This window comes from Triticum urartu, chromosome 3A (assembly GCF_056163025.1).
Source record: "Triticum urartu cultivar PI428250 chromosome 3A, HENAU_Tu73, whole genome shotgun sequence".
NCBI classification, from domain to species: domain Eukaryota; kingdom Viridiplantae; phylum Streptophyta; class Magnoliopsida; order Poales; family Poaceae; genus Triticum; species Triticum urartu.
The window spans coordinates 225,582,399-226,735,831 of NC_141875.1; the positions used below are offsets into that span (position 1 = coordinate 225,582,399).

At 45.9% G+C, this 1,153,433-nt stretch overlaps 2 protein-coding genes and 1 long non-coding RNA gene across 3 annotated transcripts; 2 read left to right on the plus strand and 1 right to left on the minus strand.

Moving 5' to 3' along the window:
* Positions 1-367,846: 367,846 nt before the first annotated feature.
* LOC147979290 (uncharacterized) lies at positions 367,847-368,866 on the minus strand. Its single transcript, XM_087515135.1, has one exon. The coding sequence runs from the start codon at positions 368,864-368,866 to the stop codon at positions 367,847-367,849; it is 1,020 nt and encodes a 339-aa protein (XP_087371261.1).
* Positions 368,867-766,410: 397,544 nt separating this feature from the next.
* LOC125508871 (uncharacterized) lies at positions 766,411-767,333 on the plus strand. Its single transcript, XM_087515136.1, has 2 exons — positions 766,411-766,426; positions 766,891-767,333. Exons 1-2 carry the CDS (start codon positions 766,411-766,413, stop codon positions 767,331-767,333), a joined length of 459 nt encoding a protein of 152 aa, XP_087371262.1.
* A 167,902-nt stretch (positions 767,334-935,235) lies between these two features.
* LOC147979291 (uncharacterized) lies at positions 935,236-941,271 on the plus strand. The gene is made up of 4 exons (XR_015618621.1): positions 935,236-936,099; positions 936,197-937,393; positions 939,752-939,816; positions 941,030-941,271. It is a non-coding gene; the product is annotated as an uncharacterized LOC147979291 (long non-coding RNA).
* Positions 941,272-1,153,433: the final 212,162 nt, after the last annotated feature.

A 1,153,433-nucleotide genomic window follows, 5' to 3' on the forward strand; every position in this document is an offset into this window, starting at 1 on the left:
GTGTCTACAATTGTGAATTGGGAACCTCCTCAGAACGTGAAGCAACTACGTAGCTTCCTCAGTCTCGCAAGCTATTGCCGAAGATTCATTGAAAACTTTTCCAAGATCGCGAAGCCTCTCTCAAATCTTCTCCAGAAGCACGTCAAGTATGTTTGGGTCTCCAGAGTGTGACATTGCTTTCAACACTTTGAAAGAGAAATTGGTCACTGCTCCAGTTCTGACTCCGCCCGATGAATCCAAACCGTACGAGGTCTTTTGTGATGCCTCTCTCCAAGGTCTTGGCGCAGTGTTGATGCAAGAGAAGAAAGTTGTTGCTTATACCTCTCGCCAATTGAAGCCCAATGAGAAGAACTACCCCACTCATGATCTCGAGTTGGCGGTAGTTGTGCATGCTCTTTTGACTTGGAGACATATCTTATTGGGAAGAAAAGTGGACATCTTCACTGACCACAAGAGTCTCAAGTACATCTTCACTCAGCATAATCTCAACCTCAGGCAGACTCGATGGGTCTAAATGATTCAAGAGTATAATCTGAGTATCGAGTATACTCCAGGCAAGGCCAATGTGATTGCTGACGCATTGAGCAGAAAGGCTTACTACAACAGTCTGATTCTCAAGCCTTATTGTAACACCCCAGATGTAACTTTCCCAATTTGTACTCCAACTCTTGCCGTTTCCAGCGTTAAGTTATATTATTTTCTCGGGTTCAGGTTTTTGTCTCCGTGTGTTGTTGTCGTTGGCATGCATCTCATATCATGTCATCATGTGCATTGCATTTGCATACGTGTTCATCTCATGCATTCGAGCATTTTCTCCGTTGTCCGTTTTGCATTCCGGCGCTTCATTCTCCTCCGGTGGTCAATTCTACCTTTCTTTCATGTGTGGGGATTAAACATTTCCGGATTGGACCGAGACTTGCCAAGCGGTCTTGGTTTACTACCGGTAGACCGTCTGTCAAGTTTCGTATCATTTGGACTTCGTTTGATACTCCAACGGTTAACCGAGGGACCGAAAAGGCCTCGTGTGTGTTGCAGCCCAACACCCCTTCAATTTGGCCCAAAACACACCTAAGCCTTCTCCATCATCTAGAGCGTTCGATCACGATCGCGTGGCCAAAAACCACACCTCATTTGGACTCTCCTCGCTCCCTCTATGCCTATATATAGACCCCTTCCCCGAAATCCGGATCCCCCCACGTCCGAAACCCTAAATCTCAGATCTGCCGCCGCCGGACACGTCCGACGGCGCCGCCGCCGCCACGTGGCACGCCACCATTGGCTGCCGCCTTACACCGCCGTCGAAGCCCGCCGTGGCCCGTGGGAGGCCCTCCCCGGCCCGCGCGCTGCCGCCGCCGCCTGCCTCCTCGCCCCAGCGCCGATCCGCGCCGCCCCGCCGCACGCCGTCGCCACCTCGCTGGCCGAGCACGCCGCGCCGCCCCAGGCTGAGCTCGCCGCGCCGCCCAATACCGCCACCCGGCCGCGCCGCCCCGCCGCGCCCGGAGCCGCCCCGGCGACCACCCCGGTCGTCTCCTCCTCCATGCCAAGGCCCGGCCGCCGCCGTCCTCGTCTTCCCCGGCGAGAGCGCCGCCACCTCGATCCGCGTGCCCGCCGAAATCCTAGATCTGTCCCGGAGAGGTTGTTTTTCTTCCAAGTCCCGAAATCCCAGATCCAGGTGCTCCTGTTCATAGCCCCGTAACTTTGCATCCGTAGCTCCGATTCATGCATATAGCATATCAAAATGTTCATCTCAGAGAGTACATCATTTCATTCCATTGCATCATTTTCATTTGAGTTCATCTTGATGCCCGAAATGCTGTTAGAAGAGGGCTACTTGAGATAATTGTCAGATCTGCTGCTCCATTTAGCCTTTTGTCATTTTTGCCATGATTATTGTGTGCATGATATGCCCTGATGCTCTACATATGTTTTGTTAAGGGTTTTGTCATCTTTCCAGAGGTGCAACCCATGTATTTTTGTGATGAGTGTGGTGACTAGTGCAAGCTTGCAAAGTGAGGCACTCGGTAATTCTATTTTCAGGGACTTAGCAATTCCACTAAGTCCTTGAGCTGTTTATCTCACATAACCATATGTTCATGTTGTTTCCTAGTGATCCTTGCCTATTTTTAGGATGATCAGTAAGGATGTTTTGTTAATCTTGTAGTGCTCTATCCATCCATGTCTTCGTTTGAATTTATGGAGCACCCTAGCTTGAGTCAATCGAGCTCTACTTTTGCTACTTTGTGAATCTGGGCAGATTGTCAACTTGTTTGCAATTTTGCCGATGTTGTTGTAGTTGATCCGTGCATGCTATGTTATTGTTCTTGCCATGTCTAGCTTTCTTTTTGTGTGTTTTTGATGGGTGTATGCTTAGTTGGTCATGACTTGCACCGTAGTGAGTGCATCGAGCTCGTGAACATGCCTACTTGAGTTGTGTTTTAAGCATGTGCCAGTTTTCACCAAGTCTGAAAACTGATTATGTTTTTGCCATGTTCACATGCTTGCAATTGTATTTTCTGATCCCTTTTGGCTCAAGGTCACTAAGGGACTTTTTTTAAGATCTTTGAGTAGCTCCATGCCATGCTTTACTTTTCCATGTTCAGTTCCTGTAGCATGTAATTTTGTTGCTCCGAAGAGGGCTACCTGATCTGAAATTCCAGACAAGTGTTAATTTCACTAAGACTGAGATCTGTTTGCCATATGCATTTTTGCCATGCTTGTTTGAACCTGTTAATGGATGAATTGGCCGTAGCTCAGTGCTAGACTTTTGTTAAGAATCTTGAATGAATCCCTGCCATGTATTTTGTTGTCATGTTTGGGTGCTGTAGCATGTTCTTTTCGTTGCATTTAGATGGCTACTTGCTGTAAATCGCAGACCGGTGTCATTTTTTGAAACGCTTGCCATTTCCAAACCGTAACTCCGATTCCGACATTCTTTATATCGTTTTCAAGCGATTTCCTCTCATCTTTCCAGTGGAGTACTTGGATTTCCAAGTTGAGGCCAGGTTCTTGCATTTCCTGTCACATCTTGCATTTTGCATCCCGCATAGCATATTATCATTGCATCATATTGGTTGATTCTTGCACGCAGTTGATTGTGTCCTTGTTGCTTGTTTGTCTTGTTTGGGTAGAGCCGGGAGACGAGTTCGCTAACGAGGAGCCCGTTGAGTTTGCTTTCGAGGATCCAGTCAACTCTGACAACTGTGCAGGCAAGATGATCATACCCTCGAAATCACTACTATCTTTGCTATGCTAGTTTGCTCGCTCTTTTGCTATGCCAATGCTACGATGCCTACCACTTGCTTTCAAGCCTCCCAAATTGCCATGTCAAACCTCTAACCCACCTTGTCCTAGCAAACCGTTGATTGGCTATGTTACCGCGTTGCTCAGCCCCTCTTATAGCGTTGCTAGTTGCAGGTGAAGATTGGAGGCTGTTCCTTATTGGAACATTATTTTCTTGTTGGGATATCATTATATTATCTTGTTATCTTAATGCATCTATATACTTGGTAAAGGGTGGAAGGCTCGGCCTCTCGCCTAGTGTTTTGTTCCACTCTTGCCGCCCTAGTTTCCGTCATATCGGTGTTATGTTCCGGATTTTGCGTTCCTTACGCGGTTGGGTTATAATGGGAACCCCTTGATAGTTCGCCTTAATTAAAGCTCTTCCAGCAATGCCTAACCTTGGTTTTACCATTTGCCACCTAGCCTCTTTTTCCGTTGGGTTTCCGGAGCCCGAGGGTCATCTTATTTTAACCCCCCGGGCCAGTGCTCCTCTGAGTGTTGGTCCAAACTCGTCAGCCGCCGGTGGCTACCAGGGGCAACTCTGGGCTGGCCTACCGGAAGTTTGGACAATCTGAGTGTGCCCTGAGAAAGAGATATGTGCAGCTCCTATCGGGATATGTCGGCACATTCGGGCGGTGTTGCTGGTCTTGTTTTAACCTGTCGAAGTGTCTTGAAGAACCGAGATACCGAGTCTGATCGGAACGTCTTGGGAGGAGGTCTATTCCTTCGTTGACCATGAGAGCTTGTCATGGGCTAAGTTGGGACTCCCCTGCAGGGATTTGAACTTTCGAAAGCCATGCCCGCGATTATGGGCAGATGGGAATTTGTTAATGTCTGGTTGTAGATAACTTGAACTTTAACCTAATTAAAATGAATCAACTGAGTGTGTTACCGTGATGGCCTCTTCTCGTCGGAGTCCGGGAAGTGGACACGGTGTTGGAGTAATGCTTGCGCAGGTTGCTCTCTAGTTTCTCGCTTGCGCTTTGCCTCCTCTTCTCGCTCTCTTTTGCGAATAAGTTAGCCACCATATATGCTAGTTGCTTGTTGCAGCTCCACATATTTTACCTTGCCTTACCTATAAGCTTAAATAGTCTTGATCGTGAGGGCGCGAGATTGCTGAGTCTGTGTGGCTCACAGATTACTATTACACCGGATGCAGGGCCTGATGATTCCATTCCAGGTGACGCGCTTGTGCTCAAGTGGGAGTTCGACGAAGACTCTCAATGTTACTATGTTTCCTTTTCTGATGATTAGTAGAGGTGCCCAGTTGGGGGTGAACGGGACCATGTCGCATGTTGGGTTCTCTTTTATTTTGGCGCCGTAGTCGGGCCATGAGTGTTTGGATGATGTAATGTTATTTATGTACTTGATTGACGTGGCGAGTGTAAGCCAACTATGTTATCTCCCCTTTATTATTCTTATTACATGGGATGTTGTGAAGATTGCCTAACTTGCGACATATGCCTTCAATGCGATTATGCCTCTAAGTCGTGCCTCGACATGTGGGAGATATAGTCGCATCGAGGGTGTTACAAGTTGGTATCAGAGCCTTCCCCGACCTTAGGAGCCCCATTGCTTGATCGTTTTTAGCGACCGAGTTGTGTCTAGAAAAATGTTTTGAGTCATTTAGGAATTATATATCGGAGAGTTTAGGAATTCTTTTTTACTTCCCAGTCTCCTCATCGCTTTGGTAAGGCATCCTGACGTAGAGTTTTGACTCTTCTCTTCTCAAATTTCACTAAAAAAATTTTTAGGATCACGCGGGTATCTTGGAATCGTTCTGATGGTTTTATGATGAGAACATTGTCTTGGTGCCTCCTGTTAGGGGTTAACTGGAAGTGTCCCGGGGAGTTGAGCTCTGAGGTGTTGTCATCATAATTTTATCGTTGCAGTTTTGGAATACCTGAGTTTAGTACGCCGACATCGAAAATCTCTTTTATGCAGTTCGTTGGTGAGATAACCTCGACGCCACCTAGTACTGGGGCGGGAGTTCGGGAGTATCGCCATAACTTGTATAACGGATGCTTTTCGAAGGTTGAGGTAGATGGTTTCCAAAGGTTTCTTGGTTATGTGTTGAAGGATGGATACAGTTGGATGTAGGATTTGCTAGATTTGGGTGAGATATTATGCTTCCCCTGTATCCCCAACACCTGATTGCATAACCGGAAAGGTTCGGGAGTTTCATAGGTGGGAATTCTTGTAGCTCTAGTTCTTCTTCCACGGATATTGGTTTGAGATTGGGATTTCTTACCGATTATTCGTTCTTGATCCGTACCTTGTTGATTTATTTCTCTACCTTAATTCTACGTGGCTTCTCAATTTATGGATATGTGACCATTTTAAGAGGAATGCGTTCGTTCACTTTGTTCGGATGTGAAGACTATATGTTGCAATTTTCATTCCGTTGGATTCAGCTTCAATATTTGTCTATCAATGTGCTAATGGATGTCAACCTCTTCAGGATGGCTCCTCCTACGCGCACGACTCCGAATCCTGATCCGCCACCACCTCCACCTCCTCCGGAGGCATGGCAAGCTGTGATGTCCGCAACCAATGCAAACACACAGTTGATCATGCAAATTCTTCAAGAGCGCAATCAAGGCAACCAAGGGAACCAAGGCAACAATCAGAATCACTTTGCTACACTCAACCAGTTCCTTGCTAATGGGCCAAAGACTTTCAGCAATTGTGTTGAGGCAATCGATGCTGACGATTGGCTTGTGGATCTGTGCAAGCATTTCGAGTGCAGTAACGTCAGGCCTGAGGACTTTGTCAAGTTCGCTTCCTTCCAACTCAAAGATCAAGCTGCAGAATGGTTCCAACAGTACAAGGATTCCAGAAGTGGACGTGTTATCACTTGGGATGATTTCCGTCGAGATTTTCGAGCTCATCATATTCCCCAGAGCGTGGTTGAAAGCAAGCGTGAGGAATTCCGCAATCTGAAGCAAGGCTCTTTGTCTGTCTATGACTACAACAAGTTGTTCCAGAAGCTCGCCCGCTTTGCTAAGCAGGACATACCTGATGAGAAGAGCATGATATACCAGTTCAGGGGTGGTCTTAGAGAAGAAATTCAGCTAGCTCTTGTTCTCTTTGAGCCCTTGAGATATGATGAGTTCTACAACATGGCACTGAAGCAAGAGGCTGCTCAGTTGAGGTGTGATGCTTCCAAGAAGCGAGTCAGAGATGTTACTCCTTCTTCCTCTACTCAAGTGGCCAAGCAGCAGAAGTATTGGCTTCCTCCTCCTCCGTTCCGTCAGTCGTATCAGCAGAAGAGCAAAGGTGGCAGTGGTTCTTCCCACTAACCCAACCCTGGCTTTCAGAACAAGACTTCGTCTCAACCTCCAAGATCGAGTGCTCCGTATCACCGTCCGCTTTCAGAGGTCACGTGCAACAAGTGCCAACAGAAGGGTCACTATGCCAACAAGTGTTTCAACCAGAGGCGTCTTCCTCCTCCTCATGTCAGATCGGCAAGTACAGCTGTGGTCAAGCATAACCCCAAGCACGCCAAGGTCAATTTGTTGAATGCAGCTCAGGCAGAGGACTCGCCAGATGTGATTATGGTAACCTTCCTATTAACGATGTTCCTGCAAAAGTTCTTTTTGACACTGGTGCATCGCATTGCTTCATCTCGAAACCTTTTGCATCTAAGCATGAGTTGACTTCCCAAGTTATGCATAAACCGTTAGCAGTTGTCTCTCCGGGTAAATGTTTGCTCGCTAACCACGAGATTCTGGATATTTCTATCATGATGGGTGATTTCAAGTTTCTGGCTTCTCCAATGGTTCTTGGTAACTCGGATGTTGATCTTATTCTCGGAATGAATTGGCTTTCTAAACACAAGGCTCAGCTCGATTGTGCAGCCAGGCAGATTCAATTGACTCATTCGTCTGAGGATGTAATTGTCTTTGCCGCTCGTGATGATACCATTCGTCTGTTTTCTCTCAATGAGAAGGGTGAACTCGATGCCATCTCACAAATTCCAGTCGTTTGCGAATATAAAGACGTCTTTCCAGAAGAGCTTCCAGGAATGCCTCTGCACCGGCCAGTTGAATTCGTTATTGATCTTGAGCCTGGTACGGAACCTATGTGCAAACGTCCTTACAAGCTCGGACCTGAAGAGTTGAAGGAGCTAAAGAAGCAACTCGATATTCAAGAGAAAATGGGTCTCATCCGGCCTAGTTCTTCTCCGTGGGGTTGTGGTGTTCTTTTTGTGAAGAAGAAGGATGGAATGGAACGACTTTGTGTTGATTACCGTCCATTGAACAAGAAGACCATCAAGAACAAATACCCATTTCCCAACACCAACGAGCTGTTCGAACAACTCAAAGGTGCCCAAGTATTCGCCAAGCTTGATCTCCGTATGGGTTATCATCAGATTCGAATCCGTGAGCAAGATATTCCCAAGACGGCTTTCAGGACAAGCTATGGTTCATATGAATACACTGTCATGTATTTTGGCCTCGTCAACGCTCCTCCGACGTTCTCTCGCATGATAAACTTCATCTTCAACGCCTACACCAATGACTTCGTTTTGGTCTATCTCGACGACATTCTGGTTTTCTCGAAGAACAAGGAAGATCATGCCAAGCACTTGCGTTTGGTACTCGATAAGTTGAGGGAACATCAGTTCTACGCCAAGTTCTCCAAGTGTGAATTTTGGCTCGATGAGGTTCTTTATCTTGGTCATATCATCTCTGCCAAGGGCATTGTCGTGAATCCTGAGAAGGTGTCTGCAATTGTGAATTGGGAACCTCCTCAGAACGTGAAGCAACTCCGTGGCTTCCTCGGTCTCGCAAGCTATTGTCGAGGATTCGTTGAAAACTTTTCTAAGATCGCGAAGCCTCTCTCAAATCTTCTCCAGAAGCACATCAAGTATGTTTGGTCTCCGGAGTGTGACATTGCTTTCAACACTTTGAAAGAGAAATTGATCATTGCTCCAGTTCTGACTCCGCCTGATGAATCCAAGCCGTACGAGGTCTTTTGTGATGCCTCTCTCCAAGGTCTTGGCGCAGTATTGATGCAAGAGAAGAAAGTTATTGCTTATACCTCTCTCCAGTTGAAGCCCAATGAGAAGAACTACCCCACTCATGATCTCGAGTTGGCGGCAGTTGTGCATGCTCTTTTGACTTGGAGACATCTTCTATTGGGAAGAAAAGTTGACATTTTCATTGATCACCAGAGTCTCAAGTACATCTTCACTCAGCCTAATCTCAACCTCAGGCAAACTCGATGGGTCGAAATGATTCAAGAGTATAATCCGAGTATCGAGTATACTCCAGGCAAGGCCAATGTGATTGCTGACGCATTGAGCAGGAAAGCTTATTGCAACAGTCTGATTCTCAAGCCTTATCAACCCGAGCTTTGTGAAGCTTTTCGCAAACTTAATCTGCAAGTTGTTCCTCAAGGTTTCCTCGCCAACTTCAAGCCTCTCCTACCTTGGAAGACCAGATTCGCCAAGCCCAGCTTCTTGATGCTATGGTGAAAAAGGTGAAGATTGGGATTGCCAAGAGTCAACCCAAGTACAAGTGCTACCGCCTTGATGACAAGGATACTCTCTTCTTCGAGGATCGTATTGTTGTACCCAAAGGTGAACTTCGTAAAGTGATCATGAACGAGGCTCACAATTCTCTCCTCTCCATCCACCCTGGGAGCACGAAGATGTATCAGGATCTTAAGCAGGCTTATTGGTGGACTCGAATGAAGCGCGAGATTGCTCAATTCGTGAATGAATGTGATATCTGCAGAAGAGTGAAGGCAGAACACCAAAGGCCAGCTGGTCTCCTCCAACCTCTTGCCATTCCAGAATGGAAGTTTGACCACATTGAAATGGACTTCGTGACTGGGTTTCCAAAGTCCAAGCGTGGCAATGATGCTATATTCGTTGTCATCGACAAACTCACCAAAGTGGCTCACTTTCTGCCTATCAAAGAGTCAATCACTGCAGCTCAATTGGCGGAACTCTATACATCTCGAATTGTCTCTCTACACGGTATTCCACAAGTGATCTCTTCAGACCGTGGCAGCATCTTTACCTCAAAGTTTTGGGATTCTTTTCAAAAGGCCATGGGCACCAACATCCGCTTCAGCACAGCTTTCCATCCTCAAACTAGCGGTCAAGTCGAGTGTGTCAACCAGATTCTTGAAGATATGCTCAGGGCTTGTGTGATCTCCTTCGGCATGAAGTGGGAGGATTGTCTTCCTTATGCTGAATTCTCTTACAACAACAGTTTTCAAGCAAGTTCGGGCAAGGCCCCATTTGAAATTCTGTATGGCAGGAAGTGCCGTACCCCTCTCAACTGGTCTGAAACCGGTGAACGTCAGCTTTTGGGTAATGACTTAATCACAGAGGCAGAGGAAATGTGCAAAGTCATTCGTGATAATCTCAAAGCAGCCCAATCCTGCCAGAAGAGCTACTATGATAGTAAGCACCGTGATTTGGCTTTCAAGATCGGAGATCATGTTTACCTCCGCGTCTCTCCTATGAAAGGTACTCGTCGCTTCGGTATCAAAGGGAAGCTTGCCCATAGATACGTGGGACCTTTCAAGATTGTCAGCAAGAGAGGCGACCTCGCCTATCAACTCGAGCTTCCTTCAAACTTTGCAAATGTTCATGACGTGTTCCATGTCTCTCAGCTCTGAAAGTGCTTCAAGACTCCTGACCGCACCGTCAGCTTCGAGGACATTGAGCTCCAAGAAGATCTCTCCTATCGTGAGCACCCAGTTGCTATTCTTGAAGAGACTGAACGCAAGACTCGCAATAAGTCAATCAAATTTCTCAAAGTCAAGTGGTCACACCATTCCGACCGTGAAGCTACCTGGGAACGCGAGGATCACCTCCGTTTTGAGTACCCGGTGTTCTTTCAGTCCTAGATCTCGGGACGAGATCCTTTCGTAGTGGTGGAGTGTTGTAACACCCCGGATGTAACTTTCCCAATTTGTACTCCAACTCTTGCCGTTTCCGTCGTTAAGTTATTTTATTTTCTCGGGTTCGGGTTTTTGTCTCCATGTGTTGTTGTCGTTGGCATGCATCTCATATCATGTCATCATGTGCATTGTATTTGCATACGTGTTCATCTCATGCAGTCGAGCATTTTCCCCGTTGTCCGTTTTGCATTCCAGTGCTTCGTTCTCCTTCGGTGGTCAATTCTACCTTTCTTTCGTGTGTGGGGATTAAACATTTCTGGATTGGACCGAGACTTGCCAAGCGGCCTTGGTTTACTACCGGTAGACCGCCTGTCAAGTTTCGTATCATTTGGACTTCGTTTGATACTCCAACGGTTAACCGAGGGACCGAAAAGGCCTCGTGTGTGTTGCAGCCCAACACCCCTTCAATTTGGCCCAAAACCCACCTAAGCCTTCTCCATCATCTAGAGCGTTCGATCACGATCGCGTGGCCGAAAACCGCACCTCATTTGGACTCTCCTAGCTCCCTCTATGCCTATATATAGACCCCTTCCCCGAAATCCGGATCCCCCCTCGTCCGAAACCCTAAATCTCAGAGCCGCCGCCGCCGGACACGTCCGACGGCACCGGACACGTCCGGTCCGCCCCGCCGCCGCCACGTGGCACGCCACCATTGGCTGCCGCCTTACACCGCCGCCGAAGCCCGCCGTGGCCCGCGGGAGGCCCTCCGCAGCCCGCGCGCCCCCGCCGCCTGCCTCCTCGCCCCAGCGCCGATCTGTGCCGCGCCGCCGCACGCCGTCGCCACCTCGCTGGCCAAGCTCGCCGCGCCGCCCCAGGCCGAGCTCGCCGCGCCGCCCGACGCCGTCACCCGGCCGCGCCGCCCTGCCGCGCCCGGAGCCGCGCCGGCGACCACCCCGGCTGTCTCCTCCTCCACGCCAAGGCCCGGCCGCCGCCGTCCTCGTCTTCCCCGGCGAGAGCGCCGCCGCCTCGATCCGCGTGCCCGACGAAACCCTAGATCTGTCCCGGAGAGGTTTTTTTTCTTCTAAGTCCCGAAATCCTAGATCCAGGTGCTCCTGTTCATAGCCCCGTAACTTTGCATCCGTAGCTCCGATTCATGCATATAGCATATCAAAATGTTCACCTCAGAGAGTACATAATTTCATTCCATTGCATCATTTTCATTTGAGTTCATCTTGATGCCCGAAATGCTGTTAGAAGAGGGCTACTTGAGATAATTATCAGATCCGCTACTCCATTTAGCTTTTTGTCATATTTGCCATGATTATTGTGTGCATGATATGCCCTGATGCTCTACATATGTTTTGTTAAGGGTTTTGTCATCTTTCCAGAGGTGCAACCCATGTATTTTTGTTATGAGTGTGGTGACTAGTGCAAGCTTGCAAAGTGAGGCACTCGGTAATTCTGTTTTCAAGGACTTAGCAATTCCACTAAGTCCTTGAGCTGTTTATCTCACATGACCGTATGTTCATGTTGTTTCCTAGTGATCTGTGCCTCTTTTGAGGATGATCAGTAAGGATGTTTTGTTAATCTTGTAGTGCTCTATCCATCCATGTCTTTGTTTGCATTTATGGAGCACCCTAGCTTGAGTCAATCGAGCTCTACTTTTGCTACTTTGTGAATCTGGGCAGATTGTCAACTTGTTTGCAATTTTGCCAATGTTGTTGTAGTTGATCCATGCATGCTATGTTATTGTTCTTGCCATGTCTAGCTTTCTTTTTGTGTGTTTTTGATGGGTGTATGCTTAGTTGGTCATGACTTGCACCGTAGTGAGTGCATCGAGCTCGTGAACATGCCTACTTGAGTTGTGTTTTCAGCATGTGCCAGTTTTCACCAAGTCTGAAAACTGATTATGTTTTTGCCATGTTCACATGCTTGCAATTGTATTTTCTGATCCCTTTTGGCTCAAGGTCACTAAGGGACTTTTTTTAAGCTCTTTGAGTAGCTCCATGCCATGCTTTAATTTTCCATGTTCAGTTCCTATAGCATGTAATTTTGTTGCTCCGAAGAGGGCTACCTGATCTGAAATTCCAGACAAGTGTTAATTTCACTAAGACTGAGATCTGTTTGCCATATGCATTTTTGCCATGCTTGTTTGAACCTGTTAATGGATGAATTGGCCGTAGCTCAGTGCTAGACTTTTGTTAAGAATCTTGAATGAATCCCTGCCATGTATTTTGTTGTCATGTTTGGGTGCTGTAGCATGTTCTTTTCATTGCATTTAGATGGCTACTTGCTGTAAATCGCAGACCGGTGTCATTTTTGAAACGCTTGCCATTTCCAAACCGTAACTCCGATTCCGACGTTCTTTATATCGTTTTCAAGCGATTTCCTCTCATCTTTCCAGTGGCACACTTGGATTTCCATGTTCATGCCAGGTTCTTGCATTTCCTATCACATCTTGCATTTTGCATCCCGCATCGCATCCCGCATAGCATATCATCATTGCATCATATTGGTTGATTCTTGCACGCGGTTGATTGCGTCCTTGTTGCTTGTTTGTCTTGTTTGGGTAGAGCCGGGAGACGAGTTCGCTAACGAGGAGCCCGTTGAGTTTGCTTTCGAGGATCCAGTCAACTCTGACAACTTTGCAGGCAAGATGATCATACCCTCGAAATCACTACTATCTTTGCTATGCTAGTTTGCTTGCTCTTTTGCTATGCCAATGCTACGATGCCTACCACTTGCTTTCAAGCCTCCCAAATTGCCATGTCAAACCTCTAACCCACCTTGTCCTAGCAAACCATTGATTGGCTATGTTACCACGTTGCTCAGCCCCTCTTATAGCGTTGCTAGTTGCAGGTGAAGATTGGAGGCCGTTCCTTGTTGGAACATTATTTTCTTGTTGGGATATCATTATATTATCTTGATATATTAATGCATCTATATACTTGGTAAAGGGTGGAAGGCTCGGCCTCTTGCCTAGTGTTTTGTTCCACTCTTGCCGCCCTAGTTTCCGTCATATCGGTGTTATGTTCGCGGCTTTTGCGTTCCTTACGCGGTTGGGTTATAATGGGAACCCCTTGATAGTTCGCCTTGATTAAAGCTGTTCCAGCAATGCCCAACCTTGGTTTTACCATTTTCCACCTAGCCTCTTTTTCCCTTGGGTTTCCGGAGCCCGAGGGTCATCTTATTTTAACCCCCCGGGCCAGTGCTCCTCTGAGTGTTGGTCCAAACTCGTCAGCCGCCGGTGGCTACCAGGGGCAACTCTGGGCTGGCCTACCAGAAGTTTGGACAATCTGAGTGTGCCCTGAGAAAGAGATATGTGCAGCTCCTATCGGGATTTGTCGGCACATTCGGGCGGTGTTGCTGGTCTTGTTTTAACCTGTCGAAGTGTCTTGAAGAACCGAGATACCGAGTCTGATCGGAACGTCTTGGGAGGAGGTCTATTCCTTCGTTGACCGTGAGAGCTTGTCATGGGCTAAGTTTGGACTCCCCTGCAGGGATTTGAACTTTCGAAAGCCGTGCCCGCGGTTATGGGCAGATGGGAATTTGTTAATGTCCGGTTGTAGATAACTTGAACTTTAACCTAATTAAAATGAATCAACTGAGTGTGTTACCGTGATGGCCTCTTCTCGGCGGAGTCCGGGAAGTGGAGATGGTGTTGGAGTAATGCTTGCGCAGGTTTCTCTCTAGTTTCTCGCTCGCGCTTTGCCTCCTCTTCTCGCTCTCTTTTGCGAATAAGTTAGCCACCATATATGCTAGTCGCTTGCTGCAGCTCCACATATTTTACCTTGCCTTACCTATAAGCTTAAATAGTCTTGATCGCGAGGGTGCGAGATTGCTGAGTCCCTGTGGCTCACAGATTACTATTGCCCCAGATGCAGGGCCTGATGATTCCGCTCCAGGTGACGCGCTCGAGCTCAAGTGGGAGTCCGATGAAGACTCTCAATGTTACTATGTTTCCTTTCCTGATGATCAGTAGAGGTGCCCAGTTGGGGGTGAACGGGACCGTGTCGCATGTTGGGTTCTCTTTTATTTTGGCGCCGTAGTCGGGCCATGAGTGTTTGGATGATGTAATGTTATTTATGTACTTGATTGACATGGCGAGTGTAAGCCAACTATGTTATCTCCCCTTTATTATTCTTATTACATTGGATGTTGTGAAGATTGCCTAACTTGCGACATATGCATTCAATGCGATTATGCCTCTAAGTCGTGCCTCGACACGTGGGAGATATAGTCGCATCGAGGGTGTTACACTTATCAACCTGAGCTTTGTGAAGCTTTCCGCAAACTTAATCTGCAAGTTGTTCCTCAAGGTTTCCTCGCCAACCTTCAAGTCTCTCCTACCTTAGAAGACCAGATTCGCCAAGCCCAGCTTCTTGATGCTATGGTGAAAAAGGTGAAGATTGGGATTGCCAAGAGTCAACCCAAGTACAAGTGCTACCGCCTTGATGAAAAGGATACTCTCTTCTTCGAGGATCGTATCGTCGTGCCCAAAGGTGACCTTCGTAAAGTGATCATGAATGAGGCTCACAATTCTCTCCTCTCCATCCACCCTGGGAGCACGAAGATGTATCAGGACTTCAAGCAGGCTTATTGGTGGACTCGAATGAAGCGCGAGATTGCTCAGTTCGTAAATGAGTGTGATGTCTACAGAAGAGTGAATGCAGAACATCAAAGGCTAGTGGGTCTCCTCCAACCTCTTGCCATTCCAGAATGGAAGTTTGACCACATTGAGATGGACTTCGTGACTGGGTTCCCAAAGTCCAAGCGTGGCAATGATGCTATATTCGTTGTCATAGACAAACTCACTAAAGTGGCTCATTTCCTGCCTATCAAAGAGTCTATCACTGCAGCTCAATTGGCGGAACTCTATACCTCTCGGATTCTATCTCTACATGGTATTCCTCAAGTGATCTCTTCAGACCGTGGGAGCATCTTTACCTCAAAGTTTTGGGATTCTTTTCAGAAGGCCATGGGCACCAACATCCACTTCAGCACAGCTTTCCATCCTCAAACTAGCGGTCAAGTCGAGCGTGTCAACCAGATTCTTGAAGATATGCTCAGGGCTTGTGTGATCTCCTTCGGCATGAAGTGGGAGGATTGTCTTCCTTATACTGAATTCTCATACAACAACAGTTTTCAAGCAAGTTCAGGCAAGGCCCCATTTGAAATTCTATATGGCAGGAAGTGCCGTACCCCTCTCAACTGGTCTGAAACCGGTGAACGTCAGCTTCTCGGAAATGACTTAATCACAGAGGCAGAGGAAATGTGCAAAGTCATTCGAGATAATCTCAAAGCAGCCCAATCCCGCCAGAAGAGCTACCATGATAGTAAGCACCGTGATTTGGCTTTCGAGATCGGAGATCATGCTTACCTCTGCGTCTCTCCTATGAAAGGTACTCGTCGTTTCGGTATCAAAGGGAAGCTTGCCCCTAGATACGTGGGACCTTTCAAGATTGTTAGCAAGAGAGGTGATCTCGCCTATCAACTTGAGCTTCCTTCAAACTTTGCAAATGTGCATGACGTGTTCCATGTCTCTCAGCTTCGAAAGTGCTTCAAGACTCCTGACCGCACCGTCAACTTCGAGGACATTGAGCTCCAAGAAGATCTCTCTTATCGTGAGCACCCAGTTGCTATTCTTGAAGAGACTGAACGCAAGACTCGCAACAAGTCAATCAAATTCCTCAAAGTCAAGTGCTCACACCATTCCAACCGTGAAGCTACCTGGGAATGCGAGGACCACCTCCATTCTGAGTACCCGACGTTCTTTCAGTCCTAGATCTCGGGACGAGATCCTTTCGTAGTGGTGGAGTGTTGTAACACCCCGGATGTGATTTACCCAATATGTACTCCAACTCTTGCCGTTTCCGGCGTTAAGTTATTTTATTTTCTCAGGTTCGGGTTTTTGTCTCCGTGTGCTGTTATCGTTGTCATGCATCTCATATCATGTCATCATGTGCATTGCATTTGCATACGTGTTCATCTCATGCATTCGAGCATTTTCCCCGTTGTCCGTTTTGCATTCCGGCGCTTCGTTCTCCTCCGGTGGTCATTTTTTCCTTTCTTTCGTGTGCGGGGATTAAACATTTCCAGATTGGACCAAGACTTTCCAAGCGGCCTTCGTTTACTACCGGTAGACCGCTTGTCAATTTTCGTACCATTTGGACTTCGTTTGATGCTCCAACGATTAACCGAGGGACCGAAAAGGCCTCATGTGTGTTGCAGCGCAACACCCCTCCATTTTGTCCCAAAACCCACCAAAACCCTCTCCATCATCTAGAGCGTTCGATCACGATCGCGTGGCCGAAAACTGCACCTCATTTGGACATTCCTAGCTCCTCCTACCTCTATAAATATCCCCTCCCCGAAATTTCGGATCCAAAACCACCCTAAACCCTAGCCCCGCACCTCCGAGCGGCCGGACAACGTCCGCTGCCACTAGACACTTCGCCCGCACCTATCACCGGCCACCACGTGCGGCCCAGGGCGCCGCCACCTCGCCCGAGGGGCGCTGCCTCACCGCGCCGCCGCCTCTCCTTCTCCGGCCGCCGCCTGCTCCGCCCTGCCGCCTCGATGCCTGCGCGCCGCCGCCCCGCACCGGCACCGCCCTGCTCCGTGTTCCGCGCCGCCAACTCCGCGCTCCTCGCCGCCCTTCGCCGGCGGGATCCGTCAAGTCCGGCGCCGCCCTTCGCTACCTCGCCGTCCAGCCAGCCTCCTCTCTCCGGCGACCCCATCTCCGACCAGCGAACATCGGATTCCGTGCGTGCTACAGTACCGCCGGATCTGGATCTGAACGAAGGGGTTGACCTTTTCATCCCTAACCCTAATTATTTTGCTATCTTTGACATGACATAACTTCATCATCGTAGCTCCGATTCGTGCGTGTAGCATATCAAAATGTTTGTCTCAGAGAGCACATCATTTCATCTCATTGCATCATTTTCATTTGAGTTCATCTTGATGCCCGAAATGCTGTTAAAAGAGTGCTATTTGAGATAATTGTCAGATCTGCTGCTCCAATTAGATATTTGTCATTTTTGCCATGATTATTGTGTGCATGATATGCCCTGGAGCTCTACATGTGTTTTGTTATATGTTTTGCCATCTATCCAGAGGTGCAACCCATGTATTTTTGTCATGTGTGTGGTGACTAGCACGATCTTGCAAAGTGGTGCATTCGTTAACGCTGATTTCAGGGACTTGCTAAGTCCTTGACCTGTTTACCTCATTATGCCATATGTTCATGTTGTTTCCTAGTGATCCGTGCCTCTTTTGAGCATGATCGGTAAGGATGTTTTGTTAATCTTGTAGTGATCTATCCATCCATGTCTTTGTTTGCAATTATGGAGCAACCTAGCTTGAGTCAATCGAGCTCTACTTTTGTCATTTCGTGAATCTGGGCAGATTGTCTACTTGTTAGCGATTTTGCCGATGATGTTGTAGTTGATCCATGCATGCTATGGTATTGTTCTTGCCATGTCTAGCTTGTATTTTGTGTATTCTTGATGGGTGTATACTTAGTTTGTCATGACTTGCTCTGTAGTGAGTGCATCGAGCTCGTAAACATGCCTACTTGATATCTGTTTCAGCATGCTCCAGTTTTCACTAAGTTTGAGAACTGATTATGTTTTTGCCATGTTCACATGCTTGCAAATGTATTTTCTGATCCCTTTTGGCTCAAGGTCACTAAGGGACTTTTGTTAAGATCTTTGAGTAGCTCCATTCCATGCTTTACTTTGCCATGTTCAGGTCATGTAGCATATAGTTTTCATGCTCTGAAGTGTGCTATCTGATCTGAAATTCCAGACAAGTGTTAATTTCACTAAGTTTGAAATCTGTTTGTCAAATGCATTTTTGCCATGCTTGTTTGAACCTGTTAATGGATGAATTGGCCGTAACTCAGTGTTAGACTTTTGTTAAGCTTCATGAATGGATTCCTGCCATGTATTTTTCATGCCATGTTTGGGTGCTGTAGCATGATCATTTCGTTGCATTTAGATGGCTACTTGCTGTAAATCGCAGACCGGTGCCATATTTGAATCGCTTGCCATTTCCAAACCGTAACTCCGATTCCAGCGTTCTTTATATCGTTTTCAAGCGATTTCATCTCATATTTCCAGTGGCACGCTTGGATTTCCAAGTTGAGGGCAGGTTCATGCATTCCCTGTCACATCTTGCATATGCATCTCGCATCGCATCCCGCATAGCATACTATCCTTGCACCATATTGGTTGATCCTTGCACGTGGTTGATTGTGTCCTTGTTGCTTGTTTATCTTGTTTGGGTAGATCCGGGAGACGAGTTCGCTAATGAGGAGCCCGTTGAGTTTGCTTTCGAGGATCTAGTCAACTCTGACAACTTTGCAGGCAAGATGATCATACCCTCGAAATCACTACTATCTTTGCTTTGCTAGATGCTCGCTCTTTTGCTATTCCTATGCTACGATGCCTACCACTTGTTTTTCAAGCCTCCCAAATTGCCATGTCAAACCTCTAACCCTCCATGTCCTAGCAAACCGTTGATTGGCTATGTTACCGCTTTGCTCAGCCCCTCTTATAGCGTTGCTAGTTGCAGGTGAAGATTGGAGACCGTTCCTTGTTGGAACATTATTTACTTGTTGGGATATCATTATATTGCCATGTTATCTTAATGCATCTATATACTTGGCAAAGGGTGGAAGGCTCAGCCTCTCGCCTAGTGTTTTGTTCCACTCTTGCGGCCCTAGTCTCCGTCATATCGGTGTTATGTTCCCGGATTTTGCATTCCTTACGCGGTTGGGTTATAATGGGAACCCCTTGATAGTTCGCCTTGATTAAAGCTTTTCCAGCAATGCCCAACCTTGGTCTTACCATTTCCCACCTAGCCTCTTTTCCCTTGGGTTTCCGGAGCCCGAGGGTCATCTTATTTAAACCCCCCCGGGCCAGTGCTCCTCTGAGTGTTGGTCCGAACTAGAGTCCTCTGCAGCGCCCCCTCGGGGAAACTCGAGGTTTGGTTTTAGTTGTATGGAGAGCTCATCTGAATGTGCAGCTCCTATCGGGATTTGTCGGCACATTCGAGCGGTGTTGCTGGATTGGTTATTAACTTGTCGAAGTGTCTTGAAGAACCGGGATACCGAGTCTGATCGGAATGTCTCGGGAGAAGGTCTATTCCTTCGTTGACCGTGAGAGCTTGTCATGGGCTAAGTTGGGACTCCCCTGTAGGGTTTTGAACTTTCGAAAGCCATGCCCGCGGTTATGGGCAGATGGGAATTTGTTAATGTCCGGTTGTAGATAACTTGAACCTTAACTTAATTAAAATGAATCAATAGTGTGAGTTACCTTGATGGTCTCTTCTCGGCGGATTCCGGGAAGTGAACACGGTGTTGGAGTGATGCTTGTGCAGGTTGTTCTCTAGTTTCTCGTTCGCACTTTGCCCTCTCTTCTCACTCTCTTTTGCGAACAGGATAGCCACCATATATGCTAGTCGCTTGCTGCAGCTCCACATTTTACCTTGCCTTACCTATAAGCTTAAATAGTCTTGATCGCGAGGGTGCGAGATTCCTGAGTCCCTGTGGCTCACAGATTACTTCCAAACCAGATGCAGGGCCTGATGATTCCGCTCCAGATGGCGCGCTTGAGCTCAAGTGGGAGTTCGACGAGGACTCTCAATGATACTACGTGTCTTTCCCTGATGATCAGTAGTGGTGCCCAGTTGGGGTGATCGGGACCGTGTCGCATGTTGGGTTATCTTTTATTTTGGCGCCGTAGTCGGTCCATGAGTGTTTGAATGTTGTAATGTCATTTATGCACTTTGATTGACGTGGCGAGTGTAAGCCAACTATGTATCTCCCCTTTATTATTTATATTACATGGGATGTTGTGAGGATTGCCTAACTTGCGACATTGCTTTCAATGCGGTTATGTCTCTAAGTCGTGCCTCGACACGTGGGAGCTATAGCTGCATCGAGGGCGTTACAATTTGGTATCAGAGCCGACCCTCGCGGTTACACGGATGGTTGCGGACAGGTGCACGGTCATGTTGTTCATGACGTTTGTGACCCGTCGTGGCACCCGACATGGCACATGTACCGGACTGGATGCACAGACGTATGTGCCAAGAGGGAACGTTCCTGTGGACCGACGAGGATGTTGGTTCCTCTAAGTGGGGGTGTGTGTGATAGCCTGGCTTATTAGGGATGATAGAGTACTCATATCAATAAGGAATTCCTTCTTTTCCGGGAGCCCATTCGGACAGAACTCCAAAGTTAAGCGTGCTCAGCTTGGAGTAGTGTCAGGATGGGTGACCGACCGGGAAGTTTCTCCCGGGTGCGCACGAGTGAGGACAAAGTGCGCACAAAAGACTAGTATTGATCTGTGGGGCCAGTCTAGATCCCGCCAGGAGTAACGACCACCGGCGGGTGTGTCCGGGGCGTTACAATCTAGAACTCACATATATTCATGAAAACATAATAGGTTCAGATCTGAAATCATGGCACTCGTGCCCTAGTGACAAGCATTAAGCATAGCAAAGTCATAGCAACATCAATCTCAGAACATAATGGATACTAGGGATCAAACCCTAACAAAACTAACTCGATTACATGATAAATCTCATCCAACCCATCACCGTCCAGCAAGCCTACGATGGAATTACTCACGCACGGCGGTGAGCATCATGAAATTGGTGATGGAGGATGGTTGATGATGACGACGGCGATGAATCCCCCTCTCCGGAGCCCCGAACGGACTCCAGATCAGCCCTCCCGAGAGGTTTTAGGGCTTGGCGGCAGCTCCGTATCGTAAAACGCGATGATTTCTTCTCTCTGATTTTTTTCTCTCCGAAAGCAAATATATAGAGTTGGAGTTGGCGTCGGAGGGTTTCCAGGGGGCCCATGAGGTAGGGGGGCGTGCCCTAGGAGGGGGCGCCCCCCACCCTCGTGAGAAGGGTGTGGGCGCCCTAGTCTTCATCTTTGGCGAGGATTTTTTATTATTTTTTCTAAGACGTTCTGTGGAGTTTCAGGTTATTCCGAGAATATTTGTTTTCTGCACATAAAACAACACCATGGCAATTCTGCTGAAAACAGTGTCAGTCCGGGTTAGTTCCATTCAAATCATACAAGTTAGAGTCCAAAACAAGGGCAAAAGTGTTTGGAAAAGTAGATACGACGGAGACGTATCAATGATCGTATTCGAATCTTAGCTTAACCCCTTTGGTCCGGTTTACTGATCGTATTTGAATCAGAAGCCTCCAATTTTTATTTAAATGTTTTGATTTACATTGTCTGAAGCCTAGTGTTTTGTCTTACTATTTTTTATCATCTCAAATCTAACTGTCAGTATGGTTTCAAATTAAACCGGCTCGATTATTTGACAATGAGTTGCCAAGGCATAACAGTCATCAGACATATGGAAGCATTGACTTCTACAGAAGATTTGGTTATCAACCTCATCATCCGGGTCATGTAAACCGGCAGTCCAGATTCAAAGAACACAGCCTTGTTTATCTTATATGTGGTTCTGTTTTTTCCACTATGATAATTTCATAGTCATATACAGGGTGTTTTGACCCATCCGGTGCTAAACCACAAGGATAATTATTTTTTTCATTTTTTACAGGAACAGAGTTAAAACATTGAAGATGTAATCACGGATGTGCTGCATATATATATATATTGACATCATTGTCAACGAGTCATATGCAACATTTTATGCACGATGGCATAGGCAAAGCATGCAGTTTTCAAACTAACCTATTAGAAGGCTGTGAGAGCCCAAAAGATGGTTATGATTCTCCCCTCGCCAGTTCACCTCCCTTTACTGGTTGGAAACTGGGATTGGACCAGTCAAAGCCGTTCAGAGCAATGAACTCCGCTTCATCGTCAATCAGGCCGACTGGATTGATTTCCGGGGCAAAAGTGTGTTCGTGAACCGGTGGGATAAGATCTGTCACTTTATAAGAGGGAGTCGCCATCTTCTTATTCTCCATATCAAAACCTGACTGATATTTATCAATGTTGGTCTCCTCTCCAAGAATGGTAGCTTGAGGACGAACTCCCCTCACACAGGAAATAAAGTCATCTTGCTCAAATAGAGTCTCGTCTTCCTTCACGGTAGGGTACCCCTTAGCCACATCCACCGGGTCTAAATCCGACACCCAGGCTTTGGAGCGGCTCAGGGTAGTCAGGGCTCCGGCTCTGGCACATGATCGTTTGACCTCTTAAAACCTGGCGGGTAAGATCAATAACTTCTTCAAGACATCACTCAAACGGTTGGGTCCTTGGTTGGCAGGGGAGATAGTAGCAAGTGCTCGTTGAGCGCCAGTATACAATTGCTCCACCAAGGTATAAACCACCTTCAGTTTTGCCACACTGTCTTGGCTCAGATTTTTTACTTCGTGGACCTGCGAGTGTTTTCTAACAAAGGCTCAGCAGGCGGCTTATATTCCTGGTCAAAATAAAGTATAAGTGATTAACACAAATGACTTACCGAAGATGGCGGAGACCATTTGAGACACATAATTTTTTAAGCCGATGAGCTCCATGGTAACCTCCTCAAGAGTCGCCTCTGCTGTCTCGGCACGTTGTATCAGCAAGATCTTCTCATCGGCCCAGGATTTCTTCTTCTCAGTCAAACTGGTCTTCAATTTTTCAGTTTCAGAGAGACTCAATTGGAGTTTTGAGTTAGCAGTCTTTATCTCAACCTCTTGATCCACCAGCCGGGTCTTTGCATCCGTCAACTGAGAGCCCAATTCAGTTAGGGCGGTCTACAAGCATGTACAGGTGTGTCAAAATTTCACTAAAGGTTATAATGATTGAAGTCCCACGTGCTTTGCAAACGCAATACCACTTGGCACTTGGGGGCTAATGTCTGCCAAAGCATTTTTTATGCAAAATGACTCTTCTATGCTTCAAGTCCCAAGTGTTTTACAAAGTAACAATGCTTGGCACTTGGGGGCTAATGTATGACATTCAGAAAGTTTTTAAGTTGAGCCGGATCACACTACTTATTTGGACTGATTTAAGACAGTTATGAAGTTAAGTATCGGCTTATTTATGATAAATTGAGCCGACCCTTGGGGACTACAGGTGCAAGTTTATACTAATCTGTTGGACTTAGGAAAAATCTAAAGACAAGGTATCAACCTATATCATAAGTCTACAATCATTCAGGTTCATCATAATCTGAAGACTTGGGGGCTGGCAGAGTATATATAAACCGGAGTACATACCTCATATTTCAGTTGCAATTGCTTGACCATCTCAATTTCCGAGTCATAGCTAGAATGCACATGACTGAGATAGCCGGACAGCACGTCACTAACATTCAGGTGAGCATAGTGAGAGATATCAAACTGTACTTTCTGCCTTTCCATGGCCTCCTGTTTGGCAGAATGCTTGGCTAGCACAGTCGGATTACCCGGCGCAACAAATCTGCTGGCAGTGATTAGAACGTCATGGTCAGAAGATGCTGGCGGGTTAGCTGAACCGACGGTCTGACGGTGGATGGATCGACAATGGTGTCGTCAGCTGACGGCTTAGGAGGGTCCAATTGAGCATGGACAGCTGGATCTTATGGTGCTTCAGATTGAGCGGGAGGAGTTGATGTTACTGGTTCAGGTGCAGGATTTTTTGGGTCTTCTGCCAGTTAAATCACCTTGGCTTTCTTGGACTTCGCTTGACCACTAAGAAAGATTTTTATGAGACAGTTAGTATAATGATGTAGTTTTAAAGATGCAGAGGAAAGATGATTTTCCTTACCCAGGGGCAGTCTTGAAAGCCGGAAATTGAGTCTGGGATGAGTCGCCAGAAGAGCGAGAAATCTCCTGCAAGGGTAAAATAAAGTTAAAGAATATAAGGAAATAGATTCATGGATAAAAACAAAGGACAAAGGTGAAAGAAACCTCATTCTGGCATTTTTGATGAGTTTTTTGTAATTCGGAAGGTGGTTCATCATCATCATCATTAGTCCGGGCCTGACGGCGACTCTCATGTTGCTGCTTTTCAAAAGAAAATGAGGGTCCAAATAAGCCAAATGGTGTGAAAACCTTACTTTCCGGGTTACCAGTCGAAGTTTTTGTCTCGGCAAAGGGGCTGAGTCGGAGGAAATAGTTACCTCTTCTTCCACGGCCTGGCTGGCCCCCGTGTCGTCCTGGCAATAGTCAGTGTCAATAAGATAGTTGAAAATTGGCCAAGGGAGTCAGGGGCTACCTCTGACTCAGAAACATCATCCAGCTGGAACATGTCAGATGCAGTCTTCTTCTTCTTGGGTTTCCGGGTCGTTCTCCTGGCGGCTATGGCAGCGACTCTAGTCTTCTTGGCAGCTTCATGATCATACTTGGCCTTCCAGAAGTCAGATTTGGCCTATAAACAAATACAGGTTAAAAGGTCATGCAAGTATTTAAACTACTGACAAAAACACAAAAAAAGAAAGGTCAGGGGTTTTCACCTCTGGTGCCAGGTTAAGTTTGTAGAAGGGGTTTAACCCAACCTTACTTCAATCCTCATATTTGCCGTTCACAAGGATGGTTGACATTGCAACAATGTCTTCTTCAGTCAATTGAACAGAGCTATAACGCAGAGAGTCATCTGGGCCTCCGCCATACTCATACATTAACTTGGATCGGCGGCTTAGAGGGATGAACCGCCATGTGACACAGCAACGGATCAGGTCAACTCCAGTTAAGCCATTCCCCAATAAAGCTTGAATCCTTTTAATAGATGGAATAAGCTTCTTGCGTTCAGCAGCAATAAGCTTATCTGGGAGCACAAACTTGGAATCTAGACGCTCCGCGTGATAACCTGGCAGTGGTTTTTCATTGGCTGGTGATGTATCTTGGTAGTAGAACCAGGTCTGATTCCAATCTTTGGGATGGCTCGGTAAGACTATTAAGGGAAAGACGGCGCCCTGTCGGCGCTGAATTAATTTTCCACCAAGCCCCAAACTAAGGCCGTTGGTGCATTCGTTCTGGTGGTTCAGACAAAAGTATTCTCTAAAGAGTTCCACGGTGAGTTCTTCTTGAAGATATACCTCACAAAGAACTTGAAAATTGCAGATATTGGATATAGAGTTGGGTCCAATGTCTTGTGGACGAAGCTTGAAAAAATGCAGAACGTCTCAGAAGAACTTTGAGCCAGGTGGTGAGAAGCCCCGGTTCATGTGATCAGTGAAAATGATAACTTCACCGTCTTTGGGCTGAGGCAGTTCTTCGTCCGGGTCACGAGCATGATAAGACATAACGTTTTTCTCTGGCAAAATTCCAATGGCGACAAATTCTTTCAAGGTATCCTCGGTAACTATGGAAGGCACCCAGTTGCAGACAGTTAGCGCTTTTGACGGCATGATGAAGAAAAGGCAAGCTGAAAAGAAAGTAATTTGCCGGTTCAATTTATTGGTGGAGTTACAGGTTCATGATTATAGTACAGACGAGTAATGGCGGCTTAAGCAAGGGCTAATGACATATAAAGGAAAAGTGAGCTGGCGTTATAAGCCGCCATGACTAAAGATATTTGAAGGATGCCAAAAACAGAATTGGCTAAAGTGTTGAGACAAACAAGTTTCCCAAGCTGTTTCTATTATTATGGATCAAAATGTTTCAGAAAAGAAAAATAAATTTAGACCTAAAAAACGAGCGCAAAGGAGTTCGTCAGCTCTAAAGAGGCATTTCTATAAGAGAAAGGGATCTGCTAACATCTAAAATGGATGTAGGACCACTACCGCATACGTTCTATATTTCTTTTAGATCAAAGGAGGGTACGGAGAAGAAACTACAAGAACGTCTGTGATGAACAACGAAGAACACCGTTGAACTCGCAATCCTAATATAGATCTAAGTGCGCAGAAAGGTAGGAACTTACGAATACAGATCTACTGCGAAGAGTCGCCGCGGTTCTCTGGACGATCTCAGGGTGATACAGCGGCCGACGTTGAGGGCAACGGTGAGCGCTATGGTGGCGGCGGAGCTCGAGAGGCAGAGAAGTGGCGAGAAGAAGGAAGGAAGAAGAAGAAAGAGGAAGAACTGGCCGTGCCTATTTATAAGGGGATAAGTGAACGGGCAGGCGCAAAAATCGAGGAAGACCGAAATAATGATTATCCAGCTAAATGGACGCCTCGATTTTCAGAAGATGTTTAAGATAAAGATCCATTGAAGATGACGTCATGGCGGGTTACAAGGATTTTAACGAAACAGTAGAAGACAGATTTCGTCTATGTGTTGGAGATTGACAAGAATAAAGTTCAAATCAACCTGGGGCCTAATGTTGGGAATATGACTACTAGGTATGACCCGCCCAAGAGGGTCCGGGTCAATCTTCCTAGCGGGTTATTAAAGGAAGCCCAGCGGATATACAAGGCGATGGGCAACTATAAAACTTGTAGTAGGCCCAAGCCCAGAGGCAGCTTAAGGCCTGTAATTGTAAACCGCCATGTATAGTTAAGACTTGTAAAGAAAGGCATGTAAAACAAGTCACCGAGTCGGACATGTTGTATGAGCCAACCGGCACTCTGCAGCCCGCCAGGCGTCTACCCGTGTATATAAGGGGATGACCCGGCGGCGTCTTAGGGCAAGTAACATCAAATCGAGAGCCAACCGTAGCATATTTGCTCAGTGGTCATCGAAACCTAGCAATACCACATCAACTGGACTAGGATTTACCTTCACCGTAAGGGGCCGAACCAGTATAAACCTCTCGTGTCCTCTGTCCCGATCAACCCCTTTAAGCTTCCTAGCTGCGATGTTCCACGAATAAGTCCTTTCACTAGGACATCTGCCATGACAATTCCACGACAATAAGCATTTAGTAACATGGTTGATGTAGTCGAACGTCTTCGCGATCCAACCGATCCAAGCACCGAACGTACGGCACCTCCGCGTTCAGCACACGTTCAGCTCGATGACGCCCTCGATCTCTCAATCCAGTGGAGGACGATGGAGAGTTCCATTAGCATGAAAATGTGGCGATGGTGATGATGAAGTTACCTGCGCAGGGCTTCGCCTAAGTACTACGACGATATAACCGAGGTGTGTAACTTTGGAGGGGGGCACCGCACAAGGTTAAGAGAAACTTGTGTGTTCTAGGGTGCCCCCATGCCCCCGTATATAAAGGAGGGGAGGCGGAGGCCGGCCGGCCCTGTAGGGTGCGCGAGGAGGAGGGAGTCCTACTAGGACTCCAAGTCCTAGTAGGATTCCACCTGGAGGAAAGGGGGGAGAAGGAAGGGAGAGGGGGAAGGGAAGGAAAGGGGGGCGCCACCCCCTTGCCCTAGTCCAATTACGGACCCAAGGGGGGTGGCCAGCCCCTTGTGGCCCTTCCTCTCTCCCCACTAAGGCCCATCAAGGCCCATTAATACCTCCGAGGGGTTCCGATAACCCTCCAGCACTCCGATAATTATCTGGTACCTCTCAGAACTCATCCGGTGTCAGAATAACATCGTCCAATATATCAATCTTTATGTCTCGACCATTTCGAGGCTCCTAGTCATGTCTTTGATCTCATCCGGGAATCCGAACAATCTTCGGTCATCAAATCACATAACTCATAATACAAATCTTCATCGAACGTTAAGCGTGCGACCCTACGGGTTCGAGAACTATGTAGACATGATTGAGACACATCTCCGGTCAATAACCAATAGCAGAACCTGGATGCTCGTATTGGCTCCTACATATTCTACGAAGATCTTTATCGGTCAAACCGCATAACAACATAAGTCGTTCCCTTTGTCATCAATATGTTACTTGCCCGAGATTTGATCGTCGGTATCATCATACCTAGTTTAATCTCATTACGGGCAAGTCTCTTTACTCGTTCTGTAATGCATCATCCCGCAACTAACTCGTTAGTCACATTGCTTGCAAGGCTTATAGTGATGAGCATTACCGAGAGGGCCCAGAGATACCTCTCCGCAACACGGAGTGACAAATCCTAATATCAATCTATGCCAACTCAACAAACACCATCGGAGACACCTGTAGAGCATCTTTATAATCACCCAGTTACCTTGTGACATTTGATAGCACACAAGGTGTTCCTCCGGTATTCTGGAGTTGCATAATCTCATAGTTAGAGGAACATGTATAAGTCATGAAGAAAGAAATAGCAATAAAACTAAATGATCATTTATGCTAAGATAACGGATGGGTCTTGTCCATCACATCATTCTCTAATGATGTGATCCCGTTCATCAAATGACAACACATGTCTATGGTCAGGAAACATAACCATATTTGATTAACGAGCTAGTCAAGTAGAGGCATACTAGGGACATTCTATTTTGTCTATGTATTCACACATGTATCAAGTTTCTAGTTAATACAATTCTAGCATGAATAATAAACATTTATCGTGATATAAGGAAATATAAATAACAACTTTATTATTGCTTCTAGGGCATATTTCCTTCAAGAAGAGCCTAAGCTTGGGGATACCCCATGGCACCCTAAGTTATTATCCAAAGAGGAACAAGCAATTAAGCTTGGGGATGCCCCGAGTGGCATCCCCTCTTTCTTCTAACGATCACCGATATTTTAATTGGAGCTATATTTTTATTCGTCATGTATAATGAGTTTTGCTTGGAGTGTCTTGTATTATATGAGTCTTTGCTTGTTTTTCTTTTTAATTTTTGTCATCTATCCTTCCTGGACACACCTATTTGAGAGAGCCAAAATTATGCTATGATTTGTTACAATTTCTTGTTATGCTTCACTTAAATTTTTAGAGCTATGGAATTGCTCTAGTGCTTCACTTATATCTTTTTGAGCACGGCGTGCTTTAATATTTTTGAAGAAATGCTCTCATGCTTCATTTAGATTTATTTGGGAGTTAGTACAATTTTGGAGAAATTCTCTCATGCGTCACTTAAATTATTTTGAGAGAAGAAAATCTTTATGCTCGTGTTTTTCACTTAAATTTATTTGAGCTTATCAAAAGCAGCATATGAAATTAGTTCCAAAGTGATAGATATTCAAGAGGCATATAATAAAAACTTTCATGAAGATCATTGGACAAAGTAAACTTGATTCCTTGTAATAGTTTTGCGATATGAAGATAGTGATATGTGAGTCATGTTGGTGACTAATTATGCTTTACTAAGAATATTGGAGTTAAGGTTTGTGATTCCCTATGCAAGCACGAAAGTCAATAGTTATGCCATGAAATTACATCCTACTTGTGGTGCATTATTCGGTGTTAGTTATGCTTAATGCTCGCTTATGTGCTTTTTCGTTTCTTGGTTGGATGTTTCTCAATCTTTTTGCTAGCCTTCACTTGTACTAAGTAGGAATACTACTTGTGCATCCAAAATCCTTGAACCCAGTGTTGCCATGTGAGTCCACCATACCTACCTATATGCGGTATTCCCATGCCGTTCTAAGAAAATTTGTATGTGCCATCCCTAGTTTTCAAAATAAATTCTGTTTTGTGTGCTCGTACCGCTCATGAAATGGTAGGGGTGGATGATATTTTTCCATGCTAGATGTGTTATTCTCATGATGAGTGTTTATTCACTTGTCATTGCACGAGAGTACGACAAAGGTATTTGGGATGCCCAGTCCTGAAATGAAAAATGAATTTACTTTATGTTGTCAAATAATAAATTCCTTGGAAAGTGTTGGCATGGACGGCACCCGTGGATACGGGTAGCCGTGGAATGTGGAAGTATGATGGAAAAAGGAATAAACTTTATTTTATGTTTGGGAATCGCCTATGATAGATCTAGCATGGAAAGTATTTGGAACTACTCGATCGTTTTCGTTGACAGGAAAAGCAAGCCACCCAAAATGTTTTATCTCTATTTTTTCGCTTTGAGCTCTGGCACCTCTTCAAATCCCTACTTCCCTCTACAAAGGGCCTTTCTATTTACTTTATGCAATTTTTATTTTTATTTGAGTCTCCATCTTCTCTTATAAAGCACCAACTAAGGGGTACCATGATCGTACCTGAGCATTGGGGGTAGCTAATATGTGAGTGTGTTTCATGAATGGATCAATGATTGAGCACGATGGGCTAGGGAGAACTTGCTTTAGTGTTGATATTTTGAAAGACATGGTTGCTTGTTGATATGCTTGAGTATTGAAATCTTCATGTCAAAACTAGACGATTGCTTTGAAACATATAAAAGTCCAAATGTCCATGCTACAAAAGAAAAGAATATGTGATGAACATGTTAGGTAGCATTCCACATCAAAAATTCTGATTTTATCATTTACCTACTCGAGGATGAGCAGGAATTAAGCTTGGGGATGCTGAGACGTCTCCAACGTATCTATAATTTTTTATTGTTCCATGTTGTTATATTATCATTCTTGGATGTTTTACAATCATTTTATAGCAACTTTACATTATTTTTTGGGAGCAACCTATTGACATAGTGCCCAGTGCGAGTTGCTGTTTTTGCTTGTTTTTTTACTTCACAGAAAATCAATACCAAACGGAGTTCAAACACATCAAAACTTTTTGGAGATTTTTGCTAGACCAGAAGACACATCTTGGGATAGAGAAGTGCCTGAGGGGGGACTCCAAGGGGAGCACAACCCACCTCGGCACGCCTGGGGCCCAGACGTGCCCTGGTGGGTTGTGCCCACCTCGGCCGCCTCCCGCACCGCCTCTTTGCTCTATAAATACCCCGAAAATGCAAAAACCCTAGGGGAGTTGACGAAACACAATTCCAGCCACCGCAAGTTCCAGGACCACCAGATCCAATCTAGACACCATCACAGAGGGGCTCATCATCCTCATTGGTGCCTCTCCGATGATGCATGAGTAGTTCATTGTAGACCTATGGGGCTGTAGTTAGTAGCTAGATGGTTTCCTCTCTCTCTTTTGATTCTCAATACAATGGTCTCTTGGAGAACTATTTGATATAACTCTTTTTGCGGTGTGTTTGTTGGGATCTGATGAACTTTGAGTTTATGATCAGATCTATTTTATCCATGAAAGTTATTTGAGTTTTCATCTCTTATATGCATGATTACTTATAGCCTCAAATATCTTCTTCGAATCTTTGGTTTAGTTGGGCCGACTAGATCAATTTTTCTTGCTATGGGAAGAGGTGCTTTGTGATGGGTTCGGTCGTGCGGTGTTCTTTCCAATGACATAAGGGGCAGCAAGAAACGTATTTATCGTTGCCATTAAGGATACCAAGATGGGGTCTATTCGTACATGAATAGTTATTGTCTACGTCATGTCATCGTTCTTATTGCATTACTCTGTTTCTCCATGACCTTAATACACTAGATGCATGTTGGATAGTGGTCGATGTGTGGAGTAATAGTAGTAGTAGATGCAGGCAGGAGTCGGTCTACTAATTTTGGACGTGATGCCTATAGATCATTGCCTGGATATCGTCATAATTATTTGAAGTTCTATCAATTGCCCAACAGTAATTTTTTTACCCGCCGTATGTTCTCGAGAGAAGCCACTAGTGAAATCTACGGCCCCCGGGTCTATTCTTTATCATATTTGCTTTGAGATCAATTTTTATTTGCTTTTTCTTTCAGATCTATTATTCCAAAAACCCAAAAATACCTTGCTGCAATTTTTAGTTTTTTATTTTATTTCGCGTTTCCACGAGATCTATTTATCCAATCTACTACAAACCAATCCATCTTTTACCCGAGACGGATTGACAACCCCTCTTACGCGTCGGGTTGCAAGTATTTGTTCTTTATGCGCAGGTACCGTTTAGATAGTGTTGCTTGGTTCTCCTACTGGTTTGATAACCTTGGTTTCATCATTGAGGGAACTACCTACCGTAGCTGTGCTGCATCATCCCTTCCTCTTCGGGGAAATACTGATGTAGACACGAGCCATCAGATCCCTCCGAGCCTCGCAAGCATCCACGGCCTTGCGAGCCTCCCAGGCCTCACGAGCCGCCCGAGCTTCGTGAACTGCTCGTGGAGTGGGCGCCCGCCACAACTTTGCGTATCATCGAGCACCATGTGTACTTCGTCAGCACAGTGCTGAGGGATGCGCGCAAATGCTACGCCATGCAGAAGAAGCTCCTTCTCACGCTCCTCGTTCCCTCCAGGAAGTTGCACCACTACTTTCAAGGCCACCGCATAGAGGTCATCTCTGTGTATCCCTTGGAGCAGGTTCTACGTAGCCCCAACACTGCCGGCAGAGCCGCCAAATGGAACATTGAGATGCAGGCCTTCTAGCTGGAGTTCTTCACCACCCGGGTCATCAAGGGAGCGACCCTCGCCGACTTTGTGGCAGAATGGACGAACCCGTATGAGGAAGAGCCTCATGAGAACAAATCCCTCCTACCTGGGGATGAGGTCCCTGGTGGTGGGTCTTGTACTTCGACGGCGCCTTCTGCAGGCAAGGTGCGGAGACAAGCTCTACTAAGATATCGAGCTATTCTTCAGGCATGATGAAAAGGTCTCCAACAACATATTTATCTTGCAATGGGAAGAGGTGCTTTGTAGTGGGTTCGATCTTACGGTGCTTGATCCAAGTGACAGAAAGGGAACCGACATGTATGCATCGTTGCTACTAAGGATAGAACGATGGGGTATATCTCTACATAGATAGATCTTGTCATCGTTCTTATTGCATTAATCCGTTTCTCCATGAACTTAATACACTAGATGCATGCTGGATAGAGGTCGATGTGTGGAGTAATACTAGTAGATGTAGGCAGGAGTCGGTCTACTAATCTTGGACGTGATGCCTATATAATGATCATTGCCTGGATATCGTCATGAGTATTTGAAATTCTATCAATTGCCCAACAGTAATTTGTTCACCCACCGCTTTGCTATTTTTCTCGAGAGAAGCCACTAGTGAAATCTACGGCCCCCGGGTCTCTTCCTCATATTATTTACTCTTTGCGATCTACTTTTATTTGCTTTTATTTTCAGATCTATTAATCCAAAAATACAAAAATAATTTTCTGCACTTTATTTTATTTACGATCTATTAATTCAATCTATTACAACTTTTCCCGTCACGCACCAATTTCTGGTACCGTTACCCGAAAGGGATTAACAACCCCTTTAACACGTCGGGTTGCAAGGATTTGTTATCTATGTGCAGGGGCTGTTTACGTTGTGTTGCTTGGTTCTCCTACTGGTTCGATAACCTTGGTTTCATACCTGAGGGAAATACCTACCGCCGTTGTGCTGCATCATCCCTTCCTCTTTGAGGAAATACTGACGTAGCTTCAAGCGACATCACAGCCCATTATAGATATGGACCAATATGCCGCCGGTACGTCTTTCGGCCTTTTCTCGGCCCACTGTAGTTGGGCCGACTTCTAGCCCGTTGTGACTTTCGGCCTTTCCTTAGCGCATTCTGTAAATGGGCCAAATCCTAGCCCATTTTGTCTTTCAGCCTGTGAACGGCCCGCGCAACAGTTGGGCCATTGACGGTGCACCTTATTTTTGGTCCATTAGCAGCCCACGTTCCACAGGGCACAATTTTAGCCCGACGCAACTTTCGCCCTATTAAAAAGCCCAGTTTGTACATTAGGCCTCTTTTGGCCCAAAACACTTTTGGCCTTTTACAGGCCCGTCAAGTAAAAGGGCCGAGACAAAATTGGCATTTATTTCAACCTGCTAGAGGCCCGTGGACCACTTCCATTTATACGGCCCTATCGAGCTTTCAGCCTGTTAACGGCCTGCTAAGAGCCGTTGTTACGGTGGGCCACATAGTTTGGAATCCACTAAATATTAATTTGACCAGCCCAATTAAGGCCCGCTTTGACTACACATGTTTGTTCGTCCGGATGGCGTCCAGGTAATGTTTGGGCGTGTTCGCCTCAGTTTCAACGATATGGCATATACAATCGCCTCTAAAAAAACCTACACTATACAATAAAGAGACTAAGGCATAGAAAGGAAGAATAATCCTACACTATACAATACATAAATTAAAGGAGATTATATCCACTGAGCATTATAGTTCGGCACCAGTGATAATAAAGCATACAAAAACAGCAAATTACATACACTAGGCAAATAAAGCTCATACATCATGGACACGCATCAACAGAATTTACCATTTGAACTATAATCTCTTTAGAAAATAGGATTGGTCGGATTCCGATAGCACAAATTTCAGTCTGCAAAATCTCCAATTCCTTTGTGGTTACCTTAGTGTCTTGTTTCATTTGTTTACTTCTGCATCTAATACATGCAACTCCAATCTCAACATGTTGATTTAATGTTGAGAATCATGTCCACATTGTCTTGCCACCTCTAGTTGATGCTCGAGAACATCAGCACATTCCAATTCCAATCCACAATCATTTGGTAACGGCCATGCCACACTGTTCTCAGATCTTTGTGGTGATGTCACTTCATCCTGGAATGTTTCTGTAAGTACACATGACTAGGGCAAATATATAGTTACAATAGTGAAGCGAGCAAGACAGACTATTTTGTACACGGCAAAACATGACTAACAATAATGTTACATGTCATGAAGCATAAGCAGGTGATATTATAAAAATTATAAAAATGGTAGTTTGATGTTGGGGCCAAACATGTCATGAGGAGCATGATGTTCTCAATAATTATAAAAATGTCATGAAGCAAAACATGACTAACAATAATGTTCTCAAAATGAAGCATAAACATGACTATTTTGTGCTGCCCGCATACAAAAACCTCTCTTAGCTCACTAGAGGAGCATGATGTTGGGGCCAAATCCAAAACACAAACAAGTTGTAAATTTATACCACACGCAGCTCTCTCTCTCTCTCTCTCTCTCTCTATATATATATATATATATATATATATATATATATATATATATATATATATATATATATATATATATATAGGGTAACGCTATTCTAAGCGTGATTGTAGAATAGCTTATTCTACACCCCCTAGTAACGCTATGTACAAAATCTAGTAAAACGGTGTATAAAATGTAGTAATTCAGAAAATATTTTTTTATCATCTAAGTTTGTAATTTACTACATTTTTACGAAAATTACTATATTTTACATAGTGTGTTACTGTATTTTGTATGTAACGTTACTGGGGTGTAGAATAAGCTATTCTACACTCACGCTTAGTTTAGCATTATATTATATATATATATATAGTGTTACTATTTATCACCCAGGGTGCAGAATAAGTTATTCTTCACCCGAGGTAATCTTACGATCATTTCATAATTAAATTATGTTTCGAATTCAAATAGTTACATTCCTATTGATTCACTATGTAAAATTTGACATAAGAAAATAAAAATATAGGTCATAAGACAAGAAAATTTGTAATTTATGTGTATTTTAGACTATGTTTTTTACGTTTGTAATTTTACATAACATAAAATATTTTTTACGGCGATTATATATTTTCTTACGCTCCTTTTTTCGTCGAAAATAAGACAAAACTTACGGAACGTAAAATTATGATGCATTGATGGTAAAATAGAGGGGGTGAAGAATAACTATTCCTCACCCAGGATGACAAATAGCGCGACCCTATATATATATGAGTAGGATTTTCTACAATAGCTTGCCACAGAACTAGTTAAGAGTTTCAACGGTGCAAAAGTTCTCAAAAATCGTGAAAAAAAACTGAACCAACACAGCTATAATATGACATGATCCAACGGAGGGATTAATCAATAAAAAATCCATCACATACACGGTGTGATAGTGAGAAATAACATGAAAAAAACTCTATGGAGGGGTATCGAACCTAGCACATCATGTTTAACAACGGCACGATCTGGCCAATTGGCCGGACCATGCTTCGAATTGAACTCCTACCTAGAAAGCTATGCAATTTTCTTTTTATTTTTTTACGAGTTCATGTTTAGTTTCATAACACATAAACTTTCCCATATGAAAAATATAATTATCAATATGCTATTATTTTATATTTTAAATTTTTTCCATTTTCATTATTGTGTACTCCAAAGAGGTAGACATGAACTTTATTTATGTGGATTTAAATATTCCAACATATATTTGAAATTATTGTCTAAATTTAAGAATAAAAAATGTCAACCATGTTTGTATAAATGTAAGGATAATTTACACAATAACTTTTTCACACATGTTGAACACTTTTAAAAATACATGTTTTAAACAAATTTAACGCACGACAATAATTTTTCAAAATGCTTTATAATTTTTTTAAACATGTTGAACATTTCTCAAATGCTTTAACACTTTCTTGAAGTTTATGGCAGTTCTATTTTGTCCTTACATTTCTTTTTTGAAATGGTAAAAATAATATGAAAAATAAAAATAAAGAACTTGGCAAGTAATTGTGTAGACCCATAGGAGTGCCATATATAGCAACTAAGCACCTTTGAGAGGTACACAACAACCAAAGCGGAATTTTGGAGCATGGTGGCCACTGAAGACGTTTTTTCTTGAAAGTTTAAGAACTGGCACTTAAAAGTTTCATAAAATTTTAGAAAAATTGAACAAAAACATATGCATGTGCTCTAAGCGACTTTCACGTTTTGTTTGAAATTTTTGTTATATTATTCCCTGCAAAAAATAAAAAAATCAGACCAAAAAATAAGCTAATTTTTTCATGTATTATTTTGCATCTCTCACAAAAAATACAGATTTTGATAAAAAAATCACAATAATATATTGAACTTCTATGTGTGCATGTACAAAAAATGTCAGAAGTTTTTTAGCTGTAAAAATCAGTTTATTTGACTTAAAAAACAGCACAAATGTGTCGGTGCTCAAAATTACATTTTGCATAGCAACACAATATATAAAGTTTGACCTAGTCTATATCTACTAACCATAGTATGGCCAGGTGGACATATATGATTAAATAAATTATGAGGGTGTTCTCACAAAAAAAATCTCACGTCCGGGTAGGCCACCGGCATGTTGGCACGCCACGCGGGTTGGACGTACGTTTGGATTTGAATGGAGGCACCGTATTTGCATAGTCATACAAGTTCAAGCACTAGTTTCATGTATTTTGCAACTTTAGGCACTAAACTAACCGCGCAAGACAAGTTGAGGCACTTCCAACTTATTTATTGCGAATAAGTAAGCAAACAGTTGGCCGTTCTGTAGCTCAATTAAAGTCTTAGGGAGCATAATGAACAACAGAGGTATTAATATAAACCTACTACAACAAGCAAAACTATGCAACCATTAGCCTCGTATAAACTAGATTGTGAGCCTCATGTAGTAATAGTTGGTTAATAGACTTCAAAACTTCAGGCACACTTCACCAGAATAATTAAATGGTAAGTCCTTTAATTATGTCAACTAATAGTTATACAAGTACTCCTACCCAACATCGGGCATCATTGTTTGGGCATCTCATCAACTAAGGACAAATAAAGGAATTGAAAAAAGCAATTTAACTATGCCTGAAACGAACAAGCAATTGAACTGTTGAGTTGCCAGCATGCATACATGCACACCTCAATAACATCCATGGCCTAGCTACATTTACTATATAAAGGAACAAGTAATGTAATATTGTTTACCCTCTATGAAGTATTTTGAGTAGTATGTAATAAAGATCCTAGTAATGATAGGGAGGCTAATGATGCGAATATGCATTTGGTTATGACATTTATGACATCGACAACTACCATAACAGGAAGCAGTTTCACACTGTTCACTACTATAAGATGTTTTAGATATTTAAAAGTAGACTAAATCCGTGATGAGTGAACAGACACATTAAAATGTGTCTACATACATCTGATTTACAAAAAAAGTTAGAACATCATATAGTAGTGAGCAGAGCGAGTTTTAATCAATGGGCCAATGAATGGGTTACAGGTGAAGAACCCTACGCAAGCACAATGTCAGACAAATAGGATGTCCTGGTAATTGTAATATAGTGACTTGACATAACTGGTTGAACAGGCTCAGCGTTGCTCCTCCTTCTCTTGCAAGGCTCCTTCCTAACATCTTGTACTTGGAAATCCTCAATCTTATCTTCATTGCACCCCGTCTGCAAGGTGACACAAACTAGTTACAGGTCTCCTTGGAAGATAAATATGCATACTTTCCGGTCTATCATGAACATCAAAGGATGAGTTTATAAAAAAACAACACCACATAATGAAATATGCCACATCTCTTGCACACAATGAAATGAGCATTTACTATGTGTGCGATGTGTAAAAACTAGGCATACCTTCAAACTGGACCTCCAGATACTCTTGGAGAGCTTACTTTAGTGTACAGCTAAACCTTTATGTCACCTACGAGTTATACAAGCACCCACTATAGCAGCCCTTAGTGTTTAAATCGTTGACAAGCTCTGTTAGGTCAAGAACAACAAGTAATCAAAGCAAACAGTCCTAGTATGGCTGGCTGACACAAACAAGCAATTGAACAGATGTGTGAGCAAATCTTGCACACCACTAAATTACATATCAAGAAAAGAAGCATAGAAGGAGGCTTAAAGACCATCACTTGACTAACCAAATTTAAGGGGCATTTAAACATCATGTGCAACGTATGAACTAACATAAACATTGCATATTTCAGATTCTATAATGAAATGCACATGTATTAGGCTATGCTATCTATGATGCCTAAATATGCACTATAGCAGGCAGGAGTGATTCATCAGTGCACGCACAATTGAATTACAGGTTAATGGCCAGTTCTATTTCGACTTTTCAAAGCTTATTGTCAAAATAAGCCATAAATGATGTAAAGAAGTCATTTTGAGTTATGGGATTAGGCTTAACTTATTTAGATTGGGGGGTGCTTCGGGTCGAAGCTCACTAAAAATTGAAGGGAAGGGTAATAGCGAAATGACCGTGTTGTCTGTCTATATTACACTCAAAATGCCACTGTCACGCCCGCATCACAGCTGAACCTCAAGTAAAAAAACACGCAAGCATTCATTGTCGTGCCCGCTTGCATCTCCTCTCCCCTTTCCCTCTAACTTGATCTCCTGCCTGCAGCTCTAGGGTTCCTCCAGCGAGCCATCGCCATTGGTCCCACCTGGCCTGCTACTCGACAATGCTCTATGCAAATAGGCTACATGGCTGGCAGGTAGGTCCAAATCTCGTCGATTGCTTATCCCTCTAGCGCCGCCCCTCATTCTCATGGTCTCCATCAGTTGCTCCACTATGGTCCGTCCAACGCACTACTCCGGTGGTCGCCGCACAACTACGGCCGATGCCCCACTTAGGCAGAAGGCACCTCGTTCCCCCTCCCCTCCTCCCAGGCCGTGGCCTTGAGCTGCTGTTGAAGGATGAGGTCATCCAACAAGGTGATGATCTCTTCTGATTTTTTGCCAAATTTTCATTCTAATCCGCTATACGATGAATTGCTATGAGCTACTGCTATATGATGCATTGCTATGAGGTACTCCTGTTGATGCTATATGATGAATTATTCTGAGGTGCTGCTGCTATATGATGAGTTGATATAAGCTGCTCCTGCTGCTGCTATATCATGAATTGCTATGAGTTGCCGCTGCTATTATATGATGAATTGCTATGACATGCTACTGGTATATGATGAATTGCTAGCTGTTGCTTCTGTATGATGAGTTGCTATGAGCTACAGCTGCTGCTATATGATGCTTTTAGGTGGTGCTTCTATATGATAATAACCAGCCACTTGGACCATCGTATTTTGATAAATAATGGTTCTTCATTAAAATTTAGGCAATGTGTTCTTCATTTAAATTAGGCAATGGGCTCTCTATAGAAGACATTGACAAAATTAGATGGTATCTTTGTATTTGCATTTTAAACAAATGTGGATTGTCTATTTTCCTATCATATTAATTACTGCACTCGGTTCAATTTTGTGATGTTTGCAAGTCCAATTAATTTTCACATGGGCAGAAAAATGACAAAATATAATGCAATCTAGACTTTTCACTGATCATACCGCAGATAAGTTGAAAAGGCAGGCAATGAAAAGAACTGGTTGGCCTATTATCTGGAGCTTATATTCAAAGGCGCTTATTTTCTTAAGATAACTCGAAATAACTGTCCTTAAGAACCTTGGCCAACAACACTGACATACAAATAACATGTCACGATGATTGCAATGGAGGACCTGTTCTTTTGACAGATTCTCCCAGAATCTAACCCCTACCCACATTCTCCTAGAATCTTTGAGCCCCATTTGTTTTACAATCCTATCTAGTTAGGGTCTAATTAGTTAGGATTGTAAATCAAGTGGGGGTCAATGGTTCTAGGAGAAGCTAGAGAGGGGCAGATTCTAGGAGAATCGTGCAAAAGAACTAGGCCTCAGTGACCTACCATAGCACATTGTATAGGCTCACCGCTGCTTCTCCTTTTTTAGCGATGTTCCATGAAATTGCCACATACATATTGTACTAAGAAATCTTGTACTTTTTCATTGCGGCACCCCATCTTCAAGTTGACATGCCTAATTTGAGATATCTCTACATAATAATACATTGCATATCCCTTGCGCATATTTAAACCACCAATTAACGATTGTGCGCGTGGCATAAACTAGCCATTACTCTGTCTACTAGACTAGCATGCACTGCAACGGATCCTAATGCCACCTACGATTTTGTGTAATGTACTACCTCTATTCTTAAATATATCTCTTCATAGGGATTCCAGTATGGACCTCATACAGATGTATATAGATGCATTTTCGAGTGTAGATTCACTCATTTTGCTCTGCATGTAGTCTATAGTGGAATCTCTAGAAAGACTTATATTTAGGAACGAAGGGAGTATCATGTATGACATCTACATCTCTAATTTAGTAGCCAATAGTGGAAAGTGGAAATCATTGTCTGCACAAAGGGATTACTGGTCGAAAATCCTAGCAAAGCATGCTGGCAGGCAAACAACAATACAAGAGAGAGACGCACTTACAAGATCATAGCATTGCCTAAATCCATGATCTTGGTTGGCCAAGCTGCTAGATCCATAAGAAACATTGTCCTTGTAGTTTTTGCCAGTTGCATAACATGTAATAGCGACCTATTAGTATATTAGAAGTACATCGGGCAGGTGATGCTGGATGGGTTTAAAGGTGCAAAGTACCTAGGCCGTGGCGGGTGCTTGGCATCTTGCCAGATGGTAGGAATCAGGTTAGAAATGTCAAGGGTGATGATGCTAAGCTGGCTGTCGGAGTCCCTTAAGGAGATCTAGAACCATGGAGTAGGGTGTTTATGGAGCGGCTCCGGTAGGGTGGACTATGGTGTGGGTGAAGCGGATCTGAGGCCATGGACGAGGGCGTCGGTGAAGCTGCTCCGGTGATTGGGTTCAGCATGGTGTCGATGATGCGGATCTGTGGCCGTGGACGGGCATCAGAAGCTGCTCTGGTTGGTTGGACGGGGGTGCGACAAAGCGGATATGAGGCCGTGGACTTGGGCGTTGTCAAAGCGACCCATGTAGGGTTGATAATGGTATAGGCAAAGCTACTACGGTAGGGTTGAGGATGGTGTCGGTGATGACCCACAAGTATGGGGGATCTATTGTAATCCTTTCGATAAGTAAGAGTGTCGAACTCAACAAGGAGCAGAAGGAAATGACAAGTGATTTTCAGCAAGGTATTCTCCGCGAGCACTGAAATTATCGATAACAAATTATTTTGTGATAAGATAAATCGTAACGGGTAACAAGTAAATAATGTAACTATGGTGCAACAAGGTGGCCCAATCCTTTTGTAGGAAAGGACAAGCCCGGACCAACTCTTATATAAAGCAAAGAGCTCCCGAGGACACATGGGAATTGTTGTCAAGCTAGTTTTCATCACGCTCAAATGATTCACGTTCGTTACTTTGATAATTTGATATGTGGGTGGACCGGTGCTTGGGTGCTTCCCTTCCTTGGACAAGCCTCCCACTCATGATTAGCCCCTCTCGCAAGCATCCGCAACTACGGAAGAAGAATTAAGGTAAACCTAACCATAGCATGAAACATATGGATCCAAATCATCCCCTTATGAAGCAACGCATAAACTAGGATTGAAGCTTCTGTCACTCTAGCAACCCATCATCTACTTATTACTTCCCAATGCCTTCCCCTAGGCCCAAACAATGGTGAAGTGTCATGTAGTCGACGTTCACATAACACCACTAGAGGAGAGACAACATACATCTCATCAAAATATCAAACGAATACCAAATTCACATGATTACTTATAACAAGACTTCTCCCATGTCCTCAGGAACAAACGTAACTACTCACAAAGCATATTTATGCTCAAGATCAGAGGAGTATTAATTATCATTAAGGATCTGAAAATATAATCTTCCACCGAATAAACCAACTAGCATGAACTACAAGGAGTAATCAACACTACTAGCAACCCATAGGTACCAATTTGAGGTTTTGGGATCAAGATCGAATACAAGAGATGAACTAGGGTCAGAGAGGAGATGGTGTTGATGAAGATGTGGATGAAGATTGACCACCTCTCGATGAGAGGATCGATGGTGATGACGATGGCGACGATTTCCCCCTCTCGGAGGGATGTTTCCCCGGTAGATCAGCTCCGCCGGAGCCCTAGTTTGGTTCTGCCCAGGTTCTGCCTCGAGATGCCGGCGCTTCGTCCCGAAAGCTTCCCTCTGATTTTTTTCCAGGGTGAAAGACACCATATAGCCAAAGATAGGCACCGGAGGCCTGCCAGGGGGCCCACAAGGCCAAGGGGCACCCAAGGGGGTAGGGCGCGCCCTCCACCCTTGTGGCTAGCTGGTGGCCCCCCTCTGGTACTTTCTTCGCCCAATATTTTTTTATATTTCAAAAATAAGCTCCGTGAAGTTTCAGGACTTTTGTAGTTGTGTAGAATAGGTCTCTAATATTTGTTGCTTTTCCAGTCCACAATTCCAGCTGCCGGCATTCTCCCTCTTCATGTAAACCTTATAAAATAAGAGAGAAAAGGCATAAGTATTGTGATATAATGTGTAATAACATCCCATAATGCAATAAATATCAATATAAAAGCATGATGCAAAATGGATGTATCAACTCCAAGAAGCATAGAGCTCGCTTGTCCTCAAGCGAATGCCGATATCGATAAATATGTCCGCATGTTTAGAGATAGAGGTGTCGATAAAAATAAAATACGGACATGAGGGAATCATGATCATCTTTAGAACAACAACATATAATGCCATATAATTTCTTATGCTAAAGTAACAATTCGTACACAAGGTAAAGCATGATTCAGAAACTTTATTGAAAACTAACAAACTATGATCTCAGTCATTGAAGCAATTGCAATTTATCATAACATCAGAAAGAGTCAATTAAAGAGCTTTACATCAAGTCCACATACTCAACTATCATATAATCTTTCACAATTGCTAAGACTCACGTGATACTTATGGGTTCAAAGTTTCAATCGGACACAGAGAAAGATATGGGCTTATAGTTTTGCCTCCCAACCTTTTACCTCAACGGTAATGTCAACAATAATACTTTGTGAAAACACACATCTGAGTGGATATATATATATATATATATATATATATATATATATATATATATATATATATATATATATATCTAGATCTCTCCAACATATAGTGCTTGCCAAAGGAAAAAGTATAAAAAGGAAAGGTGATGATCACCATGACTCTTGTCTAAGGGTAGGAGATAAAAGTAAAAGATAGGCCCTTCGCTGAGGGAAGCAGAGGTTGTCATGCGCTTTTTTGGTTGGATGTACAAAATCTTAGTGCAATAGAACCTCACTTTATATTGCCGCTTGTGATAAGGAACTTTATTATGCAGTCCGTCGCTTTTATCTCTTCCATATCACAAGTTCGTATAAAGCTTATTTTCTTCACACTAATAGATCATACATATTTAGAGAGCAATTTTTATTGCTTGCACTGATGACAACTTACTTGAAGGATCTTACTTAATCCATAGGTAGGTATGGTGGACTCTCATGGCAAAACTGGGTTTAGGGATGTTTGGAAGCATAAGTAGTATCTCTACTTGGTGCAAAGAATTTGTCTAGCATTAGAGGGAAAAGCAAGCTCAACATGTTGCATGATCCATGACAATATAACTTCTATTCGGATATAAGAAAACATAACCTATTATGTTGTCTTCCTTGTCCAACATCAACTTTTTAGCATGTCATATTTTAATGAGTGCTCTCAATTACAAAAGATGTCAAAGATAGTATATTTATATGTGAAACCTCTCTTTCTTTATTACTTCCTATTGATTGCAACAATGACCAAAACTATGTTTGTCAACCCTCAACAGCTTTTATTCATCATACTCTTTAAATGTGAAGTCGTTACTCTCCATAAGATAAATATATGATCTTTTTATTCTTTCTTTTAATTCCCTCAAGATCATAGCAAGAAAGCAAAGCCCTCAACTCAAAACTACTCTTTATTATATATATCTCAAGGACTCGATAACATAGATAGGGATCATAAAGAAAAACTCAAGGCTAGATCACACTAAAAACTTTATTCTACTAGATCAAGGTATAACCAAAGGGATCAAACTAAGAAAAGCGATAAAGATAAAGATGTGATGGTGATACGATACCGGGGCAGTCCCCCAAGCTTGGCAGTTGCCAAGGGGAGTGCCCATACCCATGTATTTAGATCTCTTTGTTCGGAGGTGGTGATGAGGGAGTTATTGATGAAGTAGGCTTGTCATCCATCTTCCAAGGCATAGGTTCACCATCATAGAAATATGAACGAGTCTCCGGGATCCTTGAATCTGCAGCCAAACTCATCCTCTTGAATCTATATTCACACTCACGGTTTTGGTTCTATAGGTCATAGATCTGGGCTTGGAGATGCTTGATTTTGTCATGAAGCCTGAAGATGGCCTCCTCAATGCTCTTGGGATCTAGCTTGTGCTTGTTGCTGAACTCTGTGATCATCATGTGTTTTGCGTTGATTCCATGTTCCACCATCCCTTGGGACTTGAAAACTTGTTGGTCCATTGCTTTGAGCCTCATCTCCATGCTTCCGGTCTTCTTCGGCCCCTCAACATCGTGGATGTGCAACACCCCCTCATGGAACTCAATGGCTTGGGGTGTCGCAACACCTCCACAAGGTAGGGGTTGATGACCTTCTCGAAAAACTTGTCCTTGGAGGCGCTTGGAGACGTCATGGTGATCTAGATCTGTCAGAAAAATAGCTCGAAACAAAAACATGAGATATTGTCGTGGTACGGTGGTTAAAACTTTCGAGAGATTATATAATGAATTTTACCCGACCATAAGGAGTATTGTGCAAGAAAATGGAGTCTGGAAGGCACACGAGGTGGCCACAAGGACGGGGGGGCGCGCCCTGCACCCTTGTGGACGCCTCGTGTCTCTTTCGGACTACCTTTAATTTTCCTAATTTTTAAATATTCCAAAACAGAGAAAATTTATCATTGGAAACATTTTGGAGTCGGTTTACTTACCGTACCACATACCTATTCCTTTTTTGAGTCTGAAACGTTCTGGAATGTATCCCTTATGTACTCCTTCGGTGTTACGGTATTAATTATATTGGTCTCTACATTTATGGGAGTACCTCAGATATAGTGTTTGATTCTTTCACCGTTTACCACCTTCAGATTTGTGCCTTCGGCGTTGTTGATCTTTATGGCACCGGAACGATAAACCTCCTCGATAATGTAGGGACCTTCCCATTCATAGGGAAGCTTTCCTGCAAAAAATCTTAAATGTGAGTTCTATAGCAAAACATGATCACCTACATTAAACTCACGCTTTTGCATCCTTTTGTCATGTCGTCTTTTAACGTTTTCTTTAAACAACATGGCATTCTCATAGGCTTGGGTTTCCCATTCATCAAGTGAGCTAATGTCAAATAACCTCTTCTCACCGGTAAGTTTGAAATCATAATTGAGCTCTTTAATAGCCCAATATGTCTTATGTTCTATTTCAAGAGGTAAGTGACATGCTTTTCCATAAACCATCTTATACGGAGACATACCCATATGATTCTTATAAGCAGTTCTATAAGCCCATAATGCATCGTCAAGTTTCTTAGACCAATTCTTTCTAGATCTATTAATAGTCTTTTGCAAAATTAATTTAATCTCTCTGTTGCTCAATTCTACTTGACCACTAGACTGAGGATGATAAGGAGAGGCAATTCTATGATTAACATCATACTTAGTAAGCATTTTACGGAAAGCACCATGAATAAAATGTGAACCACCATTAGTCATTAAATATCTAGGCACTCCAAACCTCGAAAAAATAACTTATTTAAGCATCTTAATAAAAGTGTTATGATCATCACTACTAGTTGGAATAGATTCTACCCATTTGGTAACGTAATCAACAACAACTAAAATATGTGTAGACCCATTAGAGGAAGGAAAAGGTCCCATATAATCAAAGCCCCAAACATCAAATGGCAATAACAAGTGAATAATTCATAGGCATTTCCTGACGTCTACTAATATTACCAATTCTTTGACATTGATCACAAGACAAAACAAACTTCTGAGCATCCTTAAAGAGAGTGGGCCAATAAAAACCGGATTGCAATACCTTATGTGCAGTTCTATCTCCAGTGTGGTGTCCTTCGTAAGACTCGGAGTGGCACTTGCGTAGGATCTGTTCCTGTTCATGCTTAGGTACACAACGTCTAATAACACCATCTACTCCTTCTTTATAAAGGTCTGGGTCATCCCATAAGTAATGTCTCAAATCACAGAAAAACCTTTTCTTTTGCTGGTATGTGAAACTAGGTGGTATAAATTTAGCAACAATATAATTAGCATAATCAGCATACCATGGAGTATTATCTGAAGCATTTATGACATTTAATTGTTCATCAAGAAAGCTATCATCAATAGTTAGTGGGTCATCAAGAACATTTTCTAACCTAGACAAGTTGTCTGCAACAGGGTTCTCAGTTCCCTTTCTATCAATAGTATGCAAATCAAATTCTTGTAGCTAGAGAACCCATCTAATAAGTCTAGGTTTAGCATCTTTCTTTTCCATAAGATATTTGATAGCAGCATGATCAGTGTGAACAGTTACTTTGGAATCAACAATATAAGGCGTGAACTTATCACATGCAACCGTATTCAAGAAAGGTCTACCAAATATAATGGGACAAAAATTATCTTGTGGGGAACCAAGAACAAGAAAATCAGTAGGATATTTAATTTACCCACACAAGACTTCAACATCTCTAACAATCCCAATTGGTGATATAGTATCTCTATTAGCAAGCTTAATAGTAACATCAATATCTTCTGTCTCAGCAGGTGCAATATCATTCATGATTTCTTTATATAAGGTATAAGGAATTGCACTCACACTGGCACACACATCACATAATCCATGATAACAATGATCTCCTATTTTAACAGAAACAACATGCATGCCAACAATAGGTCTATGTTTATCTTTAGTATTAGGTTTAGTTATCGTAGCAGCTTCATCACATAAATAAATAACATGTCCTTCAATATTATCAACCAAGAGATCTTTAACGATAGCAATACTAGGTTCAACTTTAATTTGCTCAGAGGGTGTATAGTATAACTCTTACGAAATACAGTTGAAGCTTTAGCAGGATCCTTTATTCTAACAGGGAAAGGTGGTTTCTCAATATAAGCAGTAGGAACAATAGGATCAACATTATCAGTAATAGTTTCTTCTTCAACTTTAACAGGTTCTACTATTTTAACTTCAATGGGAGGATGATATTTAAACCACATCTCCTTAGGGAGATCAACATGAGTAGCAATTCACAAAAAGAACCTACTATCTCAGATTCAAGTCCATATTTAGTGCTAAAATCACGAAAAGCATCGGTATCCATGAAAGATTTAACACAATCAAACTTAAGGTTTATACCTGACTCTTTACCTTCGCCGAGATCCCAATCTTCAAAGTTGTGTTTAATTCTTTCCAATAAATCCCTTTTGAATTCAATATCCTTCTTCATATAGGAACCGGTAGAAGAAGTATCGAGCATGGATCGATCATTATGAGAAAGCCGAGCATAATTTTTTTGAATAATAATTTCTCTTGAGAACTCATGATTGGGACATGAATATAACATTGACTTAATCCTCCCCCAAGGATGAGCGATACTTTCTCCTTCACGAGGCCGAAAATTATATATATAATTCTGATCATGATGAACCAGATGCATAGGATAAAACTTCTGATTAAATTCCAATTTCAATCGGTTGTAGATGCATGATCCAATATCATCCAATAGCCTATACCATGTCAATGCCTTTCCCTTGAAAACAAAAGGGAAGACCTTCTTCTTGACAACATCCTCAGGCATACCTGCAAGATTAACTAATCTACAAACTTCATCCACATAGATGAGGTGCATATCAGAATGTAATGTTCCATCTCCTGCATAAGGATTAGGTAGCAGTTTCTCTATCATACCCGAAGCAATTTCATAATAAATATTTTTCAGTAGGTGCATTAGGTTGAGGAGCAACTAATTGTGGTTCCGGTCGAGGTGAAGATACCACGAACAAACCCCGCAAAGGATTATTTTCCATAGTAACAAGTGACAGTAAATTTCAGCACACTATATAAATGTTTCCTTACCAAATTCCACTTACCAAAGGCGCTTCACTCCCCGGCAATGGGGCCAGCAAAGTCTCTTGATGACCCGCAATTATAGGGGATCTATCATAGTCCTTTCGTTAAGTAAGAGTGTCGAACGCAACGAGAAGCAGAAGGAAATGACAAGTGGTTTTTAGCAAGGTATTCTCTGCAAGCACTGAAATTATCGGTAACAGTTAGTTTTGTGATAAGATAAATCGTAACGGGTAACAAGTAAATAAAGTAACTAAGGTGCAGCAAGGTGGCTCAATCCTTTTTGTAGCAAAGGAAAAGACTAAAAAGACTCTAATATAAAGCAAAGCGCTCCCGAGGACACATGGGAATTGTTGTCAAGCTATTTTCATCATGCTCATATGATTCACATTCGTTACTTCAATAATTTGATATGTGGGTGGACCGGTGCTTGGGTGTTGTCCTTCCTTGGGAAAGCCTCCCACTTTTGATTAACCCCTCTTGCAAGCAAAGGCAACTATGAAAGAAGAATTAAGGTAAGCCTAACCATAGCATGAAACATATGGATGCAAATCAGCCCCTTACGAAGCAACACATAAACTAGGGTTTAAGCTTATGTCACTCTAGCAACTCATCATCTACTTATTACATCCCAATGCCTTCCCCTAGGCCCAAACAATGGTGAAGTGTCATGTAGTCGACGTTCACATAACACCACTAGAGGAGAGACAACATACATCTCATCAAAATATCGAACGAATACCAAATTCACATGATTACTTATAACAAGACTTCTCCCATGTCCTCAGGAACAAACGTAACTACTCACAAAGCATATTCATGATCAATATCAGAGCATTATTAATTATCATTAAGGATCTGAAAATATAATCTTCCACCGAATAAACCAACTAGCATGAACTACAAGGAGTAATCAACACTACTAGCAACCCATAGGTACCAATCTGAGGTTTCGGGACCGAGATCGAATAGAAGAGATGAACTAGGGTTTGAGAGGAGATGGTGCTAGTGAAGATATCGATGAAAATTGACCCCCTCTCAATGAGAGGAGCAATGGTGATGACGATGGCGACAATTTCCCCCTCCCAGAGAGATGTTTCCCTCGCAGAACAGCTCCGCCAGAGCCCTAGATTGGTTTTGCCCAGGTTCCGCCTCGAGATGGCGGCGCTTCGTCTTGAAAGCTTCTCTCTGATTTTTTCCATGGTGAAAGACACCATATAGCCAAAGATGGGCACAAGAGGCCTGCCAGGGGGCCCACATGGTCGGGGGCGTGCCCACGGGGGTAGGGCGCGCCCTCCACCCTTGTGGCTGGCTAGTGGCCCCCCTCTGGTACTTTCTTTGCCCAATATTTTTTATAATTCCAAAAATAAGCTCCGTGAAGTTTCAGGACTTTTGGAGTTGTGCAGAATTGGTCTCTAATATTTGTTCCTTTTCCAGTCCGAAATTCCAGCTGCCGGCATTCTCCCTCTTCATGTAAACATTATAAAATAAGAGAGAAAAGGCATAAGTATTGTGATATAATGTATAATAACAACCCATAATGCAATAAATATCAATAGAAAAGCATGATGCAAAATGGGCGTATCAGTCGGTGAAGCGGCTCCGGTAGGGTTGAGGAAGGTGTTGGCGAAGAGGATCAGAGGCCGTCGACGGGGGCATCGGTGGGGCGGCTCCGAGGGTGTGGACGAAGCGTCTCCGGTGGGGAGTATGAAGGAGACATTGCAGATGTGCTTGCTACCTCTTGAGCTTGCGTTGGTTTTTCCCTTGAAGAGGAAAGGGTGATGCAGCAAAGGAGCGTAAGTATTTCCCTCAGTTTTGAGAACCACGGTATCAGGCCAGTAGGAGACTACACAACAAGCCACTGAATACCTGCACAAACAAACACCAACTTGCAACCAACGACAAAGGGGTTGTCAATCCCTTCACGGTTATTCGCAAAGTGAGATCTGATAGAGATAGATAAACGTTAACGGAATATTTTTGGTATTTTTGGTTTATGGAATGGAAAGTAAATGATGCAAAGGAAAGTAATTAGTAAACTAGAATTGTAGATCAGAAACTTATATGATGGAAAATGGACCTGGGGCCATAGGTTTCACTAGAGGCTTCACTCAAGATAGAAAATGGACCTGGGGGCCATAGGTTTCACTAGAGGCTTCACTCAAGATAGAAAATATTATAGTGGGTGAACAAATTACTGCCGAGCAATTGATAGAAAAGCGAAAAGTTATGACGATATCTAAGGCAATGTTCATCAATATAGGCATCACGTCCGTGTCAAGTAGATCGAAACGATTCTGCATCTACTACTATTACTCCACACATAGATGACATCTACTACTATTACTCCACACATAGATCGAAACAAGTTCATAAGAATAGAGTAACACATTAAGCAAGATGACATGATGTAGCGGGATTAACTCAAGAAATATGATGAAAACCCCATCTTGTTATCCTTGATGGCAATAATACAATACATGCCTTGCTACCCCTATTGTCACTGGGAAAGGACATTGTAAGATTGAACCGAAAGCTAAGCACTTCTCCCATTGCAAGAAAAATCAATCTAGTTGGCCAAACCAAATCGATAGTTCAAAGAGACTTGCAAAGATATCAAATCATGGATAAAAGAATTCAGAGGAGATTCTAATAATACTCATAGATAAGCTGATCATAAATCCACAATTCATCGAATCTTGGAAAGCACACCGCAAAAGAGTATTACATTGAATAGATCTCCAAGAACATCAAGGAGAACTTTGTATTGAGAACCAAAGAGAGAGAACAAGCCATCTAGCTATTAGCTATGGACCCTTAGGTCTGAAGTAAACTACTCATGCTTCATCAAAGAGGCAATGGTGTTGATGTAGAAGCCCTCCGTGATCGATTCCCCCTCCGGTAGGACGCCGGAAAAGGCCCCAAGATGGGATCTCACGGGTACAGAAGGTTGCGGCAGTGGAAAAGTGGTTTTGTGGCTCCCCTGATTGTTTTTGGGGTATAAGAGTATATATATGCGAAACAATTAGGTAAGGGGAGCTACGAGGGCCCCACAAGGTCGGGGGGCGCGCCCTCCACCCTTGTGGCCACCTCGAGGCTCCTCTCACTTGTACTCCAAGTCTTCTGGGTGTCTTCTCGTCCAAGAAAAATGATGGCGAAAGTTTTATTCCGTTTGAGCTCCGTTTGGTATTCCTTTTCAGTGAAATTTAAAACAAGGAAAATACAGAACCTGGAATTGGGCTCTAGGTTAATAGGTTAGTCCCAAAAATCATATAGAATAGCATATTAATGCATATATAACATTCAAAGTAGATAATATAATAGCATGGAACAATAAAAAATTATAGATACATTGGAGACATCTGATACATCTCCAACGTATCTATAATTTTTGATTGCTCCATGCTATATTATCTCTGTTTTGGATATTATTGGGCTTTATTATTCACTTTTATATTATTTTTGGGACTAACCTATTAACCGAAGGCCCAACCTAGAATTGTTGTTTTTGCCTATTTCAGAGTTTCGCAGAAAAAGAATATCAAACGGAGTCCAAACGGAATGAAACCTTCGGGAACATGATTTTCGGAATGAACATGATCCAGGAGACTTGGACCTACGTCAAGCAACCAACAGGGAAGCCACGAGGTAGGGGGCCGCGCCTACCCCCCCCCCCCCCAGGCGCGCCCTCCACCCTCATGGGCCCCATGTTGCTCCACCGACGTACTCCTTCCTCCTATATATACCTACGTACCCCCAAACGATCAGAAACAGAGCCAAAACCCTAATTCCACCACCGTAAATTTCTGTATCCACGAGATCCCATCTGGCGGCATGCTCTGGAGCTCCGCCGGAGGGGGCATCAATCACGGAGGGCTTCTACATCAACACCATAGCCTCTTCGATGATGTGTGAGTAGTTTACCTTAGACCTTCGGGTCCATAGTTATTAGCTAGATGGCTTCTTCTCTCTTTTTGGATCTCAATACAATGTTCTCCCCCTCTATCGTGGAGATCTATTCGATGTAATCTTCTTTTGCGGTGTGTTTGTTGAGACCGATGAATTGCGGGTTTATGATCAAGTTTATCTATGAACAATATTTGGATCTTCTGAATTCTTTTATGTATGATTCGTTATCTTTGCAAGTCTCTTCGAATTATCAGTTTGGTTTGGCCTACTAGATTGATCTTTCTTGCAATAAGAGAAGTGCTTAGATTTGGGGTCAATCTTGCGGTGTCCATTCCCAGTGATGGTAAGGGCAGCAAGGCACGTATTGTATTGTTGCCATCGAGGATAACAAGATGGGTTTTTATCATATTGCATGAATTTATCCCTCTACGTCATGTCATCTTGCTTAAAGCGTTACTTTGTTCTTATGAACTTAATAGTCTAGATGCATGCTGGATAGCGGTCGATGTGTGGAGTAATAGTACTAGATGCAGGCAGGAGTCGGTCTACTTGTCTCGGACGTGATGCCTATATACATGATCATACCTAGATATTCTCATAATTATTCGCCTATATACATGATCATACCTAGATATTCTCATATACCTAGATACATGATCATGATTATATTGAAATTATGCCTAGTAGCATTCCACATCAAATTCTATTTTTATCATTTACCTACTCGAGGACGAGTAGGAATTAAGCTTGGGGATGCTTGATACGTCTCAAACGTATCTATAATTTTTGATTGCTCCACGCTATATTATCTTCTGTTTTGGACATTATTGGGCTTTATTATTCACTTTTATATTATTTTTGGGACTAACCTATTAACCGGAGACCCAACCCAGAATTGCTGTTTCTTTGCCTATTTCAGAGTTTTGCGGAAAAAGAATATCAAACGGAGTCCAAACGGAATGAAACCTTCGGGAACGTCATTTTTGGAACGAACATGATCCAGGAGACTAGGACCCTACGTCAAGCAACCAACATGGAAGCCACGAGGTAGGGGGGCACGCCTACCCCCCCCCCCCCAAGGCGCGCCCTCCACCCTCGTGGCCCCCCTGTTGCTCCACCGACGTACTCCTTCCTCCTATATATACCTACGTACCCCCATACGATCGGAAACGGAGCCAAAACCCTAATTCCACTTCCGTAACTTTCTGTATCCACGAGATCCCATCTTGGGGCCTGTATTGGAGCTCCGCCGGAGGGGGCATCAATCACGGAGGGCTTCTACATCAACACCATAGCCTCTTCGATGATGTGTGAGTAGTTTACCTCAGACCTTCGGGTCCATTTTTATTAGCTAGATGGCTTCTTCTCTCTTTTTGGATCTCAATACAATGTTCTCCCCCTCTCTCGTGGAGATCTATTCGATGTAATCTTCTTTTGCGGTGTGTTTGTTGAGACCGAGGAATTGTGGGTTTATGATCAAGTTTATCTATGAACAATATTTGGATCTTCTGAATTCTTTTATGTATGATTGGTTATCTTTGCAAGTCTCCTCGAATTATCAGTTTGGTTTGGCCTACTAGATTGATCTTTCTTGCAATGGGAGAAGTGCTTAGCTTTGTGTTCAACCTTGCGGTGTCCTTTCCCAGTGACAGTTGGGACAGCAAGGCACGTATTGTATTGTTGCCATCGAGGATAACAAGATGGTTTTTTTTTCTCATATTGCATGAATTTGTCCCTCCACATCATGTCATCTTGCTTAAAGCGTTACTCTGTTCTTATGAACTTAATACTCTAGATGCATGCTGGATAGCGGTCGATGTGTGGAGTAATAGTAGTAGATGCAGGCGGGAGTCGGTCTACTTGTCTCGGACATGATGCTTATATACATGATCATACCTAGATATTCTCATAACTATGCTCAATTCTGTCAATTGCTCAACAGTAATTTGTTCACCCACCGTAAAATACTTATGCTCTTGAGAGAAGCCACTAGTGAAACCTGTGGCCCCCGGGTCTATCTTCCAACACTTAGTTAATTTCATTGCCTTTTATTTTACTTTGCATCTTTATCATAAAAATACCAAAAATATTATCTTACCATATCTATCAGATCTCACTCTCGTAAGTGACCATGTAGGGATTGACAACCCCTTATCGCGTTAGTTGTGAGGATTTATTTGTTTTGTGTAGGTGCGAGGGACTAGTGCGTAGCATCCTACTAGATTGATACCTTGGTTCTCAAAAACTGAGGGAAATACTTACGCTACTTTGCTGCATCACCCTTTCCTATTCAAGGGAAAACCAACGCAGTGCTCAAGAGGTAGCAAGAAGGATTTCTGGCGCCGTTATCGGGGAGGTCTACGCAAAAGTCAACATACCAAGTACCCATCACAAACCCTTATCTCCCGTATTACATTATTTGCCATTGCCTCTCATTTTGCTCTCCCCCACTTCACCCTTGCCATTTTATTCGCCCTCTCTCTCTCTATCCTCCCTCTCTTTCTCTATTTGCCTCCTTTTTGCCAGTTCCTCCTTTGCTTGTGTGTTGGATTGCTTGCTTGTCACGATGGCTCAAGATAACACTAAATTGTGTGACTTTACCAATACCAACAACAATGATTTTATTAGCACTCCGATTGCTCCTCTTACCAATGCTGAATCTTGTGAAATTAATGCTGCCTTGCTGAATCTTGTCATGAAAGATCCGTTTTCCGGCCTTCCTAGTGAAGATGCCGCTACCCATCTAAATAGCTTCGTTGATTTGTGTGATATGCAAAAGAAGAAAGATGTGGACAATGATATTGTTAAATTGAAGCTATTTCCTTTTTCTCTTAGAGATCGTGCTAAAGCTTGGTTTTCGTCTTTGCCTAAAAATAGTATTGATTCTTGGAATAAGTGCAAAGATGCTTTTATCTCTAAGTATTTTCCTCCCGCTAAGATCATCTCTCTTAGAAATGATATTATGAATTTTAAGCAACTTGATCATGAACATGTTGGAGAAGCTTGGGAGAGGATGAAATTAATGATACGAAATTGCCCAACACATGGTTTGAATTTGTGGATGATTATACAAAAAATTTATGCCGGATTGAATTTTGCTTCTAGAAATCTTTTAGATTCGGCCGCGGGAGGCACTTTTATGGAAATCACTTTAGGAGAAGCTACTAAACTCCTAGATAATATTATGGTTAATTATTCTCAATGGCACACTAAAAGATCTACTAATAAAAAAGTGCATGCGATAGAAGAAATTAATGTTTTGAGTGGAAAGTTGGATGAACTTATGAAATTATTTTCTACTAAGAGTGTTTCTTCTGATACTAATGATATGCCTTTGTCTACTTTAATTGAGAATATATAATAATGAATCTATGGATGTGAATTTTGTTGGTAGGAATAATTTTGGTAACAATGCGTATAGAGGAAACTTTAATCCTAGGCCTTATCCTAGTAATTCCTCTAATAATTATGGTAATTCCTACAACAATTCTTATGGAAATTTTAATAAGATGCCCTCTGAATTTAAGACTAGTGTTAAGGAATTTTTTAATTCACAAAAGAATTTCAATGCTTTGCTTGAAGAGAAATTGCTTAAATTTGATGATTTGGCTAGGAACGTTGACAAAATTTCTCTTGATGTTGATTCTTTAAAACTTAGATCTTTTCCTCCTAAGCATGATATCAATGAGTCTCTCAAAGCCATGAGGATTTCCTTTGATGAGTGTGAGGAAATAACCGCTAGGATGCGTGCTCAGAAAGATTCCTTTATAAGAGCGTGTTCTTCTAGTTTCCATGATAATAAAGGTGAAGATCTAAAATTTATTGATGTGTCCCCTATTAAATATTTGTTTTGCAATATGAATCTTGATAATGATGGGACTGAATATGATCCACCTTTACCTAGAAGGCGTTCCAAAAATTTGGAGTTTTTAGATCTTGATGCTAAATTTGATAAAAGTGGGATTGAAGTGATCAAAACTCTAGATGTTAATGAACCTACTATTTTGGATTTCAAGGAATTTAATTATGATAGATGCTCTTTGATAGATTGTATTTCCTTGTTGCAATCCGTGCTAAATTCTCCCCATGCTTATAGTCAAAATAAAGCTTTTACCAAACATATCGTTGATGCTTTGATGCGATCTTATGAAGAAAAACTTGAGTTGGAAGTTTCTATCCCTAGAAAACTTTATGATGAGTGGGAACCAACTATTAAAGTTAAAATTAAAGATCATGATTGCTATGCTTTGTGTTATTTGGGTGCTAGTGTTTCCACGATTCCAAAGACTTTGTGTGATTTGTTAGGTTTCCGTGATTTTGATGATTGCTCTTTAAACTTGCACCTTGCAGATTCCACTATTAAGAAACCTATGGGAATAATTAATGATGTTCTTATTGTTGCAAATAGGAAATATGTGCCCGTAGATTTTATTGTTCTTGACATAGATTGCAATCCTTCATGTCCTATTATTCTTGGTAGACCTTTCCTTAGAACGATTGGTGCAATTATTGATATGAAGGAAGGAAATATTAGATTCCAATTTCCGTTAAGGAAAGGCGTGGAACACTTTCCTAGAAAGAAAATTAAATTACCTGATGAATCTATTATGAGAGACACTTATGTATTGCCTACCAAAGATGGAAATACCTAGAAATATCCTTGCTTTTTATGCCTAGCTAGGGGCGTTAAACGATAGCGCTTGTTGGGAGGCAACCCAATTTTATTTTTATTCCTTGATTTTTTATCCTTTTAGTAATAAATAATTTATCAAGCCTCTGTTTTGGTTGTGTTTTTTGTGTTTAATTAGTGTTTGTGCCAAGTAGAACCATTGGGAAGACTTGGGGAAAGTCTTGTTAATCTTGCTGTAAAAACAGAAACTTTAGCGCTCACGAGAACTGCTGCCATTTTTATTTGGAAATTGCTATTTAGTTAATTATTTTTGAATATGATTAATAGATAAATTCCTCACGTCCAGAAATTTATTTTGGAATTTTTGGGGTTCCATATCTTCTGATAGCTACAGATTACTACAGACTGTTCTGTTTTTGACAGATTCTGTTTTTCGTGTGTTGTTTGCTTATTTTGATGAATCTATGGCTAGTAAAATATTTTATAAACCATAGAGAAGTTGGAATATAGTAGGGTTAACACCAATATAAATAAATAATGAGTTCATTACAGTACCTTGAAGTGGTGTTTTGTTTTCTTTCGCTAACGGAGCTCACGAGATTTTTTACTTTAAGTTTTGTGTTGTGAAGTTTTCAAGTTTTGGGTATGGATTTGATGGACTATGGAACAAGAGTGGCAAGAGCCTAAGCTTGGGGATGCCCATGGCACCCCCAAGATAATATAAGGACACCAAAAATCCAAAGTTTTGGGATGCCCCGGAAGGCATCCCCTCTTTCGTCTACTTCCATGGGTAACTTTACTTGGAGCTAAATTTTAATTCACCACATGATATGTGTTTTGCTTGGAGCGTCTTGTATGATTTGAGTCTTTGCTTTTTAGTTTACAACAATCATATTTGCTGTACACACCTTTTGAGAGAGACACACATGATTCGGAAATTATTAGAATACTCTATGTGCTTCACTTATATCTTTTGAGTTATATAGTTTTGCTCTAGTACTTCATTTATATCCTTTAGAGCACGGTGGTGGATTTGTTTTATAGAAACTATTAATCTCTCATGCTTCACTTAGATTATTTTTAGAGTCTCAAATAGCATGGTAATTTTCTTAAATAATCCTAATACGCTAGGTATTCAAGATTAGTAAAAGCCTTTCTTATGAGTGTTTTGAATGCTAAGAGAAGTTTGATGCTTGATGATTGTTTTGAGATATGGAGGTAGTGATATTAAAGTTGTGCTAGTTGACTAGTTCTGAATTTGAGAAATACTTGTGTTGAAGTTTGCATGTCCCGTATCATGCACGTATGGTAAACGTTATGTGACAAATTTGAAACATGAGGTGTTCTTTTATTGTCCTCCTTATGAGTGGCGGTCGGGGACGAGCAATGGTCTTTTCCTACCAATCTATCCCCCTAGGAGCATGCGAGTAGTGCTTGGTTTTTGATGACTTGTAGATTTTTGCAATAAGTATGTGAGTTATTTATGACTAATATTGAGTCCATGGATTATACGCACTCTCACCTTTCCATCATTTGCTAGCCTCTTCGGTACCATGCATTGCCCTTTCTCACATTGAGAGTTGGTGCAAACTTCGCCGGTGCATCCAAACCCCGTGATTTGATATTCTCTTTCACACATAAACCTCCTTATATCTTCCTCAAAACAACCACCATACCTACCTATTATGGCATTTCCATAGCCATTCCGAGATATATTGCCATGCAAATTTCCACCATCTCGTTTATCATGACACGTTCATCATTGTCATATTGTTTAGCATGATCATGTAGTTGACATAGTATTTGTGGCAAAGCCACCGTTCATAATTCTTTCATACATGTCACTCTTGGTTCATTGCATATCCCGGTACACCGCCGGAGGCATTCATATAGAGTCATACCTTGTTCTAATATCGAGTTGTAATCATTGAGTTGTAAATAAATAGAAGTGTGATGATCATCATTTAATAGAGCATTGTCCCAATAAAAAAAGAGAAAGACCAAATAAAAAAGAAGGCCCAAAAAGATGAAAAGGGACAATGCTACTATCCTTTTTTCCACACTTGTGCTTCAATGTAGCACCATGATCTTCATGATAGAGAGTCTCTTGTTTTGTCACTTTCATATACTAGTGGGAATTTTTCATTATAGAACTTGGCTTGTATATTCCAACAATGGGCCTCCTCAAGTGCCCTAGGTCTTCGTGAGCAAGCAAGTTGGATGCACACTCACTAGTTTCCTTTGTTGAGCTTTCATACATTTATAGCTCTACTGCATCCGTTGCATGGCAATCCCGACTCCTTGCATTAAAATCAATCGATGGGCATCTCCATAGCTCATTGATTAGCCTCGTTGATGTGAGACTTTCTCCTTTTTGTCTTCTCCACATAACCCCCATCATTATACTCTATTCCACCCATAGTGCTATATCCATGGCTCATGCTCATGTATTGCGTGAAGGTTTATCAAGTTTGAGATTACTAAAGTATGAAGCAATTGCTTGGCTTGTCATCGGGGTTGTGCATGATGAGAGCATTCTTGTGTGACGAAAATGGAGCATGACTAAACTATATTATTTTGTAGGGATAAACTTTCTTTGGCCATGTTATTTTGAGAAGAAATAATTGCTTAGTTAGTATGCTTGAAGTATTATTATTTCTATGTCAATATTAAACTTTTATCTTGAATATTTCAGATCTGAATATTCATGCCACAATTAAGAAGAATTATATTGAAATTATGCCTAGTAGCATTCCACATCAAATTCTATTTTTATCATTTACCTACTCGAGGACGAGTAGGAATTAAGCTTGGGGATGCTTGATACGTCTCAAACGTATCTATAATTTTTGATTGCTCCACGCTATATTATCTTCTGTTTTGGACATTATTGGGCTTTATTATTCACTTTTATATTATTTTTGGGACTAACCTATTAACCGGAGACCCAACCCAGAATTGCTGTTTCTTTGCCTATTTCAGAGTTTTGCAGAAAAAGAATATCAAACGGAGTCCAAACGGAATGAAACCTTCGGGAACGTCATTTTTGGAACGAACATGATCCAGGAGACTAGGACCCTACGTCAAGCAACCAACAGGGAAGCCACGAGGTAGGGGGGCACGCCTACCCCCCCCCCCCCCAAGGCGCGCCCTCCACCCTCGTGGCCCCCCTGTTGCTCCACCGACGTACTCCTTCCTCCTATATATACCTACGTACCCCCATACGATCGGAAACGGAGCCAAAACCCTAATTCCACTTCCGTAACTTTCTGTATCCACGAGATCCCATCTTGGGGCCTGTATTGGAGCTCCGCCGGAGGGGGCATCAATCACGGAGGGCTTCTACATCAACACCATAGCCTCTTCGATGATGTGTGAGTAGTTTACCTCAGACCTTCGGGTCCATTTTTATTAGCTAGATGGCTTCTTCTCTCTTTTTGGATCTCAATACAATGTTCTCCCCCTCTCTCGTGGAGATCTATTCGATGTAATCTTCTTTTGCGGTGTGTTTGTTGAGACCGAGGAATTGTGGGTTTATGATCAAGTTTATCTATGAACAATATTTGGATCTTCTGAATTCTTTTATGTATGATTGGTTATCTTTGCAAGTCTCCTCGAATTATCAGTTTGGTTTGGCCTACTAGATTGATCTTTCTTGCAATGGGAGAAGTGCTTAGCTTTGTGTTCAACCTTGCGGTGTCCTTTCCCAGTGACAGTTGGGACAGCAAGGCACGTATTGTATTGTTGCCATCGAGGATAACAAGATGGTTTTTTTTTCTCATATTGCATGAATTTGTCCCTCCACATCATGTCATCTTGCTTAAAGCGTTACTCTGTTCTTATGAACTTAATACTCTAGATGCATGCTGGATAGCGGTCGATGTGTGGAGTAATAGTAGTAGATGCAGGCGGGAGTCGGTCTACTTGTCTCGGACATGATGCTTATATACATGATCATACCTAGATATTCTCATAACTATGCTCAATTCTGTCAATTGCTCAACAGTAATTTGTTCAGCCACCGTAAAATACTTATGCTCTTGAGAGAAGCCACTAGTGAAACCTATGGCCCCCGGGTCTATCTTCCAACACTTAGTTAATTTCATTTCCTTTTATTTTACTTTGCATCTTTATCATAAAAATACCAAAAATATTATCTTACCATATCTATCAGATCTCACTCTCGTAAGTGACCGTGTAGGGATTGACAACCCCTTATCGCGTTGGTTGTGAGGATTTATTTGTTTTGTGTAGGTGCGAGGGACTGGTGCGTAGCCTCCTACTGGATTGATACCTTGGTTCTCAAAAACTAAGGGAAATACTTATGCTACTTTGCTGCATCACCCTTTCCTCTTCAAGGGAAAACCAACGCAGTGCTCAAGAGGTAGCAACGTATCAGCGTTGTGGTTGATGAGAGGACTGGCGAACCAGATCCGGCGCCGCCGACAAGGCCGGCACTGAATGTGTTGTGGTATAGTGGTGGATGAGCCGTCTACTTGTTTCCACGGGAGGTGGGAGGGGTAGATGCGGCCACAGAAGCAGATCCGGCGAGGTGGATGCCGTTGGCAGTGAATGGGCTCTGGTACGTCCGTGGATGACCAGTCTAGAGCTCGAGAAGGGAGGGGTAGAAAGGCCGATGAAGTACAGACGGCGTGATGTAAGATGCTCTGGTGCTATGGAGTAGTCGTTTTCGTGGGAGGAGGAGAGGAAACTGGGTTGCCGTGTGGTAGGGGGAACCGGACGTTACCAAAGCAGCCCCGACCTATTATGTAAATGAGGGCTGTATTGTAACTATTGTTCTCCGTGCAGCAAGGACAGAAGGGGAACTTCACATGCTAAAGACTAGGTGGCGGAAATTTTAGAAGGAGGTGGGAGATTTTGCTGCCTGCGGGATCGTTCGTATCTAGTTTCAACTAATTTTGGACACTGCTAGGAGGAAGGTCATACGAGACTGTGTACAAAGGACACACGTCAGCACTTAATAACTGGTATGAAGTCCACCCAAAAAAAGAAAATAACCCTGGATGATGCACCAATAACTTGGACATTCACATGGGTGCGGCCAATGGTATGGGTGTAGAGGCGCGTTCACAAAAAAATGGATCAAACGCTCAGCCTATGTATTTCTCGTGTAAATATATAATTTAGTGCCCTTGGTTATTTATTTTAAACTTAATGCTTTTTTTGGAGGATAAACATAATGCATTGACGTGTTAATTTTAATATAGAGGCACAAAAAGAGATGGATATTGTAGTCCCACAAAAGAAATGGATATTGTAGTCCGCTACTGAAAGGATCGATACAGTTGACTAGAGGGGGGTGAATAGGCAACCAACAATTTTTAGCTTTCTTTACCAATCTAAACTTTGCATCAAAGTAGGTTGTCTAGATATGCAACTAGGTGAGCAACATATATGATGCAATAACAACAAGCACACAAGCAAGCAAGGGAAGCAATACAATATAAGCTTGCACAAGTAAAGGTATGAGATAACCAAGAGTGGAGTCGGTGGAGACGAGGATGTGTTACCGGAGTTCCTTCCCTTTGAGAGGAAGTACGTCTCCACTGGAGCGGTGTGGAGGCACAATCTCCCCAAGAAGAAACTAGGGCCACCGTATTCTCCTCACGCCCTCACACAATGCGAGATGCTGTGATTCCACTATTGGTGCCCTTGGAGGCGGCGACCGAACCTTTACAAACAAGGTTGGGGAAATCTCCACAACTTAATTGGAGGCTCCCAACGACACCACGAAGCTTCACCACAATGGAATATGGCTCCGCAGTGACCTCAACCATCTAGGGTGCTCAAACACCCAAGAGTAACAAGATCTGCTAGGTATTAGTGGGGGGATCAAATTTCTCTATGTGGAAGTGTAGATCGGGGCCTTCTCGACCAATCCCTAGAAAATCAACAAGTTTGATTGGCTAGGGAGAGAGATCGGGCGAAAATGGAGCTTAGAGAAACAATGGAGCTTGGGGATAGAAGAGGTAGGTCAACTTTGAGAAGAAGACCTCCTTTTATAGGGGGAGCCAATCCAACTGTTACCCCCATTCAGCCCCGCACAGGGCGGTACTACCACTGGGGGCAGCGGTACTACCGCTGGGTGTCGCGGTACTATCGCTCCCGCATGTGGTAGTACCGTGCAGACATAGGGAGACCAGGGGCGGAGTGAGAACCGGACCCAGGGTGGTACTAGCAGCGGTGGTAGGGGCGGTAATATCGCTTGCAAGAGGTACTACCGCCTCTACTACCGCTGCCAGTGCTGCAAAACCTGACACGAGAAGCGACACCCTTGAGTCAAGGCGGTAGAAGCACAGCACACCAGCGGCACTACGGCTGAGATCCTCATGCGGTACTACCTCTAGGGAGCGGTATTGCCGCTTGTGGCTCTTAAGACGTACTGCCGCTGGGGTCTGTGGTACTACCGCCGGGACCATAGCTCACACAAGAAGCAACGAAAGATCCTCCATCGAGGCGAGAAGGCTCAGGGGGTGCAAAGAGGATGTGTACGTGTTGATTCCACCCTAGCCTTTCCAATGCGGACCCCCTCTTGATAGTACAGTGACTCCTACAAAACAAGTCCACCAAAACTTAAACGAAAGAGCAACACCGTCTTCGCTTAAAACTCCGAGGGGAAGGAACCGTCTCGTGCCATAGGATGAATCTCTGAAATACTCAATGCACACGATTAGTCCGCGAAAAGCATTGTCATCAATCACCAAAACTACTTAGAGAGAGACATTCCTTAAAAATCTCCCCCTTTTTGGTGGATTGATGACAACCCGGGATTTGCACAAAGGTAAGACATGAAAGTAAACGAATCCCAGAACTACAAAATATAGACGGGGCTCCCCCTGAATGTGTGCACCTAATTAGTGGTGCCTTTGGAATGCAAGGCACACACATTAGGATTGACACTCCCCCTATATTTTATTGTCTAACAACATTAGCAACAAGTAATGGTACATATATAGCTCGGATGCATTAGAGTAGGTGTGAGCAAGGTATATAACAGGATAAGCATGCAACTCACATACTACCAAAGTACTCGACAAACAAAGCTAATAAAAGGATAAGGTAGCATATGTCTCACACCATATGATAGGGTACCAGGTCTCACAAGCAGAAACCAAACCAAAGAAAATGACGAGAAAAGAGTTTGCGAGAAAGAAAGGCAAGGCAGACAAGCCACACAAACACACGCTCGCAACTCAACAACGACATTTCCCTAAACCCTCTCCCCCTTTGGCATCGAAACACCAAAAAGGCAAAGAGTGCTGCTATGGTTCCAGGTGATAGCGAACTAAGGACCTCCATCATCACATCCCAGCGGGATCGGCAGTACCGCCATCATCAGTAAGAAAGTGCTCGGTGTCTAAATCGGTCCACGGGCAGTGCTGCTAAACCCACTCCTCCTCATCGGTGATCTTACCCTCAGATCCACTGGCAACGGTTGCACCCAACTGACGCATGAGCTCCTTGTGGTGGCTCCTGGCCTTCTTCTCAAGCACATGAGTCATGTACTGTCCATGAGACTCCATGCAGAAGAGTTTCTTCATTTTGCGCTTGAGCTTCTTTGCCCATGAGGGCTTTGCTCCAGAGGGCTCATAGTCATCGTCATCATTAGCATCAGCCTCTGTCTCCATGTCAGCAGCTCTAGATGGAATCCCAAACCTTGGAGCTGAGGTGCCCCAGTTCTCCTTCTTCCTCAGATGCTTGATCTCATGAGATACTAACTCACCAATCTCCAGCACCACATTATGATAAACACACTCCCAGGCCTTCTCAATAAGCAACATGATAAACTTTCCATAGATAGGGCACTTGCGCTCAGAGATAGCGGAGACCAGTTCAGACCACATGACATGAGAGATATCCAAGGATTCTCTAGTATTTTCTTCCTTCTCATGCTGGCAGAAGAGAAGCATGTCCACGAGAAAAGAGTGAACCATATCCAAGTTCCCAATGTGAGTAAAGAGGGTCTCTCTGAATATGCAATGAAGTATGTCCAAATAGGCAGGCAGCTCATAGGTCTCCTTCTGAGTCTCGGGGTTAATCTTCAAAGTAAAGTATGGCAAGAGAGATTGCTTGTGAGTGGAAGTTGCGTTGCAGTGAGGGTGAAAGCCAACTGGGTTCTCAAGTCCGTGATCTTCAACTCCAAGTAACTCCATGAAAGCCTTCCATTTGACAGAAAGCAGCTTGCCATTTGTCATCCATGTCAAAGTTCTTTCCTCATCTGTTCCAAGATGGACCATGGCATAAAACTGAGCCACCAAATCAACATCAAAGTCCTTGTTGAACTACACGATCCTGAGAATGTTCAGCTGAGAACACATCTCAAGGGCTTCGCCATAGTAGACATGATCCTTCTCCATATAGTCAGTGTCGATGGTCCAAACATCAACATAGTGATTCTTCTTCGCTTTGATCACATTAAAGTAGATGGCCCACTGAAAGCGATTCCAGAAAGGACGGTTGACCAAAGTGGGTTCTTGATCTTCCGTATATGGGTTCCGCCAGCGCTTTTCCCAGAACTCCTTTGCAGACATCTCTGTCACAGACATGGCCTTAGGCTTGGGCTTGGTCGCAATCTTCTTCTTCGGCTGAGGAGGAGGAGGAACACTCGATGAGGCAGCTGATGTCTTAGAGGTGCAATAACACTTTGAAGTTGAACGCCCGGGGTTGACATGGCAGACATGTTGCTCAGAATGGTCATCACCTGGAACCAGACACACGGACACTAGAAACAACAAGAAAGAACAAGCATAAGCCACAAAACAAAACAACATGGATCGAAATTTGGCAAGAGTATGATGGAAATGGGCATCCGGCGGTAGTACCGCGATTAGTAAGCGGGGGAACGGCGCTTCCCTACTGCTGTGGCTAAATCCGGCACTGCCCGAATTCCAAATTCAAAAATAATCCTACCAAATATCAATCTAAACAGTCTAGACGCCTTCTCCAAACTACTCAAGCCTTGATTTAGCCAAAAATCAAGAGATGCATCAACTATTGCACCTAAAGACTAGATCTGAAACCTAGGCACAAAGAGAAGGGGAACGGGGGCAATACCGGCATCCATGGCAAGTGGACGGTGTGGGGATCGATTCCACCAAAGGAAATGGAGAGGGATGGCCCGGAGACGACGGCCCGCCGAAGCCCTCCCGCAGTGAGTCTGCGCTGGAGAAACGAGGAGGACGAGTGGGTTGTGCGAATGGGTGTGGGGGAGAAGAAAACTCCCCCTGCCCCGACATAACCCTCTAGTCCCGCCCCGCAGCGGTAGTACCGCTCGAGCGGGCGGTAGTACTGCTTGTTACTCACAAGCGGTAGTGCTGCTTGTTACTCACAAGCGGTAGTACCGCGCACCCTAGCGTAGTACCGCCCAGCCAAGACTCGAAGACTAGACACTAAAAAGTGCTTAGTTCAAGAAGGAAAGAAAAGAAAGAGAAAAAGAAAGAGTTAGAGCAAGCACAAAGGCAACAAAACACCAGCGAGAGGACAAGAAACACACACCTCTCCAAGAGAGGGCGGTGGCCGAGGCCCCCTATGTTTGAGTCAAGAGGTATGACACCGCAAAGATTTTGACCTTGGGCCCATGACCAAAACTCATCTTTGAAGCACAAGTACCATAAAAATGGCTAATGTGAAAGACTTGATCAATTTATGCATAATGGGGGGAGGGAGTGTTCATTGAGAGAACAACACTCCCCCTATGTCCATGCCTACACCTAAACAAGACATCAAGATGAGTATGGTGGGGTGCGCAAGGGTTCAAGCTACATTGCTCGAATCAATGATATTTAGCTCATGTGAACTCGTGAAATCTTGCTTCATCGAAGGGCTTCGTGAAGATATCTACAAGGTTATCATGAGTGATGACATAGTTGAGCTCGATCTCCCCTCGCCTAATATGATCCCGGATGAAGTGATACTGAATCTCAATATGCTTCATCTTGAAGTGTTGCACCGGGTTGAGAGAAATATTGATGGAACTTTCATTGTCACACCAAAGAGGCACTTTGTCACAAGTGACACCGTAATCCTTTAATGTTTGCCTCATCCATAGAAGTTGTGCACAGCAACTACCGACGGCCACATACTCCGCTTCGGTGGACGAGAGAGACACACAACTTTGCTTCTTGGAAGACCAACTCATGAAAGAGCAACCAAGGAATTGTCACCCTCCGGAAGTTGACTTCCTATCCACTTTGTCTCCCACCCAATTAAAGTCCTAATATCCCACAAGGTTGAAGTTTGCCCCTCTTGGGTACCATAAGCGAAAGTTTGGGGTATGAGCCAAATATCGAAAGATTCGCTTGACCGCCACATAGTGGCTTTCCTTAGGTGCGGCCTGAAACCATGCACAAAATCCCACACTCAACATGATATCCGGTCTAGATGCACAAAGGTAAAGCAAGGAACCAATCATGGAGCGATATACCTTTTGATCCATCGCTTTACCATTGGGGTCTATGTCAAGTTGGCATTTGACGGGCATTGGTGTGGAAGCCGGCTTAACATCACTTAGCTTGATTCTCTTTAGCATGTCTTGAGTGTATTTGGCTTCGTTGATGAAGGGTACTTCTCTTCTTTGCTTGATTTTGAACCCGAGAAAGAACTTCAATTCTCCCATCATGGACATCTTGAACTTTTAGGTCATGAGAGTGGCAAACTCCTCATTGAAAGCATTGTTAGGAGAACCAAAGATAATATCATCAACATATAGTTGGCATACATACAACTCCCCTTTGATCTTCTCGGTAAAAATAGTGGGGTCGATTTTCCCAATTACAAACCCACGTTTTGCAACAACTCGGTAAGGTGCTCATACCACACACATGGGGCTTGTTTGAGGCCATATAGCGCCTTATCGAATTGGTATACATGATCGGGGAAATAGGGATCCTCGAACCCCGGGGGTTGTTTGACATATACCAACTCATTAATAGGACCATTAAGAAAAGCACTCTTCACATCCATTTGTTGCAACTTAAAGTTATGATGAGAAGCATAAGCAATCAACAAATGAATGGATTCAAGGCGAGCAACGGGAGTAAAGGTTTCACCATAGTCGATACCCTTGACTTGGGAGTAGCCTTGTGCTACCAACCGAGCCTTATTGCGACGATAATCCCACGAGCATCTTGCTTGTTCTTGAATATCCACTTGGTTCCAATGACATTATGATTCCCCGTTGGCCTTGGCACCAATCTCCACACTTTTTTGTGCTCGAAGTTGTTGACTTCTTCATGCATGGCATTAAGCCAATCCGGATCCTCGAGCACGTCATAGACCTTTTGGGGTTCAACACAAGAAACAAATGAGTGATGTTCACAATAGTTTGCTCATTGTCTAAGTGCTTACCCCCTTTCTTAAGCTTCCAAGCACATTCGTCATGAGATGACCCTTGCTAGTGAGCTTCGATGCAATCTTGGCAGCACGACACTCAAATTCCTCCTCAGGAGTGAGTTGAGGAGCGGTAACTCGATCATCTTGAGTGTCATCTTGAGCTTGTTCTTGATCTTGAGCTTGCTCTTGATCTTGAACTTTCTTGGAGGTGAGAACTTGACCTTGGGCATCACTTGGTGGTTCAACACCATCTTGAGATTGATCTTGCCCTTGATCTTATTCATGAGGTTGAGGGCCTTCACTTCTTTGGAAGCGTGTGGGTCTTGGGTTGGTGATGGTCCCTCTTGAATGGAACATTGTCCTTCTCCTTCGTCCACAAGGGGTTCCTCAATGGGGAGGATAAAACCAACACCCCTTCTTCTTATGGGCTTGGGGAGGAATTTCATCACCTACATCACAAGTACCACTTTGATCTGCTTGGGAGCCGTTATTCACATCAAACTCCAAATTACACGTCTCCTCAATAAGTCCCGTGGACTTATTGAGGACACGGTATGCATGAGAGTTTGTAGTATAACCAACAAATATGACCTCATGAGCTCTAGCCTCAAATTTAGACAAACGAACACCTTTCTTGAGAATGAAACACTTACACCCGAACACCCAAACACACGAAAGTACTTGAGGTTGGGCTTGTTACCGGTGAGTATCTCATATGCAGTTTTATTCAAGCCTTTGCGGAGATAGAGCCGATTGGATGCATGACATGCAGGGTTGATGGCTTCAGCCCAAAAGTTGTATGGAGACTTGAAGTCCGCCATCATGGTCCTTGCTGCATCCATCAACGTCTGATTCTTCCTCTCCGCTAAACCATTTTGTTGAGGGGTTTAAGGTGCAAAATATTGATGCTTGATCCCATCATCACTAAGAAACTCATCCAAGGTGTAGTTCTTGAACTTGGTGCCGTTGTCACTTCTTATCGTCAAGATATTTGCATTATGTTGGTGTTGATCTTCATTTGCAAAGCCAATGACAGTTTGTTGGGTCTCACTCTTCCTCTTGAAGAAGTACACCCATGTGTATCTTGAATAATCATCCACAATCACCAAGCTATACTTTCTACTCCCAAGACTATCAAAGGATGGAGGTCCAAAGAGATCCTAGTGAAGGATCTCTAAGAGCCTCTTTGAGTAGATGATAGTCGTGGGAGGGTGAGCCCTCTCATGTAGCTTTCCTTCAATACAAGCACTCCAAGCATGATCATTGGCAAAACTAACATTTTTTAGTCCACGGACATGGTCCCCCTTGAGAATACTTTGCAAAGATGTCATATTGACATGGGCTAAACGGTGATGCTAAAGCCATCCCACATCAACTTTAGCCATTAGGCATGTCGCGGTCTTAGTGGGTCGCTTCGAAAAGTTAATCAAATAGAGACCTTTCTCGACATGCCCAACAAAGGCTACTTTAAGAGTCTTGCTCTACAAGAGGGCCACGGTATCAATATCAAAGAAAGTGGCAAAGCCAAAGAGTGCAAGATGACGAACGGAAAGCAAATTGTATGCAAGGGACTCAACAAGCATGACTTTCTCGATCGTGTGATCATGAGAAATGACAACCTTGCCAAGTCCCAATACCTTAGAAGATGAGGCATCACCCTACTTGACATTGGTGGGCATAGATGGAATCTTGTGCACGTCCACCACCAAGTCCTTGCTTCCGGTCATATGATTAGTGGCTCCACTATCGAGCAACCATGATCCCCCACCGGAAGCAAACACCTACAAGAGATCAATGCTTGGTTTTAGGTACCCATTTTTTAGTGGGTCCTTTGATGTTAGTAGCAAGGTTCTTAGGAACCCAAATAAACCATTCAATGTACTCATAAGGAGAACCAACAAATTTAGCATAAACATGCCCATCACTAGCACGGCACAACACATAAGAAGGGTTAAAGTCACCGGCTTTGTTGGAAGGGGTGGCATTGCCCTTCTTGACACCACCAACCTTCTCATTGTTCTTCTTATCCTTAGAAGCACCCTCTACCTCCTTCACAAAAGTTTGCTTGAGAGGAGGAGGTCATTTGGCCTTGTCATTCTTCTTCTTATTCTTGGGCTTGGGAGCAAACCAAATTCCCTCCTTGCCCACACCTTCCTTTTGATTGCTCAAAAGGTCGTTGAGGTTCTTCACACCTTGTATGCAAGACACAAGGCCTTTCTCAAGTTTCTCCTTCAACTTAGCATTCTCCTCCATAAGATGAACATGCTCACAACATGGGTTAGCAGCATTTGCATTATCAATTAAGACCATATGTGGAAAAATGGCTTTTTCCTTAGTTAGCTTCACTCGGAGTTGATCATGAGACTCTTTGAGGCTAGCATGAGCACCCTTCGAGTCTTTGTGAGCCTTGTCGAGTATATCAAACTCCTTGAGTCTAGCAAGATCAACCCCAAGTTTGGCCTTCTCGGAATTGAGAACACGAGATACAACAAGAGCATGATCAAGATATTTCTTTAATTTAGCATGATCATCATTGTGTGACTCCTAAAGAGCCAAACGATGACCACGCTCTTCCGCAAGAGCATTAGAGAGATCTGATATCTCATCGACATAGTCACGACTATGTCCCTCCATCTTAGAGATGGTGTCTTCGTGAGCCTTGATCATGTCATTGGCTTCACTAAGTTATTCCAAGAGAGCAACAAAGTGCTTCTTGGATTTACCCTTGAGCTTACTCATAAAAGACTCGAATTCATTTTCTTCCTCATTAGACCCCTCACTTTCATCAATGCAACCCGTCAACGAGGGATTAGTAGTGATGGTAGTTTTGATGTTGGGGGTTACCTTGTTGGTGGCTTTGTCCATGAGGCACTTGGCGGTGATGTTCTCGTTGGGTGAGTTGAAGAGGGACACCCGTGGAGTTGTTGCAATGGCAACGAAGGCCATGGCAATCGTCTCACCGTCTTCATCATCGTCGTCATCCTCATTGTACTCTTCTTGTACCACCAACCCCTTGGGAAGAGTCTTCTTGGTGAAGTTGTTCTTGTTGGGGAAGGACTTGGCCTTGTCTTTTCGGATGAGCTTGCCACCATTGTCTTCCCACTTCTCATATGGGAACTCCTCAACAAAGTGGCTCACATTGCCACAATTATAGCAAGTCCTCACATGTTTTTTGCCCTTCCCTCCACTTGAGTTGTTCTTGTTGAAGTTGATCCTTGTGCTCTTCTAGCTTCAAAATTGCCTTGAAGCGAGAGACATGTGCTCATGATAAGCATATTTCGTATCTTCGGGGTTGCTCTTAAAGGAAATATGCCCTAGATGCAATAATAAAGTTGTTATTTATATTTCCTTATATCATGATAAGTGTTTATTATTCATGCTAGAATTGTATTAACCGGAAACTTAGTACATGTGTGAATACATAGACAAATAGAGTGTCCCTAGTATGCCTCTACTTGACTAGCTCGTTAATCAAAGATGGTTAAGTTTCCTAGCCATGGACATGTGTTGTCATTTGATGAATGGGATCACATCATTAGAGAATGATGTGATGGACAAGACCCATCCGTTATCTTAGCATAATGATCGTTCAGTTTTATTGCTACTGCTTTCTTCATGACTTATACATGTTCCTCTGACTATGAGATTATGCAACTCCTGAATACCAGAGGAACACCTTATGTGCTATCAAATGTCGCAACATAACTGGGTGATTATAAGATGCTCTACAGGTGTCTCCGATGGTGTTTGTTGAGTTGGCATAGATCGAGATTAGGATTTGTCACTCCGTCTATCGGAGAGGTATCTCTGGGCCCTCTTGGTAATGCACATCACTATGAGCCTTGCAACCAATGTGACTAATGAGTTAGTTGTGGGATGATGCATTATAGAACAAGTACAGAGACTTGCTAGTAACGAGATTGAACTAGGTATTGAGATAACGATGATCGAATCTCGGGCAAGTAACATACCGATGACAAAGGGAACAATGTATGTTGTTATGCGGTTCGACCGATAAAGATCTTCATAGAATATGTAGGAACCAATATGGGCCTCCAGGTTCCGCTATTGGTTATTGACCAGAGAGATGTCTCGGTCATGTCTACATAGTTCTCGAACCCGTAGGGTCTGCATGCTTAATGTTCATTGACAATAAAGTATTATATGAGTTATGTATGCTGGTGACCGAATGTTGTTCGGAGTATCGGATGAGATCATGGACATGACGAGGAGCTCCCGAATGGTCCAGAGGTAAAGATTGATATATAGGATGATATGGTTCGGCCAAGGGGTGAAGCCCATGAGGCTTTAGGTCGGTGCAAAAGGAGTTTTGCGGAGGACGGGGGGGGGGGGGGGGCAAATGTCGGAGACCCTGTGTGTCGGGGCAGGGCTAGCACCAAAAGACACATCAAGAAACACCAAGCCGTGTGTCGGCAACCCCATCCCCTCTAGTTTATCCTCCTTTATAGTTTTCGTAGTGCGTAGGCGAAGCCCTGCGAAGATTGCTCTTCACCAACACCGTCACCATGCCGTCGTGCTGCCAAAACTCATCTACTACTTCGCCCGTCTTGCTGGATCAAGAAGGCAAGGACGTAATCGAGCTGAACATGTGCTGAACATGGAGGTGTCGTACGTTCGGTACTTGATCGGGACAGATCGTGAAGGTGTACGACTACATCAACCGCGTTGATAAAACGCTTCCGCTTTTGGTCTACGAGGGTACGTAGACACACTCTACCCTCTCGTTGCTATGCATCACCATGATAGATCCTGCATGTACGTAGGATTTTTTTGAAATTATTGCATTCTCCAACAGCTGTCCACTTCTTCCTCTTCATCCTCTTCTTCCACACTAGCCTCGGCCTTCAAGGCAACGCTGGGATTGTTTGCACGTTGAGAACGCAACACCGCATTGTCGGTGGTCTTGTCCAAGATCCTTATTTCCACAAAGTGATCCAACACTTCACTTGAGGACAAAGTGTGGAAGTCCGCCTTCGACGGACGACAGAGGACATGGCCGTGTGGTAAGGTATCAAGGCCTTAAGAAATTTGTGCTTGATCCAATTGTCATCTGTATCCTTGCTCCCATGAACTTCGAGTGAAACCGCGAGAGTGGTTAATCTCCGATAAAGCTCACGAGGTTCTTGATCTTCATTCATTGCAAACTCATCGGCTTCATCTTGAACCACTTCATAGTTAGAGCGTTGAATGCTTGCACTTCCCTTTTAAATGGAAACAACATGTTGCCATGCTTCCTTGGCCACGGTGAAAGGTCGGAGATGTGCAATATCTTCGGGAGGGATGGCCTCTTAGAGAATTCAAAGAGCGTACTCGTTGAATTGATGATCCGTGGCTTCTCTAGGAGTGAAGTTGCTTGGGTCATGTGGATAGAAACCTTGCTCAATAATTCTCCAAAGGTTAGTAGAACTATGATTTAAATGATGTTTAAAGCGATAGACCCAAGAGGCAAAATCTTAATTTTTTACAAACTTGGGAGGAGGACCAACATGATTCAAATGACTGGAGGGAACCGGTCCTCCATAAGGAAGTGGAGGTTCAACATGGGAAAAGATGCCATTTCCACTTCTACCACTAGATAAAGGAACTTTATCACTCGTAGCTTCCCCCTTGTCGGAGTTAGCATCTGTCGCCTTGTTAGGGGGATCACCCACTTTCATAGGTGCGATGGATAATTTAAGGCCTTCTAAAAACTTATTGAACATGCGTCGTCATGGAGGTTTTCAATGTGTCCAAAGCCGCATTGAATTCCTCACAAGAGACCGAGGAACCCCCATCAGCCATAGACGAGGACGGAATCACACCGGGGTGCTCCTCCCCACCGTCTACAGTGTCAACCACACTCTTTTGATGGAAAAGTCCTTAATAAAGAGACGAGGCTCTGATACCAATTGAAAGGATCGACACAGTTGACTAGAGGGGGCGTGAATAGGCAACTAACAATTTTTAGCTTTTCTTTACCAATTTAAACTTTGAATCAAAGTAGGTTGTCTAGATATGCAACTAGGTGAGCAACCTATATGATGCAATAACAACAAGCACACAAGCAAGCAAGGGAAGCAATGCAATATAAGCTTGCACAAGTAAGGTACGAGATAACCAAGAGTGGAGCCGGTGGAGACAAGGATGTGTTACCGAAGTTCCTTCCCTTTGAGAGCAAGTATGTCTCCGTTGGAGCGGTGTGGAGGCACAATGCTCCCCAAGAAGCCACTAGGGCCACTGTATTCTCCTCACGCCCTGACACAATGCGAGATGCCATGATTCCACTATTGGTGCCCTTGGAGGTGGTGACCGAATCTTTACAAACAAGGTTGGAGCAATCTCCACACCTTAATTGGAGGCTCCCAACGACACCACGAAGCTTCACCGCAATGGAATATGGCTCCGCCATGATACGAAGTAGATATTGATTTATGTTCAAGCGATGCACGTCCACGTTCGCTAGATAGTGATACGTGAATGAATTGTGCAATATCTCTCACACGCACACATATTTCATTTCTCTATGGGCATTGGAATCACACACGCGCACTTCGTGTATTTCTCTCCCTCCGTCAGGGATATAATTCGTGTTTCTACCTTGTCCTACAAGTCTCTGACACAAAAGAACACATGCTCTCTCTGTCGAAAATTCGCACCCTTTAATTCTGTCCATCCACCGCCACAGCTGTCCCAAAGTATAACTTTGTCTCGCACACATATGCGTAAGGTCAACTTGATTCCCGGAACTATATGAATACATACAATGGGATTCCAGCAGAGCACCTTTTGTTTTGAGATTTCTCTCTCTCTCTCTCTCTCTCTCACACACACACACACACATGCGCGTGCGCGCGTCTCTTCATTTTTTTCCAGCACTTGCACGCACACCGCTTGTTTATCTCCGTCATGCTTTAAGTATGCCTCGCACACATTGTATCTACCTATCCCTTAATATATATGTATCACACAAACTCCTACCCTATATCTAAGTGTCCCTGGCACCCCCTCCCCCGCACACACCCACTTCCCGACACCGAAGGACAAGGGTGACACCTCGATCTTGATACTAATATATCTACTGGCTTCTCTCTCAAACACACACACACACACTTCCTGACAACGAAGGAGTAGGGTGACACCTCGATCTTGATACTAATCTATCTACTGGCTTCTCTCTCAAACACACACACACACTTGCTAGTTGTGCCTCTATGCCTACCCCTCCCCCTCCCCACCCCACCAACAATGACAACAAAAGGGTGACAACTTGATCTTGATTTTAATCTATCAATTGGCTTCTCTCTCAAACACACACACCCACACACTCACTAGTTGTGCCTCTGTGCCTACCGCACGCACACTCTTGATATGTATTTCTCTCCCTCTCCCCTCCCCGTCCCCCAAAAATGACAGCAGAAGGGTGACAACTCGATCTTGATTTTAATCTATCAATTGGCTTCTCTCACAAACACACACACACACACACACACACACACACACACACACACACTAGTTGTGTCTCCGTGCCTCGCTCACACACACTCGACACGTCTTTCCCTCCGTAGTCCACTCGATTTGTAGACTTCTCGCGCGCACACAACTGTAGTGAAGATGATGCAGAACCCAGTGTGCCTTGTTTTTACTGGCCTCATGTGATAGTTTTCACCCTGTTTTCTGTTAATTAACAAGGCAACCTTTTCTTTGTTACTACTAGTGAATTTCATATCATTCGGGGCAGACATAAGATATATCACTCCAACCCAATTATCGCAGTAACTATTTAAAAAGAAACTTGCAAGATGTCCATGTGTTGCACGGAACATCAAAATGCATTTGTATGAGTAGTTTATCTTGTGAGAGAAAAGGATGAATCGGGGAAGGCCTTATTTGCAAATGTGGAGAGGGATGTGGGTATCTTTTTGAAAAATTGCCATAGTTTCCTTCCTATATGTTAGATATAAATCGGATGGCCTATATTGCAGGATGGCAGGCACACCATCATCACCAACTCTATTTTTATAAGAGTAGAGATATATCTCTTGCATCGTCCACAACGAACATCTGGTGGACTGGTTAGCGCCGAATGCTCGCAACGCGATGACCAGAGTTCAAATTCTATCTTAAACTTTAGATTTATATATATATATATATATTTTTTTAATATATACTTCTTTCGCTACTATACTAACAATGGAACACATAGAGTACTTAGAATAAGATTAAGGATTGTTTATTTTTAACTTTCTGAACGGATCTGTAGCCACCCTGCAAAATTCCTGTACACTGTACGTGCAATTAACCTTTTATAGAGGGAGAATCATACACACAATTAACTCAAATGGATTGGATGTGACTCTATTAATTCGAGCATAAGAGCATCTCCAATGGAAACCGGCAAATTTCCTCCCGCTTCCTTCCACGGAGGATGACATGCAACGCCAGCGGCATACATTTTCACAACTCAAACCAACCAGAGGAAATTCGTGCAAACATGGTCTGATTTCATATAAGCACGAAGGATTTCATATTGAAAAGCCGGATCTTCATATAAACATGATGTATTTGATTACATTTACATGAACTAAGCGGTGCTAATCCTGGCTCTCGTGGTATAATTAATTCCAAATCTAAATGGCCACTCGCGGATCCCTTTGTCTTCCTCATGTCCGGCAGACACTTGCAGGGAATCACCTGTATACGTAGTCGTCGCCTCGGCGGTGGCCTTCATGGGACCCAAGCAGCGGCTGCCTCCCGTGTTCTACTTGTCCTTGATGATGCCAGCGGGCTCGTTGCTCTCTGCACACCCAACTTCTGTCTCTGCCCACATGGCACTGCCGGAAGCACGGGAGGCGCGGCCACCGCAGACATGGGAGGTGCAGCCATAGACACTTGTGGCACGGTACAATGCGGCAACGAAGACATCCATGCCGCTGTGCTCACCATCGTGCCGACGTGGAGCAATTCACCACTCCTCATTGAGCTGAACTGGAGCGGCGAGTTGCTGAACCACGCACCGGCTTGGGGAGGCAACTGGCTCCATCGGGCCAGGCGAGGTAGGTGAAGCACCGAGTGGCCTCGCTCATATCTGGAGGGCTCGGCGGGCCACCCAGTCAGGTAGTATGCCAGAGAACGGCTCCTCGGAAGACATCGGAAGAGTGGAGAAAATGGTGAAAGAGGAGATGGGGGAGCGGCAAAGGGGTGCCATTCTTGCCCGCTGTCTGGCTTCGTTTAAATAGAGAGTGGACAGTCGGAGCTTGGCCGGCGTCTGTCCTTATTTAAACTGAGGGTGGATGGGAGGAGCTTGGCCGTCGTTGCATATATTTCGGGCCCGCTCATGAATGGACATGTGGCCGGAGTAGGCTTCTCAGTTCGCATGCGGGTTTAATGGAGGCGTTTGATGGAGGCGAGGAGGCATGTTCATTCGGGCGTGCAGCAGGCGGCGCAGTACTATTCGATTTGACAGCTACAATAAACCAGGACAATTCCTGATATGGATTTAATGCAGATGAGGGAGAGGGTAGCGGTTCCCGAAATGTTGAATGGACAATGAAGCATGCTGGTGAATGCATGAGGGAAGTACTCGGAGGAGGACGGGGAAAAGAGGCATCATGATGTGAATGCAACACAGGTTGCGATCATATAAAGGCGCCCCTCCATTCCAATGCATCTACCACATCGTACGCACCTAAGCAACTACACAAAGCGCAAAAGTGCCCACTCCAAACCTATGGCGGTGATGCACGCGAGCGGCCAGCGGCTGTGCCAGATGGTCCACGACGCCGACCTGCGGCATGGCATCGAGGATCATCTCTAGAGTGTGTTAGCGACCGGCTGGTTCATGGCCATCGTCGACGCCAGCTATGACTCCCGGTTGGACAAGACGATCGTTGCCACCATCAACAAGTTCACCGTCATGAAGAAGCTCACGCAAGACATCGCCGTACTCCTCCAGCCCGCGCGCCCAGGCTCCTCACTGCCTGCCACCCTAATCGGCCTCCACGGTGAGAAACTCTTTAAAGCAATGGTGGCCCTATGACTGATACGTCTCCAATGTATCTATAATTTTTTTATTGTTCCATGCTGTTATATTATAATTCTTGGATGTTTTACAATCATTTTATAGCAAGTTTATATCAGTTTTTGGGACTAACCTATTGACATAGTGCCCAATGCTAGTTGCTGTTTTTTCTTGTTTTTTACTTTGCAGAAAATCAATACCAAACGGAGTCCAAACGCAGCAAAACTTTTTGGAGATTTTTTCTGGACCAGAAGACACCTGTTGAGCCAAAGAAGTACCAGAGGGGGGCGAGGGGGAGATTAACCCACCAGGGCACGCCTGGGGGGCCCAAGCGCGCCCAGGTGGGTTGTGGGAACCTCGGTGGCCTCCCGCACCGCCTCTTTGCTCTATAAATACCCCAATATTCTAGAAACCCTAGGGAATTCAAGGAAAATCAATTCCAGTCACCGCAAGTTCCAGAAACCACAGATCCTATCTAGACACCGTCATAGAGAGGTTCATCATCCTCATTGGTGCCTCTCTGATGATGCGTGAGTAGTTCATTGTAGACCTACGGGTGCGTAGTTACTAGCTAGATGGCTTCCTCTCTCTCTCTTCTGATTCTCAATACAATAGTCTCTTGGAGATCTACTTGATGTAACTCTTTTTGTGGTGTGTTTGTTGGGATCCGATGAACTTTGAGTTTATGATCAGATCTATGTTTTTACCCATGAAAGTTATTTTGAGTCTTTTGATCTCTTATATGCATGATTACTTTATAGCCTCGTATTTCTTCTTCGAATCTTTGATTTAGTTAGGCCAACTAGATCGATTTTTCTTGCCATGGGAAGAGGTGCGTTGTGATGGGTTCGATCTTATGGTGCTTGATCCTAGTGACAGAAGGGGAACCGACACGTATGTATCATTGCTATTAAGGATAACAAGATGGGGGTGTATTTCTACATAAACAGATCTTTTCTACATCATGCCATCATTCTTATTGCATTACTCCATTTCTCCATGAACTTAATACACTAGATGCATGTTGGATAGCGGTCAATGTGTGGAGTAATAGTAGTAGATGCAGACAGGAGTCAATCTACTAATTTTGGACGTGATTCCTATATACTGATTATTGCCCGGATATCGTCATGATTATTTGAAGTTCTATCAATTTCCCAACAGTAATTTGTTTACCCACCATATGATATTTTTCTTAAGAGAAGCCACTAGTGAAACCTATGGCCCCCGGGTCACTTCTTTATTATATTTGCCTTCGCGATCTATTTTTATTTTCTTTTATTTTCAGATCTATTAATCTAAAAATACAAAAATACCTTGCTGCAATTTATCATTATTTATTTTATCTCGCATTCCTGCGAGATCTATTTATCCAATCTACTACAATTTTACCTATCTTTTTACCCGTGAGGGATTGACAACCCCTCTCTTACGTTGGATTGCAAGTATTTTTTTTCTTTCTGTGCAGGAGCTGTTTACGTGGTGTTGCATGGTTCTCCTACTGGTTCAATAACCTTGGTCTCATCACTGAGGGAAATACCTACCGTAGCAATGCTGCATCATCCCTTCCTCTTTGGAGAAATACCGACGTAGTTCAAGCCGCATCAAAAGGAATCTCTGGCGCCGTTACCCGGGCGACACCATCAACATCTATCAGGTTCCTAATCACAAATCTCATCTCCTTATTATTTTCCATTTGCTTCTTGTTTTCCTCTCCCCCACTTCACCATCATTTTATTCGCCCTCTTTTTCGTTTGCCGTTTTCTTGTCAAATCTGTCTTTTTGTTTGTGATCTTGTTGCTATGGCTAGCATGACTCCTCCTTTGTCACCGGATTTTGAAGTTTTATACTTCAAGAAGAGACAAGGATAATTTTGAAAGATGCTTGGTATAGGATATTGGAATCTCATCTCCTTGCAATATACATCATTTGCCATTTTCCTCTTGTTTTCCTCTCCCCCACTTCACAAAAGATGTCGTTTTATTCGCGCCCTCTTTTTCATTCGTCGTTTTTCTTGTCAGATCTATTTTTTGAGTGCAATCTTGTTTGCGTAGTCATGATGCCTCAAAGAAAATATTATGATGTTCCTTACACAATATTTTGCTTGAAATTGAGAAAAGTACTAAGGAATATATGACTACACAATTTGTGCATAATAAGTACTTTACCGAAGAACTTAAGGAGCACTCCGTTGTGCTAGATGCTATAATAAAACTAATTGATGATATTAGTAGAGAAGTTTGCAATCTCCAATCTTAGTATGCATTTGCTGAAAGTTTGCTAGGCAAAATATCCGATGCACAAGCTACCCTAGTAACTCAAATGGTTGCTAAACCAATCTCGTTAGAAGGTAAAAATGATGAAGATCTTAAAATGATTGGTGTTTCTTCTATTGATTCTTTGTTGAGTAAAATTAAGATTGATGAAAAAGGGACTAAAGAAGAGTCAACTTTAGTTAGACGACGTCCCAATAAAATTGATAAAAGTGGGGTTGAAGAGGTCAAAACTTTAACTAGTGATGTGCCCACTCTTTTGGATTACAAAGATTTTTAATAATAATAGTTGCTCTTTGATTGATTGTATTTATTTTTGCAATCCATGATAAATTCACCCATGCTTATGAACAAAATAAAGCTCTTACTAAATATATTGTTGATGCTATGATGAAAGTTTGGAAGAAAAGTTGGAATTAGATATTTCAATTCCTAGAAAAGTGCATGATGAATGGGAACCTACCATCAAAGCCAAGATTAAAAATTATGAGTGTTTTGCTTTATGTGACTTGGGAGCTAGTGATTCTAAAATTCCGAAATCTTTATGTGATGTGCTTGGTCTTACCGATATTGAAGAATTTTCTTTAAATTTGCACTTGGCGGATTCAACTATTAAAATGCCTATGGGAAGAATTAATGATGTTCTTATTTAGAGCTTCTTGTGTGGATCAATCACACTGTCGTGCTGCTCATTCGAGAAGAACGTGTATGGGTACTTATAGTAGATCTGAATCGCAGCCACCTGGACCATTGGATCAACAACAATCAACGGTTTATATCGTATACGTGCAAATACACGCATTGACTTCAGAAAAATAATGAATATAGAATGTATAATACATATACCGCATATTGGGTTTCTCTAAAGTCAAACTTTGTATACTTTCAACAATTTGTAGGAAAAAGTATTAACATATACACCACCAAATATATATCATTTGATTCATCATTTCTTTTATCTCCACATCATGTAAATTTGTTAGTGTAAATGTTCATATTGCTTTCACAAAATTTGGTCAAGCTTTATAAAATTTCTTTTCATGATATAGAAACATGCATCAAACTGTTGGTTTCATCTAACCATACATTAGGGAAGTAAATGTGCATATGGAGAACTCTATATTTGGAAGTAGTGAAAGCATGTAATGCTTACCATCTGTACATACCTATATTCGCCCTTCAGCAATCAATGGCTAGAATAATATCCTCACAAGGAATTTTCCCACAGAACATGAGTATATAACAATGCATGGTCTGTTAGTTTCCTTGAAGAATTTTTTTGTGAGGATAGAACATGATAACATAACATGCCTGACATGGTAGTTTCCTGTGAAGAATCGATTGTGAGATAGCATGAGTATAACCATGCATGGCACTTCTATATTTTCGAACCTAGTATACATTTCCCTATATTTTCCTCTCGGTTCCAATAGGGACAGATCAATGGTGTTTCTTGCATTATACTACTCATACTTTGAACACTGCTGATCTTACATTAACAATGTCTGTCCTTTTTTATATGATGCAGTGTCCCTACAGTTACTGCCCTTTGTAATCACACCACCTTTGCCAAAAATAGGGAAGCGCAATAGGTTCCTCGCCCGATCAGACGATGGAAAAAGACTGATGACCATTCGCATACATGAGCCGGAAGAGTTATATTGCAAAATAACCACTGTGTACAAGCACCGTAAAATATGTGAGTATCCGGACCGAGACTGTTACGTCTATGAGCAGGATACTAGCTTGTTGGGGCCTTCAGGATTTTTGAGTTGGAGGCGCGTAAACGGCATTGGTTCACACTCTCTGTTTCTCGGACTCAATTACCCGATTAACCAAGAGATCATCGTTGGCAAGGACCTTGATGGCAGAGAGGCTCTGTTTGCTAGGCAAAACTATGTCTACACGGCGAGCCCTAGGAATTTAGGAGCAGACTCCCCTGATTGTCAACGATACAACCTGCAACCAAAAGAAGGTGAGAATGACAAATGCATCTAGATTAAGTTTGATCCTTGGATGTCTCAAGTCCGACAGGCAGTGATGTGGTTCAAGCCTTTAGGTTTATATGTAATTGGGCTGTTGCATCGAAAGGGTGGAGTTATGGTGTCTCCGAATCACTGGTGGCTGAAGCGGGGCTGCAAATTATGATGGTGTTGGATCATTCCTCTTCGAATGACTTTTTGTCTTTGCTACTTGTTCTGGATGGTTGGTTCTCTCTTTTGTTATGCATACTCCTTGTCATTTGGTCATCCTCGTCTATGTCACTCTTACTATGTAATAGTTGCCTCCATTTAGAATGTCTTTCTCGTCTGGATCACGATAGTCTAAGCACTGCAGATGGGTGTGTTTTGGTGGTGTAGCAAGACCTCTTATGAACTATCATGTCTTGTTGTTTATCTCAATAGTAGTCACAAGTCAGTGTTTGAATGTTGTATATATCGTTGTTTTGAACTGTTTATTGTCTCGAACTACTGGTGAGCTAAATAAGGGCATCACCATTCTCCACTGTTCAGAGTATATCCCTTTTTTCAGGTTATATAATTTGAGCTGAGTGTCTTTCCTATGATGTACACTTGTTTGGGCCAGTGAGGTGTCGTTGAATATGGGACGACTAGCAACGCAATGCCAAATAGGTCAATTATGACTCTCACGCCGAGAACTAAAAGAAAGAAAGAAAAAGGACACTTGGGCCGACATGTGGGCGCCACTGGTGTTTTCGTGCGCTTGCGCGCCGAGAGCATATTGGCGCGTGTTTGAAATTCATGCTAACTTTTCATCCCCTATCTCCCCCACCTCTAGAATCTCGATTCCTACTTCAGTTCCCCCAAATCCCCCTCCTGTACTCCTTGTACTCAAGCGCACTATCATGTTGTCGGTCAACGCCGATCTCCGAACCGGACACCCTGAGGTCCGTCCTGCCTTCGGGCGCTGCGTGCTGTCGCTCAATAGTGGCATGGCGGCGCTTGACGACTAGTTTACCAGCAAAATGATGATGGTAACCATTAATGGCTACCGGCCTCCCGTCTCACCAGACGACCTTGTCAAATCTCTTGGCATTGCACACGACATCCAAATAAGTGACTTGCTCGTCGAAGTCTGTCCACGACTGGCTGATTTCTTCACCAGGTTCAGGACAACTTTCGACTGCAGTCATGAGTTCGAATCTTCCTGGCGTTTGTTCTATGATGGCGCGCTAGTGAGCTTTGATCGTGGCACCCAAGATGGGGCTTGGTGCCCTCTGAGCTTCAGTTTTAACCAAAGTGCACCTTCCACATCATGCCTTGACGTGCTTGGAACAACAAGGTCATGAATGAGCTTATCAACGACCTTGGAGGTGAGCTTCGTAAGTACGCTTGTTCCTCCAGACAGCTAGCCTCTGACGGTTATGGCATGTATGAAGAAACCGTCCACCATAGCAAAGATGATTGGTGTTGAGATACTCGTGCAGGAACCAGGGTTGTACTATACTTTACCACCAAAGCTGTCGCGGACCACGTTAGGGATGTGCCTGTATCGAGTGTTCGTGCATGTCAAAGAAGTGGTCATTCCATCAATCGAAGTCCTGCCGCCATCGCTGGTGCCAGGATCCATCGACAATGTCCATTACAGGAGTCAATGTCAGACTTTCCCCGTGTTGCTCGGAACGATGGAAGGCAGAAGGCCTACTACATCACGCGGCGGAGGCCACTACTTCTTTGGGAGAAGAGGCAGGGCTGGCTGCCTGGATGTGCTCTAATTTGAGGTAACAACTGAATGTTATCAGATACTAGTTAAATCTGAGCTATTAGTGTGAAGCACTGATGTGCCAGTACATTTGATTGTGACCTGTTCTATTTTTGTACCTGAACTTTTTTACAAAGGGGTGTACGTCAACTTAATGTGCTAGCAGAACTTATTGTGTTGTCTGTCTATTTTCTTTGTGCGGCATTCAAGATATTTCCCCATCATTGATAATGACGATGAACCGTTATGTATGAGTTCGTTGGTTTCAACTAATCCCTACCCGTAGTGATCCACTGCTTCCACCCTAATTGTGCCGCCTGCGTGAAATTTTTATATGCAAGTTTAGTGTTTGCTATGATGTTCTATATGATTGTGTCAACTATATAAGTTTTTACTGGGCATCAATGATGCATATGGCTGAAAGATGTATTTACGAGCATCGACCGATGGGTTTCTCTCTCTCTCACACACACCTGCACACACAAGTGGCACCTGTTGAATTATTTCTTCACTCATGACAGCTTTTACTTAGGTTCCACTATACTCTAACTTTTTTCTTAAGTTATTAATTGAGCTCAGTGACTACAAAAAGTTGTACAGAAGCCTTGTTTGGGCCTTTTCAGGCATCATTGAATGTGGGCTGAGTAGCCATGTAAAGTTGTACTGTACTACACATGCCTTTTTTGTTAAACATTGATGTCGCTTGAAGCCATGTTAGTATTTCCCCAAAGAGGAAGGGATGATGCAGCACAATGGCGGTAGGTATTTCCCTCATATATGAAACCAAGGTTATCGAACCAGTAGGAGAACCAATGAAAACAACGTAAATTCCCCTGCACATTGATAACAAATCCTCACAACCCCACGTGTTAAAGGGGTTGTCAATCCCTTTCGGGGTACGGCGCCTCAAGATAGGCAAACATACGTGAGATAAATTTGTAGTAGATTGATAGATCGAACGCCAAATAAAATAAATAAGGAAAAATGTAGCAAGGTATTTTTGGGTTTTTGGATTAATAGATTTGAAATAAATGCAAGAGAAAAGTAGATCACAAAGGCAAATATAAGGCAAAGAAGACCCGGGGGCTATAGGTTTCACTGGTGGCCTCTCTCGAGAAAAATAGCAAACGGTGGGTAAACAAATTACTGTTGGGCAATTGATAGAACCTCAAATAATTATGACGACATCCAAGCAATGATCATTATATAGGCATCACGTCCAAGATTAGTAGACCGACTCCTGCCTGCATCTACTACTATTACTCCACACATCGACCGCTATCCAGCATGCATCTAGTGTATTAAGTTCATGGAAAACCGGCGGTTTACGATGGAAAACCGCCCCGAACCGGTACAAACCGACCCGGTTTTCTTTTTAGGTTTTTCTTTAGTTCGGTTTTATTTTATTAAATCGGTTTTTTCTTTTGCCTAGTTATTTCGAGAACGTTCGCTGGTTAGGTTTTCACAGTGAACGGGTCGTTAGTTAGCATTTGACAGCGAACGTTCGTCATTTACTCTTTTCCTTTTCTTTTTAATTTCGGCCAGGGACCTATCTGTGATGATTTTATTTATAGTTTAGTCCCTAAACTTCAAACGATCATTACTTTTTACTCGTTAGTCCAAATCCAACGAAACCAATGCCCACGTCTTCGTTATGATCTCCTCTATCCAGTAATCTAACTCAAACATGTTTTTGAAAAGTTTAAAATTTGAATTAGATCATATTTGAATTCAAACTTCGTTTGATCATAACTTGAGTTTCGTAGCTCCGTTTGAGTTGATTCTTTTTGCAAATAGAAGCTCTTGACCTAAACTTTCTGATAAGGCCAAATTCACAGAATTTTGGTACTGTTAGAAATTGTTTTATGTTGCAAGAGCTATCGGCTTGGTTTTGATGTTTTCTGAATCGACTTCTTCGATCTTTCTGGTCTTTTGAGTGATTGCTTATGTGTGGTTACTATTGCTTCATTATGATAGATTGACCGGAGTGTGACGAGTAGAGCTATCATGATTTTTGAGTGCAAATCATCTTCATCAACATTGCAGGCAAGTTCACACTTTGATCATATCCCCAGTTTTTATGCATTAGTTTCACCCTCAAACATTGCATGAGTAGGATTGATAACATGTGGGTATTGGGAAGTAGTTGATGAGGTAGGAACCTATTGCCCTGCATTCAAACCTTGGGAGTTACTATTACGTTATGCTTATAGTGCCATGCTATGCTCGTAGACGTGGATTGGGTTTTGAGAGTATTCATGACAGATGTGAGATTGTTAATTAATGGTTTACTTAAGGTGGCAACTTAAACACACATCTAGGTGGATTGAGGTACCTGGGTATTCCAGGATTGCCTGTCTAGCACCTCGGTAGACCAAGATTGCCTGTTTTTTTATGGACCGCCACCCAGGCCCAAAGGCATCATGAGATTTTTCATACTAGAAACTTCCGTGTGCAGCCACAAGCTATTATGGGCTCTAGCATAGTTGATTAAGTCGTGCGAACTCTTACAGGGTAGACTAGAAGATGTAGGGGAAAGTAGGTGTAACGGTCTATCCATCGTAAGGTGCTAGCGCTTCTGAAAGACTATGTCTCGGTCATCCGTCTTCTCAGACACCATGTAGTGCGAGAAACCAAACGGAGGCGATCGAGTCTTGTGGGGAAAAGTGCGCAAACCTCTGCAGAGTGTATAAAATAATCATGATTAGCCGTGTCCCCGGTTATGGACATCTTGAGTATCTAGTACCTGGATTATCATGTGAATCTCAACATGTTACTCTAAAATTTAATTTTGTTGGGTTTTGTTTAACGATGATGCTTAATTGGGATTGAGAAAGCTGTCAACCATTCTCAATGTTTAACAACCACCATGATAGTTAAATAAAATTTATTCCTTTGTAGTAGGGATTGGCTTTTCGCAAAAACCTTATAACCGTAGAGCTTTTCCACCAGCCATATATGCATGTAGTGATAGCCATTATTCATCATTGCTCTAAAGTGCGAATTTGCCAGTACATTCAATGTACTGAACCCTTTGTGGCTGCAACGTTTCATGTTGCAGGATTATCTTACGACGAGTAAGTGATACGTTAGGGTTACGACTTCTACACTCAACTTTGCCGTTGGTGTTGATGGGAATCCACAACCTTGTTACTTCCGCTATTTGGATTGAGGTAATAGTATTTACGTTACTTATACATGTGATTTACCTCTGTTATAAATCCTCGAGTACTGTGTGTGTCAGCATACTGATCCAGGGATGACACTTAAGCACAGAGACTTGATCCATTCGGGTCGGGTCGCTACACCTCCATATCAACTCTTTCCAAGGAATATATTATTTGATAACATAGAGTAAATTCAATTTTTCTGTATTTCGGGACTGGGCATCCCTAATACCTTTGCCATACTCTCGTGCAATGACAAGTGAATAAACACTCATCTTGAGAATAACACATCTAGCATGGAAAATATTAGCCACCCCTCACCGCTCTACGAGCGAAACAAACACACAAAAGAGAAGTTTATTTTAGAAATTAGAGATGGCACATGCAAATTTGCTTAGAACTGCAAAAGAATACCGCATATAGGTATATATATAGTGGACTCATGTGGCAAAACTGGGTTAAATGTTTTTGGATGCACAAGTAGTGATCATACTTAGTGCAAAATGAAGGCTAGCAAAAGATTGGGAAGTGACCAACTAAGAAATAGATAATCTTATAAGCAAACATTAAGCATAAATTACACCAAATAATGCACCATAAGTAGGATATAATTTCATTGCATGACTATTTACTTTCGTACTTGCATAGGGAATCACAAACCTTAACACCAATGTTCTTACTAAAGCATAATTAATCATCCAGATGACTCACATATCACATCATCATATCTCAAAACTATTACTAAGAATCAAGTTATTTTGTCCAATGATCTTCATGAATTTTTTTTATCATATCCCTCTTCGATATCTATCACTTTGGGACTAATTTTCTTGTGTTGCTTTTGACAAGCTCCAACAAATATAAGTGAAGATCATGAGCATAATACATTTTTATTTCTCTCAAATTAATTTAAGTGAAGCAAGAGAGAATTTCTTGAAAATTTACTAACTACCAAATAAATCTAAGTGAAGCAAGAGAGAATTTCGTCAAAAATACTAAAGCACACCATGCTCAAAAAGATATAAGTGAAGCACTAGAGCATGTAGCGACCAGACCTCAAACGGTCCAATCTCTGTGCTCAGGTGTCATCCCTGGATCAGTAATGCTGACACCACACAGTACTTGAAGGATTTATAATAGAGTAGCAATCACACACTTATTACATCGAGAGTCTCAAAAGAGAACTTATTACAATAAATATGGCTTAAGGCCATCTGATAACGATAACAATGGAAGGCTTGGAAGATAAGTGAGTCCATCAACTCCAACGGCATCACTGAGTATAGAACCACGACTTAAAGCACCATAATCATCGTCTAAAAAGTCCGCAACATTAACATTGTAGCCTGAAATGGGTCAGCACATGGAATATGTTGGCAATGTAACACATAGAGAGTAATGGAATGAAATAGGCTATACTATATGCATATATGGCTGGTGGAAAGCTCTATGGTTACAGTTTTTGTGTAAAGCCAATTTTTCCCTACTGCAAAGGAATAGACTTTATTTAATTATCATGGTAGTTGTTAAACATTGAGAATGGTTGACAGCATTCTCAATCCCAATTAAGCATCATCATTAAACAAAAGCCAACAAAATTAATTTTAGAGTAACATGTTGAGATTCACATGATGATCCAGGTACTAGATACTCAAGATGTCCATAACCAGGGACATGGCTAACCATGTTTCGTTTATACACTCTGCAGAGGTTTGCGCACTTTTCCCCACAAGACCCGATCTCCTCCGTTGGATTTCTCGCACTACATGGTGTTTGACAAACGGATGACTGAGACATAGTCTTTCAGAAGCACTAGCACCTTACGAACGGGTAGACCGTACCAACCTACATCCCCTAAATCTGCTAGTCTACCACTGTAAGAGTTCGCATGACTTAGTCAACTATGCTAGAGCCCATAGTAGCTTGTGGCTGCACACAGAAGTTTCTAGCATGAATAATCTCATGATCCCATTGAGCCTGGGTGGCGGTCCAAAAGAAAACAGGCAATCGCTGGAATACCCAGGTGCCTCAATCCACCCAGATGTGTATTTAAGTTGCCACCTTAGATAAACCATTAATTTAACAAATCTCACATCTGTCATGGATACACTCACCCAATCCACGTCTACTAGCATAGCATAGCATAATAAGCAACGTAGAAGTAACTCCCAAAGGTTTGATAATAAAAAGGTAATAGGTTCTACCTTAACTACTTCCCAAACCCACAAAATTAATTATATCATAAACATGCAATGTGTGAGGATTGATCTAATGCAATAAAACTGGGTAGTAGGAGGTATGATCAAAGTGTTACTTGCCTTGTTGATGATCCGTAAAACCTAGCGATTCGAAGTAGCAAGCGCCACACTCTGGTTACTCTATCGCAAACAAACAAGCATACAATAAGTACTCAACTAATGCACAGGTAAAACTCGAATAAGAGATCTAACCATAAAGTTCAACTTAAGAACTCCAGTTGGCAAAAAGAATCAAAACGAACAAAGCTATGAAAGACAAATGGCAAAAGAAACAAGCTTTGTTTACTATTCTGGATCTAGGGAAATTTTTACAGTGGCAAAAACTTGTTTGAGTTGGTTAAACGAAAAGAGGGTTTCGAAACGAAACTCCAGGCGCTTGAATCGCCTGATTCCGATAAACGAGCGAAAAGTAAAACTAAAACGAACATCGGATCAGAGATCGTGATCAGAAAAACCACGGATTTAATACGAGAAAAAGAAAAACGACGAACAGGTTAACGAACGAACGTTCGTTAACAGGAACTAAACGAAAAACACGTTCGTTAAAACGAACGGACGAGCGGGCGCTCGCTAAATAAATAAACAAGAGAAAAACCGATCTATTTAAAAAAACAAAACCTAGGGTTTTTAGAAAAACGAAACGACTTTTTCTCAAAAATCGGCCGGCGGCTACCTCGGCGGGGGCGCTCCGGCGAGGCTTCGGCAGGGCGACGGGTGGAGCAAGGCGGCGGGGCGGCGGCTCCGGGCGGCGTGCAGCGGCGGTAAGCGGCGTGGGGCGTCACGGCGGCGTGCGGCGGCGCTGGGGCGTGCAGCGGCGGCGGCGGTGGTGTGGGGTTGCAGGGGGGCGGCGGCGGTTATAAAGGAGTGGGGGAGGCGACTTGGGGGAGGGGTCGGCCTCGGGAGGCGGAGTCCTCCCCGGACTCGGGCGGCGGCGCAACGCTGGTCGGGACTCTGTCCCGACCCGACGAGAGGCAGCGGCGGCTGGCTGGGCCGGCCCGCTTAGCTGGGCCCTTGGCCCAGTCGGGCACGGGGTTTTTTTAAAAACAATTTAGCTACGCCTAAAAAAATCTAGAAAAATAAATAAAAATCTAAAAATGCCAAAACATATTTTCTCCGTCTAAATAAAATATTTAGAACAGGATGAATTTTTTTTGGCTCTAAATGCAATTTTTAAAAACGCGCAATTTTTCCTAAATTCAAATAAAATAGCAAATAAACCATAATAAAATCTTATTTGATTTTTTATCAAATCCTCAATATTTCTTTATTTTGGAAAAGTCATTTTATTCCCTCTCTCATATTTTGATAATAGAAATAATTGAAGATAAAATAAAAAAAATCAAAGGATCCTAGTTTCAATTTTTGAGAAAACTCAAATATGAAAATAATGTAATCCCCAACTCTCTCCGAGGGTCCTTGAGTTGCGTAGAATTTCTAGGATCCACCAAAATGCAATAAAATATGCTAAGCGATGATGATCTAGTGTATAACATTCCAAATTGAAAATTTGGGATGTTACAAACTTACCCCCCTTAAGATGAATCTCGCCCTCGAGATTCGGGTTGGCTAGAAAATAGGTGAGGGTGGTCCTTTAGCAAATCTTCCTCTCGTTCCCAGGTGGCTTCATCCTCCGTGTGGTGACTCCATTGAACTTTGCAAAACTTGATAACCTTGTTGCGGGTGACTCGACTGTCATATTCTAAAATCTTGACTAGTTTCTCCTCATAGGTCAAATCACTGTCCAACTGAATTGCTTCCAGCGGCACTATATCTCTCAGCGGTATGTCAGCCATCTCTGCGTGGCACTTCTTCAACTAGGAAACGTGGAACACGTCGTGAACTCCTGATAATCCTTCAGGCAACTCCAACTTATAGGCTACATCTCCCATACGCTCCAAAACTTCGTATGGGCCTACAAAACGTGGCGCTAATTTTCCCTTAACTCCAAAGCGCTTAAGTCCTCGAAGTGGTGATACTCGAACATAAACTCAGTCTCTGACTTCGTAAACTATCTCCTTGCGTTTAAAATCTGCGTAGCTCTTCTGCCTGGACTGGGCTACCTTGAGCCTATCGCGAATCAATTTCACTTTCTGTTCAGACCCTTTAATTAGATCCAGTCCAAACAACTGACGGTCTCCAACTTCATCCCATGACAATGGGGTCCTGCACCTCCTTCCATACAAGGCTTCGAAAGGGGCCATCTTCAAACTGGATTGATAACTGTTGTTGTATGAGAACTCTGCTTATGGCAAATTCTCGTCCCAACTAGATCCGTAATCTAGCGCACAAGCTGTTAGCATATCCTCCAAAATATGATTGACTCTCTCAGTTTGTCCATCTGTCTGCGGATGGAAAGCTATACTAAACTCCAGTCTGGTACCCAAAGTTTCATGCAACTGATTCCAGAGTTTGAGGTGAATTGGGTTCCTCTATCTGATACAATGCTCCTTGGAACTCCATGCAGACATACAATTCTGGTCATGTATATCTTTGCCAACTTTGCACTCGTATAGGTAGTCTTCACTGGAATGAAATAAGCTACCTTTGTCAAACGATCGACTACAACCCATATTGAGTCATAGCCTAAATGAGTTCTGGGTAAACCCATAATAAAATCCATGCCTAACTTATCCCACTTCCATTCGGGTATTGGCAATGGCTGTAGCAATCCTGCTGGCTTCTGATGCTCTGCCTTTACTCTCTGGTATCATCACAAACTGCTACATATTCCGCAATATCCTTCTTCATTCCGGTCCACCAGAAAGTATCCTTCAAATCCAAATATATCTTGGTATTTCCTAGGTGAATCGAATATGGTGAATCATGGGCCTCTTGCAGAATCAACTACTTGATCTCCGAATCATTAGGCACATAGACAAATCTTCAAACCATAAGGTATCGTGCTCATCCTCACGAAATCCCTTAGCTTTTTCCTTTTCTCATTTTCTCCTTAATAGAGGCAATCTCCTTGTCAATCTTCTGGGCTTCTCTGATCTTGTCCATCAACGTAGACTGAATCTCCAATGCTGCTACATAGCCTCTCGAAACTATCTCCAAACATAGCTCATGAAGATTCTCGGCTAGCTCCCTTGGTAAATCTCCCGTCATTAAGGTGTTGACATGACTTTTACGGCTCAACACATCAGCTACTGCGTTAGCCTTTCCGGGGTGATAATGCAATCTCATATCATAATCCTTGATGAGCTCCAACCATCTCCTTTGTCTGAGGTTCAACTCCTTCTGTGTGAAAATATACTTCAAACTCTTGTGATCCCTGTACACCTCACAATTGTTTCCAATGAGAAAATGTCTCCAGGTTTTCAATGCATGCACTACGGCTGCCAACTCCAAAACAGGGGTAGCATAATTTAACTCATGAGGCTTAAGCTGTCGTGAGGTATAGGAAACAACTCTTCCTTCCTGCAGAAGCACTGCTCCAAGTCCTTGACGTGAAGCGTCGCAATACACCTCATAATCCTTAGTCTAATCTGGCAAAATCAACACAGGTGATGTAACCAAACATTTCTTCAACTCCTGGAAACTGGCCTCACATTCCTCAGTCCATATGAACTTGATATCCTTTTTCAACAACTCCGTCATAGGCTTTGCAATCTTCGAGAAATTCTCAATGAATCTCCGGCAGTATCCTGCGATTCCAAGAAAACTATGGATCTCTCCAACTGTTGTTGGGGCTTCCCAATTGGTCACGGTATCAACTTTAGTGGGATCTACTGCTATACCTTCTCCCAATATAACGTGTCTGAGAAATCCAACTTCCTTCAACCAAAACTCACATTTGCTAAACTTGGCATATAATTGATGTTCTCTGAGCTTTCCAAGTACCAAACGCAAATGCTCCTTATGCTCCTCTTCATTCTTCGAGTAAACCAGGATATGATCAATGAACACTACGACGAACTTATCCAGAAACTCCATAAACACATTGTTCATCATGTTCATGAAATATGCAGGTGCGTTAGTCAGACAAAATGACATAACGGTATAATCGTACAGCCCATACCTGGTGGTAAAAGCCGTCTTAGGTATATCATGTTCTCGAATCTTAAACTGGTGGTATCCTGATCGCAGATCGATCTTGGAAAATACCTTAGCTCCTTGCAATCGATCAAACAGATCATTGATCATCGGTAGTGGGTACTTTTTCTTGATGGTTACTTCATTCAATCCTCTATAATCAACAACCATCCTTAACGATCCATGCTTCTTCTCCACTAGGAGTACTGGCGATCCCCAAGGTGAAGAACTTGGGTGAATATATCCCTTATCCAGTAACTCCTTAATCTGCTTCTTAATCTCCACCAAATCCTTTGCGGGCATCCTATATGGTCTCTTTGATATTGGCCCTGTGCCTGGCAAAAGCTCAATGAAAAACTCAATATCTCTATCCGGTGACATGCCTGGCAATTCTTCTGGAAATACATCCGGGAAATCCTTCACCACTAGTACTTCCTCCTGCACAACTCCTGTTAAACAATTTACTTGAGTCCTCTTTGGCACATGCCGGGATACATACTTGATCCTTCTTCCTTCTGGGGTGGTGAGCAAAATTGACTTACTGGCACATTCAATATTTACTTCGTACTTTGATAACCAATCCATGCCTAATAGCACATCCAATCCTTGAGATTCCAACACTATTAGGTCTGAGGGGAATATGTAGTTACCAATCCTTAATGGTAACCGATCACACCATAGGCTAGCCATATACTCTGCTCCATGCGAGGTTACTAACATGGGTGATCTAAGGGCTTGGGTTGGTAGTTTATACTTATTCACAAATCCCCTTGATATGTCCGAATGCGATGCACTAGTATCAAAAAGAACGAGTGCAGTAAATGACTTAACCAAGAACTTACCGATTACTGCATCCGGCTGCTCTTCAACCTCCTCCACGTTAACGTGGTTCACCTTTCCCCTGTTGAAAGGGTTCGGCTTCTTCCCAGAGCTTCCATTGCCATTTCCATTCTGGGCTTCAGGACATTCATTGGCATAATGTCCGGTCTTCCAGCACTTAAAACAAGTGACTTGGCCCAGGTCTCTCTCTTCCCTGGGGTTGATGGGTTGGTGCGGTTCTGGCCGTTGCTTCCTCCATTCCCATTACCATTCTTGGTGCCATTGTGATTGTGTGAGCTACCTCCTACATGGGTATGCTGAAAATGTCCTCCCGGTATAGGGGTAAAACGTGGCTTCTGCTGAGCTCCTGAATTGTACTTTCCTTGTCCATATTTCCTTTTGCGATTCTCAATCTGCTGCTGCTTCCCTTCAATCATGAGAGCATGATCTACCAACTCCTGGTAGTTGTTGAAGGTTGCTGCCATCAACTGCATGCTCAACTCATCATTCAGTCCTTCCAGAAACTTCTCCTGCTTAGATGCATCCGTAGCAACGTCATCTGGGGCATAACGTGCTAACTTACTAAACTCCTCTACATGCTGGCCAACTGTCCGTCCTCCTTGGCGCAACTTGCGAAACTCTCGCTTCTTCATGGCCATAGCTCCTGCTGAAACATGGGCAGTACGAAAAGCCTGCTGAAACTGGTCCCACATGACAGTGTCGATAGGGAAAGTGGCTGTGAAATTCTCCCACCATGATGCTGCGGGTCCTTCAAGCTGATGTGCGACAAACTTCACCTTTTCCGCATCTGTGCATCCTGCCGTGGTCAACTCCCTAGCTGTCTTACGGAGCCAATCATCTGCTACTATCGGCTCGGTGCTACTGGAAAACACCGGCAGATTCAGCCTAAGAAAACGGGCTAAGTGATCAACAGGTGGTGGTGGTGGTGGTGGGTTGTTGTTGTTCCCCTGACTCTGATTCTGGACTAGCAACTGCATCAATGTGTTCTGCTGCTGGATCAACTGGGTGAGCTCCGGTGGGAAGGTAAATCCGGGGTCACGTCTCGGAGGCATCTGAGGGTTTAGAAAAGATGATATTTAAGAATAGAGGGGGTCTAAATAGAAAACACTACCCATATGCACATGAGACAAAAGAAAACAATTCACTTCATTCAATCAATCAAACGAGGGCATACAATCGATCTAACTATCGCAAAAGTGCTCGGACTACTATATTTACATGGTGGACTACTACTACTGTTGTGGTGGTCTACTAGAAATATTCTTCGGTTGCAGACTCCATGATATCTGCTCCAGCTTCATCAACATAGTCATCATCGCTATCATCTGGATCCGAGTCGGTGTCGTCAATGATGATGTAGTCTTCCGGGCGAATATCCTTGGGTTCTTCGTCCTCTTCTACTGGTGTAGGGCCTCCCATGAATATTCCAATCTTCTTGATCAGATCGTCATTCTTCTCCACTAATACTTCGATTTCCTCTTCATAATCTTCATGTGTAGCCTTGAGTTCTTCCTCCAGTTCCTTGATTCTTGTCCTCGCCTTCTTCAGATCTATCATGTTGGCGCACATCTGGTTCTCCTGACGTCGAATGTGTTGGTTTAACTCCTGGATAAAAGCTGCGACTGATATATCCTTTCTAGTGTTGATCATCTCCCAGTGCTCATCTCGACACCCACAAATCTGGTAGATAGTATCCTTGAGATCATCGCGGTAAACTTCTCTAATACGTCCCATGGCGATGTGAGCTGCCATGCTCTTTCCTAGATCCCAAGTTGGTGCATCAAAAGAAAACTCTATGGGCTCAGTGACTGGCATGAACATCCTTCCTGGAACTTGAACTTGAATCATCCAGCGCTCTTCTTCAGGTAAAGTGGCATTGTAGGTCCCGGCGAAGCTTGGTACTCCTATGTTCAGATATCTAGTGACTTCCTTCAAGTGACGTCCAAAGGGTGTATCTTCATCCGGTTGCGTGAACTTGTTCCTTGCATCAGCCATCCTAAAAGAGTAGAAAAGATGAGAAGTCAGAATGCGAAGAGAGTGAGTAGTAATCTAGGTCTTTAGCTTAGTGGTCGTGTCCTACAGTCAGCGTGTACTCTGATACCATCTTGTAGCGACCAGACCTCAAAACGTCCAATCTATGTGCTCAAGTGTCATCCCTGGATCAGTAATGCTGACACCACACAGTACTTGAAGGATTTATAACAGAGTATCAATCACACACTTATTACATCGAGAGTCTCAAAAGAGAACTTATTACAATAAATATGGCTTAAGGCCATCTAATAACGATAACAGCGGAAGGCTTGGAAGATAAGTGAGATCATCAACTCCAACGGCATCACTGAGTATAGAACCACGACCTAAAAGCACATTAATCGTCGTCTAAAAAGTATGCAACATTAACGTTACAGCCCGAAACGGGTCAGCACATGGAATATGCTGGCAATGTAACACACAGAGAGTAATGGAATGAAATAGGCTATACTATATGCATATATGGCTGGTGGAAAGCTCTATGGTTACAGTTTTTGCGTAAAGCCAATTTTTCCCTACTGCAAAGGAATAGATTTTATTTAACTATCATGGTAGTTGTTAAACATTGAGAATGGTTGAGAGCATTCTCAATCCCAATTAAGCATCATCATTAAACAAAACCCAACAAAATTAATTTTAGAGTAACATCTTGAGATTCACATGATGATCCAGGTACTAGATACTCAAGATGTCCATAACCGGGGACACGGCTAACCATGATTAGTTTATACACTCTGTAGAGGTTTGCGCACTTTTCCCCACAAGACCCGATCTCCTCCGTTGTATTTCTCGCTCTACATGGTGTTTGAGAAATGGATGACCGAGACATAGTCTTTCAGAAGCACTAGCACCTTACGAACGGGTAGACCGTACCAACCTACATCCCCTACATCTGCTAGTCTACCACTGTAAGAGTTCGTACGACTTAGTCAACTATGCTAGAGCGCATAGTAGCTTGTGGCTGCACACGGAAGTTTCTAGCATGAATAATCTCATGATCCCTTTGATCTTGGGTGGCGGTCCAAAAGAAAACAGGCAATCTCTAGAATACCCAGGTGCCTCAATCCACCCAGATGTGTATTTAAGTTGCCACCTTAGATAAACCATTAATTTAACAAATCTCACATCTGTCATGGATACACTCACCCAATCCACGTCTACTAGCATAGCATAGCATAATAAGCAACGTAGAAGTAACTCCCAAAGGTTTGATAATAAACAGATAATAGGTTCTACCTCAACTACTTCCCAAACCCACAAAATTAATTAGATCCTAAACATGCAATGTGTGAGGATTGATCTAATGCAATAAAACTGGGTAGTAGGAGGTATGATCAAAGTGTTACTTGCCTTGCTGATGATCCGCAAAACCTAGGGATTGGAAGTAGCAAGCGGCGCACTCCGGGTACTCTATCGCAAACAAACAAGCATACAATAAGTACTCAACTAATGCACAAGTAAAACTCGAATAAGAGATATAACCAGAAAGTTCAACTTAAGAACTCCGGTTGGCCAAAAGAATCAAAACGAACGAAGCAATGAAAGACAAACGGCAAAAGAAACAAGCTTCATTTACTATTCTGGATCTAGGGCAATTTTTACAGTGGCAAAAACTTGTTTGAGTTGGTTAAACGGAAAGAGGGTTTCGGGATGAAACCCCAGGCGCTTGAATCGCCTGATTCCGATAAACGAGCGAAAAGCTAAACTAAAACAAACATCGGATTAGAAATCGCGATCAGAAAAACCGCGGATTTAATCTGAGAAAAAGAAAAACGACGAACAGGTTAACGAACGAACGTTCGTTAACAGGAACTAAACGAAAAACGTGTTCGTTAAAATGAACGGACGAGCGGGCGCTCGCTAAATAAATAAACCGGAGAAAAACCGATCTATTTAAAAAAAACTAGGGTTTTCAAAAAAAACCGAAACGACTTTTTCTCAAAAACCGGCCGGCGGCTACCTCGGCGGCGGCGCTCCGGTGAGGCTCCGGCAGGGTGGCGGGTGGCGCGAGGCGGCAGGGCGGTGGCTCCAGGCGGCGTGCGGCGGCGGCAAGCGGCGCGGGGCGGCGCGGCAGCGTGCGGCGACGGTGGTGTGGGTTTGCAGGGGGGCGGCGGTTATAAAGGGGCGGAGGAGGCGACTTGGGGTAGGGGTCGGCCTCAGGAGGCGGAGTTCTCCTCGGACTCCGGCGGCGGCGCGACGCTGGATGGGACTCCGTCCCGACCCGGCGAGAGGCGGCGGCGGCTGGCTGGGCCGGCCTGCTCGGCTGGGCCCTTGGCCCAGTCGGGCGCGGTGTTTTTTAAAAAAAATAATTTCACTGCGCCTAAAAAAATTTCTAGAAAAATAAATGAAAATCTAAAAATGCCAAAACAAATTTCTCTGTCTAAATAAAATATTTAGAACAGGATGAACATTTTTTTGGCTCTAAATGCAATTTTTGAAAACGTGCAATTTTTCCTAAATTCAAATAAAATAGCAAACAAAACCAAAATAAAATCTTATTTGATTTTTTTATTAAATCCTCAATATTTATTTACTTTGCGAAAGTCATTTTATTCCCTCTCTCATATCTTGATAATAGAAATAATTGAAGATAAAATAAAAAAATCAAAGGATCCTAATTTCAAAATTTGAGAAAACTCAAATTTGAAAATAACGAAATCCCCAACTCTCTCCGAGGGTCCTTGAGTTGCGTAGAATTTCTAGGATCCACCAAAATGCAATTAAATATGCTAAGCAATGATGATCTAGTGTATAACATTCCAATTTGAAAATTTGGGATGTTACAGAGCAAGTCCATTGCTCATAAAAAATTTAAGTGAAGCATAGAGAGCAATTCTAACAAGTCATGGCATAATTTTGGCTCTCTCTAATAGGTATGTCCTGCAAGGATTGATAAATTAGAACACAAAATAAAACAAGCAAAGACTCATATCATACAAGATGCTCCAAGCAAAACACATATCATGTGACGAATAAAAATATAGTTTCGAGTAAAATACCGATGATCGTTGGAAGAAAGCGGGGATGCCACTCGGGGGCATCCCCAAGCTTAGTTGGTTGCTCATTTTTGGATAATATCTTGGGATGCCGGGGCATCCCCAAGCTTAGGCTCTTCCATCCTTCCTTTATCCATCGTAAGATAACCCAAAACTTGAAAACTTCAATCACACAAAACTCAACAAAACCTTCGCGAGATCTGTTACTGTAAGAAAATAATAAATCACTACTATAAGTACTATATCAAACCAATTCATATTTTGTTTTTGTATTATATCTACTGTATTCCAACTTTTCTATGTCAAAAACTCATCAAAGAAACCATAGACCATCAAAACAATCACACAACACAAGAAAACATAATCTATCAAAATAGAACAGTCTCTAGCAATCTGAATATTTCGAATACTTCTGTAACTCCAAAAATTCTGAAAACTTAGGACGAACTGAGCATTTTTTTATATTGATCTACTTCAAGTGGTATGGGTATTTTATCACTCTCTGGTAAAAATGAAAATTAATTTCGTCAGCATAAAAGTTTCTATTTTTTCATCAAGATCAAACAACTATCACCCAAGAAGACACTAAAGGCTTTACTTGGCACAAACACTAATTAAAACAAAAAATACACAATCATAACAGTAGCATAAGTGTGCTAACACTCAAGAATAGAAATCAAAAAGCAAAAACAAATTTTATTCATTGGGTTGCCTCCCAACAAGCGCTATAGTTTTACGCCCTTAGTTAGGCATAAAGCAAGGATCTAAGTTTTGTCATCTTTGGTTTGAGATCCATAAGATGCCCTCATGATTTATTCATAAGGTGGCTTAATTATAGTTCTAGTAAAGTGTTCCATACCATTTCTCAAAGGAAATTGGAACTTAATATTGCCTTCTTTCATATCAATCACGACACCGATAGTGCGTAAAAACGGTCAACCAAAAATAATTGGACAAGACGGATTGCAATCAATATCAAGAAAAATAAAATCTATGGGCACATAGTCCCTATTTGCAAGAATAATAACATCATTAACTCTTCCCATAGGCTTTTTAATAGTAGAATCCGCCAAGTGCAAATTCAATGAACACTCTTCAAGATTAGTAAGACCAAGCACATCACATAAAGATTTCGGAATTGTAGAAACACTAGCACCCAAGTCACACAAAGCAAAACACTCATATTTTTTAATCTTGACTTTGATAGTAGGTTCTCATTCATCATGCAATTTTCTAGGTATTGAAACTTCTAACTCCAATTTTTCTTCGAGAGCTTTCATCATAGCATCAACAATATGTTTTGTAAAAGCTTTATTTTATACATAAGAATGGGGTACATTTATCATAGATTGCAACAAAGAAATACAATCAATCAAAGAGCAACTATCATAATTAAAGTCTTTGTAATCCAAAAGGGTGGGTACATCACTAGCTAAAGTTTGGCCTCTCCAAACCCACTTTCATCAATTTTCTCAACAATATTTTCACCCTCCGAAATATTGGGACGCCTTCTACCTAAAGTTGACTCTTCTCCAGTCCCTTTTTCATCAATATTAAATTTACTAAACAAGGAATCAATAGAAGAAACACCAATAGGTTTAAGATCTTCATCACTTTTGTGAAAGAAATCACTAGAAAATGCTTTTTCTAAAAATTCTCTTTTAGCTCTAAGCATAGCGGTTATTTTCTTATTTTCATCTATAGAAACGTAAAGAGATTTAATTGATTCATCAAACATAGGCACAAAAATTTTCATCTTGAGGTTTTCCACATTATGAGCAATTCTATCAACACTTCTAGAAAAATCATCAATCTTACTCAACTTTTCTTCTATGGAAGGGTTGAAAAAATTTTGTGTATTGATAAATTCTTTAATATTATTCTCACGATCAGAGGTGTTCCTATTATTATTATAAGATTGATTTCCATAGGAATTACTATAATCATTAGAGGAATTACTAGGAAAAGGCCTAGGATTAAAATTACCTCTATAAGCATTGTTGTTGAAATTATTTTGAGAGATAAACTTCACTTCTATGGCATCACTATTTTTCTCAATCGAAGTAGACAAAGGCATATCATTTAGATCAATAGAGCACTCCTACTAGCAACCAATTTCACAAGAGCATCAACTTTTTCACTCAAAGAAGAAATTTCTTCAACCGAATTAACTTTTTTACTAGTAGGAGCTCTTTCGGTATGTCATCGCGAATAATTTGCCATAATATTAGCAAGCAATTTGGTGGCTTCACCCAAAGTAATTTTCATAAAATTACCACCCGCGGCGGAATCTAAAAATTACGAGAAACAAATTCAACCCCGCATAAATTTTTTGTATGATCATCCAAAGGTTTAACCCATGAGTTGGGCAATTCCTTAGCATCATTTTCATCATTTCCCAAGATTGTGCAACATGCTGATGTTCAGGTTGCTTAAAATTCATGATCTGGGTTCTAAGGGAAATAACTTTTGCTGGAGGAAAATACTTAGTGATAAAAGCATCTTTGCACTTATTCCAAGAATCGATAATATTGTGAGGCAAAGAAGAGAACCAATTTTTTGCAGAATCACGCAAAGAAAACGGAAATAATTTCATCTTGACCACATCATTGTCCACATATTTTTTCTTTTACATATCGCATAATACCACGAAGGTATGAAGATGAGACGCGGCATCCTCATTAGGAGTACCGGAAAATTGGTCTTTCATAACAAGATTTAACAAAGTAGTATTAATATGACAAGACTCCGCACTAGCGGCGGGAGGAGAAATCGGAGTGCCAACAAAATCATTGTTGTTGGTATTTGAGAAATCACATAACTTGCTGTTCTCTAGAGTCATGATGACTACACAATAAGATTGCACTCAAAAACAGATCCAGCAAGAAAACGGCGAACGGAAAAAGAGAGGCGAATGAAACGGCAAATTTTTGTGAAGTGGGGGAGAGGAAAACGAGAGGCAAATGGCAAATAATGTAAATTGCAAGGAGATGAGATTTGTGATTAGGAACCTGGTATATGTTGAAGATCCTACCCGGCAATGGTGCTAGAAATGGTGTGTGGCCGGGAGACTATCTTGACTTGATCCTCCCCGGCAACAGTGCCAGAAATGGTGTGTGGCCGGGGGACTATCTGGACTTGATCCTCCCCGGCAACGGCGCCAGAAATTCCTTTAGATGTCGCATGAAGCTACGTCGGTATTTCCCCACAGAAGAAGGGTGATGCAGCACAGCGGCGGTAGGTATTTCCCTCAGATATGAAACCAAGGTTATCAAACCAGTAGGAGAACCAAGCAACACAATATAAACAACCCCTGCACACAGATAACAAATCCTCGCAACCCGACATGTTTAAGGGGTTGTCAATCCCTTTCGGGGTACGGCGCCTCAAGATAGGCAAACTAACGTGAGATAAATTTGTAGTAGATTGATAGATCGAACGACAAATAAAATAAATAAGGAAAAATTATAGCAAGGTGTTTTGGGGTTTTTGGACTAGTAGATCTAAAAATAAATGCAAGAGAAAAGTAGATCGCAAAGGCAAATATAAGAGAAAGAAGACCCGGGGGCCGTAGGCTGTTAGGGCCCAATGCGCTCCGCACTTGCCCCTTGGCTTTGCCTTGAAGCCAAGTCCAAGCGCGCCTTGGGCCCAGGGGCTACTGTTGGCATTCTGGGAACGGGGGTCCCCAGACTTTCCTGCCTGCGGCCCATGACATGGCTCCACCAGCGGCCTTGTGCGGCCCATCTTCATCAGCAAGCACTCAAGACCCTTGCCAGGGGCCAAGCCTCGGGAGGCGGACGACGCAAGACTTCCTCTGGGGCAGCCTCACCAGGCTGGCTCGCGAGGGGCGGAGAGATCAAGGCAAGGGAGACCTCGCGAGGTCCCCGTGACGTAAGCCATGACGACCAAGCCCGGGCGGGCACCAAGAAGGCGCCAGCGTGCGCAGTGTCCTTGTTTCCTCTTTGGTGCTAAAGAGGCAAGCTGAGGCGCGGAGTCCTGAGGCATCAAGCAAAGGCTTCCATATCGGTGCAACAAGACCAAGACCAGCAGGACGGCAGGACGGAGGTCACCGTGGGCCCAAGATGGCGTCCCCACTAGAGCCTTTGGCAGGCGAAGACTACTTTTGTCAGGATAACTTGTACTAGTTGTCCCCCTTCGAACTTGGCCGTTGTGTGATCCCTTCCCGCTCAATATTTGGGAAGAGGACCTGGGCCTCTATAAATAGGACTAGCCACCACCTTAGCAAAGGGAAGAGGATCATTTAGACCACCAGACACCACACAAGCTCGCCAATCACAAGAACACCTCTCCTCAGGAGGTCGTTCTTCCCCTTGTAACTGTTCATCCTCAGCCCACGAGGCAATCAACCACACCACACTGGAGTAGGGTATTACACCACAACGGTGCCCCGAACCAGTATAAATCTTGTGTCCCTTTGTTCTGCGAGTTTGACGCGCTAAGACTTGAGATTGTGGTGAGGGCGAGAGCTAGAGGGGGAGAGATCTTCGTGCGCATCCTAGTGTTTGAACCTCAAGGGTTTTGCCGGAACCCGAAATCCGACATTTGGTGCGCCAGGTAGGGGTGCGCCGGAGCCTCTCTTCCACCAGTTGATCCGCCACACTCCGCGGTTCCGATGTCCGTCGACCCAAGGACCGACGCCGACCACTGGGCAGCTAGGCTAGCCCGGGCGGCGGTGTCCGCCCAATAAGACCCCAACCCCGCGCTCCAGGCGACACGCGCACCGCCAAACGCTACGGGGCGCGGGTGGCGCGGTCAAACGCCATCCACCCTTACTCCACGGCAAGCACGGGCCGCTGGAAGAGCCTCTAGCCATGCTACGGCAACGGTGCCGCACACCCGGCGGGAACAAGCAAACATGAGGGCCGGGCACACGGTGGCGCGGGAGCTGCTGCGATGCCGATTAATGGAGAGCAGTCGAGATGCATTGCTGGAGCGTATGGCCGAGATGTTGGATGCTGCAGCCAAGGGTGCACCGCCTTTCTGCTCCTTGCTTTCGCCTCAGGCTGCGGCCGGACCGCACGGTGGCATAGTCGCGCCCACGCGCCCCCAGGCGCACCAGGAGGTTTCGTCGGCACCGGCGCAACCAGCGGCGCCGGACACCCAACCACACCTGTGCCTCCCCCAATGGGCGCAGGCGTAAGCATCGCCCTCCACGGTACCGACAGGATGCCGCCCTACTACCCTGGCGTGCCGGGCCAGGCGGCGTGGAGCGTGGGGAACTTCAGCGAGGTTTCCGAGGCGACGGCTCCGGAGGCCTATGTGCCCCGCATGATGGGTGATACGTCTCTAACGTATCTATAATTTTTGATGGTTACATGATAATATATTACCTGTTTTGGATGTTAATTGGCTTATTTATACACTTATACATTATTTTTGGGACGAACCTACTAACCCAAGGCCCAGTGCAAATTGTTGTTTTTTTGCCTATTTCAGTGTTTCGCAGAAAAGGAATATCAAACGGAATAAAACCTTCGGGAGAGTTATTTTGGGAACAAACGTGATCCAGGGGACTTGGAGTGGACGTCAAGAAACCAACGAGGAAGCCACGAGGCAGGGGGGCGCGCCCTCCACCCTCGTGGGCCCCTCGTGGCTCAATTGACCTACTTCTTCCTCCTATATATATTCATATACCCCAAAAACATCTAGGAGCACCACTAAACCCTATTTCCACCGCCGCAACCTTCTGTACCCAAGAGATCCCACCTTGGGACCTTTTCCGGAGATCTGCCAGAGGGGGAATCGATCACGGAGGGCATCTACATCAACACCATAGCCTCTCCGATGATGTGTGAGTAGTTTACCTCAGACCTTCGGGTCCATAGTTATTAGCTAGATGGCTTCTTCTCTCTCTTTGGATCTCAATACAATGTTCTCCTCGATCTTCTTGGAGATCTATTTGATGTAACTCTTTTTGCGGTGTGTTTGTCGAGATCCAATGAATTGTGGGTTTATGATCAAGTTTATCTATGAACAATATTTGATTCTTCTCTGAAATCTTTTATGTATGACTGGTTATCTTTGCAAGTCTCTTTGAATTATCAGTTTGGTTTGGTCTACTAGATTGATCTTTTCTTGCAATGTGAGAAGTGCTTAGCTTTGGGTTCAATCTTGCGGTGTCCTTTCCCAGTGACAGCAGGGGCGGCAAGGCACGTATTCTATTGTTGCCATCGAGGATAAAAAGATGGGGTTTATATCATATTGCTTGAGTTTACCCCTCTACATCATGTCATCTTGTCTAATGCGTTACTCTGTTCTTATGAACTTAATACTCTAGATGCGTGTTGGATAGCGGTCGATGTGTGGAGTAATAGTAGTAGATGCAGGCAGGAGTCGGTCTACTTGTCATGGACGTGATGCCTATATACATGATCATGCCTAGATATTCTCATAATTATTCACTTTTCAATCAATTGCTCGACAGTAATTTGTTCACCCACCGTAATACTTATGCTATCTTGAGAGAAGCCACTAGTGAAACCTATGGCCCCCGGTCTATATTTTATCATATAAGTTTCACATCTATTTCATTTTGTAATATTTACTTTCAATCTATATCATAAAAATACCAAAAATATTTATCTTATTATTATTATTATCTCTATTATATCTCACTCTCGTAAGTGACCATGAAGGGATTGACAACCCCTTTATCGCGTTGGTTGCGAAGTTCTTATTTGTTTGTGTAGGTACGAGGGACTTGTGTGTACTCTCCTACTGGATTGATACCTTGGTTCACAAAAACTGAGGGAAATACTTAAGCTACTTTGCTGCATCACCCTTTCCTCTTCAAGGGAAAACCAACGCAGTCCTCAAGAGGTAGCAAGAAGGATTTCTGGCGCCGTTGCCGGTGAGGTTGCACCAAGTCAAGTCAAGATTTGGTCTCCCGTCAACAAGCCATTTCTGGTGCCGTTGCCGGGGAGATCTACGCACAAGTCAAGACATACCAAGTACCCATCACAAACTCTCATCCCTCGCATTACATTATTTGCCACTTGCCTCTCGTTTTCCTCTCCCCCACTTCACCCTTGCCGTTTTATTCGCCCTCTTTTCCGTTTGCCTCTTTTTTTTGCTGTTTGCTTGCCTGCGTGTTGGATTGTTTGTCACGATGGCTCAAGATAATACTAAATTGTGTGATTTTTCCAATACCATCGATAATTATTTTATTAGCACTCCAATTGCTCCTCTTACCGATGCTGATTCTTGTGAAATTAATGTCGCTTTGTTGAATCTTGTCATGAAAGATCCGTTTTCCAGCCTTCCTAGTGAAGATGCCTCTACCCATCTAAACAACTTTGTTGATTTGTGTGATATGCAAAATAATAAAAAATGTGGATAATGATGTTGTTTAATTGAAGCTATTCCCGTTTTCGCTTAGAGATCGTGCTAAAACTTGGTTTTCGTCTTTGCCTAAAAATAGTATTGATTCATGGAATAAGTGCAAACATGCTATTATCTCTACGTATTTTCCTCATGCTAAGATCATCTCCCTTAGAAATGATATCATGAATTTTAAGCAACTTGATCATGAACATGTTGCACAAGCTTGGGAGAGGATGAAACTAATGATACGTAATTGCCCTACTCATGGTTTGAATCTTTGGATGATTATACAAAAAAATTATGCCGAATTGAATTTTGCTTCTAGAAATCTTTTAGATTCGGCCGTGGGAGGCACTTTTATGGAAATCACCTTAGGGGAAGCTACTAAACTCCTAGATAATATTACAGTTAATTATTCCCAATGGCACACTGAAAGATCTACTAGTAAAAAGGTGCATGCTATAGAAGAAATCAATGTTTTGACTGGAAAGATGGATGAACTTGTGAATTTTTTTGCTAATAAGAGTGTTTCTTATGATCCTAATGATATGCCTTTGTCTACTTTGATTGAGAATAATAATGAATCTATGGATGTGAATTTTATTGGTAGGAACAATTTTGGTAATAACGCGTATAGAGGTAATTTTAATCCTAGGCCGTTTCCTAGTAATTCCTCTAATAATTATGGTAATTCCTACAGCAATTCTTATGGAAATTATAAGAATATGCCCTCTTATTTGGAATCTAATTTTAAAGAATTTATTAGTTCGCAAAAGAATTTCAATACTTTGATTGAATAAAAACAGTCTACAATTGATGAGTTGGCTAGGAACGTGGATAGAATTTCTCTTGATGTTGATTCTTTGAAACTTAGATCTATTCCACCTAAGCATGATATCGATGAGTCTCTCAAAGCTATGAGAATTTCCATTGATGAGTAAGAAGAAAGAAGCGCTAGGATGCGTGCTAAAAAAGATTGCTTTGTGAAAGCATGTTCTTCTAGTTTTGGTTGTAATAAGGGTGAAGATCTAAAAGTAATTGACGTGTCCCTATTAAATCTTTGTTTTGCAATATGAATCTTGATAATGATGGTACTTGAGATGAGTCAATTTTAGTTAAAAGGCGTCCCAATAATTCGGAGTTTTTAGATTTGGATGCAAAAATTAACAAAAGTGGCATTGGAGAGGTCAAAACTTTACATAGCAATGAATCGACTATTTTGGATTTCAAGGAATTTAATTATGATAATTTTTATTTAATAGATTGTATTTCCTTGTTCCAATCTGTGCTAAATTATCCGCATGCTTACAATCAAAATAAAGCTTTTACTAAACACATCGTTGATGCTTTAATACAATCTTATGAAGAAAAGCTTGAATTGGAAGTTTCTATCCCTAGAAAACTTTATGATGAGTGGGAACCCACTATTAAAATTAAAATTAAAGATCATGAATGCTATGCTTTATGTGATTTGGCTGCTAGAGTTTCAACGATTCAAAAAACTTTGTGTGATGTGTTAGGTTTCCGTGAATTTGATGATTGTTCTTTAAATTTGCATCTTGCAGATTCCACTATTAACAAACCTATGGGAAGAATTAATGAGGTTCTTATTGTTGCAAATAGGAATTACGTGCCCGTAGATTTCATTGTTCTTTATATTGATTGCAATCCTACATGTCCTATTATTCTTGGTAGGCCTTTCCTTAGAACGATTGGTGCAATTATTGATATGAAGGAAGGGACTATTAGATTCCAATTTCCATTAAGTAAAGGCATGGAACACTTTCCAAGAAATAAAATTAAATTACCTTATGAATCTATTATGAGAGCCACCTATGGATTGCATACCAAAGATGATAATACCTAGATCTATTCTTGATTTTATGCCTAGCTAGGGGCGTTAAACGATAGCGCTTGTTGGGAGGCAACCCAATTTTAATTTTGTTTCTTGCTTTTTGGTTCTGTTTAGTAATAAATAATTCATCTAGCCTCTGTTTAGATGTGGTTTTATGCTTTTAATTAGTGTTTGTGCCAAGTAGAACCTTTGGGAAGACTTGGGAAAAGTCTTTGCGATCTTGCTGTAAAAAACAGAAACTTTAGCGCTCACAGGATTTGCTGCCATTTTTTACTGGGGCGTGCGATTTAGTTGATTATTTTTTAATATGACTTGTAGATAAATTCCTCATTTACATAAATTTATTTTATAATTTTTGGGTTTACAGAAGTATTCGAAACCTACAGATTACTACAGACTGTTCTGTTTTTGACATATTCTGTTTTTCGCGTGTTGTTTGCTTATTTTGATGAATCTATGGCTAGTATCGGAGGTTATGAACCATAGAGAAGTTGGAATACATTAGGTTTAACACCAACATAAATAAATAATTAGTTCATTACAGTACCTTAAGTGGTGGTTTGTTTTCTTATACTAATGGAGCTCATGAGATTTTCTGTTTAAGTTTTGTGTTGTGCAGTTTTCAAGTTTTGGGTAAAGATTTGATGGATTATGGAACAAGGAGTGGCAAGAGCCTAAGATTGGGGATGCCCAAGGAACCCCAAGGAAAAATTCAAGGACAACAAAAGCCTATGCTTGGGGATGCCCCGGAAGGCATCCCCTCTTTCGTCTTCTTCTATCGGTAACTTTACTTGAGGCTATATTTTTATTCACCACATGATATGTGTTTTGCTTGGAGTGTCTTGTATAATTTGATTCTTTGATTTTTAGTTTAACAAAATCATCCTTGCAGTACACACCTTTTGGGAGAGACACACATGAATTGAAATTTATTAGAATACTCTATGTGCTTCACTTATATCTTTTGAGCTAGATAATTTTGCTCTAGTGCTTCACTTATATCTTTTAAAGCACGGTGGTGGTTTTATTTTATAGAAATTATTGATCTCTCATGCTTCACTAATATAATTTTGAGAGTACCTTGGAACAACATGGTAATTTGCTTTGATTATGAAACTAGTCCTAATATGATAGGCATCCAAGATGGGTATAATAAAAACTATCATAGAAAGTGCATTGAATACTATGAGAAGTTTGATACTCGATAATTGTTTTGAGATATAAAGGTGGTGATATTAGAGTGTGCTAGTTGAGTAATTGTGAATTTGAGAAATACTTGTGTTGAATATTGCAAGTCCCGTGGCATGCACGTATGGTAACCATTGTGTAACAAATTTGAAACATGAGGTGTTCTTTGATTGTCTTCTTTATGAGTGGCGGTCGGAGATGAGCGATGGCCTTTTCCTACCAATCTATCCCCCTAGGAGCATGCACGTAGTGCTTGGTTTTTGATGACTTGTAGATTTTCACAATAAGTATGTGAGTTCTTTATGACTAATGTTGAGTCCATGGATCATACGCACTCTCACCTTCGATCATTGCTAGCCTCTTCGGTACCGTGCATTGCCCTTTCTCACCTTGAGATTTGGTGCAAACTTCGCTGGTGCATCCAAACCCTATGATATGATACGCTCTATCAGACATAAACCTCCTTATATATTCCTCAAAACAGCCACCATACCTACCTATTATGGCATTTCCATAGCCATTCCGAGATATATTGCCATGCAACTTTCCACCGTTTCATTTATGTCACGCTTCATCATTGTCATATTGCCTTGCATGATCATGTAGTTGACATCGTATTTGTGGCAAATCCACCATGCATAATTTATCATACATGTCACTCTTGATTCATTGCACTGCCCGGTACACGGCCCGATGCATTCATATAGAGTCATATTTTGTTCTAGTATTGAGTTGTAATCATTGAGTTGTAAATAAACAGAAGTGTGATGATGATCATTAATAGAGCATTGTCCCAAATAAAAAAAAGGCCAAATAAAAAAGGAAAGGCCCAAAAAAAGAAGAAGAAAAATAAAAGAAATAAAAAAGGGACAATGCTACCATCCTTTTTCCACACTTGTGCTTCAAAGTAGTACCATGATCTTTATGACATAGAGTCTCTTGTTTTGTCACTTCCATATACTAGTGGAAATTTTTCATTATAGAACTTGGCTTGTATATTCCAACAATGGGCTTCCTCAAAATTCCCTAGGACTTTGTGAGCAAGCAAGTTGGATGCACACCCACTTAGTTTCTTTTGTTGAGCTTTCATACATTTATAGCTCTAGTGCATCCGTTGCATGGCAATCCCTACTCCTTGCATTGACATCAATTGATGGGCATCTCCCTAGCCCGTTGATTAGCCTCGTCGATGTGAGACTTTCTCCTTTTTTTTCTTCTCCACATAACCCCCTATCATTATTCTATTCCACCCATAGTGCTATATCCATGGCTCACGCTCATGTATTGCGTGAAAGTTGAAAAACGTTTGAGATTACTAAAGTATGAAACAATTGCTTGGCTTGTCATCGGGGTTGTGCATGATGAGAGCATTCTTGTGTGATGAAAATGGAGCATGACCAAACTATGTGATTTTGTAGGGATGAACTTTCCTTTGCCATGTTATTTTGAGAAGATATGATTGCTTAGTTAGTATGCTTGAAGTATTATTATTTTTATGTCAATATTAAAATTTTGTCTTGAATCTCTTGGATCTGAACATTCATGCCACAATAAAGAATATTACATTGAGAATTATGCGCGGTAGCATTCCACATCAAAAATTCTATTTTTATCATTTACCTACTCGAGGACGAGCATGAATTAAGCTTGGGGATGCTTGATACGTCTCCAACGTATCTATAATTTTTGATTGTTCCATGCTATTATATTACCTGTTTTGGATGTTAATGGGCTTATTTATACACTTTTATATTATTTTTGGGACTAACCTACTAACCCAAGGCCCAGTGCAAATTGCTGTTTTTTGCCTATTTCAGTGTTTCGCAGAAAAGAAATATCAAATGGAATCCAAACGGAATAAAACCTTCGGGAGAGTTATTTTTGGAACAAACGTGATCCAGGGGACTCGGAGTGGACGTCAAGAAACCAACGAGGAGGCCACGAGGCAGGGGCGCGCCCTCCACCCTCGTGGGCCCCTCGTGGCTCCATCGACGTACTTCTTCCTCCTATATATATATTCATATACCCCGAAAACATCCAAGAGCACCACAAAACCCTATTTCCACCGTCACAACCTTCTGTACCCAAGAGATCCCATCTTGGGGCCTTTTTCGGAGCTCCGCCGGAGGGGGAATCGATCAGGAAGGGCTTCTACATCAACACCATAGCCTCTCCGATGATGTGTGAGTAGTTTACCTCAGACCTTTGGGTCCATAGTTATTAGCTAGATGGATTCTTCTCTCTCTTTGGATCTCAATATAAAGTTATCCTCGATCTTCTTGGAGATATATCTAATGTAACTCATTTTGCGGTGTGTTTGTTGAGATCCGATGAATTGTGGGTTTATGATCAATTTTATCTATGAATAATATTTGATTCTTCTCTGAAATCTTTTATGTATGATTGGTTATCTTTGCAAGTGTCTTCGAATTATTAGTTTGGTTTGGTCTACTAGATTGACCATTCTTGCAATGGGAGAAGTGCTTAGCTTTGGGTTCAATCTTGAGGTGTCCTTTCCGAGTGACAGCAGGGGCAGCAAGGCACGTATTGTATTGTTGCTATCGAGGATAAAAAGATTGGGTTTATATCATATTGCTTGAGGTTATCCCTCTACATCATGTCATCTTGCCTAATGCGTTACTCTGTTCTTATGAAATTAATACTCTAGATGCATGCTGGATAGCGGTCGATGTGTGGAGTAATAGTCGTAGATGCAGAATCATTTCAATTTACTTGTCACGGACGTGATGCCTATATAGACGATCATGCCTAGATATTCTCATAATTATTCACTTTTCTATCAACTCGACAGTAATTTGTTAACCCACCGTAATACATATGCTATCTTGAGAGAAGCCACTAGTGGAACCTACGGCCCCCGGGTCTATCTTTTATCATATAAGTTTCCCATCTATTTTATTTTGCAATCTTTACTTTAAATCTATATCATAAAAATACCAAAAATATTTATCTTATTATTATTATGTCTATCAGATCTCACTCTCGTAAGTGACCATGAAGGGATTGACAACCCCTTTATCCCGTTGGTTGCGAGGTTCTTATTTGTTTGTGTAGGTACAAGGGACTTGCCTGTAGTCTCCTACTGGATTGATACCTTGGTTCAGAAAAACTGAGGGAAATACTTACGCTACTTTGTTGCATCACCCTTTCCTCTTCAAGGGAAAACCAACGTTGTGCTCAAGAGGTAGCAATGGGCCAAGAGTACACGCCAGAAGATGGCCCTGGCTCGTTCCCCGAGCCAGGTTGGGAAGAGGAGACGCTCGAAGTTGAGGCCTTCCAAGAGCCACCTGGAGGCCTCACCGACCACGCCGGCGGCAGCAGCTAAAGGGTACCACTAATCTCTTAGGAGCAGGCTTACGCTAACCATGGGTCGCAGTTGAATCAGGTCACAACGGTCGATGACAGCCCCAGCACGACAGCCCCCATCTCGCCAGGGGAGGCGTATTAGGGGCTGCGGGGGAGGAGCCAGGAGCAAGACCCCTCCCTGCGTTGCACGGAGCAAGGCGTCTCCCGGAGGTAGGTCCTCTGCCGGGGAGGCGCTGGCGAGCCTTCCCCTCGGCAGAGGGCCCGTGGTCGCCGAGGGCGCCGCTGGCGTCCCCTTTGCCCCTTGGTGTCGTCCTGGTTTCTGGACGCCCCAATGGTGGTCGAGGGCGGTGCAAGGCGGGGCCCTCGTCTGGCGATATGAAGCAAGGCTAGCGCCTATGAACGTCTCCGCTCATGACACTCTCACGTAATAATGAGTGGGGCTGTACACGCCCCGGAGTCTCCAGAGAGCCGCCCTCGGGCCTCGGGGGCTCTCTCCCACGTCCTAGTGGATGCGCCATGTTCCGCGCTGGTGGAAGACCAGAAGACTAGACTAGGCGCCATACGCGGCCATTTCCTTTTAACCTCCTTTCTGTACCCATGTCTTATGCCCTTCGATTTAAGCATGAAGTTGAATTTTCATTGGTATGCGCGGGGGGTGTCTTTTCTCGTTCATGCGATTTCTTGCCATTTGGTTCCTTGCCTTGATTCGGAGCTCGCGCCTGCTGCCTCCCCCTTGCGAGACCCTCGCGAGCGTGGGCTGGGCAAGGCACGCGCGCTGCGCACACGTGAAAGTGCTAGTGATCGACTAGAGGGGGGCGAATAGGAGATTTTTATGAAAGTCTTCAAAACATGGAAGTTTTGAAGACAAACGATAGAAATAAACCTATTACCATGCAGCGGAAGGTAGACTACACTAACCAAGCCATAGTCAAGTATTCAATGAAGTGAAAGCACAATGACTAATAGCAGCTAGGCAGTATAGATCAGGTAGGAAGATAGTGTGAAGCCAATCAGGACAATCAGTTACTCAGTGAAGACAAAAGATAATGCAATCATACAATGACTTCACCAGGGCCAACAGTAAGTAAAGGAAAGGGTAGATGAAACCAGCGACTCGTTGAAGACAATGATTTGTTGGACCAGTTCCAGTTGTTGTGACAACTGTATGTCTGGTTAGGGAGGCTGAGATTCAACTCAGAAGACCGCGCCTTCACCTTATTCCCCTTGAGCTAAGGACACCCAGTCCTCGCTCAATCACTCAGGTAAGTCTTCAAGGTAGACTTCCAAACCTTCAAAGACTTCATTCACCGGCGATCCACAATGACTCTTGGATGCTCAGAACGCGACGCCTAACCGGCTGGAAGATTCACAGTCCTCAAGTGTAATAAGTCTTCAGATCACACAGACAGGAAGACTTAAGTGATGCCTAACACTCTTTCGCTCTGGGTGGTTAGGGCTTTATCCTCGCAAGGAATTCTTTCTCAAAGGCTTCGAGGTGGGTTGCTCTCAAACGACAAAAGCCGTACACTAACTCTGAGCAGCCAACCGTTTATGGTTGTAGGGGGTGGGCTGTTTATAGCCTCTAGGCAACCCGACCTCATTTGTCCGAAATGACCCTGGGTCACTAAGGAACTGACACGTGTTCCAACGGTCAGATTTCAAACGCACACGGCAAATTTACTTGGGCTATAAGCAAAGCTGACTTATCCAACTCTGAATAAGATTTCCTCTCATGGTCTTCACTCGAAGACATAGGATTTTGGTTAAGCATCACTTTAGTCATTCTGATTGGTTCTTTTGGACCCCACTTAACAGTACGGTGGTTCCTATGACTCAACAAAGAAAAAAACAAAGAACGACAAAACTGCTAAGTCTTCGCGCTCCATAGTCTTCACGCGATGTCTTGTCTTGTCATAGTCTTCAATGTGAATGTCTTCACATACCACCTTTGACTTCAATGTCTTCTTACATTTTTAGGGGTCGTCTCTAGTAGGAAAACCGAATCAATGAGAGACTTCTACCTATGTTATCCTGCAATTCTCACAAACACATTAGTCCCTCAACCAGGTTTGTCATCAATACTCCAAAACCAACTAGGGGTGGCACTAGATGCACTTACAATCTCCCCCTTTTTGGTGATTGATGACAAACTGGTTGAAGTTTTCAACGGGGAACAAAATATGTAAAATTGTAAAGGATAGGGTATTGTCTTCATAAGTTGCAAGGGCTCCCCCTGAAGATGTGCATATAAGTAATTTGCTATTGGAATGCAAATGCACATGGCAGGTTGTACTTGTGGAGATCCTCTTCAACCTATGATGACAATTCACTATGCAAGATATGATGTAACAAAGATAATGACATGCATAATGAAAAATGGACATCTGCAAAATGATCTAAGTGCAGAATTTATCGTCGCACATGCGGAATTTATCATCGCATCACAGAATAGCAAATAAGTAGCAGACGACCATCGAGTTTAAGTGTTACAACTCAAAGAACCAAATGTATCGAAAACGAGAGTTTTAAGAACTTGGCAAAAGTAGCAAAAAGTAAAGCAACCACCCATATGGACCCGTTTGAAGACTATCAACTCATATGCTTCTCCCCCTTTTGTCAGTGAGGACCAAAAATGTTTGAAGACATAGAGTGCCTACTCGTTCCCATGAGGTGCAGGCGAGGCAGCAGGGTCTTCGTTGAGATCCGGTGGTGCAGAGGAACTTTGTGCAGTGTCGACACACGCTGAAGTTGGAGGAGGTGAAGTTGCATCATCTTGGTCATTGATGACTCTCGCATTTATGGTCGCAGCTGAGGACAAGTATTCAGAGTCTTCAAGTGAGGGAGTCTGACGCAAGTGAGCATTTCTAGGAGGAGTTGAGTCAAACTTGAAGCGTTCGGTGAAGCCATCATCGTGCAGATCAGCTTCAGCACTGAGTAGGGTCAAACTCTTCCACGACCTCCGACAGGTTTCATGAGTGACAAAGGCATTCTTGGTGGCAAGATTGCGAATGCGGTTGACATCCACCAAGGGGATAAGCACGAGAGACTGCTGGAACTCCTTCAATGGGCTGGGTGAAGCTTTGGTGATCAACATTGTGAAGATAAATGGGATCCTTAGCAGGCTCTGGGTAAATGGCTTCAAATGACAGATCAACCTCGGGCAAGAATATAAGATGATTGCATGCAGACGGCTGATAGTTGAACGCTGAGTGACGCTTGATCAGACGCATAACCCATGGAGCATAGAATTTGAACACCAAGATGTCGGAGCCAGACGCAGCCAACTGCCTGATGAAGAAGTCTTGAGCATTGAAGCTGATGCCATTGAAAATATAGAAAACCAAAGTCTTCATTGCTCCTTCAAGCTTCGCTACAGATGAGCGTCCTTTGACAGGCCATAGAGTCTTCCTAATGATGTGGTAAATGGTGCGAGGCAGGTACTCTAGGTCTTCAACAAAGAACTCAGATGGGTATTCAGCGTCGTGAGGCAGAGGCTTCATCATGCTCAGCATTTGACTCATGTTGGGTTCTGGCTTCTGAAAGATGCTTTCCAAGGCATTTTGGTGTTGTTGACAACCTTGTTCATAGTATTCACCAGGAGCGGGCAGGCCTATGAGCTCAATGATATCAAGAGCTTTAGCTTCATGATGGACATTGCCTGTCATCCACTCAAGGACCCAAGTCTTTGGATCCCTGTTGTAGCCTCGAATGTGGAGAGTTGCATAGAACTGTAGCAGAAGCTCTTCATTCCAGTGCTCCTTATCCGTGACAAACTGCAACAGACCAGCATCTCTGAAACAATCCAATGCTTCTTCAAGGCAGGGCAGTCCAGCTATAGCTTCAGAGTCGAGGCGCATATGTGTAAATATGTGCCCTTGATTGTATAGGACATAGGAATAGTAGCTACGCTGCTGATAGCTCCAGAACCGATCTGAGGAAATGCGCAGTCTTGTATAAGGGTTCTTGGAGCTGTTGAAGAAGGTATTTGAAAGTGCTAGTGATCGACTAGAGGGGGGTGAATAGGCGATTTTTATGAAAGTCATCAAAACATGTAAGTTTCAAAGACAAACGATAGAAATAAACCTATTACCATGTAGCGGAAGGTACACTACACTAGACAAACCATAGTCAAGTATTCAATGGAGTGAAGGCACAATGACTAATAGCAGCTAAGCAGTAAAGATCAGGTAGGAAGATATTGTGAAGCCAATCAGAACAAGCAGTCACTTAGTGAAGACAAAAGATAAAGCAATCATACAATGACTTCACAAGGACCAATAGTAAGTAAAGGGAAGGGAAGGATGAAACCAGTGACTCGTTGAAGACAATGATTTGTTGGACCAGTTCCAGTTGCTGTGACAATTGTACGTCTGGTTAGGGACGCTGAGATTCAACTCAAAAGACCTCGTCTTCACCTTATTCCCCTTGAGCTAAGGACACCCAGTCCTCTCCCAATCACTCTGGTAAGTCTTCAAGCTAGACTTCCAAACCTTCACAGACTTCGTTCACCGGCGATCCATAATGACTCTTGGATGCTCAGAACGCGATGCCTAACCGACTGGAGGATTCACAGTCCTCAAGTGTATTAAGTCTTCAGATCACACAGACAGGAAGACTTAAGTGATGCCTAACACTCTTTGGCTCTGGGTGTTTAGGCTTTATCCTCGCAAGGAATTCTCTCTCAAAGGCTTCGAGGTGGGTTCTTCTCAAACAACAAAAGCCGTGCACTAACTCTGAGAAGCCAACCATTTATGGTTGTAGGGGGTGGGCTATTTATAGCCACTAGGCAACCCGACCTGATTTGTCTGAAATGACCCTTGGTCACTAAGGAACTGACACGTATTCCAACGGTCAGATTTCAAACACACAAGGCAACTTTACTTGAGCTACAAGCAAAGCTGACTTATCCAACTCTGGACAAGATTTGCTCTCATAGTCTTCACTCGAAGACATAGAATTTTGGTTAAGCATCACTTCAGTCATTCTGACTGGTTCACTTGGACCCCACTTAACAGTACGGTGGTTCCTATGACTCAACAAAGAAGAAAAAGAACGACAAAAGAACTAAGTCTTCGCGCTCCATAGTCTTCATGCGATGTCTTCTCTTGTCATAGTCTTCAATGTGAATGTCTTCACATACCACCTTTGACTTCAATGTCTTCTTACATTTTTAGGGGTCATCTCTGGTAGGAAAACCGAATCAATGAGGGACTTCTACCTGTGTTATCCTGCAATTCTCACAAACACATTAGTCACTCAACTAGGTTTGTCATCAATACTCCAAAACCAACTAGGGGTGGCACTAGATGCACTTACAATCTCCCCCTTTTTTGTGATTGATGACAAACTAGTTGAAGTTTTCAACGGGGAATAAAATATGTGAAATTGTAAAGGATAGGGGATTGTCATCATAAGTGGCAAAGGCTCCCCCTGAAGATGTGCATATAAGTAATTTGCTTTTGGTATGCAAATGCACATGGCAGGTTGTACTTGTGGAGATCCTCTTCAACTTATGATGACAATTCATCATGCAAGAAAAATGGACGTCTGCAAAATGATCTAAGTGCAGAATTTATCGTCGCACATGCGGAATTTATCATCGCATCACAGAATAGCAAATAAGTAGCAGACGACCATCGAGTTTAAGTGTTACAACTCAAAGAACCAAATGTATCGAAAATGAGAGTTGTAAGCACTTGGCAAAAGTAGCAAAAAGTAAAGCAACCACCCATATGGACCCGCTTGAAGACTATCAACTCATATGCTTCTCCCCCTTTCGTAAGTGAGGACCAAAAAGGTTTGTAGACATAGAGCGCCTACTCGTTCCCATGAGGTGCAGGCGAGGCAGCAGGGTCGTCGGTGAGATCCAGTGGTGCAGAGGAACTTGGTGCAGTGTCGTCACGCGCTGAAGTTGGAGGAGGTGAAGTTGCATCATCTTGGTCATCGATGACTCTGGCATTTATGGTCGCAGCTAAGGACGAGTATTCAGAGTCTTCAAGTGAGGGAGTCTGACGCAAGTGAGCATTTTTGGGAGGATTTGAGTCAAACTTGAAGCGTTCGGTGAAGCCATCATCGTGTAGATCAGCTTCAGCACTCAGTAGGGTCAAACTCTTCCACGACCTCCGATAGGTTTCATGAGTGACAAAGGCATTCTTGGTGGCAAGATTGCGAATGCGGTTGACATCCACCAAGAGGCTTTGCATCTGACGCTTAAGCCAGTCGTGTTGTTTGTCCGGTTTCTGATGCAGCGCGACGAGAAGCTCTCGGTCATTGAGGACACGAGATCGTCTTTGAGGCCTTTGCGCAATGGTGCTACCAGTGGCATCAGTTTGAGCACGAGGGGCACGTGTGTTTCCAGCAAGGGGATAAACACGAGACACTGCTGGAATTCCTTCAATGGGCTGGGTGAAGCTTTGGTGATCAGCATTGTGAAGATAAATGGGATCCTTAGCAGGCTCTGGGTAAATGGCTTCAACTGACAGATCAACCTTGGGCAAGAATATAAGATGATTGCGCGCAGACGGCTGATAGTTGAAGGCTGAGTGACGCTTGATCAGACGCATGACCCATGGAGCATAGAATTTCAACCCAAAGATGTCGGAGCCAGACGCAGCCAACTGCCTGATGAAGAAGTCTTGATTATTGAAGCTGATGCCATTGAAGATATAGAAAACCAAAGTCTTCATTGCTCCACTGGAGATGAGTGTCCTTTGACAGGCCATAGAGTCTTCCCGATGATGTGGTAAATGGTGCGAGGCAGGTACTCTAGGTCTTCAACAAAGAACTCAGATGGGTATTCAGCGACATGAGGCAGAGCTCATGCTCAGCATTTGACTCATGTTGGGTTCTGGCTTCTGAAAGATGCTTTCCAAGGCATTTTGATGTTGTTGACAACCTGGTCCATAGTATTCACCAGGAGTGTGCAGGCCTGTGAGCTCAATGATATCAAGAGCTTTAGCTTCATGATGGACATTGCCTGTCATCCACTCAAGGACCCAAGTCTTCGGATCCCTGTTGTAGCCTCGAATATGAAGAGTGGCATAGAATTGAAGCAGCAATTCTTCATTCCAGTGCTCCTTGTCAGTGATGAACTGCAACAAACCAGCATCTATGAAACAGTCCAATGCTTCTTCGAGGCAGGGCAGACCATCTATAGCTTCAGAGTCGAGGCACATATGTGGAAATATGCGCCCTTGATTGTATAGGACACAGGAATAGTAGCTGCACTGCTGATAGCTCCAGAACCGATCTGAGGAAATGCGCGGTCTGGTATAAGGGTTCTTGGAGCTGTTGAAGAAGGTATTATGTGCCATGAAGCCATTCGCATTGAAGACCCCAGGTGAAGTGGCAGTGCCTGGGAAACATGGAAGTCTTGGCTTGGGCTTTTGGACTTGAGGCCTGTGCTCGACGTGGTACTCAAATTGTGGACTAGCAGCCGGCGGAGGAGTCAGAATGGGCCATCGAACCATAACTGGCTGACCACGATCAAATGCCAGCTCCATTGTGTGAGGTCTTGGAGGGGGAACTGGGGCATTGGCATTGTCTTCATGGGCTTCAGGGTCCACATGTGCTTCAGGTGCGTGGACATCAGGTGTTGCATTGACTTCTGGTGCCACATTGGCTTCTGGCGCCGTACTGGCTTCGGCCATAACAACGTCATTGGCGTCAGCGGCGATAGTGGTGGCCGCCTCAGGGTTGTTGACCTCCACTTCAGAAGCTGGAGGGTCGGTCACGTTCTCCTCGAGAACAACATCTTGGTGAGACAGGGGTGTAGCAACTCTTGTGTCTCTTGGGGCTTCTTCTTCATCGGCTGATGGAGCCGGAATGTCTTCAGCCATTTTGGCTTTGGATTCAGACACGTGCATTGTGGGAGTGACTTGGGGCCTTGGTCCTTTGCGAAGCCTGCGTAATGTGGGCGACGCTTGTGGAGATGTAGTGTGCTGGGCCACAAAGTCATCATCATCTTGCACTGTTGGGGTAGTTTGCGGTTGGGGAGAGCTTGGAGTATCTTATCTCTGTGGGTGATCAGCCCATGATGCATCCTGAGCAGTTGGCGTCAGAGGACGACCAATGCTGATGAGTTCGCTGTGTGTGAGCACAGACGATGATACCAGTTGGTGCTCGATCTGAGGAAGGACTTCATCATCTTCAACATTGTCATGGTGACCAATGTCTTCAGCAGTGGTGGGGTCAACTGCTGGAATGTCTTCAGGAGCCTCTGTGGAAGCAGGCTCATGAATTACCATCCGTCGTTCTTGATGCGAAGAGGCAGGACGAGCAACCGAGATAGGCTCAACAATGAGGGGCTCTATGGGAGCAGCCCGATCTTTCTTGGTTTTGCGCTTCTTCTTGGAGGGAGCGACGTCAGAAGCTTCAGGATGTTTCCTCTTTCTGGCTTTAGCCTCGGCAGCCCTTGTCTTCTTTAATTCTGAAGCCACTGTGGGGACCTTAGGCTTCAAGCCTGTCATACTGGCTGGGAAGACAATGGGATGTGCTTCCTGCCTTGTTGCTTCGGGTTCGGCCACAGCTGGCTTCTTCTTCTTCGTTGCAGCCATCCTGGGATCGATGCCAGGACGCCCAAGAGCCTTGCACTTTTCAGCTTCATTGTAGGCTTGCATGCACTTGTCAGCCAGACTCTTCATGCGCTCACGAGAACCTTTAGCTTCTTCGCGTTTCTTGAGAAAGGCTTCCTTGAGCTCGTGCAGCACAGTCTTGAAGTTTTTAACATCTTGCACGCTGAGCTTTGCCATGTGCTGCTTGAACTGAGCTTTCTCATAGTCGATCTTTTGCTTCAGTTCAACGATGCGCTGAGCTAGAGCTAGCTCAGAAGCAATGGCGCCAGTGAAAGCGACGCTGAGGCCAATTGGAAGTTGCAGATCATGAAAGCTGAGATTGGGGGTTTCAAACCACTCATCAATGAAGTTGTGAAGGATTGCTACGTCAAAGAGAGGCAAATCATTGAAGATTTCTGCTTCTTCTTTGCTCTTGATCAGTTGCTCAAGAGCGTCATCTACAAGATCTTCATCGCTGGACAGATCAATGGCATTGTTGCGTAGAATAGCAGTAGCAGTCAGTTCTTGGCTGGTCGGTTGCAAGGGCATCTTTACTCTCGAGGGCTTGGAGATGCGTGACAAATCTTCAGACTACACATTGTGTCCAGGAGGTGCAGTGGCCAGAGGCTTCGCTTGTAAGACCTTTGGTGCAGGAGCAGGCTTTGAAGCTTTAGGCTTATTCAGTTTCTTTGGCTTCGGCGGTGCAGGCGCTTCATCAGATTCAGTGTCATCTGCAGGCTCATCCATGGCTGTCCCTTGAACCATGATATGAGTGATGAGACCTTCCAGGTTGTAGAAGGGCCCAACAAGATTGGATTCAGCTTCGCGTGTGCCATCAGCACGAGGAGCAGAGGGGCCTGGATTGAAGTCTAAGCCTCGTGACTTCTTTTTCTCTTTGGCCGAGTTCCTGGCAAGCTGAAGGTTGTGCTTGAACAGATTATCATTGTGGCACCACAGTAATGAAGATTGGTCTGCATCCGCAGGCTGTGGTCGACGGACCATGCAAGGATAGAAGCCTTGTTCAATGGCTTCAGCTCTGGACTTGGGTTGAAGATTTCTGTATAGAATGTCTCCCCATGGTTGTTTGATGGCATTCTTCTCAGCATACTCCTGGGTCACGAACCTGTACTTGAACCACTGTTCTGCCCAATATCTTCGAATCCATTGGATTCGAGTTTTTCGCTGATTGTAGTCCTCCTCTGGATCTGTCTTGTATAGCTCATAGAGGTCAGGAGGCAAATCTCTTGAGGTGTTGCCACGACGCTGTCTGCCACCCTTTCTTATAGGTTTCTCTGGTGCCATGAAGCTTAAACTGAAGGGCTTCAACACGTTTAAAGGCTTCAAAGGCTTCCGCTTTATGGTCAAACAGGAACTGGCTTCGGGAGAGTTAATGTGATGATGTAAGAATTCTGCAAACGAATGCAGACTATGAGAACCAAGGGATTCTCCCACGGACATGTACCTGTGACAACATTAAGGTGCGAGGAAAGGGGAAGAGGTCATATGCATTCTCAGAAGATTTTGAAGATAAATCAGTTTAGAAGACATTGACCTCATAGTGCGAAGACATTCACACATAGATAGAGAGTTGGTTCCAGATTTGTATGAATCCACGAATAAGTACAAGTGAGGAATCTAACTACTTTGTGAAGCATAAGTGAACATACTAGGCATATTATGAGATGCAGTATGAAATAGATCGAACTTGTGTGAACAGAAACTGCTTGCGGTAGAAAGTGATGAATCTATAGGATCAAATGGGCCGTAAAAGGAAGTTTTATTTACCACACGAAGAACTGCTAGACGGAGTGGGAGAGGAGGCCGAGCAGTTCGATCGTCCGTGCCCTAACTTGGCGACGGAGGACACCTACGGCGACGGCGGAGAAGACGATGTCCGCGGCCGGCATGAAGACGGCGTCGGTGAGGTTGCGGCAGCTAAGCGCTTCGTCGCTGGAGTCGTCGAGGGCTAGCGGTGGCGCTAGGGTTTGTGCGAGAGTGGAAGAAAGGATAATGACTGTGGTGAGGCGTGTACTTATAGGGACATGGATGGCACAGTGTTATTACACAGGTGCCCCTGGCGATTCACATCTAAAGGACACGTGGCCATCATGCAACATATCGGAGGTTGTTCCACGTTCCCACGCACGCATGGATTGTCGGGTGGTCGCTCCCACTTCTTCGGGTTTCAGGTGAAGGAATTAGCATTGAAAACAGACTTAATGTTTGTCTCTGTATCTTCTGCTGACTAGGACGCAGAGAAGACATTCGACAGTTTCAATAGAATGCATATGATTTGGACAGATAGAGTTTGAGATAGAAAGCATAGAGAGATTAGGGTTCGATCACATTCACTTAGTTCAAAAGATTCAACAAGGAAGACGTAGCTATAAGTGAATGCTGTAGAGGGTAGAACACTAGTATGTATATATATCAGAAGACAATCAAGTCAACATAGTGAAGATAATCATGAAGACAAGTTGAAAATGAAGACAAACAAAATGTGAAGACATAGCAAATGTAACGCCATGGGTAAAACACTTCAAACAGAAGAATTTGGTGGTGGCGTTACACACCGTATAGGAAGTATTAGACCCAGACACGGCGCACAATTATCGTGGCGCTCCGAAGTCAAATTCCATGTTAATGTATTCACACTCAGAATGTAAGTCTTCATTGATTAAAGATATACTTTACTTCGTGTGTTGCACATCTAAGTCATCAACGTGCATAAGTGTTAGGATGTGTGCCTGATCACAGGACATTTGAGGATTCCAAGATATTTAGCTCACACCGTAACTTGCAAAACCTCTTCTCATCCAAGGGTTTGGTGAAGATATCTGCCAATTGCTCTTCAGTGTTGACGTGTATGATATCAATATCTTCCTTCACAACATGATCTCTGAGAAAGTGATGACGAATTTCAATGTGCTTTGTCTTCGAGTGCTGAACTGGGTTGTTGGCAATCTTGATGGTGCTTTCGTTGTCGCAGTAGAGTGGCACTTGCTTCAGGTGAATTCCATAGTCTTTGAGTGTTTGCTTCATCCATAGAAGCTGAGCGCAGCAAGATCCAGCTGTAATGTATTCAGATTCAGTAGTGGAGAGAGATACATAGTTCTGCTTCTTTGAAGACCAACATACAAGTGATCGTCCCAGAAAATGACATGTGCCTGATGTAGACTTGCGATCCACCTTGTCACCAGCATAATCAGCATCCGAGAATCCAACTAGATCAAACTCTGAGCCCTTTGGATACCATAATCCTAGTGTTGGGTTGTGAGCCAAATATCTGAGAATTCGCTTCACAGCTAAGTGATGCGATTCCTTTGGTGCCGCTTGGAACCGGGCACACATGCAAACACTAAGCATGATATCTTGCCTAGATGCACATAAATAAAGTAAGGAACCAATCATGGAGCGGTATACCTTTTGATCGAACTCTTTACCATTGTCGTCGGGACCCAGATGATGTTTGGCTGGCATTGGCGTCGTGTAGCCTTTGCAATCTTGCATTCCAAATTTCTTTAGACAATCTTTGAGGTATTTCTCTTGAGATATAAAGATATCGTTGCGTTGCTGACGTATTTGAAGACCAAGGAAGAACTTCAGCTCACCCATCATGGACATCTGATATTGCTCTTGCATCATATATCCAAACTCGTCAGTGTATTTCTGATTGGTGCAGCCGAATATAATGTCATCCACATATATTTGGCACACAAACAGTTCACCATTATATGTCTTTGTGAAGAGAGTGGGGTCGAGGGAACCAGGTTTGAAGCCTTTGCTCTTCAGGAAGTCTTTGAGTGTGTCATACCAAGACCTATGGGCTTGTTTGAGGCCATACAGTGCCTTGTTGAGCTTGTACACCATATCAGGATGTTTTGGATCTTCAAAGCCAGGCGGTTGTGCAACATACACTTCTTCATCAATCTTGCCATTGAGAAAAGCGCTCTTCACATCCATTTGATGCAGAAGAATGTTATGATGATTTGCATAGGCTAGCAGTATGCGTATGGCTTCAAGTCTAGCCACAGGAGCAAATGTCTCATCGAAGTCAATCCCTTCAACTTGAGTGTATCCTTGAGCAACGAGACGAGCTTTGTTTCTGACAACTTGACCATGCTCATCTTGCTTGTTGCGATATATCCATTTGGTGCCTATTATATTATGCTTGCGAGGATCACGACGCTTAACCAGTCCCCATACATTATTCAGCTCAAACTATTGAAGCTCTTCTTGCATAGCTTGAATCCATTCAGGTTCCATGAAGGCTTCATCAACTTTCTTGGGTTCAGATATTGAGACAAATGCGAAGTGCCCACAGAAATTTGCTAGCTGTGTTGCCCTTGAACGAGTGAGTGGACCTGGTGCATTGATGCTATCAATTATTCTCTCAATCTGTACTTCATTTGCAACATGAGGATGTACAGGACGAAGATTTTGCTGTTACTGATCATTGTCATCGTTAGAAGGATTGTCTTCAGGTTGAGCATTGTCTTCAGGTTGACCATTGTCTTCAGGTTGATCAGGTGCGGAGATGATAAGTTCCTCTTCCGGCTGAGCTTCAGAAGGTATGATTTCTCAAGTTCCCATAAGTTTGATTGATTCACTGGATGGAACTTCATCTAGCACATTTGGCAGGTGCTCTCTTTGCGAGCCGTTAGTCTCATCGAACCGCACATCCACTGTTTCAACCACTTTATAGTGAAAGAGGTTGAAGACTCTGTAGGAGTGCGAATCCTTTCCATATCCAAGCATAAAACCTTCATGTGCTTTTGGTGCAAATTTTGAAGTGTGATGTGGATCCTTGATCCAGCACCTGGCACCAAATACGCTGAAGTAACTGACATTTGGCTTCTTGCGAGTAAGGAGCTCATAGGATGTCTTGTTCAGAAGCTTGTGAAGATAAAAACGGTTGATGATATGGCATGCAGTATCAATGGCTTCAGGTCAGAATTTTCTTGGAGTCTTGTATTCATCAAGCATCGTCCGAGCCATCTCAATAAGTGTTCTGTTCTTATGTTCGACAACGCCATTCTGCTGTGGCGTGTACGGAGCTAAGAATTCATGTGTGATCCCCAAAGTATCATGATATGTATCTAGGCCAGTGTTCTTGAATCCAGTGCCATTGTCATTTCTGATGTGCTTTATCTTCACGCCATAGTTGTTCATTGCTCGATTGGCGAAGCATCTGAAGACATCCCGCACTTCAGTCTTGTAGAGGATTATATGAACCCAAGTATATCTTGAATAATCATCAACAATGACAAAGCCATAGAGACAAGCAGTAGTAGTAAGAGTTGAGTAATGAGTGGGACCGAAAAGTTCCATGTGGAGCAGTTCGAAGGGTTGAGTCGTTGTCATGATTGTCTTCGAGAGATGCTTGGCCCTCGTCATCTTTCCTGCTTCACAGGCACCGCATAAGTGATCCTTCTTGAACTTGACGCCCTCGATGCCTATGACATGCTTCTTTCTTGCAAGAGTGTGCAAGTTCCTCATGCCAGCATGCCCTAGTCTCCCATGCCAGAGCCAGCATTCTGAAGCTTTTGCTAGAAGACATACGGCAAGCTGTGGTCCTGTTGAGAAATCTACCACGTACAAATCATCTTTCCGATACCCTTCAAACACTAGAGACTTGTTAGATTCCATTAGAACAAGGCAACGATATTTTCCAAACATCACAATCATGTTTAAATCGCAAAGCATTGAGACAGACATTAAGTTGAAACCAAGGGATTCAAAAAGCAAGACTTTATCCATGTGTTGATCCTTTGAGATTGCAACTCTACCTAGACCCAATACCTTACTTTTACCAGTGTCAGCAAATGTGATGTGACTTTTGTCAGATGGACGTAAGGTTGAGTCCATAAGAAGGCTTCGCTTGCCAGTCATGTGATTGGTACACCCACTATCAATAATCCATTTTGAAGCAGCTGGTGTCGTACCCTATAGTGCAGTTAGGGGGGTAGGCTTCACGAAGAGAATTGTGAAGCAAAACAATTTGATGAGCCATGGATTATGAAAGCTTATATCGAGATTAGGACTGATAGGGCAAGTAGCAAGCGACTCAAGAACAAAGTACATAATAAGACCATTTGGGCATTTGATCTTGCGCCCTACAAGATGTTTAAGGTCCGCAGCAATAGCTTCAGGCGATTTTGGTTTTCGGCAGGAGACCTTTCCCTGCAAAAGAGAGTTAAGCTTTCTTAGCCACCCACATCTTCAAGGGTGGCTTCGAAGCAATGAGTCTAAGTGCAACATCTGAGAACTATGGCTTTGGAGCCCTAGCAAAAGGTCTTGCAAGTGGACAATAGTACTCATAAGAATAAGCAGAATAGTTCTTGGTCTTATGAACATGGCAGTTTGATGAAACGCGCTCATATTCACAGGCCTGAGTATGGCTTCCCTGCAAAACATTTGCGTTAATGCGACTCAGGTGAGTCCTCTGTCTATATTAAGCCTTTGGACCATATGAAGCCTGTGGTCTGGGGTTTGTCTTCTTCACCTGTGGTGTCATGACGACATTCACAGGAAGATTCTCCAAACACCTTTTCAGCACCCAGACCTTCTTCATAGGCGGTCCATTCCTGCAGTTAGTACCAATATACCTGGCAAACACTTCACCATTCTGATTCTTAAACAGGTTATAGTTTGCATCAAAGAATTCATCAATAACAATGGGATTAGCACAAGTGAAGCCAGATAGGGTGGATGGATCCACTGAAGGTCCCTTTGCAGCAACCCATGTGGTTTTGGGGTACTGCTCAGGTTTCCAGCATTCATTTTCCTTTCGAACCCAACACCCTCTTTCCTAGGGTTTCGGTTCAGGATCTGCCTTTTGAGAACATCACATAGTGTATGATGCCCTTTGAGACTTTTGAACATCCCTGTTTCAAGCAATGTCTTCAACCTAGCATTCTCATCAGCAATAGCAGTGGCATCCTCAGTAGAGGGGTTAGTTGGCACATCAGCAGTTGAAGATATTGCAATAGTAGAAGCAGTAGAACACCCAGCAACAGAAGTAGCGTTGTCATGCTCAATACATTTAATACATGGTGGTTCAAATCCTTCCTAAGCTGAACTGATCTGTTTGGCGCGAAGTGACTCGTTTTCCTTTTGAAGATCTTCATGAGCCGCTCTCAATTTCTCAAGATCTTGCTTAACGTGAAGATAATCATAGGAAAGCTTTTCATGAGTTGTTGAGAGCATTTCATGACGACTTTCAAGTTCCTCATACTTAACGTGAAGATTTTTATGTCTTCAATTAAGGACTGAGATGGAGTCATTTCAGCGTCTAACAGGTCATCGCTTCTGTCTAACAGTTTTTGAATATGTTCCGTAGCTTTATGTTGTTCAGTTGAAATTTTAGCAAGTGTTTTGAAGCTGGGTTTGGAACCACAATCAGAGTCATCTTCACTGGAAGTTTGATAGTGAGTAGTGCATGTGTTTACCTTGGCACCGCGTGCCATGAAGCAGTAGGTAGGAGCGGAGTAGTCCTTGTCATTTGCATCGGTGTCGGTGACGGAGTCATTGTCTTCAGTGTTGAAGATGGACTTGGCAACGTATGCTGTAGCCAGACTCGCAACGCCAGAATCAGACTCCTCCTCAGACTCCACCTCCGCCTCCTCAGAAGTGGACTCCTCCTCTGAATCCATTTCCTTGCCAACAAACGCACGTGCCTTGCCAGATGAGCTCTTCTTGTGTGATGAAGACTTTGAGGAGGACTTGGAAGAAGACTTTGAATATTTCTTCTTCTTCTTGTCGTCAGAATCAGACTCCTTGCTCTTCTTTTTCTTCTTGTTCTCATTGTCCCACTGCGGACACTCAGAGATGTAGTGACCAGGTTTCTTGCACTTGTGGCATGTTCTCTTCTTGTAGTCATGAGCAGAAGCTTCATCATTGCTTGAGCTTGATCGTGAGGAATTTCTGAAGCCTTTCTTCTTGGTGAATTTTTGGAACTTCTTCACAAGCATAGCAAGCTCCTTTCCAATGTCTTCTGGATCATCAGAACTGCTGTCAGACTCTTCTTCAGATGAGGAGACAGCTTTTCCCTTCAAGGCACAAGTTCGCCCATAGTTGGGACTGTAGATGTCTCTTTTCTCAGAAAGCTGAAAGTCGTGTGTGTTGAGCCTCTCAAGTATGTCATACGGATCGAGTGTTTTGAAGTCAGGACGTTCTTGAATCATCAGGGCTAGGGTGTCAAACGAGCTGCAAGTGATCTCAGGAGTGTCTTGACAACTTCATGCTTGGTGATCTCAGTGGCGCCGAGGGCTTGAAGCTCATTTGTGATGTCAGTGAGTCGATCAAACATGAGCTGAACATTCTCAATGTCATTTCTCTTGAAGCGGTTGAAGAGGTTGCGAAGGACACTGATTCTCTGATCTCTCTGGGTTGAGACACCTTCGCCGACCTTGGAGAGCCAGTCCCAGACTAGCTTAGATGTTTCCAAAGCACTCACACGGCCATACTGTCCTTTGGTCAGATGACCACAGATGATGTTCTTGGCAGTGGAGTCCAGTTGAAAAACTTCTTGACATCAGCAGCGGTGACACCCTCTCCAGCCTTGGGACGCCATTCTTGACGACATACCAGAGGTCGACATCAATGGCTTCAAGATGCATGCACATCTTATTCTTCTTGTAGGGATATTCAGTTCCATCGAAGACGGGGCACGCAGCGGAGACTTTAATTATCCCTGCAGTCGACATAGCTAAAACTCCAGGTGGTTAAACCGAATCACACAGAACAAGGGAGTACCTTGCTCTGATACCAATTGAAAGTGCTAGTGATCGACTAGAGGGGGGTGAATAGGCGATTTTTATGAAAGTCTTCAAAACATGGAAGTTTCGAAGACAAACGATAGAAATAAACCTATTACCATGCAGCGGAAGGTAGACTACACTAAGCAAGCCATAGTCAAGTATTCAATGAAGTGGAACCACAATGACTAATAGCAGCTAGGCAGTATAGATCAGGTAGGAAGATAGTGTGAAGCCAATCAAGACAATCAGTTACTTAGAGAAGACAAAAGATAATGCAATCATACAATGACTTCACAAGGACAACAGTAAGTAAAGGGCAGGGAAGGATGAAACCAGTGACTCGTTGAAGACAATGATTTGTTGGACCAGTTCCAGTTGCTGTGACAATTTTACGTCTGGTTAGGGAGGCTGAGATTCAACTCAGAAGACCTCGTCTTCACCTTATTCCCCTTGAGCTAAGGACACCCAGTCCTCGCCCAATCACTCTGGTAAGTCTTCAAGGTAGACTTCCAAACCTTCACAGACTTCGTTCACCGGCGATCCACAATGACTCTTGGATGCTCAGAACGCGATGCCTAACCGGCTGGAGGATTCACAGTCCTCAAGTGTAATAAGTCTTCAGATCCCACAGACAGGAAGACTTAAGTGATGCCTAACACTCTTTGGCTCTAGGTGTTTAGGGATTTATCCTCGCAAGGAATTCTCTCTCAAAGGCTTCAAGGTGGGTGGCTCTCAAACGACAAAAGCCGTGCGCTAACTCTGAGCAGCCAACCGTTTATGGTTGTAGGGGGTGGGCTATTTATAGCCACTAGGCAACCCGACCTGATTTGTCTGAAATGACCCTTGGTCACTAAGGAACTGACACGTGTTCAAAAGGTCATATTTCAAACACACACGACAACTTTACTTGAGCTACAAGCAAAGCTGACTTATCCTACTCTGGACAAGATTTGCTCTCATAGTCTTCACTCGAAGACATAGGATTTTGGTTAAGCATCACTTCAGTCATTTTGACTGGTACACTTGACCCCACTTAACAGTACGGTGGTTCCTATGACTCAACAAAGAAGAAAAAGAACAACGAAAAAACTAAGTCTTCGCGCTCCATAGTCTTCATGCGATGTCTTCTCTTGTCATAGTCTTCAATGTGAATGTCTTCACATACCACCTTTGACTTCAATGTCTTCTTACATTTTTAGGGGTCATCTCGGGTAGGAAAACCGAATCAATGAGGGACTTCTACCTGTGTTATCCTGCAATTCTCACAAACACATTAGTCCCTCAACTAGGTTTGTCGTAAATACTCCAAAACCAACTAGGGGTGGCACTAGATGCACTTCCAGTATTATGTGCCACGAAGCCATTCACATTGAAGACCCCAGGTGAAGTGGCACTGCCCGGGAATCATGGAAGTCTTGGCTTGGGCTTTTGAACTTGAGATCTGTGCCCGACGTGATACTCAAATTATGGACCCGCAGCAGGCAGAGGAACCAGAACGGGCCAGCGGACCAAAACAGGATGACCGCGATCAAATGCCAGCTCAATTGTGTGAGGTCTTGGAGGGGTAACAGGAGCATTGGCATTGTCTTCATGGGCTTCAGGGGCCACATTTGCTTCAGGTGCTTGGACCTCAGGTGCTTCAGCATTGACTTCTGGTGCTGCATTGACTTCTGGCACCATAGTAGCTGTAGGCGCCTCATTGGCTTCGGGCGCCGCATTGGCTTCAGCCATGACAACGTCATTGGCATCAGCGGTGATGTTGGTGGCCGCCTCAGGTTGTTAACCTCCACTTCAGAAGCTGGAGGGTCGGACTCGTTCTCCTCGAGAACAACATGTTGGTGGGACAGGGGTGTAGCAACTCTTTCAACTCTTGGGGCTTCTTCTTCATCGGCTGATGCAGCCGGAATATCTTCAGCCATTTTGGCTTCGGACTCAGACACATGCATTGTGGGAGTGACTTAGGGCCTTGGTCCTTTGCGAAGCCCGCGTAATGCAGGCGACGCTTGTGGAGATGCAGTGTGCTGGGCCTCGAAGTCATCGTCATGTTGCACTGGTGGGGTAGCTTGTGGTTGGGGAGAGCTTGGAGTGTCTTGTCTCTGTGGGTGATCAACCCACGATGCATCCTGAGAAGTTGGCGTCAGAGGATGACCAATGCTGATGAGTTCGATGTGCGTGAGCACAGGCGATGATACCAATTGGTGCTCGATCTGAGGAAGGACTACATCATCTTCAACATTGTCATGAGGACCAATGTCTTCAGCTGCGGTGGGGTCAACAGCTGGATTAACTTCAGGATTTTCTTCAGCTTCAGGAGCCTCTGTTGAAGCAGGCTCATGAACTATCAACTGGCGCTCACGATGCTTAGATGCTGGAAGAGCCACTGAGATTGGCTCGACATTAAGGGGCTCTGTGGGAGCAACCCGATCTCTCTTCTTGGTTTTGCGTTTCTTGGATGGAGGAGCATCATCAGTAGTGCCCTTAGTTTTGCGCTTTCTGGCTTCAGCTTCAGCAGCCCTAGTCTTCTTTAGTTCTGAAGCCACTGTGGGGACCTTAGGCTTCGAGCCTGTCATACTGGCTGGGAAGACAATTGGATGTACTTCCTGCCTTGGTGCTTCGGGTTCTGCCATAGCTGGCTTCTACTTCTTCTTGGCCGCCATTCTGGGGTCGATTCCTGGTCGCCCCATGGCCTTGCGCTTTTCAGCCTCATTGTATCCTTGGACACATTTAGCAGCAAGATCCTTCATGCGCTCACGAGAACCTTTGGCTTCTTCGTGTTTGGTTCGGAATGCTTCCTTAAGCTCATGCATCATGGTCTGAAAGTTCTGAATGTCTTCAACATTGAGCTTGGCCATGTGCTTCTTGAACTGAGCTTTTTCATAATCAATCTTATGCTTCAGTTCAACAATCTTCTGAGCTAGAGCCAGCTCAGCAGCAATGGCTCCGTGGAAGGCGACGCTCAGGCCAATGGGAAGCTGAAGATCATCAAAGCTGACATTTGGGCTGTCGAACCACTCATCAATGAAGGTGTTGATGATTTCAACATCAAAGAGAGGGAGGTCATTGAAGATTTCTGCCTCTTGCTTGCTCTTGATCACCTGCTCAAGAGCAGCATCGCCAAGATCGTCGTCGCTGGACAGATCAATGGCGTCGTTGCGCAGAATGGCAGCAACGGTCAGTGCTTGGCTAGTGGGTTGTAAGGGCATCTTCACTTTGGAGGGCTTGGAGATGCGTGACAAATCTTCATACTGCACACTGTGTTCAGGAGGTGCAGTGGCCAGAGGCTTCGCCCGTGAGACCTTTGGTGCTGGGGCAGGCTTTGAAGCTTTAGGCTTCTTCAGCTTCTTTGGCTTCGGTGGTGCAGGTGCTTCGTCAGATTCAACATCGTCTGCAGGGTGATTCACGACTGCCCCTTGAACCATAATATGAGTGATGAGACCTTCTAGGTTGTAGAAGGGCCCAACCAGATTGGGTTAAGCTTCTCGTGTGTCGTCAGCACGTGGCACAGAGGGGCCTGGGTTGAAGTCTAATCCCAATGACTTCTTGTTTTCCTTTGCAGAGTTCTGTGCAAACTAATAGTTGCGCTTGAAGAGATTGTCTTCGCGACACCATAACAGAGAGGATGGGTCGGCATTAGTAGGAAGAGGTCCATGAAGCATGCAGGGGTAAAAGCCTTGAGCAATAGCTTCGAACTATGATTTGGGCTAAAGACCTTTGTATATGATATCTTCCCAGGGGCCCTTAATGGCACTCTTCTCAGCATATTCGTCGGTGACGAATCTGTACTTGAACCATTCCTCTACCCAATGTCTTGGAATCCATTGGATTCGGTTCTTGCATTCTCCATAGGTCTCTTCTGGATCTGACTTGTATAGCTCATAGAGATCTGGTGGCAGGTCCTTAGCAGTGTTTCCACGGCGCTGTCTGCCTCCCTTCCTTGCAGATTTTTCTGATGCCATGAAGTTTAAACTGAAAGGCTTCAAAACTGTCAAAGTCTTCCGTCTACTGGTCAGACAAGAACTGGCTTCAGGAGAATTTATATGATGCTGTAAGAATTCTGCAAATGAAGGCAGACTATGAGAACCAAGGGATTCTCCCACGGACATGTACCTGTGACAGCATTAAGGTGCGAGGGAAGGGGAAGAGGTCATATGCATTCTCAGAAGATTTTGAAGATAAATCAGTTTAGAAAACATTGACCTCATAGTGCGAAGACATTCACTCATAGATAGAGAGTTGGTTCCAGATTTGTACGAATCCACGAATAAGTGCAAGTGAGGAATCTAACTACTTTGTGAAGCATAAGTGAACATACTAGGCATATTATGAGATGCAGTATGAAATAGATCCAACTTGTGTGAACATAAACTGCTTGTGGTATAAAGTGCTGAATCTATAGGATCAAAGGGGCCGTAAAAAAGAAGTTTTATTTACCACACGAAGAACTACTAGACGGAGTGGGAGAGGAGGCCGAGCAGTTCGATCGTCCGTGCCCTAACTTGGCGATGGAGGATACGTACGGCGACGGTGGAGAAGACGATGTCCGCGGCCGGCATGAAGATGGCGTCGGTGAGGTCGCGGCAGCTAAGCGCTTCGTCGCCGGCGTCGTTGAGGGCTAGCGGTGGCGCTAGGGTTTGTGTGAGAGTGGAAGAAGGATGATGACTGCGGTGAGGCGTGTATTTATAGGAACAGGGACAGCACAGTGTTATTACACAGGTGCCCCTAGTGATTCACATCTGAGGGACACGTGGCTATCATGCAACACATCGGAGGTTGTTCCATGTTCCCACCCATGCCTGGATTGTCGGGTGGTCGTTCCCACTTCTTCGGGTTTCAGGTGAAAGGATTTAGCATTGAAAACGGATTAATGTTTGTCGTGACGTGGTCGATGCCGGCTTGATGAAGCGACCATGCGGCGATGCCGGTATGCTCGCTCTGTGTAATCCGTGGGGCGGCGATGTTTATGATGATTTATCCTTCGCGATGCTGGACTCTTGTTCGGCTTGCCGAGCTGATGATCCGAAGAATTTGAGTTCGGCTAAAGTGACGATGTGTCTAGCGCAGGTCGGCAGCCGTGGAGTAATATTACTGGACTAGTTTGACACCAACATGATGTTGAAGATCATGTTCAAAAGATCTTAAAGTTAGTGGGATGTGTTCGGGAACAAAACACAATGCCCCATACAAAACTTCCTTTAAAAGGGATGTCCGAAATCCCATTCATAAAAAAGATGAACTCGGGTTGGATTCGTTTTCGCGCAGAAAACAGATCCGAAAAGTGATGCACTAATCGGAAGGTTCCCCGAGTTTGGACGGTCGGATCGAGCTGAAATTTTGAGAGATGGTAGATATAGGAATTCCGCAGACGATCAACGGTTGGATCTTCCAAAGGACGTCCGAGCTAGAAGCTGGACACCACGCCCTAAACTCATCCAAATTCCCGTCCAGATTTGACAAGGCTCCGGTATATCGTGGATTGCCAGAGATTCCTCCATCGGAACTCGACGAAACTTTCCAGGGTTGTTATAGACTCAATTCCGCACAATTCCACCAAAGCGATCGTCAAAGCGATACTCGAGGAGGTGGTGGTGGCAGATACGAGTTCTCTATCCAAAAAAACAGCACGGTCGCTCGAGGGCAATGTTGACGTTGAGCCCCCGAGCTCCATAGATGATTCCTCCGTGATCTTGATAGAGATCGGAGTTGATGTTGGATGAAGGCCCTCGTCCGAACATGGTGATCCGAACACGGGGCGCAATTCTTGGTCGAACCAAGGTGACCAGTCGAACTGGTGACGAAGACGCCGAAGTCGCACTTGATCTGCAGGCGAGCCATCGATCCTTTTGTCGATCACACAGCGGAACCCTCAATGAAAGCACCAATGTCTGTGTCAAAACCGGCGGATCTCGGGTAGGGGGTCCCGAATTATGCGTCTAGGATCGATGGTAACAGGAGGCAGGGGACACGATGTTTTACCCAGGTTCGGGCCCTCTTGATGGAGGTAAAACCCTACGTCCTGCTTGATTAATATTGATGATATGGGTAGTATAAGAGTTGATCTACCACGAGATCGTGGAGGCTAAACCCTAGAAGCTAGCCTATGGTATGATTGTATGTTTATTATCTATCGACTAGCCTAGCCTCGGTTTATATAATGCACCAGAGGCCTAGGATAACAAGAGTGCTAGCCGAATACGCCGGTGGGGTGGAGTCGTTATCTTGATCGCCAAGTCTTGTGGAGTCTTCCTTGTATGCGACAGCTGTCCGAACTGGCCCATGAGTATGCGGCCATGGGGGTCCTCGGCCCAATCCAACTGATCGGGAGACGATGTGATGAGTACCCCCTTGTCCAGGACACCGTCAGTAGCCCCCTGAACCGGTCTTCAAGTTAGGGACGCTCCTCGATTCTTCCGAACTGTTCTTCATCTTCGGTTGACGGTCTTGAAAACTGGTTCAACAAATCTTCTTTATCTTCGATCTTGAGGATCTCCGAAATGCATTCGACGAGTTTACACATCGGGTATCTGAGGAGCCCCTTTAAGTTGACGGCCTTTACCAATGCCTTGTTATTTTTATGCCACACCTCGACTTTGAAGTTGTTCCCGGGCGGCAGCGTCCTCTTGCGTCCGAGCTCCAACGCCGGACTGTATTCGAGGTATCTTTTGAATCGAGCACCAACGCCGGACCGCTTCCCAGCTCTAACGCTGGAATGTATCCGAGCTCCAACGCCGGACTATGTATCCGAGCTCCAACGCCGAACTATATCCGAGGTGTCATATCACCTTGGTTCAAAAAAGTTTGAAGGAGTTTAGCCGAGCTTAACGCCGGAAATGCCCTCTACGGAGCCAGCCACTAGCGCCCGAGCTTTATGCCGGACTGCTTCCGAGGTGGTGCACCACCCCAAATGTGGGCCGATTTTTTTGAATATTTTTTGTTGGTGCAATTTATTCTCTGCCGAGATATATAGCCAGTAGCCCTCAAGTTGTGTATCGGTCTAAAACCCGAGATGCACCTGAAGGATGACGTAAGACCGCTGATCCCAGTAGCCGCTGAGACTCAGGTTGATTTGCAAAATCGGCCTGAGGATCAAGTCCAAGCTCGGCAGAATACTTCGGGACACTAAAAGCGGCATGCTTAGTCCTTGAGACTCAGGTTGGGTGCGGCCGACCAACCTGAGGATCAAAATCTCCTCGGCAACTGTATTGCACTTAAAATTTTCTGCATTGAACAGGCAATGCAGTAGCCCCCGAGACACTGGTCGGGTGGCAACACCTGATCAGGGGATCGATGTGCCCCTTTAATATTTGTAAATAATAAGCCCGAAGCCCAGTAGCCCCCGAGTCTTAAAGCGGGCACGGGTGGCCGATTTAAGGATCAATATCCATAGTAAAATCACAAATTATGTGTAATGACTCTATGTATCCAAGTACTTTACGTCATTAATGCTCAGATCCGCATTGTACAAAACTTTGTTGACCGACCATCAGCTTCCACCCCTCGGCCATTAGCCGAGGAGTGTTTGTCCTACTTTATAAAGCCTTTATGAGGGCAAAGATTTACAACAAAAAGGCAATCTGCCCATACGGTTTTATAAACAAAGGTACGCAGAGAGTTATATTACTGTTTAACAGAAGAAATGTCTTCCAAAGAAAATAGTCCCGCTATCGGTTCTTTTCTTTGGGTTGTCATGCTAAGCATGATCATTAAACCTCAGCTCTAATGTAAGAGCAAAATATCGAGGATTTAGTTTGGGAGGCCAGTTAATAGCCCCCGGTAGTGTTCGGCGACAGTCGGGGTCAAGCCGTAAACACTTCGACCAATGTTATGAACGACCCATCATTTAACATAGTCATCGGATCGCTGACCAGTTTACGCTTATTGTGAAAGTCAGTTTTCGTCTTTCTCCACTGAGGTACTTAACCATGTGAGCTGGAAGCACAATCGCAGTGGTTCTCCGTTTGCACGCCTAGCCGAACAAACCGGAACGTAGGAAGCAAGTGCAGGAGCCGGGCAACCCAACTATTGACCGAAGACACAATTCGGAACCGATGCATATATAGCAATATCAGAGAATGTTTTTGCCGAATCCCTAAAGGTGTCCGGCGTTGCACTGCGAGACTAATGCTGGAAAAGCACAAATAGTTTAAAAGTGCCAAAAAGCTTGGAAAACCAAGAAACGTCCGTAAAAACATGACGTCCGAACAAGATCAAGTGTTCGGTGCCAATCCGAAAATTGGTCTTAGAAAAAAGAAGTGCTTCTGTCATGCTTTAACATGATACATCCTATCTCAAGACTTCGAGCGGGTCAGCCTACGGCTTCAACCTCCTATCCCGAGGGCGGAGTACTTCTCATTAGGCCAGTTTAGCCAAGTAGCTTAGTGTACGGCCAAGTAGAATTGGCCGCAAAGTATTCCCAGCAGGACTGTAAGTTAGACAACCTGTTAGATGGTATTGAAGAGGAATACAATCAGTCAGAGTGACTATGTAATTTTTAATTGACATGTGTAATGCCTTCTAGCCAGATTGTAGATCGTTTGTCGTTGCCGACCTTTTCGCTTCAACCTCAGGACCTGACGGTCCGGAGTGTGTCCGAATACTCTACCAGTTATGTAAGAACCGGGGTATGCATGGAGACCAGGCGTAGGGGTCATTAGTGCTTTATCAGACAAGTGCCCAACTAGTTATGTTATATTACATGGTTAGTAAGAAACATCTTCCAGAGAGAATAGTTCCGTTAGGGGTTCCTTTCTCTAGGAGGCATGCCCTAAAGTGCATGTCCAGACTGCAAATGCAGGAAAATCATCTGGGGGCATATATATAAATAAGTAAAAAGGGTCATCTTTTAGTTCACCGACCGAATATTCCCTTAAGAATGCTAGCTTTCGGCTTCACCTAGTCTGAGATACACATCCGGCTGATTCGGCAGTAACAATCGCAGAGGTGCTCCCTTTACCACCTAGCCGAACAATCGGGAATGTAGGGGTAAGCACAGGAGCCAGGCAACCCAGCTTGGCCAAAACTTAAGTCATATCGATGCATATAATGGTGAAGAAAAGGTACATGCGGAAGTCTGAGACATGTGGTGGGCGTGAATCCCGAGTAAATAAGCTTCTGTTAAAGAAGCCCCCAGGTTTAATGAGCGCAAGTAGCACGTCACTTGAGGAGCCTTTAAGGGCTATAAAAGAAAAAAATTTACAAGCAACTTTTTTCCAAAAAAGTATAATGCTTGGTCGAACCGAACACAAGTTAGAAATTAAAGCTTTGAGCATGAAAGCGACTTAGCTGGTTAATGTGTTCGGTATTGATGACGCGGTCCGAGCTTGATGCGGGGCAAGGTTCCATCCCCCAAGCCGGTCCCGAGGTGGCGGAGCGGAGAGCTCGACATGCCGAAGTGGTGACATAGCACGGTCAATGCAGACCGACAAAGTGATGCCGAAGTCCCTGGATCATTTTCCTGTGCACAAAAAGTAGTGCAAACCGGAGATAATAGTAATAATGATAATTAAAAAAAATGTTGCATAATAAATGATTTATGCAAAGTGAGGAATAGAAGAAATATGGCCTGGCGCCGAAGTCAATGTCGATGAAGGCGTCGGCGTGATGTAGTAAAGGCGTGGCAAAGCCTGAATTCATAGGTCGGGCCGAGCTCCGGATGCGGCGTTCGCCGGACTATGTACAGAAACTGATCGAACCACCATGCGACCTCGTTAATGCGGTCACCATTTGATAGACCTATGTACATATCATGGACAAACCAGAGTAATAATTCCTTGGGAAAAATCAACCCAAACAAGCAAAAAATACTGGGATTAATAGCACCTGGTTTATTTGTTGTAGAAATCCGAAGGAAGGTGATTCCCAAAATTGGGACTCGCTCCGCACACCCATTGCCTGATGGGCGATAAAACGACGGCATGGCAATGTTGGTAAAGGTTGACTCACCGAGGCAAAGCCCTCGGCCCAGCTAACGTGACAGAGCTGGTCGGCTAGTGACGCCGAAGTGTCCGGAGTAGGTTGATGAAGAGATGGCGAAGCCCCCGGTCCCGCCGAGATGTCGAAGTAGGTCGGCGTGATGGACACCAGCTTGAAGAAGCAATAGTGCGACCCTGTCGATGCAGGTCGTGACGTGGTCGATGCCGGCTTGATGAAGCGACCGTGCGGCGATGCCGGTATGCCCGGTCTGTGTAATCCGTGGGGCAGCGATGTTTATGATGATTTATCCTTCGCGATGTCGGACTCTTGTTCGGCTTGCCGAGATGATGATCCGAAGAAGTTGAGTTTGGCTAAAGTGACGATGTGTCTAGCGTAGGTCGGCAGCCGTGGAGTAATATTGCTGGACTGGTTTGACACCAGCATGATGTTGAAGATCATGTTCAAAAGATCTTAAAGTTAGTGGGATGTGTTCGGGAACAAAACACAATGCCCCATAAAAAACTTCCTTCAAAAGGGATGTCCGAAATCCCATTCATAAAAAAGATGAACTCGGGTTGGATTCGTTTTCGCGCAGAAAACAGATCCGAAAAGTGATGCACTAATCGGAAGGTTCCCCGAGTTTGGACGGTCGGATCGAGCTGGAATTTTGAGAGATGGTAGATATAGGAATTCCGCAGACGATCAACGGTTGGATCTTCCAAAGGACGTTCGAGCTAGAAGCTGGACACCACGCCCTAAACTCATCCAAATTCCCATCCAGATTTGACAAGGCTCCGGTATATCGTGGATTGCCAGAGATTCCTCTATCGGAACTCGACGAAACTTTCCAGGGTTGTTATAGACTCAATTCCGCACAATTCCACCAAAGCGATCGTCAAAGCGATACTCGAGGAGGTGGTGGTGGCAGATACGAGTTCACTGTCCAAAAAAACAGCACGGTCGCTCGAGGGCAATGTTGACGTTGAGCCCCCGAGCTCCATAGATGATTCCTCCGTGATCTTGATAGAGATCGGAGTTGATGTTGGATGAAGGCCCTCGTCCGAACATGGTGATCCAAACACGGGGCGCAATTCTTGGTCGAACCAAGGTGACCAGTCGAACTGGTGACGAAGACGCCGAAGTCGCAGTTGATCTGCAGGCGAGCCATCTATCCTTTTGTCGATCACACAGCGGAACCCTCAATGAAAGCACCAATGTCGGTGTCAAAACCGGCGGATCTCGGGTAGGGGGTCCCGAACTATGCGTCTAGGATCGATGGTAACAGGAGGCAGGGGACACGATGTTTTACCCAGGTTCGGGCCCTCTTGATGGAGGTAAAACCCTACGTCCTGCTTGATTAATATTGATGATATGGGTAGTACAAGAGTTGATCTACCACGAGATCGTAGAGGCTAAACCCTAGAAGCTAGCCTATGGTATGATTGTATGTCTATTATCTATCGACTAGCCTGGCCTCGGTTTATATAATGCACCAGAGGCCTAGGATAACAAGAGTGCTAGCCGAATACGCCGGTGGGGTGGAGTCCTTGTCTTGATCGCCAAGTCTTGTGGAATCTTCCTTGTATGCGACAGCTGTCCGAACTGGCCCATGAGTATGCGGCCATGGGGGTCCTCGGCCCAATCCAACTGATCGGGAGACGATGTGATGAGTACCCCCTAGTCCAGGACACCGTCAGATACCATAATCCTAGTGTTGGGGTGTGAGCCAAATATCTGAGAATTCGCTTCACAGCTAAGTGATGCGATTCCTTTGGTGCCGCTTGGAACTGGGCACACATGCAAACATTAAGCATGATATCTGGCCTAGATGCACATAAATAAAGTAAGGAACCAATCATGGAGCGGTATACCTTTTGATCGAACTCTTTACCATTGTCGTCGGGACCCAGCTGGTGTTTGGCTGGCATTGGCGTCGTGTAGCCTTTGCAGTCTTGCATTCCAAATTTCTTCAGGCAATCTTTGAGGTATTTCTCTTGAGATATAAAGCTGCCGTTGCGTTGCTGACGTATTTGAAGACCATGGAAGAACTTCAGCTCACCCATCATGGACATCTGATATTGCTCTTGCATCATATATCCAAACTCTTCACTGTATTTCTGATTGGTGCAGCCGAAGATAATGTCATCCACATATATTTGGCACACAAACAGTTCACCATCATATGTCTTCGTGAAGAGAGTGGGGTTGAGGGAACCAGGTTTGAAGCCTTTGCTCTTCAGGAAGTCTTTGAGTGTGTCATACCAAGCCCGAGGGGCTTGTTTGAGGCCATACCGTGCCTTGTTGAGCTTGTACACCATGTCAGGATGTTTTGGATCTTCAAAGCCAGGCGGTTGTGCAACATACACTTCTTATTCAATATTGCCATTGAGAAAAGTGCTCTTCACATCCATTAGATACAGAAGAATGTTATGATGATTTGCATAGGCCATCTGTATGCGTATGGCTTCAAGCCTAGCCACAGGAGCAAATGTTTCATCGAAGTCAATCCCTTCAACTTGAGTGTATCCTTGAGCGACGAGACGGGCTTTGTTTCTGACAACTTGACCATGCTCATCTTGCTTGTTGCGATATATCCATTTAGTGCCTATTATATTGTGCTTACGAGGATCAGGACGCTTAACCAGTTCCCATACATTATTCAGCTCAAACTGTTGAAGCTTTTCTTGCATAGCTTGAATCCATTCAGGTTCCATGAAGGCTTCATCAACTTTGTTGGGTTCAGATATTGAGACGAATGCGAAGTGCCCACAGAAATTTGCTAGCTGTGTTGCCCTTGAACGAGTGAGTGGACCTGGTGCATTGATGCTATCAATTATTCTCTCAATATGTACTTCTTTTGCAACACGAGGATGGACAGGACGAAGATTTTGCTCTTGCTGATCATTGTCATCATTAGAAGGATTGTCTTCAAGCTGAGCATTGTCTTCAGGCTGATCAGGTGTGGAGATGATAAGTTCCTCTTCAGGCTGAGTTTCAGATGATATGATTTCTCCAGTTCCCACGAGTTTGATTGATTCACCGCATGGAACTTCATCTAGCACATTTGGCAGGTGCTCTCTTTGCGAGCCGTTAGTCTCATCGAACCGCACATCCACAGTTTCAACCACTTTATAGTGAAAGAGGTTGAAGACTCTATAGGAGTGCGGATCCTTTCCATATCCAAGCATAAAACCTGCATGTGCTTTCGGTGCAAATTTTGAAGTGTGATATGGATCGTTGATACAGCACCTGACACCAAATACTCTGAAGTAACTGCCATTTGGCTTCTTGCCAGTAAGGAGCTCATAGGATGTCTTGTTCAGAAGCTTGTGAAGATAAACACGGTTGATGATATGGCATGCAGTATCAATGGCTTCAGGCCAGAACTTTCTTGGAGTCTTGTATTCATCAAGCATCGTCTGGGCCATCTCAATAAGTGTTTTGTTCTTGCGTTCCACGATGCCATTCTGTTGTGGCGTGTACGGAGCTGAGAATTCATTTGTGATGCCCAAGGTATCAAGATACGTATCTAGGCCAGTGTTCTTGAATTCAGAGCCATTGTAACTTCTGATGTGCTTGATCTTGACGCCATAGTTGTTCATGGCTCGATTGGCGAAGCGTCTGAAGACATCCTGCACTTCAGTCTTGTAGAGGATTATATGCACCCAAGTATATCTTGAATAATCATCAACAATGACAAAGCCATAGAAAAAAGCAGTGGTAGTAAGAGTTGAGTAATGAGTGGGACCAAAAAGGTCCATGTGTAGCAGTTCAAAGGGTTGAGTCGTTGTCATGATTGTCTTCGAGGGATGCTTGGCCCTCGTCATCTTTCCTACTTCACAGGCACCACATAAGTGATCCTTCTTGAACTTGACGCCCTCGATGCCTATGACATGCTTCTTTCTTGCAAGAGTGTGCAAGTTCCTCATGCCAGCATGCCCTAGCCTCCGATGCCAGAGCGAGCATTCTGAAGTTTTTGCTAGAAGACATATGTCAAGTTGTGGTCCTGCTGAGAAATCTACCACGTACAAATCATCTTTCCGATACCCTTCAAACACTAGAGACTTGTCAGATTCCATTAGAACAAGGCAACGATATTTTCCAAACATCACAATCATGTTTAAATCGCAAAGCATTGAGACAGACATTAAGTAGAAACCGAGGGATTCAACAAGCATGACTTTATCCATGTGTTGATCCCTTGATATTGCAACTCTACGTAGACCCAATACCTTGCTTTTACTAGTGTCAGCAAATGTGATGTGACTTTTGTCAGATGGACGTAAGGTTGAGTCCATAAGAAGACTTCGCTTGCCAGTCATGTGATTAGTACACCCACTATCAATAATCCATTCTGAAGCAGCTGGTGTCGTACCCTACAGTGCAGTTAGGGGGATAGGCTTCACGAAGAGAATTGTCAAGCATAAACATTTGACGAGCAAGTGGATTATGCAAGCTTAGATAGAGGTTAGGACTGATAGGGCAAGTAGCAAGCGACTCAGGAACAAAATACATAATAAGACCATTTGCGCATTTGATCTTGCGCCCTACAAGATGTTTAAGGTCCCCAGCAATAGCTTCAGACGATTTTGATTTTCGGCTGGAGACCTTTCCCTGCAGAAGAGAGTTAAGCTTTCTTAGCCACCCACATCTTCAAGGGTGGCTTCGAAGCAATGAGTCTAAGTGCAGCATCTGAGAACTTTGGCTTTGGAGCCCTAGCAAAAAGTCTTGCAGGTGGACAATAGTACTCATAAGAATAAGCAGAATAGTTCTTGGTCTTATGAACATGGCGGTTTGATGAAACGCGCTCATATTCATAGGCCTGAGTATGGCTTCCCTGCAAAACATTTGCATTAGTGCGACTCACGTGAGTCCTTTGTCTGAATGAAGCCTTTGGACCATATAAAGCATGTGGTTTGGGGTTTGTCTTCTTCACTTGTGGTGTCATGACGACATTCACAGGAAGATTCTCCAAACACCTTTTCGGCACCCAGACTTTATTCATAGGTGGCCCATTCCTGCAGTTAGTACCAATATACCTGGCAAACACTTCACCATTCTGATTCTTAAACAGTTTATAGTTTGCATGAAAGAATTCATCAATAACAATGGGATTAGCACAAGTGAAGCCAGATAGGATGGATGGATCCACTGAAGGATCCTTTGCAGCAACCCATGTGGTTTTTAGGTACTACTCAGGTTTCCAGTAAGAGCCATCAGCATTCATTTTCCTTTCGAACCCAACACCCTCTTTCCTAGGGTTTCGGTTCAGGATCTGCCTTTTGAGAACATCACATAGTGACTGATGCCCTTTGAGACTTTTGAACATCCCTGTTTCAAGCAATGTCTTCAACCTAGCATTCTCATCAACAATAGCAGTGGTATCCTCAGCAGAGGGGTTAGTTACCACATCAACAGTTGAAGATATTGCAATAGTAGAAGTAGTAGAACACCCAGCAACAGAAGTAGTGTTGTCACGCTCAATGCATTTAAGACATGGTGGTTCAAATCCTTCCTGAGGGGAACTGATCTGTTCAACGCGAAGTGACTCGTTTTCCTTTTGAAGATCTTCATGAGCTGCTCTCAATTTCTCAAGATCTTGCTTCCTTTGAAGATAATCATAGGAAAGCTTTTCATGAGTTGTTGAGAGCGTTTCATGATGACTTTCAAGTTCCTCATACTTAACGTGAAGATTTTGTATGTCTTCAATTAAGGACTGAGATCGAGTCATTTAAGCGTCTAACAGGTCATCGCTTTTGTCTTACAGTTTTTGGATATGTTCCATAGCTTTCTGTTGTTCAGTTGCAATTTTAGCAAGTGTTTTGTAGCTAGGTTTGGAACCACAATCAGAGTCATCTTCACTGGATGTTTGATAGTAAGTAGTGTGTGTGTTTACCTTGGCACCGCGTGCCATGAAGCAGTAGGTAGGAGCGGAGTAGTCCTTGTCATTTGCATCGGTGTCGGTGATGAAGTCATTGTCTTCAGTGTTGAAGATGGACTTGGCAACGTATGTTGTAGCCAGACTCGCAACGCCAGAATCGGACTCCTCCTCAGACTCCACCTCTGCCTCCTCAGAAGTAGACTCCTCCTCTGAATCCATTTCCTTGCCGACAAACGCGCGGGCCTTGCCAGATGAGCTCTTCTTGTGTGATGAAGACCTTGAGGAAGACTTGGAAGAAGACTTTGAGTATTTCTTCTTCTTCTTCTTGTCGTCAGAATCATATTCCTTGCTCTTCTTCTTCTTGTTGTTGTTTTCATTGACCCACTGCGGACACTCAGAGATGTAGTGACCAGGTTTCTTGCACTAGTGGCATGTTCTCTTCTTGTAGTCATGAGCAGAAGCTTCATCATTTCTTGAGCTGGATCGTGAAGACTTTCTGAAGTCTTTCTTCTTGGTGAATCTCTGGAACTTCTTCACAAGCATAGCAAGCTCCTTTCCAATGTCTTCAGGATCATCAGAACTGCAGTCAGATTCTTCATCAGATGAGGAAACAGCTTTTGCCTTCAAGGTGCGAGTTCGCCCATAGTTGGGACCGTAGATGTCTCTTTTCTTAGAAAGCTAAAACTCATGTGTGTTGAGCCTTTCAAGTATGTCAGACGGATCGAGTGTCTCGAAGTCAGGACGTTCTTGAATCATCGGAGCTAGGGTGTCAAACGAGGTGTCAAGTGATCTCAGGAGTGTCTTGACGATTTCATCCTTGGTGATCTCAGTAGCGCCAAGAGCTCGAAGCTCATATGTGATGTCAGTGAGGCGGTCAAACGTGAGCTGGACATTCTCATTGTTGTTTCTCTTGAAGCGGTTGAAGAGGTTGCAAAGGACACTGATTCTTTGATCTCTCTGGGTTGAGATGCCTTCGTTGACCTTGGACAGCCAGTCCCAGACTTGCTTGGATGTTTCCAGAGCACTCACACGGCCATACTGTCCTTTGGTCAGATGACCACAGATGATGTTCTTGGCAGTGGAATCTAGTTGAACGAACTTCTTGACATCAGCAGCGGTGACACCCTCTCCAGCCTTGGGAACGCCATTCTTGACGACATACCAGAGGTCGACATCAATGGCTTCAAGATGCATGCACATCTTATTCTTCTTGTAGGGATATTCAGTTCCATCGAAGACGGGGCACGCAGCGGAGACTTTAATTATCCCTGCAGTCGACATAGCTAAAACTCCAGGTGGTTAAACCGAATCACATAGAACAAGGGAGTACCTTGCTCTGATACCAATTGAAAGTGCTAGTGATCGACTAGAGGGGGGTGAATAGGCAATTTTTATGAAAGTCTTCAAAACATGGAAGTTTCGAAGACAAACGATAGAAATAAACCTATTACCATGCAGCGGAAGGTAGACTACACTAAGCAAGCCATAGTCAAGTATTCAATGAAGTGGAACCACAATGACTAATAGCAGCTAGGCAGTATAGATCAGGTAGGAAGATAGTGTGAAGCCAATCAAGACAATCAATTACTTAGAGAAGACAAAAGATAATGCAATCATACAATGACTTCACAAGGACCAACAGTAAGTAAAGGGCAGGGAAGGATGAAACCAGTGACTCGTTGAAGACAATGATTTGTTGGACCAGTTCCAGTTGCTGTGACAATTTTACGTCTGGTTAGGGAGGCTGAGATTCAACTCAGAAGACCTCGTCTTCACCTTATTCCCCTTGAGCTAAGGACACCCAGTCCTCGCCCAATCACTCTGGTAAGTCTTCAAGGTAGACTTCCAAACCTTCACAGACTTCGTTCACCGGCGATCCACAATGACTCTTGGATGCTCAGAACGCGATGCCTAACCGGCTGGAGGATTCACAGTCCTCAAGTGTAATAAGTCTTCAGATCCCACAGACAGGAAGACTTAAGTGATGCCTAACACTCTTTGGCTCTAGGTGTTTAGGGATTTATCCTCGCAAGGAATTCTCTCTCAAAGGCTTCAAGGTGGGTGGCTCTCAAACGACAAAAGCCGTGCGCTAACTCTGAGCAGCCAACCGTTTATGGTTGTAGGGGGTGGGATATTTATAGCCACTAGGCAACCCGACCTGATTTGTCCGAAATGACCCTGGGTCACTAAGGAACTGATACGTGTTCCAACGGTCAGATTTCAAACACACACGGCAACTTTACTTGGGCTACAAGCAAAGCTGACTTATCCAACTCTGAATAAGATTTCCTCTCATGGTCTTCACTCGAAGACATAGGATTTTGGTTAAGCATCACTTTAGTCATTCTGACTAGTTCTCTTGGACCCCACTTAACAGTACGGTGGTTCCTATGACTCAACAAAGAAAAAACAAAGAACGATGAAACTGCTAAGTCTTCGCGCTCCATAGTCTTCACGCGATGTCTTCTCTTGTCATAGTCTTCAATGTGAATGTCTTCACATACCACCTTTGACTTCAATGTCTTCATACATTTTCAGGGGTCTTCTCTGGTAGGAAAACTGAATCAATGAGGGACTTCTACCTGTGTTATCCTGCAATTCTCACAAACACATTAGTCCCTCAACTAGGTTTGTCGTCAATAATCCAAAACCAACTAGGGGTGTGTCGGAGTAATGGGCCAGGGGTAGGCCAACCCGAGCCCCATAACCTTTCAAGACATCGGGGCAGGCTGCGCCCCGCAAGACCATAGGGCGAAGAGCCGCCTCCTGGGTAGTCTACGGCAAGGCGGCCGACTGCCCGCTCATGGCCGAGTCCCAGGGGCGACTTCTAGAGATGCCAGCTTTGGGGAGTCGGCCGGTGACTCCAACAAACCGTGACCTCATCGAAGGGGACGGGGCAGGGGTGCGGCTACAATGAAGCCCAATCCCCGCCCCTTACCAAGGGCAGGCATGGCTACAGCACGCCATACTTGGGAAGATCTCCCCGCGGCGTGGCACTGTTGCCCGGCCGGCCCTGACATCAGCACCACTGTACCGGGTCCTGCGCCCACGACGGCTTGTCTGTACGGCCTGGAGGCAGCGGGGCCCACCAGTCAGCAAGACCTCGGGAGACAGCGGGAGAACCGCCAGTCGGACCCATCGGGAGTCGGCCCGGGGGAGTCGGCCGAGCCCTCCCCCAGGGCCCACGCGCCATTAATCAAGAAGGGATGGGGAGTGGCCACAGTGATTGCCCGCCAGGCGGCGGGGCTGTTGCCACGACCCCATGACCAAGCTTGCGTTATCAGGAGCATGGCTACAGTAATCAGCAGCCGGCAAGACCCGCCCGCGGCGGACACGGCCTGTCGGCTCCGTACCAGACCAGTCGGCGGGCCCTAGCATTTGGCGGAGAAGTCGGAGGTCGGAGGCACTGACGGCTGGGCCCGCGCCCAGTCAAATTACCATTGTACCCCTGGGGGGTAGGCCTATATAAACCCCCCAAGGCACCCATGCAAAGGGTTGGATCCCAGTAGTTCTATACCATACTAGATAGAAGGAGAGAGCTAGCCTTGCCCTCTCCTACCACCAGAGACAGCTCAAGGAGCAACCGTGTAAACACTTGACCATAGTGATCATGCGGAGACCCCGTAGAGCAGCAGTAGGGGTATTATCTCCCCGGAGAGCCCCGAAGCTGGGTAAGATTCGCCGGCGTGCATGTCTTCGCCTCATCCCGTTTCCAGGCACCGGCGACGTTCTACTCGCCCCCACCATGATAAGCCATCTGTTGGCATAAGTCACAGCCAACCCCCGACATTTGGCACCCACCGTGGGGCCTGGTGCACCACCGTCCGGAGATCTGTTCTGGACGGGAACCCTTTTCCTCCCTGGCGAGCGCAGCCAGCCAGGCACGCCAGACGAAGTTTGCGTCGACGCGCTGCGCGGCGTTGAGATCGCCTGCGCCGCCAGCTCCTTGGCCGAACGTGTCGGCGAGGTCCGCCTCTCCGACAAACCTGCGTCCGACGCAGGCGCAAGCGGCCCCGAAAACCTCCTCGCGGGCCTCCTCGATCAACTCCACGTTTCCGGCGAGCCTGCCATAGACTTGGAGTCCGTAGGCTCCACCGACCTGATGCTGGTCGACTCCGACACCGCGTCGGTCGACGCGTTCCCCACCAACGTGGTGGTCTACGACGAGCCTCTCCCCCACGCGGAGAGCGACGGAAGCACCATCACTGAGGTGCTGGTCATCAGTCATGACGAGTTCCCTGGCGGGGGGGGGGGGCGACTCACTCGGCGCGGCGCTGCAAGACCTAGCTGCGCCTATTCCGGAAGATGCTGACGCAGAGACGTTATAAGCTCGCCGCCTTCAGCTTGTCGAAGGCGCGAAGAAGCTGGCCAGCATGAGACGCTTGTCAGAAGCTTACCAGCGGGAGATGGATCGCGCTGTTGGCGGCTCGCCGGCCCCGGCAGGGGCCAGCCGCCTTGGCGCGGTTCAGCAGCGCGGCGTAGCCATCGCCAGCCTGTTTGGGGCTAGCCGCCCCGTGTATGCCACGCCAGTAGAGAACATCCGAGCCGCCTAGGCAGCGGCGGATGAGCTGGACAATTTCGAGGGCCAAGAGCGCCGCCTCATGATGGAGCGAGTCCAGCGGCTCCTCGACGCGGCCGCCGCGCAGAACGAGGCCGGCTGCCGCACGGAGGCGCTGCAGCTGCCAAACGACGACCCGCACCGAGATCAAGGCGCGACATCTCGGACGCCAACTGGCGGTGCCCGAGGAAGAAAGGACAAGGAGCCGGCTGTCAGCCACAGTCGGACTCGGATTACCATAGAGCGCGACCGAGATGGCCGCCCGAGAGCAGTGGAATGACGGGACGACTGTCCGCCTCCCCCTCCCCACAAGGAGAGGCGAGTCTCCCCGCCGCCTGTTGACCATCCGACTCTCGGTGACCGCCTTGGCCGCCGAGAGGGAGTTGGAGAGAATGACGCCCGCCACCGGATCGACCGACTTCACCAGTCCCTGGCACTGGAAGAAGAAGACGAGCTGGGTCCGCCTTGTTTCGGGCCCCGCATTCGGGACGAGCCCTTTCCCAGAGGGTTCACGCTCCCAAGAGACATGCCCAAGTATACCGGCTCCGTGAAGCCGGAAGACTGGCTAGTCAACTACTCCACGGCTGTCAGCATAGCAAACGGCAACAAGCGTGTCGCCGTAAAGTACATTCCGCTCTTGCTCCAGGGCACAGCCCGGACATGGCTGAACAGCCTAAAGCCCCGCAGCATCAACAGCTGGGTCGACTTCACCGAAGCATTCGTCCGCAACTTCACCAGCACGTACAAGCGTCCTCCCAAGCCTCGTCAGCTCTCCTTGTGCGTGCAAGGTCCTGACGAGTCGACTCGCGACTACCTCACGCGTTGGGCTGAGCTCCGGAACTCCTGCGAGGGCGTGCACGAGGTGCAGGCCATCGAGTACTTCACAGCCGGGTGCAGAGAAGGCACCCTCCTCAAGCACAAGCTCCTCTGCGACGAGCCAGAAACCCTTGACGAGCTGCTGATCATAGCGGACAAGTACGCTACGGCCGACTCCTCCATGAAGACGGAAATTCAAATCAGCACGACTAGCAAAGTAGCTCCTCCGGCTCCAAGAATTCCGGCGGCGGATGCCGGCCGGCGACAATAGCAGGGCGACAGCGAGCACAAGGCCCCGCAGTCGGCTTCCAGCAGCCGGCAGGTCGCGACCGTTGAAGCCCATCATCCAGAAGAGCAGCCTCCGCCCAATCAACAGAAAGGCGGCAGGCCGAACTGGTTGCCGGCCTTCTCCTACGAGCAGACCTTGGATGGACCTTGCAAGTTCCACAGCGGCGCGAAGCCGTCGAATCACACCACCCAGAAGTGCCACTGGCTCACACAGATCGCCAAGGGAGACGGCCTCCTGCCACCCCCGCCTGCTGGGCAGCCGCCTCCGCCTCCGCCCCAGCAGCGGGCAGTCAGGCCAGTCGGCGCAGTACAAGACGAATACCCTGAAGAGCACAGAGCCTACATGGTGTTCACTAGTATGGCTGACGATCGACGCAGCAGGCGGCTGCAGCGACAAGAGGTGAACGCAGTAGCCTCAGACACGCCAGTGTTCATGCACTAGTCTGATAGGCCGATCAGCTGGAGCAGGGCTGACCACCCAGAAGTGATGCCGAGTCCGGCCTCCTACGCCTTGGTCCTGGACGCCACCTTTGCCACGGATAAACGGGTCGCGCGTTTCTCACGAGTTCTGATAGATGGGGCCAGCAGCATCAATATCCTGTACAAGGACACCATGGAGAAGTTAGGAATCAAGCAGAGACAGCTTCAGAATAGCCGGACTGTGTTCCACGGCATTGTTCCTGGGCTCTCTTGCTCACCAATCGGCAAGATCCTGATTGATGTCCTCTTTGGGGACAAAGATCACTTCCGAAGAGAGTCTATTTGGTTTGAGGTAGTGGACCTTGAGAGCCCAAACCATGCGCTACTTGGCCGGCCCGCCTTGGCCAAGTTCATGGCGGTCCCCCACTACGCCTACCTCAAGATGAATATGCCCAGTTCCAGAGAAATTCTGACTGTGGCCGGCGACTACCGGAAGTCATCCGCTTGCGCGGCCGAGAGCAGTCGGCTGGCCGAATCCCTGGTGATTGCAGCCGAGAAGCGACTCCTTGAGCGAGTTGTGGCGATGGCCGGCAAGCAGCCGGAGATATCGCCCGACCCGAAGGAGTCAGAAGCCGAAGGTTCGTTCAAGCCGACCAAAGAGACAACGAAGATACCCTTGGATCCGGAGCGCCTAGAGAGGTACGCCGTCGTAGGTGCAAACCTCGACAGTAAATAGGAAGGCGAGCTCGTCGATTTCCTCCGTGAGAATCGGGACATCTTCGCATGGTCTCCCAAGGACATGCCAGGTGTACCGATGGATTTCGCCGAACACAAGTTACACGTCCGATCTGATGCAAAGCCGGTCAGGCAGCCCCTGCGCCGCTTATCAGAAGAGAAGAGAAGAGTTGTCGGAGAAGAGATAGCCTGACTCCTAGCAGCCGAGTTCATTATGGAAGTCTTCTTCCCGGAGTGGGTGGAAAATCCGGTCCTGGTGCTAAAGAAGAACAAGCAATGGCGAATGTGTATTGACTACACGGGCCTCAACAAGGCCTGCCCCAAGGACCCATTTGTTCTACCAAGAATTGATCAGGTGATAGACTCCACAGCCGGATGCGAGTTTTTGAGCTTCTTGGATGCATACTCAGGATATCACCAGATCAAGATGAATCTGGCTGACAGATTGAAGACCGCCTTCATCATGCCGTTTGGAGCATTCTGCTACCTCACCATGACGTTCGGCTTAAGGAATGCCGGCGCCACCTTTCAGCGTTGCATGCAGAAGTGCCTCCTCAAGCAGCTCGGCAGGAACGCCCACGTTTACGTGGACGATGTGGTGGTGAAGACGGAAAACCGAGGAACACTGCTGGAAGACCTCAAGGAGACCTTTGAGAACCTGCAACGGTTCCAGATCAAGCTCAACCCCGAGAAGTGTGTCTTTGGAGTACCAGCCGGCCAGCTGCTAGGTTTCTTGGTCTCTGAATGCGGCATAGAATGCAAACCAGTAAAAATCAAGGCCATCAAGAGAATGGAGGTACCTAGCCGACTGCTGGATGTGCAGAAATTCACCGGCTGCTTGGCGTCCATCAGCCGATTCATCAGTCGGCTGGGCGAGAAAGCTCTCCCCTTATACCAACTCATGAAGAAGACCACTTTTTTCGAGTGGAACCATAAGGCGGACGAAGCTTTCCACCAGTTGAAGAAGATGCTGACTACTCCACCCGTCCTGGCGGCTCTGACTCCCGAGGAACCTATGCTCCTGTACATCGCTGCCACCAGCCGAGTAGTCAGCACAGTCATTGTAGTAGAGCGCAAGGAGGAAGGCAAGGCGCTACCTGTCCAGAGACCAGTATATTACCTGAGCGAGGTACTGTCGACCTCCAAGCAGAACTACCCCCACTACCAGAAGATGTGCTATGGCGTGCACTTTGCTGCCAAGAAATTGAAGCCTTACTTTTAAGAACATCCAATCACGGTGATCTGCACGGCTCCACTTGCCGAGATCATCGGTAGCCGAGATGCCTCTGGTCGAGTGGCCAAGTGGGCCATAGAGCTGGCTCCTTACACCATCTACTACCAGCCCTGCACCGCTATCAAATCACAAGCACTGGCCGACTTCCTCGTCGACTGGGGCGAGACCCAGTACCTGCCTCCAGCGCCTGACTCCACCCATTGGCGGATGCACTTCGACGGCTCCAAGATGCGCACCGGCTTGGGAGCCGGCGTCATCCTCACCTCTCCCAAAGGCGACAAGCTCAAATATGCACTGCAAATCCATTTTGCCGCCTCCAACAATGTGGCCGAGTACGAGGTGCTCATTCATGGGCTCCTTCTTGCCAAAGAACTTGGCATCTGCCAGATCTTGTGTTATGGCGACTCGGACTTAGTGGTCCAGCAATCATCTGGCGACTGGGACGCGAAAGACGCAAACATGGCGAGCTACCGTTTCCTCGTACAGCAACTCAGCGGGTATTTCAAAGGGTGCGAGTTCCTCCATGTGCCAAGAAACGACAACGACCAAGCAGACGCCTTGGCACGAATCGGCTCTACCCGCTAAGCAATACCATCTGGCGTCGCCCTGCAACGCCTCCTCAAGCCGTCTGTCAAGCCTTCACCAGAATCAGAGTCCATTTTTGTGCCGGCTCCTCCCGAAGACAGCGGATCCAACTCCAGAGCTCCGACAGTCGGAACGGGGACTTTGGCAGGCGATTCCAAAGCTGCCACAGTCAAGCCCGGCCCGAGGACTGCGGTGACGGACTCGGAGATTCCAGAAATCGGCCCAAGGACCGCGCCAGTCGGCCTGGGGACTTCATCAGCCCAGCAAGCGGCTGTTGACTCCAGCCCGCCGCCTCCCAGCCCAGCCGCCCTCGTCCAAGTCGTAGTTCTGGTAGTCGAAGAAATAGCAGCACCCTCATGGGCCCAGGCCATCCTCAAATTCCTGGTGAACAAAGAGCTACCAACTAATGAGACCTCAGCTCGGCAAGTACAACACCGGGCGGCAGCCTATACCATAATCAACAGAGAGCTGGTCAGGCGCAGCGTCACTGGTGTCTACCAGCGCTGCGTAGAGCCAGAGCAAGGCCAGGCGATCCTCAAAGACATCCATCAAGGCGAATGCGGCCACCATGCGGCTTCAAGAGCACTCGTCGCCAAAGCTTTTCGGCATGGTTTCTTTTGGCCGACTGCCTTGGAAGAGGCCAAGGAGTTGGTCCAAAAATGCAAAGGGTGCCAGAAGTACAGCTCCAAGCCGCACCATCCGGCTTCCGCGCTCAAGACCATTCCCATTGCTTGGCCTTTCGCAGTTTGGGGTCTAGACATGGTGGGACCATTCAAGACAGCACGAGGTGGTCTAACTCACCTACTTGTCGCAGTGGACAAGTTCACCAAGTAGGTGGAAGTGAAGCCAATTAAGAAATTGAACGGTCCGACTACCGTGACCTTCATCACTGATATCACAATTCGGTACGGCATACCACACAGCATCATCACCGACAATGGCACAAATTTTGCCAAAGGCGCCTTGGCCCGTTTCTGCGCAACACAAGGCATCCGACTGGACCTAGCGTCCGTCGCCCACCCGCAGTCAAACGGCCAAGTGGAGCGAGCAAACGGCCTCATCCTGTCCGGCATCAAGCCTCGGTTGATCGAGCCTCTGGAGCGCTCGGCTGGCTGCTGGCTCGATGAGCTGCCAGCCATCCTCTGGAGTCTGCGCACGACTCCAAACAAGTCAACCGGCTTCACGCCCTTCTTCCTCATCTACGGTGCCGAAGCCGTCATCCCAACGGACATAGAGTTCGACTCCCCACGAGTCACCATGTACACTGAGGAGGAAGTAGAAGAAGCACGACAAGATGACATCGATTTGCTGGAAGAAGGCCGGCTGTTGGCACTCAGCCGGTCCAGCATCTACCAGTAGAGCCTGCGCCGATACCACAACAGGAAGGTCAGGCCAAGATCTTTCCAAGAAGGCGACCTTGTGCTCCGGCTGATCCAGCGAACAGCCGGCCAGCACAAGCTGTCGCCGCCTTGGGAAGGCCCTTTCATCATCAGCAAAGTACTAGGAAACGACTCCTACTACCTGATCGACGCTCAGAAGCCCCGAGCATGCAAGAGGGACGACTCCGGCAAGGAGATAGAGCGGCCATGGAATGCAAATCTTCTCCGAAGATTTTACAGTTGATGCAGTATGTACCACGCTACCTTTTGTATTAAAGTACCAAGACTTCGGGGCCCCCGAGACGAGCTAGGGGACCGCCCTCTTTTGTCTGTATGATAAAAATTATGCCTACAAGTATGTTACTCTTTGTCATGCCGCTTGGCACCGGGCTCGACAGGTCGGCCCGGGGACTTGCCGCCTTGCACTATGAAATGCTTCCTGCAGCCGGATAAGTAGTGTGTAACAACTAAGCCATCTTTTGTCAGAAGCCGCAGCTCATAGAGCGACTGTACGGTGGGAAGAGATAAGGTAGAATGGGTGCTCGCATGAAAAATGGCTAAGGACTCAAAGCGTAAAACATAGCTCAAGACGGCTTCCAAGCCTTTCTCGCAAACTGACTCGCGGACAGTCGGATTGTCGCTTTCTATCCAACTTGCTCAAACAATCTTGAAATCGGCTAAGTACTTGCTTTCCCAAAGTAGCCTAGCACTTGATCCAGCAATAGTCCACAGAGCGGTCGTCCGATTGGCAAGGCAGGCAACTAGGAGAAAGCGGCAAAGGAAAACAGCCAAAAGAACAATGAGCAAGAAAAGATATATATATATATATATATATATAACATAGGCCCTTGGCCGAATTGTCGAGTAGAGGTTCGAAATACACCCTGCGGGTGGAATTGTGCGAATTAACAAGTTCTTCAAAAGACTACTGAAGCAGATAAAACAAAAGACACAGCGGCAGCTTAGGAGGCGCCAGCGTTAGGCGTCGGGGCGGTCGGCCGGCTAGTCTCGGCTTGATCGCCTCCGGCAGCAGTCGGGTCGGTCGCACGCGGCTCGTTGCTGGAGGCGCGGTCGGGCTGAGGCTGGCCGTCTGCTTCGTCTTCTGGTGCCTCCGCCTCGCCCTCATCCTCCGCCTCGTCCTCCTCCTCGACGCTGGAGCCAATCACCTCCGCTGAGTCTTCGTCGTAGTCTGGGTTCATCCCAAACCACTCCGACGGTACCTCCTCGCCGTCTTCAGACCGCTCGGGGACAAAGATGCTCGTGTCAGTGTACTCGGCGATTGCCGCAGCACGCTTGACGAGGGCGTCTTCCGCAGCCGCCAGCTCCAGCTGGGCCTCCGACCGAAGCGTGGCCAACCGGTCTAGATCCAGCCCCGGGTACCACGCCTTGACGAACTCCAAGGCCCGGCGCGCTCCAGCCCGGGCCGAAGAGCCCTTCTAGGCCTTGAGGCGACCAGCCGCGACCTTCAACCAGTTGGCCGTCAGGATGAGGGTGCGCGGAGCCTACATATCCGTCCAAAGGGCGGAAATCGCCTGGGCACCAACGCGCTGAAGCCGGCGCAGCATCCGGTGAGCCGGCCGAAGGCGAGCCTCGATGCTCAAGATGTGCTCATCAAGAGTTCAGGGGGCATCGGCGGTGATCTCCGCGCCCTCGGCCCTCCGACTTTCGCGATCGGCCTCGATGGCTTGGATAGTAGCCTGCGACTGCCCAGGGAAGAAGTCTGCAAAAGACACGAAGAAGCAAAGAAGCAAGCCAAAAACCAGGAGTCGGCACGATCTAAGTCGGCAGCTCGAAAAATAAATAAGAGACTCACCATCAATGATGTCTTCAATATCGTGGAAGCCGGAGGACAGCAGCGCCTCCTTGTCAGACCAGGAGGAGCGCTCGCTCGCGAACTCGGCCAAGAGGGCGGTTTCCATCTCCTCCGCCTCCCGCTGCGACTTCACAAGCAGCTCCTTCTGCTCTGCCAACTGAGTGGCCAGCAGATCGCGCTCTGTGGCGAGCCTGCTGCACTCCTCCCCTTTGGCGAGCAGGGCGGAGTTGGCCTCGCTCAACTGCTGTTGAAGTGCGGCATTGGCTCCTGAAGGAAAGAAAGAAAGACAACAGTCGTCAATAAAGAAGGTCGCCGGGGAGATCCGGCCCGACTGCTCAGCAGTCGGCCCGAATCTCGGGGACTACAGCCCGCGGGTGCGCTAGCGCGCCCCCGCAGAGAAGAAAAAAGAGGGAAGGACTTACTCCGGCTCTCCGCTAAGTCGGCGGTCTGCTTGCCCAGCTCTTCAACATTACGGTTAAAGGCAGTGACGCGGAGGTTGTGGTAATCCTGCAACAAGCATTTCAGACAAAGTTAGTACCCAGAAGTTCATCAATTGGAGTTCCGTGCCGCCTGCTCAGCAGCCGGTCCCGAAACTCGGGGACTACACCCAGTGGGTGCGCTGGCGCGCCCCCACAGAGAGGAATAAGAAAAACAAGGCTCAAAGAAAGAACATACCCGAACGGCTGCCCGCGACGCTAGGAATGCCTTGGTGCAACTCTGGAGGGCGTCGCCCTCAGCACGGAGCTTCGCCTGGACGTCCAAGAGTGCCCGGTTCAGCGGCCCTGTGCCGCCTCCTCGCACCCACCCAACAGGTGCGGCGCTCGTCGCCTCGGCGTCTGGAGCCGCCGAGCTGGCGGTGCCGGCTTCCAGGGGGTGGGGTGCCGAAGTCGCCTTCTCCAGACGACGCTGCGCTGGCGAGCCAACCTGGAGGAGTAGCCTCGCCACGGCCTCGTCTTCGGTCGGCGGCACTGGAGGGTCCGCTGGCTGCTCGCCTTGCACGCCTTCAGACGGCGGCGGAGGCGGCGGCGGAACGTTCGCACCCGGAGTAGAGGGCTCGCCGCCTTCCCTCTCCTCGACAAGGTTCTCCCCGCCGGCTTCTCCAGTCTGCCCCGTGAACTTCGGGGGCGGTGGCGCAGAGTTCAGCGGGGTAACAAGCAAGGCCGACTGGCGGCGTGCGGCTTCCTCAGCCTGCTGCTTCGCCACGGCGGCGGCTTCAGCCTCCGCTAGTTTTTTCTTAGCGGAGGCCTCCGCCCTGTCGGCCTCCGCCTTCTCCAGGCGGAGGGCTTCTTCTTCGTTGCGCTTCTCCTGCGCATTCTGCTCTGTCGCCTCCCGGAGGTCGGCAGCGGGGTCTATCCGCCGAGTGGTGGCGGGCGTCTCCGCTGACCTCATGACGGAGGCGGCGGCGACCCGCTCAAGAGAGGGGGGAGCCCTGAAGAAAGAGGGGCGAGCAGAGACTCAGACAAAACACGAAGAAAGAATAAACTTTGAAGATAGGACACTTACGCAGAGACCAACGGAGGCTTCTTCACTTCCTTACGGAAGCGGATGGCCTTCGCGGCTGCCTCGTCCCGCCGGGTCGCCGCTGCCGAGCCCTTGGGCTTCTTCGGCCGGCTGCCGAACAAAGTAGGCGCAGCCCGGCGCTTCTTCCCGCCGCCTGGAGCGCCCGACGCGGCAGAAGAGCCCGCGCCCGGCTGGCTGGCTCCTGGCTGATGGCGAGGGGCGACTCCTCCCTCGGCGTCGTCTTCAGGCCAGTCGGTGAAGGTAGTCGAGGGCCTGAAGTCTCCTGTCGTCCCTCCTCCTCCCTCGGCGTCGTCTTTCAGGGCCGCCGCCCCCAGATCGGGGTTGTCGACGTCGCTCTCCGCCCAGTCGGCGACGAACTCACGGGCCGGCCCCGAGGTGCCGGCTGGTGGGTGAAGAAGGGGATTCTAACCAAGGCCGACTGATCAGAACAAAACTCGGCAAGAAGAAAACCATCCAAAGAAAGAAAAGAAAGGCGACTCACCACGGGCAGGGGGTTGGCGCGGGAGTATGGCTCCTTGCCGAATCGCCCGTCCCCCGGGAGCCTGCTGTCTGAGAGGTAGTTCACCATAAGGTCCACCTCTCCGTGAGGCATGTCCTTGGTGCACATCTGACTCGGGTCGCGGCCCCCGCTCATCTGGCATATCAGGTGAGGGCGGCCTTCGAGTGGGAGAACTCGGCGCGAGACGAAGGCGGCCAGCAGGTCCGGACCAGTCAGACCCTCCGATTGCGTCAGAACTTGGAGTCGCGTGATGGCGCCGGCTCCCGCAGGCGTCAGCGACCTGGCCCGGTACGACCAGTTGGGCAGTCTGCCAGCCGGCGGGCCGGCTTCGAAAGCTGGCAGATTGACCCGGTCGCCCCTCGTGGCGACGTTCCTGACGTAGAAGTAGGACCTCTGCCACATCTTCACCGACTTCAACAGCGAGATGGAGGAGAAGTGGTTGTCGGCTCCTGTCCTTCGCACGGCGATGAAGGCGCCGCACTGAGCCGGCACGCCCGCAGCCTGGGTGCCGAGCTTGGAGAAGAAGAACTCCCCCCAGAGCTCGAGGGTGGGGAGGACTCCGAGGAAGCCTTCGCACAGCGCCACGAAGGCGGACAACAACACCATTGTGTTGGGGGTGACGTGGTGCGGCTGGAGGCCGTAGAACTCCATGAACGACCGGAAAAAGCTGCTCGCCGGCAGCCCCAGCCCACGCAGGCAGTGCGAGCGGAAGATGACCCGCTCGCCCTCCTGCGGGGCGGGGGAAATCTCCCCCATCGGCGCAAGGCGCACCTGCACGTGATCTTCGCCGGGAAGCCGACGGGTCCGGCGGAGGAACTCGATATGGTCTTCGTGGACTTCAGAGCCGTCCTAGGTGCCGGAGCGCACTGGGGGAGGCGCGGCAGCGGAGGAAGAACTCATCGCGAAGCTGTCACCGCAGCGTTCGCCGGAGCCTGGGCGTGCGGCGGAGCGAAGAAGAGAAGAGGAAGCAGGAGAGCGAGGAGCTGCGAGGAGGAAGAAAGCAAGGGGTAGTGGGAAGGAGGGGCACACGTGCCCCCCTCTTCCCCCTACTTATAGCCCCGTGGGCCGCGAAGCCGAGGGGGCGGACGTGGGGATTTACTGCGTCCGCAACCCCACGACCCCCACGATCCACGTAAAGTTACTGCGCGCAGTAACTTCACGGGAATCCCAACCGTCCACCAGGGCCGCAGCGGATCCGCTCAGGCGCCGAGGTGCGGTAGTGGTGGGCCCCGCCTACGGGCCTGTCCCATCGCACGCGTGGGCTGGCAGGACGGCCCGGCCACGTGCCCTCGCGTGACAGGCCAAGAACGGGTGGCGGCCTGGAAGTTTAGCTAGCACGCCACTTGAAATCCCGCCGTGATGTTCAAACTACTGAGCAAGTTGGCATTGAGTGAGTCCGAGTTGGGCGAGCCCGACTCCTTCCGGTCAGCCCGGCAGAAGTCAATGAAGACCATGTGTAGAGCACCCGGAAAGGGAAACTGCTGAGGCTTCTCGGCCGACCGTCCGCGGCGCCTCACCAGCTTCGGGGACTACTATCGAAGTAATGGGCCACGGGTAGGCCAACCCGAGCCCCATAACCTTTCAAGACATCGGGGCAGGCTACACCCCTCAAGACCACAAGGCGAAGAGCCGCCTCCTGGGGAGTCTACGGCAAGGCGGCCGACTGCCCGCTCATGGCCGAGTCCCAGGGGCAACTTCCAGAGTAGCCGGCTTTGGGGAGTCGGCCGGCGACTCCAACAAACCGTGACCTCATCGAAGGGGACGGGGCAGGGGCGTGGCTACAATGAAGCCCACTCCCCGCCCCTTACCAAGGGCAGGCATGGCTAAAGCACGCCGTACTTGGGAAGATCTCCCCGCAGCATGGCACTGTTGCCCGGCCACCCCTGACATCAGCACCACTGTACCAGTCGGCGGGGCCCACCAGTCGGCGGGCCCCACCAGTCGGTGAAGAAGTCGGAGGTCGGAGGCACTAACGGCTGGGCCCGCGCCCAGTCAAATTACCATTGTACCCCTGGGGGGTAGGCCTATATAAACCCCCCAGGGCACCCATGCAAAGGGTTGGATCCCAGTAGTTCTATACCATACTAGATAGAAGGAGAGAGCTAGCCTTGCCCTCTCCTACCACCAGACACAGCTCAAGGAGCAACCGTGTAAACACTTGACCATAGTGATCATGCGGAGACCCTGCAGAGCAGTACTAGGGGTATTATCTCCCCGGAGAGCCCCGAAGCTGTGTAAGATTCGCCGATTTGCATGTCTTCGCCTCATCCCGTTTCCAGGCACCGGCGATGTTCTACTCGCCCCCACCATGATAAGCCATCCGTTGGCATATGTCGCACCCAACCCCCGATAGGGTGGCACTAGATGCGCTTACAACACGTCCTTCTATGGCTGGCGCTTGCTTCTAATGAGGCCCTCTTGGACGGATCAACATGCCCCTCAGAAGCACACGACCTCACAAGCCAGTTTGGAACTGGCCCTGGCTAAGGTAAGCTGCAGCAGTAAGCTTGCGGTGGGACTCGCGGGCTCATGAAAACACATCTCCAGCTTGGCCTAGGGAATAGAAGCAGTAATCTGGCTTCCCCTCCCAAAATGCTCTTACAACTTCCAGGGTCGTGCCCGAGCTTTCGAATGAAGGGTCAACGACGAGGAAGCACGGGCTCAATCGGACATGTCGCTCACCGCATCCTCCAGGTCGACCTCAGACCCGTTACTAGCGTCGCTGTTGTCGACGCTGACATCACCGCCATCATTGCCGGCGCCGCCCTCACCATCGTCGACCACATCACCTTCATCCGCCGCGACCACTACTGCATCGTCCTCGTAGGCGAATGCCCTGACTAGAGCATCCACATTGTCTCCTACACCCAGCGCGCCAGGTCACCCCGGATGGCCCCGGGTATAGGGGAATTGGCGGCATCAAAATCGAAGTTGGGGTTGATGTTCTAGAGGTGGCTAAAGACGCGTGAGAATGCACGCCCAAGCAAGCCACGGACCCTTTCTTCAACAAACTCGCCAGCCCTCTCGGATTAGTTCTCCGGGCGTGTCACAACATCAATGAAAAAGCGAAGATGGCTGGCATAATCATCTCAGTGGGGATGAGGGGCATATTCGTTGCAGATGGCGCCCAGCGCCGCGTTAGCTCTGGTCCTGAGGCCTTGGAGCATGCGGGCGTGCACGCGCTCCAGCATCCGCCGACGGAGCGTTTCCTCCCTGCTCTGCTGTGCGAGGGACTCGGCGGCGGTGACTCGCTGCTGGAGTGGGAGCAGTTCAGCGCGGGCAGAGGCCAGTTCGGCCTGCAGAGAGATCAGGGTGGCAGTGGTAGCTTTCTCTCCTGCTCTGCCTCCGCCAACCTCGACCTCAAGACGGAGCTCTGACCGTCAACTTCGGCTCCTGCAAGCTCCAACTTCATGCCATACCTGCTATCGAGGTTTGCATGAGCCTCCGCCACCCTGTTGTTGACCTCCTCCTGGATCCTCGCCTCGCGCGCGTTAGCGGCATCCTCCACTTGGGCAACATGGCACTCCCTTGTCTCCAACCTCTCGAGCTCAAGGGTGCGCTCCAAAGCTTCAAGCGCGAGCGTCTCCTCGCGCTCACGGATCTCTTCCTCCTCGGCAGGCGTCCCCTTCATCGATGCTAGGGCGGCCCTGCGTGCCTCCACCTACTGCTCCGAAGAGGCATTCAAGACCAGGAGCTCCCGCCTGCGCTCCTCGAAGACCGCGTGGTGACGGTCGGCCTCCCTGGCCTCGTCCAAGGCTCGGGCGCTAGCCACGCACGAGGTTGCCAGGGATGCCTTGGCCTCCGTGTTGGCATGCTCACGCTGGAGGCGCCCGAAGTTGATGTCTACCTTCAGTTGATGCCACTTCTCCTTTAACCGGAGGCCCTCGGTTTCAACGCGCGCGTCAACATCCGTGAGTTCTCCGCCAACCCGGCTCATCGCGCCCATTGCCTCCTGAAAAATCTCATGGCGGAACATGCTCCGCTCGCGCGCAAGCTTGAGTGTGCGACCAGGCCCATCTCCCGTAGCAGGGGTCACTGAGGGGCCCGAAGCGGCTCGCTCCCCCCCCCCCCAGCAGGGGCTGGGGGCTGGCGCGTCCCCGATCACCGTCTGGGCCACGACGGAGGCATGGATAGGTGAGGACCCAATGCTCGAAGTAGAAACCAGTATCGAGGCCATCCAGCCGCCGTCCACAACTAGAGGCGGAGCCCTTGGCACGCTAGCCGCGCCAGGCAAGGCCACGAAGGAGAGACAAAAAAGGCGCGGGCCCGAGGCGCCAGGCTAGCGTGCTTGCCACTCCAGCCAACCTCGCGCCGGGCGCGGCACGCCGAATTGGGACGCTCAAGGCCAGCAGGGGATTCGAGGTAGGAGGAGGTTTCTTCTCGAGAAACTTCGTGGCCCTAACAGAAGGGACCCTGAGGAGCCACATTCAGGAGGAGAAGCAGCACTCAAGAAATCACCAAGATAAGGTACTCACTCATCTATGGCAATATACTTCCTATGCTTCAACGGTCGGACGGCACCACTGTTGCAGCTTGGAGACCCTTTCCTCTTGCGGAGCGCGTCGAAGTCCAGAGGGAGCCGGACAAAGTGGTGGACATGGCAACCAGCGCGGGGCATGATTGGTGAGGCTCCTGAGGAGACGGCTTCGGGAGTGCTGGGGTGAGGAGAGCCCCCGGGCACCGCCTCATGGTGGCCCGCAAAGACTTCAGGAGCTTCAACCTCAGGAGCAGCGGATTGCGTCACCCCCTCAGCTGTCGCCCCCAGGCAAGAATCACAGGCTCCTGAGGATGGCACCTCGGGAGCCTCGAGCGATGCCGACGCCTCAGCACCCACGCCTCCGGCCTCCAGTGGAGCTTGTCCCCCTACATCCACTCTTGGGGCAAGCTCGGCGCTGGCGACAGGGAGGGGAGCCACGGAGACAGGGTTCTCGCGGGGCCCTTCAAGGCCAGCTGGGCGCGGCCCCCATTCATCGAAGGGGGTGATACGTCTCCAACGTATCTATAATTTTTGATTGTTCCATGCTATTATATTATCAACCTTGGATGTTTTATATCCATTTATATGCTATTTTATATGATTTTTGGGACAAACCTATTAACGTAGAGCCCAGTGCTAGTGCCAGTTTCTGTTTTTTCCTTGTTTTAGAGTATCGCAGAAAAAGAAAATCAAACGGAGTCCAATTGACCTGAAACTTCATGAAACTTATTTTTGGACCAGAAGAAGCCCACGGAGTATCGGAGATGGACCAGAAGAGTCCCGGGCTGCCCACGAGGGTGGGGGGCGCGCCCCCTGCCTCGTGGACAGCCCGGAGATCCACCGACGTACTTCTTCCCGTATATATACCCACATACCCTAAAAACTTTGGGGAGCATAATAGATCGGGAGTTCTGCTGGCAGAAGCCTCCGTAGCCACCGAAAACCAATCTAGACCCGTTACCACACCCTGCCGGAGGGGCAATCCCTCTTCGATGGCCATCTTCATCATCCCGACGCTCTCCATGACGAGGAGTAGTTCTCCCTCAGGGCTGAGGGTATGTACCAGTAGCTATGTGTTTGATCTCTCCCTCTCGTGTTCTTGAGGTGGTACGATCTTGATGTATCGCGAGCTTTGCTATTATAGTTGGATCTTATGATGTTTCTCCCCCTCTACTCTCTTGTAATGGATTGAGTTTTCCCTTTGAAGTTATCTTATCGGATTGAGTATTTAAGGATTTGAGAACACTTGATCTATGTCTTGCGTGGCATACCCGTGGTGACAATGGGATATTCTATTGATCCACTTGATGTATGTTTTGGTGATCAACTTGTGGGTTCCGCACATGAACCTGTGCATAGGGGTTGGCACACGTTTTCGTCTTGACTCTTCGATAGAATCTTTGGGACACTCTTTGAAGTTCTTTGTGTTGGTTGAATAGATGACTCTGAGATTGTGTGATGCATATCCTATGATCATACCCACGGATACTTGAGGTGACATTGGAGTATCTAGGTGACATTAGGGTTTTGGTTAATTTGTGTCTTAAGGTGATACTCTAGTACGAACTCTATGATAGATTGAACGGAAAGAATAGCTTCATGTTATTTTACTACGGACTCTTGAATAGATCGATCAGAAATGATAACTTTGAGGTGGTTTCGTACCCTACCCTAATCTCTTCGTTTGTTCTCCACTACTCCCTCTATCCCAAAATACTTGTCGGAGAGATGGATAAAATTGGATGTATCTATATCTAAAATACGTCTAGATTCATCCATTTCCCCGACAAGTATTTCCGGACGGAGGGAGTATTAGTGACTTTGGAGTGACTCTTTGTTGCATGTTGAGGGATAGGTATATGATCCAATTTTGTTATTATTGTTGAGAGAACTTGCACTAGTGAAAGTATGAACCCTAGGCCTTGTTTCAACACATTGCAATACCGTGTGTGCTCACTTTTTTTATTAGTTACCTTTCTGTTTTTATATTTTCAGATTACAAAAACCATTATCTACTATCCATATTCCACTTGTATCACCATCTCTTCGCCGAACTAGTGCACCTATACAATTTACCATTGTATTGGGTGTGTTGGGGACACAAGAGACTCTTTGTTATTTGGTTGCAGGGTTGCTTGAGAGAGACCATCTTCATCCTACACCTCCTATGGATTGATAAACCTTAGGTCATCCACTTGAGGGAAATTTGCTACTGTCGTACAAACCTTTGCACTTGGAGGCCCAACAACGTCTATAAGAAGAAGGTTGTGTAGTAGACATCAGGGGGCATCTGCCCCACGAACTACACCCTGTTTGAGCAGCAATACAAGAGAGAGCCCTCCTGCGGCATGTCGGCTAGCGAGGGGTCGCTCATCAAGACCTCGAGCACCGTTCTTCGTACTTCGAGCAGAAGCCCCGCTTCCTGAAGTCTCATGTGATCCTGGCTGCTGGACAATGCCCACATCGGCTGGGAATGGGGCTGGAGTGGGGCGACGCGGCGTCGGAGGAACTCCTTCACCACCATGGGCGCAGTCACGCCGAGATCCTTCAGCCTCTTCAACCGGAGCTAGATGAATACGAGGCGGGAGTCCGTGAGCTTCTCGTGGCTGCAGCCGGAGCTAGGAACAGCGGGTGCCGACGGCATCGAGAGCACGGGCTGAGCACGCCAACATCCACGTACACCCTCGTGTCTGAAACCTGCTCGCGGACGGTGGGAGCTCAAAGTCGATTCCCGAGCCAGTCATCGCGGCCACGGCCTGGAAGCTCAGGCATCTCGACCTTTGTCGAGGATCAGTCAGGTGCAGTGAGAAGAAATGGCGTAGTAGGGCCACGGAAGGAGCAATGCGTACCATGGCCTCACAGACGAAGGCGAAGATAGCAAGAAGGGCAACTGATTGGGGATGCAGGTGCAACATATGGATCTGATAGTGGGAGAGCACGACGTTGAAGAGGGTGGAGAAGGGAGGAATCAGGCCAGCCCACAGGGCGTCAATGAAGAATTGGACATCAGTGGTTGTCCTATCGACAGGGACATGGGACGCGGGCCAAGCCGTCGTCTCCCCCCATTCGTTGAAGATGGTGGCGAGTGCTGGGCGGACCTTGTCCATGGCCTCCTGGTTGAGCACCAGTGACCGTCCCACAGCGGGTTCAATGGCTGGGGGTGGCCCGGTTGAAGACTGAGCCTTCTCCTTTCCCTTCTCCATTCACTGGGCTACCATGGCGGCAAGGATGGCCGAGCTCGGGACAGATTGGAAGAGGAGGTTACTAATTCGGAAGGGCAGGAGACTAGGAGGGGCGCGTCACCAAGCAATGAGGGGTAACAGTGTAAATCACGATGGTCGCCTAGCTAGGCGGATATCAAGGCTGCATGGGGAAGTGGGGCCGCCTACGCCCCATCGGTCGCCACACGTCAGCCAAAGCCGCAGGCTGTTAGGGCCTGCGGCGCTCCGCACTTGCCCCTTGGCTTCGCCTCGAAGCCGGTCCGAGCGCGCCTTGGGCCCGGGGGCTACTGTCGGCGTTCTAGGAATAGTGGTCCCCGGACTTGCCTGCCTGCAGCCCACGGCGTGGCTCCACAAGCGGCCCTGTGCGACCCATCTTCATCACAAGCACTCAAGACCCTCGCGAGGGGCCAAGCCTCGCGTGGCAGACGACGCAAGACTTCCTTGGGGGCAGCCTCACCATGATGGCTCGTGAGGGGTGGAGAGATCAAGGCAAGGGAGACCTCGCGAGGTCCCCGTGACGTAAGCCATGATGACCAAGGCCAGGCGGGCGCCAGCGTGCGCAGTATCCTCATTTGCTCTTTGGTGCTAAAGAGGCAAGCTCAGGCACGAAATCCTGAGGCATCAAGCAAATGTTTCCATATCGGTGCAACAAGACCAAGACCAGCAGGACAGCAGGACAGAGGTCACCTGGAGCCCAAGACGGCGTCACCGCCAGAGCCTTTGGCAGGCGAAGACTACTTTTGTCAGGATAACTTATACTAGTTGTCCCCCTTCAAACTTGACTCTTGTGGGATCCCTTCCTGCTCAATATTTGGGAAGAGGACCAGGGCCTCTATAAATAGGACTAGTGACCACCTTAGCAAACGGGAGAGGATCATTCAGACCACTATACACCACACAAGCTAGCCAAGCACAAGAACACCTCTCCTAGCAGGCCGTTCTTCCCCTTGTTATTGTTCATCCTTGGCCCATGAGGCAATCCACCACACCACACTGGAGTAGGGTATTACACCGCAACGGTGGACCGAACCAGTATAAATCTTGTGTCCCTTTGTTCGACGAGTTCGATGCGCTAAGACTTGAGATTTTGTTGAGGGCGTGAGCTAGAGGGGAGAGATCTTCGTGCACACCCGAGTGTTCGAACCTTAAGGGTTTTGCCAGAACTCGAAATCCGACAAGGGTCTCGAAAAAATGTTTTCCCCCTGACAGCTAGAACACACCAGCTACATCTTCGCACGCAAGGAAGTGTGTCCATATTACGGGCAAAAAAATGGTTCTCCCCCTGACAGATTGGGACCCACCACCTATGTCTTCGCACGCAAGGAAGTGCCTCCTTATCCTCGGTGACAGCTGGGACCCACCGGGTCAAACAGTATGTAGGGTTGTCTGTCTGGTCGCGAACGTGTACAAACATATTGGTCGATCGGTCTCTCTACGGCGATGAACCGTGGCCGAGTAAGGAGATGCACGTGTCGTAGTAGATGCACGGACGTAGCATGTCACGCAGTCCCATCTATATATATTGCGTACAAAAATGTATAGCCACGCTGCAAAAAATTAAATACGGCTACGTACATACATAAGGGCGGGGTCTCGAACTCGTACTCGTGCATACGTACGGCCAGGGCTCGTGTACATGGAGAGGTAATGGACGGCAGCGACGTCGTCCTGTTCATCGGCAGCTAAGTGACTGGGTCAGAACGGAGGAAACAATGTTGTCTTCACCGAGAGCCAAGTGACTAGGTTGGAATGCATCCTGTTCATAGGGAGCGAAGCCACTAGGTCGGAACGCGTCCTGTTCATCGGGAGCGAAGCCACTGGGTCGGAACGCGTCCTGCTCATCGGGAGGGAGGGCACTGGGCCAGAACGCGTCATGTTTATCGGGAGCCAACCGGCTTGGCCGGAACTGCCGGAACAGGGTCTGGCGTACCGTAATACAGAGGAAAACGACCTTCTGTTCCATTGCGTACGGTCGAAATAGGGTCGTATTCATCGGGAAGGGTCTGGCGTACCGCAAAACGGAGGAAACGAACTTGTGTTCAAGCTCCTACGGTCGAAACGGGGTGCTTTTGATCGGGACGGGTGTGGCGTACCGCAAAATGGAGGAAACATACTTGTGTTGGAGCGCCTACGGTTGAAACAGGGTCCTGTTCATCGGGAGGGGTGTGGTGTACCGCAAAACGGGACTCCACAGGCTACTGTTCATCCACCATCTACTGCCTCCCTCCAACCTCCACGGGCTACTGTTCATGCACTGACGACTTCCTCTAGCCTCCACCTGCTACTGTTCATCCACCATCAACTTCCTCCAGCCTCCACCAGCTACTGTTTACCACGGGGTCCTGCTCATCCAGCCTCCACCGGCTACTGTTCAACCAGCCCTCCACACAGGTTCCTGTTCATTCACCCCAACCGGCTCAGGTGTGTGGCGGCCTCCTCTCGACCGGGGTCCTGTTCATCCAGCGGCAACGGCGTCTACTACCACGGGGTCCTATTCATCCAACCCCCACCGGGAACTGTTCATCCAACAACCAACAACGGTCACTGTTCATCAAGAGGCGGCAGCAGGTTCGATCGGCTTCAGTTAGTAGGAGTAGCGAAGGAATCGCTCGGCTTCAGTTAAAAGCCAGGGATCGATCGCTCGGGTTTAGTAACATAGCTAGTGCAATCGCTTCAGCAGTAAGCGAACGCCTCGCTCGGGTTCAGTTAGAGCCCAACGCCTCGCACCCACGCTTGTACGTGTACGAGAGAAACACGCAAACCTCCATGTGCATTGCTCGGCCCCGACCACGCACCGTAACCGGGAACTCCCCGATATTTTCCTCGCCCTCGCTTCTACCATGATTTTTTCCATCATGGACGGCCCAAAGATTGTCATGCAGCTGCGTCTTCGGTCCGCCCTGGACGAAAACCCATTATGTGTCATGATTTTTTGTCATAGAATTAGGATCCCACCACATGTATGCTGATACGCGTTTTTGTCACAATTATCGTCATAGAAGTGTCATAAGCATGACAGAAAAAAATTCGTTCGGCCCAAAATGTCACGGATGTGTCTTTTTTTGTAGTGAGAGCCTAGATGTCTTCGAAGAAAGGCTCCTTAGGCCATTGTTGTGCCCCCTATCATTGGAATGGCACTGCTTCATGAGGAGCTTCCCCTCGCACCGCCCTCGGGTGCACTAGACTATGGCTCGGCCTCGGGGACACGCTTGTTACTGGCACTAGAGCCTCAGGCGAACAACTGGACTGCGGAGTTCAAGGCTTACCTACTCCATAGTACTGTGCCTACACAGGATCTGGAAGCAGAGCACGTTGTTCAATAAGCCACCGCCTATTGTTTGCGAGATGACAAATTGTACTGCAGGAGCCCAAATGGCGTTTCACTGCGGTGCATCTCGGAAGAGCAAGGACGTGAGCTGCTTACTGACGTTCATGGAGGAGATTGCGGGAACCACTCCTCATCGCCCGCCCTCGTCGGCAAGGTACTCCGGAGCGGCTTCTATTGGCCGACTGTGCTCCACGACACTACTGAACTTGTCCAATCATTAGAAGCTTGCCAGTTCCACACCAAGCAAATTCACCAGCCAGTGCAGGAGCTCCAGACGATCCAAGTTTCATGGCCCTTCGTGGTCTGGGGGCTAGACATACTGGGCCCCTTCCCTCGGGCGGCTGGTGGCTACCGCTACCTCTGCATCGCCATCGATAAGTTCACCGAGTGGGCAGAGTTTGAGCCCGCATGCACAAACCCGGCAGCCTTGGCCGTCAAGTTCATTAGGGCACTCGTAATCCGGTTTGGCTTCCCCAAGCGCATCATCACCGACGACTCTGAGTTCACGAGCAGCCTCTTCTAGTCATACTGCGCCAACATTAGCACACAGATGTAACGCCCTCGATGCGGCTATATCTCCTACGTGTCGAAGCACGACTTAGAGGCATAACCGCATTGAAAGCAATGGCGCAAGTAAGGTAATCTTCACAACAACCCATGTTAATATATAAAAGGGGAAAAGATACATAGTTGGCTTACACTCACCACGTCACACAAATACATGAATAACATTACAATCATCCAATACACTCATGGTCCGACTACGGTACCAAAATAAAAGATCAACCCCAACATGTGACATGGTCCCCGATCGCCCCAACTGGGCACCACTACTGATCATCTGGGAAAGACACATAGTAACGACGAGAGTCTTCATCGAACTCCCACTTGAGCTCAAGCGCATTGTCTGGAGCGGTATCATCGGTCCCTGCATCTGGTTTTGGAAGTAAACTGTGAGTCACGGGGACTCAGCAGTCTCGCACCCTCGCGATCAAGACTATTTAAGCTTATAGGTAAGGCAAGGTAATATGTGGAGCTGTAGCAACCGACTAGCATATATGGTGGCTATCCTGTTCGCACAAGAGAGCGACAAGAGGAGGCAAAGCACGAACGAAGAACTATGATCAAGAAGTGATCCTAGAACAACCTACGTCAAGCATTACTACAACACCGTGTTCACTTCCCGGACTCCGCCGAGAAGAGACCATCACGGTTACACACGCAGTTGATTCATTTTAATTAAGTTAAGTTTCATGTTATCTACAACCGGACATTAACAAATTCACATCTTCCCATAACCGTGGGCATGGCTTTTGAAAGTTCAAATCCCAGCAGGGGAGTCCCAACTTAGCCCATCACAAGCTCTCACGGTCAATGAAGGATATTCCTTCTCTCGAGACATTCCGATCAGACTCGGCATCCCGGTTTTCCAAGACATCCTCGACAATGGTAAAACTAAACCAGCAACACCGCCCGAATGTGCTGACAAATCCCGATAGGAGCTGCACATATCTCGTTCTCATGGCACACCGGATTGTCCAAGGATCCGGTAGGCCAGCCCAGAGTTGCCCCTGGTGGCCACCGGCAGCTAACAGGTTGGACCAACACTCAGAGGAGCACTGGCCCGGGGGTTTAAATAAATATGACCCTTGAGTCCGCGGAACCCAAGGGAAAAAGAGGCTAGGTGGCAAATGGTAAAACCAAAGTTGGGCATTGCTGGAAGAGTTTTATTTAAGGCGAACTGTCAAGGGGTTCCCATTATAACCCAACCGCATAAGGAACGCAAAATCCGGGAACATAACACCGATATGACGGAAACTAGGGCGGCAAGAGTGGAACAAAACACTAGGCAAAAGGCCGAGCCTTCCACCCTTTAGCAAGTATATAGGTGCGTTAATATAAACAAGATAATATGGTGATATCCCAATAATAAACAATGTTCCAACAAGGAACGATCTCCAATCTTCACCTGCAACTAGCAACGCTATAAGAGGGGCTCAGCAAAGCGGTAACATAGCCAATCAACGGTTTGCTAGGACATGGTGGGTTAAAGGTTTGACATGGAAATTTGGGAGGCATGATAAGCAAGTGGTAGGCATTGTAGCATAGGCATAGCAAAAGAGCAAGCATCTAGCAAGCAAAGATAGAAGTTATTTCGAGGGTATGATCATCTTGCCTGCAAAGTTGTCAGAGTTGACTTGATCCTTGTAAGCAAACTCAACGGGTTCCTCGTTAGCGAACTCGTCTCCCGGCTCTACCCAAATAAGACAAACAAGCAAAAGGAACAAAATCAACCACGTGCAATGCTCAAACAACATGATGCGAACATGGTATGCTATGCGGGATGCGATATGTGATGCATATGCAAGATTTGACAAGGAATAATTGAACCTGGCCTCAACTTGGAGATACAAGAGTGCCACTGGAAAGGTGAGGTGATTTCGGTTGAAATCGATCTAATGATCACCGGAACCGGATGCACGGTTTGGAAATGGCAAGCAAAACAAATATGGCACCGGTCTGCGATAATCAGCAAGTAGCCATCTAAAGGCATCAAGATAATTATGCTACACCACTCAAACATGACAACAAAATACATGGCAGGGATCCACTCATGATGCTTGACAAAAGATGAACACTGAGCTACGGCCAATTCATCCATTAACAGGTTCAAACAAGCATGGCAAAAGTGCAAATGATAATAGGTTTCAGACTTAGTGAAATTAACATAAGTCTGGAATTTAACATCAGGTAGCACACTTTAGAGCATGAAAACTACATGCTACAGGCATGTGAACATGAGGCTACTCAAAGCACTTAACAAAAGTACCTTAGTGACCTTGAGCCAAACGGGGTCATAAAATACAATTGCAAGCATGTGAACATGGCAAAAACATAATCAGATTCCAGACTTAGAGAAAAACTGGAGCATGCAAATCTGTTAATGAGTAGGCATGTTCACGAGCTCGATGCACTCACTACAGAGCATGTCATGACAAACTAAGCATACACCCATCAAGAATACATGGCATAGAATCTAGACATGGCAAGAACAACAACATAGCATGCATGGATCAATAGCAACATCCTCGGCAAAATCGCTAACAAGTCAACAATCTGCCAGGATTCACGAAATAGCAAAAGTAGAGCTCGATTGACTCAAGCTAGGATGCTCCATAAATGCAAACAAATACATGGATGGATAGAGCACCACAATGTTAACAAATCATCCTTACTTATCATCCTCAAAAGAGGCACGGATCACTAGGAAACAACATGAACATATGGCATAATGACAAAATCAGGACAAGGACTGTGCACTACTTTGCAAGCTTGTGCTAGTCACCACACATATCACAAAAATACATGGTAAGTACCTCTGTAAAGATGGCATGGCATATAACAAAACACATGTAGAGCTCAGTAGCATATCATGCACACATTAAACATGGCAAAAATGACAAATATCTATTTGATGAAACAGATCTAATAATTTTATCATATAGCCCTCTTCCAACAGCATTTCGGGCATCAAGATGAGCTCAAATGAAAATGATGCAATGAGATGAAACGATGTACTCTCTGAGGCGAACATTTTTATATGCTACACGCACAAAACGGAGGTACAGATGCAAAGTTATGAAGCGATGAACAATGCTAAAAATAATGCAGACTTAGGGGAAAAACGAGGTCAACCCCTAGGGTTTCACTGTAGCAGATCTGGATCGGGGCACGCTTCTCGAGGATCGACGGGGCTTCTCACCGGAGTTGCTCGATGCGGTGGCCGGAGCTGGGGGGAACGTCGCCGGAGTAGGGGGCCGAGGCGGCGCTCGCAGGGGACGGCGGCGGAGGCCGGCGAGGTGGCGCGGACGAGGTCGCCGGAGTTGGCACAGGCGCGGATCTGTGCTACGTCGGCGTTGATCGGCGAGGTGGAGAGGTCGCCGGAAATGAATATCCGGTGCGGTGGCGGGGAGCTCGGCGCGGGGAGGCGCGACGTTGACCCACGGGAGGCGGCGGCGGAGCGCGCACGGGCCGGGAGGGCCCCGCCTGGGCCCGACGGGCCGGCGCGGGGATGTGGGCGCGGGGCGGTGGCGAATCCGGCGCTGACACATGGCGGCGGTGGAGGATCGGACACGTCCGGCCGGTGGATTTCGTCCGGCGGCGGAGAGGGGAAAAGAAGCTAGGGTTTGGACCCGAAAATGAAGGAGGGGGAGGCCTATTTATACACAGAAGGAGCTAGGTGACTCCAAATGGAGTGCGGTTTTCGGCCACGCGATCGTGATCGAACGCTCTGGATGATGGAGAGGGTTTAGGTGGGTTTTGGGCCAAATTGGAAGGGTGTTGGGCTGCAACATAAACGAGGCCTTCTCGGTCCCTCGGTTAACCGTTTGAGTATCAAACGAAGTCCAAATGGTACGAAACTTGACAGGCGGTCTAACGGTAGTATACCAAGGCCACTTGACAAGTCTCAGTCCAATCCGGAAATGTTTAACCCCCACACACAAAAAGAGGTAGAAAGGGCCACCGGAGGAGATAGGAGCGCCGGAATGCAAAACGGACAACGGGGAAAATGCTCGGATGAATGAGACGAACACGTATGCAAATGCAATGCACATGATGACATGATATGAGATGCATGACAAGGCAACAACACACGGAGACAAAAACCCAAACCCGAGGAAAATAAAATAACTTAGCGCCGGAAATGGCAAGAGTTGGGATACATATAAGGTAAATTACATCCGGGGTGTTACAACAGATCTGCTACGCCTAAGTGGCGCACCCTAGGAGTAATGGCCAGGCCGAGCATGCCAACGCTGAGGTCCTCAAGGTCCTAAAGACAAGGAGCTTCAAGAAGAAGCTCCAGGCCTGCAACAAGGGCTGCCTAGATGAGCTCCAGTTTGTGCTATGGTCCATCCGCACCACGGCAACAAAGCCCACCGGCGAGACTCCTTTCTCTTTTTTAGAGAAAAGGCGAGAGCCCGACTTTTTAAATAAAACCACACAGTAGAGTACCACATAGTACAACCACGAGTTCACCGAGGTCGAGGTGAGGCTCCTTTCTTCCTTGTCTATGGGGTCGAGGTGGTCCTCCCTTCAGAGCTTAAGTATGGCTCTCCGAGAGTCCTAGCATTTGATGAAGTGCGCCAGGATGGCTCGCAAAAGGCCAACCTGCTGCTCCTCAAGGAGGCTCGTCATCAGGCCGCCCTTCGTGCCACAAGGTACTAGTAGGCCTTGCGCCGTTACCACAGCTGCAACATCCGCCCTCGTAACCTTGCGGTCAGGAACCTCGTCTTGCACAGGATTCTCTCCAGAGAGGGGCTCCACTAGCTCTCACCCATGTGGGAGGACCCTTTTAGGGTCACTCACATCTCCAGGCTAGGTGCAGCCCGCCAGGAGACGAAGGATGGAGTTTCCGTGCCAAATGCCTTGAACATTCAGCACCTCCACAAGTTCTACCATGACCGCCAAGCATACGAACGCATAGGGGTTGTACACGCCCCAGAGACTCTTAGCGGGTCCACCTGACGGCCGCTTGAGAGCTCCCGCCCTTGCCCAAGTGGAATCCCCAAGCTCCGCGCTGGCAGAATGATCGTATCACGATCATGCCCATGCCCAAGTGGAAGCCCCAAGCTTTGCGCTTGTGAAAAGATCGGATCACGATAATACCCACACCCCGATGGAAGCCCCAAGCTCCACGCTGGCGGAACAATGAGCCGCGATCAGACCCACACCTGGTGGAAGCCCCATCCTCTGTGCTGGCAGAATAATCAAACAATGGTGCCCCATGGGTTGCACCAACCTCAAGCTGACCCGTGCTGGACACAGCCGCCTCATCTCCTTCTCGCTATTATAATCAAAATCGTCATCTTGCTTCAGTAAAGCTTTGGTTATTGGTTCATGGCGGTTTTTGTTGAAGTCTTGCCCTACGAGTCACGCATGCTCACGACCTCTCTCCTGAGCCCCTCGCGAGCAAGGGCTGGGCACGGTGCCTATGCTCGGGTTAGTCCCAGCAGTGCTGGATAACCCAAGCGACCGAGCTCCAGCTCACGGGCCTGCTCTCGTGCAGGCCACACCACCAAGGTCCTTGGTGTCTTCTTGCGAGAAGCTCACGGGTGGGCTGACCAATTCATGATGCTCCCTTATAGTGTAACTTCCCGTGTGTAGCCTCCTGGTTTTGGCCGCCCTGGGAGGGCTAGCTCAGGACAGCCGCCTGGTAGAAAACCTCGTGATCCAAGCCTCGCGAGACGCGCCCTGCCTACATGTCTAGAACCTCACGAGTCGCTTGTGCGTCAAAGGGGCAAGCTCCCTGAGAATCATGCCTCGAAGACCCTCACCAGCTTCCCATGATCCTTACCTCCTAGTATGTCCAGGCATCTTGACCTGGCGTACCAGCGACGGCTGGGGTTTGCCAGGAGGCTGGGCCCAGATAACAAAAAGCACACAAGCAAGCAAAAAGGAGAAAACAAGCAAAAGAAGAGGCTTCTTGGAGAGCGCAAGCATTCATTACAGTACCAAGTAGTTAAGTAAAAGTTGTTCTCTTCGCGCCCCCATCGGGCCACGAGTAATTACTAGCAGATTAGTTAAGCAATGGCCTAAGGAGATAGGTCGCTGCTGTCGCCGCCGTCCTCGTTTTCCTCAGCGCCGCCATGGTTGTCACTTCTGTCATGGGTGAATTGGGCGTGCAACACGTCCACGTGATCCTCCACCTCCTTCCTGAGGGTATTCCGAAGTTCTTCTGGGACCGGAGCTATCACAGCCTCGAAATGAAAGTTGGGGTTGGCCCGATGGAGGTTGCTAAAGATGTGTGCCGTCACCTGGGTTAGGAGGTCACGACACTTGTCTTTGATAATTCCACCCATCTTCTTGAGGCCGTCTTCAAGACGTTCCATGATCTTGGTAAATAAGGCGAAGTAACTATTGTCATCAGTCTTGAGAGGGCTGGAGACATCCTGCTTGCAAATAGAGCCCATGGCGCGGCAAGCTCATAGCTCGAGAGCTTGGAAAATTTGGAGCGCTCGTGCTGCCGCCCCCGAGCCCGGTCCGCCTCGTCCCTCGCCCGTTCCACAACGGCCGCGACACTTCCCACTTGCCCCCGGAGTGAGGCCAGCTAGCCTCGGCACTAGATTTTGCCTCCAACATAGTCGCTCATCGTTTTTCCGCTTCAGCAAACTTTTCCTTGAGGCGGTCTTGAAGCGGTCTTCCTGCAGCTTCAACTTATCGCTGTATTCTTTTGCGAGCGACTTGCGGTTCTGCTTGATCTTCAAATCGGTATCCCTTGGCTCTTCTTCTCCTTGGCCACCAGGTTTGTGTTGACCTTCTCCAGGCGCTGGGCATAAAAAGCCTGGGCAGCGGTCACCTCGCGGTCCAGCACTTCCAGCCGCCCGCACTCCAGGTCTTGCGTGGAAGTCATACGCGCCAGCTCCCACTTGAGGATATCAAGGTCCGCTTCGTGAACCCCCAGTTCGTCTTTGCGGGCGGATAGGGCGTCCCTCCTCACCTGTAGCTGATGCTCCAATGTCTTGATCTGACCTTGGAGCTCCTACTCCACCGCCACCTCCGCAACTCCCTCCATCACTACTTTCGTCTTCATGATGGGGGCTCCATGGCAAAGCAGCCGGGGTGGAGATGACGAGGACCCAGAGAGGGGAAGAGGAATTGTGGGCGAGACGGAAGGCGCGGTAAGGCGAACGAGAGCAAGGAAGACAATGATGGCCCCGCGCCGCGCGCGGGCAGGCTTTATGTCAGCCCGAGCGGTTGCCAAGGCGTCGTGGGAGAAGTGGATTCATCCCCCACTCATCGTGCGCCATGCGATGTGACTAGCCCGCAGGCGGTTAGGGCCAATATCGTTTCACCTAACGGGCGGAGATGTGCGCGTCGCGGACCTGAGGGATACCGTCAGTCGCATGGAACAGGGGTACGTAGGCCTGTCTGCCTTCGGCCTAGGGCGCGATACATATCCAATGTTGAAATGGTTGGCCCACCAGCGTATGGCACGACCAAGACCCCTTGTGAGGTCCTTGCCTCGTGAGTTCCCCATCAGCAGGCACCCTGAGGAGGCTAGGTGATGACCCACAAATAGAGGGGATCAATCATAGTCCTTTCAGTAAGTAAGAGTGTCGAACCCAATGAGGAGCAGAAGGAAATGACAAGCGGTTTTCAGTAAGGTATTTTCTGCAGGCACTGAAATTATCGGTAACAGATAGTTTTGTGATAAGATAATTCGTAACGGGTAACAAGTAACAAGTATAGCAAAGGTGCAGAAAGATGGCCCAATCCTTTTTATAGCAAATTATAAGCCTATACAAACCCGTATATAAAGCAAAGCGGTCCTGAGGACACATGGGAATTATTGTCAAGTTACTTTTAATCATGCTCATATGATTCGCGTTGGTTACTTTCATAATTTAATATGTGTGTGGACCAGTTCTTGGGTGTTGTCCTTACTTGGACAAGCCTCCCACTTATGATTAACCCCTCTCACAAGCATCTGCAACTACGAACAAAGAATTATTATAAATCTAATCATAGCATGAAACATGTGGATCCAAATCAGCCCCTTATGAAGCAACGCATAAACTAGGGTTTAGGCTTCTGTCACTCTAGCAACCCATCATCTACTTATTACTTACCAATGCCTTCCACTAGGCCCAAATCTTCGTAAAGTTTCATTTAGTCGATGTTCACATAACACCACCAGAGGAAAGACAACATACATCTCATCAAAATATCAACCGAATACCAAATTCACATGATTACTTATAACAAGACTTCTCACATGTCCTCAGGAACAAACGTAACTACTCACAAAGCATGTTCATGTTCAAGCTCAGAGGGGTATTGAATATCATTAAGGACCTGAACATATGATCTTCCACCAAATAAACCAACTAGCATCAACTACAAAGAGTAATCAACACTACTAGCAACCCATGGGTACCAATCTGAGGTTTTGAGATAAAGATTGAATACGAGAGATGAACTAGGGTTTGAGAGGAGATGGTGCTGGTGAAGATGTTGATGGAGATTGACCCCCCTCGATGAGAGGATCTTTGGTAATGACGATGGCTTCGATTTCCCCCTCCCTGAGGGAAGTTTCCCTGGTAGAACAGCTCCATCGGAGCCCTAGATTACTTCTGCCTAGGTTCCGCCTCGAGACGACAGCGCTTCATACCGAAAGCTTCGTTATGATTTTTTCTAGGTCAAAACCTTTCATATAGAAGAAGATGGGAGCCGGAGACCTGCCAGGGGCCCACAAGCCCTGGGGGTAGGGCGCGCCCCCAGGCTTGTGGCCACTTGATGGGTCCCCCTCTCGCTGCCCAATATTTTTAATATATTCCAAAATAATTCTCCGTAAAGTTTCAGGACATTTGGATTTGTGCAGAATAGGTATCTCAAATTTGCTCCTTTCCGGTCCAGAATTCCAGCTGCCGGCATTCTCCCTCTTTATGTAAAGTTTGTAAAATAAGAGAGAAAATGCATAAGTATTGTACCATAATGTGAAATAACAGCCCATAATGCAATAAATATCAACATAAAAGCATGATGCAAAATGGACATATCAACTCCCCCAAGCTTAGACCTCGCTTGTCCTCAAGCGAAAGCTGAAGTCGATAATCATGCCCACATGTTTAGAGATAGAGGTGTCGATAAAAATTGAATACAGACATGACGGCATCATGATCATCTTCAGAACAACAACATATTGTCATATAACTTCTTATGCTAAAGTGATAATTTATTCACAAGGTAAAGTATGAACCAAAAACTTCATTGAAAACTAATAAACTATAATCTCAATCATTAAAGCAATTGCAATTTTTCGTAATATTGGAAAGAGTCAATGTAAGAGCTTTTATGTAGCAAATACACATACTTCACCATCTTTTAGTCTTCCAAAATTGTTAACACACACCTGATATTTATGAGATCAAAGCCTCAATCAGACACAGAGAAAGATAGGGGCTTATAATTTCACCTCACAACCTTTTACCTCAAGGGTAATGTCAACAATGCTAATTTATGATCACCTACATCCAAGTGGATATGTATGTCTGGATCTTTCCCCAACACATAGTGCTTGCCAAAAAGAAAAGGTCTAAAAAGGAAAGGTGAAGATCACCATGACTCTTGAATAAAGGTTGAGGGTAAAAGTAAAAGATAGGCCCTTCACAAAGGGAAGCTGAGTTTGTCACGCTTTTTTTATGGTTGGATGCACAAAATCTTAATGCAAAAGAACGTCACTTTATATCGCCGCTTGTGATAAAGAACTTTATTATGCAGTTTGTCGCTTATTTTCTTCCATATCACAAGTTCGTATAAAGTTTATTTTCCTCACATCAAAAGATCATACGTATTTAGAGAGCAATTTTTATTGCTTGCACCATGAGAACTTACTTGAAGGATCTTACTCAATCCATAGGTAGATATAGTGCACTCTCATGGCAAAACTGTGTTAATGGATGTTGGATGCACAAGTAGTTTCTCTACTTGGTGCAAAAGATTTGGCTAGCATGGGATGAGAAGCAAGCTCAACATGTTGGAGGATCCATGACAATATAACATATATTCAGATATAAGAAAACATAACCCATTATGTTGTCTTCCTTGTCCAACATCAACATTTTAGCATATAATATTTTAATGAGTGCTCGCAATCACAAAGGGTGCCCAAGATAGTATATTTATATGTGAAACCTCTCTTTCTTTATTAATTCCCATTAATTAAAACAATGACCGAAACTATGTTTGTCAACTCCCAACAAATTTGATGTGACATACTTCTTATATGTGAAGTCATCACTCTCCATAAGGTCATTATATAATCTTTTATTTCTTTTTATTCTATTTTATTTTCCAAGATCAAAGCAAGAAAGCAAAGCCCTCAACTCAAAACTACTATTTATTATATAACTCTTGGACTCGATTACGTAGATAGATCACCAAGCAAAGCTCAAATACTAAATCATACTAAAACTTTTATTCTACTAGATCATGATAAAACCAAAAGGATAGAACTAAGGTAAACGATGAAAGTAAAGATGTGATGGTGATACATATCGGGGCACCTTCCCCAAGCTTGGCACAAGCCAAGGGGAGTGCCCATACCCATGTACTCAAGTCTCCTTAGGAGGTGGTGGTGGTGATGAGGTCGTCTTTTTCTCATTGCGTCTCAGGCTAAAATTTTCCTTTCTAAGATCCTTATTCTCCAGCTCAAGCTTTAATACCCTTTTGCATAATGCCTCCTTGCTTTCCTGTAGGAAATAGGATGGGATAAGTTGAACCTTAGGTTTGTTTCCTTTGTTAGGAAGGCTTGACTTCTTGAATTCGACGTGCATATCTACAGGTTGAGGTAGTGGATCTTCATCTTCATCAGAGTTGTCATCTCTTGTTTTCTCCATGTCAAGGTGTCCCTCCTCCTTCGTAGTACATCCATAAGGATCCACCTCTCCATTGACCTTTGGGTTTGCGATATAATTAGTGACATAGCTCTCTCCCTCCGAATCTTGAGATGTCACATTTTCAGATCTGCCAAGAAAACAGCACGAAACAAGAACATAAGAGATTGCCATGATATGGTGGTAAAAACCTTTGGGAGATTGTATAATGAATTTTTACCGTGCAAAAAAAGTATCCTGGAAGTAAACAGAGTCCAGAGGGCACACGAGGTGGCCACAAGCCTGGGAGGCGCGCCTAGGGGGTAGGGCGCGCCCCAATGGCTTGTTGCCTCCTCGTGCGCTATTCGGACTACTTCTTATTTTTCTATTTTTTTTAAATATTACAAAACGGAGTAAAATTGCCATTGGAAAACTTTTGGAGTCGGTTTACTTACCGTATCACATACCTATTCATTTTTAGAGTTCTGGGCATTCTGGAAAGTTTCCTTTCTGTACTCCTCTGGTGTTTTGGTATGAATAATATTAGTATCAACATTTATGGGAGTACCTGAGATATAATGTTTGATTCTTTGCCCATTCACCACCTTCGGGTTATTGCCTTCGGTGTTGTTGATTTTGATGGCACCGGAACGGTAAACTTCCTCGATGATGTAAGGTCCTTCCCATTTAGAGAGAAGTTTTCCTGCAAAAAATCTTAAACGAGAATTGTATAGCAAGACATAGTCACCTACATCAAATACCCGCTTTTGTATCCTTTTGTCATGCCATCTTCTCACCGGCAAGTTTGAAATCATAGTTGAGCTCTTTAATTTCCCAATAAGCTTTATCTTCTAATTCAAGAGGTAAGTGACATGCTTTCCCATACACCATTTTATAAGGAGACGTACCCATAGGATTTTTGTAAGCAGTTCTATAGGCCCATAGTGCATCATCAAGCTTCTTACACCAATTCTTCCTAGATCTATTAATAGTCTTTTGCAAGATCAATTTTATTTCTCTATTACTTTCTACTTGACCACCAGACTGAGGATGATACGGAGATGCAATTCTATTATTAACATCATACTTAGCAAGCAATTTACGGAAATCAGCATGAATAAAGTGTGACCAACCATCAGTCATTAAATATATAGGGACTCCAAACCTCGGGCAAATAACATCTTTAAGCAGTTTAATAGGGGTGTTATGATCAGCACTAATAGTTGGAATAGCTTCTACCCACTTAGTAACGTAATCAACAACAACTAAAATATGAGTATAGCCATTACAGGAAGGAAAAAGGTCCCATATAATCAAAACCCCAAACATCAAATGGTTCAATAACAAGTGAATAATTCATTGGCATTTCTTGACACCTACTAATATTACCAATTCTTTGACATTCATCACAACATAATACAAACTTACGAGCATCTTTGAAGAGAGTAGGCCAATACAAACCAGATTGTAATACCTTGTGTGCAGTTCTGTCTCCGGCATGGTGTCCTCCGTAAGCTTCGGAGTGACACTTGTGTAGGATCTCTTCCTGTTCATGCTCAGGTACACAACTTCTAATAATACCATAAGTAATGTCTTAAATCATAGAAAAACTTTTTATTTTGTTGGTATGTGAAACTAGGTGGTATTAATTTAGCAACAATCTAATTAGCATAATCAGCATACCAAGGAGTACTATGAGAAGTATTTATAATGGCTAATTGTTCATTAGGGAAACCATCATCAATAGGTAGTGGGTCATCAAGAATATTTTCTAACCTTGACAAGGTGTCTCCTACGGGGTTTTCAGCCCCCTTTCTACCAGTAATATGTAAATCAAATTCTTGTAGCAATAGACCCCACCTAATAAGTCTAGGTCTAGCATCTTTCTTTTCCATGAGGTACTTAATAGCAGCATGACCGGTGTGAACGATCACTTTGGAATCAACAATATAAGATCTGAATTTATCACAAGCAAACACAACTGCTAAAAATTCTTTTTTCAGTAGTGGCATAATTTCTTTGAGCATTGTCTAGGCTTTTACTAGCACAAATGATAACATTTAATTTCTTATCAACTCTTTTCCCTAGAACAACACCAACAACGTAATCACTAGCATCACACATAATTTCAAAGGGTAGGTTCCAATCAGGTGGTTGAGCAATAGGTGTAGAAATTAAGGCTTTCTTAAGTATTTCAAATGCTTCTACACAATTGTCATAAAAACAAATGGAACATCTTTTTGCAAAACATTAGTGAGAGGCCTAGAAATTTTAAAGAAGTCTTTAATAAATCTCCTATAGAAACCAGCATGACCAAGGAAGCTTCTTATACCTTTGATATCTTTAGGACATGGCATTTTTTCAATATCATTGACTTTAGCTTTATCAACTTCATACCTCTTTCAGATATTTTATGCCCCAAGAAAATACCTTTATTAACCATAAAGTGGCACTTCTCCCAATTCAAGACAAGATTAGTTTCTTCACATCTCTGCAAAACTCAATCAAGGTTGCTTAAGCAATCATCAAAAGAAGTTCAATATACGGAAAAATCATCCATGAAAATCTCAACAATATTTTCACAAAAGTTAGATAACATAGCAATCGTACATCTTTGATAGGTAGCAGGTGCATTGCATAAACCAAAAGGCATACGTCTATAAGAAAAAGTACTGAAAGGGCATGTAAAAGTATTTTTTCTTGATCCTCTCGTGGCACGGGTATTTGGGAAAAACTAGAGTATCCATATAGAACGAAAAAGTGTATATGTTTTGATAGTATTTCAAGTATTTGATCAATAAAAGGTAGAGGATAATGATCTGTTCGGGTAGGTTTGTTTAATTTTCTAAAATCAATTACCATTCTTTAAGCTGTGCAATAATTTGTGGAATCAATTCATTCTTATCATTAGGAACAATAGTAATACTTCCCTTCTTAGGGACACAATGTACATGACTTACCAATCTACTATCAGCAATAGGATAAGTTAAACCTGCTTCCAGAAACTTTAATATTTCATTTCTTACCACTTCTTTCATCTTAGGATTTAATAGTCGTTGCTGATCAACAACGGGGTTTAGCATGAGGCTCCATATTAATTTTATGCTAAAATAGAGTGGTACTAATGCCCTTAAGGTCATCAAGATATGCATATTTTAGAGTATCAGGTACTTCTTTAAGATCAAACATAGGATCACTCTTGGGTGGTAGAGGATCTCCAAGAGTCTGAACAAGCAAATTGTGTTTCAGGATAGGCATTTGTTTAAAGAATCTCTCATCAATTTTATTTCTTTCACTCATAAACATATCATTTTCATGTCTAGCAAATATTGTTCTAAAGGATCGGTAGGAGGTGCGACAATAGGAGCAAGACCAATATTTTCATCTTTACTAGGCGATTCTTTATCACGAGGTTGTCTACGAAATTTGTAGAAATTAAACTCATGACACACATCCCCGAAGCTTACACTAACAGTTTCTTCCTCGCAATCTATCTTAGCACTAACAATGTTCAAGAAAGGTCTACCAAATATAATGGGACAAAAAACATCTTGTGGGGAACCCAAAACTAGAAAATCAGTAGGGTATTTTATTTTCCCACACAAGACTTCAACATCTCGAACAATCCCAAGTGGTGTGGCAGTATCTGTATTAGCGAGCTTAATAGTAACATCAATATCTTCTATTTCAGCAAATGCAATATCATTCATAATTTCTTGATATAAAGTAAAAGGGATTGCACTCACACTAGTACCCAAATCACATAATCCATGATAACAATAATCTCCTATTTTAATAGAGACAACAATCTCCTATCTTAATAGAGATAACAGGCATGCCAACAACAAGTCTATGTTTATCTTTGTCATCGGGTTTAGCAATTCTAGTAGCTTCAGCACAGAAATAAATAACATGCCCAACGATATTATCAACCAAGAGATCGTTAACCATTGCAAAATTAGGTTCAACTTTAATTTGTTCATGGGGTGTAGGTGTTCTTGTATAACTCTTATGGACTAGAGCTGAAGCTTTAACATGTTCTTTTATCCTAATAGGAAAAGGTGGTTTCTCAACATAAGCAATAGGACTAACTAGATCATAATTATAAGTAATGGTTTCTTCAATGGGAGGATGACATTTAAACCACTTCTCATTAGGGAGATCAACATGAGTAGCAAAAGATTCACAAAAAGAAGCTACTATCTCAGAGTCAACTCCATATTTAGTTCTAAATTCACAAAAAACATCGGTATCCATAAAATATTTAACACAATCAAACTCAAGGTTTATACCTGACTCCTTACATTCGTCGAGTTCCCAATCTTTAGAGTTATGTTTAATACTTTCCAAAAGATCCCATTTCAATTCAATAGTCGTCTTCATAAAAGAACCAGTACAAGAAGTATCGAGCATGGATTGATCATTACGAGAAAGCTGAGCATAAAAAAGCTCATGATTGGGGCATGAATATAGCATTGACTTAAGCCTCCCCCGAGCTTGGGCAATACTTTCACATTGATGAGGCCAAAAATTACATATATAATTCCGATTACGATGAACCAGATGCATAGGATAAAACTTCTGATAAAATTCCAATTTCAATCGGTTGTAGTTCCAAGCTCCAATATCATCACATAGCCTATACCATGCCAATGCCTCTCCCTTCAAAGATAAAGGGATGACATTTTAAGTAGGTGCAGTAGGTTGAGGAGCAACATCTTGCTCTATCCGTCGAGGTGAAGATACCTCGAACAAGCCCCTCAAAGGATGATTTCCCATAGTGACAAGTAACAATAAATTTCAGCACGTAATATAAATGTTTACTCACCAAATTCCAAATACCGAAGACGCTTCACTCCATGGCAACGGCGCCAGAAAGAGTCTTGATGACCCACAAGTATTGTAGTGATCCGACCCCAAACGGTCAAATCTCTGTGCATAAGTGTCATCCCTATATCGGTAATGCTGACACACACAGTACTTTGAAGGATTTATAACAGAGTTGCAAACACACACTTATTACATCGAATATCTCATAAGAGAGTACTTATTACAATAATATGGCTTAAGGCCATCTAAATAATATAACAACGGAAGGCTTGGAGGATAAAGTGAGTCCATCAACTCCAACGGCATAGCTGAGTGCACGACAACGACCTATCGCACCTTACTCTTCGTCTGAAAAGTCTGGAACATAATACGTTGCAGCCCGAAAACGGGTCAATAGATGGAATATGCTGGCAATATAACACTGTAGTGCAAAAGAATAGGTAACAACTATAACTATATGCATATTTGGCTGGTGGAGGCTCTATGGTTATTATGTTTTTGCGAAAAGCCAATTTTTCCTATAACAAAGGAAAACACTAAGAAGGTTCCTCCAACCCAATCCCAATTAAACAATATTAAGAACCCAACAATTTAATTTAGAGTGATGAGATCAAAACAATAATTAAAGCACCAGATACTCAAAATGCCCATAACCGGGGACACGGCTAATCATGATTAGTTTGTACACTCTGCAGAGGTTTGCGCACTTTTCCCCACAAGACTTGATCTCCTCCATTTAATTTCTTGCACTGCATGATGTTTGAGAAACGGATGACCGAGACATAGTCTTTCATAAGCATTAACTCTTTACTCCGGGTAGACAGTACCACCTACATCCCCTACATGTGCTAGCCTACCACTGAAAGAGGTCACGCAACATACTCAACTATGCTAGAGCCCATAATTGCTTGTGGCTGGACTCAGAAGTTTCCAGCATGAATAATCTTATGATCCTTTAGCCTGGGTGGAAAACCATAGGATGATCACACGGGTACTCCGGGATATCCCAGGACAACACTGGATTACTCTAGGTGCCCAGACAACCACTGGGTGCTCTAGGGTGCCTCAACCAATCCACCCAGATGTGTATTAAAGTAGCCACCTTAAGTTTAACCATTAATTAAAACTCTCACATCTGTCATGGATCACTCAAACCAAACCACGTCTACGAGCATAGCATAGCAGTATAAGCATAACATAGAAGTAACTCCCATGGTTTGATATAAAAGACAATAGGTTCTACCTCATCACTACTTCCCAATACCCACAAGTATTCAAGTCCTAACCATGCAGTGTTTAGGGTTGAGCCTAATGCATAAAAACTGGGTAACAAAGGGATATGATCAAAGTGTTACTTGCCTTGCTGACGATCCGCAAACCCTGGAGACTCGTAGTAGCACGATTCGCACTCCGAAAATTCTATCGCAAACAAACAATAGCATACATAAGAACTCAAGCATAGCTGCAAGGGTAAAACTCGGATGAGAAAGTCCAAACTAAAAGTTCAACTAAAGTTCTTCGATTTGCAAAAAGAATAAATCAAATCGGAGCTACAAAACTCAAACTACGATCGAAAGAAGTTCGAAACCAAATCTGCTTGCAACCAAATTTTAAATTTTCAAAATGATGTTCAAGTTGGTTGACTGGAGAGAGGGGTTCGAGACGAAAATTTTGGCGTTGGTTTCACTGGATTTGGACGAACGGTTTAAAAGTTGCGACGGTTTGAAGATGAGGGGCTAATCTGCGATAAAAATAAAATAGAAAAAGAAAAATCTACCGGACGAACGTCTACTAACAGAGACAAACGAACGAATTCGTTCATTACAAGAACTAAACGATCGAACGTTCGCAGAAAAGATCTAACTGAAGAAAAAAACTGGGAAAACCGATCTAATCAAAATAAAACCGAACGGTTTTATACCTAAAACCGAGCAAAAACCGTCGGTCGACGGCGGCGGCTTCCGGCGAGTCCGGCTAGGTGGGGCGACGGCGGCGCGGGGTGCGGGGCAGCGGCGGCGGGGCTACGGTTTGGGACGGGGTGGAGAGGGCGGTGGCGATGGGGTACTTATAGGAGGGGGGTCCGACTTGGCCTAGGGGTGGAGAAGGCGGCGCCGGCGACGTGCTCCTGGACTCCCGCCGGAGTCTGGCTCAGGCGCGGGGAAAGCGCTGGGCCTTGGCCTGGCTCGGCTAGGCCGGCCCAGTTCAGCGCGCGATTTTTTTTAAAAAATTCTATCGAAGGAAAATCCTAAATAAATATAAAAAATACTCTAAAAATGCCAAAAACAATTTTCGCCGTCTAAATATAATATTTAGAACAAAGTGAACATTTTTCTGGCCTAAAAATGCAATTTTGAAAAATGCATATTTTTCTAATTCAAATAAATCTCGAATAAAATGCAAATAAAAATATTTATTTGATTTTAACATTTTTCCTCCAATGTTTATTTTATTTTGGAGAAATCATTTTATCTCCGCTCATTTATTTTGATATTTGAAATGTTCGGAGAGAAAAGTATTAAAACCAAAACGATCTTTTTTTCCAATTTGAGAAAGATTCAAATATGAAAATAATGAAATCCCCAACTCTCTCCGGGCGTCCTTGAGTTTCTTAGGATTTTCTAGGATCGCAAACGAACTGCAAATAAAATATGATATGCATATGGTGATGTATGTATAACATCCAAATTGAAAAATTGGGATGTTACAAACCTACCCCCCTTAAGATGAATCTTGCCCTCGAGATTCGGGTTGGCTAGAAAATAGGTGTGGGTGGTCTTTATGTAATTCTTCCTCCCGTTCCCAGGTGGCTTCATACTCAGTATGGTGGCTCCACTGAACTTTGCAAAACTTGATAACCTTGCTGCGTGTAACCCGGCTGGCAAACTCGAGAATCTTGACAGGTTTCTCCTCGTAGGTCAGATTACTATGCAACTGAATGGCTTCCAGGGGTACTGTATCTCTTAGTGGAATATCGGCCATCTCAGCATGACACTTCTTCAACTGGGAAACGTGAAACACATCATGAACTCCTGATAGTCCTTCGGGTAACTCCAACTTGTAGGCAACCTCTCCCATACGTTCCAAAACTCGGTATAGTCCTACAAATATCAGGGCTAACTTTCCCTTAACTCCAAAGTGTTTAACTCCTCGCAGAGGTGACACGCGAAGATATGCTCTGTCTCCGATTTCATAGACTACCTCCTTGTATTTTGAGTCTGCATAACTCTTCTGCCTGGACTGAGCTACCTTCAGTCTATCTCGAATCAACTTAACCTTCTCTTCTGACTCTTTGATCAAATCTAGTCCAAACAACTGACAGTCTCCAACTTCATCCCACATTAACGGTGTCCTACACCTTCTCCCATACAAAGCCTCAAAAGGTGCCATCTTCAGACTCGCTTGATAGCTGTTGTTGTATGATAACTCGGCATGAGGTAAATTGTCATCCCAACTAGATCCATAATCTAGCGCACAAGCTCTCAGCATGTCCTCCAGAATCTGATTGACTCTCTCTGTCTGTCCATCTGTCTGTGGATGAAAAGTTGTACCGAACTCTAGCCTAGTACCCAAAGTTTGGTGCAGCTAATTCCGAAACTTCGAGGTAAATTGTGTCCCTCTATCTGATACGATGGTCCTTGGAACTCCATGCAGACATACGATCATGGTCATATATATTTTAGCCAACTTCACGCTTGTATAGATGGTTTTCACGGGGATAAAGTGAGCTACCTTTGTCAAATGATCAAATACTACCCAGATTGAATCGTATCCCGATCGGGTCCTGGGCAATCCGGTGATAAAATCCCTGCCAAGCTTGTCCCACTTCCATTCGGGTATCAGCATAGGCTGCAGTAATCCTGCTGGATTCTGATGTTCTGCTTTCACTCTCTGACGTACATCACACAATGCTACACACTCGGCAATATCCTTCTTCATTCTAGTCCACCAGAAACTCTCCTTCAAATCCAAATACATCTTGGTGTTCTCGGGGTGAATCGAGTATGGTGAGTCATGGGCTTCCTAAAGTATTAACTTCCTGATTTCAGTATTATTGGGCACACAAATACGATCCTCAAACCATAAGGTCTCGTGCTCATCTTCACGGAAACCCTTGGCTTTTGCTTTGCTCATTTTCTCCTTTATCTCAGCAATTTCCTTATCATCCTTCTGAGCTTCTCGAATCTTTTCCAATAATGTAGACTGAACCTCCATTGTTGCCACAAAACCTTTTGGAACTATCTCCAAACGAAGCTCCTTGAGATTCTAGACTAACTCCTGTGGTAACCCTCCACTTACAAGGGTATTGGCATAACTCTTCCGGCTCAAAGAGTCTGCTACGACATTGGCCTTTCCTAGGTGGTAATGCAATTTCATATCATAATCCTTTATAAGCTCCAACCATCTCCTTTGCCCGAGATTCAGCTCCTTTTGCATGAAAATGTATTTCAAACTTTTGTGATCCATGTACACATCACATCGGTTTCCAATAAGGAAATGTCTCCAGGTATTGAGCGCATGCACCACGGTTGCTAACTCCAAATCATGCGTGGCATAATTCAACTCATGTGGTCGAAGCTGGTGTGAGGCATATGCAACAACTCTTCCGTCCTGCATAAGTACTCCTCCAAGTCCCAAGCGAGAAGCGTCGCAATACACTTGGAAATCCTTGCGTATATCCAGCAGAATCAACACTGGGGTTGTAACCAAATGTTTCTTAAACTCCTGAAAACTAGACTCACATTCATCCGTCCATTTAAACTTGGTGTCCTTCTTCAACAACTCCGTCATAGGCTTCGCAATCTTGGAAAAATTCTCAATGAATCTTCGATAATATCTCGCGAGTCCTAGAAAACTGTGGATCTCCCCAACTGAGGTGGGTGCCAACCACTCAGTTATAGACTGAACCTTGGTGGGGTCTACTGCTATACCTTCTCATGATATAACATGTCCAAGGAATCCAACTTCCTTCAACCAAAACTCATATTTTCTGAACTTGGCGTATAACTGATGTTCCCTGATCTTCTCGAGAACTAAACGCAAATGCTCCTTGTGCTCCTCTTCATTCTTCGAGTATACCAAAATATCATCAATGAACACCACTACAAACTTATCCAAGAACCTCATGAACACCTTATTCATCATACTCATGAAATAGGTGGGGGGATTAGTCAATCCAAATGACATGACAGTGTACTCATATAGCCCGTACCTTGTTGTGAAAGTTGTCTTAGGTATATCCTGTTCTCGGATCTTCAGCTGGTGATATCCTGATCGCAGATCAATCCTAGAGAATACTTTAGCTCCTTGCAGCTGGTCAAACAAATCGTTGAACATCGGTAGTGGGTACTTGTTCTTGATTGTCACTTCATTGAATGCATGATAATCAACAACCATTCTTAAAGATCTATACTTCTTCTCAACCAAAAGCACTAGGGCTCCCCACAGGGATGAACTTCATTGAATATAACCTTTCTCCAATAACTCTTTAATCTGCTTCTTAATTTCCTCCAGATCATTTGCGGGCATCCGGTATGGCCTCTTTGATATTAGTCCGGTGCCTGGCAATAGCTCTATCAAAAATTCTATGTCCCAATCTGGTGGCATGCCTGGTAGTTCCTCTGGAAATACATCCGAATAATCCTTCACTACAGGCACTTCCTCCTGAACAACTCCTGAGAGGGAATTCACTTGGGTCCTTCTTGGCGCATGCCTGATCCTTTTTCCCTCCGGGGTGGTGAGCAGAATTGACTTGCTAGAATAGTCAATGTTTCGTCCATACTTCGATAGCCAATCCATGCCTAGTATTATATCCAATCCTTGTGACTCCAAAATTACTAGGTCGGAGGGGAAAAGATGGCTACCAATGGTTAAGGGTAACCGATCACACCATCGGCTGGCCATATACTCTGCTCCTGGCGATCTTACTAACATGGGTGACCTAAGGGCTAAGGTTGGCAACTTAAACTTATCCACAAATCCCCTTGATATGTATGAATGCGATGCACCAGTATCAAAAAGAACGAGAGCGGTAAATGACTTAACCAAAAACTTACCAACCACTGCGTCAGGCTGATCTTCAACTTCCTCCACGTCGATGTGGTTCACCTGACCTCTGGTGAAAGGATTGGGCTTCTTCCCTAAACTTCCATTGCCATTTCCATTCTTTGCTTCAGAACACTAAGTGGCGTAGTGTCCAGTCTTCCCGCACTTGAAACAAGTAATGTGACTTAGATCCTTCTTGGCGGGTGTTGCTGGGTTGGAACGGTTCTGGCTGCTGCTTACTCCATTTCCATTTCCATTCCTGGGGCCACTGAGGTTATGTGAACTTCCTCCATTGTGAGTGTGGCCTCCATGGTTATGGGTGTAACCTCCGGAGTTAGGGGTAAAGCGAGGCTTCTGCTGAGCTCCAGAATTGTACTTCCCATGTCCATACTTCCGTTTGTGGCTCCCTATCTGCTGCTTTTTGCTTTCAATCATAAGGGCCTGGTCTACCAACTCCTAGTAGTTAGTGAATGTTGCCACCATCAACTACATACTCATCCCATCATTCAGTCCTTCCATAAACTTCTCATGCTTCTCGGCATCTGTGGCCACATCATCTGGGGCATAACGGGCTAACTTGCTAAACTCATCCACGTACTGCCCCACAGTATGATTTCCCTGGCATAAGTTGTGAAACTCACGCTTCTTCATATTCATTTCTCTTGTAGAGACATGGGCTGTGCGGAAAGCTTGCTGAAACTGATCCCAAGTGACATTGGCCATGGGAAAAGTGGTTGTGTAATTCTCCCACCATGAGGCCGCGGGTCCATCCAGTTGGTGTGCTGCAAAGCGCACCTTTTCCGCATCTGTGCAACCTGCGGTGGTCGACTCCCTTTCAATCATGCGTAGCTAATCATCAGCAATAATCAGCTCGTTGCTACTGGAATACACCGGCGGATTCAACCTCAGAAAATGGGCTAGGTTGTCAACTTGGGGTGGTGGCGGTGGGTTGTTGTTGTTGTTGTTGCCTTGGTTCTGGACTAGTAGCTGCATCAAGGCATTATGTTGTTGGATCAACTGGGTGAGCTCCGGTGGGGAGGCAAATTCGGGGTCATGTCTCGGAGGCATCTGATGGGTTTAGAGGGAAGAGATTAGAATAGAATGAGGTCTAAAGAGAAAGCACTACCCGTATGCACATGAGACAAACACATTCATATCACACCACTCAATTCAAACAAGGGCATACAATCAATCTAGCTACCGTTACAAAGATACTCGGACTACTACTATTTACATGGGGGTAATTCTACCGATAATATGGTGGTCATCTAGAAATTTTGATCGATGGAAGACTCCATGATGTCTGCTCCATCTTCGTCTTCGTAATCATCATCACTACTGTCGGGGTCGGAGTCGGTGTCGTCAATGATGATGTAGTCCTCGGGATGGTCGTAATCTCCTCCTGGCGCGGGGTCACCCATGAATACTCCTAGCTTCCTTGTCAGGTCGTCATTCTTTTCTACTAGTATTGCGATTTCCTCCTCATATCCATCGCGTGTAGACTTGAGTTCCTATTCAAGCTCCATGTTCCTTGTCATCACCTTCTTCAGATCTATCATCCTTGCGCACATTTGGTTCTCCTGGCGACGAATGTGCTAGTTTAAATCCTGGATGAAGGCTACAATGGACCTGTCCCTCCTGGTGCTGATCATCTCCCATTGCTCATCTCGGCACCCACATATCTGGTAGATAGTGTCTTTAAGATCCTTGTGATAAACTTCACTGATGCGTCTCATGGCGATGTGAGCTGCCATGCTCTTACCTAGACTGCAGGTTGCTGCATCAAAGGAAAACTCTATGGATTCAGTAACTAGCGTGAATGTCCTTCCTGGAACTTGAACTCGAATTATCCAGCGCTCCTCTTCTGGTAAAGTGGCGGTTTAGGTCCCGGTGAAACATGGTATTCCGATGTTCAGGTACCTAGTGACTTCCTTCAAGTGTCGACCAAAAGGTGTGTCTTCATCCGGTTGAGCAAACTTGTTCCTTGGGTCCGCCATCTATAGAGTAGAAAAAGGAGAGGAGTCAGAAATGAGAAGAGAGAGTGACCTATGGCTTATCTTAGTGGTCGCGTCCTACAATTAGCGTGTGCTCTGGTACCATCTTGTAGCGATCCGACCTCAAACAGTCAAATCTTTGTGCATAAGTGTCATCCCTGGATTGGTAATGCTGGCACACACAGTACTTTGAAGGATTTATAACAGAGTTGCAATCACACACTTATTACATCGAATATCTCATAAGAGAGTACTTATTACAATAATATGGCTTAAGGCCATCTAAATAAGATAACATTGGAAGGCTTGGAAGATAAAGCAAGTCCATCAACTCCAACGACATAGCTGAGTGCACGACAATGACCTATCACACCTTACTCTTCATCTAAAAAGTCTGCAACATAATACGTTGCAGCCCGAAAATGGGTCAGCACATGGAATATGCTGGCAATACAACACTGTAGTGCAAAATAATAGGTAACAACTATAACTATATGCATATTTGGCTGGTGGAGGCTCTATGGTTATTATGTTTTTGCGAAAAGACAATTTTCCCCTACAACAAAGGAATATATTTTGTTTAACTATCATGGTAGTTGAAAAACATTGAGAAGGTTAATCCAACTCAATCCCAATTAAACAATATTAAGAACCCAGCAATTTAATTTAGAGTGATGAGATCAAAACAATAACTCAAGCACAAGATACTCAAGATGTCCATAACCGGGGACATGGCTAATCATGATTAGTTTGTACACTCTACAGATGTTTGCGCACTCCTCCATTTAATTTCTCGCACTGCATGATGTTTGAGAAATGGATGACCGGGACACAGTCTTTCAGAAGCATTAACTCTTTACTCCGGGTAGAAAGTACCACCTATATCCCCTACATGTGCGAGCCTACCACTGAAAGAGGTCACGCAACATACTCAACTATGCCAGAGCCCATAATGGCTTGTGGCCGCACACGGAAGTTTTCAGCATGAATAATCTTATGATACCTTTGAGCCTAGGTGGAAAACCGTAAGATGATCACACGGGTACTCCAGGATATCCCAGGACAACACTAGATTACTCTAGGTGCCTAGACAACCACTGGGTGCTCTAGGGTGCCTCAACCAATCCAACCAGATGTGTATTAAAGTAGCCACCTTAAGTTTAACCATTAATTAAAACTCTCACATCTGTCATGGATCACTCAAACCAAACCATGCCTACATGCATAGCATACCAGTATAAGCATAACGTAGAAGTAACTCCCATGGTTTGATATAAAAGACAATAGATTCTACCTCATCATTACTTCCCAATACCCACAAGTATTCAAGTCCTAACCATGCGGTGTTTGAGGGTTGAGCCTAATGCATAAAAACTGGGTAACAAAGGGATATGATCAAAGTGTTACTTGCCTTGCTGACGATCTGCAAACCCTAGAGACTCGTAGTAGCACGCTTCACACTCCAGAAATTCTATCGCAAACAAACAATAGCATACATAAGTACTCAAGCATAGATTCAAGGGTAAAACTCAAATGAGAAAGTCCAAACTGAAATTTCAACTGAAGTGCTTCGATTTGCAAAAAGAATAAATCAAATTGGAGCTACGAAACTCAAACTACGACCGAAAGAAGTTTGAAATCAAATCTGCTTGTAACCAAATTTTAAATTGTCAAAATCATGTTCAAGTTGGATAACCAAATTTTAAATTGTCAAATTTTAAATTTTAAATTCGTCGAGTTCCCAATCTTTAGAGTTATGTTTAATACTTTCCAAAAGATCCCATTTCAATTCAATAGTCATCTTCATAAAAGAACCAGTACAAGAAGTATCGAGCATGGATTGATCATTACGAGAAAGCTGAGCATAAAAAAGCTCATGATTGGGGCATGAATATAGCATTGACTTAAGCCTCCCCCGAGCTTGGGCAATACTTTCACATTGATGAGGCCAAAAATTACATATATAATTCCGATCACGATGAACCAGATGCATAGGATAAAACTTCTGATAAAATTCCAATTTCAATCGGTTGTAGTTCCAAGCTCCAATATCATCACATAGCCTATACCATGCCAATGCCTCTCCCTTCAAAGATAAAGGGATGACATTTTAAGTAGGTGCAGTAGGTTGAGGAGCAACATCTTGCTCTATCCGTCGAGGTGAAGATACTTCGAACAAGCCCCTCAAAGGATGATTTTCCATAGTGACAAGTAACAATAAATTTCAGCACGTAATATAAATGTTTACTCACCAAATTCCAAATACCGAAGACGCTTCACTCCATGGCAACGGCGCCAGAAAGAGTCTTGATGACCCACAAGTATTGTAGTGATCCGACCCCAAACGGTCAAATCTCTGTGCATAAGTGTCATCCCTATATCGGTAATGCTGACACACACAGTACTTTGAAGGATTTATAACAGAGTTGCAAACACACACTTATTACATCGAATATCTCATAAGAGAGTACTTATTACAATAATATGGCTTAAGGCCATCTAAATAATATAACAACGGAAGGCTTGGAGGATAAAGTGAGTCCATCAACTCCAACGGCATAGCTGAGTGCACGACAACGACCTATCGCACCTTACTCTTCGTCTGAAAAGTCTGTAACATAATACGTTGCAGCCCGAAAACGGGTCAGTAGATGGAATATGCTGGCAATATAACACTGTAGTGCAAAAGAATAGGTAACAACTATAACTATATGCATATTTGGCTGGTGGAGGCTCTATGGTTATTATGTTTTTGCGAAAAGCCAATTTTTCCTATAACAAAGGAAAACACTGAGAAGGTTCCTCCAACCCAATCCCAATTAAACAATATTAAGAACCCAACAATTTAATTTAGAGTGATGAGATCAAAACAATAATTGAAGCACCAGATACTCAAAATGCCCATAACCGGGGACACGGCTAATCATGATTAGTTTGTACACTCTGCAGAGGTTTGCGCACTTTTCCCCACAAGACTTGATCTCCTCCATTTAATTTCTTGCACTGCATGATGTTTGAGAAACGGATGACCGAGACATAGTCTTTCATAAGCATTAACTCTTTACTCCGGGTAGACAGTACCACCTACATCCCCTACATGTGCTAGCCTACCACTGAAAGAGGTCACGCAACATACTCAACTATGCTAGAGCCCATAATTGCTTGTGGCTGGACTCAGAAGTTTCCAGCATGAATAATCTTATGATCCTTTAGCCTGGGTGGAAAACCATAGGATGATCACACGGGTACTCCGGGATATCCCAGGACAACACTGGATTACTCTAGGTGCCCAGACAACCACTGGGTGCTCTAGGGTGCCTCAACCAATCCACCCAGATGTGTATTAAAGTAGCCACCTTAAGTTTAACCATTAATTAAAACTCTCACATCTGTCATGGATCACTCAAACCAAACCACGTCTACGAGCATAGCATAGCAGTATAAGCATAACATAGAAGTAACTCCCATGGTTTGATATAAAAGACAATAGGTTCTACCTCATCACTACTTCCCAATACCCATAAGTATTCAAGTCCTAACCATGCAGTGTTTAGGGTTGAGCCTAATGCATAAAAACTGGGTAACAAAGGGATATGATCAAAGTGTTACTTGCCTTGCTGACGATCCGCAAACCCTGGAGACTCGTAGTAGCACGATTCGCACTCCGAAAATTCTATCGCAAACAAACAATAGCATACATAAGAACTCAAGCATAGCTGCAAGGGTAAAACTCAAATGAGAAAGTCCAAACTGAAATTTCAACGGAAGTGCTTCGATTTGCAAAAAGAATAAATCAAATTGGAGCTACGAAACTCAAACTACGACCGAAAGAAGTTTGAAATCAAATCTGCTTGTAACCAAATTTTAAATTGTCAAAATCATGTTCAAGTTGGTTAACTATAAAGAGGGGTTTGAGACAAAGATTTTGGTGTTGGTTTCACTAGATAGGGATGAACGGTTTAAAAGTTGCGAGGGTGTGAAGATCAGGGGCTAATCTGCGATAAAAATAATCGCGGATAGGTCCCTGGCAAAAAATAAAACAGAAAAAGAAAAATCTATCGGACGAACGTCCGCTAACAGAGACAAATGAACGAATTCATTCGTTATAAGAACTAAATGAACGAACGTTCGCAAAAAAGATCTAACCAAAGAAAAAAAACCAGAAAATCGATCTAACCAAAAAAACCGAACGGTTTTATACCTAAAACCGAGTGAAAACCGGCGATCGACGGCGGCGGCTTCCGGCGAGTCCGGCTAGGCGGGGCGGCGTGCAACGGCATGGGGCGATGGTGGGGCGGCGCGAGGTGCGGGGCAGCGGCGGCGGCGGCGCGGGCGGCGGGGCTGCGGTTTGGGACGGGGTGGAGAGGGCGGTGGCGGCAGGGTACTTATAGGAGGGGGGTCCTACTTGGCCAAGGGGCCAAGGCAGCAGCAGTGGCGTGCTCCCGGACTCCCGCCGGAGTCCGGCTCCGGTGCGGCTCGGGCGCGGGGAAGACGGTGGCGGCGTTGGGCCTTGGCCTGGCTTGGCTGGGCCGGCCCAGTTCGGTGCGCGACTTTTTTTTAAAAAAAATCCGCCGAAGAAAAATCCTAAAAAATATTTCAAAAATCTAAAAATGCCAAAAACAATTTTCACCGTCTAAATAAAATATTTAGAACAAAGTGAACATTTTTCTGGCCTAAAATGCAATTTTGAAAAATGCATATTTTTTTCTAATTCAAATAAATCTTGAATAAAATCCAAATAAAAATACTTATTTGATTTTAACATTTTTCCTCCAATATTTATTTTATTTTGGAGAAGTCATTTTATCTCCTCTCATTTATTTTGATATTTGGAATATTCGGAGAGAAAAGTATTAAAACCAAAACGATCATTTTTTTCAAATTTGAGAAAGATTCAAATATGAAAATAATGAAATCCCCAAATCTCTCTGTGGGTCCTTGAGTTGCTTAGGATTTTCTAGGATCACAAACGAACTGCAAATAAAATATGATATGCATATGATGATCTATGTATAACATCCAAATTGAAAAATTGAGATATTACAAGTATAGATGATCAATCGTAGCCCTTTCGATAAGTAAGAGTGTCGAACCCAACGAGGAGCACAAGGAAATGACAAGCGGTTCTTAGTAAGGTATTTTCTGCAGGCACTGAAGGTAACAGATAGTTTCATGACAAGATAATTCATAATGGGTAACAAGTAACAAGTATAAAAAAGGTGTAGAAAGGTGGCCCAATCCTTTTTATAGCAAAGGATAAGCCTGGAGGAACTCTTACATAAAGCAAAGCGCTCCTGAGGACACATGGGAATTAATGTCAAGTTAGTTTTCATCATGCTCGTATGTATCGGGTTCGTTACTTTGATAATTTCATATGTGGGTGGACCGGTGCTGTGGTGATGTCCTTACTTGGATAAACCTCCCCTTATGATTGATGTCTACTACACAACTTTATTCTTGTAGATTCGTGTTGGGCCTCCAAGCGTAGAGTTTTGTAGGACGGTAGCAATTTTCCCTCAAGTGGATGACCAAAGGTATATCAATCTGTGAGAGGTGTAGGATGAAGATGGTCTCTCTCAAACGACCCTGCAACCAAATACAATAAATCTCTTGTGTCCCCAACACACCCAATACAATGGCAAATTGTATAGGTGCACTAGTTCGGCAAAGAGATGGTGATAAAAGTGTAATATGGATGGTAGAAATATATTTTTATAATCTAAATAAATAAAACAGCAAGGTAGAAAATAGTAAACGGGCACAAAAACGGTATTGCAATGCTTGAAAACAAGGCCTAGGGTCCATACTTTCGCTAGTGCAATTTCTCAACAGTGCTAACATAGTTGGATCATATGATTATCCCTCAAAGTGCAATAAAGATTCACTCCGAGTTCCTATTAGTGGAGAACAAAAGATAGATATTGATTGTAGGGTACAAAACCACCACAAACCTATTATTTCCATTCGATCTATTCAAGAGTTCGTACTAAAATAACACAAAGCTATTTTTTCCGTTTGATCTATCCTAGAGTTCGTACTAAAATAACACCAAAGCAAATTCACATTCATAATGCTCAACCCACACAAAGAACTACAAAGAGAGCCCAACGTTTCTATCGGAGAAAAGATAATAAAAACATGCATCAACCCCTATGCATAGATTACCCCAACGTCACCTCGGGAATCCGCAAGTTGAGAGCCATAACATATATCAAGTGAATCAATATGATACCTCATTTTTTGATAGAAAGTATGTAAGGGAACCCCCTACAGTATAATTGGTGCATCAAACCCAAATTGCAAGTACCAAGCCTTGAACCTGGTGTAACACCCCGGATGTAACTTTCCCAATTTGTACTCCAACTCTTGCCGTTTCCGGCGTTAAGTTATATTTAGTTCCTCGGGTTCGGGTTTTGTCTCCGTGTGTTGTTGTCGTTGTCATGCATCTCATATCATGTCATCATGTGCATTGCATTTGCATACGTGTTTGTCTCATGCATTCAAGCATTTTCCCCGTTGTCCGTTTTGCATTCCGGCGCTTCGTTCTCCTCCCGTGGTCATTTCTAGCTTTTTTTCGTGTGTGGGGTTAAACATTTCCGGATTGGAATGAGACTTGCCAAGCGGCCTTGGTTTACTACCGGTAGACCGCCTGTCAAGTTTCGTACATTTGGACTTCGTTTGATACTCCAACGGTTAACCGAGGGACCGAAAAGGCCTCGTGTGTGTTGCAGCCCAACACCCCTCCAATATGGCCCAAAACCCATCAAACTCTGCTCCATCATCTAGAGCATTCGATCATGATCGCGTGGCCGAAAACCGCACCTCATTTGGACTCTCCTAGCTCCCTCTATGCCTATTTAAACACCCCCCCTCCCGATTTTTGGATCTCCTCCTACCTCCGAAACCCTAAAAATCATCTCCGCGCGCCGGACACGTCCGTCCGCGCGCCGGACACCGCCGTCGTCCTCTCCCGCGTTGCCACGTGGCACCCGCCTCCGCCTCCCACCGCGCGGCCCGGGAGCCCACGACCGACCACCGCGGCCCGTAGCCGCCCACCGCCTCGCGCCGCGCTCCGCCTCCACAGCCGCCGCCCCGCGCCGCCGCCTCGCCCAGCTGCCGCCGCCGCCTCGCCCGGTCGCCGCCTCCGCCGACGCCGCCGCCTCGCCCGGCCGCCGGCCTCGCCCCGCCGCCTCCCGCCGCCAACGCCGGCTCAAGCGAGCTCCTTTCCCGCCGGTCTACAGTGCTCGGGCCGCCTCGATTTCCGTGCGCGAGATCTAGATCCAAAAAACCCTAGGTCAAATTTTCGTGCAAGTCCCAGAATTTCAGTCCATGTGCACATGTTCGCGGCTCCGTAACTTTGCATCCGTAGCTCCGATTCATGCATATAGCATCTCAAAATGTTCATCTCAAAGAGTACATCATTTCATTCCATTGCATCATTTTCATTTGAGCTCATCTTGATGCCCGAAATGCTGTTAGAAGAGGGCTACTTGAGTTAATTGCCAGATATGTTACTCCGTTTAGCACTTTTGTCATTTTTGCCATGATTAATATGTGCATGCTATGCCCATGAGTTATAGATGTGTTTTGTTAAGGGTTTTGTCATCTCTCCAGAGGTGCAACCCATGTATTTTTAGGATGTGTGTGGTGACTAGTGCAAGCTTGCAAAGTGGTGCACTTGCTAATTCTGTTTTCAGGGACTTAGTAATTCCACTAAGTCCTGGAGCTGTTTATCTCATGATGCCATATGTTCATGTTGTTTTCTAGTGATCCGTGCCTCTTTTGAGGATGATGAGTAAGGTTGTTTTGTTAATGTTGTAGTGCTCTGTCCATACGTATCTTTGTTTGAAATTATGGAGCACCCTAGCGTGAGTCAATCGAGCTCTACTTTTGCTACTTTGTGAATCTGGGCAGATTGTCAACTTGTTTGCAATTTTGCCGATGATGTTGTAGTTGATCCGTGCATGCTATGCTATTGTTCTTGCCATGTCTAGATTGCATTTTGTGCCTTCTTTATGGTTGCATGCTTGTCTTGCCATGACTTGCACCGTAGTGAGTGCATCGAGCTCGTAAACATGCCTACTTGAGTTATATTTCAGTATGTGTCAGTTTTTCACTAAGTCTGAAAACTGATTATGTTTTTGCTATGTTCACATGCTTGCAATTGTATTTTCTGATCCCTTTTGGCTCAAGGTCACTAAGGTACTTTTGTTAATCTCTTTGAGTAGCTCCATGCCATGCTTTACTTTTCCATGATCAGATCCTGTAGCATGTAGTTTTGTGGCTCCGAAGAGGGCTACCTGATCTGAAATTCCAGACAAGTGTTAATTTCACTAAGTCTGAGATCTGTTTGTCATATGCATTTTTGCCATACTTGTTTGAACCTGTTAATGGATGAATTGGCCATAGCTCGGTGCTAGACTTTTGTTAAACATCTTGTATAAATCCCTGCCATGTATTTTTTTGTCATGTTTGGGTGCTGTAGCATGTTCTTTTCGTTGCATTTAGATGCCTACTTGCTGTAAATCGCAGACCGGTGTCATTTTTGGATCGCTTGCCATTTCCAAACCGTAACTCCGATTCCGGCGTTCTTTATATCGTTTTCAAGCGATTTCATCTCATCTTTCCAGTGGACCACTTGGTTTTCCCAGTTGAGGCCAGGTTCATGCATTTCCTGTCATATCTTGCATTTTACATCCCGCATCGCATCCCGCATAGCATATCATCTTTGCATCGTGTTGTTTGAGTTTGCACGTGGTTGATTGTATCCTTGTTGCTTATTTGTCTTGTTTCGGTAGAGCCGGGAGACGAGTTCGCTAATGAGGAGCCCGTTGAGTTTGCTTTCGAGGATCCAGTCAACTCTGACAACTGTGCAGGCAAGATGATCATACCCTCGAAATCACTACTATCTTTGCTATGCTAGTTTGCTCGCTCTTTTGCTATGCCAATGCTACGATGCCTACCACTTGCTTGCAAGCCTCCCAAATTGCAATGTCAAACCTCTAACCCACCATTGTCCTAGCAAACCGTTGATTGGCTATGTTACCGCTTTGCTCAGCCCCTCTTATAGCGTTGCTAGTTGCAGGTGAAGATTGGAGGTCGTTCCTTGTTGGAACATTTATTTACTTGTTGGGATATCATTATATTGCCATGTTATCTTAATGCATCTATATACTTTATAAAGGGTGGAAGGCTCGGCCTCTCGCCTAGTGTTTTGTTCAACTCTTGCTGCCCTAGTTTCCGTCATATCGGTGTTATGTTCCCGGATTTTGCGTTCCTTACGCGGTTGGGTTATAATGGGAACCCCTTGATATTTCGCCTTGATTAAAGATTTTCCAGCAATGCCCAACCTTGGTCTTACCATTTTCCACCTATCCTCTTTTCCCCTTGGGTTTCCGGAGCCCGCGGGTCATCGTATTTAAGCCCCCCCCCCCGGGCCAGTGGTCCTCTAAGTGTTGGTCCAAACTAGAGTCCTGTGCAGCGCCCCCTCGGGGAAACCCGAGGTTTGGTTATAGTTGTATGGAGCGCTCATCTGAGTGTGCCCTGAGAAAGAGATATGTGCAGCTCCTATCGGGATTTGTCGACACATTCGGGCGGTGTTGCTGGTCTTGTTTTAACCTGTCGAAGTGTCTTGAGTTACCGAGATACCAAGTCTGATCGGAACGTCTTGGGAGGAGGTCTATTCCTTCGTTGACCGTGAGAGCTTGTCATGGGCTAAGTTGGGACTCCCCTGCAGGGATTTGAACTTTCGAAAGCCGTGCCCGTGGTTATGGGAAGATGGGAGTTTGTTAATGTCCGGTTGTAGATAACTTGAACCTTAATTAATTAAAATGAATCAACTGAGTGTGTTACTGTGATGGCCCCTTCTCGGCGGAGTCCGGGAAGTGGACACAGTGTTGGAGTAATGTTTGCGCAGGTTGCTCTCTAGTTTCTCGCTCGCGCTTTGCCTCCTCTTCTCGCTCTCTTCTGCGTATAAGTTAGCCACCATATTTTGCTAGTCGCTTGCTGCAGCTCCACCTATATTTACCTTGCCATACCTTTAAGCTTAAATAGTCTTGATCGCGAGGGTGCGAGATTGCTGAGTCCCTGTGGCTCACAGATTACTATTACACCAGATGCAGGGCCTGATGATTCCGCTCCAGGAGACGCGTATGAGCTCAAGTGGGAGTTTGACGAGGACTCTCAACGTTACTATGTTTCCTTCCCCGATGATCAGTAGTGGTGCCCAGTTGGGGGTGATTGGGACCGATTCGCATGTCGGGTTTTCTTTTATTTTGGCGTCGTAGTCGGGCCATGAGTGTTTGGATGATGTAATGTTATTTATGTACTTGATTGACGTGGCAAGTGTAAGCCAACTATGTTATCTCCCCTTTTATTATTATATTACATGGGATGTTTGTGAAGACTGCCTAACTTGCGACATATGCCTTCAATGCGATTATGTCTCTAAGTCGTGCCTCGACACGTGGGAGCTATAGTCGCATCGAGGGTGTTACACGTGGGTGGGTGGGAAGGCATCAACACCTCCCCACCACTAGGCTATGCCTTGGTCTGCAATACGATACCTCGTTGTCACCTCAAGGATTCATACCGCAAGACATAGATCATGTGTTCTCATATCTGAATATTCAATCCGACAAAGACAAAACTTCAAAGGGTAAAGATTCAATTCATCACCTCAAGAGTATAGAGGGGAGAAACATCATATGATCCATCTATATTAACAAAGCCCGTGATATAGATCACAAGAGAGAGAGAGAGATTAAACACATAGCTACTGGTATGAACCCTTAGCCCCGAGGGTGGACTACTCCCTCCTCATCATGGTGGCCGTCGGGACGATGAAGATGGCCACCGGAGATGATTCCCCCCTCCGGAAGGGTGCTGGAACAGGTCTAGATTGGTTTTCGGTGGCTACGGAGCCCTGCAGCAGCGGAACTTCTGATCTAGGTTAACCCCGAAGGGTTTCGGAATATTTGGGAATTTGTAGTGCAAAGAAGGGGTGCGAGAGGCCACCGAGGTGGGCACAACCCACCTGGGTGCGCCAGGGGGCCTGGCGCGCCCAGGTGGGTTGTGCCCCCCTCGGGGCACCCCCAGGTGCTGCTTTGTCCCATCGGGAGTCTTCTGGCCCATAAAAATCCATAGAAAGTTTCACGGTGTTTGGACTCCGTTTGATATTGATTTTCTGCGATGTCAAAAACAAGCAAAAAACAGCAACTGGCACTGGGTCAATAGGTTAGTCCCAAAAATGATATAAATTTGCTATAAAATGAATGTAAAACATCCAACAATGATAATATATTGGCATGAATACTTCATAAATTATAGATACGTTGGAGACATATCAGCATCACGAAGCTTAATTCCTACTCGTCCACGAGTAGGTAAATGATCAAAGAAATAATTTGTGAAGTGTGAATGCTAGCAAAGTGCACAAGTTTGATCAGCGATAATTTCAATCACTTTTCCTAGCATCACAACAACAATTCTTTCTTATGAAACTTCTCATGTTATAGTGGCAACCAATTCACATGTTAAGGTTCAAACAATGAATTCTCTTGAAACCCAACAACCTATGTTCTTAGTTACCAAGCAATTGCAATTCAACTTATTCAATAGAGCTGAAGTAAGATCTCCACATACTCAACCATCATATAGTCTTCTATGATTTATAACGCTCACCTTGTACACATGACCAAAACGTTTAATCCAGGCACATAGAAAGATAGGGGCTTATTGTTTTGCCTCCCAATGTATTCACCTCAAGGGTGATGTCAACAATAATAACTCATGCCACCCATATTCAACTGGACATATGTGCCTAGATCTTTCCTCGCCACATGATGCTTGCCAAAAGAGAAAATAAAAAAGGAATAGAGAGAAACACTTTGACTCTTTGCATAAAAGTAAATACTGAAAAGTAAAAGATAAGACCTTCGCAGAGGGAAGTAGAGGTTCCCATGCGTGTATTTGTTTGTATGCTCAATCCCTTAGTGCAAAAGAATGTCACGTTATATTACCCCTTGTGATAGCAACCTTTATTATGCAGTCTGTCGCTTTTATTGCTTTACCATCACAAGTTCGTACAACGCTCGATTTTCTCTTACACTAAATGATCTTACACTTTTAGAAGCAATTTTTATTGCCTTATTAAACCGATGATAACTTACTTGAATGATCTTGCTCAATCCTTAGGTAGGTATGGTGGACTCTTGAAAATAAGATTTGGGTTTAAGGGTTTTTGGATGCACAAGTAGTATCTCTACTTGGTGCGGAATTTTTGGCTAGCAAAGATGGGGGGCAAGCTCCACATGTTAAAGGATATATGAAAATATATAAACTCTATGTGAATATGAACAAACATAAACCATTACGTTGTCTTCCTTGTCCAACGTCAACAATTTTGGCATATAATATTTTGATGGGGGCTCACAATCACAAAAGATTTCCATGATAGTGTATTTACACGTGAAAGTTCTCTTCTTTATACTAATTATTCGTGAATTGCTTGTATGACCAATATTGTGATTGTCAAGCCTCAAAATATTTCACTTTCTAAACCCAATGTGAAGCTACCACTAGGCATGATATGATTTCAACTTCATGACATTCAATTTATTCCACAATTTACTCCTAGGATATAGGTGAAGCACAAGAGTAAATGATAAGCTACTCCAAAAAGATATAAATGAAGATCATGAGCATAATATTTCTTTCTCTCAAATTAATTTAAGTGAAGCAAGAGATAATTTCTTCAAAAATATTAAAGCACACCATGCTCAAAAAGATATAAGTGAAGCACTAGAGCAATTCCATAGAAAAGAGCTTCGTTGATGGGATGTGAATGCCGCTTACTTAGCCTCCCTGGCAACTATTTGAGGACTCTATTTTACTCAAAGCTTTCATATCTAAGTATTTTATTAAAACAGAAAGCAAAACAAAGTAAAATGACATTCCAAGAATAGCACACATCATGTGAAGATGCAAAAACTTAGGCTCAACCGACACTAACCGATAATTATTGAAGAAGAAAGGTGGGGTGCCTACTGGGGCATCCCCAAGCTTAGATGCTTGATAATTCTTGAAATATTATCTTGGGATGCCTTGGGCATCCCCAATCTTGAGCTTTTGTGTCTCCTTAATTATTCTCATATCACGGTTTTCCTAAATCTCAAAAGCTTCATCCACACAAAACTCAACAAGAACTTGTGAGATAAGTTAGTATAAACCAATGCAAAAACTTTATCATTCTCTACTGTAGGAAATCACTAGAATTATTATTCAAGATTGCATACTAAATGCCTCTGCATATTTAATACTCCTATCCTCAAATAGAATCATTAAACAAGCAAACATAGGCAAACAATGCAAACATAACAGTAATCTGCGAAAACAGTACAGTCTGTAAAGAATGCAAGAGTAGCAATACTTCCCTAACTCCAAAAGTTATGAAAATTTACCACACTATAGAAAATTTATCAGATCTCATTTCTCAGAAAGTTTCAACATTTTATCACATTCTGACTTTTCTAGGGAATTTTTGCAACAGTGGTAAACTTTCTGTTTTCAAACAGTAACATGTAGACTTGTAAAACAAGCATGACAAAGGCTATACTTGACATTTTTATTGAAATAAAGGATGCAAAACATTATTCTAAATAACATCAAGAAAATCCTAACAAAATAAATTGACACTCCAATCAAAACTCATATCATGTGACGAATGAAAACATAGCTCCAAGTGAGGTTACCGATAATGTTGGAGATGAAAGAGGGGATGCCTTCCGGGGCATCCCCGTGCTTAGTTGCTTGGATATTCCCTGAATATTACCTTGGGGTGCCTTTGTCACCCCTAATCTTATGTTCTTGTCACTCTTTATTCTCCTCATATCGACATCTCACCCAAAACTTGAAAACTTAAATCACACAAAACTTAACGGAACTTTGTGAGATAGGTTAGTATGATAAAGAGCAAACCATTTCACTTTTGGTACTATAGAAGACAAGATTCATAATTGTTCACACACAATTCCTACTGTAACATATCATTTCCGCAATTTATACTGAGCAATATAATCCATGGAAACTAGAAAACAAGCAAACTATGCATTGAAAACAGAATCTAACAAAACAGAACAGTCTGTAGTAATCTGTACTCCAACCATATTTATGCTACTCCAAAAATTCTGAAAAATTAGGAAAACCTGGGAAATTTTTCTATTAATATTCTTCAAAAATAATTAGCATTTTATAATGCACCTGTTAAAAATTAGAATTGTTTTCCTCAGCACAAAAGTTTCTGTTTTCAGCAATATCAAATCAACTATCACCGTAAGCCATCCCAAAGGTCTTACTTGGCACTTTATTGAAACAAAAGCAATAAAACATGATTACTACAGTAGCCTAATCATGTTAACAAACAAAAACATTAGGGAAAAATATTGGGTTGTCTCCCAACAATCTATTTTCTTTAATTCCTTTTAACTAGGCATTATGATTTTAATGATGCTCGCATAAAAGTAAATAATTGAAACATGAAAAAGAGCATCATGAATCACATGGCAATCACATTTAAGTCTAACCCACTTCCTATGCATAGGGATTTTGTGAGAAAACAACTTATGTGAACAAGAATCTACTAGCATAGGAAGGAAAAACAAGCATAACTTCAAAACCTTCAACACAAAGAGAGGGAACATGTTATTATAGCAGTATGTAGAAGCATATGTTCCTATCTAATAGTAATTTTAAGTAGCATCATGAATTAATTCAACAATATAACAATCACATACATCATTCTTTTCATGACACAAAAGCATAGAAAACTTATTACTCTCCACATAAGCAAATTTCTTCTCATCAATAGTAGTGGGAGCAAACTCAACAAAATAACTATCATGAGAGTGAAAATTAAAATCATGATGACAAGTTTCATGGTTGTCATTATTCTTTATAGAATACATGTCATCACCATAATCATCATAGATAGCAAATTTGTTCTCATAATCAATTGGAACCTCTTCCAAAATAGTGGATTCATCACAAAATAAAGTCATGACCTCTCCAAATCCACTTTCATAACTATCGCAATAAGTTTCAACACCCTCCAAAATAGTGGGATCATTACTTCCTAAAGTTCACATTCTTCCAAACCCACTTTCATCAATATAATCATCATAAATAGGAGGCATGCTTTCATCATAATAAAGTTTTCATAAAACATAGCATCCCCAAGCTTGTAGCTTTGCTTATTATTAGTATCATGGATATTCAAAGAATTCAAACTAACAATGTTGCAATCATGCTCATCATTCAAATATTATGTGCCAAACATTTTATTGACTTCTTCTTCTAACAATTGAGCACAATTTTCCGAACCATCATTTTCAAGAAAGATATTATAAAGATGATCAATAATATGATACAACCTCAATTCCATTTTTTTGTAGTTTTCTTTTATAAACCAAACTAGTGGTAAAACAAGAAACTAAAATATTCAATTGCAAGATCTAAAGATATACCTTCAAGCACTCATCTCCCAGGCAACGGCGCTAGAAAAGAGCTTGATGTCTACTACACAACTTTATTCTTGTATACACGTGTTGGGCCTCCAAGCACAGAATTTTCCCTCAAGTGGATGACCTAAGGTTTATCAATCCGTGAGAGGTGTAGGATAAAGATGGTCTCTCTCAAATGACCCTGCAACCAAATACAAGAAATTTCTTATGTCCCCAACACACCCCAAACAATGGCAAGTTGCATAGGTGCACTAGTTCGGCAAAGAGATGGTGTTAAAAGTGTAATATGGATGGTAGAAATATATTTTTATAATCTGAATAAATTGAAAACAGCAAGGTAGCAAATAGTAAATGGGCACAAAAATGGTATTGCAATGCTTGAAAAAAAGTCCTAGGGTCCATACTTTCGCTAGTGCAATCTCTCAACGGTGCTAACATAGTTGGATCATATGATTATCCCTCAAAGTGCAATAAAGAATTACTCCCGATTTCCTATTAGTGGAGAACAAAAGATAGATATTGATTGTAGGGTATGAAACCACCTCAAAGCTATTCTTTCCGTTCGATCTATTCAAGAGTTCATACTAAAATAATACAAAGCTATTTTTCATTCGATCTATCCTAGAGTTCGTACTAAAATAACACCAAAGAAAATTCACATTCATAATGCTCAATCCACACAAAGAACTACAAAGAGAGCCCAAAGTTTCTATCGGGGAAAAGATAATAAAAACGTGCAGCAACCCCTATGCATAGATTACCCCAACATCACCTCGGGAATCCGCAAGTTGAGTGCCAGAAGATATATCAAGTGAATCAATACGATACCTCATTGTCACCTAAAGTATTAATACTGCAAGACATACATCATGTGTTCTCATATCTGAATATTCAATCCGACAAGACAAAACGTCAAAGGGTACAGATTCAATTCATCACAACAAGAGTATAGTGGGGAGAAACATCCTATGTGGTACAAACCCTCAGCCCATGATATGGATCACACGAGATAGAGATTAAACACAAAGCTACTGGTACAAACCCTCAGCCCTGAGGGTGGAGTACTCCCTCCTCATCGTGGTGGCCGCCGGGATGATGAAGATGGCCACCGGAGATCATTCCCCCCTCCGGCAGGGTGCCGAAACGGGTCTAGATTAGTTTTCGATGGCTATGGAGCCCTACGGCGGCGGAACTTCTGATCTAGGTTAACCCCAAAGGGTTTCGGAATATTTTGGAATTTATAGTGCAAAGAAGGGGTGCGGGAGGCCACCGAGGTGGGCACAACCCACCTGGGCGTGCTAGGGGGCCTGGCATGCCCTGGTGGGTTGCGCCCCCCTCGGGGCACCCCCAGGTGCTGCTTTGGCCCATCGGGAGTCTTTTGGCCCATAAAAATCCACAAAAAGTTTCGCGGTGTTTGGACTTCGTTTGATATTGATTTTCTGCGATGTAAAAAACAATGAAAAAACAGCAACTGGCACTAGGCACTGGGTCAATAGGTTAGTCCCAAAAAATGATATAAAGTTGCTATAAAATGATTGTAAAACATCCAAGAATGATACTATATTGGCATGAATACTTCATAAATTATAGATATGTTGGAGACATATCAATGATTAACCCCTTTCGCAAGCATCCGCAACTATGAAAGAATAACTAAGATAAATCTAACCATAGCATGAAACATGTGGATCCAAATCAGCCACTTACGAAGCAACGCAAGGAAAGACACCATACAACTCATCAAAATATCGAACGAATACCAAATTCACATGGTTACTTATAAGAAGACTTCTCCCATGTCCTCAGGAACAAACGTAACTACTCACAAAGCATGTTCATGTTCAAGATCAGAGGGGTATTGAATGTCATTAAGGATCTGAACATATGATCTTCCACCAAATAAACCAACTAGCATCTACTACAAGGAGTAATCAACACTACTAGCAACCCACATGTACCAATCTAAGGTTTTGGGACAAAGTTTGAATACAAGAGATGAACTAGGGTTTGAGAGGAGATGGTGCTGGTGAAGATGTTGGCAGAGATTGACACCCCCCCCCCTCGATGAGAGGATCATTGGTGATGATGATTGCTTTGATGTCCCCCTCCCGGAGGGAAGTTTCCCTGGCAGAACAGCTCCGCCAGAGCCCTACATTGCTTCTGCCCAGGTTCCGCCTCGAGACGGTAGCGCTTCGTCCCAAAAGCTTCCTTATGACTTTTCTAGGTCAAAACCTTTCATATAGCAGATGATGGGAGCCGAAGACCTGCCAGGAGGCCACAAGCCCTGGGGGCGCGACCTGGGGGTATGGCGCGCCCCCCGGGTTTAGGGCTACCTGGTGGGTCCCCCTTTGGTATTTCATTACCGTTTTTTATACATTCCAAAATAATTCTTCGTAAAGTTTCAAGACATTTGGATTTGCGTAGAATAGGTATGTCAGATTTGCTCCATTCTGGTCCAGAATTCTAGCGGTCAGCATTCACCCTCTTCATGTAAATCTTGTAAAATAAGAGAGAAAAGGAATAAGTATTGTACCATAATGTGAAATAACAACCCATAATGCAATAAATATCAACATAAAAGCATGATGCAAAATGGACGTATCACTAGGCGGCCCCACCGTAGCCTCATGAGGCCCCCTCGCGGGGGCAAGCAAGTCAAGAGTTGTTCAGCTGGCCGTGTGGCCTCGTACCTTCACGTGGGTGACGCACGCGACAATGAACGCCTCTAAGGGTCATGAAAGTAGGCATGGATGGAGAGGGTTTCCCCTTTGGTGCTAACAGAGCTGGGCCAGCACGCCGATTCCCAAAACAATCCCAAAGGCTGCGCCAGACGGAGGTCATCACTGAGCCCACTTGCGCATCATGGACGGAGGCTTTGCTGACGAAGACCACCTTTTGTCAAGATAGACTCCACCCCTGCCCCCCTTCAAATTATCATTGTGTGTCGACCCTTTCGGCCAAGCTTTTTGGGGAAGAGGACCAAGGTATGTATAAAAGAGGGGCAGGGAGCTGCCATAGAGGAAGGGTTTTGGCTCTCCAGCCCTTGTACTCTTGTCTCCTCCATGATAGCAATCCACAAACCTAGAAGGAGTAGGGTTTTACACCGCAAGGTGGCCTGAACCTGGGTAACTATCATAGCTCGGCTGTGGCTCGTTGTAGGAAAGCGTAGGGCATCAAGAGCAAGTGCGCCCCAGAGTTCGAACCTTAGGGTCCCAGGAGCCCTGATTCCGACAAGCACAACTAGTTGGAATAGCTTCTACCCACTTAGTAACATTATCAATAGCGACTAAAATATGAGTATACCCATTAGAGGAAGGAAAAGGTCCCATATAATCGAATCCCCATACATTAAATGGTTCAATAACAAGTGAATAATTCATAGGCATTTCCCGATGTTTACCAATATTACCAATTCTCTAACATTCATCACAAGATAGGACAAACTTACATGCATCCTTAAAGAGAGTAGGTCAATAAAAACCACATTGTAATACCTTGTGTGTAGTTCTATCTCCAGCATGGTGCCATCCATATGCCTCGCAGTGACACTTTTGTAGGATTTGTTCCTGTTCATGCTTAGGTACACAATGTCTAATCACACCATCTACTCCTTCTATGTATAGATGTGGATCATCCCAAAATTAATGTCTTAAATCAAAGAAGAACTTTTTATTTTGTAGGCATGTCAAACTAGGTGGTATATATTTAGCGACATTGTAATTAGCCCAGTCTGCATACCAAGGACAATTACGAGAAGCATTTATAACAGCTAATTGCTCATCAGGAAAACTATCTTCAATAGGCGTCATCAGGAACATTTTCCATCCTAGACAAGTTATCGGCTACATGATTCTCAGCTCCTTTTCTATCAATAATATGCAAATCAAACTCTTGCAATAATAAAACCCACCTAATTAGTCTAGGTTTAGCATCTTTCTTTTCCATAAGGTATTTAATAGCAGCATGATCATTGTGAATAGTAACTTTAGAATCAACAATATAAAGTGTGGATTTATCACATGGAAACACAACTGTTAATTTTTTCCTCGGTAGTAGCATAGTTTATTTGAGCACTGTGTAGAATCTTACTACCATAATTAATAACAATCCATTTCTTATCAACTCTTTGACCTAGAATAACACCAATGGAATAATTACTAGCATCACACATAATATCAAAGGGCAGATTCCAATCAAGTGGTTGAACAATAGGTGCAGAAATTAAGGCTTTCTGGAGAATTTCAAAGGCTTGTATGCAATCATCATAAAAAATGAATGGAACATCTTTTTGAAGGAGATTAGTTATCGAACTATAAATCTTGGAGAAATCTTTGGTGAACCTCCTATAGAAGCTAGCATGGAGAAGGAAAGTTCTTATACATTTAATATCTTTAGGACATGACATTTTCTAAATTGCATCAACTTTAGCCGTATCTACCTCAATACCTCATTCAGAAATCTTATGCCCAAGGACTATGCCTTCTGATATGTCTCCAACATATCTATAATTTTTGATTTTTCCATGCTGTTATTGATGAAGCTATGTACCTAGGGTAGGGTCATGGATCTGATCCATATACCCTCCCCAAGGACATCTCTTAAAGAACCATAAGCAGTCGAAGAAAAATCATCGTCCACTCCACCATAAAGCCATGTTCCACTCGACAGTCTTGAAGACACTCGACCATACAAAAAACCACTCGACAACCAGAAGACTAAGAGCCACTCACTCTGCAACGGTCGGGATTTAAGTCATAGCTTTAATGGTCATTTATGTTCTTTTATTACAGGCATTACCAGTAACATCTCTACCTTTATGTACCTTAAACTCTTTGTAACTGAGTGCGGGAGGGGTCTGGTGAACTCTATATAAGCCACCCCCCTCCTCAGGGACAAGGGTTCGCACCCCCTGTAACTCACACGCGTATAATCCAGTCGACCGCCTCCGGGCTCTGAGACGTAGGGTTGTTACTTCCTCTGAGAAGGGCCTGAACTCGTAAAACTCGCGTGTACAACTCCTCCATAGCTAGGATCTTGCCCCTACATTCCTACCCCCCATTCTACTGTCAGACCTAGAACCACGACAGTTGGCGCCCACTGTGGGGCAGGTGTCTTAGCAACTTGTTGGAGAGGTTGCAATTTTTCTGATCCGCTTCATCATGGTTTCAGGCGGAGGTTTGGCTGAGGGCCACGAGATCCGTCTCGGCACGCTCGTGTTTGTCACTGACGACTCCGCTTGGCTTCAGGAGGCTCTAGTCGACGTCAACGCGGTCCCCGCCCGCGGAGCAACGCACTTTCACGCGTGCGTCCGCGGCGTCCTCCTGCGGCAGCCGTCGACCCAGTATCAGTCTGCTCCTGTAGCTTTTCCCCTCCCTACGGCCCGCCGGAGCAAATGTTCCGGTCAATCGAGGCTTCAGCGGTGGGTGAAGCATGCGGTGGCTCGCCAGTCGACACCCCTCAAGTCAGCACCACACCGGGCGAACGACTTCTTCCTTTCTTGCAATCGATCGGGGATCTCGTCGAGTCGAGCCATCAGAGGTTCCAGATCATTTTGAAGCGTCGCCCTTGGCCAGAGCAATTAGTCGACTCGTGAGACTGCCACCTTCAGACGCGCGAGGTAACTCGTGACACTGGCGACATGAGACTCCAGTCGGAGCACGTTCATGGCAGTCTCGTCGCAAACTAGAGAAGCGATAGGGTCCAGACCCGTCTCGACCCTTCCGGTTTCCTCGTCAAAGTCTTGACAGAATTCTGCAGTCAAAAAAATAGTGAGTCGACCGGACAGGATTCGTTTGCAAGCATCAACACAGTTGGTTTAAAAGAAGTACCTTCCAACATAAGATAGAGCTTCTTGGCAAGATTTCTCAGATAGGCTTCCGTGTCATTCCTCTTGTGGACCGCAGACTCCAGCTTTTCATACAGGACAATTTTATCCTTCTTCAGACGACTCACTTCTCGGTTAGACTTATTGAGACAGGACTTCAGCTTGTTCACCTCCCCTTCCAACGCTCCGACTAAAGCCAGCTTCTGGTCTACAAGGGCAGCCTTATCCTGGGCTTCCTTCTGCGCAGCTGCGAGGTCCAAGTCCTTTTTCTCCAAAGCCAACTTCATTTTCTCTGCAAAAGAAGCAATCGGATCAAACAAAGAGAACGAATAAATATTTTAAAAGACGATCGACGTGAACAGTCGACAGGCAGTTACCTTCCATACCAGCAGCTTCATCTTGAGCTTTCTTCAGATTCTGTTGAGCGAGCTCCAAGTCGAGGTTGAGTTGCCTCTGCTTCTCCTCAAGTTCAGCAAACTTGGAAATGAGAGTACAAGATTTCTGCAGGAGGCAAAAGACGTGTCAATCGACAAGATCAAAGGTTATTTACTTTCGAGTGAATAAAACTTAAAGAGTTCACTTAGACCCTAGCCGACTGCACACAGTCGACTACGATCTCAGGGACTACACCCAGCGGGTGCACTTGGCGTGCTCCCGCTGATTCAGACCCAACTCGACCGGTCCGCCCGGGTCAAGTCAAAAAAAACTATTCAGACCCCAGTCGACTGCCAGCAATCGACCGTGGTCTCGGGGACTACACCCAGTGGGTGCACTTGACGTGCCCCCACTGGTTCAGATCTCATTCGAACGGTCCGCCCGGGTCGAGTGGAAGAAATGAAAGGAAAAAAACTCAGACCCCAGTCGACTGCAGTCTCGGGGACTACACCCAGTGGGCGCACTTAGCGTGCCCCCACCGGTTCAGATCCTACTCACCCAGACCGAGTGGAAGAGCGCAAATACCAAAGACAACAAAACACCCAATGGGTGTACAGATTCGACGCAAACAACAGGAGATTGTATGGAATAAAATATATCGGGTAGCATATCCTGATAGAACAAGGTCAATCGAAAGTTTACTTACCTGGACATTGGCCCGGAGAGCAGCGCTGGCGTCGTAAGCAACCTGGCTATTCTCGTGCACCGTCTTCATCCGCTCCATCATCACGTTAGCCTGACGGATGGCTTCCGCAGCCGCATCCAACTGGTTTTCCGGAACAGGGTAGCTGGTGAAGAAGAGGGCAGACGACCCAGGTGCAGCAGCTTGGAGCTCCGGGGCATGAGATTGGACGACTGAAGGAGACACCGGTACAGACGACGATGCAGGGCGCTCACTCGACAAGGGTACATCAAAGGTTACAGAGGCCTCGCCCGCATCTTCAGATTGACGGACGGTTGGTGTTGTCGTTGGTCCCTGCTGAGACGCCTTACCAGCCGCTACCTTTTTGTTCTTTCTGGGCCTAGGAGCCACATCTTCATCGTCGTCTGGGAGATCGATGAAGTTGGGTGGAGCTGCAGAGAAGTTCAGTCGACCCCAAGTGAACCGCTAGAATTCAATCGACCGAGTAATCCAGAACAAGATCATAAGAGTTTTTACCTGGGTTGGAGGTAACCGCGTCTTCCATCTCCTCGTCTCGGTACTAGTTGGAAGAGGTTCCTGATGTAGTAGCACTGCAAATGTCCGCACTTAGTCGGTTACGTTCTGTTGCTCGAGTCGACGAAAAGAATAGGTCAGATGATTACCCGGAGATGGTGGGGATGGTCACTTTGATTCTGGGCAAAGCCTTCGGTGGTTTGGAGGAGGTGGCCTTCGATGCTTTTGGCGCAGGAGGCGGCACAACCTTGAGATGCTTCGGAGCCTTCTCAATCGGCGCTGGGGAAGACGTCCGGGGGCTCTTCGAAGATTGCCCAATCGGCGCGGGCGCAAGGACCGGGGTGCTCGCTGGGTCGTGAGCGTGCTTGGATCTCCTCTCTCTATGAGGAGGCGAGTCGACCTCTTCGTCATCACTCGAGTCGTCGCTCTCCTCGTCCTCATCTGCATCCGAGTGCCACTCGCCACTCTCGCCCCCGCTCGCTCCTTCCTCGACGTCTTGCTCCTGCACTCCATTGGGCATCGAGTACATATCAATGAGAGCCTGAAAGGACGACGAGAAAAAGAAATACGATCGACCATCAACAAGGTGTCACACAGTGAATCGTGAAGATACTTGGCAAAGCAGAATCATACCTGTTCCGGCTGGCGCGAGTGGTCGAATGGAATCACCCTCCTAGACCCCCGGGGATTGTCTTTGTTGCCGGCGATTCCCCTCAACCACTTCTCCACCGTGTCTTCGCTGACGTCCTCCGGGTGGATCCGAGTGGAGTCCTCAAATCCCAAGTACATCCACATCGGATGGTCACGGGCCTGAAGCGGTTGGATGCGTCGACTGAGAAAGACCTCCAGCAGGTCCATCCCAGTCACCCCGTCGCGGATAAGTTGGACGACCCGCTCAACCAACGCCTTGACCTGCGCCTTCTCTTCTGGGATCACCCTCAAGGAGGAGGGCTTCCCCACTCGAGCCAGGGAAAAGGGGGGAAGTCCAGTCGACTGAACCGGGGTCGGCTGGTCCTTACAATAAAACCAAGTCGACTGCCAGGCCCGGACCGAGTCGGGAAGGATCGTCGTTGGGAAGGTACTCTTGTTCCTCATATGGATCCCAAGGCCCCCGCACATCTGGGTCACGTGCGTCCTCTCATCACTCGGGTTGGCCTTCTTGACCGACTGGGAGCGGCAGGTGAATATGTGCTTGAAGAGACCCCAGTGCGGTCGACAACCCAAGAAATTTTCGCACATTGACACAAAGGCAGCCAGATAAAATATGGTGTTTGGAATGAAGTGGTGGAGTTGAGCCCCGAAGAAGTTCAAAAAGCCACGAAAGAAAGGATGAGGAGGCAAAGAAAACCCGTGGTCGACGTGAGTAGCGAGGAGAACGCACTCACCCTCCCGCAGCTGCGGCTCGGTCTCATTCCCCGGGAGCCGCGCCGATTCGTGGGGGATCAGTCCCCCCTCCACCAGGTCATCGAGGTCGTCCTGGCTGATCGTTGAGCGGATCTAGTCGCCCTGGATCCAGCCCGACGGCAGTCCAGATCTTGACGAGGATCCGCCCCGGGTGGTCCTCTTACCCTTCGCCTTCGCGGTCGCCTTCTTCGCGCGCTCCAGCGCCACTGTCTTCCCTTTTCCCATGGCGGCAGATCGAGTCCGAGCGAGGTTGCGATGCCGAGAGCGGAAGCGGGCGCGGCGAAGAAGTCTGAGGAAGAAGAAAGAGAATGAAGGCACACTGTTCAAAGGCCCGGTCCGGTGTCTTTTATAAGGTCATTCCCGAGTGACTGACTTGTAGGCCCAAACGATCTAAAAAATCCCGCAACAGTCGCGCACGTGATACGTGGCGAAAAAGGTGGCACGGGGATCGAGGTGACCTGCCTAATCTGTCCCGATTACCTCGGCCTCTCCCGTCCGACGCGCTTCCCAAAATTCAAATCCCGCGAAATCCGTGGAGAGCAAAGCAACTTGTCAGACGGAAAACATCCTCCACATCGTCATTCAGAACTCTACCGTGAATGTTCACTCAATAAAAAATAAGAATGGACCAAGGCGACTAAAAAAGAAGTTGATGTTATCCCCTCAGTTCATTGATCCAAAGCAAGATATACTCATAGCACGAAGAATGAGTCGGAAGTGTTCTCAACTCCTTCCTCACTCAAACCCTGATCCATTCGGGGGCTAATGATGAAGCTATGTATCTAGGGTAGGGTCATGGACCTGATCCATATACCCTCCCCAAGGACATCTCTTAAAGAACCAGAAGCAGTCGAAGAAAAATCATCGTCCACTCGACCATAAAGCCATGTTCCACTCGATAGTCTTGAAGACACTCGACCATACGAACAACCACTCGACTATAAGAAGACTAAGAGCCACTCACTCTGCAACGGTCGGGATTTAAGTCATAGCTTTGATGGTCATTTATGTACTTTTATTACAGGCGTTACCAGTAACATCTCTACCTTTATGTACCTTAAACCCTTTGTAACTGAGGCGGGGGGGTCTGGTGAACTCTATATAAGCCACCCGCCTCCTAAGGGACAAGGGTTCGCACCCCCCTGTAACTCACACGCGTATAATCCAGTCGACCGCCTCCGGGCTCCGAGACGTAGGGTTGTTACTTTCTCCGAGAAGGGCCTGAACTCGTAAAACTCGCGTGTACAACTCCTCCATAGCTAGGATCTTGCCCCTACATTCCTACCCCACATTCTACTATCATACCTAGAACCACGACAATAATATTATCATTCTTGGATGTTTCATAATCATTTTATATCATTTTTTAGTACTAACCTATCGACACAGTGCCAAGTGCCAGTTGTTGTTTTTTGCATATTTTTTACATCACACGTAATCAATACCAAACGGTGTCCAAATGCAGTGAAACTTTTTCTGGATTTCATTTGGACCAGAAGACATCCAATGGGCCGGAGAAGCGCCTGGGGGTGCTCCGAGGGGAGCACAACCCGGCAGGGTGCGCCTAGAGGCCCAGGCGCGCCCTGGTGGGTTGTGGCCACCTCTGGTGCCCCCCGTACCACCTCTTTTCTCTATAAATGCCCCAATATTCCAGAAAACCTAGGGGAGTCGACAGAAATCAATTCCAGCCACCACAGAGTCCAGAACCACCAAATCCAATCTAGACACCATCATGGAGGGGTTCACCATTTCCATTGGTGCCTCTCCGATGATGCGTGAGTAGTTGTTTGTAGACCTTCGGGTCCGTAGTTAGTAGCTAGATGGCTTACTCTCTCTCGTTTTATTCTCAATACAATGGTCTCTTGGAGATCCATATGATGTAATTCTTTCGCGGTGTGTTTGTTGGGATCTGATGAAGTTTGAGTTTATGATGAGATCTATCTCTTTTTATCCATGAAAGTTATTTGAGTTTCTTTGATCTCTTATGTGCATGATTGCTTATAGCCTCAATTTCTTCTCTGATATTTGGGTTTTGTTTGGCCAACTTGATCTATTTATCTTGCAATGGGAAGAGGTGCTTCGTGGTGGGTTCGATCTTACGGTGCATGATCCAAGTGACAGAATGGGAACCGACACGTATGTATCATTGCTATTAAGGATAAAATGATGGGGTCTATTTCTACATAAATAGATCTTGACTACATCATGTCATCGTTCTTATTGCATTACTCCGTTTCTCCATGAACCTAATACACTAGATGCATGCTGGATAGCGGTCAATTTTGTGGAGTAATAGTAGTAGATGCAGGTAGGAGTCGCCTACTAATTTTGGAGGTGATGCCTATGTAATGATCATTGCTTCGATATCGTCATGATTATTTGATGTTCTATCAATTGCCGAACAGTAAAGGTTACCCACTATTTGCTATTTTTCTCGAGAGAAGCCACTAGTGAAACCTACGGCCTCGGGGTCTCTTGCTCATATTATTTGCCTTTGCGATCTATTTTATTTCCTTTTATTTCAAGATCTATTAAACCCAAAACTACAAAAATACCTTGCTGCAATTTATTTCATTTGGCAATTGATCTATCAATATTTACAACTCTCTCACGTCCGTTTGCCAATTTCTGGCGTCGTAACCCGAAAGGGATTGACAACCGCTTTTACACGTTGGGTTGCGGGTATTTGTTATTTGTGTGCAGGTGTTGTTTACGTAGTGTTGCTTGGTTCTCCTACTGGTTCGATAACCTTGGTCTCATCACTGAGGGAAATACCTACTGTCGCTATGCTGCATCATCCCTTCCTCTTTGGGGAAATACTGACGTAGTTCTAGCAGACATCAAAAGGAATTTCTGGCGCCGTTGCCGGGGAGGATCATCTACATCTACCAGGTTCCTAATCACAAATCTCATCTCCTCACAATTTATATTATATGCCATTTTTCTCTTGTTTTCCTCTCCCCCACTTCACAAAAAAAATTTCGTTTTATTCGCCCTCTTTTTCGTTCGTCGTTTTCTTGCCGGATCTATTTTGGAGTGCAATCTTGTTGCGTAGTCACCATTACTCAAGAGAACACCAAGTTGCGTGATTTCTCAAATACCAACAACAATGATTTTATTGGCACTCCACTTGCTCCTCCCGCCACTAGTGCAGAATCTTGTGATATTAATACTGCTTTGCTGAATCTTGTTATGAAAGATCAATTTTCCGGTACTCCTAAAGAGGATGCCGCAAACCATCTTAATACCTTCGTGGAATTATGCGATATGCAAAAGAAAAAATATGTGGACAATGATGTTGTGAATATGAAATTCTTTCCATTTTCTTTGCGTGATTCTGCAAAAATTTGGTTCTCTTCTTTGCCTCATAATAGTCGATTCTTGAAATAAATGCAAAGATGATTTTATCACTAAGTATTTCCCGCCCACAAAAATTATTTCCCTTAGAACCCAGATCATGAATTTCAAGAAACTTGAACATGAGCATGTTGCATAATCTAGGGAAAGGATGAAAATGATGCTAAGGAATTGCCCAACTCATGGGTTAAATCTTTGGATGATCATACAAATTTTTTATGCGGTCTTGAATTTTCTTTCTTGTAATCTTTTAGATTCCGCCGTGGGTGGGACTTTTATGGAAATTACTTTGGGTGAAGCCACCAAATTTCTTGATAATATTATGGAAAATTATTCACAATGGCATACCGAATGAGCTCCGACTAGTAAAAAAGTTAATTAGGTTGAAGAAATTTCTTTTTTGAGTGAAAAAATTGATGCTCTTATGAAATTGGTTGCTAGTAAAAGTGCTCCTAGTTATTTCAGTGATATGCCTTTGTCCACTTTGATTGAGCAAAATAGTGATACTATAGATGTGAATTTTATCTCGTGAAATAATGTCAATAACAATCCTTATAGAGCTAACTTTAATCCTAGGCCTTTTCCAAGTAATTCCTCTAATAATTATGGTAATTCCTATGGAAATCCTTCTTATAATAATAACAGGAACACCTCTGATCTCGGCAATAATATTAAAGAATTTATCAACACGCAAAAAGTTTTCAACACTACCATAGAAGAAAAGTTGAACAAGATTGATGATTTGTCTAGAAGTGTTGATAGAATTTCTCATGATGTAGAAAATCTCAAAATGAAAATTATTGTGCCTAAAGTTGAGGAATCAATTAAATTTCTTTATGTTTCTATGGATGAAAGTAAGAAAAGAACCACTATGCTTAGAGCTAGAAGGGAATTTTTAGAAAAAGCATTTTCTAGTGATTACTTTCGTAAAAGTGATGAAGATCTTAAAATTATTGGTGTTTCTTATGTTGATTCCTTGTTACGTAAAGTTAAGATTGATGAAAAAGGGAATGGAAAAGAGTCTACTTCAGCTAGAAGGCATCCCGATAATTCGGAGGGTGAAAATCTTGTTGAGAAAGTTGATAAAAGTGGGTTTGAAGAGGCAAAAACATTAGCTAGTGATGTACCCACTCTTTTGGATTACAAAGACTTTAATTATGATAGTTGCTCTTTGATTGATTGTATTTCTTTGATGCAATCCATGATAAATTCACCCCATCCTTATGAAGAAAATAAAGCTTTTACTAAACATATTGTTGATGCTATGATGAAAGCTTTGGAAGAAAAGTTGGAATTAAAAGTTTAAATTCCTAGAAAATTGCGTGATGAATGGGAAACTACTATCAAAGTAAAGATTAAAAATTATGAGTGTTTTGTTTTGTGTGACTTGGGTGCTAGTTTTTCTACAATCCGAAATCTTTATGCGATGTGCTTGGTCTTTCCGATATTGAAGAGTGTTCTTTAAATTTGCACTTGGCGGATTCTACTATTAAAAAGCCCATGGGAATAATTAATGATGTTCCTATTCTTGCGAATAGGAATGATGTGCCCATAGATTTTTATTGTTCTAGATATTGATTGCAATCCATCTTGTCCAATTATTCTTGGTAGACCATTTTTACGCACTATTGGTGCCATGATTGATATGAAAGAGGGCAATATTAAGTTACATTTTCCTTTGAGGAAGGGTACGGAACACTTTCCTAGAATAAGAACTAGGCCACCATATGAATCAATCATGAGGACATCCTATGGATCTCGAAAGAAAGATGACAAAACTTATATCCTTGCTTTATGCCTAGCTAGGGGCGTAAAACAATAGCGCTTGTTGGGAGGCAACCCAATGAATAAAATTTGTTTTTGCTTTTTGCTTTCTGTTCTTGAGTGTTAGCACAATTATGCTACTGTTATGATTGCGTTTTTCATATTTTAATTAGTGTTTGTGCCAAGTAAAGCCTTTAGGATCCTCTTGGGTGATAGTTGTTTGATATTGCTGAAAAACATAAGCTTTTGTGCTCACAAAAACAATTCTCATTTCTAACCAGAGAGCGATAAAATACCAATTGTTTTCGCAGAAGATTAATATACAAATATCCCAGGTCTTCCTAATTCCTCAGAGTTTTTGGTGTTACAGAATTATACGAAATAGCCAGAATGCTACAGACTGTTCTGTTTTTGACAGATTCTGTTTTCTTTCCGTTGTGTGCCTGTTTTGATGATTCTATGATTTTCTTTGATGAGTTTTTGCCTTAGAAAAGTTGTAGTATGGTAGATATAATGCAAGAATAAAATATTAATTGGTTCGCAACAGCACTTATAGTAGTGATTTATTTTCTTATACTAACGGATCTCACGAAGGTTTTGTTGAGTTTTGTGTGATTGAAGTTTTCCAATTTTTGGGTTATCTTACGATGGATGAAGGAATAAGGAGTAAGAAGGGCCTATGATTGGGGATGCCCATGGCACCCCAAGTTATTATCCAAATATAAGCAAGCAACTAAGCTTGGGGATGCCCCGAGTGGCATCCCCTCTTTCTTCTAACGACCATCGGTATTTTACTCGAAGCTATATTTTTATTCGTCACATACAATGTGTTTTGCTTGGAGCATCTTGTATGATATGAGTCTTTGCTTGTTTTGCATTGTGTTTTCAGTATTGATTCCTTGCTGGACACACCTATTTGAGAGAGCCAAAATTATGCCATGACTTGTTAGAATTGCTCTTTATGCTTCACATTAATTTTCATGATCTATGGATTTGATCTAGTGCTTCACTTATATCTTTTTTAGAACGTTGTGCTTTAGTATTTTTGAAGAAATGCTCTCTTGCTTCACTTAGATTTATTTGAGAGTTAGTAAAATTTTCAAGAAATTCTCTCTTGCTTCACTTAAATTAATTTGTGAGAAAGAAATATTACGCTCATGATCTTCACTTATATTTTTTTGAGCTTATCAAAAGATACACATGAAATTAGTTCCAAAGTGATAGATATCCGATAAGGATATAAAAACTTTCATGAAGATCATTGGAAAAAATAAACTTGATTCTAAGTAATAGTTTTGAGATATGATGATGTGATATGTGAGTCATGTTGACGAGTAATTATGCTTTAGTAAGAATATTGATGTTAAGGTTTCTGATTCCTTATGCAAGCACGAAAGTCAATAGTCATGCAATGAGATTACATCCTACTTGTGGTGCATAATTCGGTGTTAATTATGCTTAATGCTCTCTTATGAGATTATTTGTTTCTTAGTTGGTCGCTTCTCAATCTTTTGCTAGCCTTCATTTTGCACTAAGTATGATCTCTACTTGTGCATCCAAAAAACTTTTAAACCAGTTTTGCCACACGAGTCCACTATATCTGCCTATATGCGGTATTCTTTTGCCGTCCTAAGCAAATTTGTATGTGCCATCTCTAATTTTCAAAATAAATTTCTCTTTTGTGTGCTCGTACCGCTCGCGAGGCGGAGAGGAGTGGCTAATATTTTCCATGCTAGATGTGTTATTCACACAATGAGTGTTTATTCACTTATCATTGGACAGGAGTAAGGCAAATGTATTAGGGATGCCCAGTCCCGAAATGAAAAATGAATTTACTTTATGTTGTCAAATAATAAATTCCTGGGAAAGTGTTGGTATGGAAGGCACCATGGATACGGTTAGCCGTGGAAAGTGAAAGTTTGGTGGAAAAAGGAATAACCTTTAATTTTTGTTTGGGAACAGCCTATGATATATCTAGCATGGAACGTGTTGGGAACTCTAAGTCGTTTCGTTAGTGGGAAAGGGCATATGATGTTGTGAAGATGAATTTACTTCGCTCTATGAAGGGGCTCTCTTTTACTTTATGCAATGTTTATTTGAGTCTCCAACTTCTCTTATAAAACGACCAACTAGGGGGCACTATGATCGTACTTGAGCATTGGGTGTAGCTAATATGCGAGTGTTTCATGAATGGATCAATGATTGAGTGTAATGGGCTAGGGATAACTTATTTTAGCGTTGATATTTTGAAACACATGGTTGCTTGTTGGTATGCTTGAGTATCTAAATTATCATGTCAAAACTAGACTATAGTTTTGAACAATATAAAATTCCAAATATCCATCCTATAAATAAAAGAATATGAGATGGCATGTTAGGCAGCATTCCACATCAAAAATTCTGTTTTTATCATTTACCCACTCGAGGACGAGCAGGAATTAAGCTTGGGGATGCTGATACGTCTCCAACGTATCTATAATTTTTTATTGTTCCACGCTGTTATATTATCATTCTTGGATGTACTATAATCATTTTATATCATTTTTTGGTACTCACCTATTGACATAGTGCCAAGTGCCAGTTGCTAATTTTGCGTGTTTTTTACATCGCATGTAATCAATACCAAACGGAGTCCAAATGCAGCGAAACTTTTTGTGTATTTTTTTGAACCAGAAGACATCCGATGGGCCGGAGAAGTGCCTGGGGAGTGCTCCGAGGGGAGCACAACCAACCAAAGCGCGCTTGGAGGCCCAGGCGCGCCCTGGTGGGTTGTGCCCACCTTGGGTGCCCCCCGGACCACCTCTTTGCTCTATAAATACCCCAATATTCCAGAAACCTTAGGGCAGTCGACAAAAATCAATTCCAGCCGCCGTAGAGTCCAGAACCGCCAGATCCAATCTAGACACCATCACAGAGGGGTTCACCACTTCCATTGGTACCTCTCCAATGACGCGTGAGTAGTTCTTTGTAAACCTTAGGGTCCATAGTTAGTAGCTAGATGGCTTCCTCTCTCTCATTTGATTCTCAATACAATGGTCTCTTAGAGATCCATATGATGTAATTCTTTTGCGGTGTGTTTGTTGGGATCCGATGAACTTTGATTTTATGATCAGATCTATCTTCTTTTATCCGTGAAAGTAATTTGAGTTTCTTTGATCTCTTATATGCATGATTGCTTATAGCCTCTTATTTCTTCTCCAATATTTGTGTTTTGTTTGGCCAACTTGATCTATTTATCTTGCAATGGGAAGAGGTGATTTGTAGTGGGTTCGATCTTACAGTGCTTGATCCCAGTGACAGAAGGGGAACCGACATGTATGTATCGTTGATACTAAGGATGAAAGATGGGGTCTATTTCTACATAAATAGATCTTGTCTACATCATGTCATCATTCTTATTGCATTACTCCGTTTCTCCATGAACTTAATACATTAGATGCATGCTGGATAGCGGTCGATGTGTGGAGTAATAGTAGTAGATGCAGGCAGAACTCGGTCTACTAATCTTGGATGTGATGCCTATATAATGACCATTGCCTGGATATTGTCATGATTATTTGAAGTTCTATCAATTGCCCAACAGTAATTTGTTTACCCACCTTTTGCTATTTTTCTCGAGAGAAGCCACTAGTGAAACCTACGCCCCCCGGTCTCTTTCTCATATTATTTGCCTTTGTGATCTACTTTATTTCCCTTTTATTTTCAGATCTATTAAACCCGAAAATACAAAAATACCTTGCTGCAATTTATTTTATTTGGCGTTCGATCTATCAATATTTACAACTCTCTCATGTCCATTTGCCAATTTCCGGCGCCGTTACCCGAAAGGGATTGACAACCCCTTTTACACGTCTGGTTGCGAGTATTTGTTATTTGTGTGGAGGTGCTATTTACGTAGTGTTGCTTGGTTCTCCTACTAGTTTGATAACCTTGGTATCATCACTGAGGGAAATACCTACCGTCGTTGTGCTGCATCATCCCTTCCTCTTTGGGGAAATACCGACGTAGTTCTAGCAGACATCACCTTCATTCACCATAAAGTGGTACTTCTCCCAATTCAAGATCAGATTAGTTTCTTTACATCTTTGCAAAACTCGATCAAGGTTGCTTAAGCAATCATCAAAACAAGTCCCATAAATGGAGAAATCATCCATGAATACCTCAACAATCTTTTCACAAAAATCAGACAATATAACAACCATACGTCTTTGAATGGTAGTAGGTGCATTCCATAAACCAAAAGGCATACGTCTGTAAGCATACCTTCCATAAGGACAAGTAAAAGTAGTTTTCTCTTCATCTTCTTTTAGCATAAGTGTTTGAGTAAAATCAGAATATCCATCTAATAAGCAAAAGTGTGTGTTCTTAGATAATCTTTATAACATTTGAGCAATAAAAGGCAAGGGGTAATGATATTTTCTAGTAGCTTTATTTAACTTACAAAAATCAATTATCATCCTATAACAAGTAATGGTTCTTTGTGGAATAAATTCATTATTATCATTAGGAAGAACAATAATGCCTCGTTTCTTGGGGACACAGTGAATAGGACTTACCCATCTACTATGGACTATAGGATAAATTATACATGCCTCCAAAAGCTTTAATATTTCAGTTCTTACCACATCCTTCATCTTAGGATTCACACGATGTTGATAATCAACGACTGGTTTAGCATCATGCTCCATATTAATCTTGTGCTGCCATAAAGTGAGACTAATGCTCTGTAAGGTTAGCATTAATAATAACATGATATATCTTGTTTTCATTAAGATAAGCATATTTCAATGTATCAGGTAATTTCTTTAATTCGAACACAGGATCACTATTGGGTGGAAGAGGATCTCCAAGAGTTTCAACATGTTAATTATGTTTAAGGACATGTGCTTGTTTAAATAATATCTCATCTATCTCATTCCTTTCATTCATATTCATATCATTCTCATGGTCTAGCAAATATTGTTCTAACAGATAAGTAGGAGGTACGACCATAGAAGGAAGACCAATAATTTCATCTTTACTAGATAATTTTTTCTCTTGTGGTCGTCTACGAAACTCAGAGAAATTAAACTCATGAGATACATGACCAAACTTAACTCTAACCTTTTCTTTAACACAATGAATTTCAGCATTAACGGTATTAAAGAAAGGCCTACCAAATATATGGGACAAAAAATTATCTTGTTGTGAACAGAGTACTAGGAAAGTAGTAGGGTATTTGATCTTACCACACAAGACTTAAACATCTCGAACAATCCCAAGTGGTGAAATAGTATCTCTATTTACAAGGTTAATAGTAACATCAATGTCCTCGATCTTGTGAGAACCCAGAATTAACCTCCAGATCCTCATGTGTTTAATTGTCAACCCCAGGATCATTGTTGACAACACAATGAAATGATATCATTGCAGAATACATAAAAGAATTATAAGTACTATATTTGTCACAAGACATACCTAGTGAAATATCTCATGACATTTATTACAATCAGAAAACAGTGGAAAGTAAAATGCGTAGCGACTACATCTCGGCCACAGGCAGTCGATGTAGTCCACATGACCTCACTCCTAAGGATCACCATAGTTCTCGTAGTCATCACCTTCGTCTTAATGGAACTCTATTGGCAACAAAATTATTGCCATAAGTACATTACGTACTCAACTTGCCTCCTGCGGGGAAGGTTCTAATCGCTACATGTGGCTTCAAAGGAAGGCCTTATGGCTCATTTGCATGAAAGCTAGTTTTTTTTAAAAAAAATATAGTAGTTGAATAAAAGTAGTTTTTGATTAAATATGTTTTATCTCCAGAATAACTTTCGTCAACATGAGGATCCTCGATCAACACACTCTTCATAGGTTCCAAGAATAGGGGCAAAGAGGGAATAAGCAAGACAAGTCATGTATGTCGAGAAAGATTCATGTGTCGTCCATGACCGTGGACACAGCTATTCGAATAGTTTTACACTCTGCAGAAGTTGTACACTCTACCCACACGACACAATCCTGACTTTTTACCACTAGATGTCGCTAGCGTACACTACTGTAGGATGCTGCTAACGCGACACTATGATCAGAGACCCTTCGACGAAACTGTGTGCGATTCCATAATCGCAAACGGTGGTGTAAAAGAACCGTCAAAAAAGGTGCAAAACATTTGCGATGGAGGATGCATCAAACACGGTTCAGATTTTAGTTGCGTGTGCGATGTAGGGCATATGGTTCATCTCAATTAACTGTTTGCGATGAGGAGGAACAAAATAAACGGGCAGCCAGATGAAGGTGTGTGCGATGTACAGCATACCTCGGATGAACTGTTTGTGATTAGGCAACACAATGGAAATACTCAGCTAGATCAAAGGTGTGTGCCATATATGGCATGCGGTTCACTCGGATGAACTGTTTGCGTTGAGACATGAGAACAGAAATGGTTCAAATGAACAAGATGTGTGTGATACACGGCAAACAGGTCTGTAATCAGAAATGTGTCTGAATACAGATAATAACACAAACGATTACTGCTAATAAGACGTGTGTGTTGTGCGATGGGATTGCATATAGAACAACAACATATACATATATATACACACTTATAAGGACATGCTTGCATAACCAAATTAAACATCCACTTACATAGGTGGCTACTACAACCATGGCATTTACACACACCAAAGTAAACTATTACATGCATAATTACATAGGTGGCTACTACACACATGACATTTCCACACACCAATAAAGTAAACTATATATTACATGCATGATTAACTAGCATAAACAATCATCTAATCACCATCTACTTCTTGTGACGCTTGCTCTGCTTGTGGCTCGATCTGGGCTCGTCAATTTTGGTAATGAGGCACTTCCTCATGGCAACGATCCGCATGTGCATCTCATAGCATGTGTACACGCTCTTGGCCGCAAACCTGAGGTGAGGTTCATCCAGTTACCGCATACAGGCCCCGTGCCAGGATACGGGACTTCTTCTCTGGGCATCCTGCTTCATCTTTTTTGTCGGTGTTCTGGGAACGGGGGTAACCAGACTTACCTGCCTGCGGCCCACAGCGTGGCTCCATCAGCGGCCTTGTACGGACCATCTTCACCAGCAAACACTCAAGACCCTCGCGAGGGGCCAAGCCTCGCGAGGCGGACGACGTAAGACCTCCACAGGGGCGCCCTCACCAGGCCTGCTCGCGAGGGGCGGAGAGATCAAGGCAAGGGACACCTTGTGAGGTTTGTGTGACACAAGCCATGACGATTGGCGCCAGGCGGCGCCAGTGCGCGCAGTGTCCTCGTTTCCTCTTTGGTGCTAAAGAGGCAAGCGCAGGCGAGGAGTCCCGAGGCATCAGGCAAAGGTTTCCATATCGGTGCAACAAGACCAAGACCAGCAGGACAGCATGACGGAGGTCACCGTGGAGCCCAAGACGGTGTCACCACCAGAGCCTTTGGCAGGCGAAGACCATCTTTTGTCAGGATAGCTTGTACTAGTTGTCCCACTTCAAATTGGCCGTTGTGGGATCCCTTCCCGCCTAATATTTGGGAAGAGGACCCAGGCATCTATATATAGGACTAGCCACCACCGTAGAGAGGGGGCTCATCTCATCTTGGACCGGATTCATTCCACCAAAAACCACCACACTCACCGAGCACAAGAACACCTCAGGAGGCTGTTCTTCCCTTGTAACTGTTCATCCTCAGCCCAAGAGGCAATCCACCACACCACACTAGAGTAGGGTATTACACCACATCGGTGGCCCGAACCAGTATAAAATCTTGTGTCTCTTGTTCTTTGGGTTTGTTGAGCTAGGACGTGAGATCATGATGTGTGCGAGCTAGAGAGGGGGAGAGATTTCGTGCACACCCCAGTGTTCAAACCTCAAGGGTTTGGCCGGAACCCGAAATCCGACATTTGGCGCGCCAGGTAGGGGGTGCGTCGGAGCTTCTCTTCCGCCAGTTGACCCGCCGACACTCCACGGTTCCAATGTCCGGCGACCCGAGGACCAACGCCGACCGCTGGGCAGCTTGGCCGGCCCGGGCAGTGCCGTCCGCCCAAGAAGACCTCAAGCCTACGCCCCATGCGGCATGCGCACCGCCAAACGCAGCGGGGCATGCGCGGTGCGGTCAAACGCCATCCACCCTTACTCCACGACAAGCACGGGCAGCCGCAAGGGCCTCAACCCACGTTGCGGCCACGGCGCCACACACCCGATGGGAACAAGCAAACATGAGGGCCGCGCTCATGATGGCTCGGGAGATGCTGCGATGCCGGCTGATGGAGAGTGGCCGGGATGCATTGCTGGAGTGCGTCGCCGAGCTACTGGATGCTGCAGCCTCAGGGGCACCGCCCTTCTACTCCCTGCTTACGCCTCAGGCCAAGGTCGGATCGCATGGCGGGCCTCGCCGCACCCGCGTGCCCCCAGGTGCGCTAGGAGGCTTCATCGACACCGGCGTGACCAGCAGCACCGGACGCCCAATTGCACGAGCGCCACCTCCGATGGGCGCGGGCACGAGCGTTGCCACCTGCGGCCCCAGCGGAGTGCCGCCCTACCATCCTCAGGGCGGCGCGCTGGGCCTGGCAACGTGGAGCGTGGGGCACTTTGGCGAGGTCTTCGAGGCGACAGCCTTGGAGGCCTACGTGCTTCGCATGATGGACCAGGAGTATGCGTTGGAAGACGAAGCCTTCCAGGAGCCTCGCCAACCATGCCGGCGATAACAGCTACAGGGTACCACTAATCTCTCAGGAGCAAGCTTACGCTAACCATGGGTCGTAGGAGGATCAGGTCACAACGGCAACACCAGCTCAACGGCCTCCCTTCCACCAGGAGGAGCGCACTGGGGGCTACAGGGGAGGGGCCAGGAGCAAGGTCCCTCCCCGCATCGCCTGGAGCAGGGCGTCCCCCGGAGGTAGGCCCTCTGTCGGGGAGGTGCTGGTGAGCCTTCCCCCGACAGAGGACCTGTGGTCGCCGAGGGCGCCGCTGGAGTCCCCTTTGCCCCTTGGATTCGTCCTGGCTTCTGGACGCACCAATGGTGGTCGAGGGTGGCGCAAGGCGGGGGCCTCGTCTGGCGATATGAAGTAAGGCTCGCGCCTATGAAGATCTCCGCTCATGACACTCTCACGTAATAATGATTGGGGCCGTACACGCCCCGGAGTCTCAGGAGTGCCGCCCTTGGGCCTCGGGGGCTCCCTCCCACGTTTTAGTGGCAGCACTTAGCTCCGCGCTGGTGAGAAGACAAGAAGACTAAACTAGGCACCGGACGTGGCCATTTGCTTTTAATCTCTTTTCTGTAGCCCTGCTTTCTCGCTTTGGATTCAAATTTGAAACTGAATTTTCATAGGTGTGTGCGGGGGGGGTTCTTTTCTCATTCGTATGATTTCTTGTGATCTGGTTCCTTGCCCTGATTCGGAGTTCACACCTGCTGCCTCCCCCCTTGCGAGCGGGGGCTGGGCACGACGCACGCGCGCTACACGCACGTCCTTCCATGGCTGGCGCTTGCTTCTCACGAGGCCCTCCCGGACGGATCGGCAGGCCCCTCAGAAGCTCACGACCTCACGAGCTGGTCGGGAACCAGCCCTGACTAGGATAAACTGCAGCAGTAAGCTCGCGGCAGGACTCGCGGGCTCATAAAAACACATCTTCAGCTTGGCCTAAGGAATAGACGCAGTAATCTGTTTACATGAGGGGCTCCCCCTCCCAAATTGCTCTTACAACTTTTAGGGCCGTGCCCGAGTTTTCACATGTAGGGTCAGCGACAAGGAAGCACGGGCTTAATCGGACATATCGCTCACCGCGTCCTTCGGGTCGCCCTCAGACGCGTCGCTGGCGTCACCGTCACCATCGCTGGCATCGCCATCACCATCGTCGGCATAACCGTTACCATTGCCAGCGTCGCCCACACCATCGTCGACCACGTCACCTTCATCCGCTGCGACCACCACCGCGTCGTCCTCGGAGGTGAAGGCCCTGAGTAGAGAATCCACATTGTCTTCTACCCAGCGCGCCAGGTCGCCCCGGATGGCCTCAGGCACATGGGCAATGGCGGCGTCAAAGTCGAAGTTGGGGTAGGTGTTCTGGAGGTGGCTGAAGATGCGGGAGAACGCGCACCTGAGCACGCTGCGGCTCCTCACTTCAACAAGCACGCGAGCCCTCTTGGATCAACTCTCCAGGCGTGTCACCACATCGGTGAAGAAGAGGAGGTGGCTAGCATAATCGTTCGAGTGGGGATGAGGGGCATCTTCGTCGCATATGGTGCCCAGTGCCGCATTGGCTCTGATCCTGAGGCTTTGGAGCTTGGGGGCGTGCTCGCGCTCCAGCGTCTACCGCCGGAGCGCTTCCTCCCTGCACTGCTGCGCGGAGGACTCGGCGCTGGTGACCCGCTGCTGAAGAGAAAGCAACTCGGCGCGGGCGAAGGCCAGCTCAGCTTGCACTAAGGTCAGGGCGGCTGCGGAGGCTTCCTCGCGCTGTCCCGCCTCAGCCAACCCTGACTTCTGGGAAGTAGTGTTGCCCACTGCTTCGGCTTCCACGAGCTTCAGCTTCAAGTCATACCAGCCCATAAGATCCGCGCGAGCCTCGGCCACCTGGCGATCGATCTCCTCCTAGGCCTTGGCCTCGCGCGCGCCGACAGCATCCTCTGCTTGGGCGACTTGTCCCTCCCTCGTCTCCAACCGCTCAAGCGCAAGGCTGCGCTCTGTGGCTTCCAGCCCCAATGCTTCCTCGTGCCTCAAGATCTCTTCCTCCTCGGCAGGTGTCCCCTTCATCGACGCTAGGGCAGCCTTGCGCGCCTCCACTTGCTGCTCTAGGGAGGCACCCCAGGCTTGGAGCTCCCACGCGCGTTTCTCTGCGATCTCGCGGCGACGATCAGCTTCCCGGGCTTCTTCCAAGGCTCGAGTGCAAGCCTCGCGCGAGCTCGCAAGAGATGCCTCGGCCTTCATGTTATCAAGCTCGCGCTGGTGGCACCCAAGGTTGATGGCGACATTCAGTTTATGTCGCTCCTCCATCAGCCAAAGATCCTTGGCCTCGAGGCACGCGTCTACATCCGCGATCTCTCTGCCAAGCCAGCTCATCGCACCCATCGCCTCCCGAAAGAGCTTGTGGCGGACGACACTCCGCTCGTGAGCAAACTTGAGCGCGCGACCGATTCCGTCCTCCGCAGCGAGGGCCGCCGATGGGATCCTAAGCGGCTCGCTCCCTTCCTGCAGGGGGCTGGGGGCTGGCGCCCCCCCCCCCCCCCCCCGGTCGCTGACTGGGCTTCGGCAGGAGCCCGGTTGGGTTGAGGCTCGATACTCGAAGAAGGAACCAAGACCGAAGACATCCAACCGCCGCCTATGACTAGAGGAGGAGCCCTTGGCACGCTCGTCGCACCCCCGACGAGGCCACGAAGAAGAGACGGCAGGAGCGCGGGCTCGAGGCGCCAAGCTCGCGTGTCTGCCTCTTCGGCCGACCTCGCACCGGGGCCAGCATGCTGGCTTGGGACGCTCAAGGCTAGCGGGAGATTTGAGGCAGGAGGAGGTTGCTTCCCGGGAGGCTTCACGGCCTTGGCAGATGGGATACTGAAGAGCCACTGTCAGGAAGGGAAGCAACGCTCAAGGAATTACAAAGATAAGGTACTTACTCATTGATGGCGATGTACTTACTCTGTTTCAACAGCCGGAAGGCGCCGCTGCTGCAGCTTGGGGGCCCCTTCCTTTTGTGGAGCACATCGAAGTCTACACGAAGCCGGCCGAAGCATTGGACGTGGCAACCAGCGCAGGGTGCGGCTGGTGAAGCGCCCGAGGAGGCGACTTCAGGAGCCACAAGCTGGGGAGAGCCATCGAGTTCCGCCTCGTGATGACCTCCTGAGGCCTCGGGAGCTTCAACCTCAGGAGATCGTGATGTGTGCGAACTACATCGGTGGCCTGAACCAGTATAAACTCTTGTGTCTCTTGTTCTTTGGGTTCGTCGAGCTAGGCCGTGAGATCATGATGTGTGCGAGCTAGAGAGGGGGAGAGATCTTCATGTGCACCCAGTGTTCAAACCTCAAGGGTTTTGCCGGAACCCGAAATCCGACATTTTCGTAGTAGGGGTCGATGATGGCCGGGGCGAGTTCGACCAGGGAGTCCTTCTTCGTGCTGCCCCAGACCTTGTAGTGGTCACGGATTTCGACAAGGTTCTTGCAGGCCAAGCCCGTAACACTGAGCGTTTTTACATCATTGGTGGTTTCCACCGTGGCGAACTTGTAGTCAGTGCTATTGACAAACCTGTTGAAACGGTCACAAGGCTCTGTGGCCATGCAGTAGTGGTAGATGAGGACATGATGGCGACGCACAACTAGGTGACGACAACCTTCTGATCTATGCCAGGACGACTGGCCGTGTACTGGAGGTCGATCCAGACCACCTTGTACTTGTCTCCAGCAAGCAACTGCTCAACGTTGTTGATGTAGTTGTCCACCATGGCCGGGTCGATGGTGTACACCACCGAGAGATCCACCTTCGTCACATGGGTCTCCACTCTATGATCACCGAACTCCGTTGGAGCGTCACGGGACATCCCCTCTCTATGTGTCGTCGTGGGTGTGCTTGTTGTGTTGTGGGCGTGATCGAAAGGTTGAAGAGACTAAGGTTATAATGGCCGCAGGAATTAAAGGTTAAGCCGGACGGCTAGGAATATCGGCAGGCCCTGATGGCAGTTCTAATTTGTCGCGCGTTACTCCATCGTGCCACACATAACTGCATCATGTGGCAACGCGTGCGGCGCAACCGCATGCATACAGGGCCCCGACGTGATCGTGTGCACGCCCAACCATTGGCAGATCCCGCGCAGAGGGATGTGAGCAGAGCGCTCCGCATATATCAGTTGAACACGTAAGGAAAAGTTGTCCACAAGCCGAGCGTGCCGATGGACGCGAGCAGAGCGCGCCCACGGACGAGAGCAGAGCGCGCCGCAGCGCCTAACGGCGAGCACAGCGCCATGCGGCGCCTAATGGCGGGATAGACCATCATTCAAGCCAATCAAAATAAGACTGGAACGAATATGTCTGTATTAAGCAAAGGGGTTGCACATGTCTGTATTGACTGGAACGAGAATGCAATAGCAGAATAAGAATTAAGGCTAGGATAATGTGATCGCAGTGGTTGTTACACGAGGTGAGAAAAAAGATGCATCTATCAACGTACGACCTCCTCCTCAACTCAGTGCCCCGGCCGGGCCACCGACCGGCGGCTAAGGAGCAGCGGCTTTTGTGGCGAGGTCAAGCTGCTCCTCAACAAAGGCATCCAAGGCTTCCAGCCGGTTAAAGAAGGCCAACGTCGTAGCGTCCTCACTGGCCTTGTAGGTACCTATGTACATGATTTGCTCATACACATGGATGTGTAGGTCGACGTTTTCTTGCAGGGCAAGGCGCTCGCGGCGAGCGTGACCTCTAGGTGGACATTTTGCGTGGCGTCGGCGGGCAGTCGCAGGGCCACCAGTGCTTGAAAGAGGTTCCGACCATGGAGGCCGATTAGGGTGGCAGGCAATGAGGATCTCGGGCGCGCGGGCTGGAGGAGTACGGCGATGTCGTCCGCGAGCTTCTTGACGACGGCGAACCTGTTGGTGGTGCGAACGATCATCTGGTCCAACTGAGAGTCGTAGCTGGCGTCGAAGGCGGCCATCCACCAGTCGGTTGCCAACACCGTATGGAGACGATCCACGGTGCCATGCCGCAGGCTGGCGTCGTGGACCATCTAGCACAGCCGCTGGCTGCTCGCGCGCATCACCGCCATGGGTGCGGAGTGGGCACTTTTCTGCTTATTAGTGTAGGTGCTTAGGCAAATGCTTAGGTGTGTATGATGTGGTAGATGCATTGGAATGGAGGGGCACCTTTATATGAGTGCAAACTGCGTTGCATTCACATCGTGTTGCCTCTCTTTTCCCGGTCCTCCCATTACTTCCCTCATGCATTCATACGATGCTAATTGAAGGATCAACATTTCAGGAACAGCTACCCTCTCCCTTGTCTGCATTAAAGCCGTATCGGGAACTGCGCCGCCCTCTGTCAAATCGAATAGTACTGCGCCGCCCGCTGCACGCTTGGCTGAATATGCCTCGTCGCCTCCATCTATGCTTAATTACTGAATTTTAGTTGCAAAAATTAGATACTGCTAGTGATTTTTAGCTTCATATTTTGACCAATCGCAATGTTGCAAAGTTGGCAAATGGCAATGTTACTAGATCAACAAATGTCAATCTTTCTAGTTTGACAAATGGCAACATCCCAATATGACAGATGCAAATCGCACCAAATTGTTTGTAAGTGGTTCACACAGGTCATCCAAAAGAACCGTTAGTGTTCAAGAGATGCACAAATCCTGCTCTCACTTTGCATACGGGTGTTCTATCTGAAACCATCATGCTTGTTATGAGAAGCTCTGGATTGTGAGAAGGATATACCCAAACCTGCCCCAAATGGGACAAAAAATTCACCACAACATGTTGACGCCGCTCCATGATAGCATGCCTAGTTTCATGAATTTCAGACGAGTTTTGGATTTACTAGAATTTAAAAACCAGGCATCTCAATGTTTGCGGCCGAGTGACGGTGGTAGGGTGTTTAACATTCAATCCCATTTCTTGCATGGGGCCTAAGCATGCACCCAGGGACAAAAGATTTGACTTTTCAACCAATTTACATGCACCAGAGCATGTGCATGTAGTTCAAATTTGAATTATGCACATAAATGCATTGAAAACTCACTTAATGCATAAAAATGTCTAAACGAACCCCGAAAAATCACAAAAAATAACACAACACTCCTGTTGTTCTATGTTGACACGAGAAAAAAATTGAAAGGGATAAGAGGCAATGGATATCGTTTCGCCCCCAAAGTTGTGGTGTTCCCTGCCGAAACCATCATGCATGTTGTGAGAAGCTCTGGTTTGTGAGAAGCATATACCCAAACTTTCCCCAAATGGGACAAAAATTTACCACCGCATGTTGATGTCGCCCCATGATAGCACGCCAAGTTTCATGGATTTCAGATGAGTTTTGGATTAACTAGAATTTAAAAACTAGGCATCTCAATGTTTTGCCGGCAATCAACGGTGCCTTGGTGTTTGAAAATCATTCCCATTTCTTGCATGGGACCTAAGCATGCACCCAAGGACAAAGATTTGATTTTTCAACCAATTTATATGCACTGGAGCATGTGCATGTAGTTCAAATTTGAATTATGCATATAAATGCATTGAAAACTCAGTTAATGCATAAAAATGTCCAAACGAACCCCGAAAAATCACAAAAAATAACACAACACTCATGTTGTTCTATGTTGACACGAGAATTTTTTTTAAGTAGTAAGAGGCAATGCATATCGTTTCGTCCCCAAAGGTGGGGCCTTCCCTGCCGAAACCATCATGCTTGTTGTGAGAAGCTCTGGTTTGTGAGAAGCATATACCCAAACCTGCCCCAAATGGGACAAAAAATTTACCACCGCATGTTGATGCTGCTCCATGATAGCATGCCAAGTTTCATGAATTTCAGACGAGTTTGGATTTACTACAATTTAAAAACCAGGCATCTCAATGTTTTTCCGGCAATCAACGGTGCCCTGGTGTTTGAAATTCATTCCCATTTCTTGCATGGGACCTAAGCATGCACCCAAGGACAAAGATTTGGTTTTTCAACCAATTTATATGCACTGGAGCATGTGCATGTAGTTCAAATTTGAATTATGCATATAAATGCATTGAAAACTCAGTTAATGCATAAAAATGTCCAAACGAACCCCGAAAAATCACAAAAAATAACACAACACTTCTGTTGTTCTATGTTCACACGAGAAAATTTTTGAAAGCAATAAGAGGCAATGGATATCGTTTCGTCCCCAAAGGTGGGGCGTTCCCTACCGAAACCATCATGCTTGTTGTGAGAGGCTCTAGTTTGTGATAATTGTATACCCAAACCTGCCCCAAATGGGACAAAAAGTTTACCGCGACATGTTGATGCCGCTCCATGATAGCATGCCAAGTTTCATGAATTTTAGATGAGTTTTGGATTTACTAGAATTTAAAAACCAGGCATCTCAATGTTTTGCCGGCAATCAACGGTGCCCTAGTGTTTGAAATTCATTCCCATTTCTTGCATGGGACCTAAGCATGCACCCAAGGAAAAAGATTTGATTTTTCAACAAATTTATATGCACTGGAGCATGTGCATGTAGTTCAAATTTGAATTATGCACATAAATGCATTGAAAACTCAGTTAATGCATAGAAATGTCCAAACGAACCCCGGAAAATCACAAAAAATAACACAACACTCCTGTTGTTCTATGTTGACACGAGAAAAAATTTGAAAGCAATAAGAGGCAATGGATATCGTATCGTCCCCAAAGGTGGGGCATTCCCTACAGAAACCATCATGCTTGTTGTGAGAAGCTCTGGTTTGTGAGAAGCATATACACAAGCTACCCCAAATGGGACAAAAAATTTACCACAGCATGTTGATGCCGCTCCATGATAGCATGTTGAGTTTCATGAATTTTAGACGAGTTTTGGATTTAATAGAATTTAAAAACCAGGCAACTCAATGTTTTGCCAGCAATCAACGGTGCCTTGGTGTTTGAAATTCATTCCCATTTCTTGCATGGGACCTAAGCATGCACCCAAGGACAAAGATTTGATTTTTCAACCAATTTATATGCACCGGAGCAAGTGCATGTAGTTCAAATTTGAATTATGCACATAAATGCATTGAAAACTCACTTGATGCATAAAAATGTCCAAACGAACACCGAAAAATCACAAAAAATAACACAAAACTCCTGTTGTTCTATGTTGACACGAGAAATTTTTTGAAGCAATATGAGGCAATGGATATCGTTTCGTCCCCAAAGGTGGGGCGTTCCCTATCGAAACCATCATGCTTGTTGTGAGAAGCTTTGGTTTGTGAGAAGCGTATACCCAAACCTGCCCCAAATGGGACAAAAAAATTTACCACAACATGTTGATGCCGCTCCATGATAGCATGCCATTTTCATGAATTTCAGACGAGTTTTGGATTTACTAGAATTTAAAAACCAGGCATCTCAATGTTTTGCCTGCAATCAACGGTGCCCTGGTGTTTGAAATTCATTCCCATTTCTTGCATGGGACCTAAGCATGCACCCAAGGACAAAGATTTGATTTTTCAACCAATTTATATGCACTGGAGCATGTGCATGTAATTCAAATTTGAATTATGCACATAAATGCATTGAAAACTCAGTTAATGCATAAAAATTTCCAAATGAACCCCGAAAAATCACAAAAAATAACACAACACTCATGTTGTTCTATGTTGACACGAGAAAATTTTTGAAAGCAATAAGAGGCAATGGATATCGTTTCGTCCCCAAAGGTGGGGCGTTCCTTACCGAAACCATCATGCTTGTTGTGAGGAACTCTGGTATGTGAGAAGCATATACCCAAACAAATGGGTCAAAAAAATTACCACGGCATGTTGATGCCGCTCCATGATAGATTGCCAAGTTTTATGAATTTCAGATGAGTTTTGGATTTTACTAGAATTTAAAAACCAGGCATCTCAATGTTTTGCCGACAATCAATGGTGCCCTGGTGTTTGAAATTCATTCCCATTTCTTGCATGGGACCTAAGCATGCACCCAAGGACAAAGATTTGAATTTTTAACCAATCTATATGCACTGGAGCACATGTAGTTCAAATTTGAATTATGCACATAAATGCATTGAAAACTCACTTAATGCATAAAAATGTCCAAACGAACCTTGAATAATTCCAATTATTTTATGACACATATATAGTTGCATGATCACTGCAGATAAAAGGTCTAGCAATTCTAACACCGTCTATGGCCGTTGTGACGCCATTATGTAATTCAAATCAAGACGAAAAATCAAGTATATCCCACACAGTTTATTATAACCAACCGTGTGAGATGCAGCACAAAATATCTTCGGACCATGTCTGAATAAGGGACCGTGTCTGATGACACTTTGCGTGCCAGTTTTTTGGCTGAAGCGGTTCCAAATTTTCGGCTTCCGTGGAAATATCTACCTCCCCGCCCCCTCACCATTACCAAAAGCCACATTTCCCCTGTTTCTGCCTTCCTTTCCAAGTTGAAACCTTCACTCCTTGCTGGCAGTGCCGCCGCCTCCTCACCGGCGACCCTCCTTCACGCTACTCGGCCTCGCCTATCCAGGAAGGTAATCCACACCCAACCCCTATCCTCCTCCTCCTTCCACATCCCACATGCCCCGACAGCCGGCGCAAGCGCGACACCTTCCACCCAAATCACCGACCCCTCCACCAAATAAGTGTCGGCCTAAGCCATGATGCATGTAGTATAGCCAGGACCTCGAGGAGCATTTGGCAGCAGAGAAGCAAATCGTGGACGCACGCGCGGATGAGGTCGCGATGGCTGCCATTCGTGCCGACCCCCAGATCTTGGAGGAGCACCTCATCGTCGAGGCCACCGTTGATGCCTCGTGTGCCAACGCCGCAACGCGGTTAGCTGCTTTAAACGACAGTTCATGGCGTTTTCTCGAGGCCACCATCGGTGCCTTTTGACGAAGACTATGAGGTGTTTTCTCAGCGTGCACATGCTTACTTCATCTCGAGAGACAGCAGGTTGGTGCCCGAAGCGGCTCAGGCAACTCACCACTACAATGAGGGCATCCATGATGCAGAGGCCTCGCCCTCTTCCATGTCCAAGGTGCCAATCGTCACCGATATCTCCGACAATGAGGAGTAGCTTGTCTTATTAGCTCACTATAAGGACCCATGTGCAGTTTGCTAGCTACTGCCTTTCCTTAACAAATTCTAGTGATTGTGCTATCTACTTTTACCATGCAATCTTCTCCTATAGTGTATATGTTCTACATGTCGTGCAATGTGTTGTTCAATTAACTGCTTGGTTCAATTCTACAAATGTGATGTTCAATTCTCCAGGGTGTAATATTTCCAAGTTGTTAAGCATGCTTGGTTTGGTTAACTGTCTGATCTTCTATTAGGCGTATGTTATATTGTTCAATTAGTGTTTAGTTAACTGCTTGGTTCATTTGTTGTGGCTTGGTTCACATGTTGTGGTGTTTAGTTAACTGCCTGGTTCAATTCTGCAATGCGATGTTCAATTGTTGTGGCTGCATTCTGTTATTGTATACGACGTGAGGAATAAATCGAATTTGGCTGTACTAAATACATGAGAAACAAATACAATTGCTATATTTCCAAGTTGTTAAGCATACTTGGTTTGGTTAACTGTCTGATCTTCTATTAGGAGTATGCGATATTGTTCAATGTGGTGCTCATTTAACGTTTGGTTCATTTGTTGTGGTGTTTAGTTAACTGCTTGGTTCAATTCTGCAATGCGATGTTCAATTGTTGTGGCTACATTCTGTTATTGTATACCATGTGAGGAATAAATCGAATTTTGCTGCACTTAATACATGAGAAACATATACAAGTGCTATATTTCCTAGTTATTAATCATGCTTGGTTTGGATAAATGGGTTTTCCATGTGGCTTGAATTAATCTGATGAATCTGCAATGTGCTTATTTTTCATCACCATATTTTATTGATAGCATGTGAACCCTTACTTAACCTGATGACTAACTACCTTATATGTGTTGCAGGGAAACAATGGGAAGCACTAAAGTTTACAAGATGGTACTAACTATTATACCTTGCCTTTTTTATTCCTTTGCCCCCTTTCCAATATAGAGGAGATATTTATGCACATCCTTGTTTTCAGTGTTCACTGATGATTACCTCTCAAACCACCTCTGTGGTCAGGAGGCGAGGAAAGTTGTCATACAACACCCACGGTTCAATATTGAAGTGTTCCTAAAGAGGTCGAAGGATGGACGGTCAAACATCCACAAGCACTGGCCTAAAGTTGCAAAGACCTTCAACATGAATGAAGGCTCAATATTTTCCTTCCGCTTCAGCAGTTTTCCAGATGAGATGCATCTCTCTATGTACCGTCTGTGATGCTAATTTCGAAAGGTTCTAGATGTTGCATGTGAAACTTGCTGCTCGTGCAGTTGTGTAATGGGGTAGCTGAGTGTTGAAGCTATATCTCGTTGTACTCCGACGTATTTCAATTATGAAATCCTGCTTCCTTAATATGGAAATGGAATATATTATGTTCTTAATATGAATGTCAATTAGATTAGTAAATGTATTATTAATAATAGGGCAATTAGCCCGCTAATTGGCTAATTAGCTTGCTAATTGGGTTTTCCTATTGCAAACGGTTAATGAGAAAACACCGTGGGCGATGAACTCAGGCAACGCACAAAGTTTCTAGGAATAAACCGTGTTGGATCAACGAACAATCACACACGACATTCTTTTTAAAACTGCTTGTGTTACACCACCTTGCGCAAACGTTTTCCTTGTAGCGATTGTGTGGGATGTATATACGAACGGAAACGTTTAGCGGGTACTGACTGTGTGGGATGTACTTGCGACGGAAACTATTTTGCTGTATAATTGTATTTTTTAGCACTACTATACGTATTTCGATATATGAGCGCTCGCCGGTCGCACACGACCTCATTTTGCCGAGCGTGTGTGCTAGGAGGGCATATCCCCAACGGTTTCTGGGTCATGTGGGAAGGACCCCCTATCTCCCACACTCACTTGGCGACGGTTCCGAATGCCGTCGTGGAAATGGGTTAAAAACCGTTTGTTTAGGACCGAAGCGTACCAGTGGTATTTAACCATTTGGAATACCGGAGGGGAGATTGTGACGAGTTATTTCATTAGACCAAACTTACTGTGCCATGCCCACTAGGTTTCAACACGGAAGTAACCGCAGTTCACAGTCTGGCCCCCTTTTTGTGCCGAGGATACTCCTGGCAAGGCAGCTATCCCATCTATAGTACGGCGATGACGACAATAAGAGTGAACTAACTAATTAACCAAGCCAGTGCTCATATAGCATGTGGCTGTACTATTACCACAATCTTCAAATCCAAGACTTATTAGGACTCATGCGGCATGGACGACTGATTGCCCCCTTCAACTCATGAAGGGTAGCCAATCGCTCCTTCAATCCTTGATTCAGCTGTCGCCTGCACCATTATTCAGATGGTAAGTTTCACCCAAAGTAGAAGAGGATAGAGAAGATCAACAAGGGACAACTGGCCTAGCTCAGCTATAAGTATCAAGTGTCAATGACTCAAAGGTCATTCAATAAGCACCTATAGGGTAATAAGCATGGCTAAGCATTTCTAATCTATCAGAATATTATATAATTCTACTCAGGTGTCAAATGAATAGGCGGCAAGAGGATCAAGGTAATGTGTCAATCGACACGCTAACTACGAGATTAAAAATCTTGCATACAGTAACCATAAAACACAATGCAATTTTGTAATACATAGGATAAGTATGATCAAAGAAGGAGGCATGCCTTCGTTGTTGAGTCCTTCTTCGGTAACCTATTTCTTCCCATGTCCAACATCGCCACTCCCTACTCGTCGCAACGATAGCAAAAGACAGTAATAGTAATCAAAATAACATCCAAAACAAATGAAGAGTGGATGGATAGCAAGATATTGATCAAATGTAGTTTTCGAAATGAGGAAGCACAATCGGGATGTAAGAGAGATGATTCAATGAAGTGACATGGTTTAAGTTGACACGGCTCAGGAAGGTTTGGCAGTCAGGACTAACGTTCTAATATGAAGTATGATACTAACCACTAGTAGTGCCCACCACCCATATCGAGTAACTTATATAGGAAACTACTATAACAAACATGATAGTATCAACACACATGGAATGGAACCATCGAATGCATTTTAACTACACAACCATAGCATGGCATGATAAAGGTAAAGGTCAACCATAGATAAATATTTAAACAAACAAACATATACATCAATAGTATAATAATTCAAAAGAAAGTGTTCCATAGACAAACAAACACACATTACAAACCATACTAGTTAAGCAATCAAACATCATTCAACAACATGAATTTAAATGATCTAGGTCTATCCCTAAAACATTATTAAAAGAAAATAGGATCAACTCTACTACATCAAACCAATTCATTTGTAAAACAATTAACAGAAACCATACAACACATGGAACAAATGGATCACTACTACAGGATGCTGCTAACGCGACACTACGACCAGAGACCCTTTGATGAAACTGTGTGTGATGCATTAGTCGCAAATGGTGATGTCAAATAACCGTCAAAAAAGATGCAAAACGTTTGCGATTAAGGATAAATCAAACACGGTTCATATTTTAGTTGCATGTGCGATGAGGGGCATACGGTTCAGTTCAATGAACTGTTTGCGATGAGGCAAAACAAAAGAAACGGGTAGCCAGATGAAGGCGTGTGCGATATACGGCATATAGTTCACTCGGATAAACTACTTGTGATGAGGCGGAACAACAGAAAAGGCAGCCAGATGAAGGTGTGTGCGATATACGGCATATAGTTCACTCCGATGAACTGTTTGCATTGATCCAAGAGAATAGAAATGGTTTAACTTAACAAGATGAGTGCGATACACAGCAAACAGGTCTGTAATCGAAAATGTGTGGGAAGACCGATAACAACACAGACGATTCCTATTAACAAACCGTGTGTGTTGTGAGCAAATGATTGCTCATCTACAATTGTCAGTGATTGATGAAATCATCACCAACGGGTTCCATTGTTTTAGTCCGTGTGCGATGTGATTTGCTTTGTCTACAGAGCATCAACATATATACTTAAAAAGACAGCATTGCAAAACCGAATTAAGCATACAATTACACAAGTGACTACACACATAACATTTCCACACACCAAAGTAAGCAATTACATGCATACTAAACTAGGAGAAACGAGGATCTAATCATCTACTTATTGTTGCGACGACACTTGCCATTGCTCTGCTTCCGGCTGGATCCCTGGCCATTTTGGGGAAGGAGGCACTTCCTCATGTCAATGATCCGCATGTACATGTCGTAGCTCGTGTATGCCTCCTTGGCCGCGTATGCGATCTGAGCTTTGTCGAGTTTCTCCATCCAGTTCGTGTGCCAGGCACGCTTGTCCTTGTTGCAGGAATCCTTCATGTCTCAGTAGTAGCGGTCGATGATGGCCTCGGCGAGGTGAACCAGTGATTCCCTGTCATGCTCCTTGCTGCCCCAGATCATGTATTGGCCCTGAATGTCGACAAGATTCTGGCAGGCGATGCCCGAATTCTTGAGCACCTTTACATCATTGGTGATGTCCACCGTAGCGAACATGTAGTGGGGGCTGTTGACAAACCCGGAGAAACGCTTGCAAGGCCTAGTGGCCAAGCATTAGTGGTAGACGAGGACGTGGTTACACACGCACATCTGGGCGGCGACGACCTTGGGACGAGACCCAGCACGAGTGCGGGTGTACTCGAGGTCGAACCCGACAACCTTGTACTTCTCCTCGACAAGAAACATCTCCATGATGTGGATGGAGTGCTCCACCCAGACAAGGTTGTTTGTGTACACCACCGAGAGCTCCGTGAACCTTTTGTGGGTGTCTACCATGGCATGCATGGTGAACTGCTGCTCATCGTCGGCAGCCGCTCAGAGCGCCATTGGAGTCGCGCAGGATACCCTCTAAGAATTTGTCATGGGGTGTGCTTCTTGCAATGGTGGGGCGCGATCGAAAGGTTGAAGAGACACAAGGGTTAAATGGCCGCTGTAATAAATGGGAGCCGGCCGGCCTGTAATTGTCATGTCTTATCACGGCGTACATAGCGAAGGATTCCAGTGCACGCTTGACAACACCGCACCATGATACGTCTCCGTCGTATCTATAATTTTTGATTTTTCCATGCCAATATTCTACAACTTTCATATATTTTTGGCAACTTTTTATACTATTTTTGGGACTAACATATTGATCCAGTGCCTAGTGCCAGTTCCTCTTTGTTGCATGTTTTTTGTTCTGCATAAAATCCATATCAAATAGAGTCCAAAGGGGATAAAAACGGATGGAGAATATTTTTGGAATATTTGTGAAATATGGGAAGAAGAATCAACGCGAGAAGGTGCCCGAGGGGGCCATGAGGAAGGGGGCGCGCCTGCCCCCCTGTGCGCGCCCCTGACCCTCGTGGGCCCCCATAAGGCAGTTGCTGCTCTTCTTTGGCCGCAAGAAACCTAATTTTCGGAGAAAAATCTGGGCAAAGGTTTCAATCCAATCGGAGTTATGGATCTCTGGATATATAAGAAACGGTGAAAGGGCAGAATCCTAGAACGCAGAGACAGAGAGAGACAGATCCAATCTCAGAGGGGCCCTCACCCCTACCATGCCATGGAGGCCAAGGACCAGAGGGGAAACCCTTCTCCCATCTAGGGAGAAGGTCAAGGAAGAATAAAAAGAAGAAGAAGAAGAAGAAGAAGGGGGGGGGGCTCTCCCCCTCTCTTCCAGGGCCATCATCATCACCGCGTTCACCAACACCTCCGCCATCTCCACCAACATCTCCATCACCTTCCCCCCTCTATCTACAGCGGTCCACTCTCCCGCAACCCGATGTACCCTCTACTTGAATATGGTGCTTTATGCTTCATATTATTATCCAATGATGTGTTGCCATCCTATGATGTCTGAGTAGAATTTCATTGTCCTATTGGTGAATGGTGAATTACTATGTTTGATTTAATTTGATTGTGGTTATGTTGCTGTCCTTTGGTGCCCATCATATGAGTGCGCGCGTGGATCACACCATAGGGTTAGTTGTATGTTGATAGGACTATGTATTGGAGGGCAAGAGTGACAGAAGCTTCAACCTAGCATAGAAATTGATGCATACGGGATTGAAGGGGGACCAATATATCTTAATGCTATGGTTGGGTTTTACCTTAATGAACGTTAGTACTTGCAGATGCTTGCTAATAGTTCTAATCATCAGTGCATAGAATTCCAAGTTAGGTATGACATGCTAGCAGTGGCCTCTCCCACATAAAACTTGCTATCGGTCTAGTAACGTAGTCAATTGCTTAGGGACAATTTCGCAACTCCTGCCACCACTTTCCCACACTCACTATACTAACTTTATTGCTTCTTTACCTAAACATCCCCTACTTTTTATTTACGCGCTCTTTATTATCTTTCAAACCTATCCGAAGACACCTACAAAGTACTTCTAGTTTCATACTTGTTCTCGGTAAAGCGAACATCAAGCGTGCGTAGAGTTGTATCAGTGGTCGATAGAACTTGAGGGAATATTTGTTCTACCTTTAGCTCCTCGTTGGGTTCGACACTCTTACTTATCGAAGGAGGATACAATTGATCCCCTATACTTGTGGGTTATCAAGACCTTTTTCTGGCACCGTTGCCGGGGAGCAATAGCGTGGGGTTAATATTCTCGTGTGTGCTTGTTTGCTTTATCACTAAGTAATTTTTATTTGTTGTTCTAAGTTGTTCTCTATCTTTAGTTATGGATATGGAACACGAAATACCAAAAAAAAATTAGGTGTACCTACTACTCATGGAGATGGGGAACCTCCTAAAACCCTCGATGCTGGTTATGTGAAAAATATTGTGTACTACTTTGATAATCCTGAGAAAACCCCATTCAATTATGTAATGGGAGACACGTTGGATCAACGTGAATACTTTAGGGATTATAGCTTGACTCAAAAAGGGAATCTATTATGGGATCAAATTCATATGTTGCATTGGTATGCTCGGGAACTATGCTTGAGATATGATTATACTTGTTGCTCGAGGATGAAGGCTCCACACCTTCCCTTTTCATGCGAATTTAATGATGATAAAACCTTGGCTTCTTATGCTAATGGTATATATGATTACTATGATGTGGAACAAATAGAAGAATTTGTTGCTTTTATGGGTGCTTATGAAATTGAATCTTTGTTTAAAGAGTTTGAAAATTTTGATGACTCAGTTTATAGACCTGAAAATTTAGCTATCCTTAAATATTGCTATGAGAATTATGAATTCAATTCCGATATTGATGATTTTATTGAGAGAGTCTCCGCTGTCCAAGAAGAGACTAATATTTTGCAGGAGTCTATGGAAGAAGAAATAGATGAAACTGTGAGCTCATTGGATGAAAAGGATGAGGACGAGAGCGAAGAACAAAAGGAGGAAGAACAGATTGATCACCCATGCCCACCTTCTAATGAGAGTAACTCTTTATCCCATGTAATGTTTAATTTTCCTTCGTGCTTACCGAAGGATGAATGCTATGATGATTATTATGATCCCGTTGATTCTTTTGAAATATCCCTTTTTGATGATGCTTGCTATGCTTGTGGCCAAGATGCCAATATGAATTAAGCTTATGGAGATGAACTTGCTATAGTTCCTTATGTTAAACATGAAATTATTGCTATTTCACCCACACATGATAGTCCTATTATCTTTTTGAATTCTCCCGACTACACTATATCGGAGAAGTTTGCCGTTATTAAGGATTATATTGATGGGTTGCATTTTTCCATTGCACATGATGATTCTGATAAATATAATATGCATGTGCTTGCTGCTCCTACTTGCAATTATTATGAGAGAGGAACTATATCTCCACCTCTCTATGTTTCCAGTATGATAAAATTGCAAGAAACTATTTATACTATGCATTGGCCTTTACTTTGTGTGCATGAATTGTTCTTTTATGACATGCCTATGCATAGGAAGAGAGTTAGACTTCGTCATTACATGATATATCTTACTTTGTGCTCACTACTAAATTACAAATCATTGTTAATTAAAATTGGCTCTGATATACCTTGGGATCCGGGTAGATCCATTACTTGAGCACTATATGTCAAGCTTAATGGCTTTAAAGAAAGCGTTGCCAGGGAGACAACTCGGAAGTTTTAGAGAGTCGTTTATTTCTGTTGAGTGCTTTCATATAGTTTTAAAAAAACAAAGAGGGGAACCCAAAATTTTTCAACAAAAATAATTATCCCCTTGTACAATTCCATTGTATTATAAAAATAATGTGCCAAGATTTGCCTTTAGGATGATTGCAATGCTTGTTGGTTTGTACAGTGCAGGACAGAAACTTTGGCTGTAGTGCGCGATCTTACATTTTTTACTGGAATGTCAAACGGTTCTGAAACTTTTTGCACTGTCTTTCTATACAAAGTTTTTATTTTTCCTAATTTTGGTAGAATTTTTGGAGTACCAGAGGTATGGTGAATGTTCAGATTATTACAGACTGTTCTGTTTTAGACAGATTGTGTTTTTGATGCATAGTTTGCTTGTTTTGATGAAATTATTGATTTATATCAGTGGATTAAGCCATGGAAAAGTTATATTATAGTAGCTACAATGCAAAAACAAAATATGAATTGGTTTGCAACAGTACTTAGAGTAGTGATTTGCTTTATTATACTAACGGATCTTACCGAGTTTTCTGTTGAGCTTTGTGTGATTGAAGTTTTCAAGTTTTGGGAGAGATCACGATGGATGAAGGAATAAGGAGTAGCAAGAGCCTAAGCTTGGGGATTCCCAAGGCACCCCAAGGAAATATTCAAGGACTCCCAAGAAACCAAGCTTGGGAATCCCCTGGAAGGTATCCCCTCTTTCTTCTAACGATCATCGATAATTTCACTTGGAGCTATATTTTATTCATCACATGATATGCGTAAATCTTGGAGCGTCTTTTGCATTTAGTTTCCACTTTTCTTTTATGCACCATGCTGGTATGAGATAGTGATTGGTTGATTTATAGAATGCTCTTTGCACTTCACTTATATCTTTTGAGTATGGCTTTATAGAATGCTTCATGTGCTTCACTTATATCATTTGAAGTTTGGATTGCCTGTTTCCCTACACATAGAAAACCGCCATTTGTAGAATGCTCTTTTGCTTCACTTATATTTGTTAGAGCGTGGGCATATCTTTTGTAGAAAGAATTAAACTCTCTTGCTTCACTTATATCTATTTAGAGAGATGACAGGAATTGGTCATTCACATGGTTAGTCAATAAAATCCTACATAAAACTTGTAGATCACTGAATATGATATGTTTGATTCCTTGCAATAGTTTTGCAACATAAAGATGGTGATATTAGAGTCATGCTAGTGGGTAGTTGTGGAATGTAGAAATACTTGTGTTGAAGTTTGTTATTCCCGTAGCATGCACGTATGGTGAACTGTTATGTAACAAAGTTGGAGCATGAGGTATTTATTGATTGTCTTCCTTATGAGTGGCGGTCGGGGACTAGCGATGGTCTTTTCCTACCAATCTATCCCCCTAGGAGCATTCGCGTAGTACTTTGTTTCAATGACTAATCGATTTTTGCAATAAGTACGTGAGTTCTTTATGACTAATGTTGAGTCCATGGATTATACGCACTCTCACCCTTCCATCATTACTAGCCTCTTCGGTACCGTGCATTGCCCTTTCTCACCTTGAGAGTCGGTGCAAACTTCGCCGGTGCATCCAAACCCCGTGATATGATACGCTCTATCACACATAAGCCTCCTTATATCTTCCTCAAAACAGCCACCATACCTACCTATCATGGCATTTCCATAGCCATTCCGAGATATATTGCCATGCAACTTCCATCATCATCATATACATGACTTGAGAATTTATTGTCATATTGCTTTGCATGATCGTAAAATAGCTAGCATGATGTTTTCATGGCTTTTCCTTTTTTTATGTCATTGCTACGCTAGATCATTGCACATCCCGGTACACCGCCGGAGGCATTCATATAGAGTCATATCTTTGTTCTAGTATCGAGTTGTCATATTGAGTTGTAAGTAAATAAAAGTGTGATGATCATCATTATTAGAGCATTGCCCCATGAAAAAAAAAGAAAAAAAAGAGAGGCCAAAGAAGCCTAAATAAAAAAAGGGGGCCAAAGAAGCCCACAAAAAAAGAAAAAAAAGGGCAATGTTACTATCCTTTTACCACACTTGTGCTTCAAAGTAGCACCATGTTCTTCATATAGAGAGTCTCTTGATTTATCACTTTTATATACTAGTGGGAATTTTCATTATAGAACTTGGCTTGTATATTTCGATGATGGGCTTCGTCAAATGCCCGAGGTCTTCATGAGCAAGCAAGTTGGATGCACACCCACTTAGTTTCCAGTTTGAGCTTTCATACACTTTATAGCTCTTAGTGCATCCGTTTCATGGCAATCCCTACTCCTCACATTGACATCAATTGATGGGCATCTCCATAGCACGTTGATTATCCGCGTCGATGTGAGACTTTCTCCTTTTTGTCTTCTCCAGACAACCTCCACCATCATATTCTATTCCACCCATAGTGCTATGTCCATGGCTCACGCTCAAGTATTGCGTGAAAGTTGAAAAGGTTTGAGAACGTCAAAAGTATGAAACAATTGCTTGGCTTGTCATCGGGGTTGTGCATGATTTGGATATTTTGTGTGGTGAAGATGGAGCATAGCCAGACCATATGATTTTGTAGGGATAACTTTCTTTGGCCATGTTATTTTGAAAAGACATGATTGCTTTATTAGTATGCATGAAGTATTATTGTCTTAATGTCAACTGATAGACTATTGCTTTGAATCACTCGTGTCTTAATATTCATGCCATGATTAGATTACATGATCAATATTATGCTAGGTAGCATTCCACATCAAAAATTATTATTTTTTATCATTTACCTGCTCGAGGACGAGCAAGAATTAAGCTTGGGAATGTTGATACGTCTCCGTCGTGTCTATAATTTTTGATTGTTCCATGCCAATATTCTACAACTTTCACATACTTCTGGCAACTTCTATACTATTTTTGGGACTAACATATTGATCCAGTGCCTAGTGCCAGATCCTGTTTGATGCATGTTTTTTGTTTCGTAGAAGATCCATATCAAACGTGATAAAAACGGGCGGAGAATATTTTTGGAATATTTGTGAAATATGGGAATAAGAATCAACGCGAGAAGGTGCCTGAGGGGGGCACGAGGCAGGGGGGCGCGCCTGCCCCCCAGGGTGCGCCCCTGACCCTCGTGGGCCCCCGTAAGGTGGTTGCTACTCTTCTTCGGCCGCAAGAAAGCTAATTTTTAGAGAAAAATCTGGGCGAAGGTTTCAATCCAATCAGAGTTAAGGATCTCCGGATATATAAGAAACAGTGAAAGGGCAGAATCCCAGAACGCAGAAACAGAGAGAGACAGAGAGACAGATCCAATCTCGGAGGGGCTCTCGCCCCTCCCATGCCATGGAGGCCAAGGACTAGAGGGGAAACACTTCTCACATCTAGGGAGAAGGTCAAGGAAGAAGAAGAAGAAGAAAGGGGGCCCTCTCCCCCTCTCTTCCGGTGGCGCCGAAACGCCACCGGGGCCATCATCATCACCGCGATCTTCACCAACACCTCCGCCATCTCCACAAACATCTCCATCACCTTCCCCCCTCTATCTACAGCGGTCCACTCTCCCGCAACCCGATGTACCCTCTACTTGAACATGGTGCTTTATGCTTCATATATTATCCAATGATGTGTTGCCATCCTATGATGTCTGAGTAGATTTTCGTTGTCCTATTAGTGATTAGTGAATTACTATGATTGATTTAATTTTCTTGTGGTTATGTTGTTGTCCTTTGGTGCCCATCATATGAGCGCGTGCATGGATCACACCATAGGGTTAGTTGTATGTTGATAGGACTATGTATTGGAGGGCAAGAGTGACAGAAGCTTCAACCTAGCATAGAAATTGATGCATACGGGATTGAAGGGGGGCCAATAAACTATGGTTGGGTTTTACCTTAATGAACATTAGTAGTTGCTGATGCTTGCTAATAGTTCCAATCATAAGTGCATAGAATTCCAAGTCAGGGATGACATGCTAGCAGTGGCCTCTCCCACATAAAACTTGCTATCGGTCTAGTAACGTAGTCAATTGCTTAGGGATAATTTCGCAACTCCTACCACCACTTTCCCACACTCGCTATACTAACTTTATTGCTTCTTTACCTAAACAGCCCCTACTTTTAATTTACGCGCTCTTTCTTATCTTGCAAACCTATCCAAAAACACATACAACATACTTCTAGTTTCATACTTGTTCTAGGTAAAGCGAACGTCAAGCGTGTGTAGAGTTGTATCGGTGGTCGATAGAACTTGAAGGAATATTTGTTCTACCTTTAGCTCCTCGTTGGGTTCGACACTCTTACTTATCGAAAGAGGCTACAATTGATCCCCTATACTTGTGGGTTATCAAAACCTTTTTCTGGCACCGTTGCCGGGGAGCAATAGCGTGGGGTGAATATTCTCATGTGTGCTTGTTTGCTTTATCACTAAGTAATTTTTATTTGTTGTTCTAAGTTGTTCTCTATCTTTAGTTATGGATATGGAACACGAAATACCAAAAAAAATTAGGTGTACCTACTACTCATGGAGATGGGGAACCTCCTAAAACCCTCAATGCTGGTTATGTGAAAAATATTATGTACTACTTTGATAATCCTGAGAAAACCCCATTCAATTATGTAATGGGAGACACGTTGGATCAACATGAATACTTTAGGGATTATCGCTTGACTCAAAAAGGGAAACTATTATGGGATCAAATTCATATGTTGCATTGGTATACTTGTTGCTCTAGGATGAAGGCTCCACACCTTCCCTTTTCATGCAAATTTAATTATTATAAAACCTTGGCTTCTTATGCTAATGGTATATATGATTACAATGATGTGGAACAAATAGAAGAATTTTTTGCTTTTATGGGTGCTTCAGAAATTGAATCTTTGTCTAAACGGTGTGAAAATTTTGATGATTCAGTTTATAGACCTGAAAATTTAGCTATCCTTAAATATTGCTATGAGAATTATGAATTCAATTCTGATATTGATGATTCTATTGAGAGAGTCTCCACTGTCCAGGAAGAGACTAATATTTTGTAGGAGTCTATGGAAGAAGAAATTGATGAAACTCCGAGCTCATTGGATGAAAAAGATGAGGAGGAGAGCGAAGAACAAAAGGAGGAAGAGCGGATTGATCACCTGTGCCCACCTTCTAATGAGAGTAACTCTTTATCCCATACAATGTTTAATTTCCCTTCGTGCTTACCGAAGGATGAATGATATGATGATTGTTATGATCCCGTTGATTCTTTTGAAATGTCCCTTTTTGATGATGCTTGATATGCGATTGGCCAAGATGCCAATATGAATTATGCTTATGGAGATGAACTTGCTGTAGTTCCTTATGTTAAACATGAAATTGTTGCTATTGCACCCATGCATGATAGTCCTATTATCTTTTTGAATTCTCCCGACTACATTATATCGGAGAAGTTTTCCCTTCTTAAGGATTATATTGATGGGTTGCCTTTTGCCATTGCACATGATGATTCTGATAAATATAATATGCATGTGCTTGCTGGTCCTACTTGCAATTATTATGAGAGAGGAACTATATCTCCACCTCTCTATGTTTCCAGTATGATAAAATTGCAAGAAACTGTTTATACTATGCATTGGCCTTTACTTTGTGTGCATGAATTGTTCTTTTATGACATGCCTATGCATAGGAAGAGAGTTAGACTTCGTCATTACATGATATATCTTACTTTGTTCTCACTACTAAATTACAAATCATTGTTAATTAAAATTGGCTCTAATATACCTTGGGATCCGGGTGAATCCATTACTTGAGCACTATATGCCTAGCTTAGTGGCTTTAAAGAAAGCGCTGCCAGGGAGACAACTCGGAAGTTTTAGAGAGTCATTTATTTCTGTTGAGTGCTTTCATATAGTTTAAAAACAAAAAAAATAAAGAGGGGAAAGCGTATATAAGTATATGAAGGCTCAAACTGGAATAAGTGCATCCGTTGCATGGCAATCCCTACTCTTCACATTGACATCAATCCCTACCCCGTGATATTTATTCAATCTATTTTGAAAAACATAACGGTTTGAATTAATATATATATATATGATGAATTCCATTTTCTATCTGTTTTAGTATGCTAATTTGAATCTAGCTGTTATCATCCACATATATAGAATGGAAAGTGTATATACACACATTGAAACATAACATATAAGAATGGAAAACAGAGTACACACATTGAAACGGAGCAATATTATGATTGTTGTGAATACATAGCTATCCACGTCGAAATGACTTTTCAAAATAAAACGTGTGCATGAGACCATGACCAGTAGCCCTTGCCTACGGTAGCTCTTGGCTCTGCCTGAACTCATGCAGGCGTTCGTCCAAGCGGTCGACACGCTCGCGGTACATCTAGAGCGCGATCTCGAGCTCCAAGTTGGCTATTTCATCAGAGATCGCCAACTCGAGGATGCGACGGCCATGTTGCTCTACTGCGCCCAGGTGGACACCTGGGCCAAGGAGGCGGTCGAGCCTACGGACCAGCGCATTGGCATCTAGCGGGTCGCAGACAAGGCGAACGGCGGCACCCATGCGAACGGCGCGGCGGGCGTCAGGTGCAAGTACGGCGCGGCCGGCCTATGGTGCAAGTACGGTGCTGAGGGCCTCTGCCCACTCCTGGCGAGGAATGGGGGTACTGACCGGACGTGTACCCAGCTGCGACGCTATGTCGACAGCAGGAAGCGCCGATGGATCTGCTCTTGCTGTGCGGCGCGTCGCGCCTCTCGCTCTACGGCGCTCCAACGGTCTCGCAGTGCAGTGAGCCACAGCCTATCGGTGCGGGACGCGCCTAGCTTGCTCTGCGGCGCGCCATCGATCATGTTGTGCGGCGAGCTGCAGCCTGTCGGTGTTGACATGCCTATCTTGATCTGCGGCACTCAAGCACCATGCACCAAAGGTCTACTCAACCCTGGCGATGACGCGCATCACGACATCGTCCATCGCATTGCCGAGGAGCTCCTCGGCCTCGATGGGCTGTTGCGCCTGCTTGTTTTCCTCGTCAATGAGGTTGATGGCAGAGACGGCACTTTGGGGGTTGGCAGGCTTGGAAAAGGTAGATGTGCTACAGGCTGCGCTTGTCGCCTCCGTGCGTCACGCGCCGCCTATGTGCAATATCGCTGGGTGGCGGGAAACAGGTGAGGAAATGGCGGGAAACGGTGGCATGTTCATAAAATGCCATCAATTAACGGAAACTTAGCATAGAAGGAACATCGAGCTAGCACAAGAAGGAGATGATGATCAGATGAACACGGACCACACTAGGGAACCGTTTCTGTTATTGTTGGTATTCGCACACATTTCTGATTACATACCTGTTTGACGCGTATCACACACATCTTTTTATATCGAGTCATTTTTGTTCTCTTGTCTCAACGCAAACAGTTCATCCGAGTGAACCGTATGCCATATATCGCACACACCTTCATCTAGCTGCCTGTTTCTTTTGTGTTGCCTAATCACAAACAGTTCGTCGAAGGCTCTCTGATCGTAGTGTTGCGTTAGCAACAACCTGCAATAGTGCTAGTTGTCCATGAGAAAGAACCCTCAATACGGCGGATTCCCCAACCGAGCGGAGCAGGGTCGACCGTGAGCAGCGTCGAGAAAGTCGATGGCGATAGGCGGCGGCAAGCGGAAGTGGCGAAATGCGGTGGGGTTTGCCGGCAGCCTGGCAGCGGCGGCAGGCATCAAGCTAAGTAGTTGCCGCCGCGATAGGCGGTGCCATGCATAGATGCAGAGGAGCTTGCGCACGTGTGAATGGGGACCGGAGGGGGTGGTGATGTCGGCTAGGACTCAGTATTTCCCCAAAGAGGAAGGGATGATGCAGCACAGCGACGGTAGGTATTTTCCTCAGTGATGAAACCAAGGTCATCGAACCAGTAGGAGAACGAAGCAACACAACGTAAACATCCCCTGCACACAAATAGCAACCAATCGCAACCCACGTGTTAAAAGGGTTGTCAATCCCTTTCGGGTACGGCGCCAGAAATTGATGCGCGCACAGGATAGAGTTGTAATAGATTGAATAAATAGATCACAAATAAGATAAAGTGCAGAAAATTATTTTTGGATTTTTGGATTCATAGATCAGTAAATAAAAGGCAAATAAAAGTAGATCACAAAAGCAAATATATGAGAAAGAGACCTGGGGGCCGTAGGTTTCACTAGCGGCTTCTGTCGAGAAAAATAGCAAACGGTGGGTGAAGAAATTACTGTTGGGAAATTGATAGATCTTCAAATAATCATGACGATATCCAGAAAATGGTTGTTATATAGGCATCACGTCCAAGATTAGTAGACCAACTCCTGCCTCCATCTACTACTATTACTCTACACATCGACCGCAATCCAGCATGCATCTAGTGTATTAAGTTCTTGGAGAAACGGAGTAATGCAATAAGAACGATGACATGATGTAGACAAGATCTATCTATGTAGAGATAGACCCCATCGTTTTATCCTTAGTAACAACGATACATACGTGTTGGTCCCTTTCTATCACTGGGATCAAGCACCGTAAGATCAAACCCACTACAAAGCACCTCTTCCCATTGCAAGATAAATAGATCAAGTTCGCCAAACAGAACCCAAATATCGGAGAAGAAATACGAGGCTATAAGCAATCGTGCATATAAGAGATCAAAGAAACTCAAATAACTTTCCTGGATAAAAAGAGATAGATCTGATCATAAACTCAAAGTTCATCGGGTCCCAACAAACACACCGCAAAAAGAGTTACATCATATGGATCTCCAATAGACCATTGTATTGAGAATCAAACGAGAGAGAGGAATCCATCTAGCTACTAACAACGGACCCAAAGGTCTACAAAGAACTACTCACGCATCATCGGAGAGGCACCAATGGAAGTGGTGAACCCCTCCGTGATGGTGTCTAGATTGGATCTGGTGGTTCTGGACTCTGCGGCGGCTGGAATTGATTTTCGTCGACTCCCCTAGGGTATCTGGAATATTCGGATATTTATAGAGCAAAGAGGCGGTTCGGGGGGCACCCGAGGTGGGCACATCCTACCAGGGCGCACCTGGGCCTCCTGGCGCGCCCTAGTGGGTTGTGCTCTCCTCGGAGCACCCCCCCAAGCGCAGCCATGGTCCATTAGGTGTCTTCTGGTCCATAAAAAATCTTTGTAAAGTTTCGTGGCATTTGGACTCCATTTGGTATTGATTTTCTATGATGTAAAAAATATGCAAAAAACCAGCAACTGGCACTTCGCACTAAGTCAATAGGTTAGTACAAAAAATAATATAAATGACTATAAAATGATTATAAAACATCCAAGATTGATAATATAACCGCATGAAACAATCAAAAATTATAGATACGTTGGAAACGTATTAGCATCCCCAAGCTTAATTCCTACTCGTCCTCGAGTAGGTAAGTGATAAAAACAGAATTTTTGATGTGGAATGCTACCTAACATGTCATATCATATTCTTTTCTTTATAGCATGGACATTTGGACTTTTACATTGTTCAAAGCAATAGTCTAGTTTTGACATGATAACTTAAATACTCAAGCATATCAACAAGCAACCATGTCTTTCAAAATATCAATGCTAAAATAAGTTACCCCTAGCCCATCATGCTCAAGCATTGATCCATTCATGAAACACACTCGCACATTTACTACACCCAATGCTCAAGTACGATCATATTGCCTCCTAGTTGGTGCTTTTATAAGATAAGATGGAGACTCAAATTCAAAATAAAAATTGCATAAAGTAAAAGAAAGGCCCTTTGTAAAGGGAATTAGGGATTTGTAGAGGTGCAAGAGCTCAAAGCGAAAAACTTAGAGATAAAAACATTTTGGGAGGTGCATCCTTCCCACCAACGAAAATGACTTAGAGTTCCCAGCACTTTCCATGCTAGATATATCATAGGCGGTTCCCAAACAGAAAATAAAGTTTATTCCACTTTCCACCATACTTTCACTTTCCATGGCTAACCGTATCCACGGGTGCCTTCCATACCAACACTGCCAAGGAATTTATTATTTGACAACATAAAGTAAATTCATTTTTCATTTCGGGACTGGGCATCCCTAATACCTTTGCCTTACTCTTGTGCAATGAGAAGTGAATAAACACTCATCGTGAGAATAATACATCTAGCATGGAAAATATTAGCCACCCCTCACCACTCCGCGAGCGGAACAAACACACAAAAGAGAAGTTTATTTTGAAAAATAGAGATGGCACATACAAATTTGCTTAGAATGGCAAAAGAATACCGCATATAGGCAGATATAGTGGACTCGTGTGGCAAAACTGGTTTAAAAGTTTTTTGGATGCACAAGTAGAGATCATACTTAGTGCAAAATGAAGGCTAGAAAAAGATTGAGAAGCGACCAACCAAGAAACAAATAATCTCATAAGCGAGCATTAAGTATAATTAACACCGAATAATGCACCAAAAGTAGGATATAATTTCATTGCATAATTATCGACATTCGTGCTTGCATAGGGAATCACAAACCTTAACACCAATATTCTTACTAAAGCAGAATTACTCATTAACAAAACTCACATATCACATCATCATCATATCTCAAAACTATTACTAAGAATCAAGTTTATTTTGTCCAATGATCTTCATGAAAATTTTTATTATATCCTTCTTGGATATCTATCACTTTGGAACTAATTTTCATATGTTGCTTTTGACAAGCTCAAACAAGTATAAGTGAAGATCATGAGCATAATTTTTTCTTTCTCTCAAATTAATTTAGGTGAAGCAAGAGAGAACTTCTTGAAAAATTTATTAACTCCCAAATAAATTTAAGTGAAGCAAGAGAGCATTTCTTCAAAAATACTAAATCACACCGTGCTCAAAAAGATATAAGTGAAGCACTACAGCAAGCCCATAGCTCATAAAAGATTTAAGTGAAGGATAGAGAGAAATTCTAACAAGTCATGACATAATTTTGGCTCTCTCAAATAGGTGCGTCCAGCAAGGAATCAAGACTTAAAACACAAAATAAAGCAAGCAAAGACTCATATAATACAAGACGCTCCAAGCAAAACACATAGTATGTGACGTATAAAAATATAGCTTCGAGTAAAATACTGATGGTCGTTAGAAGAAAGAGGGGATGCCACTCGTTGGCATCCCCAAGCTTAGTTGCTAGCTCTCTTTTTGGATAATAGCAGGGTATGCCGGGGCATCCCCAAGCTTAGGCTCTTCTTACTCCTTATTCCTTCATCCAACGTAAGATAACCCAAAACTTGAAAACTTCAATCACACAAAACTCAACAAAACCTTCGTGAGATCCGTTAGTATAAGAAAATAAATCACTACTATAAGTGCTATATCAAACCAATTCATATTCTGTTCTTGCATTATATCTACTGTATTCCAACTTTTCTATGGCAAAAACTCATCAAAGAAAACCATAGAGCCATCAAAATAGGCACACAACGCAAAGAAAACAGAATCTGTCAAAACAGAACGGTTTGTAGCAATCTGGATATTTCGAATACTTCTGTAACTCCAAAAATTCTAAATAATTAGGACGGCCTGTGCAATTTGTATATTGATCTACGGCAAAAGGAATGGGTATTTTATCGCACTCTGGTTAAAATGATAATTATTTTTGTAAGCGCAAAAGCTTCTGTTTTTTTCAGCAAGATCAAACAACTATCACCCAAGAAGATCCTAAAGGCTTTACTTGGCACAAACACTAATTAAAACATAAAAAACACAATCATAACAGTAGCATAATTGTGCTAACACTCAAAAACAGAAAGCAAAAAGCAAAAATAAATTTTATTCATTGGGTTGCCTCCCAACAAGCGCTATAGTTTTACGCCCTTAGCCAGGCATAAAGCAAGGATCTAAATTTTGTCATCCGAAGTTTTGGCAACTTTTGTAAGGATTTTCTCAAACCCGGGAGGCTCTTTACGCTTCCCCAAATTCTCCGGAAAAGAAACGATCTTCAGATCCAAAATATCCAATCGCTTGTTGCAAAGAGTAATCAAGGTATTCATGCGATTGATACTACCATTGAGGTGTTTGAGGGGTTCATTATATTTCTGTATTTCAACCATATGTTTATGTAAATCACCAAGTTTGTCCAACATTTGGACTCCTCAGGGGTGAAATAAAACCCCTTCTTTTGAGGTGGAACTCCCAAAAATCCTTCTAAAATTTCATAGGCAGCATTGGCATCAAGCTCAATAAAATTCCCTTTGGCAGCAAAATCTACGAGTTGTCTATGATGCAAAGCCAATCCTATGTAAAAATTACGAAGCAAGATCTTAGCGTCACCCTTTAAATTACAAATACGATAAGATTCCATAAGCCTATAGGAAGTATCTTTCAAATTTTCTCCTTGTCTTTGCTTGAAGTAAAGAACTTCAAAATATGGTGACAAAGGACGAGTAGGCACGCTAGCCATTAAGACTAGGAAGCAAAAACATGGATAGATCTGACGAGAAAACGGCGAACGGAAATGAGGGGCGAATAAAACGACAAATTTTTGTGAAGTGAGGGAGAGGAAAACGAGAGGCAAATGGCAAATAATGTAAATTGCGAGCAGATGAGATTTGTGATTATGAACCTGCTATATGTTGAAGATCCTCCCCGGCAACGGTGCCAGAAATTCCTTTTGATGTCGGCTAGGACTACGTCGGTATTTCCTCAAAGAGGAAGGGATGATGCAGCACGGCTTCGGTAGGTATTTCCCTTAGTGATGAAACCAAGGTTATCGAACTAGTAGGAGAACCAAGCAACACAACGTAAACAACCCCGGCACATGAATAACAACCACTCGCAACCCAACGTGTTAAAGGGGTTGTAAATCCCTTTCGGGTAACGGCGCCAGAAATTGATGCGCGGATGTGATAAAGTTGTAATAGATTGAATAAATAGATCACAAATAAGATAAAGTGCAGCAAAGTATTTTTGTATTTTTGGATTAATAGATCTGAAAATATTTGGCAAATATAAGTAGATCGCAAAAGCAAATATATTAGAAATAGACCCGGGGGCCGGGGGTTTCACTAGTGGCTTCTCTCGAGAAAAATAGCAAACGTTGGGTGAACAAATTACTGTTGGGAAATTGATAGAACTTCAAATAATCATGAAGATATCCAGGCAATGATCATTATATAGGCATCACGTCCAAGATTAGTAGACCGACTCCTGCCTGCATCTACTACTATTACTCCACACATCGACCGCAATCCAGCATGCATGTAGTGTATTAAGTTCATAGAGAAATGGAGTAATGCAATAAGAACGATGACATGATGTAAACAAGATCTATTTATGTAGAAATAGACCAAATCTTGTTATCCTTAATATTTCGTCGACTCCCCAAGGGTTTTGGGAATATTAGGGTATCTATAGAGCAAAGAGGCGATCTGGGGGGCACCCAAGGTGGGCACAACCCACCAGGGTGCGCCTAGGCCTCCTAGCGTGCCCTGGTGGGTTGTGCTCTCCTCTGAGCACCCCACAGGCGAAGCCAGGGCCCATTAGGTGTCTTCTGGTCCATAAAAAATCTTCATAAATTTTCATGGCATTTGGACTCCGTTTGATATTGATTTTCTGCGATGTAAAAAAACATGCAAAAACAACAACTGGCACTTGGCACTATATCAATAGGTTAGTACCAAAAAATGATATAAAATGATTATGAATCAACCAAGATTGATAATATAACAGCATGGAACAATCAAAAATTATAGATACATTGGAGACGTATCAGGTGGCGGTCGGGGTGAGGGTTTTGTTTTTTGTTTTTTGAAATTGGTGGTGAGGGTTTTCTGACCCACAAAGAATTTCGGAGGCAACAGTTTGCTAGAGCCAACCGTGTGTGATTGACGCAAGCAAAATGAAATTCATTGCACACGGTTCCAATTTTGGGAACCAAATTTTGACCAAATATTTAACTAAGAAATGTTTATGCATGTCACCAAAAATTATATCATTGAACACTATGTTCAAATACGCATCCAATGATATAATTTTTGCTCACCTGCACTAACATTTTGTCAGTTAAATCTTTGGTCAAAATTTAACACAAATTACAAAGGGGACCAATAAACTAGGATGGAGGTAGATTCCATTAACGGAACTGATTGCATCTATATCCCACATTTAGACATAAGTAAACATAGATTAAACCTACTCAGACATAGATAATAAGCGCACACAAGCATAGTTCAACCATAAGTACATAGTTCAACCATCATTAAGCATACTCAAGCGTACATAGTTCGATCCCACCTCTCAGCTCATCTGCCGGCACGATCCAGAAGCTTCTTCAGGTACTCGGCGTACACGGAGTGTGCCACCCTGCGAGAATACTTCTGCTTGAAGGAGCCAACGGCTCATTCTCTTGCATACACCAAAACACTTTCATACGCGCCACGAAGCTTTTGGTTGCAGAATGGGCATCGATAGCCGCCATCCCAGGTCCTAATACGCCCGTTATGCATTCCCGCATAAAGCTCCCTCAGGATTTACCTCTTGTACCTCCTTTGGCCATCTTCAGCCTCGCTGTCCATATCGTCAAACAACACCTATACAAATAGTAAAAAATGTGGCGTCAAATTAATATTTACAAACTAATCTCTAGCGAACATTTGGCAGTTGCCAAAATTTGGCATCAAATCAATGTTTACATGCCATGAAGTAGGATTAGGAATTTATGGCTATTTTTTGTACATATCCAGATATTATGGTTCAATTTTTAAGCACAGTCGTCTATGTACAGACCAATCTTGAAGAAAATAATGGCACAAACATATATTTAGGTCATTCAAAATCAGTTGTCAAGTCTTGCTTAGGAATTATTAGCACGAACACTAACACTAGTCGAATTACTAGCAGAAATCATTTGCACAGATCAAACAACTAATCACTTATCACTTGTACCATTCAAACAATCAATACACTACATGGATCTAACAAAACTTACTCAGATTTCATGGATTGGGAGAACATAATCATAGAATTTCTATTCCAAAAAGGGGGAGGCATGAGTAACTAGAGAAACCCTAGGATCTATTTGACTCATAAATGGATACAGATGACTAACCAGATGTCCGTTGTCGTCAGAGTCGTCGCCGGAGTGGTCACCGGGGTTTTCGGCCGATTTGTCACCAGAGTCGGTGTGGAACTCCGCCTCCGGATGTGGACGCTCGACGACGTCAGGGTGCAGCGATACCTCGCCGGCGGTGACGGTAACCTCTGTCTCCATCTCCATGCCGTGCTCCGGTGCTTTAGCAGCCCCGGCGTCGCCACTCCCTCTGATGGGGCGCTTCGGTGGCATCCTCATACACTGACGGCTTTGAGGACTAAGAGCGGCGTCGAGGATGCAAGCGTAGAGAGAAAGGATTGTGTGTGTGGCGAGGATGGGGGGTGCGGCCGCTCGGGTGCACCATTAATATGGAGTAGTGGGAGAGAGGCGAACGGCGGTCAAACCACTGGCTCGCCTCCCGGTGAGCCTGCGCACCGGACTGTTGGCATGCCTACCGTCGTTTCACACAGCTACTCGCACGCTTCCCGATGACACCATGCAGCGAGCACGCCTCTGTCAGTTCACACACCTGCACACACGCCTCCCGGTCTGCCTGCATGGCGGACTGCTCGCATGCGTCCCGTCAACTCAAGCCTGCTCGCACGGCACAAGGGTCGCGTGGCGGCACATATATTGTTTTTTCTATTTGGATGATTAATGTTGCTGCTTTATTGCTTAACTGAAGCATGGCACGTATCCATTGTTGGTCTAACGCTCATGGTTTGAATAAATAATCCGTTAGGGATATTGGTTCCCAATTACTAACAATCTCCCGTTTGTAAGAAGATAAATATTACATCAAAACTGGTCTCAAATTTGACAAAAAAGTACAATGCCACTTTGTATTGGTGCCCATATGACAACATGATAGGTTTCATGAACTTCAAATAAGTTTTGGATGTACTAGAATTTAAACATCAAGATTCTCAATGTTTGAAATTTCTTGCACTGGGAGTCAACATGGACCCAGTGAGACACATGTGTTTTTGCAATCCATTTAGGTGCACTATCACGTGTGCATGTAGCTCAAATTTGATTTTTGCACATTATACCCCTAGAAAATCAATCAATGTACTAAAATGTCTTAATGATCTCTGTTTGTTTCGAAATTAAAACGTCCCTCCTTTGGTAACATATGTTCACCGCGGGATAATTTAGCATGCATCGTAATTGTGGTGGATTCGCGGTGTGTGTGTGTGGGTGTGTGCGTCTGGGGGTGGCGAGTGGCTCGCAGTACACTACGAGTTGTGAGCCACCATATGGGTTGGCCGTTTTGTTAGGCAGGTGCCACATCATAGTCATGAATTCGTTACTTAAAACATTACACAACCCTTTCATACATGTTTTGGCCACATGCAGTCGATGGTTGTCCTACACGACACTCGATACTCGTGTGTAACACTTTCTATGGCCCCGCGAGGTTGTCAACTCATCGTCCATCACTTTGAAGAATAGCCGGCAGTGAGGTTAATTTGACCAGCAAGGTAGAATCTTTTTTGTTTGTGTTATGGTGGGAGTATATATATAGTACGCGTCGAAGAGGTGGGAGGGCACTAGCATATATACTATACATACACGTCCATGAACAAGTACACCTCACTCAGCGTCGGGACTTTTCGGTTTCCGAGGATGTGCCACATCAAAGTTGTGAAATTGGCTATTCAAACATCACACGGCACCTCTTTGGGCCACATGCATGCAGGCGGTGGTTATCCTAGCTAGGACACTCACGTGTGACTCTTCATCTGTGGGCCCACGAGGCCATCGTCGATGCATGCATCACTTTGACCTACATCGGGAGAGGTTAATTAATTTCACCACCGAGGAGGGTTCTTTTTGAGTTGTAATATGGTAGGAGCATATAGTATGTGTCGAAAAGGGGAAAGGGACCATCATATGTAGTACGCTTCATGAACATCGCTCTGTGTGGGGACCTTTTGAGGCATGTGGCACATCAAAGTTGTGCATTTTGGGTATTCAACATATGTTTGGCCCACATGAAAAGCGATGGTGGTTGTCCTCTCGCACCCACTTAAGAGGTTATCAGCGATATCGATGATTTCCATCTATGGGCCCGCTTGGTCCATCACTACTTTTTGCCTCACAGCGAGGGAGGTTAATTTGACTTAGGAGGGGATTACTTTTTTGTTTGTAATATGGTATATATATATATAGGTCATGCTATGGGATGACATGATACAGTTTGAGCACACACACATGCATGTGTATGCATGAATCCCTCCCATTGAGTCGAAGTGGCTAGTACAATGGCACGTCATGAACTGATCTCGCTCTGTGTGGTGACTGTATGATTTTCGACGCACGCGTGTAGGATCTAAAGTATGTCTAGAGGGGGGTGATTAGACTACTTGACCAAATAAAAACTTAACCTTTTCCCAATTTTAATTCTTGGCAGATTTTAGCTATTGTAGGACAAGTCAAGCAATCATCACACAATTCAAGCAAGCATGCAAAGAGTATATTGGCAGCGGAAAGGAAAGCATCCAACTTGCAAGAATGTAAAGGGAAGGGTTTGGAGAATTCAAACGCAATTGGAGACATGGGTGTTTTTCCCGTGGTTCGGATAGGTGGTGCTATCCTACATCCACGTTGATGGAGACTTCAACCCACGAAGGGTAACGGTTGCGCGAGTCCACGGAGGGCTCCACCCATGAAGGGTAATGGTTGCGCGAGTCCACGGAGGGCTCCACCCACGAAGGGTCCATGAAGAAGGCTCCACCCACGAAGGGTCCACGAAGAAGCAACCACCCACGAAGGGTCCACGAAGAAGCAACCTTGTCTATCCCACCATGGCCATCGCCCACGAAGGACTTGCCTCACTAGCGGTAGATCTTCATGAAGTAGGAGATCTCCTTGCCCTTACAAACTCCTTGGTTCAACTCCACAATCTTGTCGGAGGCTCTCAAGTGACACCTAGCCAATCTAGGAGACACCACTCTCCAAGAAGTAACAAATGGTGTGTAGGTAATGAACTCCTTGCTCTTGTGCTTCAAATGATAGTCTCCCCAACACTCAACTCTCTCTCATAGGATTTGGATTTTGTGGAAAGAAGATTTGAGTGGAAAGCAACTTGGGGAAGGCTAGAGATCAAGATTCATATGGTAGGAATGGAATATCTTGGTCTCAACACATGAGTAGGTGGTTCTCTCTCAGAACATATGAGTTGGAATTGTGTATGTGTTCTGATGGCTCTCTCCACGAATGAAGAGGAGGTGGAGGGGTATATATAGCCTCCACACAAAATCCAACCGTTACACATAGTTTTCCAATCTCGGTGGGACCGAATCAAAAAACTCGGTCGGACCGAAAAGGTAAACCTAGTGACCGTTAGAGATTTTCGGTGGGACTGACATGCAACTCGGTAGGACCGATATGGTTAGGGTTTGGGCATAACGTAATCTCGGTGAGACCGATTACACAAACTCGGTGAGACCGAGTTTGGTAATAAGCTAACCAGAGAGTTGGTCAGGTAAACTCGGTGGGACCGATTTGCTCTTTCGGTGAGACCGAAAAGTTACAAAAAGGAAATAGAGAGTTTACACTGCAATCTCGGTGGGACCAATTCGCTCTTTCGGTGAGACCGAAAAGTTACGAAAGGGAAACAGAGAGTTTGCAATCCCATCTCGGTGAGACCGAGATCCCTATCGGTAGAACCGAATTGCTAGGGTTTGGCAGTGGCTTATGACAAGTGAAACTCGGTGGCGCCGGATAGAAAGAATCGGTATGACCGAGTTTGGCTTAGGGTTTAGGTCATTTGTGGAAGTGGGAAAGTAGTTGAGGGTTTTGGAGCATATCACTAAGCACATGAAGCAAGAGGCTCATTAAGCAACACCTCATCCCTCCTTGATAGTATTGGCTTTTCCTAAAGACTCAATGTGATCTTGGATCACTAAAATATAAAATGAAGAGTCTTGAGCTTTTGAGCTTGAGCCAATCCTTTGTCCTTAGCATTTTGAGGGTTCCACTTTCACATCCATGCCATGCCAATCATTGAGCTTTCCTGAAATAGTCATCTTGGAATAGCATTAGCTCAATGATCTATATGTTGTTATGAATTACCAAAACCACCTAGGGATAGTTGCACTTTCAACGTGCCACATCAATGTTGTGAATTGGTATTCAAACATGCATGCATGCATCACCTCCATACATATGCCTGTAGTGGTTGTCTTCGAACGGTACACTCCCTCGCATGGTTATCGGCGACAAGCCTATATATTCATGGGCCCACGTGGGCATCCATGATCACCTTGACCGACAATAAGATAGGTTACCATGACTGATTCCTCCTTTGGTTCTTGTTATCGTAGTATAGGTCATGGTGAGATTCAAACCTAATTAAGTTTAAGTGCATACTATGCACGCATGCATGCATGAATCCCCGTCATCGGCTTGAAGTGTGGTGTGACATACATATGCATCATCAACCTAACCCTCACTCAGTGTGGGGATTTCTGGTTCGGAAGCACGGTGCCACATCAAAGTTGTTACATTGTGTATTCAAAACACACCTCTCCATACATATGTTTGGGCCACATGCATGCAGTGGTTGTCTTCCGGGACTAGCTACTCGCGTGATTATTGGCGAGCTAGCCCATCTCTGGGGTCGCATGGACGGCCATCACTTTGACCAACAACTAGAGAGAGTTTGTACGACCAAGGTGGATTATTCTTGGTCCATTTTACGATCCATCTAGGTGAGATGCCCCTATGGCCCGCCGACTAAAAGTAGGTGGGTGTGGGGGGGCTGCTACTTCGCACTTTGCTAGGTGAACCTCGGTTGGGGGGCATGCATTCATAGCTTAGGATTCCCTTCGTGCCAACACGAGGGTGGCAAGAAATACCGTGCGCTTTGCGAGATAGGTGCCACATCGAAGTTATATTTCGTATTTGAACATCAAACCACCCTATTCATACATAAATTTGGTCCACATGGAAGTGTTTAGTGTTTTGACCCTCTCCCGCATCATTTTTCGCCAAATTTATGAACATTAGACAAGTTGGATGATGCAACAGACACGGTTCACTCACACTAACCGTGTGTCATGCTAGTGCCCCTGTCACGCACATCTACAAGGTACATTGGGCTCCATGAGGCTTCCCCTCTCAAAAATATCTACCCGCCTGCAGCTTCTTCTGTTTGATAACACACGGTTATTATGTTTCAACCGTGTGTGATGTTTCTTGTTCCTAATACCGCCTGCATCCCTCGAAAACATCTGCCCGCCTTGAGGGTTTTTCCGTTTCACGGTTGTTATCTCCAGACCGTGTGCGATGCACCATCATCCAAATTTTCAATAGCCCCGGTATTTCACTCCTGCGTTTGACTCCCACGTAGTAAAATTTTCAGTAGCCGCGTCATTTCCTCAAACACACCCCCGCCGCCCCCCTCCACACACACACACACACCAAAACCTCCTCGGACGCGCGCGCACACACACACCCGCTCCCTCGCTCGAAACCCTAGCAAGCCACCCCCCCCCACTGCTGTAAGACCTGCATTGTCAACATCTGCCGGTTTGCCCATGCAGCTTCTATCTCTTGAGCTTGTGTTGGTTTTTCCCTCAGTTTTGAGAACCAAGGTATCAACCCAATAGGAGACAACCCACAAGGCACCGAATACCTACTCAAACAAACACCAACTTGCACCCAACGTGATAAAGGGGTTGTCAATCCCTTCACGGTTATTTGCAAAGTGAGATCTGATATAGATGGATAAACGGTAAAGTAATAATTTTGGTATTTTGGGTTTATGGAACGGAAAGTAAAAGATTGCAAAGAAATTAAATATGAAACTAAAATTGTAGATCGGAAACTTATATGATGGAAAGTAGACACAGGGGCCATAGGTTTCACTAGAGGCTTCTCTCAAGATAGAAAATATTACGGTGGGTGAACAAATTACTGTCGAGCAATTGATAGAAAAGCGCAAAGTTATGACGATATCTAAGGCAATGATCATGAATATAGGCATCATGTCTGTGTCAAGTAGACCGAAACGATTCTGCATCTACTACTATTACTCCACACATCGACCGCTATCCAGCATGCATCTAGAATATTAAGTTCATAAAGAACGGAGTAATGCATTAAGAAAGATGACATGATGTCGAGGAATTAACTCAAGAAATATGATGAAAACCCCATATTTTTATCTTCGATGGAAACAATACAATATGCGTTGGTTCCCCTTCTGTCACTAGGATCGAGCACCACAAGATTGAACCCAAAGCTAAGCACTTCTCCCATTGCAAGAAAAACCAATCTAGTTGGCCAAACCAAACCGATAGTTCGACGAGACTTGCAAAGATATCAAATCATGCATATAAGAATTCATAGGAGATTCAAATAATATTCATAGATAAGTTGATCATAAATCCACAATTCATCGGATCTCGGCAAGCACACTGCAAAAGAGTATTACATCGAATATATCTCCAAGAACATCGAGGAGAACTTTGTATTGAGAATCAAAGAGAGAGAAAAGCCATCTAGCTACTAGCTATGGACTCGTAGGTCTGTGGTAAACTACTCACGCTTCATCAGAGAGGCAATGGTGTTGATGTAGAAGCCTTTTGTGATCAAATCCCCCTCCGGCAGGACGCCGGAAAAGGCCCCTATATGGGATCTCACGGGTACACAAGGTTGCGGCGGTGGAAAAGTGGTTTCATGGCTCCCCTGGAAGGTTTTGGGATATTTGAGAATATATAGGCGGAAGAAATAGGTCAGTGGAGTCACGAGGGGCCCACAAGGGTGGGGGCGCGACCTACCCCCTGGGCGCGTGCTCCCGACCTTGTGGCCGCCTCGTGGCTTTCCTGACGTGCACTCCAAGCCCTCTGGATGTCTTTTGGTCCAAGAAAAATCATCGCAAAAGTTTCATTCCGTTTGGTATTCCTTTTCTGTCAAACTCTAAAACAAGGAAAAAATAGGAACTGGCACTGGGCTCTAGGTTAATAGGTTAGTCCCAAAAATCATATAAAATAGCATATTAATGCATATAAAACAACCAATACAGATAATATAATAGCATGGAACAATCAAAAATTATAGATGCGTTGGAGACGTATCAGCAGCTTACCCGCCGATCTCCATACCTAGGCTGCCCTGAGTTTCTTAGATGATGCCTGCTAAACGCCCCCTTTCCCATAGATCCCCATCCCCATCCCCCACTAAAGAGCATCGCGGCCTAAGCCTAGCTACGCTTCCCGTGGAGCGACTGGCCCAAATGAGGTGTATCACGGTGTAACGCCCTCGATGCGGCTATATCTCCCACGTGTCGAAGCACGACTTAGAGGCATAACCGCATTGAAAGCAATGTCGCAAGTGAGGTAATCTTCACACAACCCATGTAATTCATAAGGGGAATAGATACATTGTTGGCTTACAATCGCCACTTCACACAATTACAAGAATAAAGCATTACATCAAACAGATACAATCAAGGTCCGACTACGGAACCAAAATAAAAGAAGACTACCCCAAATGCTACACGGATCCCCGGTCGTCCCACTGGGCTCCACTACTGATCAACTAGAACGAAACAACACAAAGGACAAGATCTTCATCGAGCTCCTCCTTGAGCTTGGTTGCGTCATCTGCACGGACTCATCGGCACCTGCAAGCTGGTTTTGGAAGTATCTGTGAGTCATGGGGACTCAGCAATCTCACACCCTCACGATCAAGACTATTTAAGCTTAGGAAGGGTAAAAGGTATGAGGTGGAGCTGCAGCAAGCTTGAGCATTGTATTGCAACATCTTCAACTCATCCGCGGTAGCTTCACGGTTTGGTTCTTTCCCATCAAAGAAGTCACCTTGCAAACCAACACACACAATAGCCCAAACGGCGGGGTTATGTCCAAGAATATGCATTTTCATTTTATGCTTCCAACTAGCAAAATTAGTACCATCAAAGTAAGGACCTCTACGGTGATAATTTCCCTCGCTAGACGCCATACTCTCCTAGGTTGTGAAACCAAGGCTATGACCACCAAAAGCTATGGAGATCAAAGCAAATGGAGACCATGGCTCTGATACCTCTTGTAGGATCGAAAGTATGTCTAGAGGGGGGTGATTAGACTACTTGACCAAATAAAAACTTAACCTTTTCCCAATTTTAGTTCTTGGCAGATTTTAGCTATTGTAGGACAAGTCAAGCAATCATCACACAATTCAAGCAAGCATGCAAAGAGTATATTGGCAGCGGAAAGTAAAGCATGCAACTTGCAAGAATGTAAAGGGAAGGGTTTGGAGAATTCAAACGCAATTGGAGACACGGATGTTTTTCCCGTGGTTCGGATAGGTGGTGCTATCCTACATCCACGTTGATGGAGACTTCAACCCAAGAAGGGTAATGGTTGCGCGAGTCCACGGAGGGCTCCACCCATGAAGGGTAATGGTTGCGCGAGTCCACGGAGGGCTCCACCCACGAAGGGTCCACGAAGAAGCAACCACCCACGAAGGGCCCACGAAGAAGCAACCTTGTCTATCCCACCATGGCCATCGCCCACGAAGGACTTGCCTCACTAGCCGTAGATCTTCACGAAGTAGGCGATCTCCTTGCCCTTACAAACTCCTTGGTTCAACTCCACAATCTTGTCGGAGGCTCCCAAGTGACACCTAGCCAATCTAGGAGACACCACTCTCCAAGAAGTAACAAATGGTGTGTAGGTAATGAACTCCTTGCTCTTGTGCTTCAAATGATAGTCTCCCCAACACTCAACTCTCTCTCATAGGATTTGGATCTGGTGGAAAGAAGGTTTGAGTGGAAAGCAACTTGGGGAAGGCTAGAGATCAAGATTCATATGGTAGGAATGGAATATCTTGGTCTCAACACATGAGTAGGTGGTTCTCTCTCAGAACATATGAGTTGGAATTGTGTATGTGTTCTGATGGCTCTCTCCACGAATGAAGAGGAGGTGGAGGGGTATATATAGCCTCCACACAAAATCCAACCGTTACACACAGTTTTCCAATCTCGGTGGGACCGAATCAACAAACTCGGTCGGACCGAAAAGGTAAACCTAGTGACCGTTAGAGATTTTCGGTGGGACTGACATGCAACTCGGTAGGACCGATATGGTTAGGGTTTGGGCATAACGTAATCTCGGTGAGACCGATTACACAAACTCGGTGAGACCGAGTTTGGTAATAAGCTAACCAGAGAGTTGGTCAGGTAAACTCGGTGGGACCGATTTGCTCTTTCGGTGAGACCGAAAAGTTACAAAAAGGAAATAGAGAGTTTACACTGCAATCTCGGTGGGACCGATTCGCTCTTTCGGTGAGACGAAAAAGTTACGAAAGGGAAACAAAGAGTTTGCAATCCCATCTCGGTGAGACCGAGATCCCTATCGGTAGAACCGAATTCCTAGGGTTTGGCAGTGACTTATGACAAGTGAAACTCGGTGGCGCCGGATAGAAAGAATCGGTATGACCGGGTTTGGCTTAGGGTTTAGGTCATTTGTGGAAGTGGGAAAGTAGTTGAGGGTTTTGGAGCATATCACTAAGCAAATGAAGCAAGAGGCTCATTAAGCAACACCTCATCCCTCCTTGATAGTATTGGCTTTTCCTAAAGACTCAATGTGATCTTGGATCACTAAAATATAAAATGAAGAGTCTTGAGCTTTTGAGCTTGAGCCAATCCTTTGTCCTTAGCATTTTGAGAGTTCCACTTTCACATCCATGCCATGCCAATCATTGAGCTTTCCTGAAATAGTCATCTTGGAATAGCATTAGCTCAATGAGCTATATGTTGTTATGAATTACCAAAACCACCTAGGGATAGTTGCACTTTCAATCTCCCCCTTTTTGGTAATTGATGACAACATATAGATCAAAGCTTCGACAAATGATAATAAGCATGAAATATATCGTCGCTTTGAGAAGTATGTGACAAGTAAGAGCTCCCCCTAAATTTGTGCATATTTAAAATTTGCTTTGGACTGTAAATGCACAAAGAGTTAGAGTCATGGGTTACTCTTCCATGTCACATACATCTTGGTGGAGCGCTTAAAATGATAAGAATGAAATACATGCACTCATCAGCAAGAATAGTGAATGATCACATAAGATAGATAAGATGATAATATTAAGCAAACATTAAGTGTAGCTTATGATCAAACACATGATCATCAATGTCTCACGAGCAATGACATAGTATCACACAAAAGCAAACAAAGTTCGAAAAACCACCAAATAAAACAAGAGAGAATAAAAGCAACACTCTCTCTCTCGAAGCCTATGATCTATACATTTTATCCCCCTTTGGCAACAAGTTACCAAAAAATTCCTAGAAAATGCATAGTGCTAAGTCGACACTCAGGCTTGATCTTCAGGTGGTGGTGGAGTCCGGAGCACTCCAAGGACGAAGCCTTCTGTAGACGTGGTCGGAGTCGAGGCTGAAGTGGACGCTGGAGCTGGTGGAACTGAGGCTGTAGTTGGTGCAAACATGGTGGCTCTGGGGTCAACAACTGGCACTGCAGACGACCTCGGACCTCGTGGCACTCTGGCAAAGGCATCAGTTGTAGTCTTGCCTCTCCTCTCCTGCATGTCATCCTGGAGCTACTCCACTGCAGTCTGAATCTCTGTCACTTTGACATCCAAGTCATAGAACTTTTGTTCCATGATCCTTTCTAAGCTTGCCTGGTTCTGAGTTAGGGTGGCTAGTCCTTGCTCAATCCGCAGGGTGGATGCAATCAAGTAACCAAGCTGCTCTTGTTTGGTTTTCAGGAAATATTCAGATGCCTCCTCTTGAGTAGGCATCTTGGCAGCTTTCTCCTTCCTCGCCTTCTCCTTCTTGGCTTGTGCTTGGGCAGATGATGGCTCATTCTCAGTCATGACCACTTGATTATCTTCAAAGTCTGGACGGATGGGCAGGTGTTCCTTGTCCAATAAGTATATGCCCGTGCCCATCTTAGAGTTGATGAGCTCCTGAATCTGTGGGGCATATCCACAGCTCCTCTTCTGGTCTGCTGCTGTCCTCTTGATTGTTTCAATCATAAGGCTCATGACTTTGAATTTCTGTGGCACGTCAAAGATATGAAGCAAGTTGATCGCGTGGCCCCTGATCATCTTGTGATCTCCAGACTTGGGCAATAGGGTGTGCCTAAGAATCCATTTGATGGTTGGCAGCCCTGACAAAAGATAGTGTACTGAGCCAAACTTGAACGTATCAAGTGCTTCATTTGGAATCTCCTTGTACATGTTTGACATTGAGTTGTGGTCCATCTTCTTCTTGGCATAAATGTCCAAGTCATCGTCATGCTCTTCTAGGGCATTAATCAGCTGAGCCCATTCAGCAACTGTAGACTGGTACCTCGTACCCTCTGACATCCATACAATCTTGCCATCTGGATAGAAATGGGCTGTGGAGTAGAACTGCATGATGAGTTCCTCGTTCCACTTTGTGAGCTTCTGCCCAACAAAGTCCTCTACTCCACATGCCTTGAAGCTGTCCTGCACTCCAGGGTAGTACTCTTCGTTGTCCTTGATGTATTGCCAATCAACCCATCTCATATCACAGACAATTGGCTTCTTGTCTAGCAGCACTGTCTCATAAAAGTCTTGCTGCTCCTTGGTGTGAAACCTGTAGTCAACTGCAGTCCTTCTCCTTGAAGCATACGGGTCTTCTTCTCTCCACTTCCGGAGCCCTGAATCTCTCCTGAGTTTCATATCCTCAGCCACAGGATGAGAATCGTTGTGGTCTGGGATCTTGGGCTAAGCTTTCTAAGAACATTCTCTTCTTCTTCTGCAGCTTCAGGCACTGGGGCCTTGTTCTTCTCAGTAGCTGGGATGCTTCTTGTGTTCCTCTTTGGCTTTGGCTTTGGAGCTGGCTTGGCCTTGGAAGCAGCTGCCCCTGTTCTTATGGCATCACCCATCAGCTTGGGTGCCTTAGGTGCTGGTGCAGCTACCTCTTCTTCTTCCTCCTCATCTTCCATGATGGAAGCCTTGCCAAGCACTCTAGCTACGGTCTTCTTGACCCTTTCCTTCCTTTTCTTTCCTTCAGCAGCAACTGGCTCTATGGTTGCAGGCTTGTCAGGAATCTAAGTTGAGGCTCTGGCCTTTGGCATAGGCTGCCTACCTGCTGGCCTTTTGATTTTCATCCCTGGCTTTATGCTCTGTGCTGGCCCAACTCTCTTGGAAGTTGCTTCCTCTTCTGCCACATAGTCTTCATCCTCAGAATCTGAAGTTCTCTTCTTCCTTTGTCTTGTGGCAGCTTTTGGCAGATTGCTAGGAGAACTTCTACTGCCATCATCTGAAGAACTTGAGGGACTAGTGCCCTCACTCATCTGCACTTGCTGCTCTGACAAGTTCTGGCTATCACTTTGGTCTGACATGATGCAAACTCTGACTGCTGACCCCGTGAATAGGTTATAGATGAGGTAGAGTGGATGAGCATCACAAAATGCAGAGATTTTTTCAAAAGAATAATTCAAAAACTTAGTTTTAGTTTGCCACTGAAAGCATCTCGGATCTACCGATTTCTAAACTCGGTGATACCGAAGCAGTTTTGGCACCTAAACTAGTGAACTCGGTCAGACCGAGTCACAGTTCGGTGGCACCGAGACTGCTAGGGTTTCACAGAGTTCCAAAATCGGTCACACCGATAAGTAATTCTCGGTCAGACCGAGTCTCACTTGTGCAATGGCATAAGCCAAATCGGTGGGACCGAGTTTTTCAACTCGGTGGGTCCGAGATGGTTTCGGCGGAAACCTAACCCTAAAATTTTCGAATTAAACCTAATCTACGAGTTCATTGACTGGATAGAAGTTTAACAAACGTGGCAAGAATCATGATGATCACAATGTGCTAAGAATCGGATTGGGGAATAGCACAAAGATCGAGTCCATACCCTAGTTCGGCGGAGACTCGCTATGGCGGCAACGGCGGGGTTGAATTTCCGTTGACGGCGACGGAGACCAGCGACTGGAGGCGGCTAGCGGCGAGGAGACGATCCAGAGACCAAGTTGGCAGAGCAGGCTATCGCGCGGGCGAAGGGGTACGGAGAAATTTCCAAATTTTGCCCGTGACTGTATATAGCCCGACCCTGTCGGTGTGACTGAGTGGAACAACTCGGTGGCACCAAGATGCAAAACTGTATACAGTTGTTGCAACTCGCTGTGACCGAATGGTTCAAATCGGTTGCACCAAGATCGAAAACCTAGATCAACTTAATGATCTCGGTAGGACCGAAAGTAGGGTATCGGTCAGACCGAGAATCATAAAGAGGTTTTGGAAGTTTAAGTCTATGACGAATCGGGGACTTCGAGCGCTCCTCACACAGAGTGGTTCGAATCTGACTTGATCAAATTTTGTGATGTAGCATGAATAGAGTTTGAGACGAGAAAAGCATAGATAGCTAGAGGAGGTTCTTAGGCATTCTTGTCCATCCACTTGGCAAAAGGAAATAAAACCAAACAACCAAAACAACAAGTGGATGTCCTCTAATGAGTAAAATATGCAACCAGCATGCTCACACAATAATATGGCAAATGAAATATGTGACAAGGCATGCACAACCAATTCTAGCATCTATCAAGCAATTTGCGATGACAAGGTCATCTATATATGAGTATATTGACTTAGGAGTCAAATGAGAACACTTGATCATAGGTCATACTCATCGTTTAAGCTCAAGTGGGGTTACCACTTTTACATAAAGCATTGTTGTGTTCACATCTTTAGAGTTGCTTTAGCTCAAGTCTTAGAGTAAAGCTCCCCCTAGATGTGATATCCCCCCTTAGAGGGATGAAATAACCTCAGGTTTTGTCGATGATGACTTCATGTAGATGTTGAAGATGTGGATGCTCAATGTTGATGTAGATCACTTGGAGCTATCCATTTGAGTGAATTGCACTTTCAATACCTACATGGGTTAGTCCCACAAGGAACAAACAAGGATATCCATAGACATAGAGTGATGCACACACAAGATGATGTCCATGAAAACTTTTAGGTTACCTTGTCCCTTGTCTTACCAACAAGAGGGTTTGTGACTCCTTGAACTAGTGCAAGATGTGGAAGTTGATTGCACTTGTTCTTGCCAAAATGATAAGAGTGAAGTATGTTGGCGGAGTCACCCTCAAGAATTCTCTAGTTCTTCTTCTTTTGGATCCACACCATCTTGATGGGAATCCTTGGAGTTGTAGTCGTACTTGATGAAGTGGAACTTGAAGTAGTCATGGGAATCCACTTGACTAAGGTCTTAGGAGCTTCTTCAAATGCATCAATTTCCTCTTGAAGCTTGTCCTTGCCTTTTTGCTTGTAGTCTTGTGGTGGAAGATCATCTTGAGCTTGTGTCCCCTTGAAAGAAGTATCATACTTCTCTTGTTGAGGAACAAACTTTGTCTTGGGGTATTGATCTTCTTCCCACTCAACTCCATTGGCATTGAACTTTCGTTCAAAACCAACACCTTGATTCTTCCAGTGCATTCCTTGCTTGCGCACAATTTCCTTGAATTGCTTACTCCCGGCAAGGCTTTTGTACACTCCTTTCTCTATAATTCCCTTCAATAAGCTATTTTCTTGCTCAAGTGTAACTTGGCTAAGAGAATCATTAGTGGAATCAAGAGAACTACTAGAAGCAACAACATTGGATTTAGCATGATCATTGTTACTGCTAGAGGAAGAATCTTTCTTGTTCTTGTTACTAGACTTGACTTGAGGCATGTAAGTGGATAAGAGGAAACGCTTGGCAATGTAAGAAGAACTTTTCTTGCGGAGATCATCATTGATTGCTTTTAAGAACTCATGCTCTTGCTCAAGATTGAGCTTTTCAAAGCGTAATTTCTCATGAGCTCTTAAAAGTTCTCGATGATCTTCGAAGATAGTTTCATGAGCTAACTTAAGAGTGTTTAGTTCTTTAGTTAGAGCCTCAATCTTCTCCTTATCATTGTCATTCGTTTTATCTTGATTAGCATGATTAATTGACGTTTCATCATAGTATTCATCACTAGAGTTGTCAACAAGCAAATCATCACCTAATAAGTCATCTTCATCACTATTGAAATCAACATACTCGGGGTGTGTTACCTTAGGACCTTTGGCCATGAAGCATCTTCCAATTCCTTCATTTGGTGAGTCAAATATGTCGTAGGAGTTGGTTGACACAAGTGCTAGACCGGCAACACCTTCATCTTGAGTATCTTCGGAGTCGGAGTGATAACTTCTCTCGGAGTGGCTGTCGGAGTCTGAGCCGGATACCCATTCACCAACAAGAGCTTGATGTCTTCGTTTTGTGTAGCTCCTTGATGATTTTTCCTTCCTTTCTGAATCCTTGCTTCTCCATGAGTATCTTCGTTCATAACGATCATCTCTACTCCTTCTTTCTCTTGGTGGTGATTCTTTGCTTCTTCTTTTTGGAGAATCTTCTCTTCTCTTGTAGGGAGCCGTACACTCATTGGAATAGTGTCCGGGTCTTCCACAACTGTAGCAGTTTCGCTCTCGACTACAAGATCTTTTGTCATTGTAGGACCTTGACTTGAAGCCTCTATCTTTGCTTCTACTCTTGTAGAACTTGTTGAAGTTCTTCACCATTAAGCTCAATTCTTCATTGAAGTTTTGTTTCTCACTTGATGATGTAGGGGCTTCACATGAGGCTTTGTAGGCACCACTTGATTTGTTGTGAAGTTCCTCTTTATCCTTAAGTGACATCTCATGAGCAACAATTCTTCCAATCACCTCCGTTAGCTTGAGATCTTTGTAATTGGGCATCATTTGGATCAATGTGCACACGGTATCATATTTTCCATCCAAGGCTCTTAGAATCTTCTTGATGATGAATCTATCGGTCATCTCTTCACTTCCTAAGCCGACAATCTCATTTGTGATGAGAGCAAGCCTAGAGTACATTTCAGCGACACCTTCACCATCCTTCATTTTGAACTTGTCAAGTTGACTTTCAAGCACATCCAACTTGGATTCCTTGACGGAGTCGGTACCTTCGTGCATATCAATCAAAGTGTCCCAAATTTCCTTTGCATTCTCAAGACGGCTAATTTTGTTGAATTCTTCGGGGCACAATCCGTTGAAGAGAATATCACAAGCTTGAGCATTGTATTGCAACATCTTCAACTCATCCGCGGTAGCTTCACGGTTTGGTTCTTTCCCATCAAAGAAGTCACCTTGCAAACCAACACACACAATAGCCCAAACGGCGGGGTTATGTCCAAGAATATGCATTTTCATTTTATGCTTCCAACTAGCAAAATTAGTACCATCAAAGTAAGGACCTCTACGGTGATAATTTCCCTCGCTAGACGCCATACTCTCCTAAATTGTGAAACCAAGGCTATGACCACCAAAAGCTATGGAGATTAAAGCAAATGGAGACCAAAGCTCTGATACCACTTGTAGGATCGAAAGTATGTCTAGAGGGGGGGTGATTAGACTACTTGACCAAATAAAAACTTAACCTTTTCCCAATTTTAGTTCTTGGCAGATTTTAGCTATTGTAGGACAAGTCAAGCAATCATCACACAATTCAAGCAAGCATGCAAAGAGTATATTGGCAGCGGAAAGTAAAGCATGCAACTTGCAAGAATGTAAAGGGAAGGGTTTGGAGAATTCAAACACAATTGGAGACACGGATGTTTTTCCCGTGGTTCGGATAGGTGGTGCTATCCTACATCCACGTTGATGGAGACTTCAACCCACGAAGGGTAATGGTTGCGCGAGTCCACGGAGGGCTCCACCCACGAAGGATAATGGTTGCGTGAGTCCATGGAGGGCTCCACCCACAAAGGGTCCATGAAGAAGCAACCACCCACAAAGGGTCCACGAAGAAGCAACCTTGTCTATCCCACCATGGCCATCGCCCACGAAGGACTTGCCTCACTAGCGGTAGATCTTCAAGAAGTAGGCGATCTCCTTGCCCTTACAAACTCCTTGGTTCAACTCCACAATCTTGTCGGAGGCTCCCAAGTAACACCTAGCCAATCTAGGAGACACCACTCTCCAAGAAGTAACAAATGGTGTGTAGGTAATGAACTCCTTGCTCTTGTGCTTCAAATGATAGTCTCCCCAACACTCAACTCTCTCTCATAGGATTTGGATCTGGTGGAAAGAAGGTTTGAGTGGAAAGCAACTTGGGGAAGGCTAGAGATCAAGATTCATATGGTAGGAATGGAATATCTTGGTCTCAACACATGAGTAGGTGGTTCTCTCTCAGAACATATGAGTTGGAATTGTGTATGTGTTCTGATGGCTCTCTCCACGAATGAAGAGGAGGTGGAGGGGTATATATAGCCTCCACACAAAATCCAACCGTTACACACAGTTTTCCAATCTCGGTGGGACCGAATCAACAAACTCGGTCGGACCGAAAAGGTAAACCTAGTGACCGTTAGAGATTTTCGGTGGGACTGACATGCAACTCGGTAGGACCGATATGGTTAGGGTTTGGGCATAACGTAATCTCGGTGAGACCGATTACACAAACTCGGTGAGACCGAGTTTGGTAACAAGCTAACCAGAGAGTTGGTCAGGTAAACTCGGTGGGACCGATTTGCTCTTTCGGTGAGACCGAAAAGTTACAAAAAGGAAATAGAGAGTTTACACTGCAATCTCGGTGGGACCGATTCGCTCTTTCGGTGAGACCGAAAAGTTACGAAAGGGAAACAGAGAGTTTGCAATCCCATCTCGGTGAGACCGAGATCCCTATCGGTAGAACCGAATTGCTAGGGTTTGGCAGTGACTTATGACAAGTGAAACTCGGTGGCGCCGGATAGAAAGAATCGGTATGACCGAGTTTGGCTTAGGGTTTAGGTCATTTGTGGAAGTGGGAAAGTAGTTGAGGGTTTTGGAGCATATCACTAAGCACATGAAGCAAGAGGCTCATTAAGCAACACCTCATCCCTCCTTGATAGTATTGGCTTTTCCTAAAGACTCAATGTGATCTTGGATCACTAAAATATAAAATGAAGAGTCTTGAGCTTTTGATCTTGAGCCAATCCTTTGTCCTTAGCATTTTGAGGGTTCCACTTTCACATCCATGCCATGCCAATCATTGAGCTTTCCTGAAATAGTCATCTTGGAATAGCATTAGCTCAATGAGCTATATGTTGTTATGAATTACCAAAACCACCTAGGGATAGTTGCACTTTCAACGCGCCACATCAATGTTGTGAATTGGTATTCAAACATGCATGCATGCATCACCTCCATACATATTCCTGTAGTGGTTGTCTTCGAACGGTACACTCCCTCGCATGGTTATCGGCGACAAGCCTATATATTCATGGGCCCACGTGGGCATCCATGATCACCTTGACCGACAATAAGATAGGTTACCATGGCGGATTCCTCCTTTGGTTCGTGTTATCGTAGTATAGGTCATGGTGAGATTCAAACCTAATTAAGTTTAAGTGCATACTATGCACGCATGCATGCATGAATCCCCGTCATCGGCTTGAAGTGTGGTGTGACATACATATGCATCATCAACCTAACCCTCACTCAGTGTGGGGATTTCTGGTTCGGAAGCACGGTGCCACATCAAAGTTGTTACATTGTGTATTCAAAACACACCTCTCCATACATATGTTTGGGCCACATGCATGCAGTGGTTGTCTTCCGGGACTAGCTACTCGCGTGATTATTGGCGAGCTAGCCCATCTCTGGGGTCGCATGGACGGCCATCACTTTGACCAACAACTAGAGAGAGTTTGTACGACCAAGGTGGATTATTCTTGGTCCATTTTACGATCCATCTAGGTGAGATGCCCCTATGGCCCGCCGACTAAAAGTAGGTGTGTGTGGGGGGGGCTGCTACTTCGCACTTTGCTAGGTGAACCTCGGTTGGGGGGGGCATGCATTCATAGCTTAGGATTCCCTTCGTGCCAACACGAGGGGGGCAAGCAATACCGTGCGCTTTGCGAGATAGGTGCCACATCGAAGTTATATTTCGTATTTGAACATCAAACCACCCTATTCATACATAAATTTGGTCCACATGCAAGTGTTTTAGTGTTTTGACCCTCTCCCGCATCATTTTTCGCCAAATTTATGAACATTAGACAAGTCGGATGATGCAACAGACACGGTTCACTCACACTAACCGTGTGTCATGCTAGTGCCCCTGTCACGCACATCTACAAGGTACATTGGGCTCCATGAGGCTTCCCCTCTCAAAAATATCTACCCGCCTGCAGCTTCTTCTGTTTGATAACACACGGTTATTATGTTTCAACCGTGTGTGATGTTTCTTGTTCCTAATACCGCCTGCATCCCTCGAAAACATCTGCCCGCCTTAAGGGTTTTTCCATTTCACGGTTGTTATCTCCAGACCGTGTGCGATGCACCATCATCCAAATTTTCAATAGCCCCGGTATTTCACTCCTGCGTTTGACTCCCACGTAGTAAAATTTTCAGTAGCCGCGTCATTTCCTCAAACACACCCCTGCCGCCCCCCTCCACACACACACACACACACCAAAACCTCCTCGGACGCGCGCGCACACACACACCCGCTCCCTCGCTCGAAACCCTAGCAACCCCCCCCCACTGCTGCAAGACCTGCATTGTCAACATCTGCCAGTTTGCCCATGCAGCTTCTATCTCTTGAGCTTGTGTTGGTTTTTCCCTCAGTTTTGAGAACCAAGGTATCAACCCAATAGGAGACAACCCACAAGGCACTGAATACCTACACAAACAAACACCAACTTGCACCCTACGCGATAAAGGGGTTGTCAATCCCTTCACGGTTATTTGCAAAGTGAGATCTGATATAGATGGATAAATGGTAAAGTAATAATTTTGATATTTTGGGTTTATGGAACGGAAAGTAAAAGATTGCAAAGAAATTAAATATGAAACTAAAATTGTAGATCGGAAACTTATATGATGGAAAGTAGACACGGGGGCCATAGGTTTCACTAGAGGCTTCTCTCAAGATAGAAAATATTACGGTGGGTGAACAAATTACTGCCGAGCAATTGATAGAAAAGCGCAAAGTTATGACGATATCTAAGGCAATGATCATGAATATAGGCATCATGTCTGTGTCAAGTAGACCGAAACGATTCTGCATCTACTACTATTACTCCACACATCGACCGCTATCCAGCATGCATCTAGAATATTAAGTTCATAAAGAACGGAGTAATGCATTAAGAAAGATGACATGATGTCGAGGAATTAACTCAAGAAATATGATGAAAACCCCATATTTTTATCTTCGATGGAAACAATACAATATGCGTTGGTTCCCCTTCTGTCACTAGGATCGAGCACCACAAGATTGAACCCAAAGCTAAGCACTTCTCCCATTGCAAGAAAAACCAATCTAGTTGGCCAAACCAAACCGATAGTTCGAAGAGACTTGCAAAGATATCAAATCATGCATATAAGAATTCATAGGAGATTCAAATAATATTCATAGATAAGCTGATCATAAATCCACAATTCATCGGATCTCGGCAAACACACTGCAAAAGAGTATTACATCGAATATATCTCCAAGAACATCGAGGAGAACTTTGTATTGAGAATCAAAGAGAGAGAAAAGCCATCTAGCTAGTAGCTATGGACTCGTAGGTCTGTGGTAAACTACTCACGCTTCATCAGAGAGGCAATGGTGTTGATGTAGAAGCCCTTTGTGATCGAATCCCCCTCCGGCAGGACGCCGGAAAAGGCCCCTATATGGGATCTCATGGGTACACAAGGCTGCGGCGGTGGAAAAGTGGTTTCATGGCTCCCCTGAAAGGTTTTGGGATATTTGAGAATATATAGGCGGAAGAAATAGGTCGGTGGAGTCACGAGGGGCCCACAAGGGTGGGGGCGCGACCTACCCCCTGGGCGCGTACTCCCGACCTTGTGGCCGCCTCGTGGCTTTCCTGACGTGCACTCCAAGCCCTCTGGATGTCTTTTGGTCCAAGAAAAATCATCGCAAAAGTTTCATTCCGTTTGGTATTCCTTTTCTGTCAAACTCTAAAACAAGGAAAAAATAGGAACTGGCACTGGGCTCTAGGTTAATAGGTTAGTCCCAAAAATCATATAAAATAGCATATTAATGCATATAAAACAACCAGTACAGATAATATAATAGCATGGAACAATCAAAAATTATAGATGCGTTGGAGACGTATCAGCAGCTTACCCGCCGATCTCCATACCCAGGCCGCCCTGAATTTCTTAGATGATGCCTGCTAAACGCCCCCTTTCCCATAGATCCCCATCCCCATCCCCCACTCCAGAGCGTCGCGGCCTAAGCCTAGCTACGCTTCCCGTGGAGCGACTGGCCCAAATGAGGTGTATCACGGTGTAACGCCCTCGATGCGGCTATATCTCCCACGTGTCGAAGCACGACTTAGAGGCATAACCGCATTGAAAGCAATGTCGCAAGTGAGGTAATCTTCACACAACCCATGTAATTCATAAGGGGAAGAGATACATTGTTGGCTTACAATCGCCACTTCACACAATTACAAGAATAAAGCATTACATCAAACAGATACAATCAAGGTCCGACTACGGAACCAAAATAAAAGAAGACTACCCCAAATGCTACACCGATCCCCGATCGTCCCGACTGGGCTCCACTACTGATCAACTAGAACGAAACAACACAAAGGACAAGATCTTCATCGAGCTCCTCCTTGAGCTTAGTTGCATCATCTGCACGGACTCATCGGCACCTGCAAGCTGGTTTTGGAAGTATCTGTGAGTCATGGGGACTCAGCAATCTCACACCCTCGCGATCAAGACTATTTAAGCTTAGGAAGGGTAAAAGGTATGTGGTGGAGCTGCAGCAAGCAACTAGCATACATGGTGGCTAACATACGTAAATGAGAGCGAGAAGAGAAGGCAAAAGCACGGTCGAAAATCTATGATCAAGAAGTGATCCTAGAGCAACCTACGTCAAGCATAACTCCAACACCGTGTTCACTTCCCGGACTCCGCCGAGAAGAGACTATCACGGTTACACACGCGGTTGATGTATTTTAATTAAGGTCAACTTCAGGTTTTCTACAACCGGACATTAACAAATTCCCATGTGCCCATAACCGCGGGCACGGCTTTCGAAAGTTCAAATCCCTGCAGGGGTGTCCCAACTTAGCCCATCACAAGCTCTCACGGTCAACGAAGGATATTCCTTCTAGCGGGAAGACCCGATCAGACTCGGAATCCCGGTTACAAGACATCCTCGACAATGGTAAAACAAGTCCAGCAAGACCGCCCGATGCGCCAACATCCTGATAGGAGCTGCACATATCTCGTTCTCAGGGCAACACCGGATGAACACTACATACAGCTAAACCCAGCCCTCAAGTTTCCCCGAGGTGGCGCCGCAAGTGGCTCTGTTTCAGACCAACACTTAGACAAGCACTGGCCCGGGGGGGTTAAAAAATAAAGATGACCCTTGGGCTGGCCTAACCCAAGGGAAAAAGGCTAGGTGGCGAATGGTAAAACCAAGGTTGGGCCTTGCTGGAGGAGTTTTATTCAAAGCGAACTGTCAAGGGGTTCCCATTATAACCCAACCGCGTAAGGAACGCAAAATCCAGGAACATAACACCGATATGACGGAAACTAGGGCGGCAAGAGTGGAACAAAACACCAGGCATAAGGCCGAGCCTTCCACCCTTTACCAAGTATATAGATGCATTAATTAGATAAGAGGTATTGTGATATCCCAACAAGTAAACATGTTCCAACAAGGAACAACATCTCCATGTTCCAACAAGGAACAAACTTCAATCTTCACCTGCAACTAACAACGCTGTAAGAGGGGCTGAGAAAAGCGGTAACATAGCCAAACAACGGTTTGCTAGGACAAGGTGGGTTAGAGGCTTGGTTCAACAATATGGGAGGCATGATAAGCAAGTGGTAGGTATCGCAACATAGGCATAGCAAAAGAGCGAGCAACTAGCAAGCAAAGATAGAAGTGATTTCGAGGGTATGGTCATCTTGCCTGAGATCCCGCAAGGAAGAAGAATGAGTCCATGAAGAAGACAAAGCGGACGTAGTCGAACGGTTCCTCACAACGCGACGTTAACGGAACCAACCCAAAGAAACAACACACGAAAGAAGCAAACACCATAGTAAACAACCATCACGTAAACATGGCATAATGCACAACCAAGAATGATGCATGTCCGGTTTAAATATGCATGGCATGCCGAAGTGCACAAACAACTCTACAAGTTAAGAGGAGCTCAATATGCAACGAGTTGCATATGGACGAAACACCACATCAAATATTTAGTTCTCTCTCGGTTAGATACTCAACAAAATTAAATGTTGGATAACATTGCAAGAGGTGAAGCATAACAAAACTATACTATCTAAACAAATTAAATGAGGCCGGATATAACCAACAACAAATCCGGTAAATCCCCATATGCATTTATCAATTTGGTGCAACAACAATTTTAAAAATTTAAATGTTATCATGATGCGAATGACATGAGCAAGTTTTATGCAATTTTTATTAAGAGTTGACATGAGCATTATGAAGCATTTGGTCGTCATGGTGGAACAAAAAGGGTGCCACGCCAACTACCACGGAAATGGTGCCACGGCAACATTTCGGGTGATCCGACAACTCATTGAGATGTCGGTGCAAGAGAAAATGTGGATGAACGGATCATGCGAGGATGGTGGGGTGATCCCGGATACCGGGTTCCCCATGGGTCGACGACATGGCAACCGAGGAGGAACGTGCAATGACAACTCGATCACGGTTCGAACATGAGCATCTCAAACATCGCAAGCATTCGTTACACGGACGTCGTCTCGGGTTATACCTTCGAAGTGTGCAAACGGGACGGTTCTCGATCGGTGCCAAGTAGAGGAAGTAGACGTTCTCGGGACGTTTGTAGTGGAAGTAGGGGTACATGACGACGGTAGAGGTACTCGTGATCTTGGCGGCGGTAGTTGTTCACGTTCGTTTCGGAGAGGTACTTGATGACTCCAACATCTTCGGGGCAACGGCAGTTGTACACGGTCCACGAGACGTCGATCGTTCGGGGTCCGACTTGCGGGTCTTGCCGACATGAGGCGTTTTTGTGTAGAAGAACTTGGCGCGTCCAAAGAGTCACACTTGTCATCGTGGGAACTTGGTGAATCCGAGGTTTTCGAGGGTCGTCGTGGTACTTGACGATATCCAGGACAATCTTGTGACTTGCCGGTCTCGACGAACCGTCAGGGTACTTCTTCTCGGGTTTTGGCGACAGTAGCGGAACTTGCGTCGGTCGTCGTGGTACTAGGGCCCTGATCTTGGCGTGATCCAAAAATAAGACGCGATGTTGGGGAAAGACCCGAAAGTGCTCCCGGGGTCAAACACAGGGTCATGCGCAGCGGTCGAGCTACTGCAGCTCGATGCAGGGGGTTGTCGTAGGGGAGGTCAAGGTCGCCGGAAACAGAGGCTGAGACGTGCCGGAGGTAGTGGTGCTCGCGGGTGTAGGGCGACCGATGCTGGGGCTCCTGCTGGGCGCAGAGGACGCCGGGTGCGGGGCGCAGGTGCTCGAGGAGCTCCTCTCCTCGAGCGCTCGAGCGACGGGGACTCGGCGAGGAGGAGGTGCGATTGCGGCCTGGCACTGCAGAGGGAGGCAGGAGGTGAGGCAAGGCACAGAGGCAAGAAGGCGCGGCGGCGATCAAGGTCTCGGCGAGGGGGTCGGGTGCGGGCTCTTGTGGCGCCATGGCTGCACATGCTCGCGGACGGAGCTGCAGGCACGAGCAGCCAAAGGAGGGCGTCGGCACGGGAGAAGAAGCAGGGCACGGCGCCATGGCGGAAGCAACAGCGAGGAGATCGGGCGCAGCGCGGCAAGGGACGTGAGGAGGCGATGGGGATGGGGCACTGGTATGAGGGGCTCCTCCCCTGTGGCGGCGCTGGATGAAGGGGATCGAGAGAATGGGGATCGAGGGGGATGGGGGAAAAGGCCTCGAGCGAAGGCCCCTGGCGGCGCTGGATGGAAAACGAAGGAAGGGAGCGATCGGGCTAGGGTTTGGAGGGGATCGGCCAGGCCTAGGGGGAGGGCGCCAGCTGGGCCTTGGGCTATCTCAAAGGAGGAAAAAAAATAGGAGGCCTAGCAGGCTGGATTAAAAGAAAAGAAGGGAAAAATGATTTTCCTTTACTATTTACAGAAAGGAGATAGAAGCAAAATATTTATTTGGAGGGCCAAATAAATACAAGTTGAGTTGGAAACTAGCATGGAGATACTTTGACAAATTTCAAAGTGCCACAACTGGAATTGAAGTGTTTGGAGAAGGATCAAGGACTTAGAATATTTAAAAAAAATGAGAGAGATTTTAAATGCAAGTTTGTTTGGGTTGATCCCATACGAATGGAATATTTATTGTAGCTCCCTAATAATATTGGGAGACTTTGAATATATTATAAAGAGAAATCACCATTGTGAATATCCCTCGATTTAAATAGATCAACGATCTATGCAATTTATTTAGTTGAGTTAAGAAAAGAAATGACATGATGGCATGATGACATGATGCAATGCACATGATGCAAAGATGAAATGCAACGGACCAAACAAACTCACATGACGAAAAACCCGGAAACCCTGGAAGGCATCTGAAGCTCCGGTCTTGGGGCGTTACACACGGTCTCTTTGCCCGACGTCACCGGGGAAGCTGGCGACCATTACTGGTCGTAGGCACTCAATCAGCGGGCTAGAGTATGCGGGTATCTTGCGGACGCCGGCTATGACATCGAGGTTGTCGACAGTGATGGCCTGAGGCGGGCTATTGTCGCAGGTTAAGTAGCCCACCCCCAACCCCTCGGTTTCAACCGCCGTCGATCTCATCCATGGCCCCGCCGCTGATCTCCTCTGGCTTGTTGTCAAGAATTTTCCATCCTACATCGCCATCGAGCCCGTTTTGTCATTTCTGAAGGACACGTTCTACGACGCTGGCTTGGGATCCATAGCTTCCAAGTCAGACCTCATCGACGGCGACCACGAGGAGGGCACCCTCTCCGACTCTTCGAAGGGGAAAGAGCCCATCTGCTCTTCCAAGGGGAAAGAGCCTGTCTGCGACATCGGGGAGGGCACCCTACAATCGTGCACTTTCAAGGGGAAGGAGCCCATCTGCATCAACATGCAGCGCATCCAGGGTTTGTGCTCTTCCCACGGGAACGAGCCCATCCGTGACAACTGAGGAAACCCATGATTTGTTTTGTCGTGCCTCTTCACAGGGGGGAACCCATGATTTGTTTTGTCGAGTCCCTTTTGTAGTGTAGTGAGAATATGTCCAGTTTTAATTGCTATATTTGGTTGTTTGCAGTATGCCTTGTTTGTTTCAGTTGTTCACCATGTGATGCTCTATATGTGCAATTATTTACTGTGCAGTACATTTCATCAATCCAGTTTTAAACATACCGATAGGAATGCATATATTTGCTTGTTGTTAAGCCTGTTATAGCTAGCATATGCCTCTTTTAAAGTTTTTTGATTGTTCGGTTGTTTGTAATTAGCATATGTCTAGTTTCAAATGCTATCCTTGGTTGTCCGTAGCATGCCCCATTGACACTCTCTCGGCATGGTCTGGCCCCTGGTTTTCTTCCCATGCAAAATAGACTTTCTATTTTTTTGGTATTTTTCAGAGCTCTGAAAAATTGTCTTCACTAATGGACTTCATTTTGGTGCATAATGCAACTTCTAGAAAGGAGGTCATGACGTGATTTACATGTAAACGTCTAATAACCATAGGCTTATTGAATATATCAAACCATGTTCTCAGTCATTTAGTAGTTCCACTAGCCTCATTCCTCCACAAGGGTCCACGTCAGAGTTTTTATTTCGAAAACACCACACGTTCAACTATCTCTTAATATTTAAACAATTAACTAACAATCATAAGATTTTCTTAGGGGAAACTCACTTTAATTAGATATATTTTTTAGCAAATCTTGGGGGTGGGGCAGAAGGAGCTGGGCATGAATCGGCCTGTATCAAAGCCTGCAGATCCTTCCTCTAATTTTTGGAGCGCGGATGTTTCCTAGGATTATCGTTCTCATCATGCGGAGGAGTAAATTCACGGAGTCATGGCAGAGAGGAGCTTTGTGAGACCACCCAGAGTGGGACATGGGGCAAGCACCCTAGAGAGGAGTCGGAGTGAGGGGCGGTAGGAACGGCAACTGGTAGCATAACATTCACATTAGTCGATTCGTATCGGAGGCAAAGAAAACATCAGAGAGGTCGAGGCGGAATATATAGCTATAACCCCCACAATAGGGCCTTGAATTGTAGCCCGAAGGAGACGAGCCGAGGCCGTCAGGCATCGGTGCTACTTGTAAACTCCATTGGGATTTCCCTGAAGAGGAGGGGCGAAGCAATACAGTAGAGATAAGTATTTCCCTCAGTGAGAACCATGGTTATTGAACCAATAGGAGAACCACACAAATTCCCTTGTACAACACCTACACACACAAAAGCAAATATTTGCACCCAACATGGGCAAGAGGGTTGTCAATCCCTTTGAACTCGTTATTTGCAAGGATTAATTCTGCTAGTGATAGATGGCTAAAAATAAAAGTATAAAATTACATCAAGGTATTTTTGGTTTTAATAATATGATAAAAGTAGACCCTGGGCCATAGTTTTCACTAGAGGCTTCTATCTCGAACACATAGCATACGGTGGGTAAACAAATTACTGTTGGGAAACTGATAAAAAAAATCGCATAGCTATGACATATTCATGGCAATGATCATGTATATAGGCATCACGCCCGTGACAAGTAGACCGACTCCTTCCTGCATCTACTATTATTACTCCACCCTATCGACCGCTATCCAGCATGCATCTATGGTATTAAGTTCAGGAAAAACAGAGTAATGCCTTAAGCAAGATGACACGATGTAGACAAAGTAAACTCAAGCAATATGATTAAACCCCGTTGTTTTACCCTTAATGGCAATAATATTATACGTGCCTTGATACCTCTTCTATCACCGGGTGAGGACACCACAAGATTGAACCCATTACAGAACACCTCTCCCACTGAAGATAAATCAATCTAGTTGGCCAAACCAAACAGATAGATCAGAGATAAATACAAAGCTATAACAATCACGCATAATAAAGTTCAGAAATGACTAAGTTACTTTCAATGAATGATCTGATCATAAGCCCATCATTGATCGGATCCCAACAAACACACCGCAAAAAAAGATTACATCGGATAGAACTCCAAGAATATCGAGGAGAATATTGTATTAAAGATAGAAGAGAGAGAAGAAGCCATCTAGCTACTAGCTATGGACCCGTAGGTGTGTGATAAACTATTCACGCATCATCAGAAGGCAGCAAGGATGAAGAAGAATCCCTCTGTGGTCGATCCCCCCTCCGACAGAGTATCGGAAAAGGCTTCCAAATGGGATCACGGAAGAATAGAAGCTTGCGGCGGCGGAAAAAGTGTTTCGGGTGGCTCTCTTTTGGTTTGGGAATATTTGGGCATTTATAGAGGTGGAATTGGGTCAAATGGAGGTGTGTGGGGCTCACGAGCTCAGGGGACTCGCCCTACCCCCTAGGGGCGCCATGTGAGCTCATGGATCTCCCGTAGATCTTATGGCCTCCTCCCGAACCTTTTAGGGCCCCTTCTAGTCCAGAAAAATCATTGCAAAGTTTCAACGTGTTTGGACTTCGTTTGGTAATTTTCTAAAAAGCCAAGAACAAGCAGAAAACAGGAACATGCACTGGGCAGTGGGTTAATAGGTTAGTCCCAAAAAGTGATATATATATATATATATATATATATAATAGCATAAAAGTGCGTATAAAGCATCCTAGACTGATAATATAATAGCATGAAACAATCAAAAATTATAGATACATTGGAGACGTATCAATCGGCTCACCATGAATCTCCTGAGTGGCCTTGGGGGTCGGGTTGTTTATCGTTAAGGAGCTTCAAGGCGACGCTTCTAGGAGCAGCACAATGGAACAGACAGAGGCGAGGCTATGGGGTAGGGCTAAGGGGTTAGATCTTGGCTTCGGCCGTCAAGAGAGCAGCGGGAGGGGTGAGGGTGAGCCATGGCAGTTGATCCCTAGTGTACAATTGCTCCCACCTATGGAACCCATGTTAAAACCTAGGAAAGCGGCTAAAATTACTTTTCACCGCACTGTGAAACCGTTCATCATTGGAAAGAAGGTAAGGGCATCTCCAACACTAACACCTAAAACAAACATATTATTTATCCGTGGACTAGTAGGGACCAGTCCACAGACACTGAGGTGGGAGAAGCCATCACACCATGTCCCCTAAATGTTCTTCTATGCATGTACATGTCGGGGTTGAGGAGAGAGAGTGGGATGTCCGACATGGTGGCTTTTGGTTGGCTAGACAGATGTTCAGACTCTTCCCCTCCCTCCCCCGCAAAAAAAATCTACTGCTTTGGGAGAGTTTGGATGTCCGAACGCGTTTTCGGACGCTTGGGGGATACTCCCGCAAAGGACATATAGGGGCGATATGAGAGTCCGCATTGGGATATCTAAGAGCATCTACAGCCGAACTTGGCAAATCCTGCCGCATACACGTCCACGGACACGCCCCGGCAAGCGTGCAGACGCATCTGGACCATCCCTTATGTCGTGTGCCCGACAGCCACATACCTCAAATTCGGGCTCTCAAATACATGCAAATCCACGCACGTCCATCATACATGTCAATGCTGCACGTACATAACAAATGTTGCTAGCAAAAATGCATAGTTCTTACATAAAATTTATTTGAAGTGCACTACTCAAACATTAGCTTTTTGGTTTCCATTATGAGGCCACATATGCTCCACAAGATCACTGAGTAGTTGCGCGTGCACGTGATGATCTCGAAGATTCTGATGCATCTGCAGGAACTTCATAAGCTAATTTGCATCTTGATCTTTCGTCATTTGAACTTGTTCTTCAGGTGCTTCAAAGTCATTGGTTTGGGCTACACCATCACCCTCATGCTCGACAATCATATTATGCAAAATAACGCAACATGTTATCAGCTGCCACAAAGGTTCTGATTTCCACATCATTGCAATTCCCCAACGAGTTTGAAGCACTTCGAATGCCCTCTTCACATCCTTCCTACATTGTTGCAAAGTGGCTTTATTTGTTGCCTTGTGGTTCGGATATGGTCTTCGCAAACGCCGTCCACTGAGGATAGATGTTGTCGGAAGATAGTATCCCATGTTTTTTTTGCGAGAGGATAGTATCCCATGTTGTAGTCATGACTGTTGACAGTGTAGTTGCATGGCGGCGATTCTCCATTACAAAGGCTACTAAACACGAGAGATCGTTCAAGCACGTTAATGTCGTTGTTAGAAGCCAACATTCCAAAGAAAGCATGTCAAATCCACGAGTCATGTGACGCCACTGCTTCTAATATGATAGTGGCATCTTTGGCGTGGCTTTAACACTTTCCCCGAAAGTTTTTAGAACAGTTTTTCCATTGTAAATGTATGCAATCAATTGATCCATGTACAACATTTACATAGTGTACCTTTCGGTGGGACATACCCTGGTTGTGCTTTCTCTTTCCTTTTTCTTTGAATTGTTTCAGTGTGGATAAATAGCAAATGAAATTAGCGGGTGGGGGGGGGGGTGTTTGCGGCAAAAAAGAAGTTGGAGGAAGAAAAAAAATCCAAAGCCGGCTGGCATACTGAAACGGGCATTATCTTCCCATTTGTGACAGAAATAATAATCCAAAATGGCCAGAAAAGAAAAGAGTGGGTGTTATTTGGACAAGGGGCACCGATCGACCACTGCCATTTTTGGAGTCAAAATGACTAGTTACTTTTAGTTGAGTAACTGCCTGTCTTTATTCCAGGCCGCTGTGATTGCTGTCCCTTTTCTGGTTATTTTCTTTGCAACGGGTCTTTAGATTCAGAGAGATACCATTGTTCCACTCCAGCAATTTTTTCCTATTGTTTCAGCTAGATTCAAATCATGGGACGAAAATGCCATAATAATCTTGAAGCTGAGAAAATGTATGTGGCTTGCTTGGACGCGTGCGAGATTCGTTATTAGGTGCCGCTCGTACTGGTTGGTTGTGGTAGTAAAGAGAAGTGCTGCTGCTGCTGCTGCGGTTGCTCTCTCCAGTCCTGACAAGACGATGCTACATGATCCGGAGGCATAGTTGGGAATCAACTACAAACTGGAATGGCTCTGCCCTCGGACCAAACATCATTTAAAGTTTGCTTTGCTTTGAGTGGCTACTCGCCATAGGCCTGCGCCCGGTGCAGCCTATCCGTCTGATGCTTAGCCATATTGCACACGGTTCGCTTGTTTGTTTTATGGCCATTTTTGTGACCCTAGCGCAGACCCTACCGCAGACGTGAAAATAATACTAGTAGTACTACTTTATGTCCAAACAAATGATTATTTTCCCAAACATCCGGCAAAAAACTACAGATGCGTCAACTGATTAATCACTGGCCAAAAGGAGCTTTCGGTGGAAGCGGAAGAAACAAAAAAACCTGCAGATATTTGAGTGTGTGTGCAGCAGTGCGTGAGTGACCAATAATAAAACAGCAGAAGCATTTGTAGTTAGCCAGGTCATGATAATACAACATCTTTTGCAGTGAAGCAAAGCAAATCAAAACCCTCTGTGTACCCTGACCTGCATACATCACATCCCTGCACAACCCCACCACCTTCCGCACACACTCGTTCAGTCTCACCCTCACCGGCCGCTGCTGCACTGCACAGCACACACAGATCATCTTTAACTCTTCGGGTTCGTTGGTTGGGTTGTTTGTTTCCTTCCCATGCATGCTTCCCTCCGCTCCGGTAATAAAGCGAAGCCGTCCTGTCCTGCTTGCTGCAGTGCAGAGATACTTACTCCTCTACTAGTACTACATGGTTTTGTTTTGTTTTGTTGATAACGACAGTCAACGAATGACATCAATCCAGCTACTCCTCTCCCTTTCATTGTAATGTAATGGCCGTTAAACGCAGCCAGAGTCTTTCTTCTTCGTTTCCTCTTTCTTTTTTCAGAACGCGTGCAGAACCAAATACTGCTAGTAGAATGTTGTCCAAGAATGCTTTGGACAAGATCCTTTTCTTTTCCCCTCTGTAATGTGATGATAATGAAGAAGTAGAGCTGGGTTTGTTGCTTGTACCAAATACATACCATACTTCCCATGGTAACTTAGCATTTACCTAGTCACAGGACATGCATGCCATTGCCCAGCTAGCTCAAAGCTCAGTCTGCAGAAGCAGACATCTGTGCTTGCTTTCTGGTTTTGACAAATTTGAATGCAACGATTCGGCAAATATCGCAGCGTCCTTTCACAAGGTACAGGTGTCCCCTGCACTACGCTACGCGGACGCAGCAATACAAAGAGGGTCCAGGCTTTTTCAGATTTAAATCGCCATTTATTACTACTGGCGATTTGAACATGTGCGATGTAGTACGCAGCAGATGCACGCGGCCGGAGATCTCCTGCCTTGCAATGATGCTGCCATAATTTAATTTTCACTTCCTTCTGCGTAAATCGTACTTAATATTAAAACCATCAACCTTTTTCACCGACTTGGCCTTTCCTCGGTCAAAAATGTCTGCCTCCGCCGTGCTTGTTGTCCCCCCCCCCCCGATCGTGTACACCTCGCCGCCCATTCGTCTGTGTTTGCAGTAACTTTGTTTTCATATACTCCTACTAGCTCCTACTACCTCTATTCTGGTTTATTACTCCTCTTGTAGTTAGAGTCAAACTTGAAAAACAGTATCATTGGAAACCTTTTCAAATATGAATCTGGCAATATAAGTTTTGTGATGTACAACTTATAATTTATTAGTCAAATATACGGTCAACGTTAGGCACAAAATACGAAGAGGACCAATAAACCTAGACGGAGGTAGTACAATGTAACTTTGTTTTCGTATACTCCTACGGCTAGTCATAGTGGGAGTAACTTAGGTAGTAACATAATGCACTTCAAGAAAATTTTGTTTATATGGCATGTAGTTAATGAGAAGAGAAGTGTTTGGAGTAACATAATATGTTACTGTAACATAGCGCTTCCCAAAAAAGAATGAGTCTATAAGCTACTCCCTTCATTCCATAATGTAGTGCTTCCTCTATCTACGTGCTTCAACTTTGACCGTAAATTTAACTATCAAGACTGATTGCGGCGGGAGCAAAAGTTATATCAGTGATTTCGTATTCAAAAGAAGATTTTAATTATGTAATTTTTTCTCCCGCCACAGTTGGTCTCGTTCGTTAAATTTATGGTCAAAATTCGACCTTGAAAAGCGCGGGCGCACTATATTTTGGAATGGAGGGAGTAATAAATAAAGTCATCTATGACACTAGTACTATATTACTTTGCACTATGAAAGTAGTAATTTAGACTAGTGTCATATGCATGGCACTAGTACTATGTTACTCCCCACTATGGCCAGCCTACTAGCTCCTACTATCTTTGTTCTGGTTTTTTAGTCCTCTTGTAGTTTGAGTCAAACTTTAAATTTTGATTTAACTACCAAAAATAAGTTATATACCCTAAAAATAGTATCATTGAAAACCTTTTCAGATATGAATCCAGCAATATAGGTTTTGTGATGTACAACTTATAATTTGTTAGTCAAATATACAGTCAAAGTTGCGCACAAAATACGAAGAGGACCAATAAACCCAGACGGAGCTAGTACAATGTAACTGCAGTGATGTTTGAATTTTAGCTTGCAAAAGTTTCCATTGTACTGTACATGCATGGACATTTCAACGTGTGCTTTCGACCGAAAGCAAAACATGATAATGATCCTGAGTTGGGATGTACTCGATTTCTTAAACTTAACAAAAAAAATCATTTTACATAATTATTTCAAATCGATTTCTTAAACTTAACAAAAATTCGTTTTACATAATTATTTCGACTTGCTGGCAAATACGGATATGAGAATGCTGTAAATAAATATCAAAAAGGCTCAACAAAAACCTGGCTTTGAATTAAAAAAACCATCAACCAGCCAGAAATTACACAAGCCTTTACATCAAACAACAATAGACTACAATGGCCAACCGATACAACAGAGTACCCTCGCCAACTTAGGGCATGTCCAACGGTGACCATCAAAACTCACACACTATTTGTCTGTGGACTGGTCCTAACTCACCCGCAGACATGGATACATGACTCGGCCATCCAACCATGACCCCTAAACGTCTACCTCAGTTTTTTTCCCAAGTCTGCAAGACTCATCGCATATCAAATATGTGAGGAGTGAAAATATAAAAATGCGACAATAGTCCAAACGTAAATTTTACAATCCAACTATGTTTTCAAATTAAAATAGTCTAAACTTGGATTCAACTCCCATATATATGTTCTAGTTGTGCCCTTTAAGTGCCCACATATGCTCAATTAGATCTTCCTTAAACTGCTCATAAGTTGCTTGATGCCGAATTTGTTGATGCATTTGGACAAACTCATCAAACGTGATCGGATTCTGATTTGGATGTTGGACATGATCTCTCATGTTCTCAAATTCCAGAACTACGCCATCATCTTCATCCTTCCTCCATGATCATGTTGTGCCTGATCACACACTATGTAATCACCTCCCACAAGTCTTCGGATCCCATTGTTTAGCAGGTCCATGAACAACTGCAAAACGGGTTTGGAGTACCCCGAATGCCCTCTCCACAACCTTTATATTCTTATCGCCTTCGGGCAAAGTGAGCACTTTTCTGACCAAATGGCTTGGAGATGGCCTTGACGAAGGTCGCCAATGGAGGATAGATACCGTCAACCAAATAGTAGCTCATGTTTTAGTCATGCCCTATTGAAAGTGTAGTTTTATGAAGGAGTTTGTCCTTCAGTCAACCTAGCAAACAATGGAGACCGCTGCAACACACTTATGTCATTGTGAGACCCAGGCATGCCAAAGAAAGTGTGCCAAATCTAGAGGTCCCGTGATGCAATTGTTTCAAGAATGATGGTGGGCTTATTAACATGGCCCTACCATCACTCTTGACTTCCATCACCATTGCCATTTCCAGTTACATTGCCATCCATGTTGTCATGTGCACTCGCACCCGCACCCCATACCATCTTCGATGTTAAATTTTGTGACTAAATGATCCCGAGATACTAAAGCGGGGATGTGTCAAGCTGGAACATAAATGTATCTTGTGCAAGGACTCTGTGCTTCTCTTCTTCGATTTGCACTTTGCACTCCTCCAATGCCATCACCTTAGACCACCTAAATCCTTCTCTAGTTTTTTCGCTTCCTCCAACTTACTTTTGTTTGCTATGATCACTTCCACCGTAATCTGGAACACAACCCCGTCTCCTCCACTCTAAAGTTTATCTTTCTCACCTCTCCTTCTGGGTGGTCTCTTTTCGGTGATGGTTGGAACAACAGTGAGATTTTGATTTGCTACTTCATAAACATCATCATTAGAAGTGTCCTTGTTGGCCAATTGTGCTATATATTTAGACTTCCTATTTAGTCTAATTGGATCATTGTTCATGTCCTTCCACTTCTCATTGTTGTGGAGCAAAGCCCGAGAATGGAAGCAAGCAAAAGACTTGTTTTTGGTTCCCTCTGCTTGTACAACTCGTTTGTGAAGCTTAGCTATAAAAATTAAAATTACACATTAGAATAGGGAAGATGCATAATTTATAAAAATATTAAGAACAATTTCTCACCAGCATGTTCTCAGTCATTCCACTAGGTTGGGCACATTCCGCTAGAGTGACACACCCAGACCAACTATTCCAAGATTCCTGAATTAAGATCCAAGATGAGATAGTGACTTAATGGAGATGATGTGGACCATCCTATGAACATACCCATGTCAAGAGCTCCTTTGCCAAGAGACACGTGCAACATCTACTTCAAACACACAAAGATGAATCTTCTCCATTACACATATCTATTATGCCCTTTGAGGATGGTATACTACTTGAATCTCCTCTTGTGCTCATTCATAGCTTTCAGTGGAGCTTCACACTTGTCAAGGAGGAGGCCAAGTGCACGAGTACAACTACACCATCCAAGCAGGAAGCTTGGAAGCAGAGGAGGAATCACGAGGAAGAATACAGGCTATAAGAAAGTCCGACTGTCCGACACAAGTAGGAACATCTAACCCAACCTCCGACTTGTGGCATTCCTCTCTGTTGCCAAGTCAAACTCCTCGATAGTAATGTATGACATGGCCTCTGACCATGTTGGAACATCCGACCGCAAGTTAGAACTTCCGACCTGACTACGTGTAGGAAAGGTCAAGTGCCATGTATCTTTCCCCTTTTGCCCCTCACTTACCCCTTTGTGGCCGGCACTATAACAAGACATCCTCCACGAATGCTGCGTTTTGGCTCTGGGGTACATCTACACCCGAGATGGACAGTAAATTCATTTAAAGTAGTAAAGAAAATCAAAGAAAAATATGATTTTTTTTTGTGATGCTATATGCTCATGTGCGTGAACTCCGTGCAAAACTTCATGTTGTTCAGACATTTCAGTAGCGCTTAGCAAAAAAAGACAAATTTTGGGGTGCTACTATGACGCCCTCGATTCAATCGTACACTAATCATACACGCAAATGTGTACGATCAAGATCAAGGACTCACGGGAAGATATCACAACACAACTCTAGACACAAATTAAAATAATACAAGCTTTATATTACAAGCCAGGGGCCTCGAGGGCTCGAATACATAAGCTCGAATACACAAGAGTCAGCGGAAGCAGCAATATCTGAGTACAGACATGAGTTAAACAAGTTTGCCTTAAGAAGGCTAGCACAAAAGCAACATCGATCGGAAAGGCAAGGCCTCCTGCCTGGGAGCCGCCTAACCACTGTTCAAGATATCTTCCGATATTCCGATAAATCGGCCGATTTATCGCTTACCGTTGTCTGACTGATAAGATAAATCATCTGATAAATCAGCCAATATGGCGATAAATCGGCCGATATGCCGATAAACTGGTCGATTTACCCCTTATCATGGGTCAACCGATAAGTTCCCGATAAGCGATATCCCCAACATTGCGCCTAACTACTCCTGGTCGTCGGCGGTCTTCACGTAGTAGTAGGCACCGTCGGGGTAGTAGTAGTCATCAGTGGCGTCGTCTGCCTCCTAGGATTCGTCATCTGGTTGCAACAATCGGGTATGGGGGAAAAGAGGTAGCAAAGCAGCCGTGAGTACTCATCCAAAGTACCCGCAAGACTTACATCAGAACTAAGCTAAGATGCATTTGTATCAAAGGAATGGGTTGTATCTGTGGACTAAACTGCAGAATGCCAGAATGGAAGGGGAAAGCCTAGCCTATCGAAGACTAGCATCTTCAAGCATCTTGCAGCATTTAGAAGAGTACAGATCAACATAATGTAAAGTAGTAGCAGTGTTATCAACCTCGGCCAGAGATCCTTTCTCGACTCCCTACGAGAAAGCAATCCCAGAGCCATACTATCCATTTCTCATTATCCATTCATTTCTCATCACAAGTATCCAGTTCTAGTTGTATCGATCGAGATACAACTCCAAGTGTCTGTTACCGTAGGACAGGCTATCGATAGATGTTTTCTTCCCTGCAGGGGTGCACCAACTTACCCACCACGCTCGATTAACTCCGGCCGGACACACTTTCCTGGGTCATGCCCGGCCTCGGCCAAACAATACGCCGCAACCCGACGTAGGCTTAATAGAGAGGTCAAGCACGTCGGACTAAACCTATGCCCCCAGGGTCTTGGGCCATCACCCCGGGAACTCCTGGACGTTGCGTGGGCGGCCGGTGAGCAGACCTAGCTACCTCCTTCAAAAAGGCAGGTGCTTACGCAGTCCAACCCGGCGCGCGCCGCTCAGTTGCTGACGTTTATTAAGCTTCGGCTGATGTATACAACGCAGAACGCCCATACTATGCCCACGTGATGGTTAGTGCTATCAGGCCAGAGGCCCCTCGGATAAAATATCCAAATCGTAGTGGATTAGGAACGCGCGGTAACAAGCAGAGACTCGCGAAAGATGTGACCCCGTTGCCCCGTCTCGAGTACTTGCGGCAAGGGCTAAGAATGCTCGGCCACGCCTCGTAAGTATCTCGCGGGCACCTTCCAGGTCAACCCGACTCCACATCACTCGCTATTAAGCTCGCCGGGTACCCCTCAGGGCCGACCCGTCTTTAGTAACATGGCTCAGTGCAAAGTCATAGTAACCATAGTAACTGTGTGTCTAACACCAAGGGGAAAACCCGAGGAATCACCCCCGGTGAATTCCACTCGATGTTATCATCAAGGTGAATGTAAGAGGATCCACCCTCGAGGTTCACACTTGAGGGGTTGCATGACAGAGCCGTAATGGAAGTGGTTAAGGAGGAAATCACCCTCGATGACCATGACCAGGTAGCTACACTACAGAGATCTCATTAGGAGTGATGTATGAGGTTCCACCCTCAGCACTCGATGGTATCTCTGCAAAGTCGAGCAACAAAAGAGGAAAGTGATGTGCGGTGTCGGGGCCTGGACGTCGATCATGTTGATCGAGTCATCGAACATAAAGCGGGGGCAACTGGGACAAGGTGGGGGTCACTAATGGATCACTAACCAACCTATACTAAGCAGTTTAGGATAAGCAGGTAAGGTATGAAAGCAGGTAACAACAACAGGCTATGCATCAGAGTAGGATCATACAGAAAGCGGTAGCAGTTCTAATGCAAGCATGAGAGGGAAAGAAACAGGCGATATCGGAATGCTCAAGGGGGTTTGCTTGCCTGGAAGCTCTGCTGAAAAGGAAGAAGTCTCGTCGACATAGTCGATCACAGGGGCAACATCGGTCTCGAGGTCTACGGAGAGAAGAGCGGGAAGAAACAATAAATATACAACAAACAAAGCATCATAAAGCATAACATGGTAATAGGCGGTGCTAGGAGTGATCTAACGTGATCCTAGGTGATACAGATGAAGAGGGAAAACATCCGGGAATGTTTTCCCGAAGTTTGGCATTTTCGGACATACGAACCGGAGGGGAAAGGTTGCATGTTCGCTAAGTTAGGGACACGTGACAGATGAACGGAGAGCGTATTCGGATTCGTCTCGTTGTTCGGAGCAACTTTCATGTATAAAACTTTTTCATCCGAGCTACGGTTTATTTTATATGAATTTCTAAAGTTTTAAACAATATTCTGGAAATTCCTGAAATTTTGCTAAGTCTGAGAATTCGATAGTTTTTTAAACATCACTTGGTTGTTTTCAAAAGACTACAACTATTGTTCTGTATATCCTATGAGTTAGTGCCTTATATCAATTTTGAGTACTTTTCTATGATCTACATGTTAGTACCAATTACATCCATATTAGAGTTCATTTTCTTGAACGTCAAGAGCACTAAAGTAGCTATGAAAATAAAACTGTTTTTTGGTTTTCCTGTTAACAGGTCATTGAACTTTGTGATTTTTGTAGGAATTAATCCATGCATTAAAAGGGTTAGGTCCAATGGGATAAAATGGAGTTTTTGAAGTATACTTTCTATTCGTATTTTCTTTAGCCCTGCTGGTAGTTGTTTAGCCGCAGTTTAGGGGCAGCCAAGGGGGTTACTTGATGTAGAAATTAGAAAGCTAGCTAACGCTACAGTAACTTTCAGTTACTGTAGCTGCAGCAGTACAGGTAGAGAAGCGGCAGTAGGCAGCCAGCAGTAGCGACAATAGGGAAGCAGGGGCAGCGCAGCGGCAGCACGACAAGGCCGGCCAAAGGCGGGCGAGGCCAGAGGTGGGCGCGGCCACACACTGCAGGCACACACCGCGCGCACACACACACACGGCCGCTCGGCCATGGCCATGGCCAGCAGTAGCAGCAGTCGGCCGCAATGGCTAGCGGCGGCACGCGCGCGTGAGGGCTGCCTGGGGCGAGACAAGGCACGGTAAATAAAGTAAAAGCAAAGCAATAATAAGGCGATGGAGATTGATATGATGAGAAAGAGACCCGGGGGCCATAGGTTTCACTAGTGGCTTCTCTCAAGAGCATAAGTATTCTACGGTGGGTGAACAAATTACTGTTGAGCAATTGACAGAATTCAGCATAGTTATGAGAATATCTAGGTATGATCATGTATATAGGCATCACGTCCGAGACAAGTAGACCGAAACGATTCTGCATCCACTACTATTACTCCACTCCTCGACCGCTATCCAGCATGCATCTAGAGTATTAAGTTAAAAACACAGTAACGCCTTAAGCAAGATGACATGATGTAGAGGGATAGTTTCATGCAATATGATAAAACCCCATCTTGTTATCCTCGATGGCAATAATACAATACGTGCCTTGCTGCCCCTTCTGTCACTGGGAAAGGACACCGCAAGATTGAACCCAAAACTAAGCACTTCTCCCATGGCAAGAACAACCAATCTAGTAGGCCAAACCAAACTGATAATTTGAAGAGACTTGCAAAGATAACCAATCATACATAAAAGAATTCAGAGAAAATTTAAATATTATTCATAGACAGACTTGATCATAAACCCACAATTCATCGGTCTCAACAAACACGCCGCAAAAAGAAGATTGCATCGAATAGATCTCCTCGAGAGAGGGGGAGAACATTGTATTGAGATCCAAAAAGAGAGAAGAAGCAATCTAGCTACTAGCTATGCAACCCGTAGGTCTGAAGTAAACTACTCACACTTCATCGGAGTGGCTTGGATGATGATGTAGAGGCCCTCCGTGATCGATGCCCCCTCCGGCGGAGCTCCGAAACAGGCCCCAAGATGGGTTCTCGTGGATACAGAAAGTTGCGGCGGTGGAATTAGGTTTTTGGCTCCGTCCCCGATCATTTGGGGCTACGTGGGTATATAGGAGGAAGAAGTACGTCGGTGGAGCTTCGAGGGGCCCATGAGGCAGGGGGGGCGCGCCCTAGGGGGGGGGCGCCCCCTACCCTCGTGACCACCTCGTGGCTTTCTTGACGGAGGGTCCAAGTCTCCTGGATCTTATCTGATGAGAAAATCACGTTTCCGAAGGTTTCATTCCGTTTGGACTCTGTTTGATATTCCTTTTCTTCGAAACCTAAAACAGGCCAAAAAACAGCAATTCTGGGCTGGGCCTCCGGTTAATAGGTTAGTCCCAAAAATAATATAAAAGTGGATAATAAAGCCCAATAATGTCTAAAACAGTAGATAATATAGCATGGAGCAATCAAAAATTATAGATACGTTGGAGACGTATCAGATCCCAGGCAAGATGACCATACCCTCGAAATCACTTCTATCTTTGCTTGCTAGTTGTTCGCTCTATTGCTATGCCACGCTACCTACCACTTGCTATATCATGCCTCCCATATTGCCATGTGAAGTCTCTAACCCACCTTTCCTAGCAAACCGTTGTTTGGCTATGACACCGCTTTTGCTCAACCCCTCTTATAGCGTTGCTAGTTGCAGGTGAAGCTGAAGGTTGTTCCATGTTGGAACATGGATATGTTGGATATCACAATATCTCTTATTTAATTTAATGCATCTATATACTTGGTAAAGGGTGGAAGGCTCGGCCTTATGCCTGGTGTTTTGTTCCACTCTTGTCGCCCTAGTTACCGTCATACCGGTGTTATGTTCCTTGATTTTGCATTCCTTACACGGTTGGGTGTTATGGGGACCCCTTGACAGTTCGCTTTGAATAAAACTCCTCCAACAAGGCCCAACCTTAGTTTTACCATTTGCCTCACCACCACCTACCCTTCCCTCGGGTCGGCCAACCCGAGGGTCATCTTTATTTTTAACCCCCCGGGCCAGTGCTTTTCTAAGTGTTGGTCCGAACCGAGTAGACTGCGGGGCCACCTCGGGGAAACTTGAGGTTTGGTTTTACTCGTAAGATGTCTCATCCTGTGTTTCCCTGAGAGCGAGATATGTGCAGCTCCTATCGGGATGTCGGGGCATCGGACGATCTTGTTGGTCTTGTTTTACCATTGTCGAAATGTCTTGTAATCGGGATTCCGAGACTGATCGGGTCTTCCCGGGAGAAGGAATATCCTTCGTTGACCGTGAGAGCTTGTGATGGACTAAGTTGGGACACCCCTGTAGCGTTTGAACTTTCAAAAGCCGTGCCCGCGGTTATGAGCAGATGTGAATTTGTTAATATCCGGTTGTAGAGAACTTGACACTTGACTTAATTAAAATGAATCAACCGTGTGTGTAGCCGTGATGGTCTCTTCTCGGCGGAGTCCGAGAAGTGAACACGGTTCTTGTGTTATGCTTGAACGTGAGTAGTTTCAGGATCACTTCTTGATCACTTCTAATTCACGACCGTTGTGTTGCTTCTCTTATCGCTCTCTTTTGCGTAAGTTAGCCACCATATATGCTTAGTGCTTACTGCAGCTCCACCTCATTACCCTATCCTACCCATAAGCTTAAATAGTCTTGATCTCGCGAGTGTGAGATTGTTGAGTCCTCATGACTCACAAATACTTCCAAACAGTTGCAGGTGCCGATGATACCAGTGCAGGTGACGCAACTGAGCTCAAGCGGGAGCTCGATGAAGATCTTGATCGTAGTCTTGTTTCGTTTCCAGTTGATCAGTAGTGGAGCCCAGTCGGGGCGATTGGGGATCCAGCATTTGGGGTTGTCTTTCTTTATTTTGGTTCCGTAGTCGGACCTTGATTGTATTCTGGATGATGTACGATATTTATGTATTGTTTGAAGTGGCGATTGTAAGCCAAATCTTTATCCCTTTATTATTCAGTACATGGGATGTGTAAAGGTTACCCCTCTTGCGACATGCCTACCATGAGGTTATGCCTCTAAGTCGTGGTCCGACACGTGGGAGATATAGCCGCATCGTGGGTGTTACAGCATAGTACTGGTTCTTGCAGACTAAGTTATGCGTCGCTATCATATTTGCATCAATAGCAGCTAGTTGACGCTTTGCCCAGCCATGATTTCTACCAACCTTTTGATGCAGGATGATGAGGAGTTCACGATCAGTCATGACCCGTGGTGCTTCTGGCTGAGGAATTGGCCTTGGTGCCTTTGTTGTCGTATGGCTTACAGTTTCATCACCAGTAGATTGGGAGGCAGGCTGACGAAATTGTTCATCAAGGGGATGAATTCCTTCAGCAATGACCGCCCATAAAGAAATAATGGATATTTATGGGAACCCCATGAATGATATAAAAGAGCAGATTCTTCATGATGCCAACAACTTTTTCAGTGTCAGAATTGTGGCCTTTGATTGGACTCAGGGACTTGGCAAGAATGTTGTAGACTGTGCGAGGCACATAAAGCAATTCCTTCACCAAGAATATGGTCCTTGGAGCTTCTCCTTCAGCAATGGCTTCATCAGCACTTGCATCATGTGATGGGGCAGCTCTGGTTCTTCATTGGTCTTCTTTGCTTTATCAAGGGGTGGATCTACTGGAAGAGCACGTAGTAATTCATCAACAAGTGCTTTGTAGAGAGTGTCTTCACCCATCCAGTCCAGATCCCATGTCGAAATGTCATCAGAGTTGCCTGAGAAGTGCAATATGGCATAAAGCATTGTGAAGAACGGCTAGGCTAGCACAGGCCCGAAGCATGGAATTGACTGCTTTGTAGAGAGTGTCTTCACCCATCCAGTCCAGATCCCATGTCGAAATGTCATCAGAGAACAGCAAAGATGCATAGTAGTTCATCTTCGTCTTGGTCCAGATGCGCAAACGCCCCATCTTGGGTGGGTCATATGAGGACTCATCTATGAAGAAACAACCCATGTCATGGCATGGCGAGGCGGGCGGCGTAGGAGGAACGCACGAGTGCCTCTTCTCTTCTCAAGCTCCAATAGTATGTGGAAGAGAATCCCTTATAAGTAGGTCTAATTCTTCTCCAACTAGCAAGGTGGGACTAAACTGCCCACCACACCTAGTGCAATATAACCCGTATGGGCCCTTAGAGGTTTTTTGAAATTGTTAGATGGGCCCTAGACCCACCCTAATATTTCAACGAGACTCAACTCTAAAAGGCCCCGCAATTAAAAGGGTTGTGTTATGTCCGACCTTAAGGTCTGGCCTCAGGGATCGGTGTTGTTCACTTCCTTGACGCGTCAAAGGCCGGTCCGGCCCATTTATTGTGTGTCGTGCAAGGCCCATGCCGGGCTGAAAATCCATGCTCGTGGGCCGGCCCGTGAGGCATGGCCCAAATGGCCAGCTTTGCCCTTGACTCCGTTATAACAGTAACATGGTTGCCTCTTTTATTCGCGGAAAAAAAAATGATGGTTCCTTTGGGCCTTTGCCATAGCGTGTGTAGTGGAGTAACAATTTTGTACGAATATCCAGCGACCAGCGACAAGTTTCCAGGGCATAGGCAATTATGCGTTGCAGCTAGCTAGGCCTCCCTCTTTGCCAAGCCTGCAGTATAGTAACAGCTGATTATTTTCTCCTGTCATTTCCATGTACAATGGCAGAAACACCCCTTGGCCTGTGCAGCTATTAGAGCCCCTTTGATGGCCATTAAATATTGTATTGTGATCCGGGCAACATAAGAAAAAGGTTGGTCTGCGCAATTTGTCCATATGCTGCAGCAGATTCTTTCAGGAAATGGAGATGGGTGAAAATGAATAAAACTGGTCCTTATCTAAAATTTTAACACAAAATGAGCACAATCTAAAAATATTCATAAAATGACCCTTTTTCGCATAATGGCCGGGGCTAAGACGGCATGCTAGAGAGCGTGACGCCCCGAGCTAGGGCGCTATGGTAGCAACATGTAGCATGGCGCCCTAGCCCGGAGTGTCATGCTATCTAAAGGGGCAAACAGATCCAAATGTACTAGTCCGGGCGTCATTCAAAAGGGGCTATTTTGTGAAATATTTTTAGATTGGGTTTACTTTGTGTTGAAATTTTACATAAGGGCCAGTTTTGACCATTTTCACTGGAGATGGGGTCTTTGCTAGCTGCACAACAGGGGTGAGAATGTGAGTGTCTTTTTTCAGATTATGTTTCGTACTACTCTACGTTTAACGTAGTTTGGTAGTTAAGTGTGTAATGAGCAAGAGGAAGAATCTAGGGTAGTAATAAGACAGCTGCATTTTGACAAGAAAAGACCGATGGCATGAAGGAAAGATAAAAAGGAGGCGGATACGATGATGGAACATTTCCATATGTAGCGATGAGCTGCAACTTCCCATCCAGAAAGAGAGAGGTAGCCTGCCTGAGGCCAGTGCAGACCCCTCCCTCCCTCCCTCCCATAACAACAAAAGGAGGCTCATTCATGCCAACAGGTAGAAGATGAAGGGTAAAATGAGGTAGTACTAGTTTTTTTTTGCAAAAAGGCAGCAAGGAACAATTTATGTGTGAGTGATAGAGAGAGAGGTTACAGTTTGTTACTGCCGCCAGCAGAGCATGGTGGTGGTGGCAGTGAAGGGTAAAATGAGGTACTAGTACTTTTGGTTAAAGATATGGCAGGGCTATAGCTATAGCTAGGCCGGTAGCATAGGGCCTCGGTGCACTGCTGCTGCTACAGCCACACAGCCCACCCTCTCTCTCTAGTTCTCGTTCTACTACTTCTCTCTCTATCTCTCTCCCTATTATTGCAGGTGTCAGGGAGACAGCAAAGCAAGTTGCTCCCTCCTTTCCCCTCAACTGTTTGGCTTTTCATCTCCTACTGCTTCCCACCCCGCCCCCGTTTCTCCCTCGCTCCCTTCCTCCCTCCCTCATTTCCCTTCCGATTTACTAGTACTCTGGTGTATGTATATATATATATATATATATATATATATATATATATATAGAGAGAGAGAGAGAGAGAGAGAGAGAGAGAGAGAGGAGGATAACTCTGGTTGCAAATAAACAAGAAGCAAACAGATCCAAAGATAACAACAACCAGTAGGAGTAGTACATTTTTTACCATAAAAGATACAGTAAAGAAGGAGAAAATGATACTACTCAGTAGAGTCAAGCAGCAAATACACAGTGAGAAGCAGTAACATATGTGTATCCCTCGGTGGTCTGTCACGTCCGTCCGGCCCAACCGTAGGCCAACCGCAGAAGGCGACAAGGCGGACCCGCCAAGCGCGGCCCTGACACAAGCGCACACGCACACGAACGCGGGCGCCAGCTTTCCCTCCGACGCGCCCGCACGTGCGGCCACCCGGCACGCTCCGCAGGGGAGGGACCGACCGAGCAAGGACGGACGGAACACCGTCGCGCCATCCCCTATGCCGCTGCCTGGGACTGGGTGGGTTAACGGCCAGAGGTAACGGGGCCGTCTACCTGGGCGGTTTCGGCTTTTCTCTTTCTTTGTGTATGGGTGCGGCGCAGGTTTCGAGGCCACACGTGTGGAGGGCCTAGGTGGGCGCTGATATGATTCGGACGGCAGGGATGGAGGCCGCCTCGTGGTGCGGCCCGGAATCGGGATGGGATTGCCATTGGCATTGGGAGAATAATATCGAGCTTCCAGGATTTGGTCTCTGTGGCGATGGGGCCCACCCGCCACTGCTGCTGAGCCCTCACTCACTCTGCCTTTTTCTATTTGGTCAAAAAATAACCGGGCTCGGCTTGTGTTTCAAACTTGTTTGGCAACCAAAACGCGGATCACCAAATCGTCGTCTGTAAATGTTTAAAACAATCGGTTTAAATATCCAACGCAGGGCATATAAAATCTTCTGATTCTCACAAATCGGAATTAAGGCCAACTCCACCGCGCGGCCCTATCCTCTCCGGGTCAGTCCGTTTGAGGTAAAACGGACATACCAGACGGTCCAGCGCGCAACCTCATCCACAAAAAATGTCCGTTTTTGTCGGCTTCGCCCCATCCTGGGAGCAAAGTTGGGCTGGCTTTGGTCTGAAATGGACACGAGCGGACGCTCTCTGCGTCGTCCTCGTCCGGGGCGTGTCCTTTTGCATGTGACCCTGGCCCGCCTGTCATTGACCCACACATCCACCCACCCATTCCCCTCTCTCTCCTCCTTTTCCCTCCCTGGCCCACCACGCACCCACATCACCAAGAGGCAGGGCAGCCGCGGGCGCCGAGAGCACGCGGCGCTCCAGCCGGCCGGCCTCGCCTCGCCGTCGTTGAGGCCTCGCCGTCGCGGCCGGCGAGCAGGCGCAGGCAGGGGCAGCAAGGTGCGGCTGGAGCGGAGCAGCAAGGTCCGCGAGCGGCGCGGCGGTGAGCTGCTGCGGGCATGGTGGCGTGCGCGCGCGGGGCGGAGCGCCGGGCGAGCGCGGACACGGCGCGAAGGGCGCGGGCGCTGAGCGGAGCGCCAGGCGAGCGCGCGCGGCGGCAGGAGGGGTGCAGGTCTGCCGAGCGGCGAGCGCGGCCACGCGGGAGCTGGGGCACTGTGCGGGCAAGCCGCGGCACAGCGCGAGCGGGGCGTGGGCGCGGCGCGCGCCGGCCGGCAGCGCAGGCGCGGGGCGGGGCTGTTGGGGAACGTTGCAGAAAACAAAAATTTTCCTACGGTTTCACCAAGATCCATCTAGGAGTTCATCTAGCAACGAGTGATTAGATGCATCTACGTGCCTTGTAGATCGCGAGCGGAAGCGTTCAAAGAACGGGGATGAGGGAGTCGTACTCGACGTGATTCGAATCACCGAAGATCCTAGCACCGAACGGACGGCACCTCCGCGTTCAACACACGTACGGAACAGCCACGTCTCCTCCTTCTTGATCCAGCAAGGGGGAAGGAGAGGTTGAGGGAGATGGCTCCAGCAGCAGCACGATGGCGTGGTGGTGATGGGGCTGCAGTACTCCGGCAGGGCTTCGCCAAGCACTATGGAGGAGGAGGAGGTGTTGGAGAGGGAGAGGGAGGCACCAAAGATCAAGGTAAGAAGTCCTCCATCTCCCCACTATATATAGGAGGGCCGGGGGGGCGCCGGCCCTAGGAGATCCAATCTCCTAGGGGGGTGCAGCCAAGGGGAGGAATCCCTCCTCCCCAAGGCACCTAGGAGGTGCCTTCCCCTCCTAGGACTCTTCCCTCCTTGAAACCCTAGGCGCATGGGCCTCTTGGGGCTGGTGCCCTTGGCCCATGTAGGCCAAGGCGCACCCCCTACAGCCCATGTGGCCCCCCGGGGCAGGTGGCCCCATGCGGTGGACCCCCGGGACCCTTTCGGTGGTCCCGGTACAATACCGGTGACCCCGAAACTTGTCCCGATGCCCGAAATAGCACTTCCTATATATAATATTTACCTCCGGACCATTCCGGAACTCCTCGTGACGTCCGGGATCTCATCCGGGACTCCGAACAACATTCGGGTCACTGCATATACATATCCCTACAACCCTAGCGTCACCGAACCTTAAGTGTGTAGACCCTACGGGTTCGGGAGACATGTAGACATGACCGAGATGCTCTTCAGTCAATAACCAACAGCGGGATCTGGATACCCATGTTGGCTCCAACATGCTCCTCGACGATCTCATCGGATGAACCACGATGTCGAGGATTCAAGCAACCCCGTATACAATTCCCTTTGTCAATCGGTATGTTACTAGCCCGAGATCCGATCGTCGGTATCCCAATACCTCGTTCGATCTCGTTACCGGCAAGTCACTTTACTCGTACCGTAATGCATGATCCCGTGACCAGACACTTGGTCACTTTGAGCTCATTATGATGATGCATTACCGAGTGGGCCCAGTGATACCTCTCCGTCATATGGAGTGACAAATCCCAGTCGTGATCCGTGTCAACCCAACAGACACTTTTGGAGATACCCGTAGTATACCTTTATAGTCACCCAGTTACGTTGTGACGTTTGGCACACCCAAAGCACTCCTACGGTATCCGGGAGTTACACGATCTCATGGTCTAAGGAAAAGATACTTGACATTGGAAAACTCTAGCAAACGAACTATACGATCTGATGCTATGTTTAGGATTGGGTCTTTTCCATCACATCATTCTCCTAATGATGTGATCTCGTTATCAATGACATCCAATGTCCATAGTCAGGAAATCATGACTATCTGTTGATCAACGAGCTAGTCAACTAGAGGCTTACTAGGGACATGTTGGTGTCTATTATTCACACATGTATTACGATTTCTGGATAACACAATTATAGCATGAATAAAGACAATTATCATGAACAAGGAAATATAATAATAATGCTTTTATTATTGCCTCTAGGGCATATTTCCAACAGTCTCCCACTTGCACTAGAGTCAATAATCTAGTTACATTGTGATGAATCGAACACCCATGGAATTCTGGTGTTGATCATGTTTTGCTCTAGGGAGAGATTTAGTCAATGGATCTGCTACATTCAGGTCCGTATGTACTTTACAAATTTCTGTGTCTCCATCTTGAACATTTTCACGAATGGAGTTGAAGCGACGCTTGATGTGCCTGGTCTTCTTGTGAAACCTGGGCTCCTTGGCAAGTGCAATAGCTCCAGTGTTGTCACAGAAGAGTTTGATTGGCCCCGACGCATTGGGTATGACTCCTAGGTCGGTGATGAACTCCTTCACCCAAATTGCTTCATGTGCTGCCTCCGAGGCTGCCATGTACTCCGCTTCACATGTAGATCCCGCCACGACGCTCTGCTTGCAACTGCACCAGCTAACTGCCCCACCATTCAAAATATGCACATATCCGGTTTGTGACTTTTAGTCATCCAGATCTGTGTCGAAGCTAGCGTCAACGTAACCCTTTACGACGAGCTCTTCGTCACCTCCATAGACGAGAAACATTTCCTTAGTCCTTTTCAGGTACTTCAGGATATTCTTGACCGCTGTCCAGTGTTCCTTGCCGGGATTACTTTGGTACCTACCTACCAAACTTACGGCAAGGTTTACATCAGGTCTGGTACACAGCATGGCATACATAATAGAACCTATGGCTGAGGCATAGGGGATGACACTCATCTCTTCTATATCTTCTGCCGTGGTCGGACATTGAGCTGAGCTCAATTTCATACCTTGCAACACAGGCAAGAACCCCTTCTTAGACTGATCCATATTGAACTTCTTCAATATCTTATCAAGGTATGTGCTTTGTGAAAGACCTATGAGGCGTCTTGATCTATCTCTGTAGATCTTGATGCCTAATATATAAGCAGCTTCTCCAAGGTCCTTCATTGAAAAACTTTTATTCAAGTAGGCCTTTATGCTATCCAAGAGTTCTATATCATTTCCCATCAAAAGTATGTCATCTACATATAGTATGAGAAATGCTACAGAGCTCCCACTCACTTTCTTGTAAACGCAGGCTTCTCCATAAGTCTGCGTAAACCCAAATGCTTTGATCATCTCATCAAAGCGAATGTTCCAACTCCGAGATGCTTGCACCAGCCCATAAATCGAGCGTTGGAGCTTGCACACCTTGTCAGCATTCTTAGGATCGACAAAACCTTCCGGCTGCATCATATACAATTCTTCCTTAAGGAAACCATTAAGGAATGCCGTTTTGACGTTCATCTGCCATATTTCATAATCATAAAACGCGGCAATTGCTAACATGATTCGGACGGACTTTAGCTTCGCTACCGGTGAGAAAGTCTCATCGTAGTCAACCCCTTGAACTTGTCGATAACCCTTAGCGACAAGGCGAGCTTTATAGATGGTCACATTACCATCCGCGTCTGTCTTCTTCTTAAAGATCCATTTATTTTCTATGGCTCGCCGCTCAACGGGCAAGTCAGTCAAAGTCCATACTTCGTTTTCATACATGGATCCTATCTCGGATTTCATGGCTTCTAGCCATTTGTCGGAATCCGGGCCCGCCATCGCTTCTTCATAGTTCGAAGGTTCACCGTTGTCTAACAACATGATTTCCAAGACAGGGTTGCCGTACCACTCTGGTGCGGAATGTGTCCTTGTGGACCTTCGAATTTCAGTAGGAGCTTGATCAGAAGTATCTTGATCATCATCATTAACTTCCTCTCTTGTCGGTGCAGGCACCTCAGAAACATTTTCTTGAGTTGCGCCATTTTCCGGTTCAAGAGGTAATACTTCATCAAGTTCTACTTTCCTCCCACTTACTTCTTTCGAGAGAAACTCCTTCTCTAGAAAGGATCCATTTCTGGCAGCAAAGATCTTGCCTTCGGATCTGAGGTAGAAGGTATACCCAATAGTTTCTTTAGGGTATCCTATGAAGACGCATTTTTCCGATTTGGGTTCGAGCTTTTCAGGTTGAAGTTTCTTGACATAAACATCGCATCCCCAAACTTTTAGAAACGACAGCTTAGGTTTCTTCCCAAACCATAATTCAAACGGTGTCGTCTCAACAGATTTCGACGGAGCCCTATTTAAAGTGAATGTGGCAGTCTCTAAAGCATAGCCCCAAAAAGGTAGCAGTAAATCGGCAAGAGACATCACAGATCGCACCATATCTAATAGAGTGTGATTACGACGTTCGGACACACCATTACGCTGAGGTGTTCCAGGTGGCGTGAGCTGTGAAACTATTCCACATTTTCTTAAGTGTGTGCCAAACTCGTGACTCAAGTATTCTCCTCCACGATCTGATCGTAGAAACTTGATTTTTCTGTCACGTTGATTCTCAACCTCACTCTGAAATTCCTTGAACTTTTCAAAGGTCTCAGACTTGTGTTTCATTAAGTAGACATACCCATATCTACTCAAGTCATCAGTGAGGGTGAGAACATAACGATAGCCACCGCGAGCCTCAACACTCATTGGACCACACACATCAGTATGTATGATTTCCAATAAGTTGGTTGCTCGCTCCATTGTTCCTGAGAACGGAGTCTTGGTCATTTTACCCATGAGGCATGGTTCGCACGTGTCAAATGATTCGTAATCAAGAGACTCTAAAAGTCCATCAGCATGGAGCTTCTTCATGCGTTTGACACCTATGTGACCAAGGCGGCAGTGCCACAAGTATGTGGGACTATCATTATCAACCTTACATCTTTTGGTACTCACACTATGAATATGTGTAGCATTACGCTCGAGATTCATTAAGAATAAACCATTCACCATCGGAGCATGACCATAAAACATATCTCTCATATAAATAGAACAACCATTATTCTCGGATTTAAATGAGTAGCCATCTCGAATTAAACAAGATCCTGCTACAATGTTCATGCTCAAACTTGGCACTAAATAACAATTATTGAGGTTCAAAACTAATCCCGTAGGTAAATGTAGAGGTAGCGTGCCGACGGCGATCACATCGACCTTGGAACCATTCCCGACGCGCATCGTCACCTCGTCCTTTGCGAGTCTCCGCTTATTCCGCAGCTCCTGCTTTGAGTTACAAATGTGAGCAACTGCGCCGGTATCAAATACCCAGGAGCTACTACGAGTACTGGTAAGGTACACATCAATTACATGTATATCACATATACCATTCATTTTGCCGGCCTTCTTGTCCGCTAAGTATTTGGGGCAGTTCCGCTTCCAGTGACCACTTTCCTTGCAATAAAAACACTCAGTCTCGGGCTTGGGTCCATTCTTTGGCTTCTTCCCGGCAGCTTGCTTGCCGGGCGCGGCAACTCCCTTGCCGTCCTTCTTGAAGGTTTTCTTACCCTTGCCTTTCTTGAACTTAGTGGTTTTATTGACCATCAACACTTGATGTTCCTTCTTGACTTCTACCTCTGCTGATTTCAGCATAGCAAATACTTCAGGAATGGTCTTTTCCATCCCCTGCATATTGAAGTTCATCACAAAGCTCTTGTAGCTCGGTGGAAGCGACTGGAGGATTCTGTCAATGACCGCGTCATCCGGGAGATTAACTCCCAGCTGAGTCAAGCGGTTATGTAACCCAGACATTGTGAGTATGTGCTCACTGACAGAACTATTTTCCTCCATCTTACAACTGAAGAATTTGTCGGAGACTTCATATCTCTCGACCCGGGCATGAGCTTGGAAAACCATTTTCAGCTCTTCGAACATCTCATATGCTCCATGTCTCTCAAAACGCTTTTGGAGCCCCGGCTCTAAGCTGTAAAGCATGCCGCACTGAACGAGGGAGTAGTCATCGGTACGTGCCTGCCAAGCGTTCATAACGTCTTGTTCTGCAGGGAGAACAGGTGCATCACCTAGCGGTGCTTGTAGGACATAATCTTTCTTGGCAGCTATGAGGATGATCCTCAGGTTCCGGACCCAGTCCGTGTAGTTGCTGCCATCGTCTTTCAGCTTGGTTTTCTCTAGGAACGCGTTGAAGTTGAGGACTACGTTGGCCATTTGATCTACAAGACATATTGTAAATATTTTAGACTAAGTTCATGATAATTAAGTTCATCTAATCAAATTATTCAATGAACTCCCACTTAGATAGACATCCCTCTTCTAGTCATCTAAGTATAACATGATCCGAGTTAACTAGACCGTGTCCGATCATCACGTGAGACGGACTAGTCAACGTCGGTGAACATCTTCATGTTGATCGTATCTTCTATACGACTCATGCTCGACCTTTCGGTCTTCTGTGTTCCGAGGCCATGTCTGTACACATGCTAGGCTCGTCAAGTCAACCTAAGTGTTTTGCATGTGTAAATCTGTCTTACACCCGTTGTATGTGAACGTTAGAATCTATCACACCCGATCATCACGTGGTGCTTCGAAACAACGAACTGTCGCAACGGTGCACAGTTAGGGGGAACACTTTCTTGAAATTATTATGAGGGATCATCTTATTTACTACCGTCGTTCTAAGCAAACAAGATGAAAAAAAACATGATAAACATCACATGCAATCAAATAATAATAGTGACATGATATGGCCAATATCACATAGCTCCTTTGATCTCCATCTTGGAGCTCCATGATCATCATGTCACCGGCATGACACCATGATCTCCATCATCATGATCTCCATCATCGTGTCTCCATGAAGTTGCTCGCCAACTATTACTTCTACTACTATGGCTAACGCGTTTAGCAATAAAGTAAAGTAATTTACATGGCGTTTCTCAATGACACGCAGGTCATACAAAAAATAAAGACAACTCCTATGGCTCCTGCCGGTTGTCATACTCATCGACATGCAAGTCGTGATTCCTATTACAATAGCATGAACATCTCATACATTACATATAGATCATTCATCATTCATCACAACTTTGGCCATATCATATCACAAAGCACTTGCTGCAAAAACAAGTTAGACGTCCTCTAATTGTTGTTGCAAGTTTTGCGTGGCTGAAGTAGGGTTCTAGCAAGAACGTTTTCTTACCTACGTGAAAGCCACAACGTGATTTGTCAACTTCTATTTACCCTTCATAAGGACCATTTTCATCGAATCCGCTCCAACTAAAGTAGGAGAGACAGACACCCGCCAGCCACCTTATGCAACTTGTGCATGTTAGTCGGTGGAACCGGTCTCACGTAAGCGTACGTGTAAGGTTGGTCCGGGCCGCTTCATCCCACAATACCGTTGAAGCAAGATAAGACTAGTAGCGGCAAGAAAGTTGACAACATCAACACCCACAATAAATTGTGTTCTACTCGTGCAAGAGAACTACGCATAGACCTAGCTCATGATGCCACTGTTGGGGAACGTTGCAGAAAACAAAAAATTTCCTACGGTTTCACCAAGATCCATCCAGGAGTTCATCTAGCAATGAGTGATTAGATGCATCTACGTACCTTGTAGATCGCGAGCGGAAGCGTTCAAAGAACGGGGATGAGGGAGTCGTACTCGACGTGATTCGAATCACCGAAGATCCTAGCACCGAACGGACGACACCTCCGCGTTCAACACACGTACGGAACAGCCACGTCTCCTCCTTCTTGATCCAGCAAGGGGGAAGGAGAGGTTGAGGGAGATGGCTCCAGCAGCAGCACGACGGCGTGGTGGTGATGGGGCTGCAGTACTCCGGCAGGGCTTCGCCAAGCACTATGGAGGAGGAGGAGGTGTTGGAGAGGGAGAGGGAGGCACCAAAGATCAAGGTAAGAAGTCCTCCATCTCCCCACTATATATAGGAGGGCCAAGGGGGGTGCTCCGGCCCTAGGAGATACAATCTCCTAGGGGGGTGCGGCCAAGGGGAGGAATCCCTCCTCCCCAAGGCACCTAGGAGGTGCCTTCCCCTCCTAGGACTCTTCCCTCCTTGAAATCCTAGGCGCATGGGCCTCTTGGGGCTGGTGCCCTTGGCCCATGTAGGCCAAGGCGCACCCCCTACAGCCCATGTGCCCCCCCGGGGCAGGTGGCCCCACCCGGTGGACCCCCGGGACCCTTCCGGTGGTCCCGGTACAATACCGGTGACCCCGAAACTTGTCCCGATGCCCGAAATAGCACTTCCTATATATAATTCTTTACCTCCGGACCATTCCGGAACTCCTCGTGACGTCCGGGATCTCATCCGGGACTCCGAACAACATTCGGGTCACTGCATATACATATCCCTACAACCCTAGCGTCACCGAACCTTAAGTGTGTAGACCCTACGGGTTCGGGAGACATGTAGACATGACCGAGATGCTCTCCGGTCAATAACCAACAGCGGGATCTGGATACCCATGTTGGCTCCCACATGCTCCTCGATGATCTCATCGGATGAACCACGATGTCGAGGATTCAAGCAACCCCGTATACAATTCCCTTTGTCAATCGGTATGTTACTTGCCCGAGATCCGATCGTCGGTATCCCAATACCTCGTTCGATCTCGTTACCGGCAAGTCACTTTACTCGTACCGTAATGCATGATCCCGTGACCAGACACTTGGTCACTTTGAGCTCATTATGATGATGCATTACCGAGTGGGCCCAGTGATACCTCTCCGTCATATGGAGTGACAAATCCCAGTCTTGATCCGTGTCAACCCAACAGACACTTTCGGAGATACCCGTAGTATACCTTTATAGTCACCCAGTTACGTTGTGACGTTTGGCACACCCAAAGCACTCCTACGGTATCCGGGAGTTACACGATCTCATGGTCTAAGGAAAAGATACTTGACATTGGAAAACTCTAGCAAACGAACTATACGATCTGATGCTATGTTTAGGATTGGGTCTTGTCCATCACATCATTCTCCTAATGATGTGATCTCGTTATCAATGACATCCAATGTCCATAGTTAGGAAATCATGACTATCTGTTGATCAACGAGCTAGTCAACTAGAGGCTTACTAGGGACATGTTGGTGTCTATTATTCACACATGTATTACGATTTCCGTATAACACAATTATAGCATGAATAAAGACAATTATCATGAACAAGGAAATATAATAATAATGCTTTTATTATTGCCTCTAGGGAATATTTCCAACAGGGGCGGGGCACAACGCACGCGCGGGCACGGGGCGTGCAGGTGCGGGGCGCGGGCGCGACGCAAGGGGCCCGCGAGCGCGGCGCGGCGCGGGTGGGGCGCGGGCTCGGCCCGGGCGCTACGCAGGCAGGGCGCGAGCGGGGTGGCGACGGCGAGCGGGCAGGGGTGAGCAGGCGCGAGGGCAGACGAGCTTGACAGCGGCGGCTGCACCGGCGAAGCGAGAGCGTGAGCTCACGGGCGGATGAGGCATTTGGCCGAGCCGGACATTTTAGGGTAGTTTGGTGCGTTGGGCGCCTCCAACTCTATCCGGACATGCATATTTGTTTTGCGACCCATTGACATCCCAAACGGACAAATTTTGGACAAACCGAACGTCCATTTGGGTCGTGCGGTGGAGTTGGCCTAAATTGTTGGAGGTTTGGGTTTACTGAGTGGTCACAAAAAGTTGACCCACCCGAACGCCTCAAAACAGTCTCAAATGCTCGGATTGTTCGGCGCCCCTCATATCCTGCCCAAATCTACGGTGGACATGAGGCGGCCTGGGCACGTCCGCCTGACAGGCTCAGCCCACCGCTAACCCCATAGTTATCCTACATAATCTCAATCCGCCTTCCAGCTCTGAACCCTAGCTCACTCTACTCGTCTCTCTTGCTCTGTCATGTCCCCTCCCCTCCCGCATTCCGATCCAATCCAACGCAATGTCGAGCTCCGGCAGCCACTCCGTCTCTGACCTTGACTACGACGAGGAGCTAGCCCTCCGCATTGCCATGGAGGATGGAGCGGTCCAAGGTGGAGACCCGGAGCAGCTCCGTATCTGCAGCATCGCTGCAGCTCCTGCGCCAGCGCAGTGTGGACCTCCCGGCCCGCGCTCAGCTCTGGCAGGACAGCGCAGTCCATGCCGTCCCCTTCCCCCGTCGTCCGCTCCTCCGCGCGGGCAACGGTGGGTGCTAGTGCCCGAGTCGCCAGCCCGCACGCGCACTTCGGAATCGGAGGCATGCATCGCCTGCCGCGAGAGGCAGCGGGCAAGGGAATGGAATGCGGCGAAGCGATCAGTGCGCCGTCGCCGCGGGATGCCGACGGAGCCCTACGAGGACGAGCGGTCCTGTCATGGTTCTACCGCCGGTCGCTCACAACGGCGGAGACGGACGCTCACCGCCTCCGACGGAAGAACGCAAAGGCGCTCCGGCAAGGCATAGAGCAGTCGGAGCGGGAGGCGAAGAAGGCAACTCGACTCGCGAAGTTGAACCGGCGGCAGGACAAGGCCGCCCGCCGGATGAAGGGGTTGACCGTCTTGTCAGACTCCGACTCTAACGACGACGACGACATGATGCGGAGCATCCTACGGATATCAGCATGTCAAGAGTCCGTTTGGCAAGTGACACATGCGACCTCTACTTCACATACACAAAGGTGAATCATCTCCTTTACACGTGCTCACTTGACCCCTTTGAGGACGGTATACTACTTGACACTGCACTCGTGTGCATGCATAGGTATTGTCGGAACTTCACGGATGACGAGGAGGAGTGCAAGTGCCAAGGAACACCTACACCATCCGCGAGGGAAGCCTGGAAGAGAAGACGGAAGAGGAAGGAGCTACAGAGTCTTCAGCGACCGGACGACCGGAAGCCACCGGACGTCCGACCCTCTACAGCCGCCGGACGACCGATGAACACCGGACGTCCGACAAGTCCCAGGCACCGGACGTCCGACGCTTACCGGAAATCCGGTGCCACCTGTCCCGAGAAGAATCAGCGGACGTCCGACGCGCGCCGGACGTCCGGTCCGTCCTGAGCCACCGGACGTCCGACCCCCACCGGTCGTCCGGTACCTGCCTGTGTGCAGCCGCGGGCCTTTGGCCTTGTACCCCTCTCCCACTTACCCCTTCGTGGCTAAGACTATAAATAGACCACCTCCACCTCCTTTCTAAGGTTAGCGTTGTGATAGCTCATTTGAGAGATAGAGCTACGCTCATCCATATCGGATCTACTCCTCGAGAGAGACCGTGGCCCCTCTTCAGAGAAGATCCACCTTGGATTCAAGACCCCATTACGGGAAGATCCCCTTGTGGATTCAAGACCTCCTCACGGAGAAGAACCGGCTACCCTTTGTATCGTCCCTAGTTGATCGTGGATCGTGTATCTTACTTTATGTATTCGAGGATCTAGCACATGTGTGATCTATTCATGTCGGTTTAAGTGTTTTCTCTCGTTTTCCCCTTTGTGTTCTTCGTGTTCTTCGCGGGATTCCGCTCCTTTCGTGAAAGATCGGGCTATAGGGTTCCTACCCTACATCATCTTGGTATCATGAGCCACGTTGATCACGATTTCGGAGCCTCCCCCACCGTTTTCTAGCCTTCTTTTGCTTGATTTCGTCCTAAATTCGAAAATCCCCACCAAAAATAGCCCCAATTTTTTTTGTGATTTGTTGGTTTGATGATGTTTTGTTTATTTTTATCCATGGATTTGCTTGGTTTCAAGTGGATCTAGCATCTCCCCAAGTTTCCCCATCTTTCATCCACGAAATCTCATCAATTTTGACCCAAAATTCTCAAATTCCGCCCAAAATCGCGTCCCGAATCTCGGATCTCGAGTTGACCCCGATACACCGGACGACCGGCCCTTTACCGGATGTCCGGAGCCGCAGGAACCACCGGACGTCCGACCTTACCGGACGACCGGAACCCCCTAACCCGAGCAGAATCACCGGATTTCCTATCCGACCGGACGTCCGGCGACCGGACGACCGTTTTTTCCGGACGTCCGCTACCTGTAGATATCACCTTCGGCTGATTTTTGTTTCGGCCATAACTAATTCATCTGAACTCCGATTTTCGCGTTCTTTAGCTCGTTGAAAAGCTCTTGACATCCTCCTTCCCACAAAAATACAACCAACATCTTTTGACTCCATCAAATTTTGACAATTTTGGCATCTTTGCCTAGGGCTTCCACCACATCATCCGCTACACCACCACCGACTCCCGCAACCTAACCCATATTGATCCCCAGCGCATATGTGGTTGCTTGAGGAGTGATTTGAGTCTCTTAAGGTTTCTAGGCTACTTAGGGACGGTTTCTTCTTCATCAACCACCACCACCACTTCCGCATAGGCTTGACCACTATAGACTTCTGCCACCCCAACTTAACCCAATTTTGGTTGTGTTGTGAGTTGTGTCTCCTAAGGTGTTTCGGCTACTTAGGGACCCCGACACCATGTATAGTCCACCAACATAACCTCCACTTCCGCATTGCCTAGTGCAACACCACCGCATTCCGCTACCACCATTTGACTTTTGTCCTTGAGATTTTGAGTTGTGGTTTTTCCGTTTCCTAAGGTGTTTCGGCTACTTAGGGACGAGTCTCCATCATCTTGGTATCTCCATCAAGATCACCGCCACTGATCATCGCCACGGACGGTAACCTCCATATCATCTCGGTATCGTGGTATCCCTCCATTGTATATTCCCTTGCCATTGCATTGATAACCCCTAGCCCTTTTTGCGTCACTTACCTATCGAGACTAGCCATTTGAGTATTGCCGGCAACGTTACTTGTGCACATTAGTGATCTACACCATACATTACATACATACCATATCATATTGGTATCATATCATCTCGTGTGCCTCAAGTTTGTTCCCGCATATATACAATTGCTACCACGTTTGTGCATTTCGCAAAGTGGCCATACAAAAAAAAGAATAAAGCTTTTAAGCAAAGAAAAAGAGTGAACAAAGAGCTTGTAATCAAGTGCAATAGCATCATCCCACATTACACATAAGATTGTCATATCCGATCATCTTGGATCAAACACCGGGAACCATACATACATAGCATACTTGGGATAGAAAGTTATCCATTTTGCATCTTATAGTTTGTGCACAAGTGTCATATCCGCCTATAGAGCAATCGTGCTAGCGTCTCTCTTGAGTTGTGCAACACGAGCGTTTTCCGTGGATTCCACATTTTGTGCTCATCCTTGGTTGCACAACCCCATTTATCTATCCGTGTGTGTGTGTTTTCGTGTGCCACATATTGCCATTGGTCTACTTGTTACACTTGCGAATTTGTGAATCTCTTTCACCATTATTGACTCTTGCTAACATTTTACATTAAATTTTTGTGCCACTATCCTCACCGAGCTCCACCACAAGCCTTACTTGTGTAGGTGTGAGAAACCGACAAGAATTGGTACCAATTGTGCTATTTCCTTGTCCACATTGGAGTGATCATTGATCCACTTTCAACTTCGGTCAAGGTACATTTGGTATTCGTTCTACTCTTTCTCCACTCATATTGGCTCGAATCTTCTGATGGATAGGCAAGGCATTTCATCTCCGGTGTCTTCCACAACAATGACGGCGTGTACAACTACATCAACAACAAGCTTTCCGCACAAAAGGAGGGGCAAGATGCAAGGATGGAGGAGATTCGGACCTTGTTGATCAACCGTTCTTCCGGATGCGGAGCATCCCAAGGTCATTCCCATGGACCTACCATCGTCTCATCAAGTGCCTAGTGGACCCATGACTCGATCACGTGCAAGAGCTCTTGAAACCGAGGTGACATCTCTCCTCTCACAATTCCACTTCGATGCACATGAAGCATGGCTACTACCTCATATGGACACTTTGTGCATACTCAGGTACCATGGAGAATCTAAGGAGCAAGGACAAGAAGAAGAGGAAGATGGACGAGAAGACGGAGAAGAAGGAGGGATGAAGGAAAAGTCCCAGCCACCGGACGACCGGCCGGGACCGGACGTCCGGTGCCTGAAGCATCAGCCGAGCCCCAACCAGCGGACGTCCGGTCCAGACCGGACGACCGGTGCTCCGACACCCGAAGCAAACGAGCGGACGTCCGGTCCGTACCGGACGACCGGCGCACCTGCACCCGAACCAAAGTCAGCGGAAGACCGACGCCTCCGGACGTCCGGCACCCCCATCACAGAACAAAACCAGGGGACGACCGGAGGACACCGGACGTCCGGCAGCTCCTGAGACACCGGACGACCGGTCCCCAGTGGACGTCTGGTACCTATCTGCGCACAGTGTTCGAGGCCCATGTACCCTTTCACTTCGCCCCCATTTGCACTTAGACTATAAATAGACCTCCGCCACCTCCTTTCTAGGGTTAGCATTGGTTTAGCTCATTTGAGAGATAGAGCATTGCTCATCCATATCGGATCTACTCCACGTGAGAGACCGCGGCCCCTCTTCGGAGAAGATCCACCTTGGATTCAAGACCCCTTTCTAAGGGAAGATCCCCTTGTGGATTCAAGACCTCCTCACGGAGAAGAACCGGTTACCGTGTATCGTTCCTAGTTGTCCGTGGATTCGTGTATCGTTCTATGTACTCGAGGATCTAGCCCATGTGTGACTTATTCGTGTCAGTTTAGTGATTTCCTCTTGCGTTTTCCTACCGCTCATCCTCGTGTTCTTCGTGTTTTCCCCGGGATCCGCTCCTTTCGTGAAATATCGGGCGATTAGGGTCTCTATCCTACATCATCTTGGTATCATGAGCAAGGTTGATCACAATTTCGGAGCCCCGTCTTCGTTTTCTAGCTTGATTTTGTTGTTTTTCGTCCTAATCCAAAAATCCCCACAAAAATAGCTGCAAAAATTTTTCTTGTGTTTTGTGAGTTTTGATGATGTTTTGTTGGTTTTGATCTGTGAATTTGTTGTGTTGCAAGTGGATCTTGCCTTCCCCCACCATTTCCACCTCGAAATCCCTCCCAAAATCCCCAAAATCACCTCCCCGGATCTGAAATTTCACGTTGACCCCGACCACCGGACGTCCGTCATTTCACCGGATGACCGGCGACCCAGGAAGCACCGGACGTCCGACCATTACCGGACGACCGGCGATCGGACATCCGTCCATTTCCGGACGACCGCTACTTCCACTACATCATCCGCTACACCACCTCCAACTTCCGCAAATCGTTCCGATATCCCAACCCACACCACCACTTAACCGCTACCTACTCCGACGATTTTGGTCGCCTTTGGTTTTGAGAATTTGAGTTGTGGTACCGTATCCTTTTGTGTTTCGGCTATCTAGGTACGGTTCGACATCGACATCATCGCCGCTCATCTTCTCCACGTACGCGTCATCAACAACGACCACCTCGACTACGACTTGGTATTCGTGCCTCCACTTTGACACCATACCGGAAGCAAGACCGGTAACATCATCTTGGTATTGGACATATCACTCTTGCCATTACATTGATAGCCATCATCGCCTTACTCTTTTGCGTTGCTTACCCATCGAGACTAGCCATTGAGTATTGCCGGCAACGAGACTTGTGCACTTTAGTGATCATACTTCCCATAGAATACATACATACATCATTGTTGCCTATATTGGTATCATCTCTTGTGTCACAAAGTTGTCATCGCATACTCCCTTGCTATCTTGGTTCGTCAAGCATTGCATGAGAAAAGAGCTCAAACATCAAAGAGCCAACCAAGCTTTTAAGCAAAGAGGAAAGTTAAGCAAAGAGATTTTAAGCAAGAACCATAGCATCATACAACATTAAGATTGTCATACTCGATCATCTTGGATCATATCATAGCAACACCTTGCATAAAACATATTTGGGGATAGAAGTCGTTGCATTTTTGCTAAGTAGGTTGTGCACAAGTTCTTGTATCCGCCTATCGTGCATTCGTGCTAGCGTCTCTCTATTGTTGTGCAACAAGAGCATTTTTGTGGATACCACATTTTGGCTCATCCTTAGTTGCACAACCCCACTTATCTTTTTGCACGTGTGTTTCCGTGTACCGTATATGCTTGGTCTACTTGTTACATTGCATCTTGCGAATCTTCTCCAACATTATTGAATCTTGCTTACATTCACATTAAAAATTGTGCCACCATCCTAACCAAGCTCCACCATAAGCTTTTACTTGTGTAGGTGTGAGAAACCGATGAGAATTCGTACGAATTGGGCTATTTCCTTGTCCTACATTGGAGTGATCATCGATTCACTTTCAACTTCGGTCAAGGTACATTTGGTATTCATTCTTCTCTTTCTACCACTCACACTTGTCTTGGAATGATGGATAGGTCAAGTACCTCTACCAACCCACTCTTCATGGAGCAAGACGACTACATGAACTCCTTCGTCACCAAGAGTCACCTCTTTGGTGCACAACGTGCTTTGCATCAAGAGCAACAAGCTATGAGTGAACGCATCGACAACCTTGCCGCCGACTTGCAACTTTCCGAGCAACGTACAAGGGACTACTTCGACCACAAGCTCGACGAACACAAGCAAGAGAATGACGCAAGGATGGACGAGATTCGCGCTTTGTTGCTCAATCGCTCTTCTTCCACTTCAAGAAGGAGCCGTTCAAGTCGCCATTCCGACTCAAGTACACCGACATCGTACACTCTTCGTCGAGCCGCGCGCACAGACCGTCAAGCAAACCTCAATCCGCTTCGGGACACCGACTCTCAAGAGCGCCAACAACGTCAAGCCAAAGAAGCCTTTGCGCTAGCTCGAGAACGACAACAACAACGCCAACATGAAGAGGAAGAATGCGCGCGTCTACTCCAAAATGCACAAAATGCCGAGGCTCAACGTCAAGAACAACAACTCCGTGATGCTCAAGCACTTGAGGCGCAACAAGCTCTATGTGATGCGAGTCGAGTCGTTGCCGACCAAGGCCGACAAGCCTGTGAAGAAGAGGAAGCACTTTGCGAAGAACTTCATGAACGATGATTTCAAGCTCGCATGCATCGTCTAGTTCCCCCTCGAGCTCGACGCGTTCCTCCACAAGCTCGCCAAGACCATCAAGTTCATCAAGAGCATGAAGACAATGGGAATCCTCCGCGACAAGAGCAACACGAGGTTGACAACCCTCCGCGTCAAGAACACCACGAGTTGAACAATCATCTACAACATGGGCGTCATCATCCCCGACCCCAACACAATGAAGAGCAACGCTACGGCAAGCTCAAGTTCACCATGCCCAAGTTCAACGGAAGCAACGATCCCGAAGAATACCTTTCATGGGCATTGAAAGTTGACAAGATGTTCCGTTTGCACAATTATGAAGAAGAGAAGAAGATCGCGATGGCATCCCTTGAGTTCCAAGACTATGTCCTCATTTGGTGGGAACAAGTCATTGAACGCCGCGAGGCAAGAGGTGATCCACCCATCACTACTTGGGCACAAATGAAGTATGTCATGAGAGCATGCTTCGTGCCTACCTACTACAACCGCGACCTCTTCAAGAAACTCCAACAACTCAAGCAAGGAACCAAGAGCGTTGAAGAATACTACAAGGAGATGGATATTGCAATGATAAGAGCCAATGTGACGGAAGACGATGAACAAACAATGGCACGCTTCATGAATGGACTCAATCACCCTATCAAGAAGATCGCCGACTTCCAACCATACTCAAACCTCATCGAGCTAGTGCACCAAGCCACCAAAGCGGAACGCCAAGTGCAAGATGATTTCAAGTATGCCAAGTTCTCGTCCAAGACCTACGGCTCCTCTTATCAAGCTCCCGCGACTTCGGCAACTCCTACCTCAACTAGAGAATCACCAAGTACCGGCGAAAATTCAAGTTCCAAGAAAGCTTCGTCAACTACAAGCCATCCTCCTACGAGCAACTTCAAGACGAGAGCTTCATCATCATCTACCCCAACCGATGAGACCGTCAAAACAAGTTCCTTCGAGTGTTTCACTTGCGGAGGCCGAGGCCACAAGTCCTACGAGTGCACCAACAAGTGAACCATGGTCTTCAACGACGATGGCACTTATGACTCCATGAGCGAAGGCGAAATGGAAGCCCTCGAGCAAGTCGCCATGCACCGCCAGGTGAACAATAAAGAAAAACAAGTCTTTTGTGATGAAGACTCAAGTCCCGCACTTGTTGTCTCCAAAGTCTTGACCCTCCAACATCACCAAGAAGACGACCAAAGATGCAACATATTCCACACCAAGGCCGGCATCAATAGACGATCCGTCAAGGTCATCATCGATGGAGGAAGTTGTCATAATCTCGCAAGTGAAGAACTTTGCTCCAAGCTCCAATTGCCCAAGACGAAGCATCCACATCCATACAAAGTGCAATGGCTTAGTGACTCCGGCGCTATCCAAGTCGAGCACCGAGTACAAGTCTCCTTCAAGATCGGCGCCTACGAAGACACCTTGGAGTGCGACGTCGTTCCAATGACCCTTTGTCATCTTCTCCTTGGACGGCCATGGCAATTCGATAGAGGAGTCATACACAACAGCCTAACGAACCACTACATCTTCAAGATGAAGGGCAAGGAGTACGTTCTCCATCCAATGTCGCCAAGTCAAGTGATCACCGACAAGCACGCCACCCACCATGGAGATCATAGTGAGAGAGTGAGCGCCACAAGCCAAAATCAAGTGCCTCCACGATGAGCGAAACCAAGAACCTAGTTCTATTTGCCACCAAATGTGAGATGAGAGAAGTGTGTGAGAACCCATCTAGTGTCCTACACTACGCCCTCGTGTGCAAGGACAATGCACAACAAACTAACACTTCTCACACTCTTCCTCTAGTATTGTCTTCTCTTTTGCATGAATTTCAAGATGTTTTCCCCGATGAGCTCCCTCCGGGACTACCTACACTACGAGGCATTGAGCACCGCATCGACCTCATCCCCGGAGCACCGCTTCCGAACAACGCTCCCTACCGCGTCAAGTTCTTGCGTTGCTTTTGGAAGACCTTATGCGCCAAGCTCGGACTCAAGTTACTCTTCTCCACGGCGTACCACCCTCAAACCGACAACAAAACGGACGTGACGAACCGTACACTCTCCACTCTACTACGAGTCTTAATCAAGAAGAACATCAAGGAGTGGGAGGAGTGCTTACCCATCGCCAAGGACGCCTACAACCGCGCAAGACATTCGACTACCGGCAAGTCCCCCTTCGAGGTTGTCTATGGTTTCAACCCGTTGTCCCCATTGGACATCCTACCTCTACCACTCCACGAGCACACAAACATGGACTCGAGTGACCGAGCCAACCACCTCAAGAAGATGCATGAAGATACAAGGCACACCATTGAGCTCCAAGTACAACGACTCGCGACCAAGCTCAACGTCAACAAGAATCACATGATATTCAACATTGGAGATCTTGTGTGGCTACACCTTCGCAAGGAACGTTTCCCCAACGAACGCAAGTCCAAGCTACTACCACGAGCCGATGGACCATTCGAGGTGCTTGCCCGCTACAACAACAACGCATACGAGATCGACATCCCACGTGACAAGTACTCCGTGAGCGACATCTTCAACGTCAAAGATCTCTCCCCGAACCATGGTGATGAGGATTTCGATCCAAGGTCGGATCTTCCCCAAGGGAGGGGAGATGATGCGGAGCATCCCAAGGTCATCCCCATGGACCTACCATCGTATCATCAAGTGCCTAGTGGACCCATGACCCGATCACGTGCAAGAGCTCTTGAAACCGAGGTGACATCTCTCCTCTCACAATTCCACTTCGATGCACATGAAGCATGGCTAATACCTCATATGGACACTTTGTGCATACTCAGGTACCATGGAGAAGCTAAGGAGCAAGGACAAGAAGAAGAGGAAGATGGACGAGAAGACAGAGAAGAAGGAGGGCTGAAGGAAAAGTCCCAGCCACCGGACGACCGGCCGGGACCGGACGTTCGACGCCTGAAGCATCAGCTGAGCCCCAGCCAGCGGACGTCCGGTCCAGACTGGACGACCGGTGCCCCGACACCCAAAGCAAACGAGCGGACGTCTGGTCCGGACCGGACGGCCGGCGCACCTGCACCCGAACCAAAGTCAGCGGAAGACCGACGCCTCCGGACGTCCGGCACCCCCATCACAGAACAGAACCAGCGGACGACCGGAGGACACCGGACGTCCAGCAGCTCCTGAGACACCGGACGACCGGTCCCCAGCGGACGTCCGGTACCTGTCTGCGCACAGTGTTCGGGCCCGAGGCCCATGTACCCTTTCACTTCGCCCCCATTTGCACTTAGACTATAAATAGACCTCCCCCATCTCCTTTCTAGGGTTAGCATTGGTTTAGCTCATTTGAGAGATAGAGCATTGCTCATCCATATCGGATCTACTCCACGTGAGAGACCGCGGCCCCTCGTCGAAGGAGATCCACCTTGGATTCAAGACCCCTTTCTAAGGGAAGATCCACTTGTGGATTCAAGACCTCCTCATGGAGAAGAACCGGTTACCGCGTATCATCCCTAGTTGTCCGTGGATTCGTGTATCGTTTTATGTACTCGAGGATCTAGCCCACGTGTGACTTATTCGTGTCGGTTTAGTGATTTCCTCTTGTGTTTTCCTTCCGCTCATCCTCGTCTTCTTCGTGTTTTCTCTGGGATCCGCTCCTTTCGTGAAAGATCGGGCGATCAGGGTCTCTACCCTACATCACTTCCCCTTCATCATCCTCAAGGCGGCGACGTTCAAGTCACAAGTCTTCGGAGCGCAAAAATGATGCAAGCGCAAGTCGTCCTCGTCCACATCTCCATGGCGACCACCATCACGTTAGTGATCCACCTCGTCATGAAGGGCAAGTCACCTCCAAGCAACATGTGCACAACGACGACGAACGACATCTACATCGAGCTCAAGCACGACAACGACAACATCATCATGAAGATGCTCGAGATGCGCCTACCTACAAGTCGCAACAAGCCCTACTTCACGCCAAGTCCAAACTTCATGACCACAAGAGAAGACCGCGAGACAAGCACCACCAAGACGGAGCTACGGCTACACCAACCACTTTGGCATCTTCGCCAAGCAATTTCAAGGAATCTTCGCCTTCGGATATATGGCATCTTCGCCAACAAGCACCTCAAGACTACGCTCAAGAGAAGCTCACCAAGCTCAAGTCCGCGACTTCCACGAGCTACTACGATCTCGACATCGACCACACGATTCCTTTCTATGGGACTCAAGAACCCGAGGAGTATCTCGAGTGGGAGCGTTTGATGGACGACTACCTCAAGCTACATCAAGTCCCTCCCGAAGATCAAGTGAAGTGCGCCACAAGGAACTTCCACGACTACGCGTCCACATGGTGGCTTCACACACCTTCGAAGAGCTACGACATGAGTTGGCCCAAGACGAAGAGAGCTTTGTGGCGAGAGTTTGTGCCTCCATCCTACACGGAACTGTTGGGAAACGCAGTAATTTCAAAAAAATTCCTACGCACACGCAAGATCATGGTGATGCATAGCAACGGGAGGGGAGAGTGTTGTCTACGTACCCACGCAGACCGACTGCGGAAGCGTTGACGCAGCGTAGAGGAAGTAGTTGTACATCTTCTCGATCCGACCGATCCAAGCACCGTTACTCCGGCACCTCCGAGTTCTTAGCATACGTACAGCTCGATGACGATCCCCGGGCTCCGATCCAGCAAAGTGTTGGGGAGGAGTTTCGTCAGCACGACGGCGTGGTGACGATCTTGATGTTCTACCATCGCAGGGCTTCGCCTAAGCACCGCTACAATATGATCGAGGTGGAATATGGTGGCAGGGGGCACCGCACACGGCTAAGGAACGATCTCAAGGATCAACTTTTTGTGTCTAGAGGTGCCCCCTGCCTCCGTATATAAAGGAGCCAAGGGGGAGGGTGCCGCCGGCCAGGAGGAGGGCGCAGGAGGAGTCCTACTCCTACCGGGAGTAGGACTCCCCCCCCCCAATCCTAGTTGGACTAGGATTCCCCAAGGGGGAAAGAGAGAGAGGGGGGCCAGCCACCTCTCCTAGTCCTAATAGGACTAGGGGAAGGGGGAGGCGCGCGGCCACCTTGGGCTGCCCCTTTCTCCTTTCCACTAAAGCCCATTAAGGCCCATATGGCTCCCGGGGGGTTCCGGTAACCTCCCGGTACTCCGGTAAAATCCCGATTTCACCCGGAACACTTCCGATGTCCAAATATAGGCTTCCAATATATCAATCTTTATGTCTCGACCATTTCGAGACTCCTCGTCATGTCCGTGATCACATCCGGGACTCCGAACTAACTTCGGTACATCAAAATGCATAAACTCATAATAACTGTCATCGTAACGTTAAGCGTGCAGACCCTACGGTTCGAGAACAATGCAGACATGACTGAGACACATCTCCGGTCAATAACCAATAGCGGGACCTGGATGCCCATATTGGCTCCTACATATTCTACGAAGATCTTTATCGGTCAGACCGCATAACAACATAAGTTGTTCCCTTTGTCATCGGTATGTTACTTGCCCGAGATTCGATCGTCGGTATCCAATACCTAGTTCAATCTCGTTACCGGCGAGTCTCTTTACTCGTTCTGTAATACATCATCCCGCATCTAACTCATTAGTTGCAATGCTTTCAAGGCTTATGTGATGTGCATTACCGAGAGGGCCCAGAGATACCTCTCCGACAATCGGAGTGACAAAACCTAATATCGAAATACGCCAACCCAACATGTACCTTTGGAGACACCTGTAGTACTCCTTTATAATCACCCAGTTACGTTGTGACGTTTGGTAGTACCCAAACTGTTCCTCCGGTAAACGGGAGTTGCATAATCTCATAGTTATAGGAACATGTATAAGTCATGAAGAAAGCAATAGCAACATACTAAACGATTGGGTGCTAAGCTAATGGAATGGGTCATGTAAATCACATCATTCTCCTAATGATGTGATCCCGTTAATCAAATAACAACTCTTTTGTTTATGGTTAGGAAACATAACCATCTTCGATTAACGAGCTAGTCAAGTAGAGGCATACTAGTGACACTTTGTTTGTCTATGTATTCACACATGTATTATGTTTCCGGTTAATACAATTCTAGCATTGATAATAAACATTTATCATGATATAAGGAAATAAATAATAACTTTATTATTGCCTCTAGGGCATATTTCCTTCAGTCTCCCACTTGCACTAGAGTCAATAATCTAGTTCACATCGCCATGTGATTTAACAACAATAGTTCACATCACCATGTGATTAACACCCATAGTTCACATCGATATGTGATCAACACCCAAAAAGGGTTTACTAGAGTCAGTAATCTAGTTCACATCGCTATGTGATTAACACCCAAAGAGTACTAAGGTGTGATCATGCTTTGCTTGTGAGATAATTTTAGTCAACGGGTCTGCCACATTCAGATCCGTAAGTATTTTGCGAATTTCTATGTCAACAATGCTCTGCACGGAGCTACTCTAGCTTATTGCTCCCACTTTCAATATGTATCTAGATCGAGACTTAGAGTCATCTAGATTAGTGTCAAAACTTGCATCGGCGTAACCCTTTACGACGAACCTTTTTTTTCACTTCCATAATCGAGAAACATATCCTTATTCCACTAAGGATAATTTTGACCGCTGTCCAGTGATCTACTCCTAGATCACTATCGTACTCCCTTGCCAAACTCAGTGGTAGGGCGTACAATAGATCTGGTATACAGCATGGCATACTTTATAGAACCTATGACTGAGGCATAGGGAATGACTTTCATTCTCTTTCTATCTTCTGTCGTGGTCGGGCTTTGAGTCTTACTCAACTTCACACCTTGTAACACAGGCAAGAAACCTTTTTCTTTGACTGTTCCATTTTGAACTACTTCAAAATCTTGTCAAGGTATGTACTCATTGAAAAAACTTATCAAGTGTCTTGATCTATCTCTATAGATCTTGATGCTCAATATGTAAGCAGCTTTACCGAGGTCTTTCTTTGAAAAACTCCTTTCAAATACTTCTTTATGCTTTGCAGAATAATTCTACATTATTTCCGATCAACAATATGTCATTCACATATACTTATCAGAAATGTTGTAGTGCTCCCACTCACTTTCTTGTAAATACAGGCTTCACCGCACGTCTGTATAAAACTATATGCTTTGATCAACTTATCAAAGCGTATATTCCAACTCCGAGATTCTTGCACCAGTCCATAGATGGATCGCTGGAGCTTGCATATTTAGTTAACACCTTTAGGATCGACAAAACCTTTCTAGTTGCATCGTATACAACTCTTCTTTAGTAAATCCATTAAGGAATGCAGTTTTGTTTATCCATTTGCCAGATTTCATAAAATGCGGCAATTGCTAACATGATTCGGACAGACTTAAGCATAGATACGAGTGAGAAAATCTCATCGTAGTCAACACCTTGAACTTGTCGAAAACCTTTTGCGACAATTCTAGCTTTGTAGATAGTAACACTACTATCAGCGTCCGTCTTCCTCTTGAAGATCCATTTATTTTCTATGGCTTGCCGATCATCGGGAAAGTCAACCAAAGTCCATACTTTGTTCTCATACATGGATCATATCTCAGATTTCATGGCTTCAAGCCACTTTGCGGAATCTAGGCTCACCATCGCTTCTTCATAGTTCGTAGGTTCATCATGATCTAGTAGCATGACTTCCAGAACAGGATTACCATACCACTCTGGCGCGGATCTTACTCTGGTTGATCTACGAGGTTCAGTAGTATCTTGTTCTGAAGTTTCATGATCATCATCATTAGCTTCCTCACTAACTGGTGTAGGTGCCACAGAAACAGTTTCCTGTGATGTACTACTTTCCAATAAGCGAGCAGGTACAGTTACCTCGTCAAGTTCTACTTTCCTCCCACTCACTTCTTTCGAGAGAAACTCCTTCTCCAGAAAGTTTCCGAATTTAGCAACAAAAGTCTTGCCTTTGGATCTGTGATAGAAGGTGTATCCAATAGTTTCCTTTGGATATCCTATGAAGACACACTTCTCCGATTTGAGTTTGAGCTTATCAGGATGAAACTTTTTCATATAAGCATCGCAACCCCAAACTTTAAGAAACGACAGCTTAGGTTTCTTGCCAAACCATAGTTCACATGGTGTCGTCTCAACGGATTTAGATGGTGCCCTATTTAACGTGAATGTAGCTGTCTCTAATGCATAACCCCAAAACGATAGTGGTAGATCGGTAAGAGACATCATAGATCGCACTATATCCAATAAAGTACGGTTATGATGTTCGGACACACCATTACACTATGGTGTTCCAGGTGGCGTGAGTAGTCAAACTATTTCACTTTGTTTTAATTGAAGACCAAACTCGTAACTCAAATATTTTACCTCTGCGATCATATCGTAGAAACTTTTATTTTCTTGTCACGATGATTTTCCACTTCACTTTGAAACTCTATGAACTTTTCAAATGTTTTAGACTTATGTTTCATCAAGTAGATATACTCATATCTGCTCAAATCATTTGTGAAGATCAGAAAATAATGATACTTGTCGCGAGCCTCAATATTTATCGGACCACATACATCAGTATGTATGATTTCCAACAAATCTGTTGCTCGCTCCATTGTTCCGAAGAACAGAGTCTTAGCCATCTTGCCCATGAGGCATGGTTCGCAAGCATCAACTGATTCATAATCAAGTGATTCCAAAAGCCCATCAGCATGGAGTTTCTTCATGCGCTTTACACCAATATGACCTAAACGGTAGTGCCACAAATAAGTTGCACTATCATTATTAACTTTGCATCTTTTGGTTTCAATATTATGATTATGTGCATCACTACGATCGAGATCCAACGAACTATTTTCATTGGGTGTGTAACCATATAAGGTTTTATTCATGTAAACAGAACAACAATTTATTCTCTTACTTAAATGAATAACCGTATTACAATAAACATGAACAAATCATATTCATGCTTAACGCAAACACCAAATAACACTTATTCAGGTTCAACACTAATCCCGAAAGTATAGGGAGTGTGCGATGATGATCATATCAATCTTGGAACCACTTCCAACACACATCATCACTTCACCCTTAACTAGTCTCTGTTTATTCTGCAACTCCCGTTTCGAGTTACTAATCTTAGCAACTGAACTAGTATCAAATACTGAGGGGTTGCTATAAACACTAGTAAAGTACACATCAATAACATGTATATCAAATATACTTATGTTCACTTTGCCATCCTTCTTATCTGCCAATTACTTGGGGTAGTTCCGCTTCCAGTGACCAGTCCCTTTGTAGTAGAAACACTTAGTCTCAGGCTTAGGACCAGACTTGGGCTTCTTCACTTGAGCAGCAACTTGCTTGTTCTTCTTCTTGAAGTTCCCCTTCTTCCCTCTGCCCTTTTCTTGAAACTAGTGGTCTTGTCTACCATCAACACTTGATGTTTTTCTCGATTTCTACCTTCGTCAATTTCCGCATTTATGAAGAGCTTGGGAATCGTTTCCGTTATCCCTTGCATATCATAGTTCATCACGAAGTTCTACTAACTTGGTGATGGTGACTAGAGAATTCTGTCAATCACTATCTTATCTGGAAGATTAACTCCCACTTGATTCAAGCGATTGTAGTACTCAGACAATCTGAGCATATGCTCACTAGTTGAGCGATTCTCCTCCATCTTTTAGCTATAGAACTTGTTGGAGACTTCATATCTCCCAACTCGGTTATTTGCTTGAAATATTAACTTCAACTCCTGGAACATCTCATATGCTCCATGACGTTCAAAACGTCTTTGAAGTCCCGATTCTAAGCCATTAAGCATGGTGCACTAAACTATCAAGTAGTCATCATATTGAGCTAGCCAAACGTTCATAACGTCTGCATCTGCTCCTGCAATAGGTCCGTCACCTAGCGGTGCATCAAGGACATAATTCTTCTGTGCAGCAATGAGGATAAACCTCAGATCACGGATCCAATCCGCATCATTGCTACTAACATCTTTCAACATAATTTTCTCTAGGAACATATCAAAATAAAGACAGGGAAGCAACAACATGAGCTATTGATCTACAACGTAATTTGCAAAATACTACCAGGACTAAATTCATGATAAATTTAAGTTCAATTTAATCATATTACTTAAGAACTCCCACTTAGATAGACATCCCTCTAATCCTCTAAGTGATCACGTGATCCAAATCAACTAAACCATGTCCGATCATCACGTGGGATGGAGTAGTTTCATTGGTGAACATCACTATGTTGATCATATCTACTATATGATTCACGCTCGACCTTTCGGTCTCCGTGTTCGGAGGCCATATCTGTATATGCTTGGCTCGTCAAGTATAACCTGAGTATTCCGCGTGTGCAACTGTTTTGCACCCGTTGTATTTGAACGTAGAGCCTATCACACCCGATCATCACGTGGTGTCTCAGCATGAAGAACTTTCGCAACGGTGCATACTCAGGGAGAACACTTCTTGATAATTAGTGAGAGATCATCTTATAATGCTACCGTCAATCAAAGCAAGATAAGATGCATAAAAGGATAAACATCACATGCAATCAAAATACGTGACATGATATGGCCATCATCATCTTGCGCCTTTGATTTCCATCTCCAAAGTACTCTTATGATCTCTATCGTCACCGGCGTGACACCATGATCTCCATCATCTTGATCTACATCAATGTGTCGTCACGTGGTCGTCTCGCCAACAATTGCTCTTGCAACTATTGCTATCGCGTAGCAATAAAGTAAAGCAGTTATTGGGCGCTTGCATCTTATGCAATAGAGAGACAACCATTAGGATTTTGCCAGTTGCCGATAACTTCAACAAAACATGATCATCTCATACAACAACTTATATCTCATCACGTCTTGACCATATCACATCACAACATGCCTTGCAAAAACAAGTTAGACGTCCTCTACTTTGTTGTTGCAAGTTTTACGTGGCTGCTACGGGCTTAAGCAAGAACCAATCTTACCTACGCATCAAAACCACAACGATAGTTTGTCAAGTTGGTGCTGTTTTAACCTTCGCAAGGACCGGGCGTAGCCACACTCAGTTCAACTAAAGTTGGAGAAACTGTCACCCGCTAGCCACCTTTGTGCAAAGCACGTTGGGAGAACCGGTCTCGCGTAAGCGTACGCGTAATGTCGGTCCGGGCCGCTTCATCCAACAATACCGCCGAACCAAAGTATGACATGCTTAAGCAGTATGACTTATATCGCCCACAACTCACTTGTGTTCTACTCGTGCATATAACATCAAACCATAAAACCTGGCTCGGATGCCACTGTTGGGGAACGCAGTAATTTCAAAAAATTTCCTACGCACACGCAAGATCATGGTGATGCATAGCAACGAGAGGGAAGAGTGTTGTCTACGTACCCACGCAGATCGACTGCGGAAGCATTGACGCAACGTAGAGGAAGTAGTTGTACGTCTTCTCGATCCGACCGATCCAAGCACCGTTACTCCGGCACCTCCGAGTTCTTAGCACACGTACAACTCGATGACGATCCCCGGGCTCCGATCCAGCAAAGCGTCGGGGAGGAGTTTCGTCAGCACGACGGCGTGGTGACGATCTTGATGTTCTACCGTCGCAGGGCTTCGCCTAAGCACCGCTACAATATGATCGAGGTGGAATATGGTGGCAGGGGGCACCGCACACGGCTAAGGAACAATCTCAAGGATCAACTTTTTGTGTCTAGAGGTGCCCCCTGCCTCTGTATATAAAGGAGCCAAGGGGGAGGGTGCCGCCGGCTAGGAGGAGGGCGCAGGAGGAGTCCTACTCCTACCGGGAGTAGGACTCCCCCCCAATCCTAGTTGGACTAGGACTCCCCGAGGGGGAAAGAGAGAGAGGGGGGCCGGCCACCTCTCCTAGTCCTAATAGGACTAGGGGAAGGGGGAGGCGCGCGGCCACCTTGGGCTGCCCCTTTCTCCTTTCCACTAAAGCTCATTAAGGCCCATATGGCTCCCGGGGGGTTCCGGTAACCTCCCGGTACTCCGGTAAAATCCCGATTTCACCCGGAACACTTCCGATGTCCAAATATAGGCTTCCAATATATCAATCTTTATGTCTCGACCATTTCGAGACTCCTCGTCATGTCCGTGATCACACCCGGGACTCCGAACTAACTTCGGTACATCAAAATGCATAAACTCATAATAACTGTCATCGTAACGTTAAGCGTGCGGACCCTACGGTTCGAGAACAATGCAGACATGACTGAGACACATCTCCGGTCAATAACCAATAGCGGGACCTAGATGCCCATATTGGCTCCTACATATTCTACGAAGATCTTTATCGGTCAGACCGCATAACAACATACGTTGTTCCCTTTGTCATCGGTATGTTACTTGCCCGAGATTCGATCGTCGGTATCCAATACCTAGTTCAATCTCGTTGCCGGCAAGTCTCTTTACTCGTTCTGTAATACATCATCCCGCATCTAACTCATTAGTTGCAATGCTTGCAAGGCTTATGTGATGTGCATTACCGAGAGGGCCCAGAGATACCTCTCCGACAATCGGAGTGACAAAACCTAATCTCGAAATACGCCAACCCAACATGTACCTTTGGAGACACCTGTAGTACTCCTTTATAATCACCCAGTTACGTTGTGACATTTGGTAGTACCCAAAGTGTTCCTCCGGTAAACGGGAGTTGCATAATCTCATAGTTATAGGAACATGTATAAGTCATGAAGAAAGCAATAGCAACATACTAAACGATCGGGTGCTAAGCTAATGGAATGGGTCATGTCAATCACATCATTCTCCTAATGATGTGATCCCGTTAATCAAATAACAAATCTTTTTTTATGGTTAGGAAACATAACCATCTTCGATTAACGAGCTAGTCAAGTAGAGGCATACTAGTGACACTTTGTTTGTCTATGTATTCACACATGTATTATGTTCCCGGTTAATACAATTCTAGCATGAATAATAAACATTTATCATGATATAAGGAAATGAATAATAACTTTATTATTGCCTCTAGGGCATATTTCCTTCAGGAACAACTTTAATGCCAATTGGAGAACACCATCCAAGGATCCAAGTCCATCGGCGAGTACTTCAAGGAGATGAAGATTGCCTTGCGACGAGTCGGCGTGGACGACCCCATTTCGATGAAGTTCCACTTCATGATGGGATTGCACAACGACATCTCCATGACGATCTTCCTCGAGAACTACAAGTCCCTCGACGACAACTACATTGGTGCTCTCAAGGCGGAACAAGAACTCATGAAGGCCAAACTTTCTCCACCCCAAGCTCACTTCGCGACGACCAAGCTCCATGAGAACGAGCATGAGGATAGTACCACCAAGATGTCCAAGCCCGACGACCTCCAAGACGATGCTCCCAAGTTCGACTTCACCGCCATACCTCTTTGTGGCATTCATGTTGCCGAGTCCTCCATGACTCTTTTTCAAGACGGTGCGGCGACGAGTTCAACTACGGAGACCTTCAACGACCAAGCTTTGGAGGCGAGCGACACGGTGGCGAGCAAGGATGATGCTTCCATCTTAGGAGGCGAGAGTGATGATGTGTCATCTTCGGCCTTCATCCACGGCGACAACAACGAGATGGTTGAGCATGAGATTTTTCCTTCGACCACAGCGACATATGATGATTTGAGTGACTTTAGCCACCATATTGAGAGTGAGAGTGACTTCACCACTAGCCCCATATGTGATGTGTTGCCACAATTCCCATGTGAGGAGAGCCACAACCCCCACCACTTGAGTGAGTTGAGTGACTCCACCATATGTGACATTGAGTGCACCTACCAAGAGGGAGTGAGTGAATCACCACATAGAGAGAGTGAGATAGTTGATAGGTCATGTGAGGCCACTTTCAACACTAACGACTTGACCTCTACCTCTATTGTGTCTTCTCATTTGGTGCTAGGTCCCATATATGATGACGCGCCGATTCACGACGACTACATCCTACCTTTGGACAAGACGATGGCCATGGTGAAATATGATGCACCCCCCACATGGTTCCATCAAGTTGATGATGATGACCACCATTTGGTCTTTACCACCTCACCTACACCACTTGAGTGGAATGACAAAGGTAACATAGGTGAAGGTGATGCTCTAGTCCCACTAGTGGACATTCTTGACGTTGATTGTTTGCATGATGTTGATCAACCTATTTCCATGCTTCATGCTAGTGTGACTTCCCCATGCGATGATTTACCCATTCATGATGAGTTTGATGATTGTCATGTGGATTGTATTAGTTGTGATGCCATGTTGCATAGGATTTCTTGTGACAATTCTTTAGGTCACATCATGTTTGCCAATCCACTTGACTTGTCATATGCTATGCATGAGATCAATCATATGTCATATTTGCAATCTCTTCATAGTGACTATGCATATGCTATTAGAATAAACCCAATTTGCACATATGGCATAGATGACAAGCCCATGGTTATCGGCATTTATTTTTCTTGTGATGATATTGATATGCTTCCTTTGCATCATTTATCTTATATGCCACGCCATGACCACCTAGCTTCGGATATGCATTGTTTTGGGTGTTGCCCATTTTCTCCATATGATGTTTCCAATATTGCTCATGAGGAGACCCCCATAGTTTTCTCATACATTTTAGGAGATTTTGATCACTCCCATCCATTGCATGATCCTCATACTTATGTGCACAATATGCTTCCCATGAATAAACATGCTATTGATGTGCCATATACATGTATGCTCAATTTGCATCCTCATCATGTTATACACAATAACTATTCTTTCATGATGGATGACATGTTCTTATACCATGCATGAAATTTCTTTGACGGATGCTTATCTTGTGCTAACTCACACGTACACATACACATCATGATGAATGATGTGTACATTTACCACACGCACAATTTCTTTGGTTTGTGTCTCTTTTGTGTAGGTACCCATGAATTTTTTTCGACCTCGCAATCCCACGAGTTGACAAAACGAGCTCTAGAGAGCAATGATGACTTGGGATCCCATGGATTGCATTTCCCGCCGCTCTCTTCACGCGAAGTCTTCGCACATTTCTTCTACTTGACCCTCACTTGGCTATGGGTTATTGTCCACTACATATTCTATGCCCATCTTGCCATGTTCACTTTGCATGATGTGCTCATTACTATGCTTTTGCCATGCATTCGTGACCCATGCTTTGCATTACACATGATGATTGATTCTCATACTTGTATGTGTATTTGCAAGCTTGGTGGAGATATTGCTTGTTATTGCCATGTTTGCTTTGTGCCCTATGCATATGATGATACTTTCATTTTGATTTGTGTTCGTGCTTGCAATATGTCATGTGCATTGTCTATGTCTATTATTTGCTCACATGACATGATTGCCATGATTTCCTCTAGTATGTTGCATCTTCGCACTACTAGTTTGCACGACTCGATTACTATGCTTGACTTGATTGCCTCACACATGATGAACAATTGCTCTTTCTATTGTGTTGAGTGCCACACGATATTCACTACACACAATGCACATGGATTGTCTTGCACTTGACACATGTGTTTAGACACTTCATTTTATTTGGTGTTGTGAATGATTGCTATGCCTACCATAGACCTTTAATTGAGCAATTTGTGAACGCTTGCTATGAACTTGAGGTAGATCCTTCTTCACTTGTCCAACATATTTGCATCAATACCTCACATTTACATGCTTGTTCCCATGATATCCTTGATTATGCTTAATTTATGTGCTTACATGCCATGTCACAATCCTTTGTCAAACCATATGCTTTGCATGATGACGACACTTGTTTGGTGAATAACCTCTTGAATGCTTGGTTTTGCACTAACGCTAACCACATTTGTTTTTTCAAGTGTTTGTTGTCCTTGCTCATTTTGAAGGAATCCCAAGATGGTGCGACATTAGAGAGTGCCCACTTCAAGCTTGATGACGACGACTACTTGGTGAACATCCACTCCTACACGGCGAAGCCATCTCTTTCCCATGGTGATTTGGTTTTCGATCCGAGGTCGGATCTTTCCCAAGTAAGGGGAGATGATGCGGAGCATCCTACGGACATCACCATGTCAAGAGTCCGTTTGGCAAGTGACACATGCGACCTCTACTTCACATACACAAAGGTGAATCATCTCCTTTACCCGTGCTCACTTGACCCCTTCGAGGATGGTATACTACTTGACACTCCACTCGTGTGCATGCATAGGTATTGTCGGAACTTCACGGATGACGAGGAGGAGTGCAAGCGCTAAGGAACACCTACACCATCCGCGAGGGAAGTCTGGAAGAGAAGACGGAAGAGGAAGGAGCTACAGAGTCTTCAGCGATCGGACGACCGGAAGCCACCGGACGTCCGACCCTCTACAGCCGCCGGACGACCGACGAACACCGGACGTCCGACAAGTCCCAGGCACCGGACGTCCGACGCTTACCGGAAATCCGGTGCCACCTGTCCCGAGAAGAATCAGCGGACGTTCGACGCGCACCGGACGTCCGGTCCGTACTGAGCCACCAGACGTCCGACCCCCACCGGTCGTCCGGTACCTGCCTGTGTGCAGCCGCGGGCCTTTGGCCTTGTACCCCTCTCCCACTTACCCCTTCGTGGCTAAGACTATAAATAGACCACCTCCATCTCCTTTCTAAGGTTAGCATTGTGATAGCTCATTTGAGAGATAGAGTTACACCCATCCATATCGGATCTACTCCTTGAGAGAGACCGCGGCCCCTCTTCGGAGAAGATCCACCTTGGATTCAAGACCCCATTACGGGAAGATCCCCCTATGGATTCAAGACCTCCTCACGGAGAAGAACCGGCTACCCTTTGTATCGTCCCTAGTTGATCGTGGATCGTGTATCTTACTTTATGTATTCGAGGATCTAGCACATGTGTGATCTATTAATGTTGGTTTGAGTGTTTTCTCTCGTTTTTCCCTTTGTGTTCTTCGTGTTCTTCACGGGATTCCGTTCCTTTCGTGAAAGATCGGGCTATAGGGTTCCTACCCTACATCATGACGGCTCCACCTCCTCCTCCGACGACCAAGATCTTCCACCAGTCGCGGACTCCTACTGCTACATTGGCGACCAGAAGGGCAAAGGCCCCGCGTGGAAGTGGTGATCCCGCTCCTCCTCCTATTTTTATATTTTCTTTTTGGTGATGTTTAAGAACTTGTTCGACAACAAATTCAGATGATCTTTTGGATGATGGCAAGTTCGTTTATGTCCGGTTGCAGCCGATTTTGTTGTCCGTTTGTAGCTAATTTTGTTGCCCGTTGTCTGACCACGAAGCATAGCTCATGTTGTATATATAATATGGATATAAGGTGTCGGATATGAGATACACAGATGTGAAATGAGAAATACAAGGCATGTCCGGTCAGTCCCCGCGGATGTCTAGGTGAGGGGCCGAATTAGCACATCCTAGGGGTAGATGCTCTAACGAACGAATACGCCGATGGGATGTTAATTTCCAGCAAGCACGTAGAAGACAAATTATACTACACTAGTCTACAGATTTATCGTGATGGCGTGGGAGAAAACGATAGCGGCCCGTGCGTCGTACACTGTAGCACTAGCTAGGTGATGCGAGGTCGGGCAGGCAGGCAGGCAGGCAGGCAGGCATGCAGTCCGTGGACGTCTCGACGTACCTACCTCTGCGTGTGCGGTGGAGCGATAGATCGATCGATGTGATGCGTGTCCGTCAGCCTGAGGCGTGCAAGCATTATTGCACGAGTGCGTGCATGCAACCACCTGACACCAGTAAAGAATTGCGGCTCGTACGCAGTCACCTTTTCCATTATCCACCATTAGTTTAATACAACAAGGCCGGAGAGAGTAGACAGTGCCACTGTTGCGTGGATCCACAAGCGAAGCGTGGGTCTGCACGTACCACACCCGCTTAAGCCGGCCTCGTCGACATCGGTCCATCCTTCGGACCGGACCTTGCTGCTTGTAAGGTACATGTCGTTATTCATCTGGCTGCTCTTGGACAGTGTACTACTACTAATACTATATATGGTGCACTAGCGGTAGTATTCGGTCGCTTTCAGCAGCTGTTCTTCTTCACAAACTTGGAGGACAATGAAGGCGGCCGTCGTCTAATATCAACCGTAATCACACGCTATCCATTGCTAGAATCAGCATTTGTGGAGCTAAGATCGCTGTCGAGTTGTTTATTGAATCAAGAAAGTATACAGCGAACAACCATTTTTTTTACTGGACTAGAATTCGGTACGAGTATGGCTCCAGCCAGTTGCCCTAGTTTTGCATTCTTCCTTGCACCAAAACGTACGTGTCCTCCAGGGGCTCTTCATGGACCCGGAAAGGCAAAGAAACAGGCACACATGACATGGTCACTCAAGTCAATGGTAGGCAGAGTAGTAACCAGAATAAAAAAACCATTAACCCAGTCCCACCACGTACGTACGCACCCGCACAATTAGCACTTGGTCGTTTGCTAACTAGGCCCGGCGCCCAACGCAGCCACCGAGTATCAACCTCGGATTACCCTGTTGTTTATCCGCACATGATGCAAATTTTGTTCATTATTCGTTTTGATCAATTTCATATCTGTTGAGACGCGCGACAAAACTAAACCCGGCCGGCCGAGTGAGTCCCGGCCACAGATGCAGCATGCATGTGCATGTGGTAAGTAAGAGCAGACCCCGTAAAAACGCGAAACCGCAAAATTCCGATGACTATACAGGTTGGCCTAATTTTCCGATTGAAATAGAGCCCGCATACTTGCCCGGTCCGTAAAAAAATTTGCCACGGCCCGCAAACCACACGCCCCGACCACTATATCTACGGTTCCGCGGCGCGTTTGCGGGTCGAAACCCTATCCCCACCGCCGTTGAGCCATGCAATTCCCCACCCCCTTCTTCACATTTCTCGCCGCCGACGACCACCTCCCGCCTCCAGCCGTCATGTGGGGCCGCATGTGAAGCTCCGGACGCGGCTCCGACAGCAGATCCGGCGGCGAAAGCGACCCTGAGCGCGAGCGGCGCGTCCGGTCGGACGGCGCGAGGAAGCGCGGGACGAGGAAAGTGGACCAACCGCGGCCTGTCGCCGGCGGCGAGCTTCCGCATCCGTGAGACGGAGGAGTACGACCGTCGACACAGCCGTACCCCGTCCTCTGTCGCGTCCTTCTCCTCCGCGGCGAGATCTTCCTACGCCGGAAGCTCCTCCTCTTCTGGCGCGGGCTTTCTCCCCGTGAAGAGGAAGTGGTCGGTGGATCCGGAGGAGCCGGACAACTTCGAGTTTGTCCCTGTCAAGGAGGAGCCCGAGGAGCTCGGCCGCCGCGGAGTCGTCGGGCCGGAAGACTTCATAGCCGACGTCGACGCGGTTGTGGCTGCCATTGCCGAGCGGAGCGTGCGCGAGAAGGCGAAGCGCCGGCGCCACGCCAAGGAGCTCGAAGACCTCCCGTGACGGCAGGTGGTCGCCGTCAACCTCGCCGCCAAGAAGAAGGACGAGGAGTGGCGGCGCATCCGCGAGGAGCAGAGGCCAAAATACATCGACCTCTGCAGCCCCGGTGAGGAGGATAGAGCTCCTCCACGGCGTCGTTCATGGCCGCGAGCTCACCGTCGTGAGATCCTCACCCCTCCAATACCAGTACTGATGTAGTATGTAGTATGAACTAATGTTTGTAGTGTTTGATCATGTATAATATATGTAGTACGAGATGAACCACTCGCGTCCATGAGGTGTGATTTCTTTCGCGAAACTGTTTTTTTTTTTTCAAATTATGCAGTTTCATTTACGGTTTCTATTCGGCCGCGCTAGTTTTCGACTCGCAAACAAGATTTTCGTGAAATTGCAAACATGTTTTACGGGTCGAGATTTTGTGGGTCCGCCAGAGTTGCTCTAAAAGACGCAAATATGATTAGCCCGGCCGGAGTATCTATATCTAATTGAACGGACGGGCGTGCGTCGTGATTTCGCGGCACCTTCGTTTCATCCCTGCGCCTGCGCGCAAGTGAGGATTTGTCGGCGCGGATGATGAGTACTAGCGAGCTGGTAGTGTGTATGCGGCTAATTATCCACTTGGCGACAGGGATCGCGTAGCTTTCTTGCCTGCTAGCCGAAAGCGATATATATGGCACGCCTCTGTTGGAGGAACACAGTGTGAACATGCCTCCTGGCCTTGTTAGGCTGATTAATTTAGCCCAATCTTTTTTTTGCGAAATAATTTAGCCCAATCTAACGTGGCCCATTGGTGCACTAATAAGCTGGACAGCCTGATTAACCTAATTCCACTCCACGTTCGGCATGAATAATAAGAGTTGTATATGTGTAGCCACGCCACCTAGTTAGCCATAATCATCACTTTGGCTTAAGCATTTTGGTACATCTCAGCCTCCTTTACTTGGAGCTCGTAAGATGCTAATTAAGCCTATATCAAACTGTAATGTAAGGAAACATGCATGTTTATTTTTCTCGAGTACGCACGAGAGTGCGTACTATATACTCCCTCCGTGCAGAATTACTTCTCGCAAAAATTGATGTATATAGAACTAAAATATTTCTAGATATATTCATTTTCTCGACAAGTATTTTCGGACGGAGAGAGTATTATAGAAGGAAAACGGGGTAGAAGAGCCCCTCCACAGGGAAGTTACATCTTACAGTATGAATATGACTCTCGCTCTCAATCCACCCTACGCGTACTACAAAGTCGACTACTCCGTCCTTCGCGCCCACTCTGCTAGCTTCTCCAAGAAGGTGCCAGCGTCTCCTCGAAGCATACCCGCATTTCTCCATGCTGTGCCCTCGGCCTGAATGTTGCTGATCACTGTGCGTATGGAAGGTGAGGCGCCATCAAAGACAATGGTATTGCGATGCTTCCAAAGCATCCATAGCACGAGGGTTGAGGCTGTTCTTGTATCCTTGCACGCCCTCCCTGATCCACCAATCCTCGCACACCATTGGTTAATGTTGTCACCTCCCGTTGGTGCCCAACATGGTTTGTTTGCGACCGCCGAGACGATGGTCCAGACCTCCGTGGTAAACACGCACTCAAGCAATAAGTGGCCGATGCTCTCCTCTTGCTGATCACAAAAAGGGCACTTCTCCGGATGATCCAGGCCACGCCGGGCTAGCCGGTCCGTCGTCCAGCACCTGTTCTGGAGGGCTAGCCACACGAAGAAACGACAGCGTAGCGGAGCCCTCGATCCCCAGGTGAAGTCTGCCGTTAGGATCACCTCTCTGCCCCAGAATTTTGCCGCGTATGCGGACCTCGCCGAGAAGCAGCCATCCTTCTCCCAAGACCAGGAGAAAGAATCCATTGCGTTGGGGTTCAGCGTGACTTGGCCAGCCTCAGCCCACAGGTTAAGGTATTCTGGAAGCAGATCCGTAGCCACCTCTGGCCGTATGCTGTCAGCCCACCTGCCTTCCACCATTGCCTCCCATACTGTTAAGTTCGAGCGCACCTCGGGGCTTATCCGCACGTAAAGGCTGGGGGCGATCTCCTGCACTCGGCGTCCCTGAAGCCATATATCCTCCCAAAACAAGGCAACCTTGTCGTCCCCCAGAGTGCAACGGGTGGCCGCCTTCATGAGCTGTTTCGATTCCTCTGGCACCCTAATCTCAAATTCTGCCCAAGGCCTGGTAGGGTCCGTTCGCTGTAGCCATGGCCATCTCGCCTGAATTGCATAGTTGAGCCATCTCGAGTTAGGGATCCCTAGGTCGCCCGCCCACTTCAGGGTACAGACCTTGTCTGTAACACCCCGGATGTAATTTACCTAATATGTACTCCAACTCTTGCCGTTTCCGGCGCTAAGTTATTTTATTTCCTCGGGTTCGGGTTTTTGTCTCCGTGTGTTGTTGTCGTTGTCATGCATCTCATATCATGCCATCATGTGCATTACATTTGCATACATGTTTGTCTCATGCATCCGAGCATTTTCCCCGTTGTCTGTTTTGCATTCCGGCGCTCCTATCTCCTCCGGTGGTCCTTTCTACCTTCTTTTCGTGTGTGGGGATTAAACATTTCCGGATTGGACCGAGACTTGCCAAGCGGCCTTGTTTTACTACCGGTAGACCGTCTGTCAAGTTTCGCACTATTTGGACTTCGTTTGATACTCCAACGGTTAACCGAGGGACCGAGAAGGCCTCGTATGTGTTGCAGCCCAACACCCCTCCAATTTGGCCCAAAACCCACCAAAACCCTCTCCATCATCTAGAGCGTTCGATCACGATCGCGTGGCCGAAAACCACACCTCATTTGGAATCTCCTAGCTCCTTCCATGCCTATATAAAGACCTCCTCCCCCAAAAAATTCGGGCGAAACCCTAACCCACCTTCCCCTCTCCGCGCCGGACGTGTCCGTCCGCCGCCGGACACGCAGCGCCGCCGCTCACGCCCAACCACAGGGCGCCACATGGCACCTCCAGCGCCTCATCCGTCGCGGCCCGCCCGGCCCGCGGGAGGCCCTCCCGGGCCCGGCCGCCGCCTCCATGCGCCCGCGTCTTCTTCCCCCCGAGCGCCGCCCGCGCCAGGAGCGCCTCGCCGCGCCGCCGTCGTCGTCCGGTCACCGGCGCTGCCTCCGCCTCGACGTCTGGCACCCTCCACGCCGGCAGCGCCGCCCCGAGCCGCTGACTCCCTCCTCGCCGACCCCGCAGACGCCCGCGGCCACCATCCCCGGCCTCTCCTCCTCCTCTTAGAGGCAAGTCCGGCCACCACTCCGGCGACCTCGAAGCTCCGGCCGGCGAACCTCGAAGTCCGTGCACTGCTACAGTAATCTCAGATCTAGATCTGGGGTTGACTTCTCCCCGAAACCCTAATTATTTAGGCATCTTCATCGCATCGTAACTTTGCATCCGTAGCTCCGTTTTAGGCGTGTAGCATACCAAAATGTTCGTCTCAGAGAGTACATCATTTCATCTCATTGCATCATTTTCATTTGAGCTCATCTTGATGCCTGAAATGCTGTTGGAAGAGAGCTATTTGAGTTAATTATCAGATCTGCTACACCAAATAGCTATTTGTCATTTTTGCCATGTTTAATGTGTGCATGATATGCTCCTGAGTTCTACATGTTTTGTTATATGCCATGCCATCTTTACAGAGATGCTATCCATGTATTTGTGTGATGTGTGTGGTGACTAGCACAAGCTTGCAAAGTGGTGCATTCGTTAATGCTGATTTCAGGGACTTAGAATTTCTCTAAGTCCTTGATCTGTTTTTATCAATATGCCATATGTTCATGTTGTTTCCTAGTGATCCGTGCCTCTTTTGAGGATGATCAGTAAGGATGATTTGTTGATATTGTGGTGCTCTATCCATCCATGTCTTTGTTTGCAATTGTGGAGCATCGTTGCTTGAGTCAATCGAGCTCTACTTTTGCTATTTCGTGAATCCTGGTAGATTGTCTACTTGTTAGCGATTTTGCCGAGGATGTTGTTGTTGATCCGTGCGTGCTATGTTGTTGTTCTTGCCATGTCTAGCTTCTATAACATGTATTCTTGATGGGTGTATGCTTAATTTGTCATTCCTTGCTCTGTAGTGAGTGCATCGAGCTCGTAAACATGCCTACTCGTTAACAGATTTGCATGTTCCAGTTTTTCTCTAAGTCTGTAACCTGATTATGTTTTTGCCATGTTCATATGCTTGCAATTGTATTTTCTGATCCCTTTTGGCTCAAGGTCACTAAGGGACTTTTGTTAAGCTCTTTGAGTAGCTTCATGTCATGCCTTGATTTTCCATGTTAAGTTCCTGTAGCATATAGTTTTCTTGCTCCAAAGTGTGCTACCTGATCTGAAATTCCAGGCTTATGTTAATTTCACAAAGTCTGAAACCTGTTTATCTTTTGCACTTTTGCCATGCTTGTTTGAACCTGTTAATGGAGGAATTGGCCGTAGCTCAGTGTTCATCTTTTGTCAAGAATTATGAGGGGATCGCTGCCATGTATTTTGTTGCCATGTTTGAGTGCTATAGCATAATTACCTCAATGCATTTAGATGGCTACTTGCTGTTTATCGCAGACCGGTGCCATATTTGTTTTGCTTGCCATTTCCAAACCGTGCCTCCGATTCCGGTGTTCCTTATATCGATTTCAACCAAAATCACCTCACCTTTTCAGTGGCACTCTTGTATTTCCAAGTTGAGGCCAGGTTCAATCATTCCTTGTCAAATATTGCATATGCATCACATATCGCATCCCGCATAGCATACCATGTTTGCATCTTGTTGTTTGAGCATTTCACGTGGTTGATTGTGTTCCTTTTGCTCGTTTGTCTTGTTTGGGTAGATCCAGGAGACGAGTTCGCTAAAAAGGAGCCCGTTGAGTTTGCTTTCGAGGATCCAGTCAACTCTGACAACTTTGCAGGCAAGATGATCATACCCTCGAAATCACTTCTATCTTTGCTTTGCTAGATGCTCGCTCTTTTGCTATGCCTATGCTACGATGCCTACCACTTGCTTATTATGCCTCCCAAATTGCCATGTCAAACCTCTAACCCACCATGTCCTAGCAAACCGTTGATTGACTATGTTACCGCTTTGCTCAGCCCCTCTTATAGCGTTGCTAGTTGCAGGTGAAGATTGGAGATCGTTCCTTGTTGGAACATTGTTTATTGTTGGGATATCATTATATTATCTTGTTATCTTAATGCATCTATATACTTGGTAAAGGGTGGAAGGCTCGGCCTTTTGCCTAGTGTTTTGTTCCACTCTTGCCGCCCTAGTTTCCGTCATATCGGTGTTATGTTCCTGGATTTTGCGTTCCTTACGCGGTTGGGTAATAATGGGAACCCCTTGACAGCTCGCCTTGTATAAAACTCCTCCAGCAATGTCCAACCTTGGTTTTACCATTTGCCACCTAGCCTCTTTTTCCCTTGGGTTTCCGGAGCCCGAGGGTCATCTTATTTAAACCTCCCGGGCCAGTGCTCCTCTGAGTGTTGGTCCACCTCGTCAGTCGCCGGTGGCCACCAGGGGAAACTCTGTGCTGGCCTACCGGAAGTTTGGACAATCTGAGTGTGCCCTGAGAACGAGATATGTGCAGCTCCTATCGGGATTTGTCGGCACATTCGGGTGGTGTTGCTGGATTTGTTTTAACTTGTCGAAGTTGTCTTGTAGAATCAGGATGCCGAGTCTGATCGGAATGTCTCGGGAGAAGGTATATCCTTCGTTGACCATGAGAGCTTGTCATGGGCTAAGTTGGGACTCTCCTGCAGGGATTTGAACTTTCGAAAGCCGTGCCCGCGGTTATGGGCAGATGGGAATTTGTTAATGTCCGGTTGTAGATAACTTGAACCTTAACTTAATTAAAATGAATCAACTATGTGTGTAACCATGATGGTCTCTTCTCGGCGGAGTTCGGGAAGTGAACACGGTGTTGGAGTAATGTTTGCGTAGGTTGTTCTCTAGTTCTTCGTTCGTGCTTTGCCTTCTCTTCTCGCTCTCTTCCCTGATGATCAGTAGTGGTGCCCAGTTGGGGGCGATCGGGACCATGTCGCTTGTTGGGGTTGATCTTTTATTTTGGTACCGTAGTCGGACCATGAGTGTATTGGTTGATGTAATGTTATTTATGTACTTTGTGTGACGTGGCGAGTGTAAGCCAACTATGTACCTTTCCCCTTATTATCTATTTACATGGGTTGCTGTGAAGATTACCTTACTTGCGACATTGCTTTCAGTGCGGTTATGCCTCTAAGTCGTGCTTCGACACGTAGGAGATATAGCCGCATCGAGGGCGTTACAAGTTGGTAGTCAGAGCCTTCCCCGACCTTAGGAACCCCATTGCTTGATCGAATTAGCGGATGAGTTGAGTCTAGAAAAATGTTTTGAGTCATTTAGGAATTATATATCAGAGAGTTTAGGAATTCTTTTTACTCGCCAGTCCCTTCATCACTCTGGTGAGGCATCCTGACGTAGAGTTTTGACTCTTCTCTTCTCAAATTTCACTAAAAAAAATTTAGGATCACGCGGGTATCTTGGAATCGTTCCGATGGATTTGTGACGAGAACATTGTTCTTGGTGCCTCCTGTCATTTAGGGGTTGTGGCAGTGTCCCGGGGAGTTGAGCTCCGAGGTGTTGTCGTCACAATTTTATCATTGCAATTCTGGAATACCTGAGTTTAGTTCACCGACATCGAAAATCTCTTTTATGCAGTTGTTGGTGAGATAACCTCGACGCCACCCAGTACTGGGGCGGGAGTTCGGGAGTATTGCCATAACTTGTATAACAGATGCTTTTCGAAGGTTGAGGTAGACGATTTCTGAAGTTTTTCTCGGTTATGTGTTGAAGGATGGATACAGCTGGATGTAGGATTTGCTAGATTTGGGTGAGATATTATGCTTCCCCTGTATCCCCAACACCTGATTGCATAACCGGAAAGGTTCGGGAGTTTCATAGGTGGGAATTCTTGTAGCTCTAGTTCTTCTTCCACGGATATTTGGTTTGAGATTGAGTGATCCTTACCGAGTATTCGTTCTTGCTCTGTACCTTGTTGATTTTATTCCTCTACCTAAATTCTAAGTGGCTTCTCAATTTATGGATATGTGACCATTCCTATTGGAATGCATTCGTTCATTTTGTTCGGATGTGAAGACTATATGTTGCAATTTCAACCCGCTTGATTCAGCTTCAATCTTATCTGTCAATGTGCTAATGGATGTCAACCTCTTCAGGATGGCTCCTCCAACGCGCATGACTCCGAATCCTGATCCGCCACCACCACCCCCTCCTCCGGAGGCATGGCAAGCTGTGATGGCCGCTACCAATACAAACACGCAGTTGATCATGCAAATTCTTCAAGGGCGCAACCAAGCGAACCAAGGCAACCAAGGCAACCAGGGCAACAATCAGAATCGCTTTGCTACACTCAACCAGTACAAACACGCTAATGGATGTCAACCTCTTTAGGATGGCTCCTCCAACGCGCATGACTCCGAATCCTGATCCGCCACCACCACCCCCTCCTCCGGAGGCATGGCAAGCTGTGATGGCCGCTACCAATACAAACACGCAGTTGATCATGCAAATTCTTCAAGGGCACAACCAAGCGAACCAAGGCAACCAAGGCAACCAGGGCAACAATCAGAATCGCTTTGCTACACTCAACCAGTTCCTTGCTAACCAGCCAAAGACTTTCAGCAATTGTGTTGAGGCAACTGACGCTGATGATTGGCTCGTGGACTTGTGCAAGCATTTCGAGTGCAGTAACGTCGGGCCTGAGGACTTTGTCAACTTCGCTTCCTTCCAACTCAAAGACCAAGCTGCAGAATGGTTTCAGCAGTACAAAGATTCCAGAGGAGGCCGTGAGATTACCTGGGATGAATTCCGTCAAGACTTCAAAGCTCATCATATTCCTCAGAGCGTGGTTGAAAGCAAACGTGAGGAATTCCGCAATCTGAAGCAAGGCTTTATGTCTGTCTATGATTACAACAAGTTGTTTCAGAAGCTCGCCCGCTTTGCTAAGCAGGACGTCCCTGATGAGAAGAGCATGATATACCAGTTCAGGCGTGGTCTCAGAGAAGAAATCCAGCTAGCTCTCGTTCTCTTTGAGCCCATGAGGTACGATGAGTTTTACAACATGGCATTGAAGCAAGAGGCTGCTCAACTGAAGTGTGATGCTTCCAAGAAGCGAGTCAGAGACGCTACTCCTTCTTCCTCTACTCAAGTGGCTAAGTAGCAGAAGTATTGGCTTCCTCCTCCTCCGTTCCGTCAGCCTTTTTAGCAGAAGGGCAAAGGTGGAAGTGGATCTTCCCACCCACCCAACCCCGGCTTTCAGAACAAGACTTCGTCTCAAGCTCCAAGATCGAGTGCTCCGTATCACCGTTCGCTTTTAGAGGTCACGTGCAACAAGTGTCAACAGAAGGGTCACTATGCCAACAAATGCTTCAACCAGAGGCGTCTCCCTCCTCCTCCTCCTGTGAGATCGGCAAGTACAGCTGTGGTCAAGCATAACCCCAAGCACGCCAAGGTCAACTTGATTAATGCAGCTCAGGCAGAGGACTCGTCAGATGTCATCATGGGTAACCTTCCTGTTAACGATGTTCCTGCAAAAGTACTTTTTGACACTAGTGCATCGCATTGTTTCATCTCGAGACCTTTTGCATCTAAGAATGAGTTGTCTTCTCAAGTTTTGCATAAACCATTAGCAGTTGTCTCACCGGGTAAATGTTTGCTCGCTAACCATGAGGTCTCGGATATTTCTATCATGATGGGTGATTTTAAGTTTCTGGCTTCTCCAATGGTCCTTGGTAACTCGGATATTGATCTTATTCTTGGAATGGACTGGCTTTCTAAGCACAAGGCTCAGCTTGATTGTGCAGCCAGGCAGATTCAATTGACTCATTCGTTTGAGGATGTAATTGTCTTTGCCACTCGGGATAATATCATCCGCCTGTTTTCTCTCAATGAGAAGGGTGAACTCGATGCCATCTCTCAAGTTCCAGTCGTTTGCGAATATCAAGACGTCTTTCCAGAAGAGCTTCCAGGAATGCCTCCGCACCGGCCAGTTGAATTCGTCATCGATCTTGAGCCTGACACGGAACCGGTTTGCAAACGTCCTTACAAGCTCGGACCTGAAGAGTTGAAGGAGCTAAAGAAGCAACTCGATATTCAAGAACGAATGGGTCTCACCGACCTAGTTCTTCTCCGTGGGGTTGTGGAGTACTTTTTGTGAAGAAGAAGGATGGAACGGACCGACTTTGTGTTGACTACCGTCCATTGAACAAGAAGACTATCAAGAACAAGTACCCACTTCCCAACATCAATGAGCTGTTCGAACAACTCAAAGGTGCCCAAGTATTCTCCAAGCTTGATCTTCGTATGGGTTATCACCAGATTCGAATCCGTGAGCAAGATATTCCCAAGACGGCTTTCAGAACAAGCTATGGTTCATAAGAATACACTGTCATGTCTTTTGGCCTCGTCAACGCTCCTCCGACTTTCTCTTGCATGATGAACTTCATCTTCAACGCCTACACAAATGACTTCGTTTTGGTCTATCTCGAGGACATTCTAGTCTTTTTGAAGAACAAGGAAGATCATGCCAAGCACTTGCGTTTGGTGCTTGATAAGCTCAGAGAACATCAGTTCTACGCCAAGTTCTCAAAGTGCGAGTTTTGGCTCGATGAGGTTCTTTATCTTGGGCATATCATCTCTGCCAAGGGGAATTGCGGTGAATCCTGAGAAGGTGTTTGCAATTGTGAATTGGGAACCATCTCAGAACGTGAAGCAACTCCGTAGCTTCCTCGGTCTCGCAAGCTACTGTCGAAGGTTCGTTGAGAACTTTTCAAAGATTGCGAAGCCTCTTTCAAACCTTCTCCAGAAGCAGGCCAAGTACGTTTGGTCTCCGGAATGTGACATCGCTTTCAACACCTTGAAAGAGAAATTGGTCACTGCTCCAGTTCTAGCTCTTCCTGATGAATCCAAACCGTTCGAGGTCTTCTGCGATGCCTCTCTTCAAGGTCTTGGTGCAGTGTTGATGCAGGAGAAGAAAGTTGTGGCTTATACCTCTCGCCAGTTGAAGCCCAACGAGAAGAACTACCCCACTTATGATCTCGAGTTGGCGGCAGTTGTGCATGCTCTTTTGACTTGGAGACATCTCTTATTGGGAAGAAAAGTGGACATCTTCACTGACCACAAGAGTCTCAAGTACATCTTCACTCAGCCTAATCTCAACCTCAGGCAGACTCGTTGGGTCGAAATGATTCAAGAGTATAATCCGAGTATCGAGTATACTCCAGGCAAGGCCAATGTGATTGCTGACGCTTTGAGCAGAAAGGCTTATTGCAACAGTCTGATTCTCAAGCCTTACCAACCCGAGCTTTGTGAAGCTTTCCGCAAACTCAATCTGCAAGTTGTTCCTCAAGGTTTCGTCGCCAACCTTCAAGTCTCTCCTACTTTGGAAGATCAGATTTGCGAGGCTCAACTTCTTGATGCTATGGTGAAGAAGGTGAAGATTGGGATTGCCAAGAGTTAACCCAAGTACAAGTGCTACCGCCTTGATGACAAGGATACTCTCTTCTTTGAGGATCGTATTGTTGTGCCCAAAGGTGACCTTCGTAAAGTTATCATGAACGAGGCTCACAATTCACTCCTCTCCATCCACCCTGGGAGTACGAAGATGTATCAGGACCTCAAGCAGGCTTATTGGTGGACTCGAATGAAGCGAGAGATTGCTAAGTTCGTGAATGAATGTGATGTCTGTAGAAGAGTGAAGGCAGAACACCAAAGGCCAGCTGGTCTCCTCCAACCTCTTGCCATTACAGAATGGAAGTTTGACCACATTGAAATGGACTTCGTGACTGGGTTTCCAAAGTCCAAGTGTGGCAATGATGCTATATTCGTTGTCATCGACAAACTCACTAAAGTGGCTCACTTTCTGCCTATCAAAGAGTCTATGACTGCAGCTCAACTGGCGGAGCTGTATACCTCTCGGATTGTCTCTATGCACGGTATTCCACAGGTGATCTTTTCAAACCGTGGCAGCATCTTTACCTCCAAGTTTTGGGAGTCTTTTCAGAAGACCATGGGCACCAACATCCGCTTCAGCACAGCTTTCCATCCTCAAACTAGCGGTCAAGTCGAGCGTGTCAATCAGATTCTTGAAGATATGCTCAGGGCTTGCATTATCTCCTTCAGTATGAAGTGGGAAGATTGTCTTCCATATGCCGAATTCTCCTACAACAACAATTTTCAAGCAAGTTCGGGCAAGGCCTCTTTCGAAATTCTATATGGCAGGAAGTGTCGTACTCCTCTCAACTGGTCAGAAACCGGTGAACGTCAACTTTTTGGAAATGACTTAATCACAGAGGCAGAGGAAATGTGTAAAGTCATTCGTGATAACCTCAAAGTAGCGCAATCATGCCAGAAGAGCTACTATGATAGTAAGCACCGTGATTTGGCTTTCGAGATTGGAGATCATATTTACCTCCGCGTCTCTCCAATGAAAGGTACTCGTCGCTTCGGTATCAAAGGGAAACTTTCCCCGAGATACCTGGGTCCTTTCAAGATCGTCAGCAAGAGAGGCGATCTCGCCGATCAACTCGAGCTTCCTTCAAACTTTGCAAATGTGCACGACGTGTTCCATGTCTCTCAGCCCCGCAACTGCTTCAAGACTCCTGACCGCACCGTCAATTTCGAAGACATTAATCTCCAAGAAGATCTCTCTTATCGTGAGCACCCCGTTGCTATTCTTGAAGAGACTGAACGCAAGACTCTCAATAAGTCAATCAAATTCCTCAACGTCAAGTGGTCACACCATTTCGACCGTGAAGCCACCTAGGAACGCGAGGATCACCTCCGTTCTGAGTACCCAGCGCTCTTCCAGTCCTAGATCTCGGGATGAGATCCTTTCGTAATGGTGGAGTGTTGTAACACCCCGGATGTAATTTACCTAATATGTACTCCAACTCTTGCCGTTTCCGGCGCTAAGTTATTTTATTTCCTCGGGTTTGGGTTTTTGTCTCCGTGTGTTGTTGTCGTTGTCATGCATCTCATATCATGCCATCATGTGCATTGCATTTGCATACGTGTTCGTCTCATGCATCCGAGCATTTTCCCCGTTGTCCGTTTTGCATTCCGGCGCTCCTATCTCCTCCGGTGGTCCTTTCTACCTTCTTTTCATGTGTGGGGATTAAACATTTCCGGATTGGACCGAGACTTGCCAAGCGGCCTTGGTTTACTATCGGTAGACTGCCTGTCAAGTTTCGTACCATTTGGACTTCGTTTGATACTCCAACGGTTAACCGAGGGACCGAGAAGGCCTCGTGTGTGTTGCAGCCCAACACCCCTCCAATTTGGCCCAAAACCCACCAAAACCTTTCCATCATCTAGAGCGTTCGATCACGACCGCGTGGCCGAAAACTGCACCTCATTTGGACTCTCCTAGCTCCCTCCATGCCTATATAAAGACCTCCTCCCCCCAAAAAAATCCGGGCAAAACCCTAACCCACCTCCCCCTCTCCGCGCCGGATGTGTCCGTCCGCCGCCAGACATGCCGCGCCGCCGCTCGCGCCCAACCACAGGGCGCCATGTGGCACCGCCAGTGCCTCATCCACCGCGGCCCGCCCGGCCCGCAGGAGGCCCTCTCGGGCCGGGCCGCCGCCTCCCTGCGCCCGCGTCTTCTTCCTCCCGAGCGCCGCCCGCGCCCGGAGCGCCTCGCCGTGCTGTCGTCGTCGTCCGATCGCCGGCGCCGCCTCCGCCTCGATGTCCGGCGCCCTCCACGCCGGCAGCGCCGCCCCGAGCCGCTGACTCCCTCCTCGCCGATCCCGCCGACGCCCGCGGCCACCATCCCCGGCCTCTCCTCCTCCTCTTAGCGGCAAGTCCGGCCACCACTCTGGCGACCTCGAAGCTCCGTGCACTGCTACAGTAATCTCAGATCTAGATCTGGGGTTGACTTCTCCCCGAAACCCTAATTATTTAGGCATCTTCATCGCATTGTAACTTTGCATCCGTAGATCCGTTTTGGGCGTGTAGGATATCGAAATGTTCGTCTCAGAGAGTACATCATTTCATCTCATTGCATCATTTTCATTTGAGCTCATCTTGATGCCCGAAATGCTGTTGGAAGAGAGCTATTTGAGTTAATTGTCAGATCTGCTGCACCAAATAGCTATTTGTCATTTTTGCCATGTTTAATGTGTTCATGATATGCTCCTAAGTTCTACATGTGTTTTGTTATATGCCATGCCATCTTTAAAGAGATGCTATCCATGTATTTTTGTGATGTGTGTGGTGACTAGCACAAGCTTGCAAAGTGGTGCATTCGTTAATGCTGATTTTAGGGACTTAGAATTTCTCAGTCCTTGATCTGTTTTTATCAATATGCCATATGTTCATATTGTTTCCTAGTGATCCGTGCCTCTTTTGAGGATGATCAGTAAGGATGATTCGTTGATATTGCGGTGCTCTATCCATCCATGTCTTTGTTTGCAATTATGGAGCACCCTAGCTTGAGTCAATCGAGCTCTACTTTTGCTATTTCGTGAATCCTGGCAGATTGTCTACTTAGCGATTTTGCCGAGGATGTTGTTGTTTATCCGTGCATGCTATGTTGTTGTTCTTGCCATGTCTAGCTTCTATAACATGTATTCTTGATGGGTGTATGCTTAGTTTGTCATGCCTTACTCTGTAGTGAGTGCATCGAGCTCGTAAACATGCCTACTCATTAACAGATTTGCATGTTCCAGTTTTTCTCTAAGTCCGTAACCTGATTATGTTTTTGCCATGTTCACATGCTTGCAATTGTATTTTCTTATCCCTTTTGGCTCAAGGTCACTAAGGGACTTTTGTTAAGCTCTTTGAGTAGCTTCATGTCATGCCTTGCTTTTCCATGTTAAATTCCTGTAGCATATAGTTTTCTTGCTCCAAAGTGTGCTACCTGATCTGAAATTCCAGGCTTGTGTTAATTTCACAAAGTCTGAAACCTCTTTATCTTTTGCACTTTTGCCATGCTTGTTTGAACCTATTAATGGATGAATTGGCCGTAGCTCAGTGTTCATATTTTGTCAAGCATTATGAGGGGATCCCTGCCATATATTTTCTTGCCATGTTTGAGTGCTTTAGTATAATTATCTCGATGCATTTAGATGGCTACTTGCTGTTTATCGCAGACCAGTGCCATATTTGTTTTGCTTGCCATTTGCAAACCGTGCCTCCGATTCCGGTGTTCTTTATATCGATTTCAACCGAAATCACCTCACCTTTCCAGTGGCACTCTTGTATTTCCAAGTTGAGGCCAGGTTCAATCATTCCTTGTCAAATCTTGCATATGCATCACATACCGCATCCCGCATAGCATACCATGTTTGCATCTTGTTGTTTGAGCATTGCACGTGGTTGATTGTCTTGTTTGGGTAGAGCCGGGAGACGAGTTCGCTAATGAGGAGCCCATTGAGTTTGCTTTCGAGGATCCAGTCAACTCTGACAACTTTGCAGGCAAGATGATCATACCCTCGAAATCACTTTTATCTTTGCTTTGCTAGATGCTCGCTCTTTGGCTATGCCTATGCTACGATGCCTACCACTTGCTTATCATGCCTCCCAAATTGCCATGTCAAACCTCTAACCCACAATGTCCTAGCAAACCGTTGATTGGCTATGTTACCGCTTTGCTCAGCCCCTCTTATAGTGTTGCTAGTTGCAGGTGAAGATTGGAGATCGTTCCTTGTTGGAACATTGTTTATTGTTGGGATATCATTATATTATCTTGTTATCTTATGCATCTATATACTTGGTAAAGGGTGGAAGGCTCGGCCTTTTGCCTAGTGTTTTGTTCCACTCTTGCCGCCCTAGTTTCCGTCATATCGGTGTTATGTTCCTGGATTTTGCGTTCCTTACGCGGTTGGGTAATAATGGGAACCCCTTGACAGCTCGCCTTGTATAAAACTCCTCCAGCAATGACCAACCTTGGTTTTACCATTTGCCACCTAGCCTCTTTTTCCCTTGGGTTTCGGGAGCCCGAGGGTCATCTTATTTAAACCCCCCGGGCCAGTGCTCCTCTGAGTGTTGGTCCACCTCGTCAGCCGCCGGTGGCCACCAGGGGCAACTCTGGGCTGGCCTACCGGAAGTTTGGATAATCTGAGTGTGCCCTGAGAACGAGATATGTGCAGCTCCTATCAGGATTTGTTGGCACATTCGGGCGGTGTTGCTGGATTTGTTTTAACTTGTCGAAGTTGTCTTGTAGAACCGGGATGCCGAGTCTGATCGGAATGTCTTGGGAGAAGATATATCCTTCGTTGACCGTGAGAGCTTGTCATGGGCTAAGTTGGGACTCCCCTGCAGGGATTTGAACTTTCGAAAGCCGTGCCCGCGGTTATGGGCAGATGGGAATTTGTTAATGTCCGGTTGTAGATAACTTGAACCTTAACTTAATTAAAATGAATCAACTTCGTGTGTTACCGTGATGGTCTCTTCTCGGCGGAGTCCGGGAAGTGAACACGGTGTTGGAGTAATGTTTGCCGTAGGTTGTTCTATAGTTACTCGTTCATGCTTTGCCTTCTCTTCTCACTCTCTTTTGCGAACAGGTTAGCCACCATATATGCTAGTCGCTTGCTGCAGCTCCACATATTACCTTGCCTTACCTATAAGCTTAAATAGTCTTGATCACGAGGGTGCGAGATTGCTGAGTCCCCGTGGCTCACAGATTACTTCCAAACCAGATGCAGGGCTCGATGACTCCGTTCTAGATGATGCGCTTGAGCTCAAGTGGGAGTTCGACAAAGACTCACGCCGTTACTATGTGTCTTTCCCTGATGATCAGTAGTGGTGCCCAGTTGGGGGCGATCGGGACCATGTCGCTTGTTGGGGTTGATCTTTTATTTTGGTACCGTAGTCAGACCATGAGTGTATTGGTTGATGTAATGTTATTTATGTACTTTGTGTGACGTGGCGAGTGTAAGTCAACTATGTACCTTTCCCCTTATTATCTATTTACATGGGTTGTTGTGAAGATTACCTTACTTGCGACATTGCTTTCAATGCGGTTATGCCTCTAAGTCGTGCTTCGACACGTAGGAGATATAGCCGCATCGAGGGCGTTACATTGTCCCACGCCACCATGCACTTGCCAGCCGGGGCCTCAAGGCTAGCACACCAGAGAAAGCTCCAGCAGATTTTGTTTATTGCGGCAATTGTCTTCTGTGGCAGGTCAATCGCGAGCATGGCATGTAAAGGGATGGCACAAAGAACTTCTTATACCAGGATTAGGTGCCCACTCTTCGGCATAGAGGCGGCCTTCCATCGTGGCAGCGCCCACGCCAGTTGGTCCACCAGATCGGCAAGCTGGGCCACTGCTTGTTTGCGCAAGGTGAGAGGCAAGCCGAGGTACTTGCATGGGAAGCTACCTTGAGTGCAGCCCAGAACCTGCCCAACTGCTTGGATCTCGCCGGCCGAGCAGCGTATAGGATAGGCAGCGCTCTTATTCATGTTAATCCGGAGGCCCGAAGCCTCCCCGAACAATTGGAGAAGGGCCGTGCATGCTTCTAGGTTAACAACATTGGGCTTGATGAAGATCATGACGTCGTCTGCAAACATTGATAGACGGTGCTGTAAGCCAGTGGTCGCAAGAGGCACCAGACCCCCCCCCCCCGTTGCACCGCGAGATCAAACATCCTATGCAATGTCTCCATGATCAATATGAAGAGAATGGGTGAGAGCGAGTCGCCTTGGCGAAGCCCAACGCGATTGAGGATCGGCTTCTCCGGGGTCCTGTTTGCTAAGATCCTTGTAGAGGACTTTGCCAAAAGGCCGCAAATCCAGGAGAGCCACCGGTGTCCAAAACCCATGCTGCGCAACACTTCCACCAAGAATTGCCATTGCACCGAGTCAAACGCTTTAGATATGTCCAGTTTGAGCATCACAGCCGGTGTCCGGAGGGCCTGGAGTCAACGAGTGGTAGCTTGAACAAACATAAAGTTGTCATGAATTGATCAGCCTTTAACAAATGTGCTTTGGTGCTTTCCAACCAGCCTAGGGAGGTCCACCGCCAGCCTTGTCGCCAACACCTTGACAAAGATCTTGATCGCACCATGGATGAGGCTTACAGGGCGAAAGTCCTTGATATCCAGCGCACCATCCACTTTGGGGAGTAAAGTCACCAGTGCCTTGTTGATAGCCGGCATGCCCCGCATATCACCGCAATAGAAAACCCCCAAAGCTCTCATGAGGTCCTCTTTAATTATGGGCCAGCAGGAGGCAAAGAATCTCCCGGTGAATCCGTCCAGCCCCGGTGCCTTGTCTAGGGGCATAGATTTGACCACCTTCTCAACTTCCTCCTCCGTGAACGGCACCTCGAGATGTGACAGATCAGTGGTATGCGTCTGCAAAAGGGAGAAATCCAGAGATGAGCTCCTCGCTGGTGGCCGCCCGAACAGCTGCTCGTAATATTCATCGATGACATCCGCAATATCCTCTTGTCCTGTGGCAATCCGGGCCCCGCTTTGGATGCTGGTGATCATGTTCTTTCTCTGGCTATGTCGGGCATGTTGGTGGAAGAAAGAAGTGTTGGCATCCCCTCCCTCAGAATGGGGAGGCGAGAGCGCTACCGCGCGATCGTGCGTCCCAGCGAGCTAAGGCCCAGCAGCTTGCGCTTTAGAAGCCCCCTCAAGGCCCTCTCCCGATCTATCAGATCGCGTGAATCCATAGCCTTATCTAGCCTAAAGATCACTTCCATGGCAACTGCTATTTGGAGCTTGATGCTGCCAATGGACTGGTCGCTCCACTTCTTCAGTGCTTTCACCATTTTCCTGAGCTTCCCATCTAGCACAACGAACGGGTTGCCCTCACTTGGGACAGATTTCCACGCCTCCTCCACTGTGTTGTAAAACCCATCCACCTTTGGCCAAAAGGCTTCAAATTTAAAGCGTCTTCCCATACAGAGCTCAACGTTGAGATCCAGGAGGAGGGGGCAGTGATCAGATACCGCTGATCCCAGAGCCGAGAGGCAGCAGGTCGGGTGCGCCTCCTCCCAGGACGTGGTGCTGAATATGTGATCAATCTTCTCAAGCGTAGCATGAGCCCGGTCATTGGACCATGTGCAGTGCCGCCCATTCAGGTATACCTCCTTAAGACGGAGGAAGTTCAGTTTAGACCGGAAGCGGGCGATCATCCTCCTGTTAACAAGTTCATTGTTCTTGTCTTCCTGGTTCACCAAGAGGTTGAAGTCTCCTGCGAGAACCCGCGGTCCAACCAGCAGTTCGCGGACCTCAACGATCTCCTCCATGAACTCAATCTTCTCTCTGTCCAGTTGGGGCCCATAGACCCTCGTCAGCCACCACTCAGTCCCCTCGTACGGCTTCACCAGGGCCGTCAACGTATTTTGGGTGTAGTGTGGGTTCGTCAGATTGACAGTCGTCGCATCCCAAGCAATAAGAATTCCACCTCTCGTGCCCACTGCCGGCAGATAATAAAACGTTTCAAATCTATTACCAAGGCAATGGACTACCACGTCCCTTGTTACAACCTCCAGCTTTGTTTCCTGGAAGCAGACAATGGTTGGTTTGGCCGTGCTAACAACCTGTGACACCGCGTTGCGGCGGGCTGGGTTATTTAGCCCGCGCATGTTCCACACTAGGGCTTTGATCGGTACAGTAGACATAAGAATAGCCCACGTACCGCACCCCCCTCCAACTCTACAGCCGGTCCTCCACCATGCCTTCCTGGCTAATGAGCGGTAGGGCAGACGCCTCCCACCCGAAAAGAGCCAAAATCGCCTTCATTTGGTCGTCCTTCAGTGGCCGCTCGAACAGTTTTGCAAACATCTCAAGCGCTTCATCACTAATTATGTCAGCCTCATTAGCTAAACAAAGCTTGCGAATCAGGACCTGCTACTGTTTGGATGCAGCCGAGCCCCGACTCCCTCCTTTGGCAAGGCGCACACTCCTCCTGGGATTGGACACTGGAGCACGCCTCTGCCTTGGGCGTGTTCTCGCGGGCCCCCCATCTACTTGGCTGGACGCCAGGAGCGGCGTGAGCGCACGCCGTAGCTTGGCGCAGAGCTCTTCCACCGGGCTATGTAGCCTGGGCGGCGTGCATGGGCTGCATGGCAACTGGCCAACGGGGGCAGGACTGGTGGCCGGGTCACGAGCCTCCGAACCATAATCATGTCCTCATTCTGCATGCCCACCGCGGGCAGCGGGTCCACCGGGTTGGTCAGGCTGCCACGCAGAGCCGACCCCACATCAGATTTCATCCCCATCACGCAGCCATCAGACCTCATTTTGTCCACCTCCTGAGGAAGCAAGCGGTCACTGTCGTGTCTATCCCCCTCGGTTTGAGCACCTATGATCCCAACCGTCGCCTTGGAGCGGTCAACCTCGTTGACTTGCAAGTGGACCGAGCCCACCATAAAGGCCTGCAGCGACCCCTCCACCCCTGCCCGCGCGCCGCAGATGCGGCCGGACGATCTGGCACCCACCGGCTCTCCAGCCAGCACCTCATTGGTTCTTGCCAACCCAATCTCCTATACACATGCAGCCACATGCCATCTTGGCAGAGAGACCGAGGCAGGGGACGGTTGCGGCTGATCCACTATCGGGTTTCCCGCACCGGCTGGCGCCATGGGGGCAGGAGCCAAAAAGTGTTTGCCCACCGCACTTTGGGCCGGCTCCACCTCGCTGCTACCGGGTGGGAGCGCCACATGTCCGTCTACCGTTGGTCGTGCCTCACACTGCCCTGTGGGTCCAGCCTCGCCCATGACGATCGCGTCACAGCTCGACCCGCAAACTGATGAGAGACCACCCTCCTAGCAAGCCGCCACGGGCCGGGAAGCAGACTGCTGCCCCTCGGGCGTCGAAGCCGCCGAGCCGACCAGCCCCCTAGCGGCCAGCTGACGGCGACTAGCATTGGTGGAGCTCTCCGCCATGTCCGAATGCGGGAGGGGGGGGGGGGACGGCAGCGGCCAAGGAGGCGCGTCACCGGCGGGAGGGCCCTGACGGACCGACAATGCCATGCGCGAGATTGTGATGGGGTACCAAAATTCCTCCGGCGCCCCTGACGGCAGAAGGCCATCGCCCGAGCCGGGCTCCGGCACGAAAAACCTCCGGTGTCGAGGGATGTTGTCGGGGTCGAGCGTCCTCAGCCACACCTGGAAGCGTGACATGTCATGCCAGCTTGCCATGCGCTCCCCGACCTGCACAATGCGCCCACAGCCTCGCAGGATCACCTCCGCCGTCCTCCTAGACCGAGCATGGGCAGGCACGCCCACCAGCTCCAGGGGCACCAGGAATGGCAGCGAGGCCCCCGTTGGTTGAGCTTGCCGCATCCACGGCCGAAGGCCCAGACCAAACCCATTGCCAGGAGCGAACCCACGCTCCACCATGAGTTGTCAGATGAGGGGGTGCTTGCAGATGACCAGGAAATCTTCCGGGAAGAACGGTCGAATGGACATGTCATCTGGCCCAATACCGAACTCGCAATGCAGCGCCATCGCCGCGTCCGCCCGATCCACCGATGGCCGAGGGCTGGAGATTGTGACGACGACCATGCATGCATGGTCGGCCTCCATGCGCTAAAGTTCCTCCGAGAACTCCAGGAAGCAGCAGCCGTCGACGTCCGCCGCAGCCGAGTGCAGAGACTGAGGCCGCTCCACTACGGCAGAGCCTCCCTAAAAGTGCACCGAAAAGTCTGGCGCTACCATGCTGGCCGCCGAGGAGGACTGGGTGACTTGGCACCAACTTCGAGGGAAGCGGACCATCCCCAAGGGCGGCGGCCCAGGAGGCGGGGGCGGAGGCACAAGACCAAAGCAGGTTGGTGGCGGTGTTGGGGAACGTAGTAATTTCAAAAAAATTCCTACGCACACGCAAGATCATGGTGATGCATATCAACGAGAGGGGAGAGTGTGTCCACGTACCCTCGTAGACCGAAAGCGGAAGCGTTAGCACAACGCGGTTGATGTAGTCGTACGTCTTCACGATCCGACCGATCAAGTACCGAACGCACGACACCTCCGAGTTCTGCACACGTTCAACTCGATGACGTCCCTCGAACTACGATCCAGTCGAGTGTTGAGGGAGAGTTTCGTCAGCACGACGACGTGGTGACGATGATGATGTTCTACCGACGCAGGGCTTTGCCTAAGCACTGCTACGATATGATCGAGGTGGATTATGGTGGAGGGGGGGCACCGCACATGGCTAAGAGATCAAGAGATCAATTGTTGTCTCTATGGGGTGCCCCCTCCTCCGTATATAAAGGGGGGGAGGAGGAGAGGGCCGGCCAAGGGGGTGGCGCGCCCTAGGAGGGGGAAACCTACTCCAAGTAGGTTTGCCCCTCCCTTTCCTAATCCAAGGAGGGGGAAGGAAGGAGTGGGAGAGGGGAAAGGCAAGGGGGCGCCCCCTTTCCTTGTCCTATTCGGACTCAAGGGGAGGGGGCACGCCTCTTGCCCTGGCCGGCCCCTCTCTGTCCACTAAGGCCCAACAAGGCCCATTAGTTCTCGGGGGGGGGGGGGGGTCCGGTAACCCCCGGTACTTCGATAAATGTCTGAAAACTTCTGGAACCTTTCAGGTGTCCAAACATAGTCGTCCAATATATTGATCTTTACATCTCGACCATTTCGAGACTCCTCGTCATGTCCGTGATCACATCCGGGACTCCGAACTACCTTCGGTACATCAAAACAAATAAACTCATAATATAACTGTCATCTAACTTTAAGCGTGCAGACCCTACGGGTTCGAGAACTATGTAGACATGACCGATACACGTCTCCGGTCAATAACCAATAGCGGTGTTGGGGAACGTAGTAATTTCAAAAAAATTCCTATGCACACGCAAGATCATGGTGATGCATAGCAACGAGAGGGGAGAGTTTTGTCTACGTACCCTCGTAGACCGAAAGCGGAAGCGTTAGCACAACGCGGTTGATGTAGTCGTACGTCTTCACGGCCCGACCGATCAAGCACCGAAACTACGGCACCTCCGAGTTCTAGCACACGTTCAGCTCGATGACGATCCCCGGACTCCGATCCAGCAGAATGTCGGGGAAGAGTTCCGTCAGCACGACGGCGTGGTGACGATCTTGATGTTCTACTGTCGCAGGGCTTCGCCTAAGCACCACTACAATATTATCGAGGACTATGGTGGAGGGGGGCACCGCACACGGCTAAGAGATCAATGATCAATTGTTGTGTCCATGGGGTGCCCCTGCCCCCGTATATAAAGGAGCAAGGGGGGAGGCGGCCGGCCTAGGAGGAGGGCGCACCAAGGGGGGAGTCCTACTCCCACCGGGAGTAGGACTCCTCCTTTCCTTGTTGGAGTAGGAGAGAAGGAAAGAGGAGGAGAGGAAGAAGGAAAAGGGGGCTGCACCCCTTGTACAATTCGGACCAGAGGGGGGCCACGCTCCTCCTTCCTTTTGGCCTCTCTCCTTTATTCCCGTATGGCCCAATAAGGCCCATATACTCCCCGGCGAATTCCAGTAACTCTCCGGTACTCCGATAAATACCCGAATCACTCGGAACCTCTCCGATGTACGAATATAGTCATCCAATATATCGATCTTTTCGTCTCGACCATTTCGAGACTCCTCGTCATGTCCCCGATCTCATCCAGGACTCCGAACTCCTTCGGTACATCAAAACTCATAAACTCATAATATAACTGTCATCGAAACTTTAAGCGTGCGGACCCTACGGGTTCGAGAACAATGTAGACATGACCGAGACACGTCTCCAGTCAATAACCAATAGCGGAACCTGGATGCTCATATTGGCTCCCACATATTCTACGAAGATCTTTATCGGTCAAACCGCATAACAACATACGTTGTTCCCTTTGTCATCGGTATGTTACTTGCCCGAGATTCGATCGTCGGTATCTTAATACCTAGTTCAATCTCGTTACCGGAAAGTCTCTTTACTCGTTCCGTAATACATCATCTTGCAACTAACTCATTAGTTGCATTGCTTGCAAGGCTTTAAGTGATGTGCATTACCGAGAGGTCCCAGAGATACCTCTCCGACAATCGGAGTGACAAATCCTAATCTCGAAATACGCCAACCCAACAAGTACCTTCGGAGACACCTGTAGAGCACCTTTATAATCACCCAGTTACGTTGTGACGTTTGGTAGCACACAAAGTGTTCCTCCGGTAAATGGGAGTTGCATAATCTCATTGTCATAGGAACATGTATAAGTCATGAAGAAAGCAATAGCAACATACTAAACGATCGAGTGCTAAGCTAACGGAATGGGTCAAGTCAATCACATCATTCTCCTAATGATGTGATCCCGTTAATCAAATGACAACTCATGTCTATGGCAAGGAAACATAACCATCTTTGATCAACGAGCTAGTCAAGTAGAGGCATACTAGTGACACTCTGTTTGTCTATGTATTCACACATGTATCTTGTTTCCGGTTAATATAATTCTAGCATGAATAATAAACATTTATCATGAAATAAGGAAATAAACAATAACTTTATTATTGCCTCTAGGGCATATTTCCTTCAGTCTCCCACTTGCACTAGAGTCAATAATCTAGTTCACGTCGCCATGTGATTTAACATCAATAGTTCACATCTTTATGTGGTTAACACTCATAGTTCACATCGACATGTAACCAACACCCAAAGGGTTTACTAGAGTCAGTAATCTAGTTCACATCGCTATGTGATTAACACCCAAAGAGTACTAAGGTTTGATCATGTTTTGCTTCTGAGATAATTTTAGTCAACGGGTCTGTCACATTCAGATCCGTAAGTATTTTGCAAATTTCTATGTCTATAATGCTCTGCATGGAGCTACTCTAGCTAATTGCTCCCACTTTCAATATGTATCCAGATTGAGACTTAGAGTCATCTGGATCAGTGTCAAAATTTGCATCGACATAACCCTTTACGACAAACCTTTTTGTCACCTCCATAATTGAGAAAAATATCCTTATTCCACTAAGGATAATTTTGACCGCTGTCCAGTGATCTACTCCTAGATCACTATTGTACTCCCTTGCCAAAATCAGTGTAGGGTATACAATAGATCTGGTACACAGCATGGCATACTTTATAGAACCTACGGCTGAGGCATAGGGAATGCCTTTCACTCTCTTTCTATCTTCTGCCGTGGTCAGGCTTTGAGTCTTAGTCAATTTCACACCTTGTTACACAGGCAAGAACTCTTTCTTTGACTGTTCCATTTTGAACTACTTCAAAATCTTGTCAAGGTATGTACTCATTGAAAAAACTTATCAAGCGTCTTGATCTATCTCTATAGATCTTGATGCTCAATATGTAAGCATCTTCACCGAGGTCTTTCTTTAAAAAAATCCTTTCAAACACTCCTTTATGCTTTGCAGAATAATTCTACATTATTTCCGATCAACAATATGTCATTCACATATACTTATCGAAATGTTGTAGTGCTCCCACTCACTTTCTTGTAAATACAGGCTTCATCGCAAGTCTGTATAAAACTATATGCTTTGATCAACTCATCAAAGCGTATATTCCAACTCCGAGATGCTTGCACCAGTCCACAGATGGATCGCTGGAGCTTGCACATTTTGTTAGCACCTTTAGGATTGACAAAACCTTCTGGTTGCATCATATACAACTCTTCTTTAATAAATCCATTCAGGATTCAGTTTTTTTATCCATTTGCCAGATTTCTTAAAATGCGGCAATTGCTAATATGATTTAGACAGACTTAAGCATAGATACGAGTGAGAAACTCTCATCGTAGTCAACACCTTGAACTTGTCGAAAACCTTCTGCGACAATTCTAGCTTCGTAGATAGTAACACTACTATCAGTGTCTGTCTTCCTCTTGAAGATCCATTTAATCTCAATGGCTCGCCGATCATTGGGCAAGTCAATCAAAGTCCATACTTTGTTCTCATACATGGATCTCATCTCAGATTTCATGGCCTCAAGCCATTTTGCAAAATCTGGGCTCACCATCGCTTCTTTATAGTTCGTAGGTTCATCATGGTCAAGTAACATGACCTCAAGAACAGGATTATCGTACCACTCTGGTGCGGATCTCATTCTGGTTTACCTACGAGGTTTGGTAGTAACTTGATCTGAAGTTACATGATCATCATCATTAGCTTCCTCACTAATTGGTGTAGTAGTCACAGGAACAGATTTTTGTGATGAACTACTTTCCAATAAGGGAGCAGGTACAGTTACCTCATCAAGTTCTACTTTCCTCCCACTCTCTTCTTTCGAGAGAAACTCCTTCTCTAGAAAGGATCCATTCTTAGCAACGAATGTCTTGCCTTCGGATCTGTGATAGAAGGTGTACCCAATTGTCTCCTTTGGGTATCCTATGAAGATGCACTTCTCCGATTTGGGTTTGAGCTTATCAGGTTGAAATTTTTTCACATAAGCATTGCAACCTCGAACTTTAAGAAACGACAGCTTAGGTTTCTTGCCATACCATAGTTCATACGGTGTCGTCTCAACGGATTTAGATGGTGCCCTATTTAACGTGAATGCAGCTATCTCTAATGCATAACCCCAAAACGATAGTGGTAGATCGGTAAGAGACATCATAGATCGCACCATATCTAATAAAGTACGGTTATGATGTTCGGACACACCATTATGCTGTGGTGTTCCAGGTGGCACGAATTTGTGAAACTATTCCACATTGTTTTAATTGAAGACCAAACTCGTAACTCAAATATTCGTCTCCGTGATCAGATCATAGAAACCTTATTTTCTTGTCACGATGATTTTCCACTTCACTCTGAAATTCTTTGAACTGTTCAAATGTTTCAGATTTATGTTTCATCAAGTAGATATACCCATATCTGCTCAAATCATCTGTGAAGGTCAGAAAATAACGATACCCGCCACGAGCCTTAACACTCATCGGAACGCATACATCAGTATGTATTATTTCCAATAAGCCAGTTGCTTATTCCATTGTTCCAGAGAACGGAGTTTTAGTCATCTTGCCCATAAGGGATGGTTCGCAAGCATCAAGTGATTCATAATCAAGTGGTTCCAAAATCCCATCAGCATGGAGTTTCTTCATGCGATTTACACCAATATGACCTAAACGGCAGTGCCACAAACAAGTTGCACTATGATTCTTAACTTTACATCTTTTGGCTTTAATATTATGAATATGTGTATCACTACGATCGAGATCCAACAAACCATTTTCGTTGGTGTGTATGACCATAGAAGGTTTTATTCATGTAAACAGAACAACAATTGTTCTCTAACTTAAATGAATAATCGTATTGCAATAAATGTGATCAAATCATATTCGTGCTCAACGCAAACACCAAATAACACTTATTTAGGTTCAACACTAATCCCGAAAGTATAGGGAGTCTGCGATGATGATCATATCAATCTTGGAACCACTTCCAACACACATCGTCACTTCACCCTTAACTAGTCTCTGTTTATTCTACAACTCCCATTTTGTGTTACTAATCATAGTAACGGAACTAGTATCAAATACTTAGGGGTTGCTATAAACACTAGTAAAGTATACATCAATAACATGTATATCAAATATACCTTTGTTCACTTTGCCATCCTTCTTATCCGCCAAATATTTGGGCAGTTCCATTTCCAGTGACCAGTTCCTTTGCAGTAGAAGCACTCAGTCTCAGGCTTAGGTCCAGACTTGGGCTTCTTCACTTGAGCAGCAACTCGCTTGCCGTTCTTCTTGAAGTTCGCCTTCTTCCCTTTTCCCTTTTCTTGAAACTAGTGGTCTTGTTAACTATCAACACTTGATGGTTTTCTTGATTTCTACCTTCGTCGATTTCAGCATCACGAAGAGCTTGGGAATCATTTCCGTTATCCCTTGCATATTATAGTTCATCACGAAGTTCAACTAACTTGGTGATGGTGACTAGAGAATTCTGTCAATCACTATCTTATCTGGAAGATTAACTCCCACTTGATTCAAGCGATTGTAGTACCCAGACAATCTGAGCACATGCTCACTGCTTGAGCTATTCTCCTCCATCTTTTAGCTATAGAACTTGTTGGAGATTTCATATCTCTCAACTCGGGTATTTGCTTGAAATATTAACTTCAACTCCTGGAACATCTCATATGGTCCATGACGTTCAAAACGTCTTTGAAGTCCCGATTCTAAGCCGTTAAGCATGGTGCACTAAACTATCAAGTAGTCATAATACTGAGCTAGCTAAACGTTCATAATGTCTGCATCTGCTCCTGCAATAGGTCTGTCACTTAGCGGTGCATCAAGGACATAATTCCTCTGTGCAGCAATGAGGATAAATCTCAGATCACGGATCCAATTCGCATCATTGCTACTAAAATCTTTCAACTTAGTTTTTCTCTAGGAACATACCAAAATAAACATAGGTAAGCAACAACGCGAGCTATTGATCTACAACATTGATATGCTAATACTACCAGGGCTAAGTTCATGATAAATTTAAGTTCAATTAATCATATTACTTAAGAACTCCCACTTAGAAAGACATCCCTCTAATCTTCTAAGTGATCACGTGATCCAAATCAACTAAACCATAACCGATCATCTCGTGAAATGGAGTAGCTTTCAATGGTGAACATCAATATGTTGATCATATCTACTATATGATTCACGCTCGACCTTTCGGTCTCAGTGTTCCGAGGCCATATCTGCATATGCTAGGCTCGCCAAGTTTAACCTGAGTATTCTGCGTGTGCAAAACTGGCTTGCACCCGTTGTAGATGGACATAGAGCTTATCACACCCGATCATCACGTGGTGTCTGGGCACGACGAACTTTGGCAACGGTGCATACTCAGGGAGAACACTTTTATCTTGAAATTTAGTGAGAGATCATCTTATAATGCTACCGTCAATCAAAGCAAGATAAGATGCATAAAAGATAAACATCACATGCAATCAATATAAGTGATATGATATGGCCATCATCATCTTGTGCTTATGATCTCCATCTCCGAAGCACCGACATGATCACCATCGTCACCGGCGCGACACCTTGATCACCATCGTAGCATCGTTGTCATCTCGCCAATCTTATGCTTCTACGACTATCGCTACCGCTTAGTGATAAAGTAAAGCATTACAGCGCAATTGCATTGCATACAATAAAGCGACAACCATATGGCTCCTGCCAGTTGCCGATAACTCGGTTATAAAACATGATCATCTCATACAATAAAATTTAGCATCATGTCTTGTCCATGTCACATCACAACATGCCCTGCAAAAACAAGTTAGACGTCCTCTACTTTGTTGTTGCAAGTTTTACGTGGCTGCTACGGGCTTTAGCAAGAACCGTTCTTACCTACGCATCAAAACCACAACGATAGTTTGTCAAGTTGGTGTTGTTTTAACCTTCGCAAGGACCGGGCGTAGCCACACTTGGTTCAACTAAAGTTGGAGAAACTGACACCCGCCAGCCACCTGTGTGCAAAGCACGTCAGTAGAACCAGTCTCGCGTAAGCGTATGCGTAATGTCGGTCCGGGCCACTTCATCCAACAATACCGCCGAACCAAAGTATGACATGCTGGTAAGCAGTATGACTTATATCGCCCACAACTCACTTGTGTTCTACTCGTGCACAACATCAACGCATAAAACCTAGGCTCTGATACCACCATTGGGGAATGTATTAATTTCAAAAAATTCCTACTCACACGCAAGATCATGGTGATGCATAGCAACGAGAGGGGAGAGTGTTGTCTACGTACCCTCGTAGACCGAAAGCGGAAGCGTTAGCACAACGCGGTTGATGTAGTCGTACGTCTTCACTGCCCGACCGATCAAGCACTGAAACTACGATACCTCCGAGTTCTAGCACACGTTCAGCTCGATGATGATCCCCTGACTCCGATCCAGCAAAATGTCAGGGAAGAGTTCCGTCAGCATGACGGCGTGGTGACGATCTCGATGTTCTACTATTGGAGGGCTTCGCCTAAGCACCACTACAATATTATCGAGGACTATGGTGGAGGGGGGGCACCGCACACGGGTAAGAGATCAATGATCAATTGTTGTGTCCATGGGGAGCCCCCCTGCCCCCGTATATAAAGGAGCAAGGGGGGAGGCGGCCGGCCTAGGAGGAGGGCGCACCAAGGGGGGAGTCCTACTCCCACCGGGAGTAGGACTCCTCCTTTCCTTGTTGGAGTAGGAGAGAAGGAAAGAGGAGGAGAGGAAGAAGGAAAAGGGGGCTGCACCCCTTGTCCAATTCGGACCAGAGGGGGGCCGCGCGCCTCCTTCCTTTTGGCCTCTCTCCTTTATTCCCGTATGGCCCAATAAGGCCCATATACTCTCCAGTGAATTCCCCTAACTCTCCGGTACTCCGATAAATACCCGAATCACTCGGAACCTTTGCGATGTCCGAATATAGTCGTCCAATATATCAATCTTTACGTCTCGACCATTTCGAGACTCCTCGTCATGTCACTGATCTCATCCGGGACTCCGAACTCCTTCGGTACATCAAAACTCATAAACTCATAATATAACTGTCATCGAAACTTTAAGCGTGCGGACCCTACGGGTTCGAGAATAATGTAGACATGACTGAGACACGTCTCCGGTCAATAACCAATAGAGGAACCTGGATGCTCATATTGGCTCCCACATATTCTACGAAGATCTTTATCGGTCAAACCGCATAACAACATACGTTGTTCCCTTTGTCATCGGTATGTTACTTGCCCGAGATTCAATCGTCGGTATCTCAATACCTAGTTCAATCTTGTTACCGGCAAGTCTCTTTACTAGTTCCGTAATACATCATCTCGCAACTAACTCATTAGTTGCATTGCTTGCAAGGCTTTAAGTGATGTGCATTACCGAGAGGGCCCAGAGATACCTCTCCGACAATCGGAGTGATAAATCCTAATCTCGAAATACGCCAACCCAACAAGTACCTTCGGAGACACCTGTAGAGCACCTTTATAATCACCCAGTTATGTTGTGATGTTTGGTAGCACACAAAGTGTTCCTCCGGTAAACGGGAGTTGCATAATCTCATAGTCATAGGAACATGTATAAGTCATGAAGAAAGCAATAGCAACATACTAAACGATCGAGTGCTAAGCTAACGGAATGGGTCAAGTCAATCACATCATTCTCCTAATGATGTGATCCCGTTAATCAAATGACAACTCATGTCTATGGCTAGGAAACATAACCGTCTTTGATCAACGAGCTAGTCAAGTAGAGGCATAGTAGTGACACTCTGTTTGTCTATGTATTCACACATGTATCATGTTTCCGGTTAATATAATTCTAGCATGAATAATAAACATTTATCATGAAATAAGGAAATAAATAATAACTTTATTATTGCCTCTAGGGCATATTTCCTTCAAGCGGAACCTGGATTCTCATATTGGCTCCTACATATTCTACGAAGATCTTTATCGGTCAAACCGCATAACAACATACGTTGTTCCGTCTGTCATCGGTATGTTACTTGCCCGAGATTCGATCGTCGGTATCTCAATACCTAGTTCAATCTCGTTATCGGCAAGTCTCTTTACTCGTTCCGTAATACATCATCCCGCAACTAACTCATTAGTTGCATTGCTTGCAAGGCTTATAGTGATGTGCATTACCGAGTGGGCCCAGAGAGATACCTCTCCGACAATCGGAGTGACAAATCCTAATCTCGAAATACGCCAACCCAACAAGTACCTTTGGAGACACTTGTAGAGCACCTTTATAATCACCCAATTACGTTGTGACGTTTGGTAGCACACAGAGTGTTCCTCCGATAAATGTGAGTTGCATAATCTCATAGTCATAGGAACATGTATAAGTCATGAAGAAAGCAATAGCAACAAACTAAACGATCAATTGCTAAGCTAACGGAATGGGTCAAGTCAATCACATCATTCTCCTAATGATGTGACCCCATTAATCAAATGACAACTCTTTGTCTATGGCTAGGAAACATAACCATCTTTGATTAACGAGCTAGTCAAGTAGAGGCATACTAGTGACACTGTTTGTCTATGTATTCACACATGTATCATGTTTCCGGTTAATACAATTCTGGTATGAATAATAAACATTTATCATGATATAAGGAAATAAATAATAACTTTATTATAGCCTCTAGGGCATATTTCCTTCAGTCTCCCACTTGCAATAGAGTCAATAATCTAGATTACACAGTAATGATTCTAACACCCATGGAGCCTTGGTGTTGATCATGTTTTGCTCGTGGAAGAGGCTTAGTCAACGGGTCTGCAACATTCATATTCGTATGTATCTTGCAAATCTCTATGTCTCCCACCTGGACTTGATCCCGGATGGAGTTGAAGTGTCTCTTGATGTGCTTGGTTCTCTTGTGAAATCTGGATTCCTTTGCCAAAGCAATTGCACCAGTATTGTCATAAAAGATTTTCATTGGACCCGATGCACTAGGTATGACACCTAGATCGGATATGAACCCCTTCATCCAGACTCCTTCATTTGCTGCTTCCGAAGAAGCTATGTACTCCGCTTCACATATAGATCCTTCTACGACGCTTTGTTTAAAACTGTACCAACTGATAGCCCCACCATTTAATAAAAACATGTACCCGTTTTGCGATTTAGAATCGTCTGGATCAGTGTCAAAGATTGCATCGACGTAACCATTAACGACGGGTTCTTTGTCACCTCCATAAATGAGAAACATATCCTTCATCCTTTTCAGGTATTTCAGGATGTTCTTGACCGCTGTCCAGTGATCCACTCCTGGATTACTTTGGTACTTCCCTGCTAAACTAATAGCAAGGCACACATCAGGTCTGGTACACAACATTGCATTCATGATAGAGCCTATGGCTGAAGCATAGGGGACATCTTTCATTTTTCTCTCTATCTTCTGCAGTGGTTGGGCATTGAGTCTTACTCAACTTCACACCTTGTAACACATGCAAGAACCCTTTCTTTGCTTGATCCATTTTGAACTTCTTCAAAACTTTGTCAAGGTATGTGCTTTGTGAAAGTCCAATTAAGCGTCTCGATCTATCTCTATATATCTTGATGCCCAATATATAAGCAGCTTCTCCGAGATCTTTCATTGAAAAACTCTTATTCAAATATCCTTTTATGCTATCCAGAAATTCTATATCATTTCCAATCAACAATATGTCATCCACATATAATATCAGAAATGCTACAGAGATCCCACTCACTTTCTTGTAAATACAGGCTTCTCCAAAAGTCTGTATAAAACCATAAGCTTTGATAACACTATCAAAACGTTTATTCCAACTCCAAGAGGCTTGCACCAGTCCATAAATGGATCGCTGGAGCTTGCACACTTTGTTAGCTCCCTTTGGATCAACAAAACCTTCCAGTTGCATCATATACAACTCTTCTTCCAGAAATCCATTCAGGAATGCAGTTTTGACATCCATTTGCCAAATTTCGTAATCATAAAATGCGGTAATCGCTTACATGATTCGGACAAACTTAAGCATCGCTACGGGTGAGAAAGTCTCATTGTAGTCAATCCCTTGAACTTGTCGAAAACCTTTTGCAACAAGTTGAGCTTTATAGACAGTAACATTACCGTCTGCGTCACTCTTCTTCTTGAGGATCCATTTATTTTCAATGGCTTGCTGATCAATGGGCAAGTCAACCAAAGTCCACACTTTGTTCTCATACATGGATCCCATCTCAGATTTCATGGCCTCAAGCCATTTTGTGGAATCTGGGCTCACCATCGCTTCTTCATAGTTCGTAGGTTCATCATGGTCTAGTAACATAACCTCCAGAACAGGATTACCGTACCACTCTGGTGCGGATCTTACTCTGGTTGACCTACGAGGTTCAGTAACAACTTGATCAGAAGTTTCATGATCATCATCATTAACTTCCTCACTAATTGGTGTAGGTGTCACAGGAACGTGTTTTTGTGATGAACTACTTTCCAATAAGGGAGCAGGTACAGTTACCTCATCAAGTTCTACTTTACTCCCACTCACTTCTTTCGAGAGAAACTCCTTCTCTAGAAAGATTCCAAATTTAGCAACAAAAGTCTTGCCTTTGGATCTGTGATAGAAGGTGTACCCAACAGTCTCTTTTGGGTGTCCTATGAAGGCACATTTCTTCGATTTGGGTTCAGGCTTATCAGGTTGAAGCTTTTTCACATAAGCATCACAGCCCCAAACTTTAAGAAACGACAACTTTGGTTTCTTGCCAAACCATAGTTCATAAGGCGTCATTTCAACGGATTTCGATGGTGCCCTATTTAACGTGAATGCAGCTGTCTCTAAAGCATAACCGCAAAATGATAGCGGTAAATCAGTAAGAGACATCATAGATCGCACCATATCTAGTAAAGTACGATTACGACATTCGGACACACCATTACGATGTGGTGTTCCGGGTGGCGTGAGTTGCGAAACTATTCCGCATTGTTTCAAATGAAGACCAAACTCGTAACTCAAATATTCTCCTCCATGATCAGATCGTAGGAACTTTATTTTCTTGTCATGATGATTTTCAACTTCACTCTGAAATTCTTTGAACTTCTCAAATATTTCAGACTTATGTTTCATTAAGTAGATATACCCATATCTGCTTAAATCATCTGTGAAGGTGAGAAAATAACGATACCCGCTGCGAGCCTCAATATTCATCGGACCACACACATCTGTATGTATGATTTCCAACAAATCTGTTGCTCGCTCCATAGTTCCAGAGAAAGGCGTTTTTGTCATCTTGCCCATGAGGCACGGTTCGCAAGTACCGAGTGATTCATAATCAAGTGGTTCCAGAAGTCCATCAGAATGGAGTTTCTTCATGCGCTTTACACCGATATGACCTAAACGGCAGTGCCACAAATAAGTTGCACTATCATTATCAACTCTGCATCTTTTGGCTTCAATATTACGAATATGTGTATCACTACTATCGAGATTTAACAAAAATAGACCACTCTTCAAGGGTGCATGACCATAAAAGATATTACTTATATAAATAGAAAAACCATTATTCTCTGATTTAAATGAATAACCATTTCGCATCAAACAAGATCCAGATATAATGTTCATGCTCAACACTGGCACCAAATAACAATTATTCAGGTCTAAAACTAATCTCGAAGGTAGATGTAGAGGTAGCGTGCCGACCACGATCACATCGACTTTGGAACCATTTCCCACGCGCATCGTCACCACGTCCTTAGCCAATCTTCGCTTAATCCGTAGCCCCTGTTTCGAATTGCAAATGTTAGCAACAGAACCAATATCAAACACCCAGGTGCTACTCCAAGCATTAGTAAGGTACACATCAATAACATGTATATCACATATACCTTTGTTCACCTTGCCATCCTTCTTATCCGCCAAATACTTGGGGCAGTTCCGCTTTCAGTGACCAGTCTGCTTGCAGTAGAAGCACTCAGTCTCAGGCTTAGGTCCAGACTTGGGTTTCTTCTCTTGAGCAACAATTTGTTTGCCGTTCTTCTTGAAGTTCCCCTTCTTCTTCCCTTTGCCTTTTTTCTTGAAATTGGTGGTCTTATTGACCATCAACACTTGATGCTCCTTCTTGATTTCTACCTCCACGGCCTTTAGCATCGCGAAGAGCTCGGGAATTGTCTTATTCAACCCTTGCATATTATAGTTCATCAAGAATCTTTTGTAGCTTGGTGGCAGTGATTGAAGCACTCTGTCAATGACACTATCAACAGGAAGATTAACTCCCAATTGAGTCAAGTGATTATGATACCCAGACATCTTGAGTATATGTTCACTGACAAAACTATTCTCCTCCATCTTGCAGCTATAGAACTTATTGGACACTTCGTATCTCTCAATTCGGGCATTTTCTTGAAATATTAACTTCAATTCCTGGAACATCTCATATGCTCCATGACGTTCAAAACATCGTTGATGTCCCAGTTCTAAGCCGTAAAGCATGGCACACTGAACTATCGAGTAGTCATCAGCTTTACCCTGTCAAACGTTCTTAACGTTGTCAGCAGCATCTACAGCAGGCCTGGCACCCAGCGGTGCTTCTAGGACGCAATTCTTCTGTGCAGCAATGAGAATAATCCTCAAGTTACGGACCTAGTCCGTGTAATTGCTAGCATCATCTTTCAACTTTGCTTTCTCAAGGAACGCATTAAAATTCAACGGAACGACAACACGAGCCATCTATCTACAATCAACATAGACAAGCAAGAAACTATCAGGAACTAAGTTCATGATAAATTTAAGTTCAATTAATCATATTACTTAGTAACTCCCACTTAGATAGACATCCCTCTAATCCTCTAAGTGACCACGTGATCCAAATCAACTAAACCAGGTCCGATCATCACGTGAGATGGAGTCACTAGTAGAAAAAGGGTCAAATGTGAAGCACATTAGTGCTGGTTTGAATTTGCGCCGTCACTAATGTGTCCATTAGTGCCGGTTCCAACGGCTAGGTGGGCGGACATCATTAGTACCGGTTCGTGGTGAACCTTTAGCACCGGTTCGTGCCACGAACCGGTACTAAAGTGAGTGGTGGCAGGATGTTGTTAGTCCGGGGCCCCTCCAGCACCTTTAGTACCGGGTCGTATCACGAACCGGTACTAAAGGTCGTCCTACATAGACCCTTCGTCCACCCGAGCTCACTCTGTTCTTCCCCTTTCCCCTCTCCTCTTTGTTCTTTTCCCTCTTCCTCTCAAGCTCATCACACATTTTGCCCAAAATTTGTCAAGATTTGAAGGCCCCCATCCATTCAAATGATCACAAAGGTTAGCAACTTTGTCCTTTCATCTCTCATTGCTAGATTAGCTCGTGCAATGCTTTATATAGTGATTGATTTTTGAGTTTAGTAATTTGGGAGGAATTATATGTATGTGCTAGTATTTGATTTATATGCAATTTGAGGTCAAAAATAACACTTAGTTTGCATATGTAGGTGTGATTAACTTAGTGCCTTCTAAATCTCCGTCGTAACCACCGTCGATTGCCCGCAACGTCCCGTCGCCGGCACCACCTTGTGGTGAGCCTCTTGTTCATGAAGTTTTATATAAAAAATTGATGTTTGTGTGATTTGGATATATAGTTACTCATATAATTATCTTACCCATACGTTGTTTGTTATACATAGTGCCATGGTTTTGATATCCGTCCCCGTCGGCCCTCGTCCGGGTTATGATTCAGATGTGGTATATTCTCTTTTAAAACTATTCATTGCATTTTGTGTTTATGACAAATTATGCCCATCAAGCTGACATAGATATTTGTATGTAGGAGGTAGTTGAACCGGAAATTCCAACCGACCCTATAGTCGAGAGGTTAAATTTAGTTGAAAGAGAAAACGAGGATTTGAAGGAAAAATTGAAAAGAATTGAGGGGGAGAAGATGGAATTGGAGTTGCATGTTGCCGATGTCGTCGATGATCACAAGATTAAGATGGAGAAAATGCGCTTGAAGATTAGAAAGATTAGAAAATATGACATTCATAGTGAGGCTTGGTATCATTATGCTGTTGGATCAATTGTTACCTTAGTTGCGATCTTGATCGCATTTGTTGTTGCATTTAAATTCTTTAGCTAGAGAGTTATTTGTTTGTTGCATTTAAGTGTTGTATGATCTTTATGTATGAACTTTATGTATTGTATTAATTTGGTTTTTTCGGTGCTGTGTATTGAAGATGAGCCGGCAATGGATGTACGATGACCGATGCTCTCCCGAGTTCATTAATGGCGTGCATACTTTTCTTCTTGCGGCTGAGGTAAACAAGTGGGCGGATGGTTTTATGCCTTGTCCATGTGCTGGCTGTAAGAATGGTCACAATTACTCTACGTCAAGAACCATTCACGTCCACCTGTTTGAGTCCGGTTTCATGCCCCACTATAATGTTTGGACCAAGCATGGAGAAAGAGGGGTTATGATGGAATACAATGAAGAAGAAGAGGACGACAACAACTATCCTGGCCATGGGTTCCCTGAATACGATGATACAACAATGAGGGAAGAAGCTGAGCCGGTAATGCGGGAAGAAGCTGAGCCGACAATGCGGGAAGAAGCTGAAGAAGAGGCATCGGATGAGCCTGTTGATGATCTAGGTCGGGCCATTGCCAATGCAAAGAGAAACTGCGCAAGTGATTTGGAGAATAAGAAGTTGCAGCGCATGTTAGAGGATCACAAAAAATTGTTGTACCCGAATTGCGTAGGTGACAAGAAAAAGCTGGGCACCACACTGGAATTGCTACAATGGAAGGCAGAGAATGGTGTATCTGACAAGGGACTTGGAAAGTTGCTGGTAATGATAAAGAATATGCTTCCAAAGGACAACGAATTGCCTGAGAGTACGTGTCGGTTCTAACTCTGACAGTGATGTAGGGGGTATGTATGGAGAGGCTAGATCTTAGCTATGGAGGAGTTGTAAGCACACGAGGATTACGAGTTCAGGCCCTTCTCGGAGGAAGTAACAGCCCTACATCTCGGTGCCCGGAGGCGGTCGACTGAATTATGCGTGTACGAATAACAGGGGTGCAAACCCTTGATACTGAGGGGGGGGGGTGGCTTATATAGAGTTCGCCAGGCCCCTCCAGCCCTCAGTAATGCAGGGTTTAAAGTACATTAAGATTGGGGGTTACTGGTAATGCCCCTAATAAAGTGCTATGATGACCATAAAAGCTACTTAATGACCGACCGTTTGCGTGCAGGGTGACTTTAGATCTCCTGGCAGTCGAGTGGTTGGATCTTGGTCGAGTGATTGCTTCGTGGTCGAGTGTCTTGAATCCGTCGAATGGGATACCTCCAAGTCGATTGAAAGGTGACTTCTTCTAGGGATGTCCTTGGGTAGGGTACTTAGGACAGGTCCAAGCCCCTACCCTAGGTACATAGATTCATCATTAGCCCCCGAATGGATCGAGGTTCGAGTGGGGAAGGAGTTGGGGATCTTGCCGACTGGTTCTTCATGTTATATGAACGTCTTGTTTTGGATCAATTGTCACGGATGACGTCATCAACTTCTTTCAGTCGCCTTGATCCATTCTTGGCCTCTTGTCGAGTGAGTTTCTTTACTTGTGAAGTTCCGAGTGACGGTGTGAAAGGGATCTTCTGTTTGACGAGTTGTTCTGCGGCCTGCGGATTTTGCGGGATTTGAATTTCGGGAAGCGCGCGGGACGGGGGCGGCCGCAGTAATCGGATGGGATAGGACGGAAGCTACTCGATCCCCGCGCCACCTTTTTCGCCACGTACCGCGCGCGCCTATCGCGGGATTTGACGGGATTGCCTGGGCCTACCAGTCAGCCACTCGGAAGCGACCTCTTATAACCTGCCGGCTCGGGACCCCCGAACAGTGCGCCTTCACTTTTCCCCTTCCTTCACAAGATCCTCCGCCACCTCCGCTCTCACCTTGGTGCCGTAGGTCTGTTCGAGCTTCGCCGGCGACGATGGTGAAGGAGAAGACGTCGGCTCTGGAGCGCGCGAAGAAGGCGGCGGTGCAGGGGAAGGGAAAGAAGTCAGCTCGGGGCGGATCTTCCTCGAGGACTGCTCTGCCCAAGGATTGGATCCAGGGCGACTGGATGTCGTCAGCGATTCGGCAGGATGATCTCGATGATCTGGTCGAGGAGGGATTCATTCCCCACGAATCTGCGCGTCTCCTGGGGAAAGAAGTCGAACCCCAGCCTCTTGATGGTGAGTGCGTCCTCCTCACCACCCATATCGATCGTGGATTCTCTCTGCCTCCTCTTCCTTTTTTCCGGAGCTTCTTGAACTTCTTCGGAGCGCAGCTCCATCACTTTACTCCCAATTCTATTGTGTATCTTGCTGCTTTCGTTTCCTTATGTGAAAACTTCTTGGGTTGCCGCCCCCATTGGGGACTCTTCAAGCACATCTTCACTTGCCGCTCTCAGTCGGTCAAGAAGGCCAAGTCGAGTGACGAACGGACGCAGGTGATCCAGCTGTGTGGGGGCCTGGCGATCCAGATGAGGGGAAAAAGTTCCTTCCCGTCTATCACTTTTCCCGAGTCAGTCCATGGGTGGCAGTCGACTTGGTTTTACTGTAAAGACCAGGTGACCCCAGGACAGTCGACTGGGCTTCCCCCTTTTTCTCTGAATCGAGCACAAAAACCTGCCTCTCTGAAAGTGACGCCGGAGGAAAAGGCGCAAGTCAAGGTGCTGGTCGGTCGAGTGGTTCAGCTTGTCCGCGAGGGTGTGACTGGCATGGACTTGTTGGAAGTCTTCCTTCAGAGGTGCATCCAACCGCTTCAGGCTCGTGACCACCCGATGTGGCTGTACTCGGGTCTCGAAGACACCACTCGGATTCACCCAGAGGAGGTCACCGACGAGATGTTGGAAGGGTGGCTGTCGAGTATCACAGGGAACAAGGAAAACCCCCAAGGAGCCAGGAGGATTCCTCCACTTGACCAAACATACGAAGTGGACAAGGTCTGACCTTGCGTTTCCGACTGTGATCTTGCTTTCTTTATTTGTTCTCTTTGGATCAGTCGATTGACTTTTGTCTTGTTTGCTGTCCTCTAGGCCATTACTGAGATGTACTTGACACCCAATGGAGCACAGGAGCAGGCCGAGGAAGGAGAGGCGAGCGGAGGCGAAAGTGGAGACGAGAGAGAAGAGTGGGAATCTGACGGCGAAGGAGAGGGGGATGAGGACGACGACTCCAGTGAAGAGGAGGAGGAAGAAGTCGAACCTCCCCGCTCGGAACGGCGATCCAAGCTTACACACGACCCTGCGCGGGAACGTGGTAAGGCGACTGCCCCTGTTGGGCAGTCGTCGAAGCGCCCTCGGACCTCATCTCCAGCGCCGACAGAAAAAGCTCCCAAGCACCCACGCACAACGCCGTCCAAGCCGCCCAAGGCTCTGCCCAAGATGAAGATGACCGTCCCCACCATTTCTGGGTAATAGTAGAATTTGTTTTCCTTTGTTGAACGTGACGGACTCTTGGTCAACTCATTGAATAAGCTGACTGACTTTCGAAATTTGCAGTGCTGCCACCTCGGAGATCTCCGCCAAGGACGATGATCAAGAGATGGAAGACACTGTTACCTCCAACCCCGGTACGATTACTGATGCTCTACTTTTAGTCGACTGACGATTTCTTATAATTCCGGTCGATTGGATTTTTCTTGTAGCTCCTCCTCATGTCATTGACCTCCCTGATGATGACGACGAAGCGCCGCTGAGGGTGCGAAGGAACAGGAGGGCGCCGGCTGGCAAGACCCCACAAAGCACTCCGGCGCCTGAGGCCATAGTCCGGGAGGGTGGTGATACTGTCGTGGTTCTAACTCTGACAGTGATGTAGGGGGGTGAATATGGAGAGGCTAGATCTTAGCTATTGGGAAGTTGTTACACGCGAGGTTTACAAGTTCAGGCCCTTCTCAGAGGAAGTAATAGCCCTACGTCTCGGAGCCCGGAGGCGGTCGACTGGATTATGCGTGTATGGATTACAGGGGTGCGAACCCTTCATACTGAGGAGGGGGGTGGCTTATATGGAGTTCGTCGGCCCTCTCCTGCCCTCAGTGATGCAGGGTTTAAGGTACATTTAAGGTTGGGCATTACTGGTAACGCCCCTAATAAAGTGCTATAATGACCATAAAGACTACTTAATAGCCGACCGTCTGCCTGCGGAGTGACTTTAGGTCTCCTGGCAGTCAAGTGGTTGGCTTCATGGTCGAGTGATAGCTTCTTGGTCGAGTGTCTTGAACCCATCGAGTGGGATACCTTCAAGTCGATTTAAAGGTGACTTCTCCTAGGGGTATCCTAGAGTAGGACTCTTTGGTCAGGTCCGTGTCCCTACCCTAGGTACATGTCTTCATCAGATACCACTCGGGCTTCTGTGACCTTCGCTGAACCTCTGATGAGTGTCCGGCCTTCGACGTCGACTGCAAATCCGCCTTCGCTTTTTGCCACACACCACGTCCCTGAGGACCAAGTGGGTGCCACTAAAGAGGCTATACGCCAGGCGGGGATCATGATGGAGCAAGTGAAGGTGGTTCGGGAAGCCAGCCAAGCAGCTTATGACGCGAGTTCAGCTCTTCAGAGCAACGTCCAGGTCAGTCGATTCACTGCTTGTTCTGTTAGGATATGCTATCTGAAGAATCTCTTTTCCGAAGATCTTTATATCTGTACACCCACTGGGTGTGTCTATTAATATTTTTGACGAGTGGGGGCACGCTAAGTGCACCCACTTGGTGTAGTCCCCGAGACTATAGTGGACTGCTGGCAGTCGACTGTAGTCTTTATATTGTGTTGCTTTAGTTGAACTTCTTCACTCGGTCTGGTCAGGCCATGTCGAATGGAACTGTACATGGTCGACTGCGGGCAGTCGATTTTTTTTGGTCGAACCAGTGGGGGCACGCTGAGTGCACCCACTAGGTGTAGTCCCCGAGACTACTGTGGAATGTTTTTGATTCGGCTGTAGTCTTAGAAACGCCATCATTGTCTCTTGTTTACTCGGAAGCAACTTATCTTGGATGTCTGTCGACTGATTTTTCGTAGAAATCCTGCGAACTTGTGGCTCGCTACACTGAGTTGGAGAACAAACAGATCCAGCTGAACCTTGACTTGAAGCTTGCTCAGGAGAACTTGCAGAAGGTGAGGGACGAAGCAAAAGGTATGGCTGGTGAGCTTTTGTCGACTGTCCTTTCTTTCTGGCCGTCCTCGATGTTGATCTCACTTGCTGTTTCACAGACAAAATGGAGGAGGCTCTGAAGAAGAAGGATCGAGACCTTGCCGAAGCGCAGAAGGAGGCCCTGAACAAAACGAAGCTTGCTGAAGAAAAACTGGCTTCAGTCGGTACTCTTGAAAAGGAAAACTCCAGGCTGAAAACTGCTCTCGACGCGGCTAATCGAGAGGTCAGCCGTCTGAAGAATGGCCATATAGCTCTGAATGACAAGGCAAGTGAACTGGCGGGGAAGAGGAACGATCTGGAGGCTTATCTCGGTGGACTCGCCAAGAAGCTGTTCGTCATGCTCGAGGGTAATTACTCCGGCCCGACTGACTTGCAGTTACCAAACCTGCATAGAGCCACTGAGTTATCCTTGAATTGTGTTTACAGAATTCTGCCAGAACTTCAAAGAGGAGTCCAGTCGAGTGGAGACAAACTTGGACCCCATCAATTCTCCAATGAAGGACGAGGCTTCTATGAACGTGCTCCGACTGGAATCTCGTGTTGCCGGCATTGTTGACTATCTTGCTCGGTTGAAGGTTGCGATGTCGCGGATCGACACGTCGCTCTGGCCTAGGACGACGCTTCATATTGACCTCGAGTCCCTGATGACTCGACTGAATGAAGTCCCAGGTCGAGTGGCGGAATGGAAGAAATCTTCTGCTAGATGTGGCGCTGACGTCGCTCTGTCTCTGGTCTGCGTCCACTGCAAGGAGGCGCGAGAAGAAAAGTTGGCCGCCATCCAAGTTGCCAATACCAGGAAGCACAACTTTCAAGACTTCATGGAGACTTTCATTGCTGCTGCCACTCGCATTGCAGACGGGATCGACTTGGACGAGTTCATCGCCCCTTCCAGTCCTCCGCCTGAGGAATAAAAACTTTTATGCTTCACTTTAAATTCGCCTCGGAATGCCGAGTGGATTTTGTAACCGTTAAACTCTGTCGAGCTGGAGGCTCAAGTACTTTGATCTGTGGTCTAGGACCTTTGGATCTTATCTGAACTTGATTTATCGTTGAATATCTTCATGAATTATCTGTCGAGTGGAACTTGTTCTTCACTCGAAATAACTTAGTATTTGTGGTGCAGCTCCGAAGGAGAAGGTAGCAGTCGATTTGCACCTCGTTGTCCTTGCGGATTGGGATGTGTTCCGTACTTAGGCGAGCACTGGGCTGCAGCTAAGCCCCCGAGTGGAAGGTTTGCTCTCCACTCGGTAGGATTTTAAAAACTTAGGCGAGTACTGGACTGCAGCTAAGCCCCCGAGTGGGAGGTCTGCTCTCCACTCGGTAGGATTTTCTCAAACTTAGGCGAGTACTGGACTGCAGCTAAGCCCCCGAGTGGGAGGTCTGCTCTCCACTTGGTAGGATTTTTTCAAACTTAGGAGAGTACTGGACTGCAGCTAAGCCCCCGAGTGGGAGGTCTGCTCTCCACTCGGTAGGATTTTTTCAAACTTAGGCGAGTACTGGACTGCAGCTAAGCCTCCGAGTGGGAGGTCTGCTCTCCACTCGGTAGGATTTTTTCAAACTTAGGCGAGTACTGGACTGCAGCTAAGCCCCTGAGTGGGAGGTTTGCTCTCCACTCGATAGGATTTTTTAAACACTTAGGCGAGCACTGGACTGCAGCTAAGCCTCCGAGTGGGAGTCTGGCTCGCCACTCGGTAGGATTTTTAAACACTTAGGCGAGCACTGGGCTGCAGCTAAGCCTCCGAGTGGGAGGTTTGCTCTCCACTCGGTAGGATTTTTAAACACTTAGGCGAGCACTGGGCTGCAGCTAAGCCTCTGGGTGGGAGTCTGGCTCGCCACTCGGTAGGATTTTTAAATACTTAGGCGAGCACTGAGCTGCAGCTAAGCCTCCGAGTGGGAGTCTGGCTCACCACTCGGTAGGATTTTTAAATACTTAGGCGAGCACTGAGCTGCAGCTAAGCCCCCGAGTGGGAGTCTGGCTCACCACTCGGTAGGATTTTTAAACACTTAGGCAAGCACTGGGATGCAGCTAAGCCTCCGAGTGGGAGTTTGGCTCGCCACTCGGTAGGATGTTTAAACACTTGGGCGAGCACTGCACTGCAGCTAAGCCTCCGAGTGGGAGTCTGGCTCGCCACTCGGTAGGATATTTAAATACTTAGGCGAGCACTGAGCTGCAGCTAAGCCTCCGAGTGGGAGTCTGGCTTGCCACTCGGTAGGATTTTTAAATACTTAGGAGAGCACTAAGCTGCAGCTAAGCCCCCGAGTGGGAGTCTGGCTCACCACTCGGTAGGATTTTTAAACACTTAGGTGAGCACTGGGCTGCAGCTAAGCCTCCGAGTGGGAGTCTAGCTCGCCACTCGGTAGGATGTTTAAACACTTGGGCGAGCACTGGGCTGTAGCTAAGCCTCCGAGTGGGAGTCTGGTTCGCCACTCGGTAGGATTTTTAAACACTTAGGCGAGCACTGGGCTGCAGCTAAGCCTCCGAGTGGGAGTCTGGTTCGCCACTCGGTAGGATTTTTAAACACTTAGGCGAGCACTGGGCTGCAGCTAAGCCTCCGAGTGGGAGCCTGGCTCACCGCTCGGTTGGATTTTTAAACACTTAGGCGAGCACTGAGCCGCAGCTAAGCCTCCGAGTGGGAGTCTGGCTCGCCACTCAGTAGGATTTTTAAACACTTAGGCGAGCACTGGGCTGCAGCTAAGCCTCCAAGTGGGAGTCTGGCTCACCACTCGGTAGGATTTTTTTACAAACTTAGGCGAAACGGATTCGCAGCTAAGCCACCCACTGGGGGATTTCACATGCAAACAAAAGCGACAACAATTATAGGAAAAATTGTAACGCTCTTGTCTTTGATAAATAGACTACAAAACTTTTTCTTATTACATCTCATCCGAGTGAGAATTCAAGTGTAAAAGGGGCGGAGCAATTCTGCATTCCAAGCTCGTGGCTCATCGATCTGGCGATCGACATTGTAAAGGTGATACGCTCCATTGTGGAGGACTCTGGTGACGATGAAGGGACCTTCCCAAGTAGGAGCGAGCTTGTGTGGTTTCTGTTGATCCACTCGGAGGACCAAATCTCCTTCTTGGAAGGCTTGACTCTTCACATTTCTGGCATGGAATCGACGCAAGTCTTGCTGATAAATGGTCGATCGGATCATAGCCATTTCTCTTTCTTCTTCCAGGAGGTCGACTGTGTCTTGCCGGGCTTGTTCTGCTTCATCTTCGGTATAAAGATCGACTCGGGGTGCATTGTGAAGTAGATCACTTGGCAGGACTGCTTCCGCTCCGTAAAACAGAAAGAACGGAGTGCTTCCAGTCGACCGATTCGGGGTGGTCCTCAATCCCCACAGAACTGACAGAAGCTCGTCGACCCAAGTGCCTACTGCGTGCTTGAGATCACGCATCAGCCGAGGCTTTAGTCCTTTGAGAATCAGACCATTTGCCCTTTCTGCTTGTCCATTCGACTGGGGGTGGGCGACCGATGCGTAGTCGACTCGTGTGCCTTGAGAGGCGCAAAAAGCTCTGAACTTGTCTGAATCAAAGTTTGACCCATTATCGGTGATGATGCTATGCGGGACTCCATATCTGAATGTTAACTCTCTGACGAAACTGATAGCAGTGCAAGCATCAAAATTCTTGATAGGCTTAGCTTCAATCCATTTGGTAAACTTGTCGACTGCCACAAGCACATGTGTGAAACCACTCCTGCCTGTTCTCAATGGGCCAACCATGTCCAGTCCCCAAACAGCGAAGGGCCAGACGAGTGGAATGGTCTTCAGGGCTGATGCGGGCTTGTGCGACATGTTGGAGTAGAACTGGCACCCTTCACACTTGTCGACTATCTCTTTTGCCATTTCATTCGCTCTTGGCCAGTAAAATCCCGCTCGGTATGCTTTAGCCACAATGGTCCGAGAGGATGCATGATGACCACAGGTCCCCGAGTGGATATCATCAAGGATTATCTGACCTTCTTCTGGTGTTATACACTTCTGACCGACTCTAGTCGCGCTTTCTCTATACAACTGTCCCTTTATGACTGTAAAGGCCTTGGATCGACGGACGATCTGTCAAGCCTCTTCTTCGTCCTCTGGGAGTTCCTTTCTCAGGATATACGCGATGTATGGTATCGTCTAGTCAGGGGTGATTGCCAAAACTTCCATGATTAGGTCGACCACTGTCGGAATTTCAACTTCAGTCGGATCTGTGGCACTCTTTGGCTGTAGGGCTTCATCTGTAAAAGGATCTTCTTGGACTGATGGCGAGTGGATGTGTTCCAAAAACACATTGCTGGGGATGGCTTCTCTCTTGGAGCCTATCTTTGCCAAATCATCAGCCGCTTGATTTTTCAGTCGGGGGATGTGATGAAGCTCTAACCCCTCGAATTTCTTCTCTAACTTTCTCACTGCATTGCAATAACCAGTCATAGCTAGACTTCTGACGTCCCACTCCTTCATCACCTGATTAACCACCAAATCTGAGTCGCCATAGACCATGAGGCGACGGACGCCGAGTGAAATGGCCATGCGCAACCCATACAAAAGTGCTTCATATTCTGCTTCGTTATTGGAGGAATCGAAGTGAATCTGGAGAACATATCTGAGCTTATCTCCTCGGGGGGAAACCAATACTACCCCAGCACCGGAACCATTCAGCATCTTAGATCCATCGAAGAACATGGTCCAGTGCTCCGAGTGAACTTGAGTCGGAAGTTGCTGTTCGATCCACTCGGCGAAGAAATCTGCAATTGCTTGGGACTTGATAGCTTTCTTTGCCTCAAACTTGATATCTAGGGGAAGAAGTTCAATCGCCCATTTGGCCACTCGACCAGTTGCATCTCTGTTGTGCAAAATCTCTGATAGTGGAGCGTCGCTGACAACTGTAATGGAATGATCAGAGAAGTAATGTGCAACCTTCTTCGTGGTCATATAAATCCCATATACAAGCTTCTGGTAATGAGGATATCTTTGCTTTGAAGGAGTCAAAACTTCAGAAACATAATATAATGGGCGCTAAACTTTGAAGGCCTTTCCTTCTTCTTCCCGCTCGACCGTAAGTACTGTACTGACAACTTGTCCTGTGGTTGCAATGTAAATCAGCAAAGGCTCCTTGCTGATTGGGGCAGCAAGCACCGGCTGGGAGGAGAGCAGAGCTTTGAGCTCTGTAAACGCTGCATCAGCTTCTGGAGTCCACTCGAACTTGTCGGACTTCTTCATCAGTCGGTAAAGAGGCAATGCCTTTTCACCGAGGCGAGAGATGAATCGACTTAAAGCGGCCAAGCATCCTGTAAGCTTCTGGACGTCATGCACACGCACAGGATGTTTCATCCGGAGTATAGTACCAATTTTTTCAGGATTGGCGTCAATTCCCCGTTTGGAAATGAGAAAACCGAGTAACTTCCCACCTGGAACTCCGAATGTGCACTTTGATGGATTGAGCTTGATATCATACCTCCTGAGGTTGGCAAAGGTTTCAGCAAGGTCAGTCAGCAGGTCGGAACCCTTCCGTGACTTGACCACAATATCATCCATGTACGCCTCCACATTCCAACTGATTTGAGTGAGCAAACACTTCTGAATCATCCTCATGAACATGGCTCCGGCATTCTTGAGGCCGAACGGCATGGTGACATAATAGAAGCACCCGAATGGAGTGATGAAAGCTGTTTTGATCTCGTCGGGCCCGTACAGACGGATCTGATGGTACCCGGAATAGGCGTCTAGAAAAGACAAACACTCACATCCCGCAGTCGAGTCGACTATCTGGTCGATGCGGGGGAGAGGAAAATGATCTTTCGGGCAGGACCGATTGATATGCTTGAAATCAATGCACATGTGAAGTGACTTTTCCTTCTTGGGGACCATGACAACATTGGCGAGCCACTCGGAGTGGTAAATTTCTCGGATGAACTCCGCTGCTAAGAGCCGAGCCACCTCCTCGCCAATGGCCTTCCTCTTCTGGACGGTGGACCGTCGAAGATGTTCTTTCATAGGTTTAAATTTTGGGTCGACTCGTAGACGGTGCTCAGCCAGCCCCCTGGGAACTCCAGGCATGTCAGCAGGCTTCCATGCGAAGATGTCCCAGTTCTCACGGAGGAACTGGATGAGCGCTTCTTCCTATTTTGAGTCAACCATCGTTGAGATGTGAATTGGAGCAGCGTTTGGATCGGTCGGGTGAATGTGAACTGCCTTCGTTTCACCGGACGACTGAAAAGCTGAGTCTGAAGCAGGCTTCTTAGCTCGTAGCAACTCACTCGGATCTGCAGTCTTCTGATACTCTTGCAGCTCAACCACTGCCATCTGAGCGTCAGCAATCTTTGAGCCTTTCTGAAAACACTCTTCTGCTTTCTTCCGATTGCCTGTAACAGTGATCACACCTTTGGGACCAGGCATCTTCAATTTGAGATACACATAACATGGTCGAGCCATGAAGCGTGCATAAGCTGGCCTGCCCAAAATAGCGTGATAAGCACTTTGGAAATCCACAACTTCGAATGTCAACTTTTCCTTGCGGTAATTCTTGGAATCACCGAAAACCACATCTAGAGCAATTTGGCCGAGTGACTGGGCTTTCTTCCCAGGAATGACTCCATGGAAACTCATGTTACTGGTACTGAGCCTGGACATCGGAATGCCCATCCCTTTCAATGTTTCTGCATACAGTATGTTCAAACCGCTGCTTCCATCCATCAGGACTTTGGTCAGTCGAGTGCCTTCGACAACTGGGTCGACCACCAGAGCTTGCCTCCCAGGGGTGGCAATGTGCGTAGGGTGATTAGACTGGTCGAATGTGATGGCAGTCTGGGACCACTTCAGATAATTGGGTGTTGTCGGAGCAACCATATTTACCTCACGGTTAATAACCTTCAGTCGACTTTTGCTCTCAACATCAGCAAAAATCATCAGGGTGGAATTGACCTGGGGGTACCCATCGTCACTATCTTCCTTGTCCTCAACTTTGTCCGACTCCTTTTCCTTATCTATGGACTGCTTGCCCTGAAACTGCTGGATCAGAAGCCGACACTGTCGAGTGGTATGCTTTGGGTAAATGAGTTTACCCTCTTCACCTTTCTTGGTGTGGATGTGACACGGTAGATCCAAAACATCATTTCCATCTTGGTCTTTAACTTTCTTGGGGTTCCAAGGTCCTTTGGGTTTTCCCTTAAATTTTCCCTGGGTTACGGCCAGGGCCTCCCCAGGAGCGGCTGGCTCGGCTTTCCGCTTCTGTTTTCGACTGGAATTTCCTCCGGTTTCCTGGGCGACTGCTTTATGCTTGCCACTCCGGAGTCGATCCTCATCTTCACCATTAGCATATTTGGTGGCAATCTCCATCATCCGATTCAGAGACATCTCTCCGGTTCGACCGAACTTCAGATTCAATTCTCTGTACTTAACGCCTTCTTTAAAGGCACAAACTGCTTGATGGTCAGGCACATTTTCCACCGAGTGATGTAACGTGATCCATCTCTGGATGTAATCCCTCAAAGTTTCATTCGGCTTCTGCACACAAGACCGCAGTTCCGTCAGTCCTGCTGGTCGCTTGCATGTGCCCTCAAATGTGGTGACAAACACTCGGGAGAGATCTTCCCAAGTGTAAATGCTGCTAGGTGCTAACTGGTTTAGCCACGCTCTGGCCGAGCCCTCCAACATGAGAGGCAGGTGCTTCATGGCCACTTCATCATTGCCGCCGCCAATCTGGACGGCCACTCGGTAGTCCTCAAGCCAAGTATCAGGCTTGGACTCGCCAGTGAACTTACTGACTCCAGTCGCCAACCTGAAATTGGGAGGAATCACAGCAGCCCTGATGGCTCTACTAAAGCACTCTGGCCCCGAAACATGTACTCTGCTGCTGGCAGGCGCATCTCTGTCGTGGCCTTCTCAGTGAGCCCTGTTCCTGTCGACCAGACCTTGGACGAGGATGGATCTCGCGTCAAAGCCTGGCCCTCGGGGGTTGACTGGAATCCTTCGCCCACCACTATGAGGGCGCCTGTCATCCTGCTGGCGAGGCACATACGACCCGCTCCTCGGGGGAGGCGTGGGCACTCCACGTCGACCGTCACGATCGACTCGGTGATCATACTGCTCATGGTTCCCATACTGGTCACGCCGGTCTCCACGTCCCTCACGCCTCAGGGGCGATCTCGGGCTGTGAGCCGACTGGACCGTGTCCGCAGCAACGGATCTGCTGTGAATTCTGTTCCGCGACTGAGAAACAGCGGAATTCTGATCTCCTGCTGCCCGGAGTAACGCTCTGATCTGCAGCAAGCCTCTGCCAGCCTCCGACTGGGAAGGCTGAATCGACTCCGCTATACGGGCCGCAGCTGCTAAATTCTGAATCGGAGTCCGATATACCTGCGGGGGCGGGAAGAGCTGACGTCGACTGGATTTGGGAACCCGTTGTCGCGCCCGCTCGTCGAGTGCTCGCTGGAGGTTCTCCAGTCGAGTACGCTCAGCCAAGTTTGCTAGGCGCGCGTCCTCCAAGGCGCGAGCTTCGGGGGTTTCTCCAACGATAGGAGTGTGCAGTGCATCCATGTTCTGGCGGCGAAGTTCTTCTCTCTGCAGCGATGTGAGAGGCTCGGGAAGATACTCCTCATGGGGACGCGACGGGTCGCCTCCTCCTGCGCCTCCGTCGGTGCGGGTAAAACCGGGGGGGACTAGGCGGTCCATCGACCATCAGAACCTCCGCCGCCGGATCGCTGCTGTCGCACTCGGATGCGGTCTCTTCGGAGCCAGTCGACAGGTCGAACAGGCCGTAGAGGGATCCGTCGGGCTCAATCGCCGCGACTTGAGGGATGGCCGACTGACAGGCCACCGCGTGTCTCACCCACCGCTCATGTCTCGACCGACCGGAGCGCTTGCACCGGCGGGAAACGGGGAGGAAGGACAGCACATGAGTCGACCGGTAAGGGGTCGACGGTTGCCGCAGGAGAATGTCGCGGATGCACGCACGAAAGTGCGTTGCCCCGCGGACAGGGAGTGCGTCCACGTTGAGCGGAGCCTCCTGAAGCCAGGCGGAGTCGTCGGCGATGAACGTGAGCGCGCCGAGACGGATCTCGCGGCCCTCCACCAAAACTCCATCGAAAACCATGATGATTCGGGTCGGAAAAGATCGCAACTCCTCCAACAAAACGCTAAAACACCTGCCCCACAGTGGGCGCCAACTGTCGTGGTTCTAACTCTGACAGTGATGTAGGGGGTATGTATGGAGAGGCTAGATCTTAGCTATGGAGGAGTTGTAAGCACACGAGGATTACGAGTTCAGGCCCTTCTCGGAGGAAGTAACAGCCCTACGTCTCGGTGCCCGGAGGCGGTCGACTGAATTATGTGTGTACGAATAACAGGGGTGCGAACCCTTGGTACTGAGGGGGGTGGCTTATATAGAGTTCGCCAGGCCCCTCCAGCCCTCAGTAATGCAGGGTTTAAAGTACATTAAGATTGGGGGTTACTGGTAACGCCCCTAGTAAAGTGCTATGATGACCATAAAAGCTACTTAATGACCGACCGTTTGCGTGCAGGGTGACTTTAGATCTCCTGGCAGTCGAGTGGTTGGATCTTGGTCGAGTGATTGCTTCGTGGTCGAGTGTCTTGAATCCGTCGAATGGGATACCTCCAAGTCGATTGAAAGGTGACTTCTTCTAGGGATGTCCTTGGGTAGGGTACTTAGGACAGGTCCATGCCCCTACCCTAGGTACATAGATTCATCAGTACGTACGAAGCAAAGAAGGCTGTCTGCCCTCTAGGTTTAGAGGTGCAGAAGATACATGCATGCCCTAATGATTGCATCCTCTACCGCGGTAAGTACGAGGATTTGAACGCTTGCCCGGCATGCGGTGCATTGCGCTATAAGATCAGCCGCGATGACCTTGGTGATGTCGAGGGCGAGCGCCCTAGGAAGAAGATTCCTGCCAAGGTGATGTGGTATGCTCCTATAATACCACGGTTGAAACGTTTGTTCCAAAACAAAGAGCATGCCAAGGCGATGCGATGGCACAGAGAAGACCGTAAGAAAGACGGAAAGTTGAGAGTACCCGCTGACGGGTCGCAGTGGAGAAAAATCGAAAGAAAGTACGGGAAGGAGTTTGCAGATGACGCAAGGAACGTATGGTTCGGTCTAAGCGCAGATGGCATTAATCCTTTTGGGGAGCAGAGCAGCAACCATAACACCTGGCATGTGACTCTATGTTTGTATAACCTTCCTCCTTGGTTATGCATGAAGCGGAAGTTCATTATGATGCCAGTGCTCATCCAAGGCCCTAAGCAACCCGGCAACGACATTGATGTGTACCTAAGGCCATTAGTTGAAGAACTCTTACAAATGTGGAATGGAACAGGTGTACGTGCGTGGGATGAGCACATGGGGGAAGAATTTGACCTAAAGGCGTTGCTATTCGTGACCATCAATGATTGGCCTGCTCTCAGCAACCTTTCAGGACAGACAAACAAGGGATACCGCGCATGCATGCGCTGTTTGGACGATACCGACAGTATATATTTGGCTAATTGTAAGAAGAATGTGTACCTGGGACATCGTCGATTTCTTCCGAGCCGGCATCCCGTAAGAAAGAAAGGCAAGCATTTCAAAGGTGAGGCGGATCACTGGACGAAGCCTCGCCACCGTACTGGTGTTGATGTACATGATATGGTCAAGGATTTGAAGGTGGTCTTTGGAAAGGGTCCTGGTGGACAACCTATTCCGAATGACGTTGACGGACGCGCACCCATGTGGAAGAAGAAATCTATATTTTGGGACCTGCCCTATTGGAAAGACCTAGAGGTCCGCTCCGCAATCGACGTGATGCACGTGACGAAGAATCTTTGTGTGACCCTGCTTGGCTTCTTGGGCGTGTATGGTAAGACAAAAGATACACCTGAGGCACGGGAGGACCAGCAACATATGCACGGAAAAGACGACATACATCAGGGTCATGCAAGCTACGCTCTTACCAAAGAAGAGAAGGAAATATTCTTTGAATGCCTGCTCAGTATTAAGGTACCGTCTGGCTTCTCATCGAATATAAAGGGAATAATAAACATGGCAGAGAAAAAGTTCCAGAACCTGAAGTCTCATGACTGCCACGTGATTATGACGCAACTGCTTCCATTTGCATTGAGGGGGCTTCTACCAGAAAACGTTCGATTAACCATTGTGAAGCTATGTGCATTCCTCAATGCAATCTCTCAGAAGGTAATCGATCCAGAAATCATACCAAGGTTAGAGAATGATTTGGTGCAATGTCTTGTCAGTTTCGAGTTGGTGTTCCCACCATCCTTCTTCAACATCATGACGCACGTCCTATTTCACCTATGCGAAGAGATTAACGTTTTGGGTCCTGTATTTCTACACAATATGTTCCCCTTTGAGAGGTTCATGGGAGTCTTAAAGAAATATGTTCATAACCGTGCTAGGCCAGAAGGAAGCATCTCCAAGGGCCATGAAAATGAGGAGGTCATTGAGTTTTGTATTGACTTTATTCCTGACCTTAAGCCGATTGGTGTTCCTGAATCGCGGTATAAGGGCAGACTGGATGGAAAAGGCACGCTAGGAGGGGAACAAATAATATGTATGGACGGACATTCTCTCATGAAGCACACTACACAGTTCTACAGAATTCGGCCTTGGTGGCTCCGTATATGGATGAACACAAGAATTTTCTACGCTCCAAACACTCGGAGCGGTCTGATGACTGGATTACACGTGAACAAACCAGGAGTTTCGCCAGCTGGTTGTAGACACGTACCATGCATGACGCCTCTATTGAAGATGGCATGTACTTGCTGTCCCAGTTACCATCTTTGAATATAATGACTTTCGAAGGGTACGAGATAAATGGTAATACATTTTACACGATCGCCCAAGATAAGAGCCAACCAAAGCAGTGGTGTCCGCTTTGATGCAGAAACCAAGACGGGAAAGGAAACATATTATGGTTATATACAGGACATATGGGAACTTGACTATTGAGGTGGTTTGAAGGTCCCTTTGTTTCGGTGCAAATGGGTCAATATGACACGAGGCTGGGTAACGGAAGACCTGCAGTATGGAATGACAACAGTGGATCTCAACAATCTTGCGTATGCAGACGAACCATTCGTCCTAGCCAATGATGTGGCATAGGTTTTCTATGTGAAGGACATGTCTACCAAGCTGAGAAAAACAAAAGATAAGGAAGCGAATGCATCGTACGATGAGCCAAAGCGGCACATAGTTCTTTCTGAGAAGAGAAACATCGTGGGAGTGGATGACAAGACAGACATGTCAAGAGATTATGAAAAGTTTGATGAAATTGCTCCATTCACAGTGAATATTGACCCGAGCATCCAGTTAAATGATGAAGATTTTCCATGGCTACGGCGCAAAGGGACACACGCGAAGAAAAATTTCCACACCCAAAGATCTGGGATGTGATCGGCTTCACTATCATCACTTTCTTCTGTGTTTCACACCCAGGAGGGAATCTCTGTAATAGTTAGGGTAGCTAGTTATGTGTTTTGGCATTTGAAACGCGAAGAAATTTTATGTGCAAGCAAATTCTTTCATGCATTTACTAATTTTTTCAACTAAATGACCCTGAAATTGAAAAGCATTTCAAATGAACTCAGAAAAGGTTGAAAGTTGGCATAGTATCATAATTTCACCCACATAGCATGTGCAAAAAAGTACAGAGGGTTACCGCAAAAACTGGATACACTTCGTGTACAAAATGGACAATCTCTTTCGAAGTATCAGGGTTTCGGACGAAAACTCATCCGTTACAAAGGCATTTCATTTTTTAAATAACCTAAGCATTACCAAATTGAATATAATGATAAAACACACTAATATTAAACATAAAAAAAAGAATCACTGAAAAATCTATTTTCAAAGTTAAGTTATTCACAAACTAGTGATTCACACAAATTTCAAATAATTCAAAATTTAAACTATTCAAATTTGTAAACTACCGGTACTAACAGAAAGTTTGTAATTTTTTGTACCTAAAGAAAAAATATTCACAAAGAAACTCTAAATACAGCAAAAAACAACTCAAAAATTAATAAAACAAAAATAAATAAAGCAAAAAAATAAGAAAAAAAAACCCACCTACTGGGCCACAGCGGCCTGCATACGACTAGAAACCCAAATTCTAGTTGGGCCAGGATGCAGGCCCGCTAGCCCAGTAGGCCCAATAGGGCATCGCAACAGAGGTAGGCCTAGAAGGCCTGCTTAAGAGAGGAGCTCGAGACAGCAGTGACGGCAGGGCTTATAAGCAGGTGCGAGTGCCCCTCGGCTAGCGAGGTGGGACTAAACTTCTGCGCCCCTCACCTGGCAGCGCACACCCTTTAGTACCGGGTCGTGGCTCCAACCGGTACTAAAGGGGGGCCTTTAGTACCGGTTGGCGCCACGACACGGTACTAAAGGGGGTGCGGTTCCCGCCACTTCGCTTGGCCAAAATAGAGCTTTAGTACCGGTTGGTGGCTTCAACCGGTACTAAAGGTGGGTTCTATATAAGAAAACACTTCAAAAAATTTGTCAGTTTCTCATCTCTCCCTCTGCTTCTTTCTCCTCTGCCCCATCGCCGCCGCCCCTCGTCGCCGCCCCCGTCGCCGTCCGTCGCCGTCCCCGTCGCCGTTCGTCGCCGTCCCCGTCGCCGTCGCCGCCCGTCGTCGTCGCCGTCGTCCCCGCCGCCACGCCCCACCCCGTCCTCCCGTCGTCCCCGCCCGGCCCGTACCCGTCCCCGTCGTCGCCGCCCTGTCCCCGTCGTTGCCGCCCCGTGCCCGTCGCCGTCTCCGTCTCCGTCCCCGTCGCCGCCCCCCGTCCCCGTCGCCGTCTCCGTCTCCGTCCCCGTCGCCGCCCCCCGTCGTCGCGCCTCGCCGGTGAGCTCCTGCCCCGGCCGCCAACCACACACACACACACAGACACACACACATTGTTATAGAATTGTTAGCAATCTTTCTGTTTTTTAGTTATAGGATTATTAGAAATGTTAGTTATATAGAAATGTTTTTTAGTTATAGAAATATTAGGAATGTTAGTTATATAGAAATATTAGAAATGTTAGTTATATAGAAATATTAGAAATGTTAGTTATATAGAAATGTTAGTTATATAGAAATATTAGAAATGTTAGTTATATAGAAATGTTAGTTATATTAGAAATGTTAGTTATATAGAAATGTTAGTTATAAAGAAATGTTTTTTAGTTATAGAAATATTAGAAATGTTAGTTTTAGTTATAGAAATATTAGAAATGTTAGTTTTAGTTATAAAATTTAGAATTTGCATATATGAAATCACAATCCATCATTTAAAAAATGTTAATTTCTTTTGCGGCATATAGTATTTGTTGTCGACGATGCCCGGCCCGCATCCTCGCCGTCGACCCGTTCACGATGGCGTCCTGCTTCAGAGGACCCATGTCCGGGACTGGGCTCCGCTGGGCTGGCACTGGGAGGTGCTACCTTCAGGGGCGCGACACTTGGTGAGGAACCCAGCCCCGGGTCCCGTCGTCGACCCTCATCTCCTTTGGTGGCGTTCGCGTGGGCCACTTTCGGTGCGGAGGGAGTCGGCCCCGCCGGAGGTGGTACGTCGTCGTGTCAGGGAGGAGGACGAGCACGTCCATCGCTACATGGCTGCTATGGACGTCAGGTTCTCCAATACCTGGCAGGTTCGTTGGGGAGATCACCCGAGCTATGATCCAGTGATGGTTCCTTCACTTTGGTTGTCCACCGCCTAGATTACTCTCTACTATTCGATCTTTATTAGCTAGCTAGCTAGCTAGTGATGTATTCGATGTATAATATTCGAGATGATTTATTCGAGATTATATATATTATTCGAGATGATGTATTCGGGACTATATCTATTATTCGAGACGACATATTCGAGATTATATTCGATGATGCTTATTATGTACTATGATTGATTCAGTTTTTCCTTATTAATTGATTGCATCCATGCATTGTAATTTGAATATATTTCTTTTGGATTAGTTAAATAAAACCTATGGCGTACAATACCGGCAGAGAGGGAGAAGAGTCCCTGTTCAATATCATACGCAATCCTCGCGGGCCAAATGATGATCAGAATGAAGAAGATTATGACGAATCCGAATATCTAAACAACACCGGGGAGGGTGATATGATATTCGATTGCGACGACCGAATTGATGAAGTCATGAACTATGAACATGACAAAGAAAATGTTGATCTTGAAACAACAAAGACTGACGAGGTATATATATTTATATAAGCAAGCATCTGGTGATCATCACATGTTTTAAATGACTTGAAGATATATTAACGAATCGATCTTTCTTCTTTCAGCCATCCGGATCGAGCAAATCTTCAGGCAACAGGAAACGAGGCCCGAACAAAAAGTTGAAGGAGGGCGTAAAGTACAATATCGAGGCCATCAAACCTAATGGCGAACCATTAGCGCCTAAGAAGATTGCGGACAAGTTCATTCGTCAGTGCGGAGTTCTTGTGAAGGACCAACTCCCGATCTCCCTTCAAGAATGGAGAGAGCCAAGAAAGCCTCGTCCAGGAGTTACTTTTGTCGACGATAGACAAAAACTTCTGCTTTGGGAAACGCTCATGGACATTTCACCCTACCAGATCATTTCACAGATGAAGATGTGGAGAAAGTCAAGGACGCTGCTCTTAGGAAGATGGCGGTTGCATTCAACAACCACAAGAATCGTGAATGGGAAAAGTACGTCAAGGGAGGAAGGAAGACTCCAATATTCGAGGGAACACTAGAGAAGCAAAGTGCTCATTGGGACGATTTCATGAAATTCAAGGATTTGGAATTATCTAAGGAACGGTCGAGAATAAACAAGGCCAATGCCGCACAAAAGGATAAGTTCCATAAGCTGGGGCCAGGTGGCTATGCGGTGGGAATGCCTAAGTGGGATAAGTCTGAGAAAGAGATGGAGGATACAGGTGTGACTGCATAAACATTGAGCTGGCCCCCCAGGTGCAGGACTTGGTTCTATGCGCATGGGGGGAGTTGGACCCGAAGACAGGCAAAGTTTCGAAGAAGGCATGTCTGGACGGAGCCGAAGATAAGCTACTTGTTGCAATAGAAGAGGCTCGATCGGGGGTGTTCCAGCCCAACAGAGAGAACGACGAGCTTACGCGTGCCCTGGGAAATCCTGAACACCCGGGAAGAACACGAGGCAAGGGCGCTATTCCGTGGTATGAGGGGTTTTCGGACTGGAACGCCGACTACAGAACCCGTGCGAGAAAGAAGATTGCGGAGGAGAAGAAGAGGAAGATGGAGGAGGAGCAGAGGAAGCTGGACTATGAACGCCTTCAAGGCCTAGAATCAGCGCACGTGGACTTGGCAGTCAAATTACAGTGGTAGCAGGAGCAGATCGACTCACTTAGCGAGCAAAGGGGGTCTCAGCAGCTACAGCATTGGATAGCACCGTCCCATCCATGCCGAGAAGCAGCGTGGGTTCCTCCCCGGGCGACACATTGCTGGATAGCTACCCAGTGGATGACATCATGGAGAACACTAACTGCGAGCTACACTTCAAAATGAAGAATATATCCATGAAGGTGGTGGACGCCGTTGCTTTTACAAATCCCCCCGAGGCAACCTTTCATTGCAACCCGATTCCAGCGGGCTATGCTCGTGTCTTGGTTGATGAGGTGGTGGACCAATATTCGGGGCTAGAGCTTGACATTCCTGGAGGTGACGAGGAGCACACACTGGGAGAGGCCAACCATCGTATCATCCTATGGAGAAAGGATTGCATCATCTTTCGAAGGCCACCGACACCACGTCATCCGACTCCTCGTCGAAGTCCGCCACTGAGTCAGCAGACTCCCGCTCCTCCAAGTCCACCAACGCGTCAGGCCACTTCTCCTCCAAGTCCGGCACAGCTTAAGGAAACTCCTCCTCCTCGAAGTCCGGCACAGCTTCAGGCCACTCCTCCTCCTCCAACTCAGCCACGCCAGCCGTCTTCGCCGCCTCAGCAATCACGGAAGAGAGCCGCCTCAGCTATGGTGCGTAGCGGTACAAGTCGAGGTAGTACTGGAGGTACAGGCGGAGGCAAGTGATTTCAATATGGTCCAAGCCTCGCGCCTCTTCTGCAGAGGCCTTACGACAAGTCCGAGGAGGAAAACGCAGCCATATCGAAGGCCGAGGTGGAAGCCCATTTTGCATCGAAACCGCCACTGCCGCCAAGGGAGAAAGTGCCTGAGGAAAAGATTGACCACTTCATTCATATGGCTAGAGCACTAGCTCCCAAGCCTGTTGACACAGACTATGAGCGCCACCTCAGGAAGTTAAATCGAGCACGTCTACAGAAAGAGGCGAGCTCGAGCTCGAGCAAATCAGCTGGCAAAACATGCGGTAAAACCGTTCCCCAGTTGGGAGAACAGGCGGCGCAATCAATCCCCCCGCTTGTTATGCCAACAACACATGAGAGTAGGCGCGCCCAATATTATTGTGGGCAAACTGTTAACATTCCTGGGCTGGGCGATGTGCTAATAACCAAGGAGTATATTGAGCAGGCTAAAAGCCTCATGATCACTGTTGGACAACTCCTCGATATCGAGCCCATGTCTCCGACTAGAGAGGAGGAAATAAAACGGAAATATGTCCGGGGCCAACCTTTGGTCGAGCCAGATGAGGTCAAGAAGCTCCCAACAAGAATGTATCAATTGCATCAATGGTACATGGACATTACCAAGATTTCCAATCGAGAGTCCCTCATGGTGAATGTCAAGAAGGATCATTACTACCATGAGAAAGTTGTGTCCATTGAGTATTCAGAACTATTTCAGTTATACAATCAAGACGCACTCGACAAATCTATTGTCAGTTGCTATTGTCTGTAAGTGATTTCTTTCTATAATTTAAGTCTCAAGCTAGCTGTAGTGATCATTTTGATCAATCATTACCTGTAACTATCCTCACTATATTCTTTTCTGTGGTATTATGCAGGATGAAGATTTATGAAATGAAAAAAGGTGGATGCTATGGCATTGGATTCGTTGACCCAAATACCATTAATGAATACACATGGAAAATAGATCCATATTACGAAAAAGTGTAGAGGAAAGCATGCTAGAGTTCTTCAAGCGCCTCAAATACAATGATGATATACTACTTCCTTACAACTTCGAGTGAGTCACACTGTCTTGTACTACAAATTCTGTTTTTGCCTACTAGCTAGCTACATGTTTTTGCTTACATATACCCGCTTAATTAAGACATGCAAACGTGTGTGCATGTAGATTTCACTGGATCTTGTTAATCATTAAAGTTGATAAAGGAACAGTTGAAGTACTAGACTCACTACATAAGAAACCAACTGACTACACCATCGTGAAGGGGATAGTCAACAGGTAATTTCAATCATTATTAACTATATCTCGGCCTACTTAATTAGTTTGTCATTTCCTGATAACAACTATTTAATAACCCATTTATTCATTTTCTTTGTCGGCGGGCAGGGCTTGGGCAAAGTTCATCAGCGCCACTCCAGGCCAATGGAAACGAAGTCTGAAATGGTATCGACCCATGGTAAGCAATTAAGTAGTACTAGCTAGCTGCCATCTCTTTAATTATCATGCTTGATTAATTATTATTTGATCAAATTCCATTCTCGTAAAGGCCCTGAAGCAGGCGCTGGGAATAATCTGTGTGCATACTACGTTTGCGAGAACATTCGCATGATGGCATCCGAAAGGAGCAGATCTCAAAGACAGGAGTGGGTACGTTTGTCAGAACACTATTCACAATTTTTACACCATTATTGATATCTAGTCACACAACTAATACACATGCATATTGATCTCCTTCTTAACAGTTCAAAGAGGTGCGGGAGAAGCTCCTACCAGAGGACCGCATAGAAGCAATTCAAGAGGAAATAGTGGGATTTTTGCTCGACCAGGTCATAGATCCCAAAGGAGAATACTTTTACCCGCTACCGCCCCCATGAACCACTTCCAATTGTTATTGTGCTCCGAAGGCACCAATTAGGCTAATGCCACTGGCTCTGAAGGCACCAATTAGGAGAAATTGTATATAGCTAGCTAATTGTGAATTAATTAATGGTGGTTGTGAGACATTCGATGATATATATATATATATATGATCGGTTCTACTAGAAATTCTATTTATATATATGCATAACGTGTACAATATGTAGTATCGTAAAATACCAGCAAACGAAAAAGAATTAAATGGAAAACACAAAATTAAATGAAAAGGAAATCATAAACCCAAAACCCCCCAACCTTTTAATACTGGTTGGTGTCACCAACCGGTACTAAAGGGCTCCCTGCCCCCGGAGCTGGCTCGTGCCACGTGGTTGCCCTTTAGCACCGGTTCGTGCTGAATCGGTACTAAGGGGGGGGGGGGCTTTAGTGCCCACACTTTAGTGCCGGTTACCGAACCAGCACTAAAGGGCCTTACGAACCGGTGCTATTGCCCGGTTCTGGACTAGTGAGTAGTTTTAATGGTGAACATCACTATATTGATCATATCTACTATATGATTCACGCTCGACCTTTCGGTCTCAGTGTTTCGAGGCCATATCTGTTATATGCTAGGCTCATCAAGTTTAACCTGAGTATTCTGCGTGTGCAACTGTTTTGCACCCGTTGTATTTGAACGTAGAGCCTATCACACCCGATCATCACATGGTGTCTCAGCACGAAGAACTTTCGCAACGGTGCATACTCAGGGAGAACACTTATATCTTGATAATTTAGTGACAGATCATCTTATAATGCCACCATCAATCAAAGCAAGATAAGATGCATAAAAAGATTAACATCACATGCAATCAATATAAGTGATATGATATGGCCAATATCATCTTGTGTTTGTGATCTCCATCTCCGAAGCACCGTCATGATCACCATCATCACCGACGCGACACCTTGATCTCCATCATAGCATCGTTGTCGTCTTGTCAACTTATGCTTCTACGACTATCCCTACCGCTTAGTGATAAAGTAAAGCATTACAGGGCGATTGCATTGCATACAATAAAGCGACAACCATATGGCTCCTGCCAGTTGCCGATAACTCGGTTACAAAACATGATCATCTGATACAATAAAATATAGCATCATGCCTTGACCATATCACATCACAACATGCCCTGCAAAAACAAGTTAGACGTCCTCTACTTTGTTGTTGCAAAGTTTTACGTGACTGCTACGGGCTGAGCAAGAACTGTTCTTACCTACGCATCAAAACCACAACGATAATTCGTCAAGTTAGTGATGTTTTAACCTTCTCAAGGACCGGCCGTGGCCACACTTGGTTCAACTAAAGTTGGAGAAACTGACACCCGCCAGCCACCTGTGTGTAAAGCACGTCGGTAGAACCAGTCTCGCGTAAGTGTACGCGTAATGTCGGTCCGGGCCGCTTCATCCAACAATACCGCCGAACCAAAGTATGACATGCTGGTAAGCAGTATGACTTGTATCACCCACAACTCACTTGTGCTCTACTCGTGCATATGACATCTACGCATGAAACCTGGCTCGGATGCCACTGTTGGGGAACGTAGTAATTTCAAAAAAATTCCTATGCACACGCAAGATCATGGTGATGCATAGCAACAAGAAGGGAGAGTGTGTCCACGTACCCTCGTAGACCGAAAGCGGAAGCGTTAGCATAACGCGGTTGATGTAGTCATATGTCTTCATGATCCGACCGATCAAGTTCCGAATGCACGGCACCTCCGAGTCTGCACATGTTCAACTCGATGACGTCCCTCGAACTCCGATCCAGCCGAGTGTTGAGGGAGAGTTTCGTCAGCACGACGGCGTGGTGACGATGATGATGTTCTACCGACGCAGGGCTTTGCCTAAGCACTGCTACGATATGATCGAGGTGGATTATGGTGGAGGGGGCACCGCACACGACTAAGAGATCAAGAGATCAATTGTTGTGTCTATGGGGTGCCCCCTCCTCCGTATATAAAGGGGGGAGGAGGAGAGGGCCGGCCAAGGGGGTGCGCGCCCTATGAGGGGGAAACCTACTCCAAGTAGGTTTGCCCCTCCCTTTCCTAATCCAAGAAGGAGGGGGAAGCAAGGAGTGGCAGAGGGGAAAGCCAAGGGGGTGCCGCCCCCCCCTTTCCTTGTCCTATTCGGACTCAAGGGGAGGGGGCATGCCTCTTTGTTGGGTTTCGTAGTAATTTCAAAAAATTTCCTACGCACACGCAAGATCATGTGATGCATAGCAACGAGAGGGGAGAGTGTTGTCTACGTACCCACGCAGACCGACTGTGGAAGCGTTGACGCAACGTAGAGGAAGTAGTCGTACGTCTTCACGATCCAACCGATCAAGTACCGAAACTACGGCACCTCCGAGTTCGAGCACACGTTCAGCTCGATGACAATCCCCGGACTCCGATCCAGCACAGTGTTGGGGAAGAGTTCCGTCGGCACGACAGCGTGGTGACGATCTTGATGCACTACAGCAGCAGGGCTTCGCCTAAACTCCGCTACAGTATTATCGAGGAATATGGTGGCTGGGGGCACCGCACACGGCTAAGGAATAGATCATGTGGATCAACTTGTGTGTTCTAGGGTGCCTCTACCTCAGTATATAAAGGACCAAAGGGGAGGGAGGCTGGCCGGCCACAAGGGGTGCGCCAGGAGAGTCCTACTCCCTCTAGGAGTAGGATTCCCCCCCCCCCCCAATCCTAGTTGGAATAGGATTCGCGGAGGGGGAAAAGAGAAGGAGGGGGCCGGCCACCTCTCCTAGTCCTAATAGGACTAAGAGAAGGGGGAGGCGCGCAGCCCATGTAGGGCTGTCTCTTCTCTTTTCCACTAAGGCCCATCATGGCCCATTTAGCTCCCGGAGGTTCCGGTAACCTTCTCGGTACTCCGGTAAAATCCCGATTTCACCCGGAACACTTCCGATATCCAAACATAGGCTTCCAATATATCAATCTTTATGTCTCGACCATTTCAAGACTCCTCGTCATGTCCGTGATCACATCTGGGACTCCGAACAACCTTCGGTACATCAAAATGCATAAACTCATAATATAACTATCATCGTAACCTTAAGCGTGCGGACCCTACGGGTTCGAGAACAATGTAGACATGACCGAGACACGTCTCCGGTCAATAACCAATAGCGGGACCTGGATGCCCATATTGGCTCCTACATATTCTACGAAGATCTTTATCGGTCAGACCGCACAACAACATACGTTGTTCCCTTTGTCATCGGTATGTTACTTGCCCGAGATTCGATCATCGGTATTCCAATACCTAGTTCAATCTCGTTACTGGCAAGTCTCTTTACTCGTTCTGTAATACATCATCCCGCAACTAACTCATTTAGTTGCAATGCTTGCAAGGCTTAAGTGATGTGCATTACCGAGAGGGCCCAGAGATACCTCTACGACAATCGGAGTGACAAAACCTAATCTCAAAATACGCCAACCCAACATGTACCTTTGGAGACACCTGTAGTACTCCTTTATAATCACCCAGTTACGTTGTGACGTTTGGTAGTACCCAAAGTGTTCCTCCGATAAACGGGAGTTGCATAATCTCATAGTTATAGGAACATGTATAAGTCATGAAGAAAGCAATAGCTACATACTAAACGATCGGGTGCTAAGCTAATGGAATGGGTCATGTCAATCAGATCATTCTCTTAATGATGTGATCCCGTTAATCAAATAACAACTCATTGTTCATGGTTAGGAAACATAACCATCTTTGATTAACGAGCTAGTCAAGTAGAGGCATACTAGTGACACTAAGTTTGTCTATGTATTCACACATGTATTATGTTTCCGGTTAATACAATTCTAGCATGAATAATAAACATTTATCATGATATAAGGAAATAAATAATAACTTTATTATTGCCTCTAGGGCATATTTCCTTCAGTCTCCCACTTGCACTAGAGTCAATAATCTAGTTCACATCGCTATGTGATTTAACAGCAATAGTTCGTATCACCATGTGATTAACACCCATAGTTCACATCGATATGTGATCAACACCCAAAGGGTTTACTAGAGTCAGTAATTTAGTTCACATCGCTATGTGATTAACACCCAAAGAGTACTAAGGTGTGATCATGTTTTGCTTGTGAGATAATTTTAGTCAACGGGTCTGTCACATTCAGATCCGTAAGTATTTTGCGAATTTCTATGTCAACAATGCTCTGCACGGAGCTACTCTAGCTTATTGCTCCCACTTTCAATATGTATCTAGATCGAGACTTAGAGTCATCCAGATCTGTGTCAAAACTTGCATCGACGTAACTTTTTACGACGAACCTTTTTGTCACCTCCATAATTGAGAAATATTCCTTGTTCCACTAAGGATAATTTTGACCGTTGTCCAGTGATCTACTCTTAGATCACTATTGTACTCCTTTACTTAACACAGTGTAGGGTATACAATAGATCTGGTACACAACATGGCATACTTTATAGAACCTATGACTAAGGCATAGGGAATGATTTTCATTCTCTTTCTATCTTCTGCCGTGGTCGGGCTTTGAGTTTTACTCAACTTCACACCTTGTAACACAGGCAAGAAACTTTTTCTTTGACTGTTCCATTTTGAACTACTTCAAAATCTTGTCAAGGTATGTACTCATTGAAAAATTTATCAAGCGTCTTGATCTATCTCTATAGATCTTGATACTCAATATGCAAGCAGCTTTACCAAGGTCTTTCTTTAAAAAACTCCTTTCAAACACTCCTTTATGCTTTGCAGAATAATTCTACATTATTTCCGATCAACAATGTCATACACATATACTTATCAGAAATGATGTAGTGCTCCCACTCACTTTCTTGTAAATACAGGCTTCACCGCAAGTCTGTATAAAACTATATGCTTTGATCAACTTATCAAAGCGTATATTCCAACTCCGAGATTCTTGCACCAGTCCATAGATGGATCGCTGGAGCTTACATATTTAGTTAACACCTTTAGGATCGACAAAACCTTCTAGTTGCATCGTATACAACTCTTCTTTAGTAAATCCATTAAGGAATGTAGTTTTGTTTATCCATTTGCCAGATTTCATAAAATGCGGCAATTGCTAACATGATTCGGACAGACTTAAGCGTAGATACGAGTGAGAAAATCTCATCGTAGTCAACACCTTGAACTTGTTGAAAACCTTTTGCGACAATTCTAGCTTTGTAGATAGTAATACTACTATCAGCGTCTGTCTTCCTCTTGAATATCCATTTATTTTCTATGGCTTGCCGATCATCGGGCAAATCCATCAAAGTCCATACTTTGTTCTCATACATGGATCATATCTCAGATTTCATGGCCTCAAACCATTTCACGGAATCTGGGCTCATCATCGCTTCCTCATAGTTTGCAAGTTCGTCATGGTCTAGTAACATGACTTCTAGAACAGGATTACCGTACCACTCTGGTGCGGATCTCACTCTGGTTTACCTACGAGATTTGGTAGTAACTTGATCTGAAGTTACATGATCATCATCATTAGCTTCCTCACTAATTGGTGTAGTAGTCACAGGAACAGATTTCTGTGATGAACTACTTTCCAATAAGGGAGCAGGTACAGTTACCTCATCAAGTTCTACTTTCCTCCCACTCACTTCTTTCGAGAGAAACTCCTTCTCTAGAAAAACTCTGAATTTAGCAACAAAAGTCTTGCCTTCGGATTTGTGATGGCAGGTGTACCCAACAGTCTCCTTTGGGTATCCTATGAAGACATATTTCTCCGATTTGGGTTTGAGCTTATTAGGATGAAACTTTTTCATATAAGCATCACAACCCCAAACTTTAAGAAATGACAACTTTGGTTTCTTGCCAAACCACAGTTCAGATTGTGTCGTCTCAACGGACTTAGATGGTGCCCTATTTAACGTGAATGCATCTGTCTCTAATGCATAACCCCAAAACGATAGTGGTAGATCGATAAGAGACATCATAGATCGCACCATATCTAATAAAGTACGGTTATGACATTCGGACACACCATTATATTGTGGTGTTCCAGGTGGCATGAGTTTGTGAAACTATTCCACATTGTTTTAATTGAAGACCAAACTCGTAACTCAAATATTTTACTTCTGCGATCATATCGTAGAAACTTTCATTTTTGTTACGATGATTCTCCACTTCACTCTGAAATTCTTTGAACTTTTCAAATGTTACAGACCTTTGTTTCATCAAGTAGATATACTCATATCTGCTCAAATCATCTGTGAAGATCAGAAAATAATGATACCTATCGCGAGCCTCAATATTCATTGGACCACATACATCAGTATGTATGATTTCCAACAAATCTGTTGCTCGCTCCATTGTTCCGAAGAACAGAGTCTTAGTCATCTTGCCCATGAGGCATGGTTCGCAAGCATCAACTGATTCATAATCAAGTGATTCCAAAAGTCCATCAGCATGGAGTTTCTTCATGTGCTTTACACCAATATGACCTAAACGGTAGTGCCACAAATAAGTTGCTCTATCATTATTAACTTTGCATCTTTTGGTTTCAATATTATGATTATGTGTATCACTACGATCGAGATCCAACGAACTATTTTCATTGGGTGTGTAACCATATAAGGTTTTATTCATGTAAACAGAACAACAATTTATTCTCTTACTTAAATGAATAACCGTATTACAATAAATATGATAAAATCATATTCATGCTTAACACAAACACCAAATAACACTTATTCAGGTTCAACACTAATCCCGAAAGTATAGGGAGTGTGCGATGATGATCATATCAATCTTGGAACCACTTCCAACACACATCGTCACTTTACCCTTAACAAGTCTCTGTTTATTCTGCAACTCCCGTTTCGAGTTACTACTCTTAGCAATTGAACTAGCATCAAATACTGAGGGGTTGCTATAAACACTAGTAAAGTATACATCAATAACATGTATATCAAATATACTTATGTTCACTTTGCCATCCTTCTTATCCGCCAATCACTTGGGGTAGTTCCGCTTCCAGTGACCAGTCCCTTTGCAGTAGAAGCACTTAGTCTCGGGCTTAGGATCAGACTTGGGCTTCTTCACTTGAGCAGCAACTTGCTTGCCGTTCATCTTGAAGTTCCCCTTCTTCCCTTCGCCCTTTTTCTTGAAACTAGTAGTCTTGTCAACCATCAACACTTGATGTTTTTCTTGATTTCTACCTTCGTTGATTTCAGCATCACGAAGAGCTTGGGAATCATTTCCGTTATCCCTTGCATATCATAGTTCATCACGAAGTTTCTACTAACTTGGTGATGGTGACTAGAGAATTCTGTCAATCACTATCTTATCTGGAAGATTAACTCCCACTTGATTCAAGCGATTGTAGTACTCAGACAATCTGAGCACATGCTCACTAGTTGAGCGATTCTCCTCCATCTTCTAGCTATAGAACTTGTTGGAGACTTCATATCTCTCAACTCGGGTATTTGCTTGAAATATTAACTTCAACTCCTGGGACATCTCATATGCTCCATGACGTTCAAAACGTCTTTGAAGTCCCGATTCTAAGCCATTAAGCATGGTGCACTAAACTATCAAGTAGTCATCATATTGAGCTAGCCAAACGTTCATAACGTCTGCATCTGCTCCTGCAATAGGTCCGTCACCTAGCGGTGCATCAAGGACATAATTCTTCTGTGCAGCAATGAGGATAAACCTCATATCACGGATCCAATCCGCATCATTGCTACTAACATCTTTCAACACAATTTTCTCTAGGAACATATCAAAATAAATACAGGGAAACAACAACGCGAGCTATTGATCTACAACATAATTTGCAAAATACTACCAGGACTAAGTTCATGATAAATTTAAGTTCAATTAATCTACTTAAAGAACTCCCACTTAGATAGACATCCCTCAAATCCTCTAAGTGATTACGTGATCCAAATCAACTAAACCATGTCCGATCATCACGTGAGATGGAGTAGTTTCATTGGTGAACATCATTATGTTGATCATATCTACTATATGATTCACGCTCGACCTTTCGGTCTCCGTGTTCTGAGGCCATATCTTTATATGCTTGGCTCGTCAAGTATAACCTGAGTATTCCGCGTGTGCAACTGTTTTGCACCCGTTGTATTTGAACGTAGAACCTATCACACCCGATCATCACGTGGTGTCTCAGCACGAAGAACTTTCGCAACGGTGCATACTCAGGGAGAACACTTCTTGATAATTTAGTGAGAGATCATCTTATAATGCTACCGTCAATCAAAGCAAGATAAGATGCATAAAAGGATAAACATCACATGCAATCAATATAAGTGATATGATATGGCCATCATCATCTTGTGCTTGTGATCTCCATCTCCGAAGCACCGTCGTGATCACCATCGTCACCGGCGTGACACCTTGATCTCCATCGTAGCATCGTTGTCGTCTCGCCAAGCTTGTGCTTCTACGACTATCGCTACCGCTTAGTGATAAAAGTAAAGCATTACATCACGATTGCATTGCATACAATAAAATGACAACCATAAGGCTCCTGCCAGTTGCCGATAACTCGGTTACAAAACATGATAATCTCATACAATAAACTTCAGCATCATGCCTTGACCATATCACATCACAACATGCCCTGCAAAAACAAGTTAGACGTCCTCTACTTTGTTGTTGCAAGTTTTACGTGGCTGCTACGGGGTTAAGCAAGAACCAATCTCACCTACGCATCAAAACCACAACGATAGTTTGTCAAATAGACTCCGTTTTAACCTTCGCAAGGACCGGGCGTAGCCACACTTGGTTCAACTAAAGTTAGAGAGACTGTCGCCCGCAAGCCACCTATGTGCAAAGCACGTCGGGGGAACCGGTCTCGCGTAAGCGTACGCGTAATGTTGGTCCGGGTCGTCTCGTCCAACAATGCTGCCGAACCAAAGTATGACATGCTGGTAGGCAGTATGACTTATATCGTCCACAACTCACTTGTGTTCTACTCGTGCATATAACATCAACATAAATAACCTGGCTCTGATACCACTGTTGGGTTTCGTAGTAATTTCAAAAAATTTCATACGCACACGCAAGATCATGTGATGCATAGCAACGAGAGGGGAGAGTGTTGTCTACGTACCCACGCAGACCGACTGCGGAAGCGTTGACGCAACGTAGAGGAAGTAGTCGTACGTCTTCACGATCCAACCGATCAAGTACCGAAACTACGGCACCTCCGAGTTCGAGCACACGTTCAGCTCTATGACGATCCCCGGACTCCGATCCAGCAAAGTGTCGGGGAAGAGTTCCGTCAGCACGACAGTGTGGTGACGATCTTGATGCACTACAGCAGCAGGGCTTCGCCTAAACTCCGCTACAGTATTATCGAGGAATATGGTGGCTGGGGGCACCGCACACGGCTAAGGAATAGATCACGTGGATCAACTTGTGTGTTCTAGGGTGCCTCTACCTCAGTATATAAAGGACCAAAGGGGAGGGAGGCTGGCCGGCCACAAGGGGTGCGCCAGGAGAGTCCTACTCCCTCTAGGAGTAGGATTCCCCCCAATCCTAGTTGGAATAGGATTCGCGGAGGGGGAAAAGAGAAGGAGGGGGCCGGCAACCTCTCCTAGTCCTAATAGGACTAGGGGAAGGGGGAGGCGCACAGCCCATGTAGGGCTGCCTCTTCTCTTTTCCACTAAGGCCCATCATGGCCCATTTAGCTCCCGGAGGGTTCCGGTAACCTTCTCGGTACTCCGGTAAAATCCCGATTTCACCCGGAACACTTCCGATATCCAAACATAGGCTTCCAATATATCAATCTTTATGTCTCGACCATTTCGAGACTCCTCGTCATGTCCGTTATCACATCCGGGACTCCGAACAACCTTCGGTACATCAAAATACATAAACTCATAATATAACTGTCATCGTAACCTTAAGCGTGCGGACCCTACGGGTTCGAGAACAATGTAGACATGACCGAGACACGTCTCCGGTCAATAACCAATAGCGGGACCTGGATGCCCATATTGGCTCCTACATATTCTACGAAGATCTTTATCGGTCAGACCGCACAACAACATACGTTGTTCCCTTTGTCATCGGTATGTTACTTGCCCGAGATTCGATCGTCGGTATTCCAATACCTAGTTCAATCTCGTTACCGGCAAGTCTCTTTACTCGTTCTATAATACATCATCCCGCAACTAACTCATTTAGTTGCAATGCTTGCAAGGCTTAAGTGATGTGCATTACCGAGAGGGTCCAGAGATACCTCTCCGACAATCAGAGTGACAAAACCTAATCTCGAAATACGCCAACCCAACATGTACCTTTGGAGACACCTGTAGTACTCCTTTATAATCACCCAGTTACGTTGTGATGTTTGGTAGTACCCAAAGTGTTCCTCCGGTAAACGGGAGTTGCATAATCTCATAGTTATAGGAACATGTATAAGTCATGAAGAAAGCAATAGCAACATACTAAACGATCGGGTGCTAAGCTAATGGAATGGGTCATGTCAATCAGATCATTCTCTTAATGATGTGATCCCGTTAATCAAATAACAACTCATTGTTCATGGTTAGGAAACATAACCATCTTTGATTAACGAGCTAGTCAAGTAGAGGCATACTAGTGACACTAAGTTTGTCTATGTATTCACACATGTATTATGTTTCCGGTTAATACAATTCTAGCATGAATAATAAACATTTATCATGATATAAGGAAATAAATAATAACTTTATTATTGCCTCTAGGGCATATTTCCTTCACTCTTGCCTTGGTCGGCCCCTCTCTCTCTCCACTAAGGCCCAACAAGGCCCATTAGTTCCCGGGGGGGTTCCGGTAACCCCCGGTACTCAAATAAATGTCCGAAACCTTTCCGGTGTCCAAACATAGTCGTACAATATATCGAACTTTACGTCTTGACCATTTTGAGACTCCTCGTCATGTCCGTGATCACACCCGGGACTCCGAACTACCTTAGGTACATCAAAACATATAAACTCATAATATAACCATCATCTAACTTTAAGCGTGCGGACCCTACGGGTTCAAGAACTATGTAGACATGACCGAGACACGTCTCCGGTCAATAACCAATAGCGAAACCTGGATGCTCATATTGCCTCCTACATATTCTACGAAGATCTTTATCGGTCAAACCGCATAACAACATACGTTGTTCCCTTTGTCATCGGTATGTTACTTGCCCGAGATTCGATCGTCGGTATCTCAATACCTAGTTCAATGTCGTTACCGGCAAGTCTCTTTACTCGTTCCGTAATACATCATCCCGCAACTAACTCATTAGTTGCATTGCTTGCAAGGCTTATAGTGATGTGCATTACCGAGTGGGCCCAGAGAGATACCTCTCCGACAATGGAGTGACAAATCCTAATCTCGAAATACGCCAACCCAACAAGTACCTTTGGAGACACTTGTAGAGCACCTTTATAATCACCCAATTACGTTGTGACGTTTGGTAGCACACAAAGTGTTCCTCCGGTAAACGGGAGTTGCATAATCTCATAGTCATAGGAACATGTATAAGTCATGAAGAAAGCAATAGCAACAAACTAAACGATCAAGTGCTAAGCTAACGGAATGGGTCAAGTCAATCACATCATTCTCCTAATGATGTGACCCCGTTAATCAAATGACAACTCTTTGTCTATGGCTAGGAAACATAACCATCTTTGATTAACGAGCTAGTAAAGTAGAGGCATACTAGTGACACTCTGTTTGTCTATGTATTCACACATGTATCATGTTTTCGGTTAATACAATTCTAGCATGAATAATAAACATTTATCATGATATAAGGAAATAAATAATAACTTTATTATTGCCTCTAGGGCATATTTCCTTCAGGCGGCATGGGCACAGGCGCCTGGCAAGACGGCCCGGACGACGCTGGCCGCGGAGCCGGAGCCGCGTGCTGCAACGCCGGAGCGGAAGCAGGGCCTGCATGCGTAGGCCACCGCGTAGGGGCCGCCGGCCGACGCTCCAACTGCCCGTCCACCGGAGAAGAGTTGCGAGGCGAGGCGCAGTCCCTGGCGATGTGGCCCGCACCCCCACAACGCACACCGACGGTCTCCTTCAGCAGTCCACAGAGATGTACCGGTCGTTGCCGCAATTATAGCAGCAGCCGTGAAGGACCGCATGGATGTTGGTCCTTGGCGGCCTGGATGTGGGCAAGGTGCTGCCATGGTGACGCCGCTGGGCGGGAGGCGGGCGAGGCGGGGAAGCCGGGCTGCGGGGGCGGCGCCCTACCTTAGTTTGCCACACCCCCGAGGCCGCCGCCGGCAGCCGCGACGGGCCAGCGGCGCCCTGGGCGATAGGGCCGAAACGCGTGCCCAGGACGTCGGGAATAACAACGATGGAGCGCAGCGGGGCCCTAGGTGGGGATGGCGAGGCTAAGGAAGACGGGCCCGCCGAGAGGGAAACTTGCGAGGCCATAGGAAGTAGAGGGTGGGCGCCGGCCCCGGGGTGGCGGCCGGCGAAGGAGAGGTTGGTGGCCGCCGGGACCGGAGTGGTCGCCGGCGCACAGCAGGGGGGGGGGGGGGCGAGCAGCTGCGCTGGATGACCTCTTCCAAGGAATAATAACATAAGACGTTCAGGAAACATGCATGTTGTGATCTACCGAAGTATGCACAGCGCCGCGCTTCTGTCCTGACAGATTGATTAAGCTTCAAAGGAAAAAGATTGATTAAGCTTATATAAGGCTAGTTTTGTTATCTAGTCACGATATGATAATATCATGCATACTAACTACTTCCTCCGTCTCATAATATAAGACATTTTTGCAAGCTAACATAAGTTTAAAAAAAACGCCTTACGTTGTGGGACGCATGAAGTAGATATTTTTGCTAAAATGACGCACAACCAAATGAGAAAAGAGAGGATAGAATATCATGATATGATACCGTATCATATTAAAAAATGTAGTAGTATGTGCCATACATTGCAATGAATAATGTCACTATGCTACCAAGCTATGATTCTAAGACTGTCTGTCCGAGTTTATTTCTGTGACTTTTTTCTGCGAGAACTGTGACATTTTTTCTTTCTTTTTTCTGCGAGAAGTGACATTCTTTCTTGGTGTTATATCATGAGCTCCGAAGTAAAGCCTTGGCATACGGCTGAAAATGGATACTTACGTCCTGTTCGGATTACCTCCGACTCCACAGCTCCACTCCCGGAGCAGGTGGAGTTACGGTTGTAAAACGCGGAGCCGCTGTATCTTCGCTCCACAACTCCTAGTATTTCGTGGAGCAAGTGGATTTCGAACAGGGCCTTAATCGAATATGTCAATTGTAAATTTCCTGGGCAGGCTTCTTTTCGCCCAGAGTTAATAACGTAAACACCCAAATAATCTGCCTATCATCATATGTGTACTAGTACCACAATACAGGTAGGAGGAGGTGATATTGCGTGTGTTGGTAGGAGAAAAGAAAAGTTGGGGAGCAGCGGTGCATGAAGATCCGTGCGTGGCAGAGCGAGGCAGCTTTTGTGTGCACGTGGGATTGGACTTGTCCGAGACCCACCAGCCAATTCAATTCATGATGCGTTGCCACCTGGAACATGCTGACTCGGACTTGGTGTGTCCGTCAAACGCAAAGGATCCGCATCCGAGGCGCGTTGCGGAACTACCTTTCTTGCCGGGCCTGGCCTGGCCCAGCCCGGCCCGACTAGTTTAATAAATGTGATCAAATACGAAACTGAACTCGTCGGTGTAGTTCCATGCTTAATTGTTCAGTTCATTCCTGGTAGAATCTTTTTTTCCATGCCTTTTCACTTGTTTGTCCGTCGGCGTGAAGTTTGTAACGCGGCCGGTCAAAAAGATGGTAGTAGTCGGTTGTGGCTGTGGGTGAGTTAGTTAAAAAAAAGCAGGAAAAGATGACCGGCACGGCGCCTTTGCTGCCTGGTAGCCGGCACGGTGCCTAAGGAGAATAATGTGACGCCTCCCTCACACTGAAACCTTTTTCATCTTTTGGGGGGTATGCCACTGCCCACTTCCACTTGCATGTCACGCCGTTTGCTATAGGCAGCTTGCTAGGTTCCAACATCACCGGTCAATGTACGAACTACTTCCTCCGTTCCAAAATAGATGACTTAATTTTATACTATTTTTAACACAAAGTTAGTACAAAATTGAGTCATCTATTTTGAAACGGAGGAGAGAGTACGTGTGATGCACATCGGTAACCAGTTATGAGTTTGTCTTGAGCAGATCGGCAGGTTAGGCTGAATCTGAGCTAACTAGCTCAGTTCTTCAGCTTAACTAGCCCCTTGGGCACTTGATCTCAGCCTGAATCAGTAGAACCCGTTCCAGTTCGGCCAACCATCTAACAACAACTGTGATCGATTATACACTCTCAAGTTCAGATCGAGATCATCTGACGGTTACCCGACCTGAAGTAACACTAGTTTTTATAGGCCCGTGTCTTCGTTTACGACGCATCGATAAGTTTTAACTAAGGTGCAGAGTACTAGTAAGTAGTTACTGAGGTGCAGAGAAATGGCGCGCTTGATGCCAACTGAACTGCCCAAGACTTCCTGGGCTCTAAACTTGAGTTTTGGAGTCTACTGTTACCAAGCTGGGCGCAGGGGAATGGAATGGATACAGTGCATTAGCGCGTGGCCAGCGCTAGCAGACAAATTAAGGAGAAGAAAAGCGCGACAAGGAGATCTGATCACTGGTCAAATTAGCCTAACGAACAGAAGAAGAATGTGCACACCCCACCCATAATGGGTCTGATGTGCACGGGTGCGCGAAGAGAATCTGTCTGACAATATCATGTGGTCCAGGAACAACCAAGCTAGTACTACTACTCACTGTATAAGTAGTAAAATTATCTGTATATATAGTATAGCGATGTTTTTGTATTAACGTGTTATACTATGAGCTCCGAGGTGCCTGCCATGTCATGTCAAGTCATGTCATCATGCAGAGTTAGCTGCTGGAGTACAAACCCTGCTTATAAAATGCAAGCATTATCTTAATCTCTACCTGCCCCCACTAAACACCATAGTTGCAGTTCCAAGGACTCCCAAACTTCCATAACTAACACTTTTGTTTAACTAGGCCGGGCGTGCGACCAAGCCTCCCAACATGGGATTGATACTGCAGTACTCCTACAACCCAAACTCTCTCAAGTCTCAACAGTTTGCAGGAGCCAGATGGAACTTCAACCACGCACTGCCAGACAGGAGTAGCAATAACTATATAATTTAAGGTATTATTATGCTGAATAATGTACTAGCATTGGATTTTGATACAATGTTGTAGTATGACACTGTAAACTTGACTGACGGTCGGGGTGGGACCTACTCCCTCCGTTCAAGATGGTCGGAGTACACTATGGGTCTGTTTGGTTGGATACTAGTGTGGCCAAGCCAAAGTGTGGCTAGCCACACAAGTATGGCAAGCCACACAAGTGTGACTGTGAAATTGGACGCCAAACTTTGATAAAAGTTGGCAAAAAAATTATCTCTATGACAAATGAGCCATAGAGGCAATAAAGTGTGGCAAGCCAAAGTGTGGCAAAAACCAAACACGTGCCAACTAAAGTGTGGCTGCCAAATTTTGGCTTGGCAAACTGTGACTGGGAACCAAACAGCCCCTATATCTATATATACTGCTAACGGACTCCAGGAATACCCCCAGCTCGTCTGGATTAGCGGACCGTTCCACGCTCCAAAGCTTAACGTTGGAGCACGGAGCATGAGACCTCCCGTGTGACGAGGAGATGTGTGCATTATGTCCTTGTTTTTTGCAAGAGCATGCGGGGCAAGCATGCACGGTCTTCCATGGAGTTGAGACCCCCCAGATCGTTCGTGCACGAAACGAGGGTCGCCAGCACACCGTAGCACCAACTATCCGTGTGCTTCTCTCGGAGACAACGTTGAATCATTGTTTTTCGAGTTGAACGTTGAAAGATTTGATTTTAGTAAGTAGCTGGTTTTATTAGCATATCAAAAAGAAACTTGGATATTACAAATGGCAAAGAGTCTTATTTTCGGTCTCACCTGAAGCGTCTACAGTTGCGGCCCAGCCCATTCACGCTAAACGAAATATATACTAAAGAAAGGAAAAAAAAAAGAGGGTCACACACGGGAGTCGACCTGCGATGCTGGCTGCAGCGTTGCAATGCTAGCCACTGGGCCACATTCCGATTTGTGTTTAAGTTTAACTAGTAGGTCACCACCTTGTTGAAGCAATCGAGCAAGGTCTTTTATGTTTTCTTGTTTTTCGCCTGTTTTATTTCGGTTCCTTTCTACTCCCTCCGTCCGGAAATACTTGTCATCAAAAAGGATAAAAAAAGAGGGAGTACGTTTTACTGTTTTATATTTTCTTTGTTTTTTTTCCTTTTACACTACCTTTTTTCTTTTTTTTTCTTACCGTTGTCCATTGGTTTTCTTTTGTTTTGTATCAGGTTTTTGTAGTTTTTATACACATTTCCGGTATACATACAATATATTTTATAATACATGTTAAATATTTTTCAAGTACAAGATTAACATTTACTGAATACATGGTCAATATTTTTTCACTACACATTTAACATTTTTCAAATGCTTGATTAACATTTTTTAAATATCAGGTTAATAGTTTTATAATACATGGTTAACATGTTTTCAGTGCACATTTAACATTTTCTAAATAACCGATTAATTTTTTAATACACGGTGAACATTTTTAATACAGATTTAACATTTTATAAATGCTTAATTAACCATTTTAGATACCATATTAACATTTTTTAATACATGGTAAACCCTTTTTCTTTACACTTTTAACAAAAACAATTCAACTCCTTAATTAGCATTTTAAAAATACAAGTTTAACATTTTTTCCAATACATGTTAACAATTTATGTATACAAATTTAACATTTTTGCAGTGCTTGATTAAAAAAAATTCAAATAGTAGATCAACATTGTTTTAAAAACATGGTCAACATTTTGGTGCATGCATTTAGCATCCTTTCGAATACTTGATTAGCAGTTTTTCAAAAAACAGTTCAACATTTTTCTTTGAATACATGGTCAACAATTTTTATACACATTTAACATCTTTTAAATTCTTGATTTAAAATTTTCAAATACTTGATTGACATTTTTCAAATAATGTTTTTTTAAATACGTGTATTAAAATTTTCTAAATACATAATTAATATTTTCACACACATCATATAAATTTTGTATACATTTTACGTATAAATGACAAACAGCACCTGTAAGTACATTTAACATTTTTCAAATGCTTGGTTAACATATTTTTAAATGTTTTATTTTAAAAATGCAATACTTTTATGAAGAATATTTGTAAGTATAAACGAAAGTAAAAAAATGAAAATAAATAAAGGAGAAAAACAAATGAGGCAGTGGCCTCCCGTCCGCTAGGCCAGCCCATACGCTACCGTGACTTTAGGGAGTCGGAAGGCTGCGCCGCGCCCATTACAAATTGGTTACTCTCCACTGGGCATGCCAGACCCAACAAGATAATTGGAATCTGACGAGGTGCCCCCTGTTTTCTTTGAGTTTCGAAAAAAGTTATGACTTACAAAATTCATTCACGGATTCAAAACATAATGTTCACCTAATTTAAAAATAATTCTTGAATCCAATGATGTTCGCATTTGAAAGAATGAACATTATTTTAATTTCAATGAATTTGTGTCTGATGAACAATTTTTTATGGGCATTTGTTAATAATGATGAACTTTTTTTTTTGTATTTGATGATCAAATTTGGAATTCGATGAACATTCTTAACTTGATGAAGAAAATTTGAAATCAAGAACATCTAAAACAAAGGATGAAGAAATTTTGAATTCAATGAACATTTTTGAATTGGATGAAATTTTTTTAAATTTGATCAACAAATTTTTAAATCTATGAATAAATTTCGAATTTGATGATCTCTTTCAAATCTAATTAAAAAATTGAATTTGATGGACATTTTTAGAATTTGATGAAATAAATAGCATTGATGAACATTGTTTGAATTCCATGAACAAAAAAATCACGAATTTGAAAAGAAAATTCACAAAAATGTGAAAAGTAAAGAAGAAAAGACAGAAAATAGGGGGGAAAGCAGAAAACAAAAGAAAAAGAAAAGGAGAAAAAATGAAAATAAAACCGGAACAAGAAAGAAGAAACAATAGCGCATCCCCGCTTGAGGTTTAGGCCAGCTCAAAGTGCTGCATGGAGCGCTTTTTGTTTCTTTTCTTTTTCTACTTTGTTTCTGTTTTTCCCTTTTCCTCTTTCCCATTTCCCCTTTTTTTATTTGACTCACCATAATTTCAAAAAAAATTAGCAGATTAAAAAATGTTCAAGAATAAAAAGGTTCATGTATTTGAAATAATGTTCCAAAATTTCATCTCGGATTTAGAAAAAATCAAATATAAAAATGTCATGAATCCAAGAAATGTTCAGAATTTTGAATTTTTTCTAGATTTCTAAAACCTCCACTGTTTCAAAGAATGTTCATGAATTTGAAAAATAATTACCATTTAGAAAAATGTTCACAAATTTGAAAATTGTTCATGAATATAAGAAATGATATCATTTGTTGTTTAAAAAATTGATAATTAAAAAATACTCACAAATATATTTAGTATTTTGAATTTCAAAAAATGTCGTGGATTCAAAATGATAACCAATTTGAAAATTTCTCAAATTTAATCTTTTTAATGAATTGCAAAAAAAACCACGAATTAAAAATGTTCCCAAATGTGCAGCCAACTCCTTGGATCTTCTCATCCAAAAACATTTATGGGGCCAGCGAGTAAACCAACCATCTCCAATTTTCCAAGGCCACTCGACGTACGCATTTGTTTTTATTTCAGTCTCCTTCATTGGATGTGTTCTTTATATGTTGGATGTGCGCGTAATTAGTTGCATTCAAAATTGAAATAGACAATTGACTACACACAATAACTATGTGACATCATTGGACATGCGCCTAATTGATCGCATGCAAGAACAGAGTGTGGAACCACCTGGATGCAATAACTGCAACTAATCTAGTTAGCATTTACCATGCTCTGAAATCATGCATTGTTAGAGTTAATACTTTGTATTTAGTCCTTGAGTTTTGGTTAACCGGCCCAATAACCCCGTGAGAGGGAGTAGTAACCAAGTTACCCATTGCTTATAGCTGATTTAGATTTGCGTTCGCTACTTTGATAATTTGATATGTGGGTGGACCAGTGCTTAGGTGCTATTCTTACTTGAACAAACCTCCTACTTATGATTAACCATCCCGCAAGCATCCGCAACTACGAGAAAAATATTAAGAATAAATTCTAACCATAGCATTAAACTTTTGGATCCAATCAGTCCCTTACGGAATAGTGCATAAACTCAGGTTTAAGTTTCTGTCACTCTCGTGACCCACCATCTAATTGCTACTCCACAATGCATTCCCTTAGGCCCAAATATGGTGAAGTGTCATGTAGTCGATGTTCACATGACACCACTAAGAGAATCACAACATACATACTATCAAAATATCGAACACATATCAAATCCACATGATTACTTACAACATGATTTCTCCCGTGACCTCAAGAACAAAGGTAACTACTCACAAATGATAAAAATGCTCATGATCAGAGGAGTATTAAATAGCATATTGGATCTGCACATATAATCTTCCACCAAATAAACCTTATAGTAATCAACTACAAGATGTAATCAATACTACTAGTCACCCACAAGTACCAATCTATAGTTCCGGTAACAAGATTGAACACAAGAGATGAACTAGGGTTTGAGAGGAGATGGTATTGTTGAAGATGTTGATGGAGATTGCCCTCCCCAAGATGGGAGAGTTGTTGGTGATGGTGATCACGATGACGATGATTTCCCCCTCCGGGAGGGAAGTTCCCCCGGCGGAATCGCTCCGCCAGAGGGTAAAAGTGCTCCCGCCCAAGTTCCGCCTCGAGGCAATGGCGCTTCATCCCAAAAGTCCTCTCCTTATTTTTTAGGTCAAAATGACTTATATACCAAAATATGGGCACCGAAGGTGGGCCGAGGGGAGCACAACCCACCAGGGCGCGCTTGGGCTCCCTGGCGCGCCCAGGTGGGTTGTGCCCACCTGGTGGGCCCCCTCTGGTACTTATTGGCTCCAATATTCCTCATATATTCCATAAAAAATCCCCGTGAAGTTTCAGCTCATTTGGAGTTGTGCAGAATAGGTAGCCTGACGTAGCTTTTCCAGGTCCAGATTTCCAGCTGCCGAAATTCTCCCTCTTTATGTAAACCTTGCATATTATGAGAGAAAAGGCATTAGAATTACTCCAAAAGGCATTATTATGGATAAAACATTATAAATAATAGCAAGAAAACATGATGCAAAATGGACGTGTCAACTCCCCCAAGCTTAGACCTCGCTTGTCCTCAAGCGAAAACCGAAATCGAAAAACATGTCCACATGCTTTGAGAGAGAGGTGTCGATAAAAACAAAATACGAACATAGAAGCATCAAGTTGATTATTATAACAGCAACAAAATTAAACATAGGACTTTTATCATGAAACTTTTATCATATACTTCTCATGAATAAGCAATAGTTCATCACACAATCGAAGTATAAAGCAAAAACTCTATTAGAAACCAACAAACTATGTTCTCAATCAACTTTGCAACTACAATTCATCATCTTTTCAGGAAGGGTCACATGTCGGAGCCTTTGGGTAAGTCCACATACTCAACCATCATAGTCTTCTATGATTGCTAACACTCACCTCGTGCCCATGAGCAAAACATTTCAACCGGACACATAGAAAGATAGGGGCTTATGGTTTCGCCTCCCAACATACTCACCTCAAGGGTGATGTCAACAATAATAACTCATGCCACCCATATTCAACTAGACATATGTGCCTAGATCTTTCTGAAGGAAATATGCCCTAGAGGCAATAATAAAGTTATTATTTATTTCCTTGTTTCATGATAAATGTTTATTATTCATGCTAGAATTGTATTAACCGGAAACATAATACATGTGTGAATACATAGACAAACATAGTGTCACTAGTGTGCCTCTACTTGACTAGATCATTGATCAAAGATGGTTAAGTTTCCTAACCATAGACATGAGTTGTTATTTGATCAATGGGATCACATCATTAGGAGAATGATGTGATTGACTTGACCCATTCCATTAGCTTAGCACTTGATCGTTTTTGTTTACTGCTATTGCTTTCTTCATGACTTATACATGTTCTTATGACTATGAGATTATGCAACTCCCGAATACCATAGGAACACTTTGTGTGCTACCAAACGTCACAACGTAACTGGGTGATTATAAAGGTGCTCTACAAGTGTCTCCGATGGTACTTGTTGAATTGGCATAGATCAAGATTAGGATTTGTCACTCCGATTGTCGGAGAGGTATCTCTAGGCCCTCTCGGTAATGCACATCACTATAAGCCCTGCAAGCATTGTGACTAATGAGTTAGTTACGGGATGATGCATTGCAGAACGAGTAAAGAGACTTGCCGATAACGAGATTGAACTAGGTATTGGCATACCGACGATCGAATCTCGGGCAAGTAACATACCGATGACAAAGAGAACAATGTATAGTGTTATGCGGTTTGACCGATAAAGATCTTCGTAGAATATGTAGGAACCAATATGAGCATTCAGGTTCCACTATTGGTTATTGACCGGAGACATGTCTCGGTCATATCTACATAGTTCTCGAACCCGTAGGGTCCGCACGCTTAAAGTTCTGTGACGATCGGTTTTATAAGTTTATATGTTTTGATGTACCGAAGGTAGTTCGGAGTCCCGGATATGATCATGGACATGACGAGGAGTCTCTAAATGGTCGAGACATAAAGATTGATATATTGGAAGCCTACATTTGGACATCGGAAGAGTTCCGGGTAAAATCGTGATTTTACCGGAGTACCGGAGGGGTTACCGGAAACCCCCGGGGGCTAATGGGCCTTGTTGGGCCATAAGGGAAAGAGAGAGGGGCCGGACTAGGGCAGGCAGCGCGCCCCCTCCCTCTGGTCCGAATTGGACTAGGAGAAGGGGGGGCGCCCCCCCCTTTCCTTCTCTTTCTTCCCCTTCCTTTCCCCCTCTTAGTAGGAGTAGGAAAGGGAGGAATCCTACTCCTACGAGGAGGAGGATTCCTCCTCCTGGCGCACCAACAAGGGCCGGCCGGCCTCCCCTTGCTCCTTTATATGCAGGGGCAGGGGGGCACCTCTAGACACACAAGTTGATCACAAAGATCTCTCCCAGCCGTGTGCGGTGCCCCCTCCACCATAATCCACCTCGGTCATACTGTAGCAGTGATTAGGCGAAGCCCTGCTGCGGTAGCTTCATCAACATCTCCACCACGCCATCGTGCTGACGAAACTCTTCCCCGAGCTCTACTGGATCGTGAGTTCGCGAGATGTCACCGAGCTGAACGTGTGCTGAACGCGGAGGTGCCGTACGTTCGGTACTAAGGATCGGTCGATCGTGAAGACGTACAACTACATCAACCGCGTTGTCATAACACTTCCGCTTAACGGTCTACGAGGGTACATGGACGACACTCTCCCCTCTCGTTGCTATGCATCACCATGATCCTGCGTGTGTGTAGGAATTTTTTTGAAATTACTACGTTCCCCAACAGTGGCATCCGAGCCTGGTTTTATGCGTAGATGTTATATGCACGAGTAGAACACAAGTGAGTTGTGGGCGATACAAGTCATACAGCTTACCAACATGTCATACTTTGGTTCGGCGGTATTGTTGGATGAAGCAACCCAGACCGACACTACGCGTACGCTTATGCGAGACTGGTTCTACCGACGTGCTTTGCACATAGGTGGCTGGCGGGTGTCAGTTTCTCCAACTTTAGTTGAACCGAGTGTGGCTACACCCGGTCCTTGAGAAGGTTCAAACATCACTAACTTGACGAACTATCGTTGTGGTTTTGATGCGTAGGTAAGAACGGTTCTTGCTCAGCCCGTAGCAGCCACGTAAAACTTGCAACAACAAAGTAGAGGACGTCTAACTTGTTTTTGCAGGGCATGTTGTGATGTGATATGTTCAAGACATGATGCTATCTTTGTATGAGATGATCATGTTTTGTAACGGAGTTATCGGCAACTTGCAGGAGCCATATGGTTGTCGCTTTATTGTATGCAATGCAATCGCCCTGTAATTGCTTTACTTTATCACTAAGCGGTAGCGATAGTCGTAGAAGCAATAGTTGGCGAGACGACAATGATGCTACGATGGAGATCAAGGTGTCGCGCCGGTGACGATGGTGATCATGACGGTGCTTCGGAGATGGAGATCACAAGCACAAGATGATGATGGCCATATCATATCACTTATATTAATTGCATGTGATGTTTATCCTTTATGCATCATATTCTGCTTTGTTTGATGGTAGCATTATAAGATGATCTCTCACTAAATTTCAAGATAAAAGTGTTCTCCCTGAGTATGCACCGTTGCCAAAGTTTGTCGTGCTGAGACACCACGTGATGATCGGGTGTGATAAGCTCTACATCCATCTACAACGGGTGCAAGCCAGTTTTGCACACGCAGAATACTCGGGTTAAACGTAACGAGCCTAGCATATGCAGATATGGCCTCGGAACACTGAGACCAAAAGGTCGAACGTGAATCATATAGTAGATATGATCAACATAGTGATGTTCACCATTGAAAACTACTCCATTTCACGTGATGATCGGTTACGGTTTAGTTGATATGGATCACGTGATCACTTAGATGATTAGAGGGATGTCTATCTAAGTGGGAGTTCTTAAGTAATATGATTAATTAAACTTAAATTTATCATGAACTTAGTACCTGATAGTATTTTGCTTATCTATGTTGTTGTAGATAGATGGCCCGTGCTGTTGTTCCGTTGAATTTTAATGCGTTCCTTGAGAAAGCAAAGTTTTTTTTAACCTTTTGAGAAAGCAAAGTTGAAAGATGATGGTAGCAATTACACGGACTGGGTCCGTAACTTGGGGATTATCCTCATTACTGCATAGAAGAATTACGTCCTGGAAGCACCGCTAAGTGCCAAACCTGCTGCAGGAGCAACACCAGATGTTATGAACGTCTGGCAGAGCAAAGCTGATGACTACTCGATAGTTCAGTGTGCCATGCTTTACGGCTTAGAACCGGGACTTCAACGATGTTTTGAACGTCATGGAGCATATGAGATGTTCCAGGAGTTGAAGTTAATATTTCAGGAAAATGCCCAGATTGAGAGATGTGAAGTCTCCAATAAGTTCTATAGCTGCAAGATGGAGGAGAATAGTTCTGTCAGTGAGCATATACTCAAAATGTCTGGGTATCATAATCACTTGACTCAACTGGGAGTTAATCTTCCTGTTGATAGTGTCATTGACAGAGTTCTTCAATCACTGCCACCAAGCTACAAAAGCTTCGTGATGAACTATAATATGCAAGGGATGAATAAGACAATTCCTGAGCTCTTCGCGATGCTAAAGGCTGCGGAGGTAGAAATCAAAAAGGAGCATCAAGTGTTGATGGTTAACAAAACCACCAGTTTCAAGAAAAAGGGTAAAGGGAAGAAGAAGGGGAACTTCAAGAAGAACAACAAGCAAGTTGCTGCTCAAGAGAAGAAACCCAAATCTGGACCTGAGCCTGAGAATGAGTGCTTCTACTGCAAACAGACTGGTCATTGGAAGCAGAACTGCCCCAAGTATTTGGCGGATAAGAAGGATGGCAAGGTGAACAAAGGTATATGTGATATACATGTTATTGATGTGTACCTTACCAGAGCTCGTAGTAGCACCTGGGTATTTGATACTGGTTCTGTTGCTAATATTTGCAACTCGAAACAGGGACTACGGATTAAGCGAAGACTGGCTAAGGACGAGGTGACGATGCGCATGGGAAATGGTTCCAAAGTCGATGTGATCATCGTCGGCACGCTACCTCTACATCTACCTTCGGGATTAGTTTTAGACCTAAATAATTGTTATTTGGTGCCAGCGTTAAGCATGAACATTATATCTGGATCTTGTTTGATGCGAGATGGTTATTCATTTAAATCTGCGAATAATGGTTGTTCTATTTATATGAGTAATATCTTTTATGGTCATGCACCCTTGAAGAGTGGTCTATTTTTGTTAAATCTCGATAGTAGTGATACACATATTCATAATGTTGAAGCCAAAAGATGCAGAGTTGATAATGATAGTGCAACTTATTTGTGGCACTACCGTTTGGGTCATATTGGTATAAAGCGCATGAAGAAACTCCATACTGATGGACTTTTGGAATCACTTGATTATGAATCACTTGGTACTTGTGAACCGTGCCTTATGGGCAAGATGACTAAAACGCCATTCTCCGGAACTATGGAGCGACCAACAGATTTATTGGAAATCATACATACTGATGTATGTGGTCCGATGAATATTGAGGCTCGTGGCGGGTATCGTTATTTTCTCACCTTCACAGATGATTTGAGCAGATATGGGTATATCTACTTAATGAAATATAAGTTTGAAACATTCGAAAAGTTCAAAGAATTTCAGAGTGAAGTGGAAAATCATCGTAACAAGAAAATAAAGTTTCTACGATCTGATCATGGAGGATAATATTTGAGTTACGAGTTTGGCCTACATTTGAAACAAAGCGGAATAGTTTCGAAACTTATGCCACCCGGAACACCACACGTAATGGTGTGTCCGAACGTCGTAATCGTACTTTACTAGATATGGTGTGATCTATGATGTCCCTTACTGATTTACCGCTATCGTTTTGGGGTTATGCTTTAGAGACGGCTGCATTCACGTTAAATAGGGCACCATCAAAATCCATTGAGACGCCGCCTTATGAACTATGGTTTGGCAAGAAACCAAAGTTGTCGTTTCTTAAAGTTTGGGGTTGCGATGCTTATGTGAAAAAGCTTCAAGAAGAAGACAGACGCTGACGGTAATGTTACTGTCTACAAAGCTCGACTTGTTGCGAAAGGTTTTCGACAAGTTCAAGGAGTTGACTACGATGAGACCTTCTCACCCGTAGCGATGCTTAAGTTCATCCGAATCATGTTAGCAATTGCCACGTTTTATGATTATGAAATTTGGCAAATGGATGTAAAGACTGCATTCCTGAATGGATTTCTGGAAGAAGAGTTGTATATGATGCAACCTGAAGGTTTTATCGATCCAAAGGGAGCTAACAAAGTGTGCAAGCTCCAGCGATCCATTTATGGACTGGTGCAAGCCTCTCGGAGTTGGAAGAAACGTTTTGATAGTGTGATCAAATCATATGGTTTTATACAGACTTTTGGAGAAGCCTGTATTTACAAGAAAGTGAGTGGGAGCTCTGTAGAATTTCTAATATTATATGTGGATGACATATTGTTGATTGGAAATGATATAGAATTTCTGGATAGCATAAAAGGATACTTGAATAAAAGTTTTTCAATGAAAGACCTTGGTGAAGCTGCTTATATATTGGGCATCAAGATCTATAGAGATAGATCAAGATGCTTAATTGGACTTTCACAAAGCACATACCTTGATAAAGTTTTGAAGAAGTTCAAAATGGATCAAGCTAAGAAAGGGTTCTTGCCCATATTACAAGGTGTGAAGTTGAGTAAGACTCAATGCCCGACCACTGCAGAAGATAGAGAGAAAATGAAAAGTGTTCCCTATGCTTCAGCCATAGGCTCTATCATGTATGCAATGCTGTGTACCAGACCTGATGTGTGCCTTGCCATTAGTCTAGCAGGGAGGTACCAAAGTAATCCAGGAGTGGATCACTGGACAGCGGTCAAGAACACCATGAAGTACCTGAAAAGGACCAAGGATATGTTTCTTGTTTATGGAGGTGACAAAGAGCTCATCATAAAAGGTTATGTTGATGCAAGCTTTGACACTGATCCGGACAATTCTAAATCGCAAACCGGATACGTGTTTATATTAAATGGTGGAGCTGTTAGTTGGAGCAGTTCTAAACAGAGCGTCGTGGCGGGATCTACATGTGAAGCAGAGTACATTGCTGCTTCGGAAGCAGCGAATGAATGAGTCTAGATGAAGGAGTTCATATCCGATCTAGGTGTCATACCTAGTGCATCAGGTCCAATAAAAATCTTTCGTGACAATACTGGTGCAATTGCCTTGGCAAAGGAATCCATATTTCACAAGAGAACCAAGCACATCAAGAGATGCTTCAACTCCATCCGGGATCAAGTCCAGGTGGGAGACATAGAGATTTGCAAGATACACATGGATCTAAATGTTGCAGACCCGTTTACTAAGCCTCTTCCACGAGCAAAACATGATCAACACCAAGGCTCCATGGGTGTTAGAATCATTACTGTGTAATCTAGATTATTGACTCTAGTGCAAGTGGGAGACTGAAGGAAATATACCCTAGAGGCAATAATAAATTTATTATTTATTTCCTTATTTCATGATAAATGTTTATTATTCATGCTAGAATTGTATTAACCGGAAACATAATACATGTGTGAATACATAGACAAACATAGTGTCACTAGTGTGCTGCTACTTGACTAGCTCATTGATCAAAGATGGTTAAGTTTACTAACCATAGACATGACCTGTCATTTGATCAATGGGATCACATCATTAGGAGAATGATGTGATTGACTTGACCCATTCCGTTAGCTTAGCACTTGATCGTTTTTGTTTACTGCTATTGCTTTCTTCATGACTTATACATGTTCTTATGACTATGAGATTATGCAACTCCCGAATACCATAGGAACACTTTGTGTGCTACCAAACGTCACAACGTAACTGGGCGATTATAAAGGTGCTCTACAACTGTCTCCGATGGTACTTGTTGAATTGGCATAGATCAAGATTAGGATTTGTCACTCCGATTGTCGGAGAGGTATCTCTGGGCCCTCTCGGTAATGCACATCACTATAAGCCTTGCAAGCATTGTGACTAATGAGTTAGTTGCGGGATGATGCATTATGAAATGAGTAAGGAGACTTGCCGGTAACGAGATTGAACCAGGTATTAGGATACCGATGATCGAATCTCGGGCAAGTAACATACCGATGACAAAGAGAACAACGTATAGTGTTATGCGGTTTGACCGATAAAGATCTTCGAAGAATATGTAGGAACCAATACGAGCTTCCACGTTCCGCTATTGGTTATTGACCGGAGACATGTCTCAGTCATGTCTACATAGTTCTCGAACCCATAGGGTCCGCACACTTAAAGTTCTGTGACGATCGGTTTTATGAGTTTATATGTTTTGATGTACCGAAGGTAGTTCGGAGTCCCGGATATGATCACTGACATGACAAGGAGTCTCTAAATGGTCGAGACATAAAGATTGATATATTGGAAGCCTACATTTAGACATCGGAAGAGTTCCGGGTAAAATCGGGATTTTACCGGAGTACCGGAGGGGCTACTGGAACCCCTCGGGGGCTAATGGGCCTAGTTGGGCCATAAGGGAAAGAGAGAGGGGCCGGCCTAGGGCAGGTAGAGCCCCCTCCCTCTGGTTCGAATTGGACTAGGAGAAGGGGGGCGGCGCCCCCCTTTCCTTCTCTTTCTTCCCCTTCCTTTCCCCCTCCTAGTAGGAGTAGGAAAGGGAGGAATCCTACTCCTACTAGGAGGAGGATTCCTCCTCCTGGCGCACCAACAAGGGCCGGCCGGCCTCCCCCTTTCTCCTTTATATACAGGGGCAGGAGGGCACCTCTAGACACACAAGTTGATCACAAAGATCTCTCCCAGCCGTGTGCGGTGCCCCCCTCCACTATAATCCACCTCAGTCATACTGTAGCGGTGTTTAGGCGAAGCCCTACTGCGGTAGCTTCATCAACATCGTCACCACGCCGTCGTGCTGACGAAACTCTTCCCCGAGCTCTACTGGATCGTGAGTTCGCGGGACGTCACCGAGCTGAACGTGTGCTGAACGCAGAGGTGCCGTACGTTCGGTACTGAGGATCGGTCGATCGTGAAGACGTACGACTACATCAACCGCGTTGTCATAACGCTTCCGCTTAACGGTCTACGAGGGTACGTGGATGACACTCTCCCCTCTCGTTGCTATGCATCACCATGATCCTGCGTGTGCGTAGGAAACTTTTTGAAATTACTAAGTTCCTCAACACTTTCCTCACCACATGATGCTTGCCAAAGAAAAAAATAAAAGGAATATATGGAAAACTTTGACTCTTTGCATCAAAGTAAATACATGAAAGTAAAAGATAGGCCCTTCGCAGAGGGAAGCAGATGTTGCCATGCACTTATTTGTTTGTATGCTTAACCCCTTAGTGCAAAAGAACGTCATGTTACATTGCCCCTTGTGATAGCGACCTTTATTATGCAGTCTGTTGCTTTTATTCTTCACCATCACAAGTTCGTGCAACGCTTAATTTTCTCTTACACTAAATGATCTCACACTTTTAGAAGCAATTTTTATTGCCTTTTTGCACCGATCACAACTTACTTGAGGGATCTTGCTCATTCCCTAGGTAGGTATGGTGGACACTTGAAAATAAGATTTGGGTTTAAGGGTTTTTTGATGCACAAGTAGTATCTCTACTTGGTGTGGAATTTTTGGCTAGCAAAGATAGGGGCAAACACCACATGTTGAAGGATCTATGACAATATGACTTCTATGTGAATATGAACAAACATAAATCATTACGTTGTCTTCCTTGTCCAACGTCAACAATTTTGGCATACAATATTTTGATGAGGGCTCACAATCACAAAAGATTTATGGGATAGTATATTTATATGTGAATCTTTTCTTCCCTTATTAATTCTTTCATGAGTTGCATCATTGACTAATGCTATGTTTGTCAATCTCTAATAAAATTTTCTACTTATACTTTTCCTTATGTGGTGCCATCACCTACCATAGGATTAGTATATAATCTTTTCATTATTTCTATCCTTTCTTTTATTTATTTACTTTCTCTTTTTCCTTTCTTATTTCTTTTCTTTATTTGCAACATGAGAGTAAAGAAAGCAAAAAACTCATACTAAACTTTATTATATAACTTGCACACGATTACAAGGATAGATCACTAAGCAAAACTCTCACAGAAGAAAGGACCGAACTAAATTTTTATTCATCTAAAGAAAAAGATCTAACTAAAATAATTAAAAGCAAAAAGATAGTGGAATGATACGATACCGGGGCACCTCCCCCAAGCTTGGCGGAAGCCAAGGGGAGTGCCCATACCCGATACTTAGTTCTCTTTTGGTGGTGTAGAATATGATGGTGGTGATGAAGCGATTCTATCCTTAAGGATCAAGAGATTCTCCAGTCGACGGATGACGCTCCGGAGATGGATGATATGCTCTTGATGCGGAATATTTTTGCGAGTAAGATACTTATTCTGTATGCGAACTATTTCAATGACGCAAAAAGCTTCAATCTCTGCAGGAGTAAGGTGAGTAAGGTAGGGCTTAAGGATATCCTCTTCCTCCTCCTCGGCCAGCAGAGCTTGTGCTGCCACCGGGGATGGATCTAAGGTAGCTTTCTTGCCCTTGTCTCCCTTGACGGCGTCCGCAAGCTCCTCCCGCTTCATCTCGATCTTCATCAACCAAACATCTTCTTCCATGTTGTTGGAGGAGCAAGAAAACGTCATGCTTGGCTTGATAAATATGACCGGAAACAGCAAGAAAAGAGAACAGAGGATTTCTTCACGATATGGTGATCAACATGTTCAGGAAGTATATAAAGATTTTTTATCTCGGAGGACAAGCATACGAAAGAAAAACAGAGTACGGAAGGTTTCCCAGGTGGGCACAACCCCCTGGTGTCTTGTGCCCACCAAGGGACGCTTCCTGAAAGTTTCTTTATTTCCAAAATCCTTAAATAGTCCAAAACCGATAACAAATATTTTTGCGGATTTTTCGGATTCCGTTTACTTACCGTATCATGTACCTCCTTATTTTCACAATTCTGGAGTGTTCCGGAAGGACTCTTTTATGTGTTCTTCTGGTGTCAAAGTTTGGATAATATTACTTTCAACATTAATGGGAGGACCTGAGATATAATGCTTTATTCGTTACCCATTGACAACCTTCGCGTTTGTACCTTCGGAGTTATTTATTTTGATGGCTCCAGACCGATAAACCTCCTCGATGACATATGGGCCTTCCCATTTTGAGAGGAGTTTTCCTGCAAAGAATCTGAAACAAGAGTTGTACAAAATAACATATTCTCCAACTTTAAACTCATGCTTTTGGATTCTTTTGTCATGCCATCTTTTAACTTTTTCTTTGAATAATTTTGCATTTTCATAAGCTTGGGTTCTCCATTCATCTAATGAGCTAATATCAAATAACCTCTTTTCACCGGCAAGTTTGAAGTCATAATTGAGTTATTTGACTGCCCAAAATGCTTTATGTTCTAACTCAAGAGGCAAATGACAAGCTTTTCCATAAACCATTTTATAAGGAGACATACCCATAGGATTTTTATATGCTGTTCTATAAGCCCAAAGTGCATCTTCTAATTTCTTACCAATTCTTCCTAGACCTATTAACATTCTTTTGCAAAATTAATTTTATTTCTCTATTGCTAAGTTCAACTTGACCACTAGACTGAGGATGATAGGGTGATGCAATTCTATGATTAACATCGTACTTAGCAAGCATTTTACGGAAAGCACCATGAATAAAGTGTGAACCACCATCAGTCATTAAATATCTAGGGAGTCCAAACCTTGGGAAAATAACTTCCTTAAGCATTTTAATAGAGGTGTTGTGATCAACACTACTGGTTGGAATAGCTTCTACCCATTTAGTAACATAATCAACAACAACCAAAATATGTGATACCCATTAGAGGAAGGAAAAGGTCCCATATAATCAAATCCCCAAACATCAAATGGTTCAACAACAAGTGAATAATTCGTAGGCATTTCTTGACGCTTACCTATATTACCTATTCTTTGACATTCATCACAAGATAAGACGAACTTACGGGCACCCTTGAAGAGAGTAGGCCAATAAAATCCAGATTGCAATACCTTATGAGCGGTTCTATCTCCAGCATGATGCCCTCCATAAGCTTCGGAGTGACATTTACGTAGAATTTGTCCCTGTTCATGCTCAGGTACACAACGTTTAATAATACCATCTACTCCTTTATAAAGATGTGGGTCATACCAAAAGTAATGTCTTAAATCATAGAAGAATTTTTTCTTTTTTTGATAAGTAAAGCTAGGTGGTAAATATTTAGCAACAATGTAATTAGCATAGTCAGCATACCAAGGAGTACTGTGAGCAACATTTATTGCAACTAACTGCTCATCAGGAAAACTATCATCAATAGGTAGTGGGTCATCAAGCACATTTTCAAGCCTAGATAGATTTTCAGCTACTGGATTCTCAGCTCCTTTTTCTATCAATGATATGTAAATCAAATTCTTGTAACAATAGAACCCATTGAATAAGTCTAGGTTTAGCATCTTTCTTTTTCCATAAGGTATTTAATAGTAGCATGGTCTGTGTGAACAGTTACTTTGGAACCAACAATATAAGGTCTAAACTTATCACAAGCAAACACCACTGCTATGAATTCTTTTTCAGTAGTAGCATAATTTCTTTGAGCATTGTCTAGAGTTTTACTAGCATAATGAATAACATTCAGTTTCTTATCAACTCTTTGTCCTAGAACAACACCAATAGCATAATCACTAGCATCACACATAATTTCAAAAGGAAAGTTCCAATCAGGTGGTTGAACAATAGGTGCAGAAATTAAGGCTTTCTTGAGTGTTTCAAAGGCTTCTAAACAATCATCATGCAAAACAAAAGGAATATCCTTTTGTAAGAGACTAGTGAGAGGCCTAGAAATTTTAGAAAAGTCTTTGATAAATCTCCTATAGAAACCAGCATGACCTAAGAAACTAGGAATACCTTTTATATCTTTGGGACATGGCATTTTCTCAATTGCATCAACCTTAGCTTTGTCCACTTCAATACCTCTTTCAGAAATTTTATGACCCAAGACAATGCCTTCATTAACCATAAAGTGACACTTCTCCCAATTCAAGACAAGATTTGTTTGTTCACATCTCTGCAAAACCCGATCAAGATTGCTTAAACAATCATCAAAAGACTTCCCATAAACATAAAAGTCATCCATGAAAACCTCAACAATCTTTTCACAAAAGTCAGAGAAATATAATAGTCATACATCTTTGAAAGGTAGGAGGTGCATTACATAAACCAAAAGGCATACATCTATAAGAATACATTCCAAAAGGACAAGTAAAAGTGGTCTTTTCTTGATCAGGTTGAGAAACAGGTATTTGTGAAAAAACCCAGAATATCCATCAAGGAAGCGAAAGTGTGTGTGCTTAGATAATCTTTCAAGCATTTGATCAATAAAAGGAAAAGGGTAATGATCTTTTCTAGTTGCTTTGTTTAATTTTATAAAATCAATTACCATTCTATATCCTATAACAATTCTTTGTGGAATAAGTTCATTCTTATCATTAGGAACAACAGTTATACCTCCTTTCTTAGGAACACAATGAATAGGGCTTACCCATCTACTATCAGCTATAGGATAAATTATACCTACTTCCAGAAGTTTTAATATTTCCGTCCTTACCACTTCTTTCATCTTTGGATTTAATCGACGTTGGTGATCAACAACGGGTTTAGCATCAGGTTCCATATTAATTTTGTGCTGACATAGAGTGGGACTAATGCCCTTTAAATCATCAAGAGTATATCCAATAGCAGCTTGGTGCTTCCTTAGAACTTTCAATAATCTTTCTTCTTCATGTTCTGAAAGGTTAGCACTAATAATAACATGATATATCTTCTTTTCATCAAGATAAGCATATTTCAAAGTTTCTGGCAATTGTTTTCAAACACAGGATCACCTTTAGGTGGAGGAGGACCTCCTAGAGTTTCAATATGCAAATTGTGTTTAAGTAAAGGAGGTTGTTCAAAGAAAATCTTATCTATTTCATTTCTTTCATGCATATGGAAATCATTTTCATGGTCTAGCAAATATTATTCTAAAGGATCAGTAGGTGGTACAACAATAGAAGCAACACCAATTAATTCATCCTTACTAGGCAATTCTTTTTTCATGAAGCTTTCTACTAAACTTGGAAAAATTAAATTCATGAGACTCATCACCAAAACTAACACCAACAGTTTGTTTCTTGCAATTTATCTTAGCATTAACAGTGTTCAAGAAAGGTCTACCAAAGATAATGGGACAAAAGTCATCTTGTGGGGAACCAAGAACAAGAAAATCAGTAGGGTATTTGACTTTCCCACACAACACTTCAAGATCTCTAACAATCCCAATCGGTGATATAGTGTCTCCATTAGCAAGTTTAATAGTAACATCTATTTCTTCTATCTCTGCGGGTGCTATGTCATTCATAATTTCTTGATATAAGGTATAAGGAATAGCACTCTGAAGGAAATATGCCCTAGAGGCAATAATAAAGTTGTTATTTTATATTTCCTTATATCATGATAAATGTTTATTATTCATGCTAGAATTGTATTAACCGGAAACTTGATACATGTGTGGATACATAGACAAAACACCGTGTCCCTAGTAAGCCTCTACTAGACTAGCTCGTTAATCAAAGATGGTTCAGTTTCCTAACCACAGACATATGTTGTCATTTGATGAATGGGATCACATCATTAGGAGAATGATGTGATGGACAAGACCCATTCGTTAGCTTAGCATGTTGAACGTTCAGTTTTATTGCTATTGCTTTCATGTATGTCAAATACATATTCCTTTGACTATGAGATCATGCAACTCCCGGATACCAGAGGAATGCCTTGTGTTCTATTTAACTGGGTGATTATAAATATGCTCTACAGATATCTCCGAAGGTATCTTGTTGGGTTGGCGTGAATCAAGATTAGAATTTGTCACTCCAAGTATCGGAGAGGTATCTCTAGGCCCTCTCGGTAATGCACATCATAAGAAGCCTTGCAAGCAATGTGACTAATGAGTTAGTTGCTAGATGATGTATTATGAAACGAGTAAAGAGACTTGCCGGTAACTAGATTGAACTAGGTATGAAGATATCGATGATCGAATCTCGGGCAAGTAACATACCAATGACAAAGGGAATTACGTATGTTGTCATAAGGTCCAGCCGATAAAGATCTTCGTAGAATATGTAGGAGCCAATATGGGCATCCAGGTTCCGCTATTGGTTATTGACCGGAGAAGTGTCTCGGTCATGTCTACATAGTTCTCAAACCCGTAGGGTCCACACACTTAACATTCATTGACGATATAGTACTGTATGAGTTATGTATGTTGGTGACCGAATGTTGTTCGGAGTCCCGAATGAGATCACGGACATGACGAGGAGATCTGGAATGGTCCGGAGGTAAAAATTGATATATAGGATGATATGGTTCGGCCAAGGGGTGAAGCCCACGGGGCTTTAGGTCGGTGCAAAAGGAGTTTTGCGGAGGCCAGGGGGCCAAATGTCGGAGACCCTGGCGTCGGGGCTTGGGCCAGACGCCGAGGCCCATGGCGTCTAGGCCAGACGCCAAGGACCGTGGTGTATGGTCCTGGAAGTCCGAGAAGGACTCTTCCTTGCGGGCAAAACCGACTTTGAGGAGGCTTTTACTCCAAGTTTTGACCCCCAGGGCTCAACCTAGAAATAGAGGGGCGGGGCTAGCACTTGGAACACATCAAGAATCACCAAGCCTTGTGCTAGCAACCCTGTCCCCTCTAGTTTATCCTCCGTCATAGTTTCCGTAGTGCTTGGCGAAGCCCTGCGGAGATTGTTCTTCACCAACACCGTCACCACGCCGTCGTGCTGCCGGATCTCATCTACTACTTCGCCCGTCTTGCTGGATCAAGAAGGTGAGGACGTCATCGAGCTGAACATGTGCCGAACGCGGAGGTGCCGTACGTTCGGTACTTGATCGAGATGGATCGTGAAGGTGTACGACTACATCAACCGCGTTGATAAACGCTTCCGCTTTCGGTCTACGAGGGTACGCAGACACACTCTCCCCTCTCGTTGCTATGCATCTCCTAGATAGATCCTGCATGATCGTAGGATTTTTTTGAAATACTGCGTTCCCCAATAGTGGTATCAGAGCCAGGCTTATGCGTAGATGTTATATGCACGATTAGAACACAATGAGTTATGGGCGATAATAGTCATACTGCTTACCAGCAACATCTTACTTTTATTCGGCGGTATTGTTGGATGAAGCGGCCCGGACCGACATTACATGACCATGTTCATGAGACTGGTTCTACCGACGTGCTTCGCACACAGGTGGCTAGCGGGTGTCTATTTCTCCAACTTTAGTTGAATCGAGTTTGACTACGCCCAGTCCTTGTTGAAGGTTAAAACATCACACTTGACGAAAAATCGTTGTGGTTTTAATGCGTAGGTAAGAACGGTTCTTGCTAGAAGCCCGTAGCAGCCACGTAAAACTTGCAACAATAAAGTAGAGGACATCTAACTTGTTTTTGCAGGGAATGTTGTGATGTGATATGGTAAGACGTGATGAGATATAAATTATTGTATGAGATGATCATATTTTGTAACCGTTATCGGCAACTGGCAGGAGCCTTATGGTTGTCGCTTTATTGTACGAAATGTAATCGCCATGTAATTGCTTTACTTTATCATTAAGCGGGAGCAATAGTCGTAGAAGCAATAATTGGCGAGACGACAACGATGCTACGATGGAGATCAAGGTATCAAGCCGGTGATGATGGTAATCATGACGGTGCTTTGGAGATGGAGATCAAAGGCACAAGATGATGATGGCCATATCATATCACTTATTTTGATTGCATGTGATGTTTATCCTTTATGCATCTTATTTTGTTTAGTACGGCGGTAGCATTATAAGATGATCCCTCACTAAATTTCAAGGTATAAGTGTTCTCCCCGAGTATGCACCGTTGCTACAGTTCGTCGTGCCGAGACACCACGTGATGATCGGGTGTGATAAGCTCTCCGTTCACATACAACGGGTGCAAGCCACTTTTGCACACGCAGAATACTCGGGTTAAACTTGACGAGCCTAGCATATGCAGATTTGGCCTCGGAACACTGAGACCGAAAGGTCGAACATGAATCATATAGTAGATATGATCAACATAGTGATGTTCACCATTGAAAACTACTCCATCTCACGTGATGACCGAACATGGTTTAGTTGATATGGATCACGTGATCATTTAGATGACTAGAGGGATGTCTATCTAAGTGGGAGTTCTTAAGTAATATGATTAATTGAACTTTAATTTATCATGAACTTAGTCTTGATAGTATTTGCAAATTATGTTGTATATCGATAGCTCACGATGTTTCTCCCGTTTATTTATGATATGTTCCTAGAGAAAAATAAGTTGAAAGATGATAGTAGCAATGATGTGGACTTGGTCCGTGATCTAAGGATTTTCCTCATTGCTGCACAGAAGAATTATGTCCTTGATGCACCACTAGGTGACAGACCTATTGCAGGAGCAGATACAGACATTATGAACGTTTGACAAGCTCGGTATGATGACTACTTGATAGTTTAGTGCGCCATGCTTTACGACTTAGAATCGGGACTTCAAAAATGTTTTGAACGCCACGGAGCATATGAGATGTTCCAAGAGTTGAAATTACTACTTCAGACTCATGCCCGTGTTGAGAGGTATGAGACCTCTAACAGTACTTTGACTACAAGATGGAGGGGAATAGCTCAACCAGTGAGCATGTGCTCAGATTGTCTGGGTACTACAATTGCTTGAATCAAGTGGGAGTTAATCTTCCAGATAAGATAGTAATTGACAAAGTTCTCTAGTCACTATCACCAAGTTACTAGAACTTCATGATGAACTATAATATGCAAGGGATGACGAAAACGAATCCCTGAGCTCTTCGCGATGCTGAAATTGGCGAAGGTAGAAATCAAGAAAAGCATCAAGTGTTGATGGTTGACAAGACCACTAGTTTCAAGTAAAAGGGCAAGGCAAAGAAAGGGAACTTCAAGAAGAATGGTAAGCATGTTACCACTCCCATGAAGAAGCCCAAAGCTAGACCCAAGCCTGAAACTGAGTGCTTCTACTACAAAGGAAATGGTCATGGAAGCGGAACTGCCCCAAATACTTGGCGGATAAGAAGGATGGCAAAGTGAACAAAAGTATATATGATATACATGTTATTGATGTGTACTTTACTAGTGTTCACAGTAGCCCCTGGGTATTTGATACTGGTTCAGTTTCTATGATTAGTAAATTAAAACAGGAGTTACAAAATGAACAGAGACTAGTTGAGGGCGAGGTGACAATGTGTGTTGGAAGCGATTCCAAGGTTGATAAGATCACCATCGCACACTCCCTTAGCCATTGGGATTAGTGTTGAACCTAAAATAAATATTATTTGGTGTTTGCGTTGAGCATAATATGATTGGATCATGTTTATTGCAATATGGTTATTCATTTAAGTCAAAGAATAATTGTTATTCTGTTTACATGAATAAAACCTTCTGTGGTCATACATCCAAAGTGAATGGTTTATTGAATCTCGATCATAGTGATACACATATTCATAATATTGATGCCAAAAGATGCAAAGTTAATAATGATAGTGCAACTTATTTGTGGCACTGCCGTTTAGGTCATATTGGTGTAAAGTGCATGAATAAACTCCATACTGATGGGCTTTTGGAATCACTTGATTATGAATCACTTGATTCTTGCAAACCATGCCTCATGGGCAAGATGACTAAGACTCTGTTCTCCGGAACAATGGAGCGAGGAACTGACTTATTGGAAATAATATATACTGATGTATGCGGTCCGATCAGTGTTGAGGCTCGCGGCGGGTATCATTATTTTCTGACCTTCACAGATGATTTGAGCAGATATGGGTATATCTACTTAATGAAACATAAGTCTGAAACATTTGAAAAGTTCAAAGAATTTCAGAGTGAAGTGGAAAATCATCGTAACTAGAAAATAAAGTTTCTACGATCTGATCGTGGAGGTGAATATTTGAGTTATGAGTTTGGTCTTCATTTGAAACAATATGGAACAGTTTTGCAACTCACGCCACCTGGAACACCACAGCGTAATGGTGTGTCCGGACGTCGTAACCGTACTTTATAAGATATGGTGCAATCTATGATGTCTCTCACTGATCTACCGCTATCGTTTTGGGGTTATGCATTAGAGACAGCTGCATTCACGTTAAATAGGGCACCATCTAAATCCGTTGAGACGACACCATATGAACTGTGGTTTGGCAAGAAACCTAAGCTGTTGTTTCTTAAAGTTTGGGGCTGCCATGCTTATGTGAAAAACCTTCAGCCTGATAAGCTGGAACCAGAATCGAAGAAGTGTGTCTTCATAGGATACCCAAAAAGAAACTGTTGGGTACACCTTCTATCACAGATTCAAAGGCAAGATCTTCGTTGCTAATAAGAATGGATCCTTTCTAGAGAAGGAGTTTCTCTCGAAAGAAGTGAGTGGGAGGAAAGTAGAACTTGATGAGGTAATTGTACCTTCTCCCGAATTGGAAAGTAGTACACCACAGAAATCAGTTCCAGTGATTCCTACACCAATCAGTGAGGAAGCTAATGATGATGATCATGAAACTTCAGATCAAGTTGCTACTGAACCTCGTAGGTCAACCAGAGTATGGTCTGCACTAGAGTGGTACATTAATCCTTTCCGGAAGTCATGTTACTAGACCATGACGATCCTACGAACTATGAGGAAGCGATGATGAGCCCATATTCCGCGAGATGGCTTGAGGACCTGAAATCTGAGATGGGATCATGTATGAGAACAAAGTATGGACTTTCATTGACTTGCCCATTCAGCGAGCTATTGAGATTAAATGGATCTTCAAGAGGAAGACAGACGCTGATAGTAGTGTTACTATCTACAAAGCTTGAATTGTCGCAAAAGGTTTTCGACAAGTTCAAGGTGTTCAGTACGATGAGAGTTTCTCACTCGTATCTATTCTTAAAGTCTGTCCGAATCATGTTAGCAATTGCCGCATTTTATGAAATTTGGCAAATGGATGTCAAAACTGCATTCCTTAATGGATTTTTTTCTTAAAGAAGAGTTGTATATGATGCAACCAGAAGGTTTTGTCAATCTGAAAGGTGCTAACAAAGTGTGTAAGCTCCGGTGATCCATTTATTGACTGGTGCAAGCATCTCGGAGTTGGAATGTACGCTTTGATAGTGTGATCAAAGCATATGGTTTTATACAGACTTTTGGAGAAGCCTGTATTTACAAGAAAGTGAGTGGGAGCTCTGTAGCATTTCTGATATTATATGTGGATAACATATTGTTGATTGGAAATAATACATAATTTTCTGGAAAGCATAAAGGAGTGTTTGAAAGTATTTTTTCAAAGAAAGACCTTAGTGAAGCTACTTACATATTGGGCATCAAGATCTATAAAGATAGATCAAGACGCTTGATAGGACTTTCGATGAGTACATACCTTGATAAGATTTTGAAGGAGTTCAAAACTGATCAGTCAAAGAAGGAGTTCTTTCCTGAGTTGTAAGGTATGAAGTTGAGTAAGACTCAAAACCCGACCACAACAGAAGATAGAGAGAGAATGAAAGTCATTCCCTATGACTCAGCCATAGGTTGTATGAAGTATGCCATATTGTATACCTTGCCATGAGTTTGGCAAAGGGGTACAATAGTGATCTAGGAGTATATCACTGGACAACGGTCAAAATTATCCTTAGAGGACTAAGGAAACATTTCTCGGTTATGGAGGTGATGAAGAGTTCATCGTAAAGAGTTACGTCGATGCAAGCTTTAACACCGATCTAGATGACTTTGAGTCTCAATCTGGATACATATTGGAAGTGGGAGAAATTAGCTAGAGTAGCTCCATGCAGAGCATTGTAGACATAGAAATTTGCAAAATAAATACGAATCTGAATGTGGCAGACCGTTGACTAAACTTCTCTCACAAGCAAAACATGATCACACCTTAGTACTCTTTGGATGTTAATTACATGGCGATGTGAACTAGATTATTGACTCTAGTAAACCCTTTGGGTGTTGGTCACATGGTGATGTGAACAATTGGTGTTAAATCACATGGCAATGTGAACTAGATTATTGGCTCTAGTGCAAGTGGGAGACAGAAGGAAATATGCCCTAGAGGCAATAATAAAATTGTTATTTTATATTTACTTATATCATGATAAATGTTTATTATTCATGCTAGAATTGTATTAACCGGAAACTTGATACATGTGTGGATACATAGACAAAACACCGTGTCCCTAGTAAGCTTCTACTAGACTAGCTCATTAATCAAAGATGGTTAAGTTTCCTTACCATAGACATATGTTGTCATTTGATGAACGAGATCACATCATTAGGAGAATGATGTGATGGACAATACGCATCCGTTAGCTTAGCATGTTGATCGTTCAGTTTTATTTGTTATTGCTTTCATGTATGTCAAATACATATTACTTTGACTATGAGATCATGCAACTCTCGGATACCGGAGGAATGCCTTGTGTGCTATCAAACGTCACAACGTAACTGGGTGATTATAAGGATGCTCTACAGATATCTCCGAAGGTGTCTTGTTGGGTTGGCGTGAATCGAGATTAGGATTTGTCACTCCAAGTATCGGAGAGGTATCTTGGGCCCTCTCGGTAATGCACATCATAAGAAGCCTTGCAAGCAATGTGACTAATGATTTAGTTGCGGGATGATGTATTACGGAATGAGTAAAGGGACTTGCCGCTAACGAGATTGAACTAGGTATGAAGATACCGACGATCGAATCTCGGGAAAGTAACAAACTGATGACAAAGGGAATTACGTATGTTGTCATAAGGTTCGGCTGATAAAGATCTTCGTAGAATATGTAGGAGCCAATATGGGCATCCAGGTTCCGCTATTGGTTATTGACCGAAGAAGTGTCTCGGTCATGTCTACATAGTTCTCGAACCCGTAGGGTCCGCACGCTTAACGTTCATTGATGATATAGTACTATACGAGTTATGTATGTTAGTGACCGAATGTTGTTCGGAGTCTCGGATGAGATCACGGACATGACGAGGAGCTCCGGAATGGTCCAGAGGTAAAGATTGATATATAGGATGATATGGTTTGGCCAAGGGGTGAAGCCCACAGGGCTTTAGGTTGGTGCAAAAGGAGTTTTGCGAAGGCCAGGGGGCCAAACGCCGGAGACCCTGGCGTCTGGCCTTGGGCCAGAAGCCGATGCCCATGGCGTCTGAGCCAGACGCCAAGGACCGTGGTGTCTGGTCCTAGAAGTCCGAGAAGGACTCTTCCTTGCGGGCAAAACCGACTTTGAGGAGGCTTTTACTCCAAGTTTCGACCCTAGGGCTCAACATATAGATAGAGGGGCAGGGCTAGCACCTGGAAGACATCAAGAATCACCAAGCCGTGTGTCGGCAACCCCGCACCCTCTAGTTTATCCCCCGTCATAGTTTCCGTAGTGCTTGGCGAAGCCCTGCGGAGATTGTTCTTCACCAACACTGTCACCACGCCGTCATGCTGCCGGAACTCATCTACTACTTCGCTCGTCTTGCTGGATCAAGAAGGCGAGGACGTCATCGAGCTGAACGTGTGCTGAACACAGAGGTGCCATACGTTCGGTACTTGATCGGGATGGATCGTGAAGGTGTACGACTACATCAACCGCTTTGATAAACGCTTCCGTTTTTGGTCTACGAGGGTACGTAGACACACTCTCCCCTCTCGTTGCTATGCATCTCCTAGATAGATCTTGCGTGATCGTTGGATTTTTTTTGAAATACTGCGTTCCCCAACACACTCACACTAGCACCTATGTCACATAAACCATGATAACAGTGATCTCCTATTTTAATTGAGACAACGGGCATGCCAACAACAGGTCTATGTTTATCCTTTTTATTAGGTTTGGCAATTCTAGCAGCTTCCTCACAGAAGTAAATAACATGCCCATCCATATCTTCTTCTAAGAGATCTTTAACCATAGCAATACTAGGTTCTACTTTCATTTGTTCATCAGGTTTAGGTATTCTAATATAGCTTTTGTTAACCACAGGTGTAACTTTAGCATGTTCCTTTATCCTAACAGGGAAATGTGGTTTCTCAATATAAGCAGAAGGAACAACTAGATCAACATTGTAAAGTATAGTTTCTTCTTTAACTGGTACAGGTTCTTTAATTTCTTCTTTAATAGGTGGGTGATATTTAAACCACTTCTCTTTAGGGAGTTCAACATGAGTAGCAAATGATTCACAAAAGGAGGCTACTATCTCAGAGTCAAGTCCATATTTAGTGCTAAAATTTTGAAAAGCATCGGTATCCATAAAAGATTTAACACAATCATATTTAAGTTTAATAGCTGACTCTTTACCTTTGTCGAGTTCCCAATCTTCAGAGTTGTGTTTAATTCTTTCCAAAAGATCCCACCAGAATTCAATAGTCTTCTTCATAAAAGAACTAGCACAAGAAGTATCAAGCATGGTATGATCATTATGAGAAAGCTGAGCATACAAATTCTGGATAATAATTTCTCTTGAGAGCTCATGATTGGGGCATGAATATAACATTGACTTAAGCCTCCCTAAGCTAGAGCAATAATTTATCCTTCACGAAGCCCAAAATTATATATATAATTCCGATCACGATGAACTAGATGCATAGGATAAAAATTTGGTGGAACTCCAATTTCAAACGATTCCAATTCCATGATCCAATATCATCGCATAGCCTATACCATGCCAATGCTTTTCCCTTAAAAGATAATAGGAAAACCTTTTTCATAACTTTATCTCCGGGTAAACCTGCAAGCTTAAATAATCCACAAATTTGTTCCACATATATCAAGTGCATACTAGGATGTTCGGTTCCATCTCCTGCATAAGGATTAGCTAGCAGTTGTTCTATCATACCCGAAAGAATTTCATATTCAATATTTTCAGTAGGTGCAGTAGGTTGAGGGGTAGATAATTGTGGTTCCGGATGAGGTGAAGATAGCCCGAACAAACCCCTCAAAGGATTGTTTTCCATAGTAACAAGTGGCAATAAATTTCAGCACATTATATAGATGTTTCCTTACCAAATTCCACTTACCAAAGGCGCTTCACTCCCTGGCAACAGTGCCATTAAATAGCCTTGATGGCCCACAAGTATAGGGGATCAATTGTAGCTCTTTTAGATATGTAAGAGTGTCGAACCCAATGAGGAGCAGAAGGAAATGACAAGTGGTTTTCAGCAAGGTAATGTCTGCAAGTGCTGAAATTGTAAGTAGTAGAGTAGTTTGATAGCAAGATAATTTGTAATGAGCAAGTAACGATAGTAGTAGCAAAAGTGAAGCAAGGTAGACCAATCCTTTTGAGGCAAAGGACATGCCAAAACAGTCTCTTATGATAAGCAAAGTGTTCTTGAAGGTACATGGGAATTTCATGTAGTCACTTTCATCATTTTGGTTTGATTTGCGTTTGCTACTTTGATAATTTGATATGTGGGTGGACCGGTGCTTAGGTGCTGTTCTTACTTGAAAAAACCTCCTACTTATGATTAACCCTCCCTCAAGCATCCGCAATTACGATAAAAGTATTAAGAATAAATTCTAACCATAGCATTAAACTTTTGGATCCAATCGGTCCCTTACGGAATAGCGCATAAACTGGGGATTAAGTTTCTGTCACTCTCGCAACCCACCATATAATTGCTACTCCACAATGCATTCCCTTAGGCCCAAATATGGTGAAGTGTCATGTAGTCGACGTTCACATGACACCACTAAGGGAATCACAACATACATACTATCAATATATCGAACACATATCAAATTCACATGATTACTTGCAACATGATTTCTCCCGTGACCTCAAGAACAAAGGTAACTACTCACAAATGATAAACATGCTCATGATCAGAGGAGTATTAAATAGTATATTGGATCTTAACATATAATATTCCACCAAATAAACCATATAGTAATCAACTACAAGATGTAATCAACACTACTAGTCACCCACAAGTACGAATCTGTAGTTCCGGTAACAAGATTGAACACAAGAGATGAACTAGGGTTTGAGAGGAGATGGTGTTGTTGAATATGTTGATGGATATTTCCGTCCCCAAGATGGGAGAGTTGTTGGTGATGATGACAATGATTTGCCCCTCCGGGAGGAAAGTTCCCCCGTCGGAATCGCTCCACCAGAGGGCAAAAGTGCTCCTTCCCAAGTTCCGCCTCGAGGCGGCAGCGCTTCATCCCAAAAGTAATCTCCTTATTTTTTCTAGGTCAAAATGACTTATATACCAAAATATGGGCACCGGAGGTGGGCCGAGGGGAGCACAACCCACCAGGGCGCGCCTGGGCTCCCTGCCACGCCCAGGTGGGTTGTGCCCACCTGGTGGGCCCCCTATGGTACTTATTGAAGGAAATATGCCCTAGAGGCAATAATAAAGTTGTTATTTATATTTCCTTATAACATGATAAATATTTAGTATTCATGCTAGTATTATATTAACCGGAAACTTAGTACATGTGTGAATACATAACAAACTCAGTGTCACTAGTATGCCTCTACTTGACTAGCTCGTTAATGAAAGATGGTTAAGTTTCCTAACCATAGACATGAGTTGTCATTTGATTAATGGGATCACATCATTAGATAATGATGTGATTGACTTGACCCATCCTTTATCTTAGCACGATGATCGTTTAGTTTGTTGCTATTGCTTTCTTAATAACTTATACCGGAGGAACACTTAGTGTGCTATCAAAAGTCACAACGTAACTGGGTGACTATAAAGATGCTCTACAGGTGTCTCCGATGGTGTTTGTTGAGTTGGCATAGATCGAGATTACGATTTGTCACTCCGTGTATCGGAGAGGTATGTCTGGGCCCTCTCGGTAATGCACATCACTATAAGCCTTGCAAGCAATGTGACTAATGAGTTAGTTACGGGTTATTGCATTACGAAACGAGTAAGGAGACTTGTCGGTAACGAGATTGAACTAGGTATTGAGATACCGACGATCAAATCTCGGGCAAGTAACATACCAATGACAAAGGGAACAACGTATGTTGTTATGCGGTTTGACTGATAAAGATCTTCGTAGAATATGTAGGAACCAATATGAGCATCCAGGTTCCACTATTGGTTATTGACCGGAAGTGAGTCTCGATCATGTCTACATAGTTCTCGAACCCGTAGGGTCCGCACGCTTAACGTTCGATGACGATCGGTATTATGAGTTTATGTGTTTTTATGTACCGAAGGTAGTTTGGAGTCCTGGATGTGATCACGAACTTGGCGAGGAGTCTCGAAATGGTCGAGACATAAATATTGATATATTGGATGACTATATTCGGACACCGGAAATGTTCCGGTGAAGTTTCGGATAAAACCAGAGTGCCGGAGGGTTACCGAAACCCCCCGGGGGAACTAATGGGCCTCATGGGCCTTAGTGGAGAGAGAGGGGCGGCTAGGGCAGGCCACGCACCCCCTCCCCCTTGGGTCCAAATTGAACTAGGGAAAGGGGGGCGACGCCCCCTTTCCTTCTCCCTCTCCTTCCCCCCCTCTCTTCCTTGTTGGAAACCTACTAGGAATAGGATCCCTATTCCTAGTAGGAATCCTACTTGGGGCGCTCCCCTATAGGGCTGGCCGGCCTCCCCATTGCTCCTTTATATACGGGGGAAGGGGGCACCCTAGAACACACAAGTTGATTGTTTAGCCGTGTGCGGTGCCCCCTCCACAGATTTCCACCTCAGTCATATCGTTGTAGTGCTTAGGCGAAGCCCTGCATCGGTAACTTCATTATCACCATCATCACGCCGTCGTGCTGACGAAACTCTCCCTCGACCTCAGCTGGATCTAGAGATCGTGGGATGTCACCGAGCTGAACGTGTGCAGATCCCGGAGGTGCCGTACTTTCCGTGCTAGGATCGGCTGGATCGTGAAGACGTATGACTACATCAACCGCGTTGTCATAACGCTTCCGCTTTCGGTCTACGAGGGTACGTGGACAACACTCTCCCCTCTCGTTGCTATGCATCACCTAGATGGATCTTGCGTGTGCGTAGGAATTTTTTTGAAATACTGCGTTCCCCAACAGTGGCATCCGAGCCAGGTCTATGCGTAGATGTTATATGCCCGAGTAGAGCACAAAGGAGTTGTGGGCATGAGTATATACATATTGCTTGCCGTCACTAGTTGATTCTTGATTCAGCGGTATTGTTGGATGAAGCAGCTCAGACCAACATTACCCGTAAGCTTACGCGAGATTGGTTCTACCGACGTGCTTCGCACACAGGTGTCTAGTGGGTGTCTATTTGTCCAACTTTAGTTGAATCGGTTTCAATGAACAAGGTTCTTTCTGAAGATCAAAAAGCAATCACTATACTACGTTGTGGTTTAGATGCGTAGGTAAGAACGATTCTTGCTAGAAGCCCGTAGCAGCCACGTAGAACTTGCAACAACAAAGTAGATGACGTCTAACTTGTTTTTACAGGGCATGTTGTGATGTGATATGTTCTAGACATGAATATATAAATTTTTGTATGAGATGATCATGTTTTGTAACAGAGTTATCGGCAACTGGCAGGAGCCATATGGTTGTCGCTTTATTGTATGAAATGCAATCGCCATGTAATTGCTTTACTTTATCACTAGGCGGTAGTGATAGTCATAGAAGCAATAGTTGGCGAGACGACAATGATGCTTCGATGAAGATCACGGTGTCAAGCCGGTGACGATGGTGATCATGACGGTGCTTTGGAGATGGAGATCAAAGGCACAAGGTGGTGATGGCCATATCATATCACTTATATTTGATTGCATGTGATGTTTATCCTTTATGCATCTTATTTTGCTTAGTTCGGCGGTAGCATTATAAGATGATCCCTCACTAAATTTCAGGAAACAAGTGTTCTCCCTGAGTATGCACCGTTGCTATAGTTCGTCGTGCCGACACACCACGTGATGATCGGGTGTGATAAGCTCTACGTTCACATACAACGGGTGCAAGCCAGTTTTGCACGCGCCGAATACTCGGGTTAAACTTGCCGAGCCTAGCATATGCAGATATGGCCTCGGAACACTGAGACCGAAAGGTCGAGCGTGAATCATATAGTAGATATGATCAACATAGTCATGTTCACTATTGAAAACTACTCCATCTCATGTGATGATCGGACATGGTTTAGTTGATATGGATCACGTGATTACTTAGATGATTAGAGCGATGTCTATCTAAGTGGGAGTTCTTAAGTAATATGATTAATTGAACTTTAATTTATCATGAACTTAGTACCTGATAGTATTTTGCATGTCTATGTTGTTGTAGATAGATGGCTGCTACCTCTTGAGCACTGCGTTGGTTTTCCCTTGAAGAGGAAAGGGTGATGCAACAGAGCAGCGTAAGTATTTCCCTCAGTTTTTGAGAACCAAGGTATCAATCCAGTAGGAGGCCACGCATGAGTCCCTCGCACCTACACAAACAAATAAACTCCTCGCAACCAACGCGATAAAGGGGTTGTCAATCCCTTCACCGTCACCTACGAGAGTGAGATCTGATAGATATGATAAGATAATATTTGTGGTATTTTTATGATAAAGAGAAATAAAGATGCAAGTAAAATAAATGGAAAAGGAAATAACTAAGTATTGGAAGATTAATATGATGGAAAATAGACCCGAGGGCCATAGGTTTCACTAGAGGCTTCTCTCGAGAGCATAAGTATTACGGTGGGTGAACAAATTACTATTAAGCAATTGACAAAATTGAGCATAGTTATGAGAATATCTAGGTATGATCATGTATATAGGCATCACGTCCAAGACAAGTAGACTGACTCCTGCCTGCATCTACTACTATTACTCCACACATCGACCACTATCCAACATGCATCTAGAGTATTAAGTTCAAGAGAACAGAGTAACACTTTAAGCAAGATGACATGTTGTAGAGGGATAAACTCATGCACTATGATATAAACCCCATCTTGTTATCCTCGACGGCAACAATACAATACGTGCCTTGCTGCCCTTACTGTCACTGGGAAAGGACACTGCAAGATTGAACCCAAAGCTAAGAACTTCTCCCATTGCAAGAAAGATCAATCTAGTAGGCCAAACCAAACTGATAATTCGAAGAGACTTGCAAAGATAACCAATCATACATAAAAGAATTTAGAGAAGATTCAAATATTGTTCATATTTAAACTTGTCATAAGCCCACAATTCATCGGTCTCAACAAACACACTGCAAAAGAAGATTACATCGAATAGATCTCCACAAGAGAGGGGGAGAACTTTGTATTGAGATCCAAAAAGAGAGAAGAAGCCATCTAGCTAATAACTATGTACCCGTAGGTCTGAAGTAAACTACTCACACTTCATCAGAGGGGCTATGACATTGATGTGGAAGCCCTCCGTGATCGATGCCCCCTCTGGCGGAGCTCCGGAAAAGGCCCCAAGATGGGATCTCGTGGATACAGAAAGTTACAGCGGTGGAATTAGGGTTTTGGCTCCGTATCTGGTAGTTTGGGGGTACGTAGGTATATATAGGAGGAAGCAGTACGTCGGTGGAGCAACATGGGCCCCACGAGGGTGGAGGGCATGCCTGGGGGGGGGGGGGGTAGGCGCGCCCCCTACCTCGTGCCTTCCCGGTTGATTGCTTGATGTAGGGTGCAAGTCCTCTGGATCATGTTCATTCCAAAAATCACGTTCCCGAAGGTTTCATTCCGTTTGGACTCCATTTGATATTCTTTTTTTGCGAAACCCTAAAATAGGGAAAAACAACAATTCTGGGATGGGCCTCCGGTTAATAGGTTAGTCCCAAAAATAATATAAAAGTGTATAATAAAGCCCAATAATGTCCAAAATAGGATATAATATAGCATGGAACAATAAAAAATTATAGATACGTTGGAGATGTATCCAGCATCCCCAAGCTTAATTCCTGCTCGTCCTCGAGTAGGTAAATGATAAAAACACAATTTTTGATGTGTAATGCTACTTGGCATAATTTCAATGTAATTCTCTTAATTGTGGTATGAATATTCAGATCCGAAAGATTAAAGACAAAAGTTCAATATTGATGTAGAAATAATAATACTTCGAGCATACTAACTAAGCAATTATGTCTCTTCAAAATAACATGGCCAAAGAAAGTTATCCCTACAAAATCATATAGTCTGGCTATGCTCCATCTTCACCACACAAAGTATTTAACTTATGCACAACCGCGATGACAAGCCAAGCAATTGTTTCATACTTTTGGTGTTCTCAAACTTTTTCAATCTTCACGCAATACATGAGCGTGAGCCATGGACATAACACTATATGTGGAATAGAATGGTGGTTGTGGAGAAGACAAAAAGGGAGAAGATGGTATCACATCAACTAGGCGTATCAACGGGCTATGGAGATTCCCATTAATAGATATCAATGTGAGTGAGTAGGGATTGCCATGCAACGGATGCACTAGAGCTATAAGTATATGAAAGCTCAACAAAAAGAACTAAGTGGGTGTGCATCCAACTTGCTTGCTCACAAAGACCTAGGGCATTTTGAGGAAGCCCATCGTTGGAATATACAAGCCAAGTTCTATAATGAAAAATTCCCACTAGTATATGAAAGTGATAGCATAGGAGACTCTCTATCATGAAGATCATGGTGCTACTTTGAAGCACAGGTGTGGAAAAAAGGATAGTAGTATTTCCCCTTTTATTTATTATTTTTTTGGGCCTTCTTTTTTTGGCCTTTCTCCCTTTTTTATTGGGACAATACTCTATGAATGATGATCATCACACTTCTATTTATTTACAACTCAATGATTACAACTCGATACTAGAACAAAGTATGACTCTATATGAATGCCTCCGGCGGTATACCGGGATAGCAATGATGCATGAGTGACTTATATGAAAGAATTGTGAACGGTGGCTTTGCCACAACTAAAATGTCAACTACATGATCATGCAAAGCAATATGACAATGATGGAGCGTGTCATAGTAAACATAACGGTGGAAAGTTGCATGTCAATATATCTCGGAATGGCTATGGAAATGCCATGATAGGTAGGTATGGTGGCTATTTTGAGGAAGGTATATGGTGGGTGTATGATACCGGCGAAAGGTGCGCGGTATTAGAGAGGCTAGCAATGGTGGAAGGGCGAGAGTGCGTATAATCCATGGACTCAACATTAGTCATAAAGAACTCACATACTTATTGCAAAAATCTATTAGTTATCGAACTAAAGTACTACGCGCTTGCTCCTAGGGGGATAGATTGGTAGGAAAAGACCATCGCTCGTCCCCGATCGCCACTCATAAGGAGGAGAATCAATAAATACATCATGCTCCGACTTCTTAACATAACGGTTCACCATATGTGCATGCTACGGGAATCACAAACTTCAACACAAGCATTTATCAAATTCACAACTACTCAACTAGCACGACTCTAATATCACCATCTCCATATCTCAAAACAATTATCAAGTTTCAAACTTCTAATAGTATTCAACACACTCATAAGAAAAAAAATATTAATCTTGAATGCCTAAAATAATTAAAGCAAATTACCATGCTGTTTTGTAGGACTCTCAAAATAATCTAAGTGAAGCATGAGAGAACAAAAGTTTCTAAAAAAAAATCCATCATCGTGCTCTAAAAGATATAAGTGAAGCACTAGAGCAAAAACTATATAACTCAAAAGATATAAGTGAAGCACATAGAGTATTCTAACAATTTCCGAATCATGAGTCTCTCTCTGAAAAAGGTGTGTGCAGCAAGTATGATTGTGGAAAACTAACAAATAAAGACTAAAATAATACAAGACGCTCCAAGCAAAACACATATCATGTGGTAAATAAAAATATAGCTCCAAGTAAAGTTACCGATAGAAGTAGACGAAAGAGGGGATGCCTTCCCGGGCATCCCCAAGCTTTGGCTTTTAGGTGTCCTTAGATTATCTTGGGGGTGCCATGGGCATTCCCAATCTTAGTCTGTTGCCACTCCTTGTTCAATAATCCATCAAATCTTTACCCAAAACTTGAAAACTTCACAACACAAAACTTAAAGTAGAAAATCTCATGAGCTCCGTTAGTGAAAGAAAACAAAACACCACTTCAAGGTACTGTAATGAACTCATTATTTATTTATATTGGTGTTAAAACTACTTTATTCCAACTTCTCTATGGTTTATAAACTATTTTACTAGCCATAGATTCATCAAAATAAGCAAACAACACACAGAAAACAGAATCTGTCAAAAACAGAACAGTCTGTAGTAATCTGCAGCTAACGCAAGTTCTGGAACCCCAAAAATTATAAAATAAATTTAGGGACTTGAGGAATTTATCTATTAATCATCTTCAAAAAGAATTAACTAAATATAACTTTCCAAATAAAAATGGCAGCAGTTCTTGTGAGCGCTAAAGTTTCTGTTTTTTACAGCAAGATTAAAAAGACTTTCCCCAAGTCTTCCCAACGGTTCTACTTGGCACAAACACTAATTAAACACAAAAAAACACAACCAAAACATAGGGTAGATAAATTATTTATTACTAAACAGGATCAAAAATCAACGAATAAAAATAAAATTGGGTTGCCTCCCAACAAGCGCTATCGTTTAACGCCCCTAGCTAGGCATGAAAGCAAGGATAGGTCTAGGTATTGCCATCTTTGGAAGGCAATACATAAGTGGCTCTCATAATAGATTCATAAGGTAATTTAATTTTCTTTCTAGGGAAATGTTCCATGCCTTTCCTTAACGGAAATTGGAATCTAATATTCCCTTCCTTCATATCAATAATTGCACCAATTGTTCTAAGGAAAGGTCTACCAAGAATAATAGGACATGAAAGATTGCAATCTACGTCAAGAACAATAAAATATACGGGCACATAATTCCTATTTGCAACAATAATAACATTATTAATTCTTCCCATAGGCTTCTTAATAGTGGAGTCCGCAAGGTGCAAGTTTAAAGAGCAATCATCAAAATCACGAAAACCTAGCAAATCACACAAAGTCTTTGGAATCGTGGAAACACTAGCACCCAAATCACACAAAGCATAGCATTCATGATCTTTAATCTTCATTTTAATAGTAGGATCCCACTCATCATAAAGTTTTCTAGGGATAGAAACTTCCAACTCAAGTTTTTCTTCATAATATTGCATTAAAGCATCAACGATATGTTTGGTAAAGGCTTTATTTTGACTATAAGCATGAGGAGAATTTAGCACGGATTGCAACAAGGAAATACAATCTATCAAAGAGAAATTATCATAATTAAATTCCTTGAAATCCAAAATAGTGGGTTCATCGATATTTAAAATTTTGACTTCTTCAATCCCACTTTTAACAATTTTAGCATCAAGATCTAAAGACTCCGAATTTTTGGAACGCCTTCTAGATAAAGGTGGATCATATTCAGTCCCATCATTATCAATATTCATATTGCAAAACAAAAATTTAATAGGGGACACATCAATAACTTTTAGATCTTCATCTTTATTATCATGGAAACTAGAAGAACACGCTTGTATAAAGCAATCTTTCTTAGCACGCATCCCAGCGGTTCTTTCTTTGCACTCATCAATGGAAATTCTCATGGCCTTGAGAGACTCATTGATATCATGCTTAGTAGGAATAGATCTAAGTTTCAAAGAATCAACATCAAGAGAAATTCTATCAACGTTCCTAGCCAACTCATCAATCTTAAGCAATTTTTCTTCAATCAAAGCATTGAAATTCTTTTGCGAGGTAATAAATTCTTTAATATTAGATTCAAAATAAGATGGTATCTTATTAAAATTTCCATAAGAATTGTTGTAGGAATTACCATAATTATTATAGGAATTACTAGGATACGGCCTAGGATTAAAGTTTCCTCTATACGCGTTGTTACCAAAATTATTCCTACCAACAAAATTCACATCCAAAGATTCATTATTATTTTCAATCAAAGTATACAAAGGCATATCATTAGGATAAGAAGAAACACTTTTATTAGCAAATAATTTCATAAGTTCATCCGTCTTACCACTCAAAACATTAATTTCTTCTATCGCATGCACTTTCTTATTAGTAGACCTTTCAGTGTGCCATTGAGAATAATTAACCATAATATTATCTAGGAGTTTAGTAGCTTCTCCTAAAGTGATTTCCATAAAAGTGCTTCCCGCGGCCGAATCTAAAAGATTTCTAGAAGCAAAATTCAATCCAGCATAAATTTTTTGTATAATCATCCACAAATTCAAACCATGTGTAGGACAATTACGTATCATTAATTTCATCCTCTCCCAAGCTTGTGCAACATGTTCATGATCAAGTTGCTTAAAATTCATAATATCATTTCTAAGAGAGATGATCTTAGCGGGAGGAAAATACTTAGAGATAAAAGCATCTTTGCACTTGTAACATCCCAAAATTCTAAATCTTGGAATGTTATAATAAATAGATAGATTGATTGTTTGTTTGATTGTTGTGTGGTTGATTGAGTGAAATTCAAATTTTTTTGAAAGTTAAATGAGAGGGAATAAAAGGACTTTCCCAAACTTTCACCTTTTGCATTTTGATCTCCGTGAATTCAAATTCTTTTCAAATACAAAACCCTCGAGAGAAGATTACATGACTTCTTCCATTTAAATAAATGAAAAGGGTTTTGAAAAGATTTGAATTTCATTTGGAAATATTTTTAATTCAAAAACTTCAAGCAACTCAATGATTTTCATGAGAGAAGATAAAATGACTTCTTCAAATTATATGAAATATGAGTTGGAAGTTTAAAAGGATCAAAATTTAAAATCCTTTTGAAATTATTTTCAATTTGGAGTTATTTGGGTTTGAGAGTATTTGATGACAGATGTGAGATTGTTAATTAATGGTTTACTTAAGGTGGCAACTTTAACACACATCTGGGTGGATTGAGGCACCTGGGTATTCTAGCGATTGCCTGTCTAGGCACCTGGGTATTCCAGGATTGCCTGTTTTTTGGGACTGCCACCCAGGCTCAAAGGGATCATGAGATTATTCATGCTAGAAACTTCCGTGTGCAGCCACAAGCTACTATGGGCTCCAGCATAGTTGACTAAGTCGTGTGAACTCTTACAGTGGTAGACTAGCAGATGTAGGGGAAAGTAGGTGTAACGGTCTACCCGATCGTAAGGTGCTAGCGCTTCTGAAAGACTACGTCTCGGTCATCCGTTTCTCAAACACCATGCAGTGCGAGAAATCCAACGGAGGAGATCGAGTCTTGTGGGGAAAAGTGCGCAAACATCTGCAGAGTGTATAAACTAATCATGATTAGCCGTGTCCCCGGTTATGGACGTCTTGAGTATCTAGTACCTGGATTATCATGTGAATCTCATCATGTTACTTTAAATTAATTTTGTTGGGTTTAATGATGTTACTTAATTGGGATTGAGAATGCTGTCAACCATTCTCAATGTTTAACAACCACCATGATAGTTAAATAAAATTTATTCCTTTGCAGTAGGGAAAAATTGGCTTTTCGCAAAAACTATAACCATAGAGCTTCTCCACCAGCCAAATATGCATGTAGTGATAGCCTTTTTTCATCATTCTCTATGGTGTGAATTTGCCAGTACATTCAATGTACTGACCCTTTGTGGCTACAACGTCTCATGTTGCAGGATTATCTTACGACGAGTAAGTGATACGTTAGGGTTATGATTTCTACACTCAACTTTGCCGTTGGTCTTGATGGGAATCCACAACCTTGTTACTTCCGCTATTTGGATTGAGGTAATAGTATTTTATGTTACTTTATACATGTGATTTACCTCTGTTATAAATCCTCGAGTACTGTGTGTGTCAGCATACCGATCCAGGGATGACACTTAAGCACAGAGACTTGACCGTTTGAGTTCGGGTCGCTACAAGATGGTATCAGAGCACATGTTGACTATAGGACGTGACCCTAGAAATTGGCAAGCCCATAGGAAAGATTTCTCTACTACTTCCTTTTCAAAAGATCTTTTACCTCTCTTCTCTTCTGAGCTTATTCAAATATTCCCTTTTAGTGAGACCATACCCCCTTTTCCCCTTTTGACCACTCGAAGATTTGACTGATGAGATCATTCCAAGAAGTACAAGATATCGGACAACTATGACCACTACGGAATGAGATTTTACCGTGCATCTGAATAATGGAAACTACAACATGTGAAGACTCCGAAGACTAGGAGAATTTGAAGGCCCTGTAGAATTTTCCAGATTTGTATGACCTAGTAAGACTCCCCTAATGGAACTTGACAGACTATGGAAGTTGTCAATACACGAGATCAAGGTGTATCGGAGAAAGACCGGAGCATGGAGAATTAAAACTCAAAGTTCTGTAAAGAAAACCCTAAGGCAGGAGATATCAACTATGGAAGATAGCTCATGGCAATGACAAGGGCAGAAACACGGTTATCCGTGATGTCATCGCCACTGATACTATGGTCACCGAGCTGAGCTAAGCATGCATTTCTTCGGAAGGATTGGATGGTAGAAGGCTGTTGGAGCATCTATCAGCAAAGGATGAAGTTTTAACCTTAGCTGGTGTATCACCAGGATCTGGAGAATTACATCAGGAATTTTAAGACGGACCCGCAGGAAGCCGTATTTTGACAAGGAAGCATTTCATGAAGAACTTAGGTCCAAGAAGCTGAAGTAGCCAAGTTGGAGGAGCAAAACCTTGAGATACTGGAGATTCGTCAGGAACTGAAGGACAGTAGGACCATGGTTCATGCGAAGGATGTTGAAACTAGAAGTTTGGAACGCAACTCCAGAATATTAAAGGACGTCACGAGAGACTTCGCGTCAATAGAGTTGATCTGGCAAAAGAACTTGAGAAAGACAAGCATGATCGGAAGAAGCCATTGGAGGCATGAACAAGGCTTGAAGAGCTTGGAGACGTTGAAGATTTATTGACCTTTAGAAGACCAAACCCCTGTTATATACCTACGTTAGATGCGACGTTTGTGAGCTGTCATTTGTTTGATGTTTTTCCCGACAGCCACAAATAAAATCTGTCTTTTCAAAACTTTTGTTTGTATTGTGTGTATCCCTCTCTATCTCTCTTATCTCACCCAAACCCATGGACCCAATAGAGGATGAATGAAGATGAGCTTATATTTTCTGGACCAATGAGTCAATTGGAGACAGACCAATGGATTCAGAACATGGAGGATCACATGATGAATAACCCTATAGTCGGAAAGGATATGACCTAGCATGCTATTTAGTGCTTTGAAAGAGGTGCTGCTACTTGGTGGAGGATGTACCAAACCATCAACGGATGGCAAGGAGTAACCACTTGGAAAGAATTTAAGTTGACTCTGCCAAAGTCTCGGCTTGTGTCCCAGAAGTTGAAGCCTTATGGAAAGGATATGAAGAAACCTTGTGCATGCCAGATTTGTGGAGAAATAGGACACACCCATAAAGAACACAAGGATGAATGCCCTAATTGTGAAGGAAGTCACTCAGTTGAAGAATGCCCAACTAGGAAGATTACTTGTTTCTTGTGTGAAGGGACTACCCACTATCCTGCTCAGTGTCACATTTACCCCATGGTACAACGAACCATCCAGCAGAAGAAAGAAGTAACGAAAGGAGCCCTGCTGGAAATTTTAGAAGAAGCTGTGATGAAGGAAGAGATGGAGGACACACCTAAAGAAGACCCGAGTAAACCCTGCACTAAGTCTTGCTATTCATGTGGAGAAGAAGGACTCATCTCCCATAATTGTATGAATGGGGATCTAGTAGAATTCCCGACGGAGGAAGTAGAATATGACCCACAAGAAATAGAAGCCATGATTGGCATGAAAAGGTCCAGGAAGAGAAGCAGATTGGATTCCAGGAAGAACCTGAGTCATATCACCTGTTACAGGTGCAAGGAGTCAGGGCACTACCTTAGCAGTTGCCCAAAAAGGAAACCACGAGACTTGTCAGAAGTAATATGTTTTCATTGTAATGGAGCAGGGCACTATGCCAGAGAATGCCCCAAGGAGAAGGAGACTTGTGCTAGATAGTGAGTTTACAACAAAAGAAATGGAGTAGTAGAAGTGAGAGCATTTTATTTTATATTGAGGTGTTGAGTTGAGACATGTAATGGAAAAGCGAGAGATTGTAATCATTTGAGAATGAATAAAGTTAGCATCGTTGGTACTGATATGGATTTTATGAGTTGATACTCTATGAAGAAGAACTTTTTTTTGAGGATATGAGAAATATGGTCTATAGAAGATTTGTGCATTTTAAGGGTGGTAGTACCCTGTAAGAACCGTTGACTCCTGGAAAAGATAAGGATACTCCATTGAGTGGATTTCAGACAAAATGAATACGAGTTTTGTCTCGATATGTGTGATACCCCAAGAGTATGTGGGATGAAGTTGGAGACCGTCAGTTGTTTGGACCAAATGTGATCAAGGAGTCAGAAGAGAATGTTATGTTGATTCGAGACAGACTGAAGGTAGGTCAGTCTAGACAGAAGAGTTATACAGACTAAAAAATGCAAGGAGGTAGTCTATGAAATTGGAGATAGAGCATGTCTTCATGTGACCCCTCTGCGAGGAGTTAAACAATTTGGATTTAAGGGAAAGTTAGCCCCGAGATTTGTAGGACCATACGGAGTTTTTGGAGCGTATGAGAGAAGTGGCCAACAAGTTGGAGTCACCCAAAGGACTGTCAGGAGTTCATGATGTGTTTCACGTTTCCCAGTGGAAGAAGTGCCATGCAGAGATGGCCAATATTCCCCTGTAAGGACGCTTGACCCCGGAAAGGATAATGATGTTCCTCAAAGTGGAATATGGACTTCATAAGTATAAGTTTTTTTATCTCGGTATGTGGGATATCCCACGAGGATGAAGAGATGAATTACTATCGGATATAAAAGAGGTATGATGTTGGAAATATGGATCAATGGAAATTCCATGATGAGTCTGAGTAATCATGTCCTAGTTTGGTGCCAATAGAAGGAAGGAAGACAGTACAATTGGATGGATTTAAGTATGCTATGAAGTTGGATGTTGGATTAAAGATCAGTTGCCCAGATGATGAGTTCAAGGTTTGCAAGTGATGAGATGGGCCATAACCCACAGGCCCCAGGACCTGCCAAGAAGCAAGCACATTCTTGCTAAAGGAAAAAACCCTGGAGGAAGATACGACGTTTATCAGCAGATGATTTTATAGGAGTAACGCAAAACCTGAGAGATTGTGAAGGAACGATAGATGTTTGTTTGGCTTGCAGAATCTATGGATTCATCCAAACCTAGTTCGTCGATAAGAGAAATTCTGCAATGCTTGTGAGGATGACCGAGTGTTAGAATGCGAGATTTGCTAAACCGTATACAGGGTAATGATTTGGGTGCGGGATGGATTGATCAGCATACCGACTTACTCTTATTATTCGCCTTGCTATGTGGGATGGTAAATCTGAGTGACTTACATATAGTAAAGAGATGACGATCTAAACCCTGTTTAAACCTTAGAATGGTAAGAATGTTTCCCCTTGTACCAGGCAGTTTTTGCCAACCGTAGGTTATACGGTGAGGATCAACCCAGACCCATTTCCTGCAGGAGAAACCATAATTGGATGACCGCCATGAGATATCGATAGTTGTTTAGTTTTGGCGCCAGACCCGTCAGCTAAGAAGACCCAATCTCGGAATAACCTTACCAAGAGGAAATGACAGAAGAATTGAAGAAAAGGTTATGCCACTACCGGAAGAGCCCAGAGAAGGAATTATCCTTACGATCTGAGAAGACCGACACTATCAAGAATAAGGATGGAGTATATGAGTTTTGATGGAACCGTAACCATGCTTCTAAGGGTGGTAGCATCCCATACCCCCTCCTGCGACAATTGATGGATTTAGAGGAGACCCCCAAACCCTAACCTATTTCCTGTTAGCCTCTCCGAATCTCGAGGACGAGATTCATTTTAAGGGTGGTAGGTTTGTAACATCCCAAAATTCTAAATTTTGGAATGTTATAATAAATAGATAGATAGATTGTTTGTTTGATTGTTGTGTGGTTGATTGAGTGAAATTCGAAACTTTTTGAAAGTTAAATGAGAGGGAATAAAAGGACTTTCCCAAACTTTCACCTTTTGCATTTTGATCTCCGTGAATTCAAATTCTTTTCAAATACAAAACCCTCGAGAGAAGATGACATGTCTTCTTCCATTTAAATAAATTAAAAGGGTTTTGAAAAGATTTGAATTTCATTTGGAAATATTTTTAATTCAGAAATTTCAAGCAACTCAATGATTTTCATGAGAGAAGATAAAATGACTTCTTCAAATTATATGAAATATGAGTTGGGAGTTTAAAAGGATCAAAATTTAAAATCCTTTTGAAATTATTTTCAATTTGGAGTTATTTGGGTTTGAGAGTATTTCATGACAGATGTGAGATTGTTAATTAATGGTGTACTTAAGGTGGCAACTTTAACACACATCTGGGTGGATTGAGGCACCTGGGTATTCCAGCGATTGCCTGTCTAGGCACCTGGGTATTCCAGGATTGCCTGTTTTTTTGGGACCGCCACCCAGGCTCAAAGGGATCATGAGATTATTCATGCTAGAAACTTTCGTGTGCAGCCACAAGCTACTATGGGCTCTAGCATAGTTGACTAAGTCATGCGAACTCTTACAGTGGTAGACTAGCAGATGTAGGGGAAAGTAGGTGTAACGGTCTACCCGATCATAAGGTGCTAGCGCTTCTGAAATACTATGTCTCGGTCATCCATTTCTCAAACACCATGCAGTGCGAGAAATCCAACGGAGGAGATCGAGTCTTGTGGGGAAAAGTGCGCAAACCTCTGCATAGTGTATAAACTAATCATGATTAGCCGTGTCCCCGGTTATGGATGTCTTGAGTATCTAGTACCTGGATTATCATGTGAATCTCATCACGTTACTTTAAATTAATTTTGTTGGGTTTAATGATGTTACTTAATTGGGATTGAGAATGCTGTCAACCATTCTCAATGTTTAACAACCACCATGATAGTTAAATAAAATTTATTCCTTTGCAGTAGGGGAAAATTGGCTTTTCGCAAAAACTATAACCATAGAGCTTCTCCACCAGCCAGATATGCATGTAGTGATAGCCTTTATTGATCATTCTCTATGGTGTGAATTTGCCAGTACATTCAATGTACTGACCCTTTGTGGCTGCAACATCTCATGTTGCAGGATTATCTTATGATGAGTAAGTGATACGTTAGGGTTATGATTTCTACACTCAACTTTGCCATTGGTGTTGATGGGAATCCACAACCTTGTTACTTCCACTATTTGGATTGAGGTAATAGTATTTTATGTTACTTTATACATGTGATTTACCTCTGTTATAAATCCTCGAGTACTGTGTGTGTCAGCATACCGATCCAGGGATGACACTTAAGCACAGAGACTTGACCGTCTGAGGTCGGGTCGCTACAGCACTTATTCCACGAATCAATACTATTTTTAGGCAAAGACGAAAACCAAGCTTTAGCACGATCTCTAAGAGAAAAAGGAAATAGCTTCAATTTAACAATATCATTGTCCACATCTTTCTTCTTTTGCATATCACATAGATCAACAAAGTTGTTTAGATGGGTAGCGACATCTTCACTAGGAAGGCCGGAAAACGGATCTTTCATGACAAGATTCAGCAAAGCAACATTAATTTCATAAGATTCAACATCGGTAAGAGGAGCAATCAGAGTGCTAATAAAATCATTGTTTTTGGTATTGGCAAAGTCACACAATTTGGTATTATCTTGAGTCATCGTGACAAGCAAGCAATCCGACACACAAGCAAACAAGAAACGGGAAAAAAGAGGCGAATAGAGAAAGAGAGGGAGGAAGGAGAGAGAGAGAGGGCGAATAAAACAGAAATGGTGAAGTGGGGGAGAGGAAAACAAGAGGCAAATGGAAAATAATGTAATGCGGGAGATAAGGGTTTGTGATGGGTACTTGGTATGTTGACTTTTGCGTAGACTCCCCGGCAACGGCGCCAGAAATCCTTCTTGCTACCGCTTGAGCACTGCGTTAGTTTTCCCTTGAAGAGGAAATGGTGATGTAGAAGAGCAGCGTAAGTACTTCCCTCATTTTTTGAGAACCAAGGTATCAATCCAGTAGGAGGCCACGCACGAGTCCCTCGCACCTACACAAACAAATAAACTCCTCGCAACCAACGCGATAAAGGGGTTGTCAATCCCTTCACGGTCACCTACGAGAGTGAGATCTGATAGATATGATAAGATAATATTTTTAGTATTTTTATGATAAAGAGAAATAAAGATGCAAGTAAAATAAATGGCAAAGGAAATAGATAAGTATTGGAAGAATAATATGATGGAAAATAGACCCGGGGGCCATAGGTTTCACTAGAGGCTTCTCTCGAGAGCATAAGTATTACGGTGGGGAACAAATTACTGTTGAGCAATTGACAGAATTGAGCATAGTTATGAGAATATCTAGGTATGATCATGTATATAGGCATCACGTCCAAGACAAGTAGACCGACTCCTGCCTACATCTACTACTATTACTCCCCACATCGACCGCTATCCAGCATGCATCTAGAGTATTAAGTTCAAGAGAACAGAGTAACGCTTTAAGCAAGATGACATGATGTTGAGGGATAAACTCATGCAATATGATATAAACCCCATCTTGTTATCCTCGAGGGCAACAATACAATACGTGCCTTGCTGCCCTTACTGTCACTGGGAAAGGACACCGCAAGATTGAACCCAAAGCTAAGCACTTATCCCATTGCAAGAAAGATCAATCTAGTAGGCCAAACCAAACTGATAATTCGAAGAGACTTGCAAAGATAACCAATCATACATAAAAGAATTCAGAGAAGATTCAAATATTGTTCATAGAGAAACTTGATCATAAACCCACAATTCATCGATCTCAACAAACACACCGTAAAAGAAGATCACATCGAATAGATCTCCACAATAGAGGGGGGAAACATTGTATTGAGATCCAAAAAGAGAGAAGATGTAACACTGACGATGCGGCTATACCTCCCACGTGTCGGAGCACGACTTAGAGGCATAACCGCATAGTAGGCATGTCGCAAGAGGGGTAATCTTTACACATCCCATGTACTGAATAAGAAAGAGATAAAGAGTTGGCTTACAATCGCCACTTCACACAATACATAAATATAACACTACATCCTCCAAAATACAATCAAGGTCCGACTACGGAACCAAATAAAAAAAGACAACCCCTAATGCAAAAGATCCCCGATCGCCCCGACTGGGCTCCACTACTAATCGAAAGGAAATGAAACAACACAACAAACACGATCTTCATCAAGCTCCTCCTTGAGCTCGGTTGCGTCACCTGCATGGTATCATCAGCACTTGCAACCGTTTGAAGTAATCCGTGAGTCACGGGGACTCATCAATCTCACACCCTCGCGATCAAGACTATTTAAGCTTATGGGTAGGAAAGGTAGTGAGGTGGAGCTGCAGCAAGAACTAGCATATATGGTGGCTAACTTACGCAAATGAGAGCGAGAAGAGAGGCAAAGCACGATCGTGAACTAGAAGTGATCAAGAAGTGATCCTGAATCTACTTACATTCAAATATAACACAAGAACCGTGTTCACTTTCCAGACTCCGCCGAGAAGAGACCATCACGGCTACACACACGGTTGATGCATTTTAATTAAATTAAGTGTCAAGTTCTCTACAACTAGACATTAACAAATTCCCATCTACCCATAACCACGGGCACGGCTTTCGAAAGTTCAAAACCCTGCAGGGGTGTCCCAACTTAGCCCATCACAAGCTCTCACAGTTAACGAAGGATATTCCTTCTCCCGGGAAGACCCGATTAGTCTCGGAATCCCGGTTACAAGACATTTCGACAATGGTAAAACAAGGCAACACCGGATGAGACAAGCTACGAGTAAAACCAGACCTCGAGTTTCCACAAGGTGGCCCCGCAGGCGGCTCGGTTCAGACCAACACTTAGACAAGCACTGGCCCCGGGGGGGGGGGGGGGCTTAAAATAAAGATGACCCTCGGGTTGGCCGGCCCAAGGGAAGGGTAGGTGGTGGTGAGGCAAATGGTAAAACCAAGGTTGGGCCTTGCTGGAGGAGTTTTATTCAAAGCAAACTGTCAAGGGGTCCCCATAACACCCAACCGCGTAAGGAACGCAAAAATCAAGGAACATAACACCGGTATGACGGAAACTAGGGCGGCAAGAGTGGAACAAAACACCAGGCATAAGGCCGAGTCTTCCACCCTTTACCAAGTATATAGGTGCATTAATTAAATAAGAGATATTGTGATATCCCAACAATAATAATGTTCCAACAAGGAACAAACTCCATCTTCACCTGCAACTAGCAACGCTATAAGAGGGGTTGAGCAAAGCGGTAACATAGCCAAACAGCGGTTTGCTAGGACAAGGTGGGTTAGAGGTTGGACATGGCAATATGGGAGGCATGATATAGCAAGTGGTAGGTATCGCGGCATAGCAAAAGAGCGAGCAACTAGCAAGCAAAGATAGAAGTGATTTTGAGGGTATGGTCATCTTGCCTGCAAAGTTCTCCGAGTTGACGTAAGCTTGATCCTCGTAAGCGTACTCAACGGGTTCCTCGACCACGTACTCATCTCCCGGCTCTACCCATGGAAAGAACACAAGCAAAGGAAACCACAATCAACCACGGTGCAATGCGCAAGCAACATGATGCAAAACATGACATGACATGTGGGATGTGGTATGCAATGCATATGCATTCTTCGGAAGGGAAAGATTGAACCAGGCCTCAACTTGGCAAACCAAGTGCGCTGCTGGAAAGGTGAGTTGATTTCGGTCGAAATCGATATAAAGATCACCAGAATCGGATGCACGGTTTGCAAATGACAAGCAAAACAAGAATGACACAATTCTGCGATTAACAGCACGATGCCATCTAAAATGCAACAAGAAACTAAGTTACTGCACTCTAACATAGCAACAAGGCACATGGCAGTGAACTACTCAAGATGCTTGACAAAATATGGACACTGAGCTACGGCTAAAACACACAAGAGCAGGTTCAAACAAGCATCACAAAAGGGCAAAAGATATCAGCATCACAGACTTAGTGAAAATAACAACATGCCAGGAATTAACATCAGGAAGCAATTTCTAGAGCAAGATAACAACATGCTACAGGATCAGATCATAACAATACAAGGCATGGCATGAATCTACTCAAAGCATATGACAAAATTCCCTTACTGACCATAAGCCAAAACGGATAAGAAGATATGATGGCACCCATGTAAACATAGCAAGTTTCGTTAACAGATTCAGACTTAGCAGAAAACTGGACATGGCATAAACAGAATTACAAAGGCATCTTTGCGAGCTCGATGCACTCAACACAAGGCATTGCATGACAGACTAAGCATACTACCAGCAAGAAGACATGATCAAGAAGCTAACCATGGCAAGAACAATCTCATAGCATGCATGGATCAACTACAACAACCTTGGCAAAATCGATTAACACGTAAACAATCTGCCAGGAATATTTTATAGCAAACGTAGAGCAAGATTGAGTCATGCTAGGGTACTCCATAAAGGCAAGCAAGGGCATGGATGGATATAGCATAACAATATCTCAAAATCATCCTTACTGAACATACTCAAAAGAAGCATGGATCACTCTGTAGCAACATGAATACATGGCATTAAAATAACAACAGGGAAATGACTGAGTGAAATTCTAAGTCCTTGAAATCAGCAATATCACGAGAGCTACTTTGCATGCATGTGCTAGTCAGCACATTAATCATACAAATACATGGCATACACCCCTGTAAAGATGGCATGGCATAGCCCAAAACACATGTAGAGCTCATTACCATATGCAGCACACAATAATCATGGCAAAAAAGACAAATGCTCATAATCTGATAAGAATCAGCACCTAACATCTTATAGCACTCTTGCAACAGCAATTAGGGCATAAAGATGGACTCAAACAAGCATGGCACAATGGAACAAAATGAAGAGGACATCCATATGAACATTTTGATGTATCATGCATGCAAAATGGATCTACGGATGGGGATTTATGGCATGATGAACAGAGGCATATATTATGAGGAACTAAGGACTTAGTCGTTTTTCGGGAAAAAAAACCAGGCAGGCGCTGAATTGCTAAAGCGTGCACCGGGCGGAGAATAGAGGGGGGGCCGCTCACCAGATGGGCTCGGCCCAGAGAGGAAGAAGCAGGTGGGCCAGGGAAGTCGGGCTGGGCCGGTCGCATGCGGGCAGGGCCCATGTGGCCGGCGCGCCTGGTCATCGTCGTCCTTCTCGATCCAGAGGGGATCGAGGGAAGGTAGGGCGGCGCTGCCTTCAGGATCCGACGAGGCGAGGGACATGGCGGCGTGCGGCAAGGTCTAGGACGGGAAAATCCAGGGCAGGGACACCGGATCCGAGCGAGGGTGCTGGGGATGGAGCACAGTGGCGCGTAGGACGCCGGCGGCGTGAGCTTCGAGCTCGGGTGGCCATGGATGCTCCCAGGGAAGACGACGGTCGCCGGCGGGAGGCCAGGCGGCGAGGCATGCGGGCGCGGGGCAGCGGCGAAGCGCGGCAGGCAGCGGCATGACCAGGTGCGTGCGGGCGCGGGCTGCGAGGATCCGGGCCCGGGCGGGCTGGATCTGGGTTCCACGGGCCCGCGGCGGGAGGCGCGTTGACCGGCGGCAGGGTCGGGCGACGTGGCGCGCTCCGGTTGGTCGGGAGTGGCCGCTGGGGTGAGGTGGCGCGGCCTGATTGGTCCGCGTGATGTGGCGGCGGCGGTGGACATGTCCGGCGACGGGATGGACATGTCCGGCAGCGCGAGGAGGAATAGGACTAGGGTTAGGCTGTGAATATTTGTAGGGAGACACATATTTATAGGTAGAGGGAGCTAGGGGAGTCCAAATGAGGTGCGGTTTTAGGCCACGCGATCGTGATCGAACGGCCGAGAGGATGGAGGGGGTTTGGATGGGTTTTGGGCCACTTTGGAGGGGTGTTGGGCTGCAACACTCACGAGGCCTTTACGGTTCCCCGGTTAACCGTTGGAGTATCAAACAGACTCCAAATGGCACGAAACTTGACAGGCGGTCTACCGGTGGTGTACCAAGGCCGCTTGGCAAATCTCGGTCCCATCCGAGAACGTTTAACACCCGCTCACAAAAAGAGGCAAAAGGTGGCGCCGGAGGACATAGGAGGTTCGGATCGAGAAACGGACAACGGGGAAAAATGCTCGGATGCATGAGACGAACACATATGCAAATGAGAAGCACATGATGACATGATATGAAATGCATGACACGCAAACAAATGACAAGGCAACAACAACGAATAACTGGAAGACACCTGGTGCAACGGTCTCGGGGTGTTACAGAAGAAGCCATGTAGCTAATAACTATGGACCCGTAGGTCTGAAGTAAACTACTCACACTTCATCAGAGGGGCTATGGTGTTGATGTAGAAGCCCTCCGTGATCGATGCCCCCTCCGGCGGAGCTCCGGAAATGGCCCCAAGATGGGATCTCATGGATACAGAAAGTTACGGCGATGGAATTAGGGTTTTGGCTCCGTATCTGGTAGTTTGGGGGTACGTAGGTATATATAGGAGGAAGGAGTACGTCGGTGGAGCAACGTGGGCCCCACGAGGGTGGTGGGCGCGCCTGGGGGGGGGGGGGGGTAGGCGCGCCCCCTACCTCGTGCCTTCCTGGTTGATTGCTTGACGTAGGGTCCAAGTCCTCTAGATCATGTTCGTTCCGAAAATCACGTTCCCCAAGGTTTCATTCTGTTTGGACTCCGTTTGATATTCTTTTTCTACGAAACCCTAAAATAGGCAAAAACAACAATTCTGGGCTGGTCCTCCGGTTAATAGGTTAGTCCCAAAAATAATATAAAAGTGTATAATAAAGCCCAATAATGGCCAAACAGGATATAATATAGCATGGAACAATCAAAAATTATAGATACGTTGGAGACGTATCAATGGCCCGTGCTGTTGTTTTGTTGAAATTTAATGCATTCCTAGAGAAAGCTAAGTTGAAAGTTGATGGTAGAAACTACACGGACTGGGTCCGTAACTTGAGGATTATCCTCATTGCTGCACAGAAGAATTACGTCCTAGAAGCACCGCTGGGTGACAAGCCTGCTGCAGATTCTACTGGCGACATTAAGAACGGCTGGCAAAGCAAAGCTAATGACTACTCGATAGTTCAGTGTGCCATGCTTTACGGCTTAGAACCGGGACTTCAACGATGTTTTGAACGTCATGGAGCATATGAGATGTTCCAAGAGTTGAAGTTAATATTTCGAGCAAATGCCCGAATTGAGAGATATGAAGTCTCCAATAAGTTCTACAGCTGCAAAATGAAGGAGAATAGTTCTGTTAGTGAGCATATACTCAGAATGTCTTGGTACCACAATCACTTGACCCTTGCATATTATAATATTGATGTCAAAAGATACAAAGTTGATAATGATAGTGCAACATATTTGTGGCACTGCCGTTTATGTCATATTGGTGTAAAGCGCATGAAGAAACTCCATGTTGATGGACTTTTGGAATCACTTGATTATGAATCACTTGATTCTTGCGAACCATGCCTCATGAGCAAGATGACTAAGACTCCGTTCTCCAGAACAATGGGACATCAACAAACTTATTCGAAATAATACATACTGATGTATGTGGTCCGATGAGTGTTGATGCTCGTGGCGGGTATCATTATTTTCTGACCTTCACTAATGATTTGAGTAGATATGGGTATATCTACTTGATGAAACATAAGTCTGAAACATTTGAAAAGTTCAAAGAATTTCAGAGTGAAGTGGAAAATCATCGTAACAAGAAAATTAAGTTTCTACAATCTGATCGTGAAGGTGAATATTTGAGTTATGAGTTTGGTCTTCATTTGAAACAATGCGGAATGGTGTGTCCGAACATCGTAACCACACTTTATTAGATATGGTGCGATCTATGATGTCTCTTACTGATTTACCACTATCATTTTGGGGTTATGATTTAGAGATGGCTGCATTCACGTTAAATAGGGCACCATTGCAATACGTTGAGACGACACCTTATGAACTGTGGTATGGCAAGAAACCCAAGTTGTTGTTTCTTATAGTTTGGGGCTGAGGTGCTTATGTGAAAAAGCTTCAACCTGATAAGCTCGAACCCAAATCGGAGAAATGTGTCTTCGTAGGATACCCAAAGGAGACTGTTGAGTAGACCTTCTATCACAGATCCCAAGGAAAGATATTCGTTGCTAAGAATGGATCCTTTCTAGAGAAGGAATTTCTCTCGAAAGAAGTGAGTGGGAGGAAAGTAGAACTTGATGAGGTAACTGTACCTGCTCCCTTATTGGAAAGTAGTTCATCACAGAAATCAGTTCCAGTGATTCCTACACCAGTAAGTGAGGAAGCTAATGATAATCATGAAACTTCTGATCAAGTTACTACCAAACCTCGTAGGTCAACCAGAGTAAGATCCGCACTAGATTGGTACGGTAATCCTGTTCTGGAGGTCATGTTACTTGACCATGATGAACCCATGAACTATGAGGAAGCGATGATGAGCCCAGATTCCGCAAAATGTCTTAAGTCCATGAAATCTGAGATGGGATCCATGTATGAGAACAAAGTGTGGACTTTGGTTGACTTGCCGGATGATCGACAAGCCATAGAGAATAAATGGATCTTCAAGAAGAAGACTGACACTGACGGTCATGTTACTTTCTACAAAGCTCGACTTGTTGCAAAAGGTTTTCGACAAGTTCAAGGAGTTGACTACGATGAGACCTTCTTACCCGTAGCGATGCTTAAGTCCGTCCGAATCATGTTAGCAATTTGCCGCATTTTATGATTATGAAATTTGGCAAATGGATGTCAAAACTGCATTCCTTAATGGATATCTTAAAGAAGAGTTGTATATGATGCAACCAGAAGGTTTTGTCGATCCAAAAGGTGCTGCCATTTATGAACTGGTGCAAGCCTCTCGGAGTTGGAATATACGCTTTGATAGTGTGATCAAAGCATATGGGATTATACAGACTTTTGGAGAAGCCTGTATTTACAAGAAAGTGAGTGGGAGCTCTGTAGCATTTATGATATTATATGTAGATGACATATTGTTGATCGGAAATGATACTGAGTTTCTGAATAGCATAAAAGGATACTTGAATAAGAATTTTTCGATGAAAGACCTCGGTGAAGCTGCTTAAATATTAGGCATCAAAATCTATAGATATAGATCAAGACGCTTAATTGGACTTTCACAAAGCACATACCTTGATAAAGTTTTGAAGAAGTTCAAAATGGATCAAGCAAAGAAAGGGTTCTTGCCTGTGTTACAAGGTGTGAAGTTGAGTCAGACTCAATGCCCGACCACTGTAGAAGATAGAGATAAAATGAAAGTCATTCCCTATGCTTCAGTCATAGGTTCTATCATGTATGCAATGCTATGTACCAGACCTGATGTGTGCCTTGCTATTAGTTTAGCAGGGAGGTACCAAAGTAGTCCAGGAGTGGATCACTTGACAGCGGTAAAGAATATCCTGAAATACCTGAAAAGGACTAAGGATATGTTGCTCGTTTATGGAGGTGACAAAGAGCTCGCCGTAACCGGCTACGTCGATGCAAGCTTTGACACTGATTCAGATGAATCTAAGTCACAAACCGGTTACGTATTTTATTGAATGGTGGAGTGATACGTCTCCGTCGTATCTACTTTTCCAAACACTTTCCCCTTGTTTTGGACTCTAACTTGCATGATTTGAATGGAACTAACCCGGACTGACGCTGTTTTCAGCAGAATTGCCATGGTGTTATTTATGTGCAGAAACAAAAGTTCTCGGAATGACCTGAAACTTCACGGAACGTCTATTTGGAAATAATAAAAAATCCTTGCAAAATATGAAGACCAGGGGGCCCACACCCTAGCCACGAGGGTGGGGGGCGCTCCCCCCTACCTCGTTGGCCCCCTGGAGCTCCTCCAACCTTAACTCCAACTCTATATATTTGCTTTCGGGGAGAAAAAAATAAGAGGGAAGGATTCATCGTGTTTTACGATACGGAGCCGCTGCCAAGCCCTAAAACCTCTCGGGAGGGCTGATCTGGAGTCCGTTCGGGGCTCCGGAGAGGGGAATCCGTCGCCATCATCATCATCAACCTTCCTCCATCACCAATTTCATGATGCTCACCACCGTGCGTGAGTAGTTCAATCATAGGCTTGCTGGACGGTGATGGGTTGGATGAGATTTATCATGTAATCGAGTTAGTTTTGTTAGGGTTTGATCCCTAGTATCCACTATGTTCTGAGATTGATGTTGCTATGACTTTGCTATGCTTAATGCTTGTCACTAGGGCCCGAGTGCCATGATTTCAGATCTGAACCTATTATGTTTTCATCAATATATGAGAGTTCTTGATCCTATCTTGCAAGTCTATAGTCACCTATTAAGTGTTATGATCCGTTAACCCCGAAGTGACAATAATCAGGATACTTACCGGTGATGACCGTAGTTTGAGGAGTTCATGTATTCACTATGTGTTAATGATTTGGTCCGGTACTCTATTAAAAGGAGGCCTTCATATCCCTTAGTTTCCATTAGGAGTCCGCTGCCACGGGAGGGTAGGACAAAAGATGTCATGCAAGTTCTTTTCCATAAGCACGTATGCCTATATTCGGAATACATGCCTACATTACATTGATGAATTGGAGCTAGTTCTGTGTCACCCTAGGTTATGACTGTTACATGATGAACCGCATCCGGCATAATTCTCTATCACCGATCCATTACCTACGAGCTTCCCATATATTGTTCTTCGCTTATTTACTTTTCTGTTGCTATTGCTATCATCACTACAAAATACCAAAAACATTACTTTTTCCATCATTACCTTTTGCTACCGTTACCACTACTATCATACTACTTTGCTACTAAATACTTTGCTGCAGATATTAAGTTTCCAGGTATGGTTGAATTGACAACTTAGCTGCTAATACTTGAGAATATTCTTTGGCTCCCCTTGTGTCGAATCAATAAATTTGGGTTGAATACTCTACCCTCGAAAACTGTTGCGACCCCCTATACTTGTGGGTTATCAAGTCTATTTTCTGGCGCCGTTGCCGGGGAGCATAGCTCTATTCTTTGAGTCACTTGGGATTTATATTTGCTTATCATTATGAAGAACTTGAGAGATCCAAAAACCAAGATTTATCCCTCAACTACGAGGGGAGGCAAGGAACTGCCATCTAGCTCTGCACTTGGTTCACCTTCTGTTTTGAGTAAGCTTGCGATAGCTAAACCTGCTTCTGCTATTCATTCTGGTATGTCGCATGTTATTGATGATGCCACTTCTGCTATGCATGATACTTATGATGAAACTACTTCTATGCTTGATACTACTGTGCCACTTGGTGAATTTCTTAATGAACAACTTGATAGGGTTAGAGAGAATGAAAATATTGAAGCTGATAATATTGATGAAAGTGATGATGACAACTCTCCCCCTAATAAATATGAATCGCATGTTATTCCTGAGGGTTATGTTTTTGAAAAAGAAGCTTCTTTATCTATTTTAGCTTGCAAAGATAGATACGAGCTCAAGAGGTTATTAGCTAAATGAAAGCAGCAATCTCTTAATGCTAGAATGAAACCAGACCCTGCTTTTGCTACTTCACCTATCTGTGTTACAGATAAGGATTATGAATTCTCTGTTGATCCTGATATAATTACTTTGGTTGAATCTGATCCTTTTCATGGCTATGAATCTGAAACTGTTGTGGCACATCTTACTAAATTAAATGATATAGCCACCCTGTTCACTAATGATGAGAGAAATCTCTACTTTTATATCCTTAAAATATTCCCGTTCTCATTAAAGGGTGATGCTAAGATATTGTTTAATTCTCTTGATCCTGGTTGTGTGCGTAGTCCCTAGGATATGATTTATTACTTCTCTGCTAAATATTTCCCTGCTCATAAGAAACAAGCTTCTTTGAGGGATATATATAATTTTGTGCAAATTGAAGAAGAGAGTCTCCCACAAGCTTGGGGGAGGCTTCTCAAGTTACTTAATGCTTTGCCTGATCATCCTCTTAAGAAAAATGAAATACTTGATATCTTTTATAATGGACTAACCGATGCTTCTAGAGATTACCTAGATAGTTGTGCTGGTTCTGTTTTCAGGGAAAAACCACCGGATGAAGCTGAAATTCTATTGAATAATATGTTGACAAATGAAAATAATTGGACACTTCCTGAGCCAATTCCTGAGCCTATTCCTAAACCAACCCCGAAGAAAAGAGGAGTTCTATTTCTCAGTCCCGAAGATATGCAAGAGGCAAAGAAATCTATGAAAGAAAAAGGTATTAAAGCTGAAGATGTTAAGAATTTACCTCCTATTGAAGAAATACACGGTCTTAATTTACTGCCTGTTGAAGAAACATATGATCTTAATCCATTACCTATTGAAGAAACTCATGGTCTTGATAACCCGACACTGGTAGTAAAGGTAAATTCTCTCTATAAATATGATAAAGCTGAAATCCCATTTACTAAGTTTGCTAGCCCATGCTTAGATGAGTTTGATAAATTTATGGTTAAGCAAGAAGATTTTAATGCTTATTTTGGTAGACAATTGAAATACAATTCAAATATGTTTGAACACTTGGGTGATTATATGGTTAATGTCAAAGGTGAACTTAAACTTATTAGCAAACATGCTTCTATGGTTACCACTCAAGTAGAACAAGTAGTTAAAGCTCAAAATGATTTTCTCAATGAACTGAATAGTAAGAATAATGATAATGCTGTTAGAGTTATGACTAGAGGTGGTAAAATGACTCAGGAACCTTTGTATCTTGAAGGCCATCCTAAGAGAATTGAGCAAGATTCTCAGAGAAATAATATAGATGCACCTAGTCCTTCTAAAAGGAAGAAAAAGAAAAATGATAGGACTTTGCATACTTCTAGTGAACCTGTTATTCATACACCTGAGAATCCAAATGATATTTCTATTTCTGATGCTGAAACACAATCTGGTAATGAACCTGAGACTAGTGATAATGTTAACCACAATGTTCACATTGATGCTCAACCTAGTAATGATAATGATATAGAAATTGAACCTGCTGTTGATCTTGATAACCCACAATCGAACAATCAACGTTATGATAAGAAAGCCTTTGTTGCTAGGAAACATGGTAAGGAAAGAGAGCCTTGGGTTCAGAAACCCATGCCTTTTCCTCCCAAACCATCCAAGAAAAAAGATGATGAGGATTTTGAGCGCTTTGCTGAAACGATTAGACCTATCTTTTTGCGTATGCGATTAACTGATATGCTTAAAATGAATCCTTATGCTAAGTACATGAAAGATGTTGTTACAAATAAAAGAGAGATACCGGAAGCTGAAATTTCCACCATGCTTGCTAATTATACTTTTAAGGGTGGAATACCAAAGAAACTTGGAGATCTAGGAGTACCCACTATACCATGCTCCATTAAAAGAAACTATGTTAAAACTGCTTTATGTGATCTTAGAGACGGTGTTAGTGTTATGCCTCTCTCTTTATATCGTAGACTTGATTTGAATAAGTTGACACCTACTGAAATATCTTTGCAAATGGCTGATAAATCAACTGCTATACATGTCGGTATTTGTGAGGATGTGCTTGTTGTAGTTGCAAACATTACTATTTTAACGGACTTTGTTATTCTTGATATTCCTCAGGATGATAGTATGTCTATTATTCTTGGAAGACCCTTTTTGAATACTGCAGGGGCTGTTATTGATTGCACTAAAGGCAATGTCACTTTTCATGCTAATGGTAATGAGCATACGGTACACTTTCCGAGGAAACAACCTCAAGTCCACAGTATTAATTCTATTGGAAAACTTCCATCGATTATTTTTGGAGGTTTTGAATTTCCTCTACCTACTGTCAAGAAGAAATATGATATTCTTATTATTGGGGATTTGCATATCCCCATTGAGGTAACATAGTGTTATTCGAAATTTCTCCGGTTCCATGTTATTCGGAATGAGTTCGTTAACAAGACTTGATCAACCTTGTTAGTGGATTCCTTTTGATGAGCATGAGATGGATGAAACTAGAAGGCACAACCTTCTGTACCCTCCTTTTACTTTCTGTTATTTATATTAAATAAAATAAAAATAGTATTTTTCCGTCTGTTATCTGATTTATCCATACAATATAAAAATAACTCGAAAATAAAAGTGCTCCAAATGCCCTGAAATTTAAATATGTTTTTTCTGGAATATTTGAGAATATTTGGCACTGAGAACACAGCAGGGGGGCATCCACCTGGCCACGAGGGTGGAGGGCGCGCCCTACCCCCCTGGGCGCGCCCCTTGCCTCATGGGCCCACGGTGGCCCTCCTCCACTTATTCCTACACCCACACACTCCTTATTCCCACAAACACGAATATCCAACTCAAGCACGAGTTCTAGCTCATTTTGCCACCATTTTCGATCTCCTTGCTCAAAGCACCTCTCACAAAACTGCTTGGGGGGGTTTGTTCCTTGGTATGTGACTCCTCCATTGGTCCAATTAGTTTTTGTTCTAGTGCTTCATTCATTGCAAATTTATGCTGCCTAGGTGACCCTGTTCTTGAGCTTACATGTCAAATTTATATGGTTAAAAGTAGTTTTGATGCATGATATAGGCTCTAGGCACTTGTAGGAGTAGTTGCTATCAATATTGTTGAGTTTGGTTCACTTTTATTTGAAGTTACTAAAAATTTTAGAAATTTTTTCAGAGGAAGAAATATGTTTAGGAAAATGTACCAAGGTGGTTCTTCAAGGAAATAATAGCCCAGGCTTGCAATGCGTGATGCTGACGATGAGCCACCAAGGGACGCTCCAGTGTGGCCCTGTGAATGGCCTTCAGAGGACTTCATGGATCGAGCGGGGATTAAGGAAGAATTTAACACATACTTGCGTAACGCTGATCTTGTGAGCTTCGAGGCAGAAAAATGTCGCGAGTACCACTATCTCACTAGTTCCTTTGTGAGGAGGTTTGAATTTTCATCTTCACGTAATTCTCCAACTGTCCTGTTTGATCTTTATGAAAATTCTTACACTATGGGCTTAGAGGATTTTACCACTTCTTGCAAACTTCCACAATGGCGTAGTGTCAGGGAACCTCGCAAATCTGAATTTAGAGATTTTCTTGCTAGTATAACTATGGGGGAATCTAGAGATATAACACAAGCTACCATAGGGAGCATTCATTTTCATGCTATACATTACTTTGCTCTCTTCATAGGTAGGTGTACAAATGGTAAAGATGAAGCATGTCATATGTGTGTTCCTGACCTCAGTATTCTTAGGAGTGCTGTGTTAGGAGACAAATCCTATAATTTGGGAGCCATTGTTGCACGTAGGTTGCATCTTAATATATTTAATGGAGATTTCTTTGGTGGAATTTATGCAACCCGCTTAGCTGATTTTCTTGGTGTAACCATACGTAATGATGATATTGAATTCCTCCTGCTTACCTAGACTTTAATGCTATGGTTCACCACCAGTTTGTTGAGAGGAATGAATCACCTCTCCAGTATCGCTTAATCTTTGACAGACGCAGTGCTGTCCGTATTACTCTCCCTGCTCCAGCCTTCTTTGATTATCAGGCAAAAGGAAGATATGTTATTACCAGAGAGGAGGCAGATGAGTATGAGAGGAGGGCGGAGGCCGCTTGTCGCCACGCTGCAGCTCAGGAGGCGATAGCCGCTGCATCACAGTACGACCCCAACTATTACTATGGGTATCCGCCAGGCCAGCTGTGGCCCTAGACCAACTTAGGCCAAAAGCCTAAGCTTGGGGGAGTACGTATTTCTCACCGACATTACATTCATGTTCACACACTCATTGCTAGATGTCGGTGCTCATACTTTTCCATTGTAATATCCATGCTAGTTTATTTTCCTTTTTATGCTTTCTTCTTGTGTGTTTAATAAACCTTAAGAAAAACCAAAAAAAATTAGTTGTAGCTTTTAACTAGTTCACTTTCCATGCTTGTAGTAGTAATTAAAAAGAAAACCCAAAAAGATTTCATGTTCTTCTTTTGCTTGTTGGGAGCTCTCCCGTGTAAATAGTTTTATTTCTTTTCTTTTCTTTAAGGGTCGATAGGAGAAGACCATGATTAAATTGTTGAAGTGGCCCTTATATGCATTATTGTTGATCTGACAAAAGAGCCCATATTGCCTTGTCTTCTCCAGTTTATTGAATGCTTGCAGATTCTAGCTTAGTCCAATGCACGCGCACTATTATTATTATTCACACTATTCGGTCGTGCAAGTGAAAGGCAATTATGATGATATATGATGGACTGACTGAGATGAGAAAAGTTGGTATGAACTCGACCTCTCTTGTTTTTCTAAATATGATTAGTTCATCGTTCCCAATTCAGCCTATTATGAATAAACATGTTTGGAATGACAACTAGAGATCATAGTTTCTTGTGCCATGCTTGATTAGCTGGGAGCTTATAATGGTTTAGCTTGCGTGCCAACATGCTATTAAAATGGTTGTGATGTAGTATGATAGGGTGGTATCCTCCTCCGAATGATTTAAGTGACTTGACTTGGCACATGTTCACGCATGTAGTTGAAACAAAATCAACATAGCCTTCACAATATTTATGTTCATTGTGGATTATATCCTACTCATGCTTGCATTCGGTGTTGACTAATTTTAATGCATGTTAATGACTGTTGTCGCTCTCTAGTTGGTCGCTTCCCAGTCTTTTGCTAGCCTTCACCTGTACTACGCGGGAATACTGCTTGTGCATCCAATCCCATAAACCCCAAAGTTATTCCATATGAGTCCACCATACCTACCTATATACGTTATCTACCTACCGTTCCAAGTAAATTTGTATGTGCCAAACTCTAAACCTTCAAATATATATCATGTTTTGTATGCTCGAATAGCTCATGTATCAACTAGGGCTGTCCGTATGTTCCATGTTAGGCGGGTTATTCTCAAGAGGAGTGGACTCCGCTCCTCACTCATGAGAAAATGGCTGGACACCGGGATGCCCAGTCCCATGCTTTATGCAAACCAAATCAAAATAATTGCAAACAAAACTCCCCCTGGGACTCTTGTTAGTTGGAGGCACTCGTTGTTTCAAGCAAGCCATGGATTAATGCTTGTTGGTGGATGTAGGATCAAAAGTATGTCTAGAGGGGGGGGGGGTGATTAGACTACTTGACCAAATAAAACTTATCCTTTTCCCAATTTTAGTTCTTGGCAGATTTTAGCAACTTTGGACAAGTCAAGCAATCTTAACACAATTCAATCAAGCATGCAAAGAGTATATGAACAGCTGAAAGTAAGGCATGCAACTTGCAATAATGTAAAGGGAAGGGTTTGGAGGATTCAAACGCAATAGGAGACACGGATGTTTTTTTCGTGGTTCCGATAGGTGGTGCTATTGTACATCCATGTTGATGGAGACTTCAACCCACGAAGGGTAATGGCTGCGCGAGTTCACAGAGGGCTCCACTCACGAAGGGTCCACGAAGAAGCAACCTTGTCTATCCCACCATGGCCGTCGCCCATGAAGGATTTGCCTCACTAGGGTAGATCTTCACTAAGTAGGCGATCTCCTTGCCCTTACAAACTCCTTGGTTCAACTCCACAATCTTGTCGGAGGCTCCCAAGTGACACCTAGCCAATCTAGGAGACACCACTATCCAAGAAGTAACAAATGGTGTGTTGATGATGAACTCCTTGCACTTGTGCTTCAAATGATAGTCTCCCCAACACTCAACTCTCTCTCACAGGATATGGATTTTGTGGAAAGAAGATTTGAGTGGAAAGCAACTTGGGAAGGCTAGAGATCAAGATTCATATGGTAAGAATGGAATATCTTGGCCTCAACACAAGTGTAGGTGGTTTTCTCTCAGAAAAGGTAAGTTGGAAGTGTAGGTTCCTTCTGATGGCTCTCTCCACGAATGAAGAGGAGGTGGAGGGGTATATATAGCCTCCACACAAAATCTAACCGTTACACACAACTTTCCAATCTCGGTGGGACCGAATTGATAAACTCGGTCGGACCGATTCAACAAATCTAGTGACCGTTAGGATTTTCGGTGGGACCGACATGCAACTCGGTAGGACCGATATGGTTAGGGTTAGGGCATAACGTAATCTCGGTGAGACCGATTACACAAACTCGGTGAGACCGATTTTGGTAATAAGCTAACCAAAGAGTTGGTCAGGTAAACTCGGTGGGACCGATTCGCTCATTTCGGTGAGACCGAAATGTTACGAAAGGGAAACAGAGAGTTTAAATTGCAATCTCGGTGGGACCGATCGCTCATCTCGGTGGGACCGAAACGTTACGAAGGGAAATAGAGAGATTACAATCCCATCTCGGTGAGACCGAGATCCCTATCGGTGAGACCGATTTGCCTAGGGTTTGTGGCTGTGGCTATGACATCTGAACTCGGTGGCGCCGAATAGAAAGAATCACTGGGGCCGAGTTTGACTTTTGGTTTAGGTCATATGTGGATGTGAGAAAGTAGTTGAGGGCTTTGGAGCATCTCACTAAGGATTTTGAGCAAGAGCCTCATTAAGCAACACCTCATCCCTCCTTGATAGTATTGGCTTTTCCTATAGACTCAATGTGATCTTGGATCACTAAAATAGAAAATGTAGAGTCTTGAGCTTTGAGCTTGAGCCAATCCTTTTGTCCTTAGCATTTTGAGGGGTCCACTTTTCTCATCCATGCCATGCCAATCATTGAGCTTTCCTGAAATATTAATCTTGAAATAGCATTAGCTCAATGAGCTATATGTTGTTAGGAATTACCAAAACAACCTAGGGATAGTTGCACTTTCAATCTCCCCCTTTTTGGTAATTGATGACAACATATAGATCAAAGCTTCGACAAATGATAATAAGAGTGAAAAACATTGTCGCTTTGAGAAGTATGTGAAAAGCAAGAGCTCCCCCTAAATTTGTGCATAGTTTAAGATTTGCTTTGGACTGCAAATGCACAATGAGTTAGGATCATGGGTTACTCTTCCATGTCACATACATCTTGGTGGAGCGCTCAAAATGATAATAATTAAATACATGCACTCATCACCAAGAAAAGTGAATGATCATATGGGGATATGAAAGGATAATATCATCCAACAAGAATTAAGGTAGCATATGATCAAACACATGATCATCCAAGTATCACACAAAAGCATAAAGTATCTCAAACAAGCAAATAACAAAGTTCAACCACCAAACAACAAGAGAGAACAAAGAGCAACACTCTCTCTCGAAGCCTATGATCTATATGTTTCCTCCCCCTTTGGAAACAAGTTACCAAAAAGTTCATAAAAAATGCATAGTGCTTGATCGACTCTCAGGCTTGGTCTTCAGATGGTGGTGAAGATAAAACTCCACGGACGATGGCATCAGTTGATGTAATGGAGCTGGTGGAGTGGGTGCTGGAGCTGGTGGTACTGAAGCTATAGCTGGTGTAGTTGAAGTTGCTCTATTGTCTGTAACTGGCACTGCAGCAGATCTCTGTCCTCTGGGCACTCTAGCAAAAGCATCAGTGGTAGACTTTCCCTTCTTCTCCTGCACTTCATCCTTAAGTTGCTCAACAACTGACTATATCTCTGTGACCTTCACATCTAAATCATAGAACTTCTGCTCCATGATCCTCTCCAAGCTCTCGTGGTTTTGAGTCAGGGTGGCCAATCCCTTCTCAATCCTTAGAGTGGAGGCAATCAAGTAGCCAAGCTGATCTTGCTTGCTCTTTAGAAGATACTGAGATGCCTCATCAATGGTTGGCATATTTCCAGCCTTTTCAGGCCTTGCCTTCTCCCTCTTTGCTTGTGCTTGCATAGAAGATGGTTCATTCTCATCCATTACCACAGTGTTGTCCTCAAAGTCTGGGTAGATGGGCATATGATCCATGTCCAAGAGATATGTGCCAGTGCCCATCTTGGAGTTGATTAGCTCCTGGATCTGTGGGGCATACCCACAACTTCTCTTCTGATCTGCAGTTGTTCTCTTTATAGTTTCCACAATTAGGCTCATGACTTTGAACTTTTGAGGCACATCAAATATGTGAAGCAGGTTAATTGCATGGGATTTGATCATCTTGTGATCACCTGACTTTGGCAATAGAGTGTGCCCGAGGATCCAGTTGATTGTTGGCAAACCTGACAGAAGGTAATGTACTGATCCAAATTTTTGTGTCTCAAGAGCAGCATCTGGGATCTCTCTGTACATATGTGCCATGGTGTTGTGATCCTTCTTCTTATTGGCATAGACATCCAAGTCATCTTCATTCTCCTTAGGAGTATTGATCAATTTTGCCCATTCTTCAACCATTGACTGGTACCTAGTACCTTCAGACATCCAGACAATCCTTCCATTTGGGTAGAAATGAGCTGTGGAGTAGAACTCCATAATAAGCTCATCATTCCACTTTATGAGCTTCTGCCCAACAAAGTCCTCTACTCCACAAGACTTGAAACTATCATAGACTCCAGGATAGTGTTCTTCATTTTCCCTAATGTACTCCCAGTCCACCCATCTCATATCATAGACTATCGGCTTCTTGTCAAGCAACACTATCTCATAGAAGTCCTGTTGTTCCTTTGTATGGAACCTGTAGTCCACAACAGTCTTCTCCTGACTGCATAGGGATCAGTCAATATCCATTGTCTGAGTCCTGCATCCTTCCTGAGCTTCATGTCCTCAGCTACTGGATGAGCATCATTGTGATCTGGAATTTTGGGCTTCAACTTCCTCAAGACATGTGACTCATCATCTTCTTCTTCTATAGCAGCTTCAGGCACTGGGGCCTTGTTCTTCTCTGTAGCTGGAATATTCCTTGTACTCCTCTTGGGTGCAGCTTTGGGTTTTGGAGCAGCTGCCTTGGGAGCTTCTTTGGGCTTAGATGGAGCAGCCCCTGATCTTATAGCACCTCCCATAAGCTTTTGAGCTTTAGGTGCTGGTGCAGCAACCTCTTCCTCTTCATATTCCATCATTGAGGGCTTCCCAATTACTCTGGCAATGGTCTTATTGACTGTCGGTGTCAAAACTGGCGGATCTCGGGTAGGGGGTCCCGAACTGTGCATCTAGGCCGGATGGTAACAGGAGGCAAGGGACACGAAGTTTTACCCAGGTTCGGGCCCTCTTGATGGAGGTAAAACCCTACATCCTGCTTGATTAATATTGATGATATGGGTAGTACAAGAGTAGATCTACCACGAGATCGGAGAGGCTAAACCCTAGAAGCTAGCCTATGGTATGATTGTTGTTCTATATGTTGTCCTATGGACTAAAACCCTCCGGTTTATATAGACACCACAGAGGGTTAGGGTTACACAAAGTCGGTTACAATGGTAGGAGATCTACATATCCGTATCGCCAAGCTTGCCTTCCACGCCAAGGAAAGTCCCTTCCGGACACGGGATGAAGTCTTCAATCTTGTATCTTCATAGTCCAGGAGTCCGGCTGAAGGTATAGTCCGGCCATCCGGACACCCCCTAATCCAGGACTCCCTCAGTAGCCCCTGAACCAGGCTTCAATGACGACGAGTCCGGCGCGCAGATTGTCTTCGGCATTGCAAGGCGGGTTCCTCCTCCAAGTACTTCATAGAAGATTTTGAACACAAAGATAGTGTCCGGCTCTGCAAAATAAGTTTCCACATATGGCAATAGAGAGAATAACATTTACACAAATCTAATCTTCTGACGTATTCTGTAGTGCGACATCGCACCATGGCCAAGCCTTTATTTGAATCATTTTATTATCCCACCTCAACGCGTCATGCGAGGCGGTTTCCTTGGCACGTCTTGTTAAAGCAGAGATCGTGTCCCCTTATTCTGGGATTCTCATCAATACGGGCGTGGGTAACCCAACCACTTCTAGGACTCCTAGACTATAGGCAAGTCCAAACGGCCACGGAGAGGACGCTTGATATGCACCCTCTTTATAAAGGGACAAGGCTTTTATTTTTCCTCCCGTGCTCAATCGAATCCTGCCCCCACCTCAAGCTCAAACACCCAAAGTTCAGGTCAGGTGCTCCGAACCTTCAATCATGTCCGGATCTAGCCTTCAAGGCCGATGGGTGCCTTCCTCCGTCATGGAAGAAGACATCAAAAAGTTGAGGGAGGCCAGATATCTGACCGCCGAGGTTGTGCATCGGCTGCCTGCCCGAGGGCAGGCCGTCCCCTCCGCCAAACCCAACGAGAGTGTCGTGTTCGTCTCCCACTTCCTCCGAGGTCTAGGCCTTGCTCTGGATCCTTTCGTCAGGGGTTTGATGTTTTATTACGGGCTAGACTTCCATGATCTAGCTCCGGACTCCTTTCTTCATATCACGACATTTATTGTCGTGTGTGAGGCCTTCCTCCGGGTTATCCCTCACTTTGGCTTGTGGCTCAAGACCTTTGAAGTAAAGCCAAAGATGATCGAGGGGCAACATGCAGCGTGTGGAGGTGCCTCAATATGCAAGATGACGGGAGCTCCATGGCCCAAAGGTTCCATTCCAGAGGTGTCTGAATTGTGGCAACAGGAGTGGTTCTACATCACGGCTCCTAGAAGTGCCAAGTGGGCGGCCGCCCTTGTTTTCCGCTCGGGCCCTCCACCACAACTGATGTCATGGATCAGCAGAGGTCTGAGCTGGGGTCCAGCCAAGGATGTGCCTATACTGCAAAGCCGCATTCGAGATCTCTTCAATGGAGATTTTAGTTTGGTTGCAGTAATGCAAGTTATGCTGGTTCATCAAGTCCAGCCTTGCAAACGCCGACCCCTTCGCTTGTGGGAGTTCAATCCCGAGGGACCGCGTGTCATCCAAAATTTCCTTGGCCTGATGCACGAGGAGATGTACAAGTCATTCTTCGGACCTCAGGTAGAGTGTCCGAAAATCACCGAGGACGTGGGCATGAGCAGTAACCGCGCCGGCGAACATGCAAGGAATCTTCCGGCCGAACATACTATCTCTCATTTGTTACGAAGTTATTTCTGAGAGTTCGCTTTTTGACCAGGACTGGCTAACAAAGGCAAAGTTGATTCGGTGTTTCGGCCCCCCTCCCTGAGGGTTTGGACAATCTGGTATTGGAAAAGATGCTCCAGGTCACACCCTACCCGGAGCCCTTGAAGGAAGATACTGGAGAGGATAATACAGGTGGACGCGGGCCCCCAACGCTGCCCGTTCTAACCGAGGGAGCGAGCGTCTCCATGAAGGAAGACAATCGGAGGAGGAAAAGGACTGTGCCCGGGGATTCGGAGGCCGAAGCTCCCAAACGGGAGAAGAAGTCTCCCACAGAGGGTCCTACCTTGAGGGGTGCCTTTACCGCACAAAGTCCGCGGGGGGATAAATTCTCCAGCTAGTCGTAAGTGACCCGAAATACTTCAATAGTACAGGTATGCCATCTTTTTCTTCTGAGAAAATAACCACCGCATATATCTTTGCAGTTCGGGCCTTAGCCCCTCTCAAATGAGCTCGTCTTCGGGGGATCTTCTTCCAGAGATGATGGAGAGCGAAACGCCTCCTCCGGACTCCTCCGCTCCGGAAGCGGGCGACCCCGAAGTGTCGTCGCGGAGGGCCTCTCCGAGTCCGATGAGGCCAAAAGATAATCCCATTGACCCCCGAAGCTCCCAGTGTCCGGCTCTCGAAGAGAGCGGACAAAAGAGTTCGGCACCATCTGGTGTGCGATCGGATGTTCTGAGGGAGTTGGTGGGGCGAGCGGCCATCTCAAATGAACACCATGTGCTGATGAATACGGTGATGGAGAGAATCTCGTCCGCCGAAAGCGGATTGCATGAAGCTTTTATGAGTCTACTGACAGGCTTTGAGGTACGTAAAATAATGTATGATAGTCCTGCACATGCTAGGTGTGCCCTGTGTAGATAGTAGCCCCTGAGACTCTGGTTGTCGCCGGAAACGATGACGAACAGAGGATCATATTCCCAGGTAATAACCATACTGCCTCTATGTGCAGGTGATGTAAGCTCCGGTGGCTAGCCGGACTAGCGAGTTTGCCCATTTAAAACGGTAGTTGGATGCGGCAGACGCGGCATCGAGCTTGTTAATAAAAGGCTTGACGAGGCACATGGTAAGTGTCATTATCTGCTAAACGCCACATAGTAAGAGCAGCATGATGCCAGTATCTTTAATATGTTGTGACTGCAGATGGAGCTGCCACTGTTGAAGCCTTGCGGGCAGAACTTGCCCGAGCCAAGGAACAAGCAAGGTTTAGTAATGCGGCTGCTTTGAAGGCGGCCGAAGAGTTGAAAACCGAGAAGGCCGCGCATGGCGAGAGCCGAGATAAGATGGCCAAGATGGCCATAGAATTAAAAGCCGCCGCTGACCGTTGCCGGGTTCTTGAAAAGGAAAACCTAGCGGAGACATCGGACCTTGAGAAGGCTGCTACGACGAGAAAAGACATCCGCTCTGCTATGAGGGCAAAGAAGGAGGAGCTGCGGGAAGCCGGGGATATTGTAGCTGGGAAATCCTTTATGTTGCGGAGGAAGTTCGGAGATCCACGGTATGCCTCTCTGGATCGGCTGTGGAGTTTGGAGGATGTATATATGGATTTGGCGGCAAGCGCTACCGATGCGGCCAAGTACTTCCAGGGTCAGACGGACCGTGAAGTGGACCAGCTGTTTTGGACACAATTCCATTCTCCTGAGCATCCGTTTTCATTGACTGACCAATTAGCCGAATGGGCCGAACTGAATAGGTTGTGGATCAGCTATGGCCGGAAAGGCCAAAACCGAACAGCTATTTCAGCTCGGTGCAGCAGCTCCTTGACGTGGTGCTGCGCATTAATGTGATGAAGAGGTCGGCGTGCATAGAGGGCTCATGGATGGCCTTTGCCCGTGTTAAAGCATACTGGGCGGAGATGGATGCTACCACTGTTGCAGCGCGGGATTCGGCCATAGGTCGAATGGCTGCTGAGCACTACTTTGAAGAAGTTCTTGAGGGTGCTCGTTTGATAGAGACCCAGTGCTCAAAAAATACTATGTTTGAGTGATATGTAATCTCATTGTAAGCGAAATGCGTTTATAAATTTTTATAAGGCTATTTTTATACTTTTGCCTGAAAGTAATATGATGCCTCCTGGGCGGCCGTTTATGTATACATGTGTATAACCTAAAAGACTGCAGCCGTCGGCTTCAAACCCCACGCATATAATGCAGAGGTGCTCGCAAAAAACACACGTTCACACTTAACCCAACGTCTTGGTCCTATTAAGGAGGTGATAGCGGAGCGAGCGAGGCAACCGGACTATAATGCTTTAGCACTTTCACTTAGCCATAGGAGTTTGACAGTGGGGCTACTAGATAGCCCCTGGTGGCTCCGCACTCTCCCGATTCCGGGGTGCGTACATGCCTGGCCGGAAAATGGCCCTTCATTAAGGCGGAGGAATTCTAACATTCCAACAGGTCATCGAGTGGTTGACCAGTCTCACGCTATATCATGACAGTCAGTTTTCGGCTTTCTCTACTAAGGTGCTCGTCCGGATGAACCAGGGCACAATCGCAGTAGTTCTCCTGGTGCTACCTTAGCCGGTAAAGCGGAACGTAAGTCACCAAAACACAGGAGCCGGGCAAACCCAACATTTGACCAAGACAATGATTCGGAGCTGATGCATATAAGGCTAAACTCGCGACGCCGAACACTCCCTAAGGTATTCGGTCTTTGTGGTATAAACCGGGCCTAAATAATGGCCTTTGTAAGAAGCCCCTTGTGTCCAGGTACGTGCATTGTTCTGGCGTGGCCACATGCCAAGACGTCAGCATCCTTCTCAACGGTGGATATGTATCAACAAGAGACAGTAAAAAAGGTTTACGTAGGGTCTTAATCTAAAAAGAATCCTTGGCGCGGGGCCCTGCTGCACGTCTGCGCCTGTGTCTCCGTTGTGCCATATCCTGGACGGGTGTAGCACGATGATCGTCTGTAAAAGAGAGGAATTTAGGTGAAAAAGTTGTCGTGCAAAAAGATAGTTTTTAAAGAAACCATGTATAATTCAAGATGAGAAAAAATTGCCACTTGTCTGCGTGCGTTGAGCCCCCTGTATTGACAAATAGGGGTGTGACCACTTATTCAGTATAAATAGCGGCGCCGGACTTGATTAGTTGTGTCTGAGGTCTTGACGACCTATTGGATGCTTTCGCTGGTCCGGGCGCCTTTAGTGTGCGGCTGCCCGCTCTCTTCGGCGCGCAGAGATCGCTTGATATTTCCATTCACGGAAATGATGCCACGTGGACCGGGCATCTTGAGTGTGAGGGAGGCGTAGTGTGGTATTGCATTAAAGCAAGCGAAAGCTTCGCGTCCGAGCAGTGCTTGATAGCCACTTTGGAACGGAGCGATGTGGAAGGTTAAATGCTCGCGACGGAAGTTATCGGGGGAGCCGAATATAACTTGTAGTAGGAGGGAGCCCGTACAACGAGCCCCTGGGCCTGGCGTTACTCCTTTAAAGGTAGTATTGCTATGGCGAATTTTTGTTGGGTCTAACCCCATCCCGCGGATTGTATCCTAATATATTAGGTTTAGATTGCTGCCACCGTCCATCAAGACTCGTGTGAAGTGATATCCGCCAATTACCGGGTCTAATACCAGGGCAGCCCATCCTGCGCGTCGGATACTTGCTGAGTAATCGCAATGGTCGAAAGTGATCGGTTGAGACGACCCGTGGCAGGACTTCGCGGTGACAGGCACTTGGGTATATTTTCCTGGGAGTGCCGCATTGTTTTTTCCCTTGATCACATGTAACACGTTTACTGTTTTGACTTCTGGTGGAAATTTCTTTTGTTCCCCAGTGTCTTGCTTGGGAGGCTCGTCCTCGTCTGCACTTGGTGTATCCTCCCCCTTGTGTACGGTGTTGAGCTTGCCGGACTGCTTGAAGACCCAACATTCTCTGTGGGTATGATTAGCAGGTTTACCAGGGGTACTATGGATCTGACATACTTGGTCCAGAATTTTGTTGAGGCTGGACAGTTCATCCCTGGTGCCTTTAGAGGGCGGCTTTTGCTGACCTGGCCGAGAGCTTTTGAATCCGCCGTTTACTGTCGTGCCCTTCGTGCTGTCTTCTTTATTCCGGCGTTTGTTATTGCTGTTGCACCGTGATTTCCCATTTCCATCTCTAACTTCGGATGTACTGGGGTCGCTGGTGCTGCATCTGGCTAACCAGCTGTCCTCACCCGCACAAAAGCGGGTCATGAGGCTTGTTAATGCGGCCATCGTTCTCGGCTTATTTTGGCCGAGGTATCTGGCGAGCCATTCGTCACGGACGCTATGCTTAAAAGCTGCCAAGGCTTCGGCGTCCGGACAGTCGACAATCTGGTTCTTTTTAGTAAGAAACCTGTTCCAAAGCTTTCGGGCTGACTCTCCGGGCTGTTGAGTTATATGACTCAAATCGTCCGCATCCGGAGGTCGGACATAAGTCCCTTGAAAATTTGCCCGAAAGGCGTCTTCAAGCTCTTCCCAACTTCCAATGGAGCTTCCGGGGAGGCCTTTAAGCTAGTGACGAGCTAGCCCTTTGAGCTTGAGGGGTAAGTACTTGATGGCGTGGAGATCATCTCCTCGAGCCATATGGATATGAAGGGTGTAGTCCTCAATCCAGACCCCAGGGTCTCTTGTTCCGTCGTATGTCTCTATGTTTACGGGTTTGAATCCCTCTGGAAATTCATGGTCCAGCACCTCATCGGTGAAACATAGGGGGTGTGCGGCACCCCTGTAGCTGGGTGTACCGCGTTGTTCGGATGTTTGTCATGTTGCATTGTATGCTGGGGCGCGCTTGCGTGGTCCATAGATGGATCTTGTTGCGCCGTCCTTTGGGTGCGAGCCCTCGCATGGGTCGCGTGTTGTATTGTGAGTGGCGCTGTATGCCGCTCTGTGTTGGCAGAAGGGTCGTCTATCCGGCCAGGTGGCTGCTTTGATATTTGGTTGTGGGGGGTCTGAGGCCTCCTCATCGAATTCAGGTAGCAGCTTCCGCTTTGGGTAGCTCTTGGAGGGGCGATTGTCGCCGTACCTCGCTGTTGTGTTGAGTATTTTACTCCATCTGATTTGGAGTGTGTCTTGCGCAGCCTTGAGCCTTTGCTTCTGCTTTTTAAGACTCCTCGCGGTGGCAACAAGCCTTTTACGGGCATTCTGCTGCTCCGGGTGCCTATCCGGCGTTATGTCGTCCGGACTATTATCCTTGATAGAATTTATTTGTTCAGCTTGATTATCCGGATTGCCGTTGTCCGGCAGCGGTTCGCCCTGCTCCAGCGCTGGGTCTGTGTGATCGTTATTTCTGTCGAGGTGGGATTTGGGGCGGCTCTTGCATCGCCGCTTTGACTGCTTCTCGAGGGAACAAGTCTTTGGTGCGTCCTTCCGCTCCTCGTCGTCATCTTTTGGTGCATCCACCATGTATACGTCATATGATGAGGTGGCTTTCCCGGGCCCAACAGGCGCTGGTTCTTCATCGTCTCCTTCATCGGCGTCCATACCGTCGATGTCTTCGGAGTCGAAGTTGAGCATGTCGGTTAAATCGTCGACAGTGGCTACAAAGTGGGTGGTGGGTGGGCTTTGAATTTCTTCATCGTCCGTATCCCAACCTTGCTGACCGTAGTTCGGCCAGGGCTCTCCTGATAAAGAGAGAGACTTTAGTGTCTTCAGAATATCGCCAAAAGGCGAGTGCTAAAAGATGTCCGCGGCAGAAAACTCCATGATCGGCGCCCAATCGGATTCGATCGGCAGGGGCGCGGAGGGTTCCGAGTCCGGGGAGGACTCCGGCTCCTTGGAGTCACGAGTCTCGCGGAGTGCGGGGCTGGTGTTTGGCTCGATTGCCGTTGGGATCGCAGCCCCCGAGGCGGCGTCCAACCACCCATCCTCGATCGGCGCGGTTGGCTCCGAATTAAGGGTCGAAGCCGATGCGGGTGCGGTCTCTAGGGCACTGTTCAGTGGCAGAGCTAGATCATGCTCATCGTGACAGTGCGGCGTGCTCGGCAGTGGCTTGAATCCGTCGAAGATCAAATCCCCGCGGATGTCAGCCGTGTAGTTTAAACTTCCAAATCTGACCTGACGGCCAGGGGCATAGCTTTCGATCTGCTCCAGATGGCCAAGTGAATTGGCCCGCGGTATGAAGCCGCCGAAGACGAAGATCTGTCCGGGGAGGAAGGTCTCACCCTGGACTGCATCGCTATTGATGATCGTAGGAGCCATCAAGCCTAACAGCGACGACACAGAGGAACTCTCAATGAAAGCACCAATGTCGGTGTCAAAACCGGCGGATCTCGGGTAGGGGGTCCCGAACTGTGCGTCTAGGCCGGATGGTAACAGGAGGCAAGGGACACGAAGTTTTACCCAGGTTCGGGCCCTCTTGATGGAGGTAAAACCCTACGTCCTGCTTGATTAATATTGATGATATGAGTAGTACAAGAGTAGATCTACCACGAGATCGGAGAGGCTAAACCCTAGAAGCTAGCCTATGGTATGATTGTTGTTCTATATGTTTTCCTACGGACTAAAACCCTCCGATTTATATAGACACCGGAGAGGGTTAGGGTTACACAAAGTCGGTTACAATGGTAGGAGATCTACATATCCGTATCACCAAGCTTGCCTTCCATGCCAAGGAAAGTCCCTTCCGGACATGGGACGAAGTCTTCAATCTTGTATCTGCATAGTCCAGGAGTCCGGCTGAAGGTATAGTCCAGCCATCCGGACACCCCCTAATCTAGGACTCCCTGACCCTTTCTTTCCTCTTCTTTCCATCTCTAGTTTCCTTGGGTTCAAGAGTGAACTCCATTGTTTCTCCTGTGGCAACTTTCCTTGCCTTAGACATGGGCTGTCTTCTTGCTGGCATCTTAGTCTTCAAAACTGGCTTAGTTGCAGCAGCTGTGCCATATTCCTTTTTTGGAACTTTCCTCTTTGAGGTGGCCTCTTCCTCAACAGCCACATAGTCCTCATCCTCAGAATATGAGGTTCTCTTCTTTCTGGTCCTGGTGGCTGCCTTAGGCAAGTTGCTGGGTGTACTCCTGCTTCCATCATCATAGCTGCTAGAGGGACTAGTGCCCTCACTCATGTGAACTTGCTCATCAGACTTGTTCTGACTGTCGCTCTGATCTGACATGATGCAAACACTAACAACAGACCGTGTGAATAGATATAGATGAGATAGATTGGATGAGCATCACAAAGTTCAGAGGTTTTTGCAAAAGAATGAATCAAAAACTTAGTTTTAGTTTTCCACAGAAAGCATTTCGGCTCTACCGATTTGAAAACTCGGTGATACCGAAGCAGCTTTTGGAACCTAAACTAGTGAACTCGATCAGACCGAGTCACAGTTCGGTGGCACCGAGACTGCTAGGGTTTCACAAAGAATTGAACTCGGTCACACTGATTTGCAATTCTTTGTCAGACCAAGAATCACATGTGCAATGGCCTTAGCCAAATCGATGGAACCGATTTCAACAACTTGGTTGGTCCGAGATGATTTCGGCGGAAACCTAACCCTTAATTTTCAATCCACAACTAAACTACGGAGTGATTTCGCTGGATAGAGTGATCTCAATCGTGGCAAGATACATGGCAAAACAATGTGCTAGGAATCGGAGTGAGATTAGCACAAGGATCAAGTCCATACCCTATGTGCGGTGATGGAACTGCTACCGCGGCAACGGCGGAGAGGATTTCCATTGACAGTGGTGGAGACCAGCGGAGGGAGGCAGCTGGCAATGAGGAGGACGATCCGGAGACCCAGGAGGGAGAGCAGACTGAGCGCGGGCGAAGGGGTTCGGAGAATTTTCCAAATTTTGGCCCGGGGATATATATAGCTTGACCCTGTCGGTGTGACCGAGTGGAACAACTCGGTGGCACCGAGATGCATAACTGCAAGCAGTTACTGCAACTCGGTGTGACCGAAAAGTTCAAATCGGTTGCACCGAGATTGAAAACCTAGATCGACTTAGTGATCTCGGTATGACCGAAATGGATGAATCGGTCAGACCGAAACGCACAAAGAAGTTTTGGAAGTTTAAGTCTATGACAAATCTGGGACTCCGAGTGCTCCTCACACAGAGTGGTTCAAATCTGATTTGATCAAACTTTGTGATGTAGCATGGATAGAGTTTGAGATGAGAAAAGCATAGATAGGTACAGAAGGTTCTTAGGCATTCTTGTCCATCCACTTGGAAAAATAAAAAGGAACCAAACAATCAAAACAACAACTGGATGTCCTCGAATGAGTAAATTATGCAACCAACATGCTCACACAATAAAATGGCAAATGAAATATGTGGCAAAGCATGCACAACCAATTCTAGCATCTATCAAGCAATTGGCGATGACTAGGTCATCTATATATGAGTATATTGACTTAGGAGTCAAATCAGAACATTTGATCATAGGTCATACTCATCGTTTAAGCACAAGTGGGGTTACCACTTTTACATAAAGCGTTGTTGTGTTCACACCATTAGAGTTGCTTTAGCTCAATTCTTAGAGTACAGCTCCCCCTAGATGTGGGATCCCCCCTAAGAGGGATGAACTAACCTTGGGTTTTGTCGATGATGACTTCATGTAGGTGTTGAAGATGTGAATGCTCAATGTTCATGTAGATCATTTGGAGCAATCCTTTGGAGTGAGTTGCACTTTCAATACCTACACGGGTTAGTCCCACAAGGAACAAACAAGGATATCCGTAGACATAGAGTGATGCACACACAAGATGATGTCTATGAAAGCATTAGGTTACCTTGTCCCTTGTCTTACCAACAAGAGGGTTTGTGACTCCTTGAACTAGTGCAAGATGTGGAAGTTGATTGGACTTGTTCTTGCCAAAATGATAAGAGTGAAGTATGTTGGCGGAGTCACCCTCAGGAATTCTCTAGTTATCCTTCTTCGGGATCCACATCATCTTAATGGGAATCCTTGGAGTTGTAGTCGTACTTGATGAAGTAGAACTAGATGTAGTCTTGGGAACCCACTTGACCAAGGCCTTAGGAGCTTCTTCAAATGCATTAATCTCCTCTTGAAGCTTATCCTTGCCTTTTTGCTTGTGGTCTTGTGGTGGAAGATCATCTTGAGCTTGTGTCCCTTTGAAGGAAGTATGATCATACTTCTTTTGTTGAGGAACAAACTTTGTCATGGGGTATTGATCTTCTTCCCACTCAACTCCATTGGCATTGAACTTCCATTCAAAACCAACACCTTGGTTCTTCCGGTGCCTTCCTTGCTTGCGTACAATTTCCTCGAATTGCTTACTCCCGGCAAGGCTCTTGTAAACACCTTTCTCTATAATTCCCTTCAATAAGCAATTTTCTTGCTCAAGTGTAACTTGGCTAAGAGAATCATTAGTGGAATCAAGAGAACTACTAGAAGCAACAACATTGGATTGAGCATGATTATTGTTACTACTATAGGAAGAATCTTTCTTGTTCTTGTTACTAGACTTGACTTGAGGCATGTAAGTGGATAAGAGTAAACGCTTGGCAATGTAAGAAGAACTTTTCTTGCGAAGATCATCATTGATTGCTTTTAATAACTCATGCTCTTGCTCAAGGTTGAGCTTTTCAAAACGTAATTTCTCACGAGTCCTTAAAAGTTCTCAATGATCTCCTAAGATAGTTTCATGAGCTAACTTAAGAGTGTTTAGTTCTTTAGTTAGAAACTCAATCTTCCCCTTATCATTGTCATTCGTTTTATCTTGATTAGCATGATTAATTGACGTTTCATTATAGTATTCATCACTCGAGTTGTCAACAAGTAAATCATCATCACCTAACAAGTCATCCTCATCACTATTGAAATCAGCATACTCGGGGTGTGATACCTTTGGGCCTTTAGCCATGAAGCATCTTCCAAGTCCTTCATTTGGTGAATCAAATATGTCGTAGGAGTTGGTTGACACAAGTGCTACACCGGCAACACCTTCATCTTGAGTATATTCGGAGTCGGAGTGATAGCTTCTCTCGGAGTGATTGTCGGAGTCGGAGCCGGATACCCATTCACCGACATGAGCTTGATGTCTTCATTTTGTGTAGCTCCTTGATGACTTGTCCTTCCTTTCCGAATCCTTGCTTCTCCGGGATGTTCTTCATTCATAACGATCATCTCTACTCCTTCTCTCTCTTGATGGTGATTCTTCTGTTCTACTTCTTCTTTTTGGAGAATCTTCTCTTCTCTTGTAGGGTGCCGTACACTCGTTGGAATAGTGTCCGGGTCTTCCACAATTGTAGAAATTTCGCTCTCGACTAGAAGATCTTTTGTCATTGTAGGACCTTGACTTGAACTTCTCTCTTTGCTTCTACTCTTGTAGAACTTGTTGAAGTTCTTCACCATTAGGCTCAATTCTTCATTGAAGGTTTGTTTCTCACTTGATGATGTGGGAGCTTCACATGAGGCTTTGTAAGCACCACTTGACTTGTTATGTAGCTCCTCCTTATCCTTGAGTGACATCTCATGAGCAACAATTCTTCCAATGACTTCCGTTGGCTTGAGATATTTGTAATTGGGCATCATTTGGATCAATGTGCATACGGTATCATATTTTCCGTCCAAAGCTCTTAGAATCTTCTTGATGATGAATTTGTCGGTCATCTATTCACTTCCTAAGCCGGCGATCTCATTTGTGATAAGAGCAAGCCTAGAGTACATTTCAGCGTGTCGGTGTACAAAAAGAGGGGTACACTTCTTTGTACCCCTATAACTGTGCACGGGCAGTCTAAGCCACGGGCGCCACCACACCAAGCAAGGCAAGGGAGGTGAGCCAGGGAAAGACCGAAGCTCAAGGGAACAAGGACGACGCCAAGGCCAAAACCACGAAGAACAAAGGAGACGAAGCGGACTCCCCCGGCAAGATCCTTTCCGGGAGACAATTTTTAGCAACCCTGGCAAGACCCTTGCCGTGGCAACTTGCCCCATGCCTACGGAGCAAATCACCCTTGAGTCCACTGCCCCCATGGGGCAAGGATTCAGGAGATATCCCCGTGGTGGCATGCAAATCTTTGTGAAGACATTCAAGATCAGATACGTACAATAGAAGATGATGACCCTTGGCGGGATCCCAGCCGAGGAAGACCACAAGGTCCCCGGAAAGCGCCTTGCCGGGGATGACTGCAGGCGCCCCGGCAAGACCCTCGTCGGGGCCCCGGCAAGGCCCTTGCCAAGAACATCCGCAGGGCCACCATCAGGCCCACACTGACTAAACCTCCACCACCGTACGCATGCAGCTGCCGACCAAACCAGCTGGGCAGGCACCTACGTGGCGGCATGCAGATCTTCGTGAAGACCCTCCACTGCGCCACCTCAGCTGCCTGCCTACCTACATGGCATCACAGGCATCGCTGGCCAGGGCGCGTGTCGACACAAGAAGGAGCGGCGACGAACGAGACAAGTTTCTCCCCCGTCCCCGATAAAGCAAGGACACCTAAGCAAGATGCATTAAATGCGCCTTGTCATGTAATGCGAGGGATAACCTTGCATCACTGTACCCTTTCCACCTCCTGTGTGCCACTGTGGCAACCCCTTTTTCTATAAAAGGAGGCCCGAGGCGACCAGGAGGAGCATTTCGGCTTTTTGGAGCTCCTAATGCCCCAGAGCTAGCTCAAGAATAGGAATATACATCCACCAAAGCAGGAGTAGGGTTTTACGCATCCTCGTGGCCCGAACCTGGATAAACAAACTGTGTACTATCTGTTTGATCCGCTCTTCTCACGACCCCGCGCCCCGCTAACCGTAGTAGGGATTCTTGTGATCCCATAGGTGTCGTTCCCACCGACATCTTTGGCGCGCCAGGTAGGGGGCGCAGTTGTGAGAATTGGCTCTAGCAGTTAGCCCAGCACTCCTTCGTCTTCGTGGCCCTTGGATAAGAAAGGAGGCCATAAGATCAGCACTCGAGCGACTGCAAACAGAAGCTAAGTTGCACTGAACCCTTATTTGTTCTATCCTTATTATATGAGATTATTCCCCCCGGAGATGTCACGCCTTTGTACGAGAAACCTGCACGCCAGGGGGCTCTCCCACGATCGGCAACACCCTTGCCCTGTTTCGTGTCCGCTCAACAGCTCAAGCGGCTGCGTCGAGAATGGCAGAGTAGCCTTCCGCGATCAACAATGCTCTCGATTCTGACTCTAGTCAAGCTCGACAGTTCGAGCGGCCGCGTTCAGAACGGTAAGGTGGCTCGTCCGGCAGCACGCATACCCGGCAGGCCCATGGGGATCCGTCCCCAAAACGCCGCTAGGGGCTTCCGCGCCGGCGAATCTACCCAATGGACGTAGGGCGCGCATACAAAGAGAAATTGAACGGGGAAATAACGTGCATGAAAATTAAGAGTACTGCAAAAGTTATGTTACATCACATCATTGCTGTGGTTCTAACTAAAGATAAAATTTGTCTTGGTCGGGAACCTGCAGCGGCGAAGAAGAACGGGATGCCTAATCCCGGCGCTAGCCTCCCACCCTCTTGATTTCGTTGATAATGCTGATGATGGGCTTGATGCGCTCCTTGAGCACCGTGAGGTCAGTACCATCCGGCAAGCTATCCATCACGGCTTCAAAGTCGAGGTCGGGATTCCAGTACGCCATCTTGGTGAGGACCTTGTTCATGGCCCCCCGGTAAAGTCGCCGGGCCTCCCCGGCCAACGTGGCCGCACTGTTGGAGTGAAGATAAGCCAAGGCTCCAAGGACGCCCTCGAAGAACTGGGTCAGCTTAGCGTTGACGGTCCCGCTGCGCTCAGGGGCATACCTCACGTTTGGCATCCCCATGGTGGCCAACTGCGAGGTGACCCTGCCGGCGACGTCCTCCAGACGGCTGATCCATCTGTTCTTGCCCGCCACATATTCCTGGTGGGAGGCGGCCTCGTTCGCCCGCAGCTGCTTCTCCTCCTCCAGACTCCTGGTCAAGGTCTCCTCCCGAGCTCTGCTCCTCGACAACATCTTCTCGAGATTCTCCATCTTCAGCTTGAGATCTCTGATGGAGTTTTGCGCTTCGGAGAGCTCCCCAGCCCTGCTGATGACCGCTCCTTGCGCCTCTACCAAGGCTCTGTTGAGTGTGCTCTTCTCGTTGGACAGCTTGAGGGCCTGCTCCTTCAGCTCGTCCCGCTCTACCTCCAACTCCTTCACCTTGCCGGCATGGGCCAGAGCTTGGGCATCGAGTGCCTCTTTGTGCCTCTGCTCCAGCTCGCGAGTCCGTCGCACGACAAGGGCCTCGAGCTCCTCATCCTTGCTGCGGAGTGTTGCGGCAAGCTTCGCCTCACGCACGAAGAGGTCCTCTTCCTGGGAATCCAATGCGGCTTGATGCTGGTTCCGGGTGGCCTCGGCCGCGGCAGCCAAGTTCGTCGCCTTTTCCTAGGCCTTCTCGATGTCAGCCATCTTCATGGTGAGCTCTACATCGCGCTTGGCCAATTCCCCCTGAAAGGCCCTCTGCTCCTCGCGAGTCTGGTGAAAGCAGGTCTGCGTCTCAGCAATGTGCACCTTGAAGTCCACCTCCGTCTTGTCCACCGTTGCCATCCTGGACTTGACCTTGTCCAGGAGAGCACGGTAGAGCACTTGGAGCTTTTGGAAATTGGCCCCCACGGCACGGAAAAGCTGCTCTTTTGGAGAACCATCACCGCCAACGCCCGGTTCATCGACCACCTCGAGCCCGGTGGCAGCAAGCACCTCGCCGTCAAAGACTTCCCCTTCAGCGGGCGACGGCGGAAGCTTAGGAAGGAAGGAAGAGAGGAAACGGCGGCTCTGAGATTGGAGAAGGCAAGAGGAAAGAGGAGAAAGTGAGTAGCGCGCCCATGGTTATTCCTTTTTTATGGGGGAAAACACGGGCCGCCTCCTTTCACATTAACTGTGATGTGACGCATGCCCGCGGGAACCAACCCCACGCATGCCGCCCACATCACACGCGCCTCCCCACGCCGCGCCACGCGTGGGAGTCATGGGAAGCGCAATGCGCGAAAAATCTTACCGCGGTAAAAAACCGCCCCGCCTGCCCGCGCACCGTTTTTGGGCCTAGCCCAACAACACGTTGCGCTTATGTGTGGCCCAGGCCTGGGGGCTCCCGTCGGTGTACAAAAAGAGGGGTACACTTTTTTGTACCCCTATAACTGTGCACGGGCAGTCTGAGCCACGGGCGCCACCACACCAAGCAAGGCAAGGGAGGTGAGCCAGGGAAAGACCGAAGCTCAAGGGAACTAGGACGACGCCAAGGCCAAAACCACGAAGAACAAAGGAGACGAAGCGGACTCCCCCGGCAAGATCCTTGCCGGTAGACAATTTTTAGCAACCCTGGCAAGACCCTTGCCGCGGCAACTCGCCCCACGCCTACGGAACAAATTACCCTTGAGTCCACTGCCCCCATGGGGCAAGGATTCAGGAGACATCCCCGTGGTGGCATGCAGATCTTTGTGAAGACATTCAAGATCAGATACGTACAATAGAAGATGACGACCCTTGGCGGGATCCCAGCCGAGGAAGACCACAAGGCCCCCGACAAGCGCCTTGCCGGGGATGAAAGCAGGCGCCCCGGCAAGACCCTCGCCGGGGCCCCGGCAAGGCCCTTGCCAAGAGCATCCGCAGGGCCACCATCAGGCCCACGCCGACTAAACCTCCACCACCATACGCATGCGGCTGCCGACCCAACCAGCTGGGCAGGCACCTACATGGCGGCATGCAGATCTTCGTGAAGACCCTCCACTGCGCGACCTCAGCTTCCTGCCTACCTACATGGCATCACAGGCATCGCTGGCCAGGGCGCATGTCGACACAAGAAGGAGCGGCGACGGACGAGACAGGTTTCTCCCCCGTCCCCGATAAAGCAAGGACACCTAAGCAAGACGCATTAAATGCGCCTTGTCATGTAATGCGAGGGATAACCTCACATCACTGTACCCTTTCCACCTCCTGTGTGCCACTGTGGCAACCCCTTTTTCTATAAAAGGAGGCCCGAGGCGACCAGGAGAAGGATTTCGGCATTTTTGGAGCTCCTAATGCCCCAGAGCTAGCTCAAGAACAGGAATATACATCCAACAAAGCAGGAGTAGGGTTTTACGCATCCTCGTGGCCCGAACCTCGATAAACAAACTGTGTACTATCTGTTTGATCTGCTCTTCTCACGACCCCGTGCCCCGCTAACCGTAGTAGGGATTCTTGTGATCCCATAGGTGTCGTTCCCACCGACACAGCGACACCTTCACCATCCTTCATTTTGAACTTGTCAAGCTGGCTTTGAAGCACATCCAACTTGGATTCCTTGACGGAGTCTGTACCTTCATGCATATCAATCAAAGTATACCAAACTTCCTTTGCATTCTCAAGACGGCTGATTTTGTTGAATTCTTCGGGGCACAATCCGTTGAAGAGGATATCACAAGCTTGAGCATTGTATTGCAACATCTTCAACTATTCCGCGGTAGCTTCACGGTTCGTTTCTCTCCCATCAAAGAATTCACCTTGCAAGCCAATACACACAATAGCCCATACGGCGGGGTTATGTCCAAGAATATGCATTTTCATCTTATGCTTCCAACTAGCAAAACTAGTACCATCAAAGTAAGGACCTCTACGGTGGTAATTTCCCTCGCTAGACGTCATACTCTCCTAGGTTGTGAAACCAAGGCTATGACTACCAAAAGCTATGGAAATCAAAGCAAATGGAGACCAAAGCTCTGATACCACTTGTAGGATCGAAAGTATGTCTAGAGGGGGGGTGATTAGACTACTTGACCAAATAAAACTTATCCTTTTCCCAATTTTAGTTCTTGGCAGATTTTAGCAACTTTGGTTAAGCCAAGCAATCTTAACACAATTCAAGCAAGCATGCAAAGAGTATATGAGCAGGGGAAAGTAAAGCATGCAACTTGCAAGAATGTAAAGGGAAGGGTTTGGAGGATTCAACATAATAGGAGACACATATGTTTTTGTCGTGGTTCCGATAGGTGGTGCTATCGTACATCCATGTTGATGGAGACTTCAACCCACGAAGGGTAACGGCTGTGCAAGTCCACGGAGGGCTCCACCCATGAAGGGTCAACGAAGAAGCAACCTTGTCTATCCCACCATGGTCATCGCCCACGAAGGACTTGCCTCACTAGGGTAGATCTTCACGAAGTAGGAGATCTCCTTGCCCTTACAAACTCCTTGGTTCAACTCCACAATCTTGTCGGAGGCTCCCAAGTGACACCTAGCCAATCTAGGAGACACCACTCTCCAAGAAGTAAGAAATGGTGTGTTGATGATGAACTCCTTGCTCTTGTGCTTCAAATGATAGTCTCCCCAACACTCAACTCTCTCTCATAGGATATGGATTTGGTGGAAAGAATATTTGAGTGGAAAGAAACTTGGGAAGGCTAGAGATCAAGATTCATATGGTAAGAATGGAATATTTTGGCCTCAACACAAGTGTAGGTGGTTCTCTCTCAGAAAAGGTAAGTTGGAAGCGTAGGTTCGTTCTGATGGGTCTCTCCATGAATGAAGAGGAGGTGGAGGGGTATATATAGCCTCCACACAAAATCTAACTGTTACACACAACTTGCCAATCTCGGTGCGACTGAATTGATAAACTCGGTCGGACCGATTTAGCAAATATAGTGACCGTTAGGATTTTCGGTGGGACCGACATGCAACTTGGTAGGACCGATATGGTTAGGGTTAGGGCATAACGTAATCTCGGTGAGACTGATTACACAAACTCGTTGAGACCGATTTTGGTAATAAGCTAACCAGAGAGTTGGTCAGGTAAACTCGGTGGGACCGATTCGCTCATTTCGGTGAGACCAAAATGTTACGGAAGGGAAAAAGAGAGTTAACATTGCAATCTTGGTGGGAACGAAACATTATGAAGGGAAATAGAGAGATTACAATCCCATATCGGTGAGACCGAGATCCCTATCGGCGAGACCGATTTGCCCAGGGTTTGTGGCAATGGCTATGACATCTGAACTCGGTGGCATCGGATAGAAAGAATCGGTGGGGGCCGAGTTTGACTTTTGGTTTAGGTCATATGTGGATGTGAGAAAGTAGTTGAGGGCTTTGGAGCATATCACTAAGCATTTTGAGCAAGAGCATCATTAAGCAACACCTCATCCCTCCTTGATAGTATTGGCTTTTCCTATAGACTCAATGTGATCTTGGATCACTAAAATAGAAAATGTAGAGTCTTGAGCTTTGAGCTTGAGCCAATCCTTTTGTCCTTAGTATTTTGAGGGGTCCACTTTTCTCATCCATGCCATGCCAATCATTGAGCTTTCCTGAAATATTAATCTTGAAATAGCATTAGCTCAATGAGCTATATGTTGTTAGGAATTACCAAAACCACCTAGGGATAGTTGCACTTTAAGTGGAGGGGGAGTATAAACTTTACCATTCTGTTTGGGAACCGCCTATAATGTGTGTAGCATGGAAGATATCGCCATCTCTTGGTTGTTATGTTGACAATTAAAGTATACCGCTCAAAATATTATTCACCTCTATTTCAAAACCGAGCTTTGGCTCCTCTACAAATCCCTGCTTCCCTCTGCATAGGGCCTATCTATTTACTTTCATGTTGAGTCATCATCCTCTTATTAAAAAGCACCAGTTGGAGAGCACCGATGTCATTTGCATTCCTTACTGTTAGTTTACATTGAGTATGACTTGACTAGATCTCTTTTACCATGAATTACAATGTCTAGTCAGTCCTTGATCTTTAAATGTGCTCTGCATTTATGTTTTGCGGTCTCAGAAAGGGCTAGCGAGATACCATCTTGTTATATCATATCATGATTGTTTTGAGAAAGTGTTGTCATCCGAGATTTATTATTATTGCTCGCTAGCTGATTATGCCATTGATATGAGTAAACATGAGACCTATGCGTTATTGTGAATATGGTTAGTTCATAATCTTTGCTGAGAACTTGAATGCTGGCTTTACATATTTACAACAACAAGAGCAAACAGAGTTTGTAAAAGTTTCTATTTATCACTTTCAGTTTATCAACTGAATTTCTTTAGAACAAGCAAAGGTTTAAGCTTGGGGGAGTTGATACATCTCCGTCGTATCTACTTTTCCAAAAACTTTTGCCCTTGTTTTTGACTCTAATTTGCATGATTTGAATGGAACTAACCCGGACTGACGCTGTTTTCAGCAGAATTGCCATGGTGTTATTTATGTGCAGAAACAAAAGTTCTCGGAATGACCTGAAACTTCACGGAAAATCTATTTGGAAATAATAAAAAATCCTTGCAAAAGATGAAGACCAGGGGGGCCACACCCTAGCCGCGAGGGTGGGGGCGCGCCTGCCCCCCAGGGCGCGCCCCCTACCTCGTGGGCCCCCTGGAGCTCCTCCAACCTCAACTCCAACTCTATATATTTTCTTTCGGGGAGAAAAAAAAAGAGGGAAGGATTCATCGCGTTTTACGATACGGAGCCGCCGCCAAGCCCTAAAACCTCTCGGGAGGGCTGATCTGGAGTCCGTTCAGGGCTCCGAAGAGGGGAATCCGTCGCCATCGTCATCATCAACCTTCCTCCATCACCAATTTCATTATGCTCACTGCCATGCGTGAGTAATTCCATCATAGGCTTGCTGGACGGTGATGGGTTGGATGAGATTCACCATGTAATCGAGTTAGTTTTGTTAGGGTTTGATCCCTAGTATCCACTATGTTCTGAGATTGATGTTGCTATGACTTGGCTATGCTTAATGCTTGTAACTAGTGCCCGAGTGCCATGATTTCAGATCTGAACCTATTATGTTTTCATCAATATATGAGAGTTCTAGATCCTATCTTGCAAGTCTATAGTCACCTATTATGTGTTATGATCCGTTAACCCCGAAGTGACAATAATCGGGATACTTACCGGTGATGACCGTAGTTTGAGGAGTTCATGTATTCACTATGTGCTAATGCTTTGTTCCGGTTCTCTATTAAAAGGAGGCCTTAATATCCCTTAGTTTCCATTAGGACCCCGCTGCCACGGGAGGGTAGGACAAAAGATGTCATGCAAGTTCTTTTCCATAAGCACGTATGACTATATTCGGAATACATGCCTACATTACATTGATGAATTGGAGCCAGTTCTGTGTCACCCTAGGTTATGACTGTTACATGATGAACCGCATCCGGTATAATTCTCTATCACCGATCCATTGCCTACGAGCTTCCCATAAATTGTTCTTCGCTTATTTACTTTTCTGTTGCTATTGCTATCATCACTACAAAATACCAAAAACATTACTTTTGCCATCATTACCGTTTGCTACCATTACCACTACTATCATATTACTTTGCTACTAAATACTTTGCAGCAGATATTAAGTTTCCAGGTGTGATTGAATTGACTACTCAGCTGCTAATACTTGAGAATATTCTTTGGCTCCCCTTGTGTCGAATCAATAAATTTGGGTTGAATACAGATACGTCTCCGCCGTATCTACTTTTCCAAAAACTTTTGCCCTTGTTTTGGACTCTAACTTGTATGATTTGAATGGAACTAACCCGGACTGACGCTGTTTTCAGCAGAATTGCCATGATGTTGTTTTATGCGTAGAAAACACAAGTTCTCGGAATGACCTGAAACTCCACGGGATATCTTACAATAAATAATAAAAAATCCTCGCCAAAGATGACGACCAGGGGGCCCACACCCTTCTCATGAGGGTGGGGGGCGCCCCCCCTAGGGCACGCCCCCTACCTCGTGGGCCCCCTGGAGACCCCTCGACTATAACTCCAACTCTATATAACTGCTTTCTGGGAGAAAAAAATTGGAGAGAAGAAATCATCGCGTTTTACGATACGGAGCCACCGCCAAGCCCTAAAACCTCTCGGGAGGGCTGATCTGGAGTCCGTTCGGGGCTCCGGAGAGGGGGATTCGTCGCCGTCGTCATCATCAAACATCCTCCATCACCAATTTCATGATGCTCACCGCCGTGCGTGAGTAATTCCATCGTAGGCTTGCTGGACGGTGATGGGTTGGATGAGATTCACCATGTAATCGAGTTAGTTTTGTTAGGGTTTGATCCCTAGTATCCACTATGTTCTGAGATTGATGTTGCTATGACTTGGCTATGCTTAATGCTTGTAACTAGTGCCCGAGTGCCATGATTTCAGATCTGAACCTATTATGTTTTCATCAATATATGAGAGTTCTAGATCCTATCTTGCAAGTCTATAGTCACCTATTATGTGTTATGATCCGTTAACCCCGAAGTGACAATAATCGTGATACTTACCGGTGATGACCGTAGTTTGAGGAGTTCATGTATTCACTATGTGCTAATGCTTTGTTCCGGTTCTCTATTAAAAGGAGGCCTTAATATCCCTTAGTTTCCATTAGGACCCCGCTGCCACGGGAGGGTAGTACAAAAGATGTCATGCAAGTTCTTTTTCATAAGCACGTATGACTATATTCGGAATACATGCCTACATTACATTGACGAATTGGAGCTAGTTCCGTGTCACCCTATGTTATGACTGTTATATGATGAACCGCATCCGGCATAATTATCCATCATTGATCCAATGCCTACGAACTTTCCATATACTGGTTTACGCTTATTTACTTTCGTGTTGCTGTTGTTACAATCACTACAAAACACCAAAAACATTACTTTGCTTTCATTACTCTTTAGTTACCGTTACCATCATTATCATATTACTTTGTTACTAAACACTTTGCTGCAGATACTAAGTTTCTAGGTGTGGTTGAATTGACAACTCAGCTGCTAATACTTGAGAATATTCTTTGGCTCCCCTTGTGTCGAATCAATAAATTTGGGTTGAATACTCTACCCTCGAAAGTTGTTGCAATCCCCTATACTTGTGGGTTATCAAGACTAATTTCTGATGCCGTTGCCGGGGAGCATAGCCCTATTCTTTGAGTCACTTGGGATTTATATCTGCTGGACACTATGAAGAACTTGAGAGATCCAAAAACCAAGATCTATCCCTCAATTACTAGGGGAGGTAAGGAACTGCCATCTAGCTCTGCACTTGATTCACCTTCTGTTATGAGTAAGCTTGCGACACCTACACCTGCTTCTTCTATTCGTTCTGATATGTCGCATGTTATTGATGATGCTACTTTTGCTATGCATGATACTTATGATGAAACTACCTCTATGCCTGATACTACTATGCCACTTAGTGATTTTCTAGAGGAATGACTTGCTAGGGCTAGAGACATTGAAAATATTGAATCTGATTATGAAGATGAAAGTGATGATGAAGAATCACTTGTTATTCCTGAGGGTTATTTATTTGATCAAGATGCTTCTTTAGCTATTTTAGCCTGCAAAGATAGATATGAACTCAAAAGGTTATTAACTAAATGGAATAAGCAATCTCCAAATGCTAGGATGAGACCTGACCCTGCTTTTGCTACTTCACCTATATGTGTTGCTGATAAGGATTATGAATTCTCCGTTGATCCTGACATAATTACTTTGGTTGAATCCGATCCTTTTCATGGCTACGAATCTGAAACTGTTGTAGCACACACTACAAAAAAATACACTTCCGTGATGATACGTGTTTGTCACAGTAGGTCGCGTTTTTTTATCATGCATGTACATCCATGACAAATTTATGACAGAATCAAGAGAGTCATACCTGTGCTGTCGTAGAAGTGTTCCATGACATTACCAAAATTATCATCACGAAAGTGTCCACTTCCATGACGATAAATCGCGCGTCATAGAAGTGCTTTCATCAAGGGTGACCGACACATGGCATCCACCGTAACGGAACGCCGTTAAGCTATCGGGTCGGGTTTTGGATCCGATAACCCGTTAACAGCCCCGACCAATGGGGATTTCCACGTGTAAAATCATCATTGGCTGGAGGAAACACGTGTCGGCTCATCGTCGGGACAGATGTCATCACTCATTGGAAAGAAGGCGCCTATGATACGTTGACACGTGGCACGGCCCAACAGAGGCCCATTCCTGTGAAAAGGCTGGCCCGTTTGACTTGGTCAAAAGGTGGCGGGCCGGCCGATGGAAAGCCTGTTAACGGCCTGTTCGCATATAACCCATTTACAGCCCGCTAACCCAAGGCCCGTTACGCCCTATCCGAATTAGGCCCAGTAGCGTCATCTGGGCCATCCAATATGGTTCCAGCCCGTTTTCACTTCTGTCCCATGTATGGCCCATGACGTCTTTTGGCCCATATGAGGCCCTATGTAAATCTTGGCCTATTAACGACCCGTGGTGAAACTGGCCCGTAATGAATAGTGTATCACTTTACACCCATTAATGGCCCGTGGTGAAACTGGCCCGTAATGAACAGTGTATCACTTTATACCCATTAATGGCCCGTTATTCCGCTGGGCCGTCTCCGGCCCATGTTATCTTTCGGCCTTCTCAGAGCCCATTTATTCTTGGGCTCATTTCCAGCATTCGTTTACTTACGGCCCGTTACTGTCATTTTCTGCTTGTTGGCCAAATCCAGCCCGTGGTTACAATCGGCCCGTTTGTGGTCCGTTAATACGTTGGGCCATTTTCATAGTATCATCAAATACGACCTATTAACGATGGCCCGTTATGGTCGGCCCATGAACGGACGATTCCAACTCTAGCCCGTTTACGGCCAGAATGCGGTCTGTTTGGCCCATATTTGGCCAGTCGATCATACGGCCTGTATAAGGCCCATTGATGATACGGCCCGTAGAAGGCCCATTATTTCTATGGCCCGTAGAAGGCCCACTGTTTCTATGGCCTGTAGAAGGCCCACTGTTTATACGGCCTGTAGAAGGCCCACTGTTTCTACGGCCCGTAGGAGGCCCAGTGTCACTACAGCAAATATTAGCCCATGGTTATTGTGGCCTAGTTTTAAAAAATAGGTTATTGCAGCCACTAGCAAACCGCAGAAAAAGAACTGCACTGACTACAAGCAAACAAATAAACAAGACAACAAGGAAATAAATAAGCAAGCAACTTACACTAGTCTATCACGGCTATTACACATATTACATCCACTGGGCATCAAAGTTCGCCACCAGTGCAAATATAGGGAACATAGCAGCATATAAACGCCACAGCAAAACAAGTCCAGAACTGAAACCACTTCAGACGAGCTCAAGAAACAATATCCTGGGTACCCATAATGCTGGCAAGATGCTTATCAAGCTTATTAAGTTTCTCTAGTTTGGCGCTTAAGTCCTCCAGCGCTTGATGTTGCACCCGAAAGTATGCATCTAAATTCTGCAGGGACTTCCTCAGTCCTTCGGCTTCCTGTCGCATAACATCTAATCGATGTCTTTCAACTTGAAGTTGAGACTCAAGAAGCCGAACTGATCCAGGCAATGAGTTCGAAGAGCTGGTGCCAGCAGTGGTAGCCAGTAACTCGAACACTACATCAAGACAGGACTTTGGGGTTGTTTCAGTGTCTTCAATATAGTTTTTATCAGCTTTCTTGGAGACCAACAGGGATGTCTCACTATCTTGAACCTTATCTGCATTACTTCCTTTACCATTGCATAACAGGGTACTCTTCTCCAATATTTTATCTGCGTTCTAAAAGAGAAACAAACAAACAGATCTCAGGTTTACAATGTAGTATATGAAACTCATTTTGGTAAACCAGTTCAGTAGTAAGGTGGACAGGATAACAGCATGAAACAAACATATATCTATGTAGTATGGTCACTGTATGGTCTATATCATTCTAGTTTATGTTGCCAAATCAAGATAGATACAGTTCAAATCATATCTATTTAAGACAAAGCAACATAGACAGAATATAAGTGTGGGAAACTACACAACAATAACAACACTTGTAATGTGCAAGGCATGAGAAAATAACTGTTTATTCAATTGAAACTGAAATCAACATAGAGCAAGTTACAACAGCAAACAGCCAAATACATTGAAGAAACAGGTTTAAAACATACCTGTTGCTCCATTGGAGTTTCTATTGCATCCTTCAGATTTGAAATTAGTTGGTATCAGTAAATATAGTGATGCAAGAGCAAAGTAGTATGAACCATAGCTACGGAACCTGACCTAAGAACAATTCTTCTTCTGCTTTAAGTGTTGACTTCGGGTTTGGAGTGGTGGTCCTCGTGATTTGGGCACTGCAGTTGCCTTACTAACTTCTCGTGTTTGGGTGCTCTGTGGTGGAGACGGTGCTGTGTCAACGGGAACTGGGTGTCTATCTGCTGGGGTTGGGGTTAGAAGGGGTGTAGCTGGTTCTCTGTCCAACTGGGTAGGGGTACAATCTGTATGAGTGTGGGTTATGTGTGGTGGGGCTGGTTTTTGGGCAAGTACAACCGTGGTTCTATCTGCATCGATAGGTAGCACGATCTTTTCTGAAGACCGTGTTTTTACTCCCACAGATACTGCCATCATTCCCTCCAATTGAAATGGCTGATAAACAAGAAAAGTAATTGAATGTACAAACATTGTAAGATAGATAGGTGCAATGAATAGTAGGGAAGAAAATAGGGCATGAAATAATTCACATTTATGTTGTGTAAGTAAACAGAATAGCAGGACATAATTTCACATATATGATGGCTAATTAAACAGGATAGCATGACACAATTTCACATGTATGATGGCTAACTGAACAAGATAGAATGACATACTTCAAAATATGATGACTATGTAAACATGATGACATGATATAACTATACGATGTGTCTATTAAAGTGGTTGGCATGCCATAAATCACAAACATGCCGTCGATGGAAACATGATGGCATGATATAATTCACGGATAGAATGACATAATTTAAATATGATGACTATGTAAACAGGATGAGATGATATAACTATATTATGTCTTTAGAAAATGGGTTGGCATGCCATAATTCAGATACGTGCTGTATATGTAAACATCATGGCATGACATAATTCAAATATATGATTTATATACTAAGGAAGTGAGTAGAGGGCAATCGCATATATGATGTGTCAACTAAGGAGATGGCATTCAATATTGTGTATATGATGTAAAAACTAAGCATTGCAATACAACATATGCATTATATGAGTAATATAACCCTGCCAAGTTTGAGCATACACCTCAGGGGGATAATAGGATTGGTCATCTGCCACTGAATCCTCCTCTGAAGAGCTATCTGTAACCAGCAAGATATCTGCTTCAGCAGGTAGCATTGTCTACTCTGAAAACCTTGTTTTCACTCCAGATTTCTCCATTACCAATTCAAATGGCTGATGCACAGGAAGAGCAGTTGAATATACAAACATTGTTGACAAAAGCAATGAGAAATACAAAAAAGGACGACATGATATAATTCACATATATGACACTTTCCTAAACAGCATGGCATTGCATAATTCACATACATAATGCCTTGCAACAGGATAACATTGCATAATTCACATATATAATGTCTTGCAACAAGATGGCGTTGCATAATTCACATATATGGTAATTAGACACTAAACAGGTGGCATTCACACAAAGCATGTCTAAACTAAGCAAATGACATAGCAATGCAAGATACCATACGCACGATATGAGCAACATAACCCTGCCAAGTTAGGGCATGCACCTAGGGGGAAATATGACTGGTCATCTGTCTCTGAATCCTCCTCTGAGGAGCTATCGGTAACCAGCAAGACATGCACTTTGTCAGATAGCATTGTCTGCTCTGAAGACCTTGTTTCCACTCCAGATTTTTCCATGACCATGCCAAATGGCTAATGCACATGAAGAGTAATTGAATGTACTAAAATTGTTGACAAATTTAACACGTAATAAAAAAATGATGGCATGATATAATTCACATATAAAATGACTGGCTAACGAGGGTGGCATTGCAAAATTCACATATATGATGCCTGGCTAGACAAGATGGCATTGCACGATTCACATATATGATAAAGAAACTAAACAGATGGCATTGACACAAAGCATGTCTAAACTAAGCAGATGACATCTTTAATGTATACAGTAAGCAATGCAAGGCACCATATGCATGATATTACCAACATCAGCATGCCAAGTTAGAGCGAAGACCTCATGGGGTAAATAGGAGTGGTCTTTTCCTTCTGAATCCCCCTCATAATAGTTATCTTCCTCTTGATTACGATCCGAAATGGGTGGAGGGGGGCTGCCTTTGCGCCCACCATGGAACGACGTCTGCATGAAATTTTATTGCCATGCAAGGCTCGTCTCTTTTGCTCTACATGATCAGTTCCATTGTGTACAATAACTAGCATGCATAGGAATAAAACATAGTGAGATTATGTAAGGAGTGCATGCACAAATCCAGAGTGATGGTGGCAAACTGTGGATAGACCCAAAACCAATGATATCAGGCAGATAATAGCTTTAGTTAAAAAATACAGATAATGGATCCTTTAATGTTTGCTTGCACCCAACATGAAACTCATAGTAGACATCGGACATTAACTAGATAGTAGACAGATAGAACTGATTGCTGCCCCAATATGTACCCCACAACCATTTAAAAACTCAAGTTTCAGCATTAGTTTGGACCTGACTCAGAGTCTAATAGGTGAACACGATGATAATTTAGCATGTCATCATATTAAGCGACGCATAACATAAGCAGACACGGAAGAGTGCGACCTCTCTTGCGGACCCGTGTAGTCCTCAAGGTCGTCTGCTCAGTTGATGATGGTAATGCAGTTGCCGTGGCTACCGGCGGCGGGGAAGAAGATCTGAGGCGGTGAAAGACAGTCTGGAGAGCAGATCCGTGCTGTGGTGAACCCTTCCATCGTTGGGGCAGCTGAGCTAGGGTGGAACACATCGCCGCAGGAGTAGGACAAAGCACACAAGGTTTTCTTTGACACATATCTGTAATAGAAGTAATTGAGTAAGGGCTTGTTTGAATTTGAGGATTCTAACAATGCAAGGATAGGAAATAGACAGGAATAGGATAGGAATGCACGTGCAAAACAGAGAATTTAAAAAACACAGGATTTCTGCCAATCTGGGTGTTTGATTCACAACAATTGGAAGATCACAAGATGCAAAAAAGCATGGTGAGATTAAGTCAAACCACAAGAAAATGTACGGTTATAATGCTATTATGCTACTATCTCTTAGTCTTGTGCTTGATGAATAGGAATATGAAAAGGAGGAGAAGTGGAAATTAGAATTCCTACGGTTTTTCTTTCAAGGAGACACTAAAGGAACAAATCCTATAGTTTTCCTTTGCTCCGTTCCTTTGTACCAAATTCATGAAAAGTAGTACCATAGGAAACTTTCCAATTCCGATGTTTTTCATTCACTTTTCCTTTCAAGCACTGGCGATTCTAGTAGGCAGGCTTGAGCAAGGAAAATCCTACACTAAAAAAATGTTTTTGTGGTACTTCTATTACTTTGGACCCAGGCCACTGCCATACTAGCTCAACTCCCAGGCCCATCGACAAATGCACAGCTCAAACGCGTAGAGATAAATAATGATGGCATTCAAGAGAGTCCATCATGGATAGCTAAGTTGCCTGGTACCTCACTGCTTGTCATATAGTAGGATAAAATAATTGTATTTCCCGTTACTACGAGTGCTCAGTGGATAATATATATAACATGTAGAGTAAAAAAGATATGCAACAAGTGTACAACCTCTTTGGCGAAGCCATGTCGATCTCAGCATGATTGGGTTGGCCGGTGACGATGCTCCGGCTGACTTGGCTATCGGAGGAGGGGAAGAAAATCTTAGGCGTCTGGAGATGGAGCCCGAGGCTGAAGCAGGACAAGAGAGACAACGAACAACGTTAACCTGAGTGGAATTCTAATAGCATCTCCAATACACGACGTAAAATACATAACCACAAAGTGCTAGATGTAAAATACATCAGCCGCTCATCTCTGAACTTAACTGTCGAAACTGAATTTAACTGTCAAAACTGAACTTAACCGTCGAAACTGAACTTAACTGTCGAAACTGAATTTTGCTGTCGAAACTGAATTTTGATGTCGAAACTGAACACACTAGCAAGGTGAGGCTACACGTCGGTCGACTGAATTTTTCATCTCTGGTTAGTCGATTTTGCAGCCGTTGGATACGAAATCAAGGGCCTACGGTTCATCTTCAACCTCCACCCCCCTGAGCCGGCCAAACAGCAGCCCCCCGCCACCCACGGCCGGCGGTGCACCGCCCCGCCCGCCCCGAAAACACTCCCCACCACCGGTCCGCCGCCGCCCCGGCCATCCCTCTAGGCCCCCCGTGACGAGCTGTTTCTCCGGCAATCCCCACGCCACCGCCCCGCCAACGCCCCGCCACCGCCGGCGACCACCGCCCCCATCCTGAACCCGAAGATAGATAGTGGGGTACCTCTCCGGCGAGCCCCCCTCCCCGTTGCGGCTGGTTCTTCCTTCACCCCGGCGGCATCGGAGTGAAGTGTAGCTAAATCAGAGCAGCATCGCAAGCAAGAGCAAGTGCGAGAGCAGCAACATGAGCAAGAGCAATAGAAAGAGCAGACCAGGCAGGGGACCGAGAGCAAGAGCAGAGCAGCAGCGCGAGCGAGAGCTAAAGCAGCAGCAGGTCCTATTGATGTGGACATCGCAGCCGAGGGAGCGACGCCATGGAGGAAGTGGCCGGCGATGCCGCCGTGGATGGAGCCGCGCCGTGTCGGCTCGGGACCGATCGCCGGCAGCACCGTGAGATCGAATTAAGAAGAAAATCCGGCGATTAGTGAACAACCTCTTTGGTGGCGCCGATTAGGCCGCAGCTTCATCCGAGGAAACGGTGATGATGATGCTCTTCCGGTGGTGTAGGTGAAGATGGTGGTGTGGGAATGGAGGTGGCGCGAAAGACGAGGGGAACATCGGGGCAGCTCCTTGGAGGTGGAGGACGGGGTGGCTGAACCGGCGGGACGATGAGATCGACGACGGATCCTCATCCGGTACGGTGGATGAGGGACGTCGAGGTGTTGCTGTGGACGACGTCCTCGGGGAAGAGGCTCCGGCTGGGTGGCGAACGGAGCAGGGTGTGGGGTTTCGTCGCGGGTTTTCGCGGCCTCGGTGTACGAATGGGTGGGCGGATGGGATGGCAGTGGGGAACCATGGCTTAGAGACGCGCTTGTACAAAATGTGGGGTAAGTTACGAAAGTACCCCCACTGATTTGAGGTAGTTCTTTCGGTTCAGGGGTACCACGGGCATTTCGCGTGTCGGGATTTCACATGAGGTGGGAGTTTTCGCGCACGTTGTAATTTCGGAATAGCAAGGCGTGGGTTGAGATGGAGGGAGTTGTCGGAGCACAACGAGACAAAGATATATCTTAAATATTTCGAGCTAACAAGGCACGGGTTGAAGAGGCGGGAGTTTCGCAGCACGATAGACAGAGACGCTAGCTTGAATTTTCGGCATAACAAGGTGCGGCTTGAAATTTCGGAAGAACAAGCTTAACGTGTACCCCAAAAAAGACAATTTGCACCTCAACACACACAACACACACACAAACAACATTTAGACTAGAGTAAGGTACACGTGCATTGCACGCATGAGATTTGGCAACCAAATTATGAATAAATACCACATTATAGCATGCAAGCTTTGAGTCATGTATGCATGATGTAGATGTTCGTTTAATTCTTATAGTTCATTTCATTCAAAATCATCTAGTTTTTATAAGAAAGCTAATCTATTTTAAGATTCATGGAATTGTGCGTCGTAAGACATAAAGTAAAAACAAATAATGGCAAATCATGTAGAAAAACATTTGGGCAATTCTGATACGGAAGATTCTAGAACAAATAAGAAGTGCTTGTGTTTTGATGTTTGTGCATTATGCTTAAGTTCAACCATGGAGTCTTTTAGATTATACATGTGGCGAAATCTGGTGGAACCTAGATGATATCCCACGGCCAGTAGTGCTAAAATTTGCCATCTTTGGACCATCGGATTCGCCTCATCCAACGACCATCTTTCAAAGTTAAAGTTACCCGCACACAATAAAAAAATATATAATATAAAAAATATATATAGGGGTATAGATATAGATATGTGATGCAAAAGCCGCCCATCATCTCCAATTAGAATAGTGTGTCCATGCACGGATGCGACGTGACCAAATGATGTCTGCCATCGGTATCTCAAATTCAAATCAGTCTGACCTTGTTCAATGTGTATACATTACAACATGCTCGTTTCCAAACCACACCACGCAGATCTCCGTTATATTCATGCATGCATGGGTTTCAAACATCAGGATCTCTTATTCAAATATTTGAATTCAACTTTACATTGATTGTGACCTCACCTATTCAGCTATTCTTTTACACCCACACAGTAGTCTTCTCTTTATAATTGTACCACTAACTTTCTCTCGTGCATGCATGCACACACACTACCAGTCGGCATTATCCATCGCACGCATGCAATCTTTTTCTTCAGGTCGGTCTCCCATGAAGGCACACACCAACACACATCCCCCTCTCCATCATATCGGGCATTCTTTATCTCTCACGCGTGCATGCGCAACGATCGATGTTCCTCTATGTATTTGTGTATATATCTAGGTCTTTCATAGTTTTCCACACAAACCGATCAATCAATATATCCAGTGAGGTCTCACCCTCTTTCCCACGTCCACATCGATCAATCTATACCTCTCTATATAGGATTAACATATATAGCTAATACACCCACATTAATTATGTATCCAACGTCCCCCTCTCATCATCCATGCCTTCCGCTTCATCTCTCAGACGCGTGCACAATGGCAAAGACAGGGGGCAGTAAGGGCCCTGCCCCTCCCCCCTAACATCACTATATATCAAGGCTAATATGAATGTGATAATTAGACAATTGCTGCTAAAAATGGTTTAAGTTCATGAATTGACCCTCCTCGTAAAGGATTAGCAATGCTTGGCTCCCTAGCCCATTTATTTTTTAGGGCTCCTCCACTGCGCGCATCAGCGCACGTGTTCGCCCCCTCTCTCTAAATATCGATCTCGCACTTGTGCATTCCTTCATAGTCTCCCTCCACTACTAGGAAAAGGGCTACTAATGGTGCACCAGTTTTGCCTACTAATGGCGCACTATTGGTGCGCCATTAGTATCACACCACTAGTATTTCTTACTAATGGCGCACCACCGATGCGCCATTAGTATCTGGTATACTAATGGCGCACCACGCAGTGCGCCGTTAGTATACAACACCATGCGCCATTAGTATCTGGCATACTAATGGCGCACCACATGGAAGTGCACCATTAGTAACACTTTTTTTAAAAAAATTCATTTTTTTCTTAATCTCAGGTCACTATTTCACATATGAGATATCCAACACATATATATACAACAAGCATCCATATAACAATCATATCCAACACACCAGTTTCATCATATATACATACATAGCCAACACATAGTTCCAACGTTACATATTATAGAAGTTTCACATTGTTCATCATCCAACACCGTTATCCATCAATTCACAAAAGTTTCACATTGATACAAAATAAAAACACAAATGGAAAAGAAGCACTCCATCCATGCAAGCTTCTGTGAATTAAATCAAATCTGCAAAATGATAAACAAGAAGTTAGAAGAAGAAGAAGAAGAAGAAGAAGAAGACTAGAAGAATACTAGAAGAAGAACACTAGAAGAATACTAGAAGAAGAATAAGAAGAAGACTATAAGCTTATTAGAGCCAACTTAGGTAAAATGAAGCTAACCTATGTCATTTTGGAAAAGAAGAAGAATAAGAAGAAGACTATAAGCTTATTATGTAAACTTGATCATTTTGTGCTAACATAAGTAATTTTGGAGCTAACCTATAGGAAACTAAGCATATAAGCTCTAAGTTAGCATATTAGAGCCAACTTAGGTAAAATGAAGCTAACCTATGTCATTTTGGAAAAGAAGAAGAATAAGAAGAAGACTATAAGCTTATTATGTAAACTTGATCATTTTGTGCTAACATAAGTTATTTTGGAGCTAACCTATAGGAAACTAAGCATATAAGCTCTAAGTTAGCATATTAGAGCCAACTTAGGTAAAATGAAGCTAACCTATGTCATTTTGGAAAAGAAGAAGAATAAGAAGAACACTATAAGCTTATTATGTGAACTTGATCATTTTGTGCTAACAGAAGTTATTTTGGAGCTAACCTATAGGAAACTAAGCATATAAGCTCTAAGTTAGCATATTAGAGCCAACTTAGGTAAAATGAAGCTAACCTATGTCATTTTGGAAGAATAAGAAGAAGACTATAAGCTTATTATGTAAACTTGATCATTTTGTGGTAACATAAGTAATTTTGGAGCTAACCTATAGGAAACTAAGCATATTAGAGATAACATAGGTAACTAAGTATATATATCATTTTGGAGATCTGACATACCTGACATAGTTCATTTCTCATTGTTCTTCTCCTTCTCCTTCCTCAGCCTGATGCGCCAAGAGTGGCGAGGCGGTGGAGGCAGCTGTGGGATGTAGTCTTCTACCACAATTGGCATGGTCATGTCGCCCAGCTGTGGGATCGCCGGCACCACCACCGGTGCGTGGTCATTGTCAGGAACCACCACCATCGCGAGGCCACCTTCAGGCAAGACGGGCACGACCATCGCTAGGTCATCCTTAGCCACCACCATCTCTTGCCCATGGTCAGCCACCACCATCACTTGCCCATGGTCAGCCACCACCATCTCTTGCCCATGGTCAGCCACCATCATCTCTTGCCATTGGTCAGCCACCACCAGCGCTAGGTCATCCTCAGCCTGATGTCCATCTTCATCCTGCAGCTCCTCATCCTCACTCTGCTCCTCTTCTCCCGCACTCCAGTCCGGATCATCCTTCTTTTTGTCTTTGCTGCTGCCAGAATCGCTGCTGCTTTCGCTAAAGCCAGAATCGTTGTTGCTTTTGCTACAGCCATAATCGCTGCTGCTTTGGCTGTAGCCAGTGTTGCTGCTGCTCCCATTGCCTGTCCAAATGCAACAATGACCATTAACAATCAATGTGAGACAAAGCCAAATGTAGAGGAATAAGAAGAGGCAGAACGCACTGGCATCTTCGTCGTCAGCGTAGCGCATGCGACACATAGTCGCGTTGAAAACCTTCACGATGATCATTGTGGTGTCATCGTCGTACCTGAAGAGAAGAAAGTACCCGGTCCACATGTCGTAGGCACTGTAGAACTTCTCCTAGCCACGGCACAAGTACATGGGCCCTCCTTGATCACCAACTCCACGTCCCACAGCCTGCGAACCCCGCTGCTGGCCTGTCGGAGCTTCACATTATCTGGCGGATCTTCACCCATCATCTTCATAAAAGTGTCAGGCAGCCTATGCAATTTGGGACAAGGAGTGATGTAGCAAACAATAGAGTTATCATAATGAGATGGGTGAAGGGGAGATCTCTCATTTTATATACCTGCCTCGTGGCTGATACTGAAGAACAAAGTATGATACTGAAGAACTCGAAAGCATCCAACTCGTACTCCGGTGAGGTAGAGCGGCGGTGGCTGCTTCCCCCCCATGCTTATCCAATCTTGCATGGATTTAAAGTTATTCAATCAGATGCCATATTATTTATTAACATGCTGCCAAGAAGCTTGAACATGCCATTAGTAATGTCTATCAGCATGGTAGAAAGAAAATAAGTTAACATCTGAATGTTTCCCATGCTTATTTAATCAAACATTAGTAATGTCTAGCAGCATGGTAAAACGAATTCAGCCTTTATAGGCAGAAAAACAGCAGCAACAACAAAAATAGAACAGCCAGTAGTGCAAGACCAGATCATTTGCACTGTCCAAATGACCAAGACCAATTGGATTTTACCCAGTTAAAGCCACCACAAATGCACATGTGTACCTATGCATTTGAGCAACTAAAACTAGTTAGAAAATCCAATAGCTAAGCCAATTAGAGTGCCACAAATACAGAGAGCAGCCAAGTTAAATTAACAGCCCAGAACCCTAGCATAAGTTAAATTACACACACACTTAGATAGCCAACAACACCCAAGTTAAATTACACACACACTTAGATAGCCAACAGCACCCACAGGAGCATGTATGCAGCAAGTTCAGTGAGCAAGATGACCACCACAGAGAGCCATCACAAATGACCTAGAGCACAACAACTGGCAACCCTAGATCAAGATATAGCTATCACAGAGAGCACGGAAATTAATTGATGCTCATCTGGAACATACAGCCAAAACTAGTAGGACTACCAAAGCATCTAAAACATGAACTAGGGCTAGATCACAAAGAGAACAGAGAGAGGAAAGGAGGAGCTCACCAAGAGGGGTTGTAGCCGTAGCAGAAACTCAGCCACACCAGTGCCACAATGTGACTACCAACACAGCCGGAGCTCTGCTGCAGAGGAGGCTCGTACTGGACAACATTATCCACCATTAGCATATATTGCAGGCATATACTGGACAACATTAATTTGAGTAAATATTGGATCAACAAGCAGTCATGAATCAAAAACCAACCACGATCCGAACTCTCTCTCTCGGCTGGACAAATCCATGAGTAAAAAAAGTTCCAGAGCATAAGACCTTGCCAAGAGATTTATTATTAAAGTAGCTAGCTAGGTAGCACCTTATCTATCTCTAGATTGTTATTAGAAAGAAAAATGACGCTCCAGGCAGGCCACATCATTAAATTAAACTAGCTACCACCATATTTAAGTAGCAAGCAGAGGCCAAACTGAATAATGAGCTAGAATTGACGCAAACATGTTTCGCTGCTGCTAACATGTACATTTTCTCATCTAAAAAAAAGTCAAACTACGGTTCGTGAAGATTTGCCCCCTACAAGCATTATCACAAACACCTATCAGGCAACGCAAGTGAACTCGAACATGCTCTAGAAAAATCACGCGACAACTACTCGTCAAGGAACAACCATCGTTGCATACATCCTTCTCGCAATACCAGCGAATCTACTACAGCAAGCACTCATCAGACACGTATTCTTCTAGAATAAAAAAACACTCATCCGATAGAAGAATCGGGAAAACAGAAATTGAACGGGCAGAAGATGCAGGAGGAAGGGGGGAGGGGAGGGGGAGGGGCGGTGGCTAGGTACCTGCCTATGGACCGGTCGCCGGGGTCGCTGCGGGCGGCGGGACCGGCCGCGCCAGGGCGGGCGAGAGGGAGCGAGGCACTGCTAGGCGGTGGGGCGGCGGGGGCCTCGACCAGCTGGGCGCGCCGCGGAGGAACGGGGCGACGGGGTGAGGGGCGGTGGCGGGCGGCGGCGGCGGGTGGTTGGGACGGTGGGGCGTCAACGAGGCGAGGGGAGGTGGGGCAAGGGGGCGGCGAGGGGAGGGGGGCGACGGGGCGAGGGGAGGTGGGGCTCGGCATTACTAACAATTTTTTTTTCAAAACAACTAATGGCGCACTTTGTGGCTGGTGCGCCATTACTAGTTAGAAATACTAATGGCGCACTTTGCCTGGATGTGCCATTAGTATGTTTGGAAAAATGAAAAAAAATTGTTCCTAGTGGCGCACCTTGTGTCTGGTGTGCCATTAGTGTCTTCCACACTAATGGCGCATCACCACATGGTGCGCCATTAGTATATAGTAGTGGCGCACCACTTCTCTGGTGCGCCATTAGTGTCAATTTCATCTATAGCCCTTTTCCTAGTAGTGCTTGCACCATCTTCTAGCCACCACCAGATTTTGCCACATGTACAATCTAGCAGACTCCATGGTTGAACTTAAGCATAATGCACAAACCTCAAAACAACAGTGGTTCTCTTTTGTTCTAGAATCTTCCGTATCATAACTGCCCAAACTTTTTTCTAGTTGAATTGCCATTATTTGTTTTTACTTTATGCTTTACAACGCACAATTCCATGAATCATAAAATAGATTAAGGGCTTCTTTGATTCAAAGGATTCTCAAAGGAATTTTGGAGGATTCTAATCATTAGGAATTTTTCCTATCTTGGTTGTTTGATTCGTAGGATTGTAAACCATTGGAATATTTCCATATGATTCATTTGCACTAGATTTCATAGGAAACATCCCATCCACTCAAACCTCTTTGAAAGAATTCTGCGCTTTTTTCTATGCACAATCAAACACTCGTACAATCCTATAGGATTCAAGACGACATTCCACTATAATCCCATGTTTTTCCTATTCCCGCGTTCTTAGATTTTTTATAAAAACTAATTGATTTTGAATGAGATGAACTATAAGAATTAAATGAAGGGCTACATCAGGCATATATGACTCAGAGCTTACATGCTATAGTGTGGGAATTATTCATAATTTGGTTGCAAAATCTGATGCGTGCAATGCACGTGTACCTTACTAGTACTTTGAGTATGTGCAAAGCACATAAATTAGAATACCAATGGCACGCTACACAGTGTCTCTCTTACAGTTCATGAAGCCACGTGGCACATGTGTAGGCATTGTCGCGACCTCCTTGCGTGGATTGATCACAGTGACGTGCTGCTGGTTCCAGAAGAATGGACTCGTCCTCCCTGAGCCATACTGGCGGTACATGCACGAAGAGAAGATGTGCATGCACGCCATGCACACACTCATTCCTCGCACGCACACGCGGGTACACGGGTGGACGAAATTTTGTACCAAGATCCACCCCATGTGATAATTTGACGCGTGTAAAGTCGTTCACTTCATTGATGGTCAATTAATACAGCGCATGCAAATTGAGTGGACATGAGGGCGGGAGAAAGACATTATTACTCCACTGCGCGCATGCGAGTAGTTAAATCGTGGGTTGCTAGTAGTACTTCCATTGGTCTCCTTCGTATTTTGTGCCAATTTTTGACAGTAACATAATATTTACGCATTTGAGCAGTGTAGTACTTGAAATTTATGTTCCGCTAAACTCATCGGGAGCCGTTTCGGGCCTTAAAACCAAAACCATCAATTAATCTTTACCTTGTTCCCATCACATTCGAAAGCCTGCTCACACCTACTAGTAGTACGTACCAAACCTGAACGTGTTCCCACTATGCAGGTATTAGTACTAGTGCTAGTACTTAGGTTATAAAAAGGGGAACTACCTAACCGAAAATCACTCTACCTTTCCTCCTCATAAGTGCTTCTTCTTCGTCCGTCGTTGCCATGGCCGGTGAGTAGAGCTCTAGGTCGAGAACTACTCGTAACAAGGGAGAGGCAACCAAGGCTGCGGAAATAAAGAGAGGGCTCACCGCCATGCAGAGACCTCGAAAGATCTCTCACGGGCAAGCGATGGCTCCCAGGAGTGCCCTAGCCGCGGAGGCGAACATGCCGAGCCGGCGGAGCTGGAGTAGTTATCCCTCGACGGCATGCCCGATCAGCTCAATAAGCAGAAGGAGTTCATCCAAGGCTTGATGGAGTTGCTGAAGGAGAGCCTCGACGACATGCCCACTGAGCTCAGTCAGCAGGGGGAGTTGACCGTCGGCTTGGTGATGCTGCTGAAGAAGAGCATTGCCTCGGAGAAGAAGGTGACCGGCAAAATCCTGCGACTTCGGGAGGACAATGCGAAGCTCTGCCACGAGATCGACCTGCTGAAGGAGAAGAACGCCGGCTGGAAGAAGCTGCATGAGAATAGTAGTTCCTCGATGAAGATGCTGCAGGCCCCTGCCATGGAATAGAAGGAAGAGTTGGCGAAGCTCCGCATCGAGCACCCGGCTGCTGTCAAGGTACGTAATATGGCCGTGGAACAGATGATGAAGGCTCACGTTGAGAAATGCCGCGTCATGGACACAATGATGAAGATGGCGGAGGAGACGCGCAAGGAGATGGAGGTCTTGGAGGCAATGAAGAAGCAGTTACGACTCCGCGGCGAATTAGATCATTTTGGGTGATAATCTTCCTTCTTCTTTTGCTCCTGTGTTTCATCTTTTGCTTCGGGTGTTTCACCGCACGTGTCACGTTCTCTGCGAGGCATGAATAGAACAATGTTTTTTTGAGGGAATGAATAGAACAATGCTAACAATGAGATGACTAGCAAATTAGATCATTTTTATCGCCATATGGCACTGGGCTGCCGTGTTTCGTGCTCCTCCGTCGTAGTACTACTCCAGTGGAAAACTTGAGTATACCACACGGTTCTTTGCTCCTCCTCGATCAGGTCGTCGGCGCATTTATACGAGCAGTCAAATCACAAGGCCCCGCCTTCCAGCAGTAATGACCCGTCAAATCACAAAGGCCCCTACCTCTCGTGAAACCGACCAAGCTAGACTGCCTCGCCCTCTAGCCTTTTAAAAAATGTATACGTTTGTACAGCAGTAGTATTGATGGATTGTGCCATGGAGCAAAACTTCAAATTGAAAAAACGGTGGCACATATAGAAAGCGCTCGTCGTCAAATTATGCATATAGTACTATTAAAAAGGCTAGTCACAATAATGGTGTCCAGCACAACCCACCCCTCAAATAAAACTAAGAGGGTGCTTGGATACGTTTTAGTCCCATGACTAAAAGTAGTGGGACTAAAACATGCTAGCCTCACCCATGCTTGGATCCAAATACTAAAAAGGCTAAAACCAAGTTAATGAGCATTTATTATCCTCCAAACCCTCCAATCCAGAACTCGCCTGTGTTAAAGGAGAGGAGTTAAATGAGTAGAGAGAGGACTAATCCACATTTTAGTAGGGGTACCCCTGACTAAAAAATTTTAGTCTCAAGACTAGTTTTAGCCCCTCTTTAGTAAGGGGTGCTTGGAACTTTAGCCTCTTAAAGAGACTATTTTTAGTCAAACTAAATAAGTCCATTGGATCCAAGAACCCTCTAAGCATCCTGGAATTCTTTGACAAAACTAAGCACCCTGAAATTCTTTGACAACTAAACTGCTGGCTATATGATGTTGGCCATATATATTGTACGTATATAATGTGAAGAAACGAGTGGTAGTACTATACCAACTAAAAGATGAAATGTAAGAAATACTAGTATGTACGTACTGAAGAGTTAAAGTAACGAGAAGAAACATAACATAGTTCTGCTGGGGGCTCAGCACAACACACCCCTCAAATTAAATTAAGCACACCTGAAATTAAACTTTGCAACTATTCCGGTAGACACTGCATTAGAACCACCATGAGCAAGGATACTGCCAGCTTACTCGGAGTCCTCGTCCACGTCCTCGACTTCGTCCTTGTCCCTCTTCCTCTTGGCCGATACTTCTTTGCTTGAACCGCACACTTGGCTGTTGCTCTTCATCCAACCCTTGTAAATATTGAAGCAAAGGTAGCCATCCATTGCAGCATAGTGGATGTGGTCTATATCTAGTAAATTCCACTGCCATGCATGATGATGAAACGTGTAATGAGGTTTCTCCAGTTTACCGTATGAAGGATGAACCATGGCTCCTGCCAGGGTTAGCATTGAAGGCAGACGAGAGGACGCCAGCCAATTCTTCTGGAGGTCGAAGGTGTTTCCTACAACGAGGCCTATTTGATGCAGGACTTCTTTGTCGTTACCAAGGTCTACAGTAACAAATTTGACTAGGTTGCTCTCGAGGAAGTCCTTAAAATCCTGGCACTCAACGTCGGCATGTCATAGGTGGTAGACCAAGCATAAGTCATGCACGCAAACCTGGATCACGGCAGGCTTCTTCCTCTCTTCGTCCTTTAGAGCCTTCTCTCGTCCCAGGACTGTGGTGTACTCAACATCTAGCCCAACGACCCACTCATCATCTGAGTCTCCGAACACGCGCCTGAAGCGAGAAAGGCATCCTTTCACCGTCGCGGAAGAACGGGTGTAGATGACGTCGAACTCATCGCCGGTGATGGTTCTAACCTTGTACTCACTGCTGATCGTGGAGATTTGGGACGCCATGGATTTGGGAGGAGGGTTAGGATTAGTGGAACTGTCGTAATGTTAATGGATGGGACGACTAGGAGCGAACCGCCGTAGTATTGAAGGACATGCGGGGACGAGTAGGAGCGAACTGCTAGCGTGCGAACGGCAGGGTAGTGGCTTTCCATTATCCCATGATACGGGCTTCCGAGAGCCCTTGGATCTGAGATTGAACGGTTGCATGGCGTGATTCTAGACCTATGGGTGAATATCCTATCCTGGAGGGTTATTCTGCAAATTTTCAGCAACTTAGCATGTGACCGTTTGATCTCAGATCCAAGGGCTGCCAGCAGCCTGTATCATGGTCGCGCCTACCACGACCGTCGCGTCGCTCGCGCGGTCGTGCCCTTGGAGATTTAACACGGTGCGTTAGGCTATCTGATGTTGGCATGTCATACATAGTCATCACTTAGTCACTCGTACTACAACAAGGTTGGCTATAAGTGTATTTTTTACTCCTCTCTATCTCTTTCTTCGTACTCAAGGAAGAAACGGTGCTAAGAGCGTGTATTTATTGCATTTGCCAAGGAGTGACCTCTTCCAATGAAATGGTGTTGCTAAGTTTGCTTCATTTAATTAGCTATAGACTCAAAATTGTCTTTTCACCTAGGTACACGCGCTTAGCACCGTTTCTTCCTTGGGTCACCAAACTAGTCTCTCTCTTCTTGATTAACTTGCCACGTCAAACTTTATGCTTATGTGGCAAGCTTAAGCACCTGTAGGAGCAAGTAAAAATAAGTACAATAGTGCGCTTTACATGGCATTTTTGCATATGTGGAGGAAAGAGAGGCAAGGAAAAAGTGGAGAAGTGGGCTCTCATGCAAGAGCCAGCCTCTCCTACATGGTGGAGCATTGGGAGAGGCACATGTATGGAGGTGGTCAGGAATCTGGGAGATTCACGCCGGTCGTAGCGCCGCAGTTAAAATGATAATGGCAAGTCAAATCACGGGGCCCCACCTGTCCAGCAGTAACTCGCTGTCAAATCACACAGCCCTACATTTGCAGCAGACTACTCCCTCGTCTTCTCGCGTCTCTATCGAACCGACTAGGCGGAACTTCCCCGCCGCCTACCGCGCAGGAAAAGCCCCGCCCTCGACTTTTAAATAGTATACAATATACTAATTTTGTATCCATGGATTGCGCCCGCGCCATGGAGCAAAGCGTCTAGAAAATGGAGGAGAGACGGTGGTGTTGCAATAGAGAAGAGGGAGAGGCGAGACGGTGGTTTTGGAATGGAGATGATGGAGAGGAGAGGAGGTGGTTTTGCAATGGAGAAGAGGGAGAGGAGCGTGCGGCAGCGATTTAGGATTGGACGAGAGGGCCAGCGCGCTCTGACTGGATCAAAATCAAAATCAATTTACCCTTCAATTAAGAAAGCGACCCCACATTAACTAGTCTCCCTTTTATTCTGGGTCATAATTGACCATGATTTTCGCACATAAAATATATGTTATACATTGTATACAAGGCCACTATCAAAATTACAATTTGCAACTATACAAGGCCACTAACATTAATCGAGGCAAAATTGATGGCGTTTGCCTCGTACTAGCACCCGAGGACATTAATATCCCTTGTGTGCATGCGGGAGTGAGAAGGTTAGCTTGCATTCCCAACATTAATCAACCAATGAGGAGTAAGAGGGTTGGCTTGTTGTGCTTGGGAGAGAAAAACCACATTAATTAACATGACAATCAAGGTGACAAGCTATCTTGCAACATTGACTTAAACATAGCATTGATTTTTACCTTGGTACCTGTAATATGAGTTTGTGGCCTTGTATACAAAAATGGAGGGAGTATAATTTTAAAGTACATTCAGATACGAACCAAACGATACAATTTTTGGTGACATGCATTCACATTTTGCTTGTCAAATACAGTACGTGGTCAAACTTTGACCAAAAATATGCGAAACAACAAAAAAATACTTCCAAGACCAGCGCCGCTCTTTCGCTCTTCTCCTCTTAAACCACCGCCGCTCCTCTCCTGTTCCAATCTAATTGCAGCACCGCTCCTCTCCTCTTCCATTTCAAAACCACCGCCCCTCCTCTCCTATTCCAGTCTAAAACCAGCGTCGCTCCTCTCCCGTTCTAATCCAAAACCAGTGCTGCTCCTCTCCTCTTCCATTCAAAAACCACCGCCGGCGAGTGAAGGTGCTATGGAGAAGTAGATCGATGGAGGAGTACAACCGATACGTGAGGATCGCAGACGGCGACCCTGTGAAGCTAGCTAGGATGTTGGAGATACAGTCTTGGTTTGACAACAAGGACCAACTAGCGGCGCCGGCGACATCCATGGCCAAATATCTGCAACAGAGCGAAAAGGCGGCGATACTCCCGGAGGGAGTCGCGTCGGAGTACATAGAGCTGCTCTTTTGGGCCATGGAGCAAACAGATTCACCGAATCCGATCGTGAGGGAGCGGTGGTGGGAGTATCAATCCCAGATAAGCATCCACCAGAGATTGAAGGATCGAGCATCTATAGGGTGCCGTTTCTGAGGGTGTCCTGCTAGAGCGAACCGGTGGAGTCTTCATCGATCGAACCCAACTGTAAGAGGAGAAAAGCAGTTGGCCCGACGACGCTTCCCCGCCATCGTCTCCCTCGCCGTTCACATCGTCTCACGGGGCTGCTGTCTGCCGCCGAGGAATAGGAGGGGGCTCCCCCCAGCCCAATAGTCGGGCAGGTTGTGAATTGTCAGGAGGAGCTTAGGGTTGTCAGTATTTGCAGGTTGTGAAATGTGCTTTGTGTTGTGTATTTTGAGAGTACTTTCAGATATGAATGTCTTTTGAATTTCAGATTTGCAGTATTGAGCATATGAAGTATTTTATGAATTCTAGATATCTATTTTAGCACTTAAAAATGTAGTTTCATAGGAGTATAAAGTGAAGACAATGTGATTCTTAGAGAAGAAACTGCAAGTTTCAGTTTCAGATAAGAAACTGCAACTTTCAGAGGCAGAGCATTTATATTAACACGGCCTTTTCAAACAGGGTTAACATCATGTTGGAAGTTTTATTCATGGTCAAAAATGGAACTACCAGGCAGTTAACATCATGCTGATCAACATTCATGCATAGCACATCTTCATATGATGCACAGTCAAAATGCCCACGCAATGTCGAGTGTGCGAAACACAGAGAAAATGAGGGACGAAGTTTTGGCAAGTGTTGGACATGGTTTTGGGCTGCCTCGTCTAGGCTTTCATTTTTAACATGCGCAACCCACGTCCTCGGATGGGAGGTCCATAGGCCTGTTTGTATTTTCTTAGGGCCGTCATGTATCGACTGACCTATGGACCTTTAGCGCCCCAGACACACCCGCCGGTGATCGTTACTCCTGGCGGGATCTAGACTGGCCCCACATATCAATACTAGTCTTTTCTGCGCACTTTGTCCTCACTAGTGCGCACCCGGGAGCAACTTCCTGGTCGGTCACCCATCCTGACACTACTCCAAGCTGAGCACGCTTAACTTTGAAGTTCTGTCCAAATGGGCTCCCGGAAAAGAAGGAATTCCTTATTGATATGAGTAGTCTATCATCCCTAATAAGCCAGGCTATCACATACACCCCCACTCAGAGGAACCGACATCCTCGTCGGGCCACAGGAACGTTCCCTCTTGGCACATATGTCTGTGCATCCAGTCCGATACATGTGCCATGCCGGGTGCCACGACGGGTCACAAACGTCATGAACAACATGACCACGCACCTGTCCGCAAACATCCGTGTAACCGCGAGGGTCGGCTCTGATACCAACTTTTAATGCCCCGGACACACCCGCCGGTGATCGTTACTCTTGGCGGGATCTAGACTGGCCCCACAGATCAATACTAGTCTTTTCTGCGCACTTTGTCCTCACTCGTGCGCACCCGGGAGCAACTTCCTGGTTGGTCACCCATCCTGACACTACTCCAAGCTGAGCACGCTTAACTTTGAAGTTCTGTCCAAATGGGCTCCCGGAAAAGAAGGAATTCCTTATTGATATGAGTAGTCTATCATCCCTAATAAGCTAGGCTATCACAGGACCTCCCATCCGAGGTTTTATTTTTGGTAGCCCAATTTATGTATTTTTTTGAAGAAAACATAGAGGTCTGTTCTATTTTTCTATATAAGAATAGGAATGCCAGGTCCAACTTATGTTTCCCTTCTAACTGTATTATATATATTTAAATTATTTTATATGTTGACTGTTTAGTTCACATAATTGGCAAATAGATGACCGCTCTCGCGATCCCCTTCGCCCCCGCCACCACCTCCACCCTCGCCGCCGCCCCCGCCACTACCTCCACCCTCGCCGCCGCCATAGATCTCGCCGCCACCCCCCGCCTCCTGACTCCGGGCGCGCCTGCCACCCTCAGCAAGTCCGCTCGTGCGCCCCATGGAGTCGCCGGCCATATCCACGGGGGAATGGCTAGAAGACAGGCAGATGTACAAGATGCATCTCCCACATGTCTACAAAGCCTTCCTGCGGATGCTCCAGCCGCTCGACTCCGTCGCGCCGGCGGTGCTGCGGGAGACTCGAGGGAGGAGATGGAGGGAGCAGGCGATGCAGATCCGCGACAACGCTCTCTCCTGGACCCAGTGCACACGCGAATGGAGGGAAGCAGAGGAGGAAGCTGCGAGGGAGGAAGACAAGGAGGGACCGAATCCGTTCTCTCACTCGCGCAGGTATGCTCGGATGTGCAAGGATCATGTGGATTGGGAGCTGCTGAATCTAGCCCTGCGGATCTACTTCAAAGGAGATTTCTTGGAGAAGCATAGGATGCCCCATCCCAGTGAGCCGCCGATTGCGTTCGTTCGATGGGCGAAAGGAGAAGTGAATTCAGGAGATCCACGCCGTGCTGCGAGATGGGAATGCTTGACTGGACTCCTGCCTACTAGAACGCCACCGGAGCCAGAGTAGGTGGATCCCCTACCTTACCTCTCCCCCAAACCTGCAGAAGATTGAAATTAGGCTTGCAATCTGATTCAATTGAGCTGTCTGGTGGTTATTTCTGCTTCCTGAGAGACAACATCTGGCTGGAGGATGAGAAGGAACCAGGAACTCCGATGAATTTCCCCTATCACAATGGGGGGAGCGCCGGTTGGGCAGTGGTACGGACCACCTCCGCCCCAAATGGGGGCACAATCTGGGCAGGCTCCTGTAATTGCCCAAGATCAATCTGCTGGTGGTTCTGACTCTCAGATCAGTGGGAAATCTCAAGGCAATAATCAGCAAAAGAAGAGATAGGACATCCAGAAAACTGCTCTTGCCCCTGCTTCGGGCCTTATGGCATTCTCTGAGGTGATCTGCTACAACTGCGGGGAACTAGGGCATCATTTGGATAAATGTATCAAGCCCAAGAGTTGTTTTATCTGCAAAATGGTTACCCATAAAGTTGAGAATTGCCCTGTCAGAAGGAAAACCCACAGTTCTGCTAGATATGTTGGAAGTGCTGCTCCAGGATTATGTCCACCATTGACAGAATTTTCTGTGACACAAAATTAGATAGTTTCTTTCCCCTTTCTAGTTGTAGAGCTCTGCCCAGATGTGGTAGTGACCACACTCCTTTGCTCTGGGACTCTGGTCTTAACCAAACTCCAAAGAGCAATAGTTTTAAATTTGAAAAGTGGTGGTTTCTTAGAGAAGATTTTACTGAGCTAGTCAAGAAAAATCTGGAATGAGCCTACTAGGAGCAGCTGCCCCCTAGAAAATTGGCTGATCAAAATCAGGAGATTTAGAAGAACTACCGAAGGGTGGAACTCCAATGAGGAAGCTAATCTTAGAAGATACAAAAGGCTTCTCCTCCTTGAGTTTGATTCTCTAGATATTAAGGCAGAAACCACTGACCTCTCTGAGGCTGAAACTAATAGATTAAACTTTGTCCATGGAGAGCTCAAGAAAATTTGGCTTCAAGAAGAAATCAAAGCCAAACAAAGGTCTAGAGATAGGAACATTAAGGAGGGTGATAGAAATACTGCTTACTTCCATGCAGTAGCTAACCAAAGGAGGAGGAAAACCCTCATTCACTCCCTTGATGGCCCTAATGGCCCTGTTACTGAGGTAGATGAGATGCTGAAAGTGGCTAGTGACTTCTACAAAGACCTGTTTAAGAAAGAAAACCCTTCTGGGTTCTCTCTACAATTTTTTTCTCTGCTTCTGAAAAAGTCTCTCCTGCTGAAAATGAGCTGCTAGAAGCCCCTTTTCAGAGACAGAGGTGAAGGAAGCCATTTTTAGCTCTTATCCTGATGGGGCTCCTGGTCCTGATGGCATTCCCTTCTTGTTTTACCAGCATTTTTGGGACTTGGTGAAAAATGATCTCTTAGATCTTTTCCAAGCCTTTCATAGAGGAGAGCTGGATCCAGCAACTTACTCATGGGGGGTCTTTTGGGGTCAAGTTAAATAACTGTGAAAGTGATTTTTTCCTTGCTGGTAAAGGCCTTCGGCAAGGTGACCCCATCTCCCCGCTTTTGTTTAATTTAGTAGTGGACGTTCTTACTAAAATGCTGAGCAAAGTTGTTGATCATAGTCTGATTGCAGGGCTCTGTCCTGAGGTCTGCCCTGGTGGCATCATCTGCCTTCAATATGCAGATGATACCATCCTTTTCATAGATAATGGCTCCACACATGCTAGCAATCCGAAAACTGTTCTAACCTGGTTTGAACAAGTCTCAGGCATGAGAATCAACTACTCTAAAAGTGAACTCATCCCTAACAACATGGATGATCAGGAGTTAGCTGACTTCCTCTCTATTCTAGTCTGTAATAAAGGTAACTTCCCCATTAAGTACCTAGGTATCCCTCTCCACTATGATAAACTGAGGAGAGAGGATATCCAACCCCTTCTGGATAAAATCATTAAAAGGATTGCTGGGTGGAGGGGCAAACTTCTCTCTTACAGAGGTAGATTGATCCTCATACAAGCTTATTTGGCTAGCATTCCAGTGTATCTCCTCTCCTTCTTCAAGTTCCCTAAATGGGCAGTGAACCTCATCAATTCTCAGATGTCTCATTGCTTGTGGAATGATTTTGAGGGAAATAGGAAGCTACACCTTGCTAATTGGGCCCTAGTCTTTATGAAAAAAGATTTTGGAGGCCTAGGAATACCTAACCTCCAAGAAATTAATATCTGTCTTCTAGGGTCTTGGATTAAAAGATTTTATGAGGAAGACCTGAAACCCTGGAAGGTTCTTATTGCCCATAAATACCTAGGAAATAAAACTAATATTTTTGTCCCTTCCTATAACCCTAAGACCTCTAGATTCTGGAAAGGATTAAAATCTATTATGCATGCTGTGAAATTTGGCTATAGATGGAACATAGGGGATGGGAGCAGAACCAGGTTCTGGGAAGATACTTGGTTTGGCACATCCCCCCTAGCAGTCCAATTCTGGCCTATTTACTCTGTCCGCAATGAGCTTAACAAAAGTGTCAATGAATTTTGGGACGGTCAATGCCTAAAACTCTCTTTTAGAAGGAACTTTAGTGATAGTCTCATGAAACAATGGTTCCAGTTGGAGGAAATTGCCAAAAGCATTATCTTTACTGCCGAGTCAGATGCCCTGATTTGGCAGCTGGACAATAAGGGGAAGTATTCCTCCAGCTCCCTCTATCATGTTATCAATTTTAGAGGGATTCAACCCGTGTTTATCCCTGCTGTCTGGAAATTGAGAGTTCCCCCTAAAATTCATGTATTTCTCTGGCTTCTCTCCAAAAAACAAATTGATGACTAGGGATAACCTTAGGAAGAGACACATCATCAAACCCCTTGATTGTGTTTACTGCTTGGAACAAGAGTCTTGTTCTCACCTATTTTTTGAATGTATAGTTGCTAAACATCTCTGGGCCCACATTGAGGAATATTTCTCTAGTCAGATTGGCTCATCCTTCGAATCTGTCGCCAGATTCTGGATTGCTACCAAAAAGTGCTCAGTTTTAAAACACTGTTAGCTCAGCTGTCCTTTGGTGCCTCTGGAAATATAGAAATGCTATGATTTTCAGTAACACCTCCTGGATTTCCATTTCGCAGGTCTTGTGGTTGATCAGGAACTGGGCGATTCTCTCCTCCGGATTGGACAAGGACAAGTTGATGAGCTTGATGGGAACCCTAACAAGATCCCTCCAGAAACCGTTGGCGATCACTTGTGGCTGAACAAGGCTCGACCTGCTTTGGGGCTGGACCCGTGGGCTCGTCTCAAGATCTCTGATGAAGATGATGGGCACCTGGTGCCGAAAAAGAGGGACATCCACCATGCTACGCCTTCTAGCCCGGTGTCTCCGCTTTCTTACTAGTCGCCGCATGAGACATGCTTTCCAGTTGCTCGTTCAGAGTCACTAGGTCCTTCTTCAGACGAGTTGCCTCTCGGTTGGAATCGGTAAGAGACGTCTTCAGCTTGGTGATTTCCTCCTCTAGCGCACCGACCAAAGCCAACTTTTTGTCAGCAAGTGCAGTCTCCTCCTGAGCCTCCTTTTGCGCAGCTGCAAGATCGAGGTCCTTCTTCGCTAGAGCCAGCCTCAGTTTCTCTACAAGATACACACTCGGGTCAGACAGAAGAACGAAGAGATAACTGAAGTCAAAATAAACAGTTGATAGGTCGTTACCTTCCGTACCGGCCACTTCATCTTTAGCATTTTTCAATTTCTGATGGGCCAGCTCCAAGTCAAGGTTGAGTTGCCTCTGTTTTTCCTCGAATTCAGCGAACTTGGAGATAATCGCACATGATTTCTACAATGAGCAAAAGACATGTCAATGGACAAGATCAAATATTATTTACTTCCGAGTGAATAAGACTTTAAGACTACTACATAATCAAACATTCTACAGTAGTCTCGGGGACTACACCCAGTGGGTGCACTTAGCGTGCCCCCACTGGTTTAGATTCCACTCGACATGGTCCGCCCAGACCGAGTGGAAGAGAGAAAAAAAGAGAGAAAGAAATACTCAGACCCCAACCGACTGCCAGCAATCGACTGTGGTCTCTGGGACTACACCCAGTGGGTGCACTTAGCGTGCCTCCACTGGTTCAGATTCCACTCGACATGGTCCGCCCAGACCGAGTGGAAGAGTGAAAACAATAAAGATTTCAAAACACCTAGTGGGTGCACAGATGCGAAGTGCAGGTTAACAAGACATTGCACGGAGAAAAGCCTTTAGGTAGCATATCCTAACAGAACAAGTACAGTCAGAAGCCAACTTACTTGGACATTGGCTCGAAGAGCCGCGCTGGCGTCATAAGCAGCCTGACTTTTTCATGGACCACCTTCACTCGCTCCATCATTTAGGCCATCTTGGCGAATGGCTTCTGCAGCGGCGTCCGCCTGGCTTTCCAGAACATGATGGGTAGTGAAGAATGGGACTAACGGTCCAGACGCAGTAGCTAGAAGTTCCGAGGCATGAAGCTGGACATTGGAAGCAAGCACTAGCACCGTCGATGATGTGAGGTGTTCACTCGATACTAGATCAGCAAAAGTAATAGAAGCCCGAGTCACATCTTCAGGCTATTGAACCGCTAGCTCTACCGCTGGCACCGATTGGGATGTCTTGCCATTTGATGCCTTTTTGTTCCTCCTGGCTCTTAGCGGCACATCCTCGTCGTCACCTGGAATCTCAATGGCATTGGGAGGAGCTGCAAAAAGATCAGTCGACTTCAGATTAATCGTCAGAATTTAATCGACTGAGTAACTGAAGACAGGATTACGAGAAGTTGTACCCGGGTTGGAGGTGACTGCGTCTTCCATTTATTCATCTTCGTACTTGTGGGTGGAAGTCCCAGAGGTAGCAGCACTGCAAATTCCAAGATTCAGTCGGTCAAGCCTATCACGGTGGTCGACCAAAATTCGACTCGTACTAAACCAAGGAATTAGGTCTGGTTATTACCCGGAAACAGTAGGAATGACCACTTTGATCTCGGGCAAAGCCTTCGGCGGTTTTGACGACACAACTTTCAGTTGTTTCAGCGCCTTATTAGTCGGCGTTGGAGACGGTGCAACTTTTGGTTTCTTCGGTGCCCTCTCAGTTGGTACTGGAGAAGATGTCCGAGGGTGCTTCGACGACTGTCCAGTCGGTGTCGTCGCTTTGTCGTGGATGCTTGCCGAGTCGTGAGAGTGCTTTGATCATTTTTCCCTACGGGGAGGTGAGTCGACCTCTTCTTCATCACTCGGTTCGTCACTCTCCTCGTCCTCTTCTTCATCAGAGTGCCACTCGCTGCTCTCGCCTCCGGTCGCCTCCCCCTCCGGATCCTACTCCTGCTCCCCGTTGGGCATCGAGTACATCTCAATAAGGGCCTGAAAGGTAACAAGCGAAGAAAAATCAATCGGTTGTCAAGAAGCAATTACATGATGAATCAAGAGAACAATTGGCAATTTAGAGTCAGACCTTGTCTGGATGACGCGAGTTGTCGAGTGGAGGGACTCTCCTGGACCCCCTGGGGTTATCCTTGTTGCAGTGATGCCTTTCAGCCACTTCTCCACCGTGTCCTCGTCGACCTCTTCTGGGTGGATCCGAGTGGAATCCTCAATACCCGAGTACATCCACATCGGTTGGTCACGGGCTTGAAGCGGCTGGATGCATCATTTAAGGAAGACCTCCAACAGATCCATACCGGTCATGCCATCATGGACGAGTTGGACCACCCGCTCGACCAACACCTTCACCTGCGCTTTCTCCTTAGGGATCACTTTCAAGGCGGAGGGCTTCTCGATCTGAGCCATGGAGAAGGTAGGAAGTCCGGTCGACTGACCTGGAGTCGGCTGGTCTTTGCAATAAAACCAGGTCGACTGCCATCCGCGGACTGACTCAGGAAGGATCATGGCTGGGAAAGTGCTTTTACCTCTCATTTGGATCCCATGACCCTCGCACATCTAGATCAAATGCGTACTCTCGTCACTCGGGTTGGCCTTCTTGACCGACTGGGAACAACACGTGAAAATGTGCTTGAAAAGGCCCTAGTGTGGCCTACAACCTAAGAAGTTCTCGCACATGGACACATAGGCAGCGAGGTATATGATGGTGTTGGGAGAAATGTGGTGGAGTTGTGCTCCAAAGAAGTTCAAGAAGCCTCGGAAAAAAGGATGGGGAGGCAAAGAAAATCCGCGGTCCACATGGGTGGCGAGGAGAACGCACTCACCCTCCCACGGATGCTGTACGGTCTCGCCCTCCGAGAGCTGCGCCAATTCGTGGGGAGTCAGTCCCCCCTTGACCAGATCGTCGATGTCATCCTGACTAATCGTCGACCGAATCCAGTCACCCTGGATCCAGCCGCATGGCAGGCCGAACCTCGACGAAGATCCGCCCCGGCTGGACTTCTTCCCCTTCGCCTTTGTCGCCGCCTTCTTCACGCGCTCCAGAGCCACCGTCTTCTCCTTCCCCATGGCAGCGGGTGAAACTCGAACAGAGCAGCAGCACCAGGAGTAGAGGTGGATGTGGCGGAGAAAGCAGAGGAGAAAGAAGAAGAATGGGAACGCACTGTGCAGAAAACCCCAATCCGGCACCTTATATGACGCTGCTTCTGAGAGGCTGACTTGTGGGTCCGGACGATCCTATCAAATCCCGCAACAGTTGTGCGCGAGATACATGGTGAAAAAGGTGGCGCGGTGATCGAGGCGGCCTTGCCTAATCCCGTCCGATTACCGCGGCTTCCTCCGCCCCGCGTGCTTCAACAAAATTCCAATCCCGCAATATCCGTGAGCAGCAGGGCAACCTGTTAGACGGAAGATTTTCCCCATATCAGTACTCAAAGCATCGTGGTACAAGTTCACTCGGCAGAACCAAGAATGGATCAAGGCGACTGAAAAAGAAGTTGAAGTCATCATGATTGCTCATTTGGTCCCAATAAGATGCTTCCGAAGCGCGAAAATTGAATAATAGGAGTTCTCAACTCCTTCTCCACTCAAACCCTGAACCATTCGGGGGCTAATGATGAAGCTATGTACCTAGGGTAGGGTCATAGGCCTGACCTAGACACCGTCCCCTAGGACACCATCTTCAAACTAGAAGCATTGATGGGATAGCATCATCCACTCGACTACAAGTCATTCCACTCGGAAGGTTCAAGGTCACTCGACCGCAACAATTATCACTCGACATACAGAAGACCTAAAGTCACTCTGCACGACAACGGTCAGACGTTTACTTCATAGACTTAATAGACATTTATATCACTTAGTTACCAGCATTACCAGTAACGCCCCCCTCTTAGTGTTCCTTAAACCCCTTGTAACGTGAGCTTGTTGGGGTCCTGGCGCACTCTATACAAGCCATGCCCTCCACCGGCACAAGGGTTCGCACCCCCTGTAAACACACACATACATAATCCAGTCGACCGCCTCTGGGCACCGAGACGTAGGGCTGTTACTTCCTCCGCGAAGGGCCTAAACTCGTAAAACTCATGTGTACAATTCTCATGCCTATTCCACTTCGAGTTTGACCTTCAAATCTTGTCCACAATTCTGTCTCTCTTTTATCGAGGCTCCTCTAAAAAAACCGAACATTTTTTGGACCTTCCAAACCTCCACTTCCTATTCACCCATTTGAATTTAATTCAAATGTGTTTGAATCTAAACCTTACATCCATGCCCACTCCTATTTTCTTGGATTAAACTCATTTTTCTGAGTTTGAGAATATTAACCACGCGCCTAATTCTTTCTCCTACCATCTTCTTTTCTCTCTTTTCTTTCTTTCTTGTTTTTCTTCTCTGTAATGGAAAGGAGGGAAGAGGGAGATGTTTTTTTCTTTCGTTGAATCCAGCCGGCCTGGTCCCTAGGCCCAACTTCTGCGGCCCAGCCAGCCTCTCCCCTGCTCTAACCTAGGCCCAGCCGAACCCTAGGCCCCGATCCCATCTAACCCCTCCTCCTTGTTCCCTCGCGCCGCCAGAGTCAGTGAGACCTGCTACTGCTCCCGCGATCCCATCGCCCCCGCTGCCTCCATCCTCGCGTCGCCTCTCTCCCCTTCCTCCCGTCGCCGTCTTCGGCGGGAGCAGGAGTTCCCTGTTGTCGCCCTGGCCAGCGGAGTCCAAGCGGCCGAGCAGCACCGCGCCCTCATCCCATTCCCCGCTGCCACCTCCTCGTTGCCGGACCAGCACGAGGCCGCCACCGCCATGAACGCCCACCAGACCTCCACCAACAGCCTCTCCTTCGCCTCGCTGCTCCTCTGCCTCAACTCCGGCCAGATCGACAAACAACAAGTCCATGGAGCCTCCTCCCCGTCCTCCTTCACCTCGTCTCGTCGTTCGAGGACCGGCGCCGCCGCCGGCGACCACGAGGCAGGAGACTGCCATGGATGCCCACGGTCCCGCCTTCCTATGTTTTCACCTCGCTGTTCTCAGTCAACCTCCTCGCTGTGCAGAGGAGCTCCTCTGCTCTGTCCGTCCTCTGCCAACTACCAGCAGCCATCGTCGCTTCCCTGCTTCCTGCCTAGACCGACGACGGCCACTTCTTCAAGCCGCCGCTTGGCCATGTGCCAACAACCAGTAGCTCGAGCTGCCTCCACGCGTCTCTGGAGAGCCCCCGAGGCAGGGACCAACAAGTCCCTCGATGCTCCTTCATTTCTTCAAGATCGCCAAGTCTAGTGATGCGCCAAGTTCCATCGCTATGGATCCAACAAGACCCGTGTACGATTAGGTGGATTCACCAAGCACCTTTCCGAACGAACGGGAATGACTACCATCGCCAAGATCGAGAGTACCTCTACGAAAACGCCAAGTACCCCTTCATGTCGGCAAGACCCACTAGTCGGACCCCGAAGGATCGATGACTCGTGAACCATGCACAACTATCGTTGCCCGAAGAACCGTGGATCACAAGACTCGTGTACGACTATCGCGAGTACCTCTACCGTCGTCGTGTACCACTACTTCCACTACCGTCGCCGTGGACCTGACAAGTTCGCGAGTACAACTACTTCCTCTACGACCCACGAGAACCGCTACTTTCACTACCATCGCGAGAACGACTACTTCCTCTATGAACCGATCCGCTGCGAAACGCGCACTTCGAAGGTATAACCACCGAGAACGACCGCCCGTGGATGAACGCTTGTGTTGTATGAGATGCATGGTTGGTTGTTGTATTCGCCCGTGAACGTTAGTTGTTCCTCCTCATTGCCATGCTGTCCACCCGTGGGATACCGGTATCCGGGGTCACCCCACCATCCTTGCATGACACGCTCCCGTCACATTTTCTTTTGCACCGGCATCTCAATCGAGTTACCGGAACCGGAATGTTGCCGTGGCATCATTTTCGGATTCGTTGTCGTGGCACCCCTTTTTTTTCCGCCACGATGACAAATGCCTCATATCTTATCATGTCAACATTTTCTTAAATACTCCTTAAAACTTGCGAATGTCATCCACATCATGATAACAACATCAAGAATGTTTAAATTGTTGTTTGCATTAATTTGCTAAATGCATATGGGGATTTACCGGATTTGTTGTTTGTTATATCCGGCCCCATTTAAATTGTTTAGATGGTATAGTTTTGTTATGCTTCACCTCTTGCCATGCTTAACAACATTTAATATTGTTGGGTACATAAACGGGAGAGAACTAAATAATTGATGTGGTGTTTCGTCAATATGCAACTCGTTGCATATTGAGCTCCACTTAACTTGTAGTTTTGTTTGTGCACTTTGCCATGCGATGCTTCATTAAACCGGACATGCATCATCCTTGGTTGCGCATCATGCCATGCTTACGTGAGGGTTGTTTAATTTGTTGTTTGCTTCTTTCCGGGTGGTTTCCCTCGTTAGCTTTGGCTTCGTTCCGGAGTTGTGAGGATCCGTTCGACTACGTCCATTTGTCTTCTTCATGGACTCGTTCTTCTTCCTTGCAGGATTTCAGGCAAGATGACCATACCCTCGAAATCACTTCTATCTTTGCTTGCTAGTTGCTCGCTCTTTTGCTATGCTGCGATACCTACCACTTGATATATCATGCCTCCCATATTGCCATGCCAAGCCTCTAACCCACCTTGTCCTAGCAAACCGTTGTTTGGCTATATTACCGCTTTGCTCAGCCCCTCTTATAGCGTTGTTAGTTGGAGGTGAAGATGAAGCTTGTTCCTTGTTGGAACATGATTATTGTTGGGATATCACTATTATATATTGTTTACTTTAATGCATCTATACACTTGGTAAAGGGTGGAAGGCTCGGCCTTATGCCTGGTGTTTTGTTCCACTCTTGCCACCCTAGTTTCCGTCATACCGGTGTTATGTTCCTTGATTTTGCATTCCTTATGCGGTTGGGTTATAATGGGAACCCCTTGACAGTTCGCCTTAAATAAAACTCCTCCAGCAAGGCCCAACCTTGGTTTTACATTTGCACTAACAAACTATCACCTTCCCTTGGGTTTTGCAGACTCAAGGGTCATATTTATTTTAACCCCCCCGGGCCAGTGCTTCTCTAAGTGTTGGTCCAACCTGAGCAATGTCCGGCGCCCCCTGGGCAACCAGGGTCTATGCCAACCCGATGTCTTGCTCATCCGGTGTGCCCTAAGAACGAGATATGTGTAGCTCCTATCGGGATTTGTCGGCGCATTCAGGTGGCTTTGCTGGTCTTGTTTTACCATTGTTGAAATGCCTTGTAACCGGGATTCCGAGTCTGATCGGGTCTTCCTGGGAGAAGGAATATCCTTCATTGACCGTGAGAGCTTGTGATGGGCTAAGTTAGGACACCCCTGCAGGGTTTTTGAACTTTCGAAAGCCGTGCCCGCGGTTATGGGCAGATGGGAATTTGTTAATATCCGGTTGTAGAGAACTTGACACTTAACATAATTAAAGTGCATCAACCGTGTGTGTAGCCGTGATGGTCTCTTTCCGGCGGAGTCCGAGAAGTGAACACGGTTCCTGTGTTATGCTTGAACGTAAGTAGTTTCAGGATCACTTCTTGATCACTTCTAGTTCACGACCGTGCTTTGCTTCTCTTCGCGCTCTCTTTTGTGTAAGTTGGCCACCATATATTCTTAGTGCTTGCTGCAGCTCTACCTCACTACCCTTTCCTACCCATAAGCTTAAATAGTCTTGATCGCGAGGGTGTGAGATTGCTGAGTCCCCGTGACTCACAGATTACTTCCAAAACTAGTTGCAGGTGCCGTTGATACCAGTGCAGATGACGCAACCGAGCTCAAGGAGGAGCTCGATGAAGATCATGTTCGTTGTGTTGTTTCGTTTCCAGTTGATCAGTAGTGGAGCCCAGTCAAGGCGATCGGGGATCTATGCATTAGGGGTTGTCTGTCTTTATTTGGTTCCGTAGTCGGACCTTGATTGTATCTGGATGATGTAATGCTATTTTTATGTATTGTGTGAAGTGGCGATTGTAAGCCAACTCTTTATCCCTTTCTTATTCAGTACATAGGATGTGTAAATATTACCCCTCTTGCGACATGCCTACTATGCGGTTATGCCTCTAAGTCGTGCTCCGACACGTGGGAGATATAGTCGCATCATGGGTGTTACAAGTTGGTAATTAGAGCCTTCCCCAACTTAGGAGCCCCCTGCTTGATCGAATCGCTGGCGTTGTTGAGTCTAGAAAAAATGTTTTGTGTCTTATAGGATTATATATATCAGAGAGTAGGATTCTTTTACTCCTCAGTCCCTTCATCGCTCTGGTGAGGCCTCCTGACGTAGAGTTTTGACTCCTCTCTTCTCAAATTTCACTAAAAAAACTTTTTAGGATCACACGGGAATCTTGGAATCATTTTGATGGTTTTGTGATGAGAACATTGTTCTTGGTGCCTCCTGACATTTAGGGGTTGTGGCAGTGTCCCGAGGAGTTGAGCTCCGAGGTGTTGTCGTCACAATTTTATCGTTGCAGTTCTGGAATACCTGAGTTTCACCGACATCAAAAATCTCTTTTATGCAGTTGTTGGTGAGATAACCTCGACGCCACCCAGTACTAGGGCGGGAGTTCGGGAGTATTGCCATAACTCGTAGAACGGATGATTTTCGAAGGTTGAGGTAAATGATTTCCGAAGGTTTCTTGGTTATGTGTTGAAGGATGGATACAGCTGGATGTAGGTATTGTTAGTTTGGGTGAGATATTATGCTTCCCCTGTATCCCCAACACCTGTTTGCATAACCAGGAAGTTTCGGGAGTTTATAAGTGGGAATTCAAGTAGCTCCTAGGATATCTTTCCGACATATGCATGATATGAGATTGGGGTTCTACGTCTAGTGGTTCGCCTATCCACGGTTGGTTTTACAACGGTCTCATTGTGTCTTAAAGAGTCCTTGGCTATGCTGACTCGGGGACGCTTCGTATGTCATCTGCACTGCCTTGTACATGATGGTGCTGTACGATCGAGCCCGTGTGGGCCCCACCATGAAAACTTCGGACGAAATCTCTATCATATGTTTGTTCCGGCTTATTCTACAAGCCAATCTTTTGTTTTGTTTTGAGTTCTGGTATTCGAGTTGCTTCGACGTCAAATGTGAATCCATACCTTCCCTAAGCGATGTTCTCATACTTATATGTGGATGCTAATCCTTCGTGATAATCGAGATTGTCATGTCAATCCTTTTCAACCGGCGTGTCTTCTCTTCTAGTGGATCCGATCATTTCAAAATTCGCAAGATCAAACCTCAGTTTTCCCAACGGTGTTTGTTTCATCCGTCCCAAGTTGCCTTTGTTTTTCCCGCCCTCCCACCATTTTTCTTCAAGGACTCGGATTTCTTAATCAAGTATCCATTTTATTCATGTGAAGTCTCCCCATTCTTTTCCCATCAATTTCCTTATCAGGTGATTATCAGGAAGATACTAACGGAGCTTCAAGTTAATCATTCTTCGTTCTTTTCTTCTCCGGTGGATTCAATTCAAGCTTTGTAGAGCATAACCTCTGCTCGTTTAAAATGCTTTCTCATGCCGGTGCACCTCTTAATCTTTCACTTCTCGCTATTCATTTATTCTGGAGTGCTGAAGATATCTTAGAAGGCTCGTCTTTTCATTCAAGATCCGTTCAACCTATTTTGAGGTTGTTATCTCATTCAAGCCATTTAATTCAACTGGCGCAATCTATCTCTTAAATCATTCAACTGTGTTTTCTCTTGAGTGGGCCCTAACCCACAGGTCTTTCCCAGGATCTTACCTGACTCTTCTTATTTTCTCGGAGTTTTATTCAAATTCTTTTCCAAGTTTGACGTAAGAATGAATTATCATCAGTCATATGTATTTCTCCAAGATCGGTCAAATTATTTTGATCGTTGGATCAACCTCTTCGTTTTTGATTCTTCCAGAGGGTCTAAATAATTCATGGTGGTGTTTCTTGTCGTAATACTCAGATTTTGAAGACCGAAGAAGAGTCTCTCTTAAATCTTGCTCCATTCTCTTCAAGATTCATGGTTCTAGCCTTATGCCATCCTCTCATAATTGTTTTCGATTGTGAGAATTCTTTTCGCCCATCCCGAGCATTTCATGACTTGGTTCCATTTCTTTCCTCCCAAGGCCATCTTTTCAAATATTACTCATTCTCAACTTTCAACTCTCATTCTCAAAATCATACTGGTGCATCATTCGAGTATTCTCTCAGCTCGTGATCTATTCGTTCTCATGTATCTAAATCCCCTCAAGTATTTTCATTCGTTCTCCGATTCTTCCCGGTGAACTTGTGATTTTGCTATTTTCGTGTTCAATTCTTACGGTAGTTCTTCCAAGATTCTTCTTCCTTCGTTTACCATGTCAATGCATTCGTGCTTTCCAAATTCTACCGGTGGATCGTTGAAGACCTTCTCAAGTTGCGATATATCTATCTTCATCCTTGCTACGAGAATAAGTAGTGTGCCAAATCCGTTGCTTGTCATCAATTTAATTGGTGAAGGATAAGCATAATGTAATTCTTATTCTTGTTTCATCAAGTGAAGTCAATTCCTTATTCCGGAGGTTCATCAAAATTCTTGATCTCAATTATTCATCTTTCCTTCCGGAGTGCCAAGTTTTCTCGGTTATATCATTTCAAAGCTTCTTCTTATCACTGCAAGGCTTCTCCCGGAGTCCTTTTCAATTTTCCCTTTCGTTTGATCATTCTTTTACCAAAGTTTTTCATGGAGGCTCTACATGATGGTTCATCAAGGATTTAATTCCTTCTCGAAGTGTTCATTGGTGTTCTTTTCAGAGGAGCTCAAGCATTCTTTATCTTGCAATCCGGAGTGCAATTCTTTCTAACTTATCTTTTGAGATGGTGTTATGTCTTTCTTGACAATTTTGCCTTCATGTTTCATGATTCAAAAGTTGTCAAGAATGAGGTAATTAAACCCATCACTTTCTTCCTTGGAATTATCTTGGGTTATTTTCACCTAAAGCTTTTCCCTAAGGATTGTTGCTAATTACGGTGCTTATAAATGAACCAAGTTCTTCATTTATCCTTTGGGTGAAACAAGTTTCTCGTCTCCTTGTTCATATCAGTCCAATCTTTTTCTCGTGAGTGGCAGGTTGTCACCTCATAATTTTTGAGATGTCTTCTATAAGCCCACACCAAGCTTATCCTTTCGTTGTTGATAATCCAACAACTCCGTTCTAGCATTCGTTGTTTGCGTGCTCTCTCAAGATCTTGTTTCCCTCCGTTCATTCCGTTCCATTCTTTCATTTCATATCTTTCGGAGGCATTGTGATGTTGTTCTTTCCTCTCATCATCTTGAATGGTGAGGATCGTGTTCTTTTCATGCTTATCCATTTAACCGGAGTGTTGTTCCCTCTGCTCAAGTTCTTTTCATCTTATCAAGTTTCGTATCACTTTTCAACCGGAGTGCTGCCCGAATTTGTTCTCGCTTGTTCCTCTTTTCTAACGGAGTGTTTTCAACTATGTTCATCTCCGTTATATTCTTTTCTCGAAGTTGTTCAATCTCTCAAGGTTCATGGCTTCACTCGTTTGTCGAAGAAGCAACTTAGTTTTACCTCTTCTCTTCCTCTTCCGTTTCCCTCCGGTGCCATCCTAGATCTCGGGACGAGATCCTCTTGTAGTGGTGGAGTGTTGTGACGCCCCGAGACTGATGTGCCAGGTGTCTTCCAGTTATTCGCCGTCGTTGCCATGCCATTCGCTTGCGTGTTGCATCTTGCCATGTCATCATGTGCATTGCATCATGTCATCATGCCATCATGTCATTAATCTTTGCACCTCAACTCAAATAAATAAACCGTATGGATCTTCGGTCCATTTAAACCGAGGGAATTCACATGGTGATTCTCTTTATAACATATCCTCCCGATATTAGGGAGCTATTGTAAATATTCCATTCTTTTGGAGTTAACCATAACACACGTGCAAAAATAATCCTCATGCCTATTCCACTTCGAGTTTGACCTTCAAATATTGTCCACAATTCTGTATCTCTTTTATCGAGGCTCCTCTAAAAAACCAAATAGTTTTTGGACCTTCCAAACCTCGACTTCCTATTCACCCATTTGAATTTAATTCAAATAAGTTTGAATCTAAACCTTGCATCCATGCCCACTCCTATTTTCTTGGATTAAACTCATTTTTCTGAGTTTGAGAATATTAACCCCGTGCCTAATTCTTTCTCCTACCATCTTCTTTTCTCTCTTTTCTTTCTTTCTTGTTTTTCTTCTCTGTAATGGAAAGGAGGGAAGAGGGAGATCTTTTTTTTTTCTTTCATTGAATCCAGCCAGCCCGGTCCCTAGGCCCAACTCCTGCGGCCCAACCAGCCTCTCCCCTGCTCTAACCTAGGCCCAGCCGAACCCTAGGCCCCCGATCCCATCTAACCCTTCCTCCTCGTTCCCTCGTGCCGCCAGAGTCAGCGAGACCTTCTGCTGCTCCCTCAATCCCATCGCCCCCGCTGCCTCCATCCTCGCGTCGCCTCTCTCCCCTTCCTCCCGTCGCCGTCTTCGGCAGGAGTAGGAGCTCCCCGTTGTCATTCCGGCCGGCGGAGTCCAAGCCGCCGAGCAGCACCGCGCCCTCGTCCCATTCCCCTTTGCCTCCTCCTCGTTGCCGGAACAGTCGCCGGACCAGCAGGAGCCCACCACCGCCATGAACGCCCACCAGACCTCCACCAGTGGCCTCTCCTTCGCCTCACTGCTCCTCTGCCTCAACTCCGGCCAGATCGACAAACAACAAGTCCATGGAGCCTCCTCCCCGTGCTCCTTCACCTCGCCTCGTCGTTCGAGGACCGGCGCCGCTGCCGGCGACCATGAGGCAGGAGACCGCCATGGATGCCCGCGGCCCCGACTTCATGTGTTTTCACCTCTCTGTTCTCTGTCAGCCTCCTCCCTATGCAAAGGAGCTCCTCTGCTCTGTCTGTCCTCTGCCAACTACCAGCAGCCATCGCTGCTTCCCTGCTTCATGCCAAGACCGACGCCGACCACTTCTTCAAGCCGCCGCTTGGCCATGTGCCAACAACCAGCAGCTCGAGCTGTCTCCACGTGTCTCCGGAGAGCTCCCGAGGCAGGGACCAACAAGTCCCTCGATGCTCCTTCATTTCTTCAAGATCGCCAAGTCTAGTGATGCGCCAAGTTCCGTCACTATGGATCCGACATGACCCGTGTACGATTAGGAGGATTCACCAAGCACCTCTCCAAATGAACGGGAATGACTACCGTCGCCAAGATCGAGAGTACCTCTACGAAAACGCCAAGTACCCCTTCATGTCGGCAAGACCCGCTAGTCAGACCCCGAACGATCGACGAATCGTGAACGGTGCACAACTACTGTTGCCCAAAGAACAGTGGATCACAAGACTCATGTACGACTATCGCGAGTACCTCTACCGTCGTCGTGTACCACTACTTCCACTACCGTCGCCGTGGACCCGACAAGTTCGTGAGTACAACTACTTCCTCTACGACCCACGAGAACCGCTAGTTTCACAACCATCGCGAGAACGACTACTTCGTCTACGAACCCATCCGCTACAAAATGCACTCTTCGAAGGTATAACCGCCTTGAACGACCGCCTGTGGACGAATGCTTGTGTTGTATGGGATGCATGGTTGGTTGTTGTATTCACCCGTGAACGTTAGTTGTTCCTCCTCGTTGCCAGGCTATCCACCCGTGAGAACCCGGTATCTGGGGTCACCCCACCATCCTTGCATGACACGCTCCCGTCACATTTTCTTTTGCACCGGCATCTCAATCGAGTTACTGGAACCGGAATGTTGCCGTGGCATCATATTCGGATTCGTTGCCGTGGCACCCCTTTTGTTTCCGCCACGATGACAAATGCCTCATATCTTATCATGTCAACATTTTCTTAAATACTGCTTAAAACTTGCGAATGTCATCCGCATCATGATAACAACATCAAGAATGATTAAATTGTTGTTTGCATTAATTTGCTAAATGCATATGGGGCTTTACCGGATTTGTTGTATGTTATATCTGGCCCCATTTAAATTGTTTAGATGGTATATTTTTGTTATGCTTCACCTCTTGCCATGCTTAACAACATTTAATATTGTTGGGTACATAAACGGGAGAGAATTAAATAATTGATGTGGTGTTTCGTCAATATGCAACTCGTTGCATATTGAGCTCCACTTAACTTGTAGTTTTGTTTGTGCACTTTGCCATGCCATGCTTCATTAAATCAGACATGCATCATCCTTGGTTGCGCATCATGCCATGCTTATGTGAGGGTTGTTTACTTTGTTGTTTGCTTCTTTCTGGGTTGTTTCCCTCGTTAGCTTCGGTTTCGTTCCGAAGTTGTGAGGATCCGTTCGACTACGTCCGTTTGTCTTCTTCATGGACTCGTTCTTCTTCCTTGCGGGATTTCAGGCAAGATGACCATACCCTCGAAATCACTTCAATCTTTGCTTGCTAGTTGCTCGGTCTTTTGATATGCTGCGATACCTACCACTTGCTATATCATGCCTCCCATATTACCATGCCAAGCCTCTAACCCACCTTGTCCTAGCAAACCGTTGTTTGGCTATGTTACCGCTTTGCTCAGCCCCTCTTATAGCGTTGTTAGCTGAAGGTGAAGATGAAGCTTGTTCCATGTTGGAACATGATAATTGTTGGGATATCACTATTATATATTGTTTACTTTAATGCATCTATACACTTGGTAAAGGGTGGAAGGTTCGGCCTTATGCCCGATGTCTTGCTCATCCGGTGTGCCCTGAGAATGAGATATGTGCAGCTCCTATCGGGATTTGTTGGCACATTCAGGTGGCTTTGCTGGTCTTGTTTTACCATTGTCGAAATGCCTTGTAACCGGGATTCCGAGTCTGATCGGGTCTTCCTAGGAGAAGGAATATCCTTCGGTGACCGTGAGAGCTTGTGATGGGCTAAGTTGGGACACCCCTGCAGGGTTTTTGAACTTTCGAAAGCCGTGCCCGCGGTTATGGGCACATGGGAATTTGTTAATATCTTGTTGTAGAGAACTTGACACTTAACATAATTAAAGTGCATCAACCACGTGTGTAGCCGTGATGGTCTCTTTTCGGCGGAGTCCGGGAAGTGAACACGGTTCTTGTGTTATGCTTGAACGTAAGTAGTTTCAGGATCACTTCTTGATCACTTCTAGTACATGACCGTTCTTTGCTTCTCTTATTGCTCTCTTTTGCGTAAGTTAGCCACCATATATGCTTAGTGCTTGCTGCAGCTCTACCTCACTACCCTTTCCTACCCATAAGCTTAAATATTCTTGATCGCGAGGGTGTGAGATTGCTGAATCCCCGTGACTCACAGATTTCTTCCAAAACTAGTTGCAGGTGCCATTGATACCAGTGCAGATGACGCAACCGAGCTCAAGGAGGAGCTCAATGAAGATCGTGTTCGTTGTGTTGTTTCGTTTCCAGTTGATCAGTAGTGGTTCCCAGTCGGGGCGATCGGGGATCTACACATTAGGGGTTGTCTTTCTTTATTTGGTTCCGTAGTCGGCCCTTGATTGTATCTAGATGATGTAATGTTGTTTTTATGTATTGTGTGAAGTGGCGATTGTAAGCCAACTCTTTATCCCTTTCTTATTTAGTACATGGATGTGTAAAGATTACCCCTCTTGCGACATGCCTACTATGCGGTTATGCCTCTATGTCGTGCTCCGACACGTGGGAGATATAGTCGCATCATGGGTGTTACAGAAGGGGAGGCGACACCCCCCTTTCCTTCTCCCTCTCCTTCCTTCCCCATATATTCCTTGTTGGAAACCTACTAGGAATAGGATCCCTATTCCTTGTAGGAATCCTACTTGGGGTGCGTCCCTATAGGGCCAGCCGGCCTCCCCCTTGCTCCTTTATATACGAGGGCAGGGGCCACCCTAGAACACACAAGTTGATTGTTTAGCCGTGTGCGGTGCCCCCCTCCACAGATTTCCACCTCGGTCATATCATTGTAGTTCTTAGGCGAAGCCCTGCATCGGTAACTTCATCATCACCATCATCACGCCGTCGTGCTAACAATACTCTCCCTTGACCTCAGCTGGATCTAGAGATCATGGGACGCCACCGAGCTGAACGTGTGTACATCGCGAAGATGGCGTACCTTCGGTGCTACGATCAGTCGAATCATGAAGATGTATGACTACATCAACCGCGTTGTCATAACGCTTCCGCTTTCAGTCTATGAGGGTCCGTGGACAACACTCTCCCCTCTCGTTGCTATGCATCACCTACATGGATCTTGCGTGTGCGTAGGAAATTTTTTGAAATACTGCGTTCCCCAACACTTATTGGCTCCAATATTCCTCATATATTCCATAAAAAAATGTAAACATCCCAAAATGCTAAATTTTGGAATGTTATATTAAATAAATAGTTTTTGTTGATTGCTTGATTGTGGTGTGGTTGATTGTGTGAAATTGAGTGAAATTTGAAACTTTTGAAAGTTAAATGAGAGGGAACAAAAGGACTTTCCCAAACTTTCACCTTGCATTTCTGATCTTCATGAGTTCAAATTATTTTCAAATACAAAACCCTAGAGTGAAGATGACATGACTTCTTCCATTTAAATAATAAATGAAAAGGGTTTTTGAAAATATTTGAATTTCATTTGGAAATATTTCAAATTCAGAAACTTTATGCAACTCAATGATTTTAATGAGGGAAGATAAAATGACTTCTTCAAAACATATGAAATATGAGTTGGAAGTTTAAAAGAATCAAATTGAAAGTCCTTTTGTAGTTATTTTGAAACCCACTTTCAATTTGGAGTTATTTGGTTTTATACAAATTATTTTTCTCCAAAAATAAAATATATGGAAATTAGGGTAAAATGATTCCCTACATTAGAAAATTGGAAAGAAATAAATTAGAAATCATTTTTAGTATTTTCTAATGATTTTTATTGGGTCTTAAATGAACCACTAGCACTCTTGGTTTTATTTAAATTTTTGTGGATTTTATTTGACATTAGAAAAAAGTTCAGGTTGTAGGAAATCTTTTTCTGAAAATTTTGATATATAATGTGCCCATATTATATTTTTGTTCATTTCTATTTGTTTTATTCCTTTGTCTATAATTTTATTTAAAAAAAATCACGCCGACCGACTCGGCCGCGGCCCGCCAGCCAGCCGGCCCAACCGCGCCGCCCCCGACCCCGGGATGTCTCCGCCTCGAGCATGCCGCCGCGCCCGTGGCCGCCTCGGACACCCGCCGCTGCCTTGCCCCTCGCCCACGCCTCCCGAGGCCGAGGCCCCTTTATAAGGAGCCGGACCCCCTCTCCCTCCTCGCATCCCCCAGCCCCGCCATCGCTCGCCGGTGCACAACACCGCCCACTGCCGCCACATCCACCGCCGCCTGGCAAGGAAGCCGCCGCCTCGCCGCCTTGCCTTGCCGCCGCGTGGAGCCGTTGCGCCGAACCCCACTGCCGAGGCCGAAGCCACCCCGCAGCCATCGCCAAGCCCGAGGCCGCATCGAAGTCCACCGCCGCCGCCGCCAGATGCCACCGCCGGACCCGGTCCGCCCCGACCCGGTACAAACCGCCCGGTTCACCGGTTTTATTTAGGGTTTAGTTTTTTCGGTTTTCTGTTTAAAAAAACCTGGTTTTCTTATTAACCTAGTTAATTAGTGAACGCTCGCTGTTTATCTCTTTGCAGTGAACAGATTCATTCATTAGCGTTCGGTAGCGAATGTTTGTTCGGTAGAATTTTTCTTTTTCTTTTTAATTTCTGCCAGGGACCTATCCGTAGTTTTATATTTACATATTAGCCCCTGGTTTTCAAACGGTCACAACTTTTTGCTCGCTGGTCCAAATCCAGCGAAACCAACACCCACTTCTTCGTTATGATCCCCTCTATCCAAATAATCAACTTGAACATGTTTTTGAAAATTTAAAATTTGTTTTCAAACAGATTTGAATTCAAACTTCTTTTGTTCATAACTTGAGTTTTATAACTCCGATTTAATTGATTCTTTTTGCAAATTGAAGCCCTTGACCTAAACTTTCTAATAAGGCCAAATTCACTCAATTTGGGTACTGTTAGAAATTGTTTTCTGTTGAAAGAGTTAATTGCTTGTTTTTGAAGTTTTTTGAGATCTTTTGTTTGATTCTTTTGCATGATTGCTTATGTGTGGTTACTATTGCTTGCTTATGATAGATTGATTAGAGTATGACAAGTAGAACTATCAGGAGTTATGAGTGCGAATTATCTTCATCAATAGTACAAGACAAGTTAACACTTTGATCATATCCCTTATTACCCAAGTTTTTTATGCATTAGTTTCAACCCTCATGTGCGCTTTGGGAAGTAGTTGATGAGGTAGGAACCTATTGCCTTTTATTCAAACCCTGGGAGTTACTACGTTATGCTTATACTGCTATGCTATGCTCGTAGACGTGGATTGGTTTGTGACATTCATGAAAGATGTGAGAGTTATTTATATCTAAGGGTTAACTTAATGTGGACACTTTAGTACACATCTGGGTGGATTGGTTGGGGCACCCTGGAGATACCAGTTGACGGTGTCCTGGACTAGGGGGTACTCAACACGTCATCTCCCGATCTGATAGATTGGGCCGAGGACCCCCGTGGCCGTATACTCATGGGCCAGTTCGGACAACTGCCGCATACAAGGAAGATTCCACAAGACTTGGCGAGCAAGACAAGGACTTCTCCCCACCGGCGTATTCGGCTAGGACTCTTGTTAACCTAGGCCTCCGGTGCATTATATAAACCGAGGCCAGGCTAGTCGATACAACTCCATATACAACAATCATACCATAGGCTAGCTTCTAGGGTTTACCCTCCTTGATCTCGTGGTAGATCTACTCTTGTACTACCCATATCATCAATATTAATCAAGCAGGACGTAGGGTTTTACCTCCATCAAGAGGGCCCGAACCTGGGTAAAACATCGTGTCCCCTGCCTCCTGTTACCATCCACCTTAGACGCCCAGTTCGGGACCCCCTACCCGAGATCCGCCGGTTTTGACACCGACATTGGTGCTTTCATTGAGAGTTCCACTGTGTGATCGACAAAAGGATCGATGGCTCGCCTGCAGATCAACTGCGACTTCGGCATCTTCGCCACCAGCTCGACTGGTCACCTTGGTTCGACCAAGAATTATGCCCCGTGTTCGGATCACCATGTTCGGACGAGGGCCTTCATCAAACATCAACTCCGATCTCTATCAAGATCACGGAGGAATCATCTATGGAGCTCGGGGGCTCAACGTCAACATTGCCCTCAAGCGACCGTGCTGTTTTTCTGGACAGCAAACTCGTATCTGCTGTGACCACCTCCTGGAATATCGCTTTGATGATCGCTTTGGTGGAATTGTGCGGAATTGTGTCTACAACAACCCTAGAAAATTTCGTCGAGTTCCGATGGAGGAATCTTTGGCAATCCATGGTATACCGGAGCCCTGTTAAATCTGGACGGGAATTTGGATGAGTTTAGGGCGTGGTGTCCAGCTTATAGCTCGGACGTCCTTTGAAAGATCCAACCATTGATCGGCTGCGGAATTCCCGTATCTACCACCTCTCAAAATTTCAGCTCGATCCGACCATCCAAACTCCGGGAACCTTCCGATTAGTGCATCACTTTTCGGATCTATTTTCTGCGCCAAAACGAGTCCGACCCGAGTTCATCTTTTTTATGAATAGGATTTCGGACATCCCTTTTGAAGGAAATTTTGTATGGGGTATTGTGTTTTGTTGCCGAAAACGTCCCACTAAATTTAAGATCTTTTGAACATGATCTTCAACATCATGCTGGTGTCAAACCAGTCCGGCAATATTACTCCACGGTTGCCGACCTGCGCTAGACACGGCGTCACTTTGTTGAGCCGAGCTCAACCTCTTCGGATCATCATCTCGGCAAGCCGAACAAGAGTCCGGCATCGCAAAGGATAAATCATCACCAACATCGCCGCCCCGCGGATTACATGGAGCGGGCATACCGGCATCGCCGCACGGTCGCTTCATCAAGCCGTCATCGACCACGTCACGACCTGCATTGACAGGGCCGCACTATTGTTTCTTCAAGCTGGTGTCCATCACGCCGACCTACTTCGACTCATCGGCTGACATCGAGGCTTCGACATCTCGGCTGGACCGGGGGCTTCGCCGTCTCTTCATCAACCTACTCTGGACACTTCGGCGTCACTAGCCGACCAACTCCGTCACGTTAGCTGGGCCGAGGGCTTTGCCTCGGTGAGTCAACCTTTACCAGCATTGCCATGCCATCGTTTTATCGCCCATCAGGCAATGGGTGTGCGGAGCGAGTCCCAATTTTGGGAATTACCTTCCTTCGGATGGCTACAACAAATAAACCAGGTGCTATTAACCTCAATATTTTTTGCTTGTTTGGGTTCATTTTTTCCCAAGGAATTATTACTCTGGTTTGTCCATGATATGTACACAAGTCTATCAAATGGTGACCGCATTAACGACGGTCGTGTGGTGGTTCGATCATTTTCCGTACATAGTCCGGCGAACGCCGCATCCGGAGCTCGGACCGACCTGTGAATTCAGGCTTTGCCACGCCTTTTCTATATCACGCCGACGCCCTGCATCGACATTGACTTCGGCGCCAGGCCATATTTCTTCTATTCCTCACTTTGCATAAATTATTTATTATGCAACATTTTTTTAATTATCATTATTACTATTATCTTCGGTTTGCACTATTTTATGTGGCACAGGAAAATGATCCAGCCGGACTATATCCTTTGGCGTCACCTCGGCTGGACGGGGGGCTTCGTCAACACTTCATTACCTCATGCCGGGGACTTCGGCATCACTCTGCTGGCCTGCATTGACCGTGCTATGTCACCACTTCGGAGTGCCGAGCTCTTTGCTCCGCCACCTCGGGACTGGCTTGGGGGATGGCACCTTGTCCCGCATCAAGCTCAGACCGCGTCATCAATACCGAACACATTAACCAGCTAAGTTGCCTTCATGCTCAAAGTTTTAAATTTTTAACTTGTGTTCGACTCGACCAAGAATTATACTTTTTTGGAAAAAAGTTGCTTGTAAAATTTTTTCCTTGTCCAAACTTTGTTTGTGACGCACAAATTCAAATACCCCGTTTACTTGGGGGCTTCCTTCATGAAGCTTTTTCCTCTTGCATATGATTATACTTGTACGGCTTCGTTCCTTGTTCATGTATTACGCCATAATATGCACCATATTGACTTAAGCGATTTGCAAGTTGGGTTGCCTCGCTCCTGTGTTTACCCTCATAAAGGCTTTATAAAGTTGGACAAACACTCCTCGGCTACTGGTCGGGGAGGTGGAAGCCGATGGTCGGTCAACAAAGTTTTGTACAATGCAGATCCGAGCATTAATGACGTAAAGTACTTGGATACATAGAGTCATTACACATAATTTGTGATTTTACTATGGATATTGATCCTTAATTCGGCCACCCGTGCCCGCATTAAGGCTCGGGGGCTACTGGGCTTCGGGCTTATTATTTACAAATATTAAAGGGGCACATTGATCCCCTGATCTGGTGTTACCACCCGACCAGTGTCTTGGGGGCTACTGCATTGCTTGTCCAATGCAGAAAATTTTATGTGCAATATAGTTTCCGAGGAGATTTTGATCCTCAGGTTGGTCGGCCGCACCCAACCTGAGTCTCGAGGACTGGGCACGCCGCTTTTAGTGTCCTAAAGTATTCTGCCGAGCTAGGACTTGATCCTCAGGCCGATTTTGCAAATCGACCTGAGTCTCAGCGGCTACTGGGATCAGCGGTCTTATGTCATCCTTCATGTGCATCTCGGGTTTTAGACCGATACCCACCTTGAGGGCTACTGGCTATATATCTCGGCAGAGAATAAATTGCACCAATCAAAAATATTGACAAAAATGGGCCCACATTCGGGGTGGTGCACTACCTCGGAAGCAGTCCGGCATAAAGCTCGGGCGCTAGTGGCTGGCTCCATAGAGGGCATTTTCGGCATTAAGCTCGGCTATTTCTTTGAACCAAGGTGATTTACGACACCTCGGATATAGTCCGGCGTTGGAGCTCGGATACAGTCCGGCGTTGGAGCTCGGATATACATTCCGGCGTTGGGGCTCGGATACATATTCCGGCGTTGGAGCTCGGATACAGTCCGTCATTGGAGCTCGGATACATAGTCCGGTGTTGGAGCTCGGATACATTCCAGCGTTAGAGCTGGGAAGCGGTCTGGCGTTGGTGCTCGGTTGCTAAAGATACCTCGAATGCAGTCCGGCATTGGAGCTTGGATGCAAGAGGATGCTGCCGCCCGGGAACAACCTCAAACCCGAGGTGTGGCATAAAAATAGCAAGGCATTGATAAAGGCCGTAAACTTAAAGGGGCTCCTCGGATACCCGACGTGTAAACTCGTCGAATGCATTTCGGCGATCCTCAAGATCGAGGATAAAGAACATTCGTTAAACCAGTTTTCAAGACCGACGACCGAAGATGAAGAACAGTTCGGAAGAATCGAGGAGCGTCCCTAACTTGAAGACCGGTTTAGGGGGCTACTGGCGGTGTCCTGGACTAGGGGGTACTCAACACGTCATCTCCCGATCTGATAGATTGGGCCGAGGACCCCCGTGGCCATATACTCATGGGCCAGTTCGGACAACTGCCGCATACAAGGAAGATTCCACAAGACTTGGCGATCAAGACAAGGACTTCTCCCCACCGGCGTATTCGGCTAGGACTCTTGTTAACCTAGGCCTCTAGTGCAATATATAAACCGAGGCCAGGCTAGTCGATACAACTCCATATACAACAATCATACCATAGGCTAGCATCTAGGGTTTAGCCTCCTTGATCTCGTGGTAGATCTACTCTTGTACTACCCATATCATCAATATTAATCAAGTAGGACGTAGGGTTTTACCTCCATCAAGAGGGCCCGAACCTGGGTAAAACATCGTGTCCCTTGCCTCCTGTTACCATCCACCTTAGACGCACAGTTCGGGACCCCCTACCCGAGATCCGCTAGTTTTGACACCGACACCAGTGGCTTGCCCGGACACCTGGGGAATCCAGTGTTGTCCTAGGAGATCCCGCAGTATCCGTGTGATCATCCTATTGGAATGCCACCTAGGCTCAAAGGGATCATAATTTTATTCATGCTAGAAACTTCCGTGTGCAGCCACATGCCATTATGGGCTCTAGCATAGTTGAGTAAGTTGTGGGAATCCTTTCCATGATGGGCTAGCAGATGTAGGGGATTGTAGTTGTACCGGCCTATCTATCGGTTAAGGGGACCTCTTCGGAAAGACTATGTCTCGGTCATCCGTTTCTCAAACACCAAGGAGTGCGAGAAATACAGCAGAGGAGATCGAGTCTTGTGGTGAAAGTGCGCAAACCTCTACATAGTGTACAAACTAATCATGATTAGTCATGTCCCCGATTATGGACATCTTGAGTATCTGGTACTAGAATTATTGGTTTGATCTCATCACTTTGATTGGGTTATAGTTATTATTTTGGGATTGAGTTGGGGTTACCTTCTCAATGTTTCCAACAAACTTTGTAGTTAAATAAAATATATTCCTTTGTTGTAGGAAAAAATTAGCTTTATGCAAATGTTAAACTTAGAGCCTCCACCAGCCAAATATGCATGTAGTGATAGCTATTATTTCTCATTGCTCTATGGAGTGAAATTTGCTAGTACATTCAATGTAGTGACCTACATGGCTGCAATGTCTCATGTTGCAGGAATCTTACGACGAGTAAGTGATACGTTAGGTTTACGATTTCTACACTCAACTTTGCCATTGGTGTTGATGGGAATCCATAACCTTGTTGTTACTTCCGCTATTTGGATTGAGGTAATAGTATTTACGTAACTTTATACATGTGATTTACCTCTGTTATAAATCCTCGAGTACTGTGTGTGTCAGCATACTGATCTAGAGATGACACTTAAGCACAGAGACTTTGATCCATTTGGGTCGGATCGCTACAAGATGGTATCAGAGCACATGTCTTTTTTCTCTAAGACTTTATTTTCAAAAAGGATCTTTTACCTCTCTTCTGAGCTTTATCAAATATTCCCTTTTAGTTAGACTATACCCCTTTCCCCTTTTGACCACACGAGTATTTAGCTGATGAGACCACTCCAAGAAGTACGAGATATCAAACAATTAAGACCACTTCAGAATGAAGAGGATTTTTCCGTGCATTATAATAATGGAAACTATGACGGTTGAAGACTCCAAAGACTAGGAAAATTTGAAGGCTCTGAAGAATTTCCAGATTAGTATGACCTAGGAATGTGAAGGAAATATGCCCTAGAGGCAATAATAAAGTTTTTATTTATTTCCTTATATCATGATAAATGTTTATTATTCATGCTAGAATTGTATTAATTGGAAACATAGTGCATGTATGAATACATATACAAATAGACTGTCCCTAGTATGCCTCTACTTGACTAGCTCGTTAATCAAAGATGGTTAAGTTTCCTAGCCATGGACATGTGTTCTCATTTGATGAACAGGATCACATCATTTGAGAATGATGTGATGGACTAGACTCATCCGTTAGCTTAGCACTATGATCATTTAGTTTATTGTTATTGCTTTCTTCATGACTTATACATGTTCCTATAACTATGAGATTATGCAACTCTCGAATACTGGAGCAACACTTAGTGTGCTATCAAACATCACATCGTAACTGTGTGATTATAAAGATGCTCTACAGGTGTCTCCGATGGTGTTTGTTGAGTTGGCATAGATCAAGATTAGGATTTGTCACTCTGTGTATTGGAGAGGTATCTCTGGGCCCTCTCGGTAATGCACATCACTATAACCCTTGCAAGCAATGTGACTAATGAGTTAGTTACGGGATGATGCATTATGGAACAAGTAAAGAGACTTGCCAGTAACGAGATTGAACTAGGTATGGTGATACCGACGATCGAATCTCGGGCAAGTAACATACCGATCACAAAGGGAACAACGTATGTTGTTATGGTTTGACCGATAAAGATCTTAGTAGAATATGTAGGAACCTATATGAGCATCCAGGTTCCGCTATCGGTTATGGACCGAAGATGTGTCTCGGTCATGTCTACATAGTTCTCGAACCCGTAGGGTCCGCACGCTTAAGGTTCAACGACGATCGGTATTATGAGTTTATGTGTTTTGATGTACCGAAGGTTGTTCGGAGTCCCGGATGTGATCACGGGCATGCCGAGGAGTCTCAAAATGGCCGAGACAAAAATATTGATATATTGGAAGGTTATATTCGGACACCAGAAGGGTTCCGAAGTGTATCGGGTATTTTTTGGAGTATAGGGAGGTTACCGGAACCCCCCCCCCCCCGGGGGGACTCTATGGGCCTTATTGGGCCCTAGTGGAGAAAGAGGGTAGCAAGAAAGGTGTGGGGTGCGCCCCCCTAGGCCCAAACCGAATTGGTTTAGGGTTTGGGGGGCCGGCCCCCTCTTTCCTTATCCCCTCCTCCTCTTGCCTCCTTCTCCTAGTAGGAATAGGAAGGGGGGGCAAGCCTACTTGGAGTAGGATTGCCCCTCCTTGGCATGCGCCTCCTCTTAGGCCCGGCCACCTCTTCCCTCCCCTCCTTTATATACGTGGCCAGGGGGCACCCCATAGAGACACAAGTTGATCTCTTAGCCGTGTGCAGTGCCCCCTCTACAGATTTCCACCTCGGTCATATCGTTGTAGTGCTTTGGCGAAGCCCTGCATCGGTAACTTCATCATCACCATTATCACGCCATCATGATGGCGAAGCTCTCCCTCGATACTCAGCTGGATCTAGAGTTCGTGGGACGTCACCGAGCTGAACGTGTGCAGATCGCGGAGGTGCCGTACCTTTGGTGCTAGGATCAGTCGGATCATGAAGACATACGACTACATCAACCGCGTTGTCATAACGCTTCCGCTTACGGTCAACGACGGTACATTGACAACAATCTCCCCTCTCGTTGCTATGGATCACCTAGATAGATCTTGCGTGTGCGTAGGAATTTTTTTTGAAATTACCACGTTCCCCAACAGTGGCATCCGAGCCAAGTCTATGCGTACATGTTATATGCACGAGTAGAACACAAAGGAGTTGTGGGTGTGGGTATATACATATTTCTTGCTGTCACTAGTTGATTCTTGATTCAGCGATATTGTTGGATGAAGCGGCTCAGACCGACATTACGCGTATGCTTACGCGAGACTAGTTGTACCGACGTGCTTCGCACATAGGTGGCTGGTGGGTGTCAGTTTCTCCAACTTTAGTTGAATTGGATTCAATGAACAGGGTTCTTTCTGAAGATCAAAAAGCAATCACTATACCGCGTTATGGTTTTTTATGCGTAGGTAAGAACGGTTCTTGCTCAGCCCGTAGCAGCCACGTAAAACTTGCAACAACAAAGTAGATCACGTCTAACTTGTTTTGCAGGGCATGTTGTGATGTGATATGTTCAAGACATGATGCTAAATTTTATTGTAGGAGATGATCATGTTTTGTAACAGAGTTATTGGCAACTGGCAGGATCCATATGGTTGTCGCTTTATTGTATGAAATGAAATCTCCATGTAATTGCTTTACTTTATCACTAAGCTGTAGCGAGACGACAACGATGCTTCGATGAAGATCAAGGTGTCAATCCGGTGACGATGGTGATCATGACGGTGCTTTGGAGATGGAGATCAAAGGCATAAGATGATGATGGCCATATCATATCACTTATGTTGAATGTGTGTGATGTTTATCCTTTATGCATCTTATTTTTCTTAGTTCAGCGGTAGCATTATAAGATGATCTCTCACTAAATTTCAAGGTATAAGTGTTCTCCCTGAGTATGCATCGTTGCTACAGTTCATCGTGTCGAGACACCACGTGATGATTGGGTGTGATAAGCTCTACGTTCACATACAATGGGTGCAAGACAGTTTTGCACATGCGGAATACTCGGGTTAAACTTGACGAGCCTAGCATATGAAGATATGGCCTTGGAACACTGAGACCGAAAGGTCGAGCGTGAATCATATAGAAGATATGATAAACATAGTGATGTTCACCGTTGAAAACTACTCCATCTCACGTGATGATCGGACATGGTTTAGTTGATATGTATCACGTGATCACTTAGATGATTAGAGGGATGTCTATCTAAGTGGGAGTTCTTAATTGAACTTAAATTTATCATGAACTTAGTCCTGATAGTTTTTGCATATCTATGTTGTAGATCAATTGCACGTGTATAGCTTCCCCATTTTATTTATGATATGTTCCTAGAGAAAACTATGTTGAAAGATGTTAGTAGAAATGATGCGGACTAGCTCCGTGATCTAAGAATTATCCTCATTGCTGCGCAGAAGAATTATGTCCTTGATGCACCGCCAGGTGATGGACCTATTGCAGGAGTACATGCAGACGTTATGAATGTTTGGCAAGCTCGGTATGATGACTACTTGATAGTTTAGTGCGCCAAGCTTTACGGCTTAGAACCGGGATTTCAAGAACCGTTTTGAACGCCACAGAGCATATAAGAAGTTCCAAGAGCTGAAATTGGTATTTCAGACTCATGCCCGAGTCAAGAGGTATGAGACCTCTGACAAGTACTTCGCCTACAAGATGGAGGAGAATAGCTCAACTAGTGAGCATGTGCTCAGAATGTCTGAGTACTACAATCGCTTGAATCAAGTGGGAGTTAATCTTCCAGATAAGATAGTGATCGACAGAGTTCTCTAGTCACTATCACCAAGTTACTGGAACTTCATGATGAACTATAATACGCAAGGGATGACAAAAACAATTCCCGAACTCTTCATGATGCTAAAATCGATGAAGGTAGAATTCAAGAAAGAGCATCAAGTGTTGATGGTTAACAAGACCACTAGTTTCAAGAAAAAGGGGCAAAGGAAAAGAAAAGGAACTTCAAAGAATGACAAGCAAGTTGCCACTCCCATGAAGAAGCCCAAAGCTAGACCCAAGCCTGAAACTGAGTGCTTCTACTGCAAAGGGAATGGTCACTAGAAGCGGAACTACCCCAAATACTTGGCAGATAAGAAGGATGGCAAAGTGAACAGAGGTATATTTGATATACATGTTATTGATGTGTACTTTACTAGTGTTTATAGAAACCCCTCAGTATTTGATACTGGTTCAGTTGCTAAGAGTAGTAACTCGAAACGGGAGTTACAAAATAAACAGAGACTAGTTAAGGGTGAGGTGATGATGTGAGTTGGAAGTGATTCCAAGGTTGATAAGATCACCATCGCACACTCCCTTTACCTTTGGGATTAGTGTTGAACCTAAAATAAATAGTATTTGGTGTTTGCGTTGAGCATAAATATGATTGGATCATGTTTATTTCAATACAGTTATTCATTTAAGTCAAAGAATAATTGTTTTTCTATTTACATGAATAAAAGCTTCTATGGTCATACACTCAATATAAATGGTTTATTGAATATCGATCGTAGTGATACACATATTCATAATATTGAAGCCAAAAGATGCAAAGTTAAGAATGATAGTGCAACTTATATGTGGCACTACCATTTTAGGTCATATTGGTGTAAAGCGCATGAAGAAACTCCATGTTGTTGGAATTTTGGAATCACTTGATGCTTGCGAACCATGCCTCATGGGCAAGATGACTAAGACTCCATTCTTCGGAACAATGGAGCGAGCAACAAAATTGTTGGAAATAATACATACTAATGTGTGCGGTCCAATGAGTATTGAGGCTCGCGGTGGCTATCGTTATTTTCTGAGATTCACATATGATTTGAGCAGATATGGGTATATCTACTTGATGAAACATAAGTCTGAAACATTTGAAAAGTTCAAAGAATTTTAGAGTGAAGTGTAAAATCATCGTAATAAGAAAATAAAGTTTCTATGATCTAATCGCGGAAACAAATATTTGAGTTACGAGTTTGGTCTTCATTTGAAACAACGTGGAATAGTTTCGCAACTCACGCCACCTAGAACACCACATCGTAATGGTGTGTCCGAACGTTATAACCGTACTTTATTAGATATGGTGTGATCTATGATGTCTCTTACCGATTTATCATTATCATTTTTGGGCTTATGCATTAGAGATAGCTGCATTCACATTAAATAGGGCACCGTCTTAAAATCCGTTGAGACGACACCATATGAACTGTGGTTTAGCAAGAAACCTAAGCTGTCGTTTCTTAAAATTTGGGCTTGCGATGCTTATGTGAAAAAGTTTCAACCAGATAAGCTCAAACCCAAATCGGAGAAGTGTGTCTTCATAGGATACCCAAAAGAAACTGTTGGGTACACCTTCTGTCACAGATTCGAAGGCAAGATCTTTGTTGCTAAGAGTGGATCCTTTCTAGAGAAGGAGTTTCTCTCGAAAGAAGTGAGTGGGAGGAAATTAGAACTTGATGAGGTAATTGTACCCGCTCCCTTATTGGAAAGTAGTTCATCACAAAAATCAGTTCCAGTGATTCCTACACCAATTAGTGAGGAAGCTAATGATGATGATCATGAAAACTTCTGATCAAGTTACTACCGAACCTCGTAGGTCAACCAGAGTAAGATCCGCACCAGAGTGGTACGGTAATCTTTTTTGGAAGTCATGTTACTAGACCATGACGAACCTACAAACTATGAGGAAGCGATGATGAGCCCAGATTCCGCAAAATGGCTTGAGGCCATGAATTCTGAGATAGAATCCATGGGTGAAAACAAAGTGTGGACTTTGGTGGACTTGATCGTTGATCGACAAGCCATTGAGAATAAATGGATCTTCAAGAGGAAGATGGACGCTTATAGTAGTGTTACTATCTACAAAGCTCGAATTGTCGCAAAAAGGTTTTTGAAAAGTTCTAGTTGTTGACTACGATGAAGAATTTCTCACTCGTATCGATGCTTAAAAGTCTGTCTGAATCATTTTAGCAGTTGCCACATTTCATGAAATCTGGCAAATGGATATCAAAACTACATTCCTTAATGAATTTATTAAAGAAGAGTTGTATATGATGCAACAAAAAGGTTTTGTCAATCCTAAAGGTGCTACAAAGTGTGCAAGCTCCAGCGATCCATCTATGGACTGGTGCAAACATCTCAGAGTTGGAATATATGCTTTGATGAGTTGATCAAAGCATATAGTTTTATACATACTTGCAGTGAAGCCTGTATTTACATGAAGGTGAGTGGGGGCAGTATAGCATTTTTGATAAGTATATGTGAATGACATATTGTTGATCGGAAATAATGTGGAATTTTCTGGAAAGCATAAAGGAGTGTTTGAAAGGAGTTTTTCAAAGAAAGACCTTGGTGAAGCTGCTTACATATTGAGCATCAAGATCTATAGAGATAGAACAAGACGCTTGATAAAAAAAATTCAATGAGTACATACCTTGACAAGTTTTGGAAGTGGTTCAAAATGGAACAGTCAAAGAAGGAGTTCTTGCCTGTGTTGCAAGGTGTGAAGTTGAGTAAAGACTCAAAACCCGACCACGGCAAAAAATAGAAAGAGAATGAAAAGTCATTCCCTATGCATCAGTCATAGGTTCTATAAAGTATGCTATGTTGTGTACCAAACCTATTGTGCACCTCACCATGAGTTTGGCAAGAGGGTACAATTGTGATCCAGGAGTGGATCACTAGACAGCAGTCAAAATTATCCTTAGAGGACTAAGGAAATATTTCTCAGTTATGGAGGTGATAAAAGAGTTTGTCGTAAAGAGTTACGTCGATGCAAGCTCTTGACACCGATCTAGATGAGTCTAAGTCTCAGATACATATTGAAAGTGGGAGCAATTAGCTAGAGCAGCTCCGTGCAGAGTATTGTAGACATAGATATTTGCAAAATACATACGGATCTGAATGTTGCAGACCCGTAGACTAAAATTCTCTCACAAGCAAAACATGATCACTCTTTGGGTGTTAATCACATAGTGATGTGAACTAGATTATTGACTCTAGTAAACCCTTTGGGTATTAGTCACATGGAGATGTGAACTAATCACATAAAGATGTGAACTATTGGTGTTAAATCACATTACGATGTGAACTAGATTATTGACTCTAGTGCAAGTGGGAGACTAAAGGAAATATGCCCTAGAGGCAATAATAAAGTTATTATTTATTTTCTTATATCATGATAAATGTTTACTATTCATGCTAGAATTGTATTGATTGGAAACTTAGTACATGAGTGAATACATAGACAAACAAAGTGTTGTAACATCCCAAATTTTCAATTTGGAATGTTATACATTAGATCATAATTGCATATCATATTTTATTTTTCATTTTGCTTGATCCTAGAAATTCTACGCAACTCAATGACCCACGGAGAGAGTTGGGGATTTCGTTATTTTCATATTTGAGTTTTCTCAAATTTTGAGAATAGGATCATTTGATTTTATTTATTTTATCATCAATTATTTCTATTACAAAAATATGAGAGAGGGAATAAAATTACTTTCCCAAAATAAAGAAATATTGAGGATTTAATAATAAAATCAAATAACATTTTATTTCGGAGTTTTTCGGTGTTTTATTTGAATTTAGGAAAAATGTGCGTTTTTCAAAATTGCATTTAGGTCCCAAATAAATGTTCACCTTGTGCGGCTTGATTTTAGAAGCCCGTGAAAATTTATTTCGGAATTTTTGGAGTCCGTTTAGTATTTCTTTTTATTTTTCTTCCGAGCGAAATAATTAAAAAAAACGAACCGACCTAACCGGGCCGTGTCCGTCCGGGACTCTGGCCCGGCAGGCTTTAAAAGCCGGCCCAGCCCACCCCCCCCAGGGAGAAACCCTAGCCGCCCAGCCATGCCCCACGCGCCGCCACCCGCTCCCGCCCCGTGCCGTCGCCGCCGAGGTTCGCCGCCGCCTCGACTTTCGTGCCATCAGTTTTTTTAAATAAAAATTAGATTGGTTTTCGTTGGTTTTTTTTAGTTTCGGTTTTTTAAATAGATCGGGTTTTCTGTTTTATTTAAATAGCGAGCGTTCATCCGTTCGTTCGTTCTAGCGAGCGTTCGTCATTTTTCTTTTCTCGGATTAAATCCATGATTTTTCTGATCGCGATTCCTGATCCGATTTTCGTTTTAGTTTAACTTTTCGCTCGTTTATCGGAATCAGGCGATTCAAGCGCCTAGAGTTTCGTCTCGAAACCCTCTATCCGTTTAACCAACTTAAACAAGATTTTGCTACTGTAAAATTTTCCCTAGATCCAGATTACTAGAACTAAGTTGTTTTCTTTCATTGTTTGAATTTCGTTGCTTCGTTCGATTTGATTCTTTTTGCCAACCGGAGTTCTTAAGTTGAACCTTCTGGTTAGATATCTTATTTGGGTTTTACTTGTGCATTAGATGAGTACTTATTGTATGCTTGTTTGTTTGTATGCGATAGAATACCCGGAGTGCGCCTCTTGTTACTTCGAATCTCTAGGTTTCACGGATCATCAGCAAGGCAAGTAACACTTTGATCATACCTTTTCTACTACCCAGTTTTATTGCATTAGATCAATCCTCACACAATGCATGATTAGGATCTAATTAAATTGTGGGATGGGAAGTAGTTGAGGTAGTACCTATTACCTGTTTATTATCAAACCTTTGGGAGTTACTTCTACGTTTGCTTATTATGCCATGCTATGCTAGTAGACGTGGATTGGGTGAGTGATATCCATGACAGATGTGAGTTTTGTTAATTAATGGTTTATCTAAGGTGGCAACTTAAACACACATCTGGGTGGATTGAGGCACCTGGGTATTCCAGGACTTGCCTGTTTTCTTTTGGACCGCCGCCCAGGCTCAAAGGGATCATGAGACTATTCATACTAGAAACTTCCGTGTGCAGCCACAAGCTATTATGGGCTCTAGCATAGTTGACTAAGTCGTGCGAACTCTTACAGTGGTAGACTAGCAGATGTAGGGGATGTAGGTGGTACGGTCTACCCGATCGTAAGGTGCTAGCGCTTCTGAAAGACTATGTCTCGGTCATCCGTCTTCTCAAACACCATGTAGTGCGAGAAACCAAACGGAGGCGATCGAGTCCTGTGGGGAAAAGTGCGCAAACCTCTGCAGAGTGTAATAAACTAATCATGATTAGCCGTGTCCCCGGTTATGGACATCTTGAGTATCTAGTACTTGGATTATCATGTGAATCAAAACATGTTACTCTAAATTAATTTTGTTGGGTTATGTTTAATGATGATGCTTAATTGGGATTGAGAATGCTGTTAACCATTCTCAATGTTTAACAACTACCATGATAGTAATTAAATTTTATTCCTTTGTAGTAGGGAAAAATTATCTTTACGCAAAACTGTAACCATAGAGCTTTCCACCAGCCAAATATGCATATAGTATAGCTGTTTCATTCCATTATTCTCTATGTGTTACATTGCCAGCATATTCCATGGGCTGACCCGTTTCTGGCTGCAATGTTAATGTTGCAGACTTTTCAGACGACGATTAAGGAGTTTTAGGTCATGGTTCTATACTCAGTGATGCCGTTGGAGTTGATGGACTCACTTATCTTCCAAGCCTTCCGCTGTTATCGTTATTAGATGGCCTTAAGCCATATTTATTGTAATAAGTTCTCTTTTGAGACACTCGATGTAATAAGTGTGTGATTGCTACTCTGTTATAAATCCTCCGAGTACTTTGTGGTGTCAGCATTACTGATCCAGGGATGACACCGGAGCACAGAGATCAGACTGTTTGAGGTCTGGTCGCTGAAGAGATGGTATCAGAGCACACGCTGACTGTAGGACACGACCACTAAGCTAAAAGACCTAGATCACTTTTCACTCTCTTATCTTCTGACCTCTCATCTTTTCTACTCTTTAGGATGGCGGATGCAAGGAACAAGTTCACGCAACCAGATGAAGATACACTCTTTGGACGACACTTGAAGGAAGTCACTAGATACCTGAACATAGGAGTACCAAGCTTCACCAGAACCTACAATGCCACTTTACATGAAGAAGAGCGCTGGATGATTCAAGTTCAAGTTCCAGGAAGAACCTTCATGCCAGTCACTGAGCCCATAGAGTTTTCTTTTGATGCACCAACTTGGAATCTAGGAAATAGCATGGCAGCTCACATCACCATAGGACGCATTGGAGAAGTCTACCACAAGGATCTCAAGGATACTATCTACCAGAGTTGTGGGCGCCGAGATGAGCACTGGGAGATGATCAGCACCAGGAAGGATAGATCAATTGCAGCTTTTATCCAGGAGTTAAACCAGCACATTCGACGACAGGAGAACCAGATGTGCGCCGACATAATAGATCTGAAGAAGGCTAAGAATAGAATCAAGGAACTGGAGGAGGAACTCAAGGCTACACGTGAAGATTATGAAGAATAAATTGAAGTATTGGTGGAGAAGAATGACGACCTGATCAAGAAGATTGGAATATTTATGGGAGGCCCTACGCCAGTAGATGAAGACGAAGAACCCCAGGAGATTAGCCCGGAAGACTACATCATCATCGACGGCACCGACTCGGAACCAGATAGTAGCGATGATGACTATGTTGATGAAGCTGGAGCAGATATCATGGAGTCTGCAACTAAAGAATATTTCTAGTAGACCACCTCATCAGTAGTAGTAGTCCACCATGTAAATATAGTAGTCCGAGCACTTTTGCGATAGTTAGATCGATTGTATGCCCTTGTTTGATTGATTGAAGTGAATTGTTTGCTTTAGCCTCATGTGCATATGGGTAGTGTTTTCTCTTTAGACCCCCTCTATTCTTATATCTCATCTTTTTTAAACCCTCAGATGCCTCCGAGACATGACCCCGGATTTGCCTTTCCACCGGAGCTCAACCAGTTGATCCAGCAGCAGAACACATTGATGCAGTTGCTAGTCCAGAATCAGAATTAGGGGAACCACAACAACAACCCACCACCACTACCACCACCTGTTGACCACTTAGCCCATTTTCTTAGGCCGAATCCGCCGGTGTTTTCCTGTAGCACCGAGCCGATAGTAGCAGATGATTGGCTCCACAAGACAGCTAGGGAGTTGACCATAGTAGGATGCATAGATGCGGAGAAGGTGAAGTTTGCCGCACATCAGCTAGAAGGACCCACAGCATCATGGTGGGAGAATTTCACAGCCACTTTCCCAGTCGACACTGTCACATGGGACCAGCTTTAGCAGGCTTTTCGTACTGCACACGTTTCAGCAGGAGCTATGGCCATGAAGAAGCGTGAGTTTCGCAACTTGCGCCAAGGAGGACGGACAGTTGGCTAGTACATGGAGGAATTTAGTAAGTTAGCACGTTATGCACCAAATGACGTCGCTACGGATGCATCTAAGCAGGAGAAGTTTTTGGAAGGACTGAATGATGAGTTGAGCATGCAGTTGATGGTAGCCACCTTCAACAACTACCACGAGTTGGTAGATCATGCTCTTATGATTGAAGGGAAGCAGTAGCAAATTGAGAATCTCAAGAGGAAGTATGGACAAGGAAAGTACAATTCAGGAGCTCAGCAGAAGCCACGTTTTACCCCTAGACCGGGAGGACATTTTCAGCATACCCATGGAGGAGGTAGCTCGCACAATCACAATGGCACCAAGAATGGAAATGGCAATGGAGGAAGCAACGGCTAGAATCGCACCAACCCCTCAACCCCAGCCAAGAAGGACCTGAGCCAAGTCACTTGTTTTAAGTGTCAGAAGACCGGACATTATGCCAATGAATGTCCTGAAGGCCAAAATGGCAATGGAAGTTCTGGGAAGAAGCCGAACCCTTTCAACAGGGGACAGGTGAACCACGTTAACGTGGAGGAGGTTGAAGCTCAGCCCGATGCAGTAATAGGTAAGTTTTTGGTTAAGTCATTTACTGCACTCGTTCTTTTTGATACTGGTGCATCGCATTCATACATCTCAAGGGGATTTGTGGATAAGTATAACCTATCAACCCAAGCCCTTAGGTCACCCATGTTAGTAACCTCACCTGGAGCAGAGTATGTGGCTAGTCTATGGTGTGATCGGTTACCATTAAGGATTGGTAACTATGTTTTTCCCTCAGACCTAATAGTATTAGAATCTCAAGGATTGGATGTGATATGAGGCATGGATTGGTTATCAAAGTATGAAGGGAATATAGAATGTGCTAGTAAGTCAATTTTTCTTACCACCCCAGAAGGGAGAAGGATCAAGTATGTATCCCGACATGTGCCAAAGAGGACTCAAGTAAATTGCCTAACAAGAGTTGTGCAGGAGGAAGTACCAGTGGTAAGGGATTTCCCTGATGTATTTCCAGAGGAGTTGCCAGGCATGCCACCGGATAGAGATATTGAGTTTTTGATTGAGCTATTGCCAGGCACAAGACCAATATCAAAGAGACCATATAGGATGCCAGCAAAGGATTTGGTGGAAATTAAGAAGCATATTAAGGAGTTACTGGATAAAGGATATATTCGCCCAAGTTCTTCGCCTTGGGGATCGCCGGTACTACTAGTGGAGAAGAAGGATGGATCGTTAAGGATGGTTGTTGACTATCGAGGATTGAATGAAGTAACGATCAAGAACAAGTACCCACTACCAATGATCAACGATCTGTTTGATCGATTGCAAGGAGCTAAGGTATTTTCCAAGATCGATCTGCAATCAGGATACCACCAGTTAAAGATTCAAGAACAGGATATTCCGAAGACAGCTTTTACCACCAGGTATGGGCTGTATGAGTATACCGTTATGTCATTTGGTCTGACTAACGCACCTGCCTATTTTATGAACATGATGAACAAAGTGTTTATGGAGTTCTTGGATAAGTTCGTCATAGTGTTCATTGATGATATCCTGGTTTATTCAAAGAATGAAGAGGAACATAAGGAGCATTTGCGTTTGGTACTTGGAAAGCTCAGAGAACATCAATTATATGCCAAGTTCAGCAAATGTGAGTTTTGGTTGAAGGAAGTAGGATTCCTCGGACACGTTATATCTGGAGAAGGTATAGCAGTTGATCCCACTAAAGTTGATACCGTGACCAAGTGGGAAGCCCCAACAACAGTTGGAGAGATCCGGAGTTTTCTTGGACTCGCAGGATACTACCGAAGATTTATTGAGAATTTTTCAAAGATTGCGAAGCCTATGACGGAGTTGTTGAAGAAAGATACCAAGTTCATATGGACAGAGGAATGTGAGGCTAGTTTCCAGGAGTTGAAGAAACGTTTGGTTACCTCACCAGTATTGATTTTGCCAGACCAGACCAAAGATTATGAGGTGTATTGCGATGCTTCACGTCGAGGACTTGGAGCAGTGATTATGCAGGAAGGGAGAGTTGTTTCATATGCCTCAAGACAACTGAAGCCTCATGAGTTGAATTATGCTACACATGATTTGGAGTTAGCAGCCGTAGTGCATGCTTTGAAAACATGGAGACATTTCCTCATTGGAAATCATTGTAAGGTGTACATGGATCATAAAAGTTTGAAGTACATTTTGACACAGAAGGAGTTGAATCTCAGACAAAGGAGATGGTTGGAGATCATCAAGGATTATGATATGAGATTGCATTATCACCCCGGAAAAGCTAATGTAGTAGCTGACGCATTAAGCCGTAAGAGCCATGTCAATACATTAATGACGGGAGAAATACCCAAGGAGTTAGCAGAAAATCTTCGTGAACTATGTTTGGAAATAGTTCCGAGAGGCTATGTAGCAGCATTGGAGATTCAGTCAACATTGATGGATAGAATCAGAGAAGCTCAGAAAACTAACAAAGAGATTGCCGCTATAAAGGAGAAACTGAGCAAAGGAAAAGCTAAGGGATTTCGTGAGGATGAACACGATACCCTATGGTTTGAAGACCGCGTTTATGTGCCCAATGACCCGGAGATCAGGAAGTTGATACTGCAAGAGGCACACGATTCACCATATTCGATTCACCCAGGAAATACCAAGATGTATTTGGATTTGAAAGATATTTTCTGGTGGACCGGAATGAAGAAGGATATTGCGGAGTATGTAGTAGTTTGTGATGTATGCCAGAGAATAAAGGCAGAGCATCAGAAGCCAGCGTGATTGTTACAACCATTGCCGATACCCGAATGGAAGTGGGATAAGCTAGGCATGGATTTTATCACGGGATTGCCCACGACTCGTTCAGGTTATGACTCGATTTGGGTTGTAGTTGATAGATTGACAAAAGTAGGTCATTTCATCCCAGTAAAGACCACTTACACCAGTGCTAAGTTGGCAAAGATATACATGACCAGGATCGTATGTCTGCATGGAGTTCGAAGGAGTATCGTATCAGATAGAGGAACCCAGTTTACCTCAAAGTTCTGGAAGCAGTTGCACGAAACTTTGGGAACCAGGATAGAATTCAGTATAACTTTTCATCCACAGATAGATGGACAGACCGAGAGAGTCAATCAGATTTTGGAGGATATGCTAGGAGCTTGTGCGCTAGATTACGGATCTAGTTGGGACGATAATTTGCCATATGCAGAGTTCTCTTACAACAACAGTTATCAAACCAGTTTAAAGATGGCCCCTTTCGAAGCCTTGTACGGAAGGAGGTGCAGGACACCTTTGTCATGGGACGAAGTTGGAAACCGCCAGTTGTTTGGACCTGACTTGATTAAAGAGTCTGAACAGAAGGTGAAGTTGATTCGTGATAGGCTCAAGGTAGCCCAGTCCAGACAGAAGAGTTATGCAGATTCTAAACGCAAGGAGACAGTTTACAAAGTCGGAGATAGAGCTTATCTTCGAGTATCTCCACTTCGGGGAAGAAAGCGTTTTGGAGTTAAAGGGAAGTTAGCACCACGATTTGTAGGATCATATCGAGTTTTGGAACGTATGGCAGAAGTGGCCTACAAGTTGGAATTGCCCAAAGGATTGTCAGGAGTTCATAATGTGTTCCACGTTTCTCAGTTAAAGAAGTCTCACGCGGAGATGGCTGACATACCGTTGAGAGACACAGTGCCCTTAGAAACTATTCAGTTGGATAACGATTTGACCTACGAGGAGAAACCAGTTAAGATCCTCGAGTTTGCCAGCCGAGTTACCCGCAGCAAGGTTATCAAGTTTTGCAAAGTTCAGTGGAGCCACCACACAGAGGATGAAGCCACCTGGGAGCGAGAGGAAGATTTGCTCAAAGACCACCCTCACCTATTTTCTAGCCAACCTGAATCTCGAGGGCGAGATTCATCTTAAGGGGGGTAGGTTGTAACATCCCAAATTTTCAATTTGGAATGTTATACATTAGATCATAATTGCATATCATATTTTCTTTTGCATTTTGGTTGATCCTAGAAATTCTACGCAACTCAATGACCCACGGAGAGAGTTGGGGATTTTGTTATTTTCATATATGAGTTTTCTCAAATTTTGAGAATAGGATCATTTGATTTTATTTATATTATCATCAATCATTTCTATTACAAAAATATGAGAGAGGGAATAAAATGACTTTCCCAAAATAAAGAAATATTGAGGATTTAATAATAAAATCAAATAATATTTTATTTTGGAGTTTTTCGGTGTTTTATTTGAATTTAGGAAAAATGTGCGTTTTTCAAAATTGCATTTAGGTCCCAAATAAATGTTCACCTTGTGCGGCTTGATTTTAGAAGCCCATGAAAATTTATTTCGAAATTTTTGGAGTCCGTTTAGTATTTCTTTTTATTTTTCTTACGAGCAAAATAATTTAAAAAAAACGAACCGACCAAACTGGGCCGTGTCCGTCCGAGACTCTGGCCCGGCAGGCTTTAAAAGCCGGCCCAGTCCCCCGGGAGAAACCCTAGCCACCCAGCCCCGCCCCACGCGCCGCCACCCGCTCCCGCCCCGCGCCGCCACCGCCGCCGCGCCGCGCCGCCGCCGCCGCCTCGACTTCCGTGCCATTGGTTTTTTTTTTAAAAAATTAGATCGGTTTTTGTCGGTTTTTTTAGTTTCGGTTTTTTTAAATAGATCGGTTTTTCCGGTTTATTTAAATAGCGAGCGTTCGTCCGTTCGTTTGTTCTGGCGAGCGTTCGTCGTTTTTCTTTTTCTCAGATTAAATCCGCGATTTTTCTGATCGCGATTCCTGATCCGATTTTCGTTTTAGTTTAACTTTTCGCTCGTTTATCAGAATCAGGCGATTCAAGCGCCTAGAGTTTCGTCTCGAAACCCTCTATCCGTTTAACCAACTTAAACAAGATTTTGCTACTGTAAAATTTGCCGTAGATCTAGATTACTGGAACAAAGTTGTTTTCTTTCGCCGTTTGACTTTCGTTGCTTCGTTCGATTTGATTCTTTTTGCCAACTGGAGTTCTTGAGTTGAACCTTCTGGTTAGATCTCTTATTTGGGTTTTACCTGTGCATTAGATGAGTACTTGTTGTATGCTTGTTTGTTTGTCTGCGATAGAATACCCGGAGTGCGCCGCTTGTTACTTCGAATCTCTAGGTTTCGCGGATCATCAGCAAGGCAAGTAACACTTTGATCATACCTTTTCTACTACCCAGTTTTATTGCATTAGATCAATCCTCACACAATGCATGATTAGGATCTAATTAAATTGTGGGATGGGAAGTAGTTGAGGTAGTACCTATTACCTGTTTATTATCAAACCTTTGGGAGTTACTTCTACGTTTGCTTATTATGCCATGCTATGCTAGTAGACGTGGATTGGGTGAGTGATATCCATGACAGATGTGAGTTTTGTTAATTAATGGTTTATCTAAGGTGGCAACTTAAAAACACATCTGGGTGGATTGAGGCATCTAGGTATTCCAGGACTTGCCTGTTTTCTTTTGGACAACCACCCAGGCTCAAAGGGATCATGAGACTATTCATACTAGAAACTTCCGTGTGCAGCTACAAGCTATTATGGGCTCTAGCATAGTTGACTAAGTCGTGCGAACTCTTACAGTGGTAGACTAGCAGATGTAGGGGATGTAGGTGGTACGGTCTACCCGATCGTAAGGTGCTAGCGCTTCTGAAAGACTATGTCTCGGTCATCCGTCTTCTCAAACACCATGTAGTGCGAGAAACCAAACGGAGGCGACCGAGTCTTGTGGGGAAAATTGCGCAAACCTCTGCAGAGTGTAATAAACTAATCATGATTAGCCGTGTCCTTGGTTATGGACATCTTGAGTATCTAGTACTTGGATTATCATGTGAATCTCAACATGTTACTCTAAATTAATTTTGTTGGGTTATGTTTAATGATGATGCTTAATTGGGATTGAGAATGCTGTCAACCATTCTCAATATTTAACAACTACCATGATAGTAATTAAATTTTATTCCTTTGTAGTAGGGAAAAATTGGCTTTACGCAAAACTATAACCATAGAGCTTTCCACCAGCCAAATATGCATATAGTATAGCTGTTTCATTCCATTATTCTCTATGTGTTACATTGCCAGCATATTCCATGTGCTGACCCGTTTCGGGCTGCAACGTTAATGTTGCAGACTTTCCAGACAACGATTAAGGAGTTTTAGGTCGTGGTTCTATACTCAGTGATGCCGTTGGAGTTGATGGACTCACTTATCTTCCAAGCCTTCCGCTGTTATCGTTATTAGATGGCCTTAAGACATATTTATTGTAATAAGTTCTCTTTTGAGACACTCAATGTAATAAGTGTGTGATTGCTACTCTGTTATAAATCCTCCGAGTACTGTGTGGTGTCAGCATTACTGATCCAGGGATGACACCGGAGCACAGAGATCAGACTGTTTGAGGTCTGGTCGCTACAAGTGTCCCTAGTATGCCTCTACTTGACTAGCTCATTAATCAAAGATGGTTAAGTTTCCTAGCCATGGACATGTGTTTTCATTTGATGAACGGGATCACATCATTAGAGAATGATGTGATGGACTAGACCCATCCGTTAGATTAGCACTATGATCATTTAGTTTATTGCTATTGTTTTCTTCATGACTTATACATGTTCCTATAACTATGAGATTATGCAACTCCCGAATACCGGAGGAACACTTAGTGTGCTATCAAACGTCACAATGTAACTGGGTGATTATAAAGATGCTCTACATGTGTCTCCGATGGTGTTTGTTGAGTTGGCATAGATCGAGATTAGGATTTGTCACTCCGTGTATCGGAGAGGTATCTCTGGGCCCTCTCGGTAATGCACATCACTATAAACCTTGCAAGCAGTGTGACTAATGAGTTATTTGCAGGATCATGCATTACGGAATGAGTAAAGAGACTTGCCGGTAACGAGATTGAACTAGATATGGTGATACCGACGATCGAATCTCGGGCAAGTAACATACCGATGACAAAGGGAACAACGTATGTTGTTATGCCGTTTGACCAATAAAGATCTTCATAGAATATGTAGGAACCAATATGAGCATCTAGGTTCCGCTATTGGTTATTGATCGGAGATGAGTCTCGGTCGTGTCTACATAGTTCTCGAACCCGTAGGGTCCGCACGCTTAACGTTTGGTGATGATCGGTATTATTAGTTTATGTGTTTTGATGTACTGAAGGTTGTTCAGAGTCCCGGATGTGATCACAGGCATGACGAGGAGTCTCGGAATGGTCGAGACATAAATATTGATATATTGGAAGGTTATATTCGGACACCGGAAGGGTTCCGAAGTGTATCGGGTATTTTTCAGAGTACCGGGAGGTTACTGGAACCCCCCCGGGGGAGTCTATGGGCCTTATTGGGCCCTAGTGGAGAAAGAGAGCAGCAAGCAATGTGTGGGGTGCGTCCCCCTAGGCCCAAACCGAATTGGTTTACGGTTTGGGGGGGGGCCCTCTTTCCTTCTCCCCTCCTGCTCTTTCCTCCTTCTCCTAGTAGGAATAGGAAAGGGGGGGCCAAACCTACTTGGAGTAGGATTGCCCCTCCTTGTCGCGCGCCTCCTGTTAGGGCCGGACACCTCTTCCCTTCCCTCCTTTATATACGTGGCCAGGGGGCACCCCATAGACACACAAGTTGATCTCTTAGCCTGTGCGGTGCCCCCCTCTACAGATTTCCACCTCGGTCATATTGTTGTAGTGCTTAGGCGAAGCCCTGCATCGGTAACTTCATCATCCCGTCATCACGCCGTCGTGCTGATGAAGCTCTCCCTCGACACTCAGCTAGATCTAGAGTGCATGGGACGTCACCGAGCTGAACGTGTGCAGATCGCGGAGGTGTCGTACCTTCGGTGCTAGGATCGGTCGGATCGTGAAGACTACATCAACCCCGTTGTCATAACGCTTCCTCTTACGGTCTACGAGGGTACATGGACAACACTCTCCCCTCTCGTTACTATGCTTCACCTAGATAGATCTTGCGTGCGCGTAGGAATTTTCTTGAAATTGTCGCGTTCCCCAACAGAAGGCTACCCTTATGGAACTTGTCAGACCATTGAAGATGTCAATACCCGAGATCAAGGTGTGTCGGAGAAAGACCAAAACATGGAGCATTAAAACTAAAAGTTTTTGTCAAGAAACCCCTAAGGCAGGAGCTATCAACTATGGAGTGATAGCTCATGGCAGTGACATGGGCATAAACATGGCTATCCATGATGTTATCACCCGCTTATGCTATTGTCACCGTGCTGGGTTGAGCATGCATTTCTTCGGAAGGATTGGATGACAAAAGGGCTAATAGAGCACCTATCAGCAAAGAATGAAGTTTTAACCTTAGCTGGTGTATCGCCAGGATCTGGAGTATTACATCAATTTTTTTTAAGATGGACCTTCAGGACGCCGTATTTGACAAGGAAGCATTTCGTGAAGAACTCAGGACCCAGAAGCTGAAAGTAGCCAAGCTGGAGGAGCAAAACCTCGAGATACCGGAGATTCATCAGGAACTGAAGGACAGTAGGACCATGGTTCATGCCAAGGATGTTGAAACCCAGAAGTTTGAAACGCAACTCCAGAATATTAAAGGACGTCCTGAGAGACTTCGCATCAACAGAAATGACCTGGTAGAAGAACTTGAGAAGATCAGCAAGCACGATTAGAAGAAGAACCAAACCCCTGTTATATACCTACATTAGATGCGACGTTTGTGAGCTGTCATTTGTTTGATGTTTTCCCGATAGCCACAAAATAAAACCTGTCTCTTAAAAACTATTATTTGTATTGTGTGTATCCCTCTCTATCTCTCTTATCTTACCCCAAAACCCATGGACCCAATAGAGGATGAATGGAGATGAACTCACATTTTCTGGACCGATAAGTCAATTGGAGACAGACCGATGGATACAGAACATGGAAGATCACATGAAGAATAACACTATAGCCGGAAAGGATATGGCCCAACATGCTCTTCAGTGCTTTGAAAGAGGTGCTGCTACTATGTGGAGGATGTACCAAAACATCAATGGAAGGAAAGGAGTAACCACTTGGAAAGAATTTAAGTTGACTCTGCTAAAGTCTCAGCTTGTGTCCCAGAAGTTGAAGCCTTATGGAAATGATATGAAGAAACCTTGTGCATGCAAGCTCTGTGGAGAAATAGGACACAACCATAAAGAACACGGGGATGAATGCCCTCATTGTGAAGAAAGTCACCCAGCTGAAGAATGCCCAACTAGGAAGATTACTTGTTTCTTGTGTGAAGGGCCTACCCACTACCCTGCTCAATGTCACATTTACCCCGTGGTTCAAAGAACCATCCAGCAGAAGAAAGAAGCAATGAAAGGAGCCCTCATGGAAATTTTAGAAGAACTTGTGATGAAGGAAGAGGTGGAGGACAGACCCGAAGAAGACCCAATTAAACCCTGCACCAAGTCATGCTATTCATGTGGAGAAGAAGGACACATCTCCCAGAATTGTCTGAATGGGGACCTAGTAGAATTCCGGACAAAGGAAGTAGCACTACAAAAAAAAGACACATCCGTGACATTTTGGGCTGAACGAATATTTTTTCTGTCATACATATGACACTTCTATGATGATAATTGTGACAAAACCCAGTATCATCATAGATGTAAAACTCATGACAGAAAATGGGCTTTTCATCCTGGGCGGGCCGGAGACGCAGCTGCATGACATTCTTTGGGCCGTCCATGACGGAAAAAACCATGGTAGAAGCGAGGGGGAGGAAAATTTCGGGGAGTTCCCGGTTACGGTGGGAGGTCGGGGGCCGAGCGATGCGCGTTTCTCTCGTACACGTACGCGCGTGTGTGCGAGGCGTTGGCTCTAACTGAACCCGAGCGAGGCGTTCGGCTCTAACTGAACCCGAGCGATTGCACTGCAGGCTACGTGTTACTGAACCCGAGCGATCAATCGATGGCTGTTAACTGAACCCGATCAAGCGATTCCTTCGCTACTGCTGCTAACTGAAGCCGATCGATGCTTCCTCTGGGATGAACAGTGAGCGCTGCGGGGGGTTTGGATGAACAGTGAGCGGTGGCGTTGCCTCTGGATGAACAGGACCCCGTGGTTTGGTCAAGGGCTAGATGAACAGTAGACGGTGGAGGGGTGCCCGTGGAGGGGTGGTTGAACAGGACCCCGTGGTGTGGAGGGCTGGATGAACAGTAGACGGTGGAGGGGTACCCGTGGAGGGGTGGTTGAACAGTAGCTGGTGGAGTAGCGCGCGGTGGAGGCTGGATGAACAGGAGCCCGTGGAGGCTGGAGGAGGTCGATGGTGGAGATGAACAGTATCCCGTGGAGTCCCGTTTTGCGGTACGCCACACCCCTCCTGATGAACAGGACCCCCGTTTCGACCGTAGCGCTCCAACACAAGTCCGTTTCGTCTGTTTTGCGGTAGCCACACCCCTCCGGATCAACAAGACCCCCGTTTCGACCGTAGGAGGTCCGTTTCGTCTGTTTTGCGGTACGCCATACCCCTCCTAATGAACAGGATCCCGTTTCGAACGTGGCCGGTCAAACACAAGGCCGTTTCCTCCGTTGTGCGGTACGCCAGGCCTCGTTTCCATCGCATGTTCCGTCCAAGCCCTCTCGATGAACACGACCATGCATTCTGTTCCGACCCAGCCGGTTGGCTCCCACGCGTTCCGTTGCCTCCCGATGAACACGACGCATTCCGTTGCCTCCCCATGAACACGACGCATTCCGTTGCCTCCCCATGAACACGACGACGACGTTGTTTCTCCGTTCCGACCCAGCCATGTACACGAGCCCTGGCCGTACGTATGCGCGAGTAGGCGTTCGAGACCCTGCTCGTATGTACACATATGTGGCCGTATTTTCTTTCTTGCACCCTGGCCACTGTACGTACGTGTACATGCTACGTGCGGGCCTCTTCTACGACACGTACGCACCTCTACTACGACACGTGCACGCCTCTACATCCACCAGTATATATGTACGTACACGTTCGTGACCAGAATGACAACGCTACGTACATTCGACCAGGCGGGTCCCGACTGTCAGGCACTTCCTTGCCTGCGAAGATGTAGCTGGTGGGTCCCAGCAGTCAGAGGGGCGAATTGTTTTTTTTGCCCGGACGCACTTCCTTGCGTGCGAAGATGTAGCTGGTGGGTCCCAGCAGTCGGGGGCAAACGTTTTTTCGCGAAATACAGTGGCCCGTCCGGTGGGTCCCAGCTGTCAGGTGGAGGAATCATTATTTTCCGCGTAATAAGGAGGCACTTCCTTGCTGCGGCCATGGAGAGGAGTACGAAGGTTCACTGGTTCGGCTGAGGTGTGAGGCTACCGTCGCCGCGGGGCCTGGCCAGCGGTGGTAATAGTAGGGGGCGGTGAGGCCTTCGCGGCAGCACAGCCGGCCACGGGAGGCAGGGGCATGTGGCAACAACAATAGCAACGAAGGTTTCCATAAAGGATTGGAAGTCATGTTTTTTTTTGTATTGGCAACCTTGATCGCCGCCAGCTTCTCTTCTCGATCTTCTTTGCAGTGGACCCTAACCAGCGACAGAACCACGTCAGCACCGCATCGGGCAGAAGACTTCTTCCATTCCTGCACTAGACCAGGAACTACATTGAGTCGAGCCATCAAAGACTCGAGGTCATTTTGAAACATTGCCCTAGGCCAGAGTGATGTATCAATGCGCGGCACCGCCACCTTAAGGCGAACAAGATAGCTTGTAACGCTGGCAACACGAGATTCCAGTCGGAGCACGTTCATGGCAGCCTCATCACCCACTGGAGAAAGGATAGGATCCAAGCCTGTCTCGATCCCCCCGGTTTCCTCTTCAAAGTTTTGGCAGAATTCTACAGATTCAAGGAGTTAATGAGTCGACAGGTTCATGATGACTTGCAAACAATGAATCAGTCGGATAAAGAGAAGTACCTTCGAGCATAAGGAAGAGCCTCCTGGCGAGTGCTTTCAGATAAGCTTCCAGGTCGTTTCTCCAGCGAGACATGCTTTCCAGTTGCTCGTTCAGAGTCACTAGGTCCTTCTTCAGACGAGTCACCTCTCGGTTGGACTCGGTAAGAGACGTCTTCAGCTTGGTGATTTCCTCCTCTAGCGCACCGACCGAAGCCAACTTTTTGTCAGCAAGTGCAGTCTCCTCCTGAGCCTCCTTTTGCATAGCTGCAAGATCGAGGTCCTTCTTCGCTAGAGCCAGCCTCAGTTTCTCTACAAGATACACACTCAGGTCAGACAGAAGAACGAAGAGATAACTGAAGTCAAAATAAACAGTTGATAGGTCGTTACCTTCTATACCGAACACTTCATCTTTAGCCTTTTTCAAGTTCTGATGGGCCAGCTCCAAGTCAAGGCTGAGTTGCCTCTGTTTTTCCTCGAATTCAGCAAACTTGGAGATAAGCGCACATGATTTCTACAATGAGCAAAAGACATGTCAATGGACAAGATCAAATATTATTTACTTCCGAGCGAATAAGACTTTAAGACTACTGCATAATCAAACATTCTACACTAGTCTCGGGGACTACACCCAGTGGGTGCACTTAGCGTGCCCCCACTGGTTCAGATTCCACTCGACATGGTCCACCTAGACCGAGTGGAAGAGAGAAAAAAAGAGAGCAAGAAATACTCAGACCCCAACCGACTGCCAGCAATCGACTATGGTCTCAGGGACTACACCCAGTGGGTGCACTTAGCGTTCCTCCACTGGTTCAGATTCCACTCGACATGGTCCACCCAGATCGAGTGGAAGAGTGAAAACAATAAAGATGTCAAAACACCTAGTGGGTGCGCAGATGCGAAGTGCAGGTTAACAAGACATTGCACGGAGAAAAGCCTTTAGGTAGCATATCCTAACAGAACAAGTACAGTCAGAAACCAACTTACTTGGACATTGGCTCGAAGAGCCACGCTGGCGTCATAAGCAGCCTGACTTTTTCGTGCACCACCTTCACTCGCTCCATCATTTAGGCCATCTTGGCGAATGGCTTCTGCAGCGGCGTCCGCCTGGCTTTCCAGAACATGATGGGTAGTGAAGAATGGGACTAACGGTCCAGACGCAGTAGCTAGAAGTTCCGAGGCATGAAGCTGGACATTGTAAGCAAGCACTGGCACTGTCGACGATGTGAGGTGTTCACTCGATACCAGATCAGCAAAAGTAACAGAAGCCCGAGTCACATCTTCAGGCTATTGAACCGCTAGCTCTACCGCCGGCACCGATTGGGTTGTCTTGCCAGTTGATGCCTTTTTGTTCCTCCTGGCTCTTAACGGCACGTCCTCGTCGTCACCTGGAAGCTCAATGACATTGGGAGGAGCTGCAAAAAGATCAATCGACTCCAGATTAATCGTCAGAATTTAATCGACCGAGTAACTGAAGATAGGATTACAAGAAGTTGTACCCGGGTTAGAGGTGACTGCGTCTTCCATTTATTCATCTTCATACTTGTGGGTGGAAGTCCCGGAGGTAGCAGCACTGCAAATTCCAAGATTCAGCCGGTCAAGCCTATCACGGTGGTCGACCAAAATTCGACTCGTACTAAACCAAGGAATCAGGTCTGGTTATTACCCGGAAACAGTAGGAATGACCACTTTGATCTCAGGCAAAGCCTTCGGCGGTTTTGACGACACAGCTTTCAGTTGTTTCAGCGCCTTATTAGTCGGCGTTGGAGACGGTGCAACTTTCGGTTTCTTCGGTGCCCTCTTAGTTGGTACTGGAGAAGACGTCTGAGGGCGCTTCGACGACTGTCCAGTCGGTGCCGTCGCTTTGTCATGGATGCTTGCCGAGTCGTGAGAGTGCTTGGATCATTTTCCCTATGGGGAGGTGAGTCGACCTCTTCTTCATCACTCGGGTCGCACTCTCCTCGTCCTCTTCTTCATCAGAGTGCCACTCGCTGCTCTCTCCTCCGCTCGCCTCCCCCTCCGGATCCTGCTCCTGCTCCCCTTTGGGCATCGAGTACATCTCAATAAGGGCCTGCAAGGTAACAACCGAAGAAAAATCAATCGGTTGTAAAGAAGCAATTACATGATGAATCAAGAGAACAATTGGCAATTTAGAGTCGGACCTTGTCTGGTTGTCGCGAGTTGTCGAGTGGAGGGACTCTCCTGGACCCCCTAGGGTTATCCTTGTTGCAGTGATGCCTTTCAGCCACTTCTCCACCGTGTCCTCGTCGACCTCTTCTGGGTGGATCCGAGTGGAATCCTCAATACCTGAGTACATCCACATCGGATGGTCACGGGCTTGAAGCGGCTGGATGCATCAGTTAAGGAAGACCTCCAATAGATCCATACTGGTCATGCCATCATGGACGAGTTGGACCACCCGCTCGACCAACACCTTCACCTGCGCTTTCTCCTTAGGGATCACTTTCAAGGCGGAGGGCTTCTCGATCTGAGCCATGGAAAAGGTAGGAAGTCCGGTCGACTGACCTGGAGTCGGCTAGTCTTGGCAATAAAACCAGGTAGACTGCCATCCTCGGACTGACTCAGGAAGGATCATGGCTGGGAAAGTGCTTTTACCTCTCATTTGGATCCCATGACCCTCGCACATCTAGATCACATGCGTCCTCTCGTCACTCGGGTTGGCCTTCTTGACCGACTGGGAACAACACGTGAAAATGTGCTTGAAAAGGCCCCAGTGTGGCCTACAACCTAAGAAGTTCTCACACATGGACACATAGGCAGCGAGGTATACGATGGTGTTGGGAGAAAAGTGGTGGAGTTGTGCTCCAAAGAAGTTTAAGAAGCCTCGGAAAAAAGGATGGGGAGGCAAAGAAAATCCGTGGTCCACATGGGTGGCGAGGAGAACGCACTCACCCTCCCACAAATGCGGTTCGGTCTCGCCCTCCGAGAGCCGCGCCAATTCGTGGGGAGTCAGTCCCCCCTTGACCAGATCGTCGATGTCATCCTGACTAATCGTCGACTGAATCCAGTCACCCTGGATCCAGCCGCACGGCAGGCCAAACCTCGACGAAGATCCGCCCCGGCCGGACTTCTTCCCCTTCGCCTTTGTCGTCGCCTTCTTCGCGCGCTCCAGAGCCACCGTCTTCTCCTTCCCCATGGCAGCAGGTGAAACTCGAATAGAGCAGCAACACCAGGAGCAGAGGTGGATGTGGCGGAGAAAGCAGAGGAGAAAGAAGAAGAATGGGAACGCACTGTGCAGAAAACCCTAATCCGGCACGTTATATGACGCCGCTTCCGAGAGGCTGACCTGTGGGTCCGGACGATCCTATCAAATCCCGCAACAGTCGTGCATGAGATACATGGCGAAAAAGGTGGCGCGGTGATCGAGGCGGCCTTGCCTAACAACGTCCGATTACTGCGGCTTCCTCCGCCCCGCGTGCTTCAACAAAATTCCAATCCCACAATATCCGTGAGCAGCAGGGCAACCTGTTAGACGGAAGATTTTCCCCATATCAGTACTCAAAGCATCACGGTACAAGTTCACTCGGCAGAACCAAGAATGGATCAAGGCGACTAAAAAAGAAGTTGAAGTCATCATGATTGCTCATTTGGTCCCAATAAGACGCTTCCGAAGCGTGAAAATTGAATAATAGGAGTTCTCAACTCCTTCTCCACTCAAACCCTGAACCATTCGGGGGCTAATGATGAAGCTATGTACCTAGGGTAGGGTCATAGGCCTGACCTAGACACCCTCCCCTAGGACACCATCTTCAAACCAGAAGCATTGATGGGATAGCATCATCCACTCGACTACAAGTCATTCCACTCAGAAGGTTCAAGGTCACTCGACCACAACAATTATCACTCGACATACAGAAGACCTAAAGTCACTCTGCACGACAACGGTCAGACGTTTACTTCATAGACTTAATAGACATTTATATCACTTAGTTACCAGCATTACCAGTAATGCCCCCCTCTTAATGTACCTTAAACCCCTTGTAACGTGAGCTTGCTGGGGTCCTGGCGCACTCTATACAAGCCACCCCCTCCACTGGCACAAGGGTTCGCACCCCCTGTAAACACACACATACATAATCCAGTCGACCGCCTCTGGGCACCGAGACGTAGGGCTGTTACTTCCTCCGCGAAGGGCCTAAACTCGTAAAACTCATGTGTACAATTTGGCCATAGCTAGGACCTTGCCTCCTCATACTTACCCCCCATTCTACTGTCAGTCTTAGATCCACGACAATCGGTATTATGAGTTTATGTGTTTTGATGTTCCGGAGGTAGTTCTTAGTCCCGGATGTGATCACGGACATAATGAGGAGTCTCGAAATTGTTGAGACATAAAGATTCATATATTGGACGACTATATTCGGACACCAGAAATGTTCCGGAGAAGTTTCGGATAAAACCAGAGTGACGGAGGGTTAACGGAAACCCCGGGGGAACTAATGGGCATCATGGGCCTTACTGGAGAGAGGGGCGGCTAGGGCAGGCCGCGCGCCACCTCCCCCTTGGGTCCGCATTGGACTACGGAAGGTGTGACGCCCCAAGACCGATGTGCCACGTGTCTTCCAGTTATTCGTTGTCATTGCCATGTCATTCACTTGCGTGTTGCATCTTGCCATGTCATCATGTGCATTGCATCATGTCATCATGCCATCATGCCATTAATCTTTGCACCTCAACTCAAATAAATAAACCGTATGGATCTTCGGTCCATTTAAACCGAGGGAATTCACACGGTGATTCTCTTTATAACATATCCTCACAATATGAGGGATTTATTTTAAATATTCCATTCGCTTGGAGTTAACCATAACACAAGTGCAAAAAAAATCCTCATGCCTATTCCACTTCGAGTTTAACCTTCAAATCTTGTCCACAATTCTTTCTCTCTTTTATCGAGGCTCCTCTAAAAAAACCGAACATTTTTTGGACCTTCCAAACCTTCCAAACCGAACATAATTAAAGTGCATCAACTACGTGTGTAGCCGTGATGGTCTCTTTTCGGCGGAGTCCGAGAAGTGAACATGGTTCCTGTGTTATGCTTGAACGTAAGTAGTTTTAGGATCACTTCTTGATCACTTCTAGTTCACGACCATGCTTTGCTTCTCTTCTCGCTCTCTTTTGCGTAAGTTGGCCACCATATATGCTTAGTGCTTGCTGCAGCTCTACCTCACTACCCTTTCCTACCCATAAGCTTAAATAGTCTTGACCGCGAGGGTGTGAGATTGCTGAGTCCCCGTGACTCACAGATTACTTCCAAAACCAGTTGCAGGTGCCGTTGATACCAGTGCAGATGACGCAACCGAGCTCAAGGAGGAGTCGATGAAGATCATGTTCGTTGTATTGTTTCGTTTCCAGTTGATCAGTAGTGGAGCCCAGTCGGGGTGATCGGGGATCTATGCATTAGGGGTTGTCTTTCTTTATTTGGTTCCGTAGTCGGACCTTGATTGTATCTGGATGATGTAATGCTATTTTTATGTATTGTGTGAAGTGGCGATTGTAAGCCAACTCTTTATCCCTTTCTTATTCAGTACATGGGATGTGTAAATATTACCCCTCTTGCGACATGCCTACTATGCGGTTATGCCTCTAAGTCGTGCTCCAACACGTGGGAGATATAGTCGCATCATGGGTGTTACAAGTTGGTAATTAGAGCCTTCCCCAACTTAGGAGCCCCCTGCTTGATCGAATCGCTGGCGTTGTTGAGTCTAGAAAAAATGTTTTGTGTCTTATAGGATTATATATATCAGAGAGTAGGATTCTTTTACTCCTCAGTCCCTTCGTCGCTCTGGTGAGGCCTCCTGACGTAGAGTTTTGACTCTTCCCTTCTCAAATTTCACTAAAAAAACTTTTTAGGATCACGCGGGAATCTTGGAATCATTTTGATGGTTTTGTGATGAGAACATTGTTCTTGGTGCCTCCTGACATTTAGGGGTTGTGGCAGTGTCCCGAGGAGTTGAGCTCCGAGGTGTTGTCGTCACAATTTTATCGTTGCAGTTCTGGAATACCTGAGTTTCGCCGACATCAAAAATCTCTTTTATGCAGTTGTTGGTGAGATAACCTCGACGCCACCCAGTACTGGGGCGGGAGTTCGGGAGTATTGCCATAACTCGTATAACGGATGCTTTTCGAAGGTTGAGGTAAATGATTTCCGAAGGTTTCTTGGTTATGTGTTGAAGGATGGATACAGCTGGATGTAGGTATTGTTAGTTTGGGTGAGATATTATGCTTCCCCTGTATCCCCAACACCTGTTTGCATAACCAGGAAGTTTCGGGAGTTTATAAGTGGGAATTCAAGTAGCTCCTAGGATATCTTTCCGACAGATGCATGATATGAGATTGGGGTTCTACGTCTAGTGGTTCGCCTATCCACGGTTGGTTTTACAGTGGTCTCGTTGTGTCTTAAAGAGTCCTTGGCTATGCTGACTCGGGGACGCTTCGTATGTCATCTGCACTTCCTTGTACATGATGGTGCTGTACGATCGAGCCCGTGTGGGCCCCACCATGAAAACTTCGGACGAAATCTCTATCATACGTTTGTTCCGGCTTATTCTGCAAGCCAATCTTTTGTTTTGTTTTGAGTTCTGGTATTCGAGTTGCTTCGAAGTCAAATGTGAATCCATACCTTCCCTAAGCGATGTTCTCATACTTATATGTGGATGCTAATCCTTAGTGATAATCGAGATTGTCATGTCAATCCTTTTCAACCGGCGTGTCTTCTCTTCTAGTGGATCGGATCATTTCAAAATTCGCAAGATCAAACCTTAGTTTTCCCAACGGTGTTCGTTTCATCCGTCCCAAGTTGCCTTTGTTTTTCCCGCCCTCCCACCCTTTTTCTTCAAGGACTCGGATTTCTTAATCAAGTATCCATTTTATTCATGTGAAGTCTCCCCATTCTTTTCCCGTCAATTTCCTTATCCGGTGATTATCAGGAAGATACTAACGGAGCTTCAAGTTAATCATTCTTCGTTCTTTTCTTCTCCGGTGGATTCAATTCAAGCTTTGTAGAGCATATCCTCTCCTCGTTTAAAATGCTTTCTCATGCCGGTGCACCTCTTAATCTTTCACTTCTCGCTATTCATTTATTCTGGAGTGCTGAAGATATCTCAGAAGGCTCGTCTTTTCATTCAAGATCCGTTCAACCTATTTCGAGGTTGTTATCTCATTCAAGCCATTTAATTCAACCGGCGCAATCTATCTCTTAAATCGTTCAATGGTGTTTTCTCTTGAGTGGGCCCTAACCCACAGGTCTTTCCCAGGATCTTACCTGACTCTTCTTATTTTCTCGGAGTTTTATTCAAATTCTTTTCCAAGTTTGACGTAAGAATGAATTATCATCAGTCATATGTATTTCTCCAAGATTGGTCAAATTCTTTTCATCATTGGATCAACCTCTTCGTTTTTGATTCTTCCGGAGGGTATAAATAATTCATGGTGGTGTTTCTCGTCGTAATTCTCAGATTTTGAAGACCGAAGAAGAGTCTCTCTTAAATCTTGCTCCATTCTCTTCAAGATTCATGGTTCTAGCCTTATGCCATCCTCTCATAATTGTTTTCGATTGTGAGAATTCTTTTCGCCCATCCCGAGTATTTCATGGCTTGTTTCCATTTCTTTCCTCCCAAGGCCATCTTTTCAAATATTACTCATTCTCAACTTTCAACTCTCATTCTCAAAATCATACCGGTGCATCATTCGAGTATTCTCTCAGCTCGTGATCTATTCGTTCTCATGTATCTAAATCCCCTCAAGTATTTTCATTCGTTCTCCAATTCTTCCCGGTGAACTTGTGATTTTGCTATTTTCGTGTTCAATTCTTACGGTAGTTCTTCCAAGATTCTTCTTCCTTCGTTTACCTTGTCAATGCATTCGTGCTTTCCAAATTCTACCGATGGATCGTTAAAGACCTTCTCAAGTTGCGATATATCTATCTTCATCCTTGCTACGAGAATAAGTAGTGTGCCAAATCCGTTGCTTGTCATCAATTTAGTTGGTGAAGGATAAGCATAATGTAATTCTTATTATTGTTTCATTAAGTGAAGTCAATTCCTTATTCCGGAGGTTCATCAAAATTCTTGATCTCAATTATTCATCTTTCCTTCCGGAGTGCCAAGTTTTCTCGGTTATATCATTTCAAAGCTTCTTCTTATCACTGCAAGGCTTCTCCCGGAGTCCTTTTCAACTTTCCCTTTCGTTTGATCATTCTTTTACCAAAGTTCTTCATGGAGGCTCTACATGATGGTTCATCAAGGATTTAATTCCTTCTCGAAGTGTTCATTGATGTTCTTTTCAGAGGAGCTCAAGCATTCTTCATCTTGCAATCCGGAGTGCAATTCTTTCTAACTTATCTTTTGAGATGGTGTTATGTCTTTCTTGACAATTTTCCCTTCATGTTTAATGATTCAAAAGTTGTCAAGAATGAGGTAATTAAACCCATCACTTTCTTCCTTGGAATTATCTTGGGTTATTTTCACCTAAAGCTTTTCCCTAAGGATTGTTGCTAATTACGGTGCTTATAAATGAACCAAGTTCTTCATTTATCCTTTGGGTGAAACAAGTTTCTCGTCTCCTTGTTCATATCAGTCCAATCTTTTTCCCGTGAGTGGCAGGTTGTCACCTCATAATTTTTGAGATGTCTTCTATAAGCCCACATCAAGCTTATCCTTTCGTTGTTGATAATCCAACAACTCCGTTCTAGCATTCGTTGTTTGCGTGCTCTCTCAAGATCTTGTTTCCCTCCATTCATTCCATTCCATTCTTTCATTTCATATCTTCCGGAGGCATTGTGATGTTGTTCTTTTCTCTCATCATCTCGAATGGTGACGATCGTGTTCTTTTCATGCTTATCCATTTAACCGGAGTGTTGTGCCCTCTCCTCAAGTTCTTTTCATCTTATCAAGTTTTGTATCACTTTTCAACCGGAGTGCTGCCCGAATTTGTTCTCCCTTGTTCCTCTTTTCTAACGGAGTGTTTTCAACTTTGTTCATCTCCGTTATATTCTTTTCTCGTAGTTGTTCAATCTCTCATGGTTCATGGCTTCACTCGTTTATCGAAGAAGCAACTTAGTTTTACCTCTTCTCTTCCTCTTTCGTTTCCCTCTGGTGCCATCCTAGATCTCGGGACGAGATCCTCTTGTAGTGGTGGAGTGTTGTGACGCCCCGAGACTGATGTGCCAGGTGTCTTCCAGTTATTCGCCGTCGTTGCCATGTCATTCGCTTGCGTGTTGCATCTTGCCATGTCATCATGTGCATTGCATCATGTCATCATGCCATCATGTCATTAATCTTTGCACCTCAACTCAAATAAATAAACCGTATGGATCTTCGGTCCATTTAAACCGAGGGAATTCACATGGTGATTCTCTTTATAACATATCCTCCCGATATTAGGGAGCTATTGTAAATATTCCATTCTTTTGGAGTTAACCATAACACACGTGCAAAAATAATCCTCATGCCTATTCCACTTCGAGTTTGACCTTCAAATATTGTCCACAATTCTGTATCTCTTTTATCGAGGCTCCTCTAAAAAACCAAATAGTTTTTGGACCTTCCAAACCTCGACTTCCTATTCACCCATTTGAATTTAATTCAAATAAGTTTGAATCTAAACCTTGCATCCATGCCCACTCCTATTTTCTTGGATTAAACTCATTTTTCTGAGTTTGAGAATATTAACCCCGTGCCTAATTCTTTCTCCTACCATCTTCTTTTCTCTCTTTTCTTTCTTTCTTGTTTTTCTTCTCTGTAATGGAAAGGAGGGAAGAGGGAGATCTTTTTTTTCTTTCATTTTATCCAGCCAGCCCGGTTCCTAGGCCCAACCAGCCTCTCCCCTGCTCTAACCTAGGCCCAGCCGAACCCTAGGCCCCCGATCCCATCTAACCCCTCCTCCTCATTCCCTCGCGCCGCCAGAGTCAGCGAGACCTTCTACTGCTCCCTCAATCCCATCGCCCCCGCTGCCTCCATCCTCGCGTCGCCTCTCTCCCTTCCTCCCGTCGCCGTCTTCGGTGGGAGTAGGAGCTCCCTGCTGTCATTCCGGCCGGCGGAGTCCAAGCCGCCGAGCAGCACCGCGCCCTCGTCCCATTCCCCTTTGCCTCCTCCTCATTGCCGGAACAGCCGCCGGACCAGCAGGAGCCCGCCACCGCCATGAACGCCCACCAGACCTCCACCAGCGGCCTCTCCTTCACCTCGCTGCTCCTCTGCCTCAACTCCGGCCAGATCGACAAACAACAAGTCCATGGAGCCTCCTCCCCGTGCTCCTTCACCTCGCCTCGTCGTTCAAGGACCGGCGCCGCTGCCGGCGACCACGAGGCAGGAGACAACCATGGATGCCCGCGGCCCCGCCTTCCTGTGTTTTCACCTCGCTGTTCTCTGTCAGCCTCCTCCGTATGCAAAGGAGCTCCTCTGCTCTGTCTGTCCTCTTCCAACTACCAGCAGCCATCGCCGCTTCCCTGCTTCATGCCAACACCGACGCCGGCCACTTCTTCAAGCCGCCGCTTGGCCATGTGCCAACTACCAGCCGCTCGAGCTGTCTCCACGCGTCTCCGGAGAGCTCCCGAGGCAGGGACGAACAAGTCCCTCGATGCTCCTTCATTTCTTCAAGATTGCCAAGTCTAGTGATGCGCCAAGTTCCGTCGCTATGGATCCGACATGACCCGTGTACGATTAAGTGGATTCACCAAGCACCTCTCCAAATGAAAGGGAATGACTACCATCGCCAAGATCGAGAGTACCTCTACGAAAACGCCAAGTACCCCTTCATGTCGGCAAGACCCGCTAGTCGGACCCCGAACGATCGACGACTCGTGAACGGTGCACAACTACTGTTGCCCGAAGAACCGTGGATCACAAGACTCGTGTACGACTATCGCGAGTACCTCTACCGTCGTCGTGTACCACTACTTCCACTACCGTTGCCGTGGACCCGACAAGTTCGCGAGTACAACTACTTCCTCTACAACCCACGAGAACCGCTACTTTCACTACCATTGCGAGAATGACTACTTCCTCTACGAACCGATCCGCTACAAAATGCATGCTTCGAAGGTATAACCGCCGAGAATGACCGCCCGTGGACGAATGCTTGTGTTGTATGGGATGCATGGTTGGTTGTTGTATTCGCCCGTGAACGTTAGTTGTTCCTCCTCGTTGCCAAGCTATCCACCCGTGAGAACCCGGTATCCGGGGTCACCCCACCATCCTTGCATGACATGCTCCCGTCACATTTTCTTTTGCACCGGCATCTCAATCGAGTTACCGGAACCGGAATGGTGCCGTGGCATCATTTTCGGATTCGTTGCCATGGCACCCCTTTTGTTTCCGCCACGATGACAAATGCCTCATATCTTATCATGTCAACATTTTCTTAAATACTGTTTAAAACTTGCGAATGTCATCCGCATCATGATAACAACATCAAGAATGATTAAATTGTTGTTTGCATTAATTTGCTAAATGCATATGGGGATTTACCGGATTTGTTGTTTGTTATATCTGGCCCCATTTAAATTGTTTAGATGGTATAGTTTTGTTATGCTTCACCTCTTGCCATGCTTAACAACATTTAATATTGTTGGGTACATAAGCGGGAGAGAACTAAATAATTGATGTGGTGTTTCGTCAATATGCAACTCGTTGCATATTGAGCTCCACTTAACTTGTAGTTTTGTTTGTGCACTTTGCCATGCCATGCTTCATTAAATCGGACATGCATCATCCTTGGTTGCGCATCATGCCATGCTTATGTGAGGGTTGTTTACTTTGTTGTTTGCTTCTTTCCGGGTTGTTTCCCTTGTTAGCTTCGGTTTTGTTCCGACGTTGTGAGGATCCGTTCAACTACGTCTGTTTGTCTTCCTCATGGACTCGTTCTTCTTCCTTGCGGGATTACAGGTAAGATGACCATACCCTCGAAATCACTTCAATCTTTGCTTGCTAGTTGCTCGCACTTTTGATATGCTGCGATACCTACCACTTGCTATATCATGCCTCCCATATTACCATGCCAAGCCTCTAACCCACCTTGTCCTAGCAAACCGTTGTTTGGCTATGTTACCACTTTGCTCAGCCCCTCTTATAGCGTTGTTAGTTGCAGGTGAAGATGAAGCTTTCTCCATGTTGGAACATGATTATTGTTGGGATATCACTATTATATATTGTTTACTTTAATGCATCTATATACTTGGTAAAGGGTGGAAGGCTCGGCCTTATGCCCGGTGTTTTGTTCCACTCTTGCCACCCTAGTTTCCGTCATACTGGTGTTATGTTCCTTGATTTTGCGTTCCTTATGCAGTTGGGTTATCATGGGATCCCCTTGACAGTTCGCCTTAAATAGAACTCCTCCAGCAAGGCCCAACCTTGGTTTTACATTTGCACTAACAACCTATCACCTTCCCTTGGGTTCTGCAAACTCAAGGGTTATCTTTATTTTAATCCCCCCGGGCCAGTGCTTCTCTAAGTGTTGGTCCAACCTGAGCAATGTCCGGCGCCCCCTAGGCAACCAGGGTCTATGCCAACCCGACGTCTTGCTCATCCGGTGTGCCCTAAGAACGAGATATGTGCAGCTCCTATCGGGATTTGTCGGCACATTCAGGTGGCTTTGCTGGTCTTGTTTTACCATTATCGAAATGCCTTGTAACCGGGATTCCGAGTCTGATCGGGTCTTCCTGGGAGAAGGAATATCCTTCGTTGACCGTTTGAGCTTGTGATGGGCTAAGTTGGGACTCCCCTGCAGGGTTTTTGAACTTTTGAAAGCCGTGCCCGCGGTTATGGGCACATGGGAATTTGTTGATATCCGGTTGTAGAGAACTTGACACTTAACATAATTAAAGTGCATCAACCGCGTGTGTAGCCGTGATGGTCTCTTTTTGGCGGAGTCCAGGAAGTGAACACGGTTCTTGTGTTATGCTTGAACGTAAGTAGTTTCAGGATCACTTCTTGATCACTTCTAGTTCACGACCGTTCTTTGCTTCTCTTCTTGCTCTCTTGTGCGTAAGTTAGCCACCAAATATGCTTAGTGCTTGCTGCAGCTCTACCTCACTACCCTTTCCTACCCATAAGCTTAAATAGTCTTGATCGCGAGGGTGTGAGATTGCTGAGTCCCCGTGACTCACAGATTTCTTCCAAAACTAGTTGCAGGTGCCATTGATACCAGTGCAGATGACGCGACCGAGCTCAAGGAGGAGCTCAATGAAGATCGTGTTCATTGTGTTGTCTCGTTTCCAGATGATCAGTAGTGGTGCCTAGTCGGGGCGATCGGGGATCTACACATTAGGGGTTGTCTTTCTTTATTTGGTTCCGTAGTCGGCCCTTGATTGTATCTGGATGATGTAATGCTATTTTTATGTATTGTGTGAAGTGGCGATTGTAAGCCAACTTTTTATCCCTTTCTTATTTAGTACATGGATGTGTAAAGATTACCCCTCTTGCGACATGCCTACTATGCGGTTATGCCTCTAAGTCGTGCTCCGACACGTGGGAGATATAGTCGCATCGTGGGTGTTACAGAAGGGGAGGCGACACCCCCCTTTCCTTCTCCCTCTCTCCCTCTCCTTCCTTCCCCATACATTCCTTGTTGGAAACCTACTAGGAATAGGATCCCTATTCCTAGTAGGAATCCTACTTGGGGTGCGCCCCTATAGGGCCAGCCGGCCTCCCCCTTGCTCCTTTATATACGAGGGCAGGGGGCACCCTAGAACACACAAGTTGATTGTTTAGCCGTGTGCGGTGCCCCCCTCCACAGATTTCCACCTCGGTCATATCATTGTAGTTCTTAGGCGAAGCCCTGCATCGGTAACTTCATCATCACCATCATCACGCCGTCGTGCTAACAAAACTCTCCCTCGACCTCAGCTGGATCTAGAGATCATCGGATGCCACCGAGCTGAACGTGTGTACATCGCGAAGATGTCGTACCTTCGGTGCTACGATCAGTCGGATCATGAAGATGTATGACTACATCAACCGTGTTGTCATAACGCTTCCGCTTTCGGTCTACGAGGGTCCGTGGACAACACTCTCCCCTCTCGTTGCTATGCATCACCTACATGGATCTTGCATGTGCGTAGGAATTTTTTTGAAATACTGCGTTCCCCAACACTTATTGGCTCCAATATTCCTCATATATTCCATAAAAAATGTAAACATCCCAAAATGCTAAATTTTGGAATGTTATATTAAATAAATAGTTTTTGTTGATTGCTTGATTGTGGTGTGGTTGATTGTGTGAAATTGAGTGAAATTTGAAACTTTTGAAAGTTAAATGAGAGGGAACAAAAGGACTTTCCCAAACTTTCACCTTGCATTTCTGATCTGCATGAGTTCAAATTATTTTCAAATACAAAACCCTAGAGTGAAGATGACATGACTTCTTCCATTTAAATAATAAATGAAAAGGGTTTTTGAAAATATTTGAATTTCATTTGGAAATATTTCAAATTCAGAAACTTTATGCAACTCAATGATTTTAATGAGGGAAGATAAAATGACTTCTTCAAAACATATGAAATATGAGTTGGAAGTTTAAAAGAATCAAATTGAAAGTCCTTTTGTAGTTATTTTGAAACCCACTTTCAATTTGGAGTTATTTGGTTTTATACAAATTATTTTTCTCCAAAAATAAAATATATGGAAATTAGGGTAAAATGATTCCCTACATTAGAAAATTGGAAAGAAATAAATTAGAAATCATTTTTGGTATTTTCTAATGATTTTTATTGGGTCTTAAATGAACCACTAGCACTCTTGGTTTTATTTAAATTTTTGTGGATTTTATTTGACATTAGAAAAAAGTTCAGGTTGTAGGAAATCTTTTTCTGAAAATTTTGATATATAATGTGCCTATATTATATTTTTGTTTATTTCTTTTGTTTTATTCCTTTGTTTATAATTTTTTTTTAAAAAAACTCTCACGTCGACCGACTCGGCCGTGGCCCAGCCAGCCAGCCGGCCCAACCGCGCCGCCCCCGCCCTCGGGATGTCTCCGCCTCGAGCACGCCGCCGCGCCCGTGGCCACCTCGGACACCCGCCGCTGCCTTGCCCCTCGCCTACGCCTCCCGAGGCCGAGGCCCCTTTATAAGGAGCCGGACCACCTCTCCCTCCTTGCATCCCCCAGCCCTGCCGTCGCTCGCTAGTGCACAACACCGCCCACTGCCGCCACATCCACCGCCGCCTGTCAAGGAAGCCGCCGCCTCGCCGCCTTGCCTTGCCGCCGCGTGGAGCCGTCGCGCCGAACCCCACTGCCGAGGCCGAAGCCACCCCGCAGCCGTCGCCAAGCCCGCGGCCGCACCGAAGTCCACCGCCGCCGCCGCCGGACGCCACCGCCGGACCCGGTCCGCCCCGACCCGGTACAAACCGCCCGGTTCACCGGTTTTATTTAGGGTTTAGTATTTTCGGTTTTCTGTTTAAAAAAACCTGGTTTTCTTATTAACCTAGTTAATTAGTGAACGCTCGCTGTTTATCTCTTCGCAGTGAACAGATTCATTCATTAGCGTTCGGTAGCGAATGTTTGTTCGGTAGAATTTTTCTTTTTCTTTTTAATTTCTGCCAACGACCTATCCGTAGTTTTATATTTACATATTAGCCCCTGGTTTTCAAACCGTCACAACTTTTTGCTCACTGGCCCAAATCCAGCGAAACCAACACCCACTTCTTCGTTATGATCCCCTCTATCCAGATAATCAACTTGAACATGTTTTTGAAAATTTAAAATTTGTTTTCAAACAGATTTGAATTCAAACTTCTTTTGTTCATAACTTGAGTTTTATAACTCCGATTTAATTGATTCTTTTGCAAATTGAAGCCCTTGACCTAAACTTTCTAATAAGGCCAAATTCACTCAATTTGGGTACTTTTAGAAATTGTTTTCTGTTGAAAGAGTTAATTGCTTGTTTTTGAAGTTTTTTGAGATCTTTTCTTTGATTCTTTTGCATGATTGCTTATGTGTGGTTACTATTGCTTGCTTATGTTAGATTGATTAGAGTATGACAAGTAGAACTATCAGGAGTTATGAGTGCGAATTATCTTCATCAATAGTACAAGACAAGTTAACACTTTGATCATATCCCTTATTACCCAAGTTTTTTATGCATTAGTTTCAACCCTCATGTGCGCTTTGGGAAGTAGTTGATGAGGTAGGAACCTATTGCCTTTTATTCAAACCCTGGGAGTTACTACGTTATGCTTATACTGCTATGCTATGCTCGTAGACGTGGATTGGTTTGTGACATTCATGAAAGATGTGAGACTTATTTATATCTAAGGGTTAACTTAATGTGGATACTTTAATACACATCTGGGTGGATTGGTTGGGGCACCCTGGAGATACCAGTGGCTTGCCCGGACACCTGGGGAATCCAGTGTTGTCCTAGGAGATCCCGCAATATCCATGTGATCATCCTATTGGAATGCCACCTAGGCTCAAAGGGATCATAATTTTATTCATGCTAGAAACTTCCGTGTGCAGCCACATGCCATTATGGGCTCTGGCATAGTTGAGTAAGTTGTGGGAATCCTTTCCATGATGGGCTAGAAGATGTAGGGGATTGTAGTTGTACCGACCTATCTATCGGTTAAGGGGACCTCTTCGGAAAGACTGTGTCTCGGTCATCTGTTTCTCAAACACCAAGCAGTGCGAGAAATACAGCAGAGGAGATCGAGTCTTGTGGTGAAAGTGCGCAAACCTCTATGTAGTGTACAAACTAATCATGATTAGTCGTGTCCCCGGTTATGGACATCTTGAGTATCTGGTACTAGAATTATTGGTTTGATCTCATCACTTTGATTGGGTTATAATTATTATTTTGGGATTGAGTTGGGGTTACCTTCTGAATGTTTCCAACAAACTTTGTAGTTAAATAAAATATATTCCTTTGTTGTAGGAAAAAATTAGCTTTATGCAAATGTTAAACTTAGAGCCTCCACCAGCCAAATATGCATGTAGTGATAGCTATTATTTCTCATTGCTCTATGGAGTGAAATTTGCTAGTACATTCAATGTAGTGACCTACATGGCTGCAATGTCTCATGTTGCAGGAATCTTACGACGAGTAAGTGATACGTTAGGTTTATGATTTCTACACTCAACTTTGCCATTGGTGTTGATGGGAATCCACAACCTTGTTGTTACTTCCGCTATTTGGATTGAGGTAATAGTATTTACGTAACTTTATACATGTGATTTACCTCTGTTATAAATCCTCGAGTACTGTGTGTGTCAGCATACTGATCTAGAGATGACACTTAAGCACAGAGACTTCGATCCATTTGGGTCGGGTCGCTACAAGATGGTATCAGAGCACATGTCTTTTTTCTCTAAGACTTTATTTTCAAAAAGGATCTTTTACCTCTCTTCTGAGATTTATCAAATATTCCCTTTTAGTTAGACTATACCCCTTTCCCCTTTTAACCACACGAGTATTCAGCTGATGAGACCACTCCAAGAAGTACGAGATATCAGACAACTAAGACCACTTCAGAATGAAGAGGATTTTTCCGTGCATTATAATAATGGAAACTACGACGGTTGAAGACTCCGAAGACTAGGAAAATTTGAAGGCTCTGAAGAATTTCCAGATTAGTATGACCTAGGAAGGTGAAGGAAATATGCCCTAGAGGCAATAATAAAGTTTTTATTTATTTCCTTATATCATGATAAATGTTTATTATTCATGCTAGAATTGTATTAATTGGAAACATAGTGCATGTATGAATACATATACAAATAGACTGTCCCTAGTATGCCTCTACTTGACTAGCTCGTTAATCAAAGATGGTTAAGTTTCCTAGCCATGGACATGTGTTCTCATTTGATGAACGGAATCACATCATTTGAGAATGATGTGATGGACTAGACTCATCCGTTAGCTTAGCACTATGATCATTTAGTTTATTGTTATTACTTTCTTCATGACTTATACATGTTCCTATAACTATGAGATTATGAAACTATCGAATACTGGAGCAACACTTAGTGTGCTATCAAACGTCACAGCGTAACTATGTGATTATAAAGATGCTCTACAGGTGTCTCCGATGGTGTTGGTTTAGTTGGCATAGATCGAGATTAGGATTTGTCACTCCGTGTATCAGAGAGGTATCTCTGGGCCCTCTCGGTAATGCACATCACTGTAACCCTTGCAAGCAATGTGACTAATGAGTTAGTTGCAGGATGATGCATTACGGAACGAGTAAAGAGACTTGCCAGTAACGAGATTGAACTAGGTATGGTGATATTGACGATCGAATCTCAGGCAAGTAACATACCGATGACAAAGGGAACAACGTATGTTGTTATGGTTTGACTGATAAATATCTTAGTAGAATATGTAGGAACCAATATGAGCATCCAGGTTCCGCTATTGGTTATTGACCGGAGATGAGTCTCGGTCATGTCTACATAGTTCTCCAACCCATAGGGTCCGCACGCTTAAGGTTTAGTGACGATCGGTATTATGAGTTTATGTGTTTTGATGTACCGAAGGTTGTTCGGAGTCCCGGATGTGATCACGGGCATGCCGAGGAGTCTCAAAATGGCCGAGACAAAAATGTTGATATATTGGAAGGTTATATTCGGACACCAGAAGGGTTCCGAAGTGTATCCGGTATTTTTTTGGAGTATAGGGAGGTTACCGGAACCCCCCCGGGGACTCTATGGGCCTTATTAGGCCCTAGTGGAGAAAGAGGGCAGCAAGAAAGGTGTGGGGTGCGCCCCCCTAGGCCCAAACCGAATTGGTTTAGGGTTTGGGGGGCCGGCCCCCTCTTTCCTTCTCCCCTCCTCCTCTTGCCTCCTTCTCCTAGTAGGAATAGGAAGGGGGGGGGGGCAAGCCTACTTGGAGTAGGATTGCCCCTCCTTGGCATGCGCCTCCTCTTAGGGCCGGCCACCTCTTCCCTCCCCTCCTTTATATACGTGGCCAGGGGGCACCCCATAGACACACAAGTTGATCTCTTAGCCGTGTGCAGTGCCCCCTCTACAGATTTCCACCTCGATCATATCGTTGTAGTGCTTTGGCGAAGCCCTGCATCGGTAACTTCATCATCACCGTCATCACGCCATCATGATGGCGAAGCTCTCCCTCGATACTCAGCTGGATCTAGAGTTCGTGGGACGTCACCGAGCTGAACGTGTGCAGATCGCGGAGGTGCCGTACCTTTGGTGCTAGGCTCAGTTTGATGATGAAGACGTACGACTACATCAACCGCGTTGTCGTAACGCTTCCGCTTATGGTCGACGACGGTACATTGACAACAATCTCCCCTCTCGTTGCTATGCATCACCTAGATAGATCATGCGTGTGTGTAGGAATTTTTTTGAAATTACCACGTTCCCCAACAGTGGCATCCGAGCCAAGTCTATGCGTACATGTTATATGCACGAGTAGAACACAAAGGAGTTGTGGGTGTGGGTATATACATATTGCTTGCCGTCACTAGTTGATTCTTGATTCAGGGATATTGTTGGATGAAGCGGCTCAGACCGACATTACGCGTATGCTTACGCGAGACTAGTTGTACCGACGTGCTTCGCACATAGGTGGCTGGTGGGTGTCAGTTTCTCCAACTTTAGTTGAATTGGATTCAATGAACAGGGTTCTTTCTGAAGATCAAAAAGCAATCACTATACCGCGTTGTGGTTTTTTATGCGTAGGTAAGAACGGTTCTTGCTCAGCCCGTAGCAGCCACGTAAAACTTGCAACAACAAAGTAGATCACGTCTAACTTGTTTTTGCAGGGCATGTTGTGATGTGATATGTTCAAGACATGATGCTAAATTTTATTGTAGGAGATGATCATGTTTTGTAACAGAGTTATTGGCAACTGGCAGGAGCCATATGGTTGTCGCTTTATTGTATGAAATGAAATCTCCATGTAATTGCTTTACTTTATCACTAAGCGGTAGCGATAGTCGTAGAAGCATGTGACGCCCCGAGACCGATGTGCCAGGTGTCTTCCAGTTATTCGCTGTCGTTGCCATGTCATTTGCTTGCGTGTTGCATCTTATCATGTCATCATGTGCATTGCATCATCATGTTTTTCAAAACTTGCATCCGTCCGGGTTCCCCCAGTTCCATCTGTTGTCCGTTCTGAGCCCAACCACACTTGCACGCGCCCGTGGCATGTCCAAAATGTTATTTTATAAGTGGCCATAAAATGTTCTCGGAATAGGTTGAAAGTTGGCATGTGGTGTTGTTATGTTGTAGGTAGGCCGCCTGCCAAGTTCCATCGCATTCGGAGTTCGTTTGATAGCCCAACGGATAACTATAGCGGCAATATAGCCGGTCTAACGTCGGACGTTTTTGGTCTCCGGAAACAGTTGCCGGGCTGCACTCCTCTCCTCTCATCTCAGCCCAACCTCTCTTCACAGCCCACTAGCCCACCTATCTAACCCCCCCTCCGCTCCGGGTCGTCCGATCGAGATCGAACGGCTCCGGAACGGACTAAAACCCCCAACCCTAGCTCCTCCTGCTATATATAGCAGCCCCCCTTGCCATTTTTGGGCCTTCTCCTTCCTCCTCCTCGAAATCCGCGCCCCAATCATCAGCCAGCCGCCTCCCACCTCCTCTCCTCAATTTCCGGCGCCTGCCACCATCATCTCGCCACATGGCGCGCCGCCGTTGGCCGAGACGTCGCCAGCCACCTCCCGCGACCAATCCGGGCATGCCACGCGTTCCCCCTGTCTCTCCACGCCGCCGTGGCCCGCCCAGGCCTGGAGCAAGCCCGCGGAGCCCATCGGGGCCCTCCCTCGAGCCCGCACGTCGCTGCCTCCGTTCCAGATTGGGAGAACCCCGATCTCTCCTCCCTCGCGTCCCCGCCGTCCGCCGTCGGCGACCAAGGCCGCCGAAGCATGCTCGTCGCCGGCCGCCTTGAACCCAGGTCACGCCGCCGTCGCCTTTTCCTCTCCTCCCCGTCTCTCTTTCTCTCCCTAACCCCTCTGCTCTCCTCCTTGGTCAGCGCCGCCGCCGTGGCGCCTAACCCTCTCCGGTCCTGCCCGATCCGGTCTCCCCTCGTCGGAAATGGAGCCCCGGCGAGCTCCTTGACCCAGATCCGGCCTCTTCGCGCCGTCCGCCGCCTCTTCTGCTTCCTCCTCGTCGGATCCGCCTCTGACCTTGTCGTCCCCGTCGCCCTCACCAGCGAGCGCCGCCATGCGTCGTTCAGATCGGGAGGAGCCCCGATCCCGCTCCTCTGCGTCTGTGTCCAGGTGGGCTGCGACCCGCCCGAGGCCCAGCCTGCTCCCCCGCGGACCCAGCAACCACGTCCAGCGGGCCGGCCCAGCAACCGCAGCCAGCGCCAGGCCTCCTCTGCTTCCGACCGGGCCAGGCTTAATGTGAGCATCCCCTCTCCTGCACACTCGGGCCAGCCAGATTCGGCCCAGGTCATGGTTTTTTTCCGTTCTACGTTTTGTCCATTTATCCTCAGAGTTTGCCTGTTTTACAGAAAGCCCCCTAAACTTCATGCATATAATAACTCATGAACCGAGCATCGGATTAAAATGATTTATATATGAAACTTGCTTAGAATTTTGTCTAGTTTCATAATATGTCACTTTCATCCATGTTTAAAATGTTTAAAATGTTGTTTGTTTAAATTTTCTCATATGCCATGCTAAAATGATTAAATTCATAACTAATTAACCGTAGCTCCAAATTTAATAAACTTTATATGTAAATGGGGTGGAATTTTGCCTAGTTTAACATGGTGGCTTTACTTTGCATGTTAAACAACTCTAAAATATGTTTTAGGACAGAACAGGACCTAACCTAATATATGCACATGAGGAGTTTCCGGATTTGTTGTTCGTTGCTTCCGGCCTCATTTAAACTTGACTAGATGGTGTAGTTTTGTTATGCTTCACCTCTTGCCATGGTTAACAACATTTAATATTGTTGAGTACCTAACCGGGAGAGAACTAAATAATTGACGTGGTGTTCCGTCAATATGCATCCCATTGCATATTGAGCTCCACTTAATTTGTAGGATTGTTTGTGCACTTTGCCATGCCATGTATCATTAAACCGGACATGCGTCATACTTGTTTGCACATCATGCCATGATTATGTGATGGTTGTTTACTATGCTATTTGCTTCTTTCCGGTGTTGCTTCTTCGGGTTGGTTCCGATAACGTCACGTTTGTGAGGAACCGTTCGACTACGTCCGTTTGTCTTCTTCATGGACTCGTTCTTCTTGCTTGCGGGATTTCAGGCAAGATGATCATACCCTCGAAATCACTACTATCTTTGCTATGCTAGATGCTCGCTCTTTTGCTATGCCATGCTACGATGTCTACCACTTGCTTTCAAGCCTCCGAAATTGCCATGTCAAACCTCTAACCCACCATGTCCTAGCAAACCGTTGATTGGTTATGTTACCGCTTTGCTCAGCCCCTCTTATAGCGTTGTTAGTTGCAGGTGAAGATTGGAGCTTGTTCCATGTTTGGAACATGGATATTTTGTTGGGATATCACAATATCTCTTATTTAATTAATGCATCTATATACTTGGTAAAGGGTGGAAGGCTCGGCCTTATGCCTGGTGTTTTGTTCCACTCTTGCCGCCCTAGTTTCCGTCATATCGGTGTTATGTTCCCGGATTTTGCGTTCCTTACGCGGTTGGGTAATCATGGGAACCGCTTGACAGTTCGCCTTAAGTAAAGCTCTTCCAACAATGCCAAACATTGGTTTTACCATTCGCCACCTAGCCTTTTCTTTTCCCTTGGGGGTCGCGCGCCCAAGGGTCGTCATTATTTTACCCCCCGGGCCAGTGCTCCTCTGAGTTTTGGTCCAACTGAGCGATGTCCGAGGCTACCAGGGGCAACTCTGGGCTAGCTTACCCGACGTCTTACTCATCCGGTGTGCCCTGAGAACAAGATATGTGCAGCTCCTATCGGGATTTGTCGGCACATCTGGGTGGTGTTGCTGGTTTAGTTTTACCCTGTCGAAATGTCTTGTTGTACCGGGATACCGAGTCTGATCGGAATGTCACGGGTGGAGGTCTATTCCTTCGTTGACCATGAGAGCTTGTCATGGGCTAAGTTGGGACACCCCTGCAGGGATTTGAACTTTCGAAAGCCGTGCCCGCGGTTATGGGCAGATGGGAATTTGTTAACGTCCGGTTGTAGAAAACCTAAAGTCGACCTTAATTAAAATGAATCAACCGCGTGTGTAACCGTGATGGTCTCTTTCCGGTGGGGGCCAGGAAGTGAACACGGTTGTTGGAGTTATGCTTGACATAGGTTGTTCTAGGATCACTTCTTGATCATAGTTTCTCGATCGTGCTTTGCCTTCTCTTCTCGCTCTCTTTTGCGTATGTTAGCCACCATATATGCTAGTCGCTTGCTGTAGCTCCACCTCTTACCTTGACCTTTCCCATAAGCTTAAATAGTATTGATCGCGAGGGTGCGAGATTGCTGAGTCCCCGTGGCTCACAGATACTTCCAAAACCAGCTTTCAGGTGTCGATGAGTCCGTGCAGACGACGCATCCAAGCTCAAGGAGGAGCTCGATGAAGATCTTGTCCTTCGTGTTGTTTCGTTCTAGTTGATCAGTAGTGGAGCCCAGTCGGGTCGATCGGGGACCTTTGTCGCATTTGAGGTTCTTCTTTTATTTCGATTCCGTAGTCGGACCTTGGTTGTATCTGGTTGATGTAATGCTTTATTTATATAATTGTGTGAAGTGGCGATTGTAAGCCAACTATGTATCTCTTTTCCCTTATGTATTACATGGGTTGTTTGCGAAGATTACCTCACTTGCGACATTGCTTTCAATGCGGTTATGCCTCTAAGTCGTGCTTCGACACGTGGGAGATATAGCCGCATCGAGGGCGTTACAAAGCAATAGTTGGCGAGACGACAATGATGCTTCGATGAAGATCAAGGTGTCAATCCGGTGACGATGGTGATCATGACGGTGCTTTGGAGATGGAGATCAAAGGCATAAGATGATGATGGCCATATCATATCACTTATGTTGATTGTGTGTGATGTTTATCCTTTATGCATCTTATTTTTCTTAGTTTGGCGGTAGCATTATAAGATGATCCCTCACTAAATTTCAAGGTATAAGTGTTCTCCCTGAGTATGCACCGTTGCTACAGTTCATCGTGCCGAGACACCACGTGATGATCGGGTGTGATAAGCTCTACGTTCACATACAATGGGTGCAAGACAGTTTTGCACACGCGGAATACTCGGGTTAAACTTGACGAGCCTAGCATATGAAGATATGGCCTTGGAACACTGAGACCGAAAGGTCGAGCGTGAATCATATAGAAGATATGATAAACATAGTGATGTTCACCATTGAAAACTACTCCATCTCACGTGATGATCGGACATGGTTTAGTTGATATGTATCACGTGATCACTTAGATGATTAGAGGGATGTCTATCTGAGTGGGAGTTCTTAATTGAAGTTAAATTTATCATGAACTTAGTCCTGATAGTTTTTGCATATCTATGTTGTAGATCAATTGCACGCGTATAGCTTCCCCGTTTTATTTATGATATGTTCCTAGAGAAAACTATGTTGAAAGATGTTAGTAGAAATGATGCGGACTAGCTCCGTGATCTAAGAATTATCCTCATTGCTGCGCAGAAGAATTATGTCCTTGATGCACCGCCAGGTGATGGACCTATTGCAGGAGTACATGCAGACGTTATGAATGTTTGGCAAGCTCGGTATGATGACTACTTGATAGTTTAGTGCGCCAAGCTTTACGGCTTAGAACCGGGATTTCAAAAACCGTTTTGAACGCCACGGAGCATATAAGAAGTTCCAAGAGCTGAAATTGGTATTTCAGACTCATGCCCGAGTCAAGAGGTATGATACCTCTGACAAGTACTTCGCCTACAAGATGGAGGAGAATAGCTCAACTAGTGAGCATGTGCTCAGAATGTCTGAGTACTACAATCGCTTGAATCAAGTGGGAGTTAATATTCCAGATAAGATAGTGATCGACAGAGTTCTCTAGTCACTATCACCAAGTTACTGGAACTTCATGATGAACTATAATACACAAGGGATGACAAAAATGATTCCCAAACTCTTCGTGATGCTAAAATCGATGAAGGTAGAATTCAAGAAAGAGCATCAAGTGTTGATGGTTAACAAGACCACTAGTTTCAAGAAAAAGGGGCAAAGGAAAAGAAAAGGAACTTCAAAGAATGACAAGCAAGTTGCCACTCCCATGAAGAAGCCCAAAGCTAGACCCAAGCCTGAAACTGAGTGCTTCTACTGCAAAGGGAATGGTCACTAGAAGCGGAACTATCCCAAATACTTGGCAGATAAGAAGGATGGCAAAGTGAACAGAGGTATATTTGATATACATGTTATTGATGTGTACTTTACTAGTGTTTATAGAAACCCCTCAGTATTTGATACTGGTTCAGTTGCTAAGAGTAGTAACTCGAAACGGGAGTTACAAAATAAACAGAGACTAGTTAAGGGTGAGGTGATGATGTGAGTTGGAAGTGATTCCAAGGTTGATAAGATCACCATCGCACACTCCCTTTACCTTTGGGATTAGTGTTGAACCTAAAATAAATAGTATTTGGTGTTTGCGTTGAGCATAAATATGATTGGATCATGTTTATTTCAATACAGTTATTCATTTAAGTCAAAGAATAATTGTTTTTCTATTTACATGAATAAAAGCTTCTATGGTCATACACTCAATATAAATGGTTTATTGAATATCAATCGTAGTGATACACATATTCATAATATTGAAGCCAAAAGATGCAAAATTAAGAATGATAGTGCAACCTATATGTGGCACTGCCATTTTAGGTCATATTGGTGTAAAGCGCATGAAGAAACTCCATGTTGATGGAATTTTGGAATCACTTGATGCTTGCGAACCATGCCTCATGGGCAAGATGACTAAGACTCCATTCTTCGGAACAATGGAGCGAGCAACAAACTTGTTGGAAATAATACATAGTAATGTGTGCGGTCCAATGAGTATTGAGGCTCGCGGCGGCTATCGTTATTTTCTGAGATTCACATATGATTTGAGCAGATATGGGTATATCTACTTGATGAAACATAAGTCTGAAACATTTGAAAAGTTCAAAGAATTTCAGAGTGAAGTGTAAAATCATCGTAATAAGAAAATAAAGTTTCTATGATCTAATCGCGAAAACAAATATTTGAGTTACGAGTTTGGTCTTCATTTGAAACAACGTGGAATAGTTTCGCAACTCACGCCACCTAGAACACCACATCGTAATAGTGTGTCCGAACGTTATAACCATACTTTATTAGATATGGTGTGATCTATGATGTCTCTTACCGATTTATCATTATCGTTTTTGGGGTTATGCGTTAGAGATACCTGCATTCACATTAAATAGGGCACCGTCTTAAAATCCATTGAGATGACACCGTATGAACTGTGGTTTAGCAAGAAACCTAAGATGTCGTTTCTTAAAATTTGGGCTTGCGATGCTTATGTGAAAAAGTTTCAACCAGATAAGCTCAAACCCAAATCGGAGAAGTGTGTCTTCATAGGATACCCAAAAGAAACTGTTGGGTACACCTTCTATCACAAATCCGAAGGCAAGATCTTTGTTGCTAAGAGTGGATCCTTTTAGAGACGGAGTTTCTCTCGAAAGAAGTGAGTGGGAGGAAAGTAGAACTTGATGAGGTAATTGTACCTGCTCCCTTATTGGAAAGTAGTTCATCACAGAAATCAGTTCCAGTGATTCCTACACCAATTAGTGAGGAAGCTAATGATGATGATCATGAAAACTTCTGACAAAGTTACTACCGAACCTCGTAGGTCAACCGGAGTAAGATCCGCACCAGAGTGGTATGGTAATATTTTTTGGGAGTCATGTTACTAGACCATGATGAACCTACAAACTATGAGGAAGCGATGATGAGCCCAGATTCTGCAAAATGGCTTGAGGCCATGAATTCTGAGATAGAATCCATGGATGAAAACAAAGTGTGGACTTTGGTGGACTTGATCGTTGATCGACAAGCCATTGAGAATAAATGGATCTTCAAGAGGAAGAGGGACGCTGATAGTAGTGTTACTATCTACAAAGCTCGAATTGTCGCAAAAAGGTTTTTGAAAAGTTAAAGGTGTTGACTACGATGAGAATTTCTCACTCGTATCAATGCTTAAAAGTCTGTCTGAATCATTTTAGCAGTTGCCACATTTCATGAAATCTGGCAAATGGATATCAAAACTACATTCCTTAATGAATTTATTAAAGAAGAGTTGTATATGATGCAACTAAAAGGTTTTGTCAATCCTAAAGGTGCTACAAAGTGTGCAAGCTCCAGCGATCCATCTATGGACTGGTACAAACATCTCAGAGTTGGAATACATTCTTTGATGAGTTGATCAAAGCATATAGTTTTATACATACTTGCGGTGAAGCCTGTATTTACATGAAGGTGAGTGGGAGCAGTATAGAATTTCTGATAAGTATATGTGAATGACATATTGTTGATCGGAAATAATGTGGAATTTTCTGGAAAGCATAAAGGAGTGTTTGAAAGGAGTTTTTCAAAGAAAGACCTTGGTGAAGCTGCTTACATATTGAGCATCAAGATCTATAGAGATAGAACAAGACGCTTGATAAAAAATTCAATGAGTACATACCTTGACAAGTTTTGGAAGTGGTTCAAAATGGAACAGTCAAAGAAGGAGTTCTTGCCTGTGTTGCAAGGTGTGAAGTTGAGTAAAGACTCAAAACCCGACCACGGCAGAAAATAGAAAGAGAATGAAAAGTCATTCGCTATGCCTCAGTCATAGGTTCTATAAAGTATGCTATGTTGTGTACCAAACCTATTGTGCACCTCACCATGAGTTTGGCAAGAGGGTACAATTGTGATCCAGGAGTGGATCACTAGACAGCAGTCAAAATTATCCTTAGAGGACTAAGGAAATATTTCTCAGTTATGGAGGTGATAAAAGAGTTTGTCGTAAAGAGTTACGCCGATGCAAGCTCTTGACACCGATCTAGATGAGTCTAAGTCTCAGATACATATTGAAAGTGGGAGCAATTAGCTAGAGCAGCTCTGTGCAGAGTATTGTAGACATAGAAATTTGCAAAATACATACGGATCTGAATGTTGCAGACCCGTAGACTAAACTTCTCTCACAAGCAAAATATGATCACTCTTTGGGTGTTAATCACATAGCAATGTGAACTATTGGTGTTAAATCACATGACGATGTGAACTAGATTATTGACTCTAGTGCAAGTGGGAGACTAAAGGAAATATGCCCTAGAGGCAATAATAAAGTTATTATTTATTTTCTTATATCATGATAAATGTTTACTATTCATGCTAGAATTGTATTGATTGGAAACTTAGTACATGAGTGAATACATAGACAAACAAAGTGTTGTAACATCCCAAATTTTCAATTTGGAATGTTATACATTAGATCATCATTGCATATCATATTTGATTTTGCATTTTTGTTGATCCTATAAATTCTACGCAACTCAATGACCCACGGAGAGAGTTGGGGATTTCGTTATTTTCATATTTGAGTTTTCTCAAATTTTGAGAATAGGATCATTTGATTTTATTTATTTTATCATCAATTATTTCTATTACAAAAATATGAGAGAGGGAATAAAATGACTTTCCCAAAATAAAGAAATATTGAGGATTTAATAATAAAATCAAATAAAATTTTATTTCGGAGTTTTTCGGTGTTTTATTTGAATTTAGGAAAAATGTGCGTTTTTCAAAATTGCATTTAGAAGCCTACGAAAATGTCCCAAATAAATGTTCACCTGGTGCGGCTTGATTTTAGAAGCCCGCGAAAATTTATTTCGGAATTTTTGGAGTCCGTTTAGTATTTCTTTTTATTTTTCTTCCAAGCGAAATAATTAAGAAAAAACGAACCGACCTAACCGGGCCGTGTCCGTCCGGGACTCTGGCCCGGCAGGCTTTAAAAGCCGGCCCAGCCCCCCCCTCGGGGAGAAACCCTAGCCGCCCAGCCCCGCCCCACGCGTCGCCACCCGCTCCCGCCCCGCGCCGCCGCCTCCGAGGTTCGCCGCCGCCTCGACTTCTGTGCCATCGGTTTTTAAAAAAAAATTAGATCGGTTTTCGTCGGTTTTTTTAGTTTCGATTTTTTTAAATAGATCGGTTTTTCTGGTTTATTTAAATAGCGAGCGTTCGTCCGTTTGTTCGTTCTAGCGAGCGTTCATCGTTTTTCTTTTTCTCGGATTAAATCCGTGATTTTTCTGATCACGATTCCTGATCCGATTTTCGTTTTAGTTTAACTTTTTGCTCGTTTATCGGAATCAGGCGATTCAAGCGCCTAGAGTTTCATCTCGAAACCCTCTATCCGTTTAACCAACTTAAACAAGATTTTGCTACTGTAAAATTTTCCCTAGATCCAGATTACTAGAACGAAGTTGTTTTCTTTCGCTGTTTGACTTTCGTTGCTTCGTTCGATTTGATTCTTTTTGCCAACCGGAGTTCTTAAGTTGAACCTTCTGGTTAGATCTCTTATTTGGGTTTTACCTGTGCATTAGATGAGTACTTATTGTATGCTTGTTTGTTTGTCTGCGATAGAATACCCGGAGTGCGCCTCTTGTTACTTCGAATCTCTAGGTTTCGCGGATCATCAGCAAGGCAAGTAACACTTTGATCATACCTTTTCTACTGCCTAGTTTTATTGCATTAGATCAATCCTCACACAATGCATGATTAGGATCTAATTAAATTGTGGGATGGGAAGTAGTTGAGGTAGTACCTCTTAGCTGTTTATTATCAAACCTTTGGGAGTTACTTCTACGTTTGCTTATTATGCCATGCTATGCTAGTAGACGTGGATTGGGTGAGTGATATCCATGACAGATGTGAGTTTTGTTAATTAATGGTTTATTTAAGGTGGCAACTTAAACACACATCTGGGTGGATTGAGGCACCTGAGTATTCCAGGACTTGCCTGTTTTCTTTTGGACCACCGCCCAGGCTCAAAGGGATCATGAGACTATTCATACTAGAAACTTCTGTGTGCAGCCACAAGCTATTATGGGCTCTAGCATAGTTGACTAAGTCGTGCGAACTCTTACGATGGTAGACTAGAAGATGTAGGGGATGTAGGTGGTACGGTCTACCCGATCGTAAGGTGCTAGCGCTTCTGAAAGACTATGTCTCGGTCATCCGTCTTCTCAAACACCATGTAGTGCGAGAAACCAAACGGAGGCGATCGAGTCTTGTGGGGTAAAGTGCGCAAACCTCTGCAGAGTGTAATAAACTAATCATGATTAGCCGTGTCCCCGATTATGGACATCTTGAGTATCTAGTACTTGGATTATCATGTGAATCTCAACATGTTACTCTAAATTAATTTTGTTGGGTTATGTTTAATGATGATGCTTAATTGGGAATGAGAATGCTGTCAACCATTCTGAATGTTTAACAACTACCATGATAGTAATTAAATTTTATTCCTTTGTAGTAGGGAAAAATTGTCTTTATGCAAAACTGTAACCATAGAGCTTTCCACCAGCCAAATATGCATATAGTATAGCTGTTTCATTCCATTATTCTCTATGTGTTACATTGCCAGCAAATTCCATGGGCTGACCCGTTTCGGGCTGCAATGTTAATGTTGGAGACTTTTCAGATGACGATTAAGGAGTTTTAGGTCATGGTTCTATACTCAGTGCTGCCGTTGGAGTTGATGGACTCACTTATCTTCCAAGCCTTCTGCTGTTATCGTTATTAGATGGCCTTAAACCATATTTATTGTAATAAGTTCTCTTTTGAGACACTCGATGTAATAAGTGTGTGATTGCTACTCTGTTATAAATCCTCCGAGTACTATGTGGTGTCAGCATTACTGATCTAGGGATGACACCAGAGCACAGAGATCAGACTGTTTGAGGTCTGGTCGCTGAAGAGATGGTATCGGAGCACACGCTGACTGTAGGACACGACCACTAAGCTAAAAGACCTAGATCACTTTTCACTCTCTTCTCTTCTGACCTCTCATCTTTTCTACTCTTTAGGATGGCGGATGCAAGGAACAAGTTCACGCAACCAGATGAAGATACACTCTTTGGACGACACTTGAAGGAAGTCACTAGATACCTGAACATAGGAGTACCAAGCTTCACCGGAACCTACAACGCCACTTTACCTGAAGAAGAGCGCTGGATGATTCAAGTTCAAGTTCCAGGAAGAATGTTCATGCCCTTCACTAAGCCCATAGAGTTTTCTTTTGATGCACCAACTTGGAATCTAGGAAAGAGCATGGCAGCTCACATCGCCATGGGACGCATTGGAGAAGTCTACCGCAAGGATCTCAAGGATACTATCTACCAGATTTGTGGGCGCCGAGATGAGCACTGGGAGATGATCAGCACCAGGAAGGATAGATAAATTGCAGCTTTTATCCAGGAGTTAAACCAGCACATTCGATGACAGGAGAACCAGATGTGCGCCGACATAATAGATCTGAAGAAGGCTAAGACTAGAATCAAGGAACTGGAGGAGGAACTCAAGGCTACACGTGAAGATTATGAAGAAGAAATTGAAGTATTGGTGGAGAAGAATGACGACCTGATCAAGAAGATTGGAATATTTATGGGAGGCCCTACGCCAGTAGATGAAGACGAAGAACCCCAGGAGATTAGCCCGGAAGACTACATCATCATCGACGGCACCGAATCGGAACCAGATAGTAGCGATGATGACTATGTTGATGAAGCTAGAGCAGATATCATGGAGTCTGCAACTGAAGAATATTTCTAGTAGACCACCTCATCAGTAGTAGTAGTCCACCATGTAAATATAGTAGTCCGAGAACTTTTGCGATAGTTAGATCGATTGTATGCCCTTGTTTGATTGATTGAAGTGAATTGTTTGGTTTTGCCTCATGTGCATATGGGTAGTGTTTTCTCTTTAGACCCCCTCTATTCTTATATCTCATCTTTTCTAAACCCTCAGATGCCTCCGAGACGTGACCCCGGATTTGCCTTTCCACCGGAGCTCACCTAGTTGATCCAGCAGCAGAACACATTGATGCAGTTGCTAGTCCAGAATCAGAATCAGGGGAACCACAACAACAACCCACCACCACCATCACCACCTGTTGACCACTTAGCCCATTTTCTTAGGCTGAATCCGCCGGTGTTTTCCTGTAGCACCGAGCCGATAGTAGCAGATGATTGGCTCCGCAAGACAGCTAGGGAGTTGACCATAGTAGGATGCACAAATGCGGAGAAGGTGAAGTTTGCCGCACATCGGCTAGAAGGACCCGCAGCATCATGGTGGGAGAATTTCACAGCCACTTTCCCAGTCGATACTGTCACATGGGACCAGTTTCAGTAGGCTTTTCGTACTGCACACGTTTCAGCAGGAGCTATGGCCATGAAGAAGCGTGAGTTTCTCTACTTGCGCCAAGGAGGACGGACAGTTGGCCAGTACGTGGAGGAATTTAGTAAGTTAGCACGTTATGCACCAAATAACGTCGCTACGGATGCAGCTAAGCAGGAGAAGTTTTTGGAAGGGCTGAATGATGAGTTGAGCATGCAGTTGATGGTAACCACCTTCAACAACTACCAAGAGTTGGTAGATCATGCTCTTATGATTGAAGGGAAGCAGCAGCAAATTGAGAATCGCAAGAGGAAGTATGGACAAGGAAAGTACAATTCAGGAGCTCAGCAGAAGCCACGTTTTACCCCTAGACGGGGAGGACATTTTCAGCATACCCATGGAGGAGGTAGCTCGCACAATCACAATGGTACCAAGAATGGAAATGGCAATGGAGGAAGCAACGGCTAGAATTGCACCAACCCCTCAACCCCAGCCAAGAAGGACCTGAGCCAAGTCACTTGTTTTAAGTGTCAGAAGACCGGACATTATGCCAATGAATGTCTTGAAGGCCAAAATGGCAATGGAAGTTCTGGGAAGAAGCCGAACCCTTTCAACAGGGGACAGGTGAACGATGTTAGCATGGAGGAGGTTGAAGCTCAGCCCAATGCAGTAATAGGTAAGTTTTTGGTTAAGTCATTTACTGCACTCGTTCTTTTTGATACTGGTGCATCGCATTCATACATCTCAAGGGGATTTGTGGATAAGTATAACCTATCAACCCAAGCCCTTAGGTCACCCATGTTAGTAACCTCACCTGGAGCAGAGTATGTGGCTAGTCTATGGTGTGATCGGTTATCATTAAGGATTGGTAACTATGTTTTTCCCTCAGACCTAATAGTATTGGAATCTCAAGGATTGGATGTGATATTAGGCATGGATTGGTTATCAAAGTATGAAGGGAATATAGAATGTTCTAGTAAGTCAATTTTTCTTACCACCCCAGAAGGGAGAAGGATCAAGTATGTATCCCGACATGTGCCAAAGAGGACTCAGGTAAATTGCCTAACAGGAGTTGTGCAGGAGGAAGTACCAATGGTAAGGGATTTCCCTGATGTATTTCCAGAGGAGTTGCCAGGCATGCCACCAGATAGAGATATTGAGTTTTTGATTGAGCTATTGCCAGGCACAGGACCAATATCAAAGAGACCATATAGGATGCCAGCAAAGGATTTGGTGGAAATTAAGAAGCAGATTAAGGAGTTACTGGATAAAGGTTATATTCGCCCAAGTTCTTCGCCTTGGGGATTGCCGGTACTACTAGTGGAGAAGAAGGATGGATCGTTAAGGATGGTTGTTGACTATCGAGGATTGAATGAAGTAACGATCAAGAACAAGTACCCACTACCAATGATCAACGATCTGTTTGATCGATTGCAAGGAGCTAAGGTATTTTCCAAGATCGATCTACGATCAGTATACCACCAGTTGAAGATTCGAGAACAGGATATTCCGAAGACAGCTTTTACCACCAGGTATGGGCTGTATGAGTATACCGTTATGTCATTTGGTCTGACTAACGCACCTGCCTGTTTTATGAACATGATGAAAAAATTGTTTATGGAGTTCTTGGATAAGTTCGTCGTAGTGTTCATTGATGATATCCTGGTTTGTTCGAATAATGAAGAGGAACATAAGGAGCATTTGCGTTTGGTACTTGGAAAGCTCAGAGAACATCAATTATATGCCAAGTTCAGCAAATGTGAGTTTTGGTTGAAGGAAGTAGGATTCCTCGGACACGTTATATCTGGAGAAGGTATAGCAGTTGATCCCACTAAAGTTGATACCGTGACCAAGTGGGAAGCCCCAACAACAGTTGGAGAGATCCGGAGTTTTCTTGGACTCACAGGATACTACCGAAGATTTATTGAGAATTTCTCAAAGATTGTGAAGCCCATGACGGAGTTGTTGAAGAAAGATACCAAGTTCATATGGACAGAGGAATGTGAGGCTAGTTTCCAGGAGTTGAAGAAACGTTTGGTTACCTCACCAGTATTGATTTTGCCAGACCAGACCAAAGATTATGAGGTGTATTGCGACGCTTCACGTCGAGGACTTGGAGCAGTGCTTATGCAGGAAGGGAGAGTTGTTTCATATGCCTCAAGACAACTGAAGCCTCATGAGTTGAATTATTCTACGCATGATTTGGAGTTAGCAGCCGTAGTGCATGCTTTGAAAACATGGAGACATTTCCTCATTGGAAATCATTGTTAGGTGTACACGGATCATAAAAGTTTGAAGTACATTTTCACACAGAAGGAGTTGATTCTCAGACGAAGGAGATGGTTGGGGCTCATCAAGGATTATGATATGAGATTGCATTATCACCCCGGAAAAGCTAATGTAGTAGCTGACGCATTAAGCCATAAGAGCCATGTCAATACATTAATGACGGGAGAAATACCCAAGGAGTTAGCAGAAAATCTCCGTGAACTATGTTTGGAAATAGTTCCGAGAGGCTATGTAGAAGCATTGGAGATTCAGTCAACACTGATGGATAGAATCAGAGAAGCTCAAAAAACTGACAAAGAGATTGCCGCTATAAAGGAGAAACTGAGCAAAGGAAAAGCTAAGGGATTTCGTGAGGATGAACACGGTACCCTATGGTTTGAAGACCGCGTTTACGTGCCCAATGACCCGGAGATCAGGAAGTTGATACTGCAAGAGGCACACGATTCACCATATTCGATTCACCCAGGAAATACCAAGATGTATTTGGATTTGAAAGATATTTTCTGGTGGACCGGAATGAAGAAGGATATTGCGGAGTATGTAGCAGTTTGTGATGTATGCCAGAGAGTAAAGGCAAAGCATCAGAAGCCCGCGTGATTTTTACAACCATTGCCGATACCTGAATGGAAGTGGGATAATCTAGGCATGGATTTTATCACGGGATTGCCCAGGACTCGTTCAGGCTATGACTCGATTTGGGTTGTAGTTGATCGATTGATAAAAGTAGCTCATTTCATCCCAGTAAAGACCACTTACACTAGTGCTAAGTTGGCAAAGATATACATGACCAGGATCGTATGTCTGCATGGAGTTCCAAGGAGTATCATATCAGATAGAGGAACCCAGTTTACCTCAATGTTCTGGAAGCAGTTGCACGAAACTTTGGGAACCAGGCTAGAATTCAGTACAGCTTTTCATCCACAGACAGATGGACAGACCGAGAGAGTCACTTGTGCGCTAGATTACGGATCTAGTTGGGATGATAATTTGCCATATGCAGAGTTCTCTTACAACAATAGTTATCAAACCAGTTTAAAGATGGCCCCTTTTGAATCCTTGTACGGAAGGAGGTGCAGGACACCTTTGTCATGGGACGAAGTTGGAGACTGCCAGTTGTTTGGACCTGCCTTGATTAAAGAGTCAGAACAGAAGGTGAAGTTGATTCGCGATAGGCTCAAGGTAGCCCAGTCCAGACAGAAGAGTTATGCAGATTCTAAACGCAAGGAGACAGTTTACAAAGTCGGAGATAGAGCTTATCTTCGAGTATCTCCACTTCGGGGAACAAAGCGTTTTGGAGTTAAAGGGAAGTTAGCACCATGATTTGTAGGACCATATCGAGTTTTGGAACGTATGGGAGAAGTGGCCTACAAGTTGGAATTGCCCGAAGGATTGTCAGGAGTTCATAATGTGTTCCACGTTTCTCAGTTAAAGAAGTCTCATGCGGAGATGGCTGACATACCGTTGAGAGACACAGTGCCCTTAGAAACTATTCAGTTGGATAACGATTTGACCTACGAGGAGAAACCAGTTAAGATCCTCGACTTTGCCAGCTGAGTTACCCGCAGCAAGGTTATCGAGTTGTGCAAAGTTCAGTGGAGCCACCACAGAGAGGATGAAGCCACCTGGGAGCGAGAGGAAGATTTGCTCAAAGACCACCCTCACCTATTTTCTGGCCAACCCGAATCTCGAGGGCGAGATTCATCTTAAGGGGGGTAGGTTTGTAACATCCCAAATTTTCAATTTGGAATGTTATACATTAGATCATCATTGCATATCATATTTTATTTTGCATTTTGGTTGATCCTAGAGATTCTACGCAACTCAATGACCCACGGAGAGAGTTGGGGATTTCGTTATTTTCATATTTGAGTTTTCTCAAATTTTGAGAATAGGATCATTTGATTTTATTTATTTTATCATCAATTATTTCTATTACAAAAATATGAGAGAGGGAATAAAATGACTTTCCCAAAATAAATAAATATTGAGGATTTAATAATAAAATCAAATAAGATTTTATTTTGGAGTTTTTCGGTGTTTTATTTGAATTTAGGAAAAATGTGCGTTTTTCAAATTTGCATTTAGGTCCCAAATAAATGTTCACCTTGTGCGGCTTGATTTTAGAAGCCCGTGAAAATTTATTTCGGAATTTTTGGAGTCCGTTTAGTATTTCTTTTTATTTTTCTTCCGAGCGAAATAATTTAAAACAAACGAACCGACCTAACCGGGCCGTGTCCGTCCGGGACTCTGGCCCGGCAGGCTTTAAAAGCCGGCCCAGCCCCCCCCGGGAGAAACCCTAGCCTCCCAGCCCCGCCCCACGCGCCGCCACCCGCTCCCGCCCCGCGCTGCCGCCGCTGGACGCCGCCGCCGCCGCCTCGACTACCGTGCCATTGTTTTTTTTTAAAAAAATTAGATCGGTTTTTGTCGGTTTTTTAATTTCGGTTTTTTAAATAGATCGGTTTTTCGGATTATTTAAATAGCGAGCGTTCGTCCGTTCGTTCGTTCTAGCGAGCGTTCGTCGTTTTTCTTTTTCTCGGATTAAATCCGAAATTTTTCTAATCGCGATTCCTGATCCGATTTTCGTTTTAGTTTAACTTTTCGCTCGTTTATCGGAATCAGCCGATTCAAGCGCGTAGAGTTTCGTCTCGAAACCCTCTATCCGTTTAACCAACTTAAACAAGAGTTTGCTACTGTAAAATTTGCCCTAGATCCAGATTAGTAGAACGAAGTTGTTTTCTTGCGCCGTTTGACTTTCGTTGCTTCGTTCGATTTGATTCTTTTTGCCGACCGGAGTTCTTAAGTTGAACCTTCTGGTTAGATCTCTTATTTGGGTTTTACCTGTGCATTAGATGAGTACTTATTGTATGCTTGTTTGTTTGTCTGCGATAGAATACCCGCAGTGCGCCGCTTGTTACTTCGAATCTCTAGGTTTCGCGGATCATCAGCAAGGCAAGTAACACTTTGATCATACCTTTTCTACTACCCAGTTTTATTGCATTAGATCAATCCTCACACAATGCACGATTAGGATCTAATTAAATTGTGGGATGGGAAGTAGTTGAGGTAGTACCTATTACCTGTTTATTATCAAACCTTTGGGAGTTACTTCTACGTTTGCTTATTATGCCATGCTATGCTAGTAGACGTGAATTGGGTGAGTGATATCCATGACAGATGTGAGTTTTGTTAATTAATGGTTTATCTAAGGTGGCAACTTAAAAACACATCTGGGTGGATTGAGGCATCTGGGTATTCCAAGACTTGCCTGTTTTCTTTTGGACAGCCACCCAGGCTCAAAGGGATCATGAGACTATTCATACTAGAAACTTCCGTGTGTAGCCACAAGCTACTATGGGCTCTAGCATAGTTGACTAAGTCGTGCAAACTCTTACAGTGGTAGACTAGCAGATGTAGGGGATGTAGGTGGTACGGTCTACCCGATCGTAAGGTGCTAGTGCTTTTGAAAGACTATGTCTCGGTCATCCGTCTTCTCAAACACCATGTAGTGCGAGAAACCAAACGGAGGCGACCGAGTCTTGTGGGGAAAAGTGCGCAAACCTCTGTAGAGTGTAATAAACTAATCATGATTATCCGTGTCCCTGGTTATGGACATCTTGAGTATCTAGTACTTGGATTATCATGTGAATCTCAACATGTTACTCTAAATTAATTTTGTTGGGTTATGTTTAATGATGATGCTTAATTGGGATTGAGAATGCTGTCAACCATTCTCAATGTTTAACAACTACCATGATAGTAATTAAATTTTATTCCTTTGTAGTAGGGAAAAATTGTCTTTACGCAAAACTGTAACCATAGAGCTTTCCACCAGCCAAATATGCATATAGTATAGCTGTTTCATTCCATTATTCTCTATGTGTTACATTGCCAGCAAATTCCATGGGCTGACCCGTTTCGGGCTGCAATGTTAATGTTGGAGACTTTTCAGATGACGATTAAGGAGTTTTAGGTCATGGTTCTATACTCAGTGATGCTGTTGGAGTTGATGGACTCACTTATCTTCCAAGCCTTCCGCTGTTATCGCTATTAGATGGCCTTAAGACATATTTATTGTAATAAGTTCTCTTTTGAGACACTCAATGTAATAAGTGTGTGATTGCTACTCTATTATAAATCCTCCGAGTACTGTGTAGTGTCAGCATTACTGATCTAGGGATGACAGCGGAGCACAGAGATCAGACTGTTTGAGGTCTGGTCGCTACAAGTGTCCCTAGTATGCCTCTACTTGACTAGCTCATTAATCAAAGATGGTTAAGTTTCCTAGCTATGGACATGTGTTGTCATTTGATGAACGGGATCACACCATTAGAGAATGATGTGATGGACTAGACCCATCCATTAGATTAGCACTATGATCACTTAGTTTATTGCTATTGTTTTCTTCATGACTTATACATGTTCCTATAACTATGAGATTATGCAACTCCCGAATACCGGAGGAACACTTAGTGTGCTATCAAACGTCACAATGTAACTGGGTGATTATAAAGATGCTCTACATGTGTCTCCGATGGTGTTTGTTGAGTTGGCATAGATCGAGATTAGGATTTGTCACTCTGTGTATCGGAGAGGTATCTCTGGGCCCTCTCGGTAATGCACATCACTATAAGCCTTGCAAGCAGTGTGATTAATGAGTTAGTTGCAGGATCATGCATTACGGAACGAGTAAAGAGACTTTCCGGTAACGATATTGAACTAGATATGGTGATACCGACGATCGAATCTCGGGCAAGTAACATACCGATGACAAAGGGAACAACGTATGTTGTTATGCGGTTTGACCAATAAAGATCTTCATAGAATATGTAGGAACCAATATGAGCATCTAGGTTCTGCTATTGGTAATTGATCGAAGATGAGTCTGGGTCATGTCTACATAGTTCTTGAACCCATAGGGTCCGCACGCTTAACGTTCGGTGATGATCGGTATTATGAGTTTATGTGTTTTGATGTACTGAAGGTTGTTCAGAGTCCCGGATGTCATCACAGGCATGACGAGGAGTCTCGAAATGATCGAGACATAAATATTGATATATTGGAAGGTTATATTCGGACACCGGAAGGGTTCCGAAGTGTATCGGTTATTTTTCAGAGTATCGGGAGGTTACTGGAACCCCCCGGGGGGAGTCTATGGGCCTTATTGGGCCCTAGTGGAGAAAGAGAGCAGCAAGCAATGTGTGGGGCGCGTCCCCCTAGGCCCGAACCGAATTGGTTTACGGTTTGGGGGGGGGCGGCCCCCACTTTCCTTCTCCCCTCCTCCTCTTTCCTCCTTCTCCTAGTAGGAATAGGAAAGGGGGGGCCAAACCTACTTGGAGTAGGATTGCCCCTCCTTGTCGCGCACCTCCTGTTAGGGCCGGCCACCTCTTCCCTCCCCTCCTTTATATACGTGGCCAGGGGGCACCCCATAGACACACAAATTGATCTCTTAGCCCTGTGCGGTGCCCCCCTCTACAGATTTCCACCTCGGTCATATTGTTGTAGTGCTTAGGCGAAGCCCTGCATCGGTAACTTCATCATCCCGTCATCACGCCGTCATGATGATGAAGCTCTCCCTCGACACTTAGCTGGATCTAGAGTGCATGGGACGTCACCGAGCTGAACGTGTGCAGATCGCGGAGGTGTCGTACCTTCGGTTCTAGGATCGGTCGGATCGTGAAGACGTATGACTACATCAACCCCGTTGTCATAACGCTTCCTCTTACGGTCTGCGAGGGTACATGGACAACAGTCTCCCCTCTCGTTACTATGCTTAACCTAGATAGATCTTGTGTGTGCGTAGGAATTTTCTTGAAATTGTCGCGTTCCCCAACAGAAGGCTACCCTTATGGAACTTGTCAGACCATTGAAGCTGTCAATACCCGAGATCAAGGTGTGTCGGAGAAATACCAAAAGATGGAGCGTTAAAACTAAAAGTTTTTGTCAAGAAACCCCTAAGGAAGGAGCTATCAACTATGGAGTGATAGCTCATGGCAGTGACATGGGCATACACACGGCTATCCATGATGTTATCACCCGCTTATGCTATTGTCACCGTGCTGGGTTGAGCATGCATTTCTTCGGAAGGATTGGATGACAAAAGGGCTAATAGAGCACCTATCAGCAAAGAATGAAGTTTTAACCTTAGCTGGTGTATCGCCAGGATCTGGAGTATTACATCAATTTTTTTAAGATGGACCTTTAGGACACCGTATTTGACAAGGAAGCATTTCGTGAAGAACTCAGGACCCAGAAGCTGAAAGTAGCCAAGCTGGAGGAGCAAAACCTCGAGATACTGGAGATTCATCAGGAACTGAAGGACAGTAGGACCATGGTTCATGCCAAGGATGTTGAAACCCAGAAGTTTGAAACGCAACTCCAGAATATTAAAGGACGTCCTGAGAGACTTCGCATCAACAGAAATGACCTGGTAGAAGAACTTGAGAAGATCAGCAAGCACGATTAGAAGAAGAACCAAACCCCTGTTATATACCTACATTAGATGTGACGTTTGTGAGCTGTCATTTGTTTGATGTTTTCCCGATAGCCACAAAATAAAACCTGTCTCTTAAAAACTATTATTTGTATTGTGTGTATCCCTCTCGATCTCTCTTATCTTACCCCAAAACCCATGGACCCAATAGAGGATGAATGGAGATGAACTCACATTTTCTGGACCGATAAGTCAATTGGAGACAGACCGATGGATACAGAACATGGAAGATCACATGAAGAATAACACTATAGCCGGAAAGGATATGGCCCAACATGCTCTTCAGTGCTTTGAAAGAGGTGCTGCTACTATGTGGAGGATGTACCAAAACATCAATGGAAGGCAAGGAGTAACCACTTGGAAAGAATTTAAGTTGACTCTGCTAAAGTCTCAGCTTGTGTCCCAGAAGTTGAATCCTTATGGAAATGATATGAAGAAACCTTGTGCATGCAAGCTCTGTGGAGAAATAGGACACAACCATAAAGAACACGGGGATGAATGCCCTCATTGTGAAGAAAGTCACCCAGCTGAAGAATGCCCAACTAGGCAGATTACTTGTTTCTTGTGTGAAGGGACTACCCACTACCCTGCTCAGTGTCACATTTACCCCATGGTTCAAAGAACCATCCAGCAGAAGAAAGAAGCAATGAAAGGAGCCCTCATGGAAATTTTAGAAGAACTTGTGATGAAGGAAGAGGTGGAGGACACACCCGAAGAAGACCCAATTAAACCCTGCACCAAGTCATGCTATTCATGTGGAGAAGAAGGACACATCTCCCAGAATTGTCTGAATGGGGACCTAGTAGGATTCCGGACAAAGGAAGTAGCACTACAAAAAAAAGACACATCCGTGACATTTTGGGATGAACGAAATTTTTTTCTGTCATACATATGACACTTCTATGACGATAATTGTGACAAAACCCGGTATCATCATAGATGTGGTGGGCTCCTACTTCTATGACAAAAACTCATGACAGAAAATGGGCTTTTCGTCCTGGGCGGGCCGGAGACGCAGCTGCATGACATTCTTTGGGCCGTCCATGACGGAAAAAACCATGGTAGAAGCGAGGGGGAGGAAAATTTCGGGGAGTTCCCAGTTACGGTGGGAGGTCGGGGGCCGAGCGATGCGCGTTTCTCTCGTACACGTACGCGCGTGTGTGCGAGGCGTTGGCTCTAACTGAACCCGAGCGAGGCGTTGGGCTCTAACTGAACCCGAGCGATTGCACTGCAGGCTACGTGTTACTGAACCCGAGCGATCAATCGATGGCTGTTAACTGAACCCGATCAAGCGATTCCTTCGCTACTGCTGCTAACTGAAGCCGATCGATGCTTCCTCTGGGATGAACAGTGAGCGCTGCGGGGGGTTTGGATGAACAGTGAGCGGTGGCGTTGCCTCTGGATGAACAGGACCCCGTGGTTTGGTCAAGGGCTGGATGAACAGTAGACGGTGGAGGGGTGCCCGTGGAGGGGTGGTTGAACAGGACCCCGTGGTGTGGAGGGCTGGATGAACAGTAGACGGTGGAGGGGTACCCGTGGAGGGGTGGTTGAACAGTAGCTGGTGGAGTAGCGCGCGGTGGAGGCTGGATGAACAGGAGCCCGTGGAGGCTGGAGGAGGTCGATGGTGGAGATGAACAGTATCCCGTGGAGTCCCGTTTTGCGGTACGCCACACCCCTCCTGATGAACAGGACCCCCGTTTCGACCGTAGCGCTCCAACACAAGTCCGTTTCGTCTGTTTTGCGGTAGCCACACCCCTCCGGATCAACAAGACCCCCGTTTCGACCGTAGGAGGTCCGTTTCGTCTGTTTTGCGGTACGCCATACCCCTCCTAATGAACAGGATCCCGTTTCGAACGTGGCCGGTCAAACACAAGGCCGTTTCCTCCGTTGTGCGGTACGCCAGGCCTCGTTTCCATCGCATGTTCCGTCCAATCCCTCCCGATGAACACGACCACGCGTTCCGTTCCGACCCAGCCGGTTGGCTCCCACGCGTTCCGTTGCCTCCCGATGAACACGACGCATTCCGTTGCCTCCCCATGAACACGAGACGATGCTGTTTCTCTGTTCCGACCCAGCCATGTACACGGGCCCTGGCCATACGTATGCGCAAGTAGGCGTTCGAGACCCTGCCCGTATGTACACATATGTGGCCGTATTTTCTTTCTTGCACCCTGGCCACTGTATGTACATGTACATGCTACGTGCGGGCCTCTACTACGACACGTACGCGCCTCTACTACGACACGTGCACGCCTCTACATCCACCAGTATATATGTACGTACACGTTCGTGACCAGAATGACAACGCTACGTACATTCGACCAGGCGGGTCCCGACTGTCAGGCACTTCCTTGCCTGCGAAGATGTAGCTGGTGGGTCCCAGCAGTCAGAGGGGAGAATCGTTTTTTTTGCCCGGACGCACTTCCTTGTGTGCGAAGATGTAGCTGGTGGGTCCCAGCAGTCGGGGGCAAACATTATTTCGCGAAATACAGTGGCCCGTCCGGTGGGTCCCAGCTGTCAGGTGGAGGAATCATTATTTTCCGCGTAATAAGGAGGCACTTCCTTGCTGTGGCCGTGGACCCAGCTGTTAGCCTCTCCACGTACAGTCCACGTCTGATGGAAGTCGTTCCTTGACCACGTTGACCATGCCGCACCGAGAGCACCATGGCGGTGGACGACGGCGAGGCCTAGGAAGGGGACGATGGGGAGCCGGGTAAAACGAGATAGTGGAAGCCCGCGCGGAGAGGAGTACGAGGGTTCACTGGTTCGGCTGCGGTGTGAGGCTGCCGTCGCCGCGGTGCCTGGCCAGCGGTGGTAATAGTAGGGGGCGGTGAGGCCTTCGCGGCAGCACAGCCGGCCACAGGAGGCAGTGGCATGCGGCATGACCGGCACTGCTTTGGGCGGCTGGAGCAAGAAGACCAGAGGTTGAAGAAGCACTACGGCCGTTGGATGGAAATCGTACGGTCACTAGAGCTAGAATCGTTCATATTGACTAAAGTTGAGAAAGTCCCCGTCCCAGTCAACTTAGTAGGCCCACAAGTCAGCCTCCCACCATGGTGGGTCCCAGCTAGCAGGGGGAGTATTCATTTTTTGTGCGTAATAAGGAGGCACTTCTGGTGGGTCCGAGATGACAGCAGGGGGAACGTTTTTTTCCCGAAATACACTGGCCCGTCCGGTGGGTCCCAGCAGTCAGGGGGAAATGTTTTTTTTGCGAAATAAGTTGGCCCGTCCGGTGGGTCCCTGCTGTCAGGTGGAGGAATAATTATTTAGCGCGTAATAAGGAGGCACTTCCTTCCGGCCGCTTGGACCCAGCTGTCAGCCTCTCCACGTACAGTACTCTTCCGATGGAAGTCGGTCGTTGACCACGTTGACCACGCCGCGCCGAGAGCACCAGGGCGGTGGTCTGGACGACGGTGAGGCCTAGGAAGGGGACAACGCGGAGCCGGGGAAGACGCAGCAGTGGAAGCCCGAGCGGAGGGGAGTACGAGGGTTCATTGGTTCGGCTGCGGTGTGAGGCTGTCGTCGCCGCAGAATAATAGGGGGTGTGGGTGAGTAGAGGGATGGCCTGGCCAGCGGTGGCAGTAGTACGGGGCGGTGAGGCTTCCGTGGCATCATAGCCGACCACGGGAGCCAGGAGCACGCGACACGACCGGCGCTGCTTTGGGCGGCTGGAGCAAGAAGACCAGAGGTTGAAGAAGCACTACGGCCGTTGGATGGACATCGTATGATCACTGCATCTAGAATCGTTTATATTGACTAAGTTGACAAAGCCCTTGATACGCGTCAACTTAGTAGGCCCACGGCTCGGATTTGGCAGAGAACATATAGCCCATTTGCGATTTGTAAGAATGTATGGCCCATTTATTAATTCTAATGGAATTTACTACAGCTCTTTTATAGTTTGTTAAAAGTACAGGCCAACTTCTAGCTAGGACAACGCTTAATAATTTCAAACAACCGCTCAAAACAGAATTCAAAAAAATTCCCACATTTTGATGGGATCCAAAATGTTTTTATCCGAAATTTCTAGTCAGGTTAAATATAATTTCAAAATAAAGTTGTATTACGTTAAAAGCCAAAGAAATATTGCGCGCGCAACAAGTAATGAAATTCAAAATTTCAAATTCCAAAAATAATATATTTTTCAAACTAATTACGTGTTTGGTGCATAGTAACTGTCCAGTTATTATAATTACATCCCATTTATTATTTCTTAAAGTCCATTTTCTTGTTAAGCCTAATGCATACCTCCTAGGAAAGGTTGCAGCCTAGCGGGGCGGAGAATAACAAGTTGACCTGGATATTGTGTACAACTGTCGGCCCAGTTGCATTGCTGATGTTGAAAAAAAGGCATGTGTAGTACAGTACAACCTAACATGGTTACTCAGCCCACATTCAGCGACGCCGGAAAGGCCCAAACAAGGCTTCTGTACAACTTTTTGAAGTCACCGAGCTCAATTAATAACTTAAGAAAAAAGTTAGATTACAGTGGAACCTAATTAAAAGCTGTCACGAGCAAATAAATAATTCCACGGGTCCCACTTGTGCGTGTGCACATGTGTGTGTGAGAGAGAAAGAGAGAGAGAGAGAGAGACCCATCGGTCGATGCTCGTAAATACATCTTTCGGCCATATGCATTGCTGATGCTCAGTAAAAACTTATATAGTTGACACAATCATATAGAACATCATAGCACACTGAACTCGCATACAAAAATTTCACGCAGGCGGCACAATCAGGATGAAAGCAGTGGATCGCTATGGGAAGGGCTATGTTGAAACCAACGAAGTCGTACATAACGGTTCATTGTCTTTATCAATGACGGGGAAATATCTTGAATGTTGTGCAAAGAAAACAGACAGACAACACAATAAGTTCTGCTAGCACATTAAGTTGACGTACAGCCCTTTCTAAAAAAAGTTCAGGTACAAAATTAGAACAGGTCATAGTCAAATGTACTGGCATATCAGTGCTTCACACCCATAGCTCGGATTTAACTAGTATCTGACAAGATTCAGTTGTTACCTCAAATTAGAGCACATCCAGGCAGCCAGCCCTGCCTCTTCTCCCAAAGAAGCAGTGGCCTCTACCGCGCGATGGAGTAGGCCCTGTGCCATCCATCGTTCCGAGCAACATGGGGAAAGTCTGACGTTGACTCCTGTAATGGACGTCGTCGACGGACCCTGGCACCAGCGGTGGCGGCAGGACTTCGATTGATGGATTGACCACTTCTTCGACATGCACGAACACTCGATACAGGTACATCCCTAACGTGGTCCGTGGCGGCCTTGGTGGCGACGAATAGTACAACCCCGATTCCTACACCGGTATCTCAACACCAATCACCTTCGGTATGGTGGATGGCATCTTCATCCATGCCATAACCATCAGAGCCCAGCTGTCTGGAGGAACAAACATATTTACGAGCTCACCTCCAAGGTCGTTGATAAGCTCGTTCATGGACTCATTGTTCCAAGCACGTCGAGGCATGCCATGGAAGGTAAGCTTTGTTAAAAACTCAAGCTCAGAGGGCACCGAGCCCCATCCTGGGTGCCACCGATCAAAGCTCACCTACGCGCCATCGCAGAACAAACGCCGGGAAGATTCGAACACACGACTTCAGTCGAAAGTTGTCCGGAACCTGAGGAAGAAATCAGTCGGTGGCGGACAAACTTCGACGAGCAAGTCACTTATTTGGATGCCATGCGCAATGCCAAGAACTTTTACAAGGCCGTCTGGTGAGACGGGAGGCCGGTCACCGTTGATGGTTACCATCAGCACTTTGCTGGCAAACTGGTCGTCAAGCGTCGCCATGCCACTGTTGAGCGACAGCACGCAGCGACCGAAGGCAGGACGGACCTCAGGATCTCCGGCTCGGAGATCCGCGTTGACCGGCGACATGATAGTGCGCTTGAGTACAGGGAGTATAGGAGGGGGATTTGGGGGAACTGGAGTAGGAATCGAGATTCCAAAGGTGGGGGAGGGACGGGAGACTGGGGATGAAAAGGTAGCATGAATTTCGAGCACGCACCAATATGCTCTCGGTGCGCAAGCGCACGAAAACACTGGTGGCGCCCACATGTCGGCCTAAGAGTCCTTATTCTTTCTTTTTTGGAGAGCCCGGCCTTTTTTTCAGGATCTTTTGAGAGCCCGGCCTGAGAGTCATAATTGACCTGTTTGGCATTCCATTACTACTCGGCCCATATTCAACGACACCTCACTGGCCCAAACAAGTGTACATCATCGAAAAGACACTATGCTCAAATTATATAACTTGAAAAAAGGGGATATACTCTGAACACTGGAGCATGGTGATGCCCTCATTTAGCCCACCAGTAGTTCGAGACAATAAAAAGTTCGGAACAACGATATATACAACATTCAAACACTGACTAGTGACTACTACTGACATAAACAGCAAGACATGATAGTTCATAACAAGTCTTGCTACACCACCAAAATGCACCCATCTGCAGCGCTCAGACTCTCGTGATCCAGACGAGAATGACATTCTAAACAGAAGCAACTATTACATGGTAAGAGTGACATAGACGAGGATGACCAAATGACAAGGAAGATGCATAACAAAAGAAAGAACTACCCATCCAGAACCAGCAGCAAAGACAACAAAGTCATTCGAAGAGATGATCCAACACCATCATAATTTGCAGCCCCTCTTCAGCGACCAGTGATCCGGAGACACCAGTACTCCACCCTTTTGATGCAACATCCCAATTACCTGTCAACCTGAAGGCTTGAACCACATCACTGCCTGTCGTAATTGAGACATCCAAGGATCAAAGTTAATCCGGATGCCTTTGTCATTCTCACCTTCTTTTGACTGCAGGCTATATCGTTGACAATCAGGGGAGTTTGCTCCCAAACTCCTAGGGCTCGCCGTGTAGACACAGTTTTCCATAGCAAACAGAGCCTCTCTGTCATCAAGGTCCTTGCCAACGGTAATCTCTTGGTTAATCGGATAATTGAGTCCGAGAAACAGAGAATGTGAACCAAGCCTGTTTACACGCCTCCAACTAAAAAATCCTAAAGGCCCCAACAAGCTAGTATCATACTCATAGACGTAACAACCACCGTCCGGATACTCACGTATTACACGGTGCTTGTATACAGTGGGGTTTTTGCAATATAACTTTTCCGGCTCATGTATCCGAATGATCATCAGTCTTTTGCCGTCGTCTGATCGAGCGAGGAATCAGTTGTGCTTCCCTGTTTTTGGAAAAGGTGGTGTGATTACAAAGGGAAGTAACTGTAGGGACACTGCATCATATCAAAAAGGACATGCATTGTTAATGTAAGATCGGCATTGTTCAGAGTATGAGTAGGATAATGCAAGAAGCAGCATTGATATGTCCCTCTTGGAACTGGGAGGAAAATACAGGGAAATGTATACTGGGTTCGAAAATGTAGAAGTGCCATGCATGGTTGTACTCATTTTATCTCGCAATCGATTCTTCACAGGAAACTACCATGCCATGCATGTTATGTAATCATGTTCTGTCCTCACAAACAAATTCTTCAAGGTAACCAACAGACCATGCATTGTTATATACTCGTGTTCTGTGGGCAAATTTTTTGTGAGGATATTATACTAGCCATTGATTGCTGAAGGGAAAATATAGGTATGTACACATGGTAAGCATTGCAGGATTTCACTACTTCCAAATATAGAGTTCTCCATATGCACATTTACTTCCCTAATGTATGGTTAGATGAAACCAACAGTGTGGTGCATGTTTCTACATCATGAAAATGAGGAAACTAACATGGCCATTGATACACACTCATATTTAGTAGTAGTATTATATAGATTACTATAAAATAAGGATAATATCCATATATTCCTAACCGTTTGATTATTGAGGGTACAAATTGGCTGTAATGACATGGTCACAATCGCATGAATTAACTCATTCCAAATATAGCTGATTTACGGTGTCTCTAATAAATTGCCATAGTTCTACTCAAATTCTGCTCAAATAGGGATATGCCAATCATCAAAAAAATTTCAAACAGTGTCATGGCGTCATCATTAACATGAGACAGAAACAACTTACACGCGTCGTCCCAGCAATACATGGTGCCATCTGCTTTGTCGACCGCGTAGATGATGCCATTGTGTTCAATAGCATCACAGAAGTGTGTATCAGCTTTGACGATGATCCACTGCGAGCCGAGTTGTCTCCAGCTAAAGAAGGCACCGGCGTAAAGATAGGCGAGTCCGCGGTCGAACAAGGCAATTAGCTTGAAGTCTGCGTAATTCGGATGTCGTGTGGGCACTTGGCAGACTACAATCTTCTGCAAAACAAGGTCCGTCCAACTAACGTAGTAATCTAGATGACTTGGACCACGATGGTAACACTCTATATAATCCAACGGGGGAAGGATAATCTCATGGGAGGTCTGGAAGTTCACGAGCACCAACTTTTTACTGTCTTCTCTGAAGGCAGCCATCCAGTGGGAGTTCATGTCGGCCCAGTACATACCTGCCAAGAAGTTTCGGGCGATGGTGAACGGATCGATGTCGAGGGAAATGATGTACGGCGACCCACTACATAACTGCAAAGAAGTTTCGGCTAATGGAGATCGGATTGAAGTCGAGGGGCATCATGCATGCCTCCATATCATGGTGAGCCAATCTCGCAAGACCAGATAGCAGCAAGCAGGGTGTCTTGAAAAGCTTAGGCCTCACTTCGACGATGGCCGTGTGCATGTCCCTCGAGTATGCAGCCAGCCGCAGGGTGCTCAACATATCCATACACGAACAACAGAGGTCGAGGATGTCACTGTTGATATTGCTCCAATCGCGGCTCATATGGATGCTGCGCGGTTCACGTTCGGCCATGGTGGAGTTTGGAAGGGGGCTTGATTTACGGGGGAGAAGGATGTCGGTGCTGGAGTGGCTAGCGAGGGAATAGTGGTACTGGGGGAGGCGAGTGAGGCGGAGGTACACGGGGGCACAGTGAGATGGAGACGGAGACAGAGACGGAGAAGGTGATGGAGATGGAGTGGTGCTATGGGAGCGGAGAGGGAGAGGAGGCGAGGCGCCAATGTGTTGTACAGCAGCGGTGACAGACTGCATAGTGCACAGGGTGAGGCTGACTTTGGTAACCCGAACACGCCGCCTGGACTAGTGTCAGGCGCATGGTGTTGTCACTTCACTGTGAGGACCGGATGAATAGTATTTTGACCATCAAGTGTAGCACAGTTTTACTACTACTAGTAGTAGGAACATGAGTACTCCAGTATTATATAGCGAAAATAGGTCTCCCATGCTAGAATTCCTGTTCACTTCATCGTTCAGGTATCATTCATATTGCGAGCAGAACCAAATTCTCGTGCATGCCCAAGGAACGCCCTGCCGCGATGCATGCAGTGGTCGTTCTGGTGCATCAAGGATGGCACGCAGATCGCTCCACACTTAAGAAGAGGAAAAATGGAAAGGTAGAACAAGGCAGCAGAGGAAGAGAACGCTGGCTAACGAGGCTGGGAGGGGATCGAGCAGGAAGTTAATGCTCCACGCCTAAAGGTTTTGGGAAAACCTGATTTTCATAAGGTGACTTATACTCACCTAAATGGAGGGTGTATTCCTTAACCAGAGAATGTTGTGTCTCCCACTCACGTGCTCAAAAAAAACTACAACACATTTTTTATCTGTTTGCATGCATAGGTCCCACCTATCAGGAAGGATGGGCACGTACACGAACAGGTACGACTCATCAGTCTACCTGCATAGCCTTTTCGTTTAGTCTACCTAGCCGTCTAATCAACTGCCTGGAAGCCACTTCTCCCATTTACTTCTCCATCGGGAACCGATTCTCCTCGGCTTCTTCACCTCCCCTTCGTCTTCATTTGCATCCAAACCCCGTACATATGCAAGCCAATCTCCACTCGCACCGAGCCTAACCTGTGAAAAAGTGGGCAGGGGGAGAAATAGGAAATGGACACGGAAGTAGTCTTTAGAATGCATTTAGTGTGTGATCAAACTCATCTTACCTGATCATCGGAGGAAATCGAGTGCCCCTCAATGTCGGCATCTCAAGGGGCGTCAACTTGCAACTACGGCCACGCTGCGCTGGAGAGACCCCCAAGGAAACATCCTCATGTGTTCCACGGAACATCAAGATGCATTTGTATGAGTAGTTTATCTTGTGAGAGAAAAGGATGAACGAGGGAAGGCTTCTAGAGATAGAGATGGACACTACTACTACCAATGTGCTGGCCCGTGCGTTGCAATGGATCCAAAGTAGTAGAATAATACTTGTTCACGTGGTTGAAATATAAACACTCTAGTTTTGATATACATGTGTCAGCATACATGACAGCTTGTCCATGGAAGTTGAATCACGGCGACCATCACGTTTCTTGTTTCTACCACTGTCACACCCACACGCGATTCCCACAACGCCGCTCAAACCCACGACACGACGTCCCCCGACGTGGACATGGATCCTCTGACGTGGCTATCACTGCCTTGCCCTGCCTTTCCTTCGCTGACAGGTGGGACCCACACTTATGGGTCCCACATGTTAGTGACAGAATGTTAGGATTGTTCGCATCAGGGGATCCTCATCCCCCCGACGTGCCCCTCATCCCTCTCGGCCCCACCGCTCCTCTGCCTTTGTGTGCATGACATGCGGGCCAGCTGAACTGCGGAGACCATCAACTTTCTACCACAAACACACCCGATTGGACGCGGTTTGCCTGCTCCGCTGCTGTGCTTCGGTCCGTACTCCCGCACCATCGAATTTTCATCCAGCGGATGTGACACATTTCGTCCCGGGCATCAATCCTCAGCTGGAGTACTTATGTACTCCCTCCGGTCCTTTTTACTCTGCACATTGGATTTGCGGAAAGTCAAACTTTGCTAAGTTTGACCAAATTTATATTAGAAATTATTAGCATCTATAATATCTAATAAATATAATATGAAAATATATTCCAAGATGAATCTAATGATATTGGTGTTGTTATGTGAATGTCTATAATTTTCTATATAAACTTTGTCAAAGTAGGACGAGATTGACTTCGGACAAACCTAATATGCAGAGTAAAAAGGACCAGAGGGAGTACTACAGGTAGTACCCGCCAGTGTGGCCATCTACGGCTCGTGACGCCCCGACACCTAGCTGTGGCACCCTCGCTATCGGATTTCGGGTTCCGGCAGACCCTTAAGGTTCGAACTCTGTGGTGCGCATGGAGATCTTTCCCCTACTTACTCGTGCTTCTATGACTCACAAGAAATCTAGGCTAGAAAGAAGAACACACAAAGGATACGAGGTTTATACTGGTTCGGGCCACCGATGTGGTGTAATACCCTACTCTAGTGTGTGGTGTCGTGGATTGCTGTAGGATCTAGAAGTAGATGTGTCTAGAGGGGGGGGGGTGATTAGACACTTAGTGCTAAAGTTGCAATTTTTAGGCCTTTTTGGTTTGAGTGGAGTTTTAGGCACAATTTCAACATACACAATACATATCAAGCAAGCATGCAAAGAGTATATGAGCAGTGGAAAATAAAGCATGCAACTTGCAAGAATGTAAAGGGAAGGGTTTGGAGAATTCAAACACAATTGGAGACACGGATGTTTTTCCCGTGGTTCGGATAGGTGGTGCTATCCTACATCCACGTTGATGGAGACTTCAACCCACGAAGGGTAACGGTTGCGCGAGTCAACGGAGGGCTCCACCCACGAAGGGTAATGCTTGCGCGAGTCCATGGAGGGCTCCACCCACGAAGGGTCCACGAAGAAGCAACCACCCACGAAGGGTCCACGAAGAAGCAACCTTGTCTATCCCACCATGGCCATCGCCCACGAAGGACTTGCCTCACTAGCGGTAGATCTTCACGAAGTAGGCGATCTCCTTGCCCTTACAAACTCCTTGGTTCAACTCCACAATCTTGTCAGAGGCTCCCAAGTGACACCTAGCCAGTCTAGGAGACACCACTCTCCAAGAAGTAACAAATGGTGTGTTGATGATGAACTCCTTGCTCTTGTGCTTCAAATGATAGTCTCCCCAACACTCAACTCTCTCTCATAGGATTTGGATTTTGTGGAAAGAAGGTTTGAGTGAAAAGCAACTTGGGGAAAGCTAGAGATCAAGATTCATATGGTAGGAATGGAATAGCTTGGCCTCAACACATGAGTAGGTAGTTCTCTCTCAGAAATAGGATGCTGGAAGTGTAGGCTTAGTCTGATGGCTCTCTCTATGAATGAAGAGGAGGTGGAGGGGTATATATAGCCTCCACACAAAATCCAACTGTTACACACAGTTTTCCAATCTCGGTGGGACCGAATCAACAAACTCGGTCGGACTGAAAAGGTAAACCTAGTGACCGTTAGAGATTTTCGGTGGGACTGACATGCGACTTGGTAGGACCGATATGGTTAGGGTTTGGGCATAACGTAATCTCGGTGAGACCGATTACACAAACTCGGTGAGACCGAGTTTTGTAATAAGCTAACCAGAGAGTTGGTCAGGCAAACTCGGTGGGACCGATTTGCTCTTTCGGTGAGATCGAAAAGTTACAAAAGGGAAACAAAGAGTTTACATTGCAATCTCGGTGGGACCGATTCGCTCTTTCGGTGAGACCGAAAAGTTACGAAAGGGAAACAGAGAGTTTGCAATCCCATCTCGGTGAGACCGAGATCCCTATCGGTAGAACCGAATTGCTAGGGTTTGGCAGTGGCTTATGACAAGTGAAACTCGGTGGCGCCGGATAGAAAGAATCGGTATGACCGAGTTTGGCTTAGGGTTTAGGTCATTTGTGGAAGTGGGAAAGTAGCTGAGGATTTTGGAGCATATCAGTAAGCACATGAAGCAAGAGGCTCATTAAGCAACACCTCATCCCTCCTTGACAGTATTGGCTTTTCCTATGGACTCAATGTGATCTTGGATCACTAAAATGTAAAATGAAGAGTCTTGAGCTTTAAGCTTTAGCCAATCCTTTGTCCTTAGCATCTTGAAGGAGTTCCCACAACCTTTAGTCCATGCCACTCCATTGTTGAACTTATCTGAAACATACTAGATAGAAACATTAGTCCAACAAGAGATATGTTGTCATCAATTACCAAAACCACCTAGGGAGCACTTGTGCTTTCAATCTCCCCCTTTTTGGTAATTGATGGCAACATACATCAAAGCTTTAGATAAGGATATAAAGAACAGCAAGTAAAGCTTTGGAAGGACATGCAACAAGGATAGGCTCCCTTACATGATTGCAATCATATGAATATAAAATATAGAAGCATGTGAGAGCATAATCATGACAGAGTAGGCAAAGTGTTACATGTATCTTGGCCATATGCATCAGAGTAAAAGATTATCAAGGAAAATACCTTCATGCTCATGAGTCCTTCTTGCAAACAGTATGTACATAAGCAAGAACTCCTCATGCTCATGATTTTGATGCATACACTTACCGTGTAGTCTTTGAGTTGGCTTAGAATGGAATGAACTTGCTCAAACAAAGTTAGATAACACAGGTACATCCACTAGCCAGAGCACACAAAAGAAACCACAAGAATGCCGAGACTGGGATGACATCTAGAGAGTGAGTGCAAGGTACCACATTGGATTCAACATGTCCCCAAGAGTAAAGATATGCAATGAATTTGACTGATTTCTTTCCCTTAGGTGTCTTGCTCCCCCTGAATCTTACATGGGATATTGGGAGAAGATAGGGAACAGAAAATCAGAGCTGAAAGATACAAATGGATAGAACTTAATGCAAATACATGTCTTTCCCCCAAAAAGGCATGAGACATCTCTCCTCTGGAACATCAAGCATGTGGGATCCTTGAGTATTCTCTCCCCCTTAATACTTTCTCTTTTGTAGGTTTAGTTCTTTAGTTCTTGAGACTTTCTCTCTCCCTTGATGTGATCTCTCTCCTACAAGCTTTGATGTGATCTCTCTCTCCCCCTTTGACATCAATTTCCAAGAAGGGCTTTGTGGAATCCGTCGTATAGGTTTGGTCCTTGAGACTCAGCACAAAGCAATGGATAAAACTATGATGCTTGAAGAGGACAAGATTCATTGAGTAGAGCTGGATCAGAAGAAATATAGAACAAGTGGCAAATTGTTTTTCCTGGTGCGAAGTCGGTGGCACCGAGTGGAATGTTTCGGTGGTACCGAAAGTATTCGGTTGGACCGAAAATTACAAGTCGGTGAAACCGAGTTTACACAGAGAAAAACATTTTTCACCTCAGCTCACTAGACATGTAGGATCTCACAAAGATTTGCAATGAATTACCTGAAGGATTTGCAAGGAATTGAATGCAGAAAATGCAGAACAAAAACAAAGAGAAAAGAGAAGAAACTGAAAGATCTAGATGAAGTTTTTTTTTGGAAAAAGAGAAAGAAAATAAACATGCATGAGACAAATGCAATAACACAGAAAAGAACACAAGAGAACTTCATCTAGAGTTGGGCGGTGACATAGTCACCTATGTTAGAGTATATTGACTTAGGAGTCAAGTGAGAACACTTGATCATAGGTCATACTGATCGTTTAAGCTCAAAATGGGGTTACCATTTTTCGTTTAAGCATCTTGATGTATTCACATCTTGTTGAGTTGCTTTGACTCATGTCTTAGAGTAAAGCTTCTCTAAGATGGAATAACATACCTTGGGTGGTGGTGTGGTTCTTGCTCATGTAGTTGAACTTGTGTGGGTGCTCAAGTTCGATGTAGCTCATCAAGAGTTGGGAGCACCACTTGGAGTTTGAGTTCATCTACCTACATGGGTTAGTTCTTGCAAGGAAGAGCACTTGTGTATCCAAAAATGACAATCATGAAGCTCAACATAGAATTTGTCAAAGGATATGTTTGAATGGTTTTGTGCTTCCTTGTCTTCAACCACCATTGGGTAGAGTCTTGGTGATGTAGAGATTGCTCAAGATGTGAGTGAGTCGCAATCTCATGGAATTAGATTCAACCAAGCACCTACATGGGTTAGACAACATGCAAGGTGCAAATATATCCAAGACATAAGATAGTTATCATAAGAGATATATCATGGATTAGTCATAAGCTCATGTCTTGCATGAATCCAATGGAGTTTCTACTCCAAGTTCGAAGCATCAATGATGTTCAATTCTCCTCTCAACCTGCAAAACACTTTCTCATCAAGAGGATTAGTAAATATATCCGCTAATTGCTTATCGGTGCGAACATGCTTAAGATCAATGTCACCCTTAGCAACATGATCTCGAATGAAATGATGACGAACTTCAATATGCTTAGTTCGAGAATGTTGTACAGGATTATGACCAATTTTGATAGCACTTTCATTGTCACAAAGTAGTGGAACATGTTTCACATAGATCCCATAATCTTTAAGAGTTTGGGTCATCCAAAGTAATTGAGCACAACATGAACCAGCGGCAATGTATTCCGCTTCGGCGGTGGATAAGGATACCGAGTTTTGTTTCTTGGAAGACCAAGACACAAGAGATATACCAAGAAATTGACAAGTACCCGAAGTGGACTTTCTATCAACCTTGTCTCCGGCATAATCCGAGTCGGAATAGCCAACGAGATCAAAAGAAGATCTCTTAGGATACCAAATGCCAAAGTTTGGTGTATGGATTAAGTATCTCACTATCCTTTTCACAGCCTTAAGATGACATTCTTTAGGAGCAGCTTGATATTGTGCACACATGCACACACTTAGCATAATATCGGGACGTGAAGCACATAGCTATAACAATGAACCAATCATAGAGCGATAAACCTTTTGATGAACCGGTTCACCATCTTTGGTTAAATCATTATGTCCACTAGTAGGCATGGGTGTAGACATACCTTTGCATTCTTGCATATTGAACTTCTTGAATAAGTCCTTTGTGTACTTTGTTTGAGAGACAAATGTACCTTCCTTAGTTTGCTTGATTTACAAACCAAGAAAGAATTTGAGTTCACTCATCATAGACATCTCAAACTTCTCTGACATTAGCTTTCCAAACTTTTCACTAAAGAGAGGGTTAGTTGAACCAAATATGATATCATCAACATAAATTTGGCATACAAATAGTTATCCATTAACCCTTTTAGTAAAAAGAGTAGAATCAATTTTACCAATTTCAAAACCACTTGTAGTAAGGAACTTGGTCAAGCATTTATACCATGCTCTAGGAGCTTGTTTAAGACAATAAAGAGCTTTGTGAAGTTTGTAAACATGATTTGGTTTCTTAGGATTGATAAAACCGGGAGGTTGTTCGACATAAACTTCCTCCTCTATTTCTCCATTTAGAAAAGCACTTTTGATGTCCATTTGGTACAAGGTGATATTATGGTGATTAGCATAGGCAAGTAAGATGCGAATGGACTCAACTCTAGCAACGGGAGCATATGTCTCACCATAGTCCATACCTTCGACTTGTGTGTATCCTTGGGCGACGAGACGTGCTTTGTTGCGAACCACTTGTCCATCTTCATCTTGCTTGTTGCGAAACACCCATTTGGTACCAATGATGTTGTGGTTGTTGTCGGGCTTCTCAATTAATGTCCAAACTTGGTTTCTCTCAAAGTTGTGTAGCTCTTCATGCATAGCGTTTATCCAATCCGGATCTTCCAATGCTTCTTCAACCTTCATAGGTTCAATGCTAGAGATGAATGAATAGTTTTCACAAAAGTTAGCTAAACGAGTCTTTGAGCGAGTGATTATCCCGGTTTGTATATCATTTAAGATTTGCTCGACGGGATGATCTTTGGCAATTCTTGCTCGAACTCATGAGAGCTTTTGCTTGGGTCTTTGTTGAACATCTTCTTCATCTTGTTCTTCTTCTTGGTCTTCTTCATTGTTGACGTTGTCGTTCTCTTGTCGTGGTGGAGAAGGAGGTTGTTGATGTTCGTCTTGATGTATTTCCTCGTTTTCTTCATCTTGGTGTGTCCCACTTGTGGATGCTTCCGTGTCAATTCTTGGTTCACTTTGTCGTGAAGTAGAAGCTTCCACTTGGACGGATGAAGTACTCTCCTTCACCTCCGTTGGACGAATTTTGCCAATGGACAAGTCTTGGATTGCTTCTGAAGGGTCTTTGTCTCCTACATCAATTGGCAATTGCTCTACTTGCGAGCCATTAGATTCATCAAACTTCACATCTACCGTCTCTTCAACCTTTCGGGTGAAATTGTTGTAGACACGTTAAGCGTGAGAGTTTGAGCCACCACCAAGTAGGAAACCTTCATGAGATTTAGGAGCAAACTTTGAACGACGATGCTTATCAAGAATGTAGCACTTTGAGCCGAATACTCGAAAGTATCCAACTTGGGGTTTGTTACCGGTGAGGAGCTCGTATGCCGTCTTGTCGAGTAGCTTGTGAAGATACAAGCGATTTGTTGCGTGACAAGCTGTCTCAACCGCTTCTGCCCAAAAGTGCTTCGGCGTCTTGTATTCATCAAGCATCGTTCTTGCCATTTCGATGAGCGTCCGGTTCTTCCTCTCAACAACTCCATTTTGTTGAGGTGTGTACATAGCCGAGAACTCATGTGAAATCCCTTCTTCGTCCAGAAAGGTGTCCACATTTGCGTTCTTGAACTCCGTTCTGTTGTCACTCCGAACCTTCTTGATCTTCACGTCAAACTGATTTTGGGCCTTCCTAGCGAAGTTTCTGAAGATCTTCTGGACCTGCGACTTGTCACTAAGAAAGAACACCCACGTAAATCTTGAAAAATCATCAAATATAACTAGACCAAAAGAATTTCCACCGAGACTCTTGTAGGCGTTGGGACCAAAAAGATCCATATGAAGTAGCTCGAGTGGCCTCCTTGTGGTCATGATGTTCTTCACGGGATGTCTTCCTCCAACCTGTTTACCTGCTTGACAAGCACTGCAAAGTCTATCCTTATCAAATATGACATCGTTAACTCCAAGGATATGATTTCCTTTAATAAGCTTGTCAAGGTTTCTCATGCCAACGTGACCTAGTCGTCTATGCCACAACCAACCTTTTGAGGATTTAGCAATAAAGCAAGTTTTAGGTTGTGCCTTTTTAGAGAAATCGACAATGTAAAGATCACCTCTACGCATACCGGTAAAGACCATTTTATTATTGTCTCGACGAAATACTTGGCACTCTACCTCAGTAAATAGGACATTCAAACCGAAATCAGCAAGTCTAGATACTGAAAGTAAGTTGTAGCCAAGAGATTCAACGAGCATGACATTTTGAATGGAACTATCATGTGAGATGGCCACCTTACCAAGGCCAACCACTTTACCCTTTGAATTATCACAAAGGTGACATATTTTCGAGGGCCGTCATTTTCAGCAAGCTCACGGAACATCTCTTCATCTCCGGTCATATGATCAATACATCCACTATCAAGAACCCATTCCTTTCCTCCTGACTCATATCCCCGAAGATTTTCCATAAGACCAAAATGTCTCATTGCATCATCAAGATCGAAGTCACTATCATCATAATCATCATAGTATCCATGTTCATCATGATCTTGTGACTCATCATTTCCTAGAGAGGGTAATTCATTAGATAAATGATCATCAAAGTGGTCACTTTCATGAATTCTTATAGCTTCGAATATGATATCACTAATGATTCCAACATCTTCTTTAGCATGCTTAAGATTGGTAAGTTCAAATAGACAATTACCAAAACTAGGATCACTAGAGTTCATCTTACTCAAGGCAATAGATTTATGGAGAATTTCATCCAAAGTTTTCAAGATATGATCGGGAAATCGTTCCTCTAGAAATTTCCATATAGTATAGGCACAATTAAGAGTAGGCAAATTAGCAATCAAATTTTTGGGCAATCCTCTAATGATGAGCTCAATAGTTCTAAGATTGCGAATCATGTCAATATCTTCATCTAGGGTAGGATGCAAAGGATCAATATGAGGTGCACAAGGACTAGCAATATACTTGTTCAAATGATATTGATTGAAGATAACAAGCATCTCATTTTTCCATTCGTGAAAATACTCTCCATCAAGAATAGGCACTCTATGTCTAAGACTCCCTAAAGTAGACACATCCATCTTCCTCCAATGGTGATTAAACCAAGGCAATGGCGACCAAAGCTCTGATACCACTTGTAGGATCTAGAAGTAGATGTGTCTAGAGGGGGGGTGATTAGACACTTAGTGCTAAAGTTGCAATTTTTAGGCCTTTTTGGTTTGAGTGGAGTTTTAGGCACAATTTCAGCATACACAATACATATCAAGCAAGCATGCAAAGAGTATATGAGCAGTGGAAAATAAAGCATGCAACTTGCAAGAATGTAAAGGGAAGGGTTTGGAGAATTCAAACGCAATTGGAGACACGGATGTTTTTCCCGTGGTTCGGATAGGTGGTGCTATCCTACATCCACGTTGATGGAGACTTCAACCCACGAAGGGTAATGGTTGCGCGAGTCCACGGAGGGCTCCACCCACGAAGGGTAATGCTTGCGCGAGTCCACGGAGGGCTCCACCCACGAAGGGTCCACGAAGAAGCAACCACCCACGAAGGGTCCACGAAGAAGCAACCTTGTCTATCCCACCATGGCCATCGCCCACGAAGGACTTGCCTCACTAGCGGTAGATCTTCACGAAGTAGGCGATCTCCTTGCCCTTACAAACTCCTTGGTTCAACTCCACAATCTTGTCGGAGGCTCCCAAGTGACACCTAGCCAATCTAGGAGACACCACTCTCCAAGAAGTAACAAATGGTGTGTTGATGATGAACTCCTTGCTCTTGTGCTTCAAATGATAGTCTCCCCAACACTCAACTCTCTCTCATAGGATTTGGATTTTGTGGAAAGAAGGTTTGAGTGAAAAGCAACTTGGGGACAGCTAGAGATCAAGATTCATATGGTAGGAATGGAATATCTTGGCCTCAACACATGAGTAGGTAGTTCTCTCTCAGAAATAGGATGCTGGAAGTGTAGGCTTAGTCTGATGGCTCTCTCTATGAATGAAGAAGAGGTGGAGGGGTATATATAGCCTCCACACAAAATCCAACTGTTACACACAGTTTTCCAATCTCGGTGGGACCGAATCAACAAACTCGGTCGGACCGAAAAGGTAAACCTAGTGACCGTTAGAGATTTTCGGTGGGACAGACATGCGACTCGGTAGGACCGATATGGTTAGGGTTTGGGCATAACGTAATCTTGGTGAGACCGATTACACAAACTCGGTGAGACTGAGTTTGGTAATAAGCTAACCAGAGAGATGGTCAGGCAAACTCGGTGGGACCGATTTGCTCTTTCAGTGAGACCGAAAAGTTACAAAAGGGAAACAAAGAGTTTACATTGCAATCTCGGTGGGACCGATTCGCTCTTTCGGTGAGACCGAAAAGTTACGAAAGGGAAACAGAGAGTTTGCAATCCCATCTCGGTGAGACCGAGATCCCTATCGGTAGAACCGAATTGCTAGGGTTTGGCAGTGGCTTATGACAAGTGAAACTCGGTGGCGCCGGATAGAAAGAATCGGTATGACCGAGTTTGGCTTAGGGTTTAGGTCATTTGTGGAAGTGGGAAAGCAGCTGAGGATTTTGGAGCATATCAGTAAGCACATGAAGCAAGAGGCTCATTAAGCAACACCTCATCCCTCCTTGATAGTATTGGCTTTTCCTATGGACTCAATGTGATCTTGGATCACTAAAATGTAAAATGAAGAGTCTTGAGCTTTAAGCTTTAGCCAATCCTTTGTCCTTAGCATCTTGAAGGAGTTCCCACAACCTTTAGTCCATGCCACTCCATTGTTGAACTTATCTGAAACATACTAGATAGAAACATTAGTCCAACAAGAGATATGTTGTCATCAATTACCAAAACCACCTAGGGAGAACTTGTGCTTTCAATCTCCCCCTTTTTGGTAATTGATGGCAACATACATCAAAGCTTTAGATAAGGATATAAAGAATAGCAAGTAAAGCTTTGGAAGGACATGCAACAAGCATAGGCTCCCCTTACATGAATGCAATCATATGAATATAAAATATAGAAGCATGTGAGAGCATAATCATGACAGAGTAGGCAAAGTGTTACATGTATCTTGGCCATATGCATCAGAGTAAAAGATTATCAAGGAAAATACCTTCATGCTCATGAGTCCTTCTTGCAAACAGTATGTACATAAGCAAGAACTCCTCATGCTCATGATTTTGATGCATACACTTATCGTGTAGTCTTTGAGTTGGCTTAGGATGGAATGAACCTGCTCAAACAAAGCTAGATAACACAGGTACATCCACTAGCCAGAGCACACAAAAGAAACCACAAGAATGCCAAGACTGGGATGACATCTAGAGAGTGAGTACAAGGTACCACATTGGATTCAACATGTCCCCAAGAGTAAAGATATGCAATGAATTTGACTGATTTCTTTCCCTTAGGTGTCTTGCTCCCCCTGAATCTTACATGGGATATTGGGAGAAGATAGGGAACAGAAAATCAGAGCTGAAAGATACAAATGGATAGAACATAATACATATACATGTCTGTCCCCCAAAAAGGCATGTGACATCTCTCCTCTTGAACATCAAGCATCTGGGATCCTTGAGTATTCTCTCCCCCTGGAAATCTCTTTCTCCCCCTTAATACTTTCTCTTTTGTAGGTTTAGTTCTTTAGTTCTTGAGACTTTTTCTCTCCCTTGATGTGATCTCTCTCCTACAAGCTTTGATGTGATCTCTCTCTCCCCCTTTGACATCAATTTCCAAGAAGGGCTTTCTGGAATTCGTCGTCTAGGTTTGGTCCTTGAGACTCAGCACAAAGCAATGGATAAAACTATGATGCTTGAAGAGGACAAGATTCATTGAGTAGAGCTGGATCAGAAGAAATATAGAACAAGTGGCAAATTGTTTTTCCTGGTGCGAAGTCGGTGGCACCGAGTGGAATGTTTCGGTGGTACCGAAAGGATTTGGTTGGACCGAAAATTACAAGTCGGTGAAACCGAGTTTACACAGAGAAAAACATTTGTCACCTCAGCTCACTAGACATGTAGGATCTCACAAAGATTTGCAATGAATTACCTGAAGGATTTGCAAGGAATTGAATGCAGAAAATGCAGAACAAAAACAAAGAGAAAAGAGAAGAAACTGAAAGATCTAGATGAAGTTTTTTTTTTGAAAAAGAGAAAGAAAATAAACATGCATGAGACAAATGCAATAACACAGAAAAGAACACAAGAGAACTTCATCTAGAGTTGGGCGGTGACATAGTCACCTATGTTAGAGTATATTGACTTAGGAGTCAAGTGAGAACACTTGATCATAGGTCATACTCATCGTTTAAGCTCAAAATGGGGTTACCATTTTTCGTTTAAGCATATTGATGTATTCACATCTTGTTGAGTTGCTTTGACTCATGTCTTGGAGTAAAGCTTCTCTAAGATGGAATAACATACCTTGGGTGGTGGTGTGGTTCTTGCTCATGCAGTTGAACTTGTGTGGGTGCTTAAGGTCGATGTAGCTCATCAAGAGTTGGGAGCACCACTTGGAGTTTGAGTTCATCTACCTACATGGGTTAGTTCTTGCAAGGAAGAGCACTTGTGTATCCAAAAATGACAATCATGAAGCTCAACATAGAATTTGTCAAAGGATATGTTTGAATGGTTTTGTGCTTCCTTGTCTTCAACCACCATTGGGTAGAGTCTTGGTGATGTAGAGATTGCTCAAGATGTGAGTGAGTCGCAATCTCATGGAATTAGATTCAACCAAGCACCTACATGGGTTAGACAACATGCAAGGTGCAAATATATCCAAGACATAAGATAGTTATCATAAGAGATATATCATGGATTAGTCATAAGCTCATGTCTTGCATGTATCCAATGGAGTTTCTACTCCAAGTTCGAAGCATCAATGATGTTCAATTCTCCTCTCAACCTGCAAAACACTTTCTCATCAAGAGGTTTAGTAAATATATCCGCTAATTGCTTATCGGTGCGAACATGCTTAAGAGCAATGTCACCCTTAGCAACATGATCTCGAATGAAATGATGAGGAACTTCAATATGCTTAGTTCGAGAATGTTGTACAGGATTATGACCAATTTTGATAGCACTTTCATTGTCACAAAGTAGTGGAACATGTTTCACATAGATCCCATAATCTTTAAGAGTTTGGGTCATCCAAAGTAATTGAGCACAACATGAACCAGCGGCAATGTATTCCGCTTCAGCGGTGGATAAGGATACCGAGTTTTGTTTCTTGGAAGACCAAGACACAAGAGATCTACCAAGAAATTGACAAGTACCCGAAGTGGACTTTCTATCAACCTTGTCTCCGGCATAATCCGAGTCGGAATAGCCAACGAGATCAAAAGAAGATCTCTTAGGATACCAAATGCCAAAGTTTGGTGTATGGATTAAGTATCTCACTATCCTTTTCACAGCCTTAAGATGACATTCTTTAGGAGCATCTTGATATCATGCACACATGCACACACTTAGCATAATATCGGGACATGAAGCACATAGGTATAACAATGAACCAATCATAGAGCGATAAACCTTTTGATCAACCGGTTCACCATCTTTGGTTAAATCATTATGTCCACTAGTAGGCATGGGTGTAGACATACCTTTGCATTCTTGCATATTGAACTTCTTGAATAAGTCCTTTGTGTACTTTGTTTGAGAGACAAATGTACCTTCCTTAGTTTGCTTGATTTGCAAACCGAGAAAGAATTTGAGTTCACTCATCATAGACATCTCAAACTTCTCTGACATTAGCTTTCCAAACTTTTCACTAAAGAGAGGGTTAGTTGAGCCAAATATGATATCATCAACATAAATTTGGCATACAAATAGTTCTCCATTAACCCTTTTAGTAAAAAGAGTAGAATCAATTTTACCAATTTCAAAACCACTTGTAGTAAGGAACTTGGTCAAGCATTTATACCATGCTCTAGGAGCTTGTTTAAGACCATAAAGAGCTTTGTGAAGTTTGTAAACATGATTTGGTTTCTTAGGATTGATAAAACCGGGAGGTTGTTTGACATAAACTTCCTCCTCTATTTCACCATTTAGAAAAGCACTTTTGATGTCCATTTGGTACAAGGTGATATTATGGTGATTAGCATAGGCAAGTAAGATGCGAATGGACTCAAGTCTAGCAACGGGAGCATATGTATCACCATAGTCCATACCTTCGACTTGTGTGTATCCTTGGGCGACGAGACGTGCTTTCTTGCGAACCACTTGTCCATCTTCATCTTGCTTGTTGCGAAACACCCATTTGGTACCAATGATGTTGTGGTTGTTGTCGGGCTTCTCAACTAATGTCCAAACTTGGTTTCTCTCAAAGTTGTGTAGCTCTTCATGCATAGCGTTTATCCAATCCGGATCTTCCAATGCTTCTTCAAACTTCATAGGTTCAATGCTAGAGATGAATGAATAGTTTTCACAAAAGTTAGCTAAACGAGTCTTTGAGCGAGTGATTCTCCCGGTTTGTATATCATTTAAGATTTGCTCGACGGGATGATCTTTGGCAATTCTTGCTCGAACTCGTGAGAGCTTTTGCTTGTGTCTTTGTTGAACATCTTATTCATCTTGTTCTTCTTCTTGGTCTTATTCATTGTTGACGTTGTCGTTCTCTTGTCGTGGTGGAGAAGGAGGTTGTTGATGTTCATCTTGATGTATTTCCTCGTTTTCTTCATCTTGGTGTGTCCCACTTGTGGATGCTTCCATGTCAATTCTTGGTTCACTTTGTCGTGAAGTAGAAGCTTCCACTTGGACGGATGAAGTACTCTCCTTCACCTCCGTTGGACGAATTTTGCCAATGGACAAGTCTTGGATTGCTTCTGAAGGGTCTTTGTCTCCTACATCAATTGGCAATTGCTCTACTTGCGAGCCATTAGATTCATCAAACTTCACATCTACCGTCTCTTCAACCTTTCGAGTGAAATTGTTGTAGACACGTTAAGCGTGAGAGTTTGAGCCACAACCAAGTAGGAAACCTTCATGAGATTTAGGAGCAAACTTTGAACGACGATGCTTATCAAGAATGTAGCACTTTGAGCCGAATACTCGAAAGTATCCAACTTGGGGTTTGTTACCGGTGAGGAGCTCGTATGCCGTCTTGTCGAGTAGCTTGTGAAGATACAAGCGATTTGTTGCGTGACAAGCTGTCTCAACCGCTTCTGCCCAAAAGTGCTTCGGCGTCTTGTATTCATCAAGCATCGTTCTTGCCATTTCGATGAGCGTCCGGTTCTTCCTCTCAACAACTCCATTTTGTTGAGGTGTGTACATAGCCGAGAACTCGTGTGAAATCCCTTCTTCGTGAAGAAAGGTGTCCACATTTGTGTTCTTGAACTCCGTTCTGTTGTCACTCGGAACCTTCTTGATCTTCACGTCAAACTGATTTTGGGCCTTCCTAGCGAAGTTTCTGAAGATCTTCTGGACCTGCGACTTGTCATTAAGAAAGAACACCCACGTAAATCTTGAAAAATCATCAACTATAACTAGACCAAAAGAATTTCCACCGAGACTCTTGTAGGCGTTGGGACCAAAAAGATCCATATGAAGTAGCTCGAGTGGCCTCCTTGTGGTCATGATGTTGTTCACGGGATGTCTTCCTCCAACCTGTTTACCTGCTTGACAAGCACTGCAAAGTCTATCCTTATCAAATATGACATCGTTAACTCCAAGGATATGATTTCCTTTAATAAGCTTGTCAAGGTTTCTCATGCCAACGTGACCTAGTCGTCTATGCCACAACCAACCTTTTGAGGATTTAGCAATAAAGCAAGTTTTAGGTTGTGCCTTTTTAGAGAAATCGACAATGTAAAGATCACCTCTACGCATACCGGTAAAGACCATTTTATGATTGTCTCGACGAAATACTTGGCACTCTACCTCAGTAAATAGGACATTCAAACCGAAATCAGCAAGTCTAGATACTGAAAGTAAGTTGTAGCCAAGAGATTCAACGAGCATGACATTTTGAATGGAACTATCATGTGAGATGGCCACCTTACCAAGGCCAACCACTTTACCCTTTGAATTATCACAAAGGTGACATATTTTCGAGGGCCGTCATTTTCAGCAAGCTCACGGAACATCTCTTCATCTCCGGTCATATGATCAGTACATCCACTATCAAGAACCCATTCCTTTCCTCCTGACTCATATCCCCAAAGATTTTCCATAAGACCAAAATGTCTCATTGCATCATCAAGATCAAAGTCACTATCATCATAATCATCATAGTATCCATGTTCATCATGATCTTGTGACTCATCATTTCCTAGAGAGGGTAATTCATTAGATAAATGATCATCAAAGTGGTCACTTTTATGAATTCTTATAGCTTCGAATATGATATCAATAATGATTCCAACATCTCCTTTAGCATGCTTAAGATTGGTAAGTTCAAATAGACAATTACCAAAACTAGGATCACTAGAGTTCATCTTACTCAAGGCAATAGATTTATCGAGAATTTCATCCAGAGTTTTCAAGATATGATCGGGAAATCGTTCCTCAAGAAATTTCCATATAGTATAGGCACAATTAGGAGTAGGCAAATTAGCAATCAAATTTTTGGGCAATCCTCTAATGATGAGCTCAATAGTTCTAAGATTGCGAATCATGTCGATATCTTCATCTAGGGTAGGATGCAAAGGATCAATATGAGGTGCACAAGGACTAGCAATATACTTGTTCAAATGATATTGATTGAAGATTACAAGCATCTCATTTTTCCATTCGTGAAAATACTCTCCATCAAGAATAGGCACTCTATGTCTAAGACTCCCTAAAGTAGACACATCCATATTCCTCCAATGGTGATTAAACCAAGGCAATGGAGACCAAAGCTCTGATACCACTTGTAGGATCTAGAGGTAGATGTGTCTAGAGGGGGGGTGATTAGACACTTAGTGCTAAAGTTGCAATTTTTAGGCCTTTTTGGTTTGAGTGGAGTTTTAGGCACAATTTCAACATACACAATACATATCAAGCAAGCATGCAAAGAGTATATGAGCAGCGGAAAATAAAGCATGCAACTTGCAAGAATGTAAAGGGAAGGGTTTGGAGAATTCAAACGCAATTGGAGACACGGATGTTTTTCCCGTGGTTCGGATAGGTGGTGCTATCCTACATACATGTTGATGGAGACTTCAACCCATGAAGGGTAACGGTTGCGCGAGTCCACGGAGGGCTCCACCCACGAAGGGTAATGGTTGCGCGAGTCCACGGAGGGCTCCACCCATGAAGGGTCCACGAAGAAGAAACCACCCACGAAGGGTCCACGAAGAAGCAACCTTGTCTATCCCACCATGGCCATCGCCCACGAAGGACTTGCCTCACTAGCGGTAGATCTTCACGAAGTAGGTGATCTCCTTGCCCTTACAAACTCGTTGGTTCAACCCCACAATCTTGTCGGAGGCTCCCAAGTGACACCTAGCCAATCTAGGAGACACCACTCTCCAAGAAGTAACAAATGGTGTGTTGATGATGAACTCCTTGCTCTTGTGCTTCAAATGATAGTCTCCCCAACACTCAACTCTCTCTCATAGGATTTGGATTTTGTGGAAAGAAGGTTTGAGTGGAAAGCAACTTGGGGAAAGCTAGAGATCAAGATTCATATGGTAGGAATGGAATATCTTGGCCTCAACACATGAGTAGGTAGTTCTCTCTCAAAAATAGGATGCTGGAAGTGTAGGCTTAGTCTGATGGCCCTCTCTATGAATGAAGAGGAGGTGGAGGGGTATATATAGCCTCCACACAAAATCCAACCGTTACACACAGTTTTCCAATCTCGGTGGGACCGAATCAACAAACTCGGTCGGACCGAAAAGGTAAACCTAGTGACCGTTAGAGATTTTCGGTGGGACTGACATGCGACTCGGTAGGACCGATATGGTTAGGGTTTGGGCATAACGTAATCTCGGTGAGACCGATTACACAAACTCGGTGAGACCGAGTTTGGTAATAAGCTAACCAGAGAGTTGGTCAGGCAAACTCGGTGGGACCAATTTGCTCTTTCGGTGAGACCGAAAAGTTACAAAAGGGAAACAAAGAGTTTACATTGCAATCTCGGTGGGACCGATTCGCTCTTTCGGTGAGACCGAAAAGTTACGAAAGGGAAACAGAGAGTTTGCAATCCCATCTCGGTGAGACCGAGATCTCTATCGATAGAACCGAATTGCTAGGGTTTGGCAGTGGCTTATGACAAGTGAAACTCGGTGGCGCCAGATAGAAAGAATCGGTATGACCGAGTTTGGCTTAGGGTTTAGGTCATTTGTGGAAGTGGGAAAGTAGCTGAGGATTTTGGAGCATATCATTAAGCACATGAAGCAAGAGGCTCATTAAGCAACACCTCATCCCTCCTTGATAGTATTGGCTTTTCCTATGGACTCAATGTGATCTTGGATCACTAAAATGTAAAATGAAGAGTCTTGAGCTTTAAGCTTTAGCCAATCCTTTGTCCTTAGCATCTTGAAGGAGTTCCCACAACCTTTAGTCCATGCCACTCCATTGTTGAACTTATCTGAAACATACTAGATAGAAACATTAGTCCAACAAGAGATATGTTGTCATCAATTACCAAAACCACCTAGGGAGCACTTGTGATTTCAATTGCCTCAGGGGCTGATGATGAACAATACAGGGGGAAGAACGGCCTTGCGAGAGGTGTTCTTGAGCTGGTGCGGTGTGTTCTACTCGGTCTGGATCTCTCTTTCTCTCTTTATCTTCTCTCTCCCTTCTTTTTCTCCTTTCCCTCTTCTTTTTCTCCCCCTCTTCTTTTTCTCGCTCCCCTCTTCCTATGGTGGTTAGTCCTATTTATAGAGGCCCTGGTCCTCTTCCCAAATAATGAGCGGGAAGTGCGCCAACAATTGGCCATTTTGAAGGGGAACATCTAGTACAAGTTATCCTGACCAAAGGTGGTCTTCGGCTGCCACAAGCACTGGTGATGATGCCGTCTTGGGCTCCACGGTGACCTCCGTCCTGCCGCTCTGCAGGTCTTGGTCTTGTTGCACCGGAATGGTAACCTTTGCCCGATGCCTTGGCCTGTGCTTACTCCCTTTGCACCGAAGGGGAAACAAGGACACTGCGCAGGCCGGCGCCCGCTTGGCGCCCGCCTAATCTCGATCGTCATGGCTTGCGTCACGGGCTCCTCACGAGGCACCCATGCCTTGATCTCTCCGCCTCCTCGCGAGCCTGCCTGATGAGGCTGCTCCCGAGGAAGCCACCTGTCGTCCGCCCCGCAAGGCTTGGCCCCTTGCGAGGGTCTTGAGCTGGAGCTGATGAAGCTGGGCCGCACTGGGCCCCCACTCGAGCCATGCCGCAGGCCGCAGGCAGGCAAGTCTGGGGACCCCCGTTCCCAGAACGCCGACAGTAGCCCTCGGGCCCAAGGCGCGCCCGGCTTGGCTTAGTAGAGAAGCGAAGGGGCAAAAGCGAAGCGCCACGGGCCCCAATAGCCTCCGGCCTTGGGCGCCGCGTGGCGATTGATTGGACGTGGGCGTCTGCACTTCCCCACGACGCCTCGGCAACCGTCCATCTGACAAAGAGGTGCCCGGTCCAGGCTTACTTTCTTTGTTCTCGTTCGCCTTGCCCCAAATCCCCTTTCTCGCTCTTCTCCTTCCTGCTCCCGAAATCCTCCATATCTGTCTCAATCCTTCCCATCCGGCATGTCATGGCACCTCGCAAGTCCCCAACCGAGGCCTGGTACTCGCCGGCTCTGGATCCCCCGAACTTGTTGGAGAAGAACCTTGCTCTCACGCGCCTGATGACGGTCGCGCAGGGCAGCAAGGGGGCGAATGTGCTCAAGGCCGGCTCCGACCAGCCTGAGGGCAAGGGGAGCACCTTCTATCCGTTCTTTGTGAGTGCCATCATTGCCGGTCTAGTGCCTCCTTTCTCCGAGTTCTTCTTTGCTGTTATCCACCAATACAACTTGCAAGCTCTGCATCTCCACCCCAACTTTGTTCTTCTCCTGGAGATTTTCGCTTACTATTGCGAGGCTCATGTTGGGGTGAAGCCCTCGGTGGCCTTGTTGCGCCACTATTTTTCCCTCCGGGTTTCTCATGCCCATGTCTCCGCATGCGCGAGCTTTATCGCATACTCCAACTCCAATGCTATCTTGAAGCCTAGGAAGAGAATCGAAGGTTTCCGGAGCAAGTGGGTCATGGTGGATGCCGGGCGCCTCCACCCCCGACTGGTGTTGCCTACGGGGCAGCCCAAGGCCATTGACGCGTGGTCCCGCGTGGAGCTCGTCGACCCCCGTGCGAAGGCGGTGTTGAAGAGGATGAACGCGGACCTGAGGCCAGGCAACTTGGGGGCGGCGAAGCTGACCGGGGCTACACTCCTGAGGGAGTTCTTAGAGCACCGGGTGGCTCCACTCCAGGAGCACTCGCTCCCATTGTGGAGGCTTGGGGAAGCGGACGCCGCCCTGCGCCTAAGCTCCGAGGCTCTGACCGACGAGGATCTGGTGCGGCCCTCCACTCCTTGGTTGGGGAAGACATGGCGAGCGCGGTGGGCACCCTCGTCGCCCTATTCCTTCATGACGACTGGGAGCAGGTGGTGAACTCCATGCCCACCTTCAATGGTGAGGGGCTGGTGCCTACGGAAGCTCCCGAGGATCTGGCGGTGCTGGTGATGGTGGACGTGTCCTCCGGCAACTCCAGCGGGAGTGAGAGCGAAGAAGAGGCGGAGGAGGAAGAGTCTGACTCTGAGAAGACGGGCAAGGAGTCAGGGGAGTCCTTACCTCGGCGCAGGTCCAGGGCCCGGGGTATGCTCTGGTCCCCGGGCGGTCTGAGGCCAGCTATAGACCTCCTGACGTGCCTTCTGCTTCCGGGCCTCCCAAGGCTGACCCCAGCTGCAGGCTCTCGGGCTTCAAGTTTGGCCGGAAGCTGCTTGAGTCCGCGAACGATGACCAGTAAGTGCTCGATTCGTGCTTCGCTTGGTTTCTGCCGCCGAGGCTTGACGTCTGCATTCTTTTGCCAGGCCGGCACCTGTAGCGAAGAGGTTGAGAGGGGCTTCTGCGACCCTACTTGGGGCGTGTCCATCTGCCAGGGTGGCGCCTTCATCTGCTGGGGAAGGAGACGGCGAGGCTCGCGCCTCCCTGCCCGATCGTCTTCGCGAGGCCAACTGGGACGCTTCGGTGAGGAGTCAGCCCCCGTGGCCCCGCTGACCCTGGAGGCGACCGCGCTAGATGCTGCAGCGGGGATAGCCAAGGCCCAGGGGGTTCCTTCCTGCCAAGCTGTGATCACGCTGCCGTCCTCTCCGCCCGCTTCACTGGTTCCCGTCTCTTCTGATCCCTCTGCTGCCCTCCTGGACCAGGTCACCAACGAACTGAGCCAGCTGCAGGAGGATCTTCTGAGCGCGGACCCTCGCCTAGTGGCCGGGCACCTAGAGCTAGCTTCTGGCTGGGCCCGTTCTGCCGTCTCGGCCTAAGCAGCGCTGAGCCAGGCCATGTAGGCCTCCGATGGGGAGAAGCAGGCCGCCAGCCAAGCCAAGGCCGCTCGCGACGCTGCCCTGGGCGACGCCGCAGCTGCCCAGGGCCGCTGTAAGGCGCTGGAGGCCGTGCTACAAGGCCAGCGCGACGAGCTTGCCAAGGAGGTCCACGACCGCCAGGAGAAGGAGAAGGAGATGAAGGCTCGGGAGGATACTGTCAAGGACCAGGCACCAAGCTTGATGACCGCTGCGGCCGGTTGGAGATGCTGGAGCGGTCGCTGAAGGCGGACAGGACCAAGCGAGATGCCAAGGTGAAGGTGCTGGCCGAGGATCGGGTGGCCTTCGCCCAGCTGGAGAAGAAAGCTCGCGCCGCGCTGAAGACACTTTACGAGGGCGGCTTGGAGGAGCCGTTGGCTGGTGCGGAGGACGGCCCCACCGAGCTGCTTCCCTTCCTGGTCTGTGCGCTTGAAGATGTCGCAGACGGCCTCGGCCCCACGGCCGAGGCTGAGGCGCGTGCCCTGTCTTCTGCAGCACTGACGCATGTCCTCCGCCACGTCTACCTGCGCGACCCCAATGTCGATTTCGACAGCCTGCTGGAACCCGTGAGCGGCGACCTTGCCGCTGCTGCCGCTGAGGCCGTGAAAGGCCGAGCCGAGGCTTTGCTGGGGAGGTTCCGCGCCTTCAGTTCCTTGCCCGGGCGCGGTGCCGCTAGCTCCGCAGCCTCAGGAGGCGGAGTCGCCCAGCGTGACTCCACCACAGGCGGCGCCGCCACTTGAGAGTGATCCCTTCACGGCTTCTGTCCTGTTTTTACTCCTGCAACATGCACCATGCCTCGCGCAGGCGTTTAAACTTGTGTTTGGCATCGTGAAACAATCTATGGCTTGTAATATTTGCTTTAAATTCCCTGGAATTTGCATTTTTCCCTCATATTTGCTTGCGCTCTACGTCGGCAGGGCCCGGCCCCGCGCATACCTGAACCATCGTTAGCCCCGACCGGAAGCCAGGATGGGACTAAGGAGTGAGGGGCTACATGGCAAGTTAGGCTCCTGAGTTGCGATGTTCAGGAGTCCCCCTTGACGCGCGAGCAACAAGTAGGGAAGGGGGAGCAAAGGAGTGGATTGGTCGTTCTGCGTCGGCAGGGCCCGGCCCCGTGCATACCTCAACCACTGTTAGCCCCGATCGGAAACCAGGACGGGACTATGGAGTGAGGGGCTATGTGGCAAGTTAGGCTCCTGAGTCGCGATGCTCAGGAGTCCCCCTTGACGTTCAAACGGGTTTTCATACCTTGGCTCCGCTCGGGGAGGGGCGCGCGACGACCAGGTCCGAGGGACCTGGCTGGGTGGCGTGCACTCGGGCATGGCCCGGGCGTAGCCCCCGTGTCCAGCCCCCTCGCGCGGCACTCCCGAGGGGAGGCGTTGCGATGGTGCCACACACTGAGCTCCGGGCTCCCTGAGGTTGGTACGGCCGTGGGCCGCTCTCAGCTGTTTATCACCAGTGCGGAGCATAGTGCTTCCGTATTTGTACGGGCATAGCCGCTCCTCGGCAATGTCGTCAGCCAGCACGGAGCATGGTGCTTCCATTGGTACATGGGAGGGGGCTCCCCTCCGGGAGGAGCCCCCGGGGCATGTACAGCCCCGCCATGACAAGTGGCCGGCATGGTAGGGCTAGGAGAGGTGTATCTGGGCACTCGTGAGCCAGCGCGGGACTCTCGAGGCCCTACCTCGAGGCGGGTTGTGCCTGGCTCTGGGCCTTTATCAATGGTGTGTTCCTGCAGGGTGGTTAGAATGCAAATGCTCTACGTCCTCAGGTCCCGGCCTTCGAGCGAGCTCAGCCGCGGCTGGTATCATAGGTCACGATGTCGTGGGTCAAGGCCAGGGGGTGAGGGCTGGAGAGCCAGTAGGAGCCCATGAGTCGCGATGCTCAGGTACCCCCCCTTTTAACGTGCAAGCGCTTTGCATGAGAGCGGAGAAGTCCGCGGTATGCAATAAATGACGATCATGGGAACCAGATTAAGCGCGGAGGAGCAAATTCATTTCATGTAAATGTGGGAAAAGCAAACGCCGCTGGGCCAGGCCCAAGCAGCTTGGGGATGATGCAGCCCGAGGGGCGCCCCCAACAAGGTAGGTAAAGAGCGTAAGCAAAACGGATACATGCCGCAGGGACGGACCCACATGACCTGGGAATGACGCAGCCCTGTGGGCTCTCCCAGCTAAAAATGGAACTTGAGAGATGTCACCTGATGCCGTTGAAGATGAAGTGATGCCGAAGAAGTGGGCGATGCGCGGTGAAGACGTCGACCATCACGAGCCCCCAGGCCCAGGAGCCTCGGGAGGCTCCGGGGGAACGGGTAGGTCTTCGAGGGCCATCTCCACCTCCACTAGGACCGCACAATGCCTGACCTCCTGAGCCTCCAGAATGCTCCTCAGCAGGCACTGATGAGCGGCGACCGCGTTCGGAAGGCCGAAAGGTATGAGAACGTAGCTGTGAGGTGGACCCTCGCAACGCCCCACGCACGAAGGCCAGAGGCGCTCCTGAGACACGGCTCGGTTGAGCCCTGGCACATCGATGCAGACGCGCAGCTCACCATCCTCGCTTGGATATGGGGCCACGGCGGGCAAGCAGCGGCTGCCGCGCATGACTCTCGACTCCTATAGCTCCTGGGTGTTTCATGCGATGAACTCCTAAGGGTTTGGTCTCCCTTGCCTCGTACATTCCTGAGGGAAACGTGCCTGGAAGCACCCCTCCAAGTGGTGCCCGAGCGCCTCCCTCGTGACCTTGGCAAAGTCGGTGGCTCTCCAAGAAAGAGCCCCCGAGCCCTGCCTAAGGAGGGCGCCGGGCGCGCTTTCCTATGCGGCAAAGGGTGGCACTCCCTAAACGGGCGCGAATCCTGACGCAACGCCTCCGGAGGCGCCAGCCTCCCTATGGCTTGGGCCAGGCGAAGCCTTCTTCTTCTTAAGGGTGGCCTCGGGAAGTCTTCCGCTCCTGTGATCTGGGTCTTCGATTGCTGCGGCTTGGAATGCACGCTCAAGTGAACACACAGCGTCCCTTTCCTCACAGGGTACGGTGATGACTCCACCACTTCCTGGCATCTTGAGGACATTATAGCCATGGTGAGTCACTGCCATGAACTTGGCCAGGGCTGGGTACCCGAGGATGGCGTTGTATGGCAGGTGAATGTGGGCGACATCGAAGTCGATGAGCTCGGTGTGGTAGTTGTTGCGCTGCCCAAAGGTGACTGACAGGTGAACTTGCCCTATCGGAACAGTGGAACCATCAGTGACTCCTGAGAAAGGCTTGGTCGGCTAGAGCTGATCATATGGCACTTGGGGATTGTCGAACGTCTCGACTGACAGGACGTTGAGTCTTGCTCCGCCATCAACGAGGGTCCTGGTGACCTGCACATTGCTGATGACTGGGGAGCAAAGCATCGGGAGGACTCTGGCCGTCGCCGCGCACTTGAGCTGATCCGCTGAGCTGAACATGATGGTGCACGCAGACCACCTGAGAGGGCGCGTGGCCTCAAGCTTGGGGAGGACTGCATTCACCTCTCGAGCAAACTGCTTGAAGATGCGTTGTGATGCTGGGGCCTCGGTGCCACCCAAGATGCAAGCGATTGTGCGCGGCTCCTGGAAGCCTCCAGCCCCCTCGTCTTGATGTTGGTATTCGTTCCTTCTTAGTGGTGGCGGTAGAGGAGGGAGGCCTGCATTGCCGTGCGGGTGATCCTCACGAGGCTGATCCCTCCAGCCTCCGTCGCGAGGCTGGTCCTGCCAGCGACCCTCGCGAGGTCAGTCACGCCACCCTTGGCGAGGGCCACGGTCTTCCCATCGTCCTCCACCTCTTCCTCCTCCTCGGCCATAGCCCCTGTCGTTGCGCTCGGGGCGTCGTCTGATACGCCCATCTCGCACGGCCCTGAGCTCTTAGCATTTGTTGGTGTTGTGGGTGTGGAGGTCGTGGTACACGCAGTATGGGCTGCCCTTGGATGACTCAGGCTGATCCCTGCCTCACTTGGTGTCTGGTTCCGCTGCGAGCACGGCAGCTCCCTTACGCTTCATGTCCCTGGCCTTGGGCTTTTTCTCTTCTGGGTCGGCAGCCGGGAGCTCGAGGAGGGAGAGGCGCCCTTCCTCAGCCCTGGCGCACTTGGTTGCCAAGTTGAACAGCTCCAGGGATGTGCACAGGTCTTCATGGATTGCCAGCTCCTCCTTCATCTTGATGTCGCGCACACCATCGGAGAAGGCTGAGATAATGGCTTCCTCAGTCACCCTGGGGATCTTGAGGCGAGCGTTGTTGAAGCGCTGGATGTATTTCTACAGGGTTTCCCCTGGCTGTTGCTTGATGCGGCGTAGGTCTCTTATGGCCGGGGGCCGGTTGCGAGTGCCCTGGAAGTTAGTGATGAAGCGAGTGCCGTCCTTGAGCGCCATGGGAAACCAGTTCGCCATGACCTTTTCGTCTCCGTTGGCAGCTTCTATGCCCAGCTCGTAGAGCTGCAGGAATTCCGCGGGGTCCGCCATGCCATCATAGCGAGGGGGCAGATCAGGCTTGAACTTGCCTGGCCATGTGACGCTGCGTAGCTCAGGGGTGAAGGCGCGGCAGCCTGCTGTGGCCACCGGCACCCTTTGCTGGTGCTGGGCCTGCTCCTGGTGATTACCACGTGCCGCCGCTTGGAGCAGCGCAGGGTCTCGGCGTGGAGGCGCAGGGATGCAATCTTGGCGTGCCGGTGCTGGGAGCGCGCGAGCACCTTCTTGGGGACGAGGGATCTCTTGGCAGCTCCCTTCTTGCCGCGCAGGTGCCGGAAGTGGAGGGTCTCGCCCTGGGGCTGCGCGCCTTGGAGCCAGGGAGCCTTCTTGGGGAGGAGGTGGCGGAGGCGCCTCCTGATCCTCGCCCCCTATGCAGAATGGAGGGTGAGGCAGCAAGAGGGACGGCAAGGGAGAGCCCCCTGCGGTGCTGACGAGCTTGGTGATGCGGGCGAGCCAGTCCTCGTAGAGGTCATCGACGGGGCGGTAGTGCAGGAGCTCTCTTGCCAGGAGCAGCGCGGCGTGCGTGTCCATGGGGGCGCAACGTGCGTGGGACGATGAACCGGCTGGAGTCAGTGACGGGTTGCTGTGCGGCCCTCCCGCCGCACCAAAGGATGCTGGGACGGAGCCTGCTGCTCCTTCCCCGCTGGGCTGGTGGCGGCGTTGGTGGCAGGCGACGGGGAACGACGAGGGCGTCCGCCGACGGGCACCGTCTGGGCGACGCGGGTGGCGAGAGCAGCCCGGCGTTCGGCACGAGCCCGATGAGCGTCAGCCATGGACACGACGGAAGATCACACGCGAACAGCAGAAGAAAGATTCCGGCGCACCCCTACCTGGCGCGCCAAATGTCAGATTTCGGGTTCCGACAGACCCTTATGGTTCGAACTTTGGGGTGCACATGGAGATCTTTCCCCCACCGACTCGCGCTTCTATGGCTCTCCAGAAATCTAGGATGGAAAGAAGAACACTCAAGGGATACGAGGTTTATACTGGTTCGGGCCACCGATGTGGTGTAATACCCTACTCCAATGTGTGGTGTGGTGGATTGCCTCAGGGGCTGATGATGAACAATACAGGGGGAAGAACGGCCTCGCGAGATGTGTTCTTGAGCTGGTGCGGCGTGTTCTACTTGGTCCGGATCTCTCTCTCTCTCTTTCTCTTCTCTCTCTCCTTTCCCTTCTTTTTCTCCCTTCCCTCTTCTTTTTCTCCCGCTCTCTTCTTATGGTGGTTAGTCCTATTTATAGAGGCCCTGGTTGTCTTCCCAAATAATGAGCGGGAAGGGCGCCAACAATTGGCCATTTTGAAGGGGAACATCTAGTACAAGTTATCCTGACCAAAGGTGGTCTTCGGCTGCCAAAAGCACTGGTGATGACGCCGTCTTGGGCTCCACGGTGAACTCTATCCCGCCGCTCTGCTGGTCTTGGTCTCGTTGCACCGGAATGGTAACCTTTGGCCGATGCCTTGGCCTGTGCTTGCTCCCTTCGCACCGAAGGGGAAACAAGGACACTGCACAGGCCGGCGCCCGCCTAATCTCAATTGTCATGGCTTGCGTCACGGGATCCTCGCGAGGCACCCCTACCTTGATCTCTCCGCCTCCTCGCGAGCCTGCCTGATGAGGCTGCTCCTGAGGAAGCCTCCTGTCGTCTGCCCCGCAAGGCTTGGCCCCTTGCGAGGGTCTTGAGCTTGAGCTAATGAAGCTGGGCCGCACTGGGCCCCCACTCGAGCCATGCCGCAGGCCGCAGGCAGGCAAGTCTGGGGACCCCCATTCCCAGAACGCTGACACACGACTTCGAATACCCACCGACCACTAATTTATTACCATTTCTGTCCTTCATATACGCGCTGACGGGTGGGCCCTATGGTAATGTGCGTTGCTGAATGTGGACCGTTTGACTGGTCAATTGATCGTGTTATCAACAAATTACGGAGCTGTATGGTGAGCCAGTGACCGTATGATCACCCTAAAATGTACTCCTATTTTATTAACACAGTACAGACTCAAACTACCATTTATTTCTTTCATATACGGGCTGACAGGTGGGCCCCATGGTTACGCACCCCGATGGTGCGACACTAGTTGCGCCACATGGAACATTTGACTGGTCAATTGATTGTGTCATCAACAAAATACGAAGTTGTACGGGTGAGCCAGTGACCGTATAATCATGATATGTATTTGTTTAACACGGTACAGACGCAAGGGCTCATATATACGCGCAAGCACTCACCGCTATAAGCGCACACACGCGAACCCTACCCCTATGAGCACCTTCGAGAGAGTGGGCCAGCATATATGATCTTGAGATTTTACGAAGTCACCATAGGTGCCTCGTAGTCGAGTGGAACGTTTCCTCCCACTGAACGTACATCACCAGAAAATACTAAAATTAACACAAGATAAATGCGAGCACCGGGACTTTAACCTTGGTGGGCTCGAGAAACCAGTGTCCTCTAACTGTCCAACCACATGTTGGTTAGCACGACAAAATGTATGTGGTGACCGTGATGAGCTTATTCTGAAGTCCAGTGACCATATCGTGCTTTCGCTTAAAATACAATGACCGTAAGTGTCGTCATCAAAATACGGAGCACGCATCAAATGCAAAGTTCGTTAGTGTCATCAACAAAATATGGAGACGTATCGTGAGCTAGATACCGTTGTACTATTGTATATGCTTATTTTCTTAGTGGCCGATTGCGTGTGTGGCGTGGTGGGCACATCATTTCTAGTTGTGGTGGGTCAACATGAAGACTCATGGGTCGGTTCCATCCTGCGCCACATATAGGTTGGACCGAGACGTCTTATACGAAGACCCATGTGGATGACTCGGTGTACAACACGAAGCTACCAGAGTCGCGGAGGACTCTATCCCCACTAGTGATAAGCCGACTATATATGATTTGTAACCCTAGGCCCTTAGTATGTTATACAAGCTTGGGGGCTAGTTCGTCGATAGTATACACACACGCACAATGCCTGGTATTCACGTGTACTTTCTACACACCCCTATCACTAATATACAGTACCAGGAGTAGGCTCTTTCTTCAACTGCAAGGGTCTGATCCGAACTAGGGTAAAACTTTGCCTCGTATTACCATCCAGCCTAACAGCCAGGGATATCCTACCGAATGATATGATGAAATCATATCTGCCAACTACTAAGAGAGAGGTGTGTCGGGGGGGGGGGGGGGCAATGTGTGTGAGAGAGGCTTAAAGATAATGTGTGTGTGGGAGACCCGTAGGCACATATATGTGCGTATAGAGGGCTAGTAGAGACCGTGCATGTGTATATATGCATCTGAGAGAAATAGTGTTTTCCAACTAAGATTAGTGAAAAGAGTGGTACATAGTAGTCAGAAAGAGAGAGAGAAACAGAGAGAGCATGTGCGTGAGACACCCCGACACCCCGAGAGAGATTGTGAGCATGTGTGAAAGAGAAATGCCGATGCATATAAAGTGTGTGCACTTATGCGTTAGATAGAGAGAGATATAATGCGTTTGTGAGAACGGGGCGAGGCATAGTGCATCTACGTATAAAAGGCGGTTCTACACATTAAATTAAAATATAAATGGCATTATTATTTTTGGATGAGATCATGAATTTTGCAAATTGCGTATGGACGAAAATCGGTCTATCAGACACCCATACTCTATTGAATTCTAGCATGTGCATGTGTTTATTTCATATTATTGATCCATAGAGTGAGAGCAGTTTGAAATACAGGCAATGGATGCTTTTGCAATTCATATGTAAACATTAATTAGTGCACTCCATGTTGTTAGTGTGAAGCACTTCATACATTTGTCACTTGCATGTATACATTCCAAATTGCTAGCTACGAAATAGAATACATGTCGAATTCAACATAAAGGGGGTTTCGAAGATTCGAATTCATAGGAAGTGCATTCATCTATTTGAACCTGAGATAATGGCATTTGTAAATCAGATGTAAAAGGGGGCATCAATCTTTGTTGTGAGTTTGAACATGCTATATATATTCATACGCATATCTAACTTTTTTTTCAACCAAGGAGATTATATCTGGAACCATGCATGAACTAAGGTAAGTTGCATATTTTTTAATATATACTCGTGTACAATGTATATTCAAATGTACACCCTCCATTCCAAAATAATCGTAGCTTTAGGATTTTCAAGAGTAAAGATTTGTGAAGTTTGACAAATCCTGAAAGTTCAATTCAAGAGAACCGAAAACGTTAATGCTTCTGGTCCCAAATATTGAACGAAGCGCCAAATAGGACTCTGGTCACCCAAAACTGCGCGAGACTAATGTTTTGGTGGTAGGAAATTACTATCCTAACTCTGGCCCGTGTAGCCTATCGGCCCGATGTCCAAAGGTCTAAACTGGGGTAGGTTTGTAACTTCACCAAGAAGCCAGTCTCAACCGCCTCCGAGAACCATTCATACGCCGTGGGCGCCTACCCATGCGCTCGACTGAAATCTATCCCGCCCACATTTGGGACACTTGACATGACTCTCCTACCCCCAACCCGCAATATGTCCGAAATTTTAGATGGGGGCAAAGTTTGTAACTTTCCCCAAATTTCAAACAAGCGTGTCTCAAACCGAAACATTGTTCCCCCTTAGTTCCCCACCTCCCTCCGGTTCCCCATTCATACTCCGTGGGCGTGAAAACGCCCTCTCCACCAGCCGCGAAACCCAGCCTCCTCCATCCTCCACCCCATAGCGGCCAATACACCACCGCCCTCCTCCATCACGCTGGAGCCGGTACCCCGATGTCGTCGTCCAACACAACCACAACCGCAATGCCCTCAAGGACTTAGCAGCTAAAGCCGAGGCAGAGCTGCCTCCACGACGCCGACGCCGACGTGCACCGTACCAAAACCACTCTGACCACGCCGTCCTGTCCCTCACTTTCTGCGGCTCCACTGTCACAACCGTCCACCGCACCGGAGCTGTTCCCGCTACGCCGTTGTTCGCCGCCTCGAATCTGCTTTCCCGCCGCCGACAGACGGCCACTGCACCACACTCAACAACTTGGCCATGCGTTCGTCCAAGGCTGCACCGTCCTCCACAACTTCTGGTTTCCGGCGAACAACAAGAAGATCGTCGGAAAAACAGAAGGAGGACACAACACTGCCAGCAGAAAGAGGTACTCCTCTTCCCTTATTCGTGCAAATCTTATGTCTCCGCTCACACTGTATTCATCCCTTGAAAGAAACTAGTTGAGCGCTTCTTACTGCATCTTCTTCGTGATACTAAATGCACAAGGTTTCCTCCCTTTTACTATTTCACCTTTGTTAGAGGTCAGTAGCCCGCCTGGATTTCAATTCAGGGTCAGTCGAACCGCAATTAAAAGAAGCAGCACCCGCTTAGGCGCGTAGAGCACCTAGTACGCCTGTTCCCCGGGGAAGCGGCGCATCGGTGTCTATCATAGGGGTGTGGGGCGCAGGAGCTGCTTGCGCCCGATCTAGAGGTCGGCGGGGCTTGAATGGATGGCCGGGGGGCGGTGCCAAGCACGGCGGTGCGGTGAGGTCGAGGGGAGGGCGCAGGCAGGGGAGGAATACTGGGCCGGTGGTCGCTGACGTTTCGAGGAAGATCGTCAACACTGACTGGCTAGAGGTAGATGAAGGCGATCTTCCCGTTCTTTATACATCGGACGGTGCAGAAAAAATGGGTTGACCTATTTGCTTTCAGTCGACTGTTATTTTCATAGAATCATGTAGTAATTTAGTGTGCCATGCATGTTGTAGAGCTATCATATGTCTCCCGTCATTTTATTTCCCACCGACCTGCTGTCTGCTACCTTTACACTGTACTAATTGTGCACACACTTCACCCATACTCACACTATTGTTTTTTATGCATGGGTATTTCAGACTCTGACGCAGTGTTGATGAATGCAGAAAAGAAAAGACAGAAGTCGCTCCAGTCTAATTCGAAGATAAGCACTAAGTGTTTCAGCGCTCTAATGGGTGCAGTGTCAGCAAAAGGAGACCGTAAACGTAGCTCTATAGTTGATGGTATCAATTGCCACACACAACCATCCCAGGTGCTTGCTTTAACTTCGCGCTGTCAAATGTGGTTTCATGTTGCATATGGTGTCTAGCTTGTATTGCTTCCAATTTGGTTAAATTGCATCTGCTTACTTCACACATTATACCTTTGATAATGACATGCCTTCCTGTTTTTAATACATACTACATATGTCTATTAACCATGTTCGTACATCAAACTAATGCTCTTTTGTATCCCTCGTCAATCACTTATGATGAGACAGTCACCCGAGTGGGTCACTGTGAGACGCCCTACTCGTTTAAAGAGTGCAGTGTCATCCTCCCCACATGATTCTCAAGAAACAGCAAGGCTAAACGAATATAGTCAACATAGCTCTCTAGTTGATCACCGCAATTCCCTCACACCACCATCGCAAGTGCTTGCTCTTACTTGGCAGTGTGATATGTGGTTGCATGTTGCATATGGTGTCTACCTTGTAATGCTTCTAATTAGGATAAATTGCATCTTCTTAGTTAACACATTATACCTGTGAATATGGCATGCCTTCCTGTTTTTGGTACATACTACGTCTTTCTATTAACCATGTTCTTACATCAAACTACTTTTCTTGTGTATCCCTCATCAATGCTCCTAATTTGTTAAATTGCATCTCCTTAGCTTACACATTATACATGTGAATATGACACACCTTCCTGTTTTTGGTACATACTACATCTGCCTATCACACCATGTTCTTACATCAAACTACTGTTCTTGTGTATCCTGCGTCTATCGCTTATGATGAGACAGTCACGTGTGTGGGTTAATATGAGACGCAATACTCTTATAAAGAATGCAATTTCATCCTCTCCACATGCTTCTCAAGAAATAGCAAGCCTAAATGAAGATATTGAACGTAGCTCTGTACCTGAAGACCACACTTCCCCTACACCACCGTCACAGGTTCTTGCTCTAACTTTGTAGTGTGATATGTGGTTGCATGTTGCATACGGTGTCTAGCTTGTAATGCTTCTAATTAGGGTAAATTGCATCTGCTTAGTTTACACACTATACCTGTGAATATGATATGCCTTCGTATTTTTGGTACACACTACAACTATGTGTTAACCTTGTTCTTACATGAAACTACCTCTCTTCTGTATCCTGCATCCATCACTTACGATGAGTCACCTTTATTCGTTGCATATTGCATATTATTTCTAGCCTGTTGCCATGTATTGCTTCTAATTTGGTCAAATACATTTGTTAGGGCACCCTTTTAATTTGGCAGAGTGATATCGGTTTCATCTTTCATATGGTTTATAGCTTGCATCGATTCTAACAAGTTCAAGCACCTTGTGCTTAGTTTACACTTTATACATCATACATGTCAATATGTCACGCCATCCTGTTTTTCATACATATTCCATCCTCCTATCATGCGGCTGCCTTACATGAAAGTAGTGTTCGTCAGTATCATGCATCAATGAGTTCTGAAGAGCAAATTTTATTCCTTTTTCTTGTGGGTTTGACTTGACAAGGCAAAATCAAGAAAGAGGAAGGAAAATAGTAAGGAAGGCGATGATGGTGGTCCTCTGCAGCAACGTAAATGGAGCATCTGTACCGATTCTCCTTGTACTGATAGTGCATTACAAGGTCCAAGTCTCCGCTCCCCTACTCCACCATCCAAGGTGCTTGCTCTAACTTGGCAGTGTGATATCTGGTTGCATGTTGCATATGGTGTCTAGATTGTATTGCTCCTAATTAGTTTAAACTGCATCTACTTAGCTTACACATTATACATGTGAATATGACATGCTTTCCTGTTTTTGGTACATGCTATATCTATCTATCACACCATGTTCTTACATGAAACTACTCTTCTTCTGTATCCTGCATCAGTCAGTTATGATGGGACACCTTTAAGTTGGCAGTGTGATATTGGTTTGCGTCTTGGATATGATTTCTAGCATGTATTGCTTCTAGTTTGATGAACGCCACCTATGACGAGACAGTTTTAACTTGGCAGAGTGATATTGATTGCACCTTCCATATGGTGTCTTGCAGTGTTTCTAATTTGTTGAAGTGCCTTCTGCTTAGTTACCACATCATAGGTGTGAATATGTCAAGCCTTCCATTTTTTCGTACATATTCCATCCTCATATCATGACTTTGCCTTTCATCACAGTAGTGTTTGTCAGTATCATGCATGAATGAGTTCTGAAGAGCGAATGCTATTCCTTTTTCTTGTCGGTATGACCTCACAATGCAAAATCAATAAAGCTAAAGGAAATTGGCAAAGAATTGGATGATGGTGGTCCTTCCGAGTAACTGAAACGGAGGTTCTCTATAGATTCTACTCCTCCATCCTCCCAACAAGATTCGCAAGACAACGCAAGGCTAGACAGTCAACGTAGCTGTGTAGATGATGAGCACATCTCCCCTACTCCACCATCACAGGTGCTTGCTCTAACTTGGCACTATTATATGTGGTTGCATGTTGCGTATGATTTATAGCTTGTATTGCTTCTAACTTTGTTGAATTGCATCTACTTACTTTACACATAATGCCTGTGAATATGACATGTGTTCCTGTTTCTACATCAGACTACTATTCTTGCATATCCCACATCAGTCACTTATGATAAGGCACCTTTAAGTCACCACTGTGATATTGGTTGTGTCTTGCATATGATTTCTAGCATGTAATGCTTCTAATTTGTTGAAACGCCATACAGTTTGAACTTGGCAGTGTGATATTGGTTGCATCTTTCATATGGTGTCTAGCTTGTAGTGCTTCTAATTTGTTGAAATGCCTTCTGCTTAGTTACCACATCATAGGTGTGAACATGTCACACCATCCCGTTTTTCATACATATTCCATCCTCGCATCATGTTTTTTCCTTTCATCCGAGTAGTGTTCGTCAGTATCATGCATGAATGAGTTCTGAAGAGCGAATTTTATTCCTTTTTCTTATCGGTTTGACTTCACAATGCAAAATCATTACAGCTGAAGGAAATTAGTCCGGCAGTGGATGATGGTGGTCCTTCAGAGTAACTCAAACAGGGGGTCTCTACAGATTCTACTCTGCCATCCTCCCAACAAGATTCGCAAGACAACACAAGGATGGACGGTCAACGTAGTTGTGTAGATGATGAGCACATCTCCCCTACTCCACCATCACAGGTGCTTTCTCTAACTTGACACTATTATATGTGGTTGCATGTTGCGTATGATGTCTAGCTTGTATTGCTTCTAACTTGAATTGCATCTGCTTACTTTACACATAATGCCTGTGAATATGACACGTGTTCCTATTTCTAGAACATACGTGTACATGATGAGCACATCTCCCCTACTCCACCATCACAGGTGCTTGCTCTTACTTGGAACTGTTATACGTGGTTGTGTTTTCCGTATGATGTCTAGTTTGTATTGCTTCTGATTATGTTGAATTGCATCTGCGTAGCTTACAACTTATATCTGCAACGATCACCTACCCATAAGACACATTTAACTTGGGACTGTGATGTAGGTTGCATCTTGCATTGTCTTCTAGCTTGTACTGCTTCTAATTTCTTGAAATGGCACTTACGATGAGACACTTTTTACCTGATAGAGTGATATTGGTTGCATGTTCATATGGTGCCTAGCTTTCATTTCTTCTAATTTTGTTGAAATGCCTTCCGCTTACTGTTTTTTCATACATATTCCATCCTCCTATCGTACGTGTGAATATGAAACGCTGTCTTTTTTTGTATATATTCCATCCTCCTAGCCTGCACTTGCCTTACATCAAAGTAGTGTTCGTCTGTATCATGCATCAACCGGTTATGTAGAGCTAATTTTATTCATCTTCTTGTGGTTTTGACTTCATAAGGCAATATCAGAAAATAGGAAGGAAAACAGTAAATTAGGGGATGTTGGTGGTCCTCTGCACCGACGCAAACAGAGACTCTCTAGATTTGCCACTGCTACTGCTAATGAAGTTGAAGTCCCAAGTCTACATGATGAGTTCATCTCCCGTACTCCACCATCGCATGTGCTTGCTCTAAGTTGATAGTGTGATAACTGGTTTCATGTTGCATATGTTGTCTAGCCTGTATTTCTTATATTTTGATTAAATTGCACCTGCTGAGTTTATACGTTATACATGTGCATATGACATGGCTTTCTGTGTCTAGAATACACTGCATCTATCTATCATACCATGTTCTTACATCAAAGTACTGCTGTTGTGTATCCCGCATCAGTCACTCATGATTGGACGCTTTTAACATGGTAGTTTGATAGTGGTTGCATCTTGCATTGATTTCTATGTTGTACTGCTTCTAATTTTTCGAATTGCCACTTATGACAAGTCACTTTTAACTTGGCAGAGTAATATTGGTTGCATCTTTCATATGGTGTCTAGCTTGCATTACTTCTATTTTCTTGAAAATCCTTCTGCTTAGTTTTCACATCGTAGTTGTGAATATGTCATGTCTTCATGTTTTTCTTACATATTCCATACTCATACGCTTGTCTTACATCAAAGTATTGCTTGTCTGTATCATGCATCAATGAGTGCTGAAGAGTGATTTTATTCTTTTGTGTTGTGGGTACAACTTGACATGGCAAAGTCAAAAAAGAGCAAGGAAAATAATATAGTAGGGAGTGCTGTTACTCGTCGGGTGAAACAGAAAAGGTTCTGTCGTCGAGATTCTGCTGGTACTTATAGTGCAGTAGAAGGTCCAAGTCCACCGGCTAAATCTACAAACACATTATCACCTGCTCCACCAGCTGTAGCATCCGCTTCAACTGTACCAGCATCTCAACCAGTTACTCGTTTGTTTCCTCCGGAACTGGCTAGATCCCAATCTGCCTTCACACCTAACACTACTTTCGGAGCACTGCTGACACAACAGGACTTGACAAGATCATATGAACCTCATGAGCAACAACACCAAGACGGTACCTGACCAAGTCAAGTTGCAGTTGCATGCTCCTTTATATGTACTCTCACAGTTTGATGTACACTAACACTTTCCATATTCGTTGTTGAACTAGCACCACGGCGCAAGCGAAAACAGACATGAGGGATAATGCTTGACAGATTAACAAAATCTAAAGGAGGAAGAATGGAGATCCATTTTGAGGCAGGTTTAAAAAGGCCACGTGATGCTACAGATTCAGCCAAGTTAGTATCAGAGGCAGCCGTTGCCGTTAGGTGTCATGCACGTATCCTCCCAACGTGGATCCAGTACAGGAATGAGAAAGACAATACCCAGTTTAACACCTTCCTTGACCATTTATCCGTAAGTAATGTTATTCATCGCAATTAGTAATATTGTCTTGTTCTGTCCCATACTTTCTTGCTTCCTCCTAATAAGACTCACTTTCTTTTTTCAACAGACGAGGTTCAAGTTGGACCCGAAAGATGATGCAACTAAACAAGCATGCACTCATGTTTTTTAGTCTGCTCTGTGACAGTATCGGTACCACCTTAGAAAATCTCACTTTGAAGGCAAGGCTAACAATGAAATCGCCCAAACATATCAAGTGGAATATATTATAGATGAATACCGGACAACCCTCGTTAAACACTGGTCTGATCCAAAGTATCAGGTAGGCTATATGTATTTGATCAGACCACATATTGAACTTGTATTTATGTATGTGCCTTACAAGTGTATATTCTTCTAGGCTAACTGTTTGAAGAACAAAACCAACCGTTCTAAAGTGAAATTACAACAGACAACAGGATCTCGTAGCTATATTGCACACTGCGAGGCTCTTGTAAATAGCTGCTACTTCCTTCTTTTTTTGTGCCATATTATCGTATCTATATTGACTTGTTCCAAATACAGAGGAAAGCCCGTGCGGACCAAAAAGAACCTGAACAGAATGCAGTGCAAATCTTCAAGGATTGCCACACCAGCAAGATGAAGGGCATGAGCACACCAGTTCAAGCCGCTGTTGTATGTCCTTACTCCTCATGCCTTGAACTGATTGGTACTGTGATGTGTTCATTTAACTACTTGGTTTGCAGCCAATGTCAGCTACTCTATTCACTTTTATTCACAGTTGTCTTAACGTATCATTTCACCTTACATGGTTTAAAAGAGATGAAGGATATTCTTTTGGTCTTGATCTGTAATCTAGTTGTTATGTTCATGTGCGCACACAATGATAAAATAGCCTGTTTGTTTTATATCTGTTTGCCCATGATATGAATGATGCCATACTATGTTCATCCTACTTTAAACCATGTCTCTTTATCCTTAGATGTCAACGAATGTGAGGAAATAGACAATACAGTAGGCATGCTACATGGACATATGTTCGCAAAGTGATTTCATTATGTAGTTGGCACTACAATACATGCTAAACGTTTAACCTATTTTGTTTGTTTTTGTGTCATTAGTAACTTATCTGGTACACTAATCTACAAGTTCAAACTTTCAGGAAGCTACGGAACAAATGATTGAACAACAACAACCACCTGAAGGTGATGAGGCTAGTACATGCACAATGTCACCTCTTGCTGCAGTGCGTCCGTATCTCTCCACTAACAGTGCAAAAAGTATCTTCCTACGTAATTCTGGGTTGGTTCTCAAGGTAACCTCGTCCAAATCGCCCACTTAACAAAATCTTCCTGCTAGACAGAGTGATATATCTGTGCTCCAGACACAAGTCCAATCCCTAATGGACGTTGTTTCGGAAACAAGAATAGTGGTTGAGAAATGTCGTCAAGATATGAATGGTTTTGAAACCAGACTATCAGACATTCGCTTCGTTGTTCAAGAGCAATGGCGGAAAAAAGGTGGAGATCGTGCTGCTCCATCAGATTCTACAGCCTGAAACATTAGAACTCAGGTCAAATGATCTGTGCTTCTATACATCTGATGGTGCTTTTATCTGGAAGGACTGTAAACTTTATGCCAACAGACCTTTTGTTGTATGAATGGAATTTATTTTGTTGTGATACAACATTTATGATGCTGCCTCATGCTGCAGTAATTACGACGCTACTTTTGTATAGTGTAGGTTTATCTTAGTAATGTATTCGGCCGAAAGCTTCGTAGGAGCCCAACATGCCAACATTCGTTGGGCCCATTCCAATTGGGCTAAAAACGATTACGGGCCGAAATTGGCACGTAGCCCACTAAAAATATCTGGGCCTAAATCAGCATAAGCTTTCATATTTTTCTGGTAGGCCTGTGCCCATAGTGGGCCTTTAACAGGCCTAAACATAGTTTGGGCCCTCAGTAAAAATAGGCCGTTTACAGGTGTAAATATCTTGAGCCCATAAAAAACATGGGCCTTTAATAGACCGAAAGTGATATTAGGCCCTGATTGTGCCAAATAACCCACTGGACTTAGCAGGCCGAAATGGTGGCCCATTTACGATGCGGATCTTTGACAGGCAGAAAATCGGAGGGGTCGTAAATGCGCCGACCTAATACACAGGCCTTTAACAGGCCAGAACTTCGGCCGGGCTAGATTATCGTCATTTTTATATGGGCCGTTAATGGGCCCGATATGATGTTGGGCCACATATGGCCCATGGTTTACGTCCGGCGTTAACAGGCCGAAAATGACAACAAGTCGAAAGTGGCCCAAAGCTATAGTGGGCCTCTAACAGGCCGAATGTCAGACATGGCCGAATATGACCCAAATCCTTCACGGTCGTTTATGGGCCGAAAGTTTTGATGGCCTGTAAATGGGCCCAAATGAAGTCAGACCTTTAACAGGCCAGAAATACACAGGGCCGTAATTCGGCCCAATTACTTAGCGGACTGTTAACGGGCCAGAAGTGACCATGGGCCGCATTGACGACAAGTTTAGGACAGGCCGTTGACGGGTCGATTTGACAGAGAATGTTGGGCCTTTAGTTGGGCCGGCCCATTATGGTCTGCAGAATCTTGTGGGCCTTTAGCTGGGCCGGCCCATTGTGGTCCGCAAAAGCTTGTGGGCCTTTAGCTTGGCTGGCCCATTATGGTCTACAAAATCATGTGGGTCTTTAGCTGGGATGACCCATTATGGTCCGCTAAATTTTGTGGTCCTTTAGCTGGGCCGGCCCATTATGGTCCGCTAAATCTTATGGGCCTTCGGTTGGGCCGACCCATTTAAACTTTGTGGGCCACTTTTGGGCCGGTCCACGTGTCAACATATCATAGGCCCATCTCGACCGTTGGATGAGTGACACATGTGCCAATGCAGAGCTGACGCGTGGATCCGTTAGCCAATGAGAATTTTACACGTGGAAAATCGGCATTGGTCGTGGCTGTTAACGGGTTATCGGATCCAAAATCCGACCTGATAGCTTAACAGCGTTCCGTTACGGTGGATGCCACGTGTCGGTCACCCTTGATGAAAGCACTTCCGTGACACGTGATTTATCGTCATGGAAGTGGACACTTCCATGATGATAATTTTGGCAATGTCATGGAACACGTCTACGACATCACATGTATGACTATCTTGATTCTGTCATAAATTTGTCATGGATGTACATGCATGACAGAAAACGCGACCTACTGTGACAAACACATATCATCACAGAAGTGTATTTTTTCATAGTGGCTCCTTGCCGTCTGGCGGCCCCTCGGTCATTAGCTTGACAGCGTCCATCTTCGCCCACCACACCTTGACGCGGGCGAATGCCATGCGTGCACCTTCAATGCAGGTCGATCGCTTGGTGACGTCCAGCCGAGGACAGGCGTTCACCAGCCACTTCACGAGCTCAAAGTAGCTGCCAAGCATAGCTTCGGCAGGCCACAGCCGGACTATTAAAGCCTTCATGGCCAGTTCGGCCACCCTATGTAGCTCGACCAGCTGTTTTAGCTGATTGGTGAAGGGCACTGGATGCTCTGGCGCAAGGTATTGCGACTAGAACAGTTTCTCCGTTGAGCTCCCTTCTTCGACTCGGAAGAACTCCGCAGCGTCAGACACACTGCGCGGCAGATCTGCAAACGCCCCTGGAGAACTCCGATTCCGGGTTAGTAAGAAATACTTCTTCTTCACATACTTGCTTTGCATACTAAACGCCTTAGCCGCCACGATCTTCTTGGCCTCCTAGATCTCCTGGAGGGCACCCTGGGCTTCAACCCAGGCCGCTTCCGCGCTTTGACGAGCCTTTGCGAGTTCGGCCTCTCGAGCCGAAACATCGCCCTCCAAGGTCTCATACTTCTTCACAACGTCCTGGAGCTCTTGCTGGACCTCGTTCAGTCGGGCCTTAAGCTTCTTACGAGCGGCCCGCTCCTTGACACCTCTCCCCTCGGTTTCAGCCAGGGCCTTTTTAAGGGCTTCGACCTCGGTCGTCGCTCCTACACATATCATGACACTACGGTCAATATACGTCATTTCTTCTTTTCGAATATATAGTGAGTCATTACATACCTTGCTGGTCTTCCAGCTACTTCCTCGCTTGGCCGAGCTCCTCCTCGGCTCGCTCCAGTCTCTGCTTCAGTCCGGGGACTTCGGTAGTATGTGAGGTCATGGCCAGCAACAATGCATGCCTATTCACATCAGACACATTTTTAGTTAGTTTCCTGCAAAATTTAATTGATCCTCTGTCCGTCTTTTCTTTCCGAACACCGGACAGTGTCTCAGGGGCTACTGGCTATATTGGGATTTTCCCTCTTACGCCGCTTACCTCAAAACCTATCAGCAGGCCACTGCAGGCTTCGGTCAGTTCGCTCTTGATGGACTGAACCTTCTCAATCACCATAGCCATAAGGATACGGTGTTCTTCCACAATGGAAGCGCCCCGTAGCGCTTCTAATAGATTATCCGGTGCCTCTGGTTGGACAGAGGTCACCGGCGGGACGGGCACGCCTCCTTCACTTGAAGGAGGCTGCTTGTCGGACTACAGGGCTGTATGGGTCTCCGGATCTGTGCTCGGATGGGGTCCGAACTGAGCATGGCCCCCATCGTCATCCTCCATGGGAGTCTGTTCCCCCATTTTTTCGGCAACCGAGGTTTCGCCCTCCGGCGCCACCATGACGGCCTCCTAAACCTCTCCCTGGCCTGGGAAGGTCCTTTGGGACAGCACCTCATCATCTCCCTTGGCCTTGGGAGAGTAAGAAGCCGGCGGTGTCTCGCTGGCCATTGCCTTTGAATCCAACAAGCCTCTTAATGAGGATCACTGGGAGCTATCGTGGGCCAGACTGCAATAACATGATTAACCATATTAATACCATAAAGTGGAGAGGCTGGTTAAAGAGACGAGTGCGGGTTCATAGTACTCACAATGCGGCCAGGGGCTTGGTCCGGGGGCTTCGCTCCGGGATGTTGTCAACGTCCCAGGCGGAGTTATCCACAAGAGGGCCTTTCCCCATCTTGGGCGCCTCCGCCTCCAGATTTGTGGAGGCCGCCCTCTTCTTCCTCCTCCCATCAGGGGGAGAGTTGCTCTCCTCCTCCTCCTCCTCCTCCTGCTCCTCATCGTCTTCGGCATCGGAGGAGCGGGTCTTGTCCTCGGACGTCACCTCCGAAGCGCCCTTGCGGCGGGGGCCACTCTAGCCCCCCTTGGCCTTCTTCTCCGGAGCCGTATCAGGCGCCAGTACCAGCATCTTCGCCAGGCGCGGGATCATTTGTTCCTCGGGTAGCGGAGCCAGACACCGAATCCACTTCGCCCTCTCCATCCATTCCTCAAGAAGCAATGATAATAAAAGTTCAGGTATCCTCCTTAAAACAAGCACGTATAGGATGTGTTAAAGGCTTACCTTGTTGGCGGGATGGGTAATGTCGTGCCCGCGGTTCGAATCTATGGCTGGCGGCGTCTCATTGCCTTTGAAGAGCAACTTCCAGGCGTCTTCGTGAGTGGTTCCGAAGAGCCTTTCCAGAGTTTGGTGCTTCTTTGGATTGAATTCCCATAAAGGGCGGCTTCGGCTTTGGCATGGGAGGATCCGGATAACTAGCATCACTTGGATTACGTCGACGAGCTTGATGTTTTTATCCACCATGCTTTGAATGCCCGTTTGCAGTGCTATTAGTTCGTCTGCCGAAGACCAATTCGGGCTCTTCTCAATCTAGGAGGTGAGCCGCATTGGAGCTCTGCAGTTGAATTTGACAGCCGCGGCCCAGGTGGCACCGCAGGGTTCTGTGATGTAGAACCACATTTTCTGCCAGTCCTTGACAGTCTCCACGAAAGTACCTTTTGGCTAGGAGACGTTGGTCAGCTTGCTCACCATGGCGCCTCCGCACTCCGCGTGCTGGCCATCCACCACCTTCGGCTTCATGTTGAAGACCTTTAGCCACAACCCGAAGTGGGGTTGGATGCGGAGGAGGCCTCACACATGACAATGAACGCCGAGATGTTGAGGAAAGAATTCGGGGCTAGATCACGGAAGTCTAGCCCGTAATAGAACATCAGCCCGCGGACGAAAGAGTGGAGTGGAAACCCTAGCCCGTGGATGAAATGAGGGATGAATACCACCCTCTCATTGGGCTTCGGTGTGTGGATGACTTTCCCCTTGGCTGGAAGACGGTGGGCGACTTCCTTCGCCAGATACCCGGTCGCCCGAAACTCAGTAATATCCTTCTCCTTGATGGAGGAGGCCATCCACTTGCCTTGACCTCCGGATCTGGACATGGTTGATGATGTCTACTACACAACCTTCTTCTTGTAGACATTGTTGGGCCTCCAAGTGTAGAGGTTTGTAGGACAGTAGCAAATTTCCCTCAAGTGGATGACCTAAGGTTTATCAATCCGTGGGAGGCGTAGGATGAAGATGGTCTCTCTCAAGCAACCATGCAACCAAATAACAAAGAGTCTCTTGTGTCCCCAACACACCCAATACAATGGTAATGCATAGGTGCACTAGTTCGGCGAAGAGATGGTGATAAAAGTGGTATATGGATGGTAGATAATGGTTTTTGTAATCTGAAAATATAAAAACAGCAAGGTAACTAATGATAAAAGTGAGTGTAGACGGTATTGCAATGCGTTGGAACAAGGCCTAGGGTTCATACTTTTGCTAGTGCAAGTTCCCTCAATAACAATAACATAATTGGATCACATAACTATCCCTCAACATGCAACAAAGAGTCACTCCAAAATCACTAATAGCGGAGAACAAACGAAGAGATTATGGTAGGGTACGAAACCACCTGAAAGTTATTCTTTCCAGTCAATCCGTTGGGCTATTCCTATAAGTGTCACAAATAGCCCTAGAGTTCGTACTAGAATAACACCTTAGGACACAAATCAACCAAAACCCGAATGTCACCTAGATACTCCAATGTCACCTCAAGTATCCGTGGGTATGATTATACGAAATGCATCACACAATCTCAGATTCATCTATTCAACCAACACATAGAACCTCAAAGAGTGCCCCAAAGTTTATACCGGAGAGTCAAGACGAAAATGTGTGCCAACCCCTATGCATAGGTTCATGGGCGGAACCTGCAAGTTGATCACCATAACATACATCAAGTGGATCAATAGAATACCCCATTATCACCACGGGTATCCCACGCAAGACATACATCAAGTGCTCTCAAATCCTTGAAGATTCAATCCGATAAGGTAACTTCAAAGGGAAAACTCAATCCATTACAAGAGAGTAGAAGGGGGAAGAAACATCATAAGATCCAGCTATAGTAGCAAAGCTCGTGATACATCAAGATCGTATCACCTCAAGAACACGAGAGAGAGAGAGATCAAACACATAGCTACTAGTACATACCCTCGGCCCCGAGGGTGAACTACTCCCTCCTCGTCATGGAGAGCACCGGGATGATGAAGATGGCCACCGGGGAGGGATTCCCCCTCCGGCAGGGTGCCGGAACGGGTCTAGATTGGTTTTCGGTGGCTACAGAGGCTTCTGGCAGCGGAACTCCCGATCTATTGTGCTCCCCGAAGTTTTTAGGGTATATGGGTATATATAGGAGGAAGAAGTACGTCGGTGGACCTCCGGGCTGTCCATGAAGCAGGGGGGCGCGCCCAGGGGGGTGGGCGCCCCCCCACCCTTGTGGGCAGCCCAGGACTCTCCTGGTCCAACTCTGATACTCCGTGGGCTTCTTTTGGTCCAAAAATAAGTTCCGTGAAGTTTCAGGTCAATTGGACTCCGTTTTATTTTCCTTTTCTGCGATACTCTAAAACAAGGAAAAAAAACAGAAACTGGCACTAGGCTCTAGGATAATAGGTTAGTCCCAAAAATCATATAAAATAACATATAAATGCATATAAAACATCCAAGGTTGATAATATAATAGCATGGAACAATCAAAAATTATAGATACGTTGGAGATGTATCAGCATCCCCAAGCTTAATTCCTGCTCGTCCTCGAGTAGGTAAATGATAAAAACAGAAATTTTGATGTGGAATGCTACCTAACATATTTATCCATGTAATATTCTTTATTGTGGCAAGAATATTCAGATCCATAGGATTCAATACAAAATTTTAATATTGACATAAAAATAATAATACTACAAGCATACTAACTAAGCAATTATGTCTCTTCAAAATAACATGGCCAAAGAGAGTTATCCCTACAAAATCATATAGTCTGGCTATGTTCCATCTTCACCAAACAACATATTCAAATCATGCACAACCCCGATGACAAGCCGAGCAATTGTTTCATACTTTTGATGTTCTCAAACTTTTTCAATCTTCAGGCAATACATGAGCGTGAGCCATGGACATAGCACTATAGGTGGAATAGAATGGTGGTTGTGGAGAAGACAAAAAGGAGAAGAGAGTCTCACATCAACTAGGCGAATCAACGGGCTATGGAGATGCCCATTGATAGATATCAATGTGAGTGAGTAGGGATTGCCATGCAACGGATGCACTAGAGCTATAAAGGTATGAAAGCTCAACAAAAGAAACTAGTGGGTGTGCATCCAACTCGCTTGCTCACGATGACCTAGGGCATTTTGAGGAAGCCCATCATTGGAATATACAAGCCAAGTTCTATAATGAAAGATTCCCACTAGTATATGAAAGTGACAACACAAGAGACTCTCTATCATGAAGATCATGGTGCTACTTTGAAGCACAAGTGTGGTAAAAGGATAGTAGCATTGCCCCTTCTCTCCTTTTCTCTCATTTTTTATATTTTTTATTTTTTTTATTTGGGACTTTTCTCTTTGTATGGCCTCTTTTTTTTTCTCTTTCTTTTCGTCCGGGGTCTCATCCCGACTTATGGGGGAATCATAGTCTCCATCATCCTTTCCTCACTGGGAAAATGCTCTAATAATGATGATCATCACACTTTTATTTACTTACAACTCAAGAATTCCAACTTGATACTTTCAAAATATGACTCTATATGAATGCCTCCGGCGGTGTACCGGGATGTGCAATGACTCAAGAGTAACATGTATGGAAGAATTATGAACGGTGGCTTTGCCACAAATACGATGCCAACTACATGATCATGCAAAGCAATATGACAATGATGAACCATGTCATAATAACGGAACGGTGGAAAGTTGCATGGAAATATATCTCAGAATGGCTATGGAAATGCCATGATAGGTAGATATGGTGGCTTTTTTGAGGAAGGTATATGGTGGGTGTATGATACCGGCGAAAGGTGCGTGGTACTAGAGAGGCTAGCAATGGTGGTAGGGTGAGAGTGCGTATAATCCATGGACTCAACATTAGTCATAAAGAACTCATATACTTATTGCAAAAATCTATTAGTTATCGAAACAAAGTACTAGGTGCATGCTCCTAGGGGGATAGATTGGTAAGAAAAGACCATCGCTCGTCCCTGACCGACACTCATAAGGAAGGCAATCAATAAATAAATCATGCTTCGACTTCATCACATAACGGTTCACCATACGTGCATGCTACGGGAATCACAAACTTCAACACAAGTATTTCTCAAATTCACAACTACTCAACTAGCATGACTCTAATATTTCCATCCTCATATCTCAAAACAATCATCAAGTATCAAACTTCTCATAGTATTCAATGCACTTTGTATGAAAGTTTTTATTATATCCCTCTCGGATGCCCATCATATTAGGACTAAATTCATAACCAAAGCAAATTACCATGTTGTTTAGGACTCTCAAAATAATATAAGTGACACATGAGAGTTCACCTATTTCTATAAAATAAAACCACCACCATGCTCTAAAAAGATATAAGTGAAGCACTAGAGCAACAACAAACTACTCCGAAAGATATAAGTGAAGATCAATGAGTAGTCGAATCATTATGCAACTATATGAAGACTCTCTAACATTTAATAATTTCAGATCTTGGTATTTTATTCAAACAGAAAGAAAAACTAAATAAAATAAAATGATGCTCCAAGCAAAACACATATCATGTGGTGAATAAAAATATAGCTCCAAGTAAAGTTACCGATGAACGAGGACGAAAGAGGGGATGCCTTCTGGGGCATCCCCAAGCTTAGGCTCTTGGTTGTCCTTGAATATTACCTTGGGGTGCCTTGGGCATCCCCAAGCTTAGGCTCTTGCCACTCCTTATTCCATAGTCCATCGAATCTTTACCCAAAACTTGAAAACTTCACAACACAAAACTTGAAAGAAAACTCATAAGCTCCGTTAGTATAAGAAAGCAAATCACCATCATAAGTTACTGTAATGAACTCATTATAAATTCATATTGGTTTGAAACCTACTGTATTGCAACTTCTCTATGGTTTCTAAACTCTTTTACTAGCCATAGATTCATCAAAATAAGTAAACAACACATGAAAAACAGAATCTGTCAAAAATAGAACAGTCTGTAGTAATCTGTAACTAACGCAAACTTCTGGAACTCATAAAATTCTCAAATAAATTGGTGGACCTGAGGAATTTATCTATTAAGCATCTTAAAAAAGAATTAACTAAAGCACTTTCCAAATAAAAATGGCAGCAATTCCCGTGAGCGCTAAAGTTTCTGTTTTTTACAGCATGATCAACAAGACTTTCCCCAAGTCTTCCCAACGGTTCTACTTGGCACAAACACTAATTAAAACATAAAAACTTAATCATCACAGAGGCTAGATAAATTATTTATTACTAAACAGGAGCAAAAAGCAAGGAAAAAAATAAAATTGGGTTGCCTCCCAACAAGCGCTATCGTTTAACGCCCCTAGCTAGGCATGATGATTTCAATGATGCTCACATAAATGATAAGAATTGAAACATAAAGAGAGCATCATGAAGAATATGACTAACACATTTAAGTCTAACCCACTGCCTATGCATAGGGATTTTGTGAGCAAACAACTTATGGGAACAATAATCAACTAGCATAGGAAGGCAAAATAAGCATAACTTTGAAACTCTAAGCACATAGAGAGGAAACTTGATATTATTGCAATTCCTACAAGCATATATTCCTCCCTCATAAAAATTTTCAGTAGCATCATGAATGAATTCAACAATATAACCAGCACCTAAAGCATTCTTTTCATCATCCACAAGCATAGAAATTTTATTACTCTCCACACAAGCAAAATTCTTCTCATGAATAATAGTGGGAGCAAACTAAACAAAATAATTATCATGTGAGGCATAATCCAATTGAAAACAAAAATCATGATGACAAGTTTCATGGATATCATTATTCTTTATAGCATACAAGTCATCACAATAATCATCATAGATAGCAACTTTGTTCTCATAATCAATTGGAACCTCTTCCGAAATAGTGGATTCATCACAAAATAAAGTCATGACCTCTCCAAATCCACTTTCATCAATATAATCATCATAAATAGGAGGCATGCTTTCATCGTAATAAATTTGCTCATCAAAACTTGGGGGACAAAAAATATCATCTTCATTAAACATAGCTTCCCCAAGCTTGTGGCTTTGCATATCATTAGCGTCATGGATATTCAAGGAATTCATACTAACAACATTGCAATCATTCTCATCATACAAATATTTAGTGCCAAACATTTTAACGCATTCTTCTTCTAACACTTTGGCACAATTTTCGGAATCCATATTTTCACGAAAGACATTAAAAAGATGAAGCATATGAGGTAGCCTCAATTCCATTATTTTGAAATTTTCTTTTATAAACTAAACTAGTGCTAAAGCAAGAAACAAAAAGATTCGATTGCAAGATCTAAAGATATACATTCAAGTGCTAACCTCCCCGGCAACGGTGCCAGAAAAGAGCTTAGTCGAGGCGTGTTAGTGTCGCTTACCTAGCCTACCCGGCAATGGCGCCAGAAAAGAGCTTGATGTCTACTACACAACCTTCTTCTTGTAGACGTTGTTGGGCCTCCAAGTGCAGAGGTTTGTAGGACAGTAGCAAATTTCCCTCAAGTGGATGACCTAAGGTTTATCAATCTGTGGGAGGCGTAGGATGAAGATGGTCTCTCTCAAGCAACCCTGCTACCAAATTACAAAGAGTCTCGTGTGTCCCCAACACACCCAATACAATGGTAAATTGTATAGGTGCACTAGTTTGGCGAAGAGATGGTGATACAAGTGGTATATGGATAGTAGATAATGGTTTTTGTAATCTGAAAACATAAAAACAGCAAGGTAACTAATGTTAAAAGTGAGTGTAAACGGTATGGAAATGCGTTGAAACAAGGCCTAGGGTTCATACTTTCGCTAGTGCAAGTTCCCTCAACAATAATAACATAATTGGATCACATAACTATCCCTCAACATGCAACAAAGAGTCACTCCAAAGTCACTAATAGCCGATAACAAACGAAGAGATTATGGTAGGATACGAAACCACCTCAAAGTCATTCTTTCCAATCAATCCGTTGGGCTATTCCTATAAGTGCCACAAACAGCCCTAGAGTTTGTACTAGAATAACACTTTAAGACACAAATCAACCAAAACCCTAATGTCACCTATATACTCCAATGTCACCTCAAGTATCCGTGGGTATGATTACACAATATGCATCACACAATCTCAGATTCATCTATTCAACCAACACATAGAACCTCAAAGAGTGCCCCAAAGTTTCTACCGTAGAGTCAAGACAAAAACGTGTGCCAACCCCTATGCATAGGTTCATGGGCGGAACCTGCAAGTTGATCACCAAAACATACATCAAGTGGATTAATAGAACACCCCATTGTCACCACGGGTATCCCACACAAGACATACATCAAGTGTTCTCAAATCCTTAAAGACTCAATCCGATAAGATAACTTCAAAGGGAAAACTCAATCCATTACAAGAGAGTAGAAGGGGGAAGAAACATCATAAGATCCAACTATAATAGCAAAGCTCGCGATACATCAAGATCTTATCACCTCAAGAACATGAGAGAGAGATATCAAACACATAGCCACTGGTACATACCCTCATCCCTGAGGGTGAACTACTCCCTCCTCGTCATGGAGAGCGCCGGGATGATGAAGATAGCCACCGGAGAGGGATTCCCCCTCCGGCAGGGTGCCAGAACGGGTCTAGATTGGTTTTCGGTGGCTACGGAGGCTTCTGGCGGAGGAACTCCCGATCTATTGTGCTCCTCGAAGTTTTTAGGGTATATGGTTATATATAGGAGGAAGAAGTACGTCGGTGGACCTCCGGGCTGTCCACGAGGCAGGGGGCGCGCCCAGGGGGGTGGGCGCGCCCCCACCCTCGTGGGCAGCCCGGGACTCTCCTGGTCCAACTCCGATACTCCGTGGGCTTCTTCTGGTCCAAAAATAAGTTCCGTGAAGTTTCAGATCAATTGGACTCCGTTTGATTTTCCTTTTCTGTGATACTCTAAAACAAGGAAAAAAATAGAAACAGGCACTGGGCTCTAGGTTAATAGGTTAGTCCCAAAAATCATATAAAATAGCATATAAATGCATATAAAACATCAAAGGTTGATAATATAATAGCATGGAACAATCAAAAATGATAGATACATTGGAGAGGTATCAGTTGAGAGATTGCTCGAGTGGGGGAAGATGAGAACTTGGGCGCTGGAGCTCACGAATGGAAGGGAAGAGGAAGAGAGAAGGCATGGGTGAAGAAAGGGAGTCCTTATCTCCTTATAAAGGCAGTGAATATCGAACGCCTCCCCACTCGCCCTAAAACTCGCCTATTCCCAAGGGCTGTGCAAATGACACGGTTGGATTACCCACACCCGTATTGATGAGAATCCCGTGATAAGGGGACACGATATCTGCTTTGACAAGACGTGCCAATGGAAACCGCATCTCGAAATGCGAAATGGCAGACAAAAACAGTTCCATATAATGACTGCACAGACGTGATGTCATCTCACAGAAAGTTGTTAGCAGATGGGACTTGTGAAACATTATATTATCTATAGCTGTGTGTGTGGTACTTGTGTTGCAGATCCAGACACATTCGTTTCATCCAAAGACTATCTTGGACTATTCGGAAAGGGGAACCCGCCTTGCAAAGCGGAAGACAATCTGCACGCCGGACACCTCGTCATTGAAGCTTGGTTCAGGGGCTACTGAGGGAGTCCTGGACTAAGGGGTCATCGTATGTCTGACCTATTGGATATGGGTCGGACTGATGGGCTGTGAAGATACAAAGACCGAAGAATCTTCCCGTGTCTGTATTGGACTCTCCCTAGCATGGAAGGAAAGCTTGGCGATCAAATATGAAGATTCCTTTATCTGTAACCGACCTTATGTAACCCTAGATCCCTCCTATGTCTATATAAACCGGAGGGCTAGGTCCGTAGACACATCCTCATAACCATAGTCAGTCTAGACTTTTAGGGTTTAGCCATCATGATGTCATGGTAGATCAACTCTTGTAATACTCCTATTCATCAAGATCAATCAAGCGGGAAGTAGGGTATTACCTCCATAGAGAGGGCCCGAACCTGGGTAAACATTGTGTCCCCTGTCTCCTATTACCATCGACCTTAGACGCACAGTTCGGGACCCCCTACCCGAGATCCACCGGTTTTGACACCGACACCAGGAGCAAGAGAATTAAACCATGTTTTAGCATCACCCTTTAATGAGAATAAAAATAACTTAAGGATATAGTAGTAACGAAATTTTTCCTCACGAGTGAATAGGGTGGCTATATCATTCAATTTAGTAAGATGTGCCACAACATTTTCAGATTCATAGCCATAAAAAGGATTAGACTCAACCAAAGTAATTAACTCAGGATCGACAGAGAAATCATAGTCCTTATCCGAAATACAGATAAATGAAGATGCAAAAGTAGGGTCATATTTCATTCTAGCATTCAAAGACGTTTCTTTCAGCTTAGCTAATAGTTTCTTAAGATCATATATATCTTTGCAAGCAAAATGGTCTCTAGCAGTTTCTTCATCCATAACATAACCCTCAGGTACATCAGGCAATTCATGTCTAGGGGGAGAATCTTCATCATCACTTTCATCAATATTATCTATTTCAATAATTTCATTCTCTCTAACCCTAGCAAGTTGTTCATCAAGAAATTCACCTAATGGCACGGTATTATCAAAGCATAGAAGTAGTTTCATCATAAGAATCATGCATAACAGAAGTGGCATCATCAATAACATGCGACATATCAGAATCAATAATAGTTGTAGGTGTCGCAAATTTACTCATAAAAGAAGGTGAATCAAGTGCAGAGCTAGATGGCAGTTCCTTACCTCCCCTCATAGTTGAGGGAAAAATCTTGGTTCTTTCATCTTTCAAGTTCCTCATAGTGATCAACAGATATAAATCCCAAGTGACTCAAAGAATAGAGCTATGCTCCCCGGCAATGGCGCCAGAAAATAGTCTTGATAACCCACAAGTATAGGGGATCGCAACAGTTTTCGAGGGTAGAGTATTCAACCCAAATTTACTGATTCGACACAAGGGGAGCCAAAGAATATTCTCAAGTATTAGCAGTTGAGTTGTCAATTAAACCACACCTGAAAGACTTAATATCTGCAGCAAAATATTTAGTAGCAAAGTAGTATGGAAGTAACGGTAATGGTGGCAAAAGTAACAGTAGTAGTTTTTGTAGCAATCGTAACAGTGGCAACGGAAAAGTAACTAAGCAAAGATCAGTATGTTAAAAGCTCATAGGCAATGGATAAAGGATGGATAATTATGTCGGATGCGATTCCTCATGCAACAGTTATAACATAGGGTGACACAGAACTAGCTCCAGTTCATCAATGTAATGTAGGCATGTATTCCGTATATAGTCATACGTGCTTATGGAAAAGAACTTGCATGACATCTTTTGTCCTACCCTCCCGTGGTAGCGGGGTCCTATTGGAAACTAAGGGATATTAAGGCCTCCTTTTAATAGAGTATCGGACCAAAGCATTAACACTTAGTGAATACGTGAACTCCTTAAACTACGGTCATCATCGGGAGTGGTCCCGATTATTGTCACTTCGGGGTTGCCGGATCAGAACACATAGTAGGTGACTATTTACTTGCAAGATAGGATCAAGAACTCACATATATTCATGAAAACATAATAGGTTGAGATCTGAAATCATGGCACTCGGGCCCTAGTGACAAGCATTAAGCATAGCAAAGTCATAGCAACATCAATCTTAGAACATAATGGATACTAGGGATCAAACCCTAACAAAACTAACTCGATTACATGGTAAATCTCATCCAACCCATCACCGTCCAGCAAGCCTATGATGAGATTACTCACGCATGGCGGTGAGCATCATGAAATTGGTGATGGAGGATGGTTGATGATGATGATGGCGACGGATTCCCCTCTCCAGAGCCCCGAACGGACTCCAGATCAGCCCTCCCGAGGAAGATTAGGTCTTGACGTATCATTCCATCGAAATTGAGAGATGTTGCCCATGTGAAATTTTAGTTGAACTACACAAGACACTCATTCCAAAAAAATTGTTTTGTGAAGTTCACCGAAAGGTCACAATAGCAACAAGGTGAAATGGATTTCCCTATCTGCACAAAAAGATAGAAAGTAAATAGTTGCTGGTCAATAAGAATATATGAAACATACATGAAATGAAAAGAATCATCTTAATTATGTTCATGGCAATCACGCAAGGATAGTAGAATTTTTAAAACACCAGCGATGCTTCAAGTTACCAGAAGCATTACGATCAACAATGACATTTGTCATATATGGGATTACTTTAATGGTGGCATTGCTTGTTTACCAGATACAGTAAATCAACAACAGCTAAAGAGTTGGTTTAAGGGCATGGGACTACGGGGACACCAGGACACTCAGTAGCTCAAAGGAGCAACTTACTTATCATACTGGGGGAAACATCAGGAGTACCATTTGTAACACAATTTAATTGCATCATATCACTGGAGGCATTAGATTAACAAGAACACTGGTTAGACATGTCCTTAAGGTAACAGTGTGATCGCTTCATTTTACATGCGCCCTTACATTAACAACAACAAAAGGTTGGCATAAGGACATGCGACAGTGGACGTCTCAGCACAATGTACCTACAAGGAGGCATAAAGTGGTGATGCCGAGTTTGTTCATGCTCTGTGAGGGCAGCAAATCTAATCCTGGAGACCTTTTACTATGTGAGGGTAGAAAATCCAATCCTGGAGACCTTTTACTATGTGAGGGCAGCAATTCTAATCCTGGAGACCTTTTACTATGTGAGGGAAACAAATCTAATCTTGGACATACTCTGTTGACTTGTCCACCAGCCGCCACTTTCTATCATTTTTCAACCAGTAATAGATCTATTCCTTATCTAGTTTGTAATGCGTTTTCCCATTATTTCCCTTTTCAACCAATAGACCGGTTGGCTATCCGGTCTCTACTACTTTCACCATATTATTTCCTCTTTGAATCAAGTCCTAGATTCATGCTACTACTTCCCCCCCCTTTCTTCGTTGTTTGAACCAAGTCCTAGATTTGAATGCATGAAGTAGCTTTACCCCTAATAATACTAAAAATTTAGGTGGCTTTGGAAGAGCTGATGGGAGTAGAAAAAGATGCACATGCAGATAGGTGGGGAGCTAGCGCAGTATAGCAAGGCCGCTTTTGAAGAACTTACACCCGAGGGTCATCGGGATGTCGGCGGCGGCAGGTCAGATCTATGCACAATACGACAGGGAGGAAGAAGGGTTGGAGGACGTCCCGAGCCGGCGTTGTGTCAGAGAGAACGGCATGGGCAGAGGATCGAGCCCCTCCAATAGCTGTGGGTTTCCTCCCTCGCTGGCGATGACCGCGTGAATGATGCACCTAGTCCTCTACACACACCAGCTGAAGGGATCTGGCCGGATCTGTGACCAGCGGTGAACAGAGAGAAAATGTCGCTACCGCTATCTTGTTTAGATCTGGAGAGGATGAGAGAATGAAGAGAGCAATGCTAGTAAAGCAAGCGCTCAGGCCCCTGCGTGCATATATAGTGGAGTGATTATCTTTTTCTGTCCACAACAAGCGTGTCAATTTGTGTACATGGCATTAATGGAAAGAAACTCTCTATTTAAGGTTGTTCACTTGTGCTCCCTGGCCCTCCATTAATTGAACAACCCCACGGGTGAATAAACATACATTACTAGTATTTATATAGAACGAACAAGCTTGAACTATTTTCGCATAGTTAAAAGTTGAGGGCAGGGCTTTTTCCGGGCAGTACGCGCGGTAGTTTTCGCGTAGGCAGTTTGAGAGAGAGGCGAGGAGGGTGAGGGAGTAGCGGATTCAACTTACTTACTCCTAGAAAGGTCGGGCTGTGCGATTTGACGGCGCATTACTGCTGGAAAGACTTGTGATATGACTACTCACAAGAGTCATAAATTATTGGCGGTACGACCGGGGTGATTCCCCCCTTCCGTTCCGCACTCTAATCTGGTGCATGACATGTCGACCCGGATGCTGGCTTTCCCACATGTTGGCGAAGTACGTAGTAGTAAGAAGGAGCAAAAAATCATGTGGTATATACTAGTAGTACTACTACTCATGTCGAAGGAGTTTGAACCACGGCAACCTAGTGAACCAGCAGTAGAAAACAATGTGATGATATGGCCATAAAAAACAATGTGCTACAGTCCAGACTGTAGCATGTATAGTACTACACCTCTTTGTTTTGATCCATAAGTTAGAGCTAGTTTGGGTTGAAATAGCCTCAAATTATCCAAATAGGAGGGGTTAGTTTGAGCTAGTTTGCTCTAACCCTGTTAAAAAAACTACCTGGTGGAGAGGTTCTAATTGGGTTAGTTCTCCTCGGGCCCACTAAAAGAGAACTAAAAAATCTCCCCTGCCCACAACAGATCGCTCCCCCCCCCCCGCATGACTCCTCTCTGTTCCCCATTGTCGGCGTCCTGGGAATGGGGGTCCCCAGACATGCCTGCCTGCTGCCCACGGCGTGGCTGAGCCAGGAGGCCGTACGACCCATCTTTACCAACAAAGCACCCGAGACCCTCGCGAGGTGGAGGACGCAAGACCTCCTCTGGAGTGGCCTAGTTAGGAAGGCTCACAAGGAGCGGAGATATCAAGGCGGGGCAAACCTCACGAGTCTCTCGTGACGTGAGCCGTGATGATCGACACCAGGCAGGTGCCAGCGCGCACAGCATCCTTGTTTCCTCTTTGGTGCAAAGGGGCAAGCGCAGCCATGGAGTACCGAGGCATCAGGAAAAGGTTGCCATTTTGGTGCAACAAGACCAAGACCAAGGACTGCAAGACGGAGGTCATTGTGGAGCCCAGAACAGCGTCACCACCAGAACATTGTGCAGGCGAAGATTACTTTTGTCAGGATAGCTTGTACTAGTTGTCCCCCTTCACATTAGCCCGCCATTATTGGCTCCCTTCCCGCTCGATATTTGGGAAGAGGACCAGGGCCTCTATAAATAGGACTAGCCACCACAGGGAAAGGGGTGGAGAAAAAGGGAGCAAGAGGGCTCATCGGAGCTTGAGAGAGACCACCTCACACACAAGCTCACCAAGCACAAGAACACCTTAACCTCAGGAGGCCGTTCTGCCCTTGTATTGTTCATCATTAGCCCAAGAGGCAATCCACCACCACCACACTGGAGTAGGGTATTACACCACAATGGTGGCCCGAACCAGTATAAACCCTGTGTCCTTCTGTGTTGTGAGTTCGTCGAGTTTGTCCACAAGATCCTAGCGAGCTAGAGTGTAGATCGGTTGGAGTGAAATACTTCACGCGCACCCTAGTGTTCGAACCTTAAGGGCTTGCCGGAACCCCTACCCCGACATTTGGCGCGCCAGGTAGGGGTGCGCCGGAGCTTTTCTCCATCAACGAACGCCCCGCACCGCTGCACCGTGCTCCCATGACAGGTACCTCGCCACCGACCTCCTCGGCCGGCGCCAGCAGCAGGGGGTCTGGGTACCGAGCCCTAGGCCCCGCTCTCCGGCGGGTGCGGTGGCACGATAGACTCGGCGCTCTTCCTGCTAGCGTACGAGGAGGTCGTCCTCGAAGCCGGAGGTGACGACAAGATCATGGCAAACTTGTTCACCCTGGACCTCGCCAGCGAACCGCGCGCCTGGTTGCTCGGCCTCCCAGGATCAACGGTGACGTCCTGGGGGGAACTCCGCGACCTCTTCACTGCGCGCTACGCGGCACCGGCACACCACGCAGTCACGTCACTGCTGGGTGGCTCCCAAGCACCTCCTTCAGATCGCCACGTCAAGCCTTTCTTCCGCCAGATTGGGGCCGCCTGCAAGTACCCGGGGGCTCCGCCGGGATGGGCCGCGCCAGAAGCCAACCTCACCTTCGACTAGGAAGACCACCCAGGATCCACCGCCGGCTCAGGGATGCTTCCGATGCTCTGCACGCCCACCGTCTGCAACGTGGCCATCACCAAGACCCTCATCGACGGCGGCGCTGGTCTCAACCTGCTCTCCGTGGAAGCTTTCAGCCTTCTTCATGTGCCGCTCGAACGGCTCGGCCTCAGCAAGCCCTTCACAGGGGTGGGCGGTGGAGTTGCTCACCCCTTGGGGCAGATCCGCCTACCTGTCACCTTTGGCACGTGGGATAACTATCGCACCGAGCTGGTGGACTTCGACATCGCCCGCATCGGTCTCCCGTACAATGCCATCCTCGGGTAGCTGGCCCTCACTCAGTTCATGGCTGCAACTCACCTGGCTACAACCTCATGAAGATGCCAGGGAGCAAGGGCGTTCTCACCATCCAAGGGACGCTAAGGAGGCCGTGATGGCGCTCAGGCTCGCCTTCAAGACCGCGGCAGCAGCGCAGCTAGCCGGCGCCGGTGCGCCGGTGGCCAAGGAGGCCGCGCCCACCAAGAAAAAGCAGTTGTTCACCCAAAACAAGGAAGGGACCAAGCAGGTGCCGGTCAATGAGGATGGGTCTTCAGGAGCCACCTTCACCATAGGAGTCGGCCTTAACCTGGGGCAAGAAGAAGCTTTGGTGAGGTTCATGCGCGCGAACAAGGAGATATTCGCGTGGGAGCCCGATCAACTGGTAGGGGTCCCAAGAGAGGTAATCTAGCATCATCTAAAGGTGTGCCCTAACATACGCCCCGTGAAGCAGTAAGCAAGACGACAGTCCACTGAGAAGCAGGCCTTCGTCGTCTAAGTGACACGCAAGCTGGAGGCAGCAGGTACAATCCGGGAAGTTCGATACCCCGAATGGCTGGCGAACCCCGTTGTAGTGCCGAAGAAAGGCGGGAAGGAACGGATGTGCGTCAACTTCACCAACCTAAACAAAGCCTGCCCCCAAGACCCGTTCCCCCTTCCATGCATCGATCAAATCGTCGACTCCTCTGCCGAGTGCGACCTGCTGTGTTTCTTGGATGTGTTCTCTGGATACCATCAGATCAAGATGGCGGTGGACGATGTGGAGAAGACAGCCTTCTTCAAACCATGTGGGGTGTACTACTACACCTGCATGCCTTTCGGCCTTCGCAACACGGGAGCAACCTTTCAGCGGCTGATGCACATCGCCTTGGGGCGGCAGCTCGGTAGGAACACAGAGGCCTACGTTGATGACATAGTGGTTAAATCTCGCGAGGCGAGGACGTTGATTCAAGACTTGGAGGAGACCTTCGAGAGCTTGCGCCAAGTGAACTTCAGGCTTAACCCGGAAAAGTGTGTGTTTGGTGTCCCATCCGGCAAATTGCTAGGGTTTCCCGTATCCCACAGAGGGATCGAGGTGAACCCGGAAAAGATCAAGGCCATCGAAGACATGAGCCCACCACAGACCCTCAAGGAGATGCAAAAACTGGCAGGACGGGTGACCGCGTTAGGGCGTTTCATCTCTAAGCTAGGCGAGCGCGCCTTGCCCTTCTTTAAGCTCATGAAGAAGAAAGGCTCCTTCGAGTGGACCTCGGAGGCCGACCAGGCCTTCCGAGACCTCAAGAATTACCTCACCAGCCCCCCGGTGATGGTGGCACCGCGGCCTCTCGAGCCTCTCTTGCTCTACCTTGCCGCCACCCCATACTCTGCCAGCGCGGCGTTGGTGGCGGTTCGGGAAGAGCGTCAAGATAAGGGTAGATCTGATACAGCACCGGGCCGGAGAGGTGTAGCGAAGCCATCAGCGGCAGAAGACCAAGCTCAGCAGAGCAACATCGCGAAGGCTCCCGAGGGTGGTCAGGTCTCAGGAGACCCATCACCGCAGGATATGCCACAATCTACGCGGGACCTGAGACTCAACGGTGTACCGACCCTCGTCGAGCACCCAGTGTACTTCGTCAGCACTGTACTGCGGGACGCGAGGGCGCGCTACCCCATGCCGCAGAAGCTCCTGCTCACACTTTTGGTGGCCTCACGCAAGCTGCGGCACTACTTCCAGGGGCACCCCATCAAGGTCGTCTCGTCTTACCCATTGGAGAGGATACTTAGGAGCCCAAACTCAGCCGGAAGGGTCGGTGAATGGAACATCGAGCTGCAAGCATTTCAGCTAGAGTTTAGTACCACCAGGGTCATCAAGGGAGCCGCGCTTGCCGCTATTGTGGCAGAATGGACAGATGCGCCAGCTCTTGAGGAAGGAGAAGACTGGTCCACTTCCCCAGGAAGCGAGGCACTAGACGGCTGGGTCATGTATTTTGATGGCGCCTTTGCGCACCAGGGCGTGGGGGCTGGAGCAGTACTCATCTCGCCCACTCAGGACAAGCTTTGCTACACCGTGCAACTCTGCTTTCAGCACGGCGAGAAGGTCTCTAACAATACCGCAGAATACGAGGGCCTCATAGCCGGCCTGAAGGCTGCGGCGGCTACGGGGGTGAGACGCCTTATCGTCAAGGGTGACTCGCAGCTCCTCGTCAACTTCTCCAACAAAGTGTACGAGCCAAAGGACGAGCACATGGAGGCCAACCTTGCAAAGGTGCGCAAAATGGAAAAGCAGTTCGCAGGCTTGGAGCTGCAGCACATGCCCTGGGGCACCAACAAGGAAGCCGACAACATCACCTAGAGAGCATCCAAGCGGCAACCGCAGGAGCCCGGCGTCTTCGAAGAGTGGCTCTTCAGGACGTTAGCTACGCCGCCTCTTTCAAGCACGACTCAGCCTCGGGAAGAGCTCCCTCAGCCCCCGGCCTCGGGAGCCCCAGATTGCGGCCCAAGCTCAGGAGCTCGGCTGCTCTTGGCGCTCGAGCCCCAGGAGGAGTGCTGGACCAAGGAGCTTAGGGAGTACCTGACGCATGGGACACTGCCGGAGAAAGAAGAGGACGTGGAGCGTGTGTCCCGACAGGCCACGACATATTGCATTCAAGACGGCGAGTTGTACAGGAAACGACCGAACGACGTCACGCTGCGCTGCATCTCCAGTGATCAAGGGAGGGAGCTGCTGACTGACATACATGGCGGGGACTGTGGACATCACTCATCATCACGGACCCTCGTCGGCAAGGCCTTCCACAACGAATTCTATTGTCCTACATCACTTAACGATGCAGCCGAGCTGGTGAAGTCGTGCGAAGCTTGCCAATTCCACGCCAAGCATATCCATCAACCTCCTCAGGGCCTCCAAACCATCCCGCTCACGTGGCTATTCACGGTCTGGGGGCTAGACATCCTAGGCCCGTTCCCACAAGCGTCAGGGGGTTACCGCTATCTCTACGTCGCAATCGATAAGTTCACTAAGTGGGCAGAGGTGGAAGCCGCCTGAACAATCCCAGCCGGATCTGCTGTCAAGTTCATCAAGGGCCTCGTGAGCCTCTTCGGGGTCCCCAACTGCATCATCATAGATAACGCCTTGCAGTTCACTAGTAACCTCTTTAAAACCTACTGTGCTAACCTTGGAACGCAGATTTGCTACACTTCGGTAGCCCACCCCAGGAGCAATGGCCAGGCCGAGTGTGCCAACGCGGAGGTCCTAAGGGGCCTCAAGACCAGGACCTTCAAGAAGCTGGAGGCCTGCGACAGGGGCTGGCACGACGAGCTCTAGTCCGTGATGTGGTCCATCCGCACCACCACTACCAAGCCAACGGGCAAGACTCCGTTCTTCCTGGTCTACGGAGTTGAAGCAGTCCTCCCCCACGAGGTCAGGCATCGCCCCGCACGGGTCCTAGCATTCGACGAAATGCAGCAGGATGCCATGAAGGGGATGGATCTTGTGCTAGGGGAGGAACGACATCACAAAGCTGCATTAAGGGCGGCAAGGTACCAGCAAGCTCTGCGGTGCTACCACTGCCGCAACATTCGCTCCAGGACGCTCGAGACGGGTGACCTGGTCCTGAGGCGGGTCCTCTCTAGGGAAGGCTTGCACAATCTCTCACCTATGTGGGAGGGCCCATTCAGGGTCGTTCACATCGCCAGGCCTGGCGCCGTGCGCTTGGAGACGCAAGAGGGGACACCCATCCAAAACGCCTAGAATATCCAGCACCTCCGGAAGTTCTACCCATGAAGCAAGGCCCAGAGCCTGAGAAGCAAGGCCCAGAGCCAGAGAAGCAAGGCCCAGAGCCTGAGAAGCAAGTCCCAGAGCCTGAGAAGCAAGGCCCAAAGCCTGTGAAACAAGGACCAGTGCCTATGAAGCAAGGCCCATAGCCTGTGAAGCTAGGCCCGGTGCCTGGGAAGAATCAGCGACCGAGACACTCTCACGTAATAATGAGTTGGGGCTGTACACGCCCCGGAGTGTCAGGAGCACCGGCCTCAGGCCCTGGGGCTCCCTCCCACACCTAGTGGACAGCACTTAGCTCCGCGCAGGTGAGAAGACTCAAAGACTAGATTAGGTGCCGGACGCAGCTTTTCATTTGCTTTCCGTAGTTGGCTTGCTTTTCCTTAATCGAGTTTGCCTTTGTCGTTCCTTGCTAATTTGGTTCCTTCGCCTTTTACCGCGTCTTTCGGCTCTAGTTTATCCGTGATCTCTCTCTCTCATACCTCGCGAGGGGGCTAGGCAGGTGCCCTCGCGAGCTTTTCCTTCTCTTTGTCTTCTCGCGAGTCACCCTCATTCGAGCCTGGAAGATGGCGCAACTCTCCTCAATCCGTGCCCCTCGGGTACCGCGATGCAAAGCGCCAAGTCAAGGTTCGGGTGAACGGCAAAATCCTCTAGCGCACCCCCTAACAAATTCTTGCAGTTCCTGAGCAAACGTAGATATCTCGTGAAGGAAGGGGCGTCCCAAACACGCCAGGTTAGGTTATCTCTTTGCAAAATAACATCATGGCATGGGAATAACTCGCACGTTGCACTAACTGAGGGAGTCCTGGATTAGGGGGTATCCGGACAGCCGTACTATAACCTCTGGCCGGATTGTTGGACTATGAAGATACAAGATTGAAGACTTCGTCCGTGTCCGGATGGGACTCTCCTTGGCATGGAAGGCAAGCTTGGCAATACGGATATGTAGATCTCCTTCCTTGTAACTGGCTCTGTGTAATCCTAGCCCCCTCCGGTGTCTATATAAACCGGAGGGTTTAGTCCGTAGGACACAATCACAACAATCATACCATAGGCTAGCTTCTAGGGTTTAGCCTCTCTGATCTCGTGGTAGATCTACTCTTGTACTACCCATATCATCAATATTAATCAAGCAGGAGTAGGGTTTTACCTCCATCGAGAGGGCCCGAACCTGGGTAAAAACATCGCGTCCCTTGTCTCCTGTTACCATCCGCCTAGACGCATAGTTCGGGACCCCCTACCCGAGATCCGCCGGTTTTGACACCGACATTGGTGCTTTCATTGAGAGTTCCACTATGCCGTCGCCAGAAGGAAGGATGTCTCGTCTCGTCTTTAAAGATGATACTACTGTTAGGGGAGCTTTGGCTGTCGGCCAAACTCTCCGGCTAGGTGGTTTCATCATGACCGCCTGTTCGGCCACCGCGCCGACGATGACTTCTTGGGTCATCGAAAACAGCCTCCACGTCAAATCGGCACTCGTCGAACATATGGATCCAATGGAGCTCGCTTCCTTAAACAAGCTCTTGGATCGCATCGCCGCCTTGGGAGTCGCTACGGACTATGATCGGATTGTGCTTAAACCAGATCAAAGGGAGATTAACTCTCCACCGGTCACCCATCATATTGCAGTGGCGGAGGAACAATGTGGCGACCTTTCCTCTATCTTGAGGACCAACTATGTCCAGATTCCCGAGTTCTCTGAGCCGGATGCCCGTTCGCCGCAGGACAACATCCAATCCCTGAACTTAGAGTCAGGCAGCGGGCCAGGATTATCGGGTAACACCCCGGAACCGGAACTTCCAGAATCGGAAACTCCTCGGCCCCTGGATCCCAGATCGGGTAAGGGTTCAGATTCAATTCCACCCACCCACCCAAACATAAGCGATCTTTCCCACATTAGGCAAGATCCCCAGGAAACAGTACATCACTATTGGGCCAGATTCCTCCTTGCGATGAACAAGGTTAAGGACTGTCGCGAGGAAGACGCAATCCTATTTTTCTGCAATAATTGCACGAACAAGGGAATCCTTAACGCCATAAATCACCGTGAGATAACACGCTTCGCTAACTTGGCGTCCATAGTATGAAAGTACTGTGCGATGGAAAGTGCCTGGAAAACCGAAACAAACTTTTGGGATAATCCGGCCCTGAATACAAACCCAGTCCGAAATAAAAGGGTGCATTATCACAATACACCCGGGTCAACTACCAGAAAGCAAAAACCCTCTACAGGGCATGGAACTGTACTAGAGGGATGGCTCAACGGACCCTGCAAAATTCATAGTACAGAAGGCGCCACACCAACACATAGCCTTATAGCATGTTGGATACTCCGGCAGGTAGCCAAAAGTGGCGAGGATCTTCTCATCCGAGAGGCCACAGAGCACCATCCCAGGGATAACAATACGGTATTATCAGTCTTTGAGACCTTCGCATCAAATAATAGGCGAAAGAGAACGCTCCGCAGCCTTGCCGGAATCTACCATGTGGCAACAATAAATCCATGGAGTGACACAACTAGTACCTACAATGCCAGTGATGAACCTAAGTTCCGAACAGCCCGAGCACCAGCTGCATTGGTCCTCAGTCCAATTGTGGACGGCTTTCGACTCACCAAGGTGCTCATGGATGGCGGTAGCGGATTAAACCTCATCTATGAGGAAACCCTTCAAAAAATTGAAATAGACTGGAATTGCATCGAGCGAAGCAGCACAACCTTTAGAGGAATAATCCCCAGTCGAGAAGCGCGCTGTACAGGCAAAATCACACTAGATGTGGTGTTCGGCACGCCGGAGAATTACAGGTCCGGAGAGATTACGTTCCAAGTGGCCCCGTTGAATAGCGGATACCACGCCCTTCTAGGGCGGGAGGTGTTCACACTCTTCCAAGCCATACCCCATTACGGGTACATGAAGCTCAAAATGCTCGGGCCCAACAGAATCATCACTCTCGCTAGCGATCCGGATATAGCACTCCGCGCCAAAAACAAGACAGCCGCATTGGCCCTCGAGGCATTATCCGAAGCCCTCGCGGCCGAGGAACTGACTGCGCTGTGCTCCATAGTGGATAGGGACGACGTGATACTTGATAAGAGATCCAAGTCTACCTCCTTTAAACCAGCGGATGAAATAGTCAACATCCAAGTCCATCCAACGGACCCTACAAAAACAGCCACTATCAGGGCATGGTTAAGTCCCGCCGTGGACGCCGCACTACGAGATTTCCTGTGCGAGAATTGGGACATATTCGCCTGGCATCCCATAGATATGCCAGGAATCACACGTAGGCTAGCCGAGCACAGCCTCAATATCCTAAAAGGATTCAAGCCGGTCAAGCAGGATCTTCGGCGTTTCTCTGAACCTAAGAGACAAGCTGTGGGAGAGGAACTAGCCAAGTTATTGGAGGCCGAACTCATTAGAGAAATAAAACACCCGGACTGGCTAGCAAACCTGGTGATGGTACCAAAGAACGATAAATCCTGGCATCTGTGCATCAATTTCAAGGACCTCAACAAGGCCTGCCCAAAGGATCCCTTCCCTCTCCCCCGCATCGATCAAATTATCGATGCTACCGCAGGACACAACTCATTGTGTTTCCTTGACGCATACTCCGGCTACCACCAAATTAAGATGGTGGAGCCCGACCAAGCCACAACGACAGTCATCACACCATACGGCCCCTTCTGCTTCAACACAATGCCCTTTGGGCTCAAAAACGCCGGCGCAACATATCAGCGCATGATTCAGACATGTCTGGCAAACCAGATCGGCAAAACAGTGGAGGCATACGTAGATGAAGTGGTCATCAAAACCAAGCATGTCGACTCTCTAGTAGACGACTTGAGACTCACATTCGATAACCTCCGAACATATGACATCAAGGTCAACCCGGAAAAATGCGTTTTCGGCGTGCCTGCCGGAAAGCTCCTGGGCTTCATTGTATCCGGCAGAGGAATTGAAGCAAATCCGGCCAAGATCTGAGTTCTCTCATAGTTGGATATCTCAACACACCTGAAACAAATCCAGAAATTAACCGGATGCGTGGCAGCTCTAAGCCGCTTTATCTCTCGCCTGGGAGAAAAGGCATTACCCCTTTATCGCCTCCTACGGCGCACCGAACACTTCGAGTGGACGGATGCCGCCATAGCCAGATTGGAAGAAATAAAAGCCATATTAGCAACCAACCTAGTCCTGGCCGCGCCAAACATTGGCGAACCAATGCTGTTATACATTGCGGCAACCCATCAAGTTGTGAGTGCAGTGCTCGTCGTCGAACGAGAAACGGACGGACATAGATTCCCCCTTCAAAAGCCGGTCTACTATGTATCCACTTTCCTTACTCCATGCAAGTCATGGTACCCGCATTATCAAAAGATAGCATACGCGGTATTCATGGCATCCCGGAAACTGCGACACTACTTTCAAGAGCGTTCGATAAAAGTAGCCTCAGAAGTGCCACTTAATGATATTATAAACAAACGCGACGCCACGGGCCGGATTGCCAAATGGGCCATTGAGCTCCTCCCGTTCGACATAACTTACAAGCCGCGGCGAGCCATTAATTCACAAGTACTGGCCGACTTTGTCGCCGAATGGAAAGAAGCCGAACTCCCTAAAGAGTACGGCGCGTATTCCAACTGGATCATGCACTTCGACAGCTCCAAAATGTTGGCTGGTCTAGGGGCAGGCGTCGTTTTGACGTCCCCAACCGGAGATACAGTTCAATACATACTCCATATAATGTATACGGACTCCAACAACGCAGCCGAATATGAGGCCCTTTTACATGGTCTGTGGATGGCAGTATCCATGGGCATTCAACGCCTTGAGGTGCGGGGGGATTCGAACCTCGCAATATCCCAAATAAATGGAGACTTTTATGCCAAGGATCCGAAAATGGCAGCCTATCGCAATGCCGCCCTAAAAATGTCAGCTCGGTTCAAGGGGCTCGAATTTCACCATGTAGCCCGGGAAAACAATCAGGCGGCAGATGTCCTCGCACGCATTGGTGCAAAACGCGATGCGGTCCCCCCAACATCTTTTTGGAGAGGGTGTTCAAGCCATCCGTTTTATGGGAAGGGGAACCCAACAATAACAGCCCGGACACTCTGACATAATCGGAGGCTCTACCACCGAAATAACATCTTCAGCCCACGTTATAATGGCCGTCATCGCCCCGTGGACAGAACCATTCCTGGCCTACCTAACTAGGCAGGAACTCCCCGAGGACCAAAATGAGGCACGCTGCATAGTGCGAAGATCTAAAGCCTATAAGGTCCATGAGGGAGAGCTTTATAAGAAAAGCACCACCGGAATCCTTCAAAGGTGCATCTCCGAAGAGGAAGGGCGGAAGCTTCTGGCTGAAATTCATGCTGGACTCGGAGGCTACCATGCTGCAACCCGGGCCCTTGTAAGCAAGGCCTTCCGTACAGGTTTTTATTGGCCGACGGCCCGGGCAGACGCTCAGGACTTAGTCCAACGCTGCATTGGTTGCCAGCTTTTTGCAAACCAAAGCCATATGCCACCCACCGCCCTCCAAACAATCCCCATTACCTGGCCCTTCGCGGTCTGGGGGCTCGACATGGTTGGACCCCTTAAAGGGAGAACCCACAAGAGGAAATACTTGCTGGTCATGGTGGATAAATTCACCAAATGGATAGAAGCCAAACCTGTTAAAACGGCCGAATCCGTACCGGTGATAGACTTTATATCCGGGGTTGTACACCGTTATGGCGTCCCCCACAGCATCATCACAGATAATGACATGAACTTCACGGCCGACGAGGTAAAACTCTGGTGCAAAAACATGGCATCAAGCTCGATTATGCTTCCGTCTATCACCCACAAACTAACGGTCAAGTCGAGCGAGTAAATGGTTTTATCATGAGCGGCATCAATCCCAGACTAGTGCGGTCCCTAAAGGAATCTAACACGCACTGGGTGGAGGAGCTCGGCTCCGTACTCTGGGGGCTGCGGACCACGCCGAATCGCACTACCGGATATACACCATTCTTTATGGTATACGGTGCAGAGGCGGTTCTGCCCTGTGACATAATTCATGACTCACCTCGAGTGCGCATGTACGAAGAAAGAGAAGCCAATCTCGATCGGCAGGACAGTTTGGACGCCCTAGAGGAGGAGCGTGACGTGGCAAAAGCCCATTCCGCATTCTATCAACAGCAGGCTCGAAGATACCAAAGCAGAGAAGTACGGGCCAACACTTATAATGTTGGCGAGTTAGTTCTATGCCTGTCGGAGAAGAAAAAGGACAAACTCAAGCCCAAATGGGGGGGTCCCTTCATTATTGACCAAATTCTGACTGGTGAAGCATACCGTCTGCGGGATGCATCGGATAATCGACTCGAGCTGTACCCATGGAATGCAGCCACACTCCGAAGATTCTACGCCTAGCGCCGGACTCTGTGTTCGTCTCCTTCCTCTTTCCACTTTTTACTATCTGTCTTTTCTTTCTCTCCTTCTCCCCTCTTTTCTCTCACAGCCTTTAAGGGCCAATTTGTGCCCTATTTGCACACAATGGACGCGCTATCTGCCCTCATTATACCTGGGGGCTTCTCTCACAGAAGCTTATTTATCTATACGGGCTTCATGCCCAGCACATGTGTCATTCTTCCGCATATACCTTTTATTCACCATTATATGCATCGATATGACTTAAGTTTTGGCCAAGCTGGGTTGCCTGGCTCTTGTATTTATGCCCTACGTTCCCGTTAATTCGGCTAGGGCATAAGGGGAGCACCTCTGCGATTGTTACTGCCGGGTTAGCCGGATGTGTACCTCAAACTGGGTGAAGCCGAAAGCTAGCGTTCTTAAGGGAATATTCGGTCGGTGAACAAAATATGATTTTTTACTTATTTATATATGTGCCCCCAGATGCTTTTTTCCACGTCTCTTTTCGCAGTCCGACATGCACTTTAGGGCATGCGAACCCAGGGAAAGGAACCCCTAACGGAACTATTCTCCCTGGAAGATGTTTCTTACTAACCATGTAATATAACATAACTAGTTGGGCACTTGTCTGTTCAAGCACTAATGACCCCTATGCCTGGTTTCCATGCATGCCCCGGCTCTTACATAACCGAGAGGGTATTCGGATACACTCTGGACTATCGGGTCCCGAGGTTGAAGCGGAAAGGTCTGCCATGACGAATGATCTACAATCCGGCTAGAAGGCATTATACATGTCAATTTAATTACATAGTCAATTTGTCTGGTTACATTCATCTTCTATACCATCCAACAAGCTTACTAGTCTACAGTCCTATTGGGAATACTTTGCGGCCAATTCTACTTGCCCGCACACTAAGCTCACGGGGATCTCTTTCCCATCGGGCCCCATAGGTCCGACCTCGGCCATGTGGTTTGGGTCAACCTTGGTATACCGTGTCTTCACCATGGCCCAGGCTTCCCTAGCACCTTGACGGCAGGCCGATATCTTCCATAATCGGAAGCGCCGCCGCGCTCCCTTAAGCTTCTCCACAAGCTCTCCAAGACCTTCAGGCAGGGAGTTGGATGGCCATAAGGCCCCGGCAACACCTCGCATCACCTGCCGAACTCGTTCGTGCAGTTGCGACAGCTCTGGTAGAAGATCACCCGCAGACCCGGGCATCTCATCTGCGGCACGACCCGTCAGCATACCTACAGATATAACTCTGTTAGCAGGCTTCTTCGTCAAACTCTTTTTAACAAGTTCGTTCAAGCACTTACTGAAAATGCCGCGTCGAAGCCGCTGATTCTCCTTCACAGAGTCCGACAGTTGGGCACGAACGTCCTTCAGTTCCACGCCAAGCTGGGTGTTGGCATCCTGGAGATTATTTTTCTCCTGCCGAACCCTCATAAGCACGCTCTCGCCGGCATTTAGCCGGCGTAAGAGATGTTGCTCATCCGGATTTCCTCCGGCATCATCTGCAATATTTGTTGTCAGATGTGCACATATGCCGCACTATATACGATATCTATCATTTTAAATATGTGTTACCATAGGGGGTCTTCTTGGACTTCTCTTCGGCGGCCAGTGCGGCCTGAAGTTGGGCCTTACACTCTTCAAGCTCATGGGACAATTGGGTATTCTTTTCTGTAAGAACCTGCATAACAAATGATCCTTAAATCAGTTATTCTAACTGTTTCAAGGCTCAGGGGCTACTACTATATATAATCATCAAATTCTCTCACCCGTATATCCTATACATATTGGTCCGTGGCTCTGGCTAGACCATTCTGAGCAGCACGAAGGTACGCGTCTCCCGAGTTGAAGGCGTCAAATGCCTCTTGGGAGAAACAAGCGTCACGGAGAACGGCTCGGCGACGCCTGTGGTTCATGGCGCTCTCCACCTCGGAATTTGTGGCAGACATTCTATCCACATCCTCTGTCGGAGGAGCATCCGGCGTGCGCCTCGTATTCGCTCCCGCTTCCGGGTCCGGCCTTGGAGCCTGACTGGTGGAGGAATGATTGGTGACCTCTCCAGATAAAGTATGGCGAGCGTTCTTCTTCCTAAGAAAAGCACGAGCGTTAGTATGCCTTTAAAAATGATACCATGGAGTGAGGTGGCGTGCCATACCGCTGCGTCGGTGTCTCAATCCGGACTGCATTTCTTTTTGTCCTGCCCGGCCTCGCAGCTCCTTGCTGGCTAGTCGCTGCGGGCTCGGCATGACGTCCCGAGGGCCTCCCCTGTAAAACACCATTGGTATATGGTAAGCAAAGTGCACAAGGATGAATCCTTTTCAAAATGTTGGGACTTTGGTCTCAGTTACCTGCAAAGCTGGGAGCAGCCCAGGGTAATCGGCCGTAATGGCCACCAAGGCCTCGTCACTGCTTAATTGGTAAAACACCCTATCAATTAGTTCCACGGATATGTCCGGATCCTCTTGGGAGGCCGGGTCGAGGGATCGCTCCGGATCCTCTGGTTGTGGAGGCAGGCTGTTGATCTCCCTTACAGCCTTACGCAGCTCCTACATTGAAATCGCAAGGTAAAATACTTAACTATGGGAATATGGGAACAGATGGACATGAAAGGTGTTGACTTACCCAGCTCGGAGGATTATACATAGAAAATCCGCCCTATGGATTAATGCGGAGGAATTCCTCCTCTTCTCCCTTGTACAAATCGGACAAGATTTTTGCTAGAGTAGCGGTCAAGTCCGGCCCCTTGCGGCTGCAGCGGGTGGCGTCATCCTCCCCGTTGAAATCCCACATGGGGTGGCCTCTATATTGAAGCGGCTGCACCCCCCGCATAATGCACATTGCCATGACTTCGATCATGGTCAGTCCGGATTGAGCCAACAACTTTATCCGGCTCATCAGGTAAAGGACGTCTTCGTCATCTTCTTCCTAGGGGCTCCGTGGGTGCCAGCTCAGGCGTTTCTTCAAAGGAGCATTATCGAACTCAGGAAGGCTGATACGAATAGGATCCGGAAGGGGGACATCTTCTATATAAAACCACTCTGAAGGCCAGTCTTTGGACTCCTTCTTTGGGGTTCCGGATAGATATCCGGTCCCGGTGATGCACCATACTTCGGTTCCGCCCACTTGATATATTGACCCCCTCTGAGAACGGGGCACAAGGCAGAACAACTTCTTCCACAGTGTGAAATGAGCCTCGCAACCCAAAAACAGCTCGCAAAGGGCTATGTAGCCCATGATATGTAGTACGGATGCATGGGTAAGGCTGTGCAACTGGAGGCCGTAGAACTCCAGGAGCCCCCGGAGAAACGGATGAATTGGAAATCCGAGTCCTCTTATCAAATAGGGGACGAGGAATACCCGCTCTCCCTTAGAAGGATTGGGAAAGCTCTCCGCTTGCTCTCCGCCATTGTAGGTGGCGAGCCCGGCTTGAACCGGGACCATATACGCTGGGGGGAGAAATCCCTGGGTCTAAAGCTTCACCAGTTGGCTGTGCGGGACGGAAATCCTCTCCCAATCTCCAGGCTTGGGGCTGGGGGAACGAGAGGAGGAGCTGCGTCGATCGGCCATGATGGAATGGATTTCTTTCAGGTGCGCTCCGATGAATGCTCGCTAAGGGAGGATGGTGTGGTTTGGATCTGAATCCCCGTCTCTTTAATAGACAGCTCATTTGCACAGCTAGGGGGGTAAATGTAAAAACACCATGGCTCTTCATATTCGCTTGACACGTGGAAAGTGGCCATTATTGGGCGTAGAAGCCAAGGAGCGCAGCATTTACGAGAAGCCGGACACTATTTAACAGGTATTCAGGAATTGGAGAAGAACCCGCCTTGCAATGCCGAAGAGAATCTACGTGCCGGACTCATCGTCATTAAAGCCTGGTTCGGGGGCTACTGAGGGAGTCCTGGAATAGGGGGTATCCGGACAGCCGAACTATAACCTTTGGCCAGACTGTTGGACTATGAAGATACAAGATTGAAGACTTCGTCCCGTGTCCGGATGGGACTCTCCTTGGCGTGGAAGGCAAGCTTGGCAATACGGATATGTAGATCTCCTTCCTTCTAACCGACTCTGTGTAACCCTAGCCCCCTCCGGTGTCTATATAAACCGGAGGGTTCAGTCTGTAGGACACAATCAGAACAATCATACCATAGGCTAGCTTCTAGGGTTTAGCCTCTCTGATCTCGTGGTAGATATAATCTTGTACTACCCATATCATCAATATTAATCAAGCAGGAGTAGGGTTTTACCTCCATCGAGAGGGCCCGAACCTGGGTAAAAATATCATGTCCCTTGTCTCCTGTTACCATCCGCCTAGACGCACAGTTCGGGACCCCCTACCTGAGATCCGCCGGTTTTGACACAGACACTAACCAAGAAGCATAGTTCGATACACGCCCCTTTGGGCCCATACTGGTTTCATTTTCTGGTGCATGGAAAGAAAGGAAAAAACCAAACAAAGCGGTGTTTCAACAATCTGCGGGGGCAGGCCCTGCGACGCCCAAGCCTAGCCGGACTCCTCCTCGCGCTTCACGGAGGCGCGGCAACGAGATGACCCGTTGCCTCCTTCGAAGCGAGCGTGGCGGCGCGGCGGCTAATCGTGTCCACTACTGCTGGAGCTGTCGCAGGAGGGAGAGCCGCCGTAGCTGGAGGAGATGCAGTCGCCGCTGAGGGCAAGCTCGCCCTCAACCTCATCACGACCGTCGCCAAGGCCAAGCACCCCCTCGCCGTCGTTCGTCTCGGGGAAGCACCCGGCACGGTGGCCATCTACCCCGAACACCCTCACGAAGAGGGTCGACCTGCCGTCATACTTGAAGTGGAGCGTGCACCACCTGCCCAGGCCACGCACACGGGCGAATGTCTACCAGCCGCGGGCCAGGCCTATGTTGCCCGTGGCAGAAGTCTCGACCACGACCTAGGAAGCCTTGCTGCAGCAACCATCCGCCTGCAACCAGAGCCCCCTGGACCAGGGGCCGGCAGCTCAGCGACAAAGAAGCGCGGAAGCTGGAGCCAGTTGCTGGCCGGGTTTCCTGACCAAACAACGAACTCCGGTGATGCCTCCCCTGAATGGAAGCGCGGGCGGGGAGGCCTCGCCACCATCGCGCCCCTCCCCCCGTCGACTGGACCGCCACGATTGGGACGGACACCTCTGCATGCTGTGGCGCCGCATCGACGGTGGGCCACGGCGGGGGTCGCAGCGTGCTTGCGCGGGCGGCCGCGACCACGCTTGGGCAACGGGGAACCAGGGCCCTCGCGATGGGCTTTACTCTTCTCGGCGGCAGAGAACTTCCTTTGAGGCGCCATCGGAGGCACTTCAAGCAATTGAGCAAGAAGGAGGAAGCAAGCAAGGAAGATATGGGCAATGGGGGCTCCGCGCCCCCTCCCCATTTATAGCAAGAGAAGGCCAACCGGCGTATCCCACGATCACAGGTAACGATGGTTTCCCTTGCATGTCGCAGGGACTTGTCCAGTCGTGCAGTCGCCGAAGCAGCATGGGAAGTGGAGACGCCCACGTCCAATCAACCGCCATGCGTCAGCCGAGGCCGCAGGCCTTGGGGGCCCGCGGCGCTTCGAGCTTGACCTTGGCTTCACCGCGAAGCCAAGCCCGCGTGCACCTTGGGCCCGGGGGCTACTGTCGGCGTCCTGGGAACGGAGGTCCCCAGACTTGCCTGCCTGCGGCCTGGGGCGTGGCTGAGCCAGCAGGTCGTACAGCCCATCTTCACCAACAAAGCACCCGAGACCCTCGCGAGGGGCCAAGCCTCGCGAGGCGGACGACGCAAGACCTCCTCTGGAGTGGCCTAGTTAGGCAGGCTCACGAGGAGCGGAGATATCAAGGCGGGGCAAACCTCACGAGGCTCTCGTGACGTGACCCGTGACGATCGACACTAGGCGGGCGCCAGCGCGCACAACGTCCTTGTTTCCTCTTTGGTGCAAAGGGGCCAAGCGCAGCCGCGGAGTACCGAGGCATCAGGCAAAGGTTGCCATTTCGGTGCAACAAGACCAAGACCAAGGACTGCAAGACGGAGGTCATCGTGGAGCCCAAAACAGCGTCACCACCAGAACTTTGTGCAGGCGAAGACTACTTTTGTCAGGATAGCTTATACTAGCTGCCCCCCTTCAAATTAGCCGGCCATTGTTGGTTCCCTTCCCACTCGATATTTGGGAAGAGGACCATGGCCTCTATAAATAGGACTAGCCACCACAGTGAAAGGGTTGGAGAAAAAGGGAGCGGGAGGGCTCATCGGAGCTTGAGAGAGACCACCTCACACACAAGCTCACCAAGCACAAGAACGCCTTAACCTCAGGAGGCCGTTCTGCCCTTGTATTGTTCATCATTAGCCCAAGAGGCGATCCACCACCACCACACTAGAGTTGGGTATTACACCACAATGGTGGCCCGAACTAGTATAAACCCTGTGTCCTTCTGGGTTGTGAGTTCGTCGAGTTCGTCCGCAAGATCCTAGCGTGCTAGAGCGTAGATCAGTTGGAGGGAAAGACTTCGCGCGCACCCCAGTGTTTGAACCTTAAGGGTTTGCCGGAACCCCAACCCCTACACCGATCAGGCCGCCTACCCAAGCACCGCTCCGCCGCTCGCCCTCTCTCTCCTCCAGCTGCCCTCTCCCTCCGGCCTCCGCCGCCCTCCTCCGGCCACCCTCTCCCTCCGGCCTTCGAAGCTCGCCCTGATCCCCCTTCATTGGTCATTTTCCCTCTGTCGTGCGCGGCGGCGGCGCATCTACCAGGGAGGTTGCGATAGGGTGAGTTTGTTCGTTCCTTCTCTGTGTCAGAACCTTATCATTGATCTTGCTCGCTCTAGCGCTAATTCTGATTTGGAAAAGTAGATCTTGATTAAACTTGATATAGATTTTTGGTGCATGCATGGAATTGTTTAATGCTTCTTAAGGAGGTAGTAAATCTTTCTAGAGGCCCAAAGATTTAGTTCACCTTTCAAGGTATTTTTAGTTTCAGGCTTGCAATATTTCTAGAGGCCCAAAGAATCAGTTCACCTTTCTAGGTATTTTTAGTTCTAGGCTTGCATTATTTCTAGAGGCCCAAAGATTCAGTTCACCTTTTTAGGTATTTCAGTTTCAGGCTTGCATTACTTCTAGAGGCCCAAAGATTCAATTCACCTTTCTAGGTATTTCTATTCCAAGCTTTCATTATTTCCAGAGGCCCAAAGATTCAGTTCGCAGTTGTCGGCAAGTGGCCCTGCTACCCATGTCGGTGTCGACCTCAACTTGCAAGCACCGGCGTCGGAGGGCTTCCCGGGGCTTGGGCTCTACAGAGCCTTCCTCCAGAGCGATGATGACGAGTTCCTCCCTGGGTGCATGAGGGGCTCCGGGCTCCATCCCTATCATGAATGGCTTCCATGATGAGTTAGCTCATGCTTTGTTTCATGGAGTGTATTGTTTTTTGTGAAGCTTGATTGAGGACTTGTATGTTTAAGTGGGGTATCTCATTTGTATGGAAAAAGTAAAATTTATCATGTTTTGCATGCTTGATTTGTAAAGATGGTTCGTTTATGTCAATTGTGAGTGGGAGGTGGCCACACAAGAGCCGGCCACACCAAATCCGGCAGGAAATAGGGTCCAAAGTAGTCAAATGATTGAGAAAGAAAATTTATTGTCAATCTAACCCTGCCATCCATACACCTCTTTGGTTTATAATTAGTTTAGGGTTAGAAACTAACTGTAACCTCTAACTGAGTTAGAGTTCTCCTCGTCTCGGTTCATCACCATCATACTTTCCCCATTCCTGTGTTTTCAGTATCCTGCGAATGAAAGAGGCCCTTAGACTGGTTTAGGTCCGGTAGTTTTCTATAAACGTGTTATGTCCAAAATTTAATGAACGTGCTCCGATTTCTACGAAAATAATCCGGTTTCATGCAGTAATTCATTCAATTATTTATTCTTCTGTGGGGGGTTTGCATGTAATTCATGAGGTCTGAAATGTAAAGTACCCTGGCATATGCTTCGGGTCGTGCATGCATTACAACCCAGATGCTCTACGTCCCACATGTTGGCGAAAGGGAGCACGTGGAAATAGCCTAGGAGTACATATAGCTATAGGAGGATAAATGCGTGAAAAAATATGTATGGTGAAGCGTAGCTGCGGTTCGAAATGGAGACCTAAATTGATGGCAGGTAAATGTCGCACGCAACCAACTAGTGGTAGTACTAGACGTACGACTACTTTTTCCCTCAAAAAAAGATGTACGAGTGCTCAGTACTCCTATTCTATCAACACGAGTCCCATCTGACAACAGCGTCCGTGCTACAGCTAGCTCTTCTCCCTTGTTTCTCTCTTCTAATTCTAAACTCAGCCGACGCCCGGTGGGCGGGTGAGGGAGTCCTGGATTAAGGGGTCCTCGAGCATCAGGCCTATTATCTATGGGCCGGACTGATGGGCTATGAAGATATGAAGACCGTAGACTGTACCCGTGTCCGAATGGGGCTCTCCTTGGTGTGGAAGGCAAGCTTGGCAAACGACTTTGAAAATTCCATCTTATGTAACCGACTGTGTGTAACCCTAGATCCCTCTGGTGTCTATATAAACCAGAGGGTATAGTCCGGAAAGGATATACTCAATACCGTAGTCATACATGCTAGACTTCTAGGGTTTAGCCATTACGATCTCGTGGTAGATCAACTCTTGTAATACTCATACTCATCAATATCAATCAAGCATGACGTAGGGTATTACCTCCATAGAGAGGGCCCGAACCCGGGTAAACATCGTGTCCCCTGTCTCCTGTTACCGTCAACCTTAGACGCACAGTTCGGGACCCCCTACCCGAGATCTGCCGGTTTTGACACCGACATTGATGCTTTCATTGAGAGTTCCGCTGTGCTGTCGCTGAAAGGTTTGATGGCCTCTTCAATCGTCAATAATGACGCTGTCTGCAGATAAACCTTCCTCCCCAGACAGATCTTCGTGTTCGGCGGCTTCGCACTGCGGGCCAACTCATTTGGCCATCTGGAGCAGATCGAAAGCTACGCCCCTGGACACCAGGTCAGATTCGGGAGCTTGAACTATGTCACGGACATCTATGGAGACTTGATCTTTGCCGGATTCGATACCGTGGTGGCCGCTCCTGATCACCCCGATGATCGTGACCTAAATCTGTCATCAGGCCGCATCCTGGAGATCGCTCCTGTAACCGCTCTGGCCCTTGAGCCGGAGCTGGCCGCGCCATCCAAAGACGGAAGGATTAACCCCACCTCGGAGGCTGCAGACTCCATGGTGTTGGAGCCGCACATGAACCTAGTCTCACGCGATTCCTATGCCACCGAAACGCCGGACTCGTCTCCGGCCATAGGTTCCGAACCGTGCGAGCCTGCAGACGCCGAGCTTGATCATTTATTGATCTTCAAATTCAGTGCTGCAGACATCTTCCAGCACTCGCCTTTGGGCGATGTGCTAAACTCATTAAAAAACTGTCCTTGATGGAGGACTCTCAGCCGAACTATATCTGGCTCGAACTAGGGGCCGATGATGGAGAATTTTACTTCCCACCCGCCACCCACTTTATCGCCACAGTCGAGAATTCGACCGATACACTTGATTACGACTCTGAGAATATCGACGGAATGGACAATGATATCGTGACAACGAAGACCCCGTTGATACAACTAATGAACAAGATGAACGGGAAGATAGTCAGGTTAGCCCTGCCAAACTAGCCACACACGAAGATTCGGAGGACGATAATTACCTTTCACTCTCTAAGGATGAGGTGGGCCTCGGCACTGAGGATTTCATCGTGCCTGAGGAACCTCGTGAGCAGGAGCTCTTTAAACGGCAACTAATAGCCACTGGAAGGAGCCTGAAAAAGAAGCAGTAGCAGCAGCTTCAAGCTGACCAAGATCTGCTCAATGATAGATGTACCGAAGTCCTAGCCGCCGAAGAATACGGCCTTAGTGGACTAGCCAAAGCTACCCGAAGCATAGATTTCTATCCCAGGGCGACGATGAGGCACTGGAGCCCGTACCATCATTGCACAATGCGGCAGGTTGACCATAACTGGGCCCAGGTAAAGAGGCAACTCAAGCCGAACACCAGATCGCCCTACCTCGCAGTAAAAGCGAGAACAAAACAGCTCGGGGTTACACATACGACCGTCAACAAGACTTGGGTAGCAAAGCAGAACACTCAAGAGCGATCTGAAGATCGCAAGGACATACCTCGACACATAACGACGAGCACCTATTCGGATGTGACAAACCTAGCCACACCCGGGCTAAAAACCGCAAAGAGACACTGCCGGAGATACGCCGCAGTGTGGCCCAACATAGAGGCGCCGCACACCCTCTTTGCTTCACAAGTGAAGTAATGGAGCACCAATTTCCTAACGGGTTCAAACCCATGAATATCAAATCATACAATGGAACAACAGATCCCGCGGTTTGGATCGAGGACTTCCTCCTCCATATCCACATGGCCCGCGGACATGACTTTCATGCCATCAAATACCTACCACTAAAACTCAAAGGACCAGCTCGGTACTGGTTAAACAGTCTGCCGGAAAAATCTATCGGCAACTGGGAGGATTTGGAGGACGCCTTTCGTGACAAATTCCAAGGAACATATGTCCGGCCACCAGACGCCGATGACTTAAGTAACATTTTCCAGCAGCCCGGAGAGTCAGCCAGGAAGCTCTGGACCAGGTTCCTAGTTAAAAAGAACCAAATTGTCGACTGTCCGACGCGGAGGCCATTGCGGCCTTTAAACATAGCGTCCAGGATGAATGGCTTGCACTCTACCACGGTCAAGAAGGACCTAGATCCATGACAGCCCTTACCGCTCTAATGACCCGCTTTTGTGCGGGAGAAGACAGCTGGCTCGCTCGTAGAAGAAACAGCGCCAGCGACTCGGGCACTTCCGAAATAGGTGACGGCAATGGCAAGCCACGACGAAGCATACACAACAGTCGCAATGATAATGAAATATCACGCGACACGGCGGTCAACGCCAGATTTAGCAATCCCAAGCCCGGCCTACGAAAAAAGACATTCAAGGAAAACAGCGACGGACCATCCAAACTAGACAGGATATTGGACCGGCCTTGCCAGATTCATGGCCATCCCAATAAACCAGCTAATCACACCAACAGAAGCTGTGGGGTCCTCAAGGAGGCCGGCAGGCTCAACGCTGGACACAATGGAAATGGTCCACTAGGCAATAGGGACAACGGAGCGGCTCACCAGCTAAATGCCGGAGGGCGGATGCAATTTCCCCTAAAGATCGATCAAATCCGAAACAGAATCAGAAATAGCAGTTCGGCTTCCGCTTCCCATCTCGTAAACCCGTTAAAACTATATCGCGCATACATAATTACGCACTTAAGGTACCATGGGTATTGACGGAAGCACAATACAGACAAGTCTGCAGGCACTCCGGTAACATTCTTTAACCGCTTTCCTATTTCCTTTTGTTTCATTATCTCTTAAATGCAGGTGGCGCAAAGGGAAAACACCTATGACCGACCCCATAGGAGTTCGGATCCATACACTCACGGGGCTACTCCCTTCAAGGATTCCCCTTGATAAGGACAGGCGACACAGACGTGCGACATGAGGTCCAAAATAACTTTTTGAAGACCGCACTCTCTTTTCGAGCCTCTAGCATGCCTTTTTTTCCTCTTCCTTCGACCCACGGCATATCAAATGGCTGGGGCCATGGTCTTCATGTATATTAAGTAACCATTGGCATATTACTCAGGTCGCAGTTCAAATTATCCGAATTAATTACTCACGTCTTTTCACAAAATGAATACGCCTCCTATGGTTGTTTCATAGATATACCCCGGCTTAACTTGCCAAGGGCTCGATATGGGAACAAATGAGTTGCCAACAAAGTCCGAACAGCTTTTACAGGGTACTTCGGTGTCGCGAGTTTGGCCTTATATGCATCAGCTCCTAATCATGTCTTGGGTCAATAGTTGGGTTGCCCGGCTCCTGTGCTTGCTATCCTATGTTCCGCTCTATCAGCTAGGGTAGTAAAGGGAGAACCACTGTGATTGTTCTACTGGTTCATCCGGTAACGCACCTCAGTAGAGAAAGCCGAAAACTGACTGTCATGATGCGGCGAGAGCTGGTCAACCACTCGATGACTTATCAAAATCTCTAGCGATTCCTCCGTGCCACACGAAGGACCTCTTTTTTGGTCAATTATGTAAACACATCATATGAGTAAGCCGCATACATACTAGGGGCTATGTCGTAGACCCACCATAAAATTCCTATGGCTAAGTGAAAGTGTTAACGCCCTATAGTCTGGTTGCCTGGTTCGCTGCATTGACACCTCCTTCATGGACCAAGACGCTGGGTCAAGAGTGATCAGATGCTTTTTCGAACACCCCTGTACTTCCTACAAGGGGGCTGAAGTCGACGACTGGAAAACTTTCAGATTATATTAAAACGGCCGCATAGGAGGAACACAAGCTTTTGAGCAGAATACGCAAACATATTTACTATAAAATTGTCTCATACAATTCTCATACACTTCACTCGAGCATTATGTCTTTCAAGCATTGACCCTCTATCAAACGAGCGGCTACAAGGACATCTTCAAAATAATGCTCCGTTCGTGGCGGTCCTTGCCCTTGGGTGGACTCTTCACCGCAACATCGATGGCCTTAATATTCCCCCAGAACGTCTTGACTCGGGCAAAAGCCACCGTGTACCCTCGATGCACACCGATCGCTTAACAGCGTCGATACGCGGCACTATGTCAGCAAGCCACTGCACCAAGCCGAAGTAACTGTTCGGAACATGCCCAGTTGGCCATAACCAGACTATGACGCTCTTCATGGCAGCACCGGATATCCTATGAAGCTGGGCCCACTGGGACATCTTCTCATTCAGCAACAGGGGCGCTTCGGGGTGCCGATCTGTGACTAGAAAAGCTTCTCCATTGCGTACCCGTCTCGCGCCTAATAATACTGCGCCGCATCGGAAGAACTCTTCGGCAAGTCTAAAAACTCGTACGGAGAACTCCACAATTGGTTAAGCTGAGCATAGTTCGGATCGCCGAACTTAGCCTGTAGCAAAAATGGCTTACCAGCTACAATCTCCCCACGTTGGCGGATGTCCTGATGGGCTGCTCTAGATTCAGACCGCGCTTCTCGCGCCTCCCGTAGGGCCTTGTCAATTTCAGCCATTTTAGCTTCATTCTCCTTCTCAAGGAGTTCACACCGGCTAGCAGCACTCTTTAGCACGAGCGCCATCATGAATATCTTCTCCTCGTCTTGATGCCGAGTAGCTCGTTCGGCTTTTAGCACAGCCAATGCCTTCTCGATAGCCACATTACTACACTGGGCTTGCTCCTTGGCCCGGGCTAGCTCCGCCTGAAGAATTTCAACGGCGGCAGCACCATCTGCTGTCAGGCACAACTTTTAGCGTCATGCTTATATCACAAAAATGTATGTGCAAGGAATGCTCCGAATACATACCTTGCGACTCCTCAAGATGCATATTGATTAATGTAATGTCATCCCCGACTACATCAAGCTTCCGTTGGAGCTCGGCCATATCCGAAGTCTAGGAAGTCGCCAGGGGGGAAGCAGCCTGTGTTCAAAGTTAATCCGATTAGTCCTCGGGTATTTCTTTTGATCCTCCAATTAGCTTCCTATGGGAAGCCAACTTGAGTCTCATGGGCTACTGACTATACACAGGTGTATTTTCTGAATAAAACACAATTGCACATATTACAGTATAAACCTAGAAGCCTCTCAGTAGACTCGCAAAGGCCTCATTCAATCCGCTCTTTACGGATAGGACCTTTTTAACCACCGTACCCATCAAGGTACGATGTCCCTCTGAAATGGACGCCTACCGCAGCATGTTCGTCAAGATATCCGGCGCCTCCGGGTCTCCGGAGGCAGCCACGGGAGTATGGTCACCCTTTGAAGGGATTCGTTTATTTGTATCCAGCCACATTCTGGATTGTTCGGGGTCTCCATTATTGTTCCCCGGACCCTAGGCCGCCGAAGTATCACCTTCGTGTAGTGACTTCATCATCCCTTGCACCACTTGTTGGTCGGGGGAGACCCTCTGCGACGACACCTCAAGGTCGTCAGCCCAATTGGACGGAGAGACCGGTGGGGGCATCTCGCTTTCCATCACCTCCGGGAGAAGGTCCCCAAAGGAAGAGGATTGTTGAAGGAAACTGTGCGCTGAGCTACAAAACCAAAATATATTCCAGGCATCATAAGAAAGGAACAGGATATGTTTAAAACAGCCTTGTTCAGTTACAATTTGGCCGGAGGCTTGACCTCGTCAGGAGACTGCGCTGCGACGTCCGCCAGGCCCGGGCTGCCCCCCGGAGGCATCTTGCCTCGCTTAGGAGCCTGCTTATCCCAATCTTTGGAGGCGGCCCTCTTGTTCATGGGAGGGAAGGAGATAGTGGACCCCCTTTACTTTTGTCTTCGGATGAGGGGATTTTTATTCCTCCGGACACAAAGTTCGAGGTTCCCTTGGAATAGAGGCCACCCTTGGTCCTCTTGCCCTCCGCCTCGTCCTCCTTCTCTGGCATCTGGTATGGTGCTGGGGCCAGCATCCTTGTTAGGACAGGATTCGTTGGACCCTTGGGCAGAGGGGCGGAACACATAATCAGTTCCGCCTTCTTCATCCAGCCCTAGAAAAAGATAGCCTGCTCAGTACCATATTACTGTATGCATGACCACAAAGTATTCGAAAGCCGAGTGCTTACTGGGTATCTAGACGATTACAGTTAAGGCTCGCGTCCTCAGCAGTGTGACACCCCAAAATTTTGGCCTTGTTTTAATGAATTAAAATTTTTGCCAGGAATTAAAACTTTGAATTTCTGAGCTCCTTTTTGATTTTTAAATCATTTCCTTCCCTGTTATGATGAGTTTTTCCCAAAGAGAAAACTTTTCAAATATGTCATTGGACTTATTTAACCTCTCAAGAAAAACTTTTCTTTTATCAGTATAACTAATTAACTAATTTAATTGCTTGATCTTTACTTTCTTGAAAATGGTTTTTCAAGGTTAAATGGCCATATTTGAACTACAACCATTTGATAAATTCACCTAAAATTTTAACCAAAATTTGGAGATGTCATGTGATGTTTTTAAATCACTTTTGTACAAAAACATCTTTATTTTATGTAATACTTTGAGCTCTACAGCAAATTTTTCTTCTCTGGTCCAGAGTGCAATTTGCACTACAACCCATTTAAATATTTCTTTCTAGCCTCCACCAAAATTATGGGATATTGGTAATAGCATATGATTCAACTTTATGCAAAAACACAGTGATGTTATTTGAAAAATTTGAGTGAATCAACCTCATCTTCATTCTGGTCTAGCCTTGTGATTTCTACTACAACCCTATTTAATTTTGCTCCAATGATCTTGTGCTTTCTCCTACTTGTAGACAGCCCTACCAAACCCCTAAATCCAGGAGCATGCACCCATTGGATTAATTTTGGTTCATGAAATAATGTCATTTAATTCCTGTCCAGAATTGCAGTTTTGCAAAACTTGCACTAACAAGTTTCTGCATTTGGCAAACCAACCTTACCACCCTCTTGTACATCTAAAGAGACAACCATCTGGAAGTTTTGGCCACCCCAAGAGATGCCTAGGTGCCTGTGGCATTTTGTCAAACACCTGGAGAGCATGACCAGTTTTAACATGAGTTTTGGCATTGCACTGTGGGCTTGCACCTCTGATCAAACAAGCATGTCCACTAGGCTCCCAGTTGCTCCTAACCTGGGTCTGTTAATTGCCAGCCTCGACCGCGACCTCTAGCGTGCTCTGTCGTAGTGTCGAACACGTCCCGTGCACGCCCGGAGCACAAGCAGAGCGCGCGTATTGCACGACCCGCGCCCGAGCCGGCACGCTGGCCCCATGGCTTTGGCCCGCTCTGCAGCACCTCGCCACGCGCTCCCCTTCTCACCGCAACACGCCAAGCAGCCCCCGCCGCGCCCGACAGGCCAAGCGCTAGCCGCCGCCGCCGCCCGACAGCCTCTGCCCATGTCGGCGCCGCCAAATCCACTCCCGCTCGCCACCTAGCCCCTGGAGCAGTGCCCACTCGTCCACTAGCTCTTGCCGTCATCCCAAGCCACGCCACGTTGCCCTGCAAGCTACAGAGAGGCGGTTCGCCGGCATCCTCATCCGCCGCCGCGGAACCGACCTCGACGAGCTATAAAGGGAGGCCCCCGAGCTTCCCCGAGCACGCAGGCAACCTCAGGCCACCCCATTGGCGCTCCCCTAGCTCGCATTCGACCCGGGGAGGTCTCCTTCCTCGTCTCCGGCAACTGCTATCGCCGACACCGCCCCGGTCAATTCGGCACCACCAGGGCCTCCCACTCTCCATTCTCTTCGCCAGGAACCTCCACATCCTCCCGTGAACACATTCCCCTACTCGATTTTGATCGGAATCCACCGTTGCCCCAAAACCACTCCGCTTCCGAAGCTCTCCATCCGCCGCGAAGCTCGCCGCCGGCAGCTCCCTCCGTCCCCACCGGCCTGGCAACCACCGGGAAGACCGCACTGGAGTGGCGGATCCATCCCCGCCCTCGGGGCCCCGCGAAGGGCTGCCAATCGCCGGCGACGATCGCCTGAGCTCCGCCTCCGCTCGGGACAGGGGAAGGAGGGGGAGAAAGACTAGTCAAACCTGACTAGTGGGCCCCTTGGACCCACTGTCAGTGACCCTGCGCCTATCCCCTTGGGTTAAGTGAAGGCGTAATCCGCCCAGTATGTTTTCCCCGCTCCGAAAGCGTATTCCCCTCCGAAACGTTTTCTTTTCTATTTTAATTTAAATAACAGATTTGACCAGAACTTTGACTGGCTATAACTTTTTAAATATAACTCCAAATGAGTTGATTCTTTTTCCTACCTTCCTCAAATTTGATCTAGTTTATTTTAAGATTTATTTGAAAATTTTCCAAACAACTTTTTTGTACTGTTTTTGAAATATGTGTTAATTCAAATATATTTTTAAATAGGATTTTGGGGAGAGAGAAGAAACTTTCAAAAGTTTTGGAGAGCACCTCACCCCTCCACAACTTAAAGGCAAGCATTCTGAACCCTGGCATAATGTTTTTGGTGTGTTATTTGACACGTTTATAACACCACCTTACTTTGAAGGACTTGTTATTTCATGTGACATGATCATTTGAATGGAAGCATATTAGTGAATTCCTCGCTGTTGGAAATGAATATAATTGTGATGGTAATCATCCACATATGCCTTGCATGCATGCCGGAAAGGAATCCGGGAAAGCCTCGGCCTTGGGTAGGCGTGAGCTTGTCTCCGGTCCCCGTCAGGACGGTTATGTCCGGTATGGCATGGTAAGGTACATTGAGTGGTGATTTCTTCGGTTGAAATATATTTGATATACATGTCATGCAGGGAACTTATAAACCTCCTGAGTCGACCGTAGACCGATTCTTGTTTCCAGTAACCCCCATACTTGCTATGTACTACCACTTGTCCCTGCCGTAGGTAGGGTATGGTTCAGTAAGTCGTCAACCCCTTTCAAGCACACACCGTACAGAGAGGCCATGGTGGAAGATATCGGTTGTAGCCGGTAGGCATGCCACCTGGTCCGGGGGCATGGGTGTTTCCGGTTGGGACCGAGAGGGGAGGCCACCCCTTAGAGCGCGCGATATAAATTTGATCCCATGCTACGCGAGGTTGTAGCCTCCCCACTTAGAGTTTTGCTTAACAAGTGTCGTGGGTGATTCCAGACACCGATGAGTTAAGCTGGTGTGTGCAAGTTAGGCGTGTTTTCAACTAAAAGACCGTAGACGGAATTAGTCCCGATGGACTAAAGGAATCCGTTACTCGTGGGTAAAGAGTACACCCTCTGCAGAGATTAAACCTATTTGAATAGCCGTGTCCATGAGTAAGGATTACAGTCTGGGATGGGTCAAGTGTTGGTCTTAGTGTCGGTCTTCGGAGGAGATATTGTTAAACCAAACTTGGATATTGACTGGTGACTTGTGAAAACCATGATTATTATTATTTTATGATGGACTAACCCGTTGCATTAATTGTATTATCGAGTACCCCTGGGATGGTTCTACCTCCTGGATATTCATTGTGATCATTTCTTTTAAAGCCCTTTATGTGGTGTCGCTCAGACGCCCGACTGTGGCATTTCTTTTAAAGCCCTTTATGTGGTGTCACTCAGACGCCCGACTGTGGCATTTCTTTTAAAGCCCTTTATGTGGTGTCGCTCAGACGCCCGACTGCGGCATTTCATTTCCCACTCTATTACTGTTTATTCAGGTTGCATGATAATAACCTGCTTGCATGCATAAAAGATATTTTATTTATGACTGACGATGTGATCATAAAATTTTTCCGTGCATGATTATCAATTATATTATACCTGTGTTCTTAATGTTTGCGAGTACATTCAAAGTACTCACTGGCTTGTCCCTGGCTATTGTCTTGGCCAGATTGCTTGCTTGGAGAGGAGCGTGGCGATTGACAGCCCCGAGACCTAAGCAATGGTGATAGCAGCCTCGCGAAGATAGGAGTTAACCTGGTCAGCTGTTCCTGTGGGAAATGGAGTCCCATAGACACAGACGTCTCACAAACCGCTTCCGCCACCAACCACTAGAAACCCAATTGTTGTACTCACAGGCCAGAAGGGTCTTGTACTACATATTTTGTATTTTTTCTTGAGATTTCTGTATCAAGTTTGGAGCCTCATCAGCTAACAGTAATCCTGGGGCTGATGAGCACGATGGTCTTTTCTGGAAATTTATGTCTGGAAAACCCGGTCGTGACAGACTTGGTATCAGAGCCAGGCTGACCATTGGCTAATCCTATCTTAGCCAGGTCAATAAACCTAAGTAAACCAACCCACCAGATCTTAACCAAACCCCAGTCAAGCTTCCCATGCAAGATAGCCACACAGTGACCCAACACCTTTTGGCAGTCGGTGCCCAACCTATCAACCTAACCTGTCACTCATGCGCCAGTGACCGGACCCTAAATAGTCCTTTCTCACAAGCGTGCAAGGGAAGACTCCGTCCGCTTTTTCTATAAAAAGGGGCACACTAGTCCCAGCACAGCACAGCACAGCCTCTACCCCAAACCAAGCCACAATGCCTGGACCCATCGTGCACAATGATACCACAGCAACCAACCTTGGAGGTTTTGTGACCATACTCGCAAACCTCACCCGTCGTGCCTATGCGTTAGAAGAGCCCCCAGAATATGTTGTGTACCAAGGACCCATGAGCGGTGAGAGCCGTCAATTCTGGGCCACTGTGCACATTTATGGTAGGGGACTAGAGCCCGAGCGCCCCTACAGGTTCACCGGAAGGACAACTTCCTTTGAGCTTCAAGCCATCCAACTAGTTGCTCGAGAGGCTATAGTTCATCTCCGGCACTTGTCGCCCAGAGTTAACTGTCGCTCGTTCCACTACTACCCCAGACGTGAAGGGTATGGTAGGCCACCCCAAGTTGCCAACGGAGATCACGAGACGGATCCTGCATTGTTGCACCTAGTGCGCTATGTAAGTGCACTAGAGGAACTATGCGATTAAATCACTATTGATCTAATCGCAGCTCATGGAGAGCTGGTTCGTCGAACCCCGGCGAGAGAAGAAAACGAGCCCAACGCCGACAACCCAGTCGTGCTGTTTGGACACCCGATCGAGTCCCTGAGGACTGCCCCAGCCATCGGCCAAGGTGCTGCGATAACCCCAGAAGTGCTTCGTCGCATATTGGGAGCACACTCCAACGGGGTTGTGACCAACAATCCCCGAGATGGTCATCATCGCTACCCCGAGCCTGCAGCCCCTCAGACCACTCTAGTTAATTCAGACGACGAGACCCGTGGAGGAGCCTCAAGGCACGCCCGCTTGGATGTAAACGAGGTAGACTAAGTCACCCGAGTTGTATCGAGTTCCAGTGTACCCTCGCCTTGTAATCGTGTGGCCTTGTAAGTAAGCGCCGCCTGTTGTCGTGCCTATGTTTTAATGGTAGCCTTGCCTGGATACGCCAGTATGCGGTAAAAGATTCCTATCCCGGACACAGTTACCAAAGATCACCCTGTCAACCCCACAGTAACACATCACTATAGTGAAATGTGTGAATCTGTGACTTGACCCCGACCCTTGGAACAGAGCTGAAAAATTTTCTTTACCATTCACCACGGTAAAAATGACCCAGCTCCGGTGCTATAAAAAGGACACCGCGTGACCTTGCCAAGCACCCCTCATCTTGTGCACCACCCTCACAACCATTTCTTGCCATGCCGAGCCCTAGCATTTATCTGAGAACCCCAGATGCAACCCCAGGTAGTTTTGTCAAGATATTGCGGGATTTTACCTGCAGTACCATGGGCGCTACCCAGCCACCCCAGTACGAGCTATTCAAATCGAGGATTACCCCTTCCACCTCAAGATATTGGGCAGCAGTGCACATCCCTCCCGTAAACTCAAACCAAGATCCAACGGAAGTCTCCTTCATGGGGAAATCTATGCCAACCTCACAGATGGCCGTAGAAGCTGCTGCATGGGAAGCGCTTGCTCGCCTTCGATTCGCAGTGCCCTATGCCAGCGAACGAGGATACTATTACTTTCCGAGCCGTGCAGAACCCGGAGGAGTGACATCTTTTCCTGGTGGACGAATTGAGAGAGACCCAGTCCTGGCCAACCTTGTCCAGTACGTCATCGCTCAAGAGCATTTATCCCAATGTGTGATGGGTTATCTTCAGAGCCTCGCAGATTTAAATCCTCAGATCGCCATTGGCAGAGCACTAAGGCCCGACCAGGAGAGACACGTGCATCGACTGGTCAATCCACTTTCCCCGATAGAAGAGGAGTGTATCCCAGTACCCGAGACGTTTTCTAGGGACACCATCCAGTTGCCATTTCCATTTTAGACGATGCTGCGGTGTTCATTATTTGCAACATTTATTTATGTGTGTGACTTATGCGTGATACCCTGAGTTTGTCAGACGAGTCAATTATTTGGCTTCTACTATTGTGTGAAGTTTTTGTTGTGGTTTATACTCCTTTAAATTAACTGTTTTTCCCTCGCAAAATTCTGGAGTGAGATTTCTTTTCCATGAGTTGCTACACCTGCCCCTTCTCACGACATGGATTATTTAATTTCACACAGCACCACGGCAGCAGACTCACAACCATTGTCATTCGGACACATACACTGTTTGCAAAACTTTGCAACAGTGTTGCATCCAGCTAATCACCCCCTAACAACGGTTAGCACCCGGCACACCTCACCTACTCCTCGTGATCACCACCACCGCGGAGAGCCAACCCCCGAGCAGCAGCGTCGCGACGCTCGTCGAGGATCATCGCGCACAGGAGCACGGAGAGCCCCAGCAGTGTCGCCAGCCCTACGTATATCAGGACCGCAAACCAGTCCGGCATCGCCTCCGCCATTAGAGCCTCACCCGAGCTTCTGTCAGCAGTAATGGAGAAAGAAGGAGAAGGAGAAGTGAGGCCAGGTGTGAGGGAGAAGAGAGAGGCACCCCGGCCGTTTTATAGCTCGAGCTCGGTGTACGGTGGGCGAAGTCCACCAACGCCGCTCGTCGCCGATCGCTGGTGTTCGGAGTCAAATCCGCGAGCAGTGCCGACAGCGCGCTGGCCCGCGAGGTGAGTGCACGCTGCACCGGCAGCTAGCACGCCGCGCACTACCACGGTACGGCCTAGATGCCCTACACGCTAGGCGTCGCAGGTGGTGAAAGCACGCGAGAGAGAGGAAGAAGAGAGAACCAGAGGGAGAAGAAGAGACTGACAGTGGACCCCGGGTCCACCTGTCAGCCAGAGAGAGCACTGCGCTCTCGGGTACGACCAGCGTATTTTTAAATTTAGGAGTTATTCTAAATTTATGTCCAGCATAGAATCTCACGTTTTTGTCCCGGACCGTAGACTTTTCCACGCAACACCAGTTTTCACACAGTGGTTTTTCACCACTTATTGCCCTCTCATTGTAGCCACATTTTTATTGCATATAGTTTTTCTTAAAACAGCTTTTGACAAATCTCGAGGACGAGATTTTTCCGTAAGGGGGGTAGTGTTGTGACACCCCAAAATTTTGGCCTTGTTTTAATGAATTAAAAATTTTGCCAGGAATTAAAACTGAATTTCTGAGCTCCTTTTTGATTTTTAAATCATTTCCTTCCCTGTTATGATGAGTTTTTCCCAAAGAGAAAACTTTTCAAATATGTCATTGGACTTATTTAACCTCTCAAGAAAAACTTTTCTTTTATCAGTATAACTAATTAACTAATTTAATTGCTTGATCTTTACTTTCTTGAAAATGGTTTTTCAAGGTTAAATGGCCATATTTGAACTACAACCATTTGATAAATTCACCTAAAATTTTAACCAAAATTTGGAGATGTCATGTGATGTTTTTAAATCACTTTTGTACAAAAACATCTTTATTTTATGTAATACTTTGAGCTCTACAGCAAATTTTTCTTCTCTGGTCCAGAGTGCAATTTGCACTACAACCCATTTAAATATTTCTTTCTAGCCTCCACCAAAATTATGGGATATTGGTAATAGCATATGATTCAACATTATGCAAAAACCCAGTGATGTTATTTGAAAAATTTGAGTGAATCAACCTCATCTTCATTCTGGTCCAGCCTTGTGATTTCTACTACAACCCTATTTAATTTTGCTCCAATGATCTTGTGCTTTCTCCTACTTGTAGACAGCCCTACCAAACCCCTAAATCCAGGAGCATGCACCCATTGGATTAATTTTGGTTCATGAAATAATGTCATTTAATTCCTGTCCAGAATTGCAGTTTTGCAAAACTTGCACTAACAAGTTTCTGCATTTGGCAAACCAACCTTACCACCCTCTTGTACATCTAAAGAGACCACCATCTGGAAATTTTGGCCACCCCAAGAGATGCCTAGGTGCCTGTGGCATTTTGTCGAACACCAGGAGAGCATGACCAGTTTTAACATGAGTTTTGGCATTGCACTGTGGGCTTGCACCTCTGATCAAACAAGCATGTTCACTAGGCTCCCAGTTGCTCCTATCCTGGGTCTGTTAATTGCCAGCCTCGACCGCGACCTCTAGCGTGCTCTGGCATAGTGCCGAACACGTCCCGTGCATGCCCGGAGCGCGAGCAGAGCGCGCGTATTGCACGACCCGCGCCCGATCCGACACGCTGGCCCCACGGCTTTGGCCCGCTCTGCAGCACCTCGCCACGCGCTACCCTTCTCACCGCAACACGCCAAGCAGCCCCCGCCGCGCCCGACAGGCCAAGCGCTAGCCACCGCCGCCGCCCGACAGCCTCTGCCCATGTTGGCGCCGCCAAAGCCACTCCCGCTCACCACCTGGCCCCTGGAGCAGTGCCCACTCGTCCACTAGCTCTTGCCGTCATCCCAAGCCACGCCACGTTGCCCTGCAAGCTACAGAGAGGCGGTTCGCCGGCATCCTCATCCGCCGCCGCGGAACCGACCTCGACGAGCTATAAAGGGAGGCCCCCGAGCTTCCCCGAGCACGCAGGCAACCTCAGGCCACCCCATTGGCGCTCCCCTAGCTCGCATTCGACCCGGGGAGGTCTCCTTCCTCGTCTCCGGCAACTGCTGTCGCCGCCACCGCCCCGGTCAATTCGGCACCACCAGGGCCTCCCACTCTCCGTTCTCTTCGCCAGGAACCTCCACATCCTCCCGTGAACACATTCCCCTACTCGATTTTGATCGGAATCCACCGTTGCCCCAAAACCACTCTGCTCCCGAAGCTCTCCGTCCCCCGCGAAGCTCGCCGCCGGCAGCTCCCTCCGTCCCCACCGGCCTGGCAACCACCGGGAAGACCGCACTGGAGTGGCGGATCCATCCCCGCCCTCGGGGCCCCGCGAAGGGCTGCCAATCGCCGGCGACGATCGCCTGAGCTCCGCCTCTGCTCGGGACAGGGGAAGGAGGGGGAGAAAGACTAGTCAAACCTGACTAGTGGGCCCCTTGGACCCACTGTCAGTGACCCTGCGCCTATCCCCTTGGGTTAAGTGAAGGCGTAATCCGCCCAGTATGTTTTCCCCGCTCCGAAAGCGTATTCCCCTCCGAAACGTTTTCTTTTCTGTTTTAATTTAAATAACAGATTTGACCAGAACTTTGACTGGCTATAACTTTTTAAATATAACTCCAAATGAGTTGATTCTTTTTCCTACCTTCCTCAAATTTGATCTAGTTTATTTTAAGATTTATTTGAAAATTTTCCAAACAACTTTTTTGTACTGTTTTTGAAATATGTGTTAATTCAAATATATTTTTAAATAGGATTTTGGGGAGAGAGAAGAAACTTTCAAAAGTTTTGGAGAGCACCTCACCCCTCCACAACTTAAAGGCAAGCATTCTGAACCCTGGCATAATGTTTTTGGTGTGTTATTTGACACGTTTATAACACGACCTTACTTCGAAGGACTTGTTATTTCATGTGACATGATCATTTGAATGGAAGCATATTAGTGATTTCCTCGCTGTTGGAAATGAATATAATTGTGATGGTAATCATCCTCATATGCCTTGCATGCATGCCGGAAAGGAATCCGGGAAAGCCTCGGCCTTGGGTAGGCGTGAGCTTGTCGCCGGTCCCCGTCAGGACGGTTATGTCCGGTATGGCATGGTAAGGTACATTGAGTGGTGATTTCTTCGGTTGAAATATATTTGATATACATGTCATGCAGGGAACTTATAAACCTCCTGAGTCGACCGTAGACCAAGTCTTGTTTCCAGTAACCCCCATACTTGCTATGTACTACCACTTGTCCCTGCCGCAGGTAGGGTATGGTTCAGTAAGTCGTCAACCCCTTTCAAGCACACACCGTACAGAGAGGCCATGGTGGAAGATATCGGTTGTAGCCGATAGGCATGCCACCTGGTCTGGGGGCATGGGTGTTTCCGGTTGGGACCGAGAGGGGAGGCCACCCCTTAGAGTGCGCGATATAAATTTGATCCCATGCTACGCGAGGTTGTAGCCTCCCCACTTAGAGTTTTGCTTAACAAGTGTCGTGGGTGATTCCAGACACCGATGAGTTAAGCTGGTGTGTGCAAGTTAGGCGTGTTTTCAACTAAAAGACCGTAGACGGAATTAGTCCCGATGGACTAAAGGAATCCGTTACTCGTGGGTAAAGAGTACACCCTCTGCAGAGATTAAACCTATTCGAATAGCCGTGTCCATGAGTAAGGATTACAGTCTGGGATGGGTCAAGTGTTGGTCTTAGTGTCGGTCTTCGGAGGAGATATTGTTAAACCAAACTTGGATATCGACTGGTGACTTGTGAAAACCATGATTATTATTATTTTATGATGGACTAACCCGTTGCATTAATTGTATTATCGAGTACCCCTGGGATGGTTCTACCTCCTGGATATTCATTGTGATCATTTCTTTTAAAGCCCTTTATGTGGTGTCGCTCAGACGCCCGACTGTGGCATTTCTTTTAAAGCCCTTTATGTGGTGTCGCTCAGATGCCCGACTGTGGCATTTCTTTTAAAGCCCTTTATGTGGTGTCGCTCAGACGCCCGACTGCGGCATTTCATTTCCCACTCTATTACTATTTATTCAGGTTGCATGATAATAACCTGCTTGCATGCATAAAAGATATTTTATTTATGACTGACGATGTGATCATAAAATTTTTCCGTGCATGATTATCAATTATATTATACCTGTGTTCTTAATGTTTGCGAGTACATTCAAAGTACTCACTCGCTTGTCCCTGGCTATTGTCTTGGCCAGATTGCTTGCTTAGAGAGGAGCGTGGCGATTGACAGCCCCGAGACCTAAGCAATGGTGATAGCAGCCTCGCGAAGATAGGAGTTAACCTGGTCAGCTGTTCCTGTGGGAAATGGAGTCCCATAGACACAGACGTCTCACAAACCGCTTCCGCCACCAACCACTAGAAACCCAATTGTTGTACTCACAGGCCAGAAGGGTCTTGTACTACATATTTTGTATTTTTGCTTGAGATTTCTGTATCAAGTTTGGAGCCTCATCAGCTAACAGTAATCCTGGGGCTGATGAGCACGACGGTCTTTTATGGAAATTTATGTCTGGAAAACCCGGTCGTGACAAGCAGTATCCGGCCAATGTTTCCGCCTCCCGAAAAACAACTTCCACATCCCTTCGTATGTGGCGCCTAAGAAGTGTTGGAGGGTTTGTGGTTCTTCTGGATTAAACTCCCACATGCGGTGAGGCCTGCGCTAGCAGGGCAGTATTCGACAAACTAACATCACTTGGATCACACTAACGAGATCGATATCTCTCTCTAGGAGGGTTCAGATGCGGCTTTATAAGGTCCGCACTTCATCCACTGATCCCCAGTCTAGCCCCTTGTTGACCCATGACACGAGCCATAACGGTGGGCCAGGACGGAAGGTGGGAGCAGCTACCCATTTAGCACTGCGGAGCTCCGTAATATAAAACCACTCCTGCTGCCAGTAATGGGAAGCCTCGGAAAAAGAACCTTTTGTCCAGGGAGTGTTGGCGAGTTGGATGATTGTAGCACTGCCGCACTCCGCCTGTTCCCCGTCGACTAGCTTTGGCTTCACACTAAAGGTTTTGATCCATAAGCCAAAGTGTGGGGGATTTCGATGGAAGGCCTCGCATGTAATGATAAACGCCGAAACATGGAGGATAGAGTCCGGGGCAAGATCGTGAAAATCTAGTCCATAATAAGACATTAGCCCTCGGACAAAGGGGTGAAGAGCAAACCCTAACCCCTGAAGGAAGTGGGAGACGAATACCACCCTCTCGTCGGAGCTGGGGGTCGGGATAACTTGTCCTTGAGCAGGAAGTCGATGGCGGATCTTTGCGGTCAGATCTCTGGCCGCCCGAAGCTTTGTGATATCCTCCTCTGTAACGGAGGAAGCCACCCATCGGCCTTGGGAGCGGAATCCGGACATGATGGGAAGGCTGAACGCAATGGAGTCGAACCTTGGGTGTTGGAACTCGGGGTTGGGGAGGTCTAGGAGAGGTTTGGCATAAAGAGACGACCTTTGGTTCCTTTATATACACCTCCAGTATCAAACATTTCCTCCTAAGCCTAAGAACCTGCCTATTCCTAAGGAATCTTTCTCGCAGGACGGTTGGGTTACCCACGCTCATATTAATGAAAATCCCGTGATAAGGGGACACGATCTCTACTTTGACAAGACATGCCAATGGCAACCGCGTCTCGAAATGTGGGGCGAAAAACGGTTCGAAATTATGACCGGATAAGAGTGACGTCACATTACTAAAGTTTTCAGCAGATTGGACTCGTGTGTTATTATATTCTCTCTGCGGTTGTGTGCAGTGTGTGTTACAGGTCCAGACATGATCAATTCGTCTAGAGACTATTCAGGAGTTCAGAAGGAACCCGCCTTGCAATGCCGAAGGCAGCACTACGTGTCGGATACCATGTCATTGAAGCCAGGTTCAGGGGCTACCGAGGGAGTCCTGGATTAAGGGGTCCTCAGGCGTCCGACCTGTTATCTATGGGCCGGACTGATGGGCTATGAATATATGAGGACCGAAGACTGTACCCTTGTCCGGATGGGACTCTCCTTGGCGTGGAAGGCAAGCTTGGCGAATGACTATGAAGATTCCATCTTATGTAACCGACTCTATGTAACCCTAGATCCCTCCGGTGTCTATATAAACTGGAGGGTATAGTCCGGAAAGGATATACTCAATACCGTAGTCATAAGGGCTAGACTTCTAGGGTTTAGCCATTACGATCTCCTGGTAGATCAACTCTTGTAATACTCATACTCATCAATATCAATCAAGCAGAACGTACGGTATTACCTCCATAGAGAGGGACCGAACTTGGGTAAACATCGTGTCCCTTCTCTCCTGTTACCATCAACCTTAGACGCACAGTTTGGGACCCCCTACCCGAGATCGGCCGGTTTTGACACCGACAGCGGGGTGGGGATTTGTCGATGGTCGGTTTGCTCAACTGCGGCCCCACCTCATAGTGAAAACATTACGACTGGAATAAAAATGCCATATACACTCTCCGTTCCTAAATATAAGCCATTTTAGATATTTCAAATTGAATACAACATACATATGTATGTAGACATATTCTAGAGTGTAGATTCACTCATTTTGCTCCGTATGTAGTCACTTCCCGGAATCTCTAGAAAGACTTATATTTGGGAACGGAGGGAGTACTATACTAATAAAACATTAAGGCCATGAGGCGATGCAGTGCTGGTTACAGGAGGCAAGAAGAAGAGATGCAACCATCGATGACGTCCACCTCCTCGACTTAGGGCGTCGGCCCGCCGAACAGCGGCTAAGTAGCAGCGACTTTTGTGGACAGGTCGACATGCTTCTGAGCAATGGCGTCCAAAGATTCTAGCCGTTGGAAGAAGGCCAACGTCATTCTTTCCTCGCTGGCCTTGTAGTGGCCTATGTAGACGATTTCCTCATAGACGTGGATGTGCAGGTCGACGGTTTCTAACATGGCGAGGCGCCGCGCGACGAGCGCGGCCTCGAGGTGCACATTCTTCGTCACGACCTCCGGCACCTGCAGGGCCAGCAGGGCTCGAAAGAGTTTGTCACCATGGAGGCCGATGAGGGTGGCAGGCAATGAGGAGCCTGGGCGCGCGGCCTGGAGAAGTACGGCAAGGTCGTCTGCGCGCTTCTTAATGGCGGTGAACTTGCGAATGGAGTTGACCATCATGTTGTCCATGCGAGAGGCGAAGTCGGTGTCGGCGAGGGCTACGATGCTGGCTGTCACCAGCATCTAGAAACGCTACGCGGTGTGGGGCCGCAGGCCGGTGCCTTGGATGATTTGGCACCGCCGATCGCCGCTCGCGTCCATCGCCTCCATAGGTGCTTGTGGCTTCTTGTCACTTGGTCTTGGATTGGAGTGAGCAGTGTTGCACAGAGACTAGGAGTAGATGGATTGGAGTGGTGGGCGCCTTTATATGAGAATCCAAACTCTGTTGCATTCACATCATGTTGGCTCTATTCTACTTCTCCAATTAATTCCCTCTGCATGTAATTGAGGATGCATCATTGACCGTTCAACGTCTTGGGAACCGCTACCCTCTCCCTCCTTGTCAATGGCATTCAAGCACCTATGGAGGCGACTGCCGCTCGCGTCTATCGTGTGTCAGGCGACGTTCCCGTCGACGACGAGGTGCCTATGCTGACTTCGTAAATATCAAGATGATAGTACTAGTATACTCAATATTGTGCACCGCGACCAAGGCGGAGAGGAAAATGAGAGAAGTACTGATACGTCTCCAACATATCTATAATTTTTGATTGTTTCATGCTATTATATTATCTGTTTTGGATGTTTAATGGGCTTTAATATACCTTTTTATGTTATTTTTGGGACTAACCTACTAACCAAAGGCCCAGTGCAAATTGTTCTTTTTTTGCCTATTTCTATGTTTCGCAGAAAAGGAATACCAAACGGAATGAAACCTTCGGGAGAGTTATTTTTGGAACAAACATGATCCAGGGGACTTGAAGTGGACGTTAAGAAAGAAGCAAGGAGGCCACGAGGCAGGAGGGCGCGCCCCCACCCTTGTGGGCCCCTCGCAGCTCCACCGACCTACTTCGTCCTCCTATATATATCCATATACCCCGAAAACATCCAGGGCCACCATGAAACCCTATTTCCACCACCGCAACCTTTTGTACCCATGAGATCCCATCTTGGGGCCTTTTTCGGAGCTCTGTCGGAGGGGGAATCGATCATGGAGGGCTTCTACATCAACACCGGAGCCTCTCCGATGATGTGTGAGTAGTTTACCACACACCTTCGGGTCCATAGTTATTAGCTAGATGGCTTCTTCTCTCTCTTTGGATCTCAATACAAAGTTCTCCTTGATTACCTTGGAGATCTATTCGATGTAATTCTTTTTGCGGTGTGTTTGTCGAGATCCGATGAATTGTGGGTTTATGATCAAGATTATCTATGAACAATATTTGATTCTTCTCTGAAATCTTTTATGCATGATTTAATATCTTTGCAAGTCTCTTCAAATTATCAGTTTGGTTTGGCCTACTAGATTGATCTTTCTTGCAATGGGAGAAGTGCTTAGCTTTGGGTTCAATCTTGCGGTGTCCTTTCCCAGTGACAGCAGGGGCAGCAAGGCATGTATTGTATTGTTGCCATCGAGGTTAAAAAGATGGGGTTTATATCATATTGTTTGAGTTTATCCCTCTACATCATGTCATCTTGCCTAATGCGTTACTCTGTTCTTATGAACTTAATACTCTAGATGCATGCTGGATAGCGGTCGATGTGTGGAGTAATAGTAGTAGATGCAGAATCATTTTGGTCTACTTGTCACAGACGTGATGCCTATATACATGATCATGCCTAGATATTCTCATAAGTATTCGCTTTTCTATCAATTGCTTGACAATAATTTGTTCACCCACCATAGAATCTGCTATCTTGAGAGAAGCCACTAGTGAAACCTATTGCCCTCGGGTCTATTTTCCATCATATTAATCTCCTGTCAACAAGCTATTTCTATCGCCGTTTAATTTGCAATCTTTACTTTCCAATCTATATCATAAAAATACCAAAAAATATTATCTTATTATCTCTATCAGATCTCACTTTCGTAAGTGACCGTGAAGGGATTGACAACCCCTTTATCGTGTTGGTTGCGAGGTTCTTGTTCGTTTGTGCAGGTACGAGGGACTAGTGTGTAATCTCCTACTGGATTGATACCTTGGTTCTCAAAAACTGAGAGAAATACTTATGCTACTTCGCTGCATCACCCTTTCCTCTTCAAGGGAAAACCAACGCATGCTCAAGAGGTAGCAAGAAGGATTTCTGGCGCCGTTACCGGGGAGATCTACGCACAAGTCAAGACATACAAAGTACCCATCACAAACTCTTATCCCTCGCATTACATTATTTTCCATTTTCCTCTCATTTTCTTCTCCCCCACTTCACCCTTGCCGTTTTATTCGCCCTCTTTTCCGTTCGCCTCTTTCTGGTTGCTTCTTGTGTGCTTGTGTGTTGGATTGCTTGTCACGACGGCTCAAGACAATACTAAATTGTGTGACTTTTCCAATACCAACAATAATGATTTTCTTATCACTCCGATTGCTCCTCTTACCGATGCTGAATCTTGTGAAATTAATACTGCCTTGCTGAATCTTGTCATGAAAGATCCGTTTTCTGGCCTTCCTAGTGAAGATGCCGCTACCCATCTAAACAAGTTTGTTGATTTATGTGATATGCAAAAGAAGAAAGATGTGGATAAAGTATTGTCAAATTGAAGCTATTTCCGTTGTCTCTTAGAGATTGTGCTAAAACTTGGTTTTCCTCTTTGCCTAAAAATAGTATTGATTCATGGAATAAGTGCAAAGATACTTTTATCTCTAAGTATTTTCCTCCCGCTAAGATCATCTCTCTTAGAAACGATATTATGAATTTTAAGCAAATTGATCATGAGCATGTTGCATGATGACCCACAAGTATAGGCGATCTATCATAGTCCTTTCGATAAGTAAGAGTGTCGAACCCAACGAGGAGCATAAGAAAATGATAAGCGGTTTTCAGCAAGGTATTATCTGCAAGTACTGAAATAAGTGCTAACAGATAATTTTGTGATAAGATAGATTGTAACGAGCAACAAGTAACAAAAGTAAATAAAGTGGATCAAGGTGGCCCAATCCTTTTGTAGCAAAGGACAAGCCGGAACAAACTCTTATAATAGGAAAAGCGCTCCCAAGGACACATGGGAATATCGTCAAGCTAGTTTTCATCACGTTCATATGATTCGTGTTCGATACTTTGATAATTTGATATGTGGGTGGACCGGTGCTTGGGTTCTGTTCTTACTTGAACAAGCATCCCACTTATGATTAACCTCTATTGCAAGCATACGCAACTACAACAAAAGTATTAAGGTAAACCTAACCATAGCATGCAACATATGGATCCAAATCAGCCCCTTACGAAGCAACACATAAACTAGGGTTTAAGCTTCTGTCACTCTAGAAACCCATCATCTACTTATTACTTCCCAATGCCTTCCTCTAGGCCCAAATAATGGTGAAGTGTTATGTAGTCGACGTTCACATAACACCACTAGAGGCTAGACAACATACATCTTATCAAAATATCAAACGAATACCAAATTCACATGACTACTGATAGCAAGACTTCTCCCTTGTCCTCAGGAACAAACGTAATTACTCACAAAGCATATTCATGTTCATAATCAGAGGGGTAATAATATGCATATAGGATCTGAACATATGATCTTCCACCAATTAAACCATCTAGCATCAACTACAAGGAGTAATCAACACTACTAGCAACCTACTAGCACCAATCCCGGACTTTGAGACAAGAATTTGATACTAGAGATGAACTAGGGTTTGGACATGAGATGGTGCTGGTGAAGATGTTGATGGAGATTGCCCTCTCCCGATGAGAGGAGCATTGGTGATGACGATGGTGATGATTTCCCCCTCCCGGAGGGAAGTATCCCCGGCAGAACAGCTCTACCAGAGCTCTTGATTGGTTCCGCCAAGGTTCCGCCTCGTGGCGGTGGAGTCTCGTCCCGAAAGGTTCCTCTCTATTTTTTTCTCATCGAAAGACTTCATATAGGAGAAGATGGACATCGGAGAGCCACCAGGGGGCCCACGAGGTAGGGGGCGCGCCCTAGGGGGGAGCGCCCCCCACCCTCGTGAGCAGGGTGTGGGCCCCTGGCCTTCATCTTTGATGAGGATTTTTCTTTATTTATTTTAAGATGTTCCGTGGAGTTTCAGGACTTTTGGAGTTGCGCAGAATAGGTCTCTAATACTTGCTCCTTTTCCAGCCCAGAATTCCAGCTGCCGGCATTCTCCCTCCTTATGTAAACCTTGTAAAATAAGATAGAATAGCCATAAGTATTGTGACATAAAGTGAAATAGTAGTCCATAATGCGATAAATATTGATATAAAAGCAGATGCAAAATGAACGTATCAACTCCCCCAAGCTTAGACCTTGCTTGTCCTCAAGCGAAAAGCCGATAACAATAAATATGTCCTCATGTTTGGAGGTAGAGGCGTCGATAAAAATAAAATACGGACATGAAGACATCATGATTATTCTCATAACAGCAACATATATAGGTTTTGTCATATGATTACTTATGTTCAAGTGATGATCTATTCACAATGCAAAAGTATAAATCATAAACTTTATTGGTCTCCGACAAACTATAATCTCAGTCATTGAAGCAATTGCAATTTATCATAACATTGGAAAGAGTCTATGTCAGAGCTAAAAAGCAAGTCCACATACTCAACTATCATTTAGTCCTTCATAATTGCTAACACTCACGCAATACTTGTGGTTACGGAGTTTTAATCGGACACAGAGAAAGATAGGGGCTTATAGTTTTGCCCCACAACCTTTTACCTCAAGGGTAATGTCAACAATAATGGTTCATGCTCCCCTACATCCAATTAGATATATATATATATCATGTTCTTTCCAACATGCTGAGCTTGCCAAAGGATAAAATGAAAAAGAAAAGGTGAAAATCACCATGACTCTTGCATAAGGTAGAAGATAATAATAAAGGATAGGCCCTTCGCAGAGGGAAGCAGAGGTTGCCATGCGCTTTTATGGTTGGATGCATAAAATCTCAATGCGAAAGAACGTCACTTTATATTGCCCCTTGTGATATGAACCTTTATTGTGCAGTCCGTCGCTTTTATTACTTCCACATCACAAGATCGTATGAAGCTTATTTCTCCCACACCAATCAATCATACATATTTAGAGCAATTTTTATTGCTTTGCACCGATGACAAATTACTTGAAGGATCTTACTCAATCCATAGGTAGATATGGTGGACTCTCACGGAAAAATTGTTTTAGGGATTATGGAAGCACAAGTAGTATTTCTACTTAGTGCTGATAATTTGGCTAGCATGAGGGGGAAAGGCAAGCTCAACAAGTTAGAGGATCCATGACAACATACTTTATCTCAGATATAAGAAATACATAACTCATTACGTTGTCTTCCTTGTCCAACATCAACTCTTTAGCATGTCATATTTTAATGAGTGCTCCCAATCATAAAACATGTCAATGATAATATATCTATATGTGAAACCTCTCTTTCCTTATTACTTCCTATTAATTGCAACAATGACCAAAGCTATGTCTGCCAACTCCCAACAACTTTTAATCATCATACTCTTTCTATGTGAAGTCATTACTCTCAATAAGATCAATATGAAATTTTTGTTTCTTTTATTCTTTTTCTCTTTTCTTTTATTCACCCAAGATCATGGTACAATAATCAAGCCCTTGACTCAACACTAATCTTTCTTATATATAGTTCACTGACTCGATTACATAGAGAGATCATAAAGCAAAACTCAAAACTAGATCATGTCATAAACTTTATTCTACTAGATCAAGATACTACTAATAGGATCGAACTAAGAAAAACGGTAGAGATAGGAGTTGTGATTGTGATATGATACCGGGGCACCTCCCCCAAGCTTGGCAGTTGCCAAGGGGAGTGCCCATACCCATGTGATTATATCTCCTTTGTCGGTGAAGAAGGTGGAGGTGTTGTTGATGATGCAGGCTTGTCATCTATCTTCCAAGGCATAGGTTCACCATCATAGAAGGATGATCGAGTCTCCGGAATCCTTGAATTTGCAGCCAAACTCATTCTTTTCAATCAATATTCATACTCACAGTTTTGGTTTTGCGGGTCATAGATTTGGGCTTGGAGGTGCTCGATCTTCTCATATAGCTTGAAGATGGCCTCCTCGGTGTTCTTGGCATCCAACTTGTAGTTGTTAGTGAACTCCGCGAGCATCGTGTGGCTAGCGTTGATTCCACACTCCACCATCCCCTAGCACTTGAAAACTTGTTGCTCCATTGCTTCGAGCCTCGTCTCCACGCTTCCGGTTCCCTTTGGTCCCTCAACATCGCGGATGTGCAACAACCCATCACGCATCTCAATGGTTTGAGGGTGTCGCAGCACCTCCGCGAGGTAAGGGTTGATTACCTTCTCAAAGAACTTGTCCTTGGAAGCACTTGGGGATGTCATGATAATCTAGATCTGTCAAAAAAATAGCTCGAAACAAGAACAGAGAATAATTGCGTGATACGGGAGTCAAAACCTTCGGGAGAATATATAATGAATTTTTACCGACCAAAATACGTAACATGCAAGAAAACGGAGTCCGGAAGGCACACGAGGTGCTCACGAGGTAGGGGGGCACGCCCAGGGGGGTAGGGCGCGCCCACCACCCTCGTGGGGCCCTCGTGTCCTTCTCGGACTGCTACTTATTTTTCTATTTTTCTAAATATTCCAAAACGGAGAAATATTGCCTTAAAAATTGTTTTGCAGTTGGTTTACTTACCGTACCACATACCTATTCCTTTTTAGAGTCTGAAACGTTCCGGAAAGTGTCTCTTATGTATTCCTCTGGGGTTACGGTTTCAATAATATTGGTTTCAACATTTATGGGATGACCTGAGATATAATGTTTGATTCTTTGACCGTTTACCACATTCGGATTTGTGCCTTCGAAGTTGTTGATCTTTATGGCACCGGAACGATAGACCTCTTCGATAACATAGGGACCTTCCCATTTAGAGAGAAGTTTTCCTGCAAAAAAATCATAAACGAGAGTTGTATAGCAATACATAATCACCTACATTAAACTCACGCTTTTGTATCCTTTTGTCATGCCACCTTTTAACTTTTTCTTTAAACAACTTGGCATTTTCATAAGCTTGGGTTCTCCATTCATCAAGTGAGCTGATATAAAATAACCTCATCTCACCGGCAATTTTAAAATCATAGTTGAGTTCTTTAATAGCCCAATATGCCTTATGTTCTAGTTCGAGAGGTAAGTGACATGCTTTTCCATAAACCATTTTATACGGAGACATACCCATAGGATTTTTGTATGCAGTTCTATAAGCCCATAATGCGTCATCAAGTTTGTTGGACCAATTCTTTCTAGACCTATTAACAGTCTTTTGCAAAATTAATTTGAGCTCTCTATTGCTCAACTCTACTTGACCACTAGACTGAGGGTGATAAGGAGATGCAATTCTATGATTAACATCATATTTAGCAAGCATTTTACGGAAAGCACCATGAATAAAGTGTGAACCACCATCAGTCATTAAATATCTAGGGACTCCAAACCTCGGGAAAATAACTTCTTTAAGCATTTTAATAGAAGTGTTATGATCAGCACTACTAGTTGGAATAGCTTCTACCCACTTAGTAACGTAATCAACAGCAACTAAAATATGTGTATATCCATTAGAGGAAGGAAAGGGTCCCATATAGTTAAAGCCCCCAACATCAAATGGTTCAATAACAAGTGAATAATTCATAGGCATTTCTTGACGTCTACTAATATTACCAATTCTTTGACATTCATCACAAGACAAGACAAACTTACGGGCATCCTTGAAGAGAGTAGGCCAATAGAAACCAGATTGCAATACCTTATGTGCAGTTCTATCTCCAGCGTGGTGTCCTCCATAAGACTCGGAATGATACTTGCGTAGGATCTGTTCCTGTTCATGCTCAGGTACACAACGTCTAATAACACCATCTACTCCTTCTTTATAAAGATGTGGGTCATCCAAAAAGTAATGTCTCAAATCATAGAAGAACTTTTTCTTTTGTTGGTATGTGAAGCTAGGTGGTATAAATTTAGCAACAATATAATTAGCATAATCAACATACCATGCAGTACTATGAGAAGTACTTATAACATTTAATTGTTCATCAGGAAAGCTATCATTAATACGTAGTGGGTCATCAAGAATATTTTCTAACCTAGACAAGTTGTCTGCAACGGGGTTCTATGCTCCCTTTCTATCAACAATATTCAAATCAAATTCTTGTAGCAAGAGAACCCATCTAATAAGTCTAGGTTTAACATCTTTCTTTTCCATAAGATATTTAATAGCAGCATGATCAGTGTGGATAGTTACTTTAGAATCAACAATATAAGATCTGAACTTATCACAAGCAAATACAACTGCTAAAAGCTCTTTTTCAGTAGTAGCATAATTTCTTTGAGCATTGTCTAGAGTCTTACTAGCATAATGAATAACATTTAATTTCTTATCAACTCTTGGCCCTAGAACAGCACCTACAGCATAATCACTAGCATCACACATAATTTCAAAGGGTAAATTCCAATCAGGTGGCTGAACAACAAGTGCAGAGACTAATGCTTTCTTAAGTATTTCAAATGCTTCTACACAATCATCATCAAAGACAAATGGTATATCTTTTTGCAATAAATTAGTCAGAGGCCGAGAAATTTTTGAGAAGTCCTTAATGAACCTCCTATAAAATCCAGTGTGACCAAGGAAACTTCTTATACCTTTGATGTCCTTGGGACATGGCATCTTTTCAATAGCATCAACCTTGGCTTTATCAACTTCAATACCTCTTTTAGAAACTTTGTGCCCCAAGACAATACCTTCATTAATCATAAAGTGACACTTTTCCCAATTCAAGACAAGATTAGTTTCTTCACATCTCTGCAAAACTTGATCAAGATTGCTCAAGCAGTCATCAAAAGAGGAACCATAGACAGAAAAGTCATCCATGAAAACCTCACAAATCTTTTCACAAAAGTCAGAGAATATAGCCATCATGCATCTTTGAAAGGTAGCAGGTGCATTACATAAACCAAAAGCATACATCTATAAGCAAAAGTACCAAAAGGGCACGTAAAAGTAGTATTTGATTGATCTCTAGCCGACATAGGTATTTGAGAGAAACCAGAATAACCATCTAGAAAGCAATAGTGTGTATGTTTGCATAATCTTTCTAGCATTTGATCAATAAAAGGTAAGGGGTAATGATCTTTCTTAGTAGCTTTATTTAATTTGTGGAAATCAATTACCATCCTATAACCTATGACAAATCTTTGTGGAATCAATTCATCTTTATCATTAGGAACAACAGTAATACCTCCCTTCTTAGGGACACAATGGACAGGACTTACCCACTGACTATCAGCAACGGGATAAATTATACCTGCCTCCAGAAGCTTGAGTATTTATTTTCTTACCACTTCTTTCATTTTAGGATTCAAACGTCGTTGAGGATCACGAACTGGTTTGGCATCTGCTTCCAAATTTATTTTATGTTGACATAGAGTGGGACTAATGCCCTTAAGATCATCAAGAGTATATCCAATAGCAGCACGATGCTTCTTCAGGGTTTTCAATAATCTTTCTTCTTCATGCTCTGAAAAGTTAGCACTAATAATAATAGGATATATCTTCTTTTCATCAAGATAAGCATATTTAAGATTATCAGGCAACGGTTTGAGCTCAAACACGGGATCACCCTTGGGTGGAGGTGGATCCCCTAAAATTTCAATAGGCAAATTGTGTTGCAGAATAGGTTCCTGTTTAAAGAATACTTCATCTATTTCTCTTCTTTCATTCATGAACATATCATTTTCATGGTCTAGCAAATAGTGTTCTAAAGGATCACTAGGAGGTATGGCAATAGAAGCAAGACCAATAATTTCATCCTTACTAGGTAATTCTTCCTCACGATGTTGTTTACTAAATTTAGAGAAATTAAACTCATGAACCATATCATCCAAGCCAACAGTAACAACATTCTTTGTGCAATCTATGGTAGCACTGACAGTATTTAAGAAGGGTCTACCAAATATAATGGGACAAAAGTTATCTTGCGGAGAAGTAAGAACAAGAAAATCAGCAGGATATTTAGTTTTCCCACACAAGACTTGAACATCTCTAACAATTCCAATTGGTGAAATAGTATCTCTATTGGCAAGTTTAATTGTGACATCAATACCTTCTAACTCAGTAGGTGCAATTTCATTCTTAATTTCTTCGTATAAATTATGCGGTATAACACTAGCACTTGCACCCATATCACATAAGCCGTGATAACAATGATCTCCTATTTTAACAGAAATAACAGGCACGCCTACCATAGGTCTATCTTTGGCACAAGGTTTAGCAATTCTAGCAGTTTCACCTTCGAACTGAATAACATGCCCATCGATATTATCAGACAAGAGATCTTTAACAGTAGCAATATTAGGTTCTACTTTAACTTGCTCAGGAGGTGTATAAGTTCTAATATTGCTTTTACGAACAACAGTTGAAGCTTTAGCATGATCCTTTATTCTAACAGGGAAAGGTGGTTTCTCAGCATAAGAAGTAGGAACAATAGGATCATTATAAGTGACAGTCTTTTCTTCAACTTTAATAGGTGCAACTACTTTTACTTCTATGGGAGGATGATATTTAAACCACTTCTCCTTAGGAAGATCAACATAAGTAGAAAAAGATTCACAGAAAGAAGCTACTATCTCAGAGGAAAGTCCATATTTAGTGCTAAACTTACGGAAAATATCGGTGTCCATAAAAGATTTAACACAATCAAACTTAGGTGTCATACCTGACTCCTTACCTTCGTCGAGGTCCCAATCTTCAGAGTTGCATTTAATTCTATACAATAAATTCCATCTGAATTCAATAGTCTTCATCATAAAAGAGCCAGCACAAGAAGTATCGAGCATGGTGCGATTGTTATCAGAATGCCAAGCATATAAATTTTGAATAATCATTTCTCTTGAGAGCTCGTGATTGGGGCATGAATATAACATTGATTAAAGCCTCCCCCAAGCTTGAGCGATGCTTTCTCCTTCGCGAGGCCAGAAATTATATATATAATTGTGATCACGATGAACAAGATGCATAGGGTAATACTTTCGATGAAATTCTAGCTTCAATCTTTTATAGTCCCATGATCTCATATCATCAGATAGCCTATACCATATCAATGCGTCTCCCTTCAAATATAAAGGGAAGACCTTCTTCTTAGCAACATAATCGGGTATACCTGCAAGCTTAAATAATCCACAAACTTCATCCACATATATTAAGTACTCATCGGGATGCTTTGTTCCATCTCCTGTAAAAGGGTTAGCTAGCAGTTTTTCCATCATACCTGAAGGAAATTCAAAAGGTATTTCATTTTCAATAGGTTCAGTAGGTTGAGGAGCAACTCTTTGCTCTACTGGAAGGGGTGAAGATACCCCGAACAAGCCCCTCAGTGAATTACTTTCCATAGTAACAAGTGACAGTAAATTTCAGCACACTATATAAATTTTTCCTTACCAAATTCCACCTACCAAAGGCGTTACACTCCCCGGCAATGGCGCCAGAAAAGAGTCTTGATGACCCACAAGTATAGGGGATCTATCGTAGTCCTTTCGATAAGTAAGAGTGTCGAACCCAACGAGGAGCAGAAGGAAATGATAAGCGGTTTTCAGGAAGGTATTCTCTGCAAGTACTAAAATAAGTGGTAACAGATAGTTTTGTGATAAGATAGATTGTAACGAGCAACAAGTAACAAAAGTAAATAAATTGTAGCAAGGTGGCCTAATACTTTTGTAGCAAAGGACAAGCCGGAACAAACTCTTATAATAGGAAAAGCGCTCCCGAGGACACATGGGAATATCGTCAAGCTAGTTTTCACCACGTTCATATGATTCGCGTTCGATACATTGATAATTTGATATGTGGGTGGACCGGTGCTTGGGTGCTATTCTTACTTGAACAAGCATCCCAGTTATGATTAACCTCTATTGCAAGCATCCGCAACTACAACAAAAGTATTAAGGTTAAACCTAACCATAGCATGAAACATATGGATCCAAATCAGCCCCTTACGACGCAACGCATAAACTAGGGTTTAAGCTTCTGTCACTCTAGCAACCCATCATCTACTTATTACTTCCCAATGCCTTCCTCTAGGCCCTAATAATGGTGAAGTGTTATGTAGTCGAAGTTCACATAACACCACTAGAGGCTAGACAACATACATCTTATCAAAATATCAAACGAATACCAAATTCGCATGACTACTAATAGCAAGACTTCTCCCTTGTCCTCAGGAACAAACGTAATTACTCACAAAGCATATTCATGTTCATAATCAGAGGGGTAATAATATGCATATAGGATCTGAACATATGATCTTCCACCAATTAAACCAACTAGCATCAACTACAAGGAGTAATCAACACTACTAGCAACCTACTAGCACCAATCCCGGACTTTGAGACAAGAATTGGATACAAGAGATGCACTAGGGTTTGGAGATGAGATGGTGCTGGTGAAGATGTTGATGGAGATTGCCCTCTGCCGATGAGAGGAGCGTTGGTGATGACGATGGTGATGATTTCCCCCTCCCGGAGGGAAGTATCCCCGGCAGAACAGCTCTGCCGGAGCTCTAGATTGGTTCCGCCAAGGTTCCGCCTCGTGGCGGCGGAGTCTCGTCCCGAAAGGTTCCTCTCTATTTTTTTCTCATCGAAAGACTTCATATAGGAGAAGATGGACGTCAGAGAGCCACCAGGGGGCCCACGAGGTAGGGGGCGCGCCCTAGGGGGGGCGCCCCCACCCTCGTGAGCAAGGTGTGGGCCCCCTGGCCTTCATCTTTGACGAGGATTTTTCTTTATTTATTTTAAGATGTTCCGTGGATTTTCAGGACTTTTGGAGTTGCGCAGAATAGGTCTCTAATATTTGCTCCTTTTCCAGCCCAGAATTCCAGCTGCTGGCATTCTCCCTCCTTATGTAAACGTTGTAAAATAAGAGAGAATAGCCGTAAGTATTGTGACATAAAGTGAAATAACAGTCCATAATGCGATAAATATCTATATAAAAGCATGCTGCAAAAGGGACGTATCATTGCACAAGCTTGGGAAAGGATGAAATTAATAATACGTAATTGCCCTACTCATGGATTAAACTTATGGATGATCATACAAATTTTTTATGCTGCATTGAATTTTGTTTCGAGAAATCTTTTATATTCGGCCGCGGGAGGCACTTTTATGGAAATAACTTTAGGAGAAGCTACTAAACTCCTAGAGAATATTATGGTTAATTATTCTCAATGGCACACCGAAAGATCTACTAGTAAAAAGGTTCATGCTATAGAAGAATTAATGTTTTGAGTGGAAAGATGGATGAACATATGAAATTGTTTGCTAATAAGAGTGTTTCTTCTGATCCCAATGATATGCCTTTGTCTACTTTTATTGAGAATAATAATGAATCTATGGATGTGAATTTTGTTGGTAGGAACAATTTTGGTAATAACGCGTATAGAACAATTTTGTTTTTCATGTGTTGTTTGCTTATTTTAATGAATCAATGGCTAGTATTGGGGGTATGAACCATAGAGAAGTTGGAATACAGTAGGTTTAACACCAATATAAATAAAGAATGAGTTCATTACAGTACCTTGAAGTGGTGGTTTGTTTTCTTATACTAACGGAGCTCATGAGATTTTCTGTTGAGTTTTGTGTTGTGAAGTTTTCAAGTTTTGGGTAAAAATTTGATGGATTTTGGAATAAGGAGTGGCAAGAGCCTAAGCTTGGGGATGCCCAAGGCACCCCAAGGTAAAATTCAAGGACAAGCAAAATCCTAAGATTGGGGATGCCCCGGATGACATCCCCTCTTTCGTCTTCGTCCATCGGTAACTTTACTTGAGGCTATATTTTTATTCACCACATGATATGTGTTTTGCTTGGAGCGTCTTGTATGATTTGAGTCTTTGCTTTTTAGTTTACCACAATCATCCTTGCTGTACACACCTTTTGGAGAGACACACATGATTCGGAATTTAATAGAATACTTATGTGCTTCACTTATATCTTTTGAGCTAGTTAATTTTGCTCTAGTGCTTCACCTATATCCTTTAAAAGCATGGCGATGGTTTCATTTTATAGAAATTATTGATCTCTCATGCTTCACTTATATTATTTTGAGATTCTTTTAGAACAGCATGGTAATTTTCTTTGGCTATAAAATTAGTCCTAATTTGATAGGCATCCAAGATGGTATAATAAAAACTTTCATAAAAAGTGCATTGAATATTACGAGAAGTTTGATAGTTGATGATTGTTTTGAGATATGAAGATGGTGATATTAGAGTCATGCTAGTTGAGTAGTTGTGAATTTGAGAAATACTTGTTTTGAAGTTTGTGATTCCCGTAGCATGCACTTATGGTGAACTGTTATGTGATGAAGTTGGAGCACGATTTATTTATTGATTGTCTTCCTTATGAGTGGCGGTCGGGGACGAGCGATGGTCTTTTCCTACCAATCTATCCCCCCTAGGAGCTTGTGTGTCGGTGTCAAAACCGGCGTATCTCGGGTAGGGGGTCCCGAACTGTGCGTCTAAGGCGGATGGTAACAGGAGGCAGGGGACACGATGTTTTACCCAGGTTTGGGCCCTCTTGATGGAGGTAAAACCCTACGTCCTTCTTGATTATTCTTGATAATATGAGTAGTACAAGAGTTGATCTGCCACGAGATCGGAGAGGCTAAACCCTAGAAGCTAGCCTATGGTATGATTGTATGTCGACCTACGGACTAAAACCCTCCGGTTTATATAGACACCGGAGGGGGCTAGGGTTACACAAGGTCGGTTACAAAGGAGGAGATATACATATCCGTATTACCTAGCTTGCCTTCCACGCCAAGTAGAGTCCCATCCGGACACGGGACGAAGTCTTCTATCTTGTATCTTCATAGTCCAATAGTCCGGCCAAAGGATATAATCTGGCTGTCCGGACACCCCCTAATCCAGGACTCCCTCAGTAGCCCCCGAACCAGGCTTCAATAACGATGAGTCCGGCGCGCAGTATTGTCTTCGGCATTGCAAGATGGGTTCTTCTCCAAATTTCGAACGTCTGTTAAGCAGTGTCCGGCCCCATAAATGTTGGACCTCTTGGCTTCTGCGCCCAATAAGGGCTATCTTCCACGTGTCAAATGAATACGAGGAGCCAGGGCGTCTTTACATTCGCCCCCTAGCCAGATAAATAAATTGTCTATTAAAGGGATGGGGATTCTTAGATCCAATCCATATCATTCTCCCCCAGCGAGAATCCATCGGAGCGTGCTTTGGAAAAATCCACTCAAGCATGCCGGCCTCCGCAGCTCCTCCTCCCGCCCCCGTAGCCCTAAGCCCAGTGATTGGGAGAGGTGTTCCGTCCCACATAGTCGATTAGTCGAACTGCAGACTAAGGGATTTCTCCCTCTAGCGTATATGGTTCCCGTCCGAACCGGGCTCGCCACCTACAAGGGCGGGGAGCAAGCGGAGAGCTTCCCCAGCACCTCTATGGAGGAGCGGGTATGCCTTGTCCCTTACTTATTGAGGGGACTCGGATTTCCAATTCATCCGTTTCTCCGCGGGCTCCTGGAGTTTTACGGCCTCCAACTGCATAATTTTACCCCTGCTTCCATATTACACATTGCCGGCTATGTTGCCCTCTGCGAGTTATTCCTAGGCTGCGAGGCTCATTTTGAGCTGTGGAAAAGGTTATTTTGCCTTGTCCCCCGCACACAAGAGGGGTCATTTTATCAAGTGGGAGGAGCCGAAATATGGCGCATCGCCGAAATCGGATACATGTCCGGTACCCCGAAGAAGACGTCCGAGGACTGGCCTTCGGAGTGGTTCTATATGGAGGACGTCCCCCTTCTGGACCCTGTACGGCAAGGCCTTCCCGAGTTCAACAACGCTCCTCTAAAGAAACGCCAAAGCTGGCGCCCACGGAGCCCCCAGGAGGAAGACAACGGAGAAGTCCTTTACTTGATGAACCGGATTAAAGCGTTGGCTCAATCAGGATTAACAATAATCGAGGTTATGTCAATATGCATAATGTGGGGAGTACAGCCACTTCAATATTGAGGGCACCCCCTGTGGTGTTTTAACGGGGACGACGATGCCACCCGTTGCGGACGCAAGGGTCCAGACAACACTGCGGCTTTAGCAAAAATCTTGTCTGAGTTGTTCAAGGGAGAGGAAGAGGAGTTCATCCGTATCAAACCACGGGATGGATTCTCCATGTACAACCCCCCAAGCTGGGTGAGTTATATCTTCTAACTCCCATTGTTCCCGCATTCTGTTGCAGGTACTCACCTTGCCATTTTACAGCAGGAACTGCGAAAAGCCATAAGGGAGGTCAACAGCCTATCCCCACAACCAGAGGACCCCGACTGGGCCCTTGGTCCCGGACTCGAAGAAGATCCGGACATATTAGTGGAGCTGATAGACCGGCAGTTTTATCAATTGAGCTGTGACGGTGCCATGGTGGCCATTACGGCCGACTATCCCGGACTGCTCCCTGCGTCGCTTGTTAGAAAAACCAAAATCCCGACTCCGAAAACTAGGATCCCCTTTTAGACACTTCACCTACCATATACATATGGTGCTTTACAGGGAAGGCATTTGGGACGCCACACCGAACCCGCAGCAACTCGTCAACAAGAAGCGCCGAGGCCGGGTAGGCCAAAAAGGAAGGCGGTCAGGACGGACACGTCGGGGCAGAGGTATGAAAAGACCCCGCTCCGTGGTAGTCGTCTCTCTCAAAATGTAATGACGTCCGTGTTTCTTTGACAGAAAAAACGCTCGCCGGAATATGTTCGGTGAGGCTGCCGATCATGCCTCCACCAGTCGGGCTCCAGGGCCGGACACAAAGGCGGAAGCTGACATGGGGCGGACGCCGGATACTCCCCCTACAGAGGATGCAGGTAGACTATCCGCTACAAATTCAGAAGTGGAGAGCACCATGAATCATAGGCGTCGCCGGGCCATACTCCGTGACGCTTGCTTCTCACCAAAGGCATTTGATGCCTTCAATTCTGGAGACGCATACCTCCGTGCTGCTCAAAATGGTCTAGCTAGAGCCACGGACCAGTATGTAAGGGATGTACGGGTAAGCAAATCTGACGATTATATGTATCAGTAGCCCCTGAGACTTGAAACGGTTAGAAGAACTGATTTAAGGATCATCTATTGTGCAGGTTCTTATAGAGAAAAATACTCTACTGTCACAGGAGCTGGAGGAATGCAAGACCCAACTTCGGGCTGCCATTGCCGCATTGAAGGAACCTAAAAAGTCCCCAGCTAGTAACATTTGTTTCAAAGAATTATATGTACCATATAGCGTGCGACGTGGCTGCAGATCTAACAATAGATATTGCAGATGAATCTAGAGAGAATCCGGAGGACCAGCATGTCGTACGACAACTAAAGGCTAGCGAACGAGTGCTAACTGAGGTCAGGAGGGAGAAAACAATCTCCAAGACACCAATACCACGCTGAGCGTGGAACTAAAAGATGTTCGAGCCCAGCTTGCGGACTCCGAGAAGGAGAATAAGCGGCTTCGACGCGGCATTTTCAGTAAGTGCTTGAACGATCCCTTAAAAAAGGGGTCGGTGGAGAAGCCGGCTAACAGAGTTATGTCTCCAGGTATGCTGACGGGTCGTCCCGCGAAGGAGATGCCCGGGTCTGCGGGTGATCTTCTATCCGAGCTGTCACAACTGCACGAACAAGTTCGGCAGGTGATGCAAGGCATTGCCCAGGCCTTGTGGCTAGCCGTCTCCCTGCCAGAAGGCATTGGAGAGCTTGCGGAGAAGCTCAAGGTAGCACGGCGGTGCTTCCGATTATGGAAGATACCGGCCTGCCGTCAAGGTGCCAGGGAAGCCTGGGCCATGGTGAAGATGCGGTATACCAAGACTGACCCGAATCACATGGCCGAGGTCGGACCTGTGGGGCCCGCTGGGAAAGAGATCCCCGTTAGCTTAGTGTGTGGGCAAGTAGAATTAGCTGCAAAGTATTCCCAACATGATTGTAGGCTAGACCGCCTGTTGGATGGTATAGACGAATTTAGTCAGTCTACATGACTATGTAATTAAAGTGACATGTATAATGCCTTCTAGCCGGATTGTAGATCATTTGTCATGGCGAACCTTTTCGCTTCAACCTCGGGACCCGATAGTTCGGAGTGTGTCCGAATACCCGCTCAGTTATATAAGAACCGGGGTATGCGTGGAAACCAGACGTAGGGGTCATTAGTGCTTGAACAGACAAGTGCCCAACTAGTTATGTTATATTACATGGGTAGTAAGAAACATCTTCCAGGGAGAATAGTTCCGTTAGGGGTTCCTTTCCCTGGGTACGCATGCCCTAAAGTGCATGTCCGGACTGCGAGCGGAGACGCAGGCAAAAACATCTGGGGGCATATGTGGAAAGTAAATAAAAATCATCTTTTGTTCGCCGACCGAATATTCCCTTAAGAATGCTAGCTTTCGGCTTCACCCAGTCTGAGGTACACATCCGGCTGACCCGGCAGTAACAATCACAGAGGTGCTCCCCTTATGCCCTAGCTGAATTAACAGGGACGTAGGGTATAAATACAAGATCCAGGCAACCCAGCTTGGCCAAAACTTAAGTCATATCGATGCATATAATGGCGAAGAAAAGGTACATGCGGAAGAATAACACATGTGCGGGGCATGAAGCCCAGATACATAATTAAGCTTCTGTGTAAGAAGCCCCCAGGTATAAGGAGTGCGGTTAGCGCGTCTATAGTGTGCAAGTGAGGCACAAGTTGGCCCTTGAAGGCCTTGAGAAAGAATAAACGAAAGAAAGAGAAAAAAGGACAGATAATGTATATGCAAAAAATGGACAGAGGAAGGAGACGAACATAGAGTCCGGCGCTAGGCGTAGAATCTTCGGAGTCTGGCTGCGTTCCATGGGTTCGGCTCAAGTCAATTATTCGATGCATCCCGCAGACAGTACGCTCCACTGGTTAGAACTTGGTCGATAATGAAGGGACCTTCCCATTTGGGCTCGAGCTTGGTCTTTTTCTTCTCCGGCAGGCGTAGAACTAACTCACCAACGTTATAAGTTTTGGCCCGTACTTCTCTGCTTTGGTATCTGCGAGCCTGTTGCTGATAGAATGCGGAACGGGCTTTTGCCACGTTGCGCTCCTCCTCCAGGGTGTCCAGACTGTCCTGCCGATCGAGCTCGGCTTCTCTTTCTTCGTACATGCGCACTCGAGGTGAGTCATGAATTATGTCGCAGGGCAGAACTGCCTCTGTGTCGTACACCATAAAGAAGGGTGTGAATCCAGTAGTGCGATTCGGCGTGGTCCGCAGCCCCCAGAGTACGGAGTCGAGCTACTCTACCCAGTGTGTGGTAGACTCCTTTAAGGACCGCGCTAGTCTGAGTTTAATGCTGCTCATGATAAGACCAGTTGCCCGCTCAACTTGGCCGTTGGTTTGTGGGTGATAGACGGAAGCATAATCGAGCTTGATGCCCATGTTGCTGCACTAGAGTTTTACCTCGTCGGCCGTGAAGTTCGTGCCGTTGTCAGTGATGATGTTGTGGGGGACGCCATAACGGTGCACGACCCCGGATATGAAGTATATCACCGGTCCAGATTCGGCTGTTTTAACAGGTTTGGCTTCTATCCGTTTGGTGAATTTATCCACCATGAACAGTAAGTATTTTTTCTTATGGGTTCCCCCTTTAACGGGTCCAACCATGTCAAGCCCCCAGACCGCGAAAGGCCAGGTAATGGGGATTGTTTGGAGGGCAGTGGGTGGCCTATGGCTTTGGTTTGCAAAAAGCTGGCAACCGGCGCAGCGTTGGACCAAGTCCTGTGCGTCTGCCCGGGCTGTCGGCCAATAAAAACATGTATGGAAGGCCTTTCTTACAAGGGCCCGGGCTGCAGCGTGGTGACCGCCGAGTCCGGCGTGAATTTTTGCAAAAAGCTTCCGCCCTTCCTCATCGGAGATACACCTTTGAAGGACTCCGGTAGTGCTTTTCTTATATAGCTCTCCCTCGTGGACCCTGTAGGCTTTAGATCGCCACACTATGTAGCGTGCCTCATTTTGGTCCTTGGGAAGTTCCTTCCTAGTTAGGTACGCCAGGAATGGTTCTGTCCACGGGGCAATGATGGCCATTATTACATGGGCTGAAGGTTTTATTTCGGTGGCAGAGCCTTCGATTATGTGAGAGTGTTCGGTTTCGGGCATTTTGGCCGGGTCCGGATTATTGTTACCGGTGTCCCCCTCCCATATCACGGATGGCTTAAACAACCTCTCCAAAAAAATGTTGGGGGGACCGCATCGCATTTTGCACCGATGCAGGCGAGGATATCCGCAACCTGATTGTTTTCCCAAGCCACATGGTGAAATTCGAGCCCCTCGAACCGAGCTGACATCTTCAGGATGGCATTTCGATAGGCCTCCATCTTCGGATCCTTGGCATCAAGTCTCCATTTATTTGGGATATTGCCAGGTTCGAATCCCCACGCACCTCCAGGCATTGAATGCCCATGGAAACTGCCATCCGGAGACCATGTCACATGGCTTCGTATTCGGCTGCATTGTTGGAGTCTGTATACAGTATCTACAGTATGTATTGAACCGTATCTCCGGTTGGGGATGTTAGGACGACGCCAGCCCCTAGACCAGCCAGCATTTTGGAGTCGTCAAAGTGCATGATCCAATTGGAGTGTGCGCCATACTCTTTAGGGAGTTCGGCTTCCGTCCATTCGGCGACAAAAGTTGGCCCATACTTGCGATTTAATTGCTCGCTGAGGTTTGTATGTTATGTCGAACGGGACGAGCTTAATGGCCCATTTGGCAATCTGGCCCGTGGCGTCAGGGTTGTTTATAATATCATTAAGTGGCACTTCCGAGGCTACTGTAATTGATTACTCTTGAAAGTAGTGTCGCAGCTTCCGGGATGCCATGAATACCGCATAGGCTATCTTTTGATAATGTGGGTACCGTGATTTGCATGGAGTGAGGACAGTGGACACATAATATACCGACTTTTGAAGAGGGAATTTATGTCCGTCCGCTTCTCGTTCGACGACGAGCACTGCGCTTACAACCTGATGAGTTGCCGCATTGTAGAATAGCATTGGTTCGCCAATGTTTGGCGCGGCTAGGATTGGGTTGGTTGCCAGTATGGCTTTTATTTCTTCTAATCCAGCTGTGTCAGCGTCCGTCCACTCGAAGTGTTCGGTGCGCCGAAGGAGGCGATAAAGGTGTAATGCCTTTTCTCCTAAGCGGGAGATAAAGCGGCTTAGAGCCGCCACACATCCAGTTAATTTCTGGATTTGTTCGAGGTCTGTTGGGGTAGCCAACTGTGACAATGCTCGGATTTTGGCCGGATTAGCTTCAATTCCTCTACTGGAGACAATGAAGCCCAGGAGCTTTCCGGCTGGTACGCCGAAAACGCATTTTTCCAGATTGATCTTGATGTCGTATGTTTGGAGGTTGTCGAATGTGAGACTCAAGTCATCTATTAGAGAGTCGACATGTTTGGTTTTGATGACCACATCATCTACGTATACCTCTACTGTTTTGCCGATTTGTTTCTCCAGACATGTCTGAATCATCCGCTGATATGTTGCGCCGACGTTTTTGAGCCCAAAAGGCATTGTCTTGAAACATAAGGGGCCGTATGGTGTGATAAATGGCCTTGCGGCTTGGTCGGACTCCGCCATCTTGATTTGGTGGTAGCCGGAGTATGCGTCAAGGAAACACAATGACTCGTGTCCTATGGTAGCATCGATAATTTGATTGATGCAGGGGAGGGGGGAGGGATCCTTTGGGCAGGCCTTGTTGAGGTCCTTGAATTCGACACATAGGCGCCAGGATTTGTCCTTCTTTGGTACCATCACCAGATTTGCTAGCTAGTCCGGGTGTTTTATTTCTCTAATGAATCCGGCCTCTAATAACATGGCTAGTTCCTCTCCCATAGCTTGTCCTTTAGGTTCAGAGAAACGCCGAAGAGCCTGCTTGACCGGCTTGAATACTTTTAGGATATTGAGGCTGCGCTTGGCCAGCCTACGTGGGATTCCTGGCATGTCTGAGGGGTGCCAGGCGAATATGTCCTAATTCTCGCGCAGGAACTCTCGTAGTGCGGCGTCCATGGCGGGGTTTAACTGTGCCTCGATGGAGGCTGTTTTTGTAGGGTCCGTTGGGTGGACTTGGAATTTGACTATTTCATCCGCTGGTTTAAAAGAGGTGGACTTGGATCTCTTGTCAAGTATCACGTTGTCTCTGTCCACTGTGGAGCATAGCGCAGTTAATTCCTCGGCCGAAAGGGCTTCGGATAGTGCCTCGAGGGCCAATGCGGCTGTTTTGTTTTCGGCGCGGAGTGCTGTGTCCGGATTACTAGCAAGAGTGATGATTCCGTTGGGCCCGGACATTTTGAGCTTCATATTCCCATAATGGGGTATGGCTTGGAAGATCGTGAACGCCCCCCGTCCTAAAAGGGTGTGGTATCCACTACTAAATAGGGCCACTTGGAATGTAATTTCTTCAGACCTATAGTTCTCCGGCGTGCCGAATACCACATCTAGCGTGATTTTCCCACCATAGCGTGCTTCCCGACTGGGGATGATTCCTCTAAAGGTTGTGCTCCTTTGGTCAATGCGGTTCCAGTCTATTTCCATTTTTTGAAGAGTTTCCTCATAGATGAGGTTTAATCCACTTCCGTCATCCATGAGTACTTTGGTGAGTCGAAAGTTGTCCACAATTGGACTGAGGACCGGTGCAGCTGGTGCTCAGGCTATTCAGAATTTAGGTTCGTCACTAGCATTGAAGGTAATAGCCGTGTCACTCCATGGATTCATTGCTGCCATGTGGCAGACTTCGGCGAGGCTGCTGAGTGTTCGCTTGCGCCTATTTATTTGATGTGAAGGTTTCGAAGACTGTTAATATTGTATTGTTATCCCCGGGATGGTGCTTTATGGCATTTGGGATGAGAAGATCCTCACCACTTTTGGCCACCTGCCGAAGTATCCAACATGCTCCAAGGCTATGTGTTGGTATGGTATGCGCTGTACTATGAATCTTGCAGGGTTCGTTAAGCCATCCCTCCAATATGGTTCCATGCCCTGTAGAGGGTTTTTGTTTCTTTGTAACTAACTCGGGTGTCTTATGATATTGCACCCTTTTACTTCGGACTGGGTGTATATTCCGAGCCGGATTATCCCAAAATTTCGCTTCGGTTTTCCAGGCGCTTTCCATCGCACAGTACTTTCGTACTATGGACGCCAAGTCAGCGAAGCGTGATATGTCACGGTGACTTAAGGCATTAAGGATTCCCTTGTCCGTGCAATTATTGCAGAAAAAAGAGACCGCGTCTTCCTCGCAACAGTCCTTAACCTTGTTCATCACAAGGAGGAATCTGGCCCAGTAATGATGTAGTGTTTCATGGGGCTCTTGCCTGATGTGGGAAAGATCGTTTATGTCTGGGTGGGTGGGTGGAATTGAGTCTGAACCCCTACTCGATCTGAGACCCAGGGGCCAAGGAGTTTCCAATCTTGGAAGCTAGGGTTCTGGAGTGTTACCCGATAAGTCTGGCCTGCTGCCTGACTCTAGGTTCAGGACTTGGGTGATGTCCTCCTATTAACGGGTATCCGGCTCGGAGAGCTCAGGAATCCGGACATAGTTAGTCCTCAAGATAGAGGAAGAATCGCCGCATTGTTCCTCCACCACCGCAATATGATGGGTGACCGGTGGAGAATTAATCTCCCTTTGATCGGGTTTAAGCCCAATCCGATCGTAGTCTGTAGCGACTCCCAAGGCGGCGATATGATCCAAGAGCTCGTTTAGGGAAGAGAGTTCCATTGGATCCATCTGCTCGGCAAATTCCGAGCCGACGTGGATGCTGTTTTTGATGACTCGAGAAGTCATCGTCGGTGCAGCGGCCCAACTAGCGGTCATGATGAAACTGCCAAGCCGGAGAATTTGGCCGATAGCCAGGGCCCCTCCGACGGTAATGTTTTTTTAACAACGAGACGAGGCATCCTTCCTTACGGCGACGGCACAGTGGAACTCTCAATGAAAGCACCAATGTCGGTGTCAAAACCGGCGGATCTCGGGTAGGGGGTCCCGAACTATGCGTCTAAGGCGGATGGTAACAGGAGGCAGGGGACACGATGTTTTACCCAGGTTCGGGCCCTCTTGATGGAGGTAAAACCCTACATCCTGCTTGATTATTCTTGATAATATGAGTAGTACAAGAGTTGATCTACCACGAGATCGGAGAGGCTAAACCCTAGAAGCTAGCCTATGGTATGATTGTATGTCGTCCTACGGACTAAAACCCTCCGGTTTATATAGACACCAGAGGGGGCTAGGGTTACACGGGGTCGGTTACAAAGGAGGAGATATACATATCTGTATTGCCTAGATTGCCTTCCATGCAAAGTAGAGTCTCATCCGGACACGGGACGAAGTCTTCTATCTTGTATCTTCATAGTCCAACAGTCTGGCCAAAGGATATAATCCGGCTGTCCGGACACCCCCTAATCCAGGACTTTTTACTGCGCGTACTACTTTGTTTCGATAACTAATAGATCTTTGCAATAAGTATGTGAGTTCTTTATGACTAATGTTGAGTCCATGCATTATACGCACTCTCACCCTTCCACCATTGCTAGCCTCTCTAATACCGCACACCTTTCACCGGTATCATACACCCACCATATACCTTCCTCAAAACAGCCACCATACCTACCTATTATGGCATTTCCATAGCCATTCCGAGATATATTGCCATGCAACTTACCACCGTTCCATTTGTTATGACACGTTTCATCATTGTCATATTGCTTTGCATGATCATGTAGTTGACATCGTATTTGTGGCAAATCCACCTTTATAATTCCTTCATACATGTCACTCTTGATTCATTGCATATCCCGGTACACTGCCCGAGGCATTCACATGGAGTCATATTTTGTTCCAATATCGAGTTGTAATTCTTGAGTTGTAAGTAAATAAAAGTGTGATGATCATCATTATTAGAGCATTATCCCAAGTAAGGAAAGGATGATGGAGACTATGATTCCCCCACAAGTCGGGATGAGACTACGGACGAAAAATAAAAAAATAGAAATAAAAGAGAGGCCATAAAAAAGGCCCAAATAAAAAATGAGAGAAAAAGAGAGAAGGGACAATGTTACTATCCTTTTACCACACTTGTGCTTCAAAGTAGCACCATGATCTTCATGATAGCGAGTCTCCTGTGTTGTCACTTTCATATACTAGTGGGAATTTTACATTATAGAACTTGGCTTGTATATTCCAATGATGGGCTTCCTCAAAATGTCCTAGGTCTTCGTGAGCAAGCGAGTTGGATACACACCCACTTAGTTTCTTTTTGAGGTTTCATACACTTATAGCTCTAGTGCATCCGTTGCATGGCAATCCCTGCTCACTCACATTGATATCTATTGATGGGCATCTCCATAGCCCGTTGATACGCCTAGTTGATGTGAGACTATCTTCTAATTTTTGTCTTCTCCACAACTACCATTCTATTCCAGGCTCACGCTCATATATTGCGTGAAGATTGAAAAAGTTTGAGAACATCAAAAGTATGAAACAATTGCTTGGCTTGTCATCGGGGTGGTGCATGATTTAAATACTTTGTGTGATGAAGATAGAGCATAGCCAGACTATATGATTTTGTAGGGATAACTTTCTTTGGCCATGTTATTTTGAGAAGACATGATTGCTTTGTTAGTATGCTTGAAGTATTATTATTTTATGTCAATATTAAACTTTTGTCTTGAATCTTTGGGATCTGAACATTCATTCCACACTAAATAAAATTACATTGAGAATTATGCTAGGTAGCATTCCACATCAAAAATTCTGTTTTTATCGTTTACCTACTCGAGGACAAGCAGGAATTAAGCTTGGGGATACTTGATACGTCTGCAGCGTATCTATAATTTTGATTGTTCCATGCTATTATATTATCTGTTTTGGATGTTTAATGGGCTTTAATATAACTTTTTATATTATTTTTGGGACTAACCTACTAACCAAAGGCCCAGTGCAAATTGCTGTTTTTTGCCTATTTCAGTGTTTCGCAGAAAAGGAATACCAAACGAAATGAAACCTTCGGGAGAGTTATTTTTGGAACAAACATGATCCAGGGGAACTGGAATCGAGGAGGCAATGAGGCAGGAGGGCGCGCCCCCACCCTCGTGGGCCCCTCGCAGCTCCACCGACCTACTTCTTCATCATATATATATATATATCCATATATATATATATCCATATACCCCAAAAACATCCAGGAGCACCACGAAACCCTGTTTCCACCGCCGCAACCTTCTGTACCCATGAGATCCCATCTTGGGGCCTTTACCGGCGCTTCGCCGGATGGGGAATCGATCACGGAGGGCTTCCACATCAACACCGTAGTCTCTCCGATGATGTGTGAGTAGTTTACCACAGGCCTTCGGGTCCATAGTTATTAGCTAGATGGCTTCTTCTCTCTCTTTCGATCTCAATACAAAGTTGTCCTCGATTCACTTGGAGATCTATTCGATGTAATTCTTTTTCCGGTGTATTTGTCGAGATCCGATGAATTGTGGGTTTATGATCAAGATTATCTATGAACAATATTTGATTCTTCTATGAAATCTTTTATTCATGATTTAATATCTTTGCAAGTCTCTTCGAATTATCAGTTTGGTTTGGCCAACTAGATTGATCTTTCTTGCAATGGGAGAAGTGCTTAGCTTTGGGTTCAATCTTGCGGTGTCCTTTCCCAGTGACAACAGGGGCAGCAAGGCACGTATTGTATTGTTGCCATCGAGGATAAAAAGATGGGGTTTATATCATACTGCTTGAGTTTATCCCTCTACATCGTGTCATCTTGCCTAATGCGTTACTCTGTTCTTATGAACTTAATACTCTAGATGCATGCTGGATAGCAGTCGATGTGTGGAGTAATAGTAGTAGATGCAGAATCGTTTTGGTCTACTTGTCGCGGACGTGATGCCTATATACATGATCATGCCTAGATATTCTCATAATTATTCGCTTTTCTATCAATTGCTTGACAGTAATTTGTTCACCCACCGTAGAATTTGCTATCTTGAGAGAAGCCACTAGTGAAACCTATGGCCCCCGGGTCTATTTTCCATCATATTAATCTCCCGTCAACAAGCTATTTATGTCGATGTTTATTTTGCAATCTTTACTTTCCAATCTATATCATAAAAATACCAAAAATATTTATCTTATTATCTCTATCGGATCTCACTTTCGTAAGTGAACGTGAAAGGATTGACAACCCCTTTTTATCGCGTTGGTTGCGAGGTTCTTGTTTGTTTGTGCAGGTATGAGGAACTTGCGTGTAATCTCCTACTGGATTGATACATTGGTTCTCAAAAATTGAGGGAAATACTTACGCTACGTTGCTGCCTCACCCTTTCCTATTCAAGGGAAAACCAACGCATGCTCAAGAGGTAGCAACGACGTATTTATTTACGGTGTAGATTCACTCATTTTGGTCCATATGTACTCCATCTCAGTGTAGTCTAGTCACTTGTTGAAATCTCTAGAAAGGCAAATACCCGTTTCTGGTTTACAAGGCTATACTAGCAAGTACTACAATAGTGGGCTCACATAGCAATTTTGTCTCATGCAAGAGCCTGGCTATATGCGTGCTCCAAGGTTCGCAACTGCCATGTTCGGGTTGCACTTGGCTCTTCACCTCTTCGAGAAGACAAACAATGATGTTAGTACTACTTCTACAGTATCAAATCCACTGTTGCATGTCCATCCACCGTGTGCGGGAGGGATAGTTTGTTGTAGGACTCTATAAGGCTAGTTGTAATGGGAGTACTATAATAGGTAGTACTCCCTCCGTTCCTAAATATTTGTCTTTCTAGATATTCCAACAAGTGATTACATAGGGAGCAAAATGAGTGAATCTACACTCTAAAATACGTATATATACATCGTATGTGGTAGTCCATTTGAAATATCTAAAAAGACAAATATTTAGGAATGGAGGGAGTATCATGCATGCCAACTAGGCAAATTTGATGAGGTGGCATAGAAGTAAATGAAGAAAGAGAGGGTTGAGTATCATATCATGATACAGTATCATATTAAATGTTGTGCTAATATGTGTCATGCATGCTTATAAATGAAGTCATCGATGATACTAACATATGATACTATGCACTACGGATGTGTAGTATCATACACTAGTATCATATGCATGATACTAGTATTCCATTACGACCAGCCTAAGCAAAAGCCCGTTCTCGTCTGCGAGCCATCGTGCGCATGGGCGAGGGAGAAGGTGTGTGGTAGTAAAATCAAGCTTCTCCTCGTTGTACGAGTTGACGCGACACATCATAGCACTGGCCCCACATGGTTTCCTCTAAACTTGGCTGAAAGACCCGCAGTGTACACTACTCCATTTGCTGCAACCTCTAACATTTACCCCACCACAAATTAAAATATATATTCCTGTCTTGACTAGATGAGCGCGCAAACTACAATCACCAGGATGACAGGTAGGGCTAGAAGATTATTTTAATAAATAAAAAATCATGGAGCCGACCCTAATGATTTTAAGCTTACAGGCACGGTACACGCTATCCTAGACTACTCTACACATGAAATTGCCACACAAGCGTCCGGGTTGCGCTTGGCCCTTCGCCTCTTCGGGAAGTCAATAAATGATGGAGTACTACTACAGTGGAGGAGTACTACAGTATGCTTTTGGCCATCTGACACCGGTTGAACTGCTGCATGTCCACCGCGTGCGGGAGGGAGAGCGTGTAGCGAACGAAAGCTTCTCCTAGTCCAGCCAGCCACCACGCTCATGGGCGAGGGAGGGACGCAGCTTCATTGACTTACTGCTCCTGCCTTTGCGTGTATGACAGGTGGGCCCAACAGGTGGGTGGCCCACCTGTCATGCAGCCAAAGGCAGGTGCGCAAGGGAGAGGGTGTTGTAGTAATCAAACTTCTCGGTCTTGTACGAGTTGACGCGACACATCAAAGCACTTCACTAGATATATTTCAATAATTTGCATTTACTGATGCATTAAGTACAACGCATGCATACGTGACTCTCCTTTTGATACTTGCATGTGTTGATTTACTCCGCCTTGAAGTAGTATGAATATGTGACGGTAAAGCTTTGTAACGCCCCAGCCCTAATAAAGCGAGAGACGGTTGTGCACGAGGAGGGCGAGATCATGCAGACGGAATAGGACTCGACGATGGATCTCTCTATTGTCTCGATGGACCTCACCTTGCTCCACTGCCCCTTGTTCCTCTGCCCCTTGAAGCCGCCAGTGTATGAGGTTCGAATACACCTCGTCCGTTCAGCTGATCGAGCAAGGTGCATGTTTCTTGATTGATGTGATGTTCGATTGATTTGTGTACTACAAGGGGGGCACCTAGCCTGCACGGACTGCCGCGTCGAGCACCCCGAGAACCAGCGGCAGTGCCAAAAGTGCAAGCGCGGCGGTGGCTTCGACGCGCGGAACACGGCAGTGGACGCTGTCCTCTCCTCGGTGAGGGTGGAGTGCCTGCACGAAGGCTGTGGGCTCTATGTCACTTACCACAAGCTCGCCGATCACCAGAGCGTGTGTGTGCTCGCGCCCTACAAATTCCCCGTGCCCGTCTGCGGCTACGAAGCCCCGCCGCCGGTGCTCTCCCACCACATCAGAACGGTGCATCCCATGCCCGTCCACAGAATCCAATACGGCAAGGTGCTCCAGCTACAAGTGCCACTCTCGGAGCCACGGCTCTTGCTATTCGCGGAGGAGGACAGCCGCGTGTTTTTCTTGGTTGGCAGCGTGCTCGACATCGGCGCGCCTATGGCCGTGTAGGTCGTCTGCATCAGAGTGGGGTCATCCCCACTGCCGCACTACGTGGCCAAGCTGTGGGCGAACAGCTCGCCGGGGGAGCCCAAAGGCAGGACCATGCCGTCAAGGTGGAAATGGAGGTGACAAGCAGTAAGGATCCCGACGATGTCACCGTGCAGGAGATGACCTTCTTCACAGTTCCGCCCAAGCTACTGGCCGAGGCTAAGCCGGTGTCGCTCCACATTCAGATTGACAAGCTCACGTCCTAAATGATTCTGCAGTGCCTTTTATTTATCTTAGTAATATGCTAATGTAGGGGTTAGCTCAGTCTACTTTAACTTAAGAGATGGTTGGTTTTGGTGGCGATGCAGCAATTACTTCGACATCAGATCAACAGTTAAAGTAATTTCCAACAGTCGAATGGATATTTTGTGTTTGTTGGATATAATGATCCTTTGGGTAAGAAGTATACCAACTTATATGCGTTTTTGTTCAAGAAGTGTTGCATACTTGTGCGTGTTGATGCGACACATCAAAGTAGTACTGCTACTACTAGTAGTACTCCCTCCGATCCTAATTTCTCTACGCATAAGTCGAGGCGCAGATACCAAGGAGGGCCTGGTTGTGTCTATACTTGGACAACCCACCCAACTGTGCACCAGGCAGAGGAAGCTCATGTTGTGTTGGTGCCGTGTGCCGCCCGCACATTAACCAAAACCTTGCGCCTCCAGCTTACCCTCCTCGTTTTAAAATTCTCAATCTCAAGGTCAAGGAGCAACCTGAAACCTATGATAGAGCCAATCGGATGGTTGAGAACACTACAATTTGTAGCTACAGATGCGTGTGTGTGAGAGGACGAGTGCATGTGTGCACCTCTTCTCTTCCTTTATAATGTACTAAACTCGGAGTACAAGTGTATGTGGGTGGCATCGACCTAGGGAGCTAGAGATGGTGCATGCGAGAAGTCCCGAGAGATAGGTGTGTGTGTGGAAAAGAGGGAGAGAGATGATATGTGTCGATGTAATGCGTGTGAAAAAAGGACTAGTCTATAGCTCGCCACGAGGCTATTCCTGTCGAACACCCCAATAACCATAAAATATGTATCCGATGGTGGTAGTTATTGCATGTACACAGCAATAGAAAAAGAAGTACCATTGCATATGCTACACCACGGCCGAGAACACATGCCCACGTTACTCCATCCGGGAATAGTGCCGCACTTCGAAACTAGAACCGTCAATAAATTTTGAGCTTGCGTCTCGTCACATTCCAAATTACTACCACACTATATTTAATTGCATACCTGTTCACACTGATCACAACCTAAACGGTTTCCCACTTAGGAGCGTATTAGTACTACTCGGTTATAAATACTACTATACTAAGATGACTGCACATTCCTCCTCCACTCCTCATCCACAAAAAACAATCAAGTCATTCAACATCGTTCCCTTGCGTCTGCCATGGCCAGCGTGAGTTCTGTGTCAAGAGATTTCCACCAGGGAGAGGCGAGAATGGAAGAGGAAGCACGAGATGTCCCGCCTCACCGTGAAAGCAGCCGACATGTCCAGCCACGCAGCAGTAGTAGCACAGAGGTCCCACCGTGCCGCCGAAGCAGCACAGAGATCCCACCGCGCCGTCGATGTACCAGACTGGTCTTGCCATGCCACGGAAGTAGCAGAGATGTCCCGCCGCGCCGCCAAGTAGCACGGAGGTCCCACCGCGCCGCGGTGGCCTGGGAAAATTTCTCGCGGGCAGGCGAGGAATCTTACAGGCACATGCATGCGATCGTCCGTAGCCAGATGGATTAGATCTCTGGCTGGGCGAGGTTGCAGGACGAGGCTACCGGCATCATCCGACAACTAGGGGAGGGCAATGCGAAGCTCCGGGCCGAGCGTGACCTTTTGAGGGTGAAGACTGTCGGAAGGGTGAAGCAGGCAGAGGAGACTGCTGCCTTGTTGCAGAGGACAGGCGTCATCGTCAAGAAACTTATGGACAAGAATGCCATGCTCCAAGGATGCTGCCAAGCAGCGTATTAAGGACATGAAACTGATCAAAGAGATCATCGCCGCTCGCTGCGAGAACTAGTCTCCACGACCTGCAGCGCATTAAGAAAGTGGAGATCAGTGAGCTAGATCGTTGTATGCGTCTTCCTTCTTCTTTTTCCCTTGTTTATTTTGGGCGTAGCTGCATGTGGATTTTTTATTATCTCCCTCATTATGTAAGAGAATTATTATCCACTCTCGTCGTCATTATATATATTCACCAGTCTTGCTATAAGTCGCAGTAGATGCTATATAGGTCCGTCGGATCTTACATCAAGATCCATGCAAAATTTCTTTTCAGATTTTCTTTTTTCTCTCTTAAATCTTAGTCGAGGGAGACATAGGCATGTTGTTAAACAGACCTTGGGAGAGAGGTGGACGGCAGACGGAGGTGAAAGGGCTCTCCTCCTGATAAGCACGCGTAGGGGTCTGATCGCACGCCTCCCGTACTCAAAGAGCTACCCTGCACGACGCCTCCTAGCTAATAAAAAAAAGGGACGCATGGCTGCACGTAAATGGTAAATAGAACGCCCACGGTTTCAATAATACTCGTGTTTCCGATTGTAACATGACATCACTTGTTCCAAAATGACTTTGTTGATTGTTAATGTGTGCGCCTCCGCAAATCGGATAGCAAAATTATGACAGCATGTTGGTGCCATGTCATGACACCAAGCCAAGTTTCATGATTCTCATGCGTGTTTTGGATTTAAAGGAATTAAAAAACCAAGTTTCTCAATGTTTCCAGCCGAGCCACGATGCCCAGATGTTTGAATTTCATTCCCATTTCTTGCATGGGACCTAGAAATTCACCTGAGGACACACATGTGATTTTTAACCAACTTTGGTGCACGTGAGCATGTGCTTGTAGTTCAAATTTGAATTATGCACATTAAATGACCAGAAACTCAATTAATGTATAAAAAAGGCCAAGCGAACCCGGAATAATTCCAAAATTTAAAAGGGTACTCATGTAGTTCTATGTTGCCTCTGTAAAGAAACTCAAGGGGGGCAGATGTCGGTGTACTAAAGTAGGGGTACCCTTAGTACCCCGAACTTGTGCACGGGCAGTCGCAGCGTCCCGCGGCAAGGCCTGCCAGGTCACCGCCAAGATCCTCCGCGGTCCTTTTGAAGACCATTCAAGAACAAAGTACTTAAGACAAGACCCCGGCAAGAGGAGCTTGCCGGGAAGAAGGCAAGACCCCGGCAAGAGGAGCTTGTCGGGAAGGCCATCAGAAGCGTCCGAAGACCCCGGCAAGAGGCGCTTGCCGGGAAGGCCGTCCGAGGCATTCCAAGGAACTTGCCGGGGTGCGCTACGCGCCCCGGCAAGGCCCGGTGAGCGACAAGCTCCCGGAAGCGACAAGTTGACGGCCGCGGCAAGGCGCTTGCCGCGGCAAGCTCCCACTCCACGCCCGCGCTCCAGCACATCCACCCACGTGTCGCTCCGGGGCCCCTCCCAAGCGCACGTGGCAGGAGGCTGTGCAGCTAGGGGCGTGCGGTGGCACGCAGGCGCTGACAAGACAACCATCGTGGCAAGACGGTGGCGTCCCTAGCGGTCCCTTTCGGTGCTGTCTAGGCGACACAGACGGGCATTTAATGCCCTTGTCCCCTGCCGTCAGGGTTAGGTATGATAACGTTGTAGCAGCTAGCTGTGCCTACTACAGCACCTAGCTGTGCCTACCCACGGCACCCTTTCCATTTTTGCCCTTGGCCCCCGTTGCTCTATGTCGGTAACCCCTTGAGTATAAAAGGAGGCCCGTGTGCAAGGTAGAGGGGGTCGGCCACCTCGAGAGCCCTCGCGAGGTTTAGCATTCCACACACTCACGCTCGCTCTCGCTCCCGAGCTAGAGATCAATACCAATCCACAAAGCAGGAGTAGGGTTTTCGCATCCTTGCGGCCCGAACCTGGGTAAATCGCTCGCGTGTTTCACCTCGATTTACCCCTCGCACGACCAACCGCCCGCTTGCTTCGCCTCGATCTGCTCTTTGCGCAACCTCCGCCCCCCGCCGAACCAAAAAGGGACTCGGTTCGCCGGTCCCATAGGTGCCCGTGGATCAGAAACCCCGGCATCTCTAGCGCGCCAGGTAGGGGGCGTCGAAGTTGTGCAAATCAGATCCGGCGTTCTTGCGGGCTAGATCTTCATCTTCTTCATCGATCTTCACCATCTTCATCAACATGCCGCCGAAGAAGAAAGTTTCGGAGGCAGCTGCTCCGTCCGCGCCGAGCCACCCACCGCAGGAGCAAACGGACGGTGGGGCAGGCGCCGGCGGAAGGGCACGCATCGACGAGGGAACTATTGGTGCTGCCAGGTCCCAGGGCAAGGCGGCGCTGCCCATCGGCGGCGTGGCCAGCTCCCACAACGACCGGGCGCACTCCAAGACCTCGGCGTCCGTGCATGCACCGCGCCCATCTCAGGAGGCGCGGGACCGGCAGCATCATGGTACTCACGGTACCATGCGCTCGCTAGATCAAGATCGAGCTGGCGGATCCCAGAGCGCCCAAGGTCACCATGCACGTCAACACACCCAGAACAGATAAGTTGCCAAAGCCTGAGCAACTAGATCTCTAATTTTTGAGTTACCTCCCCTGGATCGGCTCACCTTGTATGAAAGCCTGTGCGCGGAGGAGCCGACTCGTAGCTGGCCGCGCACTTGCGTTGTTTCGAGCTCGCTCAACAACATTAGGTGAGCTGCGGTTGGTTGCTACACTAGCCGCGCCCTTGCATTGTTTCGAGCCTGCTCAACAACGTAAGTTAGCTGCGGCTAGTTGCTACACTAGCCGCGCCCTTACTTTGCTTCGAGCCCCGCTCAGCAACTTAAGTGAGCTGCAGCTGGCTGCGACAAGGTTTCTTGCCGGTAGCGGCACTGCCAGTTCCGCGCTCAGCGCTCGCGGTCTGGATGCCTTCGCCGGCAAGTTCCCTAAAAGCGTGGGGAAAAAACATACAAAGTTGACGCCGGAATGGGAAGGCCCTTACCGGGTGAAACGAGTCACTGGGTCCGGTGCCGGCCGCCCTGAGACCGAAGATGGAATCCCAGTGAGCAACTCCTGGAGCATCGAGCATCTTCGTGAGTTTTACCCGTAAGGCGCGGTTGCCGGAACCCGTTCCGGCAACCACCTCTTGTACAAAGTCTTGCCGCTGTTGCATGTAATCCTTTGTACGAGGCCGGGCGCAGATCCCGTGCGCAGCAGAGCCCGCGTGCTCCGCACATTTTGTCGATTTTATGCTTTCTAATTTCTGACATTTGTGCAGCACCAACACCACGGCAAGCGTTGACGAGCTGCTAGGCTCTCTATCTTTATTTTCTCTTCTTTCTTTTCTTCCTTCTTCCAAGGAAAGAAAGGATCCCCCGCCCACAAGTTTGCCGGGGGGAAAGAGGAGAAGAGAAGGATATGGACCAGGCGTCGTTCAAGGATTTCGTCTTGCCGGGAAGCAAACGACAGAAAAGCTAAGTTGCCAAAGTTTGAGCAGCCAAATTTTTTAAATTTCAAGTTATCTCCCTTGAACGACTGCACTTTGTATGGGAAACCTGTGCGCGGAGGAGCCAACTCATAGCTGGCTGCGCCCTTGCGTTGTTTCGAGCTCGCTCAACAACATTAGGTGAGCTGCGGCTAGTTGCTACACTAGCCGCGCCCTTGCATCGTTTTGAGCCTGCTCAACAACGTAAGTTAGCTGCGGCTAGTTGCTACACTAGCCGCGCCCTTACTTTGCTTCGAGCCCTGCTCAGCAACTTAAGTGAGCTGCAGCTGGCTGCGACAAGGTTTCTTGTCGGTAGCGGCCACGCCAGTTCCGCGCTCAGCGCTCGCGGACCAGATGCCTGCACCGGCAAGTTCCCTAAAAGCGTAGGGCAAAAACATACAAAGGGAGGAGTCAAGTAAAGGGAATAACATTGCAATGGCTATCCAGAAGAAAATTATATTACAAAGTAGCTTGTCGCAGCTCTAATAAATGTTTTCTATAACATCGCTAGTAGCGACAAGGAAAGAAGGAAGCCGGCGGCCTAGTCGACGCGGTCACCCTCAACCCTCTTGATCCCGCTCACCTTGTCCACAATGGGTGCGACAAGGGCCTTGAGCTCTTCCTGATCGATATCAGGCGGCAAGGATCTGAGGACGTTGTGGAGGCGGAGGCCTGGATTGCGGAAGGCCACCTTCATCAACACCTTCTGAAGGGCTCCCGCACAAATCTCGCGCGACTCGTCGGCCAGCCGCTTCGGGATCTCATCCCGGAGCCGCTGGAGCGCCGTCGCCATGCCTTGGAAGAACATAGTGAGCTTGGCGCTAGGTTGGAGGTTTTCGTCGGAGGAGTACCCGAAGTCCTCCACCCCTAGCTGCGCCAGCTCCTTGTCGATGTCCCTGGCGGCGTTCACGAGGCTCTCTGTCTAGTGCTCCACCGTATCCCTAAAGGCGTTTTGGGTGGTGGCAGCACTCTCCAGCAACGCCTTGTCGGCGTCGATCTCCTTCTTCAAGGCCGCCTCCCGCTCCTTGGCGCCGTCCAGCGCCTTGGTCAAAGCGACCAGCCTCGACTCGAGGGCGGCGTTGGAGTCCTTGGCGGCGCTGAGCTCTTCGCCATATGCCTTGCGGTCAGCCTCTAGCTGCACCACCTTCATCTCCAGCACCTTTTTGGCGGCCTCGGCAGCGGCGGCAGCGTCCTCCGCTTGCTTGAGGGCTCCGCCCAGCTTCTCCTCGCGCGCGGCGAGCTCCTCCTCGTGAGTGTCGAGGTTGACCTTCCGCTGCGCCTGCTCGCCCACTTCCGCGGCTAGCTTCATGGCGGCAAGTCGCTGCAGCTCTTCGGCTTCGGCCTTCTCGAGGAGAAAGGCCTTCTTCGCCTCAGCGAGCTGCTCCCGCTCCTCTGCCAAGGATCGGACGGCTTCCTGGTGGAAACCCGTGAGCTCGTCTGCGCGCTTCTCAATGTCTGCTCCCGCCTTCGCGACAAGCGCCTCGCGGGACTCCAGCTTGGCTTGTCGCGCGCGGTAGAGCGACATCAACCTGCGCAGCAGCCGCTCCTCTTCGGGCTCGTTGCTACTGCTGCTTGGCGCATTGACCAGCTTCAGACCCGCAGAGGCAAGCACTTCCCCGTCGAAGACCTCCCCCTCGACCGGCGCCCTGGAGCTTGATGCCCAGGGGAGGTTGATGAAGACGCCTTCGCCGGCTTTCAAGTAAACGCCCGGCTGGGGCTCCTCAATGCTTGGCGCTGCGGCTTCGGCGGACGGGACGGCGGTCGGTGCAGTGCCTGGCGCTCCTGCGGCCTCTGGGCCGTCAGTACGATCGCCAGACCCCTCGCCAGCCGCCGCGGCACCAGCCTTGGCGGCCTCGGCGCCGGCGGCGTCTCCAGCACCGGCAGCTTCGTCGGCGGCGGCCTCTCTCTCCATCTGCTCCCCAGCGGATGGATCTGACGGCCGGCCAAGGGGAGAAGAGTCAAGCAAAATCCGGCAAAAACTCAAAGAGACCAGAAGAAGAAGAACCCAAGGGAAGATTTGAAGCAAGAAGATTACCTGCGCTGGGCTCGGTGGCCATGGTCTATGCCGCTGGGGGGATGCTGGCGCCGTCCCTTGGCGGAGAGCTCCCCCTTGCCGGAGAGCCACCCCCTTCCGGAGAATCTCTTGCCGGAGAATTTTCCCTGGGCGGCGTAGTTGAAGTAGGTGGCATGCCGGGGGCTGTCTCCGGACGCTCCTGGTGAGGCTGCTCTACTCCAACGCAAGGCAACAAGCGGATATCAGCAAAGACAAGTACCCATGCGCGCCTCACCGCGGCAAAAAGTTCACACACTTACGCTGGGGGCTGCCATGGAGGAAAGTCGCCAGGTCCGGCAAGGTTGTCTCGGGCGCGCCACCTGTTGTCCTGGTGGGCACGTCCTCAATGATGACCGCCGGAGCCTTAGCTCTCTTTGCCGCTCTCTGGGCCAGAGTCCTAAAAAGGAATAGGCTCAGGAAAAAGCAATTGAGAAGCAAGAACAACAGCAAAAACCGAAGAAATGCGAGTGCAGCAAGAAAAGCTTACTCTTCTTCATCCTCCTCGTCGGAGCTCAGAGCGGAGAAGTCGAAGCCCGGCGCGCTCCCAGAGCGAGGAGGCGGAGGAGAAGCTTCCCTTGGCCGCTTAGCAAGAGCGGTGGTGGCGGTCTGAGAAGACCCCGCTCCGGCTGTCGGCGCGGCACGGGAAGCAGCAGGAACCGAAGCGGCAGTCCGGCTAGACCCCGCTCCAGTTGCCGTCGTAGCATGAGGCACTCCCGCGGCAACGGTGTTTGCCGCAGTCGAGCGCGTCACGCGGCGAGGCGACTGTTGACCCGCTCGCCGCCCCGCCTCGTCGCAACCTTGTGGAGACGCCTCCTGGGCGGTGCTGGGGGCTCCGCTTCTGGTGGGCTGTCCGGAGGCAAGGAGGAAGAGGAGTCGACTTGCCGCGAGCTGCCCGTATCTTTGATAAGCTCGCTCAGCTCAGAACCTTTCCCGGCAATCCCCTCCTTGCCGGCAGACTCCCCTTGCTCGCCGCAGCTCGCCACTTCTGCCGCGTCTGCTTCCGCGGCGGTGAACCCAAACTCGCCCGCGGCTGCGGCTGCCGCCGCCTCCTCCACCCTGGTGGGGATGCATGCCATCTCCGCGTCAGTGTTGTCGCGGGTGAGGCCGTCTTTCTCGTCGAGGCGGACAGCCACTTCCACCAAGTTGTTGAAGAAGTGCTGCACGACCTCGTCGGCAGGCTCCTGCCAAGTTGGCACAATCCCGTGCGAGTCGCATTCCGGCATCATTGCACGGATGCGGTCGAGCGCGGAGTTGTTGCACAAAGGCACGACGCCCCCCGGCAACCTGAACACCTCGGGGTGCTGGGGGTCATACCTGAACAGCTCCTGCAGCATCGCGTGGAGTTCCAGAACTGTGAAGTTGTAGTTGAGGCCCGGCCGTAGCCTCATAATGTCTGCCGCGTTCTTGAACTCCCAAGTTGGCCTCCCCCGCTCTTGCAGGGGGGCGATGCGGCGGCGGAGGAAGTCTGCGCCAACCGCGCCGACAGTGAGCCCGGCATTCCGGAGACGCAGGATCCTGGTGACGGCGATCCCCAGCCTGTCGTCCTCCGGGGCCAGGTCGCTCCAGTCGTCGCCGCGCGCCACCGGGGTTTGGCGCCGGGCGGTGAAAGGCTGCGGACTCTCCTCGACAATCCAGCACCAGTCAGCCCTCCACTCCTCCCACTTGCCGCGGAACTCTCCCTCCAGATAGGTCTCCTTCTTGCCGTGCCTCGAAATCCAGGCAATCCCACTGGATAGAGGCTCTCCTATCTCTACTCGAGGAGTGAAGAAATGGCGGAAGAGGGCCACATTGGGAAGAACTCCGACAAAGTTTTCACAGAGATGCGCGAAAACTGCCATCGTCAGAACGGCATTGGGGGTGAAGTCGAGGAGGTGAAACCCGTAGGTGTTCATGACGTCGCAGAAGAAATCAGAGAAGGGCGGGCAGAGCCCGCAATAGAAGAACAACGCGAAGAAGGCATACCCATTTGGGGTAGTCTCACAGGCGGCGGCGGGGAGAACTCTTGTGCGCGGATGCGCGCGCGTCTCCGCCGACCAGAACAGAGAATAGTCCGCCTTCAGCTCCATCGCGCCGAGCCTGGGGGGAAAACAGCCCGCGTCTTCTGCAGCGCCGCGAGCCGATGCGCCTCGGTCGTCTTCACGGTCTTTCCCCTGTCGGCTTTCAGAGCCATGGCGGAAGCAGTGAAAGGGGTCGACGGCGTTGGTGGTGCTGGCGGCGACGGAGGGCGGAGCGCTGCTCTCTCTCTCTCTCTGCTTTGGGGAGGCGAGAAGGCGGCGGAGGTTTCCGAGATTGGAAACGGCAATGGGCGAATGAGCCAACTGCCCCCACTTCCCCTGCTCTTAAAGGGGGGAAGGGGGGGCGGACGTTCCGCATTTCGAGAGAAGGAACCCCTATGACCTCCCCCATGACGCCGCATTCAACGCGTGCCATTCGGGAGGAGGGCGCGGGGGAAGCGGAGGAAGGTGTGGCGCGACCTAGGCCGCGCGTGCCCGTGCACTGTTTTGGGCCTGGCCCAACAGCGCTCGGCACCGTGTCTGGCCCAGGCCCGGGGCTCCTGTCGGTGTACTAAAGTAGGGGTACCCTTAGTACCCCGAACTTGTGCACGGGCAGTCGCAGCGTCCCGCGGCAAGGCCTGCCAGGTCACCGCCAAGATCCTCCGCGGTCCTTTTGAAGACCATTCAAGAACAAAGTACTTAAGACAAGACCCCGGCAAGAGGAGCTTGCCGGGAAGAAGGCAAGACCCCGGCAAGAGGAGCTTGTCGGGAAGGCCATCAGAAGCGTCCGAAGACCCCGGCAAGAGGCGCTTGCCGGGAAGGCCGTCCGAGGCATTCCAAGGAACTTGCCGCGGCGCGCTACGCGCCCCGGCAAGGCCCGGTGAGCGACAAGCTCCCGGAAGCGACAAGTTGACGGCCGCGGCAAGGCGCTTGCCGCGGCAAGCTCCCACTCCACGCCCGCGCTCCAGCACATCCACCCACGTGTCGCTCCGGGGCCCCTCCCAAGCGCACGTGGCAGGAGGCTGTGCAGCTAGGGGCGTGCGGTGGCACGCAGGCGCTGACAAGAGAACCATCGTGGCAAGACGGTGGCGTCCCTAGCGGTCCCTTTCGGTGCTGTCTAGGCGACACAGACGGGCATTTAATGCCCTTGTCCCCTGCCGTCAGGGTTAGGTACGATAACGCTGTAGCAGCTAGCTGTGCCTACTACAACACCTAGCTGTGCCTACCCACGGCACCCTTTCCATTTTTGCCCTTGGCCCCCGTTGCTCTATGTCGGTAACCCCTTGAGTATAAAAGGAGGCTCGTGTGCAACGTAGAGGGGGTCGGCCACCTCGAGAGCCCTCGCGAGGTTTAGCATTCCACACACTCACGCTCGCTCTCGCTCCCGAGCTAGAGATCAATACCAATCCACAAAGCAGGAGTAGGGTTTTACGCATCCTTGCGGCCCGAACCTGGGTAAATCGCTCGCGTGTTTCACCTCGATTTACCCCTCGCACGACCAACCGCCCGCTTGCTTCGCCTTGATCTGCTCTTTGCGCAACCTCCGCCCCCCGCCGAACCAAAAAGGGACTCGGTTCGCCGGTCCTATAGGTGCCCGTGGATCAGAAACCCCGGCAGCAGAGTATTTCGTTCGACACTCAAAGGTGACACGTTCCCTCTCAAAACCACGAGCCTTCTTGAGAGAAGCTCCGGTTTTCAAGAAGCCTATACCAAAACATGTTCCTGTTCGGACAATTTTTTTACCACAGCATGGTAGTACCATGAAATGACACCATGCAAAGTTTCATGATTTTCAGGCGTGCTTGGATTTACAAGAATTTGAAAACCAAGTTTCTCAATGTTCTCGGCCGAGCCACGATGCCCAGATGTTTGAATTTCATTCCCATTTCTTGCATGGGACCTAGAAATTCACCTGAGGACACACATGTGATTTTTCAACCAACTTTGGTGCACGGGAGCATGTCCTTGTAGTTAAAATTTGAATTATGCACATTAAATGACTAGAAACTCAATTAATGTATGGAAAAGGCCAAAAGAACCTGGAATAATTCCAAAATTCAACAGGGCACTCATGTAGTTCTATGTTGCCTCTGTAAAGAAACTCAAGGGGGGAGCAGAGTATATCGTTCCGCACTCAAAGGTGACATGTTCCCTCTCAGAACCACGAGCCTTCTTGAGAGAAGCTCCGGTTTGCAAGAAGCTTATACCAAAACTTGTTCCTATTCGGCTAATTTTTTTACCACAGCATGGTAGTACCATGACATGACACCATGCCAAGTTTCATGATTTTCAGGCGTGTTTTGGATTTACAAGAATTTTAAAACCATGTTTCTCAATGTTCTCGGCCGAGCCACGGTGCCCAGATGTTTGAATTTCATCCCCATTTCTTGCATGGGACCTAGAAATTCACCTGAGGACACGCATGTGATTTTTCAACCAACTTAGGTGCACGGGAGCATGTGCTTGTAGTTCAAATTTCAATTATGCACATTAAATGACCAGAAACTCAATTAATGTATAAAAAGGGAAAACGAACCCGGAATAATTCCAAAATGTAACAGGGCACTCATGTAGTTCTATGTTGCCTCTATAAAGAAACTCAAGGGGGGCAGTGTATATCGTTTCACACTCAAAGGTGACACGTTCCCTCTTAGAACCACGAGCCTTCTTGAGAGAAGCTCCGGTTTGCAAGAAACTTATACCAAAATTTGTTCCAAATCGGCCCAATTTTTTACCACGTCATGTTAGTGCCATGACATGACACCATGCCAAGTTTCATGATTTCCGAGTTTTCGATTTACATGAATTTTAAAACCAATTTTCTCGATATTCTTGGCCGAGTCATGATGCAAAGATGTTTTAATTTGATTCCCATTTCTAGCATGGGACCAGAAATTCACCCAAGGACACACACGTGATTTTTCAACCAACTTTGGTGCACCGGAGCACGTGCTTGCAGTTCAAATTTGGATTATGCACATTAAATGTCCAAAAACTCAATTAATGTATAAAAAGGCCAAACAAACCCAAAATAATTCCAAAATTTAATAGGGCACTCATATAGTTCTATGTTGCCTCTTTAAACAAAATCAAGGGGAGGCAACGTATATCGTTTCGCACACAAAGGTGACACGTTCCCTCTTGGAACGACGAGGCTTGTTGAGAGAATCTCCGATTTTGCAAGAAGCTTATACCAAAATTTGTCCCAATTCACCCAAAAAATATACATATTAAAACATGGTTTAGATTATCCCGAACACCTCGCTACCTAGACCAATATACTCTGATTCGAATTCAACATAAAATGGATACAAATATTTGAATTGGAGATCGTATGGTACATGTAGTTCATAGTGAAATATGATTACTGCTATATGCATGTTTTTTGTTATCAAGATAATATTGAAATTATTGTATAAATTGACAACAATCGTATTCAAATAAGGAAAATTGATTCAAATTTAGTCCATATGGTAGACAACAATATATATGTTCATAGGGTGGAGTAAAATGTTCATATATGATGGAAGATCGAAATGTAGGACTATATCCATTATAAACTGCAAGGTCGCCTAACGATATATTTGAATTCAACATAACATGGATTCAAAATTGAAATTTGAGATCGTGGCATTTGTAATCATATAAAAAGGGACATGACCCTTTATTTTGGTGGGAATTGATTTGTTTTTTGTTGTTGTTGAGGGAAGTGCGAATTGATTTGGTACTCTACAGGGTAATCTTGTTCTCCCGATTTTTTTACATTTTTCTTGTAGTTTTTTCAATGACATCTATAGCAATATAGTAAAAGGGGACATGACTCTCGGGTGTCTTGTATGAATTGTTTTTTGTACACGTTAAGTTTGTTCTGCCGAACAAGGAATCCGCGCCTTATTATCCCGAAATTTGCAACCTCGAATATCTTTTGTCTCATCTACTTTGAAACTCCCGCCTCTTCAACCCGCTCTGCGCCTTGTTATCCCGAAATTTCGACCGGCGCGAAAACTCCATCCTCATTTGAAATCGGTCCCGCAGCCCAGACACCCGAAATCCCCCTTCTACCCCTCAGCCGGAAATGTTGGCTCGACGTCATGGTGTCAAAACCGGTGGGGGTATGTTGGTAACTTATCCTACATTTTGGACAAGCACGTACCTAAGCCATGGCCCCCTACCTTCCCCTTCGTCCCCCCATTCGTACACTGAGGCTGCCAAAACCCGTGAAACCCCACGCTCCTCCGCCGGCCTCCCGACCGCCGCCTAGCCGGAGAGTCTTCCCCAACGACGTCGTCCACCGCAATATCTCGCCGTCCCTCATCAGCCGCATCGGATGAGGATCCGTCGTCGATCTCGTCATCCCGCCGGATCAGCCGCCCCGTCCTCCACCTCCAAGGAGCTGCCCCGACGTTCGCCTCTTCTATCGCGCCACCTCCATCCCCACAGCGCCATCTTAACTTGCCCCACCGGAACCGCAGCACCCTCACCAATTCCTCTGATGAAGCTGAGGCCCACTCGGTGCCACGAAGGCGGTTCTGCACTCACCGCTGCATTTTATCTTTTATTCGATCTCATGGGGCTGCTGGTGCTCGATACCGAGCAGCCATGGCGGGTCTCCATCGATGGCGCTGTCGCCGGCCACTTCATCCACGACGTCTCTCCCCCATGTCGTTGCTTCCTCGGCGGTGACTTCCACACCGGCACTAGTTGCAGCTGCTCCAGCTCTCGCTTGTGCTGCTGCTACTGCTGCTCCAGCTCTAGCTCACGCTGCAGCTCTTTTCTTGCTGTCAGTCGCGCTGCTGCACTGCTCTTGTTGTCGTAAGTATTGCTGCTCTTCTCTGCTATTGCTGTCGGTCACGTTGCTGCTCCACTCTTTCTCTCATTCGTGCTGCTGCTCTGCTCTTGCTCTCGCTCATGCTGCTGCTGCTACACGACCTCCGGCAGCTACAGGAGTTGCTTCTTTAGCACTCGTTCGCAGTGCTGCTGCACGACTTGCTCTCTGCTAGTGCATTCCCTGCTAGAACGTCTGCTGATTTAGATCACTGCTTCTTTGCTACTAGTGCTCGAACGCCGTAAACATATATTGCAATGCTCTGCTACTAGTTCAATTAGTTTCGACAGTAAAATTCTGTTTCGACTGTAAAGTTCATTTTCTTCAATTAAGTTCAGAGTGAACAGAATTTACAGCATCTATCAGAGCAGCCGTGGCGCGGCTGATGCATTTTAAATCTAGCACTTTTTGGTGATGTATTTTAGATCTTCTATTGCAGATGATATTAGAGTCCCACTTCAGATTAATGTTGTCTGTCTTGTCCTGCTTCATCCTCGCCGCCGTACACCTCATCGGAGCTGCTCCAACGACGGACCGTTCGTCACAGTGGAGCAGTACCCTCGACGTCGTTTCCAGTTTCCTCAGATCTTCTTCCCCGCCTCCGACAGTCACACCAGCATCACCATCCTCCACGTCCAACCCAATGATGCTAAGGTCGACAAGGCTATGCCAAAGAGGTTGTACACTTCTTGCATCACTTTGTTACTCTGCATTCATGTCGATCCCTCAGGGATCCTTTGCTATGGAACTACTTTGGTACTACTATTTGTGCATTTGGTTAGGAGTGGAGCAAAGCAAAAGTGGAGGATTTTTTTCCTTTGGTGTCTCTTTCAAAGAAAAAACGTACGGATTTTAATATCCACTTGGACGTCCTTTTCAAATTAATATGCATGAAGAACATGACTAATTGCATTACTGGCATAATAATATTCTTTTTTTCTTCATTTTCACGTGGTTTGACTTTAATTTGGCCATGTTTCTCCATTCCTGTGTTCTTCCGATTCATGTGAACCAAACACCCAGGTTGACAGAAATCCGATGTTTCCAAATGCTCTGTTTTGCACGTGCATTCCTATCCTATTCCTGTGTTTTTCCTGCCCTGCGTTTATAGAATCCTCCAATTCTAAGGAGCCCTTACAGATTTACTTCATTTTCAGACAGACGTCAAAGAAAACTCTATGTGTTATGTCTTGCTCCTGCCGTGTCGTCATCCACCCCACCTGAGGTGCACCAGCGACAAAAGCTTTCACTGCGGCAGAGATTCCCCCTCCAGACTTTCTTTTGTCGCCTCAGATCATCTTCCCCGTTGTCGGCAGCCAGGCCAACTGCATTACCATCATCGACTGAGCAGATGAACTTGAGGACTACACAGTTCCGGAAGAGAGGTCGTAGTCTTCTGTGTTTGCTTACATTATACATCGGTTATTATTACCTGCTACTTTATCGTTCAAACTTGAGTTTTAAAATGCCCGTGGGTCTCATATCGAGGAGCAATGAATAGTATTTTTCTACTATCTGGTTCATCTCGGGTATTTTATGTGGTTCATGTTAGGTGGGCAACAAACATTAGATGATCCATTCTCTATCTTTTTAGAACTGAAGCTACAATCTACCTGCTATCATTAGTTTAGGATCTATCCACTCATTTGCTACCATTAGTCTTGATTTCTGCATGCACCCCTTAGGCCTTACAAAATCTAACTATTTTTATTATGCATGTCAGTTATTGTACACAATCGTACTAAACATGTAGAGAAAAAGGGAAGACCGTTGCATGGGAATATAATGCCATGCAGACGTCGCTCCATGGTGTGCAAAGTGGGCCCCCTCCCGCCATTCTAGATTGTATTCTAGAGGAAGATACTGTTCAGATGGGGATTTAGAGGGAGTCGACCACTCCTATTTACCACCTGATGTGTTTGCTCTAACCTGCCATGCTGTTGTTGGTTATATCATGCATATGGCGCCTCGCATTGCTTACATTATACATCTTATGTGTCATCAGCTTAGTTTAGATTTGCTTTGTGTGAATGCCACCTGTTTGGTTTCTATATCATCACTACAAAAAAATACACTTCCGTGATGATACGTGTTCGTCATAGTAGGTCGCTTTTTTTGTCGTGCATGTACATCCATGACAAATTTATGACAGAATCAAGATAGTCATACCTGTGTTGTCATAGAAGTGTTCCATGACATTACCAAAATTATCATCATGGAAGTGTCCACTTCCATGACGATAAATCGCGCGTCATAGAAGTGCTTTCGTCAAGGGTGACCGACACGTGGCATCCACCGTAACAGAACGCCATTAAGCTATCGGGTCGGGTTTTGGATCCGATAACCTGTTAAGAGCCCCGACCAATGGGAAATTTCCACGTGTAAAATTCATATTGGCCGGACGAAACACGTGTCAGCTCGTCAGTGGGTCAGATAGGCGCCTATGATATGTCCACACGTGGCACGGCCAAACAGTGGCCCATTTAGCTTACAAAGCCGGCCCGTTTGACTTGGTCAAAAGTTAACGGGCTGGCCCATGAAAAGCCTGTTAACAGTCTCTTTGCAAATAGCCCATTTTACGGCCCGTTAGGCCCTAAAGGAAATCGGCCCAACAACGTCATGTGGGCCATCGAATGTAATACCAGCCCATTTCACTTTCGGCCCATGTATGGCCCACGACGTCTTTCGGCCCATATGAGGCCTTCATATCTTTCGGCCCATTACAGGCCCACGGTGAGTCTAGCCCATAATGAACAGTAATTTTCTTTATACCCATTAATGGCCCATGATTTACATGGGCCGTTTCTAGCCCGTGTTAGCTTTCGGCCTATTGACGGCCCATACATTCTTGGGCTCCTTTTCGGCCCTCGATTACTTCCGGCCCGTTACTGGCCTGTTCCACTAATGGGCCAAATTCGGCACATGGCAAGAGTCGGCCCGTTTCTGGCCTGTTAACCCGTTGCCCCATTTCCAGCCCGTCCTATATTCTGGCCCATTAACGACCCGTTATGCCTATGACAGAATTAAGCCTTTGCTGTCCTACGGCCTGTTAATACCTTGTTACCGTGCTGGGCCGATACCAATTACGCCCGATTATGGCACACGTAGACACATTTATCCGACGGCCCGAGGCCCACCGATTACAGGCCCATTTATCGACGGCCCGTAGGTGACCCATGGATCCTACGGCCCGTATATGGCCCATGGTCGTTGCGTCCACTAGCAAACCAGGGAAAAAGAAGACTAGGAAATAAATAAGGCCGAAACTAATGCTAGGCTATTAAGGCGATTGCACAGATTACATCCACTAGGCATCAAAGATCGCCACCAGTGCAAATATAGGGAACACCCTACACTATACAAAAATGGCTTGTTGTTTTCTTTAGGTGGTGGCTGCACGTAAAGAATACATTTTGTATCGCACAAAAACAAATTATAACTATATAACAAAAGGAAGGTTGGCATAAAACTTAACAGTCTAGCAGATAAATGCACCACCAGAAGTTCAGAAGCTCAGTTCATTTGACCTGACTGTTACGTTTTCATGTTGTATTGTCCAATGGAGCACCATAACCCTCGCCTTCATTTCCCCTAGGCTCCTGAACAACATAGCAAATGTCCGATAGTGTAGTTTCAAAACCATGCATATCTTGACGACATTGAGCAATGTTTCTCCTTGTTTCACAAAGGGTCTCTGTTAGGGAATGGACTTGTGTCTGGAGCGCAGATACAACATTGCTTTGAGCTTGCATATCTTGATCATGAGGCAGTTTGGACGATATTTCCTTAACAACCAACCCAGTATTACGCAGGAACGTGCTTTTGGCACTGTTAGTGGACAGGTACTGACCCACTGCAGCAAGAGCTGACATTGCGGTTATAGTTGCCTCGCCACCTTTAGAAGGTGGCGGTTCCACCATTTTTTCCATAGCTCACTGAAAAGTTGAGGTTTTGCATTAGTAGTACCAGAACAGAAGATATTAAGGAGGCAGCAAAACCAAACAAAATAGCTTTGGTCTATATACAGAACTTATTTTTGTGAACCCATGTAAAATATTAGTTGTATTTTATTGCAAAGTACATAATAAAACCAGGTTCCAAACATATGACCATGTACCATTGCTAATGTATTGTCTATTTCTTCACATTGTATTGAGGGCTAAGGATGAAGAGACGAAGTTTATAATACGGTAAGCATAGTATGACGTCATTCATATCACAAAACAACTGAGAACAGACAGACAGGCAATTGTAACGTTGTGTGGGCAAGTCCAGCACAGAACTAGATTACGGGTCAAGATGAAAGGAACATCACTCCTCTCTTTTAAAACTTGTAAGGTGCAATCATACGCTAAGACAATTGTGTATGAAATTGAAAAGAGTAATAGACATTGGCTGCAAACCATGCAGTTCAAGGCACAAGTCAGAGTAAGTAGTAGTTAAAAGGCATGAGGATTAAGGACTGACAATAGCGGCTTTGACTGGTGTAGTCATGCCCTTCTTCTTGCAGGTGTGACAGTCCTTGAAGATTTCCATAGCATTTGGTTCCGGTACTTTTCGGTCCTTGCGGACATTCCTCTGCATTTGGAACAAGTCAATATAGATCTGATAATATGGTATATCAAAAAGAGTGAAACAACAGCTAATTACAAGAGCCTTGCAGTGTGCAATATAGCTACAAGATCCTGTCGTCTATTGGAATTTCACTTTCGTACAGTTGGCCTTGTTCTTTGAACAGTTCACCTACAAGAAGATAGATTTGTATGGCACATGCGTAAATAGGACTTCAACATGTGATCTGATGACATATATATATATATATATAATGTACCTGATACTTCGGATCGAACCAGTGTTTAACGAGGCCTCTCCAGTCTTCATTAGATATATCTCCCACTGGAGATGTTTGGGCAAGTTCACTGTTAGCCTTGCCTTCAAAGTGAGTTTTCCTCAAGTTATACCGATACTGTCGCAGAGCAGACTTGAAAACATGGGTGCAAGCTTGTCTAGTTGCATCATCTTGGCTATCCAACTTAAACCTCATCTGTTGAAAATTATGGGAGTCTCATTATCAGCAACCTAGAAAGTATTGGACAGAGCAAGACGATATTACTAGTTTCCATACGTAACCATACTTAAAGATAAATGGTCGAGGAAGGTACATTCCTATACTGAATCCATGTTCGGAGGATACGTACATGACACCTAACAGCAACCGCTGCCTCTGATACTAACTTGGCTGACTCTATAGCATCACGTGGCCTTTTTAAACCTGCCTCAAAACGGATCTCCATTCTTCCTCCTCTAGATTTAGTTAACCTATCGAGCATTATACTGGTGTTTGTTTCCTCTTGCGCCTAGGTGCTAGTCCAACAACAAAGATAGGAAGTGTTAGTGTACATCAAACTGTGAGACTACATATAAAGAAGCATGCAACTGTAACTTGACTCCAGCAACTACCTTCTTGTTGTTGAAGCTCACAAGGTTCATCTGATATTGCCAACTCGTCTTGTGTCAAGAGTGCTTGGGAAGTAGTGTCAGGTGGCAAGGGAGCTTGGGAACGTGCTGGTAGCTCAGTTGACGCATGAGTACATCGTGCAGCTGGTAGTACTGTGGTAGGTGTTGCAAGAACTAGGGCTATCTCTGCTTGTTTGGTGGCAGCTATTTGTTTCTCTTTGTGTTTTTTTGCAACTCGTGTAGCATGGGATGCCGTGTTTGTAGAATTTTCTGCTGGACTTTGACCTTCTATTGCACCATCAGTACTAGCAGAATCTACAGGATTCATCCGCTTCTCATTCCCTGCCATTCTGTGTTTCTTCCTCTTTCTCTGTGCCATGTTAAGTCAAGCCGACAAGAAAAACGAATAACAATTTATTTCTTCAGAATAAATTGATGCGTGATGCAGACGAACTGAACTTTGATGTTAGACAACCACATGATAGGAGGATGTAATATGTATGAAAAACAGGACGGAAGAGATAACCAGAACTATGATGTGTAAACTAAGAAGAAGACATTTCACCAAATTAGAAGCAATGCAATGGAAGGTAGACACCATATGAAAGATGCTACAAATATCGCTCTGCCAAGTTAATAGTGTCTCATCATAAATGGCGTTTAAACAAATGTGAAGCAGTACAAGAAATAAATCATATGCAAGATGCAAACAACATCACACTACCATGTTAGAGGTCTCTCGTCATTAGTGCCATTGCATATTCACGGCATTGCATATTCACAGCTTATGATGTGTAAACTAAGGAGAAGGCATTTCAACAAATTAGAAGCAATGAAAGCTAGACACCATATGAAAGATGCAACGAATATCACTCTACCAAGTTAAAACTGTCTCGTCATAAGTGCCATTTCAACAAATTAGTAGTACAATCTAGAAAAGAATGTGAGATGTAACCTATATCACACTCCGAAGTCAATGTGTATTATGATAAGTGATTGTTGCAGGTTACACAATAGTAGTATTATGATGTAAGAACATGGTGTGATAGATAGATATTGTATGTTCTAGAAACAGGAACACGTGTCTTATTCAAGTATAATGTGTAAAGTAAGCAGATGGAATTCAACAAAATTAGAAGCAATACAAGCTAAAAATAACACATAACATGCAACCACATATAACAGTGCCAAGTTAGAGGGAGCACCGGTGATGCTGCACTAGGGGAGACGTGCTCATCATAAACACAACTTTGTTGAGTGTCTATGCATGTGTTGTCTTGGAAATCATCTTGGGGGTGTGGAGGAGTAGAAACTGTAGAGGCCCTCCATTCAGAAGGAGCACCTTTATCCGCTTCCTTGCTAACTTCCTTCCGCTTTATTGATTTTGAATTGTCAAGTAAACCGATTAGAAAAAGCAATAAAATTGTCTCTTGAGAACTCATTCATGCATTATACTAACAATCACTACTTTGATGTAAGGCAAACACATGATACCAGGATGGAATATGTACGAAAAACAGGACGGAGTGGCATGCTCACAACTGTTTGTGTGAACTAAGCAGAAACCATTCCAGCAAATAAGAAGCAATGCAAGCTAGACACCACATGAAAGATGCAACCAATATGACTCTGCCAAGTTAAAAGCGTCCCATCATAAATGGAATTTCAACAAATTGATGTGCATGCTATAAATCATATGAAAGATGCAACTAATATCGCACTGCATATACTAAAGGTGTCTCATCATGTTGATTGATGCGGGATACAAAAAGACAATAGTTTTATGTAAGGACATGCTTAATAGACAGATGTACTATGTACTAAATACAAGAAGGCATGTCACATTAACAGGTATAATGTATAAGCTAAGCAGACTAGCACATGCAGTTTAACCAGATTGGAAGAATTACAATCTAGACACCATATGCAACATGCAACCACATATCACGCTGCCAAGTTAGAGCAAGCACCTGCGATGCTAGTGTAGGGGAAATGCTATAATCAACTACAGAGCTACGTTCACTATCTTCATGTAGCATTTCTGTTTCTTGAGAATCATGTCGGGAGGCTGATGCTGCATTCTTTAAATGCGGAGTAGTCCCCTTGCCTGCCTGCCTCGTCATAAGTGATTGATGAGGGATACACAAGAACATTAGTTTGATGTAAGAACATGGTTAATACACAGATGTACTAGTATGTACCAAAAACAGAAAGGCATGTCATATTCAAAGGTATAATGTGTAAGCTAAGCAGATGCAATTTAACCAAATTGGAAGCAATACAAGCTAGACATCCGGCTGGAGTGGTGAGCATAATCATCTAGGACCTAAGAGCCTCGTGGGAGGCGGGCTGCTTCGCCACCATCGCAGCTTTTTAGTTGGCTTCTAGGTGATGCCTATCTTTGCTGGGCTTGTCACTGGCTCAGCCAGTGCCCTGACTAGCTATTTGTCTTCTGGTGCTCACGGGATGGTGGTTCATGTAAAAAAATATCTTTCCTTATCTTATAGACTTCGGCCTTTCGAATACAAGCTAGAAACCAAATGGAACATGCAACCACATATGACACCGTGAAGTTAAAGCAAGCACCTGGGATGGTGGTTCATTGCGAGCGAGGTCATCAACTCCAGAGCTACGTTCCCCGTCTCCATCTGCTGACACTGCACCCATTAAAGCGTTGAAACGTGTCTTGCCTAGCCGCACAACAAGCTGGAGCAACTTATCTCTTTTCTTTTTGGCTTCTCTCATGGCAGCAGATTCTGAAATACCCTTGCATAAAAACACAACAGTGAGAATAATAGTGAAGTGTGTGCAGAACTAGTGCACTGTAAAGTAGCAGATAGCAGGTGGCTGAAAAATAAATGACAGGAGACATATGATAGCTCTACAACATTGCATGGCAAACAAAATTAGATTCTACTCCGTATGATTTTGTAATATATGAGCACATGAAATTCAGGTACTCCTCTAGCACACCACCACATGTGGTCATATCTAAGATAATAGTCGACTGAAAATAAATAGGTCAGTTGATTTTTTTAATGAACCGTCCGATCTATAAGGAACGGGCAGATGGCCTTCGTCTACCTCCCGCCAGTCACTGTTCACGATCTTTCTAGAACCGCCAGCGACCACCGGCCCAGACCCCTGCCTCCACCGCCCCGCCCTCCCATCGACCTCACACCACCGCCGTGCTTGGCAGCGCCCCCAGGCCATCCCTTTAATCCCGGCCGACCTCCAGATCGGGTGCCAGTAGCTCTAGGCCACACACGTCCCTATGATAAACACCAAGGCGCTGCTTCCCCGGCGTAATAGGCGTACTAGCGCCTATTACACCGGGGAATGCTTCCGTTAATTGGGAATCAAGTGGCCAGAAATTGAAATTCAGGGGGGCGACGGACCTCTAGCTAAGGTGAAATAGTATATGAGGAGAAACCTGGTGCATCACGAGTTACTGGGAACATCTAGTATCAAGAAGAAGCGGTCAACTAGTGTCTTCTGTGGGATGAATACTGTGCAAGCAGAGACGTAACATTTGCACGAATAAGGGAAGAGGAGTACCTTTTTTGGTTGCCGGTGTGGTCACCCCCACATGTCGCGCCGATCTTCTTGTTTTTACCAGGGAAACCGATGTTCTGGAGGGTGCATGCTTGGATGAACCCATGGCCAAATTGTTGACTGTGTTGCCGTGGCCGTATGTCGGTGGAGGGGAAGTAGATCCGAGGCGGCGAAGGACGGCGTAGCAGGAACAGCTCCGGTGCGGTGGAGGGTGGCGAAGTTAGAGCGGCAGCGGTGAGGCGCAGGACGGCGTGGTTGAACTGGTTCAGGTACGGACGGCTCGGCCTCGGCTTCAACTACTAACCATGGAGGGCATTGCGGTTGAGGTTGCGGTGGACGACGACCTCGGGGTATCGGCTCCGGCGTGATGGAGGAGGGCGGCGGTTGATGGGTGGGATGGGGTGGCGGTCGGAGGACGTCGGGTTTTCGCGGCTGGTGGAGAGGTAGTTTTGGCGCCCATGGAGTACGAATGGGGAATCGGACGGGTGGGGGGAACCATGTTTCGGTCTGGGACGCGATTGTTTTTGAATTTTTTGAACAGAAGATGGGACGCGCTTGTTTGAAATTTTGGGAAAGTACAAACTTTACCCCCCTCTTAAATTTGGGACCTACTGCGGGTCGGGGGTAGGATGGTAATCCTAGGTGTCCCAAATAGTGGGCGGGAGCGATTTCGGCCGCGCGCATGTGTGCTTAGGCGCCATTGTGTATGAATGTTTTTCGGATGTGGTTGCGTGGCGTCTAGATGAAGCTACAAACCTACCCCGGTTTAGACCTTTGGACATCGGGCCGGTAGGTTTCATGGGTCGGAGTTATAAGAAAAGTAATTTCCTTGTACTACCAAACATTGGTCTCACGCGGTTTCGGGCGAGTAGAGGCTCTTTTGGCGCTTCGTTCGAAATTTTGAAACACAAGGATTCACGTTTAGAGTACTCTTGAACTATGAGGATTGACCTAAATATACAACGTTATATTTGACCTTGTATGTTTGAAAACCACTGTAAATTATCTGCTTCTTTTTGAAATTTTGACACTTGAAAATCCTATAACTATGATTATTTTGGAATGGAGGAGCTAAATTTGAATCTATTTTGTACACGACTACATATGTTATTATGTACAAAATCAGAGCAAAGATTGGTGCCCCCATAATTTAGGTATGGTTTACAAATGCCATGATATCAAATTCAAATAATTGAATGGACTTCATGTTGAATTCGATTTTTTTAAACCACCTTAAGTTGAATTCAAATGTATGCTAGTTCATAGGTAGTAGCTATTTATAATGTCCGTTGTGTAACTTTCGTATGTATAATGTGCTTTACACACACAACATGAACTATACTCACGTTTATATTCGATTGCTAAAGCGATGCATTGTCTGGAGTTCAAAATACTAACTATGTGGATCAATTGTGTCGAATAATAACATAGACATGCTCAAATTCGATAGAATCTAGATGTCTGATGGATCAATGACCGCTCCTTACGCGAATTGCAAATATCATGATCCCATCCTAATATTTGGATACAATTTATATCTTTAATCAATGTGTAGAGCAGTCTTTTACGTGTAGTTTCACTCTCCATCGGTGGTCTCTCACACATGCTCACACACTCTCTCCTGAGGTGTCTTTCTCGCACACATGCTCTAGATATAACCCTCCCTCTCTCTCGTAACCATTTACAACTGTTTTCACTAACCTTTATCACAAGCACTCTTCCTCTCGCAAACATACACACGCACAATCCTCATCGACCCTTTCTATATACATGGACCTGCCTACGTGTCTCATGTATGCACATTATCTTTATGCCTGTCTCTCATACATTGTCTCGCAACTCTCTTCCTAATCGACGAGTATGATTCTAGCAAAGCATTCTGTAGGATGCCCCTTAAAGTTAGGTTGGATGAATAGTAATATCAGAGATAAAGGGGTTACCTTAGTCCGAGAACCTAGGGTTAAAAATCCTAGCCGGCTTTGTCAGTGGACACAAAGTCCTTCACAATTCTGCTATCTTTGTCTTGTATGACTAGTCATCCATGGGTCTTCCTAAATGCGTCACGGGCCAACCAATGTGGCGCAGGACGGAACAGAACGAAGGGCCTCACCTCGACCCACCGGACCTCACGCGGTGACACACCCTCTGCCCCCACGTCCCATTATCTTCTCACACCCACAAATACCAACACAAACATCACACACATAGAAAATTTCTCCTGGTGCCTCTATTCCCTCCCCCCTTGCATATACACACTCAACGGAATGGAATCTCTTGTCGTGACGTCATATTCGTCTCTCTCTCTAGACCACTCTCATTTCTCGTGCTATCTCTCCCACCCCCCCCCCCCCGTCGGCCCCTCTATCCATGCCTCTCTCGAATATGTAATACACACACATACCTCTCTAGGCCCCGCCAAATGCATCAACTACACATTCACACATGTTACATCACGCACCCCATTGATCTAAAAAGCCCTCTCTTCATGTTTATTTCGCATACAACATTCCTTTTGAATAAAGTGTGGCCAAAAAAATATTTTAGAGTTTCTACATATATACAACATTACAAAGTTATATGGAGGAGTATGAATGCTAATTTACATTGCATGGTGCCCACAATGATATTATTCCGCACTGTGAATTTGTATATTTTTATACTATATACAAAGTTAGTCATAATAAAGAGAAACGAAGAGCATCTCTCTCTCCATCGCATACCCCCCCTATACGCCCTTTCACGTATGCATACAAAACTATCTCCAGGTCCTCTAAAATAAGCCCCCCAGAAAATTCAGGCATGTTTCATCTTTCTCTCGTGATATATGCAATGACGATCATTGTATTTGAAGCTAAAGCACGATACGTACAATGGACTTCAAAATCCACTCATTACGGTCACCATTTATGTTTAGTGGTTATTATGCAGTCACGGGCTCACCGTACAACTCTGTATTTGCTCATGACATGACTAGTTGACCAGTTAAACGCTCCACGTAGCACCTCTAGTGTTGCATCACATTATCTCACTACCATCGTGCCCACCTATCGAATTGTATCTACTCTACATCTACACTCTTATAAAATACATAAAATACACTCTTATAAAAAACAGAATTGGTGATGATGGTGTGCCTGCCATCCTGCAATATAGGCCGTCCGATTTATATCTGACGGATAGGAAAGAAACTATGGCAATTTTGCAAAAAGGTACCCACACACCTCTCCACATTTGCAAATAAGGCCTTCCCTCGTTCATCCTTTTCTCTCACAAGATAAACAAGTCATACAAATGCATCTTGATGTTGCATGCAACGCACGGGCATCTTGCTATTATGATTGAAAACAAACGACAAAAAAATATTTGGACGGTGGTTCGAAGTCACGACCGCGGGCACAGCAGACAAGGTGGCCATGTATTGGTATGCTGAGCCGTCTGTTTTAACACACAGGAGCTGGTGTGGTGATTATACACACACGCACGCATGCACACGAACTGCATCCACGCAACACTCACACAAACACATGCACCCACGCACGCACGCAACACTCACACGTACACACGCAGCCAGGCACGCACGCAACACTCACACGCACACACGCACGCATGCATGCACACACCAGTACACTACACGACCAACACACACTCTCACGCTCAAGTGCTCGACCTACATGTGCATGCGCACACATCAGGCCCTGACAGACACATACACAACCAGGTGATTCCCGCGCACGGATTGGAGCCTTGTCGCGCCTGCGTAAATTTGTGTTTATCTGACCTTTTGCCTATGTGAACTGACAAGTGGGACCCACAATGAACGTGGTAAATTTAACTAGTCAACATGGCGCCATGCAGACTATTTGGCCGGTCAACAGAGTGCTATCCGATGCTGAGTTGTGAGCAAGTGACCGTATAATCACCGCAAAACGTATATAGTGACCGTAATCAGCTTATTCTGAAGTTCGGTGACCGTATTATGCTTTTCTCTCTGTAGGCCCTCCAAAACTACATCTCTACACATTCTCGCATGTTACATCTAACAACTATGCAATACAGCAGTACTACTACACTCTAACACAATAAATCATATGTGTTTTTAGTTTTACTAGATATCATATTGTTACTTATAATTATTCAGTTTGCATACATTAAAATTGCCTTTGAAATGTATGGCCAGTATCATCTACCGCGCGGGAAAAATCCCGCCCTTTCCTATTTAATCGGGTTTGTATCGATGGATCGTGCGAAACAGCAAAACTATACTAGTACTATACAGTACAAATGACAGTTCACTCGGCCGTCGTGTCGTCTACTCCTCCGTCGTAAGAGTGGAGCACTCGCTTTCATAAATCTTCTAGTCCCTTTCGCCGACATTTGGGACATCAAGCTACCGGGTCCATATGTCATACCGGAATATAGTGCAGAGTAGCCTGGGTGAAGCACCCCAGTCATGGCGCCAGCGTAGTAATGAGCAATTAGGCGCCAAATCACAAAGTTGCACCTTTCCCGCAGTTAAGTTGGAGGGACGAAGCAACCATCATTTCACTCGTTGCTGAATCCGCTACTCCCTCATCTTCTTCAATTTAACCACGTGTTGCTTCTGCCGTTGTTCTGCCTCATGTGGGATGCGGATCGGCTTGGTAAAGCACTGACACGTGGGACCGCATGTTAGCAAGCCGCCAGGACAATGTCCTCCGAAAATAAGATGCCTAATCCTAGACTTACAAAGGGCTACGTAGCTGCTACGTATACTTTCCATCTAATCTATATATGCGCCCCCCGATTTTCAGGTGGGGTGGGCCTAATCCTCCCGTTTAATCCAATCAAATAGTCCCACATCACATCAGTTTGTAACTTTACATAAACCATTATGTGGATGTAGCATTGCTCAAATAAGAAACCTCCCCCGCCATCCGCGCGGCAAAATCACCTCCTTTTTACTAATCTCGATTCTATAATTTTTTAGATCAATATAATTGACATTTGTATAGATAGCACATAGGAGCAAAACCAATTGGTACGGTTAAGGGCATCCACAATGTGTAGCCAAATGTGAAAACAGCTTCTGGCATCGTGGGAACCATTGTGGACGGTGTTGCCAAAGTGAAAAAGATGGAACCGAAGCTCCGTGATTGATTGATTGAAGGAATAGAAAAATGCAACGTCTCTCCTCTTTCTCCCATGCTTGGACGCATGTAGTACTATAGTATAGAGCACAGATTCTACTCCCCTGCCCCTTCTATCACAAATCACAAAGCAGTGAGGCGTCAAATCACAAAAGCACGGACGAAGCAACCATCATTTCACTCTTCACTGACTCCGCTTCTCCATCGTCTTCTTCGAGAAGCCATCTCAATGCATTAGTTACTCCTAGTAGTACTAGTAAAGGACTTCCTAGATGCAAATGGTGTTCTCCGTCGAACGCACTTCGCCAAACCACCACAAAAAAAATATCATCGATGTCATCGCAATGGGGAAGGAAGTCAAATATAGTTACTACCTCCATTTTTTTGTACACAAGGCCAGTATATCAAAATTACAATTTGGAAAGGGCCACTAACACTAATCAAGGCAAAATTGATGGGGTTAGCAACCAAGGGCATTAATATCCCCTGCATGCATGCGGAAGTGAGAATGTTGGTTTGCATGGCGCTGCATTAATCAAGCGATGAGGAGTGAGATGGTTAGCACTTTGGTCTTTGGAGAAGAGAATACACATTAATTGACACTTGAAACGAGGATTTGTATGATTAAATCCCGTGAAGGAAAACCCAGCCTTTCTTTTTTAACACTAGTACTCCTAGTACGTACTAAAAAGAAACGGAGGGAGTACGTACTTATCCTGTTTGGGACTAGGCCTTGCATTGCCAAACTTCGCCACACATTTTTGCCAAGCTTTCCTAAAGTTTTCAAAATGAGAAGGAGGTACACTTGCGCACAGCTATCGTGGTCGCACCGCACCCTCACACGGTCGCTCCTGCACGCCGCGGTCGCTCCGCAGCCTCACACAGTCGCTCCTACACGCCGCAAGCCCAACCAAGGGAACGCACCCTCACTAACACGTGCTGTCGCATGTGAACACACCAAACTCAGCCATCCTATCGCTGACACATAATTTTCGTTCATAGAGTATGTTTATCCAACCGCATGTTGGGGAGTATCCATACGACCAGTGCGGTGGTCTGTTGGGGAAGAAGAAGAGGTGAGGAAGAAGGAAAGAAGGGTTAGGAGACATAGGATATTCATCCAACTGCCTGAAATGGTAGACTGACCCAAGTCAGGCGACTTGCATAAAAAATATATGTTTTTACACAGCAAAAGATCCATGAAAACAACAACATAAAGAAAAACTACCACTGCTCGCGGAAAGAGACGGCCTCGTCGTCTTTGGCTGCCGGTGCGAACCACCCGTCGCTGCCGACGTGTGTCTCCGCACCGTGGTTGTCCTCGGCCTCCAGCTACTCATTCAAGCGGAGCGTGCGGGTGCTCTACACGGACGAGAGCACAACCCGGTTCAAGTCGAGGACGTCCGGTTCCGCCTGCAGGAGGGCCTCGATGGCAGCGGCATCCGCGCGCTCTGCGTCGAGTCGAGCCTCCGCCGCCCGGTTCAAGTCCAGGACGTCCGGTTCCGCCTACAGGAGGGCGTTGATGAGAGCGGCATCCGCATGCTCCGCCGCAAGTTGAGCCTCCGCCGCCTGGTTCACATCCACGACATCTGGTTCCGCCTGCATGAGAGCCTCGATGGCAGCGGCATGCGCGTGCTCCGCGTCGAATTGAGCCTCTGCCTCCCGGTCCTCCTTTAGTATCGCCATGTTGAACCGCTGGTTCGCCCGCACCATGCGGGACTCGGACGCCGGCACAAAGTCGATGTCCATCGTCTCATACCCATCGGGGGCCTTCTGCGCCGTGACCTCCGCCATGAACATTGGATCGACTTCCTCCTCCTCGTAGCTTGGCTCCAGAGAACTCGGGGATTGGCTCGCAGCAAAGAGAGCTTGGGAACGGAGGTCTGTGGCGCCGACCGCCACCACGATTTCTGCGCGGCGCTCCGACGTCAGCATCTTGTAGTAAGTGATTTTGCGGCGCACCATGGCTTTTCGGCGAACTAGGGGACGCTTGATGCGGGCTAGGGGATCGAAAGGTGGGGGAATGGGCTGGAGATTTGGTGTGGTTTTAGGGCAGTGGCTGGCGTAGGCCGAGCAGCGAAGGTTCTGGTGTGAATAGTGGTTCCGGTGACGACCGGTCAACCGATTTTGACTGTACATCGCTCTTGTCGCGTTCGCGTTGCAGCCCGGCACGCTGGACCCTCCACGTCGCCCACTGAATGGAACGCGCTTCATCTTGCGTTTTCGCTCGCTTGTGGGACCGCATTTGAGAGCAAACCGACGTCCCTCCCCCTCCCCCGCCCGCGTCATTTATTATACCACCCTCCCTCCATTTTATGCAGAGTAAAAGAAACAGAGGGAGTATTACTACGGATGAGGATCCCCTAACATGGCTGAACCATTGAGTAACTGACATGCGGGGCCTAGCAAGCATGGGGTCCGCCAGTAAGTGACCGAAAGGGAGGGTAAGGCAGGGATACCTACGTCAGAGGATCCACTTCCACTATACTACTTTGACCAAATGTTAGAGTAATAATATATGACATGCAACTTACACAAAGCATACAGGGTCTAATGCGTTTTTCGAGGCTAACTTTGACCAATGTTAGAGTAATAATATATGACATGCAACTTACACAAAGCATACGGTCAAATTCGTATGTGAAAGGAGTTTCCAATGATATAATTTTCACATTATACATCTCATGTACTATTAATCTTGTCAATAGTCAAATTGGAAATCATCTCGAGTAGAAATCTAGGAGTACGTACGAATCTAACAATATTGATTGGGCGTTGTTGAATGTTGATACCTTTTTTATCAAAGTAGATATACTTTGACTACACATAAAACTTATATGTAAACTACTCCCTCTGTCGGTGTCAAAACCGGCGGATCTCTGGTAGGGGGTCCCGAACTGTGCGTCTAGGCGGATGGTAACAGGAGACAGGGGACACTTTGTTTTACTCAGGTTCGGGCCCTCTCGATGGAGGTAATACCCTACTCCTGCTTGATTAATATTGATGATATGGGTAGTACAAGAGTAGATCTACCACAAGATCAAGGAGGCTAAACCCTAGAAGCTAGCCTATGGTATGATTGTTGTGTATGGAGTTGATTGCCTACGGACTACAACCCTCCGGTTTATATAGACACCGGATAGGGTTAGGGTTACATAAAGTCGGTTACAATGGTAGGAGATCTTGAATATCCGCATCGCCAAGCTTTCCTTCCACGCCAAGGAAAGTCCCATCCGGACACGGGACAAAGTCTTCAATCTTGTATCTTCATAGTCCAGGAGTTCGGCTGAAGGTATAGTCCGGCTACCCGGACACCCCCTAATCTAGGACTCCCTCAGTAGCCCCTGAACCAGGCTTCAATGACGACGCGTCCGGCGCGCAAATTGTCTTCGGCATTGCAAGGCGGGTTCCTCCTCCAAGTCCTTCATAGAAGATTGTAAACACCAAGAGTAGTGTCCGGTTCTGCAAAATAAGCTTCCACATATTGCCATAGAGAGAATAATATTAACACAAATCAAATTTGCTGACGTATTCCGCAGTGCCCTATCACACTACGGCGAAGTCCTTTGCTCGAATCATTTTTACTTTTCCACCTCAGCATGTTTTGCGAGGCGGTTTCCTTGGCACGTCTTGTCAAAGCAGAGATCGTGTGCCCCCCTTTTACGGGATTCTCATCAATACGGACGTGGGTAACCCAATCATGCCCGTTAGCATGTTTTCTCGATTAAAGGCGAGTCCCAGACAGTTACGGGGAGGGCTCCTGGTATTAAACCTCTTATAAAGAGACCAGGGCCTTACTATTTTCCCCAATCTCAAACGAGTTCGCCCGTCGCCTCGAGTTCCAACACCCTAGGCCCCAGATTCCAGGCGCTTCATACCTTGGACAATGTCCGGTTCCGACCTTCAAGGCCGATGGATGCCCTCCTCCGTCATGGAGGAGGACGTGCTAAAGTTGAGAGAGGCTAAGTTCTTGACCGCCGAAATTCCGCATAGGTTGCCTGCTCAAAAGCAGGCTATTCCCAGTCCCCAGCCCGGCGAGAGCGTAGTGTTCATGTCTCACTTCCTTCAGGGGTTAGGCTTCCCGATGGATCCCTTCGTGAGGGGGCTGCTGTTTTATTACGGGCTGGAATTTCATGACTTAGCTCCAGAGTCCATCCTCCACATTTCCTCATTCATCGTTGTGTGCGAAGCGTTCCTACGTGTTACTCCTCACTTCGGATTATGGCTCAAGACTTTTGGATTGGAGCCAAAGATGATCGAGGGACGACACGCAGAGTGCGGAGGCGCTACCATAAGTAAGAATGCTGATGCTCCATGGCCCGAAGGCTCCTTTCAAGAGGAGCTCGGCTTGTGGCAACGAGAATGGTTCTATATCACTGTGTGCTTGAAGCAGATGGTACGGCCGCCATGGAGAATCTTAGGGCAGAACTTGCCCGAGCTAAGGAGCAAGCCAGAAAAAGCGATGCGTCTGCCAAGAAGGCCCTTGAAGAGCTGAGAGCCGAACAGGCTGCTCACTGCCGAAGCAAAGAAGAGATGGCCGAGATGGCTAAGAAGTTAAAGAGCGCTGCAGACCGTTGCAAACTTCTTGAGAAAGAAGACTGGGCGAGACAGACGGATTTAGAGAAGGCCGTTGCCGATGCCAAGGACGCTCGCTCTGCGATGAGAGCTGCGAAAGAGGAGCTGCGTCAGGCTGAACAGATTGCGGCTGGAAAGCCCTTTATGCTGCGGAGGAAGGTTTGTGATCCAAAGTTTGCTCCGTTGGATCGGATGTGGAGTGTGGAGGACACCTATCTGGATTTGGCAGCAAGTGCTGTTGATGCGACCGAACACTTTCGAGATCTGGAAGATCGTGAATTGGAAAAGCTTTTCTGGTCACAATTTCACAATCCAGAGCGTCCACTGGCAGTGGACGATCGCCTGGCTCAATGGGCCGAGCTGAATAGATTGTCCGGACTCGCCATGAAGTACATCATGGGTCATCTGTGGCCTGGGAGATCGGAGCCGAAAAGTTATTTCAGCTTGGTGCAGCAATTCCTTGACGTGGTGCCGTGTATAGATGCAATGAAGAGGCCAGCATGCATAGAGGGCGCTAGGATGGCTCTTGGCCGTGTTAAGACATACTGGGCACAGATGGAGACCACCGTTGTTGCGTCCCGAGATTCGGACAAAAGCCGAGTACCCTCCGAGCACTATTTTCAGTAAGTTCTTGAAGGCGCTCGTGTAATAGAGACACAGTGCCCGAAAGATGCTATGTTATGATAGCATATGTAATTATAAAGTAATATTTTGATAAATTGTAGTGGCCTTTTTTATACTTGAGCTTCCAAGTATTGTTAACACCTTCTATGCGGCCGTTTTGAGATATATATATATTTGTATATATATATATATAGAATCTGAAAGATGGCAGTCGTTGGCTTCAGCCCCCACGCACATAGTGTGGGGGTGCTCGCAGAAGACGCATTTTCACACTTAACCCAACGTCTTGGTCCTATAAAGGAGGTGATAGCGCAGCGGGCCAGGAAACCGGACTATAATGCTTTAACACTTTCACTTAGCCATAGGAGTTTGAAAATGAGACTCTTTAGGTAGCTCCTTGGTGGCAACTGCGCTCGTCCGAATTCGGGGCGCGTATGTGCCTGACCGGGAAGCGACCCTTTGTTAAAGCGGAGGAATCCGATAGATTCCGATCGGTCATCGAGTGGCTGACCAGTCTCACGCTACATCATGACAGTCAGTTTTCGGCTTTCTCTACTGAGGTGCTCGCCCTGGCCGAACCGGGGGCACAATCGCAGTAGTTCTCCTGGTGCTACCTTAGCCGATAGAGCGGAACGTAAGGTAGCCGAACTCAGGAGCCGGGCAACCCAACATTTGACCAAAGACATGATTCGGAGCTAATGCATATAATGCCAAAACTCACGACGCCGAACACTCCCCAAGGTGTTCGGTCTTTATGAGTGTGGGCCAAACGACACTCTTTATTAAAGAAGCCCCTAGTGTCTAGGTACATGCAAAAATTCTGACGTGGCCATATGCCAAGACGCCAGCCTCCTCCTTGGTTATATTAGAAAGAAAAAAAGAAACCAGGGGATGTATAGCAACAAGAGACAGTAAAAAAGGTTTACGCAGGGTCTTAATCTAAAAAGAATCCTTTAGGACGGGTCCCTACTGCACGTCTGCACCTGTGTCTCCGTTGTGCCGTATCTTGGACGGGCGCCGCATGACGTTCATCTGTAAAAGAGAGGAACTGAGTTGAAAACGGGTCGTGCCAAAAAAGTTTAAAATAAGCAAAGTAGAAAGTAAGATATATAAGTTTGACCTTTATTGTGTCTTATTGTATATGCGTGGAGCCCCTAGTGCGGGGGTATATGGCTTCTAGGCCTTCATCAATGATGATTTTGCGCCGAACTCGTCTATCCGCGTTCGTGGTCTTTAAATGACCTGTTTTAAAGTTTTTTGGCCGGTGAGGCCATTTTGCTGTGGGGCTGTCAAAGCGGCCGCACAGTCCTCCGCTTGGGGAGGCGCACTTTAGTGCTTCCCCTTCAAAGAGATGATGCCTCGTGGACCAGGCATCTTAAGCTTAAGAGATTCATAATGCGGTATTGCGTTAAAGCGAGCGAAAGCTTCGTGTCCCAGTAGTGCTTGATAGCGACTTGAGAACGGGACGATGTGGAAGTTCAGCTTTTCGCGGCGGAGGTTATCGGCCGAGCTGAATGTGACTGTGAGCCGGAGAAAACCCGTACAATGGGTGTCCGGACCAGGTATTACCCCTTGAAAGGAGGTTTTGCTGCGGCGGATTCTTGCTGGGTTTATCCCCATGTGCTGGATTGTATCCTGATATATTAGGTTTAGTCCACTACCGCCGTCCATAAGGACATTTGAAAACTTGAGTCCGCCAATTATTGGATCGAGTATCAAGGCAGTCCAGCCTACATTCTTGATATTCCTAGAATAATCTAGCTGATCGAAGATGATCGGTTCTGACAACCAGTGGCAGGACCCTTTGGGCCGTGTGGTGCGTACCTTTACGGGTGCCGCACGTTTTGTTATGTGAAGTGAGTTCACTGTTTTTACTTCTTGTGGGAAGTTCTTTTGTTTCCTGGTGTTCTGCTTTTGGGGTTCGTCCTCGTCTTCGCTTGGCGTGTCGAGCCCCTTGTGTTCGGCATTGAGTCTGCCGGATTGTTTGAAAACCCAACAGTCTCAGTGGGTATGGTTAGCAGGTTTCCCGGGAGTACTGTGTATCTGACATATCCTGTCCAGGATTTTATTTAGGTTGGATGGATCATCCCTGTTATCCTGGGGGGGGGGGGCGATTTTTCCTGATTTTGCCGTGAGCCTTTGAATTCAGCATTGACTGCCATGCTCTTCGGACTTTTGTCCTTAGTCTAGCGACGGTCCTTGTTGCGTCGCGATTTTCCGTTTCCATCCCTGGTTTCGGATGTACTTGGGTCGCTCGGGCTGCACCTTGCCAACCAGCTGTCTTCCCCTGCACAAAAGCGGGTCATGAAGCTTGTTAGTGTGGTCATTGTCCTTGGCTTTTCTTGGCCGAGGTGTCTGGCGAGCCATTCGTCTCGGACATTATGCCTGAAAGCTGCTAAGGCTTCGGCGTCCGGACAGTCGACTATCTAATTCTTTTTAGTGAGGAATCTATTCCAGAACTGCCGAGCTGATTCTCCGGGTTGTTCAGTTATGTGACTAAGATCGTCTGCATCCGGGGGACGGATATAGGTCCCTTGAAAGTTTGCTCGGAAAGCATCCTCGAGCTCTTCCCAGCTTCCGATTGTGTTTTCTGGAAGGCTTTTAAGCCAATGCTGAGCTGGCCCTTTAAGCTTAAGGGGTAGATATTTTATGGCGTGGAGATCATCTCCTCTAGCCATGTGTATGTGGAGGATATAATCCTCGATCCAGACTCCAGGGTCTGTTGTTCCATCATATGCCTCTATGTTTATGGGTTTGAATCCCTCTGGGAATTCATAGTCCAGGACCTCATCGGTGAAACATAGAGGGTGTGCGGCGCCCCTGTATTTGGGTGTGCCGGATTCTGATGATGGCTTCATAGCATTTCTTACGAGAGCTTGCTTTCTTGGCCCGTAAATGCACCTGACTTGGCCATGATGCGAATCCTTAAGTGGGTCGCATGCCGATTTAGGTGCGGCGCCGATTGCCGCTTTATGGGGTCGTCTATCCGACCGTGTGGCTTTTTCATTTTTTGAATGCGAGGGCTCTAGGGCCTCTTCATCGAATTCAGGCAGTAGCTTTCTTTTCGGATAGATTTTAGTGTGGCGACTGTCGCCGTACTTATCTGTGGTATTGATTACTTTGCTCCATCCAATCCGAAGTGCGTCTTCCGCTGTTTTTAGCTTCTGCTTCTGCTTCTTTAGGCTGCGTGCAGTTGCAACGAGCCTCTCGTGGAGATTTTTCTGCTCCATAAGTTTATTCGGCGTGAGGTCGTCTGGAATGCCGTTTTTGCCAGAGGAGGGATGTTCAGTTTCTCTATCCGTGTTTCCTTGTTCGGACGGTTGCTCTAAGGCCTGCTCGTCGTCTACCGGCTCGTCCTGCTCTATGGCTGGGTTTTTGTCGAGGCGGGGCTTGGGTCGGCGTTTACGCCGACGCTTTGATTGCTTTTCGGGGGGTCGATCTCCCGTCCCATCCCCTTTTTCCTCGTTGTAGCTTCCTTTAGGGGTATCCACCATGTATACATCGTGAGATGAGGTGGCTGTTCAATGCCCTATGGGCGTTGGTTCGTCGGTATCTCCTGCATCGTCATCCATGCTGTCGATGCCTCCAGATTCGAAGTTGAGCACGTCGTTTAAATTGTCGACAGTGGCTACCAAGTGGGTGGTGGGTGGGCTTTGAAATTCTTCATCGTCCGTATCCCACCTTCGCTGAACATAGTCCGGCCAGGGCTCTCCTGATAAAGATAGAGACTTAAGAGAATTCAGGATGTCGCCGAAGGGCGAGTGCTGAAAGATGTCCGCGGCGGTGAACTCCATGATCGGCGCCCAATCGGATTCGATCGGCAGGGGCGCGGGGGGCTCGGAGCTCGGAGAGGAATCCGGCTCCTCGGAGTCACAGGCCATGCGGAGTGCGGGGCTGGAGTTCGGCTCAATCGCCTCTGAGATCGCAGCCCCTGAGGCAGCGTCCAACCGCTGATCCTCGATCGGCGCAATAAGCTCTGAATTAAGGGTCGGAACCGGTGCGTGTGCAGCCTCCAAGGCGCTGTTCGGTGGCAGAGCTATATCATGCCCATCGAGACAGTGCGGCGCGCTTGGCTGTGGCTCGAATCCGTCGAAGATCAAGTCCCCGCGGACGTCAGCCGTGTAGTTTAGGCTTCCAAACCTGACCTGATGGCCAGGGGCGTAGCTTTCGATCTGCTCAAGGTGGCCAAGCGAATTGGCCTGCAGTGCGAAGCCGCCGAAGACGAAGATCTGTTCGGGGAGAAAAGTCTCACCCTAGACTGCATCGTTGTTGATGATCAAAGGAGCCATCGGGCCTAAAGGTGAAGACACAGAGGAACTCTCAATGAAAGCACCAATGTCGGTGTCAAAACCGGCGGATCTCGGGTAGGGGGTCCCGAACTGTGCATCTAGGCCGGATGGTAACAGGAGACAGGAGACACTTTGTTTTACCCAGGTTCGGGCCCTCTCGATGGAGGTAATACCCTACTCCTGCTTGATTAATATTGATGATATGGGTAGTACAAGAGTAGATCTACCATGAGATCAAGGAGGCTAAACCCTAGAAGCTAGCCTATGGTATGATTGTTGTGTATGGAGTTGATTGCCTACGGACTACAAGCCTCCGGTTTATATAGAGACCGGATAGGGTTAGGGTTACATAAAGTCGGTTACAATGGTAGGAGATCTTGAATATCCGCATCACCAAGCTTGCCTTCCAGGCCAAGGAAAGTCCCATCCGGACACGGGACGAAGTCTTCAATCTTGTATCTTCATAGTCTAGGAGTCCGGCTGAAGGTATAGTCCGGCTACCCTAACACCCCCTAATCCAGGACTCCCTCACCCTCCTTCCATCTGTATAGGGCCTAATGCGTTTTCGAGGCTAACATTGACCAAAAGGTAGAGCAATAATATATGACATGCAACTTAAATAAAGCATACCATCAAATTCGTATGTGAAAGAAGCTTCCAATGATATAATTTTCACATTATACATGTCATGTACTATTAATCTTGTCAATAGTCAAAGGCGGTCTTGAAAAATGCATTAGGCCCAATATAGATGGAAGGAGTAGAAAGGATAGGAGGGAGTATATTGTACGTTCAAAAACGAAACGAACATTGAATACCCTTTATATATGATTTGCGGATGCTATGATCACCAGTTCAAAATTCTGAATCCGCCTTAGGTATCACATGCCCCCACTCGTTCCCTCTCGATTTCATCTCGGGGTCCGAAGATCTATTCAAAGAGGACTAGGGTGGGTACATGCGAATGATACTCGGCGGAATGTTCAAATGAGGCATGCGGGGGGATGGACTCGACTGGAGGGCGACATGATCGATGGATAAGAGGGTTGGAGAGGAATGAGAAACAAGCAAACGCCACATGATTATACTTGAACGGCTCAAATAAACAATAAGTTGTCTCGCTTGGCCTACATAGTGAAAGGCCTAATGCGCAACGCGGAGCACTGACGCTCGAATATGGCCGGGAAAACAGGGAAACAGACATGTGGGGCACACCCGTTGGGATGACGTAGCGCATACTAGTCCAATGGAGGAGCTGGCCCACGACCTCCTCGCCACCGACAACCGTTCATGTGGGTCGTTGGGGCCAACAACGGGGCGCAGCTCCAGCACCACCTCTGGACACGGCGACCGCGGTGAGCGACATGCTCATATCGTCGCTAGACACGGTCGGTTTCAGTTTGCCGAGGGTGGCGTTAGTGCTGTGGCACGACCAACGGTATGTTTGGTTTGTGCCCAAGGTTGCCCCATCAAAGCATTGGGTAGCCAAAATTTTGGTTGAGGTATTGGTTGCCCATGATTTGGCCGACATTGGCAAGAAAAATGAACTTGAGTTGGCTAGGGTTCATTGGCATGCCAAAGAAATGGCAGCCATCCAAACAAAGACCAATATTTGGGTCATGACCAAAATTGTGGTTGAGGTATTGGTTGCCCATGATTTGGCCGACATTGGCAAGAAAAATGAACTAGAGTTGGCTAGAGTTCATTGGCATGCCAAAAAAATGGCAACCATCCAAACAAAGACCAATCTTTTGGTCATGACCAAAATTTTGGCAAGGTGCACTTTGAACACAATCCAAACACACCCCAACACCCGGCTCATCGAGGATGCACATGGCGCCGTGACGCGTCCGCGGAGTGGTGTAGCGCGGCCAGCTGCATCTTCTGGACCTGAGACCATGCGGGGTCGTCTTGCTTTTTCAATGACATGCGGGGATCGCATGTGAGCAAAGGGCATCTCCAACGTTGCCACGACCGCAACTGACTACCCTGGCACACCAAAACCCTCATCCCTCGCGCCGTCGCGCGGTGCGTTCCCAGCCGGCGCCAGCTGCACGCATTCATGTCGTCCATTCATATGTCGTCATTAAGAGGCTCGGTGCCCGAGGAACAACTCCGGCGACTTAATGACGCACCCAGATGCTTGGCCTCACCGGAATGCGCTACATAAAGCGGCAACGCCCAGCTAACCTCCACACCATAGCGCATCGTCCTCCTACCTGGAACCACATCTGCCATGACCGCAAGCGCAAACGCTCTGCGGGAGAGCTTGTCTTCAGGAATGGAGCTCGAGGTCGCCACCCTTGCTGAAGTCGCCGCACAAGTGGTGGCCACACTGGCGGCCGACGACGGGAGCACCATCAGCCACGCGTCCTACTTGCCGCCGTCCAACGTCCGGCACCGCCGAGGTCGGGGACTCCTCCGAGGATGAGTAGGGCATGGGAGGCGGCAGGGCATGGTGTGCCAACTGGCCGGTCCGTCTCCCGTGTTCTACTTTTCCTCGCTGGAGACCGCACCTTCACTTCACGGGTCTTGAACCCCGCCCCCGTACATGGAGATCACAGATGGAAGACGTCGGTCGCCGCCGTAGAATAGGTTTAGGGTCGGGTTTCTTTTATTTTTTTCCTATAAAAGTTCGAAATGTAATGAAAATCTGCCGTGTTTGCATTAATCTCGGCCGGTGTATATGAACTTTCACAATAATGTACATAATGTAGGAGTACTAGCAAGATGCCCGTGTGTTGCACGGAAGATCAAGATCTTGTGGGAGAAAAGGATGAACGAGGGAAATCCTTATCTGCAAATGTGGAGAGGAGTGCGGGTAAATTGTCATAGTTTCCTTCCTATCCGTTAGATATAGATCGGACGGCCTATATTGCAGGATCGGACACATCTTTCTACATCTACGGGAACCTACGAAAGGGTTAACGTAAATTGCCTCTCTCTCTCCTCCCCTGATTTTCATGGTGGTGGGCCCCTCCCTCCCCCCAATCTACAATCAACAGCTCACACGTTTCACATTACGTTAATTACGTAACTGGGATTACGTAGGTGTAGCATTACTCATCCTAAAAAACCCAACTAAGCCAACCTCCCAGCATATCGCGAGCGGGAAAAGACCCGGCCGCGCCGTTTTAGTCGGGATTACTGGATTACTAGTAGTAGTATCGATGGATCGCGCGAAACAACAGATTTTTTTTGTGGGGGCGAAGCACCTAGTTTAAAAGGAAAAAAATGTGGTACACTCACAGCACTCCTGTCGCGGTCGCATTGCACCACACACACGTTTGGTCCTGCACACGGCTCACACAAACGGAACGCGCTTCGGCTTGCCTCTTCACTGACACGCGGGAGTGCACATGGAGAAACCGACCATGCGCCAAACTCCCCCCGCCCACCGCGCGAAAATCCTCCCCCCCACACCCAAAAATTCCCCCCAAATCCGATTCAACCGCCCTTCGGCCAACTAGCCAATAATATTCCCCAAACCCCCCTCCCCCCTGTCCCCCTCCACTCCATTCGCTCCGCCAAAGCCGCCCTCCCTGCCGCGCCGATATGTCGGCGCCGCGGTTCGGCGATCCTCTCGCTCCCACAGTACGCTCTCGTAGACTGTCGTCCTCTAGCCGCGCCGCCACCTCTAGCTACGTTCTTGTGGAGGCGCACGACGGTTAGTGCCGCCACCGCTGGCGACATTCGTGTGGAGACGCATGGCGGTCAGCTTCTCCCACGGTACGCGCATTCTAGACTGAGGCCCCGTTCATGTCGGTGTAGCATTGAATGTTAGCTGATAGATGCTGTTAATCTCACTATTTGCCGAAGTAGTTTATTGTCAATATGCTCTGCTTAAGAAGCTTCCTTGCCCTGTTCTGCACTCAATCTGCTTAGCTGAGATGGCATGCCAAGGCCGATTAGTTGCTAAAATATCCTGCCATATATTTATTGTGACGTAGATTGCCATGGTCTAGTAGCCAATCTGTTAGGTGAAATAGCTCTACACCGTTTTATGCTCGATCTTTGTTGCTGCGATGGCCTTCGATAGTTCGATGGCTGTGTGCTCGGCCTCATTGACTACTAAAACAGCCTGCCATAATTTGGCACTCAAATCTGTTTGCTGAATTAGCTTTACATATATTTCGTTACTTACATCTGCTCGTCCAAATATCTTGCCATAGCTTTAGACATCGACCAAGGTATTTTTTCGGGACTTCATAAAAAAGCATATATGTTTTTCCTATAATATCTAGTAGAAGAACTAATTTGTATGTCTAACAGATGGACAGGACTTGGACAACTTCTGCTCGAAGATTTTCCGCTGCATATGCTGGGGGGGTTGAAAACTTCATGAACTTTATCAGAGCTGAGTACGGTGGTTCGAAATCAGATGTGCTCTGCCCGTGTAGCAGTTGTATGAATTCAGTTACAAGACCCCAATCAACTGTGCAAAATCATCTACACTTGTATGGGATGTCGGTCGCATATACTAGGTTGGTTCATCATGGTGAAGCTGTGAACGTCAATGTTATTGACTACGTGGAAGCAGCAGATCACCATCCTGATCTGCCTGATGCTCAAGTGGAAGAGGAGGAGGAGGTGGTGGTGGCGGAGCCAGTGAGTTTGACCAACATTGAAACAATGCTACAAAATGCTTGTGCATTCCGTGAACTTTCACCTGTAGAAGAAAAATGGTGGGCCCGCATGTTGGAACAATGCAACGTTGCTGTCACCCCAGGAAATAAGCTGTCAGTATTCTCAGCTATGGTCACCTTTCTTCAGGTGAAGACATCTGAGCGGATGACCAACAAATCATTCGATGCGATGTTGGCTGCTTTCCGCAAATCTTTCTCAGATGCGTCTGAGCTGCCACACACCTACAGTAAAATGAAGAATTTCCTTCATGCAGTTGGAATTGGATATGATATGATCCATGTTTGTAAGAATAATTGTGTTCTGTTCCGGAAGGATTATGCCAACTTAAGTGAATGCCCGAAATGCAAATCATCAAGATGGAAAGATGGCGATGCTGTGAAGAGGATTCCTCATAATGTTCTGAGACATTTTCCAATTACACCAAGATTGTAGAGGTTGTTTCATGATGCTGAAACAAGAGAGGATGTACTGTGGCATTCTAGGAACCGGGAGTACAGAGATCAGAATGTAATGAGCCATCCATCTCATGGTAGTGAGTGGAAAAGCTTCAATGATAAACACAAAGAGTTTGTTGCTGACCCGAGAAACATTAGACTTGGCTTAGCTTTAGATGGATTTAACCCATTTGGCCACCAGAGCGCCACATATAGCATGTGGCCAGTGCTTGTTATCCCTTACAACATGCCTCCAAATGTCTGCACCAAAGAATCAAACTACATGATGGCCTTGCTCACCCCAGGTTGAAAAAGTCCTGGAAAGGATTTTGATTTGTTCATGGAGCCTCTTGTGGAGGAACTTCAACAACTATGGAAGGGTGTTCTCACTCGAGACCTATATAGCAGCCCACCAGCTGATTTCTTTCTGCGTGCTGTTATAATTTGGTGCATCCATGATTATCTGGCTTTGGGCACTATGTCAGGGCGAACGACACATGGTTACAATGCATGTGTTTCCAGTGACAGGAATCTGCTGTCATACACAATACTTAGCAAGATCTGTTACATTGGACACCGCCGTTTCCTTGCCAAGGACAAGCCGCTTCCTATAAAATACCGAAGACATGTGTTCAATGCAAAGCATGAAAATCGTGATGCGCCAAAGAGGCTCGCCGCCGATGAGTTGCAAGTGGAATTAGAGAAGGTTAGGCATATTACACCAGGAAACCATCCTGATAATGGTAGCGGGAAAAGGAAGCATGGCAGGGCAGAAGAGAGATTATTGTTTACCCGCAGGTCCACTTTATGGGACTTGGAGTATTGGAAAGATTTGATCTGTGGCATAATCTTGATGTGATGCACATCAAGAAAAAGATATGTGACAGCATTATCGGCACACTTCTTAATATTGAAGGCAAGACGAAAGATACCTTAAAATCTAGGATTGATTTGACACACCTAGGTATCAGACAAGATTTGCAGGTGCAAGATGAAGGTAAACCACGGGATATGGCACCAGCTGTGTACGTCTTGGACAAGGTAAAAAGAAAATAATTCTGCGAGGTCCTGTCACGTGTGAGATTCCCACATGGATTTGCTTCCATCCCTGAAAGGAGAGTCAGTGCAGATGGAAACAAGGTACAAGGGTTGAAAACTCATGACTGCCACGTCCTACTTCAAAGGGTTTTACCTGTTATCCATAGAGGATTGGGCCGCCCTGACTTATACAGAGCAGTTGCGGAGTTGGGACAATTCTTTAGGGAAATCTTTAGTAGGAATATCAGGATAGATGCTTTGGAGTGTCTTAGAGACAAGATACCAACTATCCTATGCGACCTTCAGAAGATATATCCTCCAACCTTCTTTGATGTGATGGTGCATTTGGTCGTTCATCTAACTGATGAGGCACTACTTAGAGGTCCAGTACAGTATGGCTGGATGTACCCTATTGAAAGGCTGCTAGGCACTTTCAAGGGCTATGTTAGGAACAGAGCTAGACCCGAGGGTTCCATTGTAGAGGCCTATATTGCTACAGAAGCGTTGACATTCTGCTCAAAATACATTGAAACAGCTGATCAGCTTAGCAAAGAGGTGGGTGAAGACAATCTCGGGCTCAATGTTTTCGATTATTCTATTCGAGTTACAGGGAAGAGTCTACAAGAGGACAAACCTAAAGATTTGGACAAAATGGTTTGGTATGTGTTGAATAACTGTCCTGAGATACTACGTTATATCAAGTAAGTGCAGTACTGCAGCTTATACATCGTAATCTACCAAACTTGCAGCACATTCTTATATATTTAGATGTTTGACGTGATCACTATATTGTGCAGCATCTACAAAGAGGAGTTACTGCCGCAAAATCCGAGAAACATTGACAAACTGGTTATGGCAGGATTTGCGAAATGGTTCAAGAACCATGTAAGATTTTGAAGTGCACTGTCAGTTTTTTTAATATATTGAGTACATAAGATGATCAGCTTGTCTATTTTCTAACCATAGGTTAAGAAGATGCGGGAGGATGGGCAGGCAGTTGATGATGCCCTTTACTCACCAGCAATGGGTCCTGATACTCGGGTAAGACATTATGAATCTTGCGTTGTTGGAGATGTGCGCTACAACACCCTTGCACGAGACGAAGGCAGGAAGACACAAAACAGTGCCATCATGAGCACGGATACGTATGACAAAGAGACAACTGAAATGTATGCTAACATAATAGACATTGTTCAGTTGCAGTATATCTCCAGTTTCGAGGATCATCGGTGTGTGGTTCTGTTGTGCTGTCGTTGGTATAACCTGTTTTCCAGGATCGCAAAACCCAGAGCTGATGATTATTTCAAATACATCAATGTCAAGGCGGCGTACCAGACCAACGAGCCTTTTATTTTGGCAAATCAAGCAACACAAATATTTTTCTTGGAAGACACATTTGCACGTAGCGATGACTGGAGAGTATTGCAAAGGTTTGAGCAGAGGAATTCGTTTAATGAAGTTGCACAACAAGATGATGCTTACACTGCTCCTGATGTACAAGATAACACAGATGTTCCTAATATCTTTGAGAACCATCACGTCAATGACGCCAGCAAAAAGATTGCCTGTCGTGCTGTGGACATACAAGAGTTGATCAAGAAGAAGCCAACGCTCGAGGACGTTGAGGACGAAGAAGAAGATGACACCGTGGGGAATTACGATTCAGACTGATACACATGGAGAAGATGTTGACACTGCTTCTCCGGATGATGATTACATTGCTTTTGTCGTATTTGCCTGTCAGGAGATGTTTTTTTATCTATTATGTGAAATTTTGTTTGCTATGACAACTGAATCCCAATGAACATGTTGTTTAGTATTTTGCTGTGAGAACATCACTTGTTATGTATGCTGATTTGTGTTTGGTGATTCTATGAAAACAAAAAGATGATGACATTGTTGTTTAGTTGTACTCATATTTGGCTGTGAAACTTGAATTTGAAGACATAGTTTGCTGTTGGACTGCAATTTTCTCGACGTCTTCGAATGAGAACAAAGCTGACCCGACAGGGCCTCTGCTATTTATTTATTTATATGAGCAAAAGGGGATACCCCCTGATTTCCTTTAATAGAAATCATTAGATGTTGAAAACACTACGCCCAACCTGCTACACAGGTTTCATTCATTACTAGTTTCAGCAAAGTGCTCATGTCGTAGGCACTGAATACATCACGAGTGCTACATACACTTCAAATAAAGAGACAATCATCCTACAGAGCACATCGATTTTGCCCATTATCTTCACAAGCTCTTTCATCTCCTCATTGCTGTCAAGGCCGTTCAGCAGCTGTTGCTTGGCCATGATCAGAGGAACTGCATCTTTAACCTTCTGCTCTGCATCTTCCTCTTCTGTCATTCCTTTAGTTACTTGTCCAACACCCCAACCTGCTGGTATTGTGATCCCTCGGCTAACCAAATAATCAGCGTAGTTGCATTCCCCCACATCAGCAACTTCCCAGAAATACAAATCACACGAATCTTCCCTTTTCTGCATGAATCAAATTGGTAGATCATAAACCAAACTATTAAAAAATTAGCAACTGAAAGCAGCAGAACAACACCTAAACATATTATTACCCCATGATTCGGGCATTTGTAGAAGACTCGGCCAGGGTTGCGGATTGTGGTTGAGACGCGACGGATGACTCTGCGTGTTTTGCAGTAGTGGCACCACATGAACGGCAGCGGGTTGCGATGAGCAATCGGCTGCGGTGCGCATGCCGGTGAGGGTGTGATGAGACCCACAGGCGATGGTACGGGTTGCGACTTGGCGCATATCTGGTTGTTGCCTGCTGAAGAGCAAGTGGACGAGCAGCCAGCGGACATAGTTGCTGCGGCCAGAGCTTCTGATGCTAGGCAGAGTAAGTAGAGAAGAGGAGAAGTGAACGTTGGATATGTTAGTTTCATTACTTGCAGAGTAGCGTAGCACCATATATAGTCATAGTCTAGGTTTGGATTCGAACCAGCTACAGGAGCACGTCTTTCTTTTTTCTAAAACTCGGCAACGTCTCTTTACTAGTACACTAGCTTGTTCTGTACACCTTCCCAAGTCTTTGATTTTCTTTCCCTTTTTTTGCGAGGACCTGACAGCTGGGACCCACCGGAAGGGCCTCTGTATTTCACGAAAAAACGTTCCCCCCGCTGACATGTCAGACCCACCAGCTATATCTTCGCACGCAAGGAAGTGCCTCCTAATTATGCACAAAAAATGAATACCCCCTGCTAGCTGGGACCCACCATAGTGGGAGGATGACTTGTGGGCCAACAAAGTTGACGGGGACGGAGGGCTTTGTCAACTTAGTCAATATGAACAATTCTAGCTCCAGTGACCGTACGATGTCAATCCAACGGGCGTAGTGCTTCTTCAACCTCTGGTCTTCTTTCTCCAGCCGCCCAAAGCAGCGCCGGTCGTGCCGCATGCTCCTGCCTCCCGTGGCCGGCTGTGCTGCCGTGGAGGCCTCACCGCCCCCTACTATTCCCACCGCTGGCGAGGCCCTGCGGTGACGGCAGCCTCACACCGGAGCCGAACCAGTGAACCCTCGTACTCCTCTCCGCGCGGGCTTCCACTGCCGCGTCTTCCCCGGCTCCGCGTCGTCCCCTTCGTAGGCCTCGCCGTCTTCAACCGCCATGGTGCTCTCCGCACGGCGTGGTCAACATGGTCAAGGAACGACTTCCATCGAAAGAGTACTGTACGTGGAGAGGCTGACAGCTGGGTCCACGGCCCTAGCCCAGTTTTGTTGTGATTTGCCAAGTAAGTCGCTTTGTCAGGCCTGTTGGGCTACAAATCTTTCAAGACGAGGAGAGCTTTCATTCAGCTGGCCGAGAAAATGGCCCATCAGTAATGAGAAATGGGATGTACATTTTTAAAACACATCAAACCGGCAATTAGTTTCAAATATCTTTTTTTCATTTCAAGATTTTAAATTACATTAATTTTTATGCGTGGAGAATTTGGTGGATTTTATATTGATATACATTTATTTTTAAAATCAGTTTGAATGTGAGTCGAAATTTCGGATTAAAAACAGTTCAGGCCGCACTGAAATATGCAAAATTTCGTATATTTTTTAACCGTGGCCACAATTTGGGCTGTAATGCTAACAAAAAGAATATGAGCTCCAAAAAAACCTTAAGAATTAGCAAATGGGCTGAAAATTATTAGAAATAATGGCAGATGGGTTGTATGCTGTTTTCCACAGATTTGAGGCTTTCCTAAAAAAAGGTTGACGCACAAGCAGTGACTGTTAGATGTCCATCCAACGGCCATCGTGCTTCTTCAATCTCTGCTCTTCGTGCTCCAGCCACTCAAACAGGCGCCGCCGGGACTGCCTGCTCCCTCCTCCCCGCGGCAGGCTCTGCTGCCGCGCTGGCCTCACCGCCCCACCGTACTCCCATCGCTGGCCTATCCATCCCTCTACTCACCCACACCTGCTGTTATTCTCCCGCGACGGCAGATGAACCAGTAAACCCTCGTACAGTCGTACTCCCCTCCGCGTGGGAAACAACTGCCGAGTCTTCCCTGCCTCCGTGTCGTTCCCTTCGTAGGCCTCGCCGTCGTCCATCGCCCTGGTGCTCTCGGCGCGGCCTGGTCAACGTGGTCAACGACCGACATGCATCTGAAGTGGACTGTACGTGGAGAGGCCGACAGCTGGGTCCACGGCCACACGCAAGGAAATGACTCCTTATTACGCGCAAAATAATGATTCCTCCACCTGACATCAGGGACCCACCAAAAGGGCCTCTGTATTTCGTGAAAAAAAACGTTACCGCCGCTGACAGCTCGGACCCACCAGCTGTATCTTCGCACGCAAGGAAGTGCCTCCTTATTACGCACAAAAAAATGAATACTCCCCCTGTGAGCTGGGACCCAGTATAGTGGCAGGCTGACTTGTGGGCCTACTAACTTGACGGGGACGGAGGGCTTTGTCAACTTAGTCAATAATGCACGATTCTAGCTCCAGTGACCGTACGATGTCCATCCAACGGCCGTAGTGCTTCTTCAACCTCTGGTCTTCTTGCTCCAGCCGCCCAAACCAGCGCTGGTCGTGCCTCGTGCTCCTGCCTCCCATGGACGGCTGCGATGCAGCGGAGGCCTCACCGCCCCCTACTAATCCCACCGCTGGCCAGGCCATCCCTCTACTCACCCACACCCCCTGTTACTCTGCGGCGACGGCAGCCTCACACTGCAGCGAACCAGTGCCCTCGTACTCCTCTACGCGTGGGCATCCACTGCCGCGTCTTCCCCGGCTCCGCTTCGTCCCCTTCCTAGGCCTCGCCGTCGTCCACCGCCCTGGTGCGCTCGACGCGGCGTGGTCAATGTGGTCAAGGAACGGCTTCCATCGGACGTGGACTGTACGTGGAGAGGCTGACAGCTGGGTCCACGGCCGCAGCAAGTGCCTCCTTATTACGTGCAAAATAATTATTCCTCCACCTGACAGCAGGGACCCACCAGACAGGCCACTAGTATTTTGCGAAAAAAATCATTTCCCCCTGACTGCTGGGACCCACCGGACGGGCCACCGTATTTCGTGAAAAAAACGTTCCCCCCACTGTCAGCTCGGACCCACCGGAAGTGCCTCCTTATTACGCACAAAAAAATGAATACTCCCCCGGCTAGCTGGGACCCACCTTGGTGGGAGGCTGACTTGTGGACCTACTAAGTTGAAGGGGACGAAGGGCTTTGTCAACTTAGTCAATATGAACGATTCTAGCTCCATTGACTGTACGATGTCCATCCAACGGCTGTAGTGCTTCTACAACCTCTGGTCTTCTTGCTCTAGCCGCCCAAAGCAGCGCCGGTCATGCCGCATGCTCCTGCCTCCCGTGGTCGGCTGTGCTGCCGCGGAGGCCTCACCGCCCCTACTATTCCCACCGCTGGCCAGGCCCTGCGGCGACGGCAGCCTCACACCGCAACCGAACCAGTGAACCCTTGTACTCCTCTCCACGCGCGCGCGGGCTTCCACTGCCGCTTCTTCCCCGGCTCCTTGTCGTCCCCTTCCTAGGGCTCGCCGTCGTCCACCGCCCTGGTGCTCTCGGCGCAGCGTGGTCTACGTGGTCAAGGAACAACTTCCATCGGACGTGGACTATACGTGGAGAGGCTGACAGCTGGGTCCACGGCGGCAGCAAGGAAGTGCCTCCTTATTACGTGGAAAATAATGATTCCTCCACCTGACAGCAGGGACCCACCGGACGTTCCACCGTATTTCGCGAAAAAACATTTCACCCCTGACTGCTGGGACCCACCAGCTACACCTTCGCATGGAAGGAAGTGCCTGACAGTCGGGAACCACCTGGTCGAAGCATACGTAGCATTGTCATTCTGGTCGTGAACGTGTACGTACATATATACTGGTGGATGTAGAGGTGCACACGTGTCGTAGTAGAGGCGCGCACGTAGCATGTACACGTACGTACAGCGGCCAGGGTGCAAGAAAGAAAATATGGCCACGTATGTGTACATACGGGTGGGGTCTCGAACGCCTCCTCGCGCAGACGTACGGCGAGGGCTCGTGTACATGGCTGGGTCGGAACGGAGAAACTGCATCGTCGTCGTGTTCATGGGTCGGAACGGAATGTGTGGTCGTGTTCATCGAGAGGGCTTGGATAGAAGAGGCGATGGAAACGAGGCCTGGCGTACAGCACAACGGAGGAAACGGACCTCCTACGGTCGAAACGGGGATCCTGTTGATTGGGAGGGGTGTGGCGTACCGCAAAACAGAGGAAACGGACCTCCTACGGTCGAAACGGGGTCCTGTTGATCGGGAGGGGTGTGGCGTACCGCAAAACGAAGGAAACGGACTTGTGTTGGAGCGCTACGGTCGAAACGGGGGTCCTGTTCATCGGGAGGGGTGTGGCGTACCGCAAAACGGGACTCCACGGGATACTGTTCATCTCCACCGTCGACACCCTCCAGCCTCCACGAGCTACTGTTCATCCACCGTCGACCTCCTCTAGCCTCTACGATCTCCTGTTCATCCAGCCTCCACCGCACGCTACTCCACCGGCTACTGTTCAACCACCCCTCCACCGTCTACTGTTCATCCAGCCCTCCACACCACGGGGGCCTGTTCAACCACCCCTCCACGGGCACCCCTCCACCGTCTACTGTTCATCCTGCCCTCCACACCATAGGGTCCTGTTCATCCACACCTCCACGGGCACCCCTCCGCCGTCTACTGTTCATCCAGCCCTCCACCACACCACGGGGTCCTGTTCATCCAGAGGCAACGCCAGCGCTCACTGTTCATCCACCCCCCCCCCCCACAACGCTCACTATTCATCCCATCGATCGGCTTCACTTAGCAGCAGTAGCCAAGGAATCGCTTGATCGGGTTCAATTAACAGCCATCGATCGATCGCTCGGGTTCAGTAACGCGTAGCCTGTAGTTCAATGGCTCGGGTTCAGTTAGAGCCCAACGCCTCGCTCGGGTTCAGTTAGAGCCAATGCCTCGCACACACACAAGTACGTGTACGAGAGAAACGCGCATCGCTCGGCCCCTGACCTCGCACCGTAACCGGGAACTCCCCGAAATTTTCCTCCCCCTCGCTTCTACCATGGTTTTTTCTGTCATGGACGGCCCAAGGAATGTCATGCAGCTGCGTCTCCGGCCCGCCCAGGATGAAAAGCCCATTGTCTGTCATGATTTTTTGTCATAGAAGTAGGAGCTCACCACATCTATGATGATACCGGGTTTTGTCACAATTATCGTCATAGAAGGGTCATATGTACGACAAAAAAATTTTGTTGGGCCCAAAATGTCACGGATGTGTCTTTTTTTTAGTGCATACTCTCACCGTTCCTAAACATTTGTCTTTTTTAGAGATTTCAACAAGTGACTACATCCGGAGCAAACTGAGTAAATCTACACTCTAAAATATGTCTATATACATCTGTATGTGGTAGTCCATTTGAAATCTCTAAAAGGACAAATATTTAGGAATGGAGGGAGTATATGGGAATTATGCAATGCCATCTTCTTTGCCAGGCATCATATACGTGAATCATGCAATGCCATCCTGTTTAGCCAGTCATCGTATATGTGAATTGTATCGTGTCATATTTTTTTCATAATGTATTCCATTTGTCAACAATGTTTATACATTTATCTACTCTTCCTGTGCATCAGGCATTTGAGTCGGTCATGGGAAAATCTGGAGTGAAAACAAGGTCTTCTGAGCAGTCAGTGCTAACTGTCGATGTAGATTTCTTGCTGGTTACAGATAGCTCCTCAGAGGAGGATTTAAAGATAGATGACTAGTCGTATTCCCCTCCCCGAGGTGCATGCTCTAACTTGGCAGGGTTATATTGCTCATATCATGCATATGGTGTCTTGTATTGCCATGCCATCTGCTTAGATTAGACATTCTTTGTGTGAATGCCTCCTGTTTGCTTTCTATATCAGATATGTGAATTATGCAATGCCATGTTTTTAGCTAGTTATCATATATGTGAATTATGCACGGCCATGTAGCCAGGCATCATATATGTGAATTATCTCATGCCATCTTTTTTTCATTACGTATTCCATTTGCCGACAATCTTTGTATATTGAACTACACTTCATGTGTATCAGCCATTTGAGCCGGTTATGGAAAAATCGGGAGTGAAAACATGGTCTTCAGAGCAGGCAATGGTACCTGTTGAAGCATATATCTTGATGGTTACAGGGAGCTCCTCAAAGGAGGATTCATAGACAGATGACCAGTGCTATATCCCACCTGAGGTGTATGCTCTAAGTTGCAATGTTTATATTTCTCATATCATGCATATGGTGTCTTGCATTGCTTAGTTTAGACATCATATGCACAATATTGAATTCCATCTGCTTAGCTTAGAGATCAAACATGCGAGTGCCAGCTGCTTAGTATATGAATCAATTATGTCAATTGTATCATGCCATCCTGTATACTTAGACAACATGTATGTGAATTATTTCATCCCAACCTATTTTAAAAAGACATCATATAGTTTTGTCATGTCATCCTGTTTAGATACTCATCATATGTTGAATTATGCCATTAAATCCTGTTAAGTTATCCATCATATATCTGAAACTGTGCCATGCTATCCTATTTAGTTAGGCGTCATATATGTGAAATTGTGTCATGATGTCCTGTTTTCTTAGACAACATATATGTGAATTACCACAACTGTCTATCATACAATGTTTGTATATTCAATTTCTTTTCTTGTTTATCAGCCATTTGAATTGGCGGGGGTGATGGCAGTATCTAAGGGAGCAAAAACCCATTCTTCACAAAAGACAGTGCTACCCGTCGATGTAGGTAGAACCATGGTTGTACTGGCCCACAAACTAGTCCCACCACACATAATCGAGACTCTTCCAGATTGCACACTTACACCGTTGGGCAGAGAACCAGCTACAACCCATCTCACCCCAACCCCAGCGGATAGTAACCCACTTCTAGTTGACAAAGCACCATGTCCACCATAGAGTACCCCCACACGAGTAGTTTGTAAAGCAACTGTAGTGCCCAAAGCACGAAGACCACCACAGCAAACCCAAACTCCACATTTAAAGTAGAAGAGCAACTGCTCCCAGGTCAGATTCCATAGCTGTGGTCCACAATCCTTTGCTGTTCCATCACTATATTTACCCATACCAACTACTTTTGAATTTGAAGGATCCAATTGAAACTCCAATGGCGCAACAGGTATGTTTTAAACCTATTTCTTTAACTGGATTGTTGTTTTCATCCCAACCTATTTTAAAAAGACATCATATAGTTTTGTCATGTCATCCTGTTTAGATACTCATCATATGTTGAATTATGCCATTAAATCCTGTTAAGTTATCCATCATATATCTGAAACTGTGCCATGCTATCCTATTTAGTTAGGCGTCATATATGTGAAATTGTGTCATGATGTCCTGTTTTCTTAGACAACATATATGTGAATTACCACAACTGTCTATCATACAATGTTTGTATATTCAATTTCTTTTCTTGTTTATCAGCCATTTGAATTAGCGGGGGTGATGGCAGTATCTAAGGGAGCAAAAACCCATTCTTCACAAAAGACAGTGCTACCCGTCGATGTAGGTAGAACCATGGTTGTACTGGCCCACAAACTAGTCCCACCACACATAATCGAGACTCTTCCAGATTGCACACTTACACCATTGGGCAGAGAACCAGCTACAACCCATCTCACCCCAACCCCAGCGGATAGTAACCCACTTCTAGTTGACAAAGCACCATGTCCACCATAGAGTACCCCCACACGAGTAGTTTGTAAAGCAACTGTAGTGCCCAAAGCACGAAGACCACCACAGCAAACCCAAACTCCACATTTAAAGTAGAAGAGCAACTGCTCCTAGGTCAGATTCCATAGCTGTGGTCCACAATCCTTTGCTGTTCCATCACTGTATTTACCCATACCAACTACTTTTGAATTTGAAGGATCCAATTGAAACTCCAATGGCGCAACAGGTATGTTTTAAACCTATTTCTTTAACTGGATTGTTGTTCTAACTTCTTGCTCTATGTTGATTTCAGTTTTAGTTGTATAAATAGTTATGTTCTCATGTGATGCACATTACAAGTGTTGCCAATGTTGTGTAGTTTCTCACACTTATATTCTGTCTATGGTGTTGTGTCTTAAAAATATATGAGTTGAACTGTGTCTCTATCTTCATTTGGCAACATAAACTAGAATGATATGGACAATATAGTGACCATAGTACATAGATATATGTCTGTTTCATGTTGTTATCCTGTCCACCTTACTACTGAACTGGTTTACCAAAATGAGTTTCATATACTAGATGCTAAACCTGGGATGTGTATGCTTGTTTCTCTTGTAGCATGCAAACATAATATTGGAGAAGAGCACCCCACTATGCAATGGTAGAGAAAGTAATGCGGATAAGGTTCAAGATAGTGAGACAGCCCTGTTGGTCTCCAATAAAGATGATAAAAATGATCTTGTAGACAGTGAGAAAACCCCACAGTCCTACGTTGATGTAGTGTTCGAGTTACTGGCCAATACCGTTGGCACAAGCTCTTCGAACTTGTTGCCTGATTCACTTTGGCTTCTTCAGTCTCAGCTACAAGGTGAAAGGCATTAGTCAGCTGTGCTGCGGCAAGAAGCCGAAGAACTGAGGAAGTCCCTGCAGAATTCAGATGCATACTTTCTTCTGCAACAACAAGTGCTGTAGAATTTAAGCGCCAAACAAGGGAAAGTTAATAAGCTTGCTAAGCATCTTGCTAGCATTACGGGTACCCAGGATATTGTTTCTTGAGCTCTTCTGAAGTGGTTTCAGTTCTGGACTTGTTTTGCTGCAGAGTTTATTTGCAATGGTCGCCAAGTTTGACAACCAGTGTATATGATATGCGACTTTGTTCCCTATATTTGCACTGGTGGCAAACTTGGATGCCCAGTGGATGTAATATGTGTAATAGCCATGATAGCCTAGCGTAAGTTGCTTGCTTATTTATTTCCTTGTTGTCTTGTTTATTTGTTTGCTTGTAGTCAGTGCAGTTCTTTTTCCGCAGTTTGCTAGTGGCCGCAATAACCTTTTTTTTTAAAACTAGTCCACAATAACCATGGGCTACATACTTACTGTAGTTACCATGGGCCTCCTATAGGCCGTAGAAACAATGGGCCTTCTAAAGGTCATAGAAACGATGGGCCTTCTACGAGCCGTAGCATCAATGGGCCTTCTACGAACCATTTGATTAATCGGCCAAACATGGGCCAATAACAGACCACATTATGGGCCGTAAATGGGCTAGATTTGGAATCGTCCATTCATAGGCCGACCATAATGGGCCATCGTTAATCTTCCATATTTGATGACGCTAAGAAAACGGCCCAACGGATTAACGGGCCGCAAACAGGCCGATTGTAACCACAGGCTGAATTTGGCCCACCACCAGAAAAGGCCAATAACGGCCCGTAAGTAACCGAATGCTGGAAATAAGCCCAAGAATAAATGGGCCCTTGGAAGGCCAAAAGGTAACACAGGTTGGAAATGGCCCAATAGAATAATGGATCGTTAATGGGTATAAAGTGGTACACTGTTCATTGTGGGCAAGATTCACCACGGGCCATTAATGGGCCAAGAGTTGCAAATGGCCTCGTATGGGCCGAAAGACATTATGGGCCATACATGGGCCGGAAGTTACAATGGGCTAGAATCATATTGGGCGGCCCAGATGAAGCTACTGGGCTTAATTCCGGTAGGCCGTAACAGGCCATGAGCTAGCGGGCCGTAAATGGGCTATATACGAACACGACGTTAACAGGCTTTCCGTGGGCCGACCCGTTACCGTTTGACCAAGTCAAATGGGCTGGCCTTTTCATCATAATGGGCCTCTGTTGGGCCATGCCACGTGTCGATGTATCATAGGCGCCTCCTGTCCAATGAATGGATGGCCTTTGTCCCAACGGGGAGCCAACACGTGTTTCCTCTGGCCAATGACAATTTTACACATGGAAAATAAATACTCATTGGTCCGGGCTGTTAACGGGTTATCAGATCCAAAACCGGACCCGGTAGCTTAACGGCGACCCATTAGGGTGGATGCCACGTGTCGGTCACCCTTGACGAAAGCACTTCTATGATGCGCGATTTATCGTCATGGAGGTGGACACTTCCGTGATGATAATTTTGGTAATGCCATGGAACACTTCTACGACAACACAGGTTTGACTATCTTGATTCTGTCATAAAATCGTCATGGATGTACATGCATGACAGAAAAAGTGACCTACTGTGACAAACACGTATCGTCACGGAAGTGTATTTTTTTGTAGTGTGGGCACCGGAGGTGGGCCTGGGTGAGCACAACCCACTAGGGCACGCCTGGGCTCCCTATGTAACACCCTCGATGCGACTATAGCTCCCACGTGTTGAGGCACGACTTAGAGACATAATCGCATTGAAGGCATATGTCGCAAGTTAGGCAATCTTCACAACATCCCATGTAATATAAATAATAAAGGGGAGATAACATAGTTGGCTTACACTCGCCACGTCAAACAAGTACATAAATAACATTACATCATCCAAAAACTCATGGCCCGACTACGGCGCCAAAATAAAAGAGAACCCAACATGCGAAAACGGTCCCGTTCACCCCCAACTGGGCACCACCACTGATCATCGGGAAAGGAAACATAGTAACGTTGAGAGTCTTCGTCGAACTCCCACTTGAGCTCATACGCGTGTCCTGGAGCGGAATCATCAGGCCCTGCATCTGGTGTAATAGTAATCTGTGAGCCACAGGGACTCAGCAATCTCGCACCCTCACGATCAAGACTATTTAAGCTTATAGGTAAGGCAAGGTAAATATATGGAGCTGCAGCAAGCGATTAGCAAGTATGGTGGCTAACTTATTCGCAAAAGAGAGCGAGAAGAGGAGGTAAAGCACGAGCGTGAAACTAGAGAGCAACCTGCGCAAACATTACTCCAACACTGTGTCCACTTCCCGGACTCCACCGAGAAGAGGCCATCACGGTAACACACTCAGTTGATTCATTTTAATTAAGTTAAGGTTCAAGTTATCTACAACCGGACATTAACAAATTCCCATCTGCCCATAACCGCGGGCACGGCTTTCGAAAGTTCAATCCCTGCAGGGGAGTCCCAACTTAGCCCATGACAAGCTCTCACGGTCAACGAAGGAATAGACCTCCTCCCAAGACGTTCCGATCAGACTCGGTATCTCGGTAACTCAAGACACTTTGACAGGTTAAAACAAGACCAACAACACCGCCCGAATGTGCCGACAAATCCCGATAGGAGCTGCACATATCTCTTTCTCAGGGCACACTCAGATGAGACATCCTACGAGTAAAACCAACCCTCAAGTTGCCCCTAGGTGGCCCCGCAGTCTACTCGGTCGGACCAACACTCAGAGGAGCACTGGCCCGGGGGGTTTAAAATAAGATGACCCGCGGGCTCCGGAAACCCGAGGGAAAAAGAGGCTAGGTGGAAAAGGGTAAGACCAATGTTGGGCATTGCTGGAAAATCTTTAATCAAGGCGAAATATCAGGGGGTTCCAATTATAACCCAACCGCGTAAGGAAAGCAAAATCGGGGAACATAACACCGATATGACGGAAACTAGGGCGGCAAGAGTGGAACAAAACACTAGGCGAGAGGCCGAGCCTTCCACCCTTTACCAACTATATAGATGCATTAAGATATCAAGATAATATAATGATATCCCAACAAGTAAATAAATGTTCCAACAAGGAACGGCCTCCAATCTTCACCTGCAACTAGCAACGCTATAAGAGGGGCTGAGCAAAGAGGTAACATAGCCAATCAATGGTTTGCTAGGACAATGGTGGGTTAGAGGTTTGACATGGCAATTTGGGAGGCTTGCAAGAAAGTGGTAGGCATCGTAGAAATGGCATAGCAAAAGAGCGAGCAAACTAGCATAGCACAGATAGTAGTGATTTCGAGGGTATGATCATCTTGCCTACACAGTTGTCAGAGAACTGGATCCTCAAAAGCAAACTCAGCAGGCTCCTCATTAGCGAACTCGTCTCCTGGCTCTACCCAAACAAGACAAACAAGCAACAAGGATACAATCAACCACGTGCAAACTCAAACAACACAATGCAAAGATGATATGCTATGCGGGATGCGATGCGGGATGCAAACTGCAAGATATGACAGGAAATGCATGAACCTCGCCTCAAATTGGAAATCCAAGTGTGCCACTGGAAAGATGAGATGAAATCGCTTGAAAACGATATAAAGAACGCCGGAATCGGAGTTACGGTTTGGAAATGGCAAGCGATTCAAATATGACACCGGTCTGCGATTTACAGCAAGTAGGCATATAATGCAACGAAATGAACATGCTACAGCACCTAAACATGACAACAAAATACATGGCAGGGATGCACACAAGATGCTTAACAAAAGTCTAGCACTGAGCTACGGCCAATTCATCCATTAACGGGTTCAAACAAGCATGGCAAAAATGCATATGGAAAACATATCTCAGACTTTGTGAAGTTAACACTTGTCTGGAATTTCAGATCAGGTAGCCCTCTTCGGAGCAACAAAACTACATGCTACAGGATCTGAACAAGGAAAAGTAAAGCATGGCATGGAGCTACTCAAAGAGCTTAACAAAAGTCCTTTAGTGACCTTGAGCCTAAAGGGATCAGAAAATACAATTGCAAGCACGTGAACATAGCAAAAACATAATCAGTTTTCAGACTTAGTGAAAGTTGGCACATGCTGAAATATAACTCAAGTAGGCATGTTTACGAGCTCGATGCACTCGCTACGGTGCAAGTCATGGCAAGACAAGCATACACCCATCAATAAGGCACAAAATGCAAGCTAGATATGGCAAGAACAATGGCATATCATGCACGGATCAACTACAACATCACCGGCAAAATTGCAAACAAGTTGACAATCCACCCAGATTCACAAAGTAGCAAAAGTAGAGCTCGATTGACTCAAGCTAGGGTGCTCCATAATTGCAAACAAAGACATGGATGAATAGACCACTACAAGGTTAACAAGGATGAAATTACAAAGTCCCTGAAAACAGAATTAGCAAGTGCACCACTTTGCAAGCTTGCACAAGTCACCACACACATCCTAAAAATACATGGGTTGCACCTCTGAAGAGATGACAAAACCCTTAACAAAACACATGTAGAACTCGCGGGCATATGATGCACACATTAATCTTGGGAAAAATGACAAAAGTGCTAAACGGAGTAACATATCTGACAATTAACTCAAGTATCCCTCTTCTAACAGCATGTCGGGCATCAACAGGAACTCAAATGAAAATGATGCAATGGAATGAAATGATGTACTCTCTGAGATGAACATTTTGATATGCTATATGCATGAATCGGAGCTAGGGGTGCAAAGTTACGGAGCCGCGAACATGTGCACATGAACTGAAAATATCTGGGACTTAGAAAAAAAAACAACCCTCAGATCTAGGGTTTGACCGACGCGTGAACCGAGGCGGCGGCGCACACTGTAGACGGCCGGAGCGGGACGTCGCCGGAGGAGGTCGGGGAGGCGGCTGTCGGGGTGGCTCCGGCCGGCGCGGGTCGCCGGAGCGACGAGTGCGGCGGCACGGCGACGGGCGCGGGCGCGGAGGCGGCGAGCGGCCGGGCGGACGGCGGATCCGGCCGGGCGGCGGGCGGCGGAGGCTGCTTCGGTGCGGCAGGCGGCGAGCGGCGGCACGCCGGCGGGGAGGCGGCGGATGGCGGCAGGCACGGGCGCGGAGTCGTGAAGGAGGAGGGTGCGGGCGGCGTGGCGATGGGCCGGGGAGGGCCGGCTACGGGCCCGAGCGGGCTCCGACGGCGGTGGGAGGCGGGGGCCACTCAGGCTGCGCCACGTGGCGGCGGCGGGAGGCGTCCAGACATGTCCGTCGGCCGGGATTTGTCCGGCGCTGCGCGGCGGGTTGGATCTAGGGTTTGGGAGGAGAAGGAGACCCGGGATTTGGAATGGGGGAGGTATATATAGGCATAGAGGGAGCTAGGAGAGTCCAAATGAGGTGCGGTTTTCGGCCACGCGATCGTGATCGAACGCTCTAGATGATGGAGCAGAGTTAGGTGGGTTTTGGGCCAAATTGGAGGGGTGTTGGGCTGCAACACACACGAGGCCTTTTCGGTCCCTCGGTTAACCGTTGGAGTATCAAACGAAGTCCAAATGATACGAAACTTGACAGGTGATCTACCGGTAGTAAACCAAGGCCGCTTGGCAAGTCTCAGTCCAATCCGAAAATGTTTAATCCCCACACATGATAGAAAGCTAGAAAGGACCACTGGAGGAGAACGAAGCGCCAGAATGCAAAACGGACAACGGGGAAAATGCTCGAATGCATGAGACGAACACGTATGCAAATGCAATGCACATGATGACATGATATGAGATGCATGACAATGACAACAACACACGGAGACAAAGAAACCGAACCCAAGGAAATAAATTAACTTAACGCCGGAAACGGCAAGAGTTGGAGTACAAATAGGGAAAGTTACATCCAGGGTGTTACAACACTCCACCACTACGAAAGGATCTCGTCCCGAGATCTAGGACTGAAAGAATGCCGGGTACTGAGAACGGAGGTGATCCTCGCGTTCCCAGGAGCTTCTCGGTCGGAATGGTGTGACCACTTGACTTTGAGAAATTTGATCGACTTGTTGCGAGTCTTGCGTTCAGTCTCTTCAAGAATAGCAACTGGGTGCTCACGATAGGAGAGATCTTCTTGGAGCTCAATGTCCTCGAAGTTGACAGTGCAGTCAGGAGTCTTGAAGCACTTTCGAAGCTGAGAGAGATGGAACACGTCATGAACATTTGCAAAGTTTGAAGGAAGCTCGAGTTGATAGGTGAGGTCGCCTCTCTTGCTGATAATCTTGAAAGGTCCCACGTATCTAGGGGCGAGCTTCCCTTTGATACCGAAGCGACGAGTACCTTTCATAGGAGAGACACAGAGGTAAACATGATCTCCGATCTGGAAAGCCAAATCGCGATGCTTACTATCATAGTAGCTATTCTGACGGGATTGGGCTGCTTTGAGGTTATCATGAATGACTTTGCACATTTCCTCTGCCTCTATGATTAAGTCATTACCCAAAAGCTGACGTTTACCGGTTTCAGACCAGTTGAGAGGGGTACGGCACTTCCTGCCATACAGAATTTCAAAAGGGGCCTTGCCCGAACTTTCTTGAAAACTGTTGTTGTAGGAGAATTCAGCATAAGGAAGACAATCCTCCCACTTCATGCCGAAGGAGATCACACAAGCCCTGAGCATATCTTCAAGAATCTGGTTGACACGCTCGACTTGACCGCTAGTTTGAGGGTGGAAAGCTGTGCTGAAGCGGATGTTGGTGCCCATGGCCTTCTGAAAAGAATCCCAAAACTTCGAGGTAAAGATGCTGCCATGGTCTGAAGAGTTCACTTGAGGAATACCGTGCAGAGAGACAATACGAGAGGTATAGAGTTCCGCCAATTGAGCTGCAGTGATCGACTCTTTGATAGGCAGAAAATGAGCCACTTTGGTGAGTTTGTCGATGACAACGAATATAGCATCATTGCCATGCTTGGACTTTTGAAACCCAGTCACGAATCCATTTCAATGTGGTCAAACTTCCATTCTGGAATGGCAAGAGGTTGGAGGAGACCTACTGGCCTTTGGTGTTCTGCCTTCACTCTTCTGCAGACATCACATCCATTCACGAATTGAGCGATCTCGCGCTTCATTCGAGTCCACCAATAAGCTTGCTTGAGGTCCTGATACATCTTCATGCTCCCAGGGTGGATGGAGAGGAGAGAATTGTGAGCCTCGTTCATGATCACTTTACGAAGGTCACCTTTGGGTACAACAATACGATCCTCGAAGAAGAGAGTGTCCTTGTCATCAAGGCGGTAGCACTTGTACTTGGACTGGCTCTTGGCAATCCCAATCTTCACCTTTTTCACCATAGCATCAAGAAGCTGGGCTTGGCGAATCTGGTCTTCTAAGGCAGGAGAGACTTGAAGGTTGGCGAGGAAACCTTGAGGAATAACTTGCATATTAAGTTTGCGGAAAGCTTCACAAAGCTCGGGTTGATAAGGCTTGAGAATCAGACTGTTGAAGTAAGCTTTCCTGCTCAAAGCGTCAGCAATCACATTGGCCTTGCCTGGAGTATACTCAATACTCAAATTATACTCTTGAATCATTTCAACCCATCGAGTTTGCCTGAGGTTGAGATTAGGCTGAGTGAAGATGTACTCGAGACTCTTGTGATCAGTGAAAATGTCCACCTTTCTTCCCAATAGAAGATGTCTCCAAGTCAAAAGAGCATGCACAACTGCCGCCAACTCGAGATCATGAGTGGGGTAGTTCTTCTCATTAGGCTTCAACCAGCGAGATGTATAAGAAACAACTTTCTTATCTTGCATCAATACTGCGCCAAGACCTTGGAGAGAGGCATCACAAAGGACTTCGTACGGCTTGGATTCATCAGGCGGAGTCAGAACTGGAGCAGTGATCAATTTCTCTTTCAAAGTGTTGAAAGCAATGTCACACTCCGGAGACCAAATGTACTTGACGTGCTTCTGGAGAATATTTGAGAGAGGCTTCGCAATCTTAGAAAAGTTTTCAACGAATCTTCGGCAATAGCTTGCGAGACTGAGAAAACTGCGGAGTTGCTTCACGTTCTGAGGAGGTTCCCAATTCACAATTGCAGACACCTTCTCAGGATTCACGGCAATGCCCTTGGCAGAGATGATATGACCAAGATAAAGAACCTCATCGAGCCAAAATTCACACTTGCAGAACTTGGCGTAGAACTGATGTTCCCTGAGCTTATCAAGAACCAAACGCAAATGCTTGGCATGATCTTCCTTGTTCTTCGAGAAAACCAGAATGTCGTCGAGATAGACCAAAACGAAGTCATTGGTGTAGGCGTTGAAGATGAAGTTCATCATGCGAGAGAACGTCGGAGGAGCGTTGGCGAGGCCAAAAGACATGATAGTGTATTCATAAGAACCAAAGCTTGTCCTGAAAGCCGTCTTGGGAATATCTTGCTCACGGATTCGAATCTGATGATAACCCATACGGAGATCAAGCTTGGAGAATACTTGGGCACCTTTGAGTTGTTCGAACAGCTCATTGATGTTGGGAAGTGGATATTTGTTCTTGATGGTCTTCTTGTTCACTGGACGGTAATCAACACAAAGTCGGTCCGTTCCATCCTTCTTCTTCACAAAAAGAACACCACAACCCCATGGAGAAGAACTAGGCCGGATGAGACCCATTTTCTCTTGAATATCGAGTTGCTTCTTCAGCTCTTTCAACTCTTCAGGTCCGAGCTTGTAAGGACGTTTGCACACAGGTTCCGTGCCAGGCTCAAGATCAATAACGAATTCAACTGGTCGGTGCGGAGGCATTCCTAGAAGCTCTTCTGGAAAGACGTCTTGATATTCTCAAACGACTGGAATTTGGGAGATAGCATCCAATTCACCCTTCTCATTGAGAGAAAACAGACGGATGGTATCATCACGAGCGGCAAAGACAATTACATCCTGAGACGAATGAGTCAATTGAATCTGCCTGGCTACACAATCAAGCTGAGCCTTGTGCTTAAAAAGCCAATCCATTTCGAGAATAAGATCAATATCCGAGTTACCAAGAACCACCGGAGAAGAGAGAAACTTGTAATCACCCAATGTGATAGAGATATCAGGAGCAACCAAACTAGAAGTCAAAAACTTGCCGGGAGAAACAACTTGCATGACTTTGGGCATAATCTCGGTATCAACATTGTGCTTTGATGCAAAAGGGCATGACAAAAAGGAATGCGATGCACCAGTGTCAAAAAGAACTTTTGCAGGAACATCGTTAACAGGAAGGTTACCCATTATCACATCTGACGAGTCCACTGCCTGAGCTGCATTCATCAAGTTGACCTTGGCGTGCTTGGGGTTATGCTTGACCACAGCTGTACTTGCCGATCTGACAGGAGGAGGAGGAGGAAGACGCCTCTGGTTGAAACACTTGTTGGCATAGTGACCCTTCTGTTGGCACTTGTTGCACGTGACCTCTAAAAGCAGATGGTGATACGGAGCACTCGATCTTGGAGCTTGAGACGAAGTCTTGTTCTGAAAGCCAGGGTTGGGTGGGTGGGAAGAACCACTGCCACCTTTGCTCTTCTGCTGATACGGCTGACGGAACGGAGGAGGAGGAAGCCAATACTTCTGCTGCTTGGCCACTTGAGTAGAGGAAGAAGGAGTAACATCTCTGACTCGCTTCTTGGAAGCATCACACCTCAACTGAGCAGCCTCTTGCTTCAGTGCCATGTTGTAGAACTCATCGTATCTCAAGGGCTCAAAGAGAACAAGAGCTAGCTGAATTTCTTCTCTGAGACCACCCCTGAACTGATATATCATGCTCTTCTCATCAGGGACGTCCTTCTTGGCAAAGCGGGCGAGCTTCTGGAACAACTTGTTGTAGTCATAGACAGACAAAGAGCCTTGCTTCAGAATGCGGAATTCCTCACGCTTGCTTTCAACCACGCTCTGCGGAATATGATGAGCTCGGAAATCTCGACGGAAATCATCCCAAGTGATAACACATCCACCTCTGGAGACCTTGTACTGCTGGAACCATTCTGCAGCTTGATCTTTGAGTTGGAAGAAAGCAAACTTGACAAAGTCCTCAGGCCTGACATTACTGCACTCGAAATGCTTGCACAGATCCACAAGCCAATCGTCAGCATCGGTTGCCTCAACACAATTGCTGAAAGTCTTTGGCCCGTTAGCAAGGAACTGGTTGAGTGTAGCAAAGTGACTCTGATTGCTGCCTTGATTCCCTTGACTGCCTTGATTGCGCTCTTGAAGAATTTTCATGATCAACTGTGTGTTTGCATTGATTGCGGCCATCACAGCTCGCCATGCCTCCGGAGGAGGTGGAAGTGGTGGCGGATCAGGATTCGGAGTCGTGCGTGTTGGAGGAGCCATCCTGAAGAGGTTTACCACCATTAGCACATTGACAGAGAAATATTGAAGCTGAATCCAATGGAATGAAAATTGCAACATATAGTCTTCACATCCGAACAAAATGAACGAATGCATTCCTCTTGAAATGGTCACATATCCATAAATTGAGAAGCCACGTAGAATTAAGGTAGAGAAATAAATCAACAAGGTACGGATCAAGAACGAATAATCGGTAAGAAATCCCAATCTCAAACCAATATCCATGGAAGAAGAACTAGAGCTACTAGAATTCCCACCTATGAAACTCCCGAACCTTTCCGGTTATGCAATCAGGTGTTAGGGATACAGGGGAAGCATAATATCTCACCCAAACTAGCAAATCCTACATCCAGCTGTATCTATCCTTCAACACATAACCAAGAAAACTTCGGAGACCATCTACCTCAACCTTCAAAAAGCATCCGTTATACAAGTTATGGCGATACTCCCGAACTCCTGCCCCAGTACTGGGTGGCGTCGAGGTTATCTCACCAACGAACTGCATAAAAGAGATTTTCGATGTCGGCCTACTAGACTCAGGTATTCCAGAACTGCAACGATAAAATTATGATGACAACACCTCAGAGCTCAACTCCCTGGGACACTTCCACTAAACCCCTGATAGGAGGCACCAAGACAATGTTCTCATCATAAAACCATCAGAACGATTCCAAGATACCCGCGTGATCCTAAAAATTTTTTTTAGTGAAATTTGAGAAGAGAAGAGTCAAAACTCTATGTCAGGATGCCTTACCAGAGCGATGAGGAGACTGGGAAGTAAAAAGAATTCCTAATCTCTCCGATATATAATTCCTAAAGACTCAAAACATTTTTCTAGACACAACTCGGCTGCTAATAACGATCAAGCAATGGGGCTCCTAAGGTCGGGGAAGCCTCTGATACCTACTTGTAACACCCTCGATGCGACTATAGCTCCCACGTGTCGAAGCACGACTTAGAGACATAATCGCATTGAAGGCATATGGCGCAAGTTAGGCAATCTTCACAACATCCCATGTAATATAAATAATAAAGGGGAGATAACATAGTTGGCTTACACTCTCCACATCAAACAAGTACATAAATAACATTACATCATCCAAACACTCATGGTCCGACTACGGCGCCAAAATAAAAGAGAACCCAACATGCGACAACGGTCCCGTTCACCCCCAACTGGGCACCACTACTGATCATCGGGAAAGGAAACATAGTAACGTTGAGAGTCATCGTCGAACTCCCACTTGAGCTCATACGCATCTCCTGGAGCGGAATCAGCAGGCCCTGCATCTAGTGTAATAGTAATCTGTGAGCCACAGGGACTCAGCAATCTCGCACCCTCGCGATCAAGACTATTTGAGCTTATAGGTAAGGCAAGGTAAATATATGGAGCTGCAGCAAGCGACTAGCAAGTATGGTGGCTAACTTATTCACAAAAGAGAGCGAGAAGAGGAGGCAAAGCGCGAGCGTGAATCTAGAGAGCAACCTGCGCAAACATTACTCCAACACCGTGTCCACTTCCCGGACTCCACCGAGAAGAGGCCATCACGGTAACACACTCAGTTGATTCATTTTAATTAAGTTAAGGTTCAAGTTATCTACAACCGGACATTAACAAATTCCCATCTTCCCATAACCGCGGGCACGGCTTTCGAAAGTTCAATCCCTGCAGGGGAGTCCCAACTTAGCCCATGACAAGCTCTCACGGTAACATAGCCAATCAACGGTTTGCTAGGACAATGGTGGGTTAGAGGTTTGACATGGCAATTTGGGAGGCTTGCAAGAAAGTGGTAGGCATCGTAGAAATGGCATAGCAAAAGAGCGAGCAAACTAGCATAGCACAGATAGTAGTGATTTCGAGGGTATGATCATCTTGCCTACACAGTTGTCAGAGTTGACTGGATCCTCAAAAGCAAACTCAGCAGGCTCCTCATTAGCGAACTCGTCTCCTGGCTCTACCCAAACAAGACAAACAAGCAACAAGGATACAATCAACCATGTGCAAACTCAAACAACACAATGCAAAGATGATATGCTATGCGGGATGCGATGCGGGATGCAAACTGCAAGATATGACAGGAAATGCAAGAACCTGGCCTCAAATTGGAAATCCAAGTGTGCCACTGGAAAGATGAGATGAAATCGCTTGAAAACGATATAAAGAATGCCGGAATCGGAGTTACGGTTTAGAAATGGCAAGCGATTCAAATATGACACCGGTCTGCGATTTACAGCAAGTAGGCATATAATGCAATGAAATGAACATGCTACAGCACCTAAACATGACAACAAAATACATGGCAGGGATGCACACAAGATGCTTAACAAAAGTCTAGCACTGAGCTACGGCCAATTCATCCATTAACGGGTTCAAACAAGCATGGCAAAAATGCATATGGAAAACATATCTCAGACTTAGTGAAATTAACACTTGTCTGGAATTTCAGATCAGGTAGCCCTCTTCGGAGCAACAAAACTACACGCTACAGGATCTGAACAAGGCAAAGTAAAGCATGGAATGGAGCTACTCAAAGAGCTTAACAAAAGTCCCTTAGTGACCTTGAGCCTAAAGGGATCAGAAAATACAATTGCAAGCACGTGAACATAGCAAAAACATAATCAGTTTTCAGACTTAGTGAAACCTGGCACATGCTGAAATATAACTCAAGTAGGCATGTTTACGAGCTCGATGCACTCGCTACGGTGCAAGTCATGGCAATACAAGCATACACCCATCAATAAGGCACAAAATTCAAGCTAGATATGGCAAGAACAATGGCATACCATGCACGGATCAACTACAACATCACCGGCAAAATTGCAAATAAGTTGACAATCTGCCTAGATTCACAAAGTAGCAAAAGTAGAGCTCGATTGACTCAAGCTAGGGTGCTCCATAATTGCAAACAAAGACACGCATGAATAGAGAACTACAAGGTTAACAAAAAATCCTTACTGATCATCCTCAAAAGAGGCACGGATAACTAGGAAACAACACGAACATATGGCATCATGAGATGAACAGCTCCAGGACTTAGTGAAATTACAGTCCCTGAAAACAGAATTAGCAAGTGCGCCACTTTGCAAGCTTGCACAGGTCACCACACACATCCTAAAAATACATGGGTTGCACCTCTGGAGAGATGACAAAACCCTTAACAAAACACATGTAGAACTCGCGGGCATATCATGCACACATTAATCATGGCAAAAATGACAAAAGTGCTAAACGGAGTAACAGATCTGACAATTAACTCAAGTATCCCTCTTCTAACAGCATTTCGGGCATCAACATGAACTCAAATGAAAATGATGCAATGGAATGAAATGATGTACTCTTTGAGATGAACATTTTGATATGCTATATGCATGAATAGGAGCTACGAATACAAAGTTACGGAGCCGCGAACATGTGCACATGTACTGAAAATATCTCGGACTTTGAAAAAAACAACCCACAGATCTAGGGTTTGACCGGCGCGCGAACCGAGGCGGCGGCGCGCACTGTAGACGGACGGAGCGGGACGTCGCCGGAGGAGGTCGGGGAGGCGGCTGCCGGGGAGGCGGCTGCCGGGGCGGCTCCGGCCGGCGCGGGTCGCCGGAGCGACGAGGGCGGCGGCACGGCGGCGGGCGCGGGCGCGGAGGCGGCGAGCGGCCGGGCGGACGGCGGATCCGGCTGGGCAGCGGGCGGCGGAGGCTGCTCCGGTGCGGCGGGCGGCGAGCGGCGGCGCGCCGGCGGGGAGGCGGCGGATGGCGGCGGGCGCGGGCGCGGCGCCGTGGAGGAGGAGGGCGCGGGCGGCGCGGCGATGGGCTGGGGAGGGCCGGCTACGGGCCCGAGCGGGCTCCGACGGCGGTGGGAGGCAGCGGCCACTCAGGCTGTGCCATGTGGTGGCGGCGGGAGGCGACCGGACATGTCCGTCGGCTGGGATTTGTCCGGCGCTGCGCGGCGGGTTGGATCTAGGGTTTGGGAGGAGGAGGAGACCCGGGATATGGAATGGGGGAGGTATATATAGGCATAGAGGGAGCTAGGAGAGTCCAAATGAGGTGCGGTTTTCAGCCACGCGATCGTGATCGAACGCTCTAGATGATGGAGCAGAGTTAGGTGGGTTTTGGGCCAAATTGGAGGGGTGTTGGGCTGCAACACACACGAGGCCTTTTCGGTCCCTCGGTTAACCGTTGGAGTATCAAACGAAGTCCAAATGATACGAAACTTGACAGGCGGTCTACCAGTAGTAAACCAAGGCTGCTTGGAAAGTCTTGGTCCAATCCGGAAATGTTTAATCCACACACACGAAAGAAAGCTAGAAATGACCACCGGAGGAGAACGAAGCGCCGGAATGCAAAATGGACAACGGGGAAAATGCTCGAATGCATGAGACGAACACGTATGAAAATGCAATGCACATGATGACATGATATGAGATGCATGAAAATGACAACAACACACGGAGACAAAGAAACCGAACCCGAGGAAATAAATTAACTTAACGCCGGAAACGGCAAGAGTTGGAGTACAAATAGGGAAAGTTACATCCGGGGTGTTACACCCTGGCACGCCCAGGTGGGTGCTACCTATTGAGCATGCGTTGGCTTTCCCTTGAAGAGGAAAGGGTGATGCAACAAATTGGCGTAAGTATTTCCCTTAGTTTTGAACCAAGGTATCAATCCAGTAGGAGATTACATGCAAGTACCTTGTACCTGCACAAACATTCAAGAACCTTGCAACCAACGCGATAAAGGGGTTGTCAATCCCTTCACGGCCACTTGCAAAAGTGAGATCTGATAAAGTTAATTAGATAAATATTTTTGGTATTTTTGTTTTATAGATTGGAAAATAAAGATTGCAAAATAAACGGCGACAGAAATGGCTAGTTGTTGGGAGAATAATATAATGGAGAATAGACCCGGGGGCCTTAGGTTTCACTAGTGGCTTCTTTCAAGATAGCAAATTCTACGGTGGGTGAACAAATTACTGTCAAGCAATTGATAGAAAAGTGCATAATTATGAGAATATCTAGGCATGATCATGTATATAGGCATCACGTCCGCGATAAGTAGACCGAAATGATTCTGCATCTACTACTATTACTCCACACATCGACCGCTATCCAGCATGCATCTAGAGTATTAAGTTCATAATAACAGAGTAACGCATTAGGCAAGATGACATTATGTAGAGGGATAAACTCAAGCAATATGATATAAAACCCATATTTTTATCCTTGATGGCAACAATACAATACGTGCCTTGCTGCCCTTGTTGTCACTGGGAAAGGACACCGCAAGATTGAACCCAAAGCTAAGCACTTCTCCCATTGCAGGAAAGATTAATCTAGTAGGCCAAACCAAACTGATAATTCGAAGAGACTTGCAAAGATATTAAATCACGCATAATACAATTCAGAGAAGAATAAAATATTGTTCATAGATAATCTTGATCATAAACCCACAATTCATCGGATCTATACAAACACACCGCAAAAAGAATTACATCGAATAGATCTCCAAGAGAATCGGGGAGAACTTTGTATTGAGATCCAAAGAGAGAGAAGAAGCCATATAGCTAAAAATTATGGACCCGAAGGTCTGTGGTACACATCATCGGAGAGGCTATGGTATTGACGTAGAAGCCCTCCGTGATCGATTCCCCCTCCGGCGGAGCACCAGAAAAGGCCCCAAGATGGGATCTCACAGGTACAGAAGGTTGCGGCGGTGGAAATAGGGTTTCGTGGTGCTCTCAGATGTTGTTGGGGTGTATGACTATATATAGGCGAAAGAAGTAGGTCAGCGGAGCCACGAGGGGCCCACGAGGGTGGGGGGCGCGCCCTCCTACCTCGTGGCCGCCTCGTTGCTTCCTTGACATCCACTCCAAGTCTCTTGGATTGCATTTGTTCCAAAAATAACTCTCCCAAAGGTTTCATTCCATTTGGATTCCGTTTGATATTCCGTTTCTGTGAAACACTGAAATAGGCAAAAACAACAATTTGGACTGGGCCTTTGATTAGTAGGTTAGTCCCAAAAATAATATAAAAGTGCATAACAAAGTCCATTAAACATCCAAAACAGATAATATAATAGCATGGAACAATCAAAAAATTATAGATACGTTGGAAACGTATCAAGCATCCCCAAGCTTAATTCCTGCTCGTCCTTGAGTAGGTAAATGATAAAAACAGAATTTTTGATGTGGAACGCTACCTATCATAATTCTCAATGTAATTTTCTTTATTGTGGCATGAATGTTGAGATCCAAAAAATTCAAGACAAAAGTTTAATATTGACATAAAAATAATAATACTTCAAGCATACTAACAAAGCAATCATGTCTTCTCGAAATAACATGGCCAAAGAAAGCTATCCCTACAAAATCATATAGTATGGCTATGCTCTATCTTCATCACACAAAGTATTTAATCATGCACAACCCCGATGACAAGCCAAGCAATTGTTTCATACTTTTGATGTTCTCAAACTTTTTCAATCTTCACGCAATATTTGAGCCATGGACATAGCACTATATGTGGAATAGAATGGTGGTTGTGGAGAAGACAGAAAAGGAGAAGATAGTCTCACATCAACTAGGCCTATCAACGGGCTATGGAGATGCCCATCAATAGATATCAATGTGAGTGAGTAGGGATTGCCATGCAACGGATGCACTAGATCTATAAGCGTATGAAAGCTCAACAAAAGAAACTAAGTGGGTGTGCATCCAACTCGCTTGCTCACGAAGACCTAGGGCATTTTGAGGAAGCCCATCATTGCATATACAAGCCAAGTTCTATAATGTAAAATTCCCACTAGTATATGAAAGTGACAACATAGGAGACTCTCTATCATGAATATCATGGTGCTACTTTGAAGCACAAGTGTGGTAAAAGGATAGTAACATTGTCCCTTCTCTCTTTTTATCTCATTTTCTATTCGGGCCTTTTCTCTTTTTTTATGGCCTCTTTTTCTCTCTTTTTTTATTTTTTGTCCGGAGTCTCATCCCGATTTGTGGGGGAATCATAGTATCCATCATCCTTTCCTCACTTGGGACAATGCTCTAATAATCATGATCATCACACTTTTATTTACTTACAACTCGATACTGGAACAAAATATGACTCTATGTGAATGCCTCCGGCGGTGTACCAGGATATGCAATGAATCAAGAGTGACATGTATGAAAGAATTATAACGGTGGCTTTGCCACAAATACAATGTCAACTACAGGATCATGCAAAGCAATATGACAATGATGAAACGTGTCGTAACAAACGGAACGGTGGTAAGTTGCATGGCAATATATCTCGGAATGGCTATGGAAATGCCATAATAGGTAGGTATGGTGGCTATTTTGAGGAAGGTATATGGTGGGTGTATGATACCGGTGAAAGGTGTGCGGTACTAGAGAGGCTAGCAATGGTGGAAGGGTGAGAGTGCGTATAGTCCATGGACTCAACATTAGTCATAAAGAACTCACATACTAATTGCAAAAATCTATTAGTTATCAAAACGAAGTACTACGCGCATGCTCCTAGGGGGATAGATTGGTACGAAAAGACCATCGCTCGTACCCGACCGCCACTCATAAGGAAGACAATCAATAAATAAATCATGCTCCGACTTCATCACATAACGGTTCACCATACGTGCATGCTACGGGAATCACAAACTTTAGAGAAAGTATTTCTCATCTACTCAACTAGCATGGCTCTAATATCACAATCTTCATATCTCAAAACAATCATCAAGTATCAAACTTCTCATAGTATTCAATGCACTTTTTATGAAAGTTTTTATTATACCCATCTTGGATGCCTATCATATTACGACTAATTTTACAATCAAAGAAAATTACGATGCTGTTCTAAAGGACTCTAAAATGATATAAGTAAGCATGAGAGATCAATAATTTCTATAAAATAAAACCACCACCGTGCTCTGAAAAAGGTATAAGTGAACCACTAGAGCAAAATTATCTAGCTCAAGAGATATAAGTGAAGCACATAGAGTATTCTAATAAATTCCGACTCATGTGTGTCTCTCCAAAAGGTGTGTACAGCAAGGATGGTTGTGGTAAACTAAAAAGAAAAGACTCAAATCATACAAGACGCTCCAATCAAAACACATATCATGTAGTGAATAAAAATATAGCATCAAGTAAAGTTACCGATAGACGAAGACGAAAGAGGGGAGGCCTTCCGGGGCATCCCCAAGCTTAGGCTTTTGGTTGTCCTTGAATTTTACCTTGGGGTGGCTTGGGCATCCCCAATCTTAGGCTCTTGCCACTCCTTATTCCAAAATCCATCAAATCTTTACCCAAAACATGAAAACTTCACAACACAAAACTCAACAGAAAATCTCATGAGCTCCGTTAGTATAAGAAAACAAACCACCACTTCAAGGTACTGTAATGAACTCATTTTTTATTTATATTGGTGTTAAACCTACTGTATTCCAACTTATCTATAGTTCATATCCCCCCCCCCCCACGATACTAGCCATAGATTCATCAAAATAAGCAAACAACACACGAAAAAACAGAATCTATCAAAAACAGAACAGTCTGTAGTAATCTATAGGTTTCTAATACTTATGTAACCCCAAAAATTCTGAAATAAATTGGTGGACGTGAGTTATTTGTCTATTAATCATCTGCAAAAATAATCAACCTAATCTCACTCTCCAGTAAAATATGGCAGCTAATATCGTGAGCGCTGAAGTTTCTGTTTTTTAAAAGCAAGATCGCAAAGACTTTCCCAAAATCTTCCCAAAGGTTCTACTTGGCACAAACACTAATTAAAAACATAAAACCACATATAAACAGAAGCTAGATGAAGTATTCGTTAGTAAACAGGAACAAAAAACAAGAAACAAAAATAAAATTGGGTTGCCTCCCAACAAGCACTATCATTTAACGCCCCTAGCTAGGCATAAAAACAAGAATAGATCTAGCTATTGTCGTCTTTGGTATGCAATCCATAAGTGGCTCTCATAATAGATTCGTAAGGTAATTTAATTTTATTTCTAGGGAAGTGTTCCATGACCTTCCTTAATGGAAATTGAAATCTAATATTTCCTTCTTTCATATCAATAATTGCACCAATCGTTCTAAGGAAAGGTCTACCAAGAATAATAGGACAGGTGGGATTGCAATCTATATCAAGAACAATGAAATCTACGGCCACATAATTCCTATTTGTAATAATAAGAACATCATTAATCCTTCCCATAGGTTTATTAATGGTGGAATCCTCAAGATGCAAATTTAAAGAACAATCATCAAATTCACGGAAATCTAACACATCACACAAAGTTTTTGGAATTGTGGAAACACTAGCACCTAAATCACATAAAGCATAGAATTCACGATCTCTAATTTTAATTTTAATAGTAGGTTCCCACTCATCATGAAGTTTCTAGGGACAGAAACTTCTAATTCAAGATTTTCTTCATAGGATTGCATTAAGGCATCAACGATATATTTAGTAAAAGCTTTATTTTGATCATAAGCATGAGGAGAATTTAGCATGGATTGTAACAAGGAAATACAATCTATCAAAGAGCAATTATCATAATTAAATTCCTTGAAATCCAAAATAGTGAGTTCATTGCTATGTAAAGTTTTGACCTCTTCAATCCCACCTTTACCAATTTTTGCATCAATATCTAAAAACTCCGAATCATCGGAATGCTTTTTAACTAAAGTTGACTCATCTCTAGTCCCATCATTATCAAGATTCATATGGCAAAACAAATATTTAACAGGAGATGCATCGATCAATTTTAGATCTTCATCCTTATTATTGTGAAAACTAAAAGAACACGCTTTTATAAAGCAATATTTTTTTAGCACGCATCCTAGCGGTTCTTTCTTTGCACTCGTCAATGGAAATTCTCATAGATTTGAGAGACTCGTTGATATCATGCTTAGGTGGAATAGATCTAAGTTTCAAATAATCAACATCAAGAGAAATTCTATCCACATTCCTAGCCAACTTATCAATCTTAGGCAATTTTTGTTCAAGCAAAGCATTGAAATTCTTTTGCAAAATCATAAATTCTTTAACACTAGTGTCAAAATTAGACGGCATCTTACTAAAATTTCCATAAGAGTTGTTGTAGGAATTACCATAATTATTAGAGGAATTACTAGGAAATGGCCTAGGATTAAAGTTTCCTGTATACGTGTTGTTACCAAAATTGTTCCTACCAGCAAAATTCACATCCATAGATTCATTATTATTCTCAATCAAAGTAGACGAAGGCATATAATTAGGATCAGAAGAAACACTCTTATTAGCAAAAAAATTCATAAGTTCATCCATCTTTCCACTTAAAACATTAATTTCTTCTATAGCATGAACCTTTTTACTAGTAGATCTTTCGGTGTGCAATTGAGAATAATTAACCATAATATTATCTAGGATTTTGGTACCTTATCCTAAAGTGATTTCCATAAAAGTGCCTCCCGCGGCCGAATCTAAAAGATTTCTATAAGCAAAATTCAATCCAGCATAAAAAATCTGTATGATCATCCATAAATTTAATCCATGAGTAGGGCAATTATGTATCATTAATTTCATGCTCTCCCAAGCTTGTGCAACATGCTCGTGATCAAGTTGCTTAAAATTCATAATATCATTTCTAAGAGAGATGATCTTAGTGGGAGTAAAATACTTAGAGATAAAAGCATCTTTGCACTTATTCCATGAATCAATACTATTTCTAGGCAAAGAGGAAAACCAAGTTTTAGCACGATCTCTAAGCAAAAATGGAAATAGCTTCAATTTAACAATATCATTATCCACATATTTCTTGTTTTTCATATCACATAAATCAACAAAGCTATTTAGATGGATAGCGGCATCTTCACTAGGAAGGCCAGAAAACGGATCTTTCATAACAAGGTTCAACAAAGCAGTATTAATTTCACAAGATTCAGCATCGGTAAGAGGAGCAATCAGAGTGCTAATAAAATCATTATTGTTGGTATTGGAGAAATCACACAATTTAGTATTGTCTTGAGCCATCGTGACGACCAATCCAACACACAAGCCCACAAGAAGCAAGCGAAAAGAGACGGACGGAAAAGAGGCGGATGGAAAAGAGGGCGAATAAAATGGCGAGGGTGAAGTGGGGGAGAGGAAAACGAGAGGCAAATGGCAAATAATGTAATGCAAGGGATAAGAGTTTGTGATGGGTACTTGGCATGTGTTGACTTGTGCGTAGATCTCCCCGACAACGGCGCCATAAATCCTTCTTGCTACCTCTTGAGCATGCGTTGGTTTTCCCTTGAAGAGGAATGGGTGATGCAGCAAAGTAGCGTAAGTATTTCCCTTAGTTTTTGAAAACCAAGGTATCAATCCAGTAGGAGATTACACGCAAGTCCTTCGGACCTGCAAAAACAATCAAGAACCTTCCAACCAACGCGATAAAGGGGTTGTCAATCCCTTCACGCCCACTTGCAAAAGTGAAATCTGATAAAGATAATAAGATAAATATTTTTGGTATTTTTGTTGTATAGATTTGAAAATAAAGATTGAAAAATTAATGGCGACATAAATGGCTAGTTGTTGGGAGAATAATATAATGGAGAATAGACCCGGGGGCCATAGGTTTCACTAGTGGCTTCCCTCAAGATAGCAAATTCTACGGTGGGGGAACAAATTACTGTCGAGCAATTGCTAGAAAAGCGCATAATTAAGAGAATATCTAGGCATGATCATGTATATAGGCATCATGTCTGCAACAAGTAGACCGAAACGAGTATGCATCTACTACTATTACTCCACACATCGACCGCTATCCAGCATGCATCTAGAGTATTAAGTTCATAAGAACAGAGTAATGCATTAGGCAAGATGACATGATGTAGAGGGATAAACTCAAGCAATATGATATAAACCCCATCTTTTTATCGTCGATGGCAACAATAAAATACGTGCCTTGCTGCCCCGGCTGTTACTGGGAAAGGACACCGCAAGATTGAACCCAAAGCTAAGCACTTCTCCCATAGCAAGAAAGATCAATCTAGTAGGCCAAACCAAACTGATAATTCGAAGAGACTTGAAAAGATATTAAATCATGCATAAAAACAATTCAGAGAAGAATCATATTATTCATAGATAATCTTGATCATAAACCCACAATTCATCGGATCTCTACAAACACACCGCAAAAAGAATTACATTGAATGGATCTCCAAGAGAATCGAGGAGAACTTTGTATTGAGATCCAAAGAGAGAGAAGAAGCCATATAGCTAATAATTATGGACCCGAAGGTCTGTGGTACACATCATTGGAGAGGCTATGGTGTTGATGTAGAAGCCCTCCGTGATCGATTCCCCCTCCGGCGGAGCGCCGGAAAAGGCCCAAAGATGGGATATCACAGGTACAAAAGGTTGCGGCGGTGGAAATAGGGTTCCATGGTGCTCTCGGATGTTTTCAGGGTATATGAGTATATATAGGCGCAAGAAGTAGGTCAGCGGAGCCATGAGGGGCCCACGAGGGTGGGGGCACGCCTACCCCCTGGCACTCCCACCTACCTCGTGGCTGCCTCATTGCTTCCTTGACGTCCACTCCAAGTCTGCTGGATTGCGTTTGTTCCAAAAATAACTGTCCCGAAGGTTTCATTTCGTTTGATATTCCTTTTCTGGGAAACACTAAAATAGGGAAAAAAACAGCAATTTGCATTGGGCCTTTGGTTAGTAGCTCAGTCCCAAAAATAATATAAAAGTGCATAACAAAGCCCATTAAACATCCAAAACAGATAATATAATAGCATGGAACAATCAAAAATTATAGATACGTTGGAGACGTATCAGTGGGTTGTGCCCACCTGGTGGGCCTCCTTTGATACTTATTTCACTACTACAGGATGCTGCTAACGCGACACTATGATCAGAGACCCTTCGACGAAACTGTGTGCGATGCAATAATCGCAAATGGTGGTGTAAAAAACCCGTCAAAAAGGTGCAAAACATTTGCGATGACGGATGCATCAAACATGGTTCGGATTTTAGTTGCATGTGTGATGTAGGGCATACGGTTCAGTTCAATTAACTATTTGTGATGAGGAGGAACAAAAGAAACGGCAGCCAGATGAAGGTGTGTGCGATATACAGCATACGGTTCACTCCGATGAACTGTTTGTGATTAGGCAACACAACAGAAACGGGCAGCCAGATGAAGGTGTGTGCGATGTACAACATATAGTTCACTTGGATGAACTGTTTGTGATTAGGCAACACAAAAGAAATGGCCAGCCAGATCAAGGTGTGTGCGATATACGGCATGCGGTTCACTCGGCCTTGTCATCGGTGTGTGACCTCTGTGGCAACCATTCGCTCCCCACTAGCCTCTTCTTGTACCGTGGCAACCGTCCACCGCCTCTTCGCCTTTCCCTCTCGATTTGGAACTGCTGTCGCACGCTCTTCCTCCCTCCATTTGCCTTCACCCTTCCTTCTGCCATTGTTCGATCATCTTCTCCATGGAGGGAACAGGTCAGAAATGACCCTGTTATTATTTCCCCGATCTGAAAGATGGCGTGGTGGAGGAACTCATTGATCGGTGCGACGCCATCACCTCGGCTAGCATGACAGGTTCGTTCAAGACCATTCTCGACTCAACTAATAACATCATTACCAGCAACCCAAGAGTCCAGGAGCGGTCTGATCTCCCCTATCTTCTTCGCTGTGACCCTGCTGACTGGGGCGGGGACGAGGGAAGCCTTGCCTTGCGCAAGTTGATGCCGCTTGATAATGATACGTGTGATGTTAAGATGCCATCGCTTGAGGGCAAGGCTTGGGCAGGTGAAAATGAAGATTGGGTTATTTATATTGGGTACAACTACGAGTGGGAACTTGTGAATGTGTACACTCGTCACCGGGTTCCACTTCCAAAAATCTCAGACTGCCCAGAGGTTGAGCACACAGATGATCTACGTGAGTTCAAATACGATCATGGTAACTGTCTTCTATGGAAGATAGCAATTTGTCGAGTTCCCAACCGCTCTTGGTATTACATGAACTACGAAGTTGTTGCTATCTTCGACAAGCGTGTTGCCTTCCTTACTTCCACGCCTCGATGGATATTGCTCAAAAATAAATTTCCGTACACGGATGAGTACTATGATGCTTTTCAATACGAGGGTCTTGTGTTTGCTGCCACCACTCGTGGAACTGTTTTTGCATGGCATTATCGTGCTTTCGGTACATTTTTCTTCCATCGTAATTATAATTATTTCATCCACATCATGTGGGTTATCTAGTTTCCCTTTACTAATTAATTAACCTTCTTGTGTTTCCAAGGTCCTGTGAACATTCCAGCACCTACACTTGAAAAAAATTATAACCAAGGGGGAGATGACGATGTTGATGATCACGAGCATGAGCACGAGCAGGACCCATATACTCAGTGGCGCCTGGCAACTTATTCCGATGGATCACCTCTTCTTGCCTGTATATAGGGCACTGCTGATGTTACTAAGGAAGCATGTGTTGTCTCGCATGGTCACACTCTCCGGACCTATTCCAACATCTGTTGCAGGGTATTCGGGATGGATAATAGTGTACTAGCGCCAACACCTTCTCCCTGGTTCAGCTCTTCCTTGGACAAAACTATCCATTGATGGTGAAAGGCGATCCAGCTGCTGTTGACACAAAGTTACCACCATTTATGAGAAGCAACTGTATCTATACATCGGTCATTGCTATGCTTCCGTACCATCGCACTATGGGTCCTGACATAGCCCGCTTCAGCCCGGATGATTAGTCCTGCGTTGGTCTCGAGATTGACAGTAGTCGGCCCTTCCAAGAGAATCACTTCTGGTTCAAAGCAAGAGTTTCCAACGCGATGAGTGGTTGAGCTGAAGTTCATTTCATCGGTTTGTTATTTATTGTGAGAGAAAAATTTACTTTACTAGAATATTTTGTTGGAAATGATCTATAATCCAATGTGTATCCTCGTTGTCGTTGTGGGTTGATGACTTGTTGTATGTAATCAATGGTACATTTTCATATGCGTCCATCAACTCACGCCTGCTAGTGGTGTGCATATGAACAGTGCTAGTGATTTTAGTTGCAAAAATTAGATAGTGCTAGTGATTTTTAGCTGCATATTTTGACAAATCGCAGTGTTACAAGGTTGACAAATGGCAATGTTACTAGATAAACAAATGCCAATCTTTCCAGTTTGAAAAATGGCAACATACCCAAAATGACAGATGCAAATCTTACCCAATTGTTTTGACGTGGTTGCACACGGGTCATGCAAAACAACCATTTGCGTTGAAGGGATGCACAAATCCTGCACTGCGAGGGAAGACCATAGCTCTCACTTTGCATAGGGTGTTCTATCTAAAACGTTTGTGATCAAGAGCTGCAGAAATCCCGCTCGGCACATTTTCCCTTGGCTTCCTAGGGAAGCTGTCAGTTTGCATACGGGTGTTATAACTAAAACGTTTGCCATGAGTGTTTTATATTTAAATACCATTGACTATTTTCAAAAGAAAATCGTTTGATAAGTCTGCACATTAAGCGAGAAAATGCAAGTTCATTCAAACCATATGTTTCATTCAGTCACATTGTGAATTTAAATTCATATGATTGAGAATTCGAGATATAGTATTAAACCCCAAAAAACTATTTCTGGCGGCGGCGGAGGCGGCGTGCCGCGCCGTTGTTGTTGTTGTTGTTGTCGTCCTCCGGGATGCCTTTGTTGAAGTCTTCAAGGTAGCACAAAATGTTCTTCACTTGAAAATCAAACATCATGTCGTTGCGCGATCGACGAGCGGGGCACGAAAGGACGGCAACTGGCGCCGCTCAGAGGTAGCGGTCAATGGCAGCGTCCCATGCCGCTGAGGGAGGCACGCGCATGGGCATGGGCACGGGCGCGGCGGGTGCAGCCAAATGCACAGGGACCGGCGCCGCAGTGGGTGGAGGGGCGCGCACGGGCAGGGGCACGGGCGTGGTGGGTGCAGCCAAACTCACGGCAGCCGGCGCCACGGTGGGTGGAGGGGCGCGCACGGGCACGGGCACGGGCGCTGGCTGATAACCCACAAGTATATGGGATCAATTGTAGCCTCTTTCGATAAGTTAGAGTGTCGAACCCAGCGAGGAGCTAAAGGTAGAACAAATATTCCCCCAAGTTCTGTCGACCACCGATACAACTCTACGCACGCTTAACGTTCGCTTTACCTAGAACAAGTATCACTACTGGAATCAGCCTCTTTGTCGTCCGCTAGCGGACGGCAAACTATCCAGATGAACACATGCCAGTAAAGGCCTTCTTTTCCGTCCGCTTCTTAGAAATGAAAGGCAAAGGATTACACCGTCCGCCATCCGAGGCCAGCGGACGGCAAAGACAGCGGACGGCAGTGCGGTGGCGTGAGGGCCATTAGGGGGTTAATGGTGCTCTTTGCCGTCTGCCAGCGGACGGCAAAGAGTCAAAGCTCTTTGCCATCTGCTGACAGACGGCAAAGAGCCCAGCTAGGCAACACTAGGAAGCTGCCACGTGTCCAGATATGCCGTCTGCCAGCAGACATCAAAGAAGTTTGAATCTTTGCCGTATGCCGACAGACGGCAAAATGACCAAATAGGTAGCCAGTGTTCCTAGTTTGCACAGGTGACTGCCACGTGTCCTCTTTGCCATCTGCTAGCGGACGGCAAAAAGGCTATATATCCCCTGTTTTTATTTAAATCCCATTAATTAGACATGGTTTCAAACATAGATATGCATGCATACATATCCAACATATCCAGCGGCATGTCCAACAACATATTTCATCAAATCTAACAACATAGGTCAACAAAGTCCAACATATCCATATATACATAACCAGAAACAAGTTTCCAAGAACATATCCAAACAAGTTTTCATAAACAACAAGGAAGCACCAAAAGAATAGTACACTCCATGAATCCAATCTTCCTCATGTAAACCAAATCTAAAAATTGGGAAAGATGAAAGTTAGAAGAAGAAGAAGAAGACTAGTTAGAGGAAGAAGAAGAAGATTTTTTTCTTCTCTTTATTTTTCTCCTCTCCTCTTCTTTATCTTCTTCTTCTTCTAACTAAGGTAGGTAAATATGTCATTTTATTGCTAAGCTAGGTAAAAATGCTAAGTGTAGGTCATTTTAGAGCTAAGCTAGGTAAATAGGTCATTTTGGAACTTAGTAAGGTTATTATGTCATTTTCAAGGAAAATAAGCTAAGTCTATATCATTTTGGAGCTAACAAAGATTATCATGCCATTTTTTACCTAAGTATGCTAAGTATGTCATAAATGAACTGAATAAGCTAAGTATAGCTCATTTTTTATCTAACTTAGGTAATTATGCCATTTAGGAGGAAAATAAGCTAAGTATTCATTTGTAAAGCAAAACACTAGAGAAAACTTACCCTCATCACAACAAATGTGATGAAGATCGCAAGTAAGGTAACAATTGATCCGATGGCATAATGATACCAAGCCTCATTATCACTGGCATATTTTCTAATCTTCTTAAGCTTCAGGCGCATTGCATCCATCTTCAAGCGCATTGCATTCATCTTCACCTTGTGATCATCGATGACATTGAAAACATACAACTCCAATGTCATCTTCTCTTCTTCAATTCTTTTCTTTTTTTCTTTCAAATACTCATTTTCTTTTTCAACTAAATTTAACTTCTCAACAAGAGGGTCTGTTTCAAATTCCGGTTCACATACCTCCTAGATTAAAATATCTCTATGTCAACTTAATGGCCATAATTGTCATAAATGCGAAATGCAACAAATACTTATGAAAGGAGAATTTACCACATTGGAATCATAAAGCGAGCGAGGCTCGACCGGGATGGACATCAAGACCGTGGCACTATGTATAAGAAACAATCATACAAAGTAAGAAAGTTTTAAATACCAACTATATAAATCATACAATCATACAAATAGCTATATAAATCAAGTACAATGTAAAAATTTGAATACCTAATAATCACTACCGGTAATGACGTGCTCATCATCATCATTAATAAAAGCATCATCATCATCACTATCGGTAATGACATGCTCATCATCATCATTAATAAATGCATCATCATGTGGAAGGCCACCTTTACGTAGTCGTTCAAGCATTGACAAGTCATCTGCAGTAGTAACTTCTTCTTCCGGTTGTTCTTGTTCCGGCTCAGGGGTGAAGTCGGATTCACTATCGTTGTCTACTTCAATGTTCTGGGGTGGAGTAGAGCGGTTCTTCAAACTTTTTTTGGAAAGACGTGTTTCTTGGAAGAATTCTCCTTCGTCATATGTGTCTTGGTTAATGTGAGGTTCATAATCCTTCTCATTGGGGGAGGTGGTCTAACACGTGGCGGCACTTCATAAACGACATCCCAACCACTGAGATTTGGATCACTTTGATAGGCCCACGGTAGATAGAAAACTTGGGTTGCCTGTTGAGCCATAATATAGACATAGGGAACATCCAAATGGGTGCTTTGTTTGATTTCGACTAGCCCTACATGTTCATGAGTCCTTCTAGCCTCCCTCGGCTGGAACCAATAACATCTGAAGACTATGACGTTTGGTGGGTTTTCACCATAGAGTTCAAGTTCATAAATTGCTTCAACTCTTCCATAATACTCGATACCTCCTTCGCCGATAGTAGAGACGCAACAATTTGTAGAGTTTCGGTCGGCCATAGATAGCTCTTTGCCATAGGTATGAAAGTGATACCCGTTGATGTCGTATTTGTCAAATGAACGGACCTTATAGTCACAACCATTAGCTACTTGTCTCAATTCGGCATCCATAATCTCTGAATTAGCCTACAAGTTTAATACGAAAGGATTTTTGCATTAGTCGCAAATTAGCCAAAGAAATGAATGGGTCAAATGGAAATTACCGGTTTTTTGAACTAAGAGATGAAACCGGGATATTCGGCTCCTTGTTTTGCTAGAAGCTCATACTTTTCAACGGAATCCTTTTGGATCATCGCTCCATACGAGAATATGGCGACGTATCGACTACTTCAAATATCCAGGAATAAGAGAAGTTCAAAGGAATTAGAAGTTGTGAAACAATGTATCGAGATCTGACTCGATGTACGGCTGCACTTCTGTTAGGTTGTTGAGGAGATACAGCGAAATGGTCCGCCATTCTTCAACATCCAACCGTACTGGTTTCCAACCACTGGCTGTTTCAAAATTCCCTTTGAATAGGATGAGGTTGGATTGACCCTTTTGAGGTTCGTTAGCATTGTACCGAGGCTTCGGATTATGCAAATGACGTTTTTTGGCTTCGTAGTGTGCTGTCACAAAGTTTGCCGCCTCCTCCATGATGAACGCCTCCGCCATAGATGCTTCTATTCTATGTTCATTTTTACATTTTGCTCGAAGCGTCTTCTGCATCCTCTTAGTTGAGTAGCACCATCGATTTTGCACGCCCCCCCCCAATCATGCCTCGGTCGGGAGATGCAAAATCAAGTGTTGCCTTGGATTAAAGAAGCTTGGCAGAAAGATCATCTCTAACTTGCAGATCAACTCCGGCGCCAACTATTCCATTTCTTATAGGAGGCCAGGCGATAGTTCTTTCACACAAAGAACACGGAAGAAATAGCTTAGCTCTGCCAGTACTACCATTCATCCTCAGGGATGAAGCCACGCAACATCACCGGCATTATCCGCTCAATCCATATGTGCCAATCATGACTTTTTAGACCAAATATTTTCAATTTTTGAAGACTCACTCCCCTCTTTAGATTTGGTGCATACCCATCGGGGAACATCAACTGCATTTTCACCGACAAAATAATTTCCTTCATAGCTGGCCTTCCAAGACTGAACCATGCCTTTCGCTTCGTCCAGTTCCCCTTTCCCTTTCGGTTCTTTCATGTTTTGTAACGGTCTATCACATAGCTCCTCTTGACCGACTCTAGCCTTAGTATTATCCTTTGATTGCCCCTCTATGCCGAACAATGTACCAAAAATGGCTTCGGCGATATTCCTTTCAGTGTGCATCACGTCGATGTTGTGTGGGCAAAGGAGGTCCTTGAAGTAAGGCATATCCTAGAAGCATGTCTTGTGAGTCGAAGCGTGTTCTTTATTATACCCCTTGTAATACCCAGGACGCTCTGGATCTGGCTCGAGAGCATTTAACTGATCTAGGGTTTGTTGGCATGTCAACGCAGGTGGTGCAGAGTGTTTGACAACTCTACCTTTGATAAAGTTCTTCTTGTCTTTCCTGAACTTATGGCTAGGATGTAGAAACGGTCAATGCAAGTCGAAGCAACTATACTTGTGCCCTGCCGTCAGCCAACAAAACTCAAGAGCTCCCTTGCATGTGGGGCACAGGAACCTTCCATGCACACACCAGCCAACGAATAGCGCATACGCTGGCAAGTCATGTGTCGAGTACATGTACCAGGCACACATTATGAAGTTCTCTTTGCTAAAGGCGTCATATGTTTTGAACCTATTATCCCAAGCTTCTTGCAATTCGTCCTTACTCGGTTGCATGTACACATTCATATTCTTCCCAGGATAGTTGGGCCCTGGAATTATCAACGTCAGGAAAATGTTCTTTCTTTGCATAATCTTCCCGGGGGGAGATTGAGTGGAATGACAAACACAGGCCAACAATTGTATGGGGTTGCCATCTGACCAAACACACTGAACCCATCTGTGCTGACGGCGACTCGAGGATGCCTTGGATCTGCCTTTTTTCCTTATGTAATGCATCGAAGAGCTTCCACACTTCACCATCTGATGTGTGCACCATCATCACATTCCCATCTGCATTTAGTTCGGTTCTTTTGCCCGTTTTGTGCCATGTCGGCCATCTTTTCAACCATGAAAAGACGTTGAAGTCTTGGTACGATTGGCATATACCGAAGAACATTAACGGGTATTTTGGTTTGCGTCTTCTCACTCATACCATTGTGTACCACAACATACTTGAAAGAATTGCAAATGGGACAATAGTTCAAGTCCTCATACTGAAGCCTAAATAAGACACATCCTTTCTCACAAGCATGTATCTTCTCATAGGGCATCTTAAGAGCACAGGATTTTGTCTGGCTGGTACAGGTTTGGAGGTAGCACATGGCCTTTGGGTAGAAATCGTCTGAATACTGTCATCATCGCGTTGTAGCATTCTCTGCCCAAGTTGAATTGAGCCTTTAGAGCCATTATTTGTGAGATGGCATCCAGGTGACAAAGCTCCGTGTGCTCGTGGAGAGGACGTTTTGAGGACTCAAACATTTCAGTGAAGGCCTTTGCAGATTCCTCCATCCCCTCGTCCAAGTCCCGAGCAGCGTCAAAGTCTTGCACCATGTCTGCGGTCCCGGTACCATGCTCGTCGGTGCGATGACGAACCACCTCGACTCTGGCACGTTGGGCAGACTCACCATGTAATGTCCAGACCATGTAACCAGGCGTAAAACCAAACTTCTGCAGGTCTTTACTCATTTCAAGCTCGTCCCTCTTTTTATAGTTGTCGCAACGGACACAGGGGCACCAGCTTAATTCCTGGCCATTTGCAAATGCGGCTCTAACAAACCCCTTGTTTTTTGTTAACCATTCCTCGATCCAAACTTTCTGACTAGTGTAACCGGTGTACATCCATGCACGATCACTCATATTGACTTCCTACTGGACACACAAGAAATATATACATAATTAAGCAAACCATGCATATCCATCAGTTAATGGAGTTTGTCAGTTTTATTACGTCCATGCAACCTACACGCTAATAGGTAAAGATAGGTCCTAATCCGACCCGAGTATGTGTAGATTGGGTTCATTTTCCCATTCTCTACTCTGGATTCCACACAAAATTTTGGCAGCACCTCCCCGTTGTTCTCCTCATACACGTCTCGGCAATAAGCAGAGAGGGTGTGTACCCGGAGAACAACAGGGAGGCACTGACGAAATTCTGCATCGGATCCGGAGCAGAGTATATGGGAAAACGAACCCAATCGACACATACTCGGTCTGTCCATGGATAACGTTGGACAATTCGAAAGAATCACGATTATAAATATGCGCAAATGCATGCATATTTATAGATGTAACCCTTTCGAACGGGAGACACATAGTGGTTACGCACACTGATGATTGACACCTATAGCTAGCAAGTTTCATCGGCACGAAGACCGGAACAGAGCAAATGAAGGGGGGAGGAGGAGATGTCATTTGTGCTCACCAACGAACGTAGGGGCAGAGCTCGTCTAACACCAGACCCTCGCATCGATGAAATAACTGCACATTTAAATTGAAAGATGGAAAACATAGCAATTTTGTTTCTTTCATCGACCTAACTAAATTTTTACAATAGGATGAGCGGGTTAGGGGGTCCTTGGCATCGATGGAACCCTAAATAGCAAGTATAATCGGTGCGAGATACATGTGGCGCTCGGCGTTGAACACTAGATCCACATCCCACAAGTGAAGCCGGTGCCCGACGTCCCGCAACAATAGTTCCGGTGGTCGATGACATCGGCATCACTTGTGGGACATGGATGTAGTATTCAACACTGACGGCCACATGTATCTCGCACCGATGATCCTTGCTATTTAGGGTTCCATCGACACCGAGGAACCCCTAACCCGCTCGTCCCTGGGCGCCCTCTTTTTTCCTTTCCTTCTTCTCTTCTTCTTCTTCTTCTTCTTCTTCTTCTTCTTCTTCTTCTTCTTCTTCTTTTTCTTATTTTTCTTCTTCTTCTTCTTCTTCTTCTTCTTCTTCTGCTTCTTCTTTCTTCTTCTCCCTCCTTCTCTTCCTCCCTCCTCCTCCTCCTTCTACTCCTCTTCTTCTTCTAAACTAAAACTAAAACTAATCTAAAATAAACTAAAACTAAAACTAAACTGAAAATAAAACTAAACTAAACTAAAACTAAAACTAAAACTAAAACAGAAACTAAACTAAAAGAAACTAAAAAACTAAACAAAAAAAGGGGGAAAGAACAAACCTGCAGGGGATCGCCGGTGGAGGGCGAGGTCGGTCGGTGTGGCGGGGCGGCGCAGGGGCCGCGGGGAGAAGGGCGGCAGTGGGGCGGGGCGGCGCAGGTCCACGGGGAGGGGTCTGGCACCGGGGCGGCCCGGCGCAGGCCTCTCCGGTGACGGGGCGTGGCGGGGCAGCGGGGCGACGGGGTGAGGCGGGGCGATAGGCCGCGGGGGCGGGGGAAGGGCTGGACGGCGGCGGGGGCTGGGTCCGAGGGGCGGGGCTGGCGGGCGGCGGCGGCAGAGCGGCGGGGGAGGAGAGAGGCGGGCACCCGGGAGGGAGACAGAGAAAGAGAGAGAGAGAGAGAGAGAGAGAGAGAGATAAAGAAAGAGAGAGAGAGAGAGGGGGAGACGGCTCGGCCCGTTAAGTGGGCCTTCTTTATTGTCTGCTAGCAGACGACAAAGAGGGAGCCCGTTTAGGGCTGGCCCACGTCTCTTCTTTGTCGTCCGCTGGTGGACGGCAAAGAACCTGACCTAGCCACGTCGTGCCCTGTGGGGCCCACCTGGCCCTTTGCCTTCTGCCTTCTAGCTATTTGCCGTCAGCTGTCTGACGACAAAGAAGTAGCGGACGGCAAATAAACTTTTTGCCATCTGCACTTTCTTTGTCGTCCGCTTTGTGGAAGCGGACGACAAAGAGGTGGTAGACGGCAAATTGCCAGATTCCAGTAGTGTATGAAACTAGAAGTACTTTGTAGGTGTTGTTGGATAGGTTTGAAAGATAATAAAGAGCGCATAATAAAAAGTAGGGATTGTTTAGATGAAGACACAACTAAGTTAGATTTAGTAGAGAGCTTGTTGTTACACAAGAAAGTTATTTGTCTCTTGGGAATCGATAACTAGACCGGTAATGATTATTGCAATTTTATTTGAGGGAGAGGCATAAGCTAACATACTTTCTCTTATTGGATCATATGCACTTATGATTGGAACTCTAGCAAGCATCCGCAACTACTAAAGATCATTAAGGTAAAACCCAACCATAGCATTATGAGGCATCAAGTCCTCGTTACTCCCATACGCAAACAACCTACTTACTCGGGTCTGTGCTTCTGTCACTCAAACCAACCACCATAAGCAAATCATGAACATATTGCAAACCCTATAGCGGGGATCCCTCACACTTGCGCAACACGGAGAGCACCATACGGCATCACCAATAATAAAGCATGTAACTCAAACCAATCACGATCATCAATTAACCCATAGGACAAAACAGATCTACTCAAACATCATAGGATAGACATACATCATTGGGAAATAATATATAGCGTTGAGCACCATGTTTAAGTAGAGATTACAGCGGGTAAAAGAGGGGTTACACTGCTGCATAGATGGGGGAAGAGTTGGTGATGAGGGCGGTGAAGTTGTTGGTGTAGATTGCGGTGATGATGATGGCCCCTGCGGCGTTCCGGCGCCACCGGAAGAGAGGGGGAGAGGACCCCCCTTCTTCTTCTTCTTCCTTAACCTTCTCCCTAGATGGGAGAAGGGTTTCCCCTCTGGTCCATGGTATCCATGGCATGGGAGGGGTGAGAGCCCCTCCGAGATTGGATCTGTCTCTCTCTGTTTCTGCGTTCCCTGATTCTACCCTTTCACCATTTCTTGAATTCCCGAAGATCTGTAACTCCGATTGGGCTGAAATTTTAACACGATTTGTATCCGGATATTAGCTTTCTTGCGGCGAAAGAAGGGCACCAACCGCCTTACGGGGTGGCCACGAGGGCCCAGGGCGCACCTGACCCCCTGGGGCGCCCCCCTGCCTCGTGGCCCCCTCGGGCATCGTCTCGCGTTGATTCTTCTACCCAAAAATCACATATATTCCAAAAAAAATCTCTGTCAGATTTTATCCAGTCCGGACTCCGTTTGATATTGGTTTTCTGCGAAACAAAAAACATGCAACAAATAGGAACTGGCACTGGGCACCGGATCAATATGTTAGTCCCAAAAATAGTATAAAAAGTTGCCAAAAGTATATGAAAGTTGTGGAATATTGGCATGGAACAATAAAAAATTATAGATACAACGGAGATGTATCAGCATCCCGAAGCTTAATTCCTGCTCGTCCTCGAATATGTAAATGATAAAAAAATTGATGTGGAATGATACCTAGCATAATCTGGATCATGTAATCTAATCATGGCATGAATATTAAGACACGAGTGATTCAAAGCAATAGTCTATCATTTGACATTAAGACAATAATACTTCAAGCATACTAATAAAGCAATCATGTGTTTCCAAAATAACATGGCCAAATAAAGTTATCCCTACAAAATCATATGGTCTGTCTATACTCCATCTTCACCACACAAAATATTCAGATCATGCACAACCCCAATGACAAGCCAAGCAATTCTTTCATACTTTTGATTTTCTCAAACCTTTTCAACTTTCACGCAATACATGACCTTGAGCCATGGATATAGCACTATAGGTGGAGTAGAATATGATGGTGGAGGTTGTGTGGAGAAGACAAAAAGGAGAAAGTCTCACATCGATGCGGCTAATCAACGGGCTATGGAGATGCCCATCAATTGATGTCAATGTGAGGAGTTGGGATTGCCATGCAATGGATGCACTAAGAGCTATAAGTGTATGAAAGCTCAAACTGGAAACTAAGTGGGTGTGCATCCAACTTGCTTGCTCATGAAGACCTCGGGCATTTGAGGAAGCCCATCATCGGAATATACAAGCCAAGTTCTATAATGAAAATTCCCACTAGTATATGAAAGTGATAACTCAAGAGACTCTCTATATGAAGAACATGGTGCTACTCTGAAGCGCAAGTGTGGTAAAGGATAGTAACATTGTCCCTTCTCTCTTTTCTCTCATTTTTTTATTATTTTTTTCTCATTTTCTTGTTTTTTTGGTGGGCTTCTTTGGCCTCTCTTTTTTGTGGGCTTGTTTGGCCTCTTTTTTTTGTAAAGTCCGGAGACTCATCCCAACTTGTGCGGGAATCATAGCTTCCATCACCCTTTCCTCACATGGTACAATGCTCTAATAATGATGATCATCACACTTCTATTTACTTACAACTCAATATTACAACTCTATACTAGAACAAAATATGACTCTGTATGAATGCCTCCGGCGTTGTACCGGGATGTGCAATGATCTAGCGTAGCAATGACAGCAAAAAACATCGTACTAGCTATCTTACGATCATGCAATATGACAATAAATGCTCAAGTCGTGTATATGATGATGATGGAAGTTGCATGGCAATATATCTCGGAATGGCTATGGAAATGCCATAATAGGTACGTATGGTGGCTGTTTTGAGGAAGATATAAGGAGGCTTATGTGTGATAGAGCATATCGTATCACGAGGTTTGGATGCACCGGCGAAGTTTGCACCAACTCTCGAGGTGAAAAAGGGCAATGCACGGTACCGAAGAGGCTAGCAATGATGGAAGGGTGAGAGTGCGTATAATCCATGGACTCAACATTAGTCATAAAGAACTCACATACTTATTGCAAAAATCTATTAGTCATCGAAAAAAAGTACTACGCGCATGCTCCTAGGGGGATAGATTGCTAGGAAAAGACCATCACTCATCCCCGAGCGCCACTCATAAGGAAGACAATCAATAACTAAATCATGGCCCGACTTCATCACATAACGGTTCACCATACGTGCATGCTACGGGAATCACAAACTTCAACACAAGTATTTCTACAATCCACAACTACCCACTAGCATGACTCTATTATCACCATCCTTATATCACAAAACTATTGCAAGGAATCAAACATATCATATTCAGTGATCTACAAGTTGTATGTAGTATTTTATGACTAACCATGTGAATGACTAGTTCCTGTCATCTCTCTAAATAGATATAAGTGAAGCAAGAGAGTTTAATCCTTTATACAAAAGATATGCCCATGCTGTAACAAATATAATTGAAGCAAAAGAGCATTCTACAAATGGTGGTTTTCTATGTGAAGAGAAACAGGCAATCCAAACTTCAAAAGATATAAGTGAAGCACATGAAGCATTCTATAAAGCCATACTCAAAAGGTATAAGTTAAGTGAAATGAGAATTCTATAAATCAACCATGGACTATCTCATACCATCATGGTGCATCATAGAAAAGTCGAAACTAAATGCAAAAGACGCTCCAAGATTTGCACATATCGATATTTTTTGAAGAAAGACGGGATGCCTTCTAGGGCATCCCCAAGCTTAGACACTTGAGTCTCCTTGAATATTTACTTGGGGTGCCTTGGGCATCCTCAAGCTTGAGCTCTTGCCTCTCCTTCTTCTCCTCACATCGAGACATCCTCGATCTTCGAACACTTCATCCACACAAAACTCAACAGAAAGCTCGGTAAGATTCGTTAGTATAATAAAGCAAATCACTACTCTAATACTATTGCAAACCAATTCATATTTTCTTTGCACTGTAGCTACTATAATATAACTTTTCCATGGCTTAATCCACTGATAGAAATCGATAGTTTCATCAAAACAAGCAAACAATGCATCAAAAATAGAAGTTGTCTTAAACAGGACAGTCTGTAGTAATCTGAACATTCACCATACCTCTGTTACTCAAACAATTCTGCCAAAATTAGGAAAAATAAAAAACTGTATAGAAAGACAGTGAAAAAAGTTTCAGAACCGTTTGACGTTCCCGTAAAAAATGTAAAATCGCGCACTACAACCAAAGTTTCTGTTCTGCACCACACAAACCAACAAGCAATGTAAACATCCTAGAGGCAAATCTTGGGACATTATTTTTATAATACAAAGTAATTGTACAAGGGATAATTATTTTTGTTGAAAAGTTTCTCTAATCAAGGGTCACAGAGTTTCCATGGGCATGAACAAAGTTCAAGGCTAGCTCCCATTTTAACAATGCTCGTCTTTCTCACTTTTGCTTTTCTTTTTGAAAAAGTTTTAGGTTCCCCTCTTTATTTTTTTTGTTTTTAAACTTCATAAAAGCACTTAACAAAAATAAATGACTCTCTAAAACTTCCCGGTTGTCTCCCTGGTAGTGCTTTCTTTTAAGCCATTAAGCTAGGCATATAGTGCTCAAGTAATTGATCCACCCGGATCCCAAGGTATTTCAAAGCCAATTTGAATTAGCAATGATTTGGCATTTAGTAGTGAGCACAAGGCAACATATATCAAGCAATGACGAAGTCTAACTCTCTTCCTATGCGTTGGCATGTCATAAAATAACAATTCATGCACACATAGTAAAGGCCAATGCATAGTATAAACAGTTTCTTGCAATCTTATCATATTGGAAACATGGAGAGGCAGAGATGTAGTTCCTCTCTCATAATAATTGCAAGTAGGAGCAGCCAGCACACGCATATTATATCTATCTAAATCATCATGTGTAATAGTGAAACGCAACCCATCAATATAATCCTTAATAAGGGCAAACTTCTCCGATATAGTGTAGTCGGGAGAGTTCAAAAAGATCCTCGGACTATCATGCGTGGGTGCAATAGCACCAATTTCATGTTTAACATAAGGAACTATAGCAAGTTAATCTCCATAAGCATAATTCATATTGTCATCTTGGCCACAAGCATATCAATCATCATCAAAAAGGGATATTTCAAAAGAATCAACGGGATCATAGCAATTATCATGGCATTCATCCTTCGGTAAGAACGAAGGGACATTAAATAATGTATGAGTTGAAGAGTTACTCGCATTAGAAGGTGGGCACGGGTAGCTAATCTGCTCTTCCTCCTTTTGTTCTTCGCTCTCCTCAACATCTTTTTCATCCAATGAGCTCACAGTTTCATCAATTTCTTCTTCCATAGACTCCTGCAAAATATTAATCTCTTATTGGACAGCGGAGACTTTCTCAGTAAATTCATCAATATCGGAATTGAATTCATAATTTTCATAGCTATATTTAAGTATAGCAAAATTTTCAAGTCTGTAAACAGCATCATCAAGATTTTCACACTCTTTAAACAAAGATTCAATTTCATAAGCACCCATAAAAGCAACGAATTCTTCTATTTGTTCCACATCATAGTAATCATATATACCATTAGCATAATAAGCCAAGGCTTTATCATCATTAAATTTGCATGAGGAAGGTGTGGAGCCTTCATCCTATAGCAACAAGTATAATCATATCTCAAGCATAGTTCCTGAGCATACCAATGCAACATATGAATTTGATCCCATAATATTTCCCTTTTTGAGTCAAGCGATAATCCCTAAAGTATTCACATTGATCCAACATGTCTCGCATTACATAATTGAATGGGGTTTTCTCAGTATTATCAAAGTAGTACATAATGTTTTTTACATAACCAGCATCGAGGGTTTTAGGAGGTTTCCCATCTCCATGAGTAGTAACTACACCTAATTTCTTGGTATTTCGTGTTCCATATCTGTAACTAAAGATAGAGAACAACTTAGAACAGCAAAAAAATTTACTTAGTGATAAAGCAAACAAGCACACACGAGAATATTCACCCCATGCTATAACTCCCCGGAAACAGCGCCAGAAAAAGGTCTTGATAACCCACAAGTATAGGGGATCAATTGTAGCCTCTTTCGATAAGTAAGAGTGTCGAACCCAACGAGGTGCTAAAGGTAGAACAAATATTCCCTCAAGTTCTATCGACCACCGATACAACTCTATGCACGCTTAACGTTCGCTTTACCTAGAACAAGTATGAAACTAGAAGTACTTTGTAGGTGTTGTTGGATAGGTTTTAAAGATAATAAAGAGCGCGTAAATAAAAAGTAGGGACTGTTTAGATGAAGACACAACTAAGTTAGTTTTAGTAGAGAGCTTGTTGTCACACAAGAAAGTTATTTGTCCCTAGGCAATCAATAACTAGACCGGTAATCATTATTGCAATTTTTTTGAGGGAGAGGCATAAGCTAACATACTTTCTCTTCTTGGATCATATGCACTTATGATTGGAACTCTAGCAAGCATCCGCTACTACTAAAGATCATTAAGGTAAAACCCAACCATATCATTATAAGGCATCAAGTCCTCTTTACTCCCATACGAAAACAACCTACTTACTCGGGTATGTGCTTCTGTCACTCACGCCACCCACCATAAGTAAATCATGAACATATTGCAAATCCTACAGCAGGGATCCCTCATGCTTGCGCGACATGGAGAGCACCATAGGACAACACCAATAATAAAACATGAAACTCAAACCAATCATGATCATCAATTAACCCATAGGACAAAATGGATCTACTCAAACATCATAGGATAGCCATACATCATTGGGAAATAATATATAGCGTTGAGCACCATGTTTAAGTAGAGATTACAGCGAGTAAAAGAGGGGTTACACCGCTGCATAGAGGGGTGAAGAGTTGGTGATGAGGGCGGTGAAGTTGTTGGTGTAGATTGCGGTGATGATAATGGCCCCGGCGGCGTTCTGGCGCCATCGGAAGAGAGGGGGGAGGCACCCCCCCTTCTTATTATTCTTCTTCCATGACCTTCTCCCTAGATGGGATAAGGGTTTCCCCTCCGGTCCATGGTCTCCATGGCGTGGGAGGGGCGAGATCCCCTCCTAGATTGGATATGTCTCTCTGTGTTTCTGCGTTCCCTGATTCTGCACTTTCACCGTTTCATAAATTCCCGGAGATCCATAACTCCGATTGGGCTGAAATTTTAACACGATTTGTATCCAGATATTAGCTTTCTTGTGGCGAAAGATGGGAACCAACCGCCTTACGGGGTGGCCACGAGGGCCCAGGGCGTGCCTGACCCCCTGGGGCGCGCCCCTGCCTCGTGGCCCCCTCAGGCATTGTCTCGCGTTGACTCTTCTTCCCAAAAATCACATATATTCCAAAAAAAATCTCCGTCAGTTTTTATCCCCTTTGGACTCCGTTTGATATGGATTTTCTGCGAAACAAAAAACATGCAACAAACCGGAACTGGCACTGGGCACTGGATCAATATGTTAGTCCCAAAAATAGTATAAAAAGTTGCCAAAAGTATATGAAAGTTGTAGAATATTTACATGGAACAATCAAAAATTATAGATACGACGGAGACGTATCACTGGCATGTACACGAGCTCCCATGGGTCCGCGGAGACCTCGTTGATGCCCGTGGCTTCCAGCTCTGCGATAGTGCTTGGCGACTGGCCCGTCAATGCTAGGGGGATGGTCGTTGGCGCGTGCGCGGGGATGGGAGCTAGGACGGGAGTGGGGGCAGCAGCTGCCGCGGCTAGCTCGTTCTGGGCCATGTCCATGAGGCCCCATTCCTCCTTATTTTCCATATCCTCCGGCTCGGAGTCGACTTCACCAAACTTGAAGACTAGTGGCAGATGATCATTCTGTGCCATGGCGTTGGTGGAGGTCTGCGGGCGGGAGGGGAATGAGAGGCAAACAGTAAGGCCGCCCATATTAAACAGCGGCTCGAGCGCCATTAACGGAGAGGGAGGGGCGGCCATGGAAGTCAAAGGGCTTGCTTCCAAGTGAGCCTGCGCAAATTACAGCTCGCACGCTTCCTGGTGAGCCTGCGCATTGGAGGACAGCTTGCACGCCTCTTGGTCAGCCTACGCACGGACTCCGCTTGTCGGTGTCAAAACTAGCGGATCTCGGGTAGGGGGTCCCGAACTCTGCGTCTAGGATCGATGGTAACAGGAGAGGAGGGACACGATGTTTATCGAGGTTCGGGCCCTCTCAATGGAGGTAAAACCCTAAGTCCTACTTGATTGATATTGATGAGTATGAGTGTTACAAGAGTTGATCTACCACGAGATCGTAATGGCTAAACCCTAGAAGTCTAGCCTATGTGGGTATGGTAATGAGTATACGTGGTGTCCTTTCCGGACTATCCCCTTTGGTTTATATAGACACCAAGGGGATCTAGGGTTTACATGGAGTCAGTTACATAAGAAGGAATCTTCAGTCGCCAAGCTTCTCTCCCATGCCAAGTAGAGTCCAATCCGGACACGGTGCAGTCTTCAACCTTCATGTCTTTACAGCCATTAGTCCGGCCCATGGATAACAGGCCGGACTCCCAAGGACCCCTTAGTCTAGGACTCCCTCAGTAGCCCCTGAACCTAGCTTCAATGATGAGGAGTTCGGCGCATAGATTGTCTTTGGAATTGCAAGGTGGGTTCCCCTTTCTCCGAAGTCCAAGATAGTCTTCGGATGCAATGATAGTATCCTGACCTGTTACGCACACCATACACAACCGCAGAGAGAATATAATATTTGCATGAATCTAATCTGTTGACAGTTTTTTCCAACACGACATCACGTCTGTCCGGTTATAATTTCGAACTGTTTTTCTTCTGCCATCCCACGCTTCAAGACGCGGTTGCTATTGGCACGTCTTGTCGAAATAGAGATTGTGCCCCCCTTATTGCAGGATCCTCATCAATGCGGGCATGGGTAACTCAACCGTGCCGTTCATACAGCCCTAGGGAACAGGCGAATCCTAAGGTGAGTGAGGAGGCGTTTAATATTTGCTGCCTTTGTAAGGGGATAAGGATTCTCTCTTCCTCTCCTCACGCTCTCTCTCTATCTCCACCCTTCCGATCTCAAGCTCCAGCGCCCAAGTTCATCTCCTTTCCACTCAAGCAACCATGTCCGGATCTGGTGGTCAGGGAAAGTGGATGGTCTCCTCCGTCAAGAAGGAGGATATTACTAAGCTCCCAGCGGCCGAATATTTGGCGAAGGAGATCGCCCATCATCTGCCAGCCGAGGGACAAGTCTTCCCCACGCCGGAGCCCACAGAGAGGGTGGTATTCATCCCCATTTCTTCCGCGGGCTAGGGTTTCCACTCCACCCTTTCGTCTACGGGCTGATGTACTACTACGGGATAGATTTCCATGATCTGTCCCCAAATTCCTTCCTCAACATCTCAGCGTTCATCGTCATGTGCGAGGCCTTCCTCCGCGTCCATCCCCACTTCAGGCCGTGGCTCAAAGTCTTCAACGTGAATCCGAAGGTGGTGGATGGCCAGCATGCGGAGTGTCAAGGGGCCATGGTGAGCAAGCTATCCAACATCTCCTGGCCCAAAAGCACCTTTGTGGAGACAGTAAAGGAATGGCAGAAGCAGTGGTTCTACATTACAGAACCTCGCGGCACCACCTGGGCCGCAGATGCCGAATTCCGCTCTAGTGCTCCCAGGTGACTCACCTCCTTGGTTGAGAAGAGTCCAGACTAGTGTTCACCTGACGAGATGATAGCGCTGCAGATGCGCGTTCAAAGCATGGTGACCAAGGACATCAAGCTCGTTGATGTTATCCAGGTGATGCTAATCCGCCAGATTCTTCCGTGTCAGCGCTGAAGCCGCCCTTTATGGGAGTTCAATTCGAAGAAGCACCAGACCCTGAAAAGGCTATTCGATACTTCTCATGAAGGGGCCTGGAAGTTGCTCTTTAAGGGCAACGAGAAGCCACCGACCACGGACTCAGATCGTGGTCACAATTGCAACTACCCCGCCAACGAGGTATGTTACCTTTGACGTACTCCCAACTTAAATGTTTCGAGGATGAGGTCTGAGATCCTAGTATTGCTCTCTCAAGACTGGGTGGAGAGGGCTAAGCGGATCCAATGTCTGGCTCCGTTGGCCGAAGAACCAGTCATCCCGCGCTTGGCGAAGATGCTGGTACCGGCGCCCTATACGGCGCCGGAGACGAAGGCCAAGAAGAAGGCCAAGGGGGCCAAGAGTGGCCCCGTGGCAAGGGTACTTCGGAGGCGACGTCCAAAGACGACGAGGCCCATTCCTCTGTCCTTGAGGAGAATGACGAGGAAGAGGAGGAGGAGGAGGAAAACAACCCTCCTCTCGAGGAGAAGAAGAAGAAGAGGGTGGCCTCGGCACATCTGGAGGTGAAAGTGCTCAAAAAGGGGAAGGGAGCCCAGCGGTCGAGACCGTGTGGGACGTTGATAGTAGCCCAGAACGTCGCCCCCGTACTAGGCCACAGGCCGTGTCGTAAGTGACACTGCTTATTCATGTGCACATCCAACCCTTTCTTTTTATTATTCTAACATGGTTAATCCACACTACTGCAGTCTGGCCCGTGACCTTATCCAGCGATCCTCATCTGGAGGTTCGTTGGCTCCGTCGGAGATGGAGGGATGTCGCCACTGACTTCTTACTCCCCCGGGGCCAGGGATGACACCGAAGTGTTATCCTGGAGGACCGCTCCAAGGGGAGGAGCCTAGGACGTTGTCCGCGAGGCACCACAAGGCGGGACCTCCACTTCTGGACACATGGGGGAGTCAATCCCCATGGAGGCTGGCAGAGAGGGCCGTATCCAGTTCGGCCCTCAACCAACTACGATTCGGAGACCAATATGGCTCCGGAGTGGGGCGAGCAGCCCCCTTTGAAGGACGGGGTGCGTCGCCTCCACCGGTGGCTCCTGTCCATCCAGGAGCACCAGATGACCTGATGGGGCTCTACAAAGTTCCTCCGTCGTGGATGAACACCGTATCCTTGTGGGTGCAGTGATCGAGAAGGTTCAGTCCACCTAGAGCGGACTGAATGAAGCCTGCAGCAGCCTGTTAATAGGTTTCGAGGTAAGAAAGAGAAAAACCCCATATAGTCCGTAGCCCCTGAGACGCTGTCGGGTGTTCGGCAAGGAGAAACAAACAGGGGATCAACCCTTAATTATAAGAGGCTGACTGAATATGTATCGATAAGCAGGCGTCCCTGTTGGCCGCGACCTTGCATGCTGCCGAGGTCTCCGAGCTGAAGCGGAGGCTGGAGCGGACTGAGAACGAGCTCGGCGAGGTTAAGGTTCGGTTCCAGGAGAAGCAAGGTGAGGAACGACTTGCTATATGTTTGGGAAAGGATAAGTGTTGTATATTGACAGCGGTATTGTAATATGTGCAGAAGCCATGACCGAGGTCGAGGCCCTAAGGAAGGCCCTGGGCGAGGCCGAGGAGCAGGCTGTCCAGCAGCAAGCCGTCCGTAAGAAGCTAAATGCTCGGGTCAAAGAGGTCCACCAGGAGCTCCAGGACGCGTTGAAAAGATGCGAGGCCTTGGAGCATGATGCGTCGTTAGAGGGACCGAACTCTCCAAGGCTCGTCAGAGTGCGGAGACCGCACGGAATGAGGCCCAGGCCACCCTCCAGGAGATCCAGGAGGCCAAGAAGATCACGGCGGGTAAGGCATTTAAGATGCAAAGCAAGTATGCGGAGAAGCAGTACCTTTTACTAACCCGGGTTCAGAGTTCCACAGGGGCTTTTGTGGATTTGCCACGTAGTGTATCAGACACCATGGAGTTTTATCGATCCGAAGGAGGGGGTTCTTTGGAGAGGCTCTTCTGGTCGTAGTATGCAGCACCAGAGCATCCCGTGTCCTTCAGCGATCAGCTGAAACAGCCGGTGGAGCTGCATAGGGTGGCCGAACTAGCCATTATGGATTTGATAATCCGGCTGTGGCCAGCCGAAGCTATGCCTAGCAGCTACTTCGGACTCGTGAGGCAGATGGTGAACGCCTGTCCTCGGCTGGACGTTATCAAGCTCTCCGTCTGCATTGAAGTTGCCCGTATGGCCTTCGCTCACTACAAGAGGTGGTGGGCGAAGATGAACAATGTTGAAGTTGCCAGCGAGCCACCGGAGGGCAAGGAGCACCGCACACCCGAGCGATATGTCGAGGATGTCGTAGAAGGGTCTCGACTTGTAGCGGCGCAATGTTCGCAAGACATTGTATTTGAATAAATGTATTCATGTTGCCTTTTCTAGTAATATGGGAACAAAGCTAGTTTTTGTAAAGTAATTTTATTATGCTTTGAATTGTTTCCTCCTGTGCGGCCGTGTTGTGTGTAATCTGAGGGTTGGCCCGTCGTCGGCTTCTGCCCTCATGTAGATAGTACGGAGGTGTTCGGGATGGAATCTAAACAATCTTGATCCAATTACATGGTCCTTTGAAGGAGTTGTTTAGTGCAACGAACAAGGCAATCAGACTTTATGGATTGAACGCCCTCACTTAGCCATAGGAGTTTTATAATAAAGCATGGGCGCAGCCCTGGTTTAAGCCAGAGTACTGTCAGCATCTGATCGGGAAGTGCCGATCTCTTGCGTAACGCGGAAAAAATCTCCAACGATTTGTAACCCTCGAGTAGCTGACCGGCTCTCGCCACATCATGACAGTTAGTTTTCGGCTTTCTCTACTAAGGTGCTCGTCTTGTCAAAGCCAGGGCACAATCGCAGTAGTTCTCCCTTTATTACCCTAGCCGATGGAGCGGAACATAGGGTAGCAAGCACAGGAGCCGATCAACCCAACTATTGACCAAAGACATGATTCGGAGCTAATGCATATAATGCTAAATTTGGGGTGCCGAACTTATATATAAGAAGTGTTCGGACTGTGCTGCCGTACTGTGGGGCGATAGGTAGCCCCTGGTGAATATGAAACGTAAAAGAGTGTCGATGCATCAAATAGGCAGATCGAAACAAAACGAGGTAAGAAGCGAAAACCACAGGAACTGGGCCACGAACCTTTTTTATTATAACTGGGTGGATACGTCAAGGAGTATCTTGTACGGATGGTGCGAGAAGTATCCGACCGTTTAACATGCCGGAATTGATATGGCGCAGCGTGCGGGTCCTGAGCAATAAGTATGAATACAGTCAAGAAGAACGTATAAAGGTTACCCTACACACCTGTGTTTCTTGCCTCCGTTGTATTTCAGTCCTTCTAAAGGACTTGACATCAGGCCCGCCAAAAAAGGTGCCTGAAACAAGAAAAAGAAGTAAAGGTATGTGTGCCCAGGATCGGTCTAGCCGAATTGTAGACCCCGGGTTATCTTGTGCCTCCGTCGATGTCCATGGAATTTTGAGTGCATAATTGTGTACGCGTGGTGCGAATGCCACTACCTCATTGGGGCTGGGATGGAGGCTGAATTGCTAATCGAGCTCTTGACAGGACGCGTTGTCCTATTGCAGTGTAGTCCGGCCCCTCTTGATGGTGTCCAGGGGCTCGGCAGCTGGGTTATGATGCTTCTTGAGAAGGCCGCTCTGTACTTCTGCTGCTAGGGCGGTGGTTTGCTCCTCCGTTCAGAGGGAGCGTTCCGTATTGCCATTGACTGTTATGACACCGCGTGGACCGGGCATCTTGAGCTTGAGATAAGCATAGTGTGGCACTGCGTTATATCTAGCAAACGCAGTTCGTCCAAGCAGTGCATGGTAGCTGCTGCGAGAGGGGACGATATTGAAGATTAACTCTTTGCTTCGGAAGTTATCCGAAGAACCGAAGACCACCTCCAGCGTGATTGAGCAAGTATAGAGGGCCTCTACACCTGGTATGACTCCTTTAAAGGTAGTCTTTGTTGGTTTGATTCGTGAGGGATTAATGCCCATCTTTCGTACTGTATCCTGATATAGCAGGTTGAGGCTGCTTCCGCCATCCATCAGGACTCGTGTTAGGTGGAATCCGTCGATGATGGGGTCCAGGACTAGTGCGGCCGAACCACCGTGGCGGATACTAGTCGGATGATCTCGTCGATTGAAGGTGATCAGAAATGACGACCACGGATTGAACTTTGGGGCGACTGGCTCTACCGCATAGACGTCCCTGAGTTCTCGTTTGTGCTCCTTTCTGGGGATGTGCATGGCGTATATCATGTTCATCGTCTTAACTTGGGGGGGGGGGATTTCTTCTGTCCCCCGGTGTTCGACTGCCGCGGCTCTTCATCCTCGTCCTCACTTTCTGATCCCTTTTCTTTGTTTTCAGCATTTAACTTGCTAGCCTGCTTGAAGACCCAACAATCCCTGTTGGTATGATTGGCTTACTTATCCTGGGTCCCATGAATTCGGCACGGACGGTCGAGTATGCGGTCCAGGCTGGAAGGTCCTTCATTGTTTCTTTTGTAGGGTTTCTTCCGTTGGCCGGACTTGGAGCCACTGAATCCGGCGTTGACTATGGTGTCTTCGGTGTTGTCGCCATTGCTTCTGCGTTTGTGTCTATTGTGCCGGAGCTTGCCGGTGCTGTTCTTGGCCTCGGTGGGGCCTGCCTCGCTGGCTGTGTTTTTGCTACGAGCCAGGTAGCTGTCCTTGGCTGCGCAAAAGCGGGTCATGAGTGTCGTAAGGGCTGCCATTGACTTCGGCTTTTCTTGTCCGAGGTGGCGTACTAGCCATTCGTCATGGATGTTGTGTTTGAAGGCTGCTAGGGCTTCGGCATCCGGACAGTCAACGATCTGGTTCTTTTTGGTCTGGAACCTAGTCCAGAATTTTTTGGCTGATTCTCCATGTTGTTGAACTATGTGTCTTAGGTCATCGGCATCTGGTGGCCAGACATAAGTTCCGTGGAAGTTGTTGAGGAAAGCCTCTTCCAAGTCCTCCTAGCTGCCGATGGAGTTCTCAGGCAGGCTATTTAACCAGTGCCAAGCTGGTCCTTTGAGCTTTAATGGGAGGTATTTGATGGCGTGGAGGTCGTCTCCTCGGGCCATGTGGATGTGGAGGATGATATCCTCGATCCATACTGTTGGATCGGTTGTGCCGTCGTATGATTCGATATTGACGGGCTTGAACCCCTCGGGGAATTCATGATCCAGTACTTCATTTGTGAAGCAGAGTGGGTGTGTGGCGCCTCTATACTGGGCCGCCTCGTGGCGGAGCTCGGATGGAGTCTAAGGGAGTCCTGGATTAGGGGGTGTTCGGATGGCCGGACTATACCTTCAGGCGGACTCCTAGACTATGAAGATGTAAGATTGAAGACTCCGTGCCGTGTCCGGAAGGGACTTTCCTTCGCGTGGAAGGCAAGCTTGGCGATACGGATATGAAGATCTCCTACCATTGTAACCGACTCCATGTAACCCTAACCCTATCCGGTGTCTATATAAACCGGAGGGTTTTAGTCCGTAGGACAACATATACATCAACAATCATACCATAGGCTAGCTTCTAGGGTTTAGCCTCCTCGATCTCGTGGTAGATCTACTCTTGTACTACCCATATCATCAATATTAATCAAGCAGGACGTAGGGTTTTACCTCCATCAAGAGGGCCCGAACCTGGGTAAAACTTCGTGTCCCTTGTCTCCTGTTACCATCCGGCCTAGACGCACAGTTCGGGACCCCCTGCCCGAGATCCGCCGGTTTTGACACCGACATTGGTGCTTTCATTGAGAGTTCCTCTGTGTCGTCGCCGTCAGGCTCGATGGCTCCTACGATCATCGATAGAGATGCAGTCCAGGGTGAGACCTTCCTCCCCAGACAGATCTTCATCTTCAGCAGCTTCGCATTGCGGGCCAATTCGCTTGGCCGTCTGGAGCAGATCGAAAGCTACGCCCCTGGCCGTCAGGTCAGATTCGGAAATTTAAACTACACGGCTGACATCCGCGGGGACTTTATCTTCGACGGATTTGAGCCACTGCCGAGCGCGCCGCACTGTCACGACGAGCATGATCTAGCTCTGCCGCCGAACAGTGCCCTGGAGGCCGCATCCGCATCGGCTCCGACCCTTAATTCGGAGCCAACTGCGCCGATCGAGGATGGGCGGTTGGACGCCACCTCGGGGGCTGCAACCCCAACGGTGATTGAGCCAATCACCAGCCCCGTACTCTGCGAGACCCATGACTCCAAGGAGCCGGACTCCTTTCCGGACTCCGAGCCCCCTGCGCCCCTGCCGATCGAATCCGATTGGGCACCGATCATGGAGTTCACCGCCGCGGACATCTTTCAGCACTCGCCTTTTGGCGATATCCTGAAGTCACTGAAGTCTCTCTCTTTATCAGGAGAGCCCTGGTCGGACTATGGTCAGCAAGGTTGGGGTACGGACGATGAAGAAATTAAGAGCCCATCCACCACCCACTTTGTAGCCACTGTCGACGACTTAACCGACATCCTCGACTTCAACTCCGAAGATATCGACGGTATGGACGCCGATGAAGGGGATGATGAAGAACCAGCGCCTACTAGGACCTGGAAAGCCACCTCGTCATATGACATATACATGGTGGACACCCCAAAAGAGGGAGATAGCGATGGAACAGCGGAGGATGACCCCTCCAAGAAACAGCCTAAGAGCCGACGTCAGCGGCACCGCTCAAAATCCCGCCAAAACAAACACAGTGATTCCAACACGGGAGATAATAATACTCCGGAAAGCGCCGAAGAAAACCCCCTCCAGCAAGATTTAGCACAGGAGGATGGAGAAACCAGCCCTCACGAGAGAGCGGCAGACAGAGAGGTCGAGGACGATAATTATATGCCTCCCTCCGAAGACGAGGCAAGCCTCGACGATGACGAATTCGTCGTGCTAGAGGATCCCATCGAGCAAAAGCATTTTCAACGCAGGCTTATGGCCACGGCAAGAAGCCTCAAGAAAAAACAGCAACAGCTTAGGGCTGATCAAGATTTGCTAGTCGACAGATGGACTGAAGTCCTTGCGGCCGAAGAGCATAAACTCGAATGCCCCTCCAAGAGCTACCCAAAGCGCAGGTTGCTACCCCGATTAGAGGAGGAAGCACTTGATGCGGCCGACCGGCCACCTCGTGGTCGCGACAGAGAGGCCTCTCGGCCCTCCACTCAAGACGCACCCCGCACCACAGCGCGGGAATATGCACCGGACTTACGAGACGTGTTGGAGGACAAGGCAAGGCAAACAAGATCAATCTACAGATCGCGTGGGCGCCCCACGGCTCGAGACGGTAACCATCACGCCGGCCAAAAATTCGGTGGGGCCGAACATAGTAGACAAGGCTCATTGGAGCTACGTCATGATATAGCCCAATACAGAGGCGCCGCACACCCACTCTGCTTTATAGACGAAATAATGGATCATCAAATCCCCGAGGGTTTCAAACCCATAAACATCGAATCATATGATGGCACAACAGATCCTGCGGTATGGATCGAGGATTATCTCCTTCATATCCACATGGACCACAGTGATGATTTCCACGCCATCAAATACCTCCCACTCAAGCTTAAAGGACCAGCTCGGCATTGGCTTAACAACTTGCCAACAGGATCAATCAGTTGTTGGGAGGACCTGGAAACCGCATTCCTCGACAATTTCCAGGGCACCTATGTGCGACCCCCAGACGCCGATGACCTAAGTCACGTAATTCAGCAGCCAGAGGAATCGGCCAGGCAATTCTGGACACGGTTCCTAAAAAAGAAAAATCAAAATAGTCGACTGTCCGGACGCTGAGGCCCTAGCAGCCTTCAAGCACAATATCCGTGACGAGTGGCTGGCCTGGCACCTTGGACAGGAAAAGCCGAAATCTATGGCAGCACTCACGACACTCATGACCCGCTTATGTGCGGGAGAAGACAGCTGGCTTGCTCGTAGCAACAATATGACCAAGAACCCTAGTAATTCGGACACTAGGGACATTAGTGGCAGGTCGCGTCGCAACAAGCAGAAGCGCCGCATTAACGGCGACAATGTTGAGGACACGGCAGTTAATGCCGGATTCAGAGGCTCTAAATCTGGTCAGCGGAAAAAGCCATTCAAAAGGAATCGTAGGGGCCCGTCCAGTTTGGACTGTATACTCGACCGTTTGTGCCAGATACACGGCACCCCCGAAAAGCCGGCCAATCACACCAACAGGGATTGTTGGGTCTTCAAGCAGGCAGGCAAGTTAAATGCCGAAAATGAAGACAAGGGGCTGCATAGCGATGACGACAAGGAGCCCCGGCCGCCGAACAACAGTGGACAGAAGGGTTTCCCCCCACAAGTGCAGACGGTGAACATGATATACGCAACCCACGTCCCCAAAAGGGAGCGGAAGCGCGCGTTAAGGGACGTATACGCGGTAGAGCCAGTCGCCCCAAAGTTCAACCCATGGTCGTCCTGCCCGATCACCATTGATCGAAGGGACCATCCCACTAGCATCCGTCATGGCGGATTCGCCGCATTGGTTCTAGACCCAATTATTGACGGATTTCATCACACTAAAGTCCTTATGGACGGCGGCAGCAGCCTGAGCCTGCTTTACCAGGATACAGTGCGGAAAATGGGCATAGATCCCTCGAGGATTAAGCCCACCAAAATGACCTTCAAAGGTGTAATACCAGGTGTAGAGGCCAACTGTACGGGCTCAGTGACACTTGAAGTGGTCTTCGGATCTCCGGATAATTTCCTAAGCGAGGAGTTAATCTTCGACATAGTCCCGTTTCGCAGTGGCTATCACGCACTGCTCGGGCGAACCGCATTTGCTAAGTTCAATGCGGTACCGCATTACGCATACCTTAAGCTCAAGATGCCAGGCCCTCGAGGAGTAATTATGGTCAATGGAAACACCGAACGCTCCCTCTGAACGGAGGAGCACATGGCGGCCCTTGCAGCGGAAGTTCAAAGTAGCCTCTCCAGGCAGTTCTCCAGTCTGGTCACTAAACGACCGGACACCTCAAGTGCGCCCGGAGTAACCTACAACAAGACTGCCTGGCATGATCCGAGCAGGCATAGCAATGCGGCCCCAACCCCAACCCTCGCAAAAAGGCGACGCCAGTACTTCGCGTACATAAATACGCTCTAGAGATACCATGGGCACAGGGGGAGGGGCACCATCACGGCACGCCCAAAACACGGCTTAAACCGTACCAGGGGCTGCCGATTTTTTAATTTTCTCTTACTTTCAGGACTTCATCCTTCGGAAGGCCCGTTCAATAGTTCAATTGCCGCACAAGCGATGCAAGAACCAGGGAAGCAGACAAGCCACGCCGCACTACAAAACTCCCAGGTGGTCTCTATCACGAGCAGTATACCCGTTCCGCATACTATTCCGCAGCTTGCCCCTGGATCGGACATGTTAACTAGTCCAGCCTTCCACTTATCGCATTATTTGTATCGTTCTGCTTTGATCGCAACCCTTTTTAATAAACAATGCATAGCTTTCGTCTATTTTTGCATTACCTTTTTTTCTTTCTATATGTTCCTTAACGACATGTTGCACCCGTACACGTTGGTACGGCCAAAATACGCCAGGGGCTTTAGTACCCCTCAATATGGTGTGAGAAGTCCGAATACTTTAACAAAGTACGGCACCCCGAATTTATAGCATTATATGCATCAGCTCTGAATCATGTCTTGGGTCAATAGTTGGGTTTGCCCGGCTCCTATGTTTTGGTGCCTTATGTTTCGCTATATCGGCTAAGGTAGCACTAGGAGAACCACTGCGATTGTGCCCCGGTTGATCTGGGTCGAGCACCTCAGTGGAGAAAGCTAAAACTGACTGTTATGATGAAGCGAGAGCAGGTCGCTGTTCGAGAGGTTTTTGCGAGTCCCTAAAGACTTATGCCGCTTGGGGCGAGGAGCCAGCTCTGTCCGGCCAAGGCGTGGATAGCGCCCCGAACTCGGTCTTCCGAATACCAGGGGCTTCGCCGAAATTTAAAATTATAGAATTCTATGGCTAAGTGAGAGTGTTCACGCATTATAGTCCGATTGCCTTGTTCGCGGAGCGCCTCCCTCGAAGGACCCAAACATGGGAAAAAGGGCGCTCAGGTTTATCCCCGAACACCCCAGCACTAGCGGCACGGGGGCAGAAGCCGACGAGTCGCCATCTCTCCGAATTGATAAACAGCCGCACATAAGGTAATATTTTAAATTCTAACAGCATTGCTTAGCGCATATAAACAAGTTTTCAGCGCACAGGACAAAACGAGCAAGTTTCACTCAAAAATTACATCCCTAGAACATTCATCCGCCACAAGGCGGGCAACCTTCAGAACATCCTTATAGTAATTCTCGGGCTTGCGATGCTCTTTCCCTGGCGGTGGCCCGTCCTTCACCAGCTTCTCAGCATCCAGCTTACCCCAGTGCACCTTAGCATCGGCAAGGGCCCTACGGGCACCTTCAATGTAGACGGAGCGCTTGATGACTTCAAGCCTTGGACAGGCCTCCACCAACCGCCGCACCAGCCTGAAATAGCTCCCAGGCAGGGCCCCTCCAGGCCACAGCCGAACAATGAGGCCCTTCATGGCCTGTTCGGCCGCCTTGTGAAGCTCGACCAGTTGCTTCAGCTGGTCGCTCAGGGGCACGGGGTGTCCGGCCTCAGCGTACTGAGACCAGAACACCTTCTCTGTCGATCTGCCCTCCTCGGCTCAATAGAATGCGACGGCATCGGATACACTCCGGGGAAGATCTGCGAACGCTCCTGGAGAGCTCCGGATTCGGGTAAGTAACAAGTAACTCACGTTTATGTGTTTGCTTTGCATAAAGAATGCCTTACCCGCCTCTATCTTCTTCACCTCATCCAACTCCTGGAGGGCCTTCTGGGATTCGGCCTTGGCAGACTTGGCATTTTCAATAGCCACCGCGAGCTCGGACGCTCGTGTCTTTGAGTCAAGCTCCAAACTCTCATGCTTTTCCATGAGAGCCTGGAGCTCTTGCCGCACCTTGCCAACTTCGGCCTCATACTTCTCCCGCTCGGTGCGCTCCGAGGCCGCCCTCCTCTCGGCCTCGACCAGCGCTTGCTTAAGGGTCGCCACTTTAGACGTGGCCCCTACAATAGCCACGATAATCCTATCATTCTTTGCAATGCACCTTTTTATATATTTTTAACAAGGTATTTCTTACCTTCGTTGTCCTCAAGCTGCTTCTTGGCACGTTCTAGCTCTTGCTCGGACCGCTCGAGGTTCTACTTTAGCATGTCCACTTCCGCAGTTAGTGCGGTGGACGCAAGCAGGGAAGCCTGCTTATGCATATTGACTCATTTTTGTTAGACTCCTGCGAATTCTATTTGATCCTCTATTCGGCTTTTCTTCCCGAACGCCAAACAGAGCATCAGGGGCTGCTGTCTATGCGGTACTATTATTTACACATTCTTTACTTACCTCAAAGCCTGTTAAAAGGCTAGTACAAGCTTTAGTCAGTCCGCTCTTGGCGGACTGAACCTTCTGGACCACCGCACTCATAATAGTGCAGTGCTCCTCGTTGATGGAGGCGCCTTGGAGCGCCTCCAACATATTGTCTGGCGCCTCCGGTTGGACGGGGGCCACCGGCACGGCGGACTTGCTCCTCTTGGAAGGAGGTCCCCTGCCGGACTCTGGAACCTCTGAAGGTTCCGGAGCGGTGTCCGGCCTAGAGCCGGACTTGGAGCCCTGGGGGGTTGATCCCCTTTGCTCCTGGAGTCCGGGAGGTCGCCTTGCGGCGTCTCCAGGACCACCTCCTCCCGGCTTGGAACCTGTTGGGACAACACTTCGGTGTAATCCGTAGGGCGGGGGGAGTAAGCCGTCGGAAGTGAGTTCACATCGGACGAGTCCAGTGAGCTGCTCGACGACGCGTCGAGCCGGTCTTTAGGTGGGCTGCATAAACATATTCGACATGAGGGAAAGCTGTGTAATAAATGAATACTATGAATTACTCTGGTATCCGGATACTTACGATTTGGCCAGGGGCTTGGCCCTGGGCGCCCACTCCTCTCCGCCGCCGTCGATGTCGGTGGAGCAGTCCGGAGGAAGGGTTTCCCCATTCTTGGACCCTTCGGCCTCCCCAGTTGGGGCGGCCTTCCTTTTCTTCCCTTCCCCCCAGCGGGGGATGGGTCTCTTCTTCCTCCTCCTCGTCTTCATGGGAGGAGTGCATCTTGGATTCGTCGGATGATGAATCCGACACCTCCGGGCGTCGGGCACTCTTTCGAGTCCCCGTGGCCTTCTTCTTGACCTTCTTCTCCGGCACCACATAGGGTGCCGGAACCAGCAGCTTCGCCAAGTGAGCATCCGCTGGGCCTTCGGGCAAAGGAGCCAGACAGTTGATCTCTCCGGATGTCGCCTGCCAATCTTGTCAAAGGTAAGGGAGTTTAGATCCCGCATGGAGTCAAACTATGAAAAACTAATACCCTGTAAAAGAAAAAAAAAATAGCTTACCGCGAGAGCATGACGCTGCGCACTGAATCCGCGATCCTCAGTAGCGGATGCGGGAGCCTCGGCGCCCTTGAAAAGCATCTTCCAGGCATCTTCGTACGTCGTGTCGAAGAGCCTGCTCAGAGTCTGGTGCCGCGCCGGGTCGAACTCCCACAGGTTGAAAGCCCGTTGTTGGCACGGGAGGATCAAGCGGATGAGCATAACCTGGACTATGTTGACAAGTCTGAGCTTCTTGTCCACCAGGGTTTTGACGCACGTTTGGAGTCCGGTCAGCTCTCCTTTTTTACCCCACGACAGGTCCGTCTCTTTCCAGGACGTGAGCCGCGTTGGGGGTCCGGATTGGAACTCAGGGGGTGCAACCCATTCAGCATCGCGCGGCTCGGTGATGTAAAACCACCCCGATTGCCACCCCTTCAGGGTCTCCACAAAGGAGCCCTTGAGCCAGAGGACATTGGCCATCTTGCCCACCATGGCGCCTCCGCACTCCGCTTGGCTGCCGTGCACCACCTTCGACTTGACGTTGAAGGTCTTGAGCCATAGGCCGAAATTGGGGCGGATGCGGAGGAAGGCCTCGCACACGACGATAAACGCCGAGATGTTGAGGACGAAGTTCGGGGCCAGATCATGGAAATCCAGGCCGTAGTAGAACATGAGCCCCCAGACAAATGGGTGGAGAGGGAAGCCTAGTCCGTGGAGGAAATGGGGGAGAAACACCACCCTCTCATGGGGCCTAGGGGTGGGGATGGGCTGCCCCTTCTCGGGGAGCCGGTATGCGATGTCGTTAGACAGGTATCCGGCCTTCCTCAGCTTTTTGATATGTCCCTCTGTGACGGAGGAGACCATCCACTTGCCTCCCGCTCCGGACATGGCTGGAGAAGGTTGAGGTTGGAAGTGCGGACTTGGGCACTGGAGCTCGAGTGCGCAAGAATGGATAGGCGAAGGAGGAAGAAGGCGTAGGTGAAAAGGTGGGTCTTTATCCCCTTAAATGAGTGGACGCAGCTACATATCCCCACCAGCCTGATAAAACTCGCTTATCTCCCAAGCGTCGTAATCGATGGTGCGGTTGGGTTACTCACGCCCGTATTGATGAGACTCCCAGAATAAGGGGACACGATCTCTGCTTTAACAAGACGTGCCAAGGAAACCGCCTCGCATAACGCGCTGAGATGGGACAGTAAAATGGTTCGAATAAAAGCTTGGCCGTAGTGTGATGACACACTACGGAATACGTCAGCAGATTAGATTTGTGTAAATACTATTCTCTCTATGGCAATATGTGGAAACTTATTTTGCAGAGCCGGACACTATCTTTGTGTTCAAAATCTTCTATGAAGTACTTGGAGGAGGAACCCGTCTTGCAATGCCAAAGACAATATGCGCGCCGGACTCTCGTCATTGAAGCCTGGTTCAGGGGATACTGAGGGAGTCCTGGATTAGGGGGTGTTCGGATGGCCGGACTATACCTTCAGCCGGACTCCTGGACTATGAAGATGCAAGATTGAACACTCCGTCCCGTGTCCGGAAGGGACTTTCCTTGGCGTGGAAGGAAAGCTTGGCGATACATCAACCAACCATTGTAACCGACTCTAGGTAACCCTAACCCTATCTGGTGTCTATATAAACTGGAGGGTTTTAGTCCGTAGGACAACATATACATCAACAATCATACCATAGGCTAGCTTCTAGGGTTTAGCCTCCTCGATCTCGTGGTAGATCTACTCTTGTACTACCCATATCATCAATATTAATCAAGTAGAGGGCCCGAACCTGGGTAAAACTTCGTGTCCCTTGTCTCCTGTTACCATCCGGCCTAGACGCACAGTTCGGGACCCCCTACCCGAGATCCGCCGGTTTTGACACCGACAGAGTCCATCAGCGGCGTTCGGCCCGACTCTGGTTAGGTTTGTCTCGTCTGAATAGGTAGCCATCGTCGTGCTTCGAGGCACGTCCTTGTGATCCGTAGATCGATCTTGTATGTCCTGCTGTATTGTCCAGAGTCTGTCGGAGGTCGTACTTATGACCTCGGACTCTTCCGTCCCTATTTTGGCAGGGTGGTGGGGTGGTTTGCTGTTCGGCCCGAGTTGCCACTTTATCCCGGCCGCGGGGTGGCCTTTCAGCCGCCCTGTCCCGACCGCGTAGTGGTCGGTCTGCACTACGCGAGGTAGATATGTGCTCCGGCGCCTCCTCATCGAATTGAGGTAGCAGTCTGCATTTCGATAGCTCTTGGCTGGGCGGTTGAGGCCGTGTTCCTCGGCTGTCAGGACATCGGTCCATCTATCGATGAGCAGGTCTTGTTCAGCTTGAAGCTGCTGTTGTTTCTTTTTTAGGCACCTTGCCGTGGCTATGAGCTGAAGCTTAAAGTGCTCCTGCTCGAGTGGATCCTCAGGCATGATGAAGTCTTCGTTGCCAAGGCTTGTCTCCTCCTCGAAGGGTGGAGAGTAACTATCATCCTCTGGGTCATCTTCTATGGTCTGTTCGTCGGGGTTGTCTTGCCTGCTGTCATGTTCCTGTTTGGATGTAGCCCCGACAGGGTCTTCATTGTTTTTGGCATCTCCCGGAGTACTATTTTCTCCGGTTCCAGTGTTGCCGTCCTTTGAGCGGCGGGGCTTGGGGCGGCGTTTGGGCCGCCAGCGCTTGGACTGTGTCTCAGAGGTTTTATTCGCATCTGTCTCTTCTTTGTCGTTGCCAGATTCTTTAGGTGTATCAACCATGTACACGTCGTACGAAGAGGTAGCCGTCCAACATCGAGTGAATGGCGGGTCTTGGCCTTGCTCCTTGTCAGCATCGTCGTCCATACCGTTGATGTCTTCGGAGCCATAGTCAAGCACGTCGGTTAAGTCATCGACAGTGGCTATGAAGTGGGTGGCGGGTGGGAAGAAAAATTCCTCATCATCCGTCTCTAGCTCTAACCGGACATAGTTCGGCTCTGAGTCCTTCTCCAAGGACAAATTCTTTAAAGATTTTAGCTCGAAGATCGATAACCAATCTAGCTCGGTGCCCGCGGGCATACACAGTCCGGAACTTATAGCCGGAGACGAGTCCGAAGTTCCGTCAAAGCGAATATTGCAGGGCGTCGAGTCCGTGTGTGGCTCCAACGCCGCAGACTCTGAGGCGTCGGATGGCTCGATCTGCTTCGGCTCTAAGGTCGTTGCAGCCGCAGGAACCATCTCCTGGGTGTGATCCGATGACAGAATTAAGTCACGTTCATCGGGATGAGGGGGAGCAATCGCCGCGGGCTCAAATCCCTCGAAGATCAGGTCTCCACGGATATCCGCGACGTAGTTCAAGCTACCGAATCCGAACTGATGGCCAGGGGCGTAGCTGTCGATCTGCTCCAGATGGCCAAGCGAGTTGGCCTGTAGTACGAAGCCGCCGAATACGAAGATCTGTCCGGGGAGGAAGATTCCTCCTTGGGCAGCGTCATTGTTGACGATTGAAGGGGCCATTGAACCTTTTGTCGATGGCACAGTGGAACTCTCAATGAAAGCACCAATGTCGGTGTCAAAAACGGCGAATCTCGGGTAGGGGGTCCCGAACTCTGCGTCTAGGATCGATGGTAACAGGAGACGGGGGACACGATGTTTGCCCAGGTTCGGGCCCTCTCTATGGAGGTAAAACCCTATGTCCTGCTTGATCGATATTGATGAGTATGAGTGTTACAAGAGTTGATCTACCACGAGATCGTAATGGCTAAACCCTAGAAGTCTAGCCTATGTGGGTATGGTAATGAGTATACGTGGTGTCCTTTCCGAACTATCCCCTTCGGTTTATATAGACACCGAGGGGATATAGGGTTTACATGGAGTCGGTTACATAAGAAGGAATCTTCGGTCGCCAAGCTTGTCTCCCACGCCAAGTAGAGTCCAATCCGGACACGCTGCAGTCTTCAACCTTCATGTCTTCACAGCCCATCAGTCCGGCACATGGATAACAGGCCAGACGCCCGAGGACCCCTTAGTCCAGGACTCCCTCACCGCTCACACGCCTCCTGTTCATTCAAGGTCAAGCAGCTGTCTACACGACACCTCCTATAGGCATTAAAACGAAGACACGTGGTGTCACATGAATGGTTAACAAAACGCACACGATTTGAATTATACAACCGTTTGAGATATTAAAGTGGCAGCTATTTTTTTCAAAATGCCTTTGTTGGCTGTTATTTGAGTGCGCCTTCTCTCAAAATGGACATGAAAAATACCACAACATGTCGGGTACCATTCCATGAAAGCATGCCAAGTTTCATGAATTTCAGACGTGTCACACCCTAGCTAGTTCATGCATTAGAGTGTTGCATCATGTCTTCTTTTCCAAAAAACTGAAATGGGGATGACAGAACCACTAGCACCCCCTGGAAACAACTAGGGATTACTAAATTATTTCTAATGAACCAAAAATACTCTTCGTAAATGTTCACCATCTTTGGTCCTGGCTAAAACCTCTGCCAAAAATGGTTTCATATTTTGGAGGCCATTCTGGATTTTTGCACCAAGCCACAAGTATTTGCATTTGGGCAATTTAAATCCTATAAATATTTTAAAATGCCCAAATAACCTTGAAAGTATTTTTAGGTTGTTGAGAATATTTTCAAATGTGCCTCTAAATATTTTCAGGTTTTTCCTAAATGGAATAGTATTTTTACTATTTCAAAACACAGAACATGAATAAATAAAAAGAAAAACAGAAAGCGGAGAGAGTAGAGGATAACCTGGTGCTCACCTAGCTGGCTCACCTAGCCGGCCCAGCCCAGCCATCGCTCCAGCGAGCTGCTTGGCCCGGCCAAGCAGGCAGGCAGGTGCTCGACGCCGGCACCAGCACGTGCCATGCAGCTGCCCACCGCCCTGCTTCTTCCCCTCACCGTTCTGCTGCCCTGGGTCGGTCACCCACTTCTCCCCCGAGCTCATAGACACGCCTCTTCCTCCACAGCTCCTCTCCCTCGCTCTCCCGCACCATGGCCGACGCTACCGCGCCCGCACCACCGTGATAACCACGTCCATCATCGTCCTCGTGCCGCGTCACCGTGTCCGTTCGCTCCGCCGTCGTTGACTACGTCGAGCAGGCCGAGCCTCGAGCGCTCGCCCGCTCTGGAGTCGCCCCTGACCCTGTCTCCCCCAACTCCGGCCGCCGAGATCGCCATCGTCGCCGCGCTCAGCTCCGGCCTTACCCGAGCCCGCTTCGACGCTTGCTGCAACCGCTGTGAGCTCAGATCCATCTTCCCCCTCTCTGTTAACTCCGTCCTGCAACGTATGCACCGTACCATGTTCACCCGCACACGCCGCCGCCGAGCTTGTCGCCGACGTGACTCCGGCCACCCACCGGCCACACCACCGTGACCAACGCACTCACCTCACTCGTAGGAACCCGTAGCACTACTCCACGTGCCTCGCCGTGCCCCGTAGCATCGGGTTCGACGTCACCCGAGCTCCGGCAGCCGCACAGCTCGTCGTCGGCGACGTTTCCGGCCACTCCGAGCTCAACCACTGCCACCCAACGACGCGGCTTGCTCGCAGCTACGCGTAGATGCTCTCCGTCGTCCATTTGGTCGCCGGAGCATGAAACCCGCACTGCCTCGCCGCGTCTGGCCTCGCCGGCGGCTAAACGACGGCGAGATTGACCTCGTTTGACCCTGGTTGACCCTGTGTGGGCCCATGTTGACTCCCCCTGAGTCTATGACAAGTGGGACCGCTCTGCTAATTAACTTAGATTAGCACTAACTAAATTTAGTTAGTTAATTAACTACTGACACGCGGGTCCCACTAGTCAGGTTTGACCTGGACCGGCTCTGTTGACCACTGACGTCACCCTGACGCAATGCTAACGCAATAATTCAATTACTGGAATTATTCTTACACTAGAAATTCCAGAAAATATTACAAACTTCAAAAATTCATAACTTTTAATCTGTAACTCCAAATGCAAAGCTTTATATATGAAATTTGATCAGAAAAATTCAATCTTTCCATCTGTAATGGTTTCATGCATGACAAAACACTCTAAACTTGCTGTTTAGGTGAAACAAGCTAATGCGCTTATATGGCTTAAGAACATTAGCTTTCATTTGAATCCTTGATTCAAATAGACTCAAACCAGCTTGTTTCACAATGAATTAGGTAGGACACCTCATATTGCCATGTCATAGCATGCATCATATTGTTGCATATTGCCATGTGACTATTGTGTCCTGTGGTGTCTTTCGTTGTAGGTTCTGCCTCCAAAGATATTTCCGAGTATCCAACTGAAGGGCAGTACCCTACTACTACTCCATCAGGCAAGCAGCCCCATTGATCATATCGATACAATCCCATGTTCTAGCTCCTGCTCTCATTTACAGCATTAAGAAAACAACGTTTCAAACTGCTGTGTGTTGTGGTAGTTGAACCCTTATCCTCTGCATGACCTGTCATTGCCACAGTAACTAGATGAAACCCACTAGCTTGTGTATTAGTTGATTGAGCCATGTATGTGTTTCCTACCTTGCTATGCCTGCTATGCTTAGAGTTGTGTCAGGTCTGGTTCATCTGGGTGACGGGCTAGAGTGAAATGATTACGTCGGTAATGTGAGGGATGTGTTGAACATGATTTGGTAAAGGTATCGATGAGAGGCCATGTAGGAGTACATGGTGGGTTGTTTCATTGAGTCCGTCCTTAAGAACTGAGATCTGTATGTGTGATTCAAGAATCAGTTACTACCATAGATTGGGCCCGAAACCAATGGACCCTCTCGGCTTCTTAATCACCCTAGTACTCTGTCCAGGAGTTGCAACTAGTTTCTGGTGTTTGTAGGTTATGTGTTGGCGACCGTGCGTAGCGCTGACCCTAGGGGTGGGCTATGATGCGGTAGACCCGTTTGGTGTCTCGGGAACCCTGTTCACATCGTTCAGGGACGTATGTGGAAACCTCAGCCGGACTCCCTGCGGATGGAACCTAGATAGGCGATAAACCTGGACTAGAGACTTGAGTGTTTAGGTAGGCCGTGGCCGACACCCTCGCTGGGCTTCCGCTTGAAGGTTGCCGAGTACATGTCGTATAAACGATGGTAGGTGGTGAGAGCGTGTGTGAAGAAGTACACCCTGCAGGGTTAACATCATCTATTCGAATAGCCGCGTCCGTGGTAAAGGACTACTTGGTTGCCTATGCAGTTCATAGACAAGTTAATGGTTACTACTAAAAGACTCAAGATAAGTGTGAGTACCGAGGATGGCCCTCTGGTAGGATGACGAGTGAGGATCCTCAATGGAGTATTGTGTTGGTGATTAGTGGACTCGTGTGCGAAAACTATTTTACTAGTGGTGTCTCATAGGATAGCTTAGCCAAGAGTCAAAGCTGGCTTGCTGCAATAACTCCACCACCTTCTTGAGAATGAGCATGTATAGTAGGATCAGTTGTAAGTCTTGCTGAGTACCTTTATACTCATGTTGCTTTAATTACTGTTTTCAGACGACAACACCGCCCCCTCCGATGGGTTTTACATAGACCTCGACGTTGATGAGTAACTTGCCACCCAGGTGGTGATTCTGGCCATGGAGGGCCCTATGTAGATAGACAGGCTTCGTCAAGCCTTCTTTCTTTCTAGTGTCTGTACTCAGACTTATTTGCTTCTGCATGTGCTTGTATGACTTGAGTGTCGGGTCATGTGACCCCTACCTATATGAACATATTGTGTATGGCTCTCCGGAGCCTTTAAATAAAGTACTTTGAGTTGTAGAGTTTTGTTGTGATGCCATGTTGTATTTACACATATCGAGCATATTGTGTGTATGATTGAAATGCTTGGTATGTATGGGATCCGACAATCTAGTAGTGTATCCTTGGCAGCCTCTCTGATGGGGAAATGTAGTCTAGTGCTTCCGTGAGCCATAGTAGTCCGCTACAGCCCGGTTCACCGGAGTCCTGCTAGTCCAGCACTACTGCTCAGGACACTTGACTGGCCGGAATGTGTTTCACTTTGTTCCTGTGTCTGTCCCTTCAGGGAAATGTCACGCGGTGACAGCCGGAGTCCTGCCTAGCCTGCTACAACCCGAGTTCCCGGAGTCCTGTTAGCCCAGTGCTACAGCCCGGATTCACATGCTGATGACCAACATGCTCGATGTGATTCATGTATGCCTGTCCCCATGGGTTAGTTCCACTTTGGGTTCACGACTAGCCATGTCAGCCCGGGTTCTCTGTCATATGGATGCTAGCGACACTATCATATACGTGAGCCAAAAGGCGCAAACGGTCCCGGGCCATGGTAAGGCGACACACGTGGGGATACCATGCATGAGTGCGCAAAGTGATATAAGGTGTTACCGGCTAGATCGATGTGACTTGGAATCGGGGTCCTGACAGCGTTGGCATCAGAGCCGGACTGCCTGTAGGTTCGTTGAGCCAAACTGGTCGATGTCGAGTCTAGAAATGCTTTAGTTATATGTAGGGGAATTGATTGTGGGAGGGAATGTAAGGCTCTTTTACTACTTTACCTTATGCCCTCTGATCTGAGTCATTCTCTTCTCATTCTACGTGGGTTAAGGACTAGGCTTTCTTCTCTCTATCAGGTTCACGTGTTACTAATCCGTAGTAGCTTATAGGATTGTTGTTACAAGCCTCAGTTCAGTTTCTACCACTTTTAGTATGTTTTCAGTGGAACCAGAACCTTGATATGATGTTGTTGAGTGGTTTTGCAAACTATTGTGAATGTCTCAAATCTTTTTCTGAGCATTTACAGCCGTTAAGCTGTCTGATTTCTCCTAGAAAATTCTAATGCCTTTGCATTATTCTGTGATTTCAGATGGCCACGCGTTCCCAGAACCAAGTGGTTTGTCTGACTCGGTGCCTCGATGTACCCGGTCACACGGCCATGCTGGTCCGGGTGATGGTCGAGACAGGCTATCGATGGTATCCTGAGTATACCGTCGAGGAGAAGTTCCGAGACTTCAATCAGAGCTAGTACCTTTGTACCGTCAGGATATATCCCTCTTATCCTGGAGCCACCGAACCCCTCCACTGCTCTTATTGACTTGGGGTTACTATTGAGATGTCCGTGCAGGATGCAGCTTACTCAATGATGACTATCATTCGAGCCAGAACTGCCTTGCTCCAGAACACCGATTTTTGCTACATGCCAGCCTCACTCCCTGGAGCATAGGGGTACTATCAGGCTTTATACTATGACTCTACACATGAGGAGTCACTACTCCGCACCACTGCCGAGAGGATCGAGGACAAGGACCGCGAAAATCGGGCCTTGTGTATGGAGCTCTTCAACTCTCTTTCTGATCACTAGGCCACTTTGACTCGGTTTGCACCTGCTGTGCAGACGGGATACATGGACATGAGGGACCTATACCCCGAACGGTCTGGATTGCCAGATTGTATGGACTGGCGTGATGTAGGAGGCATCACCCCTCCTCGTGGTCCCTGGCTGCCACCTTTTGTGGGACCAAGGCCACATCCGAGTCCCTATTGCCCGCAAGCTCCACAGGACCGTCTGTTCCCAGATGATCATGTTCCGCTTCCAGGTTTTGGTGGTGACTTTTATGAGGATTACTACGGAGCCGTCTGAGCTAGTAGTAGTTTCACTAGTACTGTAATAGTTGTACTCTCCACAGTCCTGCGTGACCGTGGGATACGACTTGGTGTGTATCACATTCCGGAGGTGTAGAAAAATAATGTATAGGAGCTTGGAATGCCTCCGATGAGATGTTACGTCTTCCACCGTAGTTGTACTCTAGCCTGGGCTTGTACTAAACTATGTACGGTGTGTATGACCGATGGTATATATATGGCAGTTTCTATATTACCATGTCGTGCAATGAACATCTCAGCATTCCATGTTATCCATTACATTCTGCACTTCCTTGCCATGATTCTGCCATCCTTGTCTAAACCATTGTCTTGTTTTTCCTAGGATGGTCAACACCCGCAGCAACCCTGCTGCCCCGGACCAGGGGAAACCAGTGCAGCTAGGAATGAGAATCTGCCTCACCCGCCTTCTCTGGCCGAAGATATGCTGGAGGCAGAAAGAAACAAGCGTGAGACTAACCGCTTGCTGGAGCGGATTGAGCATAACACTGCATGTCATCAGCGAAATGACTTGGTGTCAATCAATGACTTTATCAAGTTGTACCCACCAAAGTTTAATCATTCCGTTGAGCCCCTCGACGCGCATGATTAGCTTCGTAGCATCACCCATAAGCTATGTTCTGCCAACGTAGCCGAAGATGATAAGGTTACCTATGCTGCCTATCACCTCGAAGGCCCTGCTAGCCTTTGGTGGGAAAACTTTGAGGCTATGCGCCCGGTCGGCCAAATCACTACTTGGGATGAATTCAGTGAGGCTTTCCATGAGCATCACATCCCGGAAGGTCTCATGGATCGTAAGAGGGAAGATGTCTGCAATTTCACCCAAGGCAGACTGACTGTGGATGCATACAGCCGTGAGTTTGGAAATTTAGCACGTTATGCTCCTGAAGAGGTATCCACCGACGCTAAGAAGCAGGCAAGGTTCTACAAGGGACTTATCCCCGAGCTTCGCCGCGATCTTCATCTGCACGAGTGCACCTCCTTCCAGAAGTTGGTCAATAAGGCCATCATTGCTGAGACAGGCCAGACTGACTATGACGCTTCGCGCAAGCACTCCCGTGATTTTGGTTCTTCATCCGGCTCTGGATCTCAGAAGCGCCGAGTGTGGATTCCACGCACAACACTGCCACCCAGGTTCACTCCGAGGCTATCCTTCGAGGCGCCTCGCCCCAACCAGCAATTTGCATCGCCTAAGACCTATGGTGGCCCCGCTGCTAATGCTGCTCCACGCCCCAATGTTGTGACATGTTTCAAGTGTGGAGAGCCGGGTCACTACAGTCGAGAGTGTCCCCAGAACAACAACCCCAACCAGTCTGGAAAGTCCGTTGGCCGTGGTAAGCCAGCGGGAAAGACATTCTACGCCAAGCCAGCTACCACTACACATGGCCATGTCAACTATGTCTCAGCTGAGGAGGCTCATGATGGTCCTAACGTCGTCCTTGGTACGCTCCTTGTAAATTGCCATCCGGCATCTGTTCTTTTCGATACTAGAGCATCTCATTCATTCATATCTGAGAGCTATGCTCGATTGCATAACACGACATTCTGTGACATGCCCACTTCCATGGTAATTCAAACTCCGGGGTCCAAATGGAAAAATTCTAGAGTAAGCCATGGGAATGAAATTCTTGTCGATAGACTTGTCTTCCTTGCATCTTTCATAGCTCTCAAGTCCTCGTACATAAACATCATCTTGGGTATGGACTGGATGTCAGCTCATTATGCTAAGAATGATTGTGCCACTAGAACCGTTCAACTTACTCACCCATCGGGCAAGACAGTCAATGTCTTAACTCGAGTGGCCAAGCGCCAGCTTTACTCCCTAAATGCCAACCCCCGTCCAGACCTTGAAGATATTCCGGTAGTCCGAGACTTCCCGAATGTCTTTCCAGAAGAACTGCCAGGTGTTCCACCTGACAGGGATGTCGAGTTCGTGATAGACCTTGTTCCAAGAACCATCCCAATTTCTAGAAGACCCTATAAGATGGCACCCTTAGAACTAGCCGAGCTTAAGATTCAACTCGATGAGTCCTTGAAAAAGGGTTTCATCCGTCCTAGTTCTTCTCCTTGGGCTTGCCCCGTCCTCTTCGTCAAGAAGAGGGATGGAACGGATCGGATGGTTGTAGATTACCGACCTGTCAACTTGGTCACCATCAAGAACAACTATCCGCTTCCCAGGATCAACGATCTGTATGATCAGCTCGCTGGATCAAAACTTCGGAGCTTCCTTGGCTTAGCGAGCTATTGTCGCCGCTTCATCGAGAATTTCTCCTAGGTTGCTAAACCTCTAACTGAACTCCTCAAGAAAGAGAAAATGTTTGACTGGACCCCATAGTGCGAGTTCAGCTTTCAGGAACTGAAAAGACGCCTGACATCTTCTCCCGTACTGGTACCACCATATTTCTCCAAGGACTTTATTATCTATTGCGACACCTCGCGACAAGGACTAGGTTGCATACTCATGCAAGATCGTCAGGTAATTGCCTATGCTTCACGGCAATTACACCCACATGAGGAAAACTATCCCACACATGATCTAGAGCTTGCAGCTGTAGTCCATGCACTTAAAACTTGGCGACATTACCTTCTCGGTAATCGTTGCGAGATCTTCACTAATCACCAAAGTTTGAAATATATCTTCACCCAACCATATTTGAATCTCAGGCAAAGACGCTGTGTCGAGTTGATCTCGGATTACGACTTAGGAATAACTTACACCCCGGGAAAAGCCCATGTCATGGCTGATGCACTAAGTCGTAAATCCTATTGTAACAATCTGATGTTACAACAAGGTCAACCACTTCTCCATGAGGAATTTTGGAAGCTTAACCTTCACATTGTTCCTCAAGGATTCCTATCCACCCTGGTGGCGAGACCTACCCTTACGGATCAGATCATCAAAGCACAGAAGGTAGATCCGAGAATCTCCCATATTAAGAGAAACATTAAGAAAGGAGTCGCAAATTGTTTCTCCGTTGATGATCAAGGTGTCGTATACTTTGGAAATCGCTTAGTGGTTCCCAAAGCACGAAACCTGAGGCGGCTGATTCTTAAGGAAGCTCATGAATCCCCTCTCACGATTCATCCCGGTAGTACTAAAATGTACCAAGACCTACGCCAAAGGTTTTGGTGGACTAGGATGAAGAGAGAAATTGCTCAATACATTGCTAGTTGCGACGTCTGTCGTCGTGTTAAAGCAGAGCATCAACGGCCTGCTGGCACCCTTCAACCATTGGCTATTCCTGAATGGAAATGGGATAAGATCAGTATGGATTTCATTACCGGGTTTCCCAGGACCAAGAAAGGGAATAACGCTATCTTCGTCGTGATTGATCGTCTCTCCAAAGTAGACCACTTCCTACCTATTCGTGAGAGTATAACCGCTAGCCAGCAAGCTGACTTATACATCTCCCGAATAGTGTCTCTTCATGGTGTCCCATTGGAAATTAACTCAGACCGTGGGAGTCTTTTCACCTCTCGATTTTGGGAAGTTTCCAAAATGCCATGGGAACTCGTCTCTCTTTAAGCACCACCTTCCACCCCCAATCAAGTGGTCAAGTAGAGCCAGTAAATCAAATTCTGGAGGATATGCTCCGAGCTTCTGTTATCTCATTCGGAATGGATTGGGAGAAATGCCTTCCATTCGCGGAGTTCGCTTATAACGATAGTTATCAAGCTAGCTTGGGCAAAGCTCCCTTCGAAGTTCTCTATGGACAAAAATGTCGAACGCCTCTTAACTGGTCAGAAACCGGGGAAAGACAACTCTTTGGCCCGGATATGATTCAGGAAGCAGAAGAGCAGGTTCGCATTATTCGTGAGAAATTGAAAATAGCCCAATCTCGTCAAAAGAGCCAATATGACCGCAAACACAAGCTCATGGCTTATGAAGTCGGTGAGAAGGCTTACCTTCGGGTTACTCCTTTAAAGGGAACCCATCGTTTCGGTATCAAAGGAAAATTGGCTCCTTGTTACATTGGACCCTTTCGCATTCTTGCCAAACGAGGAGAAGTTGCCTACCAATTGGAACTACCTCTGCATGTTTCCAGAGTTCACAATGTCTTCCACGTTTCTCAACTCAGGCGTTGCTTCGCGGATCCTATCCGTGGAGTGGACCACGAAACGCTTGATCTCCAAGATAATCTCACATATCAGGAATATCCTTGATCAAGACGAGCGTACCACTCGACGCCATAACATCAAGTTTCTCAAGGTTCAATGGTCACTTGGGAAAGGGAGGATTGTCTTCGACTCGAGTACCCCACCTTCTTTCCAACGGATCCTAAATCTCGGGACGAAATTGTTTTGAGTGGGGGTGAGTTGTCACACCCTAGCTAGTTCATGCATTAGAGTGTTGCATCATGTCTTCTTTTCCAGAAAACTGAAATGGGGATGACAGAACCCCCAGCACCCCCTAGAAACAACTAGGGTTTACTAAATTATTTTCAATGAACCCAAAATGCCCTTCATAAATGTTCACCATCTTTGGTCCTGGCTAAAACCTCTGCCAAAAATGGTTTCATATTTTGGAGGCCATTCTAGATTTTTCCACCAAGCCATAAGTATTTGCATTTGGACAATTTAAATCCTATAAATATTTTAAAATGCCCAAATAACCTTGAAAGTATTTTTAGGTTGTTGAGAATATTTTCAAATGTGCCTCTTAATATTTTCAAGTTTTTCCTAAATGGAAGTATTTTTACTATTTAAAAACACAGAATAGGAGTAAATAAAAAGAAAAACAGAAAGCAGAGAGAGTAGAGGATTACCTGGCGCTCACCTAGAAGGCCCACCTAGCCGGCTCAGCCCAGCCACCGCTCCAGAGAGCTGCTTGGCTTGGCCAGGTAGGCAAGCACTTGCTCGACGCCGGCACCAGCGCGCGCCACGCAGCTGCCCGCCGCCCTGCTTCTTCCCCTCGCCGTTCTGCTGCCCTGGGTCGGTCACCCACTTCTCCCCTGAGCTCGCAGACACGCCTCTTCCTCCCTAGCTCCTCTCCCGCACTCTCCCGCACCATGGCCGACGCTGCCGTGCCCGAACCATCGTGATAACCGCGTCCGTCGTTGCCCCGTGCCGCGTCACCGTGTCCGTTCGCTCCGCCGTCGTCGACTACATCGAGCAGACCGAGCCCCGAGTGCTCGCCCGCTCTGGAGTCGCCCCTGACCCCGTCACCCCAACTCCGACCGTCGAGATCGCCATCGTAGCCCCGCTCAGCTCCGGCCTTCTCCGAGCCCGCTTCGACGCTTGCTACAACCGCCATGAGCTTAGCTCTGTCTTCCCCCTCTCCGTTAAATCCCTCCTGCACCGTATGCACCGCACCACATTCACCCGCACCCACCGCCGCCAAGCTCGTCACCGACATGACTCCGGCCACCCACGGGCCACACCACCATGACCAGCGCACTCACCGCACTCGTAGGAACCCGTAGCACCACTCCATGTGCCTCGCCGTGCCCCGCAGCCTCGGGTTCAACCTCACCCGAGCTCCAGCAGCCGCACAGCTCGTCGCCGGCGATGTTTCCGGCCACCCCGAGCTCCACCACTGCCACCCAACGATGCGGCTTGCTCCCATCTACGCGTAGATGCTCTCTTCCGTCCATTTGGTCGCCGGAGCACGAAACCCGCACTGCCTCGCTGCGTCTGGCCTCGCCGGCAAGATTGACCTCATTTGACCCTGGTTGACCCCGTCTGGGCCCAAGTTGACTCCCCCTGAGTCTATGACAAGTGGGACCGCTCTGCTAATTAACTTGGATTAGCACTAACTAAATTTAGTTAGTTAATTAACTACTGACACGCGGGTCCCACTGGTCAGGTTTGACATGCACCGGCTCCCTGACGCAATGCTGACGCAATAATTCAATTACTGGAATTATTTTCATACAGGAAATTACAGAAAATATTACAAACTTCAAAAATTCATAACTTTTAATCTGTAACTCCAAATGCAAAGATTTATATATGAAATTTGATCAAAAAAATTCAATATTTCCATCTGTAATGGTTTCATGCATGAAAAACACTTTAACCTTGCCGTTTAGGTGAAACAAGCTAATGCACTTATATGGCTTAAGAACATAAGCTTTCATTTGAATCCTTGATTCAAATAGACTCAATCCAGCTTGTTTCACAATGCATTAGGCAGGACACCTCATATTGCCATGTCATAGCATGCATCATATTGTTGCATATTGCCATGTGACGATTGTGTTCTGTGGTGTCTTTCGTGGTAGGTTCTGCTTCCGAGGATATTTCCGAGTATCCAACTAAAGGGCATTTCCCTACTACTACTCCGTCAGGCAAGCAGCCCCATTGATCATATCGATACAATCCCATGTTCTCGCTCCTGTTCTCATTTACTGCATTAAGACAACAAAGTTTCAAACTGATGTGTGCTGCGGTAGTTGAACCCTTATCCTCTGCGTGACCTGTCATTGCCACAGTAACTAGATGAAACCCACTAGCATGTGTTGGAGTTGATTGAGCCATGTATGTGTTTCCTACCTTGCTATGCCTGCTATGCTTAGAGTTGTGTCAGGTCTGGTTCATCTGGGTGATGGCTAGAGTGAAATGATTACGTTGGTAATGTGAGGGATGTGTTGAACATGATTTGGTAAAGGTATCGATGAGAGGACATGTAGGAGTACATGGTGGGTTGTTTCATTGAGGCTGTCCTTAAGAACTGAGATCTGTATGTGTGATTCAAGAATCAGTTACTACCATACATTGGGCCCGAAACCAATGGACCCTCTCGGCTTCTTAATCACCCTAGTACTCTGTCCAGGAGTTGCATCTAGTTTCTGGTGTTTGTAGGTTATGTGTTGGTGGTCGTGCATAGCGCTGACCCTAGGGGTGGTCTATGATGCGGTAGACACACCGTGGGACGGTGTACCGAGTCACCCGTTTGGTGTCTCGAGAACCCTATTCACATCGTTCGGGGCCATATGTGGAAACCTCGGCCAGACTCCCTGCGGATGGAACCTGGATAGGCGATAAACCTGGACTAGAGACTTGAGTGCTTAGGTAGGCCGTGGCCGACACCCTCGCTGGGCTTCCGCTTGAAGGTTGTGGAGTACATGTCGTGTAAACGACGGTAAGTGGTGAGAGCGTGTGTGAAGAAGTAAACCCCTGTAGGGTTAACATCATCTATTCGAATAGCCGCGTCCGCGGTAAAGGACTACTTGGTTGCCTATATAGTTCATAGACAAGTTAATGGTTACTACTAAAAGACAAAAGATAAGTGTGAGTACCGAGGATGGCCCTCTCGTAGGATGACGAGGGAGGATCCTCGGTGGAGTATTGAGTTGGTGATTAGTGGACTCGTCTGCGAAAACTATTTTACTAGTGGTGTCTCGTAGGATAGCTTAGCCAAGAGTCAAAGCTGGCTTGCTACAATAACTCCACCACCTTCTTGAGAATGAGCATGTATAGTAGGATCTGTTGTAAGTCTTGCTGAGTACCTTTGTACTCATGTTGCTTTAATTACTGTTTTCAGACGACAACACCGCCCCTTCCGATGGGTTTTACGTAGACCTCGACGTTGATGAGTAACTTGCCACCCAGGTGGTGATTTTGGCCATGGAGGGCCCTATGTAGATAGATAGGCTTCGTCAAGCCTTCTTTCTTTCTAATGACTGTACTCAGACTTATTTGCTTCTGCATGTCCTTGTATGCTTGTATGACTTGAGTGTCGGGTCATGTGACCCCATGTATGGCTCTCCGGAGCCTTTAAATAAAGTACTTTGAGTTGTAGAGTTTTGTTGTGATGCCATGTTGTATTTACACATATCGAGCATATTGTGTGTATGATTGAAATGCTTGGTATGTATGGGATTCGACAATCTAGTTGTCTATCCTTGGCAGCCTCTCTTATGGGGAAATGTAGTCTAGTGCTTCCATGAGCCATAGTAGTCCGCTACAGCTCGGTTCATCGGAGTCCTGCTAGCCCAGCACTACTGCTCAGGACACTTGACTGGACGGCATGTGTTTCACTTCGTTCCTGTGTCTGTCCCTTCAGGGAAATGTCACGCGGTGACATCTGGAGTCCTGCCTAGCCTGCTACAGCCCGGGTTCCCGGAGTCCTGTTAGCCCAGTGCTACAGCCCGGATTCATACGCTAATGACCGACATGCTCGATGTGATTCGTGTATGCCTGTCCCCATGGGTTAGTGCCGCTCTGGGTTCACGACTAGCCATGTCGGCCCGGGTTCTCTGTCATATGGATGCTAGCGACACTATCATATACGTGAGCCAGAAGGCGCAAACGGTCCCGGGCCATGGTAAGGCGACACCCGTGGGGATACCATGCGTGAGGCCGCAAAGTGATATGAGGTGTTACCGGCTAGATCGATGTGACTTGGAATTGGGGTCCTGACAAGATGAGTTTTGGATTTACTAGAATTTAAAAACCAAGTATCTCAATGTTTTGCCGGCAAACAACGGTGCCCCGGTGTTTGAAATTCATTCTCATTTCTTGCATGGGGCCTAAGCATGCACCCATGGACACAGATTTAATTTTTCAACCAAGTTATATGCATTAGAGCATGTGCATGTAGTTCAAATTTGAATTATGCACATAAATGCATTGAAAACACAATTAATGCATAAAAATATCAAAACGAACCCCGAAAAATCCCAAAATTTGACACAACACTCCTGTTGTTCTATGTTGACACGGCAAATTTTTTGAAAGCATATCCCGAAACCTGCCCCAAATGGGTCAAAAAATTTACCACGGCATGTTGGTGCCGCTCCATGATAGCATGCCAAGTTTCAAGAATTTCGGACGAGCTTTGTATTTACTAGAATTTAAAAACCAAGTATCTCAATGTTTGCGGCCGAGTGACCGTGGCAGGGTGTTTGACATTCATTCTGATTTCTTGCATTGGACTTAAGCATGCACCCAAGGACACATATTTGATTTTTCAACCAATTTATATGCATTAGAGCATGTGCATATAGTTCAAATTTGAATTATGCACATAATGAAAACTCAATTAATGCATAAAAATGTCCAAACGAACCCCGAAAAATCCCAAAAACTGACACAACACTCCTGTTGTTCTATGTTGACACGAGAAAAAATTTGAAAGCAATAAGAGGCAATGGATATCGTTTCGTCCCCAAAGGTGGGACGTTCCCTACCGAAACCATCAGGCTTGTTCTGAGAAGCTCTGGTTTTGTGAGAAGCATATCCCCAAACCTGCCCCAAATGGGACAAAAAAATTACCACGGCATGTTGATGCCGCTCCATGATAGCATGCCAAGTTTCATGAATTTTAGGCGAGCTTTGGATTTACTAGAATTTAAAAACCAGATATCTCAATGTCTGCGGCCGAGTGACTGTGGCAGGGTGTTTGACATTCATTCCCATTTCTTGCATGGGACCTAAGCATGCAACCAAGGACGCAGATTTGAATTTTCAACCAATTTATATGCATTAGAGCATGTGCATGTAGTTCAAATTTGAATTATACACATAAATGCATTGAAAACCCAGTTAATGCATAAAATGTCCAAACAAACCCCGAAAAATCCCAAAAATTGTCACAACACTCCTATTGTTCTATGTTGACACGAGAATTTTTTTGAAAGCAATAAGAGTCAATTGATATTGTTTCATCCCCAAAGGTGGGATGTTCCCTACCGAAACCATCACACTTGTTGTGAGAAGCTCCGGTTTGTGAGCAGCATATCCCCAAACCTAGCCCAAATAGGTCAAAAAATTTACCACGACATGTTGATGCCGCTCCATGATATCATGCCAAGTTTCATGAATTTCGGACGAGCTTTGGGTTTACTAGAATTTAAAAACCAGGTATCTCAATGTTTGCGGCCGAGTAACCGTGGCAGGGTGTTTGACATTCATTCCTATTTCTTGCATGGGACCTAAGCACGCAACCAAGGACACAGATTTGAATTTTCAACCAATTTATAAGCATTAGAGCATGTGCATGTAGTTCAAATTTGAATTATGCAAATAAATGCATTGAAAACTCAGTTAATGCATAAAAATGTCCAAACGAACCGCGAAAAATTGACACAACCCTCCTATTGTTCTATGTTGACACGAGAAAATTTTTGAAAGCAATAAAAGGCAATGGATATCGTTTCATCCCCAAAGGTGGGACGTTCCCTACAGAAACCATCGGGCTTGTTGTGAGAAGCTCTGGTTTGTGAGAAGCATATCCCCAAACCTGTCCCAAATGAGACAAAAAATTACCACAGCATGTTGATGCTGCTCCATGATAGCATGCCAAGTTTCTTGAATTTCAGACGAGCTTTGGATATACTAGAATTTAAAAACCAGGTATCTCAACATTTGCGGTCGAGTAACCGTGGCAGGGTGTTAGACATTCATTCCCATTTCTTGCATGGGACCTAAGCATGCAACAAAGGACATAGATTTGAATTTTCAACCAAGTTATATGCATTAGACCTATGCATGTAGTTCAAATTTGAATTATGCACATGAATGCATAGAAAACTCAGTTAATACCAATTCTTTTACGACACACATATAGTTGCATGTTCACTGCAGATAAAAGGTATAGACATTCAAACACCATCCATTGTCGCCGTGGCCCCATTATGTAATTAAAATCAAGATGAGAAATCAAGTAGATCACACATAGTTTATTATCACCAACCGTGTGAGATGCAGCACAAAATATCCTGGAGCACCGTTAGTGTATAGTACACCTATGGCATACGCGAGAAGGTGTGTCGGCTATAGTCCACAGCCGGCGTCTCAAGCACACTAGCTCGCTCCCCAAATATCATTTCACTATTCAATCGTCGCTAGTGAAAGATGGGCACGTGGACCCGCGTCGTGAGGGCAACTTCGGTGGCCCACACCAGTGAGAAAGCGGCCGTAGCCGCCATCCGCGTGCTAACAAGGTGCATGAGCGTGGCCGCAATCTGCGATCGGGCGGCAAAGGAAGCCCAAACGACCGTTGTTGCTTCTCATGTAGCGGCACCATCATTTGCCTTGGGGAGAGCAACTGCAGAGAGTGGCACAACAGTTGTCTGTTCCGCAACGGCGGCGTTAGCCCTGATGGAGGCCGCCCACGACCATGTCAAGGCCGCCCATGCCCAGCTCCTGGCGGTCACCGCACAAATCGAACGAAGCTTCTCTGACAACGGTTGGCAAACCACGGCCGAAGAGCTGGCAATCTCCGAGAGCATTCGAGCAGCCATCCCTTCCTCCCAGCACACCTTGCAATGGCGGAGGCCGTCCAAGCCCAGATCACGGCCACCCACACCCAGATCGTGGCGGCCTTTTCCAAAGAGATGAAAGACGTGGATGGCGAGATGCTTGCGGAGTATGGTGGGATGGATGCCATGGAACCCCTCCCTAGGAGACCGTCGGGCGTGAGCTGGACATGGAGGCGGCGGCGGAGATCGACGAGCACCAGCCATAGAAGTACTCTTTGTTTTGTTTGAGCCGGTCTTTAATTTGTTAGAGTAATGTTTAGTTCAGCTAGCTCTGTTTAATTGCTGAACTTGCTCGATTAAGAAGTGTGGGTGTGTTGTAGTCTCCTTTTGTACCCAAATTATGCAATGATGTGGATGACCACTGTAACCAGGGAAATTCAAACCAAAATTTATGACGCTCAAACTCAACACACACAGGTTAAGCTATCTGAATCATTTGTGATGTTCACATATCATACATAGTTCTGAATAAGGGACCGTGTCTGATGACACTTTGCGCGCCAGTTTTTTCGCTGAAGCGATACCAAATCTTCTCCCCGCCCCCTCCCTCTTACCAAAAGCCACATTTCCCCTGTTTCCGCCTTCCTTTCCAAGTTGAAACCTTCACTCCTTGTTTGCAGCACTGCCTCCTCGCCGGCGACCCTCCTTCACGCTGCTCGGCCTCGCCTATCCAGGCAGATAATCCACACCCGACCCCCATCCTCCTCCTCCTTCCACATCCCACATGCCCCAACAGCCGGCGCGAGAACGACACCTTCCACCGAAATCACCGACCCCTCCACCAAATAAGCGCCACCCTAAGCCATGGTGCACGCAGTATAGCCAGGATCTCAAGGAGCATTTGGCAGCGGAGAAGCAAATGCGGCCGCACGCGCGGATGAGGTCGCGATGGCTGCCATTCGTGCTGACCCCCAGATCTTGGAGGAGCACCTTGATAACACACTAGTATAGGGGATCATTTGTAGCCTTTTTTGATAAATAAGAGTGTCGAACCCAAAGAGGAGCTAAAGATAGAACAAATATTCCCTCAAGTTCTATAGACCACCGATACAACTCTACGCACACTATAATGTTTGCTTTACCGGAAATGAGTATGAAACTATTTTGCATGGATAAAACTATGAGTACTTTGCGAGAATAAAACTACGGGTAAATTGCAAGGTAATAAAAGTGGAAATCTTTTGTCAATAAGAAAGTCATTTGTCCTTAGGCAATCGATAACAAGTACCATTAATCATTCTTGCAATTTTATATGAGGGAGAGGCATGAGCTAACATACTTTCTCTACTTGGATCATATGCACCTATGATTGGAACTCTAGCAAGCTTCTGCAACTACTAAAGATCATTAAGGTCGTGAAACCCAACCATAGCATTAAGTATGAAGTCTTCTTAACTCCGCGTTTATGTTTCTGTCACTCTCGCAACACTAACAATAAGCAAACCATGAACATATTGCAACACCCTACAGCGAGGCCCCCTCACGTTTGCACGAGATGGAGGGCACCATAGGACAGCACCATAAATAAAACATACAATCATACCAACCAAGATCATGATTAACCCACAGGACAAAACGGATCTACTCAAACGTCATAGGATAACCATAGATCATTGGGTAATAATATATGGAGTTGAGCACAATGTTTAAGTAGAGATTACAGCGGGGAGAAGAGGTGTTACACCGCTTGCATAGAGGGGGAGAGAGTTGGTGTTGACGGTAGCAAGAATCTTGATGAAGATCATTGTCCCGATCATTGCCCTGGTGGCACTCTGGCACCACCGGAAGCGAGGGGGAGAGAGCCCCCCTCCCTCTTCTTCTTCCTTGGCCTCCTCCCTAGCTGGGAGAAGGGTTTCTCCTCTGGTCCGTGGTCTCCATGGAATGGGAGGGGCGAGAGCCCCTCCGAGATTGGATCTCCCTCTCTGTTCTCTTCTGTTTCGCGTTTCTTAGATCTGGCCGAGAACCATTTCTTATATTCTCAGAGATCCGTAACTCTGATTGCGCTGAGATTTTCACATGATTTTTTTACAGATATAAGCTTCCTTGCGCCCTAAGTAGAGGTCCAACCGACGTACGAAGTGGTCACAACCCACCACCACACGCCAGGGGCATCTGGCGCGCCCTGGTGTATTGTGCCCTATCTGGGCCTCCATTTGTCGTGATTCCAACTCCCAAAAATCACAAATATTCCAAAATAATTCTCCGTAAAATTTCATTGCATTTGGACTTCGTTTGATATGGATACTCTGTGATACAAAAAACATGCAGAAAACAAGAGCTGACACATGGCACTGGATCAATAGGTTAGTCCAATAAATCATATAAAAAGTTGCCAAAAGTATGTAAAACTTGTATAATATTGGCATGAAACAATAAAAAATTATAGATACTACAGAGACTTATCAGCATCCCCAAGCTTAATTGCTGCTCGTCCTCGAGTAGGTAAATGATAAAAAGATAATTTTTGATGTGGAATGCTACCTAACATAAACTTGATCATATATCTAATCATGGCATGAATATTAAGACATAAGTGATTCAAAACAATAGTCTATAATTTGACATAATGATATCAATACTCAGGCATCCCAACAAACAATCATGTCTTTCAAAATATCAATGCTAAAGAAAGCTATCCCTACAAAATCATATAGTCTTGTCACGCTTTGTCTTCTTAACACAAAGTATTTATTATGTACAACCCCGATGACCAGCCGAGGAATTGGTTCATACTTTTTAACGCGCTTCAGATTTTTCAACTCTCACGCAATACATGAGCTCAAGCAATGGATATAGCACTATGGGTGGAATAGAGTATAATGATAGGGGTAAATATAAAGAAGACAAAAGGTAGAAAGTCTCACATCGATGCGGCTAACGAACAGGCTATGGAGATGCCCATCAATTGATATCAACGTGAGGAGTAGGGATTGCCATGCAACGAATGCACTAAGAGCTATAAGTGTATGAAAGCTCAATATGAAAACTAAGTGGGTGTGCATCTAATCCTATAATGAAAAATTCCCACTAGTATATGAAAGTGACAACATAGGAGACTCTTCATATGAAAAACATGATGCTACTTTGAAGCACAAGTGTGGTAAAGGATACTAACAATGCCCCTTCTCTCTTTGTTTATTTTTTTTATTTTTTTAATTTCTTTTATTTATTTTTATTTTTCTTCTTTTTTTCTTTTTATAAATTTTTCTCTCTCATTGTCCAGTATCTCATCCCGACTTGTGGGGGTATCCTAGTCTCCATCATCCTTTCCTCACTGGGGCACTGCTCTAAAAATGAATAATGATGATCATCACACTTCTATTTACTTATAACTGAAAAGAAATAAAAATTACAACTCGATACCTATGACAAAATATGATTCTATATGAATGCCGCTGGCAATGATCTAGCGTAACATGTATGAAAAATGATGAACGGTGGCTAAGACACAAATACTATGCCAGCTATATGATCATGCAAAGCAATACGACAATGAATGCTCAAGTCATCAAACGGAAGCGGTGGAAGTTGCATGGCAATATTGCAACGCCCTCGATGCGGCTATATCTCCCACGTGTCGAAGCACGACTTAGAGGCATAACCGCATTGAAAGAAATGTCGCAAGTGAGGTAATCTTGACACAACCCATGTAATACATAAGGGAAAGAGATACATAGTTGGCTTATAATCGCCACTTCACACAATTACATGAATAAAGCTTTACATCATCCAGATACACACAAGGTCTGACTACAGAACCAAAATAAAAGAAGACTACCCCAAATGCTACACAGATCCCCGATCGACCCAACTGGGCTCCACTACTGATCAACTGGAAAACGGAACAACATAAAGAACACGATCTTCATAGAGCTCCTCCTTGAGCTTGGTTGCGTCATCTGCATGGTTAAACAGCACCTGCAAGCTGGTTTTGGAAGTATCTGTGAGTCACGGGGACTCAGCAATCTCACACCCTCGCGATCAAGACTATTTAAGCTTATAGGTAGGGTAAAAGTATGAGGTGGAGCTGCAGCAAGCGACTAGCATATATGGTGGCTAACATACGCAAATGAGAGCGAGAAGAGAAGGCAAAGGCACGGTCGAGAAACTATGCTCAAGAAGTGATCCTAGAACAACCTACGTCAAGCATAACTCCAACACGGTGTTCACTTCCCGGACTCCGCCAAGAAGAGACCATCACGGTAACACACGCGGTTGATGTATTTTAATTAAGATCAACTTCAGTTTTTCTACAGCCGGACATTAACAAATTCCCATCTGCCCATAACCGCGGGCACGACTTTCAAAAGTTCAAATCCCTGCAGGGGAGTCCCAACTTAGCCCATCACAAGCTCTCACAGTCAACGAAGGATAAACCTTCTCCCGAGACATTCCGATCAGACTCGGCATCCCGGTTCTACAAGACAATTTCGACAAGGTAAAACAAATCCAGCAACACCGCCCGAATGTGCCGACAAATCCCGACAGGAGCTGCACATATCTCGTTCTCAGGGCACACTCAGATGAGACTAGCTATGAGTAAAACTAACCCTCAAGTTTCCCTGAGGTGGCCCCGCAGGCAGCTCAGCTCGGACCAACACTCAGAGGAGCACTGGCCCGGGGGGGTTAAAATAATGAGGACCCTTGAGTCCGCGAAACCCAAGGGGAAAAGAGGCTATGTGGCAAATGGTAAAACCAAAGTTGGGCATTGCTGGAAGAGTTTTATTCAAGGCGAACTGTCAAGGGGTTCCCATTATCACCCAACCGCGTAAGGGACGCAAAATCTGGGAACATAACACCGATATGACGGAAACTAGGGCGGCAAGAGTGGAACAAAACACTAGGCAAAAGGCCGAGCCTTCCACCCTTTACCAAGTATATAGATGCATTAATTAAATAAGAGATATTGTGATCTCCCAACAAGTAAACATGTTCCAACAAGGAACAACATCTCCATGTTGCAACAACGAACAAACTTCATCTTCACCTGCAACTAACAACGCTATAAGAGGGGCTGAGCAAAGCGGTAACATAGCCAATCAACGGTTTGCTAGGACCAGGTGGGTTAGAGGCTTGGTTCAACAATATGGGAGGCAAGATAAGAAAGTGGTAGGTATCGCAGCATAGGCATAGCAAAAGAGCGAGCATCTAGCAAGCAAAGATAGAAGTGATTTCGAGGGTATGATCATCTTGCCTGAAATGCCGCAAGGAAGAAGAACGAGTCCATGAAGAAGACAAACGGACGAAGTCGAACAAATCCTCACAACACGACGTTACCGGATTACCGAGAAGAAGTACAACGGAAAGAAAGCAAACAACATAGTAAACAACCACTACAACAACATGGCATGATGCACAACAAGTATGATGCATGTCCGGTTTAATGAAGCATGGCATGGCAAAGTGCAACAAATAATACTACAAATTAAGTGGAGCTCAATATGCATCGGGATGCATATTGACGAAACACCACGTCAATTATTTAGTTCGATCTTGTTTATGTACCCAACAAAATTAAATGTTGTCAACCATAGCAAGGGGTGAAGCATAAGTAAACTAACTATCTAGTCAAGTTTAAATGAGGCCGGAAATAACAAACAACAATTCCGGAAACTCCTCATGTGCATATTTTAAGGTTTGGTACTATTCTGCCCTAAACCATGTTTTAGAGTTGTTAAACATGCAAAGTAATGCCACCATGTTAAACTAGGCATTTTCCTACCCCATTTACATATAAAGTTTATTAAATTCCGAGTTACGGTTAAATAGTTATGAATCAAATCATTTTAACATGACATAGGGGCAAATTTAACCAAACAGCATTTTAAACATTTTAAACATAGATGAAAGTGACAAATTATGAAACTAGATTAAAAACTAAGCATATTTTATATATAATTCATTTTAATCCGATGCACAAATTGTGAGTTATTATATGCATGTTGTGCAAGGGGTTTTCTGTAAATCTGCAAACTCCTGGATAAATAGATAAATCACTCCGCGGAAAAAAAACATGAGTCAGGCCAAAACTGGCCCAAACTGGGCTCTACAGGAGCAACCAAAGATGGGCTTCCTCACATTGGGCTTCACAGAGCCGGTCCTTGCTGGAGAGGCTGCTCACATGGGCCAAGGCCCGTCTAGTGGAGAGGTAGGCCGGCCTTGGTGGTGCTGGGCTTGGAGGCGGTCCGCTAGGCCTCAGGTGGTGGATGGGAGGCAGGCTGACGCAGCGGCTCGGGTCAACGCGAGCAGCTGGACTCCTCATTCGTTGCAGGGGAAAACAGGGCGATGGCGCTGCTGGACAGCGGCGAGGCGGGGAACTCCGGCAAGAAGACGGGGATGGAGCAGACGGGCGAATTCGGCCTTGCTGGATACCAATCTAGCCGGAGGAAGGGTCGAGCTTGGCCAACGGGAGCGGGACATGGTGCTGGGACTTGGCGGGGAGACGGCATCCTGGGACTTGGGCGGCTCGATGAAAAGGAGTAGCAGCGGACAGGCGCGGCTCCTGCAGAGGCTCCGGCGACGCTGGTAGTGGCCCGAGGAACCAGATCCGGGCAGCGAGATCCTCGAGACCCACTGGATCGAGTCGGAGGGCAGGCAGAGGTCGCAGGCGAGGCAGAGCTCTTGCTGGATGGCGCCATGGTCGCTGCCTGAGTTCCTGGACAGAGAGAGTGGAAATGAGAGAGGAGGAGGAGCACGGGAAGGAGGAAGAATGACAGGGAGGAGGCGACGCTCATCTGGTGGCTGCTGGTTCGCTCGCCGGCGCGGAGGTTGGCGGTGACGCGGGGTCGACGGGCTCCTCCCCTCGATCCAATTGAGAGCGAGGGAGCAGGGAGGAGCATGAGAGGAGCTCGGGGGGGTGATGCTCTCCCTGGATCAGACGCGAGCGGCTGCAGGGCGCTCGGAGATCGATGGAGGGAGGTGGATCGATGGATTGGTCCGGTGGGGAAAACTAGGTGGAGCTCTGGCTGGCTATGAGGTGGATCTGGGAAGATCCCGAGGGGAATGGTGAGTGGGTGGCGGCGGCGCGATGGGACAAGGGAGAGGATTTTTAGGGTTAGGCTAGAGTTGATCTATATATAGCAAAAGGCTAAGTTTAGGGGCATCTGGATCCTCTGATCTTAATCAGACGGTCTCGGATAAACAGGCTAGGGAGATCAAATAAGAAAACGCAAACGTTTTTTAGACGTTTGGGGATGATCCGGATCCAACGGTGACGACTGCCCGGGTCGGGTCCGGGACAATTTTCGGACACGCGCGAGGAGGGCCGCGGGCTGACAAGTGAGTTTAGGTAGGGCCTGATGGTGAGTGGTAGTGAGCTGTGTAGACGGTCTCGAGCTGAGAGAAGAGAAGAGAGGGAGGCCCGGCGACTGTTTCCGGAGACCGAAAACGTCCGACGTTAGACCGACTACTATTGCCGCTATAATTTAACGTTTGGGCTATCAAACGAACTCCGAATGCGATGAAACTTGACAGGCGGTCTATATACACTAAAATAAGACCACACGCCAACTTTCAACCCATTCCGAGAACATTTTCCGGTCACTTAAAAAATAGTATTTTGGACATGCCGCGGGCGCGTGCAACTGTGGTTGAACTCGAAACGGACAACGGACGGAACTGGGGAACCCAGATGGATGCAAGTTTTGAAAACATGCAGATGCAATGCGGATGATAACATGGCAAGATGCAACACGCAAGCAACTGAGAAGGCAATAACAGCGAATAACTGGAGGACACCTGGCACATCAGTCTCGGGGCGTTACAAATATATCTCAGAATGGCCATGGAAAAGCCATAATAGGTAGGTATGGTGGTTGTTTTGAGTAAGATATAATAAGCTTATGTGTGATAGAGCATATCATATCACGGGGTTTGGATGCACCTGTGAAGTTTGCACCACATCTCGATGTGAGAAAGGGCAATGCACAGTACCGTAGAGGCTAGCAAATTGCGGAAAGGTAAGAGTGTGTATAATACATGTACCCACATTAGTCATAAAGAACTCATATACTTATTGCAAAAGTTTATTAGCCCTCGAAGAAAAGTATTACTACGCATGCCCCTAGGGGAATAGATTGGTAGGAAAAGACCATCGCTCATCCCCGACCGCCACTCATAAGGAGGACAATCAATAATAAATCATGCTCGAACATCACAGCATAACGAGAGACTATACATGCATGCTTCGGGAATCACAAACCTTAACACCAATATTCCTACTAACCACAACCGTTTACTAGTACCTCCCACATATTATCATCTCTATACCGCAAAACTATTGCAAGGAATCAAACATATCATATTCAGTGATCCATAAGTTTATTTAGGATTTTATGACTAACCATACAATTGACCAATTCTTGTTGGCTCCCTGAATATATCTAAGTGAAGCATGAGAGCTTAATTCTTTGTACAAAATACCATGCTCTAATAAATATAAGTGAAGCAAAAGAGCATTCTACAAATAACGGTTTTCTATGTGAAGAGAAACATGCAATCCAAACTTCAAATGATATAAGTGAAGTACATGAAGCATTCTATAAAGCCATACTCAAAAGATATAAGTGAAGTGTAATGAGAATTCCATAAATCAACCATGGACTATCTCATACCAGCATGGTTCTGAAAATAAAAATGAAAAGCAAAAGACGCTCCAAGTGCACATATCACATGAACGAAACGAAACTGCAAACATACCGATACTTGTTGAAGAAAGATGGGATGCCTTCTGGGGCATCCCCAAGCTTAGACGCTTGAGTCTCCTTGAATATTTACTTGGGGTGCCTTGGTCATCCCCAAGCTTGAGCTCTTGCCTCTCCTTCTCCTCATATCGATACCTCCTCGATCTTTCATCACTTCATCCACACAAAACTAAACAGAAAGTTCGGTAAGATCCATTAGTATAATAAAGCAAATCACTACTCTAAGTACTGTTGCAAACCAATTCATATTTTGTTTTTGCATTGTAGCTACTGTAATATAAATTTTTCATGCCTTATGCCACCGATAAAAATCGATAGTTTCATCAGAACGAGCAAAATAATGCATCAAAAACCGAATCTGTCTTAAACAGGACAGTCTGTAGTAATCTGAACATTGACCATACCTCTGGTACTCCAAAAATTCTGAAAAACTTAGGAATAATAAACATTTTGTATAGAATGACAGCGCAAAAATTTTCAGAACCATTTGACGTTCCAGTAAAAAATGTAAAATCGATCACTACAGACAAAGTTTCTGTTTTGCACCGCACAAACCAACAAGCAATCTAAACATCCTAAAGGAAAACTTTGGCACATTATTTTTATAATACAACGGAATTGTACAAGGGGATAATTATTTTTATTGAAAAGTTTCTGTAATTAAGATTCACAAAGTTTCTGTGAGCATGAACAAAGTTCAAGGACGTCCCCCACTTTCACAATGCTCGTCTATCTCACTTTCACTTTTCTTTTTGTGAAATTTTAAGTTCCCCTCTATATTTTTTTGTTTTTAAACTATATAAAAGCACTTAACAGAAATAAATGACACTCTAAAACTTCCGGGTTGTCTCCCTGGTGGCGCTTTCTTTAAAGCCATTAAGCTAGGCATAAAGTGCTCAAGTAATGAATCCACCCGGATCCCAAAGTATATCAAAGCCAATTTGAATTAACAATGATTTGGAATTTAGTAGTGAGCACAAAGCAACATATATCAAGCAATTATGAAGTCTAACTCTCTTCCTATACATCGGCATGTCATACAAGAACAATTCATGCACATCAAGTAAAGGCCAATACATAGCATAAGCAGTTTCTTGCAATTTTATCGTCTTGGAAACATAAATAGGTGGAGATGTAGTTCCTATCTCATAATAATTGCAAGTAGGAGCAGCAAGCACATGTATATTACATTCATCAAAATTATAATGTGGAACGATAAAAGGCAACCCATCAATATAATCCTTAACAAGAGCAAACTTCTCCGATATAGTGTAGTTGGGAGAATTCAAAAAGATAATAGGACTATCATGTGTGGGTGCAATAGCAGCAATTTCATGTTTAACATAAGCAACAATAGAAAGTTCTTCTCCATAAGCATCATTCATATTGGCATCTTGGCCACAAGCATAGCAAGCATCATCAAAAAGGGATATTTCAAATGAATCAACGGGATCATAGCAATTATCATGGCATTCATCCTTCGGTAAGAACGAAGGGGCATTAAACAATGTATGAGTTGGAGGGTTACTCTCATTAGAAGACGGGCACGGGTGATCAATCTGGTCTTCCTTCGCTTGTTCTTCGCTCTCCTCGTCATCTTTTTCATCCAATGAGCTCATAGTTTCATCAATTCCTTCTTCCATAGACACCTGCAAAATATTAGTCTCTTCTTGCACAGCGGAGAATTTCTCAATAAATGCATCAATATCGCAATTGTATTTATCATTATTATAGCAATATTTAATGATAGCAAGATTTTTAGGTCTATAAACTAAATCATCAAAATCTTCAAACTTTTTAAACAAAGATTCAATTTCACATGCACCCTTAAAAGCAACAAATTCTTCTATTTGTTCCACATCATAATAATCATATATATGTGTAGCATAAGTAGCCAAGGTTTCATTATCATTAAATTCACATGAAAAGGGAAGATGTGGAGCATTCATCCTCGAGAAACAAGTATAATCATATCTCAAGCATAGCTCCCAAGCATACCGATGCAACATACGAATTTGATCCCATAACAATTTCCCTTTATGAGTCAAGCGATAATCCCTAAAGTATTCACGTTGATCGAACGTTACTCCCATTATATAGTTGAATGGGGTTTTCTCAGGATTATCAAAGTAGTGCATAATATCTTTTAGATAATGAGCATCGAGGGTTTTAGGAGGTTCCCCATCTCCATGAGTAGCAAGTTCCACTAATTGTTTTGGTGTTTCGTGTTCCATATCCATAACTAAAGATAGAGAACAACTTAGAACTGGAAATAAAAACTACTTAGTGATAAAGCAAACAAGCACACATGAGAATATTCACCCCATGCTATTGTTCCCCGGCAACGATGCCAGAAAAAGGTCTTGATAACCCACAAGTATAGGGGATCGTTTGTAGCCTTTTTCGATAAATAAGAGTGTCGAACCTAATGAGGAGCTAAAGGTAGAATAAATATTTCATCAAGTTCTATCGACCCCCGATACAACTCTATGCACACTTTAACGTTTGCTTTACCGGAAACGAGTATGAAAATATTTTGCAAGGATAAAACTACGAATACTTTGTGAGAATAAAACTACAGATAAATGGTAAGGTAATAAAAGTGGAAAGATTTTGTCAATAAGAAAATCAATTGTCCTTTGGCAATCGATAACAAGCACCGGTAATCATTCTTGCAATTTTATATGAGGGAGAGGCATGAGCTAACATACTTTATCTACTTGGATCATATGCACTTATGATTGGAACTCTAGCAAGCATCCGCAACTACTAAAGATCATTAAGGTCGTGAAACCCAACCATAGCATTAAGTATCAAGTCTTCTTTACTCCCATACGTCATAGCCCACCTATCCGCGTTTAAGTTTCTGTCACTCTCGCAACACTGACAATAAGCAAACCATGAACATATTGCAACACCCTACAGCGAGGGCCCCTCATGTTTGCGCGAGACGGAGGGCATCGTAGGACAGCACCATAAATAAAATATACAATCATACGAACAAAGATCACCATTAACCCATAGGACAAAACGGATCTACTCAAACATCATAGTATAACCATAGATCATTGGGAAATGATATATGGAGTTGAGCACCACGTTTAAGTAAAGCTTACAGCGGGGAGAAGAGGTGTTACACCTGTAACGCCCTCGATGCGGCTATAGCTCCCACGTGTCGAGGCACGACTTAGAGACATAACCGCATTGAAAGCAATGTCGCAAGTCAGGCAATCATTACAACATCCCATGTAATACATAATAAAAGGGGGGGATAACATAGTTGGCTTACACTCGCCACGTCACATCAGAGTACATAAATAACATCCATCAAACAATCACTCATGGCCCGACTACGGCGCCAAAATGGAAAAGAACCCAACATGCGACAAGGCCCTGAATCAAACCCCAACTAGGCACCACTACTGATCATCGGTAAAGGAAACATAATAACGCTGAGAGTCCTCGTCGAACTCCCACTTGAGCTCGTACTCGTCACCTGGAGCGGAATCATCTGGACCTGCATCTGGAATTATAGTATCTGTGAGCCACAGGGACTCAGCAATCTCGCACCCTCGCGATCAAGACTATTTAAGCTTATAGGAATGGATAAGGAAGATATATGTGGAGCTGCAACAAGCGACTAGCATATGTGGTGGCTATCTTATTCGCAAGAGAGAGCGAGAAGAGGAGGCAAAGCACGAGCGAGAATCTAGAAGGACAACCTGCGCAAGCATTACTCCGACACCGTGTCCGCTTCCCGGACTCCGCCAGAAAGGGGCCATCACGGTAACACACGCGTTTGATTCATTTTAATTAAGTTTAGTTAAAGTTATCTACAACCGGACATTAACAAATTCCCATCTGCCCATAACCGCGGGCACGGCTTTCGAAAGATCAATCCCTGCAGGGGAGTCCCAACTTAGCCCATGACAAGCTCTCACGGTCAACGAAGGAATAGACCTCCACCCGAGACACACCGATCAGACTCGGTAACCCGGTACAACAAGACAATTCGACAGGTTAAAACAAGACCAGCAACACCGCCCGAATGTGCCGACAAATCCCGATAGGAGATGCACATATCTCTTTCTCAGGGCACACTCAGATGAGCAAGACGACGGGTAGGCCAGCCCAGAGTTGCCCCTGGTAGCCCCGGACATCGCTCGGTTGGACCAACACTCAGAGGAGCACTGGCCCGGGGGGGGTTAAAATAAGATGACCCTTGAGTCTGCAGAACCCAAGGGAAAGAAAAGGCTAGGTGGCAAATGGTAAAACCAAGGTTGGGCATTGCTGGACAAGCTTTAATCAAGGCGAAATATCAAGGGGTTCCCATTATAACCCAACCGCGTAAGGAACGCAAAAATCCGGGAACATAACACCGATATGACGGAAACTATGGCGGCAAGAGTGGAACAAAACACTAGGCGAGAGGCCGAGCCTTCCACCCTTTACCAAGTATATAGATGCATTAAGATAACATGGCAATATAATGATATCCCCAACAAGTAAATAAATGATGTTCCAACAAGGAACGGCTCCAATCTTCACCTGCAACTAGCAACGCTATAAGAAGGGCTGAGCAAAGCGGTAACATAGCCAAACAACGGTTTGCTAGGTCAAGGTGGGTTAGAGGTTTGACATGGCAATTGGGAGGCTGACAAGCAAAAGGTAGGCATCGTAGCATTGGCAAAGCAAGAGCGAGCAAACTAGCATAGCAAAGATAATAGTGATTTCGAGGGTATGATCATCTTGCCTGCACAGTTGTCAGAGTTGACTGGATCCTCACAAGCAAACTCAATGTGCTCCTCGGCAGCGAACTCATCTCCCGGCTCTATCCAACAAGACAAACAAGCAACAAGGATACAATCAACCACGTGCAAGACCAAGCAATATGATGAAAAGATGATATGCTATGCGGGATGTGATGCGACATGCAAAATGCAAGATATGATAGGAAAGGCATGAACCTGGCCTCAACTTAGAATTCCAAGGGTGCCACTGGATAGAGGGGATGAAATCGCTTGAAAACGATATAAAGATCATTGGAATCGGAGATACGGTTTGGAAATGGCAAGCGTTTTAAGATATGACACCGGTCTGCGATTTACAGCAAGTAGGCATCTAAATGCAACGAAATGAACATGTTACAGCCACCAAACATGACAAAAAAATGTATGGCAGGGATGCCCACAATATGCTTAACAAAAGACTAGCACTGAGCCACGGCCAAATCATCCATTAAGAGGTTCAAACAAGCATGGAAAAAACGCAAATGCAAAACAGATTCCAGACTTAGTGAAATTAACACTTGTCTGAAATTTCAGATCACGATGCTCTCTTCGGAGCAGCAAAACAACATGATACATGACCTGAACATGAAAAGTAAGAACATGGGATGGAGCTACTCAACAAGCTAAACAGAAGTCCCAAAGTTACCTGGGGCCAAAAGGGATCACAAAATATGTTAACGGGCACACGAACATAGCTAAAACACAATCAGTTTTCAGACTTAGTGAAAACTGAGACATGCTGAAATATAACTCACGAAGGCATGTAAACGAGCTCGATGCACTCACCATGGTGAAAGTCACAGCAAGGCAAGCATACATCCATTAATAAGGCACAAAATACAAGATAGACATGGCAAGAACAATGGCATAACATGCACGGATCAACTACAATAACTCCGGCAAAATCGCAAACAAGTTGACAATCTGCCGAGATTCACCACGAAGCAAAAGTTGAGCTCGATTGAGTCAACCCAGAGCACTCCACATATTCAAACAAAGACATGGATGGATAGAGAATAATATGAGTAACAAAAGTCCCTTACTGATCATCCTCAAAAGAGGCACGGATCATTAGGAAACAGGCTGAACATATGGCATCATGAACTAAAATATCCCAGACTTAGTGAAAACAACTAAGTCCCTGAAAACAGATTTGTCGGGTGCCTCACTTTTCAAGCTTGCACAAGTCACCACACACATCCTAAAAATGCATGGGTTGAACCTCTGGAAAGAAGACAAAATGCTTAACAAAACATGTGAAGGACTCACAGACATAGCATGCACACAATAATCATGGCAAAAATGACAAAAGTCTAAGATGAACTAGCAGATCTGACAATTAACTCACGAAGCCTCCTTCTAACAGCATTTTGGGCACCAATATGAACTCAAATGAAAATGATGCAATGGAATGAAATGATGTACTCGTCGAGGCGAACATTTTGATATATCATATGCCCAAATCAGAGCTACGGATGTAAAGTTACGGGCGGTCAAAGTAGGCATAAAAATTAGGGGGGAGAAGAGGGAAGTCAACCCAGATCTAGGGTTTCGGCACTGTTCACGGGCGCGCGAACCGAGGATGGCCGGGATCTCGCCGGAGTCTCGCCGTAGAGGAGGAGGCACCGCGGAGGAGGAGGGGGCCGGCCGGACCGGGGCGGCGACGGCGGCGTGGCCGTGCGGCGGCGGCGTCCGAGGCGGGGCCGGGCGTGGTGGCGCCGGTCTTCACGGGCGGCGGCGACCTCCGGCTGGGGCGGCGGCGGTGCCCGCGGCGGCGGCGGCGGCCGGCCGGGAAGAGGACGGCGGCGGGGCGCGGGACGAAGGGCGGCGGCGGATCGGGCTCGCGGGGGCCCCTCCTGGGCCTCCCGGGCCGGCGGCGGGGATGTGGGCGCGGCCCACGTGGCGGCGCGTGAGTGGACAAGGGGCGGCGGCGGACGCTGTCCGGTTCGATCCGGACACGTCCGTCGGTGGCGGGGGTTGATCTGTTTTTTTTTAGCTAGGGTTTCGGACGGGGGAAGAAGAGATCCGAATGGAGGGGGTATTTATAGACATAGAGGGAGCTAGGAGAGTCCAAATGAGGTGCGGTTTTCGGCCACGCGATCGTGATCGAACGCTCTAGGACATGGAGCAGAGTTTGGTGGGTTTTGGGCCAAATTTGGGAGATGTTGGGCTGCAACACACACGAGGCCTTTTCGGTCCCTCGGTTAACCGTTGGAGTATCAAACGAAGTCCAAATGGTACGAAACTTGACAGGCGGTCTACCGGTAGTAAACCAAGGCCGCATGACAAGTCTCGGTCCAATCCGGAAATGTTTAATCCCCACACACGAAAGAAAGCTAGAAATGACCACCGGAGAAGAACGAAGCGCCGGAATGCAGAACGGACAACGGGAAAAATGCTCGAATGCATGAGACAAACACGTATGCGAATGCAATGCACATGATGACATGATATGAGATGCATGAAAACGAAAACAACACACGGAGACAGAACCCGAAGCCGAGGAAATAAATATAACTTAACGCCGGAAACGGCAAGAGTTGGAGTACAAATAGGGAAAGTTACATCTGGGCGTTACAACACTCCACCACTACGAAAAGATCTCGTCCCGAGATCTAGGACTGAAAGAACTCCGGGAACTCAGAACGGAGGTGATCCTCGTGTTCCCAGGTAGCTTCACGGTCGGAATGGTGAGACCACCTGACTTTGAGAAATTTGATTGACTTGTTGCGAGTCTTACGTTCAGTCTCTTCAAGAATAGCAACTGGGTGCTCACGATAGGAGAGATCTTCTTGGAGCTCAATGTCCTCGAAGTTGACGGTGCGGTCAGGAGTCTTGAAGCACTTTCGAAGCTGAGAGACGTGGAACACATCATGAACATTTGCAAAGTTTGAAGGAAGCTCGAGTTGATAGGCGAGGTCGCCTCTCTTGCTGACAATCTTGAAAGGTCCCACGTATCAAGGGGCAAGCTTCCCTTTGATACCGAAGCGACGAGTACCTTTCATAGGAGAGACACGGAGGTAAACATGATCTCCGATCTCGAAAGCCAAATCACGGTGCTTACTATCATAGTAGCTCTTCTGACGGGATTGGGCTACTTTGATGTTATCACGAATGACTTTGCACATTTCTTCTGCTTCTGTGATTAAGTCATTACCCAGCAGCTGACGTTCACCGGTTTCAGACCAGTTGAGAGGGGTACGGCACTTCCTGCCATACAGAATTTCAAATGGGGCCTTGCCCGAACTTGCTTGAAAACTGTTGTTGTATGAGAATTCAGCATAAGGAAGACAATCCTCCCACTTCATGCCGAAAGAGATCACACAAGCCCTGAGCATATCTTCAAGAATTTTTTTGACACGCTCGACTTGACCGCTTGTTTGAGGATGGAAAGCAGTGCTGAAGCGGATGTTAGTGCCCATGGCCTTCTGGAAAGAATCCCAAAACCTCGAGGTAAAGATGCTGCCACGGTCTGAAGATATCACTTGAGGAATACCGTGCAGAGAGACAATGCGAGAGGTATAGAGTTCCGCCAATTGAGCTGCAGTGATTGACTCTTTGATAGGCAGAAAATGAGCCACTTTGGTGAGCTTGTCGATGATAACAAATATAGCATCATTGCCACGCTTGGACTTTGGAAACCCAGTCACGAAGTCCATTTCAATGTGGTCAAACTTCCATTCTGGAATGGCAAGAGGTTGGAGGAGACCAGCTGGCCTTTGGTGTTCTGCCTTCACTCTTCTGCAGACATCACATTCATTCACGAATTGAGCGATCTCGCGCTTCATTCGAGTCCACCAATAAGCTTGCTTGAGGTCCTGATACATCTTCGTGCTCCCAGGGTGGATGGAGAGGAGAGAATTGTGAGCCTCGTTCATGATCACTTTACGAAGTTCACCTTTGGGAACAACAATACGATCCTTGAAGAAGAGAGTGTCCTTGTCATCAAGGCGGTAGCACTTGTACTTGGACTGACTCTTGCAATCCCAATCTTCACCTTTTTCACCATAGCATCAAGAAGTTGGGCTTGGCGAATCTGGTCTTCTAAGGTAGGAGAGACTTGAAGGTTGGCGAGGAAACCTTGAGGAACAACTTGCAGATTCAGCTTGCGGAAAGCTTCACAAAGCTCGGGTTGATAAGTCTTGAGAATCAGACTGTTGCAGTAGGCATTTCTGCTCAAAGCGTCAGCAATCACATTGGCCTTGCCTGGACTATACTCAATACTCGGATTATACTCTTGAATCATTTCGACCCATCGAGTTTGCCTTAGGTTGAGATTAGGCTGAGTGAAGATGTACTTGAGACTCTTGTGATCAGTGAAAATGTCCACTTTTCTTCCCAATAGAAGATGTCTCCAAGTCAAAAGAGCATGCACAACTGCCGCCAACTCAAGATCATGAGTGGGGTAGTTCTTCTCATTAGGATTCAACTGGCGAGATGTATAAGCAACAACTTTCTTCTCTTGCATCAAAACTGCGCCAAGACCTTGGAGAGAGGCATCACAAAAGACCTCGTACGGCTTGGATTCATCAGGCGGAGTCAGAACTGGAGCAGTGATCAACTTCTCTTTCAAAGTGTTGAAAGCAATATCACACTCTGGAGACCAAACATACTTGACATGCTTCTGAAGAAGATTTGAGAGAGGCTTCGCGATCTTGGAAAAGTTTTCAACGAATCTTCGGCAATAGCTTGCAAGACCGAGAAAACTGCGGAGTTGCTTCACATTCTGAGGAGGTTCCCAATTCACAATTGCGGATACCTTCTCGGGATTCACGGAAATGCCCTTGGCAGAGATGATATGACCAAGATAAAGAACCTCATCGAGCCAAAATTCACACTTGGAGAACTTGGCGTAGAACTGATGTTCCCTGAGCTTATCAAGAACCAAACGCAAGTGCTTGGCATGATCTTCCTTGTTCTTGGAGAAAACCAGAATGTCATCGAGATAGACCAAAACGAAGTCATTGGTGTAGGCGTTGAAGATGAAGTTCATCATGCGAGAGAACGTCGGAGGAGCATTGGCGAGGCCAAAAGACATGACAGTGTATTCATATGAACCAAAGCTTGTTCTGAATGCTGTCTTGGGAATATCTTCTTCACGAATGCGAATCTGGTGATAACCCATACGGAGATCAAGCTTGGAGAATACTTGGGCACCTTTGAGTTGTTCGAACAGCTCATTGATGTTAGGAAGTGGGTATTTGTTCTTGATGGTCTGCTTGTTCACTGGACGGTAATCAACACAAAGTCGGTCCATTCCATCCTTCTTCTTCACAAAAAGAACACCACAACCCCACGGAGAAGTGCTAGGCCGGATGAGACCCAATCTTTCTTGCTCATCGAGTTGCTTCTTCAACTCCTTCAATTCTTCAGGTCCGAGCTTGTAAGGGCGTTTGCACACAGGTTCCGTGCCAGGCTCAAGTTCAATAACAAATTCAACTGGCCGGTGCGGAGGCATTCCTGGGAGCTCTTCTGGAAAGACGTCTTGATATTCGCAAACGACTGGAATTTGCGAGATGGCATCCAATTCACCCTTCTCATTGAGAGAAAACAGACGAATGGTATTATCCCGAGCGGCAAAGATAATTGCATCCTCAGACGAATGAGTCAATAGAATCTGCCTGGCTGCACAATCAAGATGTGCCTTGTGCTTAGAAAGCCAATCCATCCCGAGAATAAGATCAATATCCGAGTTACCAAGCACCATAGGAGAAGATAGAAACTTGTAGTCACCCAATGTGATAGAAACATCCGGAGCCATCATTTTTTTGTTCATGAACAAACCCGGAGAAGAAACCGCTATCGGCTTAGGCAAATCAATAGTATGAACATCATGCATGGATGCAAAAGGCTTCGACAAAAATGATAAAGATGCACCAGTATCAAAAAGAACTCTTGCGGAAATGTCATTAACAGGAAGGTTACCCATGATCACATCTGGTGATTCCTCTGCCTGAGCTGCATTCAGCAAGTTGACCTTGGCAGACTTGGGGTTATGCTTGACCACAGCTGTACTTGCCGATCTCACAGGAGGAGGAGGAGGAAGACGCCTCTGGTTGAAACACTTGTTGGCATAGTGACCCTTCTGTTGGCACTTGTTGCACGTGACCTCTGAAAGCGGACGGTGATACGGAGCACTCGATCTTGGAGCTTGAGACGAAGTCTTGTTCTGAAAGCCTGGGTTGGGTGGGTGGGAAGAACCACTGCCACCTTTGCTCTTCTGCTGATACGGCTGACGGAACGGAGGAGGAGGAAGCCTGAACTTCTGCTGCTTGGCCACTTGAGTAGAGGAAGAAGGAGTAACATCTCTGACTCGCTTCCTGGAAGCATCACACCTCAACTGAGCAGCCTCTTGCTTCAGTGCCATGTTGTAGAACTCATCGTATCTCAAGGGCTCGAAGAGAACAAGAGCGAGCTGAATATCTTCCCTGAGACCACCCCTGAACTGATATATCATGCTCTTCTCATCAGGCACGTCCTGCTTGGCAAAGTGGGCAAGCTTCTGGAACAATTTGTTGTAGTCATAGACAGACAAAGAGCCTTGCTTCAGATTGCGGAATTCCTCACGCTTGCTTTCAACCACGCTCTGCGGAATGTGATGAGCTCGGAAATCTCGACGGAAATCATCCCAAGTGATAACACGTCCACCTCTGGAATCCTTGTACTGCTGGAACCATTCTGCAGCTTGATCTTTGAGTTGGAAGGAAGCGAACTTGACAAAGTCCTCAGGTCTGACATTACTGCACTCGAAATGCTTACACAGATCCACAAGCCAATCGTCAGCATCGGTTGCCTCAACACAATTACTGAAAGTCTTTGGCCCGTTAGCAAGGAACTGGTTGAGTGTAGCAAAGTGACTCTGATTGCTGCCTTGATTCCCTTGACTGCCTTGATTGCGCTCTTGAAGAATTTGCATGATCAGCTGAGTGTTTGCATTGGTTGCGGCCATCACAGCTTGCCATGCCTCTGGAGGAGGTGGAGGCGGTGGCGGATCAGGATTCGGAGTCGTGCGCGTTGGAGGAGCCATCCTGAAGAGGTTGACCACCATTAGCACATTGACAGATAAATATTGAAGCTGAATCCAACGGAATGAAAAATTGCAACATATAGTCTTCACATCCGAACAAAATGAACGAATGCATTTCTCTTGAAGTGGTCACATATTCCTAAATTGCGAAGCCACGAAGAATCAGGTAGAAGGGGTACATCAACGGGGGATGGAATCAACATATGACGTCGAAGCAACTCGAATGCCACAACTGAAAATAAAACCAAGGGTTGGCTTGCGGAATAAGCCGGAACACACATATGATAGAAATTTCGTCCGAAGTTTTCGTGGTGGGACCTACACGGGCTCGATCGTACAGCACCATCATGTACAAGGCAGTGCACATGACCTACGAAGCGTCCCCGAGTCAGCATAGCCAAGGACTCTTTAAGACACAACGAGATCACTGTAAAATCGACCGTGAATAGACGAACCACTAGACGTCGAACCCCAATTTCATATCATACATCTGTCGGAAAGATATCCTAAGGCTACTTGAATTCCCACCTATGAAACTCCCGAACTTTTCCGGTTATGCAATCAGGTGTTGGGGATACAGGGGAAGCATAATATCTCACCCAAACTAGCAAATCCTACATCCAGCTGTATCCATCCTTCAACACATAACCAAGAAAACTTCGGAAACCATCTACCTCAACCTTCGAAAAGCATCCGTTATACAAGTTATGGCGATACTCCCGAACTCCCGCCCCAGTACTGGGTGGCGTCAAGGTTATCTCACCAACGAACTGCATAAAAGAGATTTTCGATGTCGGCGAACATATCTCAAGTATTCCAGAATTGCAATGATAAAATTATGATGACAACACCTCAGAGCTCAACTCCCCGGGACACTTCCACTAAACCCCTGACAGGAGGCACCAAGACAGTATTCTCATCATAAGCCATCGGAACAAATCCAAGATACTCGCGTGATCCAAAAATTTTTTTTAGTGAAATTTAAGAAGAGAAGAGTCAAAACTCTACGTCAGGATGCCTTACCAGAACGATGAGGAGACTGGGAAGTAAAAAGAATTCCTAAACTCTCCGATATATAATTCCTAAGGACTCAAAACATTTTTTTCTAGACACAACTCGGCTGCTAAAAAACGATCAAGCAATGGGGCTCCTAAGGTCGGGGAAGGCTCTGATACCAACTTGTAACGCCCTCGATGCGGCTATAGCTCCCACGTGTCGAGGCACGACTTAGAGACATAACCGCATTGAAAGCAATGTCGCAAGTCAGGCAATCATTACAACATCCCATGTAATACATAATAAAAGGGGGAGATAACATAGTTGGCTTACACTCGCCACGTCATATCAGAGTACATAAATAACATCCATCAAACAATCACTCATGGCCCGACTACGGCGCCAAAATGGAAAAGAACCCAACATGCGACAAGGCCCTGAATCAAACCCCAACTAGGCACCACTACTGATCATCGGGAAAGGAAACATAATAACGCTGAGAGTCCTCGTCGAACTCCGACTTGAGCTCGTTCTCGTCACCTGGAGCGGAATCACCTGGACCTGCATCTGGAATTATAGTATCTGTGAGCCACAGGGACTCAGCAATCTCGCACCCTCGCGATCAAGACTATTTAACCTTATAGGAATGGATAAGGCAGATATATGTGGAGTTGCAGCAAGCGACTAGCATATGTGGTGGCTATCTTATACGCAAGAGAGAGCGAGAAGAGGAGGCAAAGCACGAGCGAGAATCTAGAAGGACAACCTGTGCAAGCATTACTCCAACACCGTGTCCGCTTCCCGGACTCCGCCGGAAAGGGGCCATCACGGTAACACAGGCGTTTGATTCATTTTAATTAAGTTTAGTTAAAGTTATCTACAACCGGACATTAACAAATTCCCATCTGCCCATAACCGCGGGCACGGCTTTTGAAAGATCAATCCCTGCAGGGGAGTCCCAACTAAGCCCATGACAAGCTCTCACGGTCAACGAAGGAATAGACCTCCACCCGAGACACACCGATCAGACTCGGTAACCCGGTACAACAAGATAATTCGACAGGTTAAAACAAGACCAGCAACACCGCCCGAATGTGCCGACAAATCCCGATAGGAGCTGCACATATCTCTTTCTCAGGGCACACTCAGATGAGAAAGACGACGGGTAGGCCAGCCCAGAGTTGCCCCTGGTAGCCCCGGACATCGCTCGGTTGGACCAACACTCAGTGGAACACTGGCCCGGGGGGGGGGGTTAAAATAAGATGACCCTTGAGTCTGCAGAACCCAAGGGAAAGAAAAGGCTAGGTGGCAAATGGTAAAAACAAGGTTGGGCATTGCTGGACAAGCTTTAATCAAGGCGAAATATCAAGGGGTTCCCATTATAACCCAACCGCGTAAGGAACGCAAAAATCCGGGAACATAACACCGATATGACGGAAACTATGGCGGCAAGAGTGGAACAAAACACTAGGCGAGAGGCCGAACCTTCCACCCTTTACCAAGTATATAGATGCATTAAGATAACATGGCAATATAATGATATCCCCAACAAGTAAATAAATGATGTTCCAACAAGGAACGGCCTCCAATCTTCACCTACAACTAGCAACGCTATAAGAGGGGCTGAGCAAAGCGGTAACATAGCCAATCAACGGTTTGCTAGGACAAGGTGGGTTAGAGGTTGACATGGCAAATAGGAGGCTGACAAGCAAAATTTAGGCATCGTAGCATTGGCAAAGCAAGAGCGAGCAAACTAGCATAGAAAAGATAGTAGTGATTTCGAGGGTATGATCATCTTGCCTGCACAGTTGTCAGAGTTGACTGGATCCTCAGAAGCAAACTCAACTGGCTCCTCGGTAGCGAACTCGTCTCCCGGCTCTACCCAACAAGACAAACAAGCAACAAGGATACAATCAACCAAATGCAAGACCAAGCAATATGATGAAATGATGATATGCTATGCGGGATGCGATGCGGGATGCAAAATGCAAGATATAACAGGAAATGCATGAACCTGGCCTCAACTTGGAATTCCAAGGGTGCCACTGGATAGAGGGGATGAAATCGCTTGAAAACGATATAAAGATCATTGGAATCGGAGTTACGGTTTGGAAATGGCAAGCGTTTTAAGATATGACACCGGTCTACGATTTACAGCAAATAGGCATCTAAATGCAACGAAATGAACATGCTACAGCCACCAAACATGACAACAAAATATATGGAAGGGATGCCCACAAGATTCTTAACAAAAGACTAGCACTGAGCCACGGCCAAATCATCCATTAAGAGGTTCAAACAAGCATGGCAAAAACGCAAATGCAAAACAGATTCCAGACTTAGTGAAATTAACACTTGTCTGAAATTTCAGATCACGATGCTCTCTTCGGAGCAGCAAAACAACATGATACATGACCTGAACATGACAAGTAAGAACATGGCATGGAGCTACTCAACAAGATTAACAAAAGTCCCAAAGTGACCTGGGGCCAAAAGGGATCACAAAATATGTTAACGGGCACACGAACATAGCTAAAACACAATCAGTTTTCAGACTTAGTGAAAACTGAGACATGCTGAAATATAACTCACGAAGGCATGTAAACGAGCTCGATGCACTCACCATGGTGCAAGTCACAGCAAGCAAGCATACATCCATTAAGAAGGAACAAAATACAAGCTAGACATGGCAAGAACAATGGCATAGCATGCACGGATCAACTACAATGACTCCGGCAAAATCGCAAACAAGTTGACGATCTGCCCAGATTCACCACGAAGCAAAAGTTGATCTCGATTGAGTCAACCCAGAGCACTCCACATATGAAAACAAAGACATGGATAGATATAGAATAACATGAGTAACAAAAGTCCCTTACTGATCATCCTCAAAAGAGGCACGGATCATTAGGAAACAAGCTGAACATATGGCATCATGAACTAAAATATCCCAGACTTAGTGAAAACAACTAAGTCCCTGAAAACAGATTTGCCGGGTGCCTCACTTTGCAAGCTTGCACAAGTCACCATACACATCCTAAAAATGCATGGGTTGCACCTCTGGAAAGAACACAAAATGCTTAACAAAACATATGAAGGACTCACAGACATAGCATGCACACAATAATCATGGCAAAAATGACAAAAGTCTAAGATGAACTAGCAGATCTGACAATTAACTCACAAAGCCTCCTTCTAACAGAATTTTGGGCACCAAAATGAACTAAAATGAAAATGATGCAATGGAATGAAATGATGTACTCGTCGAGACGAACATTTTGATATATCATATGCCCAAATCGGAGCTACGGATGCAAAGTTACGGGCGGTCAAAGTAGGCATAAAAATTAGGGGGGAGAAGTGGGAAGTCAACCCAGATCTAGGGTTTCGGCACTGTTCACGGGCGCGCGAACCGAGGATGGCCGGGATCTCGCCGGAGTCTCGCCGGAGAGGAGGAGGCGCCGCGGAGGAGGAGGGGGCCGGCCGGACCGGGGCGGCGACGGCGGCGTGGCCGTGCGGCGGCGGCGTCCGAGGCGGGGCCGGGCGTGGCGGCGCCGGTCTTCACGGGCGGCGGCAACCTCCGGCTGGGGCGGCGGCGGCGGCCGGCCGGGAAGAGGACGGCGGCGGGGCGCGGGACGAAGGGCGGCGGCGGATCGGGCTCGCGGGGGCCCCTCCTGGGCCTCCCGGGCCGGCGGCGGGGATGTGGGCGCGGCCCACGTGGCGGCGCGTGAGTGGACAAGGGGCGGCGGCGGACGCTGTCCGGTTCGATCCGGACACGTCCGTCGGTGGCGGGGGTTGATCTGTTTTTTTTTAGCTAGGGTTTCGGACGGGGGAAGAAGAGATCCGAATGGAGGGGGTATTTATAGACATAGAGGGAGCTAGGAGAGTCCAAATGAGGTGCGGTTTTCGGCCACGCGATCGTGATCGAACGCTCTAGGACATGGAGCAGAGTTTGGTGGGTTTTGGGCCAAATTTGGGAGATGTTGGGCTGCAACACACACGAGGCCTTTTCGGTCCCTCGGTTAACCGTTGGAGTATCAAACGAAGTCCAAATGGTACGAAACTTGACAGGCGGTCTACCGGTAGTAAACCAAGGCCGCATGACAAGTCTCGGTCCAATCCGGAAATGTTTAATCCCCACACACGAAAGAAAGCTAGAAATGACCACCGGAGGAGAACGAAGCGCCGGAATGCAGAACGAACAACGGGAAAAATGCTCGAATGCATGAGACGAACACGTATGCGAATGCAATGCACATGATGACATGATATGAGATGCATGAAAATGAAAACAACACACGGAGACAGAACCCGAACCCGAGGAAATAAATATAACTTAACGCCGGAAACGGCAAGAGTTGGAGTACAAATAGGGAAAGTTACATCTGGGGCGTTACAACACCACTGCATATAGGGGGAGAGAGTTGGTGTTGACGGTAGCAAGATTGTTGATGAAGATCACTGTCCCGATCATTGCCCTGGTGGCACTCCGGCGCCACCGGAAGCGAGAGGGAGAGAGCACCCCTCCTTCTTCTTCCTTGGCCTCCTCCCTAGGTGGGAGAAGGGTTTCCCCTCTGGTCCTTGGTGTCCATGGCATGGGAGGGGCGAGAGCCCCTCCGAGATTGGATCTCCCTCTCTGTTCTCTTCTGTTTCGTGTTTCTCAGATCTGGCGAAAAACCGTTTCTTATATTCTCGGAGATCCGTAACTTTGATTGTGCTGAGATTTTTACACGATTTTTCCCGATATAAGCTTCCTTGCGCCCGAAGTAGAGGTCCAACCGACGTACGAGGTTGGTACAACCCAGCACCGCACGCCAGGGGCCTCTGGCGCGCCCTGGTGTATTGTGCCCTGTGTGGGCCTCCGTTTGCGGTGATTCCATCTCCCAAAAGTCACAAATATTCCAAAATAATTCTCCCTAAAATTTCATTGCATTTGGACTTCGTTTGATATGGATACTCTGCGATACAAAAAACATGCAGAAAATAGGAATTGGCACTTGGCACTGGATCAATAGGTTAGTCCAATAAATCATATAAAAAGTTGCCAGAAGTATGTAAAACTTGTATAATATTATCAGCAAAACAATCAAAACTTATAGATACGACGGAGACATATCACACCTCGCCGTCGACGCCACCGTCGACGCCTCACGCGCCGACGCCACGACGCGGTTGGCTGCGTTAAACGATAGTTCGTGGCGTTTTCTTGACGCCACTGTCGGTGCCTTCGATGAAGACTACGAGGTGTTTTCTCAGCGTTCATGTGCTTACCTCATCTTGAGAGCCAGCAGGTTGGTGCCTGCAGCGGCTCAGGCAACTCACCACTATGACGAGGGCACCCACGAAGCGGAGGCCTTGCCCTTTTCCATGTCCAAGGAGCCAATTGTCATGGATATCTCCGACAATGAGGAGTAGCTTGTCTTATTAGCTCACTATAAGGACCCATGTTCAGTTTGCTAGCTACTGCCTTTCCTTAACGAATTGTAGTGAATTGTGCTATCTACTTTTACCATGCAATATTCTGCTCTAGAGTATATGTTCTATATGTCGTGCAATGTGGTGTTCAATAAACTATTTGGTTCAATTCTGCAAATGTGATGTTCAATTTTTTAGGGTGCAATTTTCCAAGTTGTCTAGCATGCCTGGTTTGGTTAACTGTTCGATCTTCTGTTAGGAGTATGTTATATTGTGTAGTAGTGCTCAGTTAACGTTTGGTTCATTTGTTGTGGTGTTTAGTTAACTGTTTGGTTCAATTCCGCAATGCGATGTTGAATTGCTGTTGGTGCATTCTGTTATTGTATACCATGTGAGAAATAAATCGAATTTGGCTGTATTAAATACATGAGAAACAAATACGATTGATATATTTCCAAGTTGTTAAGCATGCTTGGTTTGGTTAACCGTCTGATATTCTATTAGGAGTATGTTATATTGTGCAATGTGGTGCTCAGTTAACGTTTGGTTCATTTGTTGTGGTGTTTAGTTAACTGCACGTGCATGGTCCATTGTCTAATAGCACATTATTGTGCAATTGCAGGAACCATTCTAATATTTAGGTTTTTAACAATTTGGTCTTGCACATGAAGGTCCTGCTGTCAGAGGTTTTGACCCACTGTTCGACCCTTTTAGCATATGGGGAAATGAGTTGTCCATGAATATCAATCAAGTCAGGAAACTCACAAAGATTGTTAGGATAATGAAATTAAAACAGAAAACAACAAGATCTTTGTCTGCACAATGAAGAAGACATCAGTTCACTACAAGATGGTACTAACTATTATACCTAGCTTATAACGCCCTAAGACCGGAGCTTCAGATGCCTTCCAAGGTTTCCGGGTTTCGTCGTGTGATTTGTTTGGTCCGTTGCATTTCATCTTTGCGTCATGTGCATTGCATCATCATGTCTTCAAACTTGCATTAGTCCGGGTCTCCCAGTTCTGTCCGTTGTCCGTTCTGAGCCCAGACACACTTGCACGCGCCCGCGGCATGTCCGAAATATTATTTTATAAGTGGCCGGAAAGTGTTCTCGGAATGGGATGAGAGTTGACGTGTGGTCTTGTTATAGTGTAGGTAGACCGCCTGCCAAGTTTCATCGCAATCGGAGTTCGTTTGACGCCCCAACGATTAAATATAGTGGCAGTATGGCCGGTCTAACCTCGGACGTTTTCGGTCTCCGGAAATCGTGTCGGGCTGCATCTCTCCCCTCTTCTCTCGGACCAACACACTCTCCATAGTCCACCTAGACCCAGCCAACCCCTCTTTGCACAGTGCACCGACCCCTCATGTGCGCGTCCGAAGCGTCCCGGACCCGACTCGGGCAGTCGTCACCGTTGGATCCGGATAATCCCCAAACATCTACAAAACATCTCCGTTTTGTTAATTGGGCTCCCTAGCCTATTTTTCCTGACCGTCTGATTATGATCGAAGGGACGAGATAGCCCCTAGCCTAAACTACCCGCTATATATAACCAGATCAACCCTAAACCCTAGCCTAGCTCCTAGCCCCTCCTGCACCGCCACCCTCCTCGGATCCAGCACTGGACCAACCACCTCTTTCCTCGTTTCAGATCCACCCAGCCGCTTAGATCCAACAAATTTCCTCCATCCTCGGGATCTTGCCCGATCCATTCGAGCCACCCGACCAACCTCCTTCCTCCTGGGATTTCCTCCCGAATCAACCAGAGCCAACCAGCGCCAGCCACTTCTCTCCATTGATCCATCCCACCAACAGAGCAGCCAGCCTCACTCCCTGTGCCCGAGGCCTCCCGAGCCACTCCTCGCCGGCAACCAGTTTTTTTTCAACCTCCTTTTTCCCTGTCTATCTCACTCACGCCATCTCTTTCCCTATCTTGCCCTACAAGAGCTTCCCGCGCCATGGCTGCTGCCCGACTCCTCCTGCCTCGCTCGATCTGGACCAAGAGGGTCCCGAGCATCTCCACCGTCGCCGCCTCAGTTGAGTGCCGCCCTGGTTCCCTTTCTCTCCTTCCTCCGGTCCCCTCATCTCATCTCCCCCTCTGAATCATGTTGCGACACCGCTATTTTCTACAGAGCCACTACCGTCACGGAGCCCCAACTCCGGCCACCTCGTCTCTGCGGTGCTCTGACGCCTCAGGTTCCGTCCGACCGCCGGCGTCCCATCCTCGCCTCTGCTTCGAACACACGTGCGCGCCTGCCTCCCTCGTCTCGCAAGCCTCGTCGTGGGTCGACCGCTTCCGCCGCCATGGGCTTCTTCATGGAGCACTCGACGCCATGGACGGCCTCGAGCTCGTCCCCAACGCCGACCTCCTCTGCTAGAATCTCCAGCCTCACCCCGTGCCCTGGGTTCGGCCGATCTGGGCCTCCCCATGCCCTCTCCGGAGTCACCCGCTGGTGAGCTCCTTCGTTGCGCCGCCCTGCCCCTTTTTCCTTCCTTTCCCTTGCGTCGCGCCACTGCCGTTCTCCTCGCCTCTTCGTCGTTTTGCTGTAGGAGTCAAGGCCGCAGCTTCCCCTTCCGCCGGATCCCGCCGCTGCGCTGCCGTTTCCTGTCTCCAGCCGCTCAAGTCATGTGGTGTTTTCTTCAATATGAAACTCCATTGCATATTGAGCTCCACTTAATTTGTAGTGTTGTTTGTTGCACTTTGCCATGCCATGCCACATATTTAAACCGGACATGCATCATACTTGTTTGCGCATCATCCCATGTTTATGTGGTGGTTGTTTACTATGTTGTGTGCTTCTTTCCGGTGTTGCTTCTTCGGGTTGGTTCCGATAACGTCGCGTTTGTGAGGACCCGCTCGACTACGTCCGTTTGTCTTCTTCATGGACTCGTTCTTCTTCCTTGCGGGATTTCAGGCAAGATGACCATACCCTCGAAATCACTTCTATCTTTGCTTGCTAGATGCTCGCTCTTTTGCTATGCCGATGTTGCGATACCTACCACTTGCTTATCATGCCTCCCATATTGTTGAACCAAGCCTCTAACCCACCTTGTCCTAGCAAACCATTGTTTGGCTATGTTACCGCTTTGCTCAGCCCCTCTTATAGAGTTATTAGTTGCAGGTGAAGATTGAAGTTTCTTCCTTGTTGGAACATGGAGATGTTGTTCCTTATTGGAACAAGTTTACTTATTGGGATATCACAATATCTCTTATCTAATTAATGCATATATATACTTGGTAAAGGGTGGAAGGCTCGGCCTTATGCCTGGTGATTTGTTCCACTCTTGCCGCCCTAGTTTTCGTCATATCGGTGTTATGTTCCCGGATTTTGCGTTCCTTACGCGGTTGGGTTATAATGGGAACCCCTTGACAGTTCGCCTTGAATAAAACTCCTCCAGCAATGCTCAACATTGGTTTTACCATGAGCCACCTAGCCTTTTCTTTCCCTTGGGTTCTGCAGACTCAAGGGTCATCATTAGTTTAACCCCCCCCCTCGGGCCAGTGCTCCTCTGAGTGTTGGTCCAAACAGAGCCACTTGAAGTGCCACCTCGGGGAAACTTGATGGTTGGTTTTAGTTGTATGTAGTGCTCATCTGAGTGTGCCCTGAGAACGAGATATGTGCAGCTCCTATCAGGATTTGTCGGCACATTCGGGCGGTGTTGCTGGTCTTGTTTTACCATTGTCGAAATGTCTTGTAACCGGGATTCCGAGTCTGATCGGGTCTTCCCGCTAGAAGGAATATCCTTCGTTGACCAGGAGAACTTGTGATGGGCTAAGTTGGGACACCCCTGCAGGGATTTGAACTTTCGAAAGCCGTGCCAGCGGTTATGGGCAGATGGAAATTTGTTAATGTCCGGTTGTAGAAAACCTGAAGTTGACCTTAATTAAAATGCACCAACCGCGTGTGTAACCGTGATGGTCTCTTCTCGGCGGAGTCCAGGAAGTGAACACGGTGTTGGAGTTATGCTTGACATAGGTTGTTCTAGGATCACTTCTTGATCATAGATTTCTCGAACGTGCTTTGCCTTCTCTTCTCGCTCTCTTTTGCGTATATGTTAGCCACCAAATATGCTAGTCGCTTGTTGCAGCTCCACCTCATACCTTTTACCCTTCCTATAAGCTTAAATAGTCTTGATCGCGAGGGTGTGAGATTGCTGAGTCCCTGTGACTCACAGATACTTCCAAAACCAGCTTGCATGTGCCATTGAATCGTGCAGATAATGCAACCAAGCTCAAGGAGGAGCTCGATGAAGATCTTGTTCCTTGTGTTGTTCCGTATCCAGTTGATCAGTAGTGGAGCCCAGTTGGGGTCGATCGGGGATCTGTGTAGCATTTGGGGTAGTCTTCTTTTATTTTGGTTCCGTAGTCGGACCTTGATTGTATCTGGATGATGTAATGCTTTGTTCATGTATTGTGTGAAGTGGCGGTTGTAAGCCAACTATGTATATTTTCCCTTATGTATTACATGGGTTGTGTGAAGATTACCTCACTTGCGACATTGCTTTCAATGCGTTTATGCCTCTAAGTCGTGCTTTGACACGTGGGAGATATAGCCGCATCGAGGGCGTTACAAGTTGGTAATCAGAGCCTTCCCCGACCTTAGGAGCCCCCTGCTTGATCGAATCGCTTGCGTTATTGAGTCTAGAAATGTTTTGAGTCATTTAGGAATTATATATATCGGAGAGTTAGGACTTCTTTTTACTCCTCAGTCCCTTCGTCGCTCTGGTGAGGCATCCTGACGTAGAGTTTTGACTCTTCTCTTCTCAAATTTCACTAAAAAAATTTAGGATCACGCGGGTATCTTGGAATCATTCCGATGGTTTTGTGATGAGAACATTGTTCTTGGTGCCTCCTGACATTTAGGGGTTGTGGCAGTGTCCCGGGGAGTTGAGCTCCAAGGTGTTGTCGTCACAATTTTATCGTTGCAGTTCTGGAATACCTGAGATTAGTTTCGCTGACATCGAAAATCTCTTTTATGCAGTTGTTGGTGAGATAACCTCGATGCCACCCAGTACTGGGGCGGGAGTTCGGGAGTATTGCCATAACTCGTATAACGGATGCTTTTCGAAGGTTGAGGTAAACAATTTCCGAAGGTTTCTTGGTTATGTGTTGAAGGATGGATACAGTTGGATGTAGGATTTGCAAGTTTTGGGTGAGATATTATGCTTCCCTTGTATCCCCAACACCTGATTTCATAACCGGAAAGTTTCGGGAGTTTATAAGTGGGAATTCAAGTAGCTCTTAGGATATCTTTCTGACAGATGTATGATATGAAATTGGGGTTCGACGTCTAGTGGTCCGCCTATTCACGGTTGGTTTTACAGTGGTCTCGTTGTGTCTTAAAGAGTCCTTGGCTATGCCGACTTGGGGACGCTTCGTATGTCATGTGCACTGCCTTGTACATGATGGTGCTGTACGATCGAGCCCGTGTAGGCCCCACCACGAAACCTTCGGGCGAAATCTCTATCATATATTTGTTCTGGCTTATTCTGCAAGCCAATCCTTTGTTTTGTTTTGGGTTGTGGTATTCGAGTTGCTTCGAAGTCAAGAGTTGATTCCATACCTTTCCTAAGCGGTGTTCTCATATTCCTATGTGAATACTAATCCTTCTCGTTTATCGAGATTGTCTTGTTAATCCTTTTCAATCGGCGTGTTCTCTCTTCAAGTGGATCCGATCTTTTTCAACATCCGCAAGATCAACTCAAGTCTTCTCAACGGCGTTTGTTTCATCCATCCCAAGTTGTCTTTGTTTTCCCGCCCACCCACCCTTGTTTTCTTCAAGGACTAAGATTTCTTATTCAAGTATACTTTTATTGATGGGAAGCTTCTCCATTCCTTTTCCGTCAATATTCTTATCCGGTGATTCTCAAGAAGATGCTAACGAAGCTTCAAGTTCGTCTCTCGTCACTCATTTTCTTCTCCGGTGGATTCAATTCAAGCTTTTGGTGTTGATCATATCCTTTCCTTGTTTCAGAAGTTTTATCATACCGGTGCACCTCATAATCATCCACTCTTCGCTATTCAGTTGTTCCGGAGTGCTCAAGAAATCTCAGAAGATTCGTGTTTCCACTCTGCTTTCGTTCAAGCTCTTTCGAGGATGTTATCTCATTCAAGACATTTAATTCAAGCGGCACATTCTCTCTTTTAAATCATCAACGGTGTTTCTTTTGAGTGGGCCCTAACCCACAGGTCTTTTCCCAGGATCTTACCTGACTCTTCTAATCTTTCCGGAGTTATTCTCAAATTCTTTTCTAAAGTTTGACATAAGAATGATTTATCATCAGTCAAATGTCTTTCTCCAAGATCGGTTAAATTCTTTTCATCATTGGCTCAACCTCTTCATTTTGATTCTTCCGGAGTGCCGAAATAATTCATGGTTGTGTTTCTCATCGCCATTCTCTGCATTTGAATACCGAAGAAGAGTTTTCCTCCATATCTTATCCGTTCTCTCAAGGTCCATGGTTCTAGCTTGATGCTTCCTCTCTTAATTGTTTTGATTGTGAGAATTCTTTTCATCTATCCGGAGCAATTCAAGAGGCTTTTCAGTTTGATTATCCGGATTCCAACAATTCAAGTTTACTCATTCTCAGCTTTCAGTTATCATTCTCCAATCTTACCGGTGCATCATTCAAGCTTTCTATAATCAGCTCGTGATCTTATATTCACTTGTATCTAAACTCTCTAATGTATGTTCGTTCATTTGCTAATCCTTACGGGTGATTCATCCTTTTACTTCATTCGTTGTTCAATTCTTATGGTGGTTCGTTCAAGAGTTCTCTTTCTTGGTTATCATATCAATTCACTCATTCTTTCCAATCCTACCGGTGGTTCATCGAAGACCTTCTCAAGTTATGCCATATCTCTCTTAATCCTTTCCAACGGGAATAAGTAGTATGCCAAATCCGTTGCTTGTCATCAATCTAAATTGGTGAAGGATGAGCATAACATAATTCTTATTCTTGATTCACCCAAATGATTAATTCATTATTCCGGAGGTTCATCAAGAATTCTTGTTTTCAGTTGTTCATCCTTCTTTCCGGAGTGCCAAGTTTTTCTCAGTTATTTCATCGTGAAGATCCATCTAATCATCGCAAGGATTCACCTTGTGTTTCCAACTTCTCTTTCCTTTCGTTCGATCATTCTTTTATTATCGGAGTTCTTCATGGAGGTTCTACATGATGGTTAATCAAGGATTTATTTCCTTCTCGAAGTGTTCATTGCGATTCTTTTCAGAGGAGCTCAAGCATTCTTATTCTTGCTATCCGGAGTGCAATTCTTTCTTCCATATCATTGGAGGTGGTATTATGTCATTCTTGATTATTTGAGTTCATGTTTCATGATTCATAGGTTCTTAAGATGGGGTATTTTAAATCCATCAACCTCTTCGTTGGAGTTATCTTGGGTTATATTTCACCTAAAGCCTTCCCTAAGGATTGTCGCTAATTGTGGTGCGCATAAATGATCCAAGCCCTTCATTTATCCTCCCGGTGAAATAAGTTTCTCGTCTCTTTCTTCTTATCAATCCAATTCTTTTTCCCGTGAGTGGCAGGTTGTCACCTCATAATTTGAGATGTATTCCATAAGACCATATCAAGCTTATTCTTTTCGTTGTTGGTTTTCCAACAACTCCGTTCTAGCATTTGTTGTAAGCGTGCTCTCGTTTTCCCTTCGTTCATTCCATTCTTACTTTTGTTCTGGAGGCATTGTGTTGCTGCTGTCTTCAAACCTTCTTCTTGTTCTTGTCAGGATCCTGTTCTTTTCATGCTTATCCTTTTAACCGGAGTGTTGTGTCATATTTGTTCAAGCTCTTTCATTTTATCAAGTTTTTCATCTCTTTTAAACCGGAGTGTTGTCCGAGATCTTTCTTACCCCTTGTTCCATTCATTCAATAGTTACGGAGGCAGTGTATTGCGACTTCATCAAGTATCTTCTCATCTTATCAAGTTCTTATTCAATTCCTTTTCTTTTCAATCGGAGTGCTGTCCGAATTTTTTCTTCCTTGTTCCTTTTTCCTAACGGAGTGCATTCAACTTTGTTCTTCTCCGTTGCTTTCTTTCTTTCGTTTGCTCAACCTTTTTAAGGTTCTTTGGTCTCACTCGTTTGTCAAAGAAGCAACTTAGTTTTACTTCTTATCTTTCTCTTCCGTTTGTCCCTCCGGTGCCATTCTAGATCTCGGGACAAGATCCTCTCGTAGTGATGGAGTGTTGTAACACCCCAAGACCGGAGCTTCAGATGCCTTCCAGGGTTTCCGGGTTTCGTCGTGTGATTTGTTTGGTCTGTTGCATCTCATCTTCGCAACATGTGCATTGCATCATCATGTTTTCAAAACTTGCATTAGTCTGGGTCTCCCGGTTCCGTCCGTTGTCCGTTCTGAGCCCACACACACTTGCACGCGCCCGTGGCATGTCCGAAATATTATTTTATAAGTGGCCAGAAAATGTTCTCAGAATGGGATGAGAGTTTATGTGTGGTCTTGTTATAGTGTAGGTAGACCGCCTGCCAAGTTTCATCGCAATCGGAGTTCGTTTGACGCCCCAACGATTAACTATAGTGGCAGTATAGCCGGTCTAACGTCGGACGTTTTCGGTCTCCGGAAATCGTGTCGGGCTGCATCTCTCCCCTCTTCACTCGGACCAACCCACTCTCCATAGTCCACCTAGGCCCAGCCAACCCCTCTTTGCACAGTGCACCGACCCCTCATGTGCGCGTCCGAAGCGTCCCGGACCCGACTCGGGCAGTCGTCACCGTTGGATCCGGATCATCCCCAAACATCTACAAAACATCTCCGTTTTGTTAATTGGGCTCCCTAGCCTATTTTTCCCGACCGTCCGATTACGATCGAAGGGACGAGATAGCCCCTAGCCTAACCTACCCGCTATATATAACCAAATCAACCCTAAACCCTAGCCTAGCTCCTAGCCCCTCCTGCGCCGCCACCCTCCTCGGATCCAGCACTGGACCAACCACCTCTTTCCTCGTTTCAGATCCACCCAGCCGCTCAGATCCAACCAATTTCCTCCATCCTCAGGATCTTGCCCGATCCATTCGAGCCACCTGACCAACCTCCTTCCTCCTTGGGATTTCCTCCCGAATCAACCGGAGCCAACTAGCGCCAGCCACTTCTCTCCATTGGTTCATCCGACCAACAGAGCAGCCAGCCCCGCTCCTTGTGCCCGAGGCCTCCCGAGCCACTCCTCGCCGGCAACTAGTTTTTTTTCATCCTCCTTTTTCCCTGTCTATCTCGCTCACGCCATCTCTTTCCTTGTCTTGCCCCTACAGGAGCTTCCCGCGCCATGGCTGCTGCCCGACTCCTCCTGCCTCGCTCGATCTAGACCAAGAGTGTCCCGAGCATCTCCACCGTCGCCGCCTCAGTTGAGTGCCGCACTGGTTCCCTTTCTCCCCTTCCTCCGGTCCCCTCATCTCATCACCCTCTCTGAATCATGTTGCGATGCTGCTGTTTTCTGGAGAGCTAATGCCGTCACAGAGCCCCAACTCCGGCCACCTCGTCTTCGCGGTGCTCTGACGCCTCGGGTTCCGTCCGACCGCCAGCGTCCCGTCCTCACCTCTGCTTCGAACACACGCGTGCCCCTGCCTCCCTCGTCTCGCAAGCCTCGTCGTGGGTCGACCGCGTCCGCCGCCATGGGATTCTTCATGGAGCACTCGACGCCATGGACGGCCTCGAGCTCGTCCCCAACGCTGGCCTCCTCTGCTAGAATCTCCAGCCTCACCCCGCGCCCTAGGTTCGGCCGATCTGGGCCTCCCCATGCCCTCTCCGGAGTCACCCGCTGGTGAGCTCCTTCGTTGCGCCGCCCTGCCCCTTTTTCCTTCCTTTCCCTTGCATCGTGCCACTGCCGATCTCCTCGCCTCTTCGTCGTTTTGTTGCAGGAGTCAAGGCCGCAGCTTCCCCTTCCGCCGGATCCCGCCGCTGCGCTGCCGTTTCCGGTCTCCAGCCGCTCAAGTCCTGCCTCGCCGCACCTCTGCTTCGTGCGAGCAAAGATGAGACGACTGCTGCAGAGCCGCCTCGTCCCGCCGCGCTGAACCGCTGCTATCTGCTTCGTCAAATCGTGCTAGAGGAGCTCGCCCGGTCCAGCCGCGCGTTGACCACGCTGGCCAGCTGCGTGGGCCGGCCTCCTCTCCCGCCGCGGCCCAGCACCGCTTCCAGCAAGGCCCAGCTCCCTGAAGCCCAACGTGAGGAAGCCCACCTCCTGTTTGCTCCTGTGCAGCCCAGTTCGGGCCAGTTTCGGCCCGACTCATGTTTTTTTCCCGAGGAGTGATTTATCTATTTATCCAGTTAAAAACAGAATTGCAGAAAAACCCTCTTGTTTCATGCATATAATAACTCATCATCTATGCACCGGATTAAAATGATTTATAAATGAAAGTTGCTTAGAATTTTGTGTAGTTTCATAATATGTCATTTCCATCCATGTTCAATATGTTTAAAATGTTGTTTGTTTAAATTTTCTTAAATAACTTGCTAAAATGATTTAATTCATAACTATTTAACCGTATCTCGGAATTTAATAAACTTTATATATGATTGGGGTAGAAAAATGCCTAGTTTAACATGGTGGCTTTACTTTGCATGTTTAATAACTCTAAAATGGTGTTTAGGACAGAACAGCACCAAACCTAATTTATGCATATGGGGATTTACCAGAATGGTTGTTCGTTGTTTCCGGCCTCATTTAAACTTGACTAGATAGTTAGTTTAACTTTGCTTCACCTCTTGCCATGCTAACCAACATTTAATATTGTCGAGTACCTAAACGAGAGAGAACTAAATAAGTCATGTGATGTTTTCTTCAATATGCAACTCCATTGCATATTGAGCTCCACTTAATTTGTAGTGTTGTTTGTTGCACTTTGCCATGCCATGCCATGCATATTTAAACCGGACATGCATCATACTTGTTTGCGCATCATCCCATGTTTATGTGGTGGTTGTTTACTATGTTGTGTGCTTCTTTCTGGTGTTGCTTCTTCGGGTTGGTTCCAATAACGTCGCGTTTGTGAGGACCCGCTCGACTACGTCCGTTTGTCTTCTTCATGGACTCATTCTTCTTCCTTGCGGGATTTCAGGCAAGATGAGCATACCCTCGAAATCACTTCTATCTTTGCTTGCTAGATGCTCGCTCTTCTGCTATGCCTATGCTGCGATACCTACCACTTGCTTATCATGCCTCCCATATTGTTGAACCAAGCCTCTAACCCACCTTGTCCTAGCAAACTGTTGTTTGGCTATCTTACCGCTTTGCTCAGCCCCTCTTATAGCGTTATTAGTTGCAGGTGAAGATTGAAGTTTGTTCCTTGTTGGAACATGGAGATGTTGTTCCTTGTTGGAACATGTTTACTTGTTGGGATATCACAATATCTCTTATCTAATTAATGCATCTATATACTTGGTAAAGGGTGGAAGTGTGACACCCCTAGTTCTGGTATGCTCGAGGCTAGCTAGTCATGTGTGCATCATGTTTAAATTTCATTTAAATTTGAAATGAGGATTTGTGAAACCCTCAGAATCATTTCTGGAAATGACCCAGATAAAAATTGCTCCAAAAAGGTCCAAGAAAATGTTCATGTTGTTCTCTAAAAATATGGGACAGAGATGAAAATCAAACCAATATTTTTAGGAGCTCATAAGTATTTATTTTGGGCATTTGGAATCAATGCAGTAATTATTTGCTTTTGATATACAAATGTTATATATATATTATATGTCCAAAAATTGTGCCATTTGTTGAGGAGCTCTGGAATAATACCACTAGCCCCTACAAAAATTGGCATAATAAAACAAAGTGGTTTAGTATTTTTATTAAACCAAACAAATGTCCGAAAAAATAGGAAAGAAACAAAAACAGAAAGCTTACCTGGCGCTTACCTACAGCCATCTGGCACCTCAGCCGGCCCAGTAGTGCGGCCCACTGGCCCAACCGCCAACCGTCGTCCTCCTGGCGACGACAGAAGGACAGGGGCACGCGCCGGCGCGCGCGGCCACGCGTCCGGCCGGGGCCACGTTCCCCGCCACCTCCTGCTTCTCCTCGTCGTCGTCTGGATGCCCCGCGCGATGCCACGCGCCGCCCCGACCTCTCTCCCTCTCCCTCGCTCTCCCTCCTCCTCTGGTTCTCTTCCGCGCGACCGCCCGAGCACCACCGTCGCCGTCGCGCACGATTGCCGCGGCCACCGCCTCCTCCTCGCCCTCTCTTCGAGTCCAGAAGCTCTGCCACGTCGTCCTCCACCTCTTCGTCAAGCCACGCGCCTCGGGAGGCCCTAGAGAGCTGCCTCGCGGCCGTCTTCATCTCCGGTCGCCGGAGATCGTCTTTGCCGCCCCGTCGTCTTCAACGCGTCCCCGAGCTCGCCGACCGCCTCGTCCGAACCGCCATGAGCTTCTACGCCATTCCCCTCTCTCCGTTTAGCCGCCTGCATGCCGTAGCCCCTTTCCTCGCCATGGCCGTAGCTTCTCGCCGCTGTCTATGTCGCCGCCATCGCCCTGGCCATCGCAGCCCGCAACCGAGCACGTCACCGTGCTCCTGGTGCCACGAGGGTGCCGCAGAGCCCCTCGGTGGCCTCCCCGTGCCCCACAGCCCGCTCCCGCTTGAAGCCCGTGCTCCGGCCGCCACCCCGAGCTCCGCTCCGATGAGCTCCGGCCGTCCCCGCCTCTCCCACTTGCTCCAAATGACGCGGACGAGGCTCAGCTCCTCACCCGTGGTCTCCGCCGCCCGAATGGTCGCCGGAGGGCGATTCCCATGCCCTCCGCCGCGTTCGGCCTCGCCGACGGCTAAACGCCGGCAGGTTTGACCGCGTCAACCCCGCTAATTAACCCCCCCCTCTGTGACATTGACAAGTGGGCCAGGCCCCTGCTAATTTTAGTTAGATGTTAATAAAACTTAATTAGCTGATGTTACTGACAGTGGGCCCCGCGCCCTAATCTGTTAATTAGATTAGAAATAACCCCTCGGTTAAACTAACTATGACACTGACGTGTGGCCCCCACACGTTAGGTTTGACCTGGTCGGCTCCGTTGACCTGCTGACGCAGGCAGGATGCAGTGCTGACGCAATATTTCATTTTCTGGTTTAAAATTAATCAGGAGATTCCAGAAAATTATTCAAACTTCAAAAAAATCATAGAAATTTAACCGTAGCTCAGATTGAAATAATTTATATATGAAAAATTATCAGAAAAATACAATCTTTCCATCTGTACCAGTTTCATGCATGACAAAACAACTTATACCTGCTATATAGGTGAAAACATATAAATGGCATATATAAGAGCTTAATTTGGAGTTGCATTTGAACCCTTGGTTCAAATGGACTTCATTCAATTTGAATACTAGTTGCATTAGCTCAAACAGCATCACATCTTCATGCCATGTTCATGCATCATATTGTTGCATATGCTTGTGTATTGATTGTTGGCACCGTTCCTTCTTGATAGGTCCTGCTCCGGAAGTGTTCGAGAGTACCTATCAGTGAAGCAGTGCCCCCCTGTTGATCTACCAGGCAAGCAACCCCCCTTGTTCATTCTGATACAATCCCACTCTCTCGCTCCTGCTCTGTTTTATTGCATTAGGACAACAACGATTCAACTGCTACTTTATGCTACGGTAGTTGAACCCATTCCTCTGCATGACCTGTCATTGCCACAGTAAATAGTTGAAACCCACTAGCATGTGTAGAAGTTGATTGAGCCATGTGGTGTTCCTACCATGCCATGCTTGCTATTTCTTAGAGTTGTTTCAGGTCTGATTCATCGGGAATGAATTGGAGTGGTACGATATGTTCTGGTGCTGAGAGTTAAGCGTGTGAATACGATTTGGTAAAGGTAGCGGTGAGAGGCCATGTAGGAGTACATGGTGGGTTGTCTCACTGGAACCATCCTTAAGCACTGAGTTCCGTGTATGTTGTCCAATGACTAGCTACTACCACACATTGGAATGCTTAAGTGCCCTCTCGACTTATTAGCCAACTTGATCTCTGTCCAGGAGTCACAAATAGTTTCTGGTGTTTGTAGGTAGTGTTAGTAGTCTACCAAGTGGCACCCGGCCAGTGGGCTTGGGACAGACTAGGCACAAGTGGCACGGTGTACCAAGCGTAGATCCATCCGGTGCGGTGGGCTTGGGAACCCTGCACATATCGTTTGGGGCCGTGAGCGACACCCCGGCCGGATCTCCTTGCTGATGGAACCCGAATCGGCGATAAACCTGGATTAGAGTCGTGTGTGGTTAGTCAGGTCATGGCCGACACCCTCGCCAGGCTTCCGCTTAAAGGTTGTCGAGGTACATGATGTGTACATGGTGATAAGTGGTGAGAGCGTGTGTGAAGAAGTACACCCCTGCAGGGTTATCATGATCTATTCGAATAGCCGTGTCCTCGTTTATGGACTTCTTCGATGCTTACGTGGTACATAAACAACTTAAAGTGGATACTCTAAAATGCTCAAGACAAGTGTGAGTGCTATTGATGGCCTTCTTGTCAGGAGACGAGGATGGATCCATAGTAGTGTTTTGATGTGGTGATTAGTGGACTCGTGTGCGCTGCCTCATCTCAAAGAAGTTTCTCATTGTCGTAGAACAGGATAGCCACTGAGTCAAAGCTGGCTTGCTGCAACTAAACCCCACATTACCTTCTTGATACAAATGCATGTATGATAGGATCTGATGTAAGTCTTGCTGAGTACCTTTGTACTCACGTTTGCTTTATTTATGTTTTGCAGGTGAGACGTCTGTCTCACTAGTAGTATCGCTTGGACTTCGACGAGTAGCTTGTTACCTCAGCTACGATCTTGTACCTTGGAGGGACTTGTAGATAGTCAGGTTTCTTAGCCTTTTTCTTTTGTAGTTATCTGTACTCAGACATGTAATGCTTCCGTTGCTTGTATGCTCTGAATGATGGGTCATGTGACCCCTGTTTGTATTAATGCTATGTGGCTCTCCTACGCCTTTATTTATATGAGTTGCGTTATGTTGTGATGCCATGTTGTACAACACATACTTGCATGTGATGCGTACGTGTGACGTGTATTGCTATGTGTGGGATCCGACAATCTAGTTGTTTATCCTTGGCAGCCTCACATATGGGCAAATGTAGTCTAGTGCTTCCTTGAGCCATAGTAGTCCGCTACAGCCCGGTTCACCGGAGTCCTGCTAGCCCAGCACTACTACTCGGGACACTCGACTGGCTGGCATGTGTTTCACTTCATTCCTGTGTCTGTCCCTTCGGGGAAATGTCACGCGGTGACATCCGGAGTCCTGGTAGCCCAGTGCTACAGCCCGGATTCACACGCTATTGACCGACATGCTCGATGTGAATCATGTATGCCTGTCCCCATAGGTTAGTGCCGCTTTGGGTTCACGACTAGCCATGTCGGCCCGGGTTCTCTGTCATATGGATGCTAGTGACACTATCATATACGTGAGCCAAAAGGCGCAAACGGTCCCGGGCCATGGTAAGGCGACACCCGTGGGAATACCGTGCGTGAGGCTGCAAAGTGATATGAGGTGTTACATGCTAGATCGGTGTGACTTAGAATCGGTGTCCTGACAGCTTTGGTATCAGAGCCTGACTTCCTATAGGACTTCCAAGCCAACCTGGTCGAAGTTGAGTCTAGAAATTCTTTAGTTATGTAAGGGAATTGATTGTGGAAGGGAATGTAAGGCTCTTTTTACTCCTTATACCTCATGCCTTCTGATCTGAGTCATCGTATCTTTCCTACGGGGTTAAGGAGCTAGGCTTCCTCTTCTGTCTATCAGGATCACGTGTTACTACTCCATAGTTCTTAGGATTGGTTGATCTGAGTCATACCCCAGTTCGAGTATCTCCGGTGTAGCCTGTTTAGTAATATTTTTGAACCTTGAGTGATGATGTTGAGGTTGGTGCTACCGTCTTTGCAGAATGTTTCATTTTGAGCATTCTACTGCCGTTATGCTGCCGGAATTGTTCTAGGAGTTTCAGAGATACTAAATTCTTGTGCTACCCTCTGCAATCTATAGTTGATGCTGAATCCATCCTTGTCTTCCTTGGTTTCGTTCTTTAGGATGTTGCCGGTTAACCGAAGTTCTATTGCTCATAGCCGGAACCACGGAGATGGTAGGGATGAGGATCCTCCCAATCAGTCTTCGTTGGCAGAGTTCATGCTAGAGATGGAGAGGAACAAGCGTGAGTCTAACCGCTTACTAGCACGTATTGAGGAGAACACCTCCCAGCAGCACAAAGAGTTTGTGTCCATTCATGACTTCATTGGCCTGAAACCACCTACCTTCCATCATTCCATTGAACCAGTTGATGCAGATGACTGGCTCCGTAGTATCACACACAAGCTGCATTCTGCAAACGTAGCTGAAGGTGACAAGGTCACCTATGCTGCTTATCACCTGGAAGGTCCTGCTAGTATTTGGTGGCAGAACTATGAAGCTATGCTTCCAGCTGGCCAGATAACCACCTGGAGAGATTTCATTGAGGCTTTTCGCGAGCATCACATCCCTCAGGCTCTCATTGACCGCAAGAGAGAAGAGTTTTGTAGTTTCACCCAGAGTAAGATGGCTGTTGATTCTTATAGCAGAGAATTTGAGAACCTTGCCCGCTATGCTACAGAAGAAGTGTCCACAGATGCCAAGAAGCAGGCTAGGTTCCGGAAGGGTCTCAACCCCAATTTGCGTCGTGATCTCCACTTGCATCATTGCAATACATTCCACGCTCTTGTGAACAAGGCCATTAATGCAGAGACAGCTCAACTCACCTACGAGGAATCTCGTAAACACACCCGTGATTTGGGTTCTTCCTCCGGTTCTAGTTCTCAAAAGCGCTGGATTTGGGTTCCGAACTCCGCTCTTCCACCCGGTTATACACCAAGGCCTTCTTGTGTGGCACCTCACACAGTTCAACCGTATGATACACCCATGCCTATTGGTAGACCACTTGTCAATGTGGGTCCTTGTCCTACCTCCAAGATCTGTTACAAGTGCGGAGAGCCAGACCACATTGCCCGTATTTGCACTCAGACCCGTGTTGCTCCACCCCAGCCCGAGAAGTCTGTTGGCCGTGGCAGTAAGCCTTCACACCAGATGATCAGTGCCAAGTCAGCTCCCACTGAACTTGGACGTGTGCATCACATCTCAGCTAAAGACGCTCATGATGATCCAGATGTCGTTCTTGGTACACTCCTTGTCAACTGTCACCCAGCTTCGGTTCTATTCGTTACCGGGGCATCTCACTCCTTCATTTTCGAAAGTTATGCCCGTTTGCACGACATGTCATTTTGTGATATGCCCTCCCCACTACTCATTCAAACCCCTGGATCCAAGTGGCAAACTTCTAGGATAAGTTATGGCAATGAAATACATGTTGACAGACTTGTATTTCTAGCTTCCTTGATATCCCTCAAGTCTTTAGATATTAACATCATCTTGGGTATGGACTGGATGAAAGCTCATTATGCCAAGATTGACTGTTACACCAGGTCTGTTCAGCTCACACACCCCTCTGGCAAGATAGTCACTGTCTCCACTAAAATTGCAAGGCGTCAACTATATTCTCTAAATGCAAGCCCTCTTCCAGACCTTGAAGATATCCCGGTAGTCCATGAATTTACGGATGTCTTTCCAGAGGAACTGCCAGGTATTCCACCTGACAGAGATGTAGAGTTTGTTATAGATCTTATCCCCGGAACCGCCCCAATTTCTAGGAGACCTTACAAGATGGCACCCTTAGAGCTAGCCGAGCTTAAGAAACAACTTGATGAGTCCTTGCAAAAGGGTTTCATCCGTCCTAGTTCTTCTCCCTGGGCTTGCCCCGTTCTCTTCGTCAAGAAGAAGGATGGTACGGACCGAATGGTTGTAGATTATCGTCTCGTTAATTTGGTCACGATAAAGAACAAGTATCCGCTCGCCAGGATCAACGATCTGTATGATCAGCTCGCTGGATCCCCAGTCTTCTCCAAGATGGATTTGAGGTTAGGCTACCACCAAATCAAGATCAGAAATGGGGACATTCCTAAGACGGCTTTCGTCACTCGTTATGGCCAGTACGAGTACACCGTCATGTCCTTCGGTCTAACCAATGCTCCAGCTACATTCTCCCGCTTGATGAACTCGATCTTCATGGAGTACCTAGATAAGTTCGTCGTGGTTTACCTCGATGATATCCTTATTTACTCGAAGAACGAGGAAGAGCATGCCGAACATCTTAGACTTGTGTTAGAAAAACTCAGAGAACACCTCCTTTACGCCAAGTTCTCCAAGTGCGAATTTTGGTTGCCAGAAGTGACCTATCTCGGCCACGTAATCTCTGGTAAGGGCATTGCTGTCAATCCCGAAAGAGTTCAAGCCGTTCTTGATTGGACTCCACCTGAAACGGTTAAGCAAGTTAGGAGTTTCCTTGGCCTAGCTAGTTATTGTCGCCTCTTCATTGAGAACTTCTCCAAAGTGGCCAAACCTCTCACGGAACTTCTGAAGAAAGATAAAAAGTTTGAGTGGTCCCCACAGTGTGAGTACAGTTTTCAGGAACTGAAAAGACGCCTGACTTCTGCTCCCGTACTTGTGCCACCGGATTTCACTAAAGACTTTGTTATCTACTGCGACGCCTCACGACAGGGACTAGGTTGCATCCTTATGCAAGATTGCCATGTGATTGCCTATGCATCTCGACAGTTACATCCACATGAGGAGAATTATCCTACACATGATCTAGAGCTTGCAGCTGTAGTCTATGCACTTAAGACCTGGCGACATTACCTTCTCGGTAAACGTTGCGAGATATACACCGACCACCAGAGTCTCAAGTTGTAGGATCAAAAGTATGTCTAGAGGGTGGGTGATTAGACTACTTGACCAAATAAAACTTAACCTTTTCCCAATTTTAGTTCATGGCAGATTTTAGCTATTGTAGGACAAGTCAAGCAATCATCACACAATTCAAGCAAGCATGCAAAGAGTATATTGGCAGCGGAAAGTAAAGCATGCAACTTGCAAGAATGTAAAGGGAAGGGTTTGGAGAATTCAAACACAATTGGAGACACGGATGTTTTTCCCGTGGTTCGGATAGGTGGTGCTATCCTACATCCACGTTGATGGAGACTTCAACCCACGAAGGGTAACGGTTGCGCGAGTCCACGAAGGGCTCCACCCACAAAGGGTAACGGTTGCGCGAGTCCACGGAGGGCTCCACCCACAAAGGGTCCACGAAGAAGCAACCACCCACAAAGGGTCCACGAAGTAGCAACCTTGTCTATCCCACCATGGCCATCGCCCACGAAGGACTTGCCTCACTAGCGGTAGATCTTCACGAAGTAGGCGATCTCCTTGCCCTTACAAACTCCTTGGTTCAACTCCACAATCTTGTCGGAGGCTCCCAAGTGACACCTAGCCAATCTAGGAGACACCACTCTCCAAGAAGTAACAAATGGTGTGTAGGTAATGAACTCCTTGCTCTTGTGCTTCAAATGATAGTCTCCCCAACACTCAACTCTCCCTCATAGGATTTGGATTTTGTGGAAAGAAGATTTGAGTGGAAAGCAACTTGGGGAAGGCTAGAGATCAAGATTCATATGGTAGGAATGGAATATCTTGGTCTCAACACATGAGTAGGTGGTTCTCCCTCAGAACATATGAGTTGGAATTGTGTATGTGTTCTGATGGCTCTCTCCGCGAATGAAGAGGAGGTGGAGGGGTATATATAGCCTCCACACAAAATCCAACCGTTACACACAGTTTTCCAATCTCGGTGGGACCGAATCAACAAACTCGGTCGGACCGAAAAGGTAAACCTAGTGACCGTTAGAGATTTTTGGTGGGACTGACATGCAACTCGGTAGGACCAATATGGTTAGGGTTTGGGCATAACGTAATCTCGGTGAGACCGATTACACAAACTCGGTGAGACCGAATTTGGTAATTAGCTAACCAGAGAGTTGGTCAGGCAAACTCGGTGGGACCGATTTGCTCTTTCGGTGAGACCGAAAAGTTACAAAAAGGAAACACTGAATTTACATTGCAATCTCGGTGGGACCGATTCGCTCTTTTGGTGAGACCGAAAAGTTACAAAAGGGAAACAGAGATGGTTTCGGCGGAAACCTAACCCTAAAATTTTCGAATCAAAACTAATCTACGAACGCATTGACTGGATAGGAGTGTTTCAATCGTGGCAAGAATCATGATGATCACAATGTGCAAAGAATCAGATTGGAGAATAGCACAAAGATCGAGTCCATACCCTAGTTCGGCGGAGACTCGCTACGGCGGCAACGGCGGGGTAGAATTTCGTTGATGGCGATGGAGACCAGCGACTGGAGGCGGCTGGCGGCGAGAAGACGATCCGGAGACCACGTTGGAAGAGCAGGCTATCGCGTGGGCGAAGGGGTTCGGAGAAATTTGCAAATTTTTGCCCATGACTATATATAGCCCGACCCTGTCGGTGTGACCGAGTGGAACAACTCGGTGGCACCGAGATTCATAACTGCAAGCAGTTACTGAAACTCGGTGTGACCGAAAGGTTCAAATCAGTTGCACCGAGATCGAAAACCTAGATCAACTTAATGATCTCGGTAGGACCGAAAGTGGGGTATCGGTCAGACCGAGAATCATAAAGAGGTTTTGGAAGTTTAAGTCTATGACGAATCGGGGACTCCGAGCGCTCCACACACAGAGTGGTTCGAATCTGACTTGATCAAATTTTGTGATGTAGCATGAATAGAGTTTGAGACGAGAAAAGCATAGATAGCTAGAGGAGGTTCTTAGGCATTCTTGTCCATCCACTTGGCAAAAGGAAATAAAACCAAATCAATCAAAACAACAAGTGGATGTCCTCGAATGAGTAAAATATGCAACCAGCATGCTCACACAATAAGATGGCAAATGAAATATGTGACAAGGCATGCACAACCAATTCTATCATCTACCAAGCAATTTGCGATGACAAGGTCATCTATATATGAGTATATTGACTTAGGAGTCAAGTGAGAACACTTGATCATAGGTCATACTCATCGTTTAAGCTCAAGTGGGGTTACCACTTTTACATAAAGCATTGTTGTGTTCACATCTTTAGAGTTGCTTTAGCTCAAGTCTTAGAGTAAAGCTCCCCCTAGATGTGATATCCCCCCTTAGAGGGATGAACTAACCTCCGGTTTTGTCGATGATGACTTCATGTAGATGTTGAAGATGTGGATGCTCAATGTTGATGTAGATCACTTGGAGCTATCCCTTTGAGTGAATTGCACTTTCAATAACTACATGGGTTAGTCCCGCAAGGAACAAACAAGGATATCCATAGACAAAGAGTGATGCACACACAAGATGATGTCCATGAAAACTTAGGTTACCTTGTCCCTTGTCTTACCAACAAGAGGGTTTGTGACTCCTTGAACTAGTGCAAGATGTGGAAGTTGATTGCACTTGTTCTTGCCAAAATGATAAGAGTGAAGTATGTTGGCGGAGTCACCCTCAAGAACTCTCTAGTTCTTCTTCTTTTGGATCCACACCATCTTGATGGGAATCCTTGGAGTTGTAGTCGTACTTGATGAAGTGGAACTTGAAGTAGTCTTGGGAATCCACTTGACTAAAGTCTTAGGAGCTTCTTCAAATGCATCAATTTCCTCTTGAAGCTTGTCCTTGCCTTTTTGCTTGTAGTCTTGTGGTGGAAGATCATCTTGAGCTTGTGTCCCCTTGAAAGAAGTATCATACTTCTCTTGTTGAGGAACAAACTTTGTCTTGGGGTATTGATCTTCTTCCCACTCAACTCCATTGGCATTGAACTTTCGTTCAAAACCAACACCTTGATTCTTCCGGTGCATTCCTTGCTTGCGCACAATTTCCTCGAATTGCTTACTCCCGGCAAGGCTTTTGTACACTCCTTTCTCTATAATTCCCTTCAATAAGCTATTTTCTTGCTCAAGTGTAACTTGGCTAAGAGAATCATTAGTGGAATCAAGAGAACTACTAGAAGCAACAATATTGGATTTAGCATGATCATTGTTACTGCTAGAGGAAGAATCTTTCTTGTTCTTGTTACTAGACTTGACTTGAGGCATGTAAGTGGATAAGAGTAAACGCTTGGCAATGTAAGAAGAACTTTTCTTGCGGAGATCATCATTGATTGCTTTTAAGAACTCATGCTCTTGCTCAAGATTGAGCTTTTCAAAGCGTAATTTCTCATGAGCTCTTAAAAGTTCTCGATGATCTTCGAAGATAGTTTCATGAGCTAACTTAAGAGTGTTTAGTTCTTTAGTTAGAGCCTCAATCTTCTTCTTATCATTGTCATTCATTTTATCTTGATTAGCATGATTAATTGACGTTTCATCATAGTATTCATCACTAGAGTTGTCAACAAGCAAATCATCACCTAACAAGTCATCTTCATCACTATTGAAATCAACATACTCGGGGTGTGTTACCTTAGGACCTTTGGCCATGAAGCATCTCCCAATTCCTTCATTCGGTGAGTCAAATATGTCGTAGGAGTTGGTTGACACAAGTGCTAGACCGGCAACACCTTCATCTTGAGTATCTTCGGAGTCGGAGTGATAACTTCTTTCGGAGTGGCTATCGGAGTCGGAGCCGAATACCCATTCACCAACATGAGCTTGATGTCTTCGTTTTGTGTAGCTCCTTGATGATTTTTTCCTTCCTTTCCGAATCCTTGCTTCTCCGTGAGTATCTTCGTTCATAACGATCATCTCTACTCCTTCTCTCTCTTGGTGGTGATTCTTTGCTTCTTCTTTTTGGAGAATCTTCTCTTCTCTTGTAGGGAGCCGTACACTCATTGGAATAGTGTCCGGGTCTTCCACAACTGTAGCAGTTTCGCTCTCGACTAGAAGATTATTTGTCATTGTAGGACCTTGACTTGAAGCTTCTATCTTTGCTTCTACTCTTGTAGAACTTGTTGAAGTTCTTCACCATTAAGCTCAATTCTTCATTGAAGTTTTGTTTCTCACTTGATGATGTAGGGGCTTCACATGAGGCTTTGTAGGCACTACTTGATTTGTTGTGAAGTTCCTCTTTATCCTTAAGTGACATCTCATGAGCAACAATTCTTCCAATCACCTCCATTGGCTTGAGATCTTTGTAATTGGGCATCATTTGGATCAATGTGCACACGGTATCATATTTTCCATCCAAGGCTCTTAGAATCTTCTTGATGATGAATCTATCGGTCATCTCTTCACTTCCTAAGCCGGCAATCTCATTTGTGATGAGAGCAAGCCTAGAGTACATTTCAGCGACACCTTCACCATCCTTCATTTTGAACTTGTCAAGTTGACTTTGAAGCACATCCAACTTGGATTCCTTGACGGAGTCGGTACCTTCATGCATATCAATCAAAGTGTCCCAAATTTCCTTTGCATTCTCAAGACGGCTGATTTTGTTGAATTCTTCGGGGCACAATCCGTTGAAGAGAATATCACAAGCTTGAGCATTGTATTGCAACATCTTCAACTCATCCGCAGTAGCTTCACGGTTTGGTTCTTTCCCATCAAAGAAGTCACCTTGCAAACCAACACACACAATAGCCCAAACGGCGGGGTTATGTCCAAGAATATGCATTTTCATTTTATGCTTCCAACTAGCAAAATTGGTACCATCAAAGTAAGGACCTCTACGGTGATAATTTCCCTCGCTAGACGCCATACTCTCCTAGGTTGTGAAACCAAGGCTATGACCACCAAAAGCTATGGAGATCAAAGCAAATGGAGACCAAAGCTCTGATACCACTTGTAGGATCGAAAGTATGTCTAGAGGGGGGGTGATTAGACTACTTGACCAAATAAAACTTAACCTTTTCCCAATTTTAGTTCTTGGCAGATTTTAGCTATTGTAGGACAAGTCAAGCAATCATCACACAATTCAAGCAAGCATGCAAAGAGTATATTGGCAGCGGAAAGTAAAGCATGCAACTTGCAAGAATGTAAAGGTAAGGGTTTGGAGAATTCAAATGCAATTGGAGACACAGATGTTTTTCCCGTGGTTCGGATAGGTGGTGCTATCCTACATCCACGTTGATGGAGACTTCAACCCACGAAGGGTAACGGTTGCGCGAGTCCACGAAGGGCTCCACCCACAAAGGGTAACGGTTGCGCGAGTCCACGGAGGGCTCCACCCACAAAGGGTCCACGAAGAAGCAACCACCCACAAAGGGTCCACGAAGTAGCAACCTTGTCTATCCCACCATGGCCATCGCCCACGAAGGACTTGCCTCACTAGCGGTAGATCTTCACGAAGTAGGCGATCTCCTTGCCCTTACAAACTCCTTGGTTCAACTCCACAATCTTGTCGGAGGCTCCCAAGTGACACCTAGCCAATCTAGGAGACACCACTCTCCAAGAAGTAACAAATTGTGTGTAGGTAATGAACTCCTTGCTCTTGTGCTTCAAATGATAGTCTCCCCAACACTCAACTCTCCCTCATAGGATTTGGATTTTGTGGAAAGCAGATTTGAGTGGAAAGCAACTTGGGGAAGGCTAGAGATCAAGATTCATATGGTAGGAATGGAATATCTTGGTCTCAACACATGAGTAGGTGGTTCTCTCTCAGAACATATGAGTTGGAATTGTGTATGTGTTCTGATGGCTCTCTCCACGAATGAAGAGGAGGTGGAGGGGTATATATAGCCTCCACACAAAATCCAAACGTTACACACAGTTTTCCAATCTCGGTGGGACCGAATCAACAAACTCGGTCAGACCGAAAAGGTAAACCTAGTGACCGTTAGAGATTTTCGGTGGGACTGACATGCAACTCGGTAGGACCGATATGGTTAGGGTTTGGGCATAACGTAATCTCGGTGAGACCGATTACACAAACTCGATGAGACCGAATTTGGTAATTAGCTAACCAGAGAGTTGGTCAGGCAAACTCGGTGGGACCGATTTGCTCTTTCGGTGAGACCGAAAAGTTATAAAAAGGAAACACTGAATTTACATTGCAATCTCGGTGGGACCGATTCTCTCTTTCGGTGAGACCGAAAAGTTACGAAAGGGAAACAGAGAGTTTGCAATCCCATCTCGGTGAGACCGAGATCCCTATCGGTAGAACTGATTTGCTAGGGTTTGGCAGTGGCTTATGAGAAGTGAAACTCGGTGGCGCCGGATAGAAAGAATCGGTAGGACCGAGTTTGGCTTAGGGTTTAGGTCATATGTGGATATGGGAAAGTAGCTGAGGATTTTGGAGCATATCATTAAGCACATGAAGCAAGAGGCTCATTAAGCAACACCTCATCCCTCCTTGATAGTATTGGCTTTTCCTAAAGACTCAATGTGATCTTGGATCACTAAAATATAAAATGAAGAGTCTTGAGCTTTTGAGCTTGAGCCAATCCTGTGTCCTTAGCATTTTGAGGGTTCCACTTTCACATCCATGCCATGCCAATCATTGAGCTTTCCTGAAATAGTCATCTTGGAATAGCATTAGCTCAATGAGCTATATGTTGTTATGAATTACCAAAACCACCTAGGGATAGTTGCACTTTCAATCTCCCCCTTTTTGGTAATTGATGACAACATATAGATCAAAGCTTCGATAAATGATAATAAGCATGAAATATATCGTCGCTTTGAGAAGTATGTGACAAGTAAGAGCTCCCCATAAATTTGTGCATATTTAAAATTTGCTTTGGACTGCAAATGCACAAGGAGTTAGAGTCATGGGTTACTCTTCCATGTCACATACATCTTGGTGGAGCGCTTCAAATGATAAGAATGAAATACATGCACTCATTACCAAGAATAGTGAATGATCACATAAGATAGATAAGATGATAATAGCATTAAGCAAACATTAAGTGTAGCTTATGATCAAACACATGATCATCAATGTCTCACGAGCAATGACATAGTATCTCAAGCACTCAAAAGCAAACAAAGTTCAAAAAACCACCAAATAAAGCAAGAGAGAATAAAAGCAACACTCTCTCTCTCGAAGCCTATGATCTATACATTTTTCTCCCCCTTTGGCAACAAGTTACCAAAAAGTTCCTAGAAAATGCATAGTGCTAGATCGACGCTCAAGCTTGATCTTCAGGTGGTGGTGGAATCCAGATCACTCCAAGGACGAAGGCTTCTGTAGACGCTGAAGTAGACGCTGGAGTTGGAGCTGAAGTAGATGCTGGAGCTGGTGGAACTGAGGCTGTAGCTGGTGCAGAAGTGGTGGCTCTGGTGTCAGCAACTGGCATTGTAGATGACCTCGGACCTCGCGGCACTCTGGCAAAGGCATCAGTTGTAGTCCTGCCTCTCCTCTCCTGCATGTCATCCTGGAGCTGCTCCATTGCAGTCTGAATCTCTGTCACCTTGACATCCAAGTCATAGAACTTTTGTTCCATGATTCTCTCTAGGCTTGCCTAGTTCTGAGTTAGGGTGGCTAGTCCTTTCTCAATCCGCAGGGTGGATGTAATTAGGTAACCAAGCTGCTCTTGTTTGGTTTTCAAGAAATACTCAGATGCCTCCTCTTGAGTTGGCATCTTGGCAGCTTTCTCCTTCCTTGCCTTCTCCTTCTTTGCTTGTGCTTGGGCAGATGATGGTTCATTCTCAGTCATCACAACTTGATTGTCCTCAAAATCTGGACGGATGGGCAGGTGTTCCTTGTCCAACAGGTATATGCCCGTGCCCATTTTGGAGTTAATGAGCTCCTGAATTTGTGGGGCATATCCACAGCTCCTCTTCTGATCAGCTGCTGTCCTCTTGATAGTCTCTACTATGAGGCTCATGACTTTGAATTTCTGAGGTACATCAAACACATGAAGCAAATTGATTGCATGGCCTCTAATCATCTTGTGATCACCTGACTTGGGCAAGAGAGTGTGCCTCAAAATCCAATTGATAGTTGGCAGCCCTGACAGAAGATAATGGACTGAGCCAAACTTGAAAGTGTCAAGTGCTTCATTTGGAATTTCCTTGTACATGTTTGACATTGAGTTGTGGTCCATCTTCTTCTTGGCATAGATATCCAAGTCATCCTCATGCTCCTCTGGGGCATTGATGAGCTGTGCCCACTCAGCAACAGTAGATTGGTACCTCGTACCTTCAGACATCCATGTAATCCTTCCATCTGGGTAGAAGTGTGCTGTGGAGTAGAATTGCATGATAAGCTCCTCGTTCCACTTTGTGAGCTTTTGCCCAACAAAGTCTGCAACTCCACAAGCACTAAAGCTGTCATACACTCCAGGGTAGTGTTCCTCATTTTCCTTCATGTACTCCCAATCAACCCATCTCATGTCACAAACTATGGGCTTCTTATCAAGCAGCACTGTCTCATAGAAATCTTGCTGTTCCTTGGTGTGAAATCTGTAATCCACAGCAGTCCTTCTCCTTGAAGCATACGGATCTGCTTCTCTCCACTTCCTCAGCCCTGAGTCTCTCCTGAGCTTCATATCCTCAACCACAGGATGAGCATCGTTGTGGTCTGGGATCTTGGGCTTGAATTTTCTGAGAACTTGCTCTTCATCATCTTCTTCTGCAGCTTCAGGCACTGGGGCCTTGTTCTTCTCAGCTGCAGGTATGCTCCTTGTATTCCTCTTTGGCTTTGGCTTTGGAGCTGGCTTGGCCTTGGAAGCAGCTGCCCCTGATCTTATGGCATCACCCATTAGCTTGGGTGCCTTAGGTGCTGGTGCAGCTACCTCTTCTTCTTCCTCTGCCATGATGGAAGCCTTTCCAAGCACTCTGGCTACGGTCTTCTTCACCCTTTCCTTTTTTTTCTTTCCTTCAGCAGCAACTGGCTCAGGAATCTGAGTTGAGGCTCTGGCCTTTGGCATAGGCTGCCTACCTGCTGGCCTTTCGATTTTCATCCCTGGCTTTGTGCCTTGAGCTGGTTCAACTCTCTTGGAAGTTGCTTCCTCTTCTACCACATAATCTTCATCCTCAGAATCTGAAGTTCTCTTCTTCCACTGTCTGGTGGCAGCTTTTGGCAAATTGCTAGGAGTGCTCCTGCTGCCATCATCTGACGAACTTGAGGGACTAGTGCCCTCACTCATCTGCACTTGTTGTTCTGACACATTCTGGCTATCACTCTGGTCTGACATGATGAACAAGCTGATTGCTGACCTTGTGAACAGTTTATAGATGAGGTAGAATAGATGAGCATCACAAAATGCAGAGATTTTTGCAAAAGAATGATCCAAAAACTTAGTTTTAGTTTCCCACTGAAATCATCTCGGATCTACCGATTTTCAAACTCGGTGATACCGAAGCAGTTTTGGAACCTAAACTAGTGAACTCGGTCAGACCGAGTCACAGTTCGGTGGCACCGAGACTGCTAGGGTTTCACAGAGTTCCAAAATCGGTCACAACGATAAGTAATTCTCGGTCAGACCGAGTCTCACTTGTGCAATGGCATAAGCCAAATCGGTGGGACCGAGTTTTTCAACTCAGTGGGTCCGAGATGGTTTCGGCGGAAACCTAACCCTAAAATTTTCGAATCAAAACTAATCTACGAACGCATTGACTGGATAGGAGTGTTTCAATCGTGGCAAGAATCATGATGATCACAATGTGCAAAGAATCAGATTGGAGAATAGCACAAAGATCGAGTCCATACCCTAGTTCGGCGGAGACTCGCTACGGCGGCAACGGCGGGGTAGAATTCCGTTGACGGCGATGGAGACCATCGATTGGAGGCGGCTGGCGGCGAGAAGACGATCCGGAGACCACGTTGGAAGAGCAGGCTATCGCGTGGGCGAAGGGGTTCGGAGAAATTTCCAAATTTTTGCCCGTGACTATATATAGCCCGACCCTGTCGGTGTGACCGAGTGGAACAACTCGGTGGCACCGAGATTCATAACTACAAGCAGTTACTGAAACTCGGTGTGACCGAAAGGTTCAAATCGGTTGCACCGAGATCGAAAACCTAGATCAACTTAATGATCTCGGTAGGACCGAAAGTGGGGTATCGGTCAGACCGAGAATCATAAAGAGGTTTTGGAAGTTTAAGTCTATGACGAATCGGGGACTCCGAGCGCTCCTCACACAGAGTGGTTCGAATCTTACTTGATCAAATTTTGTGATGTAGCATGAATAGAGTTTGAGACGAGAAAAGCATAGATAGCTAGAGGAGGTTATTAGGCATTCTTGTCCATCCACTTGGCAAAAGGAAATAAAACCAAATCAATCAAAACAACAAGTGGATGTCCTCGAATGAGTAAAATATGCAACCAGCATGCTCACACAATAAGATGGCAAATGAAATATGTGACAAGGCATGCACAACCAATTCTAGCATCTACCAAGCAATTTGCGATGACAAGGTCATCTATATATGAGTATATTGACTTAGGAGTCAAGTGAGAACACTTGATCATAGGTCATACTCATCGTTTAAGCTCAAGTGGGGTTACCACTTTTACATAAAGCATTGTTGTGTTCACATCTTTAGAGTTGCTTTAGCTCAAGTCTTAGAGTAAAGCTCCCCCTAGATGTGATATCCCCCCTTAGAGGGATGAACTAACCTCCGGTTTTGTCGATGATGACTTCATGTAGATGTTGAAGATGTGGATGCTCAATGTTGATGTAGATCACTTGGAGCTATACCTTTGAGTGAATTGCACTTTCAATAACTACATGGGTTAGTCCCGCAAGGAACAAACAAGGATATCCATAGACAAAGATTGATGCACACACAAGATGATGTCCATGAAAACTTAGGTTACCTTGTCCCTTGTCTTACCAACAAGAGGGTTTGTGACTCCTTGAACTAGTGCAAGATGTGGAAGTTGATTGCACTTGTTCTTGCCAAAATGATAAGAGTGAAGTATGTTGGCGGAGTCACCCTCAAGAACTCTCTAGTTCTTCTTTTGGATCCACACCATCTTGATGGGAATCCTTGGAGTTGTAGTCGTACTTGATGAAGTGGAACTTGAAGTAGTCTTGGGAATCCACTTGACTAAAGTCTTAGGAGCTTCTTCAAATGCATCAATTTCCTCTTGAAGCTTGTCCTTGCCTTTTTGCTTGTAGTCTTGTGGTGGAAGATCATCTTGAGCTTGTGTCCCCTTGAAAGAAGTATCATACTTCTCTTGTTGAGGAACAAACTTTGTCTTGGGGTATTGATCTTCTTCCCACTCAACTCCATTGGCATTGAACTTTCGTTCAAAACCAACACCTTGATTCTTCCGGTGCATTCCTTGCTTGCGCACAATTTCCTCGAATTGCTTACTCCCGGCAAGGCTTTTGTACACTCCTTTCTCTATAATTCCCTTCAATAAGCTATTTTCTTGCTCAAGTGTAACTTGGCTAAGAGAATCATTAGTGGAATCAAGAGAACTACTAGAAGCAACAATATTGGATTCAGCATGATCATTGTTACTGCTAGAGGAAGAATCTTTCTTGTTCTTGTTACTAGACTTGACTTGAGGCATGTAAGTGGATAAGAGTAAACGCTTGGCAATGTAAGAAGAACTTTTCTTGCGGAGATCATCATTGATTTCTTTTAAAAACTCATGCTCTTGCTCAAGATTGATCTTTTCAAAGCGTAATTTCTCATGAGCTCTTAAAAGTTCTCGATGATCTTCGAAGATAGTTTCATGAGCTAACTTAAGAGTGTTTAGTTCTTTAGTTAGAGCCTCAATCTTCTTCTTATCATTGTCATTCGTTTTATCTTGATTAGCATGATTAATTGACGTTTCATCATATTCATCACTAGAGTTGTCAACAAGCAAATCATCACCTAACAAGTCATCTTCATCACTATTGAAATCAACATACTCGGGGTGTGTTACCTTAGGACCTTTGGCCATGAAGCATCTCCCAATTCCTTCATTTGGTGAGTCAAATATGTCGTAGGAGTTGGTTGACACAGGTGCTAGACCGACAACACGCTCATCTTGAGTATCTTCGGAGTCGGAGTGATAACTTCTCTCGGAGTGGCTGTCGGAGTCGGAGCCGGATACCCATTCACCAACATGAGCTTGATGTCTTCGTTTTGTGTAGCTCCTTGATGATTTTTCCTTCCTTTCCGAATCCTTGCTTCTCCGTGAGTATCTTCGTTCATAACGATCATCTCTACTCCTTCTCTCTCTTGGTGGTGATTCTTTGCTTCTTCTTTTTGGAGAATCTTCTCTTCTCTTGTAGGGAGCCGTACACTCATTGGAATAGTGTCCGGGTCTTCCACAACTGTAGCAGTTTCGCTCTCGACTAGAAGATTTTTTGTCATTGTAGGACCTTGACTTGAAGCTTCTATCTTTGCTTCTACTCTTGTAGAACTTGTTGAAGTTCTTCACCATTAAGCTCAATTCTTAATTGAAGTTTTGTTTCTCACTTGATGATTTAGGGGCTTCACATGAGGCTTTGTAGGCACTACTTGATTTGTTGTGAAGTTCCTCTTTATCCTTAAGTGACATCTCATGAGCAACAATTCTTCCAATCACCTCCATTGGCTTGAGATCTTTGTAATTGGGCATCATTTGGATCAATGTGCACACGGTATCATATTTTCCATCCAAGGCTCTTAGAATCTTCTTGATGATGAATCTATCGGTCATCTCTTCACTTCCTAAGCCGGCAATCTCATTTGTGATGAGAGCAAGCCTAGAGTACATTTCAGCGACACCTTCACCATCCTTCATTTTGAACTTGTCAAGTTGACTTTGAAGCACATCCAACTTGGATTCCTTGACGGAGTCGGTACCTTCGTGCGTATCAATCAAAGTGTCCCAAATATCCTTTGCATTCTCAAGACGGCTGATTTTGTTGAATTCTTCGGGGCACAATCCGTTGAAGAGAATATCACAAGCTTGAGCATTGTATTGCAACATCTTCAACTCATCCGCAGTAGCTTCACGGTTTGGTTCTTTCCCATCAAAGAAGTCACCTTGCAAACCAACACACACAATAGCCCAAACGGCGGGGTTATGTCCAAGAATATGCATTTTCATTTTATGCTTCCAACTAGCAAAATTGGTACCATCAAAGTAAGGACCTCTACGGTGATAATTTCCCTCGCTAGACGCCATACTCTCCTAGGTTGTGAAACCAAGGCTATGACCACCAAAAGCTATGGAGATCAAAGCAAATGGAGACCAAAGCTCTGATACCACTTGTAGGATCGAAAGTATGTCTAGAGGGGGGGTGATTAGACTACTTGACCAAATAAAACTTAACCTTTTCCCAATTTTAGTTCTTGGCAGATTTTAGCTATTGTAGGACAAGTCAAGCAATCATCACACAATTCAAGCAAGCATGCAAAGAGTATATTGGCAGCGGAAAGTAAAGCATGCAACTTGCAAGAATGTAAAGGGAAGGGTTTGGAGAATTCAAACGCAATTGGAGACACAGATGTTTTTCCCGTGGTTCGGATAGGTGGTGCTATCCTACATCCACGTTGATGGAGACTTCAACCCACGAAGGGTAACGGTTGCGCGAGTCCACGAAGGGCTCCACCCACAAAGGGTAACAGTTGCGCAAGTCCACGGAGGGCTCCACCCACAAAGGGTCCACGAAGAAGCAACCACCCACAAAGGGTCCCCGAAGTAGCAACCTTGTCTATCCCACCATGGCCATCGCCCACGAAGGACTTGCCTCACTAGCGGTAGATCTTCACGAAGTAGGCGATCTCCTTGCCATTACAAACTCCTTGGTTCAACTCCACAATCTTGTCGGAGGCTCCCAAGTGACACCTAGCCAATCTAGGAGACACCACTCTCCAAGAAGTAACAAATGGTGTGTAGGTAATGAACTCCTTGCTCTTGTGCTTCAAATGATAGTCTCCCCAACACTCAACTCTCCCTCATAGGATTTGGATTTTGTGGAAAGAAGATTTGAGTGGAAAGCAACTTGGGGAAGGCTAGAGATCAAGATTCATATGGTAGGAATGGAATATCTTGGTCTCAACACATGAGTAGGTGGTTCTCCCTCAGAACATATGAGTTGGAATTGTGTATGTGTTCTGATGGCTCTCTCCACGAATGAAGAGGAGGTGGAGGGGTATATATAGCCTCCACACAAAGTCCAACCGTTACACACAGTTTTCCAATCTCGGTGGGACCGAATCAAAAAACTCGGTCAGACCGAAAAGGTAAACCTAGTGACCGTTAGAGATTTTCGGTGGGACTGACATGCAACTCGGTAGGACCGATATGGTTAGGGTTTGGGCATAACGTAATCTCGGTGAGACCGATTACACAAACTCGATGAGACCGAATTTGGTAATTAGCTAACCAGAGAGTTGGTCAGGCAAACTCGGTGGGACCGATTTGCTCTTTCGGTGAGACCGAAAAGTTATAAAAAGGAAACACTGAATTTACATTGCAATCTCGGTGGGACCGATTCGCTCTTTCGGTGAGACCGAAAAGTTACGAAAGGGAAACAGAGAGTTTGCAATCCCATCTCGGTGAGACCGAGATCCCTATCGGAAGAACCGATTTGCTAGGGTTTGGCAATGGCTTATGACAAGTGAAACTCGGTGGCGCCGGATAGAAAGAATCGGTAGGACCGAGTTTGGCTTAGGGTTTAGGTCATATGTGGATATGGGAAAGTAGCTCAGGATTTTGGAGCATATCATTAAGCACATGAAGCAAGAGGCTCATTAAGCAACACCTCATCCCTCCTTGATAGTATTGGCTTTTCCTAAAGACTCAATGTGATCTTGGATCACTAAAATATAAAATGAAGAGTCTTGAGCTTTTGAGCTTGAGCCAATCCTGTGTCCTTAGCATTTTGAGGGTTCCACTTTCACATCCATGCCATGCCAATCATTGAGCTTTCTTGAAATAGTCATCTTGGAATAGCATTAGCTCAATGAGCTATATGTTGTTATGAATTATCAAAACCACCTAGGGATAGTTGCACTTTCACAAGTACATCTTCGCCCAACCAGATTTGAACCTTAGGCAAAGACGTTGGTTGGAGTTGATCTCAGATTACGACTTAGGAATTACCTACACCGCGGGCAAGGGGAATGTAAGTCGTAAGTCGTAAGTCCTATTGCAGCAATCTCATGTTGCAACAGGGCCAGCCACTTCTCCATGAGGAATTATGTAAGCTTAACCTTTACATTGCTCCTCACGGATTCCTTTCTACTTGGTGGTGAAACCTACCCTTGAGGATCAGATCATTACTGATCAGAAGTTTGATAGGGGTGTTATCCGCATCAAGACAAACATTAAGAAAGGAGTTGGTGGATGTTTCTCTATGGATGATCGAGGTGTTGTTTTCTTTGAGAATCGCTTGGTGATTCCCAAGAACCAACATCTGCGACAACTGATTCTTAAGGAGGGACATGAATCCCCTATCACGATTCATCCCAGTAGTACTAAGATGTATCAGGACCTATGCCAGAGGTTCTGGTGGACTAGGATGAAGAGAGAAATTCCTCAGTTCATTGCTAACTGTGACATTTGTTGCCGCGTTAAGGCAGAGCATCAAAGGCCTGCTGGCACTCTTCAGCCTTTAGCTATTCCTGAATGGAAATGGGATAAAGTTGGTATGGACTTCATCACCGGCTTTCCCAGGACCAAGAGAGGCAATAATGCTATCTTCATGGTCATTGATCGTCTCTCCAAAGTGGCGCACTTCCTACCTGTTCGAGAGAGTATCACCGCTAGTCAGCTAGCTGACTTATATATTTCTCGAATAGTATCACTTCACGGTGTTCCACTAGAGATCAATTCAGACCGTGGCAGTCTTTTCACTTATCACTTCTGGGAGAGTTTCCAAACTGCCATGGGCACCCATCTTTCCTTCAGTACCGCTTTCCACCCTCAATCAAGTGGTCAGGTGGAAAGGGTCAACCAAATTCTCGAAGACATGCTTAGAGCTTGTGTTATCTCCTTTAGTATGGATTGGGAGAAGTGTCTTCCCTTCACCGAGTTTGCTTATAACAATAGCTACCAGTCCAGACTCAAGAAAGCTCCTTTTGAGGTTCTGTATGGACGAAGATGTCGAACACCTTTGAACTGGTCAGAAACCGATGAAGGACAATTCTTTGGACCGGATATGATCCAGGAGGCAGAAGAGGAAGTTCGCATCATTCGTGAGAATTTGAAAACAGCCCAATCTCGTCAAAAGAGCCAGTATGACTGTAGTCATAAGGAAGTGGCTTATGAAATTGGCGACAAAGCTTACCTTCGGATTACCCCTTTGAAGGGTACCCATCGATTCGGTATCAAGGGCAAGTTGGCTCCTCGTTACATTGGTCCCTTTCTCATTCTCGCTAAACGAGGAGAGGTTGCCTTCCTGTTGGAACTACCACCACATCTTTCTCGAGTTCATGATGTCTTCCACGTCTCTCAACTCAGGGGTTGCTTCTCGGATCCCATCCACGGAGTGGACCATGAAATGCTTGATCTCCAAGATAACCTCACTTATCGAGAGTACCCTATTTGCATACTTGATCAAGCAGAGCGTGTCACCCGACGTCATAACATCATGTTTCTCAAGGTTCAATGGTCTCATCATTCCGAGAGAGAAGCTACTTGGGAGCGTGAAGATCGTCTTCGACTTGAGTACCCCACTTTCTTTCCGTCGACTCCTGAATCTCGGGACGAGATTCTTCCGAGTGGGGGCGAGTTGTCACACCCCTAGTTCTGGTATGCTCGAGGCTAGCTAGTCATGTGTGCATCATGTTTAAATTTCATTTAAATTTGAAATGAGGATTTGTGAAACCCTCAGAATCATTTCTAGAAATGACCCAGATAAAAATTGCTCCAAAAAGGTCCAAGAAAATGTTCATGTTGTTCTCTAAAAATATGGGACAGAGATGAAAATCAAACCAATATTTTTAGGAGCTCATAAGTATTTATTTTGGGCATTTGGAAACAATGCAGTAATTATTTGCTTTTGATATATAAATGTTATATATATATTATATGTCCAAAAATTGTGCCATTTGTTGAGGAGCTCTGGAATAATACCACTAGCCCCTACAAAAATTGGCATAATAAAATAAAATGGTTTAGTATTTTTATTAAACCAAACAAATGTCAGAAAAATAGGAAAGAAACAAAAACAGAAAGCTTACCTGGCGCTTACCTACAGCCATCTGGCGCCTCAGGCGGCCCAGTGGTGCGGCCCACTGGCCCAACCGCCAACCGTCGTCCTCCTGGCGATGACAGAAGGACAGGGGCATGCGCCGGCGCGCGTCCGGCCGGGGCCACGTTCCCCGCCACCTCCTGCTTCTCCTCGTCGTCGTCTGGATGCCCCGCGCGACGCCACGCGCCGCCCCGACCTCTCTCCCTCTCCCTCGATCTCCCTCCTCCTCTAGTTCTCTTCCGCGCGACCGCCCGAGCACCACCGTCGTCGTCGCGCGCCATTGTGCGGCCACTGCCTCCCCCTCGCCCTCTCTTCGAGTCCAGAAGCTCTGCCACGTCGTCCTCCACCACTTCGTCAAGCCACGCGCCTCGGGAGGCCCTGGAGAGCCGCCTCGCCACCGTCTTCATATCCGGTCGCCGGAGATCGTCTTCGCCGCCCCGTCGTCTTCAACACGTCCCCGAGCTCGCCGACCGCCTCGTTCGAACTGCCGTGAGCTTCTACTCCATTCCCCTCTCTCCATTTAGCCGCCTGCACGCCGTAGCCCCTTTTCCCGCCGTGGCCGTAGCTTCTCGCCGCCGTCTATGTCGCCGCCGTCGCCCTGGCCACCGCAGCCCGCAACCGAGCACGTCACCGTGATCCTGGTGCCACGAGGGTGCCGCAGAGCCCCTCGGGTGGCCTCCCCGTGCCCCACAGCCCGCTCCCGCTTGAAGCCCGTGCTCCGACCGCCGCCCCGAGCTCCGCTCCGGCGAGCTCCAGCCGTCCCCGCCTCTCCCACTTGCTCCAAATGACGCGGACGAGGCTCAACTCCTCGCCCGTGGTCTCCGCCGCCCGAATGGTCACCGGAGGGCGATTCCCGTGCCCTCCGCCCCGTTCAGCCTCGTCGGCGGCTAAACGCCGGCAGGTTTGACCGCGTCAACCCCACTAATTAACCCCCCCTCTGTGACATTGACAAGTGGGCCAGGCCCCTGCTAATTTTAGTTAGATGTTAATTAAACTTAATTAGCTGATGATACTGACAGTGGGCCCCGCGCCCTAATCTATTAATTAGATTAGAAATAACCCCTCGGTTAAACTAACTATGACACTGACGTGTGGCCCCCACACGTCAGGTTTGACCTGGTCGGCTCCGTTGACCTGTTGACGCGGGCAGGACGCAATGCTGACGCAATTTTTCATTTTCTGGTCTAAAATTAATCAGGAAATTCTAGAAAATGATTCAAACTTCAAAAAATCATAGAAATTCAACTGTAGCTCAGATTGAAATAATTTATGTATGAAAAATTATCAGAAAAACACAATCTTTCCATCTGTACCATTTTCATGCATGACAAAACAACTTATATGTGCTGTATAGGTGAAAACATATAAATGGCATATATAAGAGCTTAATTTGGAGTTGCATTTGAACCCTTGGTTCAAATGGACTTCATTCAATTTGAATACTAGTTGCATTAGCTCAAACAGCATCACATCTTCATGCCATGTTCATGCATCATATTGTTGCATATGCTTGTGTATTGATTGTTGGCACCGTTCCTTCTCGATAGGTCCTGCTCCGGAAGTGTTCGAGAGTACCTATCAGTGAAGCAGTGCCCCCCCTGTTGATCTACCAGGCAAGCAACCCCCCTTCTTCATTCCGATACAATCCCACTCTCTCGCTCCTGCTCTGTTTTATTGCATTAGGACAACAACGATTCAACTGCTACTTTATGCTGCGGTAGTTGAACTGTAACACCCCGGATGTAACTTACCCAATTTGTACTCCAACTCTTGCCGTTTCTAAGTTATTTTATTTTCTCGGGTTCGGGTTTTTGTCTCCGTGTGTTGTTATCGTTGCCATGCATCTCATATCATGTCATCATGTGCATTGCATTTGAATACGTGTTCGTCTCATGCATTCGAGCATTTTCCCCGTTGTCCGTTTTGCATTCCAGCGCTTCGTTCTCCTCCGGTGGTCATTTCTACCTTTCTTTCGTGTGTGGGGATTAAACATTTCCGGATTGGACCGAGACTTGCCAAGCGGCCTTGGTTTACTACCGGTAGACCACCTGTCAAGTTTGGTACCATTTGGACTTCGTTTAATACTCCAACGGTTAACCGAGGGACCGAAAAGGCCTCGTCTGTGTTGCAGCCCAACACCCCTCCAATTTGGCCCAAAACCCACCTAAACCCTCTCCATCATCTAGAGCGTTCGATCACGTTTGCGTGGCCGAAAACCGCACCTCATTTGGACTCTCCCAGCTCCCTCTACCTCTATTTAAGGCATCCCCTCCCGAAATTCCGGATCAAATCCACCCTAACCTAGCCCCCTTTCTCTCTCCGCGCGCCGGACGTGTCCGGACGCGCCGGACATCGCCACCGCCCCCAACCGAGAGCTGCCATGTGGCGCCCCCGGACCACATCATCGCCCCGCGCCGCCAGGCACGCTCGGGCCCATCCCCGGCCCTCCCGGCCTGACTCGCGGCCACCGCCTCCCCGCGCCGCCCCGATCGACCCCGCCGCCCACGAGCTCCTCGCCGGAGCACGCCGCCGCCTCCACGCCGTCTCTCCGGTTCCGGCGAGCTCCGCACCGGGCGCCACCGCGCCACCGCAGGACGCTGCGCCGCCGCAACGTCGCCGACCGCCTCGCCCCGCCGCCTCTCCGACCCCGCCGCCGCAACGTCGCCGTCTCGCCAGCCGGCCAAGGCCCGGCGAGCTCACCTTCCTCCGGCAAGCCCTCGTCGCCGGCGAGCTTCGGACCCCACCGCTGCTACAGTGATTTTCGCCGGATCTAGATCCAGCTACAGTAAACCCTAATTCCGCGAGGTGGTTTTCTTCTAAGTCCTCGAAATCTCAGATCCATGTGCTCCTGTTCATCGTGTCGTATCTCCGCATCCGTAACTCCGTTTTGGGCAGATAGCATATCAAAATGTTCATCTCAGAGAGTACATCATTTCTTTCCATTGCATCATTTTCATTTGAGTTCATCTTGATGCCCGAAATGCTGTTAGAAGAGGGCTACTTGAGATAATTGTCAGATCTGCTGCTCCATTTAGATATTTGTCATTTTGCCATGATTATTGTGTGCATGATATGCCCTTGAGCTCTACATATGTTTTGTTAAGGGTTTTGTCATCTTTCCAGAGGTGCAACCCATGTAGTTTTGTGATGTGTGTGGTGACTAGCACAAGCTTGCTAAGTGAGGCACTTGGTAATTCTGATTTTAGGGACTTAGCATTTCCACTAAGTCCTTGATCTGTTTATCTCATGATGCCTTATGTTCATATTGTTTCCTAGTGATCCGTGCCTCTTTTGAGGATGATCAGTAAGGATGTTTTGTTAATCTTGTAGTGCTCTATCCATCCATGTCTTTGTTTGCAATTATGGAGCACCCTAGCTTGAGTCAATCGAGCTCTACTTTTGCTACTTTGTGAATCTGGGCAGATTGTCTACTTGTTAGCGATTTTGCTGATGATGTTGTAGTTGATCCGTGCATGCTATGCTATTGTTCTCGCCATTTCTAGCTTGAATTTTGTGTATTCTTGATGGGTTTAAGCTTAGATTATCATGACTTGCTCCGTAGTGAGTGCATCGAGCTCGTAAACATGCCTACTTGATATCTGTTTTCAGCATGTGCCAGTTTTCACCAAGTCTGAAAACTGATTATGTTTTTGCTATGTTCACATGCTTGCAATTGTATTTTCTGATCTCTTTTGGCTCAAGGTCACTAAGGGACTTTTGTTTAGCTCTTTGAGTAGCTCCATGCCATGTTTTAATTTGCCATGTTCAGGTCCTGTAGCATGTAGTTTTTTTGCTCCAAAGAGTGCTACCTGATCTGAAATTCCAGAAAAGTGTTAATTTCACTAAGTCTGAAATCTGTTTGCCATATGCATTTTTGCCATGCTTGTTTGAACCTGTTAATGGATGAATTGGCCGTAGCTCAGTGCTAGACTTTTGTTAAGCATCTTGAATTCATCCCTTCCATGTATTTTTTTTGCCATGTTTGGGTGCTGTAGCATGATCATTTCGTTGCATTTAGATGGCTACTTGCTGTAAATCGCAGACCTGTGCCATATTTGAATCGCTTGCCATTTCCAAACCGTAACTCCGATTCCAGCGTTCTTTATATCGTTTTCAAGCGATTTCATCTCATATTTCCAGTGGCACACTTGGATTTCCAACTTGAGGCCAGGTTCATGCATTCCCTGTAACATCTTGCATATGCATCTCGCATCGCATCCCGCATAGCATACTATCCTTGCGCCATATTGGTTGATCCTTGCACGTGGTTGATTGTGTCCTTGTTGCTTGTTTGTCTTGTTTGGGTAGATCCGGGAGACGAGTTCACTAATGAGGAGCCCGTTGAGTTTGCTTTTGAGGATCCAGTCAACTCTGACAACTTTGCAGGCAAGATGATCATACCCTCGAAATCACTACTATCTTTGCTTTGCTAGATGCTCGCTCTTTTGCTATGCCAATGCTACGATGCCTACCACTTGCTTTCAAGCCTCCCAAATTTCCATGTCAAACCTCTAACCCACCATGTCCTAGCAAATCGTTGATTAGCTATGTTACCGCTTTGCTCAGCCCCTCTTATAGTGTTGCTAGTTGCAGGTGAAGATTGGAGACCGTTCCTTGTTGGAACATTCATTTACTTGTTGGGATATCATTATATTATCTTGTTATCTTAATGCATCTATATACTTGGTAAAGGGTGGAAGGCTCGGCCTCTCGCCTAGTGTTTTGTTCCACTCTTGTCGCCCTAGTTTCCGTCATATCGGTGTTATTTTCCCGGATTTTGCGTTCCTTACGCGGTTGGGTTATAATGGGAACCCCTTGATAGTTCGCCTTGATTAAAGCTTTTCCAGCAATGCCCAACCTTGGTTTTACCATTTCCCACCTAGCCTCTTTTTCCCTTGGGTTTCCGGAGCCCGAGGGTCATCTTATTTTAAACCCCCCGGGGCCAGTGCTCCTCTGAGTGTTGGTCCACCTGCCAGCTGCCGGTGACCACCAGGGGCAACTCTGGGCTGGCCTACCCGTACCTAAGACAATCTGAGTGTGCCCTGAGAAAGAGATATGTGCAGCTCCTATCGGGATTTGTCGGCACATTCGGGCGGTGTTGCTGGACTTGTTTTAACCTGTCGAAGTGTCTTGAAGAACCGAGGTACCGAGTCTGATCGGAACGTCTCGGGAGGAGGTCTATTCCTTCGTTGACCGTGAGAGCTTGTCATGGGCTAAGTTGGGACTCCCCTGTAGGGATTTGAACTTTCGAAAGCCGTGCCCGCGGTTATGGGCAGATGGGAATTTGTTAATGTCCGGTTGTAGATAACTTGAACCTTAACTTAATTAAAATGAATCAACTGAGTGTGTTACCGTGATGGCCTCTTCTCGGCAAAGTCCGGGAAGTCGACACGGTGTTGGAGTAATGCTTGCGCAGGTTGTCCTCTAGATTATCGCTCGCGCTTTGCCTCCTCTTCTCGCTCTCTTTTGCGAATAAGTTAGCCACCATATTTTGCTAGTCGCTTGCTGCAGCTCCACTTATATTTACCTTGCCTTACCTATAAGCTTAAATAGTCTTGATCGTGAGGGTGCAAGATTGCTGAGTCCCTGTGGCTCACAGATTACTATTACACCAGATGCAGGGCCTGATGATTCCGCTCCAGGTGACGCGCTCGAGCTCAAGTGGGAGTTCGACGAGGACTCTCAATGTTACTATGTTTCATTTCCTGATGATCAGTAGTGGTGCCCAGTTGGGGGTGATTGGGACCGTGTCGCATGTTGGGTTATCTTTTATTTTGGCGCCATAGTCGGGCCATGAGTCTTTGGATGATGTAATGTTATTTATGTACCTTGATTGACGTGGTGAGTGTAAGCCAACTATGTTATCTCCCCTTTTATTATCTATATTACATGGGATGTTGTGAAGATTGCCTAACTTGCGACATATGCCTTCAATGCGATTATGCCTCTAAGTCGTGCCTCGACAAGTGGGAGATATAGTCGCATCGAGGGTGTTACAAGTTGGTAATCAGAGCCTTCCCCGACCTTAGGAGCCCCATTGCTTGATCATTTTAGCGGCCGAGTTGTGTCTAGAAAAATGTTTTGAGTCATTTAGGAATTATATATCGGAGATTTTAGGAATTCTTTTTACTTCCCAGTCTCCTCATCGCTCTGGTAAGGCATCCTGACGTAGAGTTTTGACTCTTCTCTTCTCAAATTTCACTAAAAAAAATTTAGGATCACGCGGGTATCTTGGAATCGTTCCGATGGTTTTATGATGAGAACATTGTCTTGGTGCCTCCTGTCAGGGGTTTTGTGGAAGTGTCCCGGGGATTTGAGCTCTGAGGTGTTGTCGTCATAATTTTATCGTTACAGTTTTGGAATACCTGAGTTTAGTACGCCGACATCGAAAATCTCTTTTATGCAGTTCGTTGGTGAGATAACCTCAACGCCACCCAGTACTGGGGCGGGAGTTCGGGAGTATCGCCATAACTTGTATAACGGATGCTTTTCGAAGGTTGAGGTAGACTGTTTCCGAAGGTTTCTTGGTTATGTGTTGAAGGATGGATATAGCTGGATGTAGGATTTGCTAGAATTGGGTGAGATATTATGCTTCCCCTGTATCTCCAACACCTGATTGCATAACCGGAAAGGTTCGGGAGTTTCATAGGTGGGAATTCTTGTAGCTCTAGTGTCTTCTTCCACGTATATTGGTTTGAGATTGGGATTTCTTACCAAGTATTCGTTCTTGATCGGTACCTTGTTGATTTATTTCTCTACCTTTATTCTACATGGCTTCTCAATTTATGGAGATGTGACCATTTCAAGAGGAATGCATTCGTTCATTTTGTTCGGATGTGAAGACTATATGTTGCAATTTTCATTCTGTTGGATTCAGCTTCAATATTTATCTATCAATGTGCTAATGGATGTCAACCTCTTCAGGATGGCTCCTCCAACACGCACGACTCCGAATCCTGATCCGCCACCACCTCCACCTCCTCTGGAGGCATGGCAAGCTGTGATGGCCGCAACCAATGGAAACACACAATTGATCATGCAAATTCTTCAAAAGCGCAATCAAGGCAACCAAGGCAACAATCAGAATAACTTTGCTACACTCAACCAGTTCCTTGCTAATGGGCCAAAGGCTTTCAGAAATTGTGTTGAGGCAACCGATGCTGACGATTGGCTTGTGGATCTGTGCAAGCATTTCGAGTGCAGTCACGTCAGGCCTGAGGACTTTGTCAAGTTCGCTTCCTTCCAACTCAAAGATCAAGCTGCAGAATGGTTCCAGCAGTACAAGGACTCCAGAGGTGGACGTGTTATCACTTGGGATGAATTCCGTTAAAATTTCCGAGCTCATCATATCCCTCAGAGCGTGGTTGAAAGCAAGCGTGAGGAATTCCGCAATCTGAAGCAAGGCTCTTTGTCTGTCTATGACTACAACAAGTTGTTCCAGAAGCTTGCCCACTTTGCCAAGCAGGACGTACCTGATGAGAAGACATGATATACCAGTTCAGGGGTTGTCTTGGAGAAGAAATTCAGCTAGCTCTTGTTCTCTTTGAGCCCTTGAGATACGATGAGTTCTACAACATGGCATTGAAGCAAGAGGCCGCTCAGTTGAGGTGTGATGGTTCCAAGAAGCGAGTCAGAGATGTTACTCCTTCTTCCTCTACTCAAGTGGCCAAGCAGCAGAAGTATTGGCTTCCTCCTCCTCCGTTCCGTCAGCCGTATCAGCAGAAGAGCAAAGGTGGCAGTGGTTCTTCCCACCCACCCAACCCTGGCTTTCAGTACAAGACTTCGTCTCAAGCTCCAAGATCGAGTGCTCCGTATCATCGTCCGCTTTCAGAGGTCACGTGCAACAAGTTCCAATAGAAGGGTCACTATGCCAACAAGTGTTTCAACCAGAGGCGTCTTCCTCCTCCTCCTCCTGTCAGATCGGCAAGTACAGCTGTGGTCAAGCATAACCCCAACCATGCCAAGGTCAACTTGATGAATGCAGCTCAGGCAGAGGACTCGTCAGATGTCATCATGGGTAACCTTCCAGTTGACGATTTTCCTGCAAAAGTTCTTTTTGACACGGGTGCATCGCATTGTTTCATCTCGAGACCATTTTCATCTAAGGATGGTTTGGCTTTGCAAATTTTGCCTAGTCCATTAGCAGTTGTATCTCCCGGTAGGCGCATGCATGCTAACTCCATTGCTTCGGATGTTACTATCACTTTGGGAGACTACAAGTTTCTATCTTCTCCTACGGTTCTTGGTGACTCGGATATTGATCTTATTCTCGGAATGGATTGGCTTTCTAAGCACAAAGCACATCTTGATTGTGCTGCCAGGTAGATTCAATTGACTCATTCGTCTGAGGATGTAATTGTCTTTGCCGCTCGGGATAATACCATTCGTCTGTTTTCTCTCAATGAGAAGGGTGAACTGGATGCTATCTCGCAAATTCCAGTCGTTTGCCAATATCAAGACGTCTTTCCAGAAGAGCTTCTAGGAATGCCTCCACACCGGCCAGTTGAATTCGTTATTGATCTTAAGCCTGGCACGGAACCTGTGTGCAAGCGCCCTTACAAGCTCGGACCTGAAGAGCTGAAGGAGCGGAAGAAGCAACTCGATATTCAAGAGAAAATGGGTCTCATCCGGCCTAGTTCTTCTCCATGGGGTTGTGGTGTTCTTTTTGTGAAGAAGAAGGATGGAACGGACCGACTTTGTGTTGATTACCGTCCATTGAACAAGAAGACCATCAAGAACAAATACCCACTTCCCAACATCAACGAGCTATTCGAACAACTCAAAGGTGCCCAAGTATTCTCCAAGCTTGATCTCCGTATGGGTTATCATCAGATTCGTATCCGTGAGCAAGATATTCCCAAGACGGCTTTCAGGACAAGTTTTGGTTCATATGAATACACTGTCATGTCTTTTGGCCTCGTCAATGCTCCTCCGACTTTCTCTCCCATGATGAACTTCATCTTCAACGCCTACACCAATGACTTCGTTTTGGTCTATCTCGACGACATTCTAGTTTTCTCAAAGAACAAGGAAGATCATGCCAAGCACTTGCGTTTGGTACTCGATAAGCTAAGGGAACACAAGTTCTACGCCAAGTTCTCCAAGTGTGAATTTTGGCTCGATGAGGTTCTTTATCTTGGTCATATCATCTCTGCCAAGGGCATTGCCGTGAATCCTGAGAAGGTGTCTGCAATTGTGAATTGGGAACCTCCTCAGAACGTGAAGCAACTCCGTAGCTTCCTCGGTCTCGCAAGCTACTGTCGAAGATTCGTTGAAAACTTTTCTAAGGTCGCGAAGCCTCTCTCTAATCTTCTCCAGAAGCAAGTCAAGTACGTTTGGTGTCCGGAGTGTGACATTGCTTTCAACACTTTGAAAGAGAAATTGATCACTGCTCGAGTTCTGACTCCGCCTGATGAATCCAAACCATACGAGGTATTTTGTGATCCCTCTCTTCAAGATCTTGGCGCAGTATTGATGCAAGAGAAGAAAGTTGTTGCTTATACCTCTCGCCAGTTGAAGCCCAATGAGAAGAACTACCCCGCTCATGATCCCGAGTTGGCGGCAGTTGTGCATGCTCTTTTGACTTGGAGACATCTCTTATTGGGAAGAAAAGTGGACATTTTCACTGACCACAAGAGTCTCAAGTACATCTTCACTCAGCCTAATCTCAACCTCAGGCAAACTCGATGGGTTGAAATGATTCAAGAGTATAATCCGAGTATCGAGTATACTCTAGGCAAGGCCAATGTGATTGCTGACGCTTTGAGCAGAAAAGCTTAATGCAATAGTCTGATTCTCAAGCCTTATCAACCCGAGCTTTGTGAAGCTTTCCGCAAACTTAATCTGCAAGTTGTTCCTCAAGGTTTCCTCGCCAACCTTCAAGTCTCTCCTACCTTGGAAGACCAGATTCGTCAAGCTCAGCTTCTTGATGCTATGGTGAAAAAGGTGAAGATTGGGATTGCCAAGAGTCAACCCAAGTACATGTGCTACCGCCTTGATGACAAGGACACTCTCTTCTTCGAGGATCGTATTGTTGTACCCAAAGGTGACCTCCGTAAAGTGATCATGAACGAGGCTCATAATTCTCTCCTCTCCATCCACCCTGGGAGCACGAAGATGTATCAGGACCTTAAGCAGGCTTATTGGTGGACTCGAATGAAGCACGAGATTGCTCAGTTCGTGAATGAATGTGATGTCTACAGAAGAGTGAAGGCAGAACACCAAAGGCCAGCAGGTCTCCTCCAACCTCTTGCCATTCCAGAATGGAAGTTTGACCACATTGAAATGGACTTCGTGACTGGGTTTCCTAAGTCCAAGCGTGGCAATGATGCTATATTCGTTGTCATCGACAAACTCACCAAAGTGGCTCACTTTCTGCCTATCAAAGAGTCGATCACTGCAGCTCAATTGGCGGAACTTTATACCTCTCAGATTGTCTCTCTGCACGGTATCCCACAAGTGATCTCTTCAGACCGTGGCAGCATCTTTACCTCCAAGTTTTGGGATTCTTTTCAGAAGGCCATGGGCACCAACATCCGCTTCGGCACAGCTTTCCATCCTCAAACTAGCGGTCAAGTCGAGCGTGTCAACCAAATTCTTGAAGATATGCTCAGGGCTTGTGTGATCTCCTTCGGCATGAAGTGGGAGGATTGTCTTCCTTATGCTGAATTCTCCTACAATAACAGTTTTCAAGCAAGTTCGGGCAAGGCCCCATTTGAAATTCTGTATGGCAGGAAGTGCCGTACCCCTCTCAACTGGTCTGAAACCGGTGAACGTCAGCTTTTGGGTAATGACTTAATCACAGAGGTAGAGGAAATGTGCAAAGTCATTCGAGATAACCTCCAAGCAGCCCAATCCCGCCAGAAGAGCTACTATGACAGTAAGCACCATTGTTTGGCCTTCGAGATCGGAGATCATGTTTACCTCCACGTCTCTCCTATGAAAGGTACTCGTCGCTTCGGTATCAAAGGGAAGCTTGCCCCCAGATACGTGGGACCTTTCAAGATTGTCAGCAAGAGAGGCGACCTTGCCTATCAACTCGAGCTTCCTTCAAACTTTGCAAATGTTCATGCCGTGTTCCATGTCTCTCAGCTCCGAAAGTGCTTCAAGACTCCTGACCGCACCGTCAACTTTGAGGACATTGAGCTCCAAGAAGATCTCTCTTATCATGAGCACCCAGTTGCTATTCTTGAAGAGACTGAACGCAAGACTCGCAATAAGTCAATCAAATTCCTCATAGTCAAGTGGTCACACCATTCCGACCATGAAGCTACCTGGGAACGCGAGGATCACCTCCGTTCTGAGTACCCCGCGTTCTTTCAGTCCTAGATCTCAGGACGAGATCCTTTCGTAGTGGTGGAGTGTTGTAACACCCCGGATGTAACTTACCCAATTTGTACTCCAACTCTTGTCGTTTCCGGCGTTAAGTTATTTTATTTTCTCGGGTTTGGGTTTTTGTCATCGTGTGTTGTTATCGTTGCCATGCATCTCATATCATGTCATCATGTGCATTGCATTTGCATACGTGTTCGTCTCATGCATTCGAGCATTTTCCCTGTTGTCCCTTTTGCATTCCGGCGCTTCGTTCTCCTCCAGTGGTCATTTCTATCTTTCTTTAGTGTGTGGGGATTAAACATTTCCGGATTGGACCGAGACTTGCTAAGCGGCCTTGGTTTACTACCGGTAGACCGCCTGTCAAGTTTCGTACCATTTGGACTTCGTTTAATACTCCAACAGTTAACCGAGGGACCAAAAAGGCCTCGTGTGTGTTGCAGCCCAACACCCCTCCAATTTGGCCCAAAACCCACCTAAACCCTCTCCGTCATCTAGAGCATTCGATCACGATCGCGTGACCGAAAACCGCACCTCATTTGGACTCTCCTAGCTCCCTCTACCTCTATTTAAGGCATCCCCTCCCGAAATTCCGGATCAAATCCACCCTAACCTAGCCCCCTTCGTCTCTCCGCGCGCCGGACGTGTCCAGACGCACCGGACATCGCCGCCGCCCCCAACCGGGAGCTGCCACGTGGCGCCCCCGGACCACATCATCGCCCCACGCCGCCAGGCCCGTCCCCGGACCTCCCGGCCCGACTCGCGGCCACCGCCTCCCCGCACCGCCCCGACCGACCCTGCCGCCCACGAGCTCCTGGCCAGAGCACGCCGCCGCCTCCACGCCGTCTCTCCGGTTCCGGCGAGCTCCGCACCGGGCGCCACCGCGCCGCCACAACGTCGCCAACCGCCTCGCCCCGCCGCCTCTCCAACCCCGTCACCGCAACGTCGCCGTCTCGCCGGCCGGCCAAGGCCCGGCGAGCTCTCCTTCCTCCGGCAAGCCCTCGTCGCCGGCGAGCCTCGGACCCCGCCGCTGCTATAGTGATTTTCGCCGGATCTAGATCCAGCTACAGTAAACCCTAATTCCGCGAGGTGGTTTTCTTCTAAGTCCTCGAAATCTCAGATCCATGTGCTCCTGTTCATCATGTCGTATCTCCGCATCCGTAACTCCGTTTTTGGCATATAGCATATCAAATGTTCATCTCAGAGAGTACATCATTTCATTCCATTGCATCATTTTCATTTGAGTTCATATTGATGCCCGAAATGCTGTTAGAAGAGGGCTACTTGAGATAATTGTCAGATCTGCTGCTCCATTTAGATATTTGTCATTTTTGCGATGATTATTGTGTTCATGATATGCCCTTGAGCTCTACATATGTTTTGTTAAGGGTTTTGTCATCTTTCCAGAGGTTAAACCCATGTATTTTTGTGATGTGTGTGGTGACTAGCACAAGCTTGCTAAGTGAGGCACTTGGTAATTCTGATTTCAGGGACTTAGCATTTCCACCAAGTCCTTGATCTGTTTATCTCATGATGCCTTATGTTCATGTTGTTTCCTAGTGATCCGTGCCTCTTTTGAGGATGATCAGTAAGGATGTTTTTTTAATCTTGTAGTGCCCTATCCTTCCATGTATTTCTTTACAATTATGGAGCACCCTAGCTTGAGTCAATCGAGCTCTACTTTTGCTACTTTGTGAATCTGGGCTACTTGTTAGCGATTTTGCCGATGATGTTGTAGTTGATCCGTGCATGCTAAGATATTGTTCTTGCCATGTCTAGCTTGCATTTTGTGTATTCTTGATGGGTGTAAGCTTAGATTATCATGACTTGCTCTGTAGTGAGTGCATCGAGCTCGTAAACATGCCTACTTGATATCTGTTTTCAGCATGTGCCAGTTTTCACTATGTCTGAAAACTGATTATGTTTTTGCTATGTTCACATGCTTGCAATTGTATTTTCTGATCCCTTTTGGCTCAAGGTCACTAAGGGACTTTTGTTTAGCTCTTTGTGTAGCTCCATGCCATGTTTTACTCTGCCATGTTCAGGTCCTGTAGCATGTAGATTTGTTGCTCCGAAGAGTGCTACCTGATCTGAAATTCCAGACAAGTGTTAATTTCACTAAGTCTGAAATCTGTTTGCCATATGCATTTTTGCCATGCTTGTTTGAACCTGTTAATGGATGAATTGGCCGTATCTCAGTGCTAGACTTTTGTTAAGCAAGTTGAATTCATCCCTTCCATGTATTTTTTTGCCATGTTTGGGTGGTGTAGCATGTTCATTTCGTTGCATTTAGATGGCTACTTGCTGTAACTCGCAGACCGGTGCCATATTTGAATCGCTTGCCATTTCCAAACCGTAACTCCGATTCCGGCGTTCTTTATATCGTTTTCAAGCGATTTCATCTAATCTTTCTAGTGGCACACTTGGATTTCCAAGTTGAGGCCAGGTTCATGAATTCCCTGTCACATCTTGCATATGCATCCCGCATCGCATCCCGCATAGCATACTATCCTTGCACCATATTGGTTGATTCTTGCACGTGGTTGATTGTGTCCTTGTTGCTTGTTTGTCTTGTTTGGGTAGAGCCGGGAGACGAGTTCGCTAACGAGGAGCCCGTTGAGTTTTCTTTCGAGGATCCAGTCAACTCTGACAACTTTGCAGGCAAGATGATCATACCCTCGAAATCACTACTATCTTTGCTTTGCTAGATGCTCGCTCTTTTTCTATGCCAATGCTACGATTCCTACCACTTGCTTTAAAGCCTCCCAAATTGCCATGTCAAACCTCTAACCCACCATGTCCTAGCAAACCTTTGATTGGATATGTTACCGCTTTGCTCAGCCCCTCTTATAGCGTTGCTAGTTGCAGGTGAAGATTGGAGACCGTTCCTTGTTGGAACATTCATTTACTTGTTGGGATATCATTATATTATCTTGTTATCTTACTGCATCTGTATACTTGGTAAAGGGTGGAAGGCTCGGCCTCTCGCCTACTGTTTTGTTCCACTCTTGCCGCCCTAGTTTCCGTCATATCGATGTTATGTTCCCGGATTTTGCGTTCCTTATGCGGTTGGGTTATAATGGGAACCCCTTGATAGTTTGCCTTGATTAAAGCTTTTCCAGCAATGCCCAACCTTGGTTTTACCATTTGCCACCTAGCCTCTTTTTCCCTTGGGTTTCCGGAGCCCGAGGGTCATCTTATTTTAAACCCCCCGGGCCAGTGCTCCTCTGAGTGTTGGTCCACCTGTCAGCTGTCGGTGGCCACCAGGGGCAACTCTGGGCTGGCCTACCCGTACCTAAGACAATCTGAGTGTGCCCTGAGAAAGAGATATGTGCAGCTCCTATCGGGATTTGTCGGTGCATTCAGGCGGTGTTGCTGGACTTGTTTTAACCTGTCGAGGTGTCTTGAAGAACCGAGGTACCGAGTCTGATCGGAACATCTCGGGAGGAGGTCTATTCCTTCGTTGACCATGAGAGCTTGTCATGGGCTAAGTTGGGACTCCCCTGCAGGGACTTGAACTTTCGAAAGCCGTGCCCGCGGTTATGGGCAGATGGGAATTTGTTAATGTCCGGTTGTAGATAACTTGAACCTTAACTTAATTAAAATGAATCAACTGAGTGTGTTACCATGATGGCCTCTTCTCGGCAAAGTCCGGGAAGTGGACACGGTGTTGGAGTAATGCTTGCGCAGGTTGTCCTCTAGATTCTCGCTCGCGCTTTGCCTCCTCTTCTCGCTCTCTTTTGCGAATAAGTTAGCCACCATATTTTGCTAGTCGCTTGCTGCAGCTCCACTTATATTTACCTTGCCTTACCTATAAGATTAAATAGTCTTGATCGCGAGGGTGCGAGATTGCTGAGTCCCTGTGGCTCACAGATTACTATTGCACCAGATGCAGGGCCTGATGATTCCGCTCCAGGTGACGCGCTCGAGCTCAAGTGGGAGTTCGACGAGGACTCTCAATGTTACTATGTTTCCTTTCCTGATGATCAGTAGTGGTGCCCAGTTGGGGGTGATCGGGACCGTGTCGCATGTTAGGTTATCTTTTATTTTGGCGCCGTAGTCGGGCCATGAGTGTTTGGATGATGTAATGTTATTTATGTACCTTGATTGATGTGGCGAGTGTAAGCCAACTATGTTATCTCCCCTTTTATTATCTATATTACATGGGATGTTGTGAAGATTGCCTAACTTGCGACATATGCCTTCAATGTGATTATGCCTCTAAGTCGTGCCTCGACAAGTGGGAGATATAGTCGCATCGAGGGTGTTACATGAACCCATTCCTCTGCATGACCTGTCATTGCCACAGTAAATAGTTGAAACCCACTAGCATGTGTAGAAGTTGATTGAGCCATGTGGTGTTCCTACCATGCCATGCTTGCTATTTCTTAGAGTTGTGTCAGGTCTGATTCGTCGGGAATGAATTGGAGTGGTACGATATGTTCTGGTGCTGAGAGTTAAGCGTGTGAACACGATTTGGTAAAGGTAGCGGTGAGAGGCCATGTAGGAGTACATCGTGGGTTGTCTCACTGGAACCGTCCTTAAGCACTGAGTTCCGTGTATGTTGTCCAATGACTAGCTACTACCACACATTGGAATGATTAAGTGCCCTCTCGACTTATTAGCCAACTTGATCTCTGTCCAGGAGTCGCAAATAGTTTCTGGTGTTTGTAGGTAGTGTTAGTAGTCTACCAAGTGGCACCCCGCTAGGTGGGCTTGGGACAGACTAGGCACAAGTGGCACGGTGTACCAAGCGTAGATCCATCCGGCAAGGTGGGCTTGGGAACCCTGCACATATCGTTTGGGGCCATGAGCGACACCCCGGCCGGATCTCCTTGCGGATGGAACCCGAATAGGTGATAAACCTGGATTAGAGTCGTGTGTGGTTAGTCAGGTCGTGGCTGACACCCTCGCCAGGCTTTCGCTTGAAGGTTGCCGAGGTACATGACGTGTACATGGTGATAAGTGGTGAGAGCATGTCTGAAGAAGTACACCCCTGAAGGGTTATCATGATCTATTCGAATAGCCGTGTCCTCGGTTATGGACTTCTTGGATGCTTACGTGGTACATAGGCAACTTAAAGTGGATACTCTAAAATGCTCAAGACAAGTGTGAGTGCTATGGATGGCCTTCTCGTCAGGAGACGAGGATGGATCCATAGTAGTGTTTTGATGTGGTGATTAGTGGACTCGTGTGCGCTGCCTCATCTCAAAGAAGTTTCTCATTGTCGTAGAACAGGATAGCCACTGAGTCAAAGCTGGCTTGCTGCAACTAAACCCCACATTACCTTCTTGATACAAATGCATGTATGATAGGATCTGATGTAAGTCTTGCTGAGTACCTTTGTACTCACGTTTGCTTTATTTATGTTTTGCAGGTGAGACGTCTGTCTCACTAGTAGTATCGCTTGGACTTCGACGAGTAGCTTGTTACCTCAGCTACGATCTTGTACCTTGGAGGGACTTGTTGATAGTCAGGTTTCTTAGCCTTTTTCTTTTGTAGTTGTCTGTACTCAGACATGTAATGCTTCCGTTGATTGTATGCTCTGAATGATGGGTCATGTGACCCCTGTTTGTATTAATGCTATGTGGCTCTCCTAGGCCTTTATTTATATGAGTTGCGTTATGTTGTGATGCCATGTTGTATAGCACATACTTGGATGTGATGCGTACGTGTGACGTGTATTGCTATGTGTGCGATCCGACAATCTAGTTGTTTATCCTTGGCAGCCTCACATATGGGGAAATGTAGTTTAGTGCTTCCTTGAGCCATAGTAGTCCGCTACAGCCCGGTTCACCGGAGTCCTGCTAGCCCAGCACTACTACTCGGGACACTCGACTGGCCGGCATGTGTTTCACTTCGTTCCTGTGTCTGTCCCTTCGGGGAAATGTCACGCGGTGACATCCGGAGTCCTGGTAGCCCAGTGCTACAGCCCGGATTCACACGCTGTTGACCGACATGCTCGATGTGAATCATGTATGCCTGTCCCCATAGGTTAGTGCCGCTTTGGGTTCACGACTAGCCATGTCGGCCCGGGTTCACTGTCATATGGATGCTAGCGACACTATCATATACGTGACCCAAAAGGCGTAAATGGTCCCGGGCCATGGTAAGGCAACACCCGTGGGAATACCGTGCGTGAGGCCGCAAAGTGATATGAGGTGTTACATGCTAGATCGGTGTGACTTAGAATCGGGGTCCTGATAGGAAGGCTCGGCCTTATGCCTGGTGATTTGTTCCACTCTTGCCGCCCTAGTTTCTGTCATATCGGTGTTATGTTCCCAGATTTTGCGTTCCTTGCGCGGTTGGGTTATAATGGGAACCCCTTGACAGTTCACCTTGAATAAAAATCCTCCAGCAATGCCCAACATTGGTTTTACCGTTAGCCACCTAGCCTTTTCTTTCCTTGGGTTCTGTAGACTCAAGGGTCATCATTATTTTAACCCCCCGGGGCCAGTGATCCTCTGAGTGTTGGTCCAAACAGAGCCACTTGCAGCGCCACCTCGGGGAAACTTGAGGGTTGGTTTTAGTTGTACGTAGTGCTCGTCTGAGTGTGCCCTGAGAACGAGATATGTGCAGCTCCTATCGGGATTTGTCGGCACAACCGGGCGGTGTTGCTAGTCTTGTTTTACCATTGTCGAAATGTCTTGTAACCGGGATTCCGAGTCTGATCGGGTCTTCCCGCTAGGAGGAATATCCTTCGTTGACCATGAGAGCTTGTGATGGGCTAAGTTGGGACACCCCTGCAGGGATTTGAACTTTCGAAAGCCGTGCCAGCGGTTATGGGCAGATGGGAATTTGTTAATGTCCGGTTGTAGAAAACCTGAAATTGACCTTAATTAAAATGCACCAACCGCATGTGTAACCGTGATGGTCTCTTCTCGGCGGAGTCCGGGAAGTGAACACAGTGTTGGAGTTATGCTTGATGTAGGTTGTTCTAGCATCACTTCTTGATCATAGATTTCTCGAACGTGCTTTTCCTTCTCTTCTCGCTCTCTTTTGCGTATATGTTAGCCACCAAATATGATAGTCGCTTGCTGCAGCTCCACATCATACCTTTTACCCTTCCTATAAGCTTAAATAGTCTTGATAGCGAGGGTGTGAGATTGCTGAGTCCCCGTGACTCACAGATACTTCCAAAACCAGCTTGCAGGTGCCGTTGAATCGTGAAGATGATGCAACCAAGCTCAAGGAGGAGCTCGATGAAGATCTTGTTCCTTGTGTTGTTCCGTATCTAGTTGATCAGTAGTGGAGCCCAGTTGGGGTCGATCGGGGATCTGTGTAGCATTTGGGGTAGTCTTCTTTTATTTTGCTTCCGTAGTCAGACCTTGATTGTATCTGGATGATGTAATGCTTTATTCATGTATTGTGTGAAGTGGCGATTGTAAGCCAACTATGTATCTTTTCCCTTATGTATTACATGGGTTGTGTGAAGATTACCTCACTTGCGACATTGCTTTCAATGCGGTTATGCCTCTAAGTCGTGCTTCGACATGTGGGAGATATAGCCGCATCGAGGGCGTTACATAGCTTTTTTTATTCCTTTGCCCCATTTCCAATATAGATAAGATATTTATGCACATCCCTGTTTTCAAGCCTTTCCAAAGCAGTTCACTGATGATTACCTCTCAAACCACCTCTATGGTAAGGAGGCGAGGATGGTTTTCATACAACACCCACAGTTCAATATTGAAGTGTTTCTGAAGAGGACGAAGGACGGACGGTCAATCACCCACAGGCCCTGGCCTAAAGTTGCAAAGACCTTCAACATGAATGAAGGATCAATATTCGCCTTCCGCTTCAGAAGTTCTCCAGATGAGATGCATCTGTCTATATACCGTCTATGATGCTAATTTCGAAAGGTTCTACATGTTGGATGTGAAACTTAGTGCTGGTGCAGTGGTGTAATGGAGTAGCTGAGTGCTGAAGCTATATCATGTTGTACTCTGATGTATTTCAATTATGAAATTCTGCTTCTTAATATGGATATGAAATATATTATGTGCTTAATATGAATGTCAATTAGATTAATAAATGGATTATTAATAATAGAAAAATTAGCCTGCTAATTGGGTTTTGCTATTGCAAACGGTTATTGAAAAAATACTGTGGGCGATGACCTTAGGAAACGCACACAGTTACTGGGAATAGACCATGTTGGATCAATGAACATTCACACATGACTTTCTCTTGAAAACTGTTTGCATTAGGCCACCTTGCGCAAATATTTAGCACATAGGAACTATGTGTGGTGGACTACCTTTGCCACACAGTTTCTTCTACAGACCGTGTGTGATGCATTCAATAACGCAAACGATAAAATTGTTAATATCGTCTGCAATGGCAATGCTATCACAAACGATTTAACGGGAAAAATTGTGTGTGATGTACATGTGAACAAAAATGTTTTCCTTGGAGCGACTGTGTGGGATGTACATACGAATGGAAACATTTAGCGGGGACTGCCTGTGTGGGATGTACTTGCGACCGGAAACAATTTCACCTGTATAATTATATTTTTAGCTCTACTCTACGTATTTCCATATTTGAGTGCTCGCCGGTCGCACACGAACTCATTTTGTCGAGTGTGTGTGCCAGGAGGGCATATCCCCGACGGTTTCTGGGTCATGTAGGAAGGACCCCCCCTATCGCCGTCACTCACTAGGCGATGGTTCCTAATGCCATCGCGGAAAGGGGTTAAAAACCATTTGTATACCACCGATGCATACCAGTGTTTGCTCCAATATTCATCATATATTCCATAAAAAATCTCCGTGAAGTTTTAGCTTGTTTGGAGTTGTGCAGAATAAGTATCCTAACGTAGCTTTTCCAGGTCCAGATTTCCAGCTGCCGGAATTCTCCCTCTTTATGTATACCTTGCATATTATGAGAGAAAAGGCATTAGAATTACTCCAAAAGCATTATTATGGATAAAAATATCGTAAATAACAGTAAGAAAACATGACGCAAAATGGATGTATCAACTCCCCCAAGCTTAGACCTCGCTTGCCCTCAAGCGAAAACCGAAATAGAAAAACATGTCCACATGCTTAGAGAGAGAGGTGTCGATAAAAACAAAATACGGACATAGAAGCATCATGTTCATTATTATAATAGTAACAAATGTAAACATAAGAATTTTACCAAAGAACTTTTATCATAGACTACTCACGAATAAGTGATAATTCATCACACTATTGAAGTATAAAGCAAAAACTTTATTAGAAACCAACAAACTATGTTCTCAGTCAACTTTGCAACTACAATTCATCATATTTTCAGGAAGGGTCACGTGTCGGAGCCTTTAGGCAATTCCACATACTCAACCATCATATAGTCTTCCATGATTGCTAACACTCACCGCGTACACCTGAGCAAAAAGTTTCAACCGGACACATAGAAAGATAGGGGCTTGTAGTTTTGCCTCCCAACGTATTCACCTCAAGGGTGATGTCAACAATAATAACTCATGCTATCTATATTCAGCTGGACATATGTGCCTAGATCTTTCCTCACCATATGATGCTTGCTAAAGGAGAAAATAAAAAGGAATAGAGAGAAAACTTTGACTCTTTGCATAAAAGTAAATACATAAAGGTAAAAGATAGGACCTTCGCAGAGGGAAGCAGAGGTTGCCATGCGCTTATTTGTTTTTATGCTCAACCCCTTAATGCAAAAGAACATCACGTTGCATTGCCCCTTGTGATAGCGACCTTTATTATGCATTATGTCGCTTTTATTCTTCACCATCACAAGTTCGTGCAACGCTCAATTTTCTCTTACACTAAATGATCTCACACTTTTAGAAGCAATTTTTATTGCCTTTTTGCACCGATAACAACTTCCTTGAGGGATCTTGCTCAATCCCTAGGTAGGTATGGTGGACTCTTGAAAATAAGATTTGGGTTTAAGGGTTTTGGATGCACAAGTAGTATCTCTACTTAGTGCAGAATTTTTGGCTAGCAAAGGTAGGGGTAAGCACCACATGTTAAAGGATGTATGACAATATGACTTCTATGTGGATATAAACAAACATGAACCATTAGGTTGTCTTCCTTGTCCAACATCAACAATTTTGGCACATAATATTTTGATGAGGGCTCACAATCACAAAAGATTTCTAGGATAGTATATTTGTATGTGAATCCTCTCTTCCCTTATTAATTCTTTCATGAGTTGCATCATTGACTAATGCTATGTTTGTCAATCTCTAACAAAATTTTCTACTTATACTTTTCCTTATGTGGTGTCATCACCTACCATAAGATTAGCATATGATCTTTTTCATTTATTTCCTTCCTTCCATTTATTTCCTTTCTTTTTATTACAACATGAAAGTAAAGAAAGCAAAAGCTCAAACTAAATGTTATTATATATCTCGCAAACGATTACAAGGATAGATCACTAAGCAAACTCTTGAAAAGAAAGGATCTGACTAAACTTCTATTCATCTAAAACAAAAGATCGAACTAAAATAAGTAAAGACAAAAGATAGTGGGGATGATATGATACCGGGGCACCTCCCCCAAGATTGGCGGAAGCCAATGGAAGTGTCCATACCCGATACTCAATTCTATTTTGGTGATGAAGAAGAAGGTGGTGGTGGTGGTGAAGAAGGGATCTTGTCCTCGGGTTTCCATGGCAGAGGTCCACCATCATAAGAGGAAGAGTGAGTCTCACGGGTCCTGCTACCGGTAGCCAAACTCATACCTTTAAACCTTGCCTCATATTCAAAGACTTGGTTTTGGAGATCGTAAATTTGGATTTGGAGGAAGTTGATTTGCTCGTTGAGGGTGAAGACGATGCCCTTCATGGGCTTGCCATCCACCTTGAGATCACAAGAAAGGTCCGTGATCATGAGGTGATTGGCATTGAGTCCACGCTCCACCAACCCCTTGCAAAGGAAGACATCTTGCCATAGCTTCAAGCCTGGCCGCCATGGTTCCTGTCCCCTTAGGACCGGGCACATTGCGGAGGTGAAGCACCCCCTCATGCATCTAGAGGACTTGAGGGTGTTGCACCACCTCCCGCAAAATGGGTTGATGATGTTCTTAAAGAACTTGTCCTTGGAGGAGCTTGAAGCGGCCATGGTAGATGGGATCTGACAGAAAACAACAAGAAAAGAAAACAGAAGATTTCTCCACGATACGCTGGTCAATAGGTTCAGGGGGTATATAAAGATTTTTTATCTTGGGAAACAAGCAATCTGTAGAAAAATGAAGTCCAGAAGGTACCCAGGTGGGCACAACCCCCCTGGGCGCGCCTGCCTGGCGCGCCCTGGTGTCTTGTGCCCACCAGGGAACGCTTCCTGGAAGTTTCTTCTTTTCCTATTTTTCTAAACATTCCAAAACTAACAAAAAATATTTTTGCGGATTTTTTGGAGTCCGTTTACTTACTGTATCATGTACCTCCTTATTTTCACGATTCTGGAGTGTTCCGGAAGGACTCTTTTATATGTTCTTCCGGTGTCAAAGTTTGGATAATATTAGTTTCAATATTAATGGGTGTAACTGAGATATAATGTTTTATTCATTGCCCGTTAACAACCTTCGGGTTAGTACCTTCGGCATTATTTATTTTGATGGTTCCAGAACGATAAACCTCCTCGATGACATAGGGGCCTTCCCATTTTGAGAGGAGTTTTCTTGCGAAGAATCTAAAACGAGAGTTGTACAAAAGAACATATTCTCCTACTTTAAACTCATGCTTTTGGATTCTCTTATCATGCCACCTTTTGACTTTTTCTTTAAACAACTTAGCATTTTCATAAGCTTGGGTTCTCCATTCATCTAATGAGCTAATATCACATAACCTCTTTTCATCGGCAAGTTTGAAATCACAGCTAAGTTCTTTGATTGCCCAATATGCTTTATGTTCTAACTCAAGAGGCAAATGACAAGCTTTTCCATAAACCATTTTATAAGGAGACATACCCATAGGATTTTTATATGCTATTCTATAAGCCCAAAGTGCATCATCTGATTTCTTAGACCAATTCTTTCGGGACCTATTTACAGTCTTTTGCAAGATTAATTTTATTTCTATGTTGCTAATTTCAACTTGACCACTAGACTGAGAATGATAATGTGATGCAATTCTATGGTTAACATCATACTTGGCAAGCATTTTATGGAAAGCACCATTAATAAAGTGTGAACCACCATCAATCATTAAATATGTAGGGACTCCAAACCTTGGGAAAATAACTTCCTTAAGCATTTTTAATAGAGGTGTTGTGATTAGCACTACTGGTTGGAATAGCTATACCCATTTAGTAACATAATCAACGACAACCAAAATATGTGTGTACCGATTAGAGGAAGTAAAAGGTCCCATGTAATCAAATCCCCAAACATCAAATGGTTCAACAACAAGTGAATAATTCATAGGCATTTCTTGACGCTTACTGATAATACCTATTCTTTGGCTTTCATCACAAGATAAGACGAACTTACGGGCATCCTTGAAGAGAGTAGGCCAATAAAATCCAGATTGTAATACCTTGTGAGCAGTTCTATCTCTAGCATGATGCCCTCCATAAGCTTCGGAGTGACATTTCCATAGGATTTGTCCCTGTTCATGCTCAGGTACACAATATCTAATAATACCATTGACACCTTCTTTATAAAGATGTGGGTCATCCCAAAAGTAGTGTCTTAAATCATAGAAGAATTTTTTCTTTTGTTGATATGTAAAATAAGGTGGTAAATATTTAGCAACAATGTAATTAGCATAGTCAGCATAACAAGGAGTGTTGTGAGCAACATTTATTGCAGCTAACTGCTCATCAGGAAAATTATCATCAATAGGTAGTGGGTCATCAGGCACATTTTCAAGCCTAGACAAGTTATCAGCTATGGGGTTCTCAGCTCCTTTTCTATTAGTAATATGTAAATCAAATTCTTGCAGTAAGAGAACCCATCGAATAAGTCTAGGTTTAGCATCTTTCTTTTCCATAAGATATTTAATAGCAGCATGATCGGTGTGAACAATTACTTTTGAATCAACAATGTATGGTCTAAATTTATCACAAGCAAACACCACTGCTAAGAATTCTTTTTCAGTAGTAGCATAATTTCGTTGAGCACTGTCTAGATTTTGACTAGCATAATGAATAACATTTAATTTCTTACCAACTCTTTGTCCTAGAACAGCACCAATGACATAATCACTAGCATCACACATAATTTCAAAAGGCAAATTTCAATCAGGTGGTTGGACAATAGGTGCAGAAATTAAGGCTTTCTTGAGTGTTTCAAAGGCTTCTAAACAATCATCATCAAAAACAAAAGGAATGTCCTTTTGCAAAATATTTGTAAGAGGCCTAGGAATTTTAGAAAAAGTCTTTGATAAATCTCCTATAGAAACCTGCATGACCTAGGAAACTACGAATACCTTTGATATCTTTAGGACATGGTATTTTCTCAATTGCATCAACCTTAGCTTTGCCCACTTCAATACCTCGTTCAGAAATTTTATGACCCAAGACAATGCCTTCATTAACCATAAAGTGGCACTTCTCCCAATTCAAGACAAGATTTGTTTGTTCACATCTTTCCAAAACTTGGTTAAGATTGCTTAAACAATTAACAAAAGACGTCCCATAAATAGAGAAATCATCCATGAAAACCTCAACAATCTTCTCACAAAAGTCAGAGAATATAGAAGTCGTACATCTTTGAAAGGAAAAAGTGATCTTTTCTTGATCAGGTTGAGAAACAAGTATTTGTGAAAAACCAGAGTATCAATCAAGGAAGCAAAAATGTGTGTGCTTAGATAATATTTCTAGCATTCGATCAATAAAAGGCAGAGGGTAATGATCTTTTCTAGTTGCTTTGTTTAATTTTCATAAATCAATTACCATTCTATAACCTATAACAATTCTTTGTGGAATAAGTTCATTCTTATCATTAGGAACAACAGTAATACCTCCCTTTTTAGGGACACAATGAACAGGACTCACCCATATACTATCAGCTATAGGATAGATTATACGTGCTTCCAGAAGTTTTATGATTTCCGCTCTTACCACTTCATTCGCTTTTGGATTTAACTGACGTTGGTGATGAACAACGGGTTTCACATCAGGTTCCATATTAATTTTGTGCTGACATAGAGTGGGACTAATGCCCTTTAAATCATCAAGAGTATATCCAATAGTAGCTCGGTGCTTCCTTAGAATTTTCAATAATCTTTCTTCTTCATGTTCTGAAAGGTTAGCACTAATAATAACAGGATATATCTTCTTCTCATCAAGATAAGCATATTTCAAAGTGTCTGGCAATTGTTTTAATTCAAACATAGGATCACCTTTAGGTGGAGGGGGACCTCCTAGATTTTCAATTGGCAAATTGTGTTTAAGCAGAGGACGTTGTTCAAAGAAAATCTCATCTATTTCATTTCTTTCATGCATATGTAAATCATTTCCATGGTCTAGCAAGTACTGTTCTAGTGGATCAGTAGGAGGCACAACAATAGAAGCAAGACCAATTAATTCATCTTTATTAGGAAATTATTTTTCATAAATGTTTCAACTAAACTTGGAAAAATTAAACTCATGAGACTCATCACCAAAACTAACACCGACAGTTTGTTTCTCACATTATATTCTAGCATTAACGGTGTTCAAGAAAGGTCTAACAAAAATAATGGGACATAAATCATCTTGTGGGGAACCAAGAACAAGAAAAATAGTATGGTATTTTATTTTCCCACACAAGACTTCAACATCTCTAACAATCCCAATTGGTGATATAGTGTCTCTATTAGCAAGTTTGATAGTAACATCTATGTCCTCTATATCTGCAGGTGCTATGTCATTCATAATTTCTTGATATAAGGAATAAGTAATAGCACTCACGCTAGCACCTATATCACATAAACCATGATAACAGTGATCTCCTATTTTAACTGAGACAACGGGCATGCCAACAAACGGGTCTATATGTTTATCCTTTTTACCAGGTTTGGCCATTCTAGTAGCCTCTTCACAGAAGTAAATAACATGCCCATCTACATTTTATTCCAAGAGATCCTTAACCATAGCAATACTAGGTTCTACTTTAATTTTTCATCAGGTTTAGGTGTTCTAATATAGCTTTTGTTGACCACGGTTGAAACTTTAGCATGTTCCTTTATCCTAACAGGGAAAGGTGGTTTCTGAATATAAGCAGTAGGAACAACTGGATCAACATTATAAATTATAGTTTCTTCTTTAACTGGTACCATTTCTTTAATTTCTTCTTTAATAGGTGGGTGATATTTAAACCACTTCTCTTAGCAAATGATTCACAAAAGGAAGCTACTATCTCAGAGTCAAGTCCATATTTACTGCTAAACTTTTGAAAAGCATCAATATTCATAAAAGATTTAACACAATCATACTTAAGTTTAATACCTGCCTCTTTACCTTCGTCGAGTTCCCAATCTTCAGAGTTGCGTTTAATTCTTTCCAAAAGATCCCACTGGAATTCAATAATCTTCTTCATAAAAGAACCATCACAAGAAGTATCAAGCATGGTTTGATAATTACGAGAAATCCGAGCATAAAAATTCTGGATAATAATTTGTCTTGAGAGCTCATGATTGGGGCATGAGTGTAACATTGACTTTAGCCTCCCCCAAGCTAGAGTGATACTTTCTCCTTCACGAGGCCAAAAATTATATATATATAATTCCAATCACGATGAACTAGATGCAGATAATTTTTTGATGGAACTCCAATTTCAATTGATTCCAATTCTAGGATCCAATATCATCGCATAGCCTATACCATGCCAATGCTATTCCCTTCAAAGATAAAGGGAAAACCTTCTCCATAACTTCATCTCTGGGTAAACCTGCAAGCTTGAACAATCCACAAATTTGTTCTACATATATCAAATGCATATCAAGATGTTCGGTTGCGTCTCCTGCATAAGGATTAGCTAGCAGTTGTTCTATCATACCCGAAGGAATTTCATATTCAATATTTTCAGTAGGTGCAGTAGGTTGAGGGGTAGCTAATTTTGGTTCTGGTCGAGGTGAAGACACCCCGAAAAACCCCCTCAAAGGATTGTTTTCCATAGTAACAAGTGACAATAAACTTCAGCACACTATATAAATGTTTCTTACCAAAGGCACTTCACTCCCCGGCAACAGCGCCAGAAAAATAGCCTTGATGACTCACAAGTATAGGGGATCAATTATAGCTCTTTTCGATAAGTAAGAGTGTCTAACCCAACGAGTAGCAGAAGGAAATGACAAGTGGTTTTCAGCAAGGTAATGTCTGCAAGTGCTAAAATTGTAAGTAACAGAGTAGTTCCATAGAAAGATAATTTGTAATGAGCAAATAACGATAATTGTAACAAAAAGTGCAGCAAGGTAGCCCAATCCTTTTGAGGAAAAGGACAGGCCAAAATGATTTCTTATGATAAGCAAAGTGTTCTTGAGGGTACACGGGATTTTCATCTAGTCACTTTCACCATGTTGGTCTGATTTGTGTTCGCTACTTTGATAATTTGATATGTGGGTGGACCGGTGCTGAGGTGATGTTCTTACTTGAACAAACATCCTACTTATGATTAACCCTCCACCAAGCATCCACAACTACGAGAAAAGTATTAAGAATAAATTCTAACCATATCATTAAACTTTTGGATCCAATCGGTCCCTTATGGAATAGCGCATAAACTGGGTTTAAGCTACTGTCACTCTCGCAACCCATCATCTAATTTCTACTCCACAATGCATTCCCTTAGGCCAAAATATGGTGAAGTGTCATGCAGTCGACGTTCACATGACACCACTAAGGCTATCACAACATACATACTATCAAAATATCGAACACATATCAATTTCACATGATTACTTGCAACATGATTTCTCCCGTGACCTCAAGAACAAAAGTAACTACTCACAAATGATAATCATGCTCAAGATCAGAGGGGTATTAAATAGCCTATTGGATCTGAACATATAATCTTCCACCAAATAAACCATATAGTAATCAACTACAAGATGTAATCAACACTACTAGTCACCCACAAGCACCAATCTATAGTTCCGGTAACAAGGTTGAACACAAGAGATGAACTAGGGTTTGAGATGAGATGGTGATGTTCAAGATGTTGATGGAGATTGCCCTCCCCAAGATGGGAGAGTTGTTAGTGATGATGATGACGATGATTTCCCCCTCCGGAAGGGAAGTTCCACCAGTGGAATCGCTCCGCTGGAGGGAAAAAGTGCTCCCGTCCAAGTTCCGCCTTGAGACGGCGGCGCTCCGTCCCGAAAGTCCTATCCTCATTTTTATAGGTCAAAACGACTTATATACCAGAAGATGGGCACCGAAGGTGGTCCTGGGTGAGCACAACCCACCAGGGCGTACCTGGGCTCCCTAGCATGCCTAGGTGGGTTGTGCCCACCTAGTGGGCCTCCTCAAGTACTTATTTGCTCCAATATTCATCATATATTCCAGAAAAATTCTCGGTGAAGTTTCAGCTTGTTTAGAGTTGTGCAGAATAGGTAGCCTGACGTAGCTTTTCCAGGTCCAGATTTCCAGCTGCTGGAATTCTCCCTCTTTGTGTATACCTTGCATATTTTGAGAGAAAAGGCATTAGAATTACTCCAAAAAGCATTATTATGGATAAAAACATCATAAATAACAGTAATAAAACATGATGCAAAATGGACATATCAACTCCCCCAAGCTTAGACCTCGCTTGTCCTCAAGCGAAAACCAAAATCGAAAAACATGTCCAGATGCTTAGAGAGAGAGGTGTCGATAAAAACAAAATACAGACATAGAAGCATCATGTTCATTATTATAATAGTAACAAACTTAAACATAAGACTTTTATCATAGACTTGTCATGAATAAGTGATAATTCATCACACTATTGAAGTATAAAGCAAAAACTTTATTAGAAACCAACAAACTATGTTCTCAATCAACTTTGCAACCCTTCTTGTTTACTTCAGAGGTAAATGATTTGCAGAGGTGCCAGAGCTCAAGTTTTTAAAACAGAGGTAAATGCTATTTTGAGACATGCACCCTTCTTGTTTACTTCACGACCATCAGTTATCAATGTCTTCCATGCTAAGCACTCTAGTGGCGGTTCCCAAACGATAAAAGTGAAGGTTTTGACTCCATTGGGAGTTTTTGTTTGATTATTTGTAAGTTTTTTCTATTTGCAATTTGGGACTAGGCATCCCTATTACCGCCCTTTTCTCGTGCGACGGCGAGTGACTAAACACTCAACCCGAGAATAACCCGCTTAGCATGGAAGATACCGACCACCTCATGTCGGTCCATGAACGATCCATGCACACAAAGGGATATATATTTGAAGTTTTTGAGAGGTGGAACATGCAAATTTACTTAGGACGGCAGGGTAATACCACATATAGGTAGGTATGGTGGACTCATCTCGAACAACTTGGGTTCAAGGTTTTTGATGTACAAGCAGAATTCCCACTTAGTACAGGCGAAGGCTAGCAATTAGGTTGAGGAGCGGCCAGCTAGAGAGCAACAACGGTCATGAATATGCATTATGCATAAGTAACATTGGACACTATCATGAGTAGGACATGAACACCATGAACATAAATATCATAGAGGCTATGTTGGTTTTGATTCAACTACATGCATGAACATGTGCCAAGTCAAGCCACTCGAACATTCAGAGGAGGATACCATATCATCATACTACATCACAATCATTTTAACACTATGTTGATGTCCAAGATAAATCATTATCCACTCCTAGCTACTTATGCGTGGCATTAGAAACTATAATCTCTAACTGTCATTGCAAACATGTTTAACCATAATGGGTTGAAGCATGGATACTAGGTTAAACATATTTACAGAAAACAGAAAAAGTCAAGTTCATACCAGTTTCTCTCTGCCACGGCCAGTTCATCGAATATCGTTATTATTGCTTTTCACTTGCACAACAGAACGATGTGAAAATAATAATAGTGCAAGAGTGTCGTGGACTAAGCTGCAATCTGCAAACATTTTATTCAACAGGAGAAGACAAGGTTAAATGGGCTCTTTGTTAGATCAACAATCATGCATATGAGGGCCACTCAACATTTTCATCGTGGTCCTCACCTTGGTAAGACTCAAAGAAAAGAAGTTCAGAGAAACACACTGAAATATCTTTGGAGTTTTTGGTTTTCTTGAACAGCAAAATAAAAGGGAAAAGCAAAAATGAGAAAAACTATTTACACGGGAAAGCTCCCAACAAGCAGCAGAAGAACAAGGAAATCTTTTTTGGTTTTCTTTTTAGTGCTTATGGAAAGAACTTGCATGACATGTTTTGCCCTAACCTCCCGTGGCAGTGGGGTCCAATTGGAAACTAAGGGATATTAAGGCCTCCTTTTAATAGAGAACTAGAACAAAGCATTAGCACACTGTGAATACATGAACTCCGGGGTTGCCAGATCATAAACTACGGTCATCACCAGGAGTGGTCCTGACTATTGTCACTCCAAGGTTGTTGGATCATAACACGTAGTAGGTGACTATAACTTGCAAGATCGGATCTAGAACATGGATATAATGGTGATAACATAAATAGTTCAGATCTAAAATCATGGCACCCAGGCCCAAAGTGACAAGCATTAAGCATGGCAAAGTCATAGCAACATCAATCTAAGAACATAGTGGATATGAGGGATCAAGCCCTAACAAAAGTAACTAGATTAAATGATGAATCTCATCCAATTCCTCACCGACTAGCGAGTCTATGAAGGAATTATGCACTCCCAGTGGGGAGCATCATGGAATTGGCGATGGAAAAGGGTTGATGATGACGAAGAACGAAGATCCCCCTCTCCGGAGCCCCAAACGGACTACAGATCTGGCCTCCCGATGAAGAACAGGAGGTGACGGTGGCTTCGTCTCGTGGATCGCGATAATTCTTTCTCCCTGATTTTTTCTGGAAAAATAGGATTTTATAGCATCGGTTTCAGGGTCTGTGGGGCCACCGGGTGGGGGCGTGCCTGGGGGGCAGGCGCGCCCTGGTGGGTTGTGCCCACCCATGTGCCCCCCTTAGGTGGCTCTTTGCTCCAGAAATTCTCTTTTATTTTATAAAAAAATCTTCTCAAAGTTTCTTCCATTCTGAGAAGTTTTATTTCTGCACAAAATCAACACCATGGTAGTTCTGCTGAAAACAGCGTCAGTCTGGGGTTAGTTTCATTCAAATCATGCAAATTAGAGTCCAAAACAAGAGGAAAAGCGTTAGGAAAAGCAGATATGTTGGAGACGTCTCACTCATCAAAGCGTATATTCCAACTCTAAGATGCTTGCACCAGTCCATAAATGGATCGCTGGAGCTTTGCACACTTTGTTAGCACCTTTAGGATTGATAAAACATTCCGTTTGCATCATATACAACTCTTATTTTAAAAAATCCATTAAGGAATGCAGTTTTGACATCCATTTATCAGATTTCATAAAATACGGCAATTGCTAACATGATTCAGACAGACTTATGCATCGCTACGGGTGAGAAAGTCTCATGATAGTCAACCCCTTGAACTTGTCGAAAAACCTTTTGCAACAAGTCGAGCTTTGTAGACAGTAACAATACCATCAGCGTCAGTCTTCTTCTTCAAGATCCATTTATTCTCAATGGCTTGCCGATCATCGGGCAACTCCACAAAAGTCCACACTTTGTTCTCATACATGGATCATATCTTGGATTTCATGGCCTCAAGCCATTTATCAGAATCTAGGCTCATCATAGCTTCTTCATAGTTCGTAGGTTCATCATGGTCTAGTAACATGACTTCCAGGATAGGATTACCATACCACTCTGGTGCGGATCATTCTCTGGTTGCCCTATGAGGTTCAGTAATAACTTGATCTGAAGTTTCATGATCATTATCATTTGCTTCCCCTCTAGTTGGTGTAGGCATCACGGGGATGGTTTTCTCTGATGTGCTACTTTCCGATTCGAGAGAAGGTACAATTACCTCATCAAGTTCTCCTTTCCTCCTGCTCACTTCTTTTGAGAGAAACTCCTTCTCTATAAATGGTCCATTCTTGGAAAAAAAGATCTCGCCTTAGGACCCGGTCGGAGATATGACCCGGCTAGGACTTGGTATTTCATTGGTAAGCCGGCAGATGCTTAAGATGTTTAAGCCTGTAGATTGTTTAAGATGTTAAGCCGGCAGATTGTAAACTGGCAGATTGTTTAAGCCATATGTTAAGCCGGCAGATTGTAAGCCGGCAAATTGTTTAAGCCAGATGTTAAGCCGGCAGATTATAAGCTGGCAGATTGTTTAAGCTAGATGTTAAGCCGGTAGATTGTAAGCCGGCACATTGTTTAAGCCAGATATTAAGCCAGTAGATTATAAGCCGGTAGATTGTTTAAGCCAGATGTTAAGCTGACAGATTGTAAGCTGGCAGATAGGTTAAGCCAGATGTTTAAGTCAGGTTGTGACCGAGTCGCCTGGGGTTAATAAGCCCAAGACGTTAAGAAGCCCATGGAGAGAAGCCTGTGATGAGAAGTCAGAATAGTTTAAGTCTTTATCTGAGTTGGACTCTACATGTAAGCTGCCCCTTCAACATATATAAGGAGGGGCAGGGCACCCCAAGAGAGAGGAGTTTTTCACAAGTTAGGTTTAGACAATAGCTCTCGAGATAGAGCACCCTTGTAACCGTAATCATGATCATCAATATCAATGAAGTAGGATGTAGGCTTTTACCTCCACTGTGAGGGGCCAAACCTGGGTAAAACCTCACGTCTCTCATCCCGTTCAACCCCTCTCAAGCTACCACATAGATGTGTTGGCCTCACGACTAAGTCCTTTCAACAAGGACATCTGCCGTGACAATTCCACGACAGAAGGTGTACCCAATTGTTTCCTTAGGGTATCCTATGAAGACGCACTTCTCCAATTTAGGTTCGAGCTTATCAGGCTGAAGCCTTTTGATATAAGTGTCGTAACCCCAAATTTTAAGAAACGACAGCTTAAGTTTCTTGCCAAACAATAGTTCATATGGTGTCATCTCAATGGATTTAGACGATGCCCTATTTAACGTGAATGCAGCTGTCTCTAATGCATAACCCCAAAACAATAGTGGTAAATCGGATAGAGACATCATAGATCGCACCATATCTAATAAAGTATGGTTACGACGTTCGGACACACCATTACGCTATGGTGTTCCAGGTGGCGTGAGTTGTGAAACTATTCCACATTGTTTTAAATGAAGGCCAAACTCGTAACTCAAATATTCGCCTCCACGATCAGATCATAGAAACTTTATTTTCTTGTTACGATGATTCTCCATTTCACTCTGAAATTCTTTGAACTTTTCAAATCTTTCAGACTTGTGTTTCATTAAGTAGATATACCCATATCTGCTCAAATCGTCTGTGGGGGTCAGAAAATAACGATACCCGCCGCATGCCTCAACACTCATCGGACCGCATACATCGGTATGTATTATTTCTAATAAGTCATTGGCTCGCTCCATTGTTCCGAATAACGGAGTTTTAGTCATCTTTCCCATGAGGCATGGTTCGCAAGTATCAAATGACACTGGTATGCGTCGGTCCTAAACAAACGGTTTTTAACCCCTTTCCATGATGTCATTCGGAACCATCACCAAGTGAGTGTGGGCGATAGGGAGTCCTTCCCACACGACCCAGAAACCGTTGGGTATATGCCCTCCTGACACACAAACTCGGCAAAGTGAGGTCGTGTGCGACCGGCGAGCGCTCAAATACGGAAATATATAAAGTAGTGCTAAAAAATACAATTATACGGTGAAATTGTTTCCGGTCGCAAGTACATCCCACACAGTCAGTCCCTGCTAAATGTTTCCGTTCACATATACATCCCACACAGTCGCTACAAGGAAAACGTTTGTGCAAGGTGGTGTAACGCAAATAGTTTTAAAAAGAATGTCGTGTGTGATTGTTCATTGATCCAACATGGTTTATTCCTAGAAACTGTGTGTGTTGCCTGAGGTCATCGCCCACGGTGTTTTCTCATTAACCATTTGCAATAGGAAAACCCCAATTAGCAAGCTAATTGGCCAATTAGCGGGCTAATTGCCCTATTATTAATAATCCATTTACAAATATAATTGACATTCATATTAAGCACATAATATATTCCATTTACATATTAAGGAAGCGGGATTTCATAATTGAAATACATCGGAGTACAACATGATATAGCTTCAGCACTCAGCTACCCCATTACACAACTGCACTAGCAGCAAGTTTCACATGCAACATCTAGAACCTTTCGAAATTAGCATCATAGATGGTACATAGAGAGATGCATCTCATCTATAAAACTGCTGAAGCAGAAGGTGGATATTGAGCCTTCATTCATGTTGAAGGTCTTTGCAACTTTAGGCCAGTGCCTGTGGATGATTGACCGTCCATCCTTTGACCTCTTCAGGAACACTTCAATATTGAACTGTGGGTGTTGTATGAAAACTTTCCTCGCCTCCTGACCACAGAGGTGGCGGAGGTAATCATCAGTGAACACTAAAAACAAGGATGTGCATAAATATCTTCTCTATATTGGAAACAGGCAAATTAATAGAAAAAGGCAAGGTATAATAGTTAGTATCATCTTGTAAACCTCAGTGCTTCCCATTGTTTCCCTGCAACACATATAAGGCAGTTAGTCATCAGGTTAAGTAAGGGTTCGCATGCTATCAGTAAAATATGTTGATGAAAAATAAGCGCATTGCATATTCATCAGATTAATTCAAGCCACATGGAAAACCCATTTATCCAAACCAAGCATGATCAAGAACTAGGAAATATAGCACTTCTATATGTTTCTCATGTATTAAGTGCAGCCAAATTCGATTTATTCCTCACATGGTATTCAATAACAGAATGCAGCCACAAGAATTGAACATCGCATTGCAGAATTGAACCAAGCAGTTAACTAAACACCACAACAAGTGAACCAAGCCACAACAAATGAACCAAGCAGTTAACTAAACATCAATTGAACAATATAACATACTCCTAATAGAAGATCAGACAATTAACCAAACCAAGCATGCTTAACAACTTGGAAATATTGCACCCTGAAGAATTGAACATCACATTTGCAGAATTGACCCAAGCAGTAAATTGAACACCACATTGCATGACATATAGAACATATACACTATAGCAGAAGACTGCATGGTAAAAGTAGATAGCACAATTCACTAGAATTTGTTAAGGAAAGAACGTAGCTAGCAAACTGAACATGGGTCCTTATAGTGAGCTAATAAGACAAGCTACTCCTCATTATCGGAGATATCAATGACGATTGGCTCCTTGGACATGGAAGAGGGTGAGGCCTCCGCATTTTGGGTGCCCTCGTTGTAGTGGTGAGTTGCCTGAGCCACTCCGGGCACCAACCTGCTGGTTCTCGAGATGAGGTAAGCACGTGCACGCTGAGAAAACACCTCGTAGTCTTTGTCGAAGGCACCGACGGTCGCCTTGAGAAAACGCAGAAACTGCCGTTTAAAGCAACCAACCACGTCACGGCGTCGGCGTACAAGGCGTCAATGGTGGCCTCGACGGCGAGGTGCTCCTCCAAGATCTGGGGGTTGGCACGAATGGCAGCCATCACAACCTCATCCGCGCGTGCGACCGCGATTTCCTTCTCCGCTACCAAATGCTCCTTGAGGTCCTGGCTATACTGCGTGCACCATGGCTTAGGCCGGCGCTTATTTGGTGGAGGGGTCGGGGATTTGGGTGGAAGGTGTCGCGCTCACGCCGGTGGTCGGGGCATGTGGGATGTGGAAGGAGGAGGAGGATGGGGGTCGGGTGTGGATTACCTGCCTGGATAGGCAAGGCCGAGCAGCATGCAGGAGGGTCACCGGCGAGGAGGCGGCGACGCTGCAAGCAAGGAGTGAATGTTTTAACTTGGAAAAGAAGGCGGAAACAGGGGAAATGTGGCTTTTGGTAAGGGGGAGGGGCGGGGAGGTAGATATTTCCGCGGAGCCAAAAATTTGGAATTGCTTCAGCCAAAAAAACTGGTGCACAAAGTGTCATCAGACACGGTCCCTTATTCAGACACGGTTGGTTATAATAAACTGTGTGGGATATACTTGATTTTTCGTCTTGATTTGAATTACATAATGGGGTCACAGTCAGCATGGACAGTGTTTGAATGGCTAGACCTTTTTATCTGCAGTGATCATGCAACTATATGTGTGTCATAAAAGAATTGGAATTATCCATGGTTCGTTTGGACATTTTTATGCATTAAGTGAGTTTTCAATCCATTTATGTGCATAATTAAAATTTGAACTACATGCACATGCTCCAGTGCATATAAATTGGTTGAAAAATCAAATCTTTGTCCTTGGGTGCATGCTTAGGTTCCATGCAAGAAATGGGAATGAATTTCAAACACCAAGGCACCATTGATTGCCGGTAAAACATTGAGATGCCTGGTTTTAAAATTCTAGCAAATCCAAAACTCGTCTGAAATTCATAAAACTTGGCATGCTATCATGGAGCGGCATCAACATGCAGCGGTAATTTTGTCCCATTTTGGGCAGGTTTGGGTATATGCTTCTCACAAACCAGAGCTTCTCACAACAAGCATGATGGTTTATGTAGGGAACGCCCCACCATTGGGGACGAAACAATATCCATTGCCTCTTATTGCTTTCAAAAAAATTCTCGTGTCAACATAGAACAACAGGAGTGTTGTGTTATTTTTTGTGATTTTTCAGGGTTCGTTTCGACATTTTTATGCATTAACTGAGTTTTCAATGCATTTATGTGCATAATTCAAATTTGAACTACATGCACATGCTCCGATGCATATAAATTGGTTGAAAAATCAAATATTTGTCCTTGGGTACATGCTTAGGTCCCATGCAAGAAATGGGAATGAATTTCAAAAACACCAGGGCACCGTTGTTTGCCGACAAAATATTGAGATGCCTGGTTTTTAAATTCTAGTAAATCCAAAACTCGTCTGAAATTCATGAAACTTGGCATGCCATCATGGAGCGGCATCAACATGCCGTGGTAAAGTTTTTGTCCCATTTGGGGCAGGTTTGGGTATATGCTTCTCACAAACCAGAGCTTCTCACAACAAGCATGATGGTTTCGGTAGGGAACGCCCCACCTTTGGGGACGAAACGATATCCATTGCCTCTTATTGCTTTCAAAAAATTTCTTGTGTCAACATAGAACAACACGAGTGTTGTGTTATTTTTTGTGATTTTTGAGGTTCGTTTGGACATTTGTATGCATTAAGTGAGTTTGCAATGCATTTATGTGCATAATTCAAATTTGTACTACATGCACATGCTTCTGTGCATATAAATTGGTTAAAAACACAAATCTTTGTCCTTGGGTGCATGCTTAGGTCCCATGAAAGAAATGGGAATGAATTTCAAACACCAGGCACCGTTGATTGCTGGCAAAACATTGAGATGCCTGGTTTTTAAATTCTAGTAAATCCCAAACTCGTCTGAAATTCATGAAACTTGGGATGCTATCATGGAGCGGCATCAACATGCCATGGTAAAATTTTTGTCCCATTTGGGGCGGGTATGGGTATATGCTTCTCACAAACGAGAGCTTCTCAAAACAAGCATGATGGTTTCGGTAGTGTCGGATGTGGGGTTCCGGTAAACCCTTAAGGTTCGAACACTGGGGTGCGCGCGAAGTCTTTTCCTCCCACTGATCTATGCCCTAACTCGCTAAGATATCGCGGACGAACTCGATGGACTTGCAACATGGAAAGACACAAGATTTATACTGGTTCGAGCCACTGTTGTGGTGTAATACCCTACTCCAGTGTGGTGGTGGTGGATTGCCTCTTGGGCTGATGATGAACAATACAATGGGAAGAACAGCCTCCTAAGGTTGAGGTGTTCTTGTGCCTGGCTAACTTGTGTGGGTGAGAGTGATCTAAGATCTCGTCCCCTTGCCTATGGTGGTGGCTAGTCCTACTTATAGAGACCCTGGTCCTCTTACCAAATCTTGAGCGGGAAGGGAGACAACAATGGCGGGCAAATTTAAAGGAGGACAGCTAGTATAAGCTATCCTGACAAAAGTGCTCTTCGCCTGCCAAAGGGTTTGGTGGTGACGCCGTATTAGGCTCAACGATGACCTCCGTCTTGTCGTCCTTCTGGTTTTGGTCTTCTTGCACCAAAATGGCAACCTTCTCCTAATGCCTCGGTACTCCTTGCCTGTGCTGGTTTCCTTAGCACCAAAGAGGAAACAAGGATGATGTGCGCGCTGGTGCCCGCCCGGTGCCTGCTTGGTATCGATCGTCATGGCTCGCGTCACGAGGGCCTCGTGAAGTTCGCCTCGCCTTGATATCTCTGCTCCTCGTGAGCCTGCCTGACTAGGCCGCTCTAGAGGAGGTCTTGTGTCGTCCGCCTCGTGAGGCTTGGCCCCTTGCGAGGGTCTTGCATGCCTTGTTGATGAAGGTGGGCCGTACGGCCTGCTAGCTTAGCCACGCCGCGGGCCACAGGCAGGCAAGCCTGGGGACCCCCGTTCCCAGGACGCCGACAGTAGCCCCCGGGCCCAAGGTGCGCTCGGGCTTGGCTTCGCGACGAAGCCAAGGGCCAAGTACAGAGCACCGCGGGCCCCAAAAGCCTGCGGCCTCGGTTGACACGTGGCGGTTGATTGGACGCGGGCGTCTCCAGTTCCCCATGCTGCCTTGGCAACTGCACGACTTGACGAGTCCCTGCGACATGCAAGGAAAATCATCATTACCTGCGATCGTGGGAGGTGTCAGTTGGCCTTCTCTTGCTATAAATGGGGAGGGGGCAGAGCCCTTGTTGCCCATCTCTTCCTTGCTCGCTTGCTTCTTCCTCCTCGCTCCACTGCTAGCTTCTTTTCCCTTGCTTTGCTGATATCACCAATGGCGCATATCAGAAGGTTCTCCGCCGAAGAAAAGGGGAAGGCCCCCCGAGATGTCCCAGAGCAACTTCCATCGAAGAAGAGGTCGATCCATCGCCGTGAAGAAGCGGCGATGCAGGTGGTGATGAGGCCTTGGTGCGAGCGGCCTCCCCCAGGGTATCCGCTACCCCTGTATGCCCAAGCCGAGGACTCAGGATGGTGGAGCGATGAGCAGAGCCGCCGGCGCCGCGCCCGGGGTCGCCGCGCCGTGGCGACGCACATCGTCGCCCTAGGAATCCATGTCGCGGATTCCTCGCGCGAGCTGGTGCTGTGGGCGCCGATGCCCCCAAGCTCTTGGATCCGCTTCCCGCGGTTCTTCTCCGACGTGATGCCTCCGAGGGGGCCTCTTGAGCTCTGGTTGCAGCACGTCGACTGCGGCGCTCCGGTGACGGGAGCAGAGATCGAAGAGGTCCCCACCGGCAAGATCTTCATGACTTGCGGCTGGGGCGAGATCGCATGGGTCTGTCGCGTGAGGGGCGCCCTCGCGATCCATCTTGGATACGACGGCGTCTCCACGCTCTTCTTCAAGGTCTTCGATGCCGAGGGCCGCCGCCTGGAGTGCTGCTCCGGAGAGGACCACTCCAGCAGTAGCAGCCCTTGGGAGTCCAGCAGCTCTCCTGAGCTCTACGAGACTCCGGAGATGAGCGACGACAGCTATGTGCCCCCGAGCTCTCGCCGTGCTCGGAGCAGTGCTGCCGTGTCCGGCCGTCACCGCAGCTGATCTGGATCGGTTTGGCGCCGGCCTCCCATGGCCCACTATTGATGATGGCGTCTGCCACGAGGGGGGGTATAGGTAGGGTCCTCCTTAGTTTTAGCTTTTGTTTCCTGCGAAGAATCATGAAGCGCCCCGTGGGGGCATGTAAGGGTCTGTAATGTCATTTGTGCTTATCTTCCCTGTTATGAAGATTTGATGAACGTGTATCCCGTTAAGGCTCGGTCCCCCCTTTCTTTCCTTGCGATAGCTTGTTGCTCTACGCCGACAGGTCCCGGTCCCCAGGCAGGCTACAGCCGTCACTGGTATGCCAGGTCGGGTGCTGTAGTCAAGGCCAGGAGGTGTGCGGCCCGAGGTCCAGTAAGAGCCCCTGAGGCGCGATGCTCAGGAGGTCCCCCTTAGAGCTCAAGCATCCATGGTAAGGGAAGAAAGGGAGTTGACGTGGCCGCAACGGGATTTCGGCAAGGCGTGAGTATCCCTAAGGCCCAGACATTTAGCTGATCCGAGGGCGAGACTTATCTTGTAAACTTCGTGGCGATTCCTGACGTTGCGCTGGGGCTACGTGCCAACTCCTGCGGCATAGCCAGGCCGGCCCATACAAGTTTCCCTCCTCCCATGCTTTCCTTAGTGCTCTGTGTCCTCAGGTCCCGGCCCTCGAGCGAGCTCAGCCGCCGCTGGTATGCCAGGTCGTGATGCCGTGGTCAAGGCCAGGGGGTGAGGGCTGGAGAGCTAGTAAGAGCTCCTGAGTCGCGATGCTCAGGAGCCCCCTTTAACCGCGCAAGAGAATTGCACGAGAGAAAAAGAGACTCGCGGTGCCGCCTGCTATCCTCCCCGCGGGGTCCGTGTAAACAGGCACAAGAAGAACATGGTTTGGCATTACAGCCGTCAGCCTACCGCTGGTTGGTCTGGATGAAGTGAAGGCATTGAGGGCCTGGTGAGGTGACGTGCGTGGGGCGTGCCGCGAGCCAGAGCTCGACCACTCAGATTTGTCGACGTGGCAGGGACGGACCCATGCACCAGCGCCGTGCCTGTGAGTAGGCCCCATGGGAGGTGATGATCAAGCAGGCGATGACCGCTGGCAGGTTAAGAAGGGAAGGCAAATCAGCTTGGGTAAATGCAGGAAGATACATGCCACCGGGTCCGGCCCGAGCGGCTTGGGGATGTTGCAGCTCGAGGGGCGCCCCCAAAAAGGTAAGGTAAAGACATAAGCAAATGGGATACATGCCATAGGGACAGACCCACACAACCTGGGAATAATGCAGCCCAAGGGGCGGTCCCAGCTTAATGAGCTTGGAAGATGTCACCTGGTTCTGTAGATGAAGCAAAATTGGTGCAGCTAAAGGCGTGCGTCGGAGAAAGGACTCCTCATGAGCCACCGGAGCCCTGAGCCTCAGGAGGCTCTGGGGGCTCAGGAGGCTTCCCGAAGACCGTCTCCATTCCCTCCAGGACGACGCGGTGCCTAGCCTCTTGAGCCGCCAGGTCATGCCGCACGGTGCGCTTATAGGCCGACTCCAGGCTCGGCAAGCCGAGGGGCATGCGAACGTAGCTGTGTGGCGGGCCCTTGCAACGGCCCACACGCGAAGTCCAGAAGTGCTCCTGAGACGCGGCCCTGTTGAGCCCTGGGACATCGATGCAGACACGCAGCTCAGCACCCTCGTCTGGGTGGTGAGCTGCGCCCTGTGAGCGGTTGTCGCCGTGCATGGCTCTTGTGCCTTGCAGTTCATGTGTGGTCTTGGTGATGATCTCCTGAGCGGTGGGTACCCCTTGCCCTGCGTCCTCCCGAGGAAAACGTGCCGCGTGGCACGCCTCCATGTGGCGCCCAAGCACCTCCCTCGTGAGGTTGGCAAGGCCTGAGGCCCTCCAGAAGAGATCCCCCGAGCCCTGCCCGAGGAGGGCGCTGGGCGCGCCTTCCTACGTGATGGAGGGAGGCGCCCCTGGGACAGATGCTGATCCTGACGAGGCTCCCGCCACAACGCCATCCTCTTGAGGTCCTGCATGGCGCAGCTGCTTCTTCTTGGGGATGGCCTCCGGAGGGCCCTCACTTCTACTATCGGGGTCGTCGATTGCTGCAGCTTGGAAGGCGTGCTCGAGGGAGCACACCGCATCCCTTTCTTCACACGGGACCGTGATGACCCCGCCACTTCCAGGCATCTTAAGGACGTTGTAGCCGTGGTGGGTGACCGCCATGAACTTTGCCATGACCGGATACCCGAGGATGGCGTTGTACGGCAGGCGGATGTGCGCAACGTCGAAGTCGATGAGCTCGGTGCGATAGTTGTCGCGTGTGCCGAAGGTGACAGGCAGGCGGACCTGCCCTATCGGTGTGGTGGAGCCGTCGGTCACTCCTGAGAAAGGTTTGGTAGGCTGGAGCTGCTCATATGGCACTTGGAGGTTGTCAAAGGTGTCGACGGACAGGACGTTGAGCCCTGCCCCGCCTTCGATGAGAGTCTTGGTAACCTGCACATTGCTGATGACTGGGGAACACAACATCGGGAGGACGCCGGCGGCGGCCGCGCACTTGAGCTGATCTGCCGAGTCGAAAATGATGGCGCACTGGGACCACTTGAGCGGGCGCGCGGCCTCAAGCTTGGGGAGCGCCGCATTCACCTCGCGAGCAAACCGTTTGAAGATGCGCTGAGAGGCTAGGGCCTGGGTGCCGCCCAAGATGCAGGCGATTGCACGTGGCTCCTGGAAGCCCCCAGCACCCTCGTCCTGATGATGGTCATCGTTCCTTCTTGGCGGTAGTGGAGGAAGACCGGCGTTGCCTTGGGGGCGATCCTCACGAGTCTGGTCCCTCCAGGGCCCCTCGCGAGGATGGTCCTGCCAGCGGTCCTCACGAGGCATGTCACGCCATTCCTGGCGTGGGCCTGTCGTCCCAGCGTCTGCCTCCTCGTCCTCCTCCATGGCCGTAGCCCCGGTTGCTACGCTCGGGGCGTCAGCCGTAGTGTCCCTCGCGTAGGGCTCGGAGCTCTTGGCAGTCGCTGGTGTTTTGGGTGTTCAAGTTGTGGAAGGCGTAGAACGGTCGGCTGTTCTTGGATGACTCGGGCTGATCTCTGCCCCGTTTGGTGTTGGGCTCCGCAGCTAGCACTACCGCTTCCTTGCACTCCACGTCCTTGGCCTTGGCTTTCTTCTCCTCTCTGCCTGCGGCTGGCAGCTCAAGGAGGGAAAGGCGCCCCTTCTCAGCTCTCGCGCACTTGGTCGCCAGGTTGAACAGCTCCTGAGACGTGCAAAGCTCCTCGTGGATGGCGAGCTATTCCTTCATCTTGACGTCACGGACGCCGTCGGAGAATGTGGAGATGATGGCCTCATCCATGACCTTGGGCATCTTGAGGCGGGTGTTGTTGAAGCGCTGGATGTACTTCTGGAGGATCTCCCCTGGTTGTTGCTTGATACGGCGCAGGTCGGTCGCGGCCGGCGGGCGGTCGCGAGTGCCCTGGAAGTTGGCGATGAAGCGGTCACGCATCTCGTCCTAGGAGGAGATCGAGCAGTGCTGCAGGTTCAGGAGCCAGGTGCGGGCCCCATCCTTCAGAGCCTTGGGAAATCAGTTCGCCATGACTTTCTCGTCGCCGTTGGCTACTTCGATGCTCAGCTCGTAGAGCTGCAGGAACTCTGCGGGGTCGGCGGTGCCGTCGTAGCGAGGAGGCAGATCCGGCTTGAACTTGCCTGGCCAGGCGACCCTGCATAGCTCGGGGGTGAAGGCGCGGCAGCCAGCCGTGGTTACTAGGGCCCACCTTGGAGGTGGAGCTTGGTCTTGTCGAGGTCCGCGCAGCGCTGCCGCAAGTGGCGCATCGTCTTGACGAGGCGGTGCGGGAAGTGTGGGTTCAGCTTCTCGTAGCCTTGGGATTTCTTGGCAGCTTCTCTCTTCGCGCGCGGGCACCGGTCATGGCGGATCGCACGGCGGGGCTGCACGCCTTGGTGCCAAGGCACCGTCTTTGGGCTGGGGTGGTGGAGGCGCGCCTTGGGCCTCGTCGGCCGTGGCGGGCTGAGGATGAGGACGAGAGAGGGACGGCGCCGGGGAGCCCCCTGCGACACTGACGAGCTCGGCGACGCGGTCAAGCCACTCCTCGTAGAGGTCGTCGACTGGGCGGTAGCGCAGGAGCTCGTTTGCGGTGATGAGTACGGCCCGCGCCTCCATGGGAGCGTGGTGTGCATGAGACAAAGAGCCGACTGGGGCCAGCGATGGAGTGGCGGTGCGGCCGTCCTACCGCACCAAAGGATGCAGCGAAGACGCTTGCTGCTCTTTCCCTACCGGGCCGGTGGCAGCGTTGGCGGCGGGAGACGGAGAACGACGTGGTGGCCCGCTGATGGGAGCCGTCTGAGCGACGCGGGCGGTGACGGCAGCCCGACGCTCAGCTCGAGCACGGCGAGCGTCCGCCATGGAGACGATGGAGCGATGGAGCGACGAAATGATGGAAGGAAAGCTATGGCGCACCCCTACCTGGCGCGCCAAATGTCGGATGTGGGGTTCCGGCAAACCCTTAAGGTTCGAACACTAGGGTGCACGCGCAGTCTTTTCCTCCCACCGATCTACGCCCTAACTCACTAAGATCTCGCGGATGAACTCGACAAACTCGCAACACGGAAAGACACAAGATTTATACTGGTTCGGGCCACCGTTGTGGTGTGATACCCTACTCTAGTGTGGTGGTGGTGGATTGCCTCTTGGGCTGATGATGAACAATACAATGGGAAGAACAGCCTCCTGAGGTTGAGGTGTTCTTGTGCTTGGCTAACTTGTGTGGGTGAGAGTGATCTAAGATCTCGTCCCCTTGCCTATGGTGGTGGCTAGTCCTACTTATAGAGGCCCTGGTCCTCTTCCCAAATCTTGAGCGGGAAGGGAGCCAACAATGGCGGGCAAATTTATAGGGGAACAACTAGTACAAGCTATCCTGACAAAAGTGGTCTTCGCCTGCCAAAGGCTCTCGTGGTGACGCCGTCTTGGGCTCCATGATGACCTCCGTCTTGCCGTCCTTCGGGTCTTGGTCTTGTTGCACCAAAATGGCAACCTTTGTCTGATGCCTCGGTACTCCTCGCCTGCGCTGGTTTCCTTAGCACCAAAGAGGAAACAAGGACGCTGTGCACGCTGGCGCCCGCCTGGTGTCGATCGTCATGGCTCACGTCACGAGAGCCTCGTGAGGTTCGCCTCGCCTTGATATCTCCGCTCCTCGTGAGCCTGCCTGACTAGGCCGCTCCAGAGGAGGTCTTGTGTCGTCCGCCTCGCGAGGCTTGGCCAATCGCGAGGGTCTTGGATGCCTTGTTGATGAAGGTGGGCCGTATAGCCTGCTAGCTTAGCCACGCCGCGGGCCGCAGGCAGGCAAGCCTGGGGACCCCCGTTCCTAGGACGCGGATAGGTAGGGAACACCCCACCTTTGGGGACGAAATGATATCCATTGCCACTTATTGCTTTCAAATTTTTTCTCATGTCAACATAGAACAACAGGAGTGTTGTGTTATTTTTTTGTGATTTTTCAGGATTCGTTTGGACATTTTTATGCATTAACTGAGTTTTAATGCATTTATGTGCATAATTCAAATTTGAACTACATGCACATGCTCCGGTGCATATAAATTGGTTGAAAAATCAAATCTTTGTCCATGGGTGCATGCTTAGGTCCCATGCAAGAAATGGTAATGAATTTCAAACACCAGGGCACCATTGATTGCCGGCAAAACATTGAGATCCCTGGTTTTAAATTCTAGTAAATCCAAAACTCGTCTGAAATTCATGAAACTTGGCATGCTATAATGGAGCGGCATCAATATGACATGGTAAATATTTTGTCCCATTTGGGGCAGGTTTGGGTATACGCTTCTCACGAACCAGAGCTTCTCACAACAAGCATGATGGTTTCGCTAGGGAACGCCCCACCTTTGGGGACGAAACGATATCCATTGCCTCTTATTGCTTTTAATTTTTTTCTCGTGTCAACATAGAACAACAGGAGTGTTGTGTTATTTTGTGATTTTTCGGGGTTCATCTGGACATTTTTATGCATTAAGTGAGTTTTCAATGCATTTATGTGCATAATTCAAATTTGAACTACATGCACATGCTCCGATGCATATAAATTGGTTGAAAAAACAAATCTTTTGTCCTTGGGTGCATGCTTAGGTCCCATGCAAGAAATGGGAATGAATGTCAAACACCCTGCCACCGTCACTCGGCCGAAAACATTGAGATGCCTGGTTTTTAAATTCTAGTAAATCCAAAACTCGTCTGAAATTCATGAGCCTTGGCATGCTATCATGGAGCGGCATCAACATGCCTTGGTAAATTTTTTGTCCCATTTGGGGTAGGTTTGGGTATATGCATCTCACAATCCAGAGCTTCTCACAACAAGCATGATGGTTTCAGATAGAACACCCGTATGCAAAGTGAGAGAAGGATTTGTGCATCTCTTGAACACTAACGGTTCTGTTGGATGACCCATATGAACCACTTACAACCAATTTGGTGCGATTTGCATCTGTCATATTGGGTATGTTGCCATTTGTCAAACTAGAAAGATTGACATTTGTTGATCTAGTAACATTGGTATTTGCCAACCTTGTAACACTGCGATTTGTCAAAGTATGAAGCTAAAAATCACTAGCAGTATCTAATTTTTGCAACTAAAATTCAGTAATTGAGCATAGATGGAGGCGAGGAGGCGTGTTCAGCCAGGCATGCAGCGGACGACGCAGTACTATTCAATTTGACAGCGGGCGGCACAGTTCCTGATACGGCTTTAATGCAGACGAGGGAGAGGGTAGGTGTTCCTGAAATGTTGAACGGCCAATGATGGATCCTCCTTCAATTAGTATCGTGTGAATGCATAAGGGAAGTAATGGAAGGACCGGGAAAATAAAGGCAGCACGGTGTGAATGCAACGCAGTTTGCACTCATATAAAGGCGCCCCTACATTCCAATGCATCTACCATATCGTACGCGCCTAAGCATTTGCCTAAGCACCTACACTAATAAGCGCAAAAGTGCCCACTCCAGACGCATGGCGGCGATGCACGCGAGCAGCCAGCGGCTGTGCCATATGGTCCACGACACCGGCCTACGGCATGGCACCATGGATCGTCTCCAAACGGTGTTAGTGACTGGCTGGTGGATGGCCGCCGTTGACGCCAGCTATGACTCTTAGTTGGACCAGATGATCATTCGCACCACCAACAGGTTCGCTGTCGTCAAGAAGCTCGCGGACGACATCGCCGTACTCCTCCAGCCCATGCGCCCGGGCTCCTCATTGCCTACCATCCTAATCTGCCTCCATGGTCGGAACCTCTTTCAAGCACTGGTGGCCCTGCGACTACCCGCCGACGCCACGAAGAATGTCCACCTGGAAGTCACGCTTGCCACGAGGCGCCTCGCCCTGCAAGAAACTGTCGACCTACACATCCATGTGTATGAGCGAATCGTGTACATAGGTATCTACAATGCCAGTGAGGACGCTACGACGTTGGCCTTCTTCAGCCGGCTGAAAGCCTTGGATGCCTTTGTTGAGAAGCACCTTGACCTCGCCACAAAAGCCACCGCTCCTTATCCGCCAGTCGGTAGCCCGGCCGACACATTGAGTTGAGGAGGAGGAGGTCGTACGTTGATGGATGCATCTTTCTTCTGGCCTCCTGTAACCACCACTGCGATTGCATCATCGTGGCCTTAATTCTTGTTTTGCTAATGCATTATCGTTCCAGTCAATACAGACATGTGCGATCCCTTTTCTCAATACAGACATGTCCGTTCCAGTCTTATTTTGATTGGCTTGAATGAATGTCTATCCCGCTGTTAGGCGCCGCAGCGCGCTCTGCTCACGTCTGTCGGCGCGCTCGGCTTATGGACAGCTTTTCCTTGCGTGCTCAACTGCTATATGTGGAGCGCTCTGCTCGTGTCCCTCCGTGCGCACTTTGCCAGCGGTTCGGCGTGTGCACGATCACGTCAGGGTCCCCATATGCATGCGGTTCCACCGCGCGCGTTGCCACGCGATTTAGTTACGAGCGGCTGATACGTCTCCAACGTATCTGTAATTTTTGATTGTTCCATGCTATTATATTATCTGTTTTGGATGTTAATGGGCTTAATTATACACTTTTATATTATTTTTGGGACTAACCTACTAACCCAAGGCCCAATGCAAATTGCTGTTTTTTTTGCCTATTTCAGTGTTTCGCAGAAAAGGAATATCGAACGGAATCCAAACAGAATGAAACCTTCGGGAAAGTTAATTTTTGGAACAAACGTGATCCAGGGGACTTGGAGTGGACGTCAAGAAATCAACGAGGAGGCCACGAGGCAGGGGGGCGCGCCCTCCACCCTCGTGGCTCCACCGACCTACTTCTTCCTCCTATATATATCCATATATCCCGAAAACATCCAGGAGCACCACGAAACCCTATTTCCACCACCGCAACCTTCTGTACCCAAGAGATCCCATCTTGGGGCCTTTTCCAGAGCTCCGACGGAGGGGGAATCGATCACGGAGGGCTTCTACATCAACACCATAGCCTCTTCGATGATGTGTGAGTAGTTTACCTTAGACCTTCGGGTCCATAGTTATTAGCTAGATGGCTTCTTCTCTCTCTTTGGATCTCAATACAATGTTCTCCTCGATCTTCTTGGAGATCTATTTGATGTAACTCTTTTTGCGGTATGTTTGTCGAGATCCGATGAATTGTGGGTTTATGATCAAGTTTATCTATGAACAATATTTGATTCTTCATTGAAATCTTTTATGTATGATTGGTTATCTTTGCAAGTCTCTTTGAATTATCAGTTTGGTTTGGCCTACTAGATTGATCTTTCTTGCAATGGGAGAAGTGCTTAGCTTTGGGTTCAATCTTGCGGTGTCCTTTCCCAGTGACAGCAGGGGCAGTAAGTCACGTATTGTATTGTTGCCATCGAGGATAAAAAGATGGGGTGAAAGCACAAGTGCTCCATGGGTGATTTTGGTAATTAATGTCAACATATCTCTTGTTGGACTAATACTTTCATCTAGCATAATTCAGATAAGTCCAACAGTGGAGTGGCATGGACTAGAGGATGTGGGACCCCTTCAAGATTATGAAGACAAATGATTGGCTCAAGCTCAAAGCTCAGGACTCTACATTTTTCATTTTTGTGATCCAAGATCACATTGAGTCCATAGGAAAGCCAATACTATTAAGAGGGGATGAGGTGTTGCTTAATGGCTTGCTTGCTCAAAGTGCTTAGTGATATGCTCCAAAGCCCTCAACCACTTTCTCACATCCACATTTGTCCCAAACCAAAAGTCAAACTCGGCCCCACCGAAACCTTCTATCCGGCACCACCGAGTTCTCTTGACATAGCCACTGCCATAAACCCTAATCAATTTGGTGCAAATTCTCTGTTGCCTATTGCATTAATTTTGGTCTCGCCGAAATATGAAATGGGTCCCACCGAGTTTGCTTGGCCAACTCTCTGTTTTGCTTATTACCCAAATCGGTCCCACCGAGTTTGTGTAATCGGTCCAACCGAGATAAGGCTTTACCCTAACCCTAGCACATCGGCCCCACCGAGTTGATCATATCAGTCCCACCGAAAATCCTAACGTTCACATTTTGAACTAAATCGGTCTGACTGAGTTATATGATTCGGTCCCACCGAGTTTGGTTATTTGTGTGTAACGGTTAGATTTTGTGTGGAGGCTATATATACCCCTCCACCCACTCTTCATTCGTTGAGAGAGCCATCAGAATATGCCTACACTTCCAACATACATTTTCTGAGAGAGAACCATCTACACTTGTGTTGAGGTCAAGATATTCCATTCCAACCACATAAATATTGATCTCTAGCCTTCCCCAAGTTGCTTTCCACTCAAATTATCTTTCTACCAAATCCAATCCTATGAGAGAGAGTTGAGTGTTGGGCAGACTATCATTTGAAGCACAAGAGCAAGGAGTTCATTATCAACACACCATCTATTGCCTTTTGGAGAGTGGTGTCACCTAGATTGGTTAGGTGCCACTTAGAAGCCTCCGTCAAGATTGTGGAGTTGAACCAAGGAGTTTGTACGGGCAAGGAGATCGCCTACTTCGCGAAGATCTACCCTGGTGAGGCAAGTCCTTCGTGGGCGATGGCCATGGTGGGATAGACACGGTCACTTCTTCATGGACCCTTCGTGGGCAGAGCCCTCCGTGGACTCGCGCAACCGTTACCCTTCGTGGGTTGAAGTCTCCATCAACGTGGATGTACGTTATCACCACCTATCGGAACCACGCCAAAAATCTCCGTGTCTCCAATTGCGTTTGCACACTCCAATCACATCCCTTTACATTGTTGCGACTTGCATGATTTACTTTCCGCTGCTCATATACTCTTGTCATGCTTGCTTCATATGTATTGTGAATGTTTAAACTTGTGCTAAAACTCCACTTCAACTTAAAGAAATTAAAAACTGCAACTTTTATTGCTAAGAGTCTATTCACCCCCCTCTAGACACCTCTTCTCGATCCTTTCATGGGGTTTATATCATATTGCTTGAGTTTATCCCTCTACATCGTGTCATCTTGCCTAATGCGTTACACTGTTCTTATGAACTTCATACTCGAGATGCATGCTGGATAGCGGTCGATGTTTGGAGTAATAGTAGTAGATGCAGAATCATTTCGGTCTACTTGTCGCGGACGTGATGCCTATATACATGATCATGCCTAGATATTCTCATAGTTATGCACTTTTCTGTCAATTGCTCGACAGTAATTTGTTCACACACCGTAATACTTATGCTATCTTGAGAGAAGCCACTAGTGAAACCTATGGCCCCGGGTCTATCTTTTATCATATAAGTTTCCAATCTATTTTATTTCGCAATCTTTACTTTCAATCTATATCATAAAAATACCAAAAATATTTATCTTATTATTATTATCTCTATCAGATCTCACTCTCATAAGTGACCGTGAAGGGATTGACAACCCGTTTATCGCGTTGGTTGCGAGGTTCTTATTTGTTTGTGTAGGTACGAGGGACTTGCGTGTAGTTTCCTACTGGATTGATACCTTGGTTCTCAAAAACCGAGGGAAATACTTACGCTACTTTGCTGCATCACCCTTTCCTCTTCAAGGGAAAACCAACGTAGTGCTCAAGAGGTAGCAAGAAGGATTTCTGGCGCCATTGCCGGGGAGATCTACACACAAGTCAAGACATACCAAGTACCCGTCACAAACTCTTATCCCTCGCATTACATTATTTGCCATTTTCCTCTCGTTTTCCTCTCCCCCACTTCACCCTTTCCATTTTATTGGCCCTCTTTTTCCGTTCCCCCTCTCTTTTCGTTCTCCTCTTTTTCGCTTGCTTCTTGTGTCACCGTGTGTCGTCATGGCTAGTCCCTTATCTACTTCTTTGTCTCCCGAGTTTGAAGTTCTTAACTTCAAACAAAGACAAGGAAAAAATTCAAAAGATGCTTGGTTTAGGATGATGGAATCCTACCGTAATTGCACCCTAGAGGTGAATTTTAGAATTTTACTTCCAATTTTTATGTTGGGCTGAATATGTCGCATAGACAACTCTTGGATTGCATACCAAAAATGATAATACCTAGATATATTCTTGCTTTTGTGCCTAGCTAGGGCCGTTAAACGATAGCGCTTGTTGGGAGGCAACCCAATTTTATTTTTGTTCCTTTCTTTTTGGTTCTGTTTAGTAATAAATAATTCATCTAGCCTCTGTTTAGATGTGGTTTTATGCTTTTAATTAATGTTTTTGCCAAGTAGAACCTTTGGGAAGACTTGGGGAAAGTCTTTGCGATCTTGCTGTAAAAAACAGAAACTTTAGCGCTCACGAGATTTGCTGCCATTTTTTACTGGAGAGTGTAATTAGGTTGATTATTTTTGCAGATGATTAAAAGATAAATTCCTCACGTCCAGAAATTTATTTTAGAATTTTTGGGTTTACATAAGTATTCGAAACCTACAGATTACTATAGACTGTTCTGTTTTTGACAGATTATGTTTTTCGTGTGTTGTTTACTTATTTTGTTGAATCTATGGCTAGTATCGGAGGTTATGAACCATAGAGAAGTTGAAATACAGTAGGTTTAACACCAAAATAAATAAATAATGAGTTCATTACAGTACCTTAAGTGGTGGTTTGTTTTCTTATACTAACGGAGTTCATGATATTTTCTGTTTAAGTTTTTTGTTGTGAAGTTTTCAAGTTTTGGGTAAAGATTTGATGGATTATGGAATAAGGAGTGGCAAGAGCCTAATCTTGGGGATGGCCAAGGCACCCCAAGGTAAAATTCAAGGACAACCAAAATCCTAAGCTTTGGGATGCCCCGGAAGGCATCCCCTCTTTCGTCTTCTTCTATCGGTAACTTTACTTGAGGCTATATTTTTATTCACCACATGATATGTGTTTTGCTTGGAGCATCTTGTATGATTTGAGTCTTTGATTTTTAGTTTAACACAATCATCCTTGATGTACACACCTTTTGGGAGAGACACACATGAATTGGAATTTATTAGAATACTCTATGTGCTTCACTTATATCTTTTGAGCTAGATAATTTTACTCTAGTGCTTCACTTATATCTTTCAGAGCACGGTGGTGGTTTTATTTTGTAGAAATTATTGATCTGTCATGCTTATCTGATATTATTTTGAGAGACCTTTAGAACATCATGGTAATTTGCTTTGGTTATGAAACTAGTCCTAATATGATAGGCATCCACGATGGGTATAATAAAAACTATCATAGAAAGTGCATTGAATACTATGAGAAGTTTGATACTTGATAATTGTTTTGACATATAACGATGCTGATATTAGAGTGTGCTAGTTGAGTAGTTGTGAATTTGAGAAATACTTGTGTTGAAGATTGCAAGTCCCGTAGCATGCACGTATGGTAACCGTTGTGTAACAAATTTGACACATGAGGTGTTCTTTGATTGTCTTCCTTATGAGTGGCGGTCGGGGACGAGCGATGGTCTTTTCCTACCAATCTATCCCCCTAGGAGCATGCGCGTAGTTCTTGGTTTTTGATGACTTGTAGATTTTTCCAATAAGTATGTGAGTTCTTTGTGACTAATGTTGAGTCCATGGATTATACGCACTCTCACCTTCCATCATTGCTAGCCTCTTCGGTACCGTGCATTGCCCTTTCTCACCTTGAGAGTTGGTGCAAACTTCACCGGTGCATCCAAACCCCGTGATATGATATGCTCTATCACACATAAGCCTACTTATATCTTCCTCAAAACACCACCATACCTACCTATTATGGCATTTCCTTAGCCATTCCGAGATATATTGCCATGCAACTTTCCACCGTTTCATTTATGACATGCTTCATCATTGTCATATTGCTTTGCATGATCATGTAGTTGACATCGTATTTGTGGCAAAGCCAACATGCATAATTTATCATACATGTCACTCTTGATTCATTGCCCTTCCCGGTACACTGCCAGAGGCATTCATATAGAGTCATATTTTGTTCTAGTATCGAGATGTAAATAAATAGAAGTGTGATGATCATCATTAATAGAGCATTGTCCCAAATAAAAAAAGGAGAAAGGCCAAATAAAAGAAAAGAAAATCCCCCAAAAAAGAGAAAAGAAATAAAAAGGGACAATGCTACTATCCTTTTTCCACACTTGTGCTTCAAAGTAGCACCATGATCTTATGATAAAGAGTCTCTTGTTTTGTCACTTTCATATACTAGTGGGAATTTTTCATTATAGAACTTGGCTTGTATATTCCAACAATGGGCTTCCTCAAATGCCCTAGGTCTTCGTGAGCAAGCAAGTTGGATGAACACCCACTTAGTTTCTTTTGTTGATATTTCATACATTTATAGCTCTAGTGCATCCGTTGCATGGCAATCCCTACTCCTTGCATTGACATCAATTGATGGGCATCTCCCTTGCCCGCTGATTAGCCTCATCGATGTGAGACTTTCTCATTTTTTGTATTCTCCACATAAACCCCTATCATTATTCTATTCCACCCATAGTGCTATATCCATGGCTCACGCTCATGTATTGCGTGAAAGTTGAAAAAGTTTGAGATTACTAAAGTATGAAACAATTGTTTGGCTTGTCATTTGGGGTGTGCATGATGAGAGCATTCTTGTGTGACGAAAATGGAGCATGACCAAACTATATGATTTTGTAGGGATGAACTTTCTTTTGCCATGTTATTTTGAGAAGACATGATTGCTTAGTTAGTATGCTTGAAGTATTATTATTTTTATGTCAATATTAAAATTTTGTCTTGAATCTCTTGGATTTGAACATTCATGCCACAATAAAGAAAATTACATTGAGAATTATGCTAGGTAGCATTCCACATCAAAGATTCTATTTTTATCATTTACCTACTCGAGGACGAGCAGGAATTAAGCTTGGGGATGCTTGATACATCACCAACGTATCTATAATTTTTTGATTGTTCCATGCTATTATATTATCTGTTTTGGATGTTAATGGGCTTAATTATACACTTTTATATTATTTTTGGGACTAACCTACTAACCCAAGGCCCAGTGCAAATTGCTGTTTTTTTGGCCTATTTCAGTGTTTCGTAGAAAAGGAATATCAAACGGAATCCAAACGGAATGAAACCTTCGGGAGAGTTATTTTTGGAACAAACGTGATCCAGGGGACTTGGAGTGGACGTCAAGAAATCAACATGGATGCCATGAGACAGGGGGGCGCGCCTACCCCCCTAGGCGCGCCCTCCACCCTTGTGGGCCCCTCGTGGCTCCACCGACCTACTTCTTCCTCCTATATATATATATATATATATATATATCCATATACCCCGAAAACATCCAGGAGCACCACGAAACCCTATTTCCACCGCCGCAACCTTCTGTACCCAAGAGATCCCATCTTGGGGCCTTTTCCGGAACTCCGCCGGAGGGGGAGTCGACCACGGAGGGCTTCTACATCGACACCATAGCCTCTCCGATGATGTGTGAGTAGTTTACCTTAGACCTTCGGGTCCATAGTTATTAGCTAGATGGCTTCTTCTCTCTCTTTGGATCTCAATACAATGTTCTCCTCGATCTTCTTGGAGATCTATTTGATGTAATTCTTTTTGCGGTGTGTTTGTCGAGATCCGATGAATTGTGGGTTTATGATCAAGTTTATCTATGAACAATATTTGATTCTTCGCTGAAATCTTTTATGTATGATTGGCTATCTTTGCAAGTCTCTTCGAATTATCAGTTTGGTTTGGCCTATTAGATTGATCTTTCTTGCAATGGGAGAAGTGCTTAGCTTTGGGTTCAATCTTGCGGTGTCCTTTCCCAGTGACAGCGGGGGCAGCAAGGCACGTATCGTATTGTTGCCATCGAGGATAAAAAGATGAGGTTTATATCATATTGCTTGAGTTTATCCCTCTACATCATGTCATCTTGCCTAATGCGTTACTCTGTTCTTATGAACTTAATACTCTAGATGCATGCTGGATAGCGCTCGATATGTGGAGTAATAGTAGTAGATGCAGAATCGATTCGGTCTACTTGTCGCGGATGTGATGCCTATATACATGATCATGCCTAGATATTCTCATAATTATGCACTTTTCTGTCAATTGCTCGACAGTAATTGGTTCACCCACCATAATACTTATGCTATCTTGAGAGAAGCCACTAGTGAAACCTATGGCCCCCGGGTCTATCTTTTATCATATAAGTTTCCAATATATTTTATTTCGCAATCTTTACTTTCAATCTATATCATAAAAATACCAAAAATATTTATCTTATTATTATTATCTCTATCAGATCTCACTCTCGTAAGTGACCGTGAAGGGATTGACAACCCCTTTATCGCGTTGGTTGCGAGGTTCTTATTTGTTTGTGTAGGTATGAGGGACTTGCGTGTAGTCTCCTACTGGATTGATACCTTGGTTCTGAAAAACTGAGGGAAATACTTACGCTACTTTGCTGCATCACCATACTATTCAAGGGAAAACCAACGCAGTGCTCAAGAGGTAGCAGCGGCATGTTGGAGTTACACGCTGCAAATTAGAACTGCCATCAGGGCCTGCCAATATTCCTGGCCGTCCAGCTTCCCCTTTAATTCTTGTGTCCATTATAACCTTAGTCTCTTCAACCTTTCGATATTGCCCTACAACACAACAATCACACCCACGACGACACATAGAGAGGGGATGTCTGGCGGCGCTCCAATGGAGTTCAGCGAGCATAGAGTGAAGAGCCATGCGAGGGAGACAGATCTCTCGATGGTGTACACCATCGACCCGGCCATGGTGGACGACTACATCAACAGCGTTGAGCAGTTGCTTGCTGGAGACAAGTACAAGGTGATCGGCATCGACCTCCAGTACACCGCCGGTCGTCCTGGCATAGTTTAGAAGGTTGCCATTGCCCTGTTGTGTGTGCGCCATCATGTCCTCATCTACCACTACTGCATGGACACAGAGCCTTGTGACCGTTTCAACAGGTTTGTCAACAGCACTGACTACAAGTTAGCCATGGTGGATACCACCAATGATGTAAAAGCACTCAGTGTTACGGGCTTGGCCTATAAGAACCTTGTCGAAATTCGTGGCCACTGCAGGGTCTGGGGCAGCACGAAGAAGGACTCCCTGGTCGAACTCGCCTCGGCCATCATAGACCTCTACTATGAAAAGATGAAGCAGGATGCCCAGAGAACAAGTCATGTATCCTGGCACGGGGCTGGATGCGGCAACTAGATGAAACTCACCTCAGGTTCGCGGCCAAGAGCGTGTACACATGCTACGAGATGCACAGGCAGATCATTGACATGAGTAAGTGCCTCGTTACCAAAATCGACGAGCCCGGATCGAGCCACAAGTAGAGCAAGCATCACAAGAAGTAGATGATGATCAGATGATTGTTTATGCTTGTTAATCATGCATGTAATATATAGTTTACTTTATTGTTGCTATGTGGAAATGTCATGTGTGTAGTAGCCACCTATGTAATTATGCATGTAATAGTTTACTTTGGTGTGTGCAAGTGCCATGGTTGTAGTTGCCACATATGTAAGTGGATGTTTAATTTGGTTATGCAAGCATGTCCTTATAAGTGTGTGTGTGTGTGTGTGTGCGTGTGTGTATGTTGTCCTGTATGCAATCCCATCGCACAACACACATGTCTTGTTAAGTTGAACCATTTCTATTCTCTTGTGTCAACGCAAACAGTTCATCCGAGTGAACCGCACGCCGTATATCGCACACTCCTTGATCTGGCTGACCATTTCTTTTGTGTTTCCTAATCACGAACAGTTAATCCGAGTGAACCGTATGATATATATCGCACACACCTTCATCTGGCTGCCCTTTTCTTTTGTTTTGCCTAATCACAAATAGTTCATCCGAGTGAACCGTATGCCGTGTATCGCACACGCCTTCATATGGTTGCCCGTTTCTTTTGTTCCTCCTCATCGCAAACAGTTAATTGAACTGAACCTATGCCCTTCATCGCACATGCAACTAAAATCTGATCTATGTTTGATGCATCCTCCATCACAAACGTTTTGCACCTTTTTTACGGTTGTCATACACCACCTTTTGCGATTATTGCATCGCACATAGTTTCTCGAAGGGTCTCTGATCGTAGTGTCGCGTTAGCAGCATCCTGATACGTCTCCAATGTATCTATAATTTTTGATTGCTCCATGCCATATTATCTACTGTTTTGGACATTATTGGGCTTTATTATCCACTTTTATATTATTTTTGGGACTAACTTATTAACCGGAGGCCCAGCCCAGAATTGATGTTTTTTTTTGCCTATTTTAGGGTTTCAAAGAAAAGGAATATCACACGGACTCCAAACGGAATGAAACCTTCGGAAACATGATTTTCTCAACAGATAAGACCCAGGAGACTTGGACCCTACGTCAAGAAAGAAAACAGGAGGCCACGAGGTAGGGGGCGCGCCCTACCCTACCAGGCGCGCCCCCACTCTTGTGGGCCCCCTGTTGCTCCACCGGCGTACTTCTGCCTCCTATATATATCCACGTACCCCAAACGATCAGATACGGAGCCAAAACCCTAATTCCATCGCCGTAACTTTCTGTATCCACGAGATCCCATCTTGGGGCATGTTCCGGAGCTCCGCCGGAGGGGGCATCGATCACGGAGGGCTTCTACATCAACACCATAGCCTCTCCGATGAAGTGTGAGTAGTTTACCTCAGACCTACGGGTCCATAGTTAGTAGCTAGATGGCTTCTTCTCTCTTTTTGGATCTCAATACAACGTTCTCCCCCTCTCTTGTGGAGAACTATTCGATGTAATCTTGTTTTTGCGGTGTGTTTGTTGAGACCGATGAATTGTGGGTTTATGATCAAGTATATCTATGAATAATATTTGAATCTTTGCTGAATTCTTTTATGTATGATTGGTTATCTTTGCAAGTCTCTTCGAATTATCAGTTTGGTTTGGTCTACTAGATTGATCTTTCTTGCAATGGGAGAAGTGCTTAGCTTTGGGTTCAATCTTGCGGTGTCCTTTCCCGGTGACAGTAAGGGCAGCAAGGCACGTATTGTATTGTTGCCATCGAGGATAACAACATGGGGTTTTCTTCATATTGCATGAGTCTATCCCTCTACATCATGTCATCTTGCTTAAGGCATTACTCTGTTTTTAACATAATACTCTAGATGCATGCTGGATAGCGGGCGATGAGTGGAGTAATAGTAGTAGATGCAGGCAGGAGTCGGTCTACTTGTCTCGGACGTGATGCCTATATACATGATCATGCCTAGATATTCTCATAATTATGCTCAATTCTGTCAATTGCTCAACAATAATTTGTTCACCCACCATAGAATACTTATTCTCTTGAGAGAAGCCACTAGTGAAACCTATGGCCCCCGGGTCTATCTTTATCATATTAATCTCCTACTACTTTGCTATTTACTTTGCCTTTATTTTACTTTGCATCTTTATCATAAAAATACCAAAAATATTATATTTATCATATCTATCAGATCTCACTCTCGTAAGTGGCCCTATAGGGATTGACAACCCCTATTTGCATTGGTTGCGAGGATTTATTTGTTTTGTGCAGGTACGAGGGACTAGCGCGTAGCCTTCTACTGGATTGATACCTTGGTTCTCAAAAACTAAGGGAAATACTTACGCTACTTTGCTGCATCATCCCTTCCTCTTCGAGGAAAACCAACGCAGTGCTGAAGAGGTAGCAAGAAGGATTTTAGGCGCTGTTGCCGGGGAGGTCTTCGCAAAAGTCAACATAGCAAGTACCCATCACATACCCTTATCTCCCGCATTACATTATTTGCCATTTGCCTCTCGTTTTCCTCTTCCCCACTTCACCCTTGCCGTTTTATTCGCCCTCTCTCACTATCCTCCCTCTCTTTCTCTATTTGCCTCTTTTTGCCCGCTTGCTTTTTGTTTGCTTGTGTGATAGTTTGCTTGCTTGTCGTTATGGCTAGTCCCTTATCTTCTCCATTGACCCCTGAGTTCGAGATCTTTCACTTTAAACAAAGACTAGGAGAAAACTTAAAAGATGCTTGGTTGAGAATAATGGAGTCTTATCGTAATTGTACCTCTAAAATAAACCTGAGAATTTTGCTTTGCAATTTTTATGTTGGATTGAATATGTCTCATAGACAACTCTTGGATTGCGTTGCCAAAGGCAATTTTATTGAAATCGATCCCCATATTGCGCTTGAAATTATAGAAGGTATAGTGGAAACACTACCTCAACAAAAGGGGCCTCATCCTACCCAGTAAGAGACACAAGTTTTTGAAAAAAATTGTGAAGTTACTAAAATCTTGCAGAAATCTCCTGAACCTCTTAAGAACATTAGTGGAAATGTTCACCGCATGAATATGTTGATTACCCTTTGCAATAAGCGGTTGGATTCGTTAGATCTAAAAATTTCAAAATATGAAGGGAAACGTAAAGAACCTCCCAGATTTGAGCTTGATTCCACTAAAAAGTTGAAAACCAAAGATGGCAATACCTAGATCTATTCTTGCTTGTTATGCCTAGCTAGGGGCGTTAAATGATAGCGCTTGTCGGGAGGCAACCCAATTTTATTTTTATTCCTTGCTTTTTTCTCCTGTTTAGTAATAAATAATTTATCTAGCCTCTGTTTTGGTTGTGTTTTTTGTGTTTAATTAGTGTTTGTGCCAAGTAGAACCGTTGGGAAGACTTGGGGAAAGTCTTGTTGAACTTGCTGTAAAAAACAGAAACTTTAGCGCTCATGAGAACTACTGCCATTTTTATTTGGAAAGTGCTATTTAGTTAATTATTTTTTCAGATGATTTTAATATGCTAGGTATTCAAAGTTAGTAAAATTTTCTTAACAGTGTTTTGAATACTAAGAGAAGTTTGATGCTTGATGATTTTTTTGAGATATGGAGGTAATAATATCAAAGTCGTGCTAGTTGAGTAGTTGTGAAATTGAGAAATACCTGTGTTGAGGTTTGCAAGTCCCGTAGCATGCACGTATGGTAAATGTTATGCAACAAATTTTAAACATGAGGTGTTATTTGATTGTCTTCCTTATGACTGGTGGTTAGGGACGAGCGATGGTCTTTTCCTACCAATCTATCCCCCTAGGAGCATGCGCGTAGTACCGAGGTTTTTGATGACTTGTAGATTTTTGCAATAAGTATGCGAGTTCTTTATTACTAATGTTGAGTCCATGGATTATACACACTCTCACCCTTCCATCCTTGCTAGCCTCTTCGGTACCATGCATTGCCATTTCTCACATTGACGGTTGGCGCAAACTTCGCCGGTGCATCTAAACCCCGTGATATGATGCGCTCTTTCACACATAAACCTCCTTATATCCTCCTCAAAACAGCCACCATACCTACCTATTATGGCATTTCCATAGCCATTCTGAGATATATTGCCATGCAACTTTCCATCATTCCGTTCATCATGACATATTCATTATTGTCATATTGCTTAGCATGATCATGTAGTTGACATGGTATTTGTGGCAAAGCCCACCGTTCATAATTCTTTCATACATGTCACTCTTGAGTCATTGCATATCGCGGTACACCGCCGGAGGCATTCATATAAAGTCATCTTTTGTTCTAGTATCGAGTTGTAATCATTGAGTTGTAAATAAATAGAAGTGTGATGATCATCATTTTCTAGAGCATTGGCCCAAGTGAGGAATATTAAAGAGAGAGAGAGAGAGAAAGGCCATAAAAAAGAGAAGGCCCAAAAAATGAGAGAAAAAGAGAGAAGGGACTATGTTACTATCCTTTGCCACACTTGTGCTTAAAAGTAGCACCATAATCTTCATGATAGAGAGTCTCTTGTTTTGTCACTTTCATATACTAGTGGGAATTTTTCATTATAGAAGTTGTCTTGTATATTCCAACAATGGGCCTCCTAAAGTGCCCTAGGTCTTCGTGAGCAAGCAAGTTGGATGCACACCCACTAGTTTCTTTTGTTGAGCTTTCATACATTTATAGCTCTAGTGCATCCGTTGCATGGCAATCCCTACTGCTTGCATTAACATCAATCGGTGGGCATCTCCATTTCCCATTGATAAGCCTCGTTGATGCGAGACTATCTCCTTTTTTGTCTTCTCCACATAACCCCCCTCATTATATTCTATTCCACCCATAGTGCTATGTCCATGGCTCGCGCTCATATATTGCGTGAAATTTTATGGGTTTGAGATTACTAAAGTATGAAACAATTGCTTGGCTTGTCATTGGGGTTGTGCATGATGAGAGCATTCTTGTGTGACGAAAATGAAACATGACTAAACCATATGATTTTGTAGGGATGAACTTTCTTTGGCCATGTTATTTTGAGAAGACATAATTGCTTAGTTAGTATGCTTGAAGTATTATTATTTTTATGTCAATATGAACTTTGTCCTGAATCTTTCGGATCTGAATATTCATACCACAATTAAGAATAATTACATTAAAATTATGCCAAGTAGCAATCCGCATCAAAAATTCTGTTTTTATCATTTACCTACTCGAGGACGAGCAGGAATTAAGCTTGGGGATGCTTGATACGTCTCCAACATATCTGTAATTTTTTATTGCTCCATGCCATATTATCTACTGTTTTGGACATTATTGGGCTTTATTATACACTTCTATATTATTTTGGGACTAACCTATTAACCGGAGGCCCAGCCCAGAATTGTTGTTTTTTGCCTGTTTTAGGGTTTCGAAGAAAAGGAATATCAAACGGACTCCAAACAGAATGAAACCTTCGGGAACGTGATTTTCTCAACAGATAAGACCCAGGAGACTTGGACCCTAAGTCAAGAAAGGAAACAGGAGGCCACGAGGTAGGGGGTGCGCCCTACCCTACCAGGCGCACCCCCACCCTCATGGGCCCCCTGTTGCTCCACCGACGTACTTCTTCCTCCTATATATATCCATGTACCCCCAAACGATCAGATACGGAGCCAAAACCCTAATTCCACCGCCGTAACTTTCTGTATCCACGAGATCCCATCTTGGGACCTGTTCCGGAGCTCCGCCGGAGGGGGCATCGATCACGGATGGCTTCTACATCAACACCATAGCCTCTCCGATGAAGTGTGAGTAGTTTACCTCAGACCTACGGGTCGATAGTTAGTAGCTAGATGGCTTCTTCTCTCTTTTTGGATCTCAATACAACGTTCTCCCCCTCTCTTATGGAGAACTATTCGATGTAATCTCCTTTTTGCGGTGTGTTTGTTGAGACCAATGAATTGTGGGTTTATGATCAAGTATATCTATGAATAATATTTGAATCTTTTCTGAATTCTTTTATGTAGTTATCTTTGCAAGTCTCTTCGAATTATCAGTTTGGTTTGGCCTACTAGATTGATCTTTCTTGCAATGGGAGAAGTGCTTAGCTTTGGGTTCAATCTTGCGGTGTCCTTTCCCGGTGATAGTAAGGGCAGCAAGGCACGTATTGTATTGTTTCCATCGAGGATAACAAGATGGGGTTTTCTTCATATTGCATGAGTCTATCCCTCTACATCATGTCATCTTGCTTAAGGCGTTACTCTATTTTTAACTTAATACTCTAGATGCATGTTGGATAGCAGTCGATGAGTGGAGTAATAGTAGTATATGCCGGCAGGAGTCGGTCTACTTGTCTCGGGCGTGATGCCTATATACATGATCGTGCCTATATATTCTCATAATTATGCTCAATTATGTCAATTGCTCAACAGTAATTTGTTCACCCATCGTAGAATACTTATGCTCTCGAGAGAAGCCACTAGTGAAACATATGGCCCCCGGGTCTATCTTTGTCATATTGATCTCCTACTACTTTGCTATTTACTTTGCCTTTATTTTACTTTGCATCTTTATCATAAAAATACCAAAAATATTATTTTTATTATATCTATCAGATCTCACTCTCGTAAGTGGCCCTATAGGGATTGACAACCCCTATTTGCGTTGGTTGCGAGGATTTATTTGTTTTTGTGCAGGTACAAGGGACTAATGTGTAGCCTCCTACTGGATTGATACCTTGGTTCTCAAAATATGAGGGAAATACTTACGCTACTTTGCTGCATCATCCCTTCCTCTTCGGGGAAAACCAACGCAGTGCTCAAGAGGTAGCACGTCCTGCAGTAGTGTGATTCATAATCAAGTGATTCCAAAAGCCCATCTGCATTGAGTTTTTTCATGTGCTTTACACCAATATGACCTAACTAGTAGTGCCACAAACATGTTGCACTATCATTATCAACTTTGCATCTTTTGGCATCAACATTATGAATATGTGTATCACCACAATCGAGATTCAACAAAAATAACCACTCTTCACGAGTGCATGACCATAAAAGATATTACTCATATAAATAGAACAACCATTATTCTCTGATTTAAATGAATAAACGTCTCGCACTAAACAAGATCCAGGTATAATGTTCATGCTCAACACTAGCACCAAATAACAATTATTTAGGTCTAAAACTAATCTCGAAGGTAGATGTAGAGGTAGCGTGCTGACGACGATCACATCGACCTTGGAACCATTCCCGACGTGCATTGTCACCTCGTCCTTAGCCAATCTTCGTTTAATCTGTAGCTCCTGTTTCAAGTTACAAATATGAGCAACCGAACCATTATCAAATACCCAGGCGCTACTACAAGCATTAGTAAGGTACACATCAATAACATGTATATCAAATATACCTTTGTTCACTTTCCCATCCTTCTTATCTGCCAAATACTCTTGGGGCAGTTCTGCTTCCAGTGTCCAGTCCCTTTGCAGTAGAAGCACTCAGTTTCAGGCTTAGGTCCAGCTTTGGGATTCTTCCCTGGGAGGGGCAACTTGCTTGCCATTCTTCTTGAAGTTCCCCTTCTTTCCCTTGCCCTTTTTATTGAAACTAGTGATCTTGTTAACCATCAGCACTTGATGCTCCTTCTTGATTTCTACCTCTGCAGCTTTGAGCATTGTGAAGAGCTTGGGAATTGTCTTCTCCATCCCTTGCATATTATAGTTCATCACGAAGCCTTTGTAGCTTGGTCGCAGTGATTGGAGAACTCTGTCAATTACACTATCATCTGGAAGATTAACTCCCAGCTGAGTCAAGTGATTATGATATCCAGAAATTCGGAGTATGTGTTCACTGACAGAACTGTTCTCCTCCATCTTGCAACTAAAGAACTTGTTGGAGACTTAATATCTCTCAACTCGGGCATTTTCTTGAAATATTAACTTCAACTCCTGGAACATCTCATATGCTTCATGACGTTCAAAACGTCTTTGAAGTCCCGATTCTAAGCCATAAAGCATGGCACACTGAACTATTGAGTAGTCATCAGATCGAGCTTGCCAGACATTTAAAACATCAGCATCTGCTCCTGCAGCAGGCCTTTCACCTAGCAGTGCATCAAGGATATAATTCTTCTGTGCGGCAATGAGGATAATCCTCAAGTTACAGACCCAGTCTGTGTAGTTGCTACCATCATCTTTCAACTTAGCTTTCTCTAGGAACGCATTAAAATTCAGGGGAACGGTAGCACGGGACATTGATCTACAACATAGATATGCAAGTACTATCAGGACTAAGTTCATGATAAATTAAGTTTAGTTAATCAAATTACTTAAGAACTCCCACTTAGATAGACATCCCTCAAGTTAGCTAAATGATACGTGATCCAAATCAACTAAACCATGTCTGATCATCACGTGAGATGGAGTAGTCATCAATGGTCACCATCTCGATGTTGATCATATATACTACATGATTCACGTGCGACCTTTCGGTCTCCAGTGTTCCGAGGCCATGTCTGTACATGCTAGGGCGGCTTAAACATCACTGCAATGACATTGGGGAGCTCATGGAGGATCTCATCAAATACGCCGACTCGGATAGCACTAAGGACCCTGGGTCCGATGAGGAGAAGACCAACAAGGGGAAGAAGAACAACAATGGGAAAGGTCAGCAGCAACATATGACAGAACATAATTAGGGCAATAACGGTAAGCACAAGCAAACTGATGGCGGGTCAGATTTTGTGGCCAATACCAATACACAGAATAACAGTCAGCGTCATAAGGGAAAGCCACCTCAATTTAGAGGACCAATGCTTAACCTTGAGGAAATGTTAAACGAACCTTGACCGAAGCACAATTTTCTGAATAGGCCTTTGAGTCATTTGTGGAAGGATTGTTTTATCGTGAAGGAATATAAGAGCTCCGACTTTCATCAGGATCATAATAACAATAAGGCCCGCATGGCGGGTCAGGATCTAGTTCACACGGGCCCAGTTTTGGGGGTGGCGGCTCAAGTTCTAGATATCAAGGACAAAGTAACGAGGGCGGTTATAATCAGTAGCCCGGTCAGGATAACCAGCAACAATAGTCAGGGTACCAACCAATCCCAAGCAACTTAGCGGTGGCCAGTATCATGTTTTCACAAAAAACCTTTGCAAGTGAGATCATAAGGTTCATAAACATGTGGTCAATGTCGTTGAGCCAGCAGTGCCTCGATATTTGCGATGGTCAAAAGAACCAATTATATGGACTCGTGAGGACCACCTGCCTCGGGTTGACAATCCGGGTCAGTTGGAATTGGTGGTAGCCCCGCAAGTTGGGGGTTATAAATTCACTAAGGTGCTCATGGACGGAGGCAGCAACATCAACATCCTCTATTATGATACCTTTTTCCGTATGAATTTGACTGACAAGGATCTTAAGTCATCTTCTATAGTCTTTCACGGTGTGGTACCTGGTAAGTCGGCAGACCCAGTTGGTAAGATTGCCTTAGAAGTGGATTTTGGCGATGACTATGATTACAGGGCAAAGACATTGTGGTTTGAGGTGGTTAAAATTAAAATCCCTTATCATGCTTTGTTTGGACGGTCGTCTTATGCCAAGTTTATGGTGCAACCTTGTTATGTGTATCTGCAGCTTAAGATGCTAGGATGTAAGGGCACAATTACAGTCCATGGCAACAGAAAGATTGCTTTGTTTGTGCCACGGAGGAGCTCAAGTTTTATAAAAATAATGTTGACCCAGCGGATATGACCCCTTTGAAGAAACCTACCATGGAGCAAGAGCCTTTGTTGAAATTTAAGTCAGCGGATGACACCAAACAGGTTGATTTTGTCCCTGGTGACTCATCTCAGCAGTTCACTATCAGTGCTAATATGGATCCAAAATAGGAAAGCACTCTCATCGAGTTCATCCATGAGAATCGAGACACCTTTGCATGGAAAAATTCAGATATGTTGGGTGTACCAAGAGAACTCGCTGAGCATACTCTTAATGTTGATCCTAAGTTTAAGTCAGTCAAGCAATTCCTTCATCGTTTTAATGAAGAAAGATATAAGGCCATTGGAGAAGAGGTGGCCCGACTCTTAGTGGTCAGGTTCATCATTGAGGTTTTTCACCCAGAGTGGTTGGCTAACCCGGTGCTGGTACTTAAGAAAAATGGAACTTGGCGTATGTGTGTGGATTATACAGACCTCAATAAAGCTTGTCCGGCTGATCCTTTTGCCCTTGCCTGCATTGATCAGGTCATCGATGTAATGGCAGGTTGTGAGCGTTTGAGTTTCCTGGATGCTTATTCTGGTTATCATCAAATTAAGATGGCAGTTAAAGAACAAGAGAAAACGGCTTTCATCACGCCTTTTGGAGCTTTCAGCTATGTGTCTATGCCTTTTGGGCTCAAGAGCGCAGGCGACTTATCAATGTTGTGTTCAGAATTGTCTTCATAATCAGATTGGATGCAATGTTCACGCTTATGTGGATGATATTGTTGTAAAATCAAAGAAGAAGGAGACTATGTTAGATGATTTGAAGGAGACCTTTGATAATCTTCGGGTCTACAAAATGATGCTTAACCCGACCAAATGTGTTTTTGGTGTGCCTGCAAGCAAGCTCTTGGGTTTTCTAGTTTCGGAGAGAGGTATTGAAGCTAACCCGGAGAAAATTAAGGCTATTACTTCATTGGCTAAGCCGACGTGTGTCAATAATGTTCAACGCTTGGCGAGTCGAATTGCAGCATTAAGCCGGTTCATAAGCCGCCTGGGAGAGTCGGCAATTCCTCTGTACCAGATGATGAAGAAAACATATCACATTGTCTGGAGTGATGCTGCCAACGAGGCATTTGAGATGCTTAAAAAATAGTTGGCTGAGCCGCCTGTCCTCGTAGCTCCCATCAAAAAAGAACCCTTGCTTTTATACATGGCGGCTAACAACGGAGCTGTAAGTGTAGCAATTGTGGTAGAACGAAAGGAGACAGGTAAAGAGTACCCAGTCCATAGGCTGGCTTACTATGTCAGTGAGGTGTTGATTGAGTCTAAGCAGCGATACCCACATTGGCATAAGTTGGTATATGGGGTGTTCATGGCTAGTCGCAAGTTGAAGCATTATTTTCTTGGCCATCCCATTATAGTGGTCAGCTCTTCTCCATTGGGGGATATTATTCAAAATAGAGAGGCTACAGGCCGAGTGGCTAAGTGGGCCATTGAGCTTGGACCCCATGGTTTGAGGTATGTGCCAAGGACAGCTGTCAAATCTCAGGCTCTTGTAGATTTCATCAATGATTGGATGGAGTTGCAAACGCCAGAGGAGAAACCTAACAACACATACTGGACTATTCACTTTGACGGGTCTAGGCAATTGGAAGGCTCGGGGGCTGGAGTTATTTTGACTTCCCCACAAGGTGATAAGTTTTGTTACATTTTAAGGTTGATGTATCCCTGCACTAATAATGCGACTGAATATGAAGCTCTACTCCATAGTCTTAGGATGGCTAAAGAGATGTTTAAGCCGGGTCAGGTGCTTCGGCGACTCAGATTTGGTGGCTCGGCAGGTCTCTGGCACTTGGGATTCCAAATACCCGCTCATGGCGGCTTATCGCCGGGCAGTTGATAATATCGCTGGTCACTTCAAAGGTTATCAGGTGGAACATCTTGATCGAAGGAAGAACGAGGCGGCTGATGCTTTGAGCCGGCTTGGGTCGCAGTGTAAGTCGGTGCCCCCTAATGTTTTTCTTGATGTATTGAATAATCCTTTAGTTAAGTTGCCATCCAAATAAGATCTTGCTATTCCTGACTCGGGGGCATAGGTAGTGGCGGCTCTCCATGTTATTCCTAATTGGACACTTCCTTACTTGACTTATATGACCTAGGGCGAGTTACCTGAGGATGAAACTTTGGCCAGGCAGATAACCCGGCGGTCTAAGTCTATGACCATTATCAATGGCTAATTGCACTGATGAAGTGTCACATGTGTGTTCCAGCGTTGTGTTTCTCCTAAAGAGGGCCGTGACATTCTAAGGGAAATCCATGAAGGTGATTGTGGTCATCACGCTGGCTCTAAATCCCTGGTGGCTAAAGCTTTACAGGATGGATTTTATTGGTTGACGGCTCATGCTGATGTAGAGGACCTTGTTAGTAAATGTGATGGCTATCAGAAATTTTCTCGACGGGTTCATGTGCTGGCTCAAGAATTGCTAATGATTCGAATTACTTGGTCGTTTGCAGTCTGGAGGTTTGATATGATTGGGCCTTTTAAAAGGTCTAAAGATAAAAGACCCACCTCTTGGTGGCGGTTGACAAATTTACCAAGTGGGTTGAGGCAGAGCCGGTCAGCAAGTGTGATGCGGCAACGGTGGTTCAATTCATAAAGAAAGTAATCTTCCGTTTCGGTTTTCCTCATGGTAGTATCATAACTGATAATGGTACCAATCTATCTAAAGGTGCTATGAGAGAGTTTTGTCAAAAAGAGCTTATCCGTCTTGATATTTCTTTGGTGGCTCATCCGCAATCTAATGGTCAAGCTGAAAGAGAGAATCAAGAAGTCTTGAGAGGTATAAAACCTCGGCTTATGGTCCCTTTGCAGAGGACACTGGGTTGTTGGGTTGAGGAATTACCCTTAGTACTTTGGAGTATCAACACCACCCCCAACAGGTTAACAGGCTATACGCCTTTCTAAATGGTCTATGGGGCAGAGGCAGTTCTCCTTAGTGATATCCGTCATGACTCACCTCGAGTGGCGGCTTATGTTGAGGCTGCTAATGAGATAGCATGTCAAGATGCGCTTGATGTGTTGGATGAGGAGCGTGACACTGCGGAGGCTTGTTCGGCGATATACCAGCAAGATCTGCGTCGCTATCATAGCCGTAGGGTCAAGACCCGGACCTTTCAAGAAGGTGATTTAGTGCTCCGATTAATCCAAGATCAAACATATATGCACAATCTATCCCCACCTTGGGAAGGACCTTTTGTGGTTAGCAAAAACCTGAACAGTGGGTCATACTACCTCATTGATATTCCAGAACACAAGGATTCACGTACATCGGAGGAGAAGACCCGCCGGCCTTGGAACATCGCTCATCTTTGGCCTTATTACACATAAGCCATCGGCTCTTGTGATTGTACATACATCTATGAATGTATATATTATGATCAATTTAATAAATTTGGCACACCCTGATAATTCAGGGCCTCTATCATTTCATTTCCAAAGCATCTGAGTCTTTATTATTTTTTCATAAGGTCACTTGGGGGCTTCCAACCCAACTGGTTTAGCTTTCATACCCTCTTAACCAGGCATAAAACGCCGAATTCTGGGTTATCCTGCCTGTATGCAAGATGCTACTCCACCAGGTAATCCTAAATGACCCGTCATACTCTTAACAGTCAATCTTTTAAGTAAGACCCTGAACTCGTTAAGGTTAAAATGACAGTTTGTCATGTGACGGCCGGCTTATGAGAAGCGACGATAAACCAAGGCTGTTAAGCCAACTTCATTGAAACTTGGTTAAACCTGCCTGTTTACAAGATGCTACTCTGACCCCGTGTACTCTCGATGAGTCAATCCATATGGACCCTGAACTTATCCAGGTTAAGACATCGATTGGGTCATGTGAGAGCCGACTTACAGAAAGCGAGGATAAACCAGTGGCTATCATGCTAGTTTCATTAAAGTAGGACTCGAGTTTGGGCTTGGCAGCCGATGAAAGCCTCGTTTTTCTGGATTTCTATTTTTGTTGAATATCTTGGATTTACATCCCCCTTTTCTATTACTGTATGGTTTTTACAATCCGGGCCAGGCAGCCCTAAATATTTCTCATATTTGAGCATCTTTGGGTTTCATAACCCGCCCTGATAGTGGACTATAAGTCGCCAGGATATTTGCTTTGGGCAATCAAAATCATGATATTTCATCTCTACGGATTATTATTATCAAAGGAATTACCATGTTGTCAATCTAAAGGTGTGTTTTCCCATAATGATATGGATATTCAGGGTTTGGTAACCTGCCCTGGTTTTCGGCTTTAAGTCACCATAATACTTCCGGCTTAGATGGCCTTTCTTCTAGTCTTTCTATACAACATTTCAAAGACTATTATATCAGGATTTGTTACCCGCCTTGGCTTAAACCGCCAGGGTGTATGATGTTTACCTTATGTGCACGAAATATGAATCCATTGATCTGCCCCACATGGATGATGATGTTATGAAAAGGAACATCGGCAAATCATAAAATGATTATATTGGCGGTTTAAAAGTTAAACGGCTAAATATACATGATGGCATGATGTCTACTACACAACCTTCTTCTTGTAGACGTTGTTGGGCCTCCAAGTGCAGACATTTGTAGGAAAGTAGCAAATTTCCCTCAAGTGGATGACCTAAGGTTTATCAATCCGTGGGAGGCGTAGGATGAAGATGGTCTCACTCAAGAAACCCTGCAACCAAATAATAAAGAGTCTCTTGTGTCCCCAACACACTCAATACAATGGTAAATTGTATAGGTGCACTAGTTCGGCGAAGAGATGGTGATACAAGTGGTATATGGATGATAGATAAAGGTATTGTAATCTGAAATTATAAAAAAGCAAGGTAACTAATGATAAAAGTGAGTGTAAACGGTATTGCAATGCTAGGAAATAAGGCCTAGGGTTCATACTTTCGCTAGTGTAAGTTCCCTCAACAATAATATCATAATTGGATCACATAACTATCCCTCAACATGCAACAAAGAGTCACTCCAAAGTCACTAATAGCGGAGAACGAACGAAGAGATTATGGTAGGGTACGAAACCACCTCAAAGTTATTCTTTCCAATCAATCCGTTGGGCTATTCCTATAAGTGTCACAAACAGCGCTAGAGTTCGTACTAGAATAACACCTTAAGACACAAATCAACCAAAACCCTAATGTCACCTAGATACTCCAATGTCACCTCAAGTATCCATGGGTATGATTATACGATATGCATCACACAATCTCAGATTCATCTATTCAACCAACACATAGAACCTCAAAGAGTGCCCCAAAGTTTCTACCAGGGAATCACGACGAAACCGTGTGTCAACCCCTATGCATAGGTTCATGGGCGGAACCCGCAAGTTGATCACCAAAACATACATCAAGTGAATCACGTGATATCCCATTGTCACCACAGATACGCACGGCAAGACATACATCAAGTGTTCTCAAATCCTTAAAGACTTAATCCGATAAGATTACTTCAAAGGGGAAACTCAATCCATTACAAGAGAGTAGAGGGGGGAGAAAACATCATAGGATCCAAATATAATAGCAAAGCTCGCGATACATCAAGATCGTATCATCTCAAGAACACGAGAGAGAGAGAGAGATCAAACACATAGCTACTGGTACATACCCTCAGCCCCGAGGGAGAACTACTCCCTCCTCGTCATGGAGAGCACCGGGATGATGAAGATGGCCACCGGAGAAGGATTGCCCCTTCCGGTAGGGTGCCGGGACGGGTCTAGATTGGTTTTCGGTGGCTACGGAGGCTTCTGGCGGCGGAACTCTCGATCTATTGTCTGTTCTGGAAGTTTTAGGGTACGTGAGTATATATGGGTGCAGGAAGTACGTCGGTGGAGATTCGGGGGCCCCACGAGGCAGGGGGCGCGCCCTAGGGGGCGCCCCCCACCCTCGTGAGCACCTCCCTTTGCTCCTGACATGGGTTCCAAGTCCATCCGGTAGCTTTCCTTCCAAAAATAACTTCTCCAGTTGATTTCATTCCGTTTTGACTCTGTTTGATACTCCTTTTCTTCGAAACACTAAAATAGGCAAAAAAACAGCAATTCTGGGTTGGGCCTCCAGTTAATAGGTTAGTCCCAAAAATAATATAAAAGTGGATAATAAATCGCAATATTGCCCAAAACAGTAGATAATATAGCATGGAGCAATCAAAAATTATAGATACGTTGGAGACGTATCATGGCATAACAGATCATTGTTTGCAAATATAGGCTATTACAAGGCCACATTGGACCTGCAAAATGGGAACAAAGTGTTTTTCAGCACATTGTGCTTAGGCCCTGATTTAAGAGCCACCTGGTATCAATTGCCTTCGTCATGACGGTGTGATGACTCCGGGTCATCCCGCTCCGGCTCTTCTTCATCGCCCATCTGGAGGTTAGGTGACGTCCAATCGATGCCACCTACCAGGGCGCGCCTAGGCCCCCAGGCGCGCCCAGGTGGATTGTGCCTAAGGGAGTCATGGATTATGGGGCCCTCGGGTGTCCAGGCTATGTGACATGGGCTGGACAGATGGGCTGTGAAGATACAAGATAGAAGGCCTTCCCTCGTGTCCGGATGGGACTCTCCTTAGCGTGGAAGGCAAGCTTAGCGTGCAGATATGAAGATTCATTTCTGTGTAAACCAACTCTGTACAACCCTAGCCCCCTTCGATGTCTATATAAACTGGAGGGTTTAGTCCGTAGAGGCAATCACAATCATGATCATACAAGCTAGACAATCAGGGTTTAGCCATTACGATCTCGTGGTAGATCAACTCTTGTAACACCTATATTCATCAAAGTTAATCAAGAAGGACATAGGATATTACCTCCATCAAGAGGGCCCGAACCTGGGTAAACATCATGTCCCCTGTCTCCTATTACCTTCGATCCTTAGATGCATAGTTCGGGACCCCCTACCCGAGATCTACCGGTTTTGACACCGACATTGGTGCTTTCATTGAGAGTTCCACTGTGAGTCGTCGAAAGGCTCGACGGCTCCATCAATCATCTACAACAACACTGCCGCGAAGGAGATTTTCCTCCCTGGCCAGATCTTTGTATTCGGTGGCTTCGCACTGCGGGCTAACTCGGTTGGCCATCTGGAGTAGATCGACAGCTACGCCCCTGGTCACCAGATCAGTTTTCGAAATCTGAACTATGTCACGGGTATCCGAGGAGACTTGATCTTCCAAGGGTTCGTGGCCTCAACCACCGCTCTGGCCTTAGATTTGGAGCACGTCATCAGGTCCGAAGATGGGAGTCTAGAGCCCGATGGACTCTCTGCGGCCTTAGAGCTCAACATCGGAAAACCAGAGAGAGTAGCGTCTCCGGCAATCGCAAAGCTGGACTCTTTTCCGGAGACTAATTCTGAACCCTGGAGGCCCGTGTCATGCGAGCTCGGCCCAGAAACTTCTGACCACATCCAAACCCCACTCTTAAACGAGGCTCTGGACTTAATGCGATCCCTCGTCATCACAGAGGAACCACTTCTGAATCACGGCCAGCCCGGACTAGGGGCTGGAAATAGGAAATTTTACTTCCCACCCACCACCCACTTTATAGCCACTATCGAAGACCTAACCGACATGCTTGATTACGCCTCCGAAAACATCGACGGTATGGACGACAATGCCGAAGAGGAGCAGGCCCAAGGCCCTCCAGTCACCGGACATTGGACGGCCACCTCCTCGTATGACGTATACATGGTGGATACACCGAAAGACGGCGACGGCGATGATGTGAAAAAACCCAGTAGAGGAGAAACCTCCTGAGATACCGCTGAAACATCGACGTCAGCGGTGCCGCTCTAAATCGCGTCGCGGTAAGAACAGCAATACCAGCGTCCGGAGAATGACGAAGACCAAGAGGACCCCATTGAACAAACATCCAAACTGGATGATTGGGAGGATGGGAAAATTGATCCCGACGAGCAAGCAGGGAACAAAGACTCAGAGGAAAGCAACTATCTGCCACTCTCCGAGGACGACATGAGCCTCGGCGACGAAGATTTTATCATGCCAGAGGAACCCCTCGAACAAGAGTGCTTCAAGCGCCTGCTATTAGCTACGGCTAGAAGCCTAAAAAAGAAACAACAACAGCTTCATGCTGACCAAGATTTACTCAACAACAGATGGACTAATGCCCTGGCGTCCGAAGAGTACGAACTCGAACGCCCAACAAAGAGTCACCCGAAGTGTAAGCTGCTACCCCAATTCGACGACGAGGCGTTGGAGCCCATACCGCTCGCACGCAATGTGGCTGCCGGACCAACCAACCAGCACGTGGCCAGAGCAGAACGGCAACTCAAGCCGAACACCAGCCCTCTCCACCTCACCGTAAAAGTAGAGAAACAACAGCTCAGGGATACACATATGACCTACGATAGGACCTGGAAAATAGGGCAGGTCAGACAAGGTCAATCTACGGATCGCGGGGGCGTGCTCCAGCGCGAGAGGAGGGCTATCAAGCCTGGTGCGATAAACATAACTAACCCCGGGCTGAAAACCGCATACAGACACCATCCGAACTGCGTCCCGACATAGCCTGATACAGAGGCGCCGCACACCCCCTATGCTTCACCGATGAGGTAATGGAGCACGAGTTCCCCGAAGGGTTCAAACCCATGAACATCGAATCATATGACAGCACAACAGATCCCGTAGTATGGATTGAAGACTTTCTTCTCCACATTCACATGGCTCGCGGTGACGATCTACACGCCATCAAATACCTTCCCCTCAAACTTAAGGGACCAGCACGACACTAGCTGAATAGTCTACCAGAAAATTCTATTGGTAGCTGGGAGGACTAGAGGATGCATTCAGAGACAACTTCCAAGGTACTTATGTTTGGCCCCCAGATGCCGATGACCTTAGCCACATAATCCAGCAATCTGGGGAATCGGCCCGACAGTTTTGGACAAGGTTCCTAATAAAAAAGAACCATATTGTGGATTTTCTGGACACAGAGGCCCTCGCAGCCTTCAAACATAGCGTCCGAGACGAGTGGCTCGCCCAACACCTCGGCCATGAAAAGCCAAAGTCCATGGCATCCCTAACCACACTTATGACCTGTTTTTGCGCGGGAGAAGACAGCTAGCTCACTCATAGAAGCAATAGCAGCAGCGACCCTGGTACCTCCGAAACCAGGGATGACAATGGCAAGCCACGACGCGACAAGCATAAGCATCGAGACAACAATGAAGGAACGCAAGACACGGCGGTTAATGCTGGATTCAGAGGCTCCAAACCTGGTCCACAAAAAAAGCCATTCAAGGCAAATAGAGATGGCACATCCAGTCTAGACAGAATACTTGATCGGCCTTGCCAGATTCATGGTACCCCCGATAAACCCGCCAATCATACCAACATAAATTGTTGGGTATTCAAACAAGTCGGCAAGCTTAACGCCGAACACAAGGGAAAGGGGTCGCCAAGCGACGACGATGACCAAGAGCCTCGTCACCCGAACACAGGGGGGCATAAGCAATTTCCTATCAACATACAACTAACCCTATGGTGTGATCCACGCGCGCGCTCATATGATGGGAACCAAAGGACAACAACATAACCACAAGAAAATTAAATCAATCATAGCAATTCATCAACCACCGATAGGACAACGAAAATCTACCCAGACATCATAGGATGGCAACACATCATTGGATAATAATATGAAGCATAAAGCACCATGTTCAAGTAGAGGGTACAGCGGGTTGCGGGAGAGTGGCTGCTGTAGATAGAGGGGGGAAGGTGATGGAGATGTTGGTGAAGATGGTGGAGGTGTTGGTGTAGATTGTGGTGATGATGATGGCCCTCGGCGGCGTTCCGGCGCCACCAGAAGCGAGGGGGAGAGAGCCCCCCTCCTTCTTCTTCTTCCTTGACCTTCTCCCTAGGTGGGAGAAGGGTTTCCCCTCTGGTCCTTGACCTCCATGGCTTGGGAGGGGAGAGAGCCCCTCCGAGATTGGATCTGTGTCTCTCTCTCTCTCTCTCATCGTTTCTGCGTTCTGGGATTCTGCCCTTTCACCGTGTCTTATATATCCGGAGATCCGTAACTCTGATTGGATTGAAACCTTCGCTCCGAATTTTTTTCTTCTGAAAATTAGCTTTCCTGTGGCCAAATAAGAGCATCAACTGCCTTACGGGGGGCCCATGATGGTCAGGGGCGCGCCCAGGGGGGTGCGCCCCCTACCTCGTGGCACCCCCCGGGCACCGTCTCGCATTGATTTTCTTCCCGTATCTCACAAATATTCTAAAAATATTCTCCGTCCATTTTTATTCCGTTTGGACTCCGTTTGATATGGATTTTCTGTGAAACAAAAAACATGTAACAAACAGGAAGTGTCACTGGGCACCGGATCAATATGTTAGTCCCAAAAATAGTATAAAAAGTTGCCAAAATATATGAAAGTTGTAGAATATTGGCATGGAACAATCAAAAATTGTAGATACGATGGAGACGTATCAGCATCCCCAAGCTAAGTTCCTGCTCGTCCTCGAGAAGGTAAATGATAAAAAAGATAATTTTTGATGTGGAATGCTACCTAGCATAATCTTGATCATGTAATCTGATCATGGCATGAATATTAAGACACGAGTGATTCAAAGCAATAGTCTATCATTTGACATTAAGATAATAATACTTCAAGCATACTAATAAAGCAATCATGTCTTCTCAAAATAACATGGCCAAAGAAAGTTATCCCTACAAAATCATATGGTCTGGCTATACTCCATCTTCACCACACAAAATATTCAAATCATGCACAACCCTGATGACAAGCCAAGAAATTGTTTCATACTTTCGATATTCTCAAACATTTTCAACTTTCACGCAATACATGAGCATGAGCCATGGATATATCACTATGGGTGGAATAGAATATGATGGTGGAGGTTGTGTGGAGAAAACAAAAAGGAGAAAGTCTCACATCGACGCGGCTAATCAACGGGTTATGGAGATGCCCATCAATTGATGTCAATGTGAGGAGTAGGGATTGCCATGCAACGGATGCACTAAGAGTTATAAGTGTATGAAAGCTCAAACTGAAACTAAGTGGGTGTGCATGCAACTTGCTTGCTCATGAAGACCTCGGGCATTTGAGGAAGCCCATCATCAGAATATACAAGCCAAGTTCTATAATGAAAATTCCCACTAGTATATGAAAGTGATAACTCAATGAGACTCTCTATATGAAGAACATGGTGCTACTCTCAAACACAAGTGTGGTAAAAGGATAGTAACATTGTCCCTTCTCTCTTTTTCTCTCATTTTTTTGTTTTTTTGGTGGGCTTCTTTGGCCTCTCTTTTTTATTTGGGATTCTTTGGCCTCTTTTATTTTGATAACCTCACATGGGACAATCTTCTAATAATGATGATCATCACACTTTTATTTACTTACAACTCAATATTACAACTCGATACTAGAACAAAGATATGACTATATGAATGCCTCTGGTGGTGTACCGGGATGTGCAATGATCAAGTGTAGCAATGAGATCAAAAAACAGAGAAGCCATGAAAACATCATGCTAGATATCTTATGATCATGCAAAGCAATATGACAATAAATGCTCAAGTCATGTATATGATGATGATGGAAGTTGCATGGAATATATCTCGGAATAGCTATGGAAATGCCATAATAGGTAGGTATGGTGGCTGTTTTGAGGAAGATATAATGAGGCTTATGTGTGATAGAGCGTATCGTATCACAGGGTTTGGATGCACCGGCGAAGTTTGCACCAACTCTCGAGGTGAGAAAGGGCAATGCACAGTACCGAAGAGGCTAGCAATGATGGAAGGGTGAGAGTGCGTATAATCCATGGACTCAACATTAGTCATAAAGAACTCACATACTTATTGCAAAAATCTATTATTCATCGAAACAAAGTACTACGCGCATGCTCCTAGTGAAGGAAATATGCCCTAGAGGCAATAATAAAGTTATTATTTATTTCCTTATATCATGATAAATGTTTATTATTCATGCTAGAATTGTATTAACCAGAAACATAATACATGTGTGAATACATAGACAAACAGAGTGTCACTAGTATGTCTCTACTTGACTAGCTCGTTAATCGAAGATGGTTATGTTTCCTAACCATGAACAAAAGAGTTGTTATTTGATTAACGGGATCACATCATTAGAAGAACGATGTGATTGACATGACCCATTCCATTAGCTTAGCACCCGATCGTTTAGTATGTTGCTATTGCTTTCTTCATGACTTATACATGTTCCTATGACTATGAGATTATGCAACTCCCGTTTGCCGGAGGAACACTTTGTGTGCTACCAAACGTCACAACGTAACTGGGTGATTATAAAGGAGCTCTACAGGTGTCTCCAAAGGTACATGTTGGATTGGCATATTTTGAGATTAGGATTTGTCACTCCGATTGTCGGAGAGGTATCTCTGGGCCCTCTCGGTAATGCACATCACATAAGCCTTGCAAGCATTTCAACTAATGAATTAGTTGCGAGATGATGTATTACGAAACGAGTAAAGAGACTTGCCGGTAACGAGATTGAACTAGGTATTAAGATACCGACGATCGAATCTCGGGCAAGTAACATACCGATGACAAAGGGAACAACGTATGTTGTTATGCGGTCTGACCGATAAAGATATTCGTAGAATATGTGGGAGCCAATATGAGCATCCAGGTTCCGCTTTTGGTTATTGATCGGAGACGTGTCTCGGTCATGTCTACATTGTTCTCAAACCCATAGGGTCCGCACGCTTAAGGTTTCGATGACAGTTATATTATGAGTTTATGAGTTTTGATGTACCAAAGTTAGTTCGGAGTCCCGGATGTGATCACGGACATAACGAGGAGTCTCGAAATGGTCCAGACATAAAGATTGATATATTAGATGGCTATATTCGGACACTGGAAGTGTTCCGGGTGATTTCGGAGAAAACCGGAGAGCTGGAGGGTTACCGGAACCCTACCGGGAGAAGTAATGGGCCATATGGGCCTTAGTGGAGAGAGAGAGGGGCAGCCAGGGTGGGCCGCGTGCCTCCTCCCCCTGGTCCGAATTGGACTAGGAGAGGGGGGCGGCGCCCCCCTTTCCTTCTCCCTCCCCACTTCCTTCCCCCTCCTAGTAGGAGTCCTACTCCTACTAGGAGGAGGACTCCTCCTGGCGCGCCAATAGGGGCCGGCCAGCCTCCTCCCCTTCCTCCTTTATATACGGGGGCAGGGGCACCCCTAGACACAAGTTGATCCATGTGATCATATTCTTAGCCGTGTGCGGTGCCCCCTTCCACCATAATTCTCGATAATATTGTAGCGGTTCTTAGGCGAAGCCATGCGACGGTAGAACATCAAGATCGTCACCACACCGTTGTGCTGACGAAACTCTTCCCCGACACTTTGCTGGATCGGAGTCCGGGGATCGTCATCGAGCTGAACGTGTGCTAGAACTCGGAGGTGCCGTAGTTTCGGTGATTGATCGGTCGGGCCATGAAGACGTACGACTACATCAACCGCGTTGTGCTAACGCTTCCACTGTTGGTCTTCAAGGGTACGTAGATCACATTCTCCCCTCTCGTTGCTATGCATCACCATGATCTTGCGTGTGCCTAGGAAATTTTTGAAATTACTATGTTCCCCAACAGTGGCATCCGAGCCTAGGTTTTATATGTTGATGTTGTGCACGAGTAGAACACAAGTGAGTTGTGGGCGATATAAGTCATACTGCTTACCAGCATGTCATACTTTGGTTCGGCGGTGTTGGGGATATTACTACTGGGCATAAACCGGCCTACCTGGGCCGGATTAACTCCATCAGTAGTTCAAAGGTGTTAAAGCCCAAAGAGGCAGATAAAGGCCCAGGGCCCGTAGTCGGTTTACAACCTGTAGCCGTACATCAGCTTTGTGCACATACTTGTAATATGAGTTAGGAACAAGGAGAGACCAACCCGGATACGAGTATGAACCGGTGTTGGGACTCTCCGAACCGGCAAGCGTCACCCATGTATATAAGGGGACAACCCAGCGGCGGATCAAAGACGAGAGACAACGACTCGATAAATAGGCGAAGCTTATTCACTCCCTAGTCATCGAAACACCCATCAATTCCATCACAACTAGAAGTAGGCTTTTACCTTCATTGAAGGGGCCAAACTAGTATAAACTCTCTTGCGTCCTTGTGTCTGCTTTAACCCCTTCAAGCTAACCCGTAGCGATGGCTCCACGACTAAGTCCTTTCTCCAGGACATCTGCTGTGACAAAACCACGACAGTTGGCGCCCACCGTGGGGCAATCGCACGATGGTTTCCGGTTCTTGGAGGGCCGCTTTGAAGGACTCGAGGGCTATGCTGTAGGCCGGATGACTAAGAGTCGTCGCGGCAGGCTCTACATTGACGATGCAGGCTGGGGCCCCGAGGCCGGCTCAGTTGAGTACGGATACCAGGTCACCTTTGGTAGCATTCACGTTTTCATTGGGAAGATCGGTGAACCGGGCCCTGAGCCGGACATCTGCACCGACCTCGTCGAGACGGCTTAGCGTGCGCAATCCGCCCGGGTTAAACCGGCCATGAAGCGTGCCTTCATGGGAGTCATCCATGGAGGAAGTCATGAGGACGGATCGGGATTTCGCGGGGCGACCGTCATTTGTTCCGATGACGAATCTTCGACCGGAGAAACTGAATCTCTTTATCAGCTACAAGATGGCCGGATTAGGAGCTGTTCCGATGGCGAAAGTATTCTGGACCCCTCTGATCTGCCCAACCGGGTTGGAGTATTCATGGCCGGAACACAAGCAGCGCTTCATTCTTCGACAGTTGCGGCAACGATTTCTGGTTCAGCAGCAGCAACGGCCGCCGGGGCAGGAGGCCCTGTGCGCCGCCGGCTCAGGTTCTATCAGAGCTATTTGATGCGTTGGCTGTGCTTATGGCGGAAGTTAATCCGCCAGATCAGGACGTTCACAATACGGAGATTGCAAAGGTAAAGGAACAGATCACCCAGGCCAAGGCGGATCTGGCGGCTGAGGACACCAGGATGGCCGCAGAGTGGGCTGCTTTAGATGCATAGGCCTACAGGCTTATGTTAGACCAGAGCGCATCACATGAAGTCATGAGGAGGAAGCACCGGTCCCGCTTACCTCCGGTTTTCGAGGCTAGAGACCTTTTCAACACTCCAGGGCCAAGAGCTGGCAATACGCTGGAGGGGAACCGGGCAGAAGCCCCTGGGACCGGTGCACTAGTTCAGCCTCGTCAGATCGACCCGCCTCGTCAAAACACCGTTGTACCTCAGGCTGCTTTAACACCCCCGGGTCACTACTCCAGCCCAATGGACAATCTTGTTGCCGCTGCTGCACGGCTGGAGGCCATTCCAATTGAAGGTGACTCGCCACAGGCAGTAGAGACACGGTGGGTCAAGGAACTTCTGAGGACCGCTTTAGCCCAACAGGAAGCATACTCGTACAGCCGCGACCGAATCCACTCGACCCCTCGTCCAAGCCGGAGCTATAGCAGACATATGGATGAACCGGCAGTGTCGAGTAATGAACGACGTGGGGCACCCCGGGACAACAACCCGACGGGTGGTGCTGATGACGCTCAGGAAGTGGTGAACCGGGCCCGAGCGCGTAGGGAGGCCGAGTTAGCCGCACAGCATCCGGCTCGGCAGCTCACGCCGGTTCGTCCAACCATTTCGATCGAACCTGGTGTTACTTCTAGTTCTTTGGGGGTGCCTTGCCTCGTCCCCGCTTTACTCAATGTGCGCTTGCCCAAGGATTTCAAAGGCCCACGCAAGGTACCAAATTATACGGCGAATCAACCACCAGAGACATGGGTAGAGAGCTATGAGATGGCCATGGAGATGCTTGATGTGGATGACACGGCGTGTGCGAAATACTTCACCATGATGCTTGAAGGAATGGCCCGTACTTGGTTAAAAAGCTTGCCCGCTAATTCTATCAGTTCATGGGCCCAATTACGAGCCCGGTTTATCAACAATTTCAAGGATACATGTAAACAGCCTATGTCGATAGTGGACTTAGCTGCATGCGTCCAGGAGGAAGGAGAGTCAACGACTTATTGGGTGCGCCGGGTTTCACAAGTGTTGCACTCCTCAGACCCCATTAACGCTGACACCGCAGTATTAACCCTAGAAGGCAACTGCCGGTTTGGGCCCCTGAAGTTGAAATTGGGACGGATGAAGCGTCATTGCACCGACATGGGGACCCTCATGGCCGCTTTGGTAAAATATGCTGATTCTGATAGTACCAAGGATCCCGAATCTGATGATGACAAGACAGGGAAGGGGAAGAAGAACAGCAGCTCCAAAGGTCAGCAGCATCACCGGGTAGGCAATGGTGGAGGAGGCAAGCGTAAAGCGGATGGCAACATGGATTTTGTGGCTAATACCAACGTACAGGACAATGGCTAATGGCGCAAGGGTAGTCCGAAAAATCGTAGTGGAGCGCCCAACCCCAACCCAAGCTGCTTGAACTATCTGCTAAGCCAGCCCTGTCCAAGACATGGGACGAAGGAGGAGCCAGCAAACCACCTTTGGAAGGATTGCTTTATTATGCAGGAGTTCAAAAATTCTAATAATTTCCGGTATGATCACGGATCTGGCGGTGGCTCAGGGTCCAGGCCGGGTTACGGTGGAGGAAGTTCCGGTTCAGGATTTAATGGTAATCCGGGCGGACATAATGGTCAAAATAGTCAGAACAACCAGGGTGGTTACAACCAACAGCAGCAACAGTAAGGTTACCAAAGCAACCCAAAGCAGTTGAGTAACGGGCAGTACCATGTCTTTACCACTAGCTTGGACAAGCGAGACCGGAAGGTTCAGAGACGGGCGGTCAACTCTGTTGAACCGGCCACACCCCGTTATCTACGTTGGTCTGAACAGCCAATCATATGGAGCAGAGAGGATCACCCACTCCAGGTCGATAATCCGGGTTAGTTGGCTCTGGTGGTGGCACCTCAGGTGGGAGGTTATAAGTTCACCAAGGTGCTCATGGATGGAGGGAGCAGCATTAACATCCTATACTATGAGACCTTCCGTCGTATGGGACTTACAGATAAGAATCTCAAACCGTCCAAAATAGTATTCCACGGTGTAGTGCCTGGCAGATCAGCATATCCCGTTGGTAAGATAGCTCTTGAAGTGGCCTTTGGGGATGATCATGATTCTAGGTCGGAGACATTAACGTTTGAAGTGGTGAAAATCCAAAGTCCATATCATGCCCTGTTTGGGCGTCCGGCATACGCCAAGTTTATGGCTCGGCCCTGTTATGTGTATTTGCAGCTCAAGATGCCGGGTCACAAGGGGACGATAATGGTTCACGGAAGCCGAAAAATCGCTTTGGAATGCGAGGAAGGAGATGCGGCTTATGCAGAGTCGGTTTGTGCCACCGAGGAGTTGAAGTACTATAAGGACAATGTTGATCCGGCGGACATGACTCCATTGAAGAAGCCAACTACGGAACATGATCCGGCCCTGAAGTTCAAATCGGCAGTAGAAACTAAGCTTGTTGACTTCGTACCTGGCGATTAGTCCAAGCAGTTCAGCATTAGTGCCAACTTGGATCCGAAATAGGAAAGCGCTCTCATCGAGTTCATCCATGAGAATCGGGACATTTTTGCATGGAAGCCCTCTGACATGCCAGGTGTACCGAGGCAACTCGCTGAGCACACACTTAATGTGGATCCTAAATACAAACCGGTGAAACAGTTCCTCCGCCGGTTTAACGAAGAAAGACACAAGGCGATTGGAGAAGAGGTAGCCAGGCTCTTAGCAGCTGGTTTATTGTTGAAGTTTTTCACCCTGGGTGGCTTGCCAATCCGGTGCTAGTCCTTAAGAAAAACGGCACCTGGTGTATGTGTGTGGATTACACAGATCTTAATAAAGCTTGTCCAGCAGATCCTTTTGCCCTCCCCCATATTGATCAAATCATTGATGCTACGGCGGGTTGTGAGCGTTTAAGTTTTTTGGATGCATATTCTGGCTATCATCAGATCAAAATGGCAGTTAAGGACCAGGAGAAGACGGCATTCATAACTCCCTTTGGAGCCTTCTGCTATGTGTCTATGCCCTTTGGGCTCAAAAGTGCCCAGGCAACTTATCAACGGTGTGTACAAAATTGTCTTCACAAGCAGATTGGCCGTAATGTACATGCTTACGTGGATGATATCGTGGTTAAATCCAGGGAGAAGGAGACTCTAGTTGATGATTTGAAGGAAACCTTTGATAACCTAAGGACGTACAAGATGATGCTTAATCCGGACAAGTGTGTCTTTGGTGTACCGGCGGGCAAGTTATTGGGTTTTCTGGTGTCCAACAGGGGAATTGAGGCTAATCCGGAGAAGATCACAGCCATCACCTCCCTGGCTAAACCGAAGTGTATCAATGATGTTCAACGCCTGGCAGGCCGGATTGCCGCGTTAAGCCGGTTTATCAGCCGCCTTGGTGAGAAGGCGATCCCTTTGTATCAGATGTTGAAGAAGATGGATCAGTTCGTCTGGAGTTCTGCTGCTGATGAAGCGTTTGAGGACTTAAAGCGGCAATTGGCCAATCCGCCTGTGCTCGCCGCTCCCATTGACAAGGAGCCGTTACTGCTATATGTTGCTGCTAATGCTCGTGCGGTCAGCGTGGCTGTTGTGGTGGAACGAAAGGAGGCAGGTAAGGAGCATCCAGTTCAACGTCCGGTCTATTATATCAGCGAGGTACTCATTGAGTCCAAGCAAAGGTATCCGCATTGGAAGAAGCTGGTGTACGGAGTTTTTATGGCAAGCCGGAAGCTTAAGCAATACTTCCAAGGGCACCCAATTACGGTGGTCAGTTCTGCTCCTTTGGGAGATATCATTCAGAACCGGGAAGCAACTGGCCGGATTGCAAAGTGGGCTATAGAGCTGGGGCCGTACGGTTTGAAATATGTGCCTCGGACAGCGATTAAGTCTCAAGCACTTGTTGATTTCATCAATGATTGGATGGAAATGCAAGCACCTGAAGAAAAGCCGGATCATACGTATTGGACCATCCATTTTGACGAATCCAGGCAGTTGGAAGGCTCGGGGGCTGGAGTCGTATTAACTTCCCCACGAGGTGATACGTTTTGTTATGTTCTCCGTTTAGTGTTCCCTTGTACTAACAATGCAGCTGAGTATGAAACCTTGCTCCATGGTCTTCGGATGGCTAAGGAGATGAATCTAAGTCGAGTTAAGTGCTTCGGTGATTCGGACCTTGTGGCTCAGCAAGTGTCTGGCACTTGAGACTCCAAGGACCCACTCATGGCAGCATATCATTGTGAGGTGGATATTGTTGCAAGTTATTTCAGAGGCTATCAGGTGGACCACGTGGACTGGCGGAAAAATGAAGCGGCGGACGCTTTAAGCCGGTTGGGCTCTCAGCGCAAACCGGTCCCACCCAATGTTTTTCTGGATGTGCTGCACAAGCCGTCGGTGAAGATCCCTGGTGAAGAGGATTTGGCCATTCCTGATCTGGAGGCTCAATTGGTGGCAGTTCTTCATGTTATTCCGGATTGGACGCTTCCTTATCTGGCGTACAAGAACCGGGGCGAGTTGCCAGAAGATGAGATTCTGGCCCGGCAGATAATCCGGCGATCCAAGTCCATGGTTGTCATCAACGGTGAGTTGCATCATTGCAGTGTATCAGGAGCTTTTCAACATTGCATGTCTCCTGAAGAAGGCCGTGAAATTTTGCGGGAGATCCACGAAGGAGATTGTGGTCACCACGCCGGTTCAAAATCTCTGGTGGCTAAAGCGTTTCGCCATGGTTTCTATTGGTTAACTGCTCATGCTGATGCGAAGGATCTGGTCAGACGATGTGATGGTTGCCAAAGGTTTTCAAGACGTGCTCATGTACCGGCTCAAGAATTGAGGATGATTCCAATTACTTGGCCGTTTGCGACTTGGGGGCTAGATATGGTTGGGCCTTTCAAAAGGTCCAAAGATAAGAAGACCCACCTCCTGGTGGCGGTGGACAAGTTTACAAAGTGGGTGGAGGCAGAACCTGTTAGCAAGTGTCATGCGGCCACGGCGGTTCGGTTCATCAAAAAGGTGATTTTCCGGTTTGGCTTTCCGCAAAGTATTATCACAGATAATGGTACCAATTTATCCAAAGGTGCTATGAAGGAGTTCTGTGAACAGGAGCACATCCGGCTCAACGTTTCATCAGTGGCACATCCACAGTCCAATGGTCAAGCAGAAAGAGCTAATCAAGAGATCTTGAGAGGCATCAAGCCTCGGCTCATGGTTCCTTTGCAGAGAACGCCGGGTTGTTGGGTAGAAGAATTACCATCTGTGTTATGGAGCATCAATACAACACCCAACAGATCAACAGGATACACACCGTTCTTCATGGTTTATGGAGAGGAGGCGGTTCTCCCCAGTGATATACGTCATGACTCACCTCGTGTCATGGCTTATGTTGAAGCGGACAACGAGACAGCACGACAAGATGCTTTGGACCGGTTGGATGAAGAGCGTGACATCGCAGCCGCCCGGTCGGCGATTTACCAGCAGGATCTTTGTCGTTATCACAGTCGCCGAGTAAGAACCAGAGCCTTCCAGGAAGGAGATTTGGTGCTTCGGCTCATCCAAGATCAGACAGATATGCATAAGCTATCCCCACCTTGGGAGGGCCTTTCGTGGTCAGCAAGAATCTGCACAACTGGTCGTACTATCTGATCGATATTTGAGAGCATAAGGACTCACATATATCAGAGGAGGAGACTAGCAGGCCGTGGAATATAGCTCATCTTCGGCCTTACTATACCTGAGCCATTGGCTATACTTATGTACATACAATGTATATATTATGATTAAGTAAAATAAACCGGAACCTCAGCTAAAGCGGGTATATGTTCTTTTACATCATGTGAGGTTACACGGAGTTGCACTAAAGCGGCCTCCGGTTTACCCCTTGAGTTCGCTTTGCTAAAAGCATCGTGTTATATCACTTGGAGGATTGGTCATGTCCGAACCAATACCATGCCTCTTGATAGGCGAAAGCCACCAGATCACTTGGGGACTTGGTCATGTCTGAACCAGTCATGCCTCTTGATCGGCCTAAGGCCACAGAATCACTTGGGGGCTTGGTCGAACCCGAACCATGACCACGCCATTTGGTCGGCATAAAATGCCACAAGAATCACTTGGGGACCTGGCTAACTAGAACCATAGTTACACCTAACGGGAGCTTGGTCGTGTTTGGCCATGGTTACGCCATTTGATCAGCTTAAATAAGTCTTTTTTGGCAAACGTTTTTTTCGTTGCTTTTGCTTCATACTTTTCTTTGAAGGGGGGTTTTTGCTTTTTATTGTGTTTCTTAAACCGACAATTTTTTTTTCAATTGACGGAACACAGTTCACGTCAATCCGGAGGCTATTTGACCGGTTTAATCCGCGTTGTTAACATCCTCTTATGGGGTAACACAGTATTTATCGTAACCCGGCACGGTTTACATGGTAAACCAGCGTTATATATATATATATATATATATATATATATATATATATATATATATATATATATATATATATATACAGGAGCTGTTATCTCCTCCAACAGTATGGGTTTGCAAAACTCTGCTTCAAGATTGGCCAAGCCAACTTCACGCTCAATGACGGCAGGTATTACGTATCTCAAAATTTGGTCATACTTAAAATTTTGTTTTGATTTCATATATGCAGACATCATATTCCGCCTGACGGTACAACCGCGGTGGCACTTGACGAATTTTTCATTTTAGAAAGTGTTTTGGAAAGTTCATTGCCACAGGAAGAACAAATTATGCACGAAGGCATATCAACATCAAAGGTATCAGCTAGCCTATTACAAGGCAACATGGTGCCCATAATAATATAATTGTTTTTCGCGAAGAAGAGGCAGTTTTAAACCGGCGTCCGGTTCAAGCTTGGTCACCAGCCTAGCCTGATGGTTGTGGGTCGTCCTGCGCCGCTTCAGCCTCCGTATCCCTACCCAGTGGCTGGAAATCCACAATTGTCCAGTCGATTCCCATTAATGCTTGAAAAACAGCTTCATCGTGGATCAGCAAGGACGGGTCAATATCGGGAGCGTAAGTATGCTTACGGATTGGAGGAATCAGATTTTCCGATTCATGGATTGGCGCAGCTATTCGCTTGTTCTGACTGTCATATTGCGCTTGATAACGAGACAAGTCTTCTTCCTCAGCCAACTGACAAGCTAGTGGACGCACCTCCCGGTTTATTGCTCGCAGATCCACTTCACCGAATTCTGATCCGTCTTCCTTCAAGCTGGGATAGCCCTGAGCCGCTTCAACAGGATCAAAATCCGGCACCCAGGCTTTTTCCTGGATTAAAGCATTGATTGCGCCGGTTCAAGCAGCAGATTTCTTTAGCTCTTCAATCTGGGCAGGAAGCACCGACAGTTTCATCAGAGTATCTTGAATCAAAGTAGGCGCCGGTTTGTTATGAGAGGCGGTACAGATGATCCGCTGGGCACCAGTATACAATTGTTCAACCAATGTATAGGCGGCTTTTAGCTTCTTCCGTAGATCTGACCCCCAGTGACCAATGCGTGTCCCTGAAATACCATAAAGGGTTAATAAGCCGGCGACTTTGTCAGAAGGCAGAGCCAATTCAGTAGGAAAACTGGCTTACCAAAAATAGCAGCAGTCATGGCATGCACGTGCCGCTTTATGCTGGTCAGTTCATCTGCCACTGGTTTTAGTGCAGCCTCAGCATCCTCTGCTCGTTTGATCAAAGCGGATTTCTCAGTGGCCCAGTCCGCCTGTTTCTTTTTGAAGTTTTCCTTAAGTTGTTCCATGGCGCTTAAAGCACTGGCCAATTCCTCTTTTGCTTTGGAGGTTTCAGCTTGTTGGGTTTTCAGGGCTTCTTGAAGATCGATGACTTGGTTCTCTTTCGTCTTCAGCTCCGCCTGCATGCATACAGATATATGCTTCAGCAAACTGGTAGAAGGATTCAAGTACCAACCACATAACAAGTTATGCACTTAGTACTTGGGGGCTAATGCATATTTGATCTAAAGCGGCCCCCGATTTACCCCTTCATCTTTCGATTGTTTACAAAGTCCCAAGATCAATACAAGTATTCAACTTGGCACTTGGGGGCTAATGGCTATTTGATCATATATATTCTGATACGGCAGTTTCAATTACGTAAAGTACTGGTTTAACTACGCTAAAGTTGAACCGGCCCTTGGGGGCTACATCAGCAAATTTCAAAGCAACAAGATTTATATTATTTATGTCCCAGTTTGAAAGAATATTCCAAACCAGCCCTTGGGGGCTAGGAGAGTCAGGAATGGAAGCATACAAGCAAGAAGGAGCATATGGAAATTACCTCATATTTGTCTTTCATCATGTTAACCAGACCGGCTTCATAGTCACGGCTGGTATACAGCCGGTTCAGATAGCCGGAATGGATATCTTGGGCGTTCAGAGCAGCGTAAGTCGTCAGATCAGCATTCCACTTGCCTTTACCAAAGGCAGCAAGTTCTTCCTTGGCAGAATGTTTGGATAAAGTGACAGGATTGTTTGGCTCAGTATGGCCAGTACCAGTAATGACAACCTCATCATCTTTGGTACCGCCGGTTTGCACTGGAGCTGTTGGCTTGTCAGTAGGCTTTGCTGGACCGGTGGAGCTTTCAATCCGGATGGAACCTGTAGGCTGATGGGTAGGATCTGAGGTGTCAGTGGGTCTCTCTTCTGCAATAAGATCATCATCTTGTTGCGGTGGATCGTTGGGAATATCCTCAGGAATAGCTGCTTCAGCGTTGGGTGTCTTGTCCGCTTCAAGAACGACATCCTCTTCGGCCGCTTTGTCCAGGCGGGCCTTCTTGCTTGACCTAGGTTTGGCCCTGAGAAGGATAACAAAATCAAATACAGAATATGTTCTAAGGCAATGTACTGCAAACATTGCAATAAGTATAGCTTACCCAAACACCGTTTTGAGCCATGGGAGCTGAGTAGCCGATGACTCGCCAGAAGATGAGTGGGAAGTAACCTGATAATTGGAGTCAGACGGAGTAAGAGGTTGACGAAAGCAGCCCGCTTTAGGACAAGCACTGACAAGCAAATTAGAGACCTCGGAATGGCGTTTCCGAACCGGACTGTTCGGTAAACCGGCGGAGGTAACTACCTGGCCGCTGTGCCGGTTGGTGCGGCGAGCTTCGTGTTGTTGGGTCTTCATAAGAAGTTTAGGATCCAAATAAGCAAGAGGATGAGAAAATTTAACTTTCCGGTTTGCCTGACGGATTTTTTGTGAAGGCAAGGTTTCTGAATCGGAAGAGAGAATAATTACCTCGGCAACATCCGCGTGGCTGGCTTCGACATCATCCTGACAAATATCATCATCAATAAGACGCATGAAAAATAAACCAAGTGAGTCAAGATCTACCTCAAAATCCGGATTATCAACCTCATCATCAGGAGCCGGATTAGAAGAGGTGGTGGTTCTTTTCCTATGGGCATTCTTCTTCACAGCTTTAGTCTTTTGCCGGGCTGCTCTTTCCGGTTTGTCTGGTTTTTCTGGCTTCTCCTGCAGCGGTTTTTGCTCCAAAACAGATCATCGCCCTGATTATGCAGACACTAATATTAAAAACAATGACCAGACATATCAATAACAGATTCCGTAAAGGGAAAAGTCGAAGTCTTACAGCTGGCGGTTTGTTGGTGGCACAGAAGGGAAGCAGGACGGTTCTGGCGCAGATGTGTTCCGGTTCATTCAGTATCTTACGCACAGCCTCTGTGATTTCTTCACCAGAGAGCTGGAGTCTTGAGTGTCGCAGTGGGTCATCAACATGATCAGTATACTGGCACATCAAACCGGAGCGCAGACTAAGAGGCAGTATGCTCCATGATATCCAACAGCGAGCAAGATCAACCCCTGTTAAACCGTTGGCCATAAAAGCTCTGAGCTTTGATAGCTGAGGAGCATATTTACTTCTCTCCTGTGTAGTCAATCTTTGTGGAGAATGGTGTGTGTTGCTGAGCCGCTCCGGTCGAAAGCCAGGCAAGGGATTCTCACCAGCAGGGGAGGTGTCTTTGTAGTAGAACCATGTCTGATTCCATTCTTTGGGGTGGCTATGCAGTTTTGCATGAGGGTATGTGACCTCTTTCATTTTCTGAATCACCACACCACCCAACTCCGTATTGGAGCCGTCAGTAAATTCAGTACGACGGTTTAGATGGAATAGGTCTCTGAACAGTTCCACTGTGGGCTCCTCTTGAAAGAACGCTTCACAGAGCACTTGGAAGTGACACATATTTGTAACAGAGTTGGGGCCAGTATCTTGTGGATGGAGCTGGAAATCGGCTAAGACATCCCGGTAAAATTTAGAACCGGGCGGCTTAAAGCCCCGGGCTAAGTGATCTACGAAAACAACAACCTCTCCTTCTCGAGGTGAGGGAGGGCATTCTTTGCCAGGAGCCCTCCAATGGATTGTATCCTTACTGCCTAAAGCACCAATCAGGACTATCCAGTTCAGCCTCTGTGACGCGAGAAGGAACCCAATTGCACTCATACACTTGCTTGGCCATGACGGAATCTACAAGGTAAAAGATCCCGGTTCAAAAATGCATTGATTAAAATGCACTGGTATGTACAATGTTAAACCGGAAACAGCCCTATCTAAACCGGAGTTTCATGAAGCAACCTACATCTGGCGGTTCAACAAGGGGACTAATGGCATATACCGGTTTGGAAAATTTTCTATAAGGTTAAACCGCCTGACCTAAACATTGAAGCAATTAAGATTGCAGATGGTTAAGTATGCAGAAACAGGTTTCACAAGATCTTATTACGGCATTGGATCTGAAGCAAGTTCATAAAATAAGAAAAATAGTCGAAGATGAAAGCAGAACAGTATTGAATCAATGAGCAGAAGTATATGTGAGATCTATGGTTTTGGGAAGGAAACTAGCGGCGGATACTGAAAGTTACCGCTACACAAAGCAAGGGTTTACATGTGCATCCAGGAGCTAATACATGATTATGAACAAGTGATGAACACCGCAAGAACACGAAGCCCTAGATCAGATCTATATTGAGAAGAACAGAAGACCTACCAGAGCTGAGGAAAACGCGGAAGGTCGCCACGGCTTTCTGGCGCGTTCAAGTTGATGCAGGGGCCAAGGGTGATGCAAAAGACGACGGCGGCGGTGGAGCTATGAGACTGGTGACGCGAGGAAGACGAAGAGGAAGGGCACGAAGGGAAGAAAAGAAATGACCCTTCGGGCCTATTTATAAGGCAAAGGACATGTGTCAGGCGCGGGAATCAAGGGACCACAGATTTTGGAAGTAGGGCGGTCACCTCGGTTATTGCGAATCTTTTAAACAAGAAGATATCATGGATGTTTTCTTTATGACAGATGATCTCACGCCAGTTTACAGCAAACAGAGAAGATGACGTCACGGCGGTTCAACAACTACAAGAAGATTTTGAAGACGAAGATTTTTGCTAAGGATTGACATGAACCTGTTCAAATCAATCCGGGGCCTAATGTTGGGGATATTACTACTAGGCATAAACCGGCCTACCTGGGCCGGATTAACTCCATCAGTAGTTCAAAGGTGTTAAAGCCCAAAGAGGCAGATAAAGGCCCAGGGCCCGTAGTCGGTTTACAACCTATAGCCGTACATCAGCTTTGTGCACATACTTGTAATATGAGTTAGGAACAAGGAGAGACCAACCCGGATACGAGTATGAACCAGTGTTGGGACTCTCTGAACCGGCAGGCGTCACCCATGTATATAAGGGGACGACCCGGCGACGGTTCAAGGACGAGAGACAACGACTCGAGACATAGGCGAAGCTTATTCGCTCCCTAGTCATCGAAACACCCATCAATTCCATCACAACTAGAAGTAGGCTTTTACGTTCATTGAAGGGGCCGAACTAGTATAAACTCTCTTGCGTCCTTGTGTCTGCTTTAACCCCTTCAAGCTAACCCGTAGAGATGGCTCCACGACTAAGTCCTTTCTCTAGGACATCTGCCGTGACAAAACCACGACAGGCCGTATTGTTGGATGATGCGGCCCAGACCGACATTACGCGTACGCTTACGCGAGACTGGTTCTACGACGTGCTTTGCACATAGGTGGCTGGTGGGTGTCAGTTTCTCCAACTTTAGTTCAACCAAGTGTGGCTACGCCCGGTCCTTGCGAAGGTTAAAACATCACCCACTTGACAAACTATCGTTGTGGTTTTTGATGCGTATGTAAGATTGGTTCTTGCTTAAGCCCGTAGCAGCCACGTAAAACTTGCAACAACAAAGTAGAGGACGTCTAACATGTTTTTGCAGGGCATGTTGTGATGTGATATGGTCAAGACGTGATGAGATATAAGTTATTGTATGAGATGATCATGTTTTGTTGAAGTTATCAGCAACTGGCAAAATCCTTATGGTTATCTCTCTATTGCATAAGATGCAAGCGCCAAATAATTGCTTTACTTTATCGCTATGTGATAGCAATAGTTGCAAGAGCAATTGTTGGTGAGACAACCATGTGACGACACATTGATATAGATCAAGATGATGGAGATCATGGTGTCATGCCGGTGACGATAGAGATCATGACAGTACTTTGGAGATAGAGATCAAAGGCGCAAGATGATGATGGCCATATCATGTCACATATTTTGATTGCATATGATGTTTATCTTTTTATACATCTTATTTTGCTTAGTTTGACGGTAGCATTTTAAGATGATCTCTCACTAATTATCAAGAAGTGTTGTCCCTGAGTATGCACCGTTGCGAAAGTTCTTCGTGCTGAGACACCACGTGATGATCGGGTGTGATAGGCTCTATGTTTAAATACAACGGGTGCAAAACAGTTGCACACGCGGAATACTCATGTTATACTTGACGAGCCAAGCATATACAGATATGGCCTCGGAACACGGAGACCGAAAGGTCGAGCGTGAATCATATAGTAGATATGATCAACATAGTGATGTTCACCATTGAAACTACTCCATCTCACGTGATGATCGGACATGGTTTAGTTGATTTGGATCATGTGATCACTTAGAGGATTAGAGGGATGTCTATCTAAGTGGGAGTTCTTAAGTAATATGATTAAATTGAACTTAAATTTATCGTGAACTTAGTCCTGGTAGTATTTTGCAAATCATGTTGTAGATCAATAGCTCGCGTTGTTGCTTCCTTGTGTTTATTTTGATATGTTCCTAGAGAAAATTGTGTTGAAAGATGTTAGTAGCAATGATGCGGATTGGATCCGTGATCTGAGGTTTATCCTCATTGCTGCACAGAAGAATTATGTCATTGATGCACCGCTAGGTGACAGACCTATTGCAGGAGCAGATGCAGACGTTATGAACCTTTGGCTAGCTCAATATGATGACTACTTGATAGTTTAGTGCACCATGCTTAATGGCTTAGAATCGGGACTTCAAAGACGTTTTGAACGTCATGGACCATATGAGATGTTCCAGGAGTTGAAGTTAATATTTCAAGCAAATACCTGAGTTGAGAGATATGAAGTCTCCAACAAGTTCTATAGCTAAAAGATGGAGGAGAATTGCTCAAGCAGTGAGCATGTGCTCAGATTGTCTGGGTACTACAATCGCTTGAATCAAGTGGGAGTTAATCTTCTAGATAAAATAGTGATTGACAGAATTCTCTAGTCACCATCACCAAGTTAGTAGAACTTCGTGATGAACTATAATATGCAAGGGATAACGGAAACAATTCCCAAGCTCTTCGTAATGCTGAAATTGACGAAGGTAGAAATCGAGAAAAACATCAAGTGTTGATGGTAGACAAGACCACTAGTTTCAAGAAAAGGGCAGAGGGAAGAAGGGGAACTTCAAGAAAGACAGCAAGCAAGTTGCTGCTCAAGTGAAGAAGCCCAAGTCTGGTCCTAAGCCTGAGACTAAGTGCTTCTACTGCAAAGGGACTGGTCACTGGAAGCGGAACTACCCCAAGTGATTGGCGGATAAGAAGGATGGCAAAGTGAACTTAAGTATATTTGATATACATGTTATTGATGTGTACTTTACTAGTGTTTATAGCAACCCCTCGGTATTTGATACTAGTTCAGTTGCTAAGATTAGTAACTCGAAACGGGAGCTGCAGAATAAACAGAGACTAGTTAAGGGTGAAGTGACGATGTGTGTTGGAAGTGGTTCCAAGATTGATATGATCATCATCGCACACTCCCTATAATTTCGGGATTAGTGTTGAACCTAAATAAGTGTTATTTGGTGTTTGCGTTGAGCATGAATATGATTTGATCATATTTATTGTAATACGGTTATTCATTTAAGTAAGAGAATAAATTTTTGTTCTATTTACATGAATAAAACCTTATATGGTTACACACCCAATGAAAATAGTTCGTTGGATCTCAATCGTAGTGATACACATAATCATAATATTGAAACCAAAAGATGCAAAGTTAATAATGATAGTGCAACTTATTTGTGGCACTGCTATTTAGGTCATATTGGTGTAAAGCGCATGAAGAAACTCCATGCTGATGGGATTTTGGAATCGCTTGATTATGAATCAGTTGTTGCTTGCGAACCATGCCTCATGGGCAAGATGACTAAGACTCCGTTCTTCGGAACAATGGAGCGAGCAACAGATTTGTTGGAAATCATACATACTGATGTATATGGTCCGATGAATATTGAGGCTCGCGACACGTATCATTATTTTCTGATCTTCACAGATGATTTGAGCAGATATGAGTATATCTACTTGATGAAACATAAGTCTAAAACATTTGAGAAGTTCAAAGAATTTCAGAGTGAAGTGAAAAATCATCGTAACAAGAAAATGAAGTTTCTATGATCTGATCATAGAGAAGAGTATTTGAGTTACGAGTTTGGCCTTCAGTTAAAAACAATGTGAAATAGTTTCACTACTCATGCCACCTGGAACACCACAATGTAATGGTGTGTCCGAACGTCATAACCGTACTTTATTAGATATGGTGCGATCTATGATGTCTCTTACTGATCTACCACTATCGTTTTGGGGTTATGCATTAGAGACAGCTGCATTCACGTTAAATATGGCACCATCTAAATCCGTTGAAACGACACAATCTGAACTGTGGTTTGGCAAGAAACCAAAGATGACGTTTCTTAAAGTTTGAGCTTGCAATGTTTATGTGAAAAAGTTTCAACCTGATAAGCTCAAACCCAAATCGAAGAAGTGCGTCTTCATAGGATACCCAAAAGAAAATGTTGGGTACACCTTCTATCACAGATCCGAAGGCAAGATATTCGTTGCTTTGAATGGATCCTTTCTAGAGAAGGAATTTCTCTCGAAAGAAGTGAGTGGGAGGAAAGTAGAAGTTGATGTGGTAACTGTACCTGCTCCCTTATTGGAAAGTAGTTCATCACAGAAATCTGTTCCTGTGACTACTAGACCGATTAGTGAGGAAGCTAATGATGATGATCATGTAACTTCAGATCAAGTTACTACCGAACCTCATAGGTAAAACCAGAGTGAGATCCGCACCAGAGGGGTATGGTAATCCTGTTCTGGAGGTCATGTTACTTGACCATGACGAACCTACGAACTATGAGGAAGCGATGATGAGCCCAGATTCTGCGAAATGTCTTGAGGCCATGAAATCTGAGATGAGATCCATGTATGAGAACAAAGTATGGACTTTGATCGACTTGCCCAATGATCAGCGAGCCATTGAGATTAAATGGATCTTCAAGATGAAGACGGACGCTGATAGTAGTGTTACTATCTACAAAGCTAGAATTGTCACAAAAGGTTTTCGACAAGTTCAAGATGTTGACTACGATGAGAGTTTCTCACTCGTATCTATGCTTAAGTCTGTCCGAATCATGTTAGCAATTGCTGCATTTTATGAAATCCGGCAAATGGATAAACAAAACTGCATTCCTTAATGGATTTATTAAAGAAGAGTTGTATATGATACAACCAGAAGGTTTTGTCAATCCTAAAAGTGCTAACAAAATGTGCAAGCTCCAGCGATCCATCTATGGACTGGTGCAAGCATCTCGGAGTTGGAATATGCGCTTTGATGAGATAATCAAAGCATATAGTTTTATACGGACTTGCGGTGAAGCCTGTATTTACAAGAAAGTGAGTGGGAGCACTACAACATTTCTGATAAGTATATGTGAATGACATATTGTTGATCGGAAATAATGTAGAATTATTGTGCAAAGCATAAAGGAGTGTTTTGAAAGAAGTTTTTCAAAGAAAGACCTCGGTGAAGCTGCTTACATATTAAGCATCAAGATCTATAGAGATAGATCAAGACGCTTGATAAGTTTTTTTTCAATGAGTACATACCTTGACAATATTTTGAAGTAGTTCAAAAATTGGAACGGTCAAAGAAAGAGTTCTTGGCTGTGTTACAAGGTGTGAAATTGAGTAAGACTCAAAGCCCGACCACGGCAGAAGATAGAAAAGAGAATGAAAGTCATTCCCTATGCCTCAGCCATAGGTTCTATAAAGTATGCCATGCTGTGTACCAGATCTATTGTATACCCTACACTGTGTTAAGCAAGGGAGTACAATAGTGATCTAAGAGTAGATCACTAGACAGCGGTCAAAATAATCCTTAGTGGAATAAGGAAATATTTCTCAATTATGGAGGTGACAAAAAGGTTCGTCGTAAAAAGTTACGTCGATGCAAGTTTTGACACAGATCTGGATGACTCTAAGTCTCGATCTAGATACATATTGAAAATGGGAGCAATTAGCTAGAGTAGCTCCGTGCAGAGCATTGTAGACATAGAATTCGCAAAATACTTACGGATCTGTATGTGACAGACCCGTTGACTAAAATTATCTCACAAGCAAAACATGATCACACCTTAGTACTCTTTGGGTGTTAATCACATAAACGATGTGAACTAGATTACTGACTCTAGTAAACCCTTTGGGTATAGTGAACTAGATTACTGACTCTAGTAAACCCTTTGGGTATAGGTCACATGACAATGTGAACTATGGGTGTTAATCACATGGTGATGTGAACTATTAGTGTTGAATCACATGGCGATGTGAACTAGATTATTGACTCTAGTGCAAGTGGGAGACTGAAGGAAATATGCCCTAGAGGCAATAATAAAGTTATTATTTATTTCCTTATATCATGATAAATGTTTATTATTCATGCTAGAATTGTATTAACCGGAAACATAATACATGTGTGAATACATAGACAAACAGAGTGTCACTAGTATGCCTCTACTTGACTAGCTCGTTAATCGAAGATGGTTATGTTTCCTAACCATGAATAAAAGAGTTGTTATTTGATTAACGGGATCACATCATTAGAAGAATGATGTGATTGACATGACCCATTCCATTAGCTTAGCACCCGATCGTTTAGTATGTTGCTATTGCTTTCTTCATGACTTATACATGTTCCTATGACTATGAGATTATGCAACTCCTGTTTGCCGCAGGAGCACTTTGTGTGCTACCAAACGTCACAATGTAACTGGGTGATTATAAGGGAGCTCTACAGGTGTCTCCAAAGGTACATGTTGGGTTGGCGTATTTCGAGATTAGGATTTGTCACTCCGATTGTCGGAGAGGTATCTCTGGGCCCTCCCGATAATGCACATTACATAAGCCTTGCAAGCATTTCAACTAATGAGTTAGTTGCGAGATGATGTATTACGAAATGAGTAAAGAGACTTGCTGGTAACGAGATTGAACTAGGTATTGAGATACCGACGATCGAATCTCAGGCAAGTAACATATCGATGACAAAGGGAACAACGTATTTTGTTATGCGGTCTGACCGATAAAGATCTTCATAGAATATGTGGGAGCCAATATGAGCATCCAGGTTCCGCTATTGGTTATTCACCGGAGACGTGTCTCGGTCATGTCTACATTGTTCTCGAACCCGTAGGGTCCGCACGCTTAAGGTTTCGATGACAGTTATATTATGAGTTTATGAGTTTTGATGTACCGAAGTTAGTTCAGAGTCCCGGATGTGATCACGGACATAATGAGGAGTCTCGAAATGGTCGAGACATAAAGATTGATATATTAGATGGCTATATTCGTGTAACATCCCAAATTTTCAATTTGGAATGTTATACATTAGATCATCATGCATATCATATTTTATTTTGCTTTTGGTTTTGATCCTAGAAAATCCTAAGCAACTCAAGGACCCACGGAGAGAGTTGGGGATTTCGTTATTTACATATTTGAGTTTTTTCAAATTTTGTAAACAGGATCATTTGATTTTATTTATTTTATCATCAATTATTTCTATTACAAAAATATGAGAGAGGGAATAAAATGACTTTCCCAAAATATAGAAATATTGAGTATTTAATAAAAAAAATCAAATAAGTTTTATTTCGGAGTTTTTCGGTATTTTTATTTGAATTTAGGAAAAATGCGCATTTTTCAAAATTGCATTTAGGGCCCAAATAAATGTTCACTTTATCGGTCTTGATTTTAGAAGCCCGGGAAAATTTATTTCGTGATTTTTGGAGTCCGTTTAGTATTTCTTTTTATTTTTCTTCCGAGCGGAATTATTTAAAAAAAAACAGCGGAACCGACTATGGGCCGTACTCGGCCAGGACTCCCCTGGCCGGGGCCTTTATAAGGTACCACCCCGGGGCCCGAGAGCCAGCCCACAGCCGCGCCCAAACCCTAGTAGCCGCCGCCGCCGCCGCCGTCGCCGGACCCGCCGCCGACTCGCCGGAGTTGCACGCCGCCCGAGGTTCGCCGCCCTCAAAATCCATGCCGTAATTTTTTTTTCTGTTCGTCGTTTTTCTTTTTCGTCGGATTTTCCGTGGTTATTTTCTGATCGCGATTTCTGATCCGATTTTCGTTTTAGTATAACTTTTCGCTCGTTTATCGGAATCAGGCGATTCAAGCGCCTGGAGTTTCATCTCGAAACCCTCTTTCCGAATAATCAACTTAAACAAGTTTTTACTACTGTAAAATTTGACTTAGATCCAGATTACTAGAACGAAGTTTATTTCTTTCACCGTTTGATTTCTTTTGCTTCGTTCGATTTGATTCTTTTTGCAAACCAGGGTTCTTAAGTTGAACTTTCTGGTTAGATCTTCTATTTGAGTTTTACCTGTGCATTAGATGAGTACTTATCGTATGCTTGTTTGTTTGTCTGCGATAGAATAACCGGAGTGCGCCGCCTGTTACTTTGAATCTCTAGGTTTCGCGGATCATCAGCAAGGCAAGTAACACTTTGATCATACCTTTTTCTACAACCCAGTTTTATTGCATTAGATCAATCCTCACACATAGCATGATTAGGATCTAATTAAATTGTGGGATGGGAAGTAGATGAGGTAGTACCTATTACCTTTTTATTATCAAACCTTTGGGAGTTATTTCTACGTTTGCTAATTATGCCATGTTATGCTAGTAGACGTGGATTGGGTGAGTGATATCCATGACAGATGTGAGATTCTTAATTAATGGTTTATCTAAGGTGGCAACCTAAACACACATCTGGGTGGATTGAGGCACCTGGGTATTCCAGGACTTGCCTGTTTTCTTTTGGACCGCCACCCAGGCTCAAAGGGATCATGAGACTATTCATACTAGAAACTTCCGTGTGCAGCCACAAGCCATTATGGGCTCTGGAATAGTTGACTAAGTTATGCGAACTCTTGCAGTGGTGGACTAGCAGATGTAGGGGATGTAGGTGGTACGGTCTACCCAATCGTAAGGTGCTAGCACTTCTGAAAGACTATGTCTCGGTCATCCGTTTCTCAAACACCATGTAGTGCGAGAAATCCAACGGAGGCGATCGAGTCTTGTGGGGAAAAGTGTGCAAACCTCTGCAGAGTGTAATAAACTAATCATGGTTAGCCATGTCCCCGGTTATGGACATCTTGAGTATCTAGTACCTGGATTTTCATGTGAATCTCAACATGTTACTCTAAATTAATTTTGTGAGGTTTGTAAATGATGATGCTTAATTGGGATTGAGAATGCTGTCAACCATTCTCAATGTTTAACAACCACCATGTTAGTAATTAAATTTATTCCTTTGAAGTAGGGAAAAATTGGCTTTACGCAAAAACTGTAACCATAGAGCTTTCCACCAGCCAAATATGCATATAGTATAGCTGTTGCATTCCATTATTCTCTATGTGTTACCTTGCCAGCATATTCCATGTGCTGACCCGTTTTTCGGGCTGCAACGTTAATGTTGCAGACTTTTCAGACGACGATTAAGGAGTTTTTAGGTCGTGGTTCTATACTCAGTGATGTCGTTGGAGTTGATGGACTCACTTATCTTCCAAGCCTTCCGCTGTTGTCGTTATTAGATGGCCGTAAGCCATATTTATTGTAATAAGTTCTGTTTTGAGACACTCGATGTAATAAGTGTGGGATTGCTACTCTGCTATAAATCATCCGAGTACTATGTGGTGTCAGCATTACTGATCCAGGGATGACACCGGAGCACAGAGATCAGACTGTTTGAGGTCTGGTCGCTACAGAGATGGTATCAGAGCACACGCTGACTGTAGGACACGACCACTAAGCTAAAGACCTAGATCACTACTCACTCTCTTCTCTTCTGACCTCTCATCTTTTCTATTCTTTAGGATGGCGGATGCAAGGAACAAGTTCACCCAACCAGATGAAGATACACCCTTTGGACGCCACTTGAAGGAAGTCACTAGATACCTGAACATAGGAATACCAAGCTTCACGGGAACCTACAACGCCACTTTACCTGAAGAAGAGCGCTGGATGATTCAAGTTCAAGTTCCAGGAAGGACGTTCATGCCAGTCACTGAGCCCATAGAGTTTTCTTTTGATGCACCAACTTGGAGTCTAGGAAAGAGTATGGCAGCTCACATCGCCATGGGACGCATTGGAGAAGTCTACCGCAAGGATCTCAAGGATACTATCTACCAGATTCGTGGGCGCCGAGATGAACACTGGGAGATGATCAGCACCAGGAAAGATAGATCAATTGCAGCTTTTATCCAGGAGTTAAACCAGCACATTCGACGACAGGAGAATCAGATGTGCGCCGACATGATAGATCTAAAGAAGGCTAAGACTAGAATCAAGGAACTAGAGGAAGAACTCAAGGCTACATGCCAAGATTATGAAGAAGAAATTGAAGTGTTGGTGGAGAAGAATGACGATCTGATCAAGAAGATTGGTATATTTATGGGAGGCCCGACACCAGTAGATGAAGACGAGGAACGCAAGGAGATTAGCCCGGAAGACTACATCATCATTGACGGCACCGACTCGGAACAAGATAGTAGCAATGATGACTATGTTGATAAAGCAGGAGCAGATATCACGGAGTCAACAACCGTAGAATATTTCTAGTAGACCACCCCATCAGTAGTAGTAGTCCACCATGTAAATATAGTAGTCCGAGCACTTTACGATAGTTAGATTGATTGTATGCCTTGTTTGTTTGACTGAAGTGAATTGTTTGCTTTTGCCTCATGTGCATATGGGTAGTGTTTTCTCTTTAGACCCCCTCTATTCTTATATCTCGTCTTTTCTAAACCCTCAGATGCCTCCAAGACGTGACCCCGGATTTGCCTTTCCGCCGGAGCTCACCCAGTTGATCCAGCAGCAGAACACCTTGATGCAGTTGCTAGTCCAGAATCAGAATCAGGGAAACAACAACAACAACCCACCACCACCACCACCTGTTGACCACTTAGCCCGTTTTCTTAGGCTGAATCCGCCGGTGTTTTCCAGTAGCACCGAGCTGATAGTAGCAGATGATTGGCTTCGCAAGATAGCTAGGGAGTTGACCACAGCAGGATGCACAGATGCGGAGAAGGTTAAGTTTGCCGCCGATCAGTTAGAAGGACCCGCAGCATCCTGGTGGGAGAATATCACAGCCACCTTCCCAGTCGACACTGTCACATGGGACCAGTTTCAGCAGGCTTTTTGTACTGCCCATGTTTCAGCGGGAGAAATGGCCATGAAGAAGCGTGAGTTTCGTAACTTGCGCCAAGGAGGACGGATAGTTGGCCAGTATGTGGAGGAGTTTAGTAAGCTAGCACGTTATGCCCCAGATGATGTTGCTACGGTTGCAGCTAAGCAGGAGAAATTCCTGGAAGGACTGAATGATGAGTTGAGTATGCAGTTGATGGTAGCCACCTTCAACAACTACCAGGAGTTGGTAGATCGTGCTCTTATGATTGAAGGGAAGCAGCAGCAAATTGAGAACCGCAAGAGGAAGTATGGACAAGGAAAGTATAATTCAGGAGCTCAGCAGAAGCCACGTTTTACCCCTAGACTGGGAGGACATTTTTAGCATACCCATGGAGTAGGTAGCTCGCACAATCACAATGGCACCAAGAATGGTAATGGGAATGGAGGAAGCAATGGACAGAACCGCAACACCCCATCAACCCCAGCCAAGAAGGACTTGAGCCAAGTCACTTGTTATAAGTGTTCGAAGCCAGCACATTATGCAAATGAATGTCCTGAAGGCCAAAATGGCAATGGAAGTTCTGGGAAGAAGCCGAACCCTTTCAACAAGGGACAAGTGAACCACGTTAGCGTGGAGGAGGTTGAAGCTCTGCCCGATGCAGTAATAGGTAAGTTTTTGGTTAAGTCATTTACTGCACTCGTTCTTTTTGATACCGGTGCATCGCATTCATACATATCAAGGGGATTTGTGCATAAGTATAGCCTACCAACCCAAGCCCTTAGGTCACCCATGTTAGTAACCTCACCAGGAGCAGAGTATGTGGGTAGTCTATGGTGTGATCGGTTACCATTAAGGATTGGTAACTATGTTTTTCCCTCAGACCTAGTAGTATTGGAATCTCAGGGATTGGATGTGATATTAGGCATGGATTGGTTATCAAAGTATGAAGGGAATATTGAGTGTGCTAGTAAGTCAATTTTTCTTACCACACCAGAAGGGAGAAGGATCAAGTATGTATCCCGACATGCGCCAAACAGGACACAAGTAAATTCCTTATCAGGAGTTGTGCAGGAGGAAGTACCAGTGGTAAAGGATTTTCCTGATGTATTTCCCGAAGAGTTGCCAGGCATGCCACCGGATAGAGACATTGAGTTTTTGATTAAGCTTTTGCCAGGCACTGGGCCAATATCGAAGAGACCATACAGGATGCCCGCAAAAGATTTGGTGGAAATTAAGAAGCAGATTAAGGAGTTATTGGATAAAGGTTACATTCACCCAAGTTCTTCGCTTTGGGGATCACCAGTACTTCTAGTGGAGAAGAAGGATGGATCGTTTAGAATGGTTGTTGATTATCAAGGATTGAACAAAGTAACAATCAAAAACAAGTACCCGCTACCAATGATCAATGATCTGTTTGATCGATTCCAAGGAGCCAAAGTATTTTCCAAGATCAATTTGCGATCAGGATACCACCAGTTGAAGATTCGAGAACAGGATATTCCGAAGACAGCTTTTACCACCAGGTATGGGCTGTATGAGTATACCGTTATGTCATTTGGTCTGACTAACGCGCCTGCCTATTTTATGAACATGATGAACAAAGTGTTTATGGAGTTTTTGGATAAGTTCGTCGTAGTGTTCATTGATGATATCCTGGTATATTCGAAGAATGAAGAGGAGCATAAGGAGCATTTGCGTTTGGTACTTGGAAAGCTCAGAGAACACCAATTATGTGCCAAGTTCAGCAAATGTGAGTTTTGGTTGAAGGAAGTAGGATTCCTCGGACACGTTATATCCGGAGAAGGTATAGCGGTAGATCCCGCTAAAGTTGAAACCGTGACCAAGTGGGAAGCCCCAACAACAGTTGGAGAGATCTGGACTTTTCTTGGACTCGCAGGATACTACCGGAGATTTATTGAGAACTTCTCAAAGATTGCGAAGCCTATGACGGAGTTGCTGAAGAAGGATACTAAGTTCAAATGGACTGAGGAGTGTGAGGCAAGTTTTCAGGAATTGAAGAACCGTTTGGTTACCTCACTAGTGTTGATTTTGCCAGATCAGGCCAAGGATTATGAGGTGTATTGCGACGCTTCACATCGAGGACTTGGAGCAGTGCTTATGCAGGAAGGCGAGTTGTTTCATATGCTTCACGACAACTGAAGCCTCACAAATTGAATTATGCCACGCATGATTTGGAGTTAGCAGCCGTAGTGCATGCATTGAAGACATGGAGACATTTCCTCATTGGAAATCATTGTGAGGTGTACACGGATCACAAGAGTTTGAAGTACATTTTTCACGCAGAAGGAGTTGAACCTCAGACAAAGGAGATGGTTGGAGCTCATCAAGGATTATGATATGAAATTGCATTATCATCCCGGGAAGGCTAATGTAGTAGCTGATGCATTAAGCCGCAAGAGCCATGTCAATACGTTAATGACGGGAGAAATACCCAAGGAGTTAGCAGAAAATCTTCGTGAACTATGTTTGGAAATAGTTCTGAGAGGCTATGTAGCAGCGTTGGAAATTCAGTCAACTTTGATGGATAGAATCAGAGAGGCTCAGAAATCTGACAAGGAGATTGCTTCTATAAAGGAGAAAATGAAAGAAGGAAAAGCTAAAGGATTTCGCGAGGATGAGCACGACACCCTATGGTTTGAAGACCATGTTTACGTGCCCAATAACCCGGAGATCAGGAAGTTGATTTTGCAAGAGGCACATGATTCACCATATTCGATTCACCCAGGAAATACCAAGATGTATTTGGATTTGAAGGATATTTTCTGGTGGACCGGAATGAAGAAGGATATTGCAGAGTATGTAGCAGTTTGTGACGTATGTCAGAGAGTAAAGGCAGAGCATCAGAAGCCAGCAGGATTGTTGCAACCATTGCCGATACCCGAATAGAAGTGGGATAAGCTAGGCATGGATTTTATCACGGGATTACCAAGGACTTGTTTAGGCTATGACTCGATTTGGGTTGTAGTTGATCGATTGACGAAGGTAGCTCATTTCATCCCAGTAAAGACCACTTACACCAGTGCCAAGTTGGCAAAGATATACATGACCAGGATCGTATGTTTGCATGGAGTTCCGAGGAGCATCACATCAGATAGAGGAACCCAGTTTACCTCAAAGTTCTGGAAGCAGTTGCATGGGACTTTGGGTACTAGGCTAGAATTTAGTACAGCTTTTCATCCGCAGACAGATGGACAGACCGAGAGAGTCAATCAGATTTTGGAGGATATGCTGAGAGCTTGTGCGCTAGATTATGGATCTAGTTGGGACGATAATTTGCCATATGCAGAGTTCTCTTACAATAATAGCTATCAGACCAGTTTGAAGATGGCCCCTTTCGAAGCTCTGTACAGAAGGAGGTGCAGGACACCGTTGTCATGGGACGAAGTTGGAGACCGCCAGTTGTTTGGACCAGATCTGATTAAAGAGTCTGAACAGAAGGTGAAGTTGATTCGCGATAGGCTCAAGGTAGCCCAGTCCAGGCAGAAGAGCTACGCAGATCCTAAACGCAAGGAGACAGTTTACGAAGTCAGAGACAAAGCTTATCTTCGAGTATCCCCACTTCGAGGGATTAAGCGCTTTGGAGTTAAGGGGAAGTTAGCGCCACGATTTGTAGGGCCATATCGAGTTTTGGAGCGTATGGGAGAAGTGGCCTACAAGTTGGAATTGCCAGAAGGATTGATAGGAGTTCATGATGTGTTCCACGTTTCTCAGTTGAAGAAGTGTCACGCAGAGATGGCTGACATACCTTTGAGAGACACAGCGCCATTAGAAGCAATTCAGTTGGATAACAATTTGACCTATGAGGAGAAACCAGTCAAGATTCTCGAGTTTGCCAACCGAGTCACTCGCAGCAAGGTTATCAAGTTTTGCAAAGTTCAGTGGAGCCACCACACGGAGGATGAAGCCACCTGGGAGCGAGAGGAAGATTTTCTCAAGGACCACCCTCACCTATTTTCTAGCCAACCCGAATCTCGAGGGCGAGATTCATCTTAAGGGGGGTAGGTTTGTAACATCCCAAATTTTCAAATTGGAATGTTATACATTAGATCATCATGCATATCATATTTTATTTTGCTTTTGGTTTTGATCCTAGAAAATCCTAAGCAACTCCAGGACCCACAGAGAGAGTTGGGGATTTCGTTATTTACATATTTGAGTTTTTTCAAATTTTGTAAACAGGATCATTTGATTTTATTTATTTTATCATCAATTATTTCTATTACAAAAATATGAGAGAGGGAATAAAATGACTTTCCCAAAATATAGAAATATTGAGGATTTAATAAAAAAATCAAATAAGTTTTATTTCGGAGTTTTTCGGTATTTTTATTTGAATTTAGGAAAAATGCGCGTTTTTCAAAATTGCATTTAGGGCCCAAATAAATGTTCACTTTATCGGGCTTGATTTTAGAAGCCCGGGAAAATTTATTTCGTGATTTTTGGAGTCCGTTTAGTATTTCTTTTTATTTTTCTTCCAGGCGGAATTATTTAAAAAAAAACAGCGGAACAGATTATGGGCCGTACTCGGCCAGGACTCCCCTGGCCGGGGCCTTTATAAGGCGCCACCCCGGGGCCCGAGAGCCAGCCCACAGCCGCGCCCAAACCCTAGTAGCCGCAGCCGTCGCCGGACCCACCGCCGACTCGCCGGAGTTGCACGCCGCCCGAGGTTCGCCGCCCTCGAAATCCGTGCCGTAAAAAAAATTCTGTTCATCGTTTTTCTTTTTCGGCGGATTTTCCTCGGTTATTTTCTGATCGCGATTTCTGATCTGATTTTCGTTTTAGTATAACTTTTCACTCGTTTATCGGAATCAGGCGATTCAAGCGCCTGGAGTTTATCTCGAAACCCTCTTTCCGAATAATCAACTTAAACAAGTTTTTGCTACTGTAAAATTTGACTTAGATCCAGATTACTAGAATGAAGTTGTTTTCTTTCATCGTTTGATTTCTTTTGCTTCATTTGATTTGATTCTTTTTGTAAACCAAGGTTCTTAAGTTGAACTTTCTGGTTAGATCTTCTATTTGAGTTTTACCTGTGCATTAGATGAGTACTTACTGTATGCTTGTTTGTTTGTCTACGATAGAATACCCGGAGTGCGCCGCCTATTACTTTGAATCTCTAGGTTTCGTGGATCATCAGCAAGGCAAGTAACACTTTGATCATACCTTTTTCTACAACCCAGTTTTATTGCATTAGATCAATCCTCACACATTGCATTATTAGGATCTAATTAAATTGTGGGATGGGAAGTAGATGAGGTAGTACCTATTACCTGTTTATTATCAAACCTTTGGATGTTATTTCTACGTTTGCTTATTATGCCATGCTATGCTAGTAGACGTGGATTGGGTGAGTGATATCCATGACAGATGTGAGATTGTTAATTAATGTTTTATCTAAGGTGGCAACCTAAACACACATCTGGGTGGATTGAGGCACCTGGGTATTCCAAGACTTGCCTGTTTTCTTTTGGACCGCCACCCAGGCTCAAAGGGATCATGAGACTATTCATACTAGAAACTTCCGTGTGCAGCCACAAGCCATTATGGGCTCTGGCATAGTTGACTAAGTTGTGCGAACTCTTACAGTGGTAGACTAGCAGATGTAGGGGATGTAGGTGGTACGGTCTACCCGATCGTAAGGTTCTAGGGCTTCTGAAAGACTATGTCTCGGTCATCCGTTTCTCAAACAGCATGTAGTGCGAGAAATCCAACGGAGGCGATCGAGTCTTGTGGGGAAAAGTGCGCAAACCTCTGCAGAGTGTAATAAACTAATCATGGTTAGCCGTGTCCCCGGTTATGGACATCTTGAGTATCTAGTACCTGGATTTTCATGTGAATCTCAACATGTTACTCTAAATTAATTTTGTGGAGTTTGTAAATGATGATGCTTAATTGGGATTGAGAATGCTGTCAACCATTCTCAATGTTTAACAACCACCATGTTAGTAATTAAATTTATTCCTTTGAAGTAGGGAAAAATTGGCTTTACGCAAAAACTGTAACCATAGAGCTTTCCACCAGCCAAATATGCATATAGTATAGCTGTTGCATTCCATTATTCTCTATGTGTTACCTTGCCAGCATATTCCATGTGATGACCCGTTTTTCAGGCTGCAACGTTAATGTTGCAGACTTTTCAGACGACGATTAAGGAGTTTTTAGGTCGTGGTTCTATACTCAGTGATGCTGTTGGAGTTGACGGACTCACTTATCTTCCAAGCCTTCCGCTGTTATCGTTATTAGATGGCCGTAAGCCATATTTATTGTAATAAGTTCTCTTTTGAGACACTCGATGTAATAAGTGTGTGATTGCTACTCTGCTATAAATCCTCCGAGTACTGTGTGGTGTCAGCATTACTGATCCAGGGATGACACCGGAGCACAGAGATCAGACTGTTTGACGTCTGGTCGCTACAATTCGGACACCGGAAGTGTTCCGGGTGATTTCGGAGAAAACCGGAGAGCCGGAGGGTTACTAGAACCCTACCGGGAGAAGTAATGGGCCATATGGGCCTTAGTGGAGAGAGAGGGGCAGCCAGGGTGGGCCGCGCGCCTCCTCCCCCTGGTCCGAATTGGACTAGGAGAGGGGGGCGGGTCCCCCCTTTCCTTCTCCCTCCCCACTTCCTTCCCCCTCCTAGTAGGAGTCCTACTCCTACTAGGAGGAGGACTCCTCCTGGCGCGCCAATAGGGGCCGGCCGGCCTCCTCCCCTTGCTCCTTTATATACGGGGGCAGGGGGCACCCCTAGACACAAGTTGATCTACGTGATCATATTCTTAGCCGTGTGCGGTGCCCCCTTCCACCATAATTCTCGAAAATATTGTAGCGGTGCTTAGGCGAAGCCATGCGACGGTAGAACATCAAGATCGTCACCACGCCGTTGTGCTAACGGAACTCTTCCCCGACACTTTGCTGGATCGGAGTCCGGGGATCGTCATCGAGCTGAACGTGTGCTAGAACTCGAAGGTGCCATAGTTTCGGTGCTTGATCGGTCGGGCCATGAAGACGTACGACTACATCAACTGCGTTGTGCTAACGCTTCCGCTGTCGGTCTACAAGGGTACGTAGATCACACTCTCCCCTCTCGTTGTCTATGCATCACCATGATCTTGCGTGTGCGTAGGAAATTTTTGAAATTACTACGTTCCCCAACTCCTAAGGGGATAGATTGGTAGGAAAAGACCATCGCTCGTCCCTGACCGCCACTCATAAGGAAGACAATCAATAAATACCTCATGCTCCGACTTCATCACATAACGGTTCACCATACGTGCATGCTACAGGAATCACAAACTTTAACACAAGTATTTCTAAAATCCACAACTACCCACTAGCATGACTCTAATATCACCATCTTTATGTCGCAAAACTATTGCAAGGAATCAAACATATCATATTCGGGGATCTACAAGTTTTATGTAGGATTTTATGACAACCATGTGAATGACCAATTCATGTCATCTCTCTAAATAGATATAAGTGAAGGAAGAGAGTTTAATTCTTTCTAAAAAGATATGCCCACGCTCTACCAAATATAAGTGAAGCAAAAGAGCATTCTACAAATGGCGGTTTTCTATGTGAAGAGAAACAAGCAATCCAAACTTCAAATGATATAAGCGAAGCACATGAAGCATTCTATAAAGCCATACTCAAAAGATTTAAGTGAAGTGAAAAGAGCATTCTATAAATCAACCAAGGACTATCTCATACCAACATGGTTCATAAAAGAAAAATAAAAACTAAATGCAAAAGACGCTGCAAGATTTGCACATATCGCATGAACGAAAGGAATCCGAAAACATACCGATACTTGTTGAGGAAAGATGGGATGCCTTCCGGGGCATCCCCAAGCTTAGACGCTTGAGTCTCCTTGAATATTTACTTGGGGTGCCTTGGGAATCCCCAAGCTTGAGATCTTGTCTCTCCTCCTTATCCTCATATCGAGACCTCCTCGATCTTCGAACTTCGTCCACACAAAACTTCAATAGAAAACTCGGTTAGAGCCGTTAGTAAAATAAAGAAAATCACTACTCTAAGTACTGTTGAAAACCAATTAATATTTTGTTTTTCCATTATAGATACTGTAATATAACTTTTCCATGGCTTAATCCAATGATATAAATCGATAGTTTCATCAAAACAAGCAAACTATGCATCAAAAATAGAATCTTTCTAAAACAGAATAGTCTGTAATAATCTGAACATTCACCATACCTATGTTACTCCAAAATTTCTACCAAAATTAGGAAAAATAAACAATTTGTATAGAAAGATAGTGCAAAAAGTTTTAGAACCATTTGACATTCCAGTAAAAAAATTAAAATCGCGCACTCCAGCCAAAGTTTCTGTCCTGCACCGCAGAAACCAACAAGTAATCTAAAACATCCTAAAGGCAAACCTTGGCACATTATTTTTATAATACAATGGAATTGTACAAGGGGATAATTATTTTTTGAAAAGTTTCTGTAATCAAGATTCACAAAGTTTTCGTGAGCATGAACAAAGTTCAAGGAGCTCCCCCACTTCAACAATGCTTGTCTCTCTCACTTTCACTTTCCTTTTTGAAAAAGTTTTGTGTTCCCCTCTTTTTATTATTTTTGTTTTGTTTTTAAACTATATGAAAGCACTCAACAGAAATAAATGACTCTCTATGTCGGTGTTCTGGGAACGGGGGTCCCCAGACATGCCTGCCTGCGGCCTGCGGCGTGGCTCAAAGGGGGGCCTAGCACGGCCCGTCTTCACCAACACAAACCCAAGACCCTCGCGAGGGGCCAAGCCTTGCGGGGCGGATGATGCGGAGCTTCCTCAGGCATGGCCTTGTCAGGCTGGCTCACGAGGAGGCGGAGAGATCAAGGCGGGGTACCTCATGAGGTGCCCGTGATGCAAGCCATGACGACTCAAGGCGCCAGGCAGGTGCCAGCCCGCGCAGCGTCCTCCTTTCCTCTTTGGTGCAAAGGGGGCAAGCGCAGCCGCGGAGTACCGAGGCATTAGGAAAAGGTTGCCATTTCGGTGCAACGAGACCAAGACTGGGAGGACTACGAGACGGAGGTCACCGTGGAGCCCAAGACGGCGTCATCACCAGAGCTTTGCGCAGGTGAAGACTACTTTTGTCAGGATAGCTGATACTTGTTGTCCCCCTTCAAATTAGCCCGCCAATGTTGGCTCCCTTCCCCCTTGATATTTGGGAAGAGGACCAGGGCCTCTATAAGTAGGACCAGCCACCCACATAGGGGGGGGTTCGGTTCGGTTCGGTTCGGTCGGTCGGAGGAAGCAGAGAGAGAGAGAAGGTGACTGAACTCCTCCGAGCAGTTCATCGCCCTAGACAAGAACAGACCCTCGCGAGGCTGCTCTTCCTTGTATTGTTCATCATCATCATCAGCCCAAGAGGCAATCCACCACACCACACACTGGAGTAGGGTATTACACCACAACGGTGGCCCGAACCAGTATAAACCATGTGTCTCCTATGTCGTTCTTTCCGTAGTTTTAGATCCCAGCATGGCGGAGGGGTGCAGGTAGGTAGGAGGAGAAATCTCCGCGCGCACCCCAGTGTTCGAACCTCAAGGGTCTGCCGGAACCCGGAATCCGACATTTGGCGCGCCAGGTAGGGGTGCGCCGGAATTCGTCTTCCACCACCCCGTTTTCCTCCGACCATCTTGCCCATATCTGACGCTCGTCGGGCCCGCGCCGAGCGCCGGGCCGCACTCGCTTCCTGCGTCGCCCAGACGGCCCCTGTCGGCGGGCATCCACGCTGTTCCCCGTCACCTGCCATCAACGCCGCCACCGGCCCGGCGGGGGACGAGCGGCAAGCATCGTCCCAGCATCCGTCCGTGCGGCAAGACGGCCGCACCGCAACTCCCTCGCTCGCCCCGGCTGGATCTTCGTCCCGCGCGCTTCGTGCGCCCATGGAGGCTCGGGCTGCACTCATCACGGCAAACGAGCTCCTGCGCTACCGTCCCGTCGACGACGTCTACGAAGAATGGCTCGACCGCGTCGCCGAGCTCGTTCGTGCCGCAGGGGGCTCTCCCGCGCCGTCCGTTCCGCTGCACTACACCCCGCCCCGCGCGGGCGATGAGGCTCCAGCGGCGCCCCGGCCGCCTCCTCCTCAAGAAGACTCCATGGATCCAAGGCGCATGGCCCCTGGGCGGAACCCGCTCCGTCAGGCGCCAGCGCGGCAAGAACAGAGCTGCCAAGAAGTCCCTCGCCCGCCAGAAGCTGCCCGGGCGCTCCCTGCTCCACCACGTCGCAACCATCCTCCTGCTCCAGCGCGTGGGGACATGCAAGACCAAGCTCCCCGTCACCCAAGGCCTCCCGTGGCCATAGCAGGCTGCCGCGCCTTCACCACTGAACTACGCAGCGTCGCGTGGCCCGGCAAGTTCAAGACAGACTTGCCCCCTCGCTACGACGGCACGGCTGACCCTGCAGAGTTCCTCCAGCTCTACGAGATGGGCATCGAAGCTGCCAACGGAGACGAGAAGGTCATGGCGAACTGGTTCCCCATGGCACTCAAGGACGGGGCCCGCACCTGGCTCCTGAACCTGGCTCCAGGCACAATCTCCTCCTGGGACGAGATGCGCACCCGCTTCATCGCCAACTTCCAAGGCACTCGCGATCGGCCACCCGCCGTGAGCGACATGCGCCGCATCAAGCAACAACCCGGGGAGACCCTGCAGAAGTACATCCAGCACTTCAACAATGCACGCCTCAAGATTCCCAAGGTGACTGAGGAGGCCATCATCTCCGCCTTCTCCGACGGCGTGCGCGACGTCAAGATGAAGGAGGAGCTGGCGATGCATGAAGACCTGTGCACTTCCTTGGAGTTGTTCAACTTGGCAAACAAGTGCGCCAGGGCCGAGGAAGGGCGTCTCTCCCTCCTCGAGCTGCCCGCCGCAGACCCAAAAGAGAAGAAGCTCAAGGCCAATGATGTGAAGCACAAGGGGGCTGCCGTGCTCGCGGCAGAACCAGACACCAAGCGGGGCAGAGATCAGTCCGAACCTTCCAAGGGCAGCCGGTACTGTGTGTACCACGACCTCCACACCCACAACACCAACGAATGTCAAGAACTCCGAGCCGTGCGAGAAGGAAGGATCGGCCGTCGCCCCGACAGCGGTGACCGGGGCTACGGTCGAGGAGGAGGAAGGAACGCAGGACGCTAGGAAGACCGTGGCCCGCGCCAAGGGTGGTGCGACCAACCTCGCGAGGATCGCTGGCAAGACCCGCCTCGCAAGAGAGGATGGAGGGATCAACCTCGCGAGGGAGACTGGAGGGATCAGCCTCGCATGGATCGCCCGCAAGGCAACGCAGGCCTCCCACTACTGCCGCCGCAGCCAAGGAGAAACGAGGACCGCCTCCAGGACGAGGAGGCTAGGGGCTTCCAGGAGCCACGCACGATCGACTGCATCCTGGGCGGGGCTCAAGCCCCAGCCTCTCAACGCATCTTCAAGCAGTTTGCCCGCGAAGTGAATGCAGTCCTCCCCAGGCTCGAAGCCACGCGCCCCCTCAGGTGGTCGGCGTGCGCCATCACGTTCAGCTCAGCAGATCAGCTCAAGTGTGCGGCTACAACCGGAGTCCTCCCGATGCTTTGTTCCCTAATCATCAGCAACGTGGTGGTCACCAAGACCCTCATCGATGGAGGGGCAGGGCTCAACATCCTGTCCGTGGAGACGTTCAACAACCTCCAAGTGCCCTACAGCCAGCTTCAGCCAACCAAGCCTTTCTCCGGTATCACCGACGGCTCCACGGTCCCGATTGGACAGGTCCGCCTCCTTGTCACCTTCGGGGCAGGCGACAACTACCGCACCGAGCTCATCGACTTCGACGTCGCCCACATTCACCTACTGTACATCGCCATCCTTGGGTACCCAGCACTGGCCAAGTTCATGGCCGTAACTCACCACGGCTACAACGTCCTCAAGATGCCAGGAAGCGGCGGAGTCATCACGGTGCCATGTGAAGAGAAGGACGTGGTGTGTTCCTTGGAACGAGCCTTTCAGGCCGCATCACTGGAAGACCCGGATCGCAGGAGCAGGAGGCTTCCCGAGGCCGCCCCCAAGAAGAAGAAGACATTGTCCGGCCCGGCCCCTCAGGAGGCAGGCCCCTCTGGGCCCGCGCCTGCCCAGGGGGAACCTCCCTCCATCGCATAGGAAAACGCGCCCGGCGTCCTCCTCAGGCAGGGCTCGAGGGCTCTCCCCTGGAGGGCCACCAACCTGGCTAGGGTCACGAGGGAGGCGCTTGGGCACCACATGAAGGCGTGTTTTGAAGCACGTTTCCCTCAAGAAGGAGCAAAGCAAGGAGATCCAGACCCTCAGGAGTTCGTTAGCAAGGCCATTCAGGAGCTACAGGAGTCAAGAGTCATGAGAGGCAGCCGCCGCCTACCAGCAGTGGCCCCCCATCCAGGCGAGGATGGCGGGATGCGCGTCTGCATCGATGTACCAGGGCTCAACCAAGTCGCCTTCCTGGAGCGCCTCTGGCCCTCGCGAGTGGGGCGCTGTGGAGGTCCACCCCACGGCTACGTTCGCATGCCTTACGGTTTGCCGAGCGCGGCTGACATGTACCAGCACCTCATGAGGGGCATCGTGGAGGCACGAGAGGCCAGGCGTTCCGCAGCCCTGGCAGAGATGGAGATGGCCCGCGAGGAGCCGCTAGCGCCTCCGGAGCCTCCCGAGGCCCCTGGGCCTGGGGGCTTGTGAGGATCGGCTTCCGCAGCCCACCGAGTCTGCTACACCAACACCCCTTCGTCTTCAGCATCATCAGGTGACATCTTTCGAGTTTTACTTCTAACTGGGAGCACCCCCAGGGCTGCATTATTCCCAGGCCGCGTGGGTCCGTCCCCGTGGTGTGTATCCCTTTTATTCTATGTTGTCAGCTTACCTTGTTGGGGGCGCCCCTCAGGCCGCATGATCCCCAAGCCGCTCGGGCCAGGCCCAGTGGCATGTATCCCATTTGCATTTATTTCCGATTATGCGTTAAACCCACCATGCATGATTATTCGATGCCGGTCCACGGCACCTCTTCTTCTCCATGCCGACCACTTGCACGTTAAAGGGGGGGTACCTGAGCATCGCGACTCAGGGCTCTTACTGGCTCTCCAGTCCTCACCCTCTGGCCTTGTCCATGGCATCGCGATCTGGCATACCAGCGACGGCTGAGACCAGCTCGAGGGCCGGGACCTGAGGACGTAGAGTGCAGGCATCTAACCAAATTTGCAGGGACACACCACAAGATAAGGCCTAGTGCCAGGCGCAACCCGCCTAGAGGTAGGGCCCCGCGAGTCCCGTGCTGGCTCACGGGTGCCCAGATACACCTCGCCAGGCCCTATCGTGCCAGCCACGTGTCAGGGCGGGGCTGTACACGCCCCGGGGGCTCCTCCCAGAGGGGGGCCCCCTCCCACGTACCAATGGAAGCACCATGCTCCGCGCTGGCTGACGACACTGCCGAGGAGCGGCTATGCCCGTACACAGACGGTAGCACTATGCTCCGCGCTGGTGATAAACAACCGAGGGTGGCCCCCGGGCCGCATCAACCTCAGGGAGCCTGGAGCTCAGTGTCTAGCCTCATCGTAACGCCTCCCCTCGGGAGTGCCGCGCGATGGGGCTGGGCACGAGGGCTGCGCCTGGGTTACACCCAGACGCATGCCGCCCAGCCAGGTCCCCCTGGGTCTGGTTCGTCGCGCATCTCTCCCCGAGCAGAGCCAAGGTACGAAGGACGTTTGAGCGTCAAGGGGGACTCCTGAGCATCGCAACTCAGGAGCCTAACTGTTCACGTAGCCCCTCACTCCGTGGCCCCGTCCTGGTTTCCGGTCGGGACCATCGCTGGGTGAGGCACACGCGCGGCCGGGCTCTGCAGACGTAGAATGGTAGATCCACCCACATCACACCTCCCTACTTTCTATTCATGCGCCAAGGGGGACTCCTGAGCATCGCGACTCTGGAGCCTAACTTGTCACGTAGCCCCTCACTCCTTGGTCCCGTCCTGGTTTCCGATCGGGACTATTGCTGGGTGAGGCACGCTCGGGGTCGGGCTCTGCTGGCGTAGAACATAAGCAAGTAGGAAGGAAAAGCGCAAATTCCAAGGAATTCAAAAGCAAATATTACAGTCCACACTATTATCCCAGTACCAAATGCAAGTTTAAACGCCTCCCTGGGGCATGATACATGTGCAGGAATTAAAAGTAGGACAGAAGCCACGACGGAGTCACTTGGCGGCGGGGGAGCAGCGCGGAGTGGGTTCGCCTCACGGAGCAGCGGGGCCGGTAGCGCCTTGCTCCGGCTTGGTGCTGAAGGCCCGGAACTTCCCCAGCAGAGCTCTTGCGTGACCCTTCACGGCCTCGGCAGTGGCAGCGGCACGCTCGCCGCTCACTGGCTCGAGCAGGCTGTCGAGGTCAACGCCGGGATCGCGAAGGTAGATGTGGGTGGGGACCCGTGTCAGCGCTGCAGAAGATGGGACACGCGCCTCAGCCTCGGCCGTGGGGCCAAGGCCAAGGGCGACATCTTCAAGAGCATGAACCAGGAAGGGAAGCAGCTTGGCGGGGCCGTCCTCGGCGCCAGCGAGCGGGCTCTCCAGGCCGCTGTCGTAAAGCGTCCTCAGCGAGGAGTGAGCCTTCGCCTTCAACTCCATGAAGGCCGCGCAGTCCTCGGCAAGAACCAGGGCCTTGCCATCCAGGAGCCTAGGCGGTCGCGGCGCTTCCTGAGCTTGGCCTCCTGGCCCTCGACGGCAGCCTTGCGAGCCTTCACGCCTTCTTCCTGCTCTTGGCGAAGGCGGACCTCTTTCGCGAGCTGATCCCGCGGGCCTTGCAGCTCGTCCTCCAGCGCCTTGCAGCGATCACGGACGTCGACCACCTCCCCCAGGGCTGCATCACGAGCAGCCTTCGCCTCCAGGACGGCCTGCTTCTCCTCGTCGCATGCCGTCGAGGCCTGGACCAGCGCCGCCTGAATCGAGGCGTCGGACCGAACCCATCCTGAAGCCAGCTCCCAGCGCCCGGCCACCAAGCGGGGGTCGGTGCCAAGAAAATCTTGACGCAGTCGGTCCAGCTCAGCAACAGCACGGTCCAGAACGGCAGAAGGAGTCGGAGAGACAGCGGTCAGCGGAGTAGGAGGAGAAGGCGGCAGCACAGCCGTGGCATCCTGGGGCGGAGTCTGCCGCTCCGACAACTGTAGTGGCGGCGGCAGGCAAGAGCACCTCGGGAGCCACTTGGGCCGTGGGGGCTGAGCTCGCCCCAGCCGGCTCAGCCAGGCCTCGCGAGGACGACCGGGCGGGAGAAGCCTGTGCGTCGCGGTCACCCTCCTTCGCGGGCAGAAGCGCCGCCACGGATGGAACCACGGGAGTCCCCTTCGGCTTCTTTGCTGCGGGCGCCAGCCTATCCAAAAGAATGCGGACGTCAAGCCTCACAAGCAGAGCAAGAGATAAAGACAAGAATCGAATGCTTACGGGTCGTCGCCAGTGAGCTCAAGCGGCCTTCGGCCAAATTTGAAGCCTGACAGCCGGCTGGAAGGGTCAATCTCGGGAAGCTTGGAGGCGGAAGATGTGTCAGCGGTTCGCCCCGGGGCCGGGGGAGACCCACGGGAGATCAGCCCGGTCTTGTCCTTCTTCGGGATCGGGGGCGAGCTCCTACCGCCCTGCCCGTCGTTGTCCTCATCGTCGTCTTTGTCGTCATCCTCATCGTCATCGCTCGGAGAGAGGCAGAGAGCGCGGGACCTGTGCCGGGGCAGGGGAGCCCTCGACTCTCCGTCAGTCGCCTCGGAGCCAGGCCCTTTTCCCCACTCCCCTCCTTCCTCCTCTTTGCTGGAGTCGCCGGAGGGCACATCCACTGGTCCCTTGGGAGCTTCCAGGGGCACGGGCCCCTCCCCATTGAAGACGGCCATGGACTTCACCATTCGCTCCCAGTCGTCACGGAGGAACAAGGGCGTAGGAGCGCCCTCCAACCTCGCCACATTGCCCCCGACCAGAGATTGGAGAACCGCAGCCAGGTCTCCGTCGGCCAAGGCCGCGGGGCTCGGACGGGGCCTCCACATTGGAAGTGAGTACTGCCGAAGCGGAGCCAGCCGGTGCTCTAGGAACTCCCTCAGCAGCGACGCGCCGGTCAGCTTCGCCGCCGCCATGTCGGTCGGCCTTAGATCCGCGTCCATCTTCTCCAACACCATCTTCGCGCAGGGATCCGCGAGCTCTGCTCGACCCCAGTCGCTGGAGCTCGTGGGCTGCTCCGTGGGCAGGATCAGCCGAAGGTGGATGCGCCCAGCAGCCACCAAGATCCACTTGCTCCTGAAGCCCTCAATCCTCTTCCCAGAGTTCGAGATGGCAATGGCGCCGCCGTACATGACGAAGCTCGCGCACGCGGAAGCAGTCCCATGAGAGGTCCGGAGGTAGAAGTAGTGGCGCAGTAAGGCCACTGAGGGCTGCACCCCAACGTGAGCCTCGCAATAATAAGCAAAGATTGCCAGGAGAAGGACGGAGTTGGGATGGAGATGCAGGGCCTGTAGCTTGTAATGGCGGAGGACAGAGAAGAACTCAGAGAAGGGAGGCACCGGGCCAACAACAATGGCACTTACGAAGAGTGGATAGAAGGTGCTCCTTTGACCCTCAGGGGTGGCAGAGCCGGCCTTGAACACCTTCACCCCGTCGATGCCCCACGCCGTCGCCATCCGGCGCAACTGGGCAAGGCTCGCCTCCTACACGTTCGACGAGTCCAAGGCAGACGAGTACCAAGCTGCGGCTGGGGGCTGACGAGGTGCCATGGCTTCCTAGGTCGCACGGTCATAGCAGATCTGGAAATATCGAAGGAAGGAAGGAGAGGCGCAAGAAAGGGGATCTGAGCAGCAACCGGGGAAAGCAAGAAGCAGGGCCTAGGCGGATGCCACTCCTTTATCAACTGGCGCGGTTGCTAAGGCGCCCACATCCAGTCAACCACCACGCGACGCCCAAGGCCGCAGGCTGTTAGGGCCCACGGCGCTTCGCTCTTGCCCTTCCGCCTCCTTGCACGGCCAAGTCCGGGCGCGCCTTGGGCCCGGGGGGTACTGTCGGCGTTCTGGGAAGGGGGGTCCCTAGACTTGCCTGCCTGCGGCCTGCGGCGTGGCTCAAAGGGGGGCCCAGCATGGCCCGTCTTCACCAACACAAACCCAAGACCCTCGCGAGGGGCCAAGCCTCACAGGGCGGACGACGCGGAGCTTCCTCAGGCACGGCCTCGTCAGGCTGGCTCACGAGGAGGTGGAGAGATCAAGGCGGGGTACCTCACGAGGTGCCCGTGACGCAAGCCATGACGACTCAGGGCGCCAGGCGGGTGCCAGCCCGCGCAGCGTCCTCCTTTCCTCTTTGGTGCAAAGGGGGCAAGCGCAGCCACAGAGTACCGAGGCATCAGGCAAAGGTTGCCATTTCGGTGCAACGAGACCAAGACCAGGAGGACTACGAGACGGAGGTCACCGTGGAGCCCAAGACGGCGTCATCACCAGAGCTTTGCGCAGGCGAAGACTACTTTTGTCAGGATAGCTGATACTTGCTGTCCCCCTTCAAATTAGCCCGCCAATGTTGGCTCCCTTCCCGCTCGATATTTGGGAAGAGGACCAGGGCCTCTATAAGTAGGACCAGCCACCCACATAAGCAGAGAGAGGGAGAGAGAGAGAGAGAAGGTGACTGAACTCCTCTGAGCAGTTCATCGCCCTAGCCAAGAACAGACCCTCGCGAGGTTGTTCTTCCTTGTATTGTTCATCATCATCAGCCCACGAGGCAATCCACCACACCACACACTGGAGTAGGGTATTACACCACAACGGTGGCCCGAACCAGTATAAACCCTGTGTCTCCTATGTCGTTCTTTCCGTAGTTTTAGATCCCAGCATGGCGGAGGGGTGCAGGTAGGTAGGAGGCGAAATCTCCCTGCGCACCCCAGTGTTCGAACCTCAAGGGTCTGCCGGAACCCAGAATCTGACACTCTAAAACTTCCGGGTTGTCTCCCTGGCAGCGCTTTCTTTAAAGCCATTAAGCTAGGCATATAGTGCTCAAGTAATGGATCCACCCGGATCCCAAGGTATATCAAAGCCAATTTGAATTAGCAATGATTTGGAATTTAGTAGTGAGAACAAAGCAACATATATCAAGTAATGACGAAGTCTAACTCTCTTCCTATGCACTGGCATGTCATATAAGAACAATTCATGCACATCAAGTAAAGGCCAATACATAGCATAAGCAGTTTCTTGTAATTTTATCGTGAGGGAAACATAGAGAAGTGGAGATATAGTTCCTCTCTCATAATAATTGCAAGTAGGAGCAGCAAGCACATGCATATCATATCTATCAAATCATCATGTGTAGTAGTAAAATGCAACCCATCAATATAATCCTTAACAAGAGCAAACTTCTCCGATATAGTGTAGTTGAGAGAATTCAAAAAGATAATAGGACTATCATGCATCGGTGCAATAGCAATAATTTCATGTTAAACATAAGGAACTATAGCAAGTTCATCTCCATAAGCATAATTCATATTGGCATCTTGGCCACAAGCATAGCAAGCATCATCAAAAAGGGATATTTCAAGAGAATCAATGGGATCATAACAGTGATCATAGCAATCATCCTTCATTAAGCACGAAGGGAAATTAAACAATGTATGAGTTGAAAAGTTACTCTCATTAGAAGGTGGGCACGGGTGATCAATCCGCTCTTCCTCCTTTTGTTCTTCGCACTCTTCCTCATCTTTTTCATCAATGAGCTCACAGTTTCATCAATTTCTTCTTCCATAGACTCCTGTAAAATATTATTCTCTTCTTGGACAGCGGAGACTCTCTCAATAAAATCATCAATATCGGAATTGAATTCATAATTATCATAACAAAAGGTCTATAAACTGAATCATCAAAATTTTCGCACTCTTTAAACAAACATTCAGTTTCCTAAGCACCCATAAAAGCAACAAATTCTTCTATTTGTTCCACATCATAGTAATCATATAACCATTAGCATAAGAAGCCAAGGTTTTATCATCATTAAATTTGCATGAAAAGGGAAGGTGTGGAGCCTTCATCCTAGAGCAACAAGTATAATCATATCTCAAGCATAGTTCCCGATCATACCAATGCAACATATGAATTTGATCCCATAATAGTTTCCCTTTTTGAGTCAAGCGATAATCCCTAAAGTATTCATGTTGATCCAATGTGTCTCCCATTACATAATTGAATGGGATTTTCTCAGGATTATCAAAGTAGTACATAATATTTTTCACATAATCAGCATTGAGGGTTTTAGGAGGTTCCCCATCTCCATGAGTAGCAGATACACCTAATTTTTTTGGTATCCATAACTAAAGATAGAGAACAACTTAGAACAGCAAATAAAAATTACTCAATGATAAAGCAAACAAGCACACACGAGAATATTCACCCCACGCTTTGGCTCCCCGGCACCAAAAAAAGGTCTTGATAACCCACAAGTATAGGGGATAAATTGTAGCCTCTTTCGATAAGTAAGAGTGTCGAACGAACCCAATGAGGAGCTAAAGGTAGAACAAATATTCTCTCAAGTTCTATCGACCACCGATACAACTCTACGCATGCTTAACGTTCGCTTTACCTAGAACAAGTATGAAACTAGAAGTACTTTGTAGGTGTTTTTGGATAGGTTTGCAAGAATATAAAGTGCACGTAAATAAAAAGTAGGGGATGTTTAGGTAAATAAGCAATAAAGTTAGTATAGATAGAGTGGAAAAGTGGTGGTAGGAGTTGCAAAATTGTTCCTAAGCAATTGACTACTTTACTAGACCGATAGCAAGTTTTATGTGGGAGAGGCCACTGCTAGCATGTCATCCCTGACTTGGAATTCTATGCACTTATGATTGGAACTATTAGCAAGCATCTGCAACTACTAATGTTCATTAAGGTAAAATCCAACCATAGCATTAAGATATATCAGTCCCCCTTCAATCCCGTATGCATCAATTTCTATGCTGGGTTGAAGCTTCTGTCACTCCTGCCCTCCAATACATAGTCATATCAACATACAACTAACCCTATGGTGTGATCCATGCGCGTGCTCATATGATGGGCACCAAAGGACAGCAACATAACCACAAGCAAATTAGATCAATCATAGAAATTCATCAACCACCGATAGGACAACAAAAATCTACTCAGACATCATAGGATGTCAACACATCATTGGATAATAATATGAAGCATAAAGCACCATGTTCAAGTATAGGGTACAGAGGGTTGCGGGAGAGTGGACCGCTATAGATAGAGGGGGTAAGGTGATGGAGATGTTGGTGAAGATGGCGGAGGTGTTTGTGTAGATTACGGTGATGATGATGCCCCCCGGCGGCGTTCCAGCGCCACCGGGAGTGAGGGGGAGAGAGCCCCCAAGGTGGGAGAAGGGTTTCCCCTCTGGTCCTTGGCCTCCATGGACTAGGAGGGGCGAGAGCCCCTCCGAGATTGGATCTGTCTCTCTCTGTTTCTGCATTCTGGGATTCTGCCCTTTCACCGTTTCTTATATATCCGGAGATCCGTAACTCCAATTGGATTGAAACCTACGCTATGATTTTTTTCTTCTGAAAATTAGCTTTCTTGCGGCCAAAGAAGAGGAGAAACCGCCTTACGGGGGGCCCACAAGGGTCAGGGGTGCGCCCCAAGGGGGCACCGTCTCGCGTTGATTTTCTTCCCGTATCTCACAAATATTCTAAAAATATTCGCCGTCCCTTTTTATTCCGTTTGGAATATGTTTGATATGGATTTTCTGCGAAACAAAAAACATGCAACAAACAGGAACTGGCACTGGGCACTGGATCAATATGTTAGTCCCAAAAATAGTATAAAAAGTTGCCAAAAGTATATGAAAGTTGTAGAATATTGGCATGGAACAATAAAAAATTATAGATGCGACGGAGATGTATCAGATTCCACCTTACGCGAGTCCCCATGGATGGCAGTAGCAGTCCAACCTACTTTATCAAGGCACTGTCCGCAAAATGGGCAACGATCCATCAAGAATCAAGCCCACTAGAACTACCTTCAAAGGTGTAATACATGGCAAAGAGGCTCGCTGTACGGGCTCAATCATGCTGGAAGTAGTCTTCGGCTCGCCGGACAACTTCCAAAGCGAAGACTTGATCTTCAACATCATCCCCTTCCGCAGCGACTACCACACACTGCTTGGACGAACCACTTTTGCCCGCTTCAGTGTGGTCGCGCATTACGCCTATTTGAAGCTCAAGATTCTCGGTCCACGTGGTGTCATTACAATCAATGGAAACATGGAGCGTTCCGTCCGTACTGAGGAGCATACAGCGGCCATTGCGGCCGAAGTACAAAGCGGCCCTATCAAGCCGCACACCTCCTTGGCAATTAGGCCACCAGACTTCTCCACGCAAGACCGGTCATTCCTACATACCGGCAGTCCGACAACTTCAGGGCTGGATTAGCAGCCTAACCTCCGTCAACTACCACATACATCAGTGGAGTTCGTATCACGTGTGCTCAATTATGCACTCAAAATACCTTGGGCATCGGCGGAGGCAATATATGGACAGGCCTACAAAAAGGTTCGACCTTATACGGCCTTGCCCTTTATTTAATCATCCTTTCTTTTTTACCACAGGTGAATCAAAATCTACTCATTCTTCCAACCCACGAGGACTCTTTCCGAGCCCAATTCTATATACACGGCCGAAACCATTCCTTTAAAGGAATATTCCTTATATGGGAAAAAGTGGCGCGGATGTGCGGTAGGAAGGTGCAAAGCATTTTGCAGACCGCAACTTCGCTCAAGAACCTGTATGGAGCTTTTACCTTAGCCCTAGACCCCCGGCATGTAAATTGGCCTTGGTTATTATGGTACCTTCTGCAAGATTACATTTTGACGTATCAATCAGATTTCAGTGAACCAAAATTCTTATTCGGTATCCTTTTATTCCGCCTATTAAGTGGTCTCACGTACACACCTCAGAATAAAATTGATAGGGGCTCTACAAGGCAACATATGTGTCGCCAAACAAAAGTCCGAATAGCTTTATAGCACAATTCGGCATCCCGAGCTTGGCATTATATGCATCGGCTCCGAATCATGTCTTTGGTCAATAGTAGGGTTGCCCGGCTCCTGTGCTTGCTACCTTACGTTCTGTCTGATCGGCTAGGGTAGTAAAGGGAGAACTACTGCGATTGTGTTTTTGGTTCGTCTGGTTAAGCACCTTAGTAGAGATAGCCGAAAACTGACTGTCATGATGTGGTGAGAGCTGGTCAGCCACTTGGAGATTCATTACAATCCTTAGCGATTTTTCCGTATTACACGAAGGACCGTTTCCCGGTCACACATGTAATGCACCACATCCGGGTAGCCGCGTACATACCAGGGGCTACTGAGGGAGTCCTGGACTAAGGGGTCCACAGGCGTCCGACCTATTAGACATGGGCCGGACTAATGGGTTGTGAAGATACAAAGACCAAAGACTCTACCCGTGTCCGGATGGGACTCTCTTTGACGTGGAAGGCAAGCTTAGCGTCCGAATATGAAGATTCCTTTCTCTGTAACCGACCTTATGTAACCCTAGATCCCTCCGATGTTTATATAAACTGGAGGGTTAGGTCCATAGAGATATATCCTCATAATCATAGTCAGACAGGCTAGACTTTTAGGGTTTAGCCATTACGATCTCGTGGTAGATCAACTCTTGTAATACTCATATTCATCAAGATCAATCAAGCAAGAAGTAGGGTATTACCTCCATAGAGAGGGCCTGAACCTGGGTAAACATTGTGTCCCTTTTCTCATGTTACCATCGACCTTAGATGAACAGTTCGGGACCCCCTACCTGAGATCCGCCGGTTTTGGCACCGACATTGGTGCTTTCATTGAGAGTTCGACTGTGCCGTCATCAAAAGGTTTGATGGCTCCTTCGGCCATCTACAACAATGCTATCCAAGGGCAAGTCTTCCTCCCCGGATAGATCTTCGTATTCGGCGGCTTCGCACTATGCACTACTAGGAAAATGCTTATACATAGAAGTTTACCAGTAGCGTTTGTTTGGGCACCCATGCTACTGGTAATTACCAGTAGCGTTGGGTAGATAGCGCGCTACTAGTATGGCTTAGCAGCAGCGTGGGTTTCCTTTGGGCACGCTACTGGTAAGTGTGCCACACCACACCAGCAGATCAACATATATTAGCAGTGTTGGTTGTCTACCCAGCGCTACTGTTAAGTCAAGATCTATAGCGCCTCTACTCAGAAACACGCTACTGTTATTTCTTCTATGTGTAAACTTTTACCAGTAGCGTGTTTTCCACCCGGCGCAGTAGCTAGTAGATCATAGCTGTAGCGCGCATTGGTAGCCAGCGCTAGTGCTATGGTCCCAGTCCTCCCCCACACCCCACCCACCCCGATCCAGATCCCCTCCATCTCCCTCCTCTATCGGCCTCCCTTCCACCTCCTCTCCTCTCCTCTGGTGTTGGGATCCCCTCCCCGTTCTTTTTCGATCGTTGTCGTCCCGTCTCTCCCTCTCTCCGATCCATGGCGGTATCCTTCGCCGTGTACACGTCCTGCAGGACGCACACGTGTGCAGCCTTCCTCCACTATCCGGCCGACCAGGTCCATCGCCGCGGCCATCCCGGGTTGCTCCCCGCCATGGCGTGGAGGTTGGGCAGCGAGGCGGCCCCGAGGGTGAGCCTAGTAGCGGCACGAACACAAGCGTCGACGAGACAGATGGTAGACGCAAGCGCCGGCGAGTCTGTGGCTCCGATGTGATGACTTCGCTGGGCCTGGGTGGCCGCTCCAGCAAGGTGGCAACTCCAGCAGGCGTCAGCTCAAGCTTGGCGCTACCAGCAGAAGGATAGGTTGAGTACCGCCTGCCGACTGCTTTTTTTAGTTTTAGTTTTATTGTTTTGATTATTCAATTTTGTGATATCAGTTGCTCAAATTTACTTGAACTATATTTGTGGTGATGCCTATATATTCATTCATGTGTATGTGTGGTTTTTGAATCACATTTGCCAGTTGCCACTGGTTCTTGTGTGCACAAATGATCCAACTCTATGCACACTAGTTTGTTCATGTGTGTCTGCAACTCTACGCTAATCTTAACACTGATGTGTTCAATGCAGATGGACAGATTGCTTCATCATTAGATAAAAGTAACAGCTCACCCTACCGACAGGATTATTATTCTCACTGTGACAACAAGAAGGTGATATTCGGGACTCGACCTCCCAGAGGTATGTTTAAATAATAGGAGATTTCTATTGCAAGTGAAAACTATGATCAGAATGGCTAAAGCAAAATTTATGAACATATCATTAAGTGAAAAAGAAACAAAATACTATTAATTCATGCCTGTTGGTTCTGATGAAAAGAAAAACGATAGCTCAAAATTCCTGGCCATTTCATTATTTAGCCTCCTTTGGTAAATACTATTTAGTTGCAGAGCTCAGTGAGTGGCTGGTTTTATGGAACTGAATATTTGAGCCATATTCTGTGAGTCATTTTGTGTGCTCCCCCATCGGAGAGGCATTCATGTTGTGCTGGTTATGTTGAGTTTGTGGGAGTAGAGAAATGTCAAAAATGAGGCTGTAGAATGTCAGGCACATATGAACATTTTTTATTATTGATAGATTATGCCAGGTTCCATGGAATTCCGGTTAAACTGTGTGATTGTGTACTCTTTCTTCTCCAGGAGTTTTAATACGCTATTCTTGCATGATTTTTTCACCTTTGTATGTAGTGATCTTGCATGTAACACCTGTCCATTGATCCGGGATGTTATGTAGTATGTGTGGCAGTGTACATATTTCATCCAAAGAGAGTACATTCTCATCTTGGAACCAGGGAAAGCTCATGGGTAGCACAAGTCCAAGCATCTCTGCTATCTTCCTGAAAGGTAACAAACATCTCTATTGTCTTTTAGCTGAGTATTATTTTCTCCTTTGTTTGGGCTAGACTTGTGGCTTATGCTGATAGGATTTCCATGATGCTCACCATTAAGGATTATATTATCAAGACCGTTTTTCACTGCCTTTATTACTTGTTTGAGAAATGCCCAATATAATTGAAGTTAACTTTCATTTGGGCCATGATTGAAGTTAACTTAGATGAACTAGTAGCTTCGATGTTCATGAGCTGATGTCATTGCTGACCTTAGTCAATTTTAATTTGATCCCGGGACTAGCAATCTAGTAAAAATCCCTTCATTTCAAACTAATTGATGTTCAGTACAAAAAAATCAATTGAAGTTCTAACGTTGTGCTAAGTCAAACTTCTTCAAGTTTGACCAAGTATATAAAAACTATTTCAACATCTACAACACCACTTTAGTTTCATCATAACATTGTGCTCTCCTCTCCCAACCCACTCACCTCTGGTGAGTACTATCACACAGAGGAAACTATGTTGCTCTTCTTTTACTTGTTTTTTGAGGAAGCTATAGCCTGCCGCACATGCATGGTAGATTAGTTCTGCAAGTAGGTAGTATCTTGATTTCCACTGGACATGTAGCCATGGAGCTAAAAAAATTGTTGCTTTGCGTAGGTTGATGGCCCTTCTATGTGCTTGCTCCTGTCTATGTCCATGAGCAACAGCAAAATCAATCGTTTAGCAGAATATCATTCTTAGACCTTAGTGCTTGTCCTAGAAACTGGATATACCGGAGTCCATAGTGCTAGTGCACTTTCATTTTTGTTAAGTTTGTACACCCTGCCCGAGAAAGCAATAGTCGTCACTTAGCTTTTTGTTGGGTGCGTTATATAGGATGAATTGGTTTATTTATGTTTAATGTTGCCCCTCTTACAGATTCTCGCTTAGAGATACCAAGCTTGTTCTCCGAGAGTTCGAGAAATGTGGCGTTATATTGAGACATCACTATGGCCCAAGAGAGGGTAATTGGATAATTAGTAATTCTGAACATCATTGTAGCTTGCAAAAACCAGATTGCAAGTAATTATTAACATCTTTGTAGCTTGCAAGAACATATTCAGTTTGATTGATTGTAGGCCCTATCCAATTTGATTCATTCACAGTTTCTTTGCCTTGAGTTTCAATCAATTGTACTGGTGTAGGTAGTATGTTCATATCATGCTTTGCAATGGATCAAAAATAATCTAAAGGTGAAGCTGTAGTAGTTTGGTCTTGCTTTATTTTGTTTACATTGGCTAACTTGATATTGTAACAAACGAGAGTAGAAGACACTGATTAATGCTAATGATTTAGTAACTACAATTTTTTGTGTTTTTCTTTGCCTTGTCCCGCCCAGTAATGTATTCTATTTGTCTGCGAAGACTGAACTTGGTGCCAAACATTATAGAAAGTACTAATCTAGACTGGTATCCATGGTAACCATGTGCGTTCTTGGACCATTCAGTTTGAATAGCTAGTGAGGAATTAAGCATATATTTCTAGCATGAGCTCTTTTAAATTGCTAGATGAGAAGGAATCTTAACTTAATGGGTCTTGTGAATTGTAATATACTATTTGGTTGAACTGATGATATTTGCATACTAACAAGTTTTCACTTTCCCACGTGGACGCAGGGGTGATCGACGTTGACTAGTGCAGCCCAGTGGGCGCTGTGCTCTTCAACCCAGTGAAGCCCGGCGGCCACATCGCACAGATGATCATCCAGGTGATCATGACACTGAAGTTCGCCAAGGTGGAGGACCTCGATGCCACCGTCCGGGGGGGGGGGAGGATTCAGGTCCACCGGCGCCTGAACTCCGAACCTTGTAGATACATCTAGAGAAGTGGTTTGTTTAGGTTGGTGGTGAACACTAGGGAAGGTACCTACATTTCGATGATGGTTGTGTGTGTTTGAAGTTAAATGGATTCTTGTGATCTCTTCCAGTTGAGATGGTTCTGTGACCTTAGTTTATCTTGCACTGGATGTCTCTCTGATTTCCATCCATGAATACTGCATCTAATTTTTATTTTTTAATTCCTAATTAGCTAGTAGTAGTGTGGGGGAAAAGGTGCAGGCTACTGGTCCTAATTAGCTAGTAGTAGCGTGGGGCAAAAGCGCATGCTACTAGTACTTAGGATAGTAGTAGCGTGGGTTACAAAAAAGCGCTACTCCTATCTTCAGTTACCAGTAGCGCTGGGATAAACAAGAGCTACTGCTAAAAAAATAGTTGTAGCGCCATAGCAGTAGCGCGTCTGCCAGCGCTACCGGTAGCAAAAAAACAGTGCTACTGGTAAGCATTTTCCTAGTAGTGGCGGGCCAACTTGCTTGGCCATCTGGAGCAGATCGAAAACTATGCCCCTAGCCATCTGGTCGGATTTGGAAGCTTGAATTATGTCGTGGATATCCGCGGAGACTTGATCTTCGACGGATTCAAGACCACGGCAGCTGCTCCCTGCCACCACGATGAACACGAGGTAAATCTATCATCGGACCATACCCAGGAGATAGTACGTGTAGCTGCTCTGGCCTCAGATCCGAAGCAGATCGCGCCATCCGAGGACGGGAAGCTCAACCCCGCCACGGAGGCGGCAGACTCAGCGGTGTTGGAGCCGCACATAGACCTAACTTCAAGTGACATCTGTGTCACCGGAACCATGGACTCGACTCCGGCTACAGGTTCCGAACCTTGTGCGTCCGCGTACGTCGAGCTTGATCGGTCATCGATCGTCGAATTCAGCTCCGCGGCCATCTTCCGGCAGTCGCCTTTGGGCGACGTGTTAAAATCGTTAAGAGCACTATCCTTAGCGGGGGATCATAGCCGAATTATATCCGATTCGAACTGGAGGCTGATGACGGAGAATTTCGCTTCCCACCCATCGCCCACTTCATAGCCACTGTCGCAGACTTAACCGACACGCTCGATTATGGCTCCGAAGACATCGACGGTATGGACGACGATGCCAATGAGGAGCAGGGCCAAGACCTGCCGTTTACTGCACGTTGGACGGCCACCTCCTCTTATGAGGTGTACATGGTGGATACACCTAAAAGAACTAAAGATGATGACAAAGAAGATCCAGTTGAGGACGAACCTCCTGTGATACAACCAAAATGCCGGTGTCAGCAGCGCCGCTCTAAGTCGCGTCCTGAAAAATACAACAACACCGGCACGGAAGACGATAACACTCCGGACGGTGCCGAAGACAGAGAAGATCCCGACGAACGAACTATCGAACAGGACGATCGGGAAGATGGGCAAGTTAGCCCTAATGAACATGCCATAAACAAAGACTCGGAGGACAGTAGTTATCTCCCGCTCTCCGAGGAGGAGGTGAGCCTCAGCAATGAGGATTTTATCGTACCTGAGGAACCTCTTGAGCATGAGCGCTTTAAGCGCCAGCTAATAGCCACTACAAGGAGCCTGAAAAAGAAGCAGCAGCAGCTTCAAGCTGACCAAGATCTTCTCAATGATAGATGGACCGATGTCCTAGCAGCCGAAGAATATGGCCCCAAGCGACCAGCCAAAAGCTACCCGAAGTGCAAATTGCTACCTCAGTTCGACGACGAGGCACTGGAGCCCGTACCATCATCGTGCAATGCAGCTAACCGACCGCCACGTGGTCGGGATAAAACGGCAACTCAAGCCGAACACCAGCCCGCCCCGCCTCATCGTAAAGGCAGAGATAAAACATGTCGTGGTTATACATATGACCTTCGGTACGAACTGGACAATAGAGCAGGACATACCAGATCGATCTACAGATCGCGAGGACGTGCCCCGTCACGTGACAACGGCAATCTATTTGGACGTGACAAGCCAGGTCATGCGGGGGCCGAAAACCGCAGATGGACTCCATCGGACCTACGTCGCGATGTGGCCCGATATAGAGGCGCCGCACACCCTCTTTGCATCACTGATGAAGTAATGGAGCATGAATTTGGCAGCTGGGATGATTTGGAAGACGCCTTCCGCGACAACTTCCAAGGTACATATGTCCGGCCACCAGGCGCCGATGACTTAAGCCATATAGTTCAACAGCCCGGAGAGTCAGTGATACGTCTTCAACGTATCTATAATTTTTTATTATTCCATGCTATTATATTATTTGTTTTGGATGTTAATGGGCTTTATTTTCCACTTTTATATTATTTTTGGGACTAACCTATTAACCCAAGGCCCAGTGCAAATTGCTGTTTTTTTGCCAATTTCCGTGTCTCGTAGAAAAGGAATATCAAACGGAATCCAAACAGAATGAAACCTTTAGGAACATGATTTTTGGAACAAACGTGAACCAGAGGACTTGGAATGGACGTCAAGAAACGGACGAGGAGTCCATGAGGTAGGGGCGCGCCTACCCCCTGGGCGCACCCTCCCCCTCATGGCTCAGCCGACCTACTTCTTCCTCCTATATATACTCATATACCCTGAAAATATCCAGGAGCACCACAAAACCATATTTCCACTGCCGCAACCTTCTGTACCCAAGAGATCCCATCTTGGGGCCTTTTCTGGAGCTCTGTCGGAGGGGGCATCGATCACGGAGGGCCTCTACATCAACTCCATGGACCCTCCGATGATGTGTTAGTAGTTTACTTCAGACCTTCGGGTCCATATTTATTAGCTAGATGACTTCTTCTCTCTCTTTGAATCTCAATACAAAGTTCTCCTCGATCTTCTTGGAGATCTATTCGATGTAACTCTTTTTGCGGTGTGTTTGTCGAGATCCGATGAATTGTGGGTTTATGATCAAGTCTATCTATGAACAATATTTGATTCTTCTCTAAAATCTTTTATGTATGATTGGTTATCTTTGCAATTCTCTTCGAATTATCAGTTTGATTTGGCCTACTAGATTAATCTTTCTTGCAATGGGAGAAGTGCTTAGATTTGGGCTCAATCTTGCGGTGCTCGATCCCAGTGACAGAAAGGGAAATGACACGTATTGTATTGTTGCCATCGAGGATAAAAAAGATGTGTTTTATATCATATTGCTTGAGTTTATCCCTCTACATCATGTCATCTTATCTAATGCATTACTCTATTCTTATGAACTTAATACTCTAGATGCATGCTGGATAGCGGTCGATGTGTGGAGTAATAGTAGTAGATGCAGGCAGGAGTCGGTCTAATTGTCACGGACGTGATGCCTATATACATGATCATGCCTAGATATTCTCATAATCATTCACTTTTCTATCAATTGCTCGACAGTAATTCGTCCACCCACTATAATACTTATGCTATCTTGAGACAAGCCACTAGTGAAACCTATGGCCCCCGGGTCTATTTTCCATCATATAAGTTTCCAATATATTTTATTTTGCAATATTTACTTTCAATCTATATCATAAAAATACCAAAAATATTTATCTTATTATTATTATCTCTATCAGATCTCAGTCTCCTAAGTGACCGTGAAGGGCTTGACAACCCCTTTATCGCGTTGGTTGCGAGGTTCTTATTTGTTTGTGTAGGTACGAGGGACTTGCGTGTGGCCTCCTACTGGAATTATACCTTGGTCTCAAAAACTTAGGGAAATACTTACGCTACTTTGCTGCATCACCCTTTCCTCTTCAAGGGAAAACCAACGCAGTGCTCAAGAGGTAGTAGTCAACCAAGAAATTCTGGACTAGGTTCCTAACTAAAAAGAACCAGATCATCGACTGTCCGAATGCGGAAGCCCTAGCGACCTTTAAACACAGCATCCGCGGCAAATGGCTCGCCCGCCACCTCGGCCAAGAAATGCCGAAGTCCATGGCAGCCCTCACGGCACTCATGACCCACTTTCATGCGGGTGAAGATAGTTGGTTGGTCCGTAGCAAAAACAATGCAAGCAACGCTGGCACCTCTGGAGCCAGAAATAGCAACGACAAGTCCCGACACAACAAACACAAGCGTCGAAACAACAATGACAACACCGATGATACGACGATCAATGCCGGATTCAGTGTCCCTAAGTCCGTTCAGCGGAAGAAGCCGTTCAAACAGAACAATTCGGGCTGATCCAGCTTAGGTCGCATACTCAATCGTCTGTGATAGATCCATGGCAGCCTAGACAAACCAGCCAACCATACCAACAGAGGTTGTTGGGTTTTCAAATAGGCCGGCAAGTTAAATGCCGAAAGCAAAGAGAAGGGATTGCAAAGTGAGGACGACGACGAGGAGCCCCGGCCACCGAACACGAGAGGACAGAAGAAGTTTCCCCCTCAGGTCAAAACGGTGAACATGATATACGCTACCTACATCCCCAAGAGGGAGCGCAAGCGCGCGCTCAGGGACGTCTACGTGATAGAGCCAGTCGCCCCAAAATTTAATCCATGGTCATCATGCCCGATCACTTTCGATCGTCGGGATCATCCGACCAGTATCTGTCATGGCGGTTCAGCTGCACTGGTCCTGGAACCCATAATTGATGGGTTCCACCTGACGCGAGTTCTGATGGACGGTGGCAGCAGCCTCAACCTGCTCTATCATGATACAATGCGCAAAATGGGCATTAATCCATCACGGATCAAGCCCACAAAGACTACCTTTAAAGGATTCATACCAAGTGTAGAGGCCCGTTGTATGGGCTCAATCACACTAGAGGTTGTCTTCGGATCCCCGGACAACTTCCGAAGCGAGGAGTTAATATTCGATATCGTCCCCTTTTGCAGCGGCTATCACGCACTGCTTGGACGAACCGCGTTTGCTCGACTCAACGCGGTGCCACATTATGCTTACCTCAAGCTGAAGATGCCCAGACCACACTGCATCATAACCATTAATGGAAACACGGAACGCTCCCTCCGCACTGAGGAGCACACCGCTTCCTTAGCAGCAAAGGTACAAAGCGGCCTTTTCAAACAGAACCTTAATTCATTGGCCGAGCTCCCGGACACTGTCAAAAGAGTCCGAGCTATTCTACAGCAGGACAGCTTGGCTCGTCAAGAGCTCGACTAGCAATTCGGCCTCCGTCCCAGCCCTGATCAAGCGGCGGCATTCGTACCGCGCGTACATAACTACACACTCAAAATACCATTGGTATAGACGGAGGCATAACTAGCTTGTGATCCACAATACGGCTCGACCGCCCCCGAACACACATACTTTCACTGTTTCCTTTTTTCTCCTTTTCAGGCTTCTTTTTCACAGGCCTTCCTTCACGGCTTGACCATGGGTTCTTTTCGAAGGATAAATACACCAAGACAACAAGAAGCATGGACGTACTGGGGAATTTTTAGGTGGTTTATTTAATGATCCCTTTACCTATTTTTCAGGACCCACACGTAGCTCTCCCTTGGTTAAGGCATATTAAATAGCCTTTTGCTTATTGCACTACTGCTACGTCTTGAGCTTGCGTTGGTTTTCCCCGAAGAGGAAGGGATGATGCAGCAGAGTAGTGTAAGTATTTTCCTCAGTTTTTGAGAACCAAGGTATCAATCCAGTAGGAGCCCACGCTCAAGTCCCTCGTACCTGCACAAAGCGATAGCTACTCGCAACCAATGCGATTAGGGGTTGTCAATCCATTCACGGTCACTTACGAGAGTGTGATCTGATAGATATAATATTTTTGGTATTTTTGGTATAAATATGCAAAGTAAAAAGTAAAAGCAAAGTAAAAAAGCAAAGCAAGATTAAAGTGATTGAGATTGATATGATGAGAATAGACCCGAGGGGCATAGGTTTCACTAGTGGCTTCTCTCAGGAGCATAAGTATTCTACGGTGGGTGAACAAATTACTGTTGAGCAATTGACAGAATTGAGCATAGTTATGAGAATATCTAGGCATGATCATGTATATAGGCATCACGTCCGTGACAAGTAGATCGAAACGATTCTGCATCTACTACTATTACTCCACTCATCGACCGCTATCGAGCATGCATCTAGAGTATTAAGTTAAAAACAGAGTAATGCCTTAAGCAAGATGACATGATGTAGAGAGATAAATTCATGCAATATGAAATAAACCCCATCTTGTTATCCTCGATGGCAACGATACAATACGTGCCTTGCTGCCCCTTCTGTCACTGGGTAAGGACACCGCAAGATCGAACCCAAAGCTAAGCACTTCTCCCATGGCAAGAACTACCAATCTAGTTGGCCAAACCAAATGGATAATTCGAAGAGACTTGCAAAGATAACCAATCATACATAAAAGAATTCAGAGAAGATTCAAATATTATTCATAGATAGACTTGATCATAAACCCATAATTCATCGGTCTCAATAAACACACCGCAAAGAGAAGATTACATCGAATAGATCTCCACAAGAGAGGGGGAGAACTTTGTATTGAGATTCAAAGAGAGAGAAGAAGCCATCTAGCTACTAACTATGGACCCGAAGGTCTGAGGTAAACTACTTACACTTCATCGGAGGGGCTAGGATGATGTAGAAGCCCTCTGTGATGACGGCCCTCTTTCGGCGGAGCTCCGGAACAGGCCCCAAGATGGGATCTCGTGGATATAGAAAGTTGCGGTGGTGGAATTAGGTTTTTGGCTCCTGTTCTGATCGTTTGGGGGTACGTGTGTATATATAGGAGGAAGAAGTACGCCGGAGGAGCAACGAGGGGCCCACGAGGCAGGGGGCGCGCCCTAGGGGGGGCGCCCCCCACCCTCGTGACCACCTCTTTTGTTCCTTGGAGCAGGGTCCATGTCTCCTGGATCATGTTCGGTGAGAAAATCACGTTCCCGAAGATTTTATTCCATTTGGACTCCGTTTGATATTCCGTTTCTTCGAAACACTGAAATAGGCAAAAAAACAGCAATTCTGGGCTGGGCCTCCGGTTAATAGGTTAGTCCCAAAAATAATATAAAAGTGGAAAATAAAGCCCAATATAGTCCAAAACAGTAGATAATATAGCATGGAGCAATCAAAAATTATAGATACGTTGGAGACGTATCAACTACTTGTATAAATGCGCTTTAATGCACTAATGAAATTATAATGGAAACAGTTTGCGGCCCAAATTTTATGGCTTTAGCTTACTACCCTTTCTTCTTTTTATTTTTTGATAACTTTATCAAATAGCACCCGTACACTTTGGTACGCTTCAATTTTCCAAGGGCTTCATAGCGCCCCACAACACGGCAAAAAAGTCCGAACACTTTTTATAGTATAGTTCGGCACCCTGAACTCAACACTATATGCATTGGCTCCGAATAATGTCTTTGGTAAATAGTTGGGTTGCCCGGCTCTTGTGCTTGCTACCTTACGTTCTGTTATATCGGCTAGGGTAGTAAAGGGAGAACTATTGCGATTGTGCACTGGTTTACCCGAAGGAGCACCTTAGTAGAGAAAGCCGAAAACTGACTGTCATGATGCGGCGAGAGCCGGTCAGCTCTTCGGAGGTCTCAAATCTTTAGAGATTTTTTTCCGCAATACGCGAGGGATCGGTACTTACCCGATCAGGTGTTTACAGCATCCTAGTTCAGATACTAGGGGTTGCGCCTATATTTTTATTGTCAAACTCCCATGGTTAAGTGAGGCTGCTAAAGCCACATAGTCTGATTTCCTGGTTCATCACGCTAAACACCTCTTTCAAGGACCAAACAATTGGATCAAGAGTGTTTAGATTACATCCCGAACACCCCCGTACTACCTACGTGGGGGCAGAAGCCGACGACTGGCCAACTCTCAGATTTCACACAACACGGTCGCATAGGAGGTGAAAATTTTGAAATAACAGACATTATATTACATAACAACTTTGTTTCATCATACAAGGCGGAGACAACATGAATGTATTCATTCGAAAATAATGTCTTGTGCACATTGCGTCGCTAGAATACGAGACCCCTCCAGGATGTCTTCAAAATACCTCTCGGGCGTGCGGTGCTCCTTGCCCTCTAGTGGTCCCCCGGTCATAAGCTTGACGACGTCCATCTTCGCCCACCACACCTTGATTCGGGCGAAGGCCATGCGCGCGCCCTCAATGCAGACCAACCGCTTGACGATGTCCAGCCGAGGGCAAGCATGCACCAGCCGCTTCACGAGCCCGAAGTAGCTGATGGGTATAGCTTCGGCAGGCCACAGCCGGATTATTAAATCCTTCATGGCCAGTTCGGCCACCCTATGCAGCTCGACCAGCTGTTTTAGCTGATCGCTAAAGGGCACTATATGTTCTGGCGCAAGATATTGCGACCAGAACAGCTTCTTTGTAGAGCTCCCTTATTCGGCTCGGAAGAACTCCGCAGCGTCAGACACACTGCGCGGCAGATCCGCAAACGCCCCTGGAGAACTCTGAATCTGGGTTAGTAAGAGATACTTCTTCTTCACATATTTGCTTTGCATACTAAACGCCTTACCCGCCGCGATTTTCTTGGCCTCCTGGATCTCCCGGAGGGTGCCCTGGGCCTGAATCCGGGCCTCTTCCGTGCTTTGGCGGGCCGTAGCGAGTTTGGTCTCTCGAGCCAAAACGTCGCGCTCCAAGGATTCGCATTTCTTCACCGCATCCTGGAGCTCTTGCTGGACCTCATCAAGCCAGGCCTCGTGCTTCTCACGGGCGGCTTTTTCCTTGGCAGCTTTCTCCTCGGCCTAGGCCAGGGCCTGTTTAAGGATGTTGACCTCGGTCGCCGCTCCTACACATATCATGGCACTACGGTCAATACACATTATTTATTCTTTCCGAATATACAGCCAGTCAGTACATACCTTGCTTGTCTTCTAGCTGCTTCCTCGCTTGGCCGAGCTCCTCCTCGTCCCGCTCCAGTCTCTGCTTTAGTCTGGAGACTTCGGCAGTGTGTGAGGTCACGGCCAGCAAGGACACCTTCTTATTCGTATAAGACATATTTAGTTAGTTTCTGCGAAAATAAATTGATCCTCTATCCAGCTCTTCTTTCTGAATACTGGACAGTGTCTCAGAGGCTAATGTCTATATTGGGATTTTCTCTTTTGCGTCGCTTACCTCAAACCTATCAGCAGGCTGCTGCAGGCTTCGGTTAGTCCGCTCTTGACGGATTGAACCCTCTCAATCACCGTACCCATAAGGATACGTTGTTCATCCACAATGGAAGCGCCTCGTAGCACTTCCAGCAGATTATTCGGTGCCTCTAGTTGGACAGAGGTCACCGGCAGAATAGGCACGCCCCCTTCTTTCGAAGGAGGTTGCTCGCTGGATTCCGTAGCTGTATAGGTCTCCGGACTTGTATTCGGCTGGGGGCCGAACTGAGCAAAGCCCCCATCCCTAGTCGCCATGGGGGTCCGCTCCCCCATGTGTCCGGCAGCCGAGGTTTCGCCCTCTGGCGTCACCCTGGCGGCCTCCTGAACCTCTCCCTGGCCGGGAAAGGTCCTTTGGGACAACACCTCATTGTCGCCCTTGGCCATGGGAGAGTGAGCGGCCGGCGGTGACTCGTTGGCCATCGCCTTCAAATCCAACGAACCTCTTGATGAGGATCGCAGGGAGCTGTCGTGGAGCGGCCGGCGGTGGCTCGTTGGACATATTACTATTATGAAGCAAGAGAGGCTGGACACATGGACATATGCGGGTTTTTAGTACTTACGACGCGGCCAGAGGCTTGTTTCGTGGGCGTCGCTCTAGGCTGCTGTCGACGTCCGATGTGGAGTTATCCGCAAGGGGACCCTTCCCCCTCTTGGGCGCCTCCGCCTCCATATTTGTGGAGGCCGCCCTCTTCTTCCACTCCCCATCAGGGGGAGAGGTGCTTTCTTTCTCCTCCTCGTCATCGTCTTCGGCGGCGGAGGAGTTAGCACTAGTAGAAAAAGGGTCAAACGTGAAGCACATTAGTGCCGGTTTGTATTTGAGCCGGCACTAATGTATACATTAGTGCCGGTTCCGACGGCTAGCCGGGCCGCTTTCATTAGTACCGGTTCGTGGCGAACCTTTAGCACCGGTTCGTGCCACGAACTGGTACTAATGAGAGTGGTGGCAGGATGTTGTCAGACTGGGGCCCCTCCAACCCCTTTAGTACCGGTTCTTGGCACGAACCGGTACTAAAGGTCGTCCTACATAAACCCTTTGTCCACCCGAGCTTGCTCCGTTCTTCCCCTTTCCCCTCTCCTCTCTGTTCTTCCCCTCTTCCTCTCGAGCTCATCACACATTTTGCCCAAAATTTGTCAAGATTTGAAGGCCCCCACCCATTCAAATGATCACAAAGGTTAGCAACTTTGTCCTTTCATCTCTCATTGCTAGATTAGCTCTTGCAATGCTTTATATAGTGATTAATTTGTGAGTTTAGTAATTTGGGAGGATATATATATATATATATGTGATAGTATTTGATTTATATGCAATTTGAGGTCAAAAATAAGACTTAGTTTGCATATGTAGGTGTGGTTTACTTAGTGCCTTCTAAATCTCCGTCGTAACCACCGTCGATCGCCCGCACCGTCCCGTCGCCGGCACCACCTTGTGGTGAGCCTCTTGTTCATGAAATTTTATATAAAAATTGATGTTTGTGTGATTTGGATATATAGTTACTCGTATAATTATCTTACCCGTACATTGTTTGTTATACATATAGTGGCATGGTTTTGATATCCGTTCCCGTCGGCCCTCGTCCTTGTTATGATTCGGATGTGGTATATATATTCTCTTTTAAAACTAGTTGCATTTTGTGTTTATGACAAATTATGCCCATCAAGTTGACATAGAAATTTTTTTCTAGGAGGTATGTGAACCAGAAATTCCAACCCACCCTATTGTCGAGAGGTTAAATTTAGTTGAAAGAGAAAACGAGTACTTGAAAGAAAAATTGAAAAGAATTGAGGGGGAGAAGATGGAATTGGAGTTGCATGTTGCCGATGTCGTCGATGATCACAAGATCAAGATGGAGAAAATGTGCTTGAAGATTAGAAAGATTAGAAAATATGCCATCGATAGTGAGGCTTGGTATCATTATGCTGTTGGATCCATTGTTACCTTAGTTGCGATCTTGATGGTATTTGTTGTTGCATTTAAATGCTTTAGCTAGAGATTTATTTGTTTGTTGCATTTAAGTGTTGTTTGAACTTTATGTATGAACTTGTATTAATTTGGTCTATTCGGTGTTGTGTAATGAAGATGAGCCGGCAATGGATGTACGATGACCGATGCTCTCCCCAGTTCGTTGAGGGCGTGCATACTTTTCTTCTTGCGGCTGAGGCAAACAAGCGGGCGGATGGTTTTATGCCTTGTCCATGTGCTCGCTGTAAGAATGGTCACAATTACTCTACGTAAAGAACCATTCACGTCCACCTGTTTAAGTCCGGTTTCATGCCCCACTATAATGTTTGGACCAAGCACGGAGAAAGAGGGGTTATGATGGAAGACAATGAAGAAGAAGAGGACAACGACAGCTATCCTGGCCATGGGTTCCCTGAATACGATGATACAACAATGGGGGAAGAAGCTGAGCCGGCAATGCGGGAAGAAGCTGAAGAAGAGGCATCAGATGAGCCCGTTGATGATCTAGGTCGGGCCATTGCCGATGCAAAGAGAAACTGCGCAAGTGATATGGAGAAGAAGTTGCAGCGCATGTTAGAGGATCACAAAAAATTGTTGTACCCGAATTGCGTAGGTGACAAGAAAAAGTTGGGCACCACACTGGAATTGCTGCAATGGAAGGCGGAGAATGGTGTATCTGACAAGGGATTTGGAAAGTTGCTGGTAATGATAAAGGATATGCTTCCAAAGGACAACGAATTGCCCGAGAGTACGTACGAAGCAAAGAAGGCTGTCTGCCCTCTAGGGTTAGAGGTGCAGAAGATACATGCATGCCCTAATGATTGCATCCTCTACCGCGATGAGTACGAGGATTTGAACGCTTGCCCGGTATGTGGTGCATTGCGCTATAAGATCCCGCGATGACCCTGGTGATGTGGAGGGCGAGCGCCCCAGGAAGAAGATTCCTGCCAAAGTGATGTGGTATGCTCCTATAATACCACGGTTGAAACGTTTGTTCCAAAACAAAGAGCATGCCAAGGTGATGCGATGGCACAGAGAAGACCGTAAGAAAGACGAAAAGTTGAGAATACCCGCTGACGGGTCGCAGTGGAGAAAAATCGAAAGAAAGTACAGGAAGGAGTTTGTAGATGACGCAAGGAGCGTATGGTTTGGTCTAAGCGCAGATGGCATTAATCCTTTTGGGGAGCAGAGCAGCAACCATAGCACCTGGCCTGTGACTCTATGTTTGTATAACCTTCCTCCTTGTTTGTGCATGAAGCGGAAGTTCATTATGATGCCAGTGCTCATCCAAGGCCCTAAGCAACCCAGCAATGACATTGATGTGTTCCTAAGGCCATTAGTTGAAGAACTCTTACAACGGTGGAATGGAACAGGTGTACGTGCGTGGGATGAGCACATGGGGGAAGAATTTGACCTAAAGGCGTTGCTGTTCGTGACCATCAATGATTGGCCTGCTCTCAGTAACCTTTCAGGACAGACAAACAAGGGATACCGCGCATGCACGCACTGTTTGGACGATACTGACAGTATATATTTGGCTAATTGTAAGAAGAATGTGTACCTGGGACATCGTCGATTTCTTCCGAGCAGGCATCGCGTAAGAAAGAAAGGCAAGCATTTCAAAGGTGAGGCGGATCACCGGACGAAGCCTCGCCACCGTACTGGTGCTAATGTACATGATATGGTCAAGGATTTGAAGGTGGTCTTTGGAAAGGGTCCTGGTGGACAACCTGTTCCGAATGACGCTAACGGACGTGCACCCATGTGGAAGAAGAAATCTATATTTTGGGACCTGCCCTATTGGAAAGACCTAGAGGTCCGCTCCGCAATCGACGTGATGCACGTGACGAAGAATCTTTGTGTGACCCTGCTTGGCCTCTTGGGCTTGTATGGGAAGACAAAAGATACACCTGAGGCACGAGAGGACCAGCAACGTATGCACGGAAAAGACAGCATACATCAAGGTCATGCAAGCTACGCTCTTTCCAAATAAGAGAAGGAAATCTTCTTTGAATGCCTGCTCAGTATTAAGGTACCGTCTGGCTTCTCGTCGAATATAAAGGGAATAATAAACATGGCAGAGAAAAAAATTCCAGAACCTAAAGTCTCATGAATGCCACGTGATTATGACGCAACTGCTTCCGGTTGCATTGAGGGGGCTTCTACCGGAAAACGTTCGATTAGCCATTGTGAAGCTATGTGCATTTCTCAATGCAATCTCTTAGAAGGTAATCGATCCAGAAATCATACCAAGGTTACAGAATGATTTGGTGCAATGTCTTGTCAGTTTCGAGTTGGTGTTCCCACCATCCTTCTTCAACATCATGATGCACGTCCTAGTTCACCTATGCGAATAGATTAACGTTTTGGGTCCTGTATTTCTACACAATATGTTCCCCTTTGAGAGGTTCATGGGAGTCTTAAAGAAATATGTTCATAACCGTGCTAGGCCAGAAGGAAGCATCTCCAAGGGCCGTCAAAATGAGGAGGTCATTGAGTTTTGTATTGACTTTATTCCTGACCTTAAGCCGATTGGTGTTCCTGAATCGTGGCATAAGGGCAGACTGGATGGAAAAGGCACGCTAGGAGGGGAACAAATAATATGTATGGACGGACATTCTCTCACTGAAGCACACTACACAGTTCTACAGAATTCGGCCTTGGTGGCTCCGTATATGGATTAACACAAGAATTTGCTACGCTCCAAACACCCGGAGCGGTCTGATGACTGGATTACACGTGAACAAACCAGGAGTTTCTCCAGCTGGTTGCAGACACGTACCATGCATGACACCTCTATTGAAGATGACCTGCACTTGCTGTCCCAGTTACCATCTTCGAATATAATGACTTTCAAAGGGTACGTGATAAATGGTAATACATTTTACATGATCGCCCAAGATAAGAAGAGCACCAACCAAAACAGTGGTGTCCTCTTTGATGCAGAAACCAAGACGGAAAAGGAACATATTATGGTTATATACAGGACATATGGGAACTTGACTATCGACATGGTTTGAAGGTCCCTTTGTTTCGGTGCAAATGGGTCAATATGACACGAGGCGGGGTAACGGAAGACCCGCAGTACGGAATGACAACAGTGGATCTCAACAATCTTGCGTATGCAGACGAACCATTCGTCCTAGCCAATGATGTGGCACATGTTTTCTATGTGAAGGACATGTCTACCAAGCCAAGAAAAAGAAAAGATAAGGAAGCATATGCATCGTACGATGAGCCAAAGCGGCACATAGTTCTTTCGAGGAAGAGAAACATCGTGGGAGTGGATGACAAGACAGACAAGTCAGAAGATTATGAAAAGTTTGATGAAATTGCTGCATTCACAGTGAATATTGACCCGAGCATCCCGTTAAATGATGAAGATTTTCCATGGTTACGGCGCAAAGGGACACACGCGAAGAAAAAGTTTCACACCCAAAGATCTGGGATGTGATCAGCTTCACTATCATCACTTTCTTCTGTGTTTCACACCCAGAAGGGAATCTCTATAATAGTTAGGGTAGTTAATTATGTGTTTTGGCATTTGAAATGCGAAGAAATTTTACGTGCAAACAAATTCTTTCATGCCTTTATTGATTTTTAAAGTTAAGTTATTCACAAACTAGTGATTCACACTAGTTTCAAATAATTCAAAATTTAAACTATTCAAATTTGAAAACTACGGGCACTAACGGAAAGTTTGTAATTTTTTGTACCTAAAGCAAAAATATTCACAAAGAAACTCTAACTACACAAAAAAACAACTCAAAAATAAATAAAGCAAAAAAATAAAAAAAGCCCTCCTACTAGGCCAAAGCGGCCGGCATACGACTAGAAACCCAACCTGTTGTTGGGCCAGGATGCAGGCCTGCAAAGGCCCAGTAGGCCAACAGGGCAGCACAGAACATGTAGGCCCAGTAGGCCTGCTTTGGAGAGGAGCTCAAGAGAGCTACCGCACGGGGGTTTATAAACCAGTGCGGTCGCCCCTCGGCTAGCGAGGTGGGACTAAACTTGCCGCACCGCACCTGCGCCAGCGCACCCCCTTTAGTACCGGGTCGTGGCACCAACCGGTACTAAAGGGGGGGCCTTTAGTACCGGTTGGAGCCACCACCCGGTACTAAAGGGGGTCGCTTCCCGCCACTTGGCCTGGCCAAAACAGGCCATTAGTACTAGTTGGTGGCTCCAACCGGTACTAAAGGCCCCTCCTATATAAACAACACTTACGAAAATTTCAGTTTCTCATCTGCTTCTTCTCCTCTGCACCATCGCCCGCCGCGCCCCCCGTACGTCTCCATCCCTCGTCGCCGCCCCCGTCGCCGCCCCATCCCCGTCGTCGCCGCCCCGTCGTCCCCGTCCCCGTCGTCCCCGTCGTCACCGCCGCCCCGTCCCGGCCCGTCCCGCGTCATCCCCGTCCCCGTCGTCGCCGCCCCGTACGTCCCCGTCGTCGTCACCGCCCCGGCCCGTACGTCCCTGTCCCCGTCATCGCCGCCCCGTCCCTGTCCCCGTCGTCGTCATCCCCGTCATCGCCGCGCCCGTCGCCGTCCCCGTCGCCGCCCCCCGTCGCCTCTCACCTCACCGATGAGCGCGCGCACACACACATACATTTTTTGTTTTTTAGTTATACAAATAGTTAGAAATTTTTCTGTTTTTTAGAAATTGTTAGAAATTTTTCTGTTTTTTAGAAATAGTTAGAAATGTTAGAATTGTTAGAATAGTTAGAAATGTTAGAATTGTTAGAATAGTTAGAAATGTTAGAAATTTTTCTGTTTTTTAGTTATAGAAATAGTTATAAAAAAGTTAGAATTGTTAGAAATTTTTCTGTTTTTTAGAAATTGTTAGAAATTTTTCTGTTTTTTAGAAATAGTTAGAATTTTTAGAATAGTTAGAAATGTTAGAATTGTTAGAAATTTTTCTGTTTTTTAGTTATAGAAATAGTTATAAAAAGTTAGAATTGTTAGAAATTTTTCTGTTTTTAGTTATAGAAATAGTTATAAAAAGTTAGAAATTTTTTTTTAGTTCTAGAAATATTAGAAATGTTAGTTATATAGAAATGTTAGAAATTTTAGTTATCAAAATCCAATCATTAAAAAAATGTTACTTTTTGCGGGCATATAGCTAGTATTTGTTCTCAACGATGCCCGGCCCGCATCCTCGCCGTCGACCCGTCCGCGACGACGTCCGACTGACCCATGTCCGGGACTGGGCTCCGCCGGGCTGGCACTGGGAGGTGCTTCCTGGAGGGGCGCGCCGCTTGATGAGGAACCCGGCCCCGGGTCCCGTCGTCGACCCTGATCTCATTTGGTGGCGTTCGCGTGGGCCGGTTTCGGTGCGGAGGGAGCCGGGCCCGCCGGAGGTGGTACGTCGTCGTGTCAGGGAGGAGGACGAGCACGTCCATCGCTACATGGTTGCGTTAGAGGGCGGCAGGTTCTCCAATACATGGCAGTTTCTTCAGGGATCTCACTTCAGCTATGATCCTGTGAGGGTTCCTTCTCTTTGGGTGTCCATCGCCCGCGCCGCAGGAACCGCGAGTGTCCTAGATTCTTCTGTAGTATTCGATCTTTATTAGCTACCTAGCCAGTGATGTACTCGATATATAATATTCAAGACGATGCATTCGAGATTATATATTATTCGAGACGATGTATTCGAGATTATATCTATTATTCGAGACGATGTATTCGAGATTATATCTATTATTCGAGACGATGTATTCGAACTTATGTCTATTATTCGAGACGATGTATTCGAGATTATATCTATTATTCGAGACAATGTAATTTGAATACTAAATTGTTTTATATTTCTTTTGGCATAGTTAAATAAAAGCTATGGCGGACAATACCAAAAAAGAGGGAGAACAGACCATGTTCGATATAATACGCGGGCCAGATGATGATCAGAATGAAGAAGATTATGACGGCTCCGAATTTCTAAACAACACCAGAGAGGGTGATATGATATTCGATCGCGACGACCGAATTGATGAAGTCATGAACTACGATTATGACAACACCGAAGAGGCATATATATTTATATAAGCAGGCATCTGGTGATCATCACATGTTTTAAATCAGTTGAAGATATATTAACGAATCGATCTTTCTTCTTTCAGCCATCCGGATTGAGCAAATCTTCAGGCAACAGGACGAAACGAGGCCCGAACAAAAAGTTGAAGGACGGCGTAAAGTATAATATCGAGGCAATCAAACCTAATGGCGAACCATTAGCACCTAAGAAGATTGCGGACAAGTTCGTTCATCAGTGTGCAGTTCTTGTGAAGGACCAACTCCCGATCTCCCTTCAAGAATGGAGAAAGCCAGCAAAGCCACGTCCAGATCTTACTTTTGTCGACGACAGACAAAAAAGTCTGCTTTGGGATACTCTCATGGAACATTTCACCCTACCTGGTCATTTCACAGAAGCAGATGTGCAGAAAGTCAAGGACACTGCTCTTAGGAAGATGGCGGTTGCATTCAAGAACCACAAGAATCGTGAATGGGACAAGTACATCAAGGGAGGAAGGAAGACTCCAGTATTCGAGGGAACAGTAGAGAATCAAAGTGCTCATTGGGACGATTTCGTGAAATTCAAGGATTCAGAATTATCTAAGGAATGGTCAAGAATAAACAAGGCCAATGCCACAAAAAGGATAAATTCCATAAGCTGGGGCCAGGTGGCTATGCGGTGGGAATGCCTAAGTGGGATAAGTCTGAGAAAGAGATGCTGGATGCAAGTGTCACTCCAGAAACATTGAGCTGGCCCCCCAGGTGCAGGACTTGGTTCTATGCGCATGGGGGGGAGTTGGACCCGAAGACAGGCAAAGTTTCCAAGAAGGCATGTCTGGACGGAGCCGAAGATAAGCTACTTGTTGCAATAGAAGAGGCTCGATCCGGGTTGTTCGAGCCCAACAGAGAGAATGACGAGCTTACGCGTGCCCTGGGAAATCCTGAACACCCGGGAAGAACACGAGGCATGGGCACTATTCCGTGGTATGAGGGGTTTTCGGACTGGAACGCCGACTACAGAACCCGTGCAAGAAAGAAGATTGCGGAGGAGAAGAAGAGGAAGATGGAGGAGGAGTAGAGGAAGCTCGACTATGAACGCCTTCAAGGCCTAGAATCAGCGCACGCGGACATGGCAATCAAATTCCAACGGCAGCAGGAGCAGATCGACTCACTTAGCCAGCAAAGGGGGTCTCAGCAGCTGCAGCAGCTAGCGGATGATCCAGCATTGGATACCACCGCCCCATCCATGCCGAGAAGCAGCGTGGGTTCCGCCCCGTTTGAAGCAATGCTAGATAGATACCCCGTGGATGATATCGCGGAGAACACTAATTGCGAGCTACACTTCAAAATTAAGAACATATCCTTGAAGGTGGCGGACGGCGTTGCTTATACAAATTCCCCCGATGCAACCTTCCATTGCAACCCGATTCCAGCAGGCTATGCTCGTGTCGTGGTTGATGAGGTGGTGGACCAATATTCGGGGCTAGAGCTTGACATTCCTGGAGGTGACGAGGAGCACACACTCGGAGATGCCAAACATCGTATCATCCTATGGAGAAAGGATTGCATCATCTTTCGAAGGCCACCGACACCGCGTCACCCGACTCCTCGTCGAAGTCCGCCACCGAGTCAGCAGACTCCCGCTCCTCCAAGTCCACCAACGCGTGAGGCCACTCCTCCTCCTCCAAGTCCGGCAAAGTGTCAGGCCACTCCTCCTCCAAGTCCGACACAGCGTCAGACGTCCACTCCTCCTCCAAGTCCAGCACAACCTCAGGCCACTGCAAGTCTGGCACAACTTCAGGCCACTCCTCCTCGTCCAACTCAGCCCCGTCAGCCGTCTCTGCCGCCTCAGCAATCGCAGAAGAGACACCCCGCAGCTATGGTGCGTAGCGGTACAAGTCGAGGTCATAGTACAGGAAGTACAGGCGGAGGCAAGCGATATAAATATGGTCCAAACCTCACTACTCCTCTTCCTGAGAGGGCTTACGACAGGACCGAGGAGTAAACCAATGCCATAGTGTGGGAAGAAGTGCCACCGAAACCGCCACCGCCGCCAAGGGAGAAAGTGCCTGTGGAAGTAGTTGACTACTTCATTCGTATGGCTCAACCACCAGCTCCTAAGCCTGTTGACACAGACTATGAGCGCCACATCAGGAAGTTACATCGAAAACGTCTACAGAAGAAGGCGAGCTCGAGCTCGAGCAAACAACAAGCAGCTGTCAAAAAATGCGGGAAAACCGTTGCCCAGCTAGGAGAACAGGCGGCGCAATCGATCCCCCCGCTTGTTGTGCCACGAACAACACGTGACAGTACGCGCGCCCAATATTATTGTGGGCAATCAGTTTACGTTCCCGAGTTGGGCGATGTGGTAATAACCCAGGAGCGTATAATGCAGGCTGAAACTCTCCACATCACTATTGGACAACTCCTCGAGATCGAGGACATACCTATGCTTATAGAGGAGGAAATAAAATGGAAATATGCCCGGGGCCAACCTTTAGTCAAGCCAGAAGAGGTCAAGAAGCTCCCAACGAGAATGTATGAATTGCATCAATGGTACATGGACATTACCAAGAGATCCGATCGAGAGTCCCTCATGGTGCAAGTCAAGAAGGATCATTACTACCATGAGAATGCTGTGACCGTTGAGTATTCTGAACTGTTTCAGTTATACAATCAAGACGCACTCGACAAATCTATCATCAGTTGCTATTTTCTGTAAGTGATTTCTTTCTGTAATTTAAGTCTCAAGCTAGCTGTAGTGATCATTTTGATCAATCATTACTTGTAATTATCCTCACTATATTCTTTTCTGTGGTATTATGCAGGATGAAGATGTATGAAATGAGAAAAGGTGGACGCTATGGCATTGGGTTCATTGACCCAAACACCGTTAATGAATACACATGGAAAATAAACAAGCATTATGAAAAGCAGGTAGAGGACAGCATGCTAGAGTTCTTGAAGCGCCTCAAATACAATGAAGATATACTACTTCCTTACAACTTCCAGTGAGTCACACTTTCTTGTACTACAAATTCTCTGTTTTTGCCTACTAGCTAGCTACATGTTTTTGCTTACATATGCCCGCTTAATTAAGACATGCAAACGTGTGTGCATGCAGATTTCACTGGATCTTGTGTATCATTAAAGTTGACGCCGGAACAGTTCAAATACTGGACTCACTACTCAAAGCAAATAGTGACTATAACATCTTGTTTGGGATAGTCAACAGGTAATTTCAATCATTATTAACTATATATCTCGGCCTATTTAGTTCGTCATTTCATGATATGAACTATTTAATAACCCCTTTATTCATTTTCTTTGTCGACGGGCAGGGCTTGGGCAAGGTTCATCAGTGTCACGGAAGGCGAATGGAAACGACAGCTGAAATGGTTTCGACCCAAGGTAAGTAATTAAGTAGTACTAGCTAGCTAGCTAGCTGCCATCTCTTTAATTATCATCCTTGATTAATTATTATCTGATCAAATTAAATTCCATTCTCGTAATAAAGGCCCTGAAGCAGGCGCAGGGGACTGATATGTGTGCATTCTGCGTTTGCGAGAACATTCGCATGATGGCGTCCGAAAGGAGCAGATCTCAAAGACAGGAATGGGTATGCTTGTCAGAACACTATTCACAATTTTTACACCATTATTGATATCTAGTCACACAACTAATACACATGCATATTGATCTCCTTCTTAACAGTTCAAAGAGGTGCGGGACAAGCTCCTAGAAATGGAGCGCGTAGAAGCACTTCAAGCGGAAATAGCGGGATTTTTGCTTGACCAGGTCATAAATCCGAAGGGAGAATACTATTATCGACCAGTTCATGAACCACTTCCAATTGTCATCATGCTCCGAAGGCACCAATTAGGCTAATGCCACTGGCTCCGAAGTCAACATGCATATGTAGGAGAAATTCTATATAGCTATACATGTGTGTATGTGTGAATTAATATGGTGGTTTGTGAGACATTGATGATATATATATGATTGGTTCTACTAGAAATTCTATTTACATATATATATGCATAACGTGTACAATGTGTAGTATCGTAAAATACCAGCAAACGAAAAGAATTAAAATGGAAAACACAAAATTAAATGAAAAAGAAATCATAAAACCAAAAACCCCCCAAACATTTTAGTACCGGTTGGTGTTACCAACCGGTACTAAAGGGCTCTCGGCCCCCGGAGCTGGCTCGTGCCACGTGGTTGCCCTTTAGCACCGATTCGTGCTGAACCGGTACTAAAGGGTGGGGCCTTTAGTGACCACACTTTAGTGTCGGTTATGGAACCGGCACTAAAGGGCCTTACGAATCGGTGCTATTGCCCGGTTCTGCACTAGTGTAGTCTTATCTTCGGACGACACGTCTGAAGCTCCCTTGCGGAGGGGGCCACTCCGGACCCCCTTGGCCCTCTTCTTGGCCTTCTTCTCCGGCGCCTTATTGGGAGCCGGCACCAGCATCTTCGCCAGGAGCGAGATGACTAGTTCCTCGAGCAGCGGAGCCAAACATTGAATCTGCTCCACCCTCTCCGTCCATACCTGAAAAAAAATAATGTTTGGATATCCTCCTTGAAACAAGCAAGTAGAGGATGCGTCTGGAGACGTGAAAGGCTTACCACATTGGCAGAACGGGTAATATCGTGCCCGCGGTCCGAGTCTATGGCTGGCGGCGTCTTGTTGCCCTTAAAGAGCAACTTCCAGGCATCTTCGTGAGTGGTTCCGAAGAGCCTTTCCAATGTTTGGTCCTTCTTCGGGTCGAATTCCCATAAGGGGCAGCTTCGGCTTTGGCATGGGAGGATCCAGCGAACTAGCATCACCTGGATTACGTCGACGATCTTGATGTTTTTATCCACCATGCTTTGAATGCGCGTCTGTAGCGCTATCAGCTCGTCTGACGAAGACCAATTTGGGCCCTTCTCTATCCAGGAGGTGAGCCGTGTTGGAGCTCCGGACTTGAATTCGAAAGCCATGGCCCAGGTGGCGTCGCGGGGCTCTGTGATATAGAACCACAGTTTCTGCCACTCCTTGACGGTCTCCACAAAAGTACCCTTGGGCCATGTGACATTGGGCAGCTTGCTCACCATGGTGCCTCCGCACTCCGCGTGCTGGCCATCCACCACCTTCGGCTTCACGTTGAAAATCTTGAGCCACAGTCCGAAGTGGGGTTGGATGCAGAGGAAGGCCTCACACACGACAATGAATGCTGAGATGTTGAGGAAAGAATTTGGGGCTAGGTCATGGAAGTCTAGCCCGTAATAGAACATAAGCCCGCGGACAAAAGGGTGGAGAGGAAACCCTAACCCACGGATGAAATGAGGGATGAACACCACCCTCTCTTTGGGCTTCGCGGTGGGGACCATTTTCCCCTTGGCTGGAAGCCAGTGGGCGATTTCTTTCGCCAGATACCCGGCCTCCCGAAGCCTGGTGATGTCCTTCTCCCTAACGGAGGAGGCCATCCACTTGCCTTGCCCTCCAGATCCATACATGGTTGAGTGCTTCCTTGAGGCGGAAAGAATGAGGACTTGGGCGCTGGAGCTCGAGAATGGAAGGGCAAAGAAAGAGAGAAGGTGTGGGTGAAGAAAAGGGAATCCTTATCTCCTTATAAAGGCAGTGAATATCAAGAGCCTCCCCAGTCGCCTTAAAACTCGCATGTTCCCAAGGGCTGTGTAAACGGCACGGTTAGATTACACATGCCCGTATTGATGAGAATCCCGCAATAAGGAGACACGATCTCTGCTTCGACAAGACATTCCTATGAAAACCATGTCTCGAAACATGGAACAGCAGACGGAAAACGGTTTCAAATGATGACCAAGCAGACATGATGTCACATTACAAAAAGTTGTCAGCGGATTGGACTCGTGCAATATTATATTCTCTTCGATTGTGTGTGGTACTTGTGTTGCAGATCCGTACATGTTCATTGTGTCCGAAGACTATCTTGGAGTATTCAGAAAGGGGAACCTGCCTTGCAATGCCGAAGACAATCTGCACGCCAGACACCTCATCATTGAAGCCTGGTTCAGGGGCTACTGAAGGAGTCCTGGACTAAGGGGTCCTCGGGCGTCCGACCTATTAGACATGGGCCGGACTGATGGGATGTGAAGATACAAAGACCGAAGAATCTACCCGTGTCCGGATGGGACTCTCTTTGACGTGGAAGGCAAGCTTGGCGTCCGAATATGAAGATTCCTTTCTCTGCAACCGACCTTATGTAACCCTAGATCCCTCTGGTGTCTATATAAACCAGAGGGCTAGGTCCGTAGAGATATATCCTCATAATCAAAGTCAGATAGGCTAGACTTTTAGGGTTTAGCCATTACGATCTTGTGGTAGATCAACTCTTGTAATACTCATATTCATCAAGATCAATCAAGTAGGAAGTATGGTATTACCTCCATAGATAGGTCCCAAACCTAGGAAAACATTATCTCCCTTGTCTCCTGTTATCATCCACCTTAGACGCACAGTTTGGGACCCCCCACCCGAGATCCGCCGGTTTTGACACTGACAGCTACCTAATAGACACATTGTCAAACTCCTATAGCTAAGTGGGAGCAATAAAACCGAAGTCTGATTGCCTGGTTCGCCGCACTGACACCTCCTTCAAGGACCAAGACGTTGGGTTAAGTGTAGTTATGTGCAATTCCGAACACCCCAGTAGCATCTATGTGGGGGGTGAAGCTGACGACTAGGAACTCTTAGATATAATAAACGGTCGCACAGGAGGATAAAAACTTTTCATCAAGGAATGAATACATTACAAAAGACTTAGTTTATAAACACAAATCCCCGAATAGTTTGAAATATTTTATTCGAACACTACGTCTTTAGAGCATTGGCCCTCTATAAGGCGAGCACCTTTTAGCACGTCCTCAAAATAATGCTCCGGTGTGAAGCGTGCCTTGCTTTCGGGAGGACCCTCAACTTCCACCTTTTCCGCATTCATTTTCACCCAGTGCATCTTGACACGGGCGAAAGCCATACGTGCTCCTTCAATAGAGGACCACCTCTTAACGGCATCAATCCGGGGCAGCGCATCGACAAGACGCCGCACGAGGCCAAAGTAACTGTCCGGAATGGCTTCAGCCGGCCACAACCAGACTATGACGTCCTTCATGGCCACGCCGGACATCTTATGCAGCTCCGCCCATTGCGCCATCTGGTCATTTAGCAGTAGGGGATGCTCCTGCTCCACAAACTGCGACCAGAAGAGCTTATCCGACTCGTACCCCTCCTGGGCCTAGAAGAATTGGGCGGCATCTGCAGCACTCATCGGCAGATCCGCATATGCGTCTAGAGAACTCCACAGTCGATTAAGCAAGGCATACTTCCGATCCCCAAATTTAGCCCGTAAAAGAAAAGGCTTACCAGTCGCTATATGACTGGTTGACGGATTTCCTCGCGCGCTATGTGGGATTCGGACCGTGCCTTCGAAGCATCTTGAAGGGCCTTGGCGAGTTCGATCCCCTTCCCCTTATTTTCTGTTTCCAAGGACTCACACTTGGTGGTGGTGTCCTTGAGTTTTTGATCCATCTCGGTCACCTATTCCTCAAAATGGCGCCGAGCGGCCTGTTCGGCCGTCAAGTCTGCAGCCGCCTTATTGGCGTCTGCCTTGCTTACCCTTGCTTGCTCCTTGGCTTGATCAAGCTCTCTCCTGAGGGTTTCCACTATGGAGGCACCATCTGTACAAACACGCACATTGCAGCTCTGGAATTTCCACAAAAAACATGGACATAGAAAGGCATACACTAAGATGTATCTTCTACCTTGCGCCTGGTCAAGCCGTGTGTTCACAAGGACTAGGTCCTCCTCAGCTCGCTCAAGTTTCCGCTTGAGTTCGGAAACTACCACAGATTGGGCAGTCGTTGCTAATAGCGAAGCCTGTTTTAACCCAAATAAAATAGTGTGTTGCCACCTGATAATTGACTATTGATCCTCTGCTCACTTTTCTTTCAAAAACCGAATAGAGTCTCAGGGGCTACTATCTGTGTACATGCATGTAGTTCACAAAAATGATCAAAAACATTACATTGTGTACCTCAAAACCTACTAGCAGGCTGGAGAAGGCTTCATTCAGCTCGCTCTTGGCGGACTGAATCTTCTCAGACACTGTGCCCATCAGGGTGTTGTGCTCGTCTAGGACGAATGCACTTTGAAGTGCACCCGCCATAGTATTCGGCGCCTCCGAATTAGTATAGGTCGCCGCTCCCTCTTCACCCACAGGAGGTCGTTCACCAGACCCCGGGGCCGTGTGGGTCTCCGGAGTAGTCTGCGGCTGGGGGACGGATTGACTGGGGCCCTCGTCGCCGGTCTCCATGAAGACCCCCCCCCCCGGCCCTCCGGAAGCCGAGGTACTACCCTCTGGCGCCGTTAAATCGCCCCCTCCCGCCCGCGTCTCTTCAAGGCCTATGAGACGTCACCTCGGCGTCATCCGCCCTAGGCGATCGGGAGGCTAATGGACGCGACCCGCTCTCCATCATCTCCGATGGCAAATCCCCCGAGGACGAAGATAGTTGGGGAAGATCGCGGGCCAGACTAAAAGACAGAACTTAGAGTTACCATCACAGTTCATTAATTGAATAAGTGCGAAAAGTCTCGAACCACTTACGAGTCGACTTGGGGCTTAGTCCAGCGCCGGTGCTTCGGGACAACCTCGGTGTTTGACTCCGAGTTATCGGGGAGGGTAATTTTGTCCCTCTTGGATGCTTCGGCTTCCAGGTCTTCGGAGGCCGCCGTCTTTTTGCCCTTGTGGGGAGGATCTTCTTCTTCCTCCTCCTCCTCCTCGTCATCATCATCACCCTCGTGAGAGGACTAGGCATCAGCGTCTCCGGACACTATGTTCAAAGTGCCCTCCTTTATTTTCTTCTTCTTGTCCTTCTTTGCCGGCGCCTGTTATGGCGCCGGTACCAGCATCCTCATTAGAAGGGGATTGGTTGCGTCTTCGGGGAGCGGAGTCGGACACGAATCTTCTCCGCCTTCTTGATTCATACTTGTTTGGGGAGGGATTACTTAGCACCTCGGGTTAACAAACAATATTGGTGTTCGGAGTTTTTAGAATTCACCTCGGAGGAAGGATGATTGCATTCGAGGCCGGTGTCGTCTGAGGACCTTGGCCATGATTTGTGCTTCTTAAAAAGCAGTTTCCAGATCCCCTTATGTGTTGTGCCGTAGAACCGTTGTAGGGCCTGTGGCCCATCTGGATTGAACTCCCACATCTTGAGGGGCCGCCTTTGGCAGGGAAGTGCTCGGCGGATCAGCATCACTTGGATTACGTCGGCAAGGGTAACGTCCTTTGTTATCATGCTCTTGATGCGTTTCTGCAGCAGCAGCACCTCAGGGACCGACCCCCAGTCTGGACCCTTGTCGGTCCAGGATGTAAGCCTCAACGGGGGTCCGAATCTAAAGGCTAGTGCAGCTTCCCACTTGGAGCCATGGGGTTCTGTGATATAGAACCATTCCTGTTGCCATATTTTGATGGTGTCCACAAAGACTCCCTTTGGCCAATTGACTTTGGGGAGCTTGCTCACCATGGCGCCACCACAGTCCGCGTGTTTCACATTGACCACCATCGGTTTCACATTAAAAATCTTCAGCCATAAGCCGAAGTGTGAAGGGACACGGAGGAAGGCCTCACACACAACGATAAACGCCGAGATGTGAAGGAACAAATTTGGGGCCAGATCATGAAAATCTAGATCGTAGTAGAACATGAGACCCCTTACAAAGGGGTGAAGGGCGAATCCGAGTCCATGGAGGAAGTGGGGGATAAACACCACCCTCTCACCGGGTTCCGGAGTGGGGATGACCTGCGCTGGATCAGGAAGCATGTGCTTGATTTCCGTGGTCAAATACCGTGCTTCTCGCAGCTCTTTGATGTTTTCCTCCGTGACGGAGGAGGACACGCACTTGCCTTGAGAGCCGGCCATGGTCGGAAGAGTTATCAAGGAGAGAAAAGCTTGGAGTTTGGGCATTGGAGCACAGGGACAGAGAGGCAGAGAGAATGAGGCGAGGGGTGGGACAGATGGGTTCTATCCACTTATATGGGCTACGAATATCAAGCATCCCCCCTCGAGCCTTAAAACTCGCATGTTCCCAAGGGGTCACGCAAACTGCATGGTTAGGTTACCAAAACTCGTATTTATGATAATCCCGTGATGAGGGGGTACGATCTCTGCTTTGACAAGACATGTCGCCGGAGGTGGCATCTCGAAACACGAAACGGGAGGTCGAAAGATAGTTTAAAATAATAAAATGGCCGGATGTAATGTCTCACTAGTGAAATCTTCAGAAGGCAGAACTTATCTGTATCCTGCCCTTTTGATTCAGAGGTATGACTATTGTACAGAGCCGGATATAGTACTGACGATCAATCGCTTTGAAGTGTTCGGAGGAGGAACGCGCCTTGCATTGCCGAAGACAATCTACGCGCCGGACACATCGTCATTGAAGACTAGTTCAGGGGCTATTGAGGGAGTCCTGGATTATGGGTTCCTCGAGTGTCCAGGCTACGTGACGTGAGCCGGACAGATGGGTCATGAAGATACAAGATAGAAGGCCTTCCCTCATGTCCGGATGGGACTCTCTTTGGCGTGGAAGGCAAACTTAGCGTGCGGATATGAAGATTCCTTTCTCTGTAAACTAACTTTGTAGAACCCTACACTACAAAAAAAGACACATCCGTGACATTTTGGGCCGAACGATATGACACTTCTATGACGATAATTGTGACAAAAACCGGTATCATCATAGATGTGGTGGGCTCCTACTTCTATGACAAAAAATCATGATAGAAAATGGGCTTTTCGTCCTCGGCGGGCCGGAGACGCGGCTGCATGACATTCTTTGGGCCGTCCATGACGGAAAAAACCTTGGTAGAAGCGAGGGCGAGGAAAATTCCGGGAGGTCCTGGTTACGGTGGGAGCTCGGGGGCCGAGCGATGCGTGTTTCTCTCGTACACGTACACGCGTGTGTGCCAGGCGTTGGCTCTAACTGAACCCGAGCGAGGTGTTGGTCTCTAACTGAACCCCAGCGATTGCACTACAGGTTACGCGTTACTGAACCCAAGCGATCGATCGATGGCTGTTAACTGAACCCGATCGAGCGATTCCTTCTCTACTGCTGCTAACTGAAGCCGATCGATGGGATGAACAGTGAGCGTTGCGGGGGGGGTTGGATGAACAGTGAGCGGTGGCGTTGCCTCTGGATGAACAGGACCCTGTGGTGTGGTGGAGGGCTGGATGAACAGTAGACGGTGGAGGGGTGCCCATGGAGGGGTGGATGAATAGGACCTCGTGGTGTGGAGGGCTAGATGAACAGTAGACGGTGGAGGGGTGCCCGTGGAGGGGTGGTTGAACATGACCCCGTGGTGTGGAGGGCTGGATGAACAGTAGACAGTGGAGTGGTGCCTGTGTAGGGGTGGTTGAACAGGACCCCGTGGTGTGGAGGGCTGGATGAACAGTAGACGGTGGAGGGGTGGTTGAACAGTAGCCGGTGGAGTAGCGCGTGGTGGAGGCTGGATGAACAGGAGCCCGTGGAGGCTGGATGAACAGGAGCCCGTGGATGCTGGATGAATAGGAGCCCGTGGAGGCTGGAGGAGGTCGACGGTGGAGATGAACAATATCCCGTGGAGTCCCGTTTTGCAGTACGCCACACCCCTCCTGATGAACAGGACGCCCGTTTCGACCGTAGCGCTCCAACACAAGTCCGTTTCCTCCGTTTTGCGGTACGCCACACCCCTCCTGATCAACAGGACCCCTGTTTCGACCGTAGGAGGCCCGTTTCCTCCATTTTAAGGTATGCCACACCCCTCCCGATCAACAGGACCCCCGTTTCGACCGTAGGAGGTCCGTTTCCTCCGTTTTGCAGTATGCCACACCCCTCCCGATGAACAGGATCCCGTTTCGAATGTGGTCGGTCGAACACAAGGCCGTTTCCTCCGTTCTGCGGTACGCCAGGCCTGGTTTGCATCGCGTGTTCCGTCCAAGCCCTCCCGATGAACACAACGCATTCCATTGCCTCCCCATGAACACGACGCATTCCGTTGCCTCCCCATGAACACGACGCATTCCGTTGCCTCCCCAAGAACACGACGCATTTCGTTGCCTCCCCATGAACATGACGCATTCCGTTGCCTCCCCATGAACACGACGCATTCCGTTGCCTCCCCATGAACACGACGACGACGTTGTTTCTCCGTTCCGACCCAGCCATGTACACGAGCCCTCGCCGTACGTATGCGCGAGTAGGCGTTCGAGACCCCGCCCGTATGTACACATACGTGGCCGTATTTTCTTTCTTGCACCCTGACAGCTGTACGTACATGTACATGCTACGTGCGCGCCTCTACTACGACACGTGGCTCCTCTACATCGACCAGTATATATGTACGTACACGTTCGCGGCCAGAATGACAACGCTACGTACGCTTCGACCAGGTGGGTCCCGACTGTCAGGCACTTCCTTGCGTGCAAAGATGTAGCTGGTGGGTCCCAGCAGTCAGGGGGGTGAATCATTTTGTTTTTTCCCAGACGCACTTACTTGCGTGCGAAGGTGTAGCTGGTAGTTCCCAGCAGTCAGGGGGGAAACGTTTTTTCGCGAAATACAGTGGCCCGTCCGGTGGGTCCCCGCTGTCAGGTGGAGGAATAATTATTTTGCACGTAATAAGGAGGCACTTCCTTGCTGCGGCCGTGGACCTAGCTGTCAGCCTCTCCATGTACAGTCCACGTCTGATGGAAGTCGTTCCTTGACCACGTTGACCACGCCGCGACGAGAGCACCAGGGCAATGGACGACGGCGAGGCCTAGGAAGGGGACGACGGGGAGCCGGGGAAGATGCGGCAGTCGAAGCCCGCGCGGAGAGGAGTACGAGGGTTCACTTGTTCGGCTGCGGTGTGAGGCTGTCGTCGCCGCAGGGCCTGGCCAGCGGTGGGAATAGTAGGGGGCGGTGATGCCTCGGTGACAGCACAGCCGGCTACGGGAGGCAGGAGCATGCGGCACAACCGGCGCTGCTTTGGGTGGCTGGAACAAGAATACCAGAGGTTGAAGTAGCACTACGGCTGTTGGATGGACATCGTACGGTCACTAGAGCTAAAATCGTTCATATTGACTAAAGTTGACAAAGGCCCCCGTCCCAGTCAACTTAGTAGGCCCACAAGTCAGCCTCCCACCATGGTGGGTCCCAGCTAGCAGGGGGAGTATTCATTTTTTTGTGCGTAATAAGGAGGCACTTCCGGTGGGTCCGAGCTGACAGCGGGGGGAACGTTTTTTTCGCGAAATACGCTGGCCCGTGCGGTGGGTCCGAGCAGTCAGGGGCGAAATGTTGTTTTTCATGAAATAAGGTGGCCTGTCCGGTGGGTCCCTGCTATAAGGTGGAGGAATAATTATTTTGCGCGTAATAAGGAGGCACTTCCTAGCGGCCGCCTGGACCTAGCTGTCAGCCTCTCCACGTACAGTACTCTTCCGATGGAACTCGGTTGTTGACCACGTTGACCACGCCGCGCCGAGAGCACCAGGGCGGTGGTCTGGACGACGGAGAGGCCTAGGAAGGGGACAACGCGGAGCCGGGGAAGACGCAGCAATGGAAGCCTGCGCGGAGAGGAGTACGAGGGTTCACTAGTTCGGCTACGGTGTGAGGCTGTCATTGCCGCAGAATAACAGGGGGTGTGGGTGAGTGGAGGGATGGCCTGGCCAGCGGTGGGAGTAGTATGGGGGCGGTGAGGCCTCCGCGGCAGCATAGCCGGCCACGGGAGGCAGGAGCAGGCGGCACGACCGGTGCTGCTTTGGGAGACTAGACCAAGAAGACCAGAGGTTGAAGAAGCACTACGGCCGTTGGATGGACATCGTACGGTCACTGAAGCTAGAAATGTTTATTATTGACTAAGTTGACAAAGCCCTTGGTACGCTCCAACTTAGTAGGCCCATAGGTCAGCCTCCGAAACGGTGCGCCCCAGATGTCAAGGGGAGGAATCATTTTTTGGGCGGCCGAAGCTAAGAATATCCGAGATTGAAGAAGAAGCACGACATCCGTTGGATAGACATCCAACGGCCACTGCTGCTAGAACCGTGTGTTGACTATAATAAGTTGGCAAAGCCTTGCATACGCGTCAACTTATTTTTTTAGGGGACGCGTCACTTAGTAGGCCCACAAGTGTGTGGCAGAGAACTTATAGCCCATTTGCGTTTTGTAAGAATGTACAGCCCATTTTGGAATTCTAATGCAATTTACAATAGCCCATTTATAGTTTGTTAAAAGTACAACCCATTTTCTAACTAGGACAATGATTAATAATTTCAACCAACCGTTGAAGACAGAATTCAATAAAATTTCCCACATTTTGATGGTCTGCGAAATATTTTTATCCCAAAATTTCTAGTTAGATTAGATATAAATTTGTATTACGTAAAAATCCAACGAAACATTGCGCGTGCAATAATGAAAAGTTAAGATTTTCAAAATATATAAATAATATTTTATAAACTAATTTCGTGTTTGGTGCATTTTTTATAGTTACTACCCAGTTTTTATAATTACATCCCATTTATTATTTTTAAAGCCCATTTTCGTGTTAAGCCTAATGCATCCCTCCTAGGAAAGATTTGCAGCCCAGCGGGGCAGAGAATAACAAGTTGACCTTGCCTAGGTATTCCTCAAAAAGACATATAGCTAGGCTAGCCATTTTCATCTTGAAAAAATTAGTATCTGGGCTGGATATCTGGCCTGGGCTAGACGGGCCACAGCCCACCCAGTTAATACCCTGCTCTCCTCTGAACAACAACAAAATCATCGCCAAGAAAAACTCTGCAGTGCTCACACCTTAAAAACACAAATACTGCTTGAGCTGCTTGGTCCCAGCTGTCGGCCGCACCTTGTGCAATTCTCTCGTTTATATTGACTACATAGGTTGACAATGGTGTGGGACCGTGATGTCAGGAAACCAGGAGAAAGCAAAAAAAATAGTTGTACATAATAAGGAGGCACTTGCGTATGTACGGCTATGGCCCTAGTGGGTCCCTAGTGTCATCCAGTCAAAATAAAGTCATCTCCTGAATCCTCATGTTCGTTGACGATGTTAACAATGCTCGGCGCCACGGCGAGCGCAACAACTCGAAGGACAACGGAGAGGGCCTCGCGGGCCCTAAGGATGGTCTGATACAGCGCCCACTACTCATTCAGGAAGCCAGGATCATCGGACACCTATGAGCACCTTCGAGAAACTGAGACGGCATGAAATGGTAAGGCCGCGCTTGGGACCTCTAGTTTATTTCAAACCTGTATTAACATACAAGTGTAATTTACTCATCATCGAAAACAATGCGTAAAATACAGGAGTAATGAAACTGAGGGCCCGAGGTTTGTAAGTAAAACCGGCGGGTTACGCGTGTAATTTGAGAGACCAGTGTATATTTTACGAGCACTGCTATATGGACGACATTACCAGACGATACATGCACGACGTGCATATCATGCCATCCATGGGCAAGGCTGAAACAACAGCTAACGGCTGGATTAGCAATCGTACGAGTGTCGTTTAGCGTTTTTATCGTGTGTCAAGTACTTCCGATATTTTACTAGTCGAAATCGACCAACCAAGCGCCTTCGCCCGTGGCCATCTGCTTTAATTTACAAGCGTCAGTTTTACAAGCGGTTTTGGTTGGAAAACGACGATCGAATCACGGCCTAATATCATGAGTTGGTCGGAAGATCATATGGTTTCATGTCTAACCTACCCGACTTGTCGTATAGGCTATGAATGAAACACCAGACGATGAACTTCTTAAGCACGGAAACAACAGAAGAGGATGATCTTCTTAACAAGCAAATCACTGGCATTAGATCGACATGCAAAACAATACGAAGCATTATTCTCAGGAGGCACGGTGAACAGATCATGATGCCGCATGCCACAACATTCCAAGCTCAACTTTGCAATCAAACACAAGGCCTGGCATTACATAGGCAATATTCAGAACAAACTCTTAACACAGGAATATCTCAGCAGAGTAACTATTTACTTCGAAACTGAACATAGGAATAGGAAAAACACTCGACACTGCTCACAGCAAGGGCGTCCCACTCAAAAATATCAAATGCATGTCTTCTGGCTAACATCAATGAGAAAATTTTGACAAGGTTTTCCAATTCCAATATATTAAACAAACATCTTCTTGCTAACATCAATGATTAAACTTTTACAAGCTTTTCCCATTCAAAATATGTAATGCCTATGATCGTGGAGTCCTGTCGCTTCTTGCTAACATCAATGATTAAACTTTGACAAGCTTTTCCCATTAAAAATACGAAATGCCTATGATCATGGAGTCCTGTCCCTTCTTGTACTTGTTTGGGCACTTCTTGTCCAGGGCACTCCACGTGTTGTTAAATTGCCAATGGTCTCTGCAGACTAGTCATGTCACCGGTGTCTAATATTTATGGCACTGGCTGTAGCAATGGAGGGATTCGGTGCCAAACTAGGAAAAGGTGAAATTGGCACCTCTTTTGGCCTACATAGTGGAAGTGCTAATACTCTGTAAAGTTTCTCAGTCATTCCTTCTGTAATGTAGCGCAAACAATGACTACTTCTTTCTGCAAAGTGGAACGACCAACTAGACCCAGTAATGCAGCAGTTTGCCTTGGACGCATTGGCTCCTTTTGTGCAGCTGAACTAAAATCGAAGTCAGAATAAAACCGAGCTTTAATTTTGATATCCCTGTAAGCAACAAAAGGTATAAGGGAAACAATTACTGAGAAATAACAGTTGATGACTTGTACTCCTAGAAGAAAAACATCTACTGATCTACCTTATCTTAATGGGAAACAAAGCAGGAGAGTAGCAATTCTCAATCAGTGTGATTCATTCATATTAACTGAGACATTATCTTAACAATGCCTTGTTTCAAGATGTATAAAGAACGAAAAAGCAGAAAAGTATCATTCCTAAAACAATGCGACTGATTCATTTTAACAGAGACATTATCTTAACAATACCTTGGTTAAACTTGTAGAAAGAACTGCAAAGCAGGATAGTACCATTTGCAAAACACTATAAGTCTGTAACTGATATATAATAACAGAGACACTATCTAAACAATACATTTCTTAAACATGTACTCCGGCCGATCCCTAACAGAAATGGTACTCATGCCGATCCCTAACAAGTGTTTAGAGTTTTGAACTAAGATTCAGTTCCAGGGTAGAGTGGGCACAACAACAGTATGTGCTTCCATCTACTTATAAAGGGGGTGATGCAGAGTTTGTTGTAACAAAGCAACAAGCATCATGTCTGGGTTGGTTCCATTTTTGTTCACTACTTAATGGGAAAAGACAGCAATAAAATAGCTTCAATTCAACATTTATTTAAAACAGTACCAATACAAGTAGCACAACATCTCAAAGCACACTGCACAATCAGGTGGATGAAGGCTTGTACTGACCTTTCATGAGACCGACAATGATAAAATACGAATTTGTCAACATGAATAGGAAATCCAATCTCATTTTGTGCAGTTGCACTGAAATCAAGCAAAGTGTTTCGCGTAGCGAAGCAAAATGTCGCAATAGCAACAAGTTGAATAGATATCCCTGTATAAACAGAGGCAAAAAAGGAATCAATTACTGGCTAATAAAGGAGGATGAAACATGCGGCCACAAAAATGGTAATCCCGCCAATCCCTAACAAGTGTTGCAGTTTTGAAATAAGATTCAGTAGTTAATTCTGAGAGTGGCATCAATTACTGGCTTATAAAGGGGGTGACGCTGAATTTGTTCTAACAAAGCAAAAAGCATCATGTTTGGGTTGGTCCCATTTTTGTTCACTACTTAATGGGAAAAGACAGCAATACAATAGCTTCAATTCGTCATTTATTTAAAACAGTACCAATACAAGTAGCACAGCATCTCAAAACACACTGCACGATCATGTGGATGAAGGCAAGTACCAACCTGTCATGACGCACACAAGATCACGTACGAATCTGCCAACACGAATAGGAAATCCAATCTCGTTTTGTGCAGTTGCACTAAAATTAAGCAAAGTGTTTCGCCTAGCGAAGCAAAATGTCACAATAGCAACAAGTTGAATAGATATCCCTGTATAAACAGTGGAAAAAAAGGAATCAATTACTGGCTAACACAGGAGGATGAAACATGCGGCCAAAAAAATGGTAATCCCGCCAATCCCTAACAATTGTTGCAGTTTTGAAATAAGATTCAGTAGTTAATTCTAAGAGTGGCATCAATTACTGGCTTATAACGGGGGTGATGCTGAATTTGTTGTAACAAAGCAACAAGCGTCATGTCTGGGTTGGTCCCATTTTTGTTCATTACTTAATGGGAAAAGACAGCAATACAATAGCTTCAATTCATCATTTATTTAAAACAGTACCAATACAAGTAGCACAGCATCTCAAAGCACACTGCACAATCATGTGGATGAAGGCCTGTACTGACCTTTCATGAGACGACCAACATAAAATACAAATCTACCAACACGAATAGGAAATCCAATCAAGTTTTGTGCAGTTGCACTGAAATCAAGCAAGTTGCCGATGTGACATTTAAGTTTTCTATAACAACAAGTTGAATAGATATCCCTGTTTTAAGAGGCAAAAAAGAAAACAATTACTGGCCAACAAAGGAGGATGAAACATGCGGCCACAAAAAGAAGCATTTACCTTATCTTGATGGAAAACAAAGTATAGGACAGTAGCATTTCTAAAACGGTTGCATTGATTCATATTAACAGAGAAATTCTTTTAAAACAGATCAGTAGTTAATTCTGAGATTAACAACAGCAAAATAGCTGCATGGGACATGCCAGCACCATGTGCGTCCACACGTATAAATGGGTGATGCAGAGTATGTAGCCAAGCAGCATATATGCGCTGGTCCCATATTTGTTCTCTTTTAACCTTCTTCCTATGTGAGGGCAGCAAATCTAGTCGTGGACAAACTACCCGACCCCCCAGTTTCTTTCCCCTTTCAACAAAGAGATCGGTTCCTTACAGATGTGTGTACTAGGTTACCGCCTTTTTCCATTTTCGACCTACAAAGCGGCTGGATAGCCAGTCTATACTACTTTCCGCCCCTCCTTTCCTCATTGAACCACGTCCTAAATTCTTGCTCCAGCCCACCGCACCCTTCTTTCCTCTTTGAACCAAGACCTAGATTCGACTAGAGATCGAAAAAGATCCACATGTAGCTAGAGCAACGACGGTTTCAAAGAAACTTATACCTTAGGGTCGTCGGGATGTGGCAAGGCGTGCGGCGGGAGGCCGGATCTGCCCACACTACGTATGGCAGCGAGGAAGAAGGGGTCGATGGCCCTCCCACACAAGCGCTGGGTGAAAGAGAACAGTGCAACCGGCAGTGGATTGCCCCCCTCGCTGAAGGCGATAGAGTGAACGCTGCACCTCCTCCCCTTCCCGGTGCGACGGGATACGGACGCCTCCTTCACCAGCTGTGAGGGGGGAGAGAGAGACAAGAGGCCAACGCAGTCTTGTTTAGATCTGGTGAAGAGAGGGTGAGAGACTGTGAATATAGCAAACCCTAACAAATGAACGCTGAGCCTCCAGCGTGTAACATATATGTAGTGCGGCGAGTGTGTGGAGAGTGCAAACCCTAGCGAACAAGCGCTGAGGCTCCCGCTTATATATATACTACTGTAGTACGGACTGAGCTCTGGTGCCTTCACCTTTTGGCTGTATGACAGGTGAGCCAGCCACATTTTGGGCCCACCTATCGTAAGACCCTAGCGAAAATTGCACCAACGTGAAAGACGACTCCGTCTCCAACGCAACCAAGGTGAACTGACGAAGGATATCATCTTTGTGTGTAACAAGCAAAGAGCACTGATGGAAGATAGCTTGTTTTTCGTCGAAAATCGATCAGCTTCACCAGCCGACGCAACCATGAGGCGCAACCATGAGCATCGATAGGTCATCATGGTGATGCATCATCCATTTGGCATCAAGTTTGGGTGAGGCACCTAAGAAGTTCGACAAATCCTCACTGTGGTCTGTTTCTTCTCAGTAATCAAGCTCGAGGAAGGAAGAACCACGTGTCAGAGGACAGTGAGGCGGAACAACAATGGCCATCCAATTTTGTGCATTTCCACTAAAATTGAGGAAGACATGCCCGGGTATGGAGACACGCATCGCTGTTTCCAAAAATATAAAAAAGGGTTAGAAACGACATCTCAATTGTCAATAAGAATTAATGAAAAGTACACCAACAAACAGAAGCATCATAATTATCTTGATGGGAACTAAACCAGGATACCCGAGAAAAAAAGCATTTCTTCATTTAACCAGTGATAGTACTACCACCATATGGACAGTGACCGCACAACCACCATGTACTTTTTGTCGAAACAACATGTATACCTCCACCGAGGCATAAATCAGGACAACTTTTTGAGTGGCATTTCCTCTATAATAGTACTAGTAGGTGATGTTGGACCAGCCGACGAACCCTAGCTACTATGCATAGGGAGCTGGGGAGTAGTCGCATAGAAGAAAACCCGCACGCAGCGACCTGGGGAGCTGGACCAGTACAGGAAGTTATACCTCAGGTGGGCGAGATGTCGTTTAGGCGGGCGGGCGGGATCTGCCCACACGATGGAAGCGAATAAGGGCATGGAGGATCTTCGTCCGCGCCAGCGCCGGCTCCGAGAGGATGGTGCCCATCGACTTCCTCCGTTGCCGACGGCGACAACGTCAACACTGCACCTCCTCACCTCCCGCAGCGAACGAGATTCGGCCGGATATGTGACCACCGGTGAGGAGAGAGATAGAGTGGACACTGTCATCTTGTTTTGATATGGAGAGGGTGAGAGAGCGAAACGCGAGAAACTCTATCAAACAAAAGGCTATAATGGAGTAAAAAATCTCTCCATAGCAGTGGTTTTAAATAGAATACGCGCGTTCCCGGAAAAAAGAAACGACAACTGGCGGTCAATTTTTTAAGGGTCTGTCTAGGACACATCTAGATGTGACATAGTTATGTCACATATAAGTTGATGTCCACTCTGTTTGTGGTCTTTTCCTAGTTTTTTTTTTCTTGTTGCTACATTATATACTTGTGGGAGCTTAGATGTGATATCCTTAAATAACATCTAGATGTGAATTGGACAAACTGATTTTCTAACATACCAAGAAAGAAAACTCGATCAAAAACACGCCCCCGCTTCCAGGTCGCGAGAGTCATCGCACACACACACATAGACATAGACATGCATTTCCATGTTTACGTAAAATTCCATTTCCATCTCCATCTCCAATCATATTTGTCCAACTGTCACATTATTTACATTGTTAATTACGTACGCAGCAATATTAGAGTACATGATCTCTTGTTTGCGCACGTCCGGACCACTGCCACGGCCTGTCCTGACCAACCCGAACCCTCTTCATCACCCGCGCGTGCTTCCTACCCGAAACAGTCAGTGCCGCATTCATGCCCGGCCAGAGCGGACGCGACCTCTCACTGGCGCCAGCATTGAAGCGGCGCGCCGGTCGAGAGAGCGTCGCCCATGCAGCTTCCGGTTACACGCGGCTGCTCCGCGTTCAAAGGTCGCAATAGCCGGCTACAACATGCGCGATCTCTTCCAGTAGTAAGTTCTTGGGAGTCTGTGCTACAGCTAGCTGTCCTCCCCCAACTCGTCAATCTCTTCCAGTAGTGCTAGTACTCCATGGCGCGATCCATCGACAAGCAGGCGGGAAAGTTATGGTATACTACTCGGTTTGCGGTGAGTGGCATACCGAGCGACCGTGTGGGGTCGAGCCGGGGAGGAGGGTGAGACACGAACATGAGAGACGTGATTTAAATGTTGGTTTTTCTCGATGGCGCGATCCAACGAAATGAAACATTGGTTTCTCTCCGTTTCCATTTTTTCTCTGGAAAAACGGAAACTTTTCCACTCCATTTTCATTCCTATTCCAAGGTTGTCCCGTTACAACATTCCATCAAATACAAAGGAAAACTAACACGCATGCTAATGCATCTCAATGATTCATATATCATAGCCAATATTTACTTCACAACTAAAGAAAAAAGTTGTGAGAGCGTGTACGATAGAAAAACTACTGATGGGGTCACTACGACTTAAACCCTAAACCCTAAACATGATTTAATTTCCTGGCCAGGTAGAACCTGTCGAAGGAAAGACGGCTGGCACCCTCAGATCATACGATGCTTTTTTGCAGTTCCACTAAAATCGACCTGAGCATCCCTGATGGCAAAGATATTGAAGAAGTGTGATTAGAATAATAGTACTGGCACTAGTTCATGAGACATAAACTCATCACAAGTAGAAGCCGGTAGAAGTAGAGAAAGATCGACATGGAGATGGAGCTACGACAGTGGAGCAAGCCGGCTCCCAAAGGAAGATGGACTACCTGGGACATCGAGCTGTAGCTAGAAGGGCGGTTGGGACGCGGCATCGGCCCATACCGCGGTGACCCCCGATTGGGACGCACCGACTGTGGGTTTTCTCCCTCGCCGATGTCGACCGCATCTACGCAGAACATTGTTCCCTTCCCCCAGCTGCGGGATCAGGCCCGTCATTCTATGCTTGTGAAGAGAGCAACCTAAGCAAGCAGGCTTGTAGCTTAGGCTCCTGCTAGTGTATATATAGTGGTTTTCTTTTTCTCTCCATATCAACCATTTTATATTGCATACGTGTCATTCAAGAGTGAAATGATGGTTGCTTCTTCTGACTAACTTACTGTGTGATTTGACTACTCCTTAGTGGCCCCTACACGTACTCCCCCTACGTGTATGCAACAGTCACACATACACATGGACGCAAAAACACGTGCAACGCCCTAATGCATGCATGTCCGAGCACACGACGGAACAGACACGGTCACGCTCAAGTGCTCAACCTACACATGCATGCACACACATATTCAGTCAGGGTGAGCTAGTGACCGTATGAACACCGGAATATATATATTGAGCACAATGAGCGTATTATGAAGTCCACTGGCTGTATTTTTACAAATATACAGTGACAGACAGTGTATTTATCTCGTTTGAAATTAAGCCATATTAACCGGAGAGGAGGCAGCATGGACTAGCATTACTTTGCTGTGTCCCGTCAACTTGCCGAACGAGGAGAAGGTTGCAGGATGGGAGAAGCTTGCGCGCGCTGGCTCGCGGGACAAGGAGAAACTTTTGACTAATGCAAGCTCTCCCTCGCTCAGGCGGTGGACGTGTGATGTCTACTACGCAACCTTCTTCTTGTAGACGTTGTTGGGCCTCCAAGTGCAGAGGTTTGTAGGACAGTAGCAAATTTCCCTCAAGTGGATGACCTAAGGTTTATCAATCCATGTGAGGCGTAGGATGAAGATGGTCTCTCTCAAGAAACCCTGCAACCAAATAACAAAGAGTCTCTTGTGTCCCCAACACACCCAATACAATGGTAAATTGTATAGGTGCACTAGTTCGGCGAATAGATGGTGATACAAGTGCAATATGGATGGTAGATAAAGGTATTTGTAATCTGAAAATATAAAAACAGCAAGGTAACTAATGGTAAAAGTGAGCACAAACGGTATTCCAATGTGTGGAAATAAGGCCTAGGGTTCATACTTTCGCTAGTGCGAGTTCCCTCAACAATACTAACATAATTGGATCACATAACTATCCCTCAACATGCAACAAAGAGTCACTCCAAAGTCACTAATAGCGGAGAACAAACGAAGAGATTATGGTAGGGTACGAAACCACCTCAAAGTTATTCTTTCCAATCAATCCGTTAGGCTATTCCTATAAGTGTCACAAACAGCCCTAGAGTTCGTACTGGAATAACACCTTAAGACACAAATCAACCAAAACCCTAATTTCACCTAGATACTCCAATGTCACATCAAGTATCCGTGGGTATGATTATAAGATATGCATCACACAATCTCAGATTCATCTATTCAACCAACACATAGGACCTCAAAGAGTGCCCCAAAGTTTCTACCGGAGAATCACGACGAAAACGTGTGCCAACCCCTATGCATAGGTTCATGGGAGGAACCCGCAAGTTGATCACCAAAACATACATCAAGTGAATCACGTGATATCCCATTGTCACCACAGATATCCACGGCAAGACATACATCAAGTGTTCTCAAATCTTTAAAGACTCATTCCGATAAGATTACTTCAAAGGGGAAACTCGATTCATTACAAGAGAGAAGAGGGGGAGGAGAAACATAAGATCCAACTATAATAGCAAAGCCCGCGATACATCAAGATCGTGCTAAATCAAGAACATGGGAGAGAGAGAGATCAAACACATAGCTACTGGTACATACCCTTAGCCCCGAGGGAGAACTACTCCCTCCTTGTCATGGAGAGCACTGGGATGATGAAGATTCCCATCGGAGAAGGATTGCCCCCTCCGGCAGGGTGCCGGAACGAGTCTAGATTGGCTTTCGGTGGCTACGGAGGCTTCTGGCGGCGGAACTCCCGATCTAATCTCCGTTCCGGAAGTTTTAGGATACATGGGTATATATGGGTGAAAGGACTGCGTCGGTGGACCGAAGGGGTGGCCACGAGGTAGGGGGGCGCGCCCCAGGGGGTTGGCGCGCCCCCTACCCTCGTGAGCTCCTCCTTCATCTTCTGACGTAGGGTCCAAGTCTATCCGGTAGGTTTCCTTCCAAAAATAACTTCTCCAGTTGATTTCGTTCCGTTTCGACTCCGTTTGATATTCCTTTTCCTCGAAACACTGAAATAGGCATAAAATAGCAAATCTGGGCTGGGCCTCCGGTTAATAGGTTAGTCCCAAAAATAATATAAAAGTGGAAAATAAAGCCCAATATTGCCCAAAACAGTAGATAATATAGCATGGAGCAATCAAAAATTATAGATACGTTGGAGACGTATCAAGCATCCCCAAGCTTAATTCCTCCTCGTCCTCGAGTAGGTAAATGATAAAAACAGAATTTTTGATGCGGAGTGCTACTTGGCATAATTTCAATGTAATTCTTCTTAATTGTGGCATGAATATTCAGATCCATAAGATTCAAGACAAAAGTTCATATTGACATAAAAATGATAATAGTTCAAGCATACTAACAAAGCAATTATGTCTTCTCAAAATAACATGGCAAAAGAAAGCTATCCCTACAAAATCATATAGTCTGGCTATGCTCTATCTTCACCACACAAAATATTTAAATCATGCACAACCCCGATGACAAGCCAAGAAATTGTTTCATACTTTTGATGTTCTCAAACTTTTTCAATCTTCACGCAATATATGAGCGTGAGCCATGGATATAGCACTATAGGTGGAATAGAATGGTGGTTGTGGAGAAGACAAAAAGGGAGAAGATAGTCTCACATCGACTAGGCGTATCAACGGGCTATGGAGATGCCCATCAATAGATATCAATGTGAGAGAGTAGGGATTGCCATGCAACGAATGCACTAGAGATATAAGTATATGAAAGCTCAACAAAAGAAACTAGTGGGTGTGCATCCAACTTGCTTGCTCACGAAGACCTAGGGCATTTTGAGGAAGCCCATCATTGGAATATACAAGCCAAGTTCTATAATGAAAGATTCCCACTAGTATATGAAAGTGACAACATAGGAGACTCTCTATCATTAAGATCATGGTGCTACTTTGAAGCACAAGTGTGGTAAAAGGATAGTAGCATTGTCCCTTCTCTCTTTTTCTCTCTTTTTTTATTTTTATATTTTTTTATTTGGGCCTTCTCTTTTTGTATGGCCTCTTTTCACTTTTTTTATTTGGGCTTCTTTGGCCTCTTTTATTTATTTATTATCGTCCGGAGTCTCATCCCGACTTGTGAGGGAATCATAGGCTCCATCATCCTTTCCTCACTGGGACAATGCTCTAATAATGATGATCATCACACTTTTGTTTACTAACAACTCATGAATTACAACTCGATACTTAGAACAAGATATGACTCTATATGAATGCCTCTGGCGGTGTACCGGGATATGAAATGACTCAGGAGTGACATGTATGAAAGAATTATGAATGGTGGCTTTGCCACAAATACGATGTCAACTACATGATCATGCTAAGCAATATGACAATGATGGAGTGTGTCATAAACGGAACGGTGGAAAGTTGCATGGCAATATATCTTGGAATGGCTATGGAAATGCCATAATAGGTAGGTATGGTGGCTGTTTTGAGGAAGGTATATGGTGGTTTTATGGTACCGGCGAAAGTTACGCGGTACTAGAGAGGCTAGCAATGGTGGAAGGGTGAGAGTGCGTATAATCCATGGACTCAACATTAGTCATAAAGAACTCACATACTTATTGCAAAAATCTATTAGTTATCGAAACAAAGTACTACGTGCATGCTCCTAGGGGGATAGATTGGTAGGAAAATACCATCACTCGTCCCCGACCGCCACTCATAAGGAAGGCAATCAATAAATAAATCATGCTCCGACTTCATCACATAATGGTTCACCATACGTGCATGCTACGGGAATCACAAACTTCAACACAAGTATTTCTCAAATTCACAACTACTCAACTAGCATGACTCTAATATTACCATCCTCATATCTCAAAACAATCATCAAGTATCAAACTTCTCATAGTATTCAACACACTCATAAGAGAATTTTATTATTCTTGAATACCTAGCATATTAGGATTTTAAGCAAATTACCATGCTATTTAAGACTCTCAAAATAATCTAAGTGAAGCATGAGAGTTCATCTATTTCTTCAAAATAAAACTACCACCGTGCTCTAAAAGATATAAGTGAAGTACTAGAGCAAATGACAAACTACTCCGAAAGATATAAGTGAAGATCAATGAGTAGTCAAATAATTATGCAACTATGTGAAGACTCTCTAACATTTAATAATTTTAGACCTTGATACTTTATTCAAACAGCAATAAAATCAAAATAAAATGAGATTCTAAGAATGGCAAACATCGTGTGAAAAAGCAAAAACTTAGGATCAACCAATACTAACCGATAGTTGTTGAAGAAGAAAGGTGGGATGCCAACCAGCGCATCCCCAAGCTTAGACGCTTGAGACTTCTTGAGATATTATCTTGGGGTGCCTTGGGCATCCCCAAGCTTGAGCTTTTGTGTCTCCTTAATTCCTCTCATATCACGGTCTCCCTAAATCTCAAAAGCTTCATCCACACAAAACTCAACAAGGACTCGTGAGATAAGTTAGTATAAACCATTGCAAAAACCTTATCATACTCTACTGTAGCAAATCACTAAAATTATTATTCAACATTGCATACTAAATGCCTCTGCATATTTAATAGTCCTATCCTCAAATAGAATCATTAAAGAAGCAAACATATGCAAACAATGCAAACATAGCAGCAACCTGCCTAAACAGGACAGTCTGTAAAGAATGCAGCAACATCCATACTTCCCTAGCTCCAAAAATTATGAAAGAAAATTCCCACTGTAGTAAATTTATCAGATCTTAATATGCAGAAGGTTTGAACATTTTATCACATTCTGACTTTTCTAGGAAATTATTGCAACAGCGGTAAACTTTCTGTTTTCAAACAGCAACATGTATACTTCTAAAATAGGCATAGTAAAGGCTATCAATGCCATTTTTATTGAAATAAAAGATGAAAAACATTGTTCTAAATAACAGAAAGCAAATCCTAACAAAATAAATTGACGCTCCGAGCAAAACACATATCATGTGGCGAATAAAAATTTAGCTCCAAGTAAAGTTACCGATGAACGAAGACGAAAGAGGGGATGCCTTCCGGGGCATCCCCAAGCTTAGGCTCTTGTATATCCTTGAATATTACCTTGGGTTGCCTTGGGTATCCCCAAGCTTAGGCTCTTTCCACTCCTTATTCCATATTCCATCGAACCCTTACCCAAAACTTGAAAACTTCACAACACAAAACTTAACAGAAAACTCGTAAGCTCCGTTAGTATAAGAAAATAAATCACCACTTCAAGGTACTGTAATGAACTCATTCTTTATTTATATTGGTGTTAAACCTACTGTATTACAACTTCTCTATGGTTTATAAACTATTTTACTAGCCATAGATTCATCAAAATAAGTAAACAACACATGAAAAACAGAATCTGTCAAAAACAGAACAGTCTGTAGTAATCTGGATCAAACGCATACTTATGGAGCTCATAAAATTCGAAAATAAATTTCTGGACCTCAGGAATTTATCTATTAATCATCTTCAAAAAGAATTAACTAAATAGAACTCTCCAAATAAAAATGGCAGTAATTCTCGTGAGCGCTAAAGTTTCTGTTTTTGACAGCATGATCAACAAGACTTCCCCCATGTTTTCCCAAAGGTTCTACTTGGCACAAACACTAATTAAAAGAATAAAACCACATCTAAACAGAGGCTGGATGAATTATTTATTACTAAACAGGAACAAGAATCAAGGAACAAAAATAAAATTGGGTTGTCTCCCAACAAGCGCTATCGTTTAATGCCCCTAGCTAGGCATGATGATTTCAATGATGCTCACATGAAGGATAAGAATTGTAACATAAAGAGAGCATCATGAAGAATATGACTAGCACATTTAAGTCTAACCCACTTCCTATGCATAGGGATTTTGTGAGCAAACAACTTATGGGAACAAGAATCAACTTGCATAGGAAGGTAAAACAAGCATAACTTCAAAATTTTAAGCACATAGAGAGGAAATTTGATATTATTGCAATTCCTACAAGCATATATTCCTCCCTCATAATAATTTTCAGTAGCATCATGAATGAATTCAAAAATATAACCAGCACATAAAGCATTCTTTTCATGATCTACAAGCATAGAAAATTTACTACTCTCCACATAAGCAAAATTCTTCTCATGAATAATAGTGGGAGCTAACTCAACAAAATCACTATCATGTGATTGAAAATTGAAATCAAGATGACAAGTTTCATGGATATCATTATTCTTTAAAGCATACGTGTCATCACAATAAACATCATAGATAGGAGGCATGCTTTCATCATAATAAATTTGCTCATCAGAACTTGGGGACAAAAAATATCATCTTCATCAAACATAGCTTCCCCAAGCTTGTGGCTTTGCATATCATTAGCATCATGGATATTCAAGGAATTCATACTAACAACATTGCAATCATGCTCATCATTCAAATATTTGGTGCCAAACATTTTATAGATTTCTTCTTCTAGCACTTGAGCACAATTATCCTTTCCATCATACTTATGAAAGATATTAAAAAGGTGAAGCGTATGAGGTAGACTCAATTCCATTTTTTTTGTAATTTTCTTTTATAAACTAAACTAGTGATAAAACAAGAAACTAAAAGACTCGATTGCAAGATCTAAAGATATACCTTCAAGCACTCACCTCCCCGGCAACGGCGCCAGAAAAGAGCTTGATGTCTACTACGCAACCTTCTTCTTGTAGACGTTGTTGGGCCTCCAAGTGCAGAGGTTTTCCCTCAAGTGGATGACCTAAGGTTTATAAATCCGTGGGAGGCGTAGGATGAAGATGGTCTCTCTGAAGCAACCCTGCAACCAAATAACAAAGAGTCCCTTGTGTCCCCAACACACCCAATACAATGGTAAATTGTATAGGTGCACTAGTTCGGCGAAGAGATGGTGATACAAGTGCAATATGGATGGTAGATAAAGGTATTTGTAATCTGAAAATATAAAAACAGCAAGGTAACTAATGGTAAAAGTGAGCACAAACGGTATTGCAATGTGTGGAAATAAGGCCTAGGGTTCATACTTTCGCTAGTGCAAGTTCCCTCAACAATACTAACATAATTGGATCACATAACTATCCCTCAACATGCAACAAAGAGTCACTCCAAAGTCACTAATAGCGGAGAACAAATGAAGAGATTATGGTAGGGTACAAAACCACCTCAAAGTTATTCTTTCCAATCAATTCGTTGGGCTATTCCTATAAGTGTCACAAACATCCCTAGAGTTCGTACTAGAATAACAACTTAAGACACAAATCAACCAAAACCCTAATGTCACCTGGATACTCCAATGTCACCTCAAGTATCCGTGGGTATGATTATACGATATGCATCACACAATCTCAGATTCATCTATTCAACCAACACATAGGACCTCAAAGAGTGCCCCAAAGTTTCTACCGGAGAATCACGACGAAAACATGTGCCAACCCCTATGCATAGGTTCATGGGCGGAACCCGCAAGTTGATCACCAAAACATACATCAAGTGAATCACGTGATATCCCATTGTCACCACAGATATCCATGGCAGGACATACATCAAGTGTTCTCAAATCTTTAAAGACTCAATCCGATAAGATTACTTCAAAGTGGAAACTCTATTCATTACAAGAGAGAAGAGGGGGAGGAGAAACATAAGATCCAACTATAATAGCAAAGCTCGCGATACATCAAGATCGTGCTAAATCAAGAACACGAGAGAGAGAGATCAAACACATAGCTAATGGTACATACCCTCAGCCCCGAGGGAGAACTACTCCCTCCTCGTCATGGAGAGCACCGGGGTGATGAAGATGGCCACCGGAGAAGGATTGCCCCCTCCGGCAGGGTGCCGGAACGGGTCTAGATTGGCTTTCGGTGGCTACGGAGGCTTCTGGCGGTGGAACTCCCGATCTAATCTCCGTTCCGGAAGTTTTAGGATACGTGGGTATATATGGGTGAAAGGAGTACGTCGGTGGACCGAAGGGGTGGCCACGAGGCAGGGGGCACGCCCCCTACCCTCGTGAGCTCCTCCATCTTCTGACATAGGGTCCAAGTCTATCCGGTAGGCTTTCTTCCAAAAATAACTTCTCCAGTTGATTTCGTTCCATTTCGACTCCGTTTGATATTCCTTTTCCTCGAAACACTGAAATAGGCATAAAACAACAAATCTGGGCTGGGCCTCCGGTTAATAGGTTAGTCCCAAAAATAATATAAAAGTGGAATATAAAGCCCAATATTGCCCAAAACTGTAGATAATATAGCATGGAGAAATCAAAAATTATAGATACGTTGGAGACGTATCAACGTGCAACAATTAATTCGGTGTCAGATTGCCAGAAGCATACACTATACTACTAGTGCTATTATTGTTCGACTTCCCGAACATCCAAGCGCAAAGTTTACTAGTACTACTACTATAGTCCATAAAGGTACGTACTATACTAGTACTAGGAACCGGACAGAGGAGCGTCTGCACTCTTATTATAATTTTAAAATGTGATAAAGCAATCTTCAACACATTTGGTTCTCTTCGAGGGTTCTCGCATGTGATAATGGAAGTTGATTGCATGGAAAACTCGCCACAATTCTCGCTTAATTCTGGCTCATATCATGTTACAAATAGTAGCGCTCAGTAATATTTCCTCATTTTTTGTTACTCAGCATGTAAACAGGTCAGCAAACCTTGCGGCGCATCTTCGTGCGAACCGTGCTTCCTTCACTTTGAATGTGGCCGAGAGCTGGCTTGATGAAACACCTCGCTTCCTACTTCTTTTTTTGCGGGGTACCTCGGTTCCTAGTGACCAGTGTCTTGGCTGATCGTCCTAAGAATGCTTATATATGAATAAAGCTCTCTCATTTACCCACAAAAAAGATTACGTCATATTAACCGGAAAGGAGGGAGTATGGACTAGCACTACTTTTTGGTGTATCCTGTCAACTCGCAGAACGAGGAGAAGCTTGCAGGACAAGGTGAAGCTCGCTTATGCCTTTTGACTGATGCAACCTACCCTCGGTGGACATGCATCAGTCCATTCGGTGTCAGATTGTCAGAGGAATGCACTATAGTACCCAACATGCGGAGTACCATCATTGTTCGACTTCACGAAGGGGCGAAGAGCCAAGCGCAGTAGTACGCGTACTTGGTTTTGCACCTTCATACTACTCCACCCTCCGTCCCAGTTTACAGGGCGCGCTTCATTATGATGCATTTCTCTCAATGCATTTCCACCACCAGAGAGACTTTAGACGCGTTTGGTTTAATGCTCAATTAATTAGGGTGTGGTAACCGCAATCAAGTCCACAATTTTCTCTCCATGTACTGTACTACTACGGAGTGCATGCATGTGTGTACCCGGGGTGGAAGCACTAGATGCATGTGTGTACGCATTATTCCCTCTAGTAATAGACGCCGTGCTATAACTACCAATGCTATTTTCAGGCCGATCACTAGTCGCCTTGGTCCCACAGATTTTTTTTTGTTTTTTCTGAAGCGCGTTGTATAAACAGTGACGGATGGAGTAGTATGAGCGGATTCAAAGAAGAGCGTATTGATGGTTGCTTCTTCAGAGAAACTTAAAGTGGGAAAGGTTGGGCTTATGATTTGACTGCTCATTACTCACTATTAATGCGGCGCAACGACAGGGCTGAGTCTCCCATGCGGTTGTGCACTACCCCCTCGGTTCTTAAATATACTCCGGAGTATTTGTCTTTCTAGAGATTTCAATGAGTGACTACTCAAATATTTGTCTTTATAGAGATTTCAAATGGACTGGCACATACGGATGTATATAGAAATATTTTAGAGTGTAGATTCACTCATTTTGCTCCGTATGTAGTCACTTGTTGAAATCTCTAGGTTAAGATGAATAGAATATTTAGGAACGGAGGGAGTACACATATGAAGCAAAATGAGTGAATCTACACTCTAAAATATGCATGTTTGAAATTTGTAAAAAGACAAATATTTAGGAACGAAGGAGTATAATTTTGTGCATGGCACATGGACTCGGATGATGAAGAGGCTTCTGGCAATGCTATCAAGCTTCCATCATTTGTTTACATAATTGACGTACTATACAAATGATTTTCCAACGACATGAAATTGTATAATGGTGTGAGCTTTCAGCTTTTGTTTCGCGTGTCTTGCCATCGATGCTCTTTCGGAAACAATAAAAAACTAACTTCCTTGCTAATGCATGTCAATTATTAGCAGATCAGAGCTAATAATTACATCACAACTGAAGACAAAGTTGTGAGAAGGTGTTAAATTAAAATTGATCCATGCTTTCATTGGCAGCAACGTCCCCCCAGCTCTGTCTAAATCAACAAGGCATGTTGGGAAAAAGTAGCTGTCTGGAGCATGCAACATTCCGATCATTTTGTGCAGTTCCACTAAAATAGAGTTGAGCGTCCCTGTTCCAAAGATATCAAGTGTGATTACGATAATAGTGGACTGTTGATGAAACAATAAACACATAAATAGAAGCCGGTCACCTTTGCGGTCTCTCTTAAGACTAACTAGTTGGAGAAGATTAGGCTCGGAGTTGGATGAGGAGGATAGAGAAAAACCAATCTCCCTTTGTGCAGTCGCACTGAAATGTAGATATGTTGCCCGTGTGACATTTTAGTACAACTGCACAAAACACTCTTAAGAAAAAAGTGATTTGTGCAGTTCACCAAAAGGTCGCAATAGCAACGAGGTGAAATGGATAGCCCTATTTGCAAAAAAGAGGTAGAAAGGAAACAATAACTGGCCAATAACAGTTGATGACACATGCGACGACAAAAAAGAAGCATATTCCTTGTCCTAAGGGAAGATAACAACACGGTTGTGTGTGTCTAAAACGGTGTGAGGACGAGAATGCAATATGGAAAGTACGTCGGACGAGCTACGTTTTGGGCAAAGAACTATGGAAGATCCACATGCAGCGACGTGGGAAAACGGGCAGTGGAGCAAGGCCGGAGGGGATACCTGGAGGTCGTCGGGATGTAACTAGGTGAGCGGCGGCGGGCGGAATCTACGAGCAGGTGGTGTAGGCCCTGCCGCGCCGGAGCTTGGTCAGGGAGAACAACGTGTACCGCAGATCGGGACGTGCTGCCTCGGCGCCGTCGAACGGAGAAATGATGCACTTCCTCCCTTTCCCCCAGTGGATGGGATGCGGCCGGATCAGTGACCAACGGTGAGAGAGAGAGAGGCCACCACACTCCCTTTCCCCCGGCGGACGGGATGCGGCCGGATCAATGACCAACGGTGAGAGAGAGAGGCCATCGCACTCCCTTTCCCTCGGTGGACGGGATGTGGATGGATCAGTGACCAATGGTGAGAGAGAGAGGCCACCGGAGCCTTGTGTGAGATACTCTGAAGAGCGGACTATCTTTTCCTCCATAAAAATTGTTTTATATTCTGTGTATGTGCCATTGAGCGCTATAACTTTATTTAAAAATAACGCAGCAACGCGTCAAATCAAACTTTGTTTCGTGCACGCGTGGTACACGACCTCCCTAGCTAAATAATCGCTATAGGCGTTCAAATTAGCATGCGGGCTGCCATTTCGTAAAGAAATGAGACCCACCATGTACCCGCGCAGGTGTGGCTGGGCACGAAGCGTGAGTACGTGCACGGTGCACCTATTATCTTCTTGTATACATACACCACCTACGTGGGGTTGTGTGAGAGAGATACAAACCTAGAGAGATATAGTGTGTGGGTTCTTGAGAGTTTTTGTGTGTGGGGGGGGTCAATCAAAATATTTAACATATGCAATGTGTGTGAAATAGAGTCCTAGATATAACCTATATATAGAGGGGGCGATCCACGAGAAGAGAGTGGAGGTATCATCGGCTTGAGGTGTCCATAGTATCGAAGAGAGGGATGATGTGTGTGTGCGTGATCGATAAAGAGTGCCATCGAATTTGTGTGTGCCCACGTCTATAGAGTGGCTAGCCTACTGGAACGTGAGATGGGACATGTGCAGTTGTCTCTGTGGCATGGATACCTACCTGCAGCGCTCGACTATCGGTGTGTGGTGGGGGAAGAGGGAGGCCCAATTAACTATACAGGTACAACGGCTGGTATATGTGCGGAGGAGGAGAGAGGCCTACCTCATGTATTAAGGAGATCGCTCTGCCTCGTGTATTAAGGGAGATCATTCAGCATCCATGCATATGTCCTAGAGATGAATAAGGTTGGGAGAGAGACAGAGCTAGAGTGTTGGAGGGGGTGGTAGTGGAGTTGCTTCTAACAAATGGTGGGATAGGCTTGCTAGACAAACGGAGGGCACGCCCGCAATATCAGTAAGAGAGGAGATGGCTGCTTGTTGTCTGTGCATGTGCGTGTGAGAGACGGGTCAGGAGGCATGCACGAATGATGAGGGGGGGACGATGTGGCTGTGGTAAGCAGACGTAACTACATAGGAAGATCAATCGCCCTTTGTAATAGAAAGGAGAGACATAACTTGTGAGGTACGTCGATCGATGGGGGGTAGTTAAAGTCGATCTAGGTATATGTTGGGCGATCGATCAGTATACATGCATGTGTGTGTTAGAAGCAAATGAGGCACGAGGAGAAGGATAGAGAGAGAGGGATGCATGTAGGAGGTGGTACGAGAGGCATACTATATCGAGGGGGAGGAGTGTGCGAGTACGAGAACGATGAAAAGAGTGGTGGGAGTGAGGCATGGACGGTGACAAGAGAAGAGGGGAAGCTTGTGTTTGTGCTAGGAACACCTGGCTAGAGAGGCATATCGATCTATGTGTGTCGTAAAGAAGGAGCTGGGGGGCCTACACACACCGTGGGTGAACGACCTAAAGTGAAAAGACGAATTTGAGCGATGGAGCTAGAGAATGCTGAGGGAGGGTGAGAGGGATGCGGGCATGTGCATGCACAAGAGAAAGTTAGCGCTAGCTACAAAGATAAGAGGGTTATGTGGGTGTAAAAGATGAATAGAGATCATATATACTTCATTATAAAAAGCAAATTCGGATATTTGAAGAATTTATCATAGTGTTTCAAACCGACGGATGTGTGAATATATATAACGGTGATACACATGGTGTGGTTATGAACACGGTATACTACATTTAATATATTTTATCTCTACTCTTATAAAAAATGGAGTTGTTGATGATGGTTGCCATCCTGCATTATAGGCCGTCTGATTTATATTTGGCGGATAGCAAGGAAACTATGATGGTTGAAGTTGGCAACAATCATGATTGTAGATTCTTATTGAAATAGAGAATCGAATTCAAATTTAGTTCGAATTGCAGCGGTAGTATAGACATTTGGAATGCACTAAAATGTTGGTATGAGTAGGTTACATGCATTATACAGCAAGCGAAAAAATTTAATCGGACATAACATGGATTCATAGTCCCTCCTTCCATCTATATAAGGCGTAATGAGATTTTTAAGACCGCCTTTGACTATTGACAAGATTAATAGTACATGACATGCACAATGTGAAAATTATATCATTGAAAGAACCTTTCACAGACGAATTTAACGGTGTGCTTTGTGTAAGTTGCATGTCATATATCATTGCTCTAATATTTGGTCAAAGTTAGCATCAAAAAACGCATTAGGCCCTATATAGATGGAAGGAGGGAGTAGCTTTGAATAGCATTTGTATAGTAAAACGGGGCAAGACTCTCTCTTTGTGTGGTGTGAATAGTTTTATTTTATTTTTGTTTTCTTTTTGGTTGAGGGAAGTGTGAATTGATTTGGTACGTACAAGTACAATATTAATACACGTTAGGCTTGTCCCTAAAATTCAACCCGCGTCTTGTTATATCCCGAAAATTCAGATATCGTGCTCCCAAAACTGGTGCCTTCACAACCCGCGCCTTGCTATCCCGAAATTACAACGCGCGCGAAAACTCCCTCCAGCTGCCAAATCCCGACACGTGAAATCCCCCTTCTAACCCTGAGCCGAAAGGGCCGCTAGTTCAAATCGGTGGGGGGTACTTTTGTAACACACCCTACATTTTGGACAAGCGTGTTCCTAAGTCATGCTTCACCCCCTCCCATCGCCCCCTTTTCGCCATTCGAAGTCCCAGGCCACCATAACCTCTCCGATCCAGCCGTGAAACCCCACCCTCCTCCGTCCGCCACGTCACCGCTGCCCAACCAGAGCCTCTTCCCCGATGACGTCGTCCACCGCAATAGCTCGACGTCCCTCGTCCACCTCCCCGGATGAGGGTCCGTCGTCCATCTCGCCGTCCTACCGGTTCAGCCGCACCGTCCTCCACCTCCAAGGAGCTGCTCCAATGATCGCCTCATCTATCGCGGCTGCTCCATCCCCACAGCGCCGCCTTAACCTGCTCCACCGGAACCGCGGCATCCTCACCAACTCCTCGGACGAAGCCGAGGCCTACTCGGCGCCATCAAAGAGGTTGTACACTCATCGCATCGCACCTTCTCCTTAACTCGACCTCCCGGCGTCGACCGTGCTCCATCCCGCACCCCCATGGAGCGGCTACCTTGAAGCCGGCGCCACGGGCGACATCTCCACGGCGGCTCTCCCCCAGTGCGAGGCCCCTTCGGGGACAGCGTCCATACCAGCCGGATCTGCTACTGCTGCTCCGGCTCTCGCTCGATCGCTCGCTCACCCAGCTACTGCTGCTGCTGCTCTCCCCCTTGCTCGTGTTGTTGCTCTGCTCCGATTAAGCCACACTTCAGTCGACTGAATCGACTTTTGGGTCAGTCAATTTTCAGGGGTTGGGGGGGGCTCGCTGGAGTTAAGGAAGAACCACCCACAGCGGGGACGGGGGCTCGCCGGGAGGTACCCCACTATCTATCTTAGGGTTCAGGGTGGGGGGCTAGAGGGCTGGCCGGGGCGGCGATGGTGAGTTCTTTCGGGGCGGCGAGGCGGTGCTGGGGCCGGCGGTTCGGCCGGTGGTGGCTGGCGGCTCAGGGGGGTGCAGGTTGAAGATGAACTACAGGCCCTCCCTAAACTACATGTCAAGTGCCTCTCTGCTACCATTGTGTTCAGTTTCGATAATAGCAATCAGATTCCAGAGTAAATTTGAGTTTCGACAGTTAAGTTCAGAGTCAACAGTTTTTACCTCATCTGTTGTAGTCAGGTGGTTTTTGGTGATGTTAATTTTACATCATCTATTGGAGATGCTATTAGAATCCCACTTGAGATTGATGATGTTTGTCTTGTGCTGCTTCAGCCTTGACGTCTTACGGCTCACCGGAGCTGCTCCAACGACAGAACGATCCATCACAACAGAGCAGTGCCCTGGACGTCGTCTACAGATTCCTCAGATCTTCCTCCACACCTCCGACAGCCACCTCTGCCTCAACTGCTTCAGCGACCAACCCAATGATGCTGAGGTCGACACGGCTATGGCAAAGAGGTTGTATACTTGTTGCATCACTTATTACTATACATTCTCGTCGATCCATTAGGTCTATTTTGGTTCAACAGAAAAACATCGATCCACTGGTTGTTACCATCACTCTAAATTTCTGCATGCTCTCCTTACATAATCTCACCATATTTTTTCGTATGCATGTCAGATATTGTACACAGTCATGCTGAACATGTAGAGAAAAAGAGAAGAGTTTTGCGTGGCAATACAATGTCATGCAGACATCGCTCCATGGTGGGTTCAATGGCAAACCCTCCCCACCCCTCTCCAGATTGTAATCCAGAGGAAGATATCTTTTCTGAGGCGGATTCGGACGCCGCTGACCACTCCTATTTACCCCCCAAGGTGTTTGCTCTACCTTGGCATGATGATGTTAGTCATATCATGCATATGTTGCCTTGCAGTGCCTACTTTTGACATCATATATGTCATCTGCTTAGTTTAGACATGTTCTGTAATGCCACCTGTTTAGTTTCTATATCATATATGGGAATTATGCAGTCTCATGTCTTTTAGCCAGCCATAATATATGTGAAATGTGCAATGCCATCCTGTTTAACCAGGCATCATATATTTGAATGATATCTTGCCCATCCTTTTCTACATTACATTTCCATTTGTCGACATTGTTTGTACATTAAACTACTCTTCCTGTGAATCAGCCATTTGGGTGGGAGATGGAAAAATCTGGAGTGAAAACAAGGCCTTCAGAGCAAACAGTGCTACCTGTCGAAGCAGATCTCTTGTTGGGTCCCGATAGCTCCTCAGAGATGGATTCAGAGACAGATAACCAGTCCTATTCCCCCACTGAGGTGTATGCTCTAACTTGGCACGGTTATACTGCTCATATCATGCATACGGTGTCTTGCATTGCATAGTTTAGATATCATATACACAATATTCAACACCATGTTCTTAGTTCAGACATCATATCGAATGCCCTCTGTTTAGCATAAAAATCACATATGTGAATTAAATGATGAGATCCTGATTACTTAGATAACATGTAGGTGAATTATGTCATGCGATCCTGTTTAGTTATTCATCTTATCTTTGAATTATGTTATGCTATGCTATCCAGTTTAGATAGACATCATATATGTGAAATTATGTCATGCTATCCATTTTAGTTAAACAATATACATGTCAACTATTTCATGCCCTCTTTTTTCCACACTATCTATTGCATCTATCTCTCATACAATGTCTGTACATTCAACTATGTTTCCTGTTTATCAGCCATTTGAATTGGAGCGGGTGATGCCAGTATCTAGCGGACTAAAAACACGGTCTTCAAATAAAACAGTGCTACCTCTTGGTGGAGATAGCACCCCGGTTGTACATGCACAAGAACCAGCCCTACCACACATAACCCAAACTCTCACAGATTGTACCCCTACTATGATGGACAGAGAACCAGCTTCACCCAATCTAACCCCAACCCCAGCCGATAGTAACACAGTTCCTGTTGGAACAACACCATCTCCACCACAGAGCTCCCAAATAAGAGAAGTTAGTAAGGAAGCTCCAGTGCCCAAAGGGCTAGTACTATCACGGTGAACCCCAACTCCACCAGTTAGTATGCCTATTCCTGTGGAGGAAGCACAACCAGCTAGTCGTAGTTTAGCATCTATCGCATTTGATGTTGTTAAATCGTATGTGCGTATCTTCCCATCTTGGAAATATTATAGTGAAGATGAAGGAAAATGCCAGTTGCAGGTGTTTGTCCAGGAGTTATGTGTAAGTAATGTTATTCATGGCAATTGCTTTGCTTCGTCCCATACATCCTACCTCCATGATGGTTATAATATAGCAAATTTTCCCATTTTTCTCCATAGAGAAGGACCGATTTGGAAACTCAGGATGAGGTAACCTGTGCTAATACCTCTGCTATCTTCAAGAATGCTTGGTGGCAGTATCGGAATTACCTGAAGAAAAGGTACTTCACCGGCAAGGAAACTCATCAAATTCCCTTACGTTCTCCTGAGACACATTTACTGGATGATGACTAGGAATGCCTTGTTCTGTACTGGTCCCGAACCAAGAATGTGGTAAGGTCTATGAGCTCATTTTCTATTTTTAAGTATTATATTCTTGCGTCTTACTATACTTTGTTCATGTAGAACAAGTGCCTAAACCTGAAGAACAATTGTTCTAATTTAAGATTCCATTGCTACCATAGGACATAGATATATGTTTGTTGGATGCTTTTATTATGTACTAGTACTTGGCAATAGAAGACTTGGTAGTTTAATCATGTCCACCTTACTAATGAACTGGTTCACCGAAATGAGTTTCATATACTAGTACATGCTAAACTTGTTATGTGTCTGCTTGTTTCTTCTTTTAGAATGCTGACAGAATATTGGGGAAGAGTGCCTTATTAAGCAACGGTAAAGGAAGTAACGCAGATAAGGTTCAGGATAGTGACACATCCTATCTTGGTTTAGTGTTGGAGTTACTGGCCACTACCGCTTGCACAAGCTATTCAAACTCACTGTCTGAATCAGTTCGGTTTCTTGAGTCTCAACTACAAGCTGAAAGACATCGATCAGTTGTGCTGTGACAAGAAGCGGAAGGACTGCGGAAGTCCCTGGAGCATTCATATGCATACTTTCTGGTGCAACAGCAAGCGTTGCAGGATTTTAGCACCAAACAGGACAAAGCTAATCAGCTTGCTAAGCTTATTGCCAGCATGGTGGATACCCAGGATAACGTTTCTTGAGCTCTTCTGAAGTTGTTTCAGTTATGCTCTTGTTTTGCTGCCGCATTTATTTGCACTGGTGGCTAATTTTCACGGCCACTGTATATGATATGCTGCTTTGTTCCCTATATTTGCATTGGTGGCGAACTTTGATGCCCAATGGATGTAATATGTGTAATAGCCGTGATAGCCTAGCGTTAGTTGCTTGCTTATTTATTTCCTTGTTGTCTTGTTTATTTGTTTGCTTGTAGTCATTGGAGTTATTTTTTCGCGGTTAACTAGTGGCTGCAATAACCTATTTTTTAAAACTAGGCCACAATAACCATGGGCTAATATTTACTGTAGTGACACTGGGCCTCCTACGGGCCGTAGAAATAGTGGGCCTTCTACGGGCTGTAGAAACAGTAGGCCTTCTACGGGCCGTAGAAACAATGGGCCTTTTACGGGTCGTATCATCAATGGGCCTTATACGGGCCGTATGATCGATTGGCCAAACATGGGCCAATAACATGCCACATTATGGCCGTAAACGGGCCGTTAATGGGTATAAAGTGATACACTGTTCATTGCGAGCCAGTTTCACCACGGGCCGTTAATGGGTGTAAAGTGATACACTATTCATTACGTGTCAATTTCACCACGGGCCGTTAATAGGCCAAGAGTTACATAGGGCCTCATATGGGCCGAAAGACGTCATGGGCCATACATGGGCCAGAAGTGAAAACGGGCTGGAATCATATTGGATGGCCCAGATGACGCTACTGGGCCTAATTCGGATAGGGCGTAACGGGCCTTGGGTTAGCGGGCTATAAATGGGCTATATGCGAACAAGCCGTTAACAAGCTTTTGATGGGCCGGCCCGCCACCTTTTGACCAAGTCAAACGGGCTGGCCTTTTCACAGGAATGGGCCTCTGTTGGGCCGTGCCATGTATCGACGTATCATAGGCGCCTATCTGACCCACTGACGAGCTGACACGTGTTTCGTCCGGCCAATAAGGATTTTACACGTGGAAATTTCCGATTGGTCGGGGCTGTTAACGGGTTATCGGATCCAAAACCTGACCCGATAGCTTAACGGCGTTCCGTTACGGTGGATGCCACGTGTCGGTCACCCTTGAAGAAAGCACTTCTGTGACGCACGATTTATCGTCATGGAAGTGGACACTTCCGTGATGATAATTTTGGTAATGTCATGGAACACATCTACGATAGCACATGTATGACTATCTTGATTCTGTCATAAATTTGTCATGGATGTACATGCATGACAAAAAAGCGACCTACAGTGACAAACACGTATCATCACGGAAGTGTATTTTTTTTGTAGTGCTAGCCCCCTCCGGTGTCTATATAAACTGGAGGGTTAGTCCGTAGAGGCAATCACAATCATAATCATACAGGCTAGACAATTAGGGTTTGGCCATTACAATCTCATGGTAGATCAACTCTTGTAACCCCTATATTCATCAAAGTCAATCAAGCAGGACGTAGGGTATTGTCTCCATCAAGAGGGCCTGAACCTGGGTAAACATCGTATCCCCTGTCTCCTGTTACCTTCGATCCTTAGACGCACAGTTCGGGACCCCCTACCCGAGATTTGTCGGTTTTGACACCGACAAACACCGCATATAGGTAGGTATGGTGGACTCATATGGCAAAACTGGATTTAAGGATTTTGGATGCACAAGTAGTATTTCTACTTAGTACAAATGAAGGCTAGCAAATAGATTAAGAAGCAATCAACCAAGAAACAAAAATTCACATAAGTGAGCATTGAGCTTAACTAACACCAAATAATGTACCACAAGTAGGACGTAATTTCATTGCATAATTATTGACTTTCGTGCTTGCATAGGGAATCACAAACCTTAACACCAATATTCTTGCTAAAGCTTAATTACTCACCAACATGACTCACATATCACTATCATCATATCTCAAAACTATTACAAAGAATCAAGTTTATTTTGTCCAATGATCTTCATGAAAGTTTTTATTATATCCTTCTTGGGTATCTATCACTTTGGGACTAATTTCATATATTGCAATTGCTTCTAACAAGCTCAAACAAATTTAAGTGAAGAACATGAGCATAAGTATTTCTTCAAAATTTTCAACTCTCAAAAAAATCTAAGTAAAGCACAAGAGTAAATAACAAACTACTCCAAAAAGATATAAGTGAAGATCAAGTGAGTGGTTAAGTAAATGGGTAGCTATTTGAGGAATCTCTCATTTAAAAAAATCAGATAGAAGTACTTTATTCAAACATAAAACAAAACAAGATAAAATGACATTCCAAGCATAGCACATCTCATGTGAAGAAGCAAAAAACATAGGCTCAACCGATACTAACCGATAATTGTTGATGAAGAAGGTGGGATGCTACTGGGGCATCCCCAAGCTTAGATGCTTGATACTTCTTTAAATATTATCTTGGGATTCCTTGGGCATCCCCAAGATTGAGATTTTGTGTCTCCTTAATTCCTTTTATATCACGGTTTTGCTAAATCTTAAAACTTCATCCACACAAAACTCAACAAGAACTCGTGAGATAAGTTAGTATAAATCAATGCAATAACCTTATCATTCTCTACTGTAGCAAACCACAAAAATTATTATTTTAGATTGCATACTAAATGCCTCTGCATATTTAATAGTCCTATCCTCAAATAGAATCATTAAACAAGCAAACATATGCAAACAATGCAAACACAACAGCAATCTGTCTAAACAGGACAGTTTGTAAAGAATGCAAGAACATTCATACTTCTTTAACCCCAAAAATTCTGAAAATTTACCAAACTGTAGACAATTTTGTTGGGGAACGTAGTAATTTCAAAATTTTCCTACGCACACGCAAGATCATAGTGATGCATAGCAACGAGAGGGGAGAGTATGATCTACGTACCCTTGTAGATCGCAATGGAAGCGTTGACACAACGTAGAGGAAGTAGTCGTACGTCTTCTTCCCGATCCGACCAATCCAAGCACCGTTACTCCGGCACCTCCGAGTTCTTAGCACACGTACAGCTCGATGACGCTCCCCGGGCTCCGATCCAGCAAAGCTTCGGGGATGAGTTCCGTCAGCACAACGGCGTGGTGACGATGATGATGTTCTACCGACGCAGGGCTTCGCCCAAGCACTACAACGATATGAGCGAGGTGGAATATGGTGGCAGGGGGCACCGCACACGGCTAAGGAACGATCACGAGGATCAACTTGTGTGTTCTAGGGTGCCCCCCTGCCTCCGTATATAAAGGATCCAAGGGGGGTGGTGCGCCGGCCTAGAGGAGGGCGCAGGAGGAGTCCTACTCCTACCGGGAGTAGGACTCCCCTCCCCGTTCCT

What these genes read in the sequence shown, in the direction of transcription:
- LOC147979290 (XM_087515135.1), bottom strand. Translation starts at nt 368,866, where the DNA reads ATGCGCGGGCTAAATAACCCAGCCCGCCGCAACGCGGTGTCACAGGTT.